Source organism: Macaca fascicularis, chromosome 14, assembly GCF_037993035.2.
Source record: "Macaca fascicularis isolate 582-1 chromosome 14, T2T-MFA8v1.1".
NCBI classification, from domain to species: Eukaryota; Metazoa; Chordata; class Mammalia; order Primates; family Cercopithecidae; genus Macaca; species Macaca fascicularis.
This window is the reverse complement of record NC_088388.1, coordinates 118924222-120077654: the sequence shown is the minus strand read 5'-3', so window position 1 is coordinate 120077654 and position 1153433 is coordinate 118924222. Positions and strand designations below refer to the sequence as shown.

The 1153433-nt window shown below is 45.7% G+C and overlaps 8 protein-coding genes, 4 long non-coding RNA genes and 2 pseudogenes across 76 annotated transcripts; 6 read left to right on the top strand and 8 right to left on the bottom strand.

Moving 5' to 3' along the window:
* Positions 1 to 20716: 20716 nt before the first annotated feature.
* On the bottom strand, positions 20717 to 188326 carry LOC102116928 (tubulin-specific chaperone cofactor E-like protein). Of its 23 annotated transcripts, XM_045370899.3 has the most exons (30): positions 188117 to 188326; positions 166524 to 166673; positions 164689 to 164828; positions 158317 to 158498; positions 156753 to 157009; positions 153309 to 153435; positions 151687 to 151803; positions 110730 to 110794; positions 107491 to 107624; positions 103979 to 104266; positions 100265 to 100402; positions 99755 to 99920; positions 94402 to 94814; positions 86752 to 87322; positions 84271 to 84863; positions 82409 to 82982; positions 68672 to 69273; positions 60606 to 61167; positions 53564 to 53763; positions 48418 to 48801; positions 46210 to 46496; positions 43792 to 44072; positions 41038 to 41148; positions 39641 to 39843; positions 36781 to 36944; positions 36074 to 36322; positions 24222 to 24384; positions 23047 to 23134; positions 22321 to 22437; positions 20717 to 21498 (listed from the first exon to the last, which is right to left on the bottom strand). In XM_045370899.3, the coding sequence occupies exons 2-30, from the start codon at positions 166654 to 166656 to the stop codon at positions 21398 to 21400; spliced, it is 7410 nt and encodes a 2469-aa protein (XP_045226834.2). In that variant the 5' UTR covers positions 166657 to 166673; positions 188117 to 188326; the 3' UTR covers positions 20717 to 21397. The 23 variants fall into 23 exon arrangements, 17 of the variants coding, with proteins under 17 accessions (XP_045226834.2, XP_045226816.2, XP_045226817.2 ...); XR_012422806.1 differs by lacking the exons at positions 151687 to 151803; positions 153309 to 153435; positions 156753 to 157009; ... (2 more) ...; positions 166524 to 166673; positions 188117 to 188326 and adding exons at positions 26403 to 26456; positions 117247 to 117391; positions 118787 to 118928; XR_012422809.1 differs by lacking the exons at positions 151687 to 151803; positions 153309 to 153435; positions 156753 to 157009; ... (2 more) ...; positions 166524 to 166673; positions 188117 to 188326 and adding exons at positions 117247 to 117391; positions 118787 to 118928 and having other exon boundaries at positions 41038 to 41145.
* Positions 188327 to 214914: 26588 nt separating this feature from the next.
* GRIK4 (glutamate ionotropic receptor kainate type subunit 4) lies at positions 214915 to 697932 on the bottom strand. 18 transcript variants are annotated; one of them, XR_010581045.2, is made up of 21 exons: positions 697785 to 697932; positions 554685 to 554789; positions 548120 to 548251; positions 402056 to 402220; positions 389412 to 389509; positions 384955 to 385120; positions 372807 to 372985; positions 368010 to 368063; positions 342355 to 342516; positions 330579 to 330731; positions 329554 to 329658; positions 304428 to 304535; positions 297252 to 297455; positions 262979 to 263092; positions 250397 to 250506; positions 246417 to 246590; positions 242250 to 242415; positions 240751 to 240893; positions 235933 to 236061; positions 221542 to 221660; positions 214915 to 217778 (listed from the first exon to the last, which is right to left on the bottom strand). XR_010581045.2 is itself a non-coding variant. In XM_074015465.1 (21 exons), the coding sequence occupies exons 4-21, from the start codon at positions 402009 to 402011 to the stop codon at positions 217422 to 217424; spliced, it is 2760 nt and encodes a 919-aa protein (XP_073871566.1). In that variant the 5' UTR covers positions 402012 to 402220; positions 548120 to 548251; positions 554685 to 554789; positions 697785 to 697932; the 3' UTR covers positions 214915 to 217421. The 18 variants fall into 18 exon arrangements, 14 of the variants coding, with proteins under 14 accessions (XP_073871566.1, XP_073871574.1, XP_045226837.1 ...); XM_074015465.1 differs by having other exon boundaries at positions 240668 to 240893; positions 401876 to 402220; XM_074015473.1 differs by having other exon boundaries at positions 240668 to 240893; positions 297252 to 297466.
* On the top strand, positions 245294 to 262885 carry LOC135967150 (uncharacterized). Its single transcript, XR_010581047.2, has 3 exons — positions 245294 to 245375; positions 252367 to 252458; positions 262544 to 262885. It is a non-coding gene; the product is annotated as an uncharacterized lncRNA (long non-coding RNA).
* LOC135967149 (uncharacterized) lies at positions 385763 to 393489 on the top strand. Its single transcript, XR_010581046.2, has 3 exons — positions 385763 to 385917; positions 389428 to 389555; positions 393357 to 393489. It is a non-coding gene; the product is annotated as an uncharacterized lncRNA (long non-coding RNA).
* On the top strand, positions 588374 to 588722 carry LOC102116547 (elongin-C pseudogene; annotated as a pseudogene).
* Positions 697933 to 721295: 23363 nt separating the features above from the next.
* ARHGEF12 (Rho guanine nucleotide exchange factor 12) lies at positions 721296 to 870932 on the bottom strand. 15 transcript variants are annotated; one of them, XM_074015456.1, is made up of 42 exons: positions 870037 to 870932; positions 801188 to 801211; positions 799503 to 799588; positions 797880 to 797936; positions 797338 to 797401; positions 786431 to 786529; positions 785424 to 785473; positions 782880 to 782937; positions 779054 to 779232; positions 777783 to 777860; positions 777467 to 777586; positions 775411 to 775551; positions 769912 to 769986; positions 767063 to 767155; positions 765436 to 765546; positions 765050 to 765148; positions 761598 to 761640; positions 760871 to 760976; positions 760294 to 760431; positions 759476 to 759508; positions 759042 to 759156; positions 758159 to 758264; positions 755336 to 755548; positions 752460 to 752592; positions 751962 to 751997; positions 751477 to 751631; positions 750391 to 750537; positions 748959 to 749044; positions 743737 to 743862; positions 741778 to 741892; positions 739590 to 739690; positions 735519 to 735596; positions 734002 to 734077; positions 733125 to 733292; positions 731893 to 731980; positions 731323 to 731409; positions 731105 to 731184; positions 730243 to 730476; positions 728220 to 728690; positions 727070 to 727386; positions 725840 to 725909; positions 721296 to 725280 (listed from the first exon to the last, which is right to left on the bottom strand). In XM_074015456.1, the coding sequence occupies exons 5-42, from the start codon at positions 797348 to 797350 to the stop codon at positions 725270 to 725272; spliced, it is 4449 nt and encodes a 1482-aa protein (XP_073871557.1). In that variant the 5' UTR covers positions 797351 to 797401; positions 797880 to 797936; positions 799503 to 799588; positions 801188 to 801211; positions 870037 to 870932; the 3' UTR covers positions 721296 to 725269. The 15 variants fall into 15 exon arrangements, 14 of the variants coding, with proteins under 14 accessions (XP_073871557.1, XP_073871559.1, XP_065385184.1 ...); XM_074015458.1 differs by lacking the exons at positions 797338 to 797401; positions 870037 to 870932 and adding exons at positions 821347 to 821438; positions 822180 to 822335; XM_065529112.1 differs by lacking the exon at positions 870037 to 870932 and adding an exon at positions 822180 to 822335.
* Positions 870933 to 873542: 2610 nt separating this feature from the next.
* TLCD5 (TLC domain containing 5) lies at positions 873543 to 881512 on the bottom strand. 5 transcript variants are annotated; one of them, XM_005579943.4, is made up of 3 exons: positions 881438 to 881512; positions 879196 to 879395; positions 873543 to 877226 (listed from the first exon to the last, which is right to left on the bottom strand). In XM_005579943.4, exons 2-3 carry the CDS (start codon positions 879392 to 879394, stop codon positions 876688 to 876690), a joined length of 738 nt encoding a protein of 245 aa, XP_005580000.2. In that variant the 5' UTR covers position 879395; positions 881438 to 881512; the 3' UTR covers positions 873543 to 876687. The 5 variants fall into 5 exon arrangements, with proteins under 5 accessions (XP_005580000.2, XP_005580001.2, XP_005580003.1 ...); XM_005579944.4 differs by having other exon boundaries at positions 881452 to 881512; XM_005579946.4 differs by lacking the exon at positions 879196 to 879395.
* LOC141408530 (uncharacterized) lies at positions 880903 to 882368 on the top strand. The gene is made up of 2 exons (XM_074015454.1): positions 880903 to 881705; positions 882233 to 882368. The coding sequence occupies exon 1, from the start codon at positions 880983 to 880985 to the stop codon at positions 881694 to 881696; it is 714 nt and encodes a 237-aa protein (XP_073871555.1). The 5' UTR covers positions 880903 to 880982; the 3' UTR covers positions 881697 to 881705; positions 882233 to 882368.
* Positions 882369 to 887132: 4764 nt separating this feature from the next.
* POU2F3 (POU class 2 homeobox 3) lies at positions 887133 to 962845 on the bottom strand. 2 transcript variants are annotated; one of them, XM_045370906.3, is made up of 12 exons: positions 962777 to 962845; positions 938036 to 938070; positions 908388 to 908513; positions 907041 to 907143; positions 904056 to 904138; positions 901110 to 901292; positions 900537 to 900678; positions 898689 to 898825; positions 896753 to 896914; positions 890929 to 890995; positions 888967 to 889102; positions 887133 to 887657 (listed from the first exon to the last, which is right to left on the bottom strand). In XM_045370906.3, exons 1-12 carry the CDS (start codon positions 962835 to 962837, stop codon positions 887618 to 887620), a joined length of 1275 nt encoding a protein of 424 aa, XP_045226841.2. In that variant the 5' UTR covers positions 962838 to 962845; the 3' UTR covers positions 887133 to 887617. The 2 variants fall into 2 exon arrangements, with proteins under 2 accessions (XP_045226841.2, XP_045226843.2); XM_045370908.3 differs by having other exon boundaries at positions 908409 to 908513; positions 962777 to 962842.
* Positions 962846 to 979461: 16616 nt separating this feature from the next.
* Positions 979462 to 1026554, bottom strand: OAF (out at first homolog). 2 transcript variants are annotated; one of them, XM_074015452.1, is made up of 4 exons: positions 1026379 to 1026554; positions 983500 to 983634; positions 982365 to 982545; positions 979462 to 980540 (listed from the first exon to the last, which is right to left on the bottom strand). In XM_074015452.1, exons 2-4 carry the CDS (start codon positions 983515 to 983517, stop codon positions 980275 to 980277), a joined length of 465 nt encoding a protein of 154 aa, XP_073871553.1. In that variant the 5' UTR covers positions 983518 to 983634; positions 1026379 to 1026554; the 3' UTR covers positions 979462 to 980274. The 2 variants fall into 2 exon arrangements, with proteins under 2 accessions (XP_073871553.1, XP_045226845.1); XM_045370910.2 differs by lacking the exon at positions 1026379 to 1026554 and adding an exon at positions 997778 to 998256.
* A 12053-nt stretch (positions 1026555 to 1038607) lies between these two features.
* Positions 1038608 to 1041730, bottom strand: LOC102114770 (uncharacterized; annotated as a pseudogene).
* Positions 1041731 to 1075164: 33434 nt separating this feature from the next.
* TRIM29 (tripartite motif containing 29) lies at positions 1075165 to 1102442 on the top strand. 6 transcript variants are annotated; one of them, XM_045370911.2, is made up of 10 exons: positions 1075165 to 1076050; positions 1084724 to 1084819; positions 1085632 to 1085865; positions 1087457 to 1087655; positions 1090311 to 1090412; positions 1092643 to 1092735; positions 1094939 to 1095037; positions 1096676 to 1096777; positions 1098305 to 1098381; positions 1101242 to 1102442. In XM_045370911.2, exons 1-10 carry the CDS (start codon positions 1075247 to 1075249, stop codon positions 1101302 to 1101304), a joined length of 1869 nt encoding a protein of 622 aa, XP_045226846.2. In that variant the 5' UTR covers positions 1075165 to 1075246; the 3' UTR covers positions 1101305 to 1102442. The 6 variants fall into 6 exon arrangements, with proteins under 6 accessions (XP_045226846.2, XP_005579994.1, XP_073868736.1 ...); XM_074012635.1 differs by lacking the exon at positions 1075165 to 1076050 and adding an exon at positions 1084367 to 1084515; XM_074012634.1 differs by lacking the exon at positions 1075165 to 1076050 and adding an exon at positions 1084367 to 1084571.
* A 20608-nt stretch (positions 1102443 to 1123050) lies between these two features.
* On the top strand, positions 1123051 to 1130485 carry LOC141408407 (uncharacterized). Its single transcript, XR_012422804.1, has 2 exons — positions 1123051 to 1123244; positions 1127088 to 1130485. It is a non-coding gene; the product is annotated as an uncharacterized lncRNA (long non-coding RNA).
* Positions 1128652 to 1141848, bottom strand: LOC123568678 (uncharacterized). Its single transcript, XR_006692120.2, has 2 exons — positions 1141366 to 1141848; positions 1128652 to 1128882 (listed from the first exon to the last, which is right to left on the bottom strand). It is a non-coding gene; the product is annotated as an uncharacterized lncRNA (long non-coding RNA).
* Positions 1141849 to 1153433: the final 11585 nt, after the last annotated feature.

Below are 1153433 nucleotides of genomic sequence, written 5' to 3'. Positions count from 1 at the left end.
TGTTTTGACAAACATCTCCCAAATTTGGAAGTCATGCACTGTGATTATTTGTAATCATCAGAACAGTTAATCACCCATCTGTAGTGGTGACTCCTTGTGATCTACTGCAGAGATGAACTTGGACTGTACGTGAGGACAATTCTCACCATTCTGGCTGTGATGCCACTCCCTTCTCTCCCAAAATGCTACTCAGGGAAGGGATTCCTTGGATTCCTTGGACATTATAGGGATTCCTTGGAACCACTCTAGTGTGTGTGTGTGTGTGTGTGTGTGTGTGTGTGTGTGTGTGTAACCTTTTGAAATAATATATATCCTTTTGGAAACTTCAGCACTTTAACTAGAAAGCCACTTAACATATTGCTTTAGGTGCCTAGTCTATGGAGCTAGATTGTGTAGGACAGAATCTGACTCCATTGTGTACTCATTATGTGACCCTCTAGTAAGTTATCGAGACTCCATGCTTCAATTCCCTCATCTATCAAATGAAGGTGATGGTGCCTATGTCATAAAGCAGTTGTCAAGATGCCTAAGATAACGTATATAAAGAACTAAGTCTGTCTTTCACAGTGGACACTCTTTTGTTTGGAGCAAATCACTATGACTCACCTTCGAGGTGATTTCTTGGAAGGAGTTAGAGTTACCTTAAAAACCTACTGCTGAGCGAGTTTTCCCACACGTTCAAGACACTGTGTCAGTGGTTTTGAAACTTGTTTGGTGTCAGAGCATGAATCCTTTATTCACATGAAATCTTATAGAAAACCCCAATGCAGAATACAGAAACAAGCAGAAGATGCTCTATTTGTAGTGGAGTGTGAGAAGGCTGCAGCCCCATCTATTCTGTCTGCGGTAGCACTTGCAGAGACTGCAAGAATTTTAAGGACCAAGGAACACGGTTTGAAAGTCTGCAGTCTATTTGATCATTCTATTTCAATGCCAACATTTTTGGCAATGTGTGCACATGCAAAATTAAATCTAATATCTCATCTAGCCTTTTTATATCTTCGGCAAAATCCACAGATAGCCTATAATGTGCCTCTTTTGCAAGGTGGTGAGCTCGGCTAGAGATTTCATCAATGTATGTGTTTAGCAAATTACCCACCTTGTGAGTGCAATGCACCTGTTTGGATCGTAAAATCATACAGGGTGGTGCTTCTCAGACTTCCCCATACACTGGAAGCACCTGGAAGGCTTGCTAACCTATAGATGGCTGGGTCCCACCACCAGAGTTTCTAATCCAGCAGGTCTGGGGTTGGGTCTGAGAATGTGTATTTCCAACAAGTTCCCAGGTGATGCTAATGTTGCCAGTCTGGGGACCACTTTGAAAGCCACTATTATAGGAGATGAGAGTCAGTGGAGTGGTTAGTTCATAATATCAGGGATTTATTTTAGATAAAATATGTATATTAATCTGTAGTCTAGTGAAATTTTGAGATTTACTTAACAGGTATTTTTTTGAGTTCCTACTATGGGCCAAGAAAGCACTGTGCTAAGTACTGAGAGTCAAATAGATTAATACCTGCTTGAAGAAGATTATATTTTGGTAGAAGACAAGTAAACAGCAATTGCTATGGAGTATGATAAGTACTGTAATGGAAATAAGTAGGAGAAGCCAGGGAGCACCTATGTGGGCAGCTATGCTACCTTTGAGGCCCAGGGAAGCCTTCCTCAGAAAGATGACATCTAGTATTTAAAAAAAAATTTTTAATTTTATTTAATTAATTAATTTATTTTTTTGAGATGGAATCTTGCTCTGTCCCCCAGGCTGGAGTGCAGTGGCACAATCTCGGTTCACTGCAACCTCCGCCTCCTGGGTTCAAGCGATTCTCCTGCCTCAGCCTCCCACGTAGCTGGGAATACAGGCGTGCAACACAATGCCCAGCTAATTTTTGTATTTTTAGCAGAGACAGGGGTTTCGCCATGTTGGCCAGGCTGGTCTTGAACCCCTGGCCTCAGGTGACCCATCTGCCTCAGCTTCCTAAAGATCATGTACACCATGATGTTTTGACGTATGTATACATTGTGGAGTGGCTAAATGGAGGTAATTAACATATCCATTATCTCACATACTTATTTTTTTTTGTAGTGAGAACACTTAAAATCTACTCTCTTAGTGATTTTCAAGACTGTAATACATTGCTATTAACTGTAGTTACCATGGTGACTCTTGAATTTATTTCTCCTGTCTAACTGAAATTTGGTATCCTTGATCAACATCTCCCTAACACTCACTTCCCAACATATACTCTTAAAATACTAAACACACTCTCACCTTGAAGAAAACCTAAAAAATATTCAGTAGGTTTTAGGTTGTATTTGCTCGTGGTTAACTTTTATAGAGCAGACTAATCTTGCCATTGAGTCTAAGATTCAGTTCTTTTTAAAAAATATTTACTATTCCAAGAACTAAGACAAGTTCCTGGCAAGTCATGGAAGCATGACCCTTTGTACAAGCAGATGTGGAAAGGGAAATTCTTGTTTTCTATGCTTGAGCAGCAAGAACAGTAATAGGAGAAGTTCTTGTAAGTTGTTTTCATTTCTGTTCCTTTTAAAGTATAATTAGAATGACTGGCCTATCATGTAGGGTACAATATTTGCTGGTAAGCAACTTACTGATATGTGTCTTGTGAAACATTTGCTAAGCGTGATTAAAATGCATGAGGTTGTGTTTCTGGAATGAATCATTCAAGCGTCATTTTACATGGTGGGCAATGAATTAGAAAAGTGAGAACTTTCTTCACTTAAATATACTTAAGTATCTCTATACGATATTTCTCATGTAAGAGGATTTTTGCATACCTCATAAACATAACCAATAATTTAAGTTATTTGACATAACATCCACTTTGACAAATGAGATATCAAAGAACAAAGGCAATTTGTTGCCCAGCGCCCCAGGGCCCTTGTCTGTCATCGTCTCCCTGGCTGTCTCACACTCTTTCCCAATTTTAAATTTAGATGGAAAGAAGAATGCAGGTTGGAAAATTTGGGAACTATGGTGGAAAAGGGAATGATAATGATTGGTGTGTATTGAGGATATCCCAGCTTAGCTGGGTGTAAAAGTGATGGTTCTCTTCATGCTTGGCAACAGAGCCTAGTTGCCCTCCAGATATCTACCGCACAATATCTACTGATCGCTCTGTGGAAAGAAAGTGCTTTTGCAGAGTAAAGTTGAAACAGGTAGTCTAGTTATTTTTCAATCTGTATCAGTGTGTTTTCAATCTTTTAATGCCAGGGCCTCGTATGATAAACATGAAAATCTCTTGTACCTCCCAGAGATTGTGACATGCCTTCCTCTTGAGAAGCACTGTCTCCTTTGCAAATTTTCACTAGCCAAGATGTCCATCTTTCGTGTCTCAGAGGCTGACATGTCCTCCTTGAAGGATGCTGTCCCACTATTACCATCTGTGGATGAGAATTACTGCCCCAGCTGCAGGGACTCCAAATCCCCTGTGGGATGATAGAAAACATCCAACTTTATTTACTTTTTTTTTTTTAGTATCAAGTGAATTACATTAAACTTTACTAACAATTAATACATTAGTTAACACTGATACTTTCACTTGATTAGTAAGTCAGATGATGACCTGTGATATGCCAATCCTGCGTATTCTGAGGAAAGAGTGGGCATGTCATAATGGGGAAGGCTGCACAGTGGCACTTTCATTCATTCGTCACCTTTCTTCACATTGTGACACAGGCACTTTGTTTACACTAATTTAGGTGAAATTTATGGTTTCCAAAGGACATGTCTAAAAAAGATTCCTACAAAGGAATCACAGATAAAATACAATAGCAACATTGTGAGCAGCACAACACTGTAAGTTAATATTAAGCATCCATCATGTGAATACAAATCTGTCCAATATTAAATGAGTTTGGGAGTTATGCAATATTACAAATTGCTTATAACATTTTACTAAACTTAATATTAAATTGTGTGGTAGAAATTGGAGAGCATTTTAAATGGGTAACAATAAACAAACACTATATATCAAAAATATTAGGATTGGGCTAAAGTAGTTCTTAGAAAAAGTATAGCCTTAAATACCTATGTTAGAAGAAGGAATTAATTAATGAGGTGAGCCTACATTTTGAGAAGTTAGAAAAAATAGCAAAATTGACTCAAAGAAAATATGTGATAGAAACAACAACAGAAATTAGTAAAATAGAAAGCATACAATTAGGAAAGTAACAAAATTAAAGATTGATTTTTTGAAAGGCCGATAAAATTGACAAACCTCTGCCAAGACTGATTAAGGTAAAAATAGAGAAGACTAAAATAATTAATATCAGGAATGAAAAAAGGACTTCATGACAGAGGTTGCAGACACTAAAAATATAGTAAATACATATGAACAACTTTATGCAAATAATATTTAAAAATTTTAATGGAAAAAATCCTAGAATAATGAAACATCGAAACCGATTCAAGAAAAAATTGACATCAGTGGTTAAAAATTGTTCCATCAAGAAAACTCTAGGGACATGTGGGTTCTACAAAACATCAAAAGGAAAAGTGATATGCAAGATTCCAATCTTCGAAAACAATTGCAGAGAAGTCTTAAAAATAGGAAACATTCTGGAACTTACTTTATGAAGGCAGCATAGTTTTGGTGTGAAATTCCAGTAAGGATCATATGAGAAAGAAAAAGTACAGGCCCATATAAACAAATGATTAGCAATCCAACAATGTTCACAAGGTTAATATTTCATAAGCAAGTTGTATTTATCCCAAGAATGCAAGTTGAGCATAATATTAGGAAATCAATTAAGCAATACACCACATTAATAAGTTAAAGGAGAAAAATCGTACGATCAACTCAACAGATACTGAAAAAGCGTTTGAGAAAATCAGCATCCAGTTATAATGAAAACTATAAGCAAAGCAGATACCAGGTAACTTTCATAAGCTAATAAAGGACATGCAAAAATTTGAAAGCAAAGGTCAGACTTCATGGAGAAACACTGAAAGTTTTCATTAGTAATCAGGAACCAGACAAAAAGTACCTATCATCACTCCTATTGAACAGTGTCCAAGAGAGCCTTCTCCAATAGGATAAGACAAAAATTCTAAGTAAAAGATATAAGAATTGGAATAAAAAACCAAAATTTTTATTATTTTTAGATTATATTATTGTGTATGTAGAAAACCCAACGATTCTACAGACAAATTATTAGAATTAACTTATCAAGGTTACTAGAGAGAAATTTAATATACAAAACTATTGCATTTTAACATCAGCAACAGTTAGAAAATATATTAAGAAATAAATGCCATTTACATTAACAACAAAAATAAAATACCCAGGAATTGTTTTTAAAAGTTATAAAACATGAGGAAGAAAAAACTGAAAATCACTTGCAAAGATACTACAAATCTACATAAATAGAGAATACTGTGTTTATAGGTAAGAAATGTTAATGTTATAAAGATGTCAGTTCTCAAATTGACCTTTGGATTCAATGCAATTCCAATAAAAATTCCAACAGGCTTTTTGTGGTTGTTTTGATTTGGGGAACTTGAGGAGCTGCCTGATTCTAAAATTTATATGTAAGAGCACATGCCTGGTAATAGCCAAGACATTCTTGACAAAAAGAACAAAGAGAAAGACGTGTCCTTCTAGTTATTAAGATTTATTATAAGGCTCTAATAGACTGTGGTTTTAGGGCAGGGATAAATAAACAGGCCAATAAATAAAATAAAGTGCTCAGAAAAAATCCATTTATACAAAGCAGGCATTGAAAAATAATGGAGAAAGGATAGACTATTACACAAATAGTGCTTAGGTTATTTGTTACCAAATGAGAAGAAAAGTTAAATTGTATCCCAATCTCACACAAAAATCAATCCTAGTAAAGACTTCAATATAAAATTTCCAATTTTAAAACTTTTAGGAGAATAGCTTCGTGAACTTGGAGTAAGAAGATTTCTTAAAACACACAGAGGGAGAGAGTGCGAGAGGGAGACCACTAACCACTGGCTGATAAATCAACTGTATTAAAATTAAGAACTTGTATTTCTTAAAAGAAAATAATTAGAGCATTAAAACAAGTCACATATTATGGTTATATGCTTTTAGTACATGTAAATATAAAGATTAAAGTCCAGAATACAAAATAATTCTATGAATTAAGAAAATGACAAACAATAGAAAAAAATGAAAAAAGACAAACAGATGGCACAGAATAGGAAACAAAATGGCTCATAAATTCATGTAATGATACTTAGCCTCAATAGTAATCAAGAAAATTAAATTAAAAACATGAGACTGTTTCAGACCCAACAGATTGACAGAAATAAGGGGAACAAAGCTTTATTATACCAGGTGTGGGCAAAGACGAAGAGCAACTCTCACGCATTGTTGTTAAGACAACAAATCGATACAATCGTTTTGGAAAACTGTTGGTATCACTTAGTAAAGTTGAACATTGCCTTTGACCCCGCACACTCATTCCTAGATAGATGCCTGAGAACCTCTAAGATCTGTGCACAAGAAGGCAAGGAACAAAACCTCCATGGCAGTTCTACTTATAATTAAAAAAAAAAAAAAAAAAAGATGCAACTCAAATGTCCATCTATGATAGAAAGGTAAACGATTTGTGGGTTATTCCTATAATGGACTACCACACAGAAATAAAAATGAATGAACTAGAGCTATGCCTATTAGATGGATGAGTTTCAAAATGATGGTGTTGAATGAAAAAAGCAAGTCAGTAAGTATGTGCCATATGATCCCTTTTATATGGAGTTTGAACAGAGGAAAAAGAAATAATACATTGTTTGGGATACATACGTAGGCATTAAAATTACAAGGAGAAACAGATGAATGATTAATATGATGATGGTTACCTTGAGGTGGGGTACGTGCATAGATTTACTTGGAGAGGACCATACAAATGAGATTTGAAAGTTCTAGTAATATCCTATTTCGTAACCTATGTGGTTGGTATATGGGTGTTCAATTTATTGTCATTATTTAAACTGCATATATTAATATACTCTTTTACACTTACAAAATATGTCACAACAAAAATGTAAACATTTACAATTCTACAAAGTAAACACTTAGACATTTTCTTTGATTAGTTACAAACATACTTCTCAAAACTTTTTAACAAGTTGAAAATTACACACATAAGCAAGAATAACGACATGAGAAAACCTTATTAATTTTGCTACTATTTACCTAATGATTATAGAATTACCAGGTAAGTATCTGACATTTTCACCAATAATGAAGTTTATTCTATCATTTTGCTCCTAAGATGTTACTACATAATTATTTAAAACCTAATCCTTTGAACATGTATGTATGCTTTATAATATACATAACATATTAGTAAATTAGTACTAATATCTAATTTGTCCATAACCACAAACATTAAATTGGAGAGGCATGATCTAAAAATTTCTTACTGGGAAATCAAAATATTTTTGATTAAGTGAGACAGCAGTTCTCAAACTGAGAGTGACTAATATGAGCACACATTAAAAATGCTATCTCCTGGACATACCCTCAGGGTTCTGATTCAGTTAGCCTGCAGAGGGTTCTGGAATATGCATTTTAAATACGCAGTCCAGGTCATTCTGTTGCAGGTAGTTTATCAGCCACAATTTTGCTCCAAGTTTAGACCCACCATTAAAGCACATCTTTAGAGAGCTACGTCCCTTGACTGCAGAACTGCTTTTACTGAACATTGACACGATGCCCTTGACCTGCACTTGGGGCTCTGTAAGAAAGAAATGCTCCCTTTTAAACTCATGGCAGAAACTAGAATGAAGATGGAGTTGACAAAATAATGTATGTAGAAGAGCAGATCATAGAGCCCGGTACACAGAGAATACTCAGTAAATGTTGCCTTCTTATTGTTAACAATACGCTGTCTTCTTTATGAGAGCTCTTAGGAGTTAGTTCTTTCTGTTTTTAGTATAGGGAATAATTATGCTATTCTTTGTAATACAGCAATTTGACAGTATGGTTCTTAGTTCAATTTATTTTGATACTTGGTTTAAGTGGCTGTCATAGCTAACAAAAGGTACCTCCCACGTGTATGTAGATCCCAACAGAAGAAGTGAAACATTGGTTGGGTTTAATGAATAATTATACCTATTTTTTCCCACCTCATTTACCAGTTATCCTAAGCAGTTTATTTTTCTCCTATAGACACTCAATTGAGGGACTTTTGGATTCTTTACCAGAGTGCTTTGAATCAAATTAGTGGCCCATCCTTAGCACTTCATAGAATTTCATGGCATGCAAAAACATGTCTATTTTTTTGTACTCTTTTATATTCTTCACCTTTTTCTTTCTCAGCTAGTTCTAAATAATGCCTTTTTGTTGTTATTTTTATATTCTTGTTATTGCCTTAAAGAGTTGTTGGAATACAGTGAGAGGAAGGGAAGGAACGGTGTGTGGGTAGGCATGTCGCTAAGATGGAAAACGAATAGGGAGAAGGGATGCCAGTGTCTTGGTCAGCTCAAGGTCACATACACCCTGGTACAGTAATCAGAGTTAGGGCACAGGTATCCAATTCACATCATAGTCTTTCATGGACATTTCTCTTTGTCTTTCATGATATTTATCCACCAAGTCTATATTCACTGGGTAAATACGGACAAACTAGTAAGATCTTCCGTGGAGAACTGCGTTATTTTTGTTTATAAAATGGTCTCCACTACCTCATAAAAGGTTGTGGCACATCTTTTTAGTTAACTGGGAGAAAATTTCCAATGTTCACTGTAAAGAATGATAGGGGAGCAGTGCGTCTTTGATTTCTCTTAGTTGTGTGTGTGTGAACTTAGAAAACTTATTTTAATTTTTAAATTTTCATTGGTTGCATTTTCATAGACCAAAGTAACTGTTATCAGTGTACCCAGTCTTTTTAATTTTTATTTATTTATTTATTTATTTTTTATGGAGTCTCACTCTGTCATCCAGGCTGGAGGGCAGTGGTGTGACCTCAGCTCACTGCAATCTCCGCCTCCCAAGTTCGAGTGATTCTCCTGCCTCAGCCTCCCACATAGCTGAGATTACAGGCACATGCCACCACACCCGACTAATTTTTTATTTTTAGTAGAGATGAGGTTTCATCATGTTGGCCAGGCTAGTCTCGAACTCCTGATCTCAGGTGATCCGCCCACTTCGGCCTCCCAAATTGCTGGGATTACAGGCATGAGCCACCACACCCAGCCAATCCACCTAGTTTTAATAGAACTTTATGAAGATCATTATTTTGAAAAGAGTTTCCTGATTTTTCACGTAGTTGAGGACAAATTTTTGTCTTATATTTCTACCTGCTGGATAACAGTTAGCAAAAAGATCCAAGTGCAATAATAATTGGTTTGAAATGAGTTTACATAATTTTTAATAAATGAAAACTGCTCATTTCTTTTTCATTAATGCTTCACTGTTTCAGCAGCTTTTAATTTCTCTTGCCTTTTTGGAAAGCCTTGCATGCTCGATGATTTTCCTTTTTAAATAGCACTTTGGCATTCAGAAACATCAGCAAGTGTTTTGGAGACTATTCCCTTAGGAAATTTCTGTAGGGAAGCTGTTTCGGTAAGTGGCTTAGTGTTTTTAAGATGTTAATAACGTTGCTGATTTGGTCTTTCCTCAGGTTGCAGTTAAAATTAATTGAAAAAAAAAAAAAAAAAAAAAAAACAATGACAAAACTCTCACTTTACCTGAAAGCCAAATAGTATTAATAAATGGTGGACAAGTAAACTAGGCTTTGAAGTAATTAATGGTATATCCTTTCACGGACACTGAAAAGTCATGGTTTACTACAAGAAAAGATTCATTCTCATACCTTTTAAGTGATTTTCAGCAAGGAAAGAGAAATAAAGCTAGATTAATTGACATTCTTATAGGCACAATTCTCTACTAGCTAATCATCTGCACATCTACAATACAGTGATAATTAACGACATGGAGATAATGAAGGATTTTTTTTTTAAAAAACCCTACTCTGTACACTTACTATACACAGGGCTCCATGTTCAGTGACTTAGATTTGTCATTTCACTTAATACTCTAAACCACCACAAGGGATAAGTAGTATCAATATTTTAATTTATTTTATAGATTTTATAGGTTCTCAGGAAGGTTGAACAACTTACCTGAGATTATCTTGTGCTCAAGGTGATTAGCTTTAAATACTCACTTCTATGAGCTTAAATAGAGTATAACAGAATAATCTATTCTGCTTAAAATACTCACTTTCCTTGGTCAGGCTTCCTCTTGAGTTTTCTTCAGCTTTTTTTGGCTATTCCTCAGTCTCCTTCGGTAATTTCTCCCTCTCCCTGGCCTCTAAATTTTGATCCCATAGATTCTCAGACCTCTTGAGATTGAGGCCTCTTCTAGTCTCACACTCTAAATTCTGCCCCAAGTTTAAAATACCATCTAAATGCATGTGATCTCTATATATGGTTATCACCACCCCAGACAAGTCTGATGAGCCCCTCTCATGGATCTTACTGCCTACTTGACACGTCTCCTTGGATCTCTTGCAGATATCTCATGCTTGACATGTACAAAAATCAACACGTGATTTTCTCCCTGAAACTATCTCTTACCAAAGTTTCATCATCTTTGTAAATGACATCGTCATCCATCCAGTTGTACAAATCAGAAACATCTTTGATTCCTATCTTTTCCCTCTCTCCGTATCCAAGACATGACTTAGTCTCATAACTTCAGTTTCCAAAATGCAGCTCAACGCCATCCATTTCTTCCCATATCCCTGCTCCCTGGGCTTTTGCCAGAACTCCAGCCCTGGTCTAACACAATAGTCATTTGTTCTTCCTGCATCCTCTCTTTCTCCAAATTCATTCTCCATATAGTATTGGGAATTATTTTTAAATGTAAATTGAATGATGCCACTCTCCGGCTTACAATCTTCTAGCAGCTTATTATCGTCCCTGAAATAAAATTCAGCCTCCTTCTCATGGCTGACAAGGTCCCTGCCTTCCTCTGAAGGCCTAGCTCCTGCCAGCCTAGAACATTCCGTGCACACTGGCAGCTTCTCATCCCTGCAAACATGCCACTCCCAAGACATCAGACCTTGTCCCTGCTCTGGCTTCTGTCTGAAATTCCTCCCCTGGTGCCCACCCCTGACTTTATCCTTGCTAGGTTTCTTTTTCTCCCTCAAATCTTAGCTGAGTGGTACCTTCTCAGAAGGCCTGCTTGAAATTGACATGGGTTCTGCATCCCCACTTTTGACCCTAACATCCAATTTGTATTTTTCATAGGATTTTTCTCCTTTGGAAATTACACCTTTATTTGGTATATTTACTTGTTTATTAATGCTCTGCCCCACTAAACCACAAATTCTATGAGGGTAGGGACTACATTTGGTTCATTTACCACTGTAGACCTAATACCTCGTACTAGGTAGGCAATAAATATTTGATGAAAGAATGAATCAAGTACATCCAACTGGTAAGTGGTGAAATCAGGATCCAAACCCAGATCTGTCGGACTCCAGAATGTGTGTTGTGCACTATTATGCTATGAGTAAAAGTAATGCATGTTTGGTCAAATTTTAGTATGAAATACATTTTTTGAAAATCAAAAATTCCTTTTAAAAAAGTTTTTTTTTTTTTTTTTTTTTGGATAGAGTGTCTGTCTGTCACCTAGGCTGGAGTACAGTGGCATGATCACAGCTCGCTGCAGTCTCGACTCCCTCAGGCTCAAGTGATCCTCCCACCTCAGTACTGCAAATAGCTGTGACTACAGAAATGGACCACCGTGCTCAGTTCATTTTTATCTTTAATGATTATTGTTATTTTTTTAGATGGAGTCTCGCTGTGTTACCCAGGCTGGAGTGCAGTGGCGTGATCTCGGCTCACTGCAACCTCCACCTCCTGGGTTCAAGTGACTCCCTTGCCTCAGTCTCCCAAGTAGCTGGGACTACAGGAGCGCACCACCACACCCAGCTATTTTTTTTTTTTTGGGATTCTAGTAGAGACGGGGTTTCACCATGTTGGCCAGGATGGTCTCCATCTCCTGACCTCATGATCTGCCCGCCTTGGCCTCCCAAAGTGCTGGGATTACAGGTGTGAGCCATGGCGCCCAGCCTTAATTTTGATTATTTAGAGACAGAAGTCTCCCTGTGTTGCCCAAGCTCGTCTTGAACTCCTGCCTCAAGCGATCCTCCTGCCTTGGCCTCCCAAAGTGTTAGGATTACAGGTGTGAGACACCACGTCTGGCCTCTTGAAATTTGATGGTTCCTATGATAAGCCTCTGTTGGCTATAGTGTACTTGATGGACCTCTCTCCTCCAAACTGACAGTGACGCTGCATAACATAAATTTTACTATATTTCACATTTTGTTTACTAAGATGGCCAGACAAGGTCCCTTGCAGTGATTCTTCTAACTCCATCAAAAATTCTATGAAATCAAATAAAATGGCCTTGTACAAGTTACTTAACTTCTTTGAATCACTGTTTCTTCATCTATAAAATCATGAAATAACTATTTTCTAGGGTCACTGAAGGGGACTCGAGGAAATAATAGATGCTAAGCCCTCATCAATGGGCTTAGTGTTTGGCAAATAAACAATAACGGGTTCTTTTAAAAGAAAAGTCTTAATTCTTTAGTTGACTGAAAGATTCTAATCTTTAGGGTCAACTAACCAGGTTTGGGTGGTGGTTGTTGCTGTTGTTGTTGTTGTTGTTGTTGTTGCTGTTGTTTTAACTGTTTCCAAATTGTGACATAGTCCAGAGGAGCGGGATTGACACGTGAAGTCATCAAATGCTGATGAAACAGCAGGGGAGTAGGCAGGAGAGCTGCCTCAGAAAGGGCCCCTATGAATCCACACACAGGCTCTAAATCTAGATAAATCAGACTTAGAATTTCCACTGAGTTTACACTTTACGACTGTAGCAAAGAACAGCTAGAGTCCCAGGTTGAAGTTGACGCCATTCTTGGAATTTGTGTTTGGCTCATGAATTTACATTTCCCACCATGGTAAACTTCTTTTTATAAGAGGAATATAGCAGCACACTCATTCTTTTCTAAATTGCTTTTAAACAGAAATTTGATTCAGTTTATCGATTCTGCCCAAAGAACAACATAAAGGTAAAAACACTGATTTTTAGTCATGAGAATTTCTTTCTTTCTTTCTTTCTTTTACCCCAGAGGACTTTGTTATCCAGCATTTGTCAAGTGCTCTATTTCATGTGGTTTAATGAAAACCTTGGGTCCCATTTTTCTTTGAGATCAGTTTGAGAGGTCCATATTTCTTTCATTTAAAAAGTCAGAATTTCTTTTCTGAATCTCAGGTTTTGAGTATTATCATGACAAAGGTAGACAAGCTGGCAGAGGAAGCCGCAGAAGGTCTCTGAGAATCTGAAAGCCTAATAAATAGAGATGAATGGATTTTGAATAACAAAACCGTAGAACCGTCTAACTTTGGGAAAATAAGATAGAACTTTTGTTAAATATTTATGTGTTTTGGAGAATAAAATTTTAGAGCTAAATACTAAAAATTTTAAGATTCATCAACTTTTACCCTGAAGCTTTAATTTACACACACATACGTACACACACAAAAATGCAGAAATAAAATGGAACCTTAATGTCCATAATAACTGGGACTTTAACTAAAGGAATGGCTAAGTAAATTGTTTCACAGCATCCTAGGGGGAAATTACTGGTGTTTCTTAGTATCCTATTGATACGGTTTGGGCCTGTGTCCCCACCCAAATCTCATGTGGAATTGTAATCCCCAGCATTGGAGGAGGGACCTGGTGGGAGGGGATTGGATCACGGGGGCAGATTTCCCCCTCACTGTTCTCATGATAGTAAGTTCTTATGAGATCTAGTTGTTTGAAAGTGTGTAGCACCTCCCCAGCCTTCCTCCTGCTCTGGCCATGTGAAGAAATGCCTGCTTTGCCTTCTGCCACAATTTAAAGTTTCCTGAGGCCTCCCCAACCATGCTTCCTCTACAGCCTGCTGAACTGTGAGCCAATTAGACACCTTCTGTTTATAAATTACCCAGTCTCAGGTAGTTCTTTACAGCAGTGCAAGAACACACTAATACATCTATGGATTTGCTCTAATATTTATTTACTCATTTTTCAAGGTAATCAGTTTAGTTTTTTTTTTTTTTTTCCATTTATGAAATCATGTGTTTAAAGGCAATGGCATCAAAGCACTTGGTTGCTTGCTTTACATTCGTTAGTGTCTACAAGGAATTATTTTGTTAAATTCAAACGTTTTTCCTCAGGGAAATCCTGGGTTCATATTTTATTTCTTGGTTCTTGGTTCCAGTAGATTTTTACTCGCTGAATTAAATCTGAGAGATTCATTGTTTTCTTTAAAATAGTATTTTCCAAATATCTCAGAATTAAGATCATTTTCTCTATCTTAGGGGTTTTAGTAAAGTCAATTTCCTTTTCCTTTTCTTTTTTTTTTTCTACATTTTTGGAAGGAGACTATACCTTCAAGGCATCTGGCCCACCTGGCTAACTCAGGGTTCCATGAGAAGTCGAGGCCAAAGCAGGGGCCACCCACAGCCCTGGCCCTCTGCACTCCTTCCACCATCCTCAGCTGCACTTTGCAACATATAGGAACAAAATATCCTTGTGCTACCTTCACGAAACTAAAAGGTTCTGCCACTCTCATTTTTCCAACCCATGTACATTTATATTCTTCTGGTGAGAAGGAAAAACTCGGCCAGGCGCGGTGGCTCACTCCTGTAATCCCAGCGCTCTGGATGACAGAGCGAGACCCTGTCTCAAAAAAAAAAAGAAAAACAAAAAAACTCAGAATAGGGTTGGAATAAATAATGTGGGAATTGCTTTACAAATAAAACAATAAGAGCAGACTTTGCCAGTGATCAGTGACTCAAGTTCATGTTTTAGGGGTGGCATTTAAAGAACCCACTTCTAACAGCAGACCCAAAGACGAGGAATTTTGTTGTTGTTTTTGTTGCTCTTTCTATAACATGGGAGCACCTCAGAATGATACTTTCTGGTAGAAGACTTAGAAATGCAACCATACATTTTACAAACTTTATTGTAAAATTTATCAAATCACCACACGTTAAAGTTCTATAGTTGTATCTTCCTAACAAAGTATGGAAAACCCTAAGGCAGAGGACAGAGAAATAGTTGTTGCCGCGAGGTCTCTTGGTTTGCAAGAGTTAGGGGTGCCTCTTTGGGGATCTACCTGGAAAGTTGACTTTTGCTGAATTTGTGTTGCTGGGGTATAATGCCTGGAAATACAACAAAGTCCTTGTCAGTTGCGATTGTCTGAAACTGTTCTTCAAAATAAGAAGCATTTAAATGTGTATGATGGAGACATGTTTCCCTGTGATTTAGGCAGCCTGTGTTTTCAGGGAAATTTGTCTAAATAACATACAAATGTCAACTTAGTTTTGGGATTCTACTTAAAATTAACTAATGAAAGTAATTGTGTATCAACACGACCAGGTTGAGAATACAAACAGAACAGGTAACAACAGGAGACATGAATAAAATCCATAGTGGCCAAGTATCTCTAGACTCACTGCATTTCTGCTAATGTTAAATTAATATTCAGAATACTTCCATTCTTCTCTCTTGGAGGTTCAAAGTAAGCATTTCAAATATGGGGCTTTTTTAAGGATACAAATTGGGTTATGTGCTATCTACAGCCCTTTTTCTCATTTTATGCTTTGAATATTCTGATTTGACACGTAGATGCTTCTGCATTATATGTTAAGTCATTTTCCCCCTGTCGAATTAGTTTGCCAAATTGCCTTGTGACCATGACTTTTCAGGAGAGCAGACTCTGTCCCCTGCACGGCTGCAGATACTCCTTAACAGCATTTTGCGGTCATCAACGTAGAGACTCATGGAAAGTGTGAATAAATATATGCTTGTAACTTCTTGATTCGAATGACCCATGTAGTTATAGAAACCAAATTTAAGGACCAGGATGGCCTGTTAAATTAAGAATGTTGGTGGCAGATAAGAGGGAAACACTAGGAACCTGGTTTTTTTCTGCTTTTGGTTAACATATAATTAACTCAGTAGCAAATTTCTATGTGACTACAGTCTTTAAATTTAAATAATTCCACTAATTCTAGGTTGAGCCACTGCAAAGGTTTCAAGACTTAAATTAAATGTTATCTTTTTCAGTAAAATAATATATTTTTGCCCAACTAAAATAGGGTAATATCGATGTATTTTTGTACCCTAAAGTATTCCACAAAGGAATTCAAAAGTTACGGGGAGAAAATAAAGAATTGTAAGTTTGTTTGTTCTTAAAAGTCTCAAAAGGTCACTATCATCCTAATATGTCTCATTAGAAGTTAAAAATTACTAAATAAACCTGCACATACAAGCATACATATATGAGTGGGTCTGTGTTCTTTAGTTAGCACTTTTGGATATATAAAACTTCAACTTAATACTTTTCCTCTAATTTCTCTGTCAGAATGCAGCATGATCTAGGATTGAAAAATATTAAATACAGTGGCAAAGCATTAGTTATGAAAGATGCGGGCTGGGCGCGGTGGCTCAAGCCTGTAATCCCAGCACTTTGGGAGGCCGAGACGGGCGGATCACGAGGTCAGGAGATCGAGACCATCCTGGCTAACACAGTGAAACCCCATCTCTACTAAAAAATACAAAAAACTAGCCGGGCGAGGTGGCGGGCGCCTGTAGTCCCAGCTACTCGGGGGGCTGAGGCAGGAGAATGGTGTAGACCCGGGAGGCAGAGCTTGCAGTGAGCTGAGATCCGGCCATAGCACTCCAGCCTGGGCGACAGAGCGAGACTCCGTCTCCAAAAAAAAAAGAAAGATGCTACATTTGCATAAGGGATTGTTATTTCATCCAATGGTAGACTATCTTAATTTCAAAACTATTTCACCATCAGTATCTTATGCTACTGAAGAAAACAAAAGCTAACCTAGAGGCTAGATGCAAACAGAAACACACAATGAAATGTACAGTGAACATTCTTCCTCCATTTGTTTCCTTAGCAAATAGAATTTGATTGCTGAGTTCTTCATGGAATGATGAGTCTTTTGTATTTTATTTCTATCTATAGACACAGAGATCTGTCCCTCTGCCATGGAGATGTTGTCTTATATGAGAGTCGTATTTCAGCAAACATAATTAAACCATCACAAACAGAGCCTTCCATTAGTCTGAACAGTTATCGCTGTTGTGCTGTAGATGCATGTGAAAGTATTTCACATTCTGCTGGGGGGAAGAAAAGACCATTAAATATTGCCTGGGTTTTTCTTGATCAGATTGTTTATTTCTCAACATTTTAAAGAGATACTTAATTTTTCTTGACAGCTATTTTTGTCAACACGTTAGAGAAACAAATATCAAGGGCAAAATTTGCATGGGATGCCAAGTGCTGGTATTTCCTGGAGTAATGCATACTGTATGCATAAAAATAAATCCCATACTGTTCTCCAGAAAACATCCTTGGCATTTGATGTGCTTTCTAAAGCTATATTCTCGTAATGTTCTGCATCTAAGGTTTCAGGGTGGCAGTGGGGCGGGGGACGGGAATCATAATTTGATTGGTGTGGTTCAATACACATTTGAGCTTCATGCAAAAACAAAAATCAGACACTAGAGGGTGCTGTTTGATTTCCTTTTTCACTGGACTGTGCAGCTGATGTCAGTGTATGGGGCACTGCAAAATGCCAGCATGGTCTTCTAAACAGGCCCAAACTGCAATGAAATACAAGCTGTAGAGATCCCCTGAGTTTTAGGAGAAAGGCTGGGAAGTTCAAAACACGGTGGATGGTAAATTAATTCAGAATTAGTAAAGAAGTAATTCTTTATTACCCTAGCCCTGCATGATTGTCATCTTTTGATAATTACTTAATTCCTTTGGTTGAAAGAAATTTTATTAGATTTCAAGCTCCCACTAAATGTCAAATGGTTCTAAAAATAGCTAGAATATTAGACAATGTTAAACAATTAGCACTCTCAAGTTTTGTCATTAGAATTTTGAGTAGAATACATACCTACTACTGGTTAAGAAACTACAGAATTCCCAGTGGTCACAAATGCCAGACCCAAAGATGTTGTTTCTTTTGATATCAAACAAATACCAAGTCAGTAAGATTCCCAATTAACTTCCTTTTCAACCTTTGCTAAGCCTGCACTTTCCCACCCCTTTACCCCGCAAGCAAATCTTTCAGAGCAGCAGGAAAAGGCAATGCTCTGAAGTTATCTTAACATATACTATCATATGGCTTCTCTTTGTACAAAGACAAGGGATTAGGTTCGAGGGGGTAGGAGAGTGGGTAGGGTTCCCAGGTCAAGTGTCTAGTGTCACTTTGTGACATAAGAACATTTGAAAAGAAGCTTCATGTTCTTATGTTACATACAGGAAAATTAAGGTATTGAGGCATGTAATAATTTGCATTTCAAGCAGAGAATTAGTAGAAGAGTCAGGATCATCTCTCAGTTCTTCTGCCTTCCAGGAAGTCAACTAAAGGGCCCATTTGTTTTCAGTTTTGTAGAAGTATTTCTCTTTAATCCAGATGGAAGTGATTGGCTCGAAGGCAATGTGAGCACTATCACCACTGATTTCCAGCTCTTCTGCCTTCCAGGCACACGGGAAGTTGGTGCTTCCTCATCTCTAAAAGTCAGTTACAACCATCTGGCTTGCATTGACCAATGAAGTGGGAACAGAAGCAATACGTGTCACTTCAGGCAGAAGCACGGAAGAGCTAGGGTGGGATTCTCCATGCTGTCTTCCCTTGCCAAGGTGAATCTTGAAGCCACACATTCAGCTGACAACAATGAAGGATAATAGTCTCCAGCAACTTCCATTCTAGGATGACAACGAAAGCAGGGGTGATTTGCGTGAGCAAGAAAGAAACCTTGGTAAGTCACTGAAATTGTGGGGTGTTCTATTTTTTTTTTTTTTTTTTTTTGAGACAAAATCTCATTCTGTTGTCCAGGCTGGATTGCAGTGCCATGATAATAGCTCACTGCAGCCTCTACCTCCCAGGCTCAAGCGATCCTCCCAACTGAGCCTCCCAAGTAGCTGAGACTACAGGCATGCGCCACCACCCCTGGCTAATTTTTGTATTTTTTTGTAGAGATGGGTTCTCACTATGTTGCTCAGGCTGGTCTCAATCTCCTGGGCTCAAGATCTGTCTGCCTGGGTCTCCCAAAGTGCCGGAATTATAGGTATAAGCCACCACACCCGGCCTGGGGTTTTCTGTTGCATCATTACAACCAGGTTTATCCTGATGGTAGACATGTGAAGGATGCCAACTAAGCGAGAAAACCAAAAGCCAAGAATGAAAGTGTGGCGAAAAGGATTTCAATTAAAAAGCTTTTTTTAAAAAAAAAAAACTAGAATTTTTAATCGAGGAATCTCTAATGACTTTAATATGGGAATCAATAAAGAGGTGCTGTCAAGTAAGTAATATACCATTTCTTCCTTGTATGTTTTCAGTTAAAATTCATCTAAAAAGGCAGGCATGGTGGCTCACGCCCATAATCCCAGCACTTTGGGAGGAAAAGGTGGGTGGATTGCTTGAGCCTGGGACTTCGAGACCAGCCTGGGCAACACGGTAAAACCTCATCTCTACTAAAAATATAAAAAATTAGCCGGGCATGGTGGTGTGTGCCTGTAATCCCAGCTACTCAGAAGGTTGAAGTGGTAGGATCACTTGAGCCCAGGAAGTCGAGGCTGCAATGAGCCAAGATCATGCTAATGGACTCCAGCCTTGGCAACAGGAGTGAGACTCTGTCTCGGGGGAAAAAGAAAAAAAATCATTTAAGGATCTCAGGTAAAACCATAAATGAGACATTATTGTATTCAACTCATAATGTTTGATTTCAAAAGCCTAACCCTTTAATGGTGTGAATGGACATGGTGCATAAGCGCATCTCAATTCTCTGATCCTGAAGTGTGGGATAGTCTGGAATCCAGGTTTTCATGCAAACGAAGAACACATGCCTAACATTCATTTCTGTCTTGGTGAGGAAGAAGTACTGTGTCTCAGCTAGAACAGACAATGGTTTGATTCCTTAATCCATCTCAATGCTCAGTATTTTCCCAAAAGATCTTAAGATGTCCAAGCAGAAGCAGACACATATTCTTCTCCATCAATACCAGTTGTCCGCTTAGCTGCATAGCATGTGTGACTGCTGAGGTAAGCTGGAATGTGTTGATTCTCCCAGGGGGCTGGGAGAACAAAACAGCTCAGTGCACAGTCAGTCTGCACCCCACTTCTTCAGCCTAGTGACAGTATGACGCCAGTGCTTTGACATATGAGACAATGGCCATTTCACCCACACTCACGTTCAAGAGCACTAAGCATTTTTGCTCAGCTTTTCAGAGTTCCCAGAAAAATACAAAAATGTGATCCGTTTAAATCCAAGGCAACTTTAAAATAAACCTGAAGTGGGTTTTACTTTGTTTTTGCCCTTAAAAAGCAAAGCATTCCAGGGATATATTTAGTAGGCCCTCCATTTTGTAGTTAATTATAGCACATATGTGTTTGTGTACCACTTAAAAAGAGGATGCTGCCTGCTTCTCTTCTACACCGTACCTTAATGCTCTGCTAATGCTCTGTAAGTACACACGAACAGCAATATAACGGTGCATTAACGTTTTGGCCAACAGTGCCTTCCTGGTCCAATTGCTGCTATTTCTTTAAAAAAAAAAAATTCATGGCATGCTCTTTAGTGTACAAAGCTTAACATCAATAAGAATTATTCCAGCCACCAAGTAATGAGAATATTTGAACACAAAGTTTATTTAAGGATAAAACACATTAAAAAGTATTTGGTTGATTTGTAAAAAGAGAAGGGATTGGGTTCGAGGGGGTAGGAGAGTGGGTGGGGTTCCCCAGGTCAGCAGTATCCCCAGCGGCCAAAGCTGCCATGGCAAGGTTGAAGGATACAGTGGGTGGAGAGCGCCTCATAGACAGAACACATACATATCATAGATCAGACACTTCCAAACGCCAGCAAGATTCCTTAGAGGGAGTCAAACCTTCCAGTCATCACTTCAAAATCATTCCAACAGGCTCTCTCTGTAAAAAAACGTGATCCAGAAATAGCACTGGCTTGACAGATTTCTCTGGTCAGATTTCCGGTCAGACTTCTCTAACCAGAATTTTTTTCCTTTACTGGTTTTTCATGTGAACCAAAGTTTCTAGTGACAACTGTTTGGAAATTTTTCACAAGAGATATACTTTCCATAACTGACTTGTAGAAGCCCCGTTTCATATTCTGAAAGAGGAGCTTGCATGTTCGCTGGTTTCTGGACCTCAGACCGTTGGAGGCAGGTGGCATCATTCTGAGATGCTGGACACTTTCAAATAGGTTTTGACTTAAGGGCACACACTTTTTATCCTACAGGGAGTTGAAGTAAGTAAATTACAGTACTTTATATAGCAACTTTGAGTTAATTATGAGATCGTGCCTGATTTATAGACAAAATGCCATAATGAAATCTGGATCATGACGAGAAGAAGCGTCCAGACTTGGAGTTCGACTGAAGAATTAGAGGCTGTAAACAGAGAGGAACACAGTAAGCCCTGTGGGGAAAAAATACCTGTTTGATAGGGATGAGACAGCTTTGCAGCACTCAGCTAAAAAAGGAAACTTCATTGCCAAGAACCCATTTTACCCAAATGACCCGAAGGCAGCAAAGTAACAGAATTAACCCAATCTTTAAGAGAGTCCTACTTTGGGAGGCCAAGGCGGGCGGATCACAAGGTCAGGAGTTTGAGACCAGCCTGGCCAATATGGTGAAACCCGTCTCTACTAAAAATACAAAAATTAGCTGGGCGTGGTGGCGTGTGCCTGTAGTCCCAGTTACTCGGGAGGTTGAGTCAGGAGAATCGCTTGAACCCAGGAGGCAGAGGTTGCAGTGAGCTGAGGTCGTGCCACTGCCCTCCAGCCTGGGTGACAGAGTGAGACTCCATCTCAAAAAAGAAGAGAGTCCTGCCAACCTCATTAGAGGTCAGGGAAACCATGTGCTAAGGCTTGTTTGCTGGAGGAAGCATCCCAATCCCAACCTTAGCCCAAGCAGACTTGACAGCCAGATGTAGGCCAATATATGGTCCTTAAATGGCTGGATAACTTGTTTTTTAAATTACCTTTATATGTGAGGTGAAAAAGCAAGGTTTTCTTTTGTTGTTGTTGTTGTTGTTGTTTGTTTAATGGCCCTAGAATTCCTTGGGTATGTTCCCCATCTTTCCTCCTTAATTTCTGGAGTTTTTGAGGGAGAGTTGCTGACCTAGTGGGCTTCAAATCTGAATTTCTCCTTCTGGGGTAAAGAATCTCCCGTGTCCCCTAGCTGCCTGCCCCAAGGTAGAAGAGTGTCTACCTCTGCAGCTCTTGCCATCCTCCTGCAGGGTTCCTGTTACACAGCTGCAGAGAGGCCCGTCCACCCTGCTCGTGCAAATCTGCTCACACCCTCCATTGTCCTCACACCAGTCCAGCCCTACAAAAGAGCAGTTAGGAAGATTAACTACACACAGTTCAACCCTTCCACTGGTATCGAAGGGCAAGGCTTTAAAAAGAGAGGAGGACAGGCTGGGTGCGGTGGCTCACACCTGTAATCCCAGCACTTTGGGAAGCCGAGGTGGGCGGATCACAAGGTCAGGAGATCGAGACCATCCTGGCTAACACTGTGAAACCCTGTCTCTACTGAAAATACAAAAAAAATTAGCTGGGCGTGGTGGCGGGCGCCTGTAGCCCCAGCTACTCGGGAGGCTGAGGCAGGAGAATGGCATGAACCCAGAAGGAAGAGCTTGCAGTGAGCTGAGATTGCACCACTGCACTCCAGCCTGGGAGAAAGAGCGAGACTCAATTCCCCCAAACCACCACCCCTCACCCAAAAAAAAAGAGAGGACAAAGAAAAGCTCAATGCCATTGTTGAATGTTTATGTCAATGAAAAGATGTCTTTAAGGAAGTGGGTGCTGTTCTCAAACCGGTGTCCCCAACACCAGCCTCCTCATCCACTGGACCCACATCAGAGGTGAAACACGTCTGAGCCTTCAAATCCCATTGTTTTAATAATCTAGGGTGTGTTTTAGAGAACATACATACTTTTTCTCCTAATAGGTCCCACTGAAATGATCTGTTCTTTGGGTTCTTTTGTGTAATCTGTGGCACTCCTGGAATTTTGTGGGCAAGTCTGCAAGACAGAACACCAGGGGAAAAATTTCACACAATTAAGCTGGTAACTTATTCTTCACCATGTTTTCACCTCTAAAAGAGGCAGTGACTCTGGCCTCAAGCATTATTGCTGCTCAGACTAATTAGAACCAATGCATTCTTGATCATCGAATCCACTGGGACTCTAGGCTGTGTGTTGAACAGAATTAAACACACTCTCCACACTGGAATTAGTACTTTTTCCTTTTTAAAAATCTCTCCTACATTTCTGATGGATCCGCACTGGAATGAGATTCAAAGAGGCTCCCTGCCCAGGAATAGGATTGCTGTATCTCATCAGGCACTAATGTATGCAGTATCATCTGTAAGTTACCCTGACCATAATTCACATCTTGATTCTGCAAACATGGTGTTAGCATAAAGCTGCAATGTTAAAGGCTAGGGGCCAGGTATCAGGCAATCGAATCTTAAGGACCCAGCCCGTAAGTGGTGGGGGTGGAAGCCTGGCACAGAAGAGATGATTAGTTTGCTACTTCATCCCTCATCCCCTCCAGGGTCCTGATGTAGATCAGGTGAGCTGCAGGACACCTGGATAAACTGTATCCTGAGCTCAAGAGTTTGGTTCTGTAGTGGAGTGGAACTTGGCCCAATGGTCATTAGAGTCAGGCCGCCTGGCTCCTTGAGACTCTAGTGCGGTGGTTCTCAGCCAGGCCAACTGGCAACATCCGGAGACATTCTGGGTGTCGAAACTGGGGGAAAGTGTGATTGGTATCCATGGGTAGAGGTGAGGAATGTTGCTGACATCCTACAGTGCACACAACAGTCCTCCAGAACAAAGAATTATTCCGTCCAAAATGTCAACAGTGCCGAGCTTTGAGAAACCCTAGTCTAGCATTAAGCCCATGACTGGTTGACAATTCAGAGATAGAAGAGTAAATAGATATATTTCCCCGTGTTTTCTCTCACTGTCCCATCAAAGATGATTGTCCACCCCAAGCATCTATGGATGCTTCCAGTCCGGCCACCTGGCATTCACGATCCTCATGTTGGGAAACCGAGACAGTGAGAAATAAGACTAAGCACTTTGTTTTCACATTCTCACTTACGATTTTACAGGAGTACTTTTCTGAGTCGCAGAGTGACACTGCACAGTGAAGGTGAACTTCGTCGTAATCCCCTATGAATTTAAAGACGGTGACGTGAAAGCGACAGGTCAGGGAGACTGCGTTCTCCTCGATGCCGATGGTGTTATCTTTGATGTTCTGACACCTATTCAGAAAAAATAATGGAATCTTTGCCACATGTTTTCCTCTTACACTTTAATCCTCATCTTCATTTCAAAATTTCACTTTCACATAAAACCGTCATAAGTGGCAGAAATGCCTTTACATTTGAAAGTGACCTCTGGACTGCCTGGGTTTGTCATTTATTATCACTCCCTCATATTTTCATAGTTTGTTTTGAAACATCAAACACCACCTCGAATTAGTATCCTAACTGCAACTAAAAACAAAACGACTGCAGGGACCACACTCAATTTCCCCACGCTTCAGTTTCTCATTCCGCCCCCTCATAATGCTGTGTTTTACCGATAGCAATTTAATAAACACAAGATTCATTCTTACTTCTCTTCTGTACTTTCTTCAGTTAATTATCAATGTTGGCAGGGGCCCCTGACTCAAACCCTGTTGGGAATACTTCCCACGCGTCAAAATAGGTGGGAGCTGGAGGGGAAAGAAGACCGGTCAGGGCGAGCTGCAGAGTCGCTTGGATGTGGCTGACTTCCCCTTTTCTCAGCCCCTTCCTTCCCGTGGTATTGAGCCAAGAGACAACCCCAGCCAAGACATCTCTCAGACACAGAGCTCTTGCTTCAACTACGTAGAGTTCCCCAAATGCATCAGAGTCTCCTCTAGTCCTGTGTCTTTTCACGCACTGTTCCCCCCGCCTGGAAGATCTTCCTGCTCTTTGTCCAATGCATCACTCCTGCCCTTTCTCCAACCCCAGTTCTATGGCACCCTCTCCTTTATAAATGTCCCCTAGTCATGCCCGGACGAGGCACAAACAAATGGCCTTTCCTGGATTTGCCAACAGCCCTCTGTTGAAATCCGTGAGTGCAGAAACCAAGTCATATTCCTTACTGTGTCTCCACTGTACCACATGGCATGTGGCATGTATTTGAAAATTTTTGTCAGATGAATGAATGAGCGAATGGTGTTGCCACAGCCAAGACTGGCCCGTAGGAACCAAAAAGCTCTTTAAAATGATAAAGATAAAAAGGGTGACTCTTCCTTATGTTTCTTCTCCCTAGTCCACAGGATTAAATAGCTTAGCAATAAGGAAAAATTAAAACTTGAAGTTATCCTTCAGCATTCCCACACATTTAGCCTTCCAGGCAAAATGCAAGTTGCTTTTCAAGGCAATAGTCCAATAGTCTCTTAAGTGCTTTGAAACAAAAACTTACATGCCATACTTTTTCTTGACACCGTTATTTATTCGGATAACCTGAACAGGCTCAAGGATTCTAAAGCAGTAATAGCTCTTCAGTCTTCACACAGACCTTCCCTCTTAACCAGACCACCAATTCTCTCCCAGGGAGATGACTTGAAGTGTAGGTATCAGCAAAACTGAAGGAAGGGGCATAGCGAGGCAGGAATGGCTGTCTGGGTGTCTTTCTTAGACTGAGCACAGACACCAAACACTAGAATCTTCTGTTAACAATGAAACATCTGCCCTTTCCTCCAGCTAGCACATGAAGAGAAAACAGAAGTGGCCTGCGTGTCCCCAGACTTACAAGTCACTTGTAGAAGCTGCTGCTATCTCTGCCCTCCACACAGCTGGAGAGAAACAGCTGACCCCCAAAATACTTTAGTGGACCCATTTTGCAGCTCATTCATTAAGCATTGAACATCTGGTTTCCCTAAGTTTGCTGGAAAAAAACAATAACCACATTCCTCCAAGAAAGGTTAGGAGGACTGATGGATTCACCTACATAAAGAAGTCACTTCCCACCCAACCACGGTTTAACTTGAAGATGTTTATTCAGACAGACACTGGGGTAAGCTGAGATTTATGAATATGCTCCTTGGCTCGCTCTCCCTCTCTGGGTCAAGTCTTTTAAATACCATTTTAAAAATGTTAAAGGCTGCCATGTCCTTCAAAGGAGACATAAGCCCTATAATCTGGATTTGCATTTGTATAGTGTCTCATATATTAACCCTTTTATGTTGCAAAAGGAATACAATAAGAGGAGGAAGAAACATGAACAAAAGGATAATTGTGATGCTCACCCACTCATCTAGGCCTGAAGGACACCAAGAGTCACCACGTTCCTCTTTTTCCCTCTATGGAGGATAAACACCAATTCAGAAATACAAATGCCTTAGTGAGGTCTTTGCTGAAAATTCCACAATACACCTCAGCAACCCATGCCACTCACCACACCTGGTCACTTAGGGAGTTGGTGTGTCTTGAAACCTAAAAGGATTTCTTCTCTGCTCCTTGATAGTTGTGTGACCTTGACTGAGCTCTGTGCCTAGTCTCTGTGAGCCTGTTTCGTCTGCAAACTAGTGAATGTCTATTGTTTGTCTTCCCAGAACCACACCCTTCTTCTCTTGGGAAACCATGCCTCTTCCCCTCAACCATAAAGCTACTTACTGTATCCAAAGCACTCTCTGACCACTACAGGGGTGGGGGCTGACCAGGCCAGGCAAATTCAATGGTGTATATCCCTACCTGCCAAACAAAGGATAAGCAAGTGGTCCAGGATAGGCCTGGGATTCCCTGCACTGGAGTCAGAAGTGCTCTCTTCTCATTGGTTACAATGCTATAAGAATGTGAGTCTAGGATTGCCAGTGTCTAACAAGGTCAATGAGAGAGAGAGAGAGAGAGAAGGGATAAGGCAAGAGGAGAGTCTTGATAGCATCTGGCTCCCTGGATCCAATCATCTCTGAAGTCACATCCACTCCTGTGATTTGGTGTTACAAACATTAAATGCCTTGATTTTTGCATAAACTAGTTTGAATTGGTCTCTGCCACTCAGAATTCTGATTAATACATTTACTTGCTTTAGGAATTATTGTAGGCTGGCTGGCATGGTAGGTCACACCTGTAATCCTAGGACTTTGGAAGGCAAAGATGGGAGGATCACTTGAGCCCAAGAGTGCAAGACCAGCCTGAACAACATAGGGAAACCAAGTCTCTACAAAAAATAGAGAAAATTTACTGGGCATGGTGGTGTGCGCCTGTAGTCCCCGCTACTCAGGAGGCTGAGGTGGGAGGATCACTTGAGCCCAGGACGCTGAGACCGCATTGAGTCATGATCATATCACCACACTCTAGCCTGGGGCCTGGGAAACAGAGTGAGACCGTGTCTCCCAGAAAAATTATTATGGGCTTCAAGATGGCTGGCTAGAGGCACCCAGAACTTGCCTCCCTAACAAAGATGGGCCCAAACAATAAGCAGACTATCACAAGTTGAATAGAGCATCAAAGAAAGAACACTGGAATCCAGCAAAAGAGGGACAGAGGATCTCTGAGGCACGAAAATAGAGGGAAACAAAGCAGTTGGCCGTGCTAGGGTCAGCTTGGAGCCAGGAGAAACTTCCCAATGCAGGAAAAGGTAATTGAGAGATCCCAGTGGTCCATATTCCACTGCAGACTTTGGTAATGCTAGCCATGGGAGAGCCATTTGGACCCTGAGACTTGTATAGGAAGCTACCTGGACTCCACATAACAGTATTGTTCCAGAGATGGCGTTCACACTGAATCGCACAGCCTCCAGCCCCCCAGACCCAAGCAGCTGCAGCATGGCGCCATGTTGAGAGCCCAGCCCCCATCAGACTATATCTTGCCCTGGGGTCCAACAGCCCCTACTTCTCCACATCCCTGGAGCCCTGCTAACACCCACCCCTCATGTCTACTCAAAAGGCTGCAGGTTCACAACACTCCCTGGACTCAGTGGTACAGCTGTGTCCACAGCACTCTAATCCACACAGTGTCCTACACCCTGGGGAACAGGTGATGCAGTGCACCAGGGAGGCTGTCCCCAGGGCCAACGGGCTGACGCACAAGCTCCCCAGAACCCAAGAGCCACCTGCCTGCAGCTGCTGCCACTGTCAGCAACTCTGCCACTTCCCCAGCAGCAGGACCACCAGACACCCATATACACCTTCAGAGGGCCTGAAGATCAGCCCACCAGGTGGCGTCGTGAGGCCTGAGGACAGGCCTGCCCCACCCACCACTACTGGTGCCCATGTATGCTGTCGCGGGATCTGGGGTCTGACTCATCCACCAGTCACCACTGGCGCCCATACACGTCTTCTAAGGACAGGCCTGCCCAATCTGTTGCCACCACCACTGGCAACCACGTGTGTCGTTGGGGGGATTTAGGGATCAACCTGCCCCATCCACTAATATTGATGGCTGCATGCACCATCAGGGGGGCCTGACAACAGACCTGCCCCACCCACTGCCAGTGCTCACATGCACCATCAGGGGGCCTGGGGACCAGCCCACCCCTGTGCTCACACATGTCATCAAGGGATCTAAAGATAGGCCTGCCCCGCTTGCCACTCCCAGCACCCATGCACATCATCTGGGGGCTTACAGATTGCCCTGCCCTGTCCACCACTGCCAGCGACTACATTAAAATTTGCCTTTTGGGAACCTGAGGACAGGCCCACCCAGCCTGCCACCACTGCCAGAACTCACCCGTGTGCCACCTGAAGACCTGAGGACTGGCCCACCACCACCACCACTGGCACTCCCATGTGAGGCTTTGGGGCCTAAGAGTTGGGCCACTGCTGCTACTGCCATCACTGATGCCACATACACCACTTAGGGCCCGAGGACCCACCCACCCACCTGGCCCACTGCTACCACTGACCAAGGATTGGCCCACCTAGACCTACTACCATGAGTGCTTGTTAATGCCACCCAGGGGCCCAAAAGCTGGCATGCTGGCCTGCTATCACCACCACTGGTACCCAAAGACTGGCTCATCTGGCATCCCTGTCCCCAGCAAAGCCTCACCATAGCCTCCACTAATAGCCTAAGTCACTGACTAACTCACAGACATGACTGATGCTGATTACAGCTGAAGAAATCATATGGAGACTACACTGCTGTGTCCACCCAGAATCAAAGCCAAAGTCAAACCCAACCAACACTATAGATACATCTATAGGAAAAACTCCGTCCCTATAAAAGCCAGTCCATAAAATTGGAGAAGCAACTATGATACCAGATGCACAGAAACAAACATAAGGACATAAGAAATATAAAAAAGCAAGGACACAATAAGAACACCATAATTCTCCAGTGACCAGGCATGGTGGCTCACTCCTGTAATCCCAGCACTTTGTGAGGCCAAGGTGGGAGGATCACCTGAGGTTGGGAGTTCAGGACTAGACTGACCAACATGGAGAAACCCCATCTCTACTAAAAATACAAAAATTAGCCAGGCGTGGTGGCACGTGCTTGTAATCCCAGCTACTCAGGAGACTGAGGCAGGAGAATTGCTTGAACCCAGGAGGCAGAGGTTGCGATGGGCCAAGATTGTGCCACTGCACTCCAGCCTGGGCAACAAGAGCAAAACTCCATTTCAAGATATAAAAAATAAAACAAAATAATAATAATTCTCCAGCAACACATTCCAACCAAAAAGAAATCTATGAAATACCTGAGAAAGAATTCAATATAATGATATTAAAGAAGTTCAGTGAGATAGAGGAAAACACAAACAATACAAAGAAATCAGAAAAACAATTCATGATCTGAGTGAGAAATTCAACAAAGAGACAAACAAAAAGAACCAAACAGAAATTCTGGAACTGAAGAATTCAATGAATAAAACTGAAAAATACAATCAAGAGCTTCAACAATATGCTAGATCAAACAGAATAAAGAATTTTTTTGTTTTGAGATGGAGTCTTGCTCTGTTGCCAGGCTGGAGTGCAGTGGTGCGATCTCAGCTCACTGCAACCTCTCCCTCCTGAGTTCAAGTGATTCTCCTGCTTCAACCTCCTGAGTAGCTGGGACTACAGACACATGCCACCATGCCCAGCTAATTTTTTGTATTTTTAGTAGAGACAGGGTTTCACTGTGTTAGCCAGGATGGTCGCAATCTCCTGACCTCATGATCAGCCTGCCTCGGCCTCCCAAAGTGCTGGGATTACAGGCATGAGCCACCGCACCTGGCCAGAATAAAGAATTCTTGAATACAGGTCTTTTGAAATAACCTAGTCAGGCAAAAACAAACAAACAAACAAACAAACAAAGGAATAAGAAAGAAAGAAGAAATCCTGTGTGAAATATAAGACACTATAAAGTGACCAAATATTCTAATTTGGGGAATTCCAGAAGGGCAAAAGATGTCCAAAGGCATAGAAAATCTATTTAATGAAATAATAGCTAAAAACTTCCCAAGTCTTGCAAGAGATATAAACATCTACATACAGGAAGCTCAAAGATCCCAAACAGATTCAACCCAAAAATGTCTTCTCCAAGGCATATTATACTCAAAGTGACAAAAGCCAAAGACAGAATTCTAAAAACAGTGAAAGAAAAGCATCAAGTTATATATAATGGAACCCCATCAGATCAACAGCAGATCTCTCAGCAGAACTCTCATAGGATAGGACAGAATGCAAGGATATATTCAAAGTGCTAAAAGAAAAAAAATACCTGCTAATCAAGAATACTACACCCAGCAAAGTTATCCTTCAAAAATGAAGAAAAAATAGTATTTCCCAGACAAGCAAAAACTGAGGGTATTCACGACCAGACCAGCCCTACAAGAAAATTTAAGTGTGTCCTACATTTGGAAGTGAAAGGTTGATATATGACATAATAAAAACATACAAAAGTGTAACACTCAATGGTAGATCATACACACAAAAGAGAAAGAGAAGGAGTCAAATGTTACTACTACAGAAAGCCACCAACCCACAATAATAAATGATAAGAGAGAATGACACAAAGGGTATACAAACAGCCATAAAACAATAAACAAAATGACAGGAATAAGTTCTCACTTATCAATAATAACCTTGAATGTAAGCAGATTAAATTCGCCACTTAAAAGATATAGACTGACTGAACAGCTAAAAACAAACAAACAAACAAAAAACTCCAATATATGCTGCCTACAAGCAACTCACTTCACCTGCAAAAGACACACATAGACTGAAAGTAATGGGATGGAAAAAGATAATTTGTGAAAAGCAAAACCAAAAGCAAGCAGGGGTAGCTATATTTGTATCTGACATAACAGACTTTAAGTCAAAGGCTGTAAAAAGAGACAAAGAAGATCATTACATAATGATAAAAGGATAAATTCAGCAAGAGGATACAACAATTCTAAATATATATCTATCCAACATCACAGCACCCAAATGTATAAAGCAAATATTATTAGATCTAAAGGGAGAGATAAATTCCAAAGTAATGAAAGTTGGAGAATTTAACATCCTACTCTCAACATTAGAAAGAAAATCAACAAAATATTTTATTTATATTGCACTTTAGACCAAATGGACCTAACAGGCATTCACAGAACATTTTACCCAACAGCTGCAGAATACACATTTTTCTCATTAGTACACAGAATATTTTCCAAGATAGACCATATGTTAGGCCAAAAACCAAGTCCTGACAAATTTTTAAAAATTGAAATCATATTGACTATCTTCTCAGACCACAATAGAATAAAACTAGAAATCAATAACAAGAGAAATTTTGGACACTGAATAAATACTTAGAAATTAGGCAACATGCTCCTGAACAACCACTGGGTCAATGAATAAATTAAGAAGCAGATTTTAAAAAAATTTTTAAAAACAAGTGAAAATGGAAACAGAACATACCAAAACATGTGAGATACAACAAAAAACAGTGCTAAGAGGGAAACTTATTGCAATATACACCTACATCAAAAAAGTAGAAAATTAAATCCAAAATTAGTAGAAGGAAAAAATAATAATAAAGATTAGGCCAGAGTTAAATAAAGTAGAGACTAAAACAAGCAAAAAATCGATGAAATGTACATTCATGTTTTAAAAAGATAACAAAATTGATAAAGCACTGGTTAGACTAACTTAAGGGGAAAAAAGACAGAAAACCCAAATAAAATCAGAAATAAAAAAGAAGATAATACTTATACCACAGAAATATGAAGAATCATTAGAGACTGTTATGAACAACTATACACTTTGTAAAACCTACAGAAAATGGATAGATTCTTGTACACATACAACCTACCAAGGTTGAACCAGGAAGAAATAGAAAACCTGAACAGACCAATAACTAATAACAAGATTGAATCAGGAACAAAATGTCTCTCAGCAAAGAAAAGTCCAGGACTAGTTGTCTTTACTGCTAAATTCTACCATACTTACAAAGAAGAACTAACACCAATGCTTCCTAAACTATTTCAAAAAAACCGAAGAGGAGGGAATTTGGGGATTCTTCCTAGCTCATTCTACAAGGCCAGCATTACCCTGATATCGAAACTAGACCAGGACACCACACACACACACACACACACACACACACACACACAACAAGCCAATGTCTAAACATAGATGCAAAAATCCTCAATAAAATACTAGCAAACTGAATCCAACAGCACATCAAAAAGATAATACACCATGATCAAGCAGGATTTATTCCAGGGATGCAAGAATGTTTCAATATATACAAATCAACAAATGTCATATATCACATAAGAATGAACAATAAAAACCATACAATTATCTCAATAGACACACAAAAAGCATTTGATAAAATTCAACATCCCTTTATGATAAAAATTCTCAAAATATTAGGAACAGAAGGAACATGCCTCAACATAATAAAAGCCATATATGACAAACCCATGGGTAATATCATACTGAATGAAGAAAAGCTGAAAGTACTGGAACAATTCATGGATTCTCACTCTCATCATTCTTATTAACATAGTACTAGAAGTCCTAGCCAGTTCAATCAAGCAAGAGAAAAAAATAAAAGACATCCAAATTGGGAAATAGAAAGTCAAACTTTCCCTTTACAGATAACATGATCTTATATACAGAAAAACCTAAAGATTCCATCAAAAACTCTTAGAACAGATAAACAAATTCAGTAAAGTTGCAGGACATAAAAACAGCATGCAAAAATTAGTAGCATTTTTATACACCAATAACGAACTAGCAGGGAAAAAAGTCAAGAAGGCAATCTCATTTACAATACTTACAAAAAAATAAGAAATCTAGGACTAAATTTAACCAAGTGAAAGATCTCTACAAGGAAAATTACAAAATGAAGAGGACAAACAAATGGAAAGATATCTCATACTTATGGATTGGGAGTATTGAAATTGTTAAAGTGATCGTACTACCCACAAAAAAAAATCCACAGATTAAATGCAATCCCTATCAATGTACCAATGAAATTCTTCACAGAAATAGAAAAAAAAATCCTAAAATTTGTATAGAGCCACAATAGACCCTGAATAGCCCAAGCAATACTCAGTAAAAAGAACAAAGCTGCAGACATCACACTACCTGACTTTTAAGTATAGTGTGAAGCTATAGTAGCCAAAACAGCATGATATTGGTATAAAAACAGACACATAGACCAGTGTAACAAAACAGAACTCGGAAGTAAGTCCATGTATTTACAGCCAACTGATTTGCAACAAAGACGACAAGAACTTACATTGGGGAAAGGACGCTCTCTTCAAAAACTGGTGCTGAGAAAACTGGATATCCATATGCAGAAGAATTAAATTATACCCTTGTGTCTCACCATAAACAAAAATCAACTCAAAGTGGATTTAAATGTTCAACCAGAAACTATAAAGCTACTAGAAGAAAACAAAGTGAACATGCTTCATCATTGGTTGAGGCAAATATTTTATGGGTAAGATTTCAAAAGCCCAAGCAACAAAGCAAAAATAGACAAATGGGACTATATTAAACTAAAAAGTTTCTACACAGCAAAGAAAACAACCAACAAAATGAAGAGACAACCTGTTGAATAAAAGAAAATATTTGCAAACTATTCATCCAACAAGGGATTAGTATCCAGAATATGCAAGAAACTCAAACAACTCAACGGCAAGAAAACAAATAATTCCTTTAAAAACTGGGCAAAGGATTTGCATAAATATTTCTCAAATGAAGACATACAAATGGCCAACAAGTATACAAAAAAAAAAAAATGCTCAACGTTACTAATCATCAGGGAAATAAAAATCAAAACCACAATGAGATATCATGTCATGCCAGTTAAAATGGCTACTATTAAAAAGACAAAAAGTAACAAATGCTGGTGAGGATATGGAGAAAGGGGAACTCTTCTACACTATTGGTGGGAATATAAATGAGTACAGTCATTATGGGAAACACTACAGAGGTTTCACACACACGCACGCGCACACACACACACACACACCCCCCCAAAAAAACCACTAAAAATAGAACTACCACACGATCCAGCAAGGCCACTACTGGGTATTTATCCAAAAGAAAGGAAATTAGTATATCCAAAGAATATTTCTACACTTCTATGTTTATTGCAGCACTATTCACAATAGCCAAGATATGGTATCAACCTAAGTATACATCAGTGGATGAATGGATAAAGAAAATGTGATATATATACACAAGGGAATACTATTCAGCCTTAAAAAGAAATGAAATCCTATCATTTGCAACAACATGGTCAGAACTGGAAGTCAATATGTTAAATGAAATAAGCCAGGCACAGAAAAGCAAATATCTCAGTATCTCACTCATATGTGGGAGCTTCAAAAGTTGATCTCATGGACGTACAGAGCAGACTGATAGTTACCAAAGGGTGGGAAAGAAGCTGGGATGGACAGAGTTTGGTTAATGGCTACAAATATGCATTTAGATAAAAGGAGTAAGTTCTAGTGTTTGATAGCACAGTAGGGTGACTATAGTTAACAACAATTTATTATATATTTCAAAATAGCCAGAAGAGAAGATTTGAAACGCTCCCAACAGAAAGAAAAGACACATATTCAAGGTGATAAGTATCCTAAATTCCCTGGTCTGAGCACTACATATTTAATGCATGTATCAAAATATCATATATACTCCATAAATATGTAAATGTATCAATATATTTTAAAAAGAAATTCATATAAAAAGTAACTATTGGAGTGACAAAAATGTTCTAAAATTAGATTATGGTGATATTTGCAATTCTCTGCAAATTTACCAATCAATTACCATTGATTTTTACACTTAAAGCAAATAAATTGTATTACCTATAAATTATCTTTGTAATAAAGCTGTCAAAGTGAATTGTTACAAAACCTATTACAATAAATGTGAACTGTCTAACATATCCAGAAAGTATTTTTGTTTTTAATAAAGATAATTATTGTGGTTGGTCTACAGTCTTTTCTTTCATTCATTTATTCATTCAAGAAATTTTGTTGTGTAATCACTATGTTTTCAGGAAATATACTAGGTGGTAAGCATATAGTGGTGAGTAAAGGGAAACTTGTTGAGTCTATAGGCTATTATATTAATTTCTTTTTTATTTTTATAGATGCCCTGTTCATTAACCTGTGGTTATTGTCATTATATTCTTTCATTTGCAGAATTCCACATTCTTCCCAAATTGAAGTTCAAAGTAAACAGCACAGAATCCCCACTTTGAGAATAAAGCATCTTGTAGTTAATGTAGTTAATGTCACATGGACTTGGGGTACCTACCACTATATTTCTGTGTGACTTTAGGCAAGTTACTTGATTGCCTGTAAAATGAAGCTTATAATATCTACCTCATAGGTTGCCTTGAGAATTAGATGAATTAATAAATGCAAAATGCTGGCCTTGTAGGCAGCCAACAAATATTAGTTTCCATTCCCTTCCTTAAAAAATGATGCAGACAATATTATACCTGAAGCTCTGAGACTGTTGTCTATAAAGAGGTTACTCACCCTCCTTCGATGATGAAATATCGGAGCTTATCATTGCTATCTCGGGAGGGTGTGGCATAGCATTTGTTGAGCGTTAGGATTAAATGTGTGGAGTCAGCTCCAACCACAAAAACCCCTACATACAGCACATCTCGAGTCGTCAACACTACTTCACCCTGGCGGTAAGGATGTTTGTAGGAGGCATTTTTGTAGAGAGCCATCTTGGTGGTGAAGCTGCCTTCTTGGGTTGGAACTGTCAGGTTAATTACACTAAAACGGAAACAATTATGAGACAGGAACCTAAAACAATGTTACCTGTTCAATTATCTACCATTTTTCAAGCTGAGAATGCAGAGGGAAAGCAAAACATGTAGTAGCAAAGTCTAAGGCTGTGCTGTCCAATATAGTACCTGCTAGCCACATGGGGCAATTTACATTTAAATGAAATAAAATTAAATAAAATTAAAAATTCAATTCGCAGCCCCCTGAGCCACATTTCAAGTGCTGAGCAGCCACACGTAGCCACCACATTAAACAGTACAGATGGAACATTTCCATCATCACAGAGAGTTCTATTGAACAATGCTGATTGAAAGGATTTAGGCTCAAGAAACGTGAATTATGTTTTTCCTAGGGCATCAAAGACAAATGCTAGCAATTTTGATTATGCTAACCTTAACTGTCAAGGAAAAGAAAAAGCAATGTGCACAGCCCAGGAGGTGCCTTACCTTAGCATAGGCTTCACAACAGAATCCAAGGAGATCTTGATATCCAGCTCATAAGCACATGCAAATTCCACATTGATCGTGCGGTCCCTGGTGATGATGTTGCCAGTGTTGTTGGCACTTTCGATCCAGATTGTGTTTTTATACATGATATGAGTGCCATTGGACTGCAGAGCAAGGGGAAGTCAGAAATCATTACATCTGGGAGTGAGTATGTAGCTTGCATATCAAATCCATGTCCCTGAAAGTGGAGAAATGGCTTCCTTCCATACATAACTTAGAGGCCAGTATAAAGTAGCATGGAGCTAGCCTTAGCATTTACTTGGGGCAAAAAAGTATTACAATAGATATCAGCAGCACCCTTCAGTCTGCTAACCTTGAATACCAGTGGAAGGTGATTTCATCTACTACTGAATTCTAACCACTACCAGACCCCACTTATCTGTGAGACCCCAAGCTAGGAATAGCATGAACTATTGCCATTGCTGAGTAACAGAAATCTTCTTTTTCAATGCTTAATTCAAAATCTCTTCTCCACCAAATCCATCACCAGACATCCCTACAAGGACCAACATGAACAAGTGCAAGTTTCACCTCCTTACTCCTTTCAACCTCTGGTAAAAGTATTAAGAAATAGAGCCATGAATAGAAGACGCACAGCAAGGCAGAAAAAGAAGAGAAACAAGATGCTTTGCTAACCTATACACTGCACAATCTGACATTAAAAGTTGGGACCTTACTATATTTCTGAAGTCAGCTGTTTTTTGTTTTGTTTTGTTTTTAGTGACAGGGTCTCACTGTCACCCAGGCTGGAGTGCAGTGGTGCAATCATAGCTCACTGCAGCCTTGAACTCCTGGGCTTGAGATCCTCCCATGTCAGCCTTCCAAGCAGACACAACTACAGGCACTGTCACCACAGCCAGCTAATTTTTAGATTTTTTTTTTTTTTTAAATAGAGACAGGGTCTTGTGATGTTGCCTGGGCTCATCTTGAATTTCTGGCCTCTTGCAGTCCTTCTGCTTTGGCCTCACAAGGTGCTGGTGAGAGGTGACAATGTGCTGGCAGCCCTCATTCTTGGCACCTCCTCGGCCTCACTGTCCACTCTGGCAGCACTTGAGGAGCCCTTTACCCCGCCACTGCACTGTGGGAGCCCCTCTCTGGGCTGGCCCAGGCCAGAGCCGGCTCCCTCTGCTTGCAGGGAGGTGTGGAGGGAGAGGCGCAGGCAGGAACTGGGGCTGTGTCCAGCGCTCACAGGCCAGCGCCAGCCCAGGGTAGTGAGGGGCTTAGCACCCTGGCCAGCAGCTGCAGAGGCTGTGCCAGGTTTCCCAGCACTGCTGGCCCACATGCACCACTCTGGAATTCTCCCCAGGCCTCAGCCACCTCCCCGTGGGGCAAGGCTCAGGACCTGCAGCCTGCCATGTCTGAGCCCCACCCTCCATGGTGGGCTCCCATGGGGCCCAAACCTCCCCAATGGGCTCCACCCCCTGCTCCATAGTGCCTGGTTCCATTGACCACCCAAGGGCTGAGGAGTGCAGGTGCCCCTCAGGACTGGCAGGCAGCTCTGCCTACAGCACTAGGTGAAGCCAGCTGGGTTCCTGAGTCTAGCGGGGACTTGGAAAACCTTTATGTCTAGCTAAGGGATCGTAAATGCACCAATCAGCACTCTGTGTCTAGCTCAGGGTTTGTAAATACACTAATCAGTACTCTGTATCTAGGTAACCTAGTGGAGACTTGGAGAACTTTTCTGTCTGGCACTCTGTGTCTAGCTAGAGGATTGTAAATGCACCAATCAGTACTCCATGTCTAGCTCAGGGTTTGTAAATGCACTGGTCAGCACTCTGTATCTAGCTAACCTAGTGGGGACTTGGAGAACTTTTATGTCTAGCTAAGGGATCGTAAACAAACCAATCAGCACTCTGTCTAGCTCAAGGTTTGAAAATACACCAATTGATACTCTGTATCTAGCTAACCTAGTGGGGACTTGGAGAACTTTTCTGTCCAGCACTCCTGTGTCTAGCTCAGAGATTGTAAATGCACCAATCAGCACCCTGTCAAAATGGACCAATCAGCTCTCTGTAAAATGGACCAATCAGCAGGACGTGGGTGGGGCCAGATAAGGGAAGAAAAGCAGGGTGCTGGAGCCAGCCAGTGGCAACCCACTCGGGTCCCCTTCCACACTGTGGAAGCTTTATTTTCGCTCTTTACAATAAATCTTGCTGCTACTCACTCTTTGGGTCCATGCTGCCTTTAAGAGCTATAACCCTCACTGCAAAGGTCTGCAGCTTCAGTCCTGAAGCCAGCGAGACCATGAACCCACCAGAAGGAAGAAGCTCCAAACACATCTGAATGTCTGAAGGAACAAACTCCAGACACACCATCTTTAAGAACTGTAACACTCACCGCAAGGGTCCGCGGCTTCATTCTTGAAATTAGCGAGACCAAGAACCCACCAATTCCGGACACACTGGGATTACAGGCATGAGCCAAAGCACTCGGCCTGAAGCCACCTGTTAAATGAGGTTTGGGACTCCCTTACCCCCTGAAATAGCTAAGCCTAGATGTATTTGCCTCAAAGAACAATAGAAGCATAAAAGACACAATTCTATCCATATACAAGACAAAGAACCACAGTAGGCATCCCAAACCAAGGAAAAAACACATCACTCTTTCAACTCCGTCAACCACTTAGCATGAAATGACGACTGCTCTTGCTGTCTTTCATTTTACACATGCCTATTGCTGTTTTCCAAGGAGCATATTTCTAAGCAGATCATCCTGAAGTTAGCTTTTGGGACAATAAATGTGCAAACACTCGAAGCTGTCGCTGTCTCTGCCAGGTGCTCTTTCCTGCTGCTTTTCTCACCTGCACAATGTTTCCACAATTCCCTTTGGTGTTGTTGATCTGAAAGGAGATAAAATCTTCCCCCTCGATGCCGGTACACTGTCTGTCATTGATCCTCACGCCCTCCCTCTCAAAACCGAGCTGGAAGAGTTTGCACTTAGATATGGACACTTCCATCTGGGATGCTTTGCAGGTCACCTCTGCATCGATAATGTCATGTGAGTCTGTGGGAACAGTTATTACGAAAGGCAAATCAGTGGAGTCGGTCTTGCTGCAGGAGTGGGAGCAAAGCATCCCATTACCATTCTCCTTTAGAAGAGGCAAATGATCTCCACTCAAAGACTGCAGCATTTCTAATTAGGCTTTGATCAGACCAAGCGAGCATATGAATTCATTCAAAGCAGTAACTTGGGCATTAGCAGAGCCTTTTTAAAAAGATAAAAATGCTAATAAAGTGTCTTCTGTCTTTTCTTTACAAAAACATGTCTTCCCCCACCTTGCTGGTGGCAGCTACTTTTCTGTAAGCTACATACTGAACATACCAAATCTGGCACATTGTGGCCTGGCTGAAAAGCATGCCTCTCAGGGACAGCAGCACTGGCCAGGCCACATCCGAAGCCCCTGCTGATTCAGCTCGGCAGAACCCTAGCGATTCCCAGGTGAGCACTAGGAGCTTGTTTTTTGACATGGCAATGCACCAATTGACATTTTCTCTTGAGCATGTAAATACAGCTAATAAGCACTATAGAAACAGAGAAAAACATTTTTATCTGTTTAGGTGAAGCCCTTGTCCCCTCCTAAGGAGCCTTTGGTCAACCAGATTTTCATTCTCCAATGCTGTTAAATTTAGCAGCTGCCTCTGCGTTACTTGGTTCAGGAAGGGGAGCAGAGATGGAAGGCAAAGCAGCTCCGCTTCAAGCTGCCATCCAGGCAGGCTCGGCAGTGGACAAGGCCATTTCCACACCAAGGGAGCTACAGTTAGGAACAAGTCCTGGAGTCCTAGTTATTTATGGCTTGCTTCAGACATTTGAGTCGTACATATCTTCGGGACCAAAAAGCTTTGGGCCAAATAAATCTGGCTTTAAATAACATTCATCCTAATTATTTCATATTGACATCAAAATACCCTATTTCCTTGTGCATCTAAAAGATCAATTTGGACCTTTCTGATGTTGAACGTGACCTCAGATGGAAATGGCTGGTTCCATTCATGTACAAATTTGTGTGTTACAATGTATTGAGGAAAAGGATGTAGCTATACTTTGAAGCAGTCAGATTGCTTCCTTGTTCTGCTTAAATGCTCCTGAAAGCTTCACTGTTTGGGAAAGCTTCACAAAGTGGGATGCATCAAGGTCCCTCCCCAGAGCAGCATCTCCCACGGGGCCTTTCTGGGTGGGGAGGTGGCCCGTGTCACTCACTGTTTCCATAGGGGGGCGGCTCGATGCAGCCACACAGCTCCCTGCCATTGCCCAGCTCGCAGGTTCGGTTGGGACAGTCCGCCCCCACACAGGGATCTTCAACCACTCCTGCTAAAAAGAAAAACACACAGAAACATGCACAACTTGATTTTCACACCTACATGCGGTAACATTTGGTTCCACTCCAGACTTGCCTCTTTAATCACATTGGAAATGGTCAGATGGCAGCTGCAGGTTAACAGACATGGCAACCTTCCAGAAAATAATGTCAATAGCTAGCAAATAGGTGCCTGCTATGGGCCTGGATTAGCTTCTTTGACCCTCGCAAATACTCCTCAAGGCTAAATATTATAAGCTCTATTTCACAGCTGAAACTTGCCCAAGGTCAAAAGCGAAGGTAAGTGGTGAAGACTGAATGCACAGATGCTCTTAACCCCAGTAATCTTACCACGATTAAGGCACCCACTACACTATAGCACAACGATTTGCACTGATATTTATATAAAGAGTAGCATCCAAATCATTTATCTCTACATCCCAGCATTCAACCACCTCATGGTTGGTGCACAATAAATATGTGTCAATAATGAACATATTAGGGCCAGTAAGATCCCAGAGAGGTCTCCCACACCAGTGCTTCTGACTCCTTTCTGATTCTTGGTTCACTTTCCCCCATGATCTGCTACTTGATTTTGTAAAAAGAGACAAAGGAAAAACCTCCACACAGCTCACCAGCATTGACTTAGATTCATGGTGCTGTTTTGCCAAAAGGGTAAAACTGTAAGTAAAATAAAGATGTTATGTGGAGTATCATCATCATGTTTTTATGAACAATATTTCTGTAACAGATGAGATCACCTGCAAGATAGTCAACGCCTCAGTTTGAGAACCACTAATTAGCATTTTCTTTTAGAAGTTCATTTCTTTATTTAAAGAATCGCTCTGCCTATCAAGACAGAATATTCCTCCTGTTCATCACGGTATATGATGGACAGTGCTAAAGAAACAACTGTTCAATCCCAGCATGAGCCAAGTTGGCTTCAAGAGTTTTTTAAAAAAGAGTTTTTAAAGGATGCAAAATTTCATTTAGACAAGAGGAATAAATCCAAGCGATCTACTGTACATCAAAGTGGCTATAGTTAGTACCAATACACTGTACACTTGAAAATTACCAACAGACTAGAGTTTCATGTTCTCACCACAGACACACATACCCCCACACACAGGGAAAAAAAGAGTTTAAAAACAAAACAAAAATCCCAGGCTGCCCACAGCTCCATATACCTCTTCTGACTCAGCTGCCACGCCCCTCTGGTAGGTAACTGATTACATTAGGTAGGAGTGCATGGATGGCTCAGCATAAGCCTGTCTTAATTTCTGGAAGGACAACTGAAAGAATGCCATCAGCATAAGTTAAATATATTTATTTTCAAAAGGCTGCTTTTTATAAAGATCCTTTCACTGGCCCAGTATATCCAGCACCTAGCACAGTGCTAAGCACATGGCAGCCACCAAGCGAATGTTATGATTGACCGACTCTGCATGAGAATGACAAACAGAGTAACAGAAACATGGTGCAGAGGTTACAGTCCACAAGAAGGAAACGTTTATTTACAAATGTGGTGGTCCATCTGCCAACTGGCAGATAAAACATGCCCTTAGACAGATGGAAGCTTTGAGTATTTTTTGAATTATATATGTATTTTTTAAAATTCCTGACAATTTGAAAAGTTCAAAACAGTTAATTTTTAAAGTCATTGAAAGTATTCTTATGAACACAGCAGAGTAAAATATTAACAAATATTTTTGTTAGTTTCCAACAGAGACTAGTAATTTGCTTAACAGTTTCTGAAATCACTGAAATGTATTTTAATTAACTGCATTGTTTTTAGGCTCTGAATTAAAGTGTATTCCTACACTTGATCCAGTTTGGTCTGCAAATTTACCAACGTGTATTTATCGTCTTGGAGTCAGCCTGTTTTCACAGTGGTACCTATATACACACCGGGCTGGTGTTGTGGGTCAGAGCACAAAACACACATTCTGTTGGCCACACTAGTGGGAGTGACCATTTATGTGTATGGACACACATGTATGTCTATGGCACGTTTACATGTGTGTGTATACATCTATAATCGCTCCCCTATTTGATTAACACAGTAGGAAAATGAACAAATTGAATAATAGAATACACATCAAAATAATTTTCTTACTACAGAAAAAAACCCACAAGATTCTGTTTACCTTTTTTTTTCACCAGCTGATCTAATATATGTGATCTCCACAGTCAATCCAACTGCAGCTTCCTTTCAGCCCAGGTGGACATAACCAGCTCAGTTCCACCTCTGCCTTCCACCTGCTCTTGCCTTCACTTTCTGATAGAGGATGGCCTCATGCTAAAGAAGCCAAGGTGGAGATGCGTTTGGGAACTAAAATCCATCGGGAATCCCACACTATGTCCCTCTACCTCATAAGCCACTAAACCAGGGCTCTTCCAACCCAGAGAGCCCCATCTTCCCACATTTGTTTTCCAAATTCCATAGCTGGACAGGAACCATAGGTGGGTTAGGCTCCATGGGAGGGGCCCGTCACTGAATCTCGGCTGCAGCTCACAGCTCTCTACTATCCAATCCTGGAAGCAGATCTATGAGTAAATCTGGAGAGGACCAGTCATCCCTAGAAAAAGCAATGCTACCTGCAAAGCTGTTCTTTTCACTGAAAATGGAATCCACAGAAATAAAATAATTCTCTTACAGCAATTCTCCTTCTCAATCCATTCGGTGCTGAGGATCCCGAAGGAGCGGCAGGCCTCCCCGTAGGCAGCCAGGGAGCCGCATAGCTGGAACTTCTTGTGGTTGTAGCAGCCGTCCAGGTAGCAGGACTCGTAGAATGGGAGGGGATCAAGAAGCCCATAGCAGGGCTGGAAGAAGCCCTTCATGTCAGTGAGCTTCAGGCAGTAGCCATCACCCTGCATCTTCTGGATGTGCACATTGTCACACATGGCTGCATACTGTGAGAACTGCAGCTCGTTGCAGCTGGGGGCAAGAGGTCTGGTCAGACTGAGTGATGCAAAAACAGCCATCTGAGATCTTCAATGGAAGGTAAATAGCATCTGTACCTGTTTTGCTACCCCTGAAGCTAGTGCACTGTGCCAGTTCCAACACTAATTAGCTTTGTGACCTTTGGCAAGTCAGATACTACTGGTCTCTATTCTATCCATCTAAGAAAGTGAAACGGTAATTCCTGTCACTTATATCATTGAACTACAGTGAGGCTAAAATGGAATGATGGATTAGTGGCCAAAGTGCCATACGAAAGGCAGATATTGATATAGTAACCACGAACACTTTGGCATAATTGATTGATATGATTGATACAATTGATATAATAACCATTAACAGGTATGGATATAATAACTAATAACAATGATAATAGTAATGATACTTGGCAGAATTAAAGATTTGAAAGGAAGCCTTCTAAGCCAGTTCCACTTTAGCCATGAGGGACCAAAAGCAAAACATTACAAGAAAGTCGGTGTCCAGCTGATAACAGTTTATTTTAAAAGGAAGAGGAGGGGAGGGGAAGGGACCGGTGAGGAGGAGGAGCAGGAGGGGAAGGGGGAGTGGGGGAGGGGAGGGGAGGGGAGGGAAGGGAAGAGAAGGGAAGGGGAGGGGAGGGGAGGGGAGGGGAGGGAAGGGAAGGGAAGGGAAAGGGGAAGGAAGGGAAAGAGGGAGGGAAGGAGGGAGGGAGGAGGGAGGGAGGCAGGCCGGCCAAATTCAAACAGAATCATAATTCCTCAAGAGGAGCTGAACCTTGCCTATCTTTGGAAACACTACAGTGGCTTAAAGTAGTGTTCTAAATATAATGTCCAAAGTTCTCTCTTTTCTATCTGTGGGTCAATGCATAGCATTCTAGAGTAAGCACCAAATTAGGAATCCTGGAATCTCATCCTGGCTTTGCCATATATGGGGCCTCCTCATATAAGCCATTCTCTGTCTTAGTCTCTGTTTTACCTAGGAAAGGAAGAGACTGAACAAGATATCGCCCAAGGATTTTCACAGCTCTGAGTCCCATAATTCACAGGACAGTCTAATATATGATACATTGTTCACTGTGCACTTGGGGCAGGGTCAAAGAGGCTTAAAGTGTGATTTCCAAGACTAGGGATTTAGCTGATATTTAGCATGTAAAGCAACATGATTGAGCCATTGTACAAGCAGAACTAACAAGAAAGAGAAGCATATCTACAGATCCAGAAAGGTATCCACATACTCAGCAGCCCTGAGGGGCCCTAAATTTAAAACCTTTGGAATAACTTCTTTTTTTTTTTTTTTTTGAGACGGAGTCTCACTCTGTCGCCCAGGCTGGAGTGCAGTGGCCGGATCTCAGCTCACTGCAAGCTCCGCCTCCCAGGTTCACGCTATTCTCCTGCCTCAGCCTCCCGAGTAGCTGGGACTACAGGCGCCCACCACCACGCCCGGCTAGATTTTTGTATTTTTTTTAAGTAGAGACGGGGTTTCACCGTGTTAGCCAGGATGGTCTTGATCTCCTGACCTCGTGATCCACCCGTCTCGGCCTCCCAAAGTGCTGGGATTACAGGCTTGAGCCACCTCGCCCGGCCTTGGAATAACTTCTTTAGCTCACTCTCTCTTTGCTGGCAGGGGTGGGCCTGATAATAACCTTGTAACTGCTGTTTTTAAAAAAGGCTTTCCTGATTCCCACCAACTTCTACCTACACAACCATAGTCAAGCCTTCTTGTAAGAGGCAAGGACACACAATTAGACCCAGCACTAAGGGAGTCAAAGATAGCCCTTCTTCTTCTGAGTCAACTCTTAATTCCACACCCAGCAGGGGTGCCTAGGTCCCGGGTGGGCAGCTGGTCAAGGCTTCAGAGTTCTCATCCTGGGCACACTCTTCTGTTTAGCCAAGGGCTGGATGACCTGAAAATTAGAGTTATATCATCTAAGCCCAACTCCTTCCTCTGCAGTTCACAAAATTACTGGGGTCTCTGATGTGCCTAGTTTTAGCATCAAAACTCCAAAGAGCTTGGGTTCATCTCTGTAGGAGAGCAGGGGCAGTGCTAAGGAAAGTGCATTCCTCATTCACACCACCCATGGATGTGAGAGAACCTGGGCCACCAAGTTTAGTGGCTTGAACTCCTACACCCTCACCTCTTCTGCATGCCATTGGTTTTCCAGCTCTGGGCCAGCACCACGCTGCTTACCACCGGCTTCCCTCGCAAGGTCACATAATCATCTGTTAGGTCCCCGTTGAAGTTGCCACAGAGACCACACACTTTGTTCTGCAGCCTCTCGCTGATGCTGATTTTAATGACGTTGAAACCATTGTAGTATATCTGGATGTCTGGGCTGGTGTCAATCACCAGAAACCCCTCACTGCTGTAGATTTTGGTTGCCAAACCAGTTATAAATGGAACATTCACTTGTGTGCCATTCACCTATAGGAGGAGGAAAACAGAAAATAATTACGCTTAGAGCAGGGGTTGCCAAACTTGTTCAGGAAAGGGCCAGGGAAAATATTTTGGGCATCGCAGGCTCTGTGATCTCTGTCTCAACGACTCCACTCTGTCCCTGCGGCATGACAGCAACCACAGACAATACACAACTAAATGAGTGTGGATGTGTTCCAGCAAAGCTTTATTTACACAAACAGGCAGCAAGCAGATTTGCCAGCCCCTGCCCTAGAGTTTAAAGGCATTCACTCATCTTACTGTGTAGTTGCCCCAAAGGAAGCAACTATGGAACAGAAGTAGGGGAGAGGAGGTGAGAGATAAGGAAATCTTAGAAAAGTATAACCCACAATGAATGGCTGCATTTGTGTCTAAAACTTTCCCCAGCATAAGCCAATTACTGAAAATGAAATCCCAATCCTGTGCCAACGAGAGTCTAACACAGTTAAGATGGATCTGGGCATCATTGCCATGTTTATCGTTTTCTTGCTTATAATGTTCAAACTGGAGGTCCCCCCAGAGGACCTATAGGCACATTATTTTCTGCATTTGTCATTTTCCTGCTTTCTAACATTTTCTTTCCTTAGCCCTTGGGGCAGAATATAACATGCTTTTCCTGTACTTACAAAATAAAAATTTTCTCCCCAGGCTATTAGTAGCTTTTGTACCTTAAAATAAAAAAATAAAAACCAGACACCTTTTTAAAAAATGAGTCTCTACTGTTTTGACTAGCTTGGGTATTTTGTTCAGCCACAATGTCAGTTTTTCTCTCTCGGGTGGTCATCTTCATTTTCTAGCCCCTGGATTCTGGACCAACGCTGTCGTGTTGATGTGGGCCAATTTGTAAAAGGAATGAGAATGTCAAAAACAGTGGCACCTTTCACTGAAGTTAAAACCGGTATTAAATTTCAGATTCTTCATTTTAAGCTCACAAAATACTGCTGGTCTTTTGCCTGATGCTTGATACTATGCTATTTGATGACTCTTCAATTAAAGATACACTCAAGGCCTGATTATCTGAGCAGGTGGAAAACAGATACACGCAATAACACTCAATTCCAAAAAGTGGTAATGTGGCTGTCTCTGGGTCCCTCCCTCCCTGTGCTCACAGTGCTGGGGCCTGGCTCCATCCTTCCTGGCGACCGGCGGCAGCAGCCTGCTCTGCCTGAGAGGCTGGGTCACCGTCAACAGTGCATCTGAGCAGGTGATCTTCTTAAAAGGGGTGGGAGGAATTCAAGTAGAGAGCCATATTTGTTGTGGGGGTGAGTGGGGGGTTGGGTGGGGGGGTTTACATTTATTTACACACAGGTGTAAGATAAACAAGAAACCAGGAAATGGGCCTAAGGAGGAGCCAACCTAAGAGAAGTCCACCAAGTGCAGCCTCCCATTTCCTGCCCCTCAGCGGGTCATCATGTGGCCCTTGGACAAAGGAGGTGCGCGTCAGGTTTTCACTCAGATTGGTGTTTTGTAGGCAAATGTTTGCTTTCTCTTAGCTTATAGAAAGGATGGCAAAGATGAAGGGTGGGTCTGACTACAAGAGGGCAGAGCCAAAAATAATCTTAAGGGCTGTTAAAAACAAATGAGACGCATTTTGGAAAGTAATCAGAGTAAAAACTGATTTACCTAACAATTTATCACCTGAAGCTCTGTTAGCACCCATGCCATTGCCTGGCTCTGAGACCCCGCAAGTCTCCTGCCTTTGGAATCATCAGCCAAGAACCAAATGGTGTCCATTCTTATGCTTAAAGCATCTTCATACTTCGATTTTTTAAAACCTGGTCACTGTGTGTGGAACACCATGAAGCAACAATCTATCCCACAACTTGGCTATCTGGGAGAACCCTACATAATCCCCCAGCCAACCCCTTGTTTTCGGGCCCTTCTTAAGAATGGACACCAGACTGGTCACCTTGACCGTGTTCCGGTCGCTGATGAGAATCTGCTCTTCGTTAATGTAGAAGTAGACGGGCGAAATGATGGTGAGGTTGGGGGCCGACCACTTGTCGAAGTTGATGATAAGCTGGAAGGAGATGTCGGGCAGTTTCTGGCAGATGGTGGACAGCACGAAGGCGCAGTTGGCCGGGAAGCGGAGGAAGGCGCCGTCGAAGGTGCGGAAGACGCCGCCGCCGGCCGCCAGGCAGTAGGAGGTCTTGGTGCTGAAGCAGCCGCGCACCCCGTTGCGCAGCGCGCACTCCTCGTCGGACTTGCACTGGCGCGGGTCGCACTGGATCAGGTTGCGACGGAAACAGCGGCAGCGGCGCGTGCAGTCGCTGTTCCAGAACAGCTGCTTGGGCTGGAAGAGAGGCGCCGTTTGCATTAAATTCAGACTGTGGTCAGGGCTGGAGACCCCAAAGTCCAGTCCCCCTGGTCTTTTATCAGGCTGGGCTAGCCTATCTTTAATAGGGCTGGAATTTGTAGGAGGCAGCAGTGGGGAAACGGTCTCAACTCAAAGGCTCCATCAGTTGCATGCAACTCAGACGCCAAACAATATGCAGTTTTGACATTTACTTATTTACTTATGTATTTATTCTTAAAGACAGGGTCTCATTCTGTTGCCCAGGCTGGAGTGCACTGGCGCAATCGCAGATCACTGTAAGTAACCTGGAATGCCTGGACTCAAGCTATTCTCCTATCTCAGCCTCCCTAGTAGCTGGAACTATAGGCACACACCACCACACCCAGCTAATTTTTGTATTTTTTGTAGAGACGGAGTCTCACTATGTTCTTGAACTGCTGGGCTCAAGCGATCCTCCTGCCTCAGCCTCTCAAACTGCTTGGATTACCGGTGTGAGCCACCACCCTGGCCATAACTTGATTGATTTTAATAAAGAACTCTGAAATCTTTGTGGCTGTATTGTAGAACTAATCACAGTCAACCTGAATGTGCAGCTGTTAGAAGAACTAGGTAAAGAGGAAGAATATTTGGTAGAAAATATTCATCAAGGAATCACACTTCTGACAAGTACAGACTCTGCTTCAAAGATGAAATTAAAATTTACTTAAGAATGATAAATTGGCCCTTCAAGTTTTAAACAGTCGTAAGAAAGCAATGACCAGCACTTCTGATTAACCATTTCACATTTCACAATCCTCACCCTTCTTTGTGTCTCGTCTGCTTCCAACTTACTTCTGTTGGAAGTACCTTCATTCCCATGTGTCCTGAATGTGAGAGATCCGGAGAACACCTGGGGTCCATGAAAGGAACGTTTTGGGATCAGACCACCTGAGTTTCAATCTAGTCCTGTATCCCCCCCTGTGCCATCTTGAGTAACATTACTCACCTCCCCAGTGTCACTTTGCTCATTTCTAAATTGGAGATATTAATAGTATCCTGTGGTTGAGTGCAGTGGCTCATGCCTGTAATCCCAGTACTTTGGGAGGTCGAGGTGGAAGGACTGCTTGAGCCCAGGAGTTTGAGACAAACCTGAGCAACACAACGAAACCTCATCTCTACTTAAAATAATAATAATAATAATAGGCCAGGTGCAGTGGTTCATGCCTGTAATCCCAGCACTTTAGGAGGCTGAGGTGGGTGGATCACCTGAGGTCAGGAGTTCGAGACCAGCCTGGCCAACATGGTGAAACCCCATCTCTACTAAAAATGCAAAAATTAGTCAGGCATGGTGGCACATGTCTACAGTCCCAGCTGCTCGGGAGGCTGAGGCAGGAGAATCGCTTGAACCTGGGAGGCGGGGGTGGCAGTGAGCCGAGATCATGCCATTGCACTCCAGCCTGGGCGACAGAGCGAAACTCTGTCTCAAAATAATAGTAATAATAATAATGATAATAATAACCAGCATGGTAGTGCATGTCTGTAGTCCCAGCTACTCCAGAGGCTGAGGTGGGAGGATCGCTTAAGCCTGGGAGGTAGAGGCTGCAGTGAGTTGTGATCCTGCTACTGCACTCCAGCCTGGGCAACAGAGAGAGACCCTGTCTCAGAAGTAATAACAATAAAATGAAATTAAAAATAATGTCTTACAGGGCAGTTGTAAGGAATAAATTAAATAAGATGTATAAAACACACTTCCTGGCATAGGGTAGGCACTCAATAAATAGAAGCTGCTATTACAGGAGTAGAACAGCTCATCGTCTTTCAGATGGTGAAGAAATTATGCAACATTATATAAAATACCTACAACATAGCGTATCCTCAACTGGAGGCAGCTATTCTTTTCTTTTCTTTTCTTTCCCAGGAGTCCCACAACTAGAATGTTATTTTCTACTTTTCCCAAAACAGGCGGCAATCTGCAGGCACGACTCTGCTTGGTAGGGTTTGCATTCTTGATGTTGCACTTGCTCTAGACTAAGAATTCCAGGAAACTGTTGGAAATTGGTCATGATTGTCCAAGTGGGAGGTGGTACCAACAAATAGACTGTGTCAGAGAGATGTGGGCACTCAATGCATTATCAAATACGCATTATCAATGCATTACCAAAATAGTGTTATCCAGAAAAGATCTTTCAACAGCACAAAAAGGCCTATGTTTCTGTCTGGTCAGTTTTCTGCTTTAACTAGAGACATCAAAACCCTGGATATCAACTACAGATATGACTCAGATTCAAGGGTAAATAGATAGAGGAGAAGATCTTCCAGAACAACTTTCCTGATTGCAGTGCACTTCAAGATGCTATTGCTGATTCTTTCATCCTCAAAGTGAAGTCATTGCTGGAACTAAGTCTACTCTCCTTCCAGACTTACATAACATATTCTGGGTGCCAACAGCCTCACAAATTGACTTCATTTCTCTTATCAGATTTATAGAATAACTGAGTGGATGGTTTGGCCTCTCCCTGATAAGAAGTCAGACATTACAGTGGTGAAAAGAGAAAAATAACTTGATGTATGTGGATATGATAAAGGGTAAATAATTCATCCACGAGAGAATCTGATCCTGAAACGAGCATTACAGTAAAGTGGCTGGCCCAACGCTGCTTTCTTCACCTTAATCACACATGACAATGACAGCTGGGTGATCGCTCTACATGCTAATAGCCAGGCATAGTCTCTATTCATTTCCAAAGAAATTTATTCTATGAACAAGCCCACAAGCGCTTTGGAATGGTGGCAAGTAGATGTGGATTCTTTGTTCTCTGAGTTTCCTGCTTCCCGGATGTAAGCTGTTGTCAAAATCCACTGAGGTTCTGATGAAAAACTGTTCATAATGTTTACACTGTAGTACTAATAGCAGCCAAGAGCTGACCATGCTTTTCCTGAGAGTCCCAAGGGCTTTTATTTGCATCCTTTCAGAAACACGCCTGGATTTTTCATTTACAAAATGTTTCTCAAGAGAATAACAAAACAACAATAACAATAGCAGCTCCCAATTATTGAAGGACTCGATGCCAGGCAGTAGGCTAGGAACCCAGCATAGATTATTTATCCAACAGCCCTACTGGGTTGGTATCATTAGTCACATTTCATTCACAGGGAAACAGACGCTCAGAGAAATGACAGCGTTTGCTCAGTGTCACACCTCCAGCGGTGGTACTGCTAGGATCGAACCCAGGTTTCATTGAATTATGCCACACTGACACTCAGAATGCCTGCCAAGGGTGCATGGCACAGTTGATAGATGGATAGGTTTTGGTAAGTCTCCGGGCTGGGGAACACAGTTTATGGAGTACTTTTTGAGTTTTGAGCCTGATTGTATCTTCTCCTCAACTGTGAGAAAAGAGAATTCATTAATTTTTTCCACATGTTCTACCTTTTCCTTTCAAATAATATTTCTAAGAGCTCATTTCAACACCCCCTCTCCCAAAAAGCCTCCTTTGATTAGTTCCACTATTTTACCTTACTTCCTCCCTGTCTTTCTAATGTAGCATTTAAATAAATTTTCCACTGAAAGTGAAATTGAGGGTCACTTCCACATTTCTTTTATTTATCCCCAAAGTTAGGGCAACTTGAATGAGTCAATGCATCTTTACAAAAAGGAGTTACTATTTATTTTTCGCCTAGTTGATTTCCAATTCAGACATTTCAGTTAGATTTATTTTAAATGCTACTATTCTTTTTCACTTAAAATTGATTAGTTCTGTAGGGTATTATTTTTCACTTGCTGATAGGTTATTTTGTAACTGTTCTCCTGTTCTTTAACGTACATTGTTTCTCTCTTCTGAATAGATTTTTAAGATCCTCAAGGCAGGGGACATGCTTTCTCATCCCCCACAATACCACCAACACAGTGCTTTGCAAACAGTAGATACTCAATTATTCGGAGTTGTTAACCATCTAACTTGCCAACATACGGTTTTGATGTCATTTAAACAGGGAATGGGCTTGAGGTCGAACCATGAACTAAATGCCTTGTCTATTCAAGAGCTTTTCTAGCTTAGTATTATGGAATTCTAGCTTAGTATTATGGAAAGATTACAAAGTCCAAAAAGTGAAATGATTTCGTGAACTAATATGTTTTATTGATAAACATCTGCGAAGGGCATCTTCATAAACTCTACGTTTAAACCCCTGTAGGGGGCGCCGCAGAGGGTGGGATGTGGGGGCACCACATGAGCAGTCCAGACCAAACTCTGGGGATGATCCACAGTGACAAATGGCACACGTGGAGATGGCAGCCACAGCTACCCTCACGGAGCCTCAACAGCCAGAGAGGGAAGGCCGCCCCACGCAGCCTCCAGCTCCATATTTTCCAGTGACAAATGTCCTTAGCTAAGACAGCTACAAATGTCAGATTCACAGCCACCATATTTCCAAACTATAGCTGTATCTGAAGCTTTCAAACTGAGATTTACAGGACAGAAAACAGAGAAAGGCACGACAGAGACACACAAATGTGAGTGAGTTGGGGAGGCAGAGCACCGGAGACCTTACCAATGTGGAGGAGGGAGGAGGGAGACACTCTGGTGCTTTTCTGACACTCAGTGCCCAAGAGCATCATCTGAAGAGTGTGCTTAGCCTCTCTACCCCCCATCCCACTCCCCTGCCATGAACATGATGCTCTTCATAATGAAGTGGGAAAATTGGTCAATCTGACCAACCTCTTAGAGTTGGAGAGGAATCTGATCATTGGCAAGGAGGACGCCAGGCTGGCCTCCCATACCTCGTAATATTTGCCATCGGAGTAGCAGCCGCAGCTGTGGGGCAGGATGCAGCTCTTGCCGTTGAGGACGTAGCCAGCGTCGCACTGACAGCCCTCCACGCAGTAGTGGCTGCAGTCACTCTTCAGGCGGATGGCGGCACAGCGGGGCTGGCAGACACTCACGCAGCTCTCGTAATGGCTGTTTGGAGGGCAGGTGACAGCTGGAACAGGACAGACAAGTCAAGACTCACACGATCACAAGGCACCGAGGAGGGTTTTCTCACGGCCACTGCTCACCTACTCAGGGGGATGAAGGGCACAGGGAGAGGCAGGAGGTAGGAGGTCTGCCGCCTTTCTTCATTACTGCCCTCTTCACTCACAGAAAGCCTGGGTCTGATTAGTTGCCTTTTAAATAAAGGGCCAATGTACAGATGGAGGTGGCTGGAGCTTCTCACATCATGGTTGTCCTCTCCTCAGCCTGGCCATTGAGATCCTCTATTGCCTGCCACCTAAACCGACCCCGCATCTGAATCTCCAGTTAGACATGTCACCTGATAACCTCTCAGGGCACCCACACTCCTCCTGCCTCTAGGTCTTCGTTCACACTGATCTTTCTTATTCATGCCCTCCTTCATCCTCTGAGCCTATCCAAATTCCTGGTTCTTCAAGTCCCAGTGGGAGTCCCAGCTTACCCATGTAGCTCTCCCTCTTAGACCAATGTCAGCTCCTCTACACCCCAGAGCTTCTACAGAACCTTTTTCTAAGCCAGCAGTTTACCATCCATAGATGCCTGAGCCCCATGATCTCTGAGAAGGCAAATGTACACTCTGTGTGTGTGTGTTTGTGTGCATGAGTACACGTGCTGGCGTGGACGTGTGTGTGTGTTTGTGTGCACGAGTACACGTGCTGGCGTGCACGTGTGTGTGCATGTGCACGTGTCTGTGCAAACTGACTCACATCAATTATGTTCTACCATTTTTCAAATGCATCTAGATGCTTCTATAGAAGGCAAGTAGGGTCCTGGTGAAGGGTGTGGGCTCTGGAACCAGCTGTAAGAGACCCAGAGCATCACCTGGGCTCTCTGAGCTTCAGCTTTCTTCTCTATACATACAGATACCAATAGCATTCGCTTCATGCCTGGTTGCAAAGGATTAAGTGAGTCTGTGTGCTCAGGACGGTGGCTGGCACATAAGTGTTCCATAAGTATTAGTCAATCATTAAAGATAGGTTTGCTTAAAAAGTTTTGTAGAAGCTATTATCTCAATCAATGTATACTAAAAGCACAACTACCATTGTGTGGGAATGTCTACCCTATACTGTATACAGTATCTATATGGGGGGTTATTTCATTTATTAAATTATCTAGTGGTAACATCTACTTTTAGAGTACACAGTTCTATGAATTTTAACACATGTTTTGATTCATATAACCACTCTCACAATATACCATATGTTTTTAAAAAACATTTGTAGTTTAATACATAATACTTGCATAGCGTAGAAAATCCAAACCATACAAGTAAAAGCATAATGAAATGGCAACCTCTGATACCAAACTATAGTCCATTTTTCCAGAAGTGTTCTATGCATATACAAGCACCCATTTGTGTGCGTATGTATGCACACAAGCATATGTGTATGCCCTGCCCATTATTTTTTGCATAAATGGGAGCATAATATATACACATTTCTGCTCATTGCTTTCTTTATGACAATATTCATTTCATTTATCCTCAAATTATTGCTTTTGCGCTGCTGCATGCTGAGTGTATTTTATATGTTTATGCTGATGCTGCAGTGAACATCCCTGTACGTATATCTTTGCCCTCATGAGTAAGGGCATCTGCGGAATAAATTACTGAAAGTGGAATTACTGGGTCAAATGGTATGAATGCCACTAAGTTGCCTCTAAAGAGGCTGTGCCAATTTATCTTCCTCCCTGCACTGTTGGAGGAGGTTTGTTTTCCCACACTCTCCTTGATTGTCTATCACCAAATTGTCTGATCCTTGGAAACAAGCTTAAAATACTATATGTGCTGTCTCCTTATGCTATATGTGTATTATTATTATTATTATAATATATCCTTATTTAGTTTGCATTTCTTTGTGAGGTTGATCCTCTTGCTTTCATTTGTTTATAATCCATTCGTATGTCTTTTTTTGTTAACTGCCTTTTCATATCCTTTTCACATTTCATGTTGTTGAAATTTTTATTATTAAATTATAAAAGTTCTTTAAAAATTAAAATAGGCCAGGTCAGGTGCAGTGGCTCACGCCTGTAATCCCAGCACTTTGGCAGTCCAAGGCAGTGGATCACGAGATCAAGAGATTGAGACCAGCCTGGCCAACATGGTGAAACCCTGTCTCTACTAAAATTACAAAAATTAGCCAGGCATGGTGGCGCTTGCCTTTAGTCCCAGCTACTTGGGAGGCTGAGGCAGGAGAATTGCTTGAACCCAGGAGTTGGAGGTTGCAGTGAGCTGAGATCGTGCCACTGCACTCCAGCCTGGTGACAGTGAGATTCCATCTCAAAAAAAAAAAAAAAGAATTAAAATAGGCCTTTGTGGTATGTCCTATGTGTTACAAAATATTAATCATTTGTCTTTTGACTTTGCATTCATTTTTAAATAATTTTCTAACTTTTTTTGAAGTTGTTTATCTCTCTGCCATGGAAAGATGTAAAATTTTTAATGTAATGAAATTTATCAAATTTCCCTTTTAACTTTGGATAATTTGTTCTGAAACGTTCTCTCCACTGCAAGATTATCAAGAACACTCCTTTGTTTTCTTCTAGTATTTTTGTGATTTAATTTTTTTATGTGTAATCTTTGTTCTGCCTGGATTTTATTTTGGAGTAAGAAATGAAGGAAGGATTTAGCTTTTCCCAGCTAGTTTGCCCTTTGACCTTTTACTATTTACTGAATAATAAATATGTTTTCCCAGTACTTTGAAATGCCAACTTTACCATATGCTAATTTCTCTTTAGTGTTTGGGCTTGTTTCTGCACTTTCTCTTCTTTCCCTTGGTTGGTCTTTCTGTTCGTGTGCCAGTATTCACTTGTTTTATTTTTATTATTTATTTGTTTAACTTGTTCATATGCCCGTGTTAACAGTGACTGAAGGTCTGCAATACACTGTAATATTTGGGAAGAGGTATTACTAATTTAGAGATGTTTGTTATTTCAAGTATTTCAAATGGGTCTATTTCTCCAACTGGATGATAAACACCACGTTTCGCACTCTGATTCTTCCATGCCACCCCAAACAGTGTGAGAACATGGCAGATGGTTAAGAAACACTTGATTCTTGGAAAACAAACTTTCAGATTCATAGTACTGATCCACTGCTTCTCTCTCCCCACCAAATGATATACTGCGAGCTGTGGAGTGATGACCTGGGCTCTGCACCTGGATTTGTACCATGGTCAAGAATGTCTCTTGCCATACCCAGCATCTGTGCCTTGGTAGACAGGATGAATGGTGCCCCTAAAAAGCAATTCAGCTCAACAGAATGGACAGGGGCTTTGGAATCAGGCCAACCTGGATTTGAGGCCTCGCTCTGCCATTAAGCAGTGTCACTATGGACAGGTTACTTGCTCTCTCTAAAACTCTGTTTTCTCATCTATAAAACTGGGATCATAATATCTCCCTCATCAAGTAGTTATCAAAATAAAATAAGATATAATTCATAAAGCGCCTCATATAGTGCCGGGTACTTCAATAATAACTTCTGCAATTCATGGTAGTAATAGTTGTAATCGTAGAAGGAATTTTTTTTAACAATTATTCAACAGGAATTTATTAGATGTTTGGAGAAAATGTAAGACAAATCTTAATTATCAGACTTTGTACTCAGCACTCTGAAGTAGCAGCAGCTGCCTCCAATAAAAGGGAAAATGACAATGACAACCAACTTTGGCCACAAGTTAGGCACTGGGTGACCAGGCTCAGAGAGGCAGCATTGCACAGAAGGGAGAGCACTGTCTCAGGAGCCACTTTCCAACTTACCCAGGCCACCTTCCTCGGGAAAGTGACTTCATTTCTCTGAGCTTCAGTTTCTTCCTATAGAAAATGGGATCATGAGTAGTGCCTACTTGACAGGGTTGCAATGAGAAGTAAATGCATGAGTCCCAGATCCCACTTAGAACCTGGCACATAGTGAGAGCTAAGGAACTGTCATTTATTCCTTTTTTATTTCCTTCTCTTTCTCCTCTCACCATTGAATGCCCTAATTACAGTCCCCCGTTAAGGGACTGAAAGAATGATAGACTCAGCTCAATGAATTTTAAGGAGGGGCTAGTAATTAAGACAATTTACCTTCCCTTCTCCCTGTAAGCCTATTTGCTCAACTTAGGTTACAAGATTTTCCAATGAGTTTACAAATAAGGTAATTGAGTAATAAATTATCCCATTGATAGGAACGGTCAGATCATTGAAAAACACCAGCATTCTACCTTGTTACCAAAAAAGCACAAGTTTGATGGGCAGTTCTAGGTTAACCCCTTTGCTCCTAAAGCACCATTTCTCATATCAAGCATTGGATGAGATGCTTGGATTAATTTTTGGTAGAACGAGAGTTGGAGAGAGATGGGGCCTGTCCTCACATGATGTGGAGTCATATCAGCTACAGTTAAAACAATCCTATTCTTAGGTCGAATGGCTGAATTAGGACTCAGTCTCCTGAAGCTTTTCTCTGCTTCTGAGATTCAAAATGGAAAAGGAAGTTGCCTCTAACCACGCCCTCTCCCCCAACCTGACCTCCATACCAGCTTTAAAACATATATTTTTTCTCCTATTTTAGTTTTTCTTTTTGCCATTCATTACCACCATCTCCTCAGGTGCTCTAACTTTTGGATCTTTACCCCTATCTTGAAATGTCAAGGTAGGGAAGGTCTAAGTCTCCTTGTGATGGGAACAATTCTAAGTTACCTGCTGGCCCTGGCGTATCAGCCTGGGACGTGCTGGTGGGAAGCTGGTAGAGGGCAAGGGATAGGACCCGAGACTGAGGATGAGGCAGGGCAGACTCGGCTCTGGGTGCCATGGGTAGAGCTCCCATTACTAGCAAGCCAGGGTAGAGAGGAGGCAACCAATGTTTGGACAGAAATTTGGGAGGGGAGAGGAAAGGGTTGCTGGTAGAAGGGAGAGAAAGACAAGAAAAATCACCTTCTTATCCTTTATCCCTAGCCAAGCTTTATTGTGGGGGCCTTTCTTTCTTGGGGGTAAGGTTGTGAGGCCTTGCTGACTCAATTTCTTTTCCTTCTCATGAGTGACAAAAATTAAGACCCATCAATTGAGGTGAGAGTTCCTGGCATTAGCCCCTGTGTGCACTTCCCTATTTGTTGCAGTTGGAAGCATTGGTTTTTGGCATGCCTGTCCCCACCCCAGCCACCCTGAGAGCGGTACACCCAGCATGGCGTGGCTGCAGGTGAAGAGGGAAGTCTCTGTAACATGTCTCCAGGGGAAACAGGCGAGCTTTCCCTTCCGAAACAGCTTCCCCATTCTGCACCATGTTTAGGCCTCTGGGTCCAAAGCTTGGTTTTCTGATTTAGAGGAAGACAAGCTCTCTGGTCTTACTGGAATGACCCCAATGAATCCAGAGTAGCTCTGGGGATTTACCCAGACCCAAGCTTTCTTATAGGTGTATTTATTTTATTGAAGTCATCAGAGGCCAGTTCGTCTGGACTGTCATCCCTACTGGCACCATTCCCTACCCTGCCTGGCCTCACCCACTCAGGGACTGAGCCTGGATGAAATGGGGTTGGCATCTGTTCCCTGCCTTCATCTTCCTCCCACCCTTCCCTTACAATCGACATGAATCCAGTTGTGTGGAATGTAAACTGACTGTGTGAGCGTTAAAGCACAATGCTGTTTCTGGTTTTTCATCTGAATTTCCTTTTCCAGGATGAAGATGGGAGTTGATTCTCTGGGGACCCTGCTGTATCACTTATTTAGAGCTCTATGCATTCCGGATCAATTTGTAGTTTTAAAAGAGCTACAGACCTTCTAAAGGGAATATGCTTTTTAAAGAAATATGCTATTATTGAGATTGAGACAGGAAAATAGATCAAAGCAGGTTAGCTAAAGACCAACAGTGTTTTTTTTCCCCCAAGTTTTTCCTATTCTTATGTGCTAAATGCAGGTAAATTATCCCAGTACATAGTCCAGCAGTATAGTATATGGGTTGGGAGCCTGGGCTTTGGGTTAGAAGCTCAAGTCCTGACTTTGCCACTCAGATTATACGACCTTAGGCAGTTACTTCATTCCTCTGAGTTTCAGTTGCTCCTTGACTAATTGGGTCATTGAGAAGAATAAATGAGGTATATTGATAAAATGTTTAGCATGGGGTCTTGGCTCAGAGCAAGCCATTAATATAACAATACCGCTTAGAATGCACAGAGTGCGCCTGGCTTTCAATTACCTAATTGGATCCCCTGGACGTTTCTGAGGCATAAACAGTAAAGGCAGCATTACCACTGCTTTATGGAAGGGGAAACTGAGAACCAGGGAGGAAAAGTGAATTGCCCCAAGGTCACACAGATCCTTAAAGACAGAGTAAAGGCTAGAATCCAGGGGCTCTAGTTCCTTCTCTAATGTACTCTTAATATTCTGCTCTGTTTCATAAACACAAAGACTGAAACATGACACATATGAATCAAATAGAATAACATGCTTAGACAAAGCATGTGGATTACTGACACAAGGATGGGCCCATGAGGTGCTGCTAAAACTTATCCTTCTTTCATTAATCTCTTGTTAGCATTCTATTGCGAACTTTGTGCGTCCAAATGCCACGTGCAATACTCTGTGATTTATATGCATGACCTTATTTCATCCTCAGGGTAACCCATGAAATAAGTGATATTAACTCCATTTTACCAATAAGGACATGGAGGCTCCAGGAGGTTACATGTCATGCTTCATTCAGATAACAAACTCAGTTCCAAAGTGCATATCCTTAAACTGCTACTCAATATGTTCTGACTTCTAGGGAGATGGAAGACTAGCCTTCCCAGAGCAATCAAGAAAGAAGAGAAGCTACAAGGAGCGACAATGAGAAGGACTCACTGCAGGATGTGTAGTTCCTCCAGCCAGTCACCGTGATCCCCTGAGTCTGGCAGGTGCTGGCGTAGTTCTGCAGCCAGCTACAGGCGGTCTGCACCGCGCCCCCATCGATGCAAGAGTCAAACAGGCAGTTCTTGTAGAAGAAGGTGGGGTTAACTTTGCTGTGACACTTGGAGAAGCCAGCATTCTGGTTGGGGATCAGGCTGCACAGCTGCTGCACTTTGGAGAAACCTTCTACCTTGGCACAGGACGGACAGCGGTCCCCACAGCCCACCTGGCAGAAGGTGTCCCTCTTCACCCAGCTCTGCCCAAACTCATTGACGCTGGATGCGAGCAGACCTATGGGCATCTCCAGGTCGTCGTCAGGGTTGCCGTTGTAGCGGCCGCACAGACCATAGGTGCTGTTCTGCATGCTCCGAGGGACTGTGATGGACAGGAAGGTCTTCCAGTCATATACAACCTTCAGGCCAAAATCAGTTTCCACCACCACGTGGAAGCCAAAGGAAAAGATATTTATCTTTCCTTGCCCCAGCTTCAGGGGCAGATAGAGCCGTTCACTGTTGACCTATAAGAGGAGAGATGAGGGGGAGAAACACAGTTGGCCCAGAGATTTCCCAGCTCTTCTCCTAACAATGAGTCTCTTGAAAGACAAGTCCCAGAGGGAAGTTGGAGCAGGTTGAATGTAGTCTTTGCATGTACTGTTGTTTATGTCAGTCAACTATTATTATTAGGATTTGAACAGATGCAAATGACTATCCTTGGTACACTAATATACTTATTTATTTCAGTGCCTTCTGTTTACATAGCATTATTTCCCCCAGGAGTTCAAATTGTTTTCTCCAAGGTAATGTAAAGGTAATAAGAATTCAATTAAAGTTTACACTGAAATACCAAAACATAGAACTCTTGTGTTTCTATTTCTAGCTCTACCATGGAATTTATTTTAGGCAAGCCCCAGTGTATTAATTCCTTCGAGATTTCTTTTTTCTTTAAGGATGGCTTCACTTTGCTGTTCCCTCTGTCTGAAATGCCACTCTCCGCCCATCAACATCCCTCTCATCCTCCAGACCCTGCTCCAATGTTGCCTCTTCTGTAAGGCAAGATTTTCTGAGCCCGTGGTCAGAATTAATCACTCCCTTGTCTGGGAAACCAGGGCAGGTTATTTATACTTCTCTTGTATTCCTCTCTACCGCTGGCCAGGATCAAGCCTGCAGACACTGTATTGCAGCACACATCACAATCTGCCTTATGTTATGACTGGTGTACGCTCTTCCATCTCACCTACAAGATTATGGGCAACTTGAGGGCAGGAACCACATTTTACTGATCTTTATGCCCACCTTCCCCTCATTATCCCCCAGGCACCCAGCACAATGTCTCCCACGGAGGGGGCACTTGACATACGTTTCCTCCCACATATTTTTAAATTCAGACAAGAGGGAAATCCCTTAACAGTAAACTCCAGGACTGCACTGCCCTTGAACTATTTTGATTCAGAGGAACCAAATCCTACAGCCTGTGGCCAGGTTAGTGCATGATGGAAGATGGACAGGCAGCTTGCTCACTGCAGCAAGGGCTCATGGGGGAGGTGGCATGCCTTGTGGGAGAAGCAGCTGTTTTAAGATTGCTCTGACCAGAAATCCCTTCCCCCAACCTCCTTCCTCTCTCTCTTGGCTGACACCACTTTCCACGCCTTCTCCTGCCTTGGTTCAGACTCTCATCACCTTTCACCTTGACTGTAGCGTACTCTCCTAACTTGTCTCGCTGGCCCCAGGATTGCCCCTCCATTCAGTCACTACCGCCACGCCAATAATCTTAATGCAATTGAAAGCAGTTAATCCAATCCTGAAAGCCCTCTCCAGGACTTGAGTAAAGTGTCTGATATTCTTAGCACTTCACCCTGAGCTCTCCAGGAACTGGCCCTGCCTCTCAGATCCACCCCATTGGCTCCTGCACACCAGCAACACCCAACAGTTTGCAGTTCCCTAAATGAACCAAGCTGTGCCATTCCACCCTGCATTTCCTGTGCTGTGAGTGTGATGGATGCTTTCCGTGCTCCACCCAGGGCCCCCAGTCCCAGGCCCTGCGACTATGGGCTAATGATAATTCACAGCCGGCCTTGGCCCCATGGGAACCACGTTTCCCAGAAGATTCTGACCCCCTAATCCAACGGTAGCCCTTGGCCAATGACTGGCTGACACTGTGAGTCGAGTGCCAGGGCTCCCACTAGCCCAGGCTAAAGCTGTTCTGCAGCTTGGATCACAGCCCTGCTGAGCTCTCTTGACCTGGTGCTATCCTCACTTTCCCAAGATTTCCCACCTCAGACTTTGCTTCTCGGGAACCTGACCTAAGACAACAGGGATGCCCTTGACCCCACCTTTTTCCTGGGGCAATGCTCACCCTTCAAAACTCAACTATCTCCTTCTGTGAGTATTCGCTGAGGCAGAATTCATTCATTCATTCAGTAGACATTGATTTGACACCACTGAGTGCCAGGCACCGTGCTAAAGGCTGGGATACAAAACATATGGCCTTTTCCTAGGAGCTCATAGGCATGTGGCAGAGGGAAGTACACAGACAGATAACAATACCATGTGATAAAAGCAATGATAGAGGTAAACAGATGCACAGGCACCAGCCTTAGCCTGGGCACAAAATCAGGGCTGCCTGCAGAAGACAATGGCCGCACCCGGTCTCAAAGGAGGAGGAGGAGTTGGCCCATCAAGGAGGGGTGGGAGTGAAGACGAGGGAATTCGAAGTAAAGGGCTCACTCAGTCCCAGCAAAGGCCCAGGTAGGTAAGGGAAAAATATCCTGATAAATATGAATAATTATAGCAATTTAGTGCTGCTGGGGCATAGCGTGTGGCCTTGGGAGTGGTGGGAGATGAAAATGGACAGGTGGGGAGGGCCTGGATCATGAAGGGCCTTGTATCCAGTACACACATGGCAAAGCAGCCTATGAGATAAAGCCTGCAAAACACCCATTTGTTTTGTAAAACAAAAGCATCACAATCTTAATAAGAGAATTTAAGTAGGAAGATGAGGCCAGAATTTGGATTGCAGAAACAAATAGCAAATAAAGTAACAAACAGGAGATTCAGAAGCAGAGATGATGCTCTTAAGAGTCTGACCAGAAATGGAAGGAGAGAGATTGGATTGAAGCTAGTGGGGAACTGGGGGCAAGGCTTGTTTGAGAATGAACATGTTTATGGGTTGAAGAGAAGGATGCTGTAGAAAGACACAGAAGGGAGAGGAGACAACAGAGGGCCAAGATCCCAGGGAAGGCAACAAAGAGATGGCAGAGGGGGAAAGCAGCCATGGGAGGAGAAGAGATGCCTCATTCTCGGCACTTGGAAGGGAGGAGGTGGAGAGGATACAGTGATAGTCATTTAAGGGACAAGGTGCATGGAGGGTGAGAGGAGGAGCGAGATCAGGCCATGGAGACTCTGATCTATCCTGAAAGTTCACAGCGAATAAAGTAAAAGCCTTGCACTCAGAGGCCAATTGGTGCCAGCTGGCTTTTCTTCCTAAGTTACCTTGCATTCTATATTTCTGGCTACCTGATGTCACGCAGGAGGCAATGCCTTGGGGAGGCAATATAATTGGATGAAGCTAAAGGCTTGCAAATTGTGCCATTGCCAAGGAGAGCTTTGAGAAAGGAACACCCTCGACTCAGACAGGCTCGGCTTCTCTGTCTCAGAAACCCCACGCATGCCGCCTCCACCCTGGCACCACTGCCCTGCCTCTCTGTGAGTGAGAAATGGAGGAAAAGAGGGAGCTCAGAGGCAGGAGCTCAGAGGCAGGAGGTCAGAGGAAAAGGGAGAGGCTAGAATGGCAACAGGCTTGATGGATGGAGGAGGAAGTCGCAGAGGATGATGAGAAGGTGTGGCAGGAGTCGGGGGAAGTGTATTTCAAATATTTAAGTATTGGAAATAAGACCACATATTAGAGTTTTTGGAGACAGTTTTCCTTTAAACAACAGACCTTGACCTAGTTCTCCAACAAGATCTTCTGCAGCAAAGTCTCCCTGCATCCCTCACTTTGCTACCCACCCCGAGTCTTCACCAATATTTCCTTTTCGTGGACACCTTCACCTCCTTCTTGGCCTGGCAAGTGTAATCCTCCAGTGATCAACTCTGGGTCTTCTCTTCCAGGAAGCCCTCCCTGAGGTCCTCGCAGCTGATTTAGGCAACCCCTCCTCTGTGCTCTCACACCCTCCATGAGCAACATTTTTGTAGCTCTTCACGTTACACAGACATTAATTGCCAACATGTCTGTCTCTAGCACTAGACTCTTTTAGGACAGAGGCCATATTTGATTCATTTTTCTACCCCCAGGACTTGGTAGAGAATAAGCATCAATAGAAGCTCAAGACACTAAACCAAGCCAGAGTGATGCTCAAAACCCCACTCTTCTGGCAATAAATGATAAAGACACAGGCTATGAGGACCCTGAAAACCTCCCCGTTGGCCTGAATCATGTCAGACTTGGCTGTGATGAAGCCTGGGGGTAGGGGCAGGAGTGAGGCAGTCTCTGATGAGCTCTGGCTGTGGATGGCTGAGATGGGTTATGGCGGTGCCCCCAGGAGTGGCTCACCTTCTGCAGCTCACCCCCCTACCCTGTCTGGTCTGTAGATAGCACATTTATTTCTAGCTTCTCTTGGCTTAGTGGATTTTCCCATGTCCTGTGGTGCTGCTGAATGCAGGGAAAGGTCAGAGTCATAGAAGAACCCTGTGTCCCAAGGAAGCACTTTCTTATCACCCTCCATTTCTGAGGGCCCCAGCAGTGACCTGCACTCTAGGCTGTGTTTTACCCAGCACTTCATTTCACACTGTCATCCTAACGGCCATTATTCTTCAGGCTCAGGGAGAGATGGTGACTAATAAAAACATCATGGGAAAACAAATGCAAATCATTGAATAAGCAGATTCTGCAATGCATTTTAATAATCTGAAGTAACTGTTAAATCTATCCCCTATGCCTCGAAAGAAAAGAACCCTCGATGCCCCCTGAACTTGTTCTTCTTGTCAAGGGTTTGAAAGCTGTATACTCTGTTTCCAACTTGAGCACTTAGGACATCTCAGTGACTTAGAAAGAAGTACCCTAGCAAGAACTCCCCCCACCTCTTTAATCCATTTCTCCTTGACCCCCTGTTGTGGGTTACACTGTGTCCCCCCAAAACAAATGTTGAGACCTTAACCCCCAGGACCTGTGAATGGACTGATTGGAAATAGGGGCTTTGTCGATGTGATCAAGTTAAGATGAGGTCACCCTGGATTAGGTGGGGTTAACTCCAGTGAATGGTGTTCTTAAAAGGAGAAGGAGATTTGGACACAGAGAAAACAGGAGACACAGAGGGAAGGAGGCCATGTAAAGATGGAGGCAGAGACTGGAGTTTATGCTGCCACAAGGTAAGGAACATTGAGGATTGCCCACAGCCACCAGAAGCTATGAGAGAGGTAGGGGGTGGTGCTTCCCCAGGACCTCCTGGGGAGTCTGAACCTGCCACCACCTTGACTTTGGACTTACAGCCTCCAGAACTGGGAAAGAATGAGTTGCTGTTGTTTTAGGCCGCCCAGTCTGTGGTATTTCATAATGGCAGACCTTAATAAACTAATTCACACCCCCCTCTCCATCTCTCTGTGAGGAAGAAGTCTGCTGTGTGGTCTTGGGACTTTAGCAATAAGTGCATCTTGTGAGACTGGGGCAGAGCACATGCCTGGAAGGAGAGCTAACCCACTGGGGGCTTAACCCTAAAGTAGAGGGAAAGGGAAGGAAATGCCTAGAGACAGTGGGAAGTCGTTTATTGTGAAGGAGAGGGAAGGGTAGCATGAAAGAAGAGTAGGTGCTCACGAGGACCCCACAGTCTATACCCGAAAAGAACTGGGAGGATGTCTGAAGCCAACATGCGTAGCCTCAGGTGTTGAGGTACCTAAATGCAGACAGTGTGTAACACGAGGCAGAAAACACAATTCATCTTAAACTAGATGAGACAGGACCCATGAACAGATTACATTTTAAAAGAAAAGAAAAACCTGAAAGGCAGAAAGGCAGAAGAGCAGCGAGTATCAAAGAGATAAGTAACTGCATGAAAACACCTAAATCTAAGGGTGGAAAGACATCACAAAAGGAAACAAAGAGTAAAGGACAAATACAACGCAAGCAATGTGGGCAAAACGACCGATACATTTGTTTTAACGTAAGATGAAAATGGATAGAGGGAAGTTGTCATAATGGGTAGCTTTGACTATCCAAACATCTAGAACTCTTATGTGGCTGAAAGCCAAGACTCTGACACAGTCCTAACTTGCCTCAGTGGCAATGTAACCTCTCAGATTGTTGAAACAGTAACTAGCACTGTGACAAAATCACGGGAACCCTGGAAGAAAGGGGTTATTGTGTCGTTTCATTCATTCTTTTTTTGGGGGGTCGGGGGAACAGAGTCTCACTCTGTCACCCAGGCTGGAGTGCAATAGCATAATTTCACCTCACTGCAATCTCCGCCTCCCGGGTTCAAGCATTTCTCTGCCTCAGCCTCCCGAGTAGCTGGGATTACAGGTGCCCACCACTATGCCTGGCTAATTTTTGTATTTTTAATAGAGACGGGCTTTCACCATCTTGGGCAGGCTGGTCTTGAACCCTTGACCTTCTGATCCACCTGTCTTGGCTTCCCAAAGTGCTGGGATTACAGACATGAGCCGCCATGCCCAGCCTCATTCATTCATTTGACCAGTGTTTCGAGTGTCACTAGGTGCAGGGGGTTGCCCATTCATTCAACATAAAGATAAATTAGGTATGGTTCCTGCCCTTATGAAGCCCATGATTAGAAGTGAGAGAGCTTTAGACATGAAGATCACGAAAAATACAGCCTGATGAATGCAATAATGGCTACTGGAATAAACCATTAGGATGAGCAGAAAGGAAAACAACTGGAATTTAGGTTTGTGGGGTGCAAGCAAGGGAAGAGGACGACACAGTGAAATTGCTCCCTTAGATGCTAAAAAGGAAGATTTTCAATAAACTTGAAAGGCTTGGGAACCTCTCTTTGTCAGAGAAGGAAGTTGAAGAAATCCCGAGGCAGAAAAAGAAGTCGGTATAGTTGCCCAGGGAGCTCTTTAGTTAGGTTTAGATAGTTTAGTTCAGTATAGCTCAGAATTTCTAACACAATGTATACAAGATGAAAAAGAGTCCCTTTAGAGATAGAAAAATTATGACACAGACCTGTGATGATAATGTCAAGAAGGCAAACACCCTAAATCAGCTCTCTGAAATGCTAAAGCAGAGGCCATTGGCTTGCTTCTTAGCATTTCAAGTCATGTGCAGAGCAGGACCCTGGAGAAAGAATGGCTGGGCCTGTGGCTGGGGCTGATGTCTGCAGGCCAGACGAGGAGTGCACAGAGCTCCTCAGCCCCACTGCCCCTGTCTTCGTGGTCAAGGAAGTGCTCTTTGGGTGAAAAGGGTGGGAAGCTTAGAAAGAGTGAGTTGAAGCCTAAGTGAGTAAAGCGATTGTAGGAGAGCCACGAGTCCTCCAAATGTGTGAACTTACAAATCCTGTGGGTGCCAAAAGGGAGACCAGGAGAGATGGAGGGAGGCCAGAACAGGTGAATATCACCCTGATCTCAAAAAAGGGAAGTGGGTGGATGAGGACAATAGCATCAGTTAGGGAGGCCTAGTCTGTACAAGGTAGGCATTTCTTTTACAGGTGGAGTGACCAAGCTAGGAGGTTAAGTGACTGCCTGAAGTCACACAGCAGCCACCAAGCAGGGATGCTAACCCCGGTCTGTGCTCTCTCCAACATACTCCGCTGCCACATGAAAGGCCCACTTCCAGAGCTGGCTCTGCCTCCTAACTTGGTGTATGTGACTTGGGCAAATCATTTTTTTCTCTGAGCCTCTGTTTCCTTCTCTGTAAGATGAAGTGACCAAAAATCTCTAGGGCCTCTCTCTGCTTTAATATACTATGATTTTCTTTGGATTCCAGACCTGCCTGATTCAACTGCAGCCTGGCTTGCTGACCCCATCCTTACGTCTCTACGACTCCCCTCTTGAGGGAGCCCCGTGACTACTCACCAGCACAGTGTGCTTGTAGGCTCGGTGGATCACGATGCTGTAGCCAAACACGGTCACGTCCACCTGCTTAACCCACAAGGCCAGTGACGGGTCCCGGTCCTCATTCTTGGCTGTGACAACAAACTTGGGGAAAGAGTCTGAGCTCGGCCTGCTTCCTGTGGTGCACAGGATGAGCGGGCAGCTGGTCTGGAAGTCAAAGGAGAAGCCATCAAAGGTAAGGTAGTGGCCATAGCCTGAGACGATGCAGGAGGCGTCGGTGCGGGCTTGGCAGTAGTACAGGCCGCCCTCCTCCATGCAGTACTCATCATCCTTGCAGGGCACGGTCTCACAGTGGACACTGTTGTCTGTGCCATTGCAATAGCAGAAGATCTGGCAGTCCAGGTCCACCCAGAAGGTCTCATTGGTGACAAGTTGGTGCCCCTCAAAGTTGCAGCCACACTCACTCCGCGTGACACACTGGCTGCCCAGTAGAGCGTAGCCCTCATCACACTGACATCCCTCAGAGCAGCTATCCACGCAGATGGGGCCCAGGGCAAGGGTCTCACAGGTCTCTGTACATATTATACACTCCTCAAAGTGGCTGTTCTCTGGGCACTCCAGTGCTGCAGGTGGTCAAGGAGAAGACGGGTTTGAGAAAAGGACAAAAGTCAGAGACAGAAGTGTGTGTGCATGCATGTGTGTGTGAGTGCATGTGTGTGTGTGCATGCATGTGTGTGAGTGCATGTGTGTGTGCATGCATGCGTTTGTGCATGCATGTGTGTTAGTGTGTGTTTGCATGTGTGTGAGTGCATGCACATGTGATTGCACGTGTGTGCATGAGTGCATTGTGTGTGCATGTATGTGTGAGAGTGCATGCGTGTGTGCACATATCTGTGCATGCATGTGAGCGTGCATGTGCACATGTGTATGCATGTGAGTATGCATGTGTGTAACTGCATGTGTGTGCCTCTGTATCTGTGTGTGTGGTCTTATGCGCACAATACAGTAAGCTGTACTCATCCTCATTTGGGAGATCCAAGTTCCAGTGGCACCCCTTCATTCACATACTCTGCTAGGGCACCTAGCTTTCCACGTAGAAGATTTTGAGTCTACATTTCCGGCAACATGGCCGAATAGGAACAGATCCAGTCTCCAGCTCCCAGCGCGAGCGACACAGAAGACAGGTGATTTCTACATTTTCAACTGAGGTACTGGGTTCATCTCACTAGGGAGTGCCGGACAATCGGTGCTGGTCAGCTGCTGCAGCCCGACCAGCGAGAGCTGAAGCAGGGCAAGGCATCGCCTCACCTGGGAAGTGCAAGGGGGAAGGGAATCCCTTTTCCTAGCCAGGGGACTGAGACATACAACACCTGGAAAATCGGGTAACTCCCACCCCAATACTGCGCTTTACCAAGAGTCTTAGCAAATGGGCACACCAGGAGATTATATCCCACACCTGGCCAGGAGGGTCCCACGCCCATGGAGCCTCCCACATTGCTAGCACAGCAGTCTGCGATCCAACAGCAAGGCAGCAGTGAGGCTGGGGGAGGGGCGCCTGCCATTGCTGAGGCTTAAGTAGGTAAACAAAGCCGCTGGGAAGCTCCAACTGGGTGGAGCTCACAGCAGCTCAAGGAGGCCTGCCTGTCTCTGTAGACTCCACCTCTGGGGACAGGGCACAGCTAAACAACAACAACAACAACAACAAAAAGCAGCAGAAGCCTCTGCAGACGCAAACGACTCTGTCTGACAGCTTTGAAGAGAGCAGTGGATCTCCCGACACGGAGGTTGAGATCTGAGAACGGACAGACTGCCTGCTCAAGTGGGTCCCTGACCCCTGAGTAGCCTAACTGGGAGACATCCCCCACTAGGGGCAGACCAACACCCCACACCTTACACAGTGGAGTACATCCCTGAGAGGAAGCTTGCAAAGCAAGAATCAGACAGGTACACTCGCTGTTCAGCAATATTCTATCTTCTGCAGCCTCTGCTGCTGACACCCAGGCAAACAGGGTCTGGAGTGGACCTCAAGCAATCTCCAACAGACCTACAGCTGAGGGTCCTGACTGTTAGAAGGAAAACTAACAAACAGGAAGGATACCCACACCAAAACCCCATCAGTACGTCACCATCATCAAAGACCAGAGGCAGATAAAACCACAAAGATGGGGAAAAAGCAGGGCAGAAAAGCTGGAAATTCAAAAAATAAGCGTGCATCTCCCCCTGCAAAGGAACGCAGCTCATCGCCAGCAACGGATCAAAGCTGGATGGAGAATGACTTTGACGAGATGAGAGAAGAAGGCTTCAGTCCATTAAACTTCTCAGAGCTAAAGGAGGAATTATGTACCCAGCGCAAAGAAACTAAAAATCTTGAAAAAAGAGTGGAAGAATTGATAACTAGAATAATTAATGCAGAGAAGGCCATAAACGAACTGACAGAGATGAAAACCATGACACAAGAAATACGTGACAAATGCACAAGCTTCAGTAATGGACTTGATCAACTGGAAGAAAGAGTATCAGCGATTGAGGATCAAATGAATGAAATGAAGCGAGAAGAGAAACCTAAAGAAAAAAGAAGAAAAAGAAATGAACAAAGCCTGCAAGAAGTATGGGATTATGTAAAACGACCAAATCTACGTCTGATTGGGGTGCCTGAAAGTGAGGGAGAAAATGGAACCAAGTTGGAAAACACTCTTCAGGATATCATCCAGGAGAACTTCCCCAACCTAGTAGGGCAGGCCAACATTCAAATTCAGGAAATACAGAGAATGCCACAAAGATACTCCTCAGGAAGAGCAACTCCAAGACACATAATTGCCAGATTCACCAAAGTTAAAATGAAGGAAAAAATCTTAAGGGCAGCCAGAGAGAAAGGTCGGGTTACCCACAAAGGGAAGCCCATCAGACTAACAGCAGATCTCTCGGCAGAAACTCTACAAGCCAGAAGAGAGTGGGGGCCAATATTCAACATTCTTAAAGAAAAGAATTTTAAACCCAGAATTTCATATCCAGCCAAACTAAGTTTCATAAGTGAAGGAGAAATAAAATCCTTTACAGATAAGCAAATGCTTAGAGATTTTGTCACCACCAGGCCTGCCTTACAAGAGACCCTGAAGGAAGCACTAAACATGGAAAGGAACAACCGGTACCAGCCATTGCAAAAACATGCCAAAATGTAAAGACCATCGAGGCTAGGAAGAAACTGCATCAACTAACGAGCAAAATAACCAGTTAATATCATAATGGCAGGATCAAGTTTACACATAACAATATTAACCTTAAATGTAAATGGACTAAATGCTCCAATTAAAAGACACAGACCAGCAAACTGGATAAAGAGTCAAGACCCATCAGTTTGCTGTATTCAGGAGACCCATCTCACATGCAGAGACATACATAGGCTCAAAATAAAGGGATAGAGGAAGATCTACCAAGCAAATGGAGAACAAAAAAAAAGCAGGGGTTGCAATACTAGTCTCTGATAAAACAGACTTTAAACCATCAAAGATCAAAAGAGACAAAGAAGGCCATTACATAATGGTAAAGGGATCAATTCAACAGGAAGAGCTAACTATCCTAAATATATATGCACCCAATACAGGAGCACCCAGATTCATAAAGCAAGTCCTTAGAGACTTACAAAGAGACTTAGACTCCTATACAATAATATTGGGAGACTTCAACACCCCACTGTCAACATTAGACAGATCAACGAGACAGAAAGTTAACAAGGATATCCAGGAATTGAACTCATCTCTGCAGCAAGCAGACCTAATAGACATCTACAGAACTCTCCACCCCAAATCAACAGAATATACATTCTTCTCAGCACCACATCACACTTACTCCAAAATTGACCACATAATTGGAAGTAAAGCACTCCTCAGCAAATGTACAAGAACAGAAATTATAACAAACTGTCTCTCAGACCACAGTGCAATCAAACTAGAACTCAGGACTAAGAAACTCAATCAAAACCGCTCAACTATATGGAAACTGAATAACCTGCTCCTGAATGACTACTGAGTACATAACGAAATGAAGGCAGAAATAAAGATGTTCTTTGAAACCAATGAGAACAAAGATACAACATACCAGAATCTCTGGGATACATTTAAAGCAGTGTGTAGAGGGAAATTTATAGCACTAAATGCCCACAAGAGAAAGCTGGAAAGATCTAAAATTGACACTCTAACATCACAATTAAAAGAACTAGAGAAGCAAGAACAAACACATTCAAAAGCTAGCAGAAGGCAAGAAATAACTAAGATCAGAGCAGAACTGAAGGAGATAGAGACACAAAAAACCCTCCAAAAAATCAATGAATCCAGGAGTTGGTTTTTTGAAAAGATCAACAAAATTGATAGACCGCTAGCAAGACTAATAAAGAAGAAAAGAGAGAAGAATCAAATAGATGCAATAAAAAATGATAAAGGGGATATCACCACCGACCCCACAGAAATACAAACTACCATCAGAGAATACTATAAACACCTCTACACAAATAAACTAGAAAAATCTAGAAGAAATGGATAATTTCCTGGACACTTACACTCTCCCAAGACTAAACCAGGAAGAAGCTGAATCCCTGAATAGACCAATAGCAGGCTCTGAAATTGAGGCAATAATTAATAGCCTACCAACCAAAAAAAGTCCAGGACCAGATGGATTCACAGCTGAATTCTAGCAGAGGTACAAGGAGGAGCTGGTACCATTCCTTCTGAAACTATTCCAATCAATAGAAAAAGAGGGAATCCTCCCTAACTCATTTTATGAGGCCAACATCATCCTGATACCAAAGCCTGGCAGAGACACAACAAAAAAAGAGAATTTTAGACCAATATCCCTGATGAACATCAATGCAAAAATCCTCAATAAAATACTGGCAAACCAGATCCAGCAGCATATAAAAAAGCTTATCCACCATGATCAAGTGGGCTTCATCCCTGGGATGCAAGGCTGGTTCAACATACGCAAATCAATAAACGTAATCCAGCATATAAACAGAACCAAAGACAAAAACCACATGATTATCTCAATAGATGCAGAAAAGGCCTTTGACAAAATTCAACAGCCCTTCATGCTAAAAACGCTCAATAAATTCGGTATTGATGGAACGTACCTCAAAATAATAAGAGCTATTTATGACAAACCCACAGCCAATATCATACTGAATGGGCAAAAATGGGAAAAATTCCCTTTGAAAACTGGCACAAGACAGGAATGCCGTCTCTCACCACTCCTATTCAACATAGTGTTGGAAGTTCTGGCTAGGGCAATCAGGCAAGAGAAAGAAATCAAGGGTATTCAGTTAGGAAAAGATGAAGTCAAATTGTCCCTGTTTGCAGATGACATGATTGTATACTTAGAAAACCCCATTGTCTCAGCCCAAATCTCCTTAAGCTGATAAGCAACTTCAGCAAAGTTTCAGGATACAAAATCAATGTGCAAAAATCACAAGCATTCTTATATACCAGTAACAGACAAACAGAGAGCCAAATCATGAATGAACTTCCATTCACAATTGCTTCAAAGAGAATAAAATACCTAGGAATCCAACTTACAAGGGATGTAAAGGACCTCTTCAAGGAGAACTACAAACCACTGCTCAGTGAAATAAAAGAGGACACAAACAAATGGAAGAACATACCATGCTCATGGATAGGAAGAATCAATATCGTGAAAATGGCCATACTGCCCAAGGTAATTTATAGATTCAATGCCATCCCCATCAAGCTACCAATGAGTTTCTTCACAGAATTGGAAAAAACTGCTTTAAAGTTCATATGGAACCAAAAAAGAGCCTGCATTGCCAAGACAATCCTAAGTCAAAGGAACAAAGCTGGAGGCATCACGCTACCTGACTTCAAACTATACTACAAGGCTACAGTAACCGAAACAGCATGGTACTGGTACCAAAACAGAGATATAGACCAATGGAACAGAACAGAGTCCTCAGAAATAATACCACACATCTACAGCCATCTGATCTTTGACAAACCTGAGAAAAACAAGAAATGGGGAAAGGATTCCCTATTTAATAAATGGTGTTGGGAAAATTGGCTAGCCATAAGTAGAAAGCTGAAACTAGATCCTTTCCTTACTCCTTATACGAAAATTAATTCAAGATGGATTAGAGACTTAAACGTTAGACCTAATACCATAAAAACCCTAGAAGAAAACCTAGGTAATACCATTCAGGACATAGGCATGGGCAAGGACTTCATGTCTAAAACACCAAAAGCAACGGCAACAAAAGCCAAAATTGACAAATGGGATCTAATTAAACTAAAGAGCTTCTGCACAGCAAAAGAAACTACCATCAGAGTGAACAGGCAACCTACAGAATGGGAGAAAATTTTTGCAATCTACTCATCTGACAAAGGGCTAATATCCAGAACCTATAAAGAACTCAAACAAATTTACAAGAAAAAAACAAACAACCCCATCAAAAAGTGGGCAAACGATATGAACAGACATTTCTCAAAAGAAGACATTCATACAGCCAACAGACACATGAAAAAATGCTCATCACTGGCCATCAGAGAAATGCAAATCAAAACCACAATGAGATACCATCTCACACCAGTTAGAATAGAAATCATTAAAAAGTCAGGAAACAACAGGTGCTGGAGAGGATGTGGAGAAATAGGAACACTTTTACACTGTTGGTGGGATTGTAAACTAGTTCAACCATTATAGAAAACAGTATGGCGATTCCTCAAGGATCTAGAACCAGAAGTACCATATGACCCAGCCATCCCATTACTGGGTATATACCCAAAGGATTCTAAATCATGCTGCTATAAAGACACATGCACACGTATGTTTATTGCGGCACTATTCACAATAGCAAAGACTTGGAATCAACCCAAATGTCCATCAGTGACAGACTGGATTAAGAAAATGTAGCACATATACACCATGGAATACTATGTGGCCATAAAAAAGGATGAGTTTGTGTCCTTTGTAGGGACATGGATGCAGCTGGAAACCATCATTCTCAGCAAACTATCGCAGGAACAGAAAACCAAACACCACATGTTCTCAATCATAGGTGGGAACTGAACAATGAGATCACTTGGACTCGGGAAGGGGAACATCACACACTGGGGCCTATCATGGGGAGCGGGGAGCGGGGAGGGATTGCACTGGAAGTTATACCTGATGTAAATGACGAGTTGATGGGTGCTGATGAGTTGATGGGTGTAGCACACCAACATGGCACAAGTATACATATGTAACAAACCTGCACGTTATGCACATGTACCCTAGAACTTAAAGTATAATAATAATAATAATAATAATAATTAAAATTTAAAAAAAAAAACCCTCTTCCTTCTTTAAAAAAAAAAAAAAGATTTTGAGTCTGAGACCCAGAATTGAGCATCTGCTACATGCCAGACACTGTCCTAGGCACTTTTGGGTACCTTATCTCAACAACCTGGAAAGTAAGGGAAATCTTATTACTCTTATCTCACAGGTGAGGAAATTGAAGTTTGATGATTTAACTTAATCTAACTAGTAAGTGCCAGAGTGAGATTGAATCTGGGTCCACTGACTCAAAGACTCTGGAGAGGGATTATTGTATGTTTTGGGACCACAGAGACCTGTGGATGCTGCTAACTTAACTCTGGGATGTTATTTCCTGTCTTCAGGGCTTCTGTTTCCTCTTTCATTAAGTATGAACCACATTTAGCTAGCAAGGTTGTTTTGAGGGTTAATAATATAATCTATCAAGAGGGTCTTCATCAATGGTATGCCCTTTCTCCTCTTTGCACCTCCTTCTGTTACACAGACAGGCTATATGTAGGTATTTTTACTCTGTAGATTGGCTTGTAGTCTCTCCTTTTGTCTTTCATTTCTCTGTTCTTGGTGCCCTCTGGCCTCGTCCACCTCCTCATCATTCTCTACAAAGGAGGTCATCACTCTGCAGCCCCTCTGTTCATGCGCTTTCACCTTCCTGGACAGCCCCCCACCCACAAAGCCAAAATCCCACCCATCCTTCAAGTCTCACTTCAAATTGCCCATCTTCCCAGAAGCCTTCCTTGAAAGGTAAGTCTCTTGGTCAAAAAGCACGGCACACAACTGTAATCCCAGCACTTTAGGAGGCTGAGGCGGGCAGATCACCTGAGGTCAGGAGTTCAAGACAGCCTGGCCAACATGGTGAAACCTGGTCTCTACTAACAATACAAAAAAAAATTAGCCAGGCGTGGTGGCACATGCCTGTAATCCAAGCTACTTGGGAGGCTGAGGCACTAGAATTGCTTGAACCTGGGAGGTGGAGGTTGCAGGGAGCAGAGATTGCGCCACTGTACTCCAGCCTGGGTGACAGAGCAAGACTCCGTCTGAAAAAAAAAAGGCACATAAAATGATAACAGCACGGGATACTCACTGTGTCATAGGCGTACTTCCCATCTCTCACTGTTACTTTAATGGGTCACAATTTACCAGGGGCAGGGACAAAACTCAGGAGCACAGGAGAAGCCTCCTATAAGCCTGTGCAACCTAAAGATCAGCAGAGGTCCCCACCATCTTCCGGGAAAATAAGATCTCACCTTTAAAACTTTATTTGGCTCATATACATACTGTCACTCCTTAATACTGTTTTACAATCCAAGGACACAGAGGGCATTACAGAAAAATAAATTGCATGGCAATAATAGCTCTGCCCACAAGTACTGATACAACAGTTCTGCACTGTGGGCTGGAAGTCAATCATTTTTTCCTCTGAGCTAGAGGACTATCTCCACTCCCATTGACTACAATACCATACAGCTTCGAAGTTGAAGGCTAGTTCGGCACTGATTATATATGTCTGTATAGAGGGATTTTCACATTTGTCTCTAAATTATGAATGTTCTAACACTGACTGCAGATTTATGGTGATAGCAAATAACATGACTTATTTAAATGGCTCCCACTTTATGACTTATTGTGTTGTCTGAATTTGTCTGAAAGTCTGGAACATACAGACGTCGAGTAATAAAACTTCCTGTAGGCCCTGGAATGCCTCTGTGAAATTATTTAATTGGGCAGCCTGGCTCTGCCAACAGGAGGGCCAGTTAAAAATATCTGAACACAGAGGCAGCAGTTGTCTGTCTCTAGGTTCAAAGAAGATTGTGTTCCTGATTCACAGCTGTCGTCCAGTTCGATCCCCACTCTGCAAGACTCCGAACAGATTAATCCCTTAGTACTTGGAGGCCTGATGAATCAAGTGGGCACTATCCAGTCCTTCTCGCCAGATCCATGTACACAAGATGTAGATGAGATATCCTGGGGGACATCTCAAGTCGGAGCCCTGGCCCTCAGCCCAAGAAAGCCATGTTCCATGTGACTGCTTCTGCCCACATCTTCCCTAAAAAAGACATGATAAGAACTTCCTCCAGGTTTGCAGGCCCAGATGAGGGATAGTGAGAAGCTCTTCTCAGTAGCTGCCACACGCAGGGAAACAGGGAATATCACCATCACACCCTGCTAACTTGGCACACACGACGTCACCAAACTGTGCTCCGTGCAGCACAAAAACAACTCAGAAACATCCCCAGCCGGGTAGGAGTTAGCAGTCTAAAAGGACCGCACCGAAATGGCCTGGCAACAGAACAGATTTGGTATGGGGGAGACTCGGCAATCCTGTAGCATGAATGAAACACAACTGGGAGGCTCAGTGTGGGAGCAGAAACAGAGATCGTGTTGGATAAGCTGGAGATAGGACAAAAGAGGATATAGGGAGGTGGATGAAAAAGCTTTGGGAAAGTCTGATAAGGCCCCACCGGATGTGGTGGCCAACAGGAACCGTGGAGGCTCTCACGGCATCTGCTATTAGGTCCCTCCCTGGGGCTCACCAGGGATACAACTGCCCTTCTCTGAGATGACAACCACTAAGCTCTCCACACGCTCCTTGGATTTCCCAAGGTCAGGAATCATAGAGTTAAAAAGATGTATGTGTGTGTGTGTGTGTGTGTGTGTAGTGTGTGGTGTGTGTGTTGGTTTTCAGCTCTGTCTGTTGAAAGGACCTAGAGGCAAAGCAAAGACACCCCAAGAGCAACGGGGACACCTCCCTTACATCTTGGTTTCTAACAACATTCCCCACTCAGCAGGGCTTCCTGGAGTCACGCAGATTCCAGCATGGGGCAGGGAAGATTAAAAGATGAGCGTGAGGCACCTTGTTATGCCAAAAGGAAGAAAGTGCTCAAAAAAAAAAAAAATGACAGAGGCATGCCAAAGGGACACAGGAGCCAGCTTGAAGGAGCTCCTACAGGCCAATTCAGAGCAATTTTAACACTGAAAATAATTAATACATGGAAGATGAAATACAGACCACTGGAAAAAACAGGCATCCATGTCCAGATTGAGAAGATGACTGATAGATAGATAGACAGACAGACAGACTGACAGGATATTTGCACAGTCTTAAAATATCTCCCCACAGGTTGCAAGGGAAAGCTCATAGTGACTCTACAGCAGAGACATTTGACAACAGCTTGACCAGGGAATCAACGTGCACATCACCAATGGGGGGAGGCTGGACAAGATCGTGCTTCTGTGTGTGCTGTGATTCCATGAGAAAAACACATGGCACCTGCCCAGGAGGCTAAGTGGAGATGCACAGCTGAAGCTCCTCAGGATGGAACATCAACCCCAATGGATGGTCATTCTGTTTATGGAGGGCCATTCTGTTTCAAAAAGTAGGAGGCTGTGTTCTTCAAAAATGCCCATATCAGAAAAGACAAAGAAAACTAAGTCATTGTTCCAGATTAAAGGAGACTAAAGAGATATGACAATGAAATGCAATGTGTGATTCTAAACTAGGTCTGTACTGAGTGCCCCACCCTGGCACGCCAAAAGAGCTGTAAAGAACATTGCTCAGTCAACTGACAAAATTGGAATATGGACGTTAAATTACTGTAGCAATGTTAAGTTTCCTAAGGTTGAAAACGGTACTGTGGTTATGTACATAAATGCCCGTACTCTAAGGAAATACATACTGAAGTTTTAGGGGTAACGAGGCATGAAGTCTGCAACTCAGTCTCACATGAAGGGCAGGGAGGGAGGAAGGAAGAGACAGGGAAAGGGAGGGAATGATAAAACACATGAACAAATATTATCAATAGGTTAATCTGGGCAATGGGTATACAGGTGTTCTCTTATGTAGCTTTGAAATTATTTCAAAATAAGAAGCTAACAAAATAAACAAACTTAGGAGGAAATACAGTGGGCCAGGTTTCTCACTCTCAGATAAAAGAAACTAAAAAATGGAAAACTGGCCGGGCGCAATGGCTCACGCCTGTAATCTCAGCACTTTGGGAGACCAAGGTGGGTGGATCACGAGGTCAGGAGTTCAAGATCACCTGGCTAAGATGATGAAACCCCATCTCTACTAAAAATACAAAAAAAAAAAAAAAAAAAGTTAGCCAGGTGCAGTGGCAGGCGCCTACAATCCCAGCTACTCGGGAAGCTCAAGCAGGAGAATCCCTTGAACTTGGGAGGCGGAGGTTGCAGTGAGCCGAGATCATGCCACCACACTCCAGCCTGGGTGACAGAGTGAGACTCCGTCTCAAAAAAAAAAAGGAAAACTAGAAAACTCTGTGGTATTGGGCTGAAACTGTAGGTTCAGTGTGAACTCACGGTGAGATAGAGACAGAGATAGATAGAAAGAGAAAGCGACGTACCTAGCTACATAAAAATGTGCATGGAGGGTGTGTATAGGCAATACATGCATTTCCTCACTCTCTTCACTAGGGAATGCTAGAATCAATGACACTCTAGGAAGAAGTGGGCACACCTGACACCCAGATCCTATCTCCTCAATACTGTGCTCCGCTGGAAGGAACCAAAGATTCTTGGAGAAATGGCTAATCCAAGGCTGGAGCAGAGAAAGTGCAAGATGAGCCCGGAGTACATTGTGCCTTGTGGAAAGCAACGAATGATGATGCAAATGTCAACAGAAACCACTGCTGGAAGGAACTCCCACTGGCCGTATATGGAACAATTTGAGCATAAAAACAAATTATGGTAACAGATACAATCGGTTAAGTAGGAATCCATGATGAGTTCATACTCATCTAAATAAACAAAAATAAACAAATGGGTGAAGAAGACATCTCTTTACAGTACAATGCCATATTAAATGCAGGAGCCACTGAATTACCAAAAAATAGCCATTTCACAAACAATAATAAATGATTCAGGCAAAAATTATCACTGGATGCTAAGTCTAGCGTATGAAAGCTTGGGAAATACAATAGCTACCTAAATTTAAAGTATCTCCCTGAAAAATATGTATTAATTATATGGTAAAAAACAGTAACTTTCAATGGAGAAATCTGACAGACACTACCTTAAACAAGTGATCGAATCTATCATGCTCAGTGTAACGGGACAAACCAACATCAGAGGCCTCCAGATATGACACATTGAGAAGACACGTCATTGCTTTTGTGGTATTCCTGCCAAAAATGCATAATTTCAATGTAACCAGGAAGAAATATAAGCTGACTCAAACTGAGAAACAGTCTGCAAAATAACTGGCCTGTACTCTTCAAAAACACTCAGACAACGAACGTCGAAGACTGAGGACCTACTCTAGATTAAAGGCACCCATAGAGACATCATATTAAGATGCAACATGTGAATGTGGATTGGACTCCAGGGTTTTTTTGTTTGTTGTTTTGGCTATAAAAGACATTATTGGAACCACTAACAAAATATGAACATGGTCTTCAGATTACATAATAGTATTGTATCAATGGCAATATCCTGATTTTAATGATTATGTTATGGTCATATAAATGTTCTTATTCTTAGGAAACACACTGAAATATTTAGGTACAAACAGGCATAATGACAGCAACTTGCTCTCAAGTGGTTTAGAAAAAGAGTGAGTATATTTTTAGAGACAAAATTAGAAAGAAAATGTGTTAAAATGTTAACGATTAGGGAATCTGAGAGCATGGTAGACTTTGTATTATTCCTGCAACTTTTCTGTAAGTCTAAAATTATTTCAAATTAAAAAATACTTTTGCTGACTAAAAATGGAGGGCAGATAAACAGCCGTCAGGGACGGAATCTTAATGGTGGCTTTGGCTTTGGTGCGGGGCCCACCTTCGTGGTGGGAGAGGGATGTGTGCTGAAGGCCAGATGAGGTAGTTCTAGCTCCAGGAGTGGGCTCTGCCTTTTGCCATGTTACTCCTCCCTCTGGCCTCCCCAATAACCAAGGGTGTTATATATCAGGCCTTCCCAGTAAGTATTCTAATTACTACTAGTACTTTCCACTGCCTTGTTAAGAGGAGTCAGACACTCGGGACAAAATTAAAAGCCAGTAACACAGGACTCTCTTAATACCCATTGTCAGGTTTGCCCTGGGGAGCATGCTAATCTCTATGCCCTAAAGGCGCCCTACCCGATCACTTCCTATCAAAATGAATGTGGCTCTTCTTTGCCAAGGGAGAAGGCACCTACAGAGTCCTTTGACATGGTGCCTCTACCCTCTGCTAGATAAAACCACATGTAAATAGGACGGCTAATTGTTCTACAGTGAAGAAGTACTGTGCAGTTAGGAACAAAAGTGAAGATGAGAAGCTATCTGGTTTGGGGTGATGAGTCTTTGGGAGGACGCATCAGACTAGGGCAGGTATACACAGTCATTAACATCGCCCTTGGGCTCAGTCCCACCTGGAAGGGAAGTCCTGAGTAAGGCCCAGTATGGCATCTATTTCCCACCTAGAAAGCCTCTCCCAGAATCCAACCCCAACTTACGGCAGAAGTCATAGGTCCGCCAGGGCCCCACCTCCACATCGGCATTCTTGCAGGCGCTTGCATACCGGGCCACAGAGTCACAGAGCTCCGACTCATTGCCCCCACTCTGGCACAGGCGGAAGAGGCAGGTGCGGTAGTAGGCAGTGACGTTCACCACCCCATGGCACTCCAGGAAGGAGCTGTTGGAGGGGTCGTTGATGATGCCACACCTGGAGCGGCTTCGATAGAACTTGAGCAGCTCGGAGTCATTGTTGCAGGCCTTCAGCAGGTCCCCACACTCCCCGTTGCAGATCTCCTCGAAAGTTGTCCAGCTTTCCAGGAACACTGCCAGGTTGTCCGTGCACTTGCCATTGGGGAGACAGAACTCGTCACTGACGTTGGCGTTGAAGAAGCCGCACAAGCCCCCCGTGCAGTTGAAGTATGTGGTGGACAGCCGGATGTACAGCAGACCTACGTCTGAGTACTGGACAGTCACCACGCCCCTGGACTCCACCGTCGTACTGTTTTTGTTTCGATAAATTTCCAGCTTCCCCGAAGGATGGAAAAAAGGCAATTCCACTTCCTGACCATTCAACTGAAAAATCAAATCATTCTTATCAATTCCAGGGACACACAGAGGACTCCCCATTTCCTAGGCTGTGGGATAAAGACATGGTCTGCCCTATTGTTAGCCTTTTGAGAGAGGTCAAGAAGCTGATGGAACCCACACAGATATCAACCGATTTGTCATGGGCTTCTTTATTTCTTTCTTTTTGGATTCCCCTGATTAGACCCATTCGCTGTTTATATGTGTGTTCTGGACCCAAAGCTAGCCCATAACAAACTAAACTGAAGTGTGAGCAAAAATCGCCTTAGATACGTGGCTCCCTCCTGCTGCCTGGCACCTCTGTTTTGGTACCTTTCAAAACAATTCCCCTCCTTTCCTGCCTTTCTGGCTCCTTTTCTCTTCCAATCTCACTTTTCCTGTGTCCCAGCTCCTCCAGGGCACATAGGATATCTCTAATGATCTAGGTGTCCATTCATCTATCTACTTCCTACTAGTCTATTAACAAACAAATCTCTGCCAATGTGGCAATGGGAATAAAAACACATCCCTTCCAGTTTGTGGATGTGTATTTTATTATCTCCTTGGGCAGTACTGTGTTGGCTTTTGTTTTCCAAACTAGACTTCAGGTGACATAAAATGCATATTGCATCCCAGTTCTGCAACAATTAGCTGTGGGACCTTCACTTACCCTCTTAGTATCTTCATGTGAAACGAGGAGTTGCACTCGATAATTCTCAAGATTCCTTCTAGAGCTAAGGATCTATGAGTCTGGGTGCCTAATGATGGGTTTTTCAGAGCAGGTCAGAGGGGTGGGAGTCACCCCTTACATCATCCCACATAGACTGGCATGTACAGGTAGGGGAGTTAGTAGGGTGCAAGGGTTAAGAGCACAGATTCTGGAGCCAGCCAGGCGGGTGTGAATCCTCCTTCACAGTTATGTGTCCCTGTGGAAGTTACTTAGCCTGTCTGCTCCTCAGCTTTCTCATCTATAAAATGAGGATCATAAGATGAAGTGTGATACTGCTTATAAGGGGCTTAGAATAGTGCTTGGCACATAGTAAGTGTTCTGTAAGTATTTGCTATTCCGGAGAGCTGGTCCTGCTCTATCTAATTGGACAAATCCCAGCTGCATGCCATTTCTCCACCTGATAAGTCTTATTTAGTGCAGATCATTAGAAAACACTCCTGGTTGCAGCCATCTTCTTCCCAAAATCCACTCACAGCAGAGGCAGAAAGGCAAGCCTGAAGAGGATGGCGAGCTCCTCCTCCTGGCTAGACGTACCAGGAACCCCTCCAAAGGAGCAAGGAGCCTTACCTTGACTTCCGAAGCCCCGATGCCTCCTATCTTGACCTCCTGGTTGGCCACCAGGATCCGAAGTCCCCGCAGCCAAGCAGGTCCTGCCTCGGGCTTCTTCTTGTTGATGTCGATTTCCAAGTACTCTGGGCGCTCAGGGCAGGTCTTCAGGAGGGTGTAGGAGAACTCGGAGGGGAAGGCGTAGGCGGCGCCATCAAAGGTGTGCAGCACCTCGTTTTGGCTGAGCAGGCACACGGTCTCCCGCTTAGGGAAGCAGCCCTGGTAGCCGTCCTCCACCGCGCACACCTCCTCGCTGCTGCAGGTCTTGTTGAAGCAGTAGATGTCCCCACCCTCCTCGCACAGGCACTGCACCGTGCAGTTGGCTGTGGCCCAGAAGAACTCCCCCATGGTGTAGTAGTGGCCATCGAAGTCGCAGCCGCACTTGTGCAGCGGGACGCACTGGCTGGTGCTGAGGACGAAGCCCTGGTTGCACTCGCAGCCCTCCGTGCACGGTGTGGCGCAGTTCTGCGAGGCCGTCAGGTCGGAGCACGTGTCGGGGCAGCTGCTGGTGCACACGGAGTAGTGGCTGAAGCTCGGGCACTGCACCGTGGACACTGATGCGGGGAAAGGAAGAGAGCCGATAACAAGGTGAATGGACCCCGACTGCCAACCGGCCAGAATCTTAACGCTCCTCCTGGATCATTTAGTTCCTAGAGTGAGGGTCAAGCGGCCACTCGGAGAAGAGAGAATTGAGGTTGTATCTGTAAAACCCAGCTCAGTGACTCTCCTAATAACTACTGAGCAGTGTAATTGGACTATGAACTTCTATTGGAATTTGATCATCTTGACTAAAATTAAACTTTCAGGATGCCATCCTTTCTAGACTACTGATTACCCAATATAGGTTTATTATTTGGTGATCCACACTATCGAGATGTTTTAAGAACTTCCACTGATGGACATTTAAATTGATCTGATTTTAAAGAGCATGGCCCATTCTTAGAAGGAAATAAATCCAATTTTCAGGAGAAATGAAAAATGTAACCATTAGAGGAGTAATTTGAAAACGTCAAATTTGTAACAGGGAGGTACTTAAAATACCTAAGTGTGACCAAGGAAGATTGTGGGGATGAATTCCCTGAGATATTAAAAATAAGAAAGAACCCTGGCTACCTCCAAAGAATTCAAAGAATTTGTGTGGCTATTTCTCCAGAAGACTAGGCAAGATGTCTTCTAAAGGCCCTTCTTGCCTCAGAAATCTTCGGTTTAATAACATCTGGGCCTACATAAATGTTTGAGTCTGGTTGAATCCAACAAGCAGGGGCTCAGGGGCCTAGTAAACTAGCTCTCTGAATTAAATAGAGTCCATTGCACCAGAATAAGAGAGAGAAAAGAAAGAGAAATGTAGAGGATGGGAAAGTAGTGACACTAGAAAATATCTATCTGTAGCCATTGTAACATTTGAGTTAGATAATTTGGATGCTCTTGGCTTATATAAGGATAAAGAGAAGCCATATTCGGTCTCAACTTGAATCCGAATATGGATGCTCTGGTCATAAGAGAGGCTGGTCAGTCACACAGCAAGAATACAGTTGCTTGTATTGTAGTTTGACCAAAACTCTTAAGAATTGAATCAGATACATGATGGTTTATGTGACTCCAACTTATACTGATAGGAAGAATTCTCCCCCTAGCCTTGGAACTTAAAGAAACCTTTACATCTTCTCACCTCTCTAGTACTCTCAAATGCATGGATTACAATTTTCTATTTACTCATATGGAGAAAACCAAGGACTAAGAAGGAAACGAAATCTATTTGTTTTTAAACTGTGTATAACTAGCAAAAGAAATACATATTTAAGTGGGATACAAGGAAAAAATAATGAGATAACTAAATGGTAAAAATGCTTAATCCAAAAGTGTGATTCAAAAGAGCCAGGATTTCCCTTAAAGTTGGGGCTTTTCCTAACCACTCCTAACATTTAAGAAAAAGGGTTTCTTTACTCATATGCTGTACTGCTCATCTGCAGCAGCAGCAGGGCAAAAACCCTAAAGGGTCTAACAGTGGAGAAGAAAGTGCCAAGGAACAATTGCTGCAGGTTCCATGTGGGAGGTGAGCTGTTTTCCCAAGGGCTAGTTTTGATGACCCAGGCCCACAGCTGCATTAACTCAACAGCCTAAAAAGTAGCCACCTCCCCCTCTGGACACCCCACCTCCTCACTCAACTCTGGAGCTGCCATCCCCTGCTATGGGACTTCCTGCCATGCCTTCCATGTTTCCAGACCAGGTATGTTCATCAATGGGTTGTTTCCCGGCTGTGGTATTAGGTGGGGGCAAAAGCAAAGATCCTTTCACAATTCGTTCTTTGTAATTTGTGCAATTTCAACCTCCCCTTCATTCTTGGGTCACAAGTCTTAACAAGGACATTTGGAGGAGCCCCCAAAGCCTATCCCTGCCCCCTACACAAGAGAGACCTGTCATGGGGATGGGATGCCAGCTTACCACACCCAGTCTGGGTTCGCCAGTCTCCAATTGGAATGCCAAGGGCTTGGCACACAAGAGCGTAGGCCTGGATGGCTTGGCAGAGGAGCGTGCCATTGTCCCTCACACTGCACAGGTCATACACGCAGCTGTGCACAAAAGCAGTGGGGTCCACGACAGTGCCACACTCCCACAGGGGCCCATCTGTCTTGTTGAGGAAGCCGCAGTAGTCAGAGCCAAAGTAGAGGGCTTCAGTGGCAGCATCACATTGGGTGCAGTTGTCCACGCAGCCGGAGTCGCACTTCCAGTCCGCGTGGTACACACGCCAGCTCTCTCCCAGATCCAGGACAGACATGGCCGGCCTGCCATCCGGGCGGAGGAAGTCATCCAGTGGGTTTTTATTATAGTTTCCACAGAGTCCGCAGGTGGAGTTTATATAGGAGCCTGGGATGGAAATGGAGGCGTAGTGCTGGCCATCAAAAGTCACTAAGAGCCCAAAATCTGTTTCCACGGCAGTAGACATGCCACTCTGGTAGATTTTCACTGTCCCCAAGTCTAAGGTGACGGGCAAAGAAGTCACTAGGTCATTAACCTGCCAACAACAGTAATAGTGAAAGGCAGGTGAGCAGGCGCCCGGGCACTGGGTTCCAGCAGAGATCAGGAAAGGAAGGCAAAGCAACTCAACACTCCAGAAAGAAGCCACCTAAATGGTCCAGGCTCCAGTAGGCTTCCGTCTGATTAAGACAAAGGCCCGGGGGCAAATGGAGACAGCTGCTTGTGGGCCAGCCCAAGCACTGTGTATATGGGCTGTGGTTGCTGTGGCATACCGAGTGCCACTACAGACTCCTCTGGGGACCGTCTGGTTGTCAACCTTTCCTGGCTGGCTCTTGGCTAGCTTCAAATCTTTTCTTCAAAGACCTGTCACCTCCCTTTTCCTCTGCATTCCTCTAAATATCCATTCTTTAAGTCTCAGCTTAAGTCATGCATTTTCCAGGACCCCCTTCCTGCCTTTAGTCCTCCCGACCCCACTCTCAGCTCGAGTGTGTGCTGGGTCCACTGCTGGACACCATTTAGCTTTCAGCCTGTCCTGATGTAGTATTCTCCAAGAGTTGTACTCTGTAACTTCCTTGTATCAGAACTACGTCATGTAACCATTCAACAACACATTTAAACACCTGCTAGGTACCAAGCACTATGTCAGGAACTGAGATGTAAAGGGTTAAAAAACCTAATTGCCCCTGCCCCTCAAGGAGCCCTCAGTCTGCTGAAGAAGAGGGACATGCATCGATACTTACAGCATACTCTTTAACTGTGAGTCAACAGAGGATACAATGGGAGAGCAGTAAATGAACGTTGAATCCAGCGTAGGGGAATCACGTAAAGTTTTTAGAAGCAGTTAAGTCTAACCTGGGTCTTTAAAGATAAACAGAAGTGGCCAAAGGAAGAGTCGAGGAAGGGCAGAGAAATCCAAGACAAGAGAGCAGAGGCAGGAGGGTGAGGAACAGCTGGGTGGGGTTGGGGGGCAGACACTGAGGTGTTACTGGACTACAGAGGGAAGAGATGGCTGAAAATGAGGCTGGAGGTAGAGGCAAGGTCCATTCATTCTACAAGTATGTATTTAGGCCTTTCTGTGTACCTAGCACTGTTCTAAGAGTTGTGGATTAGCAGCAAGTGAAATGAACAAAAATCTCTGCCTCATGGAACTTATATTTTAGCTAGGGAGACCAACAACAAGCAAAATAAATGAGTAAAACGTTTATGTCAGATGAGTGTTAATGCAGAAAAATAAAGAGCAGGAAATACTTTTTTAAAAAGTGCTAAGGCACATATGTTTATTGCGGCACTATTCACAATAGCAAAGACTTGGAACCAACCCAAATGTCCATCAATGACAGACTGGATTAAGAAAATGTGGCACATATACACCATGGAATACTATGCAGCCATAAAAAAGGATGAGTTCATGTCCTTTGTAGGGACATGGATGCAGCTGGAAACCATCATTCTCAGCAAACTATCGCAAGAACAGAAAACCAAACACTGCATGTTCTCACTCATAGGTAGCAATTGAACAATGAGAACACCTGGACACAGGAAGGGGATCATCACACACCAGGGCCTGTTGTGGGGTGAGGGGATGGGGGAGGGATAGCATTAGGAGATAGACCTAATGTAAATGACGAGTTAATGGGTGCAGCACACCAACATGGCACATGTATACATATGTAACAAACCTGCATGTTGTGCACATGTACCCTAGAACTTAAAGTATAATAAAATAAATAAATAAATAAATAAATAAATAGTGCTAAGGAAAAGGGTTTCTAATTTTAAATAGGGTGGTCAGGTAAGACCTCCTTGGGAAGGAGACGTCTGAGATAAGGAAGCAAGCCATGTGGTTATCTGGGGTGAGACTGGCTCTTGAGGAGGGGACAGCAGCCCTAGGTTGGGAGCATACCTGGGCGCTCCCAGGATTACAAGGCGTGTGGGGGACAGTGTGGCTGGAGAGAGACAGCAGGAGAGGGCAGCAACAGATGACGTCAGAGTGAGAAGAGCAGCCAGAACAAGCAGGGCCTGTCGGCCATTGTAAAGACTTTGGCTTTGGCTCTGAGCAAGACGGACAGCCCAGGGAGTATTTAAAGCAAAGGGTCGGCATGATCTGACTTCTGCTTTAAAAGAATCGCTCTGGCTTCTGTGCTGAGAACAGATCTTGGAGGGCCTTTTAAGCCAACGTTAAAAACAAAACAAAAGTTGGATTTCTATTCTGTAGGGAGAGCCCGTGAAGGCTCTTAAGCAAGGGAATGACATCATCAGATTTGTGTTTTAGAAAGCCCCTTCTGGCTAGCATGAAGAACTTACTGAAGGAAGTTGAGATTAGACACAGAGAAGCCAGACAGGCAACTGCTGCAGGAGTCCAGGGAGGTGATGAGGATGAGAGCCTAAACTGGCTGCAGACATGAAAGGGAGGGATGAGCTTATAGAACACACACAGCTGGATGTGGTGGATTTGCAATGGGGCATGAGAAAGGAGGGAAGAATCAAGAGTGAGCCCCAGGCATCCAGTACGGGTGAGTAAGTGGCTTGATAAGCTTCAAACAGAGAGTTAATTTTCTTTTTCACACTCACCATGCCTAGCACCTACAGACACTCATGCTCATGGGCTGGGATAGAATAACTTGTCTTAGAACAGCCCTCAGTGGGCTTGACTCTAAGTGCACATAAACTTTCCAGGGTGTCCTGGACCCACACTGATTTCTGGCACATCAGATAAACAAGGGTCTTACCTGTCATCATTGTTGCTACTTTCTGAGTTGTCTGGGAGATGAGATGATGGTCTCAGCATCCCTTCCAACATTTACCGTGGCAGATGCCACATGCATCTCTCTGTCTCTATGGATTAGTAGTTGGTCCTCACCAAAATCACCCTTAATGGTCCATTCACTACAATGTAGGCTTTTGCTAGAATGTACTTCAAAACTCTTCCAGCCTCTACCAATTACCGAAAGATGCTAGCACTTTTTTTTTTTTTTTTGAGACAGGGCCTTGCTCTGTCTCCCAGGCTGGAGTGCAGTGGCACAAACATGGCTCACTGCAGCCTCAACTTCCCTGGCTCCAGTGATTCTCCCACCTCAGCCTCCTGAGTAGCTGAGACTACAGGTGCACACCACAACACCTGGCTATTTTGGCTATATATATATATATATACACATATATATATATATATATTTTTTTTTTTTTGGAGAGACAGGCCTTTGCCATACTGGCCAGGCTGGTCTTGAACTCCTGAGCTCAAGCAATCTGCCCTCCTTGGCCTCCCAAAGTGGTGGGATTATAGGTGTGAGCCACTGTGCCCAGACTGCTACCACATTTTTAGGTATTTATTACAGCAGCACCCTACTCCTGGTACCAATCTTCTGTTTTAATATGTTTGGGTTGCTAGAACAAAATACCACAAACTGGGTAGCTTATAAACAACTGAAATTTATTTCTCACAGTTCTGGAGGCTGGGAAGTCTAAGGTCAGGGGGCTAGCAGATTCATTGTCTGGCGAGAGCCCAATTTCTGGTTCATAAATGGCACCTTCCAGCTGTGTTCGCATGTGGTGAAAGAAGAAATGAGCTCCCTCTGGCCTCCTAAGAGCACTAATCCCATTCATAAAGGCTCCACCCTCATGACCTAATCACCTCCTCAAGGTCCCACCTCCTTATACCATCGCCTTAGGAGTTAGAATTTCAACATATGAATTTTGAGGGGAACAAAAATATTTAGATCATAGCAACGGGGGAAGGGAATAAGAAAATAAGCTTGAGAAATAAACCATCCTGCAGAGAACTAGAAGTAGAAAGAAAAACCAAGGACTTGATTTATTTATTCCTATCTCCTAGGTAGAGGGTTAGCCAAATCTTACTAGCTGACCTTGCCTACAATATGGTTTTTCCTACCATAAGAGAAAAGGGAGAGAAGATCCATATTACAGGGAAGGTCAGCTAGTAAGAGCGCTGAACACTTATCCATCGTTCTGTGCTGGTAAGTGGAAGGCGAAATCTTCCCCAATGTTGGTATAATTATGAATGTCAAATACGTCAACTGCTGAGTGGGCTCCTCTGCTCTTACTTAAGCTCCTGCTAGCAAGGGGCACAGTCTTACTGTGTCCCAAAGCAGAAGCCATGGGGTAGGCTGGCTCTGGATATTTCTACAGTCCCCCCACCATCACAACCCCAGGACCCCAGTGTCCCTGCCTCTGTTCTTGTCACACTCAGGCTAACCTGACACCTGGGTGACTGTGGGTGTCAGTAACGTTCCAGTTCATACCTTTTTTTTTCTGGCATAAGTTTTCATTTATTGCACCCCCTTTCACTCTCACTATAGAGTCATTGTCCTTGTGTCCCACAGTGCTTAGAGCAGGAGATCCCAGAGAACTCTTGTCCCCAAGTGTAATTCCTTGCTTCATTCCTCTGACCCTGTCCTCAACCTGTGGTTAGCAGACAGCTGATAAGCCTCGCCTGTTTGCTTGCTTTTCTTCTGCCTGCATTCTGGCCATTTCCCTCTTCCACAGTACCTCTCCCAGGATGTAGGTGGGGGCAGGGGGAGGAGAGAGAAGTGGAGTCACAGAGGCATAGGTCTTGGAACTGAAAGAAAGTTCCATGGGAATAGTCATAGGGAGCCGGCATGCACCGAGCATGTACTGTGTGCCAGACTTTGTACTGGACATTGCCCTGTGGCTATTCTATTTAATTCTCATAACAGTCTTAGGAGGTCCTTATCATTTTCTCCTTTTACAGATGAGGAAATTGAGGATCGGGGCTGGTGTGACTTGCAAGTGACAGAGCCTGAGTCCTTCTAGTCGAGCTCCAAAGCCAGGTTTTCTCCACTTCTCCCTGCTGCCTGTATACCAGTGCTGAGGACAGGCCGCCAGGGCCAGCGACAGCCCAGGAGCCCTACCTCCTAGAGGGCCCCGTCTCACAGACAAAGAAAACGGAGCTCAAACAGGCCACTCAGCTGGCGGTGGTGGCGTAGGGATTTGAACAGGTCCAGCCCCAGAGCCCAAGCTGCTCATCGCCGTGGGCTGCTTGGCCTTGGCTCCCTTTTCACTGGAGCCAAGTGAACACCTAAACTACTGGTGTTCATGTGGGGAAGAAAGATGAGAACTGATATTAGCTAGAAGGAGATGCTTCTTCTAGATGGATTTTTACTTATGCTGGCTTTCTTTGGTCCCACTGGCATATCTAATCCTAAACTGTTTATTTTGTTATTTGAGAACAGTTCAATGGGGGAAAATCCATGTACAGAACTCAGCTCCTAATCCCAGCGTATGAAGACAGCGCTGGAGGAGGGAGGTCTGTGTTTTGGAAGAACAGATCTTAGTGGCCATTTCTAACCTGGCACAGCGTGGCTGAAGAAGTCAGCTGCCTCCCGGCATCTCAGGCTCCTTCCTGCTTCCCAGCCCTCTCCTTGCCTGTCCTCATATCACCCTGGGTCAGGGCTCTGCCATCCACCAAACCACTCTCCCCAGCAGGGCAGGTGTATTCAGAGACGCTTGGAAACCATTTGGCAAAAGGAAAAGGAAGCCATTGTTAGCTTGCAGTTGGAGTCACATAACCTTTTCTTTCTGAAACATTTACATTCACATCCACATCTCCCTGTCGCTACAGAAAATTGAGGAATCCGTGCCCTATGCTTGGACGATGGAACAGAGCCACATAAAATTAGCAGAGCTGCTGGGCCTGAAAGAAATGACGGTGTCCCTTTCCTTCTAAAACAAAAAAAATCTGACTGAGAATGAAAAAGAATTTTAATCAAAATACAAAATAGGAATAAAGCATGAAGCTTTATTTTTCAACTACTGATATCATACACATCATCCCCAAATACAGGAAAGTAGAGGGAAGCTAGTGAAAAATTTTTCTAGCTTGAAATGCCAGCATCTATCTACAAGGATAAGTATAGTGCTCAACAGCACAATATAAATTTAAAAGGGAAAATCTCCAAACTTCTGTATCTGAACTCTTAGCCTTGATTTTATATACAGAGTTGTCCCTAGAGAGACTAACCAAATAGCAAGCACACTGGCGTTTCAACCACAGTAATAGCTCACTTTCCTCATTATGAGACTGATAAACTGCCCAGACCTGGGAAAGGCAGAGCCAGAAAGTGGCATTAGTTCCCTGGCCCTGCCTTTTGTTGGACATGCTACATCAATTAAAACTACAACACATTTTTCAAAAAAGGAAAGAAATCCCTGCATTGGCATCAGTTCTGGTTTGTAATCTCTGTAATGACCTACATGCATGGGGATTAAGGATTGCACGGGGTTGCAGCAATCAACCCCTTGTGGTCTTGGTTATTACAGCTTGAATAAATACACGGTTGCAACAAGGTCTTGATTAACATTATGAAAATTGGGGCCTGCACAAATTGAGTAATTGCTAGTAGCTTTTTGCTTTCTCTCTTTTGTTGATGTCCCTGCTTGAAATCCAGGTGGACAGTGACAGGAATCATTTGCATATGCTAAACTGGCCAGCAGAGACCCATGTTCTTCTGTTATTCTAGGTGGGAGTTGGGGACTCTATTCAAGGGGTGTCTGGGCAGAGCTTTCATGGGACTTTCCCAGCCAAGCCTCACTAAGGAAGTCACCAAAGCCAATCCAGGTGCCTGCACAGGTGGTGTCTCTGGAGACATCAATCGATTTGGAGGTTTCTCTGAAAATGAAGCAGCAGCTCTTGAGCAAACAGAATTGGGGCTGAGATGGGGTAAGGATTGTTAATCAAAGGCTGTAGTGAATTGGGGGTTTGTATTGCGTTTGCACCATCCACAGGGCATGGCTATGTGGCTACAATTATTGCAAGCCAGGACCATGAGAAACTCCAGTTTTTCTGAGCTGTGCGTGTGTGTGTGTGTGTGTGTGTGTGTGTCTACCAGTGTTTATGAGGGAACTAGGAATATAAATGTACTCTAAGTTTAAAAGCAGATAGACATGTTGAGGAGAGAGCTTAGGATAGCTCTTGTACACATAAAATTTGGCCCAGTGAAGTATTTTACAAGCTATTTGCAAGGCAGGGAGAGCTGTGCATCTCTTTGGCACTGTAGAGAGACAAACAGCAGAACCAGTCTTCCCTAGGCTGAAGAATCTCCAGCTTCTCCATTTCCCCGTAAAGGACAGAGAGGGTCTCACCTTGACTTTTCCATAGCTTCCTTTGGGGATGAGAATCTTGTAGCCATTCACCTCCACTGAGAGCTCCTTCACCCAGGAGACGGCTGAACCCCCGCGGTGTTCATTCTTGGCCTCTACACTGAAGAAAGGGAGGCTGGAAGTCTGCAAACACTGTCGGGCCAGCAAGTAGGCACAGGAGCCTTGGAAGTGGAAGAGGAAGCCGTCAAAAGTGTGGTAGTGTGGCTCCCCAAACACCACGCACGTGCTGGTTTCCACAGTGCTGCAGTAGAAGAATTTGCCTTTGGGTTCGCACACCTCGTAGGGGCTACAAGAAGCCTCCTGGCAGTAGATCTCATTGTTGAAATCCAGACAGCGGCACTTGATGGTGCAGTTCAAGTCTTCCCAAAACACCTCCCCTCGCCGAAGGAACTGTCCTGGGGAATAATAACATTAGAGCCAACATTTACTGAGCATTTACCCTGTGTGTCAGGCATTGGGCTAAATGCTTTACTTCCATCATACCATTTAATCCACGTAAGAACCTGTTAGGGAGGTATGGTCGCCCTCATTTGACAAATGAGGAAACTGAGGCTTAAGAGAAGTTGAGTAATTCATCCAGGATCACTCAGCAACTCCGTGGGAAAGCCAGGATTCCAAGTGGAGTCTGTCTGAATCCAGTCTAAGCTCTTGGTATTATTATCTCCATGGCTGGTGAGCAAACTCACATTCAAGGAAAACAACATTATCATTAATCCATGGAAAAGGGTATGACACTTGGAAGTCATTTCCTGCCTTTTCTTCCGAAGGAAGAGCCAGTTTACCCAGGTTACTCAGCAACACTCATTGTTTGTTTGCTAATTTGTTCATTCATTTAACAGACATTTGTTGGGGGCCCAGTATGTGCCGGAAAAGGTCAATAGCACTAATCAGGAGTCAGATGTATGAGTATAAATCCCAAGCTCCCTGGGAAGATTCTGGAAAGCGCTGACCAGTTTCTTGGCACGTTTAAAGGCTCATGAATCCTGCAGATGCTGCTTAGGCAGGATTTACACCTACACAAATTGTCTTCTTTCCCACTCTAGGGCCCTGTCCAAGTCCAGGATTCCTCTCTGTCTATGCACTGGACAGACCTTCTTGACAAATTCTAGGTCAGGAAGAGAATGAGGAAAGGGGAGGGGAATGGTTTGAAGGGATGTGATAATTTTAAAAACACTTTTGTCTTTGGTAGAAGTGTAGTCTTTAAAATCATTTCCATAAATAAATGACCTCCCCACCAAAAAACTTTGAAATTTTCCGGTTGCTAACATCAACCTTTAATTGAAATAGAAACATTTCTGGGCTGGGGGCTGTGATCTAGTCCTTGCTGGGGGGTTGGGGTCAAGAGAACTGAGCAGCAGTCACAAATCTGCAATCAATTTCCAAGACTACTCACTCAACTTCCACCTGTCTGTTTTTCTAACCTGTAAAATACGGATACTGCTATTTCTCATCCTTGTCTCACAGGGAACAGTGATGCTATAAAAAAGTTGACACAGGTTGATAGAAGTAGAAGCACTTGTAAAATAAGAATGTCTGAAAAGGCAAGTATCAAAGACACAGCATTAAGAAATGTAAATAACATCTCAAGTTTTTATAAAACTGACTATGGAGTGAATAGCACAAGGCTGCAAGGTTAACCCAAGTCGGGGGTACGGGTGCATCAGTAACAGTCTTGGCTCTATCTGCCCAACAGGAACAATGACACTTCAACAGGCAATTCTATTTTATACCTGTTGAGAATAGAGTTGAAAAATGAGAGAATAGATTTAGTCACATTCCCAATAGGTCATGTGCATCAGCCCTGAAAACAGGTCCTCAATCCTCAGCACTCCTTGGCACGAGTTTAGGGCTGTATGTATTGTGACAGCCTCCACTCAGCATCATTTCCAGGCCCTGCTTTTTCAGGCTTTCAATAAATGAGAGGAAAATGCCTTTGAATAGAGGGGGTTTGGACCAAAAGGTAGACTCTTTGAGATAATTTTGTTTGTGGAATGATGATATAATAAACCAGCTCTATGGAACACTTCCCCTGTATACCCCAGGCCAAATCCCAATCTCATTAGATTGATAGATGCCCAGAGGCACATAAAAATGCATAGCAGTCTATATAAGGATATTGAATTCGTCCTGGATATGAAACCCAAACTTATAACTCAGGAGGAAAAGAATGAAGTCAAAGTGGAGACTGTGTACACAGCTGGCATCTGACCAATTCCACAGCTCTGCAAGCCGATGTTTTCTATTATCACAGCATTTCATTCCCAGGACTCAGGTAAGAGGCTGTCACTGGGCACTCATGTTGTATGGCCATAGTCAGTCATCTCTGTGATGCCTGGACAAGCGGAAGAGGTATTTGGGTAAGAGTCTGCAACTTCTCAGGCCCCTGGTCCAGGCTGTACAAGGGAGGGAGAGAATGTGGTATTGAGTTGCTATCTCTCACAGACCTTAAGTGATGCTGTATTTATACTCTGTAGGGGAGGAGGGTACAATCTCAAATCCTAATGAGCTCTGGAACTAGATTATTTCCTATCCAGTTAATACCAGCTTAGCTGCAAAACATTTATTTGTTATTTTGAACATGGGGGATTTTACAGAGTCCACAGAGGCAAGAGCCCAGGCAGGCCATCTTCACACATGACCTACCTTAGAGCAGAGGCACTAATCACAGCACAGGGAATGGGGCAGAAGGCACAGGTGTGTCAGACCATGTGAATGTGGCTTTTCTGTATATTAAACACATTGAGCCCAGGTGCAGTGACTCACACCTTTAATCCCAGTGCTTTGGAAGGCTGAGATGGGATGATGGCTTGAGGCCAGGAGTTCAAGACCAGCCTGGGCAACATGCTGAGACCCTGTCTCTACAAAAAATAAAAAATTAGCTAAGCATGGTGGTGGTTCCTGCAGTCGCAGCTACTCAGGAGGCTGAGGTGGGAGGATCACTTGAGCCCAGGAGTTTGGAGTTCAAAGTTACAGTGAGCTATGATCATGACACTGTTCTCTAGCCAGCCTGGGTGACAGAGAGAGATGCTGTCTCCTAAACAAACAATAACAACAACAACAACAACAACAAATTGAAGCTGAGCCAAGAAAGAACCCCGAGACCTCCCAGGGCTGCCAAGACAAGCAGCAGTCCAAGCTTCTATCTGAGGGGGTAAGGGCACCTCCTCATTCCTATCCAAAACTTCCTTAGAGGTCTGGAAACACTTTTCCCATGGTCTTCCTCTGTGTTTCCACAGTACCCTACACACGTGTCTATCATAATATGTCTTATGCTGTGTCATCATTGTTCCCATGGCTATGTCTCCTCTACCATAGTAATGTCATGGGCAGCTAGAGCAGCTTTATCTCCAGCACCTCACAGAGTGGCTGGCATTTCAATGGCGCTCTTAAAATGTTTTTCAGAAAGATGCAATGGCTTGCTGAAGGGCTGGATGACTTGATGGATGGGTTGGTGGATGGGTAAGTAGGTGGATGGGTGGGTAGGTGGATGGATGGGTGGGTGAATGGGTGGATGGATGAATGGATGGATGGGTGAATGGGTGGGTGGGTAGATGGATGGATGGGTGGGTGGATGGGTGGGTGGATGGGTGGGTGGATAGGTGGATGAATGGGTGGGTGGGTAGGTGGATAGATGGGTGGGTGGGTAGGTGGATGGATGGGTGGGTGGATGGGTGGGTGGATAGGTGGATGGATGGGTGGGTGAATGGGTGGGTGGGTAGGTGGATAGATGGGTGGGTGGGTAGGTGGATGGATGGGTGGGTGAATGGGTGGGTGGGTAGGTGGAGGGATGGGTGGGTGAATGGGTGGATGGATAAATGGATGGGTGGGTGAATGGGTGGGTGGTAGGTGGATAGATGGGTGGGTGGGTAGGTGGATGGATAAATGGATGGGTGGGTGAATGGATGAGTGGGTGAATGAGTGGGTGGGTGGGTAGGTGGATGGATGGGTGAGTGAATGGGTGGGTGGGTAGGTGGATGGATGGGTGGGTGAATGTGTGGATGGATGAATGGATGGATGGGTAGGTGAATGAGTGGGTGAATGGGTGGATGGGTGGGTGAATGGGTGGGTGGGTAGGTAGATGGATGGGTGGGTGGGTAGGTGGATGGATGGGTGGGTGAATGGGTGGATGGGTAGGTGAATGGGTGGGTGGGTGGGTAGGTGGATGGATGGGTGGGTGAATGGGTGGGTGGGTAGGTGGATGGATGGGTGAGTGAATGGCTGGATGGATGAATGGATGGATGGGTAGGTGGATGAGTGGGTGAATGGGTGTATGGATAAATGGATGGGAGGGTGAATGGGTGGGTGGGTAGGTGGATGGATGGGTGGGTGAATGGGTGGATGGATGAATGGGTGGGTGGGTGGGTAGGTGGATGAGTGGGTGAATGGGTGAATGGGTGGGTGAATGGGTGGGTGGGTAGATGGATGGATGGGTGGGTGGATGGGTGGGTGGGTAGATGGATGGATGGGTGGGTGGATGGACTAATGAACAGAGGCATTATTTCCTGCTTCTAATTTCTATAGCTTCTACTCCTGGAAGTAGAAATATTATCAAAAATTCTGTTTTTTAAATATTTTTGGACACATAAAAGCAGGAATTCATAAACCAGGATGTTTCTCTGAAAGTGCAAGGTGAGTTTGCACATCTAAAGGGGTTCGATAGTTCAGAAAAGGCTCCAAACTTTGGGTACCCAATGTGAAGGACATCCATCCAGGTTCAACTACAGCTTGTTCACAGAGACCTAAAGTCAGCTTTGATTCTCCTCAAATTCCTGCACGTTTTGCTGATGCTGGGAAGATTTTAGAAGAAGTTACCGTAAAGACTTACACTACTTTTTGTTTCTTTTTTTCCTAATCATTCTAGGAAGTGCTGATTTACCCTCATAGGAACTTGGCAATACTCCAACTGCACCCACTCCTGTGTATCTACAAAGTGCAGATGGCAGAGTGAGAATAAGGATGAGAAGAAAAACGTAAAGGGCAGAGGGAGGAAATGGCAACAGCAACAACGAAAATAATGTTAAACAGGAGGGTTCCCTTCTGTCCCTCTGGCTGAGAAATCACTCAAGATCCTGGTCCATTTCGGAGCTGTTCAGAACTGAGAGCTGTGTGCACACCCCAGAAAAGGACTTCCAAAGCTGCGAGGTAGCGAATGCAGGGTTTTAGCTCCTGATGTGATGAATGTGCATGCTAAAATTACCTTGATCTCCATTACCCAGCTGAGAGATGTCAAAAGAGTAAGGCTTTGGGAATGAGTCCGCCCCCGTGGCTTAAAAGCTTGCCTGTCAATCTACCCTAAACAAACCCTGCCTTGCCATAGACAGAGGAAAAGCTTTACCTCTGGAGGTGCAGCCATTGGCTGGGTCAATTTCCTTTCCATCAACTTTAAATGCCCAGCGGCCTGGAACATTGACGTTTGTGGTCTCCTGGATATTCACGATCTCGGGGGTTCTTGACCCGGGGAGGCTGAAGAAATTGGTGAGGTTTCCACCATTAAATCCTGCCTGCAGCACAAAAGGAAGACAAGATTTTTTGAGTACAAAAATCCCCCATGGGTTAACTGGCCCTACTGTCTTATTTTTAGAATCCAGCACCTCTAAAATCAAGAGCCCTCTTTTCCTGGAGTCATTGGGGCCAACATTCCAGGTGAGAAAGGACTGCCTCGTTCATTTCATAGCCGAATCAGGGTGCCAAACATGGGCAGGACTAGCCTCATAGTTCACCTGCGAGATCAGACGTGCGTCTCTAGTTAAAAGCTGGTGGCAGGATTCCCTCCAGAATGCTGAGCCACAGAAGCAGAGAGTGCAGCGACGGAAACACGCGGGGGATGAAGTGGAGAGTCACCTACCTGTGCCATCACTCCACCAAGACCCGTCAGGGGGTCACCACCACTAGCCGTCCCCGTGGTCCAGTTGATCTCGTAATAATTGAAGAGGGTGAACGTGTAGGAGCCATCGGACACCAGGACGGCCTGGAAGGTGTTCACCTACAGGATGGGAATGCACAGTCTCATGACTTGCACTCCCCAGGAGGTCCTGGCCCCAGGGAGGTCCTCCCCTCACCCTGCGCCCTCCCCACCCACAGGCAGCTCAGAGCTGCTCTGCAGCCAGGCCCTCCAGCTCTGACTCCTCTCTGAATTTGTTCTCGCCTCCAGTGGGAAAAGCAAGACATGTGGGATTGTGCATCTAAAAGAGAAATTGCCTGAGATAAACCCAGAGTCTGACTCAGCGTCCGCTTACATCTCTGACTTCTACCAGACAGAAAATTCAGAGGCCTGGCTAAGCGTGTGATAATGTGAAAGCACCTATAGATGGCAGCATGAGAATAAACTACAGGAAAGACTCGGCCGGGGACCAGGATGAAAGCACCCATTCCCCTTGCAGAGTGGGTTGGACGAGGGAGCAGATACCAGTCCCTGTGATTAAAGTGGCCATGTGGATTGTGCTCTCTCCCTTCCCGGAAAACAACATTAATCTTGATGAGATGTCTCCCTTTTTAAAAATGAAAGTGAGAAAGTGATTTTTAAAAAGCACTTTGTGGAGAGAAATTACTCCTCTAATTGAGCATTTGTGCATCACTTTATTTCTGCAAAATCGTCAACATTCATCTGTACCCCAGACCAATGCTAAGATCGTATTGGCCCACGTATATCTTATAGCTAAGAAAACTAGGCACTCTGGGAAATGAGTTACTGGAAATTTCACAGTGACCCAGCAACAGAAAACGGGATTTGCGCCAGATTCCCAGTCCATCTCTCAGAGCACTGCCATTCCATGCTGCCTTCATTTTAAACTTTTTAGGATAGAGATGTTATTTAAATTCATATGAAACTTGTGAACGGTTTTCAGAAATAAGCTGTAGCAAACCCTGTCCTTTATATTTTCTGCTTGCTAATCCTTACCCCTTGTCACATGTTTTCAAAAAATTTAATAGAAATAGAGTTAAAAGGAGAGGCTGCATTGACCTTTTTCTATTCAAACCCAGCACTTTTCCCTGCTGCCTGACACTGTCCCGGTTAACAGTCTGTCCAATGCAGAGGAAGACACAAATCCTTATCCTGTGTAATCAAACTGGGGTAGAGGATCTTGGAAGCCCCAAATCTCCCCATTCTAGATGATCCCAGAAAGCGAGGCAAGCTACGAGTAAGAAGAGCCCTTTTTGTAAAGAACTTTTCTTCCCACGCTCTGTGCTGGCCACAGCTGATGGCGTTTGTGATAGACTTGCTCAGTTATATGCCTTCAGTCTCTGGCCCCATTCGACAGAAGAGGAAAGTGGGACACAAAGATGAGTGAGCAGTAGGTTCGAGATTGCTGTAAGGTCACCAGCAGGCTCTCTTTCAAGGGACAGGTGCAAAGTCAAGGTCACACAAGGACTAAAGCTACAGCCTCCTTCAGACCAGGATTCTCCTTCAGAAGGGAATTCCTTCTCCCACAATGAAGCTGGAAATATCTGGTCCAAGCAGGTCTCAAGAGCAATCCATTTCCAACCCCTGAAGTCACACCTCTAAACCAACCAGCCATCCCAGTGACACCCCAGAGGCTGACCGCCACCAGCACGCACCTTAGCTCACTCTCACACATTCCTACACTACAGAATTCTTCAACATTCATTCTAAGACTCTTCTGGATAAAAAACCTTTTTTGCTTCTGAGGACTTCAGCCACACCCAGAGGAGGCAGCTGAAGAAAGAAGAGTCTGGGATTTGGAGTTGGAGGACTTTGGTTTGAACCCCTGCTGCGTCTCCCAGGAGATACGAATCCTATCCTTTTTCTTGCCACTTGAAGGAGATACGTGGCCTCTCTGGACCTGTTGCCTTCCCTTGAAATTGGAGACAGTACTTGTCCAGGAACATTCTGGGGAGGGTTAAATGATATGCAAAAGTAGCCTTCAGCACCAGACACACAGTAAGCCCTCAATAAATACTAGTTTTCCTTCCTCGAAGTAAACACATCCTCTTTCCTTCCCTTCTGTTGGCCTCACATGAGAATTTTTGCCTGTAAAAGACCTCTCAAGCCCAGTGTTTAGCTGGCCTGTGATATGTGTTTCTGTACGGAAGGGGAAACATGGAATAACAGGATGAAAGAGGTGGGGCCAATTTCAAAGATGGTGATGGATGGACACTTTCGCAGCTCCAGAGAACTACACCATCTTTTTTTCTCCAAGGAGCTCAAAGCACTTAGAGGTTACCTCATTCATCCTCATAGAAAGAGTTCTCACCTAGTTCAGAAATTTACTCCAAAGTACAAGCCAGAAAGTATCTAAATTATCTTGCCATTTTTATTGCCAGTGGAAGTTTTTTTGAAAAACTGGTGGTCAGCATTTGATGGGCATTTCTTCCCTCCACCCCATGCCACTAAAATTTATCGATTGCCGGCATCCCGCATTCTAACGCTGTAAGATATGAGGCTTAAAGGATATAAAACATCACCCGAGGAGTCATTAGTGATCCACAACGTGACAGAGGGAAATGTATGCTTCTTTAGAGGTTATTTCTAGCCAATGCATCCGCTGTTTAAACTTGTGTCTTTCTGTTCTACAGAACCTCTTAACGATAAAGTGCTTCTTGATGCTCTGGCTAGAAGGTGCTAAAACATAATGTGTTCGTGGTGTCGCAGCTGTGAACTGCAAACCCGGCACTTTTTCACCTCTCTCTAACTCAGTCGTTTGTGTTCCACCCCTAAACAACTGACTCATTGCCAAGGAAACTGGAAAACAGATGGAATTGGAAATAATCCTAAGTAAGTGGAGGGCAGATTTTTTGAGTTGTCTTTGCTTACTAGAAATTATACAGTTGAAGATGTGTCTACTACTTCAAAACTCTCCACTGGCAAAGTCACCCAAACAAGCTGCAGGCTTTTGTGAAAACTGCATTCTGTCCCTTTATGTAGAAAGTTGATTATCTCTGCGATAATGCCAGTGATAATCTTTCTTATTTGACTTTTATTTGACTGCTCATTTGGGATTTCAGAGCAGATGTTGAAATTTTATTCATGAAACACTTTCACTGCCCACTCTAATTAACATCAAATATGAATAATTTCAGCCCTGGTCGCAATAAAAAAAAATATCACAACATAATGAGCCAGTTCATTTGGGCCCAAACTTGGGACGCTATTTTTCTCTTCCAACCAAATTTTACTGGGGAGAGAGGGAGGAAACTAGGAATAGAGGGAGGCATTTGTACCTCTGTCAAGAGAAAAGGACCTTTGGGTCCCTAGATGGGCTCCTAAGCATGTGGCCTGGAATGGGTCTCCGTACCTCAATCACTCTCCTGCAAAACAGGAATGTCACTTACAGCGGGAAAGTTCTTGAGGGTTTTTTTTAGGCATTAGTAATGATTTGTGATAGGGGTGACATATCTTCTGAAATATTACAGCTGACTGGGCTGGTTAGCTGTGATAGTTCCCTCTGTTTCCTGCAAAGTGGGTAGCAAGACTCATTAGTTTAACTCAAGGGAACTGACACTCCTTAGCTCTAATAATTAGACTCCTTCACGGTAGCGAAGATGGACAAGAATTAGATGTCAGGTTATGAAGTGGAAAGTGGAAAATTTGAATTATTACAGGTGTGGTGCTGCTGCCTCCATAAAACGTGACTTCCTCCCACGTCACAATGAAAACCCAAGTGGCAGAGAAGGTTGCCATGTCTTTGAAGTACTTCCTGATGTCCTTGGTGGCTCTTTTCAAGATGACAGGGTCCATGGTCTCTCTATAATAGATCTCGCCTCGAATTCCATTGTGCACATCCGCCCAAAATGGGGCGATGAAGGCCCTCCCATCCGTCAGGGGAAAGGATTCCGGCGTGAACTGGCTCACTAGCACGTTGAAGGAAACAACTCCGTTGTTATTGACCTACGAAAATAAGAGAGGTTTTGCACAGCGGATCTGAAACCATAACAACTTCAGAGTCACAGACCAAGACAGGCATTCGCCTAACTGTATGAATGAAAACAACTTTTAAACTACTGAATTAGAACCCCCAAATGCCGGCTTCCATTGCTCAAACTAAGAGGTTCGTTTACTTCCAGACAAACTCATTGGTTTTCTTTCACATTCGATTTGTAACCAGCTTCATTTCTGATTAATAATCAGTCTCATTTTCATGTTCCCTATCCTGTCTCTATTATGCTTATCAAATGCTCCTGAGTTGTGCTTGTGCATGTGTGTACGTGTGTACTGCGGGTGAGATGTGCATGTGTGTGTACTGCAGGGTGTGTGTGTACTGGGATGAGGTGTGTGGGTGTGTGTGTTCTGGGGATGGGTGTGTGTGTGTGTGTACTGCGGTGAGGTGTGTGAGAGTGTGTGTACTGGAGTGGGCTTTGTGTGTGTATTCTGGGGTGGGGAGTGTGTGTGTGTGTACTGGGGATGGGGTGTGTATACTAGGATGTGTATGTGTGTGTTTGTGACTGGGGTGGGGCGTATGTATACTAGGTTGGGGGGTGTGTGTGTGTGTACTGGGGGTGGTGTGCATGTGTGCTTACTGAGGTGGGACACATATGTGTGTACTGGGGGTGATGTGTATGTGTGTGTGTATATTGGAGTGTGTGTGTGTGTGTACTGGGGTGGACAGTGTGTGCATACTGGAGTGGGTGTGCATATATGTATGTACTGGGAGTGGGTTGTGTGTGCTTACTGAGGTGGGATGTATGTGTGTACTGGGCATGGTGTGTGTGTGTGTGTATACTAGGGAGGGTATGTACGTGTGTGTGTACTGAGGGTGGTGTGTATGTATATTTGGGTATGTATGTGTGTGTACTGGGAGTGTGTGTGTGTGTGTACTGGGGGTGGCGTGTGTGTGTGTGCTGGGCCAGACAGGGAGTAACATGGGTACTAAAGATAGATTCAGGGTCACTAATACAAAATAAGCAGGAAAAAGAAATAAGCATGGAAGTAAAGTGAAATTTGAAAATTGAGGTGCTCTATATTAGGCCTTGCTTCCTATTTTATAACGAAAGAGGAGTGTCAGAGAGAGAGAAATCAAACACTCTGTCCAACTCCAGTCTCCGACGAACAATATTCTGCTTTGGGTGAGACATTTAAAAGACGTCTACTGATGTCACAACCACTCCTGTGCTCAGAGCAAGGACAAGGTTAAGACCTACAGATGCCCAGTTCCATTCCAGCTCGTGTGGTGTGATAGTGTCTTGGTACAATCGCTGCATAAAAATTGAGGCATGACTACGTTGTTTATATAAATGACTATCTTATGGTGATTTCTTCATGATCGGTAAATGGCTTAGTAAACCAATTAAATAGGAAACCTTACTGGAAATCACAAGCCAAGATACACCCTCAGTTTACAAGGGACCTGTAAACAATTCAACCTCTGCCTGAATCTTTAGCTCTGTACGTTGGTAGAAAAACTGATTTAACTCCGTGGCTTACATGGCTTCAGCAGCAGAGGTGCCTGTAGTGAAACTGCAATTCTTGGATATAGAAAACCTGGAGATAATTTTCCTATACACTCCAATCATATGTTAATTTCCTGTTAACCAGTAACATTATGGACATTAACAGTGGCCCAGATCCCAGAGGCAAGTTATCAAGGCCTGGGCCAAGGGTAGGTCTACATGTTTGGAAGTAAGGCTTTGGGTTTGGAAGAGACTTAGAGTCTGTTGTCTTCCAGTAATAGGGAACATCCTAGAGGCTTGAAGAAAACTGCACTACTCAAAGTGTTGGAAACGCAAGGAACAATGTATCCTCAAATAAGTCTGCCTCAGGTTAAGGACCCTCCTGTTGCAAGGGCAAGAAAAAATTCTTCAGACTCCATATCACACAGTGCAATAGAGAAGTAAAACTAGCTTAACTGGGCTTCCAGTACGGAAGTCCTCACTCTATTATTGCCAAAATCAGGTCAACACATCCCAAAACTTAAAACCAGCTATTGCAGACTAGGGAGGCCCTGTCGTGAGTAGAGAATAAAAGGCGTTTCAGGATGTCAGAGTGAAGTGTTTGCTAGGGAACAATAGGTGTAATTAAAACACACAGACTGGCAGAGGAAGCTGGTGATGACTCACATGTGTCTTGATTATATCCTATGGTTGAGATCAGTGGTTCTCAAACTTTTGTGGGCATCAGAACCACTTGGAGGACTCATGAAAACACAGATTACTGGCTCCTCCTCCCAGAGTTTCTGACTCAGTAGGTGTGGGGTGGGGCCCAAGAAATGACATTGCTCATGAGTGCCTGTGTAACCCTGCCTCTGCAGGTTCAGGGACTACCAGTTAGGTAATGGAACAGGGAACTCTTTTCTAGCGGGAATCATCCCGGAGTCATAAATCAAAAGTTGGGAAGAGAGAGGTCCCAGAGGTAGAGATGGCCAGAGGTGGACATGCTTACGGTTGCATTCTTCCTCCAGGGATGTGGTATAATCCCTCACCCAGTTCTTTAAGGCCAACAATAAAGGCAGGCTCAGTTGCTCTGAGTCTTCCTCTTCATGTGCAACCGTTTCACTAGCAGCAAACCCAATGATCCAAAAAAACAAAAACAAGAACCTGAGAACACAGGTGCCTAGAAGAGCTCTGATCACAAATGGGACCATTTCTTAGTGCGGGTTGAGCGATGGGATCCTCTGGCCTATCTACAGACGATTATTGAGGGTGGCCAATTCTGCAAACAACTTTGATATAATAGTTGATTACCCCTCTACTGTGTTCAGACTTTGCTTCGAATTGGTAGGAAGCCCAAGAACAACAGATGCCTAAACTTTTCACACCCCCAGAAGGGAAAGAAAAATGATATTGCTCCTACTGTGGTTCATTGTATCTTTTTATCTCATTGAGTAGCAGAAATAATGTTCATGGCATTGGGGCTTCTGCTTCACTTCTATGTTTAATCACCCACAAAAGCAATTTATTACCCTGTATACTCCTCCACCATGAACATTAGCCATTAAATATACCTTTGACTTTCTTAATCATAAAACCTATCAGCTCATGAAATCTCAGAACTTGTCGTTTTGGCTGCCAATAAATCCTCCTTCCCAGAGCTCTGGAAGAGGATACTTAAAATGCTTTTCTTAATGACAAACAAAAGGGAGAGCCAGAGAGCAACAGCTGGGCTGCTTCTCCACTTACATAGACAGTGCGGTAAGGAACGCCAAAGAAGAAAACTGGGATGGCCAACTTAATCTCAGATGAGCTTCCATCGTCTACTTTAGGGGTTTTGGTGTCATTCTGCCAAAATGGATACATGAGCTCCCTGGGCTGGGCTGTCAAGAGAGATGATGGTTAGATAGATGGCAGCTCCCTCTTCCGTTTGGCAAGCTACATCCCTCCTACTTACTGAAGCCAGTTTCTTTCAGTAAGGCTTGCAAGCTGAACACAAGTCACACTGCCCTCTCATTCATCCTAAACCTAGGCCATACACAGTGCAGTATCTTCTGCCTCTGGGAAAGGGGAGAATGGGAATGATAATGTTTCTCCATAGGAGAAAGCGCTTTGTGCACGTTCTTGCACTTTCATGCATCTTGGTGATATCTACGGTTACAACTGGCTGGAAATTTGTGAAACTTCCCTGGAACCTGGAGCTTTCTGGGTACTGAGAGGCAGCCTCTAGGTCTGGCATGGCCACAGTTTTGAAGCTCCCTTTCTAGCTCAAGAATTCCACTATCGTGTCTTTTCCTGAAAGGAGTTCCCTCCCTCTTGCCGCACAATTGGAGAAAATCCCAGATCCCAGAAGGAAATAAACAACAGTGGGGACTGGGACAAAAGTGGGAGGAGAGGATTTGTAGTAATTGGCCCATGAATGACCTTGATTGAGGGCTGGCCCTGCAAGAGGCTCTTTGTCCAACTTCTTTTTACAAAAGACAGACACGAGATCCTCTGCGGTCAGGGGGTTGGGTCCTTGAGAACTCTTTGGAGAGGAATTGCAGGGCTCTGACTGGTCCTCCTGGTCACGGGAGAGCCATCACACAAACACACACTGCACCCCGCCGTGACAGGGTTACCCCCGTCCTGGCAGCCCCGGCTTGCTGCTCCCAGGTTTCCGGTCCGTACTGCTGCAAGGTGTGGCTCAGTTTTGTGGGAGAAATGAGACTAGTTCCCTAGGGTCTGCATCACTGAGGATCAAGTCCAATAGTATCTGTGAAATAATCTACATTTTGGGTGTTACTTTTCTCTGCCTCTGTCCTTTCTTCCCTGAATGAATATAAGACAATAGGACACTATCATTTTCTCCCTTTTTCCCTTTTTTTAAATTTCTCATTCTCAGGGGCAGCGGCAAGCCCATTCTGAGCATCAGCCACACTTCTTGAGGTACCTGCTTGCTGCCATGAGATGCCGACGCCCCCATTCTCATGTCGGGCCTTCTCCTCAGGAAAGTCCCTGCTCTGTGCTGATGGAAGCAATAGGCTGGGGAGCAACCGGCCAAGGACTGTCTTTGCTCCTTTGGGAAGCTTTTAGTGAACAGACAACAGCTCATGTAAAAGAGAGTGCAAAGGGGCCAGAAATCAGGCCTGTTGCACCAGGCCAAGAGCCAGCTCTCCAGTTCTGAAGCAGGGAGCAAGAGGAGTTCTGCCTCAACGGAGGGCTAATTTCTTTCCAGGGGCTGACATCCGAGGAAAGCAGGGAAACGAATCTGGTCATTAGTGTATATGCATCGTCCAAACCCCAGAAGTTGCTGAGAAGCTGCCCGAATTTGAGCCTGTAGGAGGCACTGTGTCAGATCATAGGAGCTCTGGGCCCATGAGCTGTATTTAATTTACAACCAGCAGGTGAAAAGGGGTCTTCTAACATTTCTATTTACATAATAGTAACAAATTAAAAATTCCTAGAAGGTACGAATTAAAAAAAAATCTTTATAATCGCTACTACAGTATTATACACAGGTACTTATTTCTCAAGTTAACAGTAACAAATTGTGTCCTGGCATGGATTTATCCTTCATGGGGAACTTTTTAGGAGTCGTGCCCAAGTATGAATGAGGGCTTAAATTTACACTGAATTATCATCATTTTTTGGAAAGATTAATTGGTATTTTGGGCTGCATTAATTGGCCAGTCTACCTAGGGAATGGAAAATCCATAATACCCCTTGGAGGAGACAGAAAACCATGGCCAGGGAGAATGATCCTAACCTCCTCTTCTGCTGCAAAGGTGAGGCAGTTTGCAAGATTCTTCTCTTTGCGGGTGATCCTAATTAGTTCACAATTTTGAATAGGAAAGAATGGACAGTTAAATATTTTTAATTTTAAGAAGGATACAAACAATAAGAATATCTAATATGGTAAATAATACTTGTCAAATGAAAAGGAGGGTGCTAAACACAAGGGCATAGGTTTAAACTACAGTAATTAACACCTCAGAAGCCATTATTATTAAAATATATATATATGTAACTGTTAGCAGCATGGCCTATCAATAACATCAGAGTTGCTAAAAGAAAGAATATCCCTATCCATGCTTGCCCTAAGCTGAGAATTTCACAATAAACATAGCTATGTTTCCAGGATTTTTTTTCCCACCAAATAAAATGTACTTTCTTGGAGCTGGGGTAGAAGGTTGAAATCACGGGCCCTCTTTCATTCTTGTGGGGTCTCACACTGTGGTTTAACTGCTTAAATTCACCAACTCTGGAAAAACATTAGCGCTGCACAGGGGCTGGACATGCGCACCTCAGACTTGTACTCACGTGCCACCTGAACTAGACAAACTCTCAAAGTAAAGAAAGGTGCCTGAGAATTTTAGCCATAAAATGTTAAAATCTATTTAGACTACCCCATCTTTGTCTAAAATCCAAAACAACAGTAGAAAAAAATATATGTGGCCTTTCACTTACGCAGGGCAATGCTACACAGAGAGAGAGAAGGAATCACTGAGGGGAATAATTATCTTATTTAACTTGAAGTTTTAGATTTGGGGGCCACGTAAAAGGTCACTGATATACAAGCCACTGACATCAATACCATTGTAATTTCCTAGTTTTAGGCCAAAATAAGTAGATTATTTAAAGTCTCCACCGCAAATTAAATGCCTTAATGGGAATCAGTGATCAGACATGAGGTGCACATACACCTATCTTATCTACTTTTAATGGAAGTATTTTGCATTATTTTAAAGATCTACTCCATTAGCACAGGGCAAGCTGGTATATACAAATAGTATTTGAAGTTAAATCAGAAGACAGTGGGAATATAAGTAAACCTCATTTAAAGTTAATGAATTTTACCCTTGATAATAGAATTTAATTACATTTTTCTCGTGTATCTGTCGACACACATGCACCTGCCCTTACAATTATGGTTCCTAATAAACGTGTCTCTTTATCAATTAAAGAGCATGCTAACTGAGAGCTTTATGGAATTCTGTAGTACTCACCTTGGTGCCGTACAAGTGCGAAGATGAAAGAGACCCAAATTCTAAGGAATGATGAATAATTCATCCTGGAATTTTAAAAAGAAAAAGAAAAAAAAAATCCCCAGCTTGCCAGAGTAAATAGAACACCAGGTGTGTTTGGTGGCGAATCCCAAGACCATCAAAACCATCACAGAACAAATTCACGTAACAACATCAACAGTGCTGAGTCGGGCTGAAATCCCCTGAATGCTGGCAGGTCCTCCTAAGTTCAAAACTTCACGAACAAATTATAGCTGCCCAGAAGAAGCCAGTCTGGAAGTGTAATGATATCGTTCGAAATGTCAAGTAATTATTTAGAATTAGTGAGAGCAGTATGAGTAAAGGAAAGGTATCTCCTGTGCACTGAATAAAGCACTGAAAACTAGGACCCAACGCTAAAGATGCATGCGGGTCCCGGGTTGTGTCTCTGTACCAGAAACCACACCCCAGTGAGACCTGGCTTTCCTAATTTTCACAACAGCTTTCCACCAAGATCAAACAAAAGTTGGTTAAAACACAATATGTTCTACAGCTAGGAGAATTTAGAGTTTGCCATCACCTTCTCCATAGAAGGGAGCCGATCCATCATTCTGAAGTATTGACCAGATTCAGGGCCAGTCTACTCTGTTCACTGACTTCACATAGTGAAATGAATGATAGAAACATTAGTAATAAAAAAAAGAACCCGTCCAGAATTGGAATCACAATAAAAAATAGAATCCAGTGCACAAGCAACCAATTAATTCCAGCAAGTTAATTAAAGAAGGAACGCAGCAAAGATGAACTTGTTTTCGTGTTAGTTTACAATCAGTTGCACGGTGGTTTTACCCTCCATTAGGAGTGCGTTTTGTCTGTGTCACTCTGCAAAGCTACAATGAGAACACGGATGCAAGCTCAAGTTAGATATCACCAAAGTGCGTGGCTAGACCATGAAGTCTCCTCCTGAGAGTATTCTTAAAAAGAAAAACCTTCCTCTTATTTGAAGTTATCACAATTCTTCAGCCAAACTTTCACGGGAAAGGCAATGAATTTATCCTGTGAGAGTTTTATTGCAAATCTTTAGTTGTCAAGTATGTATGTTGTAATTTCAAGCACATATTAAATATTAGACAGTTTTGCTGGAAACGGTACAAAGGCTTTAGCAGAGATCACACACAGCTTTAACGGAGACAGATGCCATGCAAGTTTAAGACTACAGCCCTTAGGGAACTGGTTCAGAGAGAAGTAAGGAGGATTCATTTAGATATTTGTATTTACGAAAAATGTCACTAACCTGTTCTGTAGAGGCTGGAGAAACTGAGTCAGAAATATTAAGCCAAATCTTGGTAAGCCAGGAAAAATTAGGTAAAACAAGAATTCATGTCAGTTCTCCTCAACTTGTTGCCAATAATTTCTGATTCCTGAAATGATGTCTGAATCCTGTACTCTTAAAACCAAAAATTAAGTTAGTCCTGCACTAGAGACAGGTAAGTGTTGAGCTGCAATCAAGTTTTTTTCTATTGATTAAGGAAAAGTAAATCTAAAGATCAGTTTCAGGATTGCGTAGAGAGGTTCTTTGCCTGAAAAACTAGATCTTTTTTTCCCCCTTAAAAAAAAAAAAAAAAAAAGGTAGATTCAGATGGAAATGTCAGGTGCTTGGAGCTGAAACCTTGGGCCTTTCTGATCAGAATCACTTTGCACTGAAAAACACAAAAGAAAACCCCCTTCTACCTTTGTACCCAAAAGAAGCAACTGTATAATGTTACAGAATTAGCATCCACCGGCATGGGATTAAAACTCCGAACAAAGCAGCTGCCTCCAACGTTTAAATGAAGTTGGTTTTCCATTAAAGTCTTTTTTTGTTTCTCTGGTTTTGGACAGTCGCCACAGATAGGCTCTACTCTATTTTTTCACAGGTATGTATGAAGTATTTAAAGAAACTTTTCCAAACTTTTTAAGTTTTATGCCCTCTCTTTTCTCTCTGATGCATCGCTCTGCAGGAGATAGGACAGGGCAGTTTCCAGGCAAAATCTAACAAGGGACCTAGTGCTAGACATGATCTTCCACAAGGGAAATCTCAAACTGTGGCCTGGAAACCTCCCCTGACACCCAGGGAGGGTCACTGGAGGCAGAGGGGGGAGATAAACCCCTCCTGATAAAAGTTTGCAGTAAGTAAATAGTTTAAAAGGCATGTGAATAAGGGGAAAACGTGCTCGGTTAGATGCTTCCAAGCATCCAGTAGATGTGGAATAAGCAAAACTGGCTAAGGCATAAGCTGAATCTACTATTCGAAATGTTTAAATGGAATTTATCAAGAAAGAAGTAACTTGACTGTAGCAGGAAAAAAACTCTTCTGTAAATCAATGGGAATTTAAAAATTATTCCAAATTTTCTCTGACCAGACATTTAAATGCCAACTGTACAAAAGAAATATAATTCTAGGTTTAAGCATGTTGTCACAAGAGTGTTTGGTGAACTAAATTTTTTAGTTTAAATTACTCCATGTTTTTCCAAAAACCTGTGAAAATTCAGCAGGTTTCCCACATTGTTTATTCTCTCACTGGTGTTATGAATCCTCCACACATATTTACTTACAGATGTTAAATAACTGCTTCTCTCCAAATGACTCACATTTATTTATTTTTCTTTGGATTCTAGGAGTGCTTAGAATGGCACATATTTATATAACAGAAAAGCTAGTTTCTTGGGTGCCTATTTAAAATAAAATTAAGTTCAAATCAAAGACACATTAGAGAAGGATTCTCTTTGTCCAGCCTTAGGTTGTAGTCCAGTAGTCAACCTACATGTCTTGAAGCAAAATCGTTGGCTCCGTTTTTCGTGTTAGTTTACAATCAGTTGCACGGTGGCTTCACCTTCCATTAGGAGCGCTTTTTGTCTGTGTCACTCTGCAAAGTTGCAATGAGAACACGGATGCAAGCTCAAGTTAGACATCACCAAAGTGCGTGGCTAGACCATGAAGTCTCCTCCTGACAGTATTCTTAAAAAGAAAAACCTTCCTCTTATCATTTGAAGTTATCACAATTCTTCAGCCAAACTTTCACGGGAAAGGCAATGATCTTCCTGGTGGCATATTAATTGCTTTCTTCCTTTTTCATGCTCTCTAGGATATTTATATCTCAGCCCTTTTGACCCACGCTGGATGCTCCATCCTTCTCGAGGCAGGACTGCTGCTGGTATAAATGCCATCGGGGCATAACCAGATACACAAGATGGTGGCATACATGAATTAGAATGCCTTTGAGAATCCGGCTGCAAGGGAACACCAGGTGCGTGGGGAGACGCCAGGTTGGCTTATCACTTTGGGAAGCTGGTCAGTGAGTGTGTGTTCTGGTGTACACCCAGTGGTCACAGATTGACAAATGACAAAAATCTCTTTTCCTGCTGTGTCAGCAGGAGGACTTATTTTGTTGAAAGTGTGAGGTGAGCAAAGATTTTGACAAGATTTAGATGTGGGATAGGGTGGGGGTGCATCGGAGCTAGTCAACCAAGATATTTGTTATCTCGCCATTAAAAAAATGGCAAAGTTGATGCTATTTTATAGGCAAGAGGAAAGACGGCTCAAACAAAATAAAAAAATACAGTCCTCTAAAATCAAGTAGAATGGGTTTTACGTGTGGGATGCTTTTGTTTTTGTGTTGTTTTCTTAACTTTCATATACCTTTTTCTGTGGAACAGATGGTCAGATGTGAGCTACTTTGAAATGATGCAGTTATTGGCTATGGCAGACATGGAGATGCGCCACTCAGACCCCCCACTAAACTCCGTACAACAGAGATGGGAGAAGCACAGTTGGCCAACAGCCTCTAGCCCTCAGCGCTTTCAGGCTCAGCCCCAGTGCTGAAACCCAGGACACACTCTTCATGGGACAGCCCTCCGCCAATAACTGGGCAAGGTCAGGCTACACAGTCTAGCACTTTCCAACCAAAGCAGGACTCCCCAGATGGGCAGTTTTTGCTCTGGAGAGCCCTGTTGAATGACAAAGACTTGGTCAGGTGCTCAAGGGAAGCAGTTCTATTATACCAATGTCAAGGTCTACCTGGGAAAAACATACATATGTGTGTGTGTATATAGGTATATATAATTTATTACACATTATATGCATACATATATATTATACATGTGATTTATCATATACACATGTACACACACATGTACATATAGGTATTTTATATGCTTATTTTATATACCTAGCCTCATTTGGAGGCTATCTGGGTAGATGCCTCCAAAGATTTATTTCTGAAAATTTCTGATCCTTTAGACATACCCTACTGCACACCATCAGGAACTAAAATTTCCCCCAGCACAGGAAGACAGTAGAGAGGACTTCCCCCGACAAGGCAACAGTTGCTCTCTTCAAAAGCTGCTCCCACCTTCTCTCCTGAATGCCAGGCCTGTAATCTGGGCTAAGCTGCTGCATAACCCAGCCAGAGACATGCTGGGCCTGACAGGAGACAAAAGGGACTGTGCCCACGAAGGTGCTGCAGGTGCAAAGCGCCAGCACGCACTGGTAGGGATGAGGGGAGGGCATACCCAGGGGCACTCTCTAGAGCTACAGACTTCAACGTGGTGTCAAGAGCACCAGCGGATGGTGCAAACTCACTCCTAGAGAAGCTTCTAGGAGCCTGGAAAAAGTGATGGCTCACACTGAGCAAGGTTCAAATGCCTGAATTACCATGGCAGATGGCCGAAGAAGGGACCAAAAGGCTCACAGATGTTTGCATGGTGGAATAGATATATTATGTGACTCTGCTAGGCCCACTGGACAATCACGTTCCATGGAAGGACAGAGGACAGACGCACCAGCCACCAAAGCCAGCAGGAATATACTGGAGAGGGAGGCACCAGTATCACTAAGCAGCTCAGTAGTGGCTCCCTAATGCCAGCCAAGGCTAATGCCAGGAAAGGTGATCATGGAACTTGGCTCTGATAGCAACGGAGATGATGGGTCCCCGCAGAAATACAGGCCAGGTGACATAACGCTACTGTGTGAAGCCAGGGATGCTGGGAGGGCAGTCATAATTTTTGTAATGACCAAGAAGATCAGAGGGGCAGCCAAGGGACCTGATCCTTAAAGAGTCAAGGACATGCTTAATAAAGCACAGTATCCAAGGGGCAAAGCAGATGGGCAGCCAGCAAAAGCATGGTTTCCTCTGTATAATAATATAAAAGAGCAAGAGCCAGGCGCGGTGGCTCACACCTGTAATCCCAGCACTTTGGGAGGTCGAGGCAGGCAGATCACCTGAGGTCAGGAGTTCAAGACCAGCCTGGCCAACATGGTGAAACCCTATCTCTACTAAAAACACAAAAATTAGTGGTGATGTGCCTGTAATCCCAGCTACTCAGGAGGCTGAGGTAGGAGAATTGCTTGAACCCGGGAGGTGGAGGTTGCAGTGAGCCGAGATCTCACCACTGCACTCTAGCCTGGGCGACAGAGCAAGACTCTATCTCAAAAAAAGAAAGAAAGAAAGAAAGAAAAAAGCAGGAATGGTTGAGAAAGGTGGAGAGCAGTGGTCCCAGTAAAAAAACCATGGGCCCTGCTTGGTTTCTGGATCTGAGTCAGTTTTCAAATCTGGAATCTAGACTGAAAAGGTAACAGGTACCCAAAGGGCAGGACCCTCCAACACCATGGCAAATATGGTAATTTTCCCAATCTGTCCCCAAAAAGACCTTTGGCCATTTACACAAGTGACCATAGACTGGGAGAAGGAGAATGCTTAGACATTTTGAGGACTGTTATAGAAGGAGTTTGAGTTAATAATGATAAAGACTCCATTAAAGTGGGAACACATAGGGCTCAGAGAATAAAAGGAATCCTAGAAAAGTTTACAGTGGGTTTACAGGGGCTGCAGACCTGCTGGATGTTATTTTCCCAGTCCAAAGATATTACAATAAAATTAAGCTTAAATCAAAGATTCACCTAGAGAAGGATTCTCTTTGTCCAGCCTGTATTAAGGTTTTAGTCCAGTAGTGAACCTAAATGTCTCGAAGCAAAATCGTCAGCTCTATTTTAATAAACTGCTAGCAGCATACTAATTGTTTTCTTTTTCCATGCACTCTAGGATACTTATATCTCAACCCTTTTGGCCCACGTTGGATGCTCCATTCTTCTCGAGGCAGGACTGCTGCTGGTATAAATGCCATCTGGGCATAACCAGATACACAAGATGGTGGCATACATAAATTAGAATGCCTTTGAGAATCTGGCTGTGAGGGAACATCAGGTGCGTGGGGAGAGACCAAGCTGACTTATCATTCATTGGATTAGGAAGCTGGTCGGTGAGTGAGTACCATTGGGATTGATGTATTAATACTTGGCACATTGCATCTTTAGCTTATAGAGTAACAACTATCATAGTAAGGAAGGCAAGTGGAAATCTCTGACACTCCCTGTCCCTACTCCGACTAAAGTAGTCACATAAAAGAATACTGCACCCTGGGCTGTGGGGAGAATAGTAAACATTAGTATCACTCTTAAAGAAAAGGGGTGGTGAACTCTTACCATATCTTTATCGAACTGGCCAGGATGGATCCTAGAGAATGGCTATGGACTACTCCAACTTCAACCAAGTGGTAGTACCAATCGCAGCTGCTGTGCTTCAGATACGTGATATGTGGCCATTCATTTGACAAATGCATTTTTTTCCCTGTTTGAATCAGGAATGAGGGTCAAAAATAGTTCACATCTTATGGAACAGACAACAATATATATCTATATTTCTAGCTTTGCCCCAGGGCTATAAGTCTCCCACCTTCTTTCATATTGTAATGAAAGAGTTCTGAGACATCTGGGTACTACAGAACATCACCTTGATTCACTGTATTGACAACATCAACAAACCGGGCACCATGGGCAAGAGATGGCCAGCAGGCTGGATGCCTTAGTAACACACAGGGGCTCCAGAAGGTGGAAGATAAATCCTACAAAGATTCAGGGATGCTATTTCAGTAAAGTTGTAAGGAATCCAGTGGCCAGGAACATGCTGGGACAACTCCTCCAAAGGAAAAGGCAAATTGCTGCATCTTGTAGCCTGTCTACAAAGAAATTCTTTCTTCTCTGTCAGCTTCTTTGGGTTCTGGAGGCTACATGTTCCAAACCCAGAGAAATTGCTTCAGGTGATATGAAATTAAGCCAGTTTTGTGTTGGTCTGAGAACATAAAAGAATTCCATTGCAGCTCCAGGCTACGATGCAAGCAGCTCTGCTGCTTGGGCCATGTGTTCAGTAGGTCCTTTGATATTGGAGGTGTGTTTGGTGGAAAAAGATGAAATGTGGACTTTATTGCAAACCCCAGGGGAAGAACTACCATATAGGCCCCTGGAGTTCCGGAGCAACGTCATGCTATCTGCAGCAAAGAATTACACACCTTCTGAAAATCAGCTCTCTCATGGGACTAGGCCATGTGATGGAATATTTGTCTAAGAGACAGTGGTCATGTATCCAGAACTTCCCACGAAGACCTACGCCTTGTTGGACCCACCAAGTCATGAAGTCAAGTGGACCCAGTAGCAATCTAGCATAAGATGGAAATGACATATCTGGGACCAGTCATGAGTAAGATGCCTGAGTAGGTAGTCCAGACTCCATGTCACCTGACATAGTTGTGTCAGTACCTGCTCCCCAACCAGATCACACATATGGCTATATGTGGGAAGGTGAATACGACAAGATGGAGGAGGAGGAAGAAGCCTAAGCCTGGTGCATGGATGGACTCAATTGGTGTGTGTGCGCGCAAGCCTAAAGCAGACGCTGGTTGGCTTCATGACAGCCTCATTCGAGTGGCCTTGAAAGACAATGATAAGAGAACATCCTCTCAACGTGTGGTGCTTTGGGTGATATATCTTGTCATGCATTTTGTGTCAAAGGAGAAAGAGTTCTGAGGTTAGAATATGTACAAACTCATAGGCAGTGGTGAATGACATAGCTGGCTGGACAAAGGCCTGGAAAGAAAAAGATGGGAAAATCAGTGACAAAGGGGCCTGGATAGACAGATGAGGGTGGACATGAAGTGTGAAGATCTTTGTGTCATATATTATCACCTACCAGAAAACATCCACTACAAAACAGGAACTAAACAACCAAGTAGACAAAATAACTCGGCCAGCTGACGTAAAGCAGTCTTCATCAGTGTTGGTCCAATGGGCGCATATATAAAGTGGCTACAGCAGCAGGATTGGAGGTTATGCATGGGTCAAACAGCACGAACTTCCATTTAGCAGGCTGGTCTAGATACCACGGTATCTGAAATGTTCAATCTGTTCAACCTGCGAATAACAGAGACCAAGGCTGAAATCCCAATATGTTACTGTTGGGGAGACCATTTGGCCATCTGGTGGCAAAATAACCACATTGGACCCCTTTCATCCTAGAAGGGTCAGCACTTCCTTTCCACAGGGATGGAGCCATATTCTGGACATGGGTATGCCTTTCTTGCCCAGGGGCCTCAGCCAGCACCACTAATGGGAGGCTTGCAGAATGCCTTATCCATAAGCATAGAATTCCATGCAAAATAGCATCTGACTAGGGAACCTGCTTTATGGAAAAGGAAGTGTGGCAGTGAGCCCACGGCCATGGGATTCACTGGTTGGAGTAGTGACAGTATGAGCGGAAGATGCCAGCTGAGAAGATGCCAGGTGAGAATTGAAGTAAATTGCTTAAGGAGTAGGTGAAGCACCACCCTGAAGACAATACTATGCAAGGATGAGGTGCTATTCTCCAGGATACTGTGTACACAGCGAGTCAGAGACCTTTGTAGGGTGCGGTGTCCCCAGTAATAAGACTACATGGATCCAGGAACCAAGGTGTGAAGGCAGGAGTGGCCCTACTTGCCATTACTCCCAATGATTACTGGGGGACTTTGTGCTCCCCAACCCCTCATCTCTGGCCTATGCAGTTGGAAGTCCTGGTTCCTCAAGAGGGTACATTCTCACCAGGGGATGTGAGTCCTGCTGAATGATAAGCTATGGGCTGTAATGGTGCCTGGACACACTGGGCTCCTTGTATGCAAAGACTAGCAGGCAAGAACATGAACCATCATCTTGTTAGGAGTAGTTGACTCTGATCAGCAGGAGGAGGCAGGGCTATTGTTATACATTGGGTTCAAGGGATAACATATGGCGCTCAGGTGACCAATTTTGGTGCCTCTTGGTACTCCCTTACCCAATTAGACTGTGATGGACAAGTGTAGCAACCCTAGTCTGATCAGCATACGATTACGAAGGACTCAGACTATAAGGAACGAAGGTTTGATTAAGGTTTGAGTGAAACCACCAGGTAAGCCACTGAGACCAGAGAGACAAAAGCCAAGGGGTTATAAGGATAGTGGAAGAGGGAGAGAGTGGGTACCAGTTGTCACTCTGAAATCAACTGCAGTGACAGGAGTGTTAAGCCATTTTCCTAGCCTCCCTCTTCTAAGTTTCCTCTCAGATAGAGAGGCCCACCAGAGCCCTAGAGGAGCTGCCATTGTTCATGGATGGAAAATTGGATCTACACATTGCATGGAGTGGACCATGGCAGACACTAAGATGCAAAACTCAGACCCACCCTCAGAAAAGGGATGATTTCCAGCTACAAGGTGTACGGTTAGCTGACAGCTTCCAACTGTTGGCTCCTTTAGCATCTATATCAGTTCAAGCTGAGGTTATGTTCTTGAAGCATTCCCATATCAACGATTGAGAAAAGTATTGGTAAAGGGCCCTGGCCATTTCTGGCCAAGGTAGGACTCATCTAATGGAAAATCTGTGCTCCAGAGCATCCTATTGGGCTGACTGATTCAGGTCTGTAGCATGGTCTGATGGTCCATCTCGCTCAACCCTACTTCTTCCCCGTTCTTTCACAGGTGTTACTCCCCAGCAAACTTCCTGCACTCCCAACTCCACCTCAGCATCTGCTTCCTGGACAACAGAATCTGTGACATTGATGTCTCTGATAAATTTACAAGCCCTGTACAACTGTTTTGCTTCACTGTATGAACTACCATGGAGTCCAAATAGTTCTGTAATGCAGTTGTTTCTACCACTTATCCACTGAGTGAATAATGTCTAACCTCCTAGATCTAGCTCATTCAGGTGATTACATCTAAGGCTATATTTACATTCTCCCTGAAAATGGTAATGTTGTCCATAACAGGATCCTCAAAATACATGAGGTAATGGAAAAATGAAATTCAAATTTAAAGCAAACAAAATTTTAACACAACCAAGACAGTTCCTATTGTCCTAGTTGTATTCCCTAACAATGGAATAAAGCTTACATCTGCCCTCAAATGTATCAAATATTTTGGAAAACATTTTTCTCTTTAGTCTGTATTATTTGACGTCTGCTTCCCAGAGTCTTGTTTTTATTTATTTAACACCTTAATTGTATTACTTAAGTGACTAAGAAGCATTCAGGAATGCAAAGTCAGAATGATCTGATGAACTGAAATTGCATTGTCTTTTTTTTTTTTTTAACAGATCTAGATCCTGCAGACCATAATAGAAAAGCTGTCTCCTCTATTTTAAAAGTAATATTTATATTCTTTACAAGGCTCTCTCTTGAATTTTAAGGAGGAACAGTAGCGTGACTGCCTCATCCTTTCCAATAACAAAACCTTTGATAAAGGCTCCTGGAACATTAAATTATTGTTTTTCCTCAATAAATGCCTATTTTAAGTTCACCTGGAACATCATGCCTCCTTGATAAAAGTCTGAGTTGGAACTGAGTGATCTCTCTCACCTTTGGCTATCTGCTGAAACCAGTTTTAGGGCTCTAGAATGTCCCGAGGTTAAAAAACAAATCATCAGTCTTCTTGGGTCACATTACTTGTTCATTTATTATTGTGAGTAACACCCATCCTGTGTCCAATATGGCATTTCAGAGGAGAAGGGGGGACAACAGATACGTCCCAACCACAATTTCTCAATTCTGGAAATGGTTTGAGGGCAAATTCCAGTCTGGATCTAGAGCTATCAGCCACATCAGTGATTCTGTTACAGAGCCAATCAATTTAGTAAATGGATATTGAGGACATCTCATTTTAATTTTTCAGTGAAAAGGAAGACTAACAATAAAGGTGTGTGCTGGGGAACTTTAGCAGTAAACACTACAGTACAGCTGTCAGTGCATGGGTTCTGCAACCAAACTGCTTGCGTTTGCATCCTGGTCTTGCCATTTACCAGCCATGTAACTTTTGGTATTACTTAACCTATCTGTGCATCAATTTCCTCACTAGTAAGAAAATGGAGATAAGAGTGTCAACCTCGTAGGGTTGTTGTAAAGACCAAATAGGAACTTCTTTTCCAGAGAAGAACTGAAAGAGAAATGTGACTTCAAAAGCCAACCTTCTTGTTTTAAATGCATTCTAATAACTAGAGAAAGTCACAGTATTTTCCAGTCCAATAGTTATTGGATGTCTTGATACATGTCTACTTTGCAGGTACTCAGAGAAGCTCATACTAAATAGTAATTAAATAAAACGTAGCACAGAGGCTTAAATTACAGTTCTTTGAAATTTGAATAGCAGGCAGAAATAATCTTAAACAGGTCATGATACTTATGTATTTCTGAGGCATTGAAAGACAAGTGAATGAACTCTGTCTCTTAAATACAGAAATAAAGTACAGTCCTTAGACTTTAATCCTTGGTGAAGGTTAATTCATAACGGCTTACCAAGAAATTATTGATAAGCAAGCAGGGTTCAAATGTACAAAATTCTAATACATATAAAAAACTATTTTTCTAAGGAAAAAAGTAGCCCCTGAATAAGAACTGGCAAATTTTAATTTCAACAAATGAGATTTTTCAATCTTACTCATAAAAGGTGATGCCAAATATCTTAAGACAGGGTTTATCCTCAAAGGATAAAAAAGCAGTACAAAGAGCATGTCAGAAGTATAAGATTTTGCTAACAGAAAAGCAATAACACGTCTCTTATGAATCTTTGTTTTCTAGTTTTCAACTCTGGCAAAATTCCAATTAAATTTGTCAAAATGGTCAGACTTTTACTAGTTTGGGCCAATCCTCCAGAGAACTCAACCACAGAACCAATGAATATTTTTAGCTATATAAAAATAAACATATACCTTGACCCCACACTCCAGAAAAAAAATCAGAACACAAAGAGAAAATGGACTTGAATTTTAATTTTTTAAAGATTATCTATATATATATATATAAATAAAAAATGCAAAGAATAGACCTTCATGTTTAAATTATATTCTAAAATTATATATATATATATATATTTCCATTAACTGCAGGAGACAACTGGCAAGTAAAGAGCCTGAGAGAGTCCAGTCCCTCTCCACCACTACAATGGACATATATTTCAAGGAAGCACCTATGAAAAATAGTAGAGTGTTCACAACACATCTGGTAACACAGATAGCTTCTGGGTGTTCTTGAAAGCAGTTTGTTTGCATTTTCAATTTGACATGAAATGAAGGGAAAAATCAAATTCATAAACAGAAATGACATTACTTAGAACAATCTAGTATTCTGTATTCATATTTTACATGCCCTAGAGCCTAGTATTTTCATGCAGCAAGCTACACTCACATGTGCGTTAGTAACAGCTATCAGCTGCACGCCTCAAATGGTGATCAGCTCGTAGTGCAAGTGCTCTCTGCTCCTACCACTGCTGGTTGAGCAACACAGCTGGAACATCTGGTTAGAACTGAATTTTCCTTTCTTTAAAAATAAGTGAAATTTTTAAAAACACTGTAGCATTCAGCCCTGTTATACGTAGCTCAAGTTACATTTTGGCCTTAATATTAACTGAAAGGTCTTAATAACAAGGGGCTTATACTATCTGCTGCTTTCTTACGTATTTATGGCAATGGTGGCAAAAGGTTGCAAAACTTAATAATAAAAAAAGATATATGACTGGATTTTTTCCTTTAAAGCAATCTAGGATATTTCAACAATTCAAATTCAAAAATTGATTTCTACAATGGCTTCAGCAACCATTCACCCACATGTAGAAAAGATCCCTTGGCTTTGATTTGGTTTTCTTTATTACTCTTTTCCTTTTTCATAATTGGAAATAATTCCTATTTTAGAAAAGATATGTTCTATACATTGTGCCTGCGGCAACATATCAGTAATACTGGCTATGACAGCATTTTGCCTCAAAATGTCAATAATATGCTCTCACTGAATCTGGGCAAAGTCAGTATTAAAATACAGATAAGCTGCAGATAATCAATTAGGCATAACATGTAAACTCAAAGGTCCATGGTCTCTTCTCTCCTTCTTTTAATCCTGTTATAAAAACAATTTTGGTTACAAGTGTCTACACAGCACCAATTTTATTTCAAAAGCAGCATCTTTACTCAGCCACCCAAATGAATCTATAAGTACACATGCTCAAATAGCTTTTTGCATTAACTTCTGTCCTGTAACTCTAAAAGACCAGTAATTGTATTACATTTTTCTCTTAATCAAAAATTATTCAGCAATTATTAAAACCATCAATTACAATGCCGTAAAAATACCCATATTCGCTGAATTAAATGAGAAGCTCCCTTTACATGCAACTGTATAATAAAAGAATTATGCCCGCAGTTGATAAACACTGTGCTCTGTAATAACAGAAGAAACAGGTCTCTAATAGTAAAAAAGCATTTCATAAAACTTTGCCATATATAAAATATCTTATTAATTGTGACCATTCCACTTATGATTAAAGCATAACATAAGTGTTTGTTCTGCCTTCTGCTGTGGGACAGTCCAGGGTCATACAACTTCAAAAAATAAGAATGCATCTGTTTCCCAGGCGGACAAAAGCTTGGGGCTCAATTACACTGTTTCTCTCTCAAACTCGTCTGCACTCATGCGTACATACACAAAGCACCTACAGTTTCAATCTTCATGACACTGTTGCCATACTTTTTTCCTACCAAAAGTCTGTCAGGAAAATGTGTTTGCAAAATAATTATTCTTGTCTATACCCAGCCTGGATCTCCATTGCTCATTTTTATGATTTTGAAAGATAATGTCTGCAGCAGAAGGAGAATAGGCCTTATTCATCTTTCTCAAACCCTTTGGTTTCCACCTTTAATGTTACACTGAATGTAGATTTGACTCAGTAGGCCTGGGTCAAAGGCTTTACAGATAGCAAACCTGAAGTGCATTAAGAGAATAAACATCTGCCACATGGCACAGGAAAATTTAAAAAGTAGCGTTAATAAACACAACTCCTCATACATGAAGATTTTACAAGAGTCACCTAAAAATTTCATAAAAAAATTAAATTTGTAGGAGGGGTGGAATTATGTAACAAAGGTCAAAAGGTCAAATGCAATCAGATAATTGCATTCTTTGAAAAATACTTCACTTACACACTTGTATTTCTCAAGCTTCCCATCCATAAACATGGTGGACCGAGAAAAATACACATTAAAGAAAGGGATTACATCTGATTAACAAAGGAATAGAAGAACAAACAAAAAGATTTCCAAGTAGGTAAGGAACTAGCTTTTACAGAAAAGTGCTTTAAATGTGCTTCTGCAAAAAATATGACTTGGAGGCAATTGTGAAGTTTTGACACTTATACTTTACTCATAGATTGGGCAGTTATACTTCTATGAGGCAACTAAATTGAATGTAAAACAAAAGAATTGTTCAATTATTACATCACAAAGCCCCAGGGAAAACCTGGGCATAAAAGCTCCCTTTGATTAATGTTTCCCACTTTTAATGCAAAGTGCAAGAGCAAGGTCTTCGAATGGATGACACAGGTGGGAAAGTCATAAGCTCTTCCCCCACATTCCTCAACTTCATTCCCCACACACACCATAGATAGTTTGTGAGCTAATTCTCAACTCTCCTGGTGCACATATCCAGGACTCTATTGAATTATTTATAAAGTCAGGCCTCAGTTCCCAATAGTTTAAAGTAATGAAAAAGAAAGACATGAGAAAATACATTCAATAAGCAAAAACAAAAGAACTCTAGAATCTGACATATTTCATGTTATGAAAATAATGGCTGACATAACGTACAAGGGACATTAAAAGTGAGTCAGTAACATACAAAGAGATCAGACTGTTCTGCCGGTGCTTCCAGAATAACTGCAAGTTTTCCTGGAGTTTTCACTCTACATCTATTCTTCTTCGAGGTTCTAACAGAGTTATAGCTTCTTACTGCGTACCTGAGATTAGAATCAGGTTGAAAAATGCTTAAAACACTTTCAATTATTTCAAAAGGGAGAAATGAGAACAAAAACATCACCCAGGTTGAGAAATAAGAATTATGAACAGAACAAAACTGTTAGGTAAACCACACATCAAAATGAAAAAAAATGGAACTGAACCAAAAAAGCCAAGGAGGGAGGGTAGCGGAAGGAAGAACTGGGAGAGAGAAGTTCTGGCCCTTCCTGTGAAGATTCGTTGTCCCCCCATTTAAATTCTCTAGGAGACCCTTCTAAGAGGCTACACGGTTCATGTTATCTTCACAAGTGTACCCAACAGTAACGATAATCAGGTGGCAGGCAAATCCCAGTGAACACAGTAAGAAGTCGGTGATTTCTTTGTCATCTTTCCTTACAGAGGGCACATACACTGGAAATGTGGCCAATTCCACTGGCTGAGCCAAGTAAATCTGTGGTAGAAAATACCAAAAATGGCCCCCTACCCACTCCAGGGGGGAAAAAATACAAAATCCCTCCCAAACCTAAACAGAACAAAACAAAACAAAAACAACCTCCTCCCTCCTAAAGAAAACCACATTAAAAACAAATGCCCTGCAACAAGTCCTTATGTGTACGTTTTCACAAGGCTGGTAGAGGTTATTTTGTTTTGGATTCCACGTAAATTTTATCTCCATCCCTAATGCCAAAAGAATGCAATGCCCGAGAGCTGTACTTCATTTCCTCTGGGCCAAAGGGTGCTTCATGGTCAAAATAGTAGAGAAGCATGTTGCTTGTGGGTAACTGTACCAGAGTTTTTAACTGTTTCTTTAGTTCTGCAACTGTTTGGTCCAGACGAATGCTCATTTCTTCCACCTGATCGTTAAAGTGGACTTCTACTTTTGCACTGCTCTGGGGTCTTAGGTCCACTTCTGCCAAAGGCTCCAACTTCCCATATTTTGTGATCAGTTCATGATACCTAGAAGGATTAAAAACAACAACACTGTCAGCTTAAACTACTAGCACATGTACTGTGGACTTCTTCCCAACTACAGATAAACAATATTACTAGGCTCAACATCTTTAAAAAATCTTACTCTATCATTATGATACTGTGCATTCTGTGACCTAATATGAGTGCCCGAGGGAGGCCACTGTAAAACCGGGGAATCGTTTTTCCTAAAGATGGTCACATGCCTACTGTTAATCAATGATTACATAAGAATAGGCTTAGGAAAAAATGGAACCTAGAAAAGTAGACACTATAAAGATAATAGAAGTTCAATCTCTCTGTAGAACTTGCTTTCTTGGGTGTCATCACCAAGAAGTGCAGATATCCAGGCATGTATCTCTTGGGAATAGATGGAAAGACGGAGGGAGGCCAGCAGTTTCTGAGGCCTGGAGAAGCCATAACTTATAAAGAAAAACATGTAGTTGTATGTTAGCAATTAACCTAACTCTTTCAGAGATGCCTTGTTTGAATGTTCCAATCTAATTTCAGGTGTAATACATAGAATTTATGGAAGAATCAAGAATACATTCTTGGAAAAAAGTGGTAAATAAGGGATACATGTTTCTTGATCAAGGAAGGAATACAGAGCAAAAGACACCAAGAGGAAAGTGAATTACAGAGATGAGAATAGGGCCCACAAAGGTCACATTTCCCATAGAGAAAATTCTGTCTGCACTGCCAGCCCTGGAGGATCTAGATCCGATTTTATCAAGGACACTTACAAGTTTCCTACATATCAGAAAGGGAAAAAATGCTGAAAAAAATTAATATTAGTTTTATTAAAACCAAGATACAGTGAGGTCACTTTAATTAAGGATCAGAATACAAGTCACACAAAATTATCCCCCTACCTCCTCCACACCACTTTCAGCTTTAACTCAGTTAAAATCAATGTCATAATAAGGTTTGTGGGTACATTAAACATACAGTAAGACCACTGTGGCCAGGAGTGGTGGCTCGCACCTGGAATCCTAGCACCTTGGGAAGCCCAAGGGGAAGAATCACTTGAGCCCAGGAGTTTGACCAGCATGGACAACATAGCGAGACCCCATCTCTTAAAAGAAAAAAAAAAAGATTGCTGTGCTTAGAGATGGAAGTAATCATTTCTAATAAGTGGAATAATAGGGAACGCTAAAAATAGCCCTGGCTCTGTCTTCAGGATCTTGACTCCATTTTATAATTAGCTGTGTGACTTGGCAACTCACTGTCTTTTTGGATCTCAGTTTCCTCATTAGTAAAATTAGGAATAATTTCTTCCCTTCCTACTGTATAAGACAGTCATAAGAACCAAATAAAATATCAAACGAGTAAACACTTTGTAAATTCTATGTTCATAAACAAATAAAAATATTTACATTATATTACTGCTGCTCTGAAGCTTATTTTAAAGCACATATACCCATTAAAACATATAAGATTGCTGGACACAGTGGCTCACACCTGTAATCCCAGCACTTTGGGAGGCTGAGGCAGGTGGATCACGAGGTCAGGAGTTCGAGACCAGCCTGGTCAACATGGTGAAACCCTGTCTCTACTAAAAATGCAAAAAATTAGCCAGGCGTGGTGGTGCACGCCTGTAGTCCCAGCTACTCAGGAGGCTGAGGCAGAAGAATCGCTTGAACCAGGAGGTGGAGGTTGCAGTGAGATGGGATTGTGCCACTGTACTCCAGCCTGGGTGACAGAGTGAGACTCCGTCTCAGAAAAAAAAAAATGCACACATATATATAGATATAGATATAGATATATGAATGATTGAAATCTACTTAGGTGGGACTTCAAGATGTCAGGATTTTAGCAAAGGCAAACAAAACAAAACAAAGCAAAACAAACAAACACAAAGCTGCCAGGACTTGAAATTTTCCAAGGCTCTAAACTGAAAAGGTAAGATGATTCAAAGTCTAGGGGTATCTTTTCCCCACCCCATATCCTAGTATATGCCTTCAAATAACTGAAACTAGGTTACGAAAATTTAACAAAATCTCAGAAAAGACAGCAGAACCCAGTGGTCAAATAAGAACTGAACCCAAGTCTAGAGATGTTTTACCTTCAGACTATAGAAAAGTAAAATTGTAATACCCTAGCTCTCATATTTTGCCTAGGAGTAACAAAAGAAACAATGTCAAAGTGTTCGAAGAGAATTTACTCATACTACATTTCAGCAAAGAGATGACATGAAGAGAAGTGACCACTTCAAGCACAAGCAAGATGATGAGACACAAAATAGCAACAGAGCACATACCACAGCAAAAAGAATAAAGGAGAGGAACACATAATAAGTAAAAGACAGAGGCAGAACTCAATCTGAGAGAAAACACAACTGAAGAAAAAGAAAACACTCCACAAAACTCAAAAGTCTAGAAATTACTAAGTACTTCAATATAAAACCAGCACTCAAAGATAAATGATAAACTGTAGAATGAGATGAAAATGGAGACTGCAGAGCTAAAGAAACAAACTGAAGAGCAAAACACCACCGACACAGACCCAAATAAATGAATTAGAAAGAATGGCCCCAAAATATTATACCTAACCTAGTGCTTTGGTTTGAATGTGCTCCCCCTCACCAAGCTCATGTGCTGGAAACTTAATACCCAGTGCAACAGTGTTGACAGGGGGCACCTTTTAGAGGCGACTAGGTCACAAGGGCTTCATGAATAGATTAATGGTGTTACAGAGGGAGTCGGCTAGTTATCCTGGCAAAAGTGAGTTCAGCTCTCTCTTGCTCTCTTGTCCTTCCTCCTTCCATCATGGATAATACAGTAGGAAAGCCATAGCCAGATGCTGGCACCCTGATACTGGATTTTCTAGCCTGCAGAACTGAGAAATAAATTTATTTTCTTTATAAATTACCAAGTCTGTGGTATTGTTATAGCAACACAAAATGAAGTAAGGCATCACGTTTTTTCCAGAAATAAATTTAATAAGCAGATATTCTAAAATGAGAAATAAGAAATAGAGCACCATGAGTCCTTCTGGTAAAAAACAAAAACAAAACCCCACTACTCAACACTGAGATTAAAGAACTAGGGATAAGCCCTGAATCTATTTAAATATAAAACTAAAACACAGTAACAACTGTATACTCCTAGACTCATTCATACTTGACATTATAGCCAACTGAATTAATCTCAACCATAAACATATTTGTACACAAAATTATGACCTACATTCAGAAATTAGCCTATCTTCCATAAATGGGCAAGTACATCTAAAAATTAAATGACCTATAAATCAGACACTCTGAAGTCTTGGTTTTCTCAAAATCAACATGTTCAAAAACAACTGCCAGTCCCCAACTGTGTCCTCTTCTAGTCTTTCGTATCTCAGTAAGTGGCACTGGAAACTATCTAATTATCCTAGCCAGAAAGTGGACAGTCATTCTTATTTATTTCTCTCCTATCTCTTCTCTACTTCTTTCATTCAATCAATTACCACATCCCACTCATCTTCCTACATATCCCATGAATCTATCTGCATTTCTCTTGTTCACTCACCTTATAAATTCAGGCCACTATAATTAATAACCTAGATTGCTACAATTTTTTGTGGCTGCATAAACTAGATGAGCTTTCTCAATATCTGTTTCACCCTCCTCCTGGTAGGCCTTCCTGTATTTCAAAGATGGAAAAGCTGAAAAATACATTTCCCATACTCTGTTGCCAATGAGATTTAGCTTCTATCAATCACAGCCCTGGAGAGAGGCAGTAGATCTAGTAGATATAGTGTGGAAACAGTTTGGGTAGAGGCTTCCAAATGACTAGATCACACAGTTCAAGCAGTCTGTTTCTAGAGTCAACGACCCCAGCAGCAGCTTGCTGATCTCCAGATCACAGTTAAAGTGATGTGATCAGCACCAGGGACAGCAGCTTGTGAATTTTCCCTTTACTTGAATCCTTACAAAGGTGAGCAGTGCCCTTGGTGGGCCAGTTCCATGGTACTACTCTAGAGTCAATCCTAGAGAGGAGGCCTAAGTCTGCTCCTCCAGCCCTTCCACAGATTTTGTAAGCACTTTATTCACTGTCTGAAATCCCTTTCTTCTTAAAAAAGCTAATGGCTTTCCATGATCTCAGGATGGCCCAAGACAATTCTTGTCTTTATGATAGCCACAGGGTTTGTTATAAAGCACAAATTGTATCCCATCACTCCTCTACTTAAAATCACATAATACCCACCAAAATAAAGTCCTAACTCTTCAACATGATTGTGGTAGGCAGAATTTTGGCTCCCATATCTGGGTAGGCCTAATCTAATCATATGAGCTTTCAAAAACGGAGTTTCCAACTAGTAGCAAAAGAGGAAGTCAGAGACAGTCAAAGCACCAGATTTTGACACACCATTGCTGGTTTGAAGATGGCACACATGGAAAGTGTAAGAGAGAAGAGAATTCTGCCACCATTCTGACTGTACCTGCAAAGAGATTCTCCTCCAGAGCCTCTGATATAGAAAATAGCCCTGCTGACATATTGATTTTGGCCTTGTGAGACCCTAAGCAGAGAACTCAGCTGAGTCACACTGTGCCCAGACTTCTGTCCCACAGGACCGTGAAATACTAAGTAGGTATTGCTTTAAGCCGTTATGTTTATAGTAATTTATTATAGCAGCAATAGAAAATGAATACAGTAAGCATAAAAAGCCCTTCATGATCTGGTTCCTTCATAACTTTCCAACCTTATTTTGTGTCATCACCATTACCATTTTCTGCACCTTCCTTTCCACTTGTTAAAATCTTAAAATCAATGTTTATTTATTAATTTATAGGTAAGGCCAGCAGACTTTTATAGATGGGTTAGGCTTTGGATGCGGGCTTTGAGAATATTCACTATTAAATAAAAAAGAAGCAAGTGTACTAGAGTTGTGATTCACTATACATACTGAATATGTTCCCTTAAAAGCTACATAAATAAAAATCATGGTTTCAAGATAATCTGTTTTCTCCCAATTTTCTTATTTTCCACTTATCTTTAAGCAGGAAAAATTAGTAAATATAAGAAATCATGATTTTACAAAATGTCCAGTAAATTTCAGAAAGCAATTCTGTCCTAGTCTTTCAACTTATATATTTTATTCATTATCCAAAAGTCCATCCAAACTGAATTATACTGCATGCATTGTACGCCTGAGCTTTTCTTAGCATGAGTTCCAATGTCTTCCTGAAGTTATACTCTGAAGAGGTAGATGGTTTCTGCTGACTAAGCATTCTCTGAAATTAATGATTTTGATTTATATTCTACCAGTCAGTATCTTCATCTGACCATTAACAAGTATTTAATATTCATAAGCCCCACTTCTGAAGAGGGCAAAATGTAAATAAATCTACTTTGGAAAATATTACCAATAAGGATGTATTACAATCATCAAATGCTAAAATGTAACGTATGCCATGTTCAGAAGTTCTCTGGTGCATTCCACCATGACCTTCTAACAGAAAATGGCCAATCACAAGTAAAACAAAATTTACTACAAACAGCATAAAGGCCAGCATAACCACGTGGGCAACTGAGAGTGATAAATGGAAACCAAATGCTAGCTGCAACCCTGTGAAGAATACCACCCACAGGCAAACTGGTGTGTTTTTTTTTCCCTTCTTATTAAATAAAAACACCCACTGAGAGAAAAGCTTCTTTCAACTTTAGGGGTCTTTGAATCCTAAGCAGTTAGAAATCAGGCTACCAGCAGAGTGGGGTTGAAGGTGATACTAACAAAGAGAGGAAGAGAGAATGAAGCCATCTGCGGTGGAACCAGGCTAGCTCTACTCCCAGTGCAAATAAGCAAACCTTCATACACTCAGGTCCTGGTCCATGGCACACCTGTCTAATGTTACATAAGAGCAGATTTTAGCAGCACAGTGGTCATTTTTAGGAGAGGTATGCCTGTTTCTCCATCTTGCCAATCCTCACTCTTGATTCCAAGACCTGGGGGCATTTCCTCAATCACAATTCAGTCAGATATGACTCCAGAAGAGGAAGATGCGGTACACTATTTGAAAAAGACCACAGGTTCCTGCCATATGTCTTAGTCTGTGTTTCTATTTATTATAAAACCTAAAACAAACATTAATTTGTTCTCATGTTTGATTAGTCTTATAAATGATCCTAAATAAACAGTATATATTTTACATAATTTTTAGGAAATTGTAAAATGAAACTCTGTCTAGAATCAGGGACTTTCCAATGGCAGAAAGCATCCAGATTTGGACATCAAATCTCCAAATTCACAATCTTTAGGAGCATCCTAGGGAAAAAATAAAGGGATTTACATTTTCTGCAGGTGCCTACGCCACAATGGGATCATAAATATCCCAGAAGTACTCTATTTATCCCTTACAACTGTCTAGAGGTGTATTCATGGGTAGCTTATGTAGTAGTCTCAAGTTAACAATTCTGTTAATCAATCATTCCTCAAATGCAGACAAATATTGAATCAACCGAAGTCTTTACTCTAGGTAATGCTGTATTACTTCAAAATAAATCCCTAATACATGTATCTCTTTTTTAAAGAAATGTAACAAATAAAACATGAAAAATCCCAGATGGTTCACTTGGTTAAACCAAACCTTGAAGTTTAATTAACTATAAGAAAAATATGGCCAGGTGTGGTGGCTCACACCTGCAATCCCAGCACTTTCGGAGGTCGAGGTGGGTGGATTGCCTGAGGTCAGAAGTTTGTGACCAGTCTGGCCAACATGGTGAAACCCCACCTGTAGTAAAAATACAAAAAAATTAGCCAGACGTGGTGGTGTACGCCTGTAATCCCACCTACTCAGGAGGCTGAGGCAAGGGAATTGCTTGAACTGGGGAGGTGGAGGGAGTAGTGAGCTGAGATTGTACCACTGCACTCCAGCCTGGGTGACAGAGCGAGACTCCGTCTCCAAAAAAAAAAAAAAAAAAAATTATTGAGTTTGTTTCCCAAGGCATTGGGAGGGATTCAAAAGTACATTCAAAACATCTTCTGACTGCTGTTATCTAATGTCTCTTGCTACAGTATGCCTTCTCACTTTTGTGTGGCATCATATCCTGGGACATCAAAGAAACCTCCTTAACATTCTACAACTGGGACTTGACAACCTACTCAAGGTTTTCTCAAGGTCACCAACATTCCACTTATTAAAACACATAAGCATCACATTTTACAGGTAGAAGGAATCTTAGAAACCATCTATTACATACTTTACAGATGTAAAAATTGAGACCCAGTTTGTTAACCCAAAGCCTCATAACTAGTGAAAGGAAAGGTGGAGATTAGAACTCAGGTGTTATTCTGAGACTATCACTGTTTTAGTTTCATCATCTTAGTGGTTTGCTGCAATAGTACATATTGTTCTAGAAATTATTTTCTCATTCCTACATTTCAAATGTCCCCATTCAATCTCTCTTCAAGGGTTCTCATTTCTCTTATTACCACCTATACTTGGGTAGTTCTAAAAATTCACTCCTGAACTCTCTTTTCTTTTTATGAGTTCCACCACAGAGCTCATTCCACCTACCTGAAGCCACAGATGTTTCCCACTTGTCTTCCGCAAATGTCTACATTTCACCTACCTCCAGAATTATTTAATGTCACCTTTCACACATATAGCAAAGTATCTTGAAGTGAATTTAGTATTTTTCATTTAGTTTTTCAACAGAGCTTAAGTCATGGAACTACATTTGTTTCAACTCACTATTTCTTAAATTCAAGTGTTATCAAAAATCATCTAGTAATGGATAAATAGAATGCGATCTATTCATATGATAGAATACCATACAGCAGTTAAAAGAATGATTTTAATCCACATTTATCAACATGTTGCACTTTTGCTCCAGACACAGAGTAAAAATTGATAAAATGTAAAAGGTTGAAATCCAAGAAGATATAGCCCAGGCTCAAAAATGATAAGCATCTCTATGGACCAGAAACTGAACAGAAATACAAGTCATAGAACTAAAACTACAAGACCTCCAGGCTAGAAATCTACAGCAGCAGAAGCAGTAAGGAGTGCAGGTCACACAAGGCAAAGGAGACTGAATGTGCTTCATGGGAGGCAGGGGAACTAGAGCCAGGTTCCCTGCTTGAAGTAGGGGTAGAACTGGGTGCTGAGAGGCTGTGCATGAAATGAGGATGAAAAAAAGAAAACTTGTGCAGATCCACTGCCTAAGGCTACCTTTGTAGAGCAATGGTTCTAATAAGTAAAAGAATAAAAAGGTAGCTCCACCATCAGGAACTGAATTAAATCACTTGGTGCTTAAGACTAGGAATATGTACTATCTCTGTAATTATTGCAGGACAGGTTCTCCAAATTCCATTATAAGAGCTGGTTCTGGACCAGGAGTTAGGTGAGCTGCTTAGAGGCAAAACCATTAGACAGGGAGAGGCAAGCTCCAGCAGAAAGACATAACAATCCAAAATGCGTATGTATCTAAAAACAGATATGTACACAAGAAATAATGAAGCAAAAACTGGTAGAACAACAAATAAAAATAAACAAACCCATAATTATAATTGGAGAAATCAACACTCCTCTCAGTAATTGATAAAACCAGCAGAAAACTGTTAATGATATAAAATACCTGAAATATAAAACATGCCGACCAACATCAGAATGCACATTTTTTTCTAGTACATATGAGATACTGACCAAGAAAGACCATATTCTAAATCGAAAATGTACCTCAAATATACCACAACAGACTTTAAAAGAATTGAAATAGTACAAAGTACATTCTCTAACTATAATGAAATTATACTAGAAATAATTAATAGAAAGATGAGGAAAATCCCTGGAAAGATAAGGAAAATATCTGGAAAATAAACAACATACTTGTAAATAACCCAGTGAGTCAAAGAGGAAGTCACAAGACAAATTAGAAAATATCTGAATTCAATGAAAATTCAAATATAACAAATCCCAATTACAGAATGTATCTAAAGCAGTGCTTAAAGGAAAATTTATAGAATTAAATATTATAATAGAAAAGAACAGTCTCAAATCAATGATCTATACTGAAAACACCATAAAAAGATGAGCAAATTAAATCCAAAGCAAGAAGAAGGAAGAAATAAAGATATGAGCAGAAATCAATGAAATGCAAAAACTAAAACAGAGAAAACACATAAAACCTGAAGCTGGTTCTTTAAAAAGGTTTGTAAATTTGATAAACCTGTAGCTGGATTGATTAAGAAAAGATGATGCCAATACTGGAACTATAAGAGGGAACATCACCACAGACCACAAAGACATTAAAGGCTTATGATAAGCAAATACTATGAAAAACTTTATGCTTAAATAAAACAATTATAATTCAATTCAACAATTATAATTAAATGGGTGAATTCATTCAAAAATACAAACTACTAAAGCTCACTCAAGAAGAAACAGATAACCTGAATCATGCTATATGTCCATTAAATAAATTTAATTCGTAGTTAAAACCTCCAGCAAAGAAAACACCAGACTCAGATGGCTCCACTGATAAATTCTACAAAATATTTTAGAAGAAAATAACACTGTTCTACACAAACTCTTCCAGAAAAAAAGGAGAGAACACTCAAAAATGAGGCCAGCACTACCCTGATATCAAAACAAGACAAAGACATTATAAGAAAATTATACAACAATGTCCCTTATAAGCATGAACACAAAAATCCTTAACAAAATATTAGCAAATCAAATTCACCAACATATAAGAAAAGATAATACATCATAACAAGTGGGATTTATCTTGGGAATTCAAGGCTGGTTAAAAGTGCAATTAATATAATTCACTATATTGATACATCAAGAAAAATGGTATAGCCTTTTCAGTAGATGCAGAAGAAGCATTTGAATAAATTCAGTACCCATTCAGGATAAAAGCTCCAGCAAACCTGGAATAGAAGGAAATGTCCTTAATCAAATAAAGGTCATGAACAAAAAAACCTATAGCTAACACCACTTTTAGTGGTGTAATGAATGATTTTTTCCTAAACAGGGAAAAAGGCTAGGGTGTTTGCCATCACTACTCCTATTCCAATACTATACTGGAGGTCCAAGTCAGTGTAATAAGGTCCAAAAAACAACAAAAATGTAAAAAGTCATACTGGTTGGAAAAGAAGACATGCACTGTGCTAAGTAACAGATAATACGGTTGTCTACAAACAATTTATTAAAAATCTACTAGAATAAATAAATTTATCAAGGCCATAGAATACAGAGCCAATTACAAATACCAACTGTAATTCTATGCCTAGCAGTGAACAACTTAATTTGAAATTTTAAAACAGTACTACTTATAACAGGACCAAGATACATGAAATCTTTAAATAAAATGTAGCAAAATATGTACAGAATCCTTATGTGGAAAATACACAACACCAGTTTTTTAAAGAATACTTAAATAAATGGAAAGAGATACTGGGTTCATGGACAGGAATAATCAATGTTATTAAGATGTAAATTCTGGCCAAATTCTTCTATAAATTCAACACAATCCTAACCAAAATCCCAGAAGAATGTTTCATAGACTTCAACAAGCATACCCTAATATTTATATGTAAGGCAAGGAATTAGAACAGCTTAAACCATATTGAAAAATGTCAAAGTTGAAGGACCCACACTACCTTAATTGAACAGTTACCACAAGGCTACAGTCATCAAGATGGTGTGGTACTGGCAAAAGGATAGAGACACGGGTCAATACACACAGAATACAGAAATACAGGCCACCTATCTGATTAGTTTATTTCTGACAAAGGTATAAAATCAATTCAATAGAAAAAGGATAGTCTTACCAGTGAATTTTGCAGGAGTAACTGGCACCCATATGCCAAAACAAAACACTTAATCTATATCCTACACCATATAGGAAAATGAACTATACCATATAACCTAGGTGTGTGGTAGGCTATACTATCTAAGTTTATGTAAGTACACTTTATGATGTTCACATGACAAAACTGCCTAATGATGCATTTCTCAGAACGTATCCCTGTCATTAAGCAACACATGACTGTACTTAGGTGTAAATCTAATAAAAGACGAATAGGACTTGTATGTTGAAAATTACAAAATTCTAGTGGAAGAAATCAGAGAAGGCCTTACAGAGAGACATACTGTAATCATGCATTGGAAGGTCTCACATACTAAAAATATTAACCTTCCCCAAACTGATCTATAGGTTTAATAAAATTCTTGTTAAAACTTCAGCCAAGTTTTCTTCCAGACAGAGATAAAATTAGTCCAAAATTTATATGGAAAAGCAAAGGCCCTAAAATAGCTAAAACAATCTTGAAGAATAAAGTGTGAAGAATCATTCAACATGAATTAAAGTTTACTATATAGTCACAGTAATCAAGAGATTGTGATACTGTTCACAAACATACAGATCAATGGAACATAAAAGAAAACTAGAAATACACCAAAACAAATATACTTTCCTGATTTCTGAAAAAGGTAGAAAAGCAATGCAATGGGGAAAAGACAGCCTTTTCAATGGACAATGCTAAAGCAACTGGACAACTATAGGCAAAAAAAAGTGAACCTCAACCTAAATCTGTTGGGAAAAGCTGAGTGTTGGGAGAAGCTGAGGCAAGGTTTGCATGTCTGACATAATGTAAGTCTTGGAACATGTCCGGGGTCCAGGGTCTAAAACCCCTTGTGGCCTTTGGAATACCGAGCTCTGTGCTAAAGGGTGGAAGGCTACCTGATGCACTATAATCTAAGCCCAGGGCATAAAATCCCTCGTGGCTTGGATAGAATCCAGGGTTCGTGGCTCCTTGCTCCTTGCTCTCCCAGGATCGATTGTATCTTGAGTTAAAAGAACCTGCTCTCCATTATCTCAAGTAGCAGAGCAAATGCTAAACCATCACAGCTATAATCGTGTGCTTGCCCTTTCAACAAGGTTGAAAAGCCACAGTATGAGGGAAGAAATAGCAATTCACACTAACAAAGAACCATAAAATGCTACTTTATATTTCAATGGAGATATAAAATATGAAAAACAGACATCAAGGATACAAATCAAATTTCTGCTAGGGGTTACTTTTGGAGTAAGAGGTAGGACTGAGATTAGTAGAAAAAAGGCACTCCAATTTTATGTATAATATTTCTTTTTAATGAAAAATAAACTCAAAGTAGAATAAAATATTAACTATCATCAGTTCTGAACAGCGTGAACATGAATGTTTTATTACTCTCAATAATTTTTAGTAGTGTTTTACTGACAAAAAGCAAACAAAAATGAAAAAGATAAAACTGGCCCCCTGCCCTGGCCAAAACGAAAGTTCAGACAGCGAAGACAATTTTCTCCAAGCCCATGACTTGGGAGGGCTGGCTCTCACTCCTCTTTCCTTTGCAAGTATATCCAAATACTTGTATGTAACTCCAATCAAGATTAGGAAGGTAGTCTGTCTTCTGCTGGGCTGGGAAAGTGGCAAGAAGTCAAAATAAAGTCCAAGGTAACTGGAATGACAAAGGCTGTAAGCAACAGGGAAAGCTAACATTTCAGAGGCTCTCCATGGTGCACCAAAGAAAATGCCCCTTTTGTTTCTCCTCAGACTCTCGGCTGAATGTGAGGAGTGCTGTGTCATGGCCCTTGTCAGAGGATGATGGAGCATGGCAATATGGAGAACCCCAGGAGACTCATGTCCAGTATAGAAATGTTCCTTCACAACAGCAGGTCCTCTGTTTGGAAGGAATATGAGGTAACGGACACAGCACACTAAGATTTCTCCAGCATCCAAGACAAAATAAGCCTTCATTGAGGTGGTGTCCAAATACAGGCTGCTGCCTGCTCTCACAATAACATGGAGATACGATCAGCTCTATTTAGAAAAGCCATTAGTCTGAAGCAGGGAAAAACATACTCTCCGTATTTTAAAAAGCATACCACCAATGACAATCAAGTCAGCATTTGAGGAATTCCTAATGTAATCCTTGCCATCATAAAGGATTTCCCAGGACATAGATCAGGGATTACTCGGGACAAACAGAAAATAAGGTATCAAATAAAAGAAAAGGCAAAGAAAAGCCTCTAAGAAAACCTGTTTCTGGAGTTGCCACTGTCCCCGACAATGGTACTTCCTCTTTCCATCAAATAATTGTTCACTGGAGCTATTTTCTTATGACTCCTCCTTATGATAAGCAAAATTTTAAAGTCTGAAAAGGCACCCTAAATCAATGCATTTACTTCCTACCACTGTCCTCAAAAACAAAAAGAAATCACTGAGTTCCCAAAGATACATGATAAGTTGATTTCTAAAAGTTACATTTTTTTCTTTTTTTCTCTTTAAAATTAAAGAGGATGACTGTGTATTAGGTAAGCACTAAAGAAGCAATTTAGATTCAATTTCTCAGATTCAATCTCTCAGAGGAAATGGAGAGAGAAAGTAAACACAAAATGAAGGGAACACTGAAAAATATAAGCAATGTGGGCAGACATCTGATCAAGGGCAAGGCAAAAACAATAAACATGTACACTTTACTATGTGCCTGACCCACAAACATGGAGGTTTCTTTCTCTCTAAATGGTATTTCTATACCCTCAGAGAAATCAGAGCTATAAACACCAGACAACAAGTACAACTTCACGATGTGTTTTCTGGGGACCAGTTCAAATTCTAGAGTGAAATTCAGTCTTAATACACATAATCTCTCTAAAAAGACATAAGCAACCTCCACCACATATATCCTCCTTTACTATAGTCTTGATTATTAAGTTTCTGGGTCTTTCTCAGCTGCTGCTTTTTTTTTTTATTATTATACTTTAAGTTCTAGGGTACATGTGCATAACATGCAAACATGTGCGATGTTGGTGTCTTGCACCCATTAACTCGTCATTTACATTAGGTATTTCTCCTAATGCTATCCCTCCCCACTCCCCCAATCCCACGACAGGCCCTGGTGTGTGATGTTCCCTTCCTGTGTCCAAGTGTTCTCATTGTTCAATTCCCACCTGAATGAGAACATGCGGTGTTTTGTTTTCTGTCCTTGCAAAAGTTTGCTCAGAATGATGGTTTCCAGCTTCATCCATATACCTACAAAGAACATGAACTCACTTTTTTTATGGCTGCATAGTATTCCATGGTGTATATGTGCCACATTTTCTTAATCCAGTCTATCATTGATGGACATTTGGGTTGTTTCCAAGTCTTTACTATTGTGAATAGTGCTGCAATAAACATACATGTGCATGTGTCTTTATAACAGCATGATTTATAATCCTTTGGGTATATACTCAGTAATGGGATTGCTGGGTCAAATGGTATTTCTAGTTCTAGATCCTTGAGGAATCGTCACATTGTCTTCTACAATGGTTGAACTAGTTTACAGTCCCACCAACAGTGTAAAAGTGTTCCTATTTCTCCACATCCTCTCCAGCACCTGTTGTTTCCTGACTTTTTAATGATCGCCATTCTAACTGGTGTGAGATGGTATCTCATTGTAGTTTTGATTTGCATTTCTCTGATGGCCAGTGATGATGAGCATTTTTTCATGTGTCTGTTGGCTGCATAAATGTCTTCTTTTGAGAAAGTGTCTGTTCATATCCTTTGCCCACTTTTTGATGGGGTTGATTTTTTCTTGTAAATTTGTTCATCATCTTCTTCTATATACAAACCAAAATCTCTCCACTTAACTTCCCAACTTGAAACCTTTCAATGGTTTCCCACTGTCTATAAGAATAAGCCCTACTGTCCGAGCATAGCATACCAAAGTCTTTCGTGGCCTGCCCTGTTTCCTGCCTTCCTCCCCAGCATAATATGTATCATTACTTCCCAGTTATTGACTACTTTTTTTTTTCAGACAGACTCTAGTTCTGTCGTTCAGGCTGGAGTGCAGTGGCACAATCTTGGCTCACTACAACCTCTGCCTCCCAGGTTCAAGTGATCATCCTGCCTCAGTCTCCCCAGTAGCTGAGACTACAGGCACACACCACCATGCCTGACTAATGTTTTGTATTTTTAGTAGAAATGGGGTTTCACCATGTTGGCCAGGCTGGTCTTGAACTCCTGACCTCAAGTGATCCATCCACCTTGGCCTCCCAAAGTGCTGGGATTACAGGCATGAGCCGCCGTGCCCAGCTCCCACTTACTACTTTTCACTAGTCATATCAAACTGTTGTAGTTCACTGCACATAAAGACATTTCATACCTCTGTGCCTTTACTTCCTATGTACTCACATCTGTCTAGAATATTCTTCCCTCACTGTCGCCAGATTAACTCAATCGTTTTCCAGGAAAGTACCCTCTTCCAGCAGACCTAAGTCCTCCTTCGTGTTCTCAGAGTATAAAGCAAATACTCAATCATCTTACTGAACATTTGCTATACTGCCAGGCACCACTCTAGGCACTGGGGAGATGGCAAGGTACAAAACAGAGAAAGTCCCTACTCCTACAGAGCTTACAGTACCATTAGGGGAGATTGACAATATACAAGAAATGTAAGTCAGGTGTTGGTAAGTGACAAGAAAAATATGAACAAAAGGAGGCTAAGAGAATTATAGGAGACAGAGGTGTGCTATTTTAGACTGGGTGAGGAGAAAAGGAATCTCAGATAAGGTATCAGCGAGGGAGAGAATGAAGCAGGTAGCCTGGTGCATTCCAAACAGGGAACAAAGTGCAAAGGCCTGAGGAGGGAGTGTGCTTGATGTGTGTGAGGAAGAGTAAGGATAGTTTCTGTTTTTTGTCTGTTTTTTTAATTTGAGATGGAGTCTTGCTCTGTCACCCAGGTTGGAGTGCAGTGGTATGATCTCGGCTCACCACAACCTCTGCCTCCCGGGTTCAAGCGATTCTCCTGCCTCAGCCTCCCAAGTAGCTGGGAATACAGGTATGCACCACCATGCCCAGGTAATTATTTTTGTATTTTTAGTAGAGACGGGGGTCTCTCCATGGTGGTCAGGCTGGTCTCGAACTCCCGACCTCAGATGATCCGCCCGTCTTGGCCTCCCTAAGTGCTGGGATTACAGGCATGAGCCACCGCGCCCGGCCTCTGCTGTTTCTTTAAAAATCAACTTGAGTTCTTACAAACAGGCTGCTATGAGATGCACAGGCCTTAAGGGAGCAAGGGTGGACTCAGGGAGACTGGTCAGTAGGCTACTCCAATAACACAAGTAAGATATGATGAAGGATTTGGACTAAAGTTATAGGAAGCAGTAGTCAGATTCTATATATAGTTTTTGAAAGAAAAAAAAAAAACAGACTAGATGTGGGGTATGGGAGGAAAAAAATCACAAATGACTCCAATGTTTCTTCCCTAAACAATTGGAATAAATGAAAAAAGGAGAAAAACTGGCAGAGCAGTAGATATGGCACAGGGGACTAGAGGTGAGGGAGGCAGGGTAGGGGAAAAGACAGGGTATCAAAATTTCAGTTTTGGATATATTAGGTTTAAACATCCAGACAGAGATACCAAGTAGGCAGTTGGAAATCGCAGTCTGGAATTTAGGGGCAGATCATAGCTGGATGTATAAATCTGGCAGTTATTAGAATACAGAAAGCATTTAAAGCCTCAGGACTGGCTAAGTGTAGGGCATGAGTACAGAAGAGAAGAGGTCCAAGGACTAAGTCCTGGGGTAACTCAAGTTTTAGAGGTTGGGAACATGAAGAAGGCCCAGCAAAGGAAATATATGTCTAGCTTAGCTTCTTGAGAGTAGACACTACTGTTTTTGTCTCTTTATCTCTAGCTTGGAACCCAGTGCCTCTTGGTCCTTAGTAGGTATTCAGTAAATAAATTAAACTGCCTTTGAAACCCAGCTAGAATCTAGAGTTATTTCCTAGAAGTTCTCCTGGTAAGGCATGAGAGTCTAATAACTGAAATATGACCAGCCCAGTAAGGACATCTTTCCAGCTACCTGCAGCACACACTGAACTTATTCGGAAACAGCATACCACACCACTGCTACAAAAGCCACTAAGAAACAAGGCCCAGATGAAGGCTTTAAAAGAAAAAAGTCTATTGAGTGGAAAAGCAAACAGTATGATGGTCAAAGGCCAAGAATCAGAAAACAGAGACTTTTCCTCTTCTGTTGTTTCACAAAGTAAATAAACATGAGACATATGACTGATTGTTCAGTTTTTTGTTAGTCCATTATTGCCATAAGCAGCTAGAGAGGCTAAACTTCCAGCTCTACCTATCAGTAGAAGGCAATAAAAAGGATAATTGGGCACCTATAAGAAATTATAAAGCTCTTAATAAGTATGTCTCCCTTCAGTCTCCTAAACATTTTACTCTTTTCATCATAAAAATTCAAATGATTCAGATTTTGCATTTCATCCTGGAATAGGGAAACAGATATGTGAATCTCTGGATCATCTTTAAAGTCTTCTATTGCCAAAATGACTAATCACATAGAAACAGATGTGTGTGAATAATCCAACTGACTCACAAAATAACTTTGCTACCATAAAGGACATTCAGCTGATCATGTCGGCTCTTTATTCATAACCTCAAAGACATTTTGAGTAACTTTTCTTACTTTATGTCAAAGTTAATTAGAGCCATTTCATGTTTAACTGACACGAGAGGAAAATGAAAGGAAGAAGAAAAGCTCAGGGAAGTGAACTAGGAAGGCTGTAGTGGAAGTTAGAATCTACAGGAAAACTGGCCGGGCGTGGTGGCTCACGCCTGTAATCCCAGCACTTTGGAAGGCCGAGGCACGCGGATCACGAGGTCAGGAGATCGAGACCATCCTGGCTAACACGGTGAAACCCCGTCTCTACTAAAAATACAAAAAATTAGCCGGGCGAGGTGGCGGGCGCCTGTAGTCCCAGCTACTCGGAGGCTGAGGCAGGAGAATGGCGTGAACCCAGGAGGCGGAGCTTGCAGTGAGCCGCGATGGTGTCACTGCACTCCAGCCTGGTGACAGAGCGAGACTCCGTCTCAAAAAAAAAAAAAAGAATCTACAGGAAAATTGAGTTGAACACTGATCACTGATTTCTTTAAAAATTTCATTAAATGAAAAGGAATGTTTTCTCCAAATAAATGGATACCTCCATCCTACCTGGAAAGTAAAGCTCAATTTTATAAGAGACACTGAATGATGTAGAGGGTCAAATTCCACCTTTTACTAACTATACACAGTACTATGTGCTATTCACTGACATTTTACAGAGAGATTATGGATATAATTTGGAAGAGAAAGAGATAAGTATAATACTAATACTCTGTATATATATAGCTATTCCATAACAAATACATACTTCATAACAAATGCATTTTAATGCAACTCCTCTGCTGTTATTCGCCACTCACTCTGGCCATCAGCATGAATACTATTATAGTTCCTTTTTAAAAGCCTAATAGTTCCCGGTATACTGCAAGGGCTCAAAAGACATTTGCTGTGTGAATGGGTAATTCCACAGGGGACTTGTATGAACAACTACTAAGGAACTGGTACTATAGTAGATATATGCCAACTTTGGCTATCCAGCATCTGAATGCCCTTCTGACTGTTAGAAAACCAAAGATAGGTGAGACGCTGGAACCACTTCCTACTATACAAACTGAAGAGGAGTAGATATTCTCTTTCTCCATTCCTTGGAAGCTAGAACATGGGAAGCTGATATAAGACTGTCTAACCGTAACTGGGATTTTAAAGCTTCAGGAGTAATGCAAGGACACAAGGTCTAACAGAGATTATTCACAAGAGATACAGAAAAGCAAAGAAGTCAAAAGCATGGCTTTAAGTGTCTGAGGGCAATGAAGAAAAGCTCAGGGAAGCGAACTAGTAAAATGACTAATGTAAAATGACCAGTGTCAGAAGCATGTTGTTTGTATAGTGAGATAACAGAAACCTTGGCTGTACCTTGCTTCCCATCAATCCTGCTCAAACTTGAAATTTTCTGATCTTTTCTATTCTGTAGGCCACACAATATTCATTATTCTTTTACTAAATTCCTCTTCTACTTTGGTTGGCCAGAATTGATTTCTGTTGTTTGTACTAAGAAATTGGTACCAAGGAGTGGATTACAGGCAATAGTTCCTCAGGTAAGTAAGCACAATTTAGGATTGGTTTCTGGTCTAGAAGAGGCCAGTAAATATCCTATTAGTGTTAAAGGGATTCTGTAAGTCCTTGACATGGAGTAATGAAATAATTATCACCTGTGGTCACATGGACTGTTTTAGAGAGTGCTGTACTGTGCTGGTGATTTAGAGAGTGCTGTTGAGAACAGAACAATATGCGGGACATGAAGAATTCAAAACTCTGAGGTAGAACATCTGCTGTTCTGAGGATACAAAATAGCTTAAAGAAAATGTTAAGGTCAAATCTCCATAAACTAGGCTTTAGGCACAGACTGAAATGCAGGTACTATTAAGAAAATGATCTTTTTTCTCTTACAAAAATAGAGCTGATGTAACCAGAAAAACAAATGCACAGGGTTTGATGCTCTAGGTTGCTGAATTACAAGTCACTTAAATTTGCATACATATTGATACTATTACATATACAATGGAGAATTGATTAGAAAACAAAAAGAAGGAGAATTAGAATGGAGGTATACAGGAGGATTCTGACATGAGTAAGAGTATCCTAAATCTCTAATTCTCACTTAGGCCCCCCTTGCTAACTGGGTAGCCCCTCCTCCCCTGTCAAATGAAACTGATCTTTTCTTGCTTACAAAGGCAGTAAAATCCCCCTGCCTGAGAGAATTTTCTTCCAAGAATAAACTTATTCCTCATTCACTCTGCTCTACTAGCTCGGATAACAGCATGCTCAGTAGGGTTAATTACAAAACACCAAAAGAATTGCAAGGCTTTAGTTATTTATATGGAAAAACACATAGAAAATAAGTATGTGCCAGGCACGTTGGCTCACGTCTGTAATCCCAGCACTTTGGGAGGCTGAGGCGGGCGGATCACGAGGTCAGGAGATCGAGACCATCCTGGCTAACATGGTGAAACCCCTTCTCTACTAAAAATACAAAAAAATTAGCCGGGCGTTGTGATGGGCGCCTGTAGTACCAGCTACTCGGGAGGTTGAGGCAGGAGAATGGAGTGAACCCGGGAGGCAGAGCTTGCAGTGAGCCAAGAACGCACCACTGCCCTCCAGCCTGGGTGACAGAGCAAGACTTCGCCACAAAAAAAAAAAAAAAAAAAAGAAAAAGAAAAAAGAAAGAAAATAAGTATGATAATGGAGATCATTATTATTATTATTGTGTCACTCATGTCCTACCTCTTCTCCATTACAAATCCTAAAAGGACCCAGAAGATACTTCCTACTCTAAGACCTTGAAAATATAGTAGGAAGTAGAGCACCCATACATCTGAAAACACTTTATAGGTCAGGGATGCAGATAAGAGACACTGAAATCATGTTGCCCATTTCAATTTAATGAAGGATGGGAGAAACCAAGCAGTGGCATTGAACCACTAGTGCATGGGAAAGTAGGTATAATCACATAAATAGCAAGGCCAGAACAGCAAGTAAAATAGTCCGAATGCATGAATCTTTTGCAATAGCTAATTGGTCATGGAGTCTTTAGGATTAGAATAAACAGGTGGTCTATGAATCCGTTTCAACAAAAGCACTGAAGCAAAAGCAACACCACTTCCCTAAAAGGAAACAGAAAGACATTGCACCACTAAAAACTGGATGATGATTCCTTATCATATTCCCATTTAACTCTTCAGTAAGTATGCATCTTGAAGAACAAAAGTGATACCAGTTGTTCTTTGTCAGAGCAGACAGGTCTGCAAACTCAAGGGTAAATGTGAAAAACACAATACAGCTCATGATTACATCCAGTGACTAACTTGCAAAACTCTTATTTCATATTTCTAGGTTTAGAAGCTTTAGAACCCGAGAGGCACGTCTGCACTAGTGCTACAACAATTATTCCAACTGGAAGCTGAGACTTCCAAGTACTGAATTTAAGTTCTACAAATTACTAGGAAAAGTCGTCCCCTACCCACAATCCCCACTTAAAAATCAGCTTGTCAGCTAAGATAAGTAATCTTGACTGTCAAGGAGAAATGCAAGAGGGGTAATATACGAGTGTGGATGGAACCCTGGTGGTATCTGCTGGTATTACCAGGCCTAGTGGTAAAAAGTAATCTAAGACTACTAAAACCCAACACAAGTAAAACTACCAAGAGTGTAGATTTTACCAGAAAAGACTGAGATCCACCCCTCTCCCCCAACAAAGAGGTACAGAACACTGTCCAACAAAGTCATCTGCAGGCAAAGTTAGTTGCAAGCAAAGAAACAAAGGCAAATAATGGAAGAGGGAAGTCGTAAATACCAATTATAGCCCCAGTGTAGAAAAATGAGAGCATCAGTCCACATGTATATTTTGTTCTTTCCTGTTTCATGTAATTGTTTGTGAACTTTAACTAACTTTCCTTTTCTTTCTTCTCTATTTTTCCCATTATTCTGTAAACAGTATATACCAGGGTAGTTAAGTTTACAACTGAATCAACAGATTTAAAGATATGGAAATAAAGGATAAATGAATACCACCCAAAGATCCAAGACTGGGAACTAGATGCAGCAATTCATAAGACTTAGGTTATGTCATTTAAGGAGAGAGAAATGTATTTTCATTTGTGCAAGGAATGCATTAGGGAAGATAAGAATAATTTTTTTAAATGTAGTAATTTTTAAAAATGGGGAAAATGTATGTGTAGATATTGAAGAGTCCTAATAGAAGACAGTAATACACACTATTTGTTTTTCTGAATTGTTCCTATTTGAGGGAAAGTCCCAAGATCAGAGGAAACAAGATTTTACCCCACCTGCAGAAGCTAAAATGGAGCAGATAATCCACCTCCCTATATCTTGAGATGGGGTGTGAGTACATGTCCTAAACATAGCCAGTTGGTCCCATGTAGACTTTTGATTCTTGGGGAATGAAGTAAAGGTGTGTGAGAAAACCCATTAGAATATGAGCTCCATGAAGGTAGGAACTTTGTTCACTTCTACTAACCGCACCTACAACACTGCTAGTCACATGGTAAGTACTTAGTAAATATTTTTTAAATGGAGAAAAAAAAGGACAGTGAGAGATTATTTTCAGCACTCATGAGGGAATAAAAAGTCCAATGATGTAGCTGCTAGTGTCCAGTGGTAAAGTCCAGCATGTGGTGTCTAGAGATGACGCTGCCAGCGGCAATATATGAAGCACAACAAGAGTTCATACTGTATCTATCCTTGACTCCCTTGGTTCCTGTCTAAAGCTGGTTCTCCATCCTACCTAACAATTCTTTTCTTTTCCCAATAGTCTTTCAATAAATTCCTCTCCTGACTAAAGTTAATCAAAACCGGTTTCTATGACTCCCATTCAAGAATACCAACTAGTACAGAAGTATAAATGCACTTAGAATAATTATACCATCAGGGACAGAAAACAATTCACTGTATAGTTAGGTGCCACATGAAGACATTTTGGTCAACAGTAGACCACACATACAACAGTGGTCCCATAAGATTATAATGCAGCTGAAAAATTCCTGTCACCTAGTGACATCTTAGCATCGTAACATAACATATCACTCAAGCATTTGAGTGATGCTGGTATAAACAAACTTACTACACTACTGTATAAATGTATAGCACATAAAATTATTTACAGTACATAATACTTGACAATCAATGACTATGTTACTGGCTTATGGACTTATTATACTATTTATCGTTATTTCAGAGTGTACTCCTACTTATAAGAAAAAGAAATTAACTGTAAAACAGCCTCAGGCAGGTCTTTCAGGAGGTATTCCAGAGAAACGCACCGCTATCACAGGAGACAAAGACTCCATATATGTCCTGCCCCTGACAACCTTCTAGTGAGAACAGATGTGAAGGTGGAAGATACTGATATTGATCCTGACATCAGGATCAGGACAGTGGTTTGTGTGTGTTTGTGGCTTCATTTTCAATTAAAAAAAAGTTTAAAAAGTAGAAAAATAAAATAAAATTTAAAAAATAAAAACGCTTATATAATAAAAATATAAACAAACAAAATGCTTTTGTACAGTTGTACGATGTGTTTATATTTTAAGCTAGGTGTTGTTATGTGAGTCAAAACGTTTTAAAAAATTAGAAAGCTTATAAAGTAAAAAGGTTAAACTAAGCTAAGGTTGATTTACTATTAAAGAAAGAAAAAAATTGTATAAATGTAGTATAGCCTAAGTGTACATGTTGATAAAGTCCATAGTAGTGTACAGTAATGTCCTAGGCCTCCACATTCACTCACCACTCACTCACTGATTCTTCCACAGCAAACTCCAGTCCTGCAAGATTTTCATGGTAAGTGCCTTGGACAAGTATAGCAGTTTTTATCTTTTATACCATATCATCACTATACCTGTTGTATGTTTAGATGTATTTAGATACACAAATACTTACCATTGTGTTACAATATTCATTACAGTCACATGCAGTACAGGTTTACAGCCTAAGAGTAATAGGCTGTACCATATAGCCTAGGTGTGTAGTAGGCTATACCACCTAGGTTTGTGTAGGTATACTCTATGATGTTCGCAACATAAAATCACCTAACGATAAATTTCTCAGAACATGTCCCTGTCATTAAGCAATGGATGACTGTAGGTACATATGCATGTATGTATGTACATGTATATATATGTATACGTGTGTGTCTGTCTATATACAAAAAACCTTTTGTAGTAGACTAGAAGTTAAATAAACTGTGATGACAGACTTATGCTCAAAGCTATTTTATTTATTAATCTAACAAATCCATTAATATGTTAGATTAGACCAAATGAAACCAGATATTAAAGCATTTTTTATCTAAAAAAAATTTCATCTGGTTTAACCTAATATACCTAGGTTGTGTTAAATGATAAAGTAGTATCTATTTTCCCCTACTTAGTTGTTCTCAGATAGTTTTTAAAAGTTACCTTAAAAATCTTACTTAATTCATCTAATATTCTTAAATGCTTAGCTTTAAAACGCTACTAATAATACCACAAAATCTTGTTATATGGCACTGATTGAGACTTATAGAATGTTAACCCCCTTAAAATCTATAAACAAGAAACAACTTTGGGGGAAAAATAGACACATTCAATAAGAATGAATTAGAATCACAGAATGAATTAAAGTCACAGGCATTTTGTAACCAAAAGAACAACTAATGTGACTGACATTCAGGCTGTTTGTCTAAAACTCCTCCAGTCAAATGGGTATTCATATTACCCTTAAAGTCATTAAGGAAGAAAAGCGCATAACTTTTCCAGTAACCAATTCTAGTTACCAATACCCAGAAACCTGTTTTGGGGGTAATTTTTTTCTTGTATGTTTGCCCATATCGTACCTGCTACATTTCCTTTTACATTTACAGAATTAAAGTTAGTTCCTCATTAGACAACATTTATTAACTCTTCATATACTTAAAGTTAATTACTAATTTAGCCCTCAGCATTTCTCTTTATATTCACCATCCGAATTCCTTTAATATTTCCTCAAGAGTCTATTTTCTAGTCCTTTTCTCATATTCATATTCTGTGAACTTACTGCACATTTGCCAAATCTTCCTAACCGGAGAACTTAGTATATCCTAAAAGCAGATCCAACATGAATGAACAGACTAATCTGAGGGGTAGGTAAAAATGTACCCCAAAAAAGAAGATCAAAAAGGAATCAATGATACGGAGTATGCAGCAGGAGCTACCGGAATTGTCAAATACCCCATCATTCTTAATACAGGTGCAAAGCTAAAAGAAATATGCTGTAGAAAACGAGATAAAATAGGTTTGCTCTTGTGTTTTTTCCTTTTCTTTAAAATTTTTTTTTAACAAAGTTCTCTGAGAAGGGTCCAATAACAAATGATTACATTTTGCTCTAACACAAGAGTTCTTAACTGTCATCACCACGCTCTAAAGTGTTTGGCCAATGAGGAATTTTTTACCTGAATGGCACTTCTTCCTGTGGAACATCCACATAGTAACGAATAAAAAATCTCTCAGAATCTTCTCGTTCACCATCAGTAACAACGCTGCCATTAAGTTTGGATACTGATGGCAATCTATAAGTTAAAACCAAAATAAAGACGTATTTTAAGATACTTATATATTTAGCTTTAGAAAGAAACTAATTGGCTTGTGGGCCAGTCTCATTTTCTTGAAAGGACACATTTGATGTAGTTCCATTTGTATACAACTACTGACATGAACTAAAGTGGTCTAAACTGAAAAGACAAAAAAAATTGAATTTGACTTTCACGTGACACTGAACTTTCATAATCATACCTCCCCTTTCAAAACAAGATTCTAGGCAGCACTGTCCAACTTAGATTAATATAATGAAGCCACATATGTAATTTTAAATTCTTTAATGGCCACATTTTTAAAAAATAAAAATTAAACACATGAAATTAATTTTAATATTTCATTTAACCCAATGTATCCAGAATATATAAACATTTCAACATGTAATCAATATTTTTAAATGAGCTAATTTACATTTTTAGCCATATAAAATATTTGAAATCCAGTATTTATTTTACCCTTATAGCACATTTCAATTCAGACAAGACATATTTCAAGTACTCATAGCTACACATAGCTAATGGCTGTCATATTAAACAGCCTAGTCTAGAGAGTAGTCAGTAAAACTGGGTTATATAATTCAAGAATTAACTTATTATATTTGCAAAAGAATTGTGTAAAGAAAATAAAGCACAAGACCTACTGCAAGACGTATTCTTCTTCAAAGAAAAGTATGCTCACATTTATTTCTTCAGAAAGATATTAATGTGTACGTTAACAACTACAAAGCAGTAAGGATCTGCTAGGCATTAGCTTGTCACAAAGATCAACAACCTGTTTAAAGAACCACTCTTCTTTAGAGAACCTTAAAGCCTACAGTTCCCCTTTCAAAACTAGTATGTATAGTATACAAAGAGAAAAAAAGCAAAGCTCTATGGCCCTTGCATTTTAGCCCAAATCTTATTTCTGCTAAAGGTTCATACAAAAATAAATACTCATGGGAAATTCCCAATTATGTGGAGGCAGCGGCTGAGACACAAAAGGTAAGGGGAGTTAGAGAGAAGATAATAGTGGTGGTCATATTTAAGTCAATCTACATTCAAGAAGAAAATGCAGATGCTGCTCTCTTAACGTTTTCCACGAATGAAACAGTCCAAGTTTCAGGAATTTGCGATCTGAATAATCAATACGTTAACAGAGAAAATAAGGACAACCATAATAGAAATGATTCCCTACTGTACGTACTTTTACTTTGTGACCCCAAACAGGACTTCAAATATTCTAAGTATTAAAAAGCATAAAAACAGATTTGTAGAGAAATTTTTCAGTGGTGTCAGCAGCCCAACTACATTTCATGTTTTCCTCATCATACTGCTCGCATTCCTTTTCAGCAGGATTTGGAGCTACAGAGGCAGCTCCTTCAAGCACAGTCTGCTCAAAGGATGAATAAATTCATAGTGCACTCCCACTAAATAGTGCATTATTCCTTTAATGAAACAATAAGGCCTCACAAAAATAAAGCAAAACAATCAGGACAACAAACCTGGCTATTACCAATTTCCTTCGCTCCTCAGTGGTATAAGGCTGCAGAAGAGGAATTCCTAACAATCTCACTTCTTCCAGTTTGGGAAATGAATTTAGCTTATCAATGTCTTCCCAGGACTGCAAACCTAATTTGAGAAATATATTAAGTAAATCCAGAGATGCACACAAAGAAGAAAAGAAGCATAGCAAAAATATTAGCTCAATTAATAACTTCTGAAATGTTAAAAATGATCATAAACTAAATGGTCTGAAAGTTTTCTTTATCCAAGGCAAGAGTAGAACATAGTTAAAACCACAAAAACTTCCCCATAGCCTCTCCCACCTCTGTGATCCAGGGGTTAAGAAAGAAGAGCGTTATTGTCTAACATCCTCTCATCTACTCATTTTCTACCAAAATGACTTATAAAGAGGGGTTACTGGTAGTTTCATCAATAAGCAGGATGTATGCCATGATTACATAATTTAAAGAAAGCTATGTGACCAACTCATTTCATTCAAATATAGACTCATGGAATAAAACTATTGATCAGAGTTGATACTAACATACTCAAATTTTTTACCTGAAAAATTCTAAAATGAGGCAAGGTTGACAGAACCAGAAACTAAATACAGCTGTCCCTCGTATCTATGGGGGACTGGTTCCAGGACCTCCTACAGATATCAAAATCCACAGACGCTCAAGTCCCCTATATAAAGTAGTATAGTATTTGCATATAACTTACACAAACCCTCCTGTTTACTTTACCTCTAGGTTACTTTTAATAGCTAATACAATGTAAATAATTGTGATACTGTATTGTTTAGGGAATAATGACAAGAAAAAAGTCTGTACGTGTTCAGTACAGACACAACTACCCTTCTTCCCCCGGTATTTTCGATCTGCAGTTGGTTGAATGCATGAAGAGTCCATGAATATGGAGGGGTGACTGTATTATGAATTTGGTGACAGGAGAGAGAGAACTAAAATTTAAAACAAACAAAAACAAAAACCTGAACCTTTGAGTAAGGAGAATATGTAACAAATTAAGATTTTTAGTCCTAAAATGAAACTCTTCTTATAGCTATGAGAAACATGTATTCTCCAAGTCAATACTTAACTTCTAAGTCAGGCAGGTCTTCTACATAGGAAAAATGTTTCTATAATAATGAAGCTGGTCAATTTCACAATGCATCAAGTCTATTTCAGAGAACAACATAGTCCCATCCTATTTTTATCAACCTTCAGCAGGGGTAAAGACAGAGGAGCAATTTAGGAGGTCTCTGGTGTATAACTATCCCAAGTCACAACTACCCTCATCCCTTAGAATGGCATTTCCATCAAGGAGGAAGAATAGTTAGCTCAAGGGTGTCAAGGTATGAAATAAACAGCTTCCTTGTGCAAAACACTGGATTTTAAAACTTACTTCCCACTTTTAAAACCTCTATGGTAAATTAAACTAAGTTTATGCTTTTTCAGTTGTAGGTTAGAGTTATTTCTAATTACATAGGTGTTTTAAGAAATTAGCTAAGACGGCCAGGCGCGGTGGTTCACGCCTGTAATCCCAGCACTTTTGGAGGCCGAGGTGGGCGGATCACGAGGTCAGGAGATCCAGACCATCTTGGCTAACACGGTGAAACCCCGTCTCTACTAAAAATACAAAAAATTAGCCAGGCGTGGTGGTGGGCGCCTGTAGTCCCAGCTACTCGGGAGGCTGAGGCAGGGGAATGGCGTGAACCCAGGAGGCGGAGCTTGCAGTGAGCCGAGATCGCACCACTGCACTCCAGCCTGGGCAACAGAGCAAGACTCCTTCTCAAACAAAAAAAAAAAGAAAAGAAATAAGCTAAAAGACAATATCAAGAGAATGAGAAAAAAAGTCACAGACTGGGAGAATGTATTTGCAGAAGACATATCTCAGAAAGAACTGTTATTCAAAATATATGAAGAACCCTTAAAACTTAGCAATAAGGAATAAAAAACAACCTGGCTACAAAATGGGCCACAGACCTGAACAGACACTTCACCAAAGAAGATATACCGATAGCAAACAAGCATATGAAAAGACGTTCAATATTATACATCATTAGAGAATTGCAGGTTAAAACAAGATACCCCAATGTACCTATTAGAATGGTCAAAATCCAAAACACTGAGAACATCAAACTCTGGTTAGGACGTAAAGCAAGAGGAACTCTTGAACTGCTGGTGGGAATGCAAAATGATACAGCCACTTTGGAAGACGGTTTGGCAGTTTCTTATAAAACTAATCATACTCTTACCATATGATCCAGCAGTCATGCTCCTTAGTATTTACCTAAATGAATTGAAAACTCATGTCCATACAAAAACTTGTACACAGATGTTTACAGCAGCTTTATTCATAACTGTCCAAACTTGGAAGCAACCAAGATGTCCTTCAGCAAGTAGGTGAGTAGATAAAATAAACTGTAGTACATCCAGAAAATGTAATAGTATTCAGCACTAAAAACAAATAAGCTATCAAGCCATGAAAAGGCATGGAGGACTTAAAGACATATTCCTAAGTGAAAGAAGCTAATCTGAGAAGGCTACATACTGTATGATTTCAACTACATGACATTCTGGAAAAGGCAAAACTATGCAGATAGTAAAAAGATGAATGGTTGCCAGGATTGACGGGGTAAATAGCTGGAGCACAGAGGATTTTTAGGGCAGGGAAACTATTCTGAATGTTACTACAGTGGTGGACATGTGTCACTACACATCTGTGAAGATCTGTAGAATTTACAACACCAATAGTGAACCCTAAGGTAAATTATGGACTTGAGTGATAACGACGAGTCAACATAGGTTCATTGATTGAAATGGTACAAATGTCCCATTTTGCTGTGGGTCACTGACAGTGGGGGAAGTTGTATATATGTGGGAACAAGAGGTATATGAAAACTCTCTGCACTTTCTGTTGAATTTTGATGTAAACTTTAAACTGTTCTAAAAAATAAAGTTTATCAATAAAAAAGAAATAAGCTAAATATATTCATTCCTGTGATACACAGGATCAAATGGCAATAAACTGACAATCAATTACATACAGATACTAAAAAAGTCAGCATTTGAAAAGACATAGCAGGTTGGGATTCCTTAAACTAAGTCCAGATAAAATGGTCTATTTTGTAATTCTTTGTACTATTTTTACTGTGTCTTTTAATATCCAGTGTATGAATTTCATTTCACTCTTTACATAGCATGACCCCTTTAATGTATAAAATATAAACTGTCAACGTAATGCTATGCCACTCAGGATTTATCAGATCATTTATGAAAATCAATGTCTTAAATTTAGCCAATCATAGGCATCTGCATGTCATATAGAAAATTCACTCTAAAAAAGATAAAACTGTGACTGAAAGAAATATACTTTCATTGTATTTCATGCATATGCTCAGGTTAATTTGAATGTAGAATAAGAACAAGCCTGAACCTCACCTGACTTGTGGAGGCTGATGGATCGAAGATTAGGAAACAACCTGGCCAATGAATCATCAGGCTCCTCAATAGCATTCAAATGATTGTTGGCCAGGACGAGGGTATCCAGTGAAGGAAACATAACTCCTAACTTTCGTATTTCAGTCCAGTCTTGGAGGTTATTGTCTGTTATATGTAGTAGCTTAAGAGAATGACAGCAAATAGAAGGACAAGACACTGTTTCATAGTCATTAAGGCACAGGAAGAGCTCCTCCAAACTGCAGAGACAAAAGGAAATATTTCATGTTTAAAGCAGTTTAGTTTCTACTTTATATCTATTTTCATTCATTCAATAAATAAATAAATAAGTGCCTACTATATGTGAGACTCTGCTAGGAATTGTGGAGAAAATACCAAGATATCTTCCTGAAGTTCAAACTATAGCTGGGAAGACAAAACCTAAAGTACACACTGAAATAGCAAAGAATGATGTAAGGTAGTGCAAAATTACTTTTGTGCTTAATTAAGTACTAAATTAAGCAGTACTAACTGTAAGTATAATAGTCATTCACATAAGAATGAAATTGAAATTATAGTTAGAATAACCAGGAAAGGATGCATGGCCTTGAAGGAGGGGAGGACTTCCACAAGTTGAGAGGACATAGAAGAAAATTCCAGAAACAACATGAACAAATGTTTAGAAGTAGAAATAATAACTATCATTTGTTGAATCCCTACCCTGTGTCAGACCCTATGCCAGGTGTATTACAGATTTTATCCCTACTTCTGCAAGGTAAATGCAATTATGCCCATTTTACAGACAAGAAAACTGAGCTCAAAGAAGTTCAGTAGCTCATCAAAGGTCATATGATTAGTAGTGAAACTAGCACTTAAATGCTCATTCTGTGCCATGCTGGGTGTTGGGTGCAGTGAGGAAACCAATCTCATTAGAGTGAGAGTGCGAAATTAAGATGGAATAAGTTGGGTGGGACAAGATTCTGAAGGGCTTTGAGAATTTCCATATTTATACAGTCAAAGAAACTACAGCTTCTTTAAATTTCCTTTGCACACTTACATGTAAATACAAAGATAGAGACAAACGAAACATAATAAAGCATTTTTTAATTGACTAAAATATAATTTCTTTCTTAATTTATTGAAAATAATACTAGGTCACTTTTCCCATCAGATCAGCTAGGTACTTAATCATCTGAATGTTAACACATTTTAGTGATACTATGACTTTTTCCTCCCAAAGAAAAGGGCTGAGGCTCAATTCTCATATCAGAAGATTAAAATGGAGTAAGGCTGAGTTGATTTAGAGTGATAAGTGCTTCTCAGGGGTATTTTCTAGCCCAGAGATGACATATCCCATGTCTTGGTGCTACTCAACACTGAACATGTATTCCACTGGAAATGCTACTAGATTACCCGCACATTTTCATTCCAATAACTTCGTTTTTCTAACCTCTTTCTCCACTCAATCTGCAGTTCTAGTATTTCTTGGGTGGGAGATCAGCAGTAATCCTATGTACTAACACAGATGGCAACATAGCTCCCTTGCCCTCATGCTCTCTGGGCTTACTCTGGTAACTCCTGCAGTATCGTGTGGACTGTCTCCCAAGAAGCTTTGCTGTTGTTGAGGACAAGTTTGCGAACCCCAGAGAAGGACCCAGCACATGTTCTTTCTAAAACCGACAAATTCAGAGGGTTGGAACTCAGGTTTAGAAACTCCAACTGAGGAACATTTGACACAATTTTACTGACCTAAGGAGAAAAAAAGAAAAGCATTATCAGGCAGTAATCAGAGCTGTTAAATAGCAGTCATGCTCAAGAAAGCCTAGGGGAGCGGGTCTCCAGGCAAAGGGCTGTTTACATCAAGGAGTCCTATTTAGTAACGGTACTCACAGAGGGACATAAGTGATTTCAACAAACCTTGGCAAATAATTTAATCTTTCAATGAAATAGTGGCAGAACTGACTGGTACATAACAGAACTTAATGGTAAAAAGGAAGATTTCCTATGTTGCCTTTAGAAAGGCTTCTGATTCTGCTCTATGTGATGTTCTCTTTGATAAGTGGAGAAAAGATAGTTTTGATGACATTTCTTAAAGAGTTGAGATTACTTCCTATAATTCTCTTTGAATATCTCCTTCCTCTCATTCTTAGCAAAATATTAAGGCTCCGAGCGCGGTGGCTCAAGCCTGTAATCCCAGCACTTTGGGAGGCCGAGACGGGCGGATCACGAGGTCAGGAGAACGAGACCATCCTGGCTAACACGGTGAAACCCCGTCTCTACTAAAAGAATACAAAAAATTAGCTGGGCGCGGTTGTGGGCGCCTGTAGTCCCAGCTACTCGGGAGGCTGAGGCAGGAGAATGGCGTGAACCCGGGAGGCGGAGCTTGCAGTGAGCCGAGATCGCGCCACTGCACTCCAGCCTGGGGCACAGAGCAAGACTCCGTCTCAAAAAAAAAAAAAAAAAAAAAAAATATTAAGGCTAATTAAAGGTTAAAATTCACCTGGTAGTAATTCATGTGTTAAGTTTGATTATATTATCACAATCACTTAGAAAACAGTTTCAATTTGGTTTAAAGATGTACCAAACTTTAAAATATGTTTACTCAAAAACAAACAAAATCCATAACTATATAATGAAAGGGAAAACAAGATTATCAACGATTTAGCTAGCAACTTGGTAGACAAAAAGGAAAAAAAGAAAATGAGCATTACTGACCTTAACTATTTGGTCTGCATGGTACTAGTCTCTTTGATATAGTTTATTCATTAAATTCTCAAAACAGCTTGCAAGATACTACTACTTTCATTTTAATAAATGAGGAATCTGAGGCTCAGAAATGTTAAATAATTTGATTAAGGATCTTATAGTTACAAAGGTCAAGTCTGGGATTTAAAATTCAGAGCCATTTTTCTTTCCAATATGCCATATTTATACATCAAAAATATAACTAGAAAAAATGAATAAAGAAGACTGAAGACTATTTGGTACAATCTGTGAGAAGGATCAGCTTAAACAAGTATGAAATAAATGCTAAATGTCCAGTAAATGTATTAAGCATCAAACAGCCAGGCAATGTTGTAAGTAAATGTTATAAGAAAAGGAGAAAAGAGTAGTTAGGATTAGTTTTAGAGTAAAAAAACCTGGGTTCAAACGAGGTTCCAACACTTCCTAGCTGTGTGGTTTCAGACAAGTTACTTAACCTTTCCAAATCTCAGTTTCCTCATTTGTAAAATAGGGAAAACAGTTCCCATCTGTTGGTAGGATTAAATGAGATACACATATAAAGTGCTTAGCATAGCAAGTGACACATTTTTTTGAAACTTGTTTCCCCACATCCCCCCAATAGCATGTAAGCGCTATAAAAGCAGATATAGTACTTACCTACTTCACTACTGCATAGTGGCACTTATTTATTGAATAACTTAATGGCACTAAATCATTTAATAAATGTAACTACTATGAACATAAGCACAGTATGAACCATTATCTCAACCCTGGCTACTCAACAGAATCACTGACAGAATTTAAAATATACTGATTCCAACGTTCCACCATAACTACTGAAACAGAAGCTTCATAGGTAGGACAAGCTTCAGGGTTGTAACCTGAATATCTTTCTTTTCAGAGCTCCAGAAGTAATGCCAAAAGAGTATCCAGGAGGGAGAACCATGGGTAGAAAGAAAAAGTAACCTGTATTTTACATCAGATCTACTGTGTAAACATTCAGTTCAGGAGCTCTAAAATCAGTGAGAAGTAGATTAATTCCAAGAAGTTTCAGAAGAGTGGGTGAGAAGAAAAAGTTCCCTGCATTCACTATTTCACTTATTCCACACACTAACCCTATAAAGTGGGTACCATTTTTATCTTCATTGTACAAATGAAGAAATGAGCTGACTTTTAGAGAAAATACACTAGGCTTCTGTTTAAAGTGTAAGGAATTTATACCAGTGTGCACATATCCTCTTGCTTGATCCCTTTTGCAATCAAATGGTACCAAACATTTGTGCAATATATGGCTAGTATTTGGAGCTTAGTCTGTGACTAAAACACAGCTAAATAGTTCATGCAGGAACCAATCTATACTGCATTCTATGACTGAATACCCATATCAAGAACTTTCATACAGAAGATGCTTACCAGCTATACTTAACCTCTTTGTGGGGGTGGGAGGGGGACAGGAAATATGCTCCAACTAAAGCATAAAGAATAACTCAATTATAGGACAACCCCAGTTAAATAAAAATAAAACATAAACTCTTTGCTAACTACTACCACTCATATTTTATTTTTATAATAAAGAGGAAAACACTTTAAAAAATAGTCAATTTAAGGGTTCTGAAACAATTTCTGGGAGATTTCCCAAAGCTAGCAGATATATGACATAATCACCACAGTCGGCATCAGCATTACCGCACAGGGAAAATAAATATTCAGAATAATGACTTGTTAACTCTAGAATATCCTAAAAGATAAAACTGGACTAGAATTTAACCATTCAAGCAGGAAAAATAACAAATGTTAGAAATAAATGAATATTTTCTTTAAAGGGATGAAATAAAAAAGGTTTTTTTGCGTAACCTCAAACTGATAAGGCTCAGGAAGACGTAATATTCATTACACAGATAAATTTACTTATGACAGAAAAATTTCCCAGTACCAAAAGCTGACAAACATTTCATGAGTTTCTAGGGCAGTATACTGACTTCTCTTTTTTAAATTCTAAAAATAAAAAAGACTCCTCCAACTGGAATGAGTATGCTCATGTGCAGAAACATGGAGATGAACTCAGATCACCTTTTAGGTTTCTACAATTCTATCATTTAATAGGGGACCCTTTACTTTGGCTTCTAAAAAGGAAGAAATTGAAGATTTAAGAAAAATGGGAAAAGGGTTTTAAGATATCAATCTGTCATCTACACCTAAGCTATTCTCTACCTTACCTGAGTGGCTACTTCCTCCCTCCTCTCAACCACTAGGTTTAATTTCTTTCATAAAATGGTTTTGATAAGTAATGGAGTAAAAAGAAGGTACCTTGGGAAAGGACAGACAAAGATCTACTCAGTCAAAAATTCAAGTCAAAAGCTAAAAAATTACATTATTTTTAAACATAGGTGCCCAATTTTAGAAGGGTGAAGGCAAATCTTTGCCTCCCCAAAAGTATTACTTTTCTCATCCATATTTATCTTAGTCTCTGGATATACAGCAGCCAGCAAATTAAGCTACAAAAGAAGTTACTCATAACCTATAATATTCTTGGTCATCCAAAAAACTAAGGGAAAAATATACAACTGGTTCCACATTGCCCTATCAGTACTGGCTGAAATAAATTCCGTTAATGGCTAAGGACAAATTATCTTTTTGGTAATCAGATATATGGGTTATAATGGGGTTGAAATGTAATGTCCTAAAACTGGCAACTTATGAAGCATTTGTAGCCTGGCAAAGAGTTTAATCAATCCTAAAAATCAACATTCTTTTGTCATATTTCTCCCTTCTCTATGTTCTGATATATCCTCTAGAAGACTGGGATCAACTACAGTTAAGGATAAAGAGGAAATAATAAAGGAATGATGAAAACAAAAATAAATTGGAAAATGGATACCTGAAAGTAACAGCAACAAATATTTACTTGAAAACTGCCTGAAAACAGACAATAGAGCACTTAGGAATATGCAAACTGAGTACAAATACAGTATAAATAAGTATGTGGCCCTTTGGGTACATGTCAATGTGGCTTGAGAAAAATTTAACACAGACCTTTGTCTAAGCAGAGAAAAATGCTGAATTACTTAGTTTACACACTGTGTACTGATCTGTACTATACACATCTTCCTCCTGAGGTAGCAACTATATCACTATTAAACTGTTCCCAGTAATTAGCAAAAGCTTATATACATGGTCAAAGCACAAAACCTTTGTAAAATTTTGTATTTCCAAAGAAACAAATTTGAAGTGCAGACAAAGCATGTGTGGCAATTAAATGTTGCAGAGGACCAAGAAGGCACAATCTGTAATTTGTTAAACAGTAAACTATACAAGTTGTTCAGATAAGTAAATAAATACATATACAAATAGAAGTTATTTCTTATAATAGCCCTACATATCTGCATATGTTAATAAATCACTCAGAAATAGGTGACATGCATTGCAAAGAATTTTGGTTAAAATCCTAATAAAAGTAGGAAATATAACCAAGAACACAGTTACCAGATTAAACAAGGGCATAAAATAGATAAATATAAGAAAAGCTTACCAAAACTAGGTTATGGATAGGTTTTTCTTAAACAAGAAATCTGTCTTAGAATTTGTATAGCATTCAATATCTACTAAGTGTTTCAATGATTAATTTTATCAGCAAGCCTATCTTATGGATGAGCAAACTAAAGCTCTAAAGGATTAAGTGAATTTCTTAAGATCACAGGAAAAGTTGGAACAAGAGGTCTTGAGCAATTCTTAAAATATAATCATTTAATGATTAACACACTCAACAAACATTTGACTACTTGGTATGCTGGGCTTATGATTTAAAAAAAGATAAAAATCTCCACTTGGAATAAGCTCATAGTCTATTAGGAAAACTGTGAAGTAAGCAAGTCATCACACCTGACTGTGATAAATCCTTTCATACTGGTATAGTGTAGGTGCTCTGGGATAATCTGTCTGTGAGACAGCCAGGGAAAATTTCACAGACGAATAGCAACTTGGGCCAAGTCTTGAAGGATAAATAGGAAGTGGCCAGGTAGACAAGAGAAGAAAGACAGCAGTGGGTTCAGAATGAATAAAAGCAAGGAAGCTTTTTATTTCGAGTTTATCATGAGCTGCAAGTAAAAGTATATGGCTAAAGAGGGAGCAAAAGTTCTAGAAATAGCAAAGGGCCATATGATGAACAGCCATGCTTACAGAGTCAGACCTTAGTTTCCAGGCAAAGAAAGGCAACTATAGGCCTTTATGCAGGACAGCGTCATAATCATGCTTCATGTAGTAAAAGGAGTCTGTGGTAGCACTATGGAAGACAGCTTAGCGGAAGCAGAATAAAGCCGGATCCAGGAAAACCCATTAGGAAAGTCTTCCTAAAGTCCCATCAAAAAGTAAGAGCCCAAATTAAGGCAGAAGAATGAACCAAGGAGGAAGAACATTTTAACCTTATTCTTCAGGGTAGCTTCTATCAGGTAATGTTATAAGCAGGTAGGTAATGTTATATATAATAATAAGAGAATGTTACAAAACTGTATTTGTGTACTTTTACAAACTATGTGTGTAGTTTATAGTTACTCTGAGGTCAACACATCAGTTATGTCAAACCACCCAAGGGATCTGATAACATAAGAAAAGTTGTAAAATATTTGAATAAATTTCAATAACAAAAATAAATATATTTATAATCTCAGTTTCAACAATCAATTTTATGTCAATTTTCAGTAAAATTTACATTACTGAACATTCAGTCAATATTTATATTGAAGTAGAAGTAGAGAATGAGCATAGGATGCATAAATTAGTGAAACAGTAGAAAATTTAATGCACTGTTAGCAGTTTAAGCTGACAAAGACTAATGAACCTCTTGATGCCTGAATTTCCTTAGCGATTTTCACCTTGATGAAAAACAAAGTAACAATAACAAAGCTAACAAAAAATCACCATAGACAGAGTCAGTTATTTGCCTCTTTTTTTTTTTTTTTTTTTTTTAATTAAAGATGGGTTCTTGCTATGTTGCCCAGACTGGTCTTGAATTCCCGGGCTCAAGTGATCCTCCTGCCTCAGCCTCCTTAGCACTGGGATTATAGGCCTTATTTATCTTGACATACAGACATACAGACAATAAGATATACAGACAACAAGAAGCCATACAGACATCAAATAAGAACAGAATTTAGAACATATAACATAAACAAGGGTTATTGCTGCTTTTCACCAAAATGTAGCAATATAAAAACTTCACCTCATGCCAGTCTTCGAGTTTGTTGTCAGACAGATCTAGTTCTGACACATGAGCACAGAAGGCAGCAATTTCTTTCTCATCTCCTGCACAGGTTATTCCACAGCTGTTCAACACTAGTACACTTGGGAGGTTGAGGCGATCTGAATGATGGGAGACACAAAATACTTTCCATATCAGCCAAATTCTAGTCTACCTATGTTCAGCCCCCAGGAATTGTCAAGAAACAAAAATCAAACTGTGTGAAATTACACAAGGATCTAGAAAATACAGGATATAATGGGACCAAAGGGTACTGAATTCTAAGAAGAGACACCCAGTTATTGCCCAGGAGGAGCTCAGAAGTACTGCACCAGTACCACCAAAAAAAGTCCTTTAGGCTTTAACTCATAGCAGGATTGTTTATCTCAATTACCAACAACAGAGCCCTCATCCACGCTATCATCTTACCATCTGAAAAAGAGATCCATGAAATTCATGTGTGGACTACCAGTACTTTCTAACAGGTCTCAATTCTTTCTTTTTTAAATTTAGTTCCGAAGTATTCTGGATGGCTCTTTTCTCTCTATCTGATGTGTATCTTTATATTTTGTGCCTCTGAAAATCATCTCAAACCATTAATCTACTAAATCACTTCTGTTAAGTTTATATCATTCAAGAAATCTTCCTCACTTAAGTGTATCCATTCAGAACTCTAATCTCTCTCACTCTTGTCTATCAATTATCTCCATTTCATATCCCTACAGAATTTGTCCCTTATGAAAATTAGCCTTCTTTAAAAATATAACTATAATGGGAGAAAGTGTTTCAGAGTCTTACACTATTCACTGAATTTGGTCAAACCGAGGCAATGACTTTTTGACTACTGCCTGTTTCAAAAACACATGTGTCAATAAAATCACTCTCACAATCTCTACTAAAAAGGATAAACATGAGAATGCAATCACTCTTTTCCCATTTGGTATTAAACAAGGACTCATCAAAGTAATACTTTGTTAATGGAGACCTCAAATTACATGGTTTTCAACTTGCTACTTTCAGCAACATATTTCTCAGAATGGGAATGGATCCCCCTCAAAAAAAATTACCAAGAAATCCACTTCTCTCTGCCATTTCAGGTTACATAGAGATAAAATTATTGTATTTAGAAACAGCAAACACTCAGTAACCTTTGAAAGTAAGAACTAAAACAGTGATTCAATATTAATCCCCCATAATTACAAAAAACTACTTCCAAGAACTCTCAATTGCAACGCTAAGCAAAAAGGCAAGCAAAAATATACCCTGCACATTTCTAGTTACAGATTTTTGATCACATCTAATCCCTCTCCTAGAATGTATCTCATCTCTAACCAAATTCTACATTCTTGAAGGACTAGTTAAAATCTCACAGCTTTGAATCATTTTTTGATCATATTAATTATCTTTTAAATTTCTTTCCCAGTCACTATACCATTCATTTGGCTCAACATAAATTGTCTTGTGTTGATTTACCTTTGTAAATGTGAATGTCTTGTAAACCAATTAGGCTATAAGGTCCTGGAGGGCACAGGCCAGTCCTGTACTGTTTTGTACCCTCTATGTTCCATAAAAGAACATGCGTTTGAGATATTATCACTCAAATTTATTCTTGTCCTATACATGCAACTAAAATATCTCTTAGTCAATCTGGAGGAAAACCAGTCCTGTTATGTTCTTTAGAAAACTGAAATCATAACAAGGAGGAAAGATTATTTGACTGTAATTAAAAATAAATCATTTGCAAACAAGGCAACATTGTGATTTAACATTCTAAGTAAGTTCCACTAAATAAGTGTTTTAGGTCCCATCTTTCTTACCTTTCATAGGAGAGCCCTGAGGTGTGGCTGGGACATGGACTCCCATCCCTGGGCCACGGCGATAAGGAAAATTTTCAGGACTGTATTTTTCACATAATACTTGCATGAAACTTCTTCCACTAGGCTGATCCATCTTTCTTTCTTAAAATGCTACAAGAAACCAAGAAATCATCGAATTATGTATTTACTCACGTAAGAAGTATTTATTGAAAACCAATTACTTATAAAGTACTAGACTAGGCATTACAAGACATATGATACTCGGTCACTGACCCTATAAACATATACTGTGGTGACAGCTTACAATTTAGGGAAGCTACATATACAGACAAATGACAGCAATAACAGTTGAGCATATTATCTGCAATACAGATGAAAAGTATTACAAGATTTAGAAGAGGAGTTGATCACTTTCAAAAAAGGGCAAGGAGAAGGCTTTTGGCTGGTGCATAGGATTCATGTGGATAAGTAATTGGAGAAAGGTCTGAAAAAGAAGGTACAGATTGAACACCAGGCTAAATAGTTTGGGTGAATCCTTTAATATCTGTCCCTCAAAATCCATTATCTTCTTCCATAGTCAAAGAACCTTTAACTGGATAACTGTATTTGGGAATGAGTGCTGGCTAAGTTCTAGCTGATGGGATAGAAACCAAGTATTCTGTGGCAGCTTCTAGGAATCATCCTTAAAAGATGACCAGAGTGTGCCATTTGCCCTCCTTCTTTGTTTCTTCCTCCATCTGTTGCCTAGAAAACTGATACCACCAGACAGTGAACCCAAGGAATATACACTAAGAAAAGTGGGACGAAGAGCTGAAAGGGCTTTGCATCGCTGAGGACTTCATGTAACTGAGCTGCCATACTGGTACATATCTCTGGAAATTTCAGTGACAGATAAATAACCTATTTTGCTTAAGCCATTGTTCTTCTCAATTTTTTAGTTACCTATAACTGGACCTACTCCTAAATAATACAAAATGTCATCTTTTTTCGTTCTGAGTTTGGGTAGGGTCCTTTCTGTTTAGCATCAGCTAAGGGTCCAAACATTGAATGACTCCAGCATCTGAGAAGATAAATACTGAGAAGGACTCATGCATACATTAAAACAGGTAATATTAAACAACATGCTAACTTCTGACAACCTGATAACTCATTACTTAAAGGGCTGTCCTATGACCATATTAAATATTAATCAAAATATAGGCAGCTAAAATTGACCTCTGTAATTTCAACTATTAGGTATCAGGCATTTTTTCTAAAATAATCAGAAGGGAGAAGGATATACGTACAAAAGAAGGGATATCATAAGAAAAGGAACGGCAGTCAAAATGTATTATGGTATATATGAGTAAGCACAAAATATCTGATGTTGCCAAAGCAGCCTGCCAATGGTAGACATCATCCGGAGCATCTAAATAGGAACCTCAGAGGAGATCTTGTATACTACATTAGGAGGTTTAATGTTATCCTATAGGAAACAGAAAAAACTGAAAGGTTTTAAGGAAGGGAATACAACAACTAATTTTTAGGGAAAACTCATCCTGGAGCTGGTGAATATGAGGGAAACAAGACTGAAGGTAGGGGGAAGAGTTAGGAAGATACTGCCAGAATACAGCAGACAGATCGTGAGAGCTTGAAGTCATTCAGTGGTAGAATAAATAGAAAGCAGAGGCATATTCATGATCATGTTAAAAAGCAAACTATTCAGAAATTACAGGGACTGAGGGAGAAGGTAAAGTCAAAAATGACTCCCAGGTTTCCAGTTCAGGTGACCAGGTGACTGGTGATACCATTAACTAACAAGAAAGCAGGAACAGAGCCAGTTGTACAGAAGAAAATGATGAACTCCACTTTATACATGTTCAATTTGAAGTGCCTGTGGAATATCCAGGGAAACAATCTGGAGTTGCATGAGAAAAATGAGCTAAAGATGAAGATTTGGACACCATTATGATATACAAAATGTTATGAATAAGAACAATAACACAATAGTCACTGATATTTAAGGGACAGGAAGAAGAAGCAGAGTCATGAAGAAAAAGAAAGAAAACAGCCAGACAGTAGAGTGTTTAGCCAACATTTCAAGAAGCTTTGCTGGGAGTGGAGAAGGAAGATGGGATGATAAGAGAGTAGGGAATCTGGGCAACTGTCAAGATTTTATATCTTAAAATAAGAGAGACCCGAACATGGTTATAGATTACAAGGAAGAAGCCAGTAGCCCTGAAGAGGCTGAAACGTCACTACCCGTACTTTTTCCTAAAAGAAACCAGCAGGAACGAGCACTGAAAAGCTTCTCAGAAGGCTCTTTGGTATTAGCCAGATAATGCTTCAAATTGCTTCCCATTAGTGGTGACATGTTTACTTCACTATAGTTACTGGTTTACTTTTGCTTATATTGTTTAATTATAATGAACGTTAGGTATTTTTCTTATGTGATTATCCTATCTCTACCATTACATTAGAAAGGGGAGTGGAAGTGTGTAATCCTATTTCCTTCAGTATCAATTCATAGCATCAGGCATAGTTTATTATACATGGTAACAGTTTGATAAATGTTGCCAAGTATTAAAATCGCTAGCCTCTCAGGTGCTGAGAAGAAAGGGCAGAGAATTCAGGATGAAGGGTAGGTCTAGGCCCCACTCAGTTCTGATTATCTAATAGTTCTGTACCATCAGGCAAGTCAGTGCTATCTCAAATGTCTTCAACTATAAAATAAGGTATTAACATCTCTAGTACCTGGATTACAGGGTTGCTGTAGAGCCCTAAAACATACAAATGCACTATTTGGATTACAGGGCCATTGTAAAGTTCTAAAACATATAAATGTTAATTCTAAGAGGAAGTTGTAGTACAACAGAAAGCACATGGACATAGGAAATTTAAGCTCTTTCCCTAGCTGGGTAAACCACAGGCTAATTACCTAATCTCTCTCTACTTTAATTTTCTCACTTATATATGGTCTAAACCTTCCTCTCAGGTTTGTAATAAGAATTTGAAAACAGTATGAATATAAAAGTGGTTGTTCAACTTGGCTCATTTCCTAGATTACTACCAGGACCATGATCTACTGGACTTTGTGGAAGCAATTTACAAATGCCTAGAACACAGGAGATGCTCACTGAGCACATGCCCAACCACTGAACAAAAATTTTCATGATAAATGGCATCAATGTCATCATGAGTAAAGTGACCTTGAAAATAGAAGGCTGCCCTTTGCTCAAAATTCCCATTTGTAAGCTAAAAGATAGAGTTTGTTTTAGTACAAGACACTTTGTTCTTTCTATCCACACAGTGGTAAGTATTTACATAGCGGCCGCCCTCTATTCCAACACTGAGTGTGTCGAAATTGAACTGTGTTGTGTTCAGCTAGGGCTTTGGGAATTTCAAGTTGAAAAGTTCTTTTTCAATGTAAACTCCTCACCTCCAACAGCAGACAACATAGAGCAGGGACTATGCCACTAGAGACAGGCACCATAGCTATTAAAAAAAAAAAAACAAAAAAAAACCTGTCTCAAGCAGAATGCCAACAGAATTTTTAGAAATTTTTAACGAAAAAGCCAAAGAAGTTACATTGTTATCTTTCATACAATCAGCAGATCAAAAGAATACAAAGTGTGTGGGGAGGGTGAACTGTCACTGTCAAAATAATATCACTGAGTTTAAGCAGCACCTTTTATCTGGAGGCTTCAGAACCACTTAAACTCAAACTTACACAATTCAAGGGCAGTAATCTTACATACAAATTTAAATATAGAGAAACCAAGGGATGGTAGGAAAGACACTTTCAAGTTAAAGTGCTAGTAAGCAAGCAAACATGGGAACTCAAAAGCTTTCCCTCATGGTCCCATGTTGTAAGAACTCTTCCAAATAGGATTTTTTTTTAATACTTTTTGTTTTGTTTTGTTTTTGTTTTAAGACTGAAAAGCAACACCAAGCACCTTCATTGGCCATTTTCCAGGATGCACTATTGGATTAGCTTTCCAGGAATGCAGATGGGCACACATTAATACATAGGTTTTGAATTAGAATATCAAGATTGTGAAATGGATTGGTAATGTAACTCTACTCAAAATCTGTTGGGGCAGTCTGAGGAGGAACAGTAGGTGGGAAAAAAGGCTGAAAACCAAACAGATTAAAAAATGAGGGAATACAGGATGGAAAAAGATCTTTCACTAGAGCCTTTAAAGGTTTTTGGGGGGTGGGAGGGTAATCTACGACATTTTGGAAATAACAGGTATCAAATTATCTCAGACTACCTCTATAGTTGGCAGAGTTCTAATACATTTGTAAAACTGTTCTGAATTGGTGCTGAAAGCCAGAGAGCCAGGGATCTTTGGTGATATTGCTTGCTTCCATTACTAAGTTGTGAAGTAGGCCTGTGAAAATTTCAATTCGTTTGTGCCTCAAGATCCTGACTGTAATATACTCTTGTAAAGTGCTTAGAAAAAGTCAGGATAACGTATGAATTGGAGAATAAGGTGCTCAGTACACTTTTGCCAACTACATTAAAATCAGAACAAAACATCCAGTCACCTAAGTACTCTTAACCACTGTTGAGGTTAAGTACACAAACAATTTGTATTTTATGTTCCCAATAAATGGGTTAGGTAAGAAGCTCAGCACAACTGAAAGTTGTCTGAAGCTCAACACAACAGAAAGTAGGCCATGTCTGACCACTAACACTGGGAAACATAAAGATAGATCCTTTTGTACAATAAGTATGCAAGGTCAATACTTATTTCACAAAGAAACAACGTAGAGTAGTATAATTCTTAAAGTACAAATACAGCCAGCCTCACTAGCTAATTCCAAAAGATATAAAAAGTACCCCACAGAGTGCCAAAATATACATTTTAAATCTTATAAAAATAGATTTATCTGCTTGTATATGCATAGACTATCTCCGGAGGAATACGAAAGTTTTGCTTTCCAATGTTTACCCTTTTGAACAACTTGAATTCACCATGTGCATACATCATCTTTTTGAAATGTAAAATGTTTTTAAGTAATGTATCTGGAAATGACCTAATAATTTGTCAAAGGGTTTTTAATGTCTTCATTATTATAATATTTCTATTTTTAAAATTCCAAATTGGAATTTGTGTATGTAGAATATAAAATATTAATTTTGAAGAAACTGGGGAGGAAGAAAAGAGAAATAAAATAGATGGCTAAACAGAAATACATAATTTTGTAAAACAGCAACAGCACAGAAAAAGCAAGCAGAAACAAAACATATCCAAGCCTGAGAACCAAACCGCAGTGAAACTAAGAGGAGAGAATGAGATGAAGGTGAGCAGGCTGCCAAGGCCACAGCAGCGTTCTGCCCTTCTTTACCATGGCTTTCACAGGGCTCCACTATGGGGTGTATCAAAGGGCTGGAAGAATACCCTCAGCTTGCACACTTTCATTTCCTTTGCTAGCCAGTTACCCAAATCTTTCATCCAAATTACCAAAATTTGACCCAAATTATGCTGATTCTGGAGCCATAAGCTAAGGAGATGTGATGCCTTAAGATGGCTGGGAGATTCAGGCCTCCCTGTCACCTCTGATTGTAGAGGTTAAAAAAGGAAAGAGGTGCTTCCTGCAGCAGGAAGCCATTTCTGCAGGTTTCAAGTTACTACAATAGTAGATACTTGGGAACTGATTTGTGCTTTTGAAAAAGAAATCACAATAATTCAAAATATGCATTAATTTAGGATGGGGCTAAATTTTCAAGAAGTTTTCATAGCTTTCACAAAAATGGAGAAAAGGAAAATACTCTCAAGTAGTTTAAAATTACTTTCAGTTATTTGACAAGGACCCATTTGTATTCAACGAATCAATCATATCTATTCATCAGAGAAGTGCAGAAACTACACTCTAAAAGCTACCTGCCAATATTTTGCTACCACTATTTGGAAACAAAACTTCAGGTAAACAATTTGTCAAAGGCTCCACAATTTCACCTTCAGGTTCCTTGGGTCAGATGACATTTCATTCTAGTGATTTGCTATCCACTTGGGTAATTGTTTTCTTCACAAGACAACCTGAGAATGAGAATTTCCTTACCAATTGTTTAGTAAAAATGCAGACAACTAATATATTTCGTTTTCTCTGTCATCTCTTTTCATTTTTATATCTTAACAAATTCTCCCAATTAGGTTTATTTCCCCATTCATTTATTTTTTAAATGTGTGCCTTCATAGAGCTTAGTTTCATTTAGTTCAGCTCAACAAGCATGTAGCAGATGCTAAATCTACACCACACACTATGCTAAGCACTAAAGAAAGTGAGAAGGAATAAAATCCAAACTCTGCCCTCAGGGCATCCACACTCTAGAAGGAGATACATAACACATATCTAAAACAAGCCAGACAAGAAATAGTGAATTAAACATAAGAAGTGATTAACTTTCAGAAGTGTGATCAAGGAAGTAGGTGAATCCTGAGCCATTCTGAAAGATAAAGGTTAGCTGACAAGGTGAGGAATGGCATTCTAGGCACAGGAAACAACAGCACATGAACAACCACAGAGACCAGAAACAAGCGTTATCAGCTGTACTGCGGAAACATAAAATATGTGTGCTGACAGGCGGGGAGAGGAGATTCAACTGTGGAGGTGACAGTGGTCAGTAAGGTCATGACTGACCTTTCTTGGGCTAGACTTTATCCTGCAAAGATAAAACGAAGAAAAATTCTGAGAGATTACCATGACTACAGTGCAAGGATGAGGGTTATTGATCTTTATGAAGAATACAGAGGTCAAAAATGAGAATTTAAAAATCAGTAAAGGACTGGGCAACTAAGAGTTTGTTTACCTTAGGAGAAGCATTTCCAGTACAGTTAAGGGAAGAGAATCCATAGAATAGGGAGTTCAGTAAATAAGCCGAGAAAAGAGTAGCAATCATACCTTTGAGAGGCTTAAATGAAAGTGGACGAGGTGGGACAGTTGGTGGAAAAAAACAAGCGTTAAGAAAGAGTTTTTTTTGTTTTTTTGTTTTTTTTAAAAGACAAAAGAGAAATGTATTGCCTCTGAATTTGCAGGGAGTGGGGGGAGGTCAGCAAAAACTAAGAAAAAGAAGCCACAGGAGGAAAATCTCCTAGCTGTCTTCAAAGAACCTCTCAGGATTGCTACCTTTCTCAATTGTTGCAAGTTTTGTTTTTGTTTTTTGTTTTTTAAACCCATTAAATTTTCACTTTGTGAACTCTTCTTCTAACCTCATCTCCAAAAAGCTTTCTTCTTTTGAACAATTATCCACTGTATCCAAACTCTGCCAGATTCTTAGACAATTTAGGTAGCTGGAATTTTTGTTTTGTTTTCTAAAGCAGTCTTTCTGATCTGCAGCACAAGAGTATCCCCAAAAAGACTAATTTATTCTGGAAAAGCATACGTATATATGTTTTTCCCTCCAGGAAAGATGAAATAAATCAATGAATAAAGGTCTACTAACGAGGTTTATTCTAAATATTTGCTTTTTTTTTTTTTTTTTCTGAGACGGAGTCTCGCTCTGTCGCCCGGGCTGGAGTGCAGTGGCCGGATCTCAGCTCACTGCAAGCTCCGCCTCCCAGAATATTTGCTTTTAAAAAAATACAACATTTGGTGGGCGCGGTGGCTCACGCCTGTGATCCCAGAACTTTGGGAGGCTGAGGCAGGCGGATCACCTGAGGTCAGGAGTTCGAGACCAGCCTGGCCAACACGGCGAAACGGTTTCCATCTCTACTAAATATACAAAAATTAGCCAGGCATGGTGGCACGTGCCTGTAGTCCCAGTTACTTGGGAGGCTGAGGCAGAAGAATCGCTTGAACCCAGGAGGCAGAGGTTGCAGTGAGTCGAGATCATGTCACTGCACCCCAGCCTGGGTGACAGAGCCAGACTCCATCTCAATAATAATAATACTAATAATAATACAATGTTCATTCTGAATTTTTTACAATTTCCAATTGAAAATAAGTAAATAACAACAATGGCAAAACCAGTAACCCCACCATGTAGTTTCCCTTTTTATTAGCTAAGCTAATAATGTAAATAAGTATTATCAAAAGCTTTTCATATCTGAAGCACAGAGCCACATCCACACCAGGAGACTTTAGATTTCACAAGCACATGAAGCCGGAGGATGTACCTCATGGTGTGTATCCTTCCAGGCCATTTTTTCCATGCTATGTAAATATATATTTTTTACACAAAGATTGAATATACAGTTTTATAACCTGCCTTTTTGCAAAATAGTCCATGAAAAATTTTCCATGTCAGTAAGTGCATATCTACCTAATCATTTTTAAGGTTTATAAAGTATTCCATTAGTAAGTTTTTGGAGCTGAAGTCATGAATGACAGCTATCTCTCCCATATAAACACTTCCGGGACATTGACCAAGTCAGCGTAATTAGGCTGGATGGTCTCATTCTGTATGGCACTTCCAATTTCATTTATCCCGAAGTATCTATACCTGTGATTCTATCTCAGTTATTGTAATATAGCGAAGTGGATGCTCTCTTTGGATGAAATGGAAAATAAACTAATTATAATCAACTTTTAGCACTATTTTGTAGAATTATAGTTAGCCAATTCACTAACTTAACTCTTAGCATTCTAAAAGCAAAATGAGTGTAGCTGATAAATCCCTTATCATAACACACCATGCCACCACGATTTCACACCCTACTAAGAACCACCCTGTGTCTCAAAGTCTCTTACTCAACTATATGCTACACTATACGCTAGTATAGTAATGTGGCATATCGACCTTTCTTGATAGGAGGTTTTTTTAAAATCCAGCACTGCCAGATGAAATATGAATTTGGACTCCTGATCGTTCCTTTAATTATGCTATCAGTCAGCCACTACCACCCTCTTCTTGTATCACAGTACTATGCTTCTCCTTAAAAGCACTACAAACATTAAAATACCTATCAAAAAGCCTTTATTTCATTGTATTAGTGACAAAGATATCTAAAACTGTGACTATGTTATCAGTGAGAAGTACAGCCTCTGAGCTGTCTATATTTTCTACTAAAGAACTATACTGTGTTTAAGGTACTTCAGATGTTGAACAAAGACACAAACTTTTTTCATCAATGACTGCACATTAGCAACTATGATTGACTCTCATGCTTGTAGTCCACCCAAATACATAAACACAGCCCTTGAAATTTCTAATCCAAATACGCTAGCCCCAGAATGTCATAATTTTGATGAGAAATATGAGGGGAAAAAATCAAGACAATACTACTATTTAGACTGAAGTACCTGTTTGTGTGATATTTCTAAACACTTCTTTCTTCATTTCCATAGCCTCTCCTCATCCAAAAATGTTGGTTTAAACCAACTGTCTATATCCCTATTAAATTAGACATTCTGAAATATAAGACAAAAACACTTTGCATATACTTTCAGCAACAAAAACAACCAAAAAGGTTTAACATTCCCTGACTTTTACTCCAAGGGCTTCCAAGGAGACTTCAACCCTGCCCATCCCTCCACCCTCACCCTGCCCCACCACACACATCCCCAACTCCTTTACAAACAAATTTACATCTACTCCTACCTTTCTATTTGGCCCAGAATTCGATTTGGTAAAATCCCAAGGCTTTAAAGTTACATTTATTCAAAGCAGGATCAGATATATTTACTCTTGAACTGATGTCTCCCAACCAAATGTCCCTGTACTGAAATTAACAATCATTTTAAAGCCTAGTAATTTTCCATAAGCACTCTCTGAAACAGAAAAACTAACTTATCTCTATTTACAGGATACGAAACTGGGGGAACTTGCTTGGGTTTTTGTGGCCTTACCAGCATGCTAAGTCATACTTTCTGTAGCTCTAATCTGTCAAGCCATTCCATCTTTACCAAAAAAGGAGTATTTCATGTCAACAGTACACAACATCACACAGAAGACATGGAAACATAACTTACAAAAATGTATGAAATCCATTACAGCCAAAATTCCTCTTGTAACCACATCAAAGTAACTGAGCCAAAAAATTAAGCAACAGTACTGACTGGTCTAATCATCAAAGGGGAAAAAATTATTCCCAACTTTTCCATCCTTCCAAAAAGCAAGATTCTTTTTCCTGAATACATTAGGTTTCATCAGAAGAAAATTGTATATGCATGTTTTCTTTCCGCTGTGAACACACAAGTTTAAGGTCATTACTTAGCTGTTTACAGAACAGATTACCCCCATTATCTGTGCTCTTCAGCAGCTACAGAAGCCATGATGTTAAGGAAAAGCCTCATTAGGAACAGACCACCAGTTCATCACTCTACAGCTTTTCAGAGCAGTTTACAAACCACCCTGACTAATAACCAGGGATTGCCAGAATGTTGAAACATCAATCACACATAAAGGTTGCAAAAGTTTGCAGGTCATTAAAAAAAAAAAAAAAATCCACATTTTTTTTTCACTAGCCCCTCCTACATTTAGTGCTATGGCAATATTGACCAGTGGTAATAAGTGCTGGTTCTAAAACTAAACTCCCTGGGGATGTAAATCCTGACTGATTCCACTACTCTGTGCAACTGTGGGCAAGTTACTTAAGTTCTCTAAGTCTACCCTTCTTCATTCACAGGAAGGGATAGTAGCCCGCAACTCCTAGCTCATAGGGTTATCAAAGAATGAATGGAGATAATATTGGTAAAGGGTGGTTAGCAAAGTGCCTGGCACATAGAAAGCACTTAACAAATATTAGCTAACTGTTACTTCTCCTGCTACCAGTATTACTACTACCATCACCATTCAGTGAACATGGTAGCATGAACAGAATGTAGAGCTGGAGAACTAACTTGCAATTTTTGTTCAATAGATTTAATCTAATTTTTAGGTTCAAGGACTATGCTAAATTAATGCCAATTAATGAGTTGGCACAGTAAAAATGTCTGACATTTATGCTATTCCTCCTTAATTGGAAGAGCTTGCCCTTACCTCTCCACCTATCTGAATTTTATGCATCCTTCAACACACTACTCAAAATATACTTTAGAGATGAAGCATTTTCAGATACCTCTCCCGATAGTGATATTTCCTTTGAGCTAAGCTCATGTTAATCTTGCCTCCAAATACTCAGTGGGCGATTAATCACATACTGGCATGTCATCTTTTCATTTTAAATAATATACCCTTATTTTTCATGTGTAGCAATGTAACTTTCATGTGTTTGTCTTGTGTCTTCAAACTGTACAGCTCTTGAGAGTAATAACCATATCCTAATGGTTCTTTGCATCTATCATATACTGGAAACTTGCATATAACTGACACCCCATAAATGTGCTAATCAGTAGGTTTTCTAATCACTTTTGATTGTGCATACCAAATATATTTTATGTAATATGAAAAGTAGGTTTATTAATAAACTCTGAAATCAAAGTACTTTAGAAACAAAAATTCTTCATAGCTACAGCTAGAATACATAATTTTATCTACTCCACGGAGATTCCAAAAGAGGTGTCATCATGTCGCAGTCAGAAATATTTGCCACTGCAAGTTAAATTATTCAGCAAAAACCACAACCACAAAAGATTTAATACTGAATATATGATTTTTGTACCCATACTATACAACTCATATGCAAGAGTTAATAATTTATGCCATACTTCAGAACAATAGGTGCTGCTCAGTAACTCAAGATGAATATATGTGCACTGCTGGTAGGAATGTAAATGGTACAACTGGTGTGGAAAATACGATTGTTCCTCAAAAACTTAAGCATAGAATTACTATATGACCCAGCAATTCCCCTTCTGGGAATCTACCCAAGAATCAAAAGCAAGAGTCAAAACCTATTTGTACACCAATGTTCATAGCAGTATTATTTACAATAGTCAAAAGGTAGATAAATGGATAAACAGAATGTGGCAGATCCATACAATGGAATACTATCAGCTTTAAAAAAAAATTGACACATGCTACAACATACATGAACCTTGAAGACATGATGCTAAAAGAAATAAGCTAGACACAAAAGAACAAATGGTGTATGATTCCACTTACATGGGGTAACTTGAGTGGTAAGTTCACCGAGACTGTAGAATGGTGACTGTCAGGAGCCAGAAGGCATGAGGAATGGGGAGTTATTAATTAATAGGTACAAAGCTTCAGTTTGGAAAAAGAAGAAATTCTGAAGCTGATTGATGGTGATGGTTGCACAACAATGTGAATGTACTTAATGCCACTAAACTATAAAATGGTTAAAATATGTAACAAACCTGCACGTTATGCACATGTACCCTAGAACTTAAAGTATAATAATAAAAAATAAAATAAATTTTAAAAAATTTTAAAAAAATAAATAAAATAAAATGGTTAAAATAAATTTTATGTACATTTTACTATAAAATAAACATTTTTGAAAAACACAGGAATATAGTGTATGCTATATAAAAAAGATGAACATAGGTGAGGTCTACCATTTCTGATTCTTACTCTCAGCACTTATCAAATTAATGCAAATAATTCACTGGAGGATCTTAAATCATGAGGGATAAAACAGCCAAGTCTCAATAAATACATTTAGTGGGAGATCTGATTTACGATGTATACAATCTTCATTCATCTTTTTCTTGGAATCCTTTATCAATGGTCATGAGGAAAATTGTCACTAATGAGGGACTAATAGAGCCAATATTTAAATTTCAACCTCCAAATGGTATTTCCCTTTACAAAACTTATGCCTTAAGTTATTAATAATGCCTATGAGAAAATATCCTAAAACAACTCTCATATAATAAAAGTTTAATAGTTTAGACTTGTTTTCAACATTTTAAGAGTTGCAATTATTTCCTACAATTATTTGCTTCAATTTACCTATGAACTAAATAATAACATGATTATAAATAAAGGTATTCTCAAAAAAGAAGTCTCTTTATTGACATAATGGCATCTATCAGAACACTTAGTATTAGAAAGATTCACAGCATTATTCTCTTAAAATAAAATGCTATAAAGATATGTGTAAATATGACAGAGAGGGGAAAGTGCTAATGCTAAGTTTCCTAAAAAACTGCCTCTCTCCAGTATTTCATAGGTTGAGTCTCATTCTTCACAAATTCCCTATCTGCAATTTTCCCTACTTGCCAAAAGGTACTCGTTACCACAAAATCAACACTTGCAGCATTTTCGTGGTCATTTGCAGATAAGCACAAAGTAACAAAAAATTTGAGTTGTTCAATGTGTATGCTCCCTGCTGAGGTAGAACAAGGTGGCACTATGCCTTCTTGTTTCAGCTTTCACAATATAAACAAGTGTCCTTTCCATGATCTATCCAGTGCCATGCTTTTCATATTTTTGTGCTTTTGGTTGGTGACTTCACTATTTAAGTGGTCCCCAAGGGTAGTGTTGAAATGCCATCTAGTGTTTCGAAAGCACAAAGAAGCTGCAATATGCCTTATGGAGAAAATACACAATTAGATCACTTTATTCAGGCATGAATGTAGGGCTGTTTGCAGTGAATTCAATGTTAACGAATCAATGATACATATTAAATATATTTACACAGAAACTAATATAAAACAAAATTATCTATTGATTACTTGACAAAATGTTATGATTAGAGGCTCACAGGAACCTAACCCTATATTTCCCCTAGGAGTAACAATTTCCATATTCACTAACTCACTGTTCATGGCAACTTTATAAAAGTACTGTAAATAACAAGAATCAACTGTATTCTTACCCTGGGTAAGAAAAATAGACCAATGAAACAGAAAACAGAGCCCAGAAACATGCCCATGTAAATATGGCAGGGAAGTAGCATAGAGATCAGTAGAAAAACATTAAGCTATTCAATAATTGGTGCTAGGACAGTGAATAACAATCTGGGAAAAGATGAAATTGAATCCTTACCAAAAAATTCACCTCCACACAAAATATGAAAGCAAACTTTATCTCCTTGAGAAAAAAATAAGTTATTTCTTCTAATAGGAAGAGAACTTTATGATCTTGATTTAGGGAAATATTTCATAAAGAAAACATTTTAAAAATCCATTAACAAAAAGTTGAGCAGTCAAATGAAAACTTGGCCAGGCATGGTGGCTTACGTCTGTAATTCCAGGACTTTGGGAGGCCAAGGCAGGAAGATCACTTGAGCCCAGGAGTTCAGGACCAGCCTGGGCAATATAGCAAGACCCACCTCTACAAAAAAATCAGTCGAGCATGGTGGCATGTGCCTGCAGTCCCAGACACTTGGGAGGATGAGGTGGGAGGATCACTTGGGCCCAGGAGGTGAAGGTTGCAGTGAGCAGAGATCACACCACTGCACTCGAGCCTGGTGACAGAGCAAGATCCTGTCTCAAAAAAAAAAAAAAAAAAGAAAAACTTTTGATCGTCAAAAGACATTAAAAACATGAAAAGCCAAGCCAAAAACTGGAAAAAAAGATATTTGCAACACATGTAATATAGAGAACTCTTAAAAACAGTAAGAAGAAGAAGACAATCTAATAGGAAAATGGACAAAAGACATAAACAAATAATAGAAGATAAAATTTAAAATGGTTAACATATGTAAAAGATGCTCACGTTCAATAATTTTCGGAGACAAAAATTAAAATCTCAATGAAATACCATTTTATGCAAATCAGCAAAACTTAAAAACTCCGACAATATCAAGTATTGAAGAAAATGCAGAAGAATAGAAACTGGCAATGTAGCCAGTGGGAGTATCAATCAGTACAAACACCTTGGAAAACAATTTATTACTGTCTAGTAAAGTTGAAGACGCACATACTCTATGATCTAGCGATTCCACTTCTCCGTATAAACTCTACAGGAACTTGCACAGCAACTTGTAGTGTGTACCAGGAAACAAGTAAAAGAATGTCCATAACAACAGCATTGCTTAAAACTGCAAAAACCCTGGGGGAATTGCCGGTGCGGGCAGGGGGCAGAGGGAGTGTAGTGTGGAGAAGCCCTTACATCTAAGAAAGGCAATTGGATAAATTACAATATATTCATAAAATAAAATGGCACACAGCAATGGAAATTAACATTTGGTAATTCATTATGCCTACTTCCTCATCAACACAAATGGCTTTTAAAAAACAATGCTGATTTGTTCACACAGGGCAGGAAAAAAAAAAAACAATGCTGAATGGTTAAAAAAAAATCACAAGAATATATACAGTATAATTCCATTTATACAAAATTTTAAAACATGGAAATTAGCCATCTTATCATTTCAGGTCACATACCTATGTGGCAAAAACTGTAAAGAAAAGGCAGAGAAAAAACACAAAATTCAGAATAGTGGTATCCTTTGTGGATAGTATGATCAGGAAGGCAAAAACGGAACTCTGAATTCCCTTTCCAAATTTGCTCACCCTCCACTCTTTCCCATCTTGGAAGTTATATTTGACTTTTCTCTTCTTCTCATAACCCCATGTAACTAACCAGCAAGACCTATCAATACCACATCCAAAATATCCCAATTTTGCCCAATTTTGTCCATCTCTATCACTTTATTCTTGTTGAAGCCATCATCAACTGCTCACCAGAACCTCTGCATTAGCCTCCGCCCTGGTCACTCTTGACTCTTGTACAATTCATTCTCCACAAAGCAGCCAAGTGATCTTTTCAAAATTTAAGTCAAATCATGTCCTTTACACTCTCCAATGGCTCCTCTTCACATGCAGAATAAAATCCAATCTCTTCATCATAGTCGCCAAGGATTCATTTAATCTGATCACTGCTTACGTCTCTAATCTCATTTTCTGCCACTCCTTTCATAGCCCACTATTCAGCCTCCGTGGCTTTCTATCTCTCAGACTTGCCAAGCTGATTTCCCCCATGGCCTTTGCATTTGCAGCACTGCGCTTTTCCTGTCTCTTGGCAGAGATGCTTCATCTCAGTGTTTAGGTCTCAAATTTAAACACGAATGTCACCCTCTCCAAGAGGCTGCTTCTGACCACCCCATCAAAAACAGCATTACTGCCACCATCACCCATGGTGACTTCACCCGCTGTCATTCTTTATAGCACGTATCATAATCATAATCTGTGAGTTTAGTGTTTGTTCTCCAGCAGAAAACAGGTCCCACACAAGCAGGGATTTGTCAGTCCAGTTCAGTTTTGTACAGAGCAGTGTCTGGCATATGATAAAAAATATTCATTGGATAAATGGAAAGTGAATTTTATTATCAATAGACATGAAGCAACACCTTCTGACAGTGAAAGGAAAATGAAGCTCACCAATGGCAGAATGAGAAGAAAGAAAAATTTTGAAAATCACTGGAAACGCATTATTCCAAGAACAGTTTTAAATAACTTTTCACAATAGTACTTGTTATGGTTCACATTCCTAAGAATGATTAGTGATTAATCAAAGTTTCACACAGTTTTAAGATCCTAAGTTTGGGAAATGTGCTACCTGTTTACATTTCATTTTTAGAAGAGCACTGTAACTAAAAAAGCATGGTCTTCAATTAGTTCTGAGTTCACTTATGACTCTACTGTGTAATTTGAACAAGTTACTTACCTATCTCTATGCCTGCTTCCTCACTTGTAAAATGAAGCTATTAATAACTATTTCACAGTTAGTGTGAAAATTACATGAAATAAAGTTTTTGAAGCATCTAATTAAGTACCTGGCATGAAGTAAGTGGTCAATAAACTAGTTACTATTGTGAAAGCTGAGACGTCCAGACAAATGGAGGAGCTGATATAAGTCAAATAAACAAACATCCTCCCCTTTTGGCAGAAGTGGGAATACATGCCAGGATTAAATCGTTTTCCCTCCAAAAAGACAAATGTACACAAAGGTAATATATAAATAAGTATGGACGAAGGACTTTGAGAACACTGAGGGAGTGACTATCTTCACTAAGGAGGTCAGTCACATGTAAAACTGAGTTTTACAAGACAGCAGCAGGAATTTACTAGATGAAAAGAAGGGGAAAGCATGTGCACAAATACAAATGAGTGAGAGATGCAAAATAAAGTGAGAAATGTAGTGTAGTTGGTGTAGAGTATATGTGGGAGGACGGCTAGAAAATAAAGAATTGGTAGGGCCACACGGTAAGGGGCTAAGGTCCACCATTTGAAAGTTTGCACTTTATTCTTCCATCAGTGGGAAGATGAAGGGGACATGCTAATTTGACACCAATTCTTCTAAAGACGGCAAAACATCTTTATGACTTTAAACACCACATAGGGCCACAATCTGTTAATGTAAAATGGAAAATATTTTAAGCTTTAGTTCTTAAAACCATATGAGCAATTTGTGTATTAACAATGACTGACCTGGAACCTCTCCTCAGGATGCTTTATTAATTACTCTGGTGACCACTGTTGTGCTAGGCATCATCATGACAGCAGATAAAATCTATCGTAAGTTTACTATGTGTTGTGTACTGTGTTGTTTTATATGTATTATCTCACCCAGTTACCACAACACTTTTATAAGGGGTACTATTACCCATTTTGCAGATCAGAAAACTGAAGCAGAGAGGTTACGGGCCCAGAGCTAGTGACAGAGCCAGGTCTCAAATCTAGGCTGACTTCAAGGCCCTAAAATTAAACCAGTTTGCTGAACTATGATATTGCTCAGTTTATTAACATCACTTGCTGAAAAATATGAGTGCCTACTGCAATTTAAAGCATCATGTTAAGTCAGTTACTTTTAACTTTTACTGTATGGAAGAATCATCTGGGCAGATTGATAAAATGCAGATTCCTAGATTCCACCAGAGATTCTGATTCAGTAAGTCTAGGTTAGATCTGCTTTATTTTATTTATTTTTTTAAACAGTGCCTCACTCTTCCTGCCCAGGCTGGAGTGCAATGGTATAATCACAGCTCACTGAAGCCTCAATCTCTGGGGCTCAAGTGATCCTCTGGCCTCAGCCTCTCAAGCAGCTGCGACTACAGGCATGTACCACTATGCCTGGCTAATTTTTAAATTTTTCATAGAGATGGGTCTCCCTACGTCGCCCAGGTGACTTCGACTCCTGGACTCAAGCGGTCCTCCTACCTCAGCCTCCCAAAGTGCTGGGATTATACATGTGAGCCACAATGCCTTGCCGGATCTGCATTTTTAACCATATGTTCAGTCAATTCTGAACTACTTGGTCTATGAACTATGCTCTGGTAGACCCTGTGCTAGATGTCCTAGTGATTCATGGGTATTTGAGCCTCGTGCTCACTAGGCATTTATAATCTAAAAGGGATAAAAATAAGGTGCACAAATAATACAAAGCAATATAGCAAAAATAGTACAGACAACATGAGCAACAAAGACTTCAAAGAAGAGAGGTCATCTGAAATGAAATGAGAGGGTGTAGGATTTCATAAAGAAGGGGAACATTTTATATGCAGACTTTCCGGGATAATTTTACACACATAGGAAGGTACATGAGCAGAGGCCTTGGCAGGCAGAGGAACTGCATTTACGAGTCTAATGATGATGCCAGAAAAAAAAGTAGAGAAAGTCTGTAGAAGGCCCTAAATGTCAAGCTAACCACTATGGGCTTTATGTAGTGCCTGTCCCTGTACTGGAAAGCAGCTAATGGTTTTTGAGGAGGGAAATGAAATAATCATAGCAATATTCTTTGGAAGAGTACTTTCATGAAGCTATGGAAACAAAAGACAAAGGGAATATTCCGGTTGTTACCATTCTAATCCCGAAGAAATAAGGCAGAACAGGTAGCATGAAAAAGGGAGGAATGGTAAATCTTAATAACTATCACGTGTAGGAGAAAGGCAGCAATCGCAAATGATTCCTTCACCTTTTAAGCCCAAATTGTATCACTATCAGTTTCACGTTACTTCTTACACAGCTAACCAGGCCCAAAATATATAGAGTTCACTTATTTAAAACACAGCCCAGGACTAAGTAAATTGGCCTCCAAGTAGCCAACATACATGTCACACACTAAGAAAAGAAAAAAAAAGTATTATATAACAAATATAAGCATCTGATTTTCAAAACCATAGTAGTTTGGAAGCAAAAATCAGAAGGGGAAAAGAGCCTGCTACAGGTGGACATGCTTAAGAGTCTAAGGATCAAAGAAGAAACAAAACTATTAAAAAGCACACACAATCACTCAGGGTCACTTCTCCATAACTGTTTATTGACAAGAACACGATTCCCAGAAAAATGATATAAATAAGAATCTTCCTTAATGTTCCAGGCACCTACCACAAAAGAAAGTCTTCTTTAAACATTCATTAAAGTTAAGTATTTTAAAACAAACAATATTTCCCTGATTAAGAGGTCATTTTTAAAGGACGGCTGATATATGCCAGATAACTCCTCTATCAGTACCTAAGAAACAATTAAAGGCAAGAAAGATTTATAACACACAAAGTTTGAAGGTGATAGAATGTTTTCATAAAGCATTTGATCAAGAGTGTGACCCCACTGAGTGTAATTTGGGTACTTCTGTCCTGATGACTGTGTCTTTGAATTCTATGTTACAAATAATATGAACTCATCCTCAACAAAAAGAAACGCTATTAAACTGGTCTTAAATACATACCCTGTGTACCTACTGAAATTAGACAACATCCTTTGACACTCAATGTCCTGCAGCAATAGGCTGTGTAACAACTTTTCAAAAGACTTTAACATTACAACATTTAACATTACATGAAGGACTCTCACTTTGTTCACCAACAGTCATTAATGTTTATTATGAATTAATACCATTTTTCTAAGGACCCCACCTAAAATTTTTGTAAGGGGAATTAAGATGTTAACTGATTCAAAGTTATACTTAGGTTGATGATTAAGTTTAAAATATATACCAAAGTCACAGACTGTAAGGCTTTTATATATGTCTATGGCTTTGGTATATATTTTATCGTGTATTTTTCACATAATTTTCATCATGTAACAAAAAGTATATCATATTACTGGAGTAAGAAGAATTTGGGATGTTTCTAAATAGCAGAAAAGAAAATCAGTGTATCTTCACAACATTGGAACAGTAAAACAACATTTCTTTAACTATGTTGTGGTGATAAAGCAACTAAGTGGAACTAGACCTCTCACATTTCTCAGACACAGCAAAGGATAGAGAAAACTAAAACACACAAGCATACACAAAATTTCATCAATCAAATGATCTGACAACTTTCAGATATTGAAGATCAAGATTATGGTACTTCAGAAAACACAGGTCAAATATCTACGTGGTATAAACGTCTAAACCGAAGCAATCAATTGCACCTAGCTGCCCTCCCTCTCCCCCACCCCCCAAAAAATCCATCTTTTTAGAATCATCCCTGCTCTTCAGAAGCTTACAGAATGAGGACGCTGAAGCCAAATAAATGCGCTTTTCAGTGTTTTTCAAACTGCAAGTTGTGACCCACAAATCATCAATTTAGTAAATGTCAGCCAGCAGGTTTTTTTAATGCAAGAGGGTGGAATATAATAGAAATTAGCAGAACATATCATATGTAATAAAGGTAAATACTGCTTTGTGAAAGTTTCCCTTCATACCTAGGCATGTACTAGATCTGAATGTAAGCCATACTTAATACTGTGGGGCATGATTTTTTTTTTTTTTTTTTTAAGTTTGAAAGTTACCACCCTAGAGATCTGGGTCTAACGCTGCTCAGGACCCAAAGGGTGAATGTTTTCCTCAGTCCTCGGCACCTATTCATACTCCATGCTCAAGATAGACTACTGGAAACTAACTTAAGAGCTCCACAGCAGCATGACGTGAACAAGGGACAAGCCCCAGCTCAGCCTGTATTTGGACTTGAAAGCATTGCCAGCTTCTCTCAACAGCCCTAGGCGTTGCCTATAAGTTCTTTGTAGCCTAGCAACCTTCAGAGTAGAGCTCCTCCTTCCTCCACTGACTGTATACAGTTCAACACTTCCAACCAACTTTCCTCAACTACAACTTCTGGAATCACCGTGTTCCAAGAAAAGACAGTATTAAATCTCCTCTCTTCACCAATTCCCAAAATGTCTTCCTACTAGAAGACCTAGAACTCAACAGAGAAGCTCCACACAGATCCTTACTTCCCCCAAGATCCCAGCACCCTCCTGTCAGTCCCCATCTTATTCCAACACCCTCGTTCTCAGTCTCCCAACCTTGGCGCAAATCTTTTATCCCAAAAGCCCTTATTCAATTACCACATCCTTTTATCAGCCCTGGTAAGAGCAGGCCTAATGTCCCAAGGGCCTAGACATGCCAGTCCTTCCCCCAGCAAACCTCCCTGGGGACATGTCCTCTTTTCTGGGATTCAGTAGTTCAGAGACAAGTTTCCTATTTCCCCAGGAGTCCCAGACACGTCTCCCTCTTCTAACAGCTAGGAGGCATCTACCCATCCCCCCACGCTGGGGCACGGTGAGACGCCTGGATTCTCCCAGGAACCCGGGCAGGCTCCCCAACACGCCCTCCTCCAACCCGGGGCCACCCCCCAGCCCAGGCCAGCCCAAGACCCTCCCAGCTCCGCCCTAGCCCAGGCCAGGCAGGCCCCATCCTCCCTCTAGCCCCAGAGCAGGTCTCCCATCCCCACAGCTGCTCGAGACAGGCCCCGTGTGGCTCTCAGCCCCTGCCCAAGTGTCCTATCCCAGCACCCTGCAGGAGCGACCCTCCGCGCCTCGGCTCCGGAGGGGAGCGCCTCGGGCCTCGAGAGCCCGGTAGAGCTGGCGGGCCTGGCTCCACTCACCCCTCAGCCCGGGAGGCGGGGGAGCTGCTGCGGCGGCTCCTCCGGCTGCGCCTCTCCTCCCCCCTCCCGGCCACCGCTGTCGCCGCCGCTCAGCCTCAGGCCTGTTCCCGGCCGGCCCCGGCCCGGCTCCGCTTCACCTAGACCCCAAAACTGGCCGCTGGAGCCCAGTGTCCTGCATTGACCCGGAAGCAGCTTTCCCGGCCCAACAACAACACGTGACCCCGCCGCACGTGTCACGTCCGCTGCGTGAATGGGAGGGGGCGCCAGAGGAGCTGGTACTCCCTAATCGAGCTGGGGTTGCCATGGCGACGGGGATGGCTGTACTGGCCTGGGCTTCACCAGAAACACCTCATCTGCTCTTTCTCGTGCCCATCCATTGAGGGACATCCCCAGGAGCAGAATAGGAGTACACATTGTCATATCAGAGGACAATAGGAGCTGCAGAAAGGAGCATTGGGCTGAACCTTTCCAGAGACACTTGGAATCTTGACCCGGCTCTGTTACTGATTTGCTGTGTGACCTTGACCAAGTCTGTTCCTATCTCTGGCTTCAGCGTCCTCAACCATAAAATGAGGGAATTATACTAGATGAGCCCTCAGGGTATGGTGGCAGTCTGAACTTTCTTCCGTGCCCCCTTCACAAGTAGCATCCCGAGCTTCCAACACCAATGTAGTAACAGCAGCTTTCATTTATTGAGCACCTTCTAGGTACAGGCGCTGCGCCTGTGCGATTTTTAATTTTTATAGCCCTCCAAAGAGATGGTATTTATAGAATTGAAAACAAGTTCAGAGTGCTTAAGTGATCTGTCCAAGACCACCCAGTTAGTAAACGTGACCAGGGTGAGATTTGAATCCAGGTCAGGCTGGCATCAGGGTCCATGCACTTCACTTTATGCCACGCTATTGCTCCAACTCCATGCTTAGTATTATTATATCTGACTGTTGAGCTGTGATTGCTGAGGTACTCCTTTGTCCATTTCTTTTGCAGAAACATACATGGAATAGGGATGGTGCTGGCTCATCCCAAAGTGAATTCAGCCTTGTATGGGAATATCCCCCGAAGTGCTAGGAGATGAAGATGTCTTTGTGCATACAGTGTATGTGCTTTTGTGTGGTGTGTGCCAGAAAAGAGGTGGGGGATGTAATGTGCATGCACACGTCTGCATTGGTTTCTAGAAAGGGGAAACAAAATTCTTTAGGAGAGACCCAATAGCAGCTTACCATCATCAGTTCCTGGAGACTTATTTTGTCATTCTGTTTTGTTTTGTCATATCCCATAGGTAGGGCTTAGAGAGGTTAGAGGGGGGAAAAAAAAGCCAGAAGGACGTGGATAAAGAAACTGCTCTGGGGATAAAGGGGATGATTAGCCAAGAATTGTATCTTAGGTTTCTTAGGAGGGGGCTTTACTCCCCCTTCCACAGAGAACAGAGTGCCTTTCTGGCAATTTAAGAATTACTGGCTTTGGGAGCACTCAGATCATTGGCATGACCACAGTCAAAAGTAGCCTCAGTGGTGAGGACCATCAGAAGAGCAGAGTGAAATGTACAAGGTGGATGCTGCATGGATACTCTGTTGACAGACTTACTTCTGAGCTCAGGTACCTTTGGGGACACCCAGAAATGCTTAAGAGGCTAGTTGCCCTGTGAGCAACTAGGAAAAAAGCAAGAAATATGGGTTATTACTGTTAACATATACTATGTGCAATGTATATAAATACACATATGAGTATTGTATGTGGCTGGGTGTGGTCAATTATACACTTCTTTTTATCGCTGAGATATCCTCCAATCATTTTTCTGCCTCTTTTCCCATCTTTCCCCTTAAAGATCAAACTTCTAAAGACAAGATCAATGTCTCTACCCACCTCCCCATCTTTCTCCCCAAGACAGCTGGAATTATCTTTCTACGACTTATGTCTGTAATCTCAGCACTTTGGGAGGCTGAGGCGGATAGATCAAGCGGTCAGGAGTTCGAGACCAGCCTGGACAATATGGTGAAACTCCATCTCTACTAAAAATACAAAAATTAGCTGGGTGTGGTAGTGCAAGCTTGTAATCACTGCTACTCAGGAGACTGAGGCAGGAGAATTGCTTGAACCTGGGAGGCGGAGGTTGCAATGAGCTGAGATTATGCCACTGCACTCCAGCCTGGGTGACAGAGTGAGACTCCATATCAAAAAAAAAAACAAAAACAAAAACAAAAAACAAACAACTCATATGTGATTGTGTTATTCCCTGGAACTTAAAACCCTTTCAAGATTCTCTGTGGGTCTCAAGATAACATCTATTATTATTAATGTACTTCTCAAAATTTTTCCAGATCTGGACCCCACTTTTCCAGCCTCCTTTCTCACTGTTGTTTGCTCTTCTGTATCTGCTCTATTCAATCTGGTAGCCACTAGCCACATGTGGCTATTTAAATTGAAATTAATTAAAATTAAGTGAAATTAGAGTTTCATTTCCTCAGTCACTTGACACTAGTTACATTTCAAGTGCTCAATCACGATGTATGGCTAGTGGCTATCATATTGGACAGGGCAGATACAGAATATTTTCATCATCACAGAAAGTTCTATTGAACTGCACTGCTCTGTACTCACAAACCTTCCTGTATGATATATTCTATAGGAATTCCCTCCACAAAACCATTTGCTTCAAATGTTCTTCTTTCACTTCCTTTAGACAGGAGGATATCTCAGAGACAGCTTATTTCCTTGTTGTTTGTTTGGTGAGCATGTAAGCCTCAATGAAGGCAGGAGTAGGTCTATCATGTTCACTATTGATTCTGCATTATTTCTAAAGGGCTATCATATAAGAAAAGGAGAGAATGGACATTGAACTAAACTGAGAGAAAATAACAGAAAGGCAGATTTGTGGCCATTTTATTAGATATTATGATTATTAATTATCATTTTAGACAGGGTCTCTCTCTGTCACCCAGGCTGGAGTACACTGGCACAATCATAGCTCACTGCAGCCTCAAACTCCTGGGCTAAAGTGATCCCTGCTTCTCAGCCTCCCAAGTAGCTGTGACTACAGGTGTGTGCCACCATGCCTCCCTAATTTTTTTTTCTTTCTAGAGATGGGATGTCACCATGTTGCCTCAAGCGATCCTTCCACCTTTACCTTCCAAAATGCTGGGATTACAGGCATGAGTCAATAAGCCCAGCCAAAAAAATATTCATAATTTGATCACTTTGACCTACAAAGGGCAATTTTATACTGTGCAACCTAATAATAAGGAAGAACTTCGGGAGAGTTGGAGCTGCTTTAGTCAGTTCTAGTTAATTCTCTGTCATTGGAATAGGTTGAGCAAAGGCAGAATCTATTAAAACAATGTGTAAACAATTCCTGGATCAGAAGATTCGAAGTCTTGTAAGATTCTCAGTCTATGTTTCTCCTACTGGATGTTTAATTCAGAATTGAGTATGCCATAACAAAAAATCACAGCCACTTTCTAAGGTTTTACTATGCCAGACACTGCTTCAGACATTTTATGTAGATTACTGTTTTTCCCTCAATCTTCACAATGATCTTATGAAGTATGTTTAGTGCTATCAGATTTGCCAACTAAGGCTGAGGCTAAGTCATACACCCAGCAACATACAACTAGTAAAAGGCGAGTCCAAATTCACATTTAGGTCAGTCTGAAATCAGAATTTGAGTTTGAGTTCACAATGACCCTGTATGATGAGATATAGTTCTGTCATGAAGTTTCAGTCAGATATTTGCATGTCATTTTAATTAAAAAATTGCTTGTTTTGTAAGAGTTGTGTTCCTTGTACTCAGCTAGGTGGTTTGGGGAAAACAAAGATAAATAAGGCATGGTCTCTACAATGTAATTGGAATGATAACAGTGATACATGGCAACTTACGGGATATTATTTTTTTAAAGGGCATAAGGGAATTATCTTCACAGCTGAAGGCTCTTCCCAAGTAGACAAGAGGATAAGGACATAATTATATGAGAATTTAATGTGAACAACAATAGTACACAGATGGGAACACAGGGGAAGAGAAAAGCAACTGCTTCACTTGAAAGAATGATGGCTGGTTTGGTGATTGTGTCTTTAATACCATTCCTGGCTTCTCCACTAACCACCTCTGCTTCTTGGACTGTTTCTGCCTAGAGCATTATCTACCAAATAACAGAGATAAACTGTGATATCTGGATAAACTATCATGGCAAACCACCTGAAATTATATATATTGTGTATATGACACATGTATGCATTTTTAAGAGGAAGTGTCCCAGATTTCATCAGATGCACACACACACACACACACACACAAATTCTAAGTCAAAAAAAATGTAGAATGGATGACCCCTTTAAATTTTGCAATTCTCAGATTCTATATTTTATTTTGGTCAACATTTTTCACATATTTGTCAGGAGCTGTACTGTCATGCCAAGCCTAGTGACCAAGCAAATGGCAAATATTTTTAAAATTTTAAACTGGAGGGTCATACCTAGAATTATTTAGGAAGGATCAGTATTTCCTTACTGGGCAGAATATGATCTTTAAAAAACAACTCTTAATTTGCTTTTTTGCAATTTGCAATAGACAGATCAGCCGCATAAAGCTTAATTTTCAAGAAGACCTTACATTAATTAAGATCACTTGCAACAAATTGCTACAAGCCTCACTAATCCCTCATAATTTTTTTTATTGTGAATAACAGACATACAGAAAAGTGCACACAGTGTACATAAATGTACAGCTCAATGAATTATCACAGATAAGCATGTAACAACCCCCCATTTAAGTCATAGAACACTGCCAGTTTCCCTCAGACTTGCCCCGGTACCTACACTCACAATTCTCCCCAAGTTAATTTAACTGCTGTTCTGACTTCTAATAGTGTAGCTTATTTTTCCCTGTTTTTAAATAAATGAAATCAAACGAGATGATTTCTTTCACTTAACATTATGAGACTCATCTATTTTGGTCCATGTAGCTATAGTTTCTTCATTTTTGTTGTTACACGGTATCTTATATTATAGTAACACTAATCATTTATCCATTCCACCGTTGGACATTTGGGTTGTCTCTAGGTTTTGGCTAAAAGCCTGTAGTCCCAGCTACTCGGGAGACTGAGACCTAAATGAAAGCTCTTGTCTTTAAATATGAGAAGACACGATATGTCCATTTATCTGTGAAGACAGCCCCACCTACCAGGCAAAATTGAATTGCTTCTTCCATTATGTTCCCAAATCCTTTATTCATTCTTCTATTATAGCTTTTATAAGTGTCTTTTTTTGTATGTAACCCCATTAGACCCAGAATTTGTCAAGGAGAAGGCAAAGGCCTCACAAAAGTAAAGAATGTCCTTGTCTCTTACATGTGTGTGTATATGTGGTGTGTGTATGTGTATATATGGTATGTGTATGTGTATATATTTGATACATATGTACAGCAAGTATTAGAGTGGGGAAAGGGAAGTGAAGAATTGGTTATATGGCTATGGCAGGACAAGACTCAAGAATTTACAGAACCTGGGGCCCTGTCCAAACACTCCCTTGCAAATATCCCCAACTCTAGTGCCCTCGTATTGTTCTCTGTCCATCTTGCAGGGCAAGCCCCAAGGTTGCCTAGGATTCAGTTCTAAGGCTTCTCTCTTTTCTCACTCCAATTTCTCCTTAGGTTACGTCATCTATTGCCCTGAATTTAAATAACATCTTCATGTTGATAAATTCTCAATAAGGAGCTCAGACATCTCTGGACCACTAGACTTGCTTATCCAGACTTGCATATCCAACTGCCTATTAAATATTTCCACTTAGATAGCCCATATGCGTCTCAAATTTAACATGCCCCAGAGAGAAATCTCAGTCCCCCCCGCTCCTTTCCCAATCTAATCTTCCCTATTTTAGTAAATAGTATCACTTTCCATACCAATTACTAAAGAAGTCAGTACGATGGAATCATTTTTGACTCTACCAAATGCTGTCTACCTCCAAAATATACTTATCTGTATCTCTACAGATACCTAGCTCAGATAGGCACTCTATAAATATGTCATTGATGAAAAATAGGAAAAAGGTCAATATGTTTGTCCACTTGAGAAACTCTGGAACAGGTTGCTGGGAGTCTTATTATATGAGAAGTTGGTATTCTTGTTGCCAGCGGGGTAAGAAGATATTGAAATTAAAGCACCCTAAAAATAAGTGGGGAAAGATTTTCCCAGCTTCCGGAATGAGTAAAAAATTACCTGAGAGGAGATAAGAGTCAAGGTGCTCAGATCCTTTTGAGTCACCATATTGTGGTGTGCAAGGGAGGAAAGCTTATACAGGTGTATTAGTCTGTCCTCATGCTGCTAATGAAAACATACCCAAGACTGGGTAATTTATAAAGGAAAGAGGTTTAATTGACTCACAGTTCAGCATGGCTGACGAGGCCTCAGGAAACTTACAATTATGGTGGAAGGAGAAGCAAACATGTCCTTCCTCACATGATGGCAGGAAGGAGAAGTGCCAAGCAAAAGGGGAAAAGCCCCTTATAAAACCATCAGCTCTTGTGAGCACTCACTCACTATCATAAGAATGGCAACATGGGGGTAACCATCCCCATGATTCAATTACTTCCCAACAGATCCCTCTCATGACACATGGGGATTATGGGAACTACAACTCAAGATGAGATTTGGGCAGGGATGGGATCAAACCCCTCTAGGCCATACCTTGGGAATTTTCTCCAACTTTCTTCACAGAAGAGCTTGCAATATCAGAGAGTGAAGCAATACGTTGCAGAGCTCATTCAAAGGATCATAGTATCCTAAGAAGAGGGGCAGCTCTGTAGTACCTGGAATGGGTAACATGGAGGTCAACAGCAGTGCCGGCAAACAGTAGTACTAAAGCAAAAGAGAAGCTTTACAAGCCACTGACATGCAGGAAGAGGAGGTCCAAGAAAGGTGCGTTTTCAAGCCTTCATGTTCCCAAGTTGCTACAGGCGATTTACACACACAAACATGCACATGTATGCACACATACCACAGGTCTTGTCAAAAATGTCTGTGAAAAGCACCATCCCATATCACCCTCTTAGAGAGTCACTGTACACATTTGCATTATAAATGCTCCACAAAGTTCTGCAAAAGAAAATAATGGCTTAAGTATATTTTGTGCAGCATATTTGGCCTGGGAGCCCTTTGTCGTGGATACCTGTTACCATGTCACTGATTACTGCTCTACCAGACACAGGATTGCAGGGAGGCAAGATTTCTCTAGATATGGACTCAGGTTCAGAGGGTCCTGGAGAGTTCTTCACAAGGGGTCTGCAAATCCCACTGTGCACCAAACCCTGAATAAACAACAGTTCTTAAATACATAGGTGCTACTTTAACAAATATGGATCACTACCTATAATTTTAAAAATACTAATTTTTAATCACTTTATACTAAATGTGTAACAATGACCCTATTTTGCAGGAGCATGAAGAATATTTTTTCAATAAAAGGGTTTTTTAAATAAAAATGAAAAATTTGTGGATCAACCATATTTAAAGTGATTTTGACCCTATAAATAATGATGGCTAACATCTTTTGGTGCCTAATATGCATATGCATGGGTACTACCCTAAATGTGTTATAGAGATTATGTTACTTAATCCTTACAAACACTGGGTGCAATGACTCATGTCACTTTGGGAGACCAAGGTGGGAGGATTTCTCGAGGCCAGGAGTGCAAGACCAGCCTGGGCAACTTAGCAAGGCTCCATATTTACAAAAATAAAAAGAATTAGCAAGGCATGGTAGTGCATGCCTGTAATCCCAGCTACCTGGGAGGGAAGCTGAGGTGGGAGGATTCCTTGAGTCCAGGAATTCAAAGCTGCAGTGAGCTGTATTTGTGCCACTGCCCTCCAGCCTAGGAGAGAGAGTAGGACCCTAGCTCTAAAAACACACTTTCTTTTAACCACCTTATGAAATAAATACACATATTGTCATTCCCATTTTATAGTTGAAAAAATTAGGCTTAGTGAAGTTAAAGTGCTTCAATTTGTTGAAAGCACACATTATAAAGTGATAGAGTTGGGGTTTGAATCCAGAAGCCTGAGTCCAGAGGCAACGTGTTAACCACTAGGCTGTATCTGGCTCTCATTGGAATGACGTGTCCTGAAGGGAATAAGGTACAAGCCACATGTTCTATCTTTTTCAGGGAAGAATGGGGGCTTCTGTGTCCTGTTTTATGGCAGCTAATCCTAATCCTACAAGCTCCTGAGAAATGTGTCTCCAGACTTCTTCACAAGACTCTGCCCTCCCTTCTTCATTAATTATGCAACTGGAAAGAAAAGTCAATTCAGCATTTGGAGGAAAATGAAAGCATGAAAGAAGGGACCTTACCTCACCTTTCTTTTAGGCTAAAAATTCACATTCTTTCCTCATGAAGTCACATCCATCTTCATAGCACCTCACCAGGATTTGGCCCAGAAACAATTGCAAAAAACAAACTGACAGAATTACCAAGAGTTATGCAGCAAAACACTCCCTACTGGGGTGGGGGGGTGGCGGTGGGCGGTGGGGGCAGTGGGGGGGGGGCGGTGGGGGGAGTGTCAATGTGCCTTTCCTAAGAGAAGCGCACGTGGTTCAGAGCTGAGGCCCCCTCACCTCACTCCGGGTTATAATGCTGAATTCTGTGCACTCCTCTTAGTCAGGGACAGGGGACGTAATTTGAGTGAGCTAAGTTGTACCCTTGAACCCATGGCGAGGCTTAATATCTATAATTTTAAAAATAAAAGCAGACGCGCCAGAGAGCAAAAGGAAGGCAAAAAGTGTTACGATGGTCTTTCACGCATAAAGATGACAATGACTGAAAAAGTGCAAGGCCTTGACTCTCAGCCCCAGAAAATAATCTCCTGAGCACTCCTGCTTAGTGTCTCGCATTGGAGTTGCTTTTGTCTTTCTTTCAGCATACAGCGTAGATTTTTGCTTACATATAAGTAGTGCTGCCCCATCCCAGATGGTATCCCACCAGGAAAATGGAACATAAAATTGCTTTCTTGAACTGTTTTTATTTTTGCAAGTTATTTTCTGGAGTTTTCCCAGCATGTCTCAAGCAGCACTTTAACACCTCAATTCCTGAGGTGCAAAACAGTATATTAGAAATGATGTATTGGGGAAAATGTTTCTTTAGGATCTAGGTGAGGGTTAACAACTTAACTGCCTTTTTAAGAGCTGCATTTAAACGTGTATATGAAGGTTTTATGGGAAAAACAAAACTTTTGACTAGTCTGCACTGTATTAATCTATTCTCAGACCACCCAGAGTGACAATATTTTGCTTAATTTCTTTTATAGATCAGTCTGGAGCACTATGTTGTAGTGTAGGTATATGTATCTGTGTATCTATATATTTGTGTGCTTTTTAGCTAAAAGTAGGGTGAAAGGAGAAGAAAAACAAGGACAGGAACAAAGAGAACTCCAGAGCAGGGTTAAAAGTGCACACGGTGATGACATAACGCATTTAACCAATAGATCTCAAATTTAGCTCTCCAGATATTGATTCAAAAAAGGAAAAGAACCTTGTCAGTTCCCAGTATCTATAGGATAAAACTAATTGCTCAAGATATTTTTAGCTGTCTGTGGCTCTAAGATCAGATAGGTATTTTCCCCAGAGACTTGGGAATGGACCGTGTAAGATGCAATGCACTGAACCTCATTGTCAAAAACTGTCTTTACAATGGTGCTAATGAGTTTCACTGGGCTCCATCTTAGCTAATAACATCTTACCAAAGGGTCCTTCCATAAGACTAATTCTGCAGGGGTCCCGTATAACGTAGTCCATATAGTCAGCTCTCTGCTGATCAATATTGTGCAAACAATAAAGTAAATCAACGCCAGAAAAATTACAATAGTAAAATAGAGTGGCTAGTTATCATCTAAGTGCAAGAAACTACATTTCGCCACTACGTGCTTTATAGACTTTTGATCCATTTGCATAGTTTTTTTGTTCCTTTCCCATCAGCACCATAAATATTTGAAGGAGGCTGTAGCTGACAGTAGCCTAGAAAAGGGCTCTTCTGGCCGGGCATGGCGGCTCACTCCTATAATCCCAGCACTTTGGGAGGCTGAGGCAAGTGGATCACCTGAAGTCAGGAGTTCAAGATCAACCTTGCCAATGTGGTGAAACCCCATCTCTACCAAAAATACAAAAAAATTAGCCAGGTGTGGTGGCAGGTGCCTGTAATCCCAGCTACTTGGGAGGCTGAGGCAGAAGAATTGCCTGAATCTAGGATGTAAAGGCTGCAGTGAGCCAAGATCGCACCATTGCACTCCAGTCTGGGCAACAAGAGCAAAACCCTGTCTCAAAAAAAGAAAAAAGGGCTCCTTCTTCTCCTCCTCCCCCTCCTCCTCCTCCTCTTCCTCTTCTTCTTTTCTTGGTCCTCATCATCATTATCATCTCTACCATTTCTTGGACCCTTCTTATTTACCAAGCCCTGTACATATGTTCTTTACATGTGTTACCTCTGTAAGCCTCCCAGCAAAGCTGTAAGAAGTTCTATTTTATTTTATTTTTTAATTGGGGATGAGAACCGTTAAATGAATTGCCCAAAACACCACCAGCTCATACGTGGTAGAGGCAGAATTGACTCAGTTCTGACCTTCCATTGTGCCATGCCACCTGTATACATCCACGCTTTAATTGGGAAGATTTTTCCCCCTGATTTCTTGTGAGCACTTTCTATTTTGGATGACTTTCTTCCAAATACCACATAGGACTACAAATCATTTGGGTAGAAACTCAGATTATTGATCCTTTGATTATATTTAATACTCTAGTAAAGAAAAACACAAACACTTCTCAAACCTTTTACTGTGTTGGTAGCAACAGTGCAATCTGAGTTCTTGAAGACTCTCTTCCAGATTTCCTTTGACTAACACATTCTGATTCAAAAAAATACTTATCTGCCTTCCTTTAACTGGGTTACTGCTCCTTTTATACACTTGCGATCGGCAGATACTTTTTGGGTTGTTTTTCTGCTCGTACCTGTTGTACTCCACTGTTGATAGTACAAATGGCTCCCTCCACATACCACAGGTGCACCTAAATCATGAGACCCTTTAGGAAAAGTTTCTTTGCTGGCATAAAATCAATAGTTCAGCCTCCTAAAATACCTGAGGCCATGTCCATATGATTAAAAACATTGCTTTGAAAGGACGGTTGAGAAAGTGTTTTTCCTGGTCAATGACTGAACTTGAGTGACAGCTTAGTTCACCTGAGCTACAGGAGATTTCACTCAATCTTGTATGGTAAAGACTTATCCATATGGAAATATGTAGAGCTGGTCCATTCACTTTTACTACTGTGAATTGCTGCATTGTATTGATTAAGTCATAGTTTTCAAAATCTGTCTTTTCATTGGTATACTTTTTAAATTGCTTCTAGGTGTTTTGGTTGCATCTGTTTTGCTGTTACCAACTATTGCAGTGAATATTTTTTGTCAGCGTCTACTTGTGAACATTTGTGAGAATTTTTCTAGAGTATATTCCAAGATATGGAATTGATGATTCATAAATGTTCCTCACTTTACCTTTACTAGATATTACCAAATTGTTCTCCAGTTTACCATCTACCAGAGACAGATACATGAACGTTTCCTATATCCCACCTCCTTACCAGCTTTGGTACTATCAGATTTTTGTTTATTTATTTTGCTTACCTGATGGATGTGACGTATTATTTCATTGTTGTTTTGAAAGTCTTCAAGTTCTGGACAAAAGCTGACTTGGTAGCTTTGTGAGAACATAGCCTTGTTCTAAAGGAAGTGGAAAGTTCATGAGAAGAATTTATTCAATTAGGTCCCAATGACTATGATAAAAGAAATCAATTACCCACAGTGCTTTGAGCACTTTTTGTTTGTTTGTTTTTTTGAAACAGGGTCTCACTCTGTCACCCAGGCTGGAGTGCAGTGGTGCAATTATAGCTCACTGTAGCCTCAAATTCTTGGGCTTAAGCAATCCTCCTGCTTCAGCCTCCCGAGTAGCTAGGACTACAGAGGCACACCACCATACCCAGCGAATGAGCACTTATATTTAAAATAAAAATGAGGCCAGGCATGGTGGCTCATGCCTGTAATCCTAGCGCTTTGGGAGATGGAGGTGGGAGAATGACTTGAGTCCAGATCGAAGCTACTGTGAGCTATGATGGTACCACTACACTCCAGCCTGGGTGACAAACAGAGACACTGTCTCTAAAATACATTTTTAAAATAAAATAAAAGGGAGTTGCTGGTATTCATATTTTGACAAGTCATAAAAAGTTCTTCCTCTTTTCCTGTGCTGCATAACCTTTTCCTATTCGTGTTGAGTTATGAATTTGGTGCTACTCCAAAATAAATAATTCCAGATTGGTGCTTGTTTGCATGGGGAAAGCATTTGCTTAGAAATTTGAGGGTTGGCTTTAGACAATGGCCTGAACTTGCAGAAACACAAACATGCTTTAAGATGTTCCAAGTTGCTTGGGGTGGGATGGGATGGGGACTTTGGTCTCTGCCACAGAGGCAGGCTAGAAGCTAAGCAGGCAGGAGCCTGTGCAGGGGCCCTCTGAGGATGGACCATGCCTTGGAGAGCCATCACAACTCTTAAGCTCAATTAATTAGCTACCTTTTAATCTGTGTTTATTTTCCTTTGTTATCTCTGGGCCTTTTCGTTTAGCCTTACTTTACCATTTCAGCTTTGTTGCAGCTGTGCTACAGGGAATCAAGGAAAAATTTTAAGTCAGTTTGAGTTTCATTTGTGCAAGAGCAAAAGTGGCACCCTAAACAAAGATGGCAACAGTGATTTGTGACAGGACTCCAAGGGGAAGATGACTCTTGAGGGGATTGAAATCTGGTTATCATATCCAGACTCCCATTCTCATGTAGAGATTCCACCTCCATTGCAATCTTGGAAGATTTTATTAAGTGAGACTGTGGGGGTTCTTAGAATCTCCCACAGAGGCCCCTATGGCAAGGTGAATCTTGGCTGACTCAGCTGTGAAATGAGCTTCTTATTCTTTTATCTCCAGGGAGCCAGCATATTGTCCCAGAAAGACCAGGATCTTTGAATTCTGGCAAACTTGAGCTCAGATCCGTGCTGGGAGAAGTTTGTGAACTTGGACAAAGTACTTACACTCCCTGAGACTCCAATTCTCCAGCTCTAAAATGAGGGTAACAAGACTACCTTAGAGAGTTAATCTTGATGATTACATACGATAACTTGTATAAAAGTGGCTAGTTTAGGCCTGGAACACAATAGACATGAAAGAAATATCTGTTTGCTTCTCCACCCCCCTACCTCACCCCTATGTCAGGTTTCCACAGTAGCTGGTGCCTCCACACTCTCAGACCCCAGGATCCTTGGTGTGGGTCTCCTGGCCCCAGGCCTCGTGTGACTGTCCAGGAGTTGACCTCTCCCTTGTCGCATTCCTGACCTCTGCTCTTGGGGAGCAACTGACTTTTTTTTTTTTTTAAGACAGAGTTTTACTCTTGTTGCCCAGGCTGGAGTGCAATGGTGGGATCTCGGCTCACCGCAACCTCCGCCTCCCGGGTTCAAGTGATTCCTCTGCCTCAGCCTCCTGAGTAGCTGGGATTACAGGCATGTGCCACCATGCCCGGCTAACTTTGTATTTTTTTTAGTAGAGATGGGGTTTCTCCATGTTGGTCAAGCTGGTCTCGAACTCCTGACCTCAGGTGATCTGCCGGCCTCAGCCTCCCAAAGTGCTGGGATTACAGGTGTGAGCCACCGCGCTCGGCCTACGACTGACTTACAATGATGAACTCAGTATTATACCTCCTTAACACAAAGAAATCACTCTATTGATGGCAATTTAAGGTACCACAGCAGGTGTATGGGGGAATGCTGTATTTGAGAACAGCAGAACCTTGCAGTAATTAAAACTAACCTCCAGTGCATACCTTTACATCCACCTCAGGGCAAGCTATGGTATTCAATTCAAAGTGAATGGATTTTTCACTGAGCGTCCCCAGGGACAATTGATGTCCTCACCTGCCCTTAAGGCAACTATCTCTCCTCACAACTGAAAGAGACTTAGGACCTATAGATGGTATTATGGATCTCCTTGACATGCTTTGGTCTTAAATTAAAATGCCTCCAATAGCTGCTGGCTTGGGTGGCTGACTGTGGAACTTTTCATCTCTCAGTTACCATTTCAAATTTGCCCCTGCAACAGCATTCTTCTCCTGGAAGAAGGCAGCCTCTGATAAGGAATTTGAATGGGGTCTCAGCCATGTCCCTTACCCGTGGACACTTGGCTAGCTGGAAGCATCCTTCCTTCCGGCATGGTAGTCTCAATGGAGGAACTGAAGATCAAACAAGTTTAATCTCTGACCTGCACACTGGCCACCTAGCAGGGTTCTGTCTTTAGGGCAAGAAGGATCTGAAATAATTCATGCTGTTCTCAGCACAGTGTTATTTCTCCATAGGAGGCTGTCAGCTGCTGAGGGCTATCAATCTGACATACTTCTCTAGTTCTACATAGAGACTAAAATACCATTTAAGTCTTATTCCAACATTTCTCAAATCATGTGGGTATTACCAAGCATGAAATTATCATCTAAAAACTCAATTTGAAAGAGCTGGTTCTTTGGGGAAAATAAGAAAGAACATTTCTTCCTGTTTACTCTGAGATTTGCTTTTTCCCCCCAATAATGTGGTTATTGTGTCTTTCTTAATCTTAGCGATCAGGCTTGAATTTTCACCTAGTGTCCAATTTGCTTATAAATCTCTTCATTTTGCTTAATTTAAATGTTTTGGCCAGCTTCATGGATTAATAATGGGAAATAAAATTGGAGCCTTAATGATTACTAAGAAGGGAATTTTCATTTCATTTGGAATTAAAAGAGCTGTCAAAGGAGTGGACATCCCGTCAGACAGGCTGCCACTGCCTTAGCTGGAGCATGCCAAATGCAGCTTGATACTATACATTTCTTTACGCTCAGCGTATTCTCCAATAGGATTACTTGAAAAATCCCTCAACTCCATCCCTGCTCACATCCACCTGATTGCTATGCCCCTATTGATTAGCTGGGCACTATTAATTGAATACAGGCCATCTGAGGAGCCCCCAGGTCCCCAGTGTGTTGTTCTCTTGCTGCCCAGCAGAGCCAAGGCAAGTTACCCAGCTCCAATACGCTTCAACACAAGTTGTGTAATAGGGGCCCTGAGACCACAATTATCAGATAACTAGGCAGTAGAGAGTACTGTTTCAGCACTTCCACCTGAGCAGACTTAAACTTAAAAGAGAGACAGAACTATAAAAAGTTTTAAAACCCTTTCCTAGTAAGTTTACCCACTGGAGAAAGATATCCACAGCATGGCTATGTAGCCTAGAATTCCCTCCTTGTCCCAGAGCTGGGAGGAAACCCTAGCTGGGTAATTCCCCTTGTGAAGAGAGAGGAGCTCTGGTTTCTTTTGCCTGTGTAGAATACAGTGGGTCCTCTGAGACAGTCAATGGGGAGACCGCTTGGCACCGGGTAGAAGAATGGGAACTGGCTTGAGATCGACTAATCCATTTCTGTTGGGGGCTTATTGGAGAGTTCAAAAAAAAAAAAAAAATTTCAGATTCTTTAGGCTTGTCCCAGGGCATCTTTCCTCACCACATACCACTTCTTTCTAAAGAGTATCTCACAACTACTATTCAGCATTTAATCACACATTGTCTCGGGTTAGAAGGCTGCACAAATAGACTTGACTTTCAAAACAGATTGGAAATGCCTCGAGGGCAAGAAATTTGTTTTTATATTTTTTGTGTTCACTCATTTATTAATTGATAAATGAATGAGTGATCAATCCATTCATTATTCCAGCACCTGCTGTACTGAGAGCATTGTGCAAAGTTTGTGTGTCTGTGCTCCAGGGGCTCCAGAGACGTGTGCTCCCTAACTTCTGCCTCCAGTAGCGCGCAGTCTTGTTGGATGAGCTTGATGTACATGGAAAGATAATAATGCAGTAGCCTGCAGTAAGAACACAATGACTCAAAAACACATAAAAATGACTAGAAGAGCTGGGCGCACTGGCTCATGCCTGTAATCCCAGCACTTTGGGAGGCTGAGGCTGGTGGATCACGAGGTCAGGAGATCGAGACCATCCTGGCTAACACGATGAAACCCCATCTCTACTAAAAATACAAAAAATTAGCATGGTGTGGTGGCGGGCACCTGTAGTCCCAGCTACTCGGGAGGCTGAGGCAGAAGAATGGTGTGAACTCAGGAGGGGGAGCTTGCAGTGAGCTGAGATCGCGCCACTGCACTCCAGCCTGGGCGACAGAGGGAGACTCCATCTCAAAAAAAAGAAAAAAAAATGACTAGAAGAAAAATGTCACTAGTGTTTTTAGGTAATGCATTTGGGGTATTCTGTTTCTTTCTTCTACTTTTTGGATTTTCTAAATCTTCTATAATGTATGAGTATTACTTTATTAGTGGAAAAAAAAACCTCAAACTGTAAATTGAGTACCAATACAATATATAACAAAAATGTCAAAAAAGCAAATTAAGATTCAGGGCCAAATGAGTCATCCAGAAAGTGACTTCCTTCCATTGGGCCTTGCTTTCTGTATCCTTCAGTGCCTAGGACAGAAACGTGGACACAGTAGGTGTTGAAGGAACATTTTTTGGACTGTATAATAAATACTTGTTGAATATCAGTTTGTTAGTTGATTAATTTGCTGTTATGCCTCTTGTAGTCATATCTTTCATTATTAAAGAAATCTCTTCTATCGTTTTCTGACTGTGTTTCCAGTCTCTTCAATGAGACAATGTTTTTGTTTTACATATTATTTCCCCTTTGCACTATAGTTTGTCTCCTCTCTTACATGGCACATATTGGTACTTTTGTCTCCTGTTTTAAATGGTAGTCTGAAGGCAGGCCCCATGGCCTGATAATCATAAGATGTCAAGGGTGGGTTGGAAAAGACTTTTACTGAAAAAGAGACTTTTGAGCCAGGCGGCTGTGTTCAAATCCTAATTCCACCACTGACTTCAACATTGATGCTGACCAAATGACATAGTCTTTTTTTCTGTAACATAAGGAAAATACTATCTACCTGCTATGAATATTAAAATAATATATATGAAACAGAGTACCTCATCTGGAAATTATTAAATACTTGAGAAAATATAGCAGCTATTATTGTTATTATACTACTGTTATATGATTATCATAATAACAGGTCACCTAGTCTGACCTCTCACAAAATAAAATAATCTCTGATATTCTTAATGTATTAAAGTATCTCTGAGAACATTAACTCACATCTTACAGTGATAAGGAGCTTGTTACTTTGTTTAAAGGTTTTTTTTTTCATTGATCGTTATTCTTTATCTCAGCAATATGCACCATTAGTTCTAGGGGCTACAGAGAAGAAAAAGTCTATAAACTTTTCCACATGGCTTCATCCATCTTCATAGCTCTCAGCCGTACCCACAAAACTCTCTCCTTCCCCACCAATTCAAATGTAGCATTTAATAAAGTTTCATGGATTTCAATTGATAGATTACCTTTGTAGTCTCGATGGCTTGGGTATGGTCCTAATGGTAGGGAAATAAACTAAATTGGTCCACTGACTGTGGGAAGGTCCTTCTGGTTTACCAATCTGGGTGGCAAACTTCTAGACCTCTAAGGGCCTATGTACAATTTTCCTCAACTAGATATTTATGTCTGCTCACTGAACATTGCTTTCTTTCTCTGGAAGAAAAACCAGAGCAGCTGGTAGCTTATGTCAACTAACCGACTGTCCTGGCTAGTTGGTGTGTCTATACTAAAACCATAAACCCTCATTGCTATTAATAATAAGAAACATTGTCAGAGAACCTAATAAAAACTGTTCTTCTAGTAAAAGTCCATTATTTTTGTTTGTTTTTTGGAGAGAAGGTCTTACTCTGTCACCCAGGCTGGAGTGCAGTGACATGATCTCGGCTCACTGCAACCTCTGCCTCCTGGGTTCAAGCAATCCTCCCACCATAGCCCCCCAAGTAGCTGGGACTACAGGTGCACGCCACCAGGCCTGACTAATTTTTGTATTTTTTTTTCTTTTTTTTTTTTGTAGAGACAGTGTTTCGCCATGTTTTCCAGGCTGGTCTTGAACTCCTGGACTCAAGCAATCTGCCCGCCTTGGCCACCCAAAGTGTTGGGATTACAGGCGTGAGCCACTGCGACCAACCAAATGCCATCTCTTAAGTCGTATATTTAGCATCACTGGTGATTTCTGAGCATTTACGGAAGCAGGTTGTTTCAAAAACTAATGTAAAAGATTAGGGGTGAACAAAGTTATAGAATCAAAGTGATTTGTCTGCTTCAACAACAAAAAGCAAGAGTCCTAGCTCTCAAAAAACCAAGCATATTTGGAACCTTGCCTGGGTTTTCTCCTTTCTGGGATCAGGTGATGTGATGCAATAAAAGATATCCTGGAAATGGAAACAGAGAGAACGGGGCTCTAATCTTTGCCCTTCATCTTGAAGCTTTTTCACTAACTGTGGCACTCTGGGCATGTCATTTCACTTCCAGAAATCTTCATTTTCTCTCCTGTAAGTAACGTTTAATTCATGGGGCTATCACAAGGATTAAATAAATAAATGTTTTTGACAGGTAGGAGATCCTGGAGAAATGCTGGTTCCTTCCCTCAGTGTCTCTCCTTTGTTGTTGTTGTTGTTGTTTTCAAGCCAAACACTAACACTTAGAAAAATTGTAGCACTTTTCTAAACTCGTCAAAACTGGCCAGACTTTCCAATATGGTAATCACTCTAAATGCCAGAGCTATAATTTGTTGTCCTTCAAACCATGATGATGTTTCACATTTTAAAAGCAAATCACCAAGGGGAAATGTGTCTGTTTTCCTGGCAACTGAGGAGGAAACATAGATTGATTTTGATGATTTTGGTCAAGACTGCATCCGTTCTGAGCAAGCACCACCTTGCTGGACTTACATGAAAATGGATAGCCCAGTAACCAAATTTTGGTAATTTTATTTTGGAGCACAGATCACTTTTTGAGGATAATGAAGAGAGAAGGGAGAAGGCTGATTGATTTTTTCAAAGCTGGCTTGGGAGTTGGAAGACTGAATTCTTCTAACCTGTGTAGAAGGCATGCAGGCAGTGCGAAGAAAACATTCCCTCATACCTACCGTTTGGAACCAACTCTGAACCACTCTACACATATTATCAACTCTCTCCGCACTAGGTTCATGCCCAGTAAAGTAAATGAAGTCATATTTTTGTCTGGTATAAATTATTAAGTAGTTCTTTGCATGGTTGCTTTAAATCAAAGGTGTATTAGCATATCCCTGACACTCAGTTTCACACCTGCTGCATTTTTATGTGCATTTGCTCTCAGTTGAATTTGCCTCATTCATTCATGCATTCATTCATGGAAACCAAGTATGTGCCAGGAATCCTATGCACTGTGAAAGATAAAAGATGGAAAAAGGATTTTCTCTATACTTTAAAGACCTCACTCTGGTAGGTGGGAGTAAGGGGGCCAGCATATGTGTCACATATAATTTAACGTAGCAGGTGATAAGGGTCGTAAAAAAAAAGGGTTGAGAATGTTCAGGAGAGGGAGAGGTTGTTGTTTACTCCCTTGGTGATGGGGATCAATGAAGACTTCAAAAGGGAAGTGGCATTTAAGCTAGATCTGAAATATGGGTAGGCTTTGGCAGTGTAGAGATGAATGGGAAGGGCATTCCAGGAGCTGGCAACTTCCAGAGCAAAGGCCCAGAACATGGGATGCGGAGGGTCAATATGGGGCAGTGGGGGATACGGTTTGACTGCTGTGTGGGGTGGAAGGGAGGTAAGAAGTGTCAGGAGAAGGTTGAAAGATCAGCAGGGGCCCAATCGGGGAGACCTTTGAATCCTCTGAAAATAATGACAGCTTTAGCAAATTTGCTGTATTATTCAAAACAAGAGATAGGCTACCTGAGTAAGCATGTTTCTGAATTCTGTACTTTATTGGCCAATTCAACCACTCAAATTTGAACAATTTCATTGTCTGAGCTTTTTGAAAATGATTTTCTGCTTAAAATGATGAGGTTATTGATAAGAATGGAGTGTAAATGAAAGCTGGCCTGCACTGCTCTGGTTCTTTCTGGCTGTGTTCTATCACACTATCGGCACGACACTTTTTTCTAGTCACTTACTAATGCTAGAGGGACTTTCTTTTGCAGCTGATGGAGGTAGAGTGGGAATAAGTTTTAAGAAGTCAGCGGCCGGGCGCGGTGGCTCAAGCCTGTAATCCCAGCACTTTGGGAGGCCGAGGCGGGTGGATCACGAGGTCAGGAGATCGAGACTATCCTGGCTAACATGGTGAAACCCCGTCTCTACTAAAAATACAAAAAAAAAAAAACTAGCCGGGCGTGGTGGCGGGCACCTGTAGTCCCAGCTACTTGGGAGGCTGAAGCGGGAGAATGGCGTGAACCCGGGAAGTGGAGCTTGCAGTGAGCCGAGATCACGCCACTGCACTCCAGCTTGGGAGACACAGCGAGACTCCGTCTCAAAAAAAAAAAAAAAAAAAAAAAGAAGTCAGTTCAGGCATCTTATCACTCATCTGGGAATGGGGAAAAACACTTTTTACCTCATGCATCTACATATGCGTTCAGCTTAGAAATAAATTACATCGAAGACCGTTCAGTGAGAACTAAGCCTCCAAAGCCAGAAGACTAAAGCCAGCGGTGTTACCTAGAAGCACGGAGAAAGGCTGAAGCAATAATGGGAAAAGTCTTCTGTCTTTTGAAAGGGACATTAGGGGCATGGACAGGAACCTGCTACACACACACACACACCATACAACACACACACCACACACACACAACACACACGCTGACGGGAGCCGGAAAGTCTGTGCTAAACTGCTACACACACACACCACACACTCACACACATTGCACACTTACACATATACACACCCACTTGGTGCACACACACTACACCCACAGACAGGAACCTATATGTCTCTGCTAAGCTGCTACACACATACATCACACACACATATACACACCCACACCACACACACACCCTACACTCCCACACTGACAGGAAGCTGTAGGTCTGTGCTAAACTTCTACACACACCACACCACACTCACACACATATACATACCCACACACCACACGAATACACCCACACAGACACCACACCTCGACTCCACACGCACACATACAGTGACAGGAACCTGTACGTCTACTCTAAACTGTTACACATCCCACACTCTCAGACATGACACACACACATACATATACCCACATACTCCCCACACACCCTACACCACTCATACACACACCACACACACATATATACACCCACATACTGCCCACACACCCTACACCACTCATACACACACCACACACACATATATACACCCACATACCCCCCACACACCCTACACCACTCATACACACACCACACACACATATATACACCCACATACCGCCCACACACCCTACACCACTCATACACACACCACACACACATATATACACCCACATACCCCCCACACACCCTACACCACTCATACATACCCCCCACACACCCTACACCACTCATACACACACCACACACACATATATACACCCACATACCCCCCACACACCCTACACCACTCATACACACACCACACACACATATATACACCCACATACCGCCCACACACCCTACACCACTCATACACACACCACACACACATATATACACCCACATACCCCCCACACACCCTACACCACTCATACACACACCACACACACATATATACACCCACATACCCCCCACACCCTACACCACTCATACACACACCACACACACATATATACACCCACATACCCCCCACACACCCTACACCACTCATACACACACCACACACACATATATACACCCACATACCGCCCACACACCCTACACCACTCATACATACCCCCCACACACCCTACACCACTCATACACACACCACACACACATATATACACCCACATACCCCCCACACACCCTACACCACTCATACATACCCCCACACACCCTACACCACTCATACATACCCCCCACACACCCTACACCACTCATACATACCCCCACACACCCTACACCACTCATACATACCCCCACACACCCTACACCACTCATACATACCCCCCACACACCCTACACCACTCATACACACACCACACACACATATATACACCCACATACCCCCCACACACCCTACACCACTCATACACACACCACACACACATATATACACCCACATACCGCCCACACACCCTACACCACTCATACACACACCACACACACATATATACACCCACATACCCCCCCCCACACCCTACACCACTCATACACACACCACACACACATATATACACCCACATACCCCCCCACACCCTACACCACTCATACACACACCACACACACATATATACACCCACATACCCCCCACACACCCTACACCACTCATACACACACCACACACACATATATACACCCACATACCGCCCACACACCCTACACCACTCATACATACCCCCCACACACCCTACACCACTCATACACACACCACACACACATATATACACCCACATACCCCCCACACACCCTACACCACTCATACATACCCCCACACACCCTACACCACTCATACATACCCCCCACACACCCTACACCACTCATACATACCCCCACACACCCTACACCACTCATACATACCCCCACACACCCTACACCACTCATACATACCCCCCACACACCCTACACCACTCATACATACCCCCACACACCCTACACCACTCATACATACCCCCCACACACCCTACACCACTCATACACACACCACACACACATATATACACCCACATACCCCCCACACACCCTACACCACTCATACACACACCACACACACATATATACACCCACATACCGCCCACACACCCTACACCACTCATACATACCCCCCACACACCCTACACCACTCATACACACACCACACACACATATATACACCCACATACCCCCCACACACCCTACACCACTCATACATACCCCCACACACCCTACACCACTCATACATACCCCCCACACACCCTACACCACTCATACATACCCCCACACACCCTACACCACTCATACATACCCCCACACACCCTACACCACTCATACATACCCCCCACACACCCTACACCACTCATACATACCCCCACACACCCTACACCACTCATACATACCCCCCACACACCCTACACCACTCATACACACACCACACACACATATATACACCCACATACCCCCCACACACCCTACACCACTCATACACACACCACACACACATATATACACCCACATACCCCCCACACACCCTACACCACTCATACATACCCCCCACACACCCTACACCACTCATACACACACCACACACACATATATACACCCACATACCCCCCACACACCCTACACCACTCATACACACACCACACACACATATATACACCCACATACCGCCCACACACCCTACACCACACTCACACACACACCACACACACCCTGACATTCATACATACACTTGCACACCACACATTCACATATCACACACACATACACACCCACACACCACACACACACATATGCTACCCCACACTCATATACATGTCACACACATACAGTGGCAGGAACCTGTAGGTCTATGTTAAACTGCTACATACTCTCATGCACACACATCACACACTCACATCCCATATACACACCCATACACCACACACACACACACACACACACACACACTCTGGCAGGAACCTGTAGGTCTGTGCTAAATTACTACACATACACACCAGTTTAGTTTATATAAGGGAAAAATCAGCAAAGAAAAATAACTTCAAGTCTCTCTATACTGAACTATTTCTCATCTGATCCTCTGTACGTGGGTTTTAAAGTTCTGTCACCACCTGAGCTTGAGGGCACACAGTCTCCTGGTAATGACAGCCTGTGCTGTCCACCTGTTTGTGACTTCTCTCCGTTGACCTTCACATTTGACCAATCTTAGTGATTTAAAATGCTTTTGTAGCCCATTCGGTGCTATAGGATTACAGATGATGGAAACGGAACTTACATTTTATTATTTTTAATGGAAAAACTACTAAGAAGCTAATCAGAACAATCCAAGGAGAATACCTTTCCAGGTAGACTCCTTGTGCTGTGACTAACAGGATGGTTAAAAGGACTGAAAAGGAAGACAGTTCTAAATGTTCCTGTAGAGCAGAAATTTGGACGTTTGGTTCTGTATTAATTTTTACACTGGCTCCACACCTTCGGTCCTGTTTTCTTACTCCTTCCCTCCAATTTTAAAAATCTTTGATCTTTTTTTCTAAAAAGAGCTCCCAATCCACTTCAGACAGTTTCATTGCTTGTTTCAGTTAGCCTTTCTGTATTCTGTAGGGCTAGGCTGTTTGTATCTGCAGCTAATTCCACTAATACAACTTAAAGAAACGAAGGGATGAGACAGTAGCGAGAATCTCTAGTGTTGGCAGCAAACAGGAAGAAGCATCGTTTAAAAGCCAGAATTCCTCAAAAAGGGATGCTGTGGGTAAAAACAAAACAACAGGTATAACAAACTATCTTTTATCAGAGTGGTGCTGAATTCATCAACATGAATTAACCATATTTCACTCCAAGGGCAATGAGCAAGATCTTATTTCCCAGACATAAAAAAAAAAAATTAATTAACAACCCAAACACGCAAACAGTCCTGCTTCCTCCACCCAACCTTCCTTTGCTTTTTCAACTACTTAGAATCTTGAGCTCCTCTGAATTTCTACATGGTTAGTATTCCAAACCACACACTCTAGCACTTTTATTGTTATATTTTGTGTGATATTTTTTCCGTTTCTTACAGGTTAGTTTTTTCCTTCAAGCAGAGTGTAGATCACTGCTTCTATGTCTTATTTCTGGCAAAATCTAACGTGGTGCGGGGTGCTAGGTAATACCCTCTCCAGGTCACTTACCAATCTATGGAAAAGTGCCAGTGTTCCCTGACAACCAAGAAACAACATTTGATTGGGCACAAGGAATACTGAAGAGTGGGCAGGAGCTTTAGCTAATTTTCTACAGGAGAATCTTTTGCCCTAAATACAGATGATAGAGGGATTTGTAATCCACCATCTGTATCTAGTCTAACTTGTAAATAGGATCAAGCCCTCAGTTGCTACACCCATCATTCACAATGCACTGACATGCATTGTGACATGTAAATCCTGGTGACTGAAATATTTATATGCATATGCTTAGTTAACCTACGGATATAGTATATGCTGAATTTTTTTATGACCCTTCTTGGGGCCTCAATTTTCTGCCACTTCTGGTAGAGAGCTTAGTTTTTACTTCATTGCCTTTGTAGACTTCTTTCTTTCTTGATCTCAGCATTACTTCTGCTGTTTGTCAAATGCTAACATTCGTATTTGTTTCATTCACTCTCCAGATTTGGAAATTAGTATGAAATTCATAAAACTTGAATGATAATGTTCTAACAGCAGTGGTGGAATTTCTCTTGCTTGATTGACCTCAAATTACAACAAGCTTGTTGACCATGTAGGCTCTAAAATTTGGATTTTTTTTCCCTTTGGAAGCCACACCCAGTAACAACTTTTTCCCCTATGGGAAAAGTCTTAGGAGAGCATACTGTCCCCAGCCTTTGAGGCAAACCTTAGGATGGGCAGGTTGTCAGTTCCTGAGGGCACTCTCTGGCCACTTTGGGGAGTCGCCTGTGGGGAGAAAGTCACCATTCCCGGAAAGGCAAAGGAATTACTCAGGTCGCTTTAATTTCTCTTTGAGAAGATCCCACAGGAAGCATTAGCTATAAGCAAAATCTTTATGAAAGGATTCCTTCTCTGAATTTTCCAAACAGGCCTCTTTGTTATTACCCCAAGAGAGCTTTGTTATTACCCCAACGAGTCAGGCACTCAAATCTCCCTTATCATTTCCAGACTGTTTTACCTTGCTGTGAACATCCCGTTGGTGGGAGGGCCACAAACGGTCTCTCAAGCTTCTCTCAAACCACCAATCTGGCGTTTCTGAAACGCCCCAGCCCTTTTCTGGCCTTGTGTACTTGACTCCTACACCACGGGGAAGCTCCCCCTTGGATTCCAAAAGAAAACTAAACTCCTTGGAATCCAAAACTAAGAAACTTTCACAGAGTGGCCCCAGGTGGATTGGTTATCATGATATTTCAGTCTCACCTAACCAATAAGAGAGCTGGCTGGCACGTTCCCAGGAAGAATATTCTCATATGAGCAGTGGATGAGAGGAAGCCAAAAGATTTTCGGCCCTCTCCATGCTCACCTTACACTCTACCTGGGTTCTGAGGTAGAGATCTTGTGACGGTTGGGGCCCTGCAAAGCAATTAAAAGAAATAAAGCAAAGTATTATATTTTAATTGATGTAATCTTCAAGCTCCCAGTGGAATCTGGGGTGATATCTGACTAGAGTTACCCTAGGTATCAATAGATGACTATTCTGTGAAAGTGCATTTAGGAAGACAAAACCCTAGGAATCCTGAACTTCATTAACATATGTATCCGTTTTTGGGGATGGGGGGCGGATTGGCTCTGGCTCCTAGGACTAAAAATTGAAAGAAGCCACCTAGACTTTTCTGGGATCTGAACAAAGAGCCAAAGCGGGTAGGGGAGTAGAGAGGGAGGTGGAGAGAGGGAGAGAGAGAGGGCAGGTGGAGGGGAAGACAGAGAGTGGGTTTATGATTTTATTTGCTTTTCAAGTCTAGTACCTGGATATTAGACACACTAAACCATACTTTCTAAACCCAAACAGCTTTCATCCATCACTAACATTTCAGGGTTTGTTTCTGTTTTATTGTAAATATTCCAGTTGAAGAAAGATAAACAGACAAGAAAAAACTGCTTTATACAGTATACAGAGTCAGATAGAAAATACAGAATGGAAAAGAAAGCCAACAACCAACAGATAAAAAGTGGAGACAAACCAAGGAAGGGTACTAGCTGGTTGCAAATTCACCCACCAGCTCGAGCGAGGTGCGGCCCTTGCCTCAGCAGCTAACAGAAACCATCTAGCACTGGCAGTCTTATCTTGATTCCACACGGAGAAAGAAACAGACTATAAATGATGCATAGGGACATTTATTTCACTAATCCATTAAAAAAAGTTTGCTATTGATCAAGATAGCCTGCTCATAAAAACGAGTTTTTTTAAAAAACCACCCTTCCCGCCCCAAATGTGATCTGACAGTAGGAACCACGTTGTCAGAAGCATGAGATGGAGCTGCAGGTTGGAGCACAGTGGCACCATTGGGGTCTGTGGTCAGCCGGCCTTCAGGTGCCCTTCCCACCAAATCCATGTTTCTCCACGAGGATCAAGGCAAGGTTTAAAAAACAGACCCACGTGTCTTGCACAGCTTGTTGTCATTTGATGGTTAAAGAGAAAAAAGATAAAGGATTCAAATTCATGAGTGAGGTCAGGTGAGGACAAAATGAGTATCCCTCACAGGAATAATCAGGGTACCGTTCGGCCCCCAGGACGGCAGCCCTAACTAACTGTCCTGGCATAAAGAGGATGCCGACCAACCCAAATGGCAAAAACATGAATTAAGCTCGTCATCTTCCAAAGATGTCTTTATTTTAGTACATTTGCAACAGCAACAAAAGTGAGGACAATTCCATTCAAGGTGGTGGCAGCGGTGGTGGAGGTGGAGGTGGTGGTAGTGGCTGTTTGTTTCTCTCTCTCTGAATTTGCTAAGTTTACAACCGGAAATTGCATAGAATTTGTTTTCCATCAGCAAATGAGAACTCTCTGCGTGAAACTCCTAATTGGTGAAGTCAAGCAGAAAGCCTCACCCCTCCCATCACACGTGTGCTCTGGACTCTGCAAACTTCTCACATGGAGAGCAGTCACTAGCAGTCACCTGGTAACCTGGACAGCATCAGTAACTCCTATTTGGTGGATGGAACAGAAGTTCAATGCTTTACCTAAAGTCATACAAGGTGGGGGGCTACTGCTCAAGCTGAGGTTAGGACTCAGGAGTTCCTGGTTCCCAGGACTGTGTATTGACTAGGAGACTCCACCTCTCTCCCAGGAACCTAGCAAATTCTTGATTACTTAAGGTCTTTCTATGGAATAAATACACACACGCACACGCGCGCACACATACACACACATACACTTGCACCCAGGTCTCACATCTAAGTAGCAAGAAACTACCCAATCCATGATTGATAGTCTTGGGGGTCTGGCTTCATAGGCAGCCACTGAGTTTGGTTGAAAAGAGATGCAGTTGACAAAGTATGCACCATACCAACGGCGTGGCCCAGTCCTTCCTCCTCTGTGAACAGCATGTTCCACGGGAAGCCAAGGCCATGGTATGGGAAAATTCTATCCACTCTTTCCGCTCCTTAAACGAAGTCCTAGGACACTTTGTGCATTCTGTTCTCCTCCCCTGTCTGTCTTCAGAGACTACATTCACAAAAAGATCAAATCAAACACAGTAACAGTGAAAGTCAGAAAGAGAAAGGGAAAGAAAAGACAGATTAACCCTTGACATCCCAGGCGTTTCAAGGTCTCTCTGAGTATCCGATGAGTTAATTGCTTTTTGGCATCTACAACTTTACTTCAATGCTTTTGAGACTCTCCATCTGACTCTTCCCGAGACCCCTTCTCTTGTGCTCCTGCAGGCCCCCAATCACCATACAGAAAGGAGAGTTAAGCACCTGAAATCGGATGCACTGGTAACGCAATATCCCAAAATTCAGGAAGAAGAAGAAATGGGGATTATTTAGGCTTCCATTCCCTAACCCAACCTCCCCCTCCAAAAAACACAAAACAAATTAACAGAACTAAGAAGATGACAAAGAAGAAACGGAGAGGAGGAAAGGGAAAAGAACATTAACAAAAATATACAAATCCAGAAATGAAAAACTTCCCTGTTTAATTTTTTTTTTTCGGTAAGAACTAGACAGAGGGTACATTGGCCTCTGACTAGGGGGAATTCAGCTGATGATTCCACCAATTCATTGGACTGGTCTGGGTAGGGACCCCCCACCCTATACTCTGTTATTTTGGCGAGAGGGAAAGGCCCGCTGGGAGAAGATGTGTCTTTGTGCCCAGGAGGGAGGGCCGTCCTTTGCCACTTGGGTGCAACGTCTCCGGGTGGACCCCGCTGCCTGACCGGGCGCGGTCTCTGGCTGGGGCGTCAGGCTCCTTGATCTTTTGGAAAAGTGACTGGCTCCGAAATCCGGAGAGGTGTCGACGCTGTACAAGTCCCGGCTCGCGGCTGACAGCAGTGCCCGCCCCGCCCCGCCTCCGCGCGTCCTGTGGCCGCCGGGACTACTCGGGCTCGCTGCTGTTGGTGGTCTTCTCCCACTCCAGGCTCTCCTCGCTGCGGGCGGGCGACGGCCGTGCCCGCAGGCCCTGGAAGCGGCGGCACTCGGGGCAGACGCGGATGTGCGTGCAGCCGCGGGCCACCAGGGCGGCCTCCTGCGCCAGTCTCTGCGCGAGCTGGTCGGGCTCCCCTGCCCCGCACAGCTTCCCGTTGCTGAGCGTCGCCGTGCCCCGGGGCCTGCGCTCCTCGGGTATGGGGGGCCGGGGCGGCGGGACTCCGGCGCGCCGCCGGCGGGGGTGGATACTGTCCTGACACAGGATGATACTGCGCAGCTCGGTCACCATCTCCTGGCAGACGGACACCTGGAGGAGATAGCGAGGTCAGGGCCGAGCCCCTCAACCAGCCACCGCGGGCCCCTTGCTAGTTCGCTGGGATGGGGGATGAGGGGCACAGCGGTCACAGAATCGTGTCATGTTAGGTATGAAGATAATAAAGGCTTTTCAGTCCATCTCCTCACTCCACTCCCATTTAATGTCCAAACACCCTCCATACCATAATATTCAAGAGCCCCACCAGCTGGTCTCCAATCTTTGATGAACACCTTCAAAGACAATGATCTCCCTTTTTTTTTTTTTTTTTTTTTTTTGCACATTTCCATTAAATGCTGCTTCCTTTTACCCAGCTAACAATTTCTGTCCCTGAAATTTTCATTCATTGATCCCAGCTAAATTTGGACCTTGAAGTCTACCAAATAAATAATTCCTCCACCACATGTCAGTCTCTCAAGTATCTGAAAAGGCTACCATGTCTCTATGAACATTCTGTTCCTTAGGCTGAAGATTCCTGTTTCTTTTAGCCAACCGGTTATAGCTGGAGATGGATGTATCCTCATGATAACAAAAACAAGAGGAGGGTAATACAATGCACAAACAGTATAGTATGTATCACACCCAGTGGGTCTGGGGCAGACTTGAATGCAAACCCACTAATATTCCTGTAGCAATATGTACGTACACTCACACCGTGTGTGATAAAGGCCACAAACATCAGTCAAGCGAAGTCACCACTAAGTGCATTTGCATCAGACTTACAAGGAACTTGGAACTCTCCCAGCTTTTTAGGTTTCAGAACTGTGGATGAAGAATACAGGAGAGGGCTGGGCACCTGTAATCCCAGCACTTTGGAAGGCCAAGGTAGGCGAATCACTTGAGGTCAGGAGTTCAAGACCAGCCTGACCAACATGGTGAAACCCTGTCTCTACTAAAACCACAAAAATTAGCTGGGTGTGGTGGTGTGTGCCTGTAATCCCATCTACTCGGGAGGCTGAGTGGGGAAAATCACATAAAGCCGGGAGGCAGAGGTTGCAGTGAGCTGAGATACTGCCACTGCATTCCACTCCAGCATGGGCAACAGTGAGACTCTATCTCAAAAAAAAAAAAAAAAAAAAAAAGAGAATATAGATGGGCCTGTATTTTTTGTTTGTTTGTTTGTTTGTTTAGACAGAGTCTTGCTCTGTTGCCTAGGCTGGAGTGCAGTGGCGCGATCTCAGCTCACTGCAACCTCCGCCTCCTGGGTTCAAGTGATTCTCCCGCCGCAGCCTCTCCAGTAGCTGGGATTACAGGCACGCGCCACCACACCCAGCTAAATTTTGTATTTCTTAGTAAAGACTGGGTTTCACTATGTTGGCCAGGCTGGTCTTGAACTGCTGACCTCATGACTCACCCGCCTCGGCCTCCCAAAGTGCTGGGATTACAGGCGTGAGCCACTGTGCCCGGCCGATGGGCCTGTATTACTACGATTACTATTATTATTATATCCATTTCACAAATGTAGAAATGGAGGCTCAGAGAAGTTATGCATATTGCCAAAAATTGACTAATAGCTGACTCTGAATTTGGACCAATACCTATCAACTCCAAGCCCGCACATGCTCTGCTGAGTGCCCTACTCTGAGTTGAAAGGACACTTTCCTAGACCATATGGGAGCAGAAGTCCTCAGTTCTTTCACGTTCTTTCTTCCAATTCTATAAATGGGACAGTTGTTCTACCATAACCAAATCGCTAACACAGCACTGACTCTTTATTTTAGCTATTTGGAGTGCTCTAACTACTTGCTGAGTTTGTCAATGTACTTCCAGACCATGGGTGAGCTTTGGGGGAGAATAACAAAATGTGAAGCGGTTATAGAGAGGTGATGTCACTTAATGGAATATGGCCTACATTAGTTTTCCCGACTTGGATTATAGGACCCCATCACACCCCCACAATTGTTAACTAAATAGCAGAGACTCTTGGCAAGTCACCTAACCTCTCTTCTTCTAATAATAACTACAATAAAAATAGTACCACCTGCCTAATCTATTACATGTGACAATAATATAATAATGTAGATTTATTGACTGTCTACTGTGTGTCAAGCATAGGGATAAAAGACACAGTGTTTACTGCAGGCAGCTCAACCTCTAGTTGGGGGCTGATACCAAAATAATTGCAATGTGGTGTGTAAGTGGTTCATGCCTAGGTTACAGCGGTGTCAAGAAGAAGGAGGATGACCAATTGCTGAGACACAGCAGGAGAAATGAGGAAGGATTCAAGAGGAAGGGAACACTAAAACTAGGTCTTAGGGAATAAGTAAGACCGCCACCTTTTAAGGGGTGGGCAAAAGGAGAAAGCCAGTAAAGCTGGAGACAGCAACACGAGGGGAACCAAGAATCTGGGTGCCATGCAAGGCAAGGGAAAAGGGATTCTGGAAAAAAGTATCCCCATCATCAAGAGACACACCGAAGTCCAATAAGGCCCAATAGATTCTCTTTGGTTTGGTCCACTGGGAGGGGTCAGACCTTTAAGCACTGGCCTTTCAGTGCAGGGGTAGGGAGAAGACAGGCTGCCCTGGGTTTCGGACCAAAATGGGGGTGAGGAGATAGAGACTGAGATTCTCTCAGCTGGATCCCCTTGGTTTGGAAGAGGAGAGGGATAGAGCAAGCAATAGTAATCTTCCTATTATGTTGAAAGACGGCAGACGCGTTCATAATTGTGGATTGGAGAAAGAACAGGCAGAAAAAAAATACAGGGGAGAAAGAGGATAATCCTGGAGTAGCTGAGGAAAGACAGGATCAAGGAAGAGACAGCAGAAGGACTGGGCTATCTGCTGCAGCTGCAGGGTGGCTGAGCTGTGGGGAGATGCTTAGTGGGGGTTTTAATTCAGGGCTGGCCACTCCTGATTTCTTGGGAGATGGGAAGTAAAATGAAGCTCTATGCATGCAGAAGCAGAGAAGCTTGAGGAGTGGGCAACAGCATGGAAGTCCTACAAGGAGACAGCAAAGGGGCTGAGCACAGAGGACCAGGACTGGCAGGCAGTGTTGTGTTAAGGCCCCATGTGAGGCCAGACTCCATAGACTTCCAGCGGCACTGTTTGTCCTGCTGTGAGATATTTCCCCAGTGCCAATTAGGAAAGGTTTTAGGAAGATTCAGAGTTGGGAGACTGAGATAGAGGCTAATGTAACTTTAAAAAAAAAATCTAATAATGCAATTAACATGTAAGGATTTATATATCTTCCCTGGGGTGGGCTGGAAGAAGAGCAGGATAACATCTTCTTCCCTCTTCTCCAACTGTTGAAGCTGGGTAAAGTTTATGTTCACCCTGTCCCTCAGCCACAGCTGGGGAACTGAACTTATTCAAAATCCCCGAGAAGGGAGATAAAATTCTTGGATAAAATTCTTGAGTCGGGATATCTCTAAGGATCTTTCCCTGCAAGGCAAAAACATACTCGAAATGGAAGGACTGAGGTTGTCTTTTCCGTAGTAACCTGGTACTTTCACCTATTTTTCTCAACTACATCTTAAAGGATAGTTCTAGACGGCTTTGTTGTTCATAAAAGCTTTTTCGCATGCGTATTGGCTGGGCTGTTTCAAAGAAAACTGAAGCCCGGCGAGGTTAAGTGCCCCTTCTGTAGCTGCATAATTACTAAGTACTGAAGCATTGAGCCAAATCCCCTCTGCTGGGCACTGGGATTCTCTTCGCTGCACTTCCTGTGGGAAGCGTCAGAAATGACTTTATATGTGCATGAGTCGATGAACTTCACCCCATCTGCCAACACTATGGATCACACCCCTTTGAAAGTTTACCTCAGTTGCTTCTGAGTGTCTGAGAGTCCATAAAAACTCCAACATAGCCATGAAAATGGCCACGATTAAGCCACAAATAAGAACCACAAAGATTCCACCAATATTCTCCATTCCCAGGCCTGTAAGAAAGTGATAACAAATAAAAAATATTGTAAAAGATCAGAAAGACACAATCATTGTATCAAAAATGCTAAAATCATTTAAACAAGAACTTGAGTATTGTAGATGCTCAAGTAGACACCCATGAGTCTACCTGACATAGAGACACCCAGTCCTTGAAGATATTTAATTATCTATCTGGGAAAAAATGTAGCATAGTTGAAATAAAATGGAAGAGAGAGATCTTGCCGTCAATCAAGGACACTGGCAAGAAGCCTACCAAAGGGTGTCTGGGGCTGGGAGGTGGGGACCTTTTAAGAAAAGGGCTCAGGCAAACTCTGACAGCTTATAGAGAGAGACATGACGCCAAAATATCTGTCAGTTCTAACAGTTTCATAAAAGTTTTACTCAGTCTTCCTAATATTGTATTTATGTGATATAAAAGCAACTGTTTTGACCAAACCATGGATAGAAAAAATTCTATTTACCTATCTTTGTCAACATGTTACTAAAATACTTATCTGTAAAACTTTTTTTTTTTTTCTTTTTTTTTTTTTGGTGAGACGGAGATTTACTCTTGTTGCCCAGCCTGGAGTGCAATGGTACAATCTTGGTTCACCACATCCTCCGCCTCCCAGGTTCAAGCGATTCTCCTGCCTCAGCCTCCCGAGTAGCTGGGATTACAGGCATGTGCCACCAGGACTGACTAATTTTGTATTTTTAGTAGAGACGAGGTTTCACCGTGTTGCCCAGGCTGATCTCGAACTCCTGACCTCAGGTGATTCGCCTGCCTTAGCCCCCTAAAGTGCTGGGATTACAGGAGTGAGCCACTGCGCCCGGCCTGGAAAGTAAAACTTTTTATCCCACCAAACGAGTGCTTCACAAACCAGTTGCCATCAGAACTGCCTAGAAAGCTTGCTGAAAATATTGATTCCCAGTCCTTACCCCAGACCTACTCAATCAGTATCTCTGGACATGGGGCCCAGGAATCTGTATTTTCACAGAAGTTTCACAGGTGATTCTTTTCTAGCCATTCCTAAAAATAGTTTACAAATTGGCAATTTTAGAAGCATTGCGCAAGTTTGTAAGTTCCTGGGAGTCAGACATCGTTTCTGGTCATGTCCTCATTGCAAAGCACGATACCTGGCACACAGTATATAGTCAATACATACTTACAGGATATGATGTGGCTGTTTCATTTCCACTGTGTCAAACACTGAGTTCAGCTATGGAATTAAATGCTTTTTTTGGCATTAGAGAAACTCAAACACAAAACACCCTGATTCAACTGGGGCCACAATCAGAAATCAGAAGGCATCTTTCATCCAGGAGGGTCTGTTGTGTCCCGTGTTCTTCAGGAATGCTTGCACATCTGAGTGTGCAGTCGGTAGTGTCCTCACAGAACACGGAGCCTCGTCAGTGTCAGGGGCAGTCAACTTTGCATGGTACTATGAAAGGAGTCACAGGGCCAGAGCAGAAATCGACGCTACCTTTTGCACCTTGGAAAACTGGAAAAATAGCCCTATCTGGCCATTTCAGGACGCCCAGGGTTTCCTTTCACAAAGTCCTAAGTGGATGCCTGATTTTTGTTTTTAAAATAACAGTGCAGTAGCCATCCCTGCCTACAACTGAAAATCTGCTTAGAATGACGCTGAGGACTCACATGATGAACGCACCAAATGAACTATACACTCTGATCTGCAGGTCCACAGTCAACTCTTGAGTACCTGTGTGAATGCGGGAATTCTCTATTTTGAATAATAAAAAATAGGGGATCATTTAAAAACTCAATTCTACCTTCCAGGAGGAAGGTGCTTAAATGGGCAAAAAGGCCTTAAAACACCTATATTTGGAGGCCCCATCTCACATAAAAGCAAGTAGAAGAAAATGCACCCACATCTTGTGTTAACACCTGTCCCCCTAATCTGGGCCATTTGGGTAGAAGGTTTTCACTCTGGGAGCATCAAGAGCCACAAGAAGGAGGGGATGAAAAAGGGACACTTAAGAGGGAATGTACCAAGGAGCTGGCTAGGGTTTGTAGGCAGATACTTCAGCCCACAGATTTAGGGGTGGTGAGAACTGGAGTATTAGGATGTGTATCTGTGCGACACGGATGAATTACCTTCTCTGGCCAGCCCCTGTGGAGGGAGGCTGGGTGGACATCCCTCGTGAATGGGGAAATGACAATGGTGACATGAAGGACGGCCATCTGCTCAGGTAACTGGAGTCCCCAAGTGACTGCTGAGATTCTACAAGATACCCCCATCACTTGGCAATAGTTGTGATTGAGATAGAAAACAGGACAAGGGGGTGGGTGCAGTGGCTCACGCCTGTAATCCTAGCACTTTGGGAGGCCAAGGCAGGAGGATCCCTTGAGGTCAGGAGTTCGAGACCAGCCTGGCCAACATGGTGAAACCCCGTCTCCACTAAAAATGCAAAAATTAGCCAGGCATGTAATCCCAGCTACTTGGAAGGCTGAGATAGGAGAATCACTTGAACCCAGGAGGCGGAGGCTGCCACTTGATCCGAGATCGTGCCCTGGCACTCCAGCCTGGGCAACAGAGTGAGACTCCATCTCAAAAACAAAAACAAAAAACAAAAGAAAATAGGATAAGGGCCCCTTTGCAGAGGGTCTCACATTCCTCTTGTTTCTGTAGAGGTGGTTTTCTTTCCCCTTTAGGTCTTCTTCTGCTACCTGTGTTCCAGCTGTGCCCCCTGCCTCCCTATCAGTCACCTCCCTGGTCCTCCTCCAATCTTCTCTCCACTGGCTCTCTCCCTCAGTACATTCACATACTCATGTCTCTCCCTCCTTAAAGACAAAGAAATCCTCCTTACTGTCTCCAGCTCTGTCTAATCCAACACTTCTCTCTCCTTCCATGGCCAAGGATTTTGAGAGTTGTCTACATCAGAACTATTTTAAGACCTTCTAAAAGCCCTTAAAATCACTTACATTTGGAGGACCCATCTCACATAAAAGCAAGTAGAACAAAATGCACCCACATCTTACGTTAAATGCATTAAAAAATTTTTGCTTCTGATATTACTGAGTGGCAAGATACAGTTAACTTAAAATTGGCTGTGATTTCTCAGCAATCATTGCACATACATACAAAAGAATGTTGCAAAATTAAAAATATAACCAATAAATTATTTCTACATGTAATGAAGTTTTTATGAACATTAAATTTAAAGATTAATGAAGTTGAAACAATGTTACATTTTGGAGATATTTAATTAAACATGTCTTAATTTAATTTTGCAGTTTCCTTTTTGCATTCTGAAACCAGTAATTTTTTTCAGACCTCAAACATAATTTGGACACTCAAAAAGCTTTTAAGCTCCAAGTAACTCTGTCTATGATATCTAAAGGAGAAAATAATTCTGTTTTGAATACTCTTTTGTTCTTGCTATTCAATCTTCATCCCATGCAATTTTGTCTTGCACCACTAAAACCACCCTTGCTATGGTCACCAATGAACATTTTGTTTCTAGCCTAATGGAAATTTTCTAGTCCTAATCTTGCATGACCTTTGTTAGCATTTGAATCGTCAGTCACGTGTCAGTCTTGGCATTTTATAAAGCCATTTCTTATCACTCTCTTCTGATCTCCTCAATCTCCTTTGATTGGCCTGGGGCACATTTTCTTCTCATTTTCCTACCTTTGGTCTCCTATCCCTCCTCCATGTCTTGGCTATTACCAAATCCTGCTGATTTTGCCTCCTGAATATTTTTAAATTTCTTACCCTTCTCTCTATTCCTCCTGCCACTTCCCTAGTTTAGGCACCCACCATCTCTTGCTTGGACTATTGCAGTAGCCTTTAAAACTATTTCCCTCCCTGTAGCCATTTCCTCCTCAACTCTGCATACTACACAGTTGCCTCACTGATCTTTCTGAAATGCAAAATCTAACTGTGACACATTCTCAAGTAACACAGAATTGTTTATAGTTCCCAGCACACAGCATCGTTGCTCCTACCTTCCATACCTTTGCTCCTGTTAATTCCTCTGCCTGGAACCTACCCCTACTCCCGAGACACACACCTGGCTAAACTCAACCTTTCCTTTAAGACTTAGCTCAGAGGTCACTTCCTCCAGGCTGCCTTCTTTACTCTTACCTGACTTTTAGTGATACTACTTTTGTGTTTTACTAATAATACCTTGTTTATCACTATTATGCATAAAATAATACACTAGTTTATATATCTGGATTTCCCACTACACTGCGAGTTCTTTGAGGGGAAGAACCATGCCTTGCTCAACTCTACAACCTCACAGTCATGGTACCTGGCCCATTATAGGAGCTCAGTAAATGTTTGTGGAAAGAATGAGCAGAAAGAGAGAGGACAAAGAATTCCAGATGTAGAGGGCTGCATTACCAAAAGCTCTGGACCCATATGTATTCCTTTCTAATTAAATTTGGTTTGAAATAATGGTAAAATGTGACAGCTCTGGTTGAGTGCTCCAGCCTGGTCATAGAGGAAGACGGCCCAGACTGTACTGAGTGGTGGCTAAAGGGGACTGAATATTGACATGGGCAATTCACAACATGGACTGCCTGTGTTGGGTGGGGGTATTGGGACAGTTATCAACAGGCATGTGGTCTGCACTGGAACAATTTTTATTAGATCAGGGAAAGCTTTTGGGGGAGCTGAGGTTTAACAGGAGGCTGGCAGAAACCATGAGTCACTGAAACACCCCATAGTCTTTCTTTCCTAGCTTCTCGCATTTCAGGGCCAGCATGTTAATCATGGGTGTTGGCTCCAGAGTCCTGATTCCTGGCTGAGTGGCCTCCTCCTCACAGAAGCAAGGCTTGAATACCATTTGTGCCTTGAGGAAGTTATTGGAAAGAGGAAGCAAGAATAGATTGCTGGCAGAGTCAGAGTTGAAAAACAGATGGAGTGGGGAGTGGGAAGGGAGAGTTCGGAGAGCACAGCAGTTCCATTTAACACTGTCATCAGTCATTCTCTAGAAGTCAAATGCCTTCCACAGCACATCAACATTCATCAGAAGGGGCCCTTGATGTGAACTCCCTCCAGCCTACAAGGCCCACGTGGCACTCACAGATGCCTCAGCACCGGCAAGGGGGATTGGGAAGCCATCTAGTCATCTCTTTCCTTCCCTTCTTCAGATGGGACCACGCATAAGCCATGCAGGCAGATGGCTTTACAAACTGGGACTTTCTCCTGACACTTGAGTCTGAGCCTCAGCTAGGCCCCAGCAATCAGCTGCAGTCACTGAAATAGAATCACGCTCTCCCCACAAACTCCTGGTTGGCTAAATACTAACTTTGGTGTCACCCGCAGATTGCCCACAAATATTTTGCCCACAAAATGATAGTTCACAAATGCAAACGAATAATGTTCTTTGTCTCTTGAACTAAGAACGGGAAGGGCACCCTGGAAGAGAGCACCTGTGAAGAGATGTGAGTCTCCACCCACCCACTTGCTCTTCCTTTGGTTCCGTCTGGCTAATAACCACTTCTTGGATTCAGGTACACTTGTGTCCTAGCCCGTAAAACCCTCACACATCTCCACGAAGCACTGTGGAAATCTGCAACTAAAATACAGAGGAAAAGCTCCTTTTGAACAAACAGTGAGGGAAGACTGAGAAAAAAGGCAGAGACCATAAAAGCCATGGAGGCAGGTGCAGAGAGTCCACTCGCACAGAGAGAGGACTGACTAGTGCCACGAGATCCCGGCAAGAGACAATGTATTTGCTCTTTGACCTTGGTCAACAGATCTTGACTGAGAAGCTTCCATGAGCTGGGCACTATGCTAGGTGCTAAAGCTCTGTGCCACATTGGCTCATCAAGAGCACTGGACAAGAACATGAATTCTTGGACCCATAAGGCTTTCAAGCACTTTCTATTTCAGAACTATATTCACCTATAGCCATGCAAGTATATCAAATAGTCCGATCTCCAGGGATTGTAAATAGCAACTTCATGTGCCCAGGTATAAACTGACTTACATGACCTTCCCAGAAAATGCAAAGTGATTCATCATGTTGAAATGGTAAGCTTGACATTTCGTCTTGCATTCACCAAGGCATCTGGTGACTAGACCTAGCAGATTCTGGAAAGAATAATGGGAGAAAAGTAGGCAAAAGGGACTCAAACCCGAAGAGGGATGGGAGAGGTATTTGATAAATTTTGCAATTTATCAAAACACAAGCTATGGGAGGGTGCTTATAATCCATCAAAATATGAGCTCAAGTACCTCATTTTTCATTTGCTATCTCATTCAATTATCATTAAAAACACCATAGAGAAGGCCCATTGTCCCCACTTTATAGTTAAAGAAACAGAAATTCAGAGAACTTAAGTTGTCCATGTTTTCATAACTAATGTAAATTCTAGATCAGTTTGATTCCAAAGCTAACGCTCTGTATATATGTAAAGCTGACCTTTATGAGTGTTTACTACGAGCAAAGTTAGCCTGCTAAATGTTTTAACTCAATCCTTACAGTTACCCTGTGAAATGGGCACTACGCTTACCTGCATTTTCCTGACACGGAAACCAAGGTACAGAGGAGTTAGGTAACTTGCCCAAGGTTCCACGGCTGACAAGTGGAAGTGCCCGAATCTAAACTGAAGCCAGGCCCCCCTGCCGGCCAATTCCACACCACCTCTCCCAGTCACTCGGCATCCACTCACGCTGCAGCGGGGCGATGACAGAACTCAACCTGGCATCCTAATGACTGAACACATTCCTGGGAACCTCTAGAGGGACACAGGGCAGGGGTAAGGGGGTCTATGTGTGAGCTACAGCTCAGCTTATAAAATCCCCTTCTGTCCTTCAGAACATGACATCACATGTTTGAATCGATGATTTGTTGGCTTAATCTCGGCCCAGTTTCCAGACAACAGTGAGCTGAAGTCTTAACAATTCGACCTGCTTTGTTGCAGACTCATGGGGCCACCCTTTGCCTCTGCTGTGATCATGGTTTCTGGAAATCCCTCTGGAGTTTCTCTCTCTCAAAAATAGATCTAATTTGATCAGAGAGAGGCTTCCTCCACGGCATCTCTCTGAAACACTATCTAAATTCCCACATTCAGGTTTCCAGCCCTGGCTCTCTCCAGAGAAACCAGAGAACCAGGATAACTACGCTGGACCCCATGAGAAGAAAGAGAGAGGGAAGCATCCCCGGGGCCCCTTCCACCCCCATCACTCACCCCCACTCTTGCTGAGATGTCTCACACTTCCATTCCCACCGTGCCAGACAGCAAACTTCCTGTTTTCTAAGGGTTCTGTGAGTCAATGCCACTGGCCTCTTTTCCATTTTTGAAAGGGAACCCTGATTTTCACAGCCTGGTGGTGTATTTATGTTCCTTTGAAGCCCGACTGTGAGCTCGTGTTTTTCAAGATAAAGGTATTTAATTTCCTTGGAGTTCACCAACCACCTTTTTGTCTAGCAATTGTTCTGCAAAGACTTCAGTAATCCAATCTCCTTGAATTGGGATGCCGGCATCTGTGAGTGGCTAGCGATATTTCTTTTTATAGCAGCTAAGTGAGAAAATAAATAAATAAATGTTTTTTGAAAAGAAAAGGCAGAAGAAAATGAAACAGCTTGGAATGGAGCCTGTTCCTTTTTGTAATCTCCAGTTTTCCACAGGATCTGCTGTTTCATTTTTTTAGCGAGGTAGGGAGGTGGACAGTCACCCAGCTACGGGCAGGGAGAGTCAGAGGGGGCGAGGAAGCTAAGGGGTAATGTTGTGGCTCTTACCAGAGGCAAGCAAGACCTGGCACAAAGACTCGGGATTGGTGGCATTATCACAATGTTAGGATTCTTCTCTGGATTTGGCAGTAATGTTTGAGCTGTAATATTGGATTAGAAGTGGGGTAAGCACCAGTTCCTTTTCTTTGAAATTTCTCGCATTTTAATAGGATAACAAAGTAGAAAAGGATTATGTTAGGCACTGGCGCGTCGTCTGGTACATTCTAATTAAAACTGCAGCCACTCTCAGTTTCAGAGGTCTCCGAAAAACAGACCCACTCATAGTTCCTTTCACCTCTATCCCTCTCTGCCCATTCCATATTTCTCTCCTTCCTTTAAGCACACGTGAAAGCCAACTGATTGAAATTCTAAAAAAGAAAGATCACCTAGGAGCTGCTTGGGAAAGCAGGTGAAAGCTACTGCCCTCTGTTCAGCCTGAGACACAAGAAAAACAATGTTCCTAGGTCTCAATTCTTGGTGAACACTTAAAGACGTAAAGCCCGGGTGCGGTGGCTCACGCCTGTAATCCCAGCACTTTAGGAGGCCGAGGGGGGCAGATCACTTGAGGTCAGGAGTTAGAGACCAGCCTGGCCAACATGGTTATATCCCATCTCTACTAAAAATACAAAAATTAACTGGGCGTGGTGGCAAGCACCTGTAATCCCAGCTACTCAGGAAGCTGAGGCAGGAGAATTGCTTGAACCCAGGAGCTGGAGGTTGCAGGGAGTCAAGATAGCACCACTGCACTCCAGCCTGGGTGACAGGATGAGAATCTGTCTTTAAAAAAAAAAAAAAAATGATTTAATGGAAGAGATGTTTGGGTCATGTTGGTCCTGTTTTTCCAAATCCCTTGGACAATGAATGACACAGCACAGTAAGTTTGACAGCTAATTTACGAGAGAGATCGATCAAGCAATGGCACCTTCCGTTTCAGGCTAGTGGCTCTTGCTTGGTTTGGAAGAAGTCACATGCAGTTTCGCTTGGCCAAGAAGCCTCTTAGCCTCTCTGAGTAATGTTTGCTTGGGCTCCAGCCATGGCACAAATGGGGCCACCACATTAAACTGGCACTAGCAGCTATGGCTGGGACAGTAGCTGAAGTCCTGGCTTTCAGAGTGATTTGCATAGCATCTCCCACACAGCCCCACTCTGAAACATTGCCTCTTATTAATACAGCTCACCCTCTTGTTCCAAAGGATGACCGTAGAGAGACAAGTTAACACTGGCTGGCTGATAGCACCCAGAAATCTTCGGATGCATTTGGGACCTGGGCAGGATGACTTCCACTGTTTATTTTCCCTTTCATCTGTTCAGTTCTCTTCTTCATGCCAGGGAACATTTGGTCCCAAAGTGCAGTGGAGAGAGGCCTCCTGTTCACTTCTTTCCATCTTTCCTGGAAGCCTGATCTCCCTCTCTGCCTCCCCTCTCCCTCCACCCTGAACTCCACTGTCAGCGCAGTCTTCCAAAACTGTGGAACCATCTAATCTATTGTGGATGCGGAACTGTTTCCAAGGCCAACAACTGCAACAATTATAACTTTGTATTTCTATTCCACCTCCAACTTCCATTTCCACCACATGGGCAAAAACATAGAGACTTTTCAGTCATTTCATGTTTAAATTCGCTTAAATCCAGTGTCTTCTCCATTCCCCCTTCTTTCCGGGATGTATTTCAGGTTTGTGGTTGTGTCATTGTATTGGGGTGGGGATAGGTGTCTGGTCTTATGCTGTAGTCCACTTAGATTTCCAATATCTTTGTCTGGAGTTAAGGAAAACTCAGGCCTTTCACTGGGCCCTCTGCTGTGGGTCCCTATGTGCCACCTCTTACGTCCCCCACTTCACTGAGGCATGGCACATATTTCTGGGGTTTGCTAAACTCCAGAAATATGCGTCATGCCACAGTACAAACTCATTACACAGCCAAACTCCCCAGATGCGAATTCTTCTCTGCTCCACATGTACACCCACAGCCCCTGCACAAGTAAAAATCTCTTTAGAACGCTTGGAATACCCAGCTAATTCTGGGAGTGCTATCTGCCACTTGCCGGCTCCCAGGAGGGCAAGGACCAAGCACATTTTTACACGTCACTTCCTGCTCAGAAGCTCCTGTCCTGGCCAGGGCATCCTTTTATCTGATTTGCAGAGTTGGTGGCCTGGTTTTTCTATTTCTAATTTTTTTTTTTTTTTTTTTTTACTCCTACTTCTAGCATCAACTTTTTGCCCAGATTCTATTAGGAATTAACCTTCTGTATTCCAAAATACTTCTCTAGCAAATCAAAAACCTCGCTCTCCAAGGACATTATGTCTGCTGTGAGCTTTAAGAACTTATTTTGGAACTTAAAGCCAGTAATTTGACTTGGTTTCTCCCGAGGCAATAACTATCCCCTGGGACCATGAATGCCACCAAGAGCTCAGAATTCCGTCCCACCACACCTGCTTTCTGTGTGCCACATCTCACCCCAGAACCTTTGATGGCTACTGCCAATTCTCCCAAACCCAGTCCAGGGCACTGTTGCTGTGCCAAGGAGTCTGGCAAAGCTGTGGCATGCTGTTAGGACATCTTCCTGGGACACTGATTTTACTTACGGCTTGGGTGGGAAAAAACATTCTTACATTAAATAAACATGCCTATATTACAGAGTAAGATGCAAAATTCACACGTATTTTTAGGACAAAACAGAAGATTTTCAGGAAATTCCGAACAAGTAGGCTGCTTTAGACAATGTCCTAGATCCCCAGCAGTTCCCATTTGGTCTCCTCTGCTTTTGGTTCCTCCTGTGAAAATGCGTGAGACAGACTGGTTGCAGTCCAAATACCTTTACCCAGTTTTCAACTCTCTCTTAAGTCCAACCTCATCCTACCTTTTCAGACCGAGTTCTCAGCATAACACCTGTGCCTCACAGCAGTCCTAAAGCAGCCATTCCTACGGGATGCTTCCAGGTCCGGGCCATGTGCCCTTAAACCTTCCCTGACCATTCCGCAGAATTCATCACTTCCTCTTCTGGGCTTCCAGACATTCTCTTTATACCACTATTAAAACTCTCCCACACTGCAACCATTACAGCAACGATCTGTGCCTCTCTCTAGCTTCTAAGCCTCTTAAGGGCAAGGGCAGGTTGTGTTCCTTTTGGTAATTTCAGAGCCCCGCACAGTGCCTGGTACACAGCAGTTTACCACGCTGTTTGTTGGCAGCAATGAGAGCTACATGAATACTTTCCATGCCAACATTTGGGGTGCTGGGCTCCCGTTTCAGAGGAAACAATCATAAGATAAGGCTTTCCAGACTTTTCCTTCTCCAAAGTCAGGAGGACTTTGAGATGCTTGCTCATTCACCTATTCATTTATCGATTGTAAATGAATTGTTCATTGTTTCATCAAACACTGATGGCAGGTGATGTTCTGGGCATCAGGACACAAAAATTAATAAGACACAGTCCCTGTCCTTGAGTTGCTTATTGTCTATAGGGGGGAAAAATGTCAACAGACAGAAAATAAATGTCTTAAATGTTGATTTTTGAAGAGCCCTTCAGCCTGAGGAAGAAGGGATGGATGCGCACATTCGCAGCTTGGGGACACTATTCAAACCTCTCATTGTGCCCTAATTGCTCGTTCAGGCCTCTCTCTTCTCCAGCACCTCTGCACCACCATATGCCTTCGGTCAGCTGTTCAGAGGCAGGAACAACTGACTGTGAGCGGACAGCTCCTGGTGCGAGGGCTATTGGGGAAAGTAACTTCAAGCACAGTCTCATGAGTCACGTTAGCATGACCCAGGAGAACACAACAATTGGTAGCTTCCGACAGCTAGCGGCAGTTTTCATCACACATCCCACAAACACTGGGTAACTACTATGTGCCTGGCTCTGTTGGGGAGGCTAGGACCACAGAAGCAAATGAGACTGAGTCTGGGTCTAAGGTGCCAGCAACTGAGCAGAGGAGACCAAGATTGCAGCATAGTGTGTTGAGGGCTCTGTCCAAAGTCACAGAAGGCCCCCAACCCACTGTGGTGAGGGGAGAGGGAGATCAAGGGTTTCTAGGAAGACAGATACCTAGACATTTCTTCTATTTCATCTATCAATCAGAGGAAGGATCGATTAGCAGAAGGTCCTCTGCTGTGGGCCCCAGGTTCACCTCCCCATTTCCACGTTAGACAGCTGCAGAGCACACCACTACTACTGTTTCCCTGCAGACGGAGGTGAGATGGCCCTCTTTCCTGCCATCCTTTAGCTCACTGTTATCACAGAGCAACATTAACATATGCTGACAATAATCCAATTTTATTTTAGCTATTCCAGGTCCAGCCACATGTTTCCAATCCATCTCTTTTTTTCGGAGAGGGAGTGGAGGAGCATTTTGCTACCCACACCTTCCCTAGTACAAACCGATTACACAATCCAACTCCCCAAATGCGAATTCTTCTCTGTTCCATCTGGACCACCCACAGCCCCTGCACACAGCCCTGCCCACTGCGCTGACTTCCGCTCCACACCCGTCTTCAAGGTGCTTATCTGCCTGCAATGCCCTCCTCCTACACTGTTGCCCTATTGAGGTCCTGGGCATCTTCAAAATCTAGTTCATTCTATCCAATCCACAGAAGTGTCTTGACACTTTTTTCTGCATATCCCCCATTTTCTATTACTCTGAACAAGCAGAAGTAATCTCCGCACTTCACCCCCTAGCATTTAACTGTAATTTGGCAAGTGTCAGTAATTGTGTGCTGACCGCTTCCAGTAAGTTAATTTTGTTTCCAGAAGTCACTTTAAGACGCTTGCTGGTAAGTCTGCAGAGCTTTCTTACTCCCAGGCGTGTGAAGTGATGTGCTAGGACACCTCACTGTCACTCAGCACATCCCTATTGATGGAATATCCGGCTGACCCTTGAAAATAACTCCCCTGCAGGCAGCTGATGGAATCAGACAGCCCGGAAGTTCAGAGAGCAGCCGAGTACAGTGCTAGGATGCAGATCAGTGACAGCTACGATACACTGGGCCCGGGGAGGAGCCAAGCTCTGTGCTTTTTCACTCTCCCTTCACAGCAGCCCTACCGTGTGTTACTTACTGAACTCATTTTACAGATAAAGGAATGAGGGCTCAGCGCTGTTAACTAATGTGCTGAAACTCACAGACTCGCGGTCGGTGGAGACGGGACTGAAATGAGGTCTGCCCATGCCCTGTGTCCATTCATGTCCACTGCTTTCCCCATGGTCAGATCTGGCCTTTGGGGAATGAAGAGCCAAGAAGTGTGTGGCCTCACTCAGTTCCTCTGAGAGCAGCATTTCCTTTAAATTATAAAAAATAATTGCTCCATATATCCATATTGTTGAGACCTCTTCTTGCAAGATAGAGATCCACGTTTAGACACTGAGAATCACATAGTTATTCATTCGCTGTCTCATTAGGGACAATCATTCATGCTGAGCAGAAAAGACAAGCACATGATATCCTTCATTCTGTTCCTCAGCTGTCTTCCTCAGGCAGAGCATGGACAGGTAAATCTGTTGCATATTTAACAAGGCTGCAGTAGATGGAGTAGTAGATATGGTATGTGACCATATGATTTATTGTCTAAACCAGGCCACTTTGAGAATGAAAGCTGTCTAGAAATAATTAATAGGCATTAACTGATCTACAACAGATAGAAACAAGACTATACCATCCTGGGCAAACTAGGGTAAGTGTTCCCCTACAGAAAATCCTGGGTGCTCAGGCACCCTCAACACTCCTTAACCAAACATCTTAGTCAGGGACTGCTTTCTATTTAGCCAAATTTAACATTCGCTCATTCATTTGATAAAATATCCACATGTCCAGCTCTGTGGGCAGCCCTGTGATGACCAACCCTGCCCTCATGAAGCTTACATTCTAGTAGAGAAAGTGGAAAGTAAACAAATACATAAGAAATATAATATCAGGTAGCGATGAGGTCGGAGAAGGGAAATAAGGTGGGGTTAAGGTGATGGAGAGACATGTGTAGGGTAGGAGTGAAGAGCTCTTCAAAGAGAGGCCAGGAGGAGGGAGCAGGTGCACAGGCCCTGGGGTGGAAGAGCCAGATGGGAGGCTTGGGGACCAGAGAGAAGAGAGGAAGGTTGAAGGGGAACAGATCATATAGGGCCCTGAATTTTATTCCCAGTGGGATGGGAAACCGTTGGAAGGTTTGTGCAGGGGAATCCTGACATCGAATTTGCATTTTTAAAAAGGATCACTCTAGCTAGTAGTGGAGAATATATTGTAGAGACGCAAGAATGGGAAACTAAAACCAGGCGGTTGTAATTACACAGGTGTGAGACAATGCAGCACGGGCCAGGGTAGAAGCCGTGGTGCTAGGGGTCAGAGGCAGCTGGGTTCAAGAAACACCATGGAGGCAGAGTCTCTAGGACTTGGAAGCCAGGTGGACACTGGGTGCCCGTGATACACAAGACCCTGGGACAGACCTGACCCCCTGCCAGCCCAGCTTATACCTAGGTTCCTTCCAAGGCGGTTCGCGATGGGTCCTAGAAGTCATTATGTGTACCTGGAATTTGAACATGAGAAACAAGCTACTTTGGTCCTCTAGGGCAGGAGGAGGATGGCCCTGAACGTCCTTACCTTTAGCTCTGTGATCTTCCTCCTTGGGGCACTTCCCTCCTTCCCACCATTTGCGCTTCAGGATCTCCAGGCGGTTGTTCTCCTGCAGCTGGAGAATGGCCAGATCAAACTCGTCCCGGAAAACCGAGCCTGCGGGGGTCACAGGAGAGCCCAGGACACAGGTTGTGAATGCCCTGTTAGGGGTCACTCTGCTCCCCTTCCCGGCACACCTCCTGGCCACCCTGCCTGCTTTCACCTCGAGAGGGGACAGACAGATGCAGCGGATGGGGCGAGCCCCTGGGGCCACTGCTCTCTACTTCCCCGGAAGAGTGCGGCGTTCTGGCTTCACACAGGGTTCTCAGGTTTTTCTACTTCCCTTCTCTCCATGCTGACTGGCGCATCCAGCCCATGGCCCAACACCCCAAGATAGGTCAAGGAAAGGCTTTCCAGGCAGTCGTACCATCCACCTCCCCAGCCGGACACCACCACTTTCTAAATTAAAAAGATGGTCTATTCTGGTTAAACAACCTGCCCACCAACACCCAGGACACTGGCTGCAAAGTATCCAATCCACCTCCAGGAGGCCAGAGTTTGTGCTTCTGTGACACAAACCTCTTAGGTGTGTCCAATTTCTACTTTATTTAAATTAATTTCTCATGGCCAGTCACGGTGACTCATGCCACTCTGAAGGCTCAAAGTCCAAAGTGTGAATGTCCTTTTAAAAAGCACAGAGAATGAGAATGAGAAAGTGCTCATTCTCAGCACTTTGGGAGGCCGAGATCACTTTGGGAGGGCGGATCACTTGAGGCCAGGAATTCAAGACCAACCTGGCCAATATGGTGAAACCCCATCTCTAGTAAAATACAAGAATTAGCTGGGTGTGGTGGTGTGCACCTGTAGTCCCAGCTACCCAGGAGGCTGAGACAGAAGAATCACTTGAACCTGGGAGACAGGGGCAGTGATCACACCACTGCACTCCAGCCTGGGCAACAGAATGTGAGACTCCGTTTCAAAAATAAATAAGTGAATCAATTTCTTAGGCACTTGTAACTCTCACTACGTTACACCTGACAACTGTTTATCCAGAGAAGTAACCAATCAGTGAGAGAAGAGCCACACCAGAGTGTGAGAATCAGGTCACCAGGTGTTCCCCATCCTCAGCGCTGCCTTCTGAGCGCACGAGAACCCACTGGCCTGTCCATCACCCTGTTTCTCCCACTCCTCCTTCCCTCCTCAAAAGAAGGTTTTTTTTTCTGTTCAGTACTATTCTTTTTTAATTTTTCTAATGCAATTTTGCCAAGGAGCTTTGGTTCTAGAATTTAGGTTTAATCACAAAAACAGGCTTAAATCAAACCATGGAAAGCTCAATGTCTCAGCACAGGCTGAGGCCTGAGATTATTAAGAAAAAGCTGCCAAGAGGCTGGAAAACAACTAAGCTGCCCAGTTTCCTTGCCCAAACTCTATGAAGGCTGGATGTGGACAGATGCCCCAGAGGAGAAAGGCTACTCTGAAGGATCAGGCAGAGCTTGGAACAAACAGATGAGTGCTTCTGAAATTTTCACGTGCATTGCAATCACCTGGGGATTTTGCTGAACTGCAGAATCTGATTCAGTAGGCCTGGGGTGGGGCCTGAGAGTCTGCATTTCCAACAAGCCCCTAGGTGATGTCCATGCTGCTGGGCCATGGACCACACTTTAAGAGGCAAGGAACCAGAACATCTCCCAGATCTCTTCCAACCGTGACAGCCCACGGCTCCACGGTAGAACCTTCCCTACTATAGATACAACTCTGCTTGGACACCCAAACCCAAGCCTGTAGCACTGGATGTGTGCATGTGATTTGGGCAAACACCAACGAGCTTCATGTAGAGTAAGTACTTATTACACATCTTACACATAGTTGGACCCGAACCCCAAGCCTGCAGCACTGAATGTGTGCAAGTGATTTGGGCAAACACCAGCAGAGCTTCAAATACAGTAAGTACTTATTACACATCTGCAGTGAATGGACACATGAACGAGTTGTCTAACAGAGGTTGTTAGGTGGTGAGGCTAATGAACATTCCAGGTTTAGAGAGAATGGTCTAGCCCAGCAAGGCAGTTCAAGCAGTTTGAAGGCATGTTCAACCCAACCTCCTAACACATCAGGGGCCACATGAAAGGCCTATTCTGCTTACTCGTTGGTTGCCTACTTAGTTCCTAAGCCACCTGATTAATTTTCCATCTTGTTCCTTGTTTTGTTTCTCTTAATTTTCCTGGGTCCAACCACATTGCTTATTCCATAGTTAGGCTCTTACATTCCACTTAAGAATGATATACATGCTTGTATTTCCTGGGCATACCCCCAGCTGGACCTAAATCCTGGCTCATCAATGAACTGTGTAATGTTCTTTCCAGCTTCATGTGGGAAGCTGGGCTAGCTCCGAGTAGACCTTCCCACCTATCCTGTCCTTTCTAGCTGATAGGACCCATTGGCAACATGGTCTGGTAAATGAATTACTGGACTGGAGACAAGCATCCTAGGCTCAAACCCAGCTTCTCTACCTATTCTGTGACCTTGGACAAGTAATCTGTCAGCTCTGAATCTGAGTTCTGTCCTCTACAGGATGGGAATAACCACATACATCTTGCAGGGGTCTATGAAGTGAGATAAAATGTGAAAACAGTGTCATGTCAGATATACAGCAAACGCATTTCCTTTCACTTTTCCTTGGTTATTGATGAAAATTTCTAGAGTTGTGGTCTGTCTTACCCCAACTCTCCATTGTTTTGCTCCACGAAAACTTTGGAAGCATTTGAAATTTAGGTAAAATGTGTTAAATTGCTAGAGTATCATCAAGGTGTGCCTTAAGTTCATTTTGCAGTTCACACTATCATCTTGAAACAAAATGTCAGTGAGTATATCTCTCAAAGGGGTCCATAATCTGTATTATTAGTGGACACCAGTGAAATATAATGGCATATAGAGGGTGTGGAGGTTTATAAGTACCCGGAGTGAAGCCTCCAGTTCACAGTTCACAGAACTCCTAGTGCCATAATGTACAGAGTTCAGGGATGAACCATATTATTACCTATGTTCATTTTCTTGGTTTCTGATCAGAATTTAAGTCATGTGCTTTTGTCAAATAGTGGTGGCTCATGCCTGTAATCCCAGCACTTTGGGAGGCTGAGGTGGGCAGATCACCTGAGGTCAGGAGTTCAAGACCAGCCTGGCCAGCATGGTGAAACCCCATCTCTACTAAAAATACAAAAATTAGCTGGCCATGGTAGCACACGCCTGTGGTCCCAGCTATTCGGGAGGCTGAGGTACAAGAATCACTTGAACTGGGAGGCAGAGGCTGCAGTGAGCCTAGATAGTGCCACTGTACTCCAGCCTAGGTGACAGAGTGAGACTCTGTCTCAAAATAAATAAATAAATAAACATATATATATATATATATGTGTGTGTGTGTGTGTGTGTGTAATAACATAGGAAACCATAGAAGAGATGAGAAGGACACTAATATCCCCCAAGGCAGGCTCAGTGTGAGACACTAAGGTAAGGCACCTAACTAGATTATCAGGTTTAATCCTCCCAACCCCATATGGTAGGTATTAGAAACCTAATTTTATGAATTAGATAACTGAGGCTAAAGAATGCATCTAAGGTACCACAGCCAGTAACTAGAACACGTCCCGGGGTCTGCCTGACTCCAAGCCTGTGCTCTTTACACTCCACAGGTGTGAGTGAATCCTGCAATTTACAGAGTTTTGAGCTAAGGTAAAGATCAACAACAGGGATGTGTACTGTAAATACAAAGATGAGCATACCGTATGCCAATTTTCTCCCAGAGACTGATGGCCTTGATTCCTGCTTCTTCCCCTGTTGCCTTGTACAAGAACACCCTCATGCAAGAACAACCCTCTACAGCACGGGCTCTCTATGGGGTGTGTGGAGGGGGAAGGGTGCATGTCAGAAGGGGCTGGGGAAACATACAGATCCCCTTCACAATCACCACAGCAGCCAAACATGTCCTCTCCTCATCTTCTTGGGGAGGTTCTGTTAGCAGGTGAAGGCTCAAAGTCCAAAGTGTGAATGTCCTTTTAAAAAGCACAGCCAGGATACCTTTCTGGAAGCCAAACATCTCTACCCTCCTATTCATAGAATGAGACGGGGTGACACCCAGTCAGCAGGCCAAACACCAGAGCATTCCCGCCCCTTCTCAATGACCCACACCAACCTACTGTAGATGGATCAGTGAAATCCACAAATAATTTAAAAGCCATTTCATCTAATCATGGCCGTCCCCTTTAGAAGTAAACTTTTCACTGGTGACGCTAACAAATAGCAAAATTAACTGATTTGAATTTCACCATCTCATCCTTCTTTCCACTGCTAGTAGAGATAGCAATCAACAGAGAAATGGCCAAGGGGTAGCAAGCAAGAAGAGGAACAAAAGGCCTAAATACACACCAAAGGCATCAATGCTCTTTAATAATTAGTATTAGCCCTTTAAATTAGTCAGTTAATCAATCAGTAGCTAATCAACTAACTCTTTAATAATCAAGGATTGAGCACTGGTTGTTGAGTAAAAGAAATATGTGTGTTTGCTTTAAAAAAAAAAAAAAACAACAACTTTAGAATGCCCATCTAAAGTCACTGTTAAACTGGTTCTAGCAACAGGGGTTACTGGATTCAATGCTGCTTTCAGTGGTTTGATCTACCCTGACCCTGTCTGGACAAAGCTACCCAAAGAGGCTGTTCCTCTCCCGCATACCGACTGGCATGCCAATCCCATAGCCCTTGGTGTCCAGCAGGCCCCCAATCTGAGTGAGGTTGCAGTTTCGCTGCCGATAGTACTCGTTCATGGTGGATTCCAGGAGGAAGGCGTAGTTGGAATTCAACACCCTGGCGATTCCCTCCTCTGTGCTCTTCACGAACACGCTGGGCTGCTTGGAATACATGTAATTCCACATGCGTTGGTAGGTCTGGTAGCGGGAATTCTGGGAAAAGAACAAAAGGAAGCAGGATTGGGAAAAGAGGAAGGAAACGTTGATTTAAAAAGAGAGGGAATCAAAGTGCACCTTAAGATGCTGGCCCTTCCTCTACCCGCCAATCACAGACAAGAACCTTTTCCCTTTCTGTGTCTCAACACAAGATGTTCACTGTCACTGTGTAACGGCAGGGGAGGGGGGTGTGCCTTTGATACCTTTTACAGAAAGACGAGGAAGCAACAGGGCACTAGGGCCCTGATTTGGTCATTGGTTTTGCCTCATCTACCCTCAAGAGCTCTTCTACTGCCAACCTCCATTTTCCGGTAGAACTGAAATTCTGGTTGGGTACCTTCATTGTCCCTCAATTTGGGGCAGTGAACTTAGGTTCATTTAGGACTATACAGAAATACCATTTGAAGAAGCAGTTTCACTATTTTCTATCCACCCTAAACCAGTTGATCAATCACATATACGAAGCTGGCTGCTGTGTTACAAATAATAACAAGTCAGAGAACTCTGGGGGTCTATCCAAACCCTGTGTTTGCACGATGACTTCACTGCTCTCTGTGCCAGTAGGCACTGAGACTTGCCTGGAAAACAGAAAGCTGAAGGCATTGGACTTGTTTCATGTGAAAATGAACTTCTTGGATATTAGGTTGGTTAGACACCTTTTAACTCCAGGGGAAACCTGCTTCCCAAGAGAGCTTGAGGCACATGAAAACCACTATTCCATCTGGTCTGGCTGTCAGTCTTGGCGATCAATCAGTTTGCTGACAGCAAACACATCGCTGTGGCAGGGCTTTCTCCTGAGCCTTGCAAGGGAAACTCAAAGAAGACAACAGGTCCCTATCTGATACCTATCAAGTCTGGAATCAATGAAGCCAGTTTGTCTTAAGCTGGTGTTCCTCAAACTTCAGTCACTCGTGTATGAATCTTGCTCTAAATACTACCTACACGATTTAAATCACTTGTTAAAATGTAAATGTATACGTTAACCCCATTCTATGCAGTAATACAAATAAAACTACAAGTTTGATTCACTGCATATATATACTTTTTTTCTAATGGCCATTAATATAAATATGAAACTATGGCAACGAAAAAATAGTTCCACCACATTAGACCTAAAATCATCTCAAGTATCACCACTCTGGCACCGGCTGATATTAACACAAAGTTCTTTTGGGACCTCATTCCAGGTGTATTTTGTGGAGCAACAGATAAATGAACCCCATGTGGACTTCCAAACTATATGTTCAAAAGAGATAATGAGATGACGAGAGATATTTTTATCTCCAGCAGACAAACATCTCAACTTTATTCTGCCCAGTTCCCGATGTTGATGAGCAACCAAATGGGGTTTACTTGGAAGAAGGTCATGCTGGAGCCTCCGTGAATTGTGCCATACTCAATGGCGGTCTGGTCAGCCAGGTCATCCACTGACTCAATGGGCACATCCATGCGCTGCACGGTCAGGAAGGCTGCCAGGTTGGCCGTGTAGGATGAGATGATGATCAGCGTGAATGCCCACCTATGTAGGAAAAGACAAGGAAGTCATCATTGCCCGGGCACTCCCTGGAGTCTTGGCCCCCAACCCCAGTCCTGCTGTGACATGGGAGAGACCAGGCATCTTTCTTCTAAAAGAGCTTTCAGCTTAGTGGGGGAAGAGAAAGGAGGCAGGGCATATGATGTCAACAGAAATGAATCGAGTTGGTGAGCACTGCCTGGAAGAAGACAGCTGATTTATTTTTCTTATTTCCTAAAGGAGATGATTATTGGGTTATTATTCAAAAGAGGTATAGTCCATGCACATGAGACAGTTTTGGACACTGTGAGAAATGAGCCAGTGAATGAGCTGCGCGTGCCAGCTCCAAGGGCTCTGTTCAGAGCTAGAGCAGGAGGGCTTCCTCGCCTCCTCGTGTTGAAGCCAACCTTCAAATGTGCATTGCCAGGCACTGATCATCTACCACGAGCTACATCCACTATCTCACTTAATCCCTACAGCTCAGGAAGGCAAAATTCTTATCCCAATTTTACAGGTGGGGAAATTGAGGCTCAGAGAAGTGAAGCAACCTGCCAAGTAACACCTTGATATATTCTTCTTTTTTTTTTTTTTTTTTTTTTTTTTTGAGACGGAGTCTCACTCTGTTGCCAGGCTGGAGTACAGTGGCGCGATCTTGGCTCACTGCAACCTCCACCTCTGGATTCAAGTGATTCTCTTGCCTCAGCCTCCTGAGGAGCTGAAACTATAGGCACATTCCACCCTGCCCAGCAAATTTTTGTATTTTTAGTAGAGATGGGGTTTCACTGTGTTGGCCAGGATGGTCTCCATCTCTTGACCTTGTGATCCACCTGCCTTGGCCTCCCAAAGTGCTGGGATTACAGGCGTAAGCCACCGCACCTGGCCGATAAATTCTTTTTTTTTGGAGACAGGGTCCTGCTCTGTCGTCCAGGCTGGAATGCAGTGGCTTAGTCAGGGCTCAATGCAACCTAGAACTCCCAGGCTCAAGAGTTCTTCCTGCCTCAGTCTCCCAAAGTACTGGGACTATAGGTGTGAGCCCCTGTGCCATCTGATAAATTCGTATTTTAAAATCAGTTCTATAAATTGTAACAGAAAATCTTTAGTAAAGACGACCTAGTGAAAAGCACCTTTGAACTGCTGAAAGGCTGGAATTAGAAAATATTCTTACAACTGTCACGCCATTTCAAATTAGAAGATTGTTTTATTGAGTAGACAGAACTCATTTAAAATTAGAATAATTTTGCAGCTCAGGCAGCATATATCCTAAATCCCTTAAAACCTGTGTGTTCATTTTAGTAGGTTAAACAAGCCTTCTCCCATCTGGTCAACAGTATGGAGCTACATCCCAATCCCAAGGGGCTCAGAGAGAGATCGTAGCACAGTTTGGGATGGAGAATCACAAATTCTGAATCAGTGGAGCCTGAGTTCATAAGGCTTTATCCATTATAGACACACTAATGATGAATGCATAGTGATTAACACACAGAACTCGGCAACCTGCTGCTGCTGGGTCGATTTTCAAGAGCAGCAGGTCCCATTGCCCTTTTTGCCACTGTGACCAAGAGCTCTTGCTGGCTGCCTCCCCAGGAGTGAAGCAACAGGGGCCTCCTCTGACCCGATGGGCACGTCTACATGGCAGACCACCAGCAAGTGAACTGGGTTTTGGTTCTGGCTGTGTTCCACTGTGAGACCGTGGGGAAAACCACTCACCTACTCTAAGCTCATTTACTTGTCTAATAAATATATGGGGATGATCATGCCTGCTCTGCCTGTTGCTGGAGAGTTGTGAGATAAAATGAAGTAATATGTCATGAGTGATCAGCAATCTGTAAAGGACTAGAGGGATGTGAGATATAGAGAAATGTCTAGAGAGACCATCAGACTGAAAATGGGATGAAAATCACCTGGCTACCTCCTTCTGCCTTCTCTATCTGTGACCTGTAAGTAGCAGGTGTCCCTCCATGCCCAAGGTCTGCTTTCCCTGCTCCTGCTTCAGCTCTTCTGCCCTATTGGAAGGTGCTTCTCATGACCATCCCTAAGAAAAGGCCTGGGGCAGGGCGGTCCCCAGGAGGAAGCCAGCGCTCTGCAGCTGCTTAGCTGTGGTGGAGTGTGCTGGGGGTTAATGAGCCCTAGGTATGGACATGACTCAGAATTGGCTACACTCTGGCTACACCCCAGCTGGCTATTTAGGCCACTGGTCACAAGGAAACTGGTCAGAGGGCACAAGCGGCTCAGTGCAAGGCCATCGGCTCTGCTGAGAAAGGGAATGATGCCCGCTTCCGGAGGGGTCAGTGCAGCCTCGCTCCTGTATCAAAGGGCATTTTCAGTTGTCAAACTGGCATTCTCTCCAGCGACATGGTGTTTTCTATCTCATGCTCTGGGTGAGGAGGTCAAGGTAGGCCACAATGGCCCCGTCTTCTGACCTCCCACTCCTCCACAGAACGGACCAAACTGAGGCCCTGATTTAAGAACTAGGAACTGTTAGTGTGCTGGAAGAGAAGCACACTGACCACCTGGAGTCGGGGCTGGCACAGGCCTGTCACAGCGGCTTCGCATTTGCACTGAGCCCCTTCCCACACACGCTCTGGAACAGAGTGACCAAGCCACCTGCCGCCAGCTATTTAAAGCAGTGCTGAGTCCTCCCCTCAGGGCAGGGCAACCTGCAGGACGGCTGGGTCCTGGAGGAGGGATTTCCTGGGGTAAGGGTGGAGCTGACAAGCGGATGAAGTGGGCAGTGGGGCCCTAGCTGCATCCATCCGTGTGAACAGGCACCCCCGGAAGGAAAAGCCCCAGGGAGAAGATGAACATCCTGGCACGCTCCTCTCCCAGGGCTTCTGCCCAGGTTCCCGGATGTTGTGGGACTTCCGTGACTCTCCTTGCTGGGACTGTCCATCCTTCTTCCTGGGGACCTGAGCTCCTATTCTCCATGGTGATCTACTCAGTGACATCTCCGAACTATCTGGTAACAGGCGAGCATCTCGCCCAAGTTTAAATCCTGCTACATTTGTTGTTTATTAGGGAAAATGGAAACCCCAGACAGGAAGGCGTGGCTGTCTCGCTGCATTTTCACCTTCCTAACAGCCCAGTGGCTCCTCCAGTAATTCTGTCCAGACCACCCACTCTGGGCACCAGTACTCAAGGGTGGAAACATCACCTGTCCTTTTCCTTTGGCTAAACAGGGTGAGAAGGAAGGGAGAGAACCAAGGTCATAAGTCCTGTACGCTATGGCAGCCAAACCCACAGCAGATCTTTAAGAAAGGATCAAAAAAGGATCAAAAGAGGCATGTTTGTGTTCTGCAAACATGCCTCTCCAGGCTATACACACACACACACACACACACACATACACACACACACACACACACGTTTCATCTTGTTTTTCCTTTGCCCCCATAGTGGTCTAATAACAATGACCAGTCCATATGTTTATGTAGCACTTTCAAGTTTTCAAAGAGCTTTCCCACACATTGAATCATTTGCTCAACTCTGAACGACAAGAGTTTGCATTTTCCCACACCTGCTGAGGTGAACAGGCCAGCAAGCCCCCAGAGCCAGGGGCAGAGACCCAAAGCCTCAGAAGGCTGGTAGAGGGGGCGTGATGTGGCAGCCAGGCTGGCTTCCTCCTGCAGGGACTTCCTGCCAGCAGGCTCATATTTGCATAAATCTGAATATGCCTTCTCAAACCTCAGGTCATTTTCAGGTCAGGAAGTTACCATTGCTTTGCTGAAATTCAGCAAGGCTGTTTGGTCACCTCCTCTCCCTTCCTCCCTTTGTTCCCCTCTGCATCCAGACCCCAGAGAGTGAGTAAGGGAAAGGGGACCAAATGGCACAGAGCAGGCCCCATCCATTGCCCCAAGCTTCTGAGTTGGCAGAAAGCACTCGGCTCCTTGCGTGGGTCTGCTGTAAGAGGCAGAGGCTCTGGGGCTCTAGCAGCTAGAGCCGGCTTATCAGAGGGCCCCTTTTGTGTCCCCACCCCACTTGGCCTGGTTCACCTCTGCCTGGGGCCTTACCAGACGCCACTGACACAGCGGGTGGATAAGGCGCGAGGGGCGATGGTGGAGCCCTGCTGCATGAACCCCCCGACCGGAAACCAGAGGCTGTTGCCCAGGGAGTACTGGTTCACCAGGAGGTTGCACCGGCCCTGGGCACATGGGTGTGGGCTGTACCACTCGTAGGGCGTCAACCTGTGGGAGAAAAGGAACATACACTAGTGCCACGGAGGCGGGGTGTGAAGGGACACAGGCAGGCTCTTCTGGCTGGTCTCATCTCTGAGACTGGCCTGTGGCCTTGGGCAAGACACTTCCCTTTGCTGGACTTGGAGTTTTGCAACCAAAAAAAAAATGAAGCGGGTTGAACTGGGTTGATGGTTCTCAAACTTTTTTTAATCAAAGAGACATTTTTACCCTCAATAAATTCTGATGTGGAACTCCAAAATACAAAATAGAGGATGGCCGGGTGCGGTGACTCATGCCTGTAATCCCAGCACTTTGGGAGGCCGAGGTATGCGGATTGCTTGAGTCCAGGGGTTCAAGACCAGCCTGGGCAACACAGCGAAAACCCGTCTCTACTAAAAAATACAAAAAATTTAGCCAGGTGTAGTGGTGCGTGCCTGTAATCCTAGCTACTCAAGAGGTTGAGATGGGTGAATCACTTGAGCCCGGGAGGTCAAGGCTGCAGTGAGCCAAGATCGCACCACTGTACTCCAGCCTGGACAAACAGAGTGAGACCCTGTCTCAAAAAAAAAAAAAAAAAAAAAAAAAAAAAAAAAAAAAAAGATGAAAGTGGAGCACCTGAGGCTAGGAGTGTCAAGAGGTGGACAGCCTGGGAAGCTGCTTGTTCTGTCACTGCCACTGACAGGGTGATGAGAACTACGGTTTGAAGACCCCTAGCCTAGAGGAGTGGTCCTCCAGCCTTAGCCTACCTCAGAACCACCAAGCCGGTGTGCTGACACAGATGGCTGGGCCCAGCCCCAAAACTTCTGCGTCGGTAAGTCTGGGGTGAAGCCTAAGAATTCCCAAGTTCCCAGATGATGCTGACACCACCAGGCCAGTGTCCACACTGACAGCCACTGGCCTGATTGGTGTCTAAAGCCAGGCTATCCCCTGTCTGTGTTTCAGACCTCCCCAGAGGCTTTTAAAAAAAAGATTGCTGCTGCTTGAGTTCCATTCCCATATATTCTGGTTTCATTGGCTCAGGTGGGGCCTGGGCATCAGTGTTTGTTTAAAGCTCCCCAGTGAGTGTAATGCACGCATGGGGCTGAGAAGGGCTGCTCTAAGCTCTGGGCCTTGGGGTGAGGTGGGGACACTGCCCTGCTTTTCCTCTCAGCCTCACCACTGGTGTCTCTCTGAATGGCCCCTCTGATGCCCAGAATGCCCGCTCTTCCCCCACCCGCCAGGGACATGCTTGCAGCCCCAGCCCATTTTGTACTCAAAGTCTTCCAGCTCTGACGAGAGAAACAGTATGCACAGGTGTGCACCGCCCAGGCGGGTGGGGTGCTGTGTGCTCGGTGTTATCTTCACACTGCTCTTTCCTGCACCTGGCCTGATGTGCACTTAGTGTTCCCACTGTCGCTGCCTCCCATTTCCATCTGCGCCTCCCCTCTGCCCTGAGTACAACACAAACGTGTCAGCGTTGGCCCCTTGACCGGTGAGATGTGCTCTGTCCCTCTGTGCGGGTCCCGAGGAGCTGGCTGGCACTCTGGTGCCCCACTTTGTTGGCTCCCAAGCCTATGGACCATTGGTGGGATCTGCAGAACTTCAAAGATACAGATTCTCAGGCCCTTCCCCTAGAGATTCTGAGGTCATGGGACCGGGGAATTCAAATGTCTAAAAGCTCCCTACGGGACTCTGAAGTCAGCTTGCTTGGGAATGGCTACCAAAGAGCTGTCGTTTTCAGATATTTTTTTTCCCTGTAAAATCTTACCCAGAAGTACAATATATAAGAAATAAAAGTAGAGCTGGTCTGGATGAGGAGGAGTTGGGGACCCAGGGCTCTGGCTGCCCAGCCTCTTGTCATTTCACCCCTAAAGGCTCTGGTTGCTCCCAGGAGCCTTTGCAGTCCATAGAACCATGTTTGAAAATCACTACCTTAATACAGAATACCTTAGACTCCAGTATTTTGTGTGTGTGTGTGTGTGTGTGTATGTGTGTGTTGTGTGTGTGTGTTGTGTGTGTGCGCGTAGTGAGGAGAGAGAGGCCGTATGGTTAGCCCTTTAGCACATTTTCTGTTAACCTTTCTATGATGCTAGATGCTGGAGGGAGTGTGTTTGGATGTGGAGGGGAGGGAAGAGGGGCAGTGTAATACCCCAGGGCTGGTTGAAAGCTCCAGGCTGCTGCAGGTGTGTTGAAGCAGGCGTGTATATATCTGCTCACCAAGCCCCAAGACTTTTCAGGGCCCTTGAGGTGACCTGGGTGTTGTGGCATGCCACACACAAGGGCTCACATCCAAGGGGCAAGTGTGAATTACAGAGCAGTGGCGCCAGGGCTCACGTAGACAGCCTTCTAACGCGGCAGCAGTGTGGCAAAGTGGAGAGGTAAGGTGTCAGACAGCGTGCTAGCTCCCCGTCTCACAGGCCGTCACTGACAGCAGATACTCAACAGTGGCCATGCCTACAGGCCCGGGAGGGCTTGGTGGCACCTGAGCAGCAAACTCTGCCATGTTTGAAAATGACCAGGTTGTCAGCAAGGCCTGTCTTTTTTGGCTGCATCTTGGCCCCAAAGACCTTCCTGATCTTGGGGAGCTTGGTCTCCACTGGAAGAGGTATGTGCAGACAGGTTGATGCAACCCTTCTCTGGCAGGCTGGGAAGTGCCCCCAGGGGTTAGGTAGCCGGTGGTTCCCTAGAGCTCACCATGCAGCAGCTCCATCCCCGCGTGCCCCCCTCAGTCCAGTGAATGAACATGCCCTAGGGGAAGACCCCACCCACGCCACAGAGATGGGATGTGCACTCTAAAACGGTCTGCCCTGCCGCTGTGGCCTGGAGGCAAAGGTAACAACTGAGGAGACACCTGCAAACACAGCCACGGACAGATTCCCAGAAGCTCCTACTGAGTAGCTCTCGGCTCCCACATAACAGCCCTTTGTGAGCCTCCACCGCAGTAAGTGGAGGGCTAGCAGCACCAGGGACCTGAGTGAGTGGCCTGGGAGCCACCAGGGCTCATTCCACTTCTGGAGGGTTAAGCTGGCTCTCCTGCAGCTCAGGCTGGTCCAATAGCCTGTGGCCTCGAGCAAAACTACATTTTCTGTGCACATTCTTGGGAGGCCACAGCCTCAGGCTGCTCCTCGGGTTTTTCCATAGGGTCAGGGCAGCCCCTGGCTTCCTGGGGATCGGGCAGGGCTTATTCTCCCCACTCCCAGGTCTGGCCCGTGTGTCTCAACTCAGTACTTCTTGAAAACGCCTCTCTCCATCCCGTCTCCATGCCTCCCGTCACCAGCCTCCATGGTTTGCATTCGACAGGGCGGCTGTGTTTTCACAGGCAGACCCAGGCTGTCTGCATAGGAGGCCTTCTTCCTGGCCTGCTCCACTGCAGCCCCCAGTGCCCCCAGTCCAGATTCGCAGGCTCTGTTTCTTGTCATTCAGCACTTTGTGGCAGATCCTTTGTGGCAATGACTGATGCCAGGGCAGCCAAATGCATAGTGCTTAATGGGAGTCATCTTCCTGCCACCCTCACCCCTCCTCTGTTCCCAGGGCTCCTACACAAGCAGGGGGCTTGGGTGGGGCTCTGGGGGGAAGTGGGAGGGACAGGAGGCAGAGGTGCAGAAGCCAAGCCACCTGTCTGCGTCGTGCACAGTGGGGAACGTTTGGATGGGCAGCATGAGGTCGACAGCGGGGCAGAGAGCATTTCAGGTCCCCAGTCCTTCTCCTGTCCCTCTAGTTTGGCACCAAGATCTTCCCAACCCACTCCTCTCCTCCTCCCTACCCCCTCCCCATGCAGTTCCCAGAGGTGGACACGAGGTGGCGGTGTGAGGACAGGGAAGGGAAGAGGAGCGTACCGAGCCACCAGGAAGAGGACACAGCTGACAGCCAGATAGGCTAGAAGCATGAAGAGCCAGACGCCCGGAGAAAATGGGTCCAGGAAGGAGAAATAGCCGGGTTTGCGTCCCTGGAAATGGAGAGAAAAACAAGATTCACCGCACACATTCAGTCAAAATGACCTTGGGGCAGGCAGGGCAGGGCAGGGCAGAGGAGGTAGTGAGTATGGGTCTGGCCCCAGTTCCCATTTCTCTGGGTTCTGGGTGACTGGCTTAAATGACACTGGGAATGAGGGTGTAGCCAGGCTGGGCAAACACCACCACCCAGCCCTGACCTCAGCAGGTGACACAGAACAGCAGCAGGGGCCATGCCACTTCCTGGGATGAGGCAGGCTTTGTGCTGGCAAAGAGGAACAACCCTCAGTGCCCCGAAGTACCACCCTGTGTCCTCCATGGGGAGTCGAGGATGGACTCAGGGAGCACCTTTGAGCTGCTGCTGTCTGCACTGCTGGATTCGACCACAGCATCCCTCTTAGACACTCACATCTTTTTCACAAGGATGCTAATACAACCGGAATCTCTGGGTTTTGTTTGCAGGGTGATCTCACACAGTGAGACCTTCCCCTGTCAACCTCAAAACAGTCCTGGGAGGCATAAGTTATTATTCTCATTTTATAAGTGAAGAAGCCAAAGCCGAGGGCAGTCAGAGATGTGCCCGAGGTTCCACAGCATGTAAGTGGAAGAGCCGGGACCCAAACAAGCCCATGTTTCCTGACTCAAAGCCCAGGGCTCACACCACTGCACTGTGGGAAAACACGTTGCAAGGCCAGGGATGAGTCTGGCCAGAGTCCTGTGAGCCAGATGATGGAGCCAGGAACGGAATCCTGGGCGCCAAGCTCGCCACCATTCTTCACGGGAAAACAAAAGGGAATGAGAAGGATGGAGTTAAGTCATCTGCTCCACGTCTTTAGCCGTGTGCTCTCAGGCAAGTCCCCACCCCTCTCTGGCCTCAGTTGGAGTGGGACTAGATCCGAGGTGACCACGATCCGAGGTGACCAGTGGCCTATGGACGCATACAGCCCACAGACTTGGTTTACCCTGTAGCATCTACCTCGTTTGTATTAGTTGCCAGCGTTAAATTATTAGGTAACTTCACATACAAATCTAGATTTCTGGCTTTTTAAAAAATGGGGCGATCTTGACACCACTGAGTCCAAGTTCCCAATTGGCTGAAGCTGAGTGTGGGCTGCCCACTGGAGACAGGGCACGTTCTCTGCAGCTCCGTGCTGCTACCCTGTCTTGTCCCAGGCTGGTTTCTTTCATTTACTATAAAACCACTGGACTTAGATGCGCTCTAAGGACTACTGTAAATGGAAAACGCTATGATTCTATAAGGCCAGAAATCCAGGAAGTCCATGGATAGGACTGAAAATCAGTACTAAGCTCAGGGTTCTATGAACAGGTCAGCGTTTAAGCTCAAGATCATATCGGCCATGGCGCAACCTACTGTCACTATCAAGGTATGTCATTTTTACACTGGGGTTCCCAGAAACACAAAAGGGAACTCCCTATGTCAATACCGAGCTAAACTCGACCAGCCCTCTGAGCGTTCATTATTCAGGGGAAGCTGGAAGAAGCTGAGAAACTCCAAGTAACAACAGCTGTTTCCACGGCTGCATCTGAGGCAGGTGGGAGCAGGCAGTTCTGCACGCTCCTGTTGTATCTGCACAGCCCCCATCATGGGTGATTTCCAGCTCCTCTTCTGGACGCTTTTCCCTTCCTTCTTAGGGAGCCAGTGGGCACACTGTGTTTCCTTCTACCTGTGGTGCAGTTTTACTTTCCTCTTTGAGACAAGAGCCGGAGGGTACACGGAGAGGATGCGAAGACTCATCCTCTGCCAAAAACGGCAGCTGTTCTTGGGCACTGTGGCCTTTCAGCAGCATGACAATGACCTCTCATATGGTCTATCTGAAACTGTTTTTCTTTCACAGTATGGGCTCAGACCACAGAACTGCCCTTTGATACCAATTGCAAGTTCTTTGACCCACTGTGGATCCATGCTCAGTCTGCAGACAACACTCAGGTATTATTGGAAAAATGAAACAAATGGGGGACAAAACCCAGTAACTTAGGGAAGGGAGCAGGAGAAGAATGAGGAGATCATTTAAGCTTGTCTCATCCCGTCATTACATAAATCCTCTAACAGAAGGCAAAGGACTCCAGAGCAGCAGAATCCAAGTCCCCAGTTAATCATTCCTGTGTCCATCACGGCTTGACTGTGTTTCCTTCATCATCCTAAGAGCCAGAGGCAGACACAGGAAGACACAGAGAGGGCAGGATCCATATACAGAGTACGGAATCAGTAAAGGAGCCGATCATGCCTATACACCTACTGCAATAGAAATCACTAGCGTGGTCCACTCCTGGGGTCTTTTTTGACCCCAGAGCTTCTCTGAGTAAATGTGCATGAATTCCACGTGCCCTGTCACTTATGACTGTTTCAATCTGTCTCTCAACTGAAAAATCTATTACTGTTGCTTTCTGACTCTGAAACCCCATTAGATGCTCAGTGTCAGAAATCTATACCTGATTATATCACAACAGGTGAAATTGAGGAAAATGACAGCACTATTTAAAGCTGCCATATTTGGTTATAGGTGATAAGGAATGATGCACAGCTGTGGGAAAAATTCCTAGAGACCAAAGTTATAAAACAGAGAACATCACACAAACAAAAACCAAGACATGAACAAAGCTCCCCCAGAAACACACCAATCACGTTGGCAAGGCAACATCTGATTCTACTTGTGATTGACTGACGCCAACCAGAAGAGCAAGGAATGGGCAGTCATTTGAGATTTGGGTCCGGGCTTATACAGCCTTGGCTTAGGCTAAATCCATGCTGTTTCTATGATGCCAAAGAGAAGTATGTTTCTTGCAAGATTCTGAGTACCCACAATTTTTTTCTATGTGGATGGTTTAGATCACTTTCTTCCCAAAAGACATGAGTTACTGGCACCTGGGGCAAGTCAGGTGTCATATGCCATAGGCATTTCTTCCAAATAATTGATTTTCCTTAGCTCAAAGGAGGTATGATGGTGATGCCTTTCTTTTGAAGAACTAAAAGTGCTTCACTATGTTCTCTTGATTTCAATACCCAATTTTCCATACTGACAGATGGAAGAACTGAGACCCAGGGAGGTTAAGTGCCTCGCTCAAATCATTGGTGATGGCTTCAATTTGTCTGGTGCTCATTCATCAAGCTTTGCCATAGGCATGCCACACTCTCCTTCATTCAAATGGCAGCTGTACTGCATCTTCCTCTCCTTTTCATCTTCACATCTTTATTTACTCCAATAAATTCCCTAATTAATCCCACGCCTTCTCCCCAATGCCAGCAAACTCTCAACCTACACACCCTCTTAGAGTACTCTTGAACATTATTTATTTATACCCATCACCATTTATTGTGACTCTGCTGTATTTATAGGCATTTGTATTGATTTATACATGTCTCTGTTGACTGTGAGTTGGCCAGTTCCTTCCGGTGAATACAACCACTTTGGAAGTAGATTGGTGGTTATATATAGTCTATGCCCCAAATGTTGAAGACAGGTCAAGCTCTGCTGATGAAATTGAAAATTAGATGGCAGCAAAATTAGAATTAGCTCCCTTGATGTTTGGACTGTGCATCAGACTGACCGTCAATCAGTATCCCTGATGCTCTTTGACGGAGGGAGAGATGCAAAGGGCTGGTCATCAACTGACCACAATCCTGGTGTGTGTAGGTCCTTTGCACGATAGTAGTGGGGCTATCCATGGAGCTGTGAAGTGGCATTAAACCCCCCTTGCATGCCAAACGTTCCTCTTATCCTTCAAAATAATCTGTTAGCTCATTGATACTTCACTCTATACATACTGGAAGAAATGACGTTCTAGGAAGAATGCAATTGCTTTCCCAGAGTCTGAAGCCAGATTCACAGGGACACCAGAGCCAGGCAGTCAGGACAGGTAGTGAATAAAACCCAGACTCTGGAGCCAGACTGTGCAAGATTGAATTCTGGCCCTACCATTTACAAGACACGCAATCCTGGATAAGCTGGGTAACCTCTAGGTCTCTGTTTCTTCCTGTGTAACATGCAGGAAATAATAACACCTACCTCATGGGGTTGTTCTGAGAATTCAGTGAGTTAACACATAGAGCTATATGTATGTTCACTCCTCTTCTGTCTAATGGTAGCCGTGAGTGAAGGGGGAGTGGGGAGATGGTGTGTTACAAAGGCGGGAACTTCCTTTTATACTGATGCCTTCCTCAACGGACAAGAAATACTATACTTTCTCTCTTATGGTGACACATGTTAAAGATGCTTTGGGGAAGAATGCTATCTGGCTACAGCCACTTTTCAGAACTCCTGGAGTTTCTACAGCTATAATATATGCATCATGAGAGTTCCTCTAGGGCTCTCCAGAGAAGCACTTAGGGCAATACCAGGCTTTCTTCTGGAAGGAGGACTCTTAAAAGCCAGTGATTCCAACCTTTAGAACTCAATCCCTCCTCAGCCTTCCCAAAGAAGTCACTAACAGAGTGGACCAGACATGTGGCAGGTTCTCTTGGATCTGTGTTAGGGCTCTGTAGCCTAGCCACCATTTCCCTACACAAATGCATGATACCAGCTCTCTTCTTTCCCGAAACTCCAGCCCCTCCCAGCATAGCCAAGGACAAAGGGTCCTTCATGTGCTTTTTTACAGTCTTTAGAACTAAGTGGCAATTTATAGAAAGGTTGCTTGTGATATAGTCAACTCCCAGCAGTGCCCAATGGTCACTCAAACACTGTCCAGGGCTGAAGAGGTAAGAGAATGCAGTCTCTCCAAGACTCCTGGGAGAGGCAGGAGGAGGTGATTTCTTCCTGTCCCTCAGCAGGATCCCATGGATGGCCTCCCTCGGTGTGTCTGCAATGGATTGTCCTGCTGATATTTTGGTTTAGCATGCGCTTTCCATCTCTGACTCCAAGAGGAAAAAAGGAAGCAAGTAATTAATTCCTATCCATGTAAAGCACCCAGATGGGTCTGTTGCCCATAGAACTCACATGCTAGTGTATCTGTTTTCACTTACTGGCTGAAAATCTGGTGTGAGGAGACCTACATTCTAATCCTGGCACTGACCTGGACTTGCTGAGTGGTGGTGCTAAGCAAGCCACTCAACTTATCTGGGTGCCATTATCTTCTCCCATAGAAAGGAGCACCATGAACGGAGCACCTTAATCCACATGAAGAGGGGCCATGAGAATTACTAAAATAATGTTGATAACACACCTTGAGCTTCTTCAGAGAGAGGCACTCAGTAAATAACTAATATTAATATGATTATACATTCAGGGATCCATATTTCCATTATATGGGCTATCATGTTACTTAGCTTTAAGGAATAGAACTCTATTCATTTTCCATTTTCTTATAACAGAGTATTAAGCAGTATTAGAAATGATTCACTGGTTTACTTAGCATTGTTCTCCATTTTCCTAGACAGTCTTTCTGAAACGAAACAGACCTTCTTGAAAAACAGGTAATATATCCAGCAATGTCATGCATTAATTTAATGTCAGCATTTATTTCTCCCTCACATTTTTTTTTTTTTTGAGACAGAGTCTTGCTCTGTCACCCAGGCTAGAGTGCAATGTTGCAATCTTGGCTCACAACAACCTCCGCCTCCAGGGTTCAAGTGATTCTCCTGCCTCAATTTCCTGAGTAGTTGGGATTACAGGCGTGCACCACCACGCCCAGCTAATTTTTGCATTTTTGGTAAAGACACGGTTTTACCATGTTGGTCAGGCTGGTCTCGAACTCCTGACCTCATAATCTGCCCACCTCAGCCTCCCAAAATGCTGGGATTACAGGAGTGAGCCACCGCGCCCAGCCTATTTCTCCCTCACTTTTTAAACACTGTCTGATTTTTCTTTTCCTTGAGAAAGAAGACTCTAGCTAAGAGTTAAGAAGAGAAAAAGAACAGAGTATAAAACTTTCCCATTTGTTAACCAAAGGTGGAACGAGTTGGTATGGAGGGAAAATGGTAAGCTCACATTTTCCAGGGAGTCTCGGATATTCTAGCTGGCTTGGGACCCTCTCTGGGATCAGAGATAGTACCCTCAGATGGGAAAGGATCTTGAAAAATCACCTAAAGCATAGCATTGACACCAAAAGAAATACACCTATGATACCATAAAGACAGGTAGTTGGACATGTATGGAGATTTGGAGACCAAAAACCTGGTTTCAATGCCCCCTGCAACATTGTGTTGCTTTTCCTCTTTCCTCTGCACTGACTGGGCTCACAGAGTTTCAGAATTTTGTCCTGTAAAATGAGAATCCTACTACCTGCTTCACGGCATTATTCCATTAAACCAGAGACTGTACATGAAAGTGCTTTATAAATTAGGAGACGTGAGTCAACAAACCACCATCTTACACATATTCCCAATTTCCTTGAAGATGTCAATACTGAGTTTTTATTTTAATTTATTTAATTTTTTAAGAGGTGGGGTCTTGCTCTGTTGCCCAAGCTGCAGTGCAGTCATAACTCACTATAGCCTCGAACCCTGGTGATACTCCTGCCTCAGCCTTCAAAGTGGCTGGGATTACAGGCATGCACCACTGCACCCAGCAACAATGAACTGTTTGGATGAGATTTATTCATGTGGGGGTTCTATGGGCCAAACACTGAATCCCAGGTTGGCTTCTACCACACTCTGATGATGCCTTGCTATAACATTCAGGGTGTGCTTGAGGAATACAAACTCACTTTAATATTAATCTGAACAAAACATCATTAGGTAAATTGCTGCTGCAGAAAAAAAGAGACAGAAAACTACATGATATACTCTAATGTCAAATACAAATGGTTTTGGTTTTTCATATTCTTTTCCCCTCCATTCACAGGTATATTTGAGAGCTCAAAGTATGCATTAATGCCATAAAACCCTTGACTGCAAAATGTCCTTGGAATAATACTGCCATACCAAATACTAAACTTATCATTACAAGGAGATGAGCTGATGCACCAGGGAAACCAAGAGTCTTGAACTTCAGATGTTCTGCCACTTGGTTCCCATCCTTGAGGTACCAGGGGACAACAAAGGCTAAAGGCTGGACCATCTATATATAGCCTAGAAGCCCATCTGGCCCCAGACACAGATTCTGATACCTTCTCAGGTGGATGCTATGTTGTGTGTGGAATATGCAGGCATTGAGAGAGAGAGAGAGAGAGAGAGAGAGAGCGCACAAGCGAGCAGTGAGTTCAGGTGGCAGCTACAGCCAGACCTGAGCAAAGGCTGCATTTAGGCTGCCTGAAACATCTGCCTCCCACCTCTTTTTGTTCTCGAGACCTACAGGGGTAAAGGCCAGAAGACAAAAAAAAATCTATTTGGGTCACTTGTCCTGCTGCCTGGAATACTGGCCCTGTAGGGTTCCCTAATAGAATCTCAGGTTCCTGGGGCTCAGTGCTGCCCAATCAGGAGCACAAAGGAAAGCATAGCATTCACTGCCCACAGGATCACTGGATTTATGACCTGCCCTCCTTCCTTCCTGTTAAGTAAATACTGCATGTTTAGGATGACCCCATTTTCCATACCAAAAATCATATAAAAATCTATGGTCTGAAAAGAGGGTACCTTTCCCTTAATATAACTCCCATTGGAGGCTACAAAGGGAGAGAGGGATAAACAAAGAATAATATAATGCAGCCTAAAAGTGTTATAATAGAAGCATAGGCAGACGGCAAGCAGCTCCATCTAGGGGAGCCACATGGAAGAGCAAGTGCCATTTGAGCTGGGTATTGAAAGCCAGGCAAGAGTTTGTTAGCTGGCTGAGAGGCAAGCAGATGAGCATGAACCTAGATGAGGAGGCAGGAAGGGTCTGACCTGACAAAAGAGCAGTGAGCAGCAAGGGGCAAAGGCACCTGCAGGCAAAGACCTGGATGTAAGAAAGTTGAACTTTTTTGTGTGAGTGATGGGCAGCTGGTGAATGATTTCAAGTAGGAGGTTGATATGATTACATTTTTTTTTAAAACCAACACCCAGGCTGCAAATAGATTATGAAGGAACAATTAATACACATTTCTTGAGTATAATAGCTAACACTTTACTGTGTATATGTCAGGCACTGCTATGAATGTATTACATACGTATTCTCATTTAATTTGCATGACAACCCATTTTTACAAATGAAGAAGCTGAGATGTATGTGACATGCATCTAATAACTGTAAAAGATGGGAATACACCCAGACAGTCTGGGTCCAGAGTCCATGGTTCTCACTCTGCTGTTTCTTAGTGAATGCATATAATGACTGTTGCCTTTTGATGGGGATCCAGTAATGGGCAAGAAATGCCTTGCCCTAAAGGAGGATACAGGCTGCAGGAATGGCAGCAGAGATTAGGAAAGCCTGAACCAAGGCACAAGTGGTGATACGCAGTGTATTTGAGAACTCTTTGGGAGGTGAGATGACCAATAGAATGTGTAAGGTAAGAAAAGTTAAGGATGGCTCAGGTTACTGGATGGAAATTCCATTACCTGATATGGGGCACAGGGAAGGAGGGATAAGTGTGAGTCAGAAACACACGGAATGCAGTTTGTGACACAGTTTTTGGGGTGCCTGTGAGACGTCCAGATGGAGATGTGAAGAAATGTGTCAGAAATACACTACTGGAACTCGGGGGAGCAGCCAGGGTTAGATTCACAGATTTGGGAGGGAGTGAGATTATCCAGGGAGAGATGGAAGAATAAGAATAGAAAAGGACATTTAAGGTGGGTGAGAAAGAAAGAGAAAGAGAAAGAGAGAGAGAAAGAGAGACAGAAGGGAGGGAGGGAAGGTGAGAGGGAGGGAGGGGGAGAGTGAGAGTGAGAGAGAGAAAGAGAGAGAGAGAGAGAGAGAGAGAGAGAGAGAGAGAGAGGAGAGAAAGAAAGAGAGACTTTTAAAAAGCAGGATGGAAAAACAGTAACAAACGCCAAAGCCAGAATCCTCAGCCAGCCTGTGAGTAACAGGGAGTAGGTGGTAAAAAGAGCAAAACATTCTTATTTTGGTCCTAAGGATGCCTGAACAGAAACAGAGATTATACCCGGTGTTAGGAAGAAGGTAAATATCCCACAGTCAACTGTTGATGATCTGTGCTCATGAAAATGCCTAGATAATCTTAGATCGCTGGAAAGTCACAAATTATTTCTTTAGACTTCAGAGACATACTTGCCACTACTTATTATTTTGGAGGCTTCAGCAATAATTCTTAACTAGGCATTCTAGGTTAATTATTTTTACATTTGCACACAGTTTTGATTGCCACCAGATGCTCACTTTTTAGTAACAATAACTCATCAGTCAGGTGACCTCATAAACATAGAACTAACAGACATTCTTGATCCTTATAGTTCATAAATTTGATTAAATTACCCATATTATTGCTCACAGATAACAATTAGAGAAAAATTGCAAAAGAACGAACACCCAGTGTTTAATTTCATTACCTTAACACTATGATATTAGAGATAGAGTATGTAATTTTAGAATTAGGCTCTTGGGGTGGACTCTACCAGTTCATCCTTTAGCCACAGCAGATCTTCCTAAGGCCTCCTCTGTTTCAGACATAACAACGTTCATCTCAGACTTATTCTAACCAGGTATCCCCTGGGTTAGTCAATTTGGGATTGTTCTCTCCTCAACTGACTTTTTGGTACTTTCTAAGCATGGTGTCTCATACACAGAATGCACTCAATAAATATTTGTTGAATAAATGTATAAACTGTCAGTTCTGCTTAGTGTAAGCTGTTTATCCCAGCACTCATTTCTTGCTTGGCCCCCTGTCACCAATCAGATCTAGGCAGCCACGTGGCATCCTGGTGCTTCAGTGTGGAGGCCAGGAGAGGAGAGGAATCCTCACCCAGCAGTCAGGTGTGTGTGTTTGTGTGTATGGAGAGAGGGAGAGAGATAAGGAGAGATTGGGAGAGACAGGGAAAGTTATTTTAAGAAATTGGCTCACAGGATTGTGGGGGCTGATAAGTGCAAAAGGCAGGCAGGCTAGAAACTCAGGCAGGATTTCTATATGATAGACTTAAGGCAGAATTCCTTCTTTGGGTAACCTCAGGTTTTGCTCTTATGTCCTTCAACTGATTGGACGAGGCCCACCCACGTTATCAAGAGTACTCTCCTTTACAAAGTCAATTCACTGTAGATGTTAATCCTTTCTACGAATACTTTCACAGAAACACCTGACTAGTATCTGACCAAGCATCTAAGCAACATAACCTAGCCAAGTTGACACAGAAAAGTTAACATCCCAGAAATGAATGCAGGGAAACTCATACAGGTCTTCAGGTGGTAGGAAATATTTAGTCAACAACCCAATTTGGGATGTCCAGAGGGTTGGTGAATTGTGGCTTCTTTCTGCTCAGAGTTGGTATTCAGGACAGTGGTGCCCTAGGTGGGGAGGGCAGCCTAGCAGTAGGTGTTTCCCGGTGGTGAAAACATTTGGGGTCAGGTGCCTTCCACCAGATGGTTCCTGATGGGCCACTGAGTCGCCGGGAGGGCATTAGTTCCCTCCAGGAATCTAGACATCAAGGCCAGAGCCTAGTGGTGTGGCTACCACAGGCCACAGCAGGGTAGTTTGGACAAAGGCTGTGTGTCTCCATTTCTTTTGGATGTCCCCTGACTCCAGGGGTCAATGTGGGGGAGGGGAGCTCCAGAAATGGTGCTGGCTGGAAGACTGCCCAGTGAGTACCAACAGATGTAACGATGGCAAGACACCCTCCTGGAGATAAGGGGCCTGGGTTCCAGGCTCAGCCCTGAACTAGCCCCAAGCATGACTTCAGTTTCCATATCTGTAAACTGGGAATTATCATACCTGCCCTCTTTCCCCCAAAGAACCATCTTGAGGACCAACTGAGAAAAAGGGTGCACAGAAGTGCCCTACGCAAGTGATTCAAAGACCACACACAAGAGGGTGGCAAGCTGCTGTCCTGTAGAAAGCACAGGCTTCAAACACACCATTCCTGGTTTGAACCCTGTTCTTTCACTTACTAGCATGTGGCCTTGCCCATGTTCTTAAACTGATTACAACTCAGTTTCCTCATTTCTAAAATAAGAACGACACAGCTGTATTCATCTTCCAGGACTGCCATAAAAAAGTACCACAACTGGTGGCTTAAAACAACAGAAATTTATCATGTCATAGTTCTGGAGGCTGGAAGGCCACATCGAGGTGTTGGTGGGGCCAGGTTCTCTCTGCAGACTCTAGGAGGATCCTTCCTTGTCTCCTCTAGCTTTTGGTGGTTGCCAGCAATACTTGGTGTTCCTTGGCTTCTAAATGCATCATTCCAATCTCTGCCTTCGAATTCCCATGGCATTCTCCTCTACATGTCTGTGTTCAAATTCCGTTCTTTTTATAAGGACGCCAGACAATGGATTAGGGTCCAGCCTAATCTAGTATGGCCACATCTTCACTTGAGTACATCTGCAAAGAGCCTACTTCCAAATGAGGTCACATTCACAGGTCCTAGAGGTTAAAATTTCAAGATACATTTTGGCTGGGGGGACACAATTCAACCCTTAACAACAACCCCCATTACAGGGTTGGGAGCATAGGCTGGAGCTGCAAAGGTGGACAATCCCCCTTTCTTAGAGCTGGGATGTGGGGCCTGGCAAGGGGTCACTTCTTCAGCAGGCATGTTGGGTGCTCTCTTGGTCTCTACCCTGCTGGGCAGCCTTGAGGTACAGGCTCTGTTCTGGAGCATACCATGGCAGCTGAATCACGGGCACTGAGAGTGACTAGCGTGTTGGGCAAATCTGTATGACGCTCTGCACTTAGAGCCAGTTCAGCTAACAAGAGGAAAGGAAGGCTCTTCTGGTCCAGTAAGGTAAACTAGCAAAGTCAGCTATCTGCTGGCACTGTAATGATTATCTACTGATGGATGGGACCCAGCCAGGGTGACTCTTCCTCTGCTCTTCCCACCGGCCAGTATACTTGAAGGTCGTGTCTGTACTCTGCTGCCTGTTGGTGTGTTCTCACAAACTCACTGTGACACTCACCTTGGCCTACCAGAGGAGTCTTTCTGATAGGGGGCATGGAATGCAGAAAAGGGCAGGCCAGATATAAATGACATTAAATTATCTACAATTTGTTCTCCAGGACAGATCATTGAGAGAGAAAGAATCTACATTCCCTCTCCAGTTGCAACACTAGAAGTGAACATAGGTGGACTTGGAAGTTGGCAACGTGCTTGAGAAATGCTAGGGTGGCTTATCTGGGCTGCAGGCAAGGGACCAAAGTGACCCACGGGGCCAATCACCAACACAGGATCCACCAAGTATTGAATGACCATTCTTGGTCATCGCTATTCAGAGAGGCAGAAGCAATTTTTACTGGAAAGCCCACAAGCATGACTCTTCCATCCCTCCAGTTTGCAAGTTTGTGCAGCTGATAGGAGAAAAAATAGCCCAGCACATTTGCATTTAAGTCTTGAAATCTAAATATTTCCGTGAGTCATTCATTATTCCCGTATAACTCAGTGTTTGCATGCAAATAACTTTAATGACATAAATGCTTATAAAATAAGTCTCTTACCATATGAACGCGGTAAAGAATGCTAATTCCCAGAGTCATGAATGGCTTAGAGAAATCAATCACCTTCTCCCGTTCAGCTGTAATGGTGAGGCCTGCCACTGCCAGATCTGCTTTCTGAAAGGAACAGAGACAGCCTGTCAGTCGGGTGGCCACAGGAGACGAGGTACAGAGACTTGCGACCAGCAACCGTCACTGCTATTGGAGATGTGATGCTGGTCTGGCTTCTTGCTTGAGGAGTGGCTCTAAGTCAACAAAGCATACAGATCTGAATGATCACTCATAAAAGTACATGGATATTGAAGCTATAACTCATGTTCACTTGCCGTTAGATCCCTTTCAATACATAAACCATTTTAAAAACGGGGGTATCACTACTAGACTGTTCAGAGACGGTCTCAAAGTGTCCTAGGGTAGGGGCTCGGGAGGAGGAAACTGGCAGATTGGGCTCCTGCGTTCTCAATAGCTTTTTTTTTTTTTTTTTTTCCAGAGACAGGGTCTCACTCCATCACCCAGGCTGGAGTGCAGTGGCGCAATCTCAGCTCACTGCAACCTCTGCCTCCTCAGTTCAAGCGATTCTCCTGCCTCAGCTTCCCGAGTAGCTGGGACTACAGGCGTGGGCCACCATGCCTGGCTTATTTTTGTATTTTTAGTAGACACAGGGCTTCACCATGCTGGCCAGGCTGGTCTCAAACTCCCGACCCTGTGATCTGCCCGCCTTGGCCTCCCAAAGTGATGGGATTATAGGCATGAGCCACCATGTCCGGCCCATTCTCAATATTGAGTAGTGTTTGTTCTGTTCAGTTGACAGAACTCCACTGAGTGCTTATGGTGTGTAAGAAACTTTGCTGAAGGGGGCTACAATGAAAAGTAAAAATGCTGCAACCACAGAAATCAGAAAAACCTTAATGCAACCCCATTTGTCCCACAGTGAGGAAGCAGAGACTTGGAAACTGAGCAAGTGGCCCAACGTCACAAAGCTCATCCCGGCTGGCTAGGATTCAGGCCTCCTGGATCACCGGCCACTTACATCGCTGTCCAGGTGAAACTTCAGGTGTCATTAGTAGACCCAAAGAAGAGTCTCGATGGTGGTTCTCAAAATGCTATCTAGGGGGCCACCGACCTCAGAATCACCTGCTGGGTCAGTTAACATGTGAATTCCTGAGTCTCATCCCAGACTTCCTGGATCAGACTTTCTGGTGGTAGGACCCCGGAAGCTATATTTGTAAAAAGCTGCCCTGATGATTCTACCTTATACTGTACTAATTGTTAAGAGCCATATTTTTATGACCTGGGCGCTATGTCTCAGACTAGCCTACAACGATTTACATTTTCTAATGCTGGGAGATCAGCTGATGCAAGAGATGAAATACGAAAGTGAAGTGTGGTCCAACAATCTACAAACAGGCTAATGAGTTCTGAAAGACTACGTACAAACATTGCAAAGAACGCAGGGAGACAGGCCCACATTTTACACACCAGGGAATTATGATGTGTGTACGGGAAGGATAAATTCGTTGGCAAAGGTCAGTTTCTTCTCCACCTCAACTCCAATCCTCCATCACCAATTCAGGTTCCACCCCATAAAGCAGTCACACGATCCAGCACAGCTTAACAAACTTGGAGCCTTATACAGTGAGGTCATCCTTAAAAAGCAACTAGGGTGCAGATGAAAATAGAACATGTGAATGATTCATTCTGTATTTCTCCAAGACAGTGCTGATGACTGCTAGCAAGTGAATCGACCCTTGGGTTCAAAGTGAGGTTTGATTAGAGGATTATTAGCGCCTTCATTTAGGGGACTCTTTAGAGGGTTGCTTGGGCCGTTCGGAGCCTCAGCCCCTCCACAACAGAGGCATTGATTTGAATTCAGCTTTTGAGCACAGGTGTCAGGCAACAGAAACGAACCAAACTGGTAGCCAAGCCCTACCTGAAACTTGAGGGGCGGAAACAAGAGTTAAGTGGGCTGCAATGAAGAAACTGGAAGAAAGATGGCAAGATCAGAAAAATTAAAAGTGTTCAAATGGGCAAGAGGTAAAAGTGGCATCTGCTCCTTTCTCTGGTTGTTTTTTAAAAAATCCATATCAATGAACCAAAGTCAACAACTCTATCCTCAATTTTATTTTCCTCACACCCTGCTTTCCTCCCAAAGGGCAAACTTTGGATTGAAATTTGGAAATCATTTCACAAGTCGATAAAAGTTGGCCAACAGTGACATTATGCCAACACAATTCCGCAAGTCCCTATGGAGACACATCTGGAAATGGGCAGCAGCTCCCTACAGGGTTCTTCCCTGGGCACACAGAGAATGAGCACACGCCGAGGGAGAGCTTGCGCCCCATGTTTGGAGAGCGCATTTCTGTCTACTCACTCACTGACACTTCCCTACAAACAGGGAACCAGCTTCATGCGCACATTGTGGGCACATTCCTGCCGGCCCCAGTCTTTCTTTCCTTTGTCCCCAGTCAAGAGGACGCTGGGGGTAAGGGAGGCAGGGAAGGAGACAGGAAAGGGCAGTGACAAGCTAAAGGAGGCCATGAAGGGTTTGTGATGGTAGTTTCTTGCACTTAATATCATAGTCTCAACATAGAGGAGCAATTACCTACTTTAGCTTGAACGCACTGGGGTATCAGCAACAGTCACATGGGATCAGATTATTCCAATCACATGTGCATTCGTTATTTTACCTTAGTTAAAAAGACATTCTGGCTGGGCGCGGTGACTCACGCCTGTAATCCCAACACTTTGGGAGGCCAGGTTGAGTGGATCACCTGAGGTCAGGAGTTCGAAACCAGCCTGGCCAAAATAGTGAAACTGTCTACTAAATATACAAAAATTAGCTGTGCATGGTGGTGCACGTCTGTAGTCCCAGCTACTGGGGAGGCTGACACAGGAGAATCACTTGAACCTGGGAGATGGAGGATGCAGTGAGCTGAGATCATGCCACTGCACTCCAGCCTGGGCAACAGAGAGAGACTCCATCTTAAAAACAAAACAAAACAAAAGACATTATGCTATAAAGCAGCCTTCAGATGAAGAGATAATGTGCCATGAAAGCAAACTAGTAAGTTGGGGGACTGCAATTCCACCCAGGAGTCACTGGTGTAAGAAGCTGAGGGGCATGTAGAATGCTGAGGGGCATGTTCAATGACAACTCATCCAAGCCCTTCTGCTCCTCTGCCTCCTGGGGGGACAGGTGGGGGCCAGGCCAGGCAGGGGTGGGCGTGCTCTCCAGCAGAAAGAGCAGGGAACAGGACATCAGAAGACCTGGCTTTTGGTGACTGCTCCTGCTTTCATAGCCACTGAAGTACACTGAGCTCCATCGAGACAGCACCAGGGCAAGTGAGAACCAGATGGGCAATCGGCAGCTCTGTGCCTTGCTGAAGACAAATAGCTAAACACAGGCAAAGAAGACCCTAAGAAGCTGAGAGGCAAAATCTCATCAGGTGCAGTCTGTGCAAACTTGCTGGGAGGAGCAGGAGAAGCAGCACCCAGCTGTCTCAGTCAGCTTTGCCAAGTTTTCTCAGAAGTACTCAGTGCTGCAAGGCCATGTCTGCTAAAGAGAAGGGAAAATCTGCGGACAGGGCAAAGGTGGAAAAGGCCTGTTATGAAAGAGAAAGGAAACCAATATCTCTCCTAAAGGGGAGACAGAAAAAACATTAAAGGATCCTAACACACCCAAGAGGCCTCCTTTGACCTTCATCTTGTTCTTTCCTGAGTACTGCCCTCAAATCAAAGGAGAACATCCTGGCCTGTCCGTTGGTGATGCTGCAGAGGCGCTGGCAGATGTGGACTAACACGGCTGCAGATGACTAGCAGCCATATGAAAAGAGGGCTGTGAAGCTGGAGGAAAAATGCCAAAAGGATATTGCTGCAAACTGAGCTAAAGGAAAGTCCGATGCAGCAGAAAAGCGAGTTATCGGGGCTGAAGAAAGCAAGGAAAAAAAGGAAGAGGTGGAAAACAAGGAAGATGAAGAGGAGGAGGAGGAAGATGAAGAAAATGAAGACCAGGGTGATGATGATGAATTTGGTTCTAGAGCATTTTTTCTTGTATGTGAAGCATTTGACACCCACCCCCCATACAAAACCCATTCCTTTTGAAGAAAATAAGTGAAATATAAGGCTATGTAGGATTTGTTTTTTAACTGTACAGTGTCTTTTTTTTTTTTTTTTTTTGTCTAGTTAACACACTACTGAATGTGTCTTTAGATAATCCTGTCTTGGTGGTATTTTTAATGGCCACTAACCTTGCCTGACACAATATGGGGTTGTAAGTTGGCACAAAAATTTAAAGCAGGTTCTTGGTGCACAGCACAAAGTAGTTATGTATGGGGGCGGTGGCTTATCCATCTTTAGTTGACTCCGATGAAGCTTACACATGATAACTGTCGTTCTGTTAACTGAGTACCGCTCTGTAATTGCAACAACAAAAAAGTGGCAGCTCTTTGGTTGACATTCTGAATGCTTCAAAGTAAATACCATTTTTATTTTATTTATTTATTTTTTATTATTTTTATTTTTTTGAGACAGAGTCTCGCTCTGTCTCGCCCAGGCTGCAGTGCAGTGGCACGATTTTAGCTCACTGCAACCTCCACCTCCCGGGTTCAAGTGATTCTCCTGTCTCAGCCTCCCAAGGAGCTGGGAATACAGGCGCCTGCCACCACGCCCGGTTAATTTTGTATTTTTAGCAGAGATGGGGTTTCACCATGTTGGCCAGGCTGGTCTCAAACTCCTGACCTCAGGTGATCCACCTGTCTCGGCCTCCCGAAGTTTTAAAATTTTAAACCAAAAAGAACCGTGACTCTTGTCACTTGTGGGCCACAACCTCATCATGACCTTAGGCAAATTATTCCACCGTCCGGAATAGTGTCCTCAACTGTAAAACGAAAGGGTTCAAGCAGAGGTTCTCCAAGCTCCTTTCGGGCTGTCAAATCCCCGGCTTTCACGTGCCTGACTAGAAGAGGCAGAACGTACACGAGTGGCGCCCACTTTGCTTAAGCGGATGATGGCGGTCAGCAGTATTGAATACTCTGAGGAGGAAACTGATGACCAGACTAGTCAGTGAAGAGCAGCCGCTAGCAGGGACATTTGATTTTAGGGAAAGAAATTCAGGAAGGGGCCAGCTGGGGAAGGCAGGTCTAAAATCGTAACCCAGGGGGGATGGAAAACCAGAAAAGGCTGGGACCATTTGAGCCACAGGGTAGGTCTGCCGGAGGAAGAAAAAGAGTGGTGAAGGGAAGCAAAGAGTGCTCCATGCATCCCATGTGCCTGGCTGTGGCACGGGGCGGATGTGCGCCCGCACAGGGGTACAGAAATACATTCCCTCCGAGAGAAAGACTTCTGTCTCCTCTCCCTATTTTTGACTGAAAGTGTTCTTTGAAGAGCTTTGTGTTCTGCCTCTGAGAGGCCCCCTCTTTTATCTCCTGGATGTTTGTAGAGTTTACAAGGGGAGGGCAGGCAGGAGCCTGCCTGGAGGTGACTTCCAAAACATACTCTCTTTGACCTCCTGGAGATTAATAGGGGCCATGCAGCTGCCACCATTTCTATCAACGCCTGAAGGCTTGGTGTGGCCACTGGTCCTCTCCTGGGACATGAGCCTGGCTGGGAGGAAGATGAGCTTTCACAACAAGGCTGTGATCTGCATCTGCCTGGGCCCGCTGCTCCCACTCGGCTTCCTGAGAACGGCATGAGGAGCAGTCTAATGGCAGTACCAGATCCGGGACCATCAGAAGCCAGCAAAGCCTTCCCATCTCCTTCTCTTCTTTTTCAGACAGCTGTTGCCGCCTTTCAGGCAAAATTCCGTCCCTCTCACTCAGCAGTGCCCTAGCACCATGGCGCTGACCTCTTTTTTTTTTTTTTTTTTGAGACGGAGTCTGGCTCTGTCGCCCAGGCTGGAGTGCAGTGGTGCGATCTTGGCTCACTGCAAGCTCTGCCTCCCAGGTTCACCTCATTCTCCTGACTCAGCCTCCCGAGTAGCTGGGACTACAGGCACCCGCCACCGTGCCCAGCTAATTTTTTATATTTTTAGTAGAGATGGGGTTTCACCGTGTTAGCCAGGATGGTCTCGATCTCCTGACCTCGTGATCCACCAGCCTTGGTCTCCCAAAGTGCTGAGATTACAGGCGTGAGCCCCCGTGCCCGGCTATGACCTCTTGCAGCCTCAGGCCTGCCTCCTCCACCGGGCCTGGTTGCCCTCCCTTACACACAGCCATGCTAATGGGAGGGTGGGATGGGTCAGGAGACCTGCCAATGCCTCTGCTCCTTGACGTCCAAATGTCCATGTGCAACTCACTTCCCTTCTCTGGAACTCATTTTTCTCCACTGTAAAATGGGGCAATACCTGCCTATCAATGTTATGTGAGAGTCAAGAGAGATGTTGGTTGTGAAAGAGCCTTATAAATCATAAAAGTGTAGAGTGCTGCCCTATCAATAAGGGGCTAGCGAGGCAGTAGAGGGGGTAACTGGACTTAGTTTTCAGCGTGGCCTAGAACTACTTGGACTCGCACTCAACTTACTTGTTGTATGACCTTGGGCATGTCATTTATTCAACTTTTTCTAAGCCTCAGTTTGCTTATCTATAACGTGGGGATAATACAGTATCTAGCTCCTAGAACTGTTGAGAAGATGAATGAGGCCACGTCTGTAAATGCTGAGCATGGGGCCTGGTTCAAAGTAAGTAGCCAGTAGGTGTTTGCTGTTGGGATGACAATGCTGCTGCTGCTGCTGCTGCTGCTATTGAACTTGACAATGAGGATCATCTTAGCAAGGGCTTATGGAGACCTTATGATGAGTTGTGGGCATGTTTGGAGGCAGGAAGGCCTGTTCCGTGTATGTGCAGCCCTAACTGGTCACCGCGTCCCCCACTCCGCCCCCTGCGGCCTTTCCCGGGTGACCTGGAGCACACACACAACTATGTTGACACAATGTGCTTCTCTGGTGTGACTCTGTCCCTGTGGACCCATGTGGGGTCCAGGCCTCCCATACCTCATGCTGTCTGTCCTTTGGAAAACTGGGAAAAATCCAGTACCTAGCTTGGAAAGCCAGTCATTCTCCCCAGCCCCTTCCTCGAAACATGATTCTCCTTTGGGGAGAATGAATCACATGGCCTCTCCAGCTCCCTTTGAATCCTCTTTCAGATCCTCTCTTCTATCTCTGATCAGCTTCCAGATCTTTCTTCTCTGAACTTTTTACATGGCACCCCCTCACCCCAGCTTTCTGCCCTTGGGGGGGCCAGCTGCCCCTGCCCCCTCTCCATGCAGGCAGCTTTCTTCAACTCTGCAAGTCAGGCCTCCACGTCTCCTGTTTCACCTGCTGCTGGGGCTGCAGAGTGCCTCCCATTCTTTGATGTCATTTAACTCTGTAATTGTGTTACTTAACTCTGGGAAGCTTTAGGAGCCTACAGTTGGGATGAGAAAACGCTACCCAGAACAAGCATTCCTGGAAACCTTTATTCCAAGGTAATTGTCTCTGGAGATCCCCTGTATATTGAAAAGGCTTATGGAATTTCAAGCAAGGCCAGGCCTGAGGCTGTGAAAATGAGGCTGGCGTTATCTGTGAACACCCAGATAGGAAGCAGCTCTGTGCCCAGCAAGCCTGGCTTTCCCGGGAGGGATAAAGCATATTTGGCTCTGGATGAGGATATGGGCTGAGGGTAACATGGGGCTGCTGAGCTCACTGGGGGATTTCAGCGTGGGCGGGGGCTGCCTGCAGAGCCCATTGCCCTCTCGCCGCCTATTTCCTCCTCGCTAATGCTCAGTGTACCCTCGCAGCTCTCCACTGACTCTCTGCCCTGCACCAGGCAGTGTGCAAAGTGCTGGGATACTACGGTGAACAGATACAGGCACAGTCCCTGACAGCACAAAAAAAAATTGCAGGCCAATAGAGGAGGCGAACAGGTATCAGATTGTAAAAAAACAAAACAAAACAAAACAAACCTTGTAAAATTGCACGCATGCTGTGTTTATAGTGCGTTTATAGAGGGGTTATATATGGCACCATGAGAAGGTGGAACAGGGCTTGGGCAGAGCCTACAAGGTCCATAGGAGTTTTCCCCCGATGAGACTCAGTTGTCTGAACACGGGTGACCAGTGAGAAGGCCTGGGTGAGTATTCCCACAGAAGGTACAGCGTGTGTCAAGGCCCCAATGCAGGAGGGAGCTTGGTGCTTTCCAGGGGCTGTGGGAAGGCCAGAGTGGCTAGAACACACAGGGCCAGGAGCGTGCTGTCAGATGAGGCTGGAGAGGCAGGCAGGGAGAGAGGATGCAATGCCCCAGAGAGCGGTCAGAAGATCCTAAAGTATTTTCTACAGTGAATGTCCTACGGTATCGGACTTGTAATATCAATACAGCTAATACCCGTATCTCTTCCTATGTGTCAGACACTGAACTAAGCCCTTTACATGTTACCTCACTCAGTACCCACAAAACCTCTATGAGACAGGTTACTCATTACTATTATTATCCTTATTGAACAGATGAGAAAACTGAGGCACAGAGAGTTCAAGTAACTTGCCCAAGGTTGCACAGCAAGTAAGTGGCAGAGCCAGGATTCAAACCCACTTAATTTGGCTTCAGAGTCTGCATGCCGAATTTGCCGCACATTCAATCGGCTCTAGCGAAGAAAAAGATTGAAGGGAGGCAAGAAAGGGCCCTTTGCACTTTTCTCCTCACTCGCTTGCCGTGTATATCACCACACTCCAGGCAATGTGATCTCCACCCCATCACTCCACCAATGCCACTCCGGCCAAGGTCAGCATGACCTCCATGGTTCAGTGACCAAGGGGTGCTTAAGTCCTTGTGCTGCCAAGTCTCCTAGCCTGCCATTCTCTCCAGTTCCTGCAGGGGCTCTCCTAATAAGGCCAAAGTCAAAGCCATAGCTCTGCTTCCCTCCACCTGCTCTGACCTGTGACTACATTGCCTGGGTCACTGGCACCAAGCCAAACTGGGTTCAAGTCCTAGCCCTGCCAGTTACTAACAGTGTGACCTTAGATAGGTGTGATTTCTCTCCCAGCTCGTTTTTCTTATCTGCAAAGTGGGGATAATAATTGCCCATTCAGAGATGTTATGAGGACGAAGGAAATAATACATATAATACACAAAACATTTTACCTGGAATAAAGCGGGTGCTCAGTATTTCTAGCAAAACTCACTTATGCACCACCACAACTGCACCTGTCCTCCCTCTTTAAGAAATTATTCACGACTCCCACTCCTCTGCAGTCCAGTGTGTGGGAGTCTGGCCCTCGTGGTCTGCCTACTCCTGCAAGTTCGGCCCCATTTCCATCGCTCCTCTCCCAGACACTGCCCCTCCCCTGCAGCCAGGCCAGCTCAGCTGGCTCTCAACACACCTTATACTTTTCTGCAGTTATATTTACTCCACATCAAAAGTCCGAACATCAACTCCACCTACTCTCTTCAAGGTCTTTTCAAAGTTTACCATCCTCATAAAGCCTTCTCTGATCATCTTCCCAGGCATAAGCCCTCCCTTCTCTGTCACCAAAGAGAGAAGGCAACGCTTGTGCCACCCGCCGTGGCATATACTATAAATTTCCTTGTATTAGCATAGGAGGCCTGGACTCACTCCAACTCTGCCACCTATGAGCTGCGTGATCTTAACTTCTCTGTGCCTCAGTTTTTTCATCGATAAAGTAGGGATAATGATAGTTCCCACCTCCATGGAGCTTCTATGGGAATCACATGAGCAACCCACACAAAGCTTAGGCCTGACACAGATAACTCACAATAAATGTTAGCTCTTACTATTACTGTTGTTGACATTTGTGTGCATATCTCATCTCCACATTAGATAAATTTCCTGAAGCAGGGATCAAATCTTAAAAAAAAAAAATTAACATAAACACCATTTCAAAGCTCCCATTAGCCCTGTTTTGGAGACAAAGAAGCTGAGACCCAGAGAGGTTCATAATTTGCTCAAATACACACAGCTAGGACATGAAGAAAGCTAGCTTCAGATCCCCATGTACACATTCTCAGACTGTGCGCTTGGCTTTCTTATTACAGCACGGTTCGTTGTGACTTTCCCCAAGAGGGCACACAATCAGTCCCTAGTGAAGCGCCAGTACAGCCAAGGCGGGGACCCCCCTAAACGTGGCCCACCCTCGAGCCCCTTCTTGCTGGCAGCTGAAGCAGGCTGATTTCTGACAGATGCCTGTATGCAGGAGGGAATTTTGTCAGGAGGATGGAACATTAGAACCAGAGTCAGGTCATGCTGCGGATGCGATCCGACACACGTCCTCATCCTCCAGCCTAAGGAAGACTTGAAGCCGTAGGTTCCCCACTAGAGGGCGCCCTTCTCCCCTTGCCCCGCCCCAGACCCGGTTCCCTCTAACTCGTTGGACAGCGTCATGTGGGCCGCCCAACCAGAAGAGGAAGGGCCCCTTGCTCCAACCTGGCTTAACGCAGCTGTCAGCGGAGGGGTGTTAATTATAGTCCGGGAAGGAATGGAGATGCCAGGCCCAGGCTGAGCCAGAGGCCGGAAGACTGGCTCCACGGAGCTGCTTCCAAATTCTCCCTAGGCCCCAGTCCTTTTGTGCTGTGCAGTTGAGCAGAATAACATCTGCATCTCAGTCCATTTCAAATTAGATTATCTGCTCACTTCCTGTCTTTTGATCAATTCGCCTGCGGGCAGCTTTCTCCCTCCAACCCGCACCTATTGAGATGCTCAGGGAACTTGCCAGGACTCACTGGGGTCACTGAGCTGCAGCGCAATGGGATCAGAAGAAGGCAGGGAGGTTCACTCCCACTACTGGCCCACACGAGCATCTGCAGGGTTCATCCTTTATACTTCGGCGTCACATGCCTGGGAACGCAAACACACACATCTGCTCTCCTGCCACATGAGTCAGGCTGTCTGCCCACGCCATCCGCCGCAGGCTGGAGACAAGGAGAAACTCTTAGGGGTCACATGGCACCCGCAAAATATTTAGTGTCCTTGTCCACTGAGGAGACTGGATGCCAAGCCCACCACTTCTCCCTTCTTTCAGAACCAGGATATAGGAACAAAGATCAGGGAATAAGGGAACAGTAAATAGCACCCAATTGTTCACCTGTGCCAACACACACACACACACACACACACACACACACACACACACACACCCGGTGTCTTTGCTAACCAATGCGAGCCCATGTTTGTAGAAAGCATTCCTGCTCACTGGGCCAAGCCTATCCACAGCAATGCTTGAAGAGGCAGAGGCCCAGCGGAGCATTAGCATTCCTGGGGAAGTAGCAATGTCATCCGCAGGTCCAAGTGCTCCCTAGTGCTATTTCTCGAGGTTACAGCTTACTCTCGGGGCTGGATGAATTTCTTTAGAGTTAAATTAAAGTCCCCATGAAATATTTAGTTGGCTCGGCACAGGGCTGTGTTATTGGCGTATGGAGGGCAGATTTTAGGAAAGAACCAGCGCTAAGGAAAGAAGGGGCTGGCGGTTCATTTGCAGGTGAAATTATGTGGCACAGAGGTCCAAGCTAGCTCAGGAGGCCAAGCAGATACTGTTTACCCTTGACCCTTTCATCACAGGCTCCCGTTCACTGGCCCACGAATCCTCTTGCTTTTTGGCGTCAGGCAGATGCGTGTTTGAATCCCGGCTCTGCCATTCACCAGCTGAGCTACTACCAGAAATCTGAGCTTCAGTGTCTTCATCTCTAAAACAGGCAAAATAACGTATACTTCTTATGATTGTGGTGAGGATGAAATCCAAGTCCCTGTGTAAACAGAGCTCACATGCGGTTCTGCTTCTTACAATCCCCTCTTCCCACTGCAGCCAGAGGGGTCTTTGGGAAAGCTAAAGCAGATGATCCCATTCTTCTCCACGTTGCCTTCTTGCTTTCTTTTTTTTTCCCTTTTTCTTTTTTTTTTTTTTGAGACGGAGTCTCACTCTGCCGCCCAGGCTGGAGTGCAGTGGTGTGATCTCGGCTCACTGCAGCCTCCACCTCCCAGGTTCCAGCCATTCTCCTGCTTCAGCCTCCAGGGTAGCTGGGATTACAGGTGTGCACCACCACGCCTGGCTAATTTTTGTATTTTTAGTAGAAACAGGGTTTCACGATGTGGGCTAGACTGGTCTCACACTGCTGATCTCAGGTGATCTGCCTGCCCTGGCTCCCCAAAGTGCTAGGATTACAGGCGTGAGCCACCACGCCCAGCCCACCTTCTTAATCTTTTTCATGCCATGGACCTCTTTAACAGTCTGCTGATATCTGTTCACCTCTTATTTTAAAATGTTTTAAAATGACTACATAGAAATTCAGTTATCAAAATTTGTGTACACCTTTTTGTGGTATAGTGGTATCTGTGCCTCTTTACATAACAAGAGCTGGAAGTAGGTCTAATAGCAACACTAAATTAATACCATTGGTGACAAAGTCACAGGTGTGGTTAATACCACAAAGTTTTGTTGACCACATTCATAATCGAAGGAAATATTACATTTCTGTTTGAACTTAGAAAAATATATAGATGTTAATTTTTCCTTTCTTTCTTTTTTTTTTTTTTTTTGAGACAGAGTCTCACTCTGTCACCCAGGCTGGAGGGCAGTGATGTGACGTGGGTTCACTGCAACCTTGCCTCTCAGGTTCAAGCGATTCTCCTGCCTCAGCCTCCTGGTAGCCAGGACTACAGGCATGCACCACCACACCCGGCTAATGTCTGTATTTTTTGTAGAGATGGGGTTTTGCCATGTTGGCGAGGCTGGTCTCAAACTCCTGACCTCAAGTGGTCTGCCCACCTCAGCCTCCCAAAGTGCTGGGATTACAGGTGTGAGCCACTGCATCTGGCCAATTCTTCCTTTCTAGTTTTGTGGACTCTCAGTGCTATCCTCAGACCATGGGTGTATGTGGACCCTAGGAAAAGAACCCAGAGACTTCCAAGTTCATAGACAATAAAGTCCTAACTCCTTACCGTGGACCACCAGGCATTGGTGATATGGCAGTCCACTCACCACACTCTAGCTAGTCATGCTAACCCCCATCCTGATTTCTGAACATGACAAGTTCACTTTCCACCTTGGGATCTTGGAGTTTACTCTTTCCCCTCCACATATGCTCTGCCCTGGCCATGGCCCGGCTGGCTTCTCACCGTTCTGACCTCAGTTCAGGCACCAGGCCATCAGCACGGACTTCCCTGCTTGCCCACTTAATAGGGCCCTCTCCTCGAGACACTCTGGCTCATTAACCTGCTTTATTTTCTTCACAGCAGAAATCATGACCTGAAATTGTCTTGTTTATTTACTAGTTTACCTGTTGATTGTCTAGAGTGCCATCTTCAGGAGGGAGTGACCTTCGTCCGCCTTAATCACCATACATCTCCAGTGTCAAGAACCTGCCATGTGCCAGGCACTACATAAATATTTGCTGAATGAAGTCATGATTGAATGAATGAATAGACAAATCCAAGAGAGAGGAGCTCAATTAACATTATTCTCCATCCTTGGCTCTCAACTGGTGGAATAATTTTGTAGCAGAATGTTTTGACTAAGGGCACACACTCTAGGGCCAGCTCAGCCGCTTACTAACTGCATAATCTTATGCCAGTTATTTAACCACTTTGTACTTTAGTTTCCTCATCTGGAAAATGGGGTTAGTAATATTACACACCTTGTAGGTATGTTAGGGAGGTTAAATTAAGGAATATATAAAAAGCACTTAGAACAGTGCCTGAAACATAGGGAATGTTCCAGAAGTGTCAGCTTTTATTATTTTGTTACAACTTAAAGGATTCACTTCAATTTTATTTATTTATTTTTAAATTATTGTTTCAGAAAATTCAATGTAGGTATTGAAGGGAGTACAAAGAAATCCCATGATTAAAAGACTAATATGCATTATAGATGTCAGTGTTTATATAGTTGAGGTGTGAAAGAGAATGGGAACTGAGAGAAAGGTCCAGACAGGTTATGGTACATGGCAAAGCCCAGAGAGGCCTGAGCTTCGCTTCCTCACGTCACTACTACCATCGCCATCACACCTGACTTTCTGAAGACTGACCAACAATTTATACGTCTAATCAAGAAAATAAATTGAATCCTATCTGAGTTTTCAGGAAGACATGCTCATTTCTTTTTTTTTTTTTTTTGTAATGGAGTCTCGCTCTGTTGCCCAAGTTGGAGTGCAGTGGTGTGATCTTGGCTCACTGAAACCTCCACCTCCTGAGTTCAAGCAACTCCCCTGCCTCAGCCTCCTGAGTAGCTGGGATTACAGGTGCACATCACCACACCTGGCTAATTTTTTTGTATTTTTAGTAGAGATGGCGTTTCACCATGTTGGCCAGACTGGTTGTGAACTCCTGACTTCAGGTGATCCACCCGCCTCAGTCTCCCAAAGTGCTGGGATTATAGGCATGAGCCACTACGCTGGACCGATATGCTCATTTCTAACCCAAATGCACCCTTTATTGATAAAACCTCTGGTCCACGTTGCAGTCACCAATAAGCCATGGGACAAGGGGCACTGAATTTTCACCAGTGAGTCCACCCTCTTCTGACAGTCTCCTATCCCCGCTGGCTGCCAAAACAGCTGGTTAAGCTCTGGATTGCTGACAACGGGCAAAGCTAACTGGCCCACATGGGGATCCAACCTGTAGACCTGAACTAATGAGCAAGGGCTTGTGCTGGCCTAACCAGCTCTACACTTATTTCGAGGCTATGGGTTCCAGGCCCATTCAGGGGCCTGTGTAAAGCCGGCCTGGGCAAGCCCGGGCAAGAGCCTTCTGCCGCTGTAGGAGCCCGACGGTGCCACTGGCTCAGGGCGCTGTCTTCCTTTCATTTTCCCTCCCACTTGTCAGCCCTGTAACTGGCAATGGTGAGATTCACAGGCCTGTTACTAGGACTGTTTGTGTTGGGTGAAATGAAGTACCACCAACTTCTGGGAGCAGTGCCCACAGCCATAGAGAACTTCTAGAGGCCTCCTCTGTGCCCCCTCTCTATTCGCACTTCTTCCCCCGTCCCCTACAGCCCCTGAGAGATGAGGAAGGGAGGCCCCGGCTCTGAACTGCCCCACCGCCCCAGGGAGTGAGCAGTGATGTGACCAATCAGATCCACAAAGTGGACGGCATCTGACCCCTTCTCATTTCCAATCAGCATGTGCACACGTTGAGACTGCTGCAAAGGGCAGCAGGGCATTTTCTCGGGAATCCCTGCCATTTTTTGAGGAAGAGAACTGGAGACATTGTTGTGAACCTCTGGCCACTCTTCCTGGGTGATAAAGGTGTATTTGGCCTTTTTCTGAGCGGTGTCCCACTTGTTGACATGGCTCATATGCCCATCAAGAGTCATACCCCAAAAGTTATTTTTCACAGATCGTACTTGAGACCCACAGCAATGTCTAAGGTTGGCAGTAACCTATTCAGAGATGAGGAGAATGAGACTCAAGAAGTTATGTGGTGTTAAATTTGGAATAATGCTTACCTTTGGGTGGACGAAAGGTGTAGAGAGTGAAACAGGAAAGAGGTGGGTGGGGACAAGGGGGTCTTCGGGATGCCGCTAAGGGTATATTTCTTTATCTGGACAGTGACTGATCACACAGGGATCATTCATTAAGCCGACACTTACGATTTGTGCACTTTTCTATATGTCTATTTCAATATAATTTTTTTTAAGTTAAGTGATTTTCCCAAGTAGAAGAGAGAATGGCCACTGTTGAGCCTGCCACTAAATGCTCTGCTGACTCTGTGGTAAGGAGCCTGGAAGGGAAGCCAGGGCTGCTGCCACTGTACTGACTGCTGCAGTGGTGACCTCACACATGCAAGGGAGCCACACGCAGGCCTGGCCAACCTCCTGTGCACCTCTCTTTACACATCTGGGTGATTCTAATGCAAGAAGGGGTAAAATGCACATCTGGATATTTTCGTGGATTTTCATTTTCATTTGGATGGAGAAGAGTCCAGATCCCTTGTCTGGCACAAACAGCTTAACAGATTGTGAAATTCCCAGAGGAGCCAATTCTGCCTGCTGCGAACGCCAGGCAAAGCCCAGGGGGAAGACTTGCCTCCCTGCTGGGAGCTGTAATCACCCTCCAGGACTTGCCAACCATCACCCTAGAGAGGTCCCTACAGCCCAAGGGAGAGGGACCAGTCTGTCCCAGATTCCACAGTGATGCCCTGACAAAGCTGCATGGATCAACTACCCACCAGAATCTGACACTAGGCCAGAGAAGTCATCACGGGGTCCCGGGTTTAAGTCTGCCTCTGGGTAGCTGTGTGACCCTGGGCAAGTTACTTAGCCTCTCTGAACTTGCTTTCTCATGAGTAAAGTATGAATAGTACCAGTTTCTGCTTCATGGGTTTGTTCTGAGGATTAAATGAGTGAACGGATTGGGCCTAGCATGGCGCAAGTGCTCAATAAGTGTTCGTTGCTGTTCTTTTTATGCTGCTGTTCCTGATTCTGGCATCTCATCTCCATCCTTTGTGCATGAGCCCCAGAGATCCAGCCTCTGCTTTGGGCAGTACCATCCTGCCTGGTAAGTTTTTCTAAGGCTGAGCCCTCCTATCCGATTTGCTCCTAGTAACTCCCCTTCCCTGTTGGCCAGACTAACCCCAGCTTGCACACTTGCTGGTCTCACTGGCCACACCTAGCATCTGTTTTGAAGTCCTGGTGTCCCACTGTTTGCCACCCTCTGACAGCCTCCCAGGCCTCTGACCCACTGTTCTGCCGCCACTTAGGACATGGCAGGTCTGTGTAGGGTGTCTCCTGGATCTGGATAGGGATCTGTCTGGCAAGAGTCAACAGTGCCTTTCAGTGCAGTCCAAATGCATCGACCGGCCTACACGCTGCCATTTCTAAGGATCTGGGCCTTCGTATTGTTGCCTCAAGAGCAAATGCGGACACAGCTAGGGCTGGAATTTGGCATCACGTGAAGCAGCCTATCTGAAGGCTGCATAAGATAAGGAATAATTCCATAGGTTCTGGAAAGGGGTGTAATACAACAGGGCTCTCAGATGGCTGCCTCTGTAACTGCCAACACCGCCATGGGCACAACTGAGCCAGGCCTGACCGTCATGCTGACAAACGGGAGGATGTCAGTTGCTCCTGACGAGCTATAGGATGGCAAGAAAAATCATCTGTACATAAGCCCCCCAGAACATATAATGATCCTGGCCAGGAACTGTGAGTTGGCGAGGCCAAGCCAGGCAGTATGCACATCGAACACACCAAAGACCTTCTGGTGAGGGATGGCCAGAGGGTAGAGGGAAGATGGAGGGAGGTGCCACATTTGGAATTCTTTGAAGCAGGACTATCTATTCACAGAAAGGCAAGGGATGAGCAGGGCCTGGCTGTGGGGTAGGGCAGGGAGCAAAAGCAGCAGGATGGGGTGACTGAGGTACCACCCTGTAAGCGAGAGGTGGCAAGTGCTGGGGACAGCTCTGCACGGCAGTCAGGAGAACACACTGATCCATCTGAGTTTGAATCCTAATTCTACCACTTCCAAGCCACGTGACCTTGAACAAGTTAGTTAACCTCAGAGCCTCAGTTTTCTGATCTATAAAACGGGGGCTATATATATATATATTTTTTTTTGAGATGGAGTCTCGCTCTGTCACCCAGGCTGGAGTGCAGTGGCCGGATCTCAGCTCACTGCAAGCTCCGCCCCCTGGGTTCGCGCCATTCTCCTGCCTTAGCCTCCCGAGTAGCTGGGACTACAGGTGCCCGCCACCACGCCCGGCTAGTTTTTTGTATTTTTTAGTAGAGACGGGGTTTCACCCTGTTAGCCAGGATGGTCTCGATCTCCTGACCTCGTGATCCGCCCGTCTCGGCCTCCCAACAATATACTTTTGCCCTTGTAAGGTTGTACTAAGATTAAATAGGAGAACATTTGTAAAGCAAGCATTGGCATTGTGCCTGGCACACAGTAATGAGGCCAGTCCTATCTGTGGAGCAGGCACAGGCCAAGGTGACCCAGGGAGCCATGGGTGTTGAGCACAGTGTTGGGAGTCTGGGTGAGATGGTTCCAAAGTCCTGATGGGTGGGGTGGGCACTTGCTCTGTGACCTCCCGCCTGCTGCCGCCTTGCCTCACCAACACACATACTTCAGGAAAGAAAGCCCACAAGCTTGATAGAGATGATTTATCCTAAAGGCAGTTGGACCATAGATGTGTGGGTGGTAGGGGCTGCACCAATACCCAGTTAGGCTGACAGCTTAAAAAGTGAAGCAAGGAGTCGCTGCAACTTGGAGAACAACATTGGAGACTGGAGGGTCAATCTTAGAGTCAGACAACTCCCCCTGGACCTCTCCACCCCATGGAGAGAGGAGGGAGGGCAAGAATTGCTTACATTATTCTTTCTCAAGATGATACTGCCCTGGGAAGTGGGGTGGGGCTGTGCATGCAGTGGGGTGAGCTGGAGGCCCACCTGTGGGAGCCTGGAGGGTGGAGGCAGGAGCGAGAGGCGGGGATCAAAGGAAGTGCACGCAGACGGGAGGGCAGCCACCTCCTGCAGCCCCAACCTGCCAAACGCACCAGTACACCTGGACTGCTGCTGTGCTTTCCCTGTTAGCAAAAGGATCTTCTGAAAACCTACAACAGGTCCCCAGCATTGGGCTGTTTGTTCCAGGCTCCAAGTGCTTTGGCATCAACGCTGGGATGGTTAATTCTCTTCCACATGCCTTTACAGCATCCATCCATCCACCCATCCCCTGGTGGCTGAGTGTTATGTGTCAGGTCCTGTTCTGAATGCTACCAGTAGAGGGATAAAGAAGACAGCTCTAGTTCCTGACCTCAGGAAACTTACATTCTAGTGAGCGGAGACAGTCAATAAACAAATAGTCCCATCATAAGCAAGGTGGTTTTAGACAGTAATAATTTCTTTGAAGATCATAAAACAGGATAGTGTGGTAGAAGGTGACTAAATGAGAGGATGGGGGTCCTTCAGGGTGGCAGAGAAAGAACACTTCTCAGAGGAGGGGACGCCTGGCTTCGATGGAGACAATGACATGGAAACGGTAGACTGGAGATTTGGGAAACAGCAGACTGGAGATTTGGGAAACAGGTTTTTGAAAGAAGTGCAAATATGAAGGCCACATGCTGGAATTGACCATGCTGTATCCAAGGAACCAAGAGGAGGCCAGTGAGTGTGGGGCACATGAGGGGAGATGCAGAGATGTAGGACGCTGGATTAGTTCTTCCAGAGACAAGGGATACTGGTGAAATTGTGGCTGGTGCCAGGCAGGGCATAGAGGAAATGGTTATGCTCATTGAAGATGTGAGCAAATGGTAGCCCAGGAAGATTCAGATACTAATTTACGGTTCTGGGACAGACCCTGGCTTCCAACTCAAGATAATATTTCTCTAAGCCCAAGAGGACTAGTGGGTGCTCCACCACTGCCATTTCCTGGATGCCAATAAGAGGGGGCCCAGACACCCCCACCTCCTGGGGGGAAGATCTGCTGCTTGTGTCTCCTTTACCTGCAGAGGGCAAGAAGAGAGGGGGTTGGAACAGCACATGTAACTTTGGAAGGCTGCTGCGCCTCTCCCCAGTAGGATCAAGACTGGACACAGGTGTGTCTGTGTTGATGAATGACGCTGCTGTGATCTGCATGGCAAGAGGAATGAACCCAGGCCGGCCTGGGAGAGGGAAGACTGGGGCCTGGATGAGCATGTCCCAGGAGAGCAGGCAGAACTGCATGAAGATGAGCATGTTTGGGGACCGAGGCGGGTGAGGCTGAGGAGCTGAGCTCCAGGCCAGAAGAGGAGGTGAAAACAGAGCCCTACGCAGGGAGGGAAGGAGAGGAGAGAGCGAACACTCACAGAGAGTCCACAAAGTGCGAGCATGCTAGAGGAATTATATTCCATTTATTTCTCATAGTAATCTGGGGTGGGTACTATTATTTTCGTTTTGAGGGTGAAGACCCCAGGATTCAGAAACGTTGGGTGACTCGTCCAAGTCCACACAGCTTATAGCTGGCAGAGCAAGTGATTTGTACCCGGGTGTCTGGTCGGGAGGAAAGGCAGTGTGAGGACAGGGGTGGGCACATCCCTCCCATTTTATTACCACGTATGCTGACAACTTCCAAATGGGGCTCGGGCCCAGCTCTGCCTCTTGCCAGCCTTCCTCACTCCCCCTACCTACTGACTTCCTATGCCCATGTCTAATTCCGTATCTCTGCCATCTAAAGCTACTCTTTCCCTGTGTGCCATTAATGACTTCCCTATCCATCTGTCATCCCAAACAGAGACCATGAGTCAGCCTGGAGTCTTCCCTCTCCCTCCCTTCCCTGTTGTCTCCCCATTCAATAACCAGGCTCCATCCCTTTTACCTCTGAAATGCCTGTTGAATCCATCACCGCCACTTGACTCTCACTGCCCCGACCATCATTCAAGCCTTCCTTTGAATTATTCAGTAGCTTCTGCACTGGTCTCTTTGCTTCCAGTTCTTTCCCATGCCATCCATCCACTCAACTGCACTGGGCACCAGAGGCTCTCAAACTCAAGCATCATTGGGAATCAGTGGTTCTCAAACCTGAGCTCGAATCAGCACCACCTGGAGGGCCCGTTAAGTTGCAAATGGCTGAGTCCCACCTCAGAGTTTCAGGTTAAGTAGGTCTAGATGGGGCCCCAGAATTGGGATTGCTGACAAGTCCCAGGTGCTGCTGATGCTGCTGGTTCAAGGACAGTATTTTGAGAACCACTGCTCTAAAGTTTACACCAAAGATCTAATATTACTCCTCTTCTTTAAAAACTCCAGTGACTCTCCACTCTCTTTAAAATGGAGTCTCAGCTCCTTCCCACGGTCTAAGTGATGGTCACCACCCAGCTGAGACTTGCCTCTTCAGCATCACCTCTAGCTACTGCCCTCTCCAGCCTGACGTGGACACAATGCACTCTTCGTGTTCCTTAAACTTGGCATACATTTCAGACCCCACACCGTTCCCTCTGCTGGCAACTCTCTCCTCCTTGTTGCTTGTCAGATTCCTACTTGTCTATCAAGGTCTGACTTGACTGCACTTCCCTGAGAGGCACTGCAGTGGTTACAATGACCGTGGGCTTTGATGTCAGATGGGTCTGGCTTTGAATTCCAGATCAATCACTTGTTAGCTGTGCGACCCTGAGTTGGCCTTCTCTGTGAAGTCAAAGTCAACCTTGGCATCTTGGTTATGAAATATGAATAACAACATTTATTACATAAGATTGTTATGTGGAGAGGAAATGATGCATGATAAATGCCTGGCAGGTAGTAGGTATTCAATAAACACTGGCGACAATTCTCATTAGCTCTGCTCTGAAGCCTTGCCTGGCTTCCTCTGGCTGAAACACTTCCTTTCTTCTCTGTGCTCTCATATCATTTTGCATAGGATTCCCTTTTGTATATATCACAAGATAAGGTCTCATACTAACTTATACACTGGGTCTCATTCCCAGTATAGTTGGGGACGTTGTATGAATTATAAAGATTGGCCCTCTGAGCGGACTTAGTGGGCACATGGCTTGGCAAGCTAAAGGCACTTTTGTAGGAAAAAAAAAATCAACAAGTGGATACCATCCCATCCCAAAGCACATGCTTGGTGAGCAGAGTGAGGGCTGGGTTTCACGACCCATTCCTCCTTCACCATGTCTTAACCTGCACAAACCATACCTGGAGGTTCTATGTATACAGGATGTGAGCTCTATGAAATTAAAAACTGTGTCTTGTTCAAGCTGAAGGCACAACCAATATGGAATCAATGCATCTAGGGGCAGGCACTATTGGTTGAGGATGGTAAGTACATCAGAGTGGGTCAACAGAGTTGTCGCCCCGGGTTCAGGCATAGGATTCTCACTCCTGAGGGGAAGGTGAGTGAGAGAACCAACGCTGGCAAGCTCAACGACTCAGGCTTGGGGAATCCTCAGAAGCTGCATTTCTCAGTCTGGGTGGGAAGGGGAGCAAGGCAGAGGGGGCTTGGTCCCTGTGTGCTGAACTGGAGCTCCTGAAAGCATCCCTGGCCTCAGACCAGAGTCTGGTGTCTGGCCAAGCCTGCAGGTAACATCCTCACCTCTGCTGCGTGGCTGGGGAATCGAGACTAGCTAATTCTTAGAAGACATTAAGATCACGTTGTCCGTAGTTTCCTTTCCTGCCTCTGACCCAAATCAATTTCCTACCGCCTGTCTCTTCTGCTTAACAGCAAGCCAATCTCTTAGAAGGCTTTCAGATGCCTTAATTAATACATTTTCATTTCCTCTGCAGACTCTTCAATCCCCTTAACAGCTGGCGCTCAGTGGGCAAGGCAGAAATAATTCCCAAGAAGTGAACCTTCCAACAAGTTTCCCAGGCTGCTTTGAGATGCCCACTGGGGTTTGGAGGAGTTCCCAATAGGAAGCTGCTGAGGGAGCACTGAACCTAACTGAACTTGGCCCCTTCCAGATCTCCCCGAGCAACTCCTTCCGTGGAAAATAACCAGCATGGGGATCTGAGGATGGGCAGGGAAAATTCTGAAGTCTGTTTCAAATCTATAGCTGACTCTCTCTGGGCCTGGAGACTGCTCTCTTGGAAACAGTGATTTAAGCAGAGTGCACCTTCACGGGTGGCGCTCCGATGTCATTCCTTAGTCCTGCCCTGCTTGGGGCTCCCAGCCATGTACTCACACACACACTTAATTATCTTACATGCCTATGTCCCCCTTGCCTTTTACCACCTGGACTGTAAGCTTTCAGAGACAGAAACCAACCTGATCTGTTCCTTTACCCTACACCCCAGCACAGTGACTGGCACATAGGTGTTAAATCACTGTCTGCTGATTGACTCACAAATGGAAAGTCTGTCTTTCTTTTCTTTTCTTTCTTTTTCTTTTTTTTTCCTCCTTTTCTTTTTTTGAGACGGAGTTTCACTCTTGTTGTCCAAGCTGGAGCGCAATGGCGCGATCTTGGCTCACTGCAACCTCCACCACCTCCCGGGTTCAAGCCTCAGCCTCCCGAGTAGCTGGGACTACAGGCGTGCACTACCATGCCTGGCCAATTTTTGTATTTCTTAGTAGAGACGGGCTTTCTCCATGTAGGCCAGTCTGATCTTGAACTCCTGACCTCAGGTGATCCACCCGCCTCGGCCTCCCAAAATGCTGGGATTACAGGCGTGAGCCACCGCGCCTGGCTGGAAAACCTGGCTTTCTAAGGCTTGGGTTGATGCAAACCTACTAAAGAAAGCAAGCCCTAGGGGAATGCAAGTGCCCCTTATCTGAAATGCTTGAGACCAGAAGTGTTTCGGATTTCCAACCTTTTCAGATTTTGGAATATTTTCATAAACATAATGAGGTATCTTGGGAATGAGACTCAAGTCTAAAAACGAAGTTCATTTCTGTTTCATATACACCTTAGACACATAGCCTAAAGGTAATTTCATACAATATTTTAAATAATTTTGTTCATGAAACAAAGTTTTGACTGTTTTTGACCATGACCCTTCATGAGGATAGGTGTGGAATTTTCCACTTGTGGTTTCACGTCGAAGCTCAAAAAGTTTCAGACACTGGAGCATTTCAGATTTTGGATTTTCAGACTAGGGATTCCTAGTATTACCTGTATTACCACTTCACTGTGTTTCAGGCACTGTGTTAGGTTCATAAGGATGTCAAGATGCATAAGCCACTGTGCTTTCCTTCAAAGAATTGCCAGTCTTACTTCCACTAGGAATCCAGTCCAGTTGTCCCGATTCAGATGTCATTTCTGCCCCTACCTTCCTAGTCATTTATGATGTACTTCGCTATGTCTAATACAGCACTTATCCTGTATGACCACATTAAAATAACTTCTGCTTGCATCTGTCTGCTTTTTTAGCTGAAAGGCTCTTAGAGGAAAAAGATCTGACCTCAACTCCTAGCATTCCTGGGCGTTAGCTTCTTGGGGCTCTGTTTTCTTAGTCTGAAAAAGGAGGTGGTCATAATAAGTCCAGTTTCCAGATGGAAGGGGTGGAGGATGTAAGTGTCATCCAAATGTCCCTGTCAAACTGGCCACTCAGAGCCACCTCCTTGATTACCATTCTCCTGGGCCAACTTATTCCTTCCTCCCCATTCTTCTAGGAGGCAGATGCAGAGAACAAGACAATGCTACCCAAATCATTCTCTGTTCCAGACACCAGTTCTCACATGCCCCTTTGGTGTAGTGAGAAGAGCCCAAGATTGGGGTCTGAGTCTGGGCTCTGGCCACTTGCTGCGTGTCTGAACTTGGGTTAATTATGGAACTCTCCGAGCCTCTGTGTCTTCATCTGTGGAATGGGGTAATAATGCCTGTCTCATGGGCCATGTGAGGATCGAATGAACTCATGAGTGTAGAGCTGTTACATGGTGTCTGGCCTTGTCAGGAGCTATAGTGTTCCTGCTTCTACTCCCTTCCCTCCTGGTGGCTCAGCTTTGAACTAGGAAGACATATGAGCAAGGGTCTAGAGCACATGAGATCCCCATTCAGATCCCATACAAGCCAAGGGAAGCCAGAGGATGGAGTGAATCGGAAAGGCCCAGCAGAGCCCTCCACCGAGCGCAGGTAGGGCATTGGCTGGGCTCATACGATGGTTGGCAGCTGTGGCTCCAGAGGCCCAGCGGCAGTCTTCTGAGGTGTGTGCACCTCACTCCGGAATGCAGGAGAGGGAGGCCAACAGAGGGAGAGAGGAAGACGAGACGGGAGAGCCCAGCCGCAGCCTCGCAGCCGATAGGGTCATCTCTGAAGAAAAACGGGGTGGCTACAGTCACGAAACTGCCATTATTGCCCTTTTCTCAGGTGAGTGAAAGGACTGCTAGTGACAGAAAAGAACCTTTTGAGAACTCACAACAAAGCAGAGTATTGTCGAGAGAGCACACGAACATGGCTGTGGCTAAGGCGCAGTCCAGAGCGCTGGCCCTTTTGTTCTCAAGTACACCTGTCTGTGAATAATGAGCCGGAGAAGATGGATTTCCTCCCTTCCCAGGTCTCAGTGGGTTGCATGCAGGGATCGCTACGTGGCATGCATCTCTCCAGGAGCCATTGTAGAAAGGACCTTCCCAGGGTGAAACAGCGCATCCCTTCGCCCCCGAGAAGCAGGATGACCTTAACCCATGCTTGAAGGTCTACGGGAAAGGGGAGCTCCCTGCACTCACTGCGTCCCAGATTCAAATGCTGAAGTCCCCACACAGCCACCATCCTCTCCTGGGCATCCTCACCGTCACTGCTTAATTCAGACCCCGTTCTATTCTCCTGATCACTGGACAGCTGTCTAATGAGTAAACCTGCATCTGGTCTTCCCACCTCCAATCCGTTCCCCTCTCATCTGCTAGAGTAACCTTCTGGAACCAAAGGCAGTTATGCCACTCCTCTCTTTGAATAAAACAAACAAACCACCTGCTCTTAGACAGCTCCCACTAGTACTCTGGACATAGTTTATAAAGATCCAAACACATAAATCCTATCACGACTGGCCCCTGCCTTTAGCCCTGTTCTCCTCCACCCCCTCTCGTGCTTGGCTCCAGTTGTCCAGAACCAATGGCAGTGCAATGTACATTTCTCACCGTCCACTGCACCTAGAATATAATATCCTTTTCTGCCAAGGCGATCCTTCTTGATCCCCAGTGCTCTGCTCACTCGTCATTTCCTTGGTGAGTTCTTCCCTGCTCCTGAACCATACCTCACTCAACTTCTATCAAAGCCACCCCTGCCACTCACTACTCATGGGACTTTCAGCAGGTTCCTTAACTGTTTTGCAACCTCACCTGCCACATTCGGTTATTGTGAGGCTTGAGTTAATACAGTCAAGTGCTCAGAACAGTGCCTGGCCCATAGGAAGCACTTCATACCTGTCAGCCGTGGTTATTACCATCATTATAACTGTTATTAATATAGCATGTGTCTCACCATACAGTAATTCTTGTTTACCTGCCCGTCTCTTTGAGTAGATCCTGAACTCCTTATAGGCAATTCCTCACATCCAAGCGGTGCTTGTCAGAAAGCAGGCACTTTGATGAATGAATGAATGGTTGAACTATAATGGAAGCTCATCTCTTTCAGATTTGGATAAATGCAGAAACTAAGCCTCAATGGGGAAGGTAAAGCAAAGCCCTCGCTGAGCTTGGCTGTCATGTGGGGAAGGAGTGGAACACTGCACTTTGGCCCCTGGATCAGTATCTTTATTTTAAAGAATGCTCAGTAGAATTCTGTGACCTACTTGCAGTTGAAATAGTCTCTGGCTTCAAGGTGAAAAGTGATCCCAGAGGACCAGTTGTATTTTTTATTTTTATTTTTTTTAGTTCAGCAAAATGTCTCCGGACAACCTTCCCGGTGGATTGAGGCCACGAACAGCCCAGCCCACCAGGCCTCCGGGAAGCTTCCTCCACAATCCTTTCTCCTGGGCACCCAGGAGAAAAAACGGAATGAGGCGTTTCAGCTTCATTTACACTTAATTCATCAAAATGTCATTGGTAAGAGCTATTTGATGTCCAAGGCTTATGAGCCTTGAATCTAAGCCTTCCAAAGCCCTTTTCTCTTTGAACTTAAATGTGCCATTCTGCCAACATGGAGTTGAATGCCAACGGGGTACTTTGTTCTGAACTGTGAACCTAGAGGGGCACTCTATCTCTTCCCAAATGTGTTTTACTCTCTCCCAAGCAGGGCCCTGAGGATGGAAAATGCAGCTGTAGTGCCTTCCAGGGTACTACAGGTCAGTGCTTGACCAAGAATGCCTCCCTACCAAGCGGAAGGGGCCTTGGAAGTCATCTGCCCGGCTCTCTCACTTTACAGATGGAGTGCAATCTCTTTACGGGCCAGAGTTGAACTTGGGTATCAAGTTCTGGGCACCTTCCCCATCCTCTGTCTGGAAGGACATCTCAGAAGTGAATGCCAACTGTGGCTGCAGGGAGATGAGGCTGTAATTCCTGCAGGGAAAGGCCATGTGCTGCCATGGACTTGGTCTCAGGTGCCTAAGTTTCACCAGACCTCTGCCACTAACTGGCAGTGGGACACTGGGTGGATCATTTTGTCCTTTGAAGCCTCAGTTTGCTTAGCTCTAAAATGAGGGCAATAATACCTACTTCACAGTGCTGCTGTAAAGGATGAAAGAGCTAATGCTTGTGAAAGCAGTTTGTAGACATTCAATCACTGCCCAAACGTCAAGGGTTTAAGACAACGCCCAGACAGATACTTGCCTGACGGCGCTGGTTCCCGGGTACCAGCTGTGGGAAGAAGTACTAGCATCTTGACAAAAACTCCAAAACCCTTTTCTGAACACTCCATCACCTCCAGCCTCCATCCCGCCTACCTTTTATTGACACTCCCAACTCCAATATTGCTCCAGCCACATGAATGTCCCTGCATTTCCCCAATCCATAAGAGAAGCATTCTCAATTCTGAGCAGTTGCTTACATAAGGGATTTCATCTTGACTTACAATCAATCTGTCAGCTCCACAGCTCCCTCTAGCTACAACCCTTTATCTTGCTTTCCCTTATAGCCACCTGACTTTAATGAGTATTTCCCAGGCCACTGTCTCCATCTCCTCCGCTCACTCTTCTTGTTCACAATTCAATCACTGCCACTGGACCTCAATCCAGTCACCCCCTGAAACTGCATTTGCCTGTGACCCCTGTATTGCTCAGCCTGGGAAATGCTCTTCTGTACTTCCTTTCAAGAGGCAGAAATCCTCTTTACCCATTCTCTTTCAGCTGCCTTCACAGGCTCCTGTCTTCCTCCCTCCTGAACATGTGCTCTTTTCCCTGAAAGATTCCTCCCTACTCATATCTTCAGTCGCACCCTCCCATCCATTCACCCTAGAATCTATGCCTTCAGTCTGCTGAAGCCCATTCTAGCCAACTCTCTGCTGAAAGTCTCTAAGTAGATGTCCAAAAGGCACCTTAAACTTGCCATTTCCAAAGCTAAATGCATCCTCTCTCTCCTTCCAGAACTGTTTTTCCACCTCAATGCTAGGCACCACCAACCATCCGTATGTCCAAGTCAGAAACTGGTGAGTCATCCTACATCCTCCCTCTCTCTCACATTCCACATCCACTGGGTCCCCTAGTCCTGATGATTTCTTTATTAAATAGTTTTTAATGGGTTACACAACACTGCATATAGTATAACCTCTTTTTTATAAAAAGAACTTGTGTAAAACATATATGCATTTAAAAATTGGAAGGCATGATACAGAAATAGCCATGGGTATTATTGGGTGGTGAAATTACAAATAATTTTTAGCTTTTTAAACCTTATCTATTTTTCAAAAAGCATGTCTACTGCCGTATAAGAGAAAAACCTTTTTTATTTTTTTTTGAGACAGCGTCTCACTCTGTCACCCAGGCTGGAGTGCAATGGCGTGCAATCTCGGCTCACTGCAACCTCCACCTCCCAGGTTCAAGTGATTCTCCTGCCTCAGCCTCCCGAGTAGCTGGGATTACAGATGTGAGCCACCACACTTGGCTAACTTTTTGTATTTTTAGTAGAGATGGGTTTTCACTATGTTGGTCAGGCTGGTCTCAAACTCCTGATCTCAGGTGATCCACCCACCTCAGCCTCCCAAAGTGTTGGGATTACAGGCGTGAGCCACTGTGCCCAGCTTATTATCTTTAAAGAGAGTTTTGGAATCTGTACCTTCCTCTAACTCCCAAGCTACTTTTGGTTCTCACCATTTCTTTCTTGCAACAGTGAAAGCCTTTTTCCCGGCTCCCCTGTCTCCAGTCTTGCCCTCCTGCCCACTTGTTTCATGCTGCAGCTCAAACAGGCCCTTCACCAATGACAGCTGCCCACAGGCCACACTCCCTTACTGCCATGTTCTGTTCCAGGCAGACCCACCTTTGTGTGGTTCCTGAAATGGAAACTACCTCTGCACCTTCAAGTCCCCATGACTTGGCTCTTGTACTCTCTCCTCACTGGCATGCTCTTCTCTCTCCATGTTTCTTCTTTGATGGCCAATGTCTCTTCATCCTTGAAGATTTAGGCCTAGCATCACCTCCCACAGGGTCCTTCCCCACGTGTCACAGGCAGAGTGCAGAGCCCTCCTCCAGTCTTCTCTCTGCACCCTGCACTTTCCCATCATAGTTCTTCTCACCCTGCTCTTACCCACATGAGGCCCCTATCAAAGAGTGGCCTTCTTGAGTTGACTATCAATTCATCTTTGTACCTGAATGCCTTGAACAGTTTCAGCAAAACTGTTTATACATTCATGTAAATGTACTGGCATGATACAGAGGGCCCCTGGGATTAGTCCTGGGGCATCTGCTTCTTCAAGCTACTCCAGTCTGTCTCCTTTCTGCCAAGCACACCTCCAATGAGATACAAAATCACTGCTGCTCAGGCCTTCTGTGGGCTTAGCTGTGAAGGAGCTGACCAGGCAAAACAAATTCAAACCTGACAGCCTCCCAAACAACCACCCTTCTCATCTCCACTGCCCACACATAGCCCCAAGGTGAGAGGCCACCCAGCTGGCCCAGTTTGTGTGAATCCATTTGCTCCCACTCCAACCACACTTCCCCTTTTAATGGGATTACACCAAAAGACATGCTCTGATGATTTTCATGAATATGCAGAAAATATGCTTAAATTCTCCTCCACAGTGAATACATGGCCACGTGTCTAAGTCCATGGTCTCTGTATGCTTTCTGCTGTTATAACAGGATACCACAGACTATGCAATTTATAAACAATACAAGTTTATTTGGCTCACAGTTCTGGAGGCTGGGAAGTTCAAGAGCATGGCATTGTCAGCTGGTAAAGGTCAGCCATGGCAGAAGTGAGCACACAAGACAGAGAGAGGGACCAGAGGCCTGACTCACTTTATAACAACCTGCTCTTCCAGTAACTAACCTTCCTCAATGATGACATGAATCCATTCCTAAGGGCAGAGTACTCATGACCCATTCATCTCTTATTGGGCCCCACCTCCTAGTACGGTTGCATTGGGGATTAGGCTTCCAACACATGAACTTTAGAGGGACACATTCAAACCACAGCACCCACTGTTTTGGGTAAGCAGGTGATAACAAATGTGAAAAGACTAAGCCTCTACAGCTTCCACTGGAGATAACCCTGGGCCTCTACACTTCAATTCATATCACTCAGACATACAAGCAGTCACTATATTCCCCAAACTCTCCAAAGAAAGAGATTCCTTGGTCAACCCCCAGCCCCTCGCTGGGGAGGTTCTCCTTTATATCAACTTTCATTGCTTCTGCTGCAGTTTCAGTTACATGAACCTTGCTTGTTGTCCAGGGGAAACTGGTGGGCAGCCCTGTCCATACACACCCTGGCACCTCATCTTTGTACACATTCCCTTTCTTCCCCAAGTTCCACATGTGCTGGATAAGTGAGAGCCCCTGGAGAGCTGCCATGCCTGCAGGATGGCCAATGTCTAGGCAGGATCCCTGGACCCCCAAGAGGAAATCCTAGGCTTACCCAATGTGTTACAATGGTTTTCACTCTCAGCTGTTGACCATTGGCCTAATTTTATTCTTTGTACTAGCAAACATATACCTCTTGAACAAGAAAAGGGCATTGAGAGACAGCCTGGTGTCCCTAAGATAATCACTCCTGGGGCCAAAGCTCATACCCATGTTTGCTCAGGCACGCCCATGAGGATTTCCCCACATTGTTACCAATAACCCTCCAGGAAGATGACCCGGCACCACTGCCTTCTACTGATTCACAAAGGGAAGTTCCAGTCTTCACTGGAGAGAGGCTCAGCAGGTTCTGCCACTGCCTTGGTGGTATTCTGCCTGCTGGCCTGGCCCGGTCCATGGTGTCTCCTCTGGCTGACCTTTGTATTGCCTAACCTCACTCCTTGCACCGTGTCCTCAAGCCTCCATCCCTGAGGCTTCTTTGGGCTGCTGTGATGCAAGGACACGTTGGACTCCTTGGTAACCAGACCTGCACTGGCGCATCCAGCTGCAGGCCAGGCTGTGGGCAAGGAGAGGGTCACAGCTCTCACCCACTTGCTAGATCAGCCTACATGTTATGCTTTGCACCTCGAGTGCTGTTACCAGTGTCTTGGGAGCCAACTTCTTTGAAGGTGGCCAAAGGGTCTGGGCACACAACCTAGAAGTGTTGGGGAGGTGACTTCCTGTGGTGTGAACTTCGGTCAGTGAGAGATGGGACTCACAGACACAAGTTTCCTCCTCCTTGCAGTGGACTGTTTAGTGAGGCAATAGTTTCATAGGGCCTCTGCAGGCTGAGCAGTCAGCTGTGCTTAATACAAAGCTATGACCAGCAGCTAACACACTCCTTCTGCATACTCTCCCCGCTTGCCTGCCACCTTCCCCTTTCCCTCACCTCTGTCTGTGTACTTGTACTCCCTGATTTAGCATGCAAGCTTTGACCTTGGGCTCTGTTTTCTAGGGAGCCTGGCCTAAGACAGCTCTCATACTTCCTGTATGCCAAATAGTCTCTCTCTCTCTGTGTGTGTGTGTGTGTGCGTGTTATTTTAAATCTTTACCAAAAAAATCCTTTGCAGATGAACACTAGAGCTGTGGGGGCAGGGTTGGAAAGGATAAAATAATGCACTTAAGCACACATGGCTAGTAAATGAATAAACGGAAATTTTAGCTTAGGTCTGTCTAACATCAAGATTTGTGTTCTCTCAGATCATGAGTGCTGAGATCAGACAGACCAGGGCTTAAATGCTGGCTCTGAACTTACTAGCTGTGTGATCTTTATCAGGTTACCTAACCTCCTTGGGCTGCCATTTCCTCATCTGTATAAGGGACAGATTTAGATGCAATGGTTTCCAAGGTGTCTTTCAGCCAGCACATTCAACAGCCCCAGGGGCCTCACAGGAGCCTCTGCTTGCTGGTATAGCCACTGGAATTTTCCTGTGCAGCTTGGGAAAGGGGTCACAAAGAAGGGATCCAGGCCTGAGGGCTACCACAGTCCTAGGGGAACATACTGGAAAACATCTTAATCCTTCAAACCTGGGGATGGTGGGGTCCCAGTGTTATCAACGACCACCCAGGACCAACCCCAGTGGCACACAAACAGCCTTCAGCCTTCTACCTTTTCATTGCCCAGGAAACTCCCACCCATCCTCCCTAAGCCAGCGCACACATCCCAAGGGAAGCCCTTCCCCCTACAGCCCCCTTATGCGCCCACAGTGCGTTCTATTCTCCTCTAGATGTTCTCTTACAACTCCTTCCACTCTGCCTACCCTGCACTTATCACTTATCACAGCTTGAAATTACACAAGAATGCGGCCATTCATTGATCTCCGTCTCACTCACTAGTCCAAAAGATCTGTGAAGGCTGTGTCCATGTTTATTTTGTCCCCCATTGTATCTCCAGTGTCTACAAGAGTGGAAGATGTTCAATAAATATTTATTGAATTAATGGGTTAATTAATTAGTTCATGTCAAGTAGCCAAGTCTCAATGAGACCAAAGCAGCAGTATTTTTGCTTGAAAGAAGATCTGGGGTGAATTCTAAGATTCTGATTGCTCAAGTCACTCGGTGTGTGGCTGCATGTCTAAGAGTCCCAGACTCCTCTTCTTGTCCTCCAGTCTGTCACAGCTCATTAGGGGGCTAAAAAGGAGATGGCTGTGCACTGACACCGCCATCCCTGAAGTCACCCTACCAGTCATCAGGCAGCCCAAGGAGACCAAAGAAATCAGCTCAAGGTGAATGAGGACATCAGGAAGAAGGTAAAGAAAAGGCCTGGCATTTCGGCTTTCTGTGGTCTAACTACTGAGCTGCACCTTCACAGTGGACACCAAATAAGAAGAATGTTTCAGGAGTGGGTCTGAAAGATTAAATAGAGAAAGACACAAATCCTCTTCCACTTAAGCATGTACATCATCAGGCTGGAATCTCAAAACCTGAGGCTCAAGGACTGCAGAGGGCTTTCTGCCAAAGGCTTCGCCCTGCCATCCCCAACCCTGTGGCAGTCGTCCAGGGATCCCTAGGCCTTCTGCAACCTTCTGTTGACTTGTTGGCCCTCTGTTTGCAAGCCCCTCTCTGCAAGCAAGGCCTCACTTCTGAACCAGCCCTCTCTGGACTCCAGTCGCCCTGGGTCATTCAGAATTCCCAGAACAAGGCTTGCCATTTTACCCTGCTGGATCACTGCAGATGCCGTCCATATTCCGTCAGGCAAACTCCTGAAGGATCCTCCCTCCTCAGTTCTTAAACACCTTTTCCACAGTTCTCATCTACATAGGACTTTTCCCAATCCCAAGTCAAGGACTGTTTATTTAATACCTCAACTAGTATTTTTATCATTGAAAAGTAGGATTTTAAAAATTTATCTTATATTCCAAGTTTGTTTGATATAAAGGGTTTAAAGCATATTATTAATTCAATAAAGAAAAAGATCTGGGTTCCAATCTGAGCTCTGCCCTATGCTGACAGTATAGCTCCCGACAAGTCATTCAAGCTTTCTGGGCTCGATGGCTCATTTGTAAAGTGGGACTAACAGCCAGCTAAAAGGTGTGTTTAAAGAGGATTAGAGATAATGCATGTAAAACACCTTGCACATCAGCACGTGCTGGGAGGCTGCAGGAGCTCCTTCTACCATTGAAATCCAGAGGGGAAAAGAGTTGGATCAAGGTCACACCAAGAACCCAGGTCTGTGCTCTCTGCATTATGTCCTCATCACCTATCCTGATCATTAAAACTCAGTTATGGAAATATGGATGGTGAATTAGCAATGCCTTAATTAATTTCTACAGTTGTTAATAGTGTGTACAAAGAAAACAAGAGATTTCCCCCTGGAAGAACTTTCTATACCCTTGCTCTAACCTAACAGATGTCTGACATTCTCCAACGCTCACCCGCATGTTAATCACGTCTCCACATTCACCCTGAAAATCTACAGCAGATCCAAGCGCACCTTGGCCCTCGGTCCGTAAAAGGACATGAATGCCAGCCAAAGATAATACAAGATGAAAGAAAATAACTGTAGCTGTGACCAACTCCTCTGCCAGTCAATCCCTTTGCCCTGTTATTTAGCCACGTCTCCCTTGGCAGTATCTCTCAAGCATCCAAGCCAGCTGATGTGGGTGCATTCTCTTCTCCCAGGGCCTGTTCAAGCTCTGCCAGGGAGTGCTAATGAGCCACAGAATAATCAGAACCATCAAAAAGCATCAAAAATGGAACCCAAACTCCCTAATCTGTGTTAACCAGTCAAAGCCTCCATGACTTGTCACAGGCTCTGGACTGGGAAAGCCACGGGGTGGGATCGTTGCAGGCTTATCCACGACTGCATGTCTGTGCCAGCCCAGGCAAGATTTATAGCGTGAATGGACAAATAAATGACAAATGCATGAATGATTGACTGAACAAATGGAGGGTTCATGAGCGTGCAGCACAACCTTATGCCCTTCCAATCCCTCCCAGCCCACCCTCAGGCCCAGATCACTTGTCCCCTCCTTACCCTAGCGATCAGCTCCCCGACCATTCCTGTCCAGGTGCCGTTGGCCTCAGGAACGCCGTACACGCCATCCCCAACCAGGCGGATCTTGTAGTTGAATCGGAGGATCTCTGCCAGCTCCTTGAGCATGTCCACACAGAAGCCCTCGTAGCGGTCATTGCCTTCCATCTCCTGGTGGTTCCCCTTCAGCATTAAATACGGGTTTTCCTGCAGCAAAACTGGGCAGCTGTCATTCTCATCTTAGCCCTGGTGTCTCAGCCACATGTGATGGGGAGGGCCGGGGCACAGAGGGCTGGGGAGGAGATGGGGCAGAAGGAGGAAAGTGACGTGGGTAATGGGCTACTTTGGCGTGATGACCAGTTCCTCTCCCTGATGTGCTCCTTAAAGCTGTCCTTCAGGGTGCTTCTATTGTCAGGAACACACAGTGGTTCCCACTGCACGGAGGGTCAGGCTCAAGCTGCTTCATCTTGTTTAAGGTCATCATCTGACCATACCCTCTATCTCTCTCTTTTTTTTCTACCCCTGCTTTATTCCAGGCAGATCAACCTACATAGGTTGGGTATTATCAGAGATATAAGGATGTCTGCAATAAGCAGGCTAGGTAAGAACAGGTACATGAGCAACTGCAGTCCAAGGAGGGCATTGGGAAGAGGGCAGATATCTCCAGTGAGATGTCCAGAGAAGGCTCCAAGCTGAAGGTGGGATCCAAGCTGGGCTCTGGAGGAGGCAGAACACTGAGAGATGGAAGGGCTGCGAATGAAAGGCATGGGCCAGGGGAAGGCACAATCAAGGGCACAATCCTGAGTGGCTGCTCAGTGGACGATGGACCTTCCAGGGTAGCTGGAGCACAGGTTGTGGGCAGGGGTGAGATGGGAGGAGAAATGTAGACAGATGGATTAGGGTCAGGGTGGGCCTCAGACGCCAGGATATGGTGGCTGCACATTACACAAGGTATAGAGGGGAAACATCACGCGTTTTAAAGACGCAAGGCTGTGAGCAAGGAATATTAAGTAGTAGGAGAGGAAGCATCCAGGGGTGAGGACAGACCCTCTTCTGAGATGAGACCCTGAATCCTGGGCGCAGGTTGGACTGGAGAAAGCCAGAAGGATAAGAGACACAGAAAGGAGCAGGCCTGATGACTGGCTGGTTGGGTGTGGGTCCTCAGAGCCTTGGAGCCCGGTAGATGACCGACAGCGGGTGGTATCATGGGGGGCTCGAATGCCTGGAGGGGAGGAGGATTTGGAACAGGTTGAATCTGAGGTGCTGGCAGGCTATGCAGGCAGAAATGCCCCACTGGGTGTTTAAAATGTGGAGCGAGGGTAAGCCAGGAGCCAGAGATTGGACACGTCGCACAGAGATCAAGGCTGAAGCTAGGGAATATGTGAGACTGTCAAGGGGAAGAGTTGAGAAAGGGCAGAAGAGGAAGAAGAGGAGGCCCTGGGGAGAACCTGGTCTAAGGGAGTGGGGAAATGAAGGGCAACCACAGAAGACAACACGGAAGCAGCCAGGAAGGCTGAAAATTAGGGAAACGTGGTCTTAGCGTCAAGGAGGAGGGAATTTGAAGACAGAGGATGTAGCCACTCCCACCATTCTCATAGACCAAGCAGGGCCGGGAACCAGCGTGTGGATCACTTGTCACTGCTGACCTTCTGAAGGCAGGCAAGGTGGGGGCAGCAGGACTCCGTAGGATGAGGAGTGAGCGAGTGCCGCAGGAGTGAGGGTGGTCCAGCATTTTGACAGGTTAGGAGCTAAGGGAGGCAAGGCGGCAGGCACAGAGAGGGCAGATCGCCTCTCTTCCAAGCTCCTTCCCCACTGCAAACAGCAGGACTGGAGGGTCCTGGGGCCCACCCAGTTCTGTGATTCTGTGACTCCCTACGTTTGAGGGCGGCTTGAAGGGCAGCAGGGTGTGGGAAAGGTGAAGGCGAGGGTGTTTTAGGATGGGACAGTCCAGTGTATATTTATAGGCAGGAAGGGAAAATCTCTGGAAAAGGGGAGAAAAGAGGAAGAAAGAGCCATGTTAGCTGGTGGAGCAAGGGCCCAGGAAGCGCAGGGTGGAGGCAGGGTGGCGGCAGGGTGAGGCTGAGGCCTGAGCCTGGAGGTGAGGTAGAGGGTGTGGGTGAGTTCACAGAGAGGAGGGAGCTTGTGCTGGCCCCAGAGTTGTGCTGAAAGTGGGGCAGATAGGCTTGAGGCTTGGTGTGTGGGAAGATTTTCAGCAGAGCCACTCAGGGGATGCGACAGGAGAGAGGAGAGCTGGGCTCAGGGATTACCAAGGTCCAGCTGCAGAGGGGGAGGCTGGATGCAGACAGGCAGCTGGGAGCAGGGGTGGGAGGGACAATCAGGCTTGGGTGCAGGTGTGCGTGGAGAAACCTGCACACCACGATTCTAGGAGCCAGGAGAGGAAAGTGCTGAAAGCCTGACGGGTTGAGCTTACTCTGAGAGGTGCTTCCAGGCTGGGGAAGATGGAGAGCCAGACAGACCCAAGGTCATGGGGGGACTGTGCAGGAGAGCAGAGTGTGGGTGTGATGGTGTGGGCATGATGAAGTGGGCAGCCGGAAGGCAAAGGTCGTATGTCAAGGAGCAGGAGCTCTGAGTGGAAGGTGATGTGATTCTGATTCACGATGAGTCCACTGTCATGTCAATGAGATAGGGCCAGTCGGCCTGCCTTCCACACACGCCGTCCTCAGCACAAGGGCTTCTCCCTGCACAAACTCTCCACACGCTCCCCCATCTTCCGCCTCACCTAGCTCATCTTTGTCCACAGAGTCACACTGCCTCCTCTTGTGCCAACCCATGTCTCAGAACTACCCTGCTCTCATGCCAGGACCCACACAATCGCCCTCCAGTGTTTTCTGATTTGCACCTGCTCTAGGTGGAATGGGAGTGGGGCCTGGGACGGACTCGTCACCTGCTTGGTTCCCCTACCTGGCTCAGCATTAAACACTTACCAGTCATGTGAGTAAGAAGCAAACGAATGGCTTCATGGACAGGGCATGGCTGGCAGTTTCCATCTCAAGACTGGTAATGTACCATTGTATCTTTAATTGTCCCAAGGGGTGACACAAATGCTCCTTCCCAAACACTTGCTAGTCTCAAGTTAATTTAAAACTTATTGACATATTCAAAGGTCTTGGAGATGCATTGGAAAGCCCAAGGATGGGGATGGTTAGGGCTCAATGCCACTTTGGAGAATGCTGGGGGTTTGAGTGCTAGCAGCGGTGCTGTGAACGCAAGGTGAGAATGCGGCAAAATGCTGAAGACGAGGTCTGGTACAGAAAAGGTGTTCAGGGAATGGGAGCAGCAGCCACTTCCATGTGTTTGCTGGCATTAACCAATAAATCATCCACACATTCCCAAGTGTGCCTTGACCAGAGCGGGGAGACAACATGGATACGTGCTGAGTTTTAAGGGATAAATCATTCAGGATTCTCATTTGCCAGGGAAAACGCACAAATGGTCGCCCGGGGACTGAATTAAGATCATCATTCCTGGTGAGATCTATCGGCTCGGATCGGCCACTGTAGCACACACGCACAAGCGAAGAACCAAGGCTAATAGTTGTTTGAGTTGTACTTACCATGTTGTTAAGTGTCACCTCACACACCAGTGTCCGGCCTGCACCCCACCCCTCGTGAGCACGTGCATGTATGTGAATAAACACACGTGCACACACACACAAATCAGGGTGACTTTCCCAGACTAGCAACAGGACCCTGCGGACTTGGCATAGCCGTGGACCTGTGCCAGAAGTCCAAGCACGGTGTAACTCCCAGCTCTGAGAGGCTGGAGGTACAGCCCAGTCAGTTCCTCATCTCCCTCCCAAAGTCTTGTTGGCTTTTAAGGGACACCCTTACCCTGTAGGAAGGACTTCTTTCACTCAGATTCTAATTATTGAGCTCCTACTCTGTGTCAGCCCCTCTACTTTCAAGGAGCTCTCATCCTAGAAGGGCAGGTAGAGCTTTAAACAACAACCTCTAATAAGAGAAATGGGAGGGTCCAGGGAAAATGCTGGAGACAAGGAGAGGACAGGAGTTAGAGCAGGGAAGACTTTGTGGGAGTTGTGACATCTGAGCAGAGCACTGAAGGATGCATAGGCATTTCCAGCTGGAAACAGAAATTAGAGGGAAGGGTAACCCAGGCATAAGGAACAGCATGTGCCAAGGCAGGAAGGAGCAGGATGCAGTGAGCAGGTGTTGAGCCATCCAGTGGCACTAGACCCCACGCTGCATGGGGAGGAGAAGGTGAGGTGGGCTGGGCCTGATTACAAAGGGTTATGTCCCAAGCTAAGGGGCAGCAGGGCCTAGGCAGTGGCTGAAGGATTATAAGGAAGGAAATGCCAGGCCAATTCTGATTTTCAAATGACCATGCTGACAGTAGGGTCAGGGGACAGGCAGAGAAAGAAGGGAGCCTGCCAGCAGAGTATGGAGCGGCTCCAGAGAAAGAAGTAGAGGGGCCCCGATCCTGGATTAGAGCAGGGGCTTTGAGGATGGATAGAAGAGGACAGATCCAGAAGTTTTTAGAGACTAAGAAGACAGCGGGAAGGAGGTCCCAGCAATCACACGGGGTGCTGCACATCCTCCCCCGAAGTGGACTCAGCCAGGCTCTTCCCTGCTCTCTGCTGGGCAGCGACACCGCAACCCTCTCATCTTTCTGGCATTTTCACACTGGTTCAGATAAGCTAAGGCTGAGCTGAGATGGGTGTGGGTGAAACCCTGGGGGCTGGAACTGCGCTCTCAGTCCTTGCTTCAACAGCTCCCTCTGCCAAGAACACCCCTCCCCAGGCAACCACTTTGCTGTGTCCTCACCACCAGGTCTCTGCTCAATGCTGCCCTTCTCGGAGAGGCCACCCTGACCACTGGGTACGAACACCGCAGACCGTCCCAGCACCCCAGGCCCTTCACAGCTGTAGCTCCTTTTCCTCAGCCTTGCAGCCTTCTAATTCACTGTTTGACAACATTGCTCTTTCCTATCTGTCACGCGTTTCTTGCCGGAATGTAAACTCCTTATAGGCAGGGATTCTTGTCTTTTTGGTTCATGGATGCACTCTGAGCACCTACAACAGTGCCCAGCATATAGCAGCACCCAATAAACAGTCATCGCGTGAATAAATGAATGAATGAATGAATGAAAATGTTCAGTGACTCCATCTCATGACAATGAAGGGAAACTTAATAGCCTGGCATTCAAGTTCCTAAGTGCTATGGACCCAACCCACTTTTCTGGCTTATGCCTCTTCCCTTTCTTACCAGTGTTTGTTTCTCAGGAAAACCTGTACCTTTCTGCTTTTCCTGAACACCTGACGATGCCCTCCTTCATTCATGTCCTCCTCCCCACTTACTCCCTATCTTTCAGAGCCCATCGTCAATGCCCCTTCTTTCCTGAAGGCTTTGCTGATCTCCCCATGGGAGGGACCTCTCTCTCCTCAAAACTCCACAGCTCTAAGTGTGCGCCTCTTTCCGGCTTTTATCTCCTGTTTACAGTAGATCAATCATTTCAGCCCAGGGCACCTGGGCCCCAGCAGTTCATAAAGCTAGTGATGGAGGTCCTTGAACTCTTTTTATTATCTCCAAAAGCCTAAAAGACATGGACACATTTGCAGACCTTGCACAGTTAGCAATGATAAGGCTGAGGAGGCGAACTCATGCATCGCCTCTTTGTTTTGGGCTGCAATGATATCAGTGTGGTACCACTGGCTATCTCCTGCTAATAAGATGCTGGGCCAGGCAGGGAAAAATGCTTTAGATTAGTTAAAAGGGGGAGGGGAGGAACAAACTAATGACTACTTAATACATGTAGTTGGTTTAATTGACAAATCTTTTAAACATAAGGCCTTCAGAGGGGAAGACAAATAATACCTTGACCATATATGCACTTGACCTATCCCATCTACTAACTTACAACCTCAGGACAGAGAATAGAACTGAGTCCTCCTCATCTTTGGTCTCCAGGACTGGGTACAGAACCTGGCACATGGCAGGGGGGCAGGGAAGGGAGGGTGAACTTGGCAATTACTGAATAGAACAGAATCAAATAAAAAGGGCAAATGGGCCGGGCACAGTGGCTCACGCCTGTAATCCCAGCACTTTGGGAGGCCAAGGCAGGCAGATCACAAGGTCAGGAGATCGAGACCATCCTGGCTAACATGTGAAACCTCGTCTCTACTAAAAACGCAAAAATTAGCCGGGCGTGATGGCGGGCACCTCTAGTCCCAGCTACTAGGGAGGCTGAGGCAGGAGAATGGTGTGAACCCGGGAGGCAGCGCTTGCAGTGAGCCGAGATCGTGCCACTGCACTCCAGCCTGGGCGACAGAGCAAGACTCCGTCTCAAAAAAAAAAAAAAAAAAAAAAAAAAAGGGCAAATGGTCTCTTCCCCTACAGATTTTATTTTATTTTTTTGAGACAGTCTCACTCTGTCACCCAGGCTGGAGTGCAGTGGCACGATCTCGGCTCACTGCAACCTCCGCTTCCCGGGTTAAAGTGATTCTCATGCCTCAGCCTCCCAAGTAGCTGGGATTTCAGACGTGTGCCACCGTGCCTGGCTAATTTTTCTATTTTTTTTTTTTTTTTTTTAGTAGAGACGGGGCTTCGCCATGTTAGCCAGCTTGGTCTCAGACTCCTGGCCTCAATCCTCCCACTTCAGCTTCCCAAAATGCTAGGACTACAGGCGTGAGCCACTGCACCTGGCCTCTTGCCCTATAGACTGAGAGCTCTCTTTTTATCACCTGGAAATGAAGAAACAGGCCATGTAAACCCACAGACATTCCATGTCCGCTTCAGGATGTGGTGGGGGACAGTCCTGTTTTGTATACAGCAGGCACCCCCCAGCAAGGTGGGCTGCTGCGAAGGGGCAGGGGTCCCCAGGGTCTGAATCCAGCTCCCCGCTCTGTGTCACAGGTCCCCTTCCCTTGCCCCTGCACAGCTGCCCCAGCTGTCAGGGTGCCCCCAAGAGGCATCCACAAACTGTGGTGCCTCTCCACCCCGATCCTCCCCCCAGCTGCTCTGAAACACATCAAATATCATTTCCATAAGAAACAGCAACTTGAGTGTAATTACGCTGTCAGAAATTGGGCTCAGTGCTGTGATTAGAGCTCCCATCTTCTGTTCAAGGGGCAGCCTGTGAGTGCTTAGAGCCGGGGAGGCACCCCAGGGAGCTGCAGCTGGGAGCCCGGGAGAGCCCACTTACCAGGATGGTGGTGACGACCAGGGTGGTGTTGAAGAGAGTGTCCGAAATGTTGGAGGCATAGAGGCGGCTGTCCATGCTGAGGCCCTCTGCCACGTGCCACTGGCCGATCTGAGGAGACCAACGGAGAGGACTGGGAAGAAATGGTGGCCTTCAGGGCTGGAAGGAGCCAAGAGACTGACCTCTGCCTCCGGCTGTGCTGCATGTGAGCAGGGAGGGGTGTGGAGTACGGAGCAGGGGACTGGACTGCAGCAGGGAGACTATTACCCAGGGTTGGGGGGCTGAGGGAAGCGGGGGCTGTAACAGGGAAGAAAGAAATAAAGACGTGGGGGAGAGGTGGGAGAGGAAAATGGAGAAATAAATCAGGAACGAATGCAGTTTGGTGAAGTTCTCTCACACAGAAAGGAACGGAACATGTGGAATCACATTATTTTGGGGCAGGGATGGGCTGTAGAGCTTTTTTGATCCGGCCTGCCTTCAATCATTTCTGAGTATCAAAATAAGAATGAGAAGGCTATACTGGAGAGAACTGTGTCCTTTGATAAATGTTTGCTGGATGGCTGAATGAATGAATGAACTTCAACAGGTCTAGTCCAGATTGACTCATTTACTGGCTGTGAGAACACAGGCAAGTTATTCACGTCTTTCAGAGCCCTAGTTCCCCATCTATCAATGGGGATGGTAATGCGTGTCCTGCCTTCCTGGAGCTTCTCATGTATGTGCCAGTGGGTGTTCCATTATTTACCCAGACCCAGGAACACAGATCTCAACAATGAAACCTTAGAAAAGTTACTGAACCTCTCTGAGCATGTTTCCTCACCTATAAAATGGGGATAATAATAGAAACCTCATTGGGTCATTGTAAGAATGTATTTAACCTGGCATTCAATACATGCTGCTCTCCTTCCACGTTGTCTTTTGTTTTCTCTCTCTATTGTGTTTTGTTTCATTTATTCTGTTTTTATTTTATTGTGATAAAAACACTTAATATGAGACATACTTTTTTTTTTTTTTAAGAAGGAGTCTTGTTCTGTCACCCAAGCTACAGTCCAGTTGTGCGATCTCGGCTCATTGCAACCTCTGCCTCCTGAGTAGCTGGGATTACAGGTACCTGCCACTGTCCCCAGCTAATTTTTGTATTTTTGGTAGAGATGGGGTTTCACCATCTTGGCCAGGCTGGTCTCAAAACTCCTGACCTCATGATTCACCCGCCTCAGCCTCCTAAAATGCTGGGATTACAGGCATGAGCCACTGCGCCCGGCCGAGATGTACTCTTTACCAAGTTTTTACACGTACAATATATTACTGTTGGGTGTCTCATTGTCTCAAAGACCACCAGGTGAAAAAAATCCACAACTTACTCAGTTCTTCACTCTGGAAAGTTACCTAAACCTAAACTCAACAGCAATGAGGTTTCAGATTGCTTGTTTTTCCCAATGGATCTCTCTTTTTAATTTTTTTTTTAAAATAAGAGATGGGGTCTTATTATGTTGCCCAGGATGGTCTTGACCTCCTGGACCCAAGTAATCCTCCTGCCTTGGCCTCTCAAAGTGCTGGGATGATAGGCGTGAGCCACTGCACCTGGCCATAACTCTTTTTATACATATAAAAATACACACACACATCTCTAGATACATCAAATCCCAATATATCTCTACTAACTGGAGCCCCTGGCAAATCATTACTGTTGCTGAGTGTTTTTAGGTGGGCAGACAGGAGAGACGGCTGGCTAAAAACCCAGTGAAACGCACACACCCTTCTCTGCCAGGCTTCTGCAGGCAGCAGCAGCAGCTTCCCTGGAAGGCCCACAGGAGTTCCACAGACGCCACGCAGTTCTACTCCGCAGAGCTGGGCCCTGGGTTCTTTCACGGAATTTCCAGCAACAATAAAGACATGTTGCACCCTTTTCCGCCGCTCCCACCCTATGGGGGCCAGAGGATTGAGAGTGAGAGGGAGCAGCTCCCTGCCTTCACAGTCTGGAGAAGGTGGAGCGTGTGGACGGCAGGGTCAGCCAGGCCCATCCCCGACCATCAGCTGGGAGCTCTCGTGGGCCTCCAGTTCCAGGCAGGAGCCTTATGGTCTCTACAGTTGGGGCTTTCATGTGGAAAAGGGGAGATGACCAAATGCTCCCGTCCATGCCCTGCAAGAATGCCACCTGGAAAAGGGTGGGCAGCTGTCCCCATCTCTGCAAGGGCAGCATGGTTCTGTGCGTGTTCACATTCCTTTGCCGTTTACAAGCAAGGCCTCATACACATCCATACATCAAGCCCCGTTTTACAGATAAGGAAACGGAGGCCAAAACAAAACAGCCCACCTAACTTGCCTGAGGTCACAGAGCCTGTCAGCTGAGAGGCCTGAGCTTTAAGCCCTGCACTCTTAAGTACAGATGAATCTTCCCAAGGAAGGCTGCCTGGTCATCCTGTCTGACTCCTCCACCATTCAATTGCACATGCTTGTTTACTTGTGTGTCTCCCCCATGAGCAGCCAGTGTGGCTCAGGACAGCAGGTGCTGGCCTTACTTATGCTTGTACCCTTGCTCTGGGCCTGGCCTTGGGAGTGGGGGGGGACCATTGTCTCAACAGACTGCTGTTGTGGGTGAGGCATGGGAAGAAGGCACTTTCTCTTTCTCTGAGCCCTCCTCTGGCCTTGGGAACTCCTATTGTCTCTTAAAGGGAACAGCCAGGCCATGTTATGGTCCAAGATTGCCCTTCCTCCTCCTCTCTGCAGGGGTGAGGGATGAACTGTTAGGTTTCCAAATGAAAGGGAAAAGGGTAATAGTTACTGGACACCTGATGTGTTCGATGTGTCAAGCCTATCATCTCTGAATTCTCCCATCAACCCTTTCGAGTAGTTACATGCGTTTCTGTTTTAGTTAAGAAGAAACTGAAGCTCAGGGAGGTTTAATGGCTTGCCTAAGGTCCCCTGGCTGGCAGGTGTAGCACGGGATTGAACCTAGATCTGTGACTCCTAATTCTGTGATCTTTCCTGTTTCTGCTGCTGTCTCTTAGGGTGGGGATACGAATGTGCCCTTCACTTAAGCAGGCCAGGCTAACTAGGGAATGGCTTCTAGGGCCCCCACCATGCATTAAGTCCAAATACATAGCTTTCTTCTCCTTGGCCTCGACACGCCACAAAGCCAGGTGAAATTATTGTCCTCAAAGAGGCTCAGTTTCCCTGTCTGAAAAATGGATAGAATTGGTCCCCAGTGGTCTCCTAGGTTGGGAGGGGCTATATTGAGGCAGAAAGAACAGAAAAAGCAACTGGGCTAGATGTCAGCACTGGGATGTCTGGAACAGGACTGAACTCCTTAGAGTCCTTTCTGTCATCCTAAACCTCAGACAACAGAGCCAGTAAGGCCTCAGCTCTCTGCTACCCCCGTTCCCACCTCCACTGTTCTCAAGGGGTCTAATCCTCACTAACCACTTGTTCAAAGAAGCCCCAGCCCCAGACTCCTTGGTCTTCCCCAAGCCACGAGACAGGTAAAAGCCAGAGCCAGATCCAACACCCTGAACTACGCGCCCTCCCCGCTCCCTCCTCTGGGGACACAGCAAAGAGACTAATTAGCCCCCAAGCTCCAGTCAGGAAACGAATCCCCCACCCACCCTCCCACTAGCCCCCAAGAAATTAATAAACTCATCAGATCCAACAAAGCGGCTTGGCAGCCATTATCCAGTGCAATCTAATTGCAGAAAGGCAGTGGGAGGGAAAGGGAGATTCAGAGCCAGGCGCCCTGGGATACAGGCTAATTGCCCCACCCACTGGGCACCCTCGAAGCCACACACGTGCCAGAAGTGGGCAGGAGATGCAGCTCTTTCATCACTGACAATCTGTGGCTCTGCCTCCAGCCAAATCCCTTTGCTCCACCCCGCTGACACCTGCCCCCCAAGCCTCCTGTAGGAACAGCTGTTTTGTAAGCCGCTTCCACATGCCCACATGTGCAGGCTTGATTTTGCTTCAAATAATGTCTCTCCTTGGCTCCCTCTATACTTTCTGTCTTGCACTTGCTCTGCCTTTCCACCGTTTAGAGGCCCCAGGGGTTGCAGTGGAGGAGGAGAAGGTATGGATTTGGACAGGGCCACTGCTAGCCTACATACAGCATCTTAATACCAATAAGACAAAAGCACCCCTCTGGACTGAGGTGGCCCTGCCAGAGCACCCTCGGAATGCAGAGTTCGAGCTGGACTTCATCCCTGGGCGCTGCACAACCAGAGCCACTGATGCAAAGTTGGAGAGGAGTTTAACCTGGCTTCCTGCTGAAGGGCTGTGTGAACTTGGGTAAGTTAGTGAATCCCTCTGAGCCTGTTTCCCCCATCTATAAAATGGGGATGAAAATAGTAATTATTACCTCATAGGGTTCTTTTTTTTTTTTTTTTTTTTTTTTTGAGACGGAGTCTCGCTGTGTCGCCCAGGCTGGAGTGCAGTGGCCGGATCTCAGCTCATTGCAAGCTCCGCCTCCTGGGTTTTTACACCATTCTCCTGCCTCAGCCTCCCGAGTAGCTGGGACTACAGGCGCCCACCACCTCGCCCGGCTAGTTTTTTGTATTTTTTAGTAGAGACGGGGTTTCACCGTGTTAGCCAGGATGGTCTCGAACTCCTGACGTCGTGATCCGCCCGTCTCGGCCTCCCAAAGTGCTGGGATTACAGGCTTGAGCCACCGCGCCCGGCCACCTCATAGGGTTCTTAAGATTAAGGGAGATGGTGTATGGGCAAAGTACTGTGTCAACCCTTATTAGTTTTTAATACCATTGCCCAAGGCGGAAGGTGGAATCTCCCGTGTGCTCTGCGAAAGGTTTCACACTATGGGCTTTAGTTGATTAGGCAGATGAGGCTGGTGTCTCAAAGCATAGTTCCCAGAAATGCAAATTATCTTCTTCTCTGAGATGGACATTTAAAAACCAAAATGAAAAATGAAAACAAATGCAAATTCTTGGGCCCCACCCCAGAATGACTAAATCAGAAATTCTAGGAGTAGGGTAGGCTGCGTTAGAGCAGAGCAGAAAGACCAACTCAGATGACAAACGGGATGACAGCGAAGGGCTAGGGTGCAGAGATTAACAGTGCTTCAATGCCTGCCCACGGTCAGTTAGGAAATGTTACAAACTGGCTCTCCTGGGAAGAAAAAAAAAAAGGCTCTGATGTGTAGCATTTGCCAGTTTCTGTGATGTAAACACACCCACTATGGCTGATTTAAAGCTGCCAACATGATGTCACCAAGCACAGAGCTGGGAACGGATGTGTGCAACGGACTCCTGCAGGCTGGGGCGAGCCGGCTCTAGCACTTGACTGCTGCCCGCTATACTCACACGGGCTCTGTGCTGGGCACTAGAAGGTCGTGCATACTAATCCCATTGCCACCCCACTGTATTCAGAAGGAAAGCAGGGTCCAGATACGTTAATAACTTACCTAAGTCGCAGAGCTGGTGAGGAGAAAAAATAGGACTCAAAACAAGGTCAGTGGCTGCTTAATTGGTTTCACAATATTTAAAACAAATGTGTAGTCCTTCTACCTACAGATTCTTAATGCCATTACAAGAAACATTTTATGATAGGAGTGCTTAGACAAATATTAAAACGTAGGTAAATATAATCGATATGGGATGTGTTTGCACGTACACAACGTGTATCATTTACCCAGCATCCCCAAGAGACACAGGTGGATATAAATTAATAATGATCTTGCTCCTTAAGCATTAAAATTTCGGAGAGTTTAATTATTTATTCAAAACCATTGTTTCCAAAACTCCTTTCTAAAGGAATTATTACGTTCCTCTGTCCTCTTGAACAGGGAGCCTATCTACCTTAATATGCAGTGTTATCATTACCAAGCCAGTTATTACACTGTGCCATGATACAGTGCTACCCTTGGGGTTACTGAAATGTGGAGGGCCACTGCCTGCAGTTCTGCACTTTTATAAGTTAATTTGTCTGCTTCTCATAGTGTCTGTTTCTTTTCTCACTGTGAGCCATCACTTCTTGCTCCTATTAGGACTGCTGTCTCTGAGCCTCTGTCTTTGCAGGACCCCTGGGTAGAGCAGCTAAGGACCAAGCTTGAAAGAAATGTAAGGAGAGCCTAGACAAGGGGGCTGATGGGGTCACAGGGCTGTAGTGAATGGTTCTGTGGCATCGGTAGGGGCTACCCATAGTTCTTTGGAAAGGTGATGACTGCACAACTGAATGAGTGTCAGGGACTTGGATTTGGTCTGTTGCGTGACCCCAGGTCAACATAAGCAAACTCGTCACTTGTGCAGCAATGCACGACAGAAAGTCCTGCACCCAGGGGCCAGAACCACAGGGGCCCTCTGCTGCTTCCTGACAGAGGCTGCAGTGTGTTACCTGGCATTAGGAGACCCGCATTAGTACCTGGTACTATGGCCACAGGTGGGTGACCCTGAACAAGTCAGTTAACTTCCTCGAGCCTCACCCCTCCCCAGCCTCCACCCTAATCAAAATCCCCACTGACCTTGCCTGGGACTAGAATCCACTCTGGGCCTCTCTCTTCTGTTCTTCACACAGCAGCAACCGTTGTCACTACCAAATCTCACATACATGCCAGTCCCTGCTTTTGTTTACCTTCAATTGTTTACCCTTCAATTGTTTACCATGTTGGTAAACAATTAAAACCCTTCAGTTGTTTACCATGTTGGCTCAAGGATAGAGACCAAACCCCTTACCATGGCCTGCAAAGCCCCAAGTCTTTCCTTTGCCCACTCTCCACTCTCCATCTTCTTCTCATGCTCTTTGGTCCAGCTTTACCTGTGCTGCAGCCACAGCTACCGTCTTCCTGCGTTCCAGTGCGACAGGCTCCTTCCCGCCACAGCCTTTGCACATGCCATTCCCTGTCTGGAACTCTCCTTGCCACATGAACCCCTGCCCAACAGGCCCTTTCAGCTAGTTTAGGAGTTGGCAAATCCTGGACTACATGTGGAATCCAGCCCACTCCCTATTTTCTGAAATAAAGTTTCATTGGGACGTAGCCCCACCCCTTCATTTGTGCGTGTGACTGCTTTCCTCTACAACAGCAGATTCGCTCACAGCCATGTGACCTGCAAAGTCTAAATATTTATCATGTGGACCTTCATAGAAAAAAAATTTGCCAAATCTTGATCTACTTTACATCTGTTAATCCCCTCAGGCTTCAGCTCAAAGGTCCCTTCCTCCAGGAAGCTTTTCCTTGCTAATCCCTCAAAGTCAGACTCCTCCCAGAACCACGTTCTTTTCCTTCCAAACCTTCATGGATGTGACTATTGCTTATGGCCTATCTTTCTTACTAGATAATAAACTTCACGAGAGTAGGGATCATGGCCAGCTTTGCCTGCCCTTTTATCCCGAGTCTGGCACAGTGCCTAGCTTATCACAGATGCTCAATAAAATCAAGTTAAGTGAATACACCAGGAACACTGCCTATAGTATCTCATTTAACCTTCATCCTATCTTTAAGAGGGAGTTATTTTGTACTCATTTTACAGATCTTAAACCTCTTGAATCTCAGCAAGGTTAGGTCACGAATGTCCCCAAAGTCACATGCTGCTAAGTACCAAGATGGGGATATAAACCCGTGCTTTCTGCATCCCCAAAGCATGTGCTCCTAACCACTGTGCTATTTTGTTTTAGAGTCAAGACAGCGATGGGAACAGGCATAGCACAGTGCCTGGCGTGTAAGCAGGGATGAAATGAACTTTGCCAAGTCCTTTCCTCTCTCTGTGACTCGGACTCCTTCCAGGCTGCAGTCAGTGAGCCCTCAGGCCCTTTCCTGTAGACCAGTCCTGGAGGCCCATGGGCTCACCTGGGTGTCATCCCTGGGACCTGCAGGCCCTGCCGCGGAGGGGAAGCCCTGGCAATCCTGCCTGCTCACAGCTCTCACTCCTGCCTAGAATCACACAGGGCTGTCATTTTGCCACGTTGTTCCCTCTCAAGTAGGTAAAAAGAGATTCATTTTTAAAGCCTCGAGGGATTTCCTCACATCTTTGCCTGCATCCGTGGGTGTGCACGCAGCACTATAACATTTAATATTTTATGTACATTTAGACGATTGTTCTTTGCACTCAGCGCTGCCAGGATCCAGCTTCTTCTAGGGAGGCCACCGTAACCCCAAGGCAGGGTAAGTCCTTCGGCTTCAGACTCCGGTTTTGCAAACACTTATTGATCACCTTTGCTTTCTGGGCACTCAGCCATGTGCTCTGCTTACATAAATTTCCTTGATTCTGCACAAGAACCTTGTTATTATTCCCACCTGAGAAATGTAGGCTTAATGGAGGTACTTCAGACAACAATAATAATGCTTAATGTAGCCACTTTCATACCAGTTTCTGTTGAATAAATGAATGAATGAATGAAAGTGAGACTCAGAGATGTCAAGCAACTTGGTGACGGTCACACAGTTACCAGGAGATTAAACTGAGATTGGAACTTAGGTTCTATTTATTACTATACCATCTGGTTGAGTTAGGACAGGTGTATGTTGTCTTGCCCTTCAAACCTGGGCCTTCCCACATTCCTCTCTGATCGTCATGAACTTGTTTACTGAATACAGCCCTGAAGGGAGTCACTTCAAAGAGCCCATATGAGTGATCCTGACCAGGGCCCACAGTGGTTGCTTAGGAGCTAGCTTGGCACAAGGGGATTCAGGGGGTACAAGAGGACCCACATTGTTTTTCCTTCCTCTCCCATGCGTAAGCTGTATGAGCTGGGGTAAGGTGTTTAACCTCTCTGAACCTTCTCCATCTGAAAAGAAATGAATCTGCCTACCCATAATACAGCGTTGTTGTTGTTGATAAGCAACTGAGATAATGTACATGATGGCCCTTGATGAGCCACAATAAGCCATGGGAACATAAGGTAACAGTACCATTTAACAGTACCATTGTGTATTTGGTGGGAATGGAGCTGGCCAGAAGTCAGGAGATTTGGGTTCAAGTTCCACCCTGCAACTTACTACATGGTCTTGGGAAGTTGATTTTGCTACCTGTAAGATAAAAATAGCTCCCCTTCCCTTCTCCCCTTATTAGGATGATCTGAGGCAATTACAGATGTGGCAAAAGTCTCAAGGCCTATTCAAATGCAAGCTCTGACGGGGTGCAGTGACTCATACCTGTAATCCCAGCATTTTGGTAGGCCAAGGCAGGCAGATTACCTGAGGTCAGGAGTTCAAGAACAGCCTGACCAATATGGTGCAACCCCATCTCTACTAAAAACAGAAAATTAGCCAGGTGTGGTGGCACATGCCTGTAATCCCAACTACTCCGGAGGCTGAGGCAGGATAATCACTTAAACCCAGGAGTTGGAGGTTGCAGTGAGCCAAGACAGTACCATTGCACTCCAGCCTGGCCAACAAGAGTAAAACTCCATCTCAAAAAAAAAAAAAAAAAAAAAAAAAAAAAAAAAAAAAAAAGAAAGAAAAGTAAGCTCTTTCTATTTTATTCTATTTCAGATCCTTGTTCTCTAGGGACATCCAAAGTCAGATGAACCATAACCAATGACTTTTTTTTTTTTTTCACTCTCAGGTTCAGGGTACTAAGTTGAAGTTCTCACTAGGAAAGATGCATATTAATAATCTATTTGTGGTTTCATGAGTGCACAGAAATGATTTTGACATATGGGCCAGAAAAGTGACATTCAGGTGAAAACACTATGGCCAGGGATCCCAGGAATAAACTGAGTTTGTTAGAGTTTCAAAGTCTCTTACATTATATACGTCTGTACTTTGAAATAAAACCAACTAAAAAGGTCTGTAATATTAGCCTCTGTGGTGAACACCTTGGCACGAAGGAGTAAATGCTTACTGCATTTAAATCTAATATCTCCAATCATAAAAGTTTCATTTACAGAGGAGACTGAGTCATGAGTAAGCAAGAGCCCAACTGAGTCCCGGAGTGGGTGATCTGGGGAACAAAGGGAGTTGGCCAAAGGCTGCATTCTAGTAGCAGAGGGAACCATCAAATGTGTGCTTGTGCAGAATAATGCTGAAAATTCAGGATCAAAAGAAAGCAATGGTAAATGCCAAGGGTAAGAGATCAAAAACAAGTCCAGGGAAGGCTGAGAAGACTCGACATCAAGTGAACTCTAACTGGGCTTTATTAAGCCCACAACTCAGTTGGTCCAAGGCGGTATTTTGTTAAACTGTGGGTTGCAACCCATTAGTGGGCCATGAAATCAATTCAGTGGGTCAAGACATGCATTTTAAAAAGCAAATCTATACCTAGAATAGATCAGGGTGTAATGCACATAGCAGGGGTAACTTGTTTCACAAGCTTTGGTTTCAGTTACATATAGATGGATGTTTATGTGCATCCTGAATTGCAACCCCAATGTAAGTCATGCTCAAGAAGTGTGCAAGTGCTTGGCATAAGACATTTGGACACTCTCTCTGTTCACTACTCTATCATCAGCCCTTAGCCGAGTACCTGGAACATAACTGGTTCTCAAGAAATATATATTTTTTGCATCAATGAACTCCTAGTCCTGGTCACTTGTTATAACTGAAGGACTAACTACAGTATAAGAAAATTATACAAGCTAAGACTTTTGAACACTAACCATATGCCAAGTACTGGACTAAAGGTTTTGTATTTGTCATTTCATTTAATCTTCCCAACCACATTACAAGGGAAATACTGCCATCATCCCTGTTTTACAGATAAGAAAACTGAGGCTCTGAGAGGTTGGATTTCTTGCCCAAAGCTCCATAGTTAATGCAGATTCAAACCCAGGCAGGTCCGCTATGCTACTAGATATAGATACTAATAGATATAGATACTAATACTAATAGATATTAACTATATTGGGTTGGGACTATATAGTTAAACATTTAGTAAACATTCGAATCCTTATCCTTTATCCATTGTCATTTGCCACAAGCGTTCCTGCCTGAGACCCCATATCCCTGAAGGTGGCCTTTGCTGTCCCTTGTCTTTGATTCTGAGTTACGTACTTAGAAGAGGATACATAAATAAAGCTTGAGGAAAGGGAGGCTGGGCGGCAGTGAAATAAGCAGAGTGGGAGTTCTGGCTTCCCAACCAGCTCTGCCATCTACCACAACCACCTCTGGGTGGCCCCATTCAGGCTCCTCACACTCCCCTTCCCCTGGGGTTTCCCAGTCATCCACCAGGTTTCAGCCTGAATGTCACCCCTCAGGGAGGCCCCTCCCAGTCTTCTGTCTCCATCAAGATCCACGTCACAGACTTGTGCATAGTGCCCTGAACTACTGCTTTGTAGCACTCATCACATTCGAAATCATATAGGTATTTAGGTAATTATTTGTTTCACACCCCTCTCCTGTACCAGAGTGAAGAGACTCTGTCTTGTTCACTATCATATGCCCAATACCTTGCATGAAATTGGCACTTGCTACATATTGGCTGGATGCATTAATAAATTCCGCTTTGTGGCTCCAGCTTCCAGGGAAGTGCCTGGCCTAAAAGGGTGCTCAATAAATATCTGTTGAATTGAATTAGAAAGTTCCTTTGGGCAAGTCATTTCTTTTGATCTTTAGTTATCTTACCTATAAAAGAAGGATATAGGCTTGCCCCTTCCAGTTCAAACAGGAATTCCTGAAAATGCTGGGTATATTTATAAAGTGAGGTAAATTTGCAAAGTGACTTGGGGCAGAGCCTGAGAGAGACAGGTTTATTCTTTTTCACTTTTGTGAGTGTCAGCAGCTCTCGTCTGAGCAGTTGTCTGAGCAGGCAGCCCCAGAAGGCCTCAGACAGGTGACGGTAGGAGGCGACGGGCAGCACTGCTTCCCTGGCATGAAGGTGAAGCAGGTGGCCACCGACATGAGGGATACAAGGAAGTCTCCTCTCCAATCTGCCACAAAACAGCTCCATGAAATGAAGGTAGTGACGGGAAGGGTGGAATAGATGTGTGGAACCAAGAAACACAACTAAGGAAAAAGGAAAAAGGCTTTAGAAAGAAAGATTTCTGCCCAATAGATAGAAGAACTTTCTAAGAATAAGAGCGTTCCAAGATGGAATATACTGTTCCTGTATGAGTTCCCTGACACCGGAGGCACTCAAACAGACTCTATGATAATCCATTTGCCAGAATCCAAGCAGCCAATTAGAGTGCTGGCCTAGAAGACCTTTATTATTCTTTTTGACCCCAGGAATATAAGATCTGGATTCTACTTCTGCATCAGGGGAACCAGGAGAAAGGCAGGACATCAATAGGAAATGAAGCCCTTGCTCATTTTGAGAAAACAGGAGAACAGCAGTATGGGGCAGTGAACGCAGAGAAAAGGCCATTGTAGGAAAACTTCAGCTACTCATACGTTTGCTCATTCCTGGTCTTCTCTCCTGGCTGAAACTCACTACAGGTGATTCTCATTATTCATGGTAGTTCTGTTCTATAAAGTTGCCACAAACACTGAATTAGGGAATACTGAACCATTTTTGTTCCTATGGGAAATACAGGGCTAGGTTCCTGTGAGCCTCTGGTCACATTGTTTTCTTCAATCAATCACTTTGTTTTACATGTGTTGCTGTTTGCAGACACCTCGCTTAATATATATTGTTGATGCATCTACATTAAACAACAGCAAGCCCACTCAGCCAGAATGCAGCTTACCTAACACATGTGCTTTCACTGGAAGGTACATCACTGTTCTTGTAGGTAGGAACACTAGATAGCACTTCAGCACTATGCTTAGGGGTCATTTTAAACAGAAACATTGCCAAGAAAAAGTACAAAACTAGACAAGATGTGGCATGCAGTGGACTGTGAGAAGGACACTTGTTTACAGTATGAGAGCTGAAAAAAGAAGACACGGTGCAGCCTTGTTCAGCCTCAGCTGGGAACGTGCACATCGGTGATTCCAATTTTTTGCTGCTCTGTGCATGTCTGCAAAAGCACTGTATTGATTTGGGGGTTACAAATAGATTTTAGCAAGTAGTCGAATTTGCAAACATGGAATCCACAAATAATGAGGATCAACCGTACTTGTCTGCTCTCGAATGTGAAGCTTGTGCCAAGACCTGCCCAGACTTCCATCCCTAATCCCCAGTGTCTGGCATAGGAAGCAGAATTTGGTCTAGCCCTCACTGCTCCTCCTGCCAAAGAGAATAAAAGCACATTGGCTGTTCTCAGAGATTCCAGTGACAGCGAAAATAATAGGGCAGGAGTGGAGCTCAGTCCACCCCAGTCAGCTCTGACTAAAAATGCCACCCCCGAATGATGTTTGTATGAACTTAATAGACTTCTCACCTAGCTCATGGTTTCTGAAGTTAAATTTCCCAGAGATGAGCTGTGAGGATGCTCAGATCTTCTTTCTTTTTGGACAGAAGCACTAAGTGATTTCAAGAATTTCTGTTGCTGGCAAGGAGTGGTGGCTCATGCCTGTAATCCCAGCACTTTGGGAGGCCAAGGCACGCAGGTGACCTGAGGCCAGGAGTTCGAGATCAGCCTGACCAACATGGCAAAACCCCATCTCTACTAAAATGCAAAAATTAGCCGGCTGTGGTGGCAGGCGCCTGTAATCTCAGCCACTTAGGAGCCTGACGCTGGAGAATCGCTTGAACCCAGGAAGTGGAGGTTGCAGGGAGCTGAGATCGTGCCATTGCACTCCAGCTTGGGCAACAAGAGTGAAACTCCGTCTCAGAAAAAATAAAAAATAAAAAAAAGAATTTCTGTTGCCTACATCACAACTTCCTTTTCTTTTCTTGCATAGTCGAAAATCTCACAGACTCCCTTGTAAACATTTTGGGGGACGATCACATTGGCCTTCCTCAAATTGCCATGTGTGGAGTGCATGGCGGGATCCGCCAACATGAGGACACATCTGCACACCCTGCTCTCACCTCCAGGAAGCTAGAAGGTATTTCGAATTAGCTGCTGAGGAAAGAATGTATCAGAGAGCTCAGGCATGCTGGAGATTTTTCATCGTACAAGAAAATTACTGCCAAAGAACATGACACAGGCAGGCTATGCCTGGCTTCATTTGTTAAACGCACCAGGTGGAGAAGGATCTTGGGAAAGCTGGTTGTATTAATAACAAAACTTTGCGCTCTGAGTGGCAGATGCCAACTGAACTCATGATTTTAATGAAGTGCCTGGGTGGAAGGAAGCCAGTTACTCGCTGTCCTTCTGGAACTCAGGACATTGAAGTCAGCAGAATGCTGGAGGGCAGGGGAGGACACAAGTTCTGAGCTTTCTGCGAGGCCTGAGCATGGCCCGGCTCTGCCCCTGGCTGGAAGCTGGCTCGCAGCATGCAGCTAGCATGTGCGCAGGCCTTGCTGTGCTCTGGCTACATGGGGAATTTTTAGTTTTGGGGTTGTCAGCAGCGCTTGTCTGAGCAGGGCTCTGTCAGGCAGGCCTTTGAGGTGCTGGGATTCTCATAGGAGTGGTATCACAGCTTCTGCTTCCCTAGGCTTCACACCCAACCAGAGCCACTGCCAGGTGGAAGCAGCAAGGCTGCCACATTAGAGAGTGGAAAAAGGAGGGGTCAGGGATGGAGGAAGGAGAGAGGCAGGGGAGGCAGAGGCTGTGGGGAGGCCATCCTGAAGCCCCGAGTGGCCAGCCTGGTAGAGCTGGTGTGCGTCCTATCTGGCTGGCACGGGCCGGTCTTTGTGTGGTTACAGCCAGAGTGACCTGGCCCTGGGCATCTTGCTAGACCTCGCTTTGTTCTTCTCTCTGCCCTGAGGCACAGTAGAAGCGAGATTCTGGGAACACCACACACAAAGGTAGACAGATACATAGATAGTCATCTCTGCGTGAGATGACAGAACTAAAATTTGCAAATATAGTAGAATCCTCAAGAACAGCTATAAACAATGTTTCATTTTGCTCTCACAATAATTTTATGATGCACATAAAGCAGATATGATGATGATCACCATCCCTGCTTGACTGAGAAGGAAACTGAGAAACAGAAAGCTAGAACAGAAACGGAGAGAGCTGGGACTCTGCCCTGAGCCTCTGACCATGAAGCCTTATGCTCTTCCCAGTGCCCCACACTGCCTGCTGCTGAATGTGGCTCCCTCACCTCCCTGGATCCACCTTCATTCTTTCCCCAGGCCTGCCTGCCTGCAAACCCCACACCTCTGGCCCGTGGCCTGGCCCACCTCCCATCAGAGCTGACTGACGCAGGCTGCTTCCTGAGACCGAATTAGCAGGTCCGCCTCTTCCGCTCTTCCAGGCATGAGCTGGCTGAAGAGGCACGGAAGAGTCATTGGGAACTGGCAAACTTCCCCAGACTGATCTCAGGCAGAAGCGTGATCGGGCACATTATAAGAAATACATTTAAAATGCAGCACTTTAAAACCTTGTTCTTCTGCCCAAAAGCGGCCCCCAGCTCGAAAATTTAAGTAGCTCTAATTTGTTTGCCGGCTGATGTGTGAATAAGCTTCTGCAGTCAGTGAATTTCCCATCAGAGCTGATAAGCAGGAAGTCCCTGTGCTTTGGGAGAAAGAACCAGACTTATGTGGGCCAGGAAGGCAGGAGAGAAAATGCCCTTCAGGTTACACCCTGCCAAAGCCAGCTCATCTGCCCCTTGACCGTTGTCCCTGGAGTGGACAGGAGAGCCTGAGTCACTCATAGGAGAAAGTATTTCAGAGCCTTTGAGCGAAGTAGGGGAGCACTGTTCCTGGACGATGGCAAGAAATGGAAAGGGGGAAGATATCAGTGATTGGAGGGGCCTTCTGCTTCAATTTTCAAATTCCAGTTGTCAGCGGGGAGCTTTGTCATATGAAATCTCTCTTGAACAACGTGGCGAACAGTAGCTTTACAGAACTCTCACGACAAAATCCTCAGGTCCCCAGGGCTCTGGTGTCCCCATTGGCTATGAGCTCCTTAGGGCCTGGACAGCACATCTGTGTGCCCCCTGCACACCTCCCCAGGGCCCAGGGAGGTGGGCTGTGCACACACCAGTCCCTTGTTCACTCCTGTCTTCGCTCTCCAAGCCTGCCCTGAGCACCACTCTCAGCTGGCTCAGGGAGCCCCCAGCACTGAATAATAGTGTGAAAAGTAGAGGGAGCACATACATGGAGCTCTGGACCGGTGCTTGCAGGAGCTGGGGGTTAGGGAAGCCTCACTGAGCTGAGTTTTGGAGACGTGAGTAGGAGTAGCCAGGTGAGGCATGGGAGTGGGTATGGGTGCACTGGCACGGGCATGTGAGAGAGCCTGGCATGCCTGATTGCCACAGCACCTAGTATTGCTGCAGCAGAGTCGGGAGGGCCAGTGCAGAAAAGGGGACTCGAACGTATGCAACACCCAACACCTGCCATCCTGAAAGCAAATGGGGGCCGCCGAGGGCTTTTCAGCCCAGGAATGACGCTCTCACAGATGTGTTCTCCGGTAGGAAAGATGGACTCGCTGACCTCCAACTCTTAAGAATTTTTGACATTCTATGAGATGTTGTCAACTATTTTAAACCTCATTCCAATTCCCCTTCTCCTGGATCCTTAATTAAAAAGAAGAAATAAGTGACTTCTCAGTAACTTTCAAAGCAGCGCCTCAGCCACCCATCTCTCTTTCTGCTCCCTCCACCCGGATCTGCCGCCTCAAAGTTTCCTCATCAAAGGTAAAGTCACTCCCACTGGCTCTGGGGGAATCGCCTGTCAAGTGGCCTCCCCAGCTGGCCCACAGAGGTCTATTCCCAAGCCGGAGAGCTGGCACTCAAGGCTGCCGATTCCCAACAATCAAAGCCGGCTCCAGCGCTCTGAGCCAGGCTCCGGCAGAAGCAGCTTCAAAGGATCTGCATATTTATGGTAAATTCCTTCCTCAAATTGAAAATGCATTAGATAGTAGCAATCACAGTACTCTCAGAGCTACCTTCCCGCTTCCACCCCGCAACCTGTCTGAGCCTTAATAGTCCTTCTCCTTAGCGCAGAAGGGGCTGGAGCTATGATGGGGTCAGCTCACAATACGAGGGGCTGGGGTCAAGGGCACAGATGCCGGGGGTACCTCTCCATGGACAGTGTGAAATCCTCCTCACTATTCTTCCATGTCATGTGAAGGCAATGTCAGTGCAGAATGTCATCTGACAGGCAGGGCGCTTTGATGGTTTTCTGTTGTTCTAGGTTTGTTTGCTTTTGAAATGGAGGAAGGGGCCTGGGTATGGGGACAGGAGTGGCTCCCACCAGAGAAGCAGGTCTGCTAAAATTCCCACCAGAGCAACAGAAGCTATTTTCCGGAGTTCTTGGCTGCACAGGGTCACGATAAGAAACGCAGCTGCCTTTACGTGACTTCCGAGTGCAGCAAAGCAAGTTCCACCGCTGCCAAGGCAGGGGGATCCCGACTCCCCCGGAAAGGGGGCAGAGCTGCCTCTGTGTGGGCTTCTGTCAGGCAGGATGGCAGGAGAGAAGATTAAAGAGAGGCAGCCTGACCTCCTAGCAACGGGTGGGACCTGCAGAAATTTCAAGGAGTTGGGTTGAATTCTCTGAGCCTTCTAAAGACGACACTGGATCCCTAAGTTCTTGGTTTGCAAGAGTGACTCGGGAAAGTCATTTCATTCATCCTCCTCCTCGGGTTAGAACTCAAATCAGCCCCTTGAAAGCTGGGTTGATATAAGCTTTGGAAAACAAAAGTCTGGCCGTCAGCTCACAAGGCTTATTACTGGCCCTCTCCTTCGCTGCCTTGCCAGTTTCTCCAGCTCTGTAGGAACAGTGTGAAATAAATCTGTGGTCTAAGGAAAGTGTGGCTCAGGTGTAATCTCTGTGAAAAGTTCACAGGAAAAGAACCCTGCGTATCTGGTGGGAGAAAGGTAAGTGGAATAATTAATTGATCCCAAGGCCCAGAGTTCAGAATGAATAAAAAATTGGAAAACAAATTCCAGTAAGAAAGCTAACGCGGCAAACAGAAATGTGGCGTTCAGTCTGAGGAAACTCGTAACTCTTCAGTGCTCTCAGCTCTGCTGTTCAGCCCCATCTGGAGTGTGGTGTCCAATGTGGGCCTTGTGTTTTAATAGACAACCTAGACAAACTGAAAAGCACTAGTGGTGAGAGACGTGGCAGCCATGTCATGCTGGGAACTGCTGCCTGAGAAAGGAAAAAACGGAAGAGCATGACAACATCAGCCCTGTACAGTAAGACCTGGCTGCAATTTTTGTCTTCCCCAAAAGATGATGAGCTCTTGGGGGAACCATGATTCATGAATCTTGCATTCCCAGCCCCTGACACAGAGAAGGTGCTCGAAAATTCTATGCTAAATTCAGGCATGAAAGAATAAGCGAATGAAGTAAAATCAAACTTTTGAAAAACATTTGAAGAGCTGGTAAGAAAGAGGAAGCAGACTGTTCCTATTACGGCAGAATTAGGAGGCAGATTTTGACTCAGTGCCTGGAAGAATTTGGAATGTGTCCCTTGAGAGGCAGTGAATTCCTCAGCCCAGGACATGCTCAGGGAGAGGCTGGGTGGTCATCTCCTTCAGGGGAACAATGGAAAACGCTCTTGCCTTGGGTTGGAGGAATCCATGAAGGGCTTGAAGGTCCCTTCCAACATGGTCTGGGGCAATTCTGTATAGTGGAAAGACCTTGGACTTTGAAGGCAGCTGTACTCAGACCCAATTCTTAAATCTGGCACTTACTGGCTGTATGAATGTGGATACATGACTTCCTCTCTCTCTGTCTCAATTCCTTCACCTACAAGCTGAGAGAATAGCTCTCCTGCAGGGTTGATGAAATGATGAGAAATTTTAAATACATACGTACACCACTCAGCACAGCACATCACGTAGGTGACAATAAATGTTAGCGATTATGTCAGTAGAGCCGGCTTTCTATGTAACCACAGACAAGCACAAGACTGTGCCATGCAATTCTAGTTTGGCTAATTCTTGGGTTCACCCAGGTCCAACGCTGGGAGGTTACGACCTTCATTGCTCAGAGAAATGAAACTGAGGTATCCACATAGTGATATACAGTGAGCCAATAGAAAAAGTTTAGATCTGCATCTTAAACTAGGAATAGCAAACCTCAAAGGCTTAATTAGAGCCTGTTAAGCCATTTCCGATCCTCAAATGAAAGGTGCGCTCATCTTGTCACGGCACTAACAAAGTTGCTTGGGGGCTGCTCAGAATCTCTGATCTTTAGACCAAGTTAAACGAAGGAAATTCAGGGTCTTCTAATGCTGTGCTTCCTTCTTTCCCAGCCTCTTCCAAAGATTTCTCCCAAATCCGGAAGGGAGAGTATACTTTCCTAGTACTGTCCAGGCCATCTTCCGCGTCATGAAAAGGGAGGATATGAGATGGACAATGGAGATCTTGCAAGCGCAAAAACTGGGCAGCGGAGCTGAAACAATACTGTCAACTTCTATGCCCATAAGCCAACAACTGGGAGATGGTCCAGGTTCAGAAATGTCACTGACAGGGCACAACAGGGAACTGTCCCTGACCCTGCAGTCTCCAGCAGAAGCTCCACAAAGTCAGTCTCAAGACTGAAAACCCTCTCCGAACAGAATCAAAACAGTCATTTTTAAAATAGTAGAAAACAACCCTGAGTTCTGACAGACTATTTTTAAAACGGTAATAATCCTTTAATCAGCCACCGGCAGAGAATGCGGTATTTGGTTCGGATGTTTTACCAATTACAACCCACCAGGTCCCCGCGTGAGGCTTTCTAAATAATCAAAACCAGCTCTTAATGGTCACTCACCCAGACAGGAAGAGAGAGAATAAAACCAAGCCCCAATGAGAAGACACCATTCCTAAGGCACGCCCAGCCCCACCGGTCATCAGGACCGAGGCGCTGTCCTGGTTTGCAGCAGGTGGCAGCAGAACAACAGACCCGGCTAAAGGAGTTTGATTTGGGGTTTTAGGGATTCCAGGAAAGTGAGGAATGGCCAGGAGTGGGGGAATCCAAGAGCACAGGCTTTGCAGTTGGACAAGCCTGAGCATAAATTCCAGCTCTGCCTGAAGTCCTTGCTAATAGCAGGACCAAGTTCCTTCCGCTCCCTGAGCTCCCGTGTTCTTATCAGTGAAATGTGAATTTATCTACCTTGAAGGGCTGTCCTCAAGATTGGAAGCGATTTGGGCAAAGTGCTCATGTGATGTCCGGATGCAAAAAGTACTCAAAAGATGTTATTTCCCCTGCTCCTTGTCCCTTTCTCCTCCCCTGCCCAGCATCACCTTGAATGGAATTGGGAGAGTATTCGCACAGAGATATTGACATTCCTCCCACCCTGGAAGAGAGGCCCAATTAATTATCACTCCCTAAACCATTTCTTCATCCTGTAATAAGCAGGGGAAGGACACCTGTCAAGAGGCAAAGATTGGGCGGTGATTGGGAAGGGACCTGGGGACCAAAGCTGCGAAGCTACATCTGTGTCCATGATACATCACGCACAGTTTTCACTTGGTACTCACGGCACCTACACCAGACAGGGAAGCAGCAGGATGCTCACTAGATTTGTTGAAAAAAAAGAGGGGGCAGGACATAAAGAGAATAATGACCATCCACTTTACAAGTCCAATCAAATATATGTGTCCCTTAGAGTAGTTGAAGGTCAAAGCACATCCTCTTTAATGGTCACTTCTGCAGCAGATTCCATCCAACACTGGCTCAAAAAGATGGGGGTAGGATGTGGAGAGGTCAAGAAAAAAATCTCTGTGTAGAGGCTGCAGTTCACGAACACTCTTCTACTAGGACAGTATTTGTCAAAGGGTAGTCTGTGGACCACCTGCACTGTTATCATCTATCTTGGTGCTGGTTAAAATTATGCGGATTTCTGGAATATATCCTGTTTTACTAAACTGGAATTTATAGCTGTGAGGCCTGGGAGCGTTCAATTTTTATGAAGCACTCTCAGTCATTCTGGTGCACGTATATATTTGAGAAGCTTTGCCCTGCACTGCTCATCTGTGCCGCTGCCGAAGAAACTGCAGCCGCTATGGAGGATTCAGGGCACAATCCCTTGCTGGCCTGGGTCGGGGGCTGAAGGATGAGCCCTGGGGGCTGGGGCTGATGACGCTGTTTCTTAATAACTCAGGCAGTCCTCTGGCCTCGGGGCGAGCACAAGCCAGCCTGAGCAGCGGCTGCTGGAGCAGCAGAATAAAGATGAAGAGGCACTTGGAGCCTAATCAGCTGTCCTTCAAGTGGAGAGTGGGATCAGGGCTACCAGCCAGCTCTGCCACTGCAGGTGTCTCTTGATGGAGGGATGCTGGAAGTGGGCTCTTTCCCCGAAGCACTCACAAAGCAGGGCTGAGGTCTAAGGGGAGTGTTTCAAAGCCTGGGATCAGGCTTTCTATGGAGTGAGCATCATGTTCTCCTAACTGTTCCTCCACTGTTATCATCTCCACCCCCTTCTCCTGTCCCCTTTTTCTTTCTCCGCTTACCACTCCTGACACTATGTCACATATACATTTGTTTGCCCACTGCCTGTCCCCTACTAGAATACAGGCTCCACAAAAGCAGCCGCTTTCTTCGTCTTAAAAAACCTATACCTAGAAGAGAGTCTGGCACATAATAGGCACTCAACAAAGATGTCTTGAAAGAATGAATGAATATTCTTCACTTCACATCCCCCAAGCACATTGGGACTCAGAGAAAAGTGTGTCTGACAATTTCTCCACAGGCTGGCAGCTTCACCTATTCAGGTAATTAGAAGCCTGAGGGCACAATCTGAGTGTAATAACCCAAATTTGCACTTACGGTTTTCTATGTCAGGCTCCCTGGACCGACCGTGAGCACTCTCTCCATGCAAGGGCTGAATGTTTTTCAGCTTCGTTTCCCCCAGGCCCAGCACGGTAGCTGATGCATAGTGTACGCTCAATATATGACTTGTTAGATGAATAAAATGGCCATTTTGTGAAACGCCATCCCCGTAGTTTCTGGCTGCCTACCTAACCCTGCTCCCATTTGAGAAATTATGCAAAGTGGTAGCTGTTATTGCTTACAGGCAATGCAACTCTGGCCCAGAGATACGAGGCTTTGCAGAGAGTCAGCAGCAGGACTCTGGGCTCCCCTCTGTCTGGGACTCTTTCCTTTTACTGCCTCGCCTTCCAAGAAGGGTGACCTGACCTCGGGACCCAGCATAATTAAGATCTCCTAGAAAGAACTCCACTGGACTTCTAAGGAGGGCTGATCGGAGCCTATCAGATGTGGGGACCCAGAAGCAGGAGGCAGATGTGACAGGGCCTCCGCGGGGTAGGGCTTCATTCGAATCACCTTGGGGGCTTGACGACTGCATCAGTTCCCAGGGCCTATCATAGGCCTCCCCAACTAGCCTCTTGTGAAGTAGAGTTTTAAAATCTGTGTTTTTAATGCATTTCCAAGGCGATTCTGATGCATAATTTGTTGTAATGGTTAAGGACTTAGACTTTAGAGGTAGATCTATTTGGGTCCAAAACCAGCTCTGTCATTACTGTTTGTTCAAGGATAAGTCACTCAGTCCCCCTGAGCCTCAGTTTCTTCAAGTATAAAACTGGGACTAATAAAAAGTATCTATTTTGTAGGGTTAAAAGAGAAAATATATATGACACACTTAACATGGTATAAGGCCCATGGCAAGAGCCTAATAAATGGAGGCTGCTATGATGATGACAATTGCAGTGGTAGTGATGATGATATTGGTGGTGGTGGTTGTGGTGATGACAGTAGTGGTGGTGGTGATGATGACAATGGTGGTTGTGATGATGATGCTGGTGGGGGTGGTGGTGGTGATGATGGTAGTGGTGATGGTAGTGGTGGTGATGATGGGGATAGTGGTGGTGATGATGATGACGGTGGTGTTGGTGGTGGTGATGGTGGTGGTGGTGGCAGTGGTGGTGGTGGTGCTGGTGGTGAGCATGTTGGCAGTGGTGGTGGTAGTGGTGATGGTGCTGGTGGTGGTGATCGTGGTGGTGGTGGTACTGATGGTGGTGGTGATGATGGTGGTGGTGACGGTAGTGGTGGTGATGGTGGTAGTGATGGTGATGGTGGTGGTGGGTGGTAATGGTGGTCGTGGTGGTGATGGTAGTGATGGTGGTGGTGCTGGTGATGGTAGTGATGGCGGTGGTGGTGATGGTGGTTGCTGTGTTGGTGGTGGTGGTGATGGTGGTGGTGGTGGTGATGATGGTGGGGTGGTGGTGTGATGGTACCGGTGCAGTGGTGGTGATGGTGGTGATGCTGGTGATGGTGATGGTGGTGGTGATGATGGTGGTGGTGGTGTGATGGTACCGATGCAGTGGTGGTGATGGTGATGATGGTGGTGATGGTGGTGGTGGTGGTGATGGTGGTGGTGGTGACAGTGGTAGTGATGGTGGTGGTGATGGTGGTGGTAATGAAGATGGTGGTGGTGATGGTAGTGATGGTGGTGGTGGTGGTGATGGTGGTGATGGTGTTAGTGATGGTGGTGGTGATGATGATGGTGGTGGTGATGGTAGTGATGGTGGTGGGGGTGGTGGTGTTGATGGTGGTGGTGGTAGTGATGGTGGTGATGGTGGTGGTGGTGGTGAGGTGGTGGTGGTGATGGTGGTGTTGGTGGTGATGATGGCAGTAGCGATGGTGGTGGTGATGGTGGTGGTGGTGGTGGTGATGGTGGTGGTGGTAGTGGTGATGGTAGTGGTGGTGATGATGGTGGTGGTAGTGGTATGACGGTACTGGTGCAGTGGTGGTGATGGTGATGATGGTGATGATGGTGGTGGTGATGGTGGTGGTGATGGTGGTTGCAGTAGTGGTGGTGATGGTGGTGGTGGTGATGGTGATGATGGTGGTGATGGTGATGGTGGTGGTGGTGATGGTGGTGGTGATGAGGGTGCTGGTGGTGGTGGTGATGGTGGTGGCAGTGGTGGTGGTGGTGGTGATGGTGGTGATGATGGTGGTAGTGATGGTGATGATGGTGGTGGTGGTGGTGATGATGGTAGTGATGGTGGTGGTTTTGGTGGTGATGGTTGTAGTGATGGTGGTGGTAGTGGTGATGGTGGTGGTGATCGTTTGTGGTGGTGATGGTGGCAGTGGTGATGGTGGTGATGGTGGTGTTGGTAGTGGTGATGGTGGTGGTGGTGGTGATGGTTGTGTGATGGTACTGGTGCAGTGGTGGTGATGGTGATGATGGTGGTGGTGGTGATGGTGATGATGGTGGTGATGGTGGTGGTGGTGATGACGGTGGTGGTGGTGGTGATCGTTTGTGGTGGTGATGGTGGTGGTGGCGGTGGTGGTGGCAATGGTGGTGATGATGGTGGTAGTGATGGTAGTGGTGATGGTGATGTTGGTAGTGGTGATGGTAGTGGTGATTGTTTGTGGTGGTGATGGTGGTGGTGGTGGTGATGGTGGTGTTGGTAGTGGTGATGGTGGTGGTGGTGATGGTTGTGTGATGGTACTGGTGCAGTGGTGGTGATGGTGATGATGGTGGTGGTGGTGATGGTGGTGATGGTGGTGGTAGTGATGACAGTGGTGGTGGTGGTGGTGATCATTTGTGGTGGTGATGATGGTGGTGGTGGTGGTGGTCGTGATGGTGATGGTGTTGGTGGTAGTGGTGATGGTGGTGGTAATGATGGTGGTGGTAGTGGTGATGGCAGTGGTGGTGATTGTGGTGGTGGTGGTGGTGGTGGTGATGGTGGTGGTAGTGATGGTGGTGGTGGTGGTGATGATGATCATGATGGTGGTGGTGGTGATGATGATGGTGGTGGTGGTGAAAAAGGGTAATGGTGGAGAATGAGCAAAGGAGTGGGGAGCTGAAAGGAACTATGAAGGACAAGGCATCCCTGCAATGACGGAGCAGGCAGGGAGCGGCCAGGAGAGGGGCTGTGCCATTGGCATGGGGGTGGGAGTTGTGGGTTGGTCAGAGAAGGGCAGACAGGAGACACCCAGCCATGCACTCCAACACTGAAGGTTTCCTTGGCCCACATGAGATACAGTCTCTGCCTTGCCAGCAGGCTCCCTGGAGTCTAAATGGGCTCCAGGATTAGGGTTCGACTCAGGGAGTAAAATCCTCCCTGGGAATTCCTCCCTTACATGACACCCCCTTGCCTCCCCTTTCATCCCAGTTCTCTCCCTCTTGGTATTTTGCTGGGGGTGTAGTCCCTGAGCCACAGTGACTGATCTGGTGGCAGGAAGGGGGAGGCTGGTGCAGGCCAGGAGCCTTGCCCAGGATCCAACCTGCTGCTCTTGGGGATAACTGGGAGTAGGAGGCCATCCAAAACACCAAAGGCATCGATGAAATGGGCTGGGGTCAGAGAAGGAAACAGAGAGGAGGACCTGCCATCACCACGGCACAGCTGTGCTTACCTGCCGAAAACCATTCCTTGTGAACTGTAAGATTTTCAAGGCATAGTTGGACCTCTGGCCTTTGCTGTTGAATTCAATGTGGCCGGTAAGACCTTCCAATTCTACCTGTCCAAGAGAGAGTGAGTTACAGCACCAAACAGGCCCCAGGTTACACTTGCCCCCAAGCAAGATTTCTACACAGGGGCTATTTAAGGATGCCCTGAAGAGGCAAAGCAGTTAAGATCCTTCTCCTGCCCACCCACAGCCAAGGCATCTTGAGATGACAAATGTGATGTCTGCAGAGACAATTCAGACTTGGCTTGGCCTGGAGTAGGAGAAGAATGCTTCCCCAATAACGCCATACCAACTGCACAAACCAACCCAGTCATGGTGCTAACTTGAGCTCACATTCCTCTCGGCTCCTCCTCCAGGCCCTTGGCTGTCCACAGCATTCATCCTCTCTGGGCAGGCGCTCACCCACCCCCAGGCCCACAGGAAGTCAGGATGACTCTCCACCTAACTCTAAATGCAAAGTCCGAGACATTGTGCTGCAGCAGGCTTCTCTGACAGAAGCCTTCTGTGTGGGGTAGAGATCCACATTCATCCACCAGAGGAGGCATGGCTGGGGAGGACAACAATGGGAAACCCAGCCAAGCTAGAAGTCTTGAGCCTGCAACTCCCACAGGGACGCCAGTCTCCATCAGCACCGCCCTTTCCCAGCTGTGTGGAGCTTTGCTGAGAACACTGCTGAGCAGACAGGCCAGGTGCTAAGTCTGGAATTCAGGGGCCCATTAACAGCATAAGGCTCGAGGGCTGTTGCCTTCTGAACAAACTTCCATGGATTCTCAGTGGTTATTGGGGCTTAGGGAACAAATGTGGCTCATGATCCATTCAACTGGGGTCACTAGAGAACACTGATTTATCTGGGGCTGTAATAAAAGGCACGTTTTGGGGAAGCCTGGAGTTGAGGGACTATTGTACCTTGAACCACGTGTCCCACCCCACCAGCCTGGGCACGGCCCTGTAGGGCCTCAGCCGCTCCTCACCATGCGCAGGTAGTTCATGAGGCTGGTGCCGTGCTGCCAGATCTGGGCGGAGCCACAGGACAGGGGCTTCACGCCGATTTCCTGGCTCCGGTTCAGTTCCTGCACCGCAGTCACCACAGCATAGACAGCATCAAACAGCAGGGCCGAGGAGAGCTGGGAGAGGCCGGGAAGCAGGCAGAGGGAGGGAGTGATGGGTGTAGAGGAAGGAAGGGAGGGGAGGGAGAAAAGAAGAGGACGGAAGAAGAAAAGAGAAAGCAAAAGAAAGGGAAATAAGAGTGCATCTTCATCGCCCTTGGCCCATGTCCTGTCTCTGGGCCAGCTCTACTGCATCCAATAGTCAGGTACTCACCCAAGACACATAATAGTGGCAAAGGCTGCTCTGCGATTCAAGCCTTGAGCTGGCCCTTTGGGCCCCAAATGACTTCAAGTGTACCCTTTTTTCTCTGCTCCAGGGAAATAAGCAACTGCCATTGCTCCCAGGAATCCTCAAGAGGCGGGTAGGGCTGCTTATGTCAAGAAGAGAAAGGAACCTGGCCACTGTCCCCCATCTGCCCATTCTATAAGGCTCAGTTGAAGGTCACTTCCTCCTGCAAGACCCCACGATATTGTTTCTTCCTAAATGTGCCTCATATTAGTCCACTTTGTACTGTACAACTTGATGAGTAGGTATGAAGCACACGGTAAGTTCAAAGCCCAAAGATGAGTAGGAGCCTATTCCTGTGATTACAGCAGGATGGGGAAGGGAGGTACGAGGAGACAGGGCACGAATAAGGGGAACATGAGACAGAGTGTGGCAGGTCCACAAAGGTCTTGCCGGGGATGGGTTCCAAAGAGGGAAACATCTGGTTGGGCAATCGAGAAAGTCTTTCATGGAGGATGCTGCACTGGAACTGAGTACTGAAGGATGGGGAGTTGCTGGCAAGAGGGAAAGGCATTCCAGAGCATGGAACTGCAGGAACAAAGACTAGAAGGTGGAGAGTTGGACCATTCCTAGAGGGAGGGGAGGGGAGATAAGGGGTGGGGCTGGAGAAAGCAATCCATCAGACACGTGACAGGGGTCATGCCATGCAGGGCCTGAAAGTCAGGGAAGAGGTCAGCACAGTTGTGTGCCCACGTTTTCATCTTCCCTATTAAACTGCAAGCTTCTCAGGGTAGAGAACACACAGGACCTTAATCTCTACATTCTGCACAGCATCTGTTATGGGGCTTGTCATGTGACTGGCCCCCAAGACATCTGCTTGACTTGAGTTAACTTCTGGCTGAAATCTGCCCACTACCCAATAAATGGACACAATGTTCGCAGCCTATGGGGAGGGGAAAGCTGGGTATCTTGGTGGAGGTGGTAGGAGTGGAAAGACAGAAGCCACCTGTCCTTGAGGAGCTTGCAATCTAAGGAGATAATACTACACTATGTTAATGTATGCGGGGTCCCTGGCAATACAAACAAACAAACAAACAAACAAACCCTAGTAAGTGCAATTGACTATATACTCAGTACTGTGCCAGGGCCCTGAGGGGGGCCAGGAAGGCAGGTGGGGGCCTCCTGGGAGGAGTGGTGTTACAGGGCTAGAAGTCCACACACAGTCCCATTACAAAGCAAGTTCCTTCACTGAAACCAGACATTCCATCACTGGCGACTCAACATTGCCCCTTCCAAGCCTCCTCTTTCAACTGATGGCATCCTTGTGAGGGTCCCACGGGAGACCCTGTGAGAGCAACATTCCATGGGACCGACTGCTTACAGCCTGCCTCTTTCCTAGCCAGCCCTGGGACACCGGCCCCTCCAAGGCTGGATGGAGGGATGCTGTCGCAGGGTTTTCAAGCTCTCCAGGCAGTGTAAGCAGTGTGAGATAGCGAGGTGTTGGGGAAAGACCTTGAAAGCATGAACACCAAACCCAGAGTCCAGATCCCAGCCCTACACTATGTGCTGAGTGATCCCAGGCACGTGAATCCCTCCAAGTAAGCAACAATTTCTGCATCTGTAAAAGAGAAGCAGCAGTCCCTGCCTCAGAAGTCTGTAAAAGTGCTCTGCAAACGGCCAGTGTCAGAAGATAGCATTCCTGAGGGCAGGGGCTGTGCTCTCAGCTCCAGACAGATGTCAGCAGGTGCTCAGGAAGCAGGTGTTGACTGAACTAAGCAAGGCTCCAGGGAGTGGTAAGGACAGGGGGCTACAGGCATGGTGGATGGCCTTATTTCCTACCCAGTTTTGCTACATGTTTGGCCAGGAGGCCTATGAGGGGAACTGGGTGAGCCAGCTCTGGATAATCTCTTTAAAAGGTAATTACAGAGCAAAACAGTCAACAAAGTTTGTCTAGTCCAGTCCAAGTTCACCTGCATCACAAAACCACCTGGCTGCTGTATGCTTTCTTCCTCCCTCTCCCTCTCTCCCTCCCTCTCTTGCTGCTTCTTCCCCTCCTTGCCTTGCTTCTTTGCTTTATTCCCACTTTTATTCAGCCACTACCATCTGGCAGGTACCATAGCTCAACACCTTCCCACTCTCCACAGAGACACTGGATCAGGCCACTGCCTTCAGCCTCCATCGAGTCTCCTGTATCCCCCTGCTCCAACTCCCCTCCTGTCTGTCCCTGGGTCCCGGAGCCTCCTGGAACCCAAAGACTAAGCAACAAAGGGCACCCAATTCTCACCATGGGGAACAGTGGACATCTCTGCAGTCCTGCTGAGCTAGGATGAGCTGGGCTGAGACGCCACACTCCCGAGTCCCTCCATCCATTGTCTTCCATTCTCTCTTCTCTACCTCCCTGCTCTTCCCCTTTGCCCTCAGTTCCTTCTTCATTGGATTCACCCTGCATGGCAGCGAATGCTCCTTTGCAAGCCTACAACCGTCCTTGTCCTTCCATGTAACTTGCTTTCCCCTGAGCACATGTGGCTTTTTTATTAATGGGCCTCTCACATGCCACAAACTAATGCTGCAGACTCCCTCTTTCTGGCTTAGACAAATTGAGGGGAAGTTAGCTGCCCCTACTGAAATCGGCTTCTAGATTCCTCTGTTTGGCTATTTAAATGATACTATAAACCAATTTCTGTCCCACCTTCTCCCTTGCCTCCCAGTTAATCTCATCATTCTCAGATTCCCAAAATTGCGGAGTGTTTGAGCTGGAAGGCATTCTAGAAAACAACTCATCCAGCCAGGCCCGGTGGCTCATGCCTGTAATCCCAACCCTTTGAGAGGCCAAGGCAGGGGGATCACTTTGAGGTCAGAGGTTCGAGACCACCCTTGCCAACATGGTGAAACCCCATCTCTAGTATAAATACAAAAATCAGGGGCCAGGCACAGTGGCTCACGCATGTAATTCCAGCACTTTGGGAGGCCGAGGCATGTGGATCATGAGATCAGGTGATCGAGACCATCCTGGCTAACATGGCGAAAACCCATCTCTACTAAAAATACAAGAAAATTAGCCGGGCGATGTGGCTGGCACCTGTGGTCACAGCTACTCGGGAGGCTGAGGCAGGAGAATGGCATGAACCCAGGAGGCGGAGCTTGCAGTAAGCCAAGATCATGCCACTGCACTCCAGCCTGGGCAACAGAGAGAGACTCTGTCTCAAAAAAAAAAAAAAAAAGAAAAAGAAAAAAAATCAGCCGTGTGTGGTTGTGCGCGCCTATAATCCCAGCTACTCGGGAGGCTGAGGCAGGAGAATCGCTTGAACCTGGGAGGTGGCGGCTGCAGTGAGCCAAGATTGCACCACTGCACTCCAGCCTGGGCAACAGAGTGAGACTCCATCTCAGGAAAAAAAAAAAAAGTCGTCTGACTCTCTTCTTTTACGAATGAAGAAACTGAGGCACAAGACATTCTTCTCTTGCCCAAGGTCACAAAGCAAGGCCTGGAGGCCCGGCACCCCTTTGTCCAGCCTGGCTTCCTCCCCTCTCCACAGCACTGTCCTCCACCTCTGTCCCGCTGAGAAGCCCAGGCTGTCATTGCTCTATCAGATTTATTCTTATGCCTCATCTCCCAGGACAACTTGGGGCAATCTTTCATTGTTGCCTTCTCAGCAGCAGATGGGAGCGTGGGACTCTGGCGCCAGGGTGCGGGCAGGAAGGGGTGGTGGGCAGGCTTCTTGAATGCCCTGGGTTGGGGCCATCACCCAGTTTGCCTCCTGGCCAGACTGGCTGTTTGTCCTCACGTTAGCCCCTCAGTTAAGAGCCATTAGCCATTGGCTGCCTACCTAGCACCCATTCTCCCCTTCTTCCTCCCATTTTATTCAGGTATCCTTCCTTGTCCCAAGCTGCAAGGAGCTTCAGAGGAGGCTGAGCCAGCCCCAGGTCCCAGGGAATCCTGGGTGGTCCAAGGTCCCCAGGCCAATATGTGATTTGGGACTGTGTGAGTGACCCCATTGGAACAATGAGCCATGAACAGCGGCCTGGAAGGAGGGGCTTGCTTCTCAGGAAAGTTTCCTGTCTCCTAAGAGGACGCTCCTTCTCTCTCCTCTGGACATGTCTGTGTCTGGTTGGGATGCTTGGACTGCTGCAGCCAGCCCAGCTCCAGCCTGAGCATGAAGCTGGCACCAAGCAGGGACACAGCAGAGATGGAAAAGATTTGGTCTCCAACCTCATCACTCCGGAATCTTGCTAAGCCACGCAATAACACATTTCCATTTTCCCACAAGGCATTTTAATACAGGGTTTCTGTTGCCGAGAGTACTCTGGTACCAAGGCCCTGGGGATCCCTTTCCTCGCAGAGGCATTGTTGCACGAGGCCCCAGAGTCTACAGGCCCCCTCCCCAGGTCCCCTCTTCCTCCGGTGAGGCTGTGTGCCGGTCCCCAAGAGACCCTCATCATGGTACAGTTGCAGAGAAAGCGCCTCGCCGTTTCTCACATCCTCCCACCAAGCCCCCAGCCTGTTCCTGCTACATGGTTGCCACTATTCCCACTCCGTCTGGGACATGGTTTCCTTGGCTGATGCTCTCTTATTAGCGCATGATGTGGATGCTGAGAGATCCATGCATGCCTGTTGGCAATGTTCTTTGGCATCTCCAACTCCAAGGCCTTCAAGATTCTTCGAGTGCTTCTAGTACTAATGCCAGCTAGGGATGCTGGGCGCGGGGAGCAGGTGGAAGGAAAATCCTCAAGGTTCTGGTCTCCTCTCCATCTGTGCGTGGCCTTCAGAGGGGCGAAACCAGTGACGAGTCCCCCGTAGGCTCTGGGCTTTACGGTTCCTCTGTGTGGTTCAGCCTGGGCTGGTCAGAGCTGACCCCTTCTAAACCCCAAACGTCTTCTCTTCCAGTGCAGTCTCCTCGGGTTCCTCCGCCCATCACCAGGCCACTCTTTTCTACAGGCTCCTGGCAATCTGCTCACACTTCTCACCTGGATCCTTCAAACTGCTCTGAGAATTCACTTCCCAACCCTTGTGCCTGCAGCTTTCTCCGCGCAGTCACCAATCTCCTGCCCTCACCCAATTTCTCCTCTGATGGTGTGCGAGCCTGTCATCTCTCTGCTTCATCAATTTTTCCATCTTGTTTCAGATCTCCATCCCAAAGCATCTTTCTCCCTCTCCTAATTGCTTTCTCCCTCCGCTCTTACTTACTCATTTAGCTCTGGAAAGCATTTGGGGCTACAGTCAGGGAGAAGCAGTTTCTATTACAACAGCCCTCTGGGCCTGGCGTGGTAGCTCATGCCTATAATCCCAGCACTTTGGGAGGCCGAGGCGGGTGGATCACGAGGTCAGGAGATTGAGATCATCCTGGCCAACATGGTGAAATCCCATTTCTACTAAAAATACAAAAAAAGTAGCCAGGTGTGGTGGCACGTGCCTGTAGTCCCAGATACTTGGGAGGCTGAGGCAGGAGAATTGCTTGAACCCTGGAGGCAGAGGTTGCAGTGAGCCGAGATTGTGCCACTGCACTCCAGCCTAGCAAACAAAGAGAGACTCCATCTCAAAACAAAAAAAAAAGAAAAAAAGAAAAGCCCTCCATCCATGTCTCCACTTCTGGGCCCACCAGGGGAAGGAGGCGCCCCCCTGCCTCACTCCATTTCCACCCCTTCTCTGCTCTCTTATTCCATTTCCTTTTCCTCTCTGTCTTTCTGTGGCCTCCGCTCCTCATCTGTGTGTGCACGCCTCTTGGTTTTTGTCTCTGCTTCTCCTGTCCCTGTCTCTTCTAAATACTAAATCCCCCAAATGGCTCAGTCCTCATTTAAAATCCTCTCCTCTTCCTTGGCACCAAAACGTTGCTTGGCAATGAACCCTCGATTCTCTTGTTTTTATATTTTCATTTGGTTCTTCATTGTTATTTTCTTTTGAGCTGTTTGCAAATTGTTTAGGGGAATGCAAAGCTCTGTATAAATTAAGATGAATCAATTCTGACTCAGGGAGCTGTGGCTGAGTTCCTTCCCCCTCCCATGATATGAAAATAAGAATATCTCCTAAATACACACCTGTAACCCTCATCTCTCTCCACGCCCCAGATGACGGGATTCCCAGGATCCTCCCGGATGCCAATTTGTCTCTGAACTTCTGCAGCTTAAACTCTACCCCCCAATATAAAACCAGGACAGGAACCATTAAAATCTCATGGAATAGTTCTTACAATCTGGATTTTATTCAATGAAATAAACACTTAATTACAAACATCTGCTTTAGCCTAAATTCTAATTACTTAATCTAGCCATCTGTAATTTTAATGATTTTCCAGGATTTTTGTTCTTTGCCGCGTGATTAATGGGAACGGCGTGTGGAGCTAGCGGGTGTGCGTCTCCATTTGCGACACCCCGTCTTCTGCTTGCATTGTCTCAGGCAGAAGCACGTTTGCAGCTCCTGTTGGCCACCTGGCAGGTATGGCTTAGGGGAGTGGACTGATCCAGAAGGTTAGGAATAGCGGGAGACACCTACCCAAGTCCGGAGAAAAAGGCAGTGGAGAGAAGAAAGTGCCAAGAGTGAAGAAAGAGCGGGGAACATCATGTGGAGAGAGAGAAACAGAAAGGAAGGTCTAGGGAGAAAAGGGTAAAGAAGGGGAGAAGAGGAAGAGAAAGAGAGAACGTCCCCACTGAGGCTGGAGCTGTAGCCTTTGTAGAACGCTCGATGGCGGGGACAGAACCAGACTGTTTTCCTGGAACCGACTCCCTCTCGCCTTCCAGCTCCCCAGAACATAAAAGAGCTGGGCTGTTTGTGCTGTGAATTTCTCAGCCTCCAAAGAGACAGGAAGAGGCACCACTTTTCAAAAGCTGGTTGCTAAAGTGAGAAGCCTTGAGAAAGGTGTGTTGCTACTGTTGCTGCCGTGAGCTTCCTTTCCACACGCTGAGATGAGAGTGTCTGGAATACTTTCCCTTCCCTCTCAGAGGCCACAGAGACAGTAGCTGGAAGGTTCTCCGGCACTGGGAGACAAATGTAGGTTCTACTCCAGGTTATATTGGAGTGCTGATCTCGGGGGACCCTTGATGTGCCATCCAGCACTTCCATGCCTCAGTTTCCCCACTTGTCCAAAAGGGCTACATGACCACTCTTAACTGTTACTAGGATGCCCTGAGGAGGAAAATAGGAGAAGGCGGGATAATTTCATGGGAAGGGCTACAGGAGTCTTCAGCTCTGTGCCCAGGTGAAACCCAGTGGGGTGGGCGCCCTGCTGTCCTCCGGAAGAAAGAACACTTGTCCATTTTATTGGCAAGAAAACCAAAGGGGCTTGGCTGAGAGAAAGCTGACTAAAGTAGACGCAGAATCTGTGACCGGCACAAGGACCAGCTGTAGGCCTGAGGTCCACATAGATGCTCCTCGCACAGTCCCATGAGACAGCCTCGAGCCCGCGCAGCTCAGCCCATCTTTACTCTTATTCTCCACCAGCAGCACCAAGAGAGCCTCAGAGAACACCCCCACTCACTGAATACCCCCCAAGCATTCTTGCGGGGCATAAGATGCTGAGGCCTTCGGAAGTCTGACTTTGGACTGGGAAGGAGATAAACGAGGTCAGGGTTTCTATCTTTTAAACGGCCCTGGGCAGCATCCTCATGACAAGACACCCTCTCCAGTCCACTGAGCGAGTCAGCACAGCGCCCCTGCTCCACTGGGATGCCGTGACCCTGCCTGGTGTATTGCACACAGATGAGCAGCAAATGACTGGCCTCCCTTTCTTCCGGCAAGCCTTCCCCGACCTCTGCAGGCAGAACTCAGGGGCTTTCCTCCGCTTCCATGAGAGTAACATAAGCCCAGGAGTCACCTTCCCAGAGGTGGAGGTGAACCCTGCTCCTGCATGGTGCATCTGGAGGACAGTGGCTTTGATCTTCACTGTGTGACTATGTGATGGAGCCAGCCCTTCATCCCACTCTGCCACGGTTTGTTTGGTCCCAAGTCTCATGTGGCAGTGACCCGGGTGGGTTGGATAAAGGGGGTGGATGCTTCACAAATGGCTTTGTGCCTTTCTCACGGGAGCGAGTGACTTTTCACTCCAGTTCCCACAAGAACTGGCTGTTGAGAAGAGCTGACACCTCTTCCCCTCTCTCTGTGGCTTTCTCTCTTGCCATGTGAGCTGCAGACGCCCCCTCCCCTTGCCTTCCACCAAGAATGGAAGCTTCCTGAGGCCCTCACCAGAAACAGATACCGGCTTCTTGTACAGCCTGCAGAACCAGGAGCCAAATAAACCTCTTTTCTTCACAAATCACCCAGCCTCGGGTATTCCTTGATGGCAATACAAACGGACTAAGACGCACTCTGTATTTGGATATTCAGACTTTTTACCATGCGGCTTTGCATTTTTTTCCTCTAAAAGGGTAGAATACATTTCCTCACTCCCTAACATGGAGTTTGTGTGTGTGACTTTCTTTGGCCAAGAAAATGAGTGTGTGCCTTTCTGGGAGCCTAGGACTAAGAGGTCCTTGTGTTTCCACTTGCTTTGCTGTCCTTCTGTCATCACCATGAGAATATGCTGGGCTGGCCTGCTGGTCCAGGGGAAGAGGTACTGGCCCCAAGTAGGCCCAGTCTGGATCAGCCAACCCATGCATGCTGAGAGATCTCATCCAGAGCAGCAGAGCTGCCCAACCGAGCCAGCTTAGACGAGTGGCTCCCTCGCTGACCCACAGGTCCACGGGCTTTATAAATGTGTACTGTATGCATATTTATTGTGTATCATGAGATTTAGGAGTTGGCTGTTACACAGCATTTACATAGCAAAAGCTGCCTGATATATTTAATAATGCCTATTCTAGCATCTGGCATATATAGGTTGTTATATTAACTTACTTGGTGAATAACTGTGAATTGAAGATAGAATCATATCTGATTCCATCTTCACAATAATGCTCTAAGACAGTCAGGCATAATTCACCTAAAATTATGGTAAAAGAATCTGAGGCCCACAGGGGTTACATCACTACGTAAGATCACATGGTGAGAAAGCGTCTAGGCCAGTATTTGACTCCAGGCTCTGTGACTCCAAGGCCAGTGATCTTTTCAGCCTGCCTGACCATGGCAGCGCTGACCCACAGCTCTCTGAAAGGCACTCCTGGCCTTTGTGCTGGATCCTTACAAAGAAGCCCACTAGAAACCGAAGGACCCTCATTTGTCTGCTCGCGGCCAATGTGAGCATCAATGCAAAGGCAGACACCCTTAGAGAGAATGAGGAAATAGGGCCTAGGACCATTTACTTCACTAGGCCAGATGCCAAATGTGGTGAGGCTTGGGTTGAAGGGAAAGAGACAGATTTTTTTTTTTTCCTTTCTTGATACTGTGTTGCAAGCCTTTCAAATTGGTCAGCACCTATTAAAATACTGGAATGAGAACTGTAAGAACAGCAGACTCGGCTGGGAGAACAGGGCTTGCATTGCTGCTGGGGGTTGAGTCTGATCCTGCACATGAAACTGTGCTTTGAGATGTTCCTCTCTGTCCCTCAAACCATTTAATGGGCATGACTCCTTCCTTCAGCTGCCCTCCCCAGTCCTTCCCATGGATTTTTGCCTATTTTAGGTCTAAAATAGCTTGTTGGGATGAGTTCCATAAACCTTCATGAAACTCTGTTTCTCAAACCCCATCCTCCTGTCCCATTCCCTGGATCAAAGCTTCCTGAGTTTTCCATGAGCTCTGACCTCCTTAGCTATCCCTTCCTTCCTAAGACATCCACGAGGCCACATGATCATAAAAGCACAGAGTTTTGTGAAAGGTCATTAAGTCCAGGCCCTGGCTTCCGCAGCCCGCCTCCAAGGTCACCATGTTGACTAAGCACTAATTAGACGCCAAGTGTGCAGATGTCTAGATATGCCTTTGCCTCTGGGCATATCTTATCAAAGACAGGCATCCCTCCTATTTTTAAAACTCACCAGAGAATTTCCCACTCCAGGAGTGTACCTAATTCCATTGCCATCTCCTAGACCTGATGCTTCTCCACTTCTATCTATAACTCATCATTCCGCCTGACTCACTCACTCACTCATTCACTCAACAAATACCTAGTAACTGCAGACATGTGTTGCTTAACAGTGGGGACACATTATGAGAAAAGCATCATCAGGCAATTTCTTCATTGTGTGCCCATCAGAGAGTGTGCTTACACAAACCTAGATGCTATAGCCTACTACACTCTTAGGCTATATGGTATAGCGTAGTGCTCCTGGGCTACAAACCTGTATGGTATGACTGTACTGGATACTGTAGGCAATTGTAACACAGTGGTACGTACTTGCATATCTAAACATACCCAAACATAGAAAAGGGACAAGAAAAATGTGCTATTATCATCTTTGGAACCTCCATCATATAAGTTGTCCATTGCTGACCAAAATGTCATTATGCATGCATCACTGTACCTCCATCTAGCCAGGCTCAATTACAGTACAGCATGGCAAGGAAATGACAGTCCTAGAGAGATGCAAAGTGGCACGGAGGTTAAAAGTATAAACAGTAAAGCCATACGGCCTGGGTTCTGGTCCTGGTCCTCTGCTCACTGGCTGTGTGGCCCTGGGCTATTTGCCTAACCTTTCTGGGCTTCGGTTTTATCATCTGTAAAATGGAGATACTGATAGTAGCTGCCTCAGGAAGTTGTAGTGAGCATCACAAGCGCTGCCCCGTGGAGCTTTTAAAAATAAAATAACGTGTATAATGGGGCTAGGCAGGGCATAAAAAGCCACACAATCCTAGTCTCCTGAGAACTTGGCTCTTAACAAATGTACACAAGCAGATATTCTTGGCCTGCCCCACGGAGAAGAACATCCAACTCAGTGGAGAACGGCCATGGAAAGGTTTGCTCCCGTTACACGTGCCGGAAGGGGCCAGAACTGCAGAGAGGAAGCACAGGGACTGGGCAGAGGGGAGCCACTCCGGATGAGCCCTGACTCAGGAAGTGGCCAGGGGGTGGACAGAGCACCAGACCAGGAGCCAGGAGTCCTGGGGTTAGTTCCACTCTGCAACAGCCTCGATGTTTGCCCTTGAACAAGACCCCTACATCCCCACTCCACATCCCATTCCAGCCTGGGCTTCAGTTTCCTTATCTGAAAAATGAGGGAGTAGATCAGCTTAAAGGCCCTTCTAAACGATTCTTGGATCCTAAACTCAGGCAGCTCTCGGCAATGGTATTATTGAGAGTCTGGCCGCGGGGGACCTGCAGACTTCACTAAGTGACAACCCAGTACCTCCACACAGCCTCTCCCTGCTGTCTACAGCTCACTGCTTCCCAAACATCACCCCCTGCAACCACTTCCCACACTTTCTACCTCCCTTTCTGAGCTGGGACGGGAGCGGGAGACGGCTGGACTCCAGGAGGGTGTGTTGCCCAGGGGCTGGTCCACAGAGGGGCGATGTGCAGAGGCCAAGGGGCACCAGGAAGAGCTCTGGCGGGTACTTACCGCAGGCCCAGTGAAGGGCACATGGTCACAGTTCTCCTGCCAGGACTGGTTGAGGCTCTGGGCAAACTCTTGGAAGAAAGCATGGGATTGGTTGAAAATGGAAAATCCCAGGATGTTGACACGATCATCCACAAGGCTGTCCATTCTCTGGAGTGAGAACTCCTGGAAAGACCCAGCATCAGAAATAAGAACATAGTTAGGAAAGGGTGAAGTGAGGGATGGACTTCGGTAGAGCACGTCCGGGTACTTCATTCTAGTCCAGAGAACACCAGACAGTCTGTTGGGACCTAGGAGTCCAGAGTTAATGAGAGTAGTTTTTCTAGGAGTTAACACTGTAATAGTGGAGGGTGGAGGAGGAAAAAAAAAGCAGAATGATCTCTAAACAAGTATATACAAGATGCACTAGCTAGAGAAAGAAAGAAAAAAGCCATGTGCCCAGTGGAGGCAGCACTAGGCACATGGGGTTTTTTTCCACGGGAAGTGGGATGCTTGAGCGGTGTCTTGAAGGATATATAGGCATTTTCTGGGTGGAGAACTGTGGGTGGTCAAAGGCTACTCCAGCCAGAAATCCCCACATATACAAGGGCACAGAGCTGAGAAAGTGCATGGCCCTTTCAGTCAACTGCCCGTGCTGTACTTGTACTTTGATGAAGACGTCACTTCTTAAAGTGTGATTCTACCGTCAGCATCATCCAGGTTCCTTTTTAAAAAATGATAGGGCTGGGTGCGGTGACTCACACTTGTAATCCCAGCACTTTCCGAGGCCGAGGCGGACGGATCACTTGAGGTCAGGAGTTTGAGACCAGACTGACCAACATGATGAAACTCCATCTCTACTAAAAATACAAAACTAGCCAGGTGTAGTGGTGTATTCCTGTAATCCCAGTTACTTGGGAGGGTGAGGCAGAAGAATCACTTGAACCCAGGAGGCAGAGGTTGCAGTGAGCTGAGATTGTGCCATTGCACTCCAGCCTGGGCAAGAAGAGCAAAGCTCCATCTCAAAAAAAAAAGGATGATTCCTGAACCCCACCTAACACCACCTGAACCCGAATCTGTGGAGCTGAGGCCCAGGAGCTTGCATTTCCAGTGGGACCCTAAGTCTTATACACCTGAAGCATGGGTTAGCACACTGGATACAAGGGGGCCTGGGAGAGGGATGGTGAGAAACGAAGCTGGGGCAGTCAGCAGACGCCAGACCATAAGAGTGAGGATGCCAGGCTTGCGAATGTGCCCTTTGTCCTAGGTGTGATGGAACTCAAGGGAACTGTCAGCGGGGGAATGCCAAAACCAAGTTTGCTTTCCCAGAACCTCAACCTGAGGGTTTGTGGGTAGGGTGGTGCCTTCATTTACCACTAATTTTTGCATTCACTTGATAAACATTTAAGCATTTATCATGTGCCAGACATGGTTCTAGGCATGGAGGATACGGATGAGAGAGACACACTTGCTGCCCTCAGGAAGCCTGCAGTTATTGGAAGAGACAGATAGTCAGGAAACAAATTCATCATCATTTCGTATAGCTAGGGGGATGGGACTTGGGGTGAGGGACTGCTACTTTAGATGAGGCAGTCAGGGAAACCCCATCTAAGGCAGTGATATTTAGAAGCTCAAAGGCGTTCTCCCTGCAACCCACGGTCCTCATGCAATCAGCCGGGTGGGGCCAAGTGATAGTCAGCAGGTGTGAGTGCACCAAGGCCAGTTAGAGTTATAGAGAGGGGCAGTGTCCTCCTCTGAGCTGGGAGCCCTGGCCCCCAAGATCTCCCTGGGCCCTGTACAGCGAAACCAGTCAAGAGGGTGTAGATTATCCAGCTCACTGATCCCTGCTCCCAGAAAGATGCCTTCAAATGTGTGTCAGGCCACCTTTTCACACAAAAATCACATTCATTGCATGTTCATTCCAAGTGCCTCGCACACAGCTCCACACCCTGGGGGTACACAGGACTTCCAGACCCAAGGACTAGCCCATCAGCTACTCAGCCTGACAAGACAGATGGCAAGTGCCTTGGGCTTTCCTTCTGGCCAGGCAGGCAGAAATATTGCTTTCCTCCAGGCAGTCTCCTCTTCTGAAGACTTAGCTGCTGTAGGCCCCTGGCACCACCCTTGTGTCCTTGCCACACAGCTCCAGTCACTGCCAAGGTCTCAGGCTGCAGGCCTGAGCTCACCTGCCCACAGCCTGGATTCATTAGCTTACACGTGCCAACTGGAGGTACCAAGCTTCCTTTGAAGCCACCAATGCCTGACAGAGTGGATTTGGATAAGGATTAAGTGTATTTTGGATCCTGCCACATTCCCATTAGGGGAACAAGGACATGCCAGAGAATGTACTGATTCCTACACTGATATTATCTCCCATCTCTCTAACAGGGCAGCTGCCCATGTGCTGTGGGCTATCGGTAGGCACAAGGGGGCAGACGGCTAATGAGAAGAAGATTCATTTGGCAAGGGTGCAGTGACTGGGGCAGAGCCAGACTGTTGTGGGCAAACCTGGGCACAGTTGGCAGGGGCTGGAAAATGTCCTCTTCCCTGGCTTCCTTATCATTGTGGGCAGACACATCAGCTCAACTCCATCCTCTCCCCACATGCATAGCCTGATGGATGGAGGCTCATTTTAAGGAAGCCCTGAGGCCCTGGATGTTCACAGATTCACAGTGGCAGCTGGGGTGATATAGTGGACTCAGGCTTTGGTGTTCAAATCCAGGTTCCTTACCGCACTGGCTGTATGACTTTAAGCAAGGTCTGTAACCTTCTGGGCTTCAGATACTCGTTTTTAAAAAAGAAACAACATTAGCAACCTTATAGGTTATTTCAAGGAACAAGTAAGATGCATGCAAAGCTTAGCATCATATTTGGCAAATACAACAGCTACTGAAAGACCACAGTGAAATCTGGGGCAGCTTCTGGCTCTCTGCCTCTTCAGTTCCACTTGTCTTGGAAACCTAAGTTAGGAAGGTATTCCCTTCAAATGCATGTTCTAGGTGGAGTAAGAATGAATGAGTTAATTACAGACACTTAGAGACAGTCTACCCAGAAGTCAGCCAGTCTGTCTTCCTGCTTTTTTATTCCTATCTTCTTATCCCTCAATTATACGCAACTTTCAAAGGCCAAACCAGATAAAAAGATAAAAAGATTCCAGAAGTTTCCTTGATAATTTGTTCTGTTTATAATGACTCATGGGATAGCCTGTGGAAGGACAAGGAAGGGGGAGGGGCACATTCTTTTACTGCCATTTCCCACGACACTCTAAGGTTCTAGTATCTAAGAAGCCTTACAGTTAGGAAATTCTTTTCATCTAAACTTAGACTTTCCTGCTGCTATTGAAGACTATTGTCTAAAAGAACATGGGAAATAGCTGACCACCGCTAGTTTACAAACAATGAACATCTTCTGTGCCAGTATTTCTCAAAGTGTGTTCCTCAGGGCATTAGGTTTCCAGAAATTTCATGAAGACAAGTTTCCATGCTCAAATAAGGCTGGAAAACAATGCACATTATATCTGCCTTTTCAAGATTCATAATACTCACTAGCCTATTAAAGGCTGAAAAAAGTACAGCAGCGAAGCAGCTGGTTTCATTTTGTTTAACCCTGAATTTCCCAAACACACTGACCATGGAACAAATCAGGACCGTGGGTTTTTTTTCCTCCTCCAAAATCCATGAGTGCCTGGCAGTAGCATGCTTCAGAACGTAATCTGGGAAATGTTACTCTACATCTATTCAGAGAAACATTTCTTATAAATCCAAAGTCAAGTGGTGGGGGCATTTTGTGGAGACAGATAGTTCATAAAACTAACACATTTCAGGAATGGAAGGGATTAAAGTTCACCCAGTTTCTGCTGCCCACCCATCTTGAGTCCTACCCAGGAATGCACACCTGGCTCACTTAGGCTCCCACTGTGCCTCCCCAACCCCGCCCCAGCCACACTGCCTGGCTGGTTGTAACCTTCATACAATGACAGAAAGGGCTGGAAGCAGTCCCTCAGGTGGAACAGGTCCTCATGGGGACCTTGATCCTCTTCTTACAAATGTCCCAGGAAGGGATGTCCTGAGGGTCCCTGCTCCCAACAAGCGTCGACTCCCATTGTCCCAAACCAGGGTGAAGTACAGAGCAAATGAAACCTGGTAAAGCCAAGTGGTGGGGCAGAGACCAGGACCAGGTCTTCCACGACTCCACGTGTGGGTGGCTTTGTGACAGACCCCGTGTTGCAGTCTTTGTTCACACCCGTGGCCTCTCTCTACAGAGGGCTGTGTGTTTCCAGGAAGTAAAGATACATTTGCCTCATTTTTGAACTTCACATTGCAGCTACAGAGTGCTTGATACCTAGAAGCTGTTTGGTCAATGCTGTTTTGAGGACAGTTGATTGACGACATCTTAATGCCTTGGGTCTCACTGTGGCCAACTCTAACACCGAGCACACACTGTCACACCTCCAGAAGGTGTAAAAACATGCGTAGAAGCTGTGCTAACCACTGACTGTCGCCTGTGAATTGCATTACTGTATTTTTAAAAATCCTGACGGCTTGCTTTCTTATCACTGGGCTTTCACATGAAAAACATTTTTAAAACTGTGTGCATGTGTGTGTGTGTGCACATGTGCATACATGTGTGCAAATCTTTGTGTATACAATGGTATGGAAGGGTCCAAATAGCTATAGTTGAAGGTCAGGTCAGAACCACAAGTGGATACAGGGGGATGTTATCCTGGGATGAAGGAAGGCCTCATGGATAACGGCTTGAGAGCTACATGGAAGGGCACCCCTCACTTTCTGCAGCAGATGTGCCATGTCCAATGTCCTGGTTTACCAACAGGCATCCATTCACCGTGAGCTGCAGGAAGCTTCATGGGTCTACTGCCTATTCATCACCTGGGCCAGGGAGCAAGAACAGGCTCTGCGTAGGGGCTGAGTTGGGGATGGGCTCAGACAAGCAGAGGTCCTAGAGCTGAGGTAGTTTTGTTGGAGGAAGAGAGGAAGAGAGGGCCTGTGAAACTGTGAGATTACCATGGCTGCAAGGGGCTGACCATGCCTTACACCACACAGGGTCTGGTGCCAAGAAATACAGAGCTTCAGTGTCTGGTATCTGGGAACACGGAGGGATAAGGGAAAGGCTGGGCAGACCTTGTGGGCAGCTTCTGCAAGGGAGGTCTGGGGGAAGCAGTGCCCTGAGGACATGTTCAGCTGGGCTAAGCAGTCCAGTCCTGTCACTGGGGGCTGGATTTAGTCAACCCTGGGGACAGGACGAGGTTAGTCAACTACAGCTAAAAGCACAAGAACATTTAATGACCCAGATTAAGTTTCTGTGTTTGACCTGAAGTAGAAAAGCAAGAAACCAAAGCACAGGTCCAGGAGGTGTCCTTAAATCAAGTTCGTCTCCTAACTCAGGCCAGATGGGTAAGTAGGGGAAGCGGCATTCCGTGATGTTTTCTGCCCAACAGCCCCTTCCCCTTTGCCTTCCTAACCAATACGTGCATTACTATTCTCCCAGGCACCTAAGCTAGAAACTTCAGACAGCCTCGACTCCCTTATTTTTTAACTCCACACCCAGTCAACTGCCAATTCTGTCAAACCTATCTCTTAAATGTCTCTTGAAGCTGTCCCTTCCTTTCTAATCCCACCAGGCCTCGTCATTTCTCCTCTGCAATAGCTGCTATTTAATGGAGATCATGCCTGTGATTTTGGGATACCTAGCCACCATACTGTTCAACTCCCAGGTTCCATTTATACTGATGACCATGTGAATGGTGCCCCTTGGCATTGTGCAATGTGGCAATCTCATCACGAAACAGCAGCATGTATTAGAAAAAGCACAAGTTTTAAAATAAGGCAGTCTTGGTTTCAAACCCTCATTTGACCACATACTGGCTGGCTGATTTCAGGCGGGTCTCTGAACTTTCGGTGTGTTCACCTGTAAAGTGTGGGTAAGAGCATCCACCTTGCACGGGTAATCCATGAGCAGTGCCTGGCACACAGGCACTCGCGGCCTGGGAGTCCTCTTCTGTCCAAGTGCAATCTATCCTCCGTGCTGCCGGTGTCACCAAAGTGGGTGCGCTGCCCCACTCTCCTCCCTTTTCCTGGTCCCCCTGAACTGCTGGGCCCTGCCAAAAGGAAAGATCTGGCCTGGAGGTCTTGCCTTTCTCTTTCTCTTCCTCTTTGCTTGGAAAGAGATGATTCTTAGCTACTTGTCAAATGGGAAAAGTTTTGCTAAATAAGTCACCACAGGCTGGGCGCAGTGGCTCACACCTGTAATCCCAGCATTTTGCGAGGCCAAGGCAGGTGGATTACCTGGGGTCAGGAGTTCAAGACCAGCCTGGCCAATATTGTGAAACCCCGTTTCTACTAAAAATACAAAAATTAGCCAGGCGTGGTTGCGTGGCATGTGCCTATAGTCCCAGTTACTCGGGCGTCTGAGGCAGGAGAATCACTTGAACCCGGGAGGCAGAGGTTGCAGTGAGCCAAGATGGTGCCACTGCACTCCAGCCTGGGTAACAGAGACTCTGTCTCGAAAAAGAAAATAAGTCACCATAAGATGCTAATTGCTTGGTGTGGCGATTTGTGTTGAGATAGATGCCTTTAGTTGAAATTCCAGATCTTCCAACCATGAATAATCACAAGAAAGCAGTAATTCTAATAATAACTCCTACAATTTACTGACCACCAACTGTGTGCCAGGCAAAACTGAGCACTTCACCGAGAACATGGGAGAGCTGAGGTTCGCCTCACATCGCATCTGTTCAGCATGAGGAACCCAGACAAGGAGTCACAGCAAGTACCAGGTGCAGCAGGTGGGAAGGAATTCGAAGCCAATGCAGTACAACTGCAGGCTTGTGTGGCTACGATGGCTCAGAGAAACAGGCAGTCGAATGCAGCTTGGTGAACTTGGCCAACTTCTGCTGAGAGCTGTCCAGCAGCCTTAGCCACCCCTAGTAAAATCTCTCCACGGTCATCATTATTTGAGCCTCAAATACTTCCCCGCTGGCCTGTGAACTCCTGGAAGGCAGAATGGACTGTCTCACTCACCGCTGTGTCCCTGGCACCTAGAAAAATCAGTGAAACCAAAAACTGCCTTCTGGGCTCAATTAAACGGTTAGGAGAATAATAATGCTGGAAAGAGTGAGTATGGGTCTGGAGTCGCGGCATTTTACATCATACACTGTCTGTGGGCATTTTGACCTAGATTTTCCTCTCTGAAATCCCACATTCCAAAAACCAATCTTTTTTAAAAAAATCTTTTAATTTCTTTATTTTTATCTTTTTTAATCAGAAAAGTTTCCTCATTTTAAAATGGGGGAAATCAGACTTCACAGTGCCATTGTGAGACTCAAAAATGATAATATATAGGAGAGCTCTGTGCAGACTGGAAGCATGATACAGACTCCTTGAGTTATTACTATTATTAGAAGTAATAATAGAATAGCTCGAGGAATGCATGTTTCATGTACTTTCAGGGATCATTAGCAGGTTGTGAGGAAGGCAGTGTGCGGAGGCCTTCCTGAAGCCCACCAGATCACGCCACAAAGGTGGCCATCTCCGGTGTCTGCATAAAGCCCTCAGCCCCAGGTAGCCCCAGAACCTTAACAGCTCCCTTCCCACCAGGGCCACAGGCAACTTATAAAAGGTGTCACCCCAACACTTCTATGACCTCTGAAATCTCTCCGAATGTGAACACCTGGACCCATTTGGGTTTTAACTGTCCCTATTTGCAGCCTCTTCACTCCAGAACCGGCTCTGCTTCTTAACAGTGGTGTTTAAAATCCTTAACCCCCTTAACAGTGGGGTTTCCAGCAGTCCCTCATGTCTTGCCTGCTTTCACCCAAGCCTCAGCCTTTGATCCTCTCTGCTGCATGCTCAGCCCTGGACCCTGACTGCCTGGGAGAGGAGGCTGGCAGCCTCATGTCACCCACGTCAAAGTGATTTATGAAATATCAATTTATTACTGAGTATAATAACATCAAATGCTTCCATGGATGTGGCTGAATGAAGCTTACAGGGCACTTTCATGCACTGCTTTTGGGTCTCCCAACCGTAATTGGAAGTGGACAGAACAGGTTTTATTCATGTTCACATGTGGTACAAGAGGAAACCATGGTGACCAGGAGTTAAATGTCTTGCCCCTAAGACAGATATGGAATTAAGATCCAGGTCCTTGGCAAAGAAGACCAGTGATTATTCTATCTTCCCTTATTCTATTTTCCCTTGTTCTATCTTCCCTTATTCTATCTTCCTTTATTCTATCTTCCCTTATTCTATCTTCCCTTATTCTATCTTCCCCACCATGTGCTCAGCACCGGGCTAGGCCACTAGGAGGTGGTGTCGGGGCATACCCCATCCCTGAGATTATTAATGATTGACAACTTCAAATGTTCTCACCCCAGGAGTCCTGAGAACACTAAACAATTCTAATTTCTTAGAATATTATTATGAAGTTGAAAAGGAGGAAGATAGCCTTAAGACTGTATCACTCTTTAACTTGAACTCTTTATCTTCCCACTTGGATCTGCTTCCCTCCCTTGGTTCCCTCTTTGTGAATGTCACATGATCCACCTGTCAATCAAGCTAGAATTTAGAATGCATCCTCCACTTCCATGTTCTCACTGTCCCCATCTCATTCATGTAAGCAGGTATGCACTCATTTATTGTCATTTGAGGACATTTTAATTTCTTTACATCTCTTGAATCTGATCCCTGCCCTCCACCCCATCATCTCTACCTCAAATCAGATCCTCACCAGCTGGGTCCTAGACTACGGACTCACTGGTTTCTCTTCCTTTAGTCTTGCACTTCTCCAACTTCCTTCTCCATGTTATTGCTGGAGTGATCTTTCTAAACTCCAAATTTGATCATGAACTTCCCCCTCGCCGAATACTCCTTTATTGCATACAGGACTCCTTTATTGCCTACAAACCCTTGGCTAGACATATAAGTCCTTTCATGCTATGATTCCTGTCTACCTTTTCCTCAGTGTCCACCTTGACCTCCTCCATCACTCAAGCCTGGCAGAAGTGGCCACTCAATCATGCCCCCATTACACCTCATCTACATACCTGTCATCACTTGGAGCTTTTTACCACGAGTTTGTTCAAAGCTACCTCTCCAAGGACTAGATGCCATTTGAAATAAATGCACTTACATTATCAGTGTTCACTCTGGTGCACCCCATATAGAAAGAAGTCAAGGCTGTTGACTGAAAACATTTAGGAAGGGAGCACTTGTCAGGCTGTGCCTCATCTCACCCCATTGGCAGCCTGGCCCTCTCACCTGCCCAAGGCTCTTCTTCATAGTTAGATCCATTCACTGCTCCTTGGGATCTAATGCATCGCAGAAACCAGGCCCCAGACCCTTGTCTCAGAAGTCCCCTCTTAGCCTTTTTGCAGGAAAGCCCCGGAGCCACCAGAAGTCCAACATCTCCTGGGCACGCTTACATCCTCTCCTTCCCTCCTAAGCCCACTTAACTGTGGTACCTGTCTGTCTATTTATCTGCATCAAAGCCTGTGCTGTCTGTGTAGGCTGGGAGATGGCTTTTTGTGTAATAGGTCTTTGAAGACAGTAGCAGCTGGGAGGCTAATTCATACCTGTCAATGAATTTCATTTAATAGGAGATTGGTCCTAAATCTCCCAGCTTTGGATTCTTCTCCCTGCATGTTTCGTATTCATTTAGCCCCATAACCTGGACATGCACATCCCTTCCTCCCGGGAACTCTGTCTTTTCTCTGCTTTTCTTTCCCAACATGAGTCCACAAACAGGACTTCAAAGGCAGACCATATTCCATCTTGTTCAATGCTCTATCCCCTTCACCGTACCTTGTGCTTAGCAAGTGCTCAATACACATTCATTAAATTAGTTAATGTTCACCTGCAAACACTCATCAGGGTAGAACTACCTTTACAAAGCCTTCAGTCATACGCTTCCCAGAAGAGGAAGGCAGAGGCCAGGAGGAAAGCCCTCTTACCTCCTCGGCAGCGGCTGGGTCTGTCTTCATTTTTTTAATCTACAAGACTGTTCTGGGTCTCTGGGTGCGAAAAAAGTAGTTATTAACTGTGTGGTTAACTGTGCAGCTGAAACCTCAGGAGGTCAAATTGACATGAGAACTGGTGGACACCTCGGGCTCTCCCCCTAGGCTGCAGTGAGCTACCGCTTTTCTGCAGGCTTGCTTTCTTCTTCAAGCACGGATCAGGATTCACCGATCAGGCCTCCTGTTTATACATCAGGTACTAAACCTCTCCTTTCCCAGGTCCCAACACATTAGAATCAGGCATGCAGAGATCCCAGGCACCCCCAGCCCCACCATCTCACCAGGGGTACAAGGAGTTGTTTAGGAAGATGAGTGATGCTGTCAATCAGTGGCCTCTGCTCCTGACTAATTTACGTGCTCCATATTGGCAGCAGGATCAAATAATAACAGTTTTTCAGCTCTTGGACACTTTTTAGATCTTAGTTTCACTCATTCCTCCATTCATTCAACAAAAACATGAAGGTCTCCTTGAGAACACACATCATGCTGTGCACTAGAAATAGAACAATAAGCACACCCCATGCCTGTCCTCAGGATGCTTAAACTTAGTAGCAGGTGGAGGGCAAGTCCTGAAGTGTGGTTAATTACACAGTGCGGCACGTATAAAGTGGTCTCTTCTACCAGAATTGCTGCTGATATTCCTGAGCTGAGGGTTGACTGCAAGTTGAGACCCGAAAGCTGAGCAGGAGTCAGCCAGATAAAGAGGTAAAGAGGAGTTTCATGAACAGAGAAACCACAGCATGTGCAGAGCCCCAGAACAGCAAGAGCTTATGACAGATTCAGGGACCTGCAAGTCCTTCAGTATGGCTGGGGTGTGCAGTGGGAACGGGAGGTCACCGGAGTTATGTTAAAGGGTTCAGACTTTATCCTGAGGGTAATGGGGAGACAGACACCGAAGGGTTTTAAGCAAGAGAGCACTATGATCAGGAATGGTTTTAGGACTATCTTAACTCTCTGCCAAGATGAAAATCCAGCTTTGGAATTCACAGGAGAGGCATCTACCACGTGAGCTATGGCTGGAGGCTTCAGTGGGATGGGCAGGCCTCAGGCTTGCCACTGGGCTGTGAACGTGAGGGAAGCTTCAGATGGTGATTCACTGAGCTGTCGATGCCTTTGACATGGAGTGGAGCCTGACGCTGAGGATGGAGAAGCTGGATTGCTTAATAATAACAGCAATTGCTACTCCTAATGGTGCTTGTAATACAATAGCACTTATAATGTAATAATAATAATAATGCGATTTGCCATAATGCCTTTTATTCTCAGTCTCCCTCTGCTTTCCAAACATTCATTAAATCTCAAACACACTTCTCAGCAGGGCCCAAATTCCTCAGGGCCACCAGCCTCCCTGCTAGCCACAGCAGTTTCAAGAGGCCTTGGTTTGCCCCTTTGCCTTGGCTGTCAGTTTTCCCTCAGGGGCTGGCTTACAGGCCATCATCAGGATGCAAGGGATGGGCCCTGCCCTGAGCTCTGCCTTGCTCCAGCAGAGACAACACAGAGTTTATCATTTGCATGATCAAGGGATGTATGGATTTCCTGCCTCAAGTGTCTCCAGCACTCTCCTTCCGGTGCCCTGGCCCCAGATCTCTCCTTGTATACCCTTTCACCAGATGGTAGAGGAGAAAGGAAAATAAGTAAACTAATTTACACAGTTGGCATGTGTGGTAGGCAGGATTCTAAGATGACCCCCAAGAAACACACACACACATACACACGCACACACACACTCTCCAGGACTGTGACTATGATGAATTTTACCTCTGCAATTAGGTTACGCTATATGACGCAGTTGGCTTCAAAGAAGGAGATTATCCAGATGAGCCTGACCTAAGAGTCCTTTAAAAGCAAAGAGTTTTCACTGACTATTTGCAAAAGAGGAAGCCGAGGAGATATGAAGTGAGCGAGGGGTTGGACTAGAGGGAGGTTCCCTGTTGATGAGATGGAGCAGTCATGGGGAAAGGACCCAAGAATGGTCTCTTGAGGCTAAGCTGTCCCTAGCCAAGAGCCAGCAAGAAAACAGATTTCATTCCTATAACCACAAGGAAGTAAAGGAAGTAGATTCTGCCAACCATAGGAATGGGCTTGGAGGGGGACTCTGTGCTCCAGATGAAAACGTAGTCGGTGACATTCAGATTTCAGCCTGAGCAGAGAGCCAGTCATGCCATGCTGGACTTCTGACCTACGTGACTTTGCACTAATAAATGCTGATGTTTTAAGGTGCTAACTTTGTGGCAATTTGTTACACAGCAATAGAAAACCAATACAGCACAGAAAAGCCAAAAAGATCAGTTTGACAAGTACAAGATGTGGGCTGGGAGGTAAAAAGCAGATTCTCACATCCGCCACTTATTGAGTGAAAACCCTTAAACATCTCCGAGCCTCACTTTCGTACTGCGTAGAACCAGAACACCCACCTTGCAGTGTTATTTTGAGGGTTAAAGATCTTGAGTGGAAGGTGCTGGGCATGGCGTCTGGCACACTGCTGGTACTCAGAGCCAGCAACGCCTGTTGTGATAATACCAGCTTTGGGAAATGGGCAGATTTTTATTATTAGACTCTCTTGATTGTGAATAATTGGAAATCGCTGGATCCGTAGACAGAAGGAAGGCCGAGGTATTTCTCATTAAATTAATGAGACTTCGGAATCTTTAACAACTTTGTGACAGAGGTCAAGGCAGCTTCCTCTTCTCCCAAAGCTCTATTAGGTAGAAGGCCTGGGCAGTCAAAGGCGAGGATTTCCATTATGTGTCCAGAGATACTGAACCACAGTAGTCTCCAGGGCTTTGTTCTTATTTCAGTTTGATGTATTTTATATGCACGGTCTGATGCACCCAGTCACCAATACACACGGGCATAGAAATTGTGTGTGTGTGTGTGTGTGTGTGTGTCAGGGGCAGATACAAGCAATGCATTTCAATTTTTACTAAATGGATGCTACACAAATATCTCAAACTCGGCTCTGGGAGCCCTGTGGGACTTATCTTCCCTGTCATGCTATTTGTCAAACATCAGCAAAGGGGTTGTCTGATAATTGGTTCCTCTGATGCAAAACAAGAGTTTCTTCACCTCCACCAGGGTCTCAACACCCCCTGTTGAGTTCAGGTGCTGTTGCATTCAGAAACTAAATGCTTCTTCAGTTTCTATTGATTTCCTGGCAATACTCATTCTGTTCTCACACCCCCTGTCCCCCTTGGTTAGGAACTGAGGGTATCTGGAAACTCCTGCCTCACCTTGGATAACCAGATCTCACTGAAAGGCCCAGGGGCTGGCTCCTCCTCCCCTACCTGAGCTCTGGGTGGGATAAAGAACTAATTGGTTAATTTTCATTTTTAGTAATCCTGCATCCGCCGGGTACACTGTCTGGCTATTCTTCCAGGATAACTGACAATAATGCCTCGTTTCCCCCCCAATATACTGATTCATCAGTCCCAGCTGAGACCCACTCTTGCTGTGGGTGGAGAGCAGATGAAGGGACCCAAATCGAACAGCTTAATATTGGGGTACTCTTGGGGAAAGTTCCCATGCAGCTTGGGGCCATTCTTCTGATCACCTGAGCTTGCCAAGGGAAGGGTCTCATCTCTGATACCTTTTTCTCCTCTTCCTCTAGCCCAATAGGACTGGGTGAACAGCCACATACCCACCAGCCAAGTAAGGCAGTGGCTTGATTCAAATGCCCCCTGAACCAGAGTCTGTGCTAGGTACTGTTAGCGTAAGGAGAGGGAAAGTCAGAAGTACTGAGGAAAGAGCGGCCGCCTATACATGCTGGCAAGAAGAAAGGTGAACAGAGCACAGGAGGTAAGCCCTGCCCACCTGGGGCCGCCTGGAGCTCCGGATGAAGTTCATCGATGGCATGGAGCATCTTAGAGTCAGTCTGTACCTGTGCCTACTACATCCCCTGCCCCCTTAAGGGCTTCCCGGCCATCCTCCCTGCAGCACTCCTCCTCCAGGAGGAAGTTTCTCCTGCCTTGGATCTCAGGGCGAGAAGGCTTCCAGGGTCAGGAACAGGGATGCACTCCAGTGCTGGCAGAATAAAGTTCACCTTTCTTCTGAAGTTCATGCTTCTTCCTAGCTAGCACCGGAAGCAAACCAAGGCTACGCCACCTTTAGGACTGGCCTAACCTCCCTGTTCCTGCCCTAGGGAAGCTCTGGTTTCCATTCTCTTTTTAAGCCAGTAGGGCTCACAGCCTGGAAGAGGGACGCTTGTTGACAGCTATCCAAGCGGTAATCCCTGAGTCTGGGATTTTAGGATATTTAGCCTGGGACAGGCATTTGTAACAAGCCACCACCAAGCTAAAGGTGCTGACTCAGGTCCACTTGGGACTCACGCCTTTCCTCTTCCCCTGCCTTACACAGGACAGTAAGTTGGCTGACCGTGTGGAGTAATATGAAAGCTCTGAAAGGTTCTCCCCACCCCCAAAATACCCTCCTTACAAGCTCCACAATTTCTCATGCAATCTGCTTCCTTGGTTAAGGCCTTAGTTAAAAAGCAAATGTTATCTGGGATGCATGAGCCATTAACTGTGTATATCCCCCACTTAGAATGTCCTTCTCTACCTGGCTAACTCCCATTGATTCTCCAAGGCCCTGTGGATGTGGCCTATTCCAGGAAGCTTTTGATGAACCTGCCAGGCTAGTCTGGAGGCCCTTCTCTGATGGCCCCATAATACCCTGTGCATATCTTCATCACTTTATTAAACCCACTGATTCATGATAATTGGCGTGTGTTCTTCTTCCCCTGACCTCCTGGAAGGTCAGAATTTTATTCTTCATTCTATACCCGACACATAGCACAGTAAGTGCTCAATTAATACTGGTCTAGGGAATGTGTGAACTGTGTGAGTGAGGAGACCTCCTCTCTCTACTCCTGACTCACTGTGAGAGCCTGGCCAAGTCACTTTCCCTCTTCAGTTCTGTTTACTCAACTGTAAAAGGATGAGATTTACTTAGATGCTCTCAACAATCCGAAAGAATTTAATGTTGTCATGGACATTAGCACCTTGGCATGAACTGGATTTTCAGATTGCGCCATCATCTCCCAGGGCTCTGTGGAGCAGGTGAGGACACAGGACAGGTACTTCTGGGTAAGAGAGTGGTAAGAGATTGAGATAGCTCACAAGACACGGGTGCTTCCCCACCTTGGGGTATCTGGACAGCTGAGTGCACTGCAGGGATGAACCAGCCAGACGAGGACACTGGAAAAACCGTGAAGAGGAGGGTGGCCGATTTCATCTGGAAAACAGGCTGGCCAGGAGAATTCATCTGGTTGTTCATTACGTATTCATCCAATCCATAAACTCAACAGAATTTCAGAGCTGAAAGGTCTTTGGAGACCTTCCAGCTTGTCTCCAGAGGAGAAAAGGCTTGTCCAAGATCACACAGTCAGTGGGACAGCCAAGACAAGACCCTGGGCCTACTGATGCCAATTCCAATGTTGAAATGTCCGGCAAATGTGCGTAGCAGCAGGACATCATCTCACTTGAGACTCCCTTGGCTGGCTCTGGCTCCACCTCTCTCCATCCCACTCTCCTGCTCCAGGCACAAAAAGGACCATAACTTACCACTGCCTACATGTCACTCTCCAATTGCCATCTCCAACCCATCCTTCATTAAGGGAAGCCATATCTGTAAACCCTCATCCAAATTCCCAAAGAAGAACTACATGCTCCTTCCTCTGAGCTGCACACCTCACATTAATAGATGCAGACTTCTTCAATTCACATCCTGCTGGACCACATCCTCCTAGTCCTTATATCTCCCACCATACAGCAGGCACTTAATAGATGTTTGCTGAATAAATGTAGTTGATGGTAGCATTTTCCATAGGTAAATTGCCTAATCATAGCTGGCTAATCATTTTATAATCCTATAACTTGGACCAAGGAACGTCAAGCTGTCAGCCACAGTTTCCACAATGCAAAAAATAAATCTGCAGTCAATGCCTCCTGAATCCCCTTGTGATTCTCTCTGTTGTTTCTCCTTCTGAATATACCTCCATCTTCCAACAACCATGTGCAGAGAACAGGTACAGGAAGGTTAGCAGCTTTGGAAAACACAGTTTTGGATCAATAGCATCTCTGTAAGAAACTGCTGTGCCCATGTACACCCAGGAGACACCTGTCACCGCCAGACCTGCCACCTCTCAGGGTTTGCATTTGGTGGGGTGGTACCTTGGCAGCTCACACTGACACAGGAGGAGCTTTCACTCCATTACTCTTTTTCTAGTTGCACTAAAAACATATTTATTCACCAAAGTATACTATATTATGCAGAGTGGCTCTCCTAAAAGGCTCAATAAAGCTGAAATATATGGATACTCTTAATAATTTTACAATAAACTACACTTTGGAATCAATTGCTCTGGCACTAGAAAGTTGTCTGGCTGATGGATTATAACTTCTGGCTGTGTGCGTGTGTGTGTGTGTGTGTGCGTGTGTGTGTGTGTAGAAGTGTGCATAGGGATGTGCGTGTATTCGTTCAAGTGTGCCTGTTGTATTTTCCGTGAAGGACTGAAAGATGTGGAAACGACTCAAGCATCCTGGGAACTATAGTTCCAACTAGGTGAGAGGCCAATTGAAATGTTTCTGATAACAGCTGTAGAGTTTTGGAAAGCTAGAGGCAGTAAATCAGGAAACTGAGGTCTAAGGATGGAAATACTCAACAGGGAAGTGAGGAAAAAAAGAGGGAAGGGAAATAATATTTACTAACAACCCTCAGGATTAGAAACTTCCCAAGGTGTTCACAAAATAATGTTATGAGATAAGCATTATTATCTCCATTTTACAAGAGTGAAAACTGACAGGCCAACAGGTTAAGTAACTTGCCACATGTATGGCAGGGCCCAGATAGGAACTCAAGTTCTCTTTGATCTGAGGCCCTGGCAGCTTCCATTAAACCATATCTCTATCCTCAGTGTCAACACAGTAATCAGGCTCACCCAACCTCATATGCCAAGCCACTGGGACAGAAGACAGGACTAGATCACTTCATAATGGCCTTTATAACCTGAAGGAGAGGTTTGTTTTAAAGACCCTTGGCTTCTGGCTCCATGAGTCAGCTGCCAGGTGTTGGCCCGAAGACACCACATGATCAAGGCTGACCAGGGCATGGTACGGCCAGTGAAGGAAACAGTCCCAGGTGACAGAGAGACCACTTGGCACAATCAGTCTGACTGTCCTTGCACTCTTCTGCCCTCCCCTGCCTCAATGATCATTCTTGGTGCCAACCCTGGGCCTCAGGTTTTGACATCACTCTCACTCAGCAGAACCCCTGAAATTGTGTCTCTTGGATCCTGAACTAAACCACCCTGCATGGGCCTGCACAACCTTAACTTCAAATCTGTCCAGCTCAGAATGGGAGGAAGGGTATTCCAGATGGAGTAGCTGTCATGTAGGCTACTCAAGTACCAGGGGGTCCTGGGGAATAGGGAACAGGGCCCAGCTCTCCTCGGCTGAAATGCAGATAGTTTCCTTCGTGCCTGAGGCTTAGTTGGGATGAACTGAATTCCTGTGGGATATAAAGAGATGAGTTATCTCCCTTAGCCAGCCCTTCTACTCCAAGAACTCCAGATACTACGGAATGCTCCATTCACTCATACAATATTTATTGAGTGCCTACCATGCAGGAGGCCACTGGATCTACGGTGATGAACAAGACTGATTTCATCTCGCTTTTCTGAAGCTCAAAGTCTGGTGGAAAGGTTAGCGTAGAAAAAGGGATTCCCACTCAAGATGAATGCTACAAAACCCAGAACGCACGGTGCTGGGAGAGCGTGTGACAGCAGACGTAACCTCGTGGGGTGTCAGGGAGACTTGCTGGGGGAAGTGACATTTAAGTAAGACCCAGAAGATGAGTAGCATCAGCTCGCCAAAGCAAGGAGTGAAAGAGTGGGGCTGTGTGCGTTCTCACTTCCTCCTGGAATCAATTATTTTTTCCCTCTCTGTCTGACCTGGGTCCCCTTTCTGTAATAATTTTAGCAATTTCAAATTACTTATGGCTAATCTCTCTGATAAACCTTTGGGAAAATAAACATAGGCTCAGGTCTGCTGACAATAAAATGAACCCAGAGGAGGAAAATTGGCTGCACATGTCCTTTCTGCCCAAGCAAGACAGAGACTGGGGCGTGGAGGGGTTGTTTCTGCAGGACTCACTTGGACCTGACTATAGTTTGGGAATCTGAGGAGCTGTCGGGTGAACAGAAACTGCTTCCACAAGTCACACGAACTCCCCAACCTGATGGGGCATTCTCCCCTCTCCCCAGGGAACGTCCCCAACTCCAAGGCATTGTGAACTGAAGTGAAACAGGTCCAAGGCTGAAAAGGCCCTTAGAGATCACCTAAAACAACCTCACAATTTTTCAGATAAAAAACTGAAGCCAGGCAAGGTAAAATGGCTCACCCAGATACAGGCGGTAGAGTGAAGAGGTTAAGAGCTACCTGCCTGGATTCGTGATCTGATTTGATCACCTTGATCAAGATACCAACGCTTTATAAGTCTCAAGCAAGCGGTAGAGTGAAGAGGTTAAGAGCTACCTGCCTGGATTCGTGATCTGACTTGATCACCTTGATCAAGATACCAATGCTTCATAAGTCTCAAGCAAGCCTCAACTTGCTCATCTCTAAAATAGGGATAACACTGTGCCTCCTGCTAGAGTTGTTTTGAGGTTTAAATGGGAAAATAACTGGGAAGCACTTATTAGCAGTTACTCACAGAAAGTATTCAATAAATATCAACCATTGATATCGCCATGCACTCAGCTAGTTAGTAGCAGGTCTGGAACTTGAAGCCACAGCTGCTTCACCACTAGTCCAGGGCGTCGCCTTCTATAATAATGAGGCTTCCTGCTGGCGTACTCCTTCCCCCTGCCTTCTAACATGGCATACCCAGCTCTCAGTCCCTTCTCTCTAGATTCCCCAAAAGAAAAACTCTGGGTGACCACTGCCTCTGTTGACACCCCACAAATGGCAGCCTACCGTCCAGCACAGTGATGGTGCCAAGAGCAGGGAGCTCTGGCCCTGCCTGGGGCATGGCAATGAAATGGTGGCAATGGCGTCCAGCTAGTCACACCACCTGCAATGCCGTAGCAGCTCAGTGACCAGCAGACTGCACAGCCTCCTGCTTCCAGTGTCCAATTATTTCCCACCTTTCATTGGCAGTCCCTGACTTTTGACCCTTACCCTTAAATCTCAACACTTCTCTCTGCCGAGATGGCAGCTCCTGCCTTTGGCACAGGGCCCACTTATGTTCTCTGACAATAGATTGGGGTGATTTCATCTTTTCTATTAGGCAGTGACTGCATATCTCTCTGGGTTCATTAGTAGCTGGATAATCCCTCCAGATTTATTAGCTCAAATTGAGCTTCCTCCTTCATCTTTTCTCTTGTGGCATCAACCACCCCTGCTGTCTCAACGGTAGACTGGTTGCCCAGAGGCCCTTACTTCTTTATGTCTTTTATCCAAACTTCCATCAATCTTGCACAACAAAGGTTTTCCCCAACCAAACCCAGAGGCCAACTGGAAGACAGAGACTCCCTTGCAGATTAAAGAGCAGAACAAGCACAGTGCATCTATAACTGTCCTATGCATGCCCTCCTTGGATAAGAGAACACAGGGAGCTGACATCCTTATAACTAAGTGCTGATCTCCACTTTTAGGATCAGTTATCCTCTAAAGAGACAAGCCAGGGCTTGGGATGCTAATTTCTTTTTTAGTAATACATGATATAGATGTGTGATGATGATTGACAATTTAATAATGTGGCAGAGATTGTTTTGTGGTCATTAAATCCATTTCCTGTTCTCCCTGGGCACATGGCTAGACTACGTTTCCCAGCTTCCCTTACAAGTGAGTGTAGCCATGTGATGAATTCTAGCCAATGGAATTGGGAGCTGAAATAATATGTGTCACTTCCAGCCCTGACACATAAACCCTCCCATGTATGATCTTCCACGTTGTTTTCCTAACACTGGTCTCTAAGAGGACACATTTATAAACCAGAAGAAGACTGGGCCCTTGAATAACCTTACGGAATGCTACTCACCAGGAACACCCTTTTGGAATTTCAATTGAGTAAGAAATTTACTTCCACTGTATGACACTATGATATTTGGGGGTTTATCTGTTATAGCAGCTAGTATTACCTACCTGGTTCAGTGTTATCAGTAGCTAATTTTTAAATCTTACTAAGATTGTTAAAAGATGGATGTTATTATTATTCACATTTTACATATGAGGACAGACAACCCCCAAAGGCCTCAGCTTATAAGCTCCTGAACTGGGGATTTTTACCACTTCTGACTGATTTTAAGGATGCAATTTTTATACATCAGCTACTTTCTCTCATTATAAAGCTTCTTAATCACCAGGACTCTCAACTTCAGGCATGTGGTCTTGCTTCTTCCAATTTGCACACTTCAAATAGAAATAAAAAACACATCTGACTACTTCACACTCATTGGGATGGTTATTATTTTAAAAATGAAAAATAATAAGCATTGTCAAGATTGCAGAAAAACCGGGACCTTTGTACATTGCTGACAGGAACGAAAAATGGTACAGTCATTCTGGAAAACGTTGGGAGGTTTCTCAATAAATAAACGAATAATGACTACATGACCCGCAATTCCACTCCTAGGCATATACACAAAAGGATTGAAAGCAGGGACTTGAACAGACATTTGCACACCCATGTTCATGCCAGCATTATTCACAATAGCCAAAAGGTGGAGGCAACCCAAGTGTCCATCCATGAATGAATGGATACACAAAATCTGGTGTGTGTGTCTACAGACACATAGTCTATTATTCGACCTTAAAAAGGCAGGCAATTCTGATGTATGAATGAACCCTAAACAAAGTCAAACACAAAAGGACAAATATTATATGATTCCACTTATATGAAATACCTAGAGTAGTCATATCCATGCAGAGAGAAATTAGAAGGTGGTTGCCAAGGGCTGGGTGGAAAAAGGAATGGGGAGTTTGTGTTTAATGGGTACAGAGTTTCATTTTGAAAAGGTAAAAAATGTTTCAGAGGCAGATGGTATTGATGGTTGCATAACAATGTGGATGTACTTAATACCACTGAAAAGTGTACTTAAATATGGTTAAGATGGCAAATGTTATGTCATATATATTTCACAATAATACAAAGCTTAAAAAAAGAAATGCAATTTCTGACACATGCTGCAACATGAACGAACCTGGAAAACATTATGCTGAGTGAAATAAACTAGACACAAAAGATCAACATTGTATAATTCCACTTCTGTGAGGCACCTAGCTAGAATAGGCAAATTCATTGAGAAGAAAAAAACATGGAGGTTACCAGAGGCCATGGGGAGGGGGAATGGGGAGCTATTGCTTAACGGGTACAGAGTTTCTGTTTGGCTTGATTAAGTTTTAGAAATATATAGTGGTGGCCAGGCGTGGTGGCTCACACCTGTAATCCCAGCACTTTGGGAGGCCGAGGTGGGTGGATCACGAGGTCGGGAGATCGAGACCATCCTGGCTAACATGGTGAAATCTAGTCTCTACTAAAAATACAAAAAATTAGCCAGGTGTGGTAGCGGGCGTCTGTAGTCCCAGCCTCTTGGAAGGCTGAGGCAGGAGAATGGCGTGAACCTAGGAGGTGGAGCTTGCAGTGAGCCGAGATCATGCCACTGCACTCCAGCCTGGGCAACAGAGCAAGACTCCGTCTCAAAAAAAAAAAAAAATTTGAAATATATAGTGGTGATGGTTGTACAACACTAAGAATATAATTAACGCCACTAAACTGCAAACAAAGGCAGGCAGATTGATTTCTGGATGAGGGCAGAAACTAGTTCTCTGTGTTGCCATGCTTTTATGACTTGGCACAGTAATTTTATTTCTCTTAATTTGTTCCTTAATGGGTCCACTTCATTTTGGCCTGGACTCTTGACCCCTTGCCTCAGTCTACCTGCCAGGACTTACTTCCTCATAGTTGCTCTTCGTGTGCCTGACCACATGTGCTGTCAATTTACCAGTCAAGTTCTCATGATTTGGACCTCATAAGCTAACCCTCTGCCCCAGGGCTCCCACCTTAACCAGGTACCATTGCCATCTGTTGATGAGAGATTTGCTCCGAGGGGAATGATTCCTGACCCACTAGAACCAGAAGCAGTGGCACGATGCTGTTTCACTTATCAAGTCTCTAACATCGGTGCCGACCACCCACATCTCACTTTGAAATAGATAATATAAATAAAAGGCTCAGATGTCAGCTCACTGTTTCCTATGACTGTGTGCCTTCATCGCTATACTTCCTGTCACTGACTTCCTCCTCTGTTCTGGAGAGGGGCTGTCCCTGTCTGCTGCTCCCTCCCCTCCTGCAGAAGTGTCTCTCTCATTGCCTGACACCTCACTGTCACCCTGTCACTGAGCCCAGCTTCCCCTGTACCAGAGACCTGGCCCTTCCCTGGACTTGCCCAGCTTCTTCCAGCTCTGCCTGTGATCGCCGTGTGACCTCTAGCAGCCTCCGCGCTCTCTGGCTCAGTTCCTCTTATTGCATCAGTCACCTCTGTCACCCAAGGTTCAGGGTTAGCACACTCACTCTTCTGCTGGCTAGACCCTGACAGAGAGAGAAATTGTGTTTCTATAGGGTCAAATGAACTGATGGTTTAGAAGTTCGATTCATGATGGATAATTTTGTCCCAATTCTTGTGATGGTTAATCAACTGACAGAATCCACAGCAGTCAACCTAATTCATTTATGATAGATGCCCTAAATCCACCACTTTTCTTTATGCCTGGATGGGAGTGAGGTATGGGCATTTGATCAATTACTCAGTAATTACGGACACAAATAAACCCTACAATGGTAGGTTCAGTCACACACAAAAACCGTACTACCTAGTCCTATTTCTTATCTGGAAATAAATAAAATGGCATTTTAGGAGTCACTTTCACAGGCAATGCATGGCTGGGGAGCAAAATAAGCATCTTCCATTCCTTTGAGCCCATGGGAGGCATAAGCTGGACTTCTTAAAATAACACCTTCTCCTAAATAAACTTGTACTGTGAGTCTGTTGCTGTGTGTACATTATCTCCCAAAGCATGTGCTATTAGTATCTAATTACAGAACAGGTTCCTGGGGCTCAGAAAGGTTCAGCAACCTGCACAGGATCACACAGCCAGTAGCAAGTCAAACAAAAGTTTTGAGTCATGAGTACCTAATGCCAAAGTCCGTACCCTTCCCGTTTACCAAGCTTGTTCTCTAAAAGCTGATCTGAGGACCTACTGCATCACTGTAGCAGAATTCAGAGTGATGAGACATGGTGGAGATCTCCAAGGGATTCAGAGAAAGAAGAAATAAGAATGAAAACCCACTTGGCATCTGTATTGGGGAGAAGGGACTGGAAAATGTAGAAAACAACTCATTATCCTTTGGATGAAGCCTCTCCCTCTATGGCCCAAAACACCAACTGGGCCAGATGCGGTGGCTCACGCCTGTAATCCCAGCCCTTTTGGAGGCCAAGGCAGGCAGATCACCTGAGGTCAGGAGTTCAAGACTAGCCTAGCCAATGTTGTGAAACCCCGTCTCTACTAAAAATACAAAAATCAGCCGGGCGTGGTGGTGAGTGCCTGTAATCCCAGCTACTTGGGAGGTTGAGGCAGGAGAATGGCTTGAACCCAGGAGGCAGAGGTTGGAGTGAATCAAGATGGCACCACTGCACTTCAGCCTGGGTGACACAGCGAGATTCTGTCTCAAAAAAGCAAAAACAAAAACAAAAACAAAACACAACAAACAACAAACAAACAAAAAAACACCAACTGCAGCTGGGCAGAAAGAGTGGTCCTAAAAAGTTTCTTTACTCCTATTAGAGGTTTGTCCCTTTTAGAAAGCCAAAGCACTCATGAGAAGCTTCTAGAATATTCTCTCACTGGCAGACTTTTGCAATGGCTCTGCTGTCGTTTTCTTGACTATTATTCAGTCAGCATCACTCAGTTACTTTTCATCATGATTTCCCCTTGCAAACTTACAAACTGTTAATTCCATGAGTCCTGTTGATTCCTAAAGCTCATCTCATCCATGGCCACCCAAAAAGGAGAAAAGTTCTTTGAAAACTGAAAGCATCATAGAGATATGTATTTTTCTAAATATAATGCCTTAGAAACATACAGTACTTTGATATTTACAATAAATTTTTACTTACAGAATTCCATATAAAGTTTTATATTCCCAGTTTTAAAATGAGAAAACAGGGGTTCAGAGTCACTGCAACTCAACCAAAGGCTCACAGCGAGCATAAGGCAGAGCCAGGACTTGACTCGGGCCTCCTGACTTCAAGGGCCAGTGCTTTTTCCACTAGATAACATCGTCACCATTGTTCTTACGATTTCTATGAATGGGAAATAGTGGTACACTGTGGAGGATGCTGTCTTAAAAACCTCTAAGCCAAGCAACTCCACCTTATTCTGGTTACCGTCCTGGGAACTCATGTTCTAAATGAATGGCTTCCTTCCATCTGCTAAATCACCCCAGTGACACCTTGCTGCCCAGTTCCTTCCTCCTCTACTGATGTTGCCGGCCTAATTTAGGGAGCCTGTCTGGCAGGCTGGCACTGGCCTGCTTTTTCCCTCTCCTCCCTCTATTTCCCAGGCTCCCGAAATGGAACACAACTGTACTTTCATCTCTCTTTGCTCCTCTGCCAACTTGCCCAGGCTCTCCCAGATGCCTCCTTACTTTAAGCAAATGTTTTTGCATTGTTCTGGGAGTCTAATCCTTTTTTCCCTTTTTCCATATTAATGCTCTAATTTATAGCAGCAGTGTTAAGAAAAAAAAAAGAAACAAAGAAGTTCATCTGTTTTATGTTTTGAGGGGCATGAGGGGGGCTTCTGGGGTGCTGGTAATGCTCTATTTCTGGAGCTGTGTGCTGCTTACACAGGTGTGCTTACTTGGAGAAAGTTTTCTTAAGCTGTGCCTATATAATATGTGTGGTTTTCATCTACATGCACGCTAGACTTCAATGAAGATGCCAACAATGGGGCAGGTATTTTGACAGTGGTGGTGAACTAGGCATTTCTACTCAAGTTCAAGCAAAGGCTGAATGACTTCCTGGCAAGCCTGTTGTGGGAGTCCCTATACCAGAAGAAAGGTCACACTGAATTCCTCTAAGGTCTGTTTCAACTCTGAGAACAAAGGCCTGTCGGATGCTACAGGGTCAACATTCCCACAGCAGCCCCCGGAAAGGACTGTTCATAGACACCGACAGCTGGAAAAGAACAAGGATCTCAGAGTCCAAGCCTGTCTCTCTGGGCTGACATCTCCTAAACCTCACAGGACATTTTAGGACACCTGATCCCTAAGTCCACGTAGAGACTGGACTACAGGCCAGACTCGTTCCTCCTGGACCTATTGAGGCGGCTCCTCCATCATACTACGGCCCAGAATTTGCTTTATGTAGCTAGTGGCATTTGAATGGCTGCATTAGATTCCCCAAATCCTCATTCTCCTGTGGCTCACAATTGTTGGGATGAGGATTTCCAGGATGCCCTGCCTCTCTGGTTGGCTTCTGCTACTCTGCTTCTATCTCCCGTACTCCTCATCTCCTGGGCTTCGTCCCTCATAATCCACCAATCCTGACCACTGACAACACTCTCTTCCAAGGAGGTGAGCTGTGAGAGCCCCTTACCAGATTAGTGAAGATGTATGTGTAATAGGCTGACACCATCCCAAGTTCGGCTGCCTGCAAGGCAAAGAGAAGGAGATTAGAGAAGAAAACAAAAACTCACTTGAAGCAAATGAGCAGTAAGGGTTCCAAGTGTCTGCCATTTGTCTGGCCCACTGCCCCTTGGCACCAGGCAAAACAGAACATCTTGATTGGTTCTTATGTTGCCCTTGATCTTGGAGGATGGAGCAGAGAAATTCTGGTCTCAAGAGCGGGGTCTCTCCACCTCTCCATCTCCACTATGCAGTGGCACGCATAGTAGCTGATGTTCTTATACACAACATACTCCCACGGTTATAGCCAGATCTTACTGAAACCAAAAAGGCTTTTAGGGAAATGAAGCAAATAATAAAACAGACTACAATAATGATCTCCACAGCTATTAACAATAACAATGGCTAACATTAACCCACTGTTTAGTATGTGTCAGGCACTCTCAAGCATTCTACATGGGATAACTCTATGAGGTTGGCACTATTATTCCTCCCCAACCCCATTTTACAGCTGAGGAAACTGAAACAATGAAAAGCTAAGTGACTTGTACAAGATCACGTCTCATTACCGGAAAAGATAAAAGCAAATCCAGGCAGCCTAATTGCAGTGCTTATATCCAAACTATACTCCCCCTTCAGGACTGTTACATTGATGGAACCACAAACACATCTCTCTTCGGGCATAGATAAGAGAGTCCGTAGGTTGTAGCAGTGAAAACGAACTCCACTCCGTCAGAGTGCAGGGCACACTCATAAGGGTATTCTTGAACCTGCGGTAACGTCAGAAACAAGTGACTCATTTGCAAACCTGGGTCCTTTATTCGTAGTAAGGAGTCAGTTGCCTGTGACATGCCTCACCCTTGATCACAGCGCATCAGTGTGACATCACTCCACAGCTGAGAATTGCTACATCAGAAGAGTCTCCCTTTTGTCTGATCTTTGTACCCGTCATAAATACCCCTAGCCAACCTTCCCTGTCAGTGTGCCTGGCTTTGAGTGTGACAGGTGCTATAGAAACTGACATGTAGATCAGGTAAATGATGAGCTCCGCTCTCTCCAGGGCCCTCATCCCTCCTGACAGTTGGCTAGATTTTCCTAATGTATCCTGTAGCCCTGGGTCACTGGGAGACCGTTTTGTCATGACTATTGAGGTGGATGGAAGAGAAACCAGACCAAGGATGATTACATTTTCCTCTTACATAGTGTTTATCTCCCAAGGAACTCAAATAATTTTGTGAGCATTCTTTTTTTTTTTTTCCTTTGAGTCAGAGTCTCCCTCTGTCACCCAGGCTGGAGTGCATTGGCGCGATCATGGCTCACTGCAACCTCCGCCTCCCAGATTCAAGTGATTCTCCTGCCTCAGGCTGCCAGGTAAGCTGAAATTACAGGCACCCACCACCACACCTGGCTAATTTTTGTATTTTTAGTAGAGACGGGATTTCGCCATATTGGCCAGGCTGGTCTTGAACTCCTGACCTCAAGTGATCTGCCCGCCTTGGCCTCCCAAAGTGCTAGGATTACAGGCGTGAGCCACTGTGCCCGGTCATTCTTACAGGAACCCTCGCAGGCTCCCTGAGGAACAGGTTGGGGGTAATTCTATCATGGTTGTTCCAATGGGAAGCTGGAGGGCAAAGGCTCAGGGGCTGCAGCAGGAGTCTCGGGGCACAATGGAGCTCAAGGCCTCTTTGGTGAGGCTCCTTCTTCCTCCAGGCCAAGCTATATTTCCTCCTCCACTTTCAAGAGGATGGTGTGGCAAGATGACCAACCCATCCTATGCCCCACTGCACACACACAATCACACAGTCCAAGTAAAAGTGCTGCTGCATCTCGCCCCTGCCTAGACGGATGCGACCCACTGAGCGAGCCCACTGCTTACAGCGACGGGCTGGGGGCAGAGGGACCGGGAGGGGCCACAGTCGGGAGCTAAAACCCATTTTGTGAAATCTGCTGTCCTAGAGATAAAAGACAAGAGATCCTTGGTTTTTAAGGCCTGATTTCTGGGTAAACATGGAGTTTGTTGCTGGAACAGCCGCTCAATAAAATCAGGGATTACTCTGCAAATCCTCCTGAAATCAAGAGGTGGCAGAGTGCTGCCAAGCTCCGGGGGCTGGGCTCCCACGTGCACACCGAGTCTCCCAGAGTCCCCGTGTGCTCTCTGCCCACTCTGCTTCCCACCCTTGCTGAGGCCCTGCGAGGCCCTGTTGTGCCCTCCTGGAGGGGGGAGTACGGAACCCCAGGGAAGCATGAGGACAGAGGCCAGGCCTGATGGAACACCTGCCTGCCTGGGAAGGCAAATGGGAAAAGGGAACAGGCTTTCCTGAAGCCTGGCTGCTCATTCATCAGTGTGGCTCCCAGGTCACAGGAGTTGGGGCTGACAGGTGGGCTCAGGAAAGACAGCCCTGAGGCATCGAGCAGAACCATTTGCTAATAATGATCACTACACTACAGGCAGAGCTTCCTTCAAAAGCATGGCCACACACACACACACGCACACACACACAAATCTACAAAGCGTTTTTAATTAACATACCCAGTATTGGCAAGGGTGCTATAAGACACCTATACGCTGCTGGAGAAAGTGTAAACTGTTACAGCCTTTCTAAAACGCAATCTGGCAAATCATATCAGAATCCTTAAAAGCATGCATACCTTTAACTCAGTAATTCCACTTCTAGAAATATATGCTGGGGAAATATACACGAATGTGTATAAAGATTTATGTACAAAGATGTGCATCTCAGCATTATTTATTGTAGCAAAAGATTTGAAACAACCTGTATCTCCAACAATAAAGTGATGTTTAAATAAATTATGGGACATCTGTATGATAGGAAATGAGGCAGCCATTAAAATATTTCTAGAAAAATGTTTAATGACATGGGGAAAATGCATGGCATAGAATGAAGTGGGGACAAAAAGCGCTTACAGAAAAGTTTGTGCAGTATGACAATAATTTGGGGGGAAAATGTGTCTGTAAAGCAGAAAAAAACAGACATCAAAATTTAACTGTGGTTAAACAGCTCTGGGTGATAGGATTGCTAATAATTTTTAGTTTCTTCTATGTGCTGTCTTTTCCATACATTAAAAAATTTCAACAATGAACTAGTAATATTGTTCGAATTAAAAAAATCATAGTGCAACATCAGACGCTGGGAGCCACGGAGGGCAAGAGACTGGCCCCCAGAGGCTCCTACCAGGGCTGTTCAGGCAGGCTCCAGCTACCGCAGGGGGACCTGTGTATTCTGAGCTACCCTCCACAAGGGACATGTGTCTGCTAAGCTGAAGCTCTCACTCCCTGCTCCCAACCTTCCCTAAAGAGGGCCCCTCTCCTCCCGTGAAACTTGGAGGAGCTTTTCCACCCTTAATGACTTCATTGATCATAGCTCCAGGCATAAGGAAGACAGAGAAAAAGACGAAAAGAGAAAAATGCTCTGTTTCTGTGTGTGTGTGTGTGTGTGTGTGTGTGTGTGTGAGAGAGAGAAAGAGATACCGTCTGTCTGTGTGTGTGTGTGTGTGTCAGTGTGTGTGTCAGAGAGAGAGAGAAAGAGAGAGAATGTGAGTTGGGTATACGCACACAGACAGACATGGCTTTGGAGCTCTGGAAGATTACTATAGCAACGGGCTGAAGGGACAGCCCTCGGTACTGAGAGAACTCATTCAAATCTCTTATCAACTCTGAGTCAAAAACGAGCTGGGGAGGGGCAGCGGGGAGGGAGGGGGGAAGGAGAGGAGACAATCATCTGAGTGTCTGCGGGCTCCTCACAGCTTGGCAGAGGTTAACGAGGAGCCTCGCTGCCCTAGTGGAAGATGGCAGGTTGTGTTTAAATGTGCAATTAAAATGGCATTAGAAGAAGCCAGTGCGCCTAGAGAGGTTGGGGGAGCCGCCAAGGGGCCTGGAAACGGGGCCCGCTCTCTCCGAGGTTCATGCCCAGCCCAGCCACCAGCCCAGGAACTGGCGTCAGGTGACTCTGATGCTGCCCAGCTATTTCCAGCTGTTTGTCCTGTGTGGGGCCCCTAGGCTCCTGATTTCTCTCTCTCTTGGATGAGCCTCACTCACACAGTTCTGGTTTCCAGTGTGCATGTTCTGACTCAGGCGCCAGCACTGCCCCTCCGACTCCAGGAGCATAGGAGACACTACCTGATTTGCAGATAAGAGAGGGCTGTGCAAGCTCGGCCCTGCTCCCCTCAGGGCTGGGCCTTGGACGCATCTGTTCATCTCCCAGAGTCTCAGTTTCTTCATCTGTGGGGGAAGACATTATACCTACCTCACGTCATTGCTAAGAGCTCTAGGCCAGGAGACTGACTGCACAGAAGCTCTGTGTAAACTGTTGTGGACCGTGTCAGATTAAAGACAGAGCTGGCATTCAGCAGGACACACTGGTGTGACGGTCCTATTGTGAAACTACGGAAACATTTCTACACCATTTGGCAAACAGCCTCTGCCCAAGCCCCTTGGGTGCCCCACCCTAGCCCCTCCTAGGAACCCACAGACCTCTCCGCAGAGCCCTTTGCAGAGTCTAAGTTTGGCAGCATCTAGGTGTCTCCGCTGCCTACTGCCCTGCTGCCCCAGTGCTGAAAACGACATCCCCCTCACCCTGCTTTCTTCAGTTTTCGGGAACCGCCCATTGAAAACGGAAGCACAGGGAGAGGTTTGTCAGAGTTCAGGTCCGGCCCGGGGCTCCGTCAGCCTCAGCTCAGGAGGACCCTCAAGGCAAGGAGTGCGGAGGGTGGGAGCTCAGCAGGGGAGGGGAGAGAGGGAGGCTCCCACCTTCAGGAGGATGGTGTGGGACATGGAGGCGTTGGCGTGGATGATGATGGTGGCCGTCTTGTCGTCCCGGATCTCCTTGAGGAGCGGGGTGGGGTCCCGGGTGTCATCCAGCATGCGGACGGACAGCGTGTCCTTGGAGATAAGGAATTGCCGGAGCAGCTTCTCTAGGTTTAAAAGGCCTGGAGGGGAGAGAGGATGAAGCCCCTGAGGGTCCACAGAGCTGCCTCTAGAGACACCTGGGCAGAAATGGAAAGGCACGGAGATGTGTGCTGGAAGTGGGGTTGGGGGGTCTGGCCCCATTGCCAGCATTAAGGAGCCAGATCATAACCTGAGCAGGTTTCTCAGCCTCTTTGGGCTTCAATGATCACATCTAAATAAAAGAACACTTCAGAGCCCATCACCTCCCCCGACTCCCTAGAGAATGTTCTTTCAAGGTAGAGACAGAAGCTCCCTTGGAATAAGAGAATCCCCTCTCCTCCTCACCACCCTCAAAAGCTGGACAGGATGCACAGAGACCAAGACCTGGGTTCAGAGACCACCAGGCCTGAGTCTGCTTCTCTAATCCATGGACTTCTCCATGTGGCCAGTTGTCTTGGCCTCAGTTTCCTCATCTGAGAAGTTAGAATTATCACAGCAGTCAGCACTCAGTTCCAAGGCAAGGATTACAGGAGGCCACGTGTGAAGGGCTCAAGCCCGAGCCTCGGACACGGTAAACCCTCATAAATGTTACACTGGGCTCTGTAAGAGCCTTTGTTTTCATTTTGGAGGTGGAGGAGCAATTCCCTAAGATCCCAAGGCCCAGAAAACAGATCTAGCAAAACGCTTTGAACTCCTCAGAGCCTCGTGGCTGCATTAAGACAAAATATTATGATGATCATAAGAGAACAGGCTTTGAACTGCACTCCAGCAGGCAAGAATCTGGGCCCAGAACAAAACAGAAAAAAGGGACTGTGCACCAAGGACCTACCCCTGCCCTCCCTCACTCCCTCCTCTCCTACCCACCAGCTATTTGATGCCTAGGGCCCTGGTGGGAGGAGGGGTTCCGGAATGACGTCACTGAGACAAGAGGGTCTTAATTCTGCCTTGTCTTTGGAAAGGCATGCCAGCCAGGAGAGGGTATGTGTGTATGGGGTGGGGGTGGGAAGTGTGGGGGATGGGGTGATGTGGGGGTGCAGGAGGCAGAGTGTGGTCTCCATTCCCATTGAAAAAGACATCATGTAGGCGTTTGCTCCCAAAAGCAATGAGAAGGGCAACATTTATCAAATGCTTACTGTGCTCCAGTTAATGTGCTAAACACTTTCCATGGCTTATCTCATGGAAGTCCTCACAACAATCCCATAAAGTAGTATAATCCCCAGCACAGAGGAGAGTCGGAGGTACAGGGAGGACGAGCAACTGGCCTCACACACTGGGATGGCGAGGGAAGAGGTGGCTTTCTAACCAGTCCAAGGGCCCGTGCTGCTGGTTTCTGTCCTGGCTGATGGGATATTCAACCCGGGGATGGCTTGACTACAACCCCAGAAGACTCTTTCCTGCACAGGTTCCTCACTGCCCAGGCCAAAAGGAGGAAGAGCCTCCCACCCACCTCCTCGCGTTGCAGACTGGTGACATGACTTGCTCAGCACACAGAGACGCGGGGACACAGCTGGGACCAGAATTCTGATCTCCGTTTTTTGATTTCCATCCATCCCTCTTCCCATGACACCAGGCTGCCTCTGAGGACAAACTCAGCTGGAGGCAGCAGGCACAGTGCCCAGGAAGGCCCAGAGACACGCGTCTCAGGACTTAGGGGAGGGAAGCTGATGTGGGTGTGTGTCTGTGCTTTTTCTTTTTTCACAGGAAGGAGAGGATAGTGGAGTTGGAGCCCAAGGGCCTGGCCTGATAGAGACAGGAGCTCTGGGAAGGTGCTGCCAACCCGTCTTCGTGTCACCTGTTTTGAGAAGGCTTTCTAGGGAGCTGGAGGTTGTGGCAGGTCGGGGAGAAGCCCTGGGAAGGCCTGTTATTTATAAAGATGCTTCAGAAACAGCCCAGCTGTGCAAACCACAAAACTGGCCTTTCCTCTCTTCCCTGACAGGGTTTCAAGGGAGACTTGTAGAGACTCTCTGCCGCCACCGTCTGTGCCCTCACAGCCCCTCACCACCGGCCCCCACAACAGTGGCACTGACGTTGCAGGTTACTCCCTGCCAATCCTGATCCTGAAGCTCTGGATTCAAGCTCAGGGTCAGCCCTCCTTAGCTACGTGACCTTGAGAAGTTGTCTAACCTCTTCAAGGCTCCGTTCTTCATCTGTAGAATGGGCAAAGGAGGATGAGAACTCACTGTGATCATATGAGAAACCGCCGGGAAATGGGATGTATGGTCTCCATGTTACTCTTGTATTTACCCATCCCCAGAAGTGCTCCAAGGGCAGGCACAGTGAGGCAGCTGAAGAGTCAGGCAAGGACACGTCTGTTCAACCAACAACAGGACACCAGGCAGAGAAGACGGGTCACATACAATCCCTGCCCTCAGGAGTTTAGGGTGGCGGCACTCGCAGCTAAGTTGATGATGAAGTTCAAATCACATCCCCGTTTTGTTTGGCAGCCTGAATTTAATTTTTTTTTTTTTAGGGGGCAACCTCATTTTGTCCTATATGTAAAATGGAGAGAGTATTTACCACCTCTTCCTCAGAGACGATGTGAAAAGCTACCTCCTGCCTGGACAAAGGTCGGGGTGCCTGATCCAAAAGACACTCCAACAAGGAGGTACAGGGAGGCCACAGAGCTGGGGCACCCGGAGTCTCAGCTGTCTCCTGGGCAGGCTGTGGGTGACGGTGCCCCACAGTTGGAGAGGTGAACAAGTAAGGGGTGGCAGATGCAACCCCCCACCCAGGTCCTAGAATGGAGCAGGAATAATTTTTAGAGCCTGACTGGGAAAGAGGCCAAATCCCCTGGGATTCTTCAGACAGGCAATGAAATTCAGTGGGACGAGACAGGGAAGGCTGGGGAATGACAGCAGGATTATGCACAGCATGGTGATGCCTGGCAGAGGCCGCCGGGAATGCTTTATTCCTTTGCAAATGGCAGGTGCACGAAACTCCCAGGGAAAGAGAGCCCCCAGATGTCAGATAAACTGGGGACCTGTTCCAATCAATTCCCAGCCTGCTACCCCTTGGAGAGTTCTGCTGTCCTTTAAACAAAGAATAGCATCATTCCCCATCCCATGTAACATGCTCTGTGTGCTGAGACGCAGGGCAGGGAGAGGAGAGAGGCGGCGGCAGCGAGTCCTCTGGGAGGTCCGCATCCCGCCCAAAATTGCCTATTAGTCAGTTGCTCTGTTTCCCAACCTGGACACACCTGGCTCAGCACAAAGAACCCAGTCTGGGACATGAGTGCCAACTCCAGCACTGCCAGGCAGGTTACTATGGCAATGGCCCTACCCCTCTGTGCCTCAGTTTCCTCTTCTGTGGAATAAGGGGAGTGACTACATTACAGGGTCATCAAGAGGATGGTAACTACAAGGGGCTTAATAAATCTTGTTTCCCACTCACCCCCCAACTGCCCTTTATCCCATCTCCTTCCTGAAACCTTCTCTCCATTCTCCAGCCTCCACCCCCTTCTCACTTCTCCCACCTCTTACAGGATTATCCAACCCACCAAAGATAGACTTGGTTTTAAACCATAGAAAGTATTTGAGAGCACATATATGCGTATGTATGTATATGTGCATATATGTGTGTGTATATATTTATAATATACAGTCTATGTATAAATGATTTCAGTGTTCAGTAGGGAACCCATTTCAGACTTCCCGGCACATCCCCAGGGTAGGCAGGGTGCATGGTGCTTGCTGGATTGGACTGATGTAGAGACTCTGGGGGAAGAAAGTAACTACATCCTAACGGGTCAGGGGAGCAGCAGTGCCAGGCAGGAACCGTCGCCATGTCACTTGAGGAGCAGCTGACTTGGGTGCCTGGCCGGAGGGAGAGTGGGAAGGGCTGTCACGAGGCAGGCTAGCTCTTGGCAGCCTCAAGGATTAAACCCGGGAGTCATGAGGGAGTGGAAGTCACAGGGAGACAGACTCCAGCTCAACATAAGGAATAACCCTTCCTTTATGATGCAGTGGGCTGCCCATGAGGTAGTGAGTTCCCCATCACTGGAGGTAGTCAAGGAAAGACTGCAGCCCCTCTTGAGGATCACTGTAGACGGAATTAAACCAGTGGATGAAAATTTGAACTAGAAAAACACTGATGTCTTTCCAGCCCAGAGATGCTCTAGATTTTATGAATCAGAAGAGGATACTTTTTAATTCTAGGCAGTGGAAGAAATTTACATTAGGAAAAGTGTGGCTTAGTTACATTGAGAATATTGAGTTTTCAGGGCAGTTTGGCATTTTCGAATTGTCATTCTCCTCACCTTTATCTGTTTAATGGAACTAAGGGATTCACCAAAGGCAGCTGCCATCACAGGGGTTAAAAGCTGCTCTCTTCCCCACATCCCATCCACTTCCACCCCCACTCTCCTCTCCTTCGGGACCATGGCCCAGCATCAGGCCTGCCTGCCTGCCAAGTCTAAGGCGGAGAGGGGCCTAGGGAACCTATTAGCCTTGCTCAGGATGCAGCAGGACGGATCGATCAGAGACTCGGCAGGCAGGCTGTTCTGGGAGGAAGAAGGGAGGCTGGCTTCTGGAACTGGAAGGCAGGGGCCAAGACGGGTGGGAGGAGGATGTCAAGGCAGGGAAAGGCACAGCCGGGGTGGACACAGCTGCAGGACAAGGACACGAAGACCTAAGTGATGGGTTCGCAGGGGACACAGAGGACCCTTGTATCAAAAAATACTATAAAAATAAACATCTCTTTCAACCAGCTTCCTTCCCTCTCTACTAGCTGGAGTAGCACCTTGGTCTGGGACCAGCACTTTTTAACCTTGTGGGAAGCAGCTCATGTAGTATTGACCTTGGCAGATTGTGGTGAGGATTTAATGAGATAGTATGAATTCAATATGGCACATAGTGTCCTAAACCTAAACCTTCCCCTTCCCCCTGCCAGGTGCCCATGCCTCAGGGTGTGTGGTTGTTGGACCTCTTCCATGAAGCGAACCCTCACCAGAGGGACAAGATGAGGGTCCAAGGTGTCCCTAGGTGGGGAAGGGGCACAGAACAAGTTCAAGTTCTGGAATGATGTATTTTACCTGCATCCCAAATTTGTCCCATCCCACACCTAAGCTCTGCTCCAGGAACAGGCAGGGGAGACCAGCGGGGCAAGAGGAGGAGAGGGAGAGAGGAGCCGGCTGAGGCTTCTTGCTCACAGGCGGACCGTAGGTGGCTGTTTGGCCATCGAGGCTGTCTCTTCTACGATGGCAAGAATGGGTGTGGGAAGACCCCGGCCTTCGTGTTCCCATCAGCCTCCTGATTTCACGATGTGTTTCCAGCTTGGGCCTCAGCCACCGGGACCTGGTAGACATCCCTGCTCTGAGAATAACCTTCAGCATTTCCTAAATTCCTTCACATACACAACTGATTTCATCCTCACGACTGCCCCGGGAGGTGGGCATTATTATCCCTGAGTCAAGATAGAATTGCTGGGGCGGGAGAGATTCAGTGACTGAGATCATAGGGTCAAAGGTCCCGGGACAGGCCAGGATCCAAACTCAGGTTATCTGATTCCACATTCTGGTCTCTGATACATGGGATGGTCTCGGTCCTCCTGTACTATAGGAAAGATGGTCCCTCACTTTTCTCTCTTCTTTAGGAAAGCTGGGAGAGAAGGTAGCAGGAATCATGTGACCTTGAAAATGGAGATAATCTCTCTTTTCTTCTGCATTTAATGAGAATGTTAATAGGGCCCATCTTATATGGTTATTGTGAGTTATATGGTTTAAATAAGAGAATCTAAAATTTAAATGAGATAATATAAAAACACTTAGCATGGTGTTGGGCACGTAGTAACTGCTCTGTAACGGGAGGACTGTGACCCTCCTGGTATCAGCTCAGAGCTGCATGGTTAATTTTGAATCATTACAAGCAAAAGGCCTTCCACAGGGCCTCCTGGGGACGGCACAGGGAAGGCCCACAACCGTCCTGGTTACTCTTCCAGGGCCTTGGGTCTCACTACTTACTCCCCATCCTCCACCCCCACGATCACAACCAGAGTTGCAGAATAAAATAACAGTAATTAAATGTGGTATCGTGTTCTGGGCCCAGTTACTTTCCCATCCAATTACCTCAATAGACATTATTATCGCCTTGTTACACGGGAGGAAACTAAGGCTCAGAGAGGCAGATTGACCTGCTCCGTGTCACACAGCTCCCAAGTGGTGGTGCAGCTTGGCTGACTCCGGTATCCTGCCGTTCTCTTTGGCAGCACATCCTCCCCAAGGGCAGGGACTGCCTCGAGATCCAAGTCTGCTCCACTCCAGCAGCCTGGGCCACGTTTGGTGAACACAGACTGGTATGAGGACAGAGCCCGGCCTCAGCTGACTCTTGCTCCCGGGTCTGGCCATGCCTCATTTGAAAGAGATCAGAGGAAGGGAGGAAAGGAAAACTCGTGTGTGCCGAGCATTTCCTCGGTGTAGACGCAGGGTTATTCACTCTCCAGGTGTCATCCTATTTAATCCCCTCAGCCATCCCGGGAGGGAGGTCTCACTGCCCCCATTTTACAGATGAGATGACAGAGGTAGAGGGTAAAGTCACTTTCCCAAGATCTCACAGGTAGAAAATAAGTAGCAGAAGATGTGGGGACATAGGCCATGTAACCACAAAAAAGGACGTTAAAATATTCAGAAAGAGGCCAGGTGCAGTGGCTCACTCCTACAATCCCAGCACTTTGGGAGGCTGAGATGGGCGGATCACCTGAGGTAAGGAGTTCAAGACCAGCCTGGCCAACACGGTGAAACCCCGTCTCTACTAAAAATAGAAAAAGTTAGCCGAGCGTGGTGGCTCACATCTGTAATCCCAGCTACTCGGGAGGCTGAGGCAGGAGAATCGCTTGAACCCAGGAGGCAGAGGTTGCAGTGAGCAGAGATTGCACCATTGTACTTCAGCCTGGGCAACAGAGCGAGCCTGTCTCAAAACAAACAAACAAACAAACAAACAAACAAACAAACAAAAACACTCAGAAACACAAAAGCAAGCATTTAAAAAATAATAATAATAAAATAAGGCCAGGCGCGGTGGGTCACACCTGTAATCCCAGCACTTTGGGAGGCCAAGGCGGGCAAATAATGAGGTCAGGAGTTCAAGACCAGCCTGGTCAACATGGTGAAACCTATCTCCACAAAAACATACAAAAATTAGCGGGGTGTGGTGGTGCATGCCTATAATCCAAGCTACTTGGGAGACTGAGGCAGGAGAATCACTTGAACCCGAGAGATGAAGGTTGCAGTGAGTGAGATTGTACCACTGCACTCTAGCCTGGCTGACAGAGTGAGACTCTGTCTCAAAAAAAAAAGAAAAGAAAAGAAATAAAAGAAAAGAGAAGAGAAGAGAAGAGAAGAGAAGAGAAGAGAAGAGAAGAGAAGAGAAGAAGAAGAAGAAGAAGAAGAGGAAGAGGAGGAGGAGGAAAAAAAAGATTTGAGCCATGCAGGAAGATAGCAGATAGCAGGGAAATACACAGCATATTATACCTGTGGCTCTGGGCTTTGCCTGAGGTCAACAGGTAGATCCGTGGCAGGGCTAGGTGATCTGATCAACAGGCCCTGGGCACCCATAGTGGTGAGCCCCAACTCTCCTTGGAAGCCCCCCAGTAGCCAACTCCCTCAGGCTCTGTGAGTTCCTCCCCCAGCCTCAGCAGGAAACAGACACTTGCAAATGTTCTTTTTTCTCATTAAAGAAAAATAATGTAATATACAATATCACTCTACTTGGTCCAAAACCTGCTTATTAAAAATCTACTTTTGGGAAGCAAGAGAGTAAGTGGCATGATTCTCCATGGAATTATCTCCGTTATGCCTAATTTTGATGGCTGGAAAATAGAATTAGATTCTGCTCCTAATTCTACTCACAGCATCTCTTGGCCCTGCATTAATAAGGAAGATGGAAGAGTGTCTCCTTCGGAGCTCTGAGCTGCATTTCCCTTTGGTTCCTCATTTTCTCATCCCTTGATTAGATTTTTAATCCTCTTTGCCCTTGAACTTCTGCTCTGCTCCACCTTTCCCTCCTCTGGCCCTGGAGGGTGGGGACTGGAGTCCCTCGGCAGCCTCAGTGAGTTTGTTCCAGCAAATCTGTTTCGTGCCTGCCATGTCTGCTGGGATGTGGGCTGGCCCCTACTGTATCTGGACAGGTACATCTGCTCCAGAACCTTGTCTATGCTTAGCTGTCCTGCACCCCTGCTCAAGGGAACAAAGGCGTGTGTTGTTCAGAGAGATCTCTGCCCTTCCCTGAACACTGCACCTGCCACCCTCGAACCACTGCTCTGTTTGGGCAGACCATGATGGTGGAAGGGGGTCATGGAGAGGGAAAAGCCAGCTTGAGGATCAGAGGACTAAGAAAAAGTCTTAGCTTTGCCATGTACCAGCTGTGTGACCTGGCGTCCCTTAATACCTCCAAGACTCTGTTTTCTCAGCTCTGGAATGACTGGGGAGGAGGGAGGTAAAATGGAGAAATGTTAAGTGAAAGTGCTTTGCCATCTGCACGAAACTGTGTGAATGTCAAGGAATGTCATAATTCTAATGGGAAGAGCCCTGGGCTGGGAGGCAACAGAATTAGCATAGTGCTTAGTGTGTAGTAGATGCTTAGCAAACATCTGAGCAACCTGTTTCCCAAAGCCCAGTAAGAGTTGAAGCAGACGAAAAAAGCTTCAGCTTAAAAGCAAGCCAGATTGTGACTAGATACAAAAAGAACTTCCTGTCAGGTTGGTGAGATATTGTACCAGCATTGAGGAAGACTGCAGGACAATCTTTGCCTGGAGACATTTGCGGGTGCCCTTGGTCTCTTAATAACCCCGCTGTGTACACAGAGTACACCAGTTCAGTCCTGCCAAAATGGTCTCGTGGCAGTCAGTTCTAGGGGAGAACCCCTGAGCCTGTTACACCATTCGAAGGTCCAAGGGCGCCACAGGAGGAGAACCACCGAGTGGAATGCAGAGCTTCCTACTGTGTTGCTTGAAGTGGGAACATCCTTCAGGTTGAAAGATCAGCATTCTTTTTCCGCTCATGGTCAAACTTATTTCAAAGAAAATGAAGCAAATACCTGTTTTGGCCACAAGACATCTGAGCATGTCCATGCTAATGTGTATCGTCAACTTCCTCCACTAGGAGGAAATAGAATGAAGGGTTATCCAAACATTATTTTTCTGATAAAACTCCTGGTCCACAAAACACTTATCATCAAAGCAGAGCTGTCCTGTAGAACTTTCTGCGGTGATGGGAATGTTCCACACTTGTGCTGTCCAACACAGCAGCCACCAGCCACGCAGCTACTGACCACTTGAAATGTAACGAGACAGACTGAGGAACTGGATTTCTAATTTTATTTTATTTTAATGAGTTCATATGTACACTTAAATAGCCATATGTGGCTTGCAGCTGCTGCACTGGTCAACATAGATCCAGAGGAAACCCATTTGACAAATACAGGTGTAATGACGATGGTGCACTAGACTGTGATCCAGAGACTCTGGATTCAAATCAAAGCTATACCACTTACTAATTATGAGACTCTAGTCAAACCAAGCTACCTTCTGGGCCTCCCTTTCTTCTTCTCTAGCTGAGGGGGTTAGAATCTATGTTCACTGATCTCTTGCCAAACCCCCTTCATGGAAGCCCTGCTGGAGAACTCCAGTGTACCTCAATTACCATTTTACTGTCTTTCTTTCTTTCTTTGTTTTTTTTGTTTGTTTGTTTTTTTGTTTTTTGTTTTTCTTTGAGACAGGGTTTCACTCCTGTTGCCCAGGGTGGATTGCAGTGGCATGATTTCGGCTCACTGCAACCTCCGCCTCCAGGGTTCAAGTGATTCTCATGTCTCAGCCTCCTGAGTAGCTGGGATTACAGGCGCATACCATCACACTCATCTAGTTTTTGTATTTTCAGTAGAGATAGGGTTTCACCATATTGGCCAGACTGGTCTTGAACTCCTGACGTCAAGTGATCTTTCCACCTTGGCCTCCCAAAGTGCTGGGATTACAGGTGTGAGCCACTGCGCCCATTTAACTGTGTTAATTGCTTCTTGAACATTGACCCTGCTTAGTTTTCCATCAAGTCTGCTTCATTTTTGAGGAGAGAGACTGCGTGTTGCTCTTTCATGTCGTACATAGAGCGTAAGGGTGCCCAGCACCCAGGAGATGCTCGAAGATGCCTGCTGACTGCCTGAGTGATGGACTGGAGCACTCTTGAATGCACCCAACTTGCTGGTGCCACTCAGGGCCTGCCTGTTGAACAAGGCTTTGGGTTCAACTTTCTTTCTCCAAGTCTGAGGGTCCCCAGCCCCTTGGGTCTAATTCCAGCTCCCAACTCCTTTGCCCTTTTCATGGACCCAAAACCAGTTGTTCCACAAGGGCACACCCATGATGAGAACGGCCTCTCCGCAGAAGACGCTCCTCGGAGAGTGACCTTCAAGGGCTTGCAGATGACACAGGACCAAGTCTGCGTTCCTCGCCTGCTACAAGGATCTCTGCTCCCTTCTCCAGCCTCTCTTTCCATCTTTATCCAGCATGGACTCTAGGCTCCAACCTACGCCCCCTAGGCACAGCATCAGGATTCCTGCCTCCCTCTCTTGCTCCTCATCTGGCATGCCCTATCTCCTTTCCCTCCTTTTCTAAATCTTTTTTATCCTTTGAGATCCAGTTGAAGCCCTGCCCACATCCCAAAGCCTATCTAGCACCCTGTACTCAGGGACCTTCTCCTTCTCGACTGGCCATATTGCACATCTGACACTTAGCATAAACCACTCTGGGCCTTCTCAGATCAGTGGCAAGGGCCCTATTTTCTCTGCATCCACCACAGGGCTCTGGAAAGAGCTTTTGACTTGAAGTGAGGAGGCCTTTATTTGAGTTTGGGCCCTGATGCTTAAGTTGTGTGGCCTTGGGCAAGTCATTTCACCTCCTAGAGTCTCAACTTCCTCAACTTTGAAATGGGGAGATCCAACACCTCCAATCCCCTGAGTGGTCACAGCAGAGTTGGAACTCCATTCCTTGATTTTTTGGGTAGCACAGAGTAAATATTCAATAAATCTGTATTAGATAAATGAATTAAAGCAAATGCCAGGCACAGAGATCTGGGAAAGTAGGTGGGTCTGACTCTTAACAGAGTGCTGGCTTTTGTATTTGGAGACTGTGGGGATTCCAGGATGCAGGAAGGACTTGAGAAGGCAGAGCTGTTCTGAGAAGCCATAGAAAGGAGCCCTAATAAAGATGGAATCACTCTGCAGTGTAACCCATAAAGACCCCCAGGGTAAGCCCTGGACAGGTGAGCTGCACAGGACACAGATGCCTGGGGCTCAGGCACTGGGTTCCAGCAGTAGCCAGTGGCCAGCACCTGTTTGACCACATGTGGGTGCACAGCTGCCGCTGGGAGCACACAGATGCACAGATTTGCTGGAAGGTGCTGGCTTAAATTAGCTAAATCTCATAAACACTAAATTTATGTCACAAATTGTCTGAGAGTCATAGAAAACACATTTCCAAAACCTGCATTTGCTAAAAAATGCTTTATCAGGAATTGACCTTGGACCTTGTTCCATCAGCAAAACCTGCTCTCCAGGGGAAGAAGCTCTTCAGCCCATCAAGTACAAATGCATCCAATTTTATATGTTCCCTCTCTCTCTTTTTGTATCTCCTTAACAATGAAGCTGAGAATGTGGGAATTGAGTTTGCAGATGCAAAAAGGCTTGGCGGTTGGCCAGTCTCCTTGTAACCTAGTTCCCCTCTGTTCCACTCATGCCCAGGGAGTCCTGGCAAATAGTACTCCTGGATGGACTCCCTCCCCATCTCTCCTCTCTCTCTCTCTCTCTCTCTTTCTCTCTCTCTCACTCACTCTTTTTCTCTTTTTCTCTTACACACACACACACAGACACACACACACACAAGGATAGGAACGTCCAAACCCACTGGTTAACAGCCCTTTGGATCTGAAGGAAACCTCCCGTTCCTGGAGGGTCTCCAGCCAGGGGCACAGGGAATCAGGCCAAAATCAACAAGACTGGACTGTCTGGGGCGGAGCCAGCCTGGGGAAACTTACATTCTGCTTTGGCACAGATGAGGCAGGCGGTGGTACAGTTGAAGAAGTTCAGGATCCCGGCTACAGCCACGCTGATGTCGGTGTTGCTGGGGTGGAGGTTCAGGGTTGTGAATCTCTGGAACTGGAACTTGACGAACTCCTCTGGGGCCACTTTGAAGTGAGGGACCTGGCGAGAGGAGCAAAAATGGACAGCAGGGAGGATCCAGGTGGGTGAAAAGAAAGAAAGAGGGATGAGTGAGCTGAGGCTGCAGAGGGTGGGTTCTTTTATGTAACACCTTCAGCAGACACCAACGGGAGAAGGAGCTCCCAGGGAACCCACTCCGTGGGAGGAAGACGAGAGATGACATCCCTGATGACGCTTCAAAGCAGCAGCCCCGGGACAGAAAACTATTTGTCCAGAGACCCGGATGAATGTACCGTGGGTCTGCAACCTGGGGTCTGTGGTCCTGAGAAGGCAAAAGAATCGATCTTTATTCTCAGAGGAACTGCCTGCCGCTGGGCAGACAGACAGTTGGCTCTTGAAAGCATAATCCTTAGAATATTTTATTTGTAGTTAATACATCAGAGCAGAGATGGCAAAAAGAGAAAAATGGCTACCCTGGGACTAAGAGAAGAGTCCCATTAGCCCAGCCCAGCCAACAGGTGTAGAGTAACCAGCTCCCAACAAACTTCAGTGGAGAATGCCCAGGGAGAGGAAGTAGGGCAGGGATGGGCTCCTGCACAGACTCACACGGGCGCACGTGGAGGAAGGAAGCCCTGCAGGCTGAGAAACCATCTAGAGAACCTCTGAACACAGCCAGGTAAATAAATACCTGGTTTGGCTTCATTAGGACAGTGTCAGCTTCCCTCTGCATCTATTACTGACATTTCCAGGACCCACCGTCCTGCCTTCTGCCTCTCTTCTCCCAGGAAAAGATCTTAAGAGGTTGTGATGGCTGCTTTATTGGCGGCTTAGGCTATTTGGTAGGTAATAGGAAAGTTACAATGTAATCATCTGCCATCCACCTTGATTTTATTCTTTCACCCTCACCCCTGGTGTTCAGAGCTGACAGAGCTGAAGCTGAGTCTCAGTGTGTATAGATGTTAAAGCAAGGAAGAGCGATAGTAGACAGCAGGAAGAACTTCCTGGTGGTGAGTAGACTGGCTTCCAGAATGGATTATTCAGAAATGACGGACGAATTGTCTCTGCCTACTCCAGCCCAGAACTTATCCTGCCAAGAGTCTGGGAAGATGTTGGGATGGTCTCTGTAGGATTCTCCTACTTTATCCTTTTAAATTTCTGGGAGAAGTCAGCTGGAGACCAGAGCTCCTCTGAGACTGAGGTGGGAGGAGGATAAAGATTTAGCAGAAACTAGGGAGAAAATTTCTGAATTCAACTAGGATTAGCCTTTGAACCATAGGGAGAGGGCAACCAATATTTTCCAGCAGAAACTGAAAACCGCAGACTTGGGGAGAGTCTGGTGAGTTATGAAAGGCAATTCTAAAGAGTGAAATTGATCTGTGTTGTAAGGGATCTTTCCTCCTGCTTGTATTTTGTATCCCATCCACTCTGTCTAAAGTGAATAACAAACAGACCTTGAAAGGAAAAGGTCACAAATGGGCAAGATAGAGGGGAAGGCCGGGCAGGGGCAGGCAGGGTAGCCTGGCTGGCTGGTTTGAATGTTTGAGCACCTCTGACCAAGGTTGTCCCTGCATAACCCTCTAGCCTACCACATTCCATTAGCAGCTAACCCAATAGAGCACAACCCATTAGCACCCCCTAGTACTGTGGAGCCCTCCAGAGTTGAATCTACCAGATCCTAGAGATGGATGGGAAAGACTCAGGAAGGTCAAAACAAACAGGTTTTGGAGTCTACAGACTTGGGTTTGCATCCAGGTTCCACTATGTGATTTTCAGGCAAACCACTTAACTTGTCTAAATGTCATTAAAATGGAGATAACCACAGGTGCTTCTTAGAGCTCTGGGAGGATAAAATGTGCACCTGTGTGTAGGGTGTATAATAGCTCAATATCTAACGAATAATAAGTGCTTGGGCAAGGCCCTTTCTCCTTCCTCCCCAAACACAGGAGCTCCCACAAAGCTCTTGGAGTTGTGCGCACAGGGGGTGAGGGCTGAGGAAGGGGACCTGATGGGGAGCGCCCAGCACAGTCTCCTTGAAGCCCGCTGGGCTCTACTGGGTCCAGGCAGGGATGGCCCAGCCCAATCCTGGTCCTGTGGTTCCCTCCCTAGGACAAAGATCAATCTATACTCAATGTGCAACTGCAAATGTATCCCAGGAAGCCATCACGGAGGTGTGTGTGGGACAAGAAGAGGTGAGCAGAATGGAGAGAGAAGCAGCAAGGCAGAAGGCAGCCAGCCACAAGGGCTGCAGAGATGTCAGCAGCACTTAAAGGAATGGACTCCTGGGTGAGAACTCCATTGCTTTTCCCTGGAGCTGGGGAGAATCCGCGTAAGGCAGTTCAGTCTCATAAAACATTAAAATAAATGCATAATCTGAGCAGAGAGGAAAGGTTGCTCTAGAAGAAACATAACCAGACAAAGGCGGGTAAGCGTCTGGCCGCTCCCAGGGCAGTGCAGTGCAGTCTGGCTGGCTGGTCTGGCACAGGGGCAGAGGAGTTGGCTGCAGATCAGGGGCTTGGCCTCTGGCCTGAAATGCCACACAGGGTTAAAGGATATATTGGCTGAGATCAAATAGCCACTGAACCCCAAGAGAAGGCCATATTGGAGCGGGGCTTGGGGGAGGATTGTGATGCACAGCAAAGACCGTGTCGGGGCGGGAGGAGGGAGAGAGGAGGAAAGAAAAAGAGGATGCAGAAGAGAAAAGATGGGGAGCTGAAGTCTTGGCAGCCCCACTTGGTGAAGATCAGAGCCACCGCTAGAATAACGACCTGCCATAGATTTAAGCTGTTTCTCAGAGTGTGGCAAGAAAGATGTAAATTACACATGAGGTCTAACTTCCTGGGCCAAGGGCTGGGAGAGGCTGGGAGGGACCTGGCAGAACAGAGCTCCTTTGTGGCCTGGGCTGGCCTCAGAGTTGTCTTTGAGGATATGTGAAGGGGAGGAGGATGGGGAGTTGTCAGCCCCAGCCCACGTAAGAAGGTTCAGGAGCACAGTCTACAGAGAGAGGCCCAGCTACTGGAGGAGCAGGACCAATGCAGCCAGGATTAGGATTGCGGCACTTAAATGTGCACACCATTCTGAGAGTGGGCTCATAAAATCAGGAAGATAAATATTCTTCCGCCCAAAGCCTCAGGGACTCACTGAGCCCTGGATCGTAAGAGATAGTGGTGGTATCAGAGGGGTAGGCTCCTCCCAGCAGGTGTGGGGTGGGCAGAGCCCTGTCTGTTGCTCCTGCCCTGGCAGGGGCGGCTCACTGAGGAGGCACCCAGTCCCTCCTGCAGCAAGTGCTTCCCCTATTTCTAAGAACTGGGTCCTCCTGAGACTAGAGCTTCTGGAAGGCTGAGTCTCCAGGCCTCTAGGGCAGAAGCAAGACTGAGCCTTCCTCTCATGTCCCTGCCCCCGACCCCACCCAGGCCCTGACCTCATGCCTGATCACCAAGCTCCATCTGCTCCCTAAGGACCTGGCGGGAAGGCCCCTGGGGCAGACAGGGGCTAAGGGGCCACTTTCTCACTGTCTCCTGAGGATATATCTGAAGGGGAAGGATTGATGGATCCAGGAAAGACCAGGAAAGATGCCAGCACTAGACAGAATCTCTGAATTTCTGAGTTTGTCTTCTCTGGGGAGAAAGGAGGGGGAGAGCTAACAGAATAGGGAGGGGGGCAGTCACTCTGAAACTTGTCCCCTACCATTTTTTTCTCCCATGGAAACAGAACTAGAGAAAATGGACTCAACACTTTGAAACTGGAGAGCCTCCAGTTCGAGTCACATCTGAGGAAGAATGTGCTGCCTGAAGAAGCAAACACTGGAATTGGTGAATGAGGAAGAAAGCAAGATAAAATCTCTTTTCTAGATAACTTATATGACAGAGGCTTTCAAACTTTATTTTAGCAATAAAATGTAGCAAAGCCTTCCTCGAAGGCATCCTTCCCCGGAATCCCGATATGTACACAGATGAACAGGAGCTGCTCACGTGGACACGAGAGTGGACGCTCAGATGTCTGCCCGCTTGGCCTGCCATGCCCACCACCCTCTCCAGCCTCTCCCTCTACCCACCACCACCAAGAGGCCGCTGGGGGCACCGCCATGGAACCCTAAGACACAGAGGAGCTCCGCTTCAAATTCCTGCTGTCAAACACCTCCTCCCAGACCCCTCCATGCAAACATCCTGGAGCAGGGCAAGCCCACTGCTTCTGTATTTGTATTTATGTTGTTGTTACTAATGACACCAACCCAGACTTGACAGGCTCTTCCAGCCCTTAAGAATCAACCGTATCTTTGGACCCTGGGCACAGGCTCCAGCGCACGGATATTCCCCAGCCCTGCCTCACCACTCACCTCCTTCTCTCCACAGATGTTGCTGATGATGGAGCTGGAGGCTGGGCTGGACGATGGCCCGAGGACAGCGACCACCCCCTTGGGGAGGATCTGACACACTGCAGCCAGCGGCAGGGACAGGGAAAGAAGCAAGGCACTCATCAGGTCAGGCTTGGGCCACGGCCCAGTCCTCTCCTCTTCACCCGCTGCCCCCTCACCTTCTACCCATCCGCTCCCCAGGCCCCTGCTCCAATGCTTCCAAACCCAGAGTCTCTCCTTCTCCCCTGGACGACTGGGCTCCAGGACAGTTTTATTGGAGTTTATGGACGGCATTAAATGAGGAAATGACCCAGGTTATGACAACATACGGCCACAGCCAACAGGGTGTATAAATTGTCTGGACTGTCACTGAAGGACAGAGGCTAATGGAGCAAACCTGCAGATTCCATCCCGCGGCCCGGCCTGGCCTGCAGGGGGGTAGGGGGAGCCCCAGCACAGCTGCTGCATTAGTCCTCCCAAATATAAAGAGAGTATAGGAGGAGGAAGGCAGGCAGGCAGAGGTACGAAGGAGGGCGAGGATGACACAGACAGGAAGAGAGCAGGTGCCCCTAAAGTAAAAGGGAGCAGAGGCAAGAAAAGAGGAAAGAAGATGGGAGGCAGGGAGAGAGCAAGAGGCAGAAAGGAGTCTCATCTGTCAATGCCCCCACCGTTCACTTCGTCCCACAGCCTGGCACATTCCCTCCCGCAGGCAGAGCAGGTCCCGTCCTGACAGACCAGCATGGCTGGGATCTGGCCTTTCCCTCCTGCACTGAACACTTGCTCACCTGTCCGGGATCAGCTCCGACACCACCTTCTCCTTAGACCTTCCTGGGCTTATTTATTTATGTATTTATTTATTGAGATGGAGTCGCACTCTGTCACCCAGGCTGGAGTGCAGTGGTACAGTCTCGGCTCACTGCAACCTCCGCCTCCCAGGTTCAAGCGATTCTCCTGCCTCAGGAGTAACTGGGATTACAGGCACCCACCACCACGCCTGGCTAATTTTTGTATTTTTAGTAGCGACAGGATTTCACTGTGTTGGCCAGGCTGGTCTTGAACTCCTGACCTCGAGTGATCCACCTGCCTTGGCCTCTCAAAGTGCTGGGATTACAGGCATGAGCCACCGCACCCAGCCACTGGGCTCCTTTAGATGGAATTAACACTGCCTTCGGCTCCCAAGGCCTGGGGTTCATGCCTCTAGTCTAAGACACTGTATCTATTTTGCTTTGTTGTTTAGAACTCTCCTCTCACTAGATTTCAAACCTCTTAAAAACAGGAACTGAGCCACATTTACTCCTAATCCCCACTTCTCACCTCTTCAGTGTCCGGCACAGTATCTTCTAGAAAGTAGGAAGCCCAGCTCAGATTTGCTGAGTGAATGTGTGAAGGAATGGGATGTGTAATCAGAAGAGGGGGAGAGAATCTAAGATTTTAAAATGCTAGAGACTGAGAAAGGGAGGACGGGAGAAAGAGGGAGAGAGGACAGGAGAGAATTCTCAGTGCACACACTAGGGTATCAGAGCCAAGGGGCCGCCCCTCAGAAAATGCAGTTGAGCTTCCCACTGCATCCTTGTCTGCAAAACTCAAGGCTTAACTCCATATGTATTTTCTTCCTACTCGTATTGGGAGTCAGGCAGAGCAATTTCCCTGGGCTAGCAATTGAGGTTAAGGGACTAGTACAAGGTTTCTTATTGAACCAGCTGCAAAGCCACACTTGCCATGTGGATGCTTTCTCCTGGGTTAGAGTCCAACACAGCCAGGTGAACACCAGGGTTCAAATCCCAGCATTGCAATTTACCATATGAACTATAGATCTCGGAGTCTTCTCTTAGCTTAGGGCTTGGGCAGGCATCCCACAACATCCCAAAATCTCAGCTGACTGGAAGACTCATCAGTACTAAGTATCTGGCCGAGGGAGTGATGATCAGGCTTCATCTCTGAAGAGCCTCTTCAAAGTCCAAGCTATTTCCATGGGGGTTATCTCATGTGACCTCAGCCAACTTAACTCTTACAGCCTGCTAGGTGCTTTAAGTTCATCATCCCATCAGATCCCTACAACTGCCTTGTGGGAGTGGGGTCTTATCTCCTGATTTTACTGGTAAGGACACAGCACCCTACAGATGTGAAGTGCCTCCGCTCTGGTCACACACCTAATCAAGGCCAGAGCTGGCATCTGGATTCAAGTCTCCTGACCCACATCCAGGGTTCATGTTCCTCTCTCCTAGCCACTTACTTTGTCTCCACTGCCCCCTGCAGCCAGCTACTCCTACACCCAGCTCTTCTCAGCCTCTTACAGTGGAGGTCCCCCTGCCCACCTCGTCTGCTGAATCCACTTTCTCCAAGGTCACCATGACCTGTTATCCCTTCTCATCCTGTTCTCTTTCTGTAGCACTTGTTGTTCTGATTGCATTGTTCTTTAGAATTTCCTAACACCATCCAATCTGGATTTTCCTCCAGTTCTCTAGTCAGTCTTTCTCTCAGTGCTGACTCCTCTTCCTTCTCCCACCCACCAAATTCGGGATTTACCCATGACTCACTCTTCCTGGGCCATTTTACCATTGCCTACGGCCTCCACCCTTGTCTCTGCCCAGATGACCCTGCACTCTCATCTATGTGCTGGGTCACAAAGTCAAGTTCCAACCACCTGCTGGATGTTGCCACAGGGCCTTCCCTCTGGCATCTCGCACTCAGTTCTGTAAGAGCTTGGAGTCTGATGCATGGCTGTCTGGGTTTGGGTCTCTGTCACTTACTAGCTGTGAGACCCTGAGCAAATTACCAAACCTCTGGGCCTGTTTTCTCACCTACAAGATACTAACAGCATCTCTCTCGTAAGGTTGCTGTGAGAATTAAAGTGAATTAATACTTAACACTTAGAATGGTACCTGACACGCTACATGACCCTTTTCTTATTATCCCCACCGTATCAGATTTGTTATATATTTTTCACAGTCTGATTGGATCTCCATACTTCTATGAGGAAAATTCATTTTTATCTCCACTTTACAGCTGGGGAAACTGAGGCCTACAAAGTTTAAGTAACTTGTTTAAGATCACACAGGTAATATAAGGTCGGACTGGGCTTGAACTCGGGGATCAACCTAGCACCAAAGCCAGTGCTCTTGTCCACTCTACTTTACTCCTCTTAGCTCCTCAAGCTCAAAGCCACAGTCATCCCGGCCTCTTTCTTGCCTTCCCTCACTAAAGCTGTCCACCTGCTTTACCAGCCAGGGACCAGGTTCCGACCATCTGACCTGCTCACTCTCTGCCAGCCCTTCCTTCCTACGTCTACTGCCATGGTTCAAGGTCAACCCCTCTTTATAACCTGCCCTTCTAAGGGATCTCTCTGTCTCCAGGATTCTTCATTTCCAATCCATTCTTTAAACGGTGGGGCAAATTATAGTCCTAAAACATAGGAGTGCTCCCCCAAGGCAGAGAACCTGTCTTATTTACGTCTGTGTCCTCCATACTTGGAACAAGACCTGACTCAGAGTTATGTGGCCAATAAACAGTTGCTGAACCACACTGAGGCCCCCTCAACACCTTCCATGGAAAACGGGAAATAAACTAAATGTATAATCATAAGGGAACAGCTATATAACATGTGGGTGGTATGCCCAAATGGAATATTATTTAGGCATTTAAAATACTTATGAACAGTTTATAATAGTATTAAAATATTTATGTAATAATACTAAGAGACAGAAGCAGGATATAAAATTATATGTATATCTATACGAAGGCTACAGCTAAGCAAATACAGAGAATACTTATACATTGAGGAATGATTATGAGAAGATGTTATTAAAGACAACATTTACTGAGTGTTAATTATGGCCCATTCGAAGCACTTTTACAGGAACTGACTTATTTAATTCCCAAAATGACCTGATGAAATAGGTACTATTACTGTCATTCTCATTCTACAAGTACAAAAACAAGACAGAGAAATTAAAGAGCAGAGTCGAGATTCAACAGCTCCACCCATTTCCCCAAAGACCAGCCCCTTCACCACTGCACCACACAGCCATCCCCAGCAAGTGGCAATTAACTGGGATGTTTGTAGACTGCCTTGGCCATTGGAACACTGAGTTATTTTCTTCCCTTTTTTCATTTCACTACTTTCTATAATGAGCATGTATTCCTTTTTATAACATATTATAAAAAATACAATGCTATAATAAAAGCATTCTTCTGACGAGCAAGTAAAATTCGAGTGACTCTGGTCTCCTTAAGTCCTATCTTTGCAGCCTCTTCTCCCACCGTGCCGTCTCCCGCTCCATGCCAGCTCACCTAGAACATACTCTGTACATATTTTCCTGCCTGATCCTGTTCCCGAATGGTTATCTCTAGACCAGGGGTTCTTAACCTGTAGCCTGGGGTCTGTGGGTAGAAGTCAGGGGTCTGTGAACACTTGCAGGGGGAATTGCATCATTCTTTTCTCTAACCCCTAAGTGAAATGTAGCATTTCTTTCCATTTTGAATGTAGGCAATAAACCACAGTATGTTAATAGCACCTGTGACTTTGTTTCCCACAGAAATCACCAAAGTTTTCATATCACACTTCAGGGCTAAGGATATCTTGAAATACCAGTTATATTCATTATTACTTCAAAATTATGGTAGTAGTTAGACTCGATGCTGGGCTTGGCTATTTAATACATTAATGAAGAAGCACATATATTAGTATACCACTACTAAAATATAACTGCACTTCCATATAGCTGGTTTTCACAGTCATCCTATCCATTTTATCGGATTTCTGTTGTTTATTTTCTGTCCTTTTTTATTAATAAAAATGTTTTTATTCATTTAAAAACATTTATCTGAGAAAGGATTCATTAGCATCTCCAGACTACCATGGTCTAGGCCTTCTCTCGCCCTCTGCCTAGCAAACTCCTACTCACACTTCAGCATCCAGCTCAGATCTTGCTCCTGGGCCAGAAGGCCTCTCTCCCTCCCTGTATTGACAGCACACTGTGGCTCTGAGTCAGCTGCGTTTAGGAGACAGTGCAGCTTCCTTACTCTCTGAATTCCTGGCCAGCTTCTGTCCCAAGCACCCTGGTGACGCTGGGTCCCAACAGAGGAAAGTTCCTCCTGAAAATAAATTCTCAGAGAAGGCCACGATTCCTTATTCCCAATTCCAAAGTCCAAAAGGCTCTGAAACTTGATGTTTTTCATCAAACTCAGTTGTTGGCAAAATCTGATCTCAACAGACAGATATAAAGCTATTTACAATGTGTGAGTATTTGAATGTAAGCATGCATGTGTTTGAGTATGGGATTACTGGAGATTCAACTTTATATATGGTACATGCACCACACAACCGTTCTTTTGTTTTTGTGTGTTTGTTTGTTTGTTTGTTTGAGACAGTGTCTCACTTTGTCACCCAGGCTGGAGTGCAGTGGAGCAATCACAGCTCACTGCAGCTTGAACCCCTGGGCTCAAGCAATCCTCCTGCCTCAGCCTCCCGAGTAGCTGGGACTACAGGTGCATGCCACCATTCTTGGCTAATTTTTTATTTTTTGTAGAGATGGGGTCCCACTACATTGCCCAGGCTGGTCTTAAACTCCTGGCCTCAAGCAATCCTCCCACTTCAGCCTCCCAAAGTGATGGGATTTACAGGCATGAGCCACCATGCCCAGCCCCTCAACCTTCCCCATGTCTCACTCCGGATTCTACACACCTCAGGCCTCAAGGGTTTGTGGGCCTGTGCCTGCCATTCTGAGCTCCTCAAACACATTTGTCAATGTGTCCATCTCCCTCAGTGGATCATAAACGGCCTTGAGAACTAGCATCGTGTCTATTCAGCCCTGGCAAAAAGAAATTGGTCAATAGATGTTTGCTCAACTGAACTGAAATGATCCCAAATGAGTCCAGTGGAACTGAATTATGGTCTTACCAGCGGCTACGGCCCAGGGATTTCCTGGGATCTGGGAATTGGTCTTTTGTTCCCTATGAAGGGTGCCCTGCTCAGTAGAAATGGAAATCATTTATAAAGGGCCTCAGCTCTGGAACCCCTGTACGCTGATTCTGCAAGCTTTGGCCGTGTGAGCAGTTTGCAGGAGGCACAGGAAGGGAAGGAGATGCATTTACCTCTTCCTCTCAGGCAGCGGAGGAGTTGGAAGGCTCAGCTGCTGGAATAAAAGGCCACGATGGGGTATGGTGGCCCCATGGAGGAACTTCTTCTCAAAATGCTAGCACTGGCATGGATTGGAGACTTCTTAGAAGCCCAGGCTGGACAGGGATGGTGGCGTGAGGGGTGTTGTGGAACTTCCTCCTTTCCTGTGTCTTCACAGGGTCCCTCCTCTGGACAGAGAGCAGTTCAGGGAGGGGAGGGTGCGGCTGTGTCACAGATGGTTCAGAGGGGTTAATGGTAAGTGCCACTGACTGTAGCCCCATCCAGGGAAGGAGCAGCTTCCTCGATGGACCCAGGGGCCAGATCCTCCTGCCTGACAGTAAGCAGCTGCTCAGTGCTCTCTGGTCCCAGGTGGTAAACAACCCTGGCCCCGCAGGGCCCACAGAGCTGTGGGAGAGAGGCTGGGAGTCCTTCATGTGGAAGCACTTCCCAGTGCTGCAGCCTGAGTGGAGCAGACGGTACAGTCTCCCTCTGAGCCTGTTCATACTGCACAGAGTACATGTAAAGCCCTGGTGTCCCAGGGCAAGGCAAACAATTGCCTCAATCACTTCCGAAGAACCATCTCCTCTCTTGTGCTAAAGCTGTCAGGAACGCATTCCATTCTGAACTCTCTGGGAGTAGAGAGCGGACTAAATGGATTGGCCTTGCTGGCCCTGGAGCCGAGGAAGAAATGTGTGAGGGAGGGAGTGCCACGCCCCATGACATGACGGGCCCCCTGGTGTCCAAGAACTCGAGACAGCCATCACTTTTCCTCACCAACAGCGTATCACGCAAAGCCTTCACCTGGTCCCAAGATACCGTGTAGGCAGCAATACCATTTACTGGGGCTTTCCAAGTGCCAGGCACACATGCCACCTGAATTCCTACAGCAACCCTGAGAGGGAGGAGTCACTATGCTAATTCCACTACTACTAGGTAACATTTATGGAGAGTACACACTATGCCAGGCACTGCTCTAAGTCTTCTAAGCACCATCTCATTTAATCTTCACAGCAACCTCATGAAGTGAGAACTCTTCTTATTCCCACTTTACAGAAGAGGACTGTTGGGCATAGGAGAGAAGCTCAGGATGCTGGTAGAGCCAGGATTAGAATCCTGGTGCATCCAACTCCAGAACTTCCTCTACACTGAAGCCAGGCTCTCTCCTCTGCCCCCACGTACACTCTGTTTCAGCCATACTGTCTGTCACTGCATCCCAATGCATCCCTTTTTTTTCTGCCTTAAGCCTTTGCTCATGCTATTATGCCATCTACCTAATGCCTTCTTCTCTCTCTTCATCGACCAACATTCTAAGATATGGCCAGGGGCCTCATCTGACCCCATAGCCTGCTCTGCCTACCTCCTAGTTCTGACCTCCTGCTCCCCTGTCTGAGCCACTCATTGGTACATTCTCTGGAGAGCCACCTAAGACGATGTCATTTTGCAGATGTGTGCATCTGAACTTCTTCCTGGAGAAGATCTTGAACCTCAGTTTCCCCATCTGTAAAATGAAGGGGTTGGACCAGATGATTTCTAAGTACAGCTATTCAATGCATGACTGAGCCCACATCATGCCCATGATGTGGGTAGCTCTGAGAAGGGGAGTAAGGAATGTGTGCTGAATGACTCATCACTATTTGCATGCCTTTCTCTTCTGGCTTCTTACTTTTTTTTCCTTAAGCCAACTTCAATTGATGCTGTTGAACTGAAGGAGGGATGCTAGCCCTCACTTCTTAGAGGCAGCTCTGAATCACCAGAGGTCATGCTCGTGGAGCCTGAGAGAAGTTCAGAAGCCTGTGCAGGAGGTGCAGCCACGGGGAGCCGGAACACTATGCACCGTGCTCCCTCTGAGCGCTGGAGCCACGAGAGGCCCGGATAACCAGGGCGCCTCTAGTTTCAAGGGGAAACTGTGGACAGCTGATAGCATGCTTGGCCTCACAGAGACAAACTGAGGCACAGGTGAGGGGTTGACAGGGAAGCCCCTGCTTCTGGGTCTGCAGGAAATTAAACCTCAAACTGGTTCCAGCAGCAGCAGGGACGGAGCCTCGGGTTGTTTGAATGGTAAAGGGTGGTGCTTAAATACATGAGCCGCAGGAGAAACGCTGATCTGTAGGAACGGAGGAGGGCGACGCTTGTGGTAGCTCCCTGCAGAAGAAAGGCTGAGGCTCAGATGAGACACGGGTGGAAAAAAAGGAAGGGCCAGGTGGGACAGGAGCTGACCTAATAGGTCTTGTCCATCCCTGTTATTTTAGATCTGTGGGCTGTGTAGAAGGAGTTAGAAAGTCAAACATGAAGAGCCTGGGGCTATAATGGTGGAAGGGCAGAGGTGGGGGATGTCAGATGCAGGCTGGAGAAAGCTTTACAAGTGACCCTCACTTTAAATAAACCCATTATATGAAAATCTGTCTATTTGAACCCAAGAGAACAGGGGGTGATTTCCTCCTCATATCTTTCCAGTTTCCAGGCTGGCTATTAATTAATGCCCCGTGTGATACTTTCCATCTCGGAGCCTCGCTTTCAGCCATCAGACGAGGGGGCTGACCTCTGGCTTCCAGCATCGTTAGCTTCTATACACTTCATAATCTTTGATTCTTGAAATAACCATTGCTTCCCTCAACTGACTCTCCCACCCTGAATACGATTCATTAAGTGTGATGTGGACGGAGCTTTCGGAAATCCCCATTACTCAAAGTAAGGCACAACTGTGCCCTGTTAGAGTGCTACAGCCCCAACTTCAATCAGAGCCTCTGCTTTCCACAGTCAAAGGCATCACTAGGGTCTCTTTCATCGCCCTGAAGCAGAGTTCCTGGCCACAGGGTGACAGGTGTAGGGTTAGGGCAATCGTCCAGGACCCCAGATCCACTTGCATTTTCTTAAATTAACAATGCGAATTAGCCCTGGGCCACTAGCCCAGGGCAAACCACGGCCTTTGGCATTGGGCAGCAGCTGGCTTGAGGAGGCTCAGCACAACTTTCAAAGGTTCAGAGCTATCAGATGCATCAAGCCCAGAAAACTAGAAAGGGAAGGGGAATATCCAATGGCGATGGATGCTGACATTAGGCAGGCCACTCGAGAACAGCCCTGGAGACAGTGCTGCCACATAAGTAGGGCTGAACTTTGAAACAGAAGAGAGAGGGGGAGGCTGGCAATAAGTTGGGAGGAAGCCTGTTCAAATGTGGGGTGAGAGAATAAAGCCAACAACAAAAGCCACAGCTGCCACTTCCTGAAGGCCTGCTATGTGCGGTGCCGAGCATTTCACCTACACTGTTGCGGGGAGTGTTCCCCGTGACCCTATGAGGCAATGCTACCATCGCTCCCATTTATGAACGAGGAAACAGAGGCACAAAATGGTTTAACAGCCTGTCTACGTCACACAGCTAATACATGGGAGACCCAGGATTTAATGCTTGTCAGTCTGGTTCTAAAATCCATGCTCTGAATTTGTATACCACACAGCCTCACCAAAGGAAGGATCACAGTGCTGTGGGCTCTCCTCCACCCAGAGATCCTGTCTCCCTCCTCCCTTCCTTCCCCAAACACAATCGCTGCCCCACCGTGCAATAGCCAACAGGTGGGAGGTGCTTAAGCTGCAACCCACCTGCCCCCTTACTTTGGGAGGGAAAGAACTGGGCTGGAGCCTTTCAATGAACCTTACCTGGGTAGTGTTTAAAACCCACTGCAGAGGAGCACTCTGGCTTCAGGTGAAAAGCCTTTGGAGTGGGAAGTTCCAGAAGTTCCCTTTTCTAACAAATGCTAATCATACCTCAAACACACTGAGATGTAAAAACTGAACTGAGGGCCACATGCTAAGAAAATACCTGGTGCCTAAAAGAAGCCCATTAAAAAGATGCCCAAAGTTCTATAAGGTGGAATAAAGATATCCGTTTCCTTTATTTCCCTGATTGATCTGGCTCAATAGTTTAGATATACTGACTTTACTAAGTCAGGCTGCACGGGTCACTAAAGAGGAAATTTACATCTGCTAATGATGCCATCCATCATGGGCAAATCTTGGCTCCCTCTTTTCTGCCAGAGAAACCCCAAAGAACCAAAGAAGAGAGGGGCTGGCTTTTCAAAGTATGGACTACTGAACTATTTAGAAATCTGGACCCTTGTCTGAGACCTGGCCCCCTGGACAAGGAAACACTGTGGACTGGACTGGGGGTTCACAAGGAGTTGTTGCTGGCATTTTTGATTCCATTTGCAAGATACTGGGAAATCTGAATCTCCCTTCCATTATACTGGAAATTAACCTCCATGACAACTAGGATTCTTGTCTGTTCCCTGCTGAATCCTCATGGCCTAGAATAAAATATAATAGGCACTCACTAAACACTTATTGACTGAATGAATACACGAGCGACTATTCTGGCCTTGTTCCTCCATGCCTTCTTGGGGAGGAATCTGTGCCTATAGATCCTGTTGGCCTCAATGGCCCTGTTCTATATGGTATGGCCCTCCCTCAGTCATAGGACCAGGAGGGACCAGGAGTAGACACTGTCTCCAAAGGTAGTTATTAGGCAGCCTGGCCAACACCTGCAACTTGTGAGACTGGCCCCACTGCAAGTCGAGCTGGTCCAATCAGAGCCAGACCTTGGGGACACACACTAAGAGGCACTGGGGGAAGCTGCCACTGATGTGTGCCCTAAAGAGAGACTGAAAACCACCTGAGGGCAGGAGCACATCTGTCTTATTTCCTGCTTTGTTCCCAATGCCTGATATCCTGAATTATGCCTGAGATAGAGTCAATGCTCAATAAAAGTTTCTGAATGAATAAACAGAGAGTACATCAGGTCTGGGTAGTCATTATGGACAAGTACATGATGAATAAACCAGGGAACCCAAACTAAGAGAGAGGGAAGAGCCTGGATCTAACAGCACAGGAGCATGAAGGAAGCTGTGAGAGGGAGAAAGGCTAGGGAGTCTCCAGAGCCACCGCCTGCCTCACTTCTTACCTTTTCTGGATCTCACAATACCCCACATGTGATGCTTGGGCCGGTGTGGATGTACTGATTTTCCTGCAACCCTAACAGCCCAGGTTGGAGCTTTGCTGGATCCTCAGATGGAAGAACAGATGTATTTGAGCAAGTTGTTCTTTTGTTTTGTTTACTTATTTTTGCCACCGAGGGTGGTCAAAGGTTGAAATAAGTTAGAAAGGGAGGAGATGGGGACTCTTCAAAGTTTTAGGGAATAGATACTATTATCTCTGATTTGAGGGGCTCTTCTCCTGCCCTCTGAACTGGAGCTGTTCCATTTCTAGCTTAGCCACAAGCCACCAGCCCACTAACTTGGGCTTAGTCTTGTAAAGTTGTCAAGGTAATACGAACAGCAGGCCGGAGGATTGCAGGGAGGTGTCGTGGACTGTGCGCTGGGCACACAGGGTCCAGGACCAGCTCAGCCATTGACTAGCTCTGTGGTCTGGCAAATGATTCAATGGTTTCAAACCTCAGTTTCTTTTCTAAAGTGGAGGGGATAACACTTAACTCTTAGGTGAGAATTAAAAGCAGTACCCAGCACATAGTAGGGGCTCCATATATGTGACTTGAGTGACCTACTACGTACACCTGTAAAACACCGCAATTCACAGATTTTCCTGTATTTAAAATAATTTAAATCTCACAATAGGCTGGGCACAGTGGCTCACGCCTGTCATCTCAGCACTTTGGGAGGCTGAGGTAGGGGGATCACTTGGGGTCAGGAGTTCAAGACCAACCTGGCCAACATGGCGAAACCCCATCTCTCCTAAAAATACAAAAATTATCTGGGCATAGTGGCACACCCCTGTAATCCCAGCTACTAGGGAGGCTGAGGCACGAGAATCACTTGAACACGGGAGGCAGCTGCAGTGAGCTGAGATCACACCACTGCACTCCAGCCTGGGCAACAGAGCAAGACTCTGTCTCAAAAAAAAAAAACCAAACCTCACAACAACCTACAAGACTTGCAAAATAGAGCCTAGTATTCCTCTTTTAAAGATGAAGAAACTGAGGTTTGGATAGGATAGGATAAGTGACTTACTGACTTATCTGAGGTTACCCAGAGAGTGAGTGGTCAAATTCCATCCCAAGTCCCAGTTTCTCCCACAACACCGCCCTTAGCATAAGAAAGCAAGGTAAGCAGTCAGATGTGTAGTGGCTAAGATACCCTCGGGCTGGCCGTCTCTCTTATCGCACGCACGCGAGATTTCATTCAGGGACGTGTGGACAAAATGTCCAGAAGATGAATCAATCAATATATGAAGCAATGAATGAATGAATGAATGAATGAATGAATGAATGAATGGATGGGTATCCTGTCTTAATTCTACTCCACACGTGATTCGCAACAAAACCTGGGAATCTCATCCAGGCTGAGAGCTTCACAGGACCTCCTGGTTCAAGTTCCTCTCCTTCCGCTGGAAATATCGATATCAGGTATCTCAGAGGCCTGGTGACTGATGGGTGCAGCTCACACCACCACTCATCCATCCCCTGCCAGCAACGGAAGAGGCAGCCCTGCCCAGTCTACGTACTGGTTTCTGCAGTCTCGTACTCGCTGTCTCTGAGAAGCTCAAAGATGTCCACTTCGACCTTGGCCTTGCCCAGCCTCTCAGGAGCGCGGTTGATGCGGTTCTTGGCCAGGGTGATGGAGAGCCGCTCCCCTCTGCTGCACTCCATGGGGTCGTCCAAGATAGCAGCTGTGGGCAGGCAACCACATGGAGACAATTGGTACTCCACCGTTACTGTCACCCTCCTCCTTCTCCAGCCTCCCCCTGCTGCCACCTTCCTCTTCCAGGCAGCGCCCCAAGTCTCTCTCCATCCTGCCATGCTCAGAACCGTCCCCCAGGGCAAATTCTGTCCAAGCTGAAGGGTCTCGGTTTGCAGCCAGGTATACAGCAGTGAATTCTAACGTGGATGCATGCCTCAGGAACCCTGTAATACCAGAGCAGGCCACTAGGGGTCCTGTCTGCACGAGGTCCCCAGGTCCAGGCATCCTGATACTTGGATACCTGTCTCCATGCACACAGGTAAGCAGGCATTGTACAAAGCGAGGCAGGTAGTGGCTGTCCTTTGAAATGGTATTCGGAACATATGAGAAACTCTCCCTGAGGTGAGAGAGGGTTAAAGGATGCCAGGTCTGTGAGGGAGGGCTGTGGTCTCAAGGAGCAGCTGCCAGACACTGCTGAATGCTGGCTCCCCAGGCTCTGACACCGATGGGCCATGCTGCCAACGTGAGCTACTTAGTTTCTCTGAACCTCTTTCCTCACTGAACATTAGAAAGAGTAGGACAACCTCACAGGGTTGGTGTGAGGATTCACTAAGATAATGTATGGAAGTGGCACAGCACACAGATTTAATCAGTGTGACTTACTCAGTGTGGATGACTGCAGTGGTGTAATACCAACAGTTGCCCAACTTCTGGGAGCAGTGTTAAGGATAAGTGTTATGGTATCACAGACAACTGGCGTCCAATCCCAGCTCCAGCCCTCCACAGCTCTGGGACCTCAGTTGCCTCACTTTTAAGGAAGTGGAGAGAGCCTTGGGCTATTGTGAAGATTACAGGATATGGCATGGGCTCAACACAGTATCTTGCATGCAGTAGGCACTCAATAAATCTAGCTACAGAGATTCTTAATTCTCTTGATGCAGATGTTACAAAAATGAAGATCACCAAAAACTTGTACACAAATATAAGCAGCATTATTCATAATTGCCAAAAAGAAACCCAAATGTCCATAAATTGATGGATAAATAAAATGTGGTTTACCCATACAATGGAGTATTATTCAATGATAAAAAATAGCAGGTACTGATACATGCTACAATATGAATGAACCTTAAAAACACTATGCTAAGTGTGGCTGGACACAGTGGCTCATGCCTGTAATCCCAACACTTTGGAAGGCTGAGGTGGGCAGATCACTTGAGGTCAGGAGTTTGAGACCAGCCTGGCCAATATGGTGAAACTCTGTCTCTACTAAAAATACAAAAATTAGCTGGGTGTGGTGGCATGATGTCTGTAATCCCAGCTACTCGGGAGGCTGAGGTAGGAGAATCACTTGAACCCAGGAAGTGGAGGTTGCAGTGAGCTGAGATAGTGTCACCTCACTCCGGCCTGGGTGACAGAGCGAGACTCCATCTCAAAAAACAAACAAACCATTAGGCTAAGTAAAAAAAGCCACACACACACACAAAATACATATTGGACAGTTCCATGAATATGAAATGTCCAGAAGAGCTGAATCCACAGAGGCAGAAAGATTTGTGGTTGCCTAGGGTTAGGAGAAATGGGGAGTGTCTGCTAATGCATGTGGTGTTCTTTTTGGGGGTGATGAAATGTTCCTAAAATTGTGATAATGGTTGCACTACTCTGTGAATATATGAAAAAACCACTAAATTATACATTTTAAGGAATTATGTGGTATGCAAGTTATATCTCAATAAAGCCATTATATTAATAGAAATAACAGAAATATCAACCTTATCTTTCAGAGGTTGAGAACTCAGAAAAGCAACACAGGGAATCAAGCCAAATAAATTTCACTGACACATGGCCGTTGAATGTCTGGTGGACACAGAGATCCAGGTTCTATGATGTCCTTTCTGGGCATTGCTCCATACTCACTATAATCCATCCCACAAACCCAACATCAGGACACAGAATATTGCAAAACATTTTTTCCTTGATTTGTGGATTTATTTACATGCATAACTTCACTGAATAATAAAAGTTAAATGTCATTTACTCATGTTGGCCATGCATGGGGCTACAGAGGTACACCCAAGTCCGAGGCAATCTAGTGGACTTCTGGGAATTAACTAGCAAAGTCCACGCACACCTGGGTGATCAGTCACCTGTAGAAGTGACCACAGCACCATAAATGTGACTGAAGAGCCTGGGAACATTTAAATCACCCCCACACCCCCACCTCAGGGAAGCATGACTAGATTGAGGTGGCTACTGAGAGAGTAGAAACCGAGACAGTCACACCGTGGCATAAAAGAATGACAACCTTGGAACTAGAAAGGAAGCAGGGCAGCCTAGAGGAATGCTTCTCAAATGGTGCTCCCTGGCAGGCCCCTGAGTTCCTCCAAGAAGTGGAGGGGAGGCTGCCTGGGATCTCCAGCCCCATACCAGCTCCAACCATCACAATTCCACCTGCATCCATTTTAGGGGGTGGGGTTCCACATAAGAGTTGATGTGGGAAAAAAATGTTTTGCTATTAAAAATACATAGGGGCTGGGCATGGTGGCTCACACCTGTAATCCCAGCACTTTGGGAGACTGAGGCAGACAAATAAGGTTGGGAGTTCGAGACCAGCCTGACCAACATGGAGGAAACCCCGTCTCTACTAAAAATGCAAAAAAAAAAAAAAAAAAAAAAAAAAGGCAGGCATGGTAGCGGGCGTCTGTAATCCCAGCTACTCGGGAGGCTGAGGCAGGAGACTCTCTCTTGAACCCGGGAGCTGGAGGTTGCAGTGAGCTGAGATTGTGCCACTGCACTCCAGCCTAGGCAGCAAGAGCAAAACTCTGCCTCAAAACATATATATATAAAAAATAGGAAAAAATCAGCCAAGCTGTAGAACAAGGAAAAGAGACATCTAAAGTGTCAGGAACTGGCAGTGCCATCCAGCATAAGTTAGACAGACACTGGATCCATGACACACGAGCTTTACATTAAGCTACAATGTCAGCATAACCACTTAGTGGACACTATCTCAATCTCTGTAACAATTCCGTGAGGCAGATGTTTTATCTTCACTTGGACATGAGGAGTTGGAGGTCAGAGAGGTCATGATCTGCCCGTTCTCACAGGTTTGAAGCATGACAGAGGAGGGAGATGAGCCCAGGTCAGTCTGACTCCAGACCCTGCACCCTGGCCACAGCTTGTCTTCCTTTTTTAAAAAAAAAACTCAAGGATTTGCTGCTAAGCAGGGGTGCGCTAGGGAGCGTGCATGAGCCTTCTAGGGACTATAAAGGAAGCCTCCTTTTACAGACTGTAAAGGAACCCTAAAACACCAATAGCAACAGGCTTGCCCCTGGACCTCTGAAAACTCTCTCAGGGAACTTCCCCTCCTCCCTTCTCCCTGTCCTCCCTCCACCCCAGTGACACAGTGTTTAGACTGTGGAGGCAGCTATCCTTCCCTCTGGGCCAAATGAGCTCACTGTTACAACGTTTCCATCTACAACCTACTAACTATTTAACAATCACTTGTAATAAGATAAATAAAGTAGTAAAATAATCTCTCAGAAAATGAGCATGTCCACTGCAGGTCTGGGAACTGGGAATGTTTTGATGTAGTTGTTCATGTTTCAGAGTCACGCTGGGCCTGCCTCTGCCTCATCAGTGTACAAAGGCCACAATTACACCTGCACCACAGGAGGCAGCACACACCAAAGGGTCTGCGCTGGAGCCTAGCAGTTCCATCTATTCCCACTTCGTTTTGGCAAAGTAAACATTCAAGAGTGTGCTATGGACTTCAGCAGGTCCCCCCAAATTCATATATTGAAGTTCTAACCCCTAATATTACTGCCTTAAAAAATAGGGTCTGTAGGACAAAACTAAGGTTTAAATAAGGTCATCAGGATGGGACCTTGATCTGATAGGATCAGTGTCCTTATAAGAACAGACACCAGTGCCTCATGCCTGTACCAGAACTTTGGGAGGCCGAGGCAGGCGGATCACTTGATGTCAGGAGTTCAACACCAGCCTGGCCAACATGGTGAAATCCCGTCTCTACTAAAAATACAAAAAAAATTATCCAGGCATGGTAGTGTGTGCCTGTAATCCCTGCTACTGGGGAGGGTGAGACACAAGAACCACTTGAATCCAGGAGGCGGAGGCTGCAGTAAGCCAACAGGATCATACCACCGCACTCCAGCCTGGGCAACAGAGTAAGACTCTGTCTCAAAAAAAAAAAAAAAAAAAAAAAAAAAAAGCCTGGCACAGCGGCTCACACCTGTAATCCCAGCGCTTTGGGAGTCTGAGGCGGGTGGATCACCTGAGGTCAGGAGTTCGAGACCATCCTGGCCAACGTGGTGAAACCCCATCTCTACTAAAAACACAAAAAATAGCCAGGTGTGGTGTTGGGCACCTGTAATCCCAGCTACTCGGGAGACTGAGGCAGGAAAACTAGGAGGCAGAGGTAGCAGTGAGCTGAGATTGTGCCACTACACTCCAGCCTGGGTGACAACAGGGCAAGACTCCATCTCCAAAAAAAAAAAAAAAGAGAGAGAGACACCAGAGCTCACTCTCTTTTTCTCTCTGCCACGTGAGGATAGAACAAGATGGCTATCTGCAAACCAGGGAGAGGGTCCTCATCAGGAAGCGAATTGCCTGACACCGTGATCTTGGACTCCCAGCCCCCAGAACACTGAGTAACATTTCTGCTGTGTAAGCCACCCAGTCTGCAGTGTTTTGCTATGGTGGCCTGGACACCAGTCTGCCATGTAACAGCATACAGTCGGCTCACAGAGCATCACTGCACACACCTTGAGATAGAGGGATAATAAGCAGGTGGGAAATAGGGAACGTGGGAATCTTATAGTAAGGGGAGGATGAGGTCCTCTCTTCACCCCATTCCTCTTTCCCTGCCCACAGCATCTAATTCAGAACTCTGTGCTCCAAGTTATTCTGCAGGTCATTGCCAACTCACTAAGATCTAAAATCTTGTCCTCTCTACCTCCCAACCCCCGTGCCATTCAGGGACCACTTTTCATTAGGTTTTCAACAGTGATTCAGCTCTGGCTGGAAATGGCCCCAACCAGTGGTTGGCTGGCAGGAAACATATGAGGATCGTAATAATTAGGATGACACCAGGTACTCAGACTCTAGAGCTGTGGACATGAAAGACAAGGTGGAGGCTCAGGCTCTCTTGGGACACCAGAGAAGCATGTCCTCAACAGGCAGTTACCAAACAGCACGCTTCTTTAGTAGTCCCAGGAGCGGGGACCAGATGGATGAAGGACAGCAGCTTGCTGAAGACTTAATATGCAGCGAATGCTCATGGCCTGCGCTGCGTCCCCTAGGCCTGGCTGCCTGGTTGGGCTGGGATGCTCCGAGTCCCAGCTGCTGCCTAATGAGGAACAATATGATCCAGCACATCCTCCAGCCCTGGGGACTGCCCTGCAGAGAAGCGCCGCACCACAGTGAGGCTGGGAGATCTGGGGCCACAGCAAGGGCAGAGCTGAAATGGGGAGATGCGTTCAGAGACCTGGGGCTTCCCCCTCTTTCCATCCATGAGGACTCAGTGCACAATGACTCTTCCAACCCAGGTGGACTCCAGATGCCTCCAGCATGCCCAGGAAGCTGGGATCCCCTGCGTTTCCATCGAGTCTTTCTCCCCAGGAGCCCCAAGCACTTCATCCTCTGCCAAGTTCTGAGTTCTAAGGCTCATGCCAAGAAAAGGGGAACCCCTTGATTGTGCCGTTCTCCACCCCTAAAACTCTTCTCCAGGTTCTTGTCACATGCTTGTGTCAACACTGGAGGGGACTCCTCCTGCTGCAGCCCCTTCCAGCTCACCCCTAATCAGTGTGGCTGTGGCGACCCCAAGAGGGCATACAGCCACTGACCCGCTCAAGGTCCTCAGAATCTCCCCACTCTTTGAAGAGCTGTCCCAGTTAAGTCTCTGGCATGGCCTCAGGCCCCTTCTGTCCTGTCTTGGCCACATACCTCTGTGGTCACAGCATCCTCTCTACCCCCAACAAGGTGTCAGAGCCTCCATGTACAGTCCTGGACTGGCCCATTAACTCTCCTCCATGCCTTTGCCGACGCTGTCCCTGTCCTTTGTTCTCCCTTTCCCTACCAGGGCTCTTCTCTCCCTCAGACACCTCTTCCAGGAAGCCCTCTCTGACCCACTAGCCACAGTGCTCCCTTTCTCCTCGGATTTCCCGAGAAACTCCTACCACTCCAGCAGGCTATTCCTTGCACACTGCCTTGGAGGGGTATTTATCCTTCTATCGGTACCTGTGAGTTCCCTCAACTGCTCGTATAATCCACCCTCCACATCTGTGGGTTCTGCATCTGCAGATTCAAACAACCATGGATTGAAAATATTCAGAAAAAAACAGTAAGAAACAACAGTACAATAATAAAAATAATACCAGTAAAAATACAGTATAGCAACTATTTGCATAACACTTACACGGTATTAGGTATTAGAAGTACTCTGGAGATGATTTAAAGTACATGAGAGGCTGTGCATAAGTTATATGCAAATACTACGCATTTTACATAAGGGACTTGAGTGTCCTCGATTTTAGTATCAGAGGGAGGTCCTGGAATCAATCCCCAGTGGATACCGAGACAGCTGTACTTTAAAAACCCAGAGTAATCCCTCTTTCCTTTGAATCTTCCCAAACTCCCCATCCCAAATTAATTTCCCCTTCCTTTGAACTCCCACAGAAATTCCTCTGCACCCTTCATTAGACACAAGCCACTTTTTCATTATGCTGATTTGTCTATCTTTTCAGCTCCTTCAGGGTGAGGACCACACCTGATTCATCTCCGTAGCCGCACAATTCTGGATGCAGAGTAGGCCCTTCATGAATGGTTGCTGAGTGAATGAAAAATTCAAGGCCGCCTGTCTTTTCATCCCCTACAGCCAGTAGGAGACGTGGAGCCTGGCGATGGTGCAGTCAGCGTCAGGCAATGAGTGGACTGACAACAGCCCCCACACACAGGGGTCCACAGGGTAGATGACCCGCCAGAGGCCTCCAGGGTCCCCCAGGGCTGGCTGTGTTCCTCCTGCTCCCTGGGTAAACTGGACTGGGGCTGGCTCACACTCCACAAATTCTCAGCAGCCCAGAAGTGACCCCTCAGGTTGAAAAAGCAGCCTCCTTAATCCCTCAGTTCTTCCAGAGCCGCGCTGCTGAAGATTTCCATGCACTTCGGTAACTCTTACCCTTTTAAGGGGTAAAATAAAGAGGTTTTACTGGAGAGTCTTTATAGGCAGTATCTATAACACTGCCTGTGGCTGTTTGGCTCAGCCGGATAGAGCCCTGTGTTAACAAGAAAAAGTGATGGTTTGCACCTTGGGGAGCGCGTTAGCTCTGCTCCCCAGCTGACCCCGGCTGCTTGCTCTCGGAGGCCCAGCCACAGCCCACCCCATCACTCATCTGGCACCTCTGTCCTCTGTGTCCCGCTCTTCAGCCCCTTGTCCTTGGTCATCCCTCTTGCTGGAGGAAATCACACCACTGTGCAGCTGCTCCCGCCACCAACTCACACCTTCGTCCCCATCTGGGGCACCAGGCTGGGCTGCTACCAGCCTTGGAGCATGCTCAGTCAGCTCCTCCCACACCACAGAACCTTAGCTTCGGCTGGATCTGCCAATACAAAGCCCCACAGACTGGAAGGCTTAAACAACAGAAATTCCCTTCCTCACAATTCTGGAGGCTGGAAGTCTAAGATCAAGGTGTGGGCAGGACTGGTTTCTTCCAAGACCTCTCTCCTTGGTGTGCGGATGGCGCCTTCTCCCTGCACCTGCTCGTGGTCTTTCTTCCCTCTGTGCCTGCCTGTGTGCCGAGCTCCTCTTCATGTAGACAGAAGTCAAACTGAATTAGGGCCAAACCTAACAACCTCATTGTAACTTTCTTACCTCAACACCAAATAGAGTCACATTCTGATGTCTTAGGGGTTAGGGCTTCAATATAGAAATTCCGGAGAAGAGACAACATAGCCCCTAAAACCGACCTTTACCTCTAACCATCACCCAGCTCTTAGTTCCTAACACCGCCCTTCCCAGCCAACCATCGCCCTGCTCTCAGCCCTAACACCTCCAGTCACCTCTAACCATCACCCGGCTCTCAGCCCTAACACTGCCCTTCCCCCACAACCATCACCCAGCTCTCAGCCCTAACGCCTCCCCTCACCTGTAATCATCACCCGGCTCTCAGCCCTAACACTGCCCTTCCTCTCCAACCATCGCCCTGCTCTAAGCCCTAACACCTCCAGCCACCTGTAACCATCACCCGGCTCTCAGCCCTAACACCGCCCTTCCTCTCCAACCATCGCCCTGCTCTAAGCCCTAACACCTCCAGTCACCTCTAACCATCACCCGGCTCTCAGCCCTAACACCTCCAGCCACCTGTAACCATCACCCGGCTCTCAGCCCTAACACTGCCCTTCCTCTTCAACCATCACCCTGCTCTAAGCCCTAACACCTCCAGTCACCTCTAACCATCACCTGGCTCTCAGCCCTAACACCTCCAGCCACCTGTAACCATCACCCGGCTCTCAGCCCTAACACTGCCCTTCCTCTCCAACCATCGCCCTGCTCTAAGCCCTAACACCTCCAGTCACCTCTAACCATCACCCGGCTCTCAGCCCTAACACCACCCTTCCCCCACAACCATCACCGGCTCTCAGCCCTAACACCTCCCCTCACCTGTAACCATCACCCGGCTCTCAGCCCTAACACCACCCTTCCCCCACAACCATCACCCGGCTCTCAGCCCTAACACCTCCCCTCACCTGTAACCATCACCCGGCTCTCAGCCCTAACACCTCCCCTCACCTCTAACAATCACCCAGCTCTTAGTTCCTAACACCGCCCTTCCCCTCCAACCATTGTCCTGCTCTCAGCCCTAACAACTCCAGTCACCTCTAACCACCACCTGGCTCTCAGCCCTAACACTGCCCTTCCCCTCCAACCATTGCCCTGCTCTCAGCCCTAACACCTCCAGTCACCTCTAGCCATCACCTGGCTCTCAACCCTAACACCTCCCCTCGCCTCTAGCCATCACCCGGCTCTCAGCCCTAACACTGCTCTTCCCACCCAACCATCACCCGGCTCTCAGCCCTAACATCTCCCCTCACCTCTAACTATCGCCCGGCTCTCAGCCCCTAACACTACCCTTCTCTTCCAACCATCACCCAGTTCTCAGCCCTAACACTGACCTTCCCCTCCCAACCACCGCCCAGCTCTCAGCCCCAACATCTCCCCTTACCTCTAAACATTTCCCAGCTCTCAGTCCCTAACACTGCCCTTCCTCTCAAACCATTTACCCTAACACCGCCCTTCACCTGTAACCACTGCTGGGCTCTCACCCCTAACACAGCCCTTTACCTCCAACCATCACCCTGCTCTCAGGCCCTAACAATGCCCTTCACCTGTAACCACTGCTGGGTTCTGACCCCTAACACTGCCCTTCACCTCTAACCATTGCCCTGCTCTCAGCTCCTAACACCACCTTTCACCTGTAACCATTGCTGGGCTCCGACCCCTAACACCACCCTTCACCTCCAACCATCACCCTGCTCTCAGCCCCTGGCTCTCAGCTCACACACTGGTTAAACTGAGGCCACTCTCAGTGAGTTGGTTGACTTTGTGCCCCACACCTTCCCAACAAGCTCAGGTAACGAGGGCTCAAGACTCCCCACATCCGGCCGGGCGCGGTGGCTCAAGCCTGTAATCCCAGCACTTTGGGAGGCCGAGACGGGCGGATCACGAGGTCAGGAGATTGAGACCATCCTGGCTAACACAGTGAAACCCCGCCTCTAATTAAAAAAATACAAAAAACTAGCCGGGCGAGGTGGCGGGCGCCTGTAGTCCCAGCTACTCGGGAGGCTGAGGCAGGAGAATGGCGTGAACCCGGGAGGAGGAGCTTGCAGTGAGCTGAGATCCGGCCACTGCACTCCAGCCTGGGCGACAGAGCGAGACTCCGTCTCAAAAAAAAAAAAAAAAAAGACTCCCCACATCCTGCCTTCCTCTCCCCTGGGACTCTGCCTCACCAGGCTTCCTTCTTTTTCTTCAGCCTTTCCCCCAGGCCAGCTGGTTCCCCTGTGCTAACAGTCAAGGCCCGCCCCTCCTATGCAGACCCTCCCCTGACCACCCTGACCAGCTGTGCCCTCTGGCTCTCCCTTCTCTGTCACTTTCAATGCAAGCCAGGCTTCTCAAATGACTACTCAACATTTGCTGACTTCACCCCATGCTACTGCACTGTGCCTTCCGTCCCCACCACTCCACCCAAACTGCACCTGCCAAGTCAATATCAACATTCATTTTTGCAAAACTGGTGAACTTCTGATTCTGTGTCTAATTATATCACTAGCTGGCAATACAACTTACAACCTGCCAGGTGCTGTCCTAAGAACAGCATATATGTTACCTCATTTAATCATCCTCCTTGGCTTCCATGAAACTACTCTCCTAGGGTTCTCCCACTGCTCTAACTGTTCCCTCCAGGTATGTTCTTCTGCCTCCCCTTTAAACAATGGTGCATCCAAGGTCTTTGCAGAGGCCTCCTCTTGCCGTCCTCCCAGGAGCTTCCCGATGGATCTATTTCACAGCCGCCTCCATGGGTATGTTTTACTTATATTCAACAGCCTGGTGACATCTCCATGAACGTGTCCGAAGAGCATCTCAAACTTATGAAGACCCAAAGTAAACCCACCTCTTCCCTCCTACATTCTTCCTGTTACATTCCTACATTTAGTTAATAGCAGCACAAGCTACCCAGGCATCGTGCCTTCACCCAGTTCCTCACCTCCCAATAACCAGTCTCCAATTGCTTCTGGTTGTACTTCCTGAAAATTTCTCAAACCAGTCCACTTCTTTCTAGTCTTAACATCACCACCACCCTACTTTGGTCCTTTCATCTCAACGACTTAACTGCAACCTCTTAACTCTTATCTGGTTTTCCTGCCCCCAGGCTGGCACGACCACCACCTGGCGCTCCTCAACCACACCCTCTCATAGCTGCCAGAGTGTGCACTTTGAAGTGTAAAGCCCTGCTTTAAAAGCTTCCATCCTCAAAATAAATGGAATTCCTTGGCACGGCACACAAGATCTGAATTGACTCTTTGTCAAACCTTATATTGTGCTTCCCTGCTCATCCCTGTCTACCTTCTAGAAACAGTGAACTACTCATAGCACCCGTTACACACAGACACACACGGACACACACACACACGATGCTGCTGCATGCCTGCACACCTTTGCTCACTCCTCCTTCTGCACTCTCATCTTTGCTCACTGACTATCTCGGCTCAGACATCCCCACCTTCAGGAAGCCTTCCCTGAACACAGAGGCTGAGCAAGTGCACAACAATGTGTTTTCATAGAAACCCATGTATCCTATAATGTACGCCCATCATTGATCTAGTTTTCAACTGCCAGGGTTTAATTCTTCCTATCCCCAGTGCATTGACCTCGCTTGACAACAGGAGAACTTCATGAATGTTTGAGCCAAACTTGTCTTGGCTTTTGAGGGATTCTATGCCAACTTCTATTCCTACCTTCATAATTACTACTTTGACCTGTACATTTGTGGAAAACTGATTTTAACAAAGGTACGGTGGGGAAAAAAGTCTTTACACAAATTTTGCTGGAACATTTGGATATCCATATGTTAAAGAAAAAAGAAATCCCAATCCTTACTCATGCTATATGCAAAAATTAACAAAAATAATGAACCATAGACATAACAGTAAAACCTAAAACCATAAAACTACTAGAAGAAAACCTTTTTGATCTTGAGTTAGGCAAAGATTTCTTAGATATGACACCAAAAGCACAACGCATAAAATTAAAAAATTGGTAAAGCAGACATCATCAAAATTTAGAATGTATGCTCTTCAAAAGATCGGAATAAAAGACAAGCCATAGGTGGGGAGAAAATATTATATGCAAAGCACATGCTGGATAAAGGACTTGTATCCAGAATATGTAAAGAACTTTCAAAGCTCAATAATAAGAAAACAATCTAATTTTTAAACTGGGCAGAAGATTTGAATAGACATTTCACCAAAGAAGTTGTATAGGTGGCAAGTAAGCATGTGAAAATATGTCCAACGTTATTAGTCACTGAGGAAATGCAAATTAAAACCATAATGATCTATTACTACACATCTATTAGAATGGCTGAAATTAAAAAGCTTGACCATACCAATTGCTGACATGGATATGGAAGAACCAGAACTCTCATATGCCCCAACCTCTTCCCTCGCTCCCCTTCCTCTCCTATGTAATGCTAGACACTATGTAATTGTCCCCCAGTTTTACACCCTGGATTTAGTCCACAGGCCACTCTTCATTGTGTAATTTCTCCCTTAAGAAACTTACTAATTTTCAACTATCAGCCCTATGCATATAACTCCAAAATCTCTATCTCTACCCCCAATTTCTCATCTACACATCAGACTCCTTTTTCTGGCTACTAATAAGAAATGTCCAAATGTCCAAATTCTGCATCCCAAATGTAACTCATTATCTTTTTATTGAATTGGGGGCTCTTTCTGGCTTCCCAGTTTCACTTCATAGCACCAGGTGGTCTCATGCAAATCCCTGGGGGAGCTGCCTTGCACTCTCCCTGTCCCTACAGCCCCTCCATCTGCTCACCCACTAAAGACTGCTGAGGTATCTGCCTCCCACCCACTGCCCCCGTTCTGTTCCCACTGCCGCCACTCCTCGCTTTCTTTTGTAATACGTCTACACTGTCTTCTGCCTCCAGTCTCTCTTGCACCAACTTAGCTACTCTCCACTGCAGAAGCACCTGCCTGGCCCTCAGGCCCTCCACAGTCTGGCCCCAACATGCCTTTGCAGACTCACCTTCTACTGAATTCTATGACCACTTAGCTACATCTAGATTGTCCTTGCTGAACACTGAATACACCATGTTGCTCTGCCCTGTTTTTTTTGTTCAGGTGGTCTCTTCCTGGAAAGTTCTCAGCTGTTTTTTAAAACCCATGTCCAAATCCTACCTAATAAGCCTCATTCTCATACCCCATTCCCACCGTGCCCCAGGTAAGCATTGAACTGCGCCAGCCCACACTTTCACCCTCCTCAAATCCTACAAAGCACTTATTGTGTGCACGATTCATTTAGTACTTAATATTTTGCTTTCTAATTGACATGGGTAATGCATTCACTCATTCAATCATTCCTTTCTTTATTAATTCCTCAAATACCTATTAAACACCTATCTTAAGCAAGGCACTATGTATGCAGAGAAGGATAAAATGTATCTCTGCTTTCAAAGTGTCCAGAGAAGGACATGGTCATACAAGCAAATAGCCACAACCCGATATGGTAAGTGATATGACAAAATCTTAAGATGTTTCCACCATGAACCAGGTGTTCAGGTGCTGGGAAATCACAGGTGACTAAGATGGGGTCATTTGACTCTGGAAGGCATCCTGGGGTCAGGGGACAGAGCCAGACTTTACTGTACAATGAAGCGATTCCATAGAGAGAATCGCAAAATTCTAAGGAAGCTCAGATAAAGGGAAACCAAACTCCAGGCGGTGGGGCAAGTTTTAGGGAAGGCCTCACACATTTATCTAACGCACATGTGTTAAGTGACTACTACCTGCCAGGCTTCACGCAAGAGTCAGCCTTGAAGGAGGGGAGTGAGCTTCCCAGGGAAGCAAGGAAGCAAAGCATGTTCCAGTGTGGGGTGACTGGCTCAGCCGGTGGGAGGGGCCTGAGCACCTGGCAGGGAAGGCAGATGGGAAGAAAAGAGCCAGGGCATGAAGAACCTGTGTGTCTCGCTGGAGAACTGGGATGGAGCCCCGAAGGTCCAGAAGGTGCCGAGGGACAAGAGGAGGGCTTCCGACAGGCGATGACATCATAAAATTTGCATTTTAGGGCAATCACTCTCAAAGATACACTGGAGTGAGAACTGAAATACGAGTTGGGAAGATCAATAGTCTGGGAAAGAGAAATGAGACAGGTACTGAGTGGGGCAGGGAAAAAGGATCAGAGAGAAGAGGCAGATTCTAGTGAGATAAATCCGGCAGAATCAAACTCAGTGAGGCTTGGGGGGAGGTAAGAGGGCTCTTGGCTTCACTGACAATTTAGATGGTGACATCAGTGACCAAGATAAAGAATGCAGGGGGATAGAGAGGAAGATTTTTCTTTTTTGTTTTTGGAGAAGGGCAAAGATGATGATTTTGGTGTGGTATTTATTAAGTTTGGGGCGCACTGTTTAGTAACAGAAAAAGTTACTGGTCTGGCTCTCCAGATAATGATCCAGGCTGGAGACACGGAGACCCAGGAGTCCCCAGGGTCAGGGTGATAATGACACCTTCCTCTCCTCTCCCGGAGAGGAAGAACCAGGCTAAAACTCTGGACACTCAACATTTGGGCGAGTGTAGGGAAAGAGACTGAGAAGCAATGGTTACATCAGAGGATCTAAGGAGAAGAGAAGTCAGACAAAACAAGGACTGAGCATTCTCCACAGGGCTGGGCAACTAGGAGGTCACCGCGGACTTTAGCAAGAGCACCTCCAGGGGAGAGGTTAGGCAGCATTTAGATGGTAGCAGGTGGAGGAGCGGCTGAGAAGTGAATGGAGAGAACCAAGTAGCCGGTCTGGGAAGGGAGGGGGCGTAATTAGGACAATCGGCGGAGGGAAGCACACCCTCCAAGGAAGGGTGTTTAAATTAAGACGAGAAGGGCCCAGAAGAGGAGCCAGTGGGAAGGGAAAGAGAAAGTCAGAAGAAAGGAGCACTTTCTGAAGCAAGCCCTGCAAAAAGGCAGCTGGAGGGAGCCTGGAACACACGCACAGGCTCATCTGAGGTGAGAGAAGGGACAGCTCCCCCTTCATGGGTGCCTTCTCCTTTTTTTCCTTTTAATCATATGTCATCCTATGTTTGACACAGACACACGGCCACCTAGCTCAGACCACACTTACCAGCCTCCCTGAACTCAGGAGGCCATGGGCTAAACCTGGACTAGCAAATGGAAGTAAAGTGACCGGAACATCCAGTTCATCTCCTTGCCCTGGATGTTCCCGGCCTTTTTTGCTGGCTGCTAATGACAGCAAGAACATATAGAGACCACGTGCTGCTGATGGCAGTGCCGCCCGCCACCCTCCATCCTTGGACCACTACTATTTACCTCCAGGTTTATGTGTGAGAGAAAAACACTTTGATTTTGGAGCTACTGCATTTTCAGGTCCCTTTGTTTTCATGGCTCAGCCTATATTCCCACTTAGAGCTGAGCCATAGAAATATAATGCAAGGCAGCTGGACATGGTGGCTCATGCCTGTAATCCCAGCACTTTGGGAGGCTGAGGTGGGCGGATCACGAGGTCAGGAGATTGAGACCATCCTGGCCAGCATGGTGAAACCCTGTCTCTATTAAAAATACACAAAAAGAAAAAGAAAATTAGTTGGGCGTGGTGGTGCGCACCTGTAGTCTCAGCTACTAGGGAGGCTGAGGCAGGAGAATCGCTTGAACCTGGGAGGCAGAGGTTGCAGGGAGCCGAGATTGTGCCACGGCACTCTAGCCTGGCAACAGAGTGAGACTCCGTCTCAAGAAATAAAAAAAAGGAAAGAAAAGAAATATAGGGCCGGGCTCGGTGGCTCAAGCCTGTAATCCCAGCACTTTGGGAGGCTGAGACAGGCGGATCACGAGGTCAGGAGATCGAGACCATCCTGGCTAACACAGTGAAACCCCGTCTCTACTAAAAATACAAAAAAAATTAGCCGGGTGCAGTGGCGGGCGCCTGTAGTCCCAGCTACACAGGAGGCTGAGGCAGGAGAATGGCGTAAACCCGGGAGGTGGAGCTTGCAGTGAGTGGAGATCGCGCCACTGCACTCCTGGGTGACACAGCCAGGCTCTGTCTCAAAAAATAAAATAACATCAAAAGAAATAGGTGAAATTAAAAAATTAATTTTAATATTTTCCTTAACCAAATTACACAAACACTATGTTTTGTTTCTGACTTTGTTTTTTTGAGACAGGGTCTCGCTCTGCTGCCCAGGCTGGAGTGCAGTGGTGTGATCTCGGCTCACTGCAGCCTTGGCCTCCCGGGCTCAAGCAATCCTGCTGTCTCAGCCCTGTGCAGCTGGGACCACATGTGAGCACCACCATGCCAGGCTAATTTTTGTATTTTGTGTGTGTGTGTGTGTGTGTGTAAAAAAAAAAAAAAGTCCTACTATGTTGCCTAGGTTGGTTTTGAACTCCTGGCCTCAAGCAATCCTCCCGTCTTGGCCTCCCAAAGTGCTGGGATGACAGGCATGAGCCATTGTACCCAGCCAAATACCATGATTTTAATATCTAGTCAATATAAAAATCATTTGTGTATTTTGTATCCTTGTTTTCATACCAGAACTTCAAAATCCAGTGTGCATTTTATATTTAGAGCACATCTCCATCCAGATGAGCCAGGTTCCAGGGGCTCAATACTAATGGCTACGACACTGGGTAGTGCAGGTCTAACTGATGCTGACAGATACAGCTGTAAATAAATATTTGCTTCGGGTGGGGGGTGTTGAGAGAGGCTGAGCTGGATGGCTTCTATTTTCTCTGAAAAGAGGAAAGGTCTCATCTTCATCTTCCACTAGCAAGACTGACAAAGATAAGGAAAGTGGCTTCAGGGGAGGGCTTGGAATAGCTGCTCTGATATGCAAATGTATTTCTGTTTGGACCCAGTTGAAATGAAGAGATGTTGGTGTGTTTCTGAAAGCAGCCTCAGGGCACAGCCAGAAGCAAGGCAGGCAGATGTCACAACTAAGAGTAGAAGGTGATCAGGTGGGTGGGCAGGACTGGGGACTAATGAGTGAAGGTGCTATCGGGACCTGGCAGGGGTGATGGGCTGGGCCTTTTCCACTGGACAGGAAAGGGAGTAACACCCAGAAAAAGCTGTCCAATGGGTTAGCCCCAGCAGCAAGGAAAGGCTGCATATGTGTGGAATATGTGGATACCAGGATTCACGGAAGAGCGGGAGCAGGGGAATGTGACGGTGAGACTGGGTAAGATGCTGTTTTCAGACTGTGGGATTTGGACATGTATGGTTTCAGAAGCAGAGGATCTAGGGCTGCCATGACTCGGAGTGCAGCTGTGATGGTCACGTGGAGTGGGAGAGAAGGCCATCAGACGGGAGGCAGCCGAGGATCCCCAAGGCAATGGCACAAGTGGGATGGCCCTTTGGGCACTAGGATCATGAGGCCAGAGCAAGGCAGCGGTGAGAGGAAGGCTGGGAGCCCTACATGAGAACAGCAGGCACAAGGCGGGGGAGGACTTGGACCAGGCAAGAATGGGGGAAATGTTTGAAGGCTGCACTGGGGAGTGAGGGAAATGCAGCTGCCGCTCTGGAGTAAGCAGTTGCTCTGGAGATGGGTTGGAAGGAAGCACTCTGACAGGGCAGATGAAGTGTGATGGGCTTGGCATCCCCGCTGAGTGGGGGCTCTGTGTGTGCCAAAAGGGCCGGGAGGGCAGGTGAGCTGGGGATGAGCACAGAGCCGCCGGGAGGATGCGCATGGAGATGCAAAGGCGTGCACAGAACCAAGCTGCCCAGGCGCTGCAGAGAACCATTTCCCTGTGCTGCGGGACTGCTGTCTAAACCGGAAACACCCCAAGTGCAGGAACTGAGTCTCCTCTTATCCTGTATCCCCCATACAACTCAGCAGAGCCAGGCAAATGTTAGGCACGTTAAGCACTTGACCCTGATATGAGCTGTTGGACTTTCACAAGGTTCACCTTTTAGCCTATCCCTTCACCTTTCACACTCCCACAATTAGCTAAAGAACATGACTCCTGAAACAAAGTGTATGAATAAAGTCCCTGGCATCACCAGCAATTCTATCTGCAGTTAGTGCCCTATGTATATGGCCACTTTGTAAGGTCTCTGGATACCTGATTTGATATTCCCAGTTAGCCTCCTTAAACAGTTCCTTGCTCTCTGTGGACCGGCTCACCTCCCTGTAGGTTTTCTTTTGGGTAGGAAGACAGTCCTCATGTGTTCTCTTTTGAAAGCAGTCATGGAGAGCCCTCAGCTACATTTGGGCAAGCTCAACCAGCCAGCTCTGGCCAGCCCAGATGCATGACTGTGGCAGTTCGGTGCCCGGGATATCCAGTCTCATGGCTCACTGCACACACAGCCAGGCTGGAGGAAAGGAACAGTGGGCTGGAGTTGCCCATTTGTCTTGTCTAATGGCCTGCCAGTGACAGCATTCTGGACGACTTATGGGACAGAGCGGGAATGAAGGCAGAAGGGACGGGAGTGATGGAGGCTGCTGGGAGCCTTAATGGGTCTAGTGCAGACAGAGACACCAGGCAAGGTCTGCCTGTTACCTCCGGGGGAGACCCAGCCCAGATCAGCTTCATTGTCTGGGATAATTCAATTTGACTTGCATTTACTGAGCGCCGACCTTACGCCAGGCACAAGTGGGATAGATGCTGTTGAGAACACAAGACATGAAGACATGAAGCAGTTCTGGCCCCTGCTCTCAAAGACTCATGGAAGAACTGGGGAGACAGTGCTGGGGCAGGGGAGGGAGGGTGGAGATCACAAACTAGGTTCCTGGCAGACTCTGAAACTTGAGCTCAGCGGGGCAGCTGGAGGGTACCATCTCAAGAATCCACTCACCCCTGGACCAAGATCACTCCATGCTGTCTTCTGACCCACCTGTCAATCTCCATCATGTTATATCACCATTATATCATGTTACCTCCCTGATTCTAGACAGGGCGACCCTAAGCCATAGCACCACTGAGGGTCTTATCTCTACATTTTAGCCAAAGCTGTGAATAAATGAGCATCATACCCGCTAGAGTCTATAACACAGGACCCTGTGGCCTCCGATCAAAACTGACAAGTACCATGGGAGCCAGAGGTCTGACCACACCAAGGAAAAGCGCAAGCAGAAGGAAATGACAGATTAGAATGGCTTTGAGTTCTTTGCAAGAATATGGGTAGAAAAATCTGGAGGGCCATTACTTTGATGGTTTCCACCTTGGAGTTATCTGTCTCTTTTCCCAGGAGATCAAAGCGCAAGTGATGGGTATTTTTATTCATTGTCATCATCCCCCAGGGAAGGAGCCAGAACAGGGAAGGGAGTATTTTTTATTCAGGAGGACACGGGGGCTCTGAGTCCAAGCTAGGGCCCCACCCCGGGGCAAGAGCAAAATATTCCTGTTATCATTCCTTCAAATAATACGCAGGTAATCTGTCATTTGTCTGTTTCCCTTTTCCTAAGGTGAAAGGGAAGAGATATGTATTAATATCAAGTCACTGTTCTACATGCTGGGGAGTGCCTCCTGGTGGAGGTCACGTCTAGGATGTGGGTGTGAACCCTGCCTCGCTCCCCATCCCCTCAGCCTCCCTGAGGCTGGGACCTCCCTAACACACTGCCTCCTTAGTTGTCTGCAGAAGTCTCAAACATCCTTTCAAGCACTTTGCAAAACAAACACCTCTCAGGTCTGTCCTCCCTCAAAATCCCATATTATGCATCGTATTTTTCCTGGACACTAAACTGCCTGTTTCCTTGAAACTAACCTGCCTTGGTCTTCTTTTCTGGGTAAACGTACGCTGTCTGGATGAATTTCCTTGAGAGCTGTTGCCTGAAAGAGATGCTTAGTTGGCTGTTGTCAGAATATTCAAAATGCATAGGGGGACGAGGGGGAAGAAATATCACTCACCGCAGGGGATAAAAAGCAGTCCCATTCCGATGCCATATGCCATGGAAGGGAAGAGCTAGTAAATTTCATTTAGTAGAGCCCACGCAATTACCCACTCTAAAAATTAAGGACCGAGACCATAAACCTACTAAACTTCAAATCTTCATAATGGGCTGTTAAATGAGAGACAAAGGGAGAGGGAGCAGAGGGAGAAAGGAAGAAGAGGAAAAAGACAAGAGGGAAGGGAACGGGGAAGGCAAGAAGGAAGGAAAGAGGAAGGCAGGAGAGAAGAGGAGGAAGGCAAGAAAGGGGGAGAACAGAAATACAGGATTAGCAAGACAGAGCAGGAGGCAGCGCCAAGCAGAAAACAAAGTCAGAAACAGAGTTTGATGCACGCACATTCTCAGAGGAACTCCTGTTCTCAGGGTCTTCCCACTCTGTTGCCAAAGAGATTTAAAGTCACACCGTAGGCACAGAGAGGGACACAATCGTACTCTGACAACTTGGAAATATTCAGCACTATTGATGTGGGGCTGGGTAATTATTTGTGGTGGGAGTTGCTCTGTGCATTGTAGGGAGTCTAGCAGCATCGCTGGGGCAATGGTTTGAACGTGTCTCTTTTCAAATTTCAGGTGTCCCCAGTGTGATGGTATTAAGCAGTGGGGATTTTAAGAGGTAGTTAGGCCACAAGGGCTCCTCCCTCATGAGTGTGATCAAGGCCCTTATAAAGAGGCCTCATGCACTCTTTGGAAGGCAGAAACCTGCCCTCCTGGCTTGTGAGGATGCAGTAGATGCCAGTAGCACCCTCCCCAGTTGTGACAACTAACAATGCCTCCAGATACTGCCAAATGTCCACTGGAGGAGGGAGAGGGGGAGAAATTGTCCCCAGCTTAGAACCACTGGCGTGGACCCTTTTCACGTCACAACTGTTGGTGCCCCCAGTTTACCTCATTTCAGAGCCCTAATGCTCCAGCACCCCCTACACACAGTCATAGGAGGAATGCCTGCAGAAGGCACCTTTTGACGGGGCTGCTTCACTATTCAGAACCACTTCAGAGCATCCCAGTGTCCACTAAGTAAAAAAGTCATACTGGCAGCTGGGCGCGGTGGCTCACGTCTGTAATTCCAGCACATTGGGAGGCCGAGGCAGGTGGATCACGAGGTCAGGAAATCGAGACCATCCTGGCTAACACGGTGAAACCCCGTCTCTACTAAAAATACAAAAAATTAGCCAGGCATGGTGGCGGGCGCCTGTAGTCCCAGCTACTCGGGAGGCTGAGGCAGGAGAATGGCAAGAACCCGGGAGGCGGAGCTTGGAGTGAGCTGAGATCCGGCCACTGCACTCCCGCCTGGGCGACAGAGCAAGACTTCCTCTCAAAACAAACAAACAAACAAACAAAAAGAACCAGTCATACTGGCTACCTACTAGGTGCCAGGCTTGGTTCCAAGCATCGGAAAAAGACTGGTGGACGGGAAAGAGACCCAGACTCAAGGACCTTATGCTCTAGCTGAGGAGGCAGACAGTACCCATGTAAGGAAATAAAAGCAGGATAATTTCAGGTAGCAAAAAACCGCTACAAAAAATAAGGAAAAAAAATAAGGAAGTATGAGAGAATGATGGGGGGTGGTCAGGGAAGGGATGTCGCTAACAAGGTACCACCTGAGCTGCAACCTGAATCAGGAGGAAGAAGCCATAGGAGAGAGAGGAAGAACATGCCAAGTTGGAGGAGCAAAGAGGGAGCTTGGCAGCCACCGGCGTTCAGCAGCTGGAGTGGCGCGTGTGAGGGGAAGAACGCAGGGAGGCACAGGGAGCAGGGACACACAGGTTGTCACATGGTCTCAAGGGCCATGGCGAGAATCTGTCTTATTCCAGGTGTGAAGAACAGTCACCGGAGGGTTCTAAACCTAGCCCAAAGTCCTGAAGCTGATTCTAGGCTTCCAGAGACCAACCCCACTCACTGCCAGCTTCATCCACTTGCATCCCTCTGCACCAACTTGAGCGCCCATCAGAGTCACCTAGAGGGCTTGTGAAGACACAGACCGAGCAGGGCGCGGTGGCTCACGCCTGCAATCCCAGCACTTTGGGAGGCCGAGGCGAGCGGCTCATGAGGTCAGGAGATGGAGACCATCCTGGCCAACACAATGAAACCCCGTCTCTACTAAAAATACAAAAAATTCGCCAGGTGCGGTGGCAGGTGCCTATAGTCCCAGCTACTCGGGAGGCTGAGGCAGGAGAATGGCACGAATCCAGGAGGCGGAGCTTACAGTGAGCTGAGATCACACCACTGGACTCCATGCACTCCAGCCTGGGCAACAGAGTGAGACTTCATCTCAAAAAAACAAAAACAAAAACAAACAAATAAAAAAACCACACACAAAAAAAATGGATAATGTTAAGTCTTCAAAAAATTAGAAATAGAATTACCATATGATTCAGCAATACCACTTGTGGGTATATATCTAAAATAATTGAAAGTGGGGACTCAAACTGATATTTGTACACCCATGTTCACAGCAACCTTATTCACAACAGCCAAAAGGTGAAAGCAACCCACGTGTCCAGCCACAAATGAATGGGTCGACAAAACACATACATACAACGGAATACGATTCAGCCTCACAAAGGAAGGAAACTCTGACACATACTACAAGGATGAACTTTGTAAACGTTATGCTAAGTGAAATAAGACAGACATAAAAAGACAAACACTGTATGATTTCACTATATGAGGTATCAAGGTTGTTGCCAGGAGCTGAGAGGAGAGTTATTGTTTAATAAATACAGAATTTCAGTTTTGCAAGACAAAAAGAGTTCTGGAGACAGATGGTGGTGACGGTTGCACAGCAATGTGAATGTAGTTAACACTGCTGAACTGTACACTAAAAATTGGTTAAAACAGTAGTTTTATGTGTATTTTACCAAAATTAAAAATAATTTTAAAATACACGAAGTCCTGTTTTATAGTTTACAAAGCACATTCACACATGTGTCTCATTTGTATCTCATGCTATTCTAGGAGATTAGAGTAAAATAGTACTATTCCCACTTCACAGATGAGTATTCTGAAGTCCAGAAAAATTGCCTCCTTATTGTCTGGCACTTCAGAGCTGCCTGAGCCAGACAAAGGCATCCATAGGCTGCCCCAACTCAAGGACACACGGCAGACATGTTGAGGAATTAAAGCTAAAAATCAGATCTCCTGCTCTACCAACGCTCTGTCTAGTGTATCACAATGCTTGTAGAATGTTCTGTAAAGTAAATCACCTTTCACATGCTAAGTGATGTAGAAATACTACCTGGCTAGCTAAGAGAAAGAAAACAGGCAAGGAGAGAGTGAGAAGCCATGATTTGATGTGAGGACGATTCCTGCCTCATGATTTAGGTATAGAGGGAAAACCAAGATTTTCTGCCTTATATGGTGGGCATTATTATTTATTATTATTATTATTTTGCAGATGATAATAAAGAAAATAGAGTCCTTAAATCACTTGACCAATTTCACCACGACTTTGAATCCAGGTCTATGTGACTTCTGGGTGCAGACTCCCACTGCTGGAAAGGTAGCCTCCCCCTTGTTCCAGAATGGTCTAGTTGCCAACCTGTGGCACCCAGGCCTTCTTGCCCCTGGCTACCAGTCAGCTGATTCCTTGCCCAGTTCGCCTTCTTCTTCTACCATGCCCCCAACCAGGGTACTCGCCCTTTAAAGGGGATGCCGTCCCGAAATGCCCTTTCCTCTGAATGGACCCACCCACTAGCTGCCCTTTCCCCAGCTCCTGACCAGCTCACTCTGCTTGGTTTCTCAGGGTAAGGACAGACATGACATGGAGGCTTCTCTCTTCACCTTCCTTTGCCCGGGCTCACAGAAGGCCTGCGTACGCCCTTCTCCAAGAATGGCTGGTCGGTCCCCCGTCTGTCACAGGACTCACACCTCCATGGGACCTCTCAGAGGACAGAAATAATGTTCAGTCCATCACATCTTTCTCGCAGTCCTGCCCCTCACTCATGAAGGAACGAATCCACAACTGAGGTCCTGGTGCATCTGTCCTACCAGGTGGGTGCTCATCTCCCCAGCCGACAGGAGAGCAGTCAAGGTGCTCTCAGAGCGGTGGCTGAACAGCAGGGGGCCTGAGATGTGGAGCCCCACCATGAGTCTGAGAAGTTCTGCATCCTGTGGACTCACAAAGGCACGTCACACCAGCTCTGAGTTAGCTCTTTCTCCCACCTGGCCTCCTTATTGTCTGGTACTTCAGAGCTGCCTGAGCCAAACAAAGGCATTCATAGGCTGCCCTGTTCTAAGAATGCAGAAAGAGCTGAGGCCCCACTGATTTGAAGGAGGGGCTCATCGACCCCTGTGTCATGAACTGGGCTGCAAATGTGACTCCAGCTCCCAGTTCTCCACCAGAATTTGTCATTTGGTGGCCTTCCATTTCTCAGCATCCAGAACTGGTTAATCTACCAAATGTTAGCCCACTCCATGAATCTGACGGTAATGAGGTCAGCTTTTGCTTTATTTATCATTAGAGCTGGCAGACCCAAAGGGTAATTTAGTGTTTGAAAAAGCCGATTTTAAAACTTTATGTCAGGTGACACGTTGCCAAATGCAGCCTAATAACCGTATCATTAAATACAGACTAAAGTCTTCATTTAAATTTATTTTCATCTCACCTTGTCTATAAGGCTTAGGGATATAAACGGAACGAGTCTTTAATCCACAAAACAAATTTATCTGCTCTCGTGTTTCTCCCCCAGTCAGCGTCCTGGTGCCTCTGGAAGTTTGTTGGGGTCCCGATCCTGTCTCTCAAAGACACTTTTCAACTCCTATACATCAAAAGCACATTCCTCGTTCATCAGGCCTCTACCATGCTAAGCAGTGGAGATGTGCAATTGACATAATTGATGTATTCATGGTCCCTGCCTTCGAGGAACCTACAGACTTGTGTGGAAACAAAAGCAAATAATTATACCATGATAGGCACTGAATGTTATCCCCAGATATCCTCCCAGTTCAATGCCTCACTTACTACTGGTCTCCGGTCCTTGTCACCTGAGCAGCGAGGCCTTCCCTGAGTACAGGGTAAGAAACAACACCCCCACCTCATCGTTACCCTGCTCTACTTTATTTTGTCCTTTTTTTTTTTTTTTTTTTTGAGATGGAGTCTGGCTCTGTCACCCAGGCTGGAGTGCAGTGGTACCATCTCGGCTCACTGCAACCTCAACCTCCCAGGTTCAAGCGATTCTCCTGTCTCAGCCTCCCAAGTAGCTGGGATTACAGACATGCACTTCTGGCTCCTTTTTGTATTTTTAGTAAGGACAGGGTTTCGCCATGTTGGCCAGGCTGGTCTTGAACTTCTGACCTCAAGTGATCCACCCACCTCGGCCTCCCAAAGTGCTGGGATTACAGGTGTGAGCCACCGCACCCAGCCCTATTCTGTCCTTTTGTCCATACTGTATATCAACACCCAATACAGTCCATACTTCTTGGCTTCTTTGTCTGTCTGTCAGACCCCACTACAGCAGGGGCAGGGATTGTGTCTGTTTTGTTCACTGCTGTGCCCCCAGCCCCAGCCCTGTGCCGGGCACACAGTGGGCACGCACTCACTACTTCCCAAGTAAGACATGGATGGCCGCTGGAGCGGAGGTACGAAGTGACTATGGGGCACTGGGAGAACCCCCATCTTTCTGGGAAGTTGCCCGGGAAGGTTTCACAAAGGAGGAGATGGGCTAAACCAAGTTGTAAGATAGAAATCTACTGTTTGGAGAAGGGAAATTGCAGGTCCATAGTCACAGAGAAATGACACCAAACTGTTTGTGTAGCTGGATTGGGGGTGACTGGAGAAAAGAGCAGAAAACGGGTGAGAGGTATTGGGGGGCTGTGAAGCACCTTGCAAGCCACTGAACGGGACCTGGACTTTATCTCGAAGATAAACTTTGAAGAAATCTGCATCGGTGTTTTTAGAATGGGAGAGAAGACCCGAGGGTGAAGTTTCTAGTTCCCTACATGCCTCGAGCTGCACGGGTTCCTGCCAGGCCTTTGTCATAGCCAGCCCCCGAGGATGCCTGGTGACCTCTGCCTCCTGGTATTCACACCCCTCTTCCCCTCTTGTGACTCCCTGAACACAGCGGGGGTTGATCTGCCCAACAGCACATGGCAGAAGTCACGGGATGTTGCTTCTGAAACTGCTGCTTCCATGTAAGGGGACTTTTCTCTCTCTTGTCTCTTGCTCTGGGGAGAGTTGGCTGCCCTGCTGTGAAGAGGCCTATGGAGAGACCAACACGGCCAGGTGCTAAGGCCTCCAGCCAACAGGCACCAAGGAACTGAGAGGCCCAACAACACCTTGAGTGAGCTTGGGAGTGGACTTTCCGGCCCCAGTCGAGCCTGGGGATGGCTGCAGCCTCAGCCCAACAGTTTGAGAGTGACCCTGAGCCAGAAACACTTGCCAAGCAGCTCCCACATTCCTGACCCTCAGAAACTGTGTGAGACAACAAATGGTTATTGTTTTAAGCTGCTAAGTCTTGGGATAACTTGTTACAAAGCAATACATTGTTATTACAGCTTAATTCCCCTCCAAGAGCATCCAGTGATCTCCTGCCTTCAGGACAAAGACTACAGTAGACATGCAGGTTGTCCCTTCTACAAAGGCTACTAATCAGAGATTCCCAATGAGGTCAGGCAAAAAAGATGGGGAACTCCAACTCCTTGTCTCAAACGCCCAGCAGGCGGAAAGAATGCCTGAAACTCAGCTTCCCTCTGAGCGAGGCCAGACACAGCCCTTCCTCCAGCTCCTGGGGCTGGCAGCTCTCCCCACCTGGCACTCTGGCCCACGCGGTCCCAGAGGTGCGGTAGAGATGTGAGCACGCAGTCAGTTTTACTGCTTCCCTCCACTTAATTCATGAGTTAATCAGAGGACAGTGCAGCCGCGCCTGCACAACAATAACAGAGAGCAGATGTTTCTGGGCAGGTTTATCTCTTGCTGGCACAACACTGGGAGGCTGACCTTTCTCCACCACGTTTATTAAGTGTTATTAACACTTTTAAGAGGGTCGTAGGTGCCCAGGTCCTTAGTCAAACTGAGAGATGCCTTCTCAGGGAAGATTTCCCAATCAGCCACTGCAGGATGCAGCCTGCCAGGGGAGGCTCTAGGGGCAACCAGGTGGCAAAAGAGGGCTCAGCCTGACCCCAGCGGTAATAATAAAAGTATTTCACAAATACCCCAAGAGGTAGCACCATGCAGTAAGGAAGCCATAAGCCTGGCTCTCACAAACTCCAATTTCAGCTAGACCATTTAGTTTTTGCCCTTAGGCAAGTTATTTGGTCTGAACCAAGAGTTCTCATCAGGATTGTCGGATTGTCATCAGGTTTAAATAAGAAACTGCAAAGAAAGTGCCAGCCACAGGCTCTGAATATGACAGGTATTAGTCAAGGTCTTCCTGCTAGGATAATTTGTAAAAATCTCACCCCTGCCCCATCCTAATCAATACACTGTATATTCTCTTCTTCTTTGTTCCATGCATGTAGTAAGCATTTCCAAATAGTACCTGTCATTATGGTCATGTTTTATACTTTCCAGAACACTTCCAATATTCATGAACATGTTAAATCCTAATATAGTCTTGTAAGGTCTGAGAGGTAGGGACTCTACCCGAGTCACATCAGTGATAAAGGGAAGAGTCGGGACCAGAACCCAGGTTGCCTGATTCCCTGACCTCTTGCTGCCCAACCCAGCCATGTCTCTCAGGTCCTTCCTCTTCCTCCCTGTCATCAGACATTTCACCACTTAGGGGGGCTCTCTTGTATGGCTTGTGTGCCATTTCATGTGTATGAGTCCAGATTCTTCAACGGAGGGCAGGTTCTTAACAGCTGGAGCTCTGGGCTTGCCAGCAGACCAGAGGCAGAAGAAATACAGAGGCCCAGGGTGTTTTCCAGGACAGTGGACAAGAAGGAGCCATGTTACAAAGCCCTCCTTAAATACCAACTCACGTGAGTTAGAAGTGCTGAAAACATAAACTGCCCCTCTGGGATGCCAAGGGCAGAGGAGGGGAAGGGAAGGAAGGATTACTGGGTGCCCCCATGCACCTGACACCACACACACACCTATCTGCACCGAGCCCCATCTTTATCTCATCTCCCACCCCTGGGGCAGAGTGTCACTCATGCTGCATCAGTAGGCCCTCTGCTGTCATTTAGGTTTCTATTTGTTCATGCATGTATTTACACACTCCCTCACCCTCAGCTGGGCCCCCACACGGTCCAGCAGCCTTGTCCATGGACTTAACCATTACCAGCTCAGAGTCCCCACTCCCCTCGGCCTCCCAGTCACCCTGATATCCCTCCCCTCCGCAGATCACCCCACCGCCCCATTCACAGAGAATGCAGACTATCAGGACCTGGGTTAGGCTACAGTGCCTGAATGTTTGGCCAAACACCAGTCTAGATAAAGGTATTTTTTATATGATTAACATTTAAATCAGTAGACTTTGAGTGAAGCAGATGGCTCTCCACAATGTGATTGGGTCTCATCCAATCAGTTGAAGGACTTAAGAGAAGAAAAAAAGACTGAGGTTCCCGAAAAAGAAGGAATTCTGTCTCCAGACTTCTGCCTTTGGACCTGAGCTACAACCCTCCTTGGGTCTCCAGCCTGCTGGCCTGCCCTGCAGATTGAACTTGCCAGTCTCCATAACCATGTGAGCCAATTCCTTAATATCAATCAATCTCAATCTCTCTCTCCACACACACAAATACATACACAAACACACACACACACAGCTGGTTCTGTTTCTCTAAAGAACCCTAAATACACAGCTCTCTAACCCTGAAGCCACCTCCCTAGAACTCCCTTTGGCAAACTCCTACCAATTTTTCAGTCTCTGCTCAAACGTGACCTGGGGAGGCCTTCTCTGGCTCCTCCAGGCAGAGCTCTTTCTCCTAGCCTCAGCATCCTTCCAACATGAAAAAATGATTAGATGGTGCTATGATCAGATCTGTCTGGTGATACTGTTAGCTGTACCTTCTGAGGGTCTAATCCTAATGTTTGTTGCTTCTGCTGACTCTCATTTGCAGCGGCTGCTTTCCTCTTTGTTGTTGAACTTTGGATTGCGAGCTCATTGTCAGTGGGACTTTTTCTGTGGGAATCCTTTGTGGCCAGGGTAGATGGTTTGTTCACTTGAGGGTTTTGTTTTGCTTCTGTCAGAAACTTCAGGAGCATTGCCAGCCTGTGACCACTTTCTATACCAATGTTTTAACTTGGTAATTCTCGGACCAGCAGAGGGTATAAGTTTAAACTTCTAACTCTTTGAGAGTAGTCTGTGGTTATAAAGTCTCCGGGGACTATTTTTTCTAACTCAGAGCCCAGGTTATCCCCTCTACCTATGAGTCGGCTGTTTTATAGTCCTCATTTCACCAAGGGCATGGCCTTGAAAGCACTAACTTTGTGTGGGATTCTCAATTCTAACTCTTGCCTGACACAGTTCCAAGGCCTTGCTTCCTATCTTTCCTTGGACGATAAAATCCAAATCCCTTGAATTTCCTGAGGAGCAACACCCCCACTTCCCCACTCCAGGCTGCCACCGCATCCATTCGCACGCTCACCACTTCAGCTTTCAGCTTTCTCTCCGTGTTCGGTCCCTGGTGGTTTTCCTGTCGCTCCTTCTTGCTCAGCTAGCTTCTCAAAAAGGTTTGTTATTATATTTTATCCAGCATTTCCTGGTATTTGATAGGAGTTTTCATATTATCTAGTCAACCACACTGTCGGAAATAGAAATCTGCTGTATTTTAATTATTTGTCTGTGTGTCTATCTGCTCCCACTGGGCTAGACAAGCTTCTTGAGGCAGAACATTCGATGGGTACAAGGGTGGGCTTCAGACCACAGGCTGACTAGACACAAAGCCTGTCTCTGCTCCTTCCTAGCCATGTGGCCTTGTGCAGGTTACCTAATCCCTGTGTCCCAGTTTGACCATCAAAAACAAGTGAAAATATCAACATCTACTGTTTATGATGATTAAATAAAATATGCAAAAAATTTCAAACAAAAACAGGCATATGATCAATCCTCAATACACACTGCTATTATTGTTGGAATAGTACTCAATCTCTAGATGCTCAACAAATACACATTTAATTTATAATTGTCAACTTTATATCCTCATTGCCTAGCATAGTAATGTTGGCTCATCACAGGATTCAATAAATATTTAATGAGTTAATGTGACTAGATGACTAGATGAGTGAATGGATGAATACACCAGCACTTGGACCCACTTTCCCTTCTGTCCGAGGGAAGAGGTATCCCTCCCGTGTAAGGCCAATCCTTCCAGCAGCATGCTAGATCCCATTCCTTCCCATTTCTTCCCATGCCCTCTCTCCCAAAACTCCATCTTCCCTTCTCTCCTTCTCCCCAGAATATAAAATGTTCTCATTTCTCCCATGTAACACACACACATACACACACCCCTCCTGTTCTCACCTACCAGCCTAGTGCAAGCTTGTAGACCACCTCCTTTTTTGACCTCCTTAGCCTGAGTTGAAGGCACTAAGCCACTGTTTCCTGCCCTAATTTCCATCCTGGCCCTTAACCACTGCCTGATAACAGAGGATGGGGAATATACAGTAGTTCTCCTCTTGTCATCCCCAGTACTTACTACTGAAACTAACATGCAGTAGGTGCTCAATAAATTTAATTTTTTTTTTTTTTGAGATGGAGTCTTGCTCTGTTGCCCAGGCTGGAGTGCAGTGGTGCAATCTCGGCTCACTGCAAGCTCCGCCTCCCGGGTTCACTCCATTCTCCTGCCTCAGCCTCTGGGGTGCCCGCCACCATGCCCGGCTAATTTTAATTTTTTGTATTTTTAGTGGAGACGGGGTTTCACCGTGTTAGCCAGGATGGTCTCAATCTCCTGCCCTCGTGAGTCGCCGGCCTCGGCCTCCCAAAGTGCTGGGATTACAGGCGTGAGCCACCGTGCCCATCCTCAACAAATCTAATTAAATAAAAGAATGAACAAAAGCTAGTGATGTACAATACTCATTTACCATTTACTCATTTACCAATACTCATTACCACCCCTAGGAGCTCAAAAAAAGAACCTTCAATAGTTCCCTGGGATAATCTAGGTGAATCAGTTGCTTGTTAAAGTTCTAAGTTAGGCTTATCTTCATGGCTGCCCTGACGAGCAGGCCCAGAGAGAGGTGAGGCTGGCCAGGGTTTGGGGGAGGACAAAGCATAGTTCAGTTCAGACCATGTGCTTTGACATAGCCAACTCCCTGTCCTACCAATGCTAACTATAGTACAACTCTGGAAGAGCCAGTCTCTCTGAATCTCAGTTTCTTTATGGACATAATGGTGATAGCACTATGTAGCCTTACTCTCTCTCAGGGTCGTGTGAGAAACAATGGTATATGTACTCATGGAACCGTGAAGCCCAAACATGAGTCAGTATTGCTGTGATTCTGCCCTCTTCCTTTCCCAGCTCCAAATCAATCCCACCACATGTCTGCTTTGACGTGATACTCTTAGCATGTGCCAGCCTATTCAGGATGCTCTAATAAAATATCTTTGACTAGGCAGCTTTTAAACCACAGAAATTTATTTCTCACAGTTCTGGAGGCTGGGAAGTCTGAGATCAAGGTGCCAGCAGATTTGGCATCTGGTGAGGGCCTGCTTTCTGGCTCATAGATGGCTCCTACCATAGACGGCAGAAGAGGCAAGGGAGCTCTCTGGGCCTCTTTTATATGAGCATAGTGATCTCATTTCGGCCACATTCTTTGTCACATTATAAAAAGGATGTCCTCTCCTCCATTCCTCCGTTGTCCAATAATATATTCCTCATTTCTGTCTGAAACTTCACTGGGATGGCCTCTATCTTCCATATTTCTACCAACATTCAGTTCATGACCACTTAGCTAATCTCTACAAAGACTGAAGCTTTCTCTATGGTTCTCCTCTTCTGAGCCCTCATCAGGATCACCCTTAACAGTCTGTTCTTGGCAAGGTAAGCTTTTTCTGGTACACACCTCAAACCTCTTCCAGCCTCTACCCATTACCCAGTTCCAAAGCTGACTCCACATTTTAGGTATTTGTTAGAGCAGCACCCTCACTTCTTGGGACCAATTTTCTGTCACAGTCCATTGGGCTGCTATAACAAAATACCATAAACTAGGTGACTTATAAACAACAGAAATTCATTTCTCACAGTTATGGAGTGCTGGCAGATTCAGTGTCTGGTGAGGGCCCGCTTTCTTGTTCATAGGTAGCACATCCAGCTATATCATCACATAGTAGAAAGAGCAAGGCAATTATCTGCGACCTCCTTTATAGGGTACTAATCCCACCAGAAGGGCTCTACCTTCATGATCTAATCATGTCCCAAAGTCCTCACCTCCTAATACTAACACATTAGAAGTTAAGTATACATGAATTTGAAGTTGGGGGGGAGGGCAGACACAAACATTGAGACCATGGCACTTCCCCAGAGTCAAAGGCTCTCACTGCATAAAATATAGAATTAGGCACAAAATACTCAAATGCATACACAGCATAAAAGAAAAAATAAACGAAATTCATCCAAAAGAAAGTATACTTTGTCAGCCAGCCTCAGGTAGGACTGGCCAATGGCAGATCTTTGTTTATAAAGGATGGAGCAAGGTCAGAGAAGAGACAGGGCCTGATACAGTGATGGGACTGAGAAACAGTTTGCCACCAAAAGAGGTAATGTGTTTTCAGAAAGGATGGCTGGAGCCAGAAGCTTAACTTTGGGTGACTTCCCAGTTTTGCTGAGGGTCAGCCCTCATTAACTTTCACTGTGTGGCATAAACAGATGCTGGGAGTTAAGGTCATTTTATCATGCCACCGTCACCCAGGAAGATCTGTGCTGTAGAATTTGGGAAGATTAGTGTGTGTTTGTCTTCTATGCCACGCCTTGACTATATAGGAGGATCATTCAATTCCTTTGCTTCCCTATTGCACCCCTGGGGACTGCAAACCTAGTGAGTGTTTCAGTGACTACTTACTGACTAACTGGCTAATTGCAGAACTCCTCTGGGTCTAGGAACAAAAGTAAGAGCAGGAAGACCCTGCTAAAATGTATGGGTTTGGGTGTTACCTGGAAGTGAGAGAAATGTTTCTCAGCCCATTGCCATTATTTTGAAGAATTAATTATATATTGGTTAAGCTGGGAGGGAGTCATGGCAGTTCCCAGGTAGGGAGAAGTGTTGCCCAGAAACTGTTGGTGCAGGCTTTGTCCACCATGGAGCAACACATAGATGTTATAAGCCTCACTGTCCACAGTCCCAGCTAAACTACGCTTCTTGCAGACCCTCAAAAACACCAAGCTGTCAGTAGAGCATACTGAAGTTGACTCCCTATCCATTCCATGTCTCCTTCATTATACAACAGCAACATAATTTAGGGACTGAAACCCTGTTCCAGGAATGAGTTCTTATTAGTGTAAGTCAGGGGTCAGCAAACTATGATCTGTTAAATCTAGCCTGCCACCTGTTTTTTGCTTGTATGTATGTGCATGTCTTGGTTTGGAATGGTCTGCAAGTTAAGAATTGTCGGGCGGATCACGAGGTCAGGAGATCGAGACCATCCTGGCTAACACGGCAAAACTCCGTCTCTACTAAAAAATACAAAAAAACTAGCTGGGTGAGGTGGCGGGTGCCTGTAGTCCCAGCTACTCAGGAAGCTGAGGCAGGAGAATGGCATAAACCCCGGAGGTGGAGCTTGCAGTGAGTGGAGATCCGGCCACTGCACTCCAGCCTGGGCAACAGAGCCAGACTCTGTCTCAAAAAAAAAAAAAAAAAAAGAATTGTCTTTACATTATTAATGTTTTGGGAAAAAGCCAAAATATTTCATGACACATACAATTACATAAAATTAAAATACTAATATTCACAAATAAAGTTTTATTGAAACACAGCCACATTCATTCATTTATGTGTTGTCTACAGCTACTTTTGTGCTACAATGGCAAAGTTTAAAAGTTGTAATGGCCTCAGAAATAAAAGAATCATAGAGACTATTACGAACAATTTGAACAATTATTTGTCAACCTAGAGGTTGAAAAACCTAGAGGATATGAAAAAATTCCTAGAAAAATGTAACCTACCAAGATTGAATCAGGAAGAAACAGAAAGCTTGAACAGACCAATAGCAAATAAAGAAACTGAAGTAATTAAAAATCTTCCAATAAAAAAAGCCCAGGACCAGATGGCATCAGAGCTGAATTCTACCAAACATTCAAGGAAGAATTACTACCAGTGCTTCTTAAACTCTTCCAAAAAATAGAGCTAGAGGGAATACGTCCAAATACATTTTACAAGACCATCCCTTTGATATTAAGCCAGATAAAGACACTGCGAGAAAAGAAAACTACAGGCCAATATCACTAATTAACATTAATGTAAAAATCCTCAATAAAATATTATCAAACTGAATTTAACAACTCATCAATCAGATTACACATCATGACCAAGTTGGATTTATGCCTGGCATGCAAGGCTGGTTTAACATATGCAATTCAATCAGCATGACACATCACATTAATAGAATGAAAGATAAAAGCCACACAATCATCTCAATTGGTGCAGAAAAACATTTGACAAAGTTCAGCATCCCTTCTTGATAAAAACCCTTAACAGTTTAGGTATAGAAGGAAAATTCCCCAACATAATCAAGGCCATTTATTAAAAACCCATAGCTAAACTCATAATCAATGAGGAACAACTGAAAGCTTTTCTACTAAGATCTGGTACAAGGCAGGAATGCCCATGCAACTTCTATTCAATATAGTATGAAAAGTACTAGTGCTAGCCAGAGCAATCAGATAAGAAAAAAAAAAAATAAAAAGGCATCCAAATTCAAATGATCTCTATTTACAGATGACATGATCCTATATGTAGAAAACCTGAAAGATTTAACCCACACAAAAAAACTGTTAGAATAAATTAATTCAGTAAAGTTTCAGTACACAAAATAAACAAAACAGCATTTCTATATACAAATAATGACTTAGTTGAAAAAGAAACCAAGAAAACGATCGCAAAAAAATTGATAGCATCAAAAAACAAAATGTCTAGGACTAAATGTAACCAAGGAGGTGAAAAATTTTTACACCAAAAGCTATAAGATGTTGATGAGAGAAATTGAAGAAGATAAACAAATAAATGGAAAGATATTCCATGTTAATAAGAGTAGTATTGTTAAAATGCCCATACTATCCAAAGCAATATATAGATTTAATGCTGCCCCTATTAAAATTCCAATGACATTCTTCACACAAATAGAAAGACAATCCTACAATTTCCATGGGACCACAAAAGAAACCCCTGCATATCCAAAGCTGTACTGAGAAAGAAAAAGAAAGTTGGAAGCATCACACTTCCTGATTTAAGATTATATTAGAAAGTTGCAGTAATCAAAACAGTATGGTACTGGCTAAAAACAGAAACACAGACCAATGAAACCAGAATGGAGAACCCAGAAATAAATCCAAACATAAACAGTCAACTGATTTTTGACAAGGGCACCAAGAAGACACAATGGGGAAATGACAGTCTCTTTAATAAATGCTGCTGAAAAACTGGATTTCCACATGCAAATGAATGAAATTGGACCCTTATCTTACACCATACACAAATATAAACTCGAAATGGATAAAAGACATAAATGTAAGACCTGAAACCATAAGACTCTTGGAAAAGAACACAAAGAAAAAGCACCTTGACACTGGCCTTGGCAATGATTTTCTTGGACAGCACACCAAAAGCTTAGGCTACAAAAGCAAAAATAAATAAATGAGACTACATAAACTACAAAGGTGCTATACAGCAAAAGAAACAACAAAATGAAAAGGCAACCTACGGACTGGGAAAAAATATGTGCAAATCACATATCTGATAAGAAGTTGACATCCAAAATTTATTTTTAAAACTCTTATAAATTAATAGCAGAAAAACAAATAACCCAATTTAAAAATGGGCTAAGGACCAAACAGATGGTTCTCCCAAGAATACATACAAATGGCCAACAGATATATGAAAAAGTGCTCAACATCACTTATCCTCAGGGAAATACAAATTAAAACCACTATATCACTTCACAACTGTAAAAATGGCTCTTATCAAATAGACAAAAGATAACAAGTGTTGGCAAGGGTGTGAAGAAAAGAGACCTCTAGTGCACTGTTTGGTGGGAATGTGAATTGGTAACAGCCCTTATGGAAAATGGTATGGAGGTTCACCAAGAAATAAAAAAATAGAACTAACATATAACCCAACAATCCCTTCTCTGGGTATATACCCAAAGAAGATGAAATCACCACCTTATAAAGATATTTCAACTCCCATGTTCATTGTACTATTAATCACAATAGCCAAAATGTGGAAGCAACCTATGTATCCATTGGCAGACAAATGGATAAAGAAAATATAATATATGGATTTCTCGGCAAGATGGCCGAATATGAACAGCTCTGGTCTGCAGCTCCCAGTGAGACCAATGCAGAAGGTAGGTAATTTCTGCGTTTCCAACTGAGGTACCCGGTTCATTTCATTGGGAGTGGTTAGACAGTGGGTGCAGCCCATGGAAGGCAAGCAGAAGCAGGGTGGGGTGTCATCTCACTGGGGAAGTACAAGGGGTCGCAGAACTCCCTCCACTAGCCAAAGGAAGCCATGAGGGACTGTGCTGTGAGGGACTGCTCTGTGAGGGACGGTGCTATTTGACCCAGATACTATGCTTTTCCCACGTTCTTCACAACCCACAGACCAGGATATTCCCTCGGGTTCCTACACCACAAGGGCCCTGGGTTTCAAGCACAAAACTGGGAAGCCATTTGAGCAGACACCAAGCCAGCTGCAGGACTTTTTTTTTCATACCCCAGTGGTGCCTGGAATGCCAGCAAGACAGAACCATACACTCCACTGGAAAGGGTGCTGAAGCCAGGGAGCTAAGTGGTCTTGCTCAGCGGATCCCATCCCCATGGAGCCCAGCACACTAAGATCCACTGGCCTGAAATTCCTGCTGCCAGCACTGCAGTCTGAAGTCGACCTGGGATGCTCAGGCTTGGTGGTGGGGGAGGGGCATTCACCATTACTGAGGCTTGAGTAGGCGTTTTTCCCCTCACAGTGTAAACAAAGTCACTGGGAAATTTGGACTGGGCAGAGCACACCGCAGCACTACAAAGCCACTGCAACCAGACTGCCTCTGTAGATTCCTCCTCTCTAGGCAAGGCATCTCTGAAAGAAAGGCAGCAGCCCCAGTCAGCAGCTTATAGATAAAACTCCCATCTCCCTGGGACAGAACACTTGGGGGAAGGGGCAGCTGTGGGCGCAACTTCAGCAGACTTAAACGTTCCTGCCTGCCAGCTCTGAAGAGAGCAGCGGATCTCCCAGCACAGTGCTCCAGCTCTGCTAAGAGACAGACTGCCTTCTCAAGTGAGTTCGTGACCCCTGTACCTCCTGATGGGGAGATACCTCCCAGCAGGGGTCGACAGACACCTCATACAGGAGAGCTCCAGCTGGCATCTGGCGGGTGCCCCTCTGGGACAAAGCTTCCAGAGGAAGGAGCAGGCAGCAATTTTCGCTGTTCTGCAGCCTCTGCTGGAACGGGGTCTGGACCACCTCCAGCAAACTCCAGCAGACTTGCAGAAGAGCAGCCTGACTGTTAGAAGGAAAACTAACAAACAGAAAGCAATAGCATCAACATCAACAAAAAGGATGATCACACAAAAACTCTATCCAAAGGTCATCAGCAGCAAAGACCAAAGGTAGATAAATCCACGAAGATGAGGAAAAACCAGCACAAAAAGGCTGACAATTCCAAAAACCAGAATGCTTCTTCTCCTCCAAAGGATCACAACTCCTCGCCAGCAAAAGAACAAAACCAGATAGAGAATGAATTTGACAAATTGACAGAAGTAGGCTTCAGAAGGTGGGTAATAACAAACTCCTCCAAGCTGAAGGAGCATGTTCTAACCCAGTGCAAGGAAGCTAAGAACCTTGATAAAAGGTTGGAGGAATTGCTAACTAGAATAACCCATTTAGGGAAGAACATAAATGACCTGATGGAGCTGAAAGACACAGCGCAAGAACTTTGTGAAGCATACACAAGGATCAATAGCCAAATCGATCAAGCGGAAGAAAGGATATCAGAGATTGAAGATCAATTTAATTATTTAAAGTGTGAAGACAACATTAGAGAAAAAAGAATGAAAAGGAATGAACAAAGCCTCAAAGAAACATGGGACTATGTGAAAAGACCAAAACTACGTTTGATTGGTGTACCTGAAAGTGACAGGGAGAATGGAACCAAGTTGGAAAACACACTTCAGGATATTATCCAGAAGTTCCCCAACCTAGCAAGACACGCCAACATGCCAATTCAGGAAATACACAAAATACCACAAAGATACTCCTAGAGAAGAGGAACCCCAACACACATAATCGTCAGATTTACCAAAGTTGAAATGAAGGAAAAAATGTTCAGGGCAGCCAGAGAGAAAGGTCGGGTAACCCACAATGGGAAGCCCATCAAACTAACAGTAGATCTCTCTGCAGAAACCCTACAAGCCAGAAGAGAATGGGGGCCAATATTCAACATTCTTAAAGAAAAGAATTTTCAACCCAGAATTTCATATTCAGCCAAACCAAGCTTCATAAGTAAAAGAGAAATAAAATCCTTTATACACAAAGAAATGCTGAGGGATTTTGTCACTCCCAGGCCTGCTTTACAAGAGCTTCTGAAGGAAGCACTAAAAAGGAAACAAAACAAAACAAAACAAAACAAAAATAACAACTGGTACCAACCACTGCCAAAAACAAACCAAAATGTAAAGACCATCAACACTATGAAGAAACTGTGTCAACCAATGGGCAAAATAACCAGCTAGCATCATAATGGCAGGATCAAGTTCACACATAACAATATTAACCTTAAATGTAAATGGGCTAAATGCCCCAGTTAAAAGGCACAGACTGGCAAATTGGATAAAGAGTCAAGACCCATTGGTGTGCTGTATTCAGGAGATGTATCTCACTTGTAAAGACACACATAGGCTCAAAATAAAGGGATGGAGGAAGATTTACCAAGCAAATGGAAAGCAAAAAAAAAAAAAAAAGCAGGGTTGCAATCCTAGTGTCTGATAAAACAGACTTTAAACCAACAAAGATCAAAAAAATACAAAGAAGGGCATTAAATAATGGTAAAGGGGTCAATGCAATAAGAAGAGCTAACTATCTAAATACATATATTTGCACCCAATACAGGAGCACCCAGATTCATAAAGCAAGTTCTTAGAGACCCACAAAGAGACTTAGACTCCAATACAGTAACAGTGGGAGACTTCAACACCCCACTGTCAATATTAGACAGATCAACGAGACAGAAAACTAACAAGTATATTCAGGACTTGAACTCAGCTCTGGATCAAGTGAACCTAACAGCCTCTCTACCCCAAATCAACAGAATATACATTCTTCTCAGTACCACACAGCACTTATTCTAAAATCGACCACATAACTGGAAGTAAAACACTCCTCAGCAAATGCAAAAGAATGGAAATCATAACAAACAGTCTCTCAGACTACAGCGCAATCAAATTAGAATTCAGGATTAAGAAACTCACTGAAAACCCCACAACTACATGGAAACTGAACAACCTGCTCCTGAATGACTACTGGGTAAATAATGAAATTAAGGCAGAAATAAATAAGTTCTTTGAAACCAATGAGAACAAAGACACAACATACAAGAATCTCTGGGAAAAAGCTAAGGCAGTGTTTAGAGGGAAATTTATAGCACAAAATGCCCACAGGAGAAAGCAAGAAAGACCTAAAATTGACACCCTAACATCACAATTAAAAGAACTAGAGAAGCAAGGGCAAACAAATTCAAAAGCTAGCAGAAGACAGGAAATAACTAAGATCAGAGCAGAATTGAAGGAGATAGAGGCATGAAAAACCCTTCCAAAAATTAGTGAATCCAGGAACTGGTTTTTCGAAAAGACTAACAAAATAGATAGACCACTAACCAGACTAATAAAGAAAAAAAGAGAGAAGAATCAAATAGACACAATAAAAAATGATAAAGGGGAGATCACCACTGATCCCAAAGAAATACAAACTAACATCAGAGAATACTATAAACACCTCTATGTAAATAAACTAGAAAATCTAGAAACAATGGAGAAATTCCCAGACACATAAACCCTCCCAAGACTAAACCAAGAAGCTGAATTCCTGAATAGACCAATAACAAGTTCTAAAATTGAGGCAGTAATTAATAGCCTACCAAAAAAAAAAAAAAAAAAAAAAAAGCCCAGGACAAGACAGATTCACAGCTGAATTCTACCAGAGGTACAAAAAGGAGCTGGTACCATTCCTTCTGAAACTATTCCAAACAGTGGAAAAAGAGGGACTCCTCCCTAACTCACTTGATGAGCCCAGCATCATCCTGATACCAAAATATGGCAGAGACACAACAACAACAAAAAGAAAATTTCAGGCCAATATCCCTGATGAACATCGATGCAAAAATCCTCAATAAAATACTAATGAACCAAATCCAGCAGCACATCAAAAAGCTTATCCACCACAACCAAGTTAGCTTCATCCCTGGGATGCAAGGCTGGTTCAACATATGCAAATCCATAAATGTAATCCATCACATAAACAGAACAAATGACAAAAACCACATGATTATCTCAATAGATGTAGAAAAGGCCTTTGATAAAATTCAACACCCCATCATGCTAAAAACACTCAATAAACTAGGTATGGATGGAATATGTCTCAAAATAATAAGAGCTATTTATGACAAACCCATAGCCAATATCATACTGAATGGGCAAAAGCTGGAAGCATTCCCTTTGAAAACCAGCACAAGAGAAGGATGCCCTCTCTCACCACTCCTATTCAACACAGTATTGGAAGCTGTGGCCAGGGCACTCAGACAAGAGAAAGAAATAAAGGGTATTCAAATAGGAAGAGAGGAAGTCAAATTATCTCTGTTTGCAGATGACATGATTGTATATTTAGAAAACCCCATTGTCTCAGTCCAAAAACTCCTTAAGCTGATAAGTAACTTCAGCAAAGTCTCAGGATACAAAATCAGTGTGTGAAAATCACAAGCATTCCTATACACCAATAATAGACAAACAGAGAGCCAAATCATGAGCAAACTCCCATTCACAATTGCTATAAAAAGAATAAAATACCTAGGAAAACAACTTACAAGGGATGTGAAGGACCTCTTCAAGGAGAACTACAAACCACTGCTCAAGGAAATAAGAGAGGACACGAACAAATGGAAAAACATTCCATGCTCATGGATGGGAAGAATATCGTGAAAATGGCCACACTACCCAAAGTAATTTATAGATTCAACGCTATTCCCATCAAGCCACCATTGACTTTCTTCACAGAATTAGAAAAAGTTACTTTAAATTTCATATGGAAGCAAAAAAGAGCCCGTATAGCCAAGATAATCCTAAGCAAAAAGGACAAAGGTGGAGGCATCATGCTACCTGACTTCAAACTATACTACAAGGCTACAGTAACCAAAACAGCATGGTACTGGTACCAAAACAGATACACAGACCAATGGAACAGAACAGAGGCCTTAGAAATAACACCACACATCTACAACTATCTGACATTTGACAAACCTGACAAAAACAAGCAATGGGGGAAAGGATTCCCTATTTAATAAATAGTGTTGGGAAAACTGGCTAGCCATACACAGAAAACCGAAACTGGACCCCTTCCTTAGACCTTATACAAAAATTAACTCAAGATGGATTAAACACTTAAACGTAAGACCTAAAACCATAAAAACCCTAGAAGAAAACCTAAGCAATACCATTTAGGACATAGGCATGGGCAAAGATTTCATGACTAAAACACCAAAAGCAATGGCAACAAAAGCCAAAATTGATAAATGGTATCTAATTACACTAAAGAGCTTCTGCATAGCAAAATAAACTATCATCAGAGTGAACAGGCAACCTGCCAAATGGGAGAAAACTTTTGCAATCTATCCATCTGACAAAGGGCTAATACTCAGAATCTACAAGGAACTTAAACAAACTTACAACAAAAAAACAACCCCATCAAAAAGAGGGCAAAGGATATGACAGACACTTTGCAAAAGAAGACATTTATGTGGCCCAGAAACATATGAAAAAAAGCTCATCATCACTGGTCATTAGAGAAATCCAAATCAAAACCACAATGAGATACCATCTGACACCAGTTAGAATGATGATCACTAAAAAGTCAGGAAACAACAGATGCTGGAGAGGATGTGGAGAAACAGGAATGTTTTTACACTGTTGGTGGGAGTCTAAATTAGTTCAACCATTGTGGGAGACAGTTTGGTGATTCCCCAAGGAACTAGAGCTAGAAATACCGTTTGACCCAGCAATCCCATTACTGGGTATATACCCAAAGATTGTAAATCATTCTACTCTAAAGACACATGCACACATATGTTTACTGCAGCACTATTCACAATAGCATGGACTTGGAACCAACCCAAATGCCCATCAATGATAGACTGAAAAAAAAAAAGTGGAACATATACACCATGGAATACTGTGTAGTGATAAAAAAGAATGAGTTCATGTCCTTTGCAGGGACATGGATGAAGCTGGAAACCATCATTCTCAGCAAACTAACACAGGAACAGAAAACCAAACACTGCATGTTCCCATTCATAAGCGGGAGTTGAACAATGAGAATATATGGGCACAGGGATGGGAACATCAGACACTGGGGCCTGTCGGGGGTTGGAAGTCTAGGGGAGGGATAGCATTAGGAGAAATACTTAATGTAGATGACAGCTTGATGGGTGCAGCAAACCACCATGGCACATGTATACCTATGTAACAAACCTGCACATTCTGCACATGTATCCCAGAACTTAAAGTATAATAAAAAAAGAAAATATTTTATATATATATATATATATATATATACACACACACACACACACAATAGACTATTATTCAACCTTAGAAAAGGAGATCTTGCTATTTGTTACAACATGGACAGACCTAGAGGACATTGTGCCAAGTGAATAAGCTAGACAGAGAGACAAACATTACATTATCTCACTTATATGTAGAATATTTTTATAAAGAAGAACTCAAATACATAGAGAATGAACAGTGGTTATCACAGGTGGAGATAAGGTAGAGAAGAAATAATAGGGAGACATAAGTCTAAGAATACAAAAAGGCAGATATGTAGTATGAACAAGTTTAGAGACCTAATGTACAACGTGGGGATTAAAATTTACTTATTTAACAAAAATCTCTAATATAAAGTGTGTTGTATTGGAGATTTTTGTTAAATAAGCAGATTTTAGCTGCTCTTGTCATAAAAAGCATGTGTGATAATAGACATGTTAATCTGCTTCACTATAGCAACCATCTTACTATCTATATGTATCCCCTAACATCATGTTGTAAGCCTCAAATATATACAATAAAAAATTTATTTTAAAAAAAGATTCCGGGGAAAAAAGAAGTCATAACAGAGACCATATGGCCCACAAAGTCTAAAATATTTACTATCTGGCCCTTCATGGAAAAACTCTGCCAATCGCTGGGTCTAAGTCAATCACAGTAATCCCATTTCCCTTACCAGTGTTTTGGTTTGTTTTGTTTTGCTTTGCTTTTAAGAACCCAGACTAAGTCAATCAGAGCCAGGCATTCCCCCATGACAATAATCAGTTCAGGGTAGTTAAGTGAGCCAGACTGGCCCCATTAAGACCTGAGGGAAGAGACTTCGGTTCTTACTTTCATGTTAGACTTGAAAAAAAAAAATGCTACTGATAGCCCGCAATACAACACAAGGGGAATCCAATCTTGGGAGAAGCCAATCTTGGAGAGAAAGCCGATCTTGGGAGAAAGCTGAGGCTGTGAACAGTGGAGTAAAGAGATGGGAAAGCCTGAATCCGATGTCCCTGAGCCACCAGGACAAACAATGCTCACAGCCTCCCTGGCTGCCGCCTGCCTCTAGACTTCCTACTGTGGAAGCCAATTCATTTTCTTGGCATTTTAGCTGCTTTCAATTTAGTTTTCTGTGACTTGCAACCAAAAGCTTCTCTCTGACCCTGACCATTTGCACATACTGTTCCCTCTGCCCAGAAAGCTCTCCATTCCCCAGCCCTTGCCTGGCTAACTTCTACTACTCATCTATCAAGCTTCAAAATACATGGCAATGTCACAGGAAGGCCATCTTGTAGCCTCCTAGACGAAGTAATATCCCCGCGCTATACACCATCCCTTGTCCGCAGTACCCTCGATCCCACATCACTTATGTATTATTATGTGTTTATCCCTGCCTTCCCTGCCAGTCTTGGATATAAGCCAACGCCATGCTTGTCTTTTTCTCTACTGTATCCCCAGTGCCTAGCACAGTGCCTGGCAATTAGGTGCTGACTAAACTGCACAAGGAGCAGCATTTCCTAGACTATGTTTCATGGAATACCAGTGTCCCATGAGAAGCAGGTAGATAAGACACCAAAACATTCCCATTTATTGATGTCTACTATAGACCAATTAACAGCTGGTGATTATTTTTAGCTGCCCTCTCCCTTTTTCTTCTGTAATGTTTCACTCCAGTGTCCTGTATAGACTATGTATTATTAATAGATGATCACCCTCTTATTAGAAGTTTCAGGTCTAATACCTAAATAATTTCAAGAATCATTTAGACAATTCTAAGCAGTGGCCTTCACTACATGATTTCTCAGAGACACTGTTACAGCGCTGACCCTGTAATGGTGCCATGGGAGGTGGGCAGTGCCAGGGCCCTGGTTATGAGCCTCTAAGAGGTGAATATATATAAAATGCAGTATTTCCCAAACGTATTTGATGACGGCACACTTTTCTCTAAACCAAGTAGCATCTTACAAGACTCCAGAGCTGGAAAAAAGAAAAAAAAAAAATTTATGAAACCTACTGGCTTAGGGCCTTTGGGAAAAGACAAATGTAGAGGCAGAGCATGAAGAGGCCCTCTGAGGTATCTGGTAGAAAGCAACTGATTTGCTAAACACTCCAGAATCACAGATGTTAGGCACAGAGGCCCCCCAGGTCCTCAGGATGGGCACAGTGAAGCGGAGTGAAAGAGAGGGTTGTAGGGTCTTGTACCCACTGTTCTACTGCATGGGATCCTGTGCCACCTTGCTTCCAGAGTGGTGTGAGGGGCATAGACTGTGCTGCACTGAGCCTTAAGGAATGCCCAGGGAGATGGATCCAGAGGGGTCACCTCGGGGCCAAGTGATCCCCACTTGGCATCCCAGCCTAATGCCCACTCCTGGGCTAGGAGCTAAAACCAATCCAAGAAGCTTGGCTATCAGTCTCCATGTCGTCAATCCCATGGACTGTAAATAATTTGCAGTCTCTCACTGAGGCAGAGCCAAGGAGAGCTCCAGTGGAGAAGGTGAAGCTTCAGGTTCCTTTCCTGTTTTCCCAAAACACCCTGTGCAGGGTGGGAACAGAGTGATCCTGCCCTCCGAGGCCCAGAGGGAAGGAATCCCATGGAATTCTCCAATCCAAACTCTCCTCCACAGACAACTGAGACTTAGCAACGGCCCCCGATCACTAAAGGAGAACTGGTGGTTCCATGCCCAATTCAGCAAACCTGTATTTCTAGAGCCCAAGCCCTATTTTGAAATCCAAAAAAATAAAATATAGGGGACTGGAAGAGATTGACGTTTCACTGCTTTCTGCCAGACCCTGGGACCTCTTTTACCTTTCATAGCTGTGGAGGTGGACAGATTCTCTAGAAAGAGATATTAATGGCTCCTGAGCCCTCCCTGGGCCACATGTCATCCTTGCTATTTTCCACACTCTAAGTCTTTTTGCCTCCCAACCCCACTGTGTGACAGGCAGTACTAGCATCCACATTTCACAGATAAGGCACCTGAGGCTCAGAGAAGTCAGACGACTTGCCCAAAGACACGGCCAGAGAGAGAGAGAGAGCTGAGGTTTGGCTAAAAGCCCATGCTACTCCCATTGGTCACACCACCTTCTGGAAGCCCCAAGGCAGGTATCGTGGCCCAGCAGACACAACCTTGAATATGCTGCCCCGTGGCCCTTGACATTTTTATCTCCCTAGAGGCTGCTTTCAGGGAGTCCAGCAGTATCTCTGTGGGACTGGTGGCTCCTAGTAGCCAAATGTGTGCCTCCAAAACCTCTCAGGCCACCTCTGGGAGTCTCTTACCCTGCTCAGTGAGGAGGCAGCTTCACGATGCTGCTGCTGTGTCAGTGAGCAAAGACACTCACGGGCCATCGATCTGATGAGCACACACTCGATTCACTCATGGGTGAAATCCTGCACCTCTTTCGAGAGCAGAAAAAGACCTGTGTTCTTCAGGCAGGAGGCAAGCTGAGCAGAGGCTGGCTGGGCTGGCTGCAGGTGCGCAGCACAGTGGGAGGTGGTTGGAAGGGAGATGGGTTATCCAGGCAGCATAAAGCCTGCAGAGAAGCTGCCAGGGACAGTCCCACCTGTGTCCCAGCCTCAGGGCCTGGATGCTCCCCCATACTTACTCCCTGCCTCTTAAATAATAAAAACATTCAAGAGTCTCAGTGTCAGGATCTGAGCTCCATGTCCCCTACGGATCAATGGAAAATATGCAAGATCCACAGGATGAGACGACTGGGGTCCATTCGTACAAGAGACAAAAGGCAGTGATGGTAAACTTGGTTTCAGAGGTATGAAGAGTTGGCAGGAAGATAAATAATTTGGAGTCCAGTATGGCTCACGGACCTCAGCCCTTTGAGCCAAGTCCTAGAGAGCATGCAATAAAGAACAACCAAAAACAAGACAGGGGTTTTCTTTTGGAAACTAGGCATATAAGGCAGCCCAGTTTCCTTCCCTGTAGAGCAGAATGTGGCACAGGGCATTGGGGAACATTTTACCCCCATCAGGACACCACAGAGGCCTTAAGGGTCAAGAGTTAGAGATGGGCATGGAGGCCCTGGGATCCACAGAGGGGCGAGAGCAGGCTAGGACATGGGGTCCCAGCAATCTTGCTGGAGGGTGGGGAGCATAGTATCTAGAGTGGGCACACACATGTCTGACAAATGAAAATATACCTTCAGACTATTATTCCTAAGGGTGGTGTAGCCTGGAGAAACCAACGTTGCAACAGCAATGCCATATATTGGTTTAGGGTGGTGCAGGTGACCAAGTGCTTAACCATCCTGGGGCAGGTAGCATCAGTCCTACCTGATGAGGGACACCAAGCTTACACGGCTGGGATCCAGTCAGGTCTGGAGTCCAACACACAGAACAGAGTCTCATGATGCTGGAGACAGAACACCTCTGTCCTAATCCTAATCTCAACAATTAGTAATTGTCACTGTGGGCAAGTCACTTAACCTCCCCAAGTTACAGTTTCCTGATCTGAAAATGGCGACAATAACAGTTTACCTATGAGGTTATCATGAGATGACAAAATGTCCTACATTCCAGGAGCCCCAACTCTCCCTGGAGGGTAGGAGGGCAAGGCCAACCACGTTGTCTGTTAGCACAGAAATAAAAGCCGTAACAGGCTTGAGGGACCTTTACAAGCAGGCTATTTTCCTAAATTGTTTTCACTGTTGATTTGCCCAGTAAATTCTTTTTATTGTTGTTACTATTATTATTTATTATCTTCGGTGTTTTGTTGTTGTTGTTTTGTTTTTTTGAGACAAGGTCTTGCTTGCCTCTGTCACCCAGGGTGGAGTGCAGTGGTGTGATCACCACTCACTGCAGCCTCGGCCTCCCAGGCTCAAGTGATCCTCCCACCTCAGCCTCCCAAGTAGCTAAGCCCACAGGCATGTGCCACCATGTCTGGCTATTTTTTTTTTCTTCAAATGTTTTGTAGAGATGAGGTCTCACTAGGTTGCCCAGGCTCAGCTTGAACTCCTGGGCTCTAGCAATCCTCCCACTTCAGCCTCCAAAGTGCCGGGATTACAGGTGTGAGCCACCGAGTAAATGCTTTTTAAACAGTTAGTTCTTCCTTCCCCAGGGCTCCCTGAGCACCTGGCTCTGCCATTAGCGCTCAGGCCCTTGGCTCCCATGGTGTGACTGTGTTCTCCTCACCACACACTGTGGCTGTAAAGGCAGGACTCAGTTCTGTTCACCTCTCTACCCTCAGGGCCTGGAACAGTCTTTGACTATAGACAGTCTCAATAACTGTTGAAAGAATAAACTTTGAACCTCTGTCCTGGACCCATTCCAAATTACCAGAGTCCAAATGAATGAGGTTTAATTGTAATTAACACTGACATCGTTTGCAGTTTGGATTCAGATGTCTCCCTTCAAAGGACACTGTGAAGAAAGTAAAAAGACAGCCTATCAATGAGAGAAAATATTTGCAAATCACATAAATGATAAGCAGCTATATCTAGAATATAGAAAGAACTCTTACAAACTCTTACAACTTAATAAAAAGACAAATAACCCAATTAAAAAGGGACAAAAGATCTGAACAGATAGATCTCCAAAGATGATATACCAATGGCCAGTAAGCATATGAAAAGATCCTCAACATCATTAGACTTAGGGAAATACACATCAAAACCATGTGAGACAGGATGTGGAGAAATTAGAACCCTCATACATTGCTGGTGGGAATGTAAAATGGGGCAGCCACTTTGGAAAGCAGTCTGGAGTTGCCCAAAGGATAAAATACAGATTTACCATATGATTAGCAATTCTACTCCTAGGTATATATCCAAGAGAATTGAAAACATGTGTCCACCTAAAAACACATACATGAATGTTCATAGCAGCATCATTCACAATAGACAAAAAGTGGAAAAAAACCAAGTATCTATAAACTGATTAACAAATAAAATGTGGTAGAGCCACACAATGGAATACTATTCAGCCACGAAAAGAAATGAATTATTGACACATGCTACAACCCAGATGAGCCTTGAACACATTATGCCATGTGAAAAATGCCAGACACAAAAGGCCATTGTCTGATTCCATTTGTATGAAATGTTCAAGGGCCTGAACAGTGGCTCACACCTATAATCCCAGCACTTTAGGAGGCTGAGGCAGGCAGATCACGAGATCAAGAGTTCGAGACCAGCCTGGCCAACATGGCGAAACCCCATCTCTACTAAAAATACAAAAATTAGCTTGGTGAGGTGGCGGGCGCCTGTAATCTCAGTTACTTGGGAGGCTGAGGCAGGAGAATCGCTTGAACTCGGGAAGCGGAGGTTGCAGTGAACCAAGTCATGCCACTGCATTCCAGCCTGAGTGACAGAGCAAGATTCTGTCTCCAAAAAAGAGAGAAATGTCTCAAATCGGCAAATCCACAGACACACAGAAAGCACATGAGCGGTTGGCAGGGGCTGGCATGAATGGGGACAGTGAGGAGTGACAGCTCAAGGGGATGGGGTTTCTTCTTGGGGTGCTGAAAAAGTTGGAAAAGTGATTGTGATGAAGCTTGCCTAACGGTTAAATACATTAAAATACGTTAAAAACCATTACATTGTGTACTTTAAATGGGTGCATTGTATGTTATGTAAGTTCATCTCAGCACAGCTGCTTAAAAAACAAAACAAAAAGGAAAATCAGATTCTGATGTCTTCATTATTCTCAAGCCTCTAATTTTGAAAGACAAGGGCCAGCATCATCTCTTACCTGTTGTATCCCCCACAGCACCTAAGATTGGGCTGGATGTAGAAAGCTCCTCATATGTTTGTTGAATTGAAAATGACGACTGTTTTGCCAAAAAAGGAAAATAGGGTATGTAGTCCCTCATTCAAATTCAACACCATCAGGGAAACAGTCTCCTAAAATCTATAGAGGACTTGTTGGGATAGGCACGATCCCAATTTTACAGAACAGGAAACTGAAGGCCACTTAAATTGCTTGTCTGAGGCCACGCAGCTAGTGAGTGACAAAGGTAGAATTACGTTCTAGTGTCTCCTGACCTGTTTGATTTTCCCACCCTAATCCACTGTCTTCCCCAGTCACCCTGCACACACACACACACACACACACACACAGTTGTGTTGTCTGATTGCTCAACTGCTGGCCCAGGCTTTGGCCCCTGCCTCTGCTCCCCAGCCTTAAGCCAGAGGCCCCTCAGATCCCGCACCAAATTATTCAGATTCACCTGCATTTCTATTCTGCTCTGAATAAAGTTGGGTAAAACTCCAGAGCTTTCTTGCCCATTTTCTCCAAACCACCCATTGGTGCTCAGCCGCTCTCCTGTAAAGGACAAGATGAGGTGAGCAGTGAAGCCTCATTTGGGAGTCCCCACCCAGCTGAGCACCCTGAAAGCCACAAAGGAGGGGGTGGGACTGGCCTAGGAGGAGGCACCTCCAGGCCATCTTCCAGCCTAGGCCCACGGCTGTGCTCTCCTGCCTCCATCCCTCGCTTGGAGGGAGCCTCCTCTGACTTGACTGCGGAGGGGGTGAACAGGCTTAGAAGCCCACTGTGGGTCACTAATCACTGCCATGCTTCATGCCTCAGCTGTGCAAACAGTGACAACAGGTGGCCCTCAAGCAGAGCAAAAGAGGATCAAGGCCAGTGCAGACAGCTTTGGGCAGCGGGGGCAGGAGACTGGGTCCCCACCCTGACCCCTCTAAAAAGCTGCGTGCTCCCTCCTCCCTGAGAGCTGCAGGGAGGGCGGAAGGTAAAATCAACTAATGAAAATGGGAGAACTTTAAAAGAAATGAAAAAACATAAACTAGATGAAGTTTAAGGGTCACCAGGCCAACACTGTTCAACTCTCTTTGACTATGAGAAAGCCCGCTGGGCTCAGGCAAGGGGTGCATCTCTCCATTTCCCACCCAAGCTGGGGTCACTTTGGCTTTTGCAACAGCTCTTAGACGGCGGCCTGCCCACCTTGTCTGGCTGTGTGACTCTGGCTGTGGCTCTGCCCCTCCGGACGTCAGTATAAGATCACGGGGGGAGCTCTGCTGAGATGGCTCCCCAAGCAGGGTTACAGACTCTGCTCTGGCCCAGTTGCCTCAAAACTCTGCAAGTAGAGTTATGGCTTCATTTGCAGGGATCTCTTCCTAAAAACAGCAGCCTTTTGGGACTGAAGAGCTAGATTTTAAATCAGACCTCCTGCTCCCTGGCTGAGTGACCCTGGGCAGGCCCCAGTTGTCCTGAGCGTCTATTCCTCACTGGTCACAAGAAGTTGATCATCTCTTCTTCACAGGTTGTGGGAGCGTGCTGGCCAGGGCTTGGTGGGTTGCACAGCTGCCCTGTCACCCTGTCGAGAACGCCCAGCATCTTACTGTTAATAGCTCCTGCAGCTCCCACCTCGGAAGAGGGTCCTCAGAGGGTGTCTCCCCACCCTCCAGCCGCAAGCTGGTGATGCAGATTCCTGGGCTCCCCTCCTGACATACCACAGCAGACTTGTCAAGGAGACCCAGGAACCTTCATCAGGAGAAGCTTCCCAGGATCATCCTCCCACTCAGCACTGAGCACTGCTGCTCAGGGGAGCACAGGAACCAGCCTGGAAGCCCAGCAGGCCTGGGGAGGAAGGAGCAGGCCCTTCCCTGAAGATGCTGCTGACGTCAAGCCAGCACAGAAGGTCTAGAGAAACCTGCAGGATCGTTTCCTGGTGGGAACACGGGGCTGCTTTTATTGCATCCAGGTGCCTGTCCGACGGTGTATCTGACTTGTCTGCTTCCTCCAGAGCCTGGGTCCAGAAACCTGCCCTTCCCCCGAACCCACCCAGAGCCCGGCAGCGAGGGGCTCCTGGGGACTCTATGCAGAACCCAACAAAGCAATCACTTCCCTCTCAGAGCACAGGCTTATGGGAGTCTGCTTGGCAGCCTTATCGGCCATTTATTTTATTTATTTCATAAAGCTACCGATAGGACTTCCTATGCAAATAACTCCCAGATGAGATGCAAATTGGGATTTGGAGCCAAGAACCACTAAGGCTTTTTTTTTCTTTCCTTTTTCTTTTCTTTTATATTGGAATGGCACTGTGGCACATCCTGCCTCATCCTCTGCCCTCTGCCCGGCAGCTTCCTTGCCACGTGCTTCCCGCTGGCAAGGCTTTGCTTGCCCTTGCCAGCCACGGGTTCTGAGCTGGCCACGGAGAGCTTGTTAATTGTGCTTGAAGTAGGGGGTCTGGGTGGTGAGCAAGCCTCGGGGGCTGTGCCAAGATAAAAAAACACTGGAGTCTTCCCACCCTGTGTCCCCTGTACACAGGTCAACTTAGATGCAGGTGTGCAGACAGGAACCCCCTCCCCAATTAACTTTCACGTTGCAAAAGGCTTTACTGCACATGTGTTCCTCAGGAGCCTACAGATCTGGGTTCAAATCCTGACACAACCACTAAACCCAGTGTGTGATCTGAATTTAATTTCTCTGAGTTTCCGCTTCCGCGTCTGTGATGAGGATAACAATGCCTACTTTCTGATTTGGTGAAGATTCCGTGGAAGCATCTGTCCAAGGTACTCAGTCCAGTGAGAATAGCTCATCGATAGGTTATTATTACATTAATTAAATGGAACACTGAGTACCTCACTTTGGAGAGCCTGTGTTCTAGATGAGGGAGTAACAGAATGATAGAAACAGAGGTTTCCAGGCCGGGGGTGGCAGCTCACGCCTGTAATCCCAGCACTTTGGGAGGCCAAGGTGATCAGATCACTTGAGGTCAGGAGTTTGAGACCAGCCTGGCCAACATGGCAAAACCCCATCTCTACTAAAAATACAAAAAATTAACCAAGCACGGTGGCACATACCTGTAATCCCAACTACTCAGGAGGCTGAGGCGGAGAATCACTTGAACCCGGGAGGCAGAGGCTGCAGTGACCTTAGATCACACCACTGCACTCCAGCCTGGACCACAGAGCGAGACTCCACATCCAAAAAAAAAAAGAGATTTCTAGGATAGTTCGAATGAAGATCCCTTTTTTATAACCAGGGCAGGATTAGGGTGTACCAAGACTATGCCTTGGCAATTTGTTTTTTTCAATTCAATGAACATGTTTTAATGACTACCGTGCAGGGACCAAATGAGAAACACTTGATACTCAGGCTTAACACCCCTTCTTTCAGGGTTGCCATTGCCAGCCTGGGAGTCAAGAGCCACGGGTCCTGTCTCAACTCTGCCACAAAGTAGCCTGTGAACTCCAGCAAGTCACTTTCCTTCTCTGCCTCAGTTTCTTCACCTGTAAAACGACGCGGCCATACCAGGACCTCTGAGGCTCCTTCCAGTGCTAAAATTGTGGGATTTTCTACCCAAGGCTGCTGGACTCCCTTCTCTCCCTCTCACAAAGCTAACAAAGCGCATTAACAAATGGTTCTTGCATACATAGAAAACAACCCTAAACTCAGAACCCACTGCCAGATTGATTTCTCTGTCAGCAAATATTAATAGCATAAAAGTAAATTTCAAAATGATTCTGAAACATCCCCCCCCGTCCTCACCACTGCCGAGCCCATCAGCCCTTCCGTGGAGTCCCACCAAGGCTGAGATGCTGAAGGTTGTGCTATGGGGCCCCTTCTCTGCAACTGGCCTTCGAAAGGGCTCCCTACCGCAAAGCAGCGCTGGCATTATTTACCATCTCCCTGTCGTCTGTCCTCTCGGAGGCTGTGCTTATTGTGCTTGCCTACACCCTCGATTTGCAGCTGGATGAACCCAGGCCTTTTGGTGTGATTCATTCTGGGGAGTTCCTCTGTTCTGTCTCGGAGCCTCTCTTTCTGCCTGGAAAGCTCTACAGATTGCTCTGAGCCCAGCAGCCCAATGGTTTCCACAAAAGTGGGTGGCACAAGGACAGAAGTAGGACTGTTGGCTTCCCTGTAGCTCCTCGACACCATATGTGAGCTGGGCAAATAGAGGCTCTTGGGGCCCTGTTGCCGGTCCCCTCTCCCGACACCTGCCCATGGCACCCTAGCCACAGAAGAGAGGAGGGGGCTTCTTTCTAGCCTGGCACCACAGCCCAGTGTCCAGAGATCACCTACTTTGGAGCCCCAGAGTGATCTGTGTCTTCCCAGTTAGATGAGCAGAAGACTGCGAGGATGTTGGGAATGGGGTTGGGTGGGGGGAATGTTGGCAGAACTCCCCTGAGGTCAAAAAAATAGTACTATAGGGCCAAGCAGGGATCCAACTCTGCTATACCCAAACCCACCAGAGCTTTCTTGTTCCTGCTTAAATGTACCCACCTTAGCCAATTTCTAATCCTCACAGATCAGCAGATGGAGGAGGAGATAGTAGCTTAAATAACTTAAAAACGGCCATAAAGCCTGGATCAAAAAGTTAACGGGTTCCCATTTCTAATTCATTTGACTTGGCTTTGTGGCTATAGCACCACCACTTTTGAGGAGGCCTTAGAAAAACTACCCAGGAACGACAGGTAGATTTCCTTAACAGTCCTGGGCAGATGGAAGGCCGCCGCTTGCCCAGCCTCTCCTTCAACTCCCGAAGGGCCCTGGGCAACTCGCTGTCCTGTGGTTTCAATAGAAACCTTATCTTTTTCATGCAAAGAGCGAATGGTGACCAGGGAGGGCTTTACAGAGGGATTGGGTGCTGAGTACCACTGTGAATGGTCACTAGGTGTAGAGGGAGCCCATTTGCCATCAGCGGGGGTGGGGGGGGCGGCGGGGAACCAGGTGCAAATGCTAGAGCCAGCAAAACACAGGCATGTTTCATTCCTTCCTCACTCTCCTCTACAGCTATTCATTCCTCTCCTGTGTGCCAGGTGCTTCCTCGACTTGGAGACACAGCCATGAGGTCACCAGTGCCTGTGGGAGAGCAGAAACGGTAGGTCTGGTAGCAGAGGCTGTCCCCTCACCCACCCGCTATACAGCAGCACCCTACTCTCATGTCTCCACAGACATGGGGCCTGCGTACATCAAGGAGAGGTTTCAAGGTGATAAATAAAAGTGAGGAGAAAATGAGGTGCAAGAAGAAGACAGAATCAATTATTCCAAGCAAATTAAAAGTGCTCGGCAGGGGGTGGAAGGAGATGGGAGGAGGAAGGGAGAGTCTGGGAAGGTTTCCAATGGACACAACAGCCAAATGCTGGACGAGGAGGGAGACAGGGAGAGAGGAGGGTTTAACCTGTCGGCCAGTTTCCCACAGACCACCTTGGGAGACAAACATCAACTCCCCAGCCAAGGTCTTGGCGGTGAACAGAGAGGCTGAAGGCTGCTCTTCAGAGCAGAATCACAGTCCCCGGTGGTGCTTCTTAGAGAGGATATTGAATTAGCTACATTAATCCACAGAGGCGCCTGGCAGTGATAAGTGTAATTAAACCACTTAGTTGCTGGATCATGGGCTTGGGTTACAAACAGTCAAGTTTACTCATCGCGGCCCTCACCCTGAATCTTGTTTGAAGAGCACACTTGGAGAGGGTGAGGCTTGAAAACCGGTGTGTGCGCGCGTAGGTTTGCACGTGTGCGAAGCCATGCACATGCTTAAAAGATTTTGGACCAGGCCCTGAGCCCACTTTCTAGACACTTTGATAAAATTCTGATTAAAATTATTTGACAATAATGTTCACAATATTAACCACAATACCAAAAATATGAACAGTACCACTGAGCCGTGCTCAAAATAAATCACTAAGCAGAAATACCACAAATGGGAACGGCGCATAGAACAAGGAACCCTGGCAGCCTCTCCTCCCTCCTTCACCTCGTGTTGTTCTGAAGACCTCCAAAGCAATTTCTAAAGTCCTAGCTATCTGTCTAAGCTTTTTTTTTTTTTTTTTTTTTTTTTTTTTTTTTTGAGACGGAGTCTTGCTCTGTCACCCAGGCTGGAGTGCAGTGGCCGGATCTCAGCTCACTGCAAGCTCCGCCTCCCGGGTTTACGCCATTCTCCTGCCTCAGCCTCCCGAGTAGCTGGGACTACAGGCGCCCGCCACCGCGCCCGGCTAGTTTTTTGTATTTTTAGTAGAGACGGGGTTTCACCATGTTAGCCAGGATGGTCTCGATCTCCTGACCTCGTGATCCGCCCGCCTTGGCCTCCCAAAGTGCTGGGATTACAGGCTTGAGCCACCGCGCCCGGCCCTGTCTAAGCTTTTCATCAGCCTCAAACCACCTTAGCACTCCTGACTTTACATCTAGGGTAATCCGTTTATGGGGTTTTGGACTTTTTCCACCACTTCTGGCTTCCTTCCAGACATTTTCATCACCGCTAACATTGACTTGGTTTGTCACACCCCTAGGAGGGGAGGAGACTGGGGCAAGTCAAGACAGGCTGGGGATGCGTAGGTCTGGCTCAGAACTGCAGTTGTCTAGTGCCTGTTGGGACGTGCAGTTAATCAGCTTCCAACAAATGTGAACTAAAGACCAACGGATTAATAGGATGTGCTGAGGAAGAGCCTGCTGCTCACTCACTAATTGTTTGTTTATTTAACTGATGATCACACTATACTCATTAGGGGTTGTTAGAACATCAAGGCAGTAGGTCTGCTGATACTGAGAAAGGCTTGAGTTTGTGGACCTGAATTGCTTGTTAGAGTTTGGCAACAGCATGCACCTCTTATTTCAGGGATGTCACACCTCACAGAGTTACCAATTATTGAGTGCTTACTCAAAAAAATAAAAGCCAGGGATGATCTCATTTAATTCTTAGAGCAAGCCCATCATCCCTGGCTCAGAAAGGGATGTGGTTTGCACAATGTCACACAGCTTGCCAGTGGTGGACCCAGGATTCCAACTCCATAGTCTTAACCATTGTGCTGAATTATCCCATCCTCCAACCTTTGCTTCCATGCATTCATTCAAGAGTTGTCTGTGTTTGAAATCCTACTGAGTGATGTGCTAAGAGAAGATGGGAAACCTGAGCTCTGCCTCTTCTCTGAGGAATCTGTCATTCCTGATGATGACAGAGAGACCTTGCCGTCCAATGCTTGCAGCTCATGAACATTTCTTGATTTCTCTGGAATGGATTGTTGGTGAATAGAAATGGAGTCTGCATTTCCCCTTTTGGGTAAGCAGAAGCTCCTCCCCGTCTGCTACCTAGGACAGTTCCTCTCCTAAGGCATTTCTGAAGTCACCACACTGTGTTCGTTGACCCTGGGCTCTGAGGGCACAGAGCCCTCCCCACCTGGCTAGGACAGAAGAGGGGGCTGGAGGAAGGGACAGTTCGCTCTTCTCATCTTGCTCTCATGACCTATCCACCTGTCCCACCTACCTACCTATGCACATCTAACTGTCCCATACCCCATCTAAAAAATCAGCAGAGCTGCTGATCATGACAGGGCTGAGCTTCTTACACAGTTGTGCCTCCCTTGAGTTTTCAGAAAGGGAAGCTTCAGCTTAGAGAGGCTTAATAACTTTCTCAAGGTCAAAGAGCAAAGAGGAAACGAACACATCTCTGTTCTCTGTGTCCCAGGGCTCTGAGCACTGTGGTGGAGTAGGGAGGAAAGGAAAGGAACACTTTGATCAGCTTTAAATCAACCTCAAATGCATGATTAATAAAGACACTGACGTTTAAGAAGCACCTTATTCTTTAGAAAGTAATATTGCAAGAGCTATCACAGTTACTTTTCACAGTGACTCTGCGAAGTATTTGTGATGGTCGCATTTCACCCAGGAAGAGGTTAAAAAAACATCCCCAAGTCCCAAACTCATTACGAGCAGAGCTGGAATCACAATGCTGGGTTGGACAGCAAGCCCCAGGTGCCTCATGCATTGTCAGTGCTCTATGGTAGCTGCTATTATCACTAGCTGAGGTTGCAAAGGGGCTTATCACTACCCTCCTGAATACCTCTCAAGTCACAACACTCCCACCCTCAGTGGGAGTGAGGCTAAATGTTGTTCTATGGTCCAAAACAAGCTCTCTCTCTTTCTCAATCTTCATCCTGGCCCCTAAATGAGCAAAATCACCAATTCCCAAAAGATCTTTCCGAGTTTTGTGCAGTAGTCTGACATAATGAGAATCCATTCGACCTACAGGACAAACGTTGTTGAATCTCATTTTTCAAGGTCAACAATGCCCAACTGATTCTGCTTTAACATGTTCACACCCATTCACCCAAATCTTTCACTTCTAGGAGTTACTCTCCAGAAATCCTCCTGCAAATGTACAAAGACCCAGGCACAGGGATGGGAACGACCCATATGTCCATCTCAAGAGGAAAAGTTAGTTCAATGATAGTATAGAGGACAGGCACATGGCTTTTAAAAAGAAGTAGATGGATGTATATGAACTGATATGGAAAGCTGTTCACAACACAGTGAAATGGGCTCATTGTAATACAGTAGGTATGGAATGTTCTCCATTTTTTGGAGAAAAAAATATAGATTTAGTATAAATAGAAAAAAGCCAGAGGAATGTTCATCCATGCTGGTTAACTTGGCAGGTGAGAGAGGCAGAATCATGGGAACCAGGAGTAAGCGTTCTAGAAGATGCCCAGTGGACTCTGGCCGGAGTCACCTCCTCTGTCTCCACTGTTTTCCCTCTAGCTGTGACCAGGATGAAAACTGGAGGCCTCTCCCCAGCTGTCATGTTTGGACATCAGCAAAGATGAGCTGGGAAGGTCATTCCCATTTACATCCCTACTCAATTCCCCTCAGTCATCAAGTCCCATCGGGTTCAGAACAAAATCAAATCATAAAAATGAAACACAGATTTATTTACCACCGTGGTAGAATTGGGCCATTTTTTTCTATCAATTTCCAAGCCCAGAAATTGCCTTTTAAATGGATAATGATGATTCTGAGGGTCCAGTTATTACCTTGAAACCTCATATTTTGATATATTCAATGCTGTTCTCTTATATAAATAACAGTTATTACTGCAAAGCAATTTTTTTTCCCTTGCACTTCCAAAGTGTTCCTGCAGGAGATGGCAAGAAAATGGATTCCATTAATATTCTACATAGAACTGTTGCTTTTTCCAGCACTAACTTCCACATAAATCTCCTTGTGAGTCTTTTTATACAAACGCCACCCCTTCTTTCCTGCACTGCCCCACACTTTCTACCCCATCCGTATCTCCTCCTGCTTCCTCTTTACGCCTCTTCCGGGAAAGGGAACACTCCATTCTCTGGCTCCCCAGTCAGCTGCTGGGACACCACGACTGCCCCCTTTGCCCAGGGCCTGGCAGAGGGTGAATGGCAGTCGACATTACTCCTGTCGTCCTTCTTGTACGCAGCCAGAGAACAAGCTTTTCAGTTCTATCTTCCTGCCTATTTGGTACTCATTAAAACCCCAAAGTAAAACGTACGAACAACAAAAAGGCTAAGTAATGGACAAGGGCCAGGGACAGTGGGGTTGTGGGTCTTGCTGTGCCCAGCATCCAGGCCTGGGGGAAAATGGAAGCCCGAGCCCCACGCCGTTTCCAGACATTCCCAAGTCCCAGCAGCTGTTTGTGCCGGCAGAGTCTGATGGCGCCAAACTTTAACAGACACCCGACAGCCTCATTAACGTTCCTGTCAGCCTCGTTCCCCCTGGACAGCTTGTAGGTTGTTATTAGGAAGCATCTCTAAAAGACTCTATCACTGCAAAGTGCTTCGCACTCACTTCACGAGAGAGACCGGGGTGCTGGGAGAATTACACAGGACTTAGCTCCATCTCCGTCTCTAGGATCTGTCACCTGCGCACCTTAGAGGACCGATTCTGTCGCTGTGCCCTTAACACAGCCCTCTGGCTTCCCGGTGCATGACTCCCACACCAGCCTCGCTGTGCTACTCGTTACAATGAAGATCAAAGTTCACATATTAAAGCCCTTCCACCCACAGTACATAGTTTTCTCTTTACCAGCAGCTTTAAAGATACTCAAGGCAGATACTATTGCTCTCATTTTATAAATAAGACAATTGAGGCCCGACAGCGTCAGCTGACTTGTTCAAGGTAACAAAGCAAGGTGCTGAAAAAAATTTTCAAAAAGCATCTATGAGACCTCGTATGTACTGAACTTTGTGCCAAATCCTTCAGTACACCATCTTTGCAACAATTCCCCAAGCAGTAATGGGCAGAGCTGCGATTTGAACCCAGGTCTTCTTTGTGGCTAATTCCAAGATTACCAAAACTTTTCTTTCAAAAAAAAAAAAAAACACTTTTATTTTAGGTTTGGAGGTACACATGAAGGCTCGTTACATAGGTAAACTCACATAACAGGGGTTTGTTGTACAGATTACTTCATCACCCAGGTATTAAGCCCAGTACCCGAGTTATCTTTTCTGCTCCTCTCCCTCCTCCCACCCTCCACCCTCAAATAGACTCTTGTGTCTGTTATTTCCTTCTTTGTGTTCATAAGTTCTCATCATTTAGCTCCCACTTATAAATAAGAACATGTGGTATTTGGTTTTCTGTTCCTGCATTTGTTTGCTGAGCATAATGGCCTCCAGCTCCATCCATGTTCTTGCAAAAGACATCATCTCATTCTCTTTTTTTTTTCCCCTGAGACAGAGTCGTGCTCTGTCACCCAGGCTGGAGTGCAGTGGCATGATCTCCGCTCACTGCTCACTCCTGGGTTCAAGCAATTCTCCTACCTCAGCCTCCCGGGTAGCTGGGATTACAGGCGCCCGCCACCACACCCAGGTAATTTTTGTATTTTTAGTAGAGACGGGGTTTCACCATGTTGGCCAGGCTGGTCTCGAACTCCTGACCTCATGATTTGCCCGCCTTGGCCTCCCAAAGTGCTGGGATTATAGGCATGAACCACCATACCCAGCCAATCTCATTCTTTTTATGGCTGCATAGTATTCCGTGGTGTATATGTACCACATCTTCTTTCATCTGTCATTGATGGGCATTAAGGTTGATCCCATGTCTTTGCTATGGTGAACAGTGCTGCAATGAACATTCACATGCATGTGTCTTTATGGTAGAATGATTTCTATTCCTCTAGGTATATACCCAGTAATGAGATTGCTGGGTCAAATGGTAGTTCTGCTTTTAGCTCTTTGAGGAAATGCCATACTGCTTTCCACAATGGCTGAACTAATTTACTCTCCCACTGACAGTATATAAGTGTTCCCTTTTCTCTGCAACCTTGACAGCACCTGTTATTTTTTGACTTTTTAATAACAGCCATTCCGACACGTGTGAGATGGCATCTCGTAGTTTTGTTTTGCATTTCTCTAAGGATCACTGATATTGAGCTTTTTTTTTCACATGCTTGTTGGCTGCATGTATATCTTCTTTTGAAAGGTGTCTGTTCATGTCCTTTGCCCACTTTTTTTGAAACGGAGTCTTGCTCTGTGGCCCAGACTGGAGTACAGTGGCACAATCTCGGCTCACTGCAACCTCCACCTCCCAGGTTCAAGGGATCCTCATGCCTCAGCCTCCCAAGTGACTGGGACTAAAGGCACACACCACCATGCCCAGCTAACTTTTGTATTTTGAGTAGAGACGGGGTTTCCCCATGTTGGCCAGGCTGGTCTTGAACTCCTGGCCTCAGGTGATCCACCAGCCTTAGCCTCTCAAAGTGCTGGCATTACAGGCATAAGCCACCGTGCCCGGACTATGAGGTTGTTTTTCTTTTGTAAATTTGACCAAACCTTTCCTTAATTCCTGAGATGTGAGCCCAGTCTCCAAATTCCCAGATCATATTTGTTTCCCTGTGTCCCCATGGTAATTTACCTCTATTGCTGCAGCTACCCTAGAGCCGTTGCATATTCACAGATCTATGTCTCCTCTTAGCCAGAGAATTCCCCCAGGGCAGGGACTGCATCTTACCCCATAGGGACCCACTGGGCTTTGCTGGTCGGAAAGAATGAACGAAGAGCAGGGTAATGACAATTGGTTGATGTGAGTGTGTCTGTGCTTGCCTGTGTATGTATGTGTGCATGTATACTGATATCCATGAATGAAAACAGAAGGCATTTTATATTTAACCTGAAAAGTTAAGGTCCCCTGCGGGGCACTCACACAAATAGAAGGCCCTGAGGAAGGAAATCTACACGTTTGCTGTTTTTGCAGAAAGGCAGCATTGCACAGTGGTTAAGAGCACACTGCCAGGGCCAGGCACAGTGGCTCATGCCTGTAATACCAGCACTTTGGGAGGCTGAGGTGGGCGGATCACGAGGTCAAGAGATCTAGACCATCCTGGCCAACATGATGAAACCCCGTCTCTACTAAAATTACAAAAATTAGCTGGGCGTCGTGGCACATGCCTGTAGTCCCAGCTACTCGGGAGGCTGAGGCAGGAGAATCGCTTGAACCTGGGAGGCAGAGGTTGCAGTGAGTCAAGGTCACGCCACTGTACTCCAGCCTGGGTGACAGAGTGAGACTCTGTTTCAAAAAAAAAAAAAAAAAAGCACACTCCTTGTTCTGCCACTTCTCAGCTGTGTAAACTAAGGCCAGTTTCTGAACTTCTTTCTCTATGCCTCCAATTCCTGAACTGTAAAGTGGAGGATATTGTGAGTAGTAAACGAGTAAATGCATACAGGGGTTCAGAAAGACCCCGACACCTGGTAAATTCTCAGTGCTAGCAATCACACGAGGGAGAGAGAGCACAGCAGTGGAGTTCTGGAGCAGGTGCCAGAAAGTTGCCCCTCACACACACTATCCATAGGTCTACTGAGGCCCCTCCTCCCTTAGGTCCCTGGTCCAGCTGGAAGACCCCAGAAATATGAGGTAGGGTTGGACACTCAGTGCAGTCTCAGCTCTTGCAACAAATAAAACCAAATAAACATGCCTCGTCTCTACGGTAAGGTGAGAATGACCCAGGAGAGGGTCCATAATAAAGCATTATGCAGACACATGGCCAGGAGAAGGGTGGGAGAGGCCACCGCACTTTACAGATACACTAACTGAGGCACTCACGGGAGGGGGATTGACTGATGGGCAAGAGAAGCAAAGAGACAATGCTCCCATTCCCCACTAGTCACTCAGCTCCATGGGAGCACAGAGACTGGGGTAATCTCCTCTGGACCAACCCAGGGAGGCCAGAATCCCAGGCAGACGCCAGAGACAGTTCCTCCCAGGTTACCAGGCAATGCTGGATTCCTTCCTGGCAGTTCACCTCCCCTCTGCCAGCTGGGGCCCTATATGGGTGGAGTGCATGATGGGGCATGATGCTCAGAGTCCCAGCTGGGACAGGGCCACGGGGCAGCTCTGGGTAATGTGGGGTCAGCAGGTTCCTGTGGGGATGCCTCAGTCCCTATCCTTTCTCTAGCTGAAGGCTCTGCCACTCATGTGGGGGTGAGAGAAGGAGGGGCTGGGAGCTACTGCCACTGTGAGAGCCTGGCTGTGATTGTCTAGCTTCCGCTGGTTTTCACATCAACAGCAGGTGCATGGCCGGCATATGACTTCCCCAGCAGCCTAACTACAACCCCATGCTATGCTCAGGTATAACAGTTGTCGACTGCAGAGTACAGCCAGGCTCAGGCATTTTATTAAAATTCTTGAAGTGGAGAGTAGGCTCAGAAGGGAAAGAGAGGCAATCTACACCTATGTGATGCCAAACATCTGGTTAAATCTGCAGAAGTTCAGCCAATTGTTCATGTAGTCCACATCCCAAGCTGTTCCGTGTCATGCAAACCAGCCATCTGTGTTTCCCAAACACAGCCTTTGGCCACCAGATGGGCTGCCCTGGTGGATGAGGTTGGGGCATGTGAGGTCAGCTGGCTGGAGCGCAGTCCTAGGGCAAGGGTAATGGGTTTGGTCTGTGTGTGATCTTGTTAGTGGACTCTGTTTGGAGCCACGAAAGTCACCTCTAGTTTAGGCCTGCCCTCTGGATATGAGACAGATGTGTGACTGTACCAGATCAGTGTAAATCCATCACAAATGCTAGAAACTGCATATGCATACTGACACTGAGCACCGTCACCTGAGCACAGAAAGGCCGAGTCACACACTCACCTCTAGATCTTGGGCCTCCAAAGTGCCCCATATTGCAAGGCAGAAGTTTGCTCCGATAGGTGTATGCTAAAATAAGAGATGTCTAAACACCTTGTCTCAAGAGAAACACAGAATGACACAGAAAGTTCTAGAAGCAGTAGAAAAGGATTCCTTTCCTGTGGGCCTCAGTTTTCTCACCTAGAAAAACATCTCCAGGGTCCCCGCAACTCTAACCTCATTGGGCAGTGAGCAGTCCTAATGTATAGACTCTCACCTCCAAGGGAGCTCTGGTCCATGAAGCAAGGCCTAGAAGAGGCCCAGGCTCAGCCCTGTGGGAATGTCTCTTGAGTTCCTGACACAGAGGGCAGGAAAGCAGGCAGAGCCCATGGGAAACTCAAGGGGGCCAGATCAGCTAAGATTAGCCCCACTTGTGTGGTAAGCACCGCTCTAAGCATTTTAAGCATAGGAACCCATTTCTGATAGTAATTCTACAAGTAGGCACTATTATTATTTCCATATAGATGAGGAAAATCAAGCCTGGCTGGTTAACACCATGCCATCCTACTAGAATGCCTCTGCCCATGGGCAGGGCAGGTGGCTACAGGAGGGGGTATTGAGCCTTGGAAACTCTACTAAGAAGGGAGGACACCAGGCTGGTGTGGATTGAGGGCTACGAATGCTCTTTTTATATTGCCAGGCTGCTCTGAAGAGAGTATCCAGCCCTGCTGTGAAACTTCTCCGCTTCAACTTTTTGGCTCTGATCTTGGAATGAACAAAAGGCTACTCTGCTCCTCTCTGCCGACAAGACAGAGTCCGCTCACCACCAGCTGCATCTCCAACCGCCCTGGCCTGCCTCATCTTCAGGTGCCAGCCCCTCCACCCCCATCTCACCAGGATGAGAAATGGCTGTGACTGAGCTTCAGAGGGAAGGCACGAACAAGACACAGGGAGAATCCATTCTCTCGACTTTGCCAAGGCAGGTGGTGATGGGGATCAGAAATCCCAGCTGACGGCTTTGATCTGCTTGGCATCCTGTCTCAGCAGTTGGCTGCTGTTGCCCGCAAGTGTGGTGCCTCCCGCCCTTCAGGCCCTGCTTGCCCTGCATGTAGAACAGCAGCTGGCTGCTGCCTGCCCTGCTGCAGGTCTATCTTCAGCATCATGCATTGGGCAGAGCAGCGCGTTGAGACAGGGTGGGTGGGAGGCAGGGGCTGAAGGGTGATGGACTTCAGCAGAACACACCATGTAGCTCATCTTCCAAGCAGAGTGCCCTGCCATTGGGGCTGAGTCTGACTTGCATTTGTCTGGCACTAAGACAGTCGAGGGTGTTCCTGACCCATCGCTTGCCCTCTCTTTTGCATCACTCAAGGTTCCCTTGAAACCATTGCCTCCACCTCACTCCCCATCCTCGCCTGAACCCACTCTGCTAGGCTGTTGCCACCACTCTGAGACAGTGCTCATTGAAGTCACCAATCACTTACCTTGCACCAAAGCCCATGGGTAATCTATGCTCGCTCTAGTCTCCCAGCAGCATTGAGCAGTTAAAGCATTTACTCCATCTTGAAATACTTTCTTCTCTTCCCTGATACCTCATTCACCTGTTCCTTTATAGCTACTGCTTTGTTTTCCTGCCTCCATGGCGGCTCCCTCTCAATCTCCTCTTCTTACCAGACATTTAAACACTGGAGTGCCCCCAAGGCTCAGTCCTGGGCTGTCTGCCCTATCTATCCTCTCTCCCAAATGAAATTATCTATTCCCAAGGCTTTAAATTCCGCTTATGTTTTCATGACTTTTTTTGGTTTTGATTTTTTTACCTGTTTATTGTAAAACAAAACATAGATACAGAAAACAACACACACAATATAAATGGTTTACTGAATCATTATAAGGTGAACACTTCATAATAACTATGCAGGTTGAGATATAGAACTTTGCCAACCACCCAGAAAGCCCCCATGTCCTCATCCCAACCACAGCCTCTACCTCCTTTCCAAAAGTAACGACTTCCCTGACTTTTAATCACTTCCTTGTTTTTTTCTTTTATGATTTATCACCCAAGTGCATTCCCAGACACTAGTCTTGCCTAGTTTTTGAAACTTTATGTCTTTCTCTTTTAATTTACAGATTCCTCCTTCATCTCTTTCCTTTCCTTACAATTTATTTGTTTGTTTGCCTGATGGAACTTCTCCCAGTCTAGATTCTGTGGCCGGCATACTTGTGTGCAGTTCAACACATTGAACTGTCTCTGTATTCTTGAACCTGACAGCTGGATTCTGAGGCTTGATCAGGCTCAAGTTCAATTCTTTTAGCCAAAGCTATGCACTTCATTAGGAACACATAATGCCTGCTTTTTGCTCTGTTTTTAGTATTAGCACCTATTGGTGCTCAACATCTAATGTCTAGACTCTGGATCCATAAATCATTTAGATTTCATTTATCAGCAGAATAATTTTATGCAGAGATGCTACCCCTCATCTATTATTTGGTTTTTCAAATAATGCATTCAAATAGTAGTGATAAGAAAAGTGCTTATTTCCTTGTATTTACTAAGTTTTCAAGATAAACTGGTGTCTGGCCATCCTCAGAAGACAACCAATTAGATAATTTTTAAAATGTCATTATGAACTCATGAATATAAATATACTAGACCATGTCTAAACATGGGTTCCAATCCATTGCAACGACTATCTTTATTAAAGCTCAAGTTGTCATCTTTGGCTAGTGGGAATCTCCTTAAGTTGGCTTCTAAGTCCTTTTTATATGACCTGTTCTGGGCTCATATTGTACATTTTCTGCCCAGACCTGGGATCAGCCATTTCTCCAAGATGCCCTGCCTTCTTTCAATGGGAAATGATATATCACAACCACATCTGGGCATAAGAGGCTCATTGTATTTCTTGGTCATACTTTCTAGGCCTTTTTCAGTGAACAGAGGTGGGCAGGGTGGGGGGAGAGAGAGAGAGAATATATATATAATTAAAAATTCAAAGTCAAGTCCAGATCTACAACCTTACCTCTTCTATACAACTATGTATTTCCATTCTTTTGAACTGAGAATTCTGGTCCTCAAGAACACAGAAATAATAGAATTAGAATGATCCATAAATGTTCTAATTATTCATTTGCTTTATCCTACATTATACAAACAACAGCCTCAGAATAACAATAACAATACTGATACCACTACCAGTAAATTATGATGACCAAAACAGTGTAAAATGTCTTAGGCAGGTCCTGATGCTGTGCTGGCCTTAGAGCCAGTGGACTGGAGCAGTGCATGACCTAGGTAGACACCAGTTGAAGCGACCAAGTGAGAGTTTGGTCCCCCAACCCCACTCAGCACAGCTGGCAGCAACAAAAGTGACTCCTTCCTTCTGCTTGAGGAGAGAAGAGAGAAGAGTAAAGACAACTTTGTCTTGCATCTTTGTTACCAGCTCAGCCACAGTAGGGCAGGACTCTGGGCCGAGTCATGAGGCCCCCATTCCCAGCCCTGGCTCCCAGATATTTCTAGACATACCGTGGCCCAGAAGGGAACCTGCTACCTTGAAGGGAAGGACCCAGTCCTGGCAGGATTCATTCATCACTTGCTGACTAAAGAGCCCTTGGGCCTTGAATAACCAACAGTAATACCCAGGAATATAGACCATGGGCCTTGGGTGAGACTCAGAGATGTGCTGGCTTCAGTTACTAGCTCGGGCCACAGGAGGATAGAGCACCAAACAGGCTCTTGGGATCCCTGAGTCCAGGCCTAGGCTCTTGGACAGAATTTCTGGACCTGCCCTAGGCCAGAAGGGAGCTCAATGGCCTTAGGATTGTGTCCCAGACCTGGCAGTATTCACCACAACCTGACTGAGATGTCCTTGGGCCTTAAGGGAACATTAGCAGTGGTCTGGCAGAACTCTCCATGGGCCAATGGTGGTGGAGGCCATGAGGAAAGGCTCCTCTGCCTGTGGAAAAGAGAGGGAAGAGTGGGAAGGACTTTGTGCCAGCTTAGCCACAGAAGAATAGAACATCAGGTAGATTTCTAAGGTTTCTTTACTCCAATTCCTGGCTCCCAGACAGTATCTGTGGACCCACTTTGGGCCTGGGGGAACTTGTCACCTTAAAAGAAAGATGCAAACCTGGCTGGCTTTGCTACCTGCTGATTGTAGAGTCCCAGGGCCTTGATCAGCCAAAGGTGGGAACCAAGTACTGGTTACAATGGGCGTTGGGTGAGACCCAGTGCTGTGTTGGCTTCAGGCACAACCCAGGGCAATTTGAGTGGTGGTGGCCATAGGGGTGCTTCCATCACCCCACCCCCAGCTCCAGTGGCTAAGCACAGAGAAAGACGCCATTTGTTTGAGAGAAACTAAGGGAAGAGATCAAGAGTCTCTGCCTACTAATCCAGAGAATTCTTCTGGATCTTATCCAAGACCACTAAGACGGTAACTCTGTGAGTCTGCAAGAACCATAGCATTACTAGGCTTGGGGCCCAAGACCCGTTGAATACCTGGAAAGTCTTCCCAAGAAGAATAGCACAGACTGCGAAGTCCAGATTGTGAAGACTACAACAAACACCTAACTCTTCAATGTCCAACATTGACAAACGTCTACAAGCATCAAGACCAGCCAGGAAAACATGACCTCAGCAAAGGAACTAAATAAGGCACCAGGGACCAATCCTGGAGAAGCAGAGATATGTGACCTTTCAAAACCAGAATTCAAAATAGTTGTGTTGAGGAAACTCAAAGAAATTCAAGATAATAGAGGAAAGAATTTCAGAATTCTATCAGATAAATTTAACAAATAGACTGAAATAATTGAAAAGAATCAAGCAGGAATTATATATTTCTTGGGGTCCCTGAGTCCAGGCCTAGGCTCTTTTTAAGGGGAACATCACACACCGGGGCCTATCATGGGGAGGGGGGAGGGGGGAGGGATTGCATTGGGAGTTATACCTGATATAAATGACGAGTTGATGGGTGCTGACGAGTTGATGGGTGCAGCACAGCAACATGGCACAAGTATACATATGTAACAAACCTGCACGTTATGCACATGTACCCTAGAACTTAAAGTATAATAATAATAAAAAATAAATTAAAAAAAAAAGAAAAATGCAATTGATATACTGAGGAATACATCAGAGTCTCTTAACAGCAGGATTGATCAACCAGAAGAAGGAATTAGTGAGCCTGAAGACAGGCTATTTGAAAATACACAGACAGAGGAGACAAAAGAATAAAACATGCCTACAAGATCTAGAAAGTAGCCTCAAAAGGGCAAACCTGAGTTATTGGCCTTAAAGATGAGGTAGAGAAATAGACAGGGGTAGAAAGTTTATTCAAAGGGATAATATCAGAGAAATTCCCAAAGCTAGAGAAAGATATCAATATCCAAGTACAAGAAGGTGATAGAACACAAAGCAAATTTAACCTGAACCAGACTACTTCACGACATTTAATAATCAAACTCCCAAAAGCCAGAAGTAAAGAAAGGATCCCAAAAGCAGCAGGAGAACAGAAACAAATAACATACAACTGAGCTACAATATGTCTGGCAGCAGACTTTTCAGTTGAAACCTTACAGGTTAGGGGAGAGTGGCATGACATATTTAAAGTACTGAAGGAAAAAAAACTTTTACCCTAGAATAATATATCCAGTGAAAATATCCTTCAAGCATAAAGGAGAAATAAAAACTTTCCCAGACAAACAAAAGTGGAGAGATTTCATCAATCATCAGACCTCTCCTACAAAAAATGCTAAAGGTAGTTCTTCAATCTGAAAGAAAAGAATGTTAATGAGCAATAAGAAATCATCTGAAGGTGCAAAACTCACTGGCAATAGTAAGCACACAGAGAAACAGAATATTATAACCCTGGAATTGTGGGATGTAAACTACTCTTAAGTAGAAAGACTAAACAATGGGCTGGGCGCAGTGGCTCATGCCTGTAATCCCAGCACTTTGGGAGGCCAAGGCAGGTGGATCATGAAGTCAGGAGTTCAAGACCAGCCTGGCCAACACGGTGAAACCCCATCTCTACTAAAAACACAACAATTAGCTGGGCATGGTGGTGGGGCCCATAATCCCAGCTACTTGGGAGGCTGAGGCAGGAGAATCACTTGAACCCGGGAGGCAGAGGTTGCAGTGAGCTGAGATCGCATCACTATGCTCTAGTAGCCTGGGTGACAAAGCAAGACTCCGTCTCCAAAAACAATGAACCAATAAAAATTCATAACTGCAACAACTTTTAAGGCATAGTATAATATGACATAAAGAGAAACAAAAAATTAAAAAGCAGGGGGACAAAGTTAACATGTAGAGTTTTTATTTTCTTCTTGCTTGTTAGTTTGTTTATGCATTCAATGTTGTCATCAATTTAAAATAGTGAGTTATAAAATAGTATTTGCAAGCCTTATATAAGGTAAGCCCTCCCGCCCAAAAAAAAGACATACAACAGATATACAAAAACTAAAAAGCAAGAAATTAAATCATACCACCAGGCAAAAACACCTTCACTAAAAGGAAGACAGAAAGGAAGGAAAGAAGGAAGAGAAGATCACAAAACAACCAGAAAAAAAAAATGGCAGCAGTAATTCCTGACTTATCAATAATAACATTGAATATAAATGGACTAAATTCTCCAATAAAAAGATACACAGTGCTTGAATGCACAAAATAACAAGACCACATAATCTGTTGCCTACAAGAAACACAGTTCACCTATAAAGATACACATAGACTGATATTTCATGCCAATGGAAACCAAAAAAGAGCAGAAGTAGCTATACATATATTAGACAAAATAAATTTCAAGGAAAAATCTGTAAGAAGAAACATAGAATGTAATTATATAATGATAAAGAGGTCAGATAAACAAGAGGATATGACAATTGTAAATACATACACACCCAACACTTGAGCACCCAGCTATATAAAGCAAATATTATTAGAGCTAAAGAGAGAGAGAGACCCCAATATAATAATAGCTGGAGACTTCAACACCCCAGCACCCCACTTTCATCATTGGACAGATCTTCCAAACAGAAAACCAACAAAGAAACACTGACTTAATATGCACTATAGAATAAATAGACCTAATAGATATTTACAGAACATTTCATCCAATGGCTGAAGAATACACATTCTTCTTCCCAGCATGTGGATCATTCTCAGGGATAGACCATATGCTAGGTCACAAAAAAAGCCTTAAAACATTCAATGAAATTGAAATAATGTCAAACATCTTATCTGACCACAGTGGAATAAAACTAGAAATCAATAACAAGAGGAATTTGGGGAACTACATAAACACACAGAAAATAAACAATATGCTCCTGAATGATGACCAGTGGATCAATGAAAAAATTAAAAAGGAAATTTAAAAATTTACTTAAACAAATGATAATGGAAACACAACATACTAAAAGCTATGGATACAGTGAAAGCAGTACTAAGACGCAAGCTTATACCTGTAGGTGCCTCATTAAAAAAGAAAAACAACTTCAAATAAATATCCTAATGATGCATCTTAAAGAACTAGAAAAGTTGGCTGGGCATGGTGGCTCACGCCTGTAATCCCAGCTTTGGGAGGCCAAGGCGGGTGGATCACAAGCTCAGGAGTTAAAGACCAGTCTAGCCAATATGGTGAAATCCTGTCTCTATTAAAAAAAATACAAAAATTAGCTGGGTGTCGTGGTGCACACCTGTAGTCCCAGCTACTCGGGAGGCTGAGGCAGGAGAATCACTTGAACCCAGGAGGCAGAGGTTGCAGTGAGCCAAGATTGCACCACTGCACTGCAGTCTGGGCGACGAAGCAAGACTCCATCAAAACAAAACAAAACAAAATAACAAAAAACAAAAAACAGGAACTAGAAAACCAAGAGCAAACTGAACCCAAAATTAATAGAAATAAAGATCAGAGCACACATAAATGGAACTGAAACAAAGAATACAAAAAAATCAACAAAACAGAGAGTTGGTTTTTTGAAAAGATTTTTAAGAGTGACAAACCTCTAGCCAGACTAGGAAAAAAAGAAAGAAGATCCAAACAAACAAAATCAGAGGTGAAAAAGGAGACATTACAACTGACATTGCAGAAATTCAAAGGATCCATTAGTGGCTACTATAAGCAATAAATTGGAAAATCTAGAAGAAATAGACAAATTCCTAGATACAACCTCCAAGATTGAACCAGGAGGAAATCCAAAACCTGAATAGGCCAATAACAAATAATAAGATCAAAACCATAAAAAAGTCTCCCGGTAAAGAAAATCCTGGGACTCAACGGCTTTACAGCTGAATTCTACCGAACATTTAAAGAAGAACTCATACTAATTCTACTCAAACTATTCCAAAAAAACAGGAAAAAGGAATACTTCCAAACTCATTCTATGAGGCCAGTATTACCCTGATAACAAAACCAGACAAAGACACATCAAAAATAGAAAACTACAGGCCAGTATCACTAATAAATACTGATGTAAAAATCTTCAACAAAACTAGCAAACCAAATCTAACAATATATTAAAAAGATCATTCATCATAATCAAGTAGGATTTATCCCAGAGACACAAGGGAGTTCAACATATGACAATCAACCAATGTGACATGATATCAAAAGAATGATGGACAAAAACCATATGATCATTTCAATTGTTGCTGAAAAGCATTTGATAAAATTCAACATCTTTTCATGATTTTAAAAAAACTCAAAAAAAAAAACAGGTATAGAAGAGACATACCTCAACATAGTAAAAGCCATATATGACAGATCCACAGCTAGTATTATGCTGAATGGGGAAAAACTGAAAGCCTTTCCTTTAAGATCCAGAACACGACAAGGATGCCCACTCTCCCCACTTTTATTCAGCACAGTACTGGAAGTCCTAGCTACAGCAATCAGACAAGAGAAAGAAATAAATAGCATCAAAACTAGAAAGAAAGGCATCAAATTATCCTTGTTTGCAGATGATACGATCTTGTATTTGGAAAAACCTGAAGACTCCACCAAAAAACTATCAGAACTGATAAACAAGTTCAGAAAAGTTGCAGGATACAAAATCCACATATAAAATCAGTAGTATTTCTATATGCCAGCACTGAACAACCTGAAAAAGAAATAAAAAAGTAATCTCATTTAAAACAGCCACAAATAAAGTTAAATACCTACGAATTAACTTAACCAAAGAGGTGAAAGACCTCTACAATGAAAACTAAAAAACACTGATGAAAGAAATTAAAGAGGACACCAAAAAGGGAATGATATTTCATGTTCATGGATTGGAAGAATCAATCATTTTAAAATGTCCATACTACCCACAGCAATCTATAGAGTTAATGCAATCTCTGTGAAAATACCAATTATATTCTTCACAGAAATAGAAAAAAAAACCTAAAATGTATATGGAACCACAAAAGACCCAGAATACCCAAAGTTATCCTAAGCAAAAACAACAAAACTGGAGGAATCATATTACTTGACTTCAAATTATAAGCTATAGTACCAAAAAGGCATGGTATTGGCACAAAAACAGATACATAGATCAATGAAACAGAATAGACAACCCAGACAAAAATCCATACATCTACAGTGAACTCTTTTTTCTTTCTTTCTTTCTTTGAGACAGGTATCACTTTTTCACCCCGGCTGGACTGCAGTGGCACAATTGCACCCCACTGTAACCTCTGCCTCCTGGGCTCAAGTGATCCTCCCACCTCAGCCTCCCAAGTAGCTGGGACTACAGGTACACACCACCACACCTCACTAATTTTTGTATAATATTTTGTAGAGACAGGGTTTTGCCATAATGCCCAGACTGGTCCTGAACTCCTGAGCTTAAGTGATCCACCCACCTCAGCCTCCAGAAGTGCTAGGATTACAGGCACGAGCTACCGTGCCCCACCTGGTGAACTCATTTTCCACAAAGGTGCCAAGAATGTACATTGGGGAAAAGACGGTCTCTTCAGTAAATATTGCTGGGAAAACCAGATATCCATATGCAAAAGAATGAAAGCAGACCCCTATCTCTTACCATGTATAAAAATCAAATCAAAATGGATTAAAGACTCATAGCTAAGACCTCAAACTGTGAAACTACTACAAGAAAACATTGGAGAAACTCTCCAGGACATTGATCTGGGCAAAGATTTCTTGAGTAATACCTGACAAGCACAGGCAAAGACAGAAAAAATTGACAAGTAAGGATCATATCAAATTAAAAAGCTTCTGCATAGCAAAGGAAACAGTCAGCAAAGTGAAGAGACAACCCACAGGACAGAAGAAAGTATCTGCAAACTACTCATCTGACAAGAGATTAATTACCAGAATATATAAGGAGCTCAAACAACTCTATAGGAAAAAGTCTCATGATCCAATTAAAAAATGGGCAAAAGATCTGAATACACATTTCTCAAAAGAAGATGTACAAATGGCAAACAGGCACATGAAAAGGTGCTCAACATCACTGATGATCAGAGAAATGCAAATTAGAACTACAGTGAGGTATCATCTCATCCCAGTTGAAATGGCTTTTATCCAAAAGTCAGGCAATAACAAATGCTGGCAAGGATGTGGAGAAAAGGGAACACTCACACACTGCTGGTAGGAATGTATATTAGTATAACCACTAAGGAGAACAGTGTGGAAATTCCTCAAAAACTAAAAATAGAGCTACCATACAATCCAGGAATCCACTGCTAGGTATGTACCCAAAAGAAAGGAAATCAATGTTATCAAAGAGATATCGGCGTTCTCATGTTTAGTGCAACATTGTTCACAATAGCCAAGATTTGGAAGCAACTTGTGTCCGTCAACAGATGAATGGATAAAGAAAATGTGGTACATATACACAATGGAGTACTATTCAGCCATAAAAAAATGAGATAATATTATTTGCAACAAAATACATGGAACTGGAGACCATTATATTAAGTGTAATAAACCAGGCACAGAAAGACAAACTTCACATGTTCTCACTTATTTGTGGGATCTAAAAATCAAAACAATTGAACTCATGGAGAAAGAGAGTAGAAGGATGGTTACCAGAGGCTAGGAAGGGTAGTGGGGAAGTGGGGATAGTTAAATGGTGCAATAAAATAGTTTAAAAGAATGAACAAGACCTAGTATTTGCTAGCACAACAGGGTGACTACAGTCAGTAGTAATTTAATTGTACATTTAAAAATAACTAAAAGAGTTTAATTGGATTGCTTATAGCACAAAGGATAAATGCTTGAGGGGATGAATACCCCATTTACCATTATGTAATTATTATACATTGTATGCCTGTATCAAAGTACCTCATGTATCCCATAAATATATATACCTACTATGTACCCACAACATTAAAAATAAAATTGTGAAAAGATATTTTTAAAAGTTTAAAATGTTTTGCATATACCATCTCTATTCTCCCCATTTTTAATACTATATCTATATTGTTAGATCATAATATATCCCTATTAATTCTCAATCTTGTTTAATGCTCACCATTGGTTTTATGTCAACATCTCTCTAGTTATTTGGTTGTCTGAAATGCATTCTTTAGCAGATTCCAGAAGGAGGGCTCTTGGGAACAATATTCTCTCAGTTCTTACATGTTATGTTAATATAAGTGTGTGTTCTTCACACTTGAAGGTCGATTTTACTGAATATAAAATCCTTGGCTCATGTTCACGTTTTCTTTTTTGAATATCTTTAATATGTTATTTCATTTTCTTATAACATATGACTGTAGAAAAGTCAGATGACAATGTCGTTTTCTTTCTCCTATATGTCACTTACTCTTTTAGCTTAGATGCCCAAAGTATTTTTTTTCTTTTTCTTTAAAACCCAGTTATAATACTAAAATATGTCTTGGTTCTTCTGAGTTAATATTCTCAGGTGCACAGTGTGCTCTTTCAATATACAAGTTTAAATTTATAGATGTTTAATTTCATGAGGCTTTTTGAATTATAATTTTTAGGATTTGTTACTTTGGTTTTTGCTTCACAGGGATGCCTATTGTTCGCATATTAGATCTTCCTTGCCTATCTTCAATATTTGTCATTTTTCTCTCAAACCATATTTATCACATTCTTAATTTCTTTTTGATTTTAAAATTTTCCTTCCTTTGTGCCTTTTGTTTCCCATAAGCATTATTTATAGTGTTTATTGGTTCTTGTGCTCCTTACAGTTTTATTTTCATTTATAAAATAACGTTTTTTCCTTCTATTTCTAATTCTTTCTTGAATCTGCATCCCATTTCTAAGTTTTTCTACTTCCGATTTATGTTATCTTTCATGTCTTTTATCATTTTAAAATGCTTTTGAGCTCATGGTGACACAGTGTGCCATAGGTTTTTATTTTTTTCTGCTTCTCTGAGCATGAGTTTCTGGTGTGCTTTCATGCTCAGCAGGTTGTTACTCATCTCATTCTCTCTTTCTTACAGTAACTTTTATTAAAGTTGGATCCAATCATTTCCTTTCTATGTAAAATAAGTTTTCCCGAGCCTTTAGAATGAGGTTTCTAACATATATCCTTTCTAATTTCACAGAGTTCCCATTTCTGTTGTTTCATATGGTGTTTAAAAAAAATTCTGGTGGCTTCCTTTCTGAGATTTCCTGGTTCTGCTCCCCTCCCCAACTTTTATCTGGACTTTCTCTTTGTTTAGTCTTTATTATCCTGACCCTGTTCAATTTCTATTCCATTCCCAGTGGTTTCTTTTCAGTGGGAACTCTGGAAGGAAGCCCTGACAGGTCAGTTTAGAGAATATGCAGGAACGAAGCTGCTCTCGTCCCTTTGTTCCATGTGGTGGACTTGTTGTACATACCTACTACTGGAGCGGGCCAAACCCCTCCCAACTGCAGTTCCTATACTCAAATTGGCCCATCACGTTTTCCCGTGAAAATCTGTTGCTATTTTGTGGTTCTCCTGTTCTCAGGGCTGTCTTTCCCTTGCTTCTTTCTGCTTTTCATTTTTGGACACAAATAACAGACAAGTCTTTTATTTGCTGTTTCTCCTCACCCTATTGTATTTGGAAGTTCATGGAAATACTCCATCACCTAGTTCTATTGTAAATGTTGCCTATGGATTTTTGGTTTTGTTATTATGTTGTTTCATTTGTTTTATGTGGGGATTTGGGAAGATCCACAAACCATGCTGCCACCACCGCCACTATGTTACCAGAGGCTATCCTGTTGATGACTTTCAAATGTTTATCTCCAGACTGCATCTCTCAACTTCTATGCCCAACTATTAGTTGACATGATCTATGTCTAATAGATGTCTCAAATTTAACTTAGCCAAAATAGGCCAATTTCCCCCTTAAAATATACCATCTCTATTAATTTTCCCCACCTCAATAAATGGCACCACCTCCTCCCCAGTTGCTCCGGCCAAAAACTTAGTAGTCAGTCTCTTTTCCCTACATTCCAAAATTAATCACGTCCATAGGCCCTGGCCAATGGACGTGATGAATGGATGTGGAGTATTCTATCTCCAAAATACATCTCTAATTCAATTGCTTTTTACCGTCACCACTGCTTTTACCCTGGCCTAGGCCTCCACCATCTCTCTTCTGGACTTCTGCACGAGCTTCCTGACTGGTCTCTCTGCCTCTACTCTCCCTGCAGGGCAGCCACAGTGGTCTCTGTAAAGCATAACTCAGATATATCATCCCCATGTTTAACAGATCCCAAAGGCTTTCTACTTCAAACAACAACATTCCAACACTTAACCACGGCTTACAAGACCCTACATAATTTGGTCCATGCTGTCCTCTCTGATTTCCTCCACTCTCTCTATAATCTCTGTGTTCCTGACCTCTAGACTTCTTTTCATCCCCAAAACATGTTCAAATGCTTCCCATCTCAGGGTACTTGTCCTTGCAGTTCCCTGTGGTTGGAATATCTTTCTGCTAGGTTTCTGTAACACTGCCTCTTTCTCACTGTTAGGTGTGACTCAGAGAAGCCTTCTTGAATACCCTAAGTGCTACCTATTTTGTCTTAGCACTCGTCAGTGCCTGAAATTATCTTATTCATTTATTTGTATATATAAATATTGTCTGTCTGTATACCCCCCACCACCACTATCACTAGAATTCTCTTTGTGGACAAGGATAACACTTGGTACATAATAAGTGGCCAACCAATATTTGCCTGCCAAGTGTATTTCCAAATGCCTCTGGATATGGCCAAGGGAACAGAAAGTGACCCAATAGTTCCACAGATTTTTTTTTTTATAAACATAGAAAATGACCCTTCTGGTCCTAAAGCTTGCAATTTAATTTGTTTTATCTGAGTTCTTCCTCAAGAAATGACCCCCAGGGCTCTCAAAAAAAGAATCAAAGAATTGAAACTCACCAGATGACCACATCCAGGAAATGAGATGCCAGACCCCTCATTCCTCAAGACTGCTTGCTTGCCCCTCCCTAGTTCCTGTTTTCTTACACACTGTTACATTTCTTCCCTGCTGTATAAACCCCTAGTTTTAGTTGGTCAGGGAGATGGATTTGAGACTGATCTCCCATCTCCTTGGTTACAGCACCTGATTAAAGGCTTCTTCCTTGGCAACACTAGTCAGCTCAGTCACTGGCTTTCTATGTGGCAAACAACAGGACCTAGACTGAAGCCCTGGTGTTTCAGTAACAGAACTAAGCCCTGTGCCATAGCAAGTTCTGGAACATGAATATTTTCGTAAAATTACCAGCCACCAACCTAAACCTTTCACTCAGGACATGGGCCCTGTCTATGCTGCTGGATATGGAGACCAGCTAACCCATGTAAAGAGCAATGGTTCTCAACTCTTGCTCAAAACAAAATTCCCTTTTTATAATAGATAGTTTGTAAGGCCCCTTTTCTATTCTGAAATAAAATTTATTCGTAACTGCATACCTAATTGTTTTCAAAAATCCACATAATCCCTAATTATATAAAGAATAATAAAAAAATTTGCAATAGAGTAGCATTTTATTAGGCAAATAGTTGAGCAAGACTAAACTAGAAGACATAATGAAAGACTCAGATGTTTGCACCCTTATATAGAATAACTATAAACACAGCAACCACAAATTCAGACTAATACAGGAGTATTGTGTTAGCAACGCAAATACCACAAGCCAAGTTGGCAAGAGCGACGAGGGTGATGTGATTCTCCAAAGTGGTGCACAACTTTGGTAAAAATCAGAACGAAACAAAGTATAGTCTTATCAGTTTACTTAGTAGTTATAGTAACGGAAAATTCAATGCATACTAAACCTTGATAAAAATTACTCTGAATTTACAAAAAAATATAGTTAGTTTCTAGGCTTAGACATTTATAAACAGGTTTACCACTTACACGAAGGTCCAGCAGAACATGTAGAAGTCTTGGAGGAAGCAGGAAATGCCTTCATTGTATTGGACTGTCCTGAATCTTGAGGGTACCCAGTACCAGGCCTGGCACATTCAACGCCAGTAACATTCCTTCTCCAATCATCGAAAAAAAAAAAAGTTGACCTAACAAACTGACAAAATGCCTCTTCAGCTTATATTAGTGTGAAATAGCAACCTTATTCATGGTCACCAGAAACTGGAAACAACTCAAATGTCCTTTAACTGGTGAATGGATAGATACACTGTAGTCCATTTGAACAGTGGAATACTATCCAGTATTAAAAAACAAACAGGTGGCCGGGCGCAGTGGCTCACACCTGTAATCCCAGCGCTTTGGGTGGCCAAGACGGGCGGATCAGGAGGTCAGGAGATCGAGACCATCCTGGTTAACATGGTGAAACCCCATCTCTACTAAAAATACAAAAAATTAGCCGGGCGTGGTGACCGGCGCCTGTAGTCCCAACTTCTAGGGAGGCTGAGGCAGGAGAATGGCGTGAACCCGGGAGGTGGAGCTTGTAGTGAGCCGAGATGGCGCCACGGCACTCCAGCCTGGGCGACAAGGCAAGACTCTGTCTCAAAAAAAATAAATAAAAAAAAAAAAAAAAAAAAAAAACTGGCTGGATGCTGTGGTTTGCACCTGTAGTCCCAGCTACTTGGAAGGCTGAGTCAGGAGGATCACTTGAGCCCCGCGGTTCGTGGTTACAGTGAGCTATGATCATGCCACTGCACTCCAGCCTGGGTGACAGAACAAGACCTCGTCTCTCAAAAACAAACAAACAAAAAGGAACAAACTTGTGATATAGGCAACAACATGGATGACTGTAAAATGCATTATGCTAACTGAAAGAAGATAGTCGAAAGGCTACATACTAATTCCATTTATATGACATTTTAGGAAAGTCAAAACCATGGGACAGAAAACAGATCAGTGGTTGCCAAGAGCAGGAGGTGAGGAGAGGGGGCTGAGCACAAGGGAGTTTCCAGGGCACTGCAATGGTTCCAGATCTTGATTATGGTGATGGTTACATGCTTGCATGCATTTGTCAACACTCATAGAAGGTGCACTCATAAAAAGTGAATTTCACTATATGTAAATTATACCTCAATTTTTAAAGTGTTAAAAAAAAATAGGTGCTACCCTCACCGAGAACCACTGGTTTAGAGTGTCACAGCTTATAAAGCACTTTCAGATGTCCTATCCACTGTGAGGAAGGCCAGGCACACTAACTGGCCCTGTTTTAGAGGCAAACATGGTATGTGAGAAACTTTACATGGGACTTCGTGTGAGCAAATCAACACTTGGGCTGAAGGTCTGGTTCCAAAGCCTGGAATTCACCATCTGGGTATATCTGTGTGACCTTGGGCAACTAACTTTCTCCTCTAAACTTCAGTTTCCTGATTGTGAGTCTTGACCTTCTTTGATTCAGTGATTTGCCCGAGGCCATAGAGCTGGTTAATGGCAGATCCAGGGCTTCTGGGTCCTGGTGTAGCTTGTCACCCTCACAGCGAAGAAAACTAGGATACCTCTCAGGGCAGGTGATGCTCAAGGGAGGCCTATCAGCTGTCCACCCTCTTGGGGAGGGGTCAGTGCAAAGCACAGGGGCTGGGAATGAGGCCTGGAAGAGTAGTGGGTGGAAATCACTAAGAATGGGTCCTTTGAAGGAAGGGCCTACTGCAGGGGGTGGTCAGGAAGTTCAGATGGCCGCAGGTCTGGGTGAGATGACTTGGTGACAAATCAGAAGTCATGGTTGTTCTTGCTACAAACTCCCAAACTTGACAAGGTCCTCTTTCTAAGTGGCAGCAGCACAGGGACTCTCAAGGGCTATGTTTTTCCTTCTGTCTCTGTCTTAGTCCCTTCAGGCTGCTATAACAAAACGCCACAGGCTCGGGGGCTTCAACAACAGAAATGTATTTCTCACAGTTCTGGAGGCTGGGAAGTCCAAGAGCAAGGCACTGGCAGGTTCAGTGTCCAGTGAGGGAGGGCTGCTTCCTGGTTCCTAGATGGTCATCTTCTCATTGTGTCCTCACATGTTGGAGAGCAGAGAGAGCTCTCTCGGGTTTCTTTTGTAAGGACATTAATCCCTCCCATTCACGACAGCTCCACCCTTAACCTATCACATCCCAAATACCATCACATAGAGGGGGTAGGATTTCAACACACGAATTTTCAGAGGAGCACAAACATTCAGTCCACTGCAGTTCCCTCCTAGGGGCTCTTCTCTTTCCCTCCTTACTCTGCTGCCCCATTTACAGTGCACCTAAGGCTCTGTCTTTCCAAATGGTATATATACAATCACCTTTCAGGGATGAAGGCAGACACTTTGCACTACAAACCTCCAGAGGGCCTTCTCAGGCTAAGAGCTGAGCTCAGCCTCCCAGTGAAACCCCCGTGGAACCTTTAAAAGAGTTACTACCAACTGAAGCCCATTACACACCTCCAGAACTGAGGAGGGAAAGGCCAGTTATCAGAGGACGAGACACATAACCCAAACTTCAGCACCTTCCTTCGACCTCTCCAGATCACTGCAGCCTTTGGAATTTGAACCCTGCAAAATCCTTCACATGTGGTTCTGTCACGAAGCACCATTTACAGATGAGGAATGGCTGGTGTCAGGATAAAGCCCTATTAGTTACCATCTCTTTTAAACTTCATTAAGGAAAACATAATTACCAAGTGAATCTCATTTGGGTTCACTCCATGCTCCAAAGGCCCCAGCACAGACTGTTCTTCACCACTTCTTTATAGAAAGAACAGTAACTGGGCTTGCAAAAGATCCCTGAAACCTGGGGACACTTGGTATACATGCAAATGAAGGAAAAGCAATGTCTAGCCGGGCGGCCTGCTGGTGTTGCCTAGAGAGAGAAATTCGAGTCCCTTTCAGAAGAGCCCAAGTCGGGAGGCAGCCTTCCAGACTGCATCAAGACGCCTCTTTGGAAAAGCCCCAAAATCTTTTTTTTTTTTTTTTTTTTTTTAAGATGGAGTCTCGCTCTGTCACCCAGGCTAGAGGCTGGAGTGCAATGGCACAATCTCCACTCACTGCAACCTCTGCTTCCCGGGTTCAAGTGATTCTCCTGCCTCAGCCTCCCAAGGAGCTGAGATTACAGGCATGTGCCGCCACGCCCAGATAATTTTGTATTTTTAGTAGAGACAGGGTTTTATCATGTTGGTCAGAACTCCTGACCTCAAGTGATCCACCCGCCTCCGCCTCCCAAAATGCTAGGATTACAGGCTTGAGCCACCGCATCCGGCCCCAAAATCTTTCTGATCCTCAATTAATCCTACTGCTAAAACACCATTACCTCCATCATGGTGGAAGTAGTAGAATCAAATGGGAAGTTTTTAAAAGAAGAATGCCACATATAAATGCAAGAAATTTTTAACTTTAATTAAAGTTGCTATTACTGAATGAAGGATCCACATCCTTTGTGTGTTGGTTTGCTCAGCACCCACTACAGAAGCTGCAGAGCACAGAGCTGAGACTACCAGCCTGGGAGCTTGCCTGCTGCACTGGACCCCAGGCCCAGACATTGACTAGCTAAGTAACCTACCTCAAGTTACTTAACCTCTCTGAGCTTAAGATTTCTCCTCAGTAAGGTAGTACTTAAGTCCTAAAGACACCATGAGAAGTAAGTTAAAACATATAAACCATGCCTCACACATAGTGTCCTGTAAATGTTATCAGTGATCATTCACTTAACTGCTGGTACTAACCGTGTCTTTCATTTTCTGTATTCTGATGCTTTGATGTCTCGGGGTCTTGCCGACCTGGGACAGATGGCCCTCCCCTCAGGGTTAACCAGTTCCTAGAGATAGGAACACAAGGGCATGTTCTGAAAACAAGCCAACCAATCCACAGCCCATACCCCAACCATTTCCTTGATTGGGTCTCCCACTCTGGACCACCAGTCACCTGCCCTAATCACCCCTGGGCCAGGTACCACACAACTAGGATGGCACCTACACCCCAGAGCTGCTGGAATTATCCAAACAAGCCCACCCTAAATCTGCTTGACTTGCTTCACCTGGTCCTTCCCACAGAAACCACAGTAAAGGTTCTTGCTTGCTCCTGAGTGATCCTGGGACATCCCATGTGGCCTGCCGTGGCGTGGCATGGCCCCTTCTCTTGGGAACTGTGAGGAACAAACTATCTCTTCAATGGCAATTGTCCCTGATCTGCTGGCCTTACTGTACCTCGAATTTTCTATTAATGCACAATATTGAAAACATTGCCTTTGCCACGATTCTAATTCTCTTGAAAGTGCACTCTCAAAGGTCATCAATCATGTCTGCTTGCCAACCAGATGCCTCCTCCACATCTGTTTTCCCTCCATGGTCTAAGGATTTGATTTTGTTGACTGGCTCACAGCTTAGAGATCACCTGCTCTAAAATGTCACCTTGAACCACTCCCTGTAGCTCCCAACCAGGGACCCCAACATGCTCCCACAGATGTTGTCATTGCCCATTTTTGTATCCATAAACCCTTCATTAGACAGTTACCTCCAGAAAAGCATGTCTTTCCCTCCAGTGTGTAGCAGCGCCCTGCCTGGTGCTGCTCAGTTACTCTTAACTGAATGAATGATGAATGAATGAATGAATGAATGAATACATGAATAAACAAACTCATCCAGCTTTTAGAACCTACAGTCATCTTTAACTTCTTGTCCCTCTCTCTTCTGTCTTTGCATTCATCTCTCTCCCTTTTCCCTCCACCCTCACCCTCCATTCCTCTAACCTTTCCATCACATGCTGACACAGAGCAATGACTTCTCAATTCATTTTAAAAATTCCAGTATCTTTCCCCTCCAACCTGTATTGCACCCTTAACTTCTTAAAATATAGCTAAACTCTTAAATCTGTCTCCCTCCCTACTCTTCCCTAACCCCCACCCTCACAGAATAAATATCAAATCACAATTGCCTATCCTGGTGCCAGCACCTTCTTCCCCTCCCCAATTTCCCTGCTCTCCAACTACCCATGGCTGTGCACCAGGGCTCCCATCTGAAAGCTTAGTTCCTTCTCAGTCCTGAGCTAATCTTAACCAAAGCAGGACACAACAACATCATCAGTTCCTACCTCCCACATGGTCCAGGCCTGGCATCTGGAGGCCCAGGTACCATGCCAAATAGCTCCTTATCCCCACCCCAAACGTGCTGGACTTGAGGGAGTCAGCCTGGAGACCTGGAATGCGATGGGAAAATCTATATTACTTTGCTCACAGCCAAACACACATCAAAGGATGTCTGCAGAAAAGTCTACAATAAACCAGGGTCAAACACAAAATGCAGTGCTGATCGATTTCATGACCAATCCCACCTCAGCAGACCTTAATGTGCTGTGACTGTGACCAGCAGAAGTTTTTCTAATGGTCATGCCAATGAGCCCTTGGTTCGAAATCTCTCCCTCTCCCCTCCGTTCTCTTTCTTTACCACGTCCCCCGACAACACACACATGTGCTCCACATTCTAGGTGTAAGGCAGGGCAGTGCTCCCTAATTCCAGGTGTAGTTTGCTTTACGTAAAAGTTATGTCCTGAAACAGCTTGAATTTTTACAAATGAAATCTGTTTCCCAAAAAAAAATATATACACACACACACACACACACACACACACACACACACATATATATATATATAATCTACCTTATCTCTCTCTTGAATTGATCTTTAGGAAACAAAAATTCCTAACCTTTAAGCCATTAGCTTTCAGCCTCTTTTCTTGGCTTCTCTGTCAAATGGATAACAGCAGCAGCTAACGTGGAGAGAAAAATGCTTTGCGGTAGAAGTGCCCTGGCAAATACCTTTACATAAAAAGAAGGATCCTTCTGGAATAAAGCTAGTCACTGTCTCTTAGCTTTGTATTTTAGAAATTCTTGTTTTGAAAATTGGGCAGGAGAGAAGCTTATGTAACTTTCATTTCAGATTAAATACTTCTTTATAGTGGGAGAAGGAGTGTGTATGAATGACTCTGGACTCCTGAGGCCTGAAGGAACGGGGGAAAGGTAAGAGGGAGTGATGATCTGTGGGGAGCAGGCCTCTAGGAGCCTGACTCACAGACTGTATCTCAGATCATCTTCAAAACAACTAGGAAGTCGGTATCATCAACTGTCTGACTTTACCAGAAGAGGAGCACTCAGGATCCAAGGGAAGGTAGCTGGCCCAAGGTCACACAGGCAGTGAGTGTCAGGGGCGATTTGAATCTAGATCTGTCTCACTCTAAAACCTTCATCTTCTGCCAGGTTATCTCTGGAAGGAGGCCACCTGGTTAACCCCTCACACACACTACCTTCAGTTCCCTGCCTCTACCTAGACGAGATTATAGGAAATACCACTTTGTGTATGGCTGTAGAAGTTGCTATAACCTACTATTTTAAAAACCCTACTTTTAATGGACTCACCCAAGCATGCATAAAATGCTATGAAATTATTGATGGTGTCTCTGCAGAAGAATGTGAGATCTCTGATTTGTTGGATTTCTTTAAAATCTTGTTTATTTAAAATTCAAAATATTCATTATACACTTTAAAAAAGACTCAATTATGCAACTTACCAAAATAAAGAGTAAATGTGTATCTAAAAAAATAACCGCAAAACCTGTTGTTTTACTTCTGTAAGCCTTATTCTATACCTTATTCTAGAAAGGGGAGGGCCACCTTCTCTCTTAGCAAACCATTCCTATGCTTAACAACTCTTGTTCTTAAAAACAGGCCTTAGCCAGTCCTGAAACCATTCTGATTGTAGTCAGCAAGGGACTGAACGGGCAAGTATGAAGGGAAGGGGTTAAAGGTCCAAGCAGCCCTGAGGTATGGACCCAGACTAAGTCAAGGCAGGACCAAGGTTGGTACTGACAGGTCCTGGGCTGGGGACAGGCAACAGTGGCCAGGCTGGCCCTCCCAGGCAGCAGACCCACAGCCCTGGACATCCACCTGCCGACTTAAGGTGACTTGGATATGAAAGTGCCTCACTCAGCTTCAGCATACAGACAATGCTCAATACATGTTGGACTCTCCCTCCTTCCTTCCATCTCAGGGACAGGATTGGTCCCATGCCAGGGCAAGGCTGTACTTGTGGCTGGAGGTTAAGTGTCCCTGGCTTAGAACACTAGAGAGGAGAGTGGCAGGGAACCACATTATTTTCCAGCGTCACCAAGCTCTTGTCTAACCCAGCCTAAATCCACTTGCGGCTGCCTAAGCCTATCTCTTTTTGCTCTGTCCTCGGGGAAAATGGAAACTGGCAAGTATCCTCTCCTGAATATGGATGCCTCCGTGACTCAGAGACGCTGGTCACATACTCCTCAGTCTACCAGGAGTTGGAGCTTTTTCTGCTGTTTCCAGAATGCCTGGGTAAAGACAAGGAGAGGAGGAAGTGGCTGGGAGGTCCCTGATGGACTTACAGACTTGAGGGGACATGTTAGGAACTCCAGGGGCAGTCACAGAACTACAGTCCTGTGGCTCCAGGGCTGAGTCCTGTCTTTGCTCTTCTTGAGGAGAGAGAGGAAGGAAGACCCTAGAAGAGAGGGAAGATGGCAAGAGGGAGAAGTCAGGCTTCTCAGCACCCAAAGCAACAAGCAAATGACTTAGGATCCTTTCCTGGAATCAGATGTTGTGTCTAGACAGACACTTAAGGGGAAAACCACGGCACTGACTTTATTCTTTTCAGAATCTTTTCAAGCCCTCTTGCCACACACAGCTGTCTCAGCTTAGAGAGGCGGGCAGGGAGGTGCCAGCTGGTGGTTTCCTACCCCAGCCTTGCTGGGAGGTCTCCCCATCCCCCAATTGCTCAGCCTCCAGGAGGCCTGAGCCAGTGGAGCCTCAGCTCCAGCGAGAGCACGTTCCTGCCCACAAAGCCCAGAGCTGGAAGGGTGCCCCGGGCTGATCTTTCCTGATCAGAATCCCGCACACCCCCAGTGGGCCTTCCCCACCCAGGCCCTCTCTTCCATCATCCCATGTAGCCTCCTCTCCTCATCTTGGTGATGCAGGAAGCAGGAGGAGTCTTATTTCCCTTCTTATAAGTAAGGAAATGAGGACCAAAGAGGTCAGCTAATACAGTCAACCTCACACATCAAGTTCTGGAGCCCTCCCCCCAACCTTTTTTTTTTTTTTCTTTTAACTTTTAGGGCTCAGGTTTCCTGGCCCTGTGTTCTCTTTCTATGCAGCCTGGGACATGTGTGTTGGCAGGATGGCAAAGGAGACAGTGGGCCCATCCTTCTCCACTCCCTAAGCACTGCCTGATCCTGGGCATGCTTGCCGTCTGTGAGCAGGTTCAGGGGACAGGAGAAGAAGGGAAGAAGGCCCAGGGGGCAGTAACATCTCACCTCGTGAGAGTGTAAACATTGCTAAAGGGCGCCCCACAGCAGCCGTCCTTCTGTTCCTGCAGCGTTGCCCGCCACCCAGGTGCATGCAGTTGCTTCCTCTGTCCCAGCCCTTAGCTACCTTGCAACAGCCTAGCCAGGTGACCCCAGCCTGAGGCTCACACTAAGGTGACCAAAGGCAACCAGTTCTGCGATGAGCACAGGGCACCTGGCCTCCATTTACAGGCATTCCGTCGGCAGCAAAAATCTCCTGGCTGGACCCCAAACTGCCTGTCAGAGCAACCAGCAGCCACCGCCTCAGCATCCTTTCCCCTCCTGGGCATGAAGACGTCCCCACAGCAAATATTTAGAGGATTTGGATCCTAATCCCTAAGCATGCCCTCTCTAACCCTCTGAGCTAAATTCTCAGTCCATGGCTGTGCAAATAGATTTTATTACCAGGGCCCTGAGCTGATAAATGGAGTTCAGGGACAATCGTGCTGCAGAACCACCCTCCCCTGCGGATCCATCCTTAGCACTCTGATGAGCAGAGCGGTGGCAGCTGGAAAAGGCTGTCTCTCCTGGAAACTTCAGGAAGAGAAGAATTCCTTCTTCTCTCACTGCTGGAAGGATTCCTGTGCAGAGTGAATGTCAGGTCAGGGGTGCTGGGGGCCTGGGCTTCCTCCTCATCTATTTAGACTCAGTTTCTGCTTCCCTAGCCAGGCTGCCAACACTTAGGAGGCAGAGACTGCATCTTAGTTATCTTTGCACCTCTTGTACCATAGCTCTGAGCCTGCGCATAGCAGTCACTCAATTCACATAGAGAATAGCCAGACATAGTGGCTCACACCTCTAATCACAGCAGCTTGTGAGGCCAAGGTGGGTGGATCACTTGAGGTCAGGAGTTCGAGACCAGCCTGGCCAATATGGTGAAACGCCGTCTCTACTAAAAATACAAAAATTAGCCGAGCGCAGTGGCAGGCGCCTGTAATCCCAGCTACTTGGGAGGCTGAGGTAGGAGGATTGCTTGAACCCGAGAGGTGAAAGTTGCAGGGAGCTGAGATCGTGCCACTGCACTTCAGCTTGGGCAACAGAGTGAGACTCCATCCCCATCCCGATCCCCCCCAAAAAATCATGTCAGGTAGTGAATGAGCTTTATAACTATAGAAATCCAGGTTTGGGCTTCTGCCAATCAGGCTCTGGCTCCTTCTTCTCAGCTCTGATAGGGTCACTCCCAGTTCAGAAGCCTTAGCCAGCTCACCATTGCCTACAGAACAGTGGAGGCTCCGTACCCTCCCTGCATTTAGGAGTGCTGACGTCAGGCTCCAGCATGCCTGTTAGCCGCCTTCCCCCACTGCCCACATGCCCAGTTCCTGAACTACATAGAAGCCCACTCTCTGCTCAGGATGAGGCTTTGCTTGGGTCACTTCCCCCACCTGGAATCCACTGTGCTTTCCACCAAGAAGGGGCTCAGGAAGAGTATGTTTAATTCATTTGAATTAAATTAAGGCTGGAACCCAGAGGAGGCTGCGTCCTATTTTCTGCTTCAGTCTCCCCAGTTCTATCTCAAAAGTGGGAACATTTGCCCCCAGTCCAGCCGCCCCACTAAAGGGAGAGGGTGCGGCGCCCATGGGGCCTGGTGTGAAACGAAGCTACAAACACAAGATGTTTTCTTCCCAAAGGTTTGGGGCCACAGGAATTTGCGAATCCCCAAGCCTTTTGCAAACGTTGTTCTCCATACCTGACCGGGAAGGCGTTGGTGGGGAAAACGAATGTCTAGAAAAGGAAACATGGAGGGGAAAGAGGAGAGAGAAGGAGTGTTGGAATCAGACAAACAGGAAAGACGAGGAAAGGAACATGGGGGGGCGGAACACACTTTAGGCCAAGGGTCCTCATTTGCGTTCACAGACCAACCTCTAGGGGGGTTCATGAGCTTCCGATTGCTTTTGTTTTGTTTTGCTTTGGTTTTTTTTTTGTTTTTATGAGACATGACCCACCGCTTTCAGACAACGGATGCTCAAACAGGTCTGGGATGCCAAAAGGGCTTCCTTTTCCTGAATTATTTGCAGGGTCGACTTCCTTGCCTGCCCTCGTAGGTTGGTACTCCTCAGGACTGTGCCCCAGGGCCCCTTCTCCCTCCCTTGATCACACATATCCTTGGCTTCAGTTATTGCTCCACAGATAAGCCGAATCCCAGCACCTGGCCCAGGACCAGCATTAGTGCCCCAGTGCCAGCAGAGATACAGTGAATTCCTATTTCCAGCCTATACCTGTCTTCTGAGCTCCAGTCCCATGGGTGAAGGTAGTTACCTACAGGGTGGACACCTCCACTGCAAAGCCCAGAGGCAATTCAGAATCAGCAGGACCCACACCAAAACACCTGCTTCCTCCCATGCATTGTCTACTCTGCAGCTAGAGGAGTCTCTCCAAAATAGAAATCTGATCATGTCCCTCCTTGCCTGTAACTCTCCAGTAGCTTTCCCTTATACTAGGCTAAAGCTGAACTCTCCTTAACAAGACTCCTAAGGCCCTTTATCATCTGACCGCTTCCTACCTCTCCAGGCTCATCTCTTCCCACCTCCCCCTCTCCCTACATTTTCAAAAAGAATCATGTTCTCTCTTGACCCAGGCCCTGAGAAAAGCACTGTTCCATGTCCCCTTCATCTAGAGTCACATCTACCTTTTATTTAAACTCCGGTCTCAGCTTGAGCCATTTCCTCTAGGAAGCCGTCCTTAACTCCCAGACCAGGTCACAGGGCCTTGCTGTGGGACCCTGTAGTACTTCATGCTTCCTCCATTAGGACAAATTTGATACTTTTCAGTAAGTGCTTAATCTTCTGTATCCTCTCCCTAACCTCCACGAGATTTAAGTTCCAAGAAGCCAAAAACCACCTCTCCCCATGTACCACTAGATTCCGAGCACATGGCTCAGTGCCTGGCACACAGTAGGTGTTCAAAAAATAACTGCTGAAAGAAAAAACTAAATACCATGAATGGATAAAGAAAGGGAAGGCAGGAGGGAAAAGGTTAGTCCTTTCCTTCTGAAAGCCCCTCATCTTTACTCTGGGTTGCAATAGACACATGCACTACCACTTTCCTTTCTCCAAAACCCCAGAGCTGTGGATTGTAAGTCACAATGAGCCTCCAGACTGGGTGAATTCCCGACATTATTAAAGTCACTGCTATTGAAAGGCTGGGAGAGTACAGCATACACTTTTGCATCCGCATGGTGTCTTGCACACAGCAAGTCCTCAGTCATAACAACAGCAACTATGGATAGCACCTTTAGACTTTAGTTTACAATGTGCTGTCACAGACATTATCTCTTAAATAATGATGGAAGAGGAATGAGTGATGAGCCGGGATGAAATCCTGTGAATAATGCTGGAGGAGCACGTGCTCTGTGGTAGGAAGAGCAGAGCACAAGACCTGATTCCAGCCCCAATTCCAGCCCCAATTCTATTCATGACTCTCAATGGGACTTTGAATCAGCAGCAAATCCACTCTCGACTCAATTTCCCTCTCTGTAAAATGGAGAATTGAGCCTTCCTTTCCCTATCTGCCAAAGCTGCTGTGAAGAGATAAGGCTAGCAAAGCAGTCACCTAAGTGAACGGAACTATGAATATTCATGTTGTACATCTCTTAGGGCGACCTTAGCAACTGCGACTCATCAAGTCACTTGTAGCCACCTCTCTACCTCACCGAGTTTCCCAGTTCCAGCCCCATTTGTCTTTCCTCCTCCCTTAAAAAATCCTCTGTAGCCAGAGAAGATAAAAGAGACACAGCTACATCTATTACCTCCTACAAGCTACGGTCATAAATCCCATTGCAATTAAACCTCGCCTAGTAAAGAGCTCTAAGCACAAAACAGGCTGGTGCTTTCTGCATTTGCCAATTACAACATGACAATGACTGAAGAGCCCAATGTCAGTGACGCAAGGGTGGCCCCCCTCTGTCTTCCTCCTGCTCTCTTCATGGAGTTTACCTGCCTGGGTTGGGGGGCTGCTCAGGTGCCAGGAATGACAACCCACAGAGCATGCTGATGAAATCTGCAGAGGGCACAAAACTGGGAGGGGGTGTGCTTAGCATGTCAGGTGGCAGAATCCAAACAACCGATGAACAGCAGAATAGAACACTGAGAGAAACCAATCCAGTGAAATCTTGGATGGAAAATATAAAGTCTTACATTTGGATTCAAGAAATACAGCAGACCTATAAACAGGGGGACACTTGACTTGTCCAAGTTTATTAAAAGAGGAAAACATAAGCTTTGTTTTTTTCATTTGTTTTTAGAACCACAAACTTGACATGAGCCAGCTGTGACAAACTGCTGCTTATAAAAAAGTGCAACCTTGGGCTGTGTGAATAACAGCAGAGTGTCTCAGACAAAGTGGGGCACTGCCTCTCTCATCCCCGCTCCAGCCGGGCTCACGCGGGAAACTGTAACCAGTTATTGTCATTTCTTTCAAAAGGACGATAATAGACCAGGAAAAGAAGGGATCCAGGCTAGTGACACGGGTAAAAATCAAATCACGTAAGAAGGGACTGAGAGGGCAGGAAAGACACCTTCTGAGGAAGAGAAGATCAGACATAATGTTGTTGCTGACTTCAGGTGTATAAAGGGCCATCGTGAAGAATCTGGAGACTACCTTCTCTAGGCCCAGGAGGGCCAACCAGGGCCAGCAGAAGGGAGTGATAAGGCTGAGATTTGGACTCAACATTAGGAAAAACTGATGACCAGGCACTGAGCTCCCTGTCCCTGGCAGAATTTAAGCAGAAGATAATTTTTTTTTTTTTTTTTTTTTTTTTAGAGACAGGGGCCAGACTGTTCTCGAACTCCTGGGCTCAAGTGATCTTCCAACGTTGGCCTCCCAAAGTGTTGGGATTCCAGACATGTGCCACTGCGCGTGGCCAGAGGATAAATTTAGAAGAAAAGCACAGAAGGGTGGGTGGCCTCTGTTGACACTGCCTCTGGAAGGCAAGAAATGACTGAGTTTGGAGGAGATTTTCCTAATGGAGCTGAAAATAGCTACAGACTGCTTGGCTAAGGTCCTTCCTAGGCCAGCAGGCCTGGTTTCTTTTCCTCTCTTAAATCCTACCTGTCTGGTCTCTTTTTCTGCCACGTTTCCCCCTCTCTTCCCAGCCCTCGCCCCAGCACACCGCATGGCTGGACATCAAGACCTGGTTTCTCCATCACCTCTGAGAAGCCTTCTACTAACCCCAAGGGTCGGCTGGGTGCCCCTGCACCCCAGGTTCCCTTAGCACCCTGTATGTGTGCTACTGGAGTATTCACCCAACTTTACAGTCACTATTCATTGACATGTCCATTTAATTTCCCTGCTGAATGTAAGCTGGGTGAAAGAGAGACCTTGCGTGCTTTGCACATTATTGCATCCATAGCACCTCACACAGCGCATGGCACAGTGCAGGCGTAAAACAATAATTTCCTGAGTGCACGGATATATGAATGAATTGGATTCTGAATGAAGCTACTCAGACCACAGAATGGGTAGGATTCAGTTGCTAGGACTTCCAAGCTTTGCATCCCGTACAGACCCACCTCCTGTCTCCTCTGGGATACGTGTCAGCTTTAAAGCCTTTCTGTCCTGGCCTCAGGGCACTGGGGAGAAATTTCCAGCCCTCTCCAGCCACAAAAGCCCCTCTGCAGGTTCAGGGTACATTAGCTTCCCTCTTTCTATTGGATCATCCTGAAATGGACATTTTGGGAAGTTCTTTTCTGGAAAACGTTAGGGATCAATCTGTTTGGTATAGTTTTGCCAGGTGGTTACAGATTCAAAAGAGATGGGTTAGGCTCTTGGAGGTCCCTTTCTGCCTTGGGAGTCTCTGCTCTTAGATTCTGAAACAGCCTGTCCTTCTGAACTTGGGCTATCCTGAGAGACACCCCTTGAAGAGAAGCATGACCCATTCCGGGGTGTGACTCAGCAGCGATCCCCAGGCCAGAGAGATGGGTCCCGCCAGGATGAATTTGCTTCTCTCTGCACACCTTGGGCTGTGGCAGAGGCAGGTGATGGGGACCAGGAGGTCTCTGACTTGGGACAGCAAATGAAGTGAGGAGCATCTCGTCCCACCTTGGTGAGCCCACTGAGAAAGTTAAGACCCAAGGTTTAATGCTTTTGCTCTGCTCTTGAAATGCTCATTCTACTCTCACCCACTGTTGCCCTTAAAAGGAACGTTTACAACTTGCTTTCATTTACCCTCTGCCTCTGCTGCTGCCATTAATATTTGATGTCTCTCGAGGAAGGCGAGCTTCCCTGACATAACAAGCTGTGGTACAGCATTCATCAGAGACACTGACTTGGAGCTCACTGCCTCCTAAAGCTCAGCATGGCCCACCCTGAGACGGAATGGGAGGGCTCAGCATGGCCCACCCTGAGACGGAACGGGAGAGCAGGGCCCTGCAGCTGCCCACACCCCCTGCCCACTTCACAGAGGCAAGCGAGGCTGGCCGGGCCGCCTGGTGTTCCAGCTCTGCACTGCCTTCTGGGAATGACAGTTTTGGAGTCGGCTGAAGACTCCCAGTTAATTTATTTACCCACTTCCTTACTTTCTGGGCCTCTGGCAAAGAGGCCTCCAGGCACATAAACAGATTTTAAAATAATACAAATCATTAACATTAACATGGTGATGAGCAACAGCTTATTCTTCTTTCCTGAGGTAGCAAGGCAGCTCAGAGAGGAGTAGGGCTGTGTACAAGGCTCCAGGTCAAGCCCCAGACCCTCTGGGCACAGAGTCTGGAGGAGGTCTGCTTTCTTCCCTGGAGAAAGGGATCGCCTTTGACCCCTGCACAGAAAAACCGCGGGGCGCGTTCCAATCTGTGAAAAAAGACTCTTGTGAGTCTGGTGCCCAGAAGAAAGGGCCCGCACCACTGCTGCCTCACACAGCTGGAATGGGGGCCCGTTTTGCCCACGGAGCAGGCCACACTCAGAACCTATACGCACGTGGTTACAGAGGGGCCAGAGTGAGTCAGTGCAGTCGATCAGAAGAGTCGCCCCTGGGGTCCACCAGGAGGCCCCAGCTGTATCTTGACTTCTGCCGTGCATGAGCCATGTGGTCTCAGCCAGACCTCCTAACCTCCCGGTGACTTGGCTCAGCTCATCTCAACTTTCTCATCTGGCAAAGTGATAGAATTATTCTATTTTAAAAATGGAAGAGGTCCCAGAAAATATCCAGTTCAATCTCCTCACTGTACAGATAACGTCTGTCCTACCTATTTCTCCGAGTTACTAGAAGGATTAATTGGAATACAGGAAACCTTCTGTATTTGTGGATCCAGGATTTAAGATCTGACATGGTGTCAGTCATTTCATTTTGTTTCCGCCTTGTCTCGCGCTGACTACTGTTCAGCTGGGACCTACAAGCAACTCTGAAACCAAGGTACAGCGTTCTGGTCATGAATCACGATGCTTTGTATGTGCGTGGCTGCTTCTCAGTTTCCAAAGCACCCTCGCCTGCATTAGCTACTTTATCCCGATGATACGGACAGTGATATATTAATGTGGCAGGTGGAAAAATACAGACAGAACGGTACACTCGGAATCTCACAGGTGGCCGAGAGCATCCCGGCCATTTTATTCCTTGTCCAGGACTCTGTCTTCTACACTACTCTGATTTTTTAGTTCAGAAAAACTGGGACTCTCTTTGGTATAATCAGAAAACCTAAAAGAGCCTCCAAAAGGAGGAGGCTTTGGGAAGTGGGTGAACAGCTGTCCAAAGCATCCTGTGTATGCAACAAACACTTATAGAATAGTCTATTTGCAGGGACAGTCAGAGGTGTCATATGAAAGTAAACTATGATCATTATTAAAATCCCACATTGCAAAACCAGATGGCACCAATTCTCCAGTACTCCTATCAAACTGACCTTTTATTTTCTATAAGCTAGTAAGTATTTGCAGAGAATCCCTCAGGAAGTGACTCCAAAACTGCAGCAAAAGGTAAGGAGAAGGGCTGGGGAGCTGAACCCCTATTTTCAGATAATAGAACTTAGTGCAGGGACTTCTGAAAGCAATCATCCCCTCCGTGGCAGGTACCATGTCTTATTTATCCTCATGTCTCCGGCACGTAACACAACACACAGCATAGAGTAGATGCTCAACAGACGTGACTGGAACTGCCATGAGATTGGGGGTAGAAAGTAGATCTAGAATGGGCATTCTAGATGGGGGTAGGGACAAGAAGTGGGTCTCAAACTTTAGAATTCCTGTGACTCACTGGGTTGCCTGATTCAGACATTTGAGATTTAGTAGGTCTGAAGTGTACATTTTTAATAGAGTCTCCAGGTAAGATTTTAAATAGGTGATCCTTGGCCCTCCCTTTGAAAAATATGCCTTGGAAAGGACTCCGGACTCCTGAGCTGGCAGGTTCTCCTGAGGGCTATTTATACATCTCACGTCCACACAATTTGTCCCCAAGCTCTTGGATTTTATAAATGTCTCCAGGCCAGACCAGGTAAAGGTTACTGCCCTGCCTCTGCTTATGCTCTGGGCCGTCAGAAAGCAGCCAGCCCGCTTGCTGAAGTCCTGCAAGCAAAACCCAACCTCTCACAGTGCGGGAGGGGTAAGAGGTGGGAGACGGAAGAGGAGTGTCTCTGTGTGGCAGTCCTGGCCTCCCAGCAGCCAGGCCCTGTGCAAAGCAAAGACTTCAGCTGGTGCAGCCTGCGAGCAGAATATCAGGAAGACAGCGGGTCTCGGCAACTGCGTTCTGGCCCAGCCCGACTGAGGGTAATTAACCTTTACAGGGGCAGCCTCATTTCTGGAACCAGCAGCTGCCTCTGTCCTCTGGAGCCTGTTCACGTTCCCTTAGAGAGCACCAGTCTGGGGGCATCTCCCTGGATGTGGCTCTGTTCCAAGGCCCAGAGATCCAAAAGGAAAAATACCCACACTGGCCAGCCTGCCAGCTGCCAGGGCTAGCACCTCCGAGCCCCACACTCAGCCCCGTCTCTGCCTGGCTGTTAAGTAGGAGGATATTTCTGGTCTCTCTCTGATGAGGATTATTCATTAGGGACTTCTGCAGAGCTGAGCTAGAGGTGGGAGGGGATGTGTTTTTCTCACAAATGGTCCCTCACAGACATCAAGGAAGCAGATCAAAAGCTTTGCTCCCCCCACCACCACACACAGAGTAGAAACAAATCAGGCACTACAGTTAGGATCTTTCCACGTGCCCATGGCAAGATTCACTTCCTCAGCATCTTGCCCTTGTACCCACTGCCATTTTACAAGTCCCTAGGGTTCTAAGCATGTGGTAATGTCAAAATATGGCCATTCCTTCTCTATGGCTCATATGGAGATGGTATTATGTTTTCCTAAAATGACCACCACACTATCTCCCATCCCAGGTATTCTCATGATGTGTCTGTGGCATTCCTCCCATTAAGAGGTGGCATCTATCGTCCCTCCTCTTGAACATAGGTGGGCTTGTGACTACAGTGCAAGTGATGCCAAATGACTTCTGCTAGGTCAGCCATAAAAGGCAAAACAGCTTTTGCATGGTTCTTGTGGGTTGCTCAGTCTTAGAACTCAGCCACCATGTTGTGAGGAAGCTCAAGTAGCGTGCAGAGGGGCCCACATGCAGCAGTCCATGTGGAGAGGAACAAAGACCCCTGACCCTCAGTTCTGACAGTACCTCCAGCCTGTAGCCAGCACCAATTTGCCAGCCACATAACTGTGCCATCTTGGGTTCTCCAGCTTCCTGTCCAGTTGCCCATTCAGCTGATGCTACATGGAGCACAGATTAGCCTTTTGAACCTTCCCTACTGAACCTTGCCCAAAGTAAAGATTTGTAAGCTAAAGAAATGATTGTTGCTGTGTTAAATTATATTTTCAGATGATTTGTTATAGAGTAATAGACAACTTGAAATAGTTTGGTTAGGCCCTGGGAGTCCAGCCTCTTGATTACTTCCTTTACCCTTGGCAGTCATCAAAAGGGGCCTCTGAGGTTACAGAGCCACATGGATTTATAGGTCCATGTGTAGACAGATAAATGTGCAGGATCTGCTAGCGGACAGAGTTCAGAATTGATTTCACCCACACTGGCAGGTGCTTCCTCAGACTTTCCCCTCAATGGTTCACCCTCAGCAGACTGGCTGTGCCTGGCAGACTGGCGGCCACAAGTGTGGGTCCCAGCCAGTGAAGTGATACACTGATACATCAATGGCTCCAGCTCCCACAGTGTGTGGTTCTGACTCATGTACTTAGCCTCCCTTCCATGGCTCGCCGGGGTTCTTGTCTCATTACTTTCTCCATCTCCTTGCCTCCAGGCCTCTGTAAATGGCCATCACACTGCCATATCCTCCTGAGCAGCCCTGTCCTGACAGCTCATCCAAGCCTGGTGGTTCGATATTGATGAAAACAAAAAGGCTCTGCGTGGTCATCCCAGGAGCTCTGAGGTGTTGCAGAATCTTTGCCCAAGTCAGAGAGGATTGGTAGCTATTCGCTCCTTTCATGGTGCCTGACATGGTGTCAGGTCACAGCACCATGGCACCACTGTCAGCACCTGATCCGTTCATATGGTGATCATAACAAATAAAGACAGTGCTTGTAGGAGACACAGCCACCAAGTAGTGTGCATCTGCAGACGAGGAACCAGAAATTAGGAGGCCTGCTGGGCCAGCAGCCACAGAGGGCGTAAGAACCAGTTGCCATCCCCAGTCACTGCTTGGTCTTGGTCATACGTTCCCTTCTCTCAGCCTCACATATTGCTTTGACACTGCATGCAGCACACTACCTATATGTCTTAGGTGATAAAGATCCCCATAGGTCACATGTTTTCTAGGCCAGAAATCAACCCAGTCCTTTAAGGGGTCCCCGGTGCTCCTAAAATGTCGGAGCATACCGTCCACCAACAGCCCCTCGCCTGGAAGTCCAGCCATCCATCTCATTCTCTACATGACTTACCCCTGGGCTCCATGCAAGGACTCCAGGCCTGCAAGAGGGGAGAGACATAGGGCGGACACATGTTCCCCCATGTCACACCCACATGTGCACACTCACACTCACAGAGCCCCGGCAGGCCAACACAGAACGGAAGAGGTGGAGACACAGCACCGGGGCTGCATCAGCCAGGAGTCCAGAAGAAACTGGGTCTAAACATAGACAAGGCAAGAAATCCATTCCACATAGGGCAGCTGGAAGGGTGGAGTTGGTGATAAAAATGTGTTAGAAAGAATTACAGGCAGAGATCAGGGTCAGCCCTAGAACCCACAGCCCCTTCCTAGGAGAGGCATGGACTTCAGGACAGAGCATCAAACTCTTGCAAACGGGCAGGAAGAGGTTCCTGTATCTCTCCTGAGCTGACACCAAATGGACTTGGTCACGGTGGCCGTCCAGGGTCCGTGGAACTCTAGAAAACTCAAGAGCAGGCCGGACGCTGGAAAGCAGTCCTCTAGTGTTTAGGGTGATATGCCTAGGAGTGGGATGTCCTAGAAGCCTCACCAGAGCTAAAGGAGAATGTCAGACAGGAGCCTGAGATGCTGGGGCCCCCAGAAAAATCCCAGAGAATCCACGAACACTACTAGAGCTAATAAACAAATTCAGCAGATTTGCAGGGTACAAGATCAATGTACAAAAATCAGTTGAGTTTCTAGATACCAGCAATGGGCAATCTGAAAAAGAAATAATAAAAAAAAATTAATAAAACAAAACAGACTATTTTGGCCAAAGTCTTTAAAACCAAAAAAAAAAAAAAAAAAAAAAAGAAATACTGTCTATGCTAACTTTTTACTAAAAGAAAAAAAAAAAAAAGAAACATTTCAATTTACAATAGCATTAAAAAGAACAAAATACCCAGGAATAAATTTAACTAAGGAAGTAAAAGACTTGTATACTAAGAACTATAAAATATTGCTGAAAGAAATTAAAGATGACTCAATTAAATGAAAAGACATTTCATACTCATGAATTGGAAGACTTAATATTGTTATGATGGCGATACTCCCCAAAGCGATCTACAGATTCCATGCAATCTTTATCAACATTCCAGTGGCTTTTTATAGAAATGGAAAAGCTGGGAGAGGTGTGGTGGCTCACGCCTGTAATCCCAACACTCTGGGAGTCGGAGGTGGGCAAATCACCTGAGGTCAGGAGTTCGAGGCCAGCCTGGCCAACATGATAAAACTTTGTCTCTACTAAAAATACAAAAATTAGCTCGGCGTCGTGGCAGGCACCTGTAATCCCAACTACCTGGGAGGCTGAGGCAGAAAAATTGCTTGAACCCAGGAGGCAGAGGTTGCAGTGAGCCGAGATTGTGCCATTGCACTCCAGCCTGGGTGACAACAGTGAAACTCTATCTTAAAAAAAAAAGAAAGGAAAAGAAAAGAGAAGAGAAGAGAAGAGAAAAAGAAAAGAAAAGAGAAAAGAAAAGAGAAAAGAAAAGAGGGAAAGCTGATTCTCAAACTCATATACAACTGCAAGGGACTCTGTGAACAGCCAAAACAACATTGAAAAAGACAGAGTTGGAGGATTCACAGTACCTGATTTCAAAACTAACTACAAAGCTACAGTAATCAAAACAGTGTGTTATTGGCATAGGACAGTCATACAGTCAATGGAATAGAATTGAGAGTCCAGAAAAACCCAAACATCTATGGCCAATTAAGCCTATGACAAGAGTGCCAAGACTATTCACTAGGGAAAGAACAGTCTATTCAACAAATGGTTCTAGGACAACTGGAAAACCACATGCCACCTGTTTTTGTAAAGTACATTTTTTGGAACATAGCCCTGCTCATTTGTTTATATGTTGTCTGTGACTCCATTTGAGCTAGTATGGCAGAGGTGAATAATCTCAACAGAGACATTATAGTATACAAGTCTTAAATACCTACTCTTTGGCCCTTTACAAATAAAAAAAAAGTTCACAGAGTTACGTTCTACAATGTTACTTCTCATGCCCCACCTGTGTTCATTCCTTCATCAGACATTTACCGACCACATGGTATGTGGGTCTCATGCCCCAGCCCTGTTTCAGACACAACAGCAAACAAAAGTGTCTATCCTCACAGAGCTTATATTCTAGTAGAGGAATTATCCGTCACAGCCCTGCAATCTAAAGAATTTCAATGGCCACTTGAGAAAGAGAAGCAATGAGACTATAAATTACGTGCAGGCTTCTAAGCTGAGATAGCGGCTGTGACTCCTGTAAGCTTGGGCACTCCCAAATGTTCCCTGTTGGCCCTGGGTCATGTCTCATTCAGCTGCATCTCCTGAGCTGGGACCAGAGGTATCCAGCAAGCAATAAATCCAATAGCTCTTCCTAAGAACCTAAGAGTGAGGGCTGTGGAGGACAACAGTGAGTAAAATACAATCCCCACTTGCAGAAGACCACAGTCTAGCGAAGAATAAACCAAATATATATCATCTTAAGAAAAGTAAAGAAACATTAACACTTAATAAATGAGCACCTACTATGCGCCAGGCACTGTGCAAAAACTTCTATGGTTACTATCTCATTTGACCCTCAAGAAAACACAACAAATACACTGCTTTTGATAGATGAACAAATTGATAGATGAGCAAATTGGGTTTCAAAGAGCTTAGCTTTTCGCCCTTGGTCACAAAGCTAGTGAATGGAAACTCAGAAATCTAAACTAAATGGGTGCAGCACACCAACATGGCACAAGTATACATATGTAACAAACCTGCACGTTATGCACATGTACCCTAGAACTTAAAGTATAATAATAATAATAATAAATAAATAAATAAAAAGAAAAAAAAAGAAATCTAAACTAAAACTATACAGTTCTAAGTTTAGCCATTCGATTATTAAACAGACATCTGTTGAGGTCCCACAATTTTCTAAGCATCATTCTCGGCTTTAGTGTTACCAAAGATGATCAAGACGAATGCTCTTTATACCAACCCATCTTGTACCTACCATGTATAGGAAACGAGATAATTCACCTGCCTCCAGGAGTTTATAAAGAGATTCAGAAAACAGCACACAGACATAACTGAAATAGTGATAGTAATAATAGGTACATTCTAAGTGTCCAAAAACGAGTTTAAGTAACAGTATTTCAAAGGAATTTAAATGAGTCGCTGCTCAAGAGATACAGCTGAGTGGACAGGGGAAGTTTTATGAAGGAAATTGACAGATGGTGGGATTTATAAGAGGTCTATATACTAGATATACCCTCCCGTCCTCACCCTTACTTCTAGGTCCTCACCCTTAACTCCTGTAAGCCCAGCCTTACAGCCTGGGTTGGGCTGACGGTGGAAGAAACAGCTTCAGGAGACTTCAGAGAGCTTGTAAACCGGCTAATAGACCCTAGAACTTTAGACCACACCTAGGTCACATATATTATCTCCTTCTCAAACTCCACCCTCCAAGACTCATCACCTCAAGCTAACCCAGCCCCCTTTAGAACATTCTGCCACCTTCTTGGGAAGCAGAGGGTAGGTTGAAAGATCCCAGGCCTTGGATAAGAACACCTGGGTTTAAATATAGTGTAAATATGACCACTTAGAATCGTTCCATCCATTAAGTTAGCCACTTGCCATAGATGGTTCTTTATATTTAAATTTAGAATAATTTAAGTCAAATGCAATTTTAAAACTAGCCAAAAAGTCACAATTCAAGTGCTTAGTAGCCACAAGTAGCCCACAGATTCAATGCTGGACAAAGCAGATACAGAACATTGCCATCATCGAGAAAGTTCTATTGACCAACACTGATTTCAAAGCCTCTGAACTAAAGAGAGCTATGTTGCTTTTTTGCATCTCATTTTCTTCATCTTAAATTGGGAAAAGCACTACAAATACTCCCCTAAGAGGCCTTATGGAAATAAAACAAGACAGTGAACTTAAAAGTGTGATGGTAATTTCCTCTTTTCTTTTCCATACAAATACATCTTCCTTCCTGCTTTCTGCAGGGCTGGAGCCTCAGGCTTTATTCAGATAGAAATGACCTCAGGCCATGACCCATGGGATATTGTTTTAATGTGGAGCATTAAAAACAAAGTGAAACAAAAATCCCCAGAGCAGTGAGCCCACCTGTCAGTCCTCGTCTCCCTGGGCCTTTCAAGAGGTTTGTGACACTGATCACTTCTTCCCTTGGCTTCCAGGAGACCATGCTGACCCAGCTTTCCTCCTGCCCCTTGGTTGCTGCTTCTCATTCTCCCCAGTGGGCTCCTCTGCATCCCTCTGACCTCTTCATTTCAAAGCGCCCCCGAGCTCTCTCCTCGTCCTCTTCTCTGTCTGTACAAACCCAGTCTCGTGGTTTTAAGCACAATCTGTATATTGATTACTCCCAAATTTACGTTTCCAGTAGAAGCCTGTCACTTGAACTCTAGACTCACATTCTAGCTGCCAGCTCGCATCTCCACAGGTTATCTAACAGGCATCTCACATTTGGCATACCAAGATTCGGCTCAGATACCTCCTACCCCCAAACCAGCCCAATCTCCTTCCCTACTGTAGCAAATGCCAACTCCACCCTCGTAGGTACCAAGGTGAAAACCTTGGAGTCGCCAGGCACGGTGGCTCACGCCTGTAATCCCAGCACTTCGGGAGGCCGAGGCAGGTGGATTACGAGGTGAACAGATCGAGGCCATCCTGGCCAACATGGTGAAACCCTGTCTCTACTAAAAATACAAAAATTAGCCAGGCGTGGTGGTGTACGCCTGTAGTCCCAGCTACTCAGGTGGCTGAGGCAAGAGAATTGCTTGAACCCAGGAGGCGGAGGTTGCAGTGAGCCGAGATCACACCACTGCAGTCCAGCCTGGCGACAGTGAGACTCTGTTTCAAAAAAAATGAAAAAAAAAAACCTTGGAGTCACCCTTGATCTCTCTCTCACACACACATCTCACATCCAGACCATCAAGAAATTCTGTTGACTTTACCTTCAAACTCTATCCAGAATTCCAACCTTTCTTACTACCTTTACTGCTGCATCCTGGACAAGCCAGCAACCTCTCTCACCCAGATTACTGCAAGAGCCTCCTAAATGGATCTCCCTTCAGCCTATTCTCAGTGCAGCAACTGCAGTGATCCCTTTTAAATCTAAGTCAGAAAACAATATGGAGGTTCCTAAAGAAATTAAAAATAGAACTACCATATGACGCAGCAATCCCTCTTCTGGGTATACACACACAGGAGATGAAATCACACCTCGTAAAGATATCCACACTCCTATGTTCACTGCAGCGTTATTCACGTTAGCCAAGATATAGAAACAACCTAAGTGTCCATCAGTGGATGAGTGGATAAAGAAGATGTGGTGTATGTACACAACGGCATACTACTCACCCTTAAAAAGGAGATCCTGCCATTTGCCACAACCTGAATGAACCTAGAGGAAATTATGCTAAGTGAAATAAGCCAGACACAGAAAGAGACATATTGTATCATCTCACTTAAATGAGGAATGTTAGAAAAGGAGTTCAAAGTCATAGAGAAAGAAACAATGGTTACTATGACTGGGCATGGTAGAGGGGTAGGAATTGGAGAGGTACAGGTCAAAGGACGCAAAATAGCAGAGATACAGGAAGAACAAGTTTAGAGATCTAGTGTACAAAATAAGGACTAAAGTTAATAGAACTGTATTGTACAGTTACATATTGCTTAACAATGGGATACGGTCTGAGAAATGTTTTGTTTGGTGATTTAGTGATTGTGTGAACATCACAGAGTGACTGACACAAACCTAGATGGTATAACCTCCTATACCTAGGCTTTACGAAACAGCGTATTGTTCCTAGGCTACAAACCTACACAACATATGCCTCTACTGAATACTGGAGGCAACTGTAATACAGTGGTAAATATCTGTGTATATAAACACACCAAAATATAGAAAAGGTACAGTAAAAATGCAGTAATATGGCTGGCTACGATGGCTCACATTTGTAATCCCAGCACTTTGGGAGGCCGAGGCGGATGGATTACCTGAGGTCAGGAGTTCGAGACCAGCCTGGCCAACATGGTGAAACCCCGTCTCTACTAAAAATACAAAAATTGGCCGGGCACGGTGGCTCACGCCTGCAATCCCAACACTTTGGGAGGCCAAGGTGGTCCGATCACGAGGTCAGGAGTTTGAGACCAGCCTGGCTAACATGGTGAACCCCGTCTCTACCAAAAATACAAAAATTAGCCAGGTGTGGTGGTGCTCACCTGTAATCTCAGCTACTCAAGAGACTGAGGCAGGAGAATTGCTTGAATTCAGGAGGTGGAGGTTGCACTGAGCTGAGATCACACCACTGCACCCCAGCCTGGGCAACAGAGTGAGACTGTCTCAAAAAAAAATAATAATAATAATAAATAAAAATACGAAAATTAGCTGGGTGTGGTGGTGCACGCCTAATCCCAGCTACTCAGGAGGCTGAGGCAGGAGAATCGCTTGAACCCAGGAGGCAAAGGCGGAGGTTGCAGTGAGCCAAGATCACACCACTGCACTCCAGCCTGGGTGACAGGGAGAGATGCCATCTCAAAAAAAAAAAAAAAAGAAAGAAAAAGAAAAAGAAAAAAGGTAGTAATATAATCTTATAGGAACTTTGTCATATATGTGGCCCTTTGTGGATGGAAACTTCATTATGTGGCATGCAACTATAGTAGGAGTTTTTGCTAAATAAGTAGATTTTAGCAGCTCCTGTCACACACACAAAAAACCAGCTATGTGAGATCACGGGCATGTTAACCCGCTTCACTGTAGTAACCATTTTACTATCGCTATGCATCTCATAACATCATGCTGTAAACCTCAAATATATACAATAAAGTTTATTTTTGTAAAAAATTTGAAGTCCAATCATGGCCTTACTTTGCTCAAACGTCCTACCTGGTTCCCATTTACCCTAAAGAACCCCTGTGGTTTGACCCTCACACCCACATCTCTGACTATCTCCTACTGCTGCGGCCCTTGCTGGTACAAACTGGCCATGATTTGTACCAGCATGCCCCGAGCTGGCCAGGCCCATTCCTGCCTCTGGGTGCTGCACATTTGCACATGCTGTTCCCTCTCTCTAATATCTTCTTCCCCAAACATGTGTGCAGCTCTTCTCTCACGTCCTTGAAGTCTTTACTCAAATGTCACTTTCTCAGAGAGGTTTTCCATGCCCACTCTGTCTACAATGAAACACCCTTTCCCTTGGACATTCCCTATCCCTTTTACTGCTTTATTTTTCTCTTTAATACTTACCAGTCACAGATTACACACACACACACACACACACGCACACACCTGACTTACTGTTTATATTCCTCACGAAGCAGGGATTCCTATTTGTTTCAATTCACCAATTTATGTTCAATGCCTAGAACAGTACCTGGTCCATAGCAGGAAATAAACATTTATTTGTTGAATGAACTGAAGACTGGAGGCCATGGAACTAAAAACTTGCTTTGTCATGGGGCTCTGCAGGTTATAGTCATGGCCGTGACCACCAGCCCTCCATGCTCAAGAGCAGAACCCCTGGAGGAGCTAGTTTGATCTTTCCTTAAAGCAGACAATTTGATCCAGGCTTTGGAGGAGTAGGGCTGGGACTGTGAGCCACCAAGAGAGATCAAGGCAGGTGGGCAGTGTGCTGGCCTCACCTTGCCACCTGGGCCAGAGGCTCACATGCAGCTGTGATGGACTGAAGCAGCCTGCCCTATCACCATCCAGTGGCAACGGGAAGTATGACATGTGAGATGCAGCGTGTAGGGGGGCTGCCACAGGTGCAAACAGACACGGGCAGGAGATCATCCCCGAATAGAACCAGATAGAATTTATCCCCATTTTAACAATTATGGCAGGGAGAGTGATGAAACATTTATGAAGGACACTTACCTGGAGCTAGGCCTCACAGGGGACCAACGAAATCCAAGAGCCCACTTATCCTAATTAATCTAATGCACCAACAATAGAGAAAAATGTTTGCACTTAGAGTGGGGGTAATTGGGCTCCTAAGATCTGTGTTACACCTCCCTGCTGGGTGGTGCAGCCAAACGAGCCCCAGGAAAGTCAGAGGCTTGGGAGTGCAAAGTGGATGGGGGCAGAGCTTCAGGGCAGGGAGGCAGCAGGAATTGTACTGCAAGCTGGCAGCACAGGAAACTGCAGAGTCAAGGGGAGGGGAGAGCAGGCCGCGATGGCATGATGGAGGCAAAATCGCTTTCAAAGGTGAAGGACAGAACAAAGGTGAGGCGTAAGGGTATTGTGAACATTACTAAGAAAGGTAGTGGGAGGGGAAAAGTGTGCCCTGTGTATAGAACTTTAAGATATTGCATCTCATTAGTGCCTCTCATCCACTCAAGGGGCAGTCATAGTTCTGTGTAATTTACCGATGAGGAGACCAGGGCTCAGAGAGGCTAACTCACCTGCTCAAGGTCACACAGCCAGCAGTGGCTGAAGACAGACCCAAACTTCTCTGACTGCAAAGCCATTGGTTCTTCACAGGGACCCTGTGGAGCTTTCTGGAAACTCAGGGGATATTTCACCCTGTTATATGTAGTAATGCCCAAGGATTTATACATTGAAATTAATTTTACTATGTTATTTTCTTTTTATTCATCCTTTATATTATATTTAGGACATTATATATTTTTAAAGTCATAAAATCATGTACTTAGAAAGGTTATACTCTCTCTAGGTTTCATCTTGAGAGAGTAAAGTAAGCTTTTTCAAAATACTTGTAAAATGGACAGGGTTGAGTGGAGAAACGCCACACCACACAAAGCCGGGGGGACACCTCTTGGCACCCTGCCCACCTGCCTTGATGTCACCTTAGCTCTGGCCAAACCACCCCACCCCACCCCCAGAGACTCGGGAAGGGGGAGATGGTGGCCTGGAGCAGGAGGAGGTAAGGAGCAGTGCATCAGCGATGTGAGAAGGCGGCAGGGCAGGTGCAGGAGCTGCGACCCTCCATCGAGGCCATTCTGGCTTCCCTTCACCACTGCCAGCCTTTCCCAGAAAGGACCAGCCCTGCCTTGACAGCCCCAACTCTCCACACTGTCCCCATATAAATCACGCCCTGGGAGTATGCAGAGGCCAACATACCCGGATCATGCCTTCATAAAAGCCTCCAGAGCTCTGCAGCCCATTGCTAGCTCATTTGGAGCCTCAGAAGCTACCTTTCCTCTGGCCATCCACTGTGCTAAAGGAACACAAACTGTTTTTTTTTGGAGATGGAGTCTCACTCTGTCGCCCGGGCTGGAGTGCAATGGTGCGATCTCAGCTCACTGCAACCTCCTCCTTTCGGGCTCAAGCAATTCTCCTGCCTCAGCCTCCCCAGTAGCTGGGATTACAGGCTCATGACACCATATCCAGCTAATTTTTGTATTTTAGTAGAGATGGGGTTTCACCATGGTGGCCAGGCTGGTCTTAAACTCCTGACCTCAGGAGATCCTCCCGCCTTGGCCTCCCAAAGTGCTGGGATTACAGGCGTGAGCCACTGCACCCAGCCACATAAACTCTCATAGGTCAGACTTAGCGAACCCACTTCCAACACAGGAGGCATTCAGGATTTGGGGTTAGCTGATGCTGAGGACTGTCTGCCACTGTTCCCCTGAATCAGCACAGCCAACCAAAGGCTCTCTCATGGTCCCTCCTTCAAGAACACAACCTGCTGCTTAACTCATATTGAAGCACAGGCAGGGTGGAGCATCCTGGGGTGGGACTGGAGTGATATAGTCAGGAAGGCAGAGGAAAAGAGCTGGGAAGTGAAGGGGTTGAAGGATGAGCTGAGGCAGCAGAGGCAGATCCATTCATAACAGGAAACATACAAACATCACAGGGTGTGGCAACAAGGACACTGGATAAGGGGCTGGCCTCCAGGGTTCCAGACGTGGGGCTGCCCCAAAACAGTCATATCTCTGTCCACAGCACAGTTTATCTTCTGGAAAATGAGGGGGCTGGACCTGTTCTGGACTCTGACAGCCTATGAGTTAGGAAGCCAGTTGGCAAGGAGGGTGCAAAGAGCAGAGCCCCGGCCCTCTAGTGGGCGCTCCCATGGGCAATGGTGAGAGGTGACAATGTGCTAGCAGCCCTCACTCTTGGTGCCTCCTCGGCCTCGGCATCCACTCTGGTGGCGCTTGAGGAGCCCTTCAGCCCACCACTGCACTGTGGGAGCCCCTCTCTGGGCTGGCTGAGGCCGGAGCCGGCTCCCTCTGCTTGTGGGGGAGGTGTGGAGGGAGAAGCACAGACTGGAACCAGCGCTGCGTGAGGCACTCACCGTCCAGTGTGAGTTCCCGCGGGCACGGGCTCGGCGGACCGCACTCACAGCAGCCAGCCATGGCCACGGGCCCAGGGCAGTCAGGGGCTTAGCACCTGGGCCAGCAGCTGCAGAGGTTGTGCCGGGTCCCCCAGCAGTGCCGGCACTGTGCTGGAGTTCTCGCCAGGCCTCAGCTGCCTCCCCGCAGAGCCCTGCTCCGGACCTGCAGCCCGCCATGCCTGGGCCCACCCCCCAACCCCTGCAGTGGGCTCTCACGCAGCCCAAGCCTCCCCAACGAGCGCCACCCCCTGCTCCAGGGCGCTCAGTCCCATCAACCTTCTGGGGGCTGAGGAGTGTGGGCGCATGGTGTGGGACTGGTGGGCAGCTCCACCTGCAGCCTGGCTGCAGGATCCACTGAGTGAGGCCAGTTGAGCTCCTGAGTCTGGTGGGGACTTGGGGAACTTTTATGTCTAGCTAAGGGATCCTAAACGCACCAATCAGCACTCTGTGTCTAGCTCAGGGTTTGTAAATACACGCATCAGTACTGTGTATCTAGCTAACCTAGTGGGGACTTGGAGAACTTTTATGTCTAGCTCTCTGTGTCTAGCTAAAGGATTGTAAACGCACCAATCGGCACTCTGTGTCTAGCTCAGGGCTTGTAAATACACCAATCAGTACTCTGTGTCTAGCTCAAGGTTTGTAAATACACCAATCGGTACTCTGCATCTACCTAACCCAGTGGGGACTTGGAGAACTTTTCTGTCTAGCACTCTGTGTCTAGCTCAGGGATTGTAAATGCACCAATCAGCACCCTGTCAGAACAGTTCAATCGGCTCTCTGTAAAATGGACCAATCAGCAGGATGTGGGTGGGGCCAGAGAAGTGAATAAAAGCAGGATGCCTGAGCCAGCCAGTGGCAACCGGCTGGGGTCCCACATTGTAGAAGTTTTGTTCTTCCACTCTTTACAATAAATCTTGCTGCAGCTCACTCTTTGGGTCCACACCGCCTTTATGAGTCGTAACACTCACCCGCAAAGGTCTGCAGCTTCACTCCTGAAGCCAACAAGACCATGAACCCACCAGAAGGAAGACGGACAAACAACTTAAGACGCGCTGCCTTTAAGGGCTGTAATGCTCACCATGAAGGTCTGCAGCTTCACTCCTGACAGTCAGACCACAAACCCACCAGAAGGAAAAAGCTCCACACACATCTAAACGTCTGAAGGAACAAACTTCGGACACACCATCTTTAAGAACTGTAACACTCACCGCGAGGGTCTACAGCTTCATTCTTGAGGTCGGTGAGACCAAGAACCCACCAATTCCGGACACAATGGTACCATGTTGAGGGAGTCGCCCTCAGTTCCCACCTCTCCCTCATGTCCACCCCTGCAGCCACTGCCTTGGCCAGACCCTCATCCTCTCTCACCTGGTCTGTGGCACCAGCTTCCTCCAGGTCCCCCTTTCCCAACCCCAGGCCCATTCTGGCTGCCTCTATTCTCTTCCAAAGGAAAATAAAAGGAAGCCACCAATGAACTCAGGGCTCCGAACCCCCTTCTTAACCCCAGCTCTCTCACCTTGGGCCTCCCCAAATTTAAGCTTCACAGCCTCCTCCACCACATGACCCCCCACCAACACCTCTATCTAGAACCATTTTGCTCAAAACGTAGCTCAGACTTCACCTTCCCTATGGAAGCTCTCCCTGAAAGTCTGAGGCTCTTTTCAGGTCTGATGTTCTGGACTCTTGAGCTGGGGTGGGCCCTGCCCCACCCAATCCACCAAACAGGACTCTGTGGCTAGCGTAAGATCTGCTGTACAGTACACATCTCTTTCCTGGTTGCCACTGGGACAGACACACTTCAGCGCATATGTGCTCACAGGCAACCCCTGCAGATTCTTCCTCTCACTCTGCACTCCCAGGGTTAATTAGCCTGCAGCATCTACAGGGCTGCTTTCTCCTTTAATAGGCAATTAGATATTGTTAGCTCTATTGTCATTTATAGGACAAGTGACAGAGGCACTCCTAAGGCCCCTACCCCATCTTGCAGAGGCAGGCTGCCCAGATCCTCTGCTAGAGGGGGGAGAGCTGGGGACCTGCTCCTAGAAGTGGAGTCCTCTTAGGAAGAGAAGGTCTCCAGGCCCCTGGGTGGAGGCACGTGAGAGCCTGGGCCCTCCTCCTACTGGTTCATCGAACAGGCCTGTGTGAGGGGTGCAAGGTCCCCCAGGGCCACTCTGGTCTTGTCACTTCAAATGCTCCTTCCAGAGGCTACACTCAGTTAGGTCCTTGGCTGTGCTCAGTTATCTGCATGGCGGCTCCATCTGCCAAACTGCCAGGCCTCTGCAGGGCCAATCAATATCCAGTCAGGCTGCCCTGCTAATGACACTGCCTCTCACCTTGGTCACAGGGGTGTCGGCCTACTGCTGCTGCAGCTCCAAACAAGATCTCAGCCTCGCTAACAAGGCAAAGACAGCCCTGGCCAGCCCTGCCTCCCACCCGTGGAGGCCATCCAGGCCTGGGAGGCAGTGGGTAGGCCAGACCCCGCGGGCTGACCTCTCTTCTTCTTCTGCATAAATGAAAGTTCTGACAAGCATGGCCTCAAGTGTCCTTGGCACTGAAATGCTAACATCTTGATATGGGCAAAGAAACCTTTCTGGCACTCTTCTATGGAAACAGAGTTTGTCTTTCTCACAGAGACCTGCGTGACATGTGTGTCTTCGAAGCAATCCCTTGGCGAGCCACAGAAGGCCCTTCATGGTAGGACATGGCAGCCACCTGAGCCGGAGGGAGGGCCAGGGCTTGGGGGAGAGCCGCCCGATGCCAGGATGGGCTGGAAGAGAGCTTGGGCTCCATGGGCAGCTGAAGGCCCTCAGCCTACTCACAGCCCTGTTGGGTGGCCCTATAGCTGGCAAAGTCACAGCAAGAAACAGCCCAGCTCATGAGAATGAACACCCCCCATGCTCCTGGGTCCCAAGGCTCCCACCTCCAGCGGGGAGGGCGGGCTGGGGGCATCCCTGGCTCCCCATCTTTGAGAGTATGGATTGTAAGTAGCACAGGGCTTTGAAAGGAGTGAGAGAAGGCAGCAGGACTGGCTGAGGCTGAGGCTCGGGATTCTTTTTTTAATACCTTCCTAAATGCGCTGAAGGGAAAAAGGAAATAATGAGGTTCCCACAGTGAAGCCGAGAATGACAATCTAGGAGGAAGTGGAGCCGCGTGAGCCGATGGGAAGCGTTACGGGCTGCAGTATTTTATGACCTGTGCTGCTTGCCTGTTTTCCTCTTTTTATAAAGGGAAGCAAATTAAAGGGCTTAGATATTAATCAGAAAGACAAAAATGAACCCGGGCACTTGCAGGTCGAGCGGGCTCCAGACAGCCTCTTTTCCCAGGCCCCCTGGAGCTCTGCTGCACCCCAGGAGGCCTAAGGCTCAGTGTTCACCTCCTGCACCCAAGGCTGGGCTGTAAACCAGGCTCCTAGAAGTAAATGCCAGCTAGCAGGGACCTCAGGAAGCGGGCACATTTCCGGTTTCCAAAGTATGCCCCCCAGGGCACCCTCAATGGCTGCAGTGAAATGTTGAGTTTGGGTTGGGGGTCGGGTGGGGAAACAGAGCTCAACCTCCAATCTCTTGACATTCTACTCTTAGAGCAGCTCACTTTTCGCTGTTGGGACTCTGTGTGTGATTTTATTGGAACAAAAGGTTCAACCACTAAAAACTAAGTTTGCAGACCACTGATCTGATCATCTCATTCTACAGATGAGGGCCTCCAAGGCTGAGAGGAGGAAGAGGCTGTCTTAGGTTGCAGGATATGAATGGCAAATCTAAGACTCAGACTAAGATACCTCGACATTTAGCCCAGGGTTCTTTTCCCTACTGCACTCTTCCCCCAATAATTTCATCTGCTCACGTGCTTTCTGTTGCTGACAGTGCCAAAGCAATTCCTCCGGCCCAGACCCCTCCCTCATGCTTCAGGCCTATGCATCCAGCTGTCTATTGAACATCTCGTCCAGATGCTGTGGGCACTTGTAGTCCACCCCAGCTCACCATCTGCCCCCTGCTGAATGTCTCCCTTGGTTGGTGGCCCGCCTAGTCACCCAAGGCAGCTCCTGAATTTCTACAGAAGGAAATGAAAGGCAACTGGGCTGACAGAAAATGGTGCTGAGACAAGGTGGCGCCCTAGTCTCAGAGCTGCATCTACACGGCAGATGCACTGCTCTCCTCTGCTTCTGTGCTTAACCAAGGGGCTGAAGATGCTATAGCAGAAGCCCCTCCTGGCTCAGCCACTACAGCCTTCCAAGGTGGAAAATGGGAGCTACATATGCCGCCTCCTTCATGCTCGCTACCCACATCCAATCCATGGCCAAATCCTGATAAACCGGCTTCCAAAAGGACTTTTTACTTTATCTTCCTTTCTCTATCTGCTCTACGAGAGGTCCAGACCTCCTTACCTCTTCTATGTCACCGCTGGTGGGCAGAGACTGTCTTTCTTACCTACCTCTGTATACCCAGGACTCTCCCAGTGCCTGACACGTACTAGGTATCCAAGAAATATTTATTGAAAGGACTATTTGATAGACAGATGGATGAATGGATGGACAGACTACTCCAACAGTCTCTTAACTCGTCTCTCTTTAAAGCTGTATCCTCCATCTTACTGCTGGGCTAATGGATCTAAAATGTAAACTGCCAGCCTGGCGCAGTGGTCATGCCTGCAATCCCAGCACTTTGGGAGGCCACGCCAGGCAAATCACTTGAGGTCAGGAGTTCAAGACCAGCCTGGTCAACATGGCAAAACCCTGTCTCTACTAAAAATACAAAAATTAGCCAGGTTGTAGTGGTGCATACCTGTAATCCCAGCTACTCAAGAGGCTGAGGCAGGAGAATCGCTTGAACCTGGAAGGCAGGGGTTACAGTGAGCCGACACTGCACTAGTGCACTCCAGCCTTGACAACAGAGAGACTCTGTCTCAAATAATAATAATAATAATAATAATAATAATAAAATGTAAATTGCCAAGACACCCTCTTTACCTAAAACCCCTCTTTAAGAGTTGCCTGGGCTGGGTGCAGTGGCTCACGTCTATAATCCCAGCACTTTGGGAGGCCGAGGTGGGTGGATCACCTGAGGTCAGGAGTTCAAGACCAGCCTGGCCAACATGGTGAAAACCCATCTCTACTAAAAATACAAAAATTAGCTGGGCATGGTGGTGGGTGCCTGTAGTCCCAGCTACTCAGGAGGCTGAGGCAGGAGAATCGCTTGAACCCAGGAGGCAGAGGTTGCAGTGAGCTGAGATTGCGCCACTGCCCTCTAGCCTGGGTGACAGAGCAAGACTCAGTCTCAGAAAAAAAAAGAGTTGCCTGTTTCTCCAAAACAAAGTTCAAGCTTCCTACTAGGGCCCAGCAGGTCTCTGTGGTTTGGGTTCCTCTGCAGTCTCGTCTCCCCAACTGTCCTCCTTGTAACGCTCCTCTGAAGCATCCTTCCCCTTCATCCGGCCAACTTTAACTCAGCTCCAGGGACGTGTCTCTCAAAAACCACTGCTGCCTCCATCGTTCCAGTTCTAGGCTGTTTGATGCCTCACTCCCGGGCTCCACAGTGCAAATCTCCATCCCCGCCATGGTCACAGGAATTGTATCTATCTATGCACCGCCTCCCCCGCTAGCCTGCTCTCTCCTTGAACACAAGCTCCATGTCTCACCCATCTCTGTATCCCCAGCACTCAGCACAAAGACAATGGTTTAGGTTTTAAACATGTAACTGTGTTCCGGTGGGGCTAATTCTGAGAAGCAGATCCTTAAAAATCTTCCTGGTGCTGAGCATGCCCTGGAGGGTTGGAGTCAACTTTCCTTGGGCCTGCCCCAGGTCATCACAGGCTCTGGTCACCTCCCCAGAGATAGATGTCTTCCTGCCCCCAAGCAAGTGGCAAGGAAGACAGCTGTCATGCCGGGTACCACTGACACTTGGCCACTCTGCCTTGTTGGGCCCAGCAGCCATCACATCCTCCCCTGGCTGGCTGGGCACAGGCAGAGAGAGAACAGGCATCACCCATAGAGGGGCCGTGTTCAGTCCAATCCAACCACATGCACATCATCGGAGGGTATTGCTCAGACACAGCAAAGGACTGGGGCAGCATCCAGCAGTGGAGAAAATTCTCACACTCTAAACTGGAGAATGCTCCCCATCCAGCTTGGGAACGGGGAACGTACGGCAGTTCCCAAATACTCCCCTTAAGGCCACTGGCAGGGGATCAGCAGGCACATGAGCCCCACTGCATACACGGCAGGAAGTAAGCCGAGTTCAGGATAAAGGGAGAGGCAATCGGAACAAATCAAGTGAGTTTTAACATTTCAGGCCATGCCAGAAGAAAGCCACTGCTCTCCAGGACCTGGGTTCAGTGGGGATGAGGGAAACGTCCCCTCACCTAAATGCTGCTCTTACACTGCTCCCACTGCAAACTCCTCTGTATTTTCTTTAAAGGAGGCTGCATAGAGTGGAAAAAATACTTTTGGGGGTCATCTCACAGCCCGTGTCCAAATCTTAGATGTTATTATTTATTAGCTATATGCTGTTGAGAAAGTTATTTAACAATGCTGAGCCTCAGTATCCTTAACTGCAAAGATGGAGTAATAATATACATCTCACATGATTCTGTGCGAGTTCCCTGAAATCATACATCAAAGTGTCTTGCACAAGGCTGGTCACATCGCAGGGGCTTGGTGTCTGTTGGCTCCCTCCTCTTTCCACCCCCAATCTTCCCAACCTTAACTTCTGAGCTCTTAATGTCTCCCAAGCCTCCATCCCAGGCCTGAGGAGTGGGCCACAGTGAGAATAAGACCATTCCAAGAGAAGACTAGGTTTAGGGTGTGTGAACCGGAAACAGTATATGCCAGGATAAAATGAGAAACATGCAACAGCGTCACCAGAGAGAAAGCAGCAAACGCACCCCAGAACAGGGGTCCCTGACTGCCCCCCCTCTTCAGACCATTCTTGAAACACATTATGGAGTTTTGGCTTTCTTGTTCTGAAAAGAAGCCAAGGAGGGAGACTGAATGCAAAGAAAGGCAATAAAAATGATTAAAGGAATTAGAAGGCTTGACCTATAAAGGGAGGTTAAATGAACATAATATGTGGAACCTAGAGAGCCAGGGCCTACAAGGACATGATAACTTCCCATAAATATGCGAGACAGAGCCACATAAAAGAAGGGCAAGAATTATTTCAGGCAGCTTGGGACACCATTAAAAGAAGAAATGGCCTGAAACTAAAATAAGAGAAAGTTAAATCTGGGCCTTGGGAACATTGGCTGGTGAGGAGGGTAAGGAATAAGACACCTGGCTGTTGGTGCAAAGTCATCAGAAAGCAAAGCCACAGGTCCCAGGGATCCTGTCCCCATTTGGGAGAAACTGCCCCTGTGGGACCCATCTTGGTTGCTCAGGTGGTGTTCTCACTCTGCAGGTTCAACTACTGTTACCCGGCTTCCAATTCACGACAGGCAGGGGCCTGGCTCCGGGTGCCTGGCTCCAGGTGCCTGGCTGCCCATGCTCAGCTTCACTCTTGGAGTAAAATGAGATTGGCGCAGCCAGTTCTTGCTGCAGTCGGGGGTGCTCAGCTGGTGACAGCGTGAAACTAGGAGGCCAGGGTCACAGGTTTCAGCCCCGTGTGTGCTTTGCCAAGGATTGCCGTGGGAGAATGTGGCTGGACAAGTAAAAAGCTATCACCACTGGTGCAGATGTGCCTAGAAGCACAACCCACACAAAAGATCATTCTTGAACATCAGGCTGCAGGGCATTCTATGTGAACATTACCCATAAACATCTTACCATGCTCTCAGGAGTGAGCATTTTTTATTCAGCACTTCAACACCAGACACTAAAGCCACTCACGCCCCAGGACAACAGGACAGCTATGCTTCCACATTTAGGGTCTGGAGTAATGAGGGGTGCAGGTAGAAGCTGACTCTAAGCATTTTCCTAACCTGTTTGCACAGATCTCCTATCCAACCATAAATCACTTTTACAGTCCTTCTCAAACCTCACATAAAATTTATGTTGTTTTTTGCCTGAAATTGACTTTAAAAAAAAAAAAAAAACTTTAATTACAATAAGAGACACCTGGAGCAAAACACGTGGCAAGCCCATTCGATACTCATTTACTCATTCAATCAATAAATATTTGTCAAGCACCGGGAAGGCACAAGGCACCAAAGGAGCTGCGGTGGAGACCCCGGAGATGAAAGGGTGTTCTCCTGCCTTCAAGGAGTTTGCCCTGGCGGGGGTGTGGGAGTAACTACCAACAGACAGAGACACAAGCTGCTATGAGATGAGCAGAGTGTGATTTATTTTAACAGAGGAGGAAACTATCAGGTAACTCAGAAGAGAAATTATTCATTTGAACTGGGAGGATCAGGGAAGTTTCCAGAAAGGAGGTGATATGTGATCTGGGTCTGAGGTAAAGGGTAGACTTTTCATCAGGTGAAGACAGCAGGAAAGGACATTTCAGGCACAAGGAACACCATAAAGAAAGCCAAGGGACGAAGAAAGTGCTGGTTGTTTACAGCAATACGGAGAGGTCAAGTGAACTCTAGAACAGGGGTGCAGTGTAGGGTTGGGAGGGAATGGAGGAAGATGATGAAGGAAAGGAGGGTGGGTATGGCTGGATCATGGAAGGGACACTGCCCACTAAGGAGTTGGTATTTCATAAATAAGAAAAACCCTAAGAAATTCCTGGGCTGTCAACAACGGTCAGGTCTGTGTTTTGGGAAGAAAAGCATGGGTTCAACATTTAGAACAGGCTCAAATGAGGGATGGGAGGCAGGTAGGAGGCTCTTGCCAGGCAAGAGGTTATGAAGGCTTGACCAGGGTAAGGGCAGAGGCAATGGAAACTTCCAGTTTCCATGGAATTATGTCTGTGTTATCTCAGTATTGTAGCAGCACTATTCCTCAACCTGTTCCTTCTGCCCAGAAGGCCCTCCACCCATCCATGTGGCTTACCCAAGCCCTGACTCGGCTTGGTGCTCCCGACACAGCAGGGGCCTTCCTCCATCTGAGCACCTAGGACTGTTGTTATTGATCATCTGGTTACTTCTCAGCCTCTACCATCAGACTGTGAAGTCCTGAAGGGTAGGACTTTGGTCTTTATCTCTATTTTCCCCAGACCTGGTACAGAAAGGTTTCTGTGATGGAAGGGAATATCCATACAACGCTGTCTGCACATACAACCTCTCTTTCTTCCATACCACATCCATAAGCAACTCCATTCTGGCATACATATGGGCTACTCCCATGTTCAATCTCTCTCTTACATCTCACGCCCCCTCTGAGCCCCATCACTCTATTTGCAATGTAAAGCATCCTTGACTAGCCTCTCTCAACCCCATTAAAACGTGATTAATTATTTTCGGCTCTCATGCAGGACTCCATATTGGGTTATCTGAGCTGAAACACAATCTGTTTGCTAATATCAAAATGCTGCTGCTCACCCATGGGATTAAGACTCTGACAAAATCATTAGAAACCTGATGGAGTATCGAGGCCTCCTGGGCTTGCTGAACACTCATTCCTCATCCCAGTGAATGCCTTCTTCCTGGGTCCGCAGTTACACACCCACCCATTTCCCTGCCGCCTTCATGGTGGGACAGCCCGGACACTCAAGGAAATGCCTTAAACAGTGTTTGCTCCTAGTTGGCTGGCCAGCTACCGAGACACCCAGCTAAGAATCGCTCTTGTAATCCTGTGGCTTTTATGTGTGAATAGTAAGCATCTGGCTTCCTCTTCGGGGTAGGGTGCGATAGTTTGTGGCCGATCAATGCTTCCACTAAGAACTAGAAATGCTAGAAGAAATACAACAATCATCTGTTTCAAGGCACCATTGACCTGCTGGAGCAAGAAGGATGGGAGAGGATACAGTTACCGAGGGGGGAAAGTGTGAAGAGGTGAACTGATATTCTGTAATCACTTCCTGGAGGGTATGTCATTTCTAGGCCCAGGATGAGAGGCTGAGAACCCAGGGTTTGCAGGAAGCAAAGACTGCTGCTCGGGGACAAAGAAGCCAGCATGGCTCTGGCAGCCTGAGGACTAGAGAGAGAAAATTAAGGACTTGAGGGTCCTCAATATAGGGTCCCAATTTTCTCCTTAAGTCATTTATAGAATTCTGAAGCTGAATGGAGGAGAAAGCCAAAAAATCTCAGCTGAAAGCCTCTATAAAGCAGAGTGTTTTCTGGCCATTCTGAGGCACTGAAGAGCAAGACTAGAATTGAGGACCTGCTGGGGAGGGGACCCAGTAAACACAGGAGGCTCTCAACTAATGGTGGCTCTGCTCTGAGAAAGGAGTGAGCCCGAGGTAAACTAAATCTGACCAAAACACAACCCGGCAGGGACTCAGTTCAGGCTTTAATTGGAATAAGATCATTGGTTTTACTCTGTCTAGCAATGAGTAAAATGCCTCTTGAGGAAGATCACAGCATGTACAACCCATACAATATTCGGCATTCAATAAAAAAGTTATTAAGCAGATCCAGCTATAGGATCATATGACCAAAATCCAAGAGGGAAAAAACAACAACAGACAACAGACATAGACTCACAGGTGATCTGAACAGACAAGTTAACAGAAAAGGACTTTAAATGTGATAAATGTATTCCAACAAATGGAAAGAAAATATAAAAAATAGATGAAAATAAAGAATCTCACCAGAAATTGAAAACAACAAAAAATAACCACTTGGAAATTCTAGAAGTGAATAAGAAACATCTTAAAGAACTGGAGGTTCATTAAAGCAGTATGGTAAAGTGGAAAAAGCACCAGAACCCAAGAGTGAAAAGACCAAGGCATGGTCCCTGACTCTGCCTGTATCCAGCTAAGAGAGCCTGGAGAAGCCGCTTTACTCCTGAGCCTTGGTTTCCACATCTGTCAAATGGGATAATGTCATCTACTCTATTTACATAAGCGTCAAGCAGACAAAATTAAATAATGTATACAAGAGCTCTTTATAAATTACTAATCATACAAATGTAAGGTATCATTATCATAATAGTCTAGCATGAATTCAAAACGGTGCTTCTGCTCCATCACCAGAAGTATTTTATGTCAATGTCAGGTGATTAGTCTGCCCTTGACTAATTGTTATAAAGGATTTTAACCAGAGAAAGCTAAGAGGGAGGGCTGGGCGCGGTGGCTCACGCCTGTAATCCCAGCACTTTGGGAGGCCGAGGCGGGCGGATCACAAGGTCAGGAGATCAAGACCACGGTGAAACCCCGTCTCTACTAAAAAATACAAAAAATTAGCCGGGCGCAGTTGTGGGCGCCTGTAGTCCCAGCTACTCGGGAGGCTGAGGCAGGAGAATGGCGTGAACCCGGGAGGCGGAGCTTGCAGTGAGCCGAGATCGCGCCACTGCACTCCAGCCTGGGCGACAGAGCGAGACTCCGTCTCAAAAAAAAAAAAAAAAAAAAGAAAGCTAAGAGGGAAATAATAGCGCAACAGCCAACTCACTGTTACTTATGTTGGAGTTAATAATGCACTTTGTGAATTATCCCTGGAAAACTGAAAACCCTAAACTAGCTTTTCCCGCTGCTTTGCCTATGCTTGGGTCACCACCTTCGGTTTCCCAGGTGGTGTATGCTCATGGAACGCAAGGTCATATTAATGTATGCTGATAAAACATAATCAGCAAGGTAAATCTGAAGCAGAAATACCAAAATGCTTTCCAAAGCCAACGGCAATAACGTTGAGACAGCCTGTTATTTGGATTCTCCACATCACTGCTCTCCTCTGTTAGCATATTTAATGGAGAGTAACGTGCAAGCCTTCACATATCGACGTGATGCAGCCCATCCACTAACAGCAGGACTTGTGAGCTTCCCTGGTATGGTACACAGGCACTGTATGAGGCCCTCTGGGGAATAAAACTATTATAAGGCCATGAGCCTGGCCTAAAAGGAACTTTCAGTTTTTAGGAAAGATACCATGTGCTTAAATAATTACAATACAAGGTAGTCAGTGATTTAGGTACCATAAGAGGCACAGTTAAAGAAGTACAGGTATTTGTGTGAAAGCTGATTTGGAATTGGGTTGATAATAGACTTCATGGCTGAGGCAGCAACAGAGTTTGGCCTTGAAAGACAAATAAATGGATATTCTAAGCAGAGGGCTGAGTATGACCAAAGTCACATTTTAAAAATGTAGTCGGTGGCTCACGCCTGTAATCCCAGCACTTTGGGAGGCCGAAACGGGCAGATCACAAGGTCAGGAGATCGAGACCATCCTGGCTAACACTGTGAAACCCCATCTCTACTAAAAAATACAAAAAATTAGCCGGGCGCGGTGGCGGGCGCCTGTAGTCCCAGCTCCATGGGAAGCTGAGGCAGGAGAATGGCGTTAACCCGGGGGGCGGAGCTTGCAGTGAGTGGAGATCATGCCACTGCACTCCAGCCTGGGCGACAGAGCGAGACTCCGTCTCAAAAAAGAAAATAAATAAAAAATAAAAATGTAGCAAGGTATGAAAAATTGGGTTCAGACTGATGGATGTATCATACTTTTTTTTTTTAAAGAAACTAACATTTATTATGCGCTTACTATGTGCCATGTAGTTTACATACATTATCCCATTTGGTGTCCAAAATAATCCCTTGAAGCAGATGTAATTAATCCCACTTTAAAGGTAAACTGAGACTCAAAAGTAAATCAATTTACCCAACATCCCTCAGCTGAAAACTACAGCCTGAGTAGATCAACACATGTTGAACTCTGCGCACAGCTGGAGTTGGAGAGAGGTAGGGTTGCAGACGATTTGAAAGTTGTTTACTTCCGTGGAGGGGACAAGATTGCCCGGAAAGGGTGAGGGAAGTACAAAGGGCTTAGGGAAGAAGAATCATCAGCAAAAGAGACAAGAAAGGAGTTGTTAGCAATAAGGGCTGAGAAAGATGACCATAGCCTAATGGAAGCCAAGATCAAGAGAGAGCTTCAAAAAGGAGGAGGTGGTCAGAACTGCAACTGCTGCAAAAGTGAAGGCGGACGAGATGAGGAAGACCAAGAAAATGCCATTTGGTTTGTGGTCTTCAAAAAAAATGAGTTCGATAGAAGAATGCCTAGATCCAGGTGTGTGCTTGGAGAGAAAGCTGGCCTGCCCCAAGGACACGGGGCACAGCAACAGAACAGCCTAAAGCAGAGCTTTGAAACCTTGTCTGACAGCAGGCATCATCTGAGGGTACTTATTAAAAATGTTAACTTGCAAGTCCCATCCTAGTCCCACCAATCAGAATATCTGGTGGGCGAGGGGTGCAGGTAGACCTGGGAGGTATCCCAGAAGAGCCCTACATGACAAGGGTTAGACCCATGTTTCTCAAACTTTAATGAACATGAGAATCACCTGGGGATTTGCTGAAAATGCAGACACTGATTTAGTACCTCTGGGACAGGACTGGAGATTTTGGATTTTCACACTCTCCTAGATCGTGATGTCAGTGCTGCTGGTCTGAGGGCCGTATTTTTAATGACAACGAACTAGACTAAAGCTCACTTGTCCTCCAGAGAGGGAGGTGTCAACACGTGGTTCTTCTTGGCACCTTTCCTTTCCAGTACCTGAAGACTAAGCTCCAAGCTCCTTTCCACACTCACCAACAGATGGCAGCAGATCTAAATGTCATCTTCCACAGAAGTACTGACTCCGAGGTTCCCTTCCATCCCATCTGACTTCCTTCACACCTTAAAAAGCACTTTATTCACTCCTCTAAGATAAATCACCGTGTCAGGTGATTTAGACTTTATCTAAAACCTGCTGGTCTCTTAAGACCCTTCTTTACTTTTCTACGGCTAGCCTCATCATTGACCAACATGCCCCTCAGACACAAAATTCACAGCTTTTCACTCTTTACTGCCAGTTAAAATATTTTGGCTGGTTAAGTCTGGTCTATACATTAGTCCTACAGTTCATTATGCATTCAGTACACTATGTCTATTTTGCAAATATTTCTTTTTTTGAGCAAACATCTAGGTTGCTCAGTGCTGGGCTCTCCATCCAACTTTCCACACCTTCTCTCCCTAGGACACGGCCTGGTCCCATGGCTCTGAATACTACTTATGTGCCAATGATTCTCCATTTATGTCACCATCTGGGACCTCTTCTTCTAATATCTTATGTCCATCTGACTCCCTGATATCTATACTTGGATGTTTTACAATCATTTCTCATTTAACATTTGCCACATAGAATTCTTGATCTCCCCGCCCCTACCCTAAGGTTTCTCCTGCCTTTTTCCCCTTCTCAATAAATGATACTTTGGCTACCTACTTGGTCATTCTTGAGCTTTTCTCCATCATTCACATCCAGCTACTACCAAGACCAGTCAATTCAACTTCAAAAACATCTGTTTACTTCTCACCATCTCCATTGTTACCCCCCAAGCCAACATCATCTCTGGTCTGGATTATTAAATAGTACCTAAAGCCATTTTTAGCTTTACACTCATTCATCTATTTGTTCATGCAACAATTTACAGAGTGTCCACTCTGTTAGTCAATGCTCTTAAACCAGTGCAGTAAGCCCAGGAAAGACCAGTGAGTAAGTCTGCTACAATGAAGGTATCTCTGAGGCATGATGACACACAAGGAGAGTACGAGCAACAAGAGAGAGGGGGAGCAGTATCTGGGAGCATGTCACGGAGAACCCGACACTTAACCCGGGTTTTAGGGAATGAGTAAGTATTCACCAGGCAGACACTTGGAACAAAAGCCTTCTGAGTGTGGTGACAGAGGTGGAAAAGTGTGTCATGTTCAGGGATCATCAAGCAGAGAAGAGTTCAGAAGGTGCATGGAGAGGTGGCTGCTGAGGGAGGGAGAGGCGTGGACCTATAGGCAATGTGGTCACGGGGAAGGGTTTAAGCAGGGAAGAGGCCACATATCTCTCCAACCCACTTCCCATGTATAAGATGGAAACTGTGTTGGGCACTGGGAATACGGTCCAAAGAAGGTTCATCTGCAGAAATGGCATTTTACCTGTGGGATAAATAGGAGTTGGTCAGATGGGAAAAAAAAATGGGGGCAAATAGTGGTCTAGCCGAGACAAGAGCATGCATGGATATGGCCCTAAATCAGGAAGGCTCTTGATGCATTCAAGAAACTGACACTAGGCCAGTGTGGGCAGCACTTGGTGAGACAAAGAAAAAGCATCAAGAGTTGCAAATGGGGGGAGTCAAGGCCAGACCATGGTACAGGCCAAATAAACAAGTGTGTCTCCTCTTCAAAGGACTCTCCTGGGGGCCCAGGCCCACTCCCTGCTTAAGTGAAGCCTCGCAGTGCCTCTGGCTGCCGCCATCTTGCCTTCTGCCAGCAGCAGGGAAGCCCTCCCCCCGCCTGTCTGCCTGTCCATCGGCCGCCAAGGTGACACCACCAAATGCATTTCTTCCCAGCCTGTGCTCTGAGAGACACCAGGATTTGCATTTCAATTTGACTTGGTTCCGAGGATTCCAGCCCAAGCTTGGAAATCACTGCCCCTGTCACTGTCTCACCAGCTCAGTTTTCCTCCTTTCCTCCCTCCACCTCCAGGGAGGGCTGTTTTTTCCTTGACATCTCGCTCCTCGATGCTGAGAAAAGTCATCCTTAACAGCAGTTTTATTGCCCGGTGATATTAACACAATGAAGGAAATCATCGCTAATTTTTATGAATTATCTCATCATCTGCAGCTAATTAACAGCTGCTGAAAGAGTAGGCATTACGCCTCCCCTTGGAGAGCCTTTACCCCGAGCACTTCTGAAATGGCCCTGCCCCTGCTGTCAAGGGGGACCCTCGGCTACGGACAGCGCCTCCTCTCCGACAGGGCTCTGTCCATCTCTGTCCCCTCCAGCCCAATTCTGCCCCTTCCTGCCTGTTCCCAGCCTGGGGTACTCAGTGGTTGCTGGGCCACCTGTGACGGGGATGATTTAGGTTAGCTGGAAACTTTATTAAAATCCAAACTAAGTGGGCCGCCGCCGCTGCTCTCTGTTCTCATTATGCTTCCTCTCCAAAATCAGGCCTTGGCCTCTGTGCCTCACCAAATGCATCTATAAAACTGAGTGAACAGGCAGCCAGCAGCTAAGTGGCACTTAACCAGGGGATAATCTAGACCAGGGTGGAGAGTAAATACTTAGTGGGGCAGAAGGATGAGAGGGAGAGAAAACAGCAGAGGAGGAGGACAGGAGGGAGGCTGAAGGCGCAGCACCTGTTACAGCCTCGAGACAGAGGCACAGTACAGAAACACGGAATCCCAGGCTGGGCAGGACCTCGGAGGCCAGAGTAGGAGAAAACTGAGGCTTGGAGAGCTGTGAGCCCTGCAAATTCCAGACTCAGAGCCCGGGACTCACCCTCCTCCTGTGCTTCCCTCCTGCACCCTGAGCTTTCCTGGTCAACAATCTTCCCTGGCCCCTCCCCCCAGGCCCTCTCTAGTCTTCCTTCTCATCCCTTTCTTTTTGACGATCCTGTCTTTGAGTCTCCTGACATCTGGCTAAAGCCCAGGCAGCCACTGGCTGTGTCTTAGAGATGAAGGGAAGGGCACTGAGAAATGGGGTAAAAAGGTGAAAAGGCCTGAGGCCAGCCCACCCTGTTTGTGGGGTGGTCTTCCTTGGATGGAGTCGGGCATCAGGGCCAGGCAGTGCAGGGGGCCGCTGTGATGCTGGGCCAAGCACACACAGTCCTCCTAAAGGTCAGTGGCTGCTCGTGATATATTTTGCTGCAACTGAAAAGGCCAGAGACTCAACGCTGGTATTACAGGGAAGAGAGAGTCCTTGGAGAGAGGCCCTGAAATCCTCCTTTGGTGCTGGCCAAGGTCTCTTTCTCCTCTCTTCCAAACTCGAAGACAAACATCCAGCTCCCTTCGCCTCCATCCAGCATGTTCCAGGTGCTTTGCTGTCCTAGTTCAGGTTGCGTAACTTGGCGCATTTAGTCCCTGTTTCCTGCCCTGATGTCCCCATTTTCAAAGCCAGTGAGTATGTGGCCCCAATTGAAACAAACACCTTTTCCACAGCTGCCCAGGATAAGAATGAGTCATTCCTACATTCACTTGACTAATGTTTACTGAACACCTACTATGAGCAAGGCCGAGGGAGTCATAGGTAATGAGACATAGTCTTTGCCTTGAGAGACTGATGCTGAAACTCATGTCACCATGCCACATGGGGTGAGGCTGAGGTGCAGTCACCCATGCGGTGGCACCGAAGCCCCAGAGAGGGAGAGATCCACTCTGGGAGGAGATGGAAAGGGCCATCAGGCCAGGCACAGTGGCTCACACCTATAATCGCAGCACTTAGGGAGGCCAGGGCAGGTTGATCACCTGAGGCCAGGAGCTTGAGACCAGCCTGGCCAACACAGCAAAACCCCATCTCTACTAAAAATACAAAAATTAGCCAGGCATGCTGGAGCACACCTGTAGTCCCAGCTGCTTGGGAGGCTGAGGCAGGAGAATCACTTGAGCCTGGGAGGTGGCAGTTGCAGTGAGCTAAGATCATGCCACTGCACTCCAGTCTGGGTGACAGAGTGAGACTCCATCTCAAGAAAAAGAAAAGAAAAGGGTCATCAGAGAAAGGCCTTCAGAGGACGAGGTCATATATAAGCAAGGCCTTGAATGGTGAATAAAATTCTGCTGGGCAGACAAGGTGAGAAGAAGAGTATTCCAGGCAGTGGAGGCAGCAAAGGCCCAGCGATGTGAGAGGCAAGGATGTTCTAGGGACTCCAGCGTCTGCAGCACAGAATTCATGGGCGTTGAGTGTTTATGGTAGGGACAGGGATGGGGAGTGATGTTGAAAGATGAAGCCACCTGGATCATCTATAGCCTGCCTGTGAAGGCCTCCCATGCCCTGAAAAGGAGTTTGAGCTTCCTCCTGCAAAGAGAGAACTGAGAAAGAGTGAGGATGGGAGGCATGAGAGAGCCCAGGGGTTAGCGTGTCTGAGATGGGCAGGGGAGGTTCAGTTAGACAAGTCCTCCCTGCCAGGAGGGTCCCTGCTTTCCTCATGTGTCCAGAGGGTGGAGACACTACAGGTTCCCATCTTGGTACCTCTGGGCCTGGCACTGCCCAGCCTCTCCCTGCACCATCCCAACTCTAGGCAGACACCCTGCCTGCCACGCAATTCAGGCTTAGGCAGGGAGGCCCCATGCCATGACCTGTCCCACCCCAAGTGGCCGGCCCCAGGCCTGTATTAGATGGCTCTGCATGAGCATGCTCCACGGACCACTGGCAGCTCCTTCCGAGTGAGCAGCAAGGCACTGGGAAAAAGAACGGAGAAGCCAAGAGCTGCATTCTCCATACTCTTCCCTGGGCTCCGGGGGTACTAGGTTTTCCATTCTTTTCTTGGGTTGTTTACTCAAAAAGTTAAACTTAACCAAAAAAGAAGAAGGGCACTGACTTTGACAGAGGGCAGGGCAGTATAATGGACATGTGCTCTCTCCAGAGGCAGACAGGGCTTGGATTTGAACACCAGCTAAGTTATGAATTTCTCTGAGCCTCTGGTTTTTCATCTGTGAAGTGGTAGGATTAATCATTTTGAAGAGCATTTACCATACTGCCTGGCACATAATAAATACTGAATAAATGCTGCTGTTATTATAAAGCTAGATATTTCTAGCTCCAGAAACCCCAACTCTTATTTCAAACTCTTCTTTCCCTTTAGGGTGTTCTCTACACTCCCACCCCTACTCCCTCTATTTTAAGGATTGGCTCTTTAAAAAAACAAAACAAAACAAAACAAAACGGGCTGGGCGCAGTGGCTCATACCTGTAATTCCAGCACTTTGGGAGGCCAAGGCATGTGGATCATGAGGTTAGGAGTTCAAGACCAGCCTGGCCAACATGGTGAAACCCCATCTCTCTAAAAATACAAAAATTAGCAGGATGTGGTGGCACACACCTGTAATCCCAGCTACATGGGAGGCTGGGGCAGGAGAATCGTGTGAACCCAGGAGGTGGAGGTTGTAATAAGCCAAGATCGCGCCACTTTACTCCAGCCTGGACGACAGAGCAAAACTCTGTCTCGAAAACAAAAACAAACAAACAAAAAAAACACCCTTCTAGTGGAGCCCCTCGCCTGGTCTGTAGGACCACCGGCCAAGCCAGTCCTCTATCCTGGCCCCTTCCCTTGGTGCTTTCCTGAAAAAGAAGTACCCGGTACACTTAGCTGGCTGAATAAATAGCGATAATAATATATGTTCAGCTATTAGCCGCATAAGTAATCAAAGATCACTGCCATATGATTCCTGGTTAAACATCATTTAGAATCTAATAAATAAGTGACTATAAATAAAGCCAGCATGCAGACTTTGCCCTTCTGAGCACCACAGCCTCTGCTCTCAATTTTAACCTAATGGTGCCTTTAGCACTAACCCTGTGGTTCCGTTTTAAGTTAATTTCTCTCTCTCAAGTGTCTGAAAAGGAAACCAGCAGAGGTGGGGGACAAGAAGGGAGGCGAGGTGTGGGGTCTGCCCTAAAGAAACTGAGGTTGTCCCGTGGGTCTCAGGCAGACCTCAATCACACCTACCTTCTCTCGCACCTCCAGAGCCACAGGCACTGGCCAGAGGCCTTGGGGTCTCTGCAGAGGGGAGCACAACAGGGAGGAGTCTAGTGTAATGGATAGAGCATGGGGTTGGTGCTCCAGGGAGTCTGGCTCAAATCCAGCATCTTCCATGTTCTGCATGGATGACCTTGGTCCCTCCACGCCTCAGTTTCCACACCCAAATAGCAGACATTATCAAACCGACCTCTGGAGGTTGTTATAAAAATTAATCATACAACTTCTGGAAGTGATGGGCACAGCAGATGCTCAATAAACATGAACGTCATCCCCTCTCCTGTGATGCACAGCCCCTTAAAGGGATGGTCCACTGCCCTCTCACTCACTCTGCTCTAGGCAGCAACAAAAGAAATACCAAACAGGGAAAAGGAAGCGCAAAATGGCAATGTCCTCACGGTCCCTGGACCACCACAGTCACCGCTGCCTAACCCCAGAGCTGATGTCTCAGCACTTAATACTTCCTTATTTCGTATCGCCCTCTAGTTCCTTCATGTCTGAGAGTCTGGCCTTTCCACATTTAGAACATGTACCAACAAAATATCCTATTTCTTTGTATTTTCCATAGAGCTGAGCCCTAAACAGAGCATTGTCAGTATTAAGTAAGTATCAGGGGACAGAGGAACAGGCAGGACCAGCTTCAGATCCTAGGTGTCCTCATTCTCCACACACAGCGGTACTCTCCTACACCACATTGCTTCTTAAAGCACACATAGATCTGTGCCCTTCTGGAAGGATGGCAGGCAGAATAAGAGAGAGTCTGCTGGGACTGCGGCGGGACGTTATTCTCTCTAGACCCCATGGCAGGAAATAAACACATCATTCTGAGCAGAGCCCAGCGGAGCCCACGTGACACAGCCTCAGATCACATTCAGCTCGCTGGCTACTCCTTCAGTGCCCTGACATGTTAGGAGTGGCGAGATTACTAAATCAACGTGATAAAATACTTCCTGTTACACAGCCCCTTCCTAGCTGTCTCTTCTCTGGTGGCATAGTCTCAGCTGCAGTAATAGAAGAGCCAACATGTCCAGTTCCCTCTGTCCATTGAAAAAACCGCATCAGCTTCGGTGCTCTGAGATGCCTGCTTCTTATGCAAAATGGTTGATGGTAACAGGAATACGGCAACTTGGGCCAAGGATTGAGCTATGGACAGTTTCCAAGTGTGCAGTCCTTGCACGTGGAACTGCTCATGAGAAGGCTTTCCAGCGGCTTAGCCTCCCACATTAGAAGAACGGTTGTTGTAGGAAGAATAATGGCCCCCAAAGATGCCCACATCCTAAAACCCAGTCTCTGCAAATGCATTACCTTCCATGGTGCTATGGTTTAGACATGGTTTGTTTGTCCCCATCAAACTCATGTTGAAATTTTATCCCTAATGTGGCAGTGCTGGGAGGTGGGGCCTGGTAGGAGGTGTTTGGGTTGTGGGGGTGGATTCCTCATGAATGGCTTGGTGCTGTTCTGTAGTGAGTGAGAGTTCTTGCTCTCAAGCAACAGGATTATTTATTGCAGGAATAGGTTCCTTCCCAAAAGAGTGTGGGTTGTTAGAAAGCCAAGACACCCCTCAGGTTTTTCCCTCTTTGCACATATCTGCTTCCCCTTTTGACCTTCTCTGCCATGTTGTGATGCAGTACGAAAGCTCTCACCAGAAGCCAGGGCCATGCCCTGGAGCTTCCCAGCCGGCAGAACTATGAGCTAAATAAACCTCTTTTCTTTATAAATTATCCAGCCTTGGGTGTTCTTTTATAGCAACACAAAATGGACTAAGACACATGGCAAAAGGGGCTTTGCAAATGTGAGTAAGGTTACAGATCTTGAGGCAGGGAGACGACGATCCTGGATTATCCTGGGAGATTCAATCGAATCTCGTGAGTCTTTAAGATTGGAGAACCTTTCCCAGCTGAGCTCAGTGAGCTTGTGAGGTGAGAATGACTCAACCCACCATTGCTGGCCTTGAAAATGGAGGAAGAGGAAAGTGGAGCCAAGGGATGCAGTGGCCTCTAGAAGCTGGGAATGGCTCTCAGCTGACAGCCAGCAAGAAAACGGGGCCCCCCATCCTATAACCACAAGGAAATGAATTCCATCAACAACCCAAATGAGCAGGTTCTCTCCTACAGCCTCCAGACAGTAATGCAACCCCACTAAAATCCTAGCTTTAGCTCAGTTAAGACTTCTGACCTACAGGCTATAAGATCATAATTTTGTCTCATTTAAGCCACTAAGTTTGTGAAAATTTGTCATGGCAGCAATGGAAAACTACAGTGATAATAATTATGGTAGAATGATTGATAATAACTGTTATTTATAGACTTCCTACTGTCAGGTACTGTCCTAGCTATTTTCCATACATTAGCTCATGTAAACCTCAACAATTCTATAAAGTGAGTATTAGTATCCCCATTTCATAGTAGGAAACAGAGACCAAATAACTTGCCTGAGATCACATGCTGAAATTACAATTCAGTTGCAGTTTTGTACATCAATAAAGCTCATACCTGTCTCACTACCCTATGATGCCATATAGTTGCTTGAGCAAACTACTATTTTCTTAAATAAACAAAAAAATAGAAACTAATATTTATTATATGCCACACACTGTGCATGCTACTTCACCTATATCCTCTCAATTAATGCAATAATTAAGGATAAACTCTGTTATCTCCAGTCCAAAGATGGAAAACTGAGTGTGAGAATGGGATGAGTAATTTGCCTCCAGGCACTTGGCTAGTAAGTGGGATTCAGGCACACAAGTTTTGGATCCAGGCCAGACATATTCCAGGATGCCTGGGCTATGATGACTTGAATGTGAACTCCAGACCCAGAAGGGAGCCCCACCCAGGCTGCAACTATAAGCCAACTGCAGCAACTCTCCCAGAGAAGGTGGCCCTGCCTCCCCATGGGACCCTCCCAGGGGCCATCGTGCTCTCTGGGAGATCATTCCTATGGCAGATGAAGAAGAGTTTGGTTAAATAAAGGGAAAGCGCCAAAGGGAGCAATCCACAGATGATTTCACTTACATACATCCAATTTCATCTCCACCAACTCCACTTATTTCCACTTAGCAAACTTAATTCCTTTAGTGCTTTAGGTTTTCCAAATTGACTCTACAGGGGAAACTGGCATTCAACCATAATTTCCAGATAAAGGCCCTTTTAATTCAGAAGCTCCAGCAGCTCCAGGAGGTGCAAGGAAAATTCCTTAACTGTGGCCTCTGGAAAGTTCTCCCTCTTCTCCAGGCTGCATGCCTGAGATTTCTGGGAGGCTGCCAGAGGTCTGGGGCCACCCATTACAATTCTACTCAAGCTTCTGGTTGGTGCCCCCTTGGAGCAGCTCCTTAACAGAGATTCCTGCTGGGGCCCCCAGGGCTATATGTTTCCCTTTTCTGTCATTGCTGGGAAAATCCCTGTTCTTTTATCTGTGAGCTGAAAGCTCAAAGTCTCACGTTGTTAGATCCCTGCCGCTAGGGGAAATTTATAACTGTTGCTAGAGAAGTGGCATTCACTCCCCCACCTGTGTCACTCCACGCTCGAAAGACCATGTCCTAGAAAGGATGAGAACAACACAGCTTGGAGGAAGCCAAGGAGGTGATTCCAGTGAGGGAAGCTCCCAGCACTTGGCCCTTCGATGCAGTGATATTTACACACAGGGCAACCTGCTGCAGGGGTTTCAAAGAGCAGCCTTGGTTCTGGGTACTGAGAGCAAAGCCCAAGCTTTGAAGAGCCAGGGCTGGGGGATGCGTTTTATAGGCACACGTCGAGATCTAGATTGGCTCTCTTTAACCCAGAGAGAGGCACTTGGCTAGTAAGTGGGATTCAGGCACACAAATTGTGGATCCAGGCCAGACATATTCCAGGATGCCTGGGCTATGAAGACTTGAATGTGAACTCCAGACCCAGAAGGGAGCCCCACCCAGGCTGCAACTATAAGCCAACTGGGTGGGAACGGGTTCAACAAGGGGCTCTGAACCTAGAGGCCAGATCCCCACCAGGCTGGAGCAGATACCTATGGTGGATGAAAAGCAGGTGAAAAGAGTCCCTGCTTCTGATTTGAGGGATCACATCCTAATTCGGACAGAGAAAAAAGAAAACTCATTTGGAGGAGAGTGACCAGGTTGATGAATTGGATCCAAACCATGAGATGGAAGGAACCATCAAAGGCACTAATGGTACATCTCTGGAAGAAAGAAGATGCTGGGAGCCATGAAATGACAGTGCTGCAGGTCTCAGAGGGGCCATCACAGGGAAGAGCACCAGGCCTGTTCTGTATGGCCCCGAGGAACAGGCAGAGCTAGAAAGGTAGGCACGGAGAGATAGAGTCAGGCTCAACAGAAAAACCAATGGTCAAAACGATTCAAAGGAGGAATGGGTTATTTGAGGGCCCTGCCAGCATGCAGATTTTGTGAATCTAAGGAAAAGCGAATAGTCAGAACTGGTCAAAGCTTCTCCAGTTTCCTGAAACTACCAACAATGGCAGTTTCAGGAAAGAGCTGGAGGCCAGGGGCAGTCCCAACTGAGATGCTAGGTCCAGGTTCCGGTCTCCAGGCTCCTGCAAGGCTGAGACAAAAAGGTCTGACCATAGTCCCAGAGGAGCTTGGACACAGGCAGAGCATCAGAGTGAAGTCACAGACCTGATGAGAAGACTTAGGCACTGCAGGGGAAACACAAGTGCTGGCTGGTGGACTATATGCCATGAACCTGGTATTTGGATCTGAGGGACAAAGTAAGACCAACAGTCAAAACTCAGGTTGATGCTGAGTCATTAAACTGCTGGCTTGGGCTTCCTCCAAACAGGAACAAGATTTGCCTCAGGACCTGGGGTTTGGCTGCAGGGATCAGAGAATATAGGGACAGGGAGCCAGCGGCATCACTGCACAGTCCTCAGCAAGCAGCACTTGTTAAGGGCTGCCTCTGTATCCGTGAGACCGCCCATGTATGCCTTCCAAAAGCTTTCAAATTTAAAGCTCCCTTGGGTCTCCATCATTAATTCATTCAATAGATATTTAGTGGACACCTACTATATGCCGAGCACTCAGTCTTAAGTGCTGGGGAAACATCTGAGAACTAAACAAGGGTTTTTCCCCATGGGAGGACTCAGACAATAAACAATAGGACCCATATGTCAGATGATGATGAATGTTATAGAAAAATAAAGCAAAGAAGAGGGACAGAAAGTGTCAGGGGCAGAGGAGGGGCTAGAGGATGGTCTCACAGCCAATATCACACTGACTGGGTGAAAGCCAGAAGCATTCCCTTTGAAAACTGGCACAAGACAAGGGTGCCCTCTCTAACCACTCCTATTCAACACAGTATTGGAAGTTCTGGCCCGGGCAATGAGGCAAGAGAAAGAAATAAAGTGTATTCAAATAGGAAGACAGGAAATCAAATTATCTCTGTTTGCAGAAGACATGATTATATATTTAGAAAATACTGTCGTCTCAGCCCAAAATCTCCTTAAGCTGAGAAGCAACTTCAGCGAAGTCTCAGGATACAAAACCAATGTGCAAAAATCACAAGCATTCCTATATACCAATAATAGGGAGTCAAATCACGAGAAAACTCCCATTCACAATTGCTACAAAGAGAATAAAATACCTAGGAATATAGCTTACAAGGGATGTGAAGGACCTCCTCAACGAGAACTACAAACCGCTGCTCAAGGAAATAAGAGAGGACACAAATGGAAAAACATTCCATGCTCATGGATAGGAAGAATGAATATCGTAAAAATGGCCATACTGCCCGAATTTACAGATTCAATGCTATTCCCATCAAAGCTACCATTGACTCTCTTCACAGAATTAGAAAAAACTACTTTAAATTTCTTTTATATATATATATATAAATATATATATATATATATATTTTTTTTTTTGAGACAGACTTTCACTGTTGTTGACCAGGCTGGAGTGCAGTGGTGTGATCTTGGCTCACTGCAACCTCCACCTTCCAGTTTCAAGCGATTCTCCTGTCTCAGCCTCCCGATTAACTGGGATTACAGGCGCCTGCCACCATGCCCAGCTAATTTTTGTATTTTTAGTAGAGACGGGGTTTCACCATGTTGGCCAGGCTGGTCTCGACCTCTTGAACTCATGATCTGCCTGTCTTGGGCTCCCAAAGTGCTGGGATTACAGACGTGAGCCACTGCGCCAGGCTTAAATTTCATATGGAACCAAAAAAGAGCCCATATAACCAAGATAATCCTAAGCAAAAAGAACAAAGATGGAGGCATCATGCTACCTGACTTCAGACTATATTACAAGGCTACAGTAAGCAAAACAGCATGGTACTGGTACCAAAACAGATATGTAGACCAATGGAACAGAACAGAGGTCTCAGAAATAACAACATACATCTACAACCATCTCATCTTTGACAAACCTGGCAAAAACAAGCAATGGGGAAAGGATTCCCTATTTAATAAATGGTGTTGGGAAAACTGGCTAGCCATATACAGAAAACTGAAACTGGACCCCTTCCTTACACCTTATACAAAAATTAGCTCAAGGTGGATTAAACACTTAAAAGTAAGACCTAAAACCATAAAAACCCTAGAAGAAAACCTACGCAATAACATTCAGGACATAGGCATGAGCAAAGACTTCATGACTAAAACACCAAAAGCAATGGCAACAAAAGCCAAAATTGACAAATGGGATCTAATTAAACTAAAGAGCTTCTGCACAGCAAAAGAAACTATCATCAGAGCGATCAGGCAACCTGCAGAATGGGAGAAAATTTTTGCAATCAATCCATCTGACAAGGGCTAATATGCAGAATCGACAAGGAATTTAAACAAATTTACAAGAAAAAAACAAACAACCCCATCAAAAAGTGGGCAAAGGATATGAACAGACATTTTGCAAAAGAAGACATTTATGCAGCCAACAAACATATGAAAAAAAAGCTCATCATCACTGGTCATTAGATAAATCCAAATCAAATCCACAATGAGATACCATCTCATGCCAGTTAGCATGATGATCATCAAAAAGTCAGGAAACAACAGATGCTGGAGAGGATGTGGAGAAACAGTAATGCTTTTACACTGTTGGTGGAAGCGTAAATTAGTTCAACCACTGTGGCAGACAGTGTGGTGATTCCTCAAGGATCTAGAGCTAGAAATACCTTTTTTTTTTTTTTTTTGAGATGGAGTCTCACTCTGTTGCCCAGACTGGAGTGCAGTGGCGTGATCTCGACTCATTGCAAGCTCCGCCTCCCAGGTTCATGCCATTCTCCTGCCTCAGCCTCCCGTGGAGCTGGGACTACAGGCGTCCACCACCGCGCCCAGCTAATTTTTTTGTATTTTTAGTAGAGACGGGGTTTCACCGTGTGAGCCAGGATGGTCTCGATCTCCTGACCTCGTGATCTGCCCATATCAGCCTCCCAAAGTGCTGGGATTACAGGCGGGAGCCACGGCACCCAGCCTAGAAATACCCTTTGACTCAGCAATCCCATTACTGGGTATATACCCAAAAGATTATAAATCTTTCTACTCTAAAGACACATGCACACGTATGTTTAGTGCAGCACTATTCACAATAGCAAAGACTTGGAACCAACCCAAATGCCCATCAATGATAGACTGGACAAAGAAAATGCAGCACATATATACCATCGAATACTATGCAGCCATAAAAAAGAATGAGTTCATGTCCTTTGCAGGAACATGAATGACGCTGGAAACCATCATTCTCAGCAAACTAACACAAGAACAGAAAACCAAACACCGCATGTTCTCACTCATAAGTGGGAGTTGAACAATGAGAACATATAGGCACAGGAAGGGGAACATCAGAAACTGGGGCCTGTTGGGGGGTGGGGGACAAGGGGAGGGATAGCATTAGGAGAAATACCTAATATAGATGACAGGCTGATGGGTGCAGCAAACCACCATAGCACATGTATACCTATGTAACAAACCTGCACGTTCTGCACATGTATCCCAGAACTTAAAGTATAATAAAATTTAAAAAAAGAAAAAGAAAAAGAAAGCAGAGAAGGAGGACAGAAAGTGTCAGGGGCAGAGCAGGGGCTAGAGGATGGTCAGGGCATGACCTGCCTGCATGGCATGAGAAAGTGAACCACACAGATATCCAAGGGAAAAGTGTTCCAGGCAGAGAGCACAACAGGCGCAAGGGCCCTGGGGCAGGAGCACACTTGGTGCATTTGAAGAAAAGCAAAGAAGCTGGTGGAGCTGGGGGTGGTGTGTGGCATGAGTGAGAGGCGGGGTGGTAGGAAATGACAATAAAATTCACCAGAATAAAGGGCAGTTCATGGACGGCCCCATGGGCCACTGTGAGGCCTTCATCTTTTATTCTGACACGGGAAGTCAGCGGAGGACTGGAGCAGTGGACTGACACAATCCAACTTACATCTTAAAAGAGTCATTTTTGCTGCCATTTTGACAGTGAAAAGTGAGAGGGCAAGAAAGAGGCAGGGAAACTAACAGGAAAGGTTTGCAGTAATCCAGGGAGAAATAATACTGGCTTGGAAAAGGGAAGCGCCTGCTGAGGTGGTGAGACGCCGTTGGGTTGTACTGGATATACTTGGAAGGCAGAGCCAACAGGACTGTTGATAGAGAGGCTGTGGGTATCAGAGAAAGATGAGACCAAGGATGACTCTAAGGTTTGGAGTCTATGTCCACAGAGGTAGAATGGCATTACCATTTATGAAATGGGTAGACAGTAGGAGAAACAGGCATGGAGGGGAAAATCAAGAACTTGATTTTGGACATGCCAAATCTGAGTTTCTGTTAGACATCCCAGTGGGCATGAATCTGGAGTTTTGGAGAGGGGTCAGAGCTGGGGATGAGATTAGAGAGTCACAAGCATAACAATGCCTTTAAAGCCCTAAGACTGCATGAGATCATCAGGCAGAGGGCATGCACAGAGAAGAGGTTTAAGGACTGGGCCCTGAGGCATATCCATCTTCAGAGATCAAGAGATGAGGAAGAACAAGCAAAGGAAACTGAGAAGGAAGGGCCAGAAACAGGGCAAGAACAAGATGGGGCATGGTCTAGAAGCCAAGCGAAAAAGTGTTTCAAGGAAGAAGGAGGAAAATACTATGTCAAATGCTGCTGCTAAGTCCAGTAAGATGGGGCCTGGGGATGGATCACTGGATTTAGCAATCTGGGTATCAATGCCCAGAACTGAAAGTCTGGTTGGAGACGGTCCTATTGATAGGGAAAGAGAGGACAGGAAATGGAGACAGCTTGAATAGGCAATTATTTTACAGAGCTTTGCTGTAAAAGGAAGAAGAAAAATCAAGAGCCCACTGTAGAGGGACAGCAGCTAAGGAAGGTTTTTAAGAAGGGGGAATCATTCAGCTCCATTAGTCAATACCTGGGACAACTGCTCCTGTGTGGAGTCCACCGTACTAAGAGGGTAGGAAAGACAGCTCTCTCCTCAGGATGCTCTTAGCCTCCCAGGGTAGATGAAATTCAAATAACGTTTCAAAAAATGCCTGTACAGAAACGGGGGGTAAGTGCCCAGAAAGAGTGCAACCCACACATGAGTGTGTGAACACACACACACCCACGCTTTGGAAGGGAAAGTTCCCTAGACGAGGTGGGGATTCTCATCTCCTAGAACAAGGTGAATTTAAAGCAGGGTTTAAAAAAAGAGAAAAGACAAGATTTGGTGGAGGCATGGGGAAGGGTGATCCAGGCAGGCAAAGGCTAGAGACGGAAACAGGCTGGCCCAGTAGTCTATCATCAATTATAGATGTCACTTTCATAGCACTTACTGTATGCCTGACACCATCCTAAGTGCTTCTATGCAGGAACTTACTGAATTCTTATAAAAGCATAAAACAGGGACTACTATTAGCCCACGTTATAGATGAAGAAATGGAGGCACTGAGAAATTATGTTCTTGCCCAAGGTCATACAACTAGTGAAGGGTGGAGCTCAGATTCATATCCAAGCGGTCTGGTTCCAGAGCCCACGCTCCTGGTGTTAATGTGTGCACTGTGCCAGAGCCTCCCGGGAACCAGCTCCAGCGTTTCCCCACAACGCATCTGACTCCATTCCTCAATCATATGAAAAGCCACTAAAGGAACCTGGGTGAGTCCAGGCGGAAGAGACTGAGAGGAGAGGGAGACATGGGGGACCCTCTTGTGGACTACCCTAGATGACCAGTCAAGCCCGTTCAGGCTGATTCACCACCTGAAACACAGGGAGTGACAGGAGTATAAAGGGCTGGGGCTGACATCTGCCCTGGGGTAGGGTTTCAGAGAGGTAAGCCTCTTTCTTTTCAATTATTTTCTTTCCTTTTTGTTTTCTTTTCTTTTTCTTCCTTTCTTTCTCTTTCTTTTCTTCCTCTTTCTTTCTTTCTTCCTTCATTTCTTCCTTTTTCTTCTTCTTTCTTCCTTTTTTTTCTTTCATCTGCCTACCTCTGTCTGCCTACCTCTTTCTCTGTCTACCTGTCTGCTGATCTACCTACCTACCTCTTTATCTACCTACCTATGTATGTACTTATCTACCTACGTATCTATCTGTCTTCTTTCTATCTATCTATCTATCTATCTATCTATCTATCTATCTATCTATCTATCTATCTTTGAGACAGGGTCTCACTCTGTCACCCAGGATGGAGGGCAGTGGTGCTACCATAGCTCACTGCAGCCTCAAACACCTGGACTCAAGTGATCCTTCCATCTCAGCCTCCCAAGTAGCTGGGACTACAGACATGATGAACTTTTTCTAAAGGGGTCATACTCAGACAGATAGAGTCTCAATTCCAGAGACCCCCAGTCAGGGTTGAGCATTTGACTGAGTCACAGTGCCTCTCGCGTCCAGCAAAGTGGCACTGTCTGCCAGCTAAGTGGCACTGTCTGCCCGCTAGAGGACTGTGTTTGCCATTGCGTGTGCATTTGAACCTGACTGGTCAGTGTCCTCTCCACAACACCCCTCATCAGTGTGGGTTTAATGGGCCTCGCTGGCTGGGTCCACCACAAGCTGCCCAGGCACCATATCTCAGCTCAATGGGAGGAAACACACACCAATGGGACATGGAGGGGCTGCTGGGCAGCCTGACAGCTGTCTGCAGCACCCTGCTGCCCACACTACCCCCCCAGCCGAACCCCAGCCCCCGTAAAGCCGATAGGGAACGTGTGCCTGTTTATCCAGACTAATGAGAGCTAAGTGTGACCACTGTCTTGCCTGCTGACGAGCCGCGAGGCTGTGAGTGGGATGTGCTGGCTCTGGCAATGCACACGCACGCGTCCCACCCACGCAGGCACTCGGCTGAGGTCTAGCAGCAGCTTCCACATTGCCTGTGCTTCTTCAGCTCCACCATCAGTGGCCACAGGGAGGAAGGAAGCACCCAGACAGCCCAGGTCTACATCAACAGAATGAAAGAATTAGCAGGGTTCTTAGGTCCTACCTGGCTTATCCAAAGGATTGGAGCCAAATGGGGTCATGGCTTAAATTAGGCAGATGGTTGCCTCAATTCTAAGTTCTTGTTAATGGTTATTAATGAGGACACAATGATAATGAAATGCCTCCCCATGAAAGGATGAGAAGAGACCAAAGGTGAAAAGACTGTATCACCAGATCCCAGACTGAAGGGGGTCTTAGAGGTAACAGGTCCAATACCACATTTGAGGCTGAAATCCCTGTCCAACCTATCTGTGGCCACCTCCGGGTATGGGGACCTTGGTATCCAGAAAAGCCCATTCCATCTGCCTGGAAAACACTTTTTTACATGGAATCAAAACCTCTTTCCATAATTTCCACTCCCAACACCCCCCCCCCCACCAAAATAGAGCTTGCTAGTGACTCACTCCACATCCCAAGACTTTTTGTAAATGACTTCACAGAGTTGGAGACAGGCTTTTGAAATTCTGATGAAATATCACCATCACTCTTTCAATACGATGTTCATCCCTGTTGAATCCAATACTGCCAGTCAGGTCCACTGGCCATGCTGCTCGATCCAACCGAATAGATACCATCAGCCCATAATATTCGTTGAAAACCTGGAGATACTCAGGCCATTCTAGCAGAAATGAACACAGGCAGCCACATACCAAAATGATATGGAAATCAGCTCCGTTACCTAAGACTTCAGATATGGAACAATAGCCTCATCCCTTCATGTCTGACACTTCTGCCAGTGATCAATCCCAATATGCTTAAGAAAACAAAATAGAGAAGCAAGACTCACTAACGCTCGCTGCCATTACCTATGTGCTTTTGCTCTTTAGCTCGGCCTCGTTTTGTGAGCCCCCAGGCATCGGCACACTGGCCCCTGGTGGCATTCGGATCTCATACATCAAGAACACACTGCCAGCAGGCTATTCAGGACCCTGCCCCAATGCTGTCCTCAGATGCTTCTGAGTCCATCTCCTTTGATGTGACCCCTCTTCCTGACCTGTGCAAGCTTGGGGAAGTCACAACCCTGGGCACCTCAGGCTCCTCTCCACAAGATGGGCACTTCGACCTGCCTTGCAGATCACTGGGGAAACTGAATTAACGTGTGTAAGAACACGTTATTCACCACAAACCATGGCACGAATGTCACCCAGGTGGTTGGGAGTCAGGAGTCCTGGCACCGCCAAAAGGGCATTCACCAATTCATTTCACCTTTTGGGACCCCGGGATTTCTTATCTGTAAAATGGAATATCTAGGCCTAATTCATCTCTAGCTTCTCAGCAGAAGAGATTATGGATGAAGTTACAGTGCACAATGGGTTTTGGAAAGGGCAAAAGAGAGAACAAACATCCCAAAAGCACCCTGTGTGGTGCTCCTGAGGACCAAGGGAAGACGGATGACACAACAGCATGCCACACCTCCCTCAGCCACCCCAAAACGTGTTGGTGGCAGGGGAGGAGCAAGGAGGAGAGGAGAGATAGCCTTACATAAGCACAAGTGTATGCAGACACACACGCGGACTTTTTTTTCTTTTGGTAAAATATTTACTCTCCTAATTATATATTTTATGGGCTGACAATAACATTGGTTGGCATTTTTAAACCTTGACCAATTCCTGGGGGAACAGAAGTTTACAAACTGACAGGTCAGCTCAAAATTCAAAACTTGCCACAGTGAATTCATTTAGCAAACATTTACTAAGCCCACTACTGTGGGCCAAGCACTGTGCTAGACTCTGGGAATACAGACATGAATAAGAAAGACACAGCCTCCCTAAGGTGCTTACCAGGGGAGAGACTTATGTCCTAGAAATCCTTCTATATTCCCCCTCTAGGTGACAGATGAAGGAGAAAGTCATCAATTTCTATTTGTCACTAATGTGAAAGACCAATTGATTGTCTATATGGGTGACTCAATTTGGAAACGAGATGAAAAGTTGCATGCTGATCAAAATTTCGTAAATCAAATCATGTGCTAACATTATCAGAGGAGCCCACTAGTCAAACAAACCCATGGTGAATCCTCTACAAACAAGGCAAAGAATTCAGCTGGTATATTTGAATCTCGGTGAATCAGATATATTTAATACACAGCATAACAAGATCAGAAACTGGTGTTTTTTATCCTTTTCCCTTGTCTCCCCCAATTCTCCTATTATCTTTATCTTTATAACATTTCAATGTTCTATGTTGAACATTCTCTGTACAGAATTGAAGCTCATTGGGGGAAACCAACTAAGTAAAAAAATTACAGTTGTAAAGTGCCTGGGGGGGTCCTCGTAAGACAGAGTGTCAAATAAATCCAAGTTCTTGCTGCTTTACCACACAGGAAAACCTTAAACAAGAGAGATTCAATTGCTACAATTACCTGCTGATGTGTCTAATACACCCATGCTGAGCAGAACTTCCCTTGCCACCTGGAATGAGCCCTGAAATCCCCATGCCTCAGTTTCCTCATCTCTCAACTAGACTTTGTGCCCTTTAAGAAATGCTTCGGAGGTAAAAAGTGTCAAAAATGAGCAAGAAAGTCTATTAGCAATGATGATTCCATCTTTCAGCTCCTTACCAGCAGAACACAATATATTTAATGTGATGGCTGCGATAATGAGACATCCCAAATGCTTCCAGGGGTTCATCAGCTCTAGACGAGCAGGAAGAGACAGCGTTGGAGACAGGTTCAAATTTCAGTAGCTGTGTGACCTTAGATTTGTTATTTAAATTCTTTGAGTCTCTGTTTCTTCATCTATAACAGGGGATTGTTTGTTCCAATGAGACAGGCTGAGATATGGGGAATACTTAGCCCAGTGCCAGGCAAAGAATGGGAGTTATTATTTTGGCTATTATCGTGTAGCACTGCATCCTCAGTGCTTGGCACATAGCATTCAATAAATATTTGTTGAGTTAATGAATGAATGAATAATTGTACCATTGAGTTTATTATTACTGCCAAAGCTTTCATTAGAACCCAACCAGGATCTTCAGCCCATTCCTATTCTTTTTTAAGTAAGACAGGTAGATGAACATTTTCTCCTTTTCCTCTTTCTCCTTTCTCTTCTACTTTCTCCAATAAGTTTACCTCTTTATGCATAGGTAAGACAGTGCCATTTAAAACAATGGTACCAAACATGTTATTGGAAAACCCAGTCTTGCAAGGACCATGGATTCATATATCCATCACATTCATTGAGCTGGAGCCATATACTTCTCTGTATCATGTGTTGGGCCCTTGTGTTAGGGGGTCACTCTCCCATGGAGTTCAGAGTCTAGTGGGAAAGTGCTATAATCTTTAGAATATAACATGGCAAGTGCTGGAACAGATGTTATATGCTGGGGGAATGGGGGAATGGTAGGAAAAAGATGAATTCTCCCTCTTATGGACAGGATGATAACGGGAAAGGACTTTGCAGAGGAAGAGCCATTTAAGCTGATGGTGATGGAGGAGGAAGACAAAGAAAAAGAAGAGGAGTAGAAGGAGGAGTTGGATTTGTTTTCCAGACAGAGAAGATAGAATGGGAGGAAGAGCACTATAGGGATAGCTAGGGAATAGGTAAAGCTGAGAGTAAATCTTCCTGGCATATTTGGCTCACAGGGAGTGGTTTAGTGTAGCTAAAATACAGAGCCAAGGAAGGAGTAACAACAGAGCCAAGGAAGGAGTAACAAGAGATAGGCTTGGAGCCTAGCATTCATTCAGTTAACAAATACTTAATGAGTCCCAAGGTGTTAGGGGCAAAGGTAACACATTTGCTAATGTCTGAAAAGTTTTCTAAACAGGAATGGAGAAAACTGTAGGAGAATATAACCTTCACATACTGTTGAAGGTGATTCTGCTTCTCAGAAGCTAAGGGAGGCCATGGGTGCATGGAGAAGAAAGCACTGGAAGAGGAGTCAAGGATGCCAGCACCACTGCCAGCTGCCACCACCCAGGCCCCTACTTGCCAGGCGACCTTGGCCAAACCACCGCCCGCTGCAGCCCTGTTTCCTCATTTGCAAGATGAGCAGGTTAGATAATGAATCCTTATAGTCCCTTCTGAATTTAAGAATGACAATGCTTTCTGGTCTCTTTAAGTGACGAAGGGGGTGCAAAGATGGGGTGGGGTCTTCTCAGGGCATTTATTAACTTGTAGCTCCACAGTCATCACTCAGAGGACCCAGAGGGACAGAAGCAAAATCAGAAAACATTTTCAGAAGATCGATGACGGAAGGGGTTGACATATGTGTGAGAGTTTGGGGAATTTATGCAGCCAGCCTCACAGCCATAAATAAAATCCCTTTCTTTTACCCAAAACCTCATTCGAGGGGTAAACACCAAACACTGTAATAGACAATTTGGCTGTATCTCCTGCCCTGTGCCTCACTTGAATGAAAAACAGCCGTCACAAGGCAGGGTAATGGGTTCGGCCGCCTCTTTCCAAACATCCGTATTGTCACCAGCAGACAAGTGGGGCTAAGGATGGAGCAAACAGGGCGATTTATCTCTCAGATTCTTGGTCTCTTCATGCAGCCCCATTCAGAGAGCCACGCATTCTGAGGCTGGGGTTGGGGAAAATCCCAGAAAAACCCAAATGCAAGGAAAAGTGACCCCCGGGAAGGCGAGAGGCGCAGCAGCCCCTTCCCTTCCCATAAGCCTCTCAAGGACCCCAGAAACCCCAGCACAGTTAACGCGAGCCCAGCCCATCTGCGTGCAAGGCTGCCTGCTGCTCAGCACAGCTACTTGTGTTTTCTTGACCCACTTCTCTTCCCATCCCTGCCCTACTCCACATCCCCTCTGGAGTCCACGTAATTAGCAACTTTCCATCCATAAGGATTGGGAGACTTTTGAAAAGCTCCTGGCACTCAGGCTAACCAAGGAGACAGGGAGAACAGGTCCTGGCACTGCTGTTTGCGTTTTTCTTTTCTTCTCTTTCTGTTGTCTTAACTCTGCTTCCTGGCCTCTGCAGGAGATTAGGCCCGGTTTGACCTTGCTAGCCAGCAGGGCCCGTGGCTGGAAAGTGGCTGGAAGTGGCCTAGCATGAACCAAAACCAAGGGCCAGCAGTCTTGAAAGAACTGAACAAGCATTGTTCAGAGTATGGGTTTGGGAGCACGAGGGGTCCCTTTGAAGCCCTCTGTTGTGGCAGCCAAGAGAGGGACCTGTCAGCTCTGCTTTCTGCTTCCCTCTCGGAGCACAAGTGTCAGGAGAAGCGAGGCCATGAGGCACTGCCGATTCTGCCTCAATTCCTTTCCGCTTCCGATTAGCGACAAATGGAAATTGATGGGTTGCTACTTTATTCACTCATTTAGAGGGGGAGAAAACCTCACAGTAAACGCTGAATAACTATAGGCATCTTATAAATTAAAAATGTTAAGGATATGAACCGTTTTGCATTGCTGCTAAGCAGAATTGAATTAGGTTTTGAAGTTTCTGTAAAAATGAATGGAGAACTGGGAGGGAAAATTTTGCTTTTTAATTTCTTTTTTTTAAGCATGCAGAGCAGTGTGTCGAGGGCAGGGTGAGGGGGAGAACTGAGTCACCTGTCCACGTTTCTGATTCCAATCAGCTCCTCTGCATTTGCATGAAAAACTGTGCCCGCAAGGTAAAACGGAGCAGCTTACAGAGCTGCAGGCTGGGCTTCTGGCCTGTGACACCTGGCCTAGCCAGGTCTCGGTGGCTCGCCCACCTCTGCCCACACCATGGCCTCCTGACCACCACCAGCACACCGACCTGAATGCAGCTGGAGGAATTTGGGAGCTTTAAGTCAACTCCCTGAGATTCAGCATCATGCCATCTTTGCTCTAAGTCAGCCTCTAACGCTTTCAGGCTCCAACTTAAGATCTAGATTCCTGCCTTTACTCCCAACCCCACCCCTACCCCCATCTGCAGTGTGGGAAGAGGGGCCTCATGTGGTTATCCCTTGGAGTAACCTGCCTGGTATTTGAGTTCCTCTAGGGCTGTCACTTAACCCTACCCCTGGGGCTCTGCTGTTGGATGGGTCATCTTGTGGCCATCAACCTACCTTTCTGGGTTTGTTACTGCTGTGCTCCACCCACCTGTCCACACTAACCCCCATCCCTCCATGAACACATAGACATCCCCGATCCCCAACACCCCACATCTGTCCTAATTCCATGGGTTCTCTGTTGCTGAGCCATCAGATGACCATGCTGTGCCTGCCAGACTGAACTGTGTCCTTGTCCCTGTGGCTGGCTGTGTCTCCAGGACCTAGGACCTGGAGAGCCTCAACCTGCAGTTGACAAGGCTTGTTCAGTCCTGGCAGGGAGGAGGCACCCAACTTCCCAGGCCCGCCCCTCCAGGGATGGGGTGCTGAGGGCTCGATGGAAGCCCGCCTGCCCACACCTAGAGTGGGCGTCCCGCAGCAACAAGGCAAGGGAGAGACTCACATGACCCTGCCCTCCCTCTCAGAGCCAGGCCACGACAAGCAGATCCAATGTCAAGGGCCCTTCCAAGCAGCCAGGCCACCCCAGCAGACTCCTGGCTTCTTCCAAGTTGTGGACATAGCATGCTCTCCAGGAAGCCTTCTTGGACTGACCACAGGAAAGAAGGGACCTCTTCTCCCATCTCTAGCCCTAGATTTGGAATCCCCATGGCCATCCTCACCCTCCTTTTTCCCCAACAGCTGCCTCTTAACCGGCTAGGCTGAACCTACATTGACTGCACCAGGAAGTTATCAGCATCTTTATTCCAGTGGCCGGGGGGTCGGGAGGTTGACCAGATCTGAGTGGTCACCTGTCAGCTGCCTCCACCCCCACCACCTGCATCTTCACCCCAGCCACACTCAGGGAGGGCACAGTGCACAGGCTGGGCGGCTTCCCCAGGTCCTGTGCAGCACTCTCATGGCCCTTGTGGACACCTGGATAGTGGATGGGGGCACTGCCCCGAGCCAGACCACACTTACCGATCCTCAAGGAGTGTGGGCTGCAGGCGACCATCACGAGCCACGCAGGAAGCAGCACCAAAGGCGCCGAGACGCGGGGCATCTTCTATGAATCCTCATGGAGCCCCCTGCTGGCCTGGGCATGACATAACTCTGCGAGAGAGGGGGTGGGGGGCACGTGAGTCCCAGGCTCCAGCTAGGCAGCTGCCCCACCATCCCAGTGACCCCCAGCTACCAGGGAAAGTCACGGAGCCGGAGAGGCCCCTTTGTCTTTCCTCCCTACACCCTGGGCTCAAAGAAGGCTCAGGTTCTAACTTCAGCCGACATGGGGCAGGTTGCTGTAACTGTGGTTGGATGATTCATGGCATGCCATTAGAAATGAAGAACCTCATCTGCTCTCAGCAAGGCACAGTGGCTCACGCCTGTAATCTCAACACTTTGGGAGGCCAAGGCGGGTGGATCGCTTGAGGCCAGGAGTTCGAGACCACCCTGGCCAACATGGCAAACCCTGTCTCTACTAAAAACACAAAAATTAGGTGGGCAGGGTGGCGCACGCCTGTAATCCCAGCTACTCGGGATGCTGAGGCACAGACTCGAACACAGGAGGCAGAGGTTGCAGTGAGCTGAGGTCGCGCTACTCGCCATTGCACTCCAGCCTGGCTGACAGAGCGAGCCTTTATCTCAAACAAACAAACAAAAACCTCATCTGCTCTTCAGGAATTGGAGCCATGGGTGAGCAGAAGAGGAAGGGATGGGAGAGATGGGAGGATTACTCCATTGCCCCAAATGCAGCACAGGCACTGCACACTGACGAGAGGTGTGAGAGGGAACTGGGTTCAAGACCAGCTCCTCTAATTGCCAATTGTGTGGCCTTCATGAGGGCCCCTCTGTGTCTCAGCTCAGTGTCCTCACATGTAAAAGTTGTATAACAACCCCTCCTGGTGGAGTTGAACTAAAGAAGAATCAAGGTAACATCGGAGAAGCCACCGTGCTCAGGGTCTGGCCTAAATGAGGTGCTACACAAATGTCGGGTCCTCCCTGGCCCAGATGGGAGAGGTCTGTTCCCAGCAAATATGGAGGGCAGACACACACCTCCCAGGTTATCAGCTGCTTTCCACATCTGTTCTACTACCCCTGAAAACCAGCCCCACCCCCATCCTCTACCAATCCCTCTCCTCCTTCCTGAGGTGGGTGGGCCTCTGATGTCAAATCCAGAACCTTGCAGGGGCTGCCTCTCCCCAAGGCAGCCCATGCCTTGGCCCCCACTTAGACCCAGAGTCTGCCGATGACCAGCTCTGCTTGCTTCACTGGGGTGAGGGTGCGGTTGATGAGCACCTGGATATGCTAATCCCAGGTGCCTGGGTTGGGAGAGTAACATTAACATGTTTCGACCCGGCGCGGTGGCTCACGCCTGTAATCCTAGCACTTTGGGAGGCCAAGGTGGGCGGATCACGAAGTCAGGAGATGGAGACCATCTTGGCTAACACAGTGAAACCCCATCTCTACCAAAAATACAAAAAATTAGCTGGGCGTGGTGGCGGGCACCTGTAGTCCCAGCTATTCGGGAGGCTGAGGCAGGAGAATGGCATGAACCGGGGAGGTGGAGCTTGCAGTGGGCCAAGATCGTGCCACTGCACTGCAGCCTGGGCGACAGAGCAAGACTCCATCTCAAAAAAAAAAAAAAAAGTTTTATCCTCCATCCCCTAGACAGACAATTCAATAGGAAAATGGGCAAAGGTTTGAACAGACACTTTACTAAAGAAGATATCCGAATGGCTTACAAACATTTGAAAAGGTGCTCAGCCCATTAAGTATCAAGAAAATGAAATTTTAAACCACAATAATATAACCACTGTACACCTACCATAATGATTTAAAAAAAAAAGACAACAGCAAGTGTTAGAAAGGATGTGGAAAAACTGGAACTCTTATGCAGTGTTAGTAGAAGCGTAAATTGAAATACGTACTTTGGAAAACTGGTCTACTAGAGCTTTACATCTAGCCTAATGACCCACTAACTCCATTCCTAGGTATGTATCAAGCAGAAATGCAGGTATATGATCACCAAAGACATGCATACATAGCAGCACTCTGGTGGTTTCCAGTTTTCCCAAACTGCAAACTACCCAAATGTCCAGCAGCATGATGGAGAAATATATTATATATGCACACAGTGGAATGTTATACAGAAATGAAAATGAATAATCAACAACTACATGCAACAGCATGGATGAATGTCATAAATATAAGATTTAGCCAAAAAAAGACTGGTACAAAAGATTACACATTCTAGAGACAGAATAATTCTGTCTATATAAAGTGTAAAAATAGATCAAACCACTCTGTGCTGTTGGAAGTCCAGTTTCAGGTTAGGGTGGTGACTGGCAGGGGACATGAGGGGACTCACCGGTGCTGGTGATGTTCTCTGGTTTTCACGCTGAGTGTTGGTTACAGAGCTGTGTTCACTTTATGAAAGCTCACTGAGCTATAAACTTATGATGTGTGCACTTTTCCTTATGTGTGTTATGCCTCAGAAAAAAATTTTGTTCAGAGACACCCCGCCTCCCCCAGCATACTCAACATTTCATCTACACTCAGAGCCTTGTCACTTCCTGTGCATAGAGCATCCCTTCTGCCCAAAGAACACCCCTCTGCTCGCCCCTGCTATGGCCAGAATGGGGCCTCTCTGTGAGCCATCAGCATCCTGGCATGGCTCCGAGAGCAGCACTTTTCCTGCCGCTGTTGTTGTCTTTATGCGTCTACGCCTGGGATCAGTACGTGCTCCTTAAGGGAAAGGACTGTGTCCAAGTTCCTGTTGCATCCCCAGAGTCTATTTATACATAATAGGTGCATAGCACATATTTGTTCAATGAATGGAAGGAAGACCTCAAGCAATCGCCTGCTAGGGGTAGACAGAGGAAGATAAAGAGTAAAGGATGGGGGTGAAGGCAACTCCGCTGTTGGCAAATCAGGCCCAGAATCTTTGTTCTTTAATTCATGGGTGTTGGTGCAGGGATAGATTAAAGCAAACACAGTCTCAGGAGAAGCTAGACATTCTTACTCATTATGGATAAAGTTGATTATTCAATGATTTTATGTCTCCTTACTAGAATTTTAGCTCAATAGAGGTGGGGCAAGGATAGGAATCTTGTTTGGACTATATCCCCAGGGCCTAGAACAGTGCCTGGTATATTATACAGCCTTAATAAATATTTGTTGAGTGGATAAATGAATGAACAAGGAGAAAAAAACTGTAATAATCTGATTAGGCTATACAAAAGTACTACTAAATACAATCACTTACCTCAAATGCCTTCCATTTATGCCTGATCAGCATGCTGCACCATAACTATTATGCAGACTGCTAAACAGGTGTCAGATTACCCTGTGTAAATTGTATCTGATGACAGAACTACACTCAGTTCAGTTTGTGCAGGCCTGAGGAACTGAGTGTAGCTGCTCACGGCCCCAAACACTGGTGGATCTTGGAAACTACTTTTTTTTTTTTTTTTTTTTTTTTTTTTTTGAGATGGAGTCTTGCTCTGTCACTCAGGCTGGAGTACAGTGGCACGATCTTGGCTCACTGCAACCTCCACCTCTCAGGTTCCAACAATTCTCCTGCCTCAGCCTCCCACATAGCTGGGATTACAGGTGCCCACCACCACGCCTGGCTAATTTTTTAGTGGAGATGGGATTTCACCATGATGACCAGGCTGGTCTTGAAGTCCTGATCTCAGGTGATCCACCCGCCTCAGCCTCCCAAAGTGCTGGGATTACAGGAGTGAGTCACCACGCCCAGCCGAGACTACCTTTAAGCATGACAGTGGCTCAGGTCCTGGGCTGCTCTTGGGCCTCAGCTCTGTGACCCCCTAGACACAGTGCTGAGAAATAATTTCCTCTTAAACCTTACAAGAATGAAAAGAGCCACCATGTTGCATGTCTGTAAGGCTCAGTGGCTTGCAAAATTCTTTGCACAGTTTTTATCATAGTTAATCCACGGAACAAGCTCTATTACAGATGAGGAAGCTGTGCCCAAGAAAAGATACGTGTCTAGCTGAAGGTCACACAACTGTCTGGAGGCAGAGCCAAGGCTAGACAGGTCTCTCACTCCACTAGCTTTTCTATCTTAACTGCTACAGAGCAGAAAGATGAAGCTTTTAGATTCTTCATCAAAAAAACACAAAGACATTTGCGGTCTTATTTTCAGCTTAACATTCAGATAAATCTAGTCTTAGGAACTAACAGTGCATCCCTCATTAACTGAAAATATTTTAATAATTCAGGGGCAAAAAAAGAAATTATCCTGAAGTTAGAGCACCAAGACGCTCTTTCCACGACCACTACCCTCCATGGGGGGTTTCTCCCCTGCCCATGGTGTATTCTCCTCCACCTGCCTGCATGCTGTGGCACTGACATCGACAGCTCAAGCCCAGAACACTATGACTGCACACCTGCCTCATAACATCTCCACCTGGGGATCCCACAACACGTCACAAACACCTTGTCCTAAAGAGAAGGCGTAGTCTCCACCACGCCCGCCACCTGCTCCTCCTCCTACTTCTTCTTAGTAGGTGGCACCACAATCCACCAGTCACCCAAACCAGAAGGCTGAGAGCCTAGATTTCTCTGTCCCCACACCCCCACATTTAATAAGTCCCCAGATCCTGACAGCGCTGCCTCCTAAATACCACACTTTTCTCTCCGTCACCACCGGCTGTCCAAGTACAGACATTTGTCAGCAACAACCTGCATCTCTGCAATAGCATCGTCATTCGGGCCCCCATCCTCTAGTCTTTCTCTCTCCATTTGGTTCTCCATATAGCAGCCAGGGGCTTGTTACAGAAATACAAACTTGATAATGACACACTCCTGCACTAAAGTCTTGGGGAGCTCTCCATTGCACAGCAGATCAGGGCAATCCCCTCACTCTAATAGATAAACCCTCCCATGATCTGGCCCTGCTCACCTGTCCCTACCCTGTACCCTATGGCACCTGATGCCCCAGCAGAGGCAAAGGCCCACTCCCCAACAAAAGTTGTGTGCTTTCACTGTGCCCTCTGCCCGCTGCAGGTGCTTCTGCTTGGAATGCAGTCCCATCCCCTGATGGACTGCAAGCTGTGTTTTCCAGGTTCAGCTCACTGCCTCCCCTTGAGGCTTCTGTGATCCCCTCCCCATCTGCTGCCACCATACCCTAACACGCCTCACTGGGACATACATCCTACCTATGACGACGATGCTGTCTGGACAGCACCAAGTACCCAGCACCCTATCTGACACATAGTAGGTGCTCCAATAATATTGGCTGAATGAAATGAACAGATGGGGTCAATATGAAATAAATTCCCAGTTTGGTGTGTGCATTTTGTATATGCACCATAATTAAAACAAACAAGCTAAGCAGACATAATGCCGCAGATGCAGGCAAAGGGGAATCACGATAATATATGCTGAGAAGGGGAGGGAAGCAAATGTGTACTGCCCTCTGATTCTGTGCCTGGGGCTTGGTCTGGCTGCCACAGGTAAGAAGACAGGGTTGAGTCCTACACTGCCATGTACTAGCTGCACACCTTGGGCAAGTCAGCTAACATCTCTAAACCTTGACGTCTTCATTTGTAATAGGGGGATGATAATAGTTCCCTCGTGGAATTGCTATAAGGATTGCATAATAAGATGCTGTGCACTGCTGCTCGGAGTAAGCACTCAATAATAAATACTAGCCAGGCGTGGTGGCTCACACCTGTAATCCCAGCACTTTGGGAGGCCAAGGCGGGTGGATCACGTGAGGTCAGGAGTTTGAGACCAGCCTGGCCAACATGGTGAAACCCTGTCTCTACTAAAAATACAAAAATTAGCCAGGTGTGGTGGCAGGTGCCTGTAATCCCAGCTACTCGGGAGGCTGAGGCAGGAGAATCGCTTGAATCGGGAGGCAGAGGTTGCAGTGGGCAGAGATCGTGCCACTGCACTGCAGCCTGGGTGACAGAGCAAGATCTGTCTCAAATAATAACAATAATAATAATAATAATAATAATAATAATAAATACTAACTCTTCGCAACCATGTACTCACCCTATAAGATGGCATTGCATCTCCATTTCACAAATGAGGAAGCTGAGGTTCAGAAAGGCTCAGTAACTTATCCAAGCTCATGCAACAAAAACAGCAATGCTGGGTTCAAATTGAAGTATGTGTCTAATCATATGCAATCACAAATCCTAGGCCCCTGCTTTGACTACAGTTGAATTCAGCAGTGTTGGCAGAATTTAGGTTGAAAGCAGGTATGTCAGTACAGCTTCCAACCTCAGAGGGCCTCTGACAGTCCCCACCTAAACAGAGTTGGGCCTCAATCCCATATTTTAGGTAGTCTGGAAGACAGAGAGTTCAAAAACAGAAATTCCCATCTATTTGAGACTCCTGCTCTCAACACCCGACAAGAGCCTTGCTGATCCTGAGTGCAGAGGGAAGGCCCAGACTGGACAGAAGCTGGGCTTGGTCTGGCTCTGGGCCTTACAATGAATGCTCATGAGCAGTTGCCCCCCTCAAAGCCTGCCTTTTCCTCCGCCAGTAACATGGGAATGGCAGTGCCTACCTCCGGGGTGATAAGCGCCAGGAGAGCAGGGAGCAATTCGGGCTTTTCCACCTGTGTCCTCAGTGCCTAGCACAGGCTGGCACATAGTAGGCACTCAGAAAGTATCTGTTGGAATAATAAAAGAGTCCAATCAGAGAACGTATGTGGAAACACTCTGTCAACTGCAAAGCATTTACATGTGAGTAGTATTTGGTGCCATTGAAGATGAGGAATTTACAATCTAGGTACTATTTCTCTACCCACGAAGGCTCTCCTCCTTTGACCCTCCAGCCTTCGCTGTCCGCCGCTCATGGGGCATCATTTAATCACATGCTGTCCCCCAAGGGCCTCAAAGATGCACTGTGAGCACCGCACTCAGAGCTGAGGCTCCCAAGTTCTCACCTCTGCTTAACCATTTACCTGCCTGCGATGTGTCCTTACCTTAACACCAAAAATCAGGTGTCTCCACTTTTCCCAGAAGGGGAAGCTCATTTCCAGTTTTTTACAATTGCGAGACTGGATCCATTTCCTCAAGCTAGAAGATCCTCTAACATCTCTCTCAATGGAAAGAGACTAGCCCCCTGGTTCCATGCTTGTATTTTGAATACAAGCCCCATAAGGCAGGGGCTTTACCACGCTTATTCTCTTTCAGCACCTTGGACAGCGCCTGGCAAGCAGCAGCCTACACATACTGTCAAATGCATGCATGAATGAATGAATGAATGAATGAATGAATGAATGAATGAATGAATGGCTATTTCACTTTGCATTTTTTAAAGCAGGGGAACATCTCTTTGGGGCATGTATCACCTGCCACACCTGCTATTATGTCTATACTGACTAGAAGTTTAATAAATGTTTGCTGTTTCATGAGCAGCAGCCAGTTCATAAGCACAGACAGGCACCACCTGCAGACAGCTCACGGTATTCTGGCTGTGCACATGCTGTCTGGACTCCATTGGCCCAGTTGTGCAAATAGCTTCTCCTCTCCTGACTTGTCAGCAGTCCCTCTGCTCGTGTCTCTTATCCTCACAGGGCTACTACATCATTAATTGTGATTTTCCGAGGTGGGTCAGAGAGGAGGCTGACAGCCACCAGTCGGTGTGGGGTGGAAGGGAGGGTAGAGGGAATCAGAGGGGCAGCCAGATTAATGACAAGTGTTTTCCCCACTGTGGGCAACAAGATCTTGATTACTCTTCCTGGTGCTCCAGGCTCCTCAAAAAATGGATGTGAGCTTCTCTGCTGTCCTGACCCTCCCCTGGCTAGGAGAAACTCCAAGCAGTAGCCAGCAGCCTGGATGGAGTGTGAAGGGGTAGGGGGTGGCCATGACAGGGGAGTGAGTCTGCTTCAGCCTCTGTGGCCTCCTTGAGAATCAACCCTTGTGGCCTAATGCAGTTGGGCAGCACTTTCTAGGTATCCTCTCTCCCTGACAACAAACAGGGAGATGCCAGGATGCAAGACTGTTCCAGGAATCATGAACCTGGGTGCTCACCAGCTCTGGGAGTCAACTCTCTGAGCTGCAGTCTCTCATTCTGTAAAATGAGGGAATTAGACTAGATGATCTCTAAGGTTCTTAGAAGCTCTGGGAATTCTGCAGTTGTAAGAACTGAACTCTATGATAATATAATCTTTATTGAATATTTACTATATGCAAAGTACTACTTCAGACTCATTTACTCCTCAGGAGAAGCCTACGAAGCACATACTGTCATCCTAACTGCCGTACTCCCCACCTGCAGACCTGGAACTGAGGTTGTGTAACTTGCCAAGGTCACTCAGCAGGGAAATGGAGGAACTGGGCGTTGGCTCCAGGAACTTGTTCTCACCCATCACTCACTACACCCACCTTCTCTGCATGTCCCAGAACCCAGTACGCAGTTGGCACTTGAGGAAATGTAGGAATGTGATTGTGACGATCATAATGATGCTGGAGAACAAATCAAGTTAAATGCAAGCAGATCACCTGCACATCTTGCTGAATAAGGGGGCTGGCAACAGAAGAATGCATCTGGGAGTACCCTTTAGCCAAAAGATCAGCCCAGGTGTCCTCGGCCTTTAGGAATTCCCATAAGGAGATGCTCCCAGGAGTCTGTGATGAGTTAGGACACGGCAGGTTAGCCAGGGGAATGAGCATTCACGCTGGGAGCTGGACCTGGTCTGACTCATCTAAATAAACTGAAGAGCAGCGGCGGCACTGACCACCCAGCCCGGGTCCGACTTGTGGGGAGGACGTTCCCTGGGCACTACAACTGTGGGTACGTGGTAGGAACCAGGCCACAGGACTAGAGACAGTCATGCCAAATGCTCAGGCACCAAGGAGCAAGAGGAATGAGTAATTACAAGTCTTGTTTCCTCTCTACATTTCACACAGATTTCAGACCCCTAATGCACCTCTAAACAATGGCCCCTCCCCAGAGACATGATAAGATATCCCTGGCTTCCAATGCCAGTTGTCACTATGTATCCTGGAGCTGGCAGCTTAACCTCTGAGAACTTTATTTCCACAACTGTAAAACTGCAGACAATGGCTCCCTGGAAAGGTTGCTTCAAGAGACCTCAGGTATAATGCAGTCAGTAAATGGGAACTGCCTTTCATCTCTCCACCCCATTCAGTGCTTCCTTCCAGGCCTTGTACACAGACACTCTGATGGCATCCTCATCTTTCCCCAATAAGATGGCCTCCCATGCCTGCTTGCTGGAATTAATCCACAGCCCTCTGACCTGCAAAGTGTAGGTCCAGATCCACCCCATCCCTAAAGCTTTCCCTGAAGAAGTCAGTCCATCTGGCAGAGGAGAAAAATCAGCAGATTGCAAGTAGAGAGCTGTGTGACCTTGGACCCATCACATAACCTCTTGGGGCTTCCATTTCCTCTGCTGTAAGGTGGGAAATGACATTTGTACCATCTTCCTTACAGGGTTGCTAATAGGATTCAATGAGATCATGGATGTAGAATCACTTTGCAAATGAGTAAAGTGCTTTTGCGGCCAAAGGATCTATGTTGTTCCCATACCCAAGACTGGTCAAAGCACATAAACACACTTAATGGCACTATACATTTATACTTTATTCAGTGAATACTACTGAGTGTCTACTGCGTGGCAGGTAATTTTTCAGGTCCTGGGATACATACATCCTCTGCCTTCCTAGAGCTTACAGTCTGGGATATTAAGAAACACTCATCAGATAGTCAGGTATCTTGATGCCATAATTACAGACTGTGAAGGAAATGAACAGGAGGGTTCAGTGCAGCAGGGAGGGAGGACTTCCCTGAGGGTGAAATGTTTGACTTGAGTTAGCCAGGTCCTGGGAGTGAGGATGCGAACAGCAGGGACGAGGCCAAGATGGAGAAAACGACACGTGAGGAGGGCAGAGGCCTAGGACGGGACATGGCACAGTGGGTTTCAGAAATCGCAGGGAGTCTGCTGAACCCACAGAGCTAGAGCTCCTTTTCTGCATACCTGCTGTGTGGATTTCCAGTCTCCCTCGTTAGCTGTGGCATCCATAAGGACAAAAGCCTGTCCCCTCTCCCTCTGCACCCCTTGGTCTAGGATAAGGCTCTGCATTGAGGGCCGATTTTCTCCATGAACCTTGAACTGGACTCAGCATCCTTCACAGAAAAGGCAAGGAGCCCACAGCTCCCACCTCCTGTACACTGAAAGGGAGGTGGGCAGAGGTGAGAGGACAAGGAGCTCATTGCCAGCCATGGGAGGTGGAAGGTGAGGCCCACAGGCTGGATGGGATGGGCAGGACTGGCTCTGAATGGTGACAAATATCCCTGGCATTTATCTGAGGCCACCAGGCTGGGTCCTGGGGGACATGCGCTCCTGGCAAAGACCACATGAGCCAAGGCTTTGAAACAAAACAGCTCAGTTCGGAAGCCGTCTGTAGCACACTTAGAGCAGAGAGACCTTGCAGAAGGGGTGCCCACGGAGGAATCAGGTGAGCAGGAGAGAAGACCAACTTGGAGGGAAGAATTTTTAAGGACAGCATTTTAATCACCTCCAGATAAATATAACCCTCTCTCCTCTGCAAGGCATCTCTCTGGGTGTTTGGGAGGAGATGAGCAGTTCTGCAGATGACTGTCTGTGCATTGGAGTGAGGGTGTGTGTGCTGCAACCTTCCCTAAGGAGGACTGAGAAGAGCTGGGCTTCTCAGGCTGGAGAAGAGGGTGGGATGGGTGGCAGCTGTATAATGAGCCATGCAGGCAGAATGCCACCATCTGAAGCCAGCGAGGGCTATGCTGGACTCCCAGGTGATGGTACCCAGGTCAAAGCCCGAGGAAAGCACTAGAACTGCTGTTCGTGACAAAGAGGAAGTCCTGAGGCTGAGAGCTGCTGGGCACAGACACAGAGCTCCGGTCCCTTGTCCTGGCCTCAGCATGCCCAAGTGGAGACCCCATTACATCTGTCCTGTCCACGGTCACTTCTGGTGCACATCAGCGCTTTTTGCTGTCTTATCCACCAACGTCAGAAAGTAGGCCCATTTTTTTCCTTCAGTCTTAGCCAGAGCAGGTGAGAAAGGAGCCATCCCTGGATGCATGCATTCCTTGGAGAAACCCAGAACCAGCCCACCTCAGCCCTCCCAGGGGTGTGGGGCAGAGGGCAGCAGAGCTAGATAGGTCCACAGCAATGTGAGCGGCGTCCTGCTGAAGGTTCAGAGAGAGACCTATGCTACTAGAGTCATCCAAACTCAGAAGAGTCTCTCAGAATTGCCTAAGGGCACATGCAGGGCCCAGCCACCCCTCCCCTTCCATCAGCCCAGTTAGCACTGACTCCCATCCGCTGGGGGCAAGGCCCTGGCACCAGGCTCCCTCGGGGGCCAAGGGAGAAGAAACTGGCTGCTGGCTGGTTGTCCCCAGAGAGGGGATATAGGACTCCAGTCAGAGTAGGAGGGAGACTTGCTTTTCATTCTCAAGTGTTCTCTATTGTTTGCATTTTTAACTGAGAGGTTAGACTTGGTTTTTTTTTTTTCACTTAAAAAGTCTGGTTAATAATTAAAAACACAATAAAGAATCCTGACTCTCTCAATACCTAGCTCCAAGACCTGGGCCTGTTCCTTAACCCCCCTGAGCCCGGATCCCCTCCTCTGCAGAGTGAGGCTAATACACCTATGCCCAGGTTCAAGTGTTAGTGAATGCTGGGCCTGCCTAGGTCTCTGGTGGCCTCTCTGGAACATTCCTCCACAGCCTATGCTCTGGCTGCCCAGAGCAAAGCTGGAGCTCAGCGCTAACCCTGGGAGTTCACCCCAAGACCTGCACTTCTCCAACCAGGATCACCTCTTCCACAGCTAGTATTCACCCGAGTCTACCTATAGCCATGATTCTCACCTCAAAGACCCCTGGCTCTGGTTCTTGGCTGGATCTCAGGCCCTCCCTCGGGGAAGGAGGAACTCTGGGGAATTACTAAGTTCAGTCTCCTAAGGGGGCCAGGCATGCAGGGGACACCCCATCCAGAGGCTGCCCTGGGCATCTGTATTTGACACAGGTTACAGAAGAGAACCCATCTAGGGCCCATCAGCTTCCCTCTGCCAGTGGCCTAGAGATGCCACAGAAACCACAGGCAAAGCCAGGCTCATCTCCGGGCCCTGGGTTAGAAGTCCAGAGGCTGAAGACTTGGCCCCCTGCCTTCTATAGTCACAGGGCAGCCTTGAGGAAATCCTCAACCTCCCTAGCTAAGCAAATGGGTCATCCTTGCTCTCAACAGGGATGGGACTTCAGTGAGGGGGCACATACACCCAAGAACACAGCTCTGGCGGCCAGAAGGGAGAGAAAGGCTGCGGGTACTACACCTCCTCCAACAAGGGGCTGCCACACGAGCAGATCTCACAGGTCTATGGCACTGCGCCAGCGTACCCACATGCTCGGGGCCCACCCAGCTCCACGCTGGGCACTGGCAGCCACGGGGACCCTCGGGGTGGTGCCTTCCCTCAAGAAGCTCCCTGGAGAAGTATGATGTCCTGGTGTGAAGAGTAAAACAGGTTGCGAGAACTCAGGATGCCCGGCCACAGTGAAGCCGCTTTCACAAGTCAGGGTGGCCTCTGTCACAAAACAAGGAACAGCGTTGGAAGGCAGGCAGAAAAATATCCCTGGACCCCGGCAGTTGCAGCAAGAATCTTGGAAGATGTGAGCCACAGGCTGAGCCCCGAGGCATGTGCTGGGTGAGGGGAGACCTTCCAGGTAAGTGCTGGGGAAAGAAAGCAAGGGCTGTCCAAAGGATGGTGACAAAACCAAATCTGGCAGGAGCCCATTGTGTCTGAGGGGCCCAGAGATGGGTAAATATTGCAGTCAGATTCTGGAAGGCCTCAAATGCCATGGTTAAGGAGTTTGGGATTTATCCTCCAGGCAACAAATAGCCATTAAAAGTTTCTGGGCAAGAGAGTGCCAGGACCAGAGCTGTGCTCTCAAAAAATCCATGAGACCAAGGTGTGCCCGATGGCCTGGAGAAGTTGACAGACACCTAGCAACATGTGGGGGGATGTGAATGTGGGGAAAACTGACCCTGAAGCGAACTGGGCTGATTCCACTTGAACAGCAGAGCACAAACATTTTCCCACAAACTGGAAAAGAAAATGTCCAAGCAGCTGCACATTGGGTAGGAGCGTATGGTGGTTCTCCAAGGCAAGCAGAGCCCTGGCAGGTCCAGAGCCAGTCTCCGTAGGATGTGGGACATCAGACACACTGACGAGTCTGGATCCACCCATCCCCAAATGTTAGACTCTAATGGGAGTGTCTTTGTAGTAAAGGGTCTGGACTTGGAGTCAGAAGGCCTGTGTTCAAACCCGGTTTTGCCACTTGTTCCCTGGGTAACTGTGGTCAGATCCTTGAATCTCTCTGTGCCTTACTTTCCCATAAAATAGGAGACATACTATCTGCCCTGCCTACTTCACTGGGCTGTTCAATGATCAGGGATGTTACACGTGAAAAATGGTTTGATAACACGCAGTGAGAATTAAGGAAGGTTTTTTCCTAAATCAGACCCCTGTGGTTGGTCAGTTCCTAGCATTCTTCTTCCAACGCGCCCCACCAATTCACCCCCCATCCTATGTTCTAGGATATGTCTGACTCCCTATCTCTCAGATTTATTGAACAGATGAATGATTTATCTTTGTTTTCTTCAAAGCACCTGGGACAATGTTTTCCACCTAGTTGGAGCTCAATGAGTGTATGATTGATTAATAAAAGTGAACCTACAGAGGATGTTTTAATCCTACTCATCTTCCCCCTACTCAGTGACTCATCTTAATATCAATGCTAGCAAAAAAAAATAATTAGGATGGCAAGAGGGAGATGTCCCCCCACTCCCTCCATTCACAAAACTTCACAAAACTCCCAGAAGGAGGCAGTACAAGGCAGTGGTTATCAGCACAAGCTCTGCGTCTGTTTTAAACAGAGTTCCCAGGGCCTGGGTGCTGCTTACCTACCAGTCATGTGACTTGGGACAAGTTATTAACCTCTAGAAACCTCAGTTTCCCCATTCATAAAGTGGAGAAAATGCTAGACATTCCTAAGGTTGCTGTCAAAGATTAGCTGCGATCTTAGCAGTATGTCTGCAAATAGCAAGTGCTCAATGCTTAACAGCTGTTATTGTGATTATTGCTATTATTGTCCAAAGCCAAATCACCATGATTTGGGGAGACTGGTACTTGGGTATAGATTTTCCATTAGCGTGGATGATTGTGAGTGCTCTGTGACAGCCAATGGATTAAGCCTCCCAAATGCCTTAATCTGGAGAATCAGTTGGACCCCCAAAGCCAACTAACATCCCTGCTATGGAATGGCATCTGGGGCTGGGGGCACGGAATGGATCAGTCGCCCTTATGGTGCTAACCCTGCGTTAATGGTGCAAGTAAATTACAAACAAGGCCCACCTGCTGTGCTCAGCAACAAAACCCGGCGGGAGGGTAATTGCCCGGAACTTGATCGCAGGGGGACACAGCGGGCATGGAACACATTAACCACAGGGAAGAGCAACTTCCCAATGCTTTCGTTTTCCAGCCTACCCAAGGAGAAGCCAGCAGGCAAGGGAACGTGAAGGCGGAGCCAGATAGGGAACTCTCAGGAACCACAGAAGAAAGGTGCTTCCAGACCACAGATGGCTGCCCAGCCCAGCTCCTCAACAGATCTGAGAGCAAGGGGAGATCACCTACGCCAACCATGCACAGGGACACAGGTGCTCCCCGTGTCCGCATGAATGCAAAGGATTTCTGGCATTGAAGTCCCATCCGGGTGGTCCAACCACAGGAAGGCAGCCTCCTTGATATTAAGCCCCCGACATGAGTGATCAGGAGTAGACAACAGGCTCACCAAGGTCAGTGTAGGCAGTGGTGGCATGGAGGCCATCCAAGTGTTCATTCATTTGTTCATCTACACACTCAACATGCATTCCACATGCTGTGGCATATGAAACGAAAACTAATATGACACAAGACATTCTTTCCAGGGGCTGACTGTGTTAGGGGAGGCAGGCACAGACATTAGTCACCCAGCACAGGCTGGGAACCACAGTCACACAGTCAAGGAACAGGGCCCAGGCTGAGAGCTCTCAGCACTGCCAAGGCACGGTCAGAAGGTGCTTTGCAGAGAAACAGATCCTCACACTGGTATTGAAGGACAGACACACACAGACACACACATACCATACATACACATGCACACACTATACATCATATATGCATATACATATCACACATCCACACATCCACACATACAAGGCATACCATACATACATACGTACATACACATGTACATCATTGATGCATGTACATATATGTAGACCCATACATACATGCATCCTCAGGTTTTAGGCACCTAAGAAGGAAGCATAAGGACCAAAGCTCTCATATCTCCACCAAGTTTTTTTTTTTTTTTTTTTTTGAGATGGAGTCTCATTCTGTTGCCCAGGCTGGAGTGCAGTGGTGCGATCTTGGCTCACTGCAAGCTCCGCCTCCTGGGTTCACGCCACTCTCCTGCCTCGGCCTCCCAACTAGCTAGGACTACAGGTGCCTGCCACCACGCCCGGCTAATTTTCTGTATTTTTAGTAGAGACAGGGTTTCACCGTGCTAGCCAGGATGGTCTCGATCTCCTGACCTCGTGCTCCACCCGCCTCGCCCTCCCAAAGTGCTGGGATTACAGGCGTGAGCCAATGTGCCCAGCCATCTCCACCAAGTTCTTAACATGCTCTAAGACCAAAAGGAAAAGGACAAATTCAAGTACAAGGCAGAGAACAATCCTTGTCTTTGATCATCCTCACTGTCTATTGCAGGCAAGGAAGGGCAACCCCTTGGCCTTCTCCCCTTCTACTGGAACGTTCACTGATGACCTGAGCGGTGACTTCACAGCCTTGGACTTTCCTCCTGGCCTGGCTGCAAGAACATCCTTCCTGCTCCTCCTGAGACATCAGGCCACGGAAAGAGGCAGCGATATCCCAGGCAGCCTCTGGAGCAACTGGTATAGGTATTCCTTCTGGAAGGCTGGGTTCCAATCCCAGCTTCCTCACTTACTAACTGTGACCAAGACATTAACCTCTGAGCCTCAGCTGCCTTGTCTGTAAAACAGGAATAATAACAGTACCTACCTCACGGGGCTATTTGCAGTTTCAAATGAGAAACAGTTGACTGTTATTATAGTGAATTATATTTATTGACTATTTATGCAAATAGTTAATACAGTGGCTAGCACATAGTTATCAATAAATATAACTCACAATGGTACCACATTCCCACTGCCTAGAAGCAAACAGCTCTACTGTTTCTGATCCCCAAATTTAATCTAGCAAAGAGCATTTTCCTCACTGCTCTTTCATTCATTCAACAAGGATTTACTGAGCACTTAATGTATGCGAGGCAAAAGATCTTGTAAAAAACACAGTATCCTCAGTATCCTTGTCCTTGAAACATTTATGAAATAATTTTAAAAAACCCTGTGTCACAGAACTGTACACACATACACACAATCACACACACACTTTCTCTCTCGCTCTCTCTCTCTCACACACACACACACAGACCCTCTCCCCTGAAAACTTGTCATCTATATATAAAGTACTATTATCTGTATTGTTAGACTTGATAATTACTAAAGTGTACGCAGTAGGCAGCTCAGGGACTCTTATACTCTATTTTCTATAAGAGGAAACTGAGGCTCAGAGAAAATAAATACCTTGCCCAAAGACCAGGGGAAGGGATTCACTGGAACTAACATTATTAGGCACCCCGGCTGCAACATGCATTGAGTTAGCTGCTTCCACATGGTCACTTCATCAAATCCCACAACAACCCTAAGAGGCACGGGTCAGAGCTCTCCTTCAAAGAAGAAGAGCCGGAAACTCAGAGCGGTTAAGTAATTTGCCAAGGATCACAAAGTTAATGAGCGATGAGCCAAGTAGCAAACAGTATTATCAGACTCAGTCCTGCCAGCTCCTCCCACAGGACCAGGCTAGATTTAATAAGTGGCACTGTTCAGACAAGTCATAAGCTATTCAGCTGCAGGTCCAGCAGGCTGCAGGCTAACCCCCAGTATCAGTGGTGGGCCTACTAAGCTCCAGGCATTGTGCTCTGACAGATACCCTGACGGGCAGAGTCCACAGGTAACGCTGGGTCCCACGGTGCCTCAGGTACACTCTGCACATTCCTATCTCGGGGCCTGTGCTTGAGCTCTGCCCTGGACCTAGAACACATTCCTCCAAAGAGCAGACATACTCCCTTACCCTCTTCCAGGCCTTGACTCCAATCTCTAACTCTCAGGGGGCTTTCATCCTTGCTACCCTGCTTTATTTTTTCTTTTTTCCATAGCACTTATCCCCTTGTAGCTTATTATATAATTTACTTATATGTATTCTTTTTTTTTTTTTTTTTGAGATGGAGTCTCGCTCTGTCGCCCAGGCTGGAGTGCAGTGGCCGGATCTCAGCTCACTGCAAGCTCCGCCTCCCGGGTTCACGCCATTCTCCTGCCTCAGCCTCCCGAGTAGCTGGGACTACAGGCGCCCGCCACCTCGCCCGGTAATTTTTTGTATTTTTTTTTTTTAGTAGAAACGGGGTTTCACCGGGTTAGCCAGGATGGTCTCGATCTCCTGACCTCGTGATCCGCCCGTCTCAGCCTCTCAAAGTGCTGGGATTACAGGCGTGAGCCACTGCGCCCAGCCTTATTTCTTATTTATACGGGTTTCCCCTCTATACGCTTGCTCAAGAGTCCGCAAGCTCCTAGAGAGCAGGGATTTTGTTTGCTTTGCTCTTTATGGGTCCCAAACACCTAGAACAACGCCTGCCGCATATAGTAGGTGCTCAGTAAATGTGCTGAATGAATATGGGAAACATTTGAGCAGTCATGGTGTTAAGATTAAACACTCCCAGTGCAGGTAGAGGCTGGGTATATTCTGGGAGGGGGCCATGGCAGCCAGGCATCTCCTGTTTCTACTGGGGGAAGTGCAGCCTCAGAAGCACGTAGATTTAATGCCTCTCTATTGAATATCATAATAATTCAGAGACAGAGGCAGCATGAGAAGCTTCCTATTTGCAATATTCTGACAGCAAACAGATGAGGTGAGGAGGAGGGCAACAGAATTTCAAGGAGTTCTCATCCTGGACACAAGGAGAACCCAAGGCCGCTGCTGGCTGTGGCTGAGCCCTATGGAAGGCAGGATGCCAGGCTCTGCTTCCCAGCACATCCTGAAGAGACAAGAGCGTCAAGGAGAGGGAGAAGATGGGGCCTCACAGCCTGGAAAGTCAAGAGAGATGAGAAGAGTGAAGCCTTGGTTCAGAAGACAGGTCCCAGGACCTCACAACTGGAAGGGAGCTTGGGGACTGCCTAGTATATATTCCTTACTTCACAGATACAAAAAAAAAAAAAAAAGAAAAGGTCCAGAGAGGGAAAATGACTTTACTAAGGTCCAGAGTTTGTCCCAGAACAGGTTCCAATACCCGCATCTCCCAGCTGCTCTGTCAATGTTCTTTTCGTGATAGTACTGGCTCAGTGACCCGTTTTGCTTTGTCTTTTTTCTTACAGATGGAGGTCTTACTACATCTTGCCCAGAGTGGAGGGCAAGTGGCATGATCACGGCTCACTGTAGCCTTGACTTCCTGGGCTCAAGCCATCCTCCCACCTCAGCCTCCTGTATAGCTAGGACCACAGACACACACCACCACACCGGGCTAATAACTTTTTAAAACACTGTCTTCCATAACTCAGCATTGTATTCCGTACTGGGGACATAGCCGTGTGCAAGACAGATAATGCGTGTTGGGAAAAACACACAGGTAGCCATCAAATCCCAATATAAAGTGGACGGTGTGATCAGAGAGGATGTGTTTCCTGGTTGCCATGGGAACACCGGGACAGAGCGCCCAAACCAGGCTTGGGAAGCGGGGGTGGTCAGAGAAGAATCCTCAGAAGAAAGAACATTTGAGACCCAAACAATGTTGGAATCAGCCAAAGCATCAGAAGTGTTCAAAATAGAGCAAATCCATCTTGAAGAGGAGCTGGGTAAAATGAGGCTGAGACCTACTGGGCTGCATTCCCAGGCAGTTAGGCATTCTAAGTCACAGAATGAGACAGGAAGTCAACACAAGATACAGGTCACAAAGACCTTGCTGATAAAACAGGATGCGGTAAACAAGCTGGTCAAAACCCACCAAAACCAAGATGGCAACAAAAGTGACCTCCGGTCATCCTCACTTCTCATTATATGCCTATTACAATGCATTAGCATGTTAGAAGACACTCCCATCAGCGCCATAACAGTATTCAAATGCCATGGCAACATCAGGAAGTTACCCTATATGGTCTAAAAGGGGAGGAACCCTCAGTTCCGGGAACTGCCCACCCCTTTCCCAGAAAACTCATGAATAATCCACCCCTTGCTTAGCATATAATCAAGAAACAACTATAAATACACTCAGCCATGTGGGCTGCACTGCCTATGGAGTAGCCAAGCTTTATTCCTTTAGTTTTTTTTTTTTTTTTTTAACCTTTACAGTTCAATTTACTATATAGAAATCACTTGGGTTTTATATTTTCAGTTAACTTTTGAACCAAGATTACAATATTATAACAAAAAAAAATTTACACTAAATCAGGACTTTTTAGCATATCAAATTGAAATACATAGATTCAAATTTCAGATTTATGACAAACAGTCTTCAAATACAATACAGACATTTCTTAAAGTAACCATATCATTCACATGTGATATCTGCAACTCTGAGGTGTTTCTAATAGAACAGCTCTCCTGCAGATATGGCAAAGTGAATATGCCACGAAGTTCAAAGCCTGTATAGTCAAGCCACGGACTCAAAGTTGCACCATCTTTAAAAAGGTTTGGCATTTCTGGGCTGGGCGCAGTGGCTCATACCTGTAATCCCAGCACTTGGGGAGGCCAAGGTGGGCAGACTGCCTGAGGTCAGGAGTTTGAGACCAGTCTGGCAAACACAGTGAAACCCCATCTCTACTAAAAATACCAAAAAAAAAAAAAAATTAGCCGGACGTGCTGGCATGTGCCTGTAATCTCAGCTACTCGGGAGGCTGAGGCAGGGGAACTGCTTGAACCAGAGAGGTGGAGGTTGCAGTGAGCCGAGATCACACCACTGCACGCCAGCCTGGGTGACAGAGTGAGACTCCATCACAAAAAAAAAAGGTTTAGCATTTTTGGACCACAACAATGCACAACATGTAAAGAAGGTAGGAAACAGTTCCCCCTCCTTGCTATGGTTAAAAGAAAGTTACATGGCAGCTTGAATTTTGCATAAAACCCCATATTATACCTTGGAAAAGTGCAAGGGCAATTTGATGGTGACGGATTGGGGTCCTATACTTTTTTAAATTAATAGAACCCATGAAATTCAAATGGGCATTAATTAAATAAAAAAATATTAAGTACCTACTGATTTAAGAGATTTAAATTTATTAGAGATTCATAATCCGTTTCTTCCCACCTTGAAATCAAGGTGTAAAAACCAGCTATTAAGTACATTCCAAATGTCTCCTATGTAGTACAAGTAGAATTTTCTGTCCACTGGCACCAAAGTGAAGTCACATTTCCTCTTGGGAGACAGAAATTCCACACCTGAACATAGAGTAAGTTGGGAAGAAATGACCCGTTACTACTGTTGTGATTCTGAGATCTAGGATTGCTAGATTACCAGCAGTAAACAAAGCAAATTCCCGGCAACAAGTGTTATTCCTTTAATTTCTTAATAAACTTGCTTTCACGCTACTCTATGGACTTGCCCCAAGTTCTTTCTTGCATGAGGTCCAAGAATCCTCTCTTGGGGTCCAGATCAAGACCCCTTTCTGGCAACAAATGGGAAGCAGAGGGGTGGGAGGAGGATGAGCCCATATCTGGAGGGGACAGGACACAGGGATCTTTCCTGATCCAAAGGCAGCAAGGGATGCTACCCTGGGGGAACAGGATCTGGGTCAAAGATGGCTCCACAGCAGCCACGCTAGGAAGTCTGGGTTGTATTCTAGGGGTACCACAGAGCCACTGAAAGTTTTACGTAAAGTGGTGACATAACCAGAATTTCTTACGGAAAGATCACTCTGACTACAATCTGAAAAGAATTTTAGAGGGGTTAAGTCTGGAGTCTGGGACATCTATTGGGTGGACACTGAAGAGGTCCTGGAGACAGATAAGGGCAACGTGAGGAAGGTAGAAGTGGTAGAGGAAGAGACGTTTGCATTTGCGAGCATTTTAGGAGGTAGAATTGACAGGACCTGGGGATCAGATGTGGGTCATGGAGAAATGAAAAAGCAAGGATGCCTTCCAGGCTTCCAGACTAAGCACCTGCCTAGAGGATGGAGCCACTTCCCGAGACAGGAGCCGACCCCAAGAGGAGAGACTGCAGGACAGGGGCATGACTTCCCCAGGAGATTAGAGATAGGAAAAGGCAGGAAGCAAGGGATGGTGAGCCCAGGGTGCCAAGAGCACCTGTGCTGTGTGTGTAGCGAGATGAAGAGCACAAAAGCAGGCCTCAGGGATTTTCCCATCCAGAGCTCAGATGGTTCCAGGATAAGCTCCAAGTTAACCTTTCCACCTCTGTCCACGGCGCCCCTGATGCAGCTGAATCGTAGGACAAGCTTGTGCTTTGTAGGCTTTGACCACTGGCCAGACACCAACCTCTGCTTTTTTTTTTTTTTCTTTTTTTGAGATGCCCAGGCTGGAGTGCAATGGTGCGATCTCAGCTCACTGCAACCTCTGCTTCACGGGTTCAGGCGATTCTCCGGCCTCAGCCTCCCGAGTAGCTGAGATTAGAGGTGCCCACCATCATGCCCAGCTAATTTTTTGTATTTTTAGTAGAGACAGGGTTTCACAATGCTGGCCAGACTGGTTTTGAACTCTTGACCTCAGGTGATCAGCCCACCTTGACGTCCCAAAGTGCTGGGATTACAGGCGTGATCAGGTGTGGGATTATCGCTCTCGGCCTGACCCCTGCTCTTGTAAGGTCAAGGGCCACCTTGGATAGAAATGATTTTAAGGCACAGAAAACATAGTTCTAATCCCTGAAAAAGCCAGGCCCTTGCTCACCATGCCACTTTAGAACGTATCACTGGGTCAGGCTCATGCCTGTAATCCCAGCACTTTGGGAGGCCGAGGCGGGCAGATCACGAGGTCAGGAGATCGAGACCATCCTGGCTAACAGGATGAAACCCCGTCTCCACTAAAAATACAAAAAAGTAGCTGGGCATGGTGGCGGGTGCCTGTAGTCCCAGCTACTGGGGAGGCTGAGGCAGAAGAATGACATGAACCAGGGAGGTAGAGCGTGCAGTGAGCCGAGATCGTGCCACTGCACTCCAGCCTGGGCAACAGAGTGAGACTCTGTCTCAAAAAAAAAAAAAAAAAGAAGAAGAAGATATCACTAACAGGTAGCAGAGCATGAGAATAAACAGCATGAACTCTGAGGACAAATTCCAGCTCCACCACCAACCAGCTTGTGATCCTATGCAGGTTACTTAACCTCTCTGCGCTTTGTTTCCCGCATTTGGAAAATGGGGATACTAATTTGTATCTCCAAAGAGGTAGTAACCCTACCTTTCTGTAGAGTTTTAAGAGTTTTAAGTGAGTCAGTATTTGTCAAAGAGCTTAGAAGAGTGCCTGGCACATAGTAAGTGCTATATAACTGTTAAATAAATAATAAAACATGAGTGGTGTGGTGGCTCATGCCTGTAATCCTAGCACTTTGGGAGGCCAAGGCGGGCTGATCACCTGAGGTCAGGAGCTCGAGACCAGCCTAGCCAATGTGGCAAAATCCCATCTCTACTAAAAAATACAAAAATTAGCTAGGCATGGTGGCGGGTGCCAAGTAGCATCCCAGCTACTTGGGATGCTGAGGCAGGGGAATCGCTTGAACCCAGAAGGTGGAGGTTTCAGTGAGCCAATATTGTGCCATTGCACTCCAGCCTGGATGACAGAGCAAGACTCCCTCTCAATAATAATAATAATAATAATAATAATAATAATAAACATATGCATAAGCTGAGGGTTTAGATGCCATCACACTAGGAATAAGATAACTCAGGGTGGGAGAGGTATGGTTCTGTAAGGAAAGGAGCCCAGGAGAAAGAAGGGGCATTCTGTGGTGTGGGCTTTAAGCACCCTGGCACACCCCACTAGGAAAAAACCTGGGCAGAGACAAATGAACATTTAAACCAGCTTCAGCTTCAGATCACTGCAAGAAATAATTATTCTGGGTAGGAATCTTCTCTAAGAAGTAATATTTACTTTGGAAACACAGCAACTGTACCTCAAATGGCTCGCTGTTTGTGGAATCTGAGCAGCCTCCACTTTACTAGGGGAAGCAGTCCTTCTTTATGTATCCAGGCGCTCTCTAAAGCACTGAAATTTACAGCGCATTTGTTATGCGGCTCAGCAAAAGGTGTATGAATAAAGAATAACCTGTTCAATCAGCACTGCTCAGCCAGAGAGGCCAGGAAGCCACTCACTCTGCCTGTGAAAGGGATTTGCCAAGTGCCAGGGGGGAAAAAAAACAAGCCTATCCCACCAGGGCACCCTGACATTGGATTTCGACAGGCTCCTGTTCCTGCTTCCACTGTGTCACTTGCTGGTGAAAACAATACAACTCCAACATAAGGACACCTGCTTCCCTCGAGAACACCCGCTCCTTGCCTGTCTGACTTCCTCCCCGCCCCCCACCTGGCGTCTGGAAAAAAGGGGAAAAATATGTGTTCATGGTTCTCTCTTTCTCCCCCTCTCACCTCCTTCCCTCCTCTTCTCTTTCTTCCTACATCTTCTCTTCTATTCTTCATGACTCTTCCCTCCTGCTGGCCATCCAATGCCTACGTCTGGGGAGGCCCATGGCATTGGGGTCCTCAGAGACCTGAAGCAGGTAGAAGCTGGTTTTGCACCAGCTTGTCACCGGGGGGCACTGTGGGAAACTCGCAGACACCTCTGACCATGGCCATGGCCTCCAGTCCATTCTCAGGGACATCAGGACCCAGGTGGAGCCCAGCGCCCAGAGAGTAGCACTCTTTCTTTTTTTTTGAGAGGGAGTTTCACTCTGTTGCCCAGGCTGGAGTGCAATGGCACGATCTTGGCTCACTGCAACCTCCACCTCCCGGGCCCAAGTGATTCTCCTGCCTCGGCCTCTCGAGTAGCTAGGATTACAGGCACACGCTGCCACACCCAGCTAATTTTTGTATTTTTAGTAGAGACAGGGTTTCACCATGTTGGCCAGGATGGTCTCGATCTCCTGACCTCGTGATCCGCCCACCTTGGCTCCCAAAGTGCTGGGATTACATGTGTGAGCCACCGCATCCGGCCAAGAGTAGCACTCTTGCTAGGGAAGAATCCAAATTGATCCCCAAGGCTCCCAACACAGCCTCCCCCAACACAGCCTCCCCACACTGCTTTTCTTAGGTATCAAGAGAAGCCTTGGGCAAAACTGTGACATAAGATTTGTTCATTCACTCAACTAACGCTTTTGAGCATCTTCCACTGCCAGACATTCACCTAGGAACTGAAAATGTCACTATTCATCTTTCCCGGATTACAACAGAGTGCCATGGGAGGGCAAAGGAGGGGCACCCATGCTCCCCAGGGGTGGGGGTCAGAAGACGGTTCCCAGGAGAACAGCACATAACCTGAGATGTAAAAGAAGAAGAAAGATATGGCCAACAACATTTAAAGCATCACTATTCATGAAAGTCAAAAGCTAGACATCCAAATGTCCACCAACCATAGAATAAACTGTAGTATATTCATACAATGGAACACTACACAATAATGAAAATGAACAGACTTTAACAACATGGGTGAATCTCACCAACAGAAACGTTGAACGAAGGAAAAGCCAGACACAAAGGGTAGATACGTTGAAGAAGTCCATGCTCACAGAGTTTGAAAAGAGGCAAAATGTATCTATGGAAGTCAGGATAGCGGATGCCTTGGGGGCTGGCTGGGGGTCTGAAAGGAGCAAGTAGGAACTGTTTCACAGCCCAGGTGCTGGCTATAAGGGTGTGTTCACTTCCTAAAAATTCAAAGCCATACACTTATGATTTGTGCATTTTTGGGATGATTGATATACTTTTGTGAAAATGTTTACTAAAATAATTTTAAAGGCAAACGAGATAAGCTGGCAACCACAGGGCACGCTTATCCTGAACGCCCTTGGCTTGCTCCTTTGCTCTCTCTCCTGAATCACCTGGTGACCTCATGCCCTTTCCAAACACTCATCACACGCCGTTCACTCTGCAGGCAACAGGAAAGCATCCGATTAATTAATTCGTACTAAATTGTCCATGACTGATAGCGGTTCAACAGTATTACCCCTCCCTGGGGGACTTCCTTTTTAATAAAACATAATTGCTTTAACTCAAAATAGTAACTATCACCAGGCATCCGGAGCAGGAGCAAGGAGAGCTATGGGGTGGGGCTGGGGGCACTCTCCAACACCCCTCGGCTCACTGCATGTCAGGAAGGCCCTGGGTGACAGCAGCACGCAGGACTCAGGGTGCAGCGCAAGGCTTGCCAGGGAATTTGCAACTTCAAAACACAAACAGGACTCTGACCTACACCTCTCCATTTGCATAGCTGACTCTGCACCTTGGGCGGCTGTAGCGTGTTTCCAAGAATTATTCAAACATTTCTCCCCTTCTGAGTGGGGAAGGGGTTGGGGTGGGATGTGCTTGGTTCCTAACCCAAGATGATCTCTGAGAAGAGTTCATGGCAGGCAGAGGAGGAACCTGACCCTTTGCAGGGACCTTAACATGAAGCTTCAGCTGGGAATCCTGGGCCACACTCAGCTGCCCTCCTATCTCCTCTGCCTGGAAAATGGAAAGGGGGCAAGAAACAAGCCCCACAGCTGCTCAAGGTCCTCTGGCCTCCCTGGTCTGTCTTCTCCCAGGCTTTGCTCCCCGGCTGCCAAGGCCAAGCTCAACTGAAGTACAAGGAGGACATTCGCATCTCGCTTTCCCTGGAGATGATGGATGCTCAGTCTGGCCACCTGCTCAAGCAGGCAAGCAGGTCACATGCTTGGCGACTCCGTGAGCTGGGCAGGAAAATTGGCAGAGAGGAGGGAGAGAAGCCCTGGCAAGGGGTATCGCCCCCTCCTGCCCGTGAGGGTCTCTGGAGAGCTCCCGCAAGGAACCTCCCACTGTCTCCGGACTCCGTTCTCTGTCTCTTTTCTGTTCCCAAATCTGCTGTCTCCAGATCACTGGGATTTCCAGACAGAGCAGCAGGTCTCCTGTCTGACAGACTCAACTCTGAGCAGGTCCCTAGAGGAACAGAGTTTCTCTGAAGTCTCTGGGGTAGGCAGGCTGGCAGGCTGGGAGTCTTTGGTGTCTGGGAGGGCTCTTTCCAGAAAGGCCAAGGCAAGACCCTGGCAGAAGCTGCAGAACCCTTGCGGGAGGAGAGGACTCCGTGTTATAAGTAGAGGCCTTTGAACCTGGGAAGTGGCGCCACAGGATGGTGGCGGGGTGGTGTCGGGGAAGCTTTGGAATGGGGAAAGCCGGGTTTGAATGCCAGCTCCACCTCCTGTTTGCTGAAGAACTTCAGGCATAGCCCTGGCACTGAGTAGGGTCTCAGTACACGTTAGTTGTCATGTTCAACAACTAACGCTCTAACGAGGCTAGAGTGACAGAGAGAGTGCGTCAGGAAACACAGGGCACCAGAGGCCCCCTCTTGCCATTTATTCGGCGGCTTACAACTCGTCAGGCAGGACGCCAAGCACTTTACATACATTATCGTGCTTAATCTGCACACACACTGGGAGGCAGGTCTAAAAAGCCCCACTTTAGAGATGAGGTTCAGAAAGGTGCAGCCGCTGCTCTAACGTTACATTGCTCAGAAGCGGAAACACCAGGATTTGAACCTACGTTTGGCCACCTCCAAGTTCTGTCCTACTAATCACCATGCTCTCTCTCACCAAGAGCCCTTCTCCCACCCCCATGCTCACAGATCTTCAGTTTGCATCAGCTCAGAGGTTTGCAATCGTCTTTCACACATCCCACTGGGAGATGTGCCGCAAGCAGGGTCCTTATCTCAAAAAATCTCCATGCCCAGCCACGCTTCCCTTCTGCCTATGCTTGGTTCTCCTCAGCAAACCCCCACAGTAGCAACAGGGAAATGGAGAAACCCTCCCTTCCCCCACAAGCCTCTCCAGACTCAGGGGCCTTCTAATGCTAACATAGCCCATCCCCTTTCATCTGAGGGGACTGTCCCTTCGTTTCCCTTTTTACTTAAAAAAGCCAACTCAGTACACTTTTGATGCTTCAAATTTATCTTTATTAATAAACAATAAAAGTTAAAGGCTTCTCCGGTCCCTAATTGAACACCATCAACAGCAGATGTGGCAGCCTAGCTTCAGACACAGAGCAACATCCTGACAACATCTAAGTCAAAGGCTTTCAAAGCAGGTGCATGTGATCACACACACGTGCTCATGTGAACAGAACAAGGCCTGGGCAGCGATTAAGAGGGGCAGGCATCTGTAGGGAGTCCTCTTTATCCCAGGAAACGGCTCTCTCCGCTCCCCACAGAGAAGGCCTGAGAGTCCTACGAGGCCTGGCCCTGCACTCACTGTGTCTCAGATTTACGGGGCTCTGAAAGCCTGATATGGCCATTTCAGTACTTTAAACATGCCCATAATGATAATTACTGTGCTGATGGCACTTCATCTTAAATGAAGCTCCAGGCCAAGAAGACTCTGAACTCAATGTTACTGAACATATAATGTTCTTGGTTGACTCTACTCTTCTGCTTGGCGCTGGTGGCCCTGTGGGCAGCTGCCACTCAAGGCAAAGGGCAGTGAACTTAGGGTCAGATGACCAAGGTGCCATCATCTGTGCACCTGGGTGAATCACGTGCCTTCTAAGTTTCCTCATCTGTTAAATGGGTGGTGATATAACCAGCCCACCTCGTGGCTTATTTGTGAGGGCCAAAGGAAACGACCTGTGAACTCCAAGATGGGTTAAGACGTGAGCTAGTAACAAGGTCATGGTGTCAATGGCCCCACGCTGGGTGTCCTCTGCAGCAGAGAAACACACTCCAGTCTCCCCAGTGGTGGAGAAAGACTTGTCCACTGAGAGCACACAGAAGCCTCTTGGGGATGCTGGTGGTCGTGCAAGGGGTTGCAGGAGATTCCCGGAATCAGGAACCCTCAGTTCTGGGGGTGCCCTTCCACCCATCCCCAGGACACGCTGTGAGTCAAGTGCTATTCCTGGAAGAGCAAAGTTTTCGGCCAGATAAACGGAGCAGCAAGAGCAGGAAGAAGGTGGCTGAGACAAACGGGGACAAGTGTTAGACTTCTGTTTCTCACACCTGGAGCTAGCCTGGAAACAGGAAGCACAGTGAGGCCCTCGGAGTTGAGCATGGAGCTCTAAGCGCCTCCAGGGTTCTCAGAGGGCATGGTCCAGCCCGACGATACAGGACAAGGAGAAGAAAGAGAGGAGGAGAAGGGGACATGGAGCATGGAAGCAGAACCCCACCATGAGCTACGTTCTTGACTCATTATCTCTATTCAGCCTTATAAAGCTATAAGGTGGGTGTTGTAGTTTGAGGTGGCTTATAAACCATAGAAATTTATTTCTCACAGTTCTGGAGGCTGGAGGTCTGAGATCAAGGTGTGACATGGTCAGGTTCTGGTGAAGGCTCTCTTCCAGGTTGCAGAGGGCTGGCTTCTTGTATCTTCACATGGTGGAAAGAGAGAGCAAGCTCCCTGGGGTCTCTCATACAAGGACACACATCCCATTCATGAGGCCTCCACGCCTATGACCTCCCAAAGGCTCACTTCCTAATACCATCACACTGGGGAATAGGATTCAACACACGAATTTCAGGGGGACACAAACATTCAGTCCACAGCAATGGGTACTGCCATTCATTTCCAGATGAGGAAGCTTGGAGGGGGTAAGGAACTTGCCCCTGACTGCTGCTCAACAGTATATGATCATGCTGGACTTCGAACCTGGGATCACCTGACTCCAAGTTGCTGTTCTCATCCCCACCCCTACCAAGCTCCAAGGCTGGGGGTCTGTGGGGCAGATGGAACCCATGTGCCTCCTACAAGCCCAGTGGTGTAGTAGGAGCTCTGGGGTAAACAGCGATTTGAGACAAGACCTTTGTCCTCGAAGGGCTTTCAGCATAATTGGAGAGACAAGCCCATGAGGCAGTCCTAATAATCAGTCCTAAATGATGAGAAAATTAGGAGTTCAAGGTAAGAATCATCTTTAAAATCCTTTCATGAAATCAGCTGGGAAGATTCTCCTGACCTCATTGCCCCCAAAGGCCTCTGTCCCCTCTCACTCCTGTCTGATGAGACATTTGTGCTGCCTACTCTCCTGGAGGCAGGGAGGCGGCCGCTGCTGAGCTTACCAGGCTTGTCACTCTCTCCTTGGACCCTAAGAGGCTCCCATCGACTCGGAGGCCTGGCCCTGGGTGACACATCTGCCTACACTGGGCATCGATGCTTTAGTAGCATCACATCCTGGCTACTCAAAGTGTGGCCTGTGGTCAACAGCATCCATATCCCCAGGGAGCTCATGAGAAATGTAGAAACTCAAGTCCCACCTCAGACCCTAGAGTCAGCATCTGCCTTCTGACAAGTTACTCAAGTAATAAAAGCTTGAGAAGCACTCGGAAATCCCCAATGAGCCGCACAGCCAACACTGTCAGAACTAGAAGAGACAATGAAATGACGACAATGATCATTACAATGAAAGAAACAAAACAGCAGACCTGTACTGAGTGCTGTGTAGGAGCCAGACACCGTGCTAAGTGCTATGTGTGCATCTCTGTTCATTCTCACAATATCCCTGAAAGGTGGGCACTAGCATTACTCCTATCCTCATATGAGAGAACTGAGGCTGAGAGACATGACCCAGCTTGTAAATGACAGAGATGGAATGAGACCCAGGACCACCAATGCTGTGCAGCCCACACACACATTCTTAACTGCCTGGCTGGAGTGCTTCTCCAAGAACCCAGAGATCACCCAGGTGCACTTTCTCATTTTACAGAAGAAAAAATAGATCCAGCAAGAGAGGGGTCTTGCCCAAGGACTGTAGAAACCCAGACTCTAGAACCCAGTCAGGACTCTAGAACCCTGGTTAGCGAACTTTCCAACACATCACGCTGTCCGACATCAGCAGCCAATGGTGTTGCACGAAAGGGACAAAAACGTAGAGTTCTGAAGTAGACTACGCTAATTTTAAATCATTTGCTCATTTGTGCTCAAAACAACATGGATTTATGGACTGTCACAGAAGCCCTCTCCCAAGAGAGTTCCCCCTTACCTGGCTCCTGAGACGGCGTCCAGCCACCCAGAGCTCGGCCCAATGCCCTTAGAAGAGGAGGCAGGTGTCTGCTTTTCTTTGCATTTCACATTTTCCTGGCAGAGCAGGAACGGCTGGAGATGGCTGCTGCTAAGAACCATCAGCAGAACCGTTGACAGTGCAGAGCCCGGGCTGCCTCCTCTTCCCAGTGGGTGCCAGGAGCACGTGCAACCCAAAGAGATTCTTATTCACTGCTCTTCTTCAAGCACGTTTCTATCTGCCTTCAGAAACACACCACAAATAGTCAGGCAGTCTTTTGTCTGAGTTAAACAGCAGGTCACAGGAGGCCTGGTTTGTCTACTCCCAAGGGGCTTAGCTCTGGCACTGGGCCGTGGGGCCTTCTGCTTGCCCTAGAGGCTGACAGGTAAGAGGGGGTTCAGGGTCCCCATACAGGGCAAGGCAGAGGATGACTCTGTAGCCTGCAGCTGGGCTGGGCTAGGCAGGAAGACAGGAAACCCTCCCAGCCACTTCACTTGCAGAAGGAGCTCAGAAGGGCTCCTAGACCCCATCTCCTGCCTGGTGCCCACGGTGCCCCTCTCTCCCCCACAAAGAAATGCCAGGTGTTTTTTATCTTGGTGCTGGGTATCCTGCACCCAAGCTTTGCCAGCCCAACTGCCAGTGCAATGAAACTGGATTAGCACTAGGACAGCTGGGACAGGCCCCATCAGCAGAGAGGCCCCCGCCTTGGTGCAGACAAAATGTCAGATTCCCTAGGGGGTGGGCAGATGCCTCTGAGGGCATCACAGCCCCCTCTCCTAGCAAAAGGCCAACTCCACAGCCGCCCAGCTGGGGAGCCGCTGGAAGGAAAAGGTGGCTGAAGCTGTCAATACAAACAACAGCGGTCCTGGCAGGGAAACTTTTTGCCTAGGAGGACAATCGGAAAAGAGCAGGAGGGAAGTTGGGTTCAATTCACACCTGCTGGAGGGGCTCTAGCTTCCTCTGCTTAGGGATAGGGGATTGGTCAGAAGCCTAAGCACACAGCCAGGTGCACATGTGGCCCAGAGGAGAGATTCAGGTGCCCTCTCATCAGAGCAGGGTCAAGGCAGGGAGGGCAGGAGGACACAGTAGCAGCAACTGGAAGGCAGAAGTCAGGCAGTCGCACCAGCATGGCAAGAACGACAGTAGTAGCTAATGCGTTTTGAAAACGTGTGTGCTCAGAACAACCTTGGCCCTAGGTAGTTCACATTTTATTTCATTTAATCCTCAAACAACCTTAGGAGATAGATACTGTTATTATCCTCATTTTTCAAATGAAGAAACTGAAGCTCACATAGGAAGGTGAATTGTCAAGGCCACATGGATATTTCATGGTATAGACAGGATTCAAACTCAGATCATCAACAACTGCCCTACACCAGTTTTGTTCTCAATTATGCTTCCTTCCACCTTCCCCACCTCTCCAACTTCTTCCCATCCTTCAAGGCCCAGCTCTGAGCCACCTCCTCCACAATGCCCTCCGTGGCTACACCAGGCTTCCCAAAGCTCACCCAGGTCTGAATGGCTATGCCGCTCCATCAGCGGCTGCATGCCTCCTTCTGCTGCCTTGCTCAGTGGTGATTTCATCTCCCTGACTAGACTGCGAGTTCCTAGGAGGGCAGCAGACACATTCTCCACTCTTGAGTGTCCTAGTACAGCATAAGGCAAGTACTGCTTGCTTAATAAATATTTTAAAAAGGAAGGAAGGGAGGGAGGGAAGAAGGATGGATCTTTCCCCGAAACCCTCTTTACTTCACATTTATTTTTCATGGTATAAGAAAAAACAAGAGAACTGAGCATGAGGTTTCTTACCCTTGCTGGAGAAGTCCCTCCGCCCCACAGCTGAAACCACGGCCACGACCTCTGGACTCACCTGGGCCCCAAGAAATTGCCTTCCTCAGGCCCCTAGGAGCTGATGTCCCTTCTGTTCCTCCACCCATCACTGAAACACGCCAGGACCCCAGGGAGGCACTGCTAACCCTTGTGTCATCATGACCATCAACCTCTCCATGGCCCTCCCTCTCTGCAAAAGGCACACTTTGTCAGGAGGGCCCTCAGGAGCACAGCTCCTGGCTTCAGGGAATCTATAATCTCCAAGGTGTGTTTTTACCCAGAGGGGTGTTTGGTGGTCAGGGAGGCCCAGGGAACACAAATAAGCATGTCAAGAGTCACATCCTTGTTTCAGCCAAGGAAAAGGGCAGCTAAAAGGTAAGGAGTCGTGCTGGGGATGGCTGGGGGCTCCTGGAGCCATGGCTAAAGATACATTTCTGGGGAAAAATTGATGATTCCTCTAAGCACAGAAGAAAATAGCACTCCAATCTGTGGCCTGGGCCAGAGATGTCAGATGAAGGGCCAGGTGACAGGGACAGAGTGACTCAGTCTCCTCTACCTCACAGCTCACCAAGCCTCTGAGTTTCTCACCATGTTTGAGCCATCTGGATAACAACCCTCCTGGGAGCACACCCTCTGCCACCAGCGGAGCATTAGCACCCTGCCACAGGCTGCCTCCTCTCCCTGGAGGCTGACACTGATACAGCCCTTTGTGCCTTTCAAAGCACTTCACATATATTACCTCTCACCATGTTGCAGAGCTCCAGCAGGGCTGCACCGGCACCCCAAGCCACAAGCTCATCCTGCTCTTAGACCCTTCAGGGAGTGGGCAGCAGCCATGTTGACAGTTTCACCCCAGCAAGGCTTGCCTCCTGGGCCCCAGGAAACCACTGTCTTCAGGAACTGCCAGGCTTATTCCACCTCCCAGCCTGGTGTGCTCTGGGAGGCACAGGGTTGAGCAGGAAATATCAAGGGGGAGGGAGAGGAAATATCAGAACTGGAAGGAACTAGTCCCACCTGACACGTGCAGAGAGGCACATGGAGACTCTGGGGAGGCGAAGTGCCCACATTCACAGGGCCAGTGCAAAGCAGGGCTGGGACCAGAACCCAGGTTTCTACTCCTAGCCTGGTGCTCTCCTTGCACCGCACTGTGTGGCTTCTCCTTTGGGGAAGACCAGGAAATTTCAGGTTTCCATCTAAAATCAGTTTTGTAAGTAAATGGTGAGATTTATAATTTCTTGTGAATGAAGGAAGAACTGGATTAACTTGGGCTCCATAATGTTTATCATCAACCAACATTAATGAAAGTCCTACTTTGTGCTGAGCCCTGGGAACCCAACAGTAGATAAAGTGGGCTGGTGACACAGAGGGACACGGAGCTGTGCAACCCCAGACACACAGCCCAGGACTCTCAAGAACAAATCAGCACAAACAGGGCCAGGCCTGCCTGCCACATGGCCTCTGCCCAGGGCCTTGGGCAGTGGAGGAGCCCCTTGGGCCTCCGTGGAGTCAGCTGGCACATAAGGAACCAGTGTGCTGACCATCAGTGTTCACCACCACTAGGGCTGGCTTTCTGTCAATCACATCAGCCATGTTTCTTCAGGGCAGATCACAAGGCAAACGTTTGCATCTGTTTGCCCTACAAAGCCCTTGATATGTGAGTCTGTCATCCTCCTGATGAGCCCTGATCAAGGGAGAAAGCACTAGAAGTCCAGCAAGAGTTTTCCAGACATCGTGTGTCCAGAGCGATGACAGCACAGCAGCTGTGGAGTCCTTGAGATTGGATCCAAACGGGGCGTTCAGGCAGAAGGACAGAGGGAATGAGCTCTGGGATGCCTAGGAGCCTACTGTTCCCTGGGGAAAGCCCGGATCAAGGTGAGCTTGACACTTGAGTGCACCCTGGAAGCAGTGTCGGTGTGGCAGGAGACCAAAGGTTAGGCCAAAAGATCCTGGGTCCTAGAACCACCCTATGCGGCTTTGAGACAGCACAACCTCTTGAAGAGTTCACCTCCCCACTCACATAAGACATGCCACTCTCTCGTCTAAGGGTAGGAGAGCGCATCGGTTTCCCTCCAATAAAGTGTGTCAAGCCAGTTAAAGCAGGCAAAATGGTTCCAAGTTCTTCCTGAGGTCGCATCTAAGTCATTTTAACGCATTTTCCCCTTCCCTAGCCTTCATTCTGTTCCCTTGGTGGCAGAGACTTGGATCATCTGTCACCAGCACACAGGAAAGGGGCAAGGCCCATTGAAATACATGCACATAATATTTTTATGTGACTCCCCAAATCAATGAATCCTTTTTTTAAAGCATCTTTTGTTGGGATGGGGGGACACTTTGAATCTGAAATTATTAAAGTCTTCCATCAAATTATCCTGGAGATCTCTTTCCATGAAAAGCCTTTAATTTCATCCTCCTTGATGTAATCCTACCCCAGCAGAGGAAGCTGGCCTTTTATATTTCTTCAAATATTAGTCAGGTCCCTTATCAGAAGTAGAATCTGAATAGAAGAGGGACTGGGAAGCCTCCATGCATCAGAGCCTGGGGTGGGGCAGGGGTGGCCATCACTGACACCTCCCCACACTGCATCTGCCCCTGTCTCTATCCCCCATGAGTCCTTCCTCTAATGCATCGCTGCCACCTGGAAGTTCTGGTTCACCCAGCCAGCTGCCTACCCTCCCCCCAAAACACATGCAGTTTCCACCACACCTTGGCACTCTGTTTGGAGCCGGGGGTAAGACAGGAAGAGCACACAAGCCAGCTATGACTTCTTCCCACCGAAACCCAGACCAAACTGTTTCCTCCACTGGAAAAATGAGCTATGCCCACTGAAAGGAACAGACAGAAAGATCCAAAGAGCCATGGAAGAGCTGACTAATCAGCATCTCAGATGTGAGAAGAGGCAACAACACTTGGAATCCTGAAACCAAAATGAAGTTCAGGAGGGCCTGTGAGTAAGTGACCAGCTGCTGCCTCACATCATGGCCCTTCTCTCTCCACCTCTCCAGAGTCTGCTCTCCCTCCCTTCTGCTTCTCTCTGTGTCCCCTCTCTGGCTAGGTGCTCATTTGCCATTCCCTCCCCACTGCCTTTGCTCTGACCTCCCTCTTTTCCTCCTTTCCCTCTTTCCTGACTGCCTTGACCAACCACTACATGAAACTTAAGTCACTCTGTCACCCAGGCTAGAGTGCAGTGGTGTGATATCGGCTCACTGCAACCTCCACCTCCCGGTTCAAGAGATTCTCCCACCTCAGCCTCCCGAGTAGCTGGGACTACAGGTGCGTGCCACCATGACCAGCTAATTTTTGTATTTTTAGTAGAGACGGGATTTTACCATGTTGGCCTCTAACTCCTGGCCTCATGTGATCCACTTACCTCAACCTCCCAAAGTGCTCGAATTACAGGCATGAGCCACCGCCACTGGCCTTAAGTCTTATTTTTATGTTTATTTAAAATGAGGTCTCAAGACTGCCAGTCTGTAATTTTCATACCAGGTGCGTTTCATCTTCTCTAGGTCTCTCTTAAATCTCTTAAATCTGCACCCCATCCCCCCAAGATAACCAAATACATGAAAGTGTCTTTATTTCTGTGTAGCTTTCTATGCTTTCTTTCCTGGAGCAGCAAGCAGAGAGAGAAGCTGAAGGGCAGGAGGTGAGGTGGGAGCTGTTTCACAGCCCTGGAAGGAAGAAACGAGGCTCTACGGTAACGGAGAAGGAGGAAGAACAAGGTTGAGAGCAATTCCCAAGGTGCTCCAGAGAATGCCCAGACTCCACGGCAGGGTACGAGATGAAGTGTCTGTCTTGCAATCGTGTCTTGCAGAGGACTTCACCCAGTCCACTTTCTTCCCTCGGTGCCAGCTGACTCTGGGCAGGTGCTGAGAGAGCAAGGGGTGGCCAGCAAGAAGGGGCAAGCAGGACAGCCCTTTAGGAGCACCTGTGGCTACTCAGGGTGCAGAGTGGCTATGGGACAAGGAGGAGGCCAATGGGGATGGGATAGCCACCAAAGACAAACTCAGCTACAGCCTGGCTTGGGGCCAGGACCTCTACATCTGGTTACAGGGAGGGGGCGCCAATGGAGGCCCCAACACTACTCAGATATTTCTGCCCCACCGGGCCCCATAGGGAAGGTCCAGAAAGGCCTAAACAGTCCACTCTTGGGCTCTCCATTGGGGTGGCCCCTGCCAAACCCCAAGGGAGCCTCAAGAGCCCTTGGTGAGAGGTTGTAGCAGTGTGATGAGATGTTTGGATTTCAACATAATTATTGCTATAACAATTTAATCACTTAAAAACACTATCTTGTGTTGCTCTAATGAAGAGAGAGGCTCTTTTTCATATTGTTTGTGCCATCTGTGAGCAATTTTCACATTAGCCTCTTAGAATGGCAAAATGAAGGCCAGGCAGTGATGGAGAGGGGCAGGGCGGAAAGGGGAGGAGGAAAAGGGAGAGGGAGGAGGAAGGGGAACGAGAAGGAGGAAGGGGAAAGAGAAGGAGGAAGGGGGAGGGCCTAGAAGAGAAGCAGCGTGCCACAGAGGGCAGCAGGGGCTCTGAGGGTCCCTGGATTGGCTGCAGGCTGCATGGTGCAGGCCTTCTGTATGCAGACCCCATCCTGGAGCCATGGAGGAGCCGGTGGATGAACACTTGACCCTGCCTTTGAGGGTACCCCACTTTCTGATGGGAAGGAATTTCCTAAATTTATGAAGAAAGTAAAGAAAGGCAAAATAGCCCAGGACAGTGATTTTTCAAACTATGGGTCATAACCCATAAATAGGTCCATGAAACCAATTTAGTAGATTGTAATCAGTGTTTTTCTTTAACGAAATAGAAGAGAATGGAAAATAACAGAAATGTCATTTCCTACTGAAAGAAATCAGGGTGACTTGGAGGAATTCCTGATTGGGGGGCAGGAACACACAAGCCTGTGACATCTTGTGTCAGAGAGCATGGGCTTGTTCACGGACTGATGGGGTCACGCCTGAAGAGTACAGAAGGCTGGGTGCGGTGGCTCACACCTGTAATCCCAGTGCTTTGGGAGGCCAAGGCGGGAGAATCACTTGAGCCCAGGAGGCCAAGACTAGCCTGGCCAACATAACAAGACCCCATACTCTACAAAAAAATAAAAATAAAAAGTTAGCTGGGTGTAGCCCCAGCTACTCAGAGGCTGAGCAGGGAGGATCACCTGAGCCCAGGAGGATGAGGGTGCAGTGAGCCATGATCACACCACTGCACTCCAGCCTGGGCAACAGAGCAAGACCCTGTCTGAAAAATAATACAAAATTTAAAAGAGTACAGGGGCTGGCTCCAAGGGGTTCCTACAGGCCAAAGATGGGACAATTTGAGATGCAAAAAGAATAGTTAGGAGAACTGACTGAGATACACTTAATCTGTAAAAAATTCACAAGACCATAACTGTAGTGGGTTAAAAGGCGACCCCTATGACCTAACTCTCAGAACCTCTGGATGTTACCTTGCATGGCAAAAGATGTGATTAAGTCAAAGGATCTTGAGGGGAGGAGCACACTTGGTTATCAGGGGGACCCCAGGTGCACCACATGTATCCGTATGACAGACACACAGAGAAGAGGAAGGGGCAGCATGACCACAGAGGCAGAGACTGCAGCAAAGACCAGCCAAAGCCACCAGACGCTGGAAGAGGCACAGAACGCGTTCTCTCTAGAGCCTCTGGAGGGAGCAGAGCCCTGCTGATAACTTGACTGCAGACTTCTGGCCTCCAGAATTGTGAAAGAATAAATGTCTGCTGTTTTAAGCCACCGGGCTTCTGGTCATTTGTTACCACAGCCACAGGAAACTAATACAATAATGACACTCCCAAAAGAGAAAGCCAAAAGCAAGGAAAATAAGAACTATCAGGGCATGGAGTACAAAGTATTTCCATTGGATATGCATATATCTGTGGACAGTCAGGGTTAGGCTTGGAAAAGTATTTCTTGCTGTGAGTCTTGCTCAAAAAAATGAGAAAAGTCTGCCCAGTGGTTCAAGCCATGGCTTTGAAGTCAAACTACCCAGATAAGTGTCTCACTTCTGCCCCCTAAAGGCAGTGTGACCTAGGACAAGTCACTTACCCTCTCTAAGCCTCCAGTCTTTGTCTGAAAAATGGGGGTAGTAATAGCACCTAGTTCATGAGGTTGTTGTGAAGATTAAATGTACCACATCCCAGTGTTGGTGGTGGTTGCACATTTGTCAGTTAAAAATAATAATAAGGTCGGGTGTGGTGCCTCACACCTGTAATCCCAACACTTTGGGAGGCCGAGGTGGATGGATCACCTGAGGTCAAGAGTTTGAGACCAGCCTGGCCAACATGGAAAAACCCCGTCTCTACTACAAATACAAAAATTAACTAGGTGTGGTGGCGGGGGCCTGTAGTCACAGCCACTCAGGAGGCTGAGGCAGGAGAATCGCTTGAACCCAGGAGGTGGAGGTTGCAATGAGCTGAGATTGCACCACTGCACTTCAGCTTCGGCGACAGTGTAAGACTCGGTCTCAAAAAACAAAAATTAAAATAATAATAATCATAAGTGACATGCATAAAGACAAGCACAAGCTATACCCCACACCCATGTTAATCATTACAAAGACCCCCTTGTCCTGTCGCTGCAGCTGAGAAGTCTCTAGGGATGACAGCATGTCAAAACTGACTAAAATCATGCAATAAGTGCCTTCACTTTAGAGAGGAAGAAAATAAGGCCCAAAGAAGGATGACTTGGCAAATTTACATAGTTATTACATGCCTGAGATAAGACAGACTCCACCTTGGAACTCCCAGTCTAAGGCAAAAGCACGTTAACCCAACTCCCATAGTCTTACATCTGCCCATGAGGATGCCAGGACTACCACTCTTTCTGGCTCCTGATGGCCCAGACCCTCCCTCACCTCACTGCCAGTGCTCTGGGGAAGTCTTCTTTGTGCCCACTTCACAGAAAATTCCTTAGCTGCAATGCCCATTGATGAGCTGGGAGGGGGTTTCTGTTACAATGAGTTTTCCTGCACTAAACAAGCTTACACTATCCTATTATTACCTGTTCAAATGATTTAGATATTTCTCCCTAACAGCTCCAAAGTGCCTGATTCCCTCATCCTCTCCAGCAGGGGGGCTTGCCGGTCTCCAAACACTCAGCTGATTGGAGAAAATGGACCGTGTGAAAGGCTTAACTAAGGAGAAGGTTGTCAAGATCATCCACTGACCCTGCAGACTCACCATGCCCACCCCAAGTGGCCTTCCTGACCTTACCCAAGACTCAGGATGAACGTGTTCCTTTCTTACTTCACAGAGGCTTTGAGCTTGGAATTTGTGTGTGACAAGCTGTGACCAGGGTACATGAGTCTTTGTTCTCAGCATTGAACCACCCATCCCCAAAGATTAAATAATGGCTGAGCATATAGGTTTCGGAGTCAGGCTGACTTGGGTTAGAATTAGGGCGTTTCCACTTTGTTGCTGCATGATTGTGGGCAAGTAACTTAACTGCTCTCTGAGCCTCATCAGTAAGAGGCGGGTAATGATATCTACTTCACTGGATGGTTGTAAGGATTGAATGAGATCATATTGCAGAGGGCTGAGCACAATGCCCGGCACACCATGCATGCCTAATAAATAGTGTCTGGTAGTCATCGAGGAAATAATAGTGGTGGTGGGGGTGGTAGCGGTACTAGTAATAATACTACAATACCTGATGTGATTGGAGCTAAATACTAATAAATGTTTATTTAAAAAATTAAACCAGAACTTTTCCACAAGGCTATGAAAAGCTGCATTAAAAGCTTTCCCGGGCCAGGTGTAGTGGTTCATGCCTGTAATCCCAGCTTTTTGGGAGGCCAAAGCAGGAGGATCCCTTGAGCCCAGGAGTTTGAGACCAGCCTGGACAACATAAGGAGACCCCATCTGTATTAGTCTGTGCTCGTATTGCTATAAAGAAATACCTGAGGACAGGGAGGCAGCTGAGGGTGGGGGAGTGGCCCTGGAACAGGGGCTGTGGCCATACATGGGGACTGGGCTATGGTAGCTACGGGGTGGTACATGGGGACTGGGCTGTGGTGGCTCCTCGAGCTGGGGCAGAAAAAGAACTCTGAGAAACTACTAAAGTTCCTGAGGAAGCAAAGTAGAATTTCATAAGAACAAAATGGATGGCAAGGAGAAAACCTATGGTGGCTATGAAGGTCCTGATGCCATGTATGTCAAATCAGTATCATCTGATGGCCATGAATTTATTGTAAAAAGAGAGTATGCATTAACATCAGGCATGATAAAGCCATGTTGAGTGGCCCAGGTCAATTTTGCTGAGAACAAAACCAATGAGGTCAGTATTAGAGAGGTACCTTCACATGTGCTATCAAAAGTATGCATGTTATTTTACATACAAGGTTCACTACACTAACAGCTCCACCAAGATTCCCAAACTCCCAATTGTACCTGAAAATGCACTAGAACTGCTGGTGGCTGCGAACTTCCTAGATTGTCAAATAAAATAAATTATAATACACTGTTAACTCTTTTCAGTTTTTTTTGTTTTTTTTTTAAAGAAATACCAGAGACTGGGTAATTTATGATGAAAAGAGATTTAATTAGCTCACAGTTCTGCAGGCTGTACAGTCTGCTTCTGGGGAGGCCTCAGGAAACTTACAATCATGGCCAAAGGCAAAGGAGGAGCAAGCACTTCACATGGCCATAGCAAGAGGAAGAGTAGGGGAGGTGCCACTCACTTTTAAACAACCAGATCTCATGGGAACTCACTCACTGTCATGAGAACGGCACCAAGAGGTAAATCCGCCTCCACAATCCAATCACCTCCCACCAGGACCCCCCTCCAACAATGGGTATTACAATTCCACTTGAGATTTGGGCAGACACACAGCTTCAAACCATATTATTTCACCCCTGACCCCTCTTCAATCTCATGTCCTTCTTATATTGGAAAATATAAACATGCCTTCCAAACAGTCCCCCAAAGTCTTAACTCATTCCAGTATTAACTCAAAAGTCCAAAGTCTCATTTGAGACAAAGGAAGTCTCTTCTGCCTATGAGCCTGTAAAATCAAAAACAACTTAGTTACTTCCAAGATGCAATGGGGGTACAGGCATTGCGTGAAAACTCTCATTCCAAAAGGGAGAAATAAGCCAAAAGAAAGGGACCATAGCCCCCATTCAAGTACGAAACCCAGCAGGACAGTCATTAAATCTTAAATCTCCAAAATAATCTCCTTCAACTCCATTTCTCACATCCAGGACATACTAGTGCAAAGGGTGGGCTCCCAAGGCCTTAAGCAGCTCTGCTCTTGTGGCTCTGTAGGGTTCAGTCCCCACAGTGGATTTCAAGGGCTGGAGTTCAGTGCTTGCAGCTTTTCCAGGCACAAAATACAAGCTGCTGGTGGATCTACCATTCTGGGGTCTGGAGGACGGTGACCCTCTTCTCACAGCTCCACTAGGCAGTGCCCTGTGTGGGGGCTCTAACCCCACACTTCCCCTTCATACTGCTGCACTAGTAGAGGTTCTCCATGAGGGCTCCACCCCTGCAGCAAGCTTCTCCCTGGACAAATAGGCTTTTCCATACATCCTCCAAAATCTAGACAAAGGCTCCCAAGCCTCAACTCTTGCACTCTGTGCACCCGCCTGCTTAACATCACATGGAAACCACCAAGGCTTATGGCTTGTACCCTCTGAAACTGTGGTCCAAGCTGTACCTGGGCCCCTTTGAGCCTCAGCTGGAGCTGGAGTGTGGGCTGTAAAGAACAGTGTCTTGATGCTGTGCAAGGCAGCAGGGCCCTGGGCCTGGCCCACGACACCATTATGTCCTCCTAGGCCTCTGGGCCTATGATGGGAGGAGCTGCCACAATGGTCTCTGAATGCCTCAAGGCCTTTTCCCCACTGTCTTGGCTTTTAGCCCTTGGCCCCTTTTTACTTTTGCAAATTTCTACAGCCTGTTTGAATTCCTCCCCTAAAAATGGGCTTCTCTTTTGTACCACATGACCAGGCTGCAAACTTTCCAAAGTTTCATGCTCTGCTTCTCTTTTAAATATAAGTTGCAGCTTTAAGTCATTTCTTTGTCTACACATATGAGCATAGGCATTAGAAGCAGTCAGGTAACATCTTACATGCTTTGCTGCTTAGAAATTTCTTCCACCAGATACTCTAAATCATCACTCTCAATATCAAAGTTCTACAGATCCCTAGAACAGGGACACAAGGAAACCAGGCTCTTTGTTAACACATAGTAAAAGTGACCTTTTACTCCAGTTCCCAATACGTTTCTCATCTCTATCTGGACACATACTCAGCCTGGCTATCTCTGTTCATATCACTATCAGCATTTGGGTCATAACCATTCAAAAAGTCTCTAGGAAATTCCAAATTTTCCCTCATCTTCCTGCCTTCTGCTGAGCCCTCCATACTCTCCAAACCTCTACTTATTACCCAGTTCCAAAGTTGCTTCCACATTTTCAGGTATCTTTATAGAAATACCCCACTCCTGATACCAATTTTTGTTATTAGTCCATTCTCACATTGCTATAAAGAAATATTTGAGACTAGGTAATTTATGATGAAAAGAGATGTTACTGGCTCACAGTTCTGCAGGCTGTACAGAAAGCACAGCAGTATCTGCTTCTGGGGAGGCCTCAGGAAACTTACAGTCATGGCCAAAGGCAAAGCAGGAGTGAGCACTTCACACGGCTGGAGCAGGAGGAAGAGTGGGGGAGGTGCCACACACTTTTAAATGACCAGATCCCACAAGAACTCATTCGCTATCACAAGAACAGCACCAAGAGGGAAATCCACCTCTATGATCCAATCACCTACAACCAGGCCCCACTGATCCAAATGATATCACTGTCTCTACAAAAAATTTCAAAATTAGTCAGGTGTGGTGGCACATGTCTGTGGTCTCAGCTCCTCAGGAGGCTGAGATGGGAGGATCACTCGGACCTGGGAGGCTGAGGCTGCAGTGAACTGAGATCATGCCATTGCACTCAAGCCTGGGCAACAGAGTTAGACCCTGTCTCAAAAAAATAAATAAATATATAATAAAAAAGCTTTCCCCAGTCATGAACCATTATTCCTCTTAGTCAGCTATTCATCCAGCCATTATTTATTAACCACCGACTAAGTGCCAGCTACCTAAGCTAGGTACTAAGAAAACAATGGAAAGCAAAGCAGACATAGCCCTGCTTTCATAGAGCTGACTGGGGTTCTTAACCTTAACCTTTTGCGAGACAAAAGATCATTCTGAGACTCTGGTTGAAGGTTTTATGCTCTTGCCCAGAGAAACACACATCACTACATACACATAACACTTTGCCAACATTCACGGGGCTCAGAGAAGGTCCCCCAGGAGAACCCCTGTCCTAAGTGAGCCAAAGAGAACCCCTGTCCTCATGGCCAAAGCACTTTGGCCATGAGGCACTGTAGGGCCAACTTCCTATTCCATCTGTCCTGGCTGAATAGCCTAGGGTCAAATCTTCCAGACCAAAGTATCCAGTTTCCGTCTGAAAATAATGGCTCTCTAAGGAACATGTCTGTCACGGCCAATTTGAAAGAACAATCTAATAGGCTTTTCCTCAGGACCCCTTATGAAAGCTCCATTCTCCACTGCTGCCTTTATGACTGAGCTCCAGTTAAGGTGCACCTGGGGATCTCTTAGTAAAGGGATTACTGACCCACAAGCTGAGTAGTCACAATCCATCATGGCCCATTCTACAGGCCCCTCTGCTCCTGGGGCTGGACCAGACTCCGTGGCTCAAATATGGCTGAGTCCACAGCCCTCTTCCCCATTCCCACCATCCAACAATTCCCAAGTTCTTCCCTCTGCCCCCTCCCCACTCCCACAAAGATGTAAGGCCAGGGATTTTAAGAAGCACATAGGACTGGCAGAATCCAAGGTCTCTTGGACTGATCTAATGTAATGGATCCCAGGTTCTTGACCCGTCAGCCAGCAGACAGCTGGGTCCTGGAGGAGACAACCCTCTGAAATCAGCTGGTAACCCTCTCCCCTCTGTGTAACCCAATTCCTGCTTCTCCCCAACTCCTGGGATTTCAGGCCGGGAAGGGATACTAGATCCCATCACTTAGCAGTTGAGGACACTAGGCCCAGAGAAGAGAAGTACAAGGACACATAAGCAGTGAGTGAGACTGAAATCAAGATATCCTGGCTCTGGCCGGATGCGGTGGCTCAAGCCTGTAATCCCAGCACTTTGGGAGGCCAAGACGGGCGGATCACGAGGTCAGGAGATCGAGACTATCCTGGCTAACACGGTGAAACCCCGTCTCTACTAAAAAATACAAAAACCTAGCCGGGCGAGGTGGCGGGCACCTGTAGTCCAAGCTACTCGGGAGGCTGAGGCAGGAGAATGGCGTAAACCCAGGAGGCGGAGCTTGCAGTGAGCTGAGATCCGGCCACTGCACTCCAGTCTGGGCGACAAAGCAAGACTCTGTCTCAACAAAAAAAAAAAAAAAAAAAAAAAGATATCCTGGCTCCTACTCCAGAGCTCTTCAGCTGTCAGATTAAAATGAAAACTGAGCACCCAGTTAAAGAGGATCCTGGGGATCCCCCGCCCACAAGCTGCAATCACAAAGTCTGATGGCAAAGTCACGTACCAGGCCCTAGGGGCAGGAAGCGTGCCAGCCAAGCCCAGTAGGTAGAATGCATTACTGAGAGGTCTCTAGGGACTCCCTGGGACAAAAAGACTGACAAGTCTGAGCTGGCATGGCTGGGCTTCCTGGAATAGAGAAGAGAGCCAGAGCCCGGGCAGCTGCCAGGCCCTGCCAGGCAGAGATGAATTCATCAAAGGGTGAGGGGCTACAACATTTCTCTGAGTCTGACTTAAAGGCAGCTTCCATCCATCAAGGCCCAAGTACCCTTCAATCCGTAGTCTTGGGGCATAATTAACAGGCATTTAGTTGGATTGAATCTCATTTTTGGTGTCTATACAAAGGAGGTCCACAGAAGTAGCCCACCCAGCCTGCTCAATGCTTAGTGAAGCGCCATTTGGCAGAACCAAGCTCTCAGACGGTGAGCGCAGCCAGGAAAGATGGTATGGTACTGGGTTCAGGGCCTCAATCGGCCTCCTACAAGCTGCATAAACTCACTTAACCACTCTCTGCCTCAGTTGCCTCAAATAGAAAATAAGAATAACAACACCTTCTTCATGGGATATCAAAAGGACCAAGATGAGATATGCAGAAAAAGCACCTAGCATGGTGCCTGACACAAAGGAAACCCATGATGAATGCATATTTGCTTAAGATTTTTTTTTTTTTTTTTTGAGATGGAGTATCATTCTGTCGCCCAGGCTGGAGTGCAGTGGTGCGATCTCTGCTCACTGTAAGCTCCGCCTCCCCGGTTCACGCCATTCTCCTGCCTCATCCTGCCGAGTAGCTGGGACTACAGGCGCCCACCACCAGGCGCAGCTAATTTTTTGTATTTTTAGTAGAGATGGGGTTTCACTGTGTTAGCCAGGATGGTCTCGATCTCCTGACCTCATGATCTGAATGCCTCAGCCTCCCAAAGTGCTGGGATTACAGGCGTGAGCCACCGCGCCCAGTCAACTTATGGTTTTAATAAATCAGATCACTACCAGTGCCTTCAAGAAATAAAAATTGCAAAAATGCTCCTAGAACCTGAGGGTAGCTGGCATGTACATCTGAGTGGGGTTATGGCCACAGGAGCTGTCTTCACTGCAATGGGCAAGCCTGGGTCTAGGATGCAGTAGTTCAGATTGGCCAGGAGCAGCCATAGGGCCATGTCCACTTCTCTCACATTCACTGATCTGGGGCCTTCCAGATGCAGCCACCTCTGGCTCACCCAAGAACTTTCTGGTCTCTGGAGCTCATGCAGCCCATGTACATGGGACAGACCCCAAGTGCTAGACCCTAGCTAGTGGCCAAGGAGCCTCCTGCCCTCAGGAGGCTCTATACTCTCCCACTGTGCCCCAGTGGGATTGGGCCCCGGGTGGCCACAGTTTTATGGTCTTCTTCCCGTTCCCTGTCTCACTTCTCCACTCTTCTATCAGGCAAATGAGTGCACTTTTAAAAACCCATAACCCCCTTTTTGTGTGGTTCCCAGGACCACCAACTACATAACCACCTGCACTTACTTCTCTCTTCACTTGGGGTCTGCTTCTGGGGGAGCCACGCCTACATGGGGGGCACACCAGGCACTGCACTGAGGGCCTGTCCCCATCGCTGCCTGCAGGGAAGGCTCCCAGAAGGAAGCGAGAGAGGATGCAGGCAGAGTTTTCATATGCAGAGGGGAGGGAACAGAGGCGAGGGTGAACCAACTGATAACTTAGGGTTAAGACCAAACTCCCGGGAGAGAACAGATCGTCCATTGCTGAGTCAAAACAGAACAGCGTGTCTTTGAGTTCACAGATTTCCCATTTCTAGGCTATAGCGGGGCTGGCAACTTTGCCAGAAGGATTATCAGGACAATTTTTAAATGCCTTAGCATCCTGAGACAGAGCGCAGGGCAGTGTGCAGAAAGCTCAACCCGCACCTGACTCTGGGCTCTTAAATCCTTCCCTTGGACCACACAGACGCCCCTGCAGAGCTCAGGAGCTTCCCTGCCCCAGGACCTGGAGCCACCTTCCAACCAAGAATAGAATCACAGCATTTCTGGGATGGAAAAACACGGAGGGCATCTCCTCCAAGCCTCGTCTGAGGCATGAATCCCTGCACATCATGTCTGCAGCACCTTCGAGGGGAGCATGAACAATGTGTGCACATGCACACACGCAAACACATGCACACTCCATGTGCTGCCCTGCATTCTTGGTCAATCCCCCCAGTGTACAACACATGCACACATCAGCCCCACACAGATTAAGGGGATTAGCTCTTATCAAGAGCTTTGTATCTCCAGAGCTCTTCCCAACATCAGCTAATTAAGCAGACAGTCCCCCTTCCCTCGGCTGAAGAGTATAGAAAGCACAGGACAAGAACTGACAAGACCTGAGTGCTAGTCCCACGGTGGGGGCATGCCTTCTTGTACAAGACACAGAGAAGCAGGAAGCAGTTATTATGATACCCCACGCAACAGAAGAAGAAACAGAAAGTATAAGGAACTTACCCAAGGCCAATCGGCTAAGAAGCAGCTGGGCTCAGCTGTGAACTTTGCTCTCTCCAGCTCCAGCACTCGAGCTCTCCGAGTTACGACTACATACGGATATTAGTGATCATCCTCATTCTCACCAGCCAAGACCCCAATGGCAGAGACCAGCCCTCCAGCCTCAAACAGCTCTTTATCCCAGCATCCCCACCTCACACACAGAGCCCTGCTTAATGCAAGGGTCATTGGTTAGAAATGCTTTTTCCTCACACACACACCCGGGTTTGCACCATGTGCTCGTGACCCTGCTCCCCTACCCACCTCACTTCTCTTTGTCCCTGTGTTCCCTGCCCCGCTCAGGGCTCTATACATGGTGGAAGCTCAGAGCTCTGGTATGGCTTCAGTCTGACCCACCCAGAGTGAGTAGGGAGAACTCTCCTGTCATAGACAAAGCCCCAAAACCAGTTCCCATCCACCACAAAGTAGCCCGATAATGAGGGCTACATTGACAACTTCTAGTGTCAGGTCTAATTCCCTTTAACTGAGATCTTTTGCCTTCAATGAAGTCATCAGTGGCTGTCAGGAAATGATCAGAAAAACCCTTTGGATTTCCACCTGCCATGGGGAATCGCACATGCTATACGTTTCATCATAGGGACTCAGGCTTAGTCAAATCTTTCAAATGTTAGCACCCCTTAACAAGGCTAATAAGATTTTTTTTGCCTCAAAAGTCTTAATAGGATAGAAAATTTAAGCAAATCAATCAGTAATTAATTACCCATTAAATTATCTGCCCAGTATTATGAAGACACATAAGTATTTAGTAAAATCCTTGCTCTCATGGAATGTAGAATGTAGAATGAGAAAACTAGCATTACAAAGAGATAACAGCTGAACAGGCTTCTCCACTACAAATACAGTAGGAAATCTATCATTCATTCATTCAGCAAAGTACCATTTAAACTCTACCAATGGTAAAGTCTACCATAGATGGACACCATGGTGGCTCACGGGAGGGCGAGCTGTCCCACAGGGATAGATACGAGGTGTATCGCAAAGGAAATACATCACATAAGTAAGTGATTACAGGACAAGGTAAAGTATGACAAGCATGTTAGGAGAAGAATGAATTAAGTATTACAGGAGCGATACAGAAACGATGGAATTACTAGGGAAGGCTTTGTAGAAGCAGCAGGACTTGAGTTACCATCGGCCCTGCAAGGAGGTAAGGTGGGTCACCGACTCTCCGTCACTAGGAGGGGGTGCCCTCAACCCAGAAGCACAGCACTCTCTGCACTGCACAGAAGAACTCAGGATTCATCTTGAGAAATTAGAAGCTGGCAGGTTCACACCCACTGGCTTCATCCCAGGTGGGGCTCACCAGGCCTGGAGTTAGAGCACTCATCCATCCAATGAACATTCAGGAACACTGATGCTGAGGAGGAAGGGAGGAGGCACAGTCTCCGCCCCCACTGAGTTTATAGTCAGATGGGCGAGAGAAACAAGCAAACTCCACCGACGAGAGATGGATGAAGGGTTATACCACACACAAGAGGGTGCTGAACCGAGACCAGGGTAGTGGGCAGTGAGGGATTATGCACGGAGGAAGGGTGACTAAAATGAATCTTGAAGAACAGATGAGAGCTGGGTGTGCAGGCTGCAGCCACGAAAGCAAATCATGACGATAACAGTAACAATTGTGATACACCATTATCACCATTTTTTGAGCGCCTTCCTTGTCTTTTGCCAGAAACTGTACTTGGTATTTCACACACACACGTGCATGCATGCAGACACGCACATGCTAATGCTAATCAATTTTTAGTGTGTGTGTTTAGGATGCAAGTGATCCTTACAATTATACTACATACTAAATATTATTGTTCCTCTTTGACAAATGGAGATACTAAGGCCCAGAGAGATGAAACCACTTTCTCACAGCCACACATCCAGTAATCAGCAGAACTAAGATTCAAATCTCTCTATATCCTATCTGCTATTCCACACTTTGGAGCTACTGGGTGGAGTTCCTGTGTGGCCTCCTGGACAAATGGGCCAAGTGAGTCATTGAGGGGCCAGAGTCCCCAGATCTCTGCACCTCACTGTAGAGTCCCAGAGGCTCAATGAAGGTGAAGTGATCCTCTCCTGGTTCTACCTCAAGCTGTCAGTCCAAATCAAAGTCTTGTCCGCTCACTGGGTCTTGGTTTCCTGTTGAAAACGACAGGACATGGGCTGGATATTCTTTCAAGGCCCTTCCTGAGCTGACATTCTGAGACTCTGTGGTTCTCATGTAAAAGGCCTGAGCACCAAAATGGAACCCGGTCAGAGGGTTTCCAATCAACATGCTTTGCTTGCACCCAGGCTTGTGACTCACTAGGCACAACCTGTAGCAAGGATCCCCTTGCTGGGGAGGGGGACCTTCCTAGGGCAGAATGGGCAAATCCCAGAGTTCCTGAAGCTCAAGACACTGCAGGCATTTCCTATTTCCTGAGTCCTTCCCTCACCTCTCCTATCCTGTCGTTCCTTTGAAAACTTAGAGTGAGCTCCGCAGACCACAAAGAACATGCTGCACTATCTTCGGGGCATGCCACTCCTGAATGACAGTGTCCCCTACCATCTGGTCTCTCACAGACTCCAAGCCCCCCGGCCCACTGTGCTCTCCACCCTCCACTCCGGCTGCCTGGGCCAGTCCCAAGACAGGTGAGAGAGCTCATCAGCAGAAACCACGAAGCCAGACACCGTCCCTGCACCCACCCCTCCCGGCCACACACAGCCATGCTACGTGTTCCGAGGCTTAGGGGGCTGGCATCCAGGAGCACTGCACACAAGAATAAACAATCTCATCTCTGAGTGCCTATTTTGTCTTCATTATGCCACTGTGAAGGTGTTAATATACAACTTACAACATATTAATCACCCCTCTAACTTCCAAATGCTAAATGCATCATTAACATTCATGTTTTCTTCAATTACTTGGCTGTTCTGGGGGAAGGGAGCAAATCAGCTCCTCACCGAGTCCCTTCCTGTGGAAGGCTCACGGATCATAATAGGCAGTCCAGGCCTCCACCTGTACTGTGGAGATGGGAGACTCCTGCTCCCAGCATTGCCATAAAAACAAAGCGAGAACAAGAAGTGAGAGAGAAGAGAAAGCGGATGCGACAGAAGGAGGGATTCTCACAGGGAGGAATCACATGCACGTCAAAGGCTCACAGAGACCAATCGGTCTAAACCCTGCATTTCATAAATGAGAGGACTGGAGCTCAGAGAGGGGAAGTGACGTGCCCAAGATCAAACAGCAGGTTAGTGGAGAGAGCCGAGGAAAGGAGGGATACGAAAACCAAGTGTAGAAGAGGAAAGAAAAAGCAATAGGAGAAGGGGGTAGAAGGCAGGTCCATTAAGATATTAAGATGTGCAGGCTGGGCGTGAGGCTCACGCCTATAATCCCAACACTTTGGGAGGCCGAGGCAGGCGGATCACCTAAGGTCAGGAGTTCGAGATCAGCCTGGCCAATATGGTTAAACCTCGTCTCTACTAAAAATACAAAAATTAGCCAGGCAGGTGGCATATGCATGCAGTCCCAGCTACTCAGGAGGCTGAGGCAGGAGAAACGCTGGAACCCAGGAGGCAAAACTCTGTCAAAAAAAAAAAAAAAGATGTGTAAAGATGGAGGAAAAGGGAAAGCAGAGAGGAAAAAACAAAGGTAGGGAAAGCTACCTTTGGGAAAGGTGAAAGGGGGAAAAAATCTTAAACAGCCAGGAGTGGAGGCATGAGACTATGGTCCCAGCTACTTGGGAGGCCGAGGCAGGAAGATCACGGGAGCCCAGGAGTTTGAGGCCACCCTGGGCAACACAGCAAGACAGCAAAAACAAACAGTTCTACAAAAAATATCTGAAACAGATGCAAGCCCAGGACTGTCTTCGACTTCTCCGCCACCTGCCTGCACCCAGATCCCTGAGGTGGGAGGGGCTGGGGGAAGGAGAGTAAACTCTGAGAAGGACCAAACAGGCCCAACTGAAGGAGGAGGGGAGGCGCTGGGAGCACGCAGGGTTGGGCCTCCACCCCAGGCTTCTGAGACTCAGCCAGACTAAATATGACATGCAATTAAAATGTCATTACCCCACAATCGTGCGATCCAAACTTCACTTGGAATTTGTTACAGGCGCTGGTGGCTACAAAATCAATCTGCTATTGTATTTCAGCAAATCAGAGTCAACACTCTCCCTGCCAGTGGGTTGCAGACTAGCTCTGAATGGAAGAGGAAAGAAGAAAAGCCTCCTGCTGGCAGGTCACTTTTTGTCCACAGGCCGCCAGCCAGCCGGGCCTATCCACCTTGAAGAAGCAGCATCCAAGGTCAGGACACACAGGTGCTTCCAGAAGGGTGGGGCTGGGGGCTTGTGGCCCAGCAGGGCAGAGGATCAGGGCAGGAGGTATCAGGTCAGCTTCTGGGGCACCTCCTGGGCCCTGCAGAGACACAAGCCCTAGACGGTTGTTTGCACCGTAGTTAAAAACCCACATGGTTCATCACAACCTATGCAGTGCTTTGAAAGGCATCATTCCTGTGAGTCTCACAACTTGGGACGGGGGGTCACTGCTTCCTCCACAATGAGGAAAAAGCCCTAGAGGGGTGAGGATCACAACCAAGGTCACCTCTCAGCATGGGGAGGGGCAGAGACTATTACCGATGACAGCATTTAGCCCTGAAAAATACACACACACACAAACACACACATACACACACACAGAGTAAAGTGTGGCCAGTGGGGCTGGCCCCAAGATCCTTTGTAAATGTGTCCCCTTAGCCTAGCGATGTTGAGCCCTAGCAAGTCTTCCTTGCACTCCTCCTCCCAGACATCTCCTTTTCCTCCTGTACTTTTTGTAGAGATGGGGTCTCACTACGTTGTCCAGGCTGGTCTCGAACTCCTGGGCTCAAGCAAGCCTCCCACATTCTCTAAGCCCACTGCTGCACTCCCAGCTGGCTGGAAGCCTGCAGCAGCCTCGTTGCTGGTCTCCTGACCTCAGGCTCTCCTATCTCTGACCTTACACACATTTTCCAGAATAATCTAAAATGCCACTTTGACATTGACACTTCTTTGCTCAAAAATCTCATACAGCTGCCTCTCTGGCTTCTGCTCCTACCACTCAACTGAAAATATTCCCTGCAAAAGCCCCATGACCTCCTCATTGCCCAATTAACGCTTTTGCACCCTCAACTGATTTGACTCCTCTCGGTAGCAACTGTCTTTTCCAATCTCTTCCAACCGGCAACCACCCCCTGGAATCCGGGGTCTCACCTGCCCTCATTTTTCCCTCCACCTTCTCTAGGTGCTCCTCAGTTGACTTGCCAGGCTTTCTTCCCCAGATTGTTCCATAAATTCCTATGTTTCCCAGTTCTTTCCTCTCTCATCTGCTCTCTGTTCTTCTTAAGTGACTATAAGTGACATAATCTGGGCCCGTGGCTTTGGCTGCATCTCTACCCAAATAAAGCCCAAATCTGTGTCTCACATCCACACCCCTCTCCTGGGTTCCACACTCCATCAATCAGCTTCCTGCTGGGTGCTTCCATGTGGCCGGCTTACAGGCACCCCAAACTAACATGGCAAAGCTGAATTGGTCATCCTCTTTCTGCCCCCAATGGCCACTCCCCCAAATTCTTCCTATCTGAATGGCATCTCCACCCAACCTGTGGTCCTGGGAATCAGCCTTGACTCCTCCCTCCCCCACCCACCGTGCAGATGCCCACAGGGCCCTGCCCCAGCCCCTTTCCCGAGCTGCAAGCACCTGGGCTCTCTGCATGAAGGCCTTCTCCTGGCCTCCTGCACACCAATGTGCTGTGATGCTGAACACAGGTGCCCCTCCCTGCCTCACTACACCATTGTTGATTCCCGTGATCACTCCTCAACCAAACCCCTTACAACACAAGTCATTTTTTCAGGGTGTACTTTTGGGGAAACGTAGCCTAAGGGCCCACCAATACTGAACCAGTCACCACCATGCAATTGACTTCCTGAATGTTTCCCAAAGCCTGTCCTCCTCCTCTTCCTCATTTCTCACCTGGACCACTGAGCCAAGCCTTCCAACTGGCATCCTTGCCTCTGGTCTTGCCCTGCTCCAAACCGTCCTCTCATCTCAATGAATTGTGGCATTCCCTCGCAATCTCCAGACCACTCAAATTCCTTCACCTTTGCGGCTTCTAAACCCTCTGTGACCTGCCCTTACCTCCTGGCCACCCTTAACTCCTACCAGGCCCCTCCGGAACCCTCCAACCCCAGCCATACAGAATAGCAGGCAGCCCCAAAACATGCAGATTCCCCCCCATGCCGCTGCTCCGGCAGCACACCCTGACTGGAACGTCCTTATCCTCCTCTGCCATCTGCAAACTCATTCTTAGCTGAAGCCTGAGCTCAAAGGCTGTTCCTTCTCTAAAGTCTTTCCACGGCCCCGTCACCCCCAGTCGCCTCTGTGGGAGAACTGCGTGCCCTCCTCTCCATGCTCACAGCTCCTAACGACACACATTTCCCACCACACCTGCGGCACTCTCATGCACAACAGCTTTCCATCTTAAAATCCCCAGGGCCTAGCTCAGTACCTAACACTTAGTAGGTGCTCATTAAACCTCAGTTGCCAGCATGAGCGGATGAATGGATGGAATGAGTGTGCTCACAGGCCTGTGGGAGGTCACAGTTTCTCCCCTCGGGCTCTACCCCTGGTTTGGCCACTGTCTGATGCGGAATCTAGAGATGTCTGGTAGAGACTTTGTCTTTCCTTCCACAAATGTTTACAGTGCTATGTAAATAACTCTCCCTGGGGATGATATATGTGGCCATTCTGCCCTGGGCTTGCCATGGTCCATGCCAACTGGGCCATCAGGGTGGCTGCTCAAGTGAGACGCTGAGGAGTGCGGGTCTGCGGAAGAGGGGCGTGGGGAGGGGATATAATAAAACACTGTACAAGGACAAATCTGGGCCCCTCGCCATGAAAAATGTGAATCTGTTCTTGACTTCAGTGGCAAATGAGGCGTGAAAACATAGCAAAATGCGATATTCAATAAATGGACGTATTTAATATTTTACGAGACTGGAAATCAGTTACTGAAGGTTTGAATGATAAATCAAGCACCAAGCAGATCAACTTTTTCAAGTGTCTGCACCTGATGGGTATCATTTCTCAGGAAGGGAGACGGGAGGAAAGAGAGCAAAAGAGGGCAAGAACCAGGAGCCTATTAGGAAAGGCACAGAGACCCCAGGTACGCCCTCTCCCCAGCCACCGTCTGCGCAGTCTTTCCCTGCTGCCCACCAGTCTCATTCACCTGGCACACCCAAAGAACTTTCTCCATCCTGCAAAAACCCTGTAACTTCTTTGGAATTCTGTCTAAGCAGCTTCCCTGACCCATGACCCCTCTTGTGCCAGGCCCACGGCAAGCTCTGTGCACAGCGTGGCTAAAGGGCAGGCGGTTTTACACATCTACCTCCCTGCCATGCTGTAAGCTCTCTGAGGAAGACGACTAAGCCTCCCTCACTTCAATATCCTTCAGGGCCCGGAACGTCCCTGACACAAGGTAGAACCACAATCCACATAGAATTTAGACTGGAAAAGGAAGCTCTTGCAGCAAAAGCCTTGGACTAGAGCTACAGAGGACGCACCCCACCCGGACAGTAAGCCGGGAACTTGCTGACGGCTGTCACACTGCTTCTTCATGTCATCCTCGCAAAGACCCCATGCTGTAAGTAGTATTTGTCTTATTTAACTGATGAGGAAAATGAGGCTAAGAGAGATTTCGTCCCCTGTGCCTAATTCTATTCTGTACACTTGGAGAGGGCAGGAGACCGGCCCACCTACTGCTGTAAGGGCAGAGCAGTGTCAAGTCTTCAAACACTTTATTGCATGAGTGATGCTGGTACCTAGCCTCCCTCAAATACTCGTTTTGATATTTAACAGCCATCACTGACAAGTAACATGTTCATCTTTCCCAGGGGTCCCTAACTTGGTCAGTCATCAGTATCACTTGGAAAGTTTTTTAAAATTCAGACTTGGCTGTGCTGTGCACAGTGGCTCATGTCTGTAATCTCAACACTTTGGGAGGCCAAGGCACGAGGCTTGCTTGAGCCCAGGAGGTCAAGACCAGCCTGGGCAACATTAAAAATTAGGCAAGTACGGTGGTGCACACCTGTGGTCCCGGCTACTCGGGAGGCTGAGACAGGAGAATTCCTTGAGGCCAAAAGGTCGAGGCTGCAGTGAGCCATGATTATACCACTGCACTCTGGCCTGGGCAACAGAGTGAGACCCTCTCTCAAATACATACATATATATATATATATATCAGCCTTCCAGGCCCCACTTCCGGCCATTCCAAATAAGTCTGATACAAGGTCTGGCCATATACATTGTTTCTTCTTATTAAAGCTCTCTGGATGATTCTGACAAAGAGGCAGATTTGGGAACCACTGATGCAGCCCTGTAAACCTATCTGGATCTTGATTCTGTTTTCTCCAGCTCTGGCTTATGGCTAATAGGAGCCAGCTGGCCCCTTCCTGGGACAGGGCTTTTGCTGTTTCTCACCACTCCCGTGTTCTCTTTTCTCATGAACTCCTCCCCTGTCTGTATGTGTCTTCAAGTCACACTTCCCACTGCTGGGCGATGACTGTGACCCTCTCCTACCTGACTTTAACCTCCCAGGTCTGGGCACAAGCCCAGTGAGGTCTTAAACCTGCCTGCCGGCCCATCTGGAAAGCCACCTTGGTAGCACAGTTAGCTTTGCCCAAATGGTGCTTCCCCGTTCCTGACCAAGATGAGTGTTAACTTTATTTAGTTCATGCCTTCCTGAGATAGGAAAAGCAATGAGATGCCCAGGGAGCACCACCTGCTGAGCGAGGGCTCCCCACACCTCAGCACCGCTGGCATCTGGGGCCAGATCATTCTTTGCGGCGGGGCTGCCCTGTCACGATAGGATGTCAGCTTCCAAACGAAGAGGGCCAGATCACTCTTTCTTTTTTTCCTTTTTTATTTTTTTAAAGATGGAGTCTCGCTTTGTCGCCCAGGCTGGAGTGCAGTGGCGAGATCTCAGCTCACTGCCAAGCGTTGCCTCCTGGATTCATGCCATTCTCCTGCCTCGGCCTCCCTAGTAGCTGGGACTACAGATGCCCGCCACCACGTCTGGCTAATTTTTTGTGTGTATTTTCAGTAGAGATGGGGTTTCACCATGTTAGCCAGGACGGTCTCGATCTTCTGACCTCATAATCCATCTGCCTCAGCCTCCCAAAGGAAGGGGGTTATAGGTGTGAGCCACCGCGCCCAGCCAGGGACCAGATCATTCTTTGTGGCAGGGCTGCCCTGTGCACTGTAGGATGTTAGCAGCTTCCCCTGCCTCCACCCACCAGGTGCCAGTAGCACCCCCTCTACTTGTGGCAACAAAAATGTCCTCAGATATTGCCAAACCTTCCCCCGAAATGAAAACCAAGGAGTTAAGCCCCATCAAGGGGTATGATGCCTGAAGGCAAAGGACTTGTCTTTGAACCCAAGCCCCGGCCCCTATGGCCGGCATGTGTTTCTTTACCTTCAAGATGGGGCCAGGGACATCTTCCATGGCAGCCTTGTCGTGAGGCGTAAATGAGACTGAATTGAATAAAGCAAGGCGGATGACCATGCCTAGTACAAACTGGAGAGAGTTTTCAAAGGCGGGCTGAAAGAAAATGCCTACAGGCAGTACTGTGCAGGTACAGTGGCTCTCAAAAAATAAACAACGAACTGAAGAAATAAAAAGCCCTGATTTGCAGTGTTTGCTGACTTCTATGGTGGAATACACCCAAGATGGCCAATTTCAAGCTGCCAGCCTGATGTCACTGAATGCGGAATCAGGGAGAGATATGCAGATTCGCACTCTCAAGCCGATCAAGCCAATAAAGGAAGTGTAGCCCGGCAGGCGTGTGGCAGCAGGGAGAGGTGGGCCTGTGGCCCGTGGGAAAATGCCTGCCCTACCCACAGGCACCGAAAGTCATTGCCAAGCCAAACAAAACAGCAGCATGTCTGCACATGACCTATCTGCCAGGGGGAGTCAGTCTCCCCATTTGCGACCTCAGCTCTGGAGATGCCCCATCGGAAGATCATCCCTCTGCCACCTTCCTCCTTCTCTCCTGCCTTCAGGCCTCTATCGTCAGATCTAGCACTCAACACAGTGGACATACTTTTAATATTAAGAGGACACTGGCCGGGTGTGGTGGCTCACGCCTGTAACCCCAACACTTCGGGAGGCTGAGGCAGGAAGACTGTTTGAGGCCAGGAGTTCGAGAGCAACCTAGGCAACATAGTGAGACCTTATCTCTACAAAACATAAAAAAATTAGCCAGGCCTGGTGGTGCACACCTGCAGTCTCAGCTACCGGGGAGGCTGAGATGGGAGGATCACCTGAACCCAGGAGTCCAAGGCTGCAGTGAGCTATGACTTCACCGCTGCACTCCAGCCTGGATGACAGAGCAGGATTCAGTTTCAAATAATAATAATAAGAAGAAGAAGATACTAATGAAAATGCAGCCAGAAAAGTAAGGCGAGGCAGATACCCTCATACCCAGATAGGCCTTCAATCGGGACTATGGGCTTTGGGCTCAGCCAGTTCTGTGTTCAGAGCCTCCTCTGTCAACATTGGAGCATGCTCTTTTACTTCTCTGTGCCTTGGTTTAGTCATCTGCAAAATGGGCTATCAATGCCTATCCAAAAGGGTTGAAATGAGGTGGGCCTGAGGGAATGTCTAGAAGCTGCCAGGCCAATTCCTTCCTTCCTCTTCAGGTGGGTCCTCCTACGACTACCCACCCATTCCCAGAGAGGGGCTGGCACTCCCTGAACAGTCCCCTCGGGAGCCAGCAGGATGGTAATCAATTCCTATAGGGCTCTATTTGTCCACTAAACGGAGATTGGCTCCTGGAGCAAAAAAACTATCAGTTGAGAATAGCAAAAGGATGTTTTCAACCTTCTTATCATTTCAGAGAAACTAGGAGGGGGGCCTCCACAGCTTGTCAAAGGCAACAAAGAAGGAAGAAGGGGCAATCTACGGAGCTGGCTCCCAGGGGCTTCCTGAACTATGCTGTAAGGAGCCGCTGGATGAAAGAGGAGGATGAGAGCCCCGGGAAGGCAGCCCCGGGGTACCTGGCTGGGACTGAGCTAGGGAGAGGGACTCGGGCAGAATCAAAGAGAGAGGATCAATGGTCCAGAAGGTGAGGGTTCCATTTCAATCCTCCAGACCTGCAGGAGTCAGGGGACACTCCTAAGCCTCAGGCTCCCCATTTAAAAAGAAGCCCCTTAGTCCACTGTACCAGAAAACTATATAAGAAGCTCACCTGGCTTCTTTATCCTTCATGCTGCTCTCTTCCTCTCATTAAGCCTGGACCAGGAACACACAGGGCACAGCTCACTTCTGTTCCCGTTCAGCTCTGAGTCAGTTTCACCCCAAACTCAGCTGCTTTGTATTTTATACTTCCCCCACACGTTGAGCCTGCTTATTCCTTATTTATTTTGCTCATCTCAGCCCCTTTACTTCTGGGAGTGATTCCAACTTAAAAAAAAAACAACACACACACACACACACACAACAACAACAAAACCAAAAAAAACTAGTCAATTAAGAGACAAGCTGCTTGCAAATGAGAAAAAGCCTCCCTCCTCAATTTTGCACCCCCCGCCCCGCCGGCCTCAAACAGAGGGATCTGATCTTTAAACAAAAAGCCACTAATGTGCTGTGTGACTTGAATCATCAAGTCATTTGCCCTGTGTAGGCCTTCCTGGACAAGGTTCTTTTGGGGTTTGTTTTTGTTTGAGACAGAGTCTCGCTTTGTTGCCCAGGCTGGAGTGCAGTGGCGCAATCTCGGCTCACTGCAACCGCCACCTCCCAAGTTCCACTGATGCTCATGCCTCAGCCTCCCCAGTAGCTAGATTACAGGAGTGCACCACCGTGCCTGGCTAATTTTTGTATTTTTAGTAGAGATGAGGTTTCACCACATTGGCCAGGCTGGTCTCAAACTCCTGACCTCAAGTGATCTACCTGTCTCGACCTCCCAAAGTGCTGAGATTACAGGCGTGAGCCACCACACCCAGCCCCGGGACAAAGTTCTTCTTGTCCAAAATGCAGGTGTTGTAACAGGTCTCACGAGTTTTGTTTGTTTGTTTGTAACAAGGTCTCACTTTGTCACCAGGCTAGAGTGCAGTGGCCCGATCCAGCTCACTACAGCTTCAGTCTCCCCAGGCTCAAGTGATCCTCCCATTCATCCTCCCGAACAGCTGGGACTGCAGGCGCATGCCACCACACCTGGCTACTTTTTGTATTTTTTGTAGGGATGGGATCTCAGTATGTTGCCCAGGCTAGTCTCAAACTCCTGGCCTCAGGTGATTTGTCTGCCTGAGCCTCCCAAAGTGCTGGGATTACAGGTGTGAGCCACTGTGCCCAGCCTCTCATGAGTTCTTCATCTTTTTGAAGGTCACCGACTGCTTTGAGAATCGGAACAAAGCTACAGATTTGCCCCTTCCAATTTCACTTTCCCTACATATTTGCAACGCTGCCTGTAATGCCAGGGGCTCCCAGAACCCCTGAAGACCTTCTTGGTGGGGAGCGGGGCCCCAGACCCCTTCCTCTGCACTCCTGAACAGGATCTCCTCCAGCTCTGACTGTAGGAGGAAAACAAAGAGCAGCATGCCTCCTCAGCCCTCTGTTCAAGGAGCAGAACAAAACCCAGGTGGGCTTTGCTGGGAGGCCCAGAGAGTAGGAACCAGTAGTTCCCTGAGTGAGCCTGAGGCACTGCTTCTGGAAGGCTGCCATTCAGGCAACCAAAGCTGATTTGACATTTGTTTAATTTGCAGGAAAACTCTAGTTTTCTTTTTTTTAAGACAGAGGGGGGAAAACTCTCATAAAACCTCTTACTCTCTTGCTCTAATGGGACCCATAAAGGCTGACGGTGCACCAGGAATCAGCCACGCTGAGAAGCTGGAAGCCTGGGGTGTGGAGGTACCCTCCCACCGTGCGAGCAGCAGCTTTAAGAGTCTCATTTTTCTGCAGGTCTTAGGAAAAGGCCTCAGGTGTTTTGGGGAGGCCAGTACGTTTTGGGGAGATGTGTCATATGGTGGAAGTTAACCACTATACCATATTCTGTCAAGGAAAAGAACTGGTTAGCTCCTCAGGGGGTGGGCAGGTTCCACCCCTCAGGCCAGGAAGTGTCCCTGGGGCCAATGGAGAAAGACCACAAACTCTGCAGGCCTCAGGTTTTTTTCCCCAAACACACCTGAATCAGGGCTGCCGGCACCACCCCCCCTGGAACCTTCCACCCAAGGGCTTCGGCCACCTGAAGAGTGGGCGAATGGCAAGGTCACTTCTAGAGCTTTTCTCATGCGCCAGGCCCCATGCTAGGTGCTCATGCCAACATGAGAAAGAGTCAAACCTAAAACCAGCCTCTAATGTTCAAACATACTCTGGCTGCAAGAGGCACCAAAAGCCTTTCTTTCACCTTTATGTCACGGGCCCTGGGGCAGGGGTTCCCCTGTGCTGTATTTAACTTGCTCCTGGGTCAGTCATCTGAGAAGGCTGAGCTGGGGAACAAGGCCCAAGGTGTTTGTAGCTCCTACTGCCTTTTCTCTGCCTGTTGAAAAGGAGAGTTCAGGGCAACCTGGAACTGAGGCCCACACCCCAGGAATACCCGAAGCTGGCAGCCTTGAAACTGGTTTTCACAAACCTCTGATCAAAGCACTTTCTGCACTGAAAACAGGGCACTATGTCCCTGGAAGCACAAGAGGGAGGCTAGGGGGCCGAGAATACAGAAGCTGAGATGGAGCTGGCAAGACATCTAGAGACTCCATCACTGACTCATTCTTCTGAACCGCTCCTTCCTTCAAAGGACCTAAAACTCTCTGGTCTTCATCTCCCAGATGACGGCGGAAACTCTGTTAAGTCCAGGTGGAGAAACCAGGGCACACTCTGAGCCCAAGAAGAGGGCAGGCATGGGCACTAATGTCCCCTCCTCCATCCCTGAAGCCTCAAGCCCAGAACAGGGACCTTCCCCACCACCAACTCCAAACGTGCACTCCAGGCTCATCTGCAGCAGCTGGTCCAGGGAAATATTAATAACAATCATGAAAAGTGATGACTAGTTGTGAGAACAAGGATCAACTCAAAAGGGAAGCTATGTTTTCACATTCTCTGCTTGTTTAAAAACAACAACAACACACGCACCAAACCAACAAAATGAGGCATCTGTCTGGCACAGCCTCGTGATATCCTGTCCAGATGTGGAAGCTCAGCAAGCCCCCTCTCCATGCCCTTAGTTTATAGGACCAGGAGCTGTGAAACGGCCTTTGAAGAGTGGGCGTTACCCTTTGCAGCAGCTGCGAATGACCACAAAGCCTTCCCCGTTCCTGCAGGCACACCCCTTGAAATGGGGCTTCTTGGCCCCTCCCATCAAGAGAAGGAGTCCATTGTCCATCCCTTGAGTCTGGACTTGGACATATGACTTCCTTTGACCAACTGGACATTAACAGACGTGAAATAACAGAGGATGTAAAAAGTACTTATGCATCAGGCTTCCCTCTTCTGCAAGACAAACAGGGTCCAAGCTCCCAGCTCAGTTACTTTCAAAGAGGAAGAATGGTTGTCTACATCTACATGGACATGGAGAACGTGTGGGGAAGAGGCCAGGCCTGGGCAAGCCTCTTGGAAGACAAGAGGCCATGTGTTCCTTGCCACAGCTGAAACTGAGTGAGGCCATCCCAGTTCCTGCAGCCCCAGACAACCTGGCCAAGAACAAAGGAGCCATCTAGCCAAACACAGAGCCATGAATAAAAGTAAAGTTCATTGTCTTGAGCCAGTAAGTTTTGGGGAGATGTGTCATATGGTGGAAGTTAACCACCATACTCTACCATTTTCTGTCAAGGAAAAGAACTGGTTGGCTCCTCAGGGCGTGGGCAGGTTCCACCCCTCAGGCCAGGAAGTGTCCCTGGGGCCAGTGGAGAAAGACCACAAACTCTGCACTGGAGGCTGAATTCAAACCACCCTTCTGCTACCTGCTAGCCATGTGACCTTGGGCAAGACACTAACTCTGTGACCCTCAGTTTCCTCATCTGCACAATGGGCACAGCAAGCCGTTTCATAACGTTGCTGTGAGAAGGAAATGAGAGAATGGATGGAAAAGCTCAGATGCACAGCAAGACACATCAATAGATGCTTGTGTCTCTTTTCTAACCAGCCAAATTCAATGGTCGAGGCACCTTCCACCTTGATTCCAGGAGTGGAAACAACAGAAAAGGCCCAGACCAGCTCCCACTGCCAGACCAAGGGAGAGCAGGAGGGGAAGTCTGTTGCTAAAACAGTCGTTTAGCTCTGTCGCTGAGGCACTTAGTTTTTCATCGCTCTGAGGAAAGAGATGTTTCATCCAACATTCACCGCATCAGCAACTCTGTAAGTAAAAATTAGGGCCCAGAACAGGAGACCTCATCGGCAGGCACTCCCGCTCCTAAAGCCAGGCAGGTTTCTAATTGGGCTGGAGAACAACTTTGGGGGGGATCTCATGGAGGCCGCTAAAGAGGGACTCATCCACAGTCACAATTTCCCTTTCCCTTTCAGGCGCTTAGAGAAAAATTCGAATGCTGAACTGTATTAGGAAATCAGACAAAGTGGGGGCTGCTCGGAACAGGCAGCACACGCGGCCCACCGCCTCGGGACCCCCACGGATCCCTCAATGCACACACACTGGCAAAGCGCACGGCTGAGGCAGCCAAGGAAGACTGAGAGGCAATTTGCTTTTTGTTCTTTAAAAAGCAGCAGCTAGAGAAATTGCCTTTGTGTGACACTGAGACTCTGCTGCCTGCCACGGGGCTCAGCTGGGGGTGCCCGGGGCTCGGTCAGAGAGCAGGGCAGGTCTTCACCTGTTGGGTAGTCAGTCGAGGAGGGAGAGAAAGGAGAGGGAACTGGCGACTGCCCAGCTCCCACCGCGTGCAGCCCCAAGAGAGGTGCTTTGCATACATGATCTCACGGCATCCTCCCAGAACCCTCTGCGGGAAACATCGGCACCCCATCGCGGCGGGAAGGGACTTGCCCCTGTCACCCAGCAGGTGAGGAGGAGAACAAGATTGGAACCCAGGCGGAGAGGGAGCAGCCCTGCAAGGTGAGTGGAGCTGCCTCTGGCATTCAGCGTCCCAAGAACAAAGCTACCTGGGGCTGCCCTGGCATGAAGCTGTCATGTTCCCAGCTCTGGGAGCAGCCGTTGACTAAGCCAGGGGTCCCGAGGTCCCCAGTGCTTACATATACAGAAGCCCCAAGTGAAGGGAGAACTGGATGGAACACAAGTCTCAGCCAGGCACGGTGGCTCACACCTGGAATCCCAGCACTTCGGGAGGCTGAGGTGAGTGGATCACTTGAGGTCAGGAGTTCGAGACCAGCCCGGCCAACATGGCGAAACCCCATCTCTACTAAAAATACAAAAATTAGCCGGGCATGGTGCCACGTGCCTGTAATCCCAGCTACTCGGGAGGCTGAGGCAGGAGAATCACTTGAACCCAGGAGGTGGAGGTTGCAGTGAGCCAAGATGGCGCCACTGCACTTCAGCCTGAGCGACAAAGTGACACTCTGTTTAAAAAAAAAAAAAGGCCGGGCGCGGTGGCTCAAGCCTGTAATCCCAGCACTTTGGGAGGCCGAGACGGGCGGATCACGAGGTCAGGAGATCGAGACCATCCTGGTTAACACGGTGAAACCCCGTCTCTACTAAAAAATACAAAAAACTAGCCGGCCGAGGTGGCGGACGCCTGTAGTCCCAGCTACTCGGGAGGCGGAGGCAGGAGAATGGCGTAAAAACCCGGGAGGCGGAGCTTGCAGTGAGCTGAGATCCGGCCACTGCACTCCAGCCTGGGTGACAGCGCGAGACTCCGTCTCAAAAAAAAAAAAAAAAAAGTCTAGCTGCTGAAGCCCCTTCTCAGACTCTCTGCCCTCATTTTCCCTACACATACTCTCCCTTACTTTTCCAGCATGGCCCCTTCTCCATATACTTTACAGAGAGACAGAGCCTTAGGCATAGAGACTTACACATAGACTTCAACATAGACACATAGACAAAGGCATAGACCTAGACACGTAGACACAGACATCCATCATTCCCCTTTGGAAATCATTTTGCTGGCTTGAACCCCACTCTATCTTTCTCCTACCTCTCTCTGAAGTCTCCCTAACACCCCATCTTCTACTTCCCTGGAAGATTTCATTGTTCCCTCATCAATGTTCCCACAGCTTCTTTTACCACACTCATCACGTTGCATTTTATTTACTGGTTAATAGACCTGTCTCCCTTTCTAGAATAAGAATGGAGACAATTTCTTATTCATCTTTATATTCTCAACACTTAACACAATGTTTGACACACAGTGGGCATTCAAAAATATTAATCAAAGGAATTAATTCAACAAATACTTTGTGAGCACCTACTACAGGCTGCATGTTAGGGATATGGTGATTTTAAAAAGCCATCCTGGTCAGGCACAGTGGCCCATGCCTGTAATCCCAGCACTTTGGGAGGCCGAGGCAGGCAGATCATTGAGGTCAGGAGTTTGAGACCAGCCTGGCCAACATGGTGAAACCCCATCTCTACTAAAAATACAAAAATTAGCTGACCGTGGTGGCGCATGCCTGTAATCCCAGCTACTCAGGAGGCTGAGGCACAAGAATCACTTGAACCCAGGAGGTGGAAGTTGCAGTGAGCTGAGATCATGCCACTGCACTCCAGCCTAGGCAAGAGAGCAAGACTCCATCTCGAAAAATAAAAATAATAAATAAAAAAAGCCATCAGGGGCCTACAGTGCAAACTGGGAGGTGCTCTGCCTGCTGAGAGCAGGATCCCGAGGGCACATGGTCAGTGGAGGGACGCTTCCAGGGAGAAGTGGCAGCTCAGGCGAGACCTACGGAAGAGTAGGAGGTGACTGGGTGAAGGAGGAGAGCTGTTCCAGCAAACTGAGATGCACATGCAAAGACCCAGAGGTGACAGAGACTAAAGAACATTCTAGAAACCACCATTCCGTGTGGCTAAAGTAGAAAGTGTGAGAGGTCATCAAGCAGCAGAGCATAAGGTCAGGAAGATGAGCATCACTCCTCCATTCACGCCCTCAGTCAGTAAACAGGTGGTGAGCACCTTCCCTCTGCCATGCACCTTATAAGGTGAGCAAGATATATACAGTCTCTGTCTTTATGGAACTTATAGTCTAGAGGGAAAGAAAAAAAGTACACCGAAAAAATAATTTCAAAATGTGCTAGTGGCTGTGGATGAAACTAACAAGAAGCAGACATAAAGAAAATAATAGGACAGAGAAACCCTTATGTGAAAATAATCTGAGACTTAAAGGATGTGTGAAAAGCGGGACGAAGAGTGCTCCAAACAAAGGGAGCAGTATGTGCACACCTCCTGAGGCTCGACCACGGGCTGCAAGGCCAGGGAGAGTGGAACACGGCGAGCGGGAGGAAAGATACCGGTTAGTGTGTGCTCAGCCACACGCAACAGACGGCCTTCATAAATGTGGCTGGGACTAGAGAAGCATTCATTATCCCTTTAAAGAGGAGGATGGCAACTTTGTGGCTGATCCTGAAACTCAACTGTGGCTTTAGAGGCCTGCTCCTTCCATCTGCCTTCCTCAGTATGTGGACAGTGTCTTCCTCGCTGGGGGTGGCACCTCACCCTCCCACATCCCTAAAGCAGGAAGGACGCATGCAGGCATCTCCTCTTCACGCGTCACTCTCGTATGAGGGCAGCCCATCTTTCCCACAGCTACCAGCAGACGTTCTCTTCAGTCCCACCACTTACCCCAATCAGTGGCAATGGAGTCATGGTACGGCCAAGATTAACTGTGGCCCAACTGCGGTGAATCGCAGGAGGGTACACCTTCCCTGAAAATATCACCATCTCTTTCATGGAAAAAATGTTCCCTATATCTGAACAAAATCAGGCTTCTGCTAACATGGAAGATGGGAGGAAACAGCTGTTAGGAGGGTAACTGATCAAGGAGAGAGTGCAGGAGGAGGCTGGAGAATTAGACGAGCCAGATCATACCTTATACGGCATTATGAGGGCCTTATAAGGCATGGCAAGGAGTTAGGATTTTATTTATTCATTTATTTACTTATTTACATTTATTTAGACAGGGTTATGCTCTGTTGCCCAGGCTGAAGTGCAACGGTGCAAACACAGCTCACTGCAGCCTCAACCTCCCAGGTTCAGGCGATCCTCCCACCTCAGCCTCCTGAGTAGCTGGGACAACAGGTCCTGAGTAGCTGGGACAACAGCTACCATGCCTGGCTAATTTTTGTATATATATTTTTTAAGAGACAGAGTCTCACCATGTTGCCCAGGCTGGTCTTCAACTCTTGGGTTCAAGCAATCCGCCTGCCTTGGCCTCCCAAAATACTGGGATTACGGGCATGAGCCACTGCGCTCAGCAGGATTTTATTCTAAGGGTAATGAACAGCTACTGAAAGGTTTTAAGCACAGGAGTAGCACGAAACAATTTAAATGATGTATTTGCAATGCATAGTTTTTAAAATGCTGTGCTGTGTGAAGAACAAGGAGCAAGAGAAGTGGAAGGAGAAAAAACAATTAGGTGGCTACTGTCTTAGGTCAGGAGAGAGATGGTGGTGGCCTGGACGGAAGGGTGGCAGAGCAAGCGGAGACAGAGAAGGGTATACATTTGAGGCACCTGCTGGAGGTAAATTGTCAGGACTTGGTGGGGTATGCGATGTGGAGAGTGAGAGAAGGGACAGATCAGGAATGACCCCCATTCTTTTGGTCTTGTAAACTGGGGAACCATCATGCCATTTCCTGAGGTGGGGAAAGAGGGAGAAACATATTTGGGAAGAGGAATAAAGTGGTTTTCCACGTTTAGGATCTATGGAGGACATTCAAATGAAAAAGTCAAGTAGATAGATGGAACTGCTAGAGCTGCACTCAAGAGAGAAAGTTGGAGGTCATCACTGTATAGATGGTATTGAAAGTGTGGCAACAGGTAAGCTCACTCAAAGAGAATACACAGTTAGAGAAGGCGGCGGGGGGCAAGGCGTGGGACATCCGACATTTAGACAGGAGTAAAGGGGGAGTCAACAGAAAGGGACATGAGAAAGACAGACCTGAGGTGGGGACACAGGAGGAATGGAGTGTTCAGAGCCTGGAGAAAGTGTCTCAAGGGAGGAGGGAAGTGTCGAATGCCACTAAGAACCAAGATGAGGACAGCAGTGTCCACGCAATTGGGCAACATGGAAGTTACTAGCGACCTGCACAAGCTGTTGAGTGGATTAGTGGGGTGGCCGCCAGATTGAAGCGGGCAGGAGAGTGACCAGGAGGTGAAGTGGAGGCAGTGTGTGCCCACAACTCTTCTGAGTTGTTTAGCTACAAAAGGGAGCAGAAATGGAACAAGAGAAGAAGAGGCACAACTGCGGGCAGCTTTTTTTTTTTTTTTTTTTTTTGAGACGGAGTCTCGCGCTGTCGCCCAGGCTGGAGTGCAATGGCATGATCTTGGCTCACCGCAACCTCTGCCTCCCGGGTTCAAGCGATTCTCCCACCTCAGCCTCCCGAGTAGGTGGGATTACAGGAGTGTGCCAGCATGCCCGGTTAATTTTTTGTATTTTTAGTAGAGATGGGATTTCACCATGTTGGGCAGGCTGGTCTCGAACTCCTGACCTCAGGTGATCTGCCCGCCTGGGCCTCCCAAAGTGCTGGGATTACAGGCGTGAGCCACCACACCCAGCCAGCTTTCTCAAATACGACCAAAAGAACAGAGCACATCCCTACCCTGCTTCGAATGACCCAAGGGTGAGATCCCTGAGAAGGTGAGGGGCTGGGAGGCAGCCATGCAGAGGACCAGGCCCTCGGAGTTGCAGGAGGGGCGCATGTGGGTGAGGGGTCAGGCGGGTTTGCAGAGTTCAGGGTGAAAAGGGGCTCCAGTCTGATGTCTTGGGGCTTCCTCCGTGAAGGCTGAGGTGAGATGCCGCGCTCAGAGGGAGGGTGTGGGAAGTGCCGGGGGAGATCTGAAGCCAGAGAAGGTAGGAAATCCAAGCTTTGGGGAGTAGAAAGGGAGTCTACTAGAGCAACATCATTCGATAAAAAATCTTAAAAGGCCCCTGCATTGAACTATGATTTTCAGTTAGGAAATCTTCCAGCCCAAGGGAATGCGGTGCCGAGCAGAGGAGAGGATCAATTGGGAAACTAGCACAGCCAGCTTCGTTCTTGTTCTCAGGGTTCGTCATTAAAGAAAAACAGGCACAATCACGTCGGGGGGGCCTGGCCATCGTAGGACGGCGGCCATCTCCAAAGACTCGTGTGCACACACTCGTTAGCAGGTCAGACTGCATCTCCCCATGGACTTCTGCACAATTTCTGGGCTGCTTCATCATCATCTCTGAAGGATCTGTAATTGGCACTGATTCTTAAGCTTGAACATAAAGTTTTCCAGTCCCTAAAGCCTCTCTGTCAAGTACTTAATGACCTGGAAAACACTTACATAAACCAAAAGAGCTCTGATTTTAAGGACCCCAGCAGCGAATCTTTTTCTGTAAAGCGAGGTCTTTTGTGACGCAAATGACCTCCACCTATTGGATTTTCCTAAAGAGAGGTCCACCCACATTCCAGGGCTTTGTGACCCAAGTGGAGCCTGCACAGGTGGTTTGTACTGACATATTTTATTTCCTAAGACATTGACACACATCTGCTCAAATTAATTACTCTTCCAAGATCTCTCCCCTGACTCATCCGGTGGGAATAACAGACCCTGTGCCGATGCAAATACAGAAGAGGAGGGAGGGATGCAAGAAGAGGAGGAGGGATGCAGGAGGAAGAGGCATGGACTAGGCATTGTGCAGCTTATATTATAAAAATGCAAGCATCAGCACTTCACTTATACCCAAATGTTTGTCTATGAGCATCAATCCACAGGCAAACACACAAAACAGAGTTGTCTAGGACAAAGAGACAGAGGAAAAAGCTGGGTGAATTCATCCCTAGTACTGACTAGGAGAACTTCTGAGAAGAGGCTGTGGTGGAGGGAAGAGGGGAGAAGGCGAAAAGACCAGAGGAGGCAGGAGGCAGGTGGGGTGCACACCGAGTGTATGCTACAGTTAACCCTTACAACACACTTTTACGTTAAATTCTAACTTTATTACTGCTATGGCTAGTGGGAAGACACCAAGAGGAAGAGTGAACATGGCACGGAATTGGATTGAGAAGGTGGCCATGGGATGGTGCCCTATTGAGGTATCAGCTTCCCTGCCAACCAGTAGCACAGTCATGCCTAGGCCCATCTGCCAGCATCACAGCCCAGCTACAGGCTTGGGAGGCAGGGTCAAGGGGCATCCACCAGCTCCAGGCGAGTCCTAGAAATGCCTTCCTGCACCCTGACATCCAGGTGCACAGCCATGCCCAAGTCCATCTCCTCCCTTGACTACGGGAGACGCCAGCTGGGTATCTCCCACAGTCAAGGGAGGAGATGTGCAAGGGAAGCAGGGACCACAAATTCAGACACCACGGTCCTATTCTTTCAGATGTGGCTGGATTGCGCAGTATGGTGACTTGCCTCAGTTTATGCTTCCAGTGTGAGAAGGAAGCAGGTGAAGCAGCCATATCTCCTGTGATCTAACCACTGCACATAACACCTCTTGGCAATGACCATCATCATTTGGGAGTGTCTTGGGCCTCAGGTGAGAGTCGGCCTACAGAAACCCCAGGAAGGGAGGAAGCCGAGGATTCGTTAAGTCCCTTAACCCTCAACAGCTTCATTTAACCTGCCAGGAGGACAGAGATAGCAGTACCCATCTCAGAGGTTGCTGAATCAACAATCTGTATAAATCACTTAGCAAGGTGCCTGGCATACACTAAGCATTCCACAAATGAAAGGCTAGCCAGGGCATAGAGGCAACGACCCTGTGGCAGAAGCTGCTTCTGAGGGGCCTAAAATCCCTGAGTCATGCATGAGTCACCATACAGTGAGCCTTGGGGTTCCCAAAGAAGAGGCCTGAGTCCAAATCAAGGGAATGAGCAAAGCATATTTATTCATCCATTTATTCACTCTACAATTGAAGCGAATGCCAATTACATTCCAGGCACTGTGCTCAGCCTAGAAATATAGCAATAATCACAATGCTACGCCAGCAGCAGGGGGCACCTGGATGTCAGGGTGCAGGGAGGCATCACTAGGACTCATTTAGGGCTGCAGACCCAGGCCACCAGACTGACATGTAAGGCCAAGCGCTAGTTCCAGGTAAGGGAGCAGAGTCTGCAAGATGATTTCATTCCAATTCAGACAAAGCCTGCAGCTGGGAGGAAATGTTCTGCCCAGGCAGAATGAATTCAGTGCTAAGGCCTGCAGGTGGAGGCCTCCTGGGGCCAGATGAGAGGAAGCAGAGGCAGGGGTAAGGTATAAGGTCAAGGTGAAGGCAGGGAGTTAGGGACAAAGTGCAGGGTCAGGAGTAGGGCGCGGGATCAGGGTAAGGTGAAGGCTCTGGTTGAAACACTAAAGAGTAAGAAGAAAAAGGCAATGAAAGGAATCCTTCATGGATGAAAAACGCATTGAAACATACCCTCCTTCCCAGCTCCAGACCTTGGCCTTGAACACAGCTATGTCCTTGAACCAGCAGGATGCATGGGTCAAAAGCACTGAAAGCTGCCTCTGCCCCTCTTTGACTGTGCTACCCTGCAACCCTCACCTCCCTCCCTGGGCCTCAAGGGATTGGGTCCAATGACCTTTGAGGTCCTTTCCTGCTCTGGCCTTCTAGGAGTGAAGGGAGAAAGAAGTGTGAAAATGCCAGCTGCCCAAGCAGCACTGTGTGTGTCCCTCTGGCCTTTTTGGCTATCAATACCTTTAAAATATATATGAAAAGAGACAAATGTGCTTGTCTCCTGCTGAGGCCGGGAACTGTGATGACAGGAGGCGCTGGACAGGCAGGGGGTGGTGAGAGACCTGAGGGTTCGGGGAGGGTTACGCTTTGCTTTCTGAGTTCCCCCAGGAACCAAGGAATGCAAACGGAATGCTCCCAGAGCAAACGGTGGCTGCTGGCTGAAGGATTTTGTTCAGATTTCCAGCGTCCTGAGCCCTGTCCTGTAGGGGTTGCATCTAATTCAACAGACTCGACTGCTATAGTGAGACACGGGTGGCCAGCACCGTGGAGGTTCCGAGGGCTGAGCCAGCAGGAGTTCCCAAGCTGGATCTTGAGTCAAAAGCAGGTGTATCCAATCTATCAAGTCCTCCCTAGAAAAGCCCTTGGCATTTAGATGGTGGCCAAGGTAGGATTTTGACTTCTACTAGGAAGAAATAAGGGCTGTATACCTACAGCCTGCCAACTGTGTTACGGTTGGCCTAGGCAGTAAATTAAAATCATGTAGTGCAGTGGCTCTCAAGGTGTGGTCCACAGACCAGCAGTATCAGCATCGGTGTCACCTAGAAACTTGTTAGAAATGCAAATTCTTGAGCCTATTACAAGATGTTTAGCGACTACTGCCTTCAGCTTGGCCTGCTTGGTGCGTGTCACCACTCAGCTGGAGCCCAGAGGGCATCTGATTTTTCCAACCCTTAGCAGAGAAGGTAGTTCTATCCTGAGCAAAACTTCTTGGCAGTTTCCTGATACCACAGCCTCTCTGCACCATCTGCTCAGAAAGGCTCCTCATTATTTCTAGAATAAAGTCCCAACTTTCTTGACCTGAAAGCCAAGTCTCTTCTAGACTTTCCAGACCCAGCCAACATTTGCACTCTTAGCTCTGTCCCCTATACCGACGGTTCTCAACTGGAGACACCTTGGCTACCCAGGAGACATGCAGTGAGTCTAGAATTGTATTTGGTTATCACAACTTGGGGGCTACAGGGGGTGCTACTGGCATCTGGTGGGTAGAGGCCAGGGATACTACCAGACACCCTGGAGTGCACAGGAGAGCACCCCCACGACAAGGAACTATGTGGCCCAAAATGTTGAGAACCCTGCCCTACACTCTCCCCGGCTGCCAAACTCTTCCGTTCATTATTCCAAATGTGTGGTCCCTCGACTTACACCCTTGACCTCCTGGGATGCCTCCGGGCCACCACCCCTCAACTGAGTCCTCCCGCAAACCCCACTCCTGCTGTCAGGCTTTCCTGACCAGTCTGGATCGCAGTAAGTCCCTGCTGAAAACCTACTCAAAAACGAGCCAGGGAAAGACCCTGTGTCGTGCCTGTGGTCTCCCCATCCCATTGAGACCATAGAGGGCCCACTGCCTTGTTCCCTCTATGCCTGAACACAGTAAGTACCAGATATGTGCTGGATGACGGGTGGCCAGGCAAAAAGGAAAGGAGTTGGCTAGCAGGATGATCACCTCTTCCTAAAACTCCCACTTCAAGAACACCATACTCCAAGAAGCCTCCCCCAAATAGATCTTGAACTGGGGTACTGAGAAACCAGAGGGCCAGAAGCTGTTTCACCTCTCCCTGGATTCTGGGTGGCCCCAGGAGCAGGCCAAGCCCAGCCATACACCAGCAGAGACAGGTGCTCTGGACATCTCTGTCTCGAGCCCCTCTGGCCGCCCACACACCTGCCCTCCTGAATTTGCAGCCCACCCCCAGTCAGTGTGCCACAGCTCACAGTCTGGGGTGATAAATTAAATTCATGAATACAGTTTGACAAATCCCGGCAGCCAAGTGACTGACAGCGGTTTTCATACTGAGCCCTGCAGAACTGGAATAATTACGCCATATCAGGATGGAATTAGAAAGATCTCTTAATAATGTGGGTAGTTGCTCTGGCAGTGGCATCCTTGTCCAACAAGTCCCTGCTCCTCCCACCCAATTCAAAAAGCAGCTCATCAGCCTTCCGGTGCCTGTGCCAGCCCGCAGACTGACTCAGCACCAGAGCTGACCGGTACCTGACCACATAGTCCAGCAGGCCTAAAATCCCACTGGCTGAGCCATGGCCAGGCTGGCCTTGCAAACTGAGTCTGGGATGAATGGGCTGGGCCCGAAAATCAATCCTAAACAGCTCCTGACTTTGCTCCCCTCACAAGTTACTGGTCCAAACACCTTAACATGCCCATTCCTATCTAGACCTCCATTCTGGAGACATCATGATAATAACTACGTATGTCTACACTGTGCCAAGTAACTCACATATGCTATCTCATTAGATACCATTATCCCTATTTTGAGTGTCACAGATTTTAAGTAACTTTTCCCAGGTGACATATGCAATAAATGGCAGAGCTAAGATTCAAACCCTGAGCCATTTGATCCAAAGCTCACGGTCTCCTTTCCGTGTGACATTATAAGATTTTTTCCATGTCAAAGTGGCTCCAAGTTTCCCTCCAACCACACACTCACACCGGCTGCGGTGTCTTCCCCAGGGGCCTCTCACCCCGATTGTCGATGTCGTTATATTAGGACTTCTTTACATTCCAATTCCCCTTATATCATCTCAGCCTGGCTTTATAAAACAACCCCATCATAAACATCAGCTTGATTACAAGCAGAGACTGCCGCCTCTAATAAATAAGCATGTGTAATGCATAGAGAGAAAGAGACACCTCTATATTTTCAGTTTTGTAAAGACAAATCGCCTCGATTGTTTAATCAATAAAAATGCCCCTCTAACTCCTACTGTTATTACAAAGCAATTTCAGACAGAGCGAAGAAGCAGCATCACATCTGTATTCCTGTCAGGGCTGACAGGGTCTGATTAGGCCAATGGATGAGGCATCAGACCTGACGCCAGTCCACTGAAGGCCAGTATCTGGACCTCCCCTCACTACTATGCCTGGGGCAGCATGACCACAGGGCCTGATCCCAACCACACATCGGGAATGGAGAGGCTAAAGCAGGGAGAGGTTTCTCGGCACCCTGGGGCTTGATCGAATCAGGGATCCCTAGGGACAAACACACTCTCCAGGTTGGAGGAAGGGCAGCCTTGCTGTGGGGCAGAGGGAAGGGAGACTACAAGAGGAGGACAAGGACAGTCACCCAAATGTCCCATTGTCACCTCTCACTTCCCATCCCTAAAAGCACCGCTGAGTCCACACACTCGGCATCTGGCAGTGAACGAGAGGCCCTCGCTGATCTTCCTATCTCCTCTAATTCACACCAAGGCCCTGGTGATACACCTAAAACACACCTCTGAGGAAGGAAGCAATAAGCACTCCCTTACAGCAGGCTTTTCATTGATTCCCCAGTGTCTATGTGGGAAAGTCCAAACCGCTCTCCCTAAATGAAGGCCCTTCCTGAACTGGCCCTGCTTTCTCTTCCAGCCTCATCACCTGTCCTCCTCCCCCTGCACCTTTCCCCCAGCTGCTCCAAACTCTTTTCTGTTTCCTCAACACCCTACACTTCATGCCCCTAAACCTTTGCATATTCTGGTACTTCCCCTGAAAAACCACCCCCTAGATTATCTCTTGGTAAACTCCTATTCATCCTTCAAGACCCACTCACATGACCTCCCGTAAGGCTCTTCACTACTCCCCCATGTACTCCACCCAGAGCTCCTGCTTCAGCTACAGCTCCATGGCTGTATTCAACACATGTCCAAGCGTCAGCTCAAACACCTGTCTCTGTGTGTTAATGCTTTGCAAAATGCGTATCTCCAGCTCTTACCTCTGTCCTGAACTCCAGACTCATATGTCCAGCTGTCTCCTGGGCACTCTTATGCCTCATGGGCATCTCTAAAACACAACTGTGAATTCCCAACTGCTAAAGGTGCTTCTCCCCAAGACTCTCCCATCTTAGAAATGGCACCCTGACCCAATCAGTTTCTCAAGCCAAAACTCAGTCACCATTAGTTCCTCCCCCTCCTTCATGTTCCACATCCAAAATCACATCCTGTCAATCCTATCTCAAAAACAGATTTACAGGAAGGACAGACTTTTCAACAAATGGTGCTACAATGATTGGATACCCATTTGCCAAAAAAAAAGAACCTTAATCCATACTTCTCACCATATGCAAAAATAACTCAAACTAGATCAGAGTAGAAGAAAACACTTGTGATCTTGGATTAGGCAACACTCAGATACAATCCCCAAAGGACAATCTATAAAAGAAAAAATAATAAACTAGACTTTATCAAAATTAACTACGGCTCTTCGAAAGGCACAATTAAGGCAATCAAAAGGGCAGGACACAGTAGCTCACTCCTGTAATCCCAGCTACTCAGGAGGCTAAGGCACCAGAATTGCTTGAACTAGGAGGTAGAGGTTGCAGTGAGCTGAGATAGGGCCACTGCACCCTGGTCTAGGCTACAGAGTAAGACTCTGTCTCACAAAAAAAAAAAGAGAAAGAGAGAGAGAGAATGAAAAGAACTCAAAAGAATTTAAAGCATGGTCTCAAAGAGATATGTGTATACCCATGATCACAGCACCGTTATTCACAAATTGTGGAACAAATTGTGGAAGCAACCCATGGGTCCATTGACAGATACACGGATAAACGAAATGGGGTATAAACATACAATGGAATATTATTCAACCTTAAAAGAGAAGGAAAGTCTTACTGAATCTATTCCAAAACACTGAAGAGAAGGGACTCCTCCCTAACTCATTCTATGAGGTCAGCATCATCCCGATACCAAAACCTGGCACAGACACAACAAAAAAAGACAATTTCAGGCCAATATCCTTGATAAACATATTAATAGGTGCAAAAATCCTCAACAAAATACTAGCAAACCAAATCCAGCAGCACATCAAAAAGCTAATCTACCATGATCAAGTAGGCTTTATCCCTGGGATGCAAGGTTGGTTCAAATCAATAAATGTAATTCATCACATAAACAGAACTAAAAACAAAAACCATATGATCATCTCAATAGATGCAGAAAAGGCTTTTCATAAAATTCAACATCCTTTCATGTTAAAAACCACCACAACAAACTATGCACTGAAGGAACACACCTCAAACTAATGAGCCACTAATACAGTTTGGATAGTCGTCCTGCCCAAATCTCACTTGAAATGTCATCCCCAGTGTTGGAGGTGGAACCTAGTGGGATGTGACTGGATCATGAGGGTGGATCTCTTGTGGCTTGGCGCTGTCTTCACAATAGTGAGTGAGTTCTCATGAGATCTGGTCATTTAAAAGTGTATGGCACCTCCCCTTACCTCTCTGTCTCTATCTCACTCACTCCTACTTTCACCATGTAACATGCCTGCTCCCTCTTCAACTTCCACCATAATTGTAAGCTTCCTGAGGCCTACCTAGAAGCTGAGCAGACACCAGCACCATACTTCCTATAAAGCCTGCAGATCTGTGAGCCAATTAAACTTACTTTATTTATAAATTACCAGTCTCATGTATTTCTTTATAGCAATGCAAGAATGGCCTAATACAGTCATCTATGACAAAACCACAGGCAACATAATACTGAATGGAGCAAAAAGCTGGAAGCATTCCCCTGGAGTACTGGAACAAGACAAAGATGTCTACTCTCACCACTCCTATTAACATAGTTCTAGAGGTCCTAGCCAGAGCAATCAGACAAGAAAAAGGATCCCCATAGTCTCTGCTCAAAAACTCCTAGAGCTATTAAACAACTTCAGCAGAGTTTCAGGATACAAAATCAATGTACAAAATCAGTAGCATTTCTATACACCAACAACGTCCAAGCTGGAAGCCAAATCAAGAACACAATTCCATTCACAGTAGCCACAAAAAGAATAAAATACCTAGGAATACAGCTAACCAGGGAGGTGAAAGATCCCTACAACAAGAATTACAAAACACTGCTGAAAGATATCAGAGATGACACAAACAAATGGAAAAACATTTCATGTTCATGAATAGAAAGACTCAATATTATTAAAATGGCCACACTGCCCAAAGCAATCTACAGATTCAATGCTATTCCTATCAAACTACCAATGACATTCTTCACAGAACTAGGAAAAACTATTTTAAAATTCATATGCAACCGAAAAAGTGTTTGAAAAGCCAAAGCAATCCTAAGCAAAAAGAACAAAGCTGGAGGCATTATGTTACCCAACTTCAAACTACACTACATGGTTACAGTAACCAAAACAGCATGGTACTGGTACATAAAACAGAAACATAGACAAATGGAACAGAATAGAGAGCCCAGAAATAAAGCCACACACCTACAACCATATGATCAACAAAGTAGACAGAAACGAGCAATGGAGAAAGGGTTCCCTATTCAGTAAATGGTATTCAATAACTGGCTAGCCATATGAACAAAATTGAAACTGGACCTCGTCCTTACACCAAATACGAAAATCAACTCAAGATGGTTTAAGGACTTAAATGTAAAACCTAAAACTATAAAAACCCTGGAAAATAACCTAGGAAATACCATTCTGGACATAGACATTGGCAAAGGTTTCATGATGGAGACACCAAAAGCAACTCCAACAGAAACAAAAATTGATAAATGGAAACTAATTAGACTAAAGAGCTTCTGCACAGCAAAAGAAACTATCAACAAACAGACAACCTATAAAATGGAAGAAAATATTTGCAAACTATGTATCCAACAAAGGTCTAATATCCAGAATCTATAAGGAACTTAAATTAACAAGCAAAAACCAAACAACCTCACTGAAAAGTGGGCAAAGGGGCTGGGCGCGGTGGCTCACGCCTGTAATCCCAACACTTTGGGAGGCCGAGACGGGCAGATCACGAGGTCAAGAGATAGAGACCATCCTGGCTAACACAGTGAAACCCCGTCTCTACTAAAAATACAAAAATTAGCCGGGCGTGGTGGCGGATGCCTATAGTCCCAGCTACACGGGAGGCTGAGGCAGGAGAATGGTGTGAATCCAGGAGGCGGAGCTTGCAGTGAGTGGAGATTGCGCCACTGTACTCCAGCCTGGGTGATAGAGTGAGACTTCGTCTCAAAAAAAAAAAAAAAAAAAAAAAAAGAAAAGTGGGCAAAGGACATGAACAGACACTTTTCAAAAGAAGACATATACATGGCCAACAAGCATGAAAGAATGTTCAACATCATCAATCATTAGAGAAATGCAAATCAAAACGGCAAGGCGATATCATCTCACACCAGTCTGAATGGCCGTTAAAAAGTAAAAAATAACAGATGCTGCTGAGGTTGCAGAGAAAAGAGAACACGTATACACTGCTGGTGGGAATGTAAATTAATTCAGCTATTGTGGAAACCAGTGTGGCAATTTCTCCAGGAACTCAGAAGTAACATTTGACCCAGCAATCCCACTACTGGGTATATACCCAAAGAAATAAAACTTTTTCTACCATAAAGACACATACATGCACGCTTATGTTCACTGCAGCACTATTCACAATAGCAGACACGGAATCAACCTAAATGCCCATCAATGGTAGACTGGATAAAGAAAATGTGGTACATATACACCATGGAATGCTATGCAGCCATAAAAAAAGAACAAGATAATGTCCTTTGCAGCAACATGGATGGAGCTGGAGGCCATTATTCTAAGCAAACTAATGCAGGAACAGAAAACCAAACACTGCATGTTCTAATAAGTGGGTGCTAATACACTACTAGTGGCAAAAACTGCAATTACTTTTGCACCAACCTAATAAATGCTGAATACACAAGGACACTAAGGAGGGAACAACAGACAGCAAAGCCTACTTGAGGGTGGGGGGTGGGAGGAAGGAGAAGACTGAAAAACTACCTATCAGGCACTATGCTTATGACCTCGGTGATGAAATAGTCTGACCACCAAACCCCCATGACATTCAATTTACCTATATAACAAACCTACACATGTACCCCTAAACCTAAAATACAAGTTTTATATATACACACATATATACATATGTATAATGTATATGTATATGTATACATATACATATTATTTAAGAAAAAAAGACAGACTATTATTACTTTTCAGGCCTGGGTATCTGGATGGCCCTATAGATGCTCATGGTATAAGAAACTTCTACTAGGTTTTTCTCAACTCTGCCTACAAACTATTCTTAGTGTTTAAAATCTTCTATTCAGGCCGGGTGCAGTGGCTCACGCCTGTAATCCCAGCACTTTGGGAGGCCGAGACAGGCAGATCATGATCAAGGCATCGATCTCCTGATCGAGACCATCCTGACTAACACGGTGAAACCGCGTCTCTACTAAAAATATAAAAAAATTAGCCGGGCGCAGTGGCAGACACCTGTAGTCCCAGCTACTCGGGAGGCTGAGGCAGGAGAATGGCCTGAACCTGGGAGCTGGAGCTTGCAGTGAACCGAGATCTCACCACTGCACTCCAGCCTGGGCGGCAGAGGGAGACTTCATCTCAAAAAAAAAAAAAAAGAAAGAAAAGAAAAATCTTCCATTCACTGAAATAAAACTGTACATGATGAACTATTCAGAAAAAAAAGGAAGGAAATTCTGACACATGTTACAACATGAATGAACCTTGAGGACATTGTAACTGAAATAAGCCAGTCACAAAAAGGTAAATGCTACATGAGTCCACTTGCATGAGGCATCTAGAGTAGTCAAATTCGCAGAGACAGACAGAATGGTGTTCTCTAGGAACTGAGGGCAAGAGGGAATGAGGAGTTGTTATTTAAGGGGTACAGAGTTTCAGTTTTGCAAGATTGAAAGCGCTCTGGAGACTGACTGCACAACAATGTGATGGTACTTAACACTGCTCAACTGTACACTTAAAATGGCTGAGATAAGCAATTTTATGTTATGTGTATTTTACTACAATTAAAAACAAGAAACTACAAAATCTGGACCATCAAAATAAGAATCTCAAAGAGACTGTCTTCTGAAACCGTTCTCCAAATGACAATAAAGGAAGTGTCTGTGATCAAGGAATTATGTATGTTTTAATCCTTGTTCTATTTTCATAAGTACACTTAGTCTTGTAATCTAAAGGAGAGAGAGAGAATGAAAAGACGAGCCACAGACTGGGAGAAACGATTTGCAAATCTCACATTTGATAAAGGACTTGTATCTGGAATATATAAAGAACTCTCAAAATGCAATAACAACCACCAATATAAAAATGTACGAAAGACTGAAAGATACTTCACCAAAAAAAGATATAGGGTTGGCAAATAAACAGATGAAAAGACACATCTTAAGTTGTTAGGGAAATGCAAATTAAAACTACCATGTGATACAACCATATACCTCATAAAATGGAGAAACAAAATTTGTAAGATTTGTTTTAAGGACAATACTGGTGAGGATGCAGAGCAACTGGAATTCTCATGCATTGGTGATAGGAAGCCACCACAGAGATCAGGCGTGCAGCTTCTTAGGAAGTTAAACATACACTTACCATAGAATCCAGTATATCTCACATCTAAGTATTCACCCTAGAGAAATGAAAACTTAGGTTCCCATCAAAGCCTGCACTCAAAACCGGGTGCAGTCACTCATGCCTGTAGTCCCAGCTACTGGGGAGGCTGAGGCAGGAGGATCACTACACCCTAGGAGGTAGAGGTTGCAGGGAGCTATGATCGTACCACTGCACTCCAGCCTGGATGACAGTGCAAAACCCTGTCTCTAAAAAAAAGAAAAGAGGCCAGGCATGGTGGCTCACACCCGTAATCCCAGCACTTTGGTAAGAACAGATCACTGAGGTCAGAAGTTTGAGACTGGCCTGGCCAACATAGAGGAACCTGTTTCTACTAAAAGTACAAAAATTAGCTGGGCATGGTGGTGTGCGCCTGTAATCCCAGCTAGTTAGGAGGCTGAAGCAGAAGAATTGCTTGAACCCAGGAGGTGGAGGTTGCAGTGAGCCAAGATGGCGCCACTGCATTCCAGCCTGGGTGACAGAGTTAGACTCTGTCTCAAAAAAATAAATAAATAAACAAATAAAGAAAAGAAAGGAAAAAAAAAAAAACCCTTGTACTCAAATGTGTACAGCAGCCTTATTTGAAATTGTCAAAAACTGAAAACAATCCAAACGTCCTTCAACGGGTAAATGAATAAACAAACCGGCATTTCCGCACAATGGAATACTATCCAGCAATAAAAAGGAATGAACTACTCACATATGCAGCAACATGGATAAATCTCAAACACATTATGCCAAGTGAAAGAAGCCAGACTCAGAGAGCTATATACTATGTGATTCTATTTATATGACATTCTGAACACGATCAGCGGTTGCCAAGGGTGGGAGGTGGGGAGGGAGGGTGACTGCCGGGGGTGCGGGGGAATTTGAGGGGTGACGGAGATGTTCCATATCTTGATTGTGGTGGTGGTTACACAACTCAGGACTTTGTCAAAAGTCATGGAACTTTATGCTAAATGGGGAATTTTACTGTGCGTAAAAACCTGAAACTATACAGATCGGGACCTACCCACACATGTCTGTTGCCTCCAAGGCCATACTATGTCCAAGCCTTTGTCAGTTCTCACCCAGCCTACAGCTACTCATGGCTTAACTCTTCCTCTCCTATGATTTATCCTTTATAAGCTGTCAAAATAACTTTTTCAAATATAAATCAGACTGTCACTCGCCTGCTTAAACTCCTCCAAAGTCATCTTATTTTAGAATAAAATCCAAATTCCTTCCCTGGCGCACAAGGCCAGCATGGCTCTGTGACCTCCTCTCATTCCACAGCCCTGTGTCCACCCTGGCCATCTGTCCATTCTCTCGAAGACACTCAGCCTGTCCCCACCTTGCTACCGCCTTGTTCCCCTTGCCTGGAAGGCTCTGCCCTGAACTCCGTGTGGTTGGCTCCTTCTGAAAGGGGCTGACATAAGTGTGACCTCCTCAGTTCACCCTACAAAGCACCTGCCCCCATCACTCCGCACCCCCATGCCTCATCCATCCAAAAAAAAAAGGGGGGAGGGTTATTTTGTCGTGTGCTGTCACTTCCCGATCATCCTTGTTTACAGCTGGCTGTCCCCACTCCACCATCACACAGCCTTGTTCACAGCTGGATCCTCAGTGCTGGGACAGGGCCTGGCATACAGTGCACGCTCAATAAACACCACTTGAGCTGGGCTGTCATATTCAGGTAGGAGTATGCCTCCGAGCCTTCCTGGGCACTCACAAAGGGACACGGTATCGCTTCCACATGGCAGAAGCACGGCCCTGTCTGCAGGAACTCCCGCCTCACTCCCACTACTTAACCCGCAACTTCTGACAGCTGGTTAGCAGCAGAGTTGGGGCTCAAACCCAGCCACCCATGAGGCTGGGGACCGTTGCAACCCTCCCTACCTCCCTCTCTGAGTATATGTGGAGATGAGCCAAGTGAGGAAGCGGGATGGCATAGCAGGGTGATACCAGAAACCAGGGACCAGGCGGGGGCATTGGCCGGGATGGGAGATCACTGGCCAGCTGGGCCCAACCCTCAGCTCTGCCTGACTCCAGCTCCCAAGGCCGAGGGGCAGAGGCTGAGTGGCTATTGGGATTTGGAATCCAATTCCACCAAGTTGTACTGAGTGTATCCCCCACTATGGGAGGGAGGAAAGGTGGAACACAGACTTACTGGATGCCCTGTATGTCCTAGAAGCTTCAGCTGTGTTGCCTGTAAGGTTGGCAATGGTATCCTCATTTTTATGGGACCTCACAGAGGTCATGCGTGTTGTGTGTGGCAGAACCTCTTGGTGTCCATGTCTATGGCTATTTCCCTTGCACATCTAGGGGCAGCTCTAAACTCCAGCTTCTTGGGCAGCACTGAATCAGCATCTCAGCCCAAGGGCCCCAGAGGTTCCCACTGCTATTGTAACTTCTCACCTCCCCTTTCCTCTCCCTGGGCTGTGCCCACATCTATCCCTCCATGTTCTCATTTCCTGTCACCTGTGGCTAAAGACACACAGCTGAGATCAACTTCAACCAAACAGCCCAGCCCCAGAGAAGGCAACAGGTGCCCTTCTACTTCCCTGCCCTCTGGTCTTGTTTCTCTCCTCCTCCCTGTTGCTGCCTCATCTCCCTGCCTTTGTCTCTATGTCTCTGTCTCATGCATGCACACACAGGCACACACACACACACAATTGCCACTACCCCTTTTCCAACTCACTTCCTCCAACTGTCCAACTCACTCTACAGAAAGGAAAGGACCCTGCCAGACCAAGGCTCTGAGAAGCCACTACAGGGGATGGAGGAAAGGAAGTCTGGGCTGTGGCTATGGTCCTGGGGCTGAGCTGAGAAATCCAAGCACTGCAAGGGCTTGTGGCTGCATAGACCCTGCTCCAACACCACCCTCCTCACTAAGCCCTCAGCCAGCTAAACACACACCTGCCCTTGCCACCAGCAGGGAGGGGCTCTGTCCAGCCGATACTCTGGGCCAACTCAGCAGCTGCCCAGTGGTGTAGTTGGGGAGGACTAAAGACGGGAGGGCAGGGACTGGCATAATTTCATGTCTGGCCTTTCCCAACGACAGGCAAAATGACTCTGTGGTCCCCTGGCTCTCTAAATTAGCTGCATTTTATAATCCCTCTGCCTGGCATGAAATGTCCCATTAAATCTTAACGATCTGCCTTCCAAGAAACTCCCCAGCCCCTTTGGCCCCTGGAGGACACCTAGCCCTGGAAGATCAGGGTAAGAGGCTGGTGGAGAAAAGGAAAAGATGAACCCCCCGAGGTGTCTGGAATGGGCTCCCTTCCGTCTTTTATTGGGCAACTGCCTTCAGAACCAGAAGAAGCCCCTTCTAACCCAAGAGATCTCCATCATCCCACTCTTCCCATAGGACTTCTGCCCTCCACACACCCCTCTCAGGCCACAGGCCACTCACCCCCTCAGAAACCCACCTGGGTCTCCACCCCAAGCTCCACATATGTCTCTAGACCACAGCAACTCCACAGGAGGCAAGTTTAGGACGGCACCGTGCCTGCCCTGCCCTCCACACATGCACCGAGGTGAGGATAGAATCTTTCCTTGAAAGAAACATGCCATATGACCTTCAGGATTATTCAAATATTAACCACCCGGATAAACAGTTTCTCTTATGTTCTCATTATCACCTCTCTTGCTGAAGCCAGCTAAAGTGCAGTATTTCTCTTTTATATCCAGAGGAGAAGATGCTTCTGGTGACTCCTGGGGAGAGGCGAAAGACGATAAGAAAGTGAAGGAGAGGGCAAGTTTAGGAGAACAGGGAGCTGAGTCCTTCCAGCTCCCCACCCCAACCTGGGCAGGAGCTAAGGCAAGACCTTGACCAGAAGGCTGGAGGTCACCCAGAACCAAACAACAGCCAGCTGTGTCTCGGGCCCAGCACAGGCTGCTGGTCATAGAGGCCTTGGGAACAGAGGCTCCACTATGGTGACCCATCCAGCTCCCAGAGCTCCTAGCATGACTGAGGCCTTGTTACCTCTTGGGCCCTCTCTGAGGGCACTGCCACCTGCCCCTGTCTAGGGTGGCTGCCCACGACCATCAGATGTGTAAGCAGAGCTCTTCATCGACACTGCGTTAAACCCCACACATTCTTGGCTGAGCCATTTCCTTCCTGTATTTATTCTCTCTCATCCCACCTTACCTCTGGCCTCCACCTGCCCAGGTCATAGAAGGCTAAGTGCAGGTGTGTGGATCCCTCTCTGCTTCTCCCATCACCCCTAGCCAGCAAAGGTCCCACCAGTCAAGAGCAGCTGTACTCTTCTCCAAGCCCAGGAGGGGAACAGAAATGGGTAGTCTGCCTGAAGTCTAGCCTCACCTGGCAGAGAAGACAAATCTATCACCTACTTTCATGTTTGCAACCATTTTTAAAGTTATCATTGTGGATTCTTAAGATGTCAACTATAAGGAATCCTATTGTCCTACTAATTAATTCAGCAATCTCCCTGAAATAACAGGAGTTGTAATTGTAATTCCAAACTCACTCCTCGACCACTGGAATCAACTAATTAAACAACAATCAGCCAGCAACGGGCTTTCATGGGGAAGATGGACTATTCCTTTTTATAGCTGCAATTAGGCGACACATTCAATAATCAGAATGAAATACAAATTTACCCAGGAGCCCAGTAAATTATGGCCACTCACACTTTGTTTTCCTATGGTTGCCTCCCAGAAAATAAAAGGGGCTGCATCTTCCAGCTGCATGCAGCAGGATGCTGTCTGGATGGCATTTTTTTTTTTTCCAGAGACAGGATCTTGCTCTGTTACCTAGGAATTTAGTGGTATGATCATAACTCACTGCAGCCTCGCACTCCTGGGCTCAAGTGATCCTCCTGCCTCGGTGTCCCAAAGCACTGGGATGACAGGCACATGCTACCACGCCTGGCCTTGGATCATCCTCAAGTGCTCCTCGGGGTCCCTCCCCAACACCGGGGGGCTTTCTGCTGCTTGGTTAATAAGCACAAGGAGAAGGCAGGAGGGGGCCACCAACATCTGTAGGGATGCCCAGCAGGAAGTCAGAGTGACCTGTGGTTTCTGGAGGGAGAATGGGGCAAGAGCAGGAATCAGGTCTACACTTGTGCCCGGGTAGGTGTGGGAGGCACATGCCCCAAATCCACACACACACCCCAAACCCACACCCACACCCTCAGGAGCACACCCCATTCAGCGGTGGCCAGCACCTGCCTAGATGCACAGTGGAAAGAAAGCTCTTTGTATTTCTTGCAAAATGTTCTGAGGGGTGGAGGAAGCCTGGAAGATAGATGGTGAGAGGACCCGTGAGCCAGAGGGAAGAAACGTAAAACGATGCAGACAAGTTCCGTGAGAAGTCACTGAATAAGGTGTTAAAATTAAATTAGGTAAAAGGCTGGGCAGGAAGAGGGCAGGGAGGCCTGAGATGATAAATGGAAAGATAGTAGCACCAAGGTACCGTAAGCCCGTCACAGACTGAGCTAAGCGGAAAACGTGTGCTCTTCAGAATTTGCCAAAATGCTCATGTCCTCAAAGGGAGGGTGCGAAGGATCCCAGCATGAACGTGCATAACCGAATCACCTCCACCGGTCCACCTCAGGCATGGTGGCCACAACGGGGTCCTCTGGAGCTGAGAAGCCTTCTGAGCAGGGAGCCCATTCTTCTCTTCTCAGAACTCTTAGAAGGCTGCGCAGGATGCATTCTCAACACATGAACCAGCTTTAGGAGAAGTCCAAGTGAAGGGAGTCCTTTGCAGAAGACAGTCTCTAGATCCCATGTCCTCAATGTTAGACATTCCTTGAGGTCAGGGCTCCCTTTCCTGTCACTCAGTGTAGACTCAGGCACACAGTAGGTGCTAAATGAATTCTTATTAAAGAGATGCCTGGTTCTGGGACACCTCTCGGCTTGGTGGGCACTGCAGGGAGACACAGAGGAAAGCGCCTCCCCTCCCCACAGACTCCCCACAGATGGAGTGTTTCTGTAGACACCAAGTGATGCTCTAAGAATTGGTTCATTCCTTCATTCAAACACATTTATTAAGCATCTACTCCATACCACCTAAGTGCCTGGCACCATGGGTTCAATAGTGAGCAAGAGAGGTGTAGCCCCCGCCCTTACAGAGCAGGGAGGAGACACAAATCATCAAAAGCCAGGAAGTATCAAAAATGCAGTGTTATGGAGGTAGGGGATGTTGGCCTGAAGAATGAAGGAGAGTGAGCCAGGTGCTTCCATGTCCTCATGTGTAAAAAGGAAGTAACAGTGCCCGTCTCATAGGACTGCTGGGAAAATTAAAGAGACCATATACATAAGGTGTCACCACAGCCCCTGGTACTGTGACTTGTTTGCTATTTTGGCTATTATTGTTATGATCATCCCTCCACCATTCCCTCTTTAGGAGAAGACCTAAAACCAAGGAGGACCATCCAGCCCAGCGATGTGATCGTGGATGGCTGCTCCCGGCACAGTCCCCTGTACATTCAGCATAATCACACAGCACAACCACTGCTCAATTCAACCAGCATGACAGAGCCCCACCGTGCACCTGGAACGTGGGAGGAGGTGTGTGACTTGCTCTTAAGAAGCTCATGGATAAGGCTGGAGGGAGACACACAACAAATGCTACCTTTCATAGCGTGCACTCTATCCGAGTCACTGGTGTCGGTCTCAGGGGAGAGAGGACTGATTGGTCAGGAGATGCTCTCAGGACTCTAAGGCCCTCCTGGGGTCACAGTCCCAAGCCTGGAGTCAGCCAGATGAATCCGCAGGAGCCCGAAGGCCCTGCCATCAGCCTTGCTGCAGCCAGGCTCTGTGCGGGCCTCTGGGATGTAGAGGGACCCAAGGAGAGCCTGGGTTGGCTGTAAGTCCAGGCCACCTCCAGAAGGGCTGGGAGAGGGTCCCTGAGCCCCAAATCCTGGAGCTCTGTGCCCAACTGGCTCGAGTCAGGCCCATCCACACACTGTCTATGCAAGCCAGGACCAGCACCTGCTGATTCCCAGTCCAGGCCACACCCCACTGCTCTCTCTGGTCCTAGTTTTCCCCATGTGTCTTGCCAGCCCTTGTCTACCTGCTCAGTGACCGTTCTGAGTCCCAAGTGCTCCAGCTCTGTCTCTCCATCCCCTGTGCACCTCTTTCTCCCACCCAGTGAGACGAATTTGAGCTGGACCTCCAGGGACCCACAAGCCAGAGCAAAGGACAGCTGAGGCCAAGGGTCCGCAGCAGTGGTGGGGGTGGTCGCAGGTTGGGAGTGGGTATATGGGGCCATGACTAATCGACTGACTCCTCGTTATGGACACAGCTTCCCCTCAACAGCCGCGTGCCAAGGTCTTTTTCATCATGGCCCAGCTCTTGGAAGCTGTGAAGAGTCTGATTAAACATCTTTAGCATCACGTTCAAGGAGAAATTCTCACACAGGCAACTAAAGATTTATACCCTGATGACAATGGCAGCATTAACTTTATTGATCAAGCACCACCGTCATCAACAACAAACATTTATGGGACTCACTCTAAGCAGACCACTTGTCCTTCAACCCAAGCAGTGAAACACCCAGGACACCACACCAAGCTGGCCAAACCAGCCTGGCTCATGGCCTCAAGGTAACTACAATCCACAAGAGAACACTTTGCTTTAAATACATTCGGAAAACTTCAAATTAAAAGACACTGTGATTTCGTAACACCGGGGCCTAGAACTGTATTCGATCAATAAAAGACTACTGAATGAACGAAAGAGTGAATGAATGAATGAATGAGTGAATGCAGTATGGTTACCTCTCAACGGCTTTGGGCCCAATGGTCTAATTTAGAGATTACCAACGCCTCTGGCTTTCCAATCTTCTTGCACAATATTTAATGGCCTTAGTTGGGTCATTTCATTACTAATTTGTTCCTCAATCAGAAGAAGAAGGGAACAGCGGAACTGAAAAGGGAAAAGATACAAATCCATCAGTGCTGTTCCCTTTAGCAGTTCTGGGAGAGGGTTTAGCGGGTAAGAGAGATTGAAGCTAATGGCTAAAGCAGGGCTTGGGAATTATCTGTGGGTTTTATTTATGCATGACTTCTGGCATGAATTGCCATTTTGCTCCCACTCTGCCTGGAAAACTTCCCAAGAAAGGCAATGCTTTAGGAGGTGATGACTGTAAAGACGGGAGGGAGAGAAAGAGCCCAGACAGGAGGAGGCAGCCTCCTTAAAGCAGGCCAGGCAAATCCTCCCAAAGATAGCCTACGAAGTAGACAGGCGCGCCCTCTTTCCACTCCCCACCTCGACACGCTCACGTTCCAAGGGACTTCAGGTGAGTTCCCACCTGATCTTCTCCCCAAAGCTTTACTCCCTGATCTGCCCGATCCAGATGGAGATTTTTCTGGACAAGGGCTATCAGGCATGTTGTAGTGGGGATGTGTTATGGACTGAACGCTTTTGTCACCCCCTCAAAATTCTGGTGTTGAAGTATTAAGGGATGGAGGCTTTGGCATATGATTAGGTCAGGAGGGTGGAGTCCTTACGAAGGAGACTCGTGCCCCTTCAAAGAAGAGACACAGAACTTGCTCTTGCTCTCTCTGCTCTCCGCCATGTGAGAAGACGACAGGAAGATGGCCATCTGCAATCCAGGAAGGGGGCCTTCTTCAGACCCTGGATCTGCCGGCACCTTGATCGTGGACTTCCCTGCCTCCAGAATGGTGAGAAATGCATGTTGTTTAAGCCACCTAGTCTACGGTAGAATGATCTGTTACAGCAGCTCCAGCTGACATAGACAGGATGCCTCTGGTGACTTCCTGCCAAAGGACCACGAGCAGGGCTGTGCCACAGTGATGGCCTCAGTCCTCATGTTCCCCAACATGTTCCCCACCACCAAGTAGGTCGTTCACCTGGGAAAGTTTAAAGAACCCAGGTCACCTCACAGACCTGGGGCTTCTGTCCTGGCAACCCAGGTCCTAGACACAGCCTAGGCAAAGGTGCAGGCTGTCAGAGAGACAGACATCCACGATGGGGGCTGGCAAGAGAGGACGAAGAGGAGACATGAGGGGGGTAGGCCAGGCCAGGTGGATGAGGGGTGGTGAGAGCCAGGGGAGGGTGCGGCTCCTGGGCCCCCACAGGAGGAGGAGTTAGAATCATAGCTTGAGGGAGGAGGAACACCTGAGGTAAACCAGCAGACCTGGGTTTGAGTCACAATTCTGCCACTTACTAGTGTGACATGCAGGAGGGTCCTGCCACCAATCAGCTTTCCTAAAAAATCAAAATCTTCCAGCAAGATAAGGGACTAACCTAAGCGAAAGGAACATGTGGGCTACCGAAAACAGGAGATCCAGACCAGGGGAAAAGAGACCGCTGTGCACAGGTGTGGAAGGCAACCAGCCAGACTGCAGGGTATGCAGCGGCATGCAGAGGACGGTCGTCACCACGTCCTCAGCTGCTGCACAGCTTTTCAATCTGAGAAAACTCCTGGAGAGCACGCTCCATCAAAACAATGGAGTAAACCAAGAAAGAAGAAGATGCAAGGTCTCGGAAACAGGGAATGTACATCAGGGAAAGGCAAAAGGAGTCCAGGGAGGAGGGCGGAAGAGGGAAGTCCCAGGAAAGCAGCCAGGCACCAGGCCGAGAAGGCAAGCAGTCCATACATAAGAACAGAAGCGTCCAGGAGTGAAGGCTCCAAGACACAGGGGCTGACTGATCACCTGGAGAGAGTGACCTTGTGGAAAATCATTCTGAGGGGCTCTTGGTAAGTACAAAGAAAACTAAGCAAATGATATAAGGCAGTTACCAACTTCAGAACAAAATGAGAGGTAAGGAAACAACTGTTACACAATAATTGTAAATAATATTCACATAGATATAATGTAAATTCTGAATATTCATTTAACTAAAGTTTAAATACTACATATGGGTGAAGGTAAGTGTCAGACGGGATGGTAGTATAAGAAACTAAATCCTCATGACCATAAATAGATAATTGACTCACATTACTCACACCTGTAATCCTAGCACTTTGGCAGGCCAAGGTGGTAGGATCACTTGAGCCCAGGAGTTCGAGACCGGCCTGGACAACATAGCAAGACCTGTCTCTACAAGTAATAACAAAAAAATAGCCAGGTGTGATGGTGCACCTATAGTCCCAGCTACTCGGGATACTGAGGCACGGTGATCCCTTGAGCCCAGGAGTTTGAGCCTACAGTGAACCGTGATTGTGTCACTGGTCACTGCACTCCAGCCTGGGTGACAGAGTGAGTCACCCTCTCAAAAAGCAAAAACAGAAAGTTAACTAATAATGTATACAATGATACATTAAAATATAGCAATGCACACATATTTACAACTAGAGAGATATGGAAATCTCAGAAAAAAGCAGCTAAACAGTTGAAAGCCATTATTTCAAAAAAAGGGAGGCTGGGGGACAGGACGGTTGGGACAGAGAAATAGTGAATATGGTTATAAGCCTTTTAAAATACGATTTGACTTACAAACTAGGAGTAATTATCACAACAGCTTTTTAAAATCCCCAACTCCTGATCCTCTGTGGTTGGCAGTAGAGCGAGGTTCCCCACATGAGAAAAGCTGCAGCCTTTTCAACCTTGATCCCCGTCGCCTAAGCTTCATCTCGCCCTGGCGGTCTCTCACTTTTCACTGTTGCCACCAACAGGATGGGCTCCCAGGGCAGCCAACACCATTTTCATGTAACTCTGCTATGGAGAGTTCTATGTAACTCCTTTGCTATGGAAATGGGTCCTGGTCTTAATTCCAAGAAGCACAACTAATGAGACTAGAATGATTAAATAAGACTTTCGAACAGCCTGGAAATACAAATGGGAAAGGAACAAGAGGCATACGCATCTAGCAGATGTGGCCTTTGGGAATATGGGAGATGAGACCCTCCCTCAGGTCCCAGTTCACCCCACCTAGCTCCCCACCCACCACATAGGGGCCACCATTGTTCCCTACACCCAGCCTCCTCCAAGTCTGTATTCGCAAGAGCAGAGCCCGGAGTTTCTCTTCTGCCACTGTGGAGTCCCTCTTGCCACTCCTGTTCCCGGGCTAATGACCCTACTGTTATCCCCAAACTGACTCTATGCATCACTACTCTTTAGGGAAGCTACTCTTCCCTCTCTCAAATTATAATTCAACAACAACAACAATCCCTGACATTCACAAAGGAATACCCATACACAGAAATGGGGGCATGAGAGAAGGGGAGCTTCTTAATTTTGGACAAAGCTGTAAACATCTTGAAGCCTCAGTTTTCTGACCTGTAAAATGAGGATGATAGTATCTGCTCCAGTCCAAGAGTGGTTATCAGGATCAAGTTAGATAATGGATGGAAGGCAGCTTTATAAACCAGAAAGTCCCTTATGAATGTGAATTATTAATATTATCATCATTGATAACAGCAATTTTCTAAATCAGCAGACCTTACAGAGATCCTTGAGTGGTGGGGACCAATGCACTGAAGTTCAAAGCCTCCATTGCGAGTAGCCCTTTCCCATATTAACCATGGGGCGGGGCGTGCCTGGTAGGTCTATTATCCAGCTTGCAGCACTGCCAGTTGCCCTGCCTGGAGTTGCAGATGCTCTGGGCATAGACCTTGGTACCTCAAGCAAATGGCTCTAAACACCTGTGCCACTTCCCCTTCATAAAATCAAATCGCTCACTAATGCTCCTCGGTTCCTTTCATCCAAATGGCAACAGCCGTTGTTCTTATTGGATTGTAGATGAATCACTTGAAAAATATTTTGGGGCACATTAGAGAGGCAATAACATAAAAGTACCTGGAAAATGGTTCTGTTTTGTTCTCCACTTTGCAAACCCAAACTGGAGCCTGGGGTTGTATTACATATTTTTGTCTTCTTTTTTTAACAGAAGGGTTTTGCTCATTTCCTCTCCATGCTGGGAAAAGGGACATGTTAATTACTGCTGGGTGGGGAGGGAACCCCTCTGAGGGTCTAACTCCATCTTTGGCAAGAAGGATTGCATGAGAGGAGAAGTGAGACTTAAATGTCAGCCTTCACATCTCCAAAGAGTGACTGGAGGCCCAGCACGGTGACTCACACCTGTACCCTCAGCACTTTGGGAGGCCGAGGTGGGAGGACTGCTTGAGCCTAGGAGTTCAAGACCAACCTCGGCAACAAAGAGTGATCTCATTTCTACCAAAAAATTAAAATTAGCTGGGTGTGCCCCAGCTACTTGGGATGCTGAGGTGAGAGGATCGCTCGATCCTGGAAGGTCAAGGCTGCAGTGATCCATGATCGCACCACTGCACTCCAGCCTGGGGAACAACAAAGCAAGATCGCATCTCTAAAAAAATAACAACAAAAAACAAGCTGGGTGTGATGGCATGGCCTGGGGTCCCAGATACTGAGGAGACTGAGGCAGGAGGATCACTTGAGCCCAGCAGTTCAAGGCAGCAACACAGCACAACCACACCTGTGAAGAGCAACTACACTCCAGCTTGGCCAACACAGCAAGACCCTGTGTTGGGGGCAAAAAAAAAAAAAAAATTGGGAGGCCGAGGTGGGCAGAACACGAGGTCAGGAGATCAGGAGATCAAGACCATTCTGGCCAAGATGGTGAAACCCCATCTCTACTAAAATACAAAAGACAAAAATTAGCTGGGCATGATGGCACACACCTGCAGTCCCAGCTACTCGGGAGGCTGGGGCAGGGGAATCGCTTGAACCCGGGAGGTGGAGATTGCAGTGAGCCGAGATGGCGCCACTGCACTCCAGCCTGGCAACGGAGTGAGACTCCATCTCAAAAAAAAAAAAAAAGTCGAGGTAAAAACAAGAAAACAATATTGTGATATGTCCGTAGAATCTCCTTCTTAGTTGATGTCAACCCATTAATTGCTCACCAGTAATGAAGCCACTTTATTGTACTACCCAGTCAGAAAACTGAACCTCAAGACGAAAAAGGGTTTACAAGTTGTTGGAACAGCATGTGCCACATATGCTAAGCACCTTCTTTATTCCAAATCTGGAGGGTTCAAACCACATCATATGTTGGCTCAACTTAGTCCACAGATTAGCTAGCAATCACCTTAAATAGTCTGCTTTAACACCAGCATGGGCTTATCCGACACCTGAGACCTTACTTAGTCAGAAGGAATTTGAAGTCTGGCCTCCTTTCTCAGTCACTTCCTGGCTGGATGACCCTGGACCGGGTGCCTAATGTCTCTGGACTCCAGTGACTTCCTCTGAAAAGCAGAATAAAGAATATCTTGCCTAGATCAGAAGATCTCTGGAAATCCCTTACAGCTCAAGAGCCACAATTGCTCACTAAACGGCCTCAACAAATGAAGAATTTTTTGCCTTTTCATTTGTCAAATAAAATCTGAGGCCTAGGGTAATAGACAAAGAATAGGCTTTAAAGTGCAAAGTACAAATCCAGGCTGCCATTTACTGTATCTTGGACGTAAAACTTAACCTCTGCGGGCCTGGCTCAGATTTTTATCCTAGAAATAATGATGCCTACTTTCAACATGGCTCAAAGGGGTAGGAAACGGCATCATCTTTCCAGCCTAATACCAACGTCGCACCCCAAGCCCAGAATAACCACGTGTGTCTCAAGCCTTTCTGCTAGATTTCCTGTCTTGCTTTTCACTCTCTATAGGAAAAGATGATTTTGTCCATTTCCTGGCAACTAACGTGGTATTAGTTAAGTCTTCTCATGTGGCTAGGTATTACCTCTGAATTATAAGCGGAAGGACTGAGATGTAGAAAAGAGCCAGGGGGCAGGAGTAATTAGTGAGACAAAGCCTGCAGACAGACCCTGTATTTCTACTCTGTTCTGATTAACCGTGAGCGCTGCCCAGCGCTGGAGGCCCCCTTCTCCTACCTGTCCTTCCCCATTTGGCTGTGTTCTGTTGTACCTCGTACAATATTGGATCTGTACAACGCTTTATATTCCTTCAGCCAACGCAGGGATGATTCAGAACAAGATTGGGTTATTACAAATTCAGGAGGCACTACACACACGGCTGTCATGTTTCAGTTACCCTTTCTCCCGGTTTAATAAAATTTACCACACTAATACAAAGCCATCTTTTATCGTTTTCCCTGCAGTTGTAACAACTTGTCCAGCGCCTTCCTGCTAATTAAAGGAGGAGGGAATGCAGCAGCTCATTGGAAAGTGGGCTTCTAGGGAGGCTGTCAATATATTTGCAGCCACTTAGCTCTGGTTCTTAGAGTCCTTCAACCGCCGGCTCCTCCATGATATGAGGCCTAATGAGGTCAGCAGCCGGTGGCGACATGGCAGGCAGTCCCGCGTGGCGGCGGCCAGGGCAGCTGGGCGCGCTGGCAGGAGAGCAGACACAGCGCTCCCCACGGGCAGGATGACGCGGGCTCCGCAGCCCGTCCTCCCACGCTGCCCGGCATCACTGCTTCGGCCCTGACGTGCGTGCGACAGACTCACCGCAAACAGTCCCCAGCGGGAGCACGAGGCCGGGACGGGAGGGGGGCGGCTACACAGGACACCCCCCGCCACAGCCGGCGGAGCAGATCGCCGGAAAAGGGAGGCGGTAGGCGAAAGGCAAGCGGGGAGCTGGGAGAGGAGCTGTAAACAAAGAGCTGCCCTTGTACGAAGTCCTGAGCCGGGTCCAATCAGCCCGCTTCCGGTGGCCCACGCGCTGCCCGCCGGCCCACGCGGGAGCCGGGCGCAGCCCTTGCAACCAGCAGCCACCTCCGCGCGCTCCGCTGCGGTCCCGCTAATTACCTGCTGCGGCGGCGGCCGTGCCCTTTAGGGCGCATTAGCATTCCCGCCGCGGGCGCTGCCCTCGCGGCGTCGGCACCGAGGCCCGGCCACCTCCAGCCCCGAACGACTGCGGCTGCGGGAAGCTGGGTCGAGGGCGGCTACGGCACCCCAGGGAGAGACCGGGAGCTGCCCGGACCTCGGAGGGGGTGGGGTCCTCTCCGGGAGGCACCCGTCTCCTTCCTGGGTCCTAAGACCTTCCCAGCCCTGCGCTCCGACCCCACTCCTCCCGAAACGTCGGGGAATCGAGAAAGGAGAGCCACGGGCAAGGCGGGGCGGGCGCCCCTGATTAGCATGCGGCGCCAGTCGCACGGGCCCGGATTCCCGAGCCCCCTCCCCGCGAGCGCACACTAATAAGTTTACAAATGGAAGCCGGTGGCGCCGCTTGCAATAAAAGGCAGAAGCTGCGCTCCGGCGCTTCAATGAGAGCATTTTCCCCCGTAACAAGGGGCTGGATTCAGCTGCCTGGTGCCGTCTGAGCGGGGCGAGTTGCCAGAGTAACCAAGGCCTAGCGCGCACGTGGGGAGAGGGAGCTGGCTGGGGCTCCAGCGCTAGCCGCCGCCTGCGCGCCCGGGCCCTTCCTCAGGCCAGCAGCCACTCCTCCGGGACATTGCCTCCCCCACCCCAACTTCCCCACTACACAAGCTGCCTCCCTACCCACCCGCTAGCCTTTCAAAGGCTCTCTGGCAGCTTGTGTTAAATTCATGAGACCCACCGGGAACACCTCCTCCGCGATGGGAAGATAATGTTTAGGCCTGGGGTGTCACTGGGGAAGGGGCCCAGACGGTGACTGTGCTCAGAGCAGGCCTGGAGGCACAACCGACCCCAGGTGTGGGAGGCGCCAGAAGTGGTGCAAACAAGTGAAAAAGCAGGTGGAGATTCCAGAGCTCTGGGTAGCTCAGGAGGTAGGCTTCTGAATGCCCGGGGGAGGAGTGGAGGGGAACTCAGAGCCTACTAACCCTGAGTGCCACATCTAACTTCCTGAGAGGAGGCTCCAAGGACGGAGCTCCAGAAGTTCCTGGGGTCTAGTAGCTGGGGGAAGACCAGCTGGACCATGAGCAAAGCACCCATCCATTCCACCTGTAACCCAGGGCCGGCCGCTGCTGCCTTCTCCCAGCCTTTGGCCTAGGTTGGTTTTTAAAAAGCGACTTCAAAAGCTGAATTCACTTTTGGTCTTCAGCTCGCAAAAGTTCACATTTTGCTCCAGAAAGTTAAGACCGCTGTCCACCCTGCTTCCTTCCCAGGGACGAAATACATAGGGATTGTTTCTCTCCTTTTACAAGCTTGTCATTGGGCACAGGGTTCTTCCAGGCCCCAGAAGTTGTTCTCTGGAGCCCAGAGAAGCTGGATCCCGTAGTTCCTCTCCTGAAGCTAGGCTGAGGGCTGCCAGGCAGCCGCCTTCCAAATGGCCACATGCTAGTATCCTAGGAGATGCTACACCCAAACACAGTGCTTACCGGCCAAGCAATCCCTATCCCACACGGACAAAGAGGCTGATACTAGACACTGCGAGTATGTCTAATAGAGAAAGAGCCCACTTCCTCTGCAACTGACAAACGAAGGGAGCTCATTCCCAGGTTTTCCCCAGGGAGACGGTGAAGTGGAAGGATGCACTTCACCATCCCTGTTCTGGAAGCTGGACCAGCAGGGTGCCAGCCTGCATGACTGACATCTCGGCAGTCACATACATCCACAGCCCAGTGGACATCATGCTTCCGCCAGAAGGTCAAAATGGGGTCCCCCACTGCCACCAGGCAGCTGGACCCTGCATAAGAGGGCTGGCTGCCCATTCTGATCCCCTGACCTGGCTCCTCCCTTTTCCACACATGACACCCCCCATGCCCAATCATCACTAAGTCCTGTGGGTTCTACCTTCTAGAAAGTCTCTCAAATTAGTCAAAGCTGCACACATTTCTCACCAACACTGCCCTACCACCACCAGAGGATCTCAACCTGTTCCCTTTTGTATAAATCTCCCCAGCCGTTTCCTGGCACCCTTAGCCTGGTATACAAGGCCCCCCATGACCTGATCACTGTCACGTCTCCAGCTTCTCTCCCCTTGCACCCTGGCTCCAGCCTGCTTGCCATGACTCAAACACAAGTCTTCACTTCTGTGTGTGCAAGCTCTTCCCCAGCCCCCACCAGCCTCACAATACCCTAACTCCCCTTCTTCCTCTGACTGGTTCCTATACATCCTTCCAGGCTCAGCTCAGGCATCACCTCCTCCAGGAAGCCCTCCCCAGCTCCCTGCCATCCATCCAAGACTGAGTTAGCCTCCCAAATATACTTTGCTTCTTCACTAGACTGTGAGCCTCTTAGGGGCAAGGCCTGGGTCCCTGTTGACTTTTTCACAAGGCCTTATTGGCAAATGATTAAAAGTCTCAGCTTTGGAGTTAGTCAAATGTCAGTTTGATTGTTAGCTCTTCCATCTGGGATGTCACATAATTTATCCGAATCACAGTTTCCTTATTAAAATGGATAACGGTAATATCTTAGGGCTGTTGGGCTTACGTGAATCAATGTGTTTAAAGGACTTAACACAGCGCCTGGCCCATGTTGAGCAGATTCTCCCTCCGCTTATTGTGTGTATTCCCTCACTGTCAGCCCATCTGGCACATTCTAACAACTGCTTCCTAATTGTTGAGCTAATGAATGATGACAGGAATAACACGACATCCTTCTGGGGCTCTTCACCACCTTGGCCGTACCCCCCTGGATATTCTTTGCTTTATTTGGCACCCTTTTCAAGTGGGCCACAAAGAAGTGTTGACCAAGTCACAGTCCCATCATCGGATGTGTAGAGTGCCGCAGTTGGGAGTCAGATCCCGATACATGACTGGAGGAGAAGGCAGGAAAAAGAAAACAGCTAAGACTGAAGGTGGCTTAGAGCCTCTGGGTCATCTTGGGGTTTGGGAGAGAGGGAGGAGATGTGGGGGTGGCCACGTTCTTCTGGAGGACAGAATCATGTGGTAGTAAAGAGGCCTTACCCACATCGCCTTCTCTTTGCTGTTTCCTGACCCCTAGGCATACATGGGCTGCCCCCGAAGGTGTGGCCTGGGATACCCTTTCTATATATGAGACCCTCTCATCGCTTTTGCCTTTGCTGGATCGGGGATATGCCCACAGGGAATTCTGGGGAGTCCCGGAATACGCCACCCTAGTCCCCACGTCTCCAGCAGCAGAAGGAACCTACAGTGCTGCCTGTCACCAGCACCATGTTGCTTCCTCCCAAGCAGAGGCCTTGCTGGTGGGCGTGCAGGAAGAGAGGCGAAAGCCTGAAGGAGAGAAGGGAGACGAAAGCTCAAAGCCCGGCACCAGGCGCCTTGATGCAGAGCTATCTTCTAGAACACCAGGGAGAAACGCTCCATCAAAACCTTCTGGATTTCAAAGTCAGCCAGGCTGATGACCCGCCAGCAACCCACCCTCCCCTGGCTGCCCCTAAACCCAGGGCCTGCTCCTGCCCCACCTCTCCGCCCTGCCTCACCCCTCCTTACCCGGAGACCACACACCAGGGGACTGGACAGGCTCACTCCCTCCCTGGCTGTCTTGAAATTTTAATTTCTCACCTTCCTAAACAGCCAAGATTTATGGCACACTTGACAGAAATATTTAATTTTCCAAATGTCTATTATTCAAAGGCTGTGGAAATCTCCAGCCCTAACATTTCCGCATTAATATCCATCTAAGGCTGAGGCCAAATAAAGATCTTCCCAGAGGCGTGGAAGCGGGGAAGGAGGAAGATGAAATCCTTGGCAGACAGGAAGGACCCACAGAAAATTCCCCACGAGATCATACCATCCCCACCGCTCTTCCACTGAAACAAATGTTAAAGCTTTTTAATTATTGTCATTAACATCACCGAATGCTTATTATGTGCCAGATACCGTGCAAAGCAATTTTAACAGCCACAATCTCACTTAATCCTCACAACCCAATAAGGTAACCACTATAATTATCCCATTTTATAGATGAGAAAACTGAGGCACCGAATGATCTAAGACCACCCAACTAATGAATGGAGGAGCTGAAATTAGAACCTCAATTTGACTCTTACTATCATACTGTCTCTGTGTGTGCCTGATGGAAACACTCTTTCTTCCCAGACTTGTATACAAGTTTATGTATATCATATACACACATAAACATACTATATTCAATTTAATTCTGTATATCATTGTGAAGGAGACTCACCGATGAATTCAATGAGGACACTGTGTAGGGTCCCTGCTACACCCAGAGCACTGCTGTGTGGCCAGAATAACAAATGTGGGGCTAGGTCCCTTTCTATCATGATCTTAAAATCTGCATGGAGGCCAGGCGCCGTGGCTCACTCCTGTAATTCTAGCACTTTGGGACGCCAAGGCAGGCGGATCACCTGAGGTCAGGAGTTTGAGACCAGCCTGGCCAACATGGTGAAATATCGTATCTACTAAAAATACCACAAAAAATTAGCCGGGCGTGGTGGCGCACACCTGCAATCCCAGCTACTTGGGAGGCTGAGGCACGAGAATCCCTTGAATCCCGGAGGTGGAGGTTGCAGTGATCCAAGATCGCAACACTGCACTCCAGCCTGGGCAATAGAGTGAGATCTTTCAAAAAAAAAAAAAAATCTGCTTGGTAAACTGGGCATATATTCAAAACAATGCCACACCAACACAAGGAGTACAGGAATGTCGCTGCTAGGGACTCGACTTTCTCCTGAGATACAGAAGGAAACCAGAAGACCTCAGAATGAACCAGAGAGACCCTCTCAGGCCTCCCTCTAAGCCTGTCTCCTCTCGCTGCTGGTGTAATGTAGATACAGTTAATATGCACTCAATGCAGAACATAGAGGAGGCAGGCATTCTGGCAAAAGTAAGAGGCAACTGATAAAATGAAGAGGAAAACATAAAAAGCTGATTAATAAAGAACTCAGGAAGTCGGCTGTCTTGGGTCACTTGGTGTGCGGGAAAACAGAATCACCTACTTGCCCCGGAAGTGTCTGTTAGTGCACAGGATAGTAGCTGGTGTTTATAATGATGACCCTGAGTAATGAAAAAATGATCAAACCGTGTTCCGTGCATGCTGTTTTGGAAGGCCTGCATACTTTTCTTATGTCCATTTGGATAGAAATATTTAAGTGGCCAAAATAATTTTTTTTAATGTTTTGGTGATGAAAGAGGTAAGTTACATTCTCCGGAGATGCCAGCTGAAATTCAGATTCCAATGTGTAATGAAACGTCCAGCTGGTCAGGACTAGGAGCCCCTGCTGGACAGGAATAGGTTCTGTCTGACCCACTCTGCTCAGTGTCCAGCATGGGTAAGCACCCAACAAAGGATGGCTGTCACCAGGATGCTGGTGCCCACGAGCCCATTCATCCACAGCCAAGAGATTAGCCGAAGCGAGGGAGTCTGGGACCCCTCCAAAGCTCGTCCTGGGAAACCACAGATCTCACTTCCCCAGCTCCTTGGAGGCCAAGCGTAGGGCAGAATTGCCACCTAGTAGCCTCAGCAGCAGGCCTTTGCTATGCCACGCCGGTCACCACTCCCAGGCTTCTCAAGAAAGGGTCCTAATCTAAGTTTTCAGTAGTCAACCCCCAGCTGAGAACAGAGAAGCCTTCTCCATCTCCCTTGGTCTGGTCCTAAATGGCTCTGGTCAGTTGCTGCCAGGGAAGGTGATGGGAAGAGTAAACACAGCAAAAATATGAGTGTCCTTCAGCATCACCATGGTGAGGCCTTATCAAGGATCTTAGCAGTCTCGGTAAAACCAACATTCACTGGTAATGAGCCAGAGCAAGAAAAAGAGTAAGACACAAGAGAGGGACCAATCTATGCGACCCATACTATGTCCAAAAGGGGAAAACTCTTGTTCACATTCAATGTGAACCTAAAATGCCCCCCAACGCTCTCTATAAACTAAATACATGCAATTGATGCTTGTATACAATCTACTCACTTGTTAATTTTCCATCATTTATGTTGTGTATAAATACCTCTTTATCAGCACAACTGTCAGAACTGAACACATCTGTGAGGGTTTTGTTTTGTTTTGCTTTGTGTTTTGAGACAGAGTCTCGCTCTGTCGTCCAGGCTGGAGTGCAGTGGTGTGATCTCAGCTCACTGCAAGCTCCGCCTCCCGGGTTCAAGCGATTCTCCAGCCTCAGCCTCCCTAGTAGCTGGGACTACAGGCGCCCACCACCACACCCAGCTAATTTTTTTGTATTTTTTGTAGAGATAGGGTTTCGCCAAGTTGGCCAGGATGGTCTCGATCTCCTGACATCGTGATCCACCCACCTTGGCCTCCTAAAGTGCTAGGATTATAGGCGTGAGCCACCGCGCCCAGCCTGAGGGTTTTAACTTACTTCATATGGAGGAAAACGAGCTCCCATTATAGAGTACCTACTATAGTACAGACACTTCATGTAGGTTTATCTCATTTAACCTCATAATAGCCCTCTCAAGTAGATATTATTTCCATTTTACACATAAGAAAACTGAGGCTCGCCAGGCGCGGTGGCTCACGCCTGTAATCCCAGCACTTTGGGAGGCCGAGGCGGGCGGATCACAAGGTCAGGAGATCGAGACCACGGTGAAACCCCGTCTCTACTAAAAATTACAAAAAATTAGCCGGGCGCGGTTGTGGGCGCCTGTAGTCCCAGCTACTCGGGAGGCTGAGGCAGGAGAATGGCGTGAACCCGGGAGGCGGAGCTTGCAGTGAGCCGAGATCGCGCCACTGCACTCCAGCCTGGGCTGGGCGACAGAGCGAGACTCCGTCTCAAAAAAAAAAAAAAAAAAAGAAAACTGAGGCTCAGAGACGTTAAGTAACTTGCTCAAAGTTGCACAGCTAGTAAGTGTCAAAATAGGGATTCTGTTTCAGGTCCCTTGACTCTGACTCTAAGGACCACCGTCAATGACTTCTTGATGTTATCACCAGCAAAACAGCAGACAGAAGCCTCTCTCGTGGCAAATGTGGGGATAAAGAAGACCCCTTCCAGCATTTTCAGCAGAAAATGCTGCTCATTTTCGGCCTGAGCCTGGCTGGCATTTCAGGGGCTGACTTAAGATGATGAATGGGCTCAGGGCACACACGAGATGTAATATGTCTTGATTTAGGGAAGCGCTAGATAGGTCGTCTGATGAAATTTTACTTGCAAAATTAATTCAGATTGTCTTGGCTGGGTACTCTCATCACCCAGACAGCAGGAGAGGCTGGGAAACCGTAAACAAGTGGTCAAGAGAAGAGGCTGCGGTGGGCAGGAGAGCAGCGGCCAGGGCAGGCGCAGCCTGAGACGAGACTGGACGGCAGGAGGTGCCGTTTCCTTCCCCCAGGGCAGCAGAACTAGGGTGTGCAGCAGAAAGACTGCAGGTAGAGGGAAGGGACGGTGTGCTGAACACTAGAGTCCTCGAAGGGTTGTGGGGGGACAAGAGAGGCAAGGGAGGGGCTCCTTCTGAATTCTATCCGGTCCTCCAATGCACTAACGGACCACAAGAGAAAGAGAGTCAGCCCTGAGTCCCCGAATGCCGCCATCAAGCAGGCTCCAAGGACAAGCCGCCTGCCCTGAGTCGGGGTAACTGAAGCCTCAGTCAGGACAACTTTGCAGCAGGAGTCAGAGGTCGGTGCCTTCTGTGGGCAAGAGGAGACTGGACGGGTCAGCTCAGGAGGGATGTTAGCTCACACCAAGAAGGGGAGGCAAGCAGCTGCCCGCTGTCAGGAGGGAGGCCAGAACCCAGGTAAGGGTGACAAGGCAAGGGGAGGGAGAGTGACTAATGAGGAAGAATGAGAGGCCCCGTGCAGAGATGAGCTCAACTGACACAGGGGGCGGGGACGTGACTGCCAGTCACAATTAAGGAAGGAGCGGAGAGGAGATGGATTACTGTAATTATGAACCTATGGAGCACAGTTTTAAAAGCGTGTTCCTCTTGTGTATATGCAGGAGGTGACAGGAGAGTGCACGTTTTTCCCCTCCTAAAGCAAAGAACAGGGGTTAAGCCCATTCCCAAGACAGGTGTTACCCAGAACGTTGAGGAACCTGGGGCCTTGGAGAGATCAGGTGGGCCGAAAGATAACCAGGCTGATCCAAAAGAATGTGGGCGCACCCAAGAAACCCTAAACGCACCCCTCTGGAGTGGCAGGAGGTGAGTGGCACTGACTGGGGTCGGGGGTGGAGGGCAGGTAGGTGCTGCCTCCAGGATGCACGTGGAGTTATCCTTGCGAGATGACTTGATCTGACTTGCATTTTAAAAGCTTTACTTTGGCTGTGATGTGAAGAACAGACTGGGGGAGTGGAGAGAGGACGGGTGGTCTGGATGAGGCTAGGAGTGAGCAGAAGGTGACAAGTGGTTAGATTTGGGGTATTTTTTGAGGGCAGAACAAACAAGACTGAGGAATTGGAAATGGGGTGTGAGACAAAGAAAGGACTCAAGGGTGAATGCATGCATGCATGAATTCCCTCCTGGACCGTGCTGTGACAGGGGCCCAGGGACACTGATTCTTCCCTCCCCCAGGCTTACCCGCACTCCCCGCCATCTTCTCTTCAATGTAAACCTTGACCTAGACCTGCCATCCCTACCAGCTGATCATTTCCTCTAACCCATGTTAGACAGCGCTCTGTGTGCTGGCATGGCAACCTTGCCACCTCCTGAAAATGTATTTCCATGAGAAGAACTGGTTTCAAGTAGCCGACAGTCTAACATGTAAGTAAACCATGAGAAATATGACCTGTCTGTAGTGAGAAGTGCCTTTGTCAACCTGTTCGTTGCCCCAGTTGTCACATCCAAGACAAGCCAGTTTCTGTTGCTCCCAAGACGCATGGCCCCAGCATGGCCATGATTCTCGGTGGCAGGGGCATCAATAATGACGGTGGGAAGAAGCCCCAAGGCCTCTGAGGACAAGGACGAAGGAAAAAAGGAATTTGCAAACTTTGTGCCACTCACAGCTTTCCTGAGAAGTCGAAAGGGCCCTGGGCATAGGGAGGGCAGACCTCCCCTGTGCCCCTCCTCCACCTCACCACCTGGGCGTTGGATGCGTCTCACTCGCATTTGCCAAGTAAGAAACTCTCCAGAAGTGGGTAGGTCAGGAAGGGCAGGCGGACCGTGAGGGAGAGGACACCCGCTGTGTGCATCTGGCAGCAGCCTCAGCCCCAGAGCAAATTTTACTGAGTGAAGAGGAGAAAGTGTGTGAGTGTTGGCTTGGCAAGTACATAAGCAGCCCGGTAGAAAGCTTTTTTAGCAAGCTCTATGCAAATCAGACTTGGAGAAACAAAAGCCAGACCTACGCCTGCTGTGTCAGCTCCAGAGCCACGTTTCCACTTCTCATCTGGCCCTTGCCACCTCACAGTGGCTTCTGGTTCAACACCCAGTCATGAGAGCTCCCAGACCTAATGCATAAACAGGAAGCCGCTTGCTGGGCTTTGAATTTGGACAGCCAGCAAAAAGCATAGAGCTTTCTGGGGCCTGCCGTCTCCATTTGCAGGAGTTAAGCCTGAAGTCATGGGAATGATGGATAGATAACACGGTGACCTGCGTGTGCATGGCCCAGAGGACATCTGGGCAGCAGCCTGTGGTCTCGGGCTGCAGAGTGCTTTCTCATGCCTCACAGGCTTCAGAGGCAACCAGCTTCTGTGGACTCGCGTGGACTACCGTTCCGGGATGCCTGTGTGGGAGCGTGGTTGCGGTCTCCCTCTCCCTACCTCCTCCAGCGCGGTCCTCACCACACCCACCAGGCGGGACAGACATTCCTCATTTGAAAAGAGGGGAACAGATGCTCATGGACTCTCTAACTGACTCTCAAGAGACTGGAAGGGGCTGGGTGTGGTGGCTCACGCCTGTAATCCCAGCACTTTGGGAGGCCAAGGCAGGCAGATCACTTGAGATCAGGAATTCGAGACCATCCTGGCCAACATGGTGAAACCCCATCTCTACTAAAAATACAAAAATTAGCCAGGCGTGGTAGCACATGCCTGTAATCCTAGCTGCTCTGGAGGCTGAGGCAAGAGAATCGCTTGAACCCGGGAGGAGGAGGTTGCAGTGAGCAGAGATCGTGCCACTGAACTCCAGCCTGGGCGACGGGGCGAGCCCTTGGCTCAAAAAAAAAAAAGAAAAAGAAAAAGAAAAAAACAGAGAGAGAGACAGACTGGAAGGAAAAGGAAGCCAAACCTCTCCCCTTGACTTCATACCACTCACCAGTTTGGGGAGTGTGGAAAGAAACTCGGAGGAACACAAAACCTAAGCGGAGGCAGGAGCCCATGCAGGGGCTGCAAGGTTGGGAGACGTCGTCATCCAGTGCTGAGGCCTGACCCCACCTGCGTTCACCATGCCGGGAGAGGCTGCACGGGCTTTCACAGCTAAAGATAATGAATTGCCACCAGCATCTATCCGGGGCTGTTTTAGAACACAAACCTTCTCTACCGATGATATCCTGGGCTCAGAAACTCATCTGTAGACTTAACAGATATTTTTGCTGGTCCCATTTGGGCCCAACTCCAGTTTTGAAACTTCATATATTCACCTACCTTTCACTCATGCAGCCCTATGGGTGCCTACAGTACTGGGCTACTATAGATGCTGTGGGTGGGGGTGTGAGTGGGTGGGGGTGTGAGTGGGTGGGGGTGTGAGTGGGTGGGGGTGTGGAACCTTTAACATCATCCATAAGTGTCCCCAAATCCATCTTAGTCTCATCTGCATCAGCCTCCAAAGTAGTTTCTCTGTTTTGTTTTTTTAAAACCCTGCCAAGTCTCAGGAGGCTTCCCTGTTTTAAAGCCTGACCTCGACACTGTGACTTGAACCTTCCCAGTCCTCCTCTGCCCCCACTCCACTCTGTCAGCATTGAGACGGCACACTCTACTCCGGAGACAGACATCTCAGGGCACAAGTGACATCCAGGCAGGCAATTTACGGCTCCTGGGCTTGCTCTGCATCCAGCAGTACTGCAGTCCGCACTCCCGGCCTGCTCCCTGACCCCTTTTAACTTCTCCTCCCCTCCCCAGGCCCACAGGGCTCTCTCTGCTCACAGCTCCAGGCCCTGAGGAGGCCAAGTGCTGTTTGCTAGTTCCAGATATAACCCCTGAGTTCAGGTCAAACCTTCTTTTCCCTATAACCTCTTGGAAAATGAACCAGTTTCTCATTTTTCCAGGCCCAGGTCAAGTTCCTGTAAGTTCGAGACTTCTAATCCCTTCTGTTCCACCCTCTCTTTCCACATTCTCCCTTTCCTTCTTCACTCTAGCCCACTCCCCGCTTCTCCTCTGCAAATGTTCTCTCCTTGGTCAACAGTGGCTTTGGAATGAGAGATCCCAGTCCCCCGTGACTTCCTAGGAGCACACGACAGGGCTGGCCCCTCCTCCCATTCTTCCTTCCTCTGGGTGTCCCCTGTGCCACATCTCCTGGTTTCCTCCTGCTCCCCTGTCTCTTCAGAAGGTTCCTGTCCTGGACCCTCCAACACTGACTCTCAGAGTTTCATGACTGGCCTTGTTCCTTGTCACTCCACAGACAGTGAGTGGCTGGGCAAGTTCATCCAAACCCCTTACCTACTGCCTATGGGTTGATGGCCCCAAATCTTTATGTCCAGCGTCTTTTCTATCTAGAAGGTACTTGGAGATGCATGATTGCAGACCACTCTAAGCTCTCCCTTGCAGATAACCCCCAATCCTTTGCCCCTTCCTCCCTTTTTTTTTTTGTTTTTGAGACAGAATCTCGCTCTGTCCCCTAGGCTCTGTCCCCGAGTACAATGGCACGATCTCGGCTCACTGCAACCTCTGCCTCGCAGGTTCCAGCGATTCTCCTGCCTCAGCCTCCTGAGTAGCTGGGATTATGGGCACCCGCCACCATGGCCGGCTAATTTTTGTATTTTTAGTAGAGACGGGGTTTCACCATGTTGGCCAGGCTGGTCTCGAACTCCTTACCTCAGGTGATCCACTCGCCTCGGCCTCCCAAAGTGCTGGGATTACAAAAGTGCTGGGAAAAAAAATTTAATTGGACAAAAAGGGTATGATCTGGATTATAGGCACGAGCCACCACGCCTGGCCTCTCCCTTCTTTTTTACTCTCCTGGCTAAATCCCAAGCCCAGCTAAACCCAGCTACCCACCCTCTCCACGCCTGCACCAGCAACTGAAGGTTCCTATAGAAAACCACAAAGCCAGTTTGACTTCTTGCATTTTCAACTTACAACCACAACCTCTAGCCAGGCCCTCAACAGCGTCCTGTGCCCTTCCTACAGATGCAGCAAAGTTGTCACTTTATTCCCTCACACTGCCATAGTACACTATTCCCTGCGCCTCAGCCTTCCCCACACCCTCAGCTCATTGCCTTGTCTCTCCATCCATCAGAAAACAAGGTGTTGGGGAAAACCCTCAAATTATTTTTCCTCTGCTGTTCATCCCAACAATCCCCAACACAGAAGGCTTCTGTGACCAAATGTATGGGGAGGGGGTGGGGGGGTTCTCCCCACCACCAAGCAATCAGCTCTGTAGCAGATGCCAATGGGGTGTCCTCCAATTCAACTCCAAAACTGTCTACCTGGAGATAAACTCAGATCCCACTGGATGAGGGCTCAGTCCCAAGACTGCCCTCCACCCCTCAGACACCAGGTGCAAGTCCAGATCCCAGGGGAAATTCTGGCCACCCAGCTTCAGGTTGAGATTCCCACTACCCCCTCTTTGAGTTTGATTAATTTGCTGGAGTGGTTCACAGAGCTCAGGGAAACACTTACTTATGTTTAGAGTTTATTATAAAGGATATTACAAAGGATACAGATGAAGAGACGTGTAGGGTGAGGTATGGGGGAAGGGCTGCAGGGCTTCTATGCCCTCCCCAGGCACCACCCTCCAGGAACTGCCACATGTTCAGCTATCCAGAAGCTCCTAGAACCCAGTTCCTCCTGGGCCTTTTAAGGAGACGTCATTGGATAGACGTGATTGTCAACCACGTAAAATTTTATTTATTTATTTATTTATTTTACAGAATCTCACTCTGTTTCCCAGGCTGGAGTGCAGTGGTGTGATCTCAGCTCACTGCAACCTCTGCCTCCCAGGTTCAAGTGATTCTCCTGCCTCAGCCTCCCGAGCAGTTGGGACTACAGGCGCCCACCGCCATGCCCAGCTAATTTTTGTACTTTTAGTAGAGACAGGGTTTCGCCCCGTTGGCCAGGCTAGTCTTGAACTCCTGGTCTTAAGCAATCCGCCCACCTTGGCCTCCCAAAGTGCTGGGATTGCAGGCAGGAGCCACCACGCCCGGCCAACAACCACGTAAAAATTTAATTGGACAAAAAGGGTATGATGTGGATGCAAAACGTCCGCCTGTTCAGATTCTTCCTGGCCTCTCTGTGTAGCATTCCTTCCTCCTGGGTATGAGGGCGGGACCCACTCTGGAATGAGGGCTTCATGACCCATAGTCAGATCAGAGTCTTGCCTTGGGCAGGTGAAAAGAGGGCAGGAGAAGGTCAGAGACAGAGAGATTCTGCTTACAGTAACAAGGGCTATGGGAGTTATGAGCCAGGGACCGGGGATGAAAACATACACATACATAAGCAAACAGGAACTCGTTAACTTCCCACCATCAAATCTACCGGCTTCCCTCACTCTCATCTCATGTTCTCTGCCCTCCCTCCATGTAGCTGGGAGAAGTGTTCCTGCTCCCATCAGAAGCCAAACCACTTGTCTCGTGAATCGCAGCCCCTGACCTTCTCAAGGCCTTCATTCTGGAAGTCACCCCTCTGTTCTGAGTTATCCATGAATACCCCCACACTAGATCATTCCTATCACTGTGCACTCATGCATGCTCCGCTGCCTCCTGCCCTTACAAATAAAAGACCCCACTCAGCCCCACATGCCCGTCCAGCCACCGCTCTGTGCACCTGCTCTTGTGCACAGCACTCCTCAAAGAACAGTTTGTGCCCGCTCCTCCGTTCATCTCCTCCCACTCACTCTCCAACCACCCCAGTCTGGCTTCTTATCAGGTCACCAGTGACCGCCTGACTGTTGCCAAACCCTCCACTCATGTCTGTATGCTTCTCCCGTGTGACTCCCTGGGCCTCAGGACTCAGCTGGCCTCTGTGCTCTGTGTGGTGCCACATCCCCCTGGCTTACCTCCTCCCTGGCCACTCCTCCTCCATGTCCACTTCAGGGCTCCCTACCTCTGCCCAACTCTAATGTTGGCATACCCCAGAATGCCATCCTCTGCCCCTCCTCAATATCTGTATCCCCTCCTACATTGCCTCTTCCTTTCCTCTTAAACACTGATGACTCCAAGATTACATCTCCAGCCCAGACCCTTCACCTGGCCGAGAGACTGATGGTATCCAACTGCTGACGCCATCTCTCTGCTGAGTTGTCTAATCAGCATCGGCTCAAAGAAGAACGCCACCCCACCCCCAATTCATCCGCCCCTACCAACCCCTGTTCCTACTCAGTCTCACCTAACAGCCCCATCCTCCTCCCACTCACTCCAGATCCTTGATCCACCTCTTCTTTCAGCCCTGGCGGCAGCAGCAACCTGGGACGCCAGGTCCAAAGGCACCAGCACTGTTGCATCTGTCCACTCTGCCACCACCCCTGGGTGTAAGCCCCTTCTTCCCCCTGCAGCGCTGCACCAGCCTCCTGAATAGCCTCCCACTCCCACTCCTGACCCTCTGCAGCCCATTCCCCCCTACCAGGCAGCCACAGAAATCCTGTTAAAATGTAAATCAGACCATGGCATCCCTCTGCTCAAATTCCTTTAATGGCTTTTCATTGCACTTAGAGCCAAACCCCTTGCAAGTGACAGAAAACACAACTCAAACTGGCTTAAATGATAAAGGGTAATTTATTGATAGCAAAATAGCTGAGGCTGCCGTCTGCCTCACAGGTTCACATCTCAATATCCAGCGTAGCCTTTTTCTAAGGGCCACAAAGGGGCTGCTAGACTGGCAGCCACCTGGCCGTTCAGTTGATTCCTTGGTCCCTGGGGGCTCTGTCCTCCTTGAGGACTCCCTTGTGTCCCCTCTCTGCAGCGGCTGCCTGCCTCTCCCACTCCTTCTCTGCACCCCAGATCTCCCAGCGGCCCACGACTGGCCCTCAGCCTCTGCTTGTCTTGTCCCAGGCCCCTGCTGTGAGCTGAGAAGCATCTCACTGTTGCACATCCCCTAGCCAGGTGCCGGGAGGGGACGCCTGCTGTACCCCTCCCCATCCTGTCTCCACCCTCACCTCTTCCAGGAAAGGGACCTGCACACAGGTGCCACTGGAGCCCCCCTGTGAAGGGCTCACTCCTTGTTTGTTAGTGTGTGTGTCTGTCCACATTGACCACCTAATGGTACCACATGAGGACATGTTCCTTCTATTAAAGAACAGCCAGGGCCAGGCGTGGTGGCTCACGCCTATAATTCCAGCACTTTGGGAGGCCAAGTGGGTGCATCACGAGGTCAAGAGTTTGAGACCAGCCTGGCCAACATGGTGAAACCCCATCTCTACTAAATATATATGTGTATGTGTGTGTGTGTGTGTATATATATATATACACACATATATATACACACACACACACACATACACACACACACACACACACACAAATTAGCCAGGTGTGGTGGCACATGCCTGCAATCCCAGCTACTTAGGAGGCTGAGGCAGGAGAAGTGCTTGAACCCAGGAGGCAGAGGTTGCAGTGAGCTGAGATCGTGCCACTGCGCTCCAGCCTGGACAACAAGGCAAGACTCTCCGAAAAAAAAAAAAAAAGAACAGTCGGGAAACAGGCATCCTTCAGAGCCCCCTTGATACCACAGCTGCCTGGGATGACAAAGCCAGGAAGAGGGGAGACCTGGTCATGCACGAGGTGCTGTGTCCTGGGGCTGCCTGGAGCTAGGCCGAGTCTGCCTGAGGCCACGCCAGCCCCACACGTCAGACAGGCACTATATGGTCTCAGACTTTCACAGGGAACACGTGCCCCTGAGCAGAAGTGCTCTCCGGTGCAAGACAGCCCTCTCTCCCCTGCAGATTCGGCCCCCTCTGCTGAGTGAGTGTGATGGATTACTTCACCTCTCAGGACTTTAGGGTGTCATGTATAAAATGAAGGGGTCTCGGAGCTGAGGTAGGCGGCCCCATGGACAGATGTGCCTCTGCGCTGGGGGGTTTGCTCTGGAACTGTCATACAGGGCACAGAAATCTTCCCTCTCCAAAATCCTCCCAGCTGCCATCAGAGGTCTCTTCCCAAAATGTCAAAAGGATCATGTCGTGCCATTCACTCTTAAAACCCAGTGCTTAGAAGAGGAAGTCTGAATCCCTCAGCAGGCTGTGGAGACCAAGGTGCCTCTGTAGCCTCATCTCCTCCCACTCCCCCTGCAAGCTGATGGCCAGCTGAGCGAGGCACCCTGCCCTTCTCTGACCACACCCCTTGTCTCCAGGCCACCATGCCTTTGCTGGGGCCGTCCCCTCTCCTTGCAATCCCCTTGCCTCTTTGCCCTACGTCTCCACTCGCACAATCTACTTTGTAAGTAAGCCTCTGCCCACATGGCCCCTGTGCATCCTTGCCTACTCCACCCCCAAATCAGAATTCAAGACCCCTCACTAAGCATCCATGGTACCGGGTCCTACTCCTGCTGTAGCCAGTATTTATCATGTGTCACGCATGGTGTCTATTTTCATACTTCGAGAGCCCCTGGGTGCCAGGCAGCGCAAGGGAGACAGCGTGGGCCTCAGAGCCCAGCAGGCCTGCAATCGATTCGGGCTGAGTCACCTACCAACGCCAGTAACAGGTGATCACTGTCACACACAGGCTTTAGGCAGGGTGCCCATGCATGCTTTCTCCCAGCGTCCTTCACCCTGTGGACAGCAGTTCCCATGTGTGCCCTCCCACAGCCACCCTCTGAGTCATAGGCCGGGCAGCCCCGCCCACCCTGGCAGGTACCCAGCAACCCTGGGCTGCAGACGCCCCTCACACCCAGCATATTTATCCCGCTAATGAGTTCTTAAAGCTCTAACAAGGCTCTTTCCACCGAGCAGGTTCAGTAACAGATTCTTATAAAAAATAAATTCAGCACATTAAACCCAGATTTCAGCGTATTAGTAGACCTATGGGGAGGGGCTTGAATTTACCAAACACTAGGCAGCTGCTGTCTTTTAATTAAAAAATAATGATGACAAGCTCATGTAATGTCTGGTCCCTCCCTAAGAAAGGTTTTCTGATTTCCCATGTCAGACGTTTCCATGGAAAAACCAAGTGTTTATGTCAGGACAAAAAAAAAAAAAAAATCCCTGAATGTCTGGAAACAAGAAGTTTTCCCTGCTTCGCTCCCCTGGTGCCAGCCCCTCAAACACTTTCTCCCTCCCCTTATCTAACTGCTGCCTCGAAGGTGTCGGTGAGATTTTATGCCTGTGTGAGGATGTGGTCACCGCCGACCAGAGTCTAAAGGAGCCCTGCTCCATCTCACCACGCCGTTCACTCATCCCTCTGTACTCCACCCGTGCAGCCACTCGCCCACCCGCTGAGGTCACTGTGTGCTAGGGGCGAGACATCCACAGACGCCCAAGGCAAGGTCTTTGGCCTTTGGGAGCTCACAGTCTAAGATGCCAAGAACCACGATAGAGGAGGGCCCAGGGTACCCTGGAGGCAGAGAGGAGGGTGAGTGTGTCCAGGACAGTCTCCCAGGAGAGGCACTGTGGAAGGAATGACCACTGAGCTGGCTCCTGAGGATGAGTGGAGGGAAGAGAGGGAAGGGGACTTCGAGTCGAAGGGACTGTCCATGCAAAGGAACTGAGGCATGCGAGACAGGAGGGTGTGGAGGAAGCGCTGCCAGAGCCCAAGGGGCAGGGTGCCAGGGAGGCACACGGAGCTCTGTATGCACAAGGCTTAAGCCGGACAATCAGGCAATGTCAACCCCCCGACCTTGCTGTTCTTTTTTTTTTTTTTTTGAGACGGAGTCTCGCTCTGTCGCCCAGACTGGAGTGCAGTGGCGCGATCTCGGCTCACTGCAAGCTCCGCCTCCCGGGTTCACGCCATTCTCCTGCCTCAGCCTCCGGAGTAGCTGGGACTACAGGCGCCCGCCACCACGCCCGGCTAATTTCTTTTTGTATTTTTAGTAGAGACGGGGTTTCACCGTGTTAGACAGGATGGTCTCGATCTCCTGACCTCGTGATCCACCCGCCTCGGCCTCCCAAAGTGCTGGGATTACAGGCTTGAGCCACCGCGCCCGGCCCTTGCTGTTCTTAAGTTGCGCTCAGCCCCAGAACCTGGTGGGATTAGAGAGGAAGCAAAGCCGCATTTGGTTTCTCTAGCAAGATTATGAGTCATCTTCTTGCATTTCCATTTCATGCCCAGTTCTGGGCCTGAAGCTCCCCACAAATTCCCTCCTTACTCCTAGTAGCCACACAGTGGCTACTTCAGGAGTCGGGGGACTTCAGGAGGTGGGCGGAGGCGTCTGTGACTCAGGGAGGGGAGTGACATACTAAAACTCAAGGCTAACGAGAGAGCTGAGCCAGAAGCATGTCCCAGGCCCTCTCCACACAGTGCACGTTCCCTAGACTCCATCCTTCACCTTGGACGCACTTTGGGGCAGGACTCCCATGGGGACATGCTGTGCGCAGCCCCTCACAGTGCTGGACTCCCATCCAGACTGCCTCCACCTTCCTCTAGGTGGATCTCTAGGGAGAAGGAATCAGGCTGTTGCAGGGGCAGGCACAGAAGCCATGTTGCCCCAGCCCAGCAGGTGCAGTCTCCACCACCTAGAAGGACACAGGCAGGCGCGGTCCCTTGAGAAGCCCTTTGCCATTCCAGAGAGAATCCTTCCCAACTGAAAAATGCCCCTGACCACTTTTCCGGAGCAGATCTCATTCTGGCCCGTCTCCCTCAAGGTGCAGTCCTGAGAACTAACCCGGGACTTCAAGGGAGACTGCAGGAGCAAACCCACAGCAACTAGGGGCAAACCAATTCAGCAGGAGCGGCAGCGCCAACACTGCAAGGGCTGGTTTGCAAGGAGGGTCCCTGCTGCTAAAATCTCCTGTCTCTTCCACACAGGGGTTCCCCCATGGAGGATGCAGCCCTACAGAGAATGGCTGTACCTCAGGGCCGACACCCACACAGACCATGGATTCTCTGGTTCATGAGCCACAGAGACATCAAGGGGAGAAACCAAGGGTACCCAGCCACACCGAGGGCACTGACCCACAGAGCAGAAGCCAGGAGAAGTGTGAAGCAATCTGGTCAGAGCGGAAAGGGTGGAGCCTGGGTGCCGCCCGTGGCTCTCTGAAAACATGCAGGAAAGCGCTCAGGGCATAGCACACGCCTCTGCAGTTCTCAGTAACTCTTTCTCAGCCTCCATCAAGCCTGAGTTAAAGAACGTCTAGGTGTTGTTATCCAAAGATCCCTAAAACTGGTGCTCCCTACCTGACCATTATAATCAAGATTTCTGGATTCCAGGGCAGGTGAAACTCAATCAACCGTTCTCCTCCCTTTCATTTAAAATCCACTGCCACTGCTGTTTCACACAAGATAGAGGTAGTCAAGAGCCTGGGCCCTAGAGTCAAATGGTGTATATTAAAATCTCATCACATCCTCGCTGTGTGACCTTTGTCAAGTTACTTAACGTCCCTGAGTCTGTTTTCCTCATACATTAAAGAAAGGTTGACAATAATCATATGTCAAAACACTTCGAATAGCACTCACTATAACACAGCAATTACTCATTCCATGCCAGTTACTATTGTTATTGATAATGGGCTACATGGCAGGATTGTTGGCAATTTCCACCCTCTTACATTTACCTCACTGTATTTTTTAAACTGTCTTCAATGAGCCCATATCATTTTATAACAAGAAAAAAAAATGTATCTTAGGAAAATAACCTTCAATTCAATTCACTTAATATAGTTTCAAACAAATGAACACTCTTAACGACTAGAGATAAGGCAGTTTTGAGGGAAAGAGCTCCATTTCTGGTTTGACTACATAAGGACTTGTAGTAAGAGACACACAAAAGGGCTCAAAGCTGTGGCTGAATCGTGGGAATGCTGCAGAGAGCCACAGGAAACCGGCCAGTGACCCCCGGGCCAGGCCTGGATGTCCCCTGGTTTGTCCACCCCTCTCAGGTTCTATGACAATTCCCCTAACGGAGCCATGGGAGAGAGCAACACCCACGCTGCTTGAGGGGACCACTGTAGCAGAGAGGGCTGGCCCTGCCTCCGGCCAGCTGTGAGGCCTTCAGCCAGCTGCATAAGCTCCCTGCCTCAGTTTCCCCATTCACCAATTAGAGAAAGCAGGAACCCTGCAGCACAGGTTGTTGTGACAACGGACCATACCGAGCGCACCCTGGGAGCCCGGGCTGTGCTCAACAAGCCTCAGTTCCCCTTGCCTGTAGGTCTTCAGTTTCCTCTTATGGTCCCTTGGTGGAAAAGGACAAATACAGCTTCAGTGAATCCGTTGAAGAATCTGTCGATTCTTCCCAACCCTCCTTATCAAGCCTTAACCTCTCACATGTACATTAGGACCAGAGCTCTGACGGCCCACAGGACATCTCCTTTCTGTGTCCCTGTGGTAACTCAACCCTAGGAAACATCACAAGGTAGGGGGTGGAGGGACACAACTTCCTAATAACAGCTGTGCTGAAATGTCCAAGTTGAAAACAAATAGTACTCTTTAGCCTGTAATCCCAGCATTTTGGGAGGCCAAGGCAGGTAGATCACCTGAGGTTGGGAGTTCAAGACCAGACTGGCCAACGTGGTGAAACCCCAGCTCTACTAGAAATAAAAAAATTAGCCAGATGTGGTGGCGCATGCCTGTAATCCCAGCTACTCAGGAGGCTGAGACTAGAGAATCTCTTGAATCCTGGAGGTAGAGGATGCAGTGAGCCGAGATCATGCCACTGCACTCTAGCCTGGGTGACAGAGCAAGACTCCATCTTAAAAAATAATAGTATTATTTAACCACTTTATTAAGTATGATTGACGTGTAAAAAGTCATGCATATTTAATGTATACAACTTGATGAGTTTGGGGACAAGTATACACTGGTGAAACTACTATCACCGCCAAGGTCACAGACACATCCATCAGCTCCCACAGTTTCTCTTACCCTCTTTATGATTATTTTCATATGTGTATGATAAGAATGCTTACTATCAGATCCATCCTATCTGCAAATTCTAAGTATAGAACACAGTAATGATAGCTATGGGCACTACGCAGTGCAGCCGCTCTCCAGAACTGACTGGCCTTGCATAGCTGAAGCTTTGTACCCTCTGACCAACAACTCATTTCCCCTCCCCAACAGCCCCTGACAACCACCATTCTACGCTCTGCTTCTATGAACTATTTTAGATTCCACACATAAGTGAGATCATACAATATTTGTCTTTCTGTGCCTAGCTTATTTCATTTAGCACAGTGTCCTCCAGGTTCATCCATGTTTTCGCAAAGGTAGGATCTCCTTCTTTATTAAGGCTGAGTAATATTCATTGCATGTATGGACCACATATTCTGGATTCCATTCTTCCAAGAGGAACGCTCTCTTGGCTATGGTGACTAGTGCTGCAATGCACATGGGAATGTAGATATCTCTTCGAGACCCTAATTTCAATCCCTTTGGATAAATACCCAGAAGTGGGATTGCTGGCTTGTATGGAAGTTCTATTTTTAATTTTTTGAGGAACATCCATACTCTTTTCTTTTGAGATGGAGTCTCACTCTGTCACCTAGGCTGGAGTGCAGTGGTGTGATCTCAGCTCACTGCAACATCCGCCTCCCGGGTTCAAGTGATTCTCCTGCCTCAGCCTCCCGAGTAGCTGGATTATAGGCACACACCACCGTCCCCGGCTAATTTTTTTGTATTTTTAGTAGAGACAGGGTTTCGCCATGTTGGTCGGGCTGGTCTCAAACTCCTGATCTCCTGTGATCCACCTGCCTCAGCAAAGTACCAGTATTACAGGCTTGAGACACCACACCCGGCCCTAGGTTTTTAACTTTTAGGTTCAGGGGTACATGAGCAGGTTTATTAAACAGGCAAACACATGTCACAGGGTTTGATGTACAGCTTTTTTCAGCACCCAGGTACTAAGCCTAGTACTCAATGGTTTTTTCAGCTCCTATCCCTCCTCCCACCCCATACTGTTTTCCATAATGACTACCAATTTACATTCCCACCAACAGTGTACAGGGGTACACTTGTACCAGATATGAGGCTTTCAGCCAGCTGCGCAAGCACCCTGCCTCAGTTTCCCCATTCACAAATTAGAGAGAGCAGGAACCCTGCAGCACAGGGTTGTTGTGACAATGGACCACACCAAGCACATGCCAAGAGCCTAGGCTGTGCTCAACACGCCTCAGTTTCCCCTTCCCCTAGGTCTTCAGTTTCCTCTTTATGGTCCTTTGGTGAAAAGGGGCCATAAAAAGGTCTTCTTTTCTCCACATCCTTACCAATATTTGTTATGTTTTGTCTTTTTTTATTATGGCCATCCCAACTGTTGTGAAATGTCAGCTCATTGTGGTTTTCATGTGTGTTTCCCTGGTGATTAGCAATGTTGAGCATCTTTTCATATACCTGTTGGTTATTTATATGTCTTTGAAGAAATGTCTATTCAGATCCTCTGCCCATTTTTTAACTGGGTTGTTATTTTGCTGTGCAGTTGTGGGAGTTCCTTATATATTTTGGATATTAATCCCTTATCAAATATATGGCTTGCAAATATTTTCTCCCATGACACAGGTTGCCTTTTCATTTTGTTGATTGTTCCCTTGGCTGTGCAGGAGGTTTCTCATTTGATGTAGTTCCACTTGTTTATTTTTGCTTTTGGTGCATATGCTTTTGGCATCATACCCAAAAAATCACTGGCAAGACTAATGTGAAAGAACATTTTCCCTATGTTTTCTTTTAGGATTTTTATGATTTCAGGTATTATGTTTAAGTCATTAATCCATTTTCAGTTAATTTTTATGTATGGCATAAGATATGGGACCAATTTCATTCTTTTGCATGTGAATATCCAGTTTCCCCAACACCATTTATTGAAGAGACTGTCCTTTTTCACTGTATATTCTTAGTACCTCTGATGAAGATTAGTTGACCATATATGTGTGGATTTATTTCTGGGCTCTCTATTCTGTTCCATTGGTCTATGTGTCTATTTTTATGCCAGTACCATATTGTTTTAATTACTATAGCTTTGTAATGTAGTTTGAAATCAGGAAGTATATGATGCCTCCAACTTTGTTTAAGATTGTTTTGGCTATTTGAGGCATTTTATGGTTCCATATGAATTTTAGGGTTTTTTTTTTTTTTTTTTTGTCTTTCTGTAAAAACAAATGCCTTTGGAATTTTGATAGGGATTACATTAAATCTGTAAATCACTTTGAGTAGTATGGACATTTTGACAATATTAATTCTTCTAATCCATGGGATATCTTCCAAAACATGGGATACCTTTCCATTTATCTTCTCAATTAAGAGTATTTTTTTGGCCAAGCATGGTGGCTCATGCCTGTAATCTCAACACTTTGGGAAATCAAGGCAGGCAGATTGCTTGAGCCCAGGAGTTCAAGACCAGCCTAGGCAACATGGCAAAACTCCATCTCTACAAAAAAATACTAAAATTAGCCAGGCGTGATGGCATACCTGTAGTCCCAGCTACTTGAAAGGCTGAGGTGAGAGATCACTTGAGCCCAGGAGGTTAGGCTGCAGTGAGCCATGGTCACACCACTGCACTCCACCCTGGACAACAGAGCAAGGCCCTATCTCAGAAAAAAAAAAGAGTATTTTTCCTGACACCTACCTGTTATGGCCCTTTTGGTTGCAACAGCTTATCCAGGTCAATCGACAAATGTTATTGAAGACTTACTCAAAAGGCTTATTCAGAAATAGATAGGACAGCTCCTGCCCTTAAGAAGTACCTAATCTTCTGGGCAAAACCGACACAGGAATAAATCGTTTCAACACACTGTGTGATAAGTGCTGCAATATAACTGTTCAAAGTTTGATGCTGGCTCAAAGGAGGGGGCAGTCAGCTCTGCTCTAAGGAGATGGATCAGAAAAGACTTGAGCTGGGTCTTAGAGGATGAGCAGGAGTTCAGCAGGTGGGTAAGGAGGCAAAGACAGAGCTGCACCGGCAAGGGCCCAGATGTGTGAACTAGCACAGCACATTCCGGTAGCTGCACCTCAGTCCAGGGCCAGGGCCCCAGGCTACAGGGCAGTATGTGGTAAAAATATGCTGGAGAGAGGGGCTGGGGCAGGTTGGGGAGGGCCACGTGTAGCACACAAACAGCTGTTCTTTGTTTTGTTTTTAAGAGACCGGGTCTCACTCTGTCACCCAGGCTGGAATGCAATGATTTGTGATCATCGCTCTTCAACTCCCAGGCTTAAGAGATCCTCCCACCTCAGCTTCCCAAAATGCTGGCATTACAGGCATGAGCCACCGTGCCTGGCTGTTCTTGGTATTTTTTGGGGCCAAAGTCCTCTTTGAAAATCTGATGAAAGCTATTGTTCTTGTATCCAAAAATGCCTCTACTATATTCACATCTTTGCATGTAACTCTGAAGGCTTCCCACCCCTCAACTCTACCAATGACCCCCTGGGTGTCAGTGAGCCCCAGTTTTTTGTTTTTTATTTATTTTTTAGATGGAATCTCGCTCTGTCACCCAGACGGGGGTGCAGTAGCATGATCTCGGCTCACTGCAACCTCCATCTCCTGGGTTCAAGCAATTCTCCTGCCTCAGCCTCCCATGTAGCTGGGATTACAGGTGCGCACCACCATGCCCGGCTAATTTTGTAGTAGAGATGGGGTTTTGACATGTTGGCCAGGCTGGTCTCGAACTCCTGACCTCAAGTGATCTGCCCACCTCGGCCTCCCAAAATGCTGGGATTACAGGCATGAGCCACTATGCCCAGCCGAGCCCCAAGTTTTAAGCTCCCATGAGGATCCTAAGGAAGAAGCCCTGGTAATATGCCCCTGTCCCTTTGCCAGATCTGTCAGATGGCTCAGACCCTGCACTCTGGTTTGAATGATTAATCCCTAAAAGCATCCCAGTGCACTTTCCCACATCCAAGCTGCCCTCCTCTTACTCGGCTGCTTGCCCAGGATAGTGAAGCCTTTCAGTGATGTCTCCCTAGAGGCCTGGAAGAGGCTCCTGCAAACCTCGCAGTCACCCTGTGAGCACCTTTCCCGTCATTTATATAGATGCTCAATAAACCTAAGACCAGCCCCAGCCCAGGAAACACTCCCTTCTTGGTCCCATAAGTCCCACGACTTACTGCCTGTCGCCAAACGGCTTCTCCATCTGTGACAAAGTCCTAGCCCCAGCCCCGCGGTAACTCGATTATTTTAACATTGCCTTTGGTGGGTAACCTTGAAAAGGCCTTTGAAAGCCAAACAGATTATAGCTCCTGGTTCCCTTTATCTGGCTGCCTATTTAGCCCCCTAGGAGCTCCATTAAACCATCCTGGCACACATTTTCTTTGCAGAAACTCACCGTCCAGCCCCCAATGGAGGCGTTTTGCTTATGTATTTGGTGACCCTGTTCAGCTGGGAGATGCTGACATGGCTTCAAATATTTAACCAGTTTAAAGACATTGGTAATAGCAATAACTTTGCTGAGGGCTGCTCAAATTAAACTCCAGATCAAATAAGATTTGTTGAACCTAAAATACTAATTAACTCCCTGGCCAGCTTCCTTCACAGCAGATGGCCACATGGGACAGCTGTGTGTCCTGGGAAGAGCACTGAACTTGGAGTCCATCTGCAAAGGGGAAAATAGTGCTTATTTTCCTCATGCTGTTGTGAAAAGCAAATAAGATCATGTTCGCATACGTGGTTCCTTTTGTGACCTATTATGAAGTGGATACAAACGTAAGGGATCGTTATCATTGATGGTTAAAAATGCTCCCGGCTCACCCTCGGGGGTCTGCCCTGGGATTGCCCAGACCTGTTCTTCAGAAGCTCTTGAGGACAGAGGGAACACAAGTTGGACAACAGGTCCAGGACTGTCCCACAGGCCCCCCAAAACCACCCAGCATCACCAAAGGGGCTGTCCTCTCCTCCCACAGGGAGCGAGCTGGTCCCTCTGAGGGGTACCTCCCCTAATAGAGTGTTCCCTGTGCTGCCTCCAAAACCTTAGCGAGCTCCCCCCAGCTGCAGGCTCGGCTGGGTGCCTCTCACTTGCTCTGGAGGTGGCCCTGGCCTTGGATACACCCAAGAAGCTCTGGGGGCAGGTACTCAGCCCCACTTTCCTTCCCTCTCACGGAATTTCCCAACCTGGAGAGTAAAGAGAGGAGAAATGTCTAGTCTGGTCCCTGGCCCAACAAGGACACTAGACCTTCTCTCTGGTACCTCCCTTGGGAAGATGCCAGTCATCCCTGAAATACAGTTAGAGCCCTGAGCCCCCAGCCTGGCATCAGCAGAGTCACCCTCTAGACTTCCTTGTCAACGTGTTGCATTGGTTTGCCACTGCAGAAATCCAACCTTTTGCTTCTCCTGACCTCCTCCTCCTCTGAGGACAGATAGGTAGTTACCAGGAGGGCGGCCAGTTTCAAGATCTCAGACCAGCAGCAACCCTGAGAACCCGGCCCGCCGCTGCACCTCAGGCAGAGAAGGGACCCGAGGCAGTCTGCCCAGCCAGCCCTAAGCGGCCAGGAAGCCAATGATAATGGCTAATGCAATACATGCAATTTCATTACTAATGTGAAAATTGATTCTAACTCACGGAGAAAGAAAAGGGAAACCTGCTTGGAATGTTAAGTCTCAAGGATTTGGAATGGTTGGATGTGCCTGTGCTGAGAGAGTAGGTCTTTTACAATGTACAGCCCCTGAGGAGGGAATCAGACACTTTGGTGGAGCGGGGGTTAGGGGTCGCCTGGACGTTTTTGAGTTCCCTGAAGTTTCCCACCTGTAGTTGACTGCTGTTCTCCCCTCTTTCTTCCCCCGGAGGAGATGCCATCTCCAGAAACAGGTCGTCTCCCACTGCCCTGACACCCAAGTGACGCGCGGCCCTGTCTTGGAAAGCAGCCTCAACCTGGGGACAAGCACACGGCGGGAGGGGTGGGATGTGTGCCGCTCCAGAGGCCGTGAGCAGGTCAGGCTGGAAAGCAAGCCTCTTTGTACTCCTCAGGACAGACTTCTGTCCTCATTAGAAAGTGCAGCATAAGAAAGTCTGGGGCTGTCATACACTTTTGTTTATTAAAGCTAAATAACGAAGAAAAGATTTTTCTTTAAACCTCGGCCATGGCCACACATCATGGACTTGCCACGTGGATTTTCTTGTATAGGATATAGACACTTCCCTGCCCTCCACCTTAGGTCTATCTCCTCCACAAGGAAAACTCATTCAAGGTTTGTTTGTTGGTTCTTTTTTTTTTTTTTTTTTTTAAAAGAACAAACAAGTATGTGTTCCAACCGGTACACAGAAGAACATATATTTATTCTACAACAGATCCCTTCATTCATTATGAGCGTCTACTTTGTGGGTGGCACCGGGCCAAGACTGAGGCTGTAGGTAAAGGAAGCTGCACAGAGCGGCAAGGAGGAAGGCGCGTGCCCATCCCCAGTGCACTGTGAGTGCCTGCCACACAGGTGGGTGCAGAGCGTCTGCAGGCCTAAGAAGAAGGAATGATTAATTCCGCCTCAGGGTTTCGGGAAGCTTCCAGGAAGCATGTGTGTTTGCTTCCTTCACTGTGGGCATCCAGGTAGGACTCCTCCAGGCAGTACAGAAGCTGCCTGGCAAGATCCCAGATATCTCATTTGCACACACCCATCTATCTGCCTTCTGTTCATGCCCAATAAAGAGAAGGAGACATCCCTATGAAGGATAGTAGTTTTGATTTTGAAGCTTCCTAAGAGGCTGAGGCTCTCTGCAGAGTTTCAATATCTCTGTCTCTGAGCTTCCACCTCTGACCACAACCCCAAGGCTCTCGTGCTTCCCAATCTCTCATTCCTAAAGAACCTGTGGGCCAGGTCAAGAGAGGACGATAGAGCTATGGAAGAGACAAGGGGTCCTGCGTGTCCACTGGTTGGGGGCGAAGAGTAAGAGACAGCAACATGAATAAGCTAGGCTCTCCTGTGGCCCGCTGAGTCTGTGGATCAGTTACCCTGAGTCCTCTGTCTTTTGGGGACGCCTCCCAGGAAACAGGTCTCGGCTCCCTCGCCCTCTTGCCAGCTCTCTTCTGAAAGAACTGTGGATTTTATCACCGTGTCTCAGAGTGAGGCCCTACGCACAGGGCACAGTGCACCCAGAGCACAGGCTCACAGGGGGGAGCATGGGGAGCACAGCCTAGGCCTCAACCCCTGGCCACCTCCTCAGCAGGGGTCTGGGCTGGGCAGAGCTGATGGTCAGCCTGCCTCCAAGTCCTCCGCCAATCAGGTTTCCCATGCTCTGTTTATGTAACTGACTTTTTAGAACTCTAGATGCAGGACTCTTCCTTTGCTGGTGGTTAATTCCAGCTTGTTGGTGTGGGTCCATTGTTCTGCCTATTGATCACTCCCCACTCACCCGGTAGGGTAGCTTCTTTCCCCGCTGAGCCTCGTATCAACTGGATAATCCACCTTCTCACCCGCGCCGTCAATACATACGCCAACCAGAACAGGCCCAAGGACGACACCCTCTGGCACCAGAGACCCAAAGGAAGGGCTTGGTTAATATCTGTCACGTGATTAAGCGAGTACCTGAATAAATAAAGAGATGAATGTGACCTCTCTCCATGCCCACCCTGATCTGTAATCAAGGCTCCAGGTCCAATTGTTCAACCAGCTTTGCATCCGCCTGTCTGCAGCCCAGGGCGATGTACAGCTTTTCACCTTTTCCATACAGACACCATCAAGCATTGGCTTAAGCCTCACTGAAATTAGGACACCCCTCGACTAAGACACTTAGACACGGAAGGCTTTTGAAACAGAGAAAATGAGGTGGTTTGGGCCTGACTTGTCCTTCAGGAATTGCTGCTGGTCCTGCGAGCTCCTCTTTGTGTTCTCAGAGCTGCAGGACCATCTGCTTCAGACACTCTTTCGAATTGTTGCAGGAAAATAGCCGAACACTTACTGCTTTAGAATATTTTTTAATCTACCTTTCTGCTCTTTGTGAAAACATCTGCCTGACTTGATTTTTGGCACCTCTCACCTTCTTAATGTCACGCACAATACTTCAAGGATGGCTTTATAATCTTCCACTGCTCCCCCAAGCCTGACAGGAGAGTTCACTCGTGTCTATCTTCTCCTCTTTTCCGACCCCTGGCTTGGGCCCAGCATGAGCTATGTGCAGCGAGATGGTCAGGAGGAGCCAGTCAAGCGTGTTGGGACTGTATTCATGCACGTGCATACCTACCCTGGAAAAAGTACAGTGATGCCTGCCGACTGAGGGCAGGCACAGTGTCCCTTTCACATCCTAAGGACTGCACGCTACGTGGGAGCAAGGTAGGAAAAGGTGCAGCAATGCAAATGTGCACAGATGTACACATAAAAAAGGCAACGTTCACCAAGTTGCTGCTGTAATAACAACGTGTTAGACCACTGCCCTTGCTCAGGTAGTAAGTGTTTCACGTATTTTAACTCATTTAATCCTCGCTACAGTCCTGTGAGGTGAGGGATGTAGAATTGGGATCCCGAGCTGTCCTGCTCCTTTGTCCTTTAGTGACCCTGCCCTACACACCCCGTCTAGCCAGCTCCTTCCCTCCCACACGCCCACTTCTAGGCTGTTCCAGCAGTGTGGTGCCTGGACAGTGTCACCACGCTGCCCTCAGTGCCAGGATCCTGGGTGGGGGTCCTGGCCTGCTGCCTACCCCCTCCTTTTGCAGGCTTTTCCAAACTCCTTCCTCCCTCTTACCTCCCCCTTCACACTCCTCTCTTCCTTCCTTGAGACCACCAAGGCCATGGTGTGGCCATGCCCCCAAGCCTTCCCCAACCCTCCCTGCAAAGATCTGCAGGCAACCCACCCTTCCCTCTTCCCTCTGGTCCCAGGGGGTTCTTCCCTGGATCCCCCACCTCCTCAGGGCCCCCACCTGCCCACCCACCAGGCTCTCTCCCCGGTGTGCTGGAGCCGGCTCAGATAGGCTCACAAGAGTGGGCCGCACGCACCTCTTCCCAGCTCCGCATTTAGTGACGTCATGTTGGCAGCTTAAAACTGACCATGGTATTTACACCGTGGAAATCAGCAAACCCTACAAGTCAGGGCTTCCCCCAGGAGAGCCCGCTGTTGAATACTGGCCAGCTTACTACAAGGAGTCAACTCTCCTAGCGCAACCAACCATCAGGGTTGCCTGGGATCATCCTGGGTTTAGCGCTGAAGTCCCGTGTCTCAGGAAGTCCCTCAGAGCTGGGCAAACCAGGATGGTTGGTCACCCTAACCTCTTCATCCCTGCTGAGTGCCCGCCGTTGGGAAGTGCCTCCTCAGATCTCTGCCTCTGCTCCCAGGTATTTTCCTGGTCTCTCCCCAGCTGGGCTGCAGAGGCCATCTGTCTGTCCCCATGTGCCCTCTGGGCCTATCCAATGCTCTTCTACTGTTGCAGTCACCTCCTTCCCACACCCAGGAAGAGCACCAATGACCTCCCAGTGGCCCAATCCACCAGACACTGTTTGACTCTTACTGTACTTACTGTAGCGCTTTCCACCATGGACTATCCCCCATTCTGCCTGGGTTTCTGAGCAACCTCTCTCCTGGCTGTGCTACCCGTGGCTGCTCCTCCTGGTCTCTTTTGTGGACTCAGGCGCCAGTGTGCATGGTTCTCAGAGCTCCGTCATCAGCTCCTCTTTGGTCGTGTTAAACATTCTTTCAAGGGGAGCTCATCGAAGCCCCTGTGCTTCCTACTTGCCCTAATTTCAAAATCCCCAGCCACACCCCTTGTCTCTATCCTGGGCTCTGGGTGTGTGCATTCAATTCCATATAGATGTCCCTCAGTCACTTCAAAGCCAACCAGTCTAAAACGGAACTGAATCCGTCACCTTCTGCTGCAATCTGGTCCTCCCACCTCCAGTGTCTTGGTAATTGACTCCAAACTACCCCGAATGAAGAATCTCAGCCTCACGTAAAGACCTGCCTTCCACCTACCACCCATAACCACATCCACCAGCCCCTCGGTGTCCTGCGATCCCACCTCCTTCGTGCTTCTGGGCCCACGCTCCCCTCTGTCACCCCGTGCCCGGCCCTTTTGGCAGGATCACTGCCAGGCTCAGTGGGTGCCTCCAAGCCTCCAGCCTGTGTTGGGGCCACCATCCTCCACATTACAGCCAGAGTCATCATTTTTATTTTTGAAAATAAATCTGGTCAAGCTATTTCTGTTTAAAATTTTTCAGTGGCTTTCAGTTGCTTTCCAGATAAAGTTAAAACGTTTTTTGCTTTTTTGTTTTTGTTTTCGTATTGAGAGAGTCTCACTCTGTCACCCAGGCTGGAGTGCAGTGGCACAATCTTGGCTCACTGCAACCTCTGCCTCCCGGATTCAAGCAATTCTCTGCCTTAGCCTCCCAAGTAGCTGAGATTACAGGCACGCACTACCACACCCAGGTAAGTTTTGTATTTTTTGTAGAGACAGGGTTTTGTCATGTTGGCCAGGCTGGTCTCGAACTCCTAGCTTCAAGTGATCCACTCACCTTGGCCTCCCAAAGTGCTGGGATTACAGGCATGAGCCACCACATCCAGCCAAGTTAAAACTTTTGAACGTACACGTAAGACCCTCCGTAATTCAGCTCTGTAGGGATGCCACAATGACCCAACCCTGGTGTCACATCCGTGAGCCAGACAGCAGCTGTGAGGCAGCAGGGGCACCGGGGGAGCCGGCACCCCTGAATCAGACTGCCTGTGCCCATATCTTAGGCTCAGCTACAAAAAGGGATGCTAGCAGTACCTGCGTACAGGGTTGTTATAAGGACTAAGCTAGATAATACAAGGAAAGCCCTCACAACCCTGCCCAATGCTTAGAGAGTGTGCAGTATATTATCATTCTGTAGATATTATTAACCCTTACCTTATTCTCTGCCATCTCTCACTCTAGAAGTCCCCTCTGACCCAGCTGTGGCATGTGCTTTTCCCTCTGCTAGGAGGCTCTTGCCCTTTCCTTTGTCAGGCTAATCCCTCCTCGTTTCTTGAAATGCAGTTCCCACTGCACTGTAGGTAACTCCTCCAGGAAGCCTTCCATGCTGCCACATCTGATTTTACCATTTTCTTCCATGTCTCTGGGCCCCCCACCCTTAGCCTCCACCTTGGCACATCACACCGCGTTGCATCATCTGTTTACTTCTCTGTCTCCACCACAAGGTGCTGAACTCAGGAATGTGTCCCCTTAGTGCTGAACACAGGGCCTGGTATAGAGTTGGTGCCCCAAAGAATATCCCCTGAATAGATGGATGACTGAGTGAATGAAGCAAGCAGCCCTACCAGGCTCATCCCCTAAGTCTCCAGGCACTGCCCTTCACGCTCCCTTCCAAGGAGACGCCCAAAGCATCTAAAACCCCGAAAGAAAGGTGACAAAGACAGGCCGACTCTGTCTTTGTCCTGAGTCTCCAGATACTTCAGAAAACTCTGGTTGAGGGATGAATCACAGGTGTCCACTTGGGAGGGACCAGTGGCTGCAGGGAGAGCAAGGCCAGCACCAGAAAGCAAAAGATGCTAATTATGAAGCCAGTGAAATGAAACCAAGGTTTGGGGGCTGGGGGGAAACAGTCCACACTAGAGAAACGAAAAACCAGGCAAAGCGAGCAAACTATTTAAGCAGGCAGCCGGCTCAGAGGGGGAAGGACAGATTAAATCAAACCTCTGACAGGCAATCAATAGACATTCAATTAATGGTTACAATATTACTAATTTACACAAAATGTCTAAACAATACCCTTTCCCCTCTGAGAGGACTTTGATTCAATGCCTCTCAGCTGTTGGGACATTCCCTGACAACACCACAGGGCCACCCGACTCCTGGGTCTACACCCAGGGCGAACCCCTGGGCACAAGGCCAGCCAGATCAAAGGAAGCTGGGGGTGGGGTAGGGCCCAGGGGGCTGCAGAGAACCCAGCATGGAGTTGGGGGATGGACATTCAGAGCAGCGAGGCCAGGTGACTTTGGGGACTAGGGAGGAGCAAGCAAGGACTCAGGAGCACAACTCAGGACCATGCAATCACCCTTGCGCCAGCAGCCCAGGGCCTGAGTAGCCACAGGTGCCTGGCTCCACCTGTGGCTGTCTTGCTCTGGGTTCAGTTGTGCACCTGCCAGGTGCACTCCCAAGTGGAGACCTTCCCCCGTCTCACATCCAGAGGTGGGAGCAGGGGGAAGGTCTCCATTTGGGAGTAAAGGGGAGAAGAAGGGATGCCACCTGCTCCACAGGGACACCGAAAGGTCACTGGTATGACATCCTCGGGCCAGAACCATGAGGTTGCAGGCTGCTAAGAGAAACAGGTGGGCTGGGCGCTGTGGCTCACACCTGTAATCCCCAGCACCTTAGGAGACCAAGGCGGGCGGATCACCTGAGGTCAGGAGTTCGAGACCAGCCTGGCCAACACGGTGAAACCCCATCTCTACTAAAAATACAAAAATTAGCTGGGCATGCTGGCACACACCTGTAATCCCAGCTACTCGGGAGGCTGAGGCAAGAGAATTGCTTGAACCTGGGAGGTGAAGGTTCCGGTGAGCCGATATGGCGCCACTGCACTCCAGCCTGAGCAACAGAGCGAGACACAGTCTCAAAACAAAGAAAAAAGAAACAGGCTGAGTTCAGTTGTAACTATGACCTTGGGTAGACCCCTCACTGCTCCAGTCTCAGTTTCCTGATCCAGTAACAAGGGATGATCCTGGCACCCACCCCGAGGCTGGTGTAAGCACTGGAAAGCACATGTACAGAGCACTGGAAACTCCTGGTGTCTAAATGATTATTTGGGCAGCGCTACGGAGCAGGTGCCTGTGGCAGGGGCAGAGGACATGAAAGGAGGATGTGGGGAAGGAAAATGTCGTTTCTCCTTCCATAAACAAACATGCATGAACCAGGCACGACAAGCTCTGAGTTTCACTCTTGATCTTTCTGGCCTTGATGGATGAATTCTGAAAGAGGTTGTAAGGTAGCATTTACATATAAGAATCGCAAATCCACCCACATTTTCTAAGCCCTCCAAAAGTCTAGTCTTAAGAAAAGCACTCTCTCAAGGAAAGCATGAGAGCTGTCTCCAAATATCTAAAGGGCTGTCACACCCTTCTGCTTAGACAGCTCCATCCTTCCCCTCCTGAGCCTATGAAGGGAACCAGGAAGGACTCATCACCCCCACTCTGCAGAGAGGAAACTAAGTCCAAAGAAGTAAAATGACTTGCTCAAAGTCACACCGTAGCAGGTCTCCTGTTTGTGAATTGGCATTTTCTCCAGCCGATGATGCTCCAGAGACATCGGTAGGACACAGGTACCATCCATTGTAGGGAAGAGGGATCTAACATCACAGTTCTCTTCACCCCAAAATGCCATCCAGCTCTGAGTCCCCTCCACAACCCAGGGCCATCTCTGTCTTCCTACATCACGGAACCTGTAGCAGGCCTCTTGGTTTTTCAGAGACTTAGAACCTTCTTAGGTCTCTGAACCCCATTCTCAGCCCGGCGTGGCAGAACCCAGCCCGCCCCGTAATCATGCAGTTGTCGAAGACAGAGGCTTCCGTCTGGAACCCAGTTTTGGGACTTTGCAGGAAATGGCTTCCCAAATTAAGGATTTTAAGCAAAGATGACTGAAATAGATATTGAAAGCTATTCACCCAGCCAACAGCCACCTCCTCAGCCTGGAGATGCTGCCTCCGTTGGCAAATGTGCTTCCTGACAAATTTTACTGTGCAGATTAACGACTCACCAAACTGGACCAGAGTACGGAGCTGCCCCCAGGATGAGTCCCCCTACCCCCACCCCCACCCCAGCAAGGACCCATCTTCTAGAGCCTGCAATAGCTTGGGCTTCTGTCACTCTTCTCCATGAAATATTCTTCCCCTGGAGCCTCTCCCCACAGGCCATCGACCGATTCATTTGCTCACCATTATTTTTTAAACTCAAATTTTATTAGCAGTGGAGCATGAGTAATAAATACTAATACACTGTTTGCACTTGAATTAGCCCTGCATGTCCTGGGACCACAGGGCTATTTGTCAAAGGCAGACATTTCTCCACACCCGCACCTTGTGGTTGGCACACAGGCATTTCCAAGGTCAGGGACTCTCAGGCATTAAGCAAGAACAGGGGGCCTCATAGGACTCACATTTGGGGCACCCTTATTCCTAAGCAGGCCAGTGAGCCACCAGGAAGGAAAGGCAAGTGGAGCTGTAATGCTAGAAAAAGGAGAACGGGATCCTAGCTCTATTGCTTACCAGCTGTGTGACTTGGGGCATGCCAACTTAACCACTCTGAACTTCTGTCTCCTCATCTATAAAACGGGTCAACAGCAGCTGCCTCCCAGGGTTGTTGGGGAGATTAAATGAATGCTGGATGTGAAAGCAACTAAAAGGGTACTTGCACATAGTGGGCATGGTGGCTGAGGTGGAAAAGGTAGGTTGCGAGGGAGGCTACTCCCTATCAGGAGTCGAGAGATACATTGAAATCATCTCCACATTGTTCCACAGAAGGATAAGTGATGGACAGCACTTTTCTTGCTTCCCCCACCACTCCCAACAGGGGACTTACATGTGTGACTATCCAGGCACCTCTGAGAGACACTATTATGTTACATCTCTGTGCAGATTTCAGGAACCCAGTGCTGTGCAAAACAGATGTGGTCACTGGTGCCCAGGCTGGGCTGTAGGCTCCTCCCTGTAGTAGCTGCTAGGGGCTCAGACTTAGCTGGAGGAGGTCTCAGCCAAGGGGAATCCCTCCAATGTTGATGGGCACAGCGGCTGGGCTTGCTCCTCTCTTTGGTGCTCAATGGCTTTGCTTCTTTCAACAAACATTTGGAAAGATCCTCCTGTAAGCCAGGTACTGTGTTAAAGTGTGGCACAGGTGTGCATGTGGTGGCCTGATGCCTGGCCTCCCACAGCTCAGTGCTACAATGCAAGTTGTAGGTTACAGTGCAAGGTGGGAGTGCTCCAAAGGGAAGGAGGGTTGGGGCGGCAAGAACACATGAGGGTGGGGGTGGGGGGTTATGCAGGCTCAGAGAGGCATCAGGAAAGGGCTTCCTGGAAGAGGAATGGATAAGGAGTAGTGAAGCAAGAGAAGGAGAGGAGGTGGAAGGAGGGGTTCCAAGCAGAGTGAACAGCAAGTGCAAAGGTCCTGAGGCAGGGAGCCAAAGCTGCCCTGGGAAACTAGAGTGCTGTAGACAGGCACCTGCTCAATAGATGGTGATATGGTTTGGCTGTGTCCCCACCCAAATCTCATCTTGAATTGTAACTCCCACAATTCCCAGTGTCGTGGGAGGAAACTGGTGGGAGGTCATTGAATCATGGAGGCAGGTCTTTCCCATGTTGTTCTCATGATAGATCTCATGGGTCTCACAAGATCTGATGGTTTTAAAAAGGGGAGTTTCCCTGCACATACTCTCTCTTTGCCTGCTGCCATCCATGTAAGATGTGACTTGCTCCTCTTTGCCTTCCACCATGATTGTGAGGCCTCCCCAGCCACGTGGAACTGTAACTTCATTAAACCCTTTTTCCTGTATAAGTTACCCAGTGTCGGGTATGTCTCTATCAGCAGCATGAAAACAGACTAATACAGATGGGATCCCTAAGACAGGCTCAGAGGAAGGAAGGGTCCCCCATAGTCCCTGCCATCAGTCAGCATCCAGTCAAACAGGGGTGACAGGACCAACATATTTAAGACAGACTTAATATAAAAAAATTACAGGGCCAGGCATGGTGGCTCACGCCTGTAATCCCAGCACTTTGGGAGGCCGAGGTGGGCAGATCACGAGGTCAGGAGATAGAGACCATCCTGGCTAACATAGTAAAACCCCATCTCTACTAAAAATACAAAAAATTAGCCAGGCGTGGTGGCAGGTGCCTGTAGTCCCAGGTACTCCATAGGCTGAGGCAGGAGAATGACATGAACCCAGCAGGCGGAGCTTGCAGTGAGCTGAGATCGCGCCACTGCAGTCCGGCCTGGGTCACAGAGCAAGACTTTGTCTCAAAAAAAAAAAAAAAAAAAAAAAAAAAATTATAAGCAAGAAGGACTTTTTAGGCTGGGCGTGGTGGCTCACGCCTGTAGTCCCAGCACTTTGGGAGGTTGAGGCAAGCAGACTGCTTGAGCTCAGCCATTCAAGAGCAGCCTAGGCAACACGGTGAAACCACGTCTGCACAAAAAAATACAAAAAAACCCCAAATAGTCCAGCATTGCGGCCTATGCCTGTGGTCCCAGCTACTCAAAAGGCTGAGACAGCAGGACCGGCTGAGCCCAGAAGATCAAGGCTACAATGAGCCCAGATCCCGCCACTGGACAATAGAGTGAGACCCTGTCTCAAAAAAATAAAATAAAAGGACCTGTTTGTTGATGAGCTCGCTCTATTCACAGCACATGTGTCCCTCCTGAGGGCCAGCATAAAGTAGCTGAAGGGGTTAACCAGAGCAGGCCTCCCAGAGGAGGTGAGGCTGGCTCAGCTGGTAAAGAAGCTTCTTCCTCCACCCCTGAGTGGGACCACCAGGCCCTCTTTTTCCCCACCTGATTGGAAACCTTGGACAACAATGAGGCTGTATCTACTTTGCCAGCTGCATATAAATGCAAGCACAATGCCACCTCTCTCTCACCAGACAAGGCCACACGCCAGGGGTGGCTTAGTGTGAGCTAGGCTGTCTGGCTCAGCCACATCACAAAGGTAACAAAAGCACCTGAATGCTCGTCTTCCCCCCAACCCCCAGCCCACCCCTGGGGGATGCAAGTGCGAGTGTCTGGGGCACAGTGAGGTCTCTGGGAGGAGATAAATCCCCAGTACGGGCTCCAGGGAGGCAGGGGGGAACTTGCAGCAGCTCCCTGCTCCCCTACTCTGCTGGGAAAAGCATTGCCATGCTCCCTCTCTCACTGGCAGGGGTCTGACCTGAGGGGTTTTAAGTGAGTGAAACACCATCTGCCCCGGGGTCCCCACCCAGCACACCCTGCAGACAGATGCTGTCCAGCTCCTGCCCCTGCTTCCTCCCACTCTGGAACCATCTCCACCCTGGGGCTGCAGGGAGCTGAGGCTGCTCTCCACGTTCCACGAAAGCTGAGGCCTGGCAGGACCCCGGCATAGGCAGAGCCACAAAGATGAGACAGCTCCAGAAGCTAAAGACCTGGCAAGACAAGGTGGGGTCAGGGCAACCCCACCTGCCTTTGTGTCCTCCAGGCTCCCCAGGACTGAGCACTGGCTCTGGTCACACCCTCTGCCACGGGCTGGCTGTGTGACTTTGGGCAACTTCTGCAATCTCACTGAGTCTCAGTTTCCCCACTTGTAAAATGTGAGTTGTTGAGGTTTAAATGAGAAAATGTTTCTTCTGCCTAAAGTGTTCAACTACTATTTTTATTAACATCATTCCAGGTTTCCTCTTGGATATGTTGTCAAACCTTTAGCCATTTATAACCTGACTGTGATAAGCACTTTAAAAACTAACTTTTTTTTTCTTTTTTTGAGATGGAGTTTTGTTCTTGTTGCATAGGCTGGAGTGCAATGATGCAATCTCAGCTCACTGCAACCTCAGGCTCACTACAACCTCCACCTTCCAGGTTCAAGTGATTCTCCTGCTTCAGTCTCCCAAATAGCTTGGATTACAAGCGTGTGCCACCATGCACGGCTAATTTTGTATTTTTAGTGGAGACGGGGTTTCACCATGTTGGTCAGGCTGGTCTTGAACCCCTGACCTCAAGTGATCCACCCACCTCGGCCTCCCAAAGTGCTGGGATTACAGGCATAAGCCACTGTGCCTGGCCTAAAAACAAACTTTTTAAATTTTTTTTTTTTTTTTTTTTTTTTTGAGACGGAGTCTCGCTCTGTCGCCCAGGCTGGAGTGCAGTGGCGCAATCTTGGCTCACTGCAAGCTCCGCCTCCCGGGTTCACGCCATTCTCCTGCCTCAGCCTCCCGAGTAGCTGGGACTACAGGCGCCCGCCCCTGCGCCCGGCTAATTTTTTCTATTTTTAGTAGAGACAGGGTTTCACCATGGTCTCGATCTCCTGACCTTGTGATCCGCCCACCTCAGCCTCCCAAAGTGCTGGGATTACAGGCGTGAGCCACCGCGCCCGGCCAAACTTTTTAAATTGATGTGTACTGTTTACACAGAAAAGTGTACATGGTTGGCCACAGTGGCTCACTCCTGTAATCCCAGGACTTTGAGAGGCCAAGGTGGGAGGATCGCTTGAGCCCAGAAGTTCAAGCCTGGGCAACATAGAGAAACACTGTCTCTAGAAAGAAAAAAATATAAAACATTAGTGGGGCATGGTGGTGCATGTCTGTAGACTCAGCTACTGGGGTGAGAGGGTGGGTGCTAGGGTAGGAGAATTACCAGAGCCTGGGAGATAGAGATCATGCCGCCGCGCTCCAGCCTGGGCGACAGAGTGAGACCTGCCTCGAAGGAAAAAAAGAAAGAGAAGTGCACTTAAGTGTGCAGCTCAAGGAATTTCCGCAGAACCAGCTCTCAGATCACGAAACAAGGCATTGTCAGTATTCTAGAGGCCCTTTCTCAGGCCCCCTGCCAAGGCTAACTGCTATTCCGGCTTCTATTACCATAGATTACTTCGCCTGTTTTTGAACTTTATATAAATAAAATCACACAGTATGTACTGAAAACACCTTCAGACTTAAGAAGCCCTTTCGGCCGGGCGCGGTGGCTCAAGCCTGTAATCCCAGCACTTTGGGAGGCCGAGACGGGCGGATCACGAGGTCAGGAGATCGAGACCATCCTGGCTAACCCGGTGAAACCCCGTCTCTACTAAAAATACAAAAAACTTAGCCGGGCGAGGTGGCGGGCGCCTGTAGTCCCAGCTACTCGGGAGGCTGAGGCAGGAGAATGGCGTAAACCCGGGAGGCGGAGCTTGCGGTGAGCTGAGATCCGGCCACTGCACTCCAGCCCGGGCGACAGAGCGAGACTCCGTCTCAAAAAAAAAAAAAAAAAAAAAAGAAGCGCTTTCATAGACGGCGTCTTATTTGGTCTTCCCCAGCCCTGTGAGATTAGGTTTTCTACTGTCCCCATTTGATTGCTGAGCAAACAGAGGCCTCAGATCCATGAACAAACTTGTTCAAGGCCACACAGTGAGGAGAGAGAGGGACTCTAACTCCAGCTGTCCAAGCCCTCCCGTCACCCAGCTACTTCCCACACATCAAACCAGCCTCTCCCTGTGCCCCAGTTAAGGCCGCTCCTCCCCAAAGCCCTATTTCCTCCAGGAAGCTTCCTTGGATGGCTCAGAAGAGAGCCATCAGCTCTGGCCCCACCCCCAGCCTAGACACGGGGACTTAGCATGAGGCTAACCTTGGTGCGGGTCTTATGGGTGTGTGTTGACTGCCTGCTACGGTTTCTGCAACACCCCTGCTGGTCTCTTCTCCACATGCCTCTCAGAGTCACAACACCCAGAAGAAAAGCAGCTCTTTCCACACCCTCCCCAGAATGAATGGGGCTGGCTGGGAGCTGGGGTCGGGATGGTCACTGCATTAGGTCAGGTGGGGAGCAGGGCACATGTTCCCCTGGTTTGATGAGAGGCTCCTGGTGAGTTCGTCTAATGAAAAGTGTGAGACCAAAGGCACTAGGGGCCGGGGGACCCCATTTCAAACCCCGATTCTTCAAGTCACATGATCTCGGGCAAGTTCCTTCCCCTCTCTGAACCTCAGTACCCTCACTTGTAAAATGAGATGGCTGGACTCAATCTGACTTGACAAAGCCATGGTACCCTGTGGCCATGTCAGACATCACAGTGAGTCCAGGGCCCCTTCCCAGGGAGCCCACACTTGGCCTCAGGCTTCTTTCGACCCAGCACTGCAGGCACCATGGATCCACTGAGAAGGGTAAGAAGGGGAAGCCTGCCCAGCAGCCTTGACCAGGGAGGTCCAGAGCCACTGGACATTCATGCTGCAGCCCCTAATGGGCTCCAGAAGCCAAGAAGACGGAAGGTGGAACAGGACCTCAGCTCACCCTGCAGACCACACGGAGCTTTGTCATCCCCACACAAAGGCGACCGCTTCCTAGGGCTCTCTGCCACCACAGCACCAATCCTGAGCTGCCCAGTGCTCTGCCACATAACTAACTCCGCATAAGGATAAATGCCCCCATGATGCACGCAGCCCCTAGCTCACACTGGCTATGTCTGGAGGAGCACCCCAGGTCCAGTCCATGTTCCCAGAGCCTCTTCCTGACTCATGGCAGCTGCAGTGCCCACAGCCTGATCCAGAAGTTAGTGCTGTCACCCCAAATGCCACCTTTGCTCTCACCAGTCACCCCAGTACAGTCCCCCTTGACCCATTAATGCCAGGCTCATCTGGGTTCGAGGAAGGGGTAAAGTGCTTGGGGCCAAGGTCCAGGAAGGCCCAGGGTTACTCTTTGTACTAGTTCAGCTCCATCGCCGGCTACACTAACCTGAGAAACCAGTCCTGTCATCCACTGCGGAAATGTGTTTTGAGATCACACAACTGACTTTTCAATTCCATACACCTGCGAGTCGAAGGCGGCCCATCCAAGCTTTCCAGAGCCAAGGCTCATCCTAGTCTAGGGCTCCAGAGACCAGGGCCTCTGCAGACAAGCAGCTCACCAAAGCAGCCGCTCACCCACTAAATGCATACTGAGCGCCCAGTGCTGTTCAGCTGTTGGGGAAAGAGTGCAGAAATGGCCAGGCGCGGTGGCTCACACCTGTAATCCCAGCACTTTGGGAGGGCAAGGCGGGTGGATCATGAGGTCAGGAGATTGAGCCCATCCTGGCTAACATGATGAAACCCCGTCTCTACTAAAATACAAAAAATTAGCCGGCAAGGTGGTGCGTGCCTGTAGTCCCAGCTACTCAGGAGGCTGAGGCAGGGGAATCACTTGAACCCGGGAGGCAGAGGTTGCAGTGAGCCGAGATCATGCCACTGCACTCCAGCCTGGTGACAGAGCAAGGCTCCGTTCAGGAAAAAAAAAAAAAAAAAAAAGAATGCAGAAGCAAACAGGCCCTGTACAGTGGAGCCCGTGCCTTGTGGGGCGACAGATGATGATCTCTGGTGACCTCCCCAAAGCATCCAAGGTGGCCTGATCTTGCTTTACCAGCCCCACCCTGATCATCTCCCAGCTGGGCTGCTCAGGTTCTTCCCCTGCTGGGAGGTGAAAGTTCCTTAGAAAGGCACTGGCCACACGGAGAAGCAGTGGCTAAAGAGGCGAAGGTAGACCCAGGCAACACCGACCCACAAAGCCCAGGTTCAGCTGTGTGACCTTGTGCCAGTGTCTCAGGTTTTCTGGGCATCTGTGTTCTCCCTTGTCCAATGGGAATAATAAGACCTGCCATGGAGGGCTGGTGTGAGGACCTGCAGTAACGCAGGATGGCAACTGGAGAAGCAGCGAGAGAAGTAGCCGCATTATTGGCCCAGGAATACAGGACAAAAGTCAGCTCCTCCTCCACCCTAGAGCCCAAGGTCAAGCTCTTGACATTCCCCCTTCCCACTCCCCTCTCCAAAGGAGGTGAGGGGAAGAGAGAGCCCAGCAGCTGCCACCCCGCAGCTCCGCACAGGAGAAATGCACTTTCTCAGCTGACTTCCGCTACTCAGACAGCCCAATTGCTTTGTTTACTGCCAATTTGCACCCCACCTGGCAGATCTCATGTTCCGGCCTATTTACTCTGGACTCTGGCAGAACTGTTACTTTTCAAAGGAGAGTCGGCTGGTGCTATTTTAGCACAAATAAACTGGTGAGCTTCCTCCATCTAGTTGCCTACTCTGTGCTCTTAGATTTGGGTCAACTGAAATTTTGGCCCCCTGATGGGATGTCTGCATCCCCACCCAGCCTCCTAGGAGCAGCAGAGGAGCAACAGTTTGCCTAGTCCTCAGGCTCCTGCCCCCAGGACCCCACCACCAATCTGGCATCTGACAGATTCGGCAGGTGTCTGTGCACACATCTGCAAGGGTCCAGCCTTGGGATGGGCCCACCTGTGCTGCTCTGTGGCTGTGCCTGGCACATAGGAGGCACTCTGGAAACATGTGCAAAAGAACGCATGTGTGACAACCCCTCAGCGCAGCCCTGTGGCCAAGGATCTATCTCCCTCATGAGGCAGGTCCCAGCCTTGGACATTTCTTTTCTAGGCCCCCCAGGCCAGGGGATTTCATTTTGGGAAAGAGTCTTGGAAACTCAGGTAGGAAGAGACAAAGTTGGCTTTGCTTCTTGTTCATTAGGTAGCTTCACATTCAGAAGGCTGGAATGGGGTTCCAAGGAGGGTGCAGAACAAAGACCCATGGGAGCCAGGTGCAGTGGCTCACACCTGTAATCCCAGCACTTTGGAAGGCCAAGGTGGGCAGATCACCTGAGGTCAGGAGTTCGAGACTAGCCTGGCCAACATGGTGAAACCCTGTCTCTACTAAAAATACAAAAATTAGCCACGTGTGGTGGCACACACCTGTAGACCCAGCTACTTGGGAGGCTGAGGCAGGAGAATCGCTTGAACCCGGGAGGTGGAGGTTGCAGTGAGCTGAGGTCGTGCCATTGCACTCCAGCCTGGGCAACTGAGCGAGACATTGTCTCAAAAAAGAAAGAAAAAAAACGATCCATGGGAAGTCGATTTGGCTCAATCTAAGGTAAAACCTCCCAGTATGTTTAGAAATCACTTGCACTGACAGAGCACATTCCCTATGCCCGACAGGGCACTGGGTGCTTTCGTGTTGCTCCCTCGTTCACAGCCACCCAACTCGAGGATGGCCTGCCTTTGGATCACTCCAGAGCACTGCCCAGCCTGCCTCATTCATATCCCGGCTCTATTACTTGGCTCATATGTCATCTTGGGCAAGCTACATAACCTCTGTGGGTCTATTTCCTCATATGTAAAGTGAGACAACAAAAGTACCTACTTCATAGGGTTGGCTGGAGAATCAACTTCATACATACAAAGCATCTAGAACAGTGAATGGAAGGTGGTAAGTACTCAATGATGTCAGCTTTCAGAAGAAGGGGAAAACGGAGAAAGAGGAAGAGGAGGAGAAGGTGGCAGCAGCCGAGGCGGGATAACCACCCACGGGAGATAATAGAAGCTCAGGTAGGACGTCAAATGCAATCATCTCGAGAGCCTTCAAGAATAAGATTCTAGGATTCCCTGGGCTGCATTCAGTTTTCCCAGCAGTACAACAGGCGATATCATTACCTGACAAATGCTGCTTTCTTCCGCGTGATATTCTCTACCTTGGGAAGAGCAGGTGTTCCCAGGGACCACTGCCTCTACCATCGCACAAACTGGAAGGCACAGGGTGGCAGACGCAGCCCTGGGCAAGGGGTGGGAGTCCTGGCAAGGGGTAGGAGTCCAATCAAACTATGTGGCTTTCAGCTAGTTACTGAAATTCCGAGAGTCTGGGACAATAATTTTAACCACCCTTCTGTGTCTCAGGTTTGTGGTCCTGTGAGCACTTTGGGGCAGAGGGTACAAATCACCAAGAACCTAATAAGCCTTTGGGTATGTGACTACCATCAGAAAGTGGTATTGTGGGCCGGGTGTGGTGGCACACACCTGTAATCCCAGCACTTTTGGAGGCCAAGAGGAGGGATCACTTGAGCTCAGGAGTTTGAGTCTAGCCTGGATAACAGTGAGACTCCATCTCTACAAAAAAATCAAAATATTTGCCAGGCATGGTGGTGCATGCTTGTAGTCCCAAGCTATGGGGACGATCAGTTGAACCCAGGAGGTTCAAGCTACAGTGAGCTGTAATCATGCCACTGCACTCCCGCTTGGGTGAGAGTGAGACTCTGTCTCAAAAAAACAAAAAACAAAACAAAACAAAAAAAGAAAATAGCATTGCGGCTTCAGCACAAGGGCAGAGTTGTGCTGACCTCTCACCTGGAAATAACTCTACAGGTTCTTCTGCATACCCTGTGCCCTGCCCAAACCCACCTTTGTCTTCTTTAATTCTGAAGATGCCTCTGCTGCCTCCAAAAAGAGCGATGTTCCCGTTTCCATCCCATCACCAGCCCTGCTAGGGCCATCGTTCTGTTGTGATCTTAGGAACTGAACTAGGCTGGGGGAGATGCTGTCAGGAGCAATAACGACCATGACTCGAACAATGCTACTATCGGGTTTCTTCCAAAGAGACTCCCTATTCTGCTGCTATGGCTGAGAGTCCAAGACCCCAGTCAGATTCCACGCCTTCTAATCCTCGGCTATTAACCTGGGGCAGCCAGGCCAGCCAGCCAGGCCCTTGGAGGAGGTGGTGAGTGGACACAACCGTGGTTGGTCCAGTGGGAGCAGGGCTGCTTTTAACCTCCTAGAGTCCTGTCTCACCTGAGCACTACTCAGCGCTCAGACTCAGCAGCCCAGGAGAGGGTCTCATCAATGCTTGATGTCACCGCCTTCTTCCTGCCTCCACACCAGGCCCTTCCCTGGATGGCCTCCATGGTGGAAAAGAATGGCACATGATTCAGGAGGTGGCTCTTTAATCACTTCCCCAATACAGCCAGTGACCCTCTCACTCAGGGATCAAAGAAATCAGGCCAAGGGAAGGCGAGTCCCAAAATGCATAGAGGTGCCACCGCCCGTTCTCCACGCCTGCTGATGGCTGGATGGGCTGGGACTGGCTTGAGGGTGCTGGTTCTGGAAATGAGCATTGGCATCCTTGCCTAAGAGATGAGGAATCAAAGTATAGAAGTAGCAGTGAGGTAGGCTGGGTGCAGTGGCTCATGCCTGTAATCCCGGCACTTTGGGAGGCTGAGGCGGGTGGATCACCTGAGGCCGGGAGTTTGAGACCAGCCTGGCCAACATGGTGAAACCCTGTCTCTACTAAAAATACAAAAATTAGCCAGGTGTGGTGGTGGGCGCCTGTAGTCTCAGCAACTCAGGAGGCTGAGGCAGGAGAATTGCTTGAACCCAGGAGGCAGAGGTTGCAATGAGCCAAGATCGCGCCACTGCACTCCAGCCTGGGCGACAGAATGAGACTCCATCTCAAAAAAAAAAAAAAAAAAAAAAAAAAAAAAAAAGCAGTAGTGAGGTAGCCAGAGGTAGAATCTCAGAACTAGGGAGGGATTAGTGCATACTTCCCATACACTTATGCACCCACAAGCATGCATGCACGCACACAAAGGATTTCCCACCAGAGCTTGAAACCACACTGCCTGGGTACACATTTCAACTCTGCTTCTTACCAGCTATGGGACTTTGGGCTAATGAATCACCTACTCTGAATCTCAGCTTCCTCATCTGTAAAATGAGTATAATAAAGTTATTATCATAGTGCATTTGGGCTGCTGTAACAAAATACCATAAACTGGGTAGCTGGTAAATAATAGAAGTTTGTGTCTCTCAGTTCTGGAGGTGGGGAAGCCTGAGATCAAGGTGCTGGCAGATTCAGTGTCGGGTGAGGGCTTTTGGGTTCACAGATGGGGCCTCCTCACTGTGTGCTCACATGGTGGGAGGGGTGAGAGGGCTTTGCGGGTTCTCTTTTAAAGGGCATAATCCCATTCATGAGGGCTCAGCTCCATGATTTAATCACCTCCCAAATGCCCCACCTCCTAATACTATCACTTTGGGGGCTAAGATTTCAACATGAATTCTGGGTGAACACCAACATTCAGTTCATAGCAGTTATTAGGAAGATTAAGATAATATATGGAAAGCACTTTGAATTGTACTTGGCACATAATAAGCATTGAATAATTATTAGCTATGATTATTGTCATCATTGTCGAATTCACACCTATGTGTCAGCCTAGTGTTAGAGACAAAAGCACAAGGCCCTATCCGTGCCCCTAAGGAGTCCTCTGTCTAGTGCCTTAAAGAATCAAAATCATCCGTCTGCTTAGTTCTAGTCCGATTTTGTTTGGATGCTGCAATTGGACCAAACAATCTGTTGAAGCCTCTCTTTTCCAGCCCTCTCGCTCCTGCATGGAGGGCCACAAGACCCAGCAAAAGACACAGGCTAAGCCAGGCACAGTGGCTCATGCCTGTAAAGCCAGCGCTTTGGAGGCTAAGACCAGCGGATCACCCGAGGTCGGGAGTTTGAGACCAGCCTGGTCAATGGTGAAACCCAGTATCTACTAAAAACACAAAAAATTAGCCGGGGGTGGTGATGGGTGCCTGTAATCCCAGCTACTCAGGAGGCTGAGGCAGGAGAATCACTTGAACCCAGGAGGTGGAGGTTGCAGTGAGCCATTGCACTCCAGCCTGGGCGACAGAGCCAGACTCCATCTCAAAAAAATTTTTAAAAATTTTAGCCAGGCGTGGTGGCGGGCGCCTGTAGTCCCAACTACTCGGGAGGTTGAGGCAGGAGAATGGCGTGAACCTGGCAGGTGGAGCTTACAGTGAGCCAAAATCGTGCCACTGCACTCCAGCCTGGGCGACAGAGCGAGACTCCGTCTCAAAAAAAATAATTAAAAAAACTTTAAAAATACACAAGCTGGGAAGCCTGGAGGCCTGGGCTTATACTCCAGCTCTGCCACTTCCCTGCTACACTGCGTGGACAAGTGACTTAAACACCCTGGGCTTTGGGCCCCTCATCTCTCTGGGGCTTGGACTAAACCCACTATAGACTTTTCTAATTAAAAAACAAAAAAAAAAGTACAATAGCTTTGCTGCTCCCAAATCCCCATCCTTTCACCAGCCGTGCTACAGACACTATTCTGTAGAGTCTAGGAACTGGACTGGGTTAGGGCAGACGCTATGAGGAGGCAACACAGTAATAACGACTGATAACGACTGCTGCCACAGACGGCTGCTCAGCACAGCTGCCGAGAGACATGGAGGCCAGGGTGGGCTCGCACAGCTTTGTGCCCAAAGTTGCACCACTGGAACTGGGGGAGCTGGGATTTGTCCTATGTATCTGACCTGAAAGTGGCCAGGCCAACCACTGTACCACACAGCCTCAGGGGGAGCAACGGAGGTTCCCACCCAGACTACCCCAGCAGAGAGGGAGACACAGGGAGTGCCCCTCACTCACTCCTGGAACCCAACCTCCCTTCTCAGCAGCCTCCCCAGGCCGGAGAACAGGGAGAGCGGAAACCAACCCACACCGGCTTCCCCTGCCTCCAGATGTGCCCTATCTTCCATGCCTTCCTAAACTTTTCTTTTTCATTAAGTGTGCCTTGCAGCCAGCCTCTCACTTACACATCTTAACCTCCTCTGGGCTATTGATTGCTCATTCCATTAAATCCTCCTCTTTAACTCTGGCCCTTAAACTCCAATTCTAAACCTGTGTCTACTCCCCAGTCACACTCCCAGGCCACCACTGCAACTCCTCTGTGCTAGGGGCCGGCCCCTCCCCGCTTCCTCCTGGGGGCCTTCACAGGACTATCAACTCAACTGGGAACTCCATGACGTAGAGTTTATTCTATGCCTTTGTTTATAGAGAGGAAACTGAGGCAGCAATCCTAGCCTGGCCTTCTATTTCCCAGCTGTGCCCTTCCCGAGATGCCCACTGTGACTCGGCACTCAGGCGTCTGCGTGCTCTCTCCCGACACCCCACAGCACGGCACAGCTATCACCCTCACCAATCGGGTCTCCCTGCTCTCCAACTTTAGGCAGAAGTCAGGGCTGCACAGATGGGGACACCGTTTGCCTTTGGGGGCCTGCCCGTGGCCTCCCTGGGGCAAACGATGCCAGCCTCATTTTGACAACACAAGCGGGCACCAAGAGGCTGGACACTGAGGAGAGGAGAGGGTCACACCAAGGAGCCTGGGACACCCCATTCCCAGAAGCCTAAGGCCACACAGCCCCTCTGGCTGCTCTTCACCCTCCCCAGCCTCCGAATTTACCTCTGTAACAAGCATCCATTAAACATGAGTTGAGGCCCCTTAAATGGGACAGATATTGACTTAACACCTGTTCTGTGCAAGCACTACGGATAGCTCAGTGAACAAAGTGGACGAGGCCCTTCCCGTTTGGACGGGAGCTCCACGCTCGGTCCCCGGCAGTGACAGGCACAGACGGAGGAACTTTAGGGCAGTGAATATCAGACACGAGGGTCCTGGTACCGTGGAGGGAGGGCCGCAAGGGCTGGCAGGAGGCTGGGGAGGTGAGACTGAGGCATGTGAGATGCCTTAGAGCTGGCCACCGGCAGCACGTGCCCCAGGCCTGTTCCCGCACAAGACTAGACAGCGGTTGCTGCCCAGGCAGCCACAGCCTGAGGTGAGCTCCAATGGCTCCAGGCCGCTCCTCAGGCACAGCACATCCAGGCATGAACTGTCAGCTTTGCCTCAGACCTGCTTCCCCCTCCGGCTTCCCTATTCCCCTCGCATTGCCATTCCCCCTGGTCTCCAGCACGGGAAATCTCAAAGTTATCTCCGACATTTCCGGCTCCTTCATCTGCTGCATCCAATCTGTCAGCGGGCTCTGCTGTTCTTGGAAATGTCACTCAAGCTTACCCCGCTTTCGCCTCACTGTCACGGGCGCCCAGGCCCAGCCCTCAACCTGTGCTTCTGCACAGCCCTCCTCTGCCCACGAGTCTTCACCGGCTCCCCCGAGCCTGCTGCACTGACCTAAGGCTTTTCTGTTTGGTGGTCAGCGTCCTCTTGGATTCCAGCCGTTCTACCCACCCCATCTACTGGGACACTCCGCTGCTCTGACTCCAGCCTTCTGCTGCACACGGAACTCTTCTCTCACTTGCCTCTTCCACTGTGCCCGAGCACCCAATCCTCAGATCATCCTCTCTCCCCTCATCCTGCCTGCACAGCCCCTTCCCAGCCTCCTCACTGTGAGTCTTCCTTCCCCCATTCCTGAGCACCCCTGCCAGCTTCTGCCAGGTCTGAATGCTGGTGGCAGGTGCAATCAACACACGCGCCACGTTCCCAGAGACTGAGTGTCTTGGTGTGCTATCCACCCAAACTATCACCCTTCGGGAGAGGACAGTCCTGCCCACCCCCCAACCAGGGGACTCCACAACCACCCCATCCCTGCTGGGCTCTGTGTAAATGACTTAAGTGCTCAGTTGTTTAAAGAAAACCCGTGATGAATCAAAAAGGATCTCTCTCTTGTTTTTTAAAGCAGAGGATGCCCAAGTGTAGGGGAAGAAGCTGGGGGTCCTGCCGCACTCACCAGTCTGGGATGTGGGACAGAGTGTGTATGTGACCCCCAGGGACTCCCTTCCTCATCGGTGAGAAAGGAGATGCCCACAGCTAACTCGCGGGGTAGCCGGACTGACTGAGCGAAACAAACGGAGTACGCAGTCAATACAATGTTAAATTGATTCCTTCCTTCCTTCCCATAATTCACCCAGCCTGCAATTGTGGCGTAAGTTTTTTTGTTCATATTGGATTTGCTAAATGTAAGGCATACCCTATTTTATGTAACAGAATGTTATAATCAAGCAACAGCTACATCTTATGTCCTTACTACGGACAGGGCCGATTTACTCACTCTGCTGGGTGCTGGAGAATGTGAAAAGGTGTCAGGGAAAGGCCTTGCTCCTCCAGGGATCTGCCGTCTGGGTGGGGAGACAAACCGACAGACGATTACCAATGCCAGGTAGGATGAGGGGACTCAGCCAGCCCATACAGAGGGAGAGCAGGAGGAGGCCACCCAGAGAATGTGCCCTCGATATCCATGCAGGTGCCCTTCACACCGGACGAGTCACACTCCCACTCACATTCCATGCTGCCAACCCTCTGAAGCAGGTGAGTTTTATCCCCATTTTACAGGTGAGGGCAGTGAGGCTCAGAGTCCCCGTTTTACAGGTGAGGGCAGTGAGGCTCAGAGTCCCCGTTTTACAGGTGAGGGCAGTGAGGCTCAGCGTCGCCGTTTTACAGGTGAGGGCAGTGAGCTCAGAGTCCCTGTTTTACAGGTGAGGGCAGTGAGGCCCAGCGTCCCCGTTTTACAGGTGAGGGCAGTGAGGCTCAGAGTCCCCGTTTTACAGGTGAGGGCAGTGAGGCTCAGAGTCCCCGTTTTACAGGTGAGGGCAGTGAGGCTCAGAGTCCCCGTTTTACAGGTGAGGGCAGTGAGGCTCAGCGTCGCCGTTTTACAGGTGACGGCAGTGAGGCTCAGAGTCCCCGTTTTACAGGTGAGGGCAGTGAGGCTCAGCGTCGCCGTTTTACAGGTGACGGCAGTGAGGCTCAGAGTCCCCGTTTTACAGGTGAGGGCAGTGAACTCAGCGTCCCCGTTTTACAGGTGAGGGCAGTGAACTCAGCGTCCCCGTTTTACAGGTGACGGCAGTGAGCTCAGAGAGGTGAGGCAAATTGTCCGACGTCACGCAGGGAGTGATGCGAGAACAGGAACCCAGGTCTGCCTGACATTTGGTAGCTGGAACTGGTTTCTCTTCCACCAGCACCTTGAAGGCTGGGCAAGACATGGATGGGAGGAAAAGAGGAGGAAACGCAAAGGGCCAGGGTGAGGACACACAGTGCCAGGGCTGGGTGGCAGGGGGAGGGGAGACAAGATCATGCCAGACACCATGTTGTGACGTAAAGTTGGGATCAGCGTGCAGAGGGCCTTCACCTCCAAGGCATCTTGGAAGGCAGTGCTGCTGAGGACTGCTGAGACAGGGTCCCCTGTGAGAAGCGCCACCCTCTGTAAGAAGACAGGCACAGCGGCAGAATGGCTGGAAACTGAGGCTGGAGGCCCACTAAGGAAGCTGTCAGGACAGTAACCCAGGGTGAACAGCCAAAGGCCCAAGTAGGGACCACATCAGTGGGAAAGCAAAGGTCAGAGTGGACAGTCGAAGTGCCCAAAAGAACTGAGTGGGCTGAGGCCTTAGGCACCAGAGAGAGGGAAGGGGGGGTGCCCCAGGCGCCCTGGCTGCATGCCTAGGGGAACCCAGCTGCTCCTTCCACCAGGGGGAGGCAAGAGACAGTGCCCACTTGGGGTAGGGGGTGGTCGGTTGGATCTAGGGGGTGGCGGGACACCCAGGCAGCCAGTCTAAGGCGGAGGAGACCACAGAGCAAAGACTCCACCAGGCCTGGGGTGGGGGTGGAAGCGGTGAGCCATCACTGGAGAGGGTGAAGGGGATGAACCGAGGAACAGGCAGGACCGAGGGTGGGCTTTCTGAGAACTGAACAGCTGAGACCTTGAAAAGCAAGAGGAACTAGCCCAACAGCACTGGACTTAGCGTCAGAGGCCTGGACCCAGCTGCGGAGCCTTGGATAAGGCATCCATCCTCTCTGGGCCTCAGCTTCTGTTGGGTCATTAATGCCTCCTTATAAGTTTGTCTGTAAGGAGTGATCAGACGCTTGCAGGGCTGTAGTAGAGACCAAATGAAGTAATTGTTCTGAGAGGCATCTGAAACCCTGCAGAACTCCATACACACATAAGGGATTAGTACTACGCAGAAGCACCAAGAGATGCATCCTTCCCACACACGCTCGGCACTGCCCACCCTCCCCAGACACACGAAGGCCAGCTTCCGCCTCGCTGCTCCTCTTGCTTTCTGAGCAGTCTCTCCCCCAATCCAGGGCCGGTCGCCCTGTCCTCCCTTCCATCTCTGGATGGCTGAGAACCACCTCAGAAGCAGCTGAGCTCCTCTCTGCTGGACGCCCTGACTCTGCAGCTGGGACCTTCTCCTAGAGTCTCCGCCTCTCTCCCGGTACTAAAGTTCCCTCTACATCCTAAGGGAAAACCAAACTGGAAATCAGACCACGAAGCTGACCCAGGTTCTTGGAAGAACTTTCAGTGCTGGGGAAGACAGCAGCCACCGATCAAGATGCCCAGGTGGGGGGATGGGAAAAACACAGAAAACCAAGATCTTCTCCCAACTTCCCCTCCCGAGCACCCGCCTCTCCCCGACCCAGAGGGACTGGTGTTGCCTCTGGGTTTCAGGTGACAGGTCCAGAGCAGGACAGGGGGGTGGAGCTGGTGAGACAGGCCGGAGGCTGGTGGGCAAGCCCGGGCCACAAGGAATGAACAAAATATGGAAAATTAAACAAACTCAGACACTGTAATGTGTGCATATTAGATTAACTCTCCAAAGGGTCGTGACCTTGAGGAACACATCCAGCCAGTGAGAAAAATAATAAACCTGATTAACGATGAAGCCTGAGCTGCAGCTTCAGCAAATAAAACCAGCATGATGATGATGACGCCCAGTGGAATTCCAGGGGCTCCCGTCCCTGGTGGGACCGGAACACAGTCGACCTCGACAAGTCCCTTGTCCCTGACCACGCAAGCACAGACACTCAGGGATTAAGGCAGGACCGGATTTGTCTCTCAGATGCCCACTACCAACCCAGGCGGCCTCTCTCCCCAGAGATACCACGCCCGCAGTTTCCGGGTGCTCCTAGAAGGGTCACTACCACCCGGGTGACCCATAGGGAGTGAAAGTGAAGGTAGTTCTTTGTTCCTGGCAGGGCTCAGTCCTCCTGACCAGCCCTCAGACCTCTTGGCCTGGTCTTGACAGCTGCCCACTGCCTGGCAAAAGGGCCCAGCTGTGCCCAGAGCTCCTCTCCTCTTTCCAGACAACCCAGACCCTTGGGAGACATGCCCAGGAGAGCCACTGGAGGGAGGCAGGGAGGTGGCACCGCGTGGCATCACCAGACAACAGCACCAAGAGGAAGATGGCAGCATCAAATACAGATGCCAAGAGCCACGCAGCCCAAGGTCCAGCCCGGGAGTGGCTCGGCCCGCATTGCCCCACCACTGCCAGGCACACGGGCCAGAGGCGCCCGGGCCCAGCCCCCTCCGCCGCCTCCTCCCCCATCCCAAGGCCCTCAGCCAACTCTCCCCAGGCTCCAACTCCTCCCCTCACTTTGCTCAGCTCAAGGGAGCCAGGGAACGAGACACAGGTGCTCTCAGTGCCTTGAACCCCCTGTCCCAGCTGTCGCCTGCACGCCCTCCACGCCAGCCAGGTCGGAGCGCACAGCTCTGCCAATCCTCACTGGAGAGAATCTAAATCAGCTCCCCTCCCCCTCCGCCCCAGCCCCCTCCCCCATCACGCGCCCAATGCAGGTCTCTAGAGTTTCTCCCTCACTTCCCACTCGGATGAACTAGGGTGAGATGGGTGGGAGCCCCATTCGCGCGGGGAGAGGGTCATTTCTGATAGGGCTCTGGTTCCCCCAAGCAAGTGCAGGGTGGGCACGGTGTGCGGGGTGGGGGGTGTGGTGGTGGCCCGAGTCCAGTGCAGGGGCAGGGGGCAGTCGAGGCAGATGGCAGTGAGGGAGAGGGGAGGGGGATTGGTGGGATGCCGGGCTGAGCCGGGATGGGAGGCTGTAGCGAGGAACAGCGGCTCTGGGAGAAGCGGAGGGTGACGAGGTGTAGGGTAGACGCGCCAGGCTGGGAAGGGGCTGACATCCCTGCAGGGGGCAGAGGCAGGGCTGGGAGTTGCACGGGGAGGGGGAGGACAAGAGCGGGAGGACAGCGAGTCCGGGGAAGGGATGCGGAGGGAGGGAGACAGACCGGGATGGAGACTGGAGGAACTACGGGAGCAGAGAGGTGGGGGTTCGGCGGCGAATCTGGAGACGCAGGGACCAGAGTGCCAGGGACTGGGCTGGCGGGAGGCGGGAGCGGGGAGGAGAGCGCGGGGGCGGGGGCCGGGGCAGGGGCGCGGGGCCGCGGCCCCCGAGGGCAGGAGCGGCGGAGACGTCAGAAGTCGGGGTGCGGGTGTGGGTGCGGGAGAGGCCCGCGCGGAGGGGATTCGGGGGCGCGGGGGCAGCGCAGGGAGCGGGCCGGGGGCGCCGCCGGGGGCCGCTGCCCTTACCTGGGCGGCTCCGCACTCCGGGGGCTGAGCTGGGGGCCAGGCGCTGCTGGGCCCGCCGCGGAGCTGCTGTTGGCCGTTTTTTCTCTTCCGCAGCAGCCGCGGCGGCTCCAGCCCGATCCGCCGGCAGCTGAAGGCAGAGTCTGTGTCCGGCTGCGAGCGAGCCCGGCGCGGGGAGCGCGGGAGGAGCGCGGCGAGGCGCGGGGCGCCGCCCGGCGGGCAGCCGGGGAACTGCGGCGGCCCCGCGCACGGCCGGCCGGTTGGGGGCGCCCCTTCGGGGCCGGGCCGGCGCCCCTCGGGCAGCCGCACGGTCCCCCCGCGTCCCTCGGAGCCTCGCCTGGCAGCCCAGGCGCGGGGGCGACGGGAACGGCGGGGGCTGCAGCGCGCAGGGCGGGCGCGGGTCCGCGCGGCCGGGGGCAAACTTGCGGCTGCCCGGGGGCCGGGGCCGAGCGGGAGGCGCCCGGCTGGGGAGCGGCGCCCGGCTGGGGCGAGGGGCGAGGGGCGAGGGGCGAGGGGTGCGGGGCGCGCGGCTAAGCGGGCGCTGCGAGGTACGGACCTCAGGTGGGGAACCCAGTGCAGCCCGCACCCTCCACCGCCCTGCGCAAAGGGGCAGCCCGCCCCGGCCCCGAGGAGTTATTAGCCCGGCTGGCTTCAGCGAGCAAGGGGCGCCTCCTGGTGGCTTTCGGGGAACAGCGCGGGGGACGAGCGTGCCCTGTTAGAAGAGACTGCGGCCTCAGTGGTGCAGAAGATGGAGAGAGGTGGAGGTTTCATGGGAAGAGACAAGACCACCTTGTTCAGGAGGCTGAAGAGCAACAGCTTGCATGGAGTAATTCGAGAGCACTGTTGTATACATACCAGCATCTTGGGAGGATCTCATGTTACGCATGAAGATCCTGAGGCTAGGAGAGGTGAAGGGACCAGGCCAAGAACACACGGGGAGCAAGTGGCAGGACCCAGGAGGCAACCCCACTTTCTGACACGCGGTTCATTTCAGTACACCTTGTGGTTCATCCTAATACAACAGAATTGCCCTTAGGAGGAGGCTGGGTGAAGACGGGGTCCTGGGGGAATAGGAGGAAGTGCAAGGGACATGTGACTCCCTCAAACCTATGATCTCCTTCTTATCTGACCCACGGGGTCTCTGTCTTGGGCAGACCACCAAACTGATCACACCAGCCCTTTCACCTTCAATGGCTTGTATCCCGACACCCAACCATCAGCACTCCCACAGTCTCATTAAGCTCTCTGTGAAGGGTTTGTTCACAGACGTCCTTGGTCAGGTCTCAGGCATGAGGCATACTAACGGGACTATAGACTGTTCTGGATGTTGCATACCCCTGGGAGGGCTGGCTGGCTAGCCTGGGCGGGTGGGTGCTGGGCCTCCTGCTTCAGGGAGGATCTGGACCTCAGGAGTCGTGCCTATCCCTCCCCCAGCTCCACACACTGGCTGGATGAATGCCATATGGGAACAGGGCTCCATTCCTCCAGCCAGACATTATTTAGCACCTACTGTTTGCCAAGACTATACCACTTACACAAGTGTGATTCCCAATAATCAACTTTGCAAGGTAGGTGTTGAGGTGACACTAGTCCCATTCTACAGAGGATCTTAAACCTGTTAAGGTTTAAGACCACCTGAAAGCCAGTCACACAAAACTAATTTCTAATTCCAACTCTATTCCCCCAACTCTGGAACCCCTTCTCTCCTGTGAAAAATGGACAGAACAGCAGCATGAGCCTAGCAGAAAGTGTGCGGGGCTGGGAGGAGGAAGAGGCATTCCTGTGATCCCAGCAAGCGATTTCACTTCCCTGGACTTCAGTTCCCACAACTCTAAAAGTGAGGGAAGCAGGCTAGATGAGCTCGCAAGCTGTGCAAACTCTGAAATGCCAAGCATGGATCCCTGGCCCTTTTCACGGGAAGAATGCAAGATCAGCAAGTCCAGAGAGGCTTATTAAGTGTTTGGAAAGAAAAATACTATATAAGTGAAATGCTTCATCATATTCTTTTGCCTGGTGATCTCATCCTATGAACTAGGGAAACGGGGAGGAGCTTTTGGCAGGTCAAAGAGATTGCTGATGGCTCTGGAGGTAGTCTGGGCTGTGGCCTCTTGAGGGCCCTGGTTTCTCCCCTTCTTGCAAGAATGGTTCTGACTTTCTTTTCCTTTCTTAAGGCCTCTACCCCTAGAAGCAGGGAGTCCCTACCAGTCACAGGGTGAGCAACAATGTCAGAGAAGTAGCCCCAGCCTGGATGTCCCCGACCTACTCTCCTGTCTCGCCTTGTGCAAGCTGTTGAGTTCTTTGGGATACTCACTACTTGCTCTCCACCTTTTTTACTACTGAATTTCAGCATCACTCATCAAAATTCAATTCCAGGCAAGCTGACTGCTCAAGCTCAGCTTCAGGGGTGGGAAGGTCAGTTCAGATCTTTTTTGGAAGCCACAGGGGGAGAATGTCAGAGGGCCACGAGGCTGGCCCCGCCGATCTACTCTGAGGCTGCTGCCTTGAATGAAAAAACAGAAGGGTTGGGAAATGGGCTCCCACCTCTAGAAGCTCTCATCTGAATCATTCCTCACACGCAGCTGCTATGCTGTGCAGGACGGATAGGGTTCATTGTGCTTGGGCACCGTGGTGGCCAGAGCCCACAGGAAGGAATTTGTTATCTTGGATTTATCTTTAGTTTCTTCCATCTCTCTGCCTCTGGTATGTCCACTAAGAAGAATATTTGATCTTAAATGTATCTGCCATGTCTTTTCCAAAGGTCCCTTTGAAGGTTCATCACATGTTCATAATGATCCCTCTGCATGAATGGGGCCAGCTGAGGCACACAGTGCGCAGGTAACTTGTTCTCACCTTGCTGAGTGGCACATATCATATCGTGTCACCGTGTCTTAGAAACGATTGCAGTGGCCCTCTAGCTGGTCTCCCTGCCTTTAAATTGGCTCCCTTCAATAGGTCTACAAATGGCTGCTGGAGTGATGTCACTAAAACAAGCTTCACCACTTCACACCCTTGCTGAAATCCCTTCATGACCCCACACTGAGTCCAAAATTTTTTTTTTTTTTTTTTGAGACAGAGTCTCGCTCTGTCACTAGGCTGGAGTGGAGTACAGTGGCAGAATCTCGGCTCACTGCACTCTCCATCTCCCGGGTTCAAGTGATTCTCCTGCCTCAGCCTCCTGAGTATCTGGGACTATAGACACCTGCCACCACACCTGGCTAATTTTTGTATTTTTAGTAGAGATGGGGTTTCACCATGTTGCCCAGGCTGCTCCTGAACTCTTGACCTCGTGATCTGCCCACCTTGGCCTCCCAAAGTGCTGGGATTACAGGCGTGAGCCACTGCACCCGGCCCAGAGTCCAAAACTTCTTAGCACAGCATACAAGGTCCCTGCTTACTTCCCCTCCGTCCATCTCACCTTCAGTCAGTACCAAGCTGCTTCAAGTTCTCTGTTCATCCCATTTCATACCTCTGTGCCTTTAACACACTGAATTCTGTCCAGAGTCCCCACCCCACCTCCCACATACGCACAGATACACAAGTTCCTATTTACCGCTCAGAATTCTGTTTAGGAATCTCTCCTACTAGAAGTTTATCGTACCTCACTATCTAGTCCCTTCCCAACAGAGGTAATTACTCCCTTCTCGGGATCTCTCTTGTACTTGTTAGAGTTTATGGTCACTTGTTTCACGTCTGCTCTCACTAAAAGACTATGAGCTTGTTCTCCTGGATTTATATTTTAACTTCTCCCTTCTTTGTATTTGCCTCAGGTATATCTGCAAAGCAGATACTTGATCTTAAATTTACCTACCATTTCTTTACCAAAGGTCCCTTGAAGGTTCATCTCAACTTTATAATGAGACTATAGGCTTTTTAAAAAACCTCTGGCCAGGCGCAGTGGCTCACGCCTGTAATTCCAGCACTTTGGGAAGCCGAGGTGGGTGGATCACCTGAGGTCAGGAGTTTGAGACCAGCCTGGCCAACATGGAGAAACCCTGTCTCTACTAAAAATACAAACTTAGCTGGGCGTGGTGGCGTAGAACCTGTAGTCCCAGCTACTCAGGTGGTTGAAGCAGAATCACTTGAACCAGGGAGGTGGGGGTTGCCGAGATTGCGCCATTGTGCTCCAGCCTGGGCAACAAGAGTGCAACTCTGTCTCAAAAACAAAAACAAACAAACAAAAAACTATTAACCACACAGTGCTTGGCATAGGAGGTGCTTAGCAAATGTGTTGAATGGGTAAACCAATAGAGACAAAGGGTTAATGAGGTCTACAGTTCTGGCAAATCAGATTTGCTCCTGTCATTTGTCCAGATGAGTCAGATGAAATCCTAACTGGCAGATATGAAACTGTGGGTCCTTGGTAAGCTTGAAGTCTTTACAACCTAAGTTGAAGTTGGGGTTCACATTTGAGGAACTTGAGGGTGAAGGAAGCAAGGGCCTGATTGTATATCATATTGCAAGACAGTATTAAAATTCATCAATCCCATCAGAGTACTTAAACGCCAGATTAAAAGAAAATAAATTCTCTGTGTTCTTCTTGTCACTTGTTTGGAGGATAAATGGTTCATTCTTACAGCAGATGTCTCACAGAACCAGTTTTGAAGTAGAAGTGAGTTAGAAGGAGAAATGTTCTTGATGTTTACTCATGCTTTAAAGGATGCAGTAAGCAGTGGTTTTGCCCAGTGATATTATGGGCAAGTGTTGGCAAAGAGCAAACATATATGTGTGTGTGGTTCACATAGTCCCCAGGTCTCATGGCAACATGCTGTTTAACGTAGCTGGCTGCAAAGACTACGTCGAATGTTAAAAGATCCTATCCCCACTTGACAATTATATTATTATGCAGCTCCCTTCCCCCAATGTCTCTTATCTCGTTTATTAGTCTAGGCATAAAGAATACTACTCACACTGAAATTAAAATAAAAATTTAGATCATCCTTAATCAGAATATAACCTGCCTCTCATTCTGCAGCCCTGCTCCCATCCTTCATGTGAGAACCTAATTCATTTCTACCACGTGTCTCAGTTTCTACTTGCTATTCTGCAGAGGAGATAAGCGGCTGTGACAATTAGTTCTCCAAGACATCTTTGGTGCCTATTATGTGCCAGGCACCAAAGACAAAATAGAAAACCAGACAAATCCAGGGCTGGTCCCTTTGGCGTTCGTAGTCAAGTAAAAAATGTTATAGAGGCACTACATTTTACTTTTGACAGTTTTGGTCCACTTGACATCAGGTATGTTCTTTATGGCATTTTGCAATTAACTCAGTTACGTGGTCATAGTTTAGTCTGACAGTCTGAGTGGAGACAGGGGAAGGGGCGTGAGACTTATGGCAACTCAAGAGTTGGAGCCAAGGGCCTTTAGCACACAGAGGCTTGGGTATGCACTCAGAATTCTCAGTCTGAATCTCCCATAGACCTGCATTGTAGCCGGGCGTCTTCCACTATGGCCATGCCTGTCTGGGAAAGGGGAATTGCTGCTCATTTGCACAAATAAAGGCTTTAACCAGTTCCACCATAGTAGGGGTACGATGCTTACGTATAAAAGCAGATTTTACTTGTGATAAGCTTTATACTTTCACATTCATCTTTCGTCATTTGATTCTCATAGTTGGTCCAGTTAGGTTCCATTACACAACATTATATAGATATAAACCACTCAGTCAGGAAATAGCAAAACTGGGCTAAAACTCAGGGCTTCCAGCTGCACGAAAGACACTGGTCAAAGATCACTATGAAAGGCAAATTGTGTAAAATGTTGAGCAAGTATTAAAACCGCAGCATTTTCCCCCATCCTTTTACTGTTTTTCTTCACTTCCATAACAGCAACTGAAGAAACAATCCACTCAAACAGGAGGAAGAGGTCGGAGGACGAGGAACAGAGTGGCATTTTCTACCTGGGAGCAAAGCGCAATCACTTAGCAATGGAAAGTACAGAGAAAAGGGGCTTCTCACTGCAACCACCCCAGGATATCAAAAATAAGGTGGCAGTTTTCATACTGCCCCAGACGTTTGGGGTTTGCAATTTATCTAGAGTGTAGTTTTGTCTGAAGACTGGCATTAAATATTTCTATAAGTTATTATGAAATAACACAGGGATATTATAAAGGCATTCAAAGGCAAAAAAGGGTGTGTGTATACATATGTGTATGTGCATATATGCATATATGTGTGCATATGTATTTCAGTATATATGTACTTCATAGGTAAATATATCTCTCATCATATATGTAATTCAGCATCATGCTGACCGGTTCTGTTTTTCCATTATTGCTCAATAGAGCAATAATTTATTGTACAGCTTCTGTCTGCCAGGTACAGCATAGTATTAGACGCTATAAGGTACAGAAAGAAAAACTGGCCATGGTTTCTACTGTCAACAAGCTTATAGTCTCATGCATTTAATTTTCCCTCCTAAAGGAAAACCTTTAAATTTTATCTCAGAGCAATGCTTTGGAGTTTGGGGTCTCTTGAGGAATTCAGAATAGCAAAAGGTATAAGATTCTATTCACCCAGGAGGGACTTCTTACTCTTTGCAGCTCAGTGAGGGATAGGTTATTTCAAGAGGGGTATTACATAGGAGGCTATGCCTGAGTGTGAAATACTAGAAGAGATGCCTTACCAGTCAGCTGCAATTATAACAAAGGTTTCCTTTATAGCAACAGTTTAACATACACTCATTTCCATCTTGTTCTTCCAGATTCCGGCCAAAAATCTTCATTTTAAAACAATTCAGTTATCTTAATTTGGAAAAGACAAAAGGGAAATGTGGTAGCTATCTTCAAATACTTCAGATCTTTCTTATGTTGCTTCACAACCAGGACCAGTGGATAGAAGTTACAGGGAGGTGGCCAGGTGCAGTGGCTCATGCCTGTAATCCCAGCACTTTGGGAGGCCGAGGCGGGTAGATTACCTGAGGTTAAGAGTTCAAGACCAGCCTGGCCAACATGGTGAAACCCCATCTTTACTAAAAATACAAAAATTAGCTGGGCGTGGTAGCACACACCTGTAATCCCAGCTACTCGGGAGGCTGAGGCAGCAGAATTGCTTGAGCACGGGAGGCAGAGGTTGCAGTGAGCCGAGATCGTGCCACTGTACTCCAGCCTGGCTGACAGAGTGAGACTCTGTCTCAAAGAAAAAAAAAAAAAAAAAAGGCCGGGCGCGGTGGCTCAAGCCTGTAATCCCAGCACTTTGGGAGGCCGAGACGGGCGGATCACGGGTCAGGAGATCGAGACCATCCTGGCTAACACGGTGAAACCCCGTCTCTACTAAAAAGAATACAAAAAACTAGCCGGGCGTGGTAGTGGGTGCCTGTAGTCCCAGCTACTCGGGAGGCTGAGGCAGGAGAATGGCATGAACCGGGGAGGCGGAGCTTGCAGTGAGCCCAGATTGCGCCACTGCACTCCAGCCTGGGTGACAGAGCGAGACTCCGTCTCAAAAAAAAAAAAAGTTGCCTCAGGAGATAATGAGCTCCCCAGCCCTGGAAGTATACAAGCAGGTGGATGGCCATCTGCCAGGGCTGCCATGGAGGGTATTCCAGCAGTAGATTAGGAGGTTGAATGAGGTAACTTCCATCTCTAAATTCTTGGATTCTCTCAGTCTGTCTCCTTAGCCCAAGGCTAAAAGGAAATTTGGATCTTTGGAGAAATGTAACACTTATTGTTGAAAGGGAAAACTTGCCTTATGTATTTGGACCTTTTTCTTTAGATGTATGGGTGCTTGTCTTTAAATGCAGTGAAGATACTTAATACCAGAAAAGGCAATAATTACCTAAGTGCTCTATTGACAAAAGCAATATTATTGACACACGGAAGTGTTACTAGGTAAATAGCATTAATGGCCTTGTTAAAAAAGGATACATTTACATGAGAGGAAGACAGTTCCAAAATAAAACCAATCTGAATAGATGAACATCATGCTTGTTTTTTAAAATGACTTCTTATAACACACACATGCATATACTTTCAGGAATGAAAACAGTAAGTAGAGTAAAAATGAAAAAGTGTCTCTATATATTGCTTTATGCCTCCATGTCAGACTGTACCTCCTGCCAGAGGAAGGATGGTTTGCTTCAAGCATATTCCAGTATGAAGCATTTGGGTAAACTTCAACACACACGGCAGGGTGCGGTGGCTCATGCTGCAAACTCAGCACTTTGGGAGGCTGAGGCGGGCGGGCGGATCACATGAGGGCAGGAGTTCAAGACCAGCCTGACTGACCAATATGGTGAAACCCTGTCTCTACTAAAAATACAAAAAGTACCCGGGCATGGTGGTGGGCACCTGTAATCCCAGCTACTCGGGAGACTGAGGCAGGAGAATCACTTGAACCCAGGCGGCGGAGGGTGTAGTGAACCGAGATTACGCCAGTGCACTCCAGCCTGGTGACAGAGCCAGACTCCGTCTCCAAAAAAAAAAAAAAAAGCTCAGCCCACATAGTGATACCTTGTTCTTCTGAATACAAACTGACTCCAAGCTACCCTCCCGCTCCACCCTTCTGAGGGAGTATGCTGCTTTTAAAATGCTAATTAATTAGGCCCACAGTTGAGGTGATATGGTTGACTTAAAAATTTGACTGGGAAAGAGGAATAGAGAAAATAAAGTGAAAAACAGAAGTTGAAGAGGTAGACCCAGGTGAAAATACCTATATACAAATACCTATACAGTTATTAACCAAGTAAGTCTTATCTCTCCCAACCCCAAAGACGAGATTTTTACTTTTTGGTAGCAATAGAAGGGTCTGTTTTATGGTGTAGTTGGCTAAGGAAGTGGGTGGGGGAAGGGAGAAAAGGTTTATTAAATACTGGAGGCTACTCCCAGGACTGTGTTTCCAACCATCAGTTGAAGTTAGTGAACAATTACTCCATGGCTCCTAGGTGGCAGGCACTGTCCTCGATTTGTGCTGGGTGTGGTTCCAGTCCCCAAGAACCAGCTCACTCCAGTGAGGCCTACACAGGCAGCATCCCCCTGTGCACTCCCTTAGTGGCGGCCCCCACTAATTCCAGTCCTCAGCTCAACACTGTTTCCTCTGCACCTCATTCATTAACAACAAAATCAGTCCGAATGCACAAGTAAATACATTTGGATACATATCTTTTTTTTTTTTTTTTTTTTTTTTGAGATGGAGTCTCACTCTGTCACCCAGGCTGGAGTGCGGTCACATGATCTTGGCTCACTGCAACCTCCGCCTACCGGGTTCAAGCACTTCTCCTGCCTCAGCTTCCCCAGTAGCTGGGATTACAGGCATGCACCACCACACCCGGCTAATTTTTGTATTTTTAGTAGAGATGGAGTTTCGCCATGTTGGCCAGGCTGATCTCAAACTCCTGACCTCAAGCGATCTGCCTGCCTCGGCCTCCCAAAGTGCTGGGATTACAGGCGTGAGCCACTGTGCCCGGCCCTGGACATAGAGCTTATATATAAACTTGCACTAATGAGTAATAAGCATTCTGAGGAAAATGTGCAAAGCGCTTCAGAGTTTACAAAGTGCTTTCACAGCCATCATCATTATTTCTCATTTCAACCCTGAGTTGTGTTATCTTCGTTTCAAAGATAGGAAAATTTGTATTTATTTTTAATATTATTTGTTTCTTTTGAGACAGGGTCTCACTCTGTTGCCCAGGCTGGAGTGCCGTGGTACTATCATAGCTCACTGCAGCCTTTACCTCCTAGGCTTAAGCAATCCTTCTGCCTCAGCCTCCCATGTAGCTTGGACCACATGGGTGTGCCACCACACCCAGCTAATTTTTTGATTTTTTGTAAAGATAAGAGTCTCACTTTCTAGCCCAGGCTGGTGTCAAACTCCTAGGTGCAAGTGATGTGCCTGCCTTAACCTCCCAAAGTGTTGGGATTACACGTGTAAGCCACCATGCCTGGCCGAAAATACCTATTTAGTAGTAAATTATGAACCTTTGAGTTGTATTTTCTGACTTTAAATAAAAATATTCCTCTTCCATTAGTTATATTTTAACAACCCCACTACCATCCTGATATAAAGAACCTGAGGTACAAAGTGATTCACCAAACCAAGCTGTGCCACTTCAATGAGCTAAAATCTACTCTCCTCCTCTGTAAGCTTCCAGGCTCTTTTCTTGTAACCGAGCCAAGTCACCAGCTTTGCCTTGGGCCAAATGAAAAGATCAAAACATTCTTTGTAGAATGGAAAACATAGGTGAAATCAAAATAGCTAGAAAATTCAACCTATCACTTGAAATTTCTTTTCTTTTTTTTTTTTTTTTTTTTTTTTGAGATGGAGTCTCGCTCTGTCTCCCAGGCTGGAGGGCAGTGGCGCGATCTCGGCTCACTGCAAGCTCCGCCTCCTGGGTTCACACCATTCTCCTGCCTCAGCCTCCCAAGTAGCTGGGACTACAGGCGCCTGCCACCATGCCCGGCTAATTTTTTGTATTTTTAGTAGAGACGGGTTTTCACCGTGTTAGCTAGGATGGTATCAATCTCCTGACCTCGTGATCCACCTGCCTCGGCCTCCCAAAGTGCTGGGATGACAGGTGTGAGCCACGCGCCCGGCCATCACTTGAAATTTCAAGAGTAAAAATTAAGGTAAAAAAATCAATCTTACTTTTAAAGTAAGTTCAACTGTATCTTTCTCTCTCTTGTTTCGTGCCTTGTTTTATACACGTGCTTTGTTTCAGATGTGTCTCTCCCAGGGGCAGGGTCCCATTTTTTGTTATTTTAAAATACAATATTTGGAAAACGTCCCGCAGGATAATATACACCGTCCATTATCAGGTTTTAGTCACTAGGGCTGAAACTAAGCATCTAGACGCTGAGTCCAGACAGAACTGTGCTATTCTTTGTTTAACAGAGCACATGGTTGACATTTAATAAATGTTAGATAATAAAAATAGAAGCAGTACTTCAAAGTAACAATATCTGAAGAATCTCATTAAGCACAAAGTAAGGTAAACAGACCACCATCACACATCTGGATTTGCATAAAAAAGCACCTTCCCCTTCCATTATAAAAGACAGGGACCTGTTGGACAGCATGTTTCACCCAACACCGTGGTAAGAGAAGGGAAAACAGGGCTCTTTGTTCAGCTCTCTTCCCTAATTATACCTTCGATCTGAATAAAGAAAATATAGCACGCATGATCAGGAATAATTTATCAGTAAATAGCAATGGAGTAGGGGGTTAATCACTTTATCAATAACAGGGTGAGCAGAAATGGACAGATGGAAGCACCAAATTATTGACATCAGCATGAAACAGAAAAGGAAATTCAAAGCCAGAGGAGATGAGTCAAGAAATTAAACTTGGTTTCCATGTTAATTCAAAATTGTTTGTTTGGGAGCTGAAGGAAGAGGGAAGCGATGATAACTCCAGCAGAGAAACTGCTCATTAATATCCTAGCAAAACAATAACCTCTGATAATAGGAAATATTATGATGTCTCCAGAGAAAAGAGAGAAATTCAGATTTACTCTCCCATCCATGGAGCTCACGGATGCTTTAACACAGTATATTCCACCAAGCTGAATAAATATTAACAAGAAGGTTAAAACATTGATTAGGGGAAATACTTCACATTACTGACATCTGGAAACAAACAAACCAGCTAAAAACAAAGCAGACGGGAGATGCAGGCTGTTTTATTCCTCTGGAAGTAATGCTGGTGATTTGTGGTTCCAGCTGCCCAGCTTGAGGTAGGGATTGGGAAGTAGGAAGCAGAGGGAATGGGAGGTGGGAGGGAACATTTCCTTGGTGCAAAGCTATTGAAGGCTGCTACTACTGGGTTTATTACAGTGTTTTATGAAGCAATACAAGAGATTACCCAAACATCTTCAGCTAGCATCAAGACTGCACTGGACACCTAATAAAACAAGTAGCTTGGCCGGGCACCGTGGCTCACGCCTGTAATCCCAGTACTTTGGAAAGCCGAGGTGGGTGGATCATTTGAGGTCAGGAGTTGGAGACCAGCCTGGCCAATATGGTGAAACCCCGCCCCTACTAAAAATACAAAAATCAGCTGGGGGTGGTGGCAGGCACCTGTAGTCTCAGCTACTTGGGAGGCTGAGGCAAAAGAATCGCTTGAAACTGGGAGGCAGAGGTCACAGTGAGCCGAGATCGCATCACTGCACTCCAGCCTGGGCAACAGAGTGAGACTCCATCTCCAAAACAAAACAAAACAGAACAAAAAACAAATAAACAAAAAAAAACCTCAAGAAACAAAAAACAAATGGCTTGTAAAAAACTGCTAAATCTTCTAGATAATTGAATCTATATAAATTCTCTCCCGTCTAGCCTTTCCGTGTCACATTACTTCATAATACTTGTCTAATCTTAGGCAAAACAAGAATAAGAAGCCGGAGGTTACAAGAAGAATCTGGGAAGGGACTCCTCCTTACGTTCACACACTTTACAAACGGTCTTTCTCTTTCTATTCTTTAGTTACCAAAGAGCATGGGGGTGCTGGGAAAGGTCAGCCCAGCTGCCTGATGCTAAATAAAACTGCTCTTAACTCTTAGTATCACTGGATCTCTGGAGGTGGGGGGAAAACATGAAGCTTCCCTGGTGTCTTGCCGGCCATCGTGCAGTTAAGACTTCAAAGCACCTCATCTCTTTTGCCACACTGTTCACAGGCATCTTGAAGGGAAAAACGAAATTCCTGGCAAGTTGGCATAATGTCAGTGCATCAGTAGATCCTACTGAGATTCTTTAAAGAAAAAAAACAAACCGTACATTTTCACAGCTCATCCCAACTGTCCTTGCCGTATGTTCCTGTACGCAGTAGACTTTTTGGACTATGAGGAAATCAAAAAACAAAGTGTAGCAACTGGCCAGGCATGGTGGCTCACACCTGTAATCCCAGCACTTTGGGAGGCTGAGGCTGGAGGATCGCTTGAGGTCAGGAGTTCAAGACCAGCCTGGTCAATATGGCAAAACCCCATCTCTACTAAAAATACAAAAATTAGCCGGATGTGGTGGTGCATGCCTGTAATCCCAGCTACTTGGGAAGTTGAGGCAGGAGAATCGCTTGAACCCAGGAAGGGGAGGTTGCAGTGAGCTGAGATCTCACCACTGCACAGCCTGGGTGACAGAGGGAGACTCTGTTTCAAAAACAAACAACAGACAAACCAAAGTGTAGCAACTGACCTCTTACGAGATATTTTATATTATAAGTGGCAGGCAAGAAATAAAAGACTAAATTCCAAATCTTTTCATTACTCAATATCCATGAACACCCTCCCCGCTCCCCAGTCCCTGGCAACCACTAATCTACTTTCCATGAATTTTCTTATTCTACACATTTCATATAAAGGAATCATACAATATGTGACCATACAACTGGGGACTGCCTTCTCCACCTAGCAGAAAGTTTTCAAGATTCAGTATGTCGCATGTTATCTGTACTTTATTTCTGTTCTAAGGGCAAATAATATTCCCCTATATGAATGTACCATATTTGGTTTACCTAATCAGTTGACAGACTCTAAAGTACTTTCAATTCTGAGATTTTATGACACAGATGTTATGCACACAATTATGGATTATGTCCAGCATGAATGACTCGACTCGATTTAGCTCTGGAACTGTATTTGCCACATCTTGCTAGACATCTGTAAGTTGAGACAACACTGCTACCTAAAACTCAACATGGCCAAAATTACACTGATTTTCCCCTCAAAGCCTATCTCTGCTCTATGCCTTGCAATTGTTAACCAATCTCTTTGGTTCACAGAAAGTCTTTTTTTTTTTTTTTTTTTTTTGAGACAGGGTCTTGCCCTGCAGCCCAGGCTGGAGTGCAGGGGTGCGATCTGGGCTCACTGCAAGCTCCGCCTCCTGGGTTCACGCCATTCTCCTGCCTCAGCCTCCCGGGTAGCTGGGACCACAGGCGCCCGCCACTACACCCGGCTAATTTTTTTTTGTATTTTTAGTAGAGGCAGGGTTTCACTGTGTTAGTCAGGATGGTCTCGATCTCCTGACCTTGTGATCCTCCCGCCTCGGCCTCCCAAAGTGCTGGAATTACAGGCGTGAGCCACTGCGCCCGGCCAAGTCTTTTGTTTTTTAAAGTCCTCCCTTTCCTGTATGCTACATATTAACTTATATGCTAACATTTATAATTTCTACCTCAACCACACCATTTCTCCCCTTTCTGTTCCTACTTTACCAAATGTAAGCCTCTTGTTCAGATATTATATCACTCCGCTAGTCTTCCTGCCTCCCAACTCTCCTTTGCCTACTCTATTCTACTTTAATGTAATTCAGTTGCTGAGTTAATCTCTTTAATGTTTAGTTATGTTCAAGTCATTCCCAAGATCAAACACCTTGAATGGAATGCAAACTTCTCAGAATTTCTACCCCTTAGTCCAGTGTAGAGAACTGCAATTTAGGGAGGGAGAAAAGCAGAAAACTAATATTCATGTACTTGTCACTATTAGGCTGTAAACACCTTTAAGTACGAAACTATTTCTGCAGCCAGGTAAAAAAGACAAAGCTTTGGTGGAAGACAGACCTTATCTTGAATCCTAGCTGTGCCACTGGGAACTTCATAATCACTACTAGCTTCAGTTACCGCCTCTGTAAAAATGGAGAAAAACCACTTACCTTATGAGGTTTTTGTGAAGACAGGAGTCACGTATGTAGTGTACAGCACCTGACACATAGTTTGTACTCATTAAGTTGTAGCTAATATTTTTATTTATTTATTTTTTTGGTTGCTGGGCTGGAGTGCAGATCATGGGTCACTGCAAACTCTGCCTCCTGGCCTCAAGTGATCCTCCCACTTCAGCCTCCCAAGTAGCTGGGACTACAGGCACACATCACCTCACCTAGCTGATTTTTCTATTTTTCTGTAAGATGATGTTTCACCATGTTGCCCAAACTGGTCTTGAACTCTTGGGCTCCAGTGACAAGTGATCCACCCTCCTCAGCCTACCAAAGTGCTAGGATTACAGGCGTGAGCCACCATGTCTGGCCAGCCATTACTTTTTTTTTTTTTTTTTTTTTTTTTTGAGACAGAGTCTTGCTCTGTTGCCCAGGCTGGAGTGCAGTGGCGTGATCTCGGCTCACTGCAACCTCTGCCTCTCGGGTCCAAGCGATTCCCCTGCCTCAGCCTCCTGAGTTGCTGGGACTACAGGCGCCCGCCACCACACTCAGCTACTTTTTTGTACTTTAGTAGAAACAGGGTTTCACCCTGTTGGCCAGGATGGTCTCCATCTCCTGACCTCATGATCCGCCCGCCTTGGCCTCCCAAAGTGCTGGGATTATAGGCGTGAGCCACCATGCCTGGCCAGCTATTACTTTTAATACTCATCTTGGAAGTTTCTGAAGTACATTTCGGACTAAGGGAAAAGCAAAGGTGGAGTCAGGGCCTGGAATGTGAGGTGGGGAGACTCGAAGGAGCCTAAGCCTTACTGGGGATGAGGGCTCACAATGGACAGTAGAGGGAAATAAAGCTGGCCAGATTACGAACATCTCCGAAACAAAGCAGAGTTTAATCTCGATACAGCAGTAACCATAGCCACTGCAGGTTCTTGGGCAGGCAAGTGGCATAATGAAAGGAATGTTTTGGGGCAAACCTGGTGGGTAGCCATTTGTGACAGGCTGATGAGCGGAGGCAGCGATCTATGCAGGTGTTTTAGACATGGAGCTGTGCCACAAGATAACCTGCTACAGTGGAAACAGAGCAAGGGGTAAATCAGAGAATTTTGAAAGAAAAAAAATCATAGCACCAAGTGACAAATACTGTAAACGAGCCTAACATCCACCTTCCTTTCCCTAAGGCCTATGATTCATTTTTTTCCTCAAACCATCTTCAAACACCCTGCTCTGCTGCAAAGCTTTCTGAAACAAAGCTGGGAATAAGTTAACCAATTAATCAATCAACTCTATAGTCACGGCTGCCAAGCTGTTCTGGCCCTAGATAGAAAGATTCCTGCATTTAATCTGCCTCGGTATGCCCAGCCTTAATTGCATGTCAGATCAGTACATCTTTGAAGAGAGAGGAAGAAAAGAGTTGAGAATGTAAGTTAATCATAACGCATGTTTAAAGATGCAGAACCGGCTGGGCGCCATGGCTCACGCCTGTGAGCTTTGGGAGGGCCCAGGCAGGCAGATAGCTTGAGGTCAGGAGTTTGAGACCAGCCTGGCCAACATGGTGAAACCCAGTGTCTACTACAAATATAAAAATTAGCTGGGCATGGTGGCACGTGCCTCTAGTCCCAGCTACTCAGGAGGCTTAGGCAGGAGAATTGCTTAAACCTGGAGGCAGAGGTTGCAGTAAGCCAAGATTGCACCGCTACACGCTAGCCTGGGCAACAGAGCGACACTCTCTCTAGAGAAGAAAAGAAAAAAAAAGAAAAGAAAAGAGAGAGAGAAGGAAGGGAGGCAGGGAGGGAGAGAAACAGAACCTTCCCCAAACACTCCTATTAGAATGCCAATACCCCCACCAGAAGTAAACATTAGGCTCTGTAGGTATTGCAGGTAAATATCACTGACTGTCCCACCAGGATTTATCCCAAAGAGGCCAATTTCCAAAAGGAAAAGAAAAAAAAAAACAGTAGAGAAGATTTGAGTCTTTTACTCTCAGTAGGTGGCAAGCTATAGAAACAGTTTTGTCTAATCTCCTTTCCTGTCACTTGAAGTGTTGGTTTGTAAATATTTGATTGCATGAAAGCATCCAAGTTATCTGGGACTTATTCTCACTGGCTGGAACAGTTTCTCTGGTGGAGCATTTGCTTGCTATACTATCTGGTTAGCTCATATTCTGGGGACTCGACTTCTACAAAGTCTCCAAATTTCGTAAGCCTTTCAGAACAGGCCATTACTCAGGACATGAGCTGAAGCGGAGATAAGACCTCCAGTGTCTCCTCAGCCAATGCTCAGCAAGTCTTCTTGGAACCAGGAAAGTCAGATCTTCTTCCACAAAAGCCTCCAGTTGTTGTAAACTGGCAGTGAGACCATGATGAAAGAAGAGATGAAACTGTTTTATCAGACTGCAGGTAACAGTAAACTAAAGTAAGCTGTCAAAATAAAGATACTTCAAAGAACAGGAGAAAAAGAATTTTCCAGGGACAGATTTCAGTGGGTGACATTAAAATTACACTCTAGTTGGGTGCAGTGGCTCACACCTGTAATCCCAACACTTTGGGAGGCTGAGATGGGAAGACTGGCCTGGTGGCGTATCCCTGCAGTCCCAGTTACTGAGGAGGCTGAGGTGGGAGGATAGCTTGAGCCCAGGAGGTCGAGTCTGCAGTGAGTCGTGTTTGTGCCACTGCACTCTAGCCTCAGTGACAGAACAAGACCCTGTCACAAAAATAAAATAAACAAATGAAAGAACAGTTATCGGGAGCAACACAGAAGGTTGGGAAAGATGGAGCTTACCTGAGAATACCTAAGCAAGCTAGCGAGCAAGCTCTGGCTCTATTTTCCTGTGCTGTCAATTTCACATTCAGAGTTGAAGGGGCCTTGGAGAGAATTGTCATCCAACTTCCTCAGTGTAAGACGAGAACACTGAGCCCAGATAAGTAAATGACTTGTTGTAGGTTAGATAACCAGCTGATGGCCGGGCGCGGTGGCTCAAGCCTGTAATCCTAGCACTTTGGGAGGCCGAGACGGGCGGATCACGAGGTCAGGAGATCAAGACCATCCTGGCTAACACGGTGAAACCCCGTCTCTACTAAAGATACAAAAAAAAATTAGCCGGGCGAGGTGGCGGGCGCCTGTAGTCCCAGCTACACGGGAGGCTGAGGCAGGAGAATGGCGTAAACCCGGGAGGCGGAGCTTGCAGTGAGCTGAGATCCGGCCACTGCACTCCAGCCCGGGCGACAGAGCGAGACTCCGTCTCAACAAAAAAAAAAAAAAAAAAAAAAAAAGATAACCAGCTGATAGCAGCACAGAGACTAGAAGGAACTCAGTTTAGTTTGGTCTTGCTTCCCTGGTATGTACGGGCCTCTCCCCATGCATAGGAGGGGAAGGCAGAGAGGAATCCCAGAAACCCTGTCATATGCTAGACTTTAGGCCATGATGTCTGGTGCTGTTTCTATAGAAAAGGTTTCAAAGTGCTATTATGATTCGAATATGAAAATCACTTATGCTCTTTAGTTCAGGAGACGTGGTGATCGATGCATGTTTTAGGAAGACAAAACACAAACTCTCACTAAATAACCACAACATAACTCAGATCTCCATTAAGACTTAAAAGAAAGTAAGCAGCTTATATATTTGAATACAGATGTTTCAAAACTATGAAGATCTAGCTTTAACTGGAAGATAAACCAAGTAGTATTAGCACATTGCATATGGGAGCCTGCAGCAAGATGAAAACCACTACAGGTATACATAATCACTGAAAAGTTTCTGGAACATCTACCATTCCACTTCACCCCTTTACAACAGTAGTCCCAAAACATCACAAGTCCAATACATAGGTTTCTCTAAAACCAAGGCTCTCACTAAATCAAATGTAATCAAAAGGGTATCTTTTTCTTTACACTTAAAAGAACAATCAGGCTAAACAAGTGTATTATTACAGAGGTCAGCAACTTTTTTTTTTTTTTTTTTTTTTAATGGGGCTCGATGCAGTGGCTCACACCTGTAATTTCAGCATGCTGGGAAGCTGAGCTGGGAGAATCATTGAAGGACAGAAGTTCCAGACTAGCCTGGGTGACATAGTGAGACCCTGTCTCTAAAAAAAATTGAAAAGTTAGCCAGGCATGGTGGCACGTGCCTGTATTCCCAGCTACTCGGGAGACAGAGGCAGGATTACTTAAGCCCAGAAGTGCAAGGCTGAGGTGAGCTATGACTGCACCACTGCACACCAGCCTGGGTGACAGAGAGAAACCCTGTCTCTAAAAAATAAAAAGAACACACATATACTCACCCCTAAGAGTCTAGGGTTTAGACACACCAAAACCATAATATTACAGGAAATATGGCTGTATTAGCAAGCGAGATACCTACATATTCTTGCCTATTTTTCTCTTCTCCTATTTTAAGTACTTAAGATCCTGAAATGGGGCTGGGCACGGTGGCTCACGCCTGTAATGTCAGCACTTTGGGAGGCCGAGGTGGGCGGATCACGAGGTCAGGAGATGGAGACCATCCTGGCTAACATGGTGAAACCCCGTCTCTACTAAAAATGCAAAAAATTAGCCGGGCTTCGTAGCAGGCGCCAGTAGTCCCAGCTACTCTGGAGGCTGAGGCAGGAGAATGGCGTGAACCTAGGAGGCGGGGTTTGCAGTGAGCTGAGATCGCGCCACTGCACTCCAGCCTGGGTGACAGAGAGAGACTCCGTCTCAAAAAAAAAAATTCTGAAATGGAAAATAAAAAACGAAAAATGTTGGGGAGATACCAGCCTCATGCCTAGTAATTTCTCATTTAATCCTCACAACTGTTAGGTTGGATATTATTTACTTCAATTTATAGATGAGAAAATGGAAACAGAGAGGGTAACTCACTCAAGGCCACACAGCAAGTAAGTAGAAGAGTTGAAACTGAATCCAGATCATCTAAGTTCAGGTTCTTTTCACTACACCAACAGTTCTCAAAGTGTGGTCTGCAAACCTTAACTCCCAGGGATTCAAAACTATTGTCATAGGCTGGGCGCAGTGGCTCATGCCTGTAATCCTGGCATTTGGAGGCTCAGGCAGGAGGATGGCTTGAAGTTAAGAGTTGGGAGGCCAGCCTGAGCAACGCAGTAAGACCCCATTTCTACAAAAAATAATTTTAAAAAAATTATCTGGGCATGGTGGCATGCACCTGTAGTCCCAGCTACTAAGGAGGCTGAGATGGGAGGATCACTTGAGCCCAGGAGTTTAAGGCTGTAGTGAGCTATAACTGCACCACTGCACTTCAGCCTGGATGACAGAGCAAGAACAGAGACAGACTGCAAAAAAGAAAAAAGAACAACAAAACAACAAAAAAACTCAAACCCAAAAACTTTTCATAAAATTACTGAGACACCATATGCCTTTTCACCATGTTGACAATTGCACTGATGGTGCAAAATCAATAGAGGGTGAAGCTGTTGGTGGCTTAGCAGGAATCAAAGTTGTACCAAATTTCATTAACACTGTATTTGTCACTGCTGCAGACTTGCAATAGACACTGCCAGTTTCACTTAAGAATGTCCTTGACGAAGCAGTAAATTTTAATAATTTTATGAAATCTCAACCCTCGAGTACACATCTTTTTAATATTTTGTGTGAAAAAAAGTTAAGTATGCATGAAGCAACCCTGCCGCATACCACAGTACCATGGTTGTGGCTGAAGGAAAAGTATTAGCTACTTTTTTTTTTTTTTTTGAGATGGAGTCTCACTCTGACGCCAGACTGGAGTGCAGTGGTGTGATCTTGGCTCACTGCAACCTCCACCTCCCGAGTTCAAGCGATTCCCCTGCCTCAGCCTCCTGAGTAGCTGTGACTACAGGCACGTGCCACCATGCTCGGTTAATTTTGTATTTTAGTAGAGATGGGATTTCACCATGTTGGCCAGGATGGTCTCGATCGCCTGACCTCGTGATCTGCCCACCTTGGCCTCCCAAAGTCCTGGGATTACAGACATGAGCCACCACGCCCGACCTTTTTTTTTTTTTTTTAATGGAAGACCATTTTAACATGAAAGAATGACTGGTAAGCAATTACCATTCAGACTTGAATATTTGGCAATTATCTTCTCACTCAAAAATGAAAAAAAGTGAGCCTGTCATTTCAAGGAAAACTGTATTTGTTGCCAATGATAAAATTCAAGATTCCAAGGAAAAATTAGAATTTTGTGAAATTTGCATTTGCCGTGGGACTTTTCTGATGAGATCAGTTGTGATATTAACAAATGTGACTTTTTGATATTATTATATAAAGAAATGTGTCAATATTTGGAAGAACTCCATAATTCGGCAAACCAGTATTTTCCAAATGACCAATACAGGATATTACAAAATCATGCATGGGTAAAAGATACCACTCTTCACATAAAGTGTAAAATGGATCAGTGGATTTTTTAGTTTAACAGAGTACCAAAACTTCCTCGATATGATTTCAGATTCCACACTGAAGCTATCTTTGAAGGAACTATCACTTGCCAAGTTTTGTAGTAGTATCAGAGAAGAATATCCATAATTATCTGAAAAGGTTATTCAAATATTTCTCCATTTAAAAAATATATATCCATGTGAAGCTGGATTTTCTTTATATACTTCAACATATCACCACAGGGCTGGACACAGTGGCTCACCTGAGGTCAGGAGTTCGAGAAAAGCCTGGCCGACGTGGCGAAACCCCGTTTCATGCTGAGGCAGGATAATCGCTTGAACCCAGGTGGTGGCGGTTGCAGTGAGCTGAGATTGCACCAGTGCACTCCAGCCTGGGTGACAGAGCGAGACTCTGTCTCAAAAAAAAAAAAAAACCATGAAAGACTGTGTGCAGATGCATACATGAGAATCCAGCTGTCTTCTATTATGCCAGTCATTAAAGAGATTTCAAAAACTACATAAACCTCAATTTTTTAATTGTGGAAAATAGTGATTTTTCATAAGAATGTGATTTATGTTCACATGTAATTTGGTTTACTATTTTTAAATAAATTCATTTTTCTCATTTATCATATTTTCTTTTAAATTTCTAATATAGTAACAATTGATAGATATAATCCACATGAATACAAGCTTCTCCATAAAGTCTTTCATAATTTTTAAGAGTGTCAAGTGGTCCTGGCCAGGTGTGGTGGCTCATACTTATAATCCCACCACTTTGGGAAGGTGAGGCTTGCTTGAGTCCAGGAGTTTGAGACCAGCCTAGGCAACATGGAGAAATGTCATCTCTACAAAAAAATAAATAAATAAATTAGCCAGGCCTGGCGGTGCACACCTTTGGTCCCAGATATTTGGGAGGCTGAGAAGGGAGGGTCACTTGAGTCCAGGAGGTCAAGGCTGCATGAGCCATGTTAGTGCCACTGCACTCCAGCCTGGGTGACAGAGCAAGACCCTGTCTCAAACAACAACAACAACACAAAAAAACCAGATATATATTTTTAAAAAGTGGTCATGAGATCAAAAAGATTGAAAAGTGCTGCATTATGTCATGCTATTTGCCTTTAATATTTAAAATAATGATAGTAGAAAAAAATGTCTTTGTACAGATGCCTCCCTAAAAGTTTCTAAAAGATTACCAAAATGTATCGTAATGTGTTTTTGATTAGCATGTGTTCAGGCAGCCACAACCCTCTGATCACATGTACAAAGAAAAAGATCCCTTAAAATAAAATGGCTTAAATTACAGGTTGGTCCAAAAGCACTCTCATCAATTGAGGGGGAAAATCTAGAAAGAGAGCTCTACATACCTTAAATGATTTCAAACCAAGGCCTCTGCTGATGCTTAGGGAAGGATAGTGTCTCACTAGTAAAAATCAGTGGCAAAATAAACATATTCCTTGACAGCTAAAGTTGAAGAAGTGTTTCCAATTAGTAACATGAATTATCCTCGACATTATAGAGAAAATAGGAAACACCTACATTCAGCTACTTATCTGTCATGTTTTATGACATTTGTCATAAAACATCAAGAAGATAACAAGTTCAATTAAAAGGCAATTTTTAATCAGGATAGATCCTCCTATATTTGAAGTTGGTATTAAACCTTTGGTAAACCAGTCATTTAGCTTGAAAGAGGCCAGTAAAAAATAGAAGTAGCTGCTCACATGCAAATACAGAGTTTTATCATCTCCATTCCCAGGAGATGGCTATCAAAGAGCAAGTGGGATGGTATGGGTATCTCTTTGTTGCACCTGATATATATAGACAGAGTTTGTAAACAAAGCCAGGAGTAGAAACAGGTTAATTTCTGCAAAGTACATTTGAATAGTCTTAATTTTTAAAATGTTTAACTAAAAGATGGTATAAACTACTAAGCATTTTATTATGCTTATTAGCTCCATCAGCCAAATGTGCCCCTGAATGACTGAAAACTAAGATATCCCAAGAATAAGTCAAATTACAAGTATATTTCAAAACCAAAATACGGAAAGTGCCCAAAGCAAGCAAGCCTTCTGAGCTAAAATGATGTTGGTAAAAGCACAGAAATGTTGGTATGTGAAGAAGCCCAGCACTGGGGACAGGAATAAGAGAAACATATGTTTCAATTAGGGTAGGATTAAAACCAAAGTTATCTTCAAGTGAGTCATAAAAGCTGGCCTATTAACCTCACTGAACTTTATAGTTAAAATAGCAAATTTTGTTATATATATTTCACCACAATTAAAAATCAATAATGTAATATACCGAAACCCATCTGATTATACACTTTAAATGAATTATATATGTGAATATCTCAATAAAGCTGTTAAAAAAACAACAAACCTGCCCCATATGCTAGGGCAAGCCCACCTGCCAGCACTGTCATGAAGGTTTAGCCGTGTTGCTAGCGATACTCCAATAAGCAGGAAGATGTCTGACAGTCACTGACGGTAAAATTAATTACAGGCTCCTCGACTCCTCAACTTTTCTAATACAACTTGGACAAGACAAATCAACCAGAATACAAATAAAAAGTCACATACTTGGTTCCTTTAAGCTTATTTAATATTTGAACTCTTATTTTCTATTTTCCCAGACCCCAGAAAACAGAAAGTTTTTAGATGACCAATATTTTGTTCCAGAAACATACAGCCTTATCAGCTAATTCATAAAAGAGCTATTTTACAAAGGTACATCTGGATAATTAGAACAATAAAGTCTTTTAGGCATTTCAAAATGTGATCAGTAAAAATACATGATTATTAATAAAGTTTTTTTAAAGATAGTTCCAGGTATTTTTTAAAAGCAATTTCTGTTAAAGAGTACATGATTGTATGGTGAACAAGGAAAATAAAATGTTCTAGTAGGAAGAGGCTTATTAAAAATAACCAACAGTGTGCATATTACAGTTACCATTTTTGGAGTATATCTGCTTAGCAGTTGGCACCTGGAAATGGCGGGGAAGGCTTCCTTCTAGGAGGAACTTTTTTTCCTACCAATTTATTATCAAAACCCTCAATACCAGTGGGAAAGGCATAAGGCATAAGGCAAAAGGAACTCTTGAGGAAAGAAAAATTTTGCAGATGACTGAAAAGTGGTGGAAATGTCAGGAAAAAAATGATTTATAAAACAAAAATTGTAATATAAGGGGGAAAAACTAGCCACTAGGAAGCTGACTGTAAGGTCCTGCTAATTTTGTATTTTGAGGTCCTATGCACACAGTTCTCAATGGTGCCCTCTGTGACATACAGGGAAGGAAATATTGACCAAAGCTCTAGTAACTCAAAACCATACATTGACTTCAGAGAAGAAAGCTTCCACTTTGAAATATGGAAGCCCCAATGTATTACACCAAATTTACTAACATCAAAGAGGAAAAAACGATGCCAGTAAAAGACAATTCACAGGAAGCATAATTGCTTTCCTTAGCTTCTAAAAATAATTTTTAAACGGACTTCTCTATTACCACAGTAGATCCTCCCTCCTACCCCAAAACCAAATAACAACAAAAACTTTTTTAAAAGGGGATTCATCCTTCCTAACAGTCATTAGAAGTTGCTGTGGGAAAAAAGAAAGCCAAAAAGCTTATGAAATATACCTCCCATGCAATATAATATAATATAATACATAGTTACAATTTCGGTTCTAAAAGTCAATATAATTCAAGCAGTCCAAGTTAGGTGATTTTAAAGTATGCAAAATATATAGCTTAGAAGGTAGTAATCACGATGTTAAATTACAGCACTTTGGGGGCTCGCTGATTTGCCTTGATTAACTGTTCTCTGAAAAGGAAGGAGACACTCTACATGCAATTTGCCACTTCACAGCGAAGGAGCCATTAAGCCCACGAAGACAGCACAGTGTCACAGCAGGTCACTTCCATAGCTAAAATGCAGCCTGCTTGCTCTGGGAAGGTAGCTTTCTTGGTACACCACCCTTGTGCCCTTTAGCAGGGAAGTAGATTTCAACTTCTAGTCAGGTCCCTTAGAGAAAACTCCTTTGATGGTGACCAGTCTCACTCAAAGACAGGCTGCATATCTAATTCCATCATCCTGAAGGGAAGATGTCATAACCAAAGCCAAATGGATGTGATTATAATGACCAAAATGAAATGGAAGGCGTGGGAGGCCAAGTTGGGAGGGAGAAGAGAAGTTAGGTTGATAAGATAAAAAGAACATTCAAAAATTATGAGATATTTTCAGAATTAGACTTCATCTTGGGGCTTTGTTTGAAAATCTAGATATGAATTTATTTGAAAGTACTAGAGCTATGGTCAAAGTATTTTTCCAGTTAGTCCTGTTAAGAGTTCCAAGGAGAAACTGAACTGCAGGGAAAGCAAATAATTACTAAGGACAAGATACTGGCTGAACTAGAGAAACTGAAACTTTGCTAACCTACAAGCTTCTTAATTGAGTGCTAGAGAATTACATAATTACCCTGTAGTGTGTGAAGTTAAGAGGAAAGTTTTTATATTTACTTTTTTCCTGATTAATTGCCCCCCCCACCCCATGGTGTTAGTGTCAAGTGGCTACAGGTGTAACCCTTTTAATTGAGAATGACATTATTTCTAGCAGCACAATGTAACCATTTGGTTTTTACTTGTTCCTCCTAAGAGATACAGAAAGTTCCAAATCCCAAGCTTCATTTATATATTAGCTTCTGCTTCTAAAATTTTTAATCCCATTCTGAGTTAAATTATACTTGGCTTATGACTAAAAATATAATTCCAATTTATAGATGAGGTCTAAAGATCCAAGTTGATCTACCTAAAAACACAGATCAGTTTAGGACAGAAACAGAAATCTGGACATAGATAAATAAACTTGCTAAGTTGTAGTGGTGTTTATAAAAGTAGGTGGGCATCCCTTACCATTTGTGGTGAAAAAATAATCTTTGGGCTGCAGGGAAGCATTAAAATTACATCCTGGCAACCCACAGAGTTCAGAGGGCACCAATGAAAGATGTGAGCAATGGTTCACTCCTTGTTTATTAACAGAATTTACAGACTTCATTTTAGTTGGCAAAAATACTTCAAAACATATATACCTAATGCACAAGGAAAACCAAAGAAAGTCAATATGATTGAAGGAGTTCTCAAATTACGATTCTGAAACATCCTCTGTAGGGTGCTGCTAATGCTACTGTTCATCCTAGAGCAGGCAGTTACCAACACCTTGCCTGCAATGTCCAGTGTATGTGATGGTCTGCAATTTTTAAGGTCAATCATGGCCCAGTGTGGAAAGAGCTGTAGCAGTGAAGTCAGAGGAAGTGCTTCTGGAGCTGGTGCGAGCAGTTCTGCCTTCACCATATCTTTCTCCACTCCACCCTTGGCTCTCCTTTTGACTCAGGGCCCTTTGGCACCATCAGTGCAAAAATTAGAGTCAAACCTCCAGGTACTAAAATTTTACTGGCCTTATAATCAGCAGTACCCGTGGCTAATGATAGCCATGATTCAACTCAGTAGTGATTCAGTTAGATAACCTTCCCAAACTCTTTACCCACTCCCATCCCACCCCTTCCTTAGCAACTCCCACCCCTGCCACTATCCGAAGCATTTCCATGTTTTTACTTCCTGCTCAATCTGCAGGGACAGTTTTACACAAGTGCCAATGTCTAATGTATAATTATAAAAATGAAATGATACCAAGAATAACAAATTTATAGTCAAGAAAATAAAATTTGCTTTCCTCTCCCACCCAAATCCCAACCCTCAATAGAAAAGACGACAATGGAAGAAAACACACCCATTTTCAAGTGCCTGCTATTTAGTACATTGAGGATTCCTGTTAATTGTGGTTGATCCCAGCTACAGAGAAGAGGTGCTTGCCTCAGGGTGGGAGGAAGCCCATCCACTCTCTGACCACACCACCTGGGCACATAAGAGCCACAGGGCATAGCACACCTTTGAGGTGACCCTCAGAGAAGCAGCCTACCGGACAGCAGGGAGCTTGGAATACAGTTTAGTGAAGCAAGGTGCTTCTCCCTTCCCCTTCTCACTTCCTTCTCTTCTTCACCTCTCTACCCAACTTGCGCATACCCCATCCTGAACTCTTTGCTTCAGGAGCAGTCGATCCTTGGGTGTACTAAAGACAAAGGGCTAAAACTCTCACTACTCAATTAAAACAAAACAAGGCAAATAAAAATTAAAATGTGCTTTCAAATACGGAATGAAGTCAAATAAATACATCTGATTTTCTCTTTTTCTTAAATCTAAGTACAATTTCATATCCTACACCCAAAGCTCTATACATTTGGTTTTTATTCTGAATCAAAATGAATTTCCGATAGTGAGGAGAGTAGAGTGAGGGAATGGATGTTCCCTCACTAACAGATTAGTGCAGCTGCCACACTGTGAAGAACTAGTCCCACTCTGGGCACCTTGGGACATGGCTAATCCCAGGTGGTTCACAGGCAGATCTTCTGTCACACTCTCTCTGCATCCACACTGGAGCCAGGATGTGGTGAGACATGGCCGATACTCCAAATCCAACAACCTGCAGTCACCTCCAGGACATGCGGCTCTAACTTTTATCTGAGAAGAATAAAGAGACATGGAAGTGATATTAAGAAAAAGAATATATTAACATTGCAAAGAATACCCATGACATCTGTGGGTGTGGTTCAATCTTTGTTTCTGAATCAGCATGTAAGCAGATGAATACAAACTGCTGCATGGAACACAGATCCATCTGCAGTCAGGGGAGACACCAGCCACACTGTCAGCAGAGGCAAGTGCACCAACATCAGATGAGGCCAAATCCTCCACACTAGGGAGTCACAGCAGCACCAGTAAGCCTCACACGGAATCTGTGATTTACCAGGCTTCCCACCGCTCTGCCTTCTGCTTTGAAAAGGTGAAAAAAGAGAGAAGAGGGGATGGTATGGGAACTAACAACTGCAGTTCCTCTTAGAGAAGAGTAGAGTCAGCAGGCATGAGCTTCTGCTTGATATATGATGTTTAGAAACAGGCAGTTCTTAAAAGACAGAAAAGAAATGGAATCTCAGAAAGTTTTCACTTCAAAGGATGATAAGTCATTTCATTCAGTGAAGGATGATTAGTCTAGAGTGGGGAACCCATAACTTTTACATACCTGAGTGCTTGTCTGTGAGGGCTGATCCAGCCAGCCTTTGGCAAAGAATGGTGTAACTTTCCTCCACCTTCTGTGAAATAAAACCCATAGGTTTTTTTATTCAAACATCATGAAAACAAAACAAAAACTTCTGAAAACAGAAAAGAAGGCCTTTTTACATTACAGGTATAAGCCCCCAAATTTCAAAAATACTAATTTCATCATTAAAAATTTTGTTAGTGGGAAGTAAAAAGTAAATTTCATTCCTTTTAACAATTTCTCCATTGAACGAATAACTTAGTATTTTCCCATGTAAAAAGAAAGTAGAGGTGGTAACCATAAATGCAATTCTCCCACCCCGAAGAGTCACCCGGCACATGGTCCTGTCATCGTGTGCATGAGCTATAGTCATGCAGCACATAAAGACAAGGCAGCCTGCATACATTATGATGGTCCCTTAAGACTATGGGCGGGGCGCGGTGGCTCACGCCTGTAATCCCAGCACTTTGGGAGGCCGAGGCAGGTGGATCACCGGAGATCAGGAGCTCCAGACCAGCCTGGCCAACATGGTGAAATCCCATCTCTACTAAAAATACAAAAATTAGCTGGGGCCAGGCACGGTGGCTCAGGCCTGTAATCCCAGCACTTTGGGAGGCCAAGGTGGGTGGATCATGAGGTCAGGAGTTCGAGACCAGCCTGGCCAACATAGTGAAACCCCATCTCTACTAAAGATAGAAAAAAATTAGTTGGGCATGGTGGCAAGCATCTGTAATCCCAGCTACTTGGGAGGTTGAGGCAGGAGAATGGTGTGAACCTGGGAGGCAGAGGTTGCAGTGAGCCGAGATTGCGCCATTGCACTCCGGCCCGGGTGACAGAGCGAGACTCCATTTCAAAAAAAAAAAAAAAATAGCCAGGCATGGTGGTGGCACCTGTAGTCCCAGCTGCTTGGGAGGCTGAGGCAGGAGAATGGCGTGAACCTGGGAGACAGAGCTTGCAGTAAGCCAAGATCGCGCCACTGCACTCCAACCTGGGTGACAGAGTGAGACTCTGTTTCAAAAAAAAAAAAAAAAAAAGATAAACAATGCCAATCTCAACTTTTTACCCAGGCCTATTCATGGATAATAGTCAAAGAAAACATACAAATCTAGAACCTGGACAAGTTTATTGACATCAGCATTTTGATCACCCTATTCTTCGCCTCACTAAATGTTTCTTACAACCAAGTCCTATGGATGTGGAAGCATGAGGTACCTTTAAGTGTTCAAGGTCAGCCTCTATCTTATGAATGTACTCCATGATCTGGCTCTGCGAATCTGCACAAGAGGAGGGACTCTGGATCTCAAAACAGGAATCCTCCATAGCTCCCCAGCGCTGCTGGACCAGAAATTCAGAGGTGAATGGTGAAACTGCCCCATCAGAGTGAGTGTTCTGAGGAGAATGTTGCTGCTGGTGGGAGGATTCCATAGCAGGGATGCCTGTCATGGGCTGCAGAGTAAGTGAGGACGCAACCTCCTCATCTGTGGAACTCTCCTGCACTGGGTCATAGCCATCAAGGATCAAATAGTTTCCTATGGATAGAGACAGAATAGTTTGATAAGACCAGTGCTGCCATTAGAAAACAGAAATAGCACAGTGTGCTGACAACTTCAACTTGAAAAGTTATTAAGAGAGGGAAAAGCCATTAATTCCTGAGTTTAGTTTTAGGTACATCAGAATTTCCTCACATCAGATGAAAGCTAAACTCTGCAAACTTTCATGGTAATTTCCAAAAATTTTCATTTCAAAAGTTTAAAGCTGGAAACTACAGTGCCTAAATGATCTTGCCACCACTTCCCCTGCCAAACGCCTCTCTTGCCCCATCTCCTGCCATTGCCTCCCTCACCCAGTGTTCGATCATCACAAAAAGCTTGCTCTTGACGCAAAGCCTCTGCCCCACTCTGCTCTCTGCTGGAACAATCTGCTCCCAGGTACCCACCTGGCTTTATTCCCTCATTTCATTGAGGTCTCTGCTCAAATACTACCTCATCAGAGGTCCTATTCCCTGATCACCCTGTTTGCCTTCCTTACTCTCTGTCCCCTTAGTCTGACTTATGTTTCTTCCTAATACTTCTGAAGTCTATTTATTTGTTTACTTATTTACCATGCTTCTTTCCTCTAGCTTCATGAGAAGAGGGGATTTTTCTGTGTTTTATTCACTGCTATATCTCCCTGCACCTATGATGAGGTCTGGTACAGAGTAGATTCAGTATTTATCAAATGAAGGAATAAATACTGCACTTGTGTGAACACACACACATAAACACACACACACCTCGAAACCAACACAACACCCATTTCAACATACAGCACAGTTAGCAATGATCGAAATCAAAATCAAAGTGTAAGTGTGAAAGATACTTGCCTGAGATGCGTAAATTAACATCCTTCTCTTCCTTGTTAACTGCTCCATCACCTTCTGATGGATTCTCATCACTATGTGCTTCACGGGCATCAAAAAAGTGCTCTCCACTGTCATCAAGACCCCCTTCTGGCTCCATGGTAGGCATCTCTGGGGTCATAATCATGTGGTCCATTACTAAAATGTTACTTGCCTGGCTATCCTGGGGTGCCAGTCCCACTGAATCCCGTGGAGCGGAAGATTCAGTTGAAGTCCGAGGACTGTAACAAGTTGCAATGTCACCAGTTCCAGTTCTAAAGGGCATATGTCCTTCACCAGAATGATAGGCCTTAATATTTTCAGAGTTCTGGATGACACTGTCTGCCTGCGGCCCCTGAGAGGCTGTCCTATATCTTGGGAAATGTTGCCAGTCTTCCTGAGCGCTCTTCTCAGTCAAACCGAGCTGCTGCACCAGCAACTGCTTCAACAAACCCACTAAACGATTTAGGAAGGAGGCGGGAAAAAAAAGCATATTCACAACTATAACCTCAGGCTGCAAGAATTAAATTAGCTGAATTATCAATTATCTTTAAAAGTATCTTTTAATGACATATTAAAATGTTAATTAATTTCATACAATCATTTTATTTCATACAATCATTTTCCATTTTATTTTGAAGATGAAATAAAGCACCATCTTTTAGAGAAGATTTACCGTTAAACTATACTTGAAAAGATCTAAGCATTCTGAATAGGGAGGTACTCCTATTTAGAACTCCTGAATAACCAATATCATGCCTCTATTTTTTCTTCTATATAACTAGAATAATACCCTAAAGGTACTTCTTAAGAATGTTGAAAGGCTGTGTTAAGCTAGACAGAAAAAGCTAAAAGTTCTGCTTTTTCCAGATCCAGACACTATATGCATATTATTTCCTCTAATTTCATGAGATACATACATATACTAAAAATAAGAACCAATTTAATTTTGAATGGGCCAAGTGTATGCTATGAGGTCACCCAGACAATGATAGAGTTACTGGGACAATATTAGTCAAACCATCAGAAATCATTAAGACTGTTAATTCAGGAGAATGTATAAAAAATAATGTAGTTTTAAATAACCAATTCTCTGCTCTCATCACTAGCTTAATGTCTGTCACGTTTCTTCAGGCAACAAGTTCCCCTCAGGTCTCTGATCCTGTCCTTCTGCTCTACAATCACTTCCTGAGAGATGCTAGGAAGTCTCATGGCTCTGATGCTCACATCTCTATCTCTTCCTAACCTCTCTCTAAAGTTTGACTCCTAAAACTCTAACTTCCTGCTAGTTACTCACTCTTTAATGTTTTGTCACTCATTATCTTAATCTTGACATGCTTTAAAACTGAGCCTATAATTCTACCAAATCAAAAAAAATAAAGAAAGTACAATGGAAGGAGGTGGGGGAAGCAGTGGTAGTCCTTTTCTGACTCTTATTTCTGACAAGATTAATGAAATTATCTCTAAATATTCCCTTTCCTTTGACCTCACATCCAAACAAGTCAATTGTTTTAAGCACTTGATGACTTCTCACTTCCTTCTTATTCCTTTTGATAACATTCCAGTCCAAACTCTTTTAGTCTCAGGCCAGACTATTACAATAGTTTATTTAGTAAGTACATCATTCCATACCTGTTTCCATTCAAATCCTTCCACAGCTCTCAGCCAGATTAATCTTGTTTCATACCTTTAGTCATATGCTGGTTTAGAAATTTCAAATGGTTCTCCCCAGCCAGAGAAATTGTTCTCAGTCTTTTTCCCACCTCAGTACAACTGAGAGATACGCTATCCTCCCATTGTAACAGTGATTCTGAACCAGGCTGGGGGGTGGGGAGCTAACAGAGTGGCGTGTGTGTGTGTCTGTGGCATGGGCCATTGTAGAGAATACTATAATCTCCACAATAAAACCAGAAGAATAAGTGGAGTTTGATAAATCCACATACTTTAAGGATGGCACATCAGTGCCATACTTAATAAGTATCTGTAGTAAGTTATGAATAAAACTTACAATTTCTTAGTGCATCCAATGCCCATCGTTCTTCTGAGACAGGCAGGTGTGAATCTGGGATTGTGATTTGATAATCTTCTCCAACTTCCTTTAGTGTCCCATCTGTATGTTGTTCCTTTGCAAACTGTCTCTCAGCCACAAAGAGATCACGTACCTCTGATTTCCCAGAAGTACTCAGTGAATGAGACTGAGGTTTTGATGATATTAAGGTAGCTTCTAATCCCAAATCTCTGTCTGTCCAATGGAATAGAAAAGGTAGACTACAGCTAAACAAAGCTTTTAACTTTTAACATGAAGCATTCAGGCAAGAATCAGAAAAACAACTCCATAAACTACAGAGATCATCTGTTAAGCAAAATACACAGCACATAGCGCAGTGTTATACTGACACGCAGAAGGCTCAAAAGCAAAGTTTGTTAAACTGAATCTCTGATGCTGGAACCTGCATAAATCAAACAGTATTAAAGTTTCTTTGCATTTTATTTTATTTTATTTCATTTATTTCTTTCTTTTTTTTTTTTTTTTCTTTTTTGGCATTTTGGTCTTAGTTGCCCAGGCTGTAGTGCAATGGCACGATCTTGGCTCACTGCAACCTTTGCTTCCTGGGTTCAAGCAATTCTCCCTGCCTCAGCCTCTCAAGTAGCTGGGATTACAGGCACCCACCACCATGCCCGGCTAATTTTTGTATTAGAGACAGGGTTTCGTCATGTTGGTCAGGTTGGCCTCTAACTCCTGACCTCAGGTGATTGGCCTATCTTGACCTCCCAAAGTGCTGGGATTACAGGTTTGAGCCACCGCACCTGGCCAGCATTTTAACAGATAATAGAGCACATTCTCCCTTGAACTTGTCAGAAAAGTGTACCTGGACTCTGCAAACCAGTGACTGAAATGCCATGCTGTTCCTCTTTTAATTTTGAAGGATCTTCTTCATCATTATCTCCTCTGTAAAGGAAAAAAAACAACAACAATCTTTTAGCTTCCTGAGGTACCTAAACATCATTGCAACAAAATGTAATAATTATCCTAGTCTTTTCCAACCCAAAACATAAAAAAAAACATACAATGCAAAGGAACACTCACTCGCCAGGTGTTGACTGGGGTAATGGAATTGGCTTTGTGGATTGCTCCTTCACTGATGCAGCCATCCGACAGATTAGGTCCTGCCAGCTTCAGAAAGTTGGAAAGAAATCCAAAATACAAAAAAGAAACAACAAAAGAAATATCCTTTAAATATACTCACAAAACAAAAAGAAAAACAGAACTAAACAAAAACCAATCAACCAACCAACCAAAAAAAAAAAAAAACACTTCACTCTGCCAGAGAATATCTTTATTTTGGCAACACACTATTAAGGTGAGAGTCCAAAACTATACCTTAAGAAAAATCTAACGTTATGGAGACATTACCCATTAAAAAAACTTCAGCTGACATTTTCCATATTTTTTTCTTTAGGAAATAAACTTCCAGAATAGAATCAAAATAAAAGGCATCAATCTAAAAAAGAACAATTTCATAGTAGAATGTCTCTAAAAGAGTAGAAGAAGTGCTTGGTTTCCATACATTATAAAAACAAAGTTAAGTTTATGGAGTATTATGCTTGGGATAATGAAAATAGTAGCTATAGCAAGGTAGCCATATCTAATACATACACAGTCTTTTCAGAAACTGTCTGTGCCACCAGTTCATAAATCTGAGCTCCATTGTCTGACATGGAGATGACGAATAAAGCTTTGTTATCTGGAAAAAACAAGACAAGATTACTCTAACACTCTGATCTTGGGAGACCATGAGGGATGTTTTTAGAGTCTTGAAATAGTCCTCTCCTTAAACTAGATAAAGGTTACATATATTTACTTTAAAATTCATCAAGATGTACAGTTAAAATTTGTGCAACTTACCATATTAACCTAATTACTGTATTATATTTATTGTACTTCAATAAAACAAAGATTATACAAATTAGCACTAATTCCACAATAATTCACTAGAAACAAAAGGATGTCAAAAATCCAAATTACTGGCTGGGCATGGTGGCTCATGCCTGTAATCCCAGCACTTTAGAAGGCTGAGGCAGGTGGACTTCGTTGAGCTCAGGAGTTCAAGACCAGCCTGGGCAGCATGGCGAAACGCTGCCTCTACAAAAAACAAAAAAATTAGCCAGGCCATGGTGGTACATGCCTGTAGTCCCAGCTACTCAGGAGGCTGAGGTTGAAGAATTGCTTGAGCACGGGATGCAGAGGTTGCAGTGTGCCAAGGATGCACCACTGAACTCCAGCCTGGGTGACAGGGTGAGACCCTCGTCTCAAAAGAAAAAAAAAAAAAAAATCCAAATTACCAAATTAAATGCTATTACTCTTTTGCATTTATTTTGAACTGCCCTTTTGCTAAGTTGTTAATAATATTCAGTGAATAGTGGAGAAAAGAGATCACAAATTTATTTTGCCACCATGAAACTAACAAGTTTTAAAAGGGACCCCTTTGTTAATAGAGTTAAAATACAACTTGCCAGTCAAATTTGATTTTTAATCAAAATTCCATCCATCTCTTCAGTTTTTATTTTTTTTCTTACCAAATCAAAAAACATACCACCCTAAATGAAAGGCTTTTCACTGGGATCTATCAATGATTTGAACATAAAGAACCAAAGTAACAGCATAAAAATTTTCAAATACAGAAAACCATTCACAGAATCTAGACACCCTAAATAACTTTGGGGTATAAACTCTTAAGTCTCTTTCTAAGCAGTAAATTTCACGTAATTTGCTTAATAATATAAAAATAGCAAGACTCTATGCCACTTGTGTTACTTAAACAGCAATGAGTATCTTATGCAACTTCACAATGAACCTGGAAATTAGTATCCTTCAGTGGACATACTTGCCTGTTGCCACTTGTCGAACCAACACTGTACTCAACTTAATGACAGGGCTAAACGTATGTTTGCTATCAGCTGTAGATGCCAGAATCTTACTATGACACCTTAACACCAGTCTATCATCCTGCTTTTGTAACAATACAAGAATGTCTTCTAGCAGCAATGTGTATAAATCTAGAAATAAAAGTACAGAAAAAAATGGTAAGTACAGAAATTGGGACGTCTTTGGTTAACTTTATAATGATTCAACAGAGGAATTTTATTTCTGTTAAAGCTACAAAATTTTCAAAATTGACTTGTATATTATCTTTTAAAATTTCATTTTCAATAATTCATTTTTATTGTATTTCACTAAAGTGTCAATCTGTGACCAACAGGAAATAAAAAACAACAAGCTGGGTGTGGTGGTGTGCGCCTATAATCCTGGCTACTAGGGAGGCTAAGGCAGGAGGATCACTTAAGCCCAGGAGTTCGAGGCAGCAGTGCACCATGACTGCATCTGTGAATAGCCACTACACGTCAGCCTGGGCAACATAGTAAGACCTTGTTTCTTGGAAAAAAAAAAAAAAAAAAACAGTTCCTCATCACAGACAGTTTAACAAGTACTGGTCTAAAGAAAGCTTACAAAGCATACTAAGACTTACTAGAATATAAGAATGATGGAAATAGGACTAAATCAGATCTCTGTTACATTCCTAAATGAATATTTAACACGTTACATATAATGAAATAACACAAGCAGATCTACAAATGTACAAATAACACGAGGTAGCACTGCTAACTGCTGAGAGAATGGTTCTCTCCTCTTCCTTTTGTCATAGGAAACTCCTATTTCTTCCCTTTTGCCACTCTCCCCAAAACTAACAGACAATATCAGACCTACCAATAGTTTTATCTCTATTCACCTTCCAAACCAATGGTCCTTCATGAATCATCTTCCTTTTTGTTAAATCCAAATTCTGGCAAAATAAAGAAAATCATGCACAAATAATTTCCAAGCACTCAGTAACATGATATTCTATATAATACAGTCTCTTTTTAAGAAATTCTTAATATAAAATACGCCATTTACATCAACTATCATTACTGCTATTTGTCAGTTCTTGAAAATGGCACAAAGGCCATGTTAAAGTAATCTGCATACGATTTTCTAAAAAGGAAAAGGTATCTTGCAGAAAAACATTCAGGAGTACTATCTTCCAAACCTCATTCTAAACAGATAGTAACAGATTATGAAAATCAAGTTACAAACATTCAGCCACTAGAGTCTCAACATATCCTTTAATTTTTCTATGAATAATTGGATGAGCATGGTACATATGCTTGTCTATAAGAAAGTGGCTTCTGAGTTCCAAGGCTCTAATTTCAAAGAAAGTTCTAAGAAATAGTACTCATGAAAAGTCCAGGTACTACTTAGGCTTGGTCTAAATATTAACAACTTATTAGTAAGAGAATCATCTTTTAGTATTAGCAGCTCTAGAAAACTCTCATTCTTTGGAAGTTAAGGGGAATAAGCACATTTACAAGCTTGTTGACAAAGTATTAATATATGACATAAAAGTCTATTTTAACGGCCACCAAATAAATCTGCCAAAACCACCACCTAGTGAAATGGTACAGAAAGACTTAAAATCCGAAAAAGTTAACACATAAGCCCACATACTAGAAGTGGCAATTAGTAAACATTCTACTATTGTTCCTATAATGGTTCCAACTTTTATGCTTTTGAAGACCCTCATGAGAAAATAATACATTATCTTGTGTTATTAAATGACCTGGAAAGTTACCATAGTAAACAGTCCTACCCTTATTTAAACTACAGAACACCGGCTGGACATGGTGGCTCATGCCTGTAATCCCCGCACTGTGGGAGGCTGAGAAAGGAGTGCTTGAGCCCGGGAGTTCTGGACCAGCCTGACAACACAGCAAGACCTTGTCTTTACAAAACACAGAATTAGCTGGGCATGGTGGCATATACCTATAGTCCTAGCTGCTAGGGAGGCTGAGGTGGGTGGACTGGCTAAGTCCAGGAGGTCAAGGCTGCAGTGAGCCAAGATCGCACCACTGCATTCCAGCCTAGGCAACAGAGCGAGACCCTGTCTGAAACAAACAAACTACAGAACACAATACAATTACATTTTATAATAATTAGTGTCCCTTAGTCTCCTGCCAATTGCTGTCATGTAATATTACAGTTTCATGCAAGACATTCCTCCAATGAAAGACTAATCTTCATACAGATCATGCATTTAAAAGGCAGCAAAAAAATCATAAATACAGATAATCTATGATACAAGAACTCCTTCAGGTGATGTATATTCCCATTGAGATGTTAATTACCTGCCAGGTCTTTAGCAAATTTTATTTTATTTTTAAAATTATGATTAGACCATCTCTCACCCTGAGCTCTTCAACATTTGGGTACTCTGACAACTTCAGGCTGGAGGTATCAAGGCGACGCTGATAATCTTCGAGGCGCTGAAAATTAGGCAGGGTGGAACCAAGGTTAGTGCTTTGGTCATTAATGACATTTCTGAATCAAACTTAGCGTTTAAAATCTCCATTTTACTGAGCTCTTTGCAATGCTAGACAGGACTGAAAACTCACTCTCTTCCCTCGGCTTTGGTGATATTATACTCTCCTAGTTTTCCTCCTACCTCTTTGGGTTTTCTTTCTCAATCTTCTCTTCAAAGTCATTGGTCTCTTATTAGCTTATATTTACTTTCTGAATGTGTAAATCATGCACATAGTACAAAATTCAGATGGTGACATAAGGCAAAAAATAGAAAGTCTCCCTCTAACCTTGTCCTATTGCCCCACCTCCCTCAATTTTCCCTAAAGAAGCAATCACTAATATCCATTTCTTGGGTAGCCTTTGAGAAAAATTCTATGCAAATAGATATGTATATCTCGATTTATACATGCATATATAAGTATGCTAGTCTTCGTGCACGTTGTGTGTATGTGTCCTTTTTTAAAACAAGATATGGTAGCATAATATATTCATATATGCATTCCTTTGGTATTCCTATATGTATTCCTCATTGAAATGGTAGAATATATTCATATATGTATTCCCCCGTGTGTGTGTGTGTGTGTGTGTGTGTGTGTGGTGTATGACTTACAAATATATCTTGGAGATTGTTCCACATGAGCACATATAGAGAGTTATTTCATTTTTTATAAATGACTATAGGATATAAAACTCTGTAAATAAACTATAATTTATTTCATTACGCCTTACTGATGGGCATTTAAGTTATTTCAGCTCTTCTATAACAAACAATACTATAATAAAGTGGACTTAAATATATGTCTTTGTATACCCGTGTAGGATATCTGTAGGATGAATTTCCAGAACTGTTGGATCAAAGGGTAAGCACATTCCCCCTCAAAATCATTTCCAAATTTTACATGGAAAAGTCTGAATGAGCATAGTGAACACCTACATATTACCATCTATATTCTACAATTAACATTTGCTCCATTTGTTTTATCATATATCTATTTATTCATCCCTCTATCCATCAGTCCATCTTATTTTTTGGATGTATTTCAAAATAAATTACAGACATAAGTACACTTTACCTCTGAACATTTAAGTATCCATACAGTTTTTTTAAAAAGTAAAATTTGCATACAGTAGAACACACATTTTAAGTGTGTGTTCCATGAATTTTGACAAGTGCTTATACATTTGTGTAACCTAAACATCTATCAAGATAGAAAACTTCACCCCAGGAAGTTTCCTCATACTTCTTTCCAGTTAATTTCTACCTCCACATCCCCAGTGGCAACCAGTTTTCTGTTTTCTTCCTACCATAGAATAGTTTAGTCTCTCTTAGAAGTTCATATAAATAGAATCATAGGGGCCGGGTGCGGTGGCTCAAGCCTGTAATCCCAGCACTTTGGGAGGCCGAGACGGGCGGATCACGAGGTCAGGAGATCGAGACCATCCCGGCTAACACGGTGAAACCCCGTCTCTACTAAAAATACAAAAAACTAGCCGGGCGAGGTGGCGGGCGCCTGTAGTCCCAGCTACTCCAGAGGCTGAGGCAGGAGAATGGCGTAAACCTGGGAGGCGGAGCTTGCTGTGAGCTGAGATCCGGCCACTGCACTCCAGCCGGGGCTACAGAGCAAGACTCCGTCTCAAAAAAAAAAAAAAAAAAAAAAATAGAATCATAGGTATGTACTCTTTTGCCTCTGTTTTTTTTTTCCATTCAGCATGTTTGTGAGATTTGTCCATGTTGTATGCCTTAGTGGTACATTCCTTTTTTTTTTTTAATCACTCAGGGCATTCTCTTTTATAAGTATACCACAGTTGGTTTATCCATTCTGTTGATAATTCTTGGGCTGTTTCTAGCTTTTTGCTATTATGAACAAAGTTGCTATAAGCATTCTTGTCTGTTTGTGGGTGTATCTTTATCCTCAGATAAAGATATATTTTATTATTCAGAAAATCTAGGTCCATTTTCTTATGATTGACATTCCTACTAAAGTTAGTTAGTTAATTTGTTATCTGCTATTTCCAGCAGGCACAATGGATAACCAGCCTGAGTATGCCAGCTCATCTATACCAGGAGTCTGCAAAGTTTTTAGTAAAAGGTCAGTTAGGTTTTGCAGGCCATATAGTCTCTCTCAGTTATTCAGTTCCACTGTTTTGGAACAAAAGTAGCCACAGATAATACATAAATGATCAGGCTCTGTGTAGTAAAGAACTCTAATATGGTTCATTTCTCTTGAGCAAATCACTAGGAACAGAACTGCTGAGTCAAAAGGTAGATATAAGGGTATGTACAGAGTTTTAATCTAAATAAATATTGCTATATAACCCTCTGGGATTTTATCATTTTACACTCTGAACAGCACAGTTGAAAGTACTAGTTTTTCTATAGCCTCACCAAGACAGTTGTAATCATACTTAGCTCCTAAGAAACTACATCCGTGTTCATGGATTCAATTAGCCTCTGTATGCTCACAATCTTACATTTCTATCTTCAACATGGTCCTTACAGGTGGACCCATATAGCCAACTGCTTACTGTAAAGTCTACCTGATAGCCCAAAGTGACCTCATCATCTTCCCCACAAATCTGGGGCTTCTCCACTCATCCTGTCCATTCAAATATGCAATCCAGAAACCTGGGGGTTTATTCTTGACATCACTTTTCCTTCAAATCCTTCTTCAAATCAGTCATCAAGTCCTGTCAATTTTACCTTCTAAATACTTCTCCAACTTCTCTAAGCTGCCATCAGCTATCCTAGATTGCTGCAAGATTAATAAATGGGCTCTTACATCCACTATCCTTCAACTCATTCTCCATACAGTAGTAGGGGTGACATTTATATAATGAAAATCTGATACTATATTCTTACTTGTCTATGCTGAATTCCTACTGCTCTTAAGAATAAAAAATCGGCCGGGCGCGGTGGCTCAAGCCTGTAATCCCAGCACTTTGGGAGGCCGAGACGGGCGGATCACAAGGTCAGGAGATCGAGACCATCCTGGCTAACATGGTGAAACCCCGTCTCTACTAAAAATACAAAAAAACTAGCCGGGCGAGGTGGCGGGCGCCTGTAGTCCCAGCTACTTGGGAGGCTGAGGCAGGAGAATGGCGCAAACCCGGGAGGCGGAGCTTGCAGTGAGCTGAGATCCGGCCACTGCACTCCAGCCTGGGCGACACAGCGAGACTCCGTCTCAAAAAAAAAAAAAAGAATAAAAAATCAAAATTTTTAATCTGATCTCTAGGGCCTTTATGAGTTGGCCTTGGTCTACTTTCCCTCATTTTATGCCACTCTGACTTTGCTTTTTAGGCATGATCCACACTCATTTAAATTTTCAACTCCTCCAACAGACCATGCTTTCTTTTTCTGTCAGAACTTTGGTATATATTGCCTCTACCTCTAGGGTTGCACCCTTCACATCATTTTGGTTCACTTCCACTCATCCTTCAGAGCTTGGCTCAAGTGTAAATTTCTCAAGAAAATTTCCTCTAATAGGCACCACCTAACATCCCCAAACTAAGCTAGGCCACACAGTTATATATCATAGCATCTTGAAATTATCCTTGATAGCAGCTATCACAACTGATACAAAATATCTGCACTATAATCCTGTTAAATGCCTTTCTATCCTCCTAGCAAACGAGCTCAGTGTGGGCAGATACTGTGCTCATTTTCTCAACTACTCTGTACCCTATGCCCAGCATACAGTAGATGCTCTATAAATATCTGCTGAATGAACAGATACATGAAAGAGCAAACAAGCAGCCTGAGATGTTCCAAAAAGTCAAACACAACTCTGATATTCTATTATAAATTGATCTTGACCTGCCTGCTACGCCAACAGTAAACAAATGTTTTCCCTGTCCATTAGGTAATGATAGTTGTACAACTATTTCACAGATCCCAGGTAATACTAATTTAATGTTCTCTCAATGTTATCCCGTATCTTCTTGTTTTCCTTTTTTACCTGCTTGTTTTCTGCCTCCTTGACAGCCTGATTTACATAATTTAAGATCTGACGACAGTGATCTGCAGCTTTCTTCACCTTCTCCCTTTCTGTTGGCCATTCTAAATATGGGGAAGAAATCAAAAACGTAAAATAGAGGAAATGAGCAGAAAACCACAAAAATATATGTAAACGAGATTTCATTTCATTTCAATAGTTTTCAGAGCAAAAAATAGACCTTGAAGATTTTTGTACCAGCTTAAAGCCTCTGTCAGAGTCTCAATTCAAGCTGTCCTTGGACAGGTAAAACTTCTAACAGGACTTTAAAACATAAATTCTAATATTTAAAAAAGAAATCACAGTACAGAACCTGAAATCCAAGAAGAGATGCTTTACATGAAGCACCAGGACCACTATATTACACACTCCAGAAGGGCAGGTCTCATTTACTTTGTAAACAATATAAAAGGAAATCCCTTCTACCCCTAGAATTTCACAGTGCATAGCCTACATAATTATGTCCAGTGAATTTGTTAAACAAAATTTTTTAATAACATAATTCAAAATAATTCCAAAACAAGTTTCTTTGAATTTGAGATTATATTTAAAGAAAGAAAACAGATTACAACATTAAAAGAAGATGAAATTCATCAAAACATATTGAGGTGGCCCGAAGAAGACTAGATTATATCTTGTTAGAAAATCTTGGCTGGGCATGGTGACTCATGCCTATAATCACAGCACTTTGGGAGGTGGGAGGATTGCTTGGCTGGGCATGGTGGCTCATGCCTGTAATCCTAGCACTTCGGGAGGCCAAAGCAGGCAGACTGCCTGAGGTCAGGAGTTCAAGACCAGTCTGGCCAATATGGTAAAACTCCGTTTCTACTAAAAATACAAGAAAATTAGCCGGGTGTGGTGGTGTGTGCCTGTAATCCCAGCTACTCGGGAGGCTGAGGCAGGGGAATTGCTTGAACCCAGGCAGTGGAGGTTGCAGTGAGCTGAGATTGTGCCACTGCACTCTAGCCTGGGTGACAGAGCGAGACTCCATCTCAAAAAAACAAAACAAAACAAAACGTACTGAGGCTCTGTCATGTCTATAATACAAAGAAAACCAAAATCAGAACATTCAAAATTATAATCCTCCAAACCACAGTCCAACTAGACTGAGCAAATATATTAAATTATAAAAATTAATGTGTATGAGTGTAAACCACTTTTGTAACCAGGTACCATAATTTAAAATTTCCTGGTTATGTATTCAAATTCTCAGGCACAAGAAACAAGATTTCAGTTGCATTAAATTATTAGTGAGAGCTAAGTATAAGAACCTAAAGCTCAATTGAGAAACAGATTCACTTCATGTTTCAAAACAGGAGTTGGAATTACAATGCATTGATTTGGCTTAATAAAAGTCATAGATAGATATCCATGAAACATCTCTTCAGCCAAGGATGAACCTTCTTTAAAGCAAAAATGATGTAGGCTAGAACAAGGATGGTCAAACTTTTTCCGTAAGGGCCAGATAATTTTACACTTTGCAGGCCAAATGGTCACTGATAAAACTACTCGACTCTGCTGTTATAATGTAAAAGCAATCAGGGACAGTGCATAAACAGATGAGCATGGCTGTGCTCCAATAAAACTTTACTTATGAAAACAGATAGTGAGCATGACTTGGTCTACGATTCACAGTTTGATAAACCCTGTGCTAAAGCTACTAATGGAGTACATTAAATCAAACAGCCCAAAGAAGACTAGATTATATCTTGTTAGAAAATCTTGGCTGGGCATGGTGACTCATGCCTATAATCACAGCACTTTGGGAGGTGAGAGGATTGCTTGAGGCCAGGAGTTTGAGACAGCCTGGGCAACATAGTGAGACCCTTGCTTAAAAAAAAAAAAAAAAAAAGCCATGTGTGGTGGTGTACACCTGTAGTCCCAGCTGTTGGGGAAGCTGAGGTGGAAGGAATGCCTGAGCCCAGGAGTTTGAGGTTTCAGGAAACTATGACTGTGCCACTGTACTCCAGCCTGCATCACTGAGTGAGACCCTGTCTCAAAAAAAAAAAAAAAAAAAAAAAAAAAAAAAAGAAAATCTTGTACTATTTGGAAATCCAACTCCATTCAGGATGCTGTAAGATATTATTTACAGGATATTGGGCGTTTTTTGGTTGTTGTTCCTAAGCTTTTTATTTCAGTGAAAATGTTGTACCTGTGTATTTGCCAATATTATCCAATAGAAGTGGGTACTTAGTAAGCCTTTGCATTTGAGTGGGAATAATATCCTTCAGTTGAAGACGACGACACAGTGGATTACTTTCAGCATCCTAAAATTAAAGTGAAACAAGTGAATCTGTAATTCTTATTAGAATCATAGTTAACATGTACTATGTATTCACCGTTAAGTGTTTAATGCATCACAGTTCTGGTTATTAAATCAAGATCTTTAAAAAATGCCAAGATATATCATTGCCACACTATACTTCTGCTTTCTCCTTTAATCACATAATGGGGGAAGGGAGCCTCTATCACTAAATGAATGGCTTCTTTGTTATCTGTTTAAGGAGGGACTGAAAGCATCCATAAGCAGCTCTACGTATTGCTTCCTTGTGTTAAAACAGTTTTATCTTCACCTATTCAGAAAATCTAGGTCCATTTTCCTATGATTGACATTCCTACCAAAAGTGGTTAATTTGTTATCTGCCATTCCAAGAAGGCACAATGGATAACCAGTCTGAGTATGCCAGCTCATCTATACCAGTGGTCTGCAAAGTTTTTAGTAAAATGCCAGTTAGTAAATATTTTAGGCTTTGCAGGCCATATAGTCTCTCTCACAACTATTCAGCTCCACTGTTTTGGCATAAATGAATGAATAAGGCTCTGTGTAGTAAAGAACTCTAATATGGCCTCCAAGGTTCCCATCCTCTTGTGTAAATACTCTGTGTAATCCCATGCCCTTGAGTATGAACATTTTGGAATCTGTGAATACAATGGGATATCACACCTGTGATTAGGTTGCCACCACATGATTTTGAGATCGTAAGAAAGGAAATTGTCCTGGATGGGCCTGACTTCATTAGAAGAGCCTTTAAAACAAATCTGTATCAGAAAGCCACATTCCTACTGGCCTGGAAGAAAGCAAACATCCACCTCTAAACTGCCTAACGGGGCCATATGGCAGAGATATCTGTGTTCTCTAGGAGTTGAAACTGGTTCCTAGCCAATAGCCAGCAAGGTAGGACCTCAGTTATACATTTACAAATAAATGAACTCTGCTAACAACCAGTGAGCTTAGAAGAGAATCTCGAGCATCAGATGAGAATTGCAGCTCCAACTGACACTGTGATCTCAGCCTGGTCAAACTCTCAAGGGAAGATCCTGCTAAACCATAGCCACACACCACAACAACTGTGAGAAATCTGTCAAGTGGCCATGTTTGTGTTTACATAAAACTTTACAAAAACAGGTAACAGGCTAGATATGGTCTGTTAGCCATAGCTGAAAGACCCTTAATTCATATACCCCAATGAGTATGGCTGCTGTTATGTTTTTCCCTGGAGAAGCCCATTCTCATGCTTTGACAATATTCTCTTAATAGAGCATATGGTTGTTTCCTGATAAAAGCCTGGTGGCAATGTGGATTTCTGTATCAAGTATTTTAATCCTGACATATATTTTTCATTATTCACCATTCCAAAATCATTTTTATGCCTTCCAGGAATTTAAGAGATAATGTATAGCTTTTAAAAATGTTAATATGGGCCAGGTGTAGTGGCTCACACCTGTAATCCCTTTGGGAGGCCGAGGCGGGCGGATCACTTGAGGTCAGGTGTTCGAGCCCAGCCTGGCCAACATGGTGAAACCGTGTCTCTACTAAAAATAGAAAAAATTAGCAGGGTGTGGTGGCATGCACCTGTAATCCTAACTACCGGGGAGGCTGAGGCAGGAGAATCACTTGAACCCAGGAGGCAGAGGTTGCAGTGAGCTGAGATTGTGCCACTGCACTCCAGCCTGGGTGACAGAGCGACACCCTGTCTCCAAAAAAAAAAAAAAAAAAAAAGTTAACATAGATGTAATCTTTGTAAAAGTCTTAGTCAGAATTCCCCCAGTTTATCTGATAATTGATAAAAACTTGCCTTATTTTTTTTCTTACATGACTCACTCAACTCACTTGCACAAAAGTCTGAAATCGAGAATCCTTTTTCTGACGAGACTTGATCATTTCCAGGGCGAAAGGTTGGTTACTGCAAAAGGTAGCAGCAGCATGTTTCAATTTCTCCTCTCCTGGTCCGCTGAACTGTGCCAAGAATGCAAAGAACACAAAAGAGAATGGGATACTGAGCTTATACAAGGCCAGACAAAGAGACAGACAACCAGAATCCTCTCAACATTTCAATAAGTACTCTCAAGTGACAAAATACACAGAACTGCATATCTCTGTGGAATATCAATGGTTCTCCATTAAAAAGGTCTGACCTTGACACAACCAGACCTTTTCTGATCATATTCCAATGCTTTCTTCTTCTTTTTTATTTTTTTTTAGAGTCTTGCTCTGTCACCCAGGCTGGAGTACAATGGCACGATCTCGGCTCACTGCAACCTCTGCCTCTCAGGTTCATGAGATTCTCACCTCTGCCTCCCAAGTAACTGGGATTACAGGCATGCACCACCACACCCAGCTAATTTTTGTATTTTCAGTAGAAACGGGGTTTCACCATGTTGGCCAGGCTGTTCTCAAACTCCCGACCTCAGCTGATCTGTCTGCCGCAGTGTTCCAAAGTGCTAGGATTACAGGTGTGAGCCACTGTGCCGAGTCCCAATGTTTTCTTGCTTGTAGCCTATCACAACCTATTACCTTTTAGCCTACATTACTTATAAATTACACAGAAAACTGACATTTGGAGAATGTAAGATACAAAATGCCTGAAGACTGAGACTAAATTTTCATTCCTTTTTTTTTTTTTTTTGAGACAGTCTCATTCTGTGGCCCAGGCTGGAATGTAGTGGTGCCATCTCAGCTCACTGCAACTTCTGCCTCCCAGGTTCAAGTGATTCTCCTGCCTCAGCCTCCCAAGTAGGTGGGACTACAGGCATGCACCACCACGCCTGGCTAATTTTTTTTTTGTATTTTTAGTAGAGATGGGATTTCACCATGTTGGCCAGGCTGGTCTTGAACTTCTGAACTCAAGTGATCTGCCTGCCTTGGCCTCTCAAATTGCTGGGATTATGGGCATGAGCCACTACACCCAGCCTAAAATTTAATTTTCTTACACCCTGACACCTTTACAACAACTAACATCTTACTACTCTGGGAAGCAAATCCTTGGCATACTAGCATTCTTTCTTACTCACTATAAAACCCACTATGACCACAGGCAGGGCATAACTTTTCTAGGTTCAAATAAAATTAAATCACTGCTGTTTCACCTGTGTAGCAGCTGGAGCTGGCTTGGGGGAGATGAATGAGCTTACGAATTCTTTTGCTAAAAATTATACTTCTCACTAATATTTTTTACTTTGTAAATTTAAGTTTGCATATGTCATGATTTTAAGATTTCTGATGGTCAAACACCTAAAAAGTGATTTACTAGTAGCTGCTCTTATAAGTCAAATACATTGTTTTTTAATACAGCCTCTATACTTGTAGATAATTGCTTTATGGTTTGTAAATATGTCTTCCATATAATCTTCCATTTAAAGCCATATTCCCAAAAGTTTGTACATAAAGGCATTTTATAAAAAGCCCTTCTGTAGCACATTTGTAGATAAATTCAGAGATTTTTTCAAGTAGGACACATACAAAGCAATATTTTAATAGGTCACTCCAATTTTGTATTCTTTTTTTTTTTTTTTTTTTTTTTGTTGAGACAGAGTCTCGCTTTGTCGCCCAGGCTGGGGTGCAGTGGCCAGATCTCAGCTCACTGCAAGCTCCGCCTCCCAGGTTTACGCCATTCTCCTGCCTCAGCCTCCTGAGTAGCTGGGACTACAGGCCCCGCCACCTCGCCCGGCTAGTTTTTTGTATTTTTTAGTAGAGACGGGGTTTCACCATGTTAGCCAGGATGGTCTCGATCTCCTGACCTCGTGATCCGCCTGTCTCGGCCTCCCAAAGTGCTGGGATTACAGGCTTGAGCCACCGCGCCCGGCCCAATTTTGTATTCTTACTCTATGATGAATATGACATTCAACATGTTTAATAATGAGATTGGCAGCATTTTTAGCATGTTAGTCAATCAAAGCACCAAACAACTACAAACAGCAGCTGGGTTTACCAAAGAAAATAATGCCCCCAATCTCAAGCAGTTCTACAGTAGTTTGTTTTTGTTTTTGTTTTTGAGACGGAGTCTCGCGCTGTCGCCTAGGCTGGAGTGCAATGGCTCTATCTCGGCTCACTGCAACCTGCACCTCCCAGGTTCAAGTGATTCTCCTGCCTCAGCCTCTGGAGTAGCTGGGATTACAGGCATGCACCACCATGCCTGGCTAATTTTGTAATTTTAGTAGAGACGGGGTTTCTACATATTGCTCAAGCTGGTCTGACCTCAGGTGATCTGCCTGCCTCGGCCTCCCAAAGTTCAGGGATTACAGACTTCCGTGAGCCACGGCGCCAGGCCTCTACAGTAGTTTTACAAGCAGTTTAAGTATAGATGTTCCTTGATTTCTGATGAAATTATATCCTAATACAACCATCAAAAATTGAAAATATCTTAAGTTGAAAATGCATTTAATACACTGAACCTACCAAATACCATAGCTTGGCCTAGCCTACCTTAAATGTGCTCAGAACACTTGCATTAGCCTACAGCTGGGCAAAATCACCTATATACACTGTAGAGTGGTTGTTTACCCTGTGATCACATGGCTGACCAGGAGCTGTGGCTCACTGTTGCTGCCCAGCATTGAGAGTAACGTACCACATATTGCCAAGCTCCGGAAAAGATTAAAAGTCAAAATTCAAAGTGTGGTTTCTACTGAATGTGTATTACTTTCCCACTACTGTAAAGTAAAAAAACTGCCGAAGTGGGAACCATAGTAAGTCAAGGATTGTCTGTATATGTAAAGTGATCTTAAGGAAACAATACTGGAAAAATACTTTCCAAAATGATTTTATTTAAACAGCAAGAGTAAAATCTAAAGGCCTATTTATGATTCTTGCTTCTATGATTTCTGGCCAATGCCTTCTTCTGAATTAATGCTTTGTATGTGACAGTTACAAACCACCATTTAGTTTTTCCTCAACTTTTTACAGGTACAGGCATACTTCGTATTTTTATCGTACTTTGCAGATATTGTATTTTTTACAAATTAAAGGTTTGTGACAACCCTGAGCAAGTCTGTTGGTGCCATTTTTCCAAAACCATGTGCTCATGTCATGTCTGTGTGCCACATTTTGGTAGTTCTCATAATAGAATCTGTTACGGTGATCTCTGATCAGTGATCTCTGATGTTACTATTTATTGTTTTGGGGCACCATGAACTTCACCCACATGTGGTGGCAAACCTGATGGAAAAATGTTGTGTGTGTTCTGACCATCCCCCATCTCCCTTCCCTTTCCTTGGGCCTCCTTATTCTGAGACACAACAATATTGAATTTAGGCCAATTAACAACGCTGCAATGGTCTTTAGGGATTCAAGTGACAAGTCGCACATCTCTCACTTGAAATTAAAAGCTAGAAATGATTAAGTTTAGTAAGGAAGGCATGTCAAAAGCTGAGATTTGGCTCTTATGCCAAATGGCCAACTTGTGAACACAAAGAAAAAATTCTTGAAGGAAATAAAAGTGATACTCCAGTGAACAAATGAACAAGAGGAAAGTGAAACAGCCTATTGCTGGTATGGAGGAATTTTGAATGGTCTGTATAAAGAAGATGAAATCAGCCACAATATTCCCTTAAGCCAAAGCCTAATACAAAGCAAGCCCCTAATTCTCTTCAATTCTATGAAGGCTGAGAGGTAAGGAAGCTACAGAAGAAGAGTTTGAAGGTAGCAGGGGTAAACTGATGAGATTTAAGAAAAGAAATCGTCTCCCTAAAAATAAAAGTACAAAGTGATGCGGCAAGTGTTGACATAGCAGTAGAAGCTACGGTAAGTTACCCAGAAGACGTACCTGAGATAATTAATTACAATGGCTACACTAAACAACAGATTTTCAATGTGGATGAAATAGCCTTCCATTGGAAGAAGATGCCATCTAGAACTTTCACAGCTAGAGAGGAGAAATCAATGTCCGACTTCAACATGTCAAAAGAAAGTCCAGTTCTCTTGTTAGGGGCCAATGACTTTAAATTGAAGCCAATGATAATTTACCATTCTGAAATTCCTGGGGCCCTTAAGAATAATGCGAAATCTACTCTGCCTGTGCTCTATAAATGAAACAACAAAGCCTGGATGAGAACACGTCTGTTACGACCTACTGCTCAGGAAAAAAAAGTTATTTTTAAAATAGTACTGTCCATTGACAATGCACATGGTCACTTAAAGACTTCTGATGGAGATGTACAAGGAGGTTAATGTTGTTTTCAGGCCTGCTAACACAATATTCATTCTGCAGCTCATGGATCAAGGAGTAATTTTTACTTTCAAGTCTTTTTTTTTTTTTTTTTTTTTTTTTTGAGACGGAGTCTCGCTCTGTCGCCCAGGCTGGAGTGCAGTGGCGCAATCTCGGCTCACTGCAAGCTCCGCCTCCCGGGTTCACGCCATTCTCCTGCCTCAGCCTCCCGAGTAGCTGGGACTACAGGCGCCCGCCCCTGCGCCCGGCTAATTTTTTCTATTTTTAGTAGAGACGGGGTTTCACCATGGTCTCGATCTCCTGACCTTGTGATCCGCCCACCTCGGCCTCCCAAAGTGCTGGGATTATAGGCGTGAGCCACCACGCCCGGCCTCAAGTCTTATTATTTAAGAAATATATTTCATAAGGTGATAGCTGCCATAATAGTGATTCCTCTGATGGGTCTGGGCAAAGCAAACTGAATACCTTCTGAAAAGGATTCAATATTCTAGATGCCATTAAGAACATTCATGATTCACAGGAGGAGGTCAAAATATCAATATTAACAGGAGTTTGGAAGAAGTCGATTCCAACCCTCACAGGTGACTTCCAGCAGTTCAAGACTTCAGTGGAAGAGGTAACTGCAAAAAAACTAGGATTACAGTGGAGCCTGAAGGTGTGACTGAATCACTGCAATTCATGGTATGACTTTAATGGATAAGGGATTGCTTCTTACAGATGAGCAAAAAAAAGTGGTTTCTTGAAATGGAATCTACTGCTTGACCTTTTTCAGCTTTACATTAACTTTGCAAAATGGGTGAGTTTGCGTATTCAGAAAGGTTAGTTACTCAACCTTGAATCTGACCAAGTGTCCATAAAAATAATAAAGAGAAACAGAAAATTTCCTTACCCATGTCAGCAAATCTTCCCCAATCTGATCGATAACAGAGGTCTCATTTCTCTTTCGAACAGCCTTCATTTGTTCATTCAATCCAACTAAAGATAAAAAGATAGAAAAACGTTAGTAACACACTCAGTGTAGACAGAATTACTGGTAGTACAGAGTAGCTACTTTTTTTTTTTTATAAAGAGGATTTTCATAGTAGTATAGCTGCTTCTTATCTCCTTAAATAGAAATCTGGACATAGTGCTTATACATCCAGATATTATAAACTCTATCTGAAAAACAGGTGCTAAACAAAAAAGTTTTGGAAACTAGCACATTACATACATGGTAGTTGCATCAAATATTCATTTAACCTCAAGACTCCATCCATAATCATGCTCAAAAATAACTTGAATGTAAACAGTACAAGTAATTCTGTTCACTGATCCTCTCAAAATGTGTAAGTGTGCAGGCAATGGATATAATCAAGCCTGAACTTGTCAATGCATGCCTGTGAAACCCAAGATTACCCACAAAGGAATAAAAGGCATCAATTTGGTTAGCAGATGTTTATAGGTAGTAACGACATGAAAAAGAAAGATAAAAAAATTAAGGGTCATAGAGAAATAGTGATCTATAAATGAGAGGAACATCATATTACCGTCCACAAAAGTCCAAGATGATTTCAACCAATAAAATGTCAACAAGGTAGAATTTTTATATACTTATTCAAGTGTTCTAAGCCACAAAACAATAAAACAATTTCTGAGGCTAGGCACAGTGGCTCAGCCTATAATCCCAGCACTTTGGAGGCCAAAGCAGGTGGGTGGATCACTTGAGGTCAGGAGTTTGAGACCAGCCTGGCTAACACGGTGAAACCCGTCTCTACGAAAAACACAAAAATTAGCTGGGTGTGGTAGTGCACGCCTGTAATCCCAGCTACTCAGGTGGCCGAGGTGGGAGGATCCCTTGAACCCAGGGGGCAGAGGTTGCAGTGAGCCAAGATTGCACCACTGCACTCCAGCTTGGGCAACAGAGCGAGACTCCGTCTCAAAACAATAAAAACAATTCCTGAAAATTACCCAACCATGCGATTATATACCATATACTACTATTTTTAAAATACATTTATACATATATTATATTGGATATATATATTTAAAGAGAGAGATATACTATAATTGATAGAAAATTTTCAACAGTGAATTTGACTATTCATGTTTTTCACCTTAGACACTGACTTTAGACTGGAAGCCCTATGTTGACACATTGTATATGTAAGACTGATTGTGAGGAAAAGGATCTAGTCAAAGTTCTAATCATTCCTTTATTTATGTTACATTCTCACAAATAATCTCAGGAATACTAACATGGGTACATTTACAAAATTTTATACTCATAATATTTTTCTCTATTGGAAACGTTAGGGGCAAATATCAGAGTTAATTTCTCTTACTATGAAGTTGAAGAATATCTTCCAAGTTTGAAAAAATTTTCCGTAGCTCTGAGGGTGACAGAATTCCTTCTCTGGACACTCGCTGATAGAACACTTGATCAAGAACCTTCAGTGTTCGAACATGAGCTCTTTCAGTGTAGAACAATTCTGAGCAGGAAAGACATATGAAATGTTGCCTTACTTAGAACAACTTCATAGGATCAATCATACTCTTTAGCTGGCGTGAAGTAGCAAATGAATTATATAATACATTATTTATCATTTAGAAAGGATAAAATATCTCTGAATTCATTTTGATTCCAAGAAATTATCCTACATACTGGCTCTGAGAGTTGAATACTGACAAATAAAAAATATCATTCAAAACTTTTTTTTTTAGTGTATTCCCAAACTCATCTATCTGTTTACAATAATACCCACCTATCACAACTATGTCATTAAGAAAACTGTAAGCCCCAACATCATATAGCCTTTAATTTGAGCCCTCTTAAGAAATAATAGTACTTTTGGTTACCTAATTTGCCTATAAACACTCATTTCTGGTGTCAGGCTTATAATTTCATGATGTCTCAGTATTGTCAGAGACAAGATATTTATTCAAATCACATGCTAAGGATAGCAAAGGGTACAGCATCCATGCCACACATTTATCACAAACATGCTAGGGTAAATGAAGAACACTGCACTTGGATACAGAAAGAAGACCAGGAACGAAATTTTTTTCCTTTTATATTATTAGCTGTATGATCTTAATGAATTCAATCTCCCTGGGCCTTACCTTCCTCATTTAAAATCTATGCATAAAAATAACTTAGTTGTTACAATGACTTTTCAACTTTAAGATCTATAATGCTATGAATCTTAAATATCTTTAAGGCTAAACACGTTTTCCTTTTAAATTATCAGTAAGAATCACAGAAGCATTTGCATTTTCTTGAGGTCAAGGATTATCTGTCCAGTTTAATTTCCTCTTTGTTTAAAACAAAAGGCTAGGAGAAACTTTGAAGCAAACTCCGAGGCTGAGAGACTTAATTTACTCTGACAAAACTCAGTATTTGTAAACAACAACAAATTGATTACACTCACCATTAATCACTTCCTGTCTTTTGATCTCACAAGGTTTTAGTCCCAATAACACTTCTCGACTAACAAGCTGCTGCCAGTTGGGTGGATCTGTCTCTAAGTCGTTTTCAAATTGTTCATCCTCACTTTGACTTTCTCCAAAAGCTACACTGTCAAACCTACGAAGCAAAAATAATGAATTCAATTTGAGGGCTTCAGGTAGACAACGGGAAACAGCATACGTCTTTATATTACAATAAATTCTAATCAGATTCCTGAATCTGACTTAGCACAGAGCCTGAAATTTCATCCTCTCCTACAAATGGCTGTTTTATACATACTTCAAAATACAGCTTTTGAATGACAGGTGTTTCTTAACAGCTTTCTTTTAGACTACATAACAGATTGGTATACAGGGTTTCTTTTCCTTTAAACTGGAACTTCAAGAGGAAAAAAGGTTACATTTCTTAAAATGCGCCTTTATTGAAAGCTGCTTAAGATATACTTACTTTCGAAAGGGCTTTGGTGTCCCATGTTCAGTCACCCTAAAACAATGGAGAGTAAAAAGTAACATGAAAACAAAATGGTGATCAATAAATTTATACCAAGGATACTCAAAGCTAGGTGAAACTCCAACAAGCTTGATAAATAATTCTTTGGGATACTGTAATAATATAAAATAAATTGAAGAAAATTTGAGTACCTTTCTAAATTTCAGTAACAAGTTCTGAAATGGTGTTTTAGTTCTTTCATGCACCCAACTTATTTATTTATTTATTTTTTTTTTTACAGTTTGAAGTGGGGGCTTACTACATTGCCCAGGCCTGTCTCAAACTCCTGAGTTTAAGTGATTGATTCTCCTGCCTCAGCCTCCCAAGTAGCTGGGATTATAGGTACATACCACCATGCCAGGCTTAAGTGTTAGAATGCTACTAAGTATAGGAATAGTATATAATTTAAAAACTTTAAGTAATGCCCTAAGTTTCTCTAAGATATCACTGAATTACCTTTCTACTTCACATTCCTCCTCCTGCACTTGGTCTAATGGAGGTGGTGGGAAATCAAAGACAGTATTGAGAGTACGAGGTGTGCCATCTAAGGTGTCTCCAGGTGCTGGTGTTTCTCCAACTTGCTTTGATCCTATAGACAAAAGTCAGACATTTGAAGAGTGTTAACACTTAATAAAGTCACTGGTCACCAAAAAAAATTAGTTCCCAGAAGAGCTTCAGTCTAATCCATAGCTACATTCTTTAAACAACAGGTTCACTAGAACTAAAAATTTAACATACAAAATTATGGCATCTCAGGCTCACGTGATCCTCCCATCTCAGCCTCACATGATCCTCCCGTCTCAGTCTTCCAAGTAGCTGGGCCTACAGTTGCGTGCCACCACACCTAGCTCATTTTTAAATTTTTTGTAGAGATGGGGTTTTGCTACTTTGCCTAGGCTAGTCTTGAATTCCTAGGCTCAAGCAATCCTTTCGCCTTGGCCACCCAAAGTGCTAGGATTATAGGTGTGAGCCACCATGCCTGGTCAGAAAAATAATTTTTAAAGTTGTTTCTTAAAAATTAACATAAGAAATAGCAAGGACTCACATAGTGCAGAAGAGTATATGATGAGGAACAACATTTTCCCATCTTATGCTTTTCTACCCCAGTATCAATCTTTTTTCATGTTTTCAAATGTGAGTTATTATAGTGGTCCAACTACAAATAACCTCTTTCTTTTTCATGATTTATTATCTTTAGTTAGCATCTATTTCTTTCCCCTCTGAGGATTTTGCTGACTTATACTTTCCACCTTCACTTTCCTCCCATTTCTTCCCAATGCTTAATAGTTTTATCATTATTACTAACTGGGTTATCAGTTACTACCTAAATTTAAATGACATGTCTATGTTTTTGTTCTATCAAAAAGTTAGTATCTCAACTCTGTTCTATGTCAGATTAGGTATTCAGTGTCCACATCCTCCCTCTAGTTGTATTTCCTTCCTTCTACCTTTCTTTTCTTTCAACTACATTTTTACTTGCATCATAAAAGAATTTTTTACATTTGTATTCTAATCTGCAGCCATAATGAACTATTCCATGCTTTGCCTGGTAGGGTTATTCTACAAGTCTGAAAACCAAGAAAAAGTGCTTATGACATATATATACTGTCATCTACAACACACATGTATACATCATTCCCGCCAGATTAAGAAGTATACTAGTTAGGATTATATATTTTTTCCTGCTGGTCCAATGATGCAATTCATGGGCCACTTCAAACAGAACGTTTATTAAAGTCTTTCTTACACACCATCAATTGCTAAAGATCATGCCACTTTTTATCTTGCTTCATGTTGAAATCATGACTTATTTTCCTGAACAATTGTTTTTCTTAACATTTCTAAATGCTTTTCTTTTATTGCTGTCAAAGTTACATAATTTTATCAAGTCTCAAACTGTTTCCTCTGCTGCTTCATACTATCCACTGCCTAAGATCCCCCTTTTCTTATCTGTGATGTTCTTGTGTTCCAAACTGGAGCAGTGGCTCTCTTGGCCTGAGACACAACCATCATTTCAGAACTGCCCTTTGCCACTTTCCTGGGTGTTTCCAATGTTTCCTGGATCCCAGGACATTTTCTTTCTTAATTTTTCCTCTCATGTTGCTAGAATGTGTATCCTCAAATGATTTTAAAGGGAAACGTACATTCCAGTTAAACTGTGGACCTTGCGTATCTGAAAATGTCTTTATTCTTTCTTCATATTTGATGAATAGCTTGGATGGATATAGGATTCTAAGTTCAAAACCATTTTCCTTCAGAAAGTTGAAGGCATGGCTCTTTTGTATTTCAGCACCCAGTTTATGATGAGGAATGTGATGTAGTATAATCCCCATTTTTTTCCTCTGAAAGCTTATCCCTTGTGCACTAAATTTCAAAGGACATGTTAGGAATGGATTTTTAAAAAAGCATTCACTATAGATAGTTCTGTCATCTAGCAATGCTAAAAGTTGGCTGGTGGCTCACAGTTTTCCTCTCCATGATAAAAACCACACTTGGTGGCCTCACAAGCCATGAATATTAAGCTATGCAAACTCCTGGCTCCTTGGTTCCTTGCTGTCTTCATCCCTAGTAGCCTCCTCTATGGCACCTCAGGGACCACTCCCAGAGCCTCATTCTCGATCATGTCACCACCAGAAATTGAACCACCTCCCGAACAAGGATGAAGACATGGTAATAAGCTCCTTGCCCAATTATCTACAACAATTACTTCATATCTTTCTTTACTCTTCAAATTCCCTTGCTCTTCTCACTGAACTCTCACTCTCAGTAAACAGTCTTACCTTTACATACACTCCACATCTCATCTCCTCTCTCCTCACAACTCTGTTCTACTGCTTATGTACTGTCTCCCACATATTCTACCTTTTCTTTCAGTTACCTTCCTACTAACATTGAAAAATAAAACCTCTAGTTAATCTCAGATTTTTAAAAAGTCTTCTTTAGACACCCCCATCTGCCTCTAACTACTGACCACTTCCCTCGGTACTCCCTTTACCTTCCCTTGATTGGACTTGGCACAATTTGCATTTTTTATATTTGTGACTATCGCTCTCAAGACAATAAGCTCATGAGGCAAGCATCTGTGTATAATTATTGCATGTTAACATCCGGGACAAACCTAATGCCTGACAAGAGAGCTTAATAAATATTTTTTTGGACAAATCAGAACTTAAATTATCATTCAGCATAGATTTATTATTGGTTGTAGCATATTAAAATGTTAAAACTAAATTAAACTGGGATTTAGTCTTGATTAACTTGCCACTCTATTTTTCAGTTAGTGTGTTTAAAATCTTGATGCTTAGTTAAGCTGAACTACAGCACTAGCTCACCTGTATCATTCTCTTTCCCTCCTTCCTGGGAAAAAGAGGCCCCTGAAGCCACAGAAGACACGGAATTGGCAGGCAGGTATCCAGCGTCTATTCCTTCATTTGCTAACCCGCTCTGGCGCACCTTGGCAGAGTCCTGAGGTTCAGGACTCACAGATGAGGGTGTGGATAAGTGCTTAGGGTGGCGCGCCTTCTGTAGTTCCATGGCTCTGCCAACTGAACAGAAAATGGTGGTTAATCATCTGGATTGCGGCCGGGTGTGGTGGCTCAAGCCTATAATCCCAACACTTTGGGACGCCAAGGTGGGTGAATCACGAGGTCAGGAGGTTGAGACCATCCTGGCTAATATGGTGAAACTCTGTGACTATTAAAAATACATAAGGCCGGGCGCGGTGGCTCACGCCTGTAATCCCACACTTTGGGAGGCCGAGATGGGCGGATCACAAGGTCAGGAGATCGAGACCATCCTGACTAACACGGTGAAACCCCGTCTCTACTAAAAATACAAAAAAATCAGCCGGGCGTGGTGGCAGGCACCTGTAGTCCCAGCTACTCGGGAGGCTGAGGCAGAAGAATGGCGTGAACCCAGGAGGCGAAGCTTGCAGTGAGCCGAGATCGCCCGGCTGCACTCCAGCCTGGGTGACAGAGCGAGACTCCACCTCAAAAAAAAAAAAAAAAATTAAAAAATAAATAAATAAATAAAATTAGCCAGGTGTGGTGGTGGCACGTGCCTGTAATCCCAGCTACTCAGAAGGTTGAGGCAGAAGAATCGCTTGAACCTGGGAGGCGGAGGTTGCAGTGAGCCGAAATTGTGCCACTGCACTCCAGCCTGGGTGAAAGAGCGAGACTCCATCTCAAAATAAATAAATACATAAATAAAACAAATAAAATAATCTATATTGCAAATTAGCTAAAAGCAAAAAAGGACAATGTAAAAGAATCTGGTAAAATGTGTGAAACATGGGTAGACCCAAAAATATATATATAGTGGATTGTTATGCAGAGAAACATACAGACAGACAGATGAAGGAAGGAAGAAGAGAAGAGAGAAAAGGAGAGGAAGGTAGACGAGAAAGATGAGGAGATGGAGGAGGGATGAGACAAGACGATGAAAGTGAGGAAGAGGAAGATGCAGGGAAAGAAGAAGGGTCATGAGAAAAGAAGGAGAACAATGGTGGACAGAGGGAGGAGGAATACTGAGAGACATGGAGCTGTGTTCATTTGTAAGAATGAAGATGAAGTCTTTATTTCTGTGAGTTCTTAGTAAGCTCCCACCCCAGTTCTCTCCCAACACTCAAACCTTCATCATCATAATGTACCTCAAAGACCATCTAGACCAATCCCCATCCTGCTAATTACCCTTGTTCACAAAGTCACCACAAGAAGCCAAAGACTCCCACTCAGGTGTTTAATCTCCAGAGCATTCTACACCCTCACCCAGCTTTTTATACCCTAATCTAACCCCTAATTCCTGAAATTCTTCTTTTGTATCCCTTGGAACTCACAGTTAACATCTGTGAAATCCTCTATCTCTTTAACTTCCTCTGAAAATTTCACACCTTCTCAGTGTTTCTCAACAAGGGGCACTAATGGCATTTGAGGGAGAACTCCTCAATGTGTGGGACATTCACTATCACAATCTTACTCACACCACCTACCATGCCAATATCTTTTTTTTTTTTGAGACAGTGTTTCACTCTGTCACCCAGGCTGGAGCTTAGTGGCGAGATGATGGCTCACGGCAGCCTTGACTCCCCAGACTAAAGCAATACTACCTCCGCCTCCCAAGTAGCTCGGACGACACACATGCACCATGATACACAGCTAATTTTGGCTGTTGTTGTTGTAGAGGCAGGGTCTCACTATGTAGCCCAGGCTGGTCTTGAACTCCCAGGCTCAAGTGATCCTCCCGCCTTGGCCTCGCAAAGTGTTGGAATTACAGTCAAGAGCCACTGCACCTGGCTTCAGTATTTTCAAATGTAGTACTTCCTGAGATAAGAACCATTACATGACCCTTTCCCATGGTACCACCATCCCTATTTCTCCTGCAGCCATCTCAAGTGGGCTGATCTCTCTTCATTGGGCCTGGGGTGGAAGGGAGATTAGCAAATAAAATACAATGGAGAGGTGGAGAAATTTTAGAAGTATGGAGACTAAGTAAATATGTATAAAGGACTAAACAGTGTGGTGGAGATACACACTTTTTTTTTTAATTTAACAAACACAAGTTGAATGGAAACAAAATCAGAAGAGGTAAGTAAACTACGTTATAGACATTTGACAGAATACTGCCACTAAATTTTTTTTTTTTCTTTTTCCCCTTTTCTTTTTGTTTTTTTGAGATAGAGTCTGGCTCCAGTGTCACCCAGGCTGGAGTGCAGTGGTGCAATCTCGGCTCACTGCAACCTCTGCCTTCCAGGTTCAAGCAATTCTTCTGCCTCAGCCTCCCAAGTAGCTGGAACTATAGGCATGTGCCACCGCGCCCGGCTAATTTTTTGTATTTTTAGTAGAGACGGGCTTCATTGTGTTAGCCAGGATGGTCTCGATCTCCTGAACTTGTGATCCGCCCACCTCAGTCTCCCAAAGTGCTGGGATTACAGGCGTGAATCACTGCGCCCAGCCCACAAAAGATGTTTATGACAATTATGTAGCAACATAGGGGGTACTTAGTTCAGAAATAACACTGAATGGAAACAAGGCATGTTGGGAGTTCACTAAAATCATCTTAACAACTCCTTTCTCCAGAAATTCATTTTAGCTAAAGAAGCCTCTGATGTGAAGAGGGTCTGAAATAGTGAAAATGCAGCACTTCAAACTTCAACATACTTGCACTGTTGTCATGACGGCTTGGTCTCCGTGGGGGTCCCAGGATGCTGGGAAATCCTCTTCGCTTCCCTTTTTCTTCCCCTTCTTTATCTTTCTTCATACTTTGCTAGAGTCGAAGTACAAAAAATAAGAGATATGTAACAGAGTAAATTGCTTTTGCGATTTTCATAGTGTAATGCTAATGCTTAGTTCAAAGAAATTGTTAAATGTAAATGAAACCCCGTGCACGTGTGTGTGCACATACAGAGCACTCATTAAAAGTTCGCACACGGTACTGTGTACACCTCAGACTCAAGATGTTTTCTTCAAACCCTTTATCACTGACAGCTTTGGAAAATCAAAGGGTAGTTTTATAGCACATTTACCAGGAACTTATTCTAAACAATTCATTCATCCATTCAACAAATTTACTAAGTATAACTATTAGTAACTATTTTACTAATAGTTGAGAATACAATAATAAAGAAGGTCCTTGTACTCATACAGCTTTACAATCTAGTAAACACTAAACAAAAACACAAATAATTACAAACTGACAGAATCCTCTACTGCCATTAAAGATGTTCATGACAACAATTATGCAGCAACACAGGGGGTATTTAGTTCAGGCAAAGTAAAAGAAAAGTATAAGGCATGAACAGAATCAGAAATAGCACTCTTTCTAAACTGCTAATTTCACTTTTCACATTGTCTAGTAATAGTTTACACATCTGGATTTCTCACTAGATTTTGAGCTTCTTGAGAACAGAGATAGTATCTTATTAATGTTTGTATGACTAGCATTAATTGGCTGATTAAGTAAATACTGACAATGGAAGACACTGCACCCAAACGTAAAGAAGCCCTGAGGTCTGAACGCACTATTACATTATTTCAGTCTCACCTTGATTTTGGGAAGAAATCCAATCCGACCCCGTTTGTGCTCCAAATTTCGAGGCTCTTTCACTTTTACTCCCAAATGCTTCATATACATGAGAATAACATACTGCATGGTGGAACTGGAGGAGAAAGGATGAAGTAAAATTAAGACTTCTGAGAAGGGAGGGCTGGTAGAATAAAGACATCAAATGATTTCCAAAACCCCAAGGTTAGACTTACTGAAATGAATCAAACAAAAACTAAAGAACTATCTAGTCATGGCACAGAGAAGAGAATTCTACTCAGGACAGCAGTAGAGTATTAGTCAAATAACATACAAGCCACCAGAGGGAGACCACAAACTGTATTTGTAAATTAAAAGAAATAAATTGTAATTTAGGGCCGAACGGAAAAAACATAGCTTTTTCTTAAAATTCTATGAAAAAAAAGTTATGTTACCTCTTATCTTCCTCTACAGCCTGAGCAGTCATCCTAAAAAAAAAAAAAAAAGTTTAAAAATGAAATATGAAAGTTTAATTAACTTATTTTTTTGAGACAGAGTCTCACTCTGCCACCCAGGCTGGAGTGCAATGGCATGATCCTGGCTCACTGCAACCTCCAACTCCCAGGCGCAAGTGATTCTCGTGCCTCAGCCTCCTGAGTAGCTGCGATTACAGGAGTGCGCCACCATGCCTGGCTAATTCTTGGATTTTTAGTAGAGATGGGGTTTCATCATGTTGGCCAGCCTGGTCTCGAACTCTTGGCCTTAAGTAATCTGCCCACTCAGCCTCCCAAAGTGCTGGGATTACAGGTGTGAGCCACCATGCCTGGCCTTAAAAATTGTTATTAACTCAGATACCTGAAATAACAGAACAAATGCTTTGGGCCACACCCTAGAATAAAATACCAAAAGAACCCTGATCCCCTAAAGAACCATATCTGTTTCACCCTCATGTCCCCAACTGTATATGTTTCATGGCAAGAAATATTTCCAAGGCCTATACATTAAAAATAATTAATCAACCTGTTTTTGATCACTGATTAAAAGTTTTAGAGTTACCCATTTACCAAGACCCAGAAAAAGGAACACAAGAAATTTACCTAAAATAAAATATCAGAAAAAAGAAAAAAAAATTTCAGTTTCTCAAGTACTGTGACAAAATAAATGGCTCCACATACACAATCTGATACCTTTGCTAAAATTGCCCAAAGGGTACTTCAAGCGTAAGTAGCATCTCAGTAGAGAGGGCATTTCCACATATACTTCTATTACTTACAGTACTTCTTCAATTTTGGCAACAATCTGTTCTGCACATGTCCGCTCCTTCTCCAAAGTCAACCGGTCCTTGTCTCGCTCTGCATCAAGTTTAGTCAGCTCACTTTCAGCCAAGGTCAGTCCCATACTACGTTTCTGCCTAAAGGGAATAGAGAAGTTTCCTGAGGTAGCCTAAAGAAAAACTACCTCGCTCTGGGGACGTTTCATCACAGTCTCCATAGCTACGATTCCTAGGAACAGGAAAAATGTCACTTTTCCACTTATGGGTCCATGTCATCTAGGATACCAGAGGAAAAAATTCTAGAAGCAATGACTCCAAGAACACATACAATATCTTAAAGGAACACACTTAGCACAGACACAGCCCTGAGCTCAGATCCTGAAGGTGCCTGGAATGGAGAGTCTGGACTCTTAGTTCCACTCTAACCCTTTGGCTCCAGATGTTCACTATGTTTTAATAACAATAAGACTATATGGTTTATCTAGTGCTAAGCTGAGTGTTTAAAGTGTAACTTTTTCTTACCTAAAAAAATTAATTTAGAATAATCATATAAAATTCTATCTACCACTAAGCTTACCGAAAATCTTCTAAGTGCCTTTGAACCTCTGGATGGACTCGTTCTTGCATAGTTTGGATATAGTGGCGATGCAGATCCTCAGGAATGAGCTCAGGTCTTCTCTTTTCTTCATAAATGAAAGGAATTATGTTATCTAAAGGTATGTTGTGGGCAACATACAATTGGCAACATATTAATGCTATTTTGTATAAATTTAAGTTGAAATTTGCCAAAGAGAAGTTCTTCAGGGCAGTTCGTATATTTCATCCCAGAATTCTGATTTCATTTACTCTTTTATTTATTATTATTTTTTTGAAACAGAGTTTTGCTCTTGTCGCCCAGGCTGGAGTGTTAATAGCGTGATCTCGGCTCATTGCAACCTCTGCCTCCTATGTTCAAGCAATTCTCCTGCCTCAGTCTCCCAAGTAGCTGGGATTACAGGCATGCACCATCATGCCAGCTAATTTTTGTATTTTCAATAGAAACGGGGTTTCACCATGTTGGTGAGGCTGGTCTCGAACTCCTGACCTCAGATAATCCACCCACCTTGGCCTTCCAAAGTGCTGGGATTACAGGCATGAGCCACTACGCCCGGCCTCATTTATTCTTCAATGTATTATAGACTGTCTTTCTATTGTGATTCAGGTGATCAACTAGTCACCATGTGACAGACAAAACCTTTACAGATGAGCTGAGCTACGTATCTATTAAGATGTAATTCTCCACGATGTCAGTGCTCCAAGCTTACCTAGATCTGCAGACATTTCATCAGGAACAGAAACTTTCAGGTGCTAAAATGAAATGCAAACAAAAGGTGTAACAACACCAAAGATATTTCAAGATGTACATAAGTACTTGTGTAAAGTAAGGGGATACAACTTGGATACCCACTCTACAAGCATAATCAAGTACAAGCTCATTTATTCATTCACGTTTCACAGCACCAGAACATTCTATTATTTAAACTTGAAAATAAGCCCTTTTCCCAAGGATCATGCTATAAAGGAAATGTCTACAGTCGTTTAGCTAGGTGACTGAATGCTTCTGTGACACACTTACCCTAATGAATATACCGGCTTTGGCTTCCTAGAATCATTGGTCAATATAATCAGTTATACATCATTTAGATCAATATAGGTAAAACCTAAATTATGTGTATATTATCATATGAAAAACGTACTCATATATAGCCATGATTTTTCTTTCCTATATTTGAGATGCTCATTCTGAAGACCAGTAATATTCCTAATCGTTTTCCTACGTAAAGTTTAAGAACTCTCACAATGTCACACTCCCAGTGAGAAAATATTGAGTTTTTAGAGTTTTAAATCTCCAGTAACAATCTATAGTTCTTCCTACTGAACCAAATAAGGTGACTGTCTTAGAATTTACGTATTCCTAGCTAGGATTTTCCCCATAATACTTGCATAATAATTACCAGACTGTTGTTTTCCCCCAACCCCTAACTACCGGAGGGGAAAACTTTATTATTTTGCATTACGAGAAAAGATCTTAACCTCTTCCTGCTTATTTTGTATTGTATACCTATTTAAGTCATATAATTTCAGAATTTAAACAAGTCCTATGAGATCTGAAGTTTTAAATTTGAAAATAAGTCACTGCTAAAAATTGTAAGATCCCTTTATATTCATTTGAAGAAAAGTGAAATGGATTTTAAAACTTTCTCTTCGACAGGCAGTAGCTCAAGTCAACTTTCTTAAAAGCATTTCTAGCTCAAGTGCAAAAAAGTAATAAAAGCTCATTTGTGTATGATGGTGTTTATATGAAATAAATGTGAGCGGTAGCATAAAAGTATAATTAGCAAATCAAAGTGTAAGGATTCTTCTTATACTTTAATATTGATATACAGATCATGAGTAGCAAAATATAAAGTTTTGACTTAGCTTGGTGCCCTCTTAAGAAATGCAAAATTCAAACATACTTCAATATATTGTCATTTTTTTAGGAAAGTAAATTATTTTAATAAAAATAATACAATATTTTAAACAATGGGAGTATGATCAGAACCCTAACTCATTTAACCATACCTAAATGACCCCACTATGTCCCAGGAACTGTTCAGTGTTAGGCACACAGCAGTGAACAAACAGAACAAAAATATCTGGCCTAATAAAGCTTATATTCAGGTAGGAGAGTAAGAATATAGTCATCCCTTGATATCCACATGGGGTATTGGTTCTAGGAACCTCCAAGGATACTAAAATCAGCAAACTCTGGAGTCCCTTATAAAAAATGGCATTGTATTTGCATATACCCTATGCACATCCTGCTGTATACTTTAAATCTCTAGATTACTTATAATACCTAATACAATGTAAATGCTACGCAAATAGTTGTTATACTGTATTTTTAAAAATTTGTTTCATTTTTTATTGTGGTATTGGCTTTTGTTTTTTTCCTTGAATATTTCCAACCATGGTTGTTTGAATCCGTGGAAGCTGCAGGTACAGAACACTGATTGTATAAACTAACTAACTAAATAAATAAAAGTTCTATAGATAAAAATAACAGAAAAAGTGACAGAAAGTGAAAGGGTTGAGATTTTAAGTAGGTTGGTTAGGAAAGTCACTGAGTAGGTAATTGAATGTGAAAGTGTATAGACAATTTTGTAAAGGAATACAAAGAAAATGGGACAGGAGCTGGAGGGAGAAGTAGAGCCAATATGTTTGTGTGTTCGTTTTTAGAAAGGGAAAATAACAATGTTTGCACACTGATGTGAATAATTATCTGTAGAAAATATAAAACCGATGATGCAGGAGAAACGAGGATAATTGTTAAAGTAAGGTCTTTGAGTAGGTATAAGGAAATACACTGTAAACTGGGGCAGAGCTGCCCTTAGATAAAAGATGGAGAATCGAGGCCAGGTGCAGTGGCTCATGCCTGTAATCGCAGCACTTTGAGAGGATGAAGCAGGCAGATTGCTTGAGCCTAGGAGTTCAAGACCAGCCTGGGCAATATGGCAAAACTCCATCTCTACAAAGTACAAAAATTAGCCAGGCATGGTGGTGTGTACATGTAGTCCCAGCTACTTGGGAGGCTGAGGCAGGAGGATCACTTGAGCCCAGGAGACAGAGGCTACAGTGAGGGGCAATTGTGCCATTGTACTCCAGCCTGAGAACAGAGCAAGACTCTGTCTCAAAAAAACAAAAAAAAGAAAAGAAAAAAAAGATGGACAATCACTCTATAGCATCAGGAGAAAGAGTAGAGTACATGGTATGGTATAATGGAGGCAGATGATACATCTGGTAGAAGTTCTCTTCTATATACTTTAAATTTCTGAGAGAAACAACAAGGTCAAAGTTATCAGCTGAGAAAGGACTAGGGAAAGGAAGAGATGGAGGTTTTAGGGGGGAAAAAGTATGAAGCAGTCATCTAAGGGAACTGCAAATGTGAAAGGACTAGGGACCTGCAGCATGATCATCCAGGATGCATTAAGGGCTAGGTGCTATTTACCTGTAACAAGACTAACAATGAAACTTACTACTTTAAAAATCTTATTAACACTTTTAATGACAAAGTAAAATAATGGCAAATTGAAACTGACAATATATCAAAGGGATAATACATCATAACCTACTGGGGTTCATTCCAGGAATGTGAGACTAGTTTAATATTCTAATATCAATCAATGTAACTTACCATATTAACAATCAGAAAAACTACATAATAATCTCATCCAACAAAATTCAACATCCAGTCATGATAAAAACTCTCAGCAAACCAGGAGTACTCCTTAACCTGGTAACCTTTATCAGCATTTATTTCAGTGTAAGCATAATCTTTTCTGCTACTTTTTAGTAAAAATTATGCCTCTAAACTTCAAGGAGGCCACCCAGAGTTCAGTTATTCAAGTATTATTCCTTGGGTCTTAATATATATGTAATATCATATGTATTCCCTTCTTCATTTCCTTACTCTAATTGTACACACGCAAAAAAACCACAAATATATACATATGTGTGTGTGTATATATATCCCCTAAAACCTACTGTGAGAATTCACATGCCTAAACTAATTTAGAAATGATAAAAAAAAGTTTAGAGTTATCAATAATTGAAATATAATACAGGTGTGAGAAAGCACAATAAAATCCAAAAACATAGGAGGGAAGATTGGAAGCAGGAGGCCAATAATTCCATGTACTAAGGCAAAGATTACAACATTAACTTGGCAACTTACTGCTGATCGATCTAGAAAGAACTGATGAAACTCAAGGAAGATGCGACGAGTTTCCTTGGAATTGGTATGTTTATACAGGTCTGAATAGAGATAACAGAGCTGTAGTGGAGACAGGAATGAAAAAGACAAAATGAGGAACCATGAAAAATGTAATTTGCTAGGTCATCATTGAGTAGGAATGTTTGGAACGGGTAGGTTACCATAAACAATGTAGTTATTACTATATAATCAAGTGTTTAAAAAATAATGTTTTAATTATCTTTCATATCTGCCTTTATACGGAAAACTGAAAGAAGTCTGCCCACTTATCGTATAGATAGGAAAAGTTCTATGGCATATGAATCAACAGAAGAACTCTGAATCTGCTAGATTGTAAAATATATTACCAAAGTTGCAGGGTCAAATTGTGAAACTACATGGTGTAAGAAAACAGCCAAATGAGCCGGGCGAGATTTTAGTAATTCAATGCTCTGGAAACAGCTGCACTGTCCATTGATCTAGAGGAAGAAATGATTATGCATCAGTAACTCCAACATACAAATACTAAATGCAAAGTAGGCTCAATTGAACATAGCTATCCAAATTTCACTTTGATCTCCCTATAAAAAATTCAAGATTTAAAAAATTTCACTAAAATTTATTAGCAACAGAAGCTATGGAATCTCTTTCTCTGAACATTAACCATCTCTTGGGGATAGGTCAGAAGAAAGACCACTTTGGGAGAATGGAAATTTAGGAGATGATTACCAAGTAGCTCGGATGTATACAAATCAGTATGTAAAAAACAGTCTAACAACATTTCTAGAAATGTAGTGAAAGGCTTTTTGCCCAATCATAAAATAGTTGTTTATTCTTTTCTTCTGGGCTAATTGCAGAAAGGGTGGGAAATGAAGTTGTATGATTTTAAGTAAGATAAATCCTAGAATATTTGTATAATCCCTAAATATACTGAACACGGAAAACAATAATAATGTAAACTAGCATCTCAATTTTCATATTCCCAAATCATTCTAAAGACCAGCATTACCCAACTATCAAACCAGACAAACGTATTACAAAAAGAAAAACTATACATCAATATACCTCATCAACAAAGATGTAAAAAATCCTCAGTAAAATAATGGCAAATTGAAACCGACAATATATCAAAGGGATAATACATCATAACCTACTGGGGTTCATTCCAGGAATGTGAGACTAGTTTAATATTCTAATATCAATCAATGTAACTTACCATATTAACAATCAGAAAAACTACATAATAATCTCATTCAACAAAATTCAACATCCAGTCATGATAAAAACTCTCAGCAAACCAGGAGTACTCCTTAACCTAGTAACCTTTAACCTTATAAAGAGTCTCTAAAAAATACTTACAGCTAACATCATACCTAATGATGAAAGGCTGTTTTCTCCCTAAGATCAGGAATAAGGCAAGCATGTCTTGTCACTCTAATTCAATCTCATATTAGAAGTCCTAGCCAATGCAATAAAGCCAAGAACAAGAAATAAAAGATAAACAGCTTGAAAATAAGGAAATAAAAACTATACACAACATGTTTATCTATGTAGAAAACTCCAAAAGATTTATTTTTAAAAGCACCAAGAAATAATAAGTGAATTTAGCAAGATCACAAGATACAAGGACAAGAATCTAGCTAATCATACTCCTTTATACCACCAATGAACTGAGATGTGAAATTTAAAAAAAAAAAATACTATTTTAAGAAACACACTCAACCCCAAAGAAATGAAGTACTTAAATATAAATTAATGGCCTCTCACTGGCTTTAAAAGCAAGGTCATTTCTATTGTTCAAAGCTAAAATAAGCAATTAACCCAAGGAGCTACTGGTTCTAAGAAAATTTAGCTTCAAATCCTTACAAACGTCTAAGATTTAGCTTCAAATCCTTACAAACGTTATCTTAATCTCCAGAAAGTGTTCATTTTTGCAACAAATCAGACATTGCAGAAAAGTAATAATTTATTTTTTAGAAAGAAAAAAGTCATCACCTGTTCATGTTCAGTACCAAAATCATCATCTTCTGCTCCAATAATATGAGGTGCTATACGGGTTGAGGGACTTCCGACAAGTGATTGAGTGTCCTGGCAACATTCAGGGAAAAGAAACAGAAAAATTATCTGGTGGTCAAATTTAGAAAAAGAATAAAGCCAACCCATCAAAAAGACATGATTCACTTAAATGGTGAGATTTCGTTTTATTTCCGTTGAAGTACTTTATTTTCAAAGTAGGGGTTCACAAATTCTCAAGGCCATGAATCACTCTGGCAGAGAAAATGACCACAACAACAGTTTTTTTTTGGGTGGGGGAAAAACCATTTCCCTTGGAAACAGGAAATATCCTTTGCTCACTATACACTTGGTTGTCTGACTCTAACACTTTCTGTACACTTTTGTAACTTCTTTTATTAATTCATACATACTTAGAACTTCTTACAGAAAAAAATAAAGTTGGGCTTACATAAATGGTTACAATTAAAAAATTAAAGAAAAAGTGAATGAAGACAATAGGACAAAGGAAAAATAAGAGCAGAAATGATAATACAAAGTTAGAAGAGAGGTTAATATACCTGAGAAGTACTAACCCAAGATTTCCATTAATGATACATAATTGAAGGCTATCATCGAACTCTATTTTTTCATTTTTAATTAATTTTCATAAATGTATAATTCAGGATTTCTCAACTGTGGCACTGTTAATATTCTGGGCCAGAGAGTTCTTTGTTATAGGGGCTAGCCTGTGCATTCTAAGACGTTTAGCAGCATCCCTGACCTCTGTGGGCCCACCAGATGCCAACTGCAGCCTCAAAGCCCTAGACATCAAAAATGTTTCCAGACATCTGTCAAATGTCCACAGAGGCACAATCATTCTTGGTTGAAAAATCACTGATAAAATACTCTAAAACCATCAAGTAATCTCACAAACACTGCTACAGAAACAAAGATACCAAAATCCTAAGAATAAACTGTAGATTAGCAGATAGTCCCCCATGCAATATCTCCTCCATTTGTCAACTCACAAAGTTGGATTCAGCACAAAAACGGCAGTACAGAGGCATTAATATATAAAATAATAAACATCGGTGCTGGGCATAGTAGCTCAGGCCTGTAATCTCAGCACTTTGGGAGGTCAAGGAGGGAGGATCACTTGAGGCCAGGATTTTGAAACCAGCCTGGGAAAAACAAAGAGATCCACTCTTAAAAAAGCCAAAATAAATTAGCCAGGCATGGTGGCATGTGTCTATAGTCTTAGCTACCTGGGAGACTAAAGTGGGTGGACAGTTTGAGCCCAGGAGTTTGAGGTTATAGTTAACCTCTGTACTGCAGCTTGGGTGACAGAGTAAGACCCTGTCTCATTCATACATATATGCATACACAAATATATGCATACATAAATACATACATACATACAGGATGTCTGAAGACCATAAGTACTAAAATTAAAGACCATATAGCAATGGGGAATAAAAATTTTGGAAGAAATAGGAAAAAAATGAGTTTGGCTTAAATCTGACAGCAGTTTAACGTTGCAAGATCTGGATGGAGTTCAGCAAAGAAAGGTGGGCCTATGATTTGAGAGTCATGTGTACAGCAGTTACAGCAGTTATAGCTGAAGCTATATAAACAGATCCACAAGTTTTAAACTGAGTGAATAATAAGTATATGTAGTTTTTCCTCCTTGTATTGCAACACTACATATTGAGTCTCCTAAACACATTCTGCCTTTTAATAACTCTTATTATTTTCTTTAACCTCAAGGCTTTAATAATTCCACAAAAAAGAAATCAGGTGAAACTGGCTGGGCACTGTGGCTCATGCCTACAATCCCAGCACTTTGGGAGGCTGAGGCGGGTGGATCACCTGAGGTCAGGAGTTTGAGACCAGCCTGGCCAACATGGCGAAATCCCTCTCTACAAAAAGAAAAAAAAAGAAAAAGAAAACAGGTGAAACAACATAAATTCGTTTAGAGCAGTAGTCAGACAATTTTGATTTTATAATGATTTAATGTCTCTGATTTTTCGATAGTCCTTATGTTGCTGACAATAAAAACATTACAAAATGCTGTTGTATCTTTTACTCCACAACTGTAAACAAATCTAATTAGAAAATAAAATGAGAATGCTTAAAAGCATGCAATTAAGAATATGTAAGATCGAGCAAGTCTACTTCTTGATAAACACCCACAAAAACTGAAGGCAAGGCAGCATATTCACAATAGCCAAAAAGTGGAAACAATCTAAGTACCCACTGACAGACAGATAAACAAAACGTGGTATATATACATGTCATGGAATATGATTTGGTCTCAAAAAGGAAAGAAATTCTGATACATGCTACAACATGGATGAAAGCCGAAGACATATGCTAAGTGAGAGAAGTCAGTCATGAAAGGATAAACATTGTATCATTCTTTTTACCTGAGTATCTAAAGTAGTCAAATTCATAGACACAGAAAGTAGAATGGTGGCTGCCAGGGGCCGGGGAAAGGGGGAAATGTAGATTTAGTGTTTACTGGGTACCAAGTTGCAGTTGGAGAAGATGGATGGCAGTGATGGTCGCCCAACAATGTGAATATACTTAATGCCACTGTACACTTAAAAATGGTTAAACTAGTACATTTTATGTTACCACCACGACAAATACTAAGAACCTAATAATACTTACTAATCATGGAATAGCTCTTGACTTATTCAAATCTTTATTAAGTTTCTTTAATAAATTTAATTTTTTTCTCCAAAAAATAAAAAATAAAATATGTAAACATCAGATGTGTCTATATCATACTTTAAGTATAAGGAAAGCTAAAGACAGCACTATCATTGCATGGATTTCATACTCACAGTGTCCTGAATTGTTTCACTTTTCTCTGGGTTTTCCTCTAGATAAATCCTCTCTTTGGGGCCACTCTTGGGACTCTAATAAAAAAAAACAAGATCTTCAGTTCATTTCAATAGGCACACCAAAAGGAGAAGAGGGAAAAAAGTGTGAAAAAAAATTGCTCTGAATTTCATATTTGTATTTACAACTACTAAATATCTTTCATAAAATACTTGGTTCTGCTACCTTTTCTTTACTTCGACAAGTCACTTATTCTCTCACCTTTTCAGTTTTATGTTGATAAACAATACAGAGTCAACAAAACAATTTTACCTAATCTCCAGGCCTGGAGGTTACTTTCTACCAAATTACTAGATATATTGCATACCTCAAACTCATTATGTCAAAAATCAAACTCTTTTTTTTTTTTCTGGAGACGGAGTCTTGCTCTGTCACCCAGGCTGGAGTGCAGTGGCATGATCTCGACTCCCTGCAAGCTCCGCCTCCCAGGTTCACGCCATTCTCCTGCCTCAGCCTCCCAAGTAGCTGGGACTACAGGCACCCACCACCATGCCCAAATAATTTTTTGTATTTTTAGTAGAGACGGGGTTTCACTGTGTTAGCCAGGATGGTCTTGATCTCCTGACCTCATAATTCGCCCGCCTTGGCCTCCCAAAGTGCTGGGATTACAGGTGTGAGCCACCGCGCCCGGCCAAAATCAAACTCTCTTTATTTATCTTCCTTAACCCTTACCTTCTCAAACTATCCTTTCTATTCAAGTTAAAAGCATTTTGCCCTACTTATGAGTACAATTAAGCTTCTACTATTCTGTTACTCCCTTCATGTGAAAGGTGGATTTTAATACATTTATATGGTATTATATAATACCTAATACGGTTGTTCTTCAGTATTTGTGGGGGAATGGTTGCTCAAGTCCCTGATATAAAATGGTATAGTATTTGCATATAACCTATGCAAATCTTCTATGTATTTTAAATCATCTCTAGATTACTTATAATACCTGATACAGTGTAAATGCTGTACAACTAGCTGTCACACTGTATTGTCTAGGGGATAATGACTAGGAAAAAGTCTGTGCATATTCAGTACAGATGCATTTCTATTCCTGAATATTGTGATCCACGGTTGGCTGAATCCACAGATGCTGCCCACAAATACTGAGAATGGACTGTATAAAATATCAACCATATGGGATGCAGAAACTCACTTTGGGGAGATGAGGAACACCCCAAAGCAATGGGAGACATTCTTTAGAGCAACCAAAAATGAGGAAGCAGAGACCTAACGAATGCCAACAGGGAAGATACATTTTACCTATGCATGTACCCAGATATCTTGGTGGTATCACAAGATATTTCTGCCACCAAGAGAAAACAGCAGTTTCAAATGTATGCCCCACCTTGGAGAAATGAATGACTTTCAGGTCTTGGACAAGATATATAAAAGATTAGAATAATTCTGTCACAAAAATCAAGAAAGCTATTAAAGATATTGGAGGGGCATGTCAAAAGAACACAGGAGAAAATTTGAGAGGGTTCCCACCAACAGAAAAAAAAGAGTAACTCATACGGAAATCCGTGAGTTCAAAATATTACACACATATACCCTTCCCACTTGTCACCTTTGGGGTTTGTAAGAGTATCATCTCTCCTGAAAAGACTCTTCTGAAAAGAATCAAGGGAAGTATTTACCCTACATTTTCTGCATAAGCTATATTTTAGGGTAACCTATTAGCTAGTAAGGGAAATCATTTCTTGTAACACAACTCTGTGTAATAAATACAGAAATAATGACAAAATTATAATAATATCCTTTTGAAACTCAGAATAAAACAATGGATCTAGGCATTCTGATCACGAATGGCATGTGAAAACATTTCATAAAAGCTATTTGATAGGGAACATTATAATGAAGGAAATCATGCTGACATCACCTAAACACCTTAAGCTTACAACCACAGTAAGACAGCCATTCACATCCTGATGTGATATAACGAGATGTACACAATATCATCCATGAATTATTCCAAATAACAACTATCAAACCTAACGTGACCAAGACTTGTAGATTTAACTGGGAGTTTTCAGAAAATCTAGATAAAGTAACATGTCATACGACACCATGAAAATATAATTAGAAAATGGGCTGTTTTACTGAACATATGACCCAATTTCTTAACAACAACAACAAAAAAATGGCCAAGGAAAAAAAAGAAGGAAACTATTATAAATTATAAAGACTTAAAATGACTTATGAACCAATGGCAATATGAAAGCCTTGACTGGATCCTGAATCAAATAAACTGTAAAAAGATCATTATAAAACAAGGTAATAAAACTGTGTATTGAGAAAATATTAATTCTTAGGATTTAATAAGAATATTATAGCTATATTTTAAAAACTTATCTCTTAGAGAGAGACACATTATTAAACTAATGCCTCAGATTTACTTTAATCCAGTGTCTCGAGGATGTAAGGAATAGCGGGTACAAACAAAACTGCTAAGGCTAGGTTCTCAGGGACCTGAGGAGGATTATGTTAGTCTTTACTTTTGAATATGTGTAAAAATTTTCCAAGATAAATAGTTTTTCAAAAATATCACTCAAAAACTGAAAAATCAAAAGGAGAGATGCTCTGAATTTTAGATGATGATTTGTTACCAAGTTGCTTCTCTTGTGAGAACTGGGTATCAGGGCATTCTTTAATGCCTTCTCCAAGGTAAGCAAAAGTAGGAACTTTCACAAAACCACCAGGAAATTATTTTATAAAAATGAGGAGACAATGAAAAAGTTAAAAGAACTGATTCAAAAGATAAAATGTAAAACAGTAATTCAAAGTACTGTTAAAACAACAACAACAACAAAAGCAGACTGATTCCTCCATACTTACAACACAATTGAAGCAAACATGGAAATCCATAAGCTAAAAGCAACACATCTTTAGTCTCAAATGGACACTTGTAGAAATTAAACCTGTGTGTTACGTGTTCAGAAGACAGCCTAGCTTGGACTTTATCATTTCTCACTTGGATTTCCATGATATTCAGTTATTTATTTGGCCTCAGTTTCCTCATCAATGAAATGGTGATACTGTTTTTTTAAGATTATTATGAGTGTTAATAAAGAGTATCTGTAAAGCATTGGGTACAACCTCTGGCACAAAGTAGTTATTGAATAAATGCTAACTATTATCCATTCAGCACACATTTATTAAAGTTCCTATTAAGCCAAGCAGTCTTCTTTTCCTACAGATCTCCCTCTTTACTCCAAATTATTTTCCCTAGATACGTTTCTGATGGTGCCTGTCTTCTGCATGCAAAATAAAGTCCACTTTATTAATTAATTTCGTTTATTCAAATACTAAGTATCAATTACATGTCAAACAGTCTTAATTGACCGGAATGCCTATTTCTATACTCAACAATTCACTCTTTTTTTTACCCACCCCTGAGACGGAGTCTTGCTCTGTCAACCAGGCTGGAGTGCAATGGTGGGATCTTGGCTCACTACAACCTCCGCCTACCTGGTTCAAGCAATTCTCCTGCCTCAGACTACAGAGCAGCTGAGATTACAGGCATGTGCCATCACACCCAGCTAATTTTTTTTGTATTTTTAGTAGAGACAGGGTTTCACTATGTTGGCCAGGCTGGTTTTGAACTCCTGACCTTGTGACTGGCCTGCCTCGGCCTCCCAAAGTGCTGGGATTACAGGCGTGATCCATTGCGCCCAGCCGACAACTCGCTCTTTTATAAGATTATATTTCTAAGTCACATGTTTTATTGCAACATTCCTCTAAATACAAGATAAAATTCAAATTTCTCATTCGTATCATTTGCTCTGAATGCCTACAATTTGCTACACTTTGGAAACATAAAGTCAGACAAGACAGTCCCTCTGCTCTCAAGGAACTTCCCATCTCATGGTAGGGACAAGCCACGAAAACAGAGAGGAGACGCGGCAGTAAAACAAAAAGAAGAGTACGAGAAGCATTCCCAAAAGCAGTATGTACTGCTAGAACAAGCTGAAGCCCTTTATAACCTGGACTCATGATTTGGCTTCTAAGATAATCTCTAGCCATTTCATCTATAACCCTAATACACCAGGTTGCCCTAAAATTTTCACTGCTCTCTCAAAATGTTTTGCATTTTCATACCTCAGTGCTCTTGTTTATATTTAGATTACTGGTATTTTGGAGCTAGGCAGAAGTAGATTACCTATTGCCTGAATAAGTGTGGAAAGTTAACTCCCTTTGTTAAAGTTAATTAACTCAACTTTTTCTTTTGTAAAGTTACAGTAACAACGGTACTATTTCATAAGGCTGTTATGAGAATTAACTAAGGAACATAAAACACATCACTGTGTATGTGATATATACCCAACAAATATTAGCTATTACCATTTTTTCCTTGAGCCCAAACTGAAATTTTCCATTAAAACCTTTAGCTAACCCAATCACGAGACTCCTATCACCATCTTTCAAAAATAAATAAATAAGTAAATAAAAACCCACAAATCCTCAGTTTGTTTTTTGGATGAGGAACTGGGTCATTGGGCCTAAGCCTCAAGAGACAGCCTGACTTATGGCTTAGACCATGGATTCCTTTTTAAAAAACAACAAAACAAAACAACCCCCATCCCAACAACCTTCAATAAGAGAGAAACTTCACATTGTTAAATAGTAGATGTGTGTATATGTAACAAAAGTCCCAAGAAGTGACATCTCTTCTATATGCAAAGCACTATATTTCCTATTCTTTTTTTTTAAAGAAATATAACCCACAAAATTGATTTCATGACCCACAATTACAAAACATTGGTTCAGACAACTTCCCTCATCACTTTTAAAGAGGGTGATCTACATTTAAGTCATTATTCCTATCACTGCATACAATTTACAAAGTATTGTTGAGTAAATAATACTGAACTTAGCTTTTAAGTATTCATATGTCTATGGTGCTACATCATATTCAGCTTAAAATGTTTTATTATCGTCTTAACAGATACTCATGTTCATCTGGCAGTTTCTGGGTTAATCAAGAAAGTGCTGTTACTAAACCTGGGCTATTAACTGAAGCCTATCTAACAGGACTAAGGTTTTTCCTCTTGGTAATGGCAAAGTGCCCCATGATTCAAGACTGAGTCACTCTGACCACAAATGGAATATTAACATGCTCTTAAAGATATCAACAGTTGGTCTCTCGGTTCAGTAAGAATGCACTGGCATTAGTAACTTCTCTACCCACGAACAAGATGCCTGCTGGGAAATTCCATCCCTGTAAAAGAAACAGTTGGCAATGGGTGTTCAAGGGAAAAAGTGAACTCTGGAATTAAAAGCTTATATACAACAGTATCCAGATTTCTGTTTATCAAATTGGTATATTAAAAATGGGGATGGTAAAAAGTGCTAAGACACCTCTAACTCACGTCACTTAAAATCAAATCTAGAAAGGGGCTGTAAAGAAGAATACAGAAGAAAAAAGATTTAGAACACTGAATACTTACATCTGCATTGTCACTACTGGGCCGAGAAGCATCTCCACTGCTACAGTCAGTCCTGCCCAGGCCATCTCCAGGATCTGTTTCTGCCTCACTGACTGTTAGGGTGTCACCTAAAGGTCTGGAGGGTGTAACTACAGCTCCATCCTAAAACAGATTAAAGAAAAACACACCCACACAAACACATAAAAGAAAACTTTCATTACTTGCTGCATAAAGAAATAGAGTGGTAATACAATCGACATGGAGACTGCTAAAAGTTGGACATTCTGATGTGCTCAAGTATGGTTAAAATTCTACAAGTAAAATCCATAAATAACTACTAATTCTGGGATTCTAAAATGGCATGACCTTAAAGACAGGGCAAGTGATATTTTGGTAAAAAGAATATAAGTTCAAACTTACAAATATAGCAAAAAGGTAAAATGTTTTGTTAATTGATATTGTCTGCCCATTAATTAAGGTTATTACCCTACAGTTTCTTGTTAACTACCTTCCAATGCTTCAGAGTGTCAATCAATGGTCAATTCTGGGACATAATACTATAACATAAATTATTACAAGCATTTAGATCAGGTTATAAGCATTTATTTATTTATATAATTTGAGATGGAGTCTTGTTCTGTCACCCAGCCTGGAGTGCAGTGGCAGGATCTCGGCTCACTGCAACCTCCGCCTCCATGGTTCAAGCCATTCTCCTCCCTCAGCCTCCCGAGTAGCTGGTATTACAGGCACACACCACCAAACTTGGCTAATTTTTTTATTTTTAGTAGACTCGGAGTTTCACTATGTTGGCCAGGATGGTCTCAAACTCCTGACTTCAGATGATCTGCCCGTCTTGGCCTCCCAAAGTGCTGCGATTACAGGTGTGAGCCACGCACGCCTGGCCAGGTTATAAAGATTTAGATAGCTGCCCAAACAGGGTAGGAATATTGTATTTGTCTAGTAATAACATAAAACTGTCAACATTACTGAGGTGTAACACACAAAATGTGACATAGCTAGTGGGACTGAAAGTAATGAAAAAAAAATGGAATGAAAAGTATACTAAACTAGGATGTCAGGGGAGCTCACATACTGTATAGTCTTGTATAGGTGATTTAAGCAGTTTAGACCCTAGGTTTCTCAACTATGTATTTTTTAATCAAAAAGTAAGCAGATTAGGCTAGATAATCTCAAATAATTCTTTTGCGAATATGTAGCTTTCCCTTCAGACTTAACTCAGGAATAATGATAAACAAACAGTGTTTACCTATTTTAAATGTATAGGCAATTTATCTACTTTGCTTTAAGATGAAGTACAAGGTGCTTTACATATCCCAAATCTGAATATTACAGAATGTAAGTCTGGTTAACATATAAATGCTGAGCTTTTTTTTTTTTTTTTCTTATGAGACCATTATCTCTATAGCTTATACCTATACAGCAAATTCTACTGAAATCTATTTTTAAATTACAATAAAAATATAGTCATTAAGGGTATGAATGTGCTTTTGAATCCTCAGACTGGGTTTGAATTCCAGTTCTATTACTTTTCAGCTATATGACCTCAGACGAGTAATGTAATCTCTCTAACTCTAAGTATATATGTAAACTGGAGGAAAACAACCATAAGTCACCTCAGAGATGTTATGCAGATTAAATAAGAAAATGCTTGTCCATATATTTAGCTCAATGCCTGTCATTTTAAAATCTTAAATTCCTACTTAAAAACATATCAACTGCCATTCTGTTTTAAGATGGCAGAATGAACCACAAAAAAATATAAATATATATATATATAAAAATACATTTTAGTAGTTGGTCACATCAAAGCAGAAGCACTCAATTCTTTTTTACATTATTATGGAACAAAGAAATGTGATATCATGAGCAAGCAAACAATCAGACGCCCACATTTATTTTTGTTAATCATTTCTTCTGTAACATCCTTAACAGGACATCCTGTTGTCCTACGCTAGAAAAATAACTTTAAAAAAGTCAACTGCAACATTCTCTGACACATTCCCAGAAGAAAATTCTCCTGCAAAAAGTTGGGTAGCACTTGTAATAGTAATGCTACCTGAGCAGAGCCTGTGGCTTTGGATAACTGCTCTTGCAGCTGAGGAATGTGTTTCTTGGCCTCTTGGATCTCTTTTAGCAATCTTTGGGCAGGTGTTCGGTTGTAATCTTCCTGCAATAACTGAAAAGTTATAAAAATATTTTCAGAATTAATTACTTATGTAAAAAAGATACAGAAATAGTCCATTCTTAATCAATAATATAACTAATGGCATTGGTTACAATACTGCTTGATTGTGACTATGATAAACAGCAACTCAACCATGCCCACTCACATTTTTACTGGCCTATACACAGCCCTACTTCTCATTTAATACCTGTAGCCGTTCCTGTTCTTTCTGTAACATTTTTCTCAGGATTTCTACTTTCTGGTTATGAACCACATTGTTTTCCTCCTAGAGAAGAAAAAGATAAAAAACAAACAACAACCAGTATAGAGAAAATGAAGCTAAAATAAATAGAGAAAATGTGACATACAAAGTTCTGCCTTGGCTCCAATTATCAATACCTATTAGGTTTTTATTTCTGGGTTATGAGGACAAACTTTTAGACGTGACACTTAAAAGACAAGAAACTACAAAGAAATGTCTGCCCTTCTATTTCATCTTTACTAAACTAGATTCAAGAGAACATTAAATATTGATATTGGAGAAATTAAGTTGTCTTAATATAAGAATAGTATCTTTTACTTTCCCTCATTCGGATCTTTACTATCAATCCCCATGCATAGCTCAAACTCCCAGTACCTCTTACCTGAAATATGAAGACAGCTCCCTAATTCATCACCCATCATCCCTCCTTGTTTCACAACCCTATAATATTTTACCAAATTAGCCTTCCTATAATCCTAGGATAATCATGTACTCTTTTGCTTAAAAAGAAACAACGTTGAATGGATTCTTACTGCTTATCTAGTTACATGTAAATTAGCTTGGGAGATGTGACTTTTCAAAATAGTCAACCTACTGTTTTCAAGTTCATCTCCCACTATGTACATCCTTAACAGGCACCAACCAAACAAAAATCCTAGCTACTTCTCTACAATATTTGATGCTTTCTTGGCTCCTTCTATTTATTGTTCTTCTTCTATGTGCTTTCTCTCTCCTTTGAATCCTCATAGAACTTAGTATTTTTTTGCCCTCATAATGTCTACATTCTGCCTTGTATTATAGTTACTTGTATACTCTTGATTTAATCTCAATCAACAAAGCTTTGTTAAGCACCTTCTACATGCTAAGCAATATTTCAGATGCTGGAAACATAACAGTAAACAAAATAAACAAAAATCCCCGCCCTCCTAAAATTACACATTCTAAGATGACTATAACCTTGGACATAAGAGTACCTTAACTATATTTTTGTGGGTGGCACATTGTTTTATATATGACAGGTGTTTAATACTTGTTAAATTAAATCTGCTATGACAATATTCTAATCATTCCTATTATGTAATTTTTATATTAGTAAATCGTTTTCTAGAACCTTAAATTTAATTAGTTCATCAGCCTAATACTTGAACACTCTTAATATAAAGTAAACACATCCTTATAGGACTGAGTATTTAACTAAGAAATTTCCCCATTCTTACCCCCATGAGCACAGGACTAGTGATTCTCTCCATATTCCCAGATGCTCCAGGTGAATGAGGAGATGTCATGATGGGAGACATATGTCCAATGACTGATGGCTCTACTTCAGAGTCAGCAAGTGGAATCTGGGGCGACCCAGGTGGGCGTCCCTGAACAGTGAGAGCTACATAGGAACCAGCTTGGGGTGGGGAGATGGAAAAAGGGAAGAGAAGGGAAAGTAACATTGTCAAGAAATTTTTCATACCATTTTACTACTTAATCTTTGATAGTTCTAAAAGATCCAGTTATATAAGACTGTCCCATCATCTGCTAATCATTTCTCTACAGAAAAAAAATTAATTTGTCATTTCTTTTATGATTGCCCTAAAAATCCAAAAGAATGATGCCGTTTTCAGATAGCAAGTTACTATTTGTAAGATCAGATATTACTTAAAAGCAAATAAAATTTATAACTCCAAGAATATATTTTCTTAATTTAGAGGAGAGTTAAAATCAACCATCTATTAGTGGCTATGTTTAATTAATTTCTTAAATGTAATTTAAAAAAAAAACCTTTTTTTTTAATCAGGGTCTCACTTTGTCACTCAGGCTGGAATGCAGTGGCACGATCTCAGCTCACTGCAGCCTCGACTTCCTGGGTTCAAGCAATCCTCCTCCCTCAGCCCTCACAAGCACCTGGGATTTTTTTTTTTTTTTTTTTTAAAGATGGGGTTTCGCCATGCTGCCCAGGCTGGTCTTAAACTCCTGAGCTCAAGTGATCCACCCACCTCAGCCTCCCTAGTTGCTAGGATTACAGATGTGAGACACGGCACCCAGCCTAGATCTTTGTATTTTAAGATGATACTAACTAGGCATGGTTTAGTGAATACGCTAGAATATAAAATGTAGTTTTAAATTAACTTTACAAAATGAGTATGACCAAAAAATATTCTACAATAACAGGGAAAAACACAATCAATGATAAGTAGTAAATTTTAGTGGAAAACATTTGGAGGAATGGACAGGAATTCATTAGACCTATTATGGGAGTGAAAAATCTAGACAGCAAAAATCACCACAATCAGGCCGAGCATGGTGGCTCATGCCTGTAATCCCAGCACTTTGGGAGGCTGAGGCGGGCGGATCACGAGGTCAGGAGATCAAGAGTAGCCTGGCTAACATGGTGAAACCCCGTCTCTACTAAAAACACAAAAAATTAGCCAGGCGTGGTAGCACATGCCTGTTGTCTCAGCTACTAGGGAGGCTGAGGCAGGAGAATCACTTGAATCTGGGAGGCGGAAGTTGCAGTGAGCCGAGATCGTGCCACTGCACTCCAGCCTGGGTGACAGAACAAGACTCTGTCTCAAAAAAAAAAAAAAAAAAAAAAAAAAAAAAAAAATTACCATAATCAGAGTCACAGTAATAGATATAGCAAAACTTTCTTCTTAGACATTTCAATAGGACTTTCAAATGTATTTTACACTTGTCTCCCAATTTAACCCTCCCATGGAAATCACTATCAATTATTTCACAGTGTTTTGGCATTCTAAAAACTATTTTTGCTATGTATAATAGTCACAAGTGTTATGATTTGGAGGAATTTTACGTAGAAACACTTTCTAAGGCTCTTCAATCTTATTGCTGTCTATCAGAAAGTCATCTATTATATCTCACTTGCCTATGTACTTGCTTATAATAGCTTCCTAGCTTTTCCTTTCCTTTCTTTAGCTGTTTCTAAACTGTTCTGATTTGATATCACTTTTATTATATCCAGAATACGCATTAAAAAGTAGGACATGCAGGAACTCTGTTACATACACCCAGGCTTTAGGGATGTCAAATTTATATATGTTTTGGATATGCAAAGGTTTTTAGGATGAACTTTAAGTTTTTAGCTATGCCCTTACTATTGGATAAGTAATTTATTGCTAGAATCCCAGGATTTAATTTTTTAAGTAAAATTTATACTGGAATGAGCAAAAAATACAACCTAGAAAGCTAAGAAATGTTTTTATACATCTCAATGGACATCAGGCATAAACTTATTAACATAAACCATATTTATGTAGCACATAACAATTTATAAATCACATTCTCATTAAATAAGTGGTCAAATTTATTCAAGTATGGGGATCTAATTTTGATCCCTGCACTCTTTTAAAATAAAGTTAAGAACGCTGATCAAAGTGACCATTTGGAGCACTGGTACTCTGATGAAAAAGTTTAAAAATTTTCATAGTTGCTTAACATAGCAGTACAAAGGCCAAGAAAAAAGTTAGTTTATTAAATTTCTTCTGAAGATGTCCATCCACCCAATACAGAGAAATAGAATTAAATAAAACAGTAGTGATTCTGCTTGATCACAAACAATTGTCTCTTATTTCTAGTCTACTTTACTGTGGAATAATCTGATGTAGAAGATCATAAATTCTTTTTTTTATTCCTTTTTTAAAAATTTTCATTCAGTTTAAGCAGTCTCTCTCGCTCTCTTTTTAAGAGATACAATAACAAATACATAAGGCCCAAACCAGGCCAGAACAAAGAAAAAGGAAGTTACATTTTAGGTGGTGGACTCCCATGTGACGTTCTTTACTACTGTTATAACTGTCATGCTATTTTCCATTCAATATGTGAAGCACTTAGAAAATATAAAATCTTGGCCAGGCGTAGTGGCGCATGCCTGTAATCCCGGCACTTTGGGAGGCTGAGGCAGGTGAGCCCAGGAGTTTGACAGCAGCCTGGGGAACATATCAAAAACCAGTGTCTACAAAAACAAAACAAAACAAAACAAGACAAAACAAAAAACAAGGTGGGAGGATCACTTAAACCCAGAAGTTGGAGGTTGTAGTGAGCTATAATTGCACCACTGCATTCTACAAGACCCTGATCCCCCCCCCCCAAAAAAAGAAAAGAAAATATAAAATCTCTCTTGGAAAGCAGGTAAGGTTAAAGGGTAACAACAAAATGAAACCAAAGCCCAGGTTGGGGAAGGTGTAGCACCTAGACTTCACCTGACTCAGATTCAGATGACCCACCCCATCACCACCTCCCAGCAAAGCTCACAGGGCCACTGAACCTTCCCTTCTCCCTGTGCAGATGGGAAAACTGAGGCCCTGTGAGTGGCTGAAGCCTGGCTTGACCATACCTCACTGCCAGCTGAAGGTACATGAATTTACCTTTGACCCTGCAAGTGACGGGAGGTTAGCTGCAGACTCCCACCGCTTCAAGCCTGGTTCTCCACAGAGAACTAAGTCCAAGTGGGCTACTCACCCCTAAACCTGAAGATCACAAATTCTTAACCTTGAAGATTTCCAAGAGAAGATCGCTACTCTGGATTATATAATCATTTACTTATCTAAGGGAAAGTGATTGTGCTAGATGATTTTTAAAGTTTCATTTCAGTTCATCAGGCCATATGTCTGATTTCTCAACCTCCTTCCTCTCAGGTGACTCACGCATTTCTTTCAAATATATGTATTCAATATTACCAAGAATGACAGGAATATTATAATCAACCATATAAATGGAGTTGACAAAAGATAGTTATTAGTAAGTTAAGAGTTTTCACCTCAGATTTTCCTTCAATGCAGGGATCAGCAAACTCCAGCCAAGGGCCTAAACCAGGATCACAGACTTTCGGTAAATAAAGTTTTACTAAAGCACAGCCACAACCATTCATTTACATATTGTCTATGGCTGCTTTCATGATACAATGACAGAGTCGGTAGTAGACTATACAGTCCACACAGCCTAAATATTTACTATTTGGCCTATTACAGGAAATTTGCTGATCCTTACTTTAAGGGTTTCAGAAAACAATTAAAACTAAGAATAACATTCACCTACATCTGATTAGCTTCACCACCTCCAGATGATTTGAATGAGTCACCAGAGTTCCATTCACCTGTAAGAAAACGAAAGGAGTGTATGTCATATACATCCTACTGAGACAATGGATAAAAGGACTTCAGGAATTACCATACATAATATAACCAATTATAATATAGTAATCACATTACATTAAAATATTTATGTATTTGATTCAATATTCATTTTCACACCATGATTCTACAGGGCATATTCGGCAACAAAATGAACTTAAACATAAACCAAGGCCTTGACATACAAAACATTACAACTTATTCACCATGACAAATTACAAAACATAACATGAAACAGATTTACAAATCCTTCATAGCAAAGCGCTCATACAAATAGAAAAGCTCTCTTTGCTTTACTAAGTCATCAATTTGTCAAAATTAATAATAAATAAAAAATAATTTTTAAAAGTATTTCCACAATATTCAATTTGCTTTTAGTTTTTCAACCATGATCTAATCTTTACAAAGAAAATTAATTTTCAGACCAGCTAAATGTAGAAAAAGTTATCCCGATTCTGAATTAAACCAAACAAATCAAGGCAAAACTATCAAATGTGGATTTAACATTAATTTTTTGATTAATTCTCTGATCCAAGTTATCTAAAATTCAAATACATTAGTGTAAAAAACGGAAGTACAAGTATACTCAACCTGCCCCATGAGATAGTTACTGTTAGCTATGACATTTATTTTTGGAGACACTTTTCTAGTATACATACACCAAACAGACACATAAACATTATACATTACAACTGGTTTTTTCCTGGAAAAAAAAAATAAAACTTTTTTCTCACTGTACAGCAGCTATCTTTCAATAAAGGTACACACTGACCTAAACCACTCTTTTCAAAAGCTGCAAATGAAATATAATTTATTTCTCTGTCCCTCAGTTTATGCAGTTATATAATAAAGCCAATACAAATTTCTCTGTACACATGACTTCACATTTGTACACTTATTTCCTCAGATAAGTTCCTAAAAGCAAAACTGCTTGTCACATGTTATACACTTTCTTAAAGGCTTTTGATACATATTCACAGACTTTCATCCAAACAGATTTTACCTAATTCATACTCATAATGAACTCATGAGAATAGTCATTTTACCATACCCAAACTATACTAAATGTGTATTAGCAATCTTTAAATTTTCTGACAGCCAAATGTATTTTTCACCTATCATTTTAATTCCTACTTCTTTGTTATCAGTGAGGTTGGCCATATCCCCATTAATATGCTATGTATTTCAATTACTTTGGGGAATTGCCTGATAAAATTATTTGCCCATTATTCTTTTAGAATATTTATTCCTTTCTTATAATTTAAAAGTGTTCTTTAAAATTAAGGATATCTGGTCTCTGATACATTTCAAATATTTCTTCCAAATTATTGTTCAAGGTATGTTTTCTTATGTAATAATAATTTGATTTTAAGTACTCAAATTAGTCGATTATTTCAAGAATAGTTACTGACTAACCCATTCTTTCTCTACTGATCTGAATTCAAAAATCTATTTCTAGTCTCTCTGTTGTGTTCCACTGGTAGGTCTATATATAGATTAGAGTCATATACATCTCTTCTCATACATACACATACATATAACATATTTTTTTCTTTAGTGATTCTTACATCTTTATAAAGTTCACCTGGTAGAATAATCAAATTGATATCTACCACTACAATTCTATTTGCATACAGGTCAGGTATTGCTTATCTGAAATACCTGGTACCAGAAGAAGTGTTTCGGATTTTTTTGAAGTTTGGAATATTTGTATATACATAATGATACATCTTGGGGATGAGACCCAGCTTTAAATATGAGCCTTTTATGTTTCATATATACCTTATACACATAGCCTGAAGGTAGTTTTACACATTTGAAATACTTTTGTGCATGAAACCAAGTTTTTTGTTTTGGTCTGGTTTTATTTACTGTTTTTTAAAGACAGGGTTGCCCAGGTTGAAGTGCTGTGGCTATTCTCAGGTATGATCAAAGTGCACTGCAGTCTCAACTCCTGCACTCAAGCGATCCTCCCACCTCAGCCTCCTGAGTAGCTGGTAATACAGGCTACTGTACCTGGTGAAAACAACTTTTGACTGTGACCCATCACATGAGGTCAGGTGTGAAATTTTCCACTTATGGTGTCATGTTGGTACTCAAAAAGTTGCAGACTTGGGAGCATTTCGGGTTTCAGATTAGAAATGCTCAACTTTACTTTGATGAGAATTGCTTAATAACAGACTAATCTGGAGAGAAATGACCTTTCCAACATTGAATTACTCTCCTACTCAAGAATATATATTCCTCCATTATTTTCAATCCTTTTATTATGTCCTTCAGTAAAGGATAATATTAATTTTAAAACAAATGAAATAAGTTTTTATAGTCAATAGATCTATCACAGGTAATATGATGCTTTTTATAAAAATCCAAGTGAAAAAAGCAGAATATGACCAATATATGTTGTTTTTTAATCCTACCGTAAATTCTATGATAGGCTTTTCCTTACCTTGATGATTCGATCACCTGTCTGTACTCCAGCCCGCATGGCTGCTCCATCTGTATGAGAAATTACTTATTCAAAATGTGATTCATTTGCATTTATTGATCATCTTCCTGACAGAGGAACAGTATAACAAAGTGGTTAAAAACATGGGCTGCCCTTTGGGAAGCTGAGGAGGGCAGATCACGAGGTCAAGAGATCAAGACCATCCTGGCCAACGTGGTAAAACCCCGTTTCTACTAAAAATACAAAAATTAGCTGGGTGTGGTGGTGCGTGCCTGTAGTCCCAGCTGCTCAGCAGCCTGAGGCAGGAGAATCGCTTGAACCCAGGAGGCGGAGGTTGCAGTGAGCCGAGATTGTGCCACTGCACTCCAGCCTGGCAACAGAGCGAGACTTGATCTCAAAACAAAACAAAAAAAAAAAGGCGGGGGCTGTAAAGTCAGACTTTACATTCAAATCCTGCTTCTACCACTCACTAGTTGTGTGACCTTGGACTGATTTTATGTTTTTTTTACTCTAAGCTTCAATATCACCTATAAAATGGGGATAAAAAAATTGTCTACCTCAAAATTATAGCACCCAACATAAAGGAAGTATTCAATATATGGTAACAGCAGTAGAAAATATTGTCATTGTTGTTTTGGGAAAAGAAATGGTATTTTTGAGGCCACAGCTATCTCTTTAATCTGTCTTTGCCAAAATACCACTGGTGCCACGAAAAACTGAAATTTCAGAAACTTGTGTGTGGACAATAAAGTATCATGACCAAGGAGTCATATGATTTCTAAAACTATATAAAAACTGATTTTCTAACAAGTACAAAAAAAAAATCAACTAGAGTAAATTCCTTCCTATAACTATGACATACATTTGACATATAGACGAATCTAGCACAATAGTCCACATGACCTGCAATCTATGTAATTATTCTATTCTTGGGAATTGCCATTATTTAAGCTTTTCTATTCTTACTCTGTTTACTGAGTGATCAATTGTTTTTAGAAATGCCTTGCCTTCTTTGACAGACTGTACGAAGACTGGATTGTCTCCACTGACCGTCAGCCCAAATCCATTGTCATCTTTCTGGATGACTACGCAACGTTGAACAAGACCTGCACAAGAACCACAGCATAAAAAAAGAAGGAAGAGAAAACAGAGAAAGGAAAAGACAATAATTATATATTAGTAATAAACTGTGTTTCATCTGGAGAAACACAAAACAGCACATGTAAATCCACAAGGTAAAATAAGAACACTAACCCCCATCAACAAAGCAAACACAAGAACACCACAGAGTCACACATACTGTTTTCTCACTGGCGAAGTATAATAGAATTGCTCCAATATTAAAAACAGCTATGGAAAACTGCAAAATATTAAGTATTAGACATGAGACAGCTAGAAGGAAAGCCCATTCACATCTATGCTATTTCTCCGTAGTATAAAATTCTCCCCTCCACCGCCCCCCACTGCCCTGTGTTTTTGGTACCCTAATTGGTGTTTAACCCAAGAAAAATCAACTATCTTAGGACATGTGGCTAGGAACATCTCAAGGCAAATTCTGGAGAAATCCAGTCTTACTCTCAAGAAAATATACTCAGGAAAACAGTAAAAAGAAAGGAGGTACTTACAGAGTACCTGAAGCTATTCCCCGAAGAAGGGAAGAGAAAGGAAGAGTTCAGGGGGAGGAAAAACCCTGGCTTATAGAAAACATAAACAGAAAGGAGAAAAAAGTAGGAAAGATAAAGAATCTATGAGCTCAACCAGTTCCTTCATCTCTTTCATATACTTACCTGATTCCTAAAGGAGAATTTGTATTTCTTCTAAACAGCAAATGAAAACTGTCATTTGAGAGACAAGGTGAGAGAAAGAGGGCCCCAGCCAGAGGAACAGAAATGTCCTGCCAGAGTAGAACCCTGATTAGTACCCAGGGCTGTTTTATCATAGACCAGATCTGAAGATCTTGAACTCTGTGTTAGCCAGAGACAACATATATTTTCAGCTTTGCAGGATCTAAGCATTTCACCGAAGTCAATATATAAAACAGGTAAAGCAACACAAAGATAATGATGATTAGAAAATAAAAACTTTTTCTAAAGATTTTTATACAAAGAGCTACAATCTTTTAAATAAGTCTGATTTACCAACCAAACGATATGTTAAAGATATGTTAATAAAAAATATATATAGACTGTGTGTACAATGGCTCACAGAAAACATATACACATAACAAATTATATATATATACATATACACAGTGTATATACATATCAATTCTTGCTGATAATGACACATCATGAGTACATGAGCCTACTGTAGCTTAACATAAACCTTAACTCTTGAACTCATGCCCTACACAAAAATTAAAGCAGATCATGGGCCTAAACACAAGCTAAAATTTTTCATAAGGTAACACAGAAGGAAATCGTCAAGACCTTAGGGTATCAAAAAAACAAAAAAGGAAGAAAGAAAGAAAAAGAAAGCAGATAAAATACATGTAACAAAATAGTTTATAACATTAAAAAAAGACCTGAGGGTGGGTTTATAAACCATAAAAGAAAAAAAACCTAGGAAACTGGACAAAATTTAAAACATTTGCTATTCTAAAGACACTGATAAGAAAATGAAAAGGCAAGCCACAGAGAAAATATTCACAATATAGACACCTGATAAAGAATTTGTATCCAGATTATATGCAACTCTCCAACCAATAATGGAAGACAAATGTTAAAGGGGGCAAAATACTTAAATAAACACATCACAAAGATACACCAATGGCCAATAAGCACACGTAAAGGTGCTTAACAGCTGCAGCCATCAGGAAAATACAAATTAAAACCACAATGAGATACCACTATATACTAACTAGTCTGGCTAATCAAAAGAAGTGGTAGCAAAGAGGTGGAGCAACTAGAACTCTTACAACATTATAACATTGCTGGTGGGAATGTGCTAACATTCTGGAAAACTGTTTGGAAATTTCTTATAAAAGTAAGCATATATTTACATACGATCCATGAATTTTACTCTCAAGAGAAAAAACAATTTGTGTCCACAGAAAGACATACATGAATGTTCACAGCAGTTTTATTCATAAGAGCCCAAAACTAGAAACTCAAATGTCCATCAACAGATGAATGGATAAACAAACTGTGATATGTCCATACAATGTATTAGGAAGGAAAAAAAGAACTACTCATACATACAACACACACAGATGAATCATAAAAACATCACGGTAAGCAAAAGAAGCCAGTACATAAGAAAGTAAACACTACATGACTCCAACATAGAAAAGGAAAAACTAAACTAAAACAACAAAAAGCAGAATAGCAACAGCCTAGGGGAGAAGTAGGGAAGAGGAGTGGGAATGACTGCAAAAAGAAATGAAGGAACTTTCTGCAGTGATGGACATGTTCTGTTTCTTAATTAAGATAATGTTTAATGAGTATGCATATTCATTTGTCAAAATCTTCTAACCAAACACTTACAATTAGTGCATCTTATTTTACGTAAATTTTACCTCAATAAAGTTGATTTTCAACATTTAAAAATGTGTTACCCCTAAATTCTAGAGACTTCTAAACACTAAATAATTCACATATTCACCACTCTCACAAAACAATAAATTGTAATGAGGGCAGAAGATAACAGAATTCAACCTTTTTTATCTGTTCAGTGTTACTTCCTTCAAGTAATTAGGACAACTATAAAACAGGATATGAATACATAAATCAAGTAAAAAAAACACATTCTTTATAAATTTCTGGTGTGTAATGAATAGAATTAGAGATTCAGGCCAGGCGCGGTGGCTCATGCCTGTAATCTCAGCACTTTGGGAGGCTGAGACAGGTGGATCACCTGAATGAAGTCAGGAGTGAGACCAGCCTGACCAACATGCTAAAACAAAATCAGCATGGTGTGGTGGTGCATGCCTGTAATCCCAGCTACTCGAGAGGCTGAGGCAGGAAAACTGCTTGAACCCAGGAGGTGGAGGTTGCAGTGAGCTGAGATAGCACCACTGCACTCCAGCCTAGCCTTGGCGACAGAGTGAGACTCCATCTCAAAAAAAAAAAAAAAAAAAAAAAAAAAAAAAATTACTAGACTAACCAGCATTTTACAGGAATCTTTTAAAATCCATGCTTACTTTTGGAAACAAATATTTCACAACCTCCCTTACAGTTATTTGAAATTTCAAAATAAATTGGACATTGTGACTTTAAAAATCAAGGCAATTATAACACTGAATACATGTTTTCATACAATATTCGTGCTTCTCTGTTCTTCCACCCCACCTCACAAAAGCTGAAAATCAATGAAGTAAAAGTTTCTAATATGGGTGATTGCAGTGCTAAGCAAACTGGGCTTCTTAAATAGACCTTTTCTCAGGTGCCTGCAGAGAACAGGGCGCCTATAAAAGATGAGGGAAAAGGGTATTTGAAGTTAAGGAGTTTGCTATGTCTGTACCTTTCAGTTGAATAAAAAATATATAAAGTAGTTAGCTTGATGCCTAATGAATATTAAGGGTTCACACATGTTAAATATTATTTTATTATGATTGGGGGGAGGTTGACCTTGGATTTTCTCCTCTATCCATGCTACTAGTACAATTATAAGTACTTTTATGTTAATAAACTCCTATCAATTAATGCAAATGATCCTTAAGAGGATCAATTCTGGCTGGGCGTGTATGGGAGGCTGAGGTGGGCGGATCACAAGGTCAAGAGATCGAGACCGCCATGGCCAACATGGTGAAACCCTGTCTCTACTAAAAATACAAAAACTAGCTGTGCGTGGTGGTGTACGCCTGTAGTTCCAGGCTACTCAGGAGGCTGAGGCAGAAGAATCGCTTGAACCCAGGAGGCAGAGGATGCAGTGAGCCGAGATCACTGACAACAGTGAGAATTTTTTTGAGACTCCATCTCAAAAAAAAAAAAAAAAGAGGATCAATTATGATTTATGTCTAAGTTTTGTTTTTTAGTAAACAAGGAAAGTAGTTTTGGATGGGTAAGGAAGGGAGAAGGGAAATTTAAAGGGGCAGAGCTTCTTGTTGTAGTTAGCTTTAGAAGATGAGAGACAGCCGGACGTCCTTAAGAAAGGAATCAGTCTTCTTACAAGCTTTTCCTAAATATGTAGACTGAAGTTAGGTGTCCCTCTTATAGACTCCCACTGCACCCTCTGTATACTCCTATTGTATCACCCTTACTCACACTGATTTGTATTTGTTTTTATTCTTTCATTAGATTTTATGCTCCAAAGGTGTGGGGGCTGTATCTTGATCACAACCTTATCTCAGAACCTTGCATATATTCTGGGACAGAAGGAAACTTAGAAAAATTGCTTATGAATTAATGAAATTCAGACAAGTAGACGAGTCTAGAGATGAAAGGAAACTCAGAAAGGGAGGTCATCAGAGAGAAAAAATAGCACCATGCACAGTCAATTTCATAAATATGCCTAGAGTCCTAACAGATTAATAAGAATCAAGAAAATCTATTAGTATTACTTCAGAATACAGCAAACCTGTTTTCTCCAATTCATAACAGTCTCAGTCTGATAACCTTCCCTCTTAACTACAGCTAAAGGAGAAGATGAGGGACAAAGAATAAAGAGGAAAAGGAAAAAGAACCATGCACACATCCCATTCAATTTTTTCTTCTCCCCAAATCCACTATATTAGCCACATTTACTATTTTATATTTACTGCTAGCGTGAGGCTGATGTACTTGAACATGTACTTTAAATCAGCAGACCAATATAAAAAGAAAACATACCTTACACATACAGTCAATTCACAATCTATCAAATACAAATCAACCATACTGTTCTGTCCCGTCTATCTGTGGTATCTGCATAAATTTAGACTTGTGGTGACAATTAACTGAAAACGAAGCCATCCTACCACTCAAAATTCAGAAATCCAGTCCTTCAAACGCTCAAATCTATTATGTTCCCTCTCATTCAAAATCAAATGAAATGTTTTCCCTTTTTATTCAGAGAAATATTCTGTTTCTGACCAGAAGCTGTTTTAACCCACCACAGAGGGATAAATTCCACCCTCTGCAAAACTAAAATCACCACTACTGGCTAAATTATCATATCTTTGAAATATCCTTTTTGACATACACACACAAAAATCCTACTTCTTTTGTTTGTTTTAGCAAATTTGCATTGAGCATCTGTCCTTACTAGTTATTTAACACTGCAGTCCATAGGTGCTGTGAAGAACCCAAAACTACTTGGAGTCTTTGTTCTCAAAGAACATAAAATCCTGGCAGGACAATACTGAAAACAAATGGAGAAAAAAATGAAAATGTTTAAGAATCAAAGAATGGTACAGATAATAGGCCCTGTATGTTACAGAGAAAGTCAAAGATAAAAGTAAACTCATAACTCCAAAATAGCAATCTTCAAATTTTATTTTAAAAAATCCCAAAAACCAGCTTTCATCATTTTTACTTTTTCTGATTTTTACAACTCATATAGTCCATGGTTTTGTTTTGTTGCTAAATCCTTTATCGTCTGGTATAAAGATTATTAACCATAACTACCATACAAATGTATGTATCTGTGAATATGAGTTTTGTAAGGCCACCTAATTACTCTGATATGTGCTATATGCCAGCACTTTGCATAAACACAGGCAGAGTGTTCAAAAAGTAAAACCAGTGAAACTTAAAACTTCCTTCAAACGTAATCCTAACAGGCAGGCACAGTGGATCACACCTGTAATTCCAATGTTTTAGGAGGCCAAGGCAAGAGGACTGGTTGAAGCCAGGAGTTTGAGCGCAGCCTGGGCAACAGAGCAAGACCTCTTCTCTACAAAAAATAACAGTAATAATAAACACATGTTTTTCAAAAAAACAAAAGACTTAGTCCTAGTAATACTTCTTCGGTCCCATTGTTCTTGGTGCCATATGAGTATTTCTTCAGAGCTGTTTTTTTAAGTGCATATAGAGTAATGGTAAATGAGTGCATACCTCTATCATTGCCCTTATCAAAATGTATTGCAATTCTTTTGTACTAGACTGTGAGCAACCACAAAGCAGGTACAGTCACTTATATCTTTGTATCTCTATCCTTTAGTATAGTGCCTGGCATATAATGGGTGCTCACGAAATAGTTATTAAATAAATTTGAATTTTATACATGAAGGAAATTTTAAACAAACATACTCAAACACTTTCTAATTAGAAAAAAAATCATAGCCTTGAAGACTATGCAAAGTAGAGAAACATTTCTATAAGAACACTAATTAACCTTCTGCCCTGGCAAAATTCCAACTATAATAATTTGATTTTCCATCTACCCCAAAATAACTCCTCTAGTTACAAAAAAATGTTTATGTCCTGTCTCTTAGAAATCATATTTTGCCTAGAAGCTGATAAACCTGATATCATGCTTCATCTCATCAGTGAAGTAAAGGTGTTATATCAAATTTACATAAATACTATCCTTTTCTAAGTTTTATTTCCTTATCATAACAAAAGACATATTTTTTCTGTTATAACAATGTGGCATTTAAAACCAATATAAAAAGACTGCTTCCTTCTTACTCAATAGATGATTACCAATGATCATATTTTGAAAGTGAAAAAAAATGAAGTTTCATTCTATAACTATTCCTGAAAGAAGGCCACAACTCCTACAATGAAAACAGAGTATGGAGCATATTAATGAAAATGGAGTGTTAAACATGTAAGATAACCTGTTAAATCTTCCATATTACATGGACTTTAGTGAAAGCACATTAGTCTTTCTTCACCTTTTATTTTATTTCATGACCAAACTTCTCTAAGTTTCACCTCTTAAGAATTAGCTTCAGGGAAGGGAGTGGAGAAGGGCCATGTGCAACCTCATAAAAACAGCTCATTTTAAACTGGTGCCAGACATACATGTTTTATGAGTAAGACCTCAGATAATCCTTTGATTAAGAAGCTTCTTGATTCTAAATGCACAATCTTGCCAGCAAGAGGAGCCTTACATTCCAAGTATGCTGATTTCATTCTTTCAGACCACTACCAGAAAAATGTCTCTAAGTTACATTTTCTTCTATCTTAAAGTTTTTCAGAAGGAAAGAAAGATTCAATTAGGATAAGTCAATATCTTATTCTATCAGTTTTCTCTACTAAAATACTTCCTATGTCAATCTCAACAATCATTCATTCAAAACTCACTTAATGAGGGCCTCCAATGTGTTCAGCATTATGGGAGATGTAAAGATAAACAAAAATACAAGTAATTAAATATAAAACAAGATGACAACATTCAGAAACAACAAAAGTAGCTGGGCAATCCTAGGAAAAGGCAGTACTTGAATTGAGCCTTGAAAGATGAGTAGGATTCTAAGTTATAGGAGGTAAATCATTCAAGACAACAGAAATGGCATGTGCTGGCCGGGCGCGGTGGCTCAAGCCTATAATCCCAGCACTTTGGGAGGCCGAGACGGGTGGATCACGAGGTCAGGAGATCGAGACCATGCTGGCTAACACGGTGAAACCCCGTTTCTACTAAAAAATACAAAAAACTAGCCGGGCGATGTGGCGGGCGCCTGTAGTCCCAGCTACTCGGGAGGCTGAGGCAGGAGAATGGTGTGAACCCGGGAGGCGGAGCTTGCAGTGAGCTGAGATCCGGCCACTGCACTCCAGCCTGGGTGACAGAGCGAGACTCCGTCTCAAAAAAAAAAAAAAAAAAGAAATGGCATGTGCAAAGGAAGAATGCCAACACGTATTTGGAAAATGAAACTCTGAAGGAGAATCAGAGTAGAATAAATTGGAAACAAATTGTGGCATTATCTTAACAACTACCTGTACTTTCTTAGCAAGTGAATGACCAAATTCTTACTTTAGTAATATTAATCTGACAAGTCAAGGCAGAATATAGAATGGAGAAAAGTTAATGAATCAATGTGAAACTGAAATAAAAGTTATGAATCTATTAAAATAGTCTAATAAAATGATGGACAAGGCAGTGGGGTTGAAACCAAAGAGTGAAGGATGAAAAATATATGATGGTAGAATCAAGGGGACCTGGCACATAGCTGACCACAGGGGAAAAGGGAAAATGGAGAAGTCAAATATAACTTTAAGGAAATATAAGACTAGGTGAATGGAAGAATGACAGAGTCATTAAAAGAATTAGGGAAATAAAGAGGAAGATTGATTCGCAGCTGTAGAGGACAATGATGAACTCCAGTTCGGTCGCTCTGAATTTATGGGACACTTAGACTGGAGAATGGAAGAAAGATTGGGGACAGAAACTTGGGTCATGCCTACACGTATAAGACAAGAGGGAAAAAACAATCAAAGAGAGACAAAATAATTACAAAGAGTAAAGAACCAGGTTGTAATATCATAGAAACCAAAGAAAAGGCGTTTTGGCACAAATGGAGGAAAGGCCACGTGAGACAAACAGCAAGAAGGCAGCCATCTGCAAGCCAGCAAGGGAATCCTCTGACCTGACCACACTGACATCCTGATCTTGATCTTCTAACCTCCAGAACTGTGAGAAAATAAGTTTCTATTGCTTAAACCACACAGTCTATAGTATTTTGTTACAGTGGCCTGAGCACACTAAGACAGCTTTGAAAAGAAATAAATTATTTTCTTGCACCGAATACTGTCAGCAGGAATCTGTTCATGACACCATGACAGCTGTTAAGCAGCAGCTATGGTCTAACTCAGAATTCACTTGCTGAATCTCTCATTTCCTACAGTAACCCACAAAAGTATTATTAAAATTAAGTATTATTAAAATTGTAGATCAGAAAACACATCCATACACATTTAACAGACTTCTAAGAGCTAGAAAGGGAAAAATAAGGGGAAATGGAATAAATAACTCACTGACCGCGCTGGGCAGAAATGTAACAAAAAAAGTCAATACAAAGCAAACGCTTTGTTTCCTTTTAAGGTGTACAAAGTAAATCTATTTCACAAAGTAGCTCTAAATATGCCTAAGAAGCCAGGTGCGGTGGCTCATGCCTGTAATCCCAGCATTTTGGCAAGTCAAGGTGGGAGGACTGCTTGAGCTCAGGAGACAGAGACCAGCCTGGGCAACATGGCAAGACTTTGTCTCTACTATTTCTTTCTTTTTTTTTCCCCCCTGGCAAATCATTCCTTCAACAACCTCATCTCTATTAAAAAAACAAACAAACAAAACAGCTGGGTGCGGTGGTGTGCACATGTAGTCCCAGCTACTTTGGAGGCTTAGGTAGGAGGATCACTTAAGCCCAGGAGGTTGAGGCTGCAGTGAGCCATGATCATGCCATTATACTCCATCCTGGGCCACACAGCGAGATCCTGTCTCAAAAAAAAAAAAAAAAAAAAAGCCAAGAAAGTTTAAAATAAATAATATGTGAGTAACTAGCATTTTTGTTAAGTACCCACCTAATGAATTTTTACCCCAAGAGAAAACAATGTATAATTTCAAAAGTTTGAAGTGGGCTTATAATAAGACTCTACACTAAAGTAGAATGTCACCAGTTGCTATGATTCTACTCAGTAGTTTCAAGCTTTTCTGAATTCCCAGAGAGACTTTTTCATCTATGTTAACTGTATGTAATCTAAAGAAGTCTATTCACACAGGTTATAAAATATTTGTAATGTCAAAGAGATTTATGTTAGCATACTAATTCTGTTCTAATCAACTCATCCCTCCAACGAGTGCTTTTTGAGGACTTGTGGACTCAGTTCCTTCCAAAAAAGGTATTTCAAGGGTTCTCAAAAAACACACACACAGAAAAGCCACACCTTACTTCCTGATTACCACTTAAAATGTTTCTATCACTACCAAGCCAATGGCATGTCTGAACTAGTATTAATATTTCTATCACTGTTGAGAAAAATATTAGTATAATATTTCTAGTCAGAGGTTCCTAAATTGTTAGTCTTCATCCAAAGCACACAACAAACTTCTAAATACACATCGCAGATATAGGAAAATGGAGAGGAAGATGAAATAGAACACTGCAAAGGCTACTGAAAAAGAACAGAGCTATAAAGATAAAGTTCATGTTCCTAAGGAGAGGATAAACTGTAGAAAGCTCTTTATACAGAACAGAAAGATAGAGTCTCGAGGAATTAGGTATTTCTTACTTATCAGTAGCCAAAATACTCTGGAAGGAAGAAAAAGCGTAAACTTGATGTGCCGCAAGGCATAGTATACATTTACTGCTGAACTACTGTAAAAGCTATACACAGAAAAAACACTGGTCACAAAAACCCAAGTAAAGAACCATGTCTATATGTCTTAACATAGCAGCATTAACTGGTTTAGAACCAAATACTGAGCTTTCATAATACTAAAAAGTATCTGTTATTATGGACTCAAGTGCCAGCAGATGTGAACTGTCAAATGTCTTAAAAGGGGGAGGGCAATTCCTGTATTTTTTTCCTCTCCTATATATCAAGCTAGGAAACATCTGCACCTGGGGGAGCTTCTACTCTATAGACTTGTGGCTCTATTAAAGATGACCTGACTTCCCTTTGAGGCCAAATTTGGAATCTTCCTAAAAAAAGAAATAATTTATCAGTCTTTCAGAATTATTTTTAAAGTCTTAGCTCCAGGTAATTCCTCTCCTATTCACTTTTCTCAAAAAACAAAAAGCCAAAAAAACCCAAAACCAAACCCTAATCAGATCCCAAAAGAAGGAAAGAGGGCAGGTAAAACTGCAAAGGAAAAGGAAAAATAGGTATGAACTTCACAAATACGGTTTATTGTATCTTTGGAAGACAGGACACAGTCTATAAATATTAGCATTTCAATCATCTGCTGCAAAAGTTGACCACTCAGGTTAAACTTGCTCTTCGTTAAGATTATTTTTAAAAGGTACCATTTTGAAAATTTCCCATTCCGATTAAGCTTCAGAGAAATTTCTCAAAGGCATAAATTCTTCAAGCTATGAAAATAAAATACTTACGTATTTTTGCCATCGTGGATAAATTATACAAGAATGACTTTTCCACATGACGAGGCAATTAAAACTAAACAAACAAAAAATGAAATAAAAATTCCAAAGAACTGCTAATACATCTAAATTACACCAGTATTATACTTAGAGGAAAAGACTTAATTCCTCAAATTCTTCATAATCCAAACTCTGCAAATGAGACGTGGGAAGAAGATGACAAGAATTCAAAGCCCATTCGTGTTATTTGGAGGAACCTGACCCAAACATATTAGAGATAATCACCTTCCTACCATAAACAAGATGGGAGAAGATGGGCAATGTGGCCTACTCTTAATCTACAATGTTAGTTTCTAGCAACCTTAAGCTTCCACATCACAGCCACGTTAAAAACCCCAGGCTCCCTTTCCCTGCAGTAGATCATGCCATGCACAGCAGACACAAGAAAGGCTGCAGTTATTTTTAAAAAAAGAAAGAAAGAAAGAAAAGAACAGAAAAGGAACACCATGAAGCAAGCTCCAAAGGGCAAGTCTGAATTAGCTACATTAGCTTACCATATATCTCGGATCTACTCTCCTCTGAACTAGACTTTGTCTTCTTGGAGGAGCTATCTGCACAAGAGCGGGAGAAAAGGAGAGAGATATAGAAAATATGGAGACCAATGTAAGGGGAAAAATTCATGGGGAAAAAAGAATGAATCATGATCAAGTTAAATCGTGCAAACACAAAGTATGAATATAACAGATGACAGCACTTAGAATAGTCACAAACAGTACAGGTAATGACATATTTTAAAGATTTATCGAAGAAAAGACAGTGCAATAAAAATATGTTCAAACAAAACAACACATGAATAGTATACAAAATATATCACCTGATAATTGTAGAGATGACAAAAGCACTAAAAGCTATAATGATCTCATTATGAAGCACTGCATACATCTTTGCTTAAATCTGTCTTTGGAGATGGGCACAGCACAGACATAGATACAAAATAAACCTAACAAGATTATATTTTTGTGAACATAGGGCAGAAATTTTTGACCTTATTGGCAAGACAATACCTAATCATGTAAATGAAAGCCTCTGAGCCCCATGACTACAAAATTAGGCATCAGAATGGAAAATTCTCTCTTCATGGAGATCCGTAAGTGACATAATACATATTTCCCACCACCAAAGCCTCCTAAATTGATGACTGGAATTTCATTTTACCTACTCCCCGAAATGCAGAAAATGATTAGCTATGTGCTTCCTAGATAATACTTATAATATTTTTTCAAAATAAAGGAGTTTATACTAATAAAGTAAGAAATGTCTTAGATACATAAAACATAGTATTCTCTATATTTAAAATTATATTTCTAAGTAAAAATACCTAAAAATAGAAACATTATTTTTATGTATCTGAGATTGCGGGATTTACTTCGTCTCTTGTCAAAGGGACATGCAACTGAATAAAATCGTATGTGCACAAAAAATATATGTCAGTTTCAAATGACAAAAGCAAGATTACCAAGCACTTTCTATGAATCAAATACTGAGTAAGTTTACAAGGAGAAAGCAAAAGGAAAAAGCCTGTATGTTATATAAGGAGATCAATCTGAAAGTCTGTTAACGTGACAACCCTAAGAAAGACGACATTGCTTAGGTTGAAAGACAGTTCTTTAAGTTCAGAATACTTTTTAACTGAAGAGAAAGGAATTTCTATTCATTTGTTTACTCTAAAATGAGACAATCATTAATTTGTGAAACTGATTTATCTAAAACTCCAATTCACCATAATCACAATTGAATTTTTAGATGACTACAGAAGTGTAGAGTTGCTAGAGCCTTGGTTTTATGACATACTACTGCTTATACCAAGATTCAACTTAATACTGAGTCCTTGATCTGACCAAATCTCCAATTATTATATAATCATTTCTATTACTATCACTATTTAAAGATATAATATACTCTACAATGATACTTCTGTAGTGGAATGTACAGTGTTGGAAGTTAAAAATGCTTGCATTCCTGCTAAATGCAAAGGCGTTATTATGATATAATTGGAGGAATGTGAGAGTCCTAAAACAGATCAAACAACTATTTCTGAGTGTTTCGGGTAGCTTAAGCTCTATTATTCTGAACTTCACTACTCTCAATATTCTTTGAAAGAATGAATAGTGTTTTACCTGTGGGGTCAAAATCATGTGATGCAATGCGCTCAACTTTCTGCTTCTTATCTGTTGGTGACTCTCGGTTCAAAATACTTCCATGCCTAAATTAAAGCAAAGTAATCAAATGCTCAGTGCAAGAAAATCATTAGAATAAAAAATTTAAAATTCCAAAAGTGGATCTTACAAGAGAAACTAGGAAATCAGTTTACTTTACACAGCACCATAAGCCTCTCTAATTACATTTTTCAATAAGTTTTGGTGATACACAGTCTATTTACTCGATTACAAAAAGTGCTTAAGATAATTAAAAATAGTATTCAGCATTAAAGTCTCTTTTATTCTTAGAAGTAACTGCTTACATTTTTTTTGTATGGTTTTCACAGGTCAATACTATCATTTCCATTTAACAGACAAAAAAAAAAAAGACACAGTGCCTAAAAGGAATTAAACACATTCTCCAACTCTACATATGAAATGTCAAGTTCAAAATCACTGCATAAATACAGCATGCATGAGAATGGTTTAAAATTTAAAAAGCAAGCCTTAGGCAAGCCTCATTTTAAGCCTGCCTAGGTAGTTCTAGCCACAGAAGTCTTAGCCAACCACTTTAAGCATAAATGACATTATTATTATTATTTTTTCTATGGCTTAGCCAATTACACTGATCAGATAATGATTGGGTGACAAGACTATAACAATAACACACATGTACACATACACATATTCACTGAAATGCCAAGGTTAGCATTGGATCCTGGACTATGCTGACACTAAAAATGATAAAATATAAAAATTAGGAATGACATACTACCTACATTTTATATTTATGATAATTAAGATAACAGAAGAAATGCTGAAAGCAAAAACACTGAGGAAGAGGCATTTAATACCTGGAAATGAATAAATATATAGACATGGATACAGGCATAGATATATTTGAACATTTTGGAATTTTTTCTTCACTGTCTTAAAGTAATTAAGACTAGGCCAGGCGCGGTGGCTCACGCCTGTAATCTCAGCACTTTGGGAGGCCAAGGAGGGCAGATCACGAGGTCAGGAGATCAAGACCAACCTGGCTAACACAGTGAAACCCCGTCTTTACTAAAAATACAAAAAAATTAGCCGGGCGTGGTAGCGGGCGGCTGTGGTCCCAGCCACTCGGGAGGCTGAGGCAGGAGAACAGCGTGAACCCGAGAGGCGGAGCTTGCAGTGAGCCGAAATTGCGCCACTGCACTCCAGCCTGGGCCATGGAGCGAGAACAAGTCTCAAAAAAAATAAAATAAGATTAAAAAATAAAGTAATTAAGACTAAACTAGTGCCAAAGTTCATTAACTAAAGGCAATTATAGTTACACAAGTGATAAAATATATCAAAAACTAGCATTCCATTTTCACCTCCCAAGCTACTCATAATTCAAAACAGTCACAAATAGATTTTAAAATTAAGTCTCTTCAGAGTGACCTTAAATATCATTTTGAACAAATTTTTTAAATGCTTATATTAGAAGTATTATCAAAACAATGCTGTCTTCCAGAAAAAGTAACATCTTTTATATTTTAAGTTTGTAAAACATTTTGAAATTTTGAATTACTTGAATACACATTCTCAAAAACCACAAAAATCCACCATAATTTCAAAGGCATGTTTATAATTAAAATATAACCTAAACTTGAGTATGAAGTGCAATTGAGCAAACTTACCTTATAGGTTTTTTGAGGGGAAACCTGAAACAAAGAAAAAATAAGGATAGATGGAGTTATTTTACTTATAAGATTTTGTTACTAAATTTATTCATCCTACTGAACCAGAATAAGAGATTTAAATCTTATGGTAACTTTCCAATAGCAAGAATCAATAAACTGCAGGAATAAGAAGTTGAACACCATGTTTAAGTATCTTAACTACTTTGTTAAATCTTAAACGGCCAGTGCATTTACTACCAGCTGTCCTAGAATATAGCTTTTCTTTTTAAAAATCCCAATAATAACAGCAATTGCTAAATTTATAAAGGGCTTACTGAACGCTATGAATTATTTTCACATGTATGATCTCATTTAATCTTGAAAAAAAATCTCTATGAAGAGATATTCTTTCCATTTTATAGATTTTTAAAGATCAAGACAAAAATAAATATTTTGTCATTAAAATATTATTCTCACTGTTTTCCTAGAAGGGAAAGTTCCTTCCCTCCCATCACTTCACACTACTTCCCAAAATATCTGGGTGTTGATTACTGCACTATTGATCTATGTCATCATGATCCTCAATTATTAGGTTTAGATTTAATTACAGATATCTAGAAAAAAATTAACATTAAAGTACGATCAGTTAGAAAAAATACCTTCCAAAAGTAGAAAACAAAAGGTACTTTCCTGTTTTGTTTTTCTGGGGGGTCCTATAAGCTGAAAGAACTACAGCTTTTCCTCCTGGTTGTCTCTCTTTTAAATGAATACTGCTGGAAGCAGTATTGATGGAAGCAGTATTTAAATGAATACTGCTGGAAGCGTTTGATGCTATATATAAATGCTAATCTAAGTCTTCTCAAATATCATCCCATGTTTTCATTTCTATATTTTAAATTATTTCAACCTATAGCATTTTATGTAAAGATTATTTAGTAATAGGAACAGTACTTTATTAAGAACATCAGTAAAACTAGGGTTTTTAAAAAGCCTATTAGTAAAGACAGTAAGAAATAAACATAATACAATGATACTTCAATGACTACAGTTCATTTGGCATGGGAAACAAAACCTCTAAAATACAAGCTGACTTACAATTCCCTTCGACACCTATTTAAACCAAAACTGATCCATGGAAAAAGACAAAGAATCTAAGACCTTTCCTAATCAGTGATAGCATGTTAACTCACAAAGAACTAGTGATAATAAGTAAAGGGGGTTCTGGGACAAGATGACACTGCTCTAGAGAACAAACTGACTTTACAGAAGACCACGAAATCTTCAGAAATAGGAGTTCCTAAGCAGTCTGTCCATAACTGTTGAGGTGGGAGAGGGAGGGAATGGGAACATGTTTCTTAATTTACAGATGAACATACAAGTTGACAGAAAAGGATTCCAACTGAGTTTCTGCAAAGGATAACAATTGTCGTTTATCAACCTTAGCCGCTCGACCTCACAGCCATTATAAAAACTCCTACCCTAAAACAATGCTGCTTGCGTCAGGGAATGCAACATCCAGGGGGATGCTGGTCAAGAATCCCGGAAGTTCCCAGACTACTGATTGTAAACCAGTTTCCTGAGCTATTTTCTCTTACAAGGTAATGAAAAAGGAGAGGAAAAAAGAGGACAGAAATGGAATGAGAAAATGAACAAGGACTACACCCACAGTCCAACTTGCTTATCATAATCTACTTACTACATTCAATAAAGTATAGATTAAGAACTTCTCAAATAATATTAAAATCATAATTTTTTCTCTAATCATTGAATTCTACTTTAAAGTATCTGCTAAAGCAAATAAATACATATGTACATATGTGTGTACATATATGCTTATATGCATAAGTAACAATGTCAAGAACCTTCTTGGCTATTTCATTAGTTCTCTCTGCTTCAGCTAGGAAAATCACCAAGCTAATCCTATAGTTTTGCAAAATCCCTACCATATGCTGAATATTGAGACAGATGTAATCAGAGAGCTGGAAATAGAAAGCTAGAACCTCAAAGAAAGCTTGGGGCTAACGTTGCAGATTTGAGTCATCAACCTACTGATGGTCACTGAAATTTAAAACAACAAGGAAATCTGAAAAAATGCCAAGGCTCAAATTTGGGGGAGAAACTAGCATCTGCATGATTGAGAATGGAGGTAGGAGCCAATAAAGGAGATTAAGAAGATGAGTTAGAAAAGAGAAAGGGCTGTCCCAGAAGGGAAGGAAGAGTAGATAATCAATACTATAACTGCTACAGAAAGACAGGTCTGAAAGCTAAAAAGGGGCCAGGTTCTAAACAACAAATCAGTTCAACCATTAGTCCAATGAAATAAATTCTGGTGAACAAAACTCCTGTATTTTTAAGTCCCTGTCCACTGTGTAGTCTAATCATGAAATCATGACAGTATCTTTTGGTTAGATATTTATGTAGAACAGCTGTATGTGATTATGACATAATGTTACAGGTGCCTAATGAAACTGTGCCTGGTTTTTGAAAATATTGTATTGATAACTTGGACATTTGGTCAACAATGAATATACTGTGTTTACTTGTATGTGTGTGTGTATATATTTTTCTATTAATCGATAGCAGAAAAAGTCAAATTTCAAAATGAAGAACCATGATTAATAAAGCAAAGAATTATCAGGAATTTGAGTCTCTGAGTCACTGGGATATGGTGGCTAGCTGCCCCCTCCCCCCCCCTCCTCTTTTCTTTTTTCAACGAACTCTCGCTTTGTCACCCAGGCTGGAGTGCAGTGGTAAGATCTCAGCTCACTGCAACCTCCACCTCCTGGGTTCAAACAATTCTCCTGCCTCAGTCTCCCAAGTAGCTGAGGTTACAGCTGCGCACCACCACGCCTGGCTAATTTTTGTATTTTTAGTAGAGACGGGGTTTCGCCATGTTGGCCAGGCTGGTCTCGAACTCCTGACCTCAAGTGATCCGCCTGCCTCGGCCTCCCAAAGTGCTGGGATTACAGGTGTGAGCCACTGCTCCTAGCCTGCCTTTGCTTTTGATTTTGTATATTAAGCACAGCTACATTTTAGAAATCTTAACCAAAGGCCTTAAATGTTCAGAATACATTTATTCTCTCAACTCAGAATGCCTTCTCCTTGTTAAATTCTGAGTTCTAATTTTAAAGCCCTAGGTGGTCCTTCCCAATGTGTTATTACAGTGTAGAGGGAAATGTGATTTGGTAGTTAAATAACCCTTACCCAATAAATAATGTATACTAGAGTAGGACTTACATCTTAACCAAGTTTAATTATTCTAACAAGCATACACAAACACACAATTTTATAACTGGAATAGTCCTTTAATATTGTTAAAAAGAATTTCTTCTGGACTTAAAAAATTGCAAAGGACCAGAAAGTTTTATGTTGTCATGTATTTGCTTATAATAAATAGCCTACTAGAAATCTTTTTTCTTTTATTGATTTCAGTGCATAAAGAGCCTTCCAACAATACTTGAGTGAGAAGTGTTCTGAAACCATATGAGAAGAAATGCTGATATCACACTCAAACCTGAATTCATACCCTTTTCTCTCTCCTCTAGGGTATTAGATATGTCTTCCCTGGGTTTAGTTATAAAGGAGCATTTGAGACTCTAGTTGGTTCTTCTTAATAAGGAATGGTTGAAATGAAGGGGAGATGGTTAAACAAATTTTTCTTACATTGGATACTGGTTAAGATTTTATCAGCAAACAATGTTACCTATTAAATTTAGAATTATCAAGAATTCCATTAGTAGATACACTCTGATTTTAGTGATGTTAAAATGAGGAGAAAAAACACAGTAACTTGAAATGAGTGAAATACAGCACCATTTTATTGGAACCCACTCCAGTGAGAAGAGTTACTAGACAAAGAACTCTGCAAATTAGACAACAATTAAGGTAATTTTAAAGCTCAACCATCATAAGATGATGTAAATATCAGTGCAGAAACTATAATATTGCAAATCAGAAATGGACAGGGTGGGATGGGAATAGTATTATTGATTGTTATAAATGAAAATTCCCTAAAATTTCAAGGCCTTGGGGGGCAACAGACTCCTCAGAAACAAACGTAACTGGGTTAATATTCTAGTTTCACAATTTAACAGTTGTTTGAACTTGAACAAGTTGCTTAACCTCTTTAAGCATCTCCTCTAAAACATAATTACTAATACCTCTACCTATACCTCACAAATTTGTTTTGGGATTAAATTAGAAAATGAGAAGCACTGCCTAGCAAGCAGTAACCACTCATGTATTTACTATTAAGAAGAACAAAAATAAAATCTGAATGTTAGTGATATGTATTCAAATTAAGTAGAAAAGAAAAAATAAATTTAAAGACTAAATATTCAAATAAGTTTTTAGCTAAGTAAAATGCATAGAAATGTATAATTCAAAGCCAGTGATGAAACCACAGATTTTTTTTTTTTTTTTTTTTTTTTTTTGAGACGGAGTCTAGCTCTGTCGCCCAGGCTGGAGTGCAGTGGCCAGATCTCAGCTCACTGCAAGCTCCGCCTCCTGGGTTTACGCCATTCTCCTGGCTCAGCCTCCCAAGTAGCTGGGACTACAGGCGCCTGCCACCTCGCCCGGCTAGTTTTTTGTATTTTTTAGTAGAGACGGGGTTTCACTGTGTTAACCAGGATGGTCTCGATCTGCTGACCTTGTGATCCGCCCGTCTCGGCCTCCCAAAGTGCTGGGATTACAGGCTTGAGCCACCGCGCCCGGCGAAACCACAGATTTAATTTACCAAGTTGTATCACAGAAAATTCATGCCAAAACTTAAACTTCTCAGACGCTACACTGTAAGAAAAAAATCAGGTTGCAATCTGCACTTTAAATTTTCCTGAAAAGTAGGGAAAGTGTTTTCAAACGTAGTGAAATTGTGTTGCCCATACCTGCCACTTACTAGCAAAAAAGTCCATTATTTCCTCATCTCCTTTAAAATATCAAAGGTGATTAAGGCATCCTGTGGGCTGGATTTAAATCAAGTTTTTAATTTACCTGTTTCTATAAAACAATTAGAACGGCTTAAAACATAGTGCTTAAAATTTGAAACTAATATGAATCTGAACTGCCTTGCTCTATTATTATTATTTTTCACAAAATAACAAAATAGCTAAGAGGACATTTGTCTGCAATACATAAGAGCTCTTAAGTACAGGGATTTAGCATAGTGCTGACTCCAGCTGAACTGCCAATTCAATCTTTAGTTCTCTGGATAGTAAGATTCACAGAACCAAAAGTATTAAATGACCACCCGCTTACCTCGCAGCAACAACAAAATAAACAGTCATAAACCCTTTCACCACTTACAATTTATAACTGGTCTAGCTTAGAGCCATTAAAAGAACTAAAAATTGTGGAATTGCGGGGGGCGGGGGGAAGTCTGAACATTATCTACAGTACAATAGCCATACTGACATATTTTTTATTAGCATATAGAACCAAAGCATGAAAAGTGGCCAGGAGAGCTGGCATTAAAATACTAGTTATATCCAAAAGACTCTAAAACAGAAGCTACAGCTGACAGAATGACTCATGGAGAATTTCCCATGGTGTTCTTTGTTTTAAGCCTCTGGACCTTGCAACACAAACCACAGACAGGCAGGGACCAAAGAGCTCAGTTCTGGTGCAAAATCCAAAAATGATTCACTAGCATGTAATATAAAATCTCAAATTACCTTCTTAAACATAGCTTAGTATATCACCACTTTTACCAAAGAGCTTAAATGCACAACAGCCCCTTAGTTAGGCTCTCTTACTTCCTGGACACACTTTGACAAATCAAATAGTAAATTTTTTTCTAAATTACTTTTATTCCCTCTGCTGGAGCTATTATAGATCGACTATTAGCTGCTGCTGACTGAGAAATGTAGCTCACAATTAATATAACAGCTTATTAGAGACTTTCATTTCCTCATTGACAATCTGGAAAATTATCACCTTTGTGAATATTTCTTAAAAGCTTTCTCCACCACTTTCATTTGTGATCATGAATATCTGACTACTAGTACCTTATACTTTCTTTTAAGACTATATTCACTTCAGAAAACCAAGTAGAAAGAACTGCCAGAAACGGAGGAGATCCTCAAAATACTTAAACAAGTATCCTCACCTCACTAAACACCATCCAAACTATCAAATCCATGCTTATGGAAGAGATATTAATGTCACTTAATAAAGGTAAACAATAAACTGGACTCTACAAAATGATCTCATGACTTATAAAATGGGGCAATGCATGATTCTGTTTGCTAGGAATTTAAATCTTAACCTCATTTCACATTTCTCTACTTCAGAATATACTGGTAAAAATAATAAAAATAAGAGTAGAAAAAAAGTCCTCTTAATCAAGGGTGGGCATTTTTCCCATAAATATTTTATATAAAATATATTATGATTAAATGTTTAAAAATCTTTAAACTGAAGTGAGAATAGGTGAACAAAATTTGTTAGGACAGGCTGCTTTCTACACATTTGCCAAAAGATATAAATGTACTTCTGAAAAAGTAGAAAGTCTTAGCTTTTAAGTGTCGTTGAGACAAGCTCCAACATACAGCATTTACTTTTCAGTCTGAGCTTGAGAATTTTATTTAAATGTAAAATTAATATATAAAATACTGTCTAATAATATTTCACTTTTTTGAATAAACATAGAGCACTCTATGATTTAAAAAAAGAGTACTACTCAAAATTTAAATTGACATTACCACTTTAAATCATAGTATATTTGCAGTTTGGTTGCATTTTTCAATTGAAAAAACCTAAGGCATTCATAAAAATATCATTCTGCAGCAAGAAAAAGTGATTTGACAAGTTAATTATGACTTATCTTATGTATTAAAGATTTCTCACTGTGTGCCAAAAAAGTCACAGGAATAGGAATCTTTTATTTCTGAAATCTCAGGAGAAGGAAAAACAACCAAAACTATACTAACCCCAAATCACAGAGTATTTACTCATGATCCTGCCTTCAGGTGTTACAGTTGGTATGCATTCATTGGTTGAGTACAAAGAAGCCCAATCACAGACATACAAATGCCACAAAGCTAAACAGACAAGGATTTACCAAAAAATCATCAAGGAAACCCAGGAAATCAGAAAAGTATAAACTTAGTTCTCATGTGCTCTAAAAATGTGTACAATCTCCTTGAATTAACTTGACATAGATCTGTTTCTCTTTCTCTTTCTTTTTTTTTTTTTTTTTTTTTTTGGAGACAATGTCTCACTCTCTCACTCAGGCTGGAGTGCAGTGGCACAATCATAGATCACTGTAACCTCAAACTCCTGGGCTGAAGGGAATCCTCCCACCTTAGCCTCCTAAGTAGATAGGACCACAGGTGCATGCCACCACACCCAGCTAATTTTTTAAAGAATTTTTTTGTAGAGACCAGGTCTTGCTGTGTTGCCCAGGTTAGTCTCAAACTCCTGGCCTCAAACAATCCTCAAGCCTCGGCCTCCCAAAGCACTGGGATTACAGGCATGAGTCACTGTGCCTGACTATATAGGTCTATTTCTTATGGAGAAATAAAAACCTTATATATTAACACTTTCCAAGTAGAACTCTAATGGAATAAAGGTTGAACATATTTCGTGTTTTCTACTTAGAATTTTTTTAATTGTATAAGAAATGTATTATGGATAATATGTAAAATTTAGAGGCTATGTGAATATAAAATACAGGTAAAGATAAAACTTAAAAAACTGATCATAACCAATATTATTACAATGAAATCTTCTATATAACACCTTCTGCATTCATAGAAAGCATTTTCTTCTGAGGAAATTCTTTTTCACTAAAAATAATTTTATTGGCTATAGTTAAAACAAACGCTGTAATTAAATTTTTGGTTTTGTACTAAAGAGATTTCTTTTCACAAGTGCTCTGGTTCTGGTGTCAAACATTAACAATTCCTCAATCAGAATTAGCAATCCACTTATTTTATCACCAAAAAAACACACTTTCTGCTGTCAAATCTGAATACCCCAGACTTTCAAACCACCATAGATAAAAGGACCTCTGATTTAATGAGGAAATGAATGATATGCATGCCATTTTACACTTGCTTTTACAAAAGCTTTTCTTGACCCAAAACAAAGAAATCACAAGTGGGATATAATCTTATCAGTAACGATGGCTTACCACAGCACGGAATTTGAAAGGTTGGAGGATGAGTGTTTTAGGAATTCTGACATTCCTCTTACATTTCAGAATTGAGAATCACTGCTCTACAAAGTTCACTGTGTAACACTGACATTAAGTTATGTTTTCTCCCTTAGCTGTTACAAATGTGGCTTATCCTAATATACTTAACACACAAGACCACTGACACTAGTAAATCTGTTACTAATATTTTTATTACATTTTCAAGATAATTCCTCTCTCAGGGGACTGAGTAATGAGACTGCCATCTTTCCAAAGTGTAGTTTCCTATAAAGCAATGGTTCTCTCTGCCTCTTCAATATGAAGAAATGTCTCACTTCCTTTATGTCCAAAGAAGTACATGTATAAACTTTTAAAAACTAAAGACAAAATAGGAAACAAAAATCACCCATAATCCCAATACCCAGCATTTTTATGCATATATTCCCATCTTTTCCCAATATAGAGATAGATTTCTGTATACAATGTTTAAAATTTCTTTTCATAAAAATTAAAGCATACTGGACATATTGATAACTTTAACTTAATAAAACATCAACATATGTTTACAATATTAAATATTTCACTACAGTGCTGGTTTCAAACTGTGCTCCATAAAATTCTAGAGGTTTAGAAGAGGTCCCTCCCAGAGCGGGAGTGTATAGATGGGGCTCCAGACTCCCCACACATCAGAGCTGCTTTGTTTTTTATTTATTTTATATATTGGACTTCCAAATCAGATAAATATTTAAAAAATATAGTTCTAAATAATTCTTGATAGCTGCAAAGTATCCTGTGATATGGTTACTTAATTAACAAGTTCCCTTTTGTAAATATTTAGGCTGGGTCTAATTTTTCAGCATAATAAAGAATGTTATAACAAATATCCTTGTAACCCAAGTTCTACACTCCCCCTTGATTTCTTCCTTGGGATGAATTCATTTATAGTAAGGAATCCAGATGGGAGTTTGGACTAGAGATGAAAGGAGTTTCTGTGGGTACTAGGTAAACAGAAAAGAGAGGACACACTCATCCCCTAGATCACTTGCAAGAACTCATGTCAAATCTTTATGGAAACAGCGGCAGAAGCTGAAGAAGCCGTTTTGGCAACAGACCTTGTAAGACAAAGGGCCAGGGTAAAATTATTTTAATGCCCAAGTGACAAAGTGAGGCACGAGAAATCGGTGAGAGACTCCCTATTTCTGTTGAAAGTAGAAAACAAACAAACAAACAAAACCCAGGGACATACATAATAGCAGTTATGGTACTATCCACAAACTGAATAAATGCCCAAAGCTACAATTTATAATATTTTCAGGAGAATTTGTGTTTTATTAATGACAACACCAACACATTTGAAGAGTAAACATAAATGTGGAAGATGCATTTCTTATGTAGTATGTGAAAAGCACTAAGTGCATATAGAGATTCTCAGCTTCTCTGTATTAAACATGAAAGCAGTCCTAATTGGAAACCATTATAGTTGTTGTGGGTTGAACTGTGTTCCCTCCAAAGATATGCTGAAGTCTTAACTTCCATATCTGGGTGACTTTATTTGGAAACTAGGTCACTGCCCATGCTTATGGTATCACACCTAAGAAATCTTTGCCTAACCCCAAATCACAAAGATTTACCCCTACATTTTCTTCTAATAGTTGAATGACTTCCTATTTTACTTTTAGGTCTACAATATATTTTGTGGTAATTTTTATATAGAGTGTGATATCCAATTGAAATCCAATTGTTCCAGCACCGTTTGTTGAAACTGAATTGCCTTTTGCACTTTTGAAAATCAGTTCTCCATATAAATGTGGGTCTATTTTTGGAATACCACAGGGTTGAAGCACCCTTTTCATCACCCATCAGAGGATATATGACACCAATATGACTTATCACTAGTAATGTTAACCGTGGTCATTTGGTTAAGGGAGTGTTTGCTCGACGTCTCCCTGTAAAGTTACTATTTTTCCCTTGCCATATTTTTTTCTTTGAAGAAGTCACGAAGCCCAATCCACACTAGCATCTGAGAGGATTAAGCTCCATCTCCTGGAGGAATAGGAATCTACATATACTATTTGCAATTTTTCTGTAAGGAAGATTTGTGTTTTCTCATCCATGTATTTATGTAATCATTTATATCAGTATGGGCTCATATATGTTTATTTTAGACTTTGAGTTCTAATCCAATACTATGTTATTTATTATCTTGCTCAAATTCTTCCAGTTTATGCCAGTGACATGCTCTCACCCTTCTGTTTGAGCACTTTCTTGTTTGTGGCACTACAAGGCACTCTAGGTTCAACTTGCATTTTCCCTATTGCAGCCTTAGAGTCAACCATTTCTCCAAGGAGCTATTTTATTGGAGAGTGATATTTAGTAACCAAGAACCAGGAGCTGGGTGCGCTCACTGCTGCTGAGATGTCACCACTTCTAGGCCCTCTCAGCAGAGAGAGCAGGGAAATGTATGTGTTATACTAACTGGGGCACACATACATATGATATGGTTTGGCTGTGTCCCCACCCAAATCTCATCTTGAATTGTAGCTCCCATAATTCCCACATTGTGGGAGGGACCTGGTGGGGGGTAACTGAATCACGAAGGGGAGGTCTTTTCCTGTGCTGTTCTTGAGATATTGAATATGTCTCATGAGATCTGATGGTTTTATAAAGGGGAGTTCTCCTGCACAAGCTTTCCTTGCCTGCTGCCATGTAAGACATGACTTTGCTCTTCATTTGCCTTCTGCCATGATTGTGAGGCTGTCCAAGCCATGTGGAACTGTGAGTCAATTAAACCTCTTTCCTTATAAATTACCCAGTCTCAGATATGTCTTTATTAGTAGTGTGAGAAGAGGCTAATACAACATATCTATAATTGTTTCTGTAGCTATCCATATATCTGTATCTATATTAAGCTCAGCATGAGTTCATACTGATACCTCTAATTCTAATCTAATTCCATCGGGTTCATTTCAGTCTTCTCCCTTGCTTAGCTCCCTTCAGATGTTGAGAAACCTAGCTACCACCATTTACCATCCATTTACTTACATTGCCTGATTTTTGTATGGTGAACCAATCTTGTACCCCAGCATAAAACCTACCCAGTCATTACATACACACATACACACAGAGTGCATATGTATTTTACATATTTTTCTGTTTTATGTATATGCAATATATACTTACATATTGTATATATTATTATTGGAATTTATAAAATTACCAACCATATTCCATCTAAATTGTTAAATTTATTGCCACAAAGCTATTTATAATGCTCCCTTATCATTTTTTTTTTTTTGAAACAGAGTCTTGCTCTGTTGGCCAGGCTGGAGTATAGTGGTGCCATCTCAGCTCACTGCAACCTCCACCCCCTGGATTCAAGCGACTTTCATGCCTCAGCCTCCCAAGTAGTTGGGATTACAGGCTCGTGCCACCATGCCAGCTAATGTTTGTGTTTTTACTAAAGATGGCGTTTCACCATGTTGGCCAGGCTGGTCTTGAACTCCTTGCCTCAAGTGATCTGCCCACCTCGGCTTCCCAAAGTGCTGGGATTACAGGTGTGAGCCACCGCACCCAGTCTCCCTTATTTTTTTAATATCTGAAGAATCTGTAATGATATCACTTCTTTCATTTAAGATATTAGTAATGTTTGTCTTCTCTCCTTTCATCCCGATCAGCTGGCTAGAGGTTTAATAATTTTATTAATTTTCTCAAAAGAACTAGATTTGGGGTTAATGTTTGCTACTGTTTACCTGTTTTCTACTTCATTGATTCCTGCTCTCATCTCTATTTTTTTTTTCTTCTGCTTGCTTTGGTTTTAATTTGCTCTTCTTTTTCTAGTTTCTTAAAATGAAGTTGGTCAGGTGCGGTGGCTCACGCCTGAAATCCCAGTACTTTGGGAGGCCGAGGCAGGAAGATTGCTTGAGCCCAGGAGTTTGAGACCAGTCTGGGCAACATAGTGAGACTCCACCTCTACTAAAAAAAATTAGCAGGGCACACCTGTAGTCCCAGCTACTCGGGAGGATAAGGTGGGGATGGCTTGAGCCCGGGAGGTTGAGGCTGTAGTGATCAAACCACTGCACTTGAGCCTGGGCAACAGAGAAAGACCCTGTCTCAAAAAAAAAAAAAAAAAAAAAAAAACAATAAAAGAAAAGAAAAAGAAGTTGATGTCATTGCTTTTAGACCTTCTCTCTTTTCTAACAGGTGTTTAATGCTATAAATTTTTATGTAATGCTTTAATGGCAACCAACAGATTCTGGTATGTCGTGTTTTCATTTGCATCCAATACAAAATACTTTGCCATTTCCTTTTTTATTTCTACTTTGACTAAGAATTGTGTTATTTATTTTCCAATGTTTGGAGACTTTCCAAAGATCTTTTATTGATTTCTAATTTAATTCCATGGTGACCAGGACACATACTTTGTATGACTTGAATCCTTTTAATTTATTGAAATTTACTTTACAGCCCAGAATTTTGTCTGTCGTGGTAAATGTCCCATATTTGTTTGCAAACATGAAAAAAAAAAGAAGTATTTGGTTGTTGGCTGGAATGTTCCAAAAATGTAATTAAATCAAATTGGTCAACAGTATCGTTTAAGTATTCTATATCCTTGCTTATTTTATCTACTTTGATTAACTACTGAAAAACGGATACTAAAATAACTGAAAATGTTTGTAGATTTGTCTATTTGTCCTTTCAGTTATGTCAGTTTTTGTTACACGAATTTTGAAGTTTTGTTATTAGGTGTATACATGCCTAGATATGTCTTCTTTTTAAAGTGACCCTTTATCAGTACGAAATTACCTTTTTTATTCCTATTGATATTCCATAATCTTAAATCTACTTTATCTGATATTAATGTGGTCCAGTTTTCCTTTAATGTAGGTTAGCAGGGCACATCTTTTTCCAACCTTTTACTTTTAAACATTGTGTATTTTTAATTTTAAGGTGTGTTTCTTATAGCATACACTTGGGCTTTGCTGTTTCATCTAATCTGATAGTCTATACATTTTAATTGGGGTGTCTGGACCATTTACCTTTAGTGTGATTACTGATGTATTTAAGTCAATCATTTTGCTATTTGCTTTTTATCTCATCTGTTGCTTCCCCTTTTCTCTTTTTCATCTTTTAAATTAAATTATTTTAATTAATCAGCTGATTTTGAAAGCAATTTTAATATTCCATTAACTTGTCTGACTCTCTCACTAGATTTTAAATTATTTGAAGGCAAGGACCACATTCTATTTGATTTTGTATTCTAATTAAGTATTACGGTGCTGAGCATATGCCTGACAATTCAATACATTTTTACTACATGAATTCATTCATTACATACATTTTTATTGAGAACTATAGAGGACATAAGTTACCCCAGAAACCACAGCCTTCCTTCTAAGAGAACTCCAATTTTATTCAGTTATCTACTATTCCTCTGAGTCCAGATGACTCAGGTCAAGCCAACTCCATCTGTAGCAACAGTGATGGGCCTTTTTGGCCTAACAGTAATTCCATTCTTGGGTAAGAAATTGGTTCCGAAAAAGCCAATGAAAGTAGAAACAAAGTTCACTGGTGGCATCTATGAAAGTATTTCCTTATTCTTGACAGAACGATGTGAAACTTCTTTCTCTCCCTCCCACTGAACCTCAGTGAAGAAGCAAGCGGCCTTAACAGCTACTTTGCATTCACCTTTAATGACTAGTTTAGGATGAGGCTGATTTTGATGGCAAGACTGTAAAGATGGAAAGCATCTGGGCCCTTGACATAGTTACGTCCCTAAATCAAAAATCTCTGACGCCTACCTCTAGATTTCTTTTTTATGTGAGCCAGTAAATGCGTTACTGCTTAGGTCAGTTTGACTTGTGTTTTCCGTTACAGGCAGCCAAGTGCATACAGAGTTACACAAACACCAACCTATGCCAGGAGGTTCAAGACACTGGAGGTTACGTTAGTGAGCAGATAAGGGCCTTGCTCTCAAGCAGCTTACATTCCACAGGAGGAAGATAAACTCCACAAAAAAATAATTGTACCAAAGAATTTCAAATCATGGTAAGTGCAATTAAAAAAAGATATTATTTGACTAAATACATTAATTTAGTTTATTCAAAAAAGACCTTAGAGGCATTTGAGCTGAGACTTAAATGAAGGAGCCAACCATAGGAAGATCTGGGCCACAGAATTATAGGTAAAGTAAACAGCTAGTACAAGAGTCACAAAGGATAAGCAGATAAATGTATTTGAGATACACAAAGTCCACTGTGGCTTAAGCATAGAAAATGACCAAGAGAGTAGTAGAGTAGTGCTGAAATGAGATCCACAGAAGCAGACAGGGGCCAGCTAACCTAAGATTGTGAGCTATAGAAACAGGCTTAGAGTTTATTCATAATATAATGGAAAACCACTGGAGAGTTTTACATCATGATCTAATTTGAACACTAAGGAAGTTAAGTACAGTCTGTTTTGTTTACAGTTTATTTTGTCTCAAACACCAAATACTTATGCAGCATCTAATATGTGGAAAACACTGCATAAAGGCTATAATGTTGATATATTATTTCTCTCCCTCGCTCCTCAAGCAAGAATTTCACATTATCTTGAAGGCAGATTTTTAGAAAAAAGAGAAAAATAAGAAGAAACTAGTAAAGAATGGGAGGCACTATTAAGTTGTGCTTTCTACCCTAATTTCTCTAGATTATTGTCTGAAACTCATAGTTTTTATTTTGTTTTTTAAAGCATAACAAGACTGAAACGCAATCTGGTAAACTTAGAACTATAGTTCAGCCATTAGTCTCTGCCCAGGCAAGTGTTTCAGCCTTGTTCTAACACAAGTATTTGGATTTTTCCAAGAGCTGATGTCAGGGTTTTTCACAGAGACAGAACAGCATTTATAGGCTAGAGAAGGAAAAAGGGTTTCCCCGGCAGCTATGCTCAATGTGGCCTTTGTACTGCTCCACTGCCAAAGGCAGGAAGACCCTGCTAGATAGAGCTATTTAATTCCTGGAAAAAATTCTACCCGGGGAGGGTGGAGGATGGTGATTGGCCAGATTCCCCATTAAGGAAACCTAGTTTAATTTTCTATTAAATTAAACCCAAATTTAAATGAGCTCATCATCAGAACAAAGGTTTCTTAATTCTTATTAGAAAAAAATCATTCTGTGGAACTTGTGTATAAGGAAGAGATGAACCAGCTAGAATAAACACACATCATAGAGGTAAGGAACAATACAGTAAACTGTGTCACATTTCCTGGGTTAGCTTCCCTGAAAAATATTCATTTGGGAAGAATGGTTAGTTGAAGACACTCAAAAGTCTCAAACTACATTTGGTAGTCAAAAATTATGCTAGGTGATAGCTCCAAACACGTCATCCATTATCTGTAAGAACAATAATTAACAATTAAAATCAGTACAATAATAGCGAAACTTGAGTAGCTTTACTTGCATACTTACAGTATCTGCTTTAAGTACTTTTTATGCATTAATTCATTTAATTATAATTCTATGAGATAAGTAACATGTTTAGCCTTGTTTTATTGAAGAGAAATGTGGGGTTCAGAGAGGTTAAGTAACATATACAAGCTATATAACTAGTAGATGAGGGAGCTTAGATTCAAAACCTCACAGTCTAACTAGAACCCTTGCTTTCAACCTCTGGACTACCACCTTACAACAAAAACCATTATCATCTTCCCTTTGTACAGTTTTTCATTAATAGTTAACCAAAAGCTTTCACAAGTGAGACTCAGAAAACTAGATCTAGTATAATGACAAGATACTTAGGCAGAAAGGTATTCATATCCCGTTATACAGTTTTAGGAAAAGATAAGCCAATAGAAAGAACTCCCAATCCTACACAATCTGTATCTCCTAATCCCAGAGCTCAGTGGAGAATTCAGTTAATATCTCTGTGTCATATGGCAACTTGCCAGCTATACATTTGAAGAGAAACATGTCTCCACCTGAATGGCAACATTCCTGCAAACCACTCATTCCTTCAATAAATATGTGTTCAATTCCAGGTAAAGATGGGAGAGAGCAAAAGCAATTCTATTCCATTAACCTTCCTCAATACTAAAAGCAAAAATAGAAGGCAGGAGGAGCATGAAGGAAATGATTATGATCTCAAACCATTAACTACAAAACATACTTGCCAAATCTGTTAAATTGTGGAGTGATACCAAGGAAGTCTGGTAGGCTTTGACCAGGAAACGGATTTCCCTAAACATAAAGATCACAGACGTGAAATGCAGATCCAACTATCCTTTGATTAGAAAGGGACTACCCAGGTGTGCAAATAAAACAAAGGAGTAGGGGACACTGTAGAGACCCCGAACAGCAGGAGGAGAAAAAATAAAGAAAAAATAATATGACACATTCTTAGATTTAGGACACTCCTGGATATCGAAGGGTTATCTGCACTCCCATGTTTATTGCAGCACTATTCACAATAGCCAGTATCTATCAACAAACAAATGGATAAAGAAAATGCGGTACATATACACAATGGAGTTCTATTTGGCCATAAGAAAGAATGAGTTCCTGTCATTTGCAACAAGATGGATGGAAATGGAGGTCATTATGGTAAGTGAAATAAGCCCGCAAAAGAAAGACAGACTTCACATGTTCTCATTCATTTGTGGAAGCTAAAAATTAAAACAACTGAACTCATGGAGACAGAGAGTAGAAGGATGATTATCAGAGGCTGGGAAGGGTAGTGGAGGGTGATTATAGTAAAAAATAATTTTACTGTACATTAAAAATAACTAAAAGAATATAACTGGATTGTTTGTAACACAAAAGATAAATGTTTGAGGTGACAAATACTCCATCTACCCTGATGTGATTAATACACATTGCATACCTATATCAAAATATCTCATGTAATCCATAAATACATACACTTACTAGGTACCCACAAAAATCAAAAATTAAAAGACTACCTAAAAATGTATCACAGACCTAAAAGTAAAACCCAAAACTATAACACCAGAAGCAAAGAGGTGTGACCTTGGGTTAGGCAAATATTTCTTAGATATAGCAAAAGCACAATCTATAAAAGAAAAAATGATAAATTAGAATTCAAAGTTTAAAACTGTTGCTCAAGGAAATGTGAATTCTATCTCAATAAAAGTATTAAAGAGAGAAAGAGGATGCTAAGAAAATGAAAATACAAGCCACAGGCTGGGAGAAAGGATTTCTAAATCATATATCTAAAAGGACTTATGGCCGGGCACAGTGGCTCATGCCTGTAATCCTAGCACCTTGGGAGGCTAAGGCAGGCAGATTACTTGAGGTCAGGAATTCAAAACCAGCCTGGCTAACATGGTGAAACTCTGTCTCTACTAAAAATAAAATAAAATACAAAATTAGCCAGGCATGGTGGTGGACACCTGTAATCCCAGCTACTCGGAAGGCTGAGGCAGGAGAATCATTTGAACTCAGGAGGCGGAGGTTACAGTGAGCCGAGATTACACCATTGCACTCCAGCCTGGGAAACAAGAGCAAAAGTCCGTCGCAAAATAAAATAAAATAAAAGCAATTATATCCCAAACATATAAGGAACTCTTACAACCCAATAACTAAAAGCCCAATTAAAAACAAGATTTGAACAGATAATCCACAAAAGAAGACATATGGATGATAAAATAGACACATGAAAATATGTTTAACATTTTTAGTCATCAGATGAAGTGCAAATAAAAACTATAATATGATACCATCACACATAGTTAAATGGCTAAAATTAAAAAGACTGACAAAACCAACTATTAGTGAAGTTGTGCAGCAACTGGAATGTTGCTAATGGGAATGTAACACAATACAGCCACCTGGAGAAACAGTTTGGCAATTTCTTAAAAAGTTAAAATATATACCTACCACATAATCCAGCCATTCCACTCTCAGTTGTTTACCTAAGAGATGAAAGCTTATGTACACACAAAAACCTGTACGTGAATGTCCAAAGCAAACTTATTCCTAATAGTCTAAAACTTGAAACAACCCAAATGCCCCTCAACAGCTGAATGGATAAACTGTGGTATATCCACACAATGGGATATCATTCAGCAATAAAAAGAAATGAATTAATGATACACAGGAACGCAGACAAATCTCAAAATAATTATGTAGAGTAAAAGAAACCACACAGAGCACAAACTACGTGAGTTCACTTACAAAAAGACCTGCAAATTAACCTATAATGACAAGAAAGAAAGCAAGAAAATTCAAACTACTCTATAAGGACCAAAGACAAGTTAATGAGTATACCTGGGGATGGGTGAGGAGGGGTGGAGGTGGGCAGAAATTATGAAAATGAACAAGGAAACCTTTGGGGTGAACATGTTTATTTTCTTAATTTTGGTGATAGTTTCCTAATTGTATATTTATCAAAATCTATCAAATTATACTCTAACCATAGGCAGTTTATTATACACCAATTACATCTCAATAAAACTGTTAAAACTCTCAAGAAGCCGAATGTTTAAATGAAACAAAACTACCAGTAAACGTTATGTTATACTTTATGAAATATATTTTAAGCAAAAGACTCAACGGTCTGAATATTTTCTACCCATTGTAAATTTACAGCATTTGAGACTATCTATACAGCAACACATAAATAAACCAAAGAGACACTTTGCTGCTTTTTTTCTCGGCTTATATGGAATGCTTTAGTAAAGTATTTTCAAATGGAATCCTGGGTAAACCTATGGTTACCAAGTTCTATACTACCAATAATTTTGTAAAGGGCAATTCCAGCAAACTTAAGATTACTTGACTACATTTGATTGTTTCGTAGGTGTTCTTCTTTTTAAGATTCTTACACTTAGTTCCTTAAAGGATCACTGTAATGGAAAGATTAGTAATTTTGGCCTCCAGGGAATCTTTTGGTGTTAAGAATTATGAAGTTACTTCTATATTTTGCCAATGTACTATACAAGTCTATTATTTATTCATTCGTTCAAAAAGTTAATTTATAACTGCATACTATGTAGCCAGGGACTAGTCTAGGTCCTTGTGACATATTTGGGGGAAGGGAAGAAGATGACAGACAATAATAATCTTAATAAATAAATGTATATTGTACATAATATAGAAGACGATATGCACTCTATCACCCTCCCCTCCCCACCACACACACTCCAACATGTACAGCAGATTATGAAGGATCAGTAATGGAAACTAAATATAATAAAAACTCTAAAGTAATAAGAATTGTTTCCATAGACCATATGTGAATATCTTACACTGAATAGAATCATGAACCAAGATTGCCTAGTCCAACCCTCACACTTTACAGATGATGTTAAATGATTTGCTCCATCACTCAGTTCTTGGCATAAAGATTAGGATCTCTATCTCCTTTTCACTCACTGGCATCACTATTTGTGATGTCAAATAATCATGATAAAAATGCTTTCATCTATTCATATACAAACAGTGGAAAGAGCTTTAGAGTCTGACTGACCCAGGCTTCATCACTCCATGGCTTTGTTACTTATGGTAAATTACTTAACCTCTCAAAATGTAAATTTTCTCATCTATAAAAGTGAATGACAATTTTTGTTTGCTTGTTTGGACTAATGTGCATGCGATAACAAGAATGACAATAATTTCATGACTAGGTTGTTATGAGGATTAAATATAGTAGCTTATGTAAAATACCTACATGTCAGTACACAAATATATAACATTGCAATACTTACATGCTTGCACCAAAAATGGTACATCATATGCATGAGTTTTTTATATCCTCTACTAGACTATAAACTCGATATATATCTAAAGTACCTAGCATAATGTAAATGCTCAGTAAGAATTTGTTAATTTGTTAATACTTCTGAAAAGTCAAACAGCTTTCAAAATGTGGCAAACAGTATAACTCATACCATGATGTAAATAATCGAATTAACTGAAAGCTCCATAGTACGCTTCAACATGTTTTCAGTCTGTCTTTCCTAAACAGAGAAGTCTGTAGCGTTTAAATGCTTTTTAATGTCATCAATTATGGTCCTAGCTCTTTCTGTCCACAAGAAAATAATTCTCACCATGAAAAATACTTTCAAGAGAAAACCAAAAAAATCTTCAGCATTTTACACTACTTCTTTTCACGTTCATCCCTTGGTTCCTGTATTTGCAGCTATAATTGGAAAGAAAAAGAAAGCAGAATGCAATTCCAGTGCCATCACAGCAACTCGGCAGCTTCTTCAAATTTATAATCAACATTTTAGCTGACAAGAGCAAAAATACCACAAACTGAACAAAGGATAAAATAATTCAAGTTGATAAGATTGTTTGGTGCCATGGACACCACGTTTTCCAAATGATTATATATTTCAATTTAGTTTCCAATGCAAAAACAGGAAGATTACTCTGTAAAAACACTCCCTTCCCCCACTGTAATATTAATCCCCACCCCCTATATCCCATCCATGGTCTCTTGGGTATCAAAGGGAAACAACCATCCTGAAGCATGAGATAATTAAATCACAATTCACAGAATAATACGTCAAAGTCTCTCAGATTCAAGACAGGTTATGCCAATTCAGTTCTAAAAAGGTAACAGAAGAATGCTGCATCCTATTCTTTTGAATAAAGATATCCTTGCAATGCTGGATGTTAAAACCTTTGTTCTAAAGCTAAGCAATTAAGGTACGGGTTTTCAAAACTAGGAATTTTCTTCCTTAGGTCAAATTAGGTTTTTTAAAACATGATAAAAATCCTAAAAGCTATTGTGAGAAATAATAATGAACAATGTAAAAATATCCTTTTCCTTTTTATTTTATTCCTGTTACAGGTACATCCTTTCACTGAAGCTATTTTTCTACCATTTTGCTCCATTTTATACACGACCCAGAAAACAAAGACTGCTGTAGATTACCTGGATCACCGGAAAAATCAGCAGACAAGCAAAAGCTCAAAAGGCTTGTTTCCATGGAGTAGAAGAAAATGAAATCCTCACCAAAATACCACTCCCTTAGCAATCCTAAGCTTTTTCTTTACATATACATTCGATATCCTTGGAAAGGCATTTGTCAGATGATTTTACTGACCACAAGAGGGATGGTAAGAAGAAACCCCACCTCTTCTCCCACCCCCAATCATCTACCATCATCATCCGAAGCCCAACACTGCGCTGCTAATGGAAAGACAGAGAACAGCATCCATGTACATTTCCCTAGAATAACACTCAGGAAAATATACATAATATAAAGAAAGCAAGGATTTGGCTAATTCTTTAGCAGAACAGGCCAAATAGCTCCCATAAAATTAAAAATACTTGCCTAAAAGATTCAATTATAAAGCCACAAAAAAACCCCTAATTTTCTTCTTGAATACAGTATGATTTTTAAATTGGGAATTTCCCAAATACAGTGCCAAAAAATAGAGTCCCTCAAATACCTTAAAATTCAGTTGTTGTTACTGCTCCTTTTCGTAAAGCCAGATAAACCAAATAAGTTAGGATTTACCAAAAAAAAAAAAAAAAAAAAATCTTTTGTTGGTAGTATTACCCCTTCAAAGAAAATCTGGGACAGGAGGTGGGAGTAGAGGAGAAACAGATTTAAAACATGGGGGGAGGAAAAATATTTTCTGCCCCAATAAGCCTAATTAAGTCTGTAAGCAAGACTGGGAGGATTGAAATTTCTTCATGCTACTCTGTCTGTTTATGTTTAATTATTGTGAATCTTCCCAGGTCTCAAACTATGCCCTAGGCATTATGTCTGGCATTCTGTTAACTATAGCAGCCTGGCCACTTACAGTAGAATAAGGGAGGAACAAGAGACAGACTCATGCAATCTAATCCCTAGAAGCCATGTAATTTTGCTAAAACAATAATTTGCCTCAAACACTGCTCTAAAAAATGCATTGCTATACTAAGACGACTCAACCTCTACTTTCCTTTTCTGAAGCATCAACCCAACTTGACAATTTGTAGGCACACAATTTCTGGGATCAATATATAAGTAATGAATGAAAAACATGTTGTTTTATAAAACATACTCCTTAAAACATTTGAATATATCTAATTTATAATAGTTAAATCCCAGTAATCACTTTATCCACATAAATTATAGCTCAAGGTTCTGTGAATTTTGAAGGAACTCACAGAACCTCACAACTACAGTTAGTGATCTATGAAGAATCAGCTTCCAGGGAACACATACCTTGGCAAAAGTAGTCAAAAAATATATATTATATATAGGTACAGGTATAATATATATATTACACAAAGGTATAGGTATGTATTTAAAAGGTTCTGTATATCTTCTAAACTATAGACTAATGATTCTCACATGGAATGAAAGAACAAATTTATCGAACCCTGTAAGTAGTTACTAAAGAAGTAGTTACTGATCAAGACAATAGTCTAGATTTGCTAAAAACAAGGCAGACTAGACTACTGCCTGCCGCTATCATTACACTTCCACCACGTATACCGAGGTCTCATGTTTCTCTGATGCTTGGCACTTTCTGACCAGCCCAAGGATCCTAAGAAACACTAAGCTCCCCATATGTCAAAGCCTGTGTTGGCTGATGAGGCAATTTCTCACACAGGACAGCTTAGAACTTGAAGCCAACTAATTTCATGTCTCAACATCGCTATCATCCTAGATCACCAAACAAAACTTTAGTCATCCATTAATCATGTGACATCTCTCTTCCAAAAAAATCTTCCACTGTTCCCCTCTCTATCAAACTTTTTCACTGTGTATTCTAGGACAGGGGTCTCCAACTCCTGGGCTGCAGACAATACCGGTCCATGATCTGTTAGGAACCAGGCCACACAGCAGGTGGTGAGCAAGTGAAGCTTCAGCTGTATTTACAGCTGCTCCCCATTACTCACATTACCACCTGAGCCCCACTTCCTGTCAGATCAGTGGCGGCATTAGATTCTCAGAGGAGCAGGAACCCTATAGCGAACATGAGAGGGATCTAGGTTGCACGCTCCTTATGAAAATCTAATGCTTGATGATCTGTCACTGTTTCCCATCACCCACAGATGGGACCGTCAAGTTGCAAGAAAACAAGCTCAGGGTTCCCACTGATTCTACATTATGGTGAGTATATAATTATTTCATTATATATTACAATGTAATAATAATCAAAATAAGGTAGACAATAAATGTAATGCGCTTGAATCACCCTGAAACCATCCCACTACCTGTCCTCCCCCGATCACCCTCCTAGTCCCACTGAAAAACTGTCTACAACAAAACTGGTCCCTGGTGCCAAAAAAGTCGGGGACCGCTGCTCTAGGACTCTTTCCACAAGAAACCAAATACCACTACACTCTTAACTTCATAGAATGCACTCCAAACGCTGCCTTAACCAACACCTCGCTCTCCCGCAAAGACACTGTTTCCCTTACTGCCTTTTCTTTCTTTTTTTTTTTTTTTTCCTGAGACGGAGTCTGGCTCTGTCACCCAGGCTGCATGGAGTACAGTGGCCTGATCTCGGCTCACTGCAAGCTCCGCCTCCTGGGTTTGCACCATTCTTCTGCCTCAGCCTCCTGAGTAGCTGGGACCACAGGCACCCGCCACCATGCCCGGCTAATTTTTTGTATTTTTAGTAGAAATGGGGTTTCACCGTGTTAGCCAGGATGGTCTCAATCTTCTGACCTCGTAATCCACCCGCCTCGGCCTCCCAAAGTGCTGGGATTGATTACAGGCGTGAACCACTGCACCTGGCCCCCTTACTGCCTTTTCTAATGGAAGCCACCCCTTATTCCAAATTCCAATGCTTTCAGAGGCCAGAGGAAATTTACAATTTTCTTAATTTTTCTGACTATCCAAATAACCAATGCATATATAAAAAGGTGCTCAACTTTAAGGAAATGTAAATTAAAACCACAACGAGAGAGAGAGAAATAGAATGAATGAATATATACAGTACTTATGAAGATATAAAGCACCTAGAAACTACATCCACTGATCAGAATATAAATTGGGACAATCACTCCAGAAAATTATTAGGTAGAATCAGCTAAAGCTGAACCAGCAAATTCCACAACTAGGCAGAAATGTGTATGTATGTTCACAAAAAGACATGTCCGTGAAGGTTCCCAAATAGCACTGTTAGTAATAATACCAAGCTAGAACTACCTAAATGTCCATCTGCAGTAGAATGGATTTTTAAAACTGCCATATACTCATACATTAGAATGTTAGTCAATAATGCAAATGAATTGTGACCACTCATACAGATAAATGTCATAAACAATTCAAAAGAAAGACACTAGATTAGAAAAGAGCACATACTGCACGACTCCATTTCTATAAAGAACAAAAGCAGTCGAAAGTTAAACACAGAGTTACCATATGACCTACAATCACACTCTTAGGTATTTACACAAGGGACTTGAAAACTTATATCCACACAAAAACCTGGTCATGGACATTTACAGCAGCTTTACTCCCAATGCTAAAAACTGAAAGCAACTAACAATGGCCTTTAATGGGGGAATGAAAAAACAAATTATGATTCATCCACACAATGGAATACTACAACATTTTTTAAAACAAATGAACTATTAATTTACACAACATGGATGAATCCTAAATATATTTTACTACATGAAAGAAGCCTGATACAGTCTTTGGATTTTTCATGTATTTTACTACATGGATTTACTACATGTATTTTTCCACGTAGTAAAATACATGAAAAATCCAAAGACTGTATCATTTCATTTATACAACACTCTGGAAAATGCAGAAGTAGAGAGACAGAAAATAGATTAGTAGTTGCTAGGGACTAGAGGAAAGGAGAGTGTTTGACTACAAAGGGGATGCACAGGAGGACAATTAGGGTGCAGGATCTGCTCTGTATATTAGGGTAGTGAATACATGACCCATTGCATTTGTCTGAACCCACAGAACGGCATAGGACAAAGAGTGAACTTCAACAAATGTTAACCAAACAACAACCACTAACATCAACCAAAATGTCAGAAGATCCCAAGATGAAATGTGGATTGCAACAAATGAAGCTAACTGCATTATAAATGTATGACATAACTTCACTGAAGGGGTGGTGAAAAAGGAGCTAACCTAACAAACTTTGGAACACGGTGTTTTGACTTGAAATTGTAAGGCTAATGACAAAAGAAATTGTACATAAATACTGTACTCACGGGGTTTGGGGTAATAATTCTAAATTTGCTTTTCATGTGTACATGGGTTGAACAAATACAGTGAATGGATAATGGGGTGGCTGGAGCCAGGTTTCTCATGGTCGGACAAGGAAGTCACAGATTAACAAGAAACGAGGACTAGAGTGAACCTTGTGGTACTGGATTATAATCAGAGACATCAATATCAACTCATGTTTAACTTAACATATATGCAAACTGATACATATAGAAACAATTAAGAGATGTATGTGTATACATGGGTTAGTATACACACAGATATTACCTAGCTCTGTCCCCTGAGAGGGCCTAAAAGCAATGATACTCCAATAGCAATGAGCACACCTAGTAACTACATTTTGGTTCCTAAATAAAAGGAATGCTAGTTCCTTCAAATGGCTGATTCTACAGCCGGCGCAAAGAGAATACAAGATGAGCCTGGAGCATCTTATAGTACATCAGGAGATGTTCAAAAAACAAGAGAGACATAAACACTAACCACAAAACCTTCCCAATAGTCAAAGTTGGAACAATTTAAGCAAAAGAAAAGAAACCTAGCATTAGAACTCAAAGTATAGAATAAACATACATGAGTCCATACTGATATAAATGACTGAATAAACAGAGAAATGTGGGGAAAGATCCAAATCTTCCTTACAGAATAATTTCAAACCATATATGTAAATATCTCCCCCTTCCCAAAGTGTGGGTTGGACTAACAGAGAATAGTGAAGAAACCTAGCAAACACTATCTCAACCAAGTGGTCATGGTTAACATCACTAGTGATGCCACGTGGACATCATGCACACCTGATGAGATGAAAAGGGGATTCTTTCCAAAAACACATAACCCAGTCTAATACTGAGAAACAGCAGCAAACCCAGACTGGGGGACATTCTACAAAGTCCTCAGGGATGGCAAGGTCGTAACAAACAAGGAAAAACTGAGAAACTGTCACAAACCAAGAGACTGGGGAAACATGAAAACTATAAGCAATGTGGTATTCTAAAATTTGATCCTAGAACAGAAAGAAGTCATTAATGAAAAAGCAGGAAAAATCCAAATGAAGTATGAAGTTTACTTAACAGTAATGTACTGAGGTCGGTTTCTTAGTTTTGACAGATAATACCACCATAACGTAAGATGTCAGCAATAAGGAAAACTAGGTGTGGGGTATGGGAACTCTATGTGAGATTTCCCATATTTGTGCAACTTTTCTCTAAATAAAAAATTAATCCAAAAAAAGTTTAAGAATTAATCTATGGTACTAGAAGTCAGAATAGTGGGTACTCTCATGGGGCAGTGAATTTAATTGCTTGTTGAAAAACATTTCCACAAAGAAAACTCACTTCACTGGTGAATTATCACAAGCATTTAAAGGAAGAGATAACAATTCTACACATGACAAATGAAAGTGAAAACACATGACACTTCCCAAAAAATTTTCTGAGGCCAACATTGTCTCAGTATCAAAACAAGGCAATGACATTACAAGAAAACTGAACACAAATATCCCTTGGGAACAAAGGAACAAGAACAATCATCAAAATATTAGTAAACCAAATCTATCAATAAATAAAAAGAATAATACATAATACATAATAGACCATTAGGATAAACCAAATGGGGTTTATCCTAAGAATGCCAGGTAGGTTTAACACTCAAAAATCAATGTAATTCACTGTATCACCAGTCTAAGAAAGAAAAGCCTCAGATGAAAATACCTCCTGGCAAATTAAAAAAAAAAAAAAAGAAAAAAGAAAAGCCATATGATCATCTAAACAGATACAGAAACAGCATATGACTAAATTCAGTATCTGTTAATTATAACATTTCGTACAAGCTAGGAATAGAAAGTAACTTCTCCAAACTGATAAAGAGTACGGAAAAAAAAAAAAAATCATACTTAATGGTAAAATACTGAATGCTTTCCATAAGATTGAGAACAATGCAAAGATGTCTACATGTCTGCTTTCACCGCTTCTTTTAACATTTTAGCCAAATAAGACAGTGAAAATAAATATATAAAAGGCTTACACCTTTTAAATTAAAGTAAAACTTTTTAATAACATGACATTATGTAAAACTCCAGAGATCTATATAAAAAAGCACCAAAAAGCAAGTTTAGTAACAGTAAGATCAACATACAAAAATCAATTGTATTTCTACATATTACCAATAAACAATTAAAAATCAATTTTTAAATGCTATTTACAACCTCAAAACACATAAACTTAACAAACCATGTGCAAGCCCTGTATGCTGAAAACTATGTAACATTTATAGAGAAATTAAAGAAGACTACTTAAATGGAGAGAGAGATTATGCCAATGGATTGGGAGACGTAATTTAAGATGTCAATTCTCCACATTCTGATTGAGATTCAACACAATCACAAAATCCCAGTCTGTTTTCTTTAAATAGAAATTGACATGCTGACTCTAACATTCATATGGAAATGCAAAGATCTAGAAGAGCCAAAACAATTTTTAGGAAAACAACAAAATTGGAAGACTTATATTACCTTATTTAAAGACTTAAAGCTTAGGTAATAAAGACATAAGGATAGGCATATATTGATCAACAGAACATAATAAAGAAACCATAAATACAACTATACATAAGACAGTCTATTAAGTTTTTAACACAGATGCCAAAACAATTCAATGGGAAAAGGACAGTCTTTTCTGCAAATGGTACTGGAAAACATGCCAAAACACGCACAAACTTTAATCCTTTCCCGCCATATACAAATGTTAACTTGATACGAATCACAGGCCTAAACATAACAGCTAAACTATACAACTTCTAGAAAAATTTAGGAGAACACCTTCTGCAACGTTAGGTTAAGTCAAGATGTTTAAGATAGGGACCAAGAAGCATGAACACAAAATAGAAAGTTGATATACTGAACTTCATCAAAATTAATAATTTATGCTCTTTGAAAGGCACTGTTAAGGAAATAAAAGGACAAGCCACAAACAGAAAGAAAAACGTTTTCTAAATGTAACTGACAAATGACCCATATCTTAGCTCTCAATAATAAGACAAAGACAAGCCAACTTCTTAAAAGATTTGAACAGACACTTCACAAAAGAGAACAAAAGGCCAATAAGCAAATGAAAAGTCCTCAATATCATTAATCATTAGAGAAATGCAAATAAAAAGTAGAGTGAGATGCCATTCACACCCACTACAATGACTAAAATTAAAAAGACTGATACTACCAAGTGTTGATGAGGATGTAGAACAAGTGAAACTCTTCCACATTTCTAGTGGGAATGTAAAATGACAGAGGCACTTTGGAAAACAATTTGGCAGTTTCTTATAAAGTTAATCAAGACCAGGTGTGGTGGCTCACGCCTGTAATCCCAGCACTCTGGAGGCTGAGGTGGGAGGATCCCCAAGTTCAAGACCAGCCTGGACAACACAGTGAGACCCCCATTTCTAAAAACATAAGTAAAAGAATTTTTTAAAAGTTAATCGTGTATTTACCATATGACTCAGCAATTCTACTCTGAGATGTTTACCAAAGAGAAAGGAAAATACATTCTACACAAAAACTTACAGGAAAATGTTCAGATTTATTCAAAATAGCCAAAAACTGGAAACAATCCAAACCTCCACCAACAGGTCAATGGATAAAGAAATTGATTTATTCATACAATGTAATACTATTATGGTAAGAAAAAGGAACAAACTACCACTATATGAAACAAATTGGATGCATCTGAAAAGTATTAAGCCTAAAGAAAGAGAAGAAAGCCTGGGCATAGTGGCTCATGCCTGTAATACCAGCACTTCGCAGGGATCAAGGCAGGAGGATCACTTGAGCCCAGGAGTTTGAGGCCAGCCTGGGCAACATGGCAAGACCCCATCTCTACAAAATACTAAAAAATTAGCTAGGTGTGGTGGTGTGCACCTGTGGTCCCAGCTACTTGGAAGTCTGAGGTAGGAGGATCACTTGAACCCAGGATATTAAGCCTGCAGGGAGCTGTGTTTGTGCCACTGTATTCCAGCCAGCCTGGGTAACAGAGACTGCCTTAAAAGAAAAAAAAAAAAAAAAAAAACAGAGAAGACAGACACAAAAAGATTATATACTGTACATGATTTCATTTATATGAAGTAGGAAAGGCAAAACTATTGTGACAGAAAGCAGAGAGAATTTTTTGGGGTGATGGAAATGTTATATACCTTAATTATGCTGGTTGTGGTGGTTAAAAAGTATACACACTTGTCAAAGCTCATCAAAGTACACAGTTAAAATGAGTGAACTTAAGGAAATCAGTATATCAAAGAGACCTGCACTCCTATCTTTATTGAAGCACTATTCACAATAGTCAAGATTTGGAAACAACCTAAGTGTCTATCAACAGACAAATGAATAAAGAAAATGTGCTACATATACACAATGGAGTATTACTCAGCTATATATAAGAATGAGATCCTGTCACTTGCAACAACATAAACAGAACTGAAGGTCATTATGTTAAGTGAAATAAGCCAGACACAGAAAGACAAACTTCACATGTTCTCATTCATTTGTGGGAGCTAAAGATTAAAACATCTGAACTCATGGAGACAGAAAGATGTTTACCAGAGGCTGGGAAGGGTAGTAGGGGGTTGGGGAAGTTGGGATTGTTAAAGGATACAAAAATATAGTTCGATAGATAGAAGAGTATAATTGGAATGTCTGTAACATAAAGAAAGAATAAATGCTTGAGGTAATGGATACCCCATTTACCTCAGTGTGATTATCATGCATTGTATCCCTGTGTCAAAATATCTTGTGTACTCCATAAATATAAATACCTATGCCCATAAAAATTATAATATAACGATGAATTTTATATGTAAATTATATCCCAAAGTCTATTTTTTAGAAGATAAAAAGAAGGAAATAAGTCTCAGTGTCTAGAATTTAAATCGTGGATAAACTGACCAGCCTCTCTAACTTCCTACTTAAAACAGGAACCTAAGTTTTTCCCTTAGATAAACAAAATCTTTAGAACTTGGCAGGAAAGGAAACCTTTATTTCAAAAATACAATTTAAAAATACAATCTGAACATTTAAAAAATCTAATTCTCAACTCTGAACACATTATTTGTAACATTTCAATGGGTGGTATATCAATATGATGATTTATTTAATAACTAAAGCCCAAGCAATTACCAGAGCAATTCACCTAACTAGGATATTCCTACCAGAACCAATACTTTACACTGGAGAAATCTGATGAACATTATTTTGGTGATCAAGGTCATCATCAATAGTCACATATCATGCTGGTAGTAAGTACCCTTGGCATGAGTTGATGAAGATGTCACTTTACCTCTGTGATCTTCCTTCCAACAACCCACACTCCAGTCTAATCCTAAGAAAAACATCAAGCAAATTCTAATATAGGGGCATCCTACAAGAAACCTGACCAGTACTCATCTGACTGTCAAAACCATCAAGAACAAGAAAAATCTGAGAAACTGTCACAGCCAAGAGGAGGTTAAGGAACATGACAAACTAAATATAATGTGGTTTCTGAGGACAGGAAAAGAACAATAGGTAAAAACTAAGGAAATCTGAATAAACTACAGACTTTAATATTAATGTTAACACTGGTTCAGTATCAAATGTACGATACAAATGTAGTATGTTAATAATAGGGGAATCTGAGCATGCGTATGGGGTGTATGTTCTTTTCTAGCTTCTCTTTTTCTGTAAATCTAGCCTTGTTCTCAAAAACAAACTTTTTATTTAAAAACAAAACAAAACAAAAGTCCACCCCATCAGAACTCGGAACACTACAGGTAAAGGAAAGTTGCAAAGGGGAAAGGAATCAAAAAAATAATTGTATGGGTGCTTTTTTTTTAAGAATATCATTACAGTGTTGGTAGAAAATATTGTAAAGCTCTTTTTTTTTAACTATTTAATGGAAAAAGAGAAAACATAAAAGGAAAGGTCAAAAAGATGATCTAACAGGGATGTTAAAAATACTTCCCAATGCTTATACAGCTGTACTGGTGTTCTGACGTCAATCTCAAGACTCCCATGGATTATACCAACAATTCACTCTTTGGTGTTTGCTGTTTAAGTTTCAAAGTAAAACCAGTTGTTAATGAATGTTCACAGTTTCCATGATAAGGAGACTCACTCTGCCTAAAACCTGAGGCATACAGTGGCTAACTGTGGCAGGAGGAAGGGCAGAAAAAGAGAGAGTCATTCTGGGCATGTTTATTTGAGTTTAAATTAAGTCTTCTCTCTTAGCTCTTTGGGCCATTCATCTGCCCATTCGTTCTTTTCACTGAGAAACTAAAGTGAAAATACCAATCTCTTTCATTTTGTTGATAAATCTGAAGATCTCATGGGTAAAAGCAAATTACTAGTATACCCTTCTAAACTGAGAGTTGACATCCACAAATTTATGAAATGTCAAAGTACAGAATACCTGTATATTGTATGGTGGATTTACCTTAATAGAGCTATGTTAGTAATCTGAATCATTAATATGTATGACTCAATGTAATGAGTTAGTCATAAAAGCATAATCTTCACTGTAACCATCATATACGTTTTTCACATTTTAAAAGGAAAAATTTTTTTTAAATATTTAATTTTTTTCTATGTTTGCAAGAACATGAGAACTGAGATCATTAAACTAAAAATCACGAGGTCAATTTTGCATACTGGAAGTTAACTTGTACTATGCTGTATTAGAAGAAAATAACTTTTATCACAACGCATATTTAAAATCCATATTTAGCTAAAATAAGGCCATCTACTCCAGAGGAGATTGATCCTTAGCCTTGTAAACCTTTAAGGCCAAGAAGAAAAATCAGCTGAAGAGCTCAGTAGCTCAATGAAGTTGTTTTCATCAAATGTCATAATGTTCACACACATATTTAGCCACAAACAGTAATCCAACCGTATTGCCATAAGTACCCCACTACTCTTTATAGGTGCTTAAATAAAAATGAATGAACGTTTCTTCTGTATCCCTAGATAAAATTTCCCCAGCAATGTCAAAACTGCTGAATTGTGAGATATCTTTAAAAAATTCGAACTAGGCAATTCCTTTTTATGAAAAAAAGCATCTCTAAAAGTCATAGCATCTCTCCTACACTGAACAATGGTTATACTCTGAAATGATCATAGGAAAAGGAAACAGGAGGAACTGTGCTTGGTTAACCAGCCACTAGATGGAAAAACATTTCGTTACGGGTGTCCATAAAAATACATTTTTTGGCCAGGCGCGGTGACTCACGCCTGTAATCCCAGCACTCTGGGAGGCCGAGGCGGGCGGATCACCTGGTGTCAGGAGTTTGAACCAACCTGACCAACATGGAGAAACCCCGTCTCTACCAAAAATACAAAATTAGCCGGGCATGGTGGCGCATGCCTGTAATCCCAGCTATTCAGGAGGCTGAGGCAGGGGAATCCCTTGAACCCGGGAGGCGGAGGTTGCGGTGAGCCGAGATCTCGCCATTGCACTAGCCCAGGCAACAAGAGCAAAACTCCGTCTCAAAAACAAAAACAAACAAAACAAACATTTTTCATATTTTAATTATTTTCTCAAAGTAAGTTTCTTAAATTGCCACCATTATCAAGATAATAGTTGCTCCCTGAAGAGAATATGGGGGGGGGAAAAAAACATACAAGGGAGGAAAAACATAGAAAGATGAAAAAACCCAAAGTCCTACCACCCATCATTATTCTGCTAGTTAAATAAATCATTATACAATTATATAATAGAATATTATGCCAATAATAGAAATACATTTCCTAACTAGATGTTAATTCATTCACCAAATATGTACTGAGAATCTATTACGTGCAGGCACTGTTCTAGGTGTTGGGAACATAGCAGTGGATAAAACAAACATCCCTCATTTTACTCTTTGTGTTTTGCTGCCAGCATATTATATAGAACATTGTAGAGAACAGAATGTCGTATAGCCACAGAACATAGGTACTCACATGGAAATAAAACATATTTTAAAAAGTATATTGTTAAATGAAAATGGCAAGCTACAAAACAGCACCTATGGGGTGATTTCATTTTTGTAAAGAAAGTTAATGGTGGCTAGCTCAGGTAAATAACATTAAACAACTGGGAGAGGGGAGAGACCTTGCCACTTTATATCTTGTATGGTTGAAAAGGATTAATCTAAACTGTATTTTATTACTAAAGCTGATAACAGGTCAGTGAAGGTTCATTAAGCTATTCTAATTTTTATCTATGTCAGAAATTTTATATAATAGTATTTTAAAGCATTGTTATGCTTAGAAAAGATTACTTCTAAGAAAAACATCTTGTTTGAGTTTAGATTATACTGGTAATACTGAATAGCTCTTTTCAACATTTATTATTAATAGCTTATTTTGTGCATTTATTTTTAATTCTAGGGGTAGGTTCCTCAGTTAGAGTGCCCTTAAGCAGAAAATTATCATTAAGTTACAGTTTGGTAATTTTTAAGAACTTCACATCTGAAGTCCTATGAAGTAGACAGGATAAGAGACATTGGGGATAAAGAGGCAAAAGCTAAGGTAGAGAAGCTATATAACTTTTCCAAGGTTGTTCAGCTAACAAATGGTAGAGCCTGGATCTGAACTCAGGCCTATCTTATCATAAATCCTGCCTGCTTTCTACAAAACGTTGAAAAATTGTAGGGAAAAAAGCCCCATAAAAACTGAGCACCTGCTTTACCATATAAAAAATAAGCTTCAGTCTTCCATAATTACATCTTTCAAATGCAGAAAGTTAACCAAGGACTCCTTTGGTTACTTGCCTAGATGTATTTGAGAGCAGAACTGAATTATACAAAGCAAACCAGTTAATAACACACTGGTAGAAAGCCTTGTCAGAAAGAACTTTGTACTGGGCCAGTATATGACAGTGTGTAGTGAAGCACAAATAACTACAATCCAGAGGCATTAAATAATTTCAAGCCAATGTTAAAGATGGTATATTTATATTAGAACATACAAATATTTTGGTTCCTGAATTAAAAAAAAAAAAAAAGATCAGAGGAGATTAGAAAGTAAACAGTTCTAATCAAACTCAGACTGCAGTGCTAATAGTGGTAAGTAAAATAGAGATCGCTTTGGATTCATTTGTAACTATAAGGCATTTTCACTGTACTAGTGGTTATCTTATAGTTACTATTACTTTATCTAATGTTCCCTTGGAAGTTTTAGTGGCCTTCAGCGTATCACCAAAAATTTTAGTATTCAAAAGTTCATATTTGTTAACGCAAAAATGTTGAAAGCATCACTGCTCTAGGTTATAAACCAACTCGGTGCCTTACAAATTAGATCATAAGCTATCTAAATAACCTTGGCTTAGTTTTTCCAAAGAATCAGTTTTGGAGAGTGCTGCTTTCTGTTTTCCCCCTAGATTTTTAGTAACGGTCATTCAAAAAACCATTTGAAAAAGTGCTCTTTCACTTATGAAACTGCTGTAGCAGATATTGTTCCCAATATTGTCTTGAAACCTTGGTGAACAGTATTTTTTAAATTTAATGGGAGTAAAATTAGGTTTGTCTCAAAGGAGGAAATACATGCACCAATAGAACCAAATCATATTTACCTTATTCCCACAGCATCGTGAAAGCAGAAAGGCTTAATCACAATGGCTGTATTAGCCCTCCTAATTATCATATTTGCACTCATCTCACTGTAATAACTTGATATTCTATTTTTAACATCTTTAATTGAGGTGAGTGTATGTTCATGTGCCTTTACTATAAATCATTTCACATCCTTTTTCAGGAAGTGGGGTATAAGGGTTATAATCTTTAAGAGTCAAAATAATAAGTTTATGTCTTAAGGTATTCTTTAAAGATAGAGTTTTTTGTTTTTTGAGACGGAGGTTCTCTCGTTATCCAGGCTGGAGTGCAGTGGCTGCGATCTCAGCTCATGGCAACCTCCGCCTCCCGGGTTCAAGCAATTTTCCTGCCTCAGCCTCCCGAGTAGCTGGGATTACAGGCATGCGCCACCACACCCAGCTAATTTTTGTATTTTTAGTAGAGACAGGGTTTCTCCATGTTGGTCAGGCTGGTCTCAAACTCCCGACCTCAGGTGATCCGCCCGCTTCGGCCTCCCAAAGTGCTGGGATTACAGGCGTGAGCCACCGCTCTCGGCCCTAAAGATTCAGTTTTAATAAATGTCTATACTTTTAGTTGGGGGAAATCGGCATTTTTCCCCCTAGAAAGAACTCTTTTTAGCACTGAATTTTTAATTAGGAAAAAACTCACGCACATATCTCACTTGATTCTGTGAGGTAGATAGTATAAAAGTAAATATTATTCTCCTTTTACAGATTAGGAGAACTAGGCTCAGAAAAGTTGACTTAATTATCATATAATTCTCAAAGGACGAAGCAGGGACTCATTTCCAGCAATTTTGACTCTAAGTTCCATATACTTTTCTCTGTAACACACTACCTTAAATAGAACTGTCAGCCAAGACAATATAAAATTAAAAGGTGATAAGGAACGGAGGGAAGGGCAGAGGGAAGGAGAGAGAAAAAAAAAAAATGAAAGGAGATTGGAATGGGGGATAGGAAGGAAGAAACAGGAAGGAAAAGAATAAGTGAGGGAGGAGGAGAGGGAAAGAAAGAGACTGACCAACCATTCTAAAAGCAGAGAAAATCATAAAGTACCTAGAAATAAGCTTAGCTTAAAATATTTTAAGACTTTTGGATACAATTATAAATTACTATTGAAGACCATAAGGGAATATCTGGAATGTCTAAGGAAAAACCACATTCATATATAGGAAAATAATACAAATATGTCTATTTTCTCCAAACTAAACTAAATAGTCAATGCAATTACAATGTTAAAAAAAATAAAACTTTTGGCCGGGCGCGGTGGCTCAAGCCTGTAATCCCAGCACTTTGGGAGGCAGAGACGGGCGGATCACGAGGTCAGGAGATCGAGACCATCCTGGATAACACGGTGAAACCCCGTCTCTACTAAAAAATACAAAAAACTAGCCGGGCGAGGTGGCGGGCGCCTGTAGTCCCAGCTACCCGGGAGGCTGAGGCAGGAGAATGGCGTAAACCCGGGAGGCGGAGCTTGCAGTGAGCTGAGATCCGGCCACTGCACTCCAGCCTGGGCGACAGAGCGAGACTCCGTCTCAAAAAAAAAAATATATATATATTTTATATATATATATATATATATAACTTTTAAAGGAACCTGACAAGCTGATCCCAAAATTCGTATGAGAAAAGAAAAAGCTAAGAATAGCGATGAAAATTTTGAAGGAAAAAAACAAGGTAAGGGGACCTACTTTGCTTATGAAGCTAAAGTAATCTGGACAGTTTGGTGTTGGTACAGAAATAGTTCAAAAACAAACCTACAAACAATGGAAACATTATGTATGACAAGGATAATGCTGCCCGTCAGTAGGGAAAAGACAGACTGCACAATGAATGGGGCAAGACAACTGATTCTCCACATGGAAGAATAAAACTCAATCCCTACCTCATATCACATTCATATTTTATTAACATTCATTATTAATAGTAACACTTATAATTAGTAATTTTCATTGATATTTTGTTAATAAAACACATTGCTGAATATATAACATGAATTCAAATGTTAGGAAATTTAAAAATCTGCAAAAATTTCCATAATGTCTGAAGATACATAACATATAGCCAAAGTATAAAAACATGCATGGGAGCAACAAACACCAAATTTACTATGATGTTTACTTCTGGAAAGGGGCAGAAGAGAACTGGATCGGGGGAAAATACCCAGGAGAGCCTTGATTTCATCTCTAATTTTTATGTGTTTACCTCGTCCCCCAAAAAGATAATGCTAAGTAGTACGTACATGAATATACATTATATTATTTTCTTTTTACTTGATTGCCAAACATTCCAAGTATAAGACCAAAAAACAACAAAATTTAAAAATCAGATGTTGTAGCTACATTGAGACTTCTGTGTAGTAACACTGAGAGAGCAAGTTTCTCAGGTTTTTTCCTTTTTTTAAATTTAGAATTAATTAGCTTAAAGAATAAAAATTCTTGTATACCCCCAAACAGACTACTTCTGTTGAAATTGCATTACTCCAATCAGTCTCTATAAAATGATAAACATAATGATTAAATGGCTTATACTACCAGTTCACTGACTTTAACTCTCTAAAACTTACTGATAAGTACCAGTTCTGAAATAGCTCTCCTTTATCTCTGAAATTTATTATAAGTTTTCAATTACAAACAAAAGATCTAGCCAAGTGGGATGGCTCACGCCTGTAATCCCAGCACTTTGGGAGGCCGAGGCAGGCAGATTACTTGAGGTCAGGAACTCAAGACCAGTCTGGCCAACATGGTGAAACCCCATCTCTACTAAAAATATAAAAATTAGCCAGGCGTGGTGGCGTGCGCCTGTAGTCCCAGCTACTCGGGAGGCTGAGGTGGGAGAATTGCTTGAACCCTGGAGGCAGAGGCTGCAGTGAGCTGAGATCACGCCACTGCACTCCAGCCTAAGGGACAGAGTAAGACCCTGTCACAGGAAAAAAAAAAAAAAGATTTGAGAATATAGTACTTTAGTCAGCAGTCATGATAAAAGATGATGTTGTTATCATGGAGACAGCTAGACACTAACGACAAAACCGATTCCGTTTCAGCAGCTAAAGAATGACCACCTATATTATAAATGCTGGCAAACAAAAATAGTTTAAGGGCTACATGACATTTACTTATGAAATCTTTCTAGGGAACAACAGACACTGGGGCCTATTTGAGGGTGGAGGGTGAAAGGAGGGAGGGGACAGAAAAAGTAACTTTTGGGTACTAGGCTTAGTAACTGGGTGACAAAATAATCTGTACAACAAACCCCCATGACAAGAGTTTACCTATGTAACAAATCTGCACACGTACCCCTGAACCTACAAGTTAAAAAATTAAAATTAAAATTAAAAAAAGAAAATCTTTCTAAAAGGGAAACACACATAGAAAAAATGAGTTTTGGTATTGGTCAGACTGAGATCAAAACCTGGCACAAGCACTCAATGGATTGTGTGACCATTAGCAAGTTTACTGAAAGTCACTGAACCTTAATTTCCTCACAAATAATTGTTAAGTATCTGCTTTATAGGAATGCTGTCAGGATTAAGTGAGGTAAGTACATAGCCTGATACTTAGAACATACCAGGTAATAAACAAATGCCAATTCCCTTTAATAAAAAGGCTACTCAGGCCAGGTGTGGTGGCTCACGCCTGTAATCCCAGCACTTTGGAGGGCCAAGGTGGGAGGATCTCGAGGCCTGGAGTTTGAGACCAGCCTCGGCAGCACAGGGAGACACCCGTCTCTACAAACAAATTAAAAAATTAGCCAGACATTGTAGCATGTACCTGTACATGTAGCATGTGCCAGCTACTAAGGATTTTAGTCAGCAGTCATGATATAAGATGATGTTATCATGGAGATAGATAGACAGTATGGACAATGAGGCAGGAGGATTGCTTGAACCCAGGAGGTCCAGGCTGCAGTGAGCCAGGACCATGCTGCTGTGGCCCAGCCAAAGCAATAGAGTGAGACTCAAAAAAAGAGGCCACTCAAACATAAGAATATTATCTTAAATTCCATATAAGTTTTCTTCTCTATCCCATAATGAAATCTTTCAGTCTTATTTTATCTTTTATTTATTTATTTTTGAGACGAGGTCTTGCTCTGTCACCCAGGCTGGGGTGCAGTGGCACAATCAAAGCTCACTGCAGCCTCGACCTCCCAGGCTCAAGCAATCCTCCCAACTCAGCCTCCCAAACAGCTGGAACTACAGGTGTGTGCCACCACTCTCAGCTAATTGTGAAATTACTTTGTAGAGACAGGATCTCACTGCGTTGCCAGGGCTAATCTCAAACACCTGACCTTAAGCAATCCTCTTGCCTCACCCTCCCAAAGTATTGGGATTACAGGCATGAGCCATTGCACTCAGCTATTTTATCACTCAAAAAGTATTCTAGGCTGGGCATGGTGGCTCATGCCTGTAATCCCAGTACTTTGGGACGCCAAGATGGACAGATCATGAGGTCAGGAATTTGAGACCAGCCTGGCCAACATGGTGAAACCCCGTCTCTACTAAAAATACAAAAATTAGCTGGGCATGGTGGCATGCGCCTGTAATCCCAGCTACTTAGGAGGCTGAGGCAGGAGAATCGCTTGAACCCAGGAGGCAGAGGTTGCAGTGAGCCAAGATCACGCCACTGTACTCCAGCCTGGGCGACAGAGTGAGACTCCATCTCAAAAAACAATAAAAAAGAAAAAGTATCCTAACAGGTTTTTTTATTATTATTAAAAGCATCTAAACAACAGAAATTATTTTGTGCTGCCCTATAATCCTTAAAACTTCCATTAACAAATTTCTCCCAAGACTGTAAGAAAAATTTCAAAACTATTCACATACTACAATTCTGAGATGTAAACAACAGAATCACAGATCTGCTCTTTCCTTCCCATGCTGTGTGATCCCCACTTGAGTAAGCAAGCACCAAAAGAATCAGAGGCAATAAGACTATTGAACAGCAACTAAGCTTCTTAAAACTACTCAACTCTTCTTTGCCAGTGTGGCAGTGACTTATTAGATTTGGTTTTCTAATTATTTCTTCTTCTTTTTTTTTAGATGGAGTCTCACTGTCACCCAGGCTGGAGTGCAGTGACACAATCTCAGCTCACTGCAACCTCTGCCTCCTGGGTTCAAGCGATTCTCCCACCTCAGCCTCCCGAGTAGCTGGCGCACCACCACACCCAGCTAATTTTTTATATTTTTCGTAAAGATCGGGTTTCACCATGTTGGCCAGGCTGGTCTCAAACTCCAGACCTCAAATAATCCGCCTCCCTCGGCCTCCCAAAGTGCTGGGATTACAGGTGTGAGCCACCCCATCCGGCCTCGATTTCTGTCCACTGATGTTGGATGTTGTCATGTGATCTTGGAGTGGAGAAGATGGAAAAGTTCAAATTAAGAAATTTGAGTCTAGACATTGGGGACAGACCATTGTCATGTTAATTTACCTGTTTCTCACAGTCAGAAAAAGAAAGAAATCAGGTAATACTTTTCTGGAAGAAAAAGGAACTCCATATTTGAATTGCAACAACAGATCACCCACCGTATTATTTTATTGCCCACAGCATGTCATGAAAAGATCAAAAACATAACTTAAGGCCAGGGTTGGTGGCTCACGCCTATAACCCCAGCACTTTGGGAGGCCAAGGTGGGAGGACTGCTTGGGGCCAGAAGTTGGAGACCAGCCTGGGCAACATAGTGAGACCCTGTCTCTACTAAATAATAATAAAGTAACTCCCAAAATAGATAGTACATCTAAATTTAAATCAAATTTGGGTCCTCAAGAAAGATTCCTTGTTTTCTGGTTTTATTTTTTTGAGACAGGATCTCACTCTGTCACCAAGCTGGAGTGCAATAGCGCAATCATGGCTTACTGCAGCCTGATACTCCTGGGCTCCAGCAATCCTCCCACCTCAGCCTCCCACGTAGCTGGGCCCATAGGCATATGCCACCACATCTAGTAATTTTTTACTTACTGTAGAGACAGGGTCTTGTTATGTTGCCCAGGCTGGTGTCAAACTCCTGAACTCAGGCAATCTTCCCACCTTGGCCTTCCAAAGTGTTAAGATTACAGGTATGAGCCACCATGCCCAGACTCTTTTCTGTTTTTAATGGAACCTTTTCTCCAAAGTCTTATAATGGAGAATTAGCTGGCAGGGTCATTTTTCCTGTCTATTCTTTTGTTGGTGTTGGAAGTGCTAACAGGGATACATGTAAATTTCTATAATTTGACCTAAAAAGTATCCTTCCCTACTTGGAAGGTGCCCTTTTTCAACCAAGCTTATTGCTTCAGAAGTGGTGCAAATAAACTGGTGGAGAGTCAGCTAATACTTATCAAGACAACCAGGTCTACCAACTGGCAATCCATAGAGTGACATGTCAGAAACACGTCTTCATAGACATATCATCTATTTCTTCTTGTTAACCTTAACAAATTAGAAGTAGGATCTTTGGCAACATATAGAATTTAAAGAATTGAAGTATAAGGGGAACCTGAAGTTGTTAATGACCTCACTAAATTTAAACATTCCCCAAATGAGAATTTTTTTAAGAGCCAAATTTTCATCTCAAATGTATTACATTTAAACACCCAGAAACTTGGGAGTCATCCTAGATCCCTCTTTTTCCTTTATTCCTATGTCTTACTGATCACCATATTCCTCTCCAATCCTATCACCACTGCCCTAGTTCAGGAGCTTCTCAGATCTCCCAGCAGTCTTTCATTTGCATTCCTAGTCTCAAGAATTATTCCTTCCAATCATCTATCAGCTTACCAGCACGGTTATCTTTTCATTAAAATAAAGATCAAATAAATAAATAAAAACTAAACAGTTTTCACTTAAAAGCAAAAGTGTCTCTCATGACAAAGGCAATATATATTCATAGTTAAAAGCCTAGAAAATAATAGATGAGTATGAAGAATAAAACAAAAATCATCTATAATCTCACAACCCAGAAACACTGTTAAAAAGTAGTACAGGCCAGGTTCAGTGGCTCCTGCCTGTAATTCCACCACCATTTCGGGAGGCCAGTGTGGGAGAATCACTTGAGCCCAGAAGTTCAAGACCAGACTGGACAACATAGTGAGAGCTCATCTCTACACAAAATTTAAAAATTAGCTGAGCATGGTGGTGTGTGCCTGTAGCTGCAGTCTCAGCTACTTGAGAGGCTGAGGCTACAGTGAGCTGTGATTGTGCCCACTGCACTCAAGCCTAGGCGACAAAGTGGGACCCGGCCAAAAAAAAAGGTGGTACATGTCCTAGAAGTCTTTTAAAAAGTATCATATGAATGTTTTTTAAAAATGTAACTGGAATTATATTTGAAGTTTTATCTCATACTTTTCACAGATCATGAACGATTTCCTCACTAAGGTTTACTTGAAAATGTCTTTAATGCTTACATCTATTTTATCAAATGACATAATTTATTAACAGCAGTCCCCTGGGAGTTCCTTGTCATCCCAGTTTCTAGGTCCACCTCTTCAGAGGCACCAGACTTACTTTCGTTCCTCTTTGCCCCTACTAAAATAATGGTGAGTGACCTCTTTGTATAAAGTTGACAGCTAAAACTGTATATCTTTAATGTCTTGAGATATATGCCAAAATTGACATTACTAATTCAAAAAGTTTAAACATTTCTTAGGCTTTTGAACTATATTGTCAAATTATTTTCTGTAAGTTTAAACCAATTTACATCCCCACCTGCACAGTATAAGAAATTCTGCTTTACCACAACCCTCTTGTAGCAGTAAACTGTTACTTAAATTGCAATTAAAAAGAAGGATGAAGCTCCCAGTACAGCATGGGACGCGCTCAGGGATTTTTCTGAAATTTTTTTGTTGTTTGATGCCCAAGATTTGGCCTTATATTACAGCAACATAACCGTTATTTAGAATTGTTTATTCATACATCTATTCAAGTATTTACAGACTGCCAATCTTCTTCCAGGTATTGGGAACAAAAAAGTAAATAAGAGGCACAGTGGCTCCAGCCTGTAGTTCCAGCTAGTTGGGAGGCTGAAATGGGAGGATCACTTAAGCCCAGGACTTCAAGGCTGCAGTGCACGATGATTGTGTCTGGACAATGTAGTAAGACCCTATCTCCAAAAAGCCCCTGAAAACAAGTAAATATGACAGGCAAAGCTCAATAAAGCTGGAAAACGAAAGTTCCATGATATTCCTCCATCCAAAGCACTGTCCTAAGTTGCATGATATTCCTCCATCCAAAGCACTGTCTTCAGAAGCTAACAAATCCCCTCTCTACCAATCATCTTCTGAATCTGGCCTAGGGACTCTCTTTGAGAAGGGGGAGCCTCTACTTGATCAACATGAAGTCCATAGTAAAGGAAAGTGGTGAGACATGAAGCTGGAGAAGGCAGACAAAGGCCAAAAAGTGAGTTCATATGAAGGAACTTGACATTATCTTGCTGGCTAGCAATTGTTTCCCATACTTAAAATACTATCTTCATGATTTGCCACAGTCACATAAGCACCAAATTATTAGTCACTTAATGTTTTTCTTTAAAGGTAACATTACTTTTCTTTCCAAAGGAAACTTTATCTCACTATTATAAATAGAAAACCAGTATTACTTGCTACAAACAGAAGGCAACACTAGTAGAGGATATGTAAACTCTTAAATTTAAAAATATTAAAAATGAAATACAAGTAAGACATTTCTGGAAACAGGGATAATAAATTAATCAGCACACCTGTAACTTGGTCATTGTAGCAGCCTCAAAAAGAAGGCATTTCATGTATCCTTTTTTTCAAACCTCCTTTATCCACGCAGTAAAAACTGTCTTATCCAATCCATTGGTACCAGTGGTTGGTCATTTAATGGAAAAGAATAGTTAAAGCAAGAAATAATTTTAAAACATTCATATATACCTTAAACTTTATTTCAATTTATATAAATGTACATTCATTTGCCAATTTTACAATGTAGGATCAAAGCCTTTTCTTTAAGTAAGGGTCTGTTGATTGTAGTGTCCCATTAGCTTTCTCGTATGAACTATCCTAAAATATATCAGCTATGATTTATTTCCTGTTTCAGTTTCCTTAGAGTGGAGCAAGAAATGAAAGACATTCATAATAATCTAGACGATACTTCTCAAATAATAATTGTTTTGTATGTACGTCTAATTTGACAGAATTTTTTTTCAGTGACAAGCCTCTACTCTTATTTCCAAAGCAAACACAACTCACTCTTTATAGAAATAACTTTCTTTTTGGTGCTCAGATTTCATCAGTTTTCATAATATTTAACTAAATCATCTAATTCCAATTCAAGTACAACCGGTTGAAATTATACAATTCAACTGGAAGAAGTAGAAGCATTCAGACACAGTACAAATAGCCATGAGACACAAACATTTAACTGACTGGGTAAAAGTCATGTTCTGCAGAGAAAATGGAGTCAGTCCACTAAATTGAGGTTAGCTAAGTAATTTCAACTTAGTATTGAAACTACTGCTTAGTATCCAAAGTATTGCTCCTCCTCCTTCTTCTTTCTATATTGATCACTTCCTCCAAGATTTGATCATGTTTAGCTTCCCTGATATTACAGGACTTCAGAATCCCTAAATGACCATCCATCTTTACCATGTTTCCTCTAATAGCTCATTAAATGTATTCAGCCAACTTGAGACACTCCAAAGCTTTTATTTTAACATCAAGCACGATACTCTTTCTTGATACTTTGGCAGCAGCATCTCTAGCACTATCATTCACGTGCCTTTTGTTAGTCATTACAGTTCAAAACCATTTATTAAAAACCTTATAAATGTAACTTCAAAATTGGAGCTACATACAGAGTTTGGCAAAAAGAGTGGAAAACTCTTCATGCATCCCGTTGAGCTGCAGGAAAAATTTCAAATATTTCTGGAAGAAATCTTCAGTTTGTGAGATCATGTGCATGACTGAGACAGGCTCTGCAAATAAGCATATCTTGACAAATATATCTGCTTATGTGAACAACCTAAATTTATCCTGACAAATTTAAGTATTCCATGTACAAAACAAAGTGAACAAGATAAATGTGAAACCAGAACTATCAGATATGTAGGTGAGCTGGATACTTTTTTCCTCTCTGAAAGGACCAGTTAAGGATTCCTCTGAAAAACTCACTGGAAATATTTTGAAAACTGTAAAAGAGGCTTGAAATTTTTGAAAATTTTTGTGAGAATTTTCCCAAACTGGATGGCAACAAAGAGTGGACCAAAAAAAAAAAAAAAAAAAAAATCCCTTCTCCATTTCCAGACGTCCAATAAATGACACATTCAGAAGAATAGATTCTATAGATCAGCAGACCCCAAGCTTTTTGGCACCAGGGACAGGTTTAGTGGAAGACAATTTTTCCACAGATGGGGGTTTGAGTGAACAGTTTCAGTATGAAACTGTTCCGCCTCAGATCATTGGGCATTAGATTCTCCTAAGGAGTGTGCAGCCTAGATCCCTCACATGTGCAGTTCACAACAGGCTTCGCACTCCTATGAGAATCTAATGCGCCCCCAGCAATCTGACAGGAGGTGGAGCTCAGGTAGTAATGCTCTTTCACTCTGGCAGCTCACCTCCTGCTGTGCAGCCCTGGCCCAGCGGTTGGCGACCCCTGCCATAAATTACTTTAGATGGCTTCTTGGAACAAAAGGGCTTAATTTTTGTTAGTGCTTGAATTAACAATAAAGTTGGACAAAGTTGACCATTAACTGTATTACGATCTTTCCAAGTATGCAGACTTGAGAGTTGTGATTCTTGGTGCTTATTAACATCAAAATTTAAAAATGGAATTGTCTTAATGACCTTAAAATCTCATCTTAGGTAGAAACCAAACACTGTTCAAGTAAAGGCCCTTTTATTGCTAACTGACCAAAAACAGTCTCCTCATTGAGAAACTTATTTCCAAGTGGGCATTTTTCTATATCAAAGGATGCATTGCTACATTCCACTTTTAATTTTTTTTAATTTAATGATCATTTATATTTTTTCTACTATTCCCTTTTATGTGTAGCAAACAATACTGGTTTTCTATTTATAATAAAATGAAGTTTCCTTTGGAAATGGTTTCTAAGTTTAAAAAGTAATATTACTGGCCAGGCATAGTGGCTCATGCCTGAATTCCCAGCACTTTGGGAGGGCGAGGTAGGAGGATCACTTGAGGCCAGGAATTCAAGACCAGCCTGCGGCAACATGGTGAAACCTCATCTCTACAAAAGAAATACCAAAATTATCCAATGTGGTGGTATGCACTTACGTTCCCAGATACTTGGGAGGCTGAGGTGGGAGGATCACTGGAGTCTGGGAGGTCAAGGCTGCAGCGAGCCATGACCGCATCAGTGCACTCCAGTCTGAGTGACAGAGTAAGGACTTTGTCTCAAAATAAATACATAAATAAAATAATAAAGAATAATATTAAAGAAAAATGTTTAGTAACTTACAGTTTAGGGGGTTATAAGCCTATGGCAAATCACTAAAGTAGTATCCAAATTTAAGTATGGGAAACAGCAGGATAAAGGCAAGTTCCTTACCATGCATGCGTTCAAGTCTACTCTAATTGGCCTTCCAGCCTCTTTTCTCACCACTTTCCCTCATCACAAAACTTCATATCCTAACAGTGTGCCACATCTAACATAGTCTAAAACGTCCATTTTAGTATCCACATCTCTACCACCACACCCCTAAAATACCCAACTCACCTCCTTACCCTTTAAAGAGTCTCTACCTTAAAATATTACCTTCCTCCAAGAAACCCTCCCAAACTTGTCTCCTCAGATACTATTCTGTGTTATTAGAGACTTGGTCTTATTTATCTACCAATCTTTCTCTGGTTCTCCGCACAGGTATTCAAGAAATAGTTTTTGAAAGAATGACTGTTAAGTTTTACTCTTATTTAACTACTGAACAATGTTAATTACATTCTACTTTCAACTTTCATCCCTTCAGGTTTCCTTTATAATGTACTCCCCACTGCCTGTTCTACTACTACTACCCTGTAGCTGTTCCTCCAGCCTTAGAACGTACTTCTGTCCTCCCCAAACATGTGACCCAAGATACTATATTAACTGTCTTTCTGGTGCAATCTCATCCTTGTTGATCTTCACCTATTCAAATTTCTTCAACTACCATCACAAATATAATAGCACTAGCTAAGAACTCATTCCTATACATTTAGTTGTCCACTAGATACTTGTACCCAGATATTCCATAAGTATCTGTGGTGTGAAGCCTCCAAAATGACCACCAATAGGCTGGGCACATTGGCTCATGCCTGTAATCCCAGCACTTTGGGAGGCCAAGGTGGGCGGATCGCTTGAGCTGAGGAGTTTGAGGCCAGACTAGGCAACATTGGCAAAACCCTATCTCTACAAAAAAAAAAAAAAAAAAAAAAACAATTAGCTGAGCATGGTGGCATGCCTGTAGTCCCAGCTACTTGGGAGGCTGAGGTGAGAGATCGCTTTAGGCTGGGAGACTGAGGCTGCAGTGAGCCATGATCACACCACTGCACCCCAGCCTCGGCAACATAGCAAGACCCTATCTCAAAGAAACAAAATGGCCCCTATTGACTCTTGGTATTCATGCCCTTGTATAGTTTCTTCCCACAGTGAATAGTGCTGACCTGTGTAACCAACAGATTATAGAAATGATGTAGTGTGACTTTTGTGGTCAGCTCACAAAAGTTATTATGGCTTCTACCTCCCTCTCTGGCTAAAATCACTCGCTCAGGGCAAAGCCAACTGCCTCACACATCCCCATAGAGAAGTCCACCGACCAACAGCGGAGCCAGGGCTTCCTACCAACAATCAGCACTCACTTGCCCAGCATGAGTAAGTCACCTTGGAAGTGGACCCACTGCTGCAGTTGAGCCTTCAGATGCCTGAAGGCCTTGCTTCTAGTCGCAGACACCTTGACTGCAATCTCATGAGAAACCTTGAAGCAGAACCACCCAGCAGTTGCTCACCGACTTCTGATCTTAGTAAACTATGAGTTGATAAATGTTTGGCAGCACTGTCCAAAAGAGCTTTTTGCAATAATTTAAAACATTCTATGATCAACCAGCAGTACCGTAGCCACTGGCTTCATGTGGCTACTGAACATTTGAAATGTGGCTAGTGTGACTGACGAACTGAATTTTCAATTTTATTTAATTTTAACTAATTTAAATGTAAACAGCCACATTTGTCTTGTGGTTACCATAGTGAATTGTGCAAGTTTATTGTTTTGGGATAATCTATCATACAACAGATAATGAATACAGTAACTTAAACTAAATCTATCCCTTACTATGTCTGTTCTGTTCTCCATCTTCCATCTAATCAGTCAACCAAACAAAAATAACAAAACAAAACAAAACCCTCCCTTCTCCCTTTTACAGTCCCCATCTTACTAAGTATTACCAACATCCACCCGAGGATACAACCCAGAAAGGCCCACACTTTGACCACACACCTTTCACCCTACTGGTATTCTTAGTATCTTCTTAATAACTTTGTCTCTTTGCTTTTAAGTATATTGTTACAAATTCAGTTTAGGAATTTATTAATATCATTTTTCATATGGATTACTGAAAAATGTCTCACTATTGGTTTCTCTGCCCCTGAAAATGTTGCTCAAGACTAATCCTTTCTTCATGCTACCACCAAAAGAATCTTTTATAACATAATGCTTACTACCTCTCTGACTGAAGGCCTTCAGTGGCTCCCTACAATCCAGAGGTTAAAATCCAAACTCATTAGAATAACTTAAAAGACCTTCTTTAATCTGGTACCACCTATCACTCCAACTTTACCAACTGCTTTGCCCATCATCAACCTCCATGCTCCAGCCACACTGAACTATATGCAGTTCCTGAAAATGTGAGTTATTTCACCTCTATGTCCTTATTAATATTCCTTATTTTGGTTGGGCATGGTAGCTCACACCCATAATCCCAGCACTTTGGGAGGCTGAGGTGGGTGGATCACCTAAGGTCAGGAGTTCAAGACCAGCCTGGCCAACACAGCGAAACCCCGTCTCTACTAAAAATACAAAAATTAGCCAGCTGCGGTGGCACATACTTGTAATTCCAGTACTTTGGGAGGCTGAGGCACAAGAATCCCTTGAACCCAGGAGGTGGAGGTTGCAGTGAGGCAAGATCGTGCCACTGCAATCCAGCCTGGGTGATGGAATGAGACTTTGTCTCAAAAAAACCTGATTGTTTCTTTTACCTGAATTGTTCTTCTATCCCTTACCTGTCCAGTAACTACATCCCACATTCCAGGATTCAGCAAACAGATTCACCTCCTCTATGAAACTGTCTGTGATCTGTACAAAAAGTAATGATTTTTCTCCTTTGAGTCTCCACTGTGCCCTGTGCACTTTGTTCTCTGTCTTCTTCTAATAGACTCGAAGTTCCTAAAAGGCAGAAACAGTACCTGATTCAACTCTGACTATAACTGGCAGTATAGGATAGTGTTTAAGAGTACAGGCTGGGGCCAGGCATGGTGGCTCACACCTGTAATCCCAGCACTTTGGGAGGTTGAGGCAGACGGATCACTTGAGGTCAGGAGTTCAAGACCAGCCATGGCCAACATGGTGAAACCCCGTCTCTACTAAAAACACAAAAATTAGCCAGGCATGGTGGCACATGCCTGTAGTCCCAGCTACTCAGGAGGCTGAGGTTGCAGTGAGCTGAGATCACGCCACTGCACTCCAGCCTGGGCAACAGAGGGTGACTGTCTCAACAACAACAACAAAAAACAATGCAGGTTGGGAAGTCAGAGAGATTCATACTAAAATCCAAGTTTTACCACTCACTAGGCATGCTACTTAAATTTTCTCTTTCTTCACCTGTAAATGATTATATACCAAACCCATTACCTTACAGAGTAATTGTGAGAATTAAGTAAAATAATGGGTAGAAAGCATTAGAGTGCCTAGCACATAATTTTTAGTCAATAAATGCATTTTGAATGGAGAGATTAATGGTTGGGTTACTACCTCCTAGATAGGTAAATAAAGGGTGGGAAAGGCCAAAATAGAAGGTATCATCTTTGGAGTAACTTTTTAGAAAAATACAGAAAAACCAAGTAATCCAGGAAGCCTACTGGGTAGCTACTACATGGTCAGAAAATTGCAGGGAATGGCAAAAGGACTCAACCAGAAATAAGTAAAAGGTTGAGGGAGAGCAGAGGACTTAGATGGGGTAACAAAGGAAAGATTAGAAGCCTAACGATGACAATAAAGACAAAGCGTACATGCAAAAAGATAAGGGGAGGCCGGGTGCAGTGGTTCAGGCCTGTAATCCTAGCTCTTTTGGGAGGCTGAGGCAGGCAGATCACTGAGGCCAAGAGTTCAAGACTAGCTGGGCAAACGTGGTGAAACCCCATCTCTACTTAAAAAAAAAAAAAATTAGCCAGGTGTGGTGGTGCACACCTGTAATCCTAGCTAACTGGGTGGCTCAACCAAAGAATCCTTTGAACCCAGGAGGTGGAGATTGCAGTGAGCCAAGATCATGCCACAGCACTCCAGCCTGGGAGACAGAGCAAGACTCAGTCTCAAAAAAAAAAAAAAAAAAAAAAATTTTATTAAAAGATATGGAGTGAAGGAGAAGCAGAAGGTAAGAGACACAAAAACACAAAAATTTTAAAGTAGAATCGTATCAAATATTGACAAGATCTAAGATGCAGTCATACTGACAGATTGCTCCTAGCCTGAATCACATGAAATTGCAAATATTGGATTGTTTTTGACTAATAAAACGGATTAGGCCATTTTCCCATAATAAGCTGGATCTTTTTTAAAATAATAAACTCAAAGTCTGAAGGTTGCCTTTTAATATCATTTTACATTCTACCTTTGGCCTTGAATGCCTGAATGTTGTAGGGCTCATGAGTCAAAAAAATATACTCCTATTAAAGTCTCCTGGATATTCCCTGTAACACAACTTAGAAATTACTCCTGTAATTTATATTAAAAGAGATTAAATAATCTTCTTTGGCTGAATCTTTTCATTTGGAGTAACACAAATTGGGTACAGTAGCAAATATAATGAATCAAGAGTCAAAAATATCTGGATTTTTTTATTTTTTATTTTTAAAGAGACAGAATCTCACTTTGTAGCCCAGGCCGAAGTAGACTGACAAAATCATAGCTCACTGCAGCCTGGAGCTCCTGGGCTCAAGTAATCCTCCCACCTCAGCCTCCTAGGTTACTAGGACCACAGGTCCTGTGCCCTGCTGAAAGACTTGAATTTAAAACCTGGTTCCAAAAAATTTCTAGCTGGGAAATACTGATTTACTCAATCAACATCTTTGAATCTAAGTTTTTTTTCTCATCTGTAAAATGGGAATAACATTTGCCTTGTATAGTTATTATATCTATTAAATATAATGTATATAAAGTACCTAGAATGAGGCTTTATATGTAGAAGTTGGTGTTCATGGTTACAAAATAAGGAAACAGTTGTAAAAGTATAATAGATGCAAATGTAAACTACTAGTATACAAATAAACATATAAAAGCAACAATAATTTATTGGGTGTGACAAGACTGAAATGCTGCTTGTATAATAACCTTCTCATTTAAAAAAATAAATATGGGAAAACAAGCATGGGCAAATGTTTGTCAACTGTGAACGGCTGTTTTCTTCCTCATTATTTTTGCCAATCTGACTTTTTAACTTCATCAATGCTCAAAGACGACAGAACATTCTCCAGATTAGTCATATCGATAACAGTAAATTTTTCAAGCTGGATAAGCAGAGGTCTCCTTACTGCTAACAGTGTGAGGAAGCAATGCTAGCTAAAATGAGATATGGTAAATATTTATGCAAAACTAACAGACCTTTACCCCACAGGGAGGCTGCAAGCATGGGAAAAAGCAGCTTCCCAGAACTCAGCATAGCGGATGTCTGCAGATCTCCCTAAGGGCTATAAAGTCTCTACATCTATAAGACATGCATGTTAGCCTCTTTGTAAATCCCAAACCTAGTAAAATTCTCAATACAATTCTCTAATCTTTCTCTACCTAGAAACAATACTTTACTCAATAAAAGATTTAGTTGGTGGGCTTCTTTTTTAAACCAACAATCTGCCTACCTCTCTTCTAGATTTTCTTCTAAATTTTCTGGGGTTACTAAGACAAAGAAAGAAAACAATATATAACCAAAAAGGGTTAAAAAATAACATACCTAAATATCTCTTAAGCAATTTTTCTCTCTATTTTATAAGATAAAAAGTGACTAAACTAAAATGATTCCTGCCACAGAATTTCAGAAAAAGGTCATTTACAAAGAAGAAATGAGATTAAAAAGTAACATTGTTTTTCACTTTGGCCCATATGGGGTGTGTGGGACCCCTATGGTCTCTCTTCTTCCTAGTTAGTGTCAAGCTGGAATGCAAGAAGATGGCCAGTGAGAAGACTGAAATGCAGCAACATGACATCATGGTGGGGACAGTTATGATGTCAGGGGAACGGGAAAGAGGACTTGTTAATCCTGACTCACCCAACCACTCTGGGGTAGGACTGAGCCCTCTTTGAGCCTCATCTTTCCTATCTGTAATTGGGCTGACTGGGATTACAGGCTCTCTCTCAGAAGGCTCTCTCAGCCCTTGAGAATAGTGAAACAGGGATGTTCCCTCTTCTCATGGGCATCTCTGTGGGGCCAGGGTCTCTAGGCATCTCCTATCTTCTCCTCTCACCGCACCCCTAGTCTCTGGGGAGATCGGAGGCAGCCCCTCCAGGTAGGGTCCCGCTTCCTCCTCTGGGCTCCTCCTCTGGGACCCCATGGGGTTCTGGGGCTCTGTATCCTGCTGTGATTCCCCCAGCATCACCCAGCACAGGGCTGGGCATCCACCTGCATGCCAGACATTCCCAATGGGCTTTTCCTCTGCAGTACAAGATATCCTATAGGCTCAAAATTGAAATGCATAAACAGGTAACTGTATTAGGGATAACGGTGTTCAGAGGGCAGGTGGAGGTCTGGAAGCCATGGGAGGAACCCAGTGTAGGAAGTCTGGGACAAAGCTGACCCCGAGCATATGGGTCTTGCCTTGAAATCTCTGCAGAGGTCTCAGAGGGCTGATGTGGGATAAAGGAGACAGATTTCAGTCTCAAGAAAGAAAAATGATTCTCACATTTTGGAGACATCATCTTGTAGCTGGAGCCATCCAGAGGAGAGGCCGGCAGTGGGCAGGGGCCAGGTATCCTTATCGAGGAGGGTTCACAGCAAAGACTAGACAGCGAGATCAGGGAGGCTGTGGAGGTGACTCGTATTCCAGGAAGGGACTGGATGGATAGTCTTGAGGGTCCCTTTTAGCCCAAATCTCAAGTTTTGAGATGGACCGCAAGAGTCTGTTGCTGTTTTGAAGGTTTTCAGATTGAACCCAGTAGGACTGGCCAGAAGTTTCTGAGATTGTTCCTACATCCCTGAACTTGATTCCATAGTTCAGGCTGACTGCACCATTCCAAGATATACCTCAAGATTCTGTGACTGTCCTCAGGGTTCTGAGATTGACCCAATGGTATAATGCCAGGCACAAGGTCCTGGGATTCCCCAAGCTTCTGAGTTTCACATGAAGGTTCTGAGACAGACCTCAAGTTCTAAGATTGATGACCCCTGTGTGCTGAGATGTGTCCCAAGGTTCTGAGGCTGTCCCCAAGCTTATGAGTGTGATCTGAAGGTTCTGAGATAAACCAAAACTTCTGAAATTGACTCCAGTGGTTCAATCCTGAAATCATAAGATTAACTGATGGTTCCTAAAGGGATGAGGAGGTCCTCAGATTCTGAGTTTGCTGGACTCTTAGATTCTGTCCATCAGAATATTAGAACCAACAGGTAGAGCCTTGGGTCAAGGATCCAGGTGAGTGGGAAGAAGAAGCGGGATGGGCTGGGAGTATAGGGCACCTGGGGTACTCACCCTGGCATGCTTTCCCAGGTGTATGGGCTATGTTGGTTCTGATGTAGGCAGGAAGAGGCTTATCTGCCTGGAGCACCATGTGGTCCCATAAGTGCACGCAACAGATCCCCTTATGGGGAGGATGACAATAGGTAGCGCGCAGGCCCTGGGAAACTGGTTCCACCCTCCTGAGGATGGGAGACACAAACCCCAGCCAGACAAACCAAGCACACCTGTAATTCAGGCAGAGGCAAAGCACAGGGTCACTGCCACACACCCCTTTCCCCACCCACAGGGGGAAAAGAAAAAAAAAAGTGTTTTAAGGCTCAGAAGATGCCTCTATAGCTATAAAAGACAAAACCTTTTTTCTTTAAATGGCAGAAAATATAAACCAAATGATAAAGATAACACTATAACAATGCAAATACAATATTATCTCCACTGCCACTTAAACACACACAGATTCTTGGTAAGAAAAAACTTCAGCCCAACTTACTCATATAATTTATGCTTCCAAAGGTCTGATTATCTACTATTAATATATAACATATATGAGATAGGCCTTAAACTTCTTAAAAGAACTTTAAAATAATTATGATGGAAAATGATCCATAAGCAACACAGATGAGGCATCAAAAAAGTCCAATGTTTACAATGTGTATATATTTAAAGCAGTTAATAACAAGCCTAAACATAATGTTTAGGTTCACTCTTCAGAGCAAATGAGACAACATTCCTCATGTAAGAAATCTGGAAAAGAAAATAGGTAAAGCAGGTGATTAAGAGTACAAAGAATAAGATGTAGTTATTAAATTATAATGTAAAGGCAACACTTTAATGGTACTGTTGAAGACAAAATCTACTTTCTGGGTTTCATCCAACTGATTGATCTAGATGAGCCAATAACCATAAGCAGGACTGTGACGAGTAGTTTCAAAAAAGTGGGCATTGCAGTCATAATCCCAAGTCTTCTGTTTAGAAAGTATGTCAGCTTGGGTATTAGAGAACCTCTCAGAGGCTCATTTTTCTCAGTTTTAAAACAGGGGCAGTATTAAGCTTAGTTGAAAGGTTAAAAAAGACAATGCACAGGAAGTACATAAAACAGTGTGCAGTACTTAATACGTACTCAATAAAGTAATATCTGGCCGGGCGCAGTGGCTCATGCCTGGAATCCCAGCATTTTGGGAGGCTGAGGCAGGCAGATCATCTGCGGTCAGGAGTTTGAGACCAGCCTGGCCAACATGGTGAAATCCCGTCTCTACTAAAAACACAAAAATTAGCCAGGCGTGGTGGTGGGTGCCTATAATCCCAGCTACTCGGGAGGCTGAGGCAGGAGAATCTCTTGAACCAGGGAGGCGGAGGTTCAAGTGAGCCAAGATCATGCCACTGCACTCCAGCCTGGGGTGACAGAGCGAGATTCCATCTCAAAAAAATAAATAAGAAAAATTAAATTTAAAAATAATATATATATTCCTTTCCTACATCCCAAGTATCTTGATAGGCCTAAATTTCACCTTAATTTCACCTTTTTTTTTTTTTTTTGAGACGGAGTCTTGCTCTGTCGCCCAGGCTGCAATGGCGCGATCAGGGCTCACTGCAAGCTCCGCCTCCCAGGTTCGCGCCATTCTCCTGCCTCAGGCTCCCGAGTAGTTGGGACTTCAAGTAGTGACTAAAACAATGCCCAATCCTTAAAATGTTACTTCCTCTATTCAAAAGCAATAAACATCTAAAACTTCTTAGATTTCAACTTACACCAATGCCTTTTCCATTTTGGTCTAAATAGTTCACTGAAATTAGTTAACTAAACTGAAAAATAAAATAAAAAGGAAAACATAAAAAGACGGTATGTGATAGAAAGTAACCACAGTTTCTTTAATTTGGAAAAATATCAATTTAATCATTATTATTTCATTCCACAACTTCCCCCAAATACACATACTTCTCACTTTTTTTTTTTTTTTTTTTGGAGACAAGAGTCTCGCTCTTTCGCCCAGGCTGGAGTGCAGTGGCGCCATCTCAGCTCACTGCAAGCTCCGCCTCCCGGGTTGACGCCATTCTCCTGCCCCAGTCCCCCGAGTAGCTGGGACTACAGTCACCCACCACCGCGCCCGGCTAATTTTTTGTATTTTTAGTAGAGACTGGGTTTCACTGTGGTCTTGATCTCCTGACCTCGTGATCCGCCCGCCTCGACCTCCCAAAGTGCTGGGATTACAGGCGTCAGCCACCGCGCCCGGCCATATACTTCTCACTTTAATCTTCAGCACAGATGAATAAATATCACTCTATCAGGTAAATTTCTTCATTTTAAAATATAATTCAGCAGGTAGCAAGAGCTCAAAATAACAGCCAAGACAATGACCTACACGGAACAGGCATTCAATATTTACTGAATAAATAAATGAACTAATGTTAATAAATACAGAACTGGACAAATTCTGAGTGATCGAAGGCAGATTTAAAAGTATACTGCCAATCCAAACTATCTAACCCATTTTGTGAAGAGATGTTCCACAGTCTGAATTGAAATAACTCTTTTAAATCTATGCCTCACTCGCAAACGCATTTAATTATAAAAATAGTCTGAAATATAAAAGATAAGGAATTATTGTCACAGCAAGGGAAAAAAACTATCTTAGCCGCAACTGCTAAAAATACATATGGATTCAAAATGATTTTACAAGCACAGACAAAAGTTCTAGGAAAACCTAGCTAATTCCTGAGGTTTAAACAATAACAGCTACTATAACTTCCTGACCTCTCTCTTACTATGTGCTAAGTACTTACACACACTCTCATCATTTAATCTTCATGACAATTCTGCAAAGTAGGTATTATTCCCATTTTTACGGATGAGAAAATTAAACTGCTAATGAGAGGTAAATTTGCCCAAGGTCTCCCAGCTAGTAACAGAACAAATCTAACACACCAAAACCCAGGCTCTTTTCTCTGTATCATCCTTCAGTTCCCTTCCACTGCTCCTCTCTTACAAGGGCTAAAATATATAAATAAATACACACACACACACACACACACACACACACACACAATTAAGGGCTAAGATATCTTTTCCTTTAAAAGCTACTTTTTATCTCTGACAAAAATGATAGCTTCAAAAAAAAGTTGGCCAGGGAGTCAAAATCAATGTAACTACTATTACATATCCATATAGTATTTGACTTACTTTCTATATTTGGAAACAGAATTGTACCTTGTATCCTTTTAAGCTGTAATTGTATGGTGAGAAGCTTCTCCTTTTTTACTGTTCACATCCAGGCAACACACCCAATTCAACTTTATAACTGTCTCAAGAATTCTAACCATGCAGGGCTTCTTGGTAAATAGAGTAACTACTATACAGACCTCAAACTTTCCCCCAAATTGTGCAACTAACAATTGCAACTAAAATGCAACCAAGGTACAAGTATATTATCCTAACAAAGGTACAGGTTGGGTATCCCTTACCCAAAACGCTTGGGGCCAGAAGCGTTTCATCTTGAATTTTTTTATATTTTGGAACATTTGCATATACATAGTAAGATATCTTGGGAATAGGACCCAAGTCTAAACACAGAATTCATTGTTTCACATACACTCTATATGCACAGCCTGAAGGGGTTTTTTTGTTTTTTATTGTTTGTGGTTTTTTTTTGAGATGGAGTTTCACTCTTGTTTCCCAGGCTGGAGTGCAGTGGCATGATCTTGGCTCGCTTGAACCTCCACCTCCCTGGTTCAAGTGATTCTCCTGCCTCAGCCTCCTGAGTAGCTGGGATTACAGGCATGCACCACCATGCCCAGCTAATTTTGTATTTTTAGTAGAGACGGGTTGTTTAGGCTGGTCTCAAACTCCTGACCTCAGGTGATCCACCCGCTTCGGCCTCCCAAAGTGCTGGGATTACAGTCTTGAGCCACCGTGCCTGGCCCCTACCTGAAGGTAATTTTATACACTACTGTAAATAATTTTGTGCATGAAACAAAGTTTGCATTATGTACTTATGTGTAGAATTTTCCACTTGTGACACATGGCACCCAAAAAGTTTCAGATTTTGAAGCATTTCTGATTTTGGATTTTTGGATTAGAGCTACTCAACCCGTACTGACAAACTATTACCTCTAGAACTAATGTTCTCAATTGTGATACAACAACAGAAAAACAATATGAATCATGGCAAGTCAAAGTTATTCTTCATGGGCAAATTTTTATTTATTTATATTTTAAATAGACTATACTGTCCCAAGTAACCAAAGCCAGAATCAACTCCACTGATTCTGAAAAACTGGTTTTTCCTTCCCAAGAAAAACTCAAAATTAAGTAATTTTATTTACAAGCCAATGATAGCTACTTTTCTACTGTAGTTCCTACATGGACTCTGAAATGAGACTAGCAATATAATGTAACTAGAAAAAACTAAAGCTATTTGGATATCTATAAAGACTACTGTAATATAAGTGTCTCTGTACACAATGAAAGTAGTTAAGAAAATAAAATTAATTTGATAGTGGTACTATACCAAAATATTTCTACCATGTTATATACAATAATTTAATTCCTAAGCTGCACAAATCCTCTTCTGCTATCTCATTGTCACCTGAAAATCTACAAACTGAAGAGAGTATATCTGTTTATTTTGTGTCCCACTGTTTTATTACCTAACCCCCCAAAAAAGAATGTCCTGTGAAACTGTAATCCTAGATCCATAACAGAATGCCTCATATTCCCTACAACCATGGAAATGACAAACTTACTGGTTATACTGAATGTTAATAAAATCCACGACATCTTGAATCAAAATGGAGGCTTTCAGGCCCTCAAGACAAACTAACGTGAGCAGCTGAAAGTGGCATTAATGATTTCTACACTAAAATTAGATAGATGAATTTCTTTACTTTTATATCATCTTAGAGATCATCTTAAAGATATGATAGATCCTCTCTCCGCAGAGTAAATGGCATGGGTGAACACAGGATTTTTATAAATGATTTTGATGTTCTTCTCCAAAGAAAATAACATCACCGAGAGCTCCCAGAAGACTTGGAGCCATTAAGAGCTGGGATTCCTTTCAACTGGCATCATTCCAACAGAGGCTCAGTGAGAAATGAAACCTCTGCAAATCAAATCTGTTGCAATGTTATTTTTTCCAGAGGTTAATTACCTGCTTCTGCTACACACACACACACACACACACACACACACACACACACACACACACACACACAGAGAGAGAGAGAGAGAGAGAGAGAAAAGGAGAGGCTGGAAAAGTAGATGACATTCTGTTGTAAGCCTCCTCCAGAAATACTCAAAATGAAATCAAAACAAGGTCGGGCTGTCAAATTCTAGATACACTCTATTAACGTGCTCTGCTGCTTGATACCTGTCAGTCTATAGTACTATTACCTCAAACTATCAGAGAGTAATAATTTACTATAAGAAGTCACACTTTCAGACTTTATCTCTTAAAAATACTTAGTGAAACACTTGTTACTTAGTGAAATACTTGTAAGTGAAATTATAGTATCCAAAAACTGCTTCAAAATAATCCAGTGAGAAGGGGGGAAAGAAAACAGATAAACCAACATGGTCCCTACATTGTTAACAGCTGAAGTAATGAAGGGAACATGGAGGTTAATGACACCATTCTCTGTACTTTTGTTTATGTTTGAATTTCCCACTTAAAAAAAAAAAAAAAAAAAAAACTTTCATGGACTCCAAATAACCCATTTAACAAGCATTTACTGAACTTGTTGATGTAGACTATATTATTCTTCCAAATTATTTAACCTCTACTTTCCTTAAGAGGATTATACAGCCTTATCTGTTATCATGCAACTTGCAGTGCCACCTGTGGAAGGACTATATACATCCCTACCCCACTGACAGTGAGCTCTGACCATATGACTTGCTTTGGCCACGGACATGTGAGCTGATGTGATATACACCATGACTGAGTGAAAGCTTTAAGAGCCATTGTATGCCTGCATCTGTTTTTTTGCTCTTTCCCTCATCCACAATAATGGCACAGCCAGACAGGGGATGCTCCTTGAGCCAGGGTTCCAAAATAAGAAATGTGAAGCAATGCTGCAGTCAATCCACAGACAACAAGGTGTAACAAAAGCAAGAAGAAAAGCAGTGTTGCAAGCCACTGAAATTTCATAGTGTTGCTATAGCAGCATAACCTAGCAAAAGCTGACAGATACACTTATTATGGAGTAGGTGCAAAAAATAAAATTATAGGCTGGTATATTTTTTAAATGTTTCAGAAGATAAACCAAAAAAATTTAACTACTGTTACCTATGAGGAGAGGGTATGAAAACTAACAGGTGTGTAGGAATACTTTTTTTATACCATTATATATGATTTGAATTGTGTGTGTGTGTGTGTGTGTGTGTGTGTGTATGTATGTATGTGTTTAACCTGAGCAGCAGCATCTGGGTAGTTGGATCATTTGGGCCGTTTATTTTTCTTCCTTCTGCTTTTCAGTATTGAAAAATAAAAATATAATAAGGCTACCGGTAATTACTTAAAAACGAAGAAGAACTATTCTTATACCCTTGAAGAACTCAAGTATTAGCTAACAATTTAGCTTTAAATAAAGCCTCTCCCTGCCCCCATTCATTGTTAATTTTTTTAATGTCCAAGGCTAAATACTCTCTGTGTGTGTGTGTGTGTGTGTGTGTGTGTGTATATATATATAGGAATATGTCATATGCATTTCTATCAGTTTGCTCAATTTCAGGTTTCAGCAAAGCAATATAGTGTTTTGTATATGGATGGTACAGTTACTAATCTCAAAGGAAATTCTCACAATTTCATTATTTTAGTATGCCAGTTAAACTGGCAAAGAAGTTTGCTCTAGTCAGGGTTGTCCAAGAAAGAGAATACAGTTATGGGTTCTTAGCTTCTGTTTCTGGTTGGGCTAGTAAAGCCCCTTCCTCATCCCTCTTTTCTGTTTTATCACTAGAGACAGAAACTAGAAACCATGGCTTCAGGCTGCTGAAAGCCTAAAACAAAACAAAACAGAAGAACAACAGCAAAATAAGGCAGGTTGGACAAGCTTGCTAGGTGTCAAGTTTGGCAAATATGCCTTAACCAGTACTAGAGCAAGGAATCTATTAACTAAACTCTTATAGGGTAAAATTATAAAGGAGCATTGAAAGAAGGGGGAAAAAAGGGGAAAAATTCTAATCATGACTCTTGTGATAAAACAACACTTGAATGGTTACAGAAATCAAGTTTGATAGAGTAACACTTCACTACATGAACATGTTTTAACTTCAAGAGAGCAATATCTGAACATAGCAGTAACCTGCAAATGACTAAGAACATGTCTGCACTTTTCATCCCAGGATCTCAAAGCACTTCACAAACATTAATTTAATTCTCGTATCAGCTGAGAGGTAGTGATATAATAATACATCATTATAACCATCTATCCTGCCAATACAAAATATTTAAATACCTCTTCAGCAGCATTTGCCCTGAGAAGGTCTTGCTAAACAGCCAATAAAACAGGAAATAGGCTGACAGTGCATGTGCCACCAACAATCTCTGAAAAGATCAGACCTTCACCCACAAGAACCACTTCCTCTGAGTAAACCACAGAGACTGTACTGGGCAAACCACAACATATCAGCTTGTGTCTGGAACATAGGCAGATAACCCGTCTAAAATCTACGGAAGGATATGTCTAAGCACCTTCACAAGATTTCTTGTGTATTAAGTGTATTTGGGGTATCTGTTACTCTTCTGGACAACATATAGCCACTTTCTGCATTACAAGATCAATTTCAGGTATCAGTCCTTCAGAGGCTGATGAAGTCTCCAGTTTGTTGTTTTTTGTTTGTTTTGTTTTGTTTTGAGACGGAGTCTTGCTCTGTCATCCAGGTAGGAATGCAGTGACGCAATCTTGGCTAACTGCAACCTCCATCTCCCAGGTTCAAGCGATTCTCCTGTCTCAGCCTCCCAAGTAGCTGGGATTACAGGCATGTGCCACCTGGTCCGGCTCATTTTTGTATTTTTAAAAGAGACAGGGTTTCACCATGCTGGCCAGGCTGGTCTTGAACTCCTGACCTCAAGTGATCTGCCCGCCTCGGCCTCCCAAAGTGCTGGGATTTACAGGCGTGAGCCACTGCACCTGGCCAGTTTTTCTACAACAAAATAATCTACATTTTTTTGAATCCACAAAAGATCTACAAAGTCCTCTTTGATCTTTTGAGTGTATGAATGTAAAATCAACATTTATATGTAATATTTGACAAAAACTGTAGTATCAGAGCATACCTTTAAATGACTCTAATGTGTTATATAACACCAAAAGAAAAAGCAGTGTGACAAGCAGCTAATTGAAAGCATTAACTAAAACCAGGCTTTCTTATATAGTTCCAGTTTCTGCATGAATTGTTACTTGCAGTCCAAGACAGGAAACCTACTTTTCATTGTCCAGTCGATTTGCTTGTCTCTAGACACTGAGAAGCCACCCAGGCCTGTCATGTGACTATGATCTCAAAAACCAGGACTCAGCATTTGAATTAGTAAAAGATCCTGTTTTGGTATGAATCTGAACTGCATTGGTGCATGCTAAGTCAAGAGGTAAAGTTAGTGTATTTTTTCTTTTACTAAAAGTCAACAATATATGCTCATGTAATTTAGACACAGCCTCTGTCCAGGCACTAGCTTCACAGGCTTCTATTGGAGTTAGAAGCTGCCTTACAGCGGTCTTTCCTATAATGACTATCTTGATGATTCCAGATATTCTAAGTTGAAAAAGTAAAATGCTCTAAATTTGGCATGTTTGCAAATTTTAATATTACCAAAATACAAAATATTAATATTAGCAAAATACAAAACAAGGACATCTATTTCAATAATTTGAAACTAAATTAGTACCAAAGAAAATATGCTAATAAAATATTCAAAAGGTCTACAGTCTTATAGATTTTATAATAATCTAAAGATGCACTTTTTCTATTACTGTGTCTTGTCATTAACAATTCTTGTAAATACAACAGCAAGAAAGTAAAATATTTCAATTTTCACAATATCCAGTTTACTGAAAAAAATACTGCTAAGCATTGCTATTTCACTAATACGTGGAAATAAGAGGAGACAAAACTATAAGGTAAAAATACACCAAACAATGAGGAATGTTTTCACCTACAATTTAAGATAATGGACTGAAAAACCACTAAAAAAAAATAAGAAACTTCCTGATGTATTTCATCATATTGCAACAAGATGATTTTCAATCAAAAGTGGCTAACATTATTTCTACCCTACCCTTTTGTCATAGAATTGATAACATTTGTTACACTGAGGGTACTCATATTTGAAAGAATCGCTTTGTAAAAAGCCTTTTAGAACATGAGTAATTGCTTAATTAGTTGATTTGGTAATCATGCTGTTTGTATAAATCTGTTTCTTTTTTTTTTTTTTTTTTTTTTTTTTTTTTGAGACGGAGTCTCGCTCTGTCGCCCAGGCTGGAGTGCAGTGGCTGGATCTCAGCTCACTGCAAGCTCCGCCTCCTGGGTTTACGCCATTCTCCTGCCTCAGCCTCCCGAGTAGCTGGGACTACAGGCGCCCACCTCGCCCGACTAGTTTTTTTTTTTTTTTTGTATTTTTAGTAGAGACGGGGTTTCACCTTGTTAGCCAGGATGGTCTCGATCTCCTGACCTTGTGATCCGCCCGTCTCGGCCTCCCAAAGTGCTGGGATTACAGGCTTGAGCCACCGCGCCCGGCCATAAATCTGTTTCATTTGACTGTGACATATCTCGTATCCATTCTAAAGACTATCTAAAATAAAATTGAATCAACATGACCTTGAGAATCTCTTTACCCTTATTTTTGCACTAGGAGGGCAACTGAGAAAAAAGCTAATAAAATGTTAAGAGAAACAAGTTGATTTTTAGACAATGGATCAACAGAAAGCATACAGCTTGGCTAAGCAAAGAGTAAGGGAAGGGGACCAGAAAGCATAATGAATAACCGTCTGAAAACATTTAGAATCATACCATACAAACATAAAATGGGAGGAGAGCATTATTTAGCTTGGTACAGCAAGTACATACAAGTAACAGGACAACTTAAAAGAAAAGTTAGACCTAAAGATCAGGAAAAACTTCCTGACAGCAAGATCTATCAGATTGTGCTTCAGTCTCCTGAGGAAGTGACAAAAGCTTTATCCTCAAGAGATATTTAAAATTAGAATGGGTAAGGTACTAGAAAGTATGCTGTAAGAGAAAAATTCAACTGATTTCATCAAGCTGGAGAGTTACTAAAAGAAAAAAGCACAGAAAAATACAGTACAAAGAAAGACAATAATTTAAAACGAAAAAAAAAAAAATGGGGGACTTGAGAGCCAGAAAATCAAGGCTAAAACTTGGATCTGTCCTTTCTAGTTGCATAATCTTGACTTAAACTGTATGAGTTAGCTTAAAGTGTAAATGACAGAAACATGATCTGCCCAGTACTGAACTGAAAATATTGCAAATGTTAAATAATTATACTACTACAGGATATCATTACATACATAATGGTATTTTACTCAAAAGAAGGCAAAAATGTAATTTTGTTGATTTAAAAATTTTAATTCACATGGCACTATTCTGAAAACCTGTAATTATTATAAGGGAAAGGAGCACGTCTTCAAATAAAGCTCAAGAACATCATCAAAACCAAGTTTTCACAGAAGAGACCACAGGAAGTTAAGCTACTATTCCTGAAAATGTGTCATGGTCAATTTCTAGGAAACAAGAAATTATATAAGAAACATTTCTAATAATCTCAGACAACCATGATGCAAAAGAGTCCCTTCAATTCCCTGGGAACCAGTATGTTATCTTGCTGTTTCTGTGACCCATATCAGTTTGGGAAGCAATTTACTCCCACCTCTGATGACATTTAGAAGAGGCAACCACATATGTATAATGAAATATTTTCCAACTGTTTTCCCTGGAATCGCAATGCTCCACAGAAAAATATATAAAATTCACCATTTACGGATTCCATGAATGTTCACCTCAAATTTCATTTCTTAAACTAAAAATTCAAACTTAGTTAAAAAACAACAGCAACAACAAAAAAAAACCACTGGGCTCGATGGCTCCAGCCTATAATCCCAGCACTTTGGGAGGCCAAGGCGGGTGGATTACCTAAGGTCAGGAGTTCAAGACCAGCCTGGCCAATGTGGTGAAACCCTGTCTCTACTAAAAATACAAAACTTAGCTGGACGTGGTGGTGGGCGCCTGTAATCCCAGCTACCCAGGAGGCTGAGGCAGGAGAATCGCTTGAACCTGGGAGGCGGAGGTTGCAATGAGGAGAGATCGCGCCACTGCACTCCACCTTGGGTGACAGAGCAAGACTCAAAAACAAAAAACAAAAAAAACCCTACGTGTTAACTCAATGATATATACATGTTAACAACTGGAAACCACCAATGTGTTAAGTGGTATTCCAGGGTTAACATATTTTTGTAATGATTTCAAATAGAGCTTCTCTTGTCACCTCACTGAATATGAGCATCATATAAATGTACCATTAATCAGGAAGATTACAACACTGTACTTTCAAAAAAAGTTACTTTAGACTCTGCATGTTGACTCATGTAAAACTGTACAAGTGAATGTACTATTGCATACTTTTATGACTCAAGATTTTATACTGAACTAAAAAGGCAAAGACAAAACTGAATACAAAACACTGTGATCTTTAGCCCCCATTTCAATTTTGTACTTATCGACTGGCTGACTTTACAAGAAAAGGTTACAAATAATTTTACCTTGCAGACAGATGACTCATGCAATGTTGAAAATAACATATAAACATGAGTAGCTCTTTTTTTTTAATCAAAAGCATTATTTGGCAATTTTGACAGAAAAAAGTATCATTAATGAAAATGCTAATTGCTGGGTACAGGCATGTAAAGTCACAGGTTTCCACACTCACTTAAAAAATTTGCTTAAGTTAAACAGCTTAAAGCTGAATTCAGTGCTTTAAAAAAATTAAATCAAAAACCTGTCTTTATCTATAAATCAAAAACTACAAAATTCATAAGCCCTAGACAAAACAAAGTCCATTTATTTCAAGGAAGAACCTTATAACTTTCCTACCTGTACTGTCCCTGAAAATTCAATGTTATAGACACTGGCCTGAAATCATTTACTGAGTCTACTGAAAGGGTATTCTCTCCTCTCTACCTCTCAGAAGAAACTCCAATTGCTATAGGACCCCTAAATTATCAGGGATACAAGAAAGACATGTAAGAGGACTGGAAACAATTGGGATATATTTTAAGACTGAATGCAGCAATCAATGCAGACTATAAAGCAGCAATCAGACATTTCTACACTTGTCAAGTGCTCATTCTAAATGATGAAAACTACAGACTCCAGGGCTCATAAATTGCTTAGAATTTTTTAAAAAGCTGTTTGGATATACTACATAGAAGTAATAGCTACCATGAACATAGTTTGAGTTCAAAGTTTTTGAAAAAGTTCGAGTTTTAGGTTTTAAGAAAAGGGGTGCGGACTGGGGAGTAAAAGATGAAGGGAAAGAGAAGAGAGCAAGCAAAATGTGTTGATTTAACTGCAAAATAATAACAGGATGTAACAGAGTTCTGAGTATCCAAAGTGACCAATCAGAGCCTAAACATAGCTGAATTCCATCCCAGCCCCAGCACGTCCCTAACACAAGAATAAAACCCTTATCTTGTTCAGCCATGTGTCGCCTGCCACAAACTGCAAAACAGAACAACGCCCAAAACCAGCTAGTCTGATTTCAACTGAGGACAGACAGACTCTGTAGTCAGAAGCACCACAATGAAAGAACTCTAACTCACACAGCTGGCCTGGTGGTTCTGCACACTCTACGAAACAAAGCCATACCACATACAGCACTTCAAACTTGAAAGGATCTCTATCTAAAAAGCTACACTGGCGCTGTTAATTTTCCAATAGCTCTAGAATCAGCAAAATATACCTACAGTAAGAGTTAGACACTGCAAAAAAAGGATGAGGTACGGCTGAGAGAAAGCTAGAAACTATTATATACTCATAACTTTGTTAAGACACCTTGGCAGAGAAATACTACTAAACCAGTACCTCCAGATTTCACAACATATATTCAAATTAGGAACAATTACTATCTTAACAGCAAACGGATGCTTTATATTTACGAAATATATTTAAATGTGGTCAAATAGGAATAATTCTTAATAAAAAAAGACCCTAGTAAAAAAAAATCCTATGAACAGGTCTCAGTAGTGCTTATTAATTGGCTTTCCAAGGTTCTTTTCTTGAAAAAAAAAAAAATGTAAAATTAGGCAGCAGCACCTGAACCTATTCAAAAAACATTAATGCCCAAACCAATCTGCAGATTAATCTTACAATATTCATTTTGTAATCTCTTGTGCCTAGCATAGTGCCTGGCAAAAAAAACAAAACAAAACAAAACAAAAAAACAGGCTTTCAACAATTTCATCCTTATTGAATGTTTATATGCCATCTAAGTTATAAAGAGGATAGAAGTCCCAAGATTCTATTTCCAAGATAACCAGAAGACAAGGAAAATCTCTGAGAAGCAATGCTGAAGAAAAATCATTACTTGAGGGCTTTTAACTCACTTGTGTGTGGAATGAGTTCGTTCTGTTTCTATAAATTAAACACCTCAGCATCGCAATGAAAACCAACATTACATTAGTTCCTACTAAGACTTTTGTTTACAGGCTCAACAGAAAGAGCCATAATTGAATGAACCAGGAAAACAATTATCCCCACACCGGTAAAAGTGACTTCTCAGAAGTGAAACACCCTGAAAGGGGAAAAATGGGGATAACCAGAAGAAAGCAAGATAAGCATTGTCAATACTTACAGTACGTGTATTCTTGGAAAAGTTAAAAATTATTTCATTGAAAATGAAAACCCACTTTGAAAAATACACAAAGAGTAAATATAAATGCTTTAAATATTTAACGGACTCTTTTAAGTGAACATTCATGTGATGCTGGAAAGCATCAACAGGAAGAGGAAGTTCTGTTTCTGGAGTAGCTGTTATGGTATGATAATGGAATTTGGCCCTTTTAAAATCAACAAATGAGTCTTACAATTGGGTAAAACTCTTATTAGGAAATTAGACTACTTTGTGCAGAAGCACTATTGTTGCACTTTTTATCAAAGAGCTTTGACCCTCTAATTCAGTTACTTGATCTATTTTTTCATGATATAATAATTTGAAGATTAACTTAAAAATAAAGCAAGCTGACATTTCGGACTGGCATGCAGTGTCATAATGAAATTGAGAAATGAAATGTGGTCAAGGAATCAATATACTTTTTATCCCTTGCCCTATAAACAAAAGTAACTTAGGATAAGCAAACTGTACTTCAACCACACATGGTCTAGCTCCATTCGCCACACACCACCATGCAACACTGGTAAGTGCTATAAAGGACAGACACAGAACTCAACAAATTCAGCTGCGCGCTTATACTATGCTTACGGTTTATCTCTCTTAAACGCCAAGTGTTTCTGGAAGATGAAATATTTAAATACAAGAATTAAAAGCAAATCCCATGATTTACCCTCATTTCTTCAGCTCCTGGACATTGCTTCCAGCAAGAACCTGTGATTTACTGGTAATGTCAACATTCTGGAAAGTTATTAGATAATAATTAAACACTGTGCAGGTCAACATCTCAAAGAGATCAAGTTCCCAGGTCACCATGCAGTAGGCTCAACATTAAGTTCACAGGTAGAAATTCATAAAATGTAATTGTCTTGAGAACCTACTGCAGGACAGGGCTAAAGCTGAGAAATAATACACCAATACCAAGCCGACTTCAGGCACCGACCTTCACCCAAAATGACCTTCTCCTCTGATTTCCAGACGAGTACACAATCCTAATGCACACTACAGGCGGAAAACCACAATAATGGTTTTGCCTCCCCCTTCTCTGAGAATCGGGAGGGAAGTTTCTCTCCGGAAAAATTACATTTCCAAAAGCCAATCAACTGGATAACTCGGCAGCAACCCCAGGCTAACTGCACTGCTCCGAAACAACCCTCTTTCCTCTGCCTGTCAACTTCGCTGGCCAAAGACAATCTGACTCCCCTGCTAGGTCGGGCCCGATTCCGGGAGGCCGAGCGAAGGAGGAATTCATACCAACCTGTCGGTGATAGTAGACTGTGTGCCACTCATTGGGGCCCTTGGCGATAGGTCCTCCTTTTATCCAACTTGCATTTTACAGTAACACCTCCTCCCCACCCCCAGTGCTCTGGGATCAGGCCCAACTCCGTCAGGGACACAAAAGTCCAACTCAAAACTCCATTCAGTCATCTAGACCATCCGATTGGAAGGGGTCAACGGATGCGGGTTGGAGGAAAACAAGTTATCTCCCAAAACAAACTGAGAAAGCCAGGGAGCGAGTCAGTCCAGAGTGAGTCGAGCTAGCGACAAATCCTCCAGAAGGCACAAGGAGAAACTTCCTCAGAGAGAGAAGTCCGCGCGCCGTGGGAAGGGGACCCGCGACTCCCGCCGGGGCTGGGGCGGGATCAGCTCTGGGACGGGTGTCGGCTCCTCCTCCGGAGTCTCGGGGCCTCGAACTCCCCGCCGCGGCAAGGGCCGGGGCCCTCCCTCCCGGCTCTCTATCTGGGGCTGCCGGCTGCTCCTGGCCGCAGCGTTGGCCGCGTCTCCGGCCGTCCCGCGCCGGGCTCGCGCGGTTCCATGTCCCGGGCCCGGGGCTCCTCCTCTGCTCGCCGCCCCCACCAGGCTCCCGGTGCTGGGACTAGCCGCGGGCGCCGGGGGAGGGTCCCGCGGCCCGAGGTGACAGGGACCCCGGTCTCTCAGCGCCGCGGGCTGCTCCCCATCCCTTTGAGGCCCGGACTCTTCCGCAGTCGCCAGAGGCGGCGGCTCCTCCCCGACGCTCCCCGCGAGGGGCGGGAGATGCCCGTCCGGCCCGGCCTGGAAGCCCTGGTCCGGGAGGCGGAGGCGGAGGCGGCGGCTTCTCCCCGCGCAGGGCCGGCTCGCCGGGTTCTGGAGGCCCTCGCGGGAGCGCGCGCAGACAGCGGAGGAGGCCGGCGGCGGTGGGGGCCGCGCAAACGCGGGCGCGCGCGCGGGTTCCGGTTCCGGTTCTGGCTTCCCGGCCCTGGCCGCGTCCGGCGCGAGCTCGCGCTTCCCGTCCCCCGCCGACTTTTTTGGCCCCCTCCCCTCTGACTTCGGGAAGCCGCCTCACCCGGGATCCCTCCGCCGCTCAGTGCTGCGCTCCCGCCCTTGTAAGGACGCCTCCGCCGGAGCCCTGTTTGGGGGAGCGGAAAAGTAGTCCTGCGGGGCGGAGGGAGGTGGGACCCGTGCAGCCCCGGGAGGCCCACCAACCTCCCGCGGCGCCTGGGCCCCTGAGTGCCGAGACGTTGTCTTTCGAGGCCAGTTTGTACTAAGTCTACTTTCACCAGAGACCTCCTGAGAGCGCCCCCCAGATCCCTAGGACATCGTGCTGGGAGGCTCTTTGGAAATTACCAGCCCCCCTTGTCCTGGAAACTTTTATTCCTTAAGGGAATGTACTCTCTCTCCTGCCTTCTGGCTGCAAGCGTTCTACCAGTGCCCGGCCGGCGCCCCTCGCTGCCTCCGCAGGCCCCGCTCACCTGGGCACCTGCCGGCTCCGGGGGGAGAGCGCGGCGGGAGCGGGAGGCGCAGGGCTGAGGGAGAGCAGCTGGGGACTGCAGCCAGGGCTTCTCGGTATAAATATTGCTTTTAGGCTGTTTTTGCCTTGGCAAAATGAAATGTGTTATTTGCCAAATTGAGAAGGCATGGTGCTTTGCATGGCGACTTAACAAGCGTGTTGTGGAAAGAAATGGGAGAAGAAAATGAAGTATATTTATCCAGTAAATAGCATTACGGTTCTCTCTGAAGGGTTCCAAACGTTTTTTCGTTTTTTTCCCCTTCTGGGTAGAGAGATTTAGATACTCATCTAGTTTTATGATTGAATAATTCAGTATTATGGCAATTTAGGTACCACGTATAATGCAGTTCTTCAGTTCTGCCTGCAAACGTCTAAAGAGGCTATTCCCTTTATCCAACTATTTTCAGACTTTTGAGCGTAAACCTATGTTGGTGGCAAGGAATTTCAGCCATTTTGTGGAATCCAAGTAGCAAATCAAATCTAATAAACAGTGGATGTGGAGAGAGGAAACAATTACCTCTTAACAATGCTGTTGCAAAAAGTCATTCCACAACAGTTCATGAAAGGATCATTATCCCCGAATAGAGGCATGAGCTCACACTGACGTTAGTTAGAACGGGGGGGGTGGAAAAAAAAAAAGGAAAAGATAAACAGAGGCCAGAGACGACTCTTTATTGCTCGATTTTTAGGTTCAAGGCACAGCCAGCTAATTTTGTAATGTTTATTTTTGGAAAGAATAGAAGCAGATTAGCCAAGGCACTTTCCTAATGATGAGACCAGGACACATTGCCACCTGCTGGTGTATCCTAGCATGACAATTCTACCCTGAAGACTCTTAAATTGAGTGTTTACATGTAACTGGAACGAATCCCATTCATCTCTCTCTCTATATATATATACACACTGACCAAAATGCAAACCTTATTCCCAAACTTAATAAATCTTTCTTAAAAGTATTAAATATCTTATTTTCCCCTATTCTAATAATGTTACAGTGTAAGTATCAAATTAATTGAACCCAATGACTCATCAAATCATGCATTTTAAAAATGAGTTCCTCTCTTCCCTTAATACTTGAGGGAAGCCTCAATACTTAAGCTTCAGGAATAAAACAAACTGGGAAAGTTTCCTAATTCACCTTCTCTTCCTTGCATACAAAACCTCTTGGCAAGCTGCTTTCAAGATCTTTCCAAACTTAAACAGACCCACGGTTCTAGCTGTGAGCAAAGAAGGCATTTTGCTGTGGGAAAGCTTCAGAAGATGGTAAGCAAAAGATTGAATTAAGCCGTGGTTATTCATTCCAGAACTAATTTTTTTTTTAATGATGGAAAATCTCTGTAGTCACCTACAAAGCATTGATGATTTAAAAAACAAACAAACAAACAAAAAACCTGAAAGCCTCTTTAAAGCTGCTGGCAGTTCAACTGTTGTAAAGGCTGTAACTATGGATGCCTTCAGAAAGTCAAGCCAGTCTAGGTAGAACACACTCCTCAGGGTCAGTATTACTTTACCTAGAAAAATGACATTGATGACCCAATCCACTGGACATGCTCTTTGAGGAGGTTTTCCAATGGGGATTATTCTAAACCACATTCTCATCCTCTTGTCCATTCTTTCAACATGCTTATTAAGTATCTACTATGCGTCCCAGACTCTTTTAGGCATTGGTAGTACAGTCCTCAAGACAGGGCCTCCAGCTGTCTTCAGATGATGTCTGATGTCAACTCACTTGACATCACCATTTTCAAGGCAAGTGTCCAAACAGGTGGCAGAACAAGAAACACATTGAGGTTCTTCCTCTCTCTTTTGGCAAACTGTTTTCTGTATGTCAATTGTTACCCCCCAAAATGACAAAATAGGGGGAATGATGGATAATGAACAGCAGATTAGAGATATTCACTAGTAAGTATGAATACAGGTCAACATTTCTACAGGTCAAAAGGCTGTTTTTAACTTGTTGGCAAAACCACCACAAAAATATAAAGACAGACTCTGGATTTATAAAAAGTTGTTTTACTTTTATAAAATTTAGTACAAATCTTATGGAAATATAAATCCTTCTTGAACAGTGTTCGTTATCATTACATAGTAATCCAGTGCAAATGAGTACTTCATTTTGTCCGAGTATACCACACATTCATTAGCCCTTCATTTACCTGTGGTTTCAAAACTTAGCATCATCTTAACTGCTGAGTCATCTTCAGTTCACATTGTTCTCTCAGAAGTTTTTTCATAGTTATTAGTAATAACATCAAGAAAAGCTGAAATGAGGGATTCCCTTCCCCTTACCGATTATTCATATTTCTCACCATTCAAAAAAATCTACATATAGTCCCATGAAAGTGTCCCCAAAACAACAATATCTGCAGTCCCTTTATTTCTGAGGAGTAAGAGAGAAAAAGAATTGGTACCAGATTAAGCCTGTTCATTTGTCTGGTATGGAACAGGTTGCACTGTGCCAAAATTCAAGAGCCAGCTTTTTTTCTGTTTTTTTAAGCTTATGTGCCAAGCCACTCTTTTCTACGAGTCTTGCTAAAATCAGCATTCCCCAGCATCCTACTTTGACCGCAATTTTGTTGGAAAGAAGCTCACCAGCTTTTTAGGGGCACTCATTATAGAAAAAAAAAAAAGTGGAGATTAAGAAAAAAACAGGAAGTGGAGATGCTGTCAGATTATCTCAATGCCCAGCAAAACTCTTTAAGCAAATGACATTCATTTTTAAAGACGCACTGTTAACATGCATTTAAAGTTACTGTTTCCTGAACAGTGATGACTTTACACCATTCCAACCACTCCCTCATGCTTGATTTCTGTGGCCAAGACCATTTTCCATTTTCAAGACCACTCATGGCTGAACATGGTGGCTCACACCTGTAATCCCAGCACTTTGGGAAGCCGAGGCGGGCAGGTCAATGAAGTCAGGAGTTCGAGACCAGCCTGGCCAATATGGTGAAACCCCGTCTCTACTAAAAATACAAAAAGTAGCCAGGCATGGTGGCACACGCCTGTAGTCTCAGCTACTCGGGAGGCTGAGGCAGGAGAATCACTTGAACCCAGAAGGCGGAGGTTGCAGTAAGTCGAGATGACACCACTGCACTCCAGCCCGGGCGACAGAGCAAGACTCCATCTTAAAAAAAAAAAAAAAAAAAACACTCATTACATTAGATTACCAGTGGCCATGGAATGAACTGACACTTCCTACTGACCAGCTTTGACTCCAGTAGCACCATATGCTTGCTCACCCACTGAGCTAATCAAACACCATTGACTTAAATAACATGGTAAAAATAAATAATCAATAAATACATAAATAAATACTTCATGTTTTCATAAAAGCCCTACAAGAAAGACCTCCATTAATAAAATGCCACATAATGTCTCTATGAAATATACTACAGGGTATTTCATTCATTCACAATAGGTTTAAACTCAGGCAAAGAAGAAACAAGTAACCTATCCACATGATCTGGCAAGTGAGTAGCAAAATTAGTTAAACTAAGAACCCAGGAATTCTTGATTCTTAACCCCTTGTTCTAAGCTTATATTCTTGCTTCTCTTGAAGACTGTCACATTAAGAATTATTTTTTTTTTTCCTTTCAAGACTGGCCTTGTTGTATTAGTTTGTTCATAGAGTGGTACCATTTTAGTAAAAATAAGAAAAGCAGGAGTACTAAAAGGGAATGTATCTAAAATGAAAAAAAAAAAAAAAAATTGACCTCATCCCCCTGAGGCCAGTACACACTTTAAAGTCTTTGGTTCTAGTTTGCAATATGTACAGCAGAGCTGAAATCTAAACTGCCATCTCAAGCACAGTGGAATCCACATGATAAATCCCTATGGAATTTAGTCAGAGCCTCAAATGCCTAGGAGATTAATGCACAAAAGCCCTGAGAACTGGCATAGTTTTCCTGGTAGGGCAGAACCCATGTAACAGGACTCAGTAAATCTACCCACACTTCATTCATCTCAGATCCAAAGCCCTAACTCTACAGGTTTTGTGCAGAAAAGAGTTAACATAGCAGGCCTAAACTGCTATCCTTGGAGAGGCCTGATTACAGGGTTGGCCACTGGCCGGCATTTGGGAACTCAGATTTTGGAAGGGCTCCCACCATTAACTGATAAGACTGGCTTACTGTGTCTGAACTGTTTGTGCAAACAATATGGCTTATGCTGAACACCTGCTTTCCTTTTGAAAATCTTGAATTTTGCTATCTGCCAGGGAAAGGCTGCCTAGGTGACCTGTCCTCAGTAAAAACCTTGGGCACTGAGTCTGTAATGACCTTGTCCAGTAGATAGCCCATTCACATGTTGTCACAAATCACTGCTAGGGGAACTAAGCACATCCTGTGTGATTCCATTGGGAGAGGACTCTGGAAACTTGTGCTTGCTTTACCCTAGACTTTGCCTCAGGTGCCTTTTCCTTTTACCGATTTTTCTTTGAATCTTTTCACTATAATAAATCAAAACTATGAATAAGACTATATGCTGAGTCCACTGAGTCCTCCCAGAGAATTATGGAACCTGGCAGTGGTCTTGGGCACCTCTGGCACAGTTGGAATAGGAGGTTCAGTAAGTAACGCTCCCCCTCGCTGCCACAGTTTCACTCTCGCCCTCCTACGCCCCTCTGTTTAAGTGGCCCAATTCCCCGATCTAATGTTCAGAATCCCAAATGCGTGTCTCTTTCTGAAAGCCCCTCACTATAGTAAATGGGGTAAACTTAGATAAATAGATACATGAAAAGCAGAAATAAGTGTTTATTGAAAGAGTTACTTCTCAAAGGAACAAGAAATAGCACTAATCTTTTTCCAGTTCCTTTCTAAACTGCCTGAACATCAAACCTCCCAGGGACAGGAGGACCCAGGGTCACCGCAAATGAAAACAAATGCCAGTTGTACTCACTTCACAGCTCTGACTTATTCCCAGCTACCATGGAGTAGTCTCACTTTTGACAACTGTGCCACTGTAGAAGTTGGTGTTTTAATACTGATATATGCTCGGCTTGAAGACTGACCAAACTGATCAATAAATTTAGCCCTTTTTTGAAACCTAAGTTTGTTATAAGCATAATTCCATAACAGTCATATTTCCAACCTGGTTCCCATGGCTGACTTAACCCAATCCATAATCTGGAGCAAGCCTTGGCTAGTGTATTTTGAGATGTCCGTTGTGTTTCAGCTGCCGTTCCTCACTCCGCCTGCTTCTCCAAGCATGGTACTTCTTGATGCTCTTCCTCCATGCAAAGCGCCAGATGCTAAACATGAAACACCAAGACACAGCATACATGGCTACTCCCCCAGCCTTCACAAACCACTTAGGCGTGGGGGAGACCATTTCACAGAAAAGGAGGCGAGCTCCTACACCAATCCTCACTCCTGTGAACAGAGCCACAAAGAGGAAGTCCACTACATCTCCAGTGAAACTGTGATAGTGTCCTGTTTCCCGGAGAAACCAGCGCATCTGTAGCAAGGGATTGGTAAGCTCACTTCCAAAGAGGACTGCATTGACCTCTGTGCCAGATTCCCCAAGCACAAGGGCCATGATAATGCCCAAGATACTCAACGTGTGATGAGCCAGCATCAAGGCACCCTCAGACTGGAAGTAGATGCACCAGCCCAAGTCGAAGATGAAGTAGCCCAAGGTGAGACACAGGACATGAACTTGGAGAGGTGTATTGGGTGAGCCTGAAACAAACCAAGACGGAAGCAAAGTGAGTGACTGGGAATTGTGCTACCTTGCACAGGGATCCTATGTTGTTGTCTTTCAAACCTTACTGAACACTAAAACAAAAACAATGGCAGGCATGTGCTTTTTAAGGAGGGCCAAAGATAGACTAAAATATAAAATCTAGGTCTTTATCAAACTAAATGATGTTCAGACCTCAGGAAACGCTGTTCTAATGAATCTGACTTCAATGAGTTTGCATCCTTCAGTGAACACAGGCAAGAATCTGTGTCCTCTCCGTGGAACAGCATAAAATCCAATTATTTTGTTTCTTCAATTAAAATCCTACACTTTTTTTTTTTTTTTTTTTTTTTTACCCTGCTAAAGATTTATTTCCAGACTCTTGGATAATGGTTTCCTGAATGTCAGATTTTTTTTCTCAGCTTAATGGGTTACGTTATTGAACACTCAGTGGCCCTAACCTATCCTGAAAGTAGATTCCGGAGAGGGCCCCAGAAGTTAGTGTGTGCTCATGTCCAGGAACATAGGTTTTAAGGACCTGACATATTTGAAACCATTTAGAACCTTCATATAAAACACAAAGCTTAACAGTTGCTTTCATTGGTTTGACAGTTTGGGGGGAAAACTCAGAAATTCGATAAGAGAAGCTAAAGAAATATTTTAAAAAATTATATTCCAGGGGAGTTAAGGGCTGCATTGTGTCCCCCCTCCCCAAATTCATATGCTAAAGCCCTTAACCAGTAGTACCTCAGAATGTGAGTGTATTTGGAAATAGGGCCTTTAAAGAGGTAATCTGGTTAAAATGGGGTAACTAGAGTAATCCAATATGACTGTTATCCTTAAAAGAAGGGATTAGGACACAGATATGCATGCATACACACACACACACACACACACACACACACAGAGGGGAGACCATGGAAGGACACAGTGGGAGGGCGGCCATCTGCAAGCCAAGGACAGAGGCCTCAGAAGAAAGCAACCCTGCTAACAACTTGAACTTAGACTTGCAGCCTCTAGAATTTTAATAAAAATTGCATATTTATGAAAGTAACACTTGTACATCTAGTAACAAAAAGGATAAGGAATATCTCATCCTCTTAACATAGACATGGAAAGACGCTGTCTTTTGAGTAGAATTTTAAGAAAATAAACGCCTGGTTAAGCCACCCACTCTGTGGTACTGTGTTTGGCAGCCCCAACCAATTAATACAAGGGGGTGATATTTTTGCATACTTGGCTGGGCGCGGTGGCTCAAGCCTGTAATCCCAGCACTTTGGGAGGCTGAGGCAGGCGGATCATGAGGTCAGGAGACCGAGACCATCCTGACTAACATGGTGAAACCCCATCTCTACTAAAAACACACAAAAAAATTAGCCGGGCATGGGGGTGGGCACCTGTAGTCCCAGCTACTCAAGAGGCTGAGGCAGGAGAATGGCGCAAACCCAGGAGGCGGAGCTTGCAGTGAGCTGAGATTGAGCCACTGCACCCCAGCCTGAGCAACAGCGCAAGACTCTGTCTCAAAAAAAAAAAAATTGCATACTTATGAAAGTAACACTTGTACATCTAGTAACAAATAGGATAAGGAACATCTCATCCTCTTAACATAGACATGGAAAGATGCTGTCTTTTGAGTAGACAGTCAATTAAAAGTTGCAAGTTGACAAAAATATGTATAATACAGTTCTATTTGTGTCTTTTGGAACATGTTGATATTGGCTTTATGGTTTTTATATTTCTGATTAAATTGTAACAAGCAATTTAAAATTTGTTTTAAAAGTAGAGAGTTATGAAAAGCAGAAACAAGTGACAAACAGTATCAGAGTTAACAATGAAGAAGAATGAGGATTCCAAGACAAAATTATAATGGGAATTATTCTTCAATATTGTACAAATTCTGTTTAAAAGTCCCATGCTTCTAAGACTACCCCCAAATCATAAATCCCTAAGGGAAAATCCCCTACCTACCTGGGTGGGTAAAAGGCCATGGGCCATCAATGAAGCCAATATAAGCGGAGAGGCCTATGGAGAGGACTCCATGGGTGAAGGTGACCAGCCGGCAGCTCCACTCATAGCTTCGGTGCTTATTCAGGTGGCAGAAAGAAATATAGAGCGAGAGCCAGCCACACAGGCTGCACAGCACCTGCAGACACAGAGCTAATGCCATCCTGTGATGAAAAGACCAAAACCAGAAAAACAAAGAATGCACCCTAAGAAAACAGCATTGGGTCATTTTGTGTATATGTCCTCATTTCTATTATAGAATAGTTCAAAAATATTGCCTTATCTTGTTTTCCTTATCTACACAGCCAAGAATCTTCTATTTAAGTATGGCTGTATTTATAATTCCACGTTCCTCAGAGATAACATGTTAGCAACTGGTGAATGCTGTAAACTGGAAACCAGGCACCGCACTCTGAGCTGGTAGGCTGGCATCACATTTTATGATAAGTAAATGTCAATAATAACCCTCCAGTGATGACTGAGCTTGGGCAATAATACACAAATAATAAAGCACATGTATTAAATAATATCTTTACAGTTCAAAGACCCCAATGAAAAGCACTCATGAAAAAATAGAACACTGCCACTTTGGTTTCTGTGAGAGGTCACATGACACATGGCAGTTTAATATGGTTTTAAGCTGATACTTAATTCAGCTGAGGTTTGGATTTGGGTCACAGGTTTATCAGTCAAAAACAAAACTTGGGATAAACTTAAATATAGAACTAAACAAAGAGTCCAGACATCTTGGAGGTTGGGGGGAAATCCTGGCTTTATTCCGTTCTGAAATCCAACCCAAAGATTTGCCAAGAGTGAAGCAGAAGGATGCTAAGGTTCAAGAGGTGGGGAGTTTTTGTTGAGATCTAAAAATATACTTAAGGCAATTATTCAGTTAAAAATGAAATGACGCCAGAAAGCTGTACTGGTGACAAATACGTTAGGACAAGAACAGCTATAACTGAGTCAATTTAGTCACACAGGACCAAAATCTAAAAATGAGCAAAATGTTGTTACTAGTATTCATTAGCTCCTCCATTGAAAGTCAAAAACATATCAGATATCTGCTTCATCTCAGCAGAAATAGTCTGCATGGTTATGCTTATTGCTTAACCTTATTCTGACCAGTGAAATAATATCTGTGGAAGTCAATACACAAGCCACTTCCCAAGAATGCTATCCAGGGAAGCGCTTTACGAAGGTCAAGGCCTGTACAGCTTTCATCTGAAATCAGATTTCCATTCAAGAAAACAGTGTGTGTCCATAATAGACCTGGGTTCCAATTCTGTCTCTGCCCCTAGAGAGACTAGCCATAAGAGTGTGGGCAAATCACTTTAACCTCTAGAACCCCAGTTTAAAAAAAAAGAAAGAAAGAAAGAAAAGAAAAGAAGGAGGAGGAGGAGAAGGAAGGAGAGGAAGGGAAAGGAAAGAAAGAGACTAGGACTGGAGAACTCTACAGTCCGGTCCAGTTCTGACATGGAGTTCTGAAATAAACTTTGTAAAATATCAAGGCCAATTCTCAGAGTAAGGGCCAGAAATACAAAGTATCCCGGGTGAAGAGAACTGCCCTCCCCTATCTCCTTCTAAAGGCCAGGGTCACTGGCCAGTAATGCGGATCAGCTCATTTGGATATGCCTATTAGTATTTTTAGAGTCCTCTGAATCCTAATTCCTTGGCAGAACAGAGAAAACAGCAGCCCATTTACAATCACTTAAATAAAAGAACAGACATTCGTAAATGGCAGACACAACTCTATGACCTTGGGAACTCCCTGTGTGAGTTTCGGCTTTTTGCTCTTGGTTTTTGCCAAAGAACGGAAGGGCATTTGGAAGGCCATCGCCGCTCAAAGGTCCAAGGCTCCTCTCCTGGTTTCTCCCGTTCCAGGGCCAGACTGGCGAGCAGGAGCCTTGGAGCTGGCGTGGCTGGCGGTGAGCGCGGGTCCCGGGGCCTCGCAGGGACGGCGATCGCATCTCCGCGCCGCCGTGCCTGCGACGCTCGGCCACGCCCGGACCAAGAGCCTGAGCCAGGCACCGTTATCCCTGCATCCGGCTGGCGCCGCAGCTTGGCGCAGGAAGGCCTCGGGCGCCCGAGGCAGTAGGAGGCCCGCTCCCCTTCCGAGGCCACCCCGGGCCCTCTGCCGCCTCCTTCCCCAATGGGCCGCGCGGGCCCGGTGCCCACCCCGGCCGGGCGGTTCGCGCCGCGCGGTTACCTGGCGGAGCGTACCGGGAAGCCTCGGGCGCCCGGGCGCCCGCAGCTCCGGGTCCGGATCGCTGCAACAGGAAGCGGAGGAACCAGAGGGGGAGGACGAGGCTGTGACGGCGGCGGAGGAGGAGCCGGGGGTCTGGGGGCACCTGCTGGCTGGGCGGATGGAGCGCAGAGCCGAAGCCGGGACACCGACTTTCCGAAAGCGCGCGGGAGGGTCCTCCTTCTCCGGCGGGGGAGTCAAGAGGGATCTGGCGGTGACGTGAGACCTGCAGGTCGCTGCTCTTGTTTAGCTGTTGTTGTTTAAATCATTATCCACTTCTCCCCTCCCCTCAATAGGACAGCTCATGCAATCAATTTATCGAGTACCTACTAAGTGCTTGCAGCCTGACTAGGCATTGTGGGGGATGTAAGACATTGTTCTCGCCCGTGTGCTTGAATTTAAGTCGTGAAACAGGAACTGATGAGCAGGAAAGTGCTCAGGCCTGAGAGTTAGAAGTTACAGTATTCCAATGTCAGCCCTGTCACCAACTTGGCAGTAAAGCATAAGTCTTGAGAGTGAACCTTGCTTGGTATATCTTTGGGCAAGTTACTTTTCTGTTGCCTGCCTTTCCTCGATCCTCAGAATGGGGATAGTAATAACACCTATCTCATAAGATTATTTTGAGAATTTTTAAATATTACGTATGTAAAGTGCTTTGAACAATGACTGGCACATGGAAGTCACTACATAAATGCCAACTGTTGTATTTCAAGTTGGGTAAATCCTTTTCTTCTCTGGTTCTATTTTAATACCGAGCAGAGTAAGTTTGAGCGATAAGAATGGAGGCTCGAATGGGATAAAGACGGTGTCTGCCTTGATTGATCAGGACAGGCAATCCTGGGTGCTGAGGAACCTAGACAATCTCAAAAGAAGACGACCATTAGCAGAAATGTGAGTGTTTAGACCATGCCTGGGGAATAGTAAACATTCTAGTTTTGGTTGTTTATCTTACCAACCCTTCAAAGGCAAAGGCACTGGTTTCATCTTTGTTTCCGTAGGACCTAGCATGAGGCAGGTACAATAAATGTTTGTATGTTGAATCAATGTGAAATGAGTCTGGAAAACTATCTCGGAAGCGCGTCACAGTTCCTGAAGCGTGTTGATCATCTGTGCCACTTGGGAAGTGTTTTCAAATACCTTATGCAGGCTGTACCTTGAATATTATGATTTAGTAGGTTTGGTGCATGGTAGAATCACTTGGGAACTATTTAAAATCCTAATACCCAGGCCACACTCTGAAAAAAGTAAATCAGAATCTCTGTGTTGATATCAATCATTTTAAAAGCTCCCTGGATGATTCCAATGTGCAACCAAAGTTGAGAACCCCAGCTCTAGCAATACTTAATTAAAATCAGTGTAAGATGAATTGGAGAAGGCCTGTTACACAAGTGTTGGGATAGACTGGATAACAGGTAATGATAGTCTGGAGAAGTAAAACATGGAAGGATCCACTTCACTGAATGGAGAGTATGCAGAGCTCAACCTCTTCCCCCATTTGTTTTTGTTGCAGTATTTTTTTTTTTAGCATCTGATTTTGGACTTTCTTCCTGCTGCCATCGTTTCCCATGAAAGAACAGAGTACTAAAGTCTTCAGGAGTCTAAAGGCTGAGGGGGCAAGGGAAAAGGGAAGGAGCCAGTTCTTCCTAAAATATCGGGCTTTTATCCTAGGGTGACGGGGATTCTAGGCTCAAGCTTCATGACCTGGGATTAAATTTTGTTGATGTACCTATCTTTGGCCACAATCCCTGTTCCACCGAATCAGATCCTTGTCAATGGTAGCATCCCCCAGAAATTCTGGGCTGTTAAGGAGAGCAGGGGATGGGAAGCTCTCCGCCAATTTAATAACAATGAGAATAATAATCACAAATAACACCTATATTGCTCTTATTAATGTACCAGGCATTGTTCCAAGCACTATATATATATATATATATATATACACACACACACACACACACACACACACACACTCATTTAATCCTCACAATTATACGGGATGGGACCTATTGTTATCTCCATTTTACAGGTGAGAAACTGAGTCATGGAGCAGTCAAGGCTTTCCCAAGGTGACACGGTTAGTAGGAGGCAGAGTAGGGTACAAACCCAGGCAATATGACTCTGGAGATCATGCCTGTATGGCAGATGCGCCTAACTGCAGTTAACCTTAAGTATACCCTGAGGATGACCCTGGGTGCAGACGCACCTGAATGTGTGTCTAGTGTTCCAAGCGTGGCCAACCCAGAGATTCATTCCTTATCTATGAGGAACATCTGAGCCCCTGGCCCAGCCCTTGGAACATGGGCCATACAGGGGGCTAAGGCCCTTTGTTTCATGTGAAATGAATGTTGCCAGGTGGAGGTTGTTAGTGGGAGGGTGTAAGATGAAAGTGCTATATAAACTGCATGCTTTCTCCAGGCAGTGGTGGTTCTCCTGTCCAGCCTGTTGCCACTGGATCCCTCTTATGTAAGTTCCCCTCAACAAATCCTATGTCGTGTTTGTTGGCTCTTGGTCTTTGGCCTCTTGAATCTGGTGCTATCCTTCCTGAAGTCAATAGGGATCTGGCATGACAATGCCCTTAACCACTGAGATATGCTGCCTCCACTTACCTAAAAATTCCTGCAGGTGTGCACTGTATTCTCCTGTATTCACAACTCCTATCTCAGTGAAGGGCGTTAAAAGTTTAGAGGGAAGAAGGGAATTTTATATTTAAAAAACATAATTGCCTGTTATGTGCTAGTGACAATGTTAGCCACAGGGATACAGAAAGAAAGAAAAAAAAAAAAAGCCTCAACTGCAAGGAGGTCCCCCCACACAAGGAAGAGGCAGAAGAGTCAGTAAGTGAGCTATGGTGGGGGCACTCAGAGCACATGAGGAGCCCTGGCAACCTGGGAGCTCCGGCCAGGGTCCCTGCTTTGAGTCCTGGGGTTAATAAACTCAGTCTCTGAGTCAGACCAAAAGTCCTTACTTTGTCTTAGGGGTGCACAGCTGGGCCCACCCGTTTTGAGTCAACTAAACATTAGAGTATGAAATACAATTTGAAATGCAGCAGCAACAATCTTTTTTATTTCTCCTTTGGCAATGACTGGTGGTCCCTGTTAGATTCTCTTGTCCCTAGTTAGATGCTGAGGCGGCGAACCAAGCTTCAGTTAAACTTCCCTGGAATTACAGATTTTACAGAATCATGCAGACATGAAAGGTGACCCTGCTCACTTTCAGGCTTGATTCTGCTCAGCAATGTCCAAGTCAGTTGGCAAGGAAAGCTACTGGAGTCTGAACAGGCTACAATTCTGTTTATTTCTTTCATAAAAAATCATGGGCAAATGGATGAAAATCCAAGTTTTGGACAATGCAGAGGATCAGCTTTTAGCACTCACCTGAGCAGGATGTCAAGGCAGCCAGGACTTCTGTAGAAAAGGGTCGGCTCTGGCATCCATGAGCGTACAGGGAGGAATGCACACGTGCATGTGTATGTACTTAAAGTACTGCCGAAGGCTCCTCTTGCTGTCTTTCTGCTACATACCCGGCCCCTTTAAACTAGATCTTTTCTTGAGAAAGGAAACATTACCAGTAGGCCTTCTCCCACTTCATGACATGAAATAGGAATTTTTAAAGCCCCATTCAAACATCAAGGAGCGGTTAACTCTTGATGATGAATATTTAGATTTCCTGTGTGGATATTATTATTTGCAACAAGCGTTTAATCCCAATAGTTTTTCCCTATCAGTCATTACATTTTTGAAGGGCCTCTCTTTCCCACAGGTCAGCGTTTACCTCAGCAATGGTAACTATTTATTATTTATTTTGTTTTTTGAGATGGAGTCTCGCTCTGTCGCCTGGGCTGGAGTGCAGTGGCACAATCTTGGCTCACTGCAAGCTCCAACGGTAACTATTTAAATTTGTATTAATCTAAGAAAAACCACAAGAATAGGTTCATTGCCTTTCAACCTCCTCACCAAAAGTCACAATGCATTCTGAAGCCATATATACATACATACATATATATAATATATAGATATGAGACAAATATGTATATTTGAGACAGGGTCTCACTCTGTTGTTCAGGCTGGAGTGCAGCAGCAGCATGATCATGGCTCACTGCGGCCTTGACTTCCTGGGCTCAATAGATCCTCCCATCTCAGGCTTTCCAGTAGCTGGGACTATAGGCGTGCACCACCAAGCCTGGCTAATATGTGATTATTAAATTATCCTCTGCCTTAACTATTTATTGCTTTATGTTGTGAGTAATGGATAATTGCCATTGAGGGTATCTGAAACATGAGACATCAGCCTCAATCCCCACCGCTTAAGTGTTCAAATGACTTTACCTTAAACATTCACCATCCTCCCACTTACAATAATCTCTTGCCTACTCTGCCCTCAAGGTAGTTCTGTTACAGAGAGTAACAACTCTGAATTCTTCAGGGCCCTGTAATAATGTGTGTCATCTTTAGCATCAGTTTGGGAAGTAATACACTTAATGTCCCAATTTGAAACATTTTCTGCCATCCTGTTTCATTCTATGCACTCACATGCCCCCCACAATGACATAAAGGCACAGAACAAGAATCTAAACCTCTTCTTATCAACAGTGGAATACTTTTCATAATCACTATACACATTTATTTAGGAACAGTGAGATTCCTTTGAATCTCAACAGTTTCCTAGATATGCTGTCTTTTTTTTTTTCTTTTTTATTATGTTACCATTTCTGGAATGGCTTCATGTTACATCTCTACACACTGGCCCACAAAAAAGGAGACTCTAGAGATAATGTTCCCAAAGAAGTTAACAAAGATTCCCAGACCAGGCAGGGCATGGTGGCTCACACCTATAATCCCAGCACTTTGGGAGGCCAAAGTGGGTAGATCAGGAGGTCAGGAGTTCAAGACCAGCCTGACCAACATGGTGAAACCCCATCTCTACTAAAAATACAAAAATTAGCTGGGCATGGTGGTGGGCGCCTGTAATCCCAGCTACTTGGGAGGCTGAGGCAGGAGAATCACTTGAACCCAGGAGGCAGAGTTTGCAGTGAGCCGAGATCACACCACTACACTCCAGCCTGGGTGGGAGCGAGACTCTGTCTCAAAAAAAAAAAAAAAAAAAAGTTCCCAGCCCATGTGGGAACTCTGGAAGCTAGCACAGTATTTCACACTTTGGTATTTCCCCCCCCTTTTTTTTAAAGAAGATAAAATATTACAGAGACATTTTCAAAAATCACACCTGAGTTAAACATTTTGCTGGAAAATTCCACATTAAGGAGTTAAGAACATAATGCAAAAAAATGGGAAAGGGCTATATACAGGTACTTTGCCACCGTCATTATTGTGTGTTTGCTCTTGTATTCTTCCTTTTCTGCCACCAGGAGAAAGGAGAGGGGACAGGATAAAGAGAAACACAGAGAGAGAGGGAAAGAACAGGCACTCCTGAGCCCTAGGCAGACATGGACAGACAGAAGGGCACCGGTGGGCAGCGCAACATGCCCAGAGCACCCACCAAGGGCAGCTCTTTTACGCCTTCTGCAAAAAGGAGGGGACCTGAAGGGCACAATAATGAACGGATTTGGTTGTAGAAAAGGGGGCGAGGTTAAAAAGAAAATGGGGTGAGATGAAGATTCCGTCAAAAAACTTAGCTGTACAGAGAAAACATCAAGGCTTTGGTGGAGATATCAGATTCAAATCTTTTCACAGATTTTGGGATCAGTTCAGGGATTGTGGCCAAGTTCAGAGTCAAAACTATTATCTCCACTTCCGGTGTTTGGCACTCCAGCCAAATGGTTGTCCCCAGAAGCCCACAGATGAGTTGGAGATTAACAGCAAGGAGTCTTTTCTCTGAAAGACCATTGCCACAGTGAAGCTGACTAAAATACTTGAAACTAGAAGGCAAGGGCATAGGCAAGGAAGGTGAAAACGGTAAGCTCCTAGGAGGGGCTATATATTTCAAGAGCATTGGGAGTCTGCACTTGGTTCAATCACAGTTTGGATCTCCGGAGGCCCTTGCTCCTGAAGAAGGCAAGAGTCTGGATTCATTGATAGTGGGGATTTTCTTGCACTCTTCGGAAAGCAATCTGTCTGTATATAGAAGGCATGATTCCCTTCCTTCCAGGCGGAATACAGGGCCCGGTGGAGTCAGAGAAACTTTTTGGTCTCAGTGGAGGTAGGTGGGATGATTCCATCGGTACCAAGATCTGGAAGGAAGAAAGAAGTCAATCCTAAAGCTAGTAATGTGATGGCGTAAGATGGGAATGGGGAGTGACTGTTAGCAGGTATAGGGGTTTTTGGGGGGAGGGGTAATAAAAACATACTGGAATTAGATAATGCTGATGGTTGCACAATCTTGTGAATATACTGAAAACCACTGAACTGTACACTTTAAAATGGTGAATTTTCTGGTATATGAATTATACCTCGAAGCAATTTTTTAAAGCTAGTAATGTATATTATATGGTTCTCTCTCTCTCTCTCTCAGTAGGGGTAGGTGAGGAGCTCCATTGTTTCGGGCTATGCAATAATTGGCCAATAAGAGCTGGCTGCCTTGCTGAACTGCCTGGATTTGGACAGGTGGGTTCATCTTTTCTGGCGAACTTAGGTCTGTAACCTACACATCTCTGTTTTGTTCTGAATCAAGGCAGAATCTCTCTCTCTCACAAGGCATCAGCTCTGAGAACACTTTTTTTTTTTTTTTTTTTTTTTTGAGACGGAGTCTCGCTCTGTCGCCCAGGCTGGAGTGCAGTGGCCGGATCTCAGCTCACTGCAAGCTCCGCCTCCCGGGTTTATGCCATTCTCCTGCCTCAGCTTCCCGAGTAGCTGGGACTACAGGCGCCCGCCACCTCGCCCGGCTAGTTTTTTGTATTTTTTAGTAGAGACGGGGTTTCACCGTGTCAGCCAGGATGGTCTCGATCTCCTGACCTCATGATCTGCCCGTCTCGGCCTCCCAAAGTGCTGGGATTACAGGCTTGAGCCACCGCGCCCGGCTGAGAACACTTTTTAGAGTAGATTCTTTGCCTCATGAACTGAAGCCTAGGAGGCTGCCTTCCTCACTGCATCCCAGGTGGGAGTGGGGGACAGGAATTGGCACCACTTCCCTCTCTCCCTGTGTCAGCCATGCTTGAAGCCCAGGGTTTTCTTTGTGCCTAAGCTCTAGGCTCACATCAGAACCTCCTGAAAACTGGGTTCCTCGCATGAAGCCCAGCAAAGGACCTGGCCCTTTCTGACATGAGTGTTTGGAAATTTCCACCCTCAAAGTAAGGATGGAAATTTTGGCTTTGTTGACATCAGCTCCTTGCCAGGATGGCTCACTGACTGAAGCTTCTTTTTAAAATCCCTGCTCGCTAGGGATAAAGTCCAGTCTGGCTGTCGCTCTGTCCTCTCTCTACCACCCCATTCCTCTTTTCCAATCCTATCTATGACAAGCTTTCTTTCCCAAGGCATGGGCCCAGCTTCTCACATGTCTCTTGGCCCTGCTGGGATGTCTCTGCACCCTCCCCTCCACCTTACCCTGAAGAGTTAAAACTGGAGGCGGAGTTCACTGATGCTTTGGAGTTATTCTGAGATGCAGTGGGGCTGCTGGCGTGGAGTCCTGAGCCAGGAGATGAAGGCCTGCTGTTGTTCCCAGGGGAACAGGATGACGTTACTGAGGATAAGGAGAGGCAAAAACAAGGGGAAAATAATACTGCTGGATCCCGGGACATTGGGACATAGCCCCTCAGACACAAATTTCCTGGTGTAACCCCAAAGGGACCTCACCCTCTCCCTACCCACACCCACCTGACTACCTCCTGCCTCATTAGCATCAACTTCTGCCCACACCCAGAGGGGCTCTCATCCAAATGCTCTCTACAGCCCAGGCCCTGGAGAGTGGTGTGGCTGGTTCTGCAAGTCTAAGACTTGCCAAATGCAAGGACAGATGCCAAAATCATCCTACTCTGGGACACACCCAAGGCTGGGCACATGCAGCCCCGGACCAAGAGGCGGGAGGAGAAAAAGAACAAGAAGGAAGAGAGGAGGAAAGAAAGGCAGTGCATAGGGGAGAAAGAGAACTTGAGGCCACCATGAAAGATTGCCAGCTGCTCTAGTTCTCCTGACTCCACCAAGAAAAGGTGCATGGTTTTCTAGAAACTAGAGTAATGAACTGAGCTCATGGCTCATGCCTGTAAGCCCAACACTTTTGGGAGGCCGAGGCAGGAGGGCCGATTAAGCCCAGGAGTTCAAAACCAACCTGGGCAACATGGCGAAACCCAGTCTCTACAAAAAATACAAAAATTCGCCAGGTGTGATGACATGCACCTGTAGTCTCAGCTACTCAGGAGGCTGAGGCAGGAGGATCACTTGAGCCCAGGAGTTCGAGGTTGCAGTGAGCCATGATTGTGTCACCTCATTGCTTGGGCAACAGAGCAAGACCCTGTCTCAAAAAACAAAACAAAACAAAAACAAAAAGAGCAATGAACTGGGAGTGAGGGGACCTCAGCCCTGTCTTGGTCCTTGGCCATCCACTCAGCAGCTCTGTGGCTGCTGATTTGTTTCACCTTCCTGAAACTCATTTTCATCCTCTGTGAAATGGCAGATTTTGTATCTGGATTAACTCTTGTGTTTGTGTTTCCCAAACTGTGTTCTATGAATAGGGTGGCATATATTTTATTATCCAAACTAAGACCCTAAGACACTTTGAAAAGTGGAGGGGGCCGAGTGCAGTGGCTCACTCCTGTAATCCCAGCACTTTGGGAGGCCGAGGCAGGTGGATCACCAGAGGTCAGGAGTTCAAGACCAGCCTGACCAACATGGAGAAACCCTGTCTCTACTAAAAATACAAAAAATTAGCAGAGTATGGTAGTGCACTCCTGTAATCCTAGCTACTGGGGAGGCTGAGGCAGGAGAATAGCTTGAACCCAGGAGGCAGAGGTTGCAGTGAGCTGAGATTGCGCCATTGCACTCCAGCCTGGGCAACAAGAGTGCAACTCTGTCTCAAAAAAAAAAAAAAAGAAAAAAAAGACAAAGATTAAAAAAAAAATAGAAAAGTGGAAGGAAGTACTATTGATAATTATGTCAGGACATGAAGCAGACACTGGGACTATCCTGGCCACCCTGGGCATGTGATCATCCTGTCTAGTTCTTTGAAATAATCAGGTACTTTTTGAGGAATAGAGTATACTTTAGGAAGCCTTGCCTTCCTTGGGCCTTCCATACAGTTCATTTTGGAATGTTATGCACCTGAGTGCTTAGAAGTGCTGCAGTTAGAACAAAACAAAACAACAACAACAAAAAAATACGCTTGTTTAAACTGTGCATACTCAGCATTTTCCAAATTTACTTGATCATAGAACCCTTTTTTCCCAACACAGATTTTAATATCCTTTGAAATGCATTTATGGGATCCTGACTTAGGTAGATACCTTTCAGTTCTAATATCCCATGTTTTAAAGGAATTCTGGTGTTATTCAGAAATCTCATTTTAAAGCTCACCTGTTCCAGGCATGGTACTGTGGACAGGAGGGACAGAGAGGGGACCCAGAGACCCTGAGGGAGATACCTGAAAAACAACAGAAGCTTGTAAATGTCCATTTCTGCTCCCTTCTCCAACTTCAGACCATTCTCCAAAGACAGTAGGTCCCAGACTCTACAGAGACCAAGAGCTTGGCTTCCTTGGTTATTTCCTAGCCCCAAACCTACGCGCCATCCTCCTTTCTATGGGAAGGCCTCTGGACCACATACTGGCATCCAGAACCAGGTCCAGTCTGCTCCGGAAGTTCCCTGGTGTCGACAGCCCCTGACAATGTGTATTGCCTGATAAAGTTTCTTTGGCACTGCCAAGCCGAAGGCTGCCTTGCCTGAGAGCCCCGGAGGTGAGCAAGACAAGCCTCCTGGGCCCTGCAGTGGCAGATACTGCTGGTTGCCTGCTGTTTCCTGGTCTCCATTGCTTTTTCCCTAAAAGAACCCTGCTTTTGCTTAGGACAGCAGGGTTGCTCAGCCTAGCAGCCTCTTTCGGGCTTTCCCACTCTGATAGATGAATGGAGCATGGACTCTCCAGAGGTAACCGGAGGTACTGAACTTTGGTCTCTGAAGATTTTTATTTTGTCCTGGAGACCTCACAGCATCATCAGCTCTGAGATTAGAAAGGGACCTGGGATAATTTTGTTTACCCTCCCATGTAATTCAGGACCCTCCTCCTCACTGTTACTATCCTAGAACAAGATGTAATAGAAAGAATAGACTTTGGAGCCCAACAGGTCTGGGAGTAAGACAACTCCACAGCTATCTGTGTGACTTTGGGCAAGTTATCTAACCCCACTGAGATTTGGTTTTCTCATCTGTAAAATAGCAGCAATACTTCCATTATATATTTTAATTAAGACATAATGAGATAATGTCTGTAAATCTTCCAACCCAACAGCTGGCAAAGAGTGTCCCAGCTTGTTAAATGCTAGTTCTCTCCCTTTCTGGAGGAAGAAGCTATCAACTGCTATATATTTCTAGATATTATTCAACTCTTCTTTTGAGCTAAAATCTGTGTATTTTCACTGCCCCTTATTCTTCTCATGCTAACAGGGGAATCTTTGACCAGGTGTTTGCAAAGGCTATTGAAAGGTAGTTCTGTTCTCTCCACTTTGGAAGATCCCATCCTAACAGGATGCGGCATGTACTCATTTCCTCATTAATCAGAAATGGTTTCCCTGTTTTCATTTACTTTTCCTTATACAATGAGCCTCCTCAGTAAGCTGAGGGCCTGTGAAGGGTGGAGACGGGTGTGGGGCACAGGTTGGGAGGGGTGGCAGAGTGGTAAGAGATGCTATCAATAATCTCCCTACCTCTTCTCCTCCTCTCCCTGCTGTCACACCCAAGACATGTGTTGTTGTTGTTGTGGTTGTTCTTGTTGGTTTGAGATGGAGTCTCTCTCTGTCACCCAGGCTGGAGTGTAGTGGTGCTATCACGCACGGTTCACTGCAACCTCTGCCTCCTGGGTTCAAGTGATTCTTCTGTCTCAGCCTCCCAAGTAGCTGGGATTACAGGCACCCGCCACCACGCCCAGCTAATTTTTGTATTTTTAGTAGAGACAGAGTTTTGCCATGTTGGCCAGGCTGGTCTTGAACTCCTAACCTCAGGTGGTCCTCCCACCTTGGCCTCCCAAAGTGCTGGGATTACAGGCGTGAGCCACCGCGCCTGGCTTTGTTGTTGTTTTTAAATAAATGATAATGTATTTGGTCATTGCGGCCAACTTGTTTCCTTCTGGAAACAGGCTAGGCATATGCAAACAGACATATATATGGTTCCCCCTTTTTTATTTTCTAGATATATTGTAGCATTCTGCCCACACTGATCTGCACCATTTTGCCTTCCCACCTGCTAATCATTTTATTCCAGAAGCAGAAGAAACTATGTCCTAGTCCCAAGGGACTGTCTCAATGAGACCTAAAGATAGGATCAGAAAATGTTCTCTCTCCTTTCCCTTCATGACATCACCAGTGTTAGTGTAACTATTTATTTAATGTCCTTCACTGCCATTAGGCTGTAGACTTCAAGAGAGCAGGGTAACGCCTGTGTGGTTCACTGCCACACCCCCAGTGCTTTCTACGGTCCCTGGAACGTCACAGCTGCTCAGTAAATATGTGTTGAATGAAAGCTGATGAGGAACGGGGCCCCTGCTTGGCTCCCTCGGCCCCCTCCATTTCTCATCATGTTGATGTCCTGGGTTGGTATTGAACCAAAGGGAGAACCTACTACTTCTCATCTGCTCTAAATAAAGTCCAATCTTGCAAGATTCCAAAGTTCCTATGACATGACCCAAGTTTCCTAACAAGGCCTACGATGCCCGACATAATCCAGCCCCTGCCTACCATTCCAGCCTCCTCATTCACACCCGCACTGCCTGGTGTCCAGCCCATTCTGGCCTTCTATGCTTCTTTCCGCCTACCCCACCCCACCACCAACCTGAGAACCTTTGTACATGCTATTTCCTCTACCTAGAATATTCTTCCCTCCCCTCACTCCTCCCTGCCTCCCCAGCTCAGACACTTTCCCTGTTAATATCAATGGTGACATTCATTCTTCTGGTGTCAGTGTAAACATCATTCCTCAGAGAAGCTCCTGACACTCTGGACTAGGTTAGGCACCTCATATACCTGTACCTCTTCTCTTAAGCCTTCATCACAAATAGCATTTGTTTGGTATCTGTTTTTCTGCTACACTGTGAGCAGGGATCACGTGTGCTGTTCACCACTGGAGCCCCAGTACCAAACATATAGTAGGTGCTCAGTGAATGCTTAAGGAAGAAATAATGAGTGAATATCATCTTGCCTCCAACTTAGCATGTTTAACGATCCCTTACAGAGTTTAGGGTACTTCAGCATCCATGGCCCATTATGATCCCACACTCATCAGCCCCTCTAATTTTAATCATGAACCCCTTGCTCTAGCCAGACTGAAATGCTTGCGATTTCCCAAATGCATCATGTTGTTTTATAATTCCATGCCTTCAGGCTGGGCGCGGTGGCTCACACCTGTAATCCTAGCACTTTGGGAAGCCAAGGCGGGCAGATCACTGAGGTCAGGAGTTTGAGACCAGCCTGGCCAACACGGTGAAACCCCGTCTCTACTAAACATACAAAATTAGCCAGGCTTGGTGGTGGGTGCATGTAATCCCAGCTACTCAGGAGGCTGAGGCAGGAGAATTACTTGAACCCAGGAGGTGGAGGTTGCAGTGAGCCTAGATCGCAGCATTGCACTCCAGCCTGGGCAAAAAGAGCAAAACTCTATCTCAGAAAAATAAAAATAATAAAAATAAATAAAAAATAAAAAACCTCCATGCCTTCTCACAGGCTGTTCCTTCTGCCTTGTACACTACTCTTGCTAATTACTAATCTGTTCTCCAAACAAATTAGATATTCACCCTCCCGGGCCCCATTCTGATTTGGGCGTCTTTCCTCTTGTTTCCCAGGGCACTCCTATGGGGCTCATTCCTGCCCAACACTCCTCACATCTACTTGGTTGTAGTTTCTTGCCTTTTCTGGTCCCTCCTTTTCAGTTTCTTCCCTGATGCTCTTCCTTTGCCCATCTCGCGAAAGCTGGTGGCAAGGTCTTTGCTCTTTGCTTCCTCTACATAAACTCCATAGGCGAGTTCCTCCTCACCCAGGATTTCAACCACCACCTGCACACTTGTGACTCCCTAGTCCGTGTCTCCATCCCAGCCTTCCAGTCTCACTTCCAGACCCATAATCTCAAGTGCCCAAGGACATTCCCACATGGGTGTCCTGCAGCCTCGCTGTGCATCATGATGACATGAGAACTGAAATAATCACTTCTTGCCACTCCCAAGCCATCTCCTCCTGGTTTGCTTGTTCCGTAAATGGCAATACCATCTACCCAGTCAGCCCAGCCTGAACTCCAAGAGTCATCGCAGAGGATCCCCTTTTCTTCTCCCTGCCCCCATCCAGCTTTCCATTCATTAACCAAGACCTTCTAATGATTTCTGGAATCCCTCCCACCCTCTTCTTTCCTCCCTCCTGGGGTTGCTTTGCCCTCAGTCTTTCTCTACTGGCTACCTGCAGTCCCATCCTAACTGGCCTCCCTGAAACCCATCTTGGGCCTCTTTATCCTGCAGTCCTTTATCCTGCAGTCAGAGTGATCATTCAAAAAAGAGAAAATTATCATGCCAATATCCTGTGAAAATCCTTCAGTGATTCCCCCAAACCTTCAGTTCCTTAGCATTGTGGACAATCCCTGCACAGTCTGGCCCTTCTGATCTGTCCAGCCTCATCTTTCAACACTCAACCACTTGCAGTTCTGTGAGCTTGCCACACTGTCCCTGCCCCTGGGAGAGCTCCACCCACATTTATTTGCCTCTCATTCGTCTTCATCCTTTAGACTCAGCTCAGGTATTAATTATCTCCTTGGGGAAGCCTGTCCTAAACACCAGCTCCCAAGGCTGGTTAGCTGCCGCTCCTAAGTTCTCCTGAAGAAATGATCATGCTGTTTTCCATTCGTTTATTTACCTGCTCCTCTGCTAGGCAGTGAGGTCCTCTGGGACAGGGAACAAACAATATTTATCTTTGTATCCCCAGCACTTGGCACAATATATAGAAGGTAGTCGGTAGCTGGTTGGTGAAAGAATCAACAATGGTGTAGTTTTGGGGAAACAGCTGTGTTCCTCCCTGACAAGGCTGCATTTCACTCATCTTACAGTGCTGAAAGACTGAAGGGCAGCATCGTTCTCCCCAACTCCCTTAACCTTCAACCATCATCATCCCCAGAGAAGAAGCTTCCCACCCCCACCCTCCAGGTACCATTTCTCCCTGCATGGAAAAGATATTTCCTGCCCCCTAAACTTCATAGTCTGCCTAGAACTTCAAGTTGTTCCCAGCCCTGGCTTCTCCCTTGAACTCCAGAGTCACAGATATAACTCCTTCATACTTACTCTCGGATGCCTTGTAGGTATGTCCAACTTAATGTGACCAGCCCCAAATTCTTAGCTTTTTTCCTTGAACTTGCTCTTCCTGCAGTTTTCATCATCTCAAAAAAATGGCAGTGCTTTCCAACGCACTGCTCAGGCCAAAACCCTTTTAATCATCTTTGCTTCCTTTCTTGTATTCCGTATCTGAGCACATCATGCTGCTCCACCGTCAAAGTCTAGCCAGAATGCAACTGCTTCTCCTCACCTCCATGGCCACCACCCTAGGCCAAGCCTCCATCACACAGCCTGACCACTGTCATTCTCCTAACTGGTCTCCGGCTTCCACACAGACGATTCCCCACGTAGCAGCCCGTGTTAGCCAGCTCAGCCTTCTCTGGCTAGCGCTCTCCAATGGCTTCTCATTTTACCCAAACTGAAAGCCAGGGGCCTTTCAATGGCCTCTAAGACCTTGGGCGCTCTGCTTCTTGTTTCTTCTCTGACTTCTTCTCCTACTTTTGGTCCCCTTTCTCATTCTGTCCCCAGCCACACTGGTTGCCTTGCTGTTTCTTAAGCATACTGGATCTTTTCACTTGCTAGGCCCTCTGCCTAGAACGTTCTTTCCCCCAGATATCCACATATTTAATTCCCTGACAACTCTAGGTCTCTGTTCACACACCCTTATCAGGGAGAGCCTCTCTGACCTCCCTTTTGAAAGAGCATCTCCCCGCTATCCCCTTCTATTCCCTCGCCCTTCTTTAGTGTTCTTTATACTATATTCTATACAGCATCTCTTTGCTTATTTATTTACTGGATGCTCCCCTTCTTCCCTGCAGCCACCACTTTCCCCTCCAAGCATCATGTCCCTCCAGTTCTTGGCAGACAGCTTGGTTCCTGGCCACTCACCAGCCGGGAATTGTAGACAGGTGGTTTGATGGGTGTGGCCACAGGGCAGTTGATCCGCTTCTCCTTTTGGCGTCGGTTGCAGAACCAGACTCTCACCACCTCCTTCTCCATGGACAACTGCTCTGCAATCATGGAGATCTCCTCCGAGCTGGGTTTTGGGTTCTATAGGGACCGAAAGGACAGAGTATGGTCAAGAAAAGGGAATCAGGGGTGGGGAACAGAGGTCCCAAAGAAACAGGATACAACTATACATGGATCAAAAGCTTTAGAGTCAGACCTAGGATGAAATACTGGCTTTTTCACTTACTATATGTCCTTAGGAAACTTCCTTAACCTCTCTGAGCCTGTCTTATCATCTATGAAATGAGAATAATCATGCCCACCACATAGGATTATTGTGGGAATTAAATGAGAAAATGTGTGTAAACTGCCAAGCACAGGGCCTGACACAAAGTAGGGTTTCCATAGATGTAGGCTGTCTTTCCTTTGTTCATGAGTTCGGAGGAGAGGAGTCCATGCATGAGTTACGTGGGGCAGGCAGAGTCCCCAGAGCTGCTGCTCCCCTCTGTGTTCTTCCTTATAATCTGATAATCTGATGTCCTTCTCCCTGTCATTTCTTTTTTTTGTTTTTTTTGAGACGGAGTCTCGCTCTGTTGCCCAGGCTGGAGCGCGATGGCGTGATCTCTGCTCACTGCAACCTCCACCTCCCAGGTTCAAGCATTTCTCTCTGCTTCAGCCTCCCGAGTAGCTGGGATTACAGTCATGCGCCACCACGCCCAGCTAATTTTTGTATTTTAAGTAGAGATGGGGTTTCACCATGTTGGGCAGGCTGGTCTTGAATGCCTGACCTCAGGTGATCCACCTGCCTCGGCCTCCCAAAGTGCTGGGATTACAGGCATGAGTCACCGCCGCCTGGCCTGCCTTGTCATTTCTTCCTGTCCTCCCGCCTCAAAGCAGGAAATGAGAAAGCTAAAACACATGGACCCATCAGGACTGTGGCACAGCAATACATGCTACATGGGTGCCACTCCCTTGTTCTGGTCCCTCGCACCTGGTCTTTAGCCCCAGCCACTTTCTCCCACTCCTACACCCTCCCTTAACCTTGCCACTCTAGGAAGCCTAAAAAGAAGGAAAAGCCAGTTGTTGTCATTCGGCTAGCTGGATGTGGGCACCAAATCTTTGAGCCAAATATGTGAGGAATCTGCCGGAGGGACGGCAGTCCTGGAGGCCTGGGGCCTTTGGAGATGTGTGGTACCCATGGCGGCTCTGGAGGCTGGGATCTAAGGGAGCCTGGCTAGGTGCTGGTTAGGCCACATCTGTTTCTCAGCTTGCACAGGGCTCACAGCTTCCACTGGCTCAAAAATATGCTTTTGCTACAAGTTCCAAAAAATGTAGGTGTATAACATGATGACAAGTATTTAAATGTACACAGAAAAGAAGAGTAGAAGGAAATGAGGTCAGATGGCATCTGGTGATGAATATTCTTTTTCTTTCTCCTTCCTTGTACTTTCCAAATTGCTTACAATAAGCATTTATTATATTTATAATTTGAAAAACATAAAATGTACTGCACAGAAAATAGAGAACTTATATACAATCCCCTGACTTTACTCCCTTTACTTCAGCTGGATACGGAGATACACTGTGTTCTGGGACCCTACAGCCCGTTCTTTAAATCTCCCGGTGAGAAAAACAGAGTCCTAAATAGATGTCAGGGCAAGAAGGGTCAGTGGAGGAGGAGGTTCCTGGAACCTGAGATGGCGAGCAGCTTTGCACTCCAATACCTGGGGGCCTGGAGTGGGATAATGTGTTTTCTGATTGTGTCCCAGGGCAGGTCTGAGGTGCTGAGGGGCTGGTGCCAAGCGGCCTGTGCCGTGTCTGCTCCCCCTACCTGTATGAGGCAGCCCACCCATGCCCACCCGAAGGTGCTGCTCACATCTTGAAACCTCTTCTCCAGAGTCAGGCGGATGTTGGTCTCGATGCTGGTCCGTTTCTTTCTCTTCCTTCCAAATACTTCACTGAGGCTGGGGTAGGAGCTGGGCGTGCTCACTGAGGGGTCTGACGGAGAGGACTCTGCGGGGACACGAAGGAGCAGAGGAAGCTCAGAGAAGGGGATGAGTGGCTGGTGCCTTCATGGATTTGAGGTCCAACAACCCTTCCCGATGGGCTCTGCAGTGGCATTTTCAGGGGCAATCCCCTCCCCCAGCAGGGAGCCCAGAACAGACCAAGAATCCCACTTCTTTTCGTTGGGCAGGGCAAAGGCCCTCCGTGGCCCTCCATTGCCCCCCATGGCCTTCTGTGGCCCTCCGTGACCCTCCGTGGCCCTCTGAGGTCCCCACAGCAGTGTCTCCAGTGTTTGGGGTCATGGCTGAGGGATGCCCAGGCATCGGTGGCACATGTGGGTGTAAGTGGACACTGGCAGGACTCCTATGAGTAACACTGGTGAGGCTGCTGTTTACAGATATGCCTGGATGTGAATACTGAGCGAAATGTGAAATGGGATTTGGAGCCAAAAGCAATGGCACTTCGTGGCAGACTGTTGGTGTTGGAGGCATTTTCGTGCCAGTGCCAATGTTTGAGCTAAGGCTGTAGGGGCCATAGGAGGGATACCCCCGAGGAAGGATTCAGGCATCTGATGAGGACTAGAACTGGTCACAGGGCCCTTCTCCAGAGATTCGAAGACCTTCGGATCATTTCGCTCGTTTCAGTGCTTCCATAAAGGCTGTCTAAGGGGCAGCCCGTGGGGGGAACTTCCTGCCCCCTCCCCTGCTTGTGTGTAGAGGCCCTTCCGTGGGAGTAACAGCCCTGGCTGGCTGCCCCACCCTTTCCTCCCTCTCCAGTGTAACCACCAATCCACGTGAATCTACTGAATAGAGCCCAGCCCTGGAGACTGGCTCATTCCCTCTCTCTGCCTAGGCTGGCGGTTCTCAACCAGGGGGGACTCCGCATCACCACCACTCCCCCTGGGACATTTGGCAATGTCTGGAGAGATTCTTGGCTGTTTCAACTGGGGGTGGATGCTACTGGCAACTAATGGGTAGGGACCAGGGATGCTCAAAACATCCTGCAATGCATAGGCCAGTCCCTGGCAACAAGAATGACCTGGCCCAGGATGTCCATAGTGCCAAGGTTGAGAAGCCCCATCTTATGCTAGTCCCTGCTGCCATACTCTTCCGCTCATTATTCCAAACGTGTGGTCCCTTGGCTTATACCCTTGATCTCCTGGAATGCCTCCCAGCCACCACCCCTCACTGAGTCCTCCCACAAACCCCACCCCTGCAGTCAGGCTTTCCTGACCAACCTGGGTTGCAGTAAGTCCCTGTCTGCTGAAAACCTACTCGAGAACTAGCCAGGGAAAGACCCTGTGTCATGCCTGTGGTCTCCACCTCCCAGTGAGACCCTAGAGGCTCCATTGCTGTTTCCCTGACCTAGACTTATTCCAGACAGCAATCTGCATAAGTGTGTCTGCTCTGCAGACCCAGACTTTGTCGCTGGCACGTTGTTCTAAGGTCTACGCTGAGTGGGATGGGGTAGGAATTGAATGGGGGCAAATCCTGATGGACACAGACCTAAATCCACATCCTTCTGAGGGCTTCTCAATAGTCAAGCTGACACTTTCATCTACACTTGCCTGTGCCCTGTGTCTTGTTTCTCCATCGGCTCCAGTCTCAGGAGAAGAAAGGGGTGTTAGGTATCAACTCCCAAAAGCCCCAACATGACAAGTCACTGGCCCTTCCCTGCAGAGCCCTCTAGGGCCCCTGGCATCTGTGTTTGTGAGGCCTACCTGCATCATTCAGCCACTTCTCCAGCAGGGGCTTGAGCTTGCACATGTTCTTGAAGCTCAGGTTGAGGGCCTCAAATCGCGAGATGGTGGTCTGGCTGAAGTCGTTGCCATACAGCTTTCCCATCGCCAGCCCCACATCTCCCTAAGCGTGGGGACCGAGGGGGAGGAACATGAGAGGCGGCCTCCTCCTCTTGTTTGCCCACATCCTGCATGGTCCTAGCATCGATCACACAGCCAGCCTGAACCTTCGAGTGCTCACCCATGCTCAGCTGCTTTCCAAGTCTCCTCCCTCTAAGGTGAAGAATCGGTTTCTTTCTCTCCTTAGACTCTGAGTGGACCATGCCCATGTGCTCGGGAGAGCCAGCCCCTTTTCCACCTCTCATTCTCCTCCACCAGCAACGTCCTCAATTTCCCTACCAATGGCGACTGTGCCCTATTCTCAGAGAACTCAGGGACACGATGAGCTGGCCCCAAACACATCGAGCCTCTGGTCGCTCTTGAAACCTGCACTTGGGAAGCCCAGTCTCCAGCCGCTCAGCTCAATTTCTTCTATCTTTTCCCCTAAAACCAAACCTGTGTGAAGCCCAGCTTAATGCGCCTCTGCTTGAAGGTCTTGGCAAACTTCTCCAGTTCTTCAAGGTCACTGGGCTCATCGGCCCCTCCAGAGCTGGGTAGATGCTTGGACACCGGGAGATGCTGGGATGCTTCCAGGTGGGGTTCTAAAGAGGATCCTGGCAGCCCAGGGCGCCCAACTGCCTGATAGGAAACACGCCAAGCAGATCCACCACAAAGATCAATAAATAACAATTTCTGATTTTTTTTTTTTTTTTTTTTTTTTTTACTAATAGGCCCACTTAGAGGATGACAGATCCCTGGATACACCCTGGGTACATTTGAGTCCTATTTTTTTCCAATGGCATGGAAGTAGAGATTGAAGTTTCTATGAATGTATAGCAAATAACTGGAATATCTGGGTAGAAACATCAGGAGTGCAGGATAGGGAGGTGGCCTGAGTTTAGCCTGTGACTCACTATTTGAGTCTTAGCAGGTTACTTCCTCCTTTCAGTTTTCTACCATAAAAGGAGCTAGCAGGGTTGTTTACAAAGATTCCCAAAACAAATCACAGAACTGGACCAAGAAAAGGTTGCTTGCCTTTTTTTTTTTTTTTCCATAAAGCGAGTAACTGAGGTGTTGAACAGGCATTAACTGAAGATAACAGGGAATATCCAAGAACTCGTGGCCTTCATAGAACTTTCCTGAAATGTCAAACTCTTGTGCATCATTTTACTTTCTAAACCACCATTTTCTTTCATGAAAGTGTTTTATTTTTAATCAAAGGTATTTTAATCAGTACCTTTATAAAATGCACCTTGATCTCATTTGGGATGTTAGGAGATATTCTTTCTTCTTCTTTCTTCTTCTTCTTTCCTCTTCTTCTTCTTCTTCTTCTTCTTCTTCTTCTTCTTCTTCTTCTTCTTCTTCTTCTTCCTTCTTTCTTCCTTCTTCCTCCTCCTCCTCCTCCTCCTCCTCCTTCTTCTTCTTCTCCTCCTCCTCCTCCTCCTCGTCCTCCTCCTCCTCCTTTTTTTTTTTTTTTTGAGACAGGATCTCACTCTGTCACCCAGGCTAGAATGTAGTGGCACAATCACTGTTCACTGCAGCCTCAACCTCCTGGGCTCAAGCCATTCTCCTGCCTCAGCCTCCTGAACAGCTGGGACTACAGGCATGTGCCACCCTGCCTGGCTAACTTTTGTTTTTGCAGAGACAGGGCTTCATCATGTTGCCCAAGCTGGTCGTGAACTCCTGGGCTCAAGCGATCTACCTGCCTTGGCCTTCCAAAGTGCTGGGACTACAAGCATGAGCCACTGTGCCCAGTCAGATATTCTTTCTTGAGCTTATTTTCATAGGAAAATGTACCCTTAAACCTAGAACCATGTTGTGCCTATTTGGGGTCAGGAATGAATCAAATCTTAAAGACATCTATCATTCCACAAGGATAGAGTGAAATCTGGGCCTCGGGGTCCAGGCACTGTGTCCAGCTCAGAGGGCTAAATCCACCTCTTCTCTCCTTTTTGATTTAGTTTGTGTATACTAGGGTTAACATTATTTCTTCTCCTCTGGGATATTTAGGTTTACCATTCAGATAGGCATCCTTATCATGAAGAAGGTGAAAGGACCAGAGAGAAGTTTAGGAGTCTTTCCCCCAATGAAGGGTCTTTTAGTCTGAAACCATCATGAATTTGTTTCTTATTTTGCAGGGAAGGGATGTGTGAGGAGAGTGTGGTATAGACCAGACCCTCAGGACAAAGCCCCAGTCCTCTTTGAACCTTCCTTTTATTTGTTCTTTCATTTGACAAAGACTTATGGGGCTCTCTGCTAGACCTTCTCCCTCCTCCTTTCATCTTGAATCCACTGGCAACCTGCACTGATTCAACTTCCCAAAACATCTCCTCAATCATCCCCTCTTCTTATTGCCACAACTCTTAAGCCAATCCTTTATGACTCCTCCCCTGGATGATCTTCATAATCTTCTGTGTGGTCTCTCTGCTACCAGTCTCTCCGTGCCAAAATACGATAAGATATGAGAGTTGATCTTGAATATTCTAAGATCTCTTCCAGCTGTAAACCCACGCCAGGAGGAGGTGGAAGAGCCACTCGTGGTGCTGGTGTCCACATTTCAACCACTAGATGGCGAGCTTCCCCTCCAGGTACTTTTAGTGGCCTCAGCCCTCTCTGAAGGCAGGGCTCTTGGTGAGCCACCCGGCTCTTAGCACAGAGATCTCTGCAGTCATTCCCAGCCATTCTGCCCAACCATCTGTGCAGAACCATCTCCTGCAGCTGTGCAGGTTATTAACTGTGCAGGGGCACCCAGATCAGGAGAAGAATGGCAGCTAAGATACAGCTCATGCTGCTGTCGCCAATCTGTGCACCCTGGCATGAGACTACCGCTGGCCAGAAGGAGAGATGCCTTTTTCCTAGTTGGAAAAAAGGTGCTGTGTGGAACCATGGCAGCTCTGCAAACAACCCCTCTCCCACTGGCCTATATACGTGCCCACTGCAGGAGGCAATCTGGAACAGTGGCCCAGAGGTGAAAGGCACGGGCTTTGTGGTCTGGGACATCAGGTCTGTGGTATTTTAGTCTTCCCCTTGGCCCCTGAGAGCACCTAGGTAGAGTTCGTGGCCATCTTGGTGTGCCTCAGAAGTTAGCTGAGCCTGGCTCTCAGAGGAGCAATGCTGGGGCCTGTGCAGGGCTGGAGTTCGGTGCCTGGAGCATGAAGGAGGCTGGCCTGGGAGCTGGAATCTCTGGGTTCTAACTGTGGCCCCACCAGTGATACTTGATAAATTGTCCCCTCCCTCCTTGCTGTAGCTTGGATTTCCCCTATGCCAACGGACAGTTCCCTGCTGGCCCCTCTCCCCAGAGGGATTAGTATCCTGTTAAAGGGGTAGGGGGGAAACTAGTGAGTTAAACTCAGTGACAGCTGACACATTCCTAGAGGAAACAGGAAGAATGGGGTTGTTTACCTGGGATGCCAGTCCCGGCCCAGTCTGTGGGAGGAGGAGACTGCTTTGTTGCTGTGGAAAGGGGAGGAGATTTGGCTGCAGACCTGAGTGAAAGGGGAGGGACAAAGGAACAGACAAATAAAATCCAGGCTATTTGAAAGACATGTGCTACAACTTTGGCACCATGATCACTGTCCCGACCCCCTGCCACCTGATCAGGTTCCTCCACCCATCTCAAGTCCCATGGAGAGGCCCTTCTAGCACTGCCAGGCATTGCCACATATAGGTGGAGGCAAATCAGATACAGGGATAAACAGACATGTAAACAGCAGTCCCCAAACCAGTCCTTCCACCTGCCCGCCTGTCTGGAGAGGTGCAGAGGCTAAGGAGGGTCAAGAGGATCTACTCTGGGATCTGATTACCAGAGCGGAAGAAACCCAGGAAGGGAAGGGATGCAGGGTGGCTGCTGAGAAGTCAAGCTGGGGCTGAGGATTTTGGCTTTCCCTGCAGGAGAAGCAGCTGGGATGGCTACAGAGGCCCAAGCAAATCTGTGAGGATGCCAGACCAAGCAGATACGACCATGCAGCTCTAAAGGGCAGTGGGCCTTAGCCAGAGGCATGTGGCTAACCAGGACGTTTTATACTTGGGAGGGAGGGCTGAGAAATGAGGGAAAGTCCAGGGCTGAGCCTCTGGAAACTCCCTTGGGCAGTATGGTTTTTTTTTTTTTTGAGACGGCAGTATGTATTATACCTGCTTCTCCATCCTCCCTGGGAAAATTGCACATGAAGGGCTCTGCCTGGTTGGTGGCTCACTCTCCCAGCAGGAGTGGGGCCATCAAACCGCCAAAGCAGACAATGGGGTTGGTTACCCCAACTGCTTATCACTCAACAGCGCCTTGGGGTGTCTGTGTTCCCTAGGCTGTTCTGGATCACAATGTACAGCATCTGCTGATGTTGACCTTTATGCTTTTCAGTCTAAAAAGTCAGGGCTTCATTGTTCATTATTAAAATACATGGGCAAGAAATCTCTTACAAGGAATCCTGAACTGGGAGTTGAGAGGCTTGGGTACTAATGGCAATTCTGACATGGCAGTTGAAATGGATACAGCCTTTTCACATGCATTATTTCAAGTGACTCTCAATAATCTCATGAGGCAGAGCCTTGCTATTATCCCATTTTTACAGAAGAGGAAATGGAAGCTCAGAGAGGTTCAGTAAGTTTCCCAAAAACACACAGTGAGTAAGTGACTTTTTGAAAAACCAATAAATTTTTCTGACTCCAAATTTGGAAGTGTCTTTCCACCACTGCATCATACACTGACCTAGCTGGTTATATGCCTGGGTCATTTTCATGTCACTCTCCAGTCTTCTGAAAACAAATTAAACTGTTACCTTCCCTTTTCCATTCAAGGAGTATGATGTTTATTGTTTAACCAAAATAAACACTTAAAAATTCAAGTAGGGGCCGGGCGTGGTGGCTCAAGCCTGTACTCCCAGCACTTTGGGAGGCCGAGACGGGCGGATCACGAGGTCAGGAGATCGAGACCATCCTGGCTAACACGGTGAAACCCCATCTCTACTAAAAAAATACAAAAAACTAGCCGAGCGTGGTGGCGGGCGCCTGTAGTCCCAGCTACTTGGGAGGCTGAGGCAGGAGAATGGTGTAAACCCGGGAGGTGGAGCTTACAGTGAGCTGAGATCCAGCCACTGCACTCCAGCCTGGGCGACAGAGCGAGACTCCATCTCAAAAAAAAAAAAAAAAAAAAAAAATTCAAATAGGGTCTCATTCATCACCATAGTATTCTGAGGTGCCTTGGAAACTAAGCATAATGACTCATTTATGCACGAGCTAAGGGCAGAAGGCAGAGTTGCATTTTGTTTGGATTCTGGATTTCCAAAGCCTCTACCTGGGACTTGCCACAGGAGAGAGTTTATGCTTCCTCAATCACTTTTTTTTTTTTTTTTCGGAGACAGAGTCTCTTTCTGTCGCCCAGGCTGGAGGGCAGTGGTGCAATCTCGGCTCACTGCAACCTCTGCCTCCCAGGTTCAGGTGATTCTCTTGCCTCAGCCTCCAGAGTAGCTGGGATTACAGGCTTGCACCACCACACCCGGCTAATTTTTGTATTTTTAGAGGAGACAGTTTTACCATGTTGGCCAGGCTGGTCTCAAACTTCTGGCCTCAAGTGATCTGCCCACCTCCTCCTCCCAACATGCTGAGATTACAGGCATGAGCCACCGTGCCCGGCCAACCCTCCATCACTTTTGACCCTAGCTGGTGGAGATGGGAGTGGGACAGGCAGCACAGTGTGATGGCCAAGAGTATGGGTCTCAGCTAAACGGTTCTGGAACTTCCCAGTAGGTCACCAGAGGCATAATAGGACTACCTACTGCACAAGGTTATTTTGAGGAATGTCAGAAAAATTACTCAGCAGAGCTCCTGGCACATCATGCTCAAGAAATGTTAGCTATTTATTAATAGTTCAATCTATATTCTCTTGGCCAGGGAGAAGTTCTCTGGTTGTAATTTCCCTGCCAAAGAAAACCTGAACACCCTTTCTACAACCTGTGGGTGGCACTGCTGCTCTCTCCAAATAGAATCACAGCCAGGCTTCCAGGCAGCAAGTCCGAATCTGTGTCCAGGAGAGATTTCCAAGGAATTGGGACTTGTCAGTACTGCATTTCCCAGGGCGCTTCCCCTCCCTGTACAGCACAGCTCTCCTCCACGCCTGCACCTTCCGTCTCCACTCACCACGAAATTGAGGAGGTGGGCCAGACCACCCAAGAGGAGGCTGGGAAGGGGAAGCAGAGAAGGAGACTAAGCCTGCAGGAGCGTTGCCAGGGTCCCTTCCTCAGACTCTGGGGTGGATAAGTAAGTCTTAATAGCAGATGGGTGACTGACTAATGCATGCTCTCCAATTAGGCCCCCTCACCCAGCAAAAAGCAGCAGCAGCAGCAGCAGCAGCACTTGACTGGACTCGGTCTATGTGGAAAACCTCAGGGTTCTTACCTTGTTGCCCAGGCTGGGTCTGAGATAGCAGGAACTGGGATACAGACTGTAAGTGGCCGGGAACCAGCACAAGCTGCTGGAGCGGATGGAGGGAAGCCATGTCCTGCACGTGGAGAGATACACATACATCACAGAATTTACAAGCTGGGGACATCAGCCCCATCTGCCTGCCACACATCTGTCCCAGGAGTCTCCAGACTTGGAGACTGTGCAGGCTGACCTTGCTTTATGCCACTGTGTATCCCCAGTGTCTAGCAAATAGTAGGTACTCCATTAATGCTGGTATTGTTACAGCTTCTGCCCTCAGCCTGGAAGTCCTTACGACATATTGTTACTTAACCCTTACCTCCTAAGTTAATTTTTATATGTGTCAGTCCTGTCTCTCAACTAGACTGTAAAATGCCCTGAAGGCAAAGCCTGGGTATGACCCATCTCTCAGAGTTTATCCTAGAGATAACATGCAATCCCCAACAGTCCAATTCTTTTTTAATCTCATGCCACTTGATTATGCTAAAAGCCATGCCGCAGCTGTTTCCTGGGCCTGAATCTTTCCTGGAGGGTGTCCGGGTGGGAGCTGTGAGGTGGAACAAGCTATTCATTCTTAATAAAACCCATTTAGTTAAACAAAAAGTCCAGGGTTTCTCCTACCAGCCCAGGACATAGGACTAATAATTCTGATGCTTGGGGGATCGGGGAGTTCTCTGCAATGGAGACTCCGAGCTCTGTGCCCCATGGGGTTGAGCTTAGGTTTGTGCACAGAGAGAAGACCTGAGACGCCTTGCTGAATGGAAGGTGAAGGGACAGATCCACATTCTTATGTGTTTCCAGAAAGGAGTGGTTCTTTCTCCCCCAGGTGATTCCTGCTGACAAGAGGTCTCATCACATGGACGCCCTCCCGGACCTTGGCTGTTACTAGCTCAGACGCCTCTTTCTTCCCCCACCAGCAATCCATTCTAGTTTGGCTCTAACATAAAACCTTAGGGGAGGCAGAGTGGGCCCACTGGGGACAGAAACGTTCTCTAACCCAGCAGCAGCTGTCCACCTAGGATTCCCCTGGATGTGGCTGGCAGACACCAGCAGCACGGCTGTTAGGTCCTTGGCTTTGGCAAGCCTGGCTCCTTTTTGTCCCCGAGAAGTAGAGGCCTGCTTCTTCACATCCCTAGCCAGGCTCCACCTGTAAGAGGACTGTTTTAGAGCCCCACTCACAGCCTCCAAATCTCTTTCCCACATTGCCTGCAGGGGGTTCTTTAGACTGATACGGGTTCACAGAGTACCAAGCATGGAAGTCGAACATTTCCCAGAGGAACTGAGTTAAACACACTGGCCCACTGTGAATATCAGGGTTACCTGACATGGGCTGGCATTTACCCCAGACATTTGGTTTCCGGACATCATGGCAGGTCCTTGACTCAGGTGGCATGGCCGATGGGAGAGGGTCTGCTGCAGGGAGTCACTGAGATCTTCGGTTTTAATCTGCAAGTGGAAGGAAGAGGAGAGTCAGTGCTGGATCCCGTCAGGCAGTTGGAGATGGAAACGGCAGGAAGATCCAGGCAGGAAAGGAGTGACCAGCCTAGAGAGGAGAGAGCTAGCCCAGGGCCTATTGCACTGCAGCTTACTTTTCCTGCCTGTGTGTGCCCTTCCAGCCAGGGCAGCTGGGCAGAGGCCTCTGTGAGTGGCCCTGAAATGACAAAAACAATGACAGTGTAGTGACTTTCAAAAATAGGGCTCGATGTAGGAATTTGAGACCAGCCTGGGCAGCATAGCAAGACTTCATCTCTAAACTAAAAAAAAAAAAAAAAAAAAATTAGCCAGGCATGGTGTTACATGCCTATAGTCCCAGCTAGTTGGGAGGCTGAGATGGGAGGATCATTCGAGCCCAGGAGTTTGAGGCTGCAGTGAGCTATGATCATGCCACGGCATTCCAGCCTGGGTGACATAGTGAGACCCTGTCTCTTAAAAAAAATGGATTAAAATCTTAGAAATTCTGAGATGATATTCTTTTTTTCTTAGGAGGAAGAATGTTAAAATTTATTTAGGACAGAATAGTGATCCTAAACGGTATTCTTAAAACTCTTCACCTCACAGAGTAAAAAACTGGCAACCCTTTACTGATCTCCCCCAAATTCTGTATTTTATTTTCCTCAATGGAATCTCATCTATGAAACCCCAAAGTCTGGGCACCACTGATCTGGAGGAGTCTTCCTTCCCATCTCGTTTGTCTCCACACCTCTCCATCCTCTGTGTCTGCCTCTGCAGCTGGCCCTCTTCACCTGTGTGGCTTTGGTGACAGTCTTTGCCTGTCTTCCTACAGGTGAAGGCGTGTCTCCCTCACAGCCAATGCTGTAGTTACAGCCTGAGGGGCCCGTGGTGGTTTCCAAACTCTCTGCAGTCTCTATCACCCTGCAATGACAGCACTAAGCGCCCACGCGTGGGCTTCCCAGGTGTCCCAGGGCAGGGCAGGAAGTGCTGCTTCTGCCCACTCCTCCTCCCATCCCAGGAAAACTACCCTCTTGCAGCTTTTCAGGAAGTCCCCTGGGAGGGTGTCCACGTGACTTTAAATTCATATAATGTGACGGGGGCACAAGCTCTAGACCATACCTTGTAAGAGATATTGGGAAGACACTCCTCAGCGGACATCTGGTTGTTCCCTATCCAGATAGAAACTCTTGGCCCAGAGATGCTGGCTTAAACCATTTCCTTGGTCTACACTGTGAATATCACTGACATCCTGGAATATCTTCTGTTTGTGTTGTTTAACCTAAGTTAAAAGTTCAGACTAACAGCTAAACTTGTGCTTAACCCTTTCGGGAAAAAAACGGTGCTTTGGATCACTAAAGAAATAATTCCTTATAAACAGCTCTATTATAAAGACACATGCGCATGTTATGTTCATCGCAACACTATTCACAATAACAAAGACATGAAATCAACATAAATGCCCGTCGATGATAGATTGGGTAAAGAAAATGTGGCATATATACACCATGGAATACTACGCAGCCATAAAAAAGAATGAGATAATGTCCTTTGCAGGAACGTGGATGGAGCTAGAGGCCATTATCCTTAGCAAACTAATGCAGGAACAGAAAGCCAGATACCACTTATAAGTGTGAGCTAAATGATGAGAACACATGAACACATAGAGGGGAACAACACACACTGGGGCCTATTGGAGGGTAGAAGGTGAGAGGAGGGAGAGGATCAGGAAAAATAACTAATGGGTACTAAGCTTAACATGTGGGTGATGAAATAATCTGTACAACAAACTCCCATGATACAAGTTTACCTATATAACAAACCTGGACATATACCCCTGAACTTAAAATAAAAGTTAAATAAAATGAAAAAAGAATTCTCTTTGGTTGGACAATTAGGAAGATCCTACTGACATTAGAGACTGAGTAGGTAGCTAATGTCCTAAATATGGTGCCTTTCACATGGTGAAAACCCAATAAACATTAATTGAACAAAAGACATAAATAAAACCCATTTCTCTACAGCCTCCAATGAGGTACAGGGAAGAAAATGTTGAAGAGGCGCATTGAATGCTGACCTTGTTTCTAGCCCTAACTCTGACTCTAATTTACTATGTAATCTTCAGCCTCTATGGGACTCAGCCTCTATGGGACACAGTTTCCCCATCTACTGTATGATAGTCCAGGATTTTTCTCCCTATCTGTCAACAAATGGAATTACGAATTCCAATTCCCTAGTGCATGTGGTAGACCTGGCCCGTCGAGGTTGCTGCTGTGTTCTTAGATAAAGCAGATCTAAATAACACTGAGAAGCCCTGGTTGCACAGAAATTGGTAAGAAGATGGCTGTTTCAGGGACAGTGTTTGGAAATCATTCCTCTCACTTAAGGAGACTATTATGGAACTTTGGAAGCAAAGAGAAGGAAGGGGGAGAGATGGGAAATAACTGTGGGGGCAGAGGGTTAGACATTCAGAAAACTCAAATCACACGGCTGCCTGGGCGTTGTCTCTAAGAGCCCCACTTCTTTGCCCCATGCCCCTTCAGCTGTGCCCATCCACACTCAGAACCTCTAAGAAACTCTGGCGTCCTAGTTCTTCTCCCCAAAATTAGAGTTTCCACATCCTTAGATTCCAGGAAAACATGTGTTAGCAAGTTTTTAAAAACTAGAAATAGATGATAAACTACTTATTTCAAAATCACCACCACCACTACAACTTTAAGGTTTACTCTGAGAGGGGATTTTACTTAAGCCAGGCCTTTGTGGTCCCCACCTCTTCCCTGCATAACCTCCTCCTGCCCCCAGGCATCCGCCATCCCAGACGGTACTGGGGAGGCAGGATGGAGGAAGGGGGACAGAGGGAGAACGTGGAGCACTGGAGGTAAAATCAAGCTGGTGGAACAGCCTCTGGCAGCTTGGCCCAGTTCCATCTCGGAGGCAAGTGGCAGGGCTCCTCTGTAGACTCATTATGCACAAGGGAGAGATAAGGAGAGGCAGCTATGACAGAGCTTGAAAACATGTGCTTTGCCTCCAACCTGGGCGCTATCTGTTAGAATCTGTGCCAGGTCTTCCTGCAACACTTAATTTCAGAAACCAGCGCCATCATAAAAGAAAACGCACCCTTTCATCTGCTTCCTGGATCAATTGCCCTTCAAACTCTTTGGGGGGCACTCCCGACCTCCCAGTTGTAAAAATGAAAGGTGTGATAGCAGAAAAGCCCTTTGGTGTTAGTTCGGGGCTTTCTGACAATCTCTCTGCATTATTTTTTTTTTAATTTTTTTATTTTTATTTTTATTTTTTTTTGAGACAGAGTCTCGCTCTGTTGCCCAGGCTGGAGTACAGTGGCATGATCTCAGCTCACTGCAACCTCCTTCTCCTGGGTTCACGCCATTCTCCTGCCTCAGCCTCCCAAGTAGCTGGGACTACAGATGCCCACCACCACACCCGGCTAATTTTTGGTATTTTTAGTTGAGGCGGGGTTTCACCGTGTTAGCCAGGATAGTCTCGAACTCCTGACCTCGTGATCTGCCCACCTCGGCCTCCCAAAGTGCTGGGATTACAGGCGTGAGCCACTGCGCCTGGCCACATTATTTTTTTCTGATTTGTTTGACCGACCTTTTACTCTTTTCTAATTTTTATTTATTTATTTTTATTTATCTTCTTTACAGTTCCTTTGGATATGGAATATTTTATTTTTCATAATTCATTACCCTCTGGGTGTGAAGAGCTGATAGTAACCCCAAAAGAAGACAATCCTAAAGAAACCAAATTGAAAGACAACAAAGGACACTGCTTTCTTGATGACAAGTTCTCAAATCTCAGCTTTGATCAGTGGTCTCTATTAGCTGAGCTCAACAGGAAGGAGGAAGGGTACGTTGACAATTCCCATGGCCTCCAACTGACATCTTTGACATTCTCAGGGATTCAGAAATGAAGAAATTAAGAAATAAAGTCTTCTTGAATTTACAAAAATCCCTTTTTACAGCTGTTAAGGGGAAAAGGTTGGAACCTTTCCAGGCAACTGGGTGTTGGCTGTGGATCTGGAAGATGAGATAGAGAGACTTCTGTTGGATCCCATTGACTTCTAATGTGAGAACCGGAGGCAAATTGGACGAAAACCCAATTTCCCCCGTGCTTGTGAAAACCCAACCAAACCCACAGCCTGCCTGGAACCAAGAAGATCATCTCCAGGGTCTCTTTGGCAGTTCTTCTCACGCAAGTGGCGGGTTTCTCCAGACTTTACTTGGGACGGATGCATCCCTGGAGACGCGGGCCACCGCAGGGTGCTCTGCCCTGCCACAGCCACTGAGCAGCCTGTCCAGCTATTGGACAAGCTTTGTTGTTTAGGATCTTCTCCACCCACTGTGCTGTGCAAAGGTATTACACTGAGTTTTAGGCAGTGATCAGGGAGGTAAAAAGGTATTAGGGATGATTATCTTTTCTGATCCCAGTGAACTCTCTGACATCACTTAATTTAGAAAGCAGTAGTCTCATTGTGGAAGGAGAGAGCCCCTTCCAAGGAGGTGGAAGCCCTTTCTACAGCCCTTCTTGGCTTTACCGTCATAGCCGGGAGGTGTGAGGAGAAGTGTTCACCCTTCCATCTCACAGAAGCTCAGAGACCTTCAGAGATGGGTATAAACTCATATAGCAATATCCTGGCAAAACTCTGACAAGAGAGTGGTCTCCTGACCATCCTCTGGTGCTTTATCTACCAAAAAATATTATACACATCCCAAGGATAGGAGAGAGAATAGATCAACGGTGATGGAAAAGGTGGCGTTCTGGCCCAGACGTACACTGGGACCTCCTTACTGACCATCTGTTTTAGGTTCATGGGATGGGGCATGGTGGGGCTGGGGTACTCACCTTTAACCCCCTCCCCATGACACTTTCACATGGCCCTCTCTGGGGGAAGACAGCTCAACACTAATGAATATATCACTGGTGATGAAAATGATCAAAGCTGTTGTCCCAGTTGCATAACTCGTTTGTGGAAAGTGTTTCATAAACATTTCACAAGAAGGAGCGTTTCAAAGCGTGAACATCTCCCAACCTGCCTTCAATTACAGGCAAGATTTTTTTTTCTTTCTCCCCCCTTCTACACTTCTCCCTAGCAGTGAGGAAGAGTTTCTGTTTTGGAACTGATATGTAAAAGATTGGCAAATGCGTTCCTCATGAAAACATTTTAAAAATATATTCCAAGTGGTGGCATGGGGCAGATGGGTAACTCGTCTCAAGTGAACAGGGCTAAAAGTACCCCAAGAGATATCGGCTGCATTTTTGCTTGGGGGATTCTCCCATCTCCATGGCTCTTAGCTTTCCTTAGGCGTCCAAGGCTCCTGCCTCCTCAGATGCCTCTGGGAAGTGCTTGGAGGGATGACCTCATCCAGCCCCTGGACTCTAATCAAACCTATGCTATAGCAGCCTAGGTGTGCCTTTGCCCATGCAAACTGGGATTATCACCCTGAGAGCATCAAACACACACACAAAGGAGGGATGGAAGAGAGGAGACATATGGCTCCTAGGAGGCTGGAACCACGTGGGGTTGCTACTGCTGAAAAGACGCTTTCCAAAAAGCCATCCTTATTTTTCCCGCTTGTCACTACTCTGGAAATGCAACAATCTTATCAGTCATGTTATTTAATGCTTTGTCTTCAGTTCTTAGGACATAGCATTGCTAGTGCTGACACGTGCATGAAAAACCCTATCATTTTAAACCCATAAAAGTTTTCTTCCCCCTCTGGAATATAAATCCCTGAATTCAGTTCTAAAAATGTTGGGAGGTGGCTGTGCCCTCATGGCAGACCCACCCTCACTAATGCTTCATGGTGCTCAGGACTTGAATCATTTTAACCAAAGCACTGCTGCGGAGCCCTCCTGAGGCACCTGCAGCATCCTCCCCAGTGGGCAGCTGCTTTTGTCAACCTGATCCCCTCTGAGTCAGCATCTGCTGGTTCTTTTGGTGGCCTACCTGGTAGAAAAGAGGACAGAGCTACCCTCTCTGGTTCTTTGACTAGGGAAAAGCATGACACAGAACTTTTGATATGCCCCCACAGAAGGCTGTTCTGCCCCTAAATAAGTGAAATGGCAGAAGGAGAAGGTGTGGGAGGGGGAAGAAATGCTAAGCATCAAACTCTGAGAACCGTTTCCAAGCCCAGTGGCTGTTCTTGGGAAGTGTCTAGTATATAAATGCAGTTCATCATCACACTGGGGTTTTTTTTGTTTGTTTTTAACATATTCCTGTGCTGCTTATCAGGGAAGGGCTTTGCTATCCCCAATGGGGATGATAAAAAAGACATCCAGCAAATAAGCACAAGGCTCAGAATCAATCGGGATCCTGACTTTGGGACCCATTCTTGCCTCCAACTAGTTGCATGACCTAATATTACATTACTTCACTCATCTCTGTAGTCCTAGATTATTCCTTGAAAATAAAGAGAAATAGACCAGATGAAATCTACTTAAGAAACTTAGGCCGGGCGCAGTGGCTCATGCCTGTAATCCCAGTACTTTGGGAAGCCGAGGCGGGCAGATCACGAGGTCAGGAGATTGAGACCATCCTGGCTAACACGGTGAAACCCCGTCTCTACTAAACATACAAAAAATTAGCTGGGCATGGTGGCGGGTGCCTGTAGTCCCAGCTGCTCGGGAGGCTGAGGCAGGAGAATGGTGTGAACCCGGGAGGCGGAGCTTGCAGTAAGCCAAGACTGTGCCCCTGCACTCCAGCCTGGGCGACAGAGAGAGACTCCATATCAAAAAAAAAAAGAAATTTATAACGTATAAAGAGAGAGTAGGAATACACTTATAAGCATATAAGTATGCTTACTATGTTACAAGACCCATTTTATAAATGAAAAGACTGAGGCTTAAAGACATTAAGAAATTTGCATAAAGTCACACTGCTGGTAAATAATGGAGCTGAGATTTCAGTCTAAGTCAGTCTGACTCCATACTTCTACACAATCCTCACTCTCTCTGTGTGTGATGGAATTATAGAATTATAGACTCTTCAAACTTGTTTGGTGTAGGTTGTACTAGCTGTATGGCAGAGATTCCACAATGTGTTGATTCCTTTCCTTCGCCATCAGAACTGGAAGGAAAAATAGACATCACCTGGTTCATTTTACAGATACGACTTCTGAAGCCAGAGAGGGAAAATAACTTGCTCAGGGAAACACAGCTAGAGCTGCAGTCAAGTTAGTCCTAAAGACCAAGCCAGGGCTGATTAGCACGGATCTGCTAACTCCCTATCCAGTGTCCAGTTCATTCTACTGCACTGCCGCGTGTCTCTGTCACCTGTTTTTATCACTCTCAAGTTGTTGCCTACTCTGGCTATTGTAATAACTCAGTTGTAGCCTTAATCCTGCTGTTCCCCTACAGAGATTTAGTTGCAGTCAAAAGAAAGAACCGTGAACCCCACTGACAGTTCTCAATGACTATGCAGGGCAAGGTTCAGAATCAGATAAACACACATCTGTTTGATATGGAAACATAATGCACTTGGCTTTGCAGCCAGCATCCTGTATTTCCTTGAGTCTCACATACACAAATTAACTACAAGGTGTGATATTTGCTCTTACCTCCCCCATTAGGACGAGAAGAGATGAAGAGGGGAAAAAGGTGGCTCAGGAATGTCATGAAATCTCTGTCCCAGTGTGTATTTTACTATGGGGTTCCAGATGAATCCAATAAAAGGAACTGCACATGCTCTGTCCTGAACGCACACACACACATGTGTACAGCACCAACTTATGATCACCAAGCACTACACAGATTCGTTACAGGAGCATCAGCTCAAGAAAGAGAAAAAATATTTTTCACAGCACTATAGAGATGAGAAACACTTTCAGACATACCATCATTTTTTCTTCTTGATAATTCAATGAGGGACGTAATCTTACCAAACTGTTTTAACAGATACGGGAACCAAGGCTCAGAGAATTTAAGCAACATTCCCAACATCACACAGCTAGGAAGAGGAGAGTCTGACTCTCTACGTGGTTATTTGGCCTCCAGAACCCTCCCTTCTGCCTGTACCATGCTGTGAGGCAGCTGCACTGGGCCTTCCACTCCGAATTCTGGGCTCCTGGAAGCTACTGAGAGGTGCTTGTTCACTCCAGCCTCTTCTGGGTACTATATTGCTTTTATGTATGGTGCACAGTTGGGATAAACATTTCCAGGCTACACTTACAAATGTAGTCTGGGACCTTTACACATATCTGTGGCCTAAATAGTTATCGAGAGTGAAGTTTTCAACAGGTCTGAATGGGAATCTCTTCGGCATTTCCTGAGTGAACCTGCAATTTGGAAGCTTGTCCTCGAAGGGCATTGGATAAATGAAGCAAATGGTTATCTCTGGTAATTTTCATTTTTTAGTCTTCCAGGAAACCTGAGGTCTTCCTTGTCTCTTGTACTCCTGTGGCACCCCAAATCAAGTGAGGCCGCCCCAGGTCTGTTTCAGCAGCAGCTGGAAAAGGTGGTCTTCTATGTGGCATGAACGAAACACAGTTTCCTGCCCTATAAAGTTTCCCTTTCCAGTTCAGCTTAGTTCAACAAATATTTACCAAGCACCTATTGTATACCAAAAGGCACTAGGGACACAAAGATGAATAGGAAGCCCCCAGGTTAATTGAGAGGCTGTGCAAGTCAGAGTCATCTCCTACAGAGCAGTACTTCTAACACTCAGAAGCAGGTACGAGGTGGCAAAGAAAAGGTTGCCATTCACTTCGTCAGAGAGGAGAGCAGCTAAAGAAAAGGGAATGAGATGAGGAAGGCTCTCAGAAGAAGAGCCCTTCTGAGCAACCCTGAAGGATGAAGAAAAGTTTGCCAGGCAGAGAAAGCAAAGAAAGGCATCCCAAGAAGCAGAAGTGGAGGAAGTGGCTCCGTCCAAAGTTGCAGAGGGTGAAACGGCGCTTCCTCTTCCTGTTCAGGATTTACCAGCAATTTGGGACTGCTGCTGCAGGGAAGGGAGGCGACAGGTGGGTGAGCAGGCAGGGCCCATGGCGGAAGACAAAAGAGTTCAGAAGGGAGTCTGAGGGCATGGTGGAACTAAAGTAAAGGGGAGTGATTGCAGTGAGATTTTAGGTTTAGTTCAGTTATCCTAACCGCCCTGTGGAACATGGATTTGAAGAGAGCACGACTGTAGTCAGGGCAGCCAGTTAAAAAGCTATTTACTGCAATTGCCTAAGTAAGAACTCAAGAGGATGACCCTAAGGCCCAAACAGCACAGATTGGAGAGCTTTTAGAATATAAAATGTATTTCCACCCCTAAAGGTTTCTCTATTATAACAAAGGGCTGTTTATTTCAGGAATTGTCTGTTGAATGCCTCCAGGACCAGAACTAGCACAGAAAAAAATCTGAAGGTCCCTAAGCCAAACTGTTAATCATAGATGCAGGGGAGAGCATTTGGGCTTCTAGAAGCCATATATTTCTGCAATGTTTGATTTTTAAAAGCTAATTCTTAGTATTAGATTAGGAAAGATGAAGATGAAAGTTAGTAAGCATTCAAAATGTCACGTAACTATATAGAATGTTAGAGCTTACAAGATGACAAAGTTAGTTGTAGAACTGCTTCTTTTGCCTGGTGAAAAGGGCGTCTTGAGAGGTTTAAAGGTACATTATCTAAACGAACAGACATACACACATATATGAAGATATGCATATGTATGTCATACATACATGTACATATGTATATATTTAAAGCAACAACTTGGAATCGATCTCTGTCCACATTTCGTGTCACTGTCTCGCAGTAGGCAACACCTGGGGTGTGGCCCACGGACTTCACTTGTACATCTCCACCATGTTCTGCGGTTTACAAAGCACTTTCAAACACATTTCTGTTGATTTTCAGAATACGTTCATGAGATTGAAAAGGCAGGTAATGTTATTCCTGCTTGTGGAAAACAGGGTCATAAATGGTAAGAGATCTGTCCAAGGCACATGTTGGCTAGCAGGAGAGCTGTGACTTGAACTCAAGTCATCTAAAATTCAGCATGCTTTATCAAATGCCTAGGACTTTCTCAGGAATTCTTCCTAAATAAGTGGATTTTCAGTCACAGAAATCTATCCCTTGAAGCTCCAAAGCCTTTTATCTCAGCTTTGGATAGATATGTATTGGTTTCTTTTTGAACAGAGATCTTGCTAAAAGGTATCATATACATCCCTATTTTGCCTTAAAGCACACCTGGAAGGTAATTTAGTCAATGACTCAGAGCCATAATTTCAAACTTGTTTTAAAAGCAACCATCCCCTCAGGGATACTGATGTGTTTGACCGCTGTTGGCTGTAGCACTGGATGGCCCCAGACTGCCCTTTTTTCTTGTTTTTTGTTTTCGCTCTCTTTTTTTTTTTTTTCAGCTCTGAGCTCTGCTTTTCCCAGTTTTTTTTCTTCCTTTCTCACAATCAAGTTTATCTCTGCTTCTATTAGTACGCTTGCTTCTAGCAATCCGCTATTCCAGCTTGAATTTGCACTTTTATCTGCTAAGGGATAGAAAAACCAGATCATTAAGCTCAGTATGACCATCTCTAAAATAAAAGTTTAAGGCTCTGAGAAAGGGCCTGGCTTGAAGTCTCATTTGCTTCCTTCTTACTGTCAGTATTCGTCTTACTGTCTAAAGAGGTTGGCTACTGGCTCTCTGGATAAGTGAGGCAATGCAGCACTGCCATGAAGCTCTCTTCAACACTTGACTTGTGCTTTGGCTTAATTTGTATTAACTAGGTGCCTATCCTGTTACACCACCTATTAGCCAGGGACAGGGATCTAAGCACAAGGGTTGGCTGAACCTACTCAATTGACAGTTTAAGATAAATTCTTTAAGGCTAGGGAGCAGCTACCAAATTTGTTACCAAAGGCTGAGTGGACTTGAGCCAAGGGACTCTATCAGTGTATCTAAGTTTCCCTATGTATAAAAGGGAAATAATCTCCGATACATCCCCAGGTCTCAAGGGTTAGGGATGAATGTCTAGAAAACCTATTCCAGGGAGGGCTTTCCTTGTTTCTGTCACTAAAATGATCGAAGATACGAATTTTGCACACTTAATACCTGAGAGACCTATCTTGCTTACTGTGGCCTGCCCAGCACAGTGCATGATGTCCATCACTTAGTAAGTGCTTATTAATGGTACTAATGCATACTTTTGACAGTCCTCGAATGTAGGAAATTGAGTCTCAGAGAAGTCAAATGATTTCCCAAAGGCCATATAGCTAAGAAGTGCAGAGCTTGAATCTAGGCCTGACCAAATCCCCCAAATCAACCCTCTTCCACTGTATCATGTGACTTATAAAGTCATGCCAAATTAGGCTCGTTTCCTTTCATATCAGGTTTTCAGAATGGGAGATCAGACAGATACTATCATTGAAATATGTACATATGTATTTAGGTACTGTCCTGGAGGTCAAGATGGGCTGAGACAGGGTTGATTAAATATGGGTCACTGTCATCTAGGAGGGACATCTTCAATGGCATGCCACAGGACCCCACTTGTGGTCCACTGTGGCTAAGAATGTTATCAGTAACGTAGATGAAGATGTAGCGGGCACACTTATTACATCTCTGCACGAGGAGCAGGGCCAGCTAATACTCTGCGCAGACATCAAGATTAAAAAAAAAAAAAGCTTGAACATATGGCAGGAAGGGAAGCAAGTCATAAGATAAAACATAGGAACAAATATAAAAATCCTTTACTTAGAAATATGTAAATTAACTGCACAAGTTGAGACAACAATTTATATGAAAAAAGACTTGAGACTCATTAACCGACTCAAAGAGCATGTAAGTTGACAGTGTGACATAATTACCTTTAAAAAAAAAAAAAAACCCATAGGATAGGCGTACTAACAGAAGTAGAGCATCCGAATGGAGGGAGTTTCCCATACTGGACTGCATCGTTCCATGAGGGCAGGCCCCATTACTGCCTTATTTGCAGCTGGCGCAAGTAGAAATCAGGGCAAGAGAAAGGCATAGTACCTGCTCAATAAATACATTCAAATGGGTAAATGGATGGCTGGATGAACAAATAGTTGCACCGTGCTCTGGCCCGCCTGGATCTCATCTGAGCATTGAGTGTTATGCTGTACACTTGTGGGTCTCATACTTAAGGGGAGTGATTGGCAGACCAAAGCCATGCATATAAAGGCAACAAGGCACAAACAAATTCAAGGAGTTCATCACAGCATTGTAAAATAAAGTATGGAAAGCAACCTAATATCTATCGATTGGGGAATGGAAAAGTAAGATTATGTTAAAACAATAGAACAAGCCAGGTGCGGTGGCTCACACCTATAATCCCAGCCCTCTGGTAGGCCGAGGCAGGCAGATCACTTGAGGTCAGGAGTTCAAGACCACCATGGCCAACGTGGCGAAACCCCATCTCTATTAAAAAAAAATACAAAAATGAGCTAGGCATGGTAGTGGGCACCTGTAATCCCAGCTACTGGAGAGGCTGAGACATGAGAACTGCTTGAACCCTGGGGGCGGAGGTTGCAGTGAGCCGAGATAGCACCACTGCACTCCAACCTGGGTGACAGAGCAAGACTGCATCTCAGAAAAAAAAAACAGAAAAACTCCCAAACAATAGAACTTTATGTGGTCATTAACAAAAATCATATAACTCTATATGTACTGTCATGAAACAACCTATACATATTTTAAAATGTAAAAAGTCACTAAAGAATACATGTAATATAATTGATACGTATGTGTGTAGGCATTTTTTAGACTCCACAAACATTTTTACATTTCCATTTGTAATATATATCTAGAGAAACAGTCTTCTAGACATATATACACTACGCTGATAAAAGGAGTTACCTCTGGGAAGAGGACTGAGCATCAACAGGCATAAAAATAATCTTCCTTTTTATCTCTATTATGAAATATTTTATAACAAGAAAGTATTCATGTGTTAAGTATATAACTAGTTTAAGGAAGAAAATCAGCAGCACAACATATGGAATCCTTTACAGACCCGGGATATTTACACAGAAAAGGGATAATTTCAGGGTGATGACTCTTCTCAAATATGGAAGGGCTGCCATGTAATTGGGACAGACACAGGCCCTGAAACAGAAGCGGGCAGAATGACCAAGATGGCGTCTAACATTTCAACCCACTCAGTCCTGGAGCAGGCTGGTAGCAAGTCTGAAAACCCAGGATGAGTTTTGACAGAGACTTGGGACCGCAGGCCATCTGACAGGGGTATCAGCAGAATCTGTATATGAGGCATAGATTGTAGTGGCATCACTATTTCTTAGCCTTTTGAGGCTCATGATTAGTAAACATTTTTTTTTAGAGTCGGATACAGTTGTTTTATTTTGCCAAATAAGAATATTAAAGTAACTAACATCATTGACTCTGACCTTCGTTTCATTATGTGCACTAAATATTTTAACACCAAAAATGCAAAATCTTGAATGAGAGAAATGGAATATATTTAGTTCTGTACAAGTGCACTCCATTTCTCCTTTTTAAATTTCACCAGTGCGGGTGAAAACTGAGTCATAAGACGTTATATTATGAATAAACAAACATGTCGACGCACAGGATTAAAGGGAGGAAGACAGCGCTGTGCCCGAGCAGCGGGCTCTATGGGATGCTGCTGAGAACAGGGGACAGACGGCCTCAAGGACCCATCAGCCCTCAGAGTCTGTGAGTTTCAGACTCACCCCGGGGCTAAAGGCTCAACCCAAATTTATCTCCACAGTTTATGAAAAATAATGTTACAGTGATGTCATGTGTCACTGGATGTCCCCAGTCACACTGTTTCCATTCAAATGGCCAGGAGAGGGCAGCCCCAGGATGGCTACATTACTTCCTAAGGGGCGTTTAGTAAGAGCCCTGTTCTGGCTTGGGATAGTTAGCTGACCTAACTACCAACCTCAAACTGGGTTGGTCAGAGTCCTGCACACACTCCGGGTCCCTAGAGGCTAGGCCCTGGCACCCGACAACCACCGAGCCAACACTGGGATGCCTCTGTAAACAGCTCCCGGGCCCAGCCAGCAAGTGGTAGGGTTAGGCAATATTTACCAGGGCCGACTGGATGCCCACTCCACACTCTATTTGCATAAAGCCAACAAGTTCACCTTCTTGGGAAAAGGGGGCAGGTTTTGTGGATCACTGGATGCAAGAAAAGACAACAGGGAGCAAAGCAGCCGGAAGAGCAGAGGAGATGGGCATTCGCGGCCCCCAGGAAGCGGGGTGATAGGCGGTGGAGAGGTTCAGCCCAGTGATCCAACAGTGCATTTATTTACCTACTTAATTTATTTATTTAGTTTTGAGATGGAATCTTGCTCTTGTCACCCAGGCTGGAGTGCAGTGGCGAGATCTCAGCTCACTGCAATCTCCGCCTCCCAGGTCCAAGTGGTTCTCCTGCCTCAGCCTCCCGACTAGCTGGGATTACAGGTATGCACCACCATGCCCCAGCTAATTTTTTGTAATTTTAGTAGAAGTGGGGTTTCACCGTGTTGGCCAGGCTGGTCTCCAACTCCTGACCTCAAGTGATCCGCTTGCCTCCATGCACTTATTTAGAACACACTTACTGAATGCACCAGTAACGGAACAGCGCAGGAACTCTTCTACCACAAATACGATACAGACCCTTTTCCCAAATATTCCACTGACTGGTGGGCAGGGCAGACACACACACACACACACACACACACACACACACACACACACGAAGCCTATTAAGGCACACAGGTGGAGGTAGTAGTGGTGGGGGGCAAGTTAGAGAATGAAGCATTTGAACTGAGTTTGAAAAGATGAACAGGAACCTGAGAGGGAGATGGGAAGTGGGGAGAAGGGAGGGGGCGGGGGCAGGCTGGGGTCAGGGCTCATGCAAACCAGAATCAAGATGCCTACTTCTCTGTTCCTCTCTGCTTTCGGGAGCTTCCATCATTCCAGGCAGGATTCTCGTTGCTTCCCATGTGGTACTTGGAAGTCCTTAGGACCCAGGGAAGGAGGGGAACTGGCGGCCTCTTATGCACTTGGACTCCCCAGATCCTCAGAGGCCTGCCTGTACCCCCACTGTGTCGCTGCTAGGTTGCCGCATCCTGGACAAAGTCACAAACCCCAGACTCTGCTGCGCCATACCTTGTTTTATGCCAGAAAAGCACCTGTCCCTCCCAGGTCACGTGGGCAAGGGCATCCTCTACACAGTCTGGGAAGTGCCCTAATAGCCAGAAAGCTGCCCTCTTCCTGGCTGACAGGCCAACCTTAAGGGAGGCACCAAATCCTCGGAAAGGAAGTTGGTTCTGGTTCATGTCAGACACCTGGGGAGGGACTCCTTGTCTTCAGGCAGCTTTACTGCTTCCCTCTCCGAGACACAGCGGTTAGCCTTCTCTGGCTTGGCAGCTCTCGCCTTAGAGTCCAAGTTCAGCTTGATCACTCTTCTCAGCCACACTTGCAAAAGTCCCAGCCCAGAGCTAGGAGCACAGCTCTCCACCACTGGCCTCTGCAGGAACCCACGTTTACTCCCAGTGACTGGGTATCCAAATCTTTCTAGGCTCAGTTTGCCAGCTACATAAGTGACCCGCAAAACCCACTTCCAAGCCCTTGGATGAAACCATCCACAGTGATGGCCTAGGTTAAGTTTTAAAAAATTTCTTGTTAAGATCACACACTGTGAGATGTCATCAAGGGGGAAAATATAAACACAAAAATCTTAATGTATAACTTGCATTAAGCAAAGCCTATTGATGATATTTGGCTCTAACTGACCATTAAAATTCATTCTTTGTTCTCTGAAAAGATTCAGTCTAATATTTCTCTCTCTCTCTTTTTTTTTTTTGAAACTGAGTCTTTGTCACCCAGGCTGGAGTGCAGTAGTGGTATCTTAGCTCACTGCAACCTCCGCCTCTCAGGTTCAAGTGATTCTCATGCCTTACCCTCCAGAATAGCTGGGGTTACAGGTGCCCACCACCATGCCTGGCTAATGTTTATAGTTTTAGTAGAGACGGGGTTTCGCCATGTTGGCCAGCCTGGTCTTGAACTCCTAGCCTCAAGTGATCCGCCGGCCTTAGCCTCCCAAAGTGCTGGGATTACAGGCATGAGCCACTGCGCCCAGCCTAATATTTCTTTAAATGCACGTTCTCCAGTAAAGGAAAATAATATTTCAGTGACAAAACTTTGATTTGTATACAACATTTCAAAAACCACCCTGTTAGGTATAGTGAAGCATGCCTGTGTTTGCCTGGCCCAGACTGAGTCTTGCATGACTTTCTTATGATTGCTTTAGTAATGGCTGAGTCAGGCACAAGGACACAGGTAAGAACACTCAGAAGAAGGCCAGCAGTCAGGGGAATCTGAGCAGCACTGTCATCTGGAAAAGGAGGAACCAGAGGTCTTCAGAGCCTTCTAAGGGCAAAGCTAAGAAGAAGGGGTGAACTGGAGCCACATGGATATGAAATGGAACCAATATTGCTGCTAAATTGTTGCAATAGGAACAACAACAACTCACATTTATTGAGTGTCTACTGTGTCCAAGACACTTTACACTCAAGATCTCATTGAATCCTCCTCCTAACAGCATTATAAAGTTGATTCTATTTTTCCTCCCATTGAACAGAGAGAAAACTGAGGCTTGGAGAGCATAAGTCACCAGGTTACACAGATTCTCTTGGTGGAGCCAAGATTCAAAGCCAGGTCTGTGCAATGCCAGAGCTCAATCTGCTGCCACACTGTCCGCTACAGGACTGGAACCAGGGACACCCCGCAGCAGTCCGTGCTGACGAAGTGTACAGGAGGAAATATGAGTAGATGCCAGTGCAGGGGAGGGGCTGCCAAGAAAGAAAAGCACAACAGGATGTGAACTAAGTATCTTCAGCAGTTGGGAGCCAAGAGGGCTTTGGTGGAAAAGGGAGGGAAGTCTCAACACTTGATCTGAACACAAGCAGCAGAAGTCCAGGAGGGTATGGGGACCATGAGGGCAGCGGTGATCAGTGGGACAAGCTGGATTTGGAGATAACAGACCTGCAGTGAGCACAGCCCCTGTGATCCAGCAGGCACAGAAAAAAAGGAATGGAGTAAGTCCCGGCTCAGGTACTGGGGTGCAGGCCACTCAACCATTTGAGCCTCAGTTATCTTCTTTGTTAAATGAGAGTAGTAATACCCGCTTCACACAGTTCTTGTGAGTGCACAAAAACCTATTGGCTTAGAGAAGGCCTCTGGAAGTTCTCAAGCAGAGAGGGACATAAAACTAGATGTGACCCGGTATCAGGTAGGAGCTATACAGGGACACAGAAAGAGCACCTGAGCCCCAGGGTGGCCTTGAAAGCCACTCAAGGGCCAGACTAGGGGGAAGGAAGTTGAAGGTGGAAAAAGTTTATTTTTAGCCAAGGCTGTGATTCTGGGAGAAGATGATTCTCTGGTTGGTTACCAGAGCTGTAGGCACAGCCCTCTCTGACTTGGGGGCAAAGAGAAAGCCAGGGTCCACCCCCTCCCTGCAGGCACACACAAGCAAACACTGCCTCCTCCCTGGACCCTTCTCACGCACAGGCGCAGGGAGGCGGCTTCTCGAAGGGCCAGGGGAACCCTCTTTGGGTGGGAACCCTTCTCCACCCCACCCTTTACCTGGCAACCCTCCCTGAGCCTGCAGATACTATCGCTACCATCTCAGCTGGCAAGCCCCAGCCAGAAGAGGTCTGCGGGTGTTGGTATGACTGACAGGGCTTTGGAAATGTGGAAAAGTACTGGACACATGTCAAGTGAGGGGCTCTGGGTAACATTAGGTCATGTCTCATTTGCAGGAGTACACACACTCACACTCACTCTCTCTCACACACACACACACACACACACACACACACACACACACACACTCTGTCTCCTCTCTCTCTCTGTCCTCTTTCTCTCAAAAGCAGTCTGGTATGGTAGAAAGTCAGACAGGCCTGTCTTACATCTGAGCTCCACCTCGGGCAAGTTACTTAACCTCTCTGAGCTACAGTTTCCCCAGCTATATAATGGGAAGAATAATGCTTACCTCACCAGGCTGTTGTAAGGATTAATTAGGTAATCTTAAATAAGATATCACCTATGTAAAGTGCCTGGCACAGCACATCAACTTTGGTTTGAATTCTGGCTCTAAGCAAGTTGCTTGACCTCTCCTAGCCTCAGTTTCTTCATCTGTAAAATGGAAATACAATGTCTACTGCTCTGGGTGGCTGTAGGTTTAAATGAGATACTGCTTGCAAAAAGCATTCAGCCCAGTGCCTGTTATAAACTAAAGGTTCAATAAATAGTATTAACTTCCCCTGTTGTTGTTTGGGGCTAAATCCAGCTTCCCTTTCAAAAGCCTTGCTCCAAAGAAACGCCTGCTTGAAAAAGGGAAGACCTGGCCCTGCTTTTAGTCTTACCAGTGTCTGCATCCAACAAAAGCAACTCACTGAAATCTCCAGAGAGAAGCCACTTTTTGGCTTCTGCACAATCAGGTGAAGGACCTCGATCTTCTCCCTCCTTCATTCTTACTGTTCTCTACCCAACACCTGAGCCAAGAGGAACATTCGGTCTCTGCTACCCATCCAGAATGCATGCAAAGCTCATGCCAGTGCTGGAGCTGGAACCAGCTAGGCCCAAACCCCATGCTGCAGAGGGGCTTTTGGGTGGTGTTTGGGCTGCCTGGTAGACCAGCAAGTACTAGGTCCAGGCTTCTGGAGAACCCAGACAGCTATTCCTGTTCCTCTGTGCTGTTCACCATGGGGCTCGCCACAGGGCTTGGTCCACCCAGTACTGGGGCTGCTGCCCAGGCTACAAACAGGAAACAGTTGACACCTGAGCCTCAGGCCAAAGCACCAAGCATGGCTGGCAAAAGAGGACAAATTCCCACCTCTCCAAAAACAAACACGTTTACCAACTGCTTCCCCGCCCACGCTTGCAGAGGGCGGTGGGGCTGAGATTGGGAGATGATAGATCCCAGAAAAAAATTACCTTTCTAATAGTATCTGCAGCCCTCCAACCTGGTGCAAGTCCAGCTAAGCAACCACACAGGGAGAAGGGTGGTAGAGAAAATGACGGGTTCTCATTCATCAGAAAATAATAAGAGCTAATGTTTATTGGTGGATTATGGTATACCAGACATTATTCTAAGTACTTTATAGATCTTAACTCCATTAATTCTTACGCTATGCCTAGGAAATAGATACTCTTACTGTTCTCCTCTTCACATGAGGAGTCAGAGGCCCAGAAGGGTTGACCAATACCAACAATGTGACCCAACCACGACATCACACGGCCTCCTCCCGAGACAAGCAGGCAGTGGGGAGAACCACAGAGTCAGGAGTCTGGCAAGCCTGGCTTTAAACACAGACTTCTCTGTGAGCAGTGTTATGATGAGAAAATTCCCTAACCTCTCAGTGCCTCAGTTTTCCCCTCTATGGAAGAGGAATGATAACAACTACATCACAGGGTTGCTATAAATATTAAACAAAAGCAAGTATATAAACCCTTTTATACTCAGTGCCTGGCACACAGTCAGAGTTCAAGAAATACTGATTATTACAGTATCTTGGCTACAATGGAGACATCACTTTGGAGAAGGGAGTTATTTAATTTTTTTAATATATATATACTTTAAGTTTACATGTGCAGAATGTGCAGGTTTGTTACGTAGGTATATACGTGCCATGGTGGTTTGCTGCACCCATCAACCCGTCATCTATATTAGGTATTTATCCTAATACTATCCCTCCCATTGCCCTCCACCCCCCGACAGGCCCTTGTGTCCATGGAGAGTTACTTAATCTTGCCAATTATCTCCTGCCTGAACATTCTGCTCCATACCCACCTAATCACTCAGTCAGCCCAGCTCATTCCCCCGGGGTTGGCGCTGGTTTACACACCCCTTGCTCTGACATTTTTAGGAACTTTTCAGACCTGTCTCCCTCACTGGATAGATAGCAAGTAAGTTCTCTGAGGGCAGAGGCTGTATGCATTCTTTCTGGGGGCGCCTTTTTCTGGTGTTGTATTTCTATGTGGAAGGTCTTCAGCCAACATCTGGCTCCGTCTCCTGGTAAGAGAAGTGACTTATCCCCTTGGTGGGTCAAAGTCAGTTGTTCTCACTGGGGATCACAGCTACCCTGGGAGATGTTTTCTGAAATCTGTGGCGTGGTTTCTCTGGCTGTCTTAATAATTAGGAGGCGTAGCTTGCATTTACTGGGCTGAGGGCAGGTATTCTAGACATCTTGCACTGTAGAAGACAGTATCAAACAAACACTTCTTTGCATCCCATATAACTTTTTATATGACTTTCAAGTGCCCCACCAGACATCTGTGTCGGTGAACAGCCTGCCTATAATCATATAAGCCCAAAACCCAATTCTATTTTTTATGCAAACACAAAGTATCTTTTGCATACTCTTAATATGCATTTTACCCAGGGATGCCATTTTCTGTGTTAATGGAGGAAAGATTAGATTTGGCCGGAGCTTTACGAAGAGTTGTTTAACATTTTGAAAGATCGTGGCTTTTGAGCAGCCAGGACAGCATACCAATATCAGCCTGTACTTGTGTCTGTCACATTCATAGAGGCATGAGCGTCCTACTGTCTCATTAAACCTTTTAGGGGAATGTGTCTAAGGATATACTTGCTGAAATATACATTGTTTTATTATTAATTACTTTGCTTTTTCCTTTTTATTCAAATTAGACAATATTACTGATTTTTATTTATATATCTATTTTTTTCTTTTTTGTGACAGAGTTTCACTGTTGCCCATGCTGGAGTACAGTGGTGTGATCTTAGCTCACTGCAACCTCCGCCTCCCGGATTCAAGCGATTCTTGTGCCTCAGCCTCCTGAATAGCTGGATCTACAGGCATGAGCCACTGCACCTGGCTAATTTTTTTTTGCATTTTTAGTAGAGATGGGGTTTTACTGTGTTGGCCAGGCTGGTCTCAAACTCCTGACCTCAGGTGACCCACCTGCCTCAGCCTCCCAAAGTGCTGAGATTACAGGCGTGAGGCACCACACCTGGCCTGTTTTCTATGAATTTCACTCTAAGATATTAAAGAGGTTTTATAGGAGCCTCATTACAAGAGACGCTGAGTCTGATAAAAATGAGAACATCAGGGTTAGAAGGAGGTTGGGGGTGTGGCTTGGCCCCGTATGGGCCCTCTATTCAGATCTGCCTGTTGACTAGGAGGGTGCTTTTTACAATTTTTTTATGTTTTTTTTGAGACAGAGTCTGGCTCTATTGCCCAGGCTGAAGTGCAGTGGCACGATCTCGGCTCACTGTAACCTGTGCCTCCTGGGTTCAAGTGATTTTCCTGCTGCAGCCTCCCAAGTAGCTGGGATTACAGGCGTGTACCACCATGCCCGGCTAAATTTTTTCATATTTTTAGTAGCTAATTTTTTTGTATTTTGTATTTTGAGCTGTATATTTAGTAATTTTTTGTATTTTTGTGGTTTTAGTATTTTTATTTTTGTATTTTGTATTTTTTGTATTTTAGCATTTTTAATTAAAAATGCATATTTTTGTATTTTATATTTTTTGTAGAGATGGGGTTTCACCATGTTGGCCAGGATGGTCTTGAACTCCTGACCTCAGGCGATCCACCCACCTCAGCCTCGCAAAGTGCTGGGATTTCAGGTGCGAGCCACTGCACCTGGCCAGGAGGGTGCTTTTATGTCTGTTTTCTGCCGGCTCTATCTATGCCTGGTGGATGTGTTTAATTCTACAGTGAGGTCTTAGAAAGCCCGTTGTGGCCAGGCATCAAAACCATATCTCCAACATAGCTCTATCTGTCAGGCTCCTGCATTGAAATTTCTGTTTTGATATTTTGGAGGGGAGAGAGAGGGTATTACAGACTGACCCTGTAAACCTGGCTGTCCTGCTTAAGGTTGAGCAAAATGTGGCTTGTTAGCTCCTCATCCTCTTCTCTTTCTTAGCCTGCCCCGCCCTGCCTCGCCCCACCAACCCCAAATCTTGCATCCACCAGGAAGTACAGGACTGGAAGCTGGATCCTGGAGCAGAAGCAAGCAATCCTCAGGGGAATAAGAGTCTTTCAGCCCTCAGTTCTCATCCTCCCAAGGAAGTCTCGGAGCCCCCCTCCTGCATATTGGACGTACTACCCTGAGGCTCTATTCTCCTGGCATGGCTTTCTTAGGCTCTCTGAACCAGCCCCACTGACACGAGTGTAGTGCAGTGGCCTCCCTCTCTGTGGCAGACCCTACATCTTCCCTACTGGGCTGGGAGCTCCTGTGGGCAGGGACTGTGATGTACTCTTCTCCGTCTTCCCAATAATCAGCTAAGTGCAGGTTTGTGGAACTAAACAATCCAACACGGCCTATTCATTCCCTCCCTTGCTCTCTCAGGCTCAGTGGCTTTGCAGCCTACTGTCCTGAGGCTGCTCCTGGGGGTGAGTACTTACTTTGCCATCACTGCAGACCCTCCATTGCCAGCTCCAGGGCTTGGCACTGCTGTCCCTGTGTCTCCCTCATTGGCCTCCCTGAAGAAGACTCTCCATCATTCTGAGTCCTCAGAAACTTTCCGTACCTGAATCTTGTTGATTTTAAAGAAGATGCCCCATTGAGCCAATTAATTACAAATCAATTTGTACTAGGAGCAGCCAGAGAACCGTGGTAGTTGGTTGGTCACATTCAAGAAAACAATGATGGAAAATCCCAGTTGACTTAAAACTAAATGCTACACTAGGGCACACCGGGGCAACTCTTCAGAACTAGCTGGCGCAAGTGTCCAGAAACAGGCATGGGAGAGCCATTCGTGCAGGTGAGCTTAGAATGCTGGCAAGTGTGGGGCTGAGAGGAAACCCCAGGCCACTGATTCTCAGCTCTTGGGGCAGGAAACGTAGGGACAAGCCCAGCTGCCAACTTGCTTCAGACTCTCTTCTGGCCTCACAGGACTTTTGGGAGGTCTTCAAGCCACACAATGCTCAACAGCACACACAAAACACTGTCCTGATCTGCCTGGTGGAAACCCATGGCCCCGGATGATGAGGGTTCCAGAAGTTACGAACAGAGCAGGTGTGAGGCCTCCTAGGTATGCACTTGTCATTTTGGAACCCCCAATCCCCTTTAATCCAATTCTACCTCCCAGTGTTCTTCTGAAGTTAGCTGTTGGCCCAAAGAGCAGGAAATGGAGTGGAGAGACTCCAGGCGAGGACCGCTGTGCCCTGGGCACTCAACCCTCCTTCCCTCTCAGAAGAGCCCTCCACTGGGGTCCTCCCACTGCCACTACCAGGCCCCTCTTTCCTTTCTCCTGCACTGCCTTTCCTAGCTCTCCCAGGCCACACTCACTCAAGTCCCCTCCCTCCACAAAAGCCTTCTCTTCACACGGCCTCCATCTTAAGCCAACACTTCCATCTCTTTATCACCCTATTCCTCGAAAGGGAATTCTACAATCCAAGTCTCCATCATTTCCTTAACTCCTACTCACCCCTCAGCTGCAGCAAGCTTGACATCCACTCTCACTGTGGACCAGACCGACACCAGGTGAAGGCTATCCTTGCTTGCCTGACTGCCAAGTTCCTAGCCAACTTTTAGGCTTCAGACTCTACTGTGTTGCCCCATGTGCTCTGATACTGTTGGCTCTCCCCACCTTCATGAACATCTCTCCTTGGTGAGCGTGGTTCCCCTCCTGTCCCTTTAACCTTCCTTCCTAGTTTCATGTATAGACATCCACTCAGCCTGTCCTTTAAGTGCCCTTCTCCAGGTCTGTCCTTGGTCCTCTTCCCACTCTGCACATCCTCCCCAGGTAACCCCGTTCCCTCTCATCACTCCATGTAATATGATTCAGTGGCAACTCCCCAATACACATCTTCAGTCCTGCCTGTCTCCTGAGCTCCAGATCCAAATTTCTTGCCATGCACTGGGAGCCCAGAGCTCATTCTCTGCCCTTCCTTCTCCTCCCATCATCTGGATAAGTTTGTTCCACCTCCTGTCTTCTTGATGATGGGTTGTGGTCCTACCAAGGTTCAGCATCCCAAGCTAGAATTCTCAGCCATGTTTAACTCATCCCTCTTCTTTGCTGTCCATGCCCAATCTGTCACCAAAATCTTCCTGATCTTATCTCAGAATTATCTCTTAAAGCTGGGTCTCTCCATGCCTACTGAAATTATAATAATAATAGCAAATATACAGTATATACGTTCAAGATACTTGTCTAAGAGGTACATACACATCATTTGACCCTCACAATAACCCTGTGAGACAGATATCACTATCCTCCCCACTTTACAGATGAAGGCATTGAGGCACATGGAGATTGGAGAACTTGCTCAAGGTCACATGGTCAGGTAGTGCTGGAGCCAGGATTCACAGCCAGGCAGCCAGGCTCTATGTTTGTGTACATAACTTTCTTTTTTTCTTTTCTTTTTTTTTTGAGACAGAATCTCGCTCTTTCACCCAGGCTGGAGTGCAGTGGCCGGATCTCAGCTCACTGCAAGCTCCACCTCCCGGGTTTATGCCATTCTCCTGCCTCAGCCTCCCGAGTAACTGGGACTACAGGTGCCCGCCACCTCGCCCGGCTAGGTTTTTGTATTTTTTAGTAGAGACAGGGTTTCACCGTGTTAGCCAGGATGGTCTCGATCTCCTGTGATCCACCCGTCTCGGCCTCCCAGAGTGCTAAATAACTAACCAACCTTCCTTCCTTCCTTCCTTCCTTCCTTCCTTCCTTCCTTCCTTCCTTCCTTCCTTCCTTCCTTCCATCCTTCCTTTCTTCCTTCCTTCCTTCCCTCCTTCTTTCCTTTCTTTCCTTTCTTTTTTTTTTTCTCTCTCTCTCCCTCTCTCTCTCTCTCGTTTTTTTGAGATAGATTCTCACTCTGTCATCCAGGCTGGAGTGTAGTGGCACGATCTCAATTCACTACAACCTCCACCTCCCAGATTCAAGCAATTCTCCCTGCCTCAGCCTCCTGAGTAGCTGGGATTACAGGCACCTGCCACCACGCCCAGCTAATTTTTGTATTTTTAGTAGAGATGGAGTTTTGCCATGTTGGCCAGGCTGGTCTTAAACTCCTGACCTCAGGTGATCCACCCGCCTAGGCCTCCCTAAGTGTTGGGATTACAGGTGTGAGCCACTGCGCCTGGCCTGTGTGCGCAACTTTCTTGCTCTGTCTGTGTCCTTCGCATTTCTGGCTACAGCAGCATTCCACTCGGCCTCTCTTGCATCAGTTTGTCACTCATCCTCCCTTCCCTTCTCACCCACACTCCCCTCCAATGCTCTTTTAGTAAATGAAACTAGTCATGCTTGAGAACACCTAGTAGCTTGTTACTGCCCACAGAACAAGCCCCAGACTTCTTCGCTAGGCATTCGACATCTTCATAGCTTGGCCTAACCTGCCAAGGGAGACAACTCACTATCCCCTAGGCCTGGAATATTCTTGCCAACCCTCTCTGCTAGTCGAAGCCCTACTCTTCCCTCACCACCCACTTCAGACACCATCTCTTCTGTAATATCCTTCGGTAAAGTTTAGCATTCTCCTGTCTCTCACAGAACACATCTTTGCAATTTATCTTCTTACAATGGACACCTCTCTATCCAGTGCTTAAGAATGGCTGCATATTCAAAGGTTGAATGGACGGTCCCAGATCCAGCCTACTGGGTCCTTCTGTTTCAGCCTCTAGATTTCAAATGATTCTTTTCACTGGCTCACATACAGTCATAAAGGCTGGGAAAAGTCCATGTGACATATTTCCCCTCACTCTCTACAGCTCAAAGGTGACGTTCTTCCTCATTTCTCTTCAATGGAAAAATAAAATAAAATGAAAATCGAGTGGAAGAGTCCAAATAATCAGCCAAAATATGGCAAGAGATAAGTAATGACACTGTCACATGCAGACTGTTTGGGGCCTCAGACAGCATCTCAGCCAAGCCGCTCCATTTTATTCATCAGGAAACAGAACCCCAGAAAGAAGAGGTTTGTATAAGGCAGCAACTAGTGAGGGACAGACAGCACCGGAACTCAGGACTTCTGAGTCCCTATCCAGGGCCTTAGCCTGTTGCTTCTCAAGTCTATCTCATCTGTCCTGGGGATGGAGGGTTGGCCTTGTTTCTGGGTCCCTTGACCTTCCCACACGTATCCCCCAGACAGACTCAGTCTGCCTTCCTGGGACCAGGAAGTTAACAGGCTCAGTGTGGAAACTTCCCGATGAGCCATGAGCGTTCCTTGCTCATGCAACTTCAGGACTGTGGTTTACCCAGAATCTGGCTGTACCAACTGGCCTGGGGCCTTGCAACAGGAGCTTCACCCAGGGCAGTGGCTCTTTCTCTGCTCCCCTGTGTCTGCCAATCCCTTGTCTGTGTCAGATGCAGAGGCTGCTCCTACACAACCATTCATTCTTCCCCTCCCCACTCCCTCTACCTCCCATTTTCTCCCAGTTAGTCATGGTGAGGTCACACTCAATGTCTGGCTCCCAGGCCTCTCCCCAGGAATGATGTGTGGATGCAGGGAGCAGGGCAGGTGCAGCAAGGCCTCATGGGAAAAATGGACTTTGGAGTCAAAGAGATATGGGTTCAAATCTTGGCTCAGCCAGTCAACCAATTGTGTGACCTTCATCAGGTTATTTAATCTTTCAAATCCTTCTCTGAAAAAGACGGGGCTGCCTGGGAGGCAGTTTTCTCACTTGTGAAATGAGGATTGTATCACCCACCTCACTGGTTTAGAGTGAGAATTAAAGGAGATTCAGTGCCAGGAGCGCCTTGCCCCAAGCCTGGCGGTCAGCAAGTTTTAGTTTGCTTCCCTTGCTGTGAAGTGTGAGGGTGTGACCCTCAAGCGGGGGCCTAGGAAGTCCTGGGTGCCCACCCACTGGCCTGCAGGTGAGCTGGCGTGAGTGTGAGCAGAGGAGAGCTCCAGCCTGAGTGTGTAAATGAACGTGACCGGGCAGAGTGTCTCTTCCTCCAAAATTCCCTCCACCCTCTTTAAAGGAAAGATCTGTCATGTCTGTTCTTGTCAGTGATGAGAATCCAAACCCCTCCCAGAAGAGGGAGGGGACAACCCACCCCACAAGGCTCATCCAAGGGAAACAAACTCCAGCAAGGCCCACTCCCAGCAGCAGCCAGCTGGTGGGGAAACCACACCCCAAAGATGTTCCAAGGGTCAGGGGCCTCCCAGGGTCAGAGGGGCTGCCCTCATCCTTCTCTCCAGCACAAGTGTGTCTCAAGCTTCCGACAAATCACATGGGCAGCTAAGCCCATGGGGCCTGTGAAGCTGGCCACCTCCCAGCAAGGCTGGCCTTGCCATGTCTTGGTATGGAAGAGGCTCCTCCCCATGCATCTCATCCAAGGGGCTGGGGCCAGGAGAGGTGGGCCCTGGGCTGGGGAATCCTGAGTCCTCAGGGCAGAAAGCACAGGGCCCGGGCCACATCCCAACCTGTTTAGGATCAGGATCACAGAATCCATCAGGATGACAGAATCCTTGGGAATCTCCTCCATTTTCCTGCCCTTGAAGCAAACCTGGCCAAACTATCTCTGAGATAAGAACCTGTCTCACATTTAAAGACCTTGAGTGAGATGCTGACTCTACAGTCTCCCTCCCTTGGTAGTTTTTAATAAACTGCGTTGGCTGGAAGTCCTTCCTCTCTGTAGCTAACTTAGATCTCTCTTTAATTGGAGCCTACCTCTGTTTTAGGTCTCAGGTGTAAAGGGAGGGTAGCTGGCTTTCATTTGTTAGCAAACTCCCCAGCCTTCCTGATGAATAAAACTGCAGAATTTGCCTGCCTAAAAGGTGCTGGCTCAGGACTCAACATTATGCTTCTCTCTGACTGCGAAGAATGTACCCAGAATTAACAGCCTTTTAGGAAATGTTAATACTGACTTCAGGCCAGGCACTGTGGCTCACACCTGTAATCCCAGCAGTTTGGCGGGCTGAGGAGAGAGGATTGCTTGAGCCCAGGAGTTCAAGACCAGCCTGGGCAAGGTGGCAAAACCCCATCTCTACAAAAAACACAGAAAATTAGCCAAGCATGGTGGTGCATACTGTGATCTCAGCTACTTGGGAGGCTGAGGTGGGAGGATTGGTTGAGCCCCAGAGGTCAAGGTTGCAGTGAGCTGCGATTGCACCACTGCACTCCAGCCTGGGCAACAGAGTGATAGCCTGTCTTAAAAACAAAACAGTGACTTCAAATCACTCTGTAGATAAAGGAGGAGAAGAACCTATGTCTGCATTTGATCTCCAGCCCCCATCCTAGACTTCCATCTAAATCTAGACTCAGGATATCAGAATCTAGGGGAGGAATCCTCATGATAATCCAATGCACCCCTTTCCCTTCCTTCTTGCCATCTCCCTTTCTATGTCACTCTTCTCTGACTAAAAATTCCTACTCATCCTTCAGAGACAGACTCAGATATCACCTCCTCCATGAAGCCTGCTCTGAGCTCCTGGGAAGAATTAACTGTTCCTATTTCTATTTGATTTTATGCTTTTTCCATACCTCTAGTAAAACATAAGTGAGGTTGTATTGTAATTATCCACTGACTGACTGTAATCAGTCTCTCCCTCTCCCTCTCTCTAAAGACATTCCACCCTGTCCTTATACTAGACTTTGAGCTCCTTCAAGGCAGAGATCATGCCCTAATTTTGTGTTCCCATACCTGGCATAGTGCAAGTACTCCCCCATTGCCAAATTTATGGAATGAATTAATTTTTCAGTTGAGAAAACTCAGACCAAAAATATTAAATTACTTGATCAAGGTTATACACCTAGTTAGTGGCAGAAATGGAATGAAAACCCAGGCTTTCTAACTTTGTGTTTAATTCTCACACGCCTCCCTCACTCTAGGACTTCCCATTACTGCTCCCTGCTTGGCTCCAGCTTAGCCTTTCTCCTCCCAACAAACTCTCCCACTCCCACCATCTGCTTCTGACATCACACCCCGTCCTACCTCCTACCCCACCATCTTCCCATCAGCCTCCAACCTCAAGGGCAAGTCCTCTCCCTCGGCTTCCCCCTTCTCTTTACACATGTACATCCATCTGTCCTGCGATCTTTCCAATACCACCTTCTTCTGCCCAAAGCCCTTCCTAACTAAATCTAACCTCATTCAACTTGGTTTCCTTGCAAGGCACCAGACGCATGTCTATGTTGCCCCCGAGCCTGGTTACCTGCTCTTTTTTGAGCTGTTTCTGCCTGTCTGTTTCCTGTTATGTTCTCTAGCTTCTTACTTTAAATCAGGAATTCTCTGTGGCAATCCAGGCACCTCATCCTTTGTGGCTCCATAAATTCCTCTGTACACAGTCAGTTCATGCAAACCCTCACCCAAGAGGCAACTCGGGCTACGCGTTGACAGGAAAAGAGCTGTTGTCTTAGATTTCTGTAGCACATCTGGCAGGAAGTTCACCCTGAACAGGTGCTCCATTTGTTAGCCCTTTTTTGAGAGGGTACTGAAGAGACCCCAACACTGGCTCATGGGTTGGGGTGGGAGGTTGGTCTCAGGGTCCTTTGATCCTGAAAGCTTGGTGTTTATGAATAAACACCCCCAAACTGTACTTAATCTTGTCTTCCTCCATACCAGATAGTATAGGTGATGCCCAAAATTGATAGTATAAATGTTTCTTTCTGACCCAAGTTCTTACCTGCCTGTTGAAATCTAGGCCATTTCGATCATTTCCTAGAAAAGATAAAAATATATGTATATTAGTTGGTAGCAGGTTTCGAAGAGGCTGAAGGTTCGAAAAAAACTAGGATGTTGAGACACATGTGGCTCTATTTTGAAAAAGAGCACCTGCTTCTCTTGTGGCTGGGATCCTCCTCCTCAACCTGTTTCCTGGAAACGTCTTTGGAAAGTCTCCTCCGGGGTGATGATAGCCGGGTAAAGGGTCACCTTGGAGGAGAGGCTGACTGGTCTGAGGTCGCACAGCCGATCAGAGTCTGTGGGGAGGACAGCTGGCCGTGCCAACCGGAGAGCTCACTCCACCGCACGCTTCTATGCCCGGGCTTCCCCCTCAGATGGAAGCTGCTACATCCCTCCAGGGACCAAGGGACCAAGAAGAGACCAGCATGGATCCCAAAGGACCCCCTAGGACAGAAGTCATGCCACTAGCCCAGCCCTTCAGGAGAGGTAACACCTAAAGTATGTCAGCTAAACAGCTGTCTTTCTTGTTTTTTCACACCCTCAACTTTTACCATAAATGTTGGGTTGAAAAAGTAAACATGTGCTTAATAGAAATATCTTTCGGTGGCCGGGCACAGTGGCTCACGCCTATAATCCCAGCACTTTGGGAGGCCAAGGCAGGAGGATCACTTGAGCTCAGGAGTTCAAGCCAGCCTGGGCAACACAGTGAGACTCCATTGCTACTAAAAATACAAAACAAATTAGCCAGGCATAATGACACATGCCTGTAGGCAGGAGGATGGCTTCAGCCCAGGAGGTAGAGGCTGCAGCGAGCCCTGATCGTGCCACTGCACCCCAGCCTGGGTAACAGAATGAGACCCTGTCTCAAAAAATAAATAAATGCATAAATAAAAAAGAGGAAGAAAAGCAAAGATTTTGGTTCAGAAAAAGTCTAAAGTAGTGGAAAAATCACCCTACCAAGAGGAAGTCATAATTAATATTTTTGCATATTTTATGATCTTGTTTATAATTGTTTCTCTTCATGGATATATACCACTCTGTATAGACTTTTATCCCACTTTTTCCAGTGAGCATCATAAATATTTCTCCTGTGCTATTAAGGAACATCATAAATGCTTCTATGCTTATAAATATCATTTTTAATGGTTACATAATATTACATTATATGGATATACCATGATTTGCTTAAACATATACCTATTATTAGCAGAATTGTTTTCACTCTTTGCTAAAATAAAACTTCCTATTCACATAGCTCTCCAGGACTGGAGCTGCCGCACAACCTTCCTTTGGGCCTCCCGTATTACTGGTTCTATAACAGCAAGGAAAATAGTCATTTATTAAATACAGTACACTCAAAGCCCAGCACCGTGCAGCACATGCACATATACATATATATTAATATGCATATATACAATATGCATATATATAATATGCAGAATGTGTGTGTGTGTGTGTATGTGTATATATATATAAAATGAGCTCAAAATACATTGGTTGAGCAAATGAGTAAACAAATTCAAAGCTCTCAAGATAGCTTTGGAATAAAGTCCAGATTCCTTGGCACAACGTGGAATTCCCCATATGTCCTATCTCCTACCTACCTTTTCTGCTCTTATGCCACTGACAATCCTATCTTACTTTTTCTCCCAGGTACCGTGAGCCCCAGCCACACAAAGTACCACTTGCGTCCTAACAAACCACGCGCTCACGTTACCGTGTCTCTGTGCACCGCTCCCTTCCTTGCATAGAGTCAGTCCCTCTCCCCTCTGGAATCTGGGACGCCTGTCTACTGGTTGCGTGGCCCTCATTGTGTTACTCCCTCTTAGTATGTTTCCTTCTCCTGCTAGTCTATGAATTCCTTGAGAGCTGGACAGTGACACCCATTTTTTTTTTTTTTTGTCCTCAGTGGCCACAAAATGACCACAGTTCCTAACATGGATCAGAGGCTCAAGAAACACCTGAGAGATGAATGAATAAGGTCTAAGAGAATTCCCTGGAGCTTTAACCCCTTTTCCTCAGCTGTGTCCTAAACAACCATGGGCAAATGCAACCCTTTCCTGTGTGGTCATGAAGTCATGACGCATCTCTGAGAGCAGGTGGGCTGGCAAGGTGGGAGCAGAGGATGAAGAGCGGTGGGGTCCTGAGAAAGAGGAAGAGGTGAGATGCAAAATGATCTCTGAGCAAAGCCTGGTTTTGAGATCAGCTATGATGATATATAAGATCTGCTAGGGGAGCTGGGCGCAGTGGCTCAAGCCTTTAATCCCAGGTGAGTGGATCATTTGAGGTCAGGAGTTTGAGACCAGCCTGGCCAATATGGTGAAACCCCGCCTCTACTAAAAATACAAAACTTAGCCAGGCGTGGTGGTGGGCACCTGTAGTTCCAGCTACTCGGGAGGGTGAGGCAGGAGAATCGCTTGAACCCTGGAGGCGGAGGTTGCAGTGAGCCGAGATCGCATGACTGCACTCCAGCCTGGGTGACAGAGTGAAACTCTGTCTAAAAGAAAAAAGAAAAAAAAAAAAAGATCTGCTAAGGGAGCTAAAGACGGGAAGGACCCACAGCCACAATAGTTGTGTTGAAAGGGGTAGATGAACGTAAAATTGCTTTTATCTTAAAAAAAAAAAAATCCCTTTGTGATATTGTGATGTTGTGACATTGGGTTAATAAGGAGTAATGTTCAAAAACTTGACAAAAGAACACATTCATTCATTCAACAAATATTTACTAAGCACAGTCTATGTGCAAGGCACTGTTCCAGGCACTGGGAATACAATCTTGGAGAAGATGGAAGTCACTGGCCTCATGGAGTTTCTTTTCTAGTTGAGAAGACATAAAAAAGAACTAAGCAAACAAAAATGCACTGTGCTTTCATTTACAGATAATTACTGTGGAGAACAAGAAGGCACTGTAAGGCTGGAGAGAGTCTCTGAGGCTGATCAGAAACAGGATGACCGGGGAGGGCCACTCAAGGGAGGTGACATTTTCTCTGAACAAAGTGAAGACCCAGTCCTTCGAAGGCCTGAGAAAAGATCATTTCAGATGGAAAGGCTGGGTCCTGAGGCAAGGACAGGCTTGCATGCCGAGGGACAGTAACGAGGTCAGCATGGCTGGAGAGAAGAGTAGTGATGGAGAGTTGGCACGGGATCTGCTGGTCGGGTCGTGATGAAGGCTGCAATTTTCAATCCAAGGAAGATGGGTCAATCTGAGGGTTCTGAGCAGAGGAGTAACATGATTTGACTTAGGCCTTTACACCTGCAAGGGTAAGAGAGGAGGAAGGGAGACCAACTGGGAGGCTGCTGCAATGGCCCAAGTGGGAGGGCAGCAGTCTGGACAGGATGGTGGCAGTGGACACAGTGAGCAGGGCCAGGATGTACTTAAGTGGACAGCAGACAGGGCTGGCTGATGCGGGGATGTGGAGGGCAGGGGAAAGAAAGGAACCAAGGATGATTCCTAGGGTTTGGGCTTCCTCGATGAAGGGGTGGTGGTGCCACTCGCTGCAATGGGGTGACTTGGGGAAGAACTCAAGAGTTATGCTTGGGATATGCAAGGTTTAAGATGCCAATTAGATGTCGCAGAAGAGGTGGGGAAATGAGTTTGACTCAGGAGAAGTGTTTGGTCAGGAGGTATCAATTGGGTAGCCCTCAGCTAATGGGTGGTAGCTAAAGCCACAGCACCCAGTGAGGTCACAAAGGAACTGAGCCCAGATGAGGAATAAAAAAGGGTCAAGGGTGGATGATGAGCAGGTGCCAGCAAAAGAGACCGAGAAACAGTGGGCAGTCAAATGGAAGAAAGACGGGGCAAGTATGCTGCCTGGAGGGTAAGAGGAGAGGGGTTTTCAAGAAAGGAGACAATATGCATTTGAATGAGACCTAGAAGGTAAGAAAAATAGCATTATATAACAGTTTGACTTGGAGAGGGTCATCAGGTTTGCGGACAATTAAAAAATGTCTTCACTTTTGATTTCTGTAAATGCTATTATGATGTTGTTTGTGAGACCCATAACACGAAAAAGGCGTCTAAGCACAATTCAGAGATTAATTTGAAAACTGACCAACACAAATCAACCATTTCTGTTGACTGGAAGTTTTGCCGTGGCCCCCTTCTCAAGAGGCATCTCACCCTGAGGATGCACCTGTCCACTTGGGGCCTGATGATGGAGTTTCCCCTTCTCATCAAATTCATTCTTACCTGCAGGGGTATCTCTCATTTTCCTTGCTCCCAGGCACACTGAAGGGCAGAATTAGAGTGCAGGGGCCAGCCAGGGCCTCCCGGGAGACTGGCCCCTAGCGCTCCAGGAGGACAGAGAGTAGCACATGGCTCAGCCTCTGGCACTCAGGTAAGGCACTTCTTAGGAGACTTGGCCTTCCTCATGTCTCCGAGCCCATGTGTCTGGGCGGAGACATAGGGACATAGTCTAATGGAAGCATTAGGTTCATATCTGGTGATGCTGTTGCTTCTCCCTCCAGATCTGGCTGAAGAGGAATCACCATAGCCCTCATTTTACTGCCATGCTTGTTCCTGCTTTCCTTCCGTGGTCACTGGACTTGTTCCACGGAGCAGCTCTCCCCACCCAGCCTATAGGAAGGCCTGGAAGGTGGTACCTGGGAACTGCAGACTGTGATTTAGCTCACGGGGCTCTGCTGTGGCCCCAGTGCTCCAGATTAAGGCAATTGGCCAGTCATTCCTAGAATGCTGAAATTTATTCATCTTTGAAACAGTACTGAAGGTACTCCTCTTTCCCAGGGAAAGGAGGAGATGCAATGATTATATTGTGTTAAATATTGGTCCACGCTCACCAGAAACTTTTCTACTCCTGTAAGACGCTGTGTGGAGGAGCAGCAGGGTATACTTAGAAAGAGTCCTGGACTGGAAGTCAGAAGACTGGGGTTTGAGCCTGAGCTCCATCGCCACCAAACTATGTGAATTGGGTCAAAGCAGGGACTTCCTGATGCCTCAGTGGTAAAACAAGGTCATGATTCTTGTTTCATTCCCTTCCCAGGAATACAGTGAGAATTGAGTGAGATAAGCTGATGGCGAGGCTTTTAAACTGCAGAGCTGGGTTCCAGACACCCTAGACTACTCCCCCAAAAGGTGGAGGCTGATCTTGTGTTAGGGACTTTGCATATGCTGTTCCCTCTGAAAGGCCCTTCTCTCCTCCTCTTCTACCTAGAAAATACTCACCCTTCAAGACCCAACTTAAATGTCATTCTCCAAGAAGCTTATCCAAAGGAAAACAAAGGATTTCTTCCTCTGTGTTTCTGTATCATTCATTCATTCATTGACAGGGTCTCACTCTGTTTTCCAGGCTGGAGTGCAATGGTGCGATCTCAGCTTACTGCAACCTCTGCCTCCTGGGCACAAGCAATACTCCTACCTCAGCCTCCAGAGTAGCTGGGACTACAGTCATGTGCCACCATGCTCAGCTAATTTTTTAATTTTCTTTTTTGTGGATATGAGGTCTTATTATGTTACCCAGGCTGGTCTTGAACTCTGGGCCTCAAGCCTCAGCCTCGCAAAGTTCTGAGATTAAAGGCATGAGCCACTGCACCCAGCTCTTACCCCTTATAGCACATACCATGTTTTTTGTTTTTTTGTTTTTTTGAGACGGAGTCTCACTCTGTCACCCAGGCTGGAGTGCAGTGGCCAGATCTCAGCTCACTGCAAGCTCTGCCTCCTGGGTTTACACCATTCTCCTGCCTCAGCCTCCCGAGTAGCTGGGACTACAGGCGCCCGCCACCTCACCCGGCTAGTTTTTTGTATTTTTTAGTAGAGACGGAGTTTCACAGTGTTAGCCAGGATGGTCTCGATCTCCTGACCTCATGATCCGCCCGTCTCGGCCTCCCAAAGTGCTGGGATTACAGGCTTGAGCCACCGCGCCTGGCCTACCATGTTTTTTAGAGTCAGTGGTTTATGTGTCTGTTTCCCTCATGAGATTGTGAGCTCCCAGAGGCCAGGGTTGTTATATCTTGTTCATCTTTGTGGCCCAAGTGTCTAAAACAGTGTCTGACACATAGTAGGTACTGAAGGATCATACGTTTAACAGATCCAAATCACTGAGAAACTGTGACATAAACTAACCTCCTATTCAGACCTAACAAACCACAGGCATCCCCATCCACAGAAACCTTGAACACGTTCTATTTCCAAGCCCTGGCTCCGTCTTTGGAAGATGGCTGCCACTGCAGAAAAACCAGAACAGAACAGAACACATATGGCCAGCAGCATTATTTTCAGAGTCCAACACCGAAGTGTAACCTTGGAGGGGAAAACAGCTTCCCGAGGCCACACATAGCCTCAGAGAACCTGAACCAGGACAACAGCTCAGATTTCTCAACTACCAAACTCACACAGTTTTTCCAATAAATCCAACGCATTGAGTGACACAGAAAAAAATTGAGTATGGTTTTAGACCTTAATCAACAGCTTAGGCTAATAAAGAGGATAGATGCGGATCAAATCTGGAAGCGATTCAAAGCAGAGAGCAGAAAGCAATACATAAAAGTAGACCACAGAATCAGGATTAGAAAATATTTGGTAGGCTCTAACAGGAGACCCAAACCAACAAGATAAAATGTAACAGGAATAAATACAAAGTCCCATATTTAGGCTAAAAAAATCAACTATATAAAATCAAAGATAGGGGAGGTGGAACTGTATGCTTAGAAATGGTTAAGATGGTAGGCTGGGCGCGGTGGCTCATGCCTGTAATCCCAGCACTTTGGGAGGCCAAGGAGGTTCACAAGGTCAGAAGTTTGAGACCAGCCTGACCAACGTAGTGAAACCCTGTCTCTACTAAAAATACAAAAATTAGCCAGGAGTGGTGGCATATGCCTGTAATCTCAGCTACTCAGGATGCTGAGGCAGGAGAATCGCTTGAACCTAGGAGGCAGAGGTTGCGGTGAACCAAGATTGTGCCATTGTACTCCAGCCTGGGCAACAGAGCAAGACTCTGTCTCAAAAAAAAAGAAAAGAAAAGAAAAGTAATGGTGAAGACGGTAAATTTTATGTTATGCATTTTTTACCATGATAGGAAAATATAAAAAAGTAAAACAAAAGTTTTATTAGGGAATTCTATTTTGACAAATAATGTAAACTGGAAATCCGCTTTTCTACCTCATATTGGATAGTCAGCTAAAGTAGTCCAATTGCACAAAGATATGCCCCACTTTTAAGACCATCTGCTACAACGCGGAACCTGATAAAGACTGCTTTCAGCAATACCAACAACCAACCTCAAACTGGAACCAAGAATAGAAATAATCATAGCTGATACATAAGGCGATTAAAAATTCGTGTGCATATTTTAAGATACTTTACCATCAAAATTGCCGTGAGAATTAAACGAGGGATTCATTTTGTTTTGTGTGATAATGATATTGTGCTTAAGAAGGAAAATGTCTTCATGTTTTAGAGATGCATATTCCCATATTTAGGACTGAAATGTTATAATGTCTGTAATTTAAAAGAAAATATTCCAGTAACGAGAATGGCAAGAATTTGATGGTTGCTGAGAAGGGCCGATGAGTGCATGGGGTTCATTGTATTAGTCTCTCCTTTTGTGTATGTCCAGAATAAAAAGATATTGAAAATAAATGTATAAATAAAATACTTCAGAAAAACAGAGGAAGCAAATATGGTGAGATGTTCATTATTAAATCTAGATGATGGGTATGTGGCTGTTCATTAAAGTTTCTTTTCCTTTTTCTGTATGTCTGAAATTTTTCAAAATAAAAGTTGAAAAGGTTCATTGAGGGAACATTTGAAAGCACCTGGCCCTGTGCCTGGTGCAATCAGTGCTGAAATAAATGTCAGTGGACTTTTCCTTCCTCCCCATATACTGGCCTGGAAGTGAAGCAGGCTTAGCCTGCAGCTCCAAAGAGCAGAACAATGGTAGAAGCTGTGGGGAAGCAGGCCTCCTCTCAGCATAAGGAAGAACTTTGTAAAAAGTGTACCTGTCTTACAGTGAAACCTGCAGCGTCACAGAGCTCCCATCCTCAGGAATATTCCAGCGGAGGCTGCTTATTTCAGGGCTGTTACAGAAGTGATGTTTGAATTGATGCGGCAATTTGATAGCATCAAAGGGGATCTCAAGTGACCTCCCAAATTCCCTTCATCTGTTAAAGTCTTAGGATTCAATGCATTTGATTGAAACATACCAGGGCTTTTTCTTTCCCTCCCAGAATCTTGTCACTGTCTACAGCATCTGCAAAGAGAGGCACAGGGAAGACCAGAGAACTCTCTTCTGCTTTTCCCTTGGTCCTGTTGATTCTGCATACAAATAAAAGATTAAGTACACAGAAGGGAGGGGTGGGGCACAAAGGGCTCACACAGGAAGTGGCAGAATTCCCTATCTGGAGGTCTTGGGAGCAAATAGATGAGATCTGTGCCAAGCAGGAAGGGCCAACAGCTGGGATGTCTCCAGGCCTCTTTTAGTTCTCATGGACCCCCGGGAATCTCTGGGCCAGGAGGCCTCAATGGCAGGAAAGTGGGAGAGGGCATATGCCTAGGCACCCTGGCTCATAAGGCTAGGAGGGACCGCAGAAGACCACCCAGGCCTTTGGGAAGATGTGGTTTTATTATTCACCTTATTTTACAGGTGAGGAAACTGAGCTTGAGCCTGAACAAGGGTAAGTGCTTGCACAAAGTGAAAGAGCTTTTAAAGCATGCAGGTATGCGGGGAATGATCCTCAGGGGGAGGCAAAACAAAACAAAACATATGTCTCCAGCCCCAATGCACTGTGTTCTTCCATTCTTGGAATCTTTTCTTTTTTTTGAGACAGTGTCTCACTCTGTCATCCAGGCTGGAGTGCAATGGTGTGATCATGGCTCACTGCAGCCTTGACCTCCCAGGCTCAAGAGATCCTCCCACCTCAGCCTTCCCAGTAGCTAGGACGACAGGTGTGCCACCACAACTGGCTAACTTAAAAAAAAAAAAAAAAACTGTAAAGACAGGGTCTCACTATGTTGTCCAGGCTAACCTGGAACTCCTGAGCTCAAGCAATCCTCCTGCCTTGGCCTCCCAAAGTGCTGGGATGACAGGAATGAGTCACCGTGCAAGGTTCTGGCATCAGTTAAACTCCTCAGACATCTGAGGACTCATCGAAGACCCAACTGAACCCCCCAACACCAGCATATCCCTGCTCCACACAGTGCCCAGGACTGTGCATCAGCACCACACAGCTCCCAGTGAGAAGCCAAGCTGCAGGTGGAGGGATTTGGGTTAAATATGAGAACATTTAGGTCCACAGAATTTGAATTAAGTGATCAAGAGGGTAAAAGGCACCCTAAAATTCTGGGGAGCCCCAGGATTCCAATACAATCTCCTTAGGCCAAGATGGCCATAATACCCAATGAAGTCCTGCAGAGAAAGTCCAAGGATCCTAATGGAGGAGGTGCCCAAAGTCAAAAGCAGCCTCTGCCTCCACCTCTCCTCCCTTTGGCATCCGTGGACACCGTGGACGCCGATCAACAGTGACCTGAGCTCCCTGGCCGAGCCCCTAACACCAGGAGCTGGGCATGGGACCCCTAGGAGGGCCCTGCTTTCCCACCTCTGAGCTGAGCCAACAGCCAACAGCCCAGCCTAGAAGGCTGATTTGCATAGCTTTGGCAGCCCTGGGATGTGAGTTTGCCTGGGGAGCAATTCTCTGGGTGAGGGAGGTGGAAGCCCGAGAACTGTTCAAGCAGGATTTTTCACTTCTGCCTGGTAAACAATGCAGAGAACATTCGGCAATGGGGCCGAGCCTCTCCCATTTCTGATTCTCTTCTCACCAGCTCCGCTTTCCAGTATAACCCAGTAAGACTTCCAGTGACACTCCAGGACCACTTGGCACCTTGCTGGCACTTGCTGGGAGAGCAACCATTCAGCTACTAGGACCTTGGAAGCATTCCTGAGCAGCTAGCCACCAGAGCAAATGGAGAAGCTTCCAGCGTGGTCATTTAAACCAGCCTAGAACAAGTTTCTTCCAGGATGCTCCCACATTGTGCCTACCTTTTTTGGTACTTGAGATTCATCCAAGGAATTGGGAAGTGTGGCCTAATGGTCAGAGTTCTGTCTAGAAAACACAGTAAACTGGGTTCTAGGGTCACTTTGGAGGCTGTTTCATGCTCAACTTTGGCAAGTGGCTTAATCTCTGTAGCCTTCAATTTCCTCTAAACATTATATTAAAACAAAAAGTTGCTGTCTCCATTCCTTCTTAGGAGTGCGGGAATATCCAGGAGGAGCCTCAAAGCAATCCTTGAAGTCACCTGAAGAATAGGACCCAGGAGGCCCTGTGAGGGACTGTGGGAAGAGCACTGGTTTAGGAGTTGGGAGGTCTGAGTCTTATTTCTCCACTAGCTGGAAGTCCTGGGTCAAGCCAGGGTGTGGATAGTAAATGCAAAGGCACAGTAGGTGTGCAAGCCATGCCCATCACTAATGGATCCTGGCTTTCCCTTTTTCTTCCCTAAACTCAGACATCTCTAATGGATCCTGGCTTTCCCTTTTTCTTCCCTAAACTCAGGGCTCACCGACCATTAGAGATGACCAGAATTAGTGCTCCTGAAGACACTCACTTGCTACTCCAAGACTGGATGATCTGTCAGGTTCTCTCCACCCCTGACAGTCTGTGGATTGGGGAGTTTTCGTGGTTTAAAGCTCATACCTCTCTACGCAGAGAAGAGTCAACATGACCAACCTCAGGGCTTCCTTGTGATATGGCCTATAGGGCATCCTGATGACTTTCCTTCACATGCACAGTCACGAAACCAAACCCCGAAGCCTGCTCTCCAGGCTGGTCCCACAGATACCAGGAGGCCCGGGCCACACCACAGGGCACAGAGGGGCTCTGCTGCACACGCCTTTGCTATAGAGGAGCCCAGCATCCCCCCAGCTTCCCACTGCAATTTTTCATGTCATTTTTTGAGAAAGGGAAGGTTCCTCACCAAGGTCTCCTTGCTCATTAGGAAATACAATCCACATTTCTTCTCGGTCTGAGCTATAGGTGGGGCCCTCTGGGCTTCCCATGCAACAGGAGATCCTTGCCTCAATCCCATCCCGTTGGCCACACACTGATGCTGCAGTCATGGAGCCAGGGGCCAAAGTGGCAGCATGGTCCGGGCTAAGCAGAAGGAGCATCCTGAGCAGACGGCATCGGGTTCCAGAAAAAAGTGTCCAGGCACTCAGGCCACTGCTGCAAGGAACGGGGCCAGAAGATCCAAGTTCCCCATCAAAACCTTGACTCATAGTCCCCTGGCCTTGGAAAAATAGTAAAAGTCCAACTTCAAAGGAATTTAAATAAGAGCTCTGTTCTAGTTGCACCCAAAAACACATCTCAGAGAAACGCCCCACCCAGACGCTGTTTTTCTATCAGAGCTGTTTTGTGCTAGAGAGGAACCAGAGACTCCTAGTTCTGGACCCACCATTTACAGGTAAGGAAACTGAGTCCCAGAAAGGACAAGCCATGTGCTAAAGGTCACGCAACCAGCAAATAGCAATGCAGGGACAAAATCTCTGAGCTCCAATGCCCAGACTTGACTCTGTCCATGACAGCCCATGGGGTTCTTTTGACATTGATTCCAGACCAGCACCGCTCCAGCCCTACCCCAGCCTTGCCAGAGGAAGGGGCTCAGAGAGGTTTAAGGTAAGTAAGAGTCCAAGGGGCTCTTTCCTAGTCCTCTCCCCCAGGCCGAGGAAAGGGGGGGTGAGAAGGGGTAGGAAGCGAAAGAGCAGGGGGAGCTACCAGAGGCGCAGGATTCGGTTGGGCGCTGGCTCTCAGGCAGGCACAAAGATGTGCTCAGTGCAGCTCAGAGGGGTGCGTGTGGAGTGAGAAAGCTTACACCTAGAGATGCGATCTCACATTTGTAAAACAACTCACACGTTTGAAAACTGCTACAGATACTCTCATTTCATTCATTCCTCACGATGCGTCTTACACATCAGGAAACTGAAGCTGGAAGAGGTTATGTAACTTGCCCAAGGTCATTTGCTCCAGAGCTGGAGAGAAAGAACTCAGATCTCCAAGTTCTGGCCCCAAGGTCCATGTGCTGGCCACCAAAATGCATGGTTCATTTGCACCAAAATGCCTGGTTCAAATGCAGTTGTTCCTTCTTTTGCAGCATACTTTCATGTCCCTTTCTTATTTGATCCTCACCCTGCCTGTGAGGTCTGCAGGGCCGGAATTACAGAAATCCTGTGTTACCACTGAATAAAGTGAGGCTCAGTGGGGTCAGGGCTTATCAGAGAGTGGAGAAACCATGTCCTTTCCATGACATGGTGCGCTGCTGCCAGGGTCACACTCTCCCCTCCTCTCTGGAGCGGTGTCCCCAGGGCTGGAGTGAAGGGGAAAGGGGCACTCAGAGGCCCTGAGAACAGAGCAAAAACCCTTGTGGAGGAGCCAGTGAGAGGCTAGAGCCATGGGACCCCAGGCCAGGGTCACAGAGAGCCCCTGAAAGTGAGAATCGAAGGGTATGGTGACCCCGAGACATGGCAGCAGCAGGTCACCCGGTGCTGGGCCCCTTCTGAGGGAAGGGTGGTAGTGAGAGGGAATCTTTGTCCGAGGAAAGAACAAAAGAGCAGAATGGAACAAAACAAAAGCAAAGGACAGAGGACCTGTTTCTGGGGCAGGGAGAGGGTCCTAAGGTAACGTGGGTCTTGAACTCCTGCTGTGACCTTGGGAAAATAATCCCCCTTCTCTGACCCCGGTCTCCTCCCCTATAAAATAGGAAAATAGGACAAGATCAGAGAATTTTCAAACATTTTGGCAGCAGAACACTGTTTTCAAATAATAAGGATTAATTAGTAGCTGACATTTATTGAGCATTTACAACGCACCAAGCTTTGTAGTAAACATTTTATACACATGACAGTATTTAATCCTCACAACTACCCTATGAGTGGGTGTTCTTATTATCCCCATTTTACAGATGAGGAAACTTGAGGCTCAGAATGGTTAATTACTTCGCCTAAGGTTACTGATTAATAAATCACTGAGTAGAGACTCAAACCCACATCTGTCTACCAGCAAAGGCTGTCCGTACTACACCATGGTATCTCCAAAAGAAACCTCATATGAAGTTGCTGCAGAAACTCAAGGGGAAAAAAGGACTTTTAGGTCTTCTGGAACTATAACATCTAGTCTCAGTGAATCTGCCCCATCTCTTAGCACTGGGTCCTGGGAGGAGGAGGTGCTTCCACCAGCTCCCTCCCCTTCTTCCTGCCATGTTCCTACTTCCTAAGAAGCAAAGACAAACTTGAGTTAGGATCAGCACGAGGAGCCCACAGTGGGTTAATGTGACAGATGCATCTCCCTAGGTGGCAGAGTGGGCTTCTTGTCGGGTGACAGTCACTGAAGCATGCTTCCAACTCGAGAGTCCTGGATGTGTGTGGACACAACAGTGTGCTGACCACAAGTGAATTCATAGGCAAGCCTTCCCGGGAAACAGGCCATATTCCTAACTGAGGCTCCCTGGAGTGGCTGGTGGTCACAGCACCCACCATGTGGACACTTTGTCCTCCTGATACTAATAATAGCAAATAGCATTATCATCCGGCAGGCGCTCTTCTAAGTGCTTTACAAATGTTGACTCGTGTAATCCTCACAGCAGCACTGTGAGGTAGAGACTATCATTACCCCTATTTTATAAAGGAAGAAACTGAGCAGATAGCCTTTAAGTAACTACCCCAAGGTCAGAGCAGAGGAGCCCTTCTTAACACATGAGAGACACTCAGGGGTGCAGCAATTCACACTGCTCAAAGAGCCTTACAAATACTAAATGGTGTGTGAAAGGATTAGAGTGTGTTCACAGATCCCAGTATCTCAGAGCTGGAAGTTGTTTTAGAGACCCTCAGATTCAGACCCTTCATCTTATGCACAAACTCGGGCCCAAAGAGGGACGGTAACTCAGGTGAGGTCGCAGGTTCGTGATAAAGATGAGTCCAGAATCCATCTGTCCTCACACTTCCTCGGCCAAACAAGAAAGTGCAGGGATTATTCCCCAGTCTCGCTGAGAGACAAACTGAAATGATCAATCCAAGGTCACCAGAGGGAGGAAGGCATGAACTCAGCCCCAGAACTCACTCAGTGGTCCTTCCCATGAACTCAGATGTCCTCAGGACACCGAGGGGCTAAATGGAGCCCAGGCGCAGGAAGGGACAGAGACCCAACCGGCTCTCCTGTGAGGCAGAAGTTATTACTCCCAGCCCAGCGCAGACTCCTCCAACCACCCCCAGCTCTCCGGGGGCCCGCGGAGATGGGGTGGGAAGGGAGCCAGTCAAGTACACACCTCCCTTTGATAACTTGGAGCCCTGGAGCCGACATTTGCCAGCAGGCTTAACCCCTTTTGTCCATACTTCCCTCCTCAAGAAAACCTTAATCATCCTCATTTGAATTTCAAATGACCTCTCCCCCTCCCCACCCCAACAGGCTTTGAGGCAGGGATATGGAAATTCACCCTGCAGTATGGAAATCATCGCCCTATGCAAATTGGGCGCCGAGACCCCATCGTCATAGCAACCACCCAGTTTCCTCTCCTTTCCGTACCTCTCTGGGCTCTGGCTTAGATTTTTGTTCCTTTTTCCAGCCCAAGCAGCTGAAGGGAAGGCAAGCCCCCTACTGGGGCAGGTGGAGTGTCCCTAGCTGAGGTGCCCATTGGGGTCCAGATATGCCAGGCTACCGGCCCACACCTCTCTTACAAACCTGGACTGGGCACACCCAGGCAAGGCCAACCGCTGGTTTTTCTCGCTGGGCTAAGCCAAGGGTGGGCTAGGCTGTGGTGGGGCAGACTGGGGAGAGTCTGGGGGAGACCATGAGGCCCCCAGAGGTGGCAGGCAGGAAAGGAGACACATGGGGGGCTTTGGTGGTGCCAGTGGTAGGAGATGAAAGGCAGTGCGTGGAACCTGTATGTAAAATGCCATGCAAATGAACACCTATTATTTTTTGAGTCAACAACAGCACTGATGCTTTTGGGAGATGCCTGCAGCTGTTTCCCATGCTCCTGGCTTGGCACAAAGGCCTGCCCTCCCTAAGTCTCCCAGGGATCTGCTGTTACCCCAGGAGCGCCCACCAGCAAGCTCACCAGTCCAGGGAGGGCCCAGATGGGCACTTTGAACTCTTGGTGTCTGAAGCCCATAGGAATGAAACCTAGCCACTTATGAGGGCTCTGGTCACACATCCTGCCCTGTCCTGCCAGACCCCCAGGCTCCAATGTGGGAGAACCCCAGAAGCCCCCGCTGGGGTGACCTCATGACGCTTTCCTTTTAAGTACTCTCAGCTTGAGTCTGGCCCTCTTCCTCCAAATCAAAGCCTGTGGGGAGTGGGGATGAGAGGAGGGGCTCCTCCCTTTCCACTTTCCACTTCTTCGCCTCCTAGACAGTCCTAGGGGTGGGTCATCCTGCGCCAGTCCTTCCGGGGGGAAGTGGTCTCCACAGACCCATGACAAATGCTGGCCCCAAACTCCAACTTGTCATCTCCTCTGCAACTCCTGTAGTTTCACAAACTTCCTCAAGGACCCAATTCTGCCTTGAAAGAACAAACTGGACCAGCAAAGAGACTGCCTCTAGGTGCGCCCCACACTCTGGGGTCTGAAATGTATGTCTGTTTGTCTATGCGGGTGCTTGGGGGCTGGGTTGGGACAGACTGTAGCTACACGTCAGTTGCCTGGGTTCTGGCTGCTCCTCAAGGCCCTAAGACTTGTTCCAATTTGGTTGCTCATTTCTTTCTAAATTCTTTTTCCACTTTTTCAGGACTTTTCCACACTCAGGTGCTCATTGCCCTAATCGTTTCTGGGGGAGGAAGGTGAGCCCAAGGTACAAAAAGGACTTACTCCCAGCTTGGGGCTGGGGGAGTCTGCAATTTTGGGTGCCTCAGTGAAGGGTTGAGGCCCAGAAAGCTGCAGTGGCCTGAGTCTCTGGATGCTGCTCAGTCTTCCAGTCTGCAGGGTAGGTAGGTATCATGCTACGCCGGCCAGCAAAGGACAGACTGGGACCTCCCTCTCCTGCTGGGTCCCCCATCATCATCCCCCAATATCTCCAGGGAGGGAGTGAGAGGAATGGTAAGGAGGTGATAAGAAGATGCACCAGGGTCAGCTGGAGGGAGTGAGAGGAACGGTGAGGAGGTGATAAGAAGATACACCAGGGTCAGGTGGAGGGAGTGAGAGGAACGGTGAGGAGGTCATAAGAAGATACACCAGGGTCAGGTGGAGGGAGTGAGAGGAACGGTGAGGAGGTGATAAGAAGATACACCAGGGTCAGGTGGAGGGAGTGAGAGGAACGGTGAGGAGGTGATAAGAAGATACACCAGGGTCAGGTGGAGGGAGTGAGAGGAACGGTGAGGAGGTGATAAGAAGATACACCAGGGTCAGCTGGAGCATTGCTCACGGAGGCCACAGGAAAGAGACTTTCTAATACACAACACAAACTCCGCTCAGGTAGTGCACCGCAAGGCATGAGCCACCGCGCCCGGACAGCTACCATTGTCTTATGTCCTCTGTCCCTGGTTCTCCACATTGACTCCCAGTCTTCCTACCACCATCTTTAGGTAGAAATTCCCCGTAGAGACCAAAGCTGGTCTATGTACTGTGGAGGTCCGGGACCAGATATAGACAAACAGTGATTATAAGAAGTTAGAAATGTTGGCTGGGTGTGGTGGCTCACACCTGTAATCCCAGCACTTTGGGAGGCTGAGGTGGGCGGATCACCTGAGGTCAGGAGTTCGAGACCAGCCTGGCCAACATGGTGAAACTCCATCTCCACTAAAAATACAAAAATTAGCCAGGCATGGTGGCACATGCCTGTAGTCCCAGCTACATGGGTGGCTAAGGCAGGAGAATTGCTTGAGCCCAGGAGGTGGAGGTTGCAGTGAGCCAAGATCGTGCCACTGCACTCCAGCCTGGGTGACAGAGCAAGACTCCATCTTAAAAAAAAAAAAAAATTAGAAATGTTAATAGCACATGCAAGCACTCCATCAGTGGGCCTCCAGCTGAACTGTGTGTGAGCCCATTGGGTGCTGTTGAGTACGCATGGTAAGTGCCAGCTGCATGCTGTCGGGCACAGCACGGTAAGTCTGGATACGTGTCTGTGACAGGCTGGAAATATAAACACTGGTCCTCCTCCCAGACTCTTTGAGAAGCAGTGCTCTGAGGAATGACTACACATAAGCTAAGGGAACTCTGGGTGGTAAAAGATGGCTCATAGATGCCTCCTGCACCAGGCTCCCTCTCCTTTTTCCCCTTTTACGTTGGACAGAAAAGGAGTCCATGCTCTACTGGGGGCTGCAAAGGTGGCAACAGGGGTCGAGGGGTGACCATTTCCTTAAGGAGATCTCCAAGAGGAAGAGGGACTGGTGCCGGGCAGGGCTAGCTCAGCTCCTCATGGCTCATCTGAACCATACAATCCTGCCCCCTCTGCTTACCCTAGTCCTGGGTGTTGGCTGGGGAATCTATGGATGAGAAAGTGTCTATAGTTGTAAGTCATGGTACAGATGTGAGTTGCTGCTGTGGCTGTTTTATTGGATAAAGTTCTATGAGTGCTGGAGGCAGAGAAGCAACTCCTGGCACCACAGGCTGTTCTCCTGCTATCTCTGGCACATGGAGCCACAGTCTAAGGCTGAATGGTGAATCAGTACCTACTAATTTCCCTGTCACAGAAAGGAGAAACAAGGTGGGGTGGGAGCCACTCTGAGAAGGGCAGAACAAGGCCGGGTGCGGAGGCTCATTCCTGTAATCCCAGCACTTTGGGAGGCCAATGCGGGTGGATCACTTGAGGTTAGGAGTTTGAGACCAGCCTGGCCAACATGGTAAAACCCCATCTCTACTAAAAATACAAAAACTAGCCGGGTGTAGTGGTGGGCGCCTGTAATCCCAGCTACTGAGGAGGCTGAGGCAGGAGAATCACTTAAACCTGGGAGGCGGAGGTTGCAGTGAGCCGAGATTGTGCCATTGTACTCCAGCCTGGGCAACAAAGCAAGACTCCATCTCAAAAAAATAAAAATAAAAACTAAAAAAGGCAGAACAAGAGGTGTGGGCTTATGCAACAGCATGAGGGTCTTAGGTGAGAGATAAGAACGGACTTCCAGGCACTGAGGATGGCATCCTGTAGGAATAGGCAGCCAAGGCCAGGCGCAGTGGCTCACGCCTGTAATCCCAGCACTTTGGGAGGCCAAGGAGGATGGATCACGAGGTCAGGAGTTCAAGACCAGCCTGGCCAAAATGATGAAACCCTGTCTCTACTAAAACTACAAAAAATTAGCTGGGCATGTGGCACACACCTATAATCTCAGCTACTCAGGAGGCTGAGGCAGGAGAATTACTTGAACCCGGGAGGCAGAGGTTGCAGTGAGCTGAGATCATGCCACTGCACTCCAGCCTGGGCAACAGAGCAAGACTCTGTCAAAAAAAAAAAAAAAAAAAAAAGAAAGAAAAAAGAAAAAAGAAAAGGCAGCCAAGAGAAAATGTGAGATTGGTTGTCTTAGAGATATAAAATAGACAAAAAATAAGTCTCTAAGAAAGTAGCTTCTCTCATTTTCGAGGGATGGGTTTGAAATATCTCCAAAAGAAGAGAGAGACATGGACAAGATGTCCTCTCAGGAATTCAAAGCAGGAATATCAGGACCCCCTCAATGTCTGGGGGGCTATGGTTTCATTCCTCTCTTCCAGAGAGGTGAGGGATGGAGCCAGTACAGACAGAGGTGCAGACCCTAGAGGCCACCTAGCCCACCGCTTCATTTTATTCCTGCACTACCCATCTCCTTCTATTACGATGAGGAAATTCAAGTCCTGGGCACAAGTGCATGCAGGACTTAATGATGGACTTTGAAAATTATACACCATCACACAAATACAGTTCAGACTTGCTCTGTCATTTAATCATAAAAAGGGAGGGAGTGTGTGTGTATGTGTGTGTGTGTGTGCACGTGTGCACACATGCTCACACATGTGCTTCATCTAGAGATGATTGTCAGCTGGACATGGTGGCTTACACATGTAATCTCAGAATTTTGGGAGGCCATGGTGGGAGGATTGCTTCAGGCCAGGAGTTCGAGACCAGCTTGGGCAACATAGCAAGATCCCGGCTCTACAAAGAGATAATTTTAAAAAATTAGGCATAGTGGTGCACACCTGTAGTCCCAATTACTCCAGAGGCTGAGACAGGAGGATCACTTGAGCATAGTAGTTCAAGGTTGTGGGGAGCTGTGATCACCCTACCATACTCTAGTGTAGGTGACAGAGTGAGACCCTGTCTTTTTTTTTTTTTTTTTTTTTGAAACAGAGTTTTGCTCTGTCTCCCAGGCTGGAGTACAGTGGCGCGATCTCGGCTCACTGCAACTTCCGCCTCTTGGGTTCAAGCAATTCTCCTGCCTCAGTCCCCTGAGTAGCTGGGATTTCAGGTGTCCACCACCACATCTGGCTAATTTTTTGTATTTTTAGTGGAGACAGGGTTTCACCATCTTGGCCAGGCTGATCTTGAAGTCCTGACCTCATGATCCACCCGCCTCGGCCTCCCAAAATGCTGGGATTACAGGTGTGAGCCACTGCGCCTGGCCGAGACCCTGTCCTGAAATAATAAAATAAATAAAAATGGTTGTCAAGTACTTCCTAGATTTCTCCTGTCCGCTCTGCCATTTTAAGAATAGTTTTATTAATATTTGGACTGAAAAATCACGCTCACCCCTAAAAGTCTTCTGCCCATTCCTACCTGGAACCTCACCTCTCAGTTGCCATTTCCAGCTTGTTTTCTTGGGGAGGCAGCAGGGTCTCATTCTTTCTTTGGGACCTTATGAGAATCACTACCCTCCTGTGCCTCAGTTGTGCTTCCCTCTAAAATCATGTCCGTGCCTTCTGAAAGCCATGCAGAAAATCGCCAGGGTTAGGTGGGGAGACTTTCTGCAAAGGGTCCCCAAACAGCTGACTTGCCTCTGAGGTCCTGCTGCGGGGTGGGGCTGACGTTAGTCATTCCTCCTCATAGACAAGACAGTGGAGGCCAGGGAGGAAGGGCAACAAGAAAGGCTGACAAAGCCCAGTCCCCTCCCTCATCTCTAGCTTCCCCCTTTCCCCCCTGGGCTTCCCTCTTGGAGTCTTTCCTTCACAGATCTCTAAGCAGAGCAAAGGTGCCAAGGCACTTGCTCTATAGTCATCTGGGCTTGAAGCCCCACCCCCTGCCCCTGGCCCTACCCCTGCCAAATGACAACTGAGCCTAAGGGATATGGGGGTGGGGAGTTGGGGGGGGTGGGAACTGCGGCTCCTTGGACTAGATTAGTCTATCTGTGGGGAACTTGGCTCCCCTCTGGCCCCTCTGTGCCATCCTCCATAATTTTGCTACCATTGTCTTGTCTTTTTTTTTTTTTTTGAGACCAACTCTCCCTCTGTCGCCCAGGCTGGAGTGCAGCAGCGCCATCTCGGCTCACTGCAACCTCCACCTCCTGCATTCAAGTGATTCTCCTGCCTCAGCCTCCCGAGTAGCTTGGATTACAGGCACGTACCATCACGCCTGGCTAATTTGTGTATTTTTAGTAGAGATGGGATTTCACCATGTTGACCAGGCTGGTCTTGAACTCCTGACCTCAAGTGATGAGCCACCACGCCCGGACAGTTACCATTGTCTTATGTCCTCTGTCCCTGGTTCTCCACATTGACTCCCAGTCTTCCTACCACCATCTTTAGGTAGAAAGTCACTAGAAAGACTCAGTCTTAGTTCTGTCATTCTCTAGGTATGGGAGCTTGGGAAAAGTAGCTAAGGTTCTTTCTCATCACCAGCCTTCATTTCTCCATCTGTGAAGTGGGCTAATAGTACTTACTCTCATAGAGTTGTTGTAAAGGCCAAATGCATGAAGTATTTGAGAACACCCTTACAGACATATGTTGTCACTGTTATCCAGGCAGTCATGAATTCCTGCACTAGAAGGACAACTCCTTGAGGACAGGGGTGCTCTTCATCTAAGCCCAGGATCTGCCACCAAGTCATCCTCCAAAGATGTCGGTTATACAACTACAAGCTAAGTCAGAGAAGAGGATCAGAGCCCAAACAGAGAAGACAGCTGTGGGTGTCAGATGAGAAAAGACTGAAAGGGAAGCTGGAAAGAAAGGAATGGGGAGAAAACCAGAAAAAAGGATGGAGAGAGAGAGAGCTCAGAGCTGAGGAAACCTGCACAAAAATGCAAGATCTGGAAACTGATGGAAAGAATTGTGAAAAGCAGAACTGTGCACACATCCTTTACAATTCAGCCCTTAGACATTATCTAGTCCAAACCCCGACTCTGTGGGGAGGAAAATAAAGGTCCATGTGGGGAAACGCTTGCCAAGATAATATGTAGGGAGCTAATGGCAGACCCAGGATAAGAGTCTGGTAGAGTCAGACAAGGCCAAGTTTGATTTCTGGCTATAAGCTGTGTGATATTTGGTAAGTTAGTTTCTCACTCTGAGCTACGGTTTCCTCATCAATGAAAATGGGGTTAATCATGTCTCTATCTCATAGCCTTATTGTAAGAATTAAATGAGATGCTGTAAATAAAGTTGCCTACATGTGCCTGCTGTGGGAGGAGGCTCTGTGAATGTTATGGTCTCCCTCCTTCTTCCTGACCCTCTGTTCTTTCCTCCTTTATGATTGAGGCAATGATGTGACCAGCATGGTCAAAAGTCACAGGGTTAGCCACATCCGTACTTGGGGATTGTCAGTTACAGACTGGAGGGCTTTTGAAATGTGGGTAAGGCTATATTCTCATCAACCACCTAATTGAGAACAGAAAAAAATTGTTGTCAGCCTCAAGAGTGGAGAAAAGTCCCAGCGCGGCGGCTCATGCCTGTAGTCCCAGCTACTTGGGAGGCAGAGGCAGGAGAATCCCTTGAGCCAGGAGTTTGAGGCTGCAGTGGCCATGACTGTACCACTGCACTCCAGCCTGGGCGACAGAGGGAGAACCTGTCTCAAACAAAGAAGTGGAGGAAAAGTAACAACAGTTAAGGAAGCAATAGGTAGGAAGGACAGAAAAGCTGATAGTTCAGAAATCTAGAAAGAGGAAAGAGTACCGAACAGGGGCTCTGAGCTTTGGCTGGTCCCTTGTGCTGCTGCAAAGACATTCTGAGCCCTCGGGCAGCTTATTCTTCATCTATGCCTCGGCTTCCTCACAGGCCAAAGAAAGGAAAAGATGTGCCACCCGGCCAGGTCTCCACCAGCCAGGAGGTCTGTGTCTGGCCCTGAGAATGCTCTCCTGGGCATTCCTGACCAGTGCAGATGGGGAAATTTACCTCCCTTTCCCAGTTCCTACCCCCAGTACCCCTTGGGGATTTCACACAGCAAAGGGGGTGCTTTCAGGGAGCCGGGGCTTTCTAACTCACCTTTGTTTATAGTTCCTTTAAAACCCAGAGACAAACCACCCCTTAATTCATGCACTACTAAGAAGGTGAATCTGCCTTTTAAAATCCAAAGGAAGCCATTAAACCAGGTTGGTAACCATTGTGACTCATAATAAGCTTTCTTCTGTAAAAAAGTGAGTCAGAACGACTTTCCAGGAAGTTTGGTTACTTTAATTAGCCACCTCTTTCTTCTTGCCCTTAAACACATGCAGTAATTTGAAGATCACCTAAGTATTGATGCTACCAGCCAGGAGCCCTGAAGTGAAAGATCTACTGGTGGTGGTAAAGTTCCAGACATCACGGGCTCCTTGGAGCTGAACAGGCACCTGTGCAGAATCCTTTCCTAAATGGTGAAGGGAGCAAACCAACTTTCCGGGCTGACGCACTGGCCTGAGTAAAGCGGGGAATGAGCCAGAAGTACTCAGCAGCGAAGCCCATCTGTATATTCCAGAATCTTAATGACGGTCACAGCTGCCATGTGCCAAGCACTGTTCTAAGGAATTGAGACACCATCTCAAATAACTCTCAACCCACTCTCTAAGTTGGGCATTAATTTTCCCCTTTTACAAAAAGGACAAGGATAGATTTTCAGGTCATGCAGCCAGTAAGCAGTGGAGCTGCAAATTTTATCCCAGGTCTGTTTGATTCTAGATCCATACTCTTCAAAGGTCATCCGTTCCTACCTCCTAGGGAGGCAAAGTGGCTGGTCTAAGGTCATGTATTGAATTGGCGGTAGCCCTGGATAAGAGACAGATTCTGAAGGTCTTAGCCAATGTCTGGATTCTTTCTCTCTTAACCTACTTTATATATAGCTCCCAGATAGGAAGTCAGAATTTGCTCAGATTGACCGTAACACACTAACCCTCCTAAGCCCCAACAGGATCTGAACTCCCTTTCCTGGCTCCTCTTTCAGGGTTCTGTGTGGCTCATTCTCACTCCTAACACTATTACCCTGACTTGGTCACAGTAACAGAACACCAGTGCAAGTTGGTTAGGTGTGGTCTTCTTCCCATGTGGACACTCCCTTAGCTGTGTCCCCACACACCTGGGCAATGGGCCCCAGGTAAACAGAATTGGCTCCAGTCAGCCTGCTTCCAGAAAAGGGCAATCCAGCTTCTCTGGATCACGGCTCCTGGGCTGATTTTTCTCTAGGGAAGGGTGTCAGTGTGGGGACTGTGTCCATCACTCTGTAGCTGAACTAAGTTTAAAGTCTTGCTCAGGTATTTGAGATAAAAGGGAATCTTCTTCTCAACTGGGAAGAACAGGTGCCCCTCTCCACAGACCCTTAGTAAAAGATACTCTGCTAAATAATCAATTGAAACATAAGTGTGACCGGCCCACATTCTCCTTGGTCTAGCTGCCTCTGTACATATGCACAGCAAACTAGAAAGATTGTAGTTTGATGTGTATTGCTACCTGTGCAAGGAAACACTGTTTCAGTATTAAACTGGGAAGCAGAAAAGTTTATGGCAAATGCATACTGTGGATGCCCTCCCCACCAAGACCCCCAATTATCTTGTCCCTGACAAGAATCTCATAGCTTCAAGAATGGAACTAGACTGCTCTAAAAGATTTGAAAAAGATTTTAGCTCTGGGGGACATTGATTCTCTTCCACTTCTAATTTCTATGTCTCTAATGATCCAGATGAAAGACTAATTGAGGTCTGGTTGGAATGCTATTAAAGTTATTTGGTGGTGTTACAATTTATACTCATCTTTAAGTTCTTTTTAATTATATGGAGCTTTCAAAGCAAGGCTTGGACTATGGAGGTAAAAATAGAGAGCTATGAAACTTTCTTTTTTAATTCTTCTTTGTTCCTCTCACCTTTTTTTGACATGGTCCAGCCTCAAACTCCTAGGCTCAAGGAATCCTCTCACCTTGGCCTGCTGACTAGCTGGGACTACTGACATCCTTTCTCTTCTTTACAAAGCAAAGTCATCTCCAGGCACCAAGTCTTCCTCTCTGAGCCTATTTGCCACCCACATGCACATTATTTGGAAGAGAAACATTTGTACACAGGCCTCTTTGGTTAGTGCCTTAAGGAGCACTATCGAGGTATCTGGGGCTAAAAGGCCCTGGTTCCCATCTAAGAAAGACAAGTTCTGCCTCTGCCAGTCACAGCAGTTGGGAACACAGCTGCTCCCGCACCTTTTTGGTTTTGTTCTGTTTTAAAGTATCTGGTCTCTTCCTAGCCTAGTTCCAGAGGTTTTGTTCCACTGAGGACCAATATCTACTGTTCAAAGGCTCCAGAATCATATCCCATGTCCTCAGGGAATTCACTTAGTTCCTAAGACCTAGCGTTAGGGTCTGGTTGGCTGAAAGACCAAGTGAGAAGAGATACCAGTTGTTCAACAATTCCCAACAACTCTCTTCCTCCCACCCGCTGCATTCCTGCTCCATCCCCTAGAAGAGAAGATCCTTACCTGGCTCCACCTGGCTGAGAGTGTTGCGAGCATCCGTGGAATCAGCTACATCCCCACTCATCTTGATATCTGCAGGGAAAACACAACTGATTTTAATAACAGGTCACAATTTTTCTTGCTATGACATATGTGGCTTTAACTAAATAGCAAAGATGAATGTGTAATTACAACAACCATCAGACTTTCAAATTCCTGATTCCCGAACATACAACTATTAGAATATTCATAAGCTTGGGGGCATGGATCCCCTCCTCCCATGCTCGCCTCCTCTCCTTGCCTTTCTCTTCCCCTTTCCCCGGTGCCACTGCAGGGTCTCTCACCTTTTGCATCATTCATGGCCACTTGCTTCTATCACCAGGACTCAGTTGGTAAAAATTTAACAAGGGGGTGGAGGGGACACTTCCCATTTCCAACACTCGTTTCCTTTGGGATCTGAGGAATTTATTTTATTTTTAAATAGTGAAAGAATTATCCCTCCCCGCCTGCCTCCCCAGCTCTGTTTCCCTTAATAACCCCATCCTGGAAGGTAAGAGTGCCCTTAAACCAAGGTTCGCCCTTCTCACCTTTCTTCCCAGGTCCTGCCTGGGTTCTCTGGTCTCAGAGGTCAGCCCACTGTCTGGGGATCAAGCCCTAGCTCCTGTGTTGTTCTCCTTGGAGACCCTGTCCTTTGGGGATCCTTACCTTCTCTCCTACTCCTTCAACTGGCTCAGTGAGGAAGGGATGGCAGCGGGTCAGTGCCCCACAGAAAGAGAATACCTACACCAAGCCCCTGGCTCAGTCCCCGAGTCCTGCTGGTCCAGCATCTCTGCCCTGCTTCATTTCAATAAATTAAACATTTACCCTTAACAGACAGCTGCCACCACCTATGTGGGAGGCCCCTAAGTCTCCTCTTGGGGTTGGCAGGGGGAAGAAAAGAGGCAACTTTGAACCAACTCACTCTCTCTCTGCTCCTCTCCTTATTAAACCACCCAAAGACTGAAGCCTTAAAGACAGAAGAATATTTTATTCAAATCATGTTGACCCCCGCCCTCCCCCTTCTCTGGGGCAGCACTTTAACTCTTTCGAACCAGATAAAGTCTTGGTGAACCAATTTGCATACTTGGCTCCTCAGCCAATCCCAGTCAAGCAGCCTGTCTTAATTTGCATCAGGTAATCAGGCAGTTGGCAGTCTGGATGCCCAGGTCTGGAGATGATCAGGATGAGGAAAAAGGGTAGACCTGTGCCCCAGGGAAAGAGGGGAGAAAACCTACTTTTTCTTTTTTGTGCGTGTGAGGAATAATGTGTGTGGCTCCGGCCGAGGTGTACACCACCTCCGGAGCGTGGCAGTTTCAATGCCAAAACAAGCCAGAGATGGGGGACCCAAAGATTTAGAGCCTAGAATACCCCAGAAGTAGGGGAGAAAGTAAGGAGTCACTGTGGTTTAAGGAATTTTTCAAGACCAGCCAAATTGAGGGAAGACTCCAAGGTAAACACTCAGAGCTCCATGGAACCCTCCCCAGACAACCTGCACTGCACTCTGTGGTCAGTCACAGAGCTCTAAGGAAGACCTGCCACCTTACCCCACCCCGCCACCTCCTAGTGCATGGCATTTGGGGAGGCATTTCTTGAGCCTCACCTCGATCCGCCCTGCTGCAGTCTCAAACTCTCAAAGTCTCTTTGCCACACATGAATATGCAGAATAACTACTGTGGACCACCCAGACACGTTTGCAAAGGGCTTCTGCTGCCACTGGCCTTCTGTTCCAATGGAGAAATGGGCTCCCCTGTCCCACCCATTAAGTACTATCCACCTGGAGCTGGGCACTGCCTAACGCAGATCTGCTCAGCTCATACTTCACCGTGAGGGTTCTTCAACAGTGCTGAGAAGTGGCCCTGAGTCAGAGACTGCTGGAAAGGTGCAGAGGAAGTTCCCCCCACTGGTGGTTTCAATTTGCTTCATCAGCACCAGGATTCAGGGCACGGGATTTGGCATCAGACAAACCTGGATTAATCTCAGTGCCATCACTAACTAGCTGGGGGACCCTAGCCACATATTCGAATGTGAATTTTCTCACCTGAAAATGAGAATAATGATACACACTTCCCAGGGTTTTTGTGAGGATTAAATGAAATACTGAATGAAAACTGCCAGGGAAAGAGTTCAGGCACAAAGTAAGCACCTAACAAATGAATTAATTAAACAGACATGTAGGCTTAGGTGCTAGTCCCCTTCCCTTCCTGCCTTCTTCTCATGCCCCTCCGTTAATCCCTTGCCCCATTACAAGGAATAGCTTTGGTTTTCTGTCTCAGCCACCATTGTAATTTGTCCTTTATCTGGGAAACCATTAGGATTCTCCAAATTGTAACTTCATAGAAAAAGTGTTCATGAGGATAGGAAAAAGTTAAGAAGCAGTGATGCTGGGAGGACGACCAGAGTCTCTGAATCAACTGATTTCAAACTCCTGACATTTAAGAAGGTAATTCTTTAGCTAAACTGTAATCTTATGCCTAGAACCCAAATTCTCCTCCAACACCCATTCTCCACATCACCTTCATCAAATACACACAGAAGCTCTCATTCATGCTTTAAGTTAGCCTAAACTTTAGTCTTAATTATGCCTAAAAAATAACTTTTAAAGGCATCAACCCCCTCCCCTCCTCATCTGCCAGGATGTCTACTCATCTGATGTATTCATTATGGGAGCAACAAGGTGGCACTTCAGGATTGGAGGGGCAGGGTGAGATGACCTGTCAAGCCTCTTCTTGAGTCCCATAGGATGCTAAGACACTGAGAACCTGTTCCTGTTGGGTAGGAGGCTCAGGCTGATGGGTGGGACGAGCTTTTGGGTCTCAGCCTAAAAATGGGCCAACACCGAAACTCCCTGAGACGCTGTAACCCTTCACCTGTCGGACAGCACTTGCCAGGGGTGAGTGAGAGAGGTGTGGGGTGGGGCCAGGCTCCTCTGTGTTATCTCAGCCAGAGACTGAGTAGGCTCCTTGCCATCACTCCCTTCCCTGGGGAGGCTCAGCTGCTCTGTGTAAGAGCCCAGACACCAGCTGCAGACCCTCACCTGCCCTACTCAGCACCATCACACCCTGAAGTTAGTCTTGGCTTGTCCAGGAGCGGCCCCTCCTTAGACATCTGAACTCTCGGGAGGAAAGCTCGAGAGGCAGCGTTCCCCCCAGGCTGCAGGCTGAGGGTCCTGGACCTCCTGGGACCAGGCTACTCTGGGAAAGCAGAAACCACCTCTCTCCTAGCATCCATCTTCATGTTCTTAGAAGGACGGGAGCTCCCTCTGGCTCCTTCCTCACATACCTGCTGATGGTGGCGCTTCCACCGGGAGACTTCAAAGGACCCACCAGCCCCACTTCTGAGCCAGCCAAGGCTCCAACTCTCCACCAGAGGAGACTTCTCTCATTTCTTCTCAGTCCCACCATCAGGCCTTCGAACCCAAATGCTATTCCTGAGCTCCAACTGGCACCCCTCTGTGAGACTCAGCCCCTCTTTCCCAACCTTGGTGGGGAACAGCTCACAGTGAGGAGAAAGGCAGAGAAAGAGACACCTGGGGCAAAGCAGGTGTGCCCCCGCCAGCTGGCTTCCCACTGTTTTCCTTTGTCTCTTATCTGCCTCCCTAGCTGGCCGCCTCTGGCCTACTTCTCTGCCTGTGTTTTGTCAGGGAGCAGGGAGCCCTTCCTTGCCTCGGAGCCCCTGTGTCTTGTGACCTTCTGCCTGCTCAGGTCTTTGTGCTTCCAGGTGAGAGATGTTCTATAAAATACAAGGTGCGAAGGCTCCAGACAGACCTGAATCATGGCTCGTACCCAGGTTATCAGAGCAAGACAATGGGGTTGACTTGGCTGGCCCCAGTGCGAGTGGAGCCTTTAGAGTGGGGGACCTGGGAGCAAGCCTATGCTCTAGTTTGTGTGCTCCTGTTCCTCCTCCTTCCCCCATCCAAACTCCTCCAGTAAATCAATTAAGGAGGAGACCCCAAGGGCCCAGCCCCGGGAATTCACAGGGGAAGCGCTGGGAATCAAGGTCAGTAGGATATAGGATTACTGTGGCAGGGGAAAACGGGACTCAAAAGAGACCACATTTCCCAAAGAGGATCTTGGACTAAGGGACCCTAGAGAGGGACCCATAATGAGATATTCCGTAGATGGAAGAGTGATCCTCCTTCACAGACCCCACAGCAGGGTGCGCACTGCAAGACCCTACAAAGAAGATCTTGAACCATAAAGGCCACCAGGAGGACCCAGCAAAGAGAGCTGTCCAATAGAGACCCAGTCAGAGAGAGGGGACAGAAAGTCCCAAACTCAGAGACCTCTGGAGGTGCCACTGAAGGGGAACCCTCAGACACCACAGAGGGGCCAAGACCCAGAAACTGCACAGGGAGGCCAGGTAGCCCTGAGCGGGGAGTGGGCTGGGGAGGGAACAGGCAAATGGAGAGAGATGAATTGGGGAATCTACCCCAGTTCTGTGGAGACCCCGCCTTGAGGAGTCGCCGCACCTGGGGTTGAGCTCAGTCCCCCCATGTGTTGGGAATCCCTGCTCACAGGGACAGGGTGGAGAAGGTGTCTGGGCTTCTGAGAAGCATCAGCCAGGAGCTCACCCCCGGGAAGGCGTAGGGGGCTTGGCCCTCTCTCCACCTCATCCTCTGGCGCTCTCTGCTCTCTGCTATATCCTCTGAGGCCCTGGGCTGCCTCCCTGCTGGGTCCCAACTGTCCCACCCCACCCCCCACTTCTGCAGAATGGGAGCCTCCAGCAGACAAGGAGGTGGAAAACCCCCAGGAAGTCTGTGATCTTGATGCTAAAAAACCTCCCATCCACTGCTAAGCCCACCTTTGTGAAGAGCCTTGCTCCCATTCAAACCCTGGCCTTCTCTGCGGGAAGTGAAGGGGAGAGCACCTACCCGGGACCTGCCCAAGGTATGCCCAGTTTAGAAACAGATTTTCCTCAGACTCTGGATGACACCCAGTTGGATGGTTTCTTCCGCCTCACCTAGCCCTTCTGGCACGTCCTGGGGAGCCACTCAGTGCCAACATCTCACTGCCAGCCTGCCTCTCACTCAGCCCTGCCAGGAAACAGCATCTGGGGAACTGGGCACTCAAGGTTCCTCCCTCCAGGCACTCACTGATGCTTGTTTTCAGGCTAGGGAGGCCTCAGACCTGCTCTGCTTCTTGGGGTGGGTCTGGAGAATTGCCTCCTCCCTACTCTGCCAGAAAGGAGACCAGGTAACAATATTTCCATCAACAGCCCCCAAATCCTAAAGAAAGATCACTGGGTCCTGCCCACTTTGACAGTAAGTTGCTAGGTTAGAAATGGCCGGGTCAGGTACTGCTTTCTTCACCTGTTCTTTGCTCAGGCCCTGTGACCTCCAGAAGGCCCACCCTAACTCCAAGTCCCAAGCCAAGCCCAACCTGGCTGCCTGGCAGCTCTTGCCTTAGCCCAGCTGTGGAAGGAGGAACAGCAAGGTGAATGGAGCGGCTGGGTTCACTCCATGCCCACCTCTCATTCATTCATGCAGGGAAGCCTGACTCCCGGCAAAGCATTTGCATCTCCTAGATTTCCACCCCTTAGGGAAGGAAGGCATGGGACGTGGAACCTAGAGGATGTGTCTGTCACCATCCCCTCTCAAACACATGGGGTATGGCCCCTGCCCCAGGGGCACCTCTGTAATTGCCCTACCTCACCCACTTCTCCTAAGCCCCCCAACCACATAAATGTCCGCTTTGCCTCAATTTCACACATATGCCCGGACACCAGCACCCGGCATGTGGACATACACATTTCCCTCACTTATGCACTCCCAGGTCCACACCCCTGACTGAGTGAGTGAACCACCCATCCCTGCAACCTCCTGAGACTATGACAGTTCAGCACACCGACGTCCCACACAACTGCCACTCCCCAGACCGGGGGCTTCGAAGCCCTCCCGCCCTCCACCAGCCCCCACCCTTTTTCTTTTCCAGGGTTTCTTATCCCAGATCCCCTCCCTTTAGTCCGCAAACACTGACCGGCGCCCACCCCAGGACAACCCGCTATCCACACCGCCCTCTCCTGGCCGCTGGGAAACAAGCCCCCCTCCCCGACCAGAACGCTGTCCCTCTCCTTCACCCCTGCCCACACGCAGTGACACCTGTCAGAGCTCATTCCCTCCGCCCCTCACCTGTGTGCATGGACTCCAGATTCACCATCCTGCCCCAGGCGGGGCCAAAGCCAGCGCCCCCCCAGGTCCCTCGCGACTGCCCCAGCCGGGCCCCCTGCGAAGCCAGGGTCTCCTTCCTCCAGCCCCCGGCCGCCGCCACCGCGGGAGCCGCTGCCGGAGCCGTCGCCGCCACTGTCGCGCGCTCCGCTGCTCCGGCCCGGGCAACACTCGGCGCCGCCAGGATTGCCACACTCCCCAGGTGAGCACGCGGCGCGGGGCGGGGGCCGCCGGCCACGCCCCCTGGCAGGAGCCCCGTGCCTGGCCCCGGGCCCATGCAAAGCAGCGATTTGCATACATGGAGCTGGCGACCTGGGGAGGGGGCCGGGGGTGCTGCCGGGGCGGGTCTCGATCCTGGGGAACACCTGCCTGCTCCAACCCGGCCTAGCAGCACCTCCTAACCGCGCCCGGAGTGGCGCGAACTCCTAGTCCTGCTCGCCCTTTTTAGGAAGCCCTGGCGTGTTCTCCAGCCTGAGCCCGAGCTTCCTTCTGGATAGATCCCGACGTGTAAGCTCTGCAAAGAAGCTGGAGTGTTTGGAGAAGTCGGGGATCTGCTGGAAAGAATTCGGTTTTGGAATCTCACCTCTCAACCGCTTACCAGCAGTGTGGCTGGGACACGGTTCTTCACCTCCCGGAGCTCATTTAACTCATCTGTAAAACAGTGCAGGTGCTAATCGGGTTCTCTATGAGGCTGAGCAAGTGGCCAAGCTCACCTAGCCCCCATGGCATCCTCATAGCATTGTGGGATTTAGAGGGGGTGCAGCTTATTATTAGCACAGTTTCCAGGTGCACACAACTGCTTCCTGCTTGCCCCTCCCTGTCTCCTGCCCCAGGTCCCAGGTTGCTGTGAGGCTCTACGAGAGGATGGATGTGGAAGTTACCAGTGCCCAGGCTTTTGGTGACAGCCACCTCCCACCTCCAGAGCTGGGAAGTGACTTGCTCAAAGGTGCACACTTCCCTAGTGACACAGCCTAGCGGGAATGAGGTCTCTGGACTCCCACTCCAGTGCTCATTGCAGCACCCACCATAGACTCATCCCTTTCTCTTCCTCTCTTCAAGTCCCAGTAAGTGGTTCTGTCACCACAGGATGGCCTGCATGGAAGCCCAGACGGCTGTGTGCAGACAGGGGGGCAGAGCCTCGCTTTCCTTCCCAGACAGGACTCATGAACATGTCTTCGCCTTAGTCCCACGGGCTACTCCCCATGCACAGAACAGGTTTTGGGCTTTCCTGCCTCTACACCTTGTTTACAGTGTCCTTTCCCCCTGGCACGCCCATCCCACCATGCACCCCGATCATTCCCACGATAACAACCAGCATTTCATGTGTTTTCACTGTGTGCCGAGCACTGGGGTGACCAGCACTTGAGGGGCATCTCTCCTGCCTTGTTTAGTTCTTGTTTAGTCCTCAAACCTGTACATTGTACTATGATTAGTTCTTGTTTAGTCCTCAAACCTGTACATTGTACTATGATTAGTTCTTGTTAGTCCTCAAACCTGTACATTGTACTATGATTAGTTCTTGTTAGTCCTCAAACCTGTACATTGTACTATGATTACTGCCATTTTACAGATGGGGAAAATGAGGCTTAGAGAGTTTAAGTTCCACGTTCTTTTTTTTTTTTTTTTTTTTTTTTTTTTTTTTTGAGACGGAGTCTTACTCTGTCACCCAGGCTGGAGTACAGTGGTGCGATCTCGGCTCACTGCAACCTCCCCCTCCTGGGTTCAAGCAATTCTCCTCAGCCCCTTGAGCAGCTGGGACTACAGGCACGTGCCACCACACCCAGCTAATTTTTGTGTTTTTAGTAGAGATGGGGTTTCACCATGTTAGCCAGGATGGTCTCGACCTCCTGACCTCGTGATCTGCCCACCTCAGCCTCCCAAAGTGCTGGGATGACAGATGTGAGCCACTGTGCCCGGCCTAAGTTCCATGTTCTTAACAGCCTTCGTGGCAGGTTCTGAGGGCCTTTTCTTAGCTTACCTCCTGGTTGGTAACTGATCAACTGTTTCATTCTATTGCCCCCACCCCAGCACCTAGAACAGGGCTAGGCACACAACAGGTATCAGAAAGTGTTCCATGGGTGCTAGAGGATTAGGGCCCAGAGGATTAGGAAGCATTTAAGTGCTTCTTCAGATCCACATACGCCACCCTCCCCAGTCAGGATGGACCACTCCCAGATGGACCTCCCCTCTCCATGCTCCTGAAAAGAAGGGAGGAGAGAAACTTCTTGTTTCTTCTGGATGAGGAAAGAGACCAGCAAGGGCTTATTGGACACCCAAGGGTGTGCCTCTCAGGACACTCAGCCTCTGTTCCTTCCTTCCCTCCTCTTCAACCCGCCCCCAGCTCCCATCCCCTTCCAGCCCTTTCTTCTCCTCCCCAACTCTAGGTTTGGCCTCTTCCCTGAAGTCCATTTCTTACCTACAACTGCGCTCACCTGCCACCATTCTGGAAAAATGCCTGCACACAGTTTATATACCCCTGTGTGCTTGTTATTTCCATATCTCGATTTGCATATTATTTGCATGGCCATGTGCACCGAGGGTCTCATTCTCTGACCACCTTATGTGGGATCTGTTGCCCTTTTTCATGTGCAAAGTCACCTTTCTTCTCTGGGCTTTAGTTTTCCAAAAGTCAGAGAGGCCCATATTTGATAATTACGAAGGGCCTTCTAGCACCAGCAGTCTAGGATTCTGGGGTTCTGAGGCGAATGAGGAGATGGAGTTCTTGTGGGGATTGGGGTGGGAACGGAGGCACGGATAGGACCTTGGAGGCTCACAGTTGGAGGCACAGCTTTGGGTTCCAAACTTGGGGTGTGGAGGTGGGAGGATGAACAGGTCAGAAGGGGCTGAGTGGGGAGAAGACAGCAGATACTGCCTCGTATTCATTCATTTACTCATTCACTCAGTAAATATAGATTGAGTGCTTCCTACGTGCCAAGAGCTGTGCTCCATGCTGAACATACACCATCTTATTTTAGTCAGTGCCACTTTAGATGGAAGGTACAATTATTAGCCCTCTGTTACAGATGAGAAAACTGAGGTTCAGAGAAATAAATGCAGTTAGTAGACTACAGAGTTGGTATTTAGACCCAGGGCTGCTGACCCCAAAGCCAGTGATTTTAATCCTGCCCTCCAGTTTCTGAATCTAAGCTTCCCCTTCTCTTATCAGATAATGAGGTATAGGGAACCTAGATATCATTGAACCCCTCATTTGAGGGACCTGAGGCCCACAAGCAGGGGGACTTACCCTAGAAAACAGAACAAATACATGGTTCGCCAGAGACCTTTCTACTCTTTCTGTTCCTCCCTCATATGCCCTTCCTGATGCTTAGGAGGCTGGGGTGCCCTCCAAGTCCCATGTGTGTATGGGGGTGAGAACGGTGAGCAATCTTTATTCCTTCTCTCTCTCTGACTTGCTAACCAATCACTTCAGTTAGATGAGCTTGGAACACAGAAAAACTCCTTCATCCCTCCCTCCTTTCCAGTTCTTGTAGTCTCCATGAAACCAGCTTTTTGAGCCCCAGGCTGGAGTGAAGTAATGGGGAAAATGCCAACCCCCGTGAGCCTGATACTCCATGTGCCTGTTTAGCTTAGGAGAGGAAAAGCTGTGGGGAAGAGAGAGAGATAGGGGGTTGCCTGGAGGTTAGAAAGGAACAGAAGAAAGAAAGGGAAAAAGAAGCCAGGACAGGATATTTCTGTGCCTTTGGACATCAAAAGAGTTATATGCAAATAAAATGCAAATTAAATGCAAATCACCCTCCCTCCCTCCTTTACCCCACCTCTCTCAACAGCTGGAGGACTTTTTTCAGAGTAGCAGAAGCCTTACTCCGGGATGCTGTGGGTTTGAAACTGTCAACTCTGACCCCTCCCCAGGCCCTCCTGGGCCTCCTGGAGTGACATCTAACCCCCTTGGCTGCACCTCTAGGGAGTCACTAGCGCCCCAGGCTTCATTTCTGTTTGAACATATCATCAGCTTCTTTTGCTTCTAGGATAGAAGGTCCTAAGAGTCAAGCCTCCTTTCCAGACACAGCGGGTGGAAATGGTGCACAGGCCTGGGGAGGGTACTGTGTGGAGTGGGCCCGAGCCCCCTCTGCACCTCAGCAGAGAAAAGGGACCTTCTTGGCTGTAGACCCTGGGCTCACTCCCATTTCCTGTCCTGTCGGCTGGATTGAGTTGTCAGGGCTAGGAGAAGGGCGGAGAGCGAGGCGTCCTGGAAGGCCACCAAGGAACAAGTCCCTTCTAGCCCTTTTCTTCTGCCAGATGGGCCACAGGGCCCAGAGCGTGGGGGTACAGGAGGGGGTCAGCTCCCGGTCCTTGGATCCATCAAAGAGAATGGAGCCCAACTCAGATTCCACGTAAAAGCAGATGGAAGCGAGGGAGAGGCTAGGAAGGACTTCCAGGCCTGTTCTAAATCATACGTCAAAGTACATCTGAGGGCATCATAGCCAGAAGGCTTTTGGTGGAAGTGGGGTTCGTGTCAGGGTGACACAATGCAAGGTGTCTTGGGAACCAGGATAAGGTAACTGTGTCTGGGGAGGGCATGGGTAGAGGGCAGCAGTCAGGATACAGAGCCATTCTCTGCTCTGATGTCTCTAATGCTGAATACCCCAAGGGACATCTCCCCATACCCAGCCTTCACCCATATTGCGGGGCAGTACACACAAATTCATTGTCCATTTTGCACTTAAAAGTTCAGAATCATGGATAATAGCAACATATATTTAATTTAAAGACAACGTAACAGCAACTCTGCTTCCAATCAACTTTTTTGACTTTGAGGCCGGCATTGGGCCTGAGCTGGATCTTTCTAACTGCACCTTCGACAGAGCTCAGCCTCGGCCTCTGCCTTGGCCAGTCCTTTCCTGTCTGCCCCGGCCCACCTCACCCCAGGTAACCTTCCCAGGCCACCTGCACGCTCAAGTCTAGGCCCAGCGCGCCCTCTTGTGGTCACAGGGGCACGTGACCCTGACTTTTGCACCTCTACTGGCAAGACCCTGGAGAGGTCTTTTCACCGGGGAGTGCCCATCCATGGCTGGGGGGTGCACAGAGGAGGGCCCCAGGTCTAGGCAAGATGGTGATGTTGAATTTAAGTTTCAGACCACCACTGAGTCTTCTAGTCCCTGCTCCCCATCAAAGACCAGACCTCAGCTCAGAACCCCAGTTGGAGTCAGCCAGCTTGGTTGTTTCTGCTCAGTCAACGCAGTGACAGGTGCTCCTGGCTTGTTGGGCTGTCCGTCCTGTTGCTGGACATCTCTGCCAGTCAAAATGTCCTACCTCCTGCACTGCCCTTTGCAGTGATCCCCGTGGGATCAGTGGTCATTCATCCATTTACAGCTGTGTCGGGGACCCCCTGGAGCTGCATGGGGCTAGGAGCTGGGAATGTAATGGACACTGTCCCTACCTTCAGGACGCCCACAGTCATTGATGCTTGTGGACCAGTGAGCAGGCAGGTCCCTCATCCTATGGCATGTGCTCTAGAAGGAAAGCACAGTGAGGGGAACCTGCCATGGGGCACACCTTCCCCAAATCTGGGAACGTCGGGAAAGGCTTCTTGGAGGAAGAGATATCTAAGCTACGATCCCCAGCTAAGAGGGAGAAAGCAAAAGGGAACAAACAGCATATCCCAGGAGGGGGCGTGGAGCATTTGCGGAGTCCCACTTAGTATAGACAAGGACTGAGTGTGAGAGGCGCAAAAGCAGGAGCCACGAGGGTGGTGATATTCACATGGGAAGGACCTGGAATCTGTCCTGACTTTGGTGAAAATAGTTCAACCATTTCAGTAACAGATGACGTGTGATACACATCCTAGCTGATTGCTGCGTAGCCTTGAGTAGCGATTCCAAGGTTGGAAAGTGCTGGGGAGGAGGATGCTGGCAAAAGTTGGTCTGTGAAGGAGCAGGGAGACATAGGGCAGAGGTGGAGAGGGACCTGGTTTGGAGGTGTTTTTTATTTTGCTCTTGAGATGAGAAAGAATGTGAATTCTCCAGGGCCACTGGGAAGGAAGCAGGAAAGGGAGCGATGCTGGAGGAAGAGGGGATCGTTTCCCCCAGAGAGGGAGGTCCGGAGGAGTCAGGAGAAAAGACACGCCGCCCTCAGGACAGGAGGGGACCTGGGAAGGTGGGTGCCAGTGCAGGCCTGGGAGTGGTGAAGAGGCTTCTCCTCTCAAGGCTTCTGCTTTCTGTGATGTAGGAGGGGAGGGAGATGCCTCTCATCTTGCCTCTCCCTGCTTGGGAATCAGGACCTTGTCACAGGAAGCAGGGCTGGTGAGATAGTCGCCCCCAAGGGAGATGTGGACACCACCCTTGTGACTGCCTTTCCCTGGCTCCACTGAGAGCCCCTGAGGTCCGACCCTTCTCCATGGAGGTCTGCACTGAATCCCCACCAAGTGAGCCTGCACTTTCCACCTACTTTTACCCTCTTCCCTTCTACCACTGAACCTTTCAGGTCCCCAGCTGGGGCCACTGTGGTTATCAGTCAGGGTCTCTGCACAAAAACAGAACCAACTTAACTCGGAGTGCCTCTAACGAAGGTGTTATTGACAGAGATGCCAGCAGGCCTAAGGGAACCAGCACCCAGAGAGGGGCGGCACAGCGAAGTGGGTGCAGAAGAGGCAACAGGAGGAGACAGTGGTATGGGAGCCCCGGAAGGTCTGGAGCCTTGGAGGAATGAAGCCAGTGCCACAGGTGTGGTGCTGAGGCAGTGAGGAGTGGGGAACTGATGCCCCACTGCTGTCCTGTGCTCCCATCTGCAGTGCTTCTCATCGGCTGAAGCCAGAGAGTGCGGGATCCCAGGTGAGGGCAGAGGAGGGTGGAGGGGAACGACGAGCTCAGCTGTCACCTGGCTACAGCCAATAGCTGATACTGAGAATAAGCCCTGGAATGCTGTCGTGTTTCTCACTGATCAAACAGCAAATATTTTATGACAATACCAAGCGATGGCAGGTGTGATGATTCATTTTATGTGCCAATTTGGCCAGGCTCTCATACCCAGCTGTTTTGTCAAACATTAGCCTAGACGTTGCTGTGAAGGTATTTTATAGACGTGACTACCTTTATAATCAGCTGACTTTAAGTAAAAGATCACCCCTGTATTGTGGGTGGTCCTCATCCAATCAGCTGAAGGCCTAAAGAGCGAAAACGGAGGTTTCCTGAAGAAGGCATTCTACCTTGAGACTATAACACAGGAATCCCACCTGAGCTTCCAGCCTGCGGCCTGCCCTACAAATTTTGGACTCCAGGCTGGCCACAACATTAACTTTTGCCTCAGCTGTCAGACTGCTAGTTTGTTAGGATTTTGAGCTTGCCAGACCCCAACATCCAGCAAGCTAATTCCTTAAAATAAATCTTTCTGTGTGTATGTATCTTACTGGTTGTTTCTCTGGAAATCCCTGGCTGATACCACAGGAATGTGAGAGAATGGAACGTTCAGACATTGCTAGTTAAGTGTGTAAACTGGAATAGCGCCATCTGTAGGGTGATCTGACAGCATCTACAATGTTCATGCCTGTGACACAGACAATCCAGTTGTAGCATCTACAGTGTTCATGCCTGTAACACAGACATTCCAGTTACTTGCTTTTTCTTTTCTTTTTTTGTTTTTGAGATTGCGTCTTGCTCCATCACCCAGGCTGGAGTGCAGTGGTGCGATCTTGGCTCACTGCAGCTTCCGCCTCTCGGATTCAAGCAATTCTCCTGCCTCAGCCTCTCGAGTAGCTGGGATTACAGGCGCCCACCACCACGCCGGCTAATTTTTGCATTTTTAGTAGAGACGGGGTTTCGCCATGCCAGTCAGGCTGGTCTTGAACTTCTGACCTCAGGTGATCCGCCCGCCTCGGCCTCCCAACGTGGTGGGATTACAGTCAGTTGCCTGGTTTTTTCTATTCCTGCCTACAGCCTGGCTTGTAAGAGCAAGTCACAGTAAATAATTCGATTTTCCATCAGTAGCCAAACTGCCAATAGACCATTTGGGAGAATGTTAGGTGATGGGACATGGAACGCCAGTGTCGGGGAAGGCCTCAGAGATAACCGAGTGAGATCCTCTCTCTTATGGGATGTGTGTGACCCACCCACGGTCACGCAGAGCTGGGCCCTGGCGGGTGCCCATGCTCCTCACATACAATGCTGGCCTCGAGCCTTTGGTTCTTGAGAGTGGCACCTTGCCCTCCTTTTTGCCGGAGTCCTTGTCCCCTCATCCACCAGAGCCAGGTCCAATAAAGACCCTGGGGTCCCCCAGCTGTGGCCCACAGTTCCCCCACTGAAGGCCTCCCTTGGCTAACAAGCCTGAAGGGAGAGATGCCTGAAGAAAACCCACAGGAAGTCCACAGTGAGGTCCAGCCCAGCCCGGGTGAGGTTGTCCAGGGAACCAGGAACAACTCATCCTCCCAGCTTGCAGCAGCACCAGTGAGGGCTGGGTTTCTGGCCTCCCCGAGGGTGCTTTGCTTACCCTGGCAACGGGAAACCAAGAGCTTCTTCCTGCCAACGCTGGTCCCAGGGAAGCTTTGGACACTCTCCCCACCACCCCCTGCCCACCACACGTTCAGTGATTGCTACTACAGACTGGCCCAGCAGGTGCTCCACACTCCACACTCCTCCCCAGCCCACTGAAGCCCGGGTCCCCCTCCTGTGGGTGAGCTGTGCTCTCTGAGGTTCTGGCTGGCCAACCTCATAAAGCCATTTGGGTTGGGAGAGGGTGTGAAGTAAGAAGGACAGGGGTTGGATCCCAGTCCTGTTCTAACAAGATGTCTGGACTTGAACTTGGGCCGGTCGCACAATTTTATAAGGGAGCCACATCTATAAAATGTTACAGAATCGCTACAAGGAGCCAATGGCCTCATTTATATGATGGCACTTTGTAAACCCTAAAGTCCGTAGAGAAATGAGCACTGATATTACCTCTCCCAGGTGTTTTACACGCCACAAAGGCCTCCTGAGATGGGGAAGTCTTATCTCAGTGTTTCCCAAACAGCTAACCACCGACATCGATTTTAACAAGTTCCTAAGTGATTCCGATGCACACTCAAATTTGCTTTTCAGCAAAGAGGTGACTGTCATGGCAGGATTTCAGGCGCTGTGACAGTGGGGCTGAGGTGGTTGGGCGAGTGCTTTGGAATGGTGGACTCGAGCCCTTGGATGTGGCCCTGTGGGAGGCGTCAACTTTGCAGAGTGTAAGGTCAGTCCAAAGTCTCAGGGAATCTTCACATCCCCATCCCCTGAGACTAAGAAGGAGCCCAAGGCAGCTGATGTCTGTAGTGATGGTGGTTTTTTTTGACATTGCTTTTTTAAAAAGCATTATTTTTGGTGACTTGGAAATCAGAAGGGAAGGCATACTGATTTGGGGACACCCCTTCCATCAAAAAAGGCACACAGGAGGTAGCAGGTGCCTTCTCCAAGTGTCCCTCGCCTGCCTGGAGCAGTGGCTGGGGCTTGGGATGGAGGCCCTGGCAGAAAGGGAAGGAGAAAAAAGCCTGGGGGGTGACCAATGGGACAGCTCCCTCCCCATCCCCCAGCAAGGCTGAGCTAGTCCTTGAAAACAGGTTCAGAAGGGAGGTGTGCTCACCTGAAAATGTTATCTCCCCGCGGACCCTGAGCTTAACCAAGGCCCAGCAAACCCAGCTCCCTCAACCCTCTGGCCTGCACGTAGGGGCAGTCGCAGCCTGTTCTGGGAGCTCTGGGAGCAGAGCAAAGGGACCCCCCTGCAAACCCCTTCCCTCTCCAAGGCCTTTGAGGAAGGATCTGACTCTCCCCATCTTTTCCCCGAGAAAGTTGAGTCCCCTGGGGAACCCGTGAGACTCTCCCAGCCCGGCACCTCCGCATCCCTCTGGAACCATCCAGCACCCTGCCCAGCACCCTGCCCGGCACCTCTGCATCCCTCTGGAACCATCCAGCACCCTGCCCGGCACCTCCGCATCCCTCTGGAACCATCCAGCACCCTGCCCGGCACTTCCTATTACAGCCTCTTCATGTTGAAAGACACTTTGGAAGTGAAGAGCCTTCCAGATGTCCGATTTCATTGCGTCAGGCTTATAGCTGCAGGAATGTCTGCTTTTTTTCACTAATAGTAGATACTAAGAATGGTTAACAGTGAGCACTATGTGCTAGATGCTTGACATGCAAGAATTCACTTCGGTCTCTTAAGTAAGCTCCTTTTATAGCTAAGGGAGTGGAGGCACAGAGAGGTCAAGCAACTTGACCCATGGCTGCAGAGCAGGTAAGCAGCTGAGCCCGGATCTGAAGCGGGGTTCCAATCTCCATCCCATCTCTTACCTTTGCGCTGGCTATTTCTGACTGGCTTACTATGGTTGCAGCTATGTCTGTCTCCTTGTCTTGGGTGCAGAAGTTTTATCTCATCCTTCTCTAGTAATATCTTCCTTCTCCTCCTTCCTTCCTCAAATGGCTGAGCACACAGTAGGTGCTTTAGAAGTTGTTGTTAAGACAGGCCACTGCCACGGTATGGGGACACTTCTGACACCAGGTGGCAGCATTGGCCAAAAGTTTTCTCCAAACTCTGGGTCTTGTCAAATAAAAACTTAAAATGTTTATTTCTGGTAGAAATGATAAATACTTTGCATTAAAAATCTGGAATTCAAGTTTTCCTCGTACTTCACGCTCCCTCCCTGCCCCAGAACCTTACAAAAATATTTCTGTGTAGAGAGGGAAAGAGCTGGGGCCTGCTCTGGGAGGCAACGTCCAGGTGTCTGGGAAAGGCACTAGTGGTCTGCGGTCTGTCTCAGCGGCGGGAGGTCTCCACTCGCCCCACAGGCAGCCTCGGAGCCAGAAATGAGAACTCGCTGTAATCCGGGACAGGGGCTGCATCGTGGGTCCCCAACAGCTCCTTCTTTGGGGATGGTGAGCCCCATGTTGGGGAGTAGGAAGGGACTGAGGGGCCAGCTCCTTCCAGATGTGTGCGTGGGGAGGGCAGTTGTGTCTGGGGAGGGGGTGTCCAGCTGTAGACTCCTTTCAGGGTCTAAACATTTAAGGAGCTCAGCAGAAGAACCACAGGCCATCACATTTTGGTGGCTTGCAAGTGAACACTCCAGGGGAGATGCAGGAGGGAGGGGTGTAGGCCTGGGGAGCCCCTCTCTCCCTCTCTGCCCATAAGAAAGGCACAGGGTGGGAGTGGGGGTGCCTTCATGAGACCCCCCTGCCCTGCCACACCCCTTTCACAGTCATCTGAGATGGGGCCAGAGGGGTCCAGGCTCCAGGGCAGGGGAGTGGGGAGGGAGGGAAATAAGGCCTCAGGTGGGGGATGCCACCCCCTCTAGTGGCTGGTGAAGAACAGTGGGCCCAGAGCAGCCACCCTCCAGGTCCCTCCCACCCTAGCCTGGCTAGGGGTCCTCATCCCAGAGACACAGCTGCCTCTGGGGCACGTAGAAGTCGAAGCTGTAGCTCTTCTGGCAGCTGCGGATGCCACACTTGTAGGGTGTGGGCCGGTCGCGGCTGTGGCAGTACTTGAGCATGCAGGGGTACCAGGCCAGGCTCAGGCCATAGCGGCAGACACAGGGCTTCGCGCGATCTCCCACCTGCCCACAGCGAGGCAGCTCCGCCTGCTCTGAGGCCTTGGGCAGAGCCTCAAACACAGAACTGTCCACACCTGGGAGAGAGAGGCAAGGATCAGGGAGGGAGGGAGGGAAGGAGCTCCCCTAGCCAGAGGCCGCTGACATTCCCCACTTGGTCTCCTCTGTCATCCGACATGCATTTACAGACACCTCCATTTCCAAGCTTGCCATGGGACACAGAGGTAAGACCTGGGCACTAGTCTTCTCCTTGTTGGGCTCGCTGGAGAAACATTAAACAGGAATCACCTTCCTGTACGGCATCAACTGTGTGCCAGGGGCTCTCCTTATAGTACCTCCATCTATCACCCCATGGGCTAAGTATTGTCATCCCTGTTTCACTGATGAGAACGTCAACCCAGAGAAGTTTAATGATCTGGCCAAGGTTTCAAGGCCTCCACGCGGCCACACTGCCACACAGTGCTTTAAAAAATCACCACACTGGAGTGTGCCGAGATGGAGGCATGGGAAGACGGGCCTGGAAGTCAAGGAAGGCTTCTTAGAAAAGGTAACATCTGGCAGGGCACAGTGGCTCATGCCTGTAATCCCAGCAATTTAAGAGTCCAAGGCTGGTGGATCACCTGAGGCCAGGAGTTTCAGACCAGCCTGGCCAACACGGTGAAATCTCGTTTCTACTAAAAACACAAACATTAGCTGGGTGTGGTGGCAGGTGCCTATTATCTCAGCTACTCTGGAGGCTGAGGCAGGAGAATTGCTGGAACCCGGGAGGTGGAGGTTGCAGTGAGACGAGGTCATGCCATTGCACTCTAGCCCGGGCGACAACGGCAAGACTCCATCTCAAAAAAAAAAGTGACATATGAGTAGGGCTAGTCAGAGAAGGGCCAGCAAAGCACACCCAGAGGGGCAGGTCAGATCAGGGTGACCAGGGCTCGGGGCAAACGGGAAAGTGTACATATGAGGGGCGCTGGGGGAAGATGGAAGGGACGGGCCCTGGTTAGGCTCAGGGGCTGTACGGGAGTGGCCAGCTTCTGGGGGACGCTTACGTCAAGCTTGCGGCGTAGTCTGGGGTGCAGGCCATGGGGGAGGGTGTATGTGTGTGGAGGGCAAGACCACAGCTCAGTTGGACATTTCTAAATCTGGGCCTGCCCTGGGAGGAGCAGGCATTTCTCCAGTGCTCAGCTGGCTGGCAGAAGGCACAGGGGCCTGGAGTTGGAATGGGGCCATTTCCCTCTCCCTCCACACAGAGGACCTGAGGGCTGTCCTGGGAAAGGTACCCAGAGAGGGGCCAGTGCTGAAGTCACAGAGCTCAGGAAGGCAGGGACCACGCAGCACGGAGGGGAGCTCCCAAGGAGCTTGGGGCAGAGATGCCGGCAACAGGGAAGGCCCGAAGCTGATTTCTTAGAGGTGGCAGTGGAGGGGGACAGGGTGTCCTTGTGCCCCACTCCCATGACAGAAGGTCCCATCTCTGTGTCCTAAGGGCAGGGATGAGGGGAAGTACCTGGGAATCTCCCTCCACAGGGCCTAGCAGAGTCTGTGCTCCCTGCCTGGAATAGGGCCCTTTCCTCTGACTGAATCTTCTCACTGAATATTCACACAGGTGCCACTTCCTCCAGGAAGCCTTCCCAGACCAACTGCAGCCTGGTTTGGGGGTCCCTCCCTGAACGCCTGTAGCTATCATGGTACTCTATCACACTTAACTCTGTGCAGATCTACTCTGCTGGGGGACAGGAACCGAGTGTCCAGTACATCACTGTAGGTGGTCAGTAAATGTCTCCTGAACAAAGCAAAGGCTAATGATGAGACTCGGCTAATGATGCCCCTGCCCTCCTCCACTGCTCTGTGCTGTCTCCCCATCCCCTTCCCTCCGCCCAGCAGCGGGCCGTGCCCAGCTCCCAGCTGACCTTGCTCCAGCCAGAACCGGACGTCCTCCTGGCGGGCGAAGATGGCATCCACGGCCTCAGCACACACGTTGTGGAGATGGGGGCTCAGCAGGGCCCCCTGGCTGAAGTTGACAGCGACATCCATGTGCAGATGCTCCAGACCCCGAACCTCCTCCGCCTGCCGCACTGCCCGGGGATTTTTCTGTGTGGGAGAGAAGCCACTCCTACCTGGCTTCAGAATGCTCCCTGCCCGTCTTCCCCTGACCCTCCAGAGTCAGGCAAGCCCAGGCTGACTGCCTTTAGAATGCTGGCGCCTTCTGCAGGGTGGCAGCCCCGCCCCTCTCCAACTGGCAGTGAGACAGATGCCTAGGGTACAGTCGGGCCTTTTCAGCTTCTATCCAGAATGGACACTTCCCAAACTATGTGCTGGCTGCTAGGCTGACCTCTGGGGCCTGATGGAGAATGCTGAGGTGTGGATGGGAGGTGGAAGGGGGTGGGCCAGGCAAGCCGTGCCAGGGCATATGACCTCTGGAATTTCCAACATCCAGGGAACCAAGTCCCTTTGGGAAAGCAGGCAAAGGGCAGGGGTGAGGAGGCCCCCAGGGCAGGCTCTGCTGGACACGCCAGGGAACTCAGATGAGGCTGGGGAAAGGCCCTGGGTCTAAGAAGACAGCAGGAGTAGGCCGGTAGCTTTGAGGGTCTTGAACACTTTACATATGTTAGCTCACTGAATTTGCCCATAACCCATTTTCTCAATGAGAAAATTGTGGCTTTGAAAGTAACTTGTCCAATGTCACACCCAACTAATGAGTGACGGAGGAGATGTGATGCCTGATCTGGCCTCAGAGCCCAAGCCCCTAGCCTGTCACACACGGGGAGGTGCTGGAACCAGACGGGAGAAATCTGAGAGCTGGGGTTCAGTTAGCGATCTGCAGGTCAGGTTTGGCCTGGGGCAAAATCAGGGGCTCAGGACTCTAGGGTGAATGGGGTACCAGGGATGAGGGTGGGTCAGGGGCAGTGGGTCAAGGAACAGCCTGAAGATGAGGAGCTGGGTGGGAAGCTAAGGTTGGGGGATCAGGGCTTACAGCCAGGCTGGCTGCAGGGGTCAGGTCTGCAGGTCGGGATCTGAGCCAGGCGGGCCTGGTAGGGGACTCACCTGCCGGAGCTTGGCCATGGCCTCACTGGGGATGATCTCATTGTGCTGCAGCTGGGTGACAAAGCAGAGGGCCTGGAACTGACTCTGCCCCTTCTCCAGCTCCCCCAGGATCAGGGCCCGGAAGATCTTCACATCCTGAAGAAGGGCAGGAGGATGGGAGCAGCTGGAGGGTGCAGGAGCTTCCCACCGGCCCACCGGGTGCTCAGCTTGGCCCCTGAGAGGACGCCTGGACACTGCCTGGCAACAGACACCTCCCTCCTGCTGGTCTAGGAATTTTTATCTTTTCCATTTAAACCCGTGACTTAAAAGAGAACACACCCTAAATGTTCCAAAGCCTCCTGGAAAATTGACAAAGTGAACCACTAGAGTTTTTCTCAGCTGATGACTTCCCTCGGCGGAACCCCTTAACGTCACCCTGATCAGGGTGGGCCAGGGCCTCTACAGCCACCTGACCAGGGCATCATGGAGGAGGGCTGGACTTTTCCAGTACTGACTCCAGAGTTCCTCTCTCTGACTTTTTTTTTTTCTTTGTAGTTCTAATGGCTAGAAATCGTAGTCATTTTTATTCAGTAGATTTGGGGAGAGGTCTCAAGGTGCCCCTGGTGCTTCTGATCAGCCAGGCTCCTGGCCACTGACCTCTGAGTGAGTGGGGTGGTGGGGCCGGGACGGGGTGAGGACAGAGTGGGAGGCTGGCTGCAGCTATTTCAGCCTTCCGGCCTGAGGGAGCTAGGATGCCTCGCCTCTTCCCTTCCCTCCCCACTTCCCCTTTCCCCCATGGGGTCGCTAATGGCATTGCCGCAGTCCAAGGGCTCCTTCCTGTTACTGACTCACTGTGTGAATGGGGGGTCTGCAGGAGGATGGAGGCAGGAGAGCTGTAGGGTGGGCTGGGGCCCCCTTCCCTATCTGGCTGCTGGAGCCCTGCACACTGCCCACCTGCACGGCTCACCACATGAGAAGCGGCCCCTTGCCTTCTTACCCACCTCTGGGACTTGATTAACTCTGCTCCCAGTGAGCAGTTAGTGGGCCCCAGTCAGAAGTGGTCTACATCTGTCAAGACCCTCCCGTGGTGGGGGCACCCTGGCCTCAGTGACCATTCTCTGCTGGGAACCCCTGTGGCTCTGCACTGAGACTTAGAATGGCAGCTCTGCGGATCATCTATTAATGCCCGGGCCCTCGCCCCCCCACCACTCACTGAGTGCTTGCTGTGCACCCGCAAGAACAGAAGTGTCTCAGCAACAGGGTCTGAGCGGGCCCCTTGGAGTCCAATACAGGCAGCAAGGGACTCACAGCTCTGCCCCGAAGCTGCAATGTATTAGTGAGTCCTCCAGGCTTTCCCCTAACTTCTCTGATGTGTAAAATGGGGATGATCCCAGTTATGCGACAGGGTTGTGGTGAGGACGAGGTAAGTTATCTGGAAGATTCTCATATGGGGTAAGCGCTCGCTGGGATTACTCTTGTAGGTGACCAGCAAGCCTCGTAGGTGGTCTGCAACAAACGAGTGCATGCCATCTCATAAATGCCCGTGTACTTCTGCAGTCCCTCAACTCTACACAGAAGTTTCTCTTACTTCCTTTTATTGTAAATGATCTCTGGAACAATGAGGTGTGGAAGTATAAGGGGAGGTTTTCCAGAAAGGGAAACTGAGGCTCAGCTGTTGAAGAAGGTTCCATTAGGTTCCTTATGACCCCAGAGACTTGTGAAGAAGGTGAATCAGAGCTCAGCTTAACCCCTGCTTCCTCTCAACAGGAAATCCCTTCTTGGTCGTGATGCTGCAATCTCCTTGTCCTGCCAGCCTGGGCTATCTGATCTTCCCCTCACTCAGGTCGGCTGAGGAGAGATGGGAGGCTGCTCTGCCTGTAGCATATTCCATTCTGGGCTCAATTCCTGCCAGGTGAGACTTGATACCAGACTTCCCCTGCTAGAGCTTGAGCCAGGCCATGTCCCTGGCAGGATCCCCCAGGAAGGATCCAAAAACCACTTCCCCGGTATTTTCAGCTCTGACTCTTTGGAGAGTCAGAGAGTTGGATATTCACAGCATCTTCTCCAATACCGCAGGTGCATCAAATACCCGGAAGTCTCAGGGCTGCTCAGGGGGCCTCTTTGCTTGGTGACATCACCTGACTACCGTTGGCAAGAGAAGGTATTTGAACTCAGACCAGACTAGAGGATGAAAGAAATCTATCTGAGCTTTTTTCCTGCTTCTGTATGAATAATGTCATCAATGACAATAACAAAATGCTATCAAAATGGGAAGTGACTGGGGGTGCAGAAAGGGAATGATAATTTCTCACTGAGAGGATTTCCTCTGTATCTCCTATTTGTATAGGAAAAAGAGTTATTGAACTTTATAACTAGAAGAGAAAAAACATTGTTTCCATGGGTCAAAAGGATGTATGATCCTCTTTAAAATCCTTACAACAGGCGGTAGGAGCTATGATTGTTACCGAGCTTGGATTGGGTAACCTGCTCAAGGTCATGGACTAAGAGGAAACAGCCAGGATCTTAACCCAGACAGTCTGACTTCAAAGCCTGAGCTCTCTTAACCAGAATGCATAATTGCCTCTTGGATCAGCTAGTCTCATCTCCTTGATGCTCAGCTAAAGAAACTGGAACTTGGGCACACAGAGGTTGTGGGGTCTGCCCTTGATGCCGGGGCTGGCCAGCAGCAGAGGTGGGATTAGGACCCGCTTCCCACCATGCCCATCTGGTGGCAGCCTGCCTTAAGTCAGCACACCCGCCTTGGGAATGTGGCAGCTCTGGCTCGTGGTTCTTGCAACTACCAAACAGCATGACACAAGTAAGAGGAGAAGAGGAGGCAGGAACACCCTTCTAACCCACCTGCCTGCCCTGCCAGGACTTCTTTCTTTCTTTCTTTTTTTTTTTGAGACAGAGTCTCGCTTTGTTGCCAGGGTGGAGTGCAATGGTGCGATCTTGGATCACTGCAACCTCCGCCTCCCGGGTTCAAGCGATTCTCCTGCCTCAGCCTCCTGAGTAGCTAGGACTACAGGCGTGCGCACCACGCCCAGCTAATTTTTGCATTTTTAGTAGAGACAGGGTTTCTCCACGTTGGCCAGGATAGTCTCGATCTCCTGACCTCATGATCCACCCGCCTCGGCCTCCAAAAGTGTTGGCGTGATCCACACTGCGCCCGGCCCCCGCCAGGACTTTTAAAACCCCAAAATCTCCAGTCTCTCCGTCTTTTTTTTTTTTTTTGAGACGGCATCTCATTCCATCACCCAGGCTGGAGTGCAGTGGTGCAATCTCAGCTCACTGCAACTTCTGCCTCCTAGGCTCAAGCAATTCTCCTGCCTCAGCCTCTGGAGCAGCTGGGATTACAGACATGTGCCACCATGCCCGGCTAAATTTTATATTTTGTAGAGACGGGGTTTTACCAGGTTGCCCAGGCTGGTATCAAACTCCTGACCTCAGGTGATCCGCCCACTTCAGCCTCCCAGAGTGCTGGGATTACAGGTGGGAGCCGCCGCGCCCGGCCCTTTTGTCCTATTTCCCCAGAAAAGCACATTCTACTTGCTGATCCCTGAGAGGGAGCAGGCAGCCCTACTTTCTGGGTCTATTTGGTAACAGGGCTCCATCATCCTGACCAGCGTCCCTCCCACTTTCCACTCCTTGCACCTCAGACTCCCTGGCAAGGTTGTGGACCCCCCGCTTCCTCTAACATTCATAGGGAAGGGTGAAAGTCCCCTCAGACGCTAAGCCCAGGCGAGGCAGAAGCCTGGCTCCCAGCTTTCCTCCTTGCCCAGGAATCTGTTGGGATGATGCATTTCATGTGGCCTATCACTTAAGCAGATGCTTAGCTGGGGAAGAGCCCACGACAGGGGCTGCAGGCAGGCTTCTGAGGCTCAGGACCCAGGCAAGGGCCCCCAAGATGGGAGGCTATTATAAGGCTCCTTCTCCCACAAGCCTCCAGCAACCCCCAGCCTACCGGGAAGAACTGAAGCATACCACAACCAGGGCCAGGATCTGGGCCATCCAGAGGGTGTGGCAAGTACCCTGGGGAAATAGTGTTTGCCAAAGTCCTCCTCCGTAGTTGTTAGTAAGGAGTAGGTAAGCTCTAGGATAGCACAGAATTTAAGAACAAAGGCTCTGGAGCCAGTGTTAACCCATGTTCAGATCCTGGCTTTGCTTTTGCTGGCCACATAACCTTGCGGGGATTTACTTCACCTCTCTGTACCATAGTTTCCACATTGGCAAGATGAGTAAAACGACAGTACCTACCTTGAGGGACTGTTACAGGGAATAAATGAGTGAAAGGTTTCAGAACACAGTGGGCTGAACTTTCAGTTTCTCTCTTGTTGCTGCAATTCCTGGCCCTATGTCTGCCTTGCTCCACCTGAAATCTACTCCACTCCTGAAGACCCAGGAGCCTACATTTTTCTCTTCCAGATATACCTACGGCCTAGACAGGTCAGGTGACTCCTCTGGGGCTTGCAAGCAATCAGCCAATCAGTGGAGAGCACTGATTAGCATGACCTGGTGCAGGGCCTTCACAAGCACCTGGCAGGGGAGTGGCCCTGACCAAGACACAGATTCCTGTCTTCCAAGGGATTGTGGAGGAGGCTGACTTCTGACAACTCAAGTCAGCGCACAATAGGTCTGGGGTTGAGGTTTACTGCAAGTGCAATGGAGGTAAAGGGTGGATGAGGGACTGCTTGTTGTTCCCTTAAGGTTGGGGCTGGGGGTGGCAAGAGGGAGAGAAGACTTCGCGCAGTGAGGGACACCTCAGTGGCCCTTGATAGTTAAAGGATGGAGTGCTTTCCAGCAATGAGGAGTTTACAAAAGACAGCGAAGCGTGAGCCTCCCAATGCCCCCACCCAATCATCCCTCCATGCTACTATCACCTGAGCGGCCGAACGCCCTTCAAAGGCTCCCTTTGTCTCCTCACCAGAAAGCCTGCCCCCAGAGCCTCGCATCCCAGGTCCCTGCTCACAGCAACTGTTGCACTTCCCGTGCACTGAACTGAAGAGCTTGCCGTTCCCAGAATGAGCGATGCTGTGTCACCCCTAGGACTTTCCGTGAGCAGGTTCCTCTGCCAGGATGCCCTGTGCTCAGCTGTCTCAGCTGTGCCATGTGAGCAGGGCACAGCTCACAAGCGACCCTCCTCTGGCTGCCCTCCCAGTGCTGCCCTCACCAGCCCTTCTGCAGAGTTGGCCAATCCCAGTCACTGCCTCTAGAGCACGAATCCCGCTGTCTGCTCCCACTGTGTTTGTGCTGACCTCTTTACTTGTCTTTCTTTCCAGACTCAACTTCTTGAGCCTGGAAAAGTGTCTCCTGAAGTGCATCCCTAGCCCCCGGAACACAGGAGGTGCCCAATAAACATCTGACAAGGAATACACGAAGGGTGAATGCACAACAGCATGGAAGAGTTCTCCGAGAAAAGTGGTGGGAATGAACTGGGGGAGGAGGGAGAGGGTAGTGAGTGCTGATGAGGCTGGCAAGGGGCCAGGACACAAGCAGGACGCAGGGTCTGAGCACCCAGACTGAGGAGTGGCAGGCTTCCTCTTGTGTCTCCCTGGAAGTCATCGGTGGGTTTGAGCCTGGGGTGACATGAGGGACCTGTGGTTTGGAGCTGAATCAGACTCTGCCTGAGGTTGCGAGAGTGCCTTGGGTCTCAGTGCCCCAGGCAGATGGTCCCTGTCCTCATGGAGCATCTTCTGCCCGGGCAGTGAGTCATCCAGGCCCTCTGTGAGCTGCCTCTGGCTCAAGAGCAGCGGCTCCAGCCTATTCATGTGGTGGCCCCAGGGTCTGTCGCACAGCTGGGGCTCAATGCTTAGTAGCTGGAGGAATGAATGAATGTTCTAGGGCCTCCATCAACCCACTGGCCTCCAACGTGCAGACACTCTTTCTTCTTGGCCTTGCCTGTAGCTGGGCTCCTGCAGGCTGGTAGTGCTACAGCTGCTATTATGGCATCTAGAAGGTTTAGGGGATCATCTAGTTCATGGCCCAGTGAGATTCCGGCAGGGAAGTAACCTTCATGAGTCACACAGTGGCAGAGCCAGGGCCAGAAGCCCAGACCTCCTGACTCTGAGTCCGGTGATCTTCAGCTTGTCCAGGCTCCCCACTGTAGCCCTTGTCCAGATACTCAATTCCTCCCCGTGTCCGTCCCAGCCATGCTGTCTGACTGGGATCCACCTGCGTCTCCAGAGGGAAGGCTGCTCTGGTTCAGCTGCACTAGGTGAATGCGCTGAGAGATGGCAGAGCACCGCTCTGGGAAGAGCACCCCTGGGCAGACATCCTGTGCTCAGCACTGAGGGTGGGGAGGGAGCCCCCGGATCCCAGGGGATTGCGGGGCTGTCACACCAGCCCTGACTGGCTTCCAGACTCAGATAACATTGGGAAGAATGAAACAGGCTGTTTGGCCTCCGCCTCTGCCGCTGTTCCTGGGGGTTTATGTTACTCATGGCAGAGCCTAATCTGAACTGACGCACAGGCTCACACGGCTTTCCCATTCGCGCACGCCGTCCTCTTTCACAGACTCGCTGGGTCTCAGTCTCCTTCCCGCAAGGTCTCCCAGTGGCTCCTGTTCCACATTCCCATTCCCTCCACAGGCGCGCATCCTGGCCTGTCTCCTCCCTCAGTCTCCCTGCTCCCGGCAGAGGCGGCTCCTCACCCTCTCTCCACAGTCCCCACGTCCATCACCCTCTTGAATTCCCCATCTCATGCTCTGCCTCAGGACACACCCTGCATCGCCCTCCTTACTTGCGAGATTCTCCTCACATGCCTCCTCCCTGACGCCGCTTCTCATAACATGTGCACACACACACACACTCACACGTGTACACGCGTGCACACACAGGCACACACTCTCACCGCATATCATCACCTCGCTCCAGCCTGCCGGGTCTCCTCTGGCACCCTGCCTTCCCACCACGGCCCCTGGCTGGCCCCGCTCTCCAGGCACTCTTCCTCAGCCCCTCCCCAGAAAGCCCTGGTGGTTGGGAGGAGGCCCGCCTGCGAGGGAATGGAAAGCAAAGGGGGCCAGGGCAGCAGACCGCCCCCTCCCTCCACACCCTGCTTCCAGCCACCACTGTCCCATGCTGGTCACAGCCCAGGCTGCAGGTCATCGCTCTAGGGCCACACAAAGCCACTTGGACCCCCCCAACTCTTCCAGCCCCCTTGCTCCTGGACAGCTGGAGCTCTCTCCTGGGAGTGTCCTCTGCCATCTTGGTCTCCTTCCTGTCACACCAGAGAGAGTGATTCTGGGGCCCAGCCTGAGCCAATCTAAATATTTATTCCTCTGCTCCTGGCTGGGGCTGCTTTATGGCTAGAGAAGGGGCTGGCTTTGCTGAGCTGGGGAGGGGAGAGGGGGTTTAGCCTGGAGAGCCAGCCAGGAAGCGGCGCCTTCCTAGCCCCACGGCGGAGCTGGAAGCGCCCTGGCTGCTCTGCCCAGGCTTCTCGAGCAGAAACGGGGTGGATGGATTCCACCCAAAGCCAGGCCACGCACATCCCCAGGCCAGTGCCCAGCGACCTAGGCCGCCCCATGATGAGATGCCAGCATCCCCTCAGGGTTAGGCCTAGACAGAGGCTGCTTGTCACGGGGCATTAGCACAACCACTCACCCAGAGCAGTGCTCCTGCCCCCAGCCCCTCCCCAGAGCAGTGCTCTGTCAGCCGAATCCCAAAGGTCACCACTGTCCTCACTACCGTGGGAACAATGTGAGGCTTTATGTGGATCAACTGCGCCCCACTGTGCCGCTGACTCAGGGCTCCTAAGACGGGGCTCCATGCTTCCCTCTCACCCACATTCCCAGCCCTGACGCCTCCTGTGCTCCCTGCCCTTTATCTGAATCCCTAGTGGCAGCCACTTCAACACTTGCCAACTTCAAGGATGTCAGCTCCTCGTGATGCTTTGGTCTGTACAGCAGAAAAGCAGCAACTGCAGCAACATGCTTAATGGTGGGGTAGAGGGACCTCCTGGCCTGCGGGCACTGGCACCTCGCTCCTCACATGCCCACGCGGGCCTCTGTTCTGTGAAGGGCCTCTCTCAGTCACTGTGCACACTGAGCCCCGAGCATCACACTGTTGTCTCTGGTGTACTGGCAAGGAGCCTGGGGCTCAGAGAGGTTAAGTGACTTGCCAAGTCACACAGCTGGTAAGTGGCAGGAAAAAACGTACACAGTGCTCACTAGTGTCTGTGAGATCTTTTCTTTTCTTTGAGACAGAGTCTCACTCTGTTGCCCAGGCTGGAGTGCAGTGGCGTGATCTCGGCTCACTGCAACCTCTGTCTCCCCGGTTCAAGTGATTCTCCTGCCTCAGCCTCCAGAGTAGCTGAAATTATAGGCACAACCCCCCATGCCTGGCTAATTTTTGTATTTTTAGTAGGGACAGGGTTTCGCCATGTTGATCAGGCTGGTCCCGAACTCCTGGCCTCAAGTAATCCACTTGCCTCGGCCTCCCAAAATGCTGGGATTATAGGCATGAGCCACCACACCTGGCCTTGGTGAGATATTTTCTAAACCCATCGCCCTCACCCAACTCCCCAAGAGGCCATGCAGGGGAGAGAGGAGTTGCAGGCATGGCCAAGTAGCCAACACTCCATCCACTGGAGGTAAGAGCGTGGGGGAAGTGGTCCAGCCCACATCTGCCCAAACAAGGGTCTCTGTGGATTTGTTCCCCTCCACCAAGGTTTTTTCCAACCTCTTCCCCTCCACCTCCCTCCCCAGGGTTCTTCAGCCTACTGGAAGGAGCCCACTCATGGTACCACGGCAGACAGGCAGTCAGGATACACTGGAAGGAACTCTGGGTCCTAATCTCAGATTATCAGCTGCTTGATCTTGTCAGCCTCACTTGAGAGCTCCAGGCCTCAGCCCGCACATCTACACAGAGAGGCACCATCTGCCTCCTGCTGTCTGTGGCAGCGAGGATCAGATAAGGCCATGTGTGACGTGAGGGGCTGCTCACTGGGTGATCTCCAGACCCTATGTAATCCTCATGTCGAGGCTGGGCCCTCTGCCTGCGGAACAGGAGTCTGTCCTAAGTTTATCTCCCCCGCCTCTCTGTGCCTTGGGAAGCCTGGGAGGGAACTCACTCACTCTCCCCACCCGCTTCCCAGCAGGATACTCCATTATCCCAGGTGGCAGTCTTTATGGCCTACCAGGACCTTTTGCTAGGACTCCACCTGGACGTGGCATTCAGGAGTGGGAGATGCTGGTCAAACTCCAGGGAGGGGGTCTGAACCCTCAGGCGGGGCTGCCCATTCCTGATCTAAGGAGGAATTCCTCACACGCAGAGGAGGGACAGGTTTTAGAGCCAGGAGCCCCATGTCAGTGAGCCTGGTCATTCCATCTGGCGACTTCTTGTAAATACCTGTGAGGAAATGCTCTGAGCTCCAGAAAAGTCTGGGCCTTACCCGAAAGCACCTCCATTGCCTTCTCCTCCCCAAGGAGACTTTCCATCCATCAGATGCCTCCACACCAAATCTTAAGGGTGCTAACGCAGACAGGGTAGAGGCAGACTGGAACCTGAAAGCTTCTCGGTCCCACATCTATGTGCTGTGATATCTCCTTGGGATAAACATTCTTAGGTGGCGATGTGGACGTTCCACATTCCATATCTTCACTGACTACACCTCAAGGCTTCCCCTGTTGCTCCCCTGCCCCCAGACCAGGCCCCCCGGCACAGGGACTCTAGCATTCTCTGGACTGTCCCTTCCTCTGGCTCCCACTCACTCATCAGTGCCCAGGGCAGGGCTCAAGCTTCCAACCTCCATGGGTCCTCGTCCCTTCAAAGTGGCCCTGAGCTGACCCGTAGAGCTGTATGTTCCCCTTATCTTGCTTATTCCCTCCAAGGCTCCAGCCGTGGGCCTTCAGGATCCCCTCTTTCCACACTCTGGGAGTCTGTGTCTCCTTACCCCCCTGATGCTGGGAGGGGAAAGGGACCCCCACTGCCCACCACCCTGATGCCATCACACATGACCTTCTTCATATCTGTCAGCATCACCCTCCCCATCTGGTCAGCAGCAAGCCAGGCAGCCTGAGCGTGACTCATCCTGTTTCCAGCTTTTGGCCACTTGGACTTGGGGACAGAGGTGAAAGAGAAATTGGCAAGAATACCAGCTTCCAGGAGGTGGACCAGGAGGGCTGTCAAACAGCCAGGTTAGAGACAGGGGACGGTGGCATGCCTGTGATTAGAAATGCCAGTGATTATGTACATCCAGGGTTAATTACACTCATAGGATGTGGAGTATAAAGGAGACTGCTGCCCACCAAGGGTGCGCTGTGAATGTTTGTGTACCGAGGGCATATAGCATTAGGCCCGAAGCATATGTGCTGCTCAAAACACATTAGGATTAGTGTGGGTAAGATGACAGATTTCAAATATGTGACTGAGTTTGGGCCCCACCTTCATTTAGCCTGACCTGGCTCCTTCTCCAGGTCCCCTCCCCTCCCCTACAGCAATTGTGCCAGTGGTTCCCAAACTTTGCTGCACATTGGAATCATCTGGGTTCTTTTGTCACCCAGACTGGAGTGCAGTGGCGCAATCCTGGCTCACTGCAACCTACGCCTCCTGGATTCAAGCGATTTTCCTGCCTCAGCCTCCCGAGTAGCTGGGACTACAGGTGTACGCCACCATGTCCAGCTAATTTCTTTTTTATTTTTCAGTAGAGATGGGGTTTTGCCATATTGGCCAGGCTGGTCTCGAACTGCTGACTTTGTGATCCGCCTGCCTCGGCCTCCCATCACCTGGGTTCTTAAAAAAAAAAAAAAAAAAAAAAACCAAAACAACTGCTGCCTGACTCCCATCCTGAGATATTCTGATTTCACTGGTAGGATACTCAGCCCAGTCACTGAGAGTTTTCAAAGCTCCCCAGGTGATTGTGAGGTGCGGCAAAGCTGGGAGCCACTGAGCTGTGGCATTCTTTCAGAGCTGTGGCATTCTTTCAGAGCTGTGGCTCAGTCAGCCCGATGGCCTTCACTCAGCCTCTGGGCAGGGCTTGCGGTAATGCATGATGGCCGTTTGATAGCTCCAAGCTACTGAGTCTGCAAGCCTCACCTGGGCTCCAGGCTATGTGTCCTCCAGTTGACGACTGTGACTGCTTCACTGCCTCAAGGTCCAGGGTGGTAGTGTGGGAAAGAGTTAGACTGTTGGAACTCTAGCTTGGGTACAGGCAAACGGGGGTGGGAAGCGCTGGAGAGAGGGGGCTGGATGGGGTTGGGAATCAGACAGAGGCCTTGGTCCCATCCCACACAGGTGAGGCTCACTGCTGCCCTGGGTGGACTGTCAGGACAAGGATGGCTGCTCCTGCTCTGAGGGGCTGGCCAGCAATTTTGGAACTTCAAAGAGAAGGTTACGATGAAGAGCTCCAGGCTCCTCCAAGCTCAGTACTGGCTTTTCCACATGACCTTGGGTCTGTTGTTCAATGTCTTTGAGTCCAAGCTTAGCAGAGAGGATCCTTGCTGAAATGCTGTGTGGGCCACAATTAGCAAAGCTAACGGCTCCTACGTCTTGCGTACTTAACACAGTATGAGTATGTCATAGGCACTACTAACCATGGGATATGTGCTATTATTATCCCCATTTTACAGATGAAGAAATGAAGGCCTGGAGAGATCAAATAGCTTGCCCAGGGTGAACCTGCTAATAAGTGGTAAACCAAGTCTGTCTCATTCAGTCTAGACTGTTTCTCCCCAAAGTGATCAAATGGCAAACGTCACTCTTCCCAAGTAGATTAGGACTTCCCCCAAACCATTGCAAATGAGTTTAGTACAAGAAACACAAAAGCATGACTTCCCAGGCTGGAGTGCAGTAGCACAACTGCAGCTCAGTGCAGCCTCAGCTCCTGGGCTCAAGTGATTTTCCTGCCTCAGCCTCCTTGGATAGCTGGGACTACAAGGCACACACCAGTGTGCTCAGTTAATTTTTTAATTTTTTGTAGAGACAGGGGTCTCGTTTGGCCTGAAGGTTTCATATTCCTGGTTTCAAGCGATACCCTTGCCTCAGTCTCCCCAAATCCTGGGATTGCAGATGTGAGCCATCACACCCAGCTCAAGTCTTTTTCTGATAGGAAAAATCATTCCTTCTAGACCGAACTTTCTTGTGGAAATCTGCCAAAGACTATGAGGCACGAGGCCTTGAGAACTGAGAGGTGACCCACCCTAGAAGGATTCGGACATAGAAGCTGCTGTGGCCAGTGCAGGCAGTGACTGAGTGGCCTGGGTGAGGGTAAGGCTATTCTTCCCCACACTGCACTCTCCAACTCCACCCCATCCTAGGCCAATGGAGAAGCCTGGAGTTAAAGGGACTTGGGAAAGCTGGTTTCCTTTCTGTATCTTCCACTCCCAATTCCCTCCCCTGCTGATGAAATTGGAGATGCCAGAGGTGGGTGTGAAATGGTAGCTTCTGGGTCAGAGGCTAACCTGAAAATCAGACTTCAGAAACCTGGGTGGAGGTCTGAACCACTGTAGGGATTCAAATGAGGTGCTCACAATCTCCAAATGCATTTTCTAACTGGGCAGTCAGATGCCCAGCATACCCTCACTCCAATCCCCAGCACCCCACCCCCGCCATCAGCCACTACTGCCATCACATCACAGCTACCCGGGCACTTCTTAACCTCTCCCTTCAGGTCAGAGCAATAAAAACCTTCCAGCTGTAGCTAAAGGCTATAAAAGCTCAGTCCTACCCATTGCCTTTCACTGTCCTGGCCACAGCCAAGAAAGTCTCTCTGCAGGGTTCTAGTGCAGCCACAAGAAGACGTCCAGTGGGCAGGAGGGTGGGAGGCTCACAGCCTGGCCTGAGGCTAACTTTCAAGGACAAAGAGCTTGGAGAGAAGATTAAATCTCCGATTCTTGATGGATCCAGCCACTAACATAGATTTTTCAGGAACAGAACACACTTGATAAAGTTCTCCTAAGGTTTAGGTGGGGAGGCAGGGTGGCGAAGCCGACCCTATCAGCTTCCCTCTCTCTCAATCTACATCTGAGTGCCTAGCTGAGGCCTGCTAAGTTAGGATGGGCTACAAAGTCTTCCCATTTGTGAACGCTCACTACCCCGCCCCCCACCTGCCTGCTTAAGTCCAATGTCAGTAACAACTCAGTGGCCCTGGGGCAATCAGCAGTCAAGCCTCACCCCCCGACCCCACCCACCTCTAGCGGTCAAGCCTAACCCCCCACCCCTGCTAACTATGGCAATCTGGCTGGGTCCCTAACTGACTCCCCAAACTCTGCCACCTGTCCTGTAGAGCACCCTGTCTCTAAGAGGGAAGAAAGACAGGCAGCTTCAGCGAGGGTCCTCCGGGCCGGGGGCTCCCCCAGCTATCTCATCTGCTTCACCCCTGCACTCCTCCAGGGACAGAACCTCACAGGGCCTCTCTTTAGCTGGGGGAAGGAGACAGAACACTCCTTTTGAATACCTAAGACTCACCCACCCTCTTTTCCTCCAGCTTTCCTGCTCTGGGTCACTGTTAGTCACTCACCATCCTTCCAGGCCCATTTCCTGATAAACCCCTAGCCCCCTGGGTGCAGGCCCTTCTTGTTCCCTCCACAACAAACACACCCCCCCACACACACACACACCCCCACCCAGAGCGGGCTGGTCTCTAACTCCCTAACCCGAATCTGGGCCAAAACAGGGGGGTTGGCTCGCTTCTCTGCCAGGCAGAGTGAAGGGCAGCACTTCTCCCAGAGGGAGGGGGCCTCAGCTGGGGTCTCTCTCCAGGATCCCTCCTGCTGCAAGCGCCCCAGCCTTCCAGACCAAAGAGGAGACAGGGCTTCTCCCGGCTTGAGAGGGACCAGGGGCAATCAGCTCTCTCCAGAAAAGTGAAACAGAGGAAGAGGTGACACAAGGACTCCAAAATGTCAGGGCTGGGAGGCTTCGCAGACCCCTCATTGCCCTGTACAGGGGTGAGAAGCCAGGCATAGGAGGAAAGAGACTTGCTTGCTCTAGGTCACACAGCGAGAACCCGCAGTGAGAGCCCACAGGGAGAACACTTCGCCTAGGGCTTTCCCACCAGAGAGCACAGGGGAATGACTCCAAGCAAGGAGTCCAGTCGTTACTAGGAGTTCTGAAGGAGGGTCAGCACCTGGGGGCTCTGGGAGCGCTGGAGGAGGGAGTGAGAAAGGGCAGCAGAGGGGTTCTTTGGGGAGAATGAAGGGGTGGGCGCTGGGGAGTGGGCAAAGAGGTGTAGAGAATAACCCGGCGTGACCTTGGGCCAGCCGCGTCTCCCTCGTGGGCCCGTCTTCCCTTCTGCAGGCAAGAGGGCGCCTGGGATCCCGGGGGGCTCAGGCTTGAAGGTGCCACCCCGGCGAGTGAGGGCGCCTCACCTTCTTGAAGTCGGCGGTGAAGGAGACAAGGGTGCCGTCGGGCTTGCGCAGCTCGAGGCTGATGCTGTCGGCGTCGCTGTCCGCCTGCAGGCTCTCCTCGGTCACCTGGCCGTCCGGCAGCCGCACGCGGACCCGCAGCTCGGCCGGCGCACCCGTTCCCAGCAGCGGCGCAAGCAGCGGCAGCAGGAGCAGCAGCGCGGGGAGCGCCGGGGGGACCCCGGGAAGGCGCATCCCCGGGGGCCGCTGCAGTCCGCGGCCCCGGCGCGCCGCGTGGGGGCGGGGAGAGGCGCAGGCAAACTTCGCCCAAAGTTGGGGGCTAGTTCGGGGCGCTCCGTAGCCGCTCCGCTCGGGGCCTTGGCCGCGGGGTCGCCCGCGAGGTGGCACGGACGCACGTGGGTAGCGCTCGGCAGCGCGCCCCCGGAGGCCCCGAGGCGGAGACAACGCTGCCCCGGCCCGGCTCCGCGGCCCCGGGCTCCGGCGCTGCGAGCCTGTGTTTTGCACTTTTCATTCAATCCCACCCCCCGTCACTTCCTTCAGAAAACAGAAACCACCAGGACCCGCCTTAAAGAGACCGCGCACCTCGAGGCCCTTAAAGGGCCCGCGGCTGCTCCCCGCGCTCTGGCGTTGGCCGGGCAGGGGGCGGGGAGAGGGGGCCGCGGCTCCGCGGCTTTGTGCGAGTGGCCTCCTCGATCTCCCTCCCTCCGGGCCGCGCGGAGTCAGCGACCCAGGCGGTGTCAGAAGTTTGCTCTCTCGGCAAATCCCTTCCTTCCAGCAGGGGCGGGACGGGTGGCTCTTTCCCCGCCCTACACCCCACACTTTTTTTTTTTTTTTTTTTTTTTTTTTAGCTTGCTCTTGTGCCACGTGGATGAAATAATCGGGCTTGGATTTTTAGGGGTTTTGTTTGGTCTTTTAGTTTCTCTGACACAGCGAATTTCTAAAAAGCTTCTGCAAAATCAGACCTCGCTTCGCACTCTGCCTTTTCCCTGCCCCACCTTGGGAGGGTGGATCAGGGGTTCTCGTCCAGCTTTGCCACCGCCAGGTGTTAGACCTTGATGGGTCAGGTCACCCATGGGGACGCGGCCCTCAGGTTTTATGAGCCAGCCCCTGTGCCTCTTTCCTTTTCAGTCCTGCCTCCCGTGCTTCCCGCTTTCACCGTCTTTCCTCCGTCCTGCCCACCACCGCAGACCCGATTCTTTCTCTCCATCATAGACTGTGCAAATCCAGGAAAATGTTAGATTCCAGGTCACTCGGGAGAATTTCCAGGGACTCGGGACACTGGCGCTCAACGACAGTGGCTTTCCCACAAGCCACAAGGAAACATGCGTGCCCTGCAGTGCACCCCAACAATAAAGAGGGTGAAGACCGGGAGATCTGGATTGCTGCGTCCTCTGATTAGTTGTGGAATTTAGGCACGTTTTAAAAATTCTTTGGGCTTAAGTGTCTTCCTGTGTATCGCGGAAGCCGCTCAGACCTACACTGTCCTGCCAGTGCCAGGCAAGGGAAAAAGCCCCAGGAAGATGCTCAAAACCAGTTGTTCCCTGACTTCCATTTTCACTTCTATTGGGAACTTGATTGCTGATAGGTGGAAACTTCCTTCTCTGCAGCCTCCTTCCCTTCTAGGGTGTCCCCAGCACAGGGCCATGTGAACTGCAGGGTCCGGCTAGAATCGGCCTCTTGCTATCAGCCGGGGGCCCTTCGTGCTACACACTCTCTGCTGCCTAGATTTAGGACTGAAGGGAATTTAAAAGACTATCAAGTCAGCCTTTTCCAAATTTGCCTTTCCTGAAGAATCACCTGGATGCTTGTTAGAAAATAGATTCCCAAATCTCTAAACCCATGGAATCAGATTCTAGGGAAAAGAACTGAGGATTAGCATTTTTGGCAAGGCCCACATGATGCTCGACATAAGTGGTTGACAGTGGGTATTTGGCAGATGTTTAAGCATAGAGTGTCTGGGCCAGGAGCGGTGGCTCACGCCTGTAATCCTAGCACTTTGGGAGGCCGAGGCAGTCGGATTGCCTGAGCTCAGGAGTTCGAGACCAACCTGGGCAACATGGTAAAACCCTATCTCCACTGTAATACAAAATAAATTAGCTGGGTGTGGCGGCATGTGCCTGTAATCCGAGCTACTTGGAAGGCTGGGGGTAGGAGAATTGCTTGAACCCAGGAGGCAGAGGTTGCAGTGAGCCGGGATTGCGCCGCTGCACTCCAGCCTGGGTGACAGAGGAAGACTCCATCTCTACAAAAAAAAAAAAAAAGAAAAGAAAAAAAAAGAAAAGAAAAAAAGCATAGAGCGTCTGAAGCAAGCAGCATCTTTCCTGGAAAACCTGGGTCCTAAGGATTTCATCTTCACATCAGGGAGATAAGGCAGGCTGTTAGGGAATAATTGGGTTAGCACAAGTATTGCTCCCCTAGGGACTCCCACTCTTAGCTGGCAACCCTTTAGACTAGAGATGCCCAGGGTCTTGAAATTGGCCTCCCGCCTGACAGGATGCTGGATCTCCATGCAGTCTTGAAGCTAGGTCTCCCACATGAGTCAGCCCACACAGTCATTAAGGGCCTCGCCCACATTTCCTAACTTCCCTTGTTTCAGGTCCTGTCCCCATCCGCCACCAGCTCTGCCCTGAGCCATTTCCCAGGCTCTTACCCCTTCTCCTCTCACAACAGCCCAGAAGTGGATAAAGAAGCCCTGGATGTCGGATTTCTTGTTTAGGTCCCTGAGATGTGTCTCTGTTCACATTTTGGGTTTGGAAACAAGGATGGATGACCTCATCTCTTTCCCACCTCTTCCCCATAGTCAACTTCCTTCTCTACTTCAACCACAGATCAAACCAGATTTTTCTTTGAAAGTGATAGGGCGTTTGAAATCTCACTCCATTACATGAGCCCTGCCTACCTCCGTCTCTATGCCTTCCTATTGATTTCACCTGACCACCTCTTCAAGCTGCAGGACAAAACTCAGGTTTCCCAGGAAGACTTTCTCGACTCCCCACCGACCTAGCCCTCTGTTCTGCGCGCTGTCTTCCACCTCTGGACTCCAACAATAGTCATTATTATAGCAGCTCCTCCCCCATTGTATTCTGATTATGTCCAGGTTCTGTGCCAAGCATTTTACATGGATCATCTTATTTAATTTTCATGGCATCCCTCCAAAGTAGGTTCTATTCTTAGGCTTTTTTTACTGACTAGGAAACCAAAGCTTAGAGAGGTTAGGCAACGTACCCAAGGTCACAGAAGCAGTAGAGCCAGCCAGGACTCAAACACAGGTCTGCCTGCCTGACCACAAAGCCCTTGCTTTGAACCGCACTGGCCTCTGCCTGTCGGTAGCCCTCACTTTCTGCCAGTCCCATTCGGGGCTCACATCCTGCGCTATCTTCTCCTGTTATCTAACGGTTTTGCGTGTGGCAATCCTGTATTCCCAGTGAGGCTGTCAGTTAGTTCAAACAGGCCAGCCCCGTGCTGGGAACAGAGAGCGTTTCCCTCAAACCATCCAGGCATAGAAGCATCCATTCATCTTAAATGTAAAGGCCCTCAGAGGAAGAGCTCTAACAAGCCTAATTACTCTGACTACAACCAAACAGCCCTCATTGTCAGAGAGTTCTTTATGTCTCATCGCAGGACCTCTGCCACACCATAAACCAATTTCCTTTTTTTTCTCATCTCTAGCCCTTGGAAAGCAGTAGCCAGCAGTGGTTCAGAAAATGGGCATCAGGATCTCAGTCCTGGAGCTTGGCCCCACTCATGAGCTGTGTATCAGTAAGCCTGTTTCTTCAACTGCATACATTTCTCGAGCCTCATGGGGTTGCTTTGAAAATTAAATGAAATATTGTGCATAAAACATTTCGCAACGTGTTTGGCATATCGTACAGATCCAATAAATGGTGGTTACTATTTAATTCTGTTTATTCTTTCCCATTGTATCAAATACTAAACCTCTGATTATACAAGTCTCTCCCTCTCACCCCCTGCCACATGTGTACGCGTGCACATACACATATTCTTTCAGAAACATTTTTTCGCTTAGGCGCAGTGGCTCACACCTGTAATCCCAACACTTTGGGAGGCTGAGGTGGGTGGATCGCCTGAGGTCAAGAGTTCGAGACCAGCCTGGCCAACATGGCAAAACCTGTCTCTACTAAAATACAAAAATTAGCTGGGTGTGGTGGTGGGCGCCTGTAATCCCAGCTTCTCAGGAGGCTGAGGCACAAGAATCGCTTGAACCCGGGAGGCAGAGGCTGCAGTGAGCTGAGATTGTGCCACTGCATTCCAGCCTGGGTAACAGAGCGAGTCAGTCTCAAAGAAAAGAAATAGATAAAAAGAAAAGAAACCTTTTTTCCTCTCTATCCTCTTTAGGTGTCTAAGGTTTATGGATTTTGAGACCTCTGAAACTGAGAAATGGATAGCAGCAAAACCTTGGGAGGCACCTCCCGTTTGCTTTTTGGTCTGAGTGTGCCTTAATTTGGGAGGAAGAGAAACACCACACTGTCTCCCAACCTGTGCCCAAGAAAACAGGTGCTGACAGGACCCTGCAGGAGGTGGAAAGGGAAACTGAACCAACGACCTTTACCAAGAGACAGGGAGAGAACCACCAGATGCTTGTCTTGCAAACGGAAAGATTTTTTTCTTCCCATGACTTTCTGTGAGTGGCTGTTTGGTTTGGGTTATGTTACAGCCCCTCTGTCCCTGGGCCCTTGCAGATAGAGTGGAGAATTTGTGATTTGAGTTTGAGGGAGAACCAGAGATGGGGTGGGGGATCCCCTCTGCTTCTCAACGTCAACCGCAAAGCTCCAGACACTTCATTGCCAGCACAGAAGTACAAATTAGCTTTCCGCCATCACACAATTATGCAGTTCTATCCATCAAGGGTGTGGTGGGAAAGTGAATTGGAGAGACAGCTGGTGGGGATACTGAGTGGAAAGGGAAGAGAAGTGGAGATGGCTGGGGTAGGCATGGAGAAGCCATTCTTTCCAGGCAGAAGGGAAGTTGTCATGGAGATGGGCTGGATCCATGACTTTCTGGAAGGAAAAGGAAGCCTGGATGATCAGAGCTGCAAGTCAAGGCAGATCTCAGTCCATTGATTAGTCCATTGATTATGGTAGCTCTTCAGGTGCCTTTTACCCTCTGCCTCTTGCTATAATTATTTCATAGTATTTGTGTTTGAAACCAGAGGCTAAAAAAGAACCTAGGCCAGCTGCAAGTGGTGCTGCTCAGGTTAGAAGCCTGGTGTTCTGAAGCCAGGGCTCGTCTCCTCCTTTGACACTGCACAGAGCTCCATGTTGCCCGTTGACTCTTGAAAGTCCCCAGCATAGCTGGGCACAATGGCTCACACCTATAATCCCAGAATTTGGGAAGCTGAGGTGGGCGGATCAGGAGGTCAGGAGTTCAAGAGCAGCCTGGCCAATATGGTGAAATCCCATTTCTAATAAAAATACAAAAATTAGCTGGGCGTGGTGGCATGTGCCTGTAGTCCCAGCTACTCAGGAGGCTGAGACAGGATAATTACTTGAACCCGGGAGGTGGAAGTTGCAGTGAGCCAAGATCACGCCACTGCACTCTAGCCTGGGTAATAGAGCGAGACTCCGTCTCAAAACAAACAAACAAACAAACTAACTAACTAACCAACAGAAAAAAGTCCCAAACATAACCTCTTCTCCTGCATGCTAGTTCCTCCATGAGGCCTTCCCTGTTCCCCATCCCCAGACTCATGCATTCACTCGTTCATTCAGTCATCTAACACGTGCAGAGTGAGTCACTGTACTAGATGCTGTGGGCACAGCAGCGGGACAAGGCAGATGCAACAGTCATTTACCCTGAGATGGAACATGCAAGAGAAGCAGGCTATAAAATCATGGCACAACAAAATATTGTAATTATAATTGTTATAATGGAGAATTAGAGGAGAGTCTAGCCTAGACCAGAAGGCCTTCTTGGAAGGCTTTTCCAGGTGTAGCCTAATCTTAAAAGATGAATCAGCACAGACCAGCAAAGACAATGTTCCAGGCAAAGGAAACAGCTTGTGTACAGGACCTGAGTCTGGCGGGCTTCCCAGAGACATCACCAAGTAGCTAGGGCATGATGGGGGAGGAGAGTTGCTTGAAATCATGCAGGACAGTTTGGCAGGGCCCAAGAAACGCAGGACCTTGGAGGCAATGTTAGCACTGAGCTTGGCTTTGTTTTGTTTTCCTAAGAGCAATGGGCAGTTGTCGAAAGGTGTTATATAAGGGGGTGACATGATCAGACTTGGATTTTAAAAAGTTTGCTTGGGAAATGGATTGTGGCCATGACAAGCAGTGCTGGTGAGCGGGACGGTGGTGATGGCAGTAGGGGTGTGGAGAGGGGTTGGAATTCAGCAACATGTGGGAGAAGGATTTGATGTTTCTTTGGACTAGGGGCAAGTAAGCAGAAACGGTCAAGGGCAACTCCTGGTTCTGGCTTGCGTAGGCAATGGCACCATGAGTTAAGATTGGGAAGCTGGGGAGAAGCCCTGGGATTGCCTTTATGGTGGCTCTTCAGGTGCCTTTCACCCTCTGCCTCTTGCTATAATTATTTCACAGCATTTGTGTTTGAAACCAGAGGCTACAAAAGAACCTAGGCCAGCTGTAAGAGGTGCCGCTCAGATTAGAAGCCTGGCGTTCTGAAGCCAGGGCTCATCTCCTCCTTTGACACCGCACAGAGCTCCATGTCACCGCCTTCGCTCTCGGTCTTTGTATGCTGAACCTGGCTCCTCTTTGCGTCCACCTTATGACCAGCATGGTGCTTTGTACACAGAAGGTGCTCAATAATGACCTCTCTGTAGCCCTGTATACCTGGCACTGGGCTATGGGAGAGAGAATCTGAGACACAGTCACTGCCCTCAAGAATCTTGTTGACCATGTGATCCAGGACCTTCCAGAGCAGGCTGGGCCACCTCATTTTAATGGAAGACCTCAGGTCCTTTTCAGATGCCAGCATTGCTCCCACCTTCTGGAGACTCAGACATCTGTCCCTGAGAGCACTTTGCCCCTCGTGCCCTGGCAAGTCCATCATCAGGGCACACTCAGGGAGGCTTTAGAGAAGAGAGGTCTTGTTCACTGGTCTGGAGTGTCACTGCCCTCAGCCACAGAGACCTTAGCTGTACACCTGTGGCAAGAGGATGGGATCTGGCAGGGTTTGTGTGCCTTGTGTTGATTACATTTTAATAGGTAAACACCCTTTCCTTTATGCAAATCCCCGAGGAAATTTATTACTTTAAAAAATCAGTTGGATTTTTAGCCTGGTGTTTTATTGCTCTTGAAAAATGTGCGTGTTACGGCTTGGGATGGGACAGCCTGCCTTTTCATCAGGGGGCTGAGTGTGAACACAGTTGAGCCTGGACAGGGGCCATTTCTGACCAGAGCCATCAGCTCGTCTCCCTTTTCCTGTCACAGTTGCTATGGGCCTCGTTATCGAAACATCTGGCTTCTATCTGACTGATGGTATCGCCAAGGCTTAGGCTAGAGAGTCTAAGAAGGTTCTAGCATTATCCAGGGAGGGAGGCTCATGGCCTAGTTTCTCGTCCAATGGAAAAGGGAACACTGCCCTCTCCCAAGCTGGGGATCTCGGAGCCACCCTCACTATCATGACTTTTTAAAAAAAGATCTTTAATTTTTCTGAACAAATGGAAATATATACTATGTTTATCGAGAAAAAAAGTGATAAAATATATACATTTAGTGCATTTCCAATTAACATCCTAATGGAGCTTACACATTTTTAAAATAGACTTTATTTTTTTTAACAGTTTTAGGAGTCACAGCAAAATTGAGTGGAAAGTACAGTGTTCCCATATACCCTTGGCCCCTACATATTCACCCTCTTCACCATCAGCATCCCTGCCAGAGGGCTATGTTTGTTACAATCAATGAACTTGCAGTGGCACTTTGTAATCAAACCAAAGTACACAGTTTACATGAGGGTTCATTCTTGGTTCTATACATTTGATGGGTTTTAACAAATGTATCCACCATTACAGGATTATATAGAGGGTTTCACTATGCTAAAAATCCCACCTTCCACCTATCCATGCCATTAAAAAGTGCATATAATGGTGTTAAGCCACTGGAGAGAAACTAAAACCTGATCAATATTGATTTCAGATTATCTTCTGGGCATTGTGGTTTTTATGAAGTTATCACTGCATGCCCTGTGTTTCCTGAAAGCAAGGGACCCCACATGGAAAAAGAGCACTTTTTTTTTTTTTTTTGAGACGGAGTCTCGCTCTGTCGCCCAGGCTGGAGTGCAGTGGCCGGATCTCAGCTCACTGCAAGCTCTGCCTCCCGGGTTCACGCCATTCTCCTGCTTCAGCCTCCCGAGTAGTTGGGACTACAGGCGCCCGCCACCATGCCCGGCTAGTTTTTTGTATTTTTTAGTAGAGACGGGGTTTCACCGTGTTAGCCAGGATGGTCTCGATCTCCTGACCTCGTCATCCGCCCGTCTCGGCCTCCCAAAGTGCTGGGATTACAGGCTTGAGCCACCGCGACCGGCCATGCCCTGTGTTTCCTGTCCTGCTTTGCTTAATATTATTTCCTACATGCATTTCCACATATTGACACAGTCCACACATCATTCTTTTTTTCCTTTTTCAAGACAGAGTCTTGCTCTGTCACCCAGGCTGGAGTGCAGTGGCACGATCTCAGCTCACTGCAACCTCTGCCTTCTAGATTCAGGCAATTCTTCTGTCTCAGCCTCCTGAGTAGCTGGGATCATAGGCACCTGCCACCATGCCTGGCTATTTTTTGTATTTTTAGTAGAGACGGGGTTTCACCATGTTGGCCAGTCTGGTCTCAAACTCCTGACCTTGTGATCCGCCTGCCTTGCCCTCCCAAAGTGCTGGGATTACAGGTGTGAGCCACCGCGCCTGGCCAAAACTTCTTCTTACCTTCCATCATTCTTAATAAAGTTATAGAGCACACCATGGTGTAAACAGTTGACAGCGTACTCTAGTCATTTGTTGGTTATTATTTTTCTTCTATACAATCTTGTAGAAAAGATTTAAAAGGAGACTACAAATTGTGATTCTGATGCTTTAAGAGGTTGAATGCTATTCACTTAAACTTTAATTCATGCCTTCAGCCGGGTTCCTCTCTAGCAGCCCCTGAGACAGAGTGTCCTATATATCTCTTTTCATGTCTGTGAAGGGAAAAGACCCCGTAATGTCCCGAGGGGACTCAATTACTACTGTACAAACATAGGATCTGAGCTACCTTTCAACTAAAAAGTTCTTTCTCATGTACAACGCAAATGTCCTTGACTTGAATGTAAACTTTCCACTCTTTCCTGAGTGTGAACAGTTTCTCTCATCTGCATATCGTGTGTGCAAATCAAAAGAGTATGATCCATATTAGGAGTTATTTGTATGTGATGATATTCTGCAGGAGAATGTTACAGACTTTTCATGAATTCTCATCAAATTCAAATGGCACAAACCTTTGAGGTAGGGTTATTCTGATTTGCATTTTATAGATGAGGAAAGAGGATGATTCAATCAATGCTCAGCTTTAAAATAAAAAAAATTATATTATATGTCTTCTATTTGGAATTTTAAGTTACTTCCTCCAAATAACCCACTTATTAAACACAAGGTGGTGAGAAATCATGTCCCTATTTATCATTTGCTTACTGTAAGCCTGGAACTTTGGACTCATTTTCTTACTTAATTCTTATAATAACTCTGGGAAGCAGGAGACCAGAGTGGCTTTTAAACCCAAGACCTTGGGTGGTGATTGGGGGCAGGGAGGGGGTGAAGGGGACTGGCAAAGGCCATCAGGGATGAAGGCAGAGGGGTTGGGGATCTGGTTCTCGCCACTCACCTGAAACTTCTCTCTCATTTCCTACAAATAACAGAGTGGAACCTGTGAAAGGGCTGTTGATGGCAACCAGGGAGGACATAGAGCAGGACCCATGCCTTGGGAGAAAGTGGGCTTGTAGTTTCCACCCTTCCCAGGCCCCTGATCTTGACATCTTGGCTCTGTTGTTAGCTAGCTATGTGAAACTGAGCCAATGACAGCCTCCTCCTGACACCCATGAGTCTCTACTTCCTCCCATGATAAAGAGGGGATATTAGTACCTACTCTAGTTGGCTATGATGCGGACTAAATATGATACAGTATACAATTAGGATGGTGCCTATACCAAGTGAACTGGGGGCCCAACAGAGAAACAAATACCCAGGCCTGGGCATGAAGCCAAGACAAGGGGGACCCTGGGCTCTTGGCCATAGAAGGCTCTAGAGAGCGGGAGCAGGAGCTCAGACTTTGGAGCCAGATGGCCTGGGTGTGCCCCTAGTTCTGCCATACTAGCTGTGTGACCTTGCTGCAAATCCCAGGCCTCACTTTTAGTGAAACGTTTTATTTATTTATTTATTATTTTTGAGATGGAGTCTTGCTCTGTCACCCAGGCTGGTGTGTGATGGTGCAATCTTGGCTCTGCAAAGATTGGCACTGCAATCTCTGCTTCCCAGGTTTAAGCGATTCTCCCGCCTCAGACTCCCAAGTAGCTGGGACTACAGGTACAGGACACCATGCCCGGCTAATTTTTGCATTTTAGTAGAGATGGGGTTTCGCCATATCGGGCAGGCTGGTCTCGAACTCCTGACCTCAAGTGATCTGCCCAACTCAGCCTCCCTAAGTGCCGGGATTACAGGTGTGAGCCACCACGCCCGGCCAAAACTTCTTCTTACCTTCCTTTGCTGTCTTTCCTGTCTGATAGCCCTGGAGTGAGTTTGGAGTGTCTGTGACACTCTTGGGTCACCTCAGCTCTTCCTGCCACAAGACCCTCAGACCTCCAGCTCCAACCCTGCTACCCTACCTGCCTCTTGGTGCTCCCCAGAATGGACAAGAAACCCAAGAGCCAAACCCTGGCTTCCTGACCCAGGGATGGAGCCCTACCAGCCCTTCCTTGGCCCAGACCCTCCTCCTTGTCTTTCCTGAACCTTTGTTCTGCTCCCTGCTGTTAACAATGATTCACAGATCAAAGGATGTCCCCAGCAGGGATCCTTAACTATGAATTTGCTTCAGGGTCCAGAACTCTTGGAAATTACAATATAAAAAAACTTGTGTATATATTTGCATTTTTCTGGAAATAGAATTCTCAGGGATTCCTAACCTTTCTGGGTAGATTTGAGGTGGGAGAGGGACTACATGGGGTTTCTTCTGTGTGGACTAAAATTCTCTTAGAATTGACATAGCAGTTTACAAGTTCAGTAGAAAAAGTCTGATCCCAACCACAAAAAGAAGTGAAACAGAGAGGAAGAGCCCACCTCTTACCTAGGGGAAAATTCCTGGGGGAAGGCAGATCTTTTGCTCGTATTTTGTAGAATCATTCATGGTCTCTTCATGTTCTGCTCACCCATTCATCAATCAGCATTTATTATATACCTACTGTGTGTCTTGCTTTACACTGAGTCATACTGGATATACAAACATCAGTTCTTTAAAGTGTGGTCCTGCTTTAAAGGGTGCTTGTTAAAAATACAGGTTCCTGATCCTCAACCATGGAGGGCATTGCCTGGGAATCTGCATTTTAAACAGGCTCCTTGGGCTCATTAAATTAGGTTGACAGCCATCGATAGAGACCGGCTATCGTCTCCTCCCAGGCACAGCCTTTGGCATTGGTATGCAGCAAAGTGCCTGCATCATGGTTGCCTCCAAGACTGTTGGTTGGACCAAGATCACGGTTCTGACCCTTCTGCAGGAGAGGGTAATTCCCTCCCTCTCTCTGCCCTGGCTCACCCTGCCTCTCTTGAATGATGGGCCCTGTGAAGGGTGAGGGAGCAGAGGGGTTGCTGGCTGTCCCCTCCACTGCAGCTGTACTGGGGGTGCAGTCTTGGGCAGATTGTGAACCCCAAGGGCAGAGAGGCTGTCCCAGCATGCGCTGCTCCATCCTGACTTGGCGAAGATCTGAGAGTACCAATTAATGTTAAGGAGGCCCTCTCTGCCCAGGCCTGTCTTAAGCCTTGGCTAATTAACACTTCTATGGTCCCTTGGGTCCCTAGAATGAGAGGTTTGCCGAGACCTGCAGGAAGTGACTGGTTTCATCTGAAAGGATCTTTCTACCTGTAGTAAGCATAGGGCCTGGAATGACAGTGGCTTGGGAAGTGGAACCTGGAACAGCAGTAGCTGGTGTTTCTTGATCAACCCACATGCATTAAATCCAGCATCACACTTAATACCCACTTGTGCTCCAGCAGCTAGAATGACTATTTCCCTCCTTTCGCAGAAGAGGAAAGTGAGGCCCGGGGTTTGGAGCAAGGTCACACAGCTAGTGTGGCAGAACTAGGGGCACACCAAGGCCATCTGACTCCAAAGTCTGAGCTCCTGCTCACGCTTTCTAGAGCCTTCTATGGCCACACAGCCTGGGGTCCCCCTTGTCTTGGCTTCATGCCCAGGCCTGGATATTTGCTTCTCTGTTGGGCCCGCAAAGTTGCTGCCAGTAGGAGACATTTGCAAGGCTGCAGCCCCGGGCTCCTTCTTCCCACTGTGCCTTTGGACCTGGTCGCGGACTTCCTGTTCCCAGAGAGGATGAGGCAATGGGGAGACGGGGTAGGGCAGGGACAGACCCTTCCCTTCTCCAGGGTCAGCAGCCTTGGGGAGAACCTACACCTTGTGTCCTCCTAGACAGTGCTGGCCTCCTTCTTTGCTGTGGACTCCTCTTACCTCTGAGGAGGGGATGGAGGTGGGCAGGGCGTGGGTGCAGCTGGCAGGGGCATTATAAACACATGGTCAGGATCTTGCCCCCTGGAGCCTGTCTCCAGCGTGCCTGTGGGGCAGCTTTGAACAAACTTCTGATTTCTAGGAACTGGTGGGCCTAGATGATAATAATTTCATGGTTATCAGTCAGCCTCTCCCACTTCTGGCTTGCTTACAGATGTGCAAATGGATCACGTAGTGAGGACTGTGGAATCAGTCCCAAGTCTGAATTGTGGCTCTGCCACATTCTAGCTGTGTGGCCTTGGACAAGTGACTTAACCAAACCTCTAAGATTGAAAGCTTCAGGTTTTTTTGGTCAGTAAAATGGCTGTAATGATTCCCATCTTGTTGGGTTGTTGTGGGACTTTAGAAAAGTACCGTATTCCACGCCCTGGGCTGCCCACCCTACTGCTCTGTCTCCTGGCCAAGGCCAGACATTCTGCTTCAGTTGGGCCTGTGGCAGAGCAGCCGGGCAGAGAGCAAAGTCCCCAGGGCCAGAGGCCTCGGCTACACAGGAAGAGGCATCTAATCAGTGTTCTACAAATGGTAGCTGTTTTTCATATGTGCCGGGGCCATTGGCAATACTGCCTCTTATTTATTTATTTTAGAGACAGGGTCTCGCTCTGTTTCCCAGGCTGGAGTGCAGGGGCTTGATCATAGCTCACTGTAACCTCACCTCAAAGTTCTGGGTGCAGTGATCCTCCCACCTTGGTCTCCCAAAATGTTGAGATTATAGGCGTGAGCCACCACATCCAGCTGAGCCTCATATTTCTTAACTAGAGACAATGGAGACTGATTTGGGGTCACACGTTGAGACCCCCGTGAGAGGGCACTGAAATCCAGGCAGGATTCAGGCTATCTGTGGCACTCCTGCAGGGAGTTCTGTTTGCCCAGTTCCCTTCTCTCCCCGCTCCCCTCCCCAGGCCTGCCTCCAGTGTGCCCTCCCAGTTCCCCCTCCCACCCTCCACATCTGGATTCAACTAGCGAACAACAGGCTTTCTGTGAATGCCCCCACCTTCCTCTGCCCTCTGTCCTCTGCTACAGAACTTTGGCTCTCACTGAGGCAGATGGGGGCAGGTGGGGAAAATGGGTCAGGAAAGCTTTGAGCTCTGTTTCCCTAAACCTATAGGGTTGACTTAACTCTGCACCCCCTGCCCCGCTTGCCCTGATTCTCGGTGTTCTCTGTTGCTCAGGATCCACCAGGGAGCTTGAAGCCTAGTTCAGAGCTGGGGTCAGGAAGGAGACTGCAGTTCTCCACCCTCCACCCCAATCCCAGGCCAGAGAACACAGCCGCTCCTGTCTGCCAGAGAGAAGCCCTGCTGGGCTTCTAGAGGCCAGGCAGTAAATTGGAATGTGGCAGTCACAGTCAAGGCAGCTGTAACTCTCATTAAAGTGACATCAACCCCACCGCGGGAGGATGCTGTAAATCCAGGGAAAGGGGGCATTCATCCAGGGAGAACCGCAGAAGCAAAGAAAAAAACCCCATAAATAGAGGAGACGTGGTGTCTGGAACTAATGGTGGGGCCCAACCCAAGGCCGGGCTGAACTGGGGGTGGGGTGGGGAGGGAGCTAAAGGCTGGATGAGGGGGTGGAGGTCCGGAGCCAGGCCCTAGACGCCGGTGCAGTGCAGAGGCACAGCCAAGGCCCTCCCTGTAGCTGAATCTCCTCTGCCCTTTTTCTGCCCAGGCTCCTTGGCTGAGGCTGGCACTTGGGAGCAGAGTTGGCTTGTGTCCCTGGAGAAATGGCTGGGGAGGTGTCACTGTTTATGGGCTTTCCCAGGGTCAAGAGGAGCTCTTGCTTTGGCCATTAGGATTCTGTCAACTCTCAGAGGAGAAATCAGCCTTAGGTCAAACTAGAGCTGGTCACCTAGGTTCAAATCCAGACTCTGCTCCCTCTTCCAAGCTGTGGGCCTTGGGAGAGTACCTTCACTTTTGGAAGTCTCCGTTTTCCCCTATCAGAGGAGTGGAAGGATCCCCCGTGCCATATAGACCTGGTGTGAACATCCAGGTAGATAAACATGGGGTAACATCTGGCTGTCTGTAGGTGCTGCTTGTCAATTGACTCAATGAATCAGCAAAGCCCTGCAACCCCAGAAGCTGGGATTTTCTTTCAGAGCACTTCCCTTCTGCCCGGGTCTGGGTTCGGCCACTAATTTGCTGAGATGTCTTGGGCGGGGGACCTAACTAGGGCTTTGGTTTTTAGTGGGTTTTCTTGGTTTTGTTTCTTGAAAGCGAAGCTGTTGTTGAGTGTGACTCTGGATGGATGGGGCTGCATACGGTAAAAGCACTCCTTTGCTTGGGGTCTATGGAGTGTCCTGATCTCTAGGTCCCTGTGAACTCCAGGTGGGCTGCATTTGAGTCTTCCCCTGGGGTCATTCTGAACTCCCTCCTCACCACCCATACCAGGAACCTACGACACTATATTGGGAGGCCCCCTCTCCTTTGCTCTCTGGCCCTGGTGGCGGTGTTGCTAGTGTCTACCCTGTTCTGAGGAAGGGTCAAGGCCAACCATGGTCTCCTGGGGTAGGAATGAAGGAGACAGAGTGGGCTGGAGAAGTCCTGCTGCGTTTCTCCCAGCCCTTGAGTTGCAGTGTACATCGGAATCTCCCAGAAGGCCTGTTAAATCACAGATTGCTGGGCTCCACACCGGGGCTCGGTTTCAGTACGGCCTGAGAATCTGCATTTCTAACAAGTTTTTGGGTGGCCCTGATGCTTCTGGGTTTGGGCTGCACTTTGAGAAAAATTACCCTAGAGTGATCTGCCAGACTCAGCTTCCTAGCCTGTGTTCTTGTGGACCAGCAGCTGAAGCAAATTTGTGGTGCAGGCAGACTCCAAGATGCCGGTGTGCAGGCTCTTAAGTCAGCTGGAGTCTCCAGGGCCATCGTTCACTGCTGTGCAAAGAGCTGGTTGGCGGCCCTCCGTGAAACAGCGGTTCTTGGGAGTGCGACGCAGTCATCTATGTCTAACAAGCTCCCAGGGTGACTCTCGCGCACAGCCCTGTTTGGGAGCCATTGCCATAGAGGGTACTGGTATTGGTATTGGAAATTCAGTTTCCTTTGTGGGCTTCTTCCTCCCACCTCCCTACCAAAAAGGATTAGGGAAAAAGGGAGTCAGGAGGGGGAAAGCAGGAATTAAATTGAGTGAAAGGGTCTAGGCGAAGAGAGAGGCACAGTCAATTGAAAGGAAAAGCAATAAAACCAGGCTCTGTAAACACCCAGAAATGATGCCCAAGGCTGGGCTTGGGAAAGAAAACACAGTTTACCTCTGGGGAGGGCCAGAGGGCCACACGTGTGGGTAGAGGTAACCCTGCTGATTAAAGGATGCTTCTGGGCCATGCCTTCTTCCCTGCAAGCAGAGGCTGATGATGGATGAATGCCACAGCTGAGACCTCCCCAGGGGCAGGAGCAGGGGCAGGAAAGGGGGCTGGGAGCAGGGGCAGTGAGAGGGCTGGGAGCTGGGAGGGAGGCGGGCCACGAGGGTCACTGCTTCACCCCCAGCACGTGCTTAGCCAACAACAGAGGCACTCAGAGAAAACTCACCAGTGCCCTGGATCTGCCATCTCCTGTCTGGCACTTACCACGTTGCTTCAACCTCTGGAGAAAGCCAGGCCTGAGTCCAAATCCCCCCCCTCCAAGGAAGTGTCTGCCCCACCCACTCCAACCTGTAAGCAGCGGCTTTCTCACCAGTCCTGGGAGCAGAGTGTTCCAACGCCCCCTGGGTGGGCCATGGCTGTGGTGCCTGTTTCCTCACCTCACAGGAGGACACACGGCCTGAGAAGAAGGACTAAACTTACAGGACACAGGAAAGAATAGCTGGAATTAGGGCTGCCTTAGACTCTATGACCTGCATGGTTACCATCGCAGAATAATGCCACAGGTTGCAGAGCCTTTCACAGTTTGCATGATGGCATTACATCCCCTCCACAACTCCGTAAGAAAGGTAGAGAAGTTATTAGATCCCATTTAAAAATGAGAAAGAAGGCTGGGCATGGTGGCTCACACCTGTAATCCCAGCACTTTGGGAGGCCGAGGTGGGCAGATTGCTTGAGCCTAGGAGTTTGATAACAGCCTGGGCAACATGGTGAAGCCCTGTCTCTACCAAACAAACAAACAGACCAAAAAACAAAATTAGCTGGGTGTGGTGGCAAGCATCTGTGGTCCCAGCTACTCGAGCGGCTGAGATGGGAGAAACACTGGAGCCCAGGAGGTTGAGGCTGCAGTGAGCTGAGATCGCACCACTGCTCTCCAGCCTGGGTGGCAGAGTGAGACCCTGTCTCAAAAATAAAAATGAAAGAGCTGAGGGTAAGAGAAATGAAAAGACTTGTCCCAATCCATGCATCTAAGTAAGAGTTTGGGCCCAAACAGGAACCTCAGCCTCTCATTCCCTCTTGGCCTCTCTTTTGGAGTCAATTTAGCTAACTTCTTGAGACTGCTATTAGGTTTGGGGTGGTGGGGAGAGATGAGAGTTTGTGATGGGTGCCTGGAAGCTGAGGCCAAAGCGTCCTTTGGGATGGATGTGCTTACTGCCTCAGCTGCCCAGAGTGTTGGCTGGGAAGGTGCACAGCTCTGTCCCTCTGAAATTGCCCTCAGTTGAAGGGAGATGCTTACAGTTATGGCCCCTCTTGAGGTTGCAGATGATGGATGAATGTGGCAGCTGACATGTCCCAGGGGGCAGGAGCAGGGCTGGCAGTGGGGAGGGAAGTAGGCCAAGAGGGCCACTGCTTCAGCCCTAGCACATGGTTAACCACGTTGTACCCAGTGACATGTTGTACCCAGTGACACCTTGCACCCAATGACCTGTTGGTGAGGGTAACAAAGGCCTGGCCCTCTTGCCTTAATGTGGGATATCTCTGCAGAGACCCCCAGCTCCAGAGTCCCCATGGGGTTGGCAAAGGTCTTGGTTGCAACTTCACAGCCAACATCCATTGCTGTTCAGAAAAGGTTAAAGAAGTTGTCAAGACCAAATAGTATCTGGCAAAGCTGGGACTCTAGCGCAGGCCAACGCTGACTTTGAGAGCACAGGTTCTACTCTCTCCCCACTGCATAAAGGGTGGGGGGTCCCTGACCCTGACCTGTGGGGTCTAGGGTGGAAAGAAGCTGGCTGGCCAAGGACTTGCCTGTGGCGTTCGAGTAGGCATGTAAACACCCATGAGAAGGGTATTCACACCTGGGGTGCACATGGGTGGAGGCAGGAAGCAGGAAAGGGTGGCCACATGTGGCAACCTTTGCTGGCCAAGGAGGCAGAGGCGCCTCTGGTGGAAGAAGACCTTGGGGTCTGCCAGCAGCAGCCGTGAGGCATACCTGAACCCTCTCCCCGCACAGGCCCCATGCAGTGGGCACTGCTGGCTCTGAGCCTCCCTTGGGCACACAAAGAAGGTTTACCTTTGCCCAAGCTGGTTGGCAAGACCCAGGCCCCATCCTGTCCCAGTGAAGGGTGAGGACTCTGGACTTCCCTGGCTCTGTGTGCTCCATCTGGTCCCAACACAGCGGAGGAATGGCCCCTGCCTGGCTCTGGGACCGCTCTGGTGGTAGTGAAGGTGAGTTCAAAGTCAGCAGCGTGCTGCCACAGCCGCAAGCTGGCATCGTAGCTCCTCCCTCAGGCCCCAGCCCTGGAGCACTCTGGAACCGATCATGGGAGGAGGATCTTTCCTGAACTTTTGTCTCTGGAGGCCCCAAGCCAGTTCTACCATTGGTGTGTCCAGTCGTAGAGGGGCGCCTGGTTCCAGTCCTCCCCTGAGGGGCAATGCCCCGGGACCACAGCTGGGGAAGGGCAGCAGGTCTGGAAACAAGCCAAGCGTACCCTGTCTGGTGCTGGTGGACTTTCTTGCATGAACTGGCAACTCCGTCAAGCTTTGGCATCAATTCCAAAAGTGGAGCACTGGAGCTTGTCCTGTCACCTGGAGATTCTGAGCACGTATTTACAGTTCACAGAAGTAGAAACAAAAGTAACCCTTTTATCTCCTCAGAGGAAGCTGGCCCTTGCACTGAGAACAGGAGCTGGAGACGATGTAACCTCCCTTGAGAAGATACCCTTCTGGGTAGGAGGCAGCTGTCTAGACGTAACACCCACTGAATGCACCCCAGCAAATCAGGAATCTCTTTTTCCTTAAAATACTCAACCGGGCCGGGCGCGGTGGCTCAAGCCTGTAATCCCAGCACTTTGGGAGGCCAAGATGGGCGGATCATGAGGTCAGGAGATCGAGACCATCCTGGCTAACACAGTGAAACCCATCTCTACTAAAAACTACAAAAAACTAGCCGGGTGAGGTGGCGGCGCCTGTAGTCCCAGCTACTCGGGAGGCTGAGGCAGGAGAATGGCGTGAACCCGGGAGGCGGAGCTTGCAGTGAGCTGAGATCTGGCCACTGCACTCCAGCCTGGGCGACAGAGCGAGACACCGTCTCGAAAAAAAAAAAAAATACTCAACTGGTGTATGCAGAACTTCCCCTTGCCTCGGCAACTGGGAGGAGCGCCTTGAAATGGCAGCGTGGGTCAGGAGCTGGGACTCAGGGTCTGTGTGCCAGGTCGGCCATCTGCAGGAAGGAGCAGCAGCAAGAATCTCTAGTGAGCAGGGCCCTGTTTCCTCACCCGGTGGGGAATGTCTTTCAGCCGCGGGAGGAGGTTATTTGTGACTGCCGTCTTTTTCTCTTCTCTTCTTTAAAAAAAAAAAAAAAAAAATCTTTGTGAGAAAAACCCCACCGTTCCGCTTGCTTTCTCCAAGCCGTTTTGTTAGTTGAGGTGTTTGCGTGCTGAGCAACACACACTAATATTTTCCTCCTCGGCAAAACATTAATTATCCCACCCAGGAAACTTTCTCTTGGATGTTTTTTCTTTACCACCCTCTAAGCTGTAGGGCACCAGGCGATTCCTGTATTCCCCATCATCTCAGCAAGCTGACTGTAATGTTTAAGGAGAGAGAGGCCTCCTTGGCTGGGTGCAGACCCTCCTTTGTGCTCTGTGGCACCCAGTAGTCAGGATGCAGCACCCAGGAGAGCTCCTGTCCCCCTGCTTCTCACTCTATGTGCGAACCATCTGTTTACATCTCTTGTCATCTCCCACGAGGCTGTGAACGTTCTCATGTCTGTATTCCCGACACCCAGGACAGTGCCTGGCACAGAGTAGTGGCCCTACAAATGTTTGCTGCACAAGCACATAAATGAATGAAAATGAAGATGGAATAATAGACACGCAGTAGGAGGAGTCAGGGTTCAAATCAGCCCCCTGGTTGGGCACCCCCAGCCTCCATCTCTTGTCTGTTCATGGAGGGAGAAGTTGTAAACGCAAGTTGGGTCCTTTGCTCTCCCTAGCACTTGGGAAGCCCCATCCTCTCTCCCTACCTGAGGCCATTCTCAGCTGCCAGCCAGCCAGCATGTTCACAGGGAGCCCAGTTTCCTCCTCCCTGGTCTCCCTTTGGTTGAGAGGAAAATGGGACAGCAGGGAGAATTCAGAACTTTGGAGTCTGGAAATTGGGGAGGCTCCAGGGAACAAATGCAAAGCTCGACAGCACCTTAGCAATCATTGGAGCCAGCTCCTCCCCTCCTCCCACTTCAAAGACAAGCCTCCCAGATGGCTGAGATGTCTGGTTCATGGTCACCTACAGGTGAGAAGCAGAGCTGGGATTCAGGCTGTGGGCAGTTGTCAAGAAACAAGAGCCTCCGAATTAATTCTGAGTACAGGGCCTTTCTAGTCCCTCCTGCTACTGTGTTCTGTGCCACAGTGAGGAGGGCATGGCCTCGTCGTCTCCCCGTGTGCAGCACAAACTCCTTTCATCTACCTTTCAGCTCATTTGGTCCCCACAGTGCTCTTCTGAACTAGGCACAGTGATGATTTCTCCATTTTGCAGATGAGGAAATTGTGGTGCAGAAAGCGTAACGGAGTTGCTTAAGGTAGCAGAGCTGTCCAGCGGTAGAGTTAGGGCTGCAGTCCTGCGTCCAGAGCCTGTGCCTGCACCCACCATGTGCTCTCTCCAGGTCAGATCTCTCTGCTGCTCTGCCCCTTCCCACCAGGAGCCTGAGCATCTGATTTGACTTGGCTCCAACAGAGATACCAGATGTCCTGTGAGTCAAGACCCCAGCCCAGGATCCCTCCTTCCCAGCTATGGCCAGGACTCTGCAGACAGCAGGCCTCTCCATGAAGGCTCAGAGCTTTCATCCCGAGGCCCAGGGGCTGAAGGGCTGGCGAGTCTTTGTTTGCTGAGATTAAAGCCCTTTTCCAACTGGAGAAAATTTAAAAGGAAACCTCCCTGTTGCGTTTGTCCTGCTCAGTTTTGGAAAGTGGACAGGTAGCCCATGAGAGGGTTCTCATTCAGCCCCTGCCTGCCCCTACCGACCCCTTCTTTGGTCCTAAAATCAAGTGAGCTATTCTCTAGCAAGAGTGAGACACTGGGCACTGGCTTGGTCTACCTTAGGAAGGTATGAGCAATCTAGCCACTTCCCTCCCCATTCTGCAGGCTCTGCTGTCCTCTGTGTGTGCTTTAGAGAAAGGCAATGGTATGACTATTCCATGCAAACGTATTTTCTCAAAGACATGACTTTTGTACCATAAGCCATTTCCATCTAGGACCTATTTCTGTGGGACGGTCTGAGGGTGAAGCTAAGGAGAGAAGGCATATGTGAATTTATTTTGTTTATCTGAACATCTGTGTTTGCCTGGCCCCACCCCTATAATGTAAGCTAAAATGCTATATAATAGGTTTATGTATGTACCTATAATGCCAAAGGTCATGGTTGAATCCTGTGACTAGGTAGAGTTTACCTGTCAATTGGCTAAATCGGAGACCTGTAAGTCTCACAGTCAAGGAGATTCTGCAGCACAAATGGCTGGCCCAGGGGTCGTTGGCCTGTATGCATCACTGCCCTGCTCATAAACCTCATGGCTCCCCACTGGTAAATGTTGAGTCCACCTTCCTCAGCCTGTATTCAAGGCCTGCCATCACTTCCCCCTGCCAGACTGGCTTTCAGGTCCTGTGCCTTGGCAGGTGAGCTTTTCTCCCTCCCTCCCTTTTCTCTCTCTCTCTCTCTTCCTCCTTCCCTCCCCGTCTCCCTTTCTTCCTCCCTTTAAAGAGCACCAGACACTGGTTTAAGTGCTGGGGACACAGTCACTAAGTGCGGTGGACAAGACACAGGAGGTCTTAGCTTACATTGTAGAGGTGGAGACAGATGAAAACAGATATTCAAATAAACAAGATAAATTCAGATAAGGGCTATGAATACGGTAAAACAAGATGATGTGCTACAGCAGGGGTTCCCCCACCGCTCATGGTCCTCGACATTAGATGCTCAAAGGATGTGAACCCTGTTGTGAATTGCACATTCCTTATGAGAATCTAATTCCTGATGATCTGAGGTGGTAGTTTCATCTTGAAACCATCCGCTTCCTGCCCTCCCATCCGTGGAAACATTGTCTTTCATGAAACTGGTTCCTGGTGCTAGAGAACTTTGTGGGTAGGAGTGAGGCTGGATTCTCCCTACCCCCATGGCCTCCCTAGGTAAATGCTGCCCATTGGTCAAGGCCTGCCCACGTGTCACCCCGTCCAGGAAGCCTGCCTGCCTTCTCACCTTGGCAGTGTTCTCTCCACCACTGGACTCCAGAGCACTTTATTCCGCTCCCTTGCAGGGTGTGGAGCGGCTTGTAGCACAGTCCACAGTCATCCTTGCTGCTGGGCTCTAAGCTCCTTAAGGGCGGAGAAAGCACTTCTTTCAGTCCCTGCCTCCCACTTCCCCGGCACTTCCCTGGCGCAGAGTAGCTGCTTAGTAAGAATTTGCTGAGAAAATGTGCAAGGATCTTTCCTACCTCAGAGGGCAAAGAGGAGTCGGGGCCCAGCCCCAGGGTCATCTGCTGAGAAGAGGCCAGTTTTCTCCTTGGAGAGGGACAGAGGAAGGGATATAGTTGAATGGGAGAATTTATGCCCAGGGCAGGAGGTGGTGGGTGGGTTCAATTCACCAAGGTAATCCTGTTGGACAGGAACACCTCACACTCTTCTAACCCTTTACAGACTTTGCTTTGATGAGAGGCCTAGGAAGAGTGTCATGCCCCTTCCTTGGCTTGGGGAAGTCTGGGCCTGTGTAGGGGCGTGGGGTGAGGTGGGGTCGGTGTGCGTTGTGCCAGGGTGTATGGCTCAGAGGATGTGTGCTGTGGGGTGTTTGTGAGGTGTCTGTGACTGTGGTCCTGGAACTGTGGGCATAGGATGTGTGAGAGAACAAATGAGTGTGTATGCGAATGTGGTGGTGAGGTGCGTGCAGGGTGGCTGGTTTGTGTAGTGTCTTTGTGTGTTTGGATGCTGAGTGGTGGGCTGCTGGTGGTGGGGGAGGTGTGTGTATCTGTGGTACAACCCATGGGGTTGGGGGACAGGGAAGGGTGGAGCAGCAGTGGCCTGGGCTCTGGGGGGCCAGCATCCCTGGTGTTAAGGCTCAGAAAACGATACCCGCAAAGATGGTACTTTGACGCGCCGAACTGAAGAAGTAGCCTCCGGGTCTCTCCGACCTACCTCCCACAAAACCCCCCGTCTCTCCCAAAACACAGGATGACGCTGTCTTCTGAAGCTCCCATATCGAACTGGAAACTGGACTCCCAAGGAGGAACAGAATTGCCTTCGATCCCTTTCCTGAAATTTCATTAATCAGAGGAGATGAAAACTCCTACCACAGAGGAAGCGACTGATCAGTAAACACCACATCTAGAGCCCAGACTGTGTTTCAAACTATTGTTTGTTCTCGGGTCCCATTCAGTTTCCAAAGAGAATCATTCACAAGATAATGCTTGCCTCCTGGGTCCATTCATCCCCCACCATAAAATTATTTATGCCTATAACCCCATGTCTCCTTCCACTATAAAGAAGGGTTTACAAGCACCTGGACCTCTCTGGGTTATTGGGTAATCATTCTCCTGCCACTCCTCTGTGCTATGCATGTTAAATAATATCCGTTTGCCTCTTTTTTTTCTATTAATCTGCTTTTTGTCAGCTCTCTTTCTGCAAACCTTCAGAGGGTGAAGGAGGAAGCCTTCCTTCATTGCCCCTACACTGGCAACTGGGACTTCACTTTCCCAGCTGGTAGCTGGGGCCTTAGAGAGGACCCCACAACTGGAAGTCATCACAGCTCTTCCCCCACCCTGCTGGCCTGTGGAGGATGCTGTTGCATCTTCAGCTCCCCTCTGACTGTGGTCCCTCTGTTTTGAAGGCCTAGCCTCAAGCCCCATCCCCACTCTCTTTCCTACTACCGAGAGCAGACACCAAAATATTTCTGCGTTTCCTCTGGAAAAATCCTGGGAGGTCTGTTTACGGCTGTAGCAAAGCGGCACACATCTGTGCACAGTTGAGCTGGGACAGCTGGAAACTCAGGCACTGGAGTTTGCCGGAATTCAGAGCGCGTTGGTGCACACAGTGCCTGCCCCCCACCTACCCACCCAATGTGCCTCCCCATCTCTGCACGAGTGTCCCACCAGAGTCATTCCTGTTTCTATAAATAACCCTTCCCTGGCCCTGCACAAACACACTCACATATGCAGACACTCTCCTGCACACAGCCGGTTTCAGTAGGACACACAGAGACAGAGACGGGGACACACGGCACATAGATATGCCAGCACCTTCAGAGAACAAACTCAAGCATGGTTCCTTAGTTCTAGGGGCCCACAGACACACACAGGCACCTCCCGCTCCACTGGGGCACACCCTTGACCTGTCACCCACCAGTAACACCTACATACATCAGCAGACACGCAGGACAACGCATGCTGACTCAGCACACCCACACATAAACATGCAACACACACAGAAGGTGTGATTCATCTCCAGCCACCTACAGAAACCCACTCCCAGCCAGTTGGGGCTCGCCACCTAACCTCAGGCAAGGACTACCCTCCACTGGGAGACCTGGGGACTCCTGAGCCTGGGAATGTCCCTGTTCTTTCCCATTGCCTGCCCTGTCCCTGACCCTGGCTGCCCTCTCAACTCTACCATGTGCCCCTCTGTCAGGCAGGCCAGGGAACCTGAGTTCCCCCAGTTCTGACCTGCCTCTTCCCTGCCTTCTGTTCCTGTACCCCACATCTTTCCAGAAGCCTAGAAAGCTCTAGGGCTACGTATCTCATGGCCCCTTCCTGCTGCCAGGAACTCCTCTGTCCCAGTGGCTGACACCCCTTCTGCCTCCCTCAATCCTTCAGGGCTGCTCTTGGATCTGAAGTCTCTTCTTCCTCAGCCCCAGGCCCCCCAGATTCCCACAGGCTCCCTGATGGGGAAAGAAATATATTCTTTAGGACAGATCGGGGTGGAGCAGGCAGACAAAGGGAGACAGGAAGAAGGGGAGAGAGAAAGTGAAAGGAAACAAAATGAACAGATATTTCCTAGGGCCTAGGAAGGAAGGAGGGGCAGATTGAGTGCAGCTGTAGGATGCCCAGGGCAGCAGGTGTCTGTGGGGAACAGGGACAGAGCTCGGCCACCTCAGTCCCCCTTGCTTTGCTGGGCACCCATTTTAAGGGCTTGCCTGGCCCACATGAGGACAAAGCCTCTCTAGCAATGTATCCCAAACTCCTGATCTTCTCAGGCCAGACCAGGATTCTCCAGGGCTCTTGGAGTGGGGAGTTCTAGGCCTCCTCTTTAGCCCCCTCCATCCATAATTTCCAACCTCAAAAGCCTTCCCAATCCCCCTTGGGGCTCTTCCTCTGGATAGCAGCCCAGTCTGCATGCAGCCCCTGCCTCCCCTCAGCTCTTCCCACCCCCCGCTTCTTTCCAAGCTGGAACATTGCAGCTATTCTCAGCTTTCTGTCCATATTCTATGGACATTCATGGAATTTTTTTAACCCAATCTTGGGTTAGGAACACCCTCCAAACTCTACTGGAAGCCTCAAAGCATTTTCCTTCATATTTATGAGATCTGGGGCATGTTTCTTTAAGTCTTTGCACCTTGGTTTCCTCAATGTAACATGGAAACACCCAGCTACTAGCACGGCTGTGAGCTTGGTCTCTGCCGAGCACCCAGCCCAGGGCCTGATATTTAGCAAGGGGCCCTTGATAAATGTAAATTCCCTTCTCCTTCCCCTACTTTTCCCTTTTACTTTGCTACACACTATTTAAGCTCGGGGAGATCAAACTGACCCCATTGCCCTGGGACAAAGGAATGATGGCCGCAATTCAAGAGCAAAGTACAGGAGTTTTTGATTAACTCATAAACACTCCCGACTTCCAGCAGCCCAGCTGCTGTGGGGTGGGGTGGGGAAGGGAGGGGAAGTTGTTGAGGGGACATGCAGGAAAGAGATTAGGAAATTCAGAACAGGAGGACACAAGGGCAGGGGAATGCTGAGGCCAAGGCCTTCTCCCACCACCTGCCTCCTGCGGGAGCTTCCACAGCTCAGGGGCAGAGCCATTTGGAGGTCCTGCACCCGCTCTGCCCATGCCTGTCCTTCAGGCTCTGTGAGAAGGTTGGACTCCTTCTGAGACTTCAGGGTCTTGGATGCTCCCCTCCTCTGTTCCCGCCTCCCTTCCCCCAGTCCTGGGATGTGTCAGATGTGTGTTTTCTCCTGGACTCAGCTGAAGCAAGGTCAGCCCAGCTTTCGAGGGGAGGAGCTTCCACACTCTAGGTCAATGCTCCCGCGGACCAGGGACTTCACCAGAGAGCAGAGAGCACAGGGTGGGGTGTGGGGTGGGAGGACAGAGCGCAGGGAGCACTGGGCTCCCTTCAGAATCCCAGGGGTGCTCACATTCAGAGGGTCCCCTAGGAATCACAGAGCCCCCCTCTGCCTCCATGCCAAAGGGATCCCAACTCATCCCAGGAAGAAGCCCAAATCTTTGTGCCGTGGGGACCAAACATTCCACATGGTGGCTGTCCTTATGGTTTGTATGGTTATTCTGATTTCCAAAGCGAACCTTTGCCACATATCTAATGGTTCCTGTAGGTTCCAAGGAGTTAGTCATGACATCAAGTAAGCAGTTTGTTTCCCCTGAGGATGAGCCAAATTTTGGGAAGATTCTCAGCTGCCTGTCTCCACCCTCCTTCATCCAACTCACCACCCGACCCTGTCCTCCTCCTCACCCGGACACGTGGGAAAATGCCCTGTTAGCCCTTCCAGTCATGTGAATGAGGCTACGATTCAAAGGCAGTGGGCAAGAAGGAGGCCACAGGGAGTGGCCAGAAAGAACCAGCCCTTTGTGCTAGACAGGGGTCCTTGGGGGATGAGTGCATTTTTGGCGTATTTAGAAAGATTTCTTTTTTATAATGAGCAGCAGAGGAGGAAAGGGGAGGGAGGGAGAGGCAGAGAGGCCAAGGCAGGACTTGGGAAAAGAGGCTGGAGCAGTGGTGAGGGCTGGGAAGGGAGGTTACAAGAGTGAAAGGAGAAACAGGCAGGAGCCAAAGGGTAAGACGTGGGGACAGAGAGGGAGAAGCAAGATGGTTCTTAAGACAGGTGGAGATAGTGATGACACAGGTGCCTTCCACCACGCCCAGCTAATTTTTGTATTTTTAGTAGAGACAGGGTTTCACCATGTTGGCCAGGCTCATCTCAAAATCCTGACCTCAGGTGATCCTCCTGCCTCAGCCTCCCAAAGTGCTAAGATTATAGGCATGAGCCACCATGCCCGGCTGTCATTCTGATTTCTAACCTAAATCTTTTCTGAATATCTCATAGCCAGAGTTCTGGTTGGCGGCCCAAGAAACACCTCTCCTCCTCAGTCCTTTGCAGAGTAGATATCAATGATGGCTCTCCGGAGCCTCCATTCTCTCCCTAGCCTGTTTTCCACTTGGCGTGCTGCATGGTGAGTTCTCCATTCACAGGTTTGTTTTTCCCAGGCACTGCCTTTACTGGCCTCAGAAAGCCTGACACCTGGCCCTGGCTGGAATACTCAGGTTTGTGTATTTACAAACATGGTTAGAGCATCAGCTCTGTGCCTGGAGTGTGCAAAGACGGGGGGAACCAGACATAGACCCTCTCTCATGGAGCTAACCTAGCTGGGGAAATGGATGAGCGAATCAATGATTATACTGCATGATGATGGGGATGATGGCAGGAGCCATGGAACACAGTGAGGCTCTAGAGTGAGAGGTCTAGGGAGGTGGGGAAGGGGGTGGCAAATCCAGGAGGGCCTCTTGGAGGACATGGGAACATACTGAGTCCTGAAGAAAGACAGATCCTCAATCTCTATCAAATTCTAGTGGGTTCAGGCTTGCTAGTCTCCTTTCCCCACTCTTACCACCCATTTTTGGGAAAAATAACAACAATTCATCAATCATTAATTCATCAGAAAAATACTTATTGCCTACGTAACATGACAGGCATTGTGCTAGTGGCTAGAAATTCAACGATGGTGAAGACCTAGTCACTGCCTCCCTGAAGCTCCCAGCCAAGTGAGAGAGCTGACAAGCAGGCAAGTAATGAGCCGCTGGAGACCACATGGAGTCTGTGCCAGGGCTCTCTGAGTGCACAGAACCCCCTGTGAGCATCCAGCCCTCTCGCTTGACACTCCGTCCCTGAACCCGAGGAAGAGGAGCCATCCTTGCCATTTTACAGAGGCTGCTGGCTTGCCCAAGGTTCTAGCGCAACTACCTAGGGGACCCGCCACCTCTCCTCAGTTCTCAGACTCGAAGCCCCTGCTCTTGCGTCCTCCTAGCCTGCTCTTGCAGGAGAAAGAGGCTGAATGAAGGTGCGCTTGCTGCCTGGGGGCTGACTACTCACGAGCAGGCTTCTGGGTGACCCTGCAGAAAGTCGGAACAATGTCCTTCCTCCCAGGCTGCAGGTCGAAGATCTGGTTCCCTTGCTTCTCTGGCTTCTCCCAGTAGGTGGGGCTGTGGGAAAGGCTGGGAAGGTCAAGGGCCCCTGGAGTACTCTAGGCCCCTGGGGCTTAGCCTGGTAGAATGGTCCTCCTCTACTTCCTACCTTCTCCCTCCTCCCGCCACATCCTCCCCAGCCTCCTTACCTTTCACCTCCTGCTCCTCCTCCTCATCATCTTTCCTGCGTCGTCCTCGTCTCCTTCCCCATTACTTCTCTTTCTCCAGTTTTCTTCCTCTTCCTCCTCTCCCCTTCCCTTCCTTTCCATTTTCTCCCCCACCTCCCCTCTTCCCTCCTCCTCTTTCTCCTTTTCTCCTACGAACTAATTGCTTAAGGGGTGAAGACCAGGTCGACTTGTGAAAACCCTGATCCATCGCCATGGTGATGCTAATTCAAACTGAGTTCAAAGGAAATTGTTCCAGTTAAAACTAACAAGCTGGAGCCGGGGGCCCCAGGAAGGACCAGTGCCAGGAGGAGTAAGCCCTGCACCCAGAAAACTAGCAAAAACAAGCCCATGGGTCGCTTACACTCCACCCCTCTGTGCCCTCTCTGCAACCTTCAGATGGGCCCAACTAAAAGGGAACCTGAGAGGTCATTGCAGGGAGCCCCCTGCCTCTGGGCCAGCTCCACCCAAGCCACTTCAAACAACTGAGCGGCCTGCACCTCCTCTGCGGTAAAGCCCTCTACTACCGTCACTGCATAGTCTCCCTCATGCTAGGGTGCTGGGCTTTAAGCACCCATGGTTTTGGAGACTTCTTCACGGTTTACACTAACACTTTCCATTGCTTGTTAATACGTGTGGATTTGCAAGTACCAAGAGGAAAGGAACAAGAATGACTGAGGCACCTGCTCCCTACCTAGATGCTGTCCTAAGACTTCACGCAACCCACTAATGCCATTATTATCTCCACTTGGCGAGTTTCCAAGGACGAGAACGCTCCCAGTGGAAGAAACTGCTTAGAGCGTGATTTGAGCTCCATTAAATCAGGCTGGTTTAGTTTGACCTCCACTAGGTCAGGAATGACAGGGTAGGCCTTGAATTGGGGGGATATGGCTCAAAACTGGAAAGAGGAAGGGTCTTGGTTCCAAAGTCCAAGTGAGTTGTCTTCTGTGCTTTGAGTTAACGCGATCGCACTTCCTTCCCTGGCCCCCATAGCATCCTGCCTGCACCAACTCCCAGCTCAGCACAGGCCACTTTCAGTCCAGTGGCTGAAGATGGTTCCTCTCCATTATATGGGCAAGGACCATGACTTCTTTGTCCATAACCCAGGACCGGGCTCAGAGTGGGCTCTGGCTGTTGATTACATGTTTGAATGCTGAATGCTGAATGGAAACACGAGTCCCTTGGGAGCTGGAAGATCTGAGGTCCCCCAGGTCAAGAGAACCCCAGAAGCTCGGTTTGGTGAGCTTAGTCTAATGGATGAACCTGAGGGTGGCAGGAGGAGAATGTCCTGGAGGACCTTGTGGTGCTGATGTGGTGGCAGGAGCCAGCCCAGGGACCTTCTTCCTTAGCATCTCTCACCTCTGCCTCATTCCCTCTCAGCATCCCTTTGGTTGTTGTTTTAAATCCTGAGATATCTAGTGATCCTTCCAGGTACTAACAAGACACTAGTCTAGCAGCAAAAGAAATTCCTTGAAGGCGAAGACCATGTCTGAGCTTCTATGGTAACCCCACAATACAAAGGGCAGCGCTACGGAGCTCGTGGGAGAGCATCACAGGTACATGAGTGAGTGATCTGGGGTCAAAGTGCAGTGCTACGGACCTCATGGGAGAGCTTCAGGTACATGAGTGAGTGATCTGGGGTCTGGGCGCCCATAGGAGGGGCTCCGGGAGCCTGCAGGTTTCAGATCTGGTCTTTCCTCAGATGTGCAGTGAGACCTTGGGAAATCTCCTTGCTTCTTTGTTCCTGGGTTACTTCACGTGTAACAGAGGATACTCATGGATGAGCCATCCTGCTCCCCCAGACACATCAAGAGCAGAGTCATGCAGCTATGATGCGTGATCGCAGCTCCTCCAGCATCAAGGACCTCAGCACCTCCCTCCCCTCCAGGGATGGGGACCTCTGGTGGTGACTGAGGTTCATGCCTGACTCTCTGGGACCATCCGCTGCCCCTCCGTCCCCTCATTTCCACCCCCCCCATCACCCGCCCCTCCAGAGGTAGATGTGTCTGGATGACTGAGGTGAAATCCAGCCAGAAGGCAGGAAGTGACTCAGCCCTGGTTGGGATGGGGGCACTGGAGAAGGCCCAGGGCCAGCCTCCCACTGCCAGGACAGCTTGTGCTGCTTTGTACTCAACCCCAGCCTTTCATCCCGGCATCTTAAAGCCCCTTTCAAGCTGGAAGCAGTCCTGGGAGCTGGGTCATTGTCTCAATTAACAGGAGAAAGCTGGGGCCCAGGCTGGCTGGAGGCAACTTTCCCTTGAATTAGGCCTTGAGTCAGATGCCCAGGAAACCCAGGACTTCCTCGCAAGCCAATCCCCCCAGGCTTCTGCCACAAGCTCTGGGCTGCAGGGGCCCGTTGCAGAGGAAGTGAGAGCTGTGTCCTTGTCTATCCCTGCAAAGGATATCAGGGTCCTGCACAGGACCCCAAGGGTGTATCAGCTGGGCTGAAATTTCCCAGAGGGCCATTCAGTGGGTCCTCCTGACATTGTTGTTACTTGTGGGGATCCTGCATAGGCTGTGCATGTCCAAGGGGAATAAAGGGGAACAAGGTGAGTGAACAGAGTCTAGTAATAGACCCAGCCAGCCTTGGGGACCCCGAGCTGTTACAGCCAGCACACACCACTGAGTTTCTCTCCCTGTCACTGTTAAAATACTCATCTGGGCCAGGCACGGTGGCTCACGCGTGTAATCCCAGCACTTTGGGAGGCCGGGGCGGGCATTCGAGACCAGCCTGACCAACATGGGGAAACCCTGTCTCTACTAAAAATACAAAATTAGCTGGGCGTGGTGGCGCATGCCTGTAATCCCAGCTACTCGGGAGGCTGAAGCAGGAGAATTGCTTGAACCTGGGAGGCAGAGGTTGCGGTGAGCCGAGATTGTGCCATTGCACTCCAGCCTGGGCAACAAGAGTGAAACTCCATCTCAAAAAAAAAAAAAAAAAAAAAAAAAAATCTGTAAATCATCTGTAGCCAATCATCTAATAACTGCCGAGGCTCTTGTGTACCTGGCCTGAAGCAAACAGATCACAGTTCTAAATCCTGGCTCAGCTGCTGCCTGGCTGTACAATCTTGGGTAATTGCTTTAACTTCTCGGAACTTCAAGTGCCTCGAAGCTCCTTGGCTCAGTGTCTACAATATAGGAGATCCCATCCCCACTAATATTGCATGGAAGATGAGAATTACAGAGCACAGGGGCTGGTGGAAATCTTCCTCACTTCTCTTAAGGAACAATGCACAGAGAAGTCATGGAATGCTTCAGGTCACACAGCCAGGAGTTGGATGCAGGTTGCCATGGAAGAGCCTTCAAAGGGTGTCCGTTCCTGCCCTTCTAGGCTTGGATGAGGCAGCTCCTTGCTTGCTGAGTCAGGGAGGAGAAAAGCTGGAATAAGAAGGAGTGTGAGGGTGGGGTGTCGTGGGGAAGTTGGGGGCAGAAGAAAATCCAAGGTATTGCGCAAAGAAGAGTGGGGGTGGGGGAGGGTCTGATTTAATGAGGCAGCAAGGAGGAGAGGGGCTGGCTCCCCAAACAGAGACTGCCCGCCCCCGTGGTGATGCTCCATGTGGTGGGGATCAAAGCTGCCTGGGGAACACGGCAACAGTGCTGGGCCACTAACACTGGAGCTTCCCCAGGGCCTGCTTGATGTAGCTGCCTCTGTTTCCTTCCCAGCTCATCACCCACGCTTATTTCTGAAGAGGCCTGTTCCAGCCCAATTGCTTTCTCCACGCCTCCAGCTTGGGTTGCTGACTCAGTCCACTGAACTGATGTCCGGGGCACCTGTGACTGCAGACTGTCCGTCTCATCAATGCCCAGCTTCCCTCTCTGGCCCTTGGTGGCTACCACCATCTCCACCTCCTTTTGTTCTCTTACAGAGCTCTGGGCTCAGCTCAGCTTATTTGCTCAACAACCTCAGACTCTTAGTTTTGCCCTTGGCCTTGGCATTGGTCAGTAAAGTGAGTGCAGTGGGCCTGGCCCTTTCCCCTCCCTGGACCTTTTCAAATCTCAGTTGTGGGTTGACATCTCCAGGCCCTCCACTAGCCTCCCTAACTGTGAGACCCCTCTTTCTCAACTGCTGTTTCTGCAGTGTGCTGTTGAGAGGCCCAGCTCAGGCCAGAAGGCCCAGGCCTGTCTCAGGTTTACCCATCCACAGGGCTTTGGTTCTGGCACAGAAAGAAGCTAAGGGTGAGGAGATCAGCATGGCTGAATAGAGGCAACTGAGAGTCCTCTGAGCAAATCTGGAGGAAGCATTAGGGTGGTGATGGGTGGAAAGGATTCTTAAGAGGGAGGGGAAACTGGGCCTGGTATCAAAATCGTAAGGAGAAAAGAATGTGACCTTTCTTCTGGGGTTTGTGAATGCTGGAGAATGGTTTCCTCAATGTGACTTCTAAGATGGTTATCTGAGGGTCTCAAACTCTTTCCCCTTAGGGCTGGCTTTTCTACCTCCCACTGGGCACATCCCCCAGTCCTCTCTCCTCCAGCCTCTGGCTCAACATTTCACTTGAGCTTTTTGAGGTCTTTGGATGGGTATTAATTCCCTTGCTTCACAGATGAAAAAAAAGGAGACTTAGAGAGATCTGGTGATTTACTCAGAGACTCACAGCAGTAATGTTAGAGCCAGGAAACTAACCAGGTCCACCTGGCTCCAGAGCCTATGCTGGTTCCATTACACCCTCAGATGTGTCTGTCGGGGGGAGTGTGTATGTGTGTGCATGCATGTGTGCACATGTGTGTGCATGCAGTTTCTGTATCGAGTATGTGATTTCCCAGAAATCTTTAGAGAATTGTTTGCTGGCCTCTCTTCCCTCCCTCCCTCCCCCCCCCTCCCTCCCTCCCTCCCTCCCTCCCTCCCTCCCTCCCTCCCTCCCTCCCTCCCTCCCTCCCTCCCTCCCTCCCTCCCTCCCTTCCTTCCTTCCTTCCTTCCTTCCTTCCTTCCTTCCTTCCTTCCTTCCTTCCTTCCTTCCTTCCTTCCTTCTCTTCCCCTTCCTCCTCTTCTCTCTCTCCCTAGATTATGCAGTGAACTGTCTTTGTTCATGATGTGGTTTCTTTCCAAGCTTTAGAGGATCAGAAGTGCTAGCCTTTGTCTCTCTGCAGCTTCAGGAACTCCAGCTCTAGCCCTGTCTGGAGAAGAGGAAAGTGGTTTTAGAACTCTCAGCTGGTGTAGTAGCAGTCTCAGTACCAATATGGCTTCTAGGTGAAATATATATATGTCTTAAAGGAGTAAAGGGGAGAAGCCAGGAGGGTCAGAGCACCTGTGTTCTAGGCTTTACTTGGCCTTTTAATCAATTATATGATCTTGGACAAGTCTCCGAATTTTAGCTTCCTTATTGTGTGATGGAGACAACAATACTCTCGGCCTCCTAAAGTTAGCTTAGAAGACACAGTGTGCACGAACACATTGGGGAAACTACAAAGGATCAAGTCATTCATAAATGTCAACTGGGGGAACAGAACTATTGGACGCATCCCCCACTAGTGTTTCAATGGGACATCATGAGAATAGCATATGCTCCATACCCCTGTCAGAGACAGGACCTAGTTGGATGGATCATTCTCTGTGATAATTCTTATGGTAGAATGAATTCACAGGTGGCCTCCCTACCTTTCATCCAGGGGATGTTAGGAATTAGTCTGACTGCAATTAGTCATTCCAGATGTTTAGAACACTGAACAATCGACATGGTGACACTTCTACTATAAGCCAAGCTCAGGAGCGAGTGATGCTCCTTAGATGAATTAATGCTGGGGCTATTGTTTTACAAGGGGCAGCGTCAAAAACAAGCTCAGAAAGATAGCCCTTCTTCATAAGAGACCAGATAATTGGTGCTGAGAAAAAAATAGTGCTCACCATGGATGGAGACAGGCTTGCTTCTAGGCTACTGACGGCATTGACCACAGCTCTCTCATGGGAGACTGAAGGGTTTCCATCATACTGATGCCAGCTAGGCCATCAATAAGGGGGCTTTCTGTGGGAAGGGATGGGGCAGGGACACTGGTTCAGGGAACCAGAAAGAAGGGACTTTAGGAAAAGGATAGGAAGTGAAAGAGAGAGACAAAGAGGTCTGGAGAAGAATGGGACAGAAGTCTATCTCAAGGTCAATGTCGGGTGGGCTCCTTTCTTTGTTGGTTCTTGGAAGTTAAAAAGTGAACTTTCCACCAGTGTATTGCTCTTAAGATCTACCTACTCCTCAAGTGTAATGAACCAATAAGCCTTGCATATTTCCATTTCACTTCTCTATATTTGACCTGGGACACGTTCTCCAGGAAGAAGGTGTTCAGAAAAGCACAGAACTCTTTCCCCAATTTGTTTTGGGGGATTTCTATGAGTAGAATGGAGGAGCTCTGGACTGTGATGGGTGGCCGTGTTGAGTCACCATGGTTACTGGCATCAGAAGAGGGCTCTAGGGGCCAGCAGTGGAGATGACCACCCTGCCCCAGTGTGAGAGACTGAATTTCCTGAGGGCCGTTCACAAGTTAGCAAAAAATAACTTTTAAGAAACCTGAGTAATGACATATTCTCAGGGTCTAGATACAAATATTTCTGATTGCCCATTCTGGCTATAGATATTAATACCTGGGTTGGAAATAGACCCAACAGGTCATCTTGTCCATCCTCCTGCCTCAGGCAGGACTAACTTGATATATGTTTGTCTTATTCTTCCCCTACATCTCCAGGGGTCAAAATACTATATATTCCTCCACTCATCCATCCATCCATCCATCCATCCATCCATCCATCCATCCATCCATGCATCCCTCATTTATTGAAACTTGAGTAGGACAGGGGATCTCTCCTTTAACAACTCATGGTATAGTCTTTTCAGAGATTCCAATCCCTAAACAGCAGGAGTAATTTCTAATGTCTAAACTAAATGTCTAATCTAATCCAGTGTCTAATTTCTAACATCTAATCTAATGTCATTTTGTAAATAAAAGATAAAACAGGTTCATTCATGCATTCATGCATACACGAATGCATGCATTCATGCATACACGAATGCATGCATTCATTCCACAAATACGTCTGAGTGTGTTGTCTGTTCCAAGTGAATTGGAAGGTGCCCCTTTGTTTTGGATATGCCACTTACCTTTCATGTTCACTAGGTACATCCTAAGACTGGGACCTCAACCAGCATTGAAAATGCGGTCAAGAAAAGCTCATATGTAACTACATATTTGGACAAAATGGAGTTCCTACAACTCCTTCCATTTAAGGATCTCAAAATATCTAAGAGCATGATCATTGCCCAGAGGGGGCGATTGTGCGTTGAGGGTTTCATCCCAGCTGGCATAGGGTCGGCTCCAGAATTCCTAATTCTTTGCCATGAAACTGTTTCCAGAGGAGCAAGTAAGCAAGGCTGGATTCTTTTGCCTCTGTCTGAACCTGCTCCCCAGCCCTTCCCTTGGGTTCACTCCCCTCTTCCCCTTTCTTGGGTTCTTTCAGCTTCCATACCTTCTTGAAGCAAAAGGGGGAGAAGGTGGGCTGAGAGTGGGACAGAAATAGCCCCTTGAACTCTCAGTCTCTCCTGATTCATCAAAGCGGGGAAGCTGGTTGCTGGAATGAGTGGGGGCGGAGAAGACAGGAAAAGAGGGCTCTGCAGGCTGGGAATAATCCAGAGCCCTCGTTAATGTCTGACACCTCCAATAAAAGCTGCAGATTCCCAAAAGCGATTTTTGAAAATCCTCAACTCTTTGAAGCTTGGTGTTTAACTGCCACTCCTTCCACGGGCTTAATAGGAAACCAAGCCCCTTGGCTTGCACAAAGGGCGTCACCTGGGGTAACGCCCCTTTTCCAAGCATCTGAGATCCTCGTACAGGGACCCTTGAGTCTTCTTGCAGCTGGGCATGACATGGAGGCCTCAGTCCTTGCAGAATGAAGGGCAGCTTTCCCCAAGGCTTGTGGCTATGGTGAAAGCTGAGGTTTATTGGCTGGAGTGGGTCAGAGCTGTGCAAGGGAGCAGGGGCAAGACTTGGAAGGCAGAAGGTGGATGGAGTGCAGAAATGTGGTTACATCCAAGCAGTTATTTTTCTAGACAGACTTCTTTTTTTTTTTTAACTCTCTTTCTCCATTTAACTGAAAAAGTGGAACATATACATATTCTAAAATAGGAATATGATGAAAAGCAAGTCCCTCTTAACCGGAAGTCACTTGTCTCTCAACCTGCAGGCAACTACTATTAACAGAATTTGGGTATCATTCAGAAATTTCTTATGCTTTACATGTACCTTCTTTTCTTGGGCATAAACAGGAACATAGTATCTCCACTGTTCCATATACGACTTGTTTGTAACAATATATTTATGTAACATAAATCGACTGCATTTGTATACACATATAAATCTACTTCATTCTTTGCCTGGTGTTATATAGTATGGGTACCACAATTTATTTGCTCCATCCCCTAATAAGAGACATTTAGGTTGCTTTCAGTCTTTGTTATTACAAACAAAGCTGCAATGGACAGTCTTGTACAAAGACATCTGTGCTAATATAACTGAGGGGTAGATTTCTAGAAGAGAAATTGCTGCATTTGAGATATGTACCTCGAGCTTGCCAGACATTGCTTCGGTTGTTTTCTGACTAGCTAAGATTGTATATAAAGTGGTGGAAGAATTGGTTATCAACTCTCCATCCCTGCTCCCCACATCCTACTTCCTATCCCTTGCAAGACTGGGATACAATGATGGGGATAAGTCCCCCAGTGGTGTGACTGAAAATCATGTTTGATGGGCTTTGGAAGAACAAAGAGAGGTTTTTGTTTTCAGAATGACCCACCCTCCTAATGATTGTGCTCAGGCTGAGCACTACCTGAGTCCCTGAGCAGAGCTGAAATGAAGAGGGCCTGTGAGGGCCAGTGGCGTCAGCTGGCCTCCTCCACAGAGCAGAACCACTAGCCCCTTCCTGGGAAACTCCATGGGCTCCCCAACTTCTGCTCACAAAACTGCAATAATGCTGCAGTCACTTGTGTTCTGGTTTTAACTTTTCAAAGCCTTTTGCAGTCGGTGTTTCATTCCATTTCAGCTGGGAGGGAGGCCAAACAGCGATTGTTAGATGAAAAGATTGAGACCCAGAGAGGCTGTGTGATGATGGTGAGTGGTCATGAAAATGTACTGGCTCAAGTGTGAGGAGTCTAGGGTTCAAGTCCAGCACTGGGGTCAGTTAGCTGTGTATCCCTAGGCTTCTGCTGACATGTTTGGACAGGATGGTCACCAAGCCCCTCACCATCCAGGGTGTGATCCGATGACTGTTCAAGTCCTATAGTTGACTTGGAGACAAATGGGCCATGACCATTCTCCATTGGCTGGCTGTTGAGGATTGGTTGAGCCAGATGTTGGGTCACCCATCATATGATGGCTCCAGGCAGTGCCACTGTCCTGATGTGGCTCCTGTCTGGGCAGCAGAGGGTCTCTCTTTCCTTTGAGTGCTGGAGCGTGCTCTCAGATGGCTCCGGGGGCAGTTCTTGTGGAGGGCATTGTACTGCTGGCAGGGAGACAGCAGAGGCTGGAGCAGATGGGATTGGCCCAGGCTGCTAGGGAAGAGGACCCCCCATGCAACTCCCTTCAGAAGCACTGTGGGAAGAACCCCTCCACCCCATTAATGCCCCTATAATTTATGCCATCTGCCCCCATAAAACCAACCCATCTCCAGTGTCTGGTTCTCCAGATGGCCTTGGGGGCCTAATTAAAGCCAGGCCCCTTGCTGGCCTTATCCTCTCATACTGGTCTGTTAATAGCCTTCAGCCATCCCGGCTCCAGGCCCCCTTAACTCCTTCATCCCCAGCTTCCTCCTCCTCCCCAGGATCTTTGTTCTGTGCCCTTTCAACGTCCTGGACTAGGTTCACACAGAGGAGGCCCACCCCAAAGTCAAGTGTGATTTCTTGGGAGAATCGCTAGCTTGGGATCAGGAAGACTGTGGCCACCACTGACTTGCTGAGTGGCTTTGGGACAGTCATTTGACCTTGCCCCCATTTCCCTATTTTTGGCAAGTAACATTTCTATTGCAAGAAAGAGCTTGCAAGATGTTTTTTACCTACATGGTCTCATTGAAGCTCCCAAAAGGAGGTAATTAACCCCCTTCTAACAACTCTCACAGGGGGACGTTCACGGCAGCATGGGCTGCGGAGAAGAGGAAGCGACACAGAGGTCCGCAGTTACCAAGTCAGATTCGGGAGGGGCCCCATGCAGGTGGCACGAGCCCCCTTCTCCAGGCAGGTCAAGGTCCCCCATGGGAGGGCATGGGATCTCCCCACAGCTCTGTCACCGTGACTCCTGGAGACTGAGGTGCTGACTGTGACTCCTGACACAGGACAGTGTGGGGGAACTTGGGGGAGGCTGATAGGAGGCCACATGAAAAGCAGCACTTCTGTTCCACGCCACTCCGCCGAACCCCACAAGGCAGGGGCTGTGGGTCAGTGACAGCCCTCACGCTTCCCAGAGGAGTCAGAGCCTGTCCCCGCTGAAGAAAAGACAGGCACAGACAGGCCACACAGGAGCAGGAGGGCTGCAGCCAGTCCCACAGGAGGAAGGGCTGCGCCAAAGGTAGCATGGGCCTCGGGTGGTTCAGCAGTGGCGTGGAGACACCCTGTGGTGAGATCGAGGAACCACAGTTTGGTTTCCCGCGACAGGGGATGCGGCAAAAAACCCAGAACCAGCGTTGATTTCCCACCTGTGTAGGACACAGACTTTCCACAGAGGCCTCCTTTCCCCATCCCAGTGCTCTGGGAGGGTGACATGCCAATGCCCAGACTCCGCCACCATCTACCTTCTAGCTCTCCCACTTGCCAGCTGTGTGATTGTGGCAACTTCCATTCATGACCTCTTGGAACCTCCGTTTTCTTGCCTGTGAGATGGGCTACTTCGTAGGGTTGTTGCAGGGATGGGGGCAAGTGCTTGCCCAAGGGCCTGGCATGTAATAAGAGCCAAACAAAGTTGGCCACTGCTAGAGAGGCTACATCTTGTCCAGTGTCACCTAGTTAGTAAGGGACTGGTGCAGCAGGGATTGAATCGCGGTTTCTGCACCGCTGCCTCATGGGAAGCAGGGGAGTTGACTGTTGAGTGTCCCCACCCAAAGGCCACATTTATTTCTGAGATAGAGAAGGTACAGTTAGAGCTCACCTCAGGTGGGGCAAGAGAGAGATGACTGGCCACATCGGACTTTCTGGCAAGCCCAGCTCCAGCCAATGAGAGAGCAGGACCTCCCACAGGTGGGAAGAGGTGTTGGTGCTGCCTCTCCTGCTTCCTTCTCTGCCTCTTCCCCTTCCTTCCCCCATGACCAAGCACCCGGTATAGAGATGGACTGTTTCCCTTCCATTTTGTTTAGTTTATTTTTATAGAGATAGGGTCCGCTGTGTTGCCCAGGCTGGTCTTGAACTCCTGGGTTCAACTGATCCTCCCGCCTCAACCTCCTGAGTAGCCGTGACTACAGGAACACACCACCATGCCCTGCTCATTAAAAACAAAAGTAAAAAAACAAAACAACGAAAGTTTTTTCTTTTCTTTTCTTTTTTTTTTTTTTTTTGGAGAGATGGGGGTCTCATCATGTTACTCAGGCTGGTCTTGAACTCCTGGCCTCAAGCGATCCTCCCGTCTCAGCCTCCCAAAGCACTGGGATTACAGTCATGAACCGCCATGCTCAGCTCTCCCTTCCGTTTTAAAGAGGAGATCATAGGCTTGGAGAACCCAAGTGACTTGGGCAAGACTGAACTGACAAAGAGCAGAGTCGAAACTGGGCTGGAGGTCGCATTCCTCCATCTGTGACCTCAAACACTGCTCCAACCACCATCTCCAGGGTGGGGTTTGGGCCCTTGCGCCTGGCCTAGCTAGGCCGAGCAGTGATAGAACATGAAGGACGGGGTGCACTCTTTCCTAGGGTGTTCGTATGACCAGCTCAGAGGATGGTGCCCACTGGCCAGTGGCCTGACAGCACATATGTCCTATGTGCTGGACATATGCACATAGCAGGCAATGCAGGCATTGCTTAGTCCTCGGCTCTTAAACGTCTGGGCCAAATCCCAGCTGCAGACAGCACTGCCTCTGTGGAGTCAGAGAGTCTTCCCCAGGCTCTTGTCTACCTTACCACCTGCCCTGAGCCACAGGTTTGCTGAAGGCACTGATTTAGGCTGAGAGCTCATTATGAGGGACAAGCTAGGTGTTATGTGTTGGGTGAGGGTAAAGTTACTAAGCTGTGTGTTGTGTGGGGGAGGTTGGCAACAAGAGCTGACATTCATTGTGCCTGTGGCAGTCTGCCTGCTATAACCCCCACAGCCGCCCTATGAGATAGATGCCACCATTCTTTCAATTTTACAGATGAGAAAACTGAGGCAGAAAGTAAAGAAACTGGCCCAAGGTCACACACTCAGAACATGGCAGAGCCAGGATTTGAACCCAGGCCATCTGACTCCATAGCCTATGCTAACCACCATTGCCCCCAACAGCCTGCATAAAGGATAGGGGAGTTGGGTTCGACAGAAAGTAGGGTAATGGGGTCCACGGAGGGACAGTTGGGGCAGGGAAGGGGGCTCCAGGTTCCTATGAGCAGTTGGAGCAGGCTGTGAGGAAAACCAGTGTGTTGGGGGCTCCTTGTGAGAGGCAGAGAGCCTCGGTCAGAGGGTTAGAGGTTGTGCCCTCTCCCCGAGAACAGAGCACTACCTGCGGGCAAGGTACCCCAGTGTGCCAAGAATGGGTTACAAGTGTGTGGTCAAGACAGAAATCTCCCCTTCCCCGCCCGACCCTCCAGAGGGTCCAGGGGCTCCCGGGGCATCTGTGGCCCCCATCCCCCAGACCCGCCTCTGGCTGAGAGCAGCCATAGCCTTCCTTACTTCACTGTGCCATGGGACAGCGTTGTTTCCTGCGAGCCGCGCTGTGAGAAAGCCAGGGAGCTCTGCCCGACTGCAGGTCGCCCAGTGCCCGCGTCCTCCCAGGCACAGGAGCTCGGCACTGCGGGCGCTACCTCCACAGGGGTGGCTGCCTCTGCCGCTCCCGGTGCCAGGCACAGGCAGCCCATTTCCGCCTAGTGCTGCTCTGCTATTGGCAGTGGGGTTAGGCCTGACCATCAGGGTGGGTTCTTCGTTCACCAAGCTCAGGGAATCCCCCGAGAAGCTCATTCGATCCATTCGGCACCCCGGCCCCTGCTGCCTTCCACAGGCTGCATGACCCTGGGCAGGGGACGCCCGCGGATTCCAGATCCCTCGTGAGGATGCTGGAAATAGTAATGCCTACCGCAGAGGGCACCTGCGAGCATTAAACGGTCTGGTCTGCACATCCCGCAAGCCTTTGCTGAGTGCCTGCTCTGTGCAAGGCAGTGCTTGGTGTGGGGATGGGAAATGAACTAATAAACACAGTGCCCACGCTCAAAGAGGGGAAGTGGCCAGGGCCAGGGCCAGGGAAACGCACCCAGGGACAGAAACCGGGATATGCAATGAACAGGGCTCGGCACAAAGCCCAGCACTGAGCACGCCGCCCGCACGCACTCCCTGGACCTCCCTTTAGAGCCAGAACGGCCTGGCCGGACGGCGAGTTTCACCACGGCCCTCTGCCGCCCGCAGGGAGCCCGAGGGCAGACGTAAAGCCCAAGCTGGCGTTGGCCATGAAACAGGCCTTTATGGGGAGCGGAAGCAGTCATCAAAGCCGAGCGAGCCGGGGCAGGCCAGGGAACGCTGAGAGCCCGGGCGCCGCGCGCTTCCCACCGCCCCCAGGGCCCCGGCCGTCGCGCCTACCGGCCTGGCCACACGGGGGGCGCGCTCCGGCTCCGCGCCTCGACCGCGCCCTATCCACACGCCTCTGGGGTAGCTCCCCGTGTCCCACTCCGCGCCCCGACCGCGTACCTTCCGCGTCCCTCTCCCTGTCCCCTCCTCGCCCGCTCAGCGCCCCGACTGCGCCCCCTCGGCGCCCCCTTTGCCAGGTCTTTCGCTAGCATCCTGCCCGCATTCGCGGCGGAGAGGACGACATAGCTTGTGCAGCGTTTCAGCTTGAGCGGGCTCACCTGATGCGCTTCCTAGGCTAGGGGCGTGTGCGGATGCCGCTTGGCTGAGTTGCGGGGAACGCCCGTCGCTCACGCACTAAGCGCCCTCTACACGCTGGGCTCTGAGGGTGCCGCGGCGGGGCCAGACTTTGCAGGGCTTTGGAGCGTCTCTCTCCAGGCCTGAGTCTCTCTCCTGAAGGGACTTAGGTTGGGCACGGTGTGAAGGAGGGAGGTGGTGGCGAGAGGGAATTTATGTTCGGAAAGATCCCTCTGGCTGCTGGGTGGCGGGTGACTTGGGAGTGAGCTGGAGTTGCCCTACGGAGAGCAGTCAGGAGACTGCTGAGAAGTCCAGGAGGCGATGGTGAAACATGGTCGCACAAGTGCGAACTCCAAAGCGTTACACACATATGTGGGATTCGGGCATCGGTCCAGCCCCTCCCTACTCCTGAAGCCGCCCCAGGCCATCACTTGTTGGCTTGCAGACCCTCTCCCTTCTCAGAGATCCCTTCCCCACCCCAGGGTGTTCCCAGCCTGAGGCTCCCACCAGATGTGCCACATCATGGGTAAGCTGTGACCATCACCAGTACCACTATGTCCACAGCCAATGTAGAGACGTCCAGTCGGGTGCCTGCCTGGACCCCACATCAGGCCCTCAAAAGGGAGTAGCCCCCGAAAGTGTGCATGTGGGGGCTGGGGACGCCACAATCCGTAGTTCGTTCATTGATTTCACACCCGGAAGCTTGCTTCTGTCTGTAGAATCAGAGGCAGTCTGTCTTCGGGGAACTGATTCCTGATAAACAAACTTCCAGGAGACTGAAAAAGAAAGCCTAACGTCAACGTAGTATGTAAGGTTCTCACAGAGCTGTTGCGAGACAACCTCACAAATATTTGGCAGACACACACACGTGCTAGAACGGTGCCTGTGCCAAGCATGTTAGCTGTGACTGTGATGAATGGAAAGAGTGTCCAGTATGCGGGTCTGCCAAACATGGTGCTTCTCTGGGATGCTGACTAGGTCTCCAGGCACCTCAGTGGGCTTGGATTCAGAACAAATGATGGTTCATCCATCCTTGTGAAGTGTCACCGGAAGTCACTGGGGAGGCCCCCTGAAGTTCCCTGTCCTCCAACAGAACATGCCTCGCTGGTGCCTAAAGTGTCCCTGTTCACCAGATATGCGGTAGGGCTCCCCCAGGAACTGCGGGATCGCATGGAAACAGTCCCTCTCTTTGTCTGGCTTTCTGCCCGAAATCACTTTTTGATGACCACAGTCCTTCTCCAAACAGGGCTCAAACGCTTGGCCTTCTTATTTCCAGTTACGATCACAGACCAGTCCTGCCTCTCTGTGTACACCCTCGTCGCTGTGACTAAACTTGGACGTTTCCACATCTTTTCAGCTTCAAATTTACGAATAGTCTCTTGGGCCACCTCTATACCCTTCCTGTGTGGGTTTGACTACCCAGTTTAACTCTTGGAGAATTACTCCGGAGGCTTCCCTCTGCCCCAGTTGCTGGCAATAACTGCTGTGCCTATGTGGCCAGGTTCACCATCCGCCATCCTCACCAGGCACTGATAACAACTGGGAGGACTCATATTTGTGAACTTTAGTTTACAAAGCATGTATACTCTTCTGTTTGATCTTCAGAACAATACCATACTACTGTGAATTACCATTCAACTACACACCTAAGAAACAGACGTTTAGAGTGATAATTAGAATTGTATCGGGTCTCCTAATGATTATGCAGCAGATTCAGGAAAAAACTCAACACTCATGGCCCAAGATCCTGTTTACAGTACCTCCCTCTGCCTTCCCAGTACAATTGGTAATCAACTGCCCACTATGGCCAGGGTGCTACTGGTGGCATCACTATTCCTACCATGGGTCTTACTCAGCATCTGTGTGGCCAACAGCCACCATCATGCCCCATCAGTTGTACTGGCAACTGGAGAAAACGGCCAGTGCAGTTTGTGAATGGACAGTTAGAAAAGTGTTCACACTTCACACAAGATCCAGGGTAAATCTGTTTGAGGGGTGAGAAGAGAGAGGAAGATGGAGGCATTTCAAGAGAGAAAAAATCAGAGGATCACCTGCCTCCATCAATCAACGATAGCAAGACTTGGATACTAAAGTTGATTATTAGCCACAAGACTTTGGGTCAGTCACGCTGGTTCTCTGGGCCTCAGTTTCCTACTGTGTAAAAGGGACAATAAAGTTCTGGCTTTCAGTAATGGAAGAATAGATTTTTTGTACTAACCCTTCCTCCTTCCTTCTCCTCTCCCTAAGCAGCCACCACCAGCAGATAACAATTGTAAAATCTAGACAAAATATTTTTTAAAACCCATTTGTCTGAAGACATTGGAGAATGATTAAATGCAGGCAGAAACTGAAGGGATGTCCGCCCATGAAAAAATGAACTGCAAAGAGTGACGCTTAGGAGTTTGCAGCCTTTTTCTGAGGGCACACCACATGGGCGGGTTCAGTGGCAGAAGCTGCAGACTTACTAGTTTGAGGTATCAGGCAGAGCAATCAGAAAATTGGGAATGCTGAAAGGGAGGGAACTGCAGAGGGCGTGAACCCTGAAATCTAATGTAAAATTGCTCAAATCCTTGGTTGATTGCTAAGCTATTAAACTAACCTGTCAAGCATGAGGGAGACCCCAGGCAGCTTGGCAAAAAAGCAGCAGCTAGAAGCTGAAGGAACTGAGCAAAGGTTTCAGATGTTGCTCACCACAGGAGAGAGAGTTTGGAGTCTGAGTCTAGAAAAGTTAACTAACAGCAGCATTAGAAATTACTCTTCTAGCTAAAAGCAGAACTATCATTTGACCCAGCAATTCCATTACTGAGTATATACCCAGGGAAATATAAATCATTCTACCGTAAAGACACATGCACATGAATGTTAATTGCAGCACTATTCACAATAGCACAGACATGGAATCAACCTAAATGCCCATCAATGACAGATTGGACAAAGAAAATGTGGTACATATACACCATGGAATACTATGCAGTCATAAAAAATAACAAGATCATGTCTTTTGTGGGAACATGGATGGAGCAGAAGGCTATTTTCCTTCGCAAACTAATGCAGGAACAGGAAACCAAATACTGCATGTTCTGACTTCTAAGTGGGAACTAAATGATGAGAATTTGTTAACACAAAGAAGGAAAGAACAGACACTGGGGTCTACCTGGGAGGAAGGGTGGGAAGAGGAAGGGATCAGAAAAGATAACTATTGGGTACTGTACTTAATACCTGGGTTATGAAATAATATGTACAACAAACCCCCATGATGCGTGTTTACCTATGTAACAAATCTTCACATGTACCTAAAATAAAAGTTAAAAAAAGAAAAAATTACCTTCAAAGAAATATGACAGAATCTGGAATCTCTAGTACATATCATTCATAATGTCCAGTATCTAATCAGAACTCACAGACAAGCAAAGAAACAGAACATGGCCCATATTCAACTAAAAAGCATTCAATTGACCCCAACCCTGAGATGATCCAGCTGTTGCAATTAGCAAAGATTTTAAAGCAGCTCTTATAAATATTTGAGAATGTAAAAAAGTATATGGATTATGAATGAACAGATGGCAAATATCAGCAGAAAAATAAATCCTATAATAAAAGAACCAAATGGAAATTCTAGAATCAAAAATGACCGCACAAAAAAAAAAAATTTACTTGATGGGTTTAACATCAGATTGGAGGTGGCAGGAAAAAGAGTTAGTGAACTTGTAGCTAGACCAATAAAAATAATCCTATCCCAAGGACAAACAAAAAAATTTTAAAGAATAATGAAGAGCACTTCAAAGGTCTGTGGGATATCAAGCAGTCTGAGATGAATGTCACTGGAGTTGAAGAAGGAAAGGAGGAGAAACAGAAGGAGTAAGACAAATGTTTAAAGAAATAATGACCCAAACTTCATAAATTAGGTGAAGGACATTAATTTAGCAATTAAAGAAACTCAGTGAACCCCAGGCAAGGTAAGTACATAGAAAACCATACGTAGGCACCTGATGTTCAAGCTGCTGACATCCAAAGATAAAGATAATACATTGAAAGCATCCAGAGAAGAATGATGTTACAGATCATGACCAGCTTCTCAACACAGTGGAGCAGCATCTTTAAAATGCTGAAAGGAAAAAGCAAAACAAAACCCTGCCAAGCCAGAATTCTATATTCAGCAAAATGTTTTTAAACATGAAGACAAAGTAAATACATTTTAAGATAAAAATGAAGAGAATTCATTAGAAGCACAACTACACTACAAAAAATGTTAAAGGAAGTTTTTCAGGCTGAAGGGAAATGGCACCAGATGGTAGCTCAGATTTGCCGGAAAAATAAAGTCCATCAGACATGATAAATATGTGGGTAAATATAAAATATGACACACATATCATATTTTCTTATCGTAAATCTTTAAAAGACATATGGCTGTTTAAAGAAAAAATTGTAACACTGTAGCGAGGGGTTTATAACCTATGTAAGTTAATATACATGAAAAAAGCAGAGCAAAGTATGGGGGTAAATTTAAGTGGAATTATTCCTGCTGCAAGATTCCTACATTTTATGTAAAGTATAATATTAACTGTAAGTACATTGTGGTAAGTTAAGACACATGTTATAATACCTGGGACAACCCCTAAAATGCAAAGAAAAATAGATAAGAAAGGTAACAGAGGAATCAAATAAAATAGTTAGAAATACTTGATTAATTTCTTTTCTTTTCTTTTTTCTTTTTTTTTCTTTTCCAGACAGAGTCTCGCTCTGTCACCCAGGCTGGAGTGCAGTGGCATGATCTTGGCTCACTGCAACCTCCACCTTGTGGGTTCAAGCAATTCTCTGCCACAGCCTCCCGAGTAGCTGGGATTACAAGCGCCCACCACCACATCCAGCTAATTTTTTTGTATTTTTAGTAGAGACGGGGTTTCATCATCTTGGCCAGGCTGGTCTTGAAATCCTGCCCTCATGATCCACCTGCCTTGGCCTCCCAAAGTGCTGGGATTACAGGCATGAGCCACTGCGCCCAGCCGATTAATTTCAAATAAGTCAGGAAAGGAAGAACAAATGAATGATAGAACATGTGAAATAAATAGAAAACAAATAGGAAATGACAGAGCTAAACTCAAATTTATTTATATTACATCAAATGTGATTTGACAAATTATTGATAAAATGATGAATTAAACACTTTAATTAAAAGGAGTAGAATATCAAAATGGACAAAGAAGCAGGACCTAGGTATATGTTGACTGTATGAGATGCATATTAAATACGAAAAACACAAACAGGTTGAAAGTAAAAGGATGAATAAAGATATACCATTCGTGATGGTTAGTTTTACGTGTCAACTTGGCTTGGTTATAGTATACGGTTATTCAATTAAACACTCATCTAGGTGTTGGTATGAAGGTTATGTTGTAGATATGATTAACATCGATAATCAGTTGACTTAAAGTAAAGGATATTATCCTTAATAATCTGAGTAGGTTTCATCCAATCAGTTGAAAGACCTTAAGAGCAAAATTGAGGTTTCCCAAAGAAAGAAATTCTGCCTGTGGACTGACTATAGCCTCAGCTCCTGCTGGAGAGTTTCCAACCTGCCAGCCTACCATTTTGTACAGATTTCAGACTTGCCAGCCCCTTCAGTCACATCAGCCAATTCCTTGAAATTCTCTGTCTCTGAACACATACACACACACACACGCACATGCACACACACCCCTATGTATCTACAGAAATATAAATATTCACTAGGTTCTGTTTCTCTGGTAGAACACTGACTGATGATACACTATTCAAATAGAACTCATCAAAAAGATAGAGTTACTAAATTAATATCAGACAGACTGAATTTCAAGACAAAGAGTATTACCAGAAATTAAAGGGATATTTCATAATGATAAAAGGATAAATATATTAAGGAAGCATAATACTTAGAAATATGTACTAAAATCTAATAATAATTAGTCATAATTATTACAATCGTACTAAATCTAATAACAGGGCTTCAAAATGAAGCAAAAACTGATAGAACAAAATCAATAGAAAAATTTACAATTATAGTTGCAGATTTTTTCTGCAACTCAGATATTGATAGCATAATTAGACAAAAATTCAGTTAGAATACAGAATATTTGAATGACACTATTGACTTCCTTGACTAAAGTGACATTTATAGAATACATAATAACTGCTGAATACACAATTTCCCTACAAGTGTCCATGGAATATTCACCAAAATGGATCATACGCTGGGTAAAATAACAAGTCTCAATAAATTTCAAAAGATTGAAATATTATAAAGTGTTTTCTAACAAAGATGGAATTAAATTTAAAATTAATAAGATTTTTAGAAATTAAATAAAATTTTGGTATGATGTATTTTCATTATTTAGTTCAAAATATTTTAAAATTTCCCTTTTTTATTCTTGAGTTATTTGAAGCTGTATTATTTAATTTCAAAGTGAATCCAAGAATATATAAAAGGGTTATATATCTGACTAAATTAGCTTTATCCATTTTATATTTGTAAATCAGTTATTATAATTAATCTCTTCTACAGAATAAGGGAGATTCATATTATTATTTCAATAAAAGCCCAAAAAGCATTTGACAAAACTCCAATCATTCATGATAAAAACTCTCAGAAAACTAGAAAAGTGACTTTCTTAACCTGACAAAGGGCATCTATGAAAAACCCACAGCTAAAATCATCTTTACTGGTGAAAAACTGAACACTTTTCCCATAGATCAGGAAAAAGATCAGGATGTCTACTTTCACTACTTGCATTTAACAATGTACTAGCAATCATGGCCACTGCAATAAGGCAAGACAAATAAAGACATAAATACATAAAATCAAGTAAAACAGTATGTATTCACAAATGACATGATAGTTTATGTGGCTAAAAACCTTATTAGGACAAGTAAGTGAATTTAGTAAGGTTGGAGGATACCAGGTTGATATATTCAAATACATTGCATTTCTACATATTAGCAATTGGAAAAATAATTAGAAAAGGAAAAATTCCAATTACAATACCATTATAAATAACAAAATAGTTAAATGATCTTTAACAGAAAGTATGCAAGAACTGTGCACTGTAAATTACAAGACATTGCCAAGTGAAATTAAAGAAGACTTAAATAAATGGAGGGATAAGCCATATTTATGAGCGAAAAGATATAATTTTTGCCAAATTAATCTAAAGAGTTAATGTAGTTCCAATCATAATTCTAGAAGGCTTTGCTGATAGCATTTTACAGGCTTATTGTGAAAATATATAGAAGTACAAAGGACCCAAGGTATCCTGAAAAAGAAACGAAACAAAGCTGAAGGATTTATGCTAGATTACTTTAAAACTTATAAAACTACAGCAATCCAGATAGTGTTGTATTGACATATATAGACAAGTGAATCAGTGAAACACAACAGAAATTCTAGAAATGGGCTTGCTCTTTCATAGTTAATCAATTTTGGACAGAGGTGCTAAAGCAATTCTGTAGAGAAAAGAACATCTTTCAACAAATGGTGCTTAAAATATTGGACATCTTTATTCTGAAGAAAATGAACCTTGACCCTTGCCTTATGCCATATATCAAAAAATTAATTAGAATTGGATCATAGATCTAAATATAGCAGCTTAAAATATATGTTTTTTAAAAGTAAGCATAGAATAATATTTTTAAGACTCAAAGGTAGGCAGAGATGTCTTGAATGGAACCCAGAAATCAATAATCATTAAAGAAAAAAATAATATATTAGACTTCATTAAAATAAAAAAAACAAATTTTGCTCATCAAGAAGCATTTCTGCTTTCAGCATGATAGAGTAACAGCAGCTAGACTTACCTTGCCACTTTAAACAACTAGAAAACTGGACAAAATATGTGAAAAAATGTTTTACAGACATTAAATAATAGTCAGTATAGGGCTGTGATCCTTAAGAGAAGGGGAACAAATGAAGAGAGCCCTACAATTGCTTTGGCTTATTGCCTGGAGGCAGTTTCCAGGTCACAGAGCAGGGGGAGAGAAGCAAAATAGACCTGGTAGTCTCACTGAATTGAGGAGAAAGTTGCAGTTCACGGAAGCTAAGGTGCTTGAACTTGCAGGGCAGAGTACCAAAGAGGAGAAAGGTTCACAGAAACAGACAGAGGTCTGAGATCTTCATAGGTGTCCCCTGAGTCTTCGACTGGCTAACTTGGATTTATAATCTGTGAGAGTGAATGACCCAAAGCTGAAGAATCACCAAAGAATGGGCAGAATTGTAGAGTGGTGAAGTCTGGGTTTTCAGTATACCCGTCACCCAAATAGCATATAATGTACCCAATAGGTAGTTTTTCATCCCTCATCGCCCTTCCACCCTCCTGCCTTCTGAGTCACTAATGTCCATTTAACCAAAAACTACTTATAACCCTAAAGCTCTTGACATAATAATAATAATAAAAGAGTGGACAGAACAGTTTCTGGAGCTTATATGGAACTTAGAATTTGTGTTCCTACCAGCCAGAGTTGAGAGATCATATAATACATGGGACATTAGATAGAATGTTAGAAGGGTATTGGCTTAGTACTAGGTTAAATTAATTCTAATCTAAAGGCTGCAATGGGCCCAATTTAATTACAAAGCTTAATCATAAGGTTTGCAAGGATCCAACTTAACTTATGCACCAGAATAAAGTCCAGTACTACTTTAAAAAACACGAAAAAGTCCAGCACCCAGTGATATAAAATTGAGAATGCCCAACATTTAATTAAAATTTCTAGACACAAAAATAATGAGGGAATATGACCCATATTCAGGAGATAAATCAACCAATCAAAAACAGATATAATAACATTAGCAAACAAGAATGTTAAAAAAGTTATTATAAATATGATTCATAAGTTAGAGAAGGTAGAGGAATGCATGAACTTAATGAGAGAGAAATGAGTACTAAAAAGACTCAAATGGAACTTCTAGAAATGAAAGTATCTGAAATAAAAAATACAGTGAATGGGATTAGTGGAATATCAGACATTGCAAGAAAAAAAGGATTGATGAGCTTGAAGATTGAGCAATATAAATTATACAAAATAAAACACATAGAGAAAAATTCTGAGTTAAAAAATGAACTTCAATGACCTGTGGAGCAATGTAATTGGAATTATAAGGGGATGATGGGAGGGGGAAAAAATAGAAAAAAATTATTTCAAAAATTTATTACTCAAATGTTCCAAATCCAATAAGAAGTATAAATCCACAGATCTAAAAAGTTCAATGAACCCAAGTAGAATAAAAATAAAGAAAATGACATCAAGGTATATTATAATGAAATATCTGAAAATCAATGATAAAGAAAAAAATCTCAAAAGTAGGCAGAGGAAAAAAGACATCATGTACAGAGCACAAAGATAAGAATGGTAATAGAGTTCTCATTAAAAAAAAAAAAAAAAAGACAGCCAGAAGATAAAGGTGTGACATCTTTAAAGTACTGCAAGAAGGATAGCAAACAAAAAACAACCCCTGTGTCCTAGAATTCTATAGCAAGTCAAATATCTTTCATAAATGAAGATAAAACAAAGGCCTTTCAGACAAACAGAAACTGAGAAAATTCACTGCCAGTAGAACTGCACTACAAATATATATATATATATATACTTAGAGGAAGGTCTCAGACAGAAGAAAGATAATACCATATGAGAATCTGACTCTACCCAAAGGAGTGAAGGACACTGGAAATGATTGAAAGATATATACGTAAATATAAAAATTTTTTCCTTACTCAAAAGTTTAAAAAATTTAATTGAATATTTGAAACAACAATAACAGCACAGTATTTTGGCTTTGTAACAGATTTAGAAGTAAAATTCTATGACAACAATATCACAAAGGATGAGAAGGAAATATAAATTGGCCTGTATATTGTTATAAAGCTTTTATATCAGGAGTTGGTCAATTATGGCCCATAAGTTAAATCAGCTATCCACCTGTTATTCGATAGCCCATGACCTAAGAATGGTTTTTACATTTTTAAATGGTTGAGAAAAAAACCAAAAGATAAATAATATTTTGTGACATGTGAAAATTATATGAAATTCAAATTTCAGTGTTTGTAAACATTTTATTGGAATACAGATCATTCATTTATGGATAAGTTTTTGCTTCAATGGTGGAGTTGAGTAGTTGCAACAGAGACGGTATGACCCAAAAAGTGTGAGATATTTAATGTCTGATACTTTATGAAAAAAGTTTACTGACCCCTGTTTTAAAATATGTGAAATGGTAAAGATTATTTGAAGGTAGATGTGGTAAGCTAAAGGTGTATATTGTAAAGTCTAGAGCAATCACTAAAAATAAAATAAAGAGAAACAGCTGATATACCACAAATGGAGATAAAAAGGAATCATAAAAAGTCCTTACTTACTTCCAAATAAGGCAGAAAAGAGGGACAAAAGGAACACAGAACAAATTGAGCTAATAACAAATAGCAAGAAGGTAGGTTTTTACCCAGGAATAGTGATAATTACATTAAGTGTAAATGGTCTAAACACTTTAATTAAATAGCAGAGTTTGTCATATTGGATTAAAAAAAGGAAGATTCAACTACAATGTTATTTATAGGAAATTCAATGTAATTGTAAACACATAAATAGATTAAAATTAAAATGATGGCAAAAATATGCCATGCAAACACTAATGAAAAGATATTTGGGAGACTATATAAATATTGATCAAAGTAGACTTTGAATATTACAAAGAACAAAGAAATATTTCCTAATAAAAATGAGGTAAAATAATCAATAGGACAAAAATCTGAAATGTTTATGCATTTAATAAAAGAGCTTGAAACTATATGAAGCAAAAACTGATCTGAAAAGAGAAATAGATATGTTCACAATTATCGTTGAAGGTTTTAACACTCTTCTCTCAGTAACTGATAAAACAAGTCAAAAGAATATCAGTTAGGGCATAAAATATTTGAACGACAACATCAAATAACTTGACCTAATTGACATTTTACAGAGTACTGTATCCAACAAAGCAGAACATACATTATTTTCAATTGCACAAGTAAGATCTACCAAGATAGACAATATTCTGGAACAGGTCTCAAGATTTAAGAAGTGTGGAACCATAGAAAATACGTTCTCTGACACCAGTGAAATAAAATCAGACATCAATAAGCAAAATATATCTAGAAAATCCCCCAAATATTTGGAAATTGGACAGCAGATTTCTAAATAAACCAAATCAAAAGGATAATTAGAAAATGTTTTGAACTGAATAAAAAAGCATACAGGGCTCTCTCTCTTCTGCCACTATGTAAGACACGCCTTGCTTCCCCTTCATTTTTTGCCATGATTGTAAGTTTCCTGAGGCCTCATCAGCCATGTGGAACTCTTTGGGTTGCAGTCCATACTCCTGTGCAAATGCTTCATTGGCCAAAATTGCCACTGCAGCACCATCTAGGTAGGACTAAGAGGAAGTGGAAATAATTCTCCACACCCAGTACCACCTCGATCATATGATTTCAGACTAGGAGTTCCTTCTATGTGAGAAGAAAGGCCAATATGCTTGCTGGTCAGTGGATTATCTTTTTTGTAATACCTACAGTTGTAAATCACACATACTTCCCACTTGAGGACTGAACCTCTATTAAGAACTTAAGTGTTGTCAGTCACTACTTGGCATCTAAGAATCCCAAAAAGTTGTTATTGCAAAGAATCACCAATTTGCCTATGGAGATGCATAAGTCATCTTCTGGGGACTTCTAAAGAGTGAGTCCAAAAGGTGATTCCTATCCTAGTACAAAAAAGATTCTACTATAGATGAAAAAAGCATGCAAATAATATATCAAAGTTTCTTGGATGTAGCTAAATCAATGCTTAGATGGAAACATGCAGTATTATATGCTTTTATTAGAAAAATATGTTCTAAAATCAATCACCTGAGCTACTGCCAAAAGAAACCAGACAAGAAAGAGAAAATTAAATCCAATTAAACCCCATGAAGGAAATAAAAAGATGAAAACAGAAATCAATGAAATATTAAAAAATGAGAGAAAAAGAAAAATCCATGAAGTATCAAATGTATCATTTGGGAAGTATTTAAATTGCTTCCTATTAACCAAGTAGGTGAGAGAGAAATTCCCACCCTAGGGTTACGGGGATAACACAACGCCTGACACCAGATGAAACTGACAACAGTTTTTTAGTTACATATACTCATAGCCAGCGGGAAGAGGACACCACATCTCATGCAGGGGTGTTGCACTTGGGAACAGAGTTGGACAATCACATGGGGGTTGTACTTGTGAGCAGAGAACAACCAGAGGCTGTGGGGGGCAGGTTGTAGCACTAAGAGAATGGGGTGCCCCATGGTTCCTGCAGGAGGCTGTGGTTGGCTTGTTTAACTGCACCTCGTTCTCTTTATTAAGAGGATTTGGCTAGGGGATAGGAGCAGAGTGGAATGAAGAAGTTGGGGCTAGGCTAGATGAGGCCCTCCTGTTTTCATCAGATGTCAAGGTAGCACATAATATTGAACCTTAATTTTAGTTCTTATACCACAGAAAAGATCAATACAATTGATAAAACTCTAACCTGACTGATCAAGAAAAAAAGAGAGAAGACACAAATTACCAATATCAGGAATGAAAGCAAGGATGTCACTACAGATCTTACAAATGTTGAAAAAAACCTAAGGAGATATTATAAACAACTACACGCCAATAAATTCAACGACTTAGATGATAAAATGGACATAATCTTTGAAACACAAACTACGAAGGTCATTCAATAAGAAATAACTTGAGTATCTTATATCTGTTAAAAGAATTACATTCATAGTTTTAAAAAAGTGAAACCTTTTTCATAAAGAAAACTCCAGGATCAAGTGGTTTCACTAGTGCATTCTACCCCCAGGTGTATTGGTAAATGTTTTACACCTGGCACTCTAGAAAAAACAACAACCTGTTTTGTAGCATCTGCCAGTTTCCATAGTGTAAATATTCCCACTATGGTCAATTTCTTGCTACCAATGTGATGTCACTCATCATGGAGATAAAAAGATGTGCACATAAATATATATGCACAAATATATATAAAGATAATGCCACATAAATGAAATAGTCATAAATACCCTAATGGTATTGATATTAATAAAATGTAGCAAAAATATTTAAGATATGATGAGTATTCATTCCATATGTATTACTTTTGTTTTTAACATAATTTAATTTTTAATACTGCCTGTATTTAACAACTGGCTTACAAAATTTCTGAGAATTTGAAAGTACATTGTCATGAGCCAGTACAAGCCATTTCTGGGATGCTAAACATTTTTTAAAAATACCAATTCTACAAAAACTGTTGCAGAAAAGAGAAGGGGAGAAAACATTTCTAAACAGAATTTTAGCAGAAAAAAAATCAGCAATATATAAAAAGAATAATAAAGTATGACCAAATGGGATTTATCCTAGGAATTCAAGGTTGGCTTAACATTCAAAAGTCACTTTTTAAAAATTTTAAAATCTTTATTTATTTATTTTATTTAAATAGCTTTTGGGGTACAAGTGGTTTTTGGTTACATGGATGAATTCTATAGTGGTGAATTCTGAGATTTTAGTGCACCCATCACCTGAGCAGTATAACTGTAACCAATATGAAGTCTTTTATCCCTCACCTCACTCCCAACCTCCCCACCCACAAATCCCCAAAGTTCATTATATCATTCTGTGCGTCTTTGCATCCTCATTGCTTAGCTCCCACTTACAAGTGAGGATACACGGTATTTGGTTTTCCATTCCTGAGTTACTTCTCTTAGACTAATGGCCTCCAGCTCCATCCAAATTGCTGCAAAAGACATTATTTATTCCCTTTTTATGGCTGAGTAGTATTCCACAGTTTATGTACATCACATTTCCTTTATCCACTCATTGGTCTATGGGCACTTAGGTTGGTTCCATGTCTTTGTAATTGCAAATTGTGCTGCTATAAACGTGAGTGTGCCTGCATGCATGTGTGTGTCTTTTTTGTATAATGACTTCTTTTTCTCTGGGTAGTTACCCAGTAGTAGTGTTGCTGGATTGAGTGGTAGATCTACTTTTAGTTTCAAAAGTCAATTTATGTGCAACTTGAATGAACCTTGGAGACATTGTGCTGAGTAAAATAAGCAGTCGTAATAGGACAAATAGTGTATGATTCCATTTATATGAAATATTTAAAGTAGTCAAAATCATGAAAACAGAAAGTAGAATGGTGGTTTTGTCGAGTTGGGAAGGGAGAATGGGGAGTTGTTGTTTGATGGGTATAGAGTTTTAGTTTTGTAAGATGAAAAACTTCAGAGATCTGTTATACAACAATGTGAATGTAGTTAACACTACTGAACTGTATACTTAAAAATGATAAAGGGTAAATGTTATGTGTTTTTAACCATATTTTTAAAAAGTCAATGTATAATTTATCACATGTGGTAGTCATAATATCTATGTCCTAATCCACAGAACTTGTGAATATGCTACTTTACGTAGCAAAAGATGTTTTGCAGATATGATTAAGTTAAGGATTTTGAGATGAGAGATTATTCTGGATTATCAGGGTGGGTCCAATGTAATCACAAAGGTCCTTGTACCTAAAAGAGGGAGGCAGGAGAGTCAGAGTCAAGGCAAAAAGATGTGTCATGACAGAAGCAGAGATTGGAGTGTTACAAATGCTGGCTTTGAAGATGGAAAAAAGCCATGAGCCAGGGAACATGTGCAGCCTCTAAAAGCTGGAAAAGGCAAAGAAACAAGTTATCTTCTACAGCCTTCAGAAAAGATGCAGCCCTGTCAACACCTTGAGTTTAGCCCATTTTGGGCTTCTGACCTCCAGAACTATTAGATAATAAATTTGTGTTGTTTTAAGCCACTAAGTTTGTTATGGCAGCAATAGAAAATGAATGTACCATATAAAGACACCTAAAAAGGAAAAAAAAAATGATCATGTCAGTAGATTAAGAGAAAGTTTTTGACAAAATTCAACACAGATTCATGATAAAATCTTAGCAAATTAGGGATACAAGGGAACTTACACAATCTGGAAAAGGGCATCTATTTAAAAATATCCTACAATTGACATTATACTTAGTAGTGAAGAATGGAATGTTTTTCCTCTCAGATTAGGAACAAAGCAAATAAGTCTGTTACAACTATTTCTATTCAACAGTGTACTGGAGGTCCTACCAGTGCAAGACTTCCAGAAAAAGAAAAAAGACACAGATGAGAAGGTTCATAATTGTTTTTATTTACAAACAACATAATTTTCTTTCTTTTTTTTTTTTGAGATGGAGTCTCGCTCTGTTGCCCAGGCTGGAGTCCAGTGGCATGATCTCCGCTCACTGCAAGCTCTGCCTCCTGGGTTCACACCATTCTCCTTTCTCAGCCTCCCTAGTAGCTGGGACTACAGGTGCCTGCCACCACTCCTGGCTAATTTTTTTTTGCATTTCTAGTAGAGACAGGGTTTCACTGTGTTAGCCAGCATGGTCTTGATCTCCTGACCTCGTGATCCGCCCACCTCAGCCTCCCAAAGTGCTGGGATTACAGGTGTGAGCCATCACGCCCGGCCATAAGCAACATAATTTTCTATCTAGAAAATCTTAGGGAATCCACAAGCAAACTAAGACACTACAGTTAATAAATGAGTTTAGCAATGTTGCAGGATAGAGGTTCAATATACAAAAATTAATTATTATTATTATTATTATTTTTGAGAGGGAGCCTCACTCTATCACCCAGGCTGGAGTGCAGTGGCACAATTATTGTAGCCTTGAGCTCCTGGGCTCAAGCAATCCTCCCACCTTAGCCTCCTACGTAGTTGTGACTACAGGCATGTGCCACCACACCTGACTGACTTTTTTATTTTTAAATTTTTTGTAGAGACAAGGTCTTGCTACATTACTGAGGCTGTTCTCAAACTCCTGGCCTCAAGCTGGAGTTGCCACCTTAGCCTCCTAATATGTTAGGATTACAAGCATGAGCCACTGTGCCTGGCCTAATTGTATTTCTATGTACTAGAAACTAACAGTTGGGATTTAAATGGAAAATAACATTTATCATGGCACAAAAACATGAAATACTTAGGAATAAATTAGCTAAAATTTGTATAGTGCACTAAAAACTACAAAACTGCTGGGAGAAGTTAAAGATCTAAATAGAGAAATATACCATGTTCATGGTACATATTGATATTATTAAGACTTGATATTGTTAAGCTGTCAATCCTCCCCAAATTGATCTTCAGATTTAACGAACTCTTAGTCAAAATCACAGCAGATTTTTAAAGAATTTTGTAATCTGATCCTAAAGTTCATATGGAAACACCATGGATCATAATAGGTACAAAAATTATGAAAAACAAAGACCAAGCTTGGAGGACTTACTACCTGATTTTTAAGACTTACAACAATGTTATAGTAATTAGATAGTGTCTTATGGAATAAAGTAAACGTTTAGATCACTGAACAGAATAGAGAGTCCAGAAATAGATTTATATATATGTAGATAATTGATTTTTCACAAAGGTGCCAAGGCAATTCAATGGGGGAAATGATAGTTTTTTCAACAAATGGTGCTAGAACAATTGGGTATCCATATACAATTTAAAAAATGGTCCTTATCTCACATCATAAGCAACAATTAACTTGAAATAGTGGATCTAAGATTTAAAATCTTTATAACCTGTTATGCAGCTCTATCTATACCAACCCCAAATTGAGGTAAACACCAAAATTTCTTAGATAGGACATAGAAAGCACAAATCTTAAAGAAAAAAAAAATCAATATATCAGACTTCCTTAAAAAAAAAAAACCCTGCTTTTCTTATTTATTTATTTATTTATTTTTCGAGACACAGTCTTGCCCTGTCACCCAGGCTGGAGTGCAGTGGCATGATCTCAGCTCACTGCAACCTCCACCTCCTGGGTTCAAGGGATTCTCCTGCCTCAGACTCCTGAGTAGCTAGGATTTCTGGTGCCCAAGACCATGCCCGGCTAATTTTTTATTTTTTTATTTTTTTTTATTTTTAGTAGAGATGGGGATTCAACATGTCGGCCAGGCTAGTCTCAAACTCATGACCTCAGGTGATCTGCCTACCTCAGCCTCCCAAAGTACTGGGATTACCAGTGTGAGCCACCATGTCTGGCCAAAACTTGCTTTTTAAAAGATATGATTAAGAAGATTAAAAAGGTATGCTATAATGGGGCAGAAACTATTTGTGAAACATGTATCTAACAAAGGACTTGAATTCAAAATATCTTTTAAAAAGCTCTTCCTACTCAGTCAGAAGACAAACAACCTGATTAAAAACTGGGCAAAAGATATGGAGAGACATTTCGCTAATAAAGGGAAGCAAGTGGCACATAAGCACATGAAAAGAAGCTTAACATTATTAGTCACTAGATAAGCTCACTTTAAAACCACACTGAGATACCACTGTACAATCACTAGAATGGTTAAAATTTATAAAGACTGAATATATGATGTGTTGGCAGGATGAGAAGTAACTGGAAGTCTTACAATTTGTTGGTGGGAATGCAAAATAGCATAGCCACTATGGAAAACAGTTTGAGGGCAGCCAGAGAGAAAGGTTGGGTTGTCCACAAAAGGAAGCCCATCAGACTAACAGTGGATCTCTCTGCAGAAACCCTACAAGCCAGAAGAGAGTGGGGGCCAATATTCAACATTCTTAAAGAAAAGAATTTTCAACCCAGGATTTCATATCCAGCCAAAAGTGAAGGAGAAATAAAATCCTTTACAGACAAGCAAATGCTGCGAGATTTTGTCACCACCAGGCCTGCCTTACAAGAGCTCCTGAAGGAAGCCCTAAATATGGAAAGGAAAAACTGGTACCAGCCACTGCAAAAACATACCAAATTGTAAAGACCATCGACAGTATGAAGAAACTGCATCAACTAACAGGCAAAATAGCCAGCTAGCATCATAATGACAGGATCAAATTCACACATAACAACATTAACCTTAAATGTAAACAGGCTAAATGGCCCAATTTAAAGACACAGACTGGCAAATTGGATAAAGAGTCAAGACCCAATGGTGTGCTGTATTCAGGAGACCCATCTCGTATGCAAAGACACACAAAGACTCAAAATAAAAGGATGCAGGAATATTTGTCAAGTAAATAGAAAGCAAAAAAAGCAGGGGTTGCAATCCTAGTCTCTGATAAAACAGACTTTAAGCCAAAAAAGATCAAAAGAGACAAAGAAGGGCATTACATAATGGTAAAGGGATCAATGCAACAAGAAGAGCTAACTATCCTAAATATATATGATGCACCTAATACAGGAGCATCCAGCTTCATAAAGCAAGTTCCTGGAGACCTACAAAGAGACTTAGACTCCCACACAATAATAATGGGAGACTTTAACACCACACTGTCAATATTAGACAGATCAACCAGACAGAAAATTAACAAGGATATTCAGGACTTGAACTCAGCTCTGGACCAAGCGGACCTAATAGATATCTACAGAACTCTCCACCCCAAATCAACAGAATATACATTCTTCTTAGCACCACATCACACTTATTCTAAAATTGACCACATAATTGGAAGTAAAACACTTCTCAGCAAATGCAAAAGAACAGAAGTCATAACAAACAGTCTCTCAGACCACAGTGCAATTAAATAGAACTCAGGATTGAGAAACTCACTCAAAACCGCACAACTACATGGAAATTGAACAACCTGCTCCTGAATGACTACTGTGTAAACAATGAAATTAAGGCAGAAATAAATAAGTTCTTTGAAACAAATGAGAACAAAGACACAATGTACCAGAATCTCTGGGACACAGCTAAAGCAGTGTTTAGGGGGAAATTTATAGCACTAAATGCCCACAAAAGAAAACAGGAAAGATCTAAACTCAACACCCTAACAACGCAATTAAAAGAACTAGAGAAGCAAGAGCAAACAAATTCAAAAGCTAGCAGAAGACAAGAAAACTAAGCTCAGAGCATAACTGAAGGAGATAGAGACACAAAAAACCCCCAAAAATCAATGAATCCAGGAACTTGTTTTTTGAAAAGATTAACAAAATAGGTAGACCACTATCCAGACTAATAAAGAAGAAAAGAGAGAAGAATCAAATAGACACAACAAAAAAGATAAAGGGGATATAACCACTGATCCCACAGAAATACAAACTTACCATGAGAGAATACTATAATCACCTCTATGCAAATAAACTAGAAAATCTAGAAGAAATGGATACATTCCTGGACACATACACCTTCCTAAGGGGGAAGAAGTCCAATCCCTGAATAGACCAATAACAAGTTCTGAAGTTGAGGCAGTAATGAATAGCCTACCAACCAAAAGAAGCCCAGAACCAGATGCATTCACAGCTGAATTCTACCAGAGGTACAAAGAGGAGCTGGTACCATTCCTTCTGAAACTATTCCAAACAACAGAAAAAGAACTCCTCCCTAACTTAGTCTATGAGGCCAGTATCATCCTGATGCCAAAACCTGGCACAGACGCAACAAAAAAAGAAAACTTCAGGCCAATATCCCTGATGAACATTGATGCAAAATCCTCAATAAAATACTGGCAAACCGAATCCAGCAGCACATCAAAAAGCTTATCCACCATAATGAAGTCAGCTTCTTCCCTGGGATGCAAGACTAGTTCAACATATGCAAATCAACAAACGTAATCCATCATATAAACAGAATCAATGACAAAACCACATGATTATCTCAATAGATGCAGAAAAGGCCTTTGATAAAATGCAACACCACTTCATGCTAAAAACGATCAATAAACTAGACATTGATGGAACATATCTCAAAATAATAAGAGTTATTTAAGACAAATCCACAGCCAATATCATACTGAATGGGCAAAAGCTGGAAGCATTCCCTTTGAAAACTGGCACAAGACAAGGATGCCCTTTCTCACCACTCCTATTCAGCATAGTATTGGAAGTTCTGGCCAGGGCAATCAGGCAAGAGGAAGAAATAAAGGGTATTCAAATAGGAAGAGAGGAAGTCAAATTGTCTCTGTTTGCAGATGAATGATTGTATGTTTAGAAAACCCCATCATCTCAGCCCCAAATCTCCTTAAGCTGATAAGCAACTTCAGCAATGTCTCAGGATACAAAATCAATGTGCAAAAATCACAAGCATTCCTATACACCAATAATAGAGAGCCAAATCATGAGTGAACTCCCATTCACAATTTATACAAAGGGAATAAAGTACCTAGGAATACAACTTACAAGGGATGTGAAGGACCTCTTCAAGGAGAACTACAAACCACTGCTCAAGTAAATAAGAGAGGACACAAACAAACAAATCCATGCTTATAGATAGGAAGAATCAATATCGTGAAAATGGCCATACTGCCCAAAGTAATTTATAGATTCAATGCTATCCCCATCAAGCTATCATTGATTTTCTTCACAGAATTAGAAAAAACTACTTTAAATTTTATATGGAACCTAAAAAAAAGCCTGTATAGCCAAGACAATCCTAAGCAAAAAGAATAAAGCTGGAGGCATCACGCTACCCAACTTCAAACTATACTACAAGGCTACAGTAACCAAAACAGCATGGTACTGGTACCAAAGGAGATATATAGACAAATGGAACAGAACAGAGGCCTCAGAAATAACACCATGCATATACAACCATCTGATCTTTGACAAACCTGACAAAATAAGCAATGGGGAAAGGATTTCCTATTTAATAAATGGTGTTGGGAAAACTGGCTAGCCATATGCAGACAACTGAAACTAGACCCCTTCCTTACACCTTATACAAAAATTGATTCAAGATGGATTAAAGACTTAAATGTAAGACCTAAAACCATAAAAACCCTGAAGAAAACATAGGCAATACCATTCAGGACGTAGGCATGGGCAAGGACTTCATGACTAAAACACAAAAAGTTATGGCCACAAAAACCAAATTTGGCAAATCAGATCTAATTAAACTGAAGAGCTTCTGCACAGCAAAAGAAACTATCATTAGAGTGAACAGGCAACCTACAGAATGGGAGAACATTTTTGCAATCTCTGCATCTGACAAAGGGCTAATATCCAGAATCTACAAAAATTTAAACAGATTTACAAGCAAAACAAATAACTCCATCAAAAAGTGGGTGAAGGATATGAACAGACACTTCTCAAAAGAAGACATTTATGTGGCCAACAAACATGAACAAAATCTCATCATCACTAGTCATTAGAGAAATGCAAATCAAAACCACAATGAGACACCATCTCACACCAGTTAGAATGGCGATCATTAAAAAGTCAGGAAACAGGCCAGGCGCGGTGGCTCACGCCTGTAATCCCAGCACTTTGGGAGGCTGAGGCAGGCGGATCACGAGGTCAGGAGATCGAGATCATCCTGGTGAACATGGTGAAACCCCATCTCTACTGAATATACAAAAAAATTAGCTGGGCGTGGTGGCGGGTGCCTGTAGTCCCAGCTACTCGGGAGGCTGAGGCAGGAGAATGGCGTGAACCCGGGAGGTGGAGCTTGCAGTGAGCCAAGATCGCGCCACTGCACTCCAGCCTGGGCAACAAAGCGAGATTCCGTCTCAAAAAAAAAAAAAAAAAGTCAGAAAACAACAGATGCTGGAGAGGATATGGAGAAATAGGAGTGCTTTTACACTGTTGGTGGGAGTGTAAATTAGTTCAACCGTTGTGGAAGACAGTGTGGCAATTCCTCAAGGATGTAGAATCAGAAATACCATTTGACCAAGCAATCCCATTACTGGGTATATACCCAAAGGATAATAAATCATTCTACTACAAAGACACATGCACACGTATGTTTATTGCAGCACTGTTCACAATAGCAAAGATTTGGAACCAACCCAAATGCCCATCAGTGATAGACTGAATAAAGAAAATGTGGCACATATACACCATGGAATACTATGCAGCCATAAAAAAGATGAGTTCATGTCCTTTGCAGGGACATGGATGAAGCTGGAAACCATTATTCTCAGCAAACTAACACAGGGACAGAAAACTAAACACTGCTTGTTCTCACTCATAAGTGGGTGTTGAACAATGAGATCACATGGACACAGAGAGGGGAACATCATACACTGGGGCCTGTCAAGGGGTGGGGGGTTAGGGGACGGATAGCATTAGGAGAAATACCTAGTGCAGATGACAGGTTGATGGGTGCAGCAAACCACCGTGACACGTGTATACCTATGTAACAAATCTGCACGTTCTACACATGTATCCCAGAACTTAAAGTGTTAAAATAAAAGATGGGAAAAAAAGTGAAAGATATTCTCATTACATGACCCCACAAACCCACTTCTAGATATTTACCCAGGAGAAACGAAAATAAACACACAAGGACATTTATGTAATTATGCACAACAAATAGCTCTATCTATGCCAACCCCAAATTGAATCAAACAGCAAACGTCCATCAAGTGGTGAATTAATAAATACATCATGGAATACATTTACAATGAAATACGATTCAACATTCAAATGGAACTACTTATACAGGCAGCAACATGGGTGAATCTCAAAAACATTATGCTAAGTGAAAAAAGCGAGAAACGAAAGATTACATACTGCAAGTTTCCAGTCATATGAAATTCTAGGAAAGGCAAAACTATCATGCCAGAAAGCAGATTAGTGATTTCCAGGGGCTACGGGTAGGAGATTTACTATCAGGGAGTACAAGGTGTCTTTTTGGAGTGACAACAATGTTCTATATTGTGCTTCTTGTGGTGGTTACATGACTGTATACATATTTGTCAAAAACCCATTGATTGGAACACTGAAAATTGGTGAATTTTATATAAATTATGTCTTTTTTTTAAACAGAGTCTCACTCTGTGGCCCAGGCTGGAGTGCAGTGGCGCGATCTTGGCTCGCTGCAACCTCCACCTCCCAGGGCAATTCTCCTGCCTTGGCCTCCTGAGTAGCTGGGACTACAGACGCCCGCCACCACACCCAGCTAATATTTTGTATTTTTAGTAGAGATGGGGTTTCACTGTGTTAGCCAGGATGATCTTGATCTCCTGACCTCATGGTCCACCCGCCTCAGCCTCCCAAAGTGCTGGGATTACAGACGTGAGCCACCCCCGCTGGCCTTAAATTATGTCTCAATAAATCTAAAAGGACATCATTAAGAAAAGTAATAGACAAACCACAGATTTGAAGAAGATATTCAGAAAACATATATCTGATGGACTTGTTACTAGAATATACAAAGAGCTCCTATGATCCAATAATAAAAAGACAAGCAACCGTGTTAAGAATGGGCAAAATACTATTTTTTTCTTTTTGACAGAGAGGGTCTTGCTCTGTTGCCCAGGCTGGAGTGTAGTGGCGCAATCCTGGCTCACTGTAACCTCTGCCTCCCTGGCTCAAGCCATCCTCCTGCCTCCCAAGTAGCTGGGACTACAGGCATGTGTCATTATGCCCAGCTAACAAAAAAAAATAAGCCAAAGACTTAAACAGATACTTCACAAAAGAAGATATATGAATGCCAATGAACACATGAAACATTGCTTAAACATCATTAGTGATTAAAAAGTACAGAGTACAACTACAATGTGATACTACTACATACCTGCTAGAATGGCTACAGTTTAAAAGTCTTACAACAACTGCATGTTAATGAGATCACAGAGCACCTGAAATGCATGTACCTTGTGGTGGGAATGCAAAATAGTGCAACCACTTTGGAAAAAGTTTTGACTGTTTCTCAAAAGGTTAAACTTACACCTACTGTTGATGTGGCAATTCCACTCTTAGGTATTTATCCAGGGGAAATGAAAACATGCCCACAAAAACAAATGCTCATAGCAGCTTTATTCACAATAGTCAGGCACAGGAAATGCTCATCAACAGGAAATCGCTAGGTAAATTCTGATGTGTCCATACAGTGGAATCCTAGTCAGCAACTTCAAAGAAATAAACCACGATTCACGCATCCAGATGAATGCTTCCCAGAGACATTATGCTAAGAGAAAGAAGCAAGGCACTAAGGAATGAAGATCGTGCGAGTCCACTGATGTGAAGTTCTAGATTAGCTGAAACTAATCTGTAGCTAGAAATTGGATTAGTTGGGGATGGAGGTGAGTGGTAGGATTGACTGGGAAGAAATATGAGAGAATTTCCAGTGAGATGGCACTGTACCATATTATAATAGGGATGTGGTTTGCTTGGATATAAACATTTTATCAACATTGTAGAGCTACTATTTGCACATTTTAATGTGTGCAAGTTTTCCCAAAAAATAGTAATGTCAAAAAACAATAAAAATTGAGTGGGTGAAAATATAGTGAAAGGAGAATGGCGTGACATGCTCATTGTGGAAGCGGGTTGATGGATACGTAAGGATTGAAATTATACTATTGTGTTTACATTGTGTGTTTTTGAAGTTTTCCATAATAAAAAGTGAAATAAAACAAAAGGGAAGAAAAGGATAATTATACTTCACAGGGCTGGTTTGCGTTCATACAGACGATGCTGGGGACGGGGTTCTGCCGGCTGTGAAGTGTATTTTGACATAGCTTCTCCATGTGATCTGCTTCCCCCTCTCATTGACTCACTCTGGCTCTTGCTGTCTGCTGCATTCTCACCTTCCTGCCACTCCTGTTTCATTTCTCTTTCCCTCCCACCTAGCTTTCTTCTTCTCCTCCCCCTCCATTGCCTTTGGTCCATTGATGGTTAGATTAGCCCTGGGGCTCAGGGACTGCAGTCCCAGCTTCAGGGGAGATCATGAGGGAGGGGCTCAGGACAGACACCCCAAGGCATTGCTTCCTGCCCTTTCTCCTTGGTGCTTGCCCACCCCCCAACTCTGCCACCCTATGTCTCCCCAGGGTGAGGCAGGCAGGGCTCTTGCCTCATTGTCATCTGAGTGCCAGCACATCTGTAACAGGATGGACAGGCTGCTGTTGTCCCGACATGTCTCCTCCACCTGGCTTCCTTGAAAACTGTCAGATTAGAGGAAATTTGAGCCAGGTTCACAGGCCTGCACCCTGGCTGGCCTCCCTGCTGGAGCTGCCCTGCCCTGGGCAGCCTTCCCCCTCAACCCTTCGCCTTCCACCAGACTTGGCCTCACTGCCGCAGCAGTCAGCATCCCACAACTCTTGCACCCTGATCTGTTCTTGCCAAGACCAGCTGAGAGCCTGGCAGTCCTCCGGAAACCTTGGGCTTTGGGGCAGTACCCACGAGTTGCCTGCAGTCTGCGCTGGCTTTGTTCTGTTTTAACCACCCGTGAACTCGAGATACTTATTGGGCATCACTGTTTGCTGGGCACTGTGTTAGACTCTGTGACTACAGAGATGGCCTGGACTTATGGCCTGCTGGTGGAAGTGGTGTAAACAGATGATTCCAATGCAGTGGGGCAAGGCAGGCCCTGGGGAACTGAGTGAAGTTGCAGGGGCACATGGAGGGGTCACTCAGCCTGGACTGGGGCGGGGAGGTCAGGCAGCCATTCTTGGAGGAAATGCCAACTAAGCTGAGACCCGCAGAGGGTGGAGAGGCACCGGAACAGCATGTGGGGCAGCCCGAGGGGCGCACTCGCTTTCTGGGAGCTGCCGATGGTTCAGTCTGGTTCGGCTTTGTGTGTGAGGGGAGGGTCTAGTCAAGAGGTGAGGCGTGGAGAGGCTAGCAGTTCCCCTGCCGGAAGCTGCCACACCCAGCCTCCCTGCCCAGATGATGAGGACTTCAAAGTGGGCCCCCACCCAGCCCTTCCTGGAGCAGCACACGGCTCCAGCAGGATAGCACTGAGTTGGTGCTTGAGTGTCCCCTCACTCTGTCCCCTTCTTCCCTCCCATTTCTCTCTCCCTAGAGCCTCAGGCCAGGCAGTGACCTAGGCAGAGCTGGGTCCTCTCCTTCTGAGCCATCCACACCTCCCATCTCTGCAGGGTCAGGCTGCCTCCTCCTGCTCCCTGGGCCTTCCCGGAGTGCTCTGCTCTGGGTCACATTTGGGTTGTGGCTCCAGCTCTGGTTCTCGTCCTGGGCTCAGTTGTGTCCCCAGGCGAGCCCATACACAAGGAGCCGGGCCTTGCCTGGGAGAGGAGAACAGCTTCTGACCACAGAGCCTCCTCCTGGGGCGGGAATCTCCCCCATTCTGAGCTCAGGAGGCCAGGGTAGGCACAAGGGCTGCCATGTGGAATGAGACAGCTCTGGGGCACCTCAGGAGTGGAGGCTGGAAGAACATGAAGGGCATGGAAAGAACTTTTAGAGACAGCTCAGAAGTAGCTGTTGGACTCAATTTCATTAGCACACTTGGCTCAGGAGGAAAAAATTTTGCAGCACAGTTCAAGGGATTAGAGGGAGAGTTCTGGAGTCAGAGTACATGGAGTTCCAAACCCAGTTCTGCTAGTTATTCACCTTGCGACCTTGGGCAAGTTACTGAAACTCTGTGTGTCTCAGTTGCTTCATATTTAAAACGGGAGAATGGAAGTACCCCCTTCGTACTCTCAGGGGAGGATTGATTGAGATGAGCATGTTGAGGGTCTAGCACAGTGCCTGACACATGGTTAGTGCTTCATGAACATGATAATAATGCTATTCGTTGTCATTATTCTCTCCAATTTCTTTGATGGACAGAGGAGTGACCCTTGCCCAATACCCACTTGGGGGGGTCTCCCAGGGGTTTTTCCCCTCCATTCATTGGATGAGAACCTGCAAGAAGCAGGGTATGCCTCGCCATCCTCATTTAGGAGGGAAGACACGGGTTTTGGAGCTGAGAGACCTGGCTTCATCGATTAACAGTCGAGTGACCGAGGGCAAATTGCTCAACTTCTCAGTCTTAATTTCTTCACCAGTAAAATAAGGATTATGTTCCTCAGGGGTTAGTAGTGAAGTTCAGACAGCATGAATAGATGGTACAGGGCTGAGCCCGGCTCAGCTGTGTGGCCTTGGGCAAGTTGCTTTACCTCTCTGGGCCTCTATTTCCTTACCTATACCGTGTACCATGGAATTAGGGGTACTCCGTATGAAGTGCTTGGCATAGAGTATGCCCTCAACAAAGAATAGTAGCCAGCCTTGTTATTCTGATAGTGGCAATGACGATGAAGAAGGGAAGAAGCTCAGGGTCTGGGAGGGAACTGGCTGAGTCTGGATGTTCCTTGGGAGTCAGTGCTACTGCAGCCTCAGGATAAGCGGTGCATCTTCTTTTCCCTAATGCCTTCCTGAATTGGGGCAGGTTCATATTCAGTGTGCGTGGAAGGAGTGGGGAAGAAAGACGTCTTCCGAGGTCTGAGGAAGACAATTTGCTGTTGATACTGCAACAAGGAAAAAGTCCAGGGCACAAGCTTCTCTCTGATTGGCCCCATGTAAGCTCTAGGCCTCCGAGGCTGACACTCCACTGTGCCCAGGGGCAGGGCCGGGGAGTGCTGCTGGGCTATCCCCACCACGCCTGTTCAATTTCCTCTTCGATTTTTTTTTTCTCTTATTTTTCACAATTCTGGGGAAATTAGTGTCTAGAATTCGAATAGCAAGGAGAAAACCCAAAGGTCATCTAATTCATTTCCTACCACAAATAACCTCCCCACAAGTCCTGTAAAATAGTTGATATTATTTGGGCAAGACAGGCACCCTGCTGTCTAACTTCAATCCCTCTAGCTGCCTATTAGAGGGTTCCCTGTCCCCTCTGACTTTGCCCTCTAAAGGGGTGGAGAGAAACTGACCAGTGCCTCCATCCAAATAACCCTCTCTAGGTAAAGAAGGGTATGATTAAAACACCCCTTCTCCAGGCTAAATAATCCCAGTGCCTTTAACCCTTTCCTCTCAGGTCCTGTTTTCCAAGTCTTTAATTATTTTCACTGCTCTTCTCTGCATTTTAGGATGCAACCCTATAATCATAGAATTTCAGGGCTGGAAGGTACCTGGGAGATGACATGGAGGAGAGCCAGGAGCAGACGATTAGAAGCCTCACCCGCCCCAGCTGCTGGAGCAGGAAGAAAGCCCTGGCAATTCGTCTTCACCAGGCCGTCTCCAGTCCTTCTCCAGCAGAGAAAATTCTGCTCACTTTCCCTCAAAGTGAAACATTTAACAAAAACGTACTGAATAGTTCTTGGGAGCCAGGCACAGTCTCGGCATTTTCACAATTTCTCACTTTCCCTAATCCCCCAATGGTCCTCCCAGGGAGCTAGGCTCAGTCTCATTTCGTAGGCAAGGAGACTAGCTCAGGGAGATTAAGTAACTTGCCCAAATTCACATATCAAGAAAGTTCTGGGGCTCCTCCACCCTAGCTCTGGCTGCACCCACAGCCAGCCAGTCCCTCAGGCCCCAGTGAAGTTCTTATCCCATGGAGAAACCCTGACAAAGTTCTGCGCATCCAGGGCTGGGCTGTAGCAGGACTCAGTCAGGATCCTGCAGAAAAACAGAGCCAATAGGACCTATAGTTATATTAAGAGATTTGTTTATAGGAATTGGCTCATGAGATTGTTGGGGCTGACAGGTCCGAAACCCAGAGAGCAGGCAGGAGTTGATACTGCAATCTTGGGGCAGAATTTCTTCTTCTCTGAGAAACCTCGGTTTTTAACTCATAGGGCCTTCCCACTGATCAAATGCGGTACACCCACATTATTGAGGATAATCTCCTTTATTTAAAGTCAATGGACTGTAGGTGACTTCACTTTCGCAGCAACACCCAGATTAGTGTTTGATTAAATGACTGGGTGCTGTAGCTTAGCCAACTTGACACGGGCAAGTACCTATCACAGCATTGTTTATGGGTATTGATGGGTGGGGGGGGGCACAGGGTCCCCAAGGGATCTGATCCAGTGGGAATTTTCCACAGAGTCCTAAGCCAGTATTGGGAAGGTGGCAGGGTACTTGAGGACCTCTCCATTATGCAAGAGTCCTAGGTCAATTTGTACTACAAGACCCAGACCTGATCACCTTTCCCTGGGGATGCCCTGTCTTGATTCTGCTCAAATGAGAGCTACAGTTAGGACCCAGTGTCTTCTCAGGGGATAAAAGCCTTGGAAGTGTAGCAGGACAAGCTGCAGACAAAACCCCTCAGACACTGAGTTAAGGAAGGAAGGGCTTTATTTGGCTGGGAGCTTCGGCAAGACTCATGTCTCCAACAACCGAGCTCCCTGAGTGAGCAATTCCTGTCCCCTTTAAGGGCTCACAACTCTAAGGGGGTGCGCGTGAGAGGGTTGTGATTGATTGAACAAGCAGGGGATACGTGACTGAGGGATGCATGCACCGGTAATTAGAACGGAACAGAACAGGACAGGGATCTTCACAGTGCTTTTCTATACAATGTCTGGAATCTATAGATAACATAACCGATTAGGTCAGGGGTCGATCTTTAACTACCAGGCCCAGGGTGTGGTGCTGGGCTGTCTGCTTGTGGATTTCATTTCTGCCTTTTAACTTCTTCTTTTTTTGGAGGCAGAAATTGAGCATAAGAAAATATGAGGGGTGATCTCCTCCCTTAGAAGGAGGCAAGGGTAGGAGCAAGAGGACCGTTGCTTGAATCCGAAACGACCCAGTGAGCTAACAGCCCTTGAGGGTGAGGACAGTATCTTCTTATTCTCTGTACACTAGGGTTGGGACCATGCCTGGCCCCCTGGAGAGGTGCCACAAATGTCTTTTCCTTTCCCTTCTCCTCCCATCCCAGGTAGGGTGCCTGAAACATTCCGGGCAGGTAGAAATCAGTCCTGCTTTTGAAGGGCTTCCGAGGAAGGAATTTATGATCACAGGAACAGTACTACTCAGTCTATAGAGTTCTTCCTAATATATAATCTAAATCCTTCCAATTTCAGGACAAATTCTGTTGTATTAGGATAGCAGGCATGAGAAAATTAGACTTTAGAAATTTTATTATTGCTATAAAGTTTCGAACCGCCATAGGCTTTTTGCTGCTGTCTATAGCTAGAGGTACAAAAAGAGGACAAGGGCACCAAGAAGTCAAAAGAGACTGGGCGTGGTGGCTCACGCCTGTGATCCCAGCACTTTGGGAGGCCTAGGCCAGTGGATCACTTGAGGTCAGGAGTTCAAGACCAGCCTGGCCAACATAGTGAAACCCATCTCTACCAAAAAATACAAAAATTAGCTGGGTGTGGTGGCACGGGCATGTAGTCCCAGGCACTGGGAGACTGAAGCGGGAGAATCGCTTGAACCCGGGCGGTGGAAGCTGCAGTGAGAGGAGGTCACACCAAGGTACTCCAGCCACGGCAATAGAGTGAGACCCTGTCTCAAAAAATAAAAGAAGTCAAAAGAACCATGTAAGCATTAAGACTGGATCAAACTCTTCTCCTCACGGAAACAATTATCTCGTACCTTCCCTTTTGCAGGGCCAGAGGCTCAGTTCCTTAACTCCAATTGCACAGTATACTTTCATTTATAGAGTATTTATGTTAGACTCAAAGAAGAACTTCCCGCAGCAAGCGGTCCTAAAGCTTGAAATGAATGGCTGAAGGAAGCTATGAAATCTTTTTTCTCGCAGGCCTTTTAAATAATATATAGTTCTTTAAAAGATACATCAAAGACTTTCTTGATATAGCCTTGCCCAGGGGCAAGGGGATGGACCAGCCGACCACTCCCTCCCAACCCTGGGATTCCAACGAAGCCTGAGAAGTTTTCTCCTTTTAAGGGGTTTCCTCTTTCATCTGAAGATGATTGGTGACAGAATCAGGTGTTCCCAGGCCACACAGTAGGTAAGTGAAGGCGGCTCCACCTGCTGAATCAAAGGAGGTTGCCAGGAAGGGAACATCTTTGAGGTGCCTCATGGGAGAAGCCTGGGAGGAGGCTTGGGGTTGGCCTATGGGTGCGTGTGGGAGGAGGGACTCTGTGGGGGCTTTCACGCATGCCTGGTCTGACAGGGCCAAGCAGGAAGAGGTAGAAGTTGCCTCTGCTCCATAGGAACCCTTCTCTGGAAGCCACACCTGCCAGCTCTTCTTACCTTCTAAGGCTTACAAGGGATGAGGTAGGGGCAGGCAGCCAGTCGCATCTCACCACCACCTGGTGTAGGGAGAAACGCTGCAGCAGGAAGACTTTAAGCTAGACCACAGGGAGAACAGGATAAGATGTGGGAGGAGTGACTGGAGTGGGAGGTTTCACGGGCTCCCTTTCTTTCAAGGCCTTTAAAAGTGAAGAGACCTGTCTGCCACAGCAGTGCAGATGATGGCCTTTGGGGGCTTTTTGCCAAGTTGCACAGGACACATGGGCTCTCAGTGTCATTAGGAAATGCCCTCTTATGGAACCTATGCAACTGAGTTTGGGGCTGGAGAGGGGCAGGACCCCAGCAGATGGGGTTGCCTGTAGTCAGGTCCTGAGCGAAGGCCTGGGGAGCTTTGGGAGCGATCATCTTCCTGTGAGGTGTGCTGTACCCATCCAGACCTCAGTGCTTCAGGGGTGGGAATCCTCTTCTTTGGTTCAGCTCCAGGAGGGATGTTGGGGTGGTGGGACAAGGGCTTGGGGATCGGCCCTGAAGGGACAATTGTTTGCTTCTTTTCAGCTCCTGGCTTCTGGGATCTCCAGGAGACTCTACCTTCTGCTAGGCATTTGGGTAGAGCAGTCCCTCAAGGGAGGAGAGGCCCTGCACCCTGGCCTAGGAGAACCAAAAGACCAGTCAACTAACACCCACTGAGAATTCAGCTGAATAAATATCTGCTGAGTCAAGTCAAACACTGTCTCTGTGTAGCCAGGGAGGCCACTTATGTGCATGGAAAACGAGCCATGCTCATCCTGGTTGGAGAGACGGGCCTCTCTCAGCACATGCTGGTTCCTCCCTCCTCTGAGCAACCCAAGGCCCTCACACATATTTCTCTCATTCACTGTTCATGCCAAATTCAAGTGATTTGCTTACTGATCTCTTCTCCCACTAAACTATGAATTCCCCAAGGGCATGATCTGGGACTCCTTCTTGTCCATATGATCAGTCCCTTGCCTAACCCTGGCCCATGGTAGGATGCTCAATAAGTATGTGTGAATGAATGAATAATTAACACCACCAGGTGGGCTGAGCTAAATGCTTCCTAAGTAGGACAGACAGGGATAGACAGATGTTACAGGGGTTGAATAGGGGCAGTGGTGACTGGGCTTGGGTTAGGGAAAGCCTCCTGAAAGAGAAATTCGCCTCATCTTTCCTTTGCCTTGAATCTCTTGAACCTGTTCCCCTGACATCCTCCAGCATCCATCTTTCTATCCTCCGTCTTATAAGATGTCTTCCACTTTGATCATCCACTAGTCCTCCAGCGATGCATTGGAGCAGGCTCACACTGGCTCGGGACAGCTGACTGTGTGCATCTCTTTCCAGTGCTCTTCACACTAGTAGCTTGAGACTGACTAGGGTGAAATTTTCAAATGCTACAAACCAGTGCTTTTTTGCCTGAAAGAGTCCATTCCTAAACTTTTATCAGCACACCCTTGCAATCCACCCACTCACCTAGTTACTGCCTATCTGAGATCTCCTTCCTTCCTTCCTCTTCCCTTCTCTTTCCTCTCTCCTTCCCATGTATCATCCTTTCTCTCTCCTTCCCTTCTTTTTTAAATTCTTTGACACAATTCTTCAACTATGTGTCCATCCATCCATTTTCTTATTCATATTCATCTAGCTTTTACTTATTTCATTCACCCATCCATCTACGCATCCATCCATTCATCCATTTGTTCATCATCCAACCACCCACTTATCCATTATCTACACATCTTATCCATCTGTTCATTTATTTCCCCATTCATATTCATCTAGCTTTAACTTCCATCCATCCATCCATCCATCCGTCTGTCCATTCACGCACCCACAAATATTATCTGAACATCTACTCTGTGTCAGCCTATTCCTAAGGCTCAGAATCTTTCCCCAGATTTCTGGAAGATGGGTGCATGAACTCTAAGAACTAGCAGAGGCCCTCCAGGGTGCCCCCAGGCTCATCCAGCATTGATGTTGAACTGTAACCAGAACCAGATGACTTTCCTCTTCTGTTTCTTCGTGTTCTCTCTGTTCTTTTCTCCTCACCACCTGTTCTCTCCAGGTTAGGGAAACACTATCAGGGAAAGTGGGAGGGATATGTCCCAATCCAGTAGGCCAGAACAGGACTTGCCTCTCTCCTTCTCCCTCCATATCTCAGGCAAGAGCCCAGAGAAATTGGGCTTGGCATTTTGAGAAAGTGTTCCCCTCCCCAGAAGGCCCAATGAGCTCTAAGCCAATTCACCAGTGAGTTCAAACAAGAGGGGGCTCCTTTGGGGCCCACAGACAGAGACCTCAGGCAAGAGGAGAATCCCCGTCATGAAGCCAGGACTCCCCACGCCAACACCACCCCACATACATTCTCTCAGAACTGAACTGCTTTGTGAGCTGAGCTTATTTCTGCCCTTGCTCCCAGGGACTGTTTTTGCAAAGGATTAGCTGCTCAGCCTGGTGAGGCAAAGGGGCGGGGGGCTTCCTAGCTTGACCTGGATTGGAGGGGAAGGAAGGGAAACCCACTCTCCTCCACACAGCCCAGAACCTGCCATGCCAGCCTCACCTACTGTCTGCTCTGCCCTGCCCAGCCTGGCCTTGGAGAGGCACAGCCCTTTCCTTGGGGGTTTGGAGGCTTCCCAGGACCAGGCCAGTGGGTTAGAGCCCAGAAGTGACTGTGGAGCATGTTCCACAAGAGCCGAGGGTCCCTGGTGTTCCGCAGGGGTTACGGAGAGGAGGGGATGAAGTTTGTTTTTCTCATTTTTCTTCCTGAGGTCTGTATTTATATGATAGTCATATTTGAACAGGTGACTTCTGAGATTATCTGAATCTCACACTTTGCTGGCCTCTTTTTGGAGGGCATTGCCTGTGGCCTGACCCAGAGAGGATGGGCAGATGTTTTCTGAGTCACACAGCAGACCAAGTGTGGAGACAGGTGAGAGTCAAGTGTTTGGGCTCTGAGGACCCAACCACCTGGCTTGGCATTGCTTGGATTCCCCTCATTGTTGTGCCTCGGTCCTTTGAATCCACACAGGGTCTGACCTGCTCTGATAGCAACAACCTAAAGTCTATAGGTATCTTGTTAGGGTCATTGGGAGAGGACAGACTCTCAGAAGCCATCTTCCGGTGAGATATTCAGGTGACTCCATGACCCCTCAGCTGAAGAAGGGGCTTTGGCTTCTAAAAGGCTTAGGGTTCAAATCTCAGCTCTGCCACTTGACTTAGGCCAGTGAGTTATCTTCTTAAAGGCCCAGTTTTCTCATCTATTAAAAGGGGGTAATTGAACAGGTTTTAGGGAAGCTCGAATGAGCTTGTATATACGCAATACCTAGAAAAGTGCCTGGAGGTTGGCGAGTAGGGTTCAATAATCAGCAGCCAAATCAAACGGAACCCATCCTTCCCCCTTAAGGTGAAAAGCAGCGTTACAGTCCCAGGGTGGACAATCTTTCCTCTGAAACTCAGGCCCGCAAATTACAAGGCTATTTGACTTGTGTGACCCAGTTAACAGCCCTATGTCCCTTAGGCCTCTGCAGACACCTCACCTTCTGCCCCAGGGGCCTCTGGGTGCAGTGAAGCCTGCCCACCTGTGAAGACAGAGACTCCCGGCTCCCTGGATGAGAAGCAAGTGCGTCAGAGGGAAGCAGCCCAACTGGTTGCTGAGTTGTAGAAAATAATTAAGCTGGGGGAGAAAAAAATACTTCTTTTAAAAATCAGGTTAGGGATGAATGTGTAGGGCGTGGTTCCTGTGTAATTATCTGCTCTGCTGGCTGCGGGGCTGCCTGCTTCTCCCGGCCCGCTGTGTCAGGCTTGTGCCTGTTGCTCCTCCCCTCCTCCCACTCCTCCTCCTCCGCCTACTCCCCCTCCTCCTCCTCACAGGTGTGTCTCTAGGCCCTGTGGCTGCCTGCCCCACTCCCTGCCGAGACGCCAGCCAGAAAGGCCACCTATCCTGAACCCCAGCAAGCCTGAAACAGATCAGCCAAGCATCCTGAGATGGAAGCTGCAGATGCCTCCAGGAGCAACGGGTCGAGCCCAGAAGCCAGGGATGCCCGGAGCCCGTCGGGCCCCAATGGCAGCCTGGAGAATGGCACCAAGGCTGACGGCAAGGATGCCAAGACCACCAACGGGCACGGCGGGGAGGCAGCTGAGGGCAAGAGCCTGGGCAGTGCCCTGAAGCCAGGGGAAGGGAGGAGCGCCCTGTTCGCGGGCAATGAGTGGCGGCGACCCATCATCCAGTTTGTCGAGTCCGGGGAGGACAAGAACTCCAACTACTTCAGCATGGACTCTATGGAAGGCAAGAGGTCGCCGTACGCAGGGCTCCAGCTGGGGGCTGCCAAGAAGCCACCCGTTACCTTTGCCGAAAAGGGCGAGCTGCGCAAGTCCATTTTCTCAGAGTCCCGGAAGCCCGCGGTGTCCATCATGGAGCCCGGGGAGACCCGGCGGAACAGCTACCCCCGGGCCGACACGGGCCTTTTTTCACGGTCCAAGTCCGGCTCCGAGGAGGTGCTGTGCGACTCCTGCATCGGCAACAAGCAGAAGGCGGTCAAGTCCTGCCTGGTGTGCCAGGCCTCCTTCTGCGAGCTGCACCTCAAGCCCCACCTGGAGGGCGCCGCCTTCCGAGACCACCAGCTGCTCGAGCCCATCCGGGACTTTGAGGCCCGCAAGTGTCCCGTGCATGGCAAGACCATGGAGCTCTTTTGCCAGACTGACCAGACCTGCATCTGCTACCTTTGCATGTTCCAAGAGCACAAGAATCATAGCACCGTGACGGTGGAGGAGGCCAAGGCCGAGAAGGAGGTAAATGCTGGGGCCCCTCCTGCTCCTCCAGGCCTGTCCTCTCTCACCCCACCCCTCCGACCTTCATCTTCTCCACTGGAGCTTCCTCGGGTTTGGGGCTTACGTTTCTGCTGTCCTTGGCTCTTTTAGAAAACATTTCTTTCCCCTCATACCCCGTGTCCCCCCAATCCCACCTGGGGATCAGAGGTGGCTCCCCAATCCCCTAATGTCTCAGGAGACCGGACATTTTCTAGATGAGCAGATGGAGACTCAGAAAAGACTGGGGGCCTGACCAAAGTCATAGGATAAATTCAAGTCAGGTCAGAGAGTATGACCCAATAGCACAGAACTCACTCCTGGGCGCTGTGCCTGGCTGGGGTGCTTCTTTCTTCTCCTCCTTCTCCTTCTCCTTCTCCTCCTCCTCCTCATCCTCCCCCTCCCCCTCCCCTTCTCCCTTCTCCCTTCCTTCTTTCTTCCTTCTTCTTTCTTCTTTCTTTTTTTTTGATTTGAAGAAGAGATAATTCCTCTAATCTGAGTGGGTCTGGCCCCTGGGGAATGGGTTGTGGGTGAGGAAAGATACTAGAAAAGTTTGGGGTCCACTGAAATGTCCTTTCTTTTGTCTTTGTAGTTTTTATTTGTGGTACAGTGGCTGCTTGTTCTAGCTGATCCCCAGCTGGTCTCTTGACTTCCTCCACAGCCTCCTTTATCCTTCTCTCAGCTGGGCCCTGTGTTTTGCATGTGTAGTTGTGTGTAGACACACCTATTCCTGCAGGCGGACACTGTTGGGGAAGTTTGGAGTTTGTGTGTGGATGGCGTGTACATGTACAGCTAGTCCCTGACTTAGGATGGTTTGATTTATGATGGTGTGAAAGTGCTATGCTTTCAGTACAGTATTCCATAAAATTCAACACTTTATTACAAAATAGGCTTTGTAGTAGAAGATTTTGCCAAACTCTTGGCTAATGTAAGTGTTCTGAACAAGTTTAAGGCAAGCTAGGTTAAGCTATGATGCTTGGTAGGCTAGGTGTATTAAAAGCATTTTTGACCTATCACATTTTCAACTTACAATGGATTTATTGGTAAATAACCTCATCACAAGTTGAGGAGCATCTGTATATGTGTTTATTTTATGTGCACGTGGGTGTTTTTGTGCCTTTGTGAATGTTTGCATGTATTTGTATATGTGATACGTAAGAGTGTTTGCATGAGTTCTATGTGCCTGTGCCTGTACTTCTATGGGGAGGAGCAGAGGCAAGTGCAGGCCTGTGGATGTAGCATACCTGGGGAAGGTGATTTGAGCAAAGGGCCCAGCTGTGGCCACTGCCCTTTGCCCCACAGATGTGGGGTTCACTCTTCCCTAGGTACACACCTACAGGTGGCCTTCCCGGGGCAAACCTTCCTGACCTCCAAAGCAGTGAACTCCACTTTCCTGAAGAGCTTCTGCACGTCTCAGATCTGGACAGCACAGGATTCCTCCTTGCCCAGGCTTCCTGACCAGGAGGAGCTGGTTGATTACTCTCTCCTTTCATCTCTCACTCACACCCCTGGACAGAAGGGGCTGAGGTAGGGAGGGGAATGTACTCACAGATCCCTTCCAGAAGCCTTGTTTGGCCCAGGAAGATGTTTCCAGCTTCCCCCATCTTCCGACCCCAGTGTGGCCTCAGGCTTCATACTGAGAGATATAGATGGGACAGGGGCCATGAAAGTCATTCTAGGGAGCTTACTTGGGAGTTTAGACAGAATAAGAGGCAATCATCCTCATCACAGCAACTGAGAAATTGCAGAGCCCCAGACAAGGTTTTAGGAAATGTGACTGAGTTCCAGTGCCAGTTTTTGCCTCTAACTAACTGTAAGACTGTGAATAAGTCCTTTCCATTCTCAGTCTCAGTTTCCCAAGGGGTGAGGCTAGATTGTTGGTTTTCAAATTACCCCACAGAGCCATAGCATTCTTAGAAATGTCTTTGAGGCCTCAGGATGAGGAGGGGGCAAAGAGGTGTCAAGAAGACGGAGGGTTCAGGTTCCCACCTCGACTACAAGCAAAATATTGATCATCTTCTATGTAGGATTTGACCTCAAATTTGGACTGAACCAAGGATATCTCTGCTTAAGCCTGGGTACCCCTGGAAGAGGTGGTTCTGGTGGGCAGGAAGGTCTTGGGCAGCCCCGTCTGGATGTGCCAGGAGCTCAGAGTTCAGAGTTCAGGTTCCTGTATGGGGGCCGCTGAGGGACTCACAGTTCTTTTCTGAGGCAGGGCTCATGATGTAGGTCGGGAGGCAGGGCTCATACACACAGACAGGACTGGGGAGCACCCGCCCAGTTACGCAGAGTGGCTATCAGTCAACATCAAGTTGCAGTGGACAGAATGCCAGGCCAACAGAGTATTCCCTCACCTTGCAAATAGGGACACAGGCATAGAGGAAGGAAGGGGCCTGTCCAAGGTCCTTGTTTGAGGAGGAAGCCCCCTAAGCCCTCTTCCAGTGTTTGAGAATGCCTCAGGGAAGGGGCCCCAAGGGGATGGGATTGGGATATGTGTGCTTTAGGAGAAAATGCCTGGTCCCCTAAAGTAACCGTCATGGTGGGAGCTTCAGGTAGCCTGTGCGTTTGTGTGCACATGCATGTGCACCTGCAGCATAGGGCTAGGCAGGGAGAAGTGGAGCCAGGCAGCCAGGAGACTGAGCTGGGCATCCCAGCTGTCTCGGCCTGGCTCTGCTGGAATGTCAGAGGTGGGGGACATTGTCACAGAGCAGGTTTAGTGGGTAGATGGGCCAAAGTGAATGAGCATGCCAGTCCTGGCATCCTTTTGAGGCATCTCCTGCAGACCCAAACATCAGCCCACACATAGCTGTTTGCAAGCAGCCCTTGTTCAGAACCTGTTCTGCAGGCCAGTGGTGAAGGCCCAGGTGACATAGCCTCAGACCTGCCTTGGTTGGTTGTGTGAGGCTAAGATGACACCCAGGGCTGTGGGTGCCTGTCTCCTGGGCCTCAGCTCTGAGCAGAGTCTCTGTTAGAAAAAGATCACTTGGTGCGACAATATGACAGCACCTTCCTCTAGTGTTCCCTGGGTCAGCATGTTTCCAATTCCATCCTGAATGTCACAATAGGTCCCATACATGTCCTCCTGTCTTCCCCTCTGCCACTGGACACTTCCCAGGCTAGGTTAGGTGGGTGGGATTGAAATGTACACATACATCCCTGTCTGTGTCTCATGGTCTTCCTTCTGCCTATCTCAAGCTTCAGCAGGCCAGGATGTTAAGACCTCCTGGGTGGCTGGCTGGCTGCACTTGGGTGGCCTTGCCCTGACATGGGTCTGGCCTGCTCTGGGGTGGCAGCACGACGAGGCATGTGTAGAGGTCACTCAGCCAGGAGCATTGCTTTGGAGAGGCTCAGCCTCATGCCTCCTCCACTCTCTCAACCCCACCATTTGGTTCAGTTCAGTTCTCTCACCATATCGTGGCTTTGTTTCTCATCTCGTTGCCCAATTCTTCCACAAAAGCTGAGCCACTGGTTGCTGGGCATGGGAAGCCACGGGTCCTTGCGTTTCTGAGCAGCATTGGTCTGCCCAGGAAAGCTCTTTGGGATTCGGGAAGGGGAGCTGGGCTAAAGGCCAGGGTGCCCTGGAGGGGCTGGGCCCACTTTCCCTGGAGACTTTGGTGACTTTTGGGGAGAGTGCTTGCTCTGGGACGGGGTGGGTGAGAAAGGAGGCAGGGTGACCTCTCTGGGTGCTAAGGGGGAAACAACAAAATAAAAGAGGCTTGGAGACAGGAAGCAGGGGAGCAAAGTGACAGGCAGGCAGGAGACAATCCAGTGTCTATGGCACACACCTGAGTGCCAGTGCCTGGCCCAGCATGTCCTACCTGTAGATGAAGAAACAAGCTCAAAGTCGTCAAGAGACTTACACAAGTTACAGCACTCAAGATTGGCAGAGCTGGGATTCCTCTCTGCTATTTTAAGCCTTTTTGTTCCTGTAGGATCGGAAGGGTCTTCTTGAGATCACCGAGTCCAGTGGCCAGCAATCCCCAGACCACAATCAGCTGGTGCATTGTTGAAACAAAAATTCCCAGTCCTTACCCAAGGAGGTATTTTAAAGGTCTCCCTAGAGAATTCTAATATGTAGCTGGGTTAGGAATCGGAGATCTAGTCCAATTTCACCACAAGGAAACCAAGGCTCAGGGAGGGGAGGTTCCCACTATGCCTGTGTCCCCATCTGCAAGGTGAAGGAGACCGAGGGGGCTGCTAACACTCCGTGGGCCTGGCATTCTGTCCTCTTCCCCACTGTTGGCCTGGAGATGGCCAGGGTGATACCTTCCTTGCCCCGTCTCACCCCTCCCCTGACCTGAGGCTGTGAGGAAGCAAAAGGAACAGTAAATCCCAGTTAAGCAGACTAACTGATCCCAGGCTGTTTGACGTCCGGGTGGAAATGGGGAAATCTATCCAGCATTTCAGATTCTTATCCAGATAATTACCATTTGTCTGGGAGTACAAATCTGGCAATTAACTGGCTCATTTGGCAAATGTCACAGCCGACAGGCCTTGTAGTAAATTCAGGCCAGGGGAAGATCATGGCCAGTCCTCTCCTCCCTGGAGGCAGTGCAGGTACACCTATCCAGGTGGGTGCTCAGGTGTGTCTCCACCTGAAGACCACGTCCAGGTTGAGGCGCTGCTAGCTGCTGCACCACCCGTCTGCTCTCAGGAAAGCCTCTGCTCACCCAAGGCTGAAGGATTTCAAGGCTGGGTGGCCCATGCAGTGCCCGATCCTGGCATCAGAGAGCAAGAGGCAACCAGACAGGTGTGGGAGAAAGGAACAAAGGAGTCATTTAGGGACAGGTCTGGGCAGGGAGGAATGAAGCGGAGAGTAGGAAGTCAGGAGGGAGGCGTGGGCAGGGCGAGACTGTGGGGATCAGAGGCCCTGTCAGCCATCAGGGCCTTTAACCACTTTCTGAAGGAAGAGAGAGAGAGGGAGAGAGAAAGCTGGGGCCTCAGGACAATGGGGAGGGTGTGGGGAGGGAATTGGGAGGGAAGCGGGGGCAAGAGGAAAGACGTGGAACTGCCAAAGTGGGCCATCTGCGTGGTGAAGGGAGCATGGTGGGGCTTAGGTCAGTAGGAGTGAAGGGGAAGGACAATGCCACAGAAGGCACACAGGACAGCCCGGTGCCACCACCTCTAGATGCGCCTCTTAAGGCACAGAATAGGATCTGAGCCCTATTGTTGCAGCTTGGCCTTACCGCTTTCCACCTGTGAGAACTCAGGCAAGCTGTGTAATCTTTCTAGGCCTCAGTTTTCACACCTGTGAAATGGGGCGGGGAGGGGAGGGATGATGCCACTTACCTCCACAGGAGGCTTTTGCTGGTTAAAGGAGAAAAGTCCTGGCACATAGTAGATGCTCAGTAATCAACACTCCCTTCCCTCTACTAGTGTTGAAGGACAGCCCAGCATCTTTTAAACCTTCCCATGTTATATTACTTCCTATACAGGAAAAATTGCCAAGAGCTGAACAGACACGAGGTGCATCCCTAGGTCTCACCCCAAATGCTCCTCCCCTGACAGGGTAGGACTCATCCCAGAGGTGATAAAGGAGCATTCTAGCAGCACAGAGTTCCCAGTCCAAGGGAACTCCAAGAACCCGCTGTGTCCTGCCAGTCTGGTCTTGGAAGACATGCTGTGGGAACAAGGCCCCTTCCCAGCCTGTGTCCAACTTCTTCAGTGCCCCAGAGAAATAGAAGGCCAAGTCTCTCCTCCACCCTGACCGACTCTTCCACCCACAGCTGCAGACAGTCTCCCCTTCTGACCCTGCCCTCACAGGTTTCCACGTCATCCGCCAACACCTCTGGCTCTGCTCTCCACCCCTCGGTGCTCAGCTAGCCCTGTTGCCCTCTTCCCTGGCTCCCTTACACAGGATGGACTCCGGGGGGACTGGCATCACCCTGCCCTTGGCCTAGACACTTCTTTGTTCTAATCCCCATTGAATTCTGCATCCCTGAACTCTATCTCCTTCGTCTGTCTTGGCCAGTGAATCCATGCTCACCTGGGGAGACCTTTCCTCCTCTGCAGCCCCAACCATGCAGCCCTCACCTTCTCTGGTCAGACCTTCTTCCACTTGCAGGTGGTTAGTCCACCCTCATCCCCTTTTTTCCTCCTTCATTTCTGCCAGTGTGCTCTGATCTTCCATTATCCATGAGCTATGCTTCCGTCTTGCATTCAGCCCAGTGTCTTGACCTCGCCAGCCTCTATGCACTGCCTGCTGTTCACTGTGTGTCTGGACAGTGTACACGTTCCATCTGGATCCCAATCCAACAGCATACACTGTCCTCACCTCTGAACACTACCAACACCTCACCTGATCACACCTGCCGCGCTCCTCACTTGCCAATGCCGGGCCCACCTGCCCACCACGCTGCACACACTGCTGCGAGCATGGTGTGAGTGAATGCACCTGGCCTGGCCCCTGGTCCATGGAAGGTGCCCACACAACAGTGACGATGGGGACCATTGCTCAGACGGTGCTCACGCTGTGCCAGATGCTTTCTGGGAGCTTCACTCCCAATCCCAGGGCATTCCACAGCTTCCCTGGGAGGCAGGTCCTCTTCCTGCCCACCATGGACCAGACAAGGCTACTGAGGCACAGAGAAGCTAGGCAACTTTCAGAGGCACTTGCTGTCCTGTGCTCCCGGTGAGCTCCCTCTGAGCCCACCATTGCTCATTTCATGGAAGGGCTGCCTATCCCCTATTTGAGACAGGACTTTTACTAGCGCTGGGCCTTGGCCTGTGGTGGGAGGGATTGTGCTTTTGTTCTCTGTTTTCCTTTCCATCAGACCTTGTTCTGGGGGTGGAAGGTAGGGTGAGGAACCCAGGTGCCAACTCCTCCATCGCTGAGCTGGGTCAGGAGGTTGGGGGCCTCCAGCTGTTCCCCGACCTTGGGCTTCACTCAGGAGTTCTCCAGGGTGAGAAAGGTGCCTGGGATAGAACCCCAGTCTTGGTTCTCTTGGACTCTTCCTCACAGCTCAGATCTGCTTGCCAGGTCCAGCCTCCTCGGAGGCCTTTGGGGCCATGGGATCTGCCAGCCTGTGTTTCCTGGACTCTTGGGCTCTGCATCCTCAGAGAGTGTGACGGTCTAGTTTCTGCCCTTACAGTGGGCCTCCTTTCTGTTTTCCACTCTCTCACCATCTTATTTAGTGACTGCTGGCTTCTCTCCAGCCTTTTTTCCAGAGATAGGGCCAGATCTCCATCCTCATCTCCTTAGGTCCTCTTTTCCATCTCTGGTAATGGTATTTTCCATGCTGTGGCATTTCCAGCCCATTGCTGGTGGGGCAAATGCTACTGAGAACAACTCTGAATCTCCCTGCCTGGAGAGCCCAGGAATGTGGGGGTGGGGGCGGGGAGGACAGGGATTCAAGGACTGTCTGGAAAGCTCTGCGGCTCTTGCCTGATGCCTTCCCCACCCTCTGGGCACCTTTTCCAAGAAGGCCAGGGAAACTCTGTCTGCCATCGGATCCACTTCCCTGGGTGCCTGCAGCAGGTCCGCTGTTAGCCCTCCCTTGGCCTGGTGGGGCGTTCAGAAGTTGTGCCGTGTAGTGATGCACGTGTCCAGGTGCTCATGACTCCTGGCTGCTGGAACTCACATTCCTAGAGGTTTGTGGCTTCCTCACCTTGACTATTCTTTTGGGCTCATCAAGGAGATGACCAGAGAAAGGGGTGGGACTCTGCATTCAAAACCCAGTGGTAGTGGGGAAATCTGGAGCAATCCAAGGCTCCCTTGGATGCTTCGTTCTGTCAGGTGGAGATCATTCACCTATTGTCCATGCTGGAAGGGGCTTTGAGAGTCCTACAGGGCAGCCCAGCAGAACAGAGGCTTGGCTGGATGGGACTGGCCTTAGCTTCATGCCTCTCCTTTTGTCTCTATTGTGGCCACTTTTCAGAGAAGGGCACTTCCCCAAATGGAAGGTGAATATGGGAGTGAAAGCTCATGTCCTAGCACACTACTGATACAACCTCTTCCCAAACCACCCCAGACCCCAACAGTCTGTGTCCTCTTCCTGAGCAGGAGTCCCTACAACCCCTTCTTCCACTCTACACTGCCTTCCTCTCTAGCCTTCTCCTTCCCCAGAGCCCCTGGGTAAAAGTCCCTGTCTTGCCAAAACTGCAGAATGCCTTCCCTTTCCCATAAACAGGTTTTATAGCTGTGCATGCCCAGACGGAGTCCACGCCAGAGGCAACCCTGGCTGCTGCTTGCAACACAGCCCTACGTCATGCCATAGAAATGCTGCACACTGTTACTGCCATGAGACACTCCCTGGGCTGGGCTGGGCTGAGCTGGGCTGGGTCCCCTTCCTTTCTCTTCCCAGTGTCTGCAGGTCCACTGAAAGGGGCAAGCACCCTGTAAATGAGTTCCCTCCTGCTCATGCTGGGTGGAGGAGACAAGCAGAGGTTTAGCCCTTAAAAATACAAGGCTAGAATGTCCAGCCCTAGTGGCCTGAGAATATAGCAAGATGGTATTTAACTTACTGCTAGATCCTTGGCGACTGGCATGGTGCCTGGCATATCCGAGGTCCTGATGAATGTTTGCTGAATGAAGAGCTGAGTAGATGAGTGATGAGCCCTGGCTGCGAGTGTGCCCCCTGGGTGGACCCTCTCCCTTGTTCTCTGGTTCTCTTCCATCTCCTCCCCCTGACTTCTCCAATCCTGGCTCTCTCTCTGCAGACAGAGCTGTCACTGCAAAAGGAGCAGCTGCAGCTCAAGATCATTGAGATTGAGGATGAAGCTGAGAAGTGGCAGAAGGAGAAGGACCGCATCAAGGTGAGCGCCCCCAAGCTCACCTTGCTGCTCCCTTACCCCACCAGGCCTGCCTGGAAAGAGGCAGGCCTTGGCTCCCATTTGAGTCTCAGGCACACATAGACATCCCACATGTGTTTCTTCTGGCTTCTCCCACGTCCTCTGACATTCTCACTGACTGCCCTTCTCAGTCTGAGCCAGGCACTCAGGTGGGATCCTGTCTGTGACCTAATACCCATTTCATATTATCCCAGCAAGTAAAGACCCCAGTGTGTCTTCTGATGTTCTCCAATGTCTGTTCTGCCCACCAGACTCCCCAGCCACCAAATGCACACCATTTCTTCTCTACTTATGCCATTGTGGCTAAATATGTGTCTGCCGTGGTTTGGGTAATTGCAAACTACAATCTGAAATCACTGCCTGCTTGACGCTGACTACATACACAGCTGGCATACACATTAATTTTCTGAATACACATTTCTACATATACATTCATTTTCTGAAGGATGTTTGGTTCTGGTTAGAGTTTCAGGGAGCATATTGTGACCCATGGGAGAACTTTGGGGCCCACAGGGAATGATGGCTCATATTAACCCACCAAGAGGAAGGAGCCACGGTAGGAATGTGGGCTGTGAACAAACCTGGCTATCTCTATCAGTAGGTGGCATCCCTCAGTGATGCCTTTGAATGAGATTCTTGGCTAAACAGACTTGCCAGGTTAGGGCAGTGGGAATGCCCTGACCCTGTGCTGGAAACCTAAAGACATACCCAACTAGGGAGATTTCTTTCCCTAACTAAAGCCCTGCCTAATCCCTTCCCTGACTTTGGACCTCTAGAGCTTCACCACCAATGAGAAGGCCATCCTGGAGCAGAACTTCCGGGACCTGGTGCGGGACCTGGAGAAGCAAAAGGAGGAAGTGAGGGCTGCGCTGGAGCAGCGGGAGCAGGATGCTGTGGACCAAGTGAAGGTGATCGTGGATGCTCTGGATGAGAGGGCCAAGGTGCTGAATGAAGACAAGCAGACCCGGGAGCAGCTGCACAGCATCAGCGACTCTGTGTTGTTTCTTCAGGTAACAAGCCACTCCTCTGTCACTCAAGCCCTCAATTTCCCCGTGCACTTTTCGAGACCCCCCTCCATCATCCATCCATCCACCTATCCACTTATCTACCTATTCATCTATCCATTCATTCACCATCCAGTCATCCAACCATCCATCCATTCATCCATCTATCCAAGTGCCATTCTCTCTGTTTAATTTTTTAATCCAATCCATTTCTCTACCTACTCTCAAGATGGCACACAAATATCACCTTTTATGAACTTCAGTTGATATGTGCTAGCAGTGCCGTAGGCTCGGTAGGAAAGATTTCTGAGATCAGTGAATCGGGTAGAGGGGCAGTGGCGTAGGAGTGCTGCCTATTTGTTATCTTGGATCTAGTCCATTTGTCTATTCATCCATTCATCCTTCCATCTGCTAGAGTGTTTTGGATACTACTGCATGCCCAGTACTCTATTAGGTGCTGTGGCGAATAGAGAAGTACAAGACATGGTTTCTGCCCCCAAGCAACTGCAATCCAGCTGGGAAGATAAGACATGTACAATTAGAGAACAATATAGAAAAGTGTGTAATTAAATGATAAAGCATATGGCTCAGGAGATAAGTGCTTGTAGAAGCTCAGAGAAGGGCAGGCGGGCTAGAGGAAGCTAAGACAGCTTTGTGGAGGAGGTGGAGTTTCAACTGGGTCTTGGAGGCCGGTTAGGATTTGAGAGGTAGGACAGAGTCTTCGGTGAGGAGGAAGGGAAATGAGAAGTGCAAAGGCAGCACTGAGCATGGCATGTAAAGGTAGAAATACCACTGTGGGCCGGGCGTGGTGGCTCACATCTGTAATCCCAGCACTTTGGGAGGGCAAGGCGGGCGGATCACCTGAGATCAGGAGTTCGAGACCAGCCTGGCCAACATGATGAAACCCCATCTCTACTACAAAAAACAAAAACAAAAACAAATTAGCCAGGCATGGTGGACTCACCTGTAATCCCAGCTACTCAGGAGGCTGAGGCAGGAGAATTGCCTGAACTCGAAAGACGGAGGTTGCAGTGAGCCAAGATCGTGCCACTGCAGTCCAACCTAGGCGAGAGAGTGAGGCTTCGGAAAGAAAAAGAAAGAGAGAGAGAAAGAAACAAAGAGAAAGAAGGAAGGAAGGAAGGAGGAAAAAGAAGGAAGGAAGGAAGGAAGGAGAAGGGAGGGAGGGAGGGAGGAAGGAAGGAAGGAAGGAAGGAAAGAAAGAAACAAAGAAAGAAAGAAATACCACCGTGGCTGACCCTGAATACCATAGTCATTCCTTGCATTTCTTTAGTGCATTCACTCCCAGTCTTCACAGCTTGTGTCCCTCTCACAAACCCTATGAGGTAAACAGATGCACCCGCTTTAGCGGTGGGAGTCGTGGAGTCACACATCTGAATGCCAGTGCCATCAGGGCTGTTAGCATCCAGTGAGTTTTAGCTGAACCTTTTCACCTTACAGAAGAAACAAACGTCCATTGAGGAAGAGTGGGGCTTGCAGCACTGAGATCCCCAGCTGCACTGTGAGAGCCCCTGGCAGAGAAGAGTCCTCATAGCTCATGAAGACCCAGGCAGTTAATGGTTTTTTCCTTTCTTGGTAGGAATTTGGTGCATTGATGAGCAATTACTCTCTCCCCCCACCCCTGCCCACCTATCATGTCCTGCTGGAGGGGGAGGGCCTGGGACAGTCGCTAGGCAACTTCAAGGACGACCTGCTCAATGTATGCATGCGCCACGTTGAGAAGATGTGCAAGGCGGACCTGAGCCGTAACTTCATTGAGAGGAACCACATGGAGAACGGTAGGTCCCCTCTCGTGGCTGGGCCCCAAGGCCATGGACCTTTCTGTCCCAAATCAATTCCTGCTGCCTGACATGGGCTGGTGTCCGGTGAGCTTATTCTCATTGTTCCTACCCACCCATCCACCCTTCCTCAGGCTGTTTGGACTAGGATACAGGGATTCTAACCCTCCCCCTCCTTTGAACTTGCTGCCAAAGTTATGCAGCTATAACAAGAGGCCTCCAGAGCAGGGACATCCTGGGCACTGGCTGCACAAATGCCTCCTCTCTGTGGGTTGTCCATCAAACTCAGAGACTGGTTTTGTTCAGATCTACATCTAATTGCCGGGCCCCGCCCGGCAGCTGTGTGGATCCTGCCCCTGGTACGGGCCATACTCCAAACTGGTGGCTTTGCAGACTCTAGCAGACATGACCTAGAACTGCAGCCATGCCTGGAGGGAGGACTTGCCTGTCATCATGGCCATGCTGAGCAGTGCTGAGCCCAGAGGCTGGACTTGGCCTGGTGGGCTGGGCTGGGGATGGTGGGACAGTGTCTCTGTGACTCACCAGCTCCCCTGAAGTCAGCTCTTCTTCTGAGTCATGCTGTCCCCTCAGAGGTCAACTGAATCATCTCACAGAAAACCTCTGAACCTGAGAAACAACATTGTTAAGTCCTTTTCCACCCAGTCCCTTTAGGGCCTGAAGCCTGGGCACTTTCCCCAAGGCCCCACCCGATGTCCCAGGTGTTGCACAGGGCCTTGAGAGTACAGCCTTATTAATGAATGCTAGACGTGAATACCCCAAAGGAAAGGACCCCTGATTGCTCTCCAGACACAGCATATGATTCTTTGGGGGAGGAGAAGGACATGAGGGGGATAGGAGTGTGCGGAAGGGTTGGGGTTCAGGAGGCCATTTGTGCACCTTGGTGATGGCAGTATCACAGTGTCCCTGTGAAATGTGGGGGACATTCAGTCACACCCAAGGACAGATAAGCCATTTCAGCAAGAAGCCATATGATTATATGGCTTCAAACGGCACTCAGATCCCGAAATCCTCCTTCTAATGACAATAGTGATGATGCTAATGGTGATGGTGACAGCTGACAATGATTGAGTGCTCGCTCGATGCTGGGCATTTCGCTGAGCTCCTCATGCACATTACCTTATTTTCCCTGCGGGGTGTACTGCATTTTACAGGTGAGAAGGCTGAGCCTCAGAGACGCATCCTTTCATAGGGCGCACAGCTTGGTAGGGGGTACGGCGGGGTTGAACACTCCGCTATTCAGTCTCCCATGCCCTCTCATCTGAGAAGCTGCAGCTGCCGGTGGCTGCAACAGTGGGGTTGAGGAGTGTGATAATCATCAGCCCTGGGGTACAAACCTGGCAGGGGAGCCCCTCTGGTGAGGTCTGGCCAGGCCTGGGGGGATGGCCTAGACTGGGGTGGAATGAGCCTTGCAGAAACTGTTCAGCCTCCTGGCCGCTCAGTGTCCCATTTCTAGGTCACAGTGCTGGCCACGGCCTCTGTACAGGTGTGGCCCCGCGTCCTGTATGAGGTGTGTGGCGAGGTGGCAAGCAGGAGCAGGGATAGGCACTGCTGATTCAGTGGCCCACACCTGTGCCTGGGGCCGTGGGGGCGGCTCCTCTGCCCCATGTTGTTTTTTTGTGTGGCTGCTGTGTGGATGCTGGGAGAGTGTCTGCTCTAGGAGGTGGTGGCCGGTGAGTCAGACAGTGGAGTGACCATCCACTCCTCCCTGATGCCAGCCTGCCCACCAGACCAGGAACTCGTCCACACCTCAAAGGCCCCTGTGCTAGGAGACACCAGGCCACTTCATCCTGGGTTCTGTGGGGCACAGGGCTGGGCTAACACCTAGAAGGGCGTTTGTTTATTCTTTGAGTATCTACTGTGCACCAGAGCACAGACAGGTGCAGGTGATGAAGATGAAGAACGAGGCTCTCAGCCACATTCCTCCTCTTGCTCAGGAGAGAGAGAGAGGGAAGGACAGGGAAAGTAGAACACGGGGAAGTTGCAAGAGAAAGGAATGGACTGGGTGTGGCTGAGGGAAATCAAGCGTCGAGCAGCAGATCTGTTTGAGTTGGGGGTTAGGGAGTCTGCAGGTGAGTGGCCCCCGCCATAGCAGCTCACTCCACTGCCTGAATACCTGGGCCATGGAGGCCAACACTGAGACCTCGTCCCCTCACCTTAGGCTGCCAGCAGTGGCTGGGACTGAACCCGGAAGTAGAGGGCCAGGGCTCAATCCCCAGCTCTGCCCTTATTGCCATGTGACGTTGGGCAAGCTGCTTCTCTTACTTCCTGAGTCTCAATTTCCTTATCTGTCTCAGGGGGATGTAACCACAGTTGATGTATGGATCAAATAAGAAATGGGCATTGAAGCACCTTGTAAAGGTGAAGTGCTCGGAAGTGCTGTGCACACGATCTTATTCACAAGGGCTCCGTCCGAGAGGGTGGGTGGCTCTTTGCAGACACCCTCTCCACCAAGAACTCAGGAACCGAGCAAATGCCGGTCAGGGCGTCATATTCTCGGAGGCTGCGGAAACTTGGCTCTCCCTGGGACGTAGGGGGTGGGCTATGGGGTGACTCATCTGAGCCCCCAAAGTCCCCAGTGGGCTGCCTCCTCCTTCCTACCTGGTTCCTCTGCTGACCCGACCCTCTCCTTCCTAGGTGGTGACCATCGCTACGTGAACAACTACACGAACAGCTTCGGGGGTGAGTGGAGTGCACCGGACACCATGAAGAGATACTCCATGTACCTGACACCCAAAGGTAAGAGGGAGCCCTCTCACCTTAGACCCAGCATCTCTCCTGCTGCCCAGGGGACCCGCAAAGTCCATGCAGTGACTCTTAGCCAGGTTCCTTCTGGGTGGGGGTGATGGTATGTCCAGTTTGCGTGGGAAAGTCCTGGCATCTGCACGTTGTCCTGATGTGATTATGAACAGCGTCTGCGTTAGCTCTCAGAAGCGTCCTGGTTCGAACGAGAAGTTACGTGGTGCCACCTCCTCAGAGGCAATCCTCCTCGGCCGCACAGGCAGCCCCTCTGCCCTCCTTGCCCTCTCACTTCTAGCCCACACCTCTGCTTCTCTTTCTTTCCGGACGTCTCCAGGGCTCCCTTCTGCCAGGCTGGTGCTGTGTTTTGCTTTGGCTCAGGTTTTGTAGGGGCTGAGCCCTCTGAGATGGCTGCCGACCCCAGGACCATTCTGCTCCCCTAGGCGGGGAGAGCAGTGCCTCTTCTTCTGAGTTTCCCGGCTCTGCACCCTGGCTCCCTTGGCCCTCCCTCCCAGGCCCTGGACAGTCCCAGCCTGCAAGGTGCTGGCCTAGCATAGACCAGTGCCTGCCTGTCCTTGTCCTGTGGCGGCCTCTCATTCTTGGGCGCCAGCAACAAACCACAGAAATATCCGTTACATAAGGGCGGGTGCGCCGACCCTCGGACCATGAGAGTGTGTGCCTGTGCGGGTGGGAGAGTGGGACTGGGGGAGGAGGGAGGCATGGGGAAGGCACAGGGGCTGGGGAGGGGGAAGCCTCCAGGAGCTGATCAGTAATTCACACATGTCTTACACACACACACACACACACACACACACACACACACACACACACACACACACACACACAGTGGGAGAGGCTTGGGGGATTTGGAGAGATGAGCTCAACAGAAAAGCACCTGTGCCGCCCCACCCAGTTTGAAAACAACCCCTGGGCTTCTTGGTTGTTGGGCTCTCCCTCCTCTGACATTCCTGGTGTGGGCCAGGCCCCAGCCAGCCAGCCTGCCTCCTCCCTGCCCAGGGTGCTGTGCCTTTAGGCAAGTTCTGGGAGAGGATAAGCTGTTCTAACCAGTCAGCCCCAGCTCCCCTCTCCTTAGAAACCCCACCAGGCCTCGCCCCAGCCCTGTCCCTCCTGTCTGTCCCTACCATCCATGGACCAGGCCCTGGGGTGTCATCGAGTGCCCTGATGGGCTCCTGTGGGTCTCTCCTGCTCTGTAGGAGACTGAGGGCCTGGTGTGAGCCTCCTGCAGGTGTGGGAGGGGGTGGAGGGAACAACAGCACCCACTATGATGCTACCCTGACAGCTTAGGGCCTGGGGGATCTTGGGCAGGCCTCAGTACCCATATCTGAAGAGAGGGGAGGTTGTGCTCACATGCTGGGAGACTTCCCAGCTCTGTTGCTGTGAGTCAGTCTATGATGTCTGTGATGGAAGAAGCAGGTTCCCCCAGCATCCATGCCCAAGCACTGTGGGTAGCCTATGCTGAGGATGGGAGGGACAGGAAATCTGCCCTCTGGGAGCTCCCAGGCTCAGGGTGGAGGTGTGGGGAGGACACCAAGGAGTCACCAAGGAGATGAAAGAAACAAGGCTCCTAAAGGGACTGGGTCCTGAGTCTGGGAGCTCTGAGGTCAGTGGGATTGACAGTGACTGTGACTCCTTCCCAGGAGGGGTGAGTTTCCGGGAACCTGTGCTCAGTAGAGGGGCATGACTGCGATGGGCAGAGGGCATCAGGGACCACAGGCATAAAAGCTTACAGGAAGGACTGGCAGGGCCAGAACTGGGGGTGTGGTGTTATGAGAGGGTCAGGTGGGGAGGGACAGAGGTAATAGAGGACCAGAACACACATGGGGAGCTCATTGTTTTCAGCTGGGTATCAGTGGGGTTATCAGTCCCCACTGCTTCCTCACAAGGCTGTTGTGAGAGCCCAGGTGTGCGGAAAGGAAAGCACTTGTGAAGTGAGGCTCTGATCTCCCACCGCTTCTGCCCCTGTGGTTGCCATGGCCTCTCCAGGTTTATGCTGATGCTCTCCTCATGGTTACTAACAGAGCCCTTCTACTCTTCAAAAGCATGCCAATTTTGGTGATAAATTAGTTGATTGCCTTATGTCAGACCCGAAGGACCTCTCTCAGTGGTGGAATCCAGGTCCTGTGATGGGCACTTGGGCAACTTTTTGGGGACAAGGTGTCCTGCATGAGACCGTTTTCTGCAATGACAGCCCCCTTCATCTGCTTCACAGGTGGGGCCCGGACATCATACCAGCCCTCATCTCCCGGCCGCTTCACCAAGGAGAACACCCAGAAGAATTTCAACAATCTCTATGGCACCAAAGGTAGGTGGTGGCTCAGCTTGAGGGTGCACAGAGTTCATGGGGACTGTGCAGGCAGGAGGGGTATAGAGGTGGGGCCAGGGGGCACGGGGTTCAGACCCCAGTGTGAGATGAATGTGGGAAGCTGGGATGGGTAGGGGGCCCAGACACGGGTGGAGAGGGGTCCTACCTACCGAGCTTAAAGTGTGTGTGTGTGTGTGTGTACATGCATGGGGCACACAGTTAGGCTGGAGGAAAAATAGCCAGGAATCTCGGCATCCGTGGAGATCCTTGAGTCCGTGTGCTCTTCTGATTCCTGAGGAAGGATTTGGGGAAAACTGGGGCTGAGCAGCCACCTTGGGCTTAAGTGTGGGGAAGCCCCCCAGCCAGTATGAGGGCACGAGGGCCCACAGAGAATCTACTGATTTGCATACTTCTGCAGTGAAAAGTCGTACAGTGGTTAGTTGTTAGCTTGGCTGTGACTGGAAAGGAAGGCATGGCAGGAAATGGGACTGGCCCTGGAGCTCCAGGAGGTGAGGCGAGTGAGCAGCACCTTAAGACCTAGATGAGATGAAATGGGGGTGGGGACGTGGCTTCCCTAGGGGGAGCTGCTAAGTTCAGGGTCTCCTTCTGCCCAGTGCTCCGAGGGGACCATTTGCTCCGGGGCAGGGCCATCCACTCAATGAGACCTGGTTCTGGGAGCCCTTGGTTCTGTCCTGGGGGCTCCTGGTCACGTGCCAGCCATGCACGGGGAAGGAGGGGACTGGGTCAGCCCCCGCCCCAGACATAGCACTGGAGGACTCTTCTGTGAGGACAAGAGCCATGGAGACTGGAGGGTCAGGGGCACCACAGCAATGCCTGGGCCTCTACATCCAGGATTGGATTCACAGCCGTGACCAGTGGCACCCCCTCCTCCACATATGCAGTAGACCATGGGCACCTTGAGGACAGAGCTGTGTCTGTCCTGTTTGCTGCTACAGGCCCAGAGCTCAAAAGTAGGAGGGGGTCAGGAAGCGGTTGTTGAGAGAGAGACTAAAGGCATGAGTGAACAGAAGGGCAAGGTGTCTGGCCTCGCAGAGCCCTGGCTAGACGTGCTCACTGAGGCCTTGCTACAGAGGCTGCCTGGGATCCCTGTGGGAGGGCTTTGCACAGGGGCAGGTGGCCAGCCCCAGCCATCTCTGACCCCTGAGCCCGAAAGTCAGCCCCCAGCCCTCCCCACAAGCAGCCAAGGGGTGAGCTTGACTAAGGAGGTCACTGATGTTTCAAGCCTGGCAGATGGGGGTGCTGGAGAAGTGTGCATCACCCACGGGGGCTCTGAGCCCCCCACTCTAGTGCCCTCTGAGTGCCCTAGCAGCTCCTCCCACCCCCTTCCCATTGCCTTCTCCTTTGGACTATGGGACATGCCTGCACATAGGCGTGTGCTAGCCTATTCAACTTGGCAACTATCGACTGTCTCATCCCCAAGTTTTAGGATGTGTTTGTATTTATTTGTTCATTGGTTCATGCATTCTGTCCATCAACCATACAATGAACACCTTCCAGGAACCAGGCTCTGTGCCAGGCACCAGGTGTGATGTAGGGGCCAGACAGGCACATTCCTAGTTCATGTGAGCTCACTGCGGGAGACAGACAATTGAACATATAGTTGCCACCCAGAGGGTAGGGGGTGCAGGATGATGTGGGGATGGGGCTGAGGCACATGCAGACATTGGGGAGGTGCCATGTAAGCTGACACTTGAAGACCCCACCCTTGAATCGCCGAGGGTGGGGAGCAGGAGAAGTGTCCTAGGCAGAGGACAGGGTCTGGGTACATAGCCTGGGGCAGGAGAGAAGCTGGAGTGTCTCAGACACTGAGACTTAGCCTGGTTTGAATGTCCAGTGGTGGAGGGAGGATAGAGGCGAAGCCAAGAAGTGGGAGATGGTGGGTGTGTGGTGGGGATTGGGGAGAGCAACTCACGACAGAGCCATGGGCTGCGCTTGGGACGTTGCGCCTTATTCTGAGGACAGTGGCCTTTAGGTAGGGCAGGGACTGGACTACGCTTTATATTTTAGAAAGGTAGCTATGGTGGCAGAAGGATGGGGGTGAGGTATCACTGGGATCACAAGTGGCATCCTGGGTTAAGTTGTGGCCGGCGGCTGGAGAGTCACAGACCTGGCTGTGTCCTGGTCCTGCCTCCTCTCCCCCTCCCAGCTGTGGGGGCCTGACAGCCCTTCTTTGCCCTGCCAGGTAACTACACCTCCCGGGTCTGGGAGTACTCCTCCAGCATTCAGAGCTCTGACAATGACCTGCCCGTCGTCCAAGGCAGCTCCTCCTTCTCCCTGAAAGGTGAGCTTGCCCACCCTGGCCCCTGCTTTCCTCCACAGCTGCCCCACACCTCCCAAACCCTGCTTGGGTCTCTTCCCTGAGCTGCTAGTTCCTCCCTCACCTCGCTGTCCAGTGACCACAGCCTCTCACTGGACAGAGATCTGGCCCAGGACAGACCCTGCTTGTTTCTTGAGGGCCTCAGCTTCCAGGTCATGGCCTGTGTCTTCCCAGGCCTCCCTGCAGGCTGATGGCTGACACTGAGAGTGCCTTCACTGTGCTGTGAACCAGAGCTCCTTTCTGGTCTGTCTGGGCTGAGGCGGAGGGAGTCAGGGCGGCCCCGCCTTAGACTAGCATCTTTGTAACCAAGCTCAGAGAGCGCACCTGCTCTGGGCCTCTCGGGCTTGCCGTCCTAACCCTGGGTGGCGGCCACACTGACAAATTCCTGCCTCTCTCTAGGCCCTAGTCTCTGGCTAGTGAAATGGGAGAGGCCACAGAGCCGGGGAGAAAAAACGTGAATTTGGGTTTGGGAGTCCGGCAGCACCTGGTTTGGAATCCTGACTGCTGCTTATAAGCTGTGCAACTCAGGCAAACTGCTGAGCTCATAGATACAGGGGCCAGATGAGAGCCCGGGAGCTGCCACCATGGTCTTTGCTGAAAATGAGGACAGGAGTGGGGGCTGGGCTACATCAGCGTTTCCCAGGGCTTGTTTCACCACTCTCTAGTCTCTACCTACACGCTGCAACAACAGCTCTCAGTGGTCAGGATGGGGGGACACACCATATCCCCTGCACCCAACCTCTCTGATCCTCAGGGTGCTGCTTCTCCTACTGTGGAGTTTATTTAACTCGCAGCGTTGGCTGGCTCTAGGGTCCTGTGGCCATGGAGCACCTGCCAGCATCCTGCAGAGCCAATCCTGCAGGCGCCCCTTTGGGAAAGGCAGGACCAGACGACCCTAAGGTCCCCCAAGACTGATCCTCTTTTCTGGCACTCTGTCCCCCGCCTGCCTGCGGTGCTCTGCAGCACTCTGACAAGGGAGAGTGGTCGATGCCTCCTGTCCCCTGGGGCTGGGAGCATCCCGAGGGGGCAGGCTTGAACCAGACCCCAGCTATGGGCCCCTGGCCCTCATGTATCTCCTGAAAGATCCCAGGGACAGCTCTAATGGCTGTGGTGGGAGTAACCCTGTCTCTCTTCTGGCACCCCGAACATCTGGCCTGCAAGTCAAGATCAGCAAATTGGGTGGGCTCAGGAGAGGGAAAGGGGCTCTGCAGGGCAGACAGATCCCTGAGCAGTGGCCTCTGAGGCCTCGTCACTCAGTTGTCCCTTCTGGCCCAGAGTCCTACACTATACCCAGGGAAGGGATTCTTGGAGCTGCCGGCAAGATGAAGGAGACAGGACTACAGGTGGAGGGTCCCAGCCTGCAGAAGCCCCGGGCATGTCCTAGCCCTGATCCGGGCCTGGGGAGCTCCAGGACTTGCCTTGGCCTGTTTGGCTTCTAGCAGGTGCCTTTCTGCTCTCTGCTCAAGCCTGGACCACAGAGCACCTGGCAGGGGAGGTGGCCGCCCTCAGGTGTGATTCAGAGCAGCCTCCAGCATGAGGGGTGGGTCCTTTTGGCCCCTCGTGGGACCAGCACTGTGCCACTAATGCCTCTCTCTCTCCCAGCAGGCACTGGGAAAACCCCCTATCAGTTCACCACCTTGGGACAGGCCACTGCAGAGTTTTCCAAACCACTGGGTCGCAGTGGGCTGTCTAAAACTAATCCCGGTACCTGCCCATTTTTCCATTCCTCCCCTTTTCTCTCCCACAGCGGGCCAGGTGGGACACGGGGGGCTCTCTGCCACTTCTAGGGTGTGCCGGTCCCTTCTCCCCAGAGCTCCCTGGAGAGGGATGCATGCCCCACCTGCCACCCCAGCACACTCTATCTGGACTTCTTCCTGCTGCACAAGGCGGGTGACTTGGGCCACCCTGACCCCACCCCTGTTTCCATTCTCCCCTCTCTCATGGCTGGCGTGGGATTTTCTTTCCGGGAACTGAGAGATGAGGCCTGAATTACCCCTCTTAATCTCCACTCAGGATCCCTGGAATGCCCCCCTTCCAAGGCTGCCCCCACCCCCAGATGCAGGAAGAGATCCAGGTCCTTTGCTCCATCTCCTCCCCCTCCTCCTTGCTCAGTGCCAACCTGGGAAGGGCCAGCCCAACAGGCAGCCTGGCAGTGCTCATCATGAGCCTGACCTGCTCATCCTCGCTTAGAGCAGGGCAGGACAGGGGCTTCCCCAAGACAGACCGCAGCCTCTCACTGGACAGAGATCTGGCCCAGGACAGACCCTGCTTATTTCTTGAGGGCCTCAGCATCCAGGTCATGGCCTGTGTCTTCCCAGGCCTCCCTGCAGGCTGATGGCTGACACTGAGAGTGCCTTCACTGTGCTGTGAACCAGAGCTCCTTTCTGGTCTGTCTGGGCTGAGGCGGAGGGAGTCAGGGCGGCCCCGCCTTAGACTAGCATCTTTGCAACCAAGCTCAGAGAGCGCACCTGCTCTGGGCCTCTCGGACTTGCTGTCCTAACCCTGGGTGGCGGCCACACTGACAAATTCCTGGCCCTCTCTAGGCCCTAGTCTCTGGCTAGTGAAACAGGGGAGAGGCCACAGAGCCGGGGAGAAAAAACACGAATTTGGGTTTGGGAGTCCGGCAGCACCTGGTTTGGAATCCTGACTGCTGCTTATAAGCTGTGCAACTCAGGCAAACTGCTGAGCTCCATAGCTCATAGATACAGGGGCCAGGCTCAGTGAGGAGACGTCTACAAAGTCCCTTCCACAGTGCTTGGCACAAGTGGGGCTCCGTGAATGGGAAGCATCGTCCAAACAGCGCAGGGGAGTCCAAGTGAGCGCCTCCTGCCAGGAAACTCTGGCAGGTCATGCTTATGCGTGGTGCTCCTGGTTTCTGGGAAGGGGAGGGCCTGTGGTGTAAACCTCCGGGGAAGGTGAGTGGAAATCTCTGCAGAGCAGTGTGATGCTGCACTGGATGTGGGTGCAACACTCCCCTGCTGCCTGGTCCAGCCCACCTGGCCAGCTCCTCCTCCTCCTGTTTGCTTTGCTGCCTCCTCCCTTTGGCCAGCCTCCGCAGGAATTTTGGTTGCGGCGCCCTGGCTGCTGCACGCCTCTTCAGGCGGCTGCATTTGGTAATGGGCTGGATGATGCTTGGTGGTCACTTTGGAGAAGGCAGCTGTGCTGCTCTGGCCCCGGGGGCCCCTGACCACCAGCGGTGCTCCCTTTGACTTGAGTCTGTTGTCTTCCCAGGCTATCCTTCCCTCATGCGGAGCCAAAGCCCCAAGGCCCAGCCCCAGACTTGGAAATCTGGCAAGCAGACTATGCTGGTAAGGAAAGCACTGCCAGGAGGGCCTGGGCACATCCAGAGACCGGCTCCCTGGGGGCAACAGGTTCCAGGGTCTGTGGGAGGATGATGACTTCTCTGGGCCATGGGGTAGAGAAGGAGGCAGCAGTGGCCTGAATACCTGCACACAGCAGAGGGTAGTAGAGAGCCAGGGCTAATGGGCAGGGGACTGGCTAAACACACACTGTCTGGACCTCAGTTTTCTGATCTATAAAGTGGGCAGCCTTGGGGTTTTTATTTGGCGAATGCTTGTTGGATGCCTATGCTAGTGGAATGACAGCTTGGGTTCTGCCAGCTCTGGGATTGTAAAACAGCCCAGCAGGAGGACAGGCCTCCTTCTAGAGATGGGTCCCACCTCCCCGGGGCAGTTCTCCGGTGCTGATAGCATAGAGGCCATTGGGGTGATAGTGTGGGGGTGGGAGAGGCTGGAAAGTTGGGAATAGACATATTTAGGTTCAATATCTAATGACCCTAGGCCAGGGATATCAGAAGAGCAGCAAGACAGGGAAGCATGGCTTTGGGGTCCAGGCCACCTGCTGACTGTGGGGTCCTGGATAAGTTAGATACCCTCTCTGAGACACTTTCTTGCTTTTTATGATGTGGGGACTGAGATGACCTCCAGTGCCCGTTAGATCTGACATAGCTGACCCTGACTGAGAGCTCCGTGATCAGGGACTGTAGTTCACATGCAGAGCCCCCGTGTGCCTGAACGCCTTGCTCCTGTAGGTCCATTCTAGGCCCTGCTACAGGAGTCAGCCAGCTGCTGTGGCAAGTGGGTGGCATCAGGAGCTCTGCTGGAACCAGGGCCACAGCCCTTGGCTCTTGCTGTCCTTGCAATTGGAGGTCAGAGCAGGAGAGGTGATTTGCCCTGGAACACAAAGAATGGCTGGGGATAGTTTAATTGGAGAGAATCTTTAATTGCTGGCAATGGGAGCTAAGTGATCGTGTGTGTAATTTGGAGCTGGGCCCAGGGGCATTGCAACAGCAGGACTGCAGAAAGCAGATATGGGGAGATAAAAGAAGGTTTCCGTTCTAGACTCAGTCCTTCCCCTCCCTACTACATACTTTTCCACCCTCTCAGAGCCTGGGACCCTGAAGAGAAGGCTCATCAGCACTTTGAGGCCCCTGGCAGGGCAGGGTTCTGGTGTCCAGCAAGCAGCCAGCGCTGGGAGAGTGGAGGGCAGGTGCTGGGGTGCAGAGAGGCTGAGCTGGGAATCAGTTTCCCTGGGGGCTGGCCCCAGCTGTCTCATTGACTTGCTGTGTGACCTTGTGTGAGGAAGAATGATTCCTTTGTGCCTCAGTTTTCCCATCTGTAATTAGGATGATTTCCTAGCTCTTCCAACTATCATATGTGCTGTGACCTCAAGCCAGGGAGGGGAAGGGAGGGTGAGGGGAGCAGTCTGCTCTGATGCCCACCTACCACTCTGGGCTTTTGACCAGACAATGCCGTTCATCGACCTGCAACCCATATTATTGACCCAGTCTTCCTCAAAGAAAGGCTTCAGCCATTTCCAAATCTATTCACTTTGCCCTGTGAATTGCTTGGGGTCCCGGCTGGCCCCTGGGGGTCAGGAGACCTGGTCCAGGCCCTGCTCTGCCAGTAATTAGCTGTTCTTTCTCCTCCCTGGGTCCCAGTTTCTTCCTTTGTTTAATAGGTGGTTTAAGCAAGGTCTGAGCATCCCTCAGGCCCACAAGTCCTGCTGTGAACCAGACATAGGCAAGGAGCTGACCAGGAGGTGTCAGTTCCCTGGCAGACAGGGCCAAGGGCAGTGCACCCTTGGGGTGTGTGTATGAGGGGCAAATGATGTCTCCTGTATTGGGATCCGCAGGGCATGGGGGTGGGCTTAGCCTCTCACCCAGCTCAGGGACAAATCCTCTTCCTGAGACCCTCCAGGGACTGATGGTGCTTGCCTGGGTGAGCAGCAGCTAAGCCGTGCTCTTCCACTCCATCCTGGAGGGCTGCCTCCTCAGGGCCCTGATGAAGTGATCTGGGTGGGGTGGGGCACGCTGATTTCATGAAATTACTGGGAGATACAATGCATGGAGAAGGCTGGGAGAGCTGTCACTGGGCTCTCTCTCCAGAGATGCTCCCTGAATACCAATGGCTGGGGGAGGAGGAGCAGGACGAGAGAGGCAAAGGGCTGTGGGGAGCCTGGGACCGTGTTGGGCTGGGGCAGTTGTTTACCCTCTCTGCACCCCCTCTGTAAGGGAGATTTATGCAGAGAGAGCCAAAGAAAATCCTGGAAGCCCTCGCCATAAGAGAAGTGATGCCGAGAACTGGGGGCTGGGGGTGTGGGTTTTGGAGGCAGCCTGCTGGGGCTTGGATTCCGGCTCCTTGCTTACCAGCTGAGTGACCTTGGGCAAGTTGCCTAGCTTCTCTGTGTCTTGGTTTGCTCAACTATAAAATGAATATGATAATAGTAATCTATGTAATTGGGTGGTTGTAAAAATTAAATGAGTGCATCCGCATATAGCCCTCGGCACAGTGCTGTGAAGTTCCGTGGAGTAGAAAGTGTTATATAAATAGCAGCTGTGGTAGCGCTGGAGGAACCTCCTGAGCTGTGGAGAGAAATTTCGACCAGTGTGATGGGGGGCTGAGGTTCAAGCTCACCCACTAACTATGGGAATGGACTCCAGTTAGGATTCAAACCTGTAAATCCTGACATTAGGGGCCAGCCCCTGATCACAGGGTAGGTAGATCTTGCAGATCAGGCCAAAAGGCTCCTAGAATTGTCGGGGCTTGGATCACTGCTACCTCCTGGGGCAGGTTAGGCTAGGGTGGGTCTAGCTAGCGGGCTCATCTGTCATCTGGCCTCCCTGACCACTCTTTGTTTTCCCCACAGTCTCACTACCGGCCATTCTACGTCAACAAAGGCAACGGGATTGGGTCCAACGAAGCCCCATGAGCTCCTGGCGGAAGGAATGAGGCGCCACACCCCTGCTCTTCCTTCTGACCCTGCTGCTCTTGCCTTCTAAGCTACTGTGCTTGTCTGGGTGGAAGGGAGCCTGGTCCTGCACCTGCCCTCTGCAGCCCTCTACCAGCCTCTCGGGGAGGTTCTGGCCTCTCCAACTTCCCCACTGGCCACACTCCATTCAGACTCCTTTCCTGCCTCATGACCTCAGATGGTCAACATCGTTCCTGTGCTCAGAGGCCAACGCATCACAGGGGTGAGATAGGTGGGGCCTGCCCTAACCCACCACCTCCTCCTCTCGGGCTGGATCTGGGGGCTAGCAGTGAGTACCCGCACGGTATCAGCCTGCCTCTCCTGCCCACGCCCTGCTGTCTCCAGGCCTATAGACCTTTCTCTCCAAGGCCCCATCCCCCAGTGTTGCCAGCAGGTACCTGGACAGCACAGCCACGCATCTCCCTTTCACATGGCCCACCTCCTGCTTCCCAGAGGACTGGCCCTACGTGCTCTCTCTAGTCCTACCTATCAGTGTCCAGCGTGGCAGAGCCTGCAGCCCTTGGCCACTGCAGACGGGAACCTCTCAGTGTCTTGACATTGCCCTACGCAGGCAGTGGGTCTCCACCACAGCCACTTTGAGTCTGTGGTCCCTGGAGGGTGGCTTCTCCTGACTGGCAGGATGACCTTAGCCAAGATATTCCTCTCTTCCCTCTTCTGGGATAAATAATTCCCTTAACACGATATGATCCACCCATGAAAATAGCTACTGGCCCAGCTACCATTTCCCAGCTGCTGTACCATTTGCCTGTAGAATTTCATTCAGTTTATAATTTGGCATTCTCTCTGGCGATGGAGAGTGTGGCTGGGCTGGCTGCAAAGGATGCCTCACACACTGCCCCCACCCGTAGCCACTGCCCCATCAGAGGCTGCCTCCTCCTTCTGATTACCACCCATGTTGCATGTCAAGGTGCCCAGGGACTGGAGATGAGACAAAACCAGGAGCAGCACAGTGGGGACCTCTCCGTCCCAACAGCCCCAGGCCTGTGGGGACTCTGGAAGGATGGGTCAGCTTGCAGGGGTCGGGGAGGGAGACATCCAGCTTGGGCTTTCCCCTTTGGAATAAACCATTGATCTGTCACTTCTCTTGTATTGAATGACCATTTCCCTGAGGGTCCCCAGGGGAACAGGCTGTATTCTTCTGAATGTACTTTTTCCCTCTGATGAGGGCACAGTCGTCTTCCTGCTCTCCTCTTGCAGATGTGGCTCCTTTGAATCTCCCTTAACCTCCCTCACCCTGTCTGGGACACAGGGGTGCAGTGCAGGAGCCTGGGCCTTAGGGAGGCAGGCCTTGGCTGACAATGAACACAGAGAATGATGGTGGGTTGTGGGCCTGGGGATATGCTCAATACCTTCTGCCATGCTCAGGCCTTCTGGCCAGCCCACCCCCAGAGTTCCCAGGGGGAGAAGGGCCCAGGAGTGGCTGGGAGCCTGTAACCTCCAGCACTCTGGTGCTCAGACACAGGCTGGAGTGGAAGCCCACTGGAGGCTTCAGACCTGAGGGCCTTCTCAGTGCACAGAGGGCCTTCTCGGAAGGAGAGCTCACCTCTGAGGCTGGCAGGAGAGTCAGGCTGCTGAGGACAGCACCATCCTGGGCTGGGGGATGGAGGAAAGGGAAAAGGCCATCCAGTCCCTGGAAACCCAGAGAGCCCTGGAAGGACAGTCAGGGAAGGCTTCCTGGAAGAGGTGAGCGAGCCAGGAGGAGGCATGATGGTAGAGAGGGAAGAGGGCGCCAAACAACCACATTCTTGTCCCTGGTGTGGCAGGGACACCTGGGCCCCTCTGTTCTCACTGTTCTTCCTCACTCTGCTCCCCACCAGGGGCCAGGTGACACCAGGGGAGCAGTCCCTCTGTCCTAGTAAGAGTCCCTAAGTGAGCTGGCTGCTGGTCCATTGTGGAGGGACAGCACTCTTCCTTCCTCCTCTCTGCCTTCCTGGGCCAGGGAGCTTTGGGAGCCAAGCAGCCATGCGTGCCAGGAAGGGGCTCTTGGGAATGAGAAAGGGAGGGAGAAATGGCTGAGAAGAGACAGACAGAGGAGACAAGAGGGTAAGGGTGAGAAAAGAAAGGAGGGAGAAGGGGCCAAGTGAGTCCGTGGAGGACCGTCCGGCACTGTCAGGAAGATGGATCACAAGTCGGACCTGTATGCTTGGCCGCCTGCATGGTGCTCTCCCTTGGGAGCTGGGACTGCAGAGTGTCCCTGGGGTCAGCTGCTGCTCCCTACAGCCCCTGCCCTGGGTGCTGGTTCCCTCAAACTCTCTTCTGAGAAGCATCCCTACCTGGTGCCCCAGCAGGTCCACCTCTGTGGGCACCGTGCCCTGCAGCCTCCTGGCCCTTCTTGAGGACCCTGGGGTTGTGATAAGGGCCCATTCCTGGGCTCCAGAGATGCCCGGACTCTCAGAAAGACCCTGGCCACAAGAAGCTCCCAGTTCTCCAGGTCCTGCCCTAAGCCCACCAGCTCCAGAGGAAGGGAACTGGATGGGACCCAGGTCTGGCTAAATTCCCCTATGGGGGCAGCCGGGCCTTTGCCTATCGTGTGCCTGGACCGCATCAGGGGCTGCACCTGCTGCACAGAGGCTGGCTGGTGGGACGTTGGAAAGACCGCTGTGTTGGGAGGCCCAGGGCTGTGCTGGGAACTGGGTGGGGACGTCGCCAAGCATCATACCCTCCCCATCAATCCCCACCAGGTCCATTATCGTCTGAGCTGTGACTATAAAGCAATCAGGGAAATCCTTTCTTCCCAGTTCTTGAGAATGCCTCTGTCCCCAGCATGAGTGAGAATAGGAGGATTACTCCAGGCCTCAAGTGGCTCAGGGGAGGGGAGAGAAAGGAGGGGGGCAAGGCTCTATGTCCACTTCTGTTCCTCTCAGACCGAGGCAGTGTCCTGGCCCATGCTCCCCTGTCTCCTGCCCTCTCCCAGCTCTGGGCGTTGGGCGATTCTCAGAGGTGTGGGTAGCCCGCTGGCAGACAAGTGAGGAGGGAGGCAGCAGAGGGGCTCAGCTGGGAGCTCTGGCTGGGTAGTTGGGAGCCCCGAGTCTCATCCAGGCTCTGTCACTTGGCTGTGTGATCTGGGCAAACTGCTTGCCCTTTCTGGGCCTGACCTTCTTGATCTACAAAATGAGGTGTATTCATTGGGTCATTTCTGGGGTTCTTGCCCAGCTCCAACAGCCTGTGAGTTGGAGACCACAGCGAAAGGAGGGTTGGAAGGGACAGGAACATTGAGCTTGGTCCCAGGTTGGGAATCCACTATCAGGCCTGGGCCGATAGCCAGGCAGGTTGGACTCCCAAATCCCCAAGGCTCCCTGTACCCAGTCCCCTGCCTCTCCTTTCCTTTAGACCCTGTCAGGGCCAAGGGTCCCCATCTGAGAAGCCTTCTCTGTCCAGGAGGGAGGGAGGAAGACTGGAGACCCTTTAGACCCTGTCAGGGCCAAGGGTCCCCATCTGAGAAGCCTTCTCTGTCCAGGAGGGAGGGAGGAAGACTGGAGACCCAGGAGCTTCTGAGCTCTGCTCTGGGCCTCAGGACCTGCTGGAATGTGGACTCGGTGATAGCAGGGGTTATTCCATCATGGTGTCCTAGAACAGTGCTTGGCACATGGACGAGCCTTGGAGGCTAAGAAGCAGTTAACTGGGAGGAGGAAGTGGGAGAGGAAGGTGAAAAAATCAAAAGGGGAGCTGGAAAACATCCAATGAGGGGTGCCTGGTGCATTTCATTGTGTGGAGAGCTGAGGCATGGGTTTCTGAGGGCAGTGCTTGGAGCTGCAGCCACACTCTCAGGGCCAGAATCCTGGCTACACTGCCCATCAGCTGTAAGCCCAGGGCCAAGCTGCCCACTCTGTCTGAGCTTCAGTGCAGGTACTGCAAAGTACCTGGCTTAGCAAGGGCCCAACAGCTGAGAGATTATGCTATTATTATTGTGGAATTAACAACAAAGATAATGACGACATTTCAACCTGGGATGAAGCTTGATTTCCCCTCTTTTTGGCCTTCTGCACTTGGTGGAGAGTCACAGGGTGGAAGCTGCTGGGCCCAGCCCTAGGACCCGCACCAGGGCTCCTGCAGTTCTGGGGTACGGCCGGCAGGTGACAGCATTTCACTGCAGTGAGTGGGCGCCAAACTCCTGCCCCAGCCCGGGCTGTCAGGACTGGGTCCCAGGGCCCTTCCACAAGGTGAGTGTCTCTCTCTCTCCTCCTTCCCCCACTTCTATATTGGCTGACTAGACCCTTCTGTCCTAGCCTGTAGAATATGTGACCCCAGGACAGCAGTCCCCTGGTCTGAGTAGGAGATAAGGGCTTACTGCTCACCCCACCAGATCTTGCCTGAGCTGGCATGGAATTCTGCAGAAGGGGCAGGCTCCCCTTATGTGGGCCCCACCTTTGGGTTCCCTCTGCAGGTAGCTGGCCTGAGGAGGGGGCTGGGTGGGCACAGCAGGCTCAGTTCTGTAGCCCCCAAAGAGGACTTGCATGAGTCAGACAGGGCTCTACACAAGGCAGCTCTTGGTGAAGAGTGAGACAGAAAGCCAGAGTCCTCAAAAGTCCAAGGGAGAGGAGACACTGAGAGGCTGCGAACTGCAGAGCTGCCTGACTCTTGTCCCCCTGCCATGTCCCAGCTACAACATGGGGACCTTTGTCCCTGCCTCCTGATGGACCATGGAGAGAGGTCAGAAGGGTAACAAGTGGGACCCCAGGAATGCCTGTCCAGAGGGGTGGGGGCTGGATGGCTGAGGCAGGGCCAGCTCATATCCCACCCGCCTTTCCCACCAAACCCTCAAATCACCTCCCAAGAGTGGCCCAGGCAGTTTTATCTTTCTGAGTATTGACTATTAAGTTTGAAAATGAACTGTTGTTCAGCCACAGAAACAAGGGAGATAAACACTAATTGCTTGGTGAATGTGCCAACTCCTGGCTCCTAATTCATCACCTAGCCAAGGCAGAGGCTAAGAAGAGGCAAAGGAGTGGGGAGGGGGTGAGGAAACTTGGGAACCAACAGACTCTCTTGCAAGACGTGGCAGTGGATGGGTGACCTCAACCCAGGGGATAAGGATGGTGCCCGGGATCCCTGAAGCTCCCCAGGAAGGACAGGGAGCCAGGTGAGGGAGGGAGGAGAGGTCTTTGACTGGGCTTATCATTTTCAATACATTCATCCCAAGTGGACATATAATGTGTTGCCTTGTTGGCCTTGAGGTTGGCTCTGATTAGCAAATTCTGTATTTCTCTTGAGATTGGTCCCATTATCATGTTAAGATCCTCAACTGACTGAATTGAGGGGCCGCAAGCCTTGTTACTGATTGGTAACTTGCAGGATTCAGGTCTGGCTGTGGAAGGTGGAGCCCTGAGAGCTTGTCTGAGAAGGAGGCGCCGTATTCTTTGAGGGTGAGGTGTGGGTCTTTGATGGTTCAGGTGTGGACCTGCCTGGAGCGGGGACTGCACTAGGTGTCCTGATTGCAAGACTGGGGGCATTGCATAGGCCCAGGGGAGAGAGAGGAGCACAGATATCTGATGAGGAGCAGGAATGGAGGTGTGGCTTGGGGGAGGCCTGCATTCATTCAGATCTTTGTGTTGGACGAAGATCTAAGCACAAGATACAGGAGACACAAGCTGCCGCTCTCCATGAATTCGCAAGACTGGGCCTGTGAGCTGATCCAGAAGGTGATCGGAGTGTGCAGGGCCCAAAACAGGGTGATGAGGAGGCGTGTCCCCTGAGGAGGGGTCAGCTGTGCTGAGAGTGGGTTGAGAAGATCTGGGGGGACCAGAGGGATCTGACTTGGACAGTGAGTTTTGCGTGTGTGAGAAAGGCAGGGCTGGATCATGCCGGACTACATAGGGGCTGAGCTTTACCGTAAACACAGGGCCACCCCCATGGGAGAGTGAGTAATCAGATCAGTGCTCTAAGAAGAGGACTCAGGAATGAACCGAGGTGAAGCAAGAGTAGAGGCCCAGGTGCGCTATGCCGGTGACTTGAGACATTGTTGATGGGACCAACTGTGGCAGGTGGAGATGCTGGTGGCATTGCAGGTGCAGGAGCAAGCAAAGACATAAGCAGGTTGTTCAGGGGATGCAGGGGTTTAGGAAACGGTTGAGAGCTGAGGGCCAGTGGGTGGAGGAGGGGAGTTAGAGAGTAGGTCCCGGTTGCAGGAGCGCTAATGCCAGAGAGGGAGGCTGCAGCACGGCTGCCATGGGCTGAGGGGGAGGGATCAGCCATGAGGTGGGTGTGGAAGCAGGGAATACTCTTGGGGGGTGACACAGTCCCAGAGATAATCCTCTGTCTGTGCCTCTCTGAGGGAGGCAATGTGCCACTCTGTACCTGAATCCTGACTTGGCTGGGTCAATAGAAGAAGCTACTTACACTTCCTTACCCTCAGTTTTCTCATCTGCCGAATAGGGTTAATCATAGTGACCGTATGGGTTTGTAGGAGGATCAAGTGAAAGGGGGCAAGTAAGTGTCGCCACAGTGCCTGGTGCATCATCACTTGATAAATTGGTGCCCGATGCACGGTGGAGAGCAGGACAGAGGGTCCTTTCCCTGCCTCAGGCCCTTCTTCTCTGACTGCTGCTTTTGTTGCTGGTGGTGACGGCAGAATCTAATCCCTGGCGTTTCAGGGAGGGCCTGCTTAGCTCCTCGAGGCCACCTGGCTCTGGTTCCTGGGTCCCTCCTTCCCTGGTGGCCATGCAGCCATGGGTCCTCTGGGCTGCGTCTGGCAGGAAAGCCAGACCGCAGGAGGCGTGGAGGCTAATGCTTCTCCTCCCAGTGCAGACCGGCCGCTACACGCATGGGTGGCTGGGGTAATTAATTTACACATTTTATCCTGCTTAAACTAATAAGCTTCTCTAGCTTCCTCCACTGAGCCTGAGCCTTCGAGCTGGGCCTGCCAGAAACATTATCCCGCCCTCTGGGAAGTCTGATGGGGCTTATAGTTGTCCTGTGGGCTTGGGCCAAGGCTCCCAGGCCCTGTGTCCACACTTCTGAGGCTACTTATTTTGGCTGCTCCTAGCCTGCTGGTCCAGGTATGCCACAGAGGCACCTTAAGATGCCAATCAACACTGCACATCCTGATGGAAAAGCAGGACTTGGGAGCCCATCCTTCCAGCCCCCTGCCCTGCAGCCTCCCACTCCCGCAGTAGCAGGGCGTGGCTCAGAGATGCCTGGGAACACAAAGACCTCCTCCATGTAGCGAAAAAGAAGCCTCTAAGAAAGGTTGTGGAGTGAAGATAGCGACGTGCTATCTTGTGTGTGTGAATAATGTGTGACATAGCCGCTATTTTCTTGAGAAAGGAAGAAATGCACATCCACATTTGCTTGCATGAGGATAAAGCCTCCTGGATGGGTGTACAAGGGACAAGGGACTGGCTGCTCCTAGGAAGGAGCTGGAGAGCTGCGAGGCAGGGTGAGAGGGAGACTTTTCCCATGGACCCCTTTGTACCTCTTGAGTCTTGAAGGCTGTGAATGTATCACATGTTCAGAATGCATCAACTGTTGGGAAACAAACACAAACACGATGGAAACCCCATCTGTGCAGCACATGTTTCTTGGGTGCCCCTTTGTGCCTGGGAGCAATGGTGTGAGAGAGCAGGTCATGGTCACACCTTTCAAAAGAGTGAGGGGATAGGAAGAGAGGTATGTCTGTGATTATAATCATCACTGGTGAGTTCAATGCCAGAGGAAGCCTGGAATCCCCCGGGCTCACAGAGGAATCCAAGTGGGTAGTTAGAAAGGGCTTCCTGGAGGAGGAGATTCTTGAGCTGTTTTGAAGGTAGCATAAGAGTTGACTGGATGGAGAAGGGAGGGAAGGGTTGGATGAGACTGAAGTGTGGGTTTCTATTCTGATTGCCAAAACCTGTGGTGCCTTTGGGTGTTAGTCTTCCCATTCATAACACAGGAAACCTTGGTTCAGGGAGCCAGGCAGGAAAGTAGTTCCAGCCTCTAGAATTTCAGCCCTCACCTACCCCTCTGAAGCCGCTGTGGGCACTCTGGTCCTGTGTGGGCTGCTGCTTCCCAGAGAGGTGCTCTCGCTAGCTGAGGACAGCGGGCCAGCCCCTTCCGGCTGCTTCCCCTACTTGTGGATTCGTCTTGTATTCTCGGATTCCAAATCCTGCAGGATTTAATATCCACTCTGTAATCTACTGGCACCAATAGGCATTATCTAACCAAACCTTAAATTGAAAATGCTAGGCTTCTATTTTCCCCACGCCGTCGGGAGAAGTCGGGACTCTCTTCGTCCAATGTAATTTACTCTTGCACTAATTAAAGTGCGTCACTCTGCTGTCCTTAAAGGCACACAGCCTGCCCCCGACAAGGAATGCAGCCGGGGTGGACGAGGCAAAGCAGGGGCCGGGCTGGCCAATCTAGGGCTGCAAGATGGTTCCTGCATCCATCCCAAGTGCCTCTTGCTTTAAGGCCATTTCATTTCCTGAGAGATGGAGAATTCACTTGTTGTAACATTCATTCATTCATTCTCTCACTCATTCACTCCCTCCCTCCCTCCTGCATTTATTAAGCACTCAAGGCAGGCACAGAAATAAAAGCTGCTAAACATATGATCAGGCTCTTCTCTCCAGCCCCTCCCCCGATGTCATGAGGGTTTCACAGGATGCAGGTTCCTAGGTCACGCCAGCTCACAGAGGAACCCAGGGATGGGGAGCAAGAATAGCTAATGTGGCCGGGCGTGGTGGCTCACGCCTGTAATCCCAGCACTTTGGGAGGCCGAGGCGGGTGGATCACGAGGTCAGGAGATCGAGACCATCCTGGCTAACACGGTGAAACCCTGTCTCTAGTAAAAAAATACAAAAAATTAGCCGGATGTGGTGGTGGGCACCTGTAGTCCCAGCTACTCGGGAGGCTGAGGCAGGAGAATGGCGTGACCCGGGAGGTGGAGCTTGCAGTGAGTACAGACTGTGTGCCACTGTACTCCAACCTGGGCAACAGAGCTAGACTCCATCTCAAAAAAAAAAAAAAAAAAAAAAAAAAAAAAAGAATAGCTAATGTTACAGATGCTTCCTTGCACCCAACATTATTTAAAGAACTCTGTTTTTTTAAAAAATGAAACTTATTTTGAGATCATCGTAGATTCACATGCAGTTGTAAGAAATAATAGAGATCCAGTGCGCCCTTTGCCTAGTTTCCCCCAATATTAACATCTTGCAAAACTATAGTATAAGATCATGACCAGGAAATTGACGTTGACACAGTCAAGATACAGACTGTTCCGTCACCACAAGGAGAGATCCTGTTGTCCCTTCATAGGCACTTCCCCTTTTCCTTTTCTTCTGACCCCTGGCAACCATGAATCTCTATTTCTATAATTTTGTCATTTTAAGAACGTCACAGAATCATTTAACCTTTTGGGATAGGCTTGAATAACTCATTTAATGCTTTTTTTTTTTTTTTTTTTTTTTTTTTTTTTGATGGAGTCTTACTCTGTCGCCAGGCTGGAGTGCAGTGGTGCGATCTCGGCTCACTGCAACCTCCACCTCCCAGGTTCAAGCAATTCTCCTGCCTCGGCCTCCTGAGTAGCTGGGACTACAGGCGCACATGACTGTGTCTGGCTAATTTCTGTAGTTTTAGTAGAGATGGGTTTCACCATGTTGGCCAGGATGGTCTCAATCTCCTGACCACCCACCTCAGCCTCCCAAAGTGTTGGGATTACAGGCATGAGCCACTGTGCCCGGCCTCATTTAATTCTTGTAACAACCTGATGAGCAAGGTCAGCATCAGTGTCCTCATTTTACAGACATATAAGTTGGGGCCAGGGCAGTGAAGTAACTTGTAGAGACAGGATTTAAGCTCAGGTTGTCCTGACAGCAAACCAGGCTCTGAAGTCTCTCCAATGTAACACTGACTTGCAGGCACTGCTTGAACTGATGGCCCTTGATCCTCCATGTGTCAGGTTGAATTCCCTCTGCTTCCAAAACACGGCTGGGGGTCTTGGCTCTGGAATGCTAAGGTCTCAGTCCTGGAGGCTGGAGAGGGCAGTCCCAGCTTGTCCTATCCAGCCTGAATTCTCAAGTGCAGGCCATGGTGCAGGGACCCAGAGATGACACTTCCTGGAGACAGAGGTGAAGCCCTAGCTGTCTGCAGGGGTTGGCCGGGACTCAGTGCTCACTCCTGTCTCAGTGGGGGTAGCGGAGGCTCATACGGTGACGTGCTCCTTCTCCCCAGTGCTCTCCAAGGCTGTTCAGGCCTCACAGCCCGGAATTGGAGTCTCAGATACTGTGGTCAGGTCAGCTATGGGGCCATGACGGGTCAGCTCCGAAGTAGTGTCACTTGCAGAGCTAACCAAGCGTGAGATTGCTCAGATGGCTGGAACAAGCGAGTCCCCTGTGCATTCCCTCTCCCTTCAGCCAGCCACAGGCTCCTTTAGCTCTCACCTATGTCCTGCTCCTGCCATAATATCACCTGACACTGATGAGGTCACAAAGCCAGTACCCATGGGTCCCATTCACTGTTGACAAGGGCCTCATCTCCCAGTGGGAAGCCTCAGTCCCTGGTCCCTGGAGAGGGGAGCTGGTTCTCTCTGCATCCAGTGGGAGAGCCTGAATAGACCTGCAGGAGGTGGGTGCTCCCAGCCTCATCCGGGGGTCAGATGAGCCAGGGCTGGGGCTCTGCCTGTGTGTATGAGTGGGGGATGGGAGAGGACTTCTGTATACTAGAGTTGGAGTCAGCGGCATTGACCCTGGCCCCTAGGCATCAGGGATTCTCTGCAGGGCAGAACCAGGGCCAATGGGAAGGAGTTATGATGGGAGATGGGTGGTTTTTGCTCAACAACAGTGAGATTTTTTGTAGTAAATAGTAGAATCCAACAGCAGAGCAGACTGCTTTGTGAGATAGTGAGATCCCCATCAGTGAAGGTATTCATTCATTTATTTAACACACATTCGTTGCCTACCTTGGCTCTTGGCACTGGAGTTCCACAGATGTGGGTTCAAGTTCCAGTTCTGCCACTTAGGATTCCGTGATCCACAGCGAATTCCTTGTGTCTCAGTTGCCTCACTTGTAAACATGAATAATAACAGTTCTTTACCTATCTCAGTGGGAAGGTTGAACAACTCCAAGCTCCATGCCTCACACAGGTAAAGACACGGAGCCTTGAACGTACTATTTCACAGGTGTAATTACCTCTATCCTGCAAGTGAGTTAAATAGCACATTCTCCATTACCAAATGTCTGAGTGGGAATCTGAATCCAATTCAGTCTAATTCCAAGTCATTCTCTTCCCTCTGAACCATAAGGCTGGGCTCAGTTAGGTATTCAAATCTGAGCTGTGGGACTTGTATCTAGAATATATAAAGAACACTTACAACTCAATAATAAAAAAGACCAAAAACTCAATTAGAATATGGGCAAAGGATCTGAATATACATTTCTCCATGGAAGGCATATGAATGACCAAAAAGCAAATGAAAAGATGCTGCACATCATCAGGCATCAGGGAAACACAAATCAAAACCACAAGGAGATGCCACTTCACACCTGGTAAGATGGGGATAACCAAAGACAGACAATAGCCAGCGCGAGGCTGTGGGGAAACCGGAGCCCTCATACACGGTTGTGTGGGAGTGTAAAATGGGGCAGCCACGCTGCAACACAGCCTGGCAGTTCCTCAAATGGCTAAACAGAGAGTCACCATATGACCCAGAAATTCCATTCCTAGGCTGATACTCAAGAGAATTGAAAACATACATCTACGCAAAACTTGTACAAAAATGTTCAGAGCAGCATTACTGATAATAGCCGAAAATAAGAAACAACCCGAATATTCATCAACTAATGAATGGAGAAACAAAATATGGTCTATCCATACAATGGAATATTATTCAGCCATAGAAAGAATGAAGCGCTGACACATGCTACAACATGAATTAACCTTGAAAACATGATGATAAGTTGCTGGGTGCAGTAGCACGTGCCTGTGGTCCCAGCTACTCTGGAGGCTGAGGTGGAAGGATCACTTGATCCCAGGAGTTCAAGGCCACAGTGTGCTACAGTGGGCTGTGAGTAGCCACTGTACTCCAGCCTAGGCAATATAGCACAGCCCCATCTCTAAATAAATAAAAATAAATAATAAAATTTAAAAAACAAGATTTAAAACGTATTCCACTTATTACATAATTCAATTTATATGAAAGTCCAGAATAAATCTGTAGAGAGAGAAAGTAGAGTGGTGTTTGCTTAGGGTTGGGGGCTACGGTGTGGGGTAGGGGAATTGAGGAGTAATTGAGGAGTAATACCTAAATGGTAGAGGGTTTCTTTTTGAGATAATGAAAATGTTCTAAAATCGGCTCTGGTTATGGTTGCACATATTTGAGAATATACTAACAACCATTGAATTGTATAATTTAAAAGCGTGAATTGTATGGTATGTAAATTATACCTCAACAAAGCTGTTAAAAAAGAGAGAAAGAGAAATAAACCTATAAAAAACGTGATGATGCACACCTGTAGTCCCAGCTACTCAGGAGGCTGAGACAGGAGGATCACTTAGCTTAGGAGTGCAAGACCAGCCTAGGTTTTTTTCTAAGACCCCCATCTTGGAAAAAAAAAAAACATCTGAGGCTGTGAGAGAAGTGGCCAAGGTGTGGGTGGAGATAGAGTCTGGGGAATCTCAGCACACTGGTGCAGGGGAGACTATGAGGATGCATGACCTTGCTTAGGAAGGATTTCCCAAGTGGGAAGATGGATGGAACCTGGAGGAATGCCTTCTAGAGGAATAGGCACTGCTTGGGTGTACCCCGGGTGGGGTGGGAGAGAGGGGGCTGCACCAGTGTCCTCTGGCAGCACTCACAGCCCAGCAGGAAAGGGCACATCAGTGTTGGGATGGGGGGTTCTGATCATGGCTAGGCAGGTGCCCCACCCGCCTCCCAGACCACCCACACGATCCCATGGAGATGAACAGCACTTGACCCACTCCGTGTCTCCCAAGAACACAGGATTGGAGGGGCAGAGCCAGGTCTGGACCTGGGTGGTTGCTACCTCTCTGGCCTTGGTCTCCATATCAATGGTATGAAGGTGGCAGTTTCTCCCTCACCGTGTTGCGCGGTGTGAAAGTGGAAGTTGTGTTGAAAGCACACGGTGAGCGTGCAGATGGGGGCCAGAATTCATCTTAGCCGGCCTTGGTCGTCACTTCAACTGTGGGTAGTTGAGCAGCATTACTGTTCCCATTTCACAGATGAAGAAACAGAGAGGCTGTGTGCATTGGTGACTTTCTAAAGGACACGTTGTGAACAGAGATAGGACGGGACCCTGCTCCAACCGTGTGCCCACCAGGTCATCCTTGTTGCCTCACGCCTGATAACCGAGCAGGGCTGGAAAAGTGCTGTCAACAAATGACTTCTTTTCGCCTTTAGGACAAACTTCTGCATATGTAGGCCTGGTGGCATTCCTCTCACCTTACAGGTGAGAAAATTGAGTCGAGGAGCACGCCTGAGGTCCCACCTCTGACAGCGACAGGCCAGGACTGTAACTTTCCTTCATCCAAACCTGGTACCTACATGACTCAAGCAAGGGAAAGGTCAGGGCACCCCTGCCTCCCACTGGCCTTAGAGCAGCCACACCCATGATCCCGAGCCTTTTGGACTCCGAGATGCAGCAGATCAAAGGCCTTGTGATAAAAGTGGAGACTTAGGTAGGTACTGTGGATGGGGAGGGCATGCAGATTGGGGTACGGGTCTAGGGGCTTGCAGACTCCACGTTGTTGCCTGCAAAGCCAGTGTGAGTAACCAGGCAGCCCTTTCTGTGGACGCCCTACCTCTCCCGGAGGCTGTTGTGGGATGAAGGAAACTGGAGCTTCTCTGCCCAGGGAAGGTGGCTGCATTTCAAGCGGGAATTGTACAAGCACTCTTGATAAACAGCAGGTAACCCCACTCCCAGCAGCTAACAGGATTAATCTAAATGCACACAGACGCAGCTGGGCAAAATCAAAACACAGAACCCAGGTTAAATCATACCACTTAACGGGAGCCCTCAGAGCCTCAGAGCACGTCACCTGACTGGTGCCCGGCGTGGGGTGGGGACGTGGGAGGAGGCCGTGTGCGCTGATGCTTGCTTTTGAGGGGCTGTGGGAGCCCTGCTGCAGCGTAGGGGCCAAGGGAGCCCTGGGGCAGGGCTGCGGGACCAGGCAATGGCGCGTCGGAAGGTCAGGTGTTGAGGCCGCCATGGCGGGGAGCAGGGCCGTCTCTGAGGGCTTGGAGTGGCAGGTGGGGTGGTCAGCCGGGAAGGCCGCAGCAGCTTCACGCTCTGGAAAAGTGGGAGAGGCCTTCAAGTGCTCCTGTTGACTCCCACTCCCACTCAATCAGCCCTGTCCAATGAGGGGTCCCATCCCAGGGATGTTCACAGGAAGGAGAGAAGCCGGGCTTTGGGTAGCTCTGGCATCCCGGGGCTTGTTCTGGCCTCCACAGGGAGAAACAGAGGGAACACCACACCCAGACTGCCGCAGCCCCTCCCCACTCCAGCCATTATCAGCTGCTTTTAAGTTGAGGACGCTGAGGCACAGCCAATTTTCAGGTCACGCTCTTTGCCCTGCCCCCAAGCTTCCTCCCAAATCAAGGTTCTGGTGAGAAGCAAGTTCCCTGTCCTGCACCTGCCTTGGGCTCAGGTCAGTTCCACCCAAGATCACAGCAGAGCCTCGTTCCTCCCCAGGGCCCGGGGCCATCATCTGTGGGGTCCTCCATGAACACTCTGTGGGGCCAGCTGCCGTGGGCTGGGGAAAAGGAGAGTGGCCATGGGAATCACTTCCCAGGCTCCTCAAATGGGGCGAGAGCTGGGAGTTCATCACTGTCACCTCTTGGCCTCCAGAGTGGCCAGCAAGCCAGCGGGCAACCCCTTTTCCCTTGGACCTCAGGAATGATGGTAACAATTGCTAATGTTTACTGAGCACTTTTTCACCACTAGGACCTTAGCTAAGCCCTTTGAATCCACAATGTCCTCGAATGCACCCAGCAACTTCAGGAGCTGAGCATTGAATGTGGCACGATCTCCATTATACTGAGGAGGTTCTGAGGTCATACATTGGGAGCCAAACCTGGACCCCAAAGTCCTATGATGTCACCTTCCTAGGATTCAGCTCCATTCCCAGGCCCTTCAGGAAAGGGTAATGGGAAGGGAACAGGTAGTGTCTAGAATCACAAGACTTGATCTCAGGTTCTTGCTCCTTCCCACTAGCTGGTTCTATGGCCCTGGGAGCAGGGGCCATAATCTTTGAACTCTTTGAACTCTTTACTCTTTGAACCTGAAATTCCTGGTTTGTAAAACAAACACGGAGAAAAATCTTTGCCTTACCTGCACTGCTGCGTTATGGGAATCAAATGAGAAAAATATACGACCGTGGTTTTCATGCTGCGAGGCACCACATAAATGTGAGTTATTACACCATGCCCCAGAGCAGGCATGTTCCTGGCTCTGTGTGATTTTTTTTGTTGTTGTTAAAACCGTTAGGAACGATAATTACTTAATAATGATCCTATTCCTAATCCATGCACCTCTGCATGGGGACATCAATGCCTCGGCATTGAGACATAATTGGTCTCTGCCCAGGGCCCAAGAGCAGGGGATAGTGCTCCCTATTTTGCAGTGGGGTAAACAGGCCTCCAGCATGAGCAAAGGGATGTCCAGAGTTCCTTAGCCCTCCAGGGTGACGTTCTGGACTTAGAATCTGGGATTGGAACCTTCCCCCTCCTGCTGTGAGGGCTCCCAGGCTGCCCTGAGAGTGATTTACGGCAGGAATCTGCAGTGAGTGCTGTGTCAGCGCTCCCCGCTCCCACCTTCCTGCTCTGTCTCCACCCCTCTTTATCTGCCTTCTCCCCGTTTCTCCTGTGCTGCCACTCACCTCCCACAGCTCTGTCTTCCCTGGTTGCCCCTAGGCTGATCGGAGCCTAATTTCAGCTCCTTTCTGGGGCTGAGGAGCCCACGCTGAGCTGTCAAGAGGGGCTGGGGAATTTAAGCGGGAGGCCCATGGGGGAAAGCGGGGAGGGAGGAGTCCCTGTCCTTTGTCCCAGGCCATCAGCCCTGCGGCCCTTCAGGTCTTCTTTCTGGAAAGGGTCAAAAGAGTACCTGAGGCAGAAATGTCAAGTCATCTCTTTGCATTCATGTAACCTGTGTGTGGCAGAACCTGCATTTGAGCCTAAGTCTGTGGAATGCCCAGGCCCACGAGTGTGTCCAACACCCAGGATCATTAAAGCCTGGCACCAGGGCTGTGGGCAAAGCTGCCCCCTCAGGCCATGCAGACTCCTTCACAGAGATCCCGGTGCTTTGCCACAGCATCTCAGATTCCAAGTCCTACTGGGAAGGAAATTCGGGGGGAGTGTGCCAGGGCCAGGAGGGCAGAAGCAGACATCAGAACCTCCTTTCTGAGCTTTGATCCGGGCTGGTAAGGTGCCAGACCAAGGGCTTCTGGGGAGTTGTTGAACAGAGCCTGTGAGTGGGCACTGCCCAGGCAAACAGCATGTCACCAAATAGTGAAAACCAAATAGTTGAATATTCAACTTATGAAAGCCAAGGATTTGTTGTATTGCTAACTCATTTTTTAACATGCATAAAATGGAAACTCAGAGAGACTCTTTAACTTGTCCAAGGTAACGCAGTACCCTCCTGGCACAGAAGCTAGCGTGTGGGTCACTCTCTGGCCAGTTGCTGGCTATGCTTTCCCTCCTTCCTCACCCCTTCCAGCATCCAGAATCCCAGGAGGCTGATCTGCTCTTGGCTTCAAGGGTGGGCCAAATTCAGAGTGATCACACTCAAGGCCACTGCTCAGCCTCCCTCCCTGGCTGCTCAGGGCCATGTGCTGCTCCTCCCTCTACACCCAGGATGCTCGTGGCCTGGGGAGGCTGGCGAGGACCTGAAATCACTATCATAACTCTCGTTTCTGGGACCAGAGGGTCAAGTGGGTACTTTGGAGGCACTGGTGGGTACAGAAGGAACTTGGGGAGCTGGAACAGGACTCTGAGATTTAAGGTGCTCTGGGGAGAGCAGGTACAGAATGGGAAGGGCAGCTGTGATCTTTGGGTTACCAGTCCCTGCCTCTCAACCCCTCTGTTGGCCTTCCCCTAAATTCAGGGACAATGAAACACTAGGGCACTGGGCCAGCGGGGCCACCTGACTCTCTGAGGCCGGATCCTCCTGTGCTGACTCTGACAAGCCCAGCTGAGGAGGCGGCACTGGCAGATTTTCCATCCTGTGGACAAACTTGTTATTTACGTTGATTGGTGCGTGATTTACAGCTAATTTGTTAATCAACCACAGCCTATGCAACCTGGGTGAGCCTGCTTCTCCCTAATGATCCACCAAGATCCTGTTCTGAGAGGCTGGCCCAGGCAGGCTGTGGGAAACCGAGGGTGGTGATGTGGGCCTGGGATGGGGTGCACCTCACACCCAGGAATGCCCATCAACCCTCACTGCCCCCATATGAAGCTGCTTCCTCTGGCTCTCCTGGATTTTCACCACGCCCTCCCTCACCCCATACCCATACCTTAAGGCCACTCTGACTCTAGGACAGCAGTTACCGGGCGCCTTGGGCATCTCATCTCACCCCTCTGGGCCTCAGTTTCCCCATTTTTTGGTAGCTTACTGATCTCTGAGTGAGGAAGATGGGTAATTTCCATGAAAGCACCATACTAGTCAGGGTGGTGTTAGAGCTGGCATTTATGGGCTCACGAGAGTGGAGCATTAAACCTTTAGTGATTTTGTGAGCTGGTTGATAAACATAGCCGTTATTAGAAATTACATTATATAAACTACAATTAAATAAGTCATATTAAACATCAAAGTAATAAATACTCAGAACTTATTGCTTCCTGATTATTTTACTGCATTTTATTATCTATGTTCGAGATTATTTCCATCTCTGGTATCTGTCTGGTGGAGAGGCTGTATGATGCCACGCCAGCAAGCATCTCTTCCCAGTGCCACACTCAATGATGTCAGCTTGAAATGAGCCAGGCTAGGAATATTCACAACATGGAATTGACAAAGACTCTAAATCATTCATTGTTCTGTTCTTTATCCAGACTTTAAAAAGCGATGGAGAAGCTGGGCACGGTGGTTCACACCTGTAATCTCAGCACTTTGGGAGGCTGAGGTGGGCGGATCACCTGAGGTCAGGAGTTTGAGACCAGCCTGCTAACATGGCGAAATGCTGTCTCTATCAAAAATATAAAAATTAGCCAGGCGTGGTGGTGCATGCCTGTAATCCCAGCTACTCAGGAGGCTGAGGCAGGAGAATTGTTTGAACCTGGGAGGTGGAGGTTGCAGTGAGCCGAGATCGCACCACTGCATTCCAGCCTAGGTGACAGAGCGAGACTCCATCTCAAAAAAAAAAAAAAAGCGATGGAGAATATCTTAATGATGCAGATTAAACTTAAAAGTGTGCTGTGTCTGTGACTATTACACATCTATGAAAAATGAGGAAATATTCTTGCAGTAAGTGAAAACTAGTATCTGAGCCACCGTGAAGTCACTCACATCGTTGATGAACAAGGGAAGTTTCAACAAATAGTTTTGTCATTTCACTTTTTTTCTTTTTTTTTTTTGAGACAGAGTTTTGCTCTTGTTGCCCAGTCTGGAGTGCAATAGCATGATCTTGGCTCACTGCAACCTCTGCCTCCCAGGTTCAAGCAATTCTTCTGCCTCAGCCTCCCGAGTAGCTGGGATTACAGGCACCTGCCACCATGCCAGGCTAAATTTTTTTTTTTTTCATTTTTAGTAGAAATGGGTTTTCACCATGTCGGTCAGGCTGGTCTTAAAATCCTGACCTTGTGACCTGCCCGCCTCGGCCTCCCAAAGTGCTGGGATTACAGGTGTGAGCCACCGCGCCCGGCCCATTTCACTTTTTTTTTTTTTTTAAACCCATTAATGTAAATGAAAATATCAATCAACATCCCTGTGGGAATTACACTGGCTTGTCAATTGCGATCATAGACTAGCTCCAAGTAGAGGAGTTCTGCAAAGATCAACTAAAGCATTCTGTGAGAATCAGTTGTTTCTACGTAATTTATGATAAAGGATAGTATATATTTTATTATTATTTGTAAGATATATGCCACACATTCTTTAGACCTGTAAAATTACACACATACATACACATGTTTTTCCCAAAGAGCCAGTTGTTAAACATTTGCCAGTGCACCACCGACTGCGCTCATGGGAGAGACCATTGTTCTTTTCCTGTTGAGCCCCTGCTTCAGTTCTAGGACTTGTATGATGTCAGCTCTTAATGGCTCACCCAGATATTGGGGAAGGAGCTAGAACCTGTACTTCTCATCATCCTTTCCAGCCCCCACCAGAGGAAGACTATTTCTAGCTGCAAGGAGGCATTTCCCCCTGGGGTCCCAGCAAAGAAAGTATCTTTAGGACACTTCCCTGGGCAGAGAGCAGAAGGACCCAGAACCCTGGAACTTGCCTGTGAAGCTCCGGGGCGTCTCCATCTTTGCTTGACTCCATCCATAATCTGAGCCCTGGCATCACCTTGGGTGGGGGCACCATGCCCTCTGGTCTGGACTTTGATAAGAGCCTCCAAACCGGCCTCCCTGCTTCTATTCTTGCCCGCTTTACAACGTGTTCTCCACGTGCTCCCAGAGGGATCCTTTTTTTTCTTTTTTTAATTTTAAAAATTGTTTATTTTTTTAAATGGAGATGAGGTCTCACTCTGTTGCCCAGGCTGGAGTGCAGTGGTGCAAACATGGCTCATTATAGCCTCCTACCCCTGGGCTTAAGTCATCCTCCTACCTCAGCCTTCTGGGTAGCTGGGACCACAGGCATGCACCACCACGCTCCGTTTCAGAGGGATCCTTTTAAAACCTAAATCAGGCCAGGCGCGGTGGCTCACGCCTGTAATCCCAACACTTGGGGAGGCTGAGATGGGCAGATCACAAGGTCAGGAGATCAAGACCATCCTGGCTAACATGGTGAAACCCTGTGTCTAGTAAAAATACAAAACATTAGCCGGGCATGGTGGCACGCGCCTGTAGTCCCAGCTCCTCGGGAGGCTGAGGCAGGAGAATCACTTGAACCCAGGAGGCGGAGCTTGCAGTGAATTGAGATCACACCACTGCACTCCAGCCTCGGTGACAGAGCGAGACTTTGTCTCAAAAAACAAAACAAAACAACAACAACAAAAAAACAAAACAAAAAAACTAAATCACATTGTGCTACTCCTCAGCCAGAAACCCTGCAAAAGCCCCCCCGGGTGTCCCCTCAGGCCTCGGGCTACCTCATCCCCATGTCTTAGGGCTCTGCCCTTCCCTCTGCTCCCCCTCTGCACCAGCCACACTGGCCTCTGCCGTTCCAGGCTTCTCCCCTCTCAGAGCCTTTGCTCTGGCTGTGTCCTTGGTCTGGGATAATCTTCACCAAAATACCTGCTTGGCTCATTCCCTCACCTCCTTCAAATCTTCACTCAAATCTCACCTCCCTACAGAGGCCTGTCTTCAATTCCCTTCAACACTGTCCCTGACCCCCACCCCAATGCACCTAAGCACCCAATGCTGATCTACTTTCTGTTTGTTCTTAGTCTTTCTCACTTCATAATAGACTAATGTTCTTATTATCTTTGCAATGGAATCTGAGTTCCATGAGGGCAAGGATTTTCGTCTATTTCGTTCACTGATACCCCCATACTCCAAAAGCCGGGCACGTGCTGGGTGTCAGTAAATATTTTTGAAGAAATGCTTTGGGGAAGGAAGGGCAGCTTCTAGAAAGGAGCATGTGTGGAAGAGCAGGAAACACTTCCTTTCTCTATTGGTGCTGGGGTGGGAGGAGGCCAGCCTGCTCAGCCGGTTTCCCAGCTCCTCTCCCGCTCAGAACCTCTGGGGCCCTGTATTAGTCAAGGCTCTCTAGAGAGACAGAACCAATGGGATATGTGTATATATATGTATTAAGAAAGAGATTTATTCTAAGGAATTAGCTCATGCAATTTTGGGGGTCAACAAATCCCAAGACCTGCAGCCAGCAGGCTCGAGACGAGGAAAAGCTGACGTTCCAGTTCGAGTGAAGAAAATACTGATGTCCCAGCTTGAAGACAGGCTGGAAGAATTCCCTCCTAATTTTGGGAGGGTCCGCATTTTTGTTCTATTCAGGACTTCAACTGATTGGATAAGGGCCACTTAGATTAGGGAGGGCCATGTGCCTTCTTCAGTCCAGCAGCTCGAATGTTAATCTCTTTGAGAAACACCCTCGCAGACACACAGAATAATGATTGACCAAAAATCTGAGCACCTTGTGGCTGAGTAGAGTTGACGTAAAATTCACCACTGCAAGTGCTTTGCCTGGCCCAGCCCTCACAGAGCAGGCTCAGGGACAGGTGACCTTTCACCAAGGAACCGTTCTCTATCCAGGTGGCCTGTAAACACGACTCTTTCTCTTCTCCTGCTCTCCATGGGCCTGGAACCTGGGTAGAAGGAGAGGGAAGGTGGCCTAGAATGACCTTTGAGGCCTTGGCTCAGCCTTTGTTTTCTCATCTGTAATATGAACTTAAAACAATATCCCTTATCTCACAGTCATAAGGCTGAAATGAGAAAATGCTTTGGCAAACAGAATGCATTTTGCAAGCCTGAGGTATTAATCTTGCAAGCTACTCACTCCTACACGTCTCTGGCAAGTGTCTATCCACAATAAGGAAAGGGTTAAACCTGCCTTCTTATTTGTACAGTTTCTCATGTCCCTAGGAGGAGCAAAGAACAAGGCTTATAAATAGGATCAGGGTCTTTGCAAACAACAGTAGCAACAACACATTTGTCTGAGAGGCCAGGTTGAGAATTGGTGCTTGCTCCATCTTGCACCCTAGAGACAATCCTCGGACTGCTGAACTTCTCCACTCTCACGGCATTGCCCATCAGGAGGGATTGCAGTTCTGAACATGATGGATCAGATGCAATATCAGAGGAGCTTCACGTCTGCAGGCCTGTCCCAGGTGAGTTCTCGCAGGTATATCTGAAAGCCAGAGGATGAATGGGAGACCCAAGGTCCCAAATGCTCAAAGAATGTATGTTCTCAGTGGTGCTTCCTACTATCCTCAGCACATCATCCCTTCCTCCCGGCCCTGTGGGGTTGGGAAGCAGAAATGAGAAGGCACTTTCCTTTCTCCAGACCTTTTTTTCTGGCTCCTCCACCCAGTCACTGGCAGAGCCAAAGTTCAGGTAGAAACTTGTCCAGCTGGACTGCCAGAACACCAATACCATCCGCTGCCCACCTGTGAAAGCTGCCTGGCAAGATGGAGCATGGATGCCTATCCCATGACACCGGGTGACGAGAAGCACAGGGTGTTCCCAGCACAGGGGCCTTTCACGGAGACAGATGACTGATGGAAACCTGCATTGACTGGGGCAGGGAAGTGTCTGTCCTCCTGTCCCTGCCAATAGCAGAGAGCATGGACTCACCCCATCCTTGTTCTCTGGGAGGACCACACCCCAATACCCATCCTCAGATACTATCTGTGTTGGGGCTTCACTTCAGAGGTGGATATGAAGCTGCTTGGTTTCATCTCACAGTTGAGGTGAGGCTAATTCATTCATTCGATGGTTATTTATTGAGAGCCTATTCTGTGCCTGTGTATTGGCACTGTTCTCAATCTCGGAATCCAAGAACAAACAACATAGACAAGGTCCCTTCTGTAACGGAACTTACGTTCTAGTTGGGGAAACAACAGCACACATATGAACACGTGTAAAGAGGAGGAAAATGGCCCAGATCTGGGCTTTGGATGTATCACTGACTAGCTGTGTGACCTTGGGCAAGTAATTTAACTGTTGTCAACCTCAGTTTTCTCGTATTTAAAGTCAGGAGGATAATAACAACATTGATGTCATGGGGTTGTTGTGAGAATTATTTGAAAGTATATGAAGTACACAACAGAGTTCTTGGCTCACAGTAGACATCCCCATGCACACATGTACCCATTATTGTTATTGCTGTTGTTATAGTTAATATCACTTACCTAGAAACGGAATCAGAAGAGACCAAAATGCCATATTCTTTCTTTCAGTAAAGTGACACCCAGGAAGGGGTGAGCCAAAAGCCATGTCTGTACAGCATCACCAGCTTTTAGTTGGTAAAACATCAGTTCAGCCAACTCCTTGAGTGTTTGGTCAACAAAGGCTTTAACAACTGACTTTTTTTTTTTTTTTCATTAGTGGGATCAGGTGGTTGTTTGAATTAGATGAACCAATTGATTCTTCTAATTGAATGAATCAATTCATTGTTCTAATGTCATGGTGACCCAAACTAAGATTGGTTACAGTTTTATCTAAGGCCCTGGGTACTTTCTCTTTCACGATGAGCCTTTTGTCCTGGTTCTGTCGTAGTTTTATAGCTGTTAAAAACGTGTGATTGAGTGTGAGGATGCACGTATGTGCATGTGTGTACATACACACATATATACACAAAAGACATGCCAACCCATCACTATCCCTGCTGAGTTGAGACCAAGAGAATGCAAACTTTATATTTTGCCAACAGCTTTTACCTCTTCTCAGCCAGTTTCTTTCTTTCTTTTTTTTTTTCAGAGCAGAAGCCAAAGAGCCAAATGGCATAGTCTGAATGTGGTCACTATCCTGCCAGCCACTGGGCCAGACTCTGGCTGTTGGCACAGGGTTCTGCTGCCCGTTGTGAGATAGCATCAGCTCTGCCTGGCATGGAAAAGGGAGAGTTGGCATTGTCAGCCTGTAGGTGCTTGTGGGGAGGAGGTAGAGGATGTTGGTTACTGGCAGGCAAACCTGTTGCCACTGAAACTTGGCACGTCTGGGTGGCTTCAGCAGTCCAGACAGAGAATTAGCAGGGAGGAAGAGCTCCACAGAAGTGCCCATCTGGCTCCTTGGTACTGTCCATGGAAAGAGATTTCTTCCTTGGTAGAGAACTTGGTACCTTGGAGAGGCAAATCTATTCATAGTGGGGTAAGTCTATAAGTCTAACCATAATCCTAGGATGACTCTGACCCATCATCTAGGAGAGGTCTCCTAGGGTTCTTTTTGCCCTGTGTGTGGGGAATACACACACACACACACACACACACACACACACACACACACACACACACAGACATATATTTCAGACGGAATTTTGCTCTTGTTGCCCACGCTGGAGTGCAGTGGTGCCATCTCGGCTCACTGCAACCTCTGCCTCCCTGGTTCAAATGATTCTTCTGTTCCAACCTCCCAAGTAGCTGGGACTATAGGCTCACGCCACCATGCCCGGCTAATTTTTATATTTTTAGTAGAGATGGGGTTTCACCATGTTGGCCAGGCTGGTCTCGAACTCCTGACCTCGAAGTGATCCGCCCACCTTGGCCTTCCAAAGTGCTGGGATTACAGGCATGAGCCACCTTGCCCGGCCCTGGGACTTATATTTTCTAAGTGTTTCCTGTAGAAGCAATAAATGCGGCTTCTGAGCTCTTGGAAATTGGTGAGCTGGTAATGTCTTGACAATTGCTCCTGTATGCTCTGGGAGCATCAGCTCCCATTGTCACCCCAAGTCCTTGATGGAGTCCATAAGGGCTCTGCTTCCCTGGGCCAGGAGACAGGCTGCATACCCAAGCACCTTTCCTTCCACATGCAGACAGCCTGAGAGCACTGCCTGAGGAGTCAGGAGACCAGGATCCCAGGGTCAACACTGCCTTTTACAAGCTGTGGGACAGACACAAGTTGCTTAACTTCCTCAGGCCTCAGTTCCCAGCTGCCCTACCTAAAGTGGTGAGGATTAAACGAAATACTACAGGTGGAAGCAAACTGTAAAAAAAAACTTCAAACACATGCAAGGGGTTACATTAAGCTCTCCACACAACCCTCCCACCAGATGAGCTCCCTGGGACGACTTTTTCATCCTGTCTTGTTAGAAAGCTGCTTACTTGGATAAAGCCCTCAGGAGATGCAAGATGTTCATCCCGAGGGAACCTCCACTCCCTCCTGGCCTGTCCGCCTGATCCCTAGATTTTTCTCCACCCTGAAGCTCTCAGCCTTCTCCAAAGCTAGTCCCTGAGCAAGCGCAGACTTGAGCAGGGGAAGGGAGAGCCAGAACAACTACAGAAAGAAAAGATTAGGGATTCTCTTTCTATTCCTTTCTTGGTTTCCTGTTCTGAGCTGGGTGAGCAGCCTGATTTATTTTTGACAAATGTATCTGCATTATGAATTATATTGGGGATGGAATTGTTACATTAAATCAAAGTTAATTTTCGACTTCTGTTCAGGGCGCCATAAATAATCAACTCCAGGATAAGGTTATGGACTGAAGTCGCCCAAATTATGCTAATGAGGATGATTAAACTTTAGAATTTTAAGTTTCTGTAAGAATAACAATCAGTTAGCATTTACATTTCTGCCATGCCCTAGGATCTGCTGCTTTCTCTGAAGCTGCTATTAAATATAAATAATAATACCATTTTTTAAAGTCAAGTTGAGCCCTTTGGGGCATATTCTATTCTCTTTCCTGGTGCTCAGCTTCTGCAGATGTGTCTGAGGCAACCAGAGAAGGAAGGGAGGGTGGCACAGAGGCCACAGAAACTGCATTTGCATTTGCCTTAGAACTGCAAAGGGATTTTCAAGTTCTAACAGAGACAATAATTAAGTTTTGCCTTGGTCCATTTGGTGAGGAATGCCAGGAAGCCCTGTTGAGCTTTAGAAGTGCTACCCTCAGTGAGCCGGCAATGATTTCCAAGGGATTTTGAATTTAGGATGGGGTAGCAATTCCTAGCCTTTTCTGCTGAGATGCTGTGTGTCTTTGGGTCCATTGCATTCACTTTATGTGCTCTGTTGTCCCTCCACAGGCTCTGGGGACCTTATAGAGGATGCTGCTGAATTCCCTAGCTTGGCTTACAGAGGAGCAAAAAGATTCCGTTGATTTCCAGCCTCATGTTTAGCCACCTGTTATCAAAGCCTGCCCCGAGAGATGTTCATCTCCTGATGTCTATGTGGGGCCCAGGTGGCTGCAATCAAAATGACAGGTCAGCTCAGAGGTTAGGTTGCTGGCTGAGTGGCTATTGTTTATCCCAGTTTCAATTTCATCGTCATGACAACCCACACAAGTCATTGTCCCAGCCGATGCCTCTGTGTGACGGAGTGTGAGGAACGTGCTTCGTCCCAGCTCGCTCTGCCTGACGGACGAAGAGCCGTCTCTGCTCTCGGGTGGCTGCTCCTTTCTTTCCTCCACGTGTTCACAGTGTTCTTATTTTCTCCACCACTTACCCAGAAATTGTTTCTGAAAAGTGTCTCATTTCAACTGAATTTGGCGCAGAGCGATTGGGAACATTGCTCGGCTGGGATTTGCTCTCTCTCCTCAGCAGTTTTGCAGGCCTTATCTCACTCCTGTGGGCTTCCAGAACTGCTGGGACCCCTGGCTGAGATCAAGTGGGGGGCAGTAGATGGGAACCTGCCTGTTTCACACTCGGATCATCCAAGGGAAGACACGAACGTTCTGCACACACAACATAGTATAAGCACAAAACTTGCCTTAATGTGTCTTCCAAGCTATGCGGGACCCCTTCCTTGAAAATTTCAAGAGACAGATGGCTGGTGTTTCTGTTGTGCTCCATGGCTCTGAGAAATCCTGTGTCTGTGTAGGGCTGTTGAGATGCCAGCTCTGGATGGTAACATCGGTGAGCCTGGAAGGCTTTGCCTTGGAAGCATGGGGCCTGTGTCTACTGAGCTTCTCTTTTGGGTCCTCCAGCACTTGATGATTCTGAGAACACATGTTCCTTTACTTTAGGGAGCAACCTCAAAAATGGACCCTTCTTCTTCGCTCTGGCATGGTGGTGATTCTGTTGGGAGGCGCCTTGGGCCAGATATATCCTATTCTGGAGGCTCACAGGCAGGCCCAGCACTGAGAGAAACCCTGCCTGGCCCGACAAGCCTTCTCCTGAGGGTGGCTTCTCCTGTGGCTACAGGATCATCTATATTGGTCAAACGGATGGTACAAGATGTTTTAAAAAGATATTGGGATTGGTTTGACTGAAAGAGAGGCTGTGAAGGACTGGGGTGCTCATTAAGAGTCTCAGAATCAAGGAAGGTTGTTATGGAGACAGGCTGATCACTGCCGTGGGAAAGGCTGGGGTGAGGCAGGTGGATCACTGCCGTGGGAAAGGCTGGGGTGAGGCAGGTGGATCACTGCTGTGGGAAATGCTGATCTGAGGCCCATATGCATGGCCCCTGTTGTCATGGTGGGGGTGGTGGGGAGACACAGAGTTGAGCCAGGCAATGGGAAAGGGCAGAAAGCAGATATGGGAGTTGAGAGCCGGGGCTGAGCCAGCAGAACTGGGAGCAGGAGCGCTGTTAGAAAGTGGTTTGATCTGGGGCTCAAGCCGACTGAGTTGGTCAACACTAAGAGCCAGCAGGCTTCACCTTCTTCATCTTTATTCATTCAACAGACATTTTTGGAGTATTTACTACATGCCAGGTGCTATTCTAGGCACTCATCAGTGAGTGGTCAGTGAAACAGACAAAAATCCCAACCCCAACAGGGTTTTACCTTCTAGTGGAGCAGCCAGGCAATAAGCAGATCACTTAGACACTCAGGATGTCAGATGGTTCCAAGTTCTGGGGAGGGGCATAGGAATGGTGGTGGTGCTACAATTTAAAACAGAGGGGTCAGGTTAGCCTTTGTGAGATGATGCTCCAGCAAAGAACTAACTGGGAGAGGGCTGGGGTCATGGGGACACCTAGGGGAAGATCAAGGCAGAGGGAGCAGCTAGGGCAGCACCCATGGGCCTGGTGTGCTGGAGACCAGGGAGGGGCCTGTAAGACTGGAATGGGGTGATCGAGAGGCGACCGCAGGGATGAGGTCTGAGGTGTCAGAAGCCAGAGCACGCTGGGCCTTGCAATCTTTGTAAGGGCTTTCTAGGTGGAATGGGAGGTCGCAGGCAGGATGGAACAGAAGAGGGGTATCATCTGCAGGCTCTTACAGGATCCCTCTGGCTGCTGTGCTGAGAATATGTTAAATTTGAGATGATCTGCTTAGATTAAGTCCTGACTCTGTCATTGTCACTGGACCGAGAAGGTCTTCATGACTACCAGACTATCTCAACTCTCAACACTAGGATTTGAACATCTTTAGGAAAATGTTGAATTGAATGTGTCACAAATTTGTCAAAATGAGCAAACTTATCAAGACGCAGACTCAGCTCAAAGTGAATATGACCTTGCCCCACTGCCCTCCCTGGCGTTAGGGACACCAACCACTGCCAACTCCAACCCCTGGCTCCCACCCTAGTCAAATTCTCCCAGGTCCCTGGAGCTTTTCTTGGGACTCCAGGGCCTCACAGCCACGGACTGTGGGCTGGCCATGCAGCTCTCCACTCCACCACGAGGGGGCCTTGTTCAGTCCACTGCACCACCCACCACCATCGGCTAGCTTCCCGCAGCCTCTGCTTTTCCCTCCTGCCCACCGGTGGCTCTCCAGGGAGCGTCCTCTGCAGGCCCTCTTCCGAACTGAAGGAATCTGCGTAAAACCTCCTGGTGCCTAACTCAGATCTGCTCAAGCTCCAGGAACTCCAGCTCCCTGACACTACCTCTTGGAGCATGCCAACCCCAGAGATTAGCAGCACCTATCATCTCCCTGGTTTTCTTGGGAGTTTTCATTTAAGACCTGCCCATTAGACCTAAGAATGCTCCTCATTGATTCTCCCATGATCCCCAAACCAGGAAGGTCGGTGATAAGCCCCAGGGGCGTGTCACTCTTCGGCGGCCTCCCTCTCTAGGAGGAGGAAGGTACAAGAGGTAGAATAGTTCACACTCCTTCCTGGTGGTCCAGCAGATTGGCCATGGGGGTCTCAATGTTGTGAGAGGGGCTGGGACTATGCGCCCCTCACAGTCCGTTCCCGCTTCAACATTTACATCGTCTGTGTGATGTCACTTGTTGGTGAATGGGAACTGATTGTCTTGTTTGGCCGGGGTGGGTCTGGAGGTATCTTTAGGGACACTCCTAGCTGAGTTTTTTCCACACCACTGACAACCATGCTTTGTGAGTTACCGTCTGAGGAGAGATCTGACCTGGCAGAATCAAAGGACATGGGTTTAGGAAAGGATCCAAATTACATTGAGGGCGATCCCACTGCTGTTCCAAACAGTCAAATACCCCCTTTTGATTGAATAGGTTTGTTATTAAAAATGCATTTAAAAAAATGAAATCGAAAGCAAATCCCTTCAAATAAAATTTCAGCCTTGTCTTAAATCCAGTTTATTTGAAAGTTCCATCTTCTCACACTTTGCATAGAGCTGTGCTGGAGAGATCATAGCCCTCTGTCCCCTGAGCATGATGAACCAGGAAGGTAGATATCAATCAGGTTTCCTGAAATCTGTGCAGAATGCTCCTTAGTTATTTTCTGGATACTGACATGTGCGAGGTGATCGCCTAAATTTTGTTGCATGTCACTCCACAGAAATTCTCATATCCCTTAAGGACTGAAGCTTGAACTGATATGGAACCCGTGACTCAGTAGCAGTTGCCTGCTAGCCCCTTTTGGGCTTCTGCTCCTTTGTCCATTGCATCCCCTAAACTCAGCCTACCTGGTTACTTCATATCTGTTGGCAGATTGACTCCCTCCCTCCAGACCATTTTCAATAAGAAGATCTTCCTTATTTGACTAGGAACAAATACCATGTGGCTTCCCTATGACCTGTATGCTGCCTTGATCTTCTACCCTTGGAAGAAACAGAAGGAGTGAGAGAATTATGTCAGCCAAGACAGCGTTAACTTTAATCCTGCTTAATTCCAGCTCCACAATGAAAGCCTCACTTTGAGACTTGATTGAGGTGAGTTTAGGTCAAATAAGAGGAGGTTTCATTCAGTCACATCGTCATTTATTCAGCCAACATTCACAGAGCCAGGCACAGAGCTTGGAGCTGGGAGTCAGAGGAACAATACTTGGTCCCTGCCCTTCAGAGAGACAAACAGAAACAAATAGGAAATAACTGCAACATAGGCAATTAATTCTGAAGTGAAAGGAGGCAGGCGCCCATGCTGGGGAAAGTCACTGATGGACAGTTGTAGCTTTCAGGGAGGGGACACAGGGGCAAGGAGAAAGCAGAAGAAACTGACTTGAGTTGGATTTTAAAGGCTGAGTAATAAACTCATAAAAGTAAAATTATGGGGCTGGGCACAATGGCTCATGCCTGTAATCCCAGCACTTTGGGATGATGAAGGGGGCAGATCACCTGAGGTCAGGAGTTTGAAAACAACCTGGTCAACATGGTGAAACCCCATCTCTCCTAAAAATACAAAAAAAAAAAAAAAAAAAAAAAAAATGGCCGGACATGGTAGCACACACCTGTAGTCCCAGCTACTCAGGAGGCTGAGGCAAGAGAATCAGGTGAACCTGGGTGGTGGAGGTTGGCAGTGAGTCAAGATTGTGCCACTGCACTCCAGCCTGAGTGAATGAACAAGACTCCATTTCAATCTCTCTCTCTCTCTCACTCTCTCTCTCTCTCTCTATATATATATATATGTGTATATATATATGTGTGTGTGTGTGTGTGTATATATATATATATATAAAGTAAAATTAGGAGTTCATGACCTCCTGGAGAGATGACTAGCAGGAATTGCAAATGGATTCTGAAAGGATTTGGAGAATGTGGATATTACGGGACAAAGCCTAGACTTGCACCTGGAGATGAACGTTCAAGCTGTGTTTGCCAGGATGTCATCCTTGGCAAATCACTCAACATCTCTGTGTCTTAACTTCCTCATCTGTACAGTGGGAAATACAAAAATGCCTGCCCTGCTTATCTCATGGAGCTGCTGGGAGGATCAAAAGTACCAGTGTATGTGAACATGCCAGAAATCAGTTAAGTGTGAGGCACGTAAAAGCATTTTAAAGCATTATGTTTGGAAATAATTTCAAGTTTACAAAAAGTTGCAAAATGAGAGATAGTACAAAGAATATTCATATTCACTTTATCCAGATTTACTTATTGCTTATAGTTTAACCCATGTATTATTTATTCTTATTCTCTGTCTCGTATATATGTATAAATATACTATATGAACATGTGGTTATACATGTATGTTTATACATAATTTTTTCCTGAACCATTTTTATATTACATATATTATGGCTCTTTACCCCTGAATACTTAACAGTGTGTTTTTCCTAAGAATAAGAATATTATATGCCACAGTATAGTTAACAATTTTATACATTTACATGTGTAAATCCATCACCCATATTACAAATTTTTTGCTTGGTCTAATAATGCTCTTCAAAGCATTCTCCCTTCTAGTGCAGGATTCAGTCTAGGGGGTCAGATACTGCATTTGGTTTTCAAGTTTTTTTAGCCTCCTTTAATCTGAAATATCCCACAGCCTTTCTTTGTCCTGTGCAATGTTGATATTTGTAAAGAATACAGTGCTTCCATTTTTGCATTCATCTACTGTTTCTTCATTTTTAATCTGGGGTTGTGCTAACCTCCCAACTCCGGCATTCTCTCTGCTTTTGCTAGTTGGACCTCAGAATTCTACTGCAACCAAGAGCTTTCCCTTCTTTTCTCTTTCTGTCTTTTTCTCCTTCTTTCCTTCTCTTTCTTTCTTCCTTCCTTCTTTCTCTTTCTTTCTTCCTTCCTTCTTTCTTTCTTTCGCACTCATTTACACAGCAACCAGGGAGCTCCTGGGATGAAAAGACAAGCCTTGTCTACAGGGCACGGACACAGACATGTCTGATGGATGGGGAGTGAGGGGAGCAGATAACACAGAGAGTGACAGGGCACTCACAGAGAACTCGCCTGAGTGGTCAAGCTGGACCCAGTCCCTGGCCCCGCCGTTCATATGGGAGTGTGGATACTTCGTCTCTTCCTGACCCAGCCCCTTGGTGGCATGTATGTGTTTGTGAGAAAGGGGTCTCTGCACGCCCATGAACTGAAGTATCTGTAACATGAGGCTGTTCAGAAATCCTTGCTGTGTGACATCCCTGACTGACTGAGAAGAAACACCCTCCTTGTTCACAAAATCAGAGTTGCTGGATGAATTGGCAGAGATCCCTGCTAAGGCGGGGTCCGCAGCTATGCTTGGGGTAGAAGCAAGGGACCAAGGGGATGGGTCATTGGAGCAGCGCCTTTCCTGGGCTTTGAAAGCTCCTGCATGGCCATCAGGGATGGGAGTCTTGGTGGAGGCCTCCCCACTCCAGTGCAAGGGAGCAGGTGGGCCCAGCTTGGCAAACCGAAGAGCGCTGTGGGACAGCTGTGTGGCTAGCTGGATAACATTTTAGGTGCCAACCTCGTGTTGCTTTCTGTGCTGTGAGCATTTCCCCTCTCACTTAACAGGAATGACATCCTGAGTTGCAGCTTTCCCAGTAGTGGCAAAATCTAGGGAGCCCTTCTGTTCACTAACTTTGGACTTCACTCCTGTGGTGATGGGCTTGGTGGTGGCAAGATAATAGCAATAGAATAGAGTCCAAGAGGTAATGCCTTGGGCCTGGGACTTTGGTGGTAGGAAGAGAGAGCAAGGCCAGGGTAGGTCTGTGCAAGCATGGGACTTCCCTGAAGTCTCAGGGATAGATGAGAGCACTGACTCCCTAAAACCCTGGACTTTAAGCTGGACATGGTGGCTCATGCCTATAATCCCAGTAATTTGAGCCTAGGCAGGAGGATCGCTTGAGCCCAGTAGTTTGAGATGAGCCTGGGCAACATAGGGAGACCCCCATCTCTACAAAAATTAAAATAAGATAAAATTAGCTGGGCATAGTGCTGCAAGCCTGTGGTCCCAGCTACTTGAGAGACTGAGGTGGGAAGATCACTTGGAGCCCAGAAGTTGAAAGATACTGTGAGCCATGATGGCACCACTACGCTCCGGCCTGAGCAACAGAGTGAGACCCTGTCTCAAAAAGAAAAAAGGAAAAAGGCCTGTTCTTTCCACCGCTACACAGCTGAGGGCTTGGGGCATCAAAATTTAGGCATTAAGGTTAACAGAATCACCATTTTAACTTCCGGCTGCAGAAGCCTGTGACATTCAGGTTGCACTTGTCCACAGAATCACCGCAGAGACGGGTGCCCACCCCTCCCCACGTGCAGCTGTCCCTTGCAGCCGGCCTGACAGATGGCCAGTTTGCATCGTATTAATTGGCATTTGTTCCTTGGCTCCTGTGTGCCTACCTTATGCCCTTTACTCTTGTGCTTGCTACATCCCTGAAGGAAGTGGTGGTCTCTTCCCTTTTCCTGTGTTCACGCAGATGTGCCTCTGAACTCCAGGGACAATCGGGCCCGGGGGTTCACAGATGCACTGTTTTGCTCATCACCTCTCATGACCGGGGCTCAGACTGGGGCCTGTGATCTTGGATCCCAGGCTGCCTGAACACCCTGAGCAACGGAGGTAGGAAATGGGGTACTTGGCTCCTGTGTCCCCTCCCCTGGGAGATCTCCCTGACCCCCCTATTGAAACAGCCCCCCAACTGCCTTGCCTTCTTACCCTGGCTTAGTTTCCCTCATGGCACTTTTCATCCCATATTTTACGGTTTGTTTGTTTATTGTCTGTCTTTGCCATTTGAATTGAGCTCTACCAAGGCAGGGGTTTGTCAGTTTTGTCACTGCCAATTGTCCAGTGCCTAGAATAGTGCCTGGCACATAGCAGGCCCTCAGCAGATACTTGTGTTTGTTGAATAAATAAACGTCACCCTGCTGCTGCTAATGACGCCAATGGTGAAAAGTTCCTGGACCCTTCTCAGCACCCATAGCCAGAAACAAAGACATTCAGGCATTTGGCCTTCTCAGTCTCCAAAAAATTGATGCAAAGGTGTCCTGTGATTTGGAATTCACCTAGAAGGGGCCCTTCTCCTGTTCTTGCCTGGTTCTAACTCCCGGCAGGAGGGGCTTCTTAGGAGAAACGGTGAGCAGGGCCTGGGACTTCCAGAGCTCTTGTCAGTGTTCTGGAGAGGACAGGCTCAATGCCTCACTGGACCGGGCTGGTCTCAGCCTCGGTGTCCCTCTGCTGCCCCTCTCTCAATGGTGAGGCGTGCATTGCTTCTGACCCCAGGCCAAGAGAATTAGTATTCCTATCTCAATGCTCAGAGACTGTTTCAAGCTATGCTTGCTGGTAATGAGGCCCTGATCTTGCCCCCAGTTCTAAGAACTGGTCATGTGTCTTAGCACCTGTGCCCAAACCTTGTGCTTGGTGTGGCACATGTAGGTAAGGTGGTACCTGCCTCACTCCATAACTCTGTCTCCAGGATGCCTAGGGCCTGGATGCTCTCCCTCTGCATCCCAGCACCTAGGCTAGGCCCCTGCTGGGTATAGGACAGCATAGGAAACAGTGTCAGAGGCATTGTGTGGAAGGGGCAAAGCCATGGGTTCAAATCCTCTCTTCCTAGCTGACAGTCCTTGAGCAAATCTGTATTAACTCCCCTGAGCCCATCTTGCAGAATTGTTGGGAAGAAGAAAAGAGAAATATATATATGTATTTTTAAAAAGGCTAAACAGTAGTTCTTCTTACTATTAGTAAGTAACTGACTTCCTTGATGCTGGATGGCTTGCCTGCTCTTGTCTCCTGGGCTCCATGTCCCAGGTCTGTCCCCCTCCCACGGGGCTTGCAGCCCTTCCAGCCTGCCGCCTCCCACCCACACCACCACGGGCTCCTCACCCCAGACTCTTGCCCTCCTCCTGAGGCTCTTTTGTTTTTTAACAAAAACTCACTCAAGCTTCTGCAAGAGACAGAGTGTGCAGTAATTCCTAAAGGATGTTGCTGTGGTTATTTACCTTGGTTCATAAAGAAGGGCAATTAACGGTCAGCCCATTCATGAGCTGGAAGTACTATGATATAAAAGAAAGCAAAAATAGCAAATGAGTTTTCATTGATAGGACCTCACACTAGTGTTTGGGGTCCCAGTGTGCTGCTCAAACTTTGCTTTCCTAAGGAAGATAAAGCAGCCGAGCCAAAAATAACTAGACCTCCAGGTCTAACAAGGGGACTTAATAGCAAAAGGCTGCAAGGCATACCAGGGCGGGTCAGGGGTGGGGGTTCGCCCAGACTCAGGTAGCAAGGTCCACACTGCAAAGAACTTGGAAACAACGCTGACTAAAAGTCAGTCTGCTTTTCTTTAATCACTATTCCCTGGAAATTCTAAACAATATCAGTGATAAAATTCTTCTTCCCAAAAAGTCTTTTGTTGGTGTAAGTTCGAAATAATTGCAACAATTACAATTGAGTATGGATTTTATATATATATATATATATATATATATATATATATATATATATGTATATAAACTTCAAACTGGCACATTTTTACTTTTTTTTTTTTTTTGAGACAGGTCTCACTTTGTCACCCAGGCTGGAGTGCAATGGTACTATCAACCTCCTGGGCTCAAGTGATCCTCCGGCCTAAGCTCCCTAAATAGCTGAGACTACAGTGCACCACCACGCCTGGCTAATTTTTGGTATTTTTTATAGAGACAGGGTTTCGCCATGTTGCCCAGGCTGGTCTCGAACTCCTGAGCTCAAGTGATCCGTCTGCCTCAGCTTCCCAGTGCTGGGACTACAGGTGTAAGCCACTGTGCCTGCGCCTGGTCCACACTTTAATGACTTATTCTTTAATAAACATTATATGCACGTTGAAGTTAATTCAGAGAATTTCCAGTTGTTTGGAGGGCCTCTGACAGACATGGACTTATCTATACGGGATTGTTCTGAGAGTCAGTTCATAATTATCTGGAGTTGAGCTCCATTCAGGTGTCGCTTGTCCCTAACTCTTGGGGTAATACGTATTTCTGCATAAACAGTAGACTCTCAATCAACAATGACAGCAGCTAATTTTCAAGAAGCAGCACATCTTGAGTTACATCAAACATCAATTCTGTCGTTTGGTGGGACCACTTGGAATTTTTTATTTTTATTTTATTTTAATCTTTTTTTTCGAGACAGGGTCTCATTCCAACACCCAGGTTGGAGTGCAGTGGCACAATTTCAGCTCACTGCAACCTCTGCCTCCTGGGTTCAAGTGATTCTCCTGCCTCAGCCTCCTGAGTAGCTGGGATTACAGGTGCACACCACCATGCCTGACTAATTTTTGTATCTCTAGTAGAGATGGGGTTTCACCATGTTGGCCAGGCTGGTCTTGAACTCCTGACCTCAAGTGATCCACCTGCCTCGGCCTCCCAAAGTGCTGGGATTACAGGCGTGAGCCACCACACCCGGCCTGGAATTTTTATTTCTGCTTGAAATATAAAACAATAAAACAAAGTGGAAACCATGAAGTATAATATTTTTGTTTGGTAGTCGCAAGTTTCAATTCATACATGAAATATTTTGCTTAATATTTGGCTTAGTTTAAATATCTTTAAAATATTATATTTATTATTTCTTTATATTATCTCTATAATATCTTTAAAATCATATTTTTAAAATTAAAATGTATTATTCTTTTAAAGGTATTAATTGTTAATTGTTTTAAAGCTAAAAAATGAAGCCAAAGAAAGACAAAATATAACATCATTGGCAGAATTTAGTATTTGCCTAAATTGTGCCATTTGCAAATGTTTGAGTTTTATTAAAATTCACTTATTAATTACTAGACAATTATTTACCTAAAGTATTTTTTTAATCTTTTATTGGAATGATTATATATATGAGGTTCAATAAAAGAACATTTCCACTGTTTGTGTTTCATTTCTGGCCATTATTAATATTTGTTTCATTCCATGGTTATTACTGAAAATAATTTTGTTGAATAGAGGAAAGGGTTTTACAAAAAATCCACTCTGAGTGTGGAATGTGCTAGAACACCACTGACTATGCCAGTGGGAGGCGACTCCTGCTTCTGGTGTCCTGGCTCTGAGTACAAGGACCCAGTAAGCACAGGCTCTGCTCTGATGGGTGGGAGGGCTTGGAGGAAGCTTTCTAGGGGGTTAAGCCTTGCCATGAAGTGGGATGGCTGTGGTGAACACACTCCCTGGGTGGAAACTGCACTAAGACTCTGTGGTTAAGATACAGTTTCAGCTGCAGTAATGCTATAGCAAGCTCTGAAACAGCAGTGACTTTTACAAAATAGAAATATATATCTCTCTCCTATAACAGGATTGGTGCAGCTGCTCCCTGGTACAGGAACCTGGGCCCCTTCTGCCTTATTACTCTGGCATCCTGGGATTTGGCCTTATTCAGTGGTTTAAGGTGCCTTACCACCAGGGCTGCATTCCAGCCAGTGGGAAGGGTGATGGGGAAGAGGAGGGCATGCCCCTTTCCATAGCCCTGATTTGTAACTTGTATACATTTTGCTCACATCCCATGTGGCATCCTTTTGGCACAACTTAGTCGTATGGCCCCATCTAGCTGCAAGGGAGGCTAGGAAGGTGTTTTCTTTATTTTGGGCTGCTATGTGTCCAGCTAAAAATTCTATTGCCACAGAGGAGAGAAAAATGAGTTTTTGGGAACAACCAGAGATTTCTTCCACAGAAGTGTGACTTTCCTCTTTTCTGCAACTAAAGTTGTTGGTCCAGCAGTGGCCCCAGAAGGCACTGACATCATATCCACCTGGTGACATCCATCCAGAGGGAAACTGCTCCAACATTTGAAGAGCCTGCCTGGGGGCCAGGTAGAGGATGAAGGAGATGAGAAATTTAGGCAACATCTTTTTTCTTTTTTTTTTGCCTGGCTGGCCCCCAAAATGGTATTTTTCTCATTTTAAGCAACTTGGTGTTTGTACATTCAATTCAGCAGACTCAAGTGGATGAATTAAGGGGGATGGGAATAAACCAGTGTTTCCCAAGTTCGCCATAAGACTCATCCTGGGTGTTTTTTAAGTGTGCATCTTGGAGTCCATCCTGGGCATTCTGATTCAATGGTCTGAAATGGGACCCAGGAGTCTGCAGGTTTAACAAATTGCCCATGTGATTTTTAATCAGGCAAATTTATGAACCCCCGTGCTGTTTCCCCAGTGTATCCAGAGCCTGCCTGAACATGGAGATTAATCGCAAGGATATTCACGATAACATCTAGATCAGGAGCTACGGCACAGGTTTGGGAGGGGGCATGGGACCTGAGCTGGGAGACTGGGTGAGGTGGGGAGGTCAGGGTCCAGTGGTGCTCTCAGGGCATGGCTCTCTGAGGTCTCACAGCAGCCAGAGTTCATGGCTCTTCCCTCCAGACTCTGCCACCAGCAGGACTCATCTGCTCTCAGGGGATCTCCATTCACTTCTCCCACTCCCACCAACTGCTTTATTATTTCCTGTTTCCATTGAGAGAGAGCCTGATTGGCTGAAATAATTACTGTTGAGTGAATTACCTCCTACACCCAGTCATTTCTCAGGCCTCTGGTCAGCGTATGAGTTGGCTGCCCATGGCTCAAGGTGCCCACCTCCCTGTCCAGCCAGTCACAGGGTTCTAAACAGGAGAGGGGATGAAATCCTGCCTTGGTGAATAAGACCATGCCTGGTCCCACCCTGAGAGACAGCGTGATGAAGCATGGGAACATGGTACAGCCATGGAGGCACCGGCGGGGCTGGGTTTCAGGTGCCCACGGCTGTGATGCTGCACTCTGCCAAGTGGCCTCTCCCTGTGCTCTAGCAGGGCCTCACCACGCAGCCTCCCCTGCCTTCCAAGCACATTGGCGAGGTAGGGGATCCACACAGCAGATGCGGAAGAGTTAATCCAATAGAAGAGATTATTATCACAAGTCCTTCTACTGCACTTAGGAAATGTGCATTATTGAATCTCCCTAGCTGTTGAGGAGGATATCTGAGGATCAGTGGAGGGGAAAGTGAGCATGAAGGATTTTCTTGCCCGCTACCCATCTTGTCACCCCAGGGGAGCTGCTTCCTCCCTCTGACAGTCAGGCAGCGGGGAAGCCAGGCCATCAACCAGGGCCTGCCTGGGCTCTGGTCCTGCCCTCCAAGCACCTTGTGCCACTTCTGAGGTTGGCAACAAGTGGCAGCCCCCTCCTCTCAGCAGGTGAGAGGGGCGATCTGTCCTTCCCAGCCCATTAACACAGCACACACAGAGCAAGGTTAATGGACTTGAGACGGAGCTGGCAGGAGAGGGAGAGCCCTAGGGGAGCATGCAGCCCACCTTCTGTCTCTTAGGCCACTCTCTCTTCTTCCCAGCTCTGGGCACATTCACACAGTGGCCATCTGGGCACCTCAGCCTCAAAGACACACAGGGAGGTGGGGCAGGGGGCAGAGGGGCAGAGAAGCAAGGGAGTCATTGGTCTCCAGCACTCTCACCCACAGGTCCCTGAGGGATGGCAGCTGTCAGCTCGGTTAAGGGAGTCATTAGGACAGAAAATCAGCTTTTATGCCCACTCAGGTTGTGTGATTGAATTGTGGGTGCAGACAGAGACAGGCTGCAAATCTCTGTGGCACTAGAGCCTCTGTGTTTGCTAGACAAGGCACCAAAAGGGCAAGAGAGAAGAGAGGCATCCACATGGTGTGGGCGTTGTTCCCATCAGCCTAGCTCCTTGGAACCATCATTTACTCCGAAGTGGAAGGAAACAGCTCCAAGAGATGCAGATGGGTCTGAGGTCTGCCAGCACATCAGATGCAGATTAAATTCGAGGTAGGAGGTGAGAAAGTCCCCCATTTTCAGGGAGGATATGAGGTCAGCGGGTGCAAATTTCACAGATGAAAATGACACATTTCATAAACCAAGTTCTGGGTGGATTTTCACGCCCATTGATTTGAAAAACAGTCAAAGCTGCTCAGATTACTTTCTTCTGATGAGGTAAGGGGGACACCCTCCCAGCAGTACCACTTTACTGCAACTTGTTGGGCAGTGGCAGCGGTGCACTGTTCAAAGTTCTGCATGGTCCGCGGCTCAGATGTGAGAACCTCCCAGAATGGCCTTCCTCTTCCTCCCCAAGCTCATTCTCCTACAGTGGGGTGTGCACAGAGTGTGCGTGCACACACACAACACACTAAGAACAATTCAACTGTCTCACACATACTCAGGTTCACTTCTGACGTGCAGAACAAGTTGTTTCAGAAGCAATTCAGGTTGGATACCGGGAAGGACTTCCCAAACAGTTACGAGACAAGGACAGCTGTTACGGGGGGAGCTACGGGATCCTTTGCCCTGAAAAGGTTTATAAATAAGATTGCCAGAAACACCATCTAAGATAAGTACCCCTAATAACTCACCTTTCCAAAGGACTTGGCAAGGTATTTTCATGCCCCTCCTCATGTGTTTCTTGCTGGCAGTCACGTTTCACTACACTCATTTTCACAGAGGAAGAAAATAGGCTCAGTCATCCAATGAATTGACAAGGTCACACAACACCAACTGAAGAGCTGGGCCCACAGCTGAGGTCTCTGGACTCCTATTCCGGTGCTCCATGCACCTGATACTGCATCTGGCATTGGGGGTGGAGAGCTGCCCTGGACGTCTCTGGAAGGTCCTGCTCAGCAGAGAGGATGAGAAACCTGTCTCAGGGCTGCCCCATCCTTTTCGTGTCCTTGTTCTTTGTCCAGGGTCCTCTCACCAAAACAGATTAAATCCAGGCTCGAGCTGTGTGTCTGGAGCCACCACTGGCCTTCTGAAATTCTTCTTGGTGTGGGGCCAAGTGGATAAAGGAGGACCCTGCAAGGCTGATGGCATCATCAAGCAGGAGCGGCAGTTCGTCTGCTTCCTCCCAGTTACTGCAAGTTCTTCCCAGGCTCCCTTCTGTTTCCCAGCAGATGCTAAATGGAGAAGAGGAAAAACGTGCCCTCCAATGCTTGGTTCGTGGGGATATTCCCGTCTTTGGGTTTGGAGAGATTAGAATTTGAAAGGAGTGGGGGTTATGCGTATGTGTCTGTGCCTACATGTGTGGTTTGGGAACAGGCAACTTCTGCTTCCTAATAAAAAAAACTCAAGCTTGAAAGGGATTTGTTAAATCAACTAAAGTGGGCCCTTGGGGTCTCCATCTCTCTTCTGCACAAACCCTTGCCCAGTGTGTAAATGAATGAGGACCGCATGGATTTGACTTCACTGAGAAATGGCACTGGCTTATAAAATCCAGCGAGAAACATCATCAAGAGCCAGGTTTGTTTTCATCTCTTTGTCCACACACTCCCAGCAGCTTGTTCTAGCTGCTACAGCCTCCAGGCAGTGGGGTGTTTGCATGTTTGGGTGAGAGAAGGAGGAAGAAAAGTCACACTCACCAATCGACCAAGCCCAGGCCATGTGGGCGCTTGGAAGAACTGAGACTCGTCACCTTATTTACCAAAAAGGGGCTGGGTCCTGCTCCCCAGATGTAAGATTCAGCCTGGGAAATGGAGTGGGAGGTAGATGCTTGGATCCCCAATGCAGGGCTTCAAAGTAATAGGGAGAGTAACTTCGTCTTCCTTTCCATCTCTCCAGTCTTACTCTTAGGGCCTGATTACCGATGTGACGTACAGGATGATGCTGGTCTAGAAAACATTCCCCTCAAAGGAAGGCCATGGTCTTTGTAGGATACCCATTTGTGCTGGCGAATTGCAGAACGGGTTTGGTGGCAGAAGCGGTGGGAGAGAGGGAGAGGGAGAAAGAGAGCGCTCTCCTGTCTCTTCTCATAAGGATGCTAATCCTATTGGATCAGGGCCTACGCTCATGACCTCATATAAGCTTATTTACCTCCTTAAAGGCCCTGTCTCCAAATGCAATCATACTGGGGCTTGGAGCTTCGACAGACGACTTCTGTAGGAACACACACACTCAGTCTATGGCAGGCAGGGAGCTGGGGTGATGAGACTCGGGTCTGACCGGGCCCCTTCTTGCTTTGCAGGGACTTCAGAGGGAGAGCCAGCTCCCTCCGCATGGCAGAGGGTCTCTGCCTTCTAGAGGGAAACAAACATGCCCTCTGCCATGTCCAGGTGTCCAGGCCACATGGTCCCAGTCCACCCTCAAATGCTCTCAGTCACATCTTCCAGCTTAGGGGAGAGAAGGCTTGGCAACCTTCTTTCCCCTGTAGCCTCCAGCCCTATTTCTCAAGCCTTGTTCTAAGGGGAAAGCGGAAGCACAGACAAGTCACACAGCTTGTCCAGGCTCACACAGCATCTGGTGGCTGTTTCTGGGAACAAGAACGTATGTCTCCTCTTTCCTGGGAAAGTGTTAAAGCTGCCACAGGCCCGGCGGCTTCTTCCCTCTCTAGGAGAGCACGGGGTGTCCTGGCGCCACACCCCACTTTCTCTCCCTGGCTGCTTTTTTGTCTGACAGTGGGCCTGGTGCCTGTGTGCCGTGAACTTTGCAAGGGCCTCCAGAAATGTTGGAGACCTGAAAAAAGAATCGATTGGCTCCGAGATGCAAAAAGGGAACTTCAAAATCAAAATTAATAAATGACTACATGTCTACAAAGCATGCCAACTAGTCAACTGCCACTTAACTCCTACTTGTATCCAAATTATAATTAGTGTAGAATATGTCTGCAGTTTAAGAAGACTGATATGCTCTGGGCCTCCAGATATCAGACTGAATAGCATACGGAGGTCATGAAGAGACCCTGGCCCTCCTCGTCTCTGCCTCTGACTCAGAAAACTCAAGAGGGATGGGAAGGATAACGCCTCCCTGGGGAGGGGCTCAGCTGCACTCCCGATACAGGGGTCCCGGACCACCTCCTCCATGCAACTTTAAATAACTCCCATTCTTTGTCTTTCGGGGCAATGTTTCAAAACTACAGTTGATCCAAACGTCACTTGGGGTTGGCTTTAGGGCAGGGTCACACTTGAATATCTCTAGGTTGAGCCTCCGAGTTTCCTGGGCTCCATCTGTGTGTGGATGACTAAAAGGACCACCAAGACAGTGAAAAGTCCATGTTTACTCAACAAGATCCAACAAATATTTGTGCCAGGCTTTATTTATGTTAAATGCAGGGCATCCCAAAGGGAGCAAGCTTACCCCCATCCTTCATGAAGCTTGTGTCTAATAGAGGATAACTGCCAGCATTTGGGCCATAACCTTTTCTCATTTGATTCTCACAAAAACCCTGGGAGGAGACAGGGCGGGTGTTAATTTGGTTTCATCTCTTTTTTTTTTTTGGTTCAGAAGACGGGGATCTGAGAAGCCATTCCAGGTGTCTAAAGTGGCAGCTGAAGAGCCAGGAATGAACCCCCCAGCTCCTGTCTCCACATTTCCCGATTCCATCAGGCTTCCCAGCCATGGTTGCTGCGGGCTGCCCAGACACTAACGAGAAGCGTCTGGGTGAGCTGCTGTCTAAGGCCACTGGCTTCAGGACCTCCCTCAGCTTCAGCTGAGCCCTGTGTCCAGTGAGGCAGGGGTGGCTGCCGCCCACTGCAGTGCACAGCGAGCTCTTCTGTGAACCTCCTAAGCTATCTGGAACTAATTAGCTATTTATTTCAGCCAATTCATTATGTTCTCTTTGAACCACGCTTCCCTTTCCCCAGAAAAGCTGCCCTGGAATTTGTTTGAGTGTTGCAGGCGAAATGTGCTTGCAGGCTGCATTCCGGAGCCAGCTTTGTGCTTTTCCCCTTGGCTGCCACGTCTCCCTCCCATCCCTCCCTCCGCTGGGCCTCCTCTGTCACTGCAGCCTTCAGCTGGGGATGGATGGGAGCAGCCTGCGGCTCTGTCCCGAAGCACAGGTCCTGCCTGTCCTGTCTTCCAAGGTGCTAAATCACCCCCCTGCCTCCACCCCCAGGGCCTGCCGCAGCCTCGATAATATCTCCTGCATCAGCGCGTCCCCGCAGTGCTCCATCAGGGCTCTGGGCTCTGCAGCAAATCCTTTGTCTCCAGCTTCAATCCCTCCCGACGCCCCGTTCAATCATCCTCAGGGCCAGTGCCGGGCTTAGCTCTGCTCTAACCCTCCCTGTTGGTTCTGCCACCTGATGGCCCTGCCCTGGTCCTGCCGTCTGCTCCAGCAGCCCCCCTCGCCCCCAGCCACCCCAGATGAAAGCCCACCACTTCCTGCTGCCCTTCTGCTTGTTCCCCAGCCACCCTCCCTTGCACCACATTCTACCACCCAATGTGCTTGACTGGGCCTGTGCAAGCCACTTTCTGAAACTGATTGAGGCCGGGAGGAAAGCGCAGTGGAAAGATGGGAGGGATCACAGGAGTGTGCTCCTCCTCCCAGCCCCCAGACGCTGCGGGTGCTGGCCAAGGTGGGATGACCTGGCCAAGCCAGCTGGGAACACCCTGGAAACCATGGCCTACTGCTCCTCTCAACCTCTCCCAGCCCCAAATAGGCAAGCACCAGAAAATGCAGTTTCACCACAGGACACCCCCTCTCTCTAGCTTAGTAGCCCCAGCGTGGAGCTGCACCATGGGACCTGGGTTGAGATGTTGTGATTTTCAGAACATATCATTAGCCACTCCCCAAGATGGTGGCCTGGGCCCACAGGTTCCCTGGGAATCCAGTTGCTGTGGCAACAGGAAAGCGTCCCTGGGAGGCAGGGCGAGGGGGCCTGGAGAGTGCAAAGGGATGTGAAATTTGGTCACTGAGGTTCTCTGTGGTGTTACGCCTGGGGACTGGAGGCCTTTGTGCCCTCCTTCCCCCAGCTCGAGAGAACTGGCCTTTCTAGAGCACAGGTGAGCAGCCATCCTGTGGTGGGAACAGGGGACACCCAAGGCTGTTTTTTAGTAGAAATGGCAGGGGAGCCGTAGAAATGGTACCACTGCAAATTCAGTCTGTCATCTTGTGGATGTAGGGGTCCTGTGGGATGTGGTGTACAGAAATAGAATTATTATCCCCTAATTCCAAACCCGTGACCCATCTGTCTGGCCAGAGCTCACCTGTGGCAGTGTTTCCAAGGCCATCTAATGGGAAAGGCTTTATCTTAGAGCTCACAACCTCCGAGTTAGGGTCATGCTGAACACCCGCCTCTCCCTTAACAGCCTATTCAGACTCATTCACGAGTGTCCTAAACCATTCCGTTACCTAGTTATGCTTTCTGACTGTGATGCTTCTTAGGGAAATGAGCTCCCCGTACCAGCTGCCTGGAGGAGCAGTTCCCTCTGATCTGTCCCGTGACCGTTTGACGCAGGCTTTGAAGGACTCCCTGAGCGTCAGTGTTTTGGGATTTGGTGAACTGCTCTCCAGCTGACTGTTCCAACCCTCATTACACTTTTTTTTTTTTAAGACAAGGCCTGGCTCTATCGCCCAGGCTGGAGTGCAGTAGCACGATCTCGGCTCACTGTAACTTCTGACTCCTGGGTTCAAGCCATCCTCCCACCTCAGCCTTCTGAGTAGCTGGGACTACAGGCACGTGTCATCACCACACCTGGCTAATTTTCTTGTATTATCATCATCATTATTTTTGTAGAGATGGAGTTACACTGTGTTGCCTAGACTGGTCTCAAACTAGTGAGCTCAAGTGATTCATTTGCCTCGGCCTCCCAAAGTGCTGGGATTACAGGCGTTGACCCACTGTGCTTGGCCGATGTTACACAATTTAATTTCAAGAATGAATATTTTAGAGTGCCTGCTGCTTCCATACGACTTTAAAATATGATCTTATTTATTCCTCGGGACGCTGTGAGGTAGAAATTATAATCCCTATTTCAAAGATGAGGAAACCAACTCAGAGGAGGGTTGACTTGTCCACCGAGCTAGCACAGGCAAGTTTAGGATCTGAACCCAGGTCTGAAGGTTACTCGCAGTCCTTTCCCTGAGGAGGCTCAGCTACTTCCAACCCTACTGGTCCTGGAAGGGCGAATATAAGTTTAAAATAAGAAACTTAATTCTCCGTGCTGAAAATAAGAGAAGAGACTTCTCCCCCTCTTTCTTTTCATATCAGAATTTCTTTCTAGGTCCTTTTCAAACAGACATAAATCTTTTTAATGGTGAAATAAGCCTCTTGAAAGTCAGGCATGGTTCAAGTACCTGGGAGCCATTTTTTGAAATCCTAACATCAAAGGAGACAGTGCCCCGTCTCTCCCAGTTCTTGTGAGAGAGTAAGACCCTAACTTTGTGGGGTCTCCTGCTTCAATTTGCAAAACCAACTCACGTCATAAGGATGAGAAGTTTATTTTTCCTCTAGATAAAGCCAATAAGCTAACAGAGGGTCACTCTAATTACCAGGTGAAGTTAGGACGAGCTATGTGTTACAAATGGGGATGTTGTAAAAGTTGCCAGCACCAAAATGGAGTCACTTATGTCAAATGCTTAACCAAACGGAGTTGAGGGAGGCCATGAAGAAGCCGTCACACACAAATCCCTGTAACAGGACTGTCACAAGAACTTCTTCAAGATTACAGTGTTCCAGCTAAGCCACTCACACAAGGACACTCACCTTGCAACGGCTGTCTCCACCGATGAACAAAGGCCGGCTCCTATCATGAACTTGTGACCTGTGATCTTTGTTTCAAAGTGGCTTGTGTGGACTTCTTCTCTGTGTCTTTAAAAGACTCCCCTTTGCCCTGACCCCTCTGGACGCGCCTGTGGTCTGTTATAACGCACATAGTTCAGATTACAATCCTCTGCTATTCCCAGGTAAACTCATTTGTTCTGGAGAGCCTGTCTTTCTGCATTTCCTTTTAGGTTGAAGTTTTCGGGCCCTCTTCCTTGAGGACTAGTTTCTGTTTATCTCGAAAACATATATGCAGTGGATTGTATCTACCTGGCTATATAAGAGTTGAGATTGCATTTTGCATTCTGTCTCTGTAATCTCTCAGCGGATTGCCTGTGATGTACATCACATCCTGGTTTAATGCTTACTCAATGATAAAACTGTTTTCTGTCTCTACTACCTTTGAGGAGAGGTTTTCTAGGTTGAGAGAAGATTTTGTTTTTTTAATTATGTTTCCCCAACATTCTCCCTGGCCTCCGCTTGCTTTCCAGCTACAGATTTTGGGTCTTCTGAGTCTGTCTTTCTCACCCCTGCCTCCTCTAAGACCCAACTTCCACTGACCTCCGGTTCCGATCCCTCTGGGGTGTGGCCTCTGTTCTGAATTCTGCCTTACTGGTGTGTTCATTAGACATCAGATCATGTTCAGGGGTGTCCCTCCGTGCCTTCTTAGGGAACTCTTGGGCCATCCAGCATTTTGATGGAGACTTCAGCAGCCATAGTTTTCATAGCTTTTTAGCCCACAGAGCTGCCCTTATGTCATTCACCTTTTCAAAAATGTTCAAGATCTAGGAGGTAAAGTCACAGCTTGGTCATATGGGGACACTACAGTGTACTCAGCCTCCCTTTCAGCTGTATCTTCTGCTGCTCTTCCAATCCATTTCCCTATTCCCCAGGTCCCTCAGTCCACTCAGTACAGGACTGATTCAACAGGGCCTCACTTCATTCCCTACAGTCCAGAGTGTTTCCTCTTCTGCTCCTCCCCTTGGCAAGTTCTACCAGGGCTACCAAGGTCTTCCTCCTGGAAGCCTTCTCACTGGGAGGACCCGCTTCTGCACCTTGGGCCCTCACCTCCATGTTTTGTCTGGTCAGAGCTTTCCCCCAGGTCTGCAGCATGCGTGCTGCAGTAGACAGTTCTTTGAGGACAGGACCCTTCTCTTTTTGCTTCACGTTCCCCACCTACACCAAGCCCAGGCTCATAGCTGGCTCCCCGCATTCACTTTCAGGTTGGACCATCCTTGGTGACGGGTAGCTTCTACAATCTCTAGCTGTGAGGGCCAGGGTTTCCCAAAGACGAGGAGCTGCATGGCTTTACATTTCTTCCTCCTCTGCTGTTTGGGGGTCACTGACCCTTTCTCAGCTAATCGGTGGGTGGAAATGTAGCTGTCCCACTTGGGCCACCCAGTGCACAAGGCCTTCTTGCTCCCCTTCTCTCTCCAGAGTAATAAACAGAGTCGTTACCAGGTGCCGCTCACAGCCTCCAGTGCTGGCAGGTTATTTATATGCAAATTTGCCTGTCTGTAGTTGTGGAGGCTCATAAACATGATAACAGCAGCTTCTGTAGGGGCTGGGACGTGATGGAGGGCGGGGAGAGGCCCTCTAGCTTCTGCGGGAGAAGTTAATATGGGATTAGCCACAACCAATTAGATGGTATCAAACCCAAAGGGATCCAACGGTTTAGCTAAACTGAAGATTGGGCTGAATGAGGGGGGCTGCTGCCGTCAGGAGGGCCTCAGGCACTGGCAGACCCCTTCACCAGGAAGCCAGGCTTCTGGCAGCGTCTCCAGTCCCAGAGGCCTTGGAAAGGAAGGGCCAGGAGAGGGAGGGCATCACCCTGAGTTTCCCACAGGGCCCACATCCTGGCGGGAAGCCTGCTGGTTGGGGTGGGGCTTGGGTGGGAGTGCAGCTGGGGCCAGCAAGCAGTTCTGCGACTTCTCTGCCCAGTAACTGTGACTCATCCTCTGGGACTCCCCTGCATGTCACTTCCCCTGGAAAGTCTTGTTTCCCCTGTCCGGGTCTGATGAAGTCCCGCAGGACTTCCATGCCTCCCATGTGTCACCCATTACACTCTATGTCTGTCTCCCCTCTAGACTGAGACTGCTTGAAGGCTATACAACATTTCTTCATTGGTCTTTGACTCCGCAGGGCATGGTACGGTGATCAGTGCAAAATAAATGATCAGTAAGAGTCTTTTTGAGAGAATGGAAAGGAAACACAAAGAAGCCAAGATTTGTACTGCTTTTGTGGTCTTGGGTAAATTCTTTCACTTTTTGAGACTCAATTTCCTTATTTGCAAAAAGGGGATAACATTTTCTCGTCTGACTGTCTATGCACTGCCATCGTAAAGCTTGGCCCTTAAGTTGGCTACATTTCTCTTGCTAGGAACTGCTTCCCTTCCCATCCCTCCAGGACATCAGGCCACGGGGCAGGTATTCTCTTGTCTCTCAGAGAAGTCTGTTCCTGCGGATGGTAATCAAGTAAGATAAATTCGACAATCAGGAAAGCAGAGGTTCCTGCATAATGGAGAGCAGGGAAGGAGAGGAGAGTTGTTTGGCGGAAGGGGAAGGAGAATGAGCCTCCGTCTCTGGAGGCACCTTTTTATTTTTACTGCATCCCTAAGCAATAGCAGGAAGTAGGGGAGGAACAGTGATGAAGAAGGTAAAGAGGAGCTACGAGCCTGGAGTCAGGGGTGGCGGCGCTGGTCTGCTTCCTGGCCCAGTCATCAGGTAGGAACTAGCACCTGCTGTGCCCTTGGCCTTCGCCAGGCAGCTGCCCTAGAAGAGGGGACAAGGGTGAGGCTGCAGAGAGAGTGGCTGCTGCCCTCAATTTACTTACAACTGAGGGGGCCACCGCCAGGTCCCCTAGATTCTGCTCTAGGAATCCTTCCCTGTTGACCCCGTGGGCATCAGTCCACTTCATACTCCTGCCAGTGTGCTGTGACAATGCATTCTGCTTCATCTGGTGCTCCAGCCAGTCCTCACAGGCTCAGGCTGGAAGGAGTTGGGCAGACAATCAGGTTCAAAGCACTAGTTTTACCAACGAGGAAAATGAGGCTGGAGATCATGTGGGATGGGCTCTGTCTCACACCCCTCTTTGTGGCCCAGCCCAGCCCTCTGAGTCCATGCTGGAGGCTGGAGCCTGCTCTGAAGATTTCTCATCAGTGCAAAAGGTGGTCTGCTCCCTTTGGCATCAGCCTTAGAGACACTCTCACTGGCCAGTGCCCAGGCAGGAGAGGCCAACGGGGCACTTGGCTGCAGAGTTGCCACTCGATTTCTTTCTCTCCCCCAAGGGTTGTCAAGGTGCCAGTTCCTGGCTGGGGTGGGAGTCACAGCTGTTTGTGGCTGAGATCTATGGGAACTTCCTCTCCCATGAGAGAAAGAGAGAATGCATCCTCTCTTCTATTTAGTGACTAGTTGCACCACCCACTTCCCCATCGGTCCATCTGGAAACCCACAAGCCATTCTCCACTCCTTCCTCTCTTCACCTCCACAACAATCACTCCCCAAGTCCTGGGCACCTCAGCCTCTCTTGAGCCCCCATATACCACATAAACTCTCTGAATTTGGTCATGCCTCTCCTTAATCCTTAACCTCAACACTCCCTGGCTAGTCCCAGGCCTTCTAAAACAAAGAGGCAGAAAGGCCTGTCAACTTCTTCTTTTTTTTTTTTTTTTCCTTCAAAACACACAAAAACATTGTCAGCTCCCCCTGTGGCAAGGAAAGCCCAAGTCTCAAAGACATAAAAGCCTGGCTGCCTTCCTGGGATGGGAGTGAGGAGGAGATAGAGCTGAAATACCTTTCATTCTTTAGCAGGAGCCTACAATGGAGAAAGCAAGATACAGCTAGTCTCTCTCAAGAGGCTATTTGGCCACATTGCATTCTTGGTAAACCTCTCTGCTACATTTCTATTAAAACAAATCCCATCATGTCTCCTCCCTGCCTAAGATCTTTCAATAGCTCCCCATTGCCCTCTGGATAAAACCCAAGCTTCCAGCCACATAACACACGTTAGGATCTGGCCAGGGCTTATTCCTCTGGCCCTGGGATTACTGCTCCCTTCCCTCTCTCTGCTGTGACCAAACCAATCTAGAAGTCAACCATGTGTTTAAGGCACAGAATGCTCTCTCTCGTTCTCTCTCGGTTCCTTGGACACACTATTCCTTCAGCCTAGAATACCCTCCATCCTTTGTTTCAGCTCCTCTTCGTCATTCAAGATTCAGAGGGTGGGCCTGGTGGACAGTGGGGCTCAGTAAGTGTTAAGTGAGTTCCACTCTCTGAGATGCCCAAGAAATCTGAGATGAGCCCCATAGTTGTATCCAGGGCACCCTATAGCTGCTTTATCCTTGAAAGTGTTGGTATTAGCCCAAATATCAGGACTAACTAATTTCTTTTTATGAGACTCATAGTTTCCTATGCCATCTTTAAAATAATTTGGTGGAGGAAGTGTCAATGCAGAGGGAATCAGGTCAGGAGCCTTTGTTCCTAGTGAGGAAAAAGGTGGCTCTCTCCTGTTCTCTCTCACATTAGTGTCTCCAGTGAGAACCATTATCTAAGTCCAGGGGTCTCTCTTGACCCCTGAGGGAGGATTTCCCCAACTCCCAGGATCACACTGAAGTTCCTGACCCTGAAGAGCATCAGATCTAGGGCAAAGCATAACCCAGAGAGAGCTACTGGAACAGTATTTGCACCTCCGGGTGCCTAGCCCCAAGTGTGGCTATCCAAGAAGCAGAACGAGTGAGCAGTTTCCAGAATTCTTTTCACCATTCTTGTCCTGCAACCCAACCCACACCTAAGCCATGAGGGGCCCAAGAAAGAAGCAGCCAGGGAACACCCCCTGGGAGGGCTTTGCAGGCCATCCTGATTCAGCACAGCCCATTAGCCAGGTGGACCAGAATCCCTGGGAGAGACCCCCTGGGGTAGAGCACACAGAGGGTCATTCCAGAAGGACACACTGTGGCTGTTGAGCATGGATCCTTCTTCCTCAAGTGCTCACAGGGGTTCATTGCATCCTCTTTCTCTTGACCTGTTTCTTGACCATCCTAAACAATGGACCATGGCTGAGGATGGTTTGGATAAGTGTGACCCCAGCTCCTAGAGCAATGAGTGAGGTTCCTCATAGATGAGCTGCACCGGGGCCTTTTATGTCCTGCTTCAATGCCAGTGGAGAGACCTTGCTGCCTACCACATTATCGAGCTTGTCACTGCCTGGGAAGGAACAGCTCCATTTGTCCTCAGTGACAACCTCTCAGTCTCTGGCACCACAATAAAGTTAGCTTGGGTGGTCAGAGGGTCTCCGGGACAGCATTCCATCATGAACACATCCTTGGAACTGCTGGGAAAAGAGGGTGGGAACTCTGAACTTGAGTGCTTGAGTAGCCGAGGCGTGTGGCAGGAGCCCAGGATGGGAGAGCAGGCACTTTCAGGTTGGTGTGCTCACAGCACCTTACCCCGGAAGCACTCCTGGGCAGGTCCACCAGGCACCCCATTTCCCCATCAGAACCTCCTGGAACAATGATTTCAATGGCATTCCCATCCTCTCAGCTACCAGCGCCCAAAACCTTGGAGTCAATCTTCTTTCTTGATAGGTCTCCATATCGATTTGTCACTGGGTCATTTCCATTTCTCCTGAGCCGTATGTTTTGTTTGAGGCCATTTTCTGGGTTGACACCCTAGAGGGACTTCAGACTCCAGACTCTGGATCCTCTGGTCTACTTTTCATGCAAATGCCCACATGAATCTTCCTTGCATTTTGCTGTCATCATGAGTTTCCCACACTCAAACACCTTCCATGACTACCTCCCTCCTTGCACAATGAATCAAATGTGCTATCTAATTCTTTCTCACCTATTCATCCTAATAGTCTTCTGTTCTTACCCTCGTCACCAATGACCTTCACATTGGCAAATCAACGGCCTCTTTTCAGTCTTCATCCTACGTGATGTTTCCTGAAGCTCT

What these genes read in the sequence shown, in the direction of transcription:
- TRIM29 (XM_045370911.2), top strand. Translation starts at nt 1,075,247, where the DNA reads ATGGAAGCTGCAGATGCCTCCAGGAGCAACGGGTCGAGCCCAGAAGCC. An exon ending in CATGTACCTGACACCCAAAG is followed by an intron (nt 1,090,413 to 1,092,642) that starts GTAAGAGGGAGC and finishes TCTGCTTCACAG; the next exon opens with GTGGGGCCCGGACATCATAC. An exon ending in GCTGTCTAAAACTAATCCCG is followed by an intron (nt 1,096,778 to 1,098,304) that starts GTACCTGCCCAT and finishes TTGTCTTCCCAG; the next exon opens with GCTATCCTTCCCTCATGCGG.
- LOC102116928 (XM_045370899.3), bottom strand. Translation starts at nt 166,656, where the DNA reads ATGGATCAGCCTAGTGGAAGAAGTTTCATGCAAGTATTATGTGAAAAA. An exon ending in TCAGGGCTCTCCTATGAAAG is followed by an intron (nt 164,829 to 166,523) that starts GTAAGAAAGATG and finishes CCCATCATTCAG; the next exon opens with ATCGCCTCAACCTCCCAAGT. An exon ending in GAGGCAGCAGCACCACACCT is followed by an intron (nt 100,403 to 103,978) that starts GTAATAATTCAA and finishes CCCATCCTGTAG; the next exon opens with GTGAACACCTTCCAGGCCGT.
- POU2F3 (XM_045370906.3), bottom strand. Translation starts at nt 962,837, where the DNA reads ATGAGTGGGGATGTAGCTGATTCCACGGATGCTCGCAACACTCTCAGC. An exon ending in TAAATGCCAGCCCATGTCAG is followed by an intron (nt 907,144 to 908,387) that starts GTAACCCTGATA and finishes CTCCACGTGCAG; the next exon opens with GACATGGCTTCCCTCCATCC. An exon ending in TTAAGCTGGGCTTCACACAG is followed by an intron (nt 900,679 to 901,109) that starts GTTTGGTTTTAG and finishes CCCCACGCTTAG; the next exon opens with GGAGATGTGGGGCTGGCGAT.
- LOC141408530 (XM_074015454.1), top strand. Translation starts at nt 880,983, where the DNA reads ATGACCTTGGGAACTCCCTGTGTGAGTTTCGGCTTTTTGCTCTTGGTT.
- TLCD5 (XM_005579942.5), bottom strand. Translation starts at nt 879,460, where the DNA reads ATGACCCAATGCTGTTTTCTTAGGGTGCATTCTTTGTTTTTCTGGTTT. An exon ending in ATGGCCTTTTACCCACCCAG is followed by an intron (nt 877,227 to 879,195) that starts GTAGGTAGGGGA and finishes GGTTTGTTTCAG; the next exon opens with GCTCACCCAATACACCTCTC.
- GRIK4 (XM_045370902.3), bottom strand. Translation starts at nt 548,201, where the DNA reads ATGCCCCGCGTCTCGGCGCCTTTGGTGCTGCTTCCTGCGTGGCTCGTG. An exon ending in CAAGGAATGGTTTTCGGCAG is followed by an intron (nt 304,536 to 329,553) that starts GTAAGCACAGCT and finishes TGGTCTCCTCAG; the next exon opens with ATCGGCCAGTGGCACGTGGC. An exon ending in GGAAGATCACAGAGCTAAAG is followed by an intron (nt 221,661 to 235,932) that starts GTAAGGACGTTC and finishes ACTTTCTTACAG; the next exon opens with GCCTGGGAATGGAGAATATT.
- OAF (XM_045370910.2), bottom strand. Translation starts at nt 998,008, where the DNA reads ATGCGCCTTCCCGGGGTCCCCCCGGCGCTCCCCGCGCTGCTGCTCCTG. An exon ending in TCACCGCCGACTTCAAGAAG is followed by an intron (nt 983,635 to 997,777) that starts GTGAGGCGCCCT and finishes GCCCTTCTTCAG; the next exon opens with GATGTGAAGATCTTCCGGGC. An exon ending in CCATGGCCAAGCTCCGGCAG is followed by an intron (nt 982,546 to 983,499) that starts GTGAGTCCCCTA and finishes TCTCCCACACAG; the next exon opens with AAAAATCCCCGGGCAGTGCG.
- ARHGEF12 (XM_005579949.4), bottom strand. Translation starts at nt 870,068, where the DNA reads ATGAGTGGCACACAGTCTACTATCACCGACAG. An exon ending in GGTGGTGAAGCTAATCAGAT is followed by an intron (nt 779,233 to 782,879) that starts GTAGGTGAATGT and finishes CCCCACCCCAAG; the next exon opens with CTGGTTCCTATGTAGCTCTC. An exon ending in CCCCAGTCAACACCTGGCGA is followed by an intron (nt 731,185 to 731,322) that starts GTGAGTGTTCCT and finishes TTTCCTTTACAG; the next exon opens with AGGAGATAATGATGAAGAAG.